The sequence below is a fragment of the Manis pentadactyla genome, chromosome 8 (genome assembly GCF_030020395.1).
Source record: "Manis pentadactyla isolate mManPen7 chromosome 8, mManPen7.hap1, whole genome shotgun sequence".
Lineage (NCBI taxonomy): Eukaryota > Metazoa > Chordata > Mammalia > Pholidota > Manidae > Manis > Manis pentadactyla.
In genome coordinates this window covers 109,114,022-110,267,454 of record NC_080026.1, presented here as the reverse complement: position 1 = coordinate 110,267,454, position 1,153,433 = coordinate 109,114,022, and the positions used below count along the sequence as shown (strand labels likewise).

Below are 1,153,433 nucleotides of genomic sequence, written 5' to 3'. Positions count from 1 at the left end.
ATCACTGCTCTACCCCCAGTATCTAAAACAGGATCTGGAACATGCTAGATGAGTAATTTGTTGAGCAAGTAAATCAATTTATAGCAATCCTGCAAGGAAAGTATCATTAACATCATGAACCTTATCACCATTTTAAAAATAAGGGAACTGGCGTAGAGAAGTCATACAGCAAGTCAAGTCAGGCACGGCATACAGTCAGTCTGGATGTGTGCCCAGGCCTCTCTCATTCCCACACCACCCTCTGGCCCAACATTGCCCTCCCCTCATCCCTTAACTCAATCCACAGTTCTGTGGTCCAGGGACTGTTAGCTGACTGCAGAAAGGAAAGAAACCCAACAGCACCCAGGAGAGCCAGTTACAATCCTGGGCAGGGCAGAGTGGTGTCCTCTCAGAAGGGTAACACCACGTCCATGTCACCATCTCCCTTCCAGTTGCCACTTAGTGTCCAGTGCAGTGCAGTAGGCAGCATCTGGATCACCCCCCAGGCAGCAAGAGCAGCTCGTCATCCGCACTGCTGGGGTCACCTGCCTATGTCCCTTCTGGCCTCCCACCAGGAGCCCTGTGGCAGAGCCCCCATGTTCTGTCTCAGTGGGTCCCCTGGGGAGCGAAACAGTCCATCCCACCAATGTGTGGACGAGGCCCCCACGCAGTGGGCAGCTGGCAGCTCCCAGCACTGTGAGGGTGGAGACCCTGGTAAAGACCCACCTTGGGTTCCCTGTACTAGGCAGAAGCCACCAGAGGGAGGGGAAGTGAGGGCAGGACAGCATGTGTGTGAGGCGGCGGCAGTGCTCCAGAGCACTGGGACAAACGTGGTCTGGGACCAAGAAGAACAGTTAAAAGTGGTGGGAGATCCGGGTTTGTGTCACAGTCCACCTCTTATCAGCTGTGTGGTGTGACATTAGGGAAGTTACTTTTTGTCAAATGAGGATAGTAAAATAATACCTGCTTAGAATACTTCTTATAGAGTAAGAATAAAATCCAATAACAAATATTCAATAAAAAGAAAGCATCTTAGAATCTCTAAAGTATCTGTAGACACAGAGATGCGTTACATGCATATTTTTTCTGGTTTAGAAAAGGAAAAATGACTCACCATAGAAAATATAATGGATATAATCAAATATAAAAGTATAAAGAAGAAAATAAAAATGACCTATGCTCACAAATAATCACTATTAACCACATTGTATATCCCTTTCAATTTTTTATCCAAAGCACATATATGCAAAAAAATATGATATATGCATAGGCCCACTCACCACAGACTGGATTGCAGAAACTGTAGCTCCAAGGGCTTCTTAGAATTTTTTTCATTAATTTCATTAGAGTAGTAATCTCAGGAACTTTATCATTGTTCTGGCTAAGTAAGAAGCTTTAGAAGCTTACTGTTAGTTCCTCAGTCCTCTAGTTTAGTAAATATGCAGTAATCTGGGAAACCATTACACTGGGAATCAGGGGATCTGAGCTCTTTCCCAGTGTCTGCCAATAAAGAGCAGTGGATACTCTGGCAAGAAGCCTCTGGGTCTCAGTTTCCCCATCAGTGAAATGAAGGTGATAGTTGATGCCTTGAGGGTCAGATGAGATCATGCAGGAGAAAGCGCTTAGAAATTGCCCAAAGCAGCACCAGTTGGGAGGTACAGTCTGTGGCATCTCCACATACATTAAGAGTAGCTGAGGAGATAGGCCCGCGTTAATCCGGATCCCATTTAACAAGTCCTAACGTCTGAAGGCAAAGACTATGCTGAGAGAGTCTGCTAGTTTCTGAAGTGCTGACACCATTCCCTTTGCCTCCAGCCCTTACTGAGTCATTCCTGCCTAAACCAGAGCTAAGGCTTGCCCAAGTGGTTGACTGTTACCCCAAGAGAAGGGAATACAGGACACCTCCCAGTTCCAGAGGCCCGTCCTTGAGGAGTCAGAGCACGTCCTCTCTGAGGCCATCAGGTCCTGTTTTCTCAGAGGGAATTCTTGCAACAGCCTACAGCTGGGCTCCTGAAACATGAAGGTTCCCAGGGCCCCAGACCAGAGGCAAAGTCCTTGCGGGTGAAGCTCAGGAATCTGCATGTTAACAGCCAACCCCCACGTGGTTCTGGATGCACTCAAAGTCTGAGAACTGATCACATCCAGCCTCTCAGTTTAGACAGGAAAATTGAGGTTCAAGGTTACAAAGCTATGAGCAAGTAAGTCGGGGCCACAGGACCAGAACTCAAATTGAGGTACTTTCTCAATCTCTCTCTGCATCTTTCCCCTTCTGTCCTTCATTCCTTCCTCCTTTCCTTCTTTTCTGTATTTCGAGAAAATAGACCTTTTTTCTCTAAGCACATACAGTTTAGCACACTGGTTCCATTTCACTGGACAGTTCTGCTCTGTATGGTTGTAGAATTCAGATTTCTTGTTTGTATTTAAATAATGTTCTCAGGGTTTTTTCTTTTAAGGTCAACTCCTTTAAAAATCAGTAACAAGGAAGATGGTTTGAAACATAGTAATGAGTAGCCGTGATTTCTCATCTGCCAGAGGAGGCTCAGACAGGGGAAGAGGGAAACAGGGTGGAATGGGAGCGAATAGAAAATCGTTTTATCCATTTGTTTATGCGTGCACACGTTCATTTATTCACCAGACCATCACTAAACTTCTAGTAGGTGTTGGTGCTAGGGGTACCACAGCCTCTAAGACTGGGTCCCTCATGCCTTTGTTCTACGTCAGCTCACATCACTGCATCACTGCCTAAAAGCAATGCTGAGGGAAGCGCTGAGGGAAGGGGCCCAGCAGCAGCCAGCAGGGGGAAACCACCGTGACCAGCTTTGTTCTTTCACATGACCATGCTCCTCAGCTACCCTCTTCTTGGAGAGGCAGAATCAGCAGTTCAAGAATCACATATAGTGTTTCTGTTCCCAGACTGGCCACATCCTTGGTTCAGGAACAGAATCTAGGCTGGGCTAAGAAGGAGACGCTGCCTCCCCCCCAGAACACCCATCAGTGTCTGGCATGCTGGGCACAGCAGAAAGTCAATGTGTGGTGCCCCTTGACAGCCTGGCAGGTTTAGTAGACCATGCAGAGCCAATAAACATCATCTCCCTGGACTGTAATAAGGTTTTGAATGGGATCCCACTTAAGCAGTCCTTGAGAAACTTGGAAAATACAACTGAGTATGAAATTTTTATTAAGCAGAATGTTGGGAAAATTAGTGGTGCCATTTAGCACCCCCCAAAATAGCTTTAGCATTAATTTGCTTTGCCCTAGGTGGTCTCCTAGCCATTCTTGTCTTCTTTCCCCTCTGTCTCTCTCCTAATCCCAGTGACCCTTTGAAATCATATAATGTCCTTCAGTGGGATTTGTGCAGCTTTGAGCAGGATTGTAAAATGGGAATTGTATAAAAACTGAGGTCAAGGAAGGTGTAGCAACGATGTAAACAAACAAAGGCCACTTTATGTTCAACCTGAATGTCAAAAACATAAAAACCATTGTAAAATACATGTTGTTTGAGTATATGGATAAAAATATTTCCTTTGGAAAATAAACTTTGTCTTATACAATCAGTTCACTATACACCATCACAAAAGTGTGGTCCAGGCAGGAGAAGCAGCATTGCAAAGGCAGATAAAGGAGTAGAAATTGCCCAGTGGGTTCAGAGTGGGCAAAAGTCAGGGTGGCTGTAGCACAGGAGGTGGCTGAGGCTGAGGAAACTGCTCAGGGTTTCTGTCTCCCTCTTCAGCTACCCGGTCAACTCACCATTACCCATCTGCAAGAGGCAGAAAACAGAATGGAGAAAATAATAGCTACCAATGTTTACGGCCACCATTAATGTATGTCTCCAGATGCAGAGCGCTGTGCTAAGACATTTCCATACATTCTCTCACTTGATTTTTCCCACTTATTATGCCAGGAAGGCATTACGTATTCCCTATTTCACAGATGACCATGTCTATGTCATGATCATCGAGCTCAGGTGGGATTTAAACTCAGGTCCCACATATTCCAAAGTCTATACTTTATTTTTTAACCACAATTATAGAGAAGATGAATATAAATATCTATGCCTGTGATGGCATGAGCATTTCTCATGATTTCCCCATATTTATTAATATATTTTGTCTTTGAAAAATCTTAAAAAAAAAACATTCAAATCATACATAGGTAGTACATTCTTATAAAAGTCAAACAATTCAGACCTGAACAGAATGACAAGTAAGACTTCTCTTTGATATTTCCTGTAACAGAAGCATATGGGAGAGAAAATTTTTTAACAAGAAACAAAATCCCTCTACTTTAATAAAACAATTAGAGTAATTTAGAGTACTACTCTTCAGTCTGGCTTTTCTATGCTTGGGGGTTTTGCTGTGTGACGTACACATGTGTTTTGCATCCTGCTTTCCTCTAATTACATCATGGGTGTTTTCCATGTTATCTGCCTGTTCTTCTTACTCCTCAGTTAGGGGCTGGGTAATAGTTAATTGAGAACCATAGTTGGCTTAACAATCCCCCTATTGCTGAGCATTTAAATTGTTTCTAATTATTTGCTATTATCAAGTGTGCTGTGATTAAGATCGCCATGCATTCTTTTTTTTTCTTTCTTTCTTTAGTTTGGACTATTTCCCCAGTATTCCCAGAAGTAGAATTACTGGGTCAAAGGGTGTGAACATTCTTAAGGCTCTTGCTCCATAGTGCCAAACTGTTTTCCAAAGGGATTGAACCAATTTTTTGCCATTTGGAAGCTTGATACTTCCTGGGGAAAGTAGCAAGAAGTTCTGGGGAAAAGACTTTGTTTAAGGATTATTATTCTGCTTAACTGAAATCACTACACTTTAATTTTACTATTTCATATGGTCCCTTTCAAAGTGCGTTGACTATGTTTGACCATCTGATTACTGGATAGAAGATTTATACTGGTCTCCCTGTCTCCAGGCTCTTCCTGCCTTCAATCTGTTTTGCACACTTTAGTTGGATTAATTCTTTTGGAAACATCACTTGCCTTGTGTTGCTGCCCTGTTCAGTAACTCGTAGTGATTCTATTTCCTCTGGGATCATCCCCTGGGCTTTGAAGACCCTCCATGACAGGATCCCACAGCCCTTCTCAATTTCATCTCATCTCTACCACCCTCAGCAGACTTTGGCCACTTCCCTACTGATCCCCAGTTATGCTCTGTCTGCTTTCCAACCTTTTGCTTCTGTTTTCTCCCATCTGGAGTGCTTCTTCCTCCTTTCTACCTAAGTCCAAATCCTCTGCTCTCAGGGTGGTTCAGTCCCACCCAGTCAGTTAAGAATTCTGCAAGAAGAGCCATGGAAAGTAGGAAAAGACCTACTTTCGCAATGCAGAAAGAGGGGGAAATAGAGGTGGAAAGTGGTGGGGATCCCATTCATGTCATCAGGGGCCCAGAAGACATGGGTACCCCCACATTAAAGGCATGAATGGATTGGCAACAGAGGTTGGAATTAAGGCAAAATTCTTTGTACTATTGATGACACTCAGGCTGTTTCTAATGGCCTAAAGAAGGGATCTGTGAGAGAACAGAACTGTAGGCTAGGGCTAATAAAATAATGATGACACTATTGGTAATAATTGTAGATTAGCTAGTATTAGCTTCACTTACGGAAACTAAGACCTGAAAAATAATGGCTTAAATATTAGAAAAATTAATTTACATTTTATGAAAGAAATCCTCAGGAAGTCCAGAGATGGAATGGCAGCTCCCTGCTCATCAAGGACCCACATTCTTTAGCTCTCTGCAGTGCCTTCCCAGGGTGTTGCCATCCTCCTCGTGCTTCAAAATAGCAGTTGGGGTACCAGCCATTGCATCTAGAGTTCAAATCAATAACTGGCAGAAGGATGATGAAGAGGATGCCCTCTCTTTAGGGAGACTTCCTGTAAGTCCCATGTCACACTTCTGCTCAGAACTCATGGCCTTATCACATGCCTGCACCTACCTGCAAGGAAATGTATGTGTTCAGATGAAAACCAGGGTTATATTACTAAAAGAGAGAGAAGAGGTTTGGGACCACACAGCTAGCAGTCTGTACTACCATTGTTGAGGCACTGTGATAATCAATTTAAATCTATTATTTCTCTTAATTTTTATGTCCATTCTACAGGCAATTACATACTGGAAAAGAGAGTAAGACCTAGACTATGTCTGAGTCCAGAGCCTGGACTCTTTTTTTCTTTTTAAGCTTCATGGAAAATATTTTTCATGATATAAAAATCACAGAATAATTGGTAAGTATCTCTTTTTTGGCTCGGCCACACACACACACACACACACACACACACACACACACACACACACACACATACACAGAGTTTACCTTTCAGAGATTGAGTCCTACAATCTCTGAAATTGCATCTCACCATACAGAACTCACTGGAGTCCCTCCTTTAGCATGTGTTTAGTTACATATTTTTTGGTGCATTATAGGTCTTATTTGTGAAGCATATATAAGACTCTCTAGGAGGTAAAACATAAGCAATTCCCAATAAATAATTTTGAAATGATGTTCTAAAGGGAAAATACAGCAATTAATTAATTAATTAATTAATTAATTAAGGTATCATTGATATACAATCTTATGAAGGTTTCACATGAGCAACATTGTGGTTACTACATTCATCCATATTATCAAGCCCCCGACAGACACCCCACTGCAGTCACTGTCCATCAGCATAGTAAGATGCTATAGAGTCACTACTTGTTTTCTCCATGCTATACTGCCTTCCCCGTGCCCCCCCTACATTATGTGAACAGCAATTTATTTTTGAGAACATTGAAGGTAAACAGTTTTCACAAATGAGAAGTTTACTAAAATAGCTATGAATGTGAAAGAGAATAAGACGAAATTCTTCCTCATTCAATTTGTATTGTTTTGGATTGTTACTCCACTTTTCCTGTACAGCAAATGAATGGGAAAATTGCCACATAGAGAGGTTGGGCAGGTCAGCAAATGCTAATTTTGTGATTGACTAGTGTCTAAAAAGAAGGGAGCATGAGCTCTTGGTGGCGTTGCGTGACTATCACAGCCCTGGTTGGAGAGAGAGGGTAAGGGTGAGGCAGGATGGTGGGGGGCGGAGGGCATATTTGAATCACAAATGGAAAGCTGTTTGGAAAAAGGGTTTCAGACTGATAGCGACTGCAGACAGAGAAGGAAGAGGGTCTAGGGCAGAGGCTAGTTAGAAAGAAATACAGTAGGCATGGAATGGGGGAGGAGGGTGCAATTGAAGTTTAAGTGTTTGCAGCTAAGGCAGTTTCAGTTTCGTGCTACTGGCTACCCTTGGTTCCTCCCAATCTCCCAAGCCTGAATTATACACAAGGCAGCTCATGAACGATCAGACCAAGTAACTGCCTCGTCCTGTCATTGTGCCCTTCCTTCTGTGACTGCGTGAGCCTGAGTTTCGTGCAGGCTACAGTGAGGGCGGGTTTGCATTCTGGAGGATGACAAATGCTGGGTGTTGCCAAGAGAGGGGAGCAACGGAAAACCACAGGGAAAGGCTAGTTCCTAGAATGTAAACAGTCAGAGGGCAAGGACCAGGCCAGTCATGTTCCACACTACATCCACATGCTAACTACAGTGCCTGGTCCATGGTTCCCTTCACCCTTATCAGTGAAATTTTGTTGAGTGAATGAATGAATGAATGAATGACTGTCCCTGAGGTCACAAGCTTAGGAGGATCCATAAGTAACTTCCTGTTGGCCCTTTACAGTGAACAGTGGGAATATCAGGAAACTTTCTATGGGAGGCAGCCCTGGCCTATTTCAGCACATGGACAACTGTGGTTGAAGTCGGAGGCTGGTTACAACAATGTGGTGGGTCTCTGGTATGGGGTCCACGGCCTTAAATGGCAGAGACTGATAAATCAGTGAAATCAGATAAAGGGAGGACTTAGTCCTTTCTGTGCCTTTTTTCTCCCTCTTCCAACCATTTATTGACCCCTTACTAAGTCTCAGGCATCATCCCAAAGGCTGTACATACATTATCTCATTTAGTCTCCTGATAATCTAGGGAGGTTGACATTCACATCCCCATTTTCCAGATCAAGAAACTGGAACTTGAGGTTAAGTCACCTGTTCAAAGTATGACAGCTCTTTTATTTTTTTTTTAATTTTTATGAAGGGATCATTGATACACACTCTTATGAAGGTTTCACACGAAAAACAATGTGGTTACTACATTCACCTATATTATCAAGTCCCCCGCATTCCCCATTGAAGTCACTGCAAAGTATGACAGCTCTTAAGTGGGAAAGCAAGATACCAACCCAGCTCTGCCTGGCCCAAAGCCCTCATCTTAAGCACTCCACTCTGGGCCTCTATCTGCTCCCTTCCCTGCTGTCCCTCATGTTCTTGTGCACTTACTCAACTTCTTATCTTGAGATATTTTCAGATGAACAGACACTTTTCAAAACCACTACGAAGAGTCCCCATATATCCTCCATCCCAATGGGCCAAATGTTGGTCTTTCACTGCTGGGAGTAAATATTAATTACATTTTCTGACTACATTTTTATATTCCCTTGGATTTAAATTGTCATTCATTTTTCAGACCCTTGCCAAGGGCAAGAAGAAGAAGCAACGTGGCAGCTGGCTGGTGGGCAGAAGGCTCCACTGACCACATGGGAACCCTGAGCTCCTGGAACAGATGTGTCGACTCCCAGCATTCCCTCAGAGGACAAGAGAGTCATCCAGTGATTCGCCTAGTGGGGAGGCTTCTGAGGAATGTCCCAGACGCCAGCCTTGAGAGATTCATTAGCTACAAAAGATGTCTAAACAAGGCAAAGATTAGCAATGACAGCCCCTTAGAATAGTTCCACCTTGCGCTCCCTTACGTTGTCAACAAGGCTTATGAACCTACTGTGTGTTGAGACTGAATAAGATGTCAACGATGCTGTCTCTGTTGACTAGAAAAGATAAGGGACTTTGTAGGAATTTCCTCACTAGTCATGCTGAGGGACCCTTGGTTGGAGAAAAACCTCACAATTATTTTGGAAACAAAATCAGGAGGCTGGGCGGTGTGGGCGAGGGAGGTAGGGGAAGATGAGACAAGTTCTCGCATGAAAACTAGGCAGCCCAGCTCTGTTCCCTGCCTCATGCTGGAGGTCTCTGGGAGCAGGGGCAGCCCAGGGGCAAGGGGGCCCTGATAGGTTTGGCCAGAGAAGCCAGGGGGCCACAACACTACAGTTCTAAGGGCAGAGCAGGTCAGCAACACAGGCAGATCCCAGTTCAGCCCCCAAGCAAATCTACAGACTGTAAAAAGGAGAGGGGATTTGGCTGATGCTTCTGGGACGAGCTTTGCATAAGGTAGGGGCACAAGCCCTGGAGAGCCAGGAAGAGGCTGTGCCCCACCACCCTGGGGATCGTTCACTGTACCCGCAAGCTTTCCCAATCCTCTTCCCTTGCATGTTTTCTTTGCCTCCCTTATGCCTAGTTTTACCCTGCAGACCTTCACTGACCAAAACAAAGCAAAACCCCCTGGGGATGTGCTGAGGCTCTCAAGTCAGACAGATCTTGATCCAGGTCCCAATTCTGCTACTAACCAGCTAGATGGTCACATAACCTCTCCGAGCCTCAGCTCCTCAACTGTGAAGTGGAGGTGTTGAAACTCTTTTCATAAATTTGATGTGAGGATTGAAGGAGATCATGTAGGTAAAGTGGACAGAGTGACTCTAGGCAAACAGTCTTCTTTCTGACCTCTCAGGCCACTTTTCCCTCACACCTGCCTGTCCTTGATCTCTGATAACGTCCATGGCCTGTGTGCAGCTCTCTCTGTGTGCATTTTTTTCCATGTTATGGTGGAAACATACCAAGGAGCCTGCATCTGGGTTTAACTCCTGGTTCTGCCACTCAACAGCTATGTGATCTTGGACAAGTCACTTAACCTCTCTGAACTCTAGCTTCCTCACTTGCAAAATGGAAATTGTACCTTCCTCAAATGAGATAGTGTAGGGAAGTGCTTTGTAAGTGTTAAAGCACCTCATGAGAGTCAGCTGCTGCTCTGCTGCCCTTCCCCCCAGAACTCCCCCACGGTCCACCCTTCACCCCACTACACCAAGCACAACTGGGGTGGAAGGAGCACTGAACGGGGAGTTAGGACTCTGAGCTGGGATCCCAGCCTCATCATCAGCTTTGGTTCCTTCAGCAAACCATGACCTCCCAGGGCCTCAGTTTCCTTACACATAAATTAAAGTGTTTGAACAGAATAGCTTTCATGGCCTGCTTCTACCATGAGGTTCTACACATTCATCACTGAAGGGGTCAGGAGTTTATTTTCCGACAGGAACACAGTTGGGCTTTGAGGCTGTCCCTGCTTCTGTGCTCCAATCTGCCCTCATTGCATTCTTCTATTAACATGGCCAGGATCATGCACTAGGGTGTCCAATACTCAGTTTAGGGTAATTAGTCTTTTTGACCCCAGCAGGGGAAATGTCTCCAGTTGGGGGGAAATGAAGTTGTCAAACACAGTCCTTAAGGAGAGGGAGATTTATAGGGGATCACATACAAAAGCACAGGAATTAAACAAACAAACAGGGAAAGAGCACTTAAAAGCCCAGCTCAAACAATATATACAGCACGCTATGCTCAGGCAGGTCAGCCAGTGGTCCGAGGTCTCCCCAAGCACCACCCGGGCATAACAGCCCAGACATTGTTCATCTTCCAAGAAGCCCTTCCCAGAAACCATAGGGCTGCGGAAGGTAAAGCCAATGACTTCATCGAGGGGAAGGAGCAGCAGTGGTCAGTACACGACGTTGGTGACAATTTTGTTCTGCACAATTTGCCTTTGGGTAGCCCAGGATTTCGGCCTGCTGCTCCCCTACCCCTCCTTGCGGCACCCTGCTCCAACGCCCCAGTCGCCCTGCTCCATTGTGTGTACCTCCAGCTCCGCTCCCCTGTTGGTCGTCTTTCAAGTAGGGTCTCCATAAAATGCAGGATGTCCAGTTAAATTCAAATGCAGGTAAACGACAAGCACATTTTTTAGTATAAGTATGTCCCATGCAATATATGAGATATGCTCATACTAAATATTTTAGTGAGCATTCTGTATTTTTATTGACTAAATCTGACAACCTACTTTCAAGGCATTTTTACTTGCTGTTATCTCTGTCCAGAACACGCGTATCTTCCCTTGGCCAGCTCCTTGTCATCCAGGCTCCACTCAGTGTCCCCTCCTTGGGGATATGTTCTCTGGCCAATTTAAATTCCACTCTGACCCCATAGTGCCTCTCTAGCACATTCCTCTACACTACTTTTTCACTCTGAAATGCATTTGCTTATTGGTTTTCTTGCTTAATGTCTGTTTCCTCCAGCTAGAATGGTAGGCATTGCTGTCTACTCTCCATCACCTGAAGGTAGCTGGCATATACCTGGCATTTAAAAAATATTGGTTGAAAGAATGCATAAGTGGAATGTATGCATCAGAGCAGTGCTTCACAAACTGGAAGGAAAACCCTAGAGATTTTGTTCAATTCTGCTAAAATCCAGATTCTGATTCGATAGGTTGGACCTGAGCTTGTGCATTTCTAACAAGCTCCCACTGATGCTGCTGCTGCTGGTCTGTGGACCACACTTTATGAGGCAAAAGAATTCTCTGTGATGAGGAAAATGTCCTAAATAGGCACTGTCCAATATGGCAGCCACTAGCCACATGTGGCAACTCAATACTTGAAATGTGGCTAGTGTGACAGAGGAACTGAATTTTAAAAGTGGCTAGTGTGACTGAGGAATTGAATTTTAAATTTTATTTAGCTCTAATTATTTAACTGAAATAGCAACATGGGGCCAGTGGCTACTATATTGGACAGCACAGCTGCAGGGAAGCAGTTCTCAATCTTGGGTGCATGTTAGAATCACCAGAGGTACATTAAAAAACACAGATGGCTAGGAACCACTCCAGACCAATTAAATCAGAATCTCTAGGTTAGGAGCTTAGAGCACTGGTTATTGTTCTTGTTTTTTAAGGCTGCCGCAGGTTATTCCAAAGTGCATCCAGAGTTCAGGCCCCTGCCTTAGAGTTTTCAACATAGCCACGATTTCCTGCTCATTTAATCCTAGACAGCAAATAAGACAAGTATGACTAAATATCATAAATCCTATTTTACCGGGAGGAACTGAGGTTCAGGAAGGTGAAGGGATTTGCCCACAACACACAGCCAATAACTGACACAGCTAGGACCCACACAGCCCTTGTGTTCCCACAGCCAGCCTCTGCCTCAAATTCTTCGGAAAAAAAGACAAACGTTTATCCATCAGTTACTTCTGTGAAAAAAGGCAAATGTCCCGTATCATTTCCCAGGGAGGTGAGCTAGTTAGAATCCTTACTCTGTTTTCATCATTAAAAAAAATTTTTTAATAAGGTATTATTGATATATACTCTTATGAAGGATTCACATGAAAAAATAATGTGGTTACTACATTTACCCATATTATCAAGTCCCCACCCATACCCCAATGCAGTCACTGTCCATCAGTATAGTAAGATGCCACAGATTCACTATTTGCCTTCTCTGTGCCACACTGTTCTCCCCGTGATCCCCCACACCACGTGTACTAAACATAATACCCCTCAATCCTCTTCTCCCTCCCTCCCCACACACCCTACCGCACGCCTCCCCTTTGGTAACCACTAGTCCCTTCTTGGAGTCTCTGAGTCTGCTGCCATTTTGTTCCTTCAGTTTTGCTTCATTGTTATACTCCACAAATGAGGGAAATCGTTTGACACTTATCTTTCTCTGTCTGGCTTATTTCACTGAGCATAATACCCTCTAGCTCCATCCATGTTGTTGCAAATGGTAGGATTTGTTTCTTTCTTATGACTGAATAATATTCCATTGTGTATATGTACCACATTTTCTTTATCCATTCATCTACTGATGGACACTCAGGTTGCTTCCATATCTGGACTATTGTAAAAAGTGCTGCAATAAACATAGGGGTGCATATGTCTGTTTGAATCTGAGAAGTTGTACTCTTTGGGTAAATTCCAAGGAGTAGGATTCCTGGGTCAAATGGTATTTCTGTTTTTAGTTTTTTGAGGATCCTCCATATTGCTTTCCACAATGGTTGAACTAGCTTACATTCCCACCAGCAGTGTAGGAGGGTTCCCCTTTCTCCACATCCTCGCCAGCATTTGTTGTTCTTATTCTTTTCAATGCTAGCCATCCTTACTGATGTGAGGTGGTATCTCACTGTGGCTTTAATTTGCATTTCCCTGGTGATTAGTGATGTGGAGCATCTTTTCATGTGTCTGTTGGCCATCTGAATTTCTTCTTTGGAGAACTGTCTCTTCATATCCTCTACCCATTTGTTAATCAGGTTATTTGCTTTTTGGGTGTTGAGGCATGTAAGTTCTTTATATATTTTGATGTTAACCCCTTGTCAGACATGTCATTTACAAATATATTCTCCCATACTGTAGGGTGCCTTTTTGTTCTGTTGATGGTGTCCTTTGCCATACAGAAACTTTTTAGTTTGATGTAGTTCCATGAGTTCATTTTTGCTTTTGTTTCCCTTGCTCAAGGAGATGCGTTCAGGAAGAAGAAGTTGCTCATGCTTATATTCAGGAGATTTTTGCCTATGTTGTCTTCTAAGCGTTTTATGGTTTCATGACTTACATTCAGGTGTTTGATCCATTTCGAGTTTACTTTTGTGTATGGGGTTAAATAATAATCCAGTTTCATTCTCTTACATGTAGCTGTCCAGTTTTGCCAACACCAGCTGTTGAAGAGGCTGTCATTTTCCCATTGTATATCCATAGCTCCTTTATCATATATTAATTGACCATATATGGTTCAGTTTATATCAGGGCTCTCTAGTCTGTTCCATTGGTCTATGGGTCTGTTCTTGTGCCAGTACCAAATTGTCTTGATTACTGTGACTTTGTAGTAGAGCTTGAAGTTGGGGAGCATAATCCCCCCAGCTTTATTTTTCCTTCTCAGGATTGCTTTGGCTATTTGGGGTCTTTTGTGGTTCCATATGAATTTTAGAATGATTTTCTCTAGTTTGTTGAAGAATGCTGTTGGTATTTTGATAGGAATTGCATTGAATCTGTAGATTGCTTTAGGCAGGATGGCCATTTTGACAATATTAATTCTTCCTATCCATGAGCACGGGATGTGTTTCCATTTACTGGTATCTTCTTTAATTTCTCTCATGAGTGTCTTGTAGTTTTTAGAGTATAGGTCTTTTACTTCCTTGGTTAGGTTTATTTTATTCTTTTTGATGCAACTGGTTTTTCATCATTGATTAATTAAAGAATGGGTCTCTCTCTACCAGACAGGAAGGAAATCCAAGTTTGAGTGGAAAAGGGCACCTTGCCATGGAACTCACCACTCCCAGGGTGGGGTCTCCAACCAGAGCCAACTGCTCCTTCCTGCAGCACAGGTCCCCACAGATTGAGGGGTCTTAGGGAAGAGAGGTCAACTGTGGGGTGACCCAAGAGGGTCTCCTGGAGAGTTTATTTACAGACCTTGCTGGGGTTTTGCCTGGCCAGGGTGGGATAAAACCAGTTGGGGGTCACATGGTAGGAGTGGGGATATGTGTTGGTGATCCACTGAGAACTTCTAAAATGTTGAATATTTGTGATTTATTTTAAAGTATACTAAGAAAAATATGGTTTAGTAAATCTGTAATTTCATAGATATTTCTGATATTAAGTTCCTGGCAAATTATTTAAGAAAAAGGGGAGCACATTTAAAGCAAAATGTTAAAGAAATAATAATAATACAAGCAGGACTTGGATATGACCAACATGGTAATGACAGCTGCATGTATCCCGAGTGTGCTGTGGGAGGGGGTGGATAGTGTCCTTTTACGGAAGGTCAGAGTGGAAGGGAAGGCTTTCGTGGAAACATTCTTGTCAGCTGCATGTCTTTCAGTAATAAGGAATTACTGCTGCTGACAAGAAATCTGTTATCTTGGAATAATGGCCAGGAATGAAAACAGCACAGCCTCAAGCCCTCCTAGGCCTGCAGTGAGGTCCAGCTGAGGGAAGGGACTAGAGCTTCTCTGGCCCTTTCAAGCCTCAACAAGCCGGCGCAAGACCACACTCAGTCCTGCTGAAGACACGCCAAGAGAAATGTGCTCGTTGGACCCCAGTGTCCGAGGATAGAGCCGCGGGGAGGCCAGAGAGCCTGGTCCCAGCTGTCCAGGCACAGGATTTCCTCTGTCTCACCAGCCCCTGCCTGGAGCCTGGATTGACTCCAGAGTGGTTACTGCTTAAAAGACACACCCGTGTATACCTAATTACCACCTTTATTTCTCACTGGGTCTCAGAGTTCCCTGGCCAAGGGAAGACCTGGGACTCTGGGATGGGGAATTGATGCGTGCTCAGTTAATGGGCTAGAAGTCACAGTTTGAGAATGCAAAGGGACTGGATCCAGTTTTTAGGAATGAGAGTTGCCATCTCAAAAAGTCCCAAGTTGGGGAAAGTATGAATAGGCAAAGCACAGAAGATTTCTAGAGCAGGCAGTGACAATACTGTGTGTGACACTGTAACGGTGGATACATCTGTCCAAGCCCATAGCGTGTACAACACCAAAAGTGAGCCCAGCTTTAAACTGTGGACTCTGGGTGATTGTGTATTGATGTATGTGCATAAAAGTAACAAAAGTGACTCTCTGGTGGGAGATGCTGACAGGGAGAGAGACTATGCACGGATGGGGACAGGGGACATATTAGAAATCCTTGTATTTCTCTCTTAATCTTGCTGTGGACCTAAATTGCTCTAAAAAAATTAAGTCTTGCAAGAAAAAAAGAAGCCCCTCAAGAATCTGTGAACACCCAAAATCCAATCAAAGTACCCTGGGGTGGGGGCAACTTCAGGAGACCGACTTGATTGTGGGTTAACTGAGAAAGCTTAAACTGTCTATGTAGTGGAACTCTAGCTAAAGAAAGAATGGACACAGAGCCAGCATGGTGTGTACAGGGCGCCCATGAAGGAGTGCTCGTAGAGGTGGCCGGCCCTTATGTGCTCAGGACAATGCAGGGGATAAGGTGCCCAGACCTACCACCTGGAGGTTGTTCAGAGGCAGGTAACAACCAGCACCACAACCACATCAAAGGCTGACATTAAGGGAATCCTTACCATGCCAGTCACCATTCTAAAAGCATTTCATCTTTACAACAACCCTAGGAGGTAGGCACTAATATTGTCCCCACTCCACACATGAGGAAACTGAGGTGCAGAGACATTTAGTGACCCCCCCAACCCACATCTTGCTAGTGGACAGGGAAATATCCCACACTCATAGCAGCTTGATACTGCCGTCAAGACCATCCAAGCTACACCCATGCTCTGAGCTCATGCTCACCAAGCCATCCTCAAAGGCGGTGCTGGCTAAGAGTCAGCAGGGTGGGGTTCAAATCTTGCCTTTCCTTCTTTTTCTTTTCTGTGATTTATTTTATTTTATTAATTTTTTAATTAAGGTACTATTGATACACACTCTTATGAAGGTTTCACATGAAAAAACAATGTGGTTACTACATTCACCCCTGTTATTGTGTCCCCCCCATACCCCATTGCAGTCACTGCCCATCAGTGTAGTAAGATGCCACAGAGTCACTATTTGCCTTCTCTGTGCTACATTGTCTTCCTCCTGATCCCCCCCCCACCATGTATGCCAATCATAATACCCTCAATCCCCTTCTCCCTCCCCACCCACCCTCCCCCACCCCTCTCCTTTAATAACTGCTAGTCTCTTCTTGGAGTCTGTGAGTCTGTTGCTATTTTGTTCCTTCTGTTTTGTTTCGTTGTTATACTCCACAAATGAGGGAAATTATTTGGTACTTGTCTTTCTCCACCTGGCTTATTTCACTGAGCATAATATCTATCCTCCAGCTCCATCCATGTTGTTGCAAATTGTAGAATTTGTTTCTTTCTTATGGCTGAGTAGTATTCCATTGTGTATATGTACCACATCTTCTTTATCCATTCATCTACTGATGAATATGTACCACATCTTCTTTATCCATTCATCTACTGATGGACACTTAGGTTGCTTCCATATCTTGGCTATTGTAAATAATGCTGTAATAAACATAGGGATGCATATGTCTTTTCGAATCTGAGAAATTATATTCTTTGGGTAAATTCCTAGGAGTGGGATTCCCGGGTTGCCTTTACTTCTTAACAGCTTTACATTGAAGTCCCTCATCTGTAAAATGGGAATGACAACACCTGGAGGGGTGTGCAGAGGAAAGGAGAAGATACGCTCAAAGCCCTAAGCAGTATTCATGACTCCAGTAAAGCCCTCACAGTTATTCATGGTTACTGACCAGTTTAACCTCCCCTACAGGTAAATCTTGGGAAACCAAGTAACAATGTCTCCCTTTGCTGCCTGCTTGCCACATTCTCTGCTAAGAGCTTTAGGTACATTCTGCACGGCAGACATTACTCTAATTCAAAACATTTGAGTTCTGGTTTATCCACTTACTTCCTGTGAATTTAATCATTTCCCCAGAGACAAATGTCTTCTGGGAATAGAAACCAAATAGCACCATTGGCTGTCAGCTGTCAAAACTGAGGCCCAGGCCCCGGACGGCTTTGTGGGGGTGCCCAGCAGGCCCCTGCCAGGCATCAACCATGACACCTGGAGTCACCTCTGTAGGCTACCACAGGATATACACCTGAGACACCCTCAGCTGCTAATCCTAGCATCAACACTGTGCTTTTCCTGGTGGGATTGCCTTCCCTTTAAGGAAATTGGTATTGACTAATATTAACACATAATCACAAATTGTCAACACCAATGCTTGTTTGATGTGTGGCTTCCTAGACATTTTCATATGTATATACACATCCTTTTTTAAAATGACAAAAATGGGACACATGTACTATTCTTGCTTTTTCACTTAATGTATGATAGAAATCTTTCCATGTCAGAATGTATAGTTTTATATCATTTTTTAAAATGCTACATAGAATGCAGCATGCTCCTTTTTTAACTGGTTAAGGAAGATTGAACGTTTTTCCTTTTTACTTATTTGCAATTTGTAATTTTTCAACAAGGAAGATACATTGCTTACATAAAAAAGAGATCATACCTGCTTTTTAAAAAAATAGTATTGAAAAGATAATGCAGCAACACTTTTAAAATAAACACAGCTAGTTTCATTTTGGTTATTTTCCAGTTCTTGTCCACATAAAGAACGAGAACAAGTATTTTTACCTAGTTAGAACCAGACTGAAATACTCCTTTATCACATTATCTCAGACATTTGTCTGTGTTTCTACAGAGCTCCCTTAAAGGCTTCTACCAAGGGGTGGAGGGCGTGGGGAAGGTGTTGGGCTAGTCCATAGGGCTGTGTGTAGAGCAGAGCCCCAGGGGCAGAGCCCTCAGCAGTCTGATGAAACCCTTGGCCCTTTCTCAGGATAACACTTTCATAAGTATAGAATAAAACATACAGGATTACAAAAGAAACCAATCCCATTGAAACACAATTATCAAAATAAAAATATGTGACAGTAATAATTTTGTGTACTTCTTTGTGTAATAAAGAACAAAAAGTCTAGCCATAAGTCTAGTTTCTATCATAATTTCAAAGTAGTGATGAACATAAAAATTTCATGATATCTACAACACAATAATGTGATTTGAGAACATCTGTCATTTCTATTGGTGATAAGTCTCAGGTTCATTAAATAGCTGCGGTCTGTTGTATACTTCTGTAACTGAAGAAAATGCTATATTTCATTTTATGTTAGTAAAAATGAAGATGTCTTTTTTTTCCCCCACCCAAGTTCATACACCTCCTGAATTCTACAAGGGTAGTGGGTCTAAGTTAACAGATGCCTGTTCCATAGAATTCTATTCTTATTAGCATGGAAATGGTGAAGGGAGAAAATAATTTCCAAATCTCTTTTCCTTTTCATTTTTTTCTATTCCTTCTATCCAAACCACCAGCCTCTCCAGTTCCATGACTATGAAATCATTTCGAATTAATTTTGGGGTTTCTCCCATCTCCAGTCATCTGCCCAGCCCCAAACCACTTTCACTTTCTGGTCATCCTCTGCACATACGTAGAAAGAAGCCCGTCTCGCTATCCTCCGGCTCAGCCTGTTTCATATTTACGCGCACAACCTCCTTCCTTCCTGGTAGTTATGAAGTCGTCTAACAAGTCCCGTCAGTTCTGAACGAAGGAAACTGGATAATCTACCTGCTAACTGGAGGCTACCTAATCCACAGAGATGTTTTTCATCACTGAAGGTATTTCTCAGGACTCTGCAAATCCAGAGGATCCATCTCCTTCCTTCACACAACCATTGGACTGGATTCACTTCTGAAATCAACAGCACCAACTAGGCTCTGGTTCTGAGCCTGGCTTTCAGAAATTATCGCGACTGTTCTCTCTCTGTATTCCACCAATGATTATAAAATACTGCATTTGTATGGCACCTTACGCTCTCAGAAGTAATGTTCACATACAAAATGCTGTTATCCCAGAGGAGGACGTGGACACAGAACTCTGGATTCCTAACCCAATGATCATTCCATGATGTGCTGATTCAATTATTACTATTAGTGTTAAAACATAGAATTCCTTAAAATAGTACATTGGTTTCCCTTTAGCCAGCCATGAAAATCTCATGCTCTCCTTTAATATTATTTGAAAATTTAAAATACAAAAAATAAGAGCAATGGGACTTTTAGGCATACTCTCCATTTTATTTTTTTAAATACTAGTCTTCTTTTTATTTTTAAAAATAACATGTATTTAACTTCAAGTATACAATATCCTAGGGTGATCAAATTGTCCCAGTTTGCTGGGGACTGTCCCAGTTTTAAAACTGAAAATCCTGCAGCCCACACACCCCTTAGTCTCAGGTAACCCCTCAGTCTCAGACAAACCCTCTGTCCTAGGTAACCAGGATAGTTTGTCATACTAGATGTCACTGTGAGCTGTGATACAGATTACTGGCCATAATTCTTATTTAATCCTGCATCGGATCAAAGATTGCAAGGGTCATTTTCATCACCACACCTGTGCTGCTCCACAGAGATGTGGCTTCTTCCCCATCAATGCCACACTAAATGGTCACATTTAGACATAAAAATTATATCAAATACTTATTTCTCAAAATGATTTTAAAAATTAGAAACATACCAAATGTCAAAAAGGTAGCCCTCATTTGTTGTGAACAGAAATTAACTAATTCTAACTTAGACAAAAAAGGAATTTCTCAGAAAAATTTGGAGTAGCTCACAGAATCCAAGGAAAACTTGAAGAACCAGGCTTTGGGATAGTCAGGAACCAGGATCGCTCCTGGGATCTAGGGAACAGGAATTAATGGGCAATTCCTTTAGTGTAGAGCTTAGCAAATTTGTAGTGTAAAAGTGTAGGTAATACATATTTCAGGTTTTATGGGACAGTCTTTATTATAACTACTCAATTTTGGCACTGTAGCATGAAAATAGCCATAGAAAATACATAAACAAAAGATTGTGTCTGTGACCCAATAAACTGTTATTTACAAAAATCGCTGGTGGGTTGGATTTGGTCTGCGGCCATCCTCCTGCTTTACGTCCTTTGGCATGAATCTGTCACCCATGGACTGCCTCATGTTTCAAGTGAAAAGTACACTCCAGAGAGAAGAGAGGGGTCTGCCTGAAACCAAAAGCAGACCAGCTCACAGGATTAGGTTGGCTTTTATATTTTTGTAAGACGACAGGAAGTCCTGCCCTGCATCTTACGTCATTTGATTGACAGGTTGATCGACAGCTCTGATTACACAACCTTTTTCTCAGTGCGCATGCACCTTACCCATAAGTACCTAAGGGAAGCCCACAGGGAGCCAAAATGACAATGCTAATTAGATTTAGAGGTTATTTTAATGAGGTGGGGATTACTTTCAGACAAGGTCTTCGGACCTTTTGCATGCCCTGTAATCAGGGAAGCCCCTGTGTTCTTGATGCTCTTGACAATCCAGGTGTCCTTGACTGCCTGGGCGTAGGTCCTGAGAGGCAAGGTGTCCTTGACTGTGTAATGGGAACTAAAGTGGGCTTACCGGCTGGCCAGGAAGGAGTCCTCCTTGGTGATGGGCTGGCTCCTTTCCCCTGCTTATGTCTAACTAACTGCTCACTCCAACAGATGTGCTCTATTTTCAATCTTCACATCAATTGACTCAACATTCACCTTCAAGGAACACAGCATGTGATTGGCAGAACTTGGGTCTCTTGCTCATTCTTTGACCAGGGGAGAGTAGGGTGCTTTGACTGGCCAGACTTTATCCAATCAGGAGGGGTGATTCCCCAAAGCAAAATTAAAGACAGTCACCAAAAAAGGGAATGGATGCAGGTGAAGCTGAAACAACAGATATTCACCTTGTCATCTTGTTAGTTTCTCTCACTTTACTTTCTAGGGAAGGAGTCAAAGAAACCCAGGAGGTGCTAGCGTCAAGATACATATTTTTTCAACCAACACTTACTAAATAAGTGTTGTGTATCAGGACCTCATTTCTTCCAGTGCAATGCTTAGAATTGAACCATAAGGACTGTCAATTGAATGATAAAGACTATCGTCAACTTCAGCCCTTCATTTTGTAGAGGAAGAAATGGAGGGCCAAAGAAGATATGGGGCTCCCTATATTGCTAGCTCCAAGGGGGCAGTCACCTGTCTCTCTGAACGTCATCTACCTCCTGCAGGGCGGCTCTGGGAAAAGTGGGTGGCTAGGAGTTAGCATTAGTTCATGAAAGGGATGGGAATGAGAACTTTGTTTTCTGACTTTCAGTCCAGCCCTCTCTCCATTACACCATTAAATTTAGTCTAATTAAGCCCACAGCTCAATCTCTCCAATACAAACAATCCTCTCTCTTCTCCCCTCAAGCCAGCCAGGACCTGACAGTGTTGTCCTTTTGGATTCAGAGCCCGCTGCACAGTTCTGCCGAATAAGCATAGCTTTGAGGTAGAATTTGAGAAATACACACTGAACTCCCTCATATCCCACTAGCCTATCACAGGGCTAAAGTTAGAATAATTAGTGAGTGAGGAAGATAACTGCTCTTTTACATTCTAGCAAATCAGTCCTGGAAGACTGCTCTGTGTTTCTTTATTCTGGAAACAAAGTATTCCCAGTCTCCAGAATCCTGGAATCATTCTACTTTGTGTTTTTGTCTAGCCCTATTTTGACCCCCATCCCCACTTATCCTCTCCCAACACCTCCCCCACCTTCTTGGTGGTGGGAGTCGGGGCTCTTTGATCTTGGCTCAGGTGGAAACCAGAGGAAATCCTAGATTAGGCTCTGATGGCCAAAGAATGTCCACCAGTCCCAGGGAGGGGTAGTCAATGGGGATGAAGTAAGAGAATGGATTTTATGTTTATGAAAAAAAAAATAGCATTTTGCGATATTTCTGCAAAAGTTGAGCTAATCAAAGTAGCTACTGAGTAGTACAGTTTTGATAGAGAAAACAAGCCCACATTGCACTTGACAATAGGGTTAAGGGTAACCAAACATTCCAGTTTTCTTAGGATTGAGGGATTTCCCAGGATTTGGCTTTCAGGGATAAAACCAGGAAAATCCCAGGCAAAGAGAGATGAGTTGGTCACACTAGGGGTAAATAACAGTAATAACAACAATTTACTAGGTGTTGGGCACTATTCTAAGCACTTTATATTCATTTACTACTCAACCAGCTCAGTGAGAGAGCTACTACACTTATTTCTGTTTTACAAATGAGGAAATTGAGGATCAGAAAAGGCAAGTACCTCATCCCAGGTCACACAATGTTGTGCTCCGTTTCCTTGAGTCCCCCGTGTGGAGCCGCAGTCACCAGGCTCAGTCACGACATGCAAGAGCAAAACAGGTCTTTATTGCTAGCTCGAGCTAGGGTCTCAGTGGCCCATCAGAATACAGCACTCGGTCTGAGACCCTGAACAAAGTTCCCTTTTTTGCTTTTATACCTTTGGAAAAACAGGTAGGGGCTTTCCAAGGGGGTGGTTTATTGGTGACCTTAGCTGATTGGCTGAGGAGGGTCAGGGTCTTGTTACACAGGTTGCTGGGCATGGTTTCCGTGGGAATGGGCGTGGCTTGAGCGGGAAACTTCTTACTCAAGATGGAGGACACAGAACAAAATGGAGGCAGGGGGTCAAGCTAAGTTATTCAAGATGGAGGACACAAAATGGAGGCAGGGGGTCAAGCTAACCTTCCAGGGGTCCCACAACAACAAAGCCAGTTCTGTCTGGCTCCCAAATTCATGTTTTGAACCATGTTCTTAATCATGATAATTTTTTTCCTTAGAATATTGATGAAAGTAGACATACATTATCCTTATAGGGATTAATGTATTGAATTGGGTGGTTTGGGGCAAGCCACATTTCTATGCCCACTCCTCAAACTGGAAACAGGTTTAGAAAAAAAAATTTTTTTGAAACATTATGCTTAACTATTCTTGTAAATTAAATAGAACGTTCAGAAATAGACACAAACACATATAGAAACTTCCTATTTGATAAAGATAGGATGTCAAATCAGAGGGGGAAATGTGAACTAGTCAATTAATGTTGCTAAGACAATTACATAGCCATTCGGAAAAAAAAATAAAGCTGGATCCTAATTTTATACTTTATACTAAAATAAATTCCAGTGGAACAAAAGTTCATGTGAGGGAATGAAATCAAAGAAATACTAGAAGTATGGGAGTGGAGAGTCTTCTGAGTATGATACAAAATTCAGAAGCCATAAAAGAAAAATTGATAAATTCAACTATATTTAAAAAACACTCTGCATTGCAAAACAAAGTTAAAAAGATAAAACCAGCTGGGGGAATATTTTCAATGCATCTTAAACCAAGAATGAATTTCCTTAATGGATGAAGCATTTGTACAAATCATAAGAAAAAGATTAATGAAGACTACAACACAATAAAGAAATCATGGGGCAGACAGTTTGCAGAAGAGACTGACTCCCACCCATTTAAAATAATATTCAGCTTTACTGATAATAAGATGAATGAAAATCAAGACTACCACAAAGCACTGTGTCCCACCCATTGAATTGGAGAGCCAAAAATACGATAACTCTGTGTTAGTGTAAATTGATACAGTATCTTTAGAGGGCAACTGGCAAGGTCAATCCCAATTTTAAACAAACATAACCTTTGACTTGGCAATCCCACAGAATCACATGAGTAGGAAAATGATCTGCAAGGATTTTTGTTGCAGTATTTCTGGTAATCGGAAACAACTTATTCATCGATCCAAGAGAACTGGTTAAATAACCGCTATATCAATATGGTGGAATATTATATGGCTGTGGAAAAGAATTATGTAGTGATAAGGAATGACCTCCAGGACATATTGTTAAGAAAACAAAAGACAGAACAATGTGTAAGGTGTGCTATTTGTATGTGTGTGTCAAAAGGAGAGTAGATAATATATTGTGTATATGTATGTTTGTAAATAAATGAAAATCTCTGGGAAGATACACAAGAAACTGGTAACAGTAATAGAGATTTCCCTTCCCTAGAGATTTACTTTTATATTTTTAAAAATTTATAATACATTAATGTCCTATTTATAAGTAAACAAAAATTGCTTTTTTTTTTAAATGGAAGAGAGACTAAGGGCTAGTTTTGTGGATGTACCCATATTATAGGCTTGCAAAGGGCCCTGCACTTGGTTTATTGCTCTGATGTTGTCTCTTGAAATTCTTAATAATTTTTGAACAAAGGAGTCTTCACTTTCATCTTGCACTGGGCTGTACAAATGATTTAGCCAATCCTAGAGAAACTTGGTTTCCAAGTGCTCTCCGAGGCGGAGTCCTGATTTAAAATTAGGTACTTGTGGAATTCAAAGACATTTTCATTTATTTGTGGCCACTAATGACTACCCACAAAAAATAAAAAATAAAAAATTTACAATTCCAGTGCAAACAACCAAAACAATCAGTATTGACCTGATTACCAAAAGCCACACATTTGTCAGCAGGAATACCTGTCCTCAAAAGATGAGGTCCACTGCCCAAACTGGAAAAGCCATTTAGAGTTTTTCAAAAACCACCTGACATTTTAGCAATTTGTGAAATGAAGGTCCACACAATAAAAATCTCATGTGGTTTCTGCCTGCCAAGGAGACTAAACAAAGTGATGTTTCTGTTAAAACATATCTGCATGAAATATTTGGCTTTTAGGCATTTTGTTATGATAACCTCAGGAGGCAAACACACACAGCAGCATGTGCTCCTACCTGGCTGGGTTGCAACACTCTTTCCGTCTCAAGTCCAAACAGTCCCTTCAGTTGGGGCTGTTTCAGCAAAGGATGCTATCTGCAAGTGAATGGATTATAAATATATTTTATTATAAGGTTAGAATAAGAGCCAGAAACACAACAACAAAGTGAACCAAAGACAACACTCAAAGGGTCAGGAGGGAGAAAGATGCAGTTGAAACAACCGTGGTGTGTGCTCCTTGTACACTTAGTTTCTCTGCTATAAAATGAGTAAAACATTACCTACCTCACATAACCATGCCATGGACTAAATGAGATAATAGATGTAAGCATGCTTTGTAAACTGCTAATTGCTAAGGGATCATCATCCCCATTATTATGTCAGGATATTATTTTGAGTGCATATTTGTGTTTTTATAGCCAGAGCTGTTTTGAATGGGAAAGGGCAGCCGCATTTAGTATCTATTACACTAATTAAAATAAATTCTTTTCCCCCCTCAGGACAAAAGCAATACAGGGCCTCATAGTGTAAAATAAACAAACAACCCAGAAATAGGTAAGGTGAGAAGTGAAAGTTCCCATTTACCTTCTACCATAAATTCTACTCCTTTATTAGCATAGTATGAATTCTTCCAGGAGATTTTTTTTTTAACACATCTGAGTAATTTAAAATAAAACCACTAGAACTCTCTGAGACGTATCACAGCTCTCTCCCCTGCCTTAGGGAATGTCATTGCTTGTTACGGGATAAAATCCTCACCACTAAACCCTTTGCAGAGTCAGAGATGCCTCAAACTCCTAATCTTACTTCATTAAATAAATTGCAATTGCTTCCTGGCTGTTGAGAATAGTCCCAAGCTGTCATTTTAAAAGTAGACCCTGCCTTAGATACTAGAATAATTTTAAAAGCACTTTACATGTATCAACTCTACAGTTTTTACAAAGACCCTACTAGGTAGGTAGGATTCTTAGTCTCATTTTAGAGATGAAGAATCTGAGGCACACGGAGGTCCAGTGGCTTGTACTTTAAGTGACAGTCTGTACTTTAAAGCCCAAGTGGTAGATGATCCTCAAGCAGGGCTTTTGGAAGGCATGAACACGGCCAGTCACACAATGTCAATGCCTCTCCAAGGCCACCTGCATCAAAGTCCCCAGAGCCAGAAAAAAGCAGGTTCCTGGGTTTCAGACTAGGAATCAGTAGTGTGAGACAGTGGGATCTAAAAAAAAATTTGTAACTGTGCTAAAATATACATAACATAAAACTCGCCCATTTTAATCATTTCCAAGTGGACAATTCAGTAGCATTAAATATATTCACACCGTTGTGAATTTAACAACATTTATGAATCATACAATATTTGTCCTTTTGTATCTGGCTTATTTCACTTAGCATAATGTCTTCAAGGTTCATCCTTGTTGTAGCATGTGTCAGAATTTCATTCCTTTTTAAGGTGAAATAATAGTCCATTGTATGTGTATGCCACATTTTGTTTATCCAGTCATCCAAAGATGGATACTTGGGTTGCTTCCACCTTTTGGCTACTGTGAACAATGCTGCTATGAATATGGGTTTGCAAATATCTCTTTGGGATCCTGCTATCAATTCTCTGGGGTATATACCTAGAGATGGAATTGCTGGATCAAAGGGTATTTCTACATTTTTAAAGGAACAACTGTGCTGTTTTCCTCAACAGCAGTACCATTTTACATTCCTGCCAGCAATGCACAATTTCTCCACAGCCTATCCAACGCTTGTTATTTTAGGTTATTTTTTAAAAGCATTTAATAATAGCCATTCTAACGAGAGTGAAGTGGTGGGATCTGCACTTTTAGCAAGACCCTCTACATGATTCTTATTCCTACCAAAGTTTGAGAATTGCTAGTCTTCAGATATCTTAGCAAAAAGAGGAGAGGCAGTGAGTTTCCTGAGTCTGAGAAGCAGAGTAGGGATTTGCCTATATGTGTCATCATCAATAGCATATATTGCATCCTAGGATATTGATAGGGAAACTTGACCACCCCCTAAATGAGGAAAATTTTGTAAAGGAATAGTCTTAAACCACCCAAAGAAGAAGAAGTTGGTAGGCTGGAGAGCAACAAGCAGAAGGCTTTTGCCCTTGGTGGGGTCTCCCTGAGCCAGGTCAGAGCAAAGAAAGTCTTTCAAACCAGAGCGTCCCGCAGCAGTCTTGAGCAGTGCTTTGAAAAAAATAACACTTCGACCGCAGTCCACGAAGGGAAAGAAAGCTCCTTTCTGGCAATACCTGTCTGAGTAAGCCTAGGAGGGTCCGCCACTGGCAAGGGGCACTGACGCCAGTTAGGACGGAGAGGAGGAAAGGGGGCAAGGTAGAGGAGGCCCGTGAAAGGGTGGGACCTTGAGCCAGTGACCTTGGGTGTCCCTCTTCTGGGAGGTTTCCTTAAGACTTAGGTTCACATCCCCATCATTTTGGGACGGAAAAATGCACTGGTTAAGAAACGGGGAAATGGGATGTATCCTTTCAAGTGATGAAATTGTGCCCCCTAGTGGTGCTCTCTCAGACAGTCAAGTTAATTAAAGATTCCCAGGCGAAGGCGAGGAATGCACCGGTGGCGGTGGCGAATAGCAGTTTCAACTTCATTCTTTACGATTGGCTGCCGTGGGGAGAATTTGAAAACATTCCCCTCAGTCCTATTCCCTGTAGTAACTTGGATGCTGGCAGTACTTTCTGTAGCAAAGAGCAACAACCAGTGCATTTCTTACATGCTTCTATGTCATCCCATGCTCCTCTGTACAACCCCAAAAGGTAGGCTTTATTATTATTGTTATTATTATCACTATTCTCGTGTAACACGTGAAGGATAGAGGCTCAGAGCGATTAAGTGATTTTCCAAAACAACAGGCTCCTCTCAACATGTAAGCACGTAAGAACATAGTAGAAAAGAAACAGTAAGATCATCGTAAGAGATTCCATGCCCCCCCTTAAGTTCACTTTCACGGCAAAGGAGGAGCAGAGATATACACCAGAAAATAATTTTATGTATTTTTGTACCATACAAATAATAAGATTATTTTCAGAAAAATTAGAAGATACAAACAGGCAAAAAAAAGAAAAAAGAAAAACAAAAGTATTCATAATCTCACCATGCAGAGCTATTCACTGTTTACATTTTGGTGAATATTATCCAAGATTTTCACTATGCATGTATATCATTGTTTTGCTAAGAAAGAAATCATAGTCTTTTTGTTGTTACTCATTGAGGCATTATATCTGTCATATTTATTACATCCCTAGAAAAAGAATCCTAGTATTTTCCTTCCCATGGGTTTTGGTCTTTCTTCCTCTTGGTCCATGATGTCGCTAAGGTCATTAGAACAATGAAACCTAAACTGATGGGCTGGAAACAGATTGTTCGGTCATTTCTCTAGATCACTGCATTGCACAGCACATCTGGGGCTGATCACCCCATGCTTGTCTAACCTGTCTGTGAGGTTCACGCCACTATCCCTGCTCTGTGATCATTCACGGTTTTGCATTTGCCAATGTAAGCATGCTTCATCATCAGTTAGAAACCAGATGATGCCTTGGGAGCACAGCCTGCCAGGAACCTGGTATTTGCCTCTCTTCTCAGCAGTGTTAGTGCACCATTATGGTGGAATGGAAAGTTGGTGGAAAGAGCATAATAGTCTTTTGCAACCTACTTTCCCTCTTACTACATCGCAACATTCAAAGGCTGCCTTTAATGTTTTTTTTTGGTGGTTTATTCACAGTAAACAGTAGAAAAGAGCCAAATATCCATCAATGAGTTGAATGAATAAATATTCTGTGATTGATATATAAATATTATATATGTATTTATATATTTTATAATTATAAATATTATGCAATATACATGACATATAATTTACCTCTTACCATTTTAGCCATTTTGAGTATACACTTCAGCAGCATTAACATTCACATTGTTGTGTAATCATCACCATTCCTACTTTTTTATCACCCAAAAGTCTCTGTGCTATTAAAAAATAACTCTCCTTTCTTCCCTACCCCAGCCCTTAGTAACCTCTGATCTGTTTTCTTTCTCTATGAATTAATTTGACTATTCTAGGTTCCTCATATAAGTGAGTTCATACAGTATGTATTTTTGTGACTGACAAAAAAGTTTTCACTTAGCACAGTGTCTTCAAGTTTCATCTATATTGTAGCATATATCACAGTATCCTTCCTTTTCAAGGCTGAATAGTATTCTATTGTATGTCTGTTCCACATTTGTGTATCTGTGCACCCAGAGATGGACCCTGTGGGTGTGCTTAACTTCTCAGGTTTCTTTTCTTGCCACCTGTATAATTATAAAGCCATTAGAACATTTGTGAGGCTGGCATATGGTGGTGGAAAGAAAACATTAAGTGCATGCTTGCAAGAAGTTACCTCCAGTTCTTAAACCTCTACTGAAGCCTGAAGGAATTCACCCTATTACAGAAAATGCCTGCTGGACACTGTTGGAAAAGCATTAGAAGTAACCAGAGAGTGTTTTGCTGATCTGTAGGGACTTATGGTGCATGTTGCATGTGGTTCTGACCTTGAGACCTCAACCAAAACACAAATAAGTTGAAATAGTCCTGAGAAAGACCAATCCTGAGACCAAGGGAAAGGCCAGTTTCAGGAAGGTGTAAAGAGTAGGCAGGAAGAAGTAGGCATGAGTATTAGGGGGCAGCCCTAAGGACCACCTTTGGAAGTTAGCTGGAGTGATTCAGGACAAACGAAATTACACAATGGGTAGTGAAAATGTAGTGGTCGTTACCATCAGAGGAAGTTGAGGTTAAACTACAGGTACTCATTCATATCTGCAGCATGAATAGTTGAATGAGTTTACATGAATCCAGGCCCATAACAGATCATCACCCGCCATGTATTCATTTTCTATAGTGCTCACCTCCTTATTGCCTCTTTTGGGTAGGTCCTGATAACAACCAAGAGAGTTGGGAAGGGAGGCTTCACTCTCCTGGCTGTGCAGTTCAGGAACCCCAAGGCCCAGGGAGGTGAAGTGATCTGTGGCGTTATGGAAAGAACAGGGTTGGGCTTGGAGGCCAAAGTTCTCTGGGCTCTGCCACGTGTAACTACCAAGGCTTTCCCGTGACACCGTGCTACAGAGAATTAAGGAGCAGATCCCTCATCTTTAGTGTCTGATGGAGCACAGAGTAACCTCTCCCTCCACTGGGTGTCCCTAGAGGCCATGGCAAAGAAGCTCAGTTGGGACCACAGCCTGGCCCTCTCGGACACGTCTGTGTCACCACCCCTCTGAAATCCTCAGCAGTAAGGGTTTGCCTATGGTTGTTGACTAGGCTATGAAGCCCTCCCTCCTTTTCTTCCTCTATAAAAATGCTGCGTTGGATTCTGAGGGTAGCCTTTAAATTTAAGGCTGTAATCTCCCCAGGTCTAAAATGCAATAATCCCTCTGCCCACAAACAAGGTAACATTTTAAAATCAGAAGGTATTTTATAATCAACACGAAGAGAAACTTTTCTGCCACCCCTTCCCCAGCCCAGGCCTCTGAATTGTTATCAAATAGATGGCATCCTTGAATTAAAGAAACCATTGAGCCTCTAGGGGCACAAGAGAGAGGAAAAAGGAATTGCTTGGGGTGGCTTCTGGCTGCCCTGTCGGTGGTGAGATAGTTCCCGACTGCTCACCCAAGTCCCAAGCCCAGGCTGAAACTGCTGTGTGTGAAAAGGCTGGCCAGGAAATGCATTAAAATGCACTTGCAAGAGCTGTGCACCAGTGATCCCACCCTGAGTATGTACTCGGGAGGAAGCACAGAGAAGCTGCCCACGAACGTTCACAGCAGGGAGTGGAAACAACCCAGTGTCTATCAATTGATGAAGGGATAAACAGAACATGGTATATCCATGAAACAGAGTATTGTTTGGCCATAAAAAGGAAGGATACTGTGATTCATGCTACAACACAGATGAACCTTAAGAACCTTAAAAACAGTATGAGCAGTGGAAGAAGTCAGTCATGAAAGACCCCATACTGTATGATTCCATTTATATGAAATGTCCACAATAGGCAAATCCACAGAGACAGGAAGCAGATTAGTGGTTGCAGGGCTGGGGGAAGGAGACATGGGAGTGACTGCTAATGGGTATGTGGTTTCCTTTTGGGGTGAGAAAATGACCTGGAGTTAGACAGTACTAATGGTTGCATAACTCTGTGAATATGCTAAAAAAATCAGTGACGTGCACACTTTAAAATGGTGAATTTTAGGGTGTAAATTGTATCTTGATAAAATTTTTTAAAAAACAAAAAAAGCTGTGTAAATAATTGTATAAGTTATACTTCAATAAAAATAATAATTAAAGGGAGAGGGCTTTAGCAGCTTCCTCTTTTGAATCTGGAAAGCTAGTCAGGAAGCACCTCTTTACTCAGAGGACAGGACAAATTCCCATGAAGCCAGAGTCTTTCAGGCTCCAAGGCTTCCGGTGGGGAGACCTGCAGGGGCTGGAGAGATCCCACATTATATCTCCAGGCATATGACGTCCCGAGGTTGTTCCTGAGGAAGAAGCACACTCGGTGACACAGGAATCCACCCTAACCTACCTGCAGGGTGGCCATGTGACTGTGATTGGGCTTCTGAGTGACTCCAGTGGGCAGAGTTAGGACCAGGGGAGGAAGTTAGAGGACGGTACAAACTCATCAATGAGACAAAAGACTTCCGAGGGACGCGCGCCGTCCAAAGAAGGTGTGAAGGCCCCGTCTGGGCTGCATTCAAACAGGCCAGAGAACCACCTCTGGGACAGTGGGTGTTTATGTATTTGCTTAGCTGGGGACTGGGTGTTTTAACCCTAAGGTCCTAAGAGTCTATAGGAAGGATGACAGAGGAAAACAGAGAAAAGGAACCTGGGAGAAGGGAGGGTCCAGTGTGGGTGTTGCCAGAACCTGTGACAGAGGGATCAAGGTGGGGCAGCTCCTTCTCATTTTGAAGGTGGCTGTTTCTTAGCAGGTGGCCATTGAGACAAGGAAGCTGAGCTGTTATCAGAGCTGGACTGACCCTGTGGGAGGGGAAAAGCTGTTCAAACTCAAACCCTCAAATGCTATTGAAAGTCTCGTGATTACGTGCAAGGGCTCTGGGTTTAGCAAGTCCTGGCTTCAAATTCTGATCCATTACTTACTAGTTATGTGACCCTGGACAATACAGTAAGATCTCTGAACCTAAAAAAGAGGAATAATAACAAGACATACCTCACAGATTTGTTCTGAGGTTTAAATGAAATAGGGTACATAAAGTCCTTAGCCTAACATACATTAACAGTAGCTGTTGCACACTGACCTAAACAAATTTAATTATGCACAAACTGTTGGAGTGTTTTTGGTAGCTACAAGGAGGCTTTCAAACATGGGTTGTTGAGGGCTAGCTGCTCCCCAACAATTCACTTCACACAAGTTTCATATCAAATTCTGCCACATTTTGGACATTTATTAGACCCACTTTTATCAGCAAATAGACACAAAATCTGTTCTGAAAGCTGATCACAGCTCTGTCCTTTCAGGCAGACCGGCCATGAAAGCTTTGCTCAAAGGATCTAGAAGCAGGTTTAGGTTAACATTAAGCTTTGAGCAAATAAAATTCTTTGACGTTATGACTGTTCACAGGGCCATGTGAGAATCTAGCTGCAGGTACAGTCCAGCTCTGCAATGTTCAGAGCTCCAAAGATTCTTTTTTCCTGTCATGCAAAGGTGGGGAGTGACTGTAAACTATCAGAGCCAATGTGCATATCTTCCATACCCCTGATTTTAATGATGAAGGTTCGTTTCTAACTGGGTTAACAATCCACATTTCCCCCCTGTGAAAACCTGTCTAGTACACTTATTATACTAATACAATGCTCTGGTGCTAATGGCAAATAATAATGGCAGAAGCCTTCAGAGTATCAGTGACTAACCTTATGGTAGCCAATCACATCTGTCCTGTGTATTCTTGATTAAGGCACTGACCTTCCCTAGGGCACAGTTTAAATGACTATATATTTACTATCATATTGTAAAACACAGACATCTGAGAGCTCACTGCTTTTCTCCAGTGCCCTGGTACTTTTGAAATAGCAGCTTGGTTTTAGTAGGAGCTAACTGTGTGGTTACGGAGTGCCTCCAATGAACCAGCCACTAAAAATCTTTTGAGGTGTGGGCTATCACTCCCACATCATCAATGATGAAACTGAGGTTCAAATCCATAGAGCTGAAGGATATTTGGCAGAAATAAAGTGAAGCAAAGAGAAATAAGAATCTCCTGTAAATATTGTATCACATTTTAGGTTAGAAGCAAGAAAGAGATGTGTCCAGCCCATCTCCTGCAGAGAGCCTTCCCTCAATAAAAAGAATGGCTCATCCTCTCAGGTAACCCAGTGCCCCTCATTTGCCTCCATTTGAGTGCTAATTTCATACTTTCAATTGAGGGCAGAGATGCACTCTCTTCCCACTGCCTGGCTGAGGACCTCCAGGGTCCATCCATGCTGTTCTGTCCACCCCCCAGGGCCCAGACCACCTCCAGCTAGAGTTACAGTAAAGCCCAAGGCTAGGGTTACTGCACTTAGCACTGAAAGCGGCCTCATTCCAACCTTTTAGAGCCAGGCAGCTAATCACTCATCACTTGCCAGTTGGCTGGTGTATTTTGGGCCTGCTTTGTTTCTGCCAGGGCTGACAACAAGCAAAGGGTGGGGGGCCATCAGGAATGCAACAGGCTGAGCAAGGCTGGAGGATATGAGTGACATGGGAATTCAGAGAACCAACATCCCCGGGGCGTTAAGGCTTGTGGACAGGTGTGAGGGGCTTCACAACTGACATCAAGCATGTGACTAAGGGCCCACACACATTGTCCCCAGCTGGGATTACCAACAGCCTACTATGTGCAAGGCATTTTCAAATGAAGACACTTGAAAATGGGAGCTTCAACACAGTTTCTGTTTTTAAGGGAAGGCTTGTCATACAGAGATAAGATAGGTGTCCTCCTAATTTATTCTAAACACAGTCAACCAACCTGTTCCTCTCCTCTTCCAGTCTCCGTGAAAGATACTCCCCATTCAACTTTTCACCTAGTCCCAGAACCTAGGAGTCACCCTGGACTCTCCCCTCTGCTTCCCCTCTTACAGCCGATAAATGGTCACATCCCACAAAGGCTGTCTCATTTTCTTGCCCATTTCCATGATCCTACTTTAGTATTTCATCATTTTTTACTTGGATAATTGTAACAGTCTTCCCACTAGTTTTCCTGACTCCAGATCCTTAACTCATGAACCCTCACTGTACCCAGAGTGATGGCTCTAAAACACAGAGGGATCTGACCATATCATTTCCCTGCCAGAAATCTTTCAGCAGCTTCACAGGCTGCAGAATAAAGAATGAGCTCATTCTTTCAGTAAGTATTTGATGAGCACTTTCTCTGTAGTAGGTACTGTGCTAGGACTAAGTACACAGGCGTGAACAAAACAGAAATAATCCCTGTCCTCAGGAAGTTTGCAGACTAGTGGAGGAGACAGGCAAAACAAACAAACAATACGACATCAAAATGTGGTAACAGCTGCCAGGTGAGGGAGCGGGGGGCTAGAACAGAGAATCGCAGTGGGTGCCTCCTTGAAACCAGGCGCACAGGGAAGGCACTGCGGAGAACTGAGGGAGGAGCGGGAGGCAGCTTAATGTGCTTTAGAGACAGTAGGAAGGCCGCGGGGCTGCACAGTGATGTACAAGAGGAAGGGCACGGAGAGGCTGGGGAGGTCACCGGGGTCAGACCCTGCTTTGTAGGCCATGGGGAAAAGTTTGGATTTCATTCTAAGTACATTGGGAAGCCACTGAAGGCTTTAAAGCAGGTAATTCAGTCTGACTTCTATTTTCAGATGATCACTTTGGTGGCTGCATGAAGAACGGTCAGAGACTAGACGTGTTGTTCTAGTCGAGACTAGAAGTGATGTTCTGGGTTGTGCCCCCGCCAAAATTCAAATTGTTGAAATCCTAATTCCCAATACCTCATACTGTGACTGGATCTGGAGACAGAGCCCTTAACGCTGTAAGTGCATTAAAGGTTTGGTAGGTCCTAACCCAGTATGACTGGGGTCCTTACAAGGAGAAGAGATCAGGACCCAGGTGCACATGCAGGAGGGAAGAGCATGTGAAGACACAGGGAGAAGATGACTGTCCACAGGCCTTGGCGAGACACCTCCGGGGAGCCACCCTGCCAGCACCAGGCCTTAGGCTTCCAGCCCCGAGAAGTGTGAGGAAATGACTTTCTGTTGCTCAAGCCACCCTGCCTGTGGTACTTTGTTCTGTTCGCTTGAACAGACCCATGCAGGTGAGGTGTCTGCTTCAGGGGCCAGTGAAGACACCAGGCTGGGAGAGAGACGATGGGGTCTCATTCTGGAGGGGAAGGAAAGGAGATGGAGCGAACTGGATGGATTTCAGGCAGAGCTGAAAGTACCGTCTGCAGAACTAGGTGATGGTCTAGGTGTGGGGTTTGGGAGACGGAGGGATCGAGGATGATTAAGTCATGAGTTCTGTGGCATTCCATGTTCCCAGCTACAGTGAAGATAACATTGGCTGCCCCCACCCAAAATAATTAAATTAACTAACCCAATGTAAGGGTTTTTAAAAAAATTAATAGACTTTATTTTTTAGAACACTTTTAGACTTACAGAAAAATTAAGCAGATAGTACAGTTCCCATACACCCTCTCCTCTGTGCCCGGTTTCCCCTCTTATTCCAGCATAAGTTTTAAAGCCAAAGGAAATTGGTCCTAGAATCAGAACAAAACCTGTGCATGTCCATCTGTTTATCCCCCAGCACAGAAGGATGGTTTCAATGTGGGAAAACTTCACAGTGACACAAGAGTGAGCCCAACCTGCCCCAGACCTGTCTTATCCGTCCTCCCACCCACTTCCCGTCTTTACAGAACTAGTTTTACTTTTCTTCCCTTACTTGGCTAACTCCTATTCATGCCCCGAAACTTGGCTCACCTCCCCCGCGGAAGCCCGTCCTTGGCTTGTGTTGGATAGTAGCACCCTGTGCTCATCTCAGAGGCAGGGAAGTGTTCATTATGAATGTCCCCCAACCCCCACAAAACTCTGACCAGCTGAAGGGCAGGGCCCCTGGCTTACTGTGCCCAGCACAGTGCTTGACTATATTCCGTAAATATATTTGGACTGAACAGAAAGTGATCAGTCCATAAAAGAAAAGAACAGAGTGCTCTGGGAATTCAGGACTTAATAAACTCAAAGCCAGCCAGCAAGACTGCCTGCTAATTGCGGATCACAGCCTCCCCAGGAGGAGAAATGGCATGGCTTGCTGCAGAAGGTGCTTAGAGGGGCAGCAGGGCAGATAGTCACAGAAGCAGCTGCTCGTGGTGAGCTGCTGTCTAACATGTCAGTAAGGGAGGCGTGGGGTATGTGCTGAGTGCCGAAAGGAAAACAGATCATCTGTGTCTATGGCCCATATCCCTGACCTCTCCATTAGAGTGACCTATTGTGTATGCATCTGAATTTGACATGTAATCTATAGACTTTGGAGTTTAATCCAATTTTGTCCACCTCATAAATGAGTGATGGTTAAATGATCTGTCTTCTCCCTGGAGGTCATAATTATATTTAAATGGTAACTAGGTCATATTACACTGTTTAAATTCTTGCAGCTCCTGAAATATTCTCATATTATATACCCCGTGTTATATATTTGTTGTGTTCAACAAACAGATTTATACAAGGTTTTGCCATGAACTGGCTGTATGACTTTGGAGAAATCATGTAAGTTCTCTGGCTCTCTATTTCCTGTCTGGGGGCTCTGAAATGATCTATTTGCCTTCTCCAGAAAACTCTGGAGGAGAGAGCATGGAAACTTGGAGTAGAGGACCCACCTCTGACATTCTCCAATCCTAGACCCTCCTTGTGGCTGGTATCCTGAGGATTTCCCCTTGATGTTAATCGGATGAGTGCCTCCTTGCTGGCTTCCCTCCCCTCCCAGCACTGTATAACCTCTGTCTGTTGGGGGGAACAGGGTGGGGGTAGCTTTTCTCTATCAAAGATCACTGATGCATAGAAAAAAGCTGTATAGTTTATATACAAAAAGCAATTTAACAGAGTTATTTTCATGAGAGAATCATGATTGGTTCAAGTTGTCTTGTTTTTAAATATAAATAATAGAATACAGAAAGCTAGTGGACACTCTTTACTTCCATGGCTTAAGTCAATGAGTAAAAGGAGAAAGGAGGGAAGAGAGGAAGGGAAAAGGCAGAAGAGAGGAAGACAGAATGACACGCAGAGGTTCGAAGAGGAAGAGGCAGGTTGGGAGAGGGCTGGAATGGGGGACAGAGGAAAGATGGGGAGAAGAAAGGAGCGAGTGGACAGGGGAAACAGAAGAGAACAGAGTCAAAAACGCCATGGAAAGGCCCTGCTCTCACCAGGGCGGCCACCTTTCATCACAGGGCTGTTTGTTCTCGCTGCCCTCAGAGTATAAGTCTCTAATTCATCACTATCCACAAGCCAAGTCTCCATCTGTAGGTTTTAATGACATAAGGATTAAATCCACTGTAGAAACTGCAGTCAGTTAAGGGAGGAATTCTTCTTTAAGCTGTAGGGGCACTGACAAGAACAGTATCTGTTCCAGTACCTGAGGAAATCAAGCAAACCAAGGCAGAGGGCTGGACTTTCCCTCCCCCAGATAGAGGCCAAGCCACATATTTATTGCTGTATTTTCCCCAAATGAGTGATTGTTTTGGTGTCTCTTAAAGGTAGTCAGCATGTGCATTTAGTGTCATGTTGTTTAGGTAGTAGAGGGGGATTAATAGATGCATATTTGACACCAAAGCCTCCACATTTGGTTGTGCGGGTTGTTCACTGAACAAGGGGACCCAGTCCAAGAGACACCTGTATCCGCCCGCCAAGCCAGGCACCCGCTGAACTCATGTCCGCTGCGAGGAAGCCATGCCTTTTTCTAACACCCAAAGGCGCCAGTGGTCCTATGTGACCCAGAGTCCATTCAGAGCGGATTTGCTTATCTATCGAAGGAACACTGTGAGATTGTGAGCAGCTCTGGAGGCTCCATCCGCACATGGGCTCCCGCATTTTGCATTTGCTCTCTGGCTTGATCCTCCTCTCATCCCTATAGGGTAGATGAGGCAGGTGTTCCCTGTGTTCAGATGGGGACACTGTTGCTCAGAGAGATTAAGAGACCTAATCAAGGACACGCAAGTTAAGTAAATTAGGGAACTTTACACAATACCAGGCATAGGTGTGTCAATGAACAAAAGACTGGTGAAGCTAAGAATAGACATGAGTTACACAGTTTCTGAGTCAGATACTCTTGCTGACTCTCTGAAGAGGAATTTGGGGCTGTTGCCAAGTCCATGTCTTGACTGATTTTGATCACTGTCAAGCACGGGTGGGTCTTCCTTACAGGACTAGCAGGAATAGGAGACCCAGAGAAGCCAGGTCCTTCCCCACCCCAGGCAAGCCTGGAGACATATGTGCCACTAAAGCCAGAGTGTATATGGCCTTGGGCCCCTGGCCAGCTCCAGAGAGTGCAGAGGTCCTCCCGGACACTGCCTTAGAGAGTTGCGCATGTCCCTGTGACCACTAGAGGGCGGAGGCAGGGCTCTGCTCTGTACTCCAGGGATGCTAAACAGATGGGTGGGTGATAGAGCCAACCTAGGGACAGTTCTTCCCTGAGAGCCCTCACCAAAAGTGGAGGAGGGAGTTGAGCATCCAAGTGAAGCCGATGACAGTCAGTGTGCCTCAAAGAGTTTTCTGGAGAGGGCAGCTAGATCAGTTCGATCCCCTGCTCTGCTGCTAGCTGAGTCAACTTATCGAATTGTTTGACCTCTCTAAGCCTCAGTTTACTCATCTGTAAAATGGAGCTAATATGATTTGGGGTTGCAGAGTTTCTATGAGTCTTCTAGAGTGTCTAGTACACTTCCTGGCACTTTATGCCACTGGACTATGGTTTATGATTATGAAAATCCTACAATGTTTCTGGACTCAGGGCAATTCTGAAAGGATGTTTTAGTCCTGGAGAGGGCCCCTGAAGAGATTCTGAACTGTAACGTGCTGGTGGAGGTTGTGTTCCTCCCAAACAGTCACAACCTCGGAGGTATTTTTTGTTTACATTCTCAAGAGCACTGTTACATTCCAAGAGGGCTGGGAAAGGGGATATGGGAAAGGAAAGTTACCAGAGAGGAAGAAGCGCTGGGGATAGGTGCATGGACCGAATATTGGAAAGAGGGGGTTAGTAAAATATAGTGGGAAAAACACTGGGATAGAGGGACGTCAGAAGGCTACTAATGGGAAGGGTGGCCTGGGGGCAGAATTCTCCTGTCTGGGATGATTTTCTCATCCTTAATATGGGGAAGCTGGGCTGATCCCTTCTAACTCTGATGTCGTCTCATCCCACATGGGGAAGCAGAAGAGAATCCCAAGGAAGTGGAAATGTAGGACACCCCCACCACCAGCTACAAGTCAGAGGTCCAGCTGGTCGTCCTCCTATCAGCTGTGTGATATCCAACATCCAACCTGTTCTGGGCTTTTTATTAAGGAGCTAGAAAAAAACTGGATAGAAAAGTGTGCCTTGTCCTTAAGAGGCCAGTCTTTTAGTGGGTAATGTAGGAGCCTCTCCTTTTACACATTCACACAGAGGACAGGAAGGTGTTGTTAAGGATTAAACAGGAGGAGGAGAAGAACTCTGGGTCTGACTTATTTATTGAATCCCTCAAGTTTCTGCTGTTTGCTGAACCTGTGCCCAATATCAACAAGGCAATAAATTTTGCCCATGTTCATAACATTAGTAATGTTAAGAATAATACTTTGTTTATATTACACATTATTCTTTCCTAAGCATTTTCTCTTCAATTATTTCATTTATATCTACTTCTGTAGGCAATACAAAATAAACATTAAATGTGATTCTTACCCTCAATGAATTTATTTTCTAATCAAGGATGGAGATAATGAGACAATGAAAAAAACTACTTAGGTCAAGAGCTAAATTTTGCAGGTAAGGCCATTTGGTGTACCTTAAGAGATTGTGACATGTAATCGCTGTGAGCTATGGTAGCTGGAAAGACTTCATAGTTGGGTGACACTGGACTTAGAATTAGGAGTGTGGGGAAAGTTGGGGTTCCTATGGCCAGGATCCTCACCTGAACCTAAACTACTTGATGATGCAACTGGCCTGCTGCTAGGCTACTGCTTCCACACCCATGGGCAATAAGCTATTACTGACTGAGTCACTATATAAAGAGCTCCACCCAGTGCTCTAGGTGACATGGTGGCATGGTTGCACAGCTGCAAGGCTGTGGGAGTGCAGAGACTGGAGTGGTGGCAGCACCGAGGACAGAGACTGAGATGGCTGCGGGGGCAGAGAGGCCCAGAGGCAGAGACCGGCTTGCTGCATACAGACTCGCTCTGAGTGGACGGGATTCTAGTGATTGACCTGCCACCATGGAAATAAAGTTGGGTATAAACCCTTTCACCCCAAGAATGTTCCATTGTCACTTTTCAGTCTCATTAAATCCATAGTGAACTTGCCCGGGGCTGAAACCCACTGGCAGGACAAAGAGCTTTGACCGGGAGGAGCCTAGATGTTCCTGCAGGGGTGAGTATGGCAGATGAATGGGCCGGGGGAGAGACAGTAAGATTTTATAGATCTTTTTTTTAATGAGAAATTTGGTTGAGAGTTCTACAGAGGGTTCATGAGTGGTCTTGTGAATATGTTTGGTCCTACACACAATGAGAATCCACATTATGCACCTTTTATTAAGAGGCATTTGGAGAAAATGAATCTGGTACCATTAGGAGGATGGGATTTATCAGTGATCTGCCCAAGCCAAGGTGATAAGTTAGGAGGCCATTATAATAAAGTGCTTGGGCTTTAGAGTCAGGCAGACCTTGACTGAACCCGGGAGTCTGTCACTCAAGAACTGGGGGTCCTTGAGCAAGGTGTTTATATTCTCAAATTTTGATTTCTTAGCCCATAAAATGGATATCATGACATTTACTTTTCAGGATGGCTCCAATATTAAATGGGTCAGAATATGCAGAGCCTAGTGCCTAAAATGTCCTAGGTGATGACTGTCAGTTCTCCCATTCTTTCTGCTCTAAGTGAAGAGAAACTGTCAGGGAAATCATTTGTTGACTAATTGGTTCCAGCTAAAGGGAAGAGAACAAGAAAAGATGATGTCATTGGCAGAAGTTGGGATGTGAGTAGTTTGAGGGAGTGGTGGGGAACTTGAGCTGACAGTGGGATAGATACAAGGAGAATCATCTGGTAGGCACTTGAAAATATGGCACATAAGGGAGACCAAGCTAAAGCTGTAGAGCCAGGGCCCCTTAGTGTAAAAGTGAGAGTGGGCACTGTGTGTGCATACAAGCTTTAAGACAGCAAGGGTGTAGACAAGTTGTCAAGACTTGGAGGGCTCAAGGGGGGCTGGAGAGGGAAAGTGAGCAACTACTCTTTGAGAAAGAAAATGACATAGTACAGGCTGTCAACACTACAATTAGACTTTCCAGAAAATAAGTCATTATGCCAAACGAGGGGTAATAAAGCACAAGACTGAAGAGAAGCCATTTGATCTTGATCTCACAAGAATGAGTATTAGATAATTAGGGGCAGGTGGCAGGACTTAACTCCTCAGGAGGGCTGGAGAATGGAACCAGGAATCAGGGAAAAAGCCATCCAGCTGATCACAAAAGTGACTTCTGACTGGGCATCAAAAGTCACCACGTGGGAGGTAAGCATCCCTCAGGCTGAGGGCAAGGAAGTAGCTGGTGAAGACAAATATTCAGAAATCTAACCAAAAAGGAAGGAAAGATAATTGAGGAAGGGGCGCCAGTTTTAAAGAAGATAGTATGGAGAGACTGCCACGTTTGAGGTTGAGAGGAAGATAGAGAATATTAGATTGTAGGGTGGTGGAACCTCAGAACTCAAAATAAAAAGCATTATTTTTAGAAATAGAAGTTGTATCTAGACTTTAAGATTTTAAGACTAAGGAATAAAAGCAAAATTAAGGAGACCCATGAGGGAAAGCCTCCCAGTGGCCTCAGGCTTCTCAGAAGAATAAGGAAGATGGAGGGGTGTAAAGGCTTTGGAAGAAGGGACCTCTTGTGGGGGATACACCAGATCAGCCCAGGCACAGAAGAACAGGGTGAGTTAGAAGTCACCCAACGAAGGGACGACCAGGAGGCTGAGGACAGTTAAAGAAACCGAGGCAGTATCATTGGGAGAAGTGAGGTCTACACGGGAGTCAGTGGCTGGCTTCAAATATCTGAGGAGCTGACATGCAGCAGGAGGAGACCTCTGTGGGACTTGGGGGAGCAGGTGATGGGAGTTGCAGATTCCACAGCAACAGAGGCAGAACTTTCTGACACTTAAGGAGTGGAGAAGTGAGTGTTCCCCCCGAGGTGTATCCAGGAGATATGGGACAGTCATTGCACAGCATGATGCTGACAGGACTCCGCATCTTAAAAAGTCAGACTTTCGTGATCTCTAAAGTCAGCTGCTCACTGGCACAGCTGAAGACTATAACTGAATCTATGGGCATTCAACAACTTTAAAGAAATTAAATTTGAGAGGCTGGAAGTCATCTAATCTAACAACCCATTTGACTTTGAGTCCCCTCCCTGAAAGGCTCCCAAATAATCAGGGAATATAAAAGGCACCCCAGGTAAGCCTGAATCCACTAGTAGCCACTGGGGGCACTGGGCTTCTAGTTAATCATCTGGAAAGAGAACACATCGGTGAACTTCCCAGATAACTCACTGTTGAGATGGCCCCAGTGACACTTTCCTAAGAACCCATCTCAATGAAAGAGGAAATACATGTGAAATATTGATAAATCTTGAGTATAATTTTGAGTTGTTCTTCACCCTTGCTTATTACTTGAAATCCCAAACTTACAAAGCAAATGCTGGGTTAGTATCTACATTTCAAAAGATCTTTTGCTTTACAAATTCTTTGGGACCCTTTTAAGCAACAAATGCCAAGGATGAACTTAAAACGTACTTATTTTTTCTCCCCGTGAGCAAAAAGTTCTTTGTACATGACTTTCCAAGAATTTGTGTGTCACACGATGTGAATTCCATGGGTATTATAACAGAATAAACACTTCCTTTGCTTAAATGGCCACACACAATCAGTCAGTGATCAGTTTGGGTCTGTCCAAAGGGAGGTTTAGCAGAGGACATCTCATTTGATCCAGAATTTTAAGATCTGCCCCAGCCAAGGGTTCTGTTTACTCAGGAAAGTGAGGTAAAAAAAAAACAAAACACGTCAGAAATGTTCTCAGTGGCATCAGGTAGAAAGTCCTATTGGGATTGCTGCTACTGTTTACTACCTGTGTGGCCTTGAGGGGAGTGACTTAATCTACCTTAGCCTCTGTTTCTACATGTGTAAATCAGGAATCCCTAACTCACATGGTTATTCTGAGGATTAGAATGTCTGCAAAGCAACACACACATACACACACCCAGCACCCCCTGACACAGAGTAGGCAGACCCTTCTCCGCCTCCCCAGGGCTTACTTTCTTCCTCAGCCAGCCAGTGATATAGCACACCCAGAGACTGTTAATGCCATTTTATACAAGGCAGAGCCAAGTCTCAAACTCCAACTGAGCCAGCACAAAACCTGGCTTCTCTGCCATGGCTGCAGTCTGCCAGACAATCTCACCATCTCCTTTGGTGGGATATTCCACTCAGTAATAGCAAAGCAAGAGAGGCACTGATTTTGAGAAGCCATAAAGTAACACCAGTTATGGGAGATGTATCACTTCCAAACACATAGCCCCTTCCTAATGCCCTGCTAACCCTGATCCATTTCTCAGGGGCAAAGGCTGACTGGGTGGGAGGCCTCACTGCAGGGGTCAGATGGTAAAAGGGTGAACTCTAGACCCCTATAACATCTCTCAGTCCCCTAGAGTCCTTCCAACCACCACCCTCCTCCTCATCTTTACTAAGGTTAGGTGGCAATTTTCATGAACTTAAAAGTGAACAAAAGCTTTTTAAAAAATTACATGCTCATAAAAATGGCTAAAATGAAAAAAGAAATGAAATGAAAATACTAAGTATTGAGCATGTGGTACTACTGCTGGTGGGGCTGTAAATTAATACAGCCCACTTGAGAAAACTGCTTGGTGGAATCTACAAAAGCTGGTATTCATATTCTATGACTTAGTGATTGCATTCCTATGGATTTATTGAATAGAAATGTTTATTATAGTCACCAAAAGACATACTAGACCTGTGCTGTCCAATATATGTGGCTCTTTATATTTAAATTAATTATGATTTTAGAAAATTAAAAATCCAAATCCTCTGTTACATCCAGCCACATTTCAAGTGCTCAGTAGCCACATGTGTCCAGAAGCTATCCTATTGCACAGCATGGATAGAGAACATTGCCATCACCGCAAAAAGTTCTACTGGATATTGTTCTAGAATGTTTGTAGTAGCACTATTCGCAATAGCCAAAAACTAGAAATTACCCAAATGCCCATCGCAGAATGAATAAATTGTGGTGTAGTCACACAACGGACTAAAGTAAGAAATGTGAATAATCTACCACTACACACAAAATGGATAAATCTCATAAACTGAAAGAAGCCAGGCCCGTAAGAGTACACACTGTACGATTCTGTTTAATGTTCCAAACCAGGCAAAAGTAATGTATACCGTTAGACACCAGGATAGTGGCCACCCTTGGCAGCGGTGGTAGTGACAGGAGGGAGCATGTGGGGGACTTTCGGAAGGCTGGTAATATTGTTTTCTTCATCTGGGAGTTGGTTCATGGCAGTGTTCAGTTTAGGAAGGTTCAGTGAGCTGTGTGCACTTACATCTTTTCTGTATACAATTTACACTTCAATAAATTTTCTAAACGCCCCTTAAGAAAACTTTGCTGTTTTTAATGTTACGTTTACCTAACATCAGTCTGGGTGAAAACAAAACAGGTCTTTTCAATTAAACAAATGTGGTTTTGAGATCACTGCCCCCTCCCCAGACGCTTTCCCTGGACTTCCTACTGGGCCCTGATGAACTCACCAAACCTCCCCAGAGCGTCCTGCCTCGGTGCCCAGGCTGCGACCCTCAGGACCGCTGCTCTGCGAGCTTGGGCGCTCCCGGCGACAGCTGGCCAGGCTCTCCCCGCGCTCGCCGGCGCGCTCCCCGCCCAGCGGGCTCCAGCCTTCCCGAGCCTGTGTGCGAGGCGGCCGGGACCCCGCCGCACCTGCGCCGCCACGGCGGTTCCGCGCGGAGCCAGGCTGAGGCAGCGCCAGAACTCTGGTCACCGAGAGTCCGCCGTCCTTGCAGGTCTCCAGCACCTCGGGTTGGGAGAAGGCGCTCGGGAAGTCCCCTCTGGGACCCTGAATCTTAAAGCGAAGGAGGAGGAGGAGGCTGCGATCCAGGCCTTGAACCAGCCCGCCTCCTGCACTGGCCCTTCTCCAGGGAAGCTCCCGCCCACCAAGCCCCACCCTTGAGGGGATGCGCGGGCCCAGGTCGCTCTCGCTGCGCCGGGTACCCGCGGAGCGCGGGACCCCAAGGAAGCCTTGCCAACTGGGGCTGGATTTCCCCTCCCTACCCTTTCCTCCCGGCAATGATGGCTGGAGGACTCGCGGCTCTGCCTGGAACCCCTTCAGTCGAAGTTCCCAGACCCAGCCGAAGTCCAAGACTCTGTGACGCAGTCCTAGCCCCGCAGGCCCCGCCCGGAGCCGCCTGCCCCTCGCTTGCGGGCAAAAGCTACGAGCTACTTCCGTGGTGATGCACGCCCGCGGTGTTGGGGTTCCGAATCCCCGGGCCTGTCCTGCTCTCCCCGTGGACCTGGGGCTGCCTCAGAGGCAGAAGAGAGTCCTTACTTCTCAGCATACACAGAGCCGAGCCCCGCCTGGCCTAGAACATTGATGCAATGCCTGATGCCTACCAAAAACACTGTTTTTTACATGGACCATCTGATTTTCAAAGCCAAGGTGACTGGTACATGAGTGTTTACATATATAAACATTCATTGAGTTGTATGCCTAATATTTGTGCATTTTGCTGTAGGTTAAAAAAGAAAACTTATGATAGAGGTGCTATACAAATATCCATTTTATAGAGGAGGAAATTGAGGTTCAGAGTGCTCCTAATGTACTTAAGGTCTCCACCACTGATTGTGGTGGCCCTGAGATTAGAATGGAGGCAGCCTAACTCCAGAATCCAGCATCTTAACCCCTCAAAATTAGAAAAATACTGCTGACCTTCTAGAACCTATTCCATCTTCCCCACCAGTGCTGCCTACCCACCTCTTGAGCCCAGTAGGGTACCAGTCAATGGGTCGGGATTAGTCATTTATTCAGAGAAGCAAGGAGGTTTGGGCCAGGAGTGACCTCTGAAATCATATAGTCCACCCTTATCTTGGCCTTTGGGCTCAGAAACCCGAAGGGAGGACTTCATCTGCTCACAGGAAAATCCAATGAAGTAGCAGTTTGAGCCTGGGAGGGGTCTTTTCCCCTGCAGAGGGAGCTCAAGGAAGAGGTAGCTGTGTTGGTCAAGGGTTTTCACCCTCGGACGCCCAAGGCCCTGGAGCAGTACGGAAATCCTCAGGCGAAGAGATGGGAGCTATTTATACCCAGAGACTGCAGGCTCTGGGGAAGGGTAAAGAGTCGCAAGGGGGCTGGTCTAGTCTGGTTCTAAGTATCTTAAGACACGCAAACTGCGCGGAAGCCCATCCATAGAAACAGCTCTGTTTCCTCTATGAGGGTCACATGCCTCTTTTCCAAAACAGGGGGGCTGAAGAGTGAAGGAAGACTAACCCCTGGCTAGGAGGAAGCCAGGCAAGGAAGGTGGGGATCTGAGGCTGGGAGCGCTAAGAGGCCACGGTCCAACAGGATACAGACTAGGTTGGAGAAAAAGGAGTTGCTTACTTAGGAAACCCCCAGCGGAACCGGGGCGTTGCTCCCGAACCCTGGGATTCCTAGAGCGCAGGCGCTGAAATCTCGCCTTGGCAGCCAGAGCTCCCTGAGTGCCATGCAACGTCCTGATCACCTACCATACTTCTCACCTAGTCAATCTAGGGAAAGTGGAATTTGGTCCCAAATGCAGGTCCCGGATTTATCGTATACATCGCAGCTTTCCACAGTCAACCCCACCCCACCCTGAGTCTTCGCTCTCTTTCCTAATCCTGCATTCTCCTCAACCACTAAACTTTGTGTCCTAGTGTCAAGGTCATCACCAAGTTCTCAGTCCTCTTTTCTTAGGTTTTGAGCTGTGGGGCAAAAGGCGACAATCCACTGGGGAAGCTGTGTCCCCAGAAGGCATCAAGGGCACGGAAAACAGGACCTTCCTCTGGGATTGAGGTGGTTTGCATGTCTTCCCTGAGGATTGCAGGCTCTACCCAAGTGGGCCAAGAGTTCAGCGCCACATCTCCCTTGCAGCCAGCACCCAGTGCCACCACTCCACACAACTGGGGCTTCCTTCCGCACAGTTCTGGAACACTAGGGGAGGCTGGAGCTGAAGGAGCCTGGCTGCATGATCCCCTACTGGATTATCTGTCACAGGGGAAAAAGATGCCAACCTGCTCCCACCTGCAACACCTCCCTAGGACCTCAGGTGGAGGGAGAGAGACAAATACATCTTTGCAAGAGACACTATGTCTCTTGCATATTGTGATATTGGAAAGTCCCTAAGACTCTGGTGGTATATATGAGGGAGTGGCTCCCTCCACTTGGGCGGCTCAGGAAAGAAGTTTGGCCTTGAAAGACTAGCAGAAACCTACCAGAAAAATGGGGGTAGAAGGGCATTCCAGACAGAGGTGAGGCAGTGTGCAGACGCATGAGGCTGCCACAGTGAAGGGCTATTTCCACTGGCTTCCTTTTTGTCATTCAGGCATCAGCTTAAATGTAATCTCAACATGGCTTTCTCTGACCACCTGTCTGAAAGTACCCTCCCTCCAGCACTTGGTTCTCTTTCCTTTTTAGATTTATCTACTATTTTTATATTTATTTGTTTGTTGTCTACCTCCCCCGCAACACACATCCCTGAAAAACTCCATAAGCCTGTGGACACAGTTTTTTTTTCAGTGTCCCTAGCATCCAGAACAGTGCAAGTGTACATATATTAGTAGGTGCTCAGTAAATACTGTTGGATGGATGGGTGAGTCGCTCGCAGCTGCAGGCAGTGAGAAACATGTTAGGGAGGGAGAGTTCCATACCCAGGCTTTATTGTAAGCAACTCTGCGAAGAAAACTCCAAAAGAGAGGGCTAGGTAGAAGGGGGCTTGGAACGTCACGGTGGTGAAAGCCGAAAGCCGAGGTGTGCGGTGGCTTGAGAGAGGAGACTGGCGGACTGGCGGAGAGGAGCTGAGGGCTGGCGGTCTGGGGCACTAACTCAAGCTGGCTTCCAGGGTCTTTCTCTCTCCGGAGAGGCGAGGGGAGGGAGGGTCTTCGTCCCCAGGGGCCGCCTCTCCAGCCTCCCGCTAGGCCCCTTTGGACGCGTCCAAGCCTCATCCTGGGCGGTCAGAGGGTTTGGGAGGATTCCCTAGCCTGCCTGCCTGCCCCCTTCCTCCCTTCCTCTTTTTTCTTCCTCCTCCTCAGGGTCTCTGCAGCTCTCCAGCCCGGCGGCCCCGTAGCAGCCTAGCAGCCTCCGCCCCCTCCTGTAAGGGCAAAATTGCTAAACTTGTAGCAATAATGACCCTGCATTCAGGCCACCGACTCCCGCTGAACGTCTCTGCGCCCCGGCCGGCCGGGCCTAACAGCGGGCCCCTCCCTGCTGCCCGCCCAGCCCCCGTCTCCCCCTGGCCGCCTCCTCCCACAGCGCACAAAAAGTGGGGAACAAAACCCCCGCGCATTTCTCCGTCCCTCTGTTGAGCAGACTGCTGCACAAAGCCCCCGCTCTGAGAAGCAATGGGGAGCTCGGGGGGGACGTCAATCCCGACGCGCTGCGGTTTTTGTTCGCTCAGGGGACTTCGCCTTCCTACCACACCTTTTGTTCGGGACTCCAATAAAAAGCCATTCTTTCCGCACCTTCCCGGCCCGGAGCCGTCTTTCAGCGAGGCCCGGCCCCACAATGGCGCGGCGCTCTGAGGCCTCCCCATTCACCCGCCTTGGCACGCTCACAATCGGCCGTGTGGCAGCACAGGCCTCGCACAGGCATTCTCCGCAAGAGACAAGGAGCCGCATAAAGCCGCGGCCGCCGGGGGAGAAGGGAGGGCGGCCGAGGGGGAGAGCTCGGCCGCGGCGGGGCGCAGCGCCCCTGGGCGCCCTGGAAGCCCCTGTGGAACCCGAAAGAGCCGCCTTCGCTCCGCCTAGGGCTGGGCTCAGGCGAGGTTTCCTCTTCCCGGGTGATCCTTGTGGTGGGGCAGAGTCTAAGCCTTGATGAAACGCAGACCCAGACACTGGCCTAAGCATCTGGGTAAAACTTGTGGGGATTTGAAAGTCCAGGACCTCAAAAGGCCCTGAATCTCCGACCTCTCCTCTACACAAGAGTAAAGAAAAATTAATGAACAAAGCCTGAAGGACCACATTTGCAGCCTGGGGGCTGGTGCAAGGAAGCCCAGGCCTGCAATCGCTCAGGGAGGACTGCTTTTCCTTACGCACCTTTTCCTTCCCTGATCGCCCTGTTCAAAGGATCCCTCCCCAATTTTTCTGCGCTAAACATAGTCTGTAGTTAGCAAACGGTTTGGAAATATTGCACCTTGTTTATTGACTCCTGTAGTGTATGGCAGCGATGTGTACACGGCATGTGGATAAAGTTATATATATATTATATGTGCTGAATACAGAATACGAAACAGAAAGGAAACCCAGTAACACCTCCGCTGGGCCACCAGGTCCCGGATTTGTTCAGCACCCCCACCCCCCACTTTTGATCCGGCTCCGCTGGTTTTTCGCGCAGAGTTCTATGTCCTCCGACAATCCGGAGGTCTAGGCCGAGGTATCTGCTGCGGAGGCAGGAGGCTGGGAAAAGGAAAATCAACTGCGGTGTGGCGCTGGGGGCCCGCAAAGGTAGCAAAGGGTTGGTAAGGCCTGGGGATTTCTTAAGCCACGACGCCCCCTTTTTCTCTCCTTCATGCTTTTTTTGTCGTTGGGTTCCCCGCCGACGTTCGAGGAGGCCACGGGAAGGGCAAATGAGAGAAGCCCTCCTCGTTCTGGGAGAAGCAAGCGACAGCCGGAGCCCCAGCCGCTTTTACCCTTTTCTGGGCCAGGGTCAGGGCCATCGTCCTCCTCCGCCCCAGCCGGCGTTTCTGCCTGGCAGGCTTTTCGCGACCGGTCCCAGGGATCCTATTTGCCCCTATACCCCCTTCTCCAGGCCTCGTGTGAGCTATGCTCCGGGACCCTGGGGACCGAGACCTGTGTGTTTTTGTTTTGTTTTTTAACAAGGGGGCCTGGCCCTTGGATACAGCCCTTCTCGCGCTTCAGTCCGCGGCGCCAGGCTGCGGTGGGGGACCCACCGCGTGACCCGCCGCATCCCTACCAGGCTCGGATGCCCTGCAAGGTGCCCTGCGCACACGCGGCCCCGGCTGCGGCACCCTGGTGCAACGGCTGCCCGCCGCCACCGCCGCCAAAGCCGCCCAGGTTGCTCACGTTCACAAAGGGGCCGCCTCCGGCCGCGCTGCAGGCGGGCTGCATGGCTGAAGTTGCTACGGAGGCCCCGCCACCCCCACCACCCCCGCCGCCGCCCGCCGGGTACGCACAGCCATAGCTGCCGGTGTAGGCCGCGGCGGCGGCGGCGGCAGCCGCAGCGGCGGCGGCGGCGGCGGCCGAGTTCCCGTAACCGTAGGCTGGGAAGCTGTTGTAAGAGTAGGCGCCCGCGCTCACGCTGTAGGGCGCGCCGTAGGCTTGAGCACCTGGCGTGACGCACGGCTTGCCGTCCCGCACCAGCACCGGTACCGCCACGCGGCGCGGGGGTGGCGGGGGCGCGTGCGCGCCGAGCTCCAGAGACTTGTCCTGCCGTTGTCTCTTGCACTTGTACCTGCGATTCTGGAACCAGATCTTCACCTGCGTGGACGTGAGCTTCAGGCTGCTGGCGAGGTGCTCGCGCTCAGGTGCCGACAGGTACCGCTGCTGCTTGAACCTTCGTTCCAGCTCGAAGACTTGAGCTTGCGAGAAAAGGACCCGGGGCTTCCGGCGGCTGCGTGGCTTGGGCCTCTCACTCTCCTCTGCCGCCTTACAATCTCCGGGCTCTTCCAGAGGCTTCTTCAGCTGGCAAGTTTCTGCAGAAGCAAAACAACAGCGTCCCTTTAGCTGTTCCTGGCCTAACCGCGGCTCCGATTCCGGAGCATTGTGGCCTTTTTTGGTGGCAGCGCAGAGCGTGTGGTAGTAAATGCCTGGACTTTTTGGAAAGTTTGTGGCTCCTGGCTCTCTGAGACCCTGCAACAGCCCAAGTATCCTCCAAACGCCCTCGGCTGGAGGAGGCACGTTCCATACGGAGGGATAATGTGCATTTATTTAGAATTCGAGCTTCTGCGAGAAAGATTATCTTGTATTAAATGTGTGGGTCAGCGTACTAATTTCAGGATGAAAGTTTGCAACTACATAATAAATACAGTATTTGCAAATTCTCTTGCCTCCCACTCTATCACGGATAGCTGAAGGTGCGAGGCATGTTGGCATTTGGGGGCCGGTATGAGTGAGTTGCACAAATATCTTTCTGTTAGGAAATGTGAATGTAAATAAGGCTCGTGCATTTCCCAGGAACTATTTTTGCTTTTAAAACACTACACGTTCATAGCAAAATGTCTACGTGACGATGTCTGTGTTATCATAAGGAGAAAAAGAAATTTGACTGATTTAGACAGTTTCATGTCGATTTTAGGCCCAGGGGAACTGGAACTGTCAGAGCACGGGCCTTGCTTCCACCACATCAAATCTCCTCTTTCGGAAAGAGATTCTTTGACTCTGTTCCCTCAGAAACAAACATTTTTGGGGGGGCTTTATTCAGTTATCCGATCTCCCTACCCAGCTCACTACCCGTCCGATGTGAGCAGCGGGGGTCTCAGGCTAAGTGCGGCGGGGTTTCCATTCGGCCTGCAGCCCCACAGCCTGGGACACAAAGCAAAAACGTTACCAATTTTCAAAAAAGGCCATCGCCTCAGGAGTGTGAGTGCTAGGCTCTCATGAAATGGGCTGTGTTCCCACGCCGTCTCTGACCATCCTCTCCCTCTCTGCTGGGTGCTGAGGGTGCGAGGACACTGAGCTCCAAGCAGAGAAGTAAGGAAACCACCCAGCTAGTCTCTACAAAAGTTCCTGCGTCCGCAGGCGGACGCTGGACACAACCTGCTTGGACCGTCTTTTCGGAGAAGAGGGGGCTGCTGCCCTCTGCTCAGAGAACTCGTCTGACGCTACAGGAAACTGGAAAAGGTTCAGGCTCTTGCCCCTTTAGCTCTTAGGAAGAGCAAAAACACTGTGAGTTGTCAGGACCCAGCAGCTGAGCCCATGCAGCTTATCAGCGTCAGGGCGGATCAACTACTTTCCTTTCCCTAGGGGGCTGCATCGCCTCCCCACTCTGGGGCAAGTAGTTGTCGGGGTCACCTCGTCCTTCTCCCTCCGCCCCGGCTCCCTCGCAAGGCGACTGGGCTCTGAGGAGCTGTCGTTGACCAGGGCGAGACATGACCCCAGTCAAAGAGGTTAAAGGAGTGGGCAGCCGTGCTGGCAAGGTCTGTGGGCTCTCTGCGGGCGCTCCGCCATTGCTCCAGATGTGCGGTGCGTTTCCTTTCCCCCTCTACTCACTTTGGCTCCGGTCCCTCACGACCTCGGGCTCCTCTTCATGTGCCTTAGGCCCGCTACACGAGTCTCGCAGGACCGTGTGGACATAGCTCTGGGAACAGAGCCCCGAATCCCCTTGGCCGTCAGCGGTGGCTAGTGAGTTCAAATAGGCCAGTTTCTCGCCCTCCTCCTCCTCCTCCTCCTCCCCGCCGTCAGAGAACTGCGTGCCCTCCGCGGCGGCCAGCATGCAGGGTGCCGGGTGGAAGTGGTGCTCCAAGTCCGCTGGCAGGTGGGCGCCGTGGAAGCGCTGCTGCTGCTCCAGATTCAGAATGTCTTTGACTGAGAAAGGGGTGGAGGTGATCGGGCTTGGTAACATCATCAGGACCACTTAATTGTCCAGTCCAAATATTCAATAAATCCCGGCGGGGGCGGGGAGGCAGCGTGGCGGCTCCAGCCCTCCTGGACTCTGTGGCTGCCGCCGAGTGGAGCTTTTGACAGACGCGGTCTCGCTTCAGTCTAAATCGCCTCCATTGGCCGGGACCTGGGGGTCTGGGTTTTGTTACAGCCGCTGCAGGGACTGGGGCCGGGGCTGCGAAGCCTGTGTCCGGGGGTCGTGCGTCACGCCGGGGGCGGGGCTCTCGCCTCGGCCTCCCTCCCCATTGGTTCCGGCTCCTGGGGACCACGCCCCCCCGCATCCACTAGGTGGGGTGCGGTGCCGCTACCAAAAATAAAGGACTAGTATAAAGTCGCGAAGTCGAAGTTGCTGCAGGCCAGGCTGCACTGCCCTGGGTGCCCGAACTACCAAATCTCGCCCACCCTAGTCGCACCTCCCGGGCCAGGGCAAGTTCTGGGATCCTTCCTGTCAGCGAACCAACTGCCAGGAAGGATGGCCCAGACGCTTAGTTTTTCCAGTTGCTGTGGGGCAGGCAAACTTCCTGGTCTGTAAATATTGGGCATTGGATCCCCTAAGAAACGGAATGTTTTATATATCTATGGATGGGCGACGTGTCCGTTCCTGCCTTGTTGATTTTGTTTAAGCTGTTCCCTCCTCTTGGAACGTCGTCCCTGCCCTTGTCTCTCGGAGTCGGAAGCTATTTTCCAAGGCTCTGCTCAAATATCACCTCCTCCAAGGAAGTGCTCTCTGATCGCCTAGCCGGAAGTCATCTGTCCCGCATCTGAACTTGGAGCGCGTGGTAGTAAAGGACATTCGTGTCAATTATCACTTGCCTCCTAGTCCTATAGCTATATCGTCTGCCTGGTCGTCACCGGCAGTCTATGAGTGCCCGAAGACTGTGTCTTGGTTGCATTTGCCCCTCAGCCCTTGCAGCAGCTGCACTAAGCAGGTATGTGAGAGACAGGGCGATGGAGTTATTACTGAACTTTGTTGTCTGACAGCTCTTGGTTCAAATCCTAGCCTAGTGTGTAGCTTTGGGAGTTCGTAAGCCTCAGTTTGTCTACAAAAAGGAGACAATAATATCTTCTTCAGGGTTTTTACCAGGAATGAGGCAAAACCAAAACATGCCAGGAGCTCAGATCAGGACCTGAGCATGTGAAGTGCTCAACAAATGTCAACTACCTTTATTTTGCATCAGAGGTCAACAAGTTGTTGTTGACTGCATTGGTGATGATGTGGCTGGAGTGCCGTACACCCTGCTTCATACGGTCTTGAGAGCAGCATCTGTCACTGGGAGGTGACCCACCCGTCTTTTCTGCCTGTTGAATTCGGCGATTGGGTCCAGGCCTTGATCCTCAGAAGCATCTTTCTAATCTCTCCAATCTACACGCCTTCTGGCGCCCTCGTGCGGCCCTGGTTGTTTTCTGGACTAACCTATGGGGTCCCCTGAGATTCTGGAAACTCCTCGCTGGTGGGGTTCATCTTCCTCCACAAAGACGTTCTCCGCTACCACGCCTAGCCCAGTGGAGATCAGCGGGCTCTACTGTGAGGCACATAGGGAGACCGGTGCTCAGAGCTGGCCTTAAAAAATCAGAGACCCGTTCTAGCCAACCGTTGCGTCCCTCATATGGCCAAACAGGGTGGAGCGGGGAGACCTGCTTCAGCTAGGAGGGGCGGGTGGAAGAAGCACGGTGGCGGCAGACACTGGATGGGAGCGGGGTCTATAGTAGAGAGCTGCTTTGCGGAGGCCCCTGCAACTGCGGGAGCAGTGGGTGCCCAAGGCCCTAAAGGGAAAGAACAGCCGGTCGGGCGGTAGGGGGGAGCGGGGGAGAGGCGGGGCTCTTCAGCAGGGAGCGGAAATAGTGCGGGGAGTCAGCCCCTGGGGCCGCCCGGGGAGCTGGGATGCTGCTCGGGCCACGTGCGCCAGGGAGTACTTAGAGTGGCGGCGGCCTGCTGGTGGTGGGGGAGACCCTCTGTGGGCAGGGCCTTGAGCCGAAGCACCATCCCTCAGCGGCAGGGCTCTGAGTTCTGGGAGTACTGACGCCCCAGGCGGGGCCGGCCTTTCCAAACCTGGCCAGGGGCGGCAGAGAAGAATGCGCTTGGTTTTGCCGCGAATCGCAAGCCCTCCGGCGCAAAGATCCAGAGAGAGAGGTGGGGGTGAGTGCGCGGCACTGCCGGGGTGTGTGTGTGGTGGTGGTGGTGGAGATGTCCTGGGGTGTGCGTGTCGCGAGGCAGGCGAGTGTAAAACAAGGAAGCTGCTCTTAAGCCCCTCTCCTCCATAGCCATCCACAGGAATAGGACGTCGCGGGGGAATGTTTTTGCTCCCCTCTAGTCCCCGATTTTTTTTCGGCTCTTTGGGTGATTTTCCTAAGTGATTTCAAGGGTCAGGAAAAAAACAACAACAAAAAAGGCAAAAGCTACCGAAACTCTCCCCAGTTTCCAACGGAAGCCTGTATTTTCCTCGCTGCGTTCTTCTTATCCGAAGCGCTTCGCTCCTAGGCCTTCTCTAAGCCCATCCCCAAGCACCCCCTAGAACCGCTGGCCTGCGGCGCCGAGATCACCTAGACACGCCCATACACCCGCCGCAGCTGCCCTGAATCCACTGGGTTGCCTCCTCCCTGAGCACGCAGAAGCCTATCTCCTCCCAACCTGCAGGCCCACGCAGTCCGTTCTCCCCCAGAACCGCTGTCATCACCACCCCGCCAGGTACCCTTGGGCCAGGCCTGAGTGGTTCTCTTCTGCAGCCCGTGACCAGGTTGCTCCTTGGCAGGCCTCTTAGGATCACAGTTCAGGCGCGCCGCGCTGGCGGTCTGTAAGGATCCCAAACGTGGGCAGCCTAGCCTGAGGTTTCTGTGCCCTGTCGCCTTTTTCTCTTCCAGTCCCCATCCCTGCTCAGGGCTGATTTACAGGGCGGGAGACATCTACCTACCTGCTACCTGGAGATGACTTGGCCTTATGCCCTGAACAGGGGCTTGGGCTGTGTCCAGCTGCCATCACCTGGTTTGTCAAGCTCGCTTTGGTCGGTCTGGTTTCCTCGCGGCGGAGCTTCCCAGCAGGGATCCCGAGCCAGGCCTATGCCATCCAGGCACTCAGCAGTCAGTACTAGCGTGATAGTGAGCACCGCCACCTGCGCGCCGCTGTCTGGGAGGAAAATGCCAGAATACTATTACACTATAGCAGTGGTTGGTTCTCGGGAGTCACTTATCAGAATGTGAGATCTGGTTCCAACGCGTATATCCAGTTACGATCGTTCAGGGGCATTTGCATTCTCTTGTCTGAAAAGAGGATCTTTGAAATCCTGGAACTGTGCTTGACTAATAATAGGTTTTCGTTCCAGACAGTTTAGCTAATTACTGCCATAAAGTAAATATCGTTGCATCCACGGAAGCGTTTCATTTTGTTTAAATCGAGTGTATCTGTTTCTGTACGCTTTTGTCACTTTATACATTTATTCAAGTTCCCCTCCTCCCATGTATGATTAAAGATCAAAGTAAAATGACGGCAAATTCTATGAGGCAGAAGTGCTACATAAATGCATACGCTATAAATAAAACACCTTTTTTGGAGAAAAGCCATGTGCTAATCATTACAATAAATATCAAATAAAAGCATGATGATTCCTTGAAAACTGTAAAGTGTTCCCGTTATTATTCTCTGTACAAAAATTGCTTAATATATGTATAAATGCAGGCAGATAATCATTTTAGTTATATATGCCACTGTTATGTTGTTACCTTCCATTTCATTATGCAATCAAGGCCACAGAAGTGTTGAAAGTTCTCACTGCTTTCTAAGTTAAATTAGCACCAGCCAGAAGTGATTCCCTATTAAAGCATGAAAACCATCCTGTATGATTAATCACAGTACAATGAACTCAGCCAGCCAAAATTATACAATACTAAGAGCAAATTTTTTCATCGAGTTTTTCATTTTTTACTACTCTTCTAGAAATTTCATTTTCAGTGACATCTTGAAAGAGAAGGAAGAGAAAGGAAAAGGTTTCCTCTTTTTTAGTAGCAGTGAACAGGCTTTTTTATTTTGTTGGTGATGGCAGTGTGTATATGTGTATGGGGTTTTGTTTGCTTTGTTAGTTGAGGGATGTTAGAAAGCTATCCAAAATTTTTGAGCAATCTAGAGGCAATAGTGTTTTTGTGAGAAGGGTGAATACATTTTCTACTTTTAAATAAATATCAACTAGGTAGGTCAGTACAAAAAAACATTAAACTGATCTAATTTCTTGAGGGGAATTTTTTACTCATTTTGGCAATTCTGTGGGAGAGATTTTTTTTTTAAATGGTGTTTTGAAGATTTTCACTTGTTTTGCATGTGTTTGTATAAATGCCAGCTTTTCCCAGATTGTGTTTGGAATTGTTTTAAAGTAACCAACCATTTCCCTTCCTTGGGAGACAATCAGTCCAAGTTCAGTAATCCGGGTAGTTCTTTGTAAATTGCAGGCCCTTGTTGAGGAAGTGAGTTTCGATTTCTCGGGTGAGGACCTTCCACATCTATGTGTATCTGCCCCACTCTAAAAATGTTGATCACAATGTAAATACAGCTTTCCTCAACAAAATCAGTTCTATTCTGCCAACATAATATACATCAGAAAGGTTAACTTTGTCGAAAGAAAATCAATTCAATATTCTTCGAACAAAAACTCGTAGACAAAGGACGTGTTTACACAGATATTTATTTGTACTATTTGCGTGTGCTTTTTGGGAGTGCAGTGAGCAGTTTCAACTTGGGGATTAAATTGGAATTCTGGATGCATTCCTTAACTTTTTTTTTACGTGTGAGTTTAACTTCCTGTAGCGAAATTTCAATGTCTATAGACCTTTTAAAATATGATCTGACCTCAGAGGAGCGGCTGCAGTCTTTGGCGAATTAATTCAGTTCAACCTGATCGCCTGTCTGCTCTCTGCGGCTGTCTGAGCGTAAGGGGGTAGGGGGTGGGTGGTGGGGGATGTGGTTATCACGTTCTAAGAAGCAGAGATTCTCTGTGACTCTTCATAGCGCGATCTTCTTAACTCTGATCTCAACCACAAGTCGTGGACCTCGGCCTCCTAGGACGTAGAAATCTTTCCCCAAATCTCCCTGGGGCAAACCACATTGGAGCGAACAACTTCAAACTGTTTCTTGGGAACGAAAACGACATTTCTTACTCAGAAACTTTTGCTGCAGTCTTGTCGCTGAAAGTGACGTCTTACCCTGCCCTCGCTGCCTCCGATGGAGGTCCCGGCCTTTGGGCGGCCCGGGGAGAGCGATTCCCTAGGTGAGGCAGAACCTTTGCTCTGTCAGCGGGCGTCGGTGTCTGCGGACCTAGCCGCTACTTGGCCTTGGTTCCCTGAAGCTTCGGGGGCACCGTATGATCGCCATTGCCCCGGAGACAGTTTCGGCTTCCCTGACCTTGCTGGGATGTTGGGGCACGGGCGTGGGCGGCTGGCCTTGTTCAGAACCGACCAGGAACCCGACCTGCAAAGGACGGAGGCCCCAGGCGGCCGCGGCGCACCAACGCGCACAGCCACAGAGGGGGCAGAAGGCGTGACGCCGGGCCAGCCAGGTCCAGGCCCGCAACTCTGGGCCTCTGGACTGCTCAGCCTCGCCCTACAGGACGCTAGTGTGGACGGCCAGAGGCCAAGCGCTAGGCGGCCCCGAGGCTGCGGGGACTGTAAGTGCCAGGCCTCACTCCGGCCTGCCGGCCTCGGGCGCCGCGTCTCCGTGCTCGAGCACCTGGTCCGCACTGGTCGGGGCCCGCACTTCTCCCCGGCTCGTCTCTCTCCAGCTGCAGGCCAAGAGCCCGGGACCGTAGCTCCTCGCGGATGCGTCTGGGCCTCTGTGCTTGGAATTGCCTGTAGGTTCTCAGCCCCGCGAGACCTCTCCGCGTTCCTGCCAACTGGAGAGAAAGGGGCTTCTTACCTCTCGCGGCTCCCCGCACTCGGAGACCGGACAGAACCTCCGAGTCCCGGACCGCAGAACTTCCGTGGCCTCCTCTTCCCCCTGGCAGCCAGTCTCTTTCCTCTTTTGGCCCCTTACTCCTGCCTTGGGCCCATCAATGGCTACCCCATCCCTCCCTTCCTCATTCTGCCTTTTTCCTCACCACGCTTCCCCCACCGCCTTCTCCCTCACCTCTTCCTGGGCTCCCTGGCTTCCTGTCTCACTGGGTCTCCACTCTTTCCCACCAGTTTCACTTTTCCTTATTTTTTCTTTTTACTCTCTCCCCCATTTTATTTTACCCCCCTACCCCCTCTTTTCTCACTCCTCCGACGAGGCTCTCCTGCTCTTTGTCTCTGGCCCCTGTAGGTGTTTGACAGGGAGGGAATCCTCCCTGGAATGGGTGGGCTGCACAGGGTATGATCAGACTAGTTGAGCAAGGCCCCATTCCTGAGCCCCAGGCCCCTTTCTCCATCCCACCCCTGTGCTTACTGTCTCCTGAGCTGCTCATAAAAATGCCCAGGCACCTTTGGGTGTGTGGTAGGGACGCTCCTCTGCACTCCGCTCGGGTCTGTAGGACCTGCCCTACCTCCCACCCCCTATCCCTCTGCAGCCTCAGCTATGGGCCCACTGGTCTGTGGGGCTCCAGATGGTGGGCTTGGCCACCCTCTGCATGGAAATCCCCTCTCCAGGCAGATCCCGTGGAGCCTCCATTTCCTTCTATTGTGGCAGTCCCGAGGATCCCAGTGGAGCTGAGGGTGCCCAGAAGGACCTGGGCTCCAGGCATCCCTTGAGGGCACAGATGGAGGCTCCAGACCAGGACCAGTCTCCTCCCCACTACACACAGGCTAGAGCAGACTGAACAGACCTTCCCTTCTCTCTTTGTCCTGCTAGCCCCACTTTAGATTGGGTGTTTAGCCTTGAGATCACCCCAGCTGGGAAGTGTTCCAGAGACTGCCTTAAAATTGAGAGGCCAAAGCTGGGAGAGGAGAGTGAGGTCCCCAGCTCTCACACCAGTCAGTGGGGGCAAAGTCTGAGTACTCTGTAGCTGTTCCCTGCCCCCTATAGTCTCTTACTCTCTTCTTAGCTCCTGTGTATGGGGCCAGTGGAGCAACTGAGTCACTGGTCTCCATAGAGGAGACTGGGTCTGGGGCCTTCTCCCCTGTGACTCAGGCATCCCAGATGCACAGTCGGAAGCTGGCCAACCTCTACCCTTTTACCTCCCATCTGCAACCACATTTCTGAGGTTGATGGCAGTTGTATCACTCTAATAAATACTCGGATGGATGCAGATCTGAAATATATGTTTCTATGGACTTATCTTTCTCCTTGCATGAAAAGGAAGGTGATTTCCTATGTAACACATCAGTGTGTGCACATGTGGATAGGCACAGGGAAGAAGGCACTCAGGACACCCCATAAATGAAGACTCTGCATTAGAGTTCTGCTTTCAGAGAGTGTGGTCAAAACAGGAGGACTGGACCAACACTCATTCTGAATCCCCCTACCCCCTTTTCCCATAATAATGTGAATTACTGGTAGTGACATGTGATTTGGAGAGAAATATTTATATGATCCAAGATGAAAACTAGCTTTCATGAGTATCAGATGCACTATTTTCATATAGGCAATTTATGGCATCATTACAATTAGTCTTGTACAAAGTGGTCCCCATAATAACTTGTCTGAGCTGCAGCCAGAGGGAATAGATTTTATTACCAGAGTTGTAACAACTGTGTGTATTGTTAAACATAGTAAAACCACACTGAAAGTCTGCAATTTAGACTTTTAAAAATTCCACATGCCCCCCTACTATTAGTATAGTAGAGGGGGTGGCCTGTGTGTGTGTATTCATACTGTGCCCCCCACACTGAGTGAGCACAGATGTGGGCACATATGAGCATTTTACACCTCCCACAACCAGTAAGACAGTACGTGTATGTGAATGGATGCACACAGCTCATGAGCATCGTGTGTAAGAGTCTGCACCTATGACACTCTCCTCCGCAAGGAGAACCCACAGAGTGAAGAAGGGGTGGGGCATGGAAGATGTGGCTTTCTCTAAATCATAATCACACATCATGCCTCTGTCTCCGGCTGAAGCATTGACCCTGCAGTCCACCAGAGGGGCCTGGAGCCTGTCCTACCTTTGTAGTCTTGTAATCTAGAACCAGTCCCTCAATTCCGCTAAACAGCAGTTTTCTCACCTATACAAGGAGATGATAATGGTTCAGACTTCACAGGCCTGCAGGAAGGATTAAAGAAGTGATGGTAGGAAAGCACTTCAGAGCCCTCAGCAACAAGAGGGCAGTAGTAAATGTTCTTTTGATGGGGGCTGAGGGTGGGCACGAGGGATGGTTGTTAACACAAGGAGGGAGGCTCTGAACCTTTCCTTCACGGAGAGGTCAGGGAGCAGGATTCCCAGGTGCTCCTTCGCAGTTGGGGGAAAGAGCATTATTTAACTCTCAAATGAAAATGTGTACTTTTTTCTTTTTGTGGCCCCCAAACAAGGAGACTAGTTCTCTTAATCGAGTTTTAGGATATGCTCTTGGAACCATGAGCAGCCTCCTCTTGGCTTCCCTCCCCTCGCTCCTCACCCTCTGGACCACAGCAAACAAATCCCACACCCAGACTGAGCTTCCCGCTCCCACAAATGCATCATTTTTAGTGGCAGTAAACAAATCCCCCAAGACTCATGTCATTGTTATAGTGTTTAGATAAAGATCTGTCCAATTAGTGTCTGCGCTGGAATGTAAATAGATCAGCTGCCCCGGACCTGCCCAGGCAGTGGGCACCCTTCTCCCACCAGGGCTTGCCCTGCACGCCTCTTCTCTCCTTTTCCTTCTGGTGTGGGCAAGAACATCTGGCCTTTGGAATCACATGTTTGTTTCTAATCTCTTTGCTTTGTCCCACATCCACTGTGTGATTTCAGACAAGTTACTTACCCTCTCTGAGTCTTTTGCATAAGGAGGAATTAATAATGACTATCTCTTAGGGCTGGGGGTAAGCAGCATTAATTGTAGAAATACTGCTCATAACAGTAACAGCAAAAATACTCACACCAGCAATGTTCACATGGACAGCATTAGCTGTTCATAGCTACAAGCACATGGCATGGCTCAGTGATTAAGAACTTCCCCACTCCCTATCCTCCACCTAAACTGTTAGGCCAGAGGTGGGCAAGTCATCTGGGTAGGGCTGGAAGACACATGGGTATGAGGATAGGAGAATAGCACCAGGCGTGTTGTTAAACCCTAAGCTGTCCACCACTGTTATCATTTCTGCTTCTTGCAACAGCTCTTCTCTATGACCCTATTAATCTAACCATTTTACAGACAAAGAAATTGAGGCTCAGAGAGGTGAGATAATGCCCAAGGTTAAGTTACTTGCCTTCCACACTCAGCTCCCTCTCTTTGCCCCTCTCCCTTTCCTGGGCAGCTTCAGAGTGACCAGGCTGACCTCTGTGCACAGACCACCTGCCCAGGCACTGTTCTCTCTGCTTTTAAAACTTCCTACTGGGTACTTGACAGCCCTCCCCACTCCAAATCTTCCTGCTGGCAGTAGTAGTCCACAGCCCCTGAGAAAAATGTGCCTGGGCAACGGGATTCACTGGAAGCTGCCTTAAAGACAAACAGGCTGCGCAGGAGCCTCCTCCCCTTCTCTCCCCACATGCATCCCCACAGGCTGCTTCCTTGCTCCATCTCGGCTGGTCTTTGCTTTCTCTTCAGCAAGAAGAGGGGCTGCCAGCCCTCTGCTCTAACTTCTCAGGCACCTGTCATAGAGTTAATACTAATCACAATTTAAAAAATTCCCAACTGGTAAAAAAAGCATTCCACATGTATAATCTTTCAGGTGGTTACAACATCCTTTCAAGACAAATATTATTGCTCCTCCCCCATCGTTTCAGAACCATAGAATTTGCAGCCTGCAGAAATAAAATGACTTCTATACTGTCACAAAGGAGGTAACAGGTGGATGCAAGACTTCCAGGCAGGTGAGCTAAATGCCCCCACTCTGTGGTCTGGCTGGGCTGGAGAAAGTGGGGACTGTCCCAGTTTTTTCCCCGCCAGATTCCAGGAACCAAGACTCCATGGCCACTTGCCACCAAGGAGACCTTCCCCCAGCGTGTGGGGACCCCAGAACTGACCCTGTAGCCAGAGGCTTTGCTCTGGGAGCAACTCCTCCTGAACCTTGATGTCTCCGCGCTGGGAGCAATGACTGCCTCAACATCCCAGAGCAAGCCCACCGAGGACCCTGGGAGCCCCGAGAGCCCCACCCTGGGCACCCTGGGCTCCCTGGGAACGGGCTCTTCCAGGCGACTCCTCTCCTTTGTCCCGACCTCTCAGGTCACTCTGCCTACGCCCTCTGCAGAAGTAGGAACTTCCCACTGGAAACCAAACCACCGCAGCCCGGCGGGGCCAGGGACGGGCTGGAGCCAGGTTCCAGACCTTGAAACTCGGCCTGTTGGAATCTGAGCAAGTGCCTGTACCTCGGGTGTGAACTGGCGTGCTTCCTGAAGCTCAGTGGTGGGTTCAAATCCTGTCTCCACTCCGTCTCCGGACTAATTTCTGAATTCTGAGCACTGCTTTTCTGATTTGTAAAACCGGGAATACTAAAAGTACCTACCTCTGGTTCCTCTGAGGATTAAAGGAGATTAGTTGTATGAACCACTTAGTTCGGTGCCTGGCACAACAAACGCTCAATAAATGTTGGTTTATTACAACTCTGGGACTAGTGGAGGCTGACTTTTCCCGTTTCTGGGTGTGAGCTCCGCGTCTCTGTGCGCAACGAGGCTGCGGATGGGGCCGGGCGGCGCCGGTAGGCGGTGGCTGGACGCCTAGGCGCGAATTTTTGGAGAAGAGCCATGTTAACCCCTGTTTCGTGGCTTTGGGGCTGGGCCCAGGCGGTGGCATTAACTCAAGCAGCCGCGGCGCGGCCTTCTCCGCGTGTGCGTCTGTTCCGAGCTGCGTGCGTGTGGAGGCCCGTGCGTGTCGGCAGCCGGTCCCTTTGACGCGCCTGCGGGGACCTCACCTGCGCTGGATTTAGATTTAGGCCGGGACAAGAATCTCTGGTTTACCTGACGGATGCGTGGTGTCCGCGCTGTGTATACAAACCCAAGCAAGATTCGAGCTCTCGGGTGCTTGGCCTCCTGCTCATCGAACGATTTGCGCTATTAATGGTTATTTTATTTATATCGTTAGAATTGTCCCCCCCGGGTCTGTTTACACCAACGTCTGGCCGTCGGGGCCGCAGTGTTTGGACAGGGGATTACACTAATGGATGGTGAGCTGGGAGGAGGGGAGGAGGCGCGGCGGCAACCGGGCTCCGGGCCGCCGCGCGGGGTGGGCCTCGAGCGAAGAGGGAGCAGGCCTCTTCTGGGCTCGACCTCTGACCTTAGGAGGGAAGGAAACGTGTCTGCCCGCGATAGGAAGCTTCGCCTCCGGTGGAGTGGAGGCTGGAGGTGCTTGCTCCCGAGGGGCCCCTACCTCTCTTCTCAAGGCTGATTCCAAACTCGAGGTCGTCCCGCTTGGGTGAGTATATGTCAACAAACAAGACCTGGGGCTACCAGGATGGCAGCCGCTTTGGTTTTCCCTGCCGGTAGCGGCCAGCTTCTAGTGCTCCTGGCCTCCAAATCCGGATTAGAGCCGAGCCCCGGGCGCCTGGCGGCCGGCGGTGTTAGAGCCACGTTCAAAAGGCAGGCGCCCAGCAAGTGCGCCGCTCCCCAAACTGGGGAGGCCCGACAGCACCCTGTCTCAGGTGCGCTGAGCAAGCCCACTTAGCACTGGTGCAAAATGTGGCCTGCGCACCCACCCCATGTAGTGCAAAGGCCACTATTTGGCCAACAGGCAGGTGGTCTGCCCGCTGGCGTTCAAGACCAACAGGGATGTCTGGGATCTAAACAACTTTCATCTTGGAAAGAATAGGTCTGGAATTCTTGGCTTTGGCGCAAAGCTGCTTTGCTCTAGGGCTAGGGCCAATGCGTAAAAATATGTAACATTTAGTTAGCATTTATTATGTGCCAGATACCATGCCAAGCATTTTTACTCTTAACAACAATCCTAAGAACAATTATCCCATTTTACAGAAGAGGCAGTGAGAGGCTTCAGTAACTTGGGCAAGGTCTCACAGCTACTGTCGGAGCCAAAACTGACCAGGTAGTCCAGCCTCAGAATAGCACGTTTTGGGGTTCGATCACACATTTGGGACCCTGATATAAACTGTGGGCCCTCTTCCCAGAAGAAAGCTCATGGACACTGCAACCCTTTGTCAACAATTCCAGGGGCTTCCCAGAACACCCCTAGACCCGTCCGGGGACAGCTGATTAATAACTTTGGCTTGACAGGTTACACAAACGGCCTTTCATTTAATTTCTTGAACATAGACTAGGAAGGTAGTACTTTTTATATCCGTTTTATAACTGACGATTCCTTAAGTTCAGAGAGGTTAAAGCCACTTGCTCGAGATCACAGCTGGTGAGTGTGGAGACGGGCTCTCGGGTCTTTGGACCGTAGAGTCTTCCTGTGCACCACTTCTTCAGTCTCTCCAGACCCTGAAGTTCTTCTTTTCTTTCTCTCTTGTCTCTGGCTTTCTCTCCCTCGGACGTGAGGCCAGCCCTTTGGAGGAGCTGGGTTTTTCTTGGGGGCCTCTGCGAGGTACTCCGCTGGCGGGGCCGCAGAGCCAGGACCCCTTGCCCTGTGCACTGTGGGCCGCGCTGCCAGAACTCGCGCTCCGGTAAACGGTTTATCTAAAGACAACTTCTGTTTCTCGTTCGCTGTCGGGAGTTGCCCTGCAGGCAGCAATGAAAAATGCGCCTTTTCCCGACTCTGGCGCTGGTGATTTATGTGGGAACCGTCCTCACCCGCAGGGCCTGTGCTGCTCAGCTGGCCTAGGGGGTAGAGGGCGGGGGCGGCCTGGAAGAGAACCGGCGCCCCGGCCCTTCCAGCGCTCGCTTTTACGGCGCCCCCCTCCACCCCTACCTCCGGGACATTTTACAGCCGCTCCCCCAGGAAGCTGAGCGCTTTATCGCGGTAAGGTAAACACCATTATCCCAGGTCCATTAACACCGAGATTTTGGCGTTGTAAATAGAGAGCGAGAGGGCGAAGAGCAGCCCCCGCGAACTCCCTAGTAAAACGCTCAAGGTTCTCCAAGATTTATGGCCGCTGATTGGCCCCCCAACCTTCTAAGAAATCCCAGTCTTGACCAAAGCCAGAAGGTGGGGCGTTCCCCCCAGCCTAGAAATCCCGCCCTGGCTGTTAGAACTATGAGGGTAGGGAGTCCCCAGGCCGTATCTAGCCTAGTCATTAATTTTCTTTAAGTCACAGGCCCAGGAATTCTGATTCCTTTCCGCCTGTGGCTGCACAGATAAACTCTGCAACTCCCCAGAAGCTCTTAGCACATTGCAACCAGTGTAGATGGTGCCAGGGGCCAGGATGCTTGTGTTCCAGGTTCCTTCCTCATTTGTAAACTGGATAGTGCTTTCAGCAGCTACTTAGGAGTCCATAAAGCGCAGAAGACTTGCAGTTGGTGGGCGCTGCCCCACACCCTGTGACCTGGGGCTGTCATTTGGCCGGCTTCTATGTCCTTGCTTTTGTCCCTCTTTTCAAAACGAAACATCCACTGTATTTGCTCTCAGCCTAGCCTATATATGAAATCAACTAAGGATGATGGTGCTGGCACACAGCAGAGAAGATAGTCCTAGGTCTCCACCTCTCTGAGTTTCTATTTTGGATGAGTATCTAGTGACCTGTTCCAGGAAGTTTCCGCTCATCTGAGAGTGTGGTTTCCTTATCCCCTCAAGTCAATATTTATATTGACAAAACAGTGGATTTTGAACTAGAAAAAGTGGCTTAGTTTGATTGAGAAAACAAAGGGATAAGTTCTCTAGACCAAGGGAAACTTGAGGAGAAAGGCCACTCCTCCCATAGTCTTGAGAATTCAGTAATTCTTGACAGTCTTCACTGGACGTAAGAGTTGGCTTTTGGGGAGGGGCAATAGGAAAAAAAAAAAACAGGGTGCAAAAGGGGGCCAGAAATTGTTTTTGGCCCTGTGGCATAACTGGTTCTGTCTAGAGCAGGGACTTCAACCTTTTTTTTTCTGTACCAAGGACCCCTTTGAAAACTTTGACAGTCGGGTGAAGCCCAAAGATCCCGTTCAGAATAATATTTGTAAATGTACAAGATAAAATACATACCATGATATTGAAACAGTGATCAAAATCTTTTTAAAGAGTGATAAAGTAAATTAATATATATGCTTCTTTATTAATTGATTAAATAATAAAACCTAGTGGCAGGCCTAAAAACAACCAAAATTTCAAAATAGTGATGAATGTAAATGGCATTTTCAGGTATCTGCAGAAGCAGTAACGTGGTACGATGATATCAGTGATTTCTATTGGTGACAAAGCACAGATACTACTACTACTGGAGTTTGTTGCCTACATTCAAAAGTGAAGAAAATGCTAAACTACAGTTAGAACTAGTAAGACAGAGATATAGTCTTCCATTCAAATTCATAGATTCCTGGAATTCTGTCCTCAAGTCCCTTGGGGATTTATAAACTGCCAGGTTAAGAGCCCCTAGTATAGGGACAAAATGTAGACCAATTCATCTCAAAGACTGGTCTTTGGGTCACTTGCATCAGAATCTTCTAAGGGTGTTTATGAGAATCACTGCTTCTACTCACCATCAATTAGCACCAACACTGCCTGGCTGCCTGGCTGATGAAAGGAAGATCCTTTTGGAGAACTGAGGGGTGGCGTGGGAAAGCAGGGATTCTGAGCAGAAGCTCTTCCATGGAGACTACTTTGAGGTGGTGCATGTGAACTTGGTGGGCACAGAAAGCTGGAGCATCGGAGGACACCAGGGAAGGAAGCTGGAATGGGACATTTTGGTGAAGTGTCCCAGTGTGCTGCAGAGGCTCTGGATAAACTTCAGAAAGGAACTGGTCCATATCTCCACCTTGTTCCTGTATTTTACATGTAAGAAACTTGTCAAACGCCACATTGTTGGTGGTGAGTTCAGAGCATACCACACGGTCAGGGGCAAGCCACATCCCTATGACCCTGTTTCAATTTCTCCAATAGCTCTCTGCACTGGCTTCCTTTTTGCTCTCAGGTGCTCCTGAGTTCTGAGCTTTTACAGAGCCTTCCCATGTGGGCATCTTTGGCACTTTCATTCATTCACTCAGTGAATGCTAGGGACCAGGCCTTGTCCTAGATGCCATGAAAGATATAGAAATGACTACCGAGGCAGTCACTACCTTTAAGGGATTTTCAGATACTCTCATCATGACCAATCTTAAGTAATCCCAGTAAGCATGGAAACTCTTGACCTAGGTCTGCTTTGACTTTTGCAAACATGCCAAAAACCAAAGAAATCTCACTGGAGGGGAGGAAGAGCTTGTAATATATTGATTAGTTGATTAGTTGGGTCCTGTCTTTCATATGGTAAAAGGTAAGTTTTGCTAGTTAGACTATGAATGTTGATGAGCATCATTATAATGTTAAAGTGTTGAATAAAGTGGGACTGGTTCCAAATGTAAGAAATGTGCAAGACACATCCAACACAACACTTGAGGATAATTATGAAATTGCTGGCCCCAGATCAAGCAAGTGATTATAACTGACAGCACAGAGTAAACACAGCTCTAACACATTTCTACCTGGCTTGAGTTTAGCTCTAGCAGCACTGTTGGCCTAACTTTATATTATCACACATATCTTCATCAGGTTCTTGGATCATGCTCTCAGAGATAGCAGGTGGGTCTGTGTGCAGAATTCAGAGTTTAATAACAACAAGGAAGAGCGGAAAGGGAAAAGGATCTAGAGTCAGAAGATATGGAGTCAAACAGATCTGTTTCTGCCATGTAAGAAATTTTGGACTTGGGCAAATAAATTGAGTTTGGATTTTCTCTTTGGTGAAATGAGTATAGTAATGCGTATTTCATAAACTTGTTAGAAGAAGTAAGGTGATGTGTGATAAAAGTGCTTTGTAAACTGTAAGTCACTACATAATGTGAATAGTTATTATGTGCTTTGGAGCCAGATGGACCTGGATTGCAAACCTGGCATGAACCACTTACTTGCCATTTGTGGAAGTTTTTTAACTTTCAGGACTTGGTCTTCTCATCCATTAAATGAGACTAATAATACCTATTTCTCTGGATCATTGTTGTAAGAGTTAAATGAGATCATTGTATGTAAAAGAATGCCTACCACATTGTAAGGTAGCCAACAGCCATTCCTAGGTTGTCAATGTTGGGATGGGGGTGACTGTGTCCTATTTGTCTTTGTGTTCTTAGAACATGGCAGAGACTGCTGAGTATAGTAAGTAGGCTCTTAATTTTGGTTGAATGAATGACTAAGGAAGCTTTATATATGTGTCACTAGGCACAGCATAAGCTACATTTACCCAAAGTCCTCACTGACCCAAGAACACTTGTCCTGGGTCAATTTCAACCTTAGTTTTACCAGAATGGGGCTCCCCTGAATTCATCCCTCTCCTAGAGAAAGATGGGGTCATGATGAGATTCAGAGCATTAGTAACAGCAAATGGCTCCAGGACATGGCTTAGGAAAAAGATGCATGTTGCTAAACTAAATTCATCAAGGAAGCAAGCCATCAACAAATGTTTGTTGAGATATTATGTGTGCCAAGCATGTTCTAGGTTTTGGGGATTCAGCAATAAACAAGACAGACAAGATTTCTGTCATCAGTCCCTTTAGCCAGTGCAGAGTGACACCTAGAGTTTCTGTTTCTTTTCTTGTTTTCTTTTTGAGATGAATGGATTTGAAAATCTGGAGGCTGAAGTGCAGGGCACTTGCCACGGTGACTGAACCTGAGAAGGCAGTCCATAGAATTTTAAGATGTACAATGGACTGGGAAAGTAGCACAGCACAGTCACATACACTGGTCACAATTAACAGAGGGAGAATGAGGGAGAGGGCAGCGAAGAAACAGAGCTGGTTTTCTATTGCTGCCCTAACGAATTACCACACATTTAATGATTTAAACAACACAAATTTGTTATCTTACAGTTGTCTAGGTTAGAAATCTGACATGTGTCTCATGGTTTTAAAATCAGTGTTAGCTTTTCTGGAGGCTCAAGGAGAGAATCCATTTCCCTGCCTTTTTCGGCTTCTAGAGGCTGCTCACATTCCTTGGCTAACAGCCCCCTTCCTCCATCTTCAAAGCCAGCTAAGGCTTTCTCAGCCATTTCTGACCCTTCATCTATAGTCAAGTCTGTCTCTGACCACAGCTGGGGAACTTCCTCTGCTATTAAGGGTTCATATGATTAGGTTGGGTTCACCTGGATAATCCAGAATAATCTCCCCATATCAAGGTTTGTACCTGCAAATTTACCATGCAAGGTGACATATTCACCAGTTCCAGGGATTAGGATGTGGACATCTTTGGGTGACCATTATTTTGCTTACCTGAGAGAGACAGACAGACAGACAGACAGGAGAGTGGAAAGGGGAGACAGGGAGGGGTTGGGAGGAAGAGCTCAGAAACATTTGCCTGGTGTCTTTCCCCCCAAAATGGGCTTCCCATAACTGAACAATTAAGAATGCAGCTAACATTCAGCATTTTCTAGTATATTACATTTTACTTTTTGTTGCATGTTCAGCAGCTGTAGACATAACATGTGACACTCAAATGGCACAAGCCAGTGCCATTAACTCCTGCCCCCTGATCTCATCCAGGAGTCTCCTGCGACATGCAAGCTATCTACGAGTGTAGAGGAAGTCAATTCCTTGTTAAGTATGCTTTATCTTTGTCATATTTCCAGGTTTCCATCTGATGCAAGATGAGCCCCAGGCAAAGCTGTGGGAAGCTGATGTTTGTCTTTGGTGCCGTTCTTGTCTTTCCCACTAAACAGAAGCCTCTTCTTAAAAGCACATACACAACTGTCTGAGGATTCCCCCCCAGCCTTTTCTTTAAGGTATACAAATGGGGAAAGACTAGAAAAGGGTATTCCAAAATGACAGTAATTGTTAGGAGATGAAATTATGGATTTCTTTCTTATTTCTTTTGTAAACAGTATCTACTGTTCTTTTGAATATATCAATTAAAAATGCAAATTCACAAGTGTTAGCCATTTGATGGAGAACTAGTTTTGTCATATGGAACCGAGAGCTGGAGATCAAGATTTAGATTTTGTGGTTATATTTCTGAGGAGGCAGCCTGGCTTTGAAGTGAGGAAGGTCAGACTCAGGCAGATCTGGGCTGGAGCCCTGGTACCTCCATCTACAACCTGGCTAACTCTGCACAAGTGATTCAGTGTCCTCAGGTGTAAAATGAGTAAACTAAATAACTTTTACCTCATAGTGTTTCTGGGAATTAAATCACAGAGGCATGCAAATTGCTTAGGCTGGTGTCTAGCACATAACAGACTCTCAATAAATACAAACTATTATTTTTAGATAAGAGCACATACATTCCTTAATCCAGCCTTCAAAGCAAATATCAAATCTATTATCAGGGACAGCAGGGGTGGTCATGTTCCCAATTTCAGAATGTGGCAATTATGGACAAAAAGAATGTGCCTCCATTTGATAACCTTCAATTTGGGTGAAGGCCCTTAAGTAACTTAATTATATTGACAAACACCATTGGTAATGCAGGATATTAACACAAAGAATAAAAAAGCAGTCTTTCAAGTTTATTTACTTAATACTTATGGAACACTTTGTATTTTCCAGACCCTCTAAGATAGAGAGCTCTGTCCTCAAGAATTTGTAGTGTACGAGGGGATAAAAAAAATGAATCCAAATGAATCCAAATAAAAAGATGCAGAATAGATAATAAGCACCATATCATGGAAGGTTAAAGATGGAGGTTTCCCTGAAGGGTGGAAGGGTGGTTAGGCTTCCTGGAGATGGTGGAATTTGAGCTGGGCTTTGAAGGATATGGGGGTTTTGACAGGGTGACTGGGGGTAGAGGGACATTCTGGATTACTCTGCATGCATTTTCAGATACAAGCTTCCACCAGCACAAAATTCAGTCCATGTCATTCCTCAGAGCTATGCTCTTTGAAATAGGGAAGAAAGAATTTCAATTAATATTATAACGGTTCCTAAAATGATAAATGTGTAAAGAATTTAGTAACATAAGATGCTTATATTAAAAAGTCTCTTAAAAAGGCATATGTTAAAAATGTATGCATAGTATGATCTCAATAATGCAAAATGCACAGAATAAAATGATAGGAGATACTTAAAAATGTTAGTATTTGTTGCATCTAGGTGTTGGGTCATGGATTTTTTTTCTTCTATATCGATATTGTGTGTGTGTGCTAAATACCTATAAAGGAGTATATAAAACCTCTATGTTCAGTCTAAATAATAATAACAATATAAGCTATTATGAACTTAGCACCTAGGTAAAGAAATAAAACTCTACTGGTACCTAGAAATTCTCTCTGTGCTCCTCCCCAATTGTATGCCTTCCTTTCCACCAAAATAACTATTTCCTTGGAGTTTTTCAACATATATGTGTATGCCTAAATACCATATTGTTTAATTTAGAGGAAAAAAGCTGAGTGTCAAACACAAATCTAGCTGTGTGAGAGAGCACAATATTGCCACTATTATGAAGGCTCCCAGAAGGAAAGGAGGTGAACAGTCTCTGGGTCACAGTCCTCCTACTGAAGCTTTCGTGAGTATATCTGAACCATCTGGGAGAAGTCAATGATTAAGCAAATAAGTAAGTCCTGAAGTCTAGGGCTCTGGGACCAGAAAATCTAGTAGAGCTATAGATTTATAGACAGGTTATCCAGTAGGTTCATGGGCAGAGGCAGTGGGCTGTATGTTTGTTTTGCTTCTAAGCACCTATAGATTCTCTCTAATGCTCAAGAGTAAATCCAAGGAGTGGAATGAATGTCTTCAGCTGGCCCACTCAGCTAGAATTTGATCACATGTTCATGGCAAGCAAGTATAGGTAAGAATCTGGACCAGGCTTACCTGGGCACTCTGTCCTCAGGTTCAAAGGAGTATAATGGCAGAGGAAATCCTGGTGATGACTGAGGTAAGAATGTCTCTGGTCTTCAGTCTAACTGCTCCAGTCTGAACTGGCTGTCATCTTCAACGGGGTGGGGGCAAACTATTCTCTTGGGATCTCCACCACTCTCTCAGGGATTCCTTTTAATGCTCTTGTAGGTTGGCTTACTGGTTACCTGTATCCCATGTTCTCTTCATGGTTATTGCTTTATTTTGCACTATTTTGAGAATTTTTCGAAAAAGGAAGTGTTCACGGGAAGTCAACAATGTGAGACCTTGAATATCTTAAAATGACTTTTATTTTATCTTCATATTTGATTGATTGCTTATCTGGACCTAGAATTCTTGTTTGGAAAATAAATTTTCTTCCAAACTTGGAAAACATTGCTTTGTTGTCTTCCAGCTTCCTTCTTAGTGTTGAGAACTCCTCTCCGAACCACCTGTGTTCTCTGTCTGGAACCTTGTAGAAATCTTTCACCCAATGTTGTGAAATTCCACACTAAGGTGCCTTCCTGTGTACCTGTTTTCATCCATTGGTTGAGTATTTGGTGGACCCTTTCAGCATATCTGTTCATGTCCTTCGATTTGGGAAATTTTCTTGGGTTATTTCATTGATTTATCCCCTCCAGTTTTTTCTTTCTCATTTCTATCATTTAGATATTAGATCTTTTGGATTGAGCCACTATTTTTCTTTTATTTTCCTTTCTATTTTTCACCTCTGACTTTTTGCTTAACTTTCTGGGAGATTTCCTCAAGGGTATCCTGCCTTGATAGATTAGCTTTTCATTGTTGTTTCCATGTTTTTCATTCTCAAGAGTGCTTTTTAATATTGTCCTCTGAATGTTACTTTGTTGAATACATAGCCTGTTGTTGTTTCATGACTGAAATATCTTCTTTTATTTCTTTGAAGGTAATATTGATAATTTTGTTTTATTGTTTTCTTCTTCCTGCACAATTGCTGTTTCTTCCAGGTTACTTTTTTTTTTTTTCTGGATCTTTAGGTTTTATTTTGGGCTTTTTGATCTTTGCGTTTCACAGTAATGGCTTTCCTCAGATGTCTGGTCATGTCTGAATGTCTGGTGGTGATTAAGAATGGGCACCTAAAATGTTGACTGGAACTTCTGAGAGCAGGAGTGGGGCTTTGGACACTGAACTTCCCTGTATGGTGATTTGGGTAGGCTACTTTTTGCAGAACCCCTGATAGCAAAATCTTTAGGTATTTCCTGTTGGGCTGGTCAAGTTCTCAAGGAAGAATCTTCCAGTCTGCTGCCTGGTGCTGCCTGTTCTGAGGATTCTGTAGTATAAACTGGACTGGCTCTCAGCTTTCCCCATTGCTAGCTTGGAATTTGGTTTTCTTGGTTCTGTTTCCTGTCCCTACTCTTACAGTTGGGAAATGAAGAAACTAGAGAACATACAAATGAAGGGGAAAAAATTTTGTGAGAATGTCTGATGTCTATTTTTTTTCCCCATGGTACGATCTTTAGAATGTTTGATATCTTGATCCGGGTGATGGTTACATTTGTGTACACACATGTCAAAATTCATTGAGCTGTACACTGAGATTTGTACATTTTACTGTGTGTACCTGAAAAAACAAAGAAACAACAAAACAAAGATAAGATTATGATATGAGGTTAAATTCTGGATCTTAACATTCATTTTATTTCAGAAAGAAGTCAATTGAATTATTTATGTCCTAGATGTTCAGCTCTTTCATCACCGGCGGGTAGTAACCAGCAGAATGCCGGAATTGGAAGGCACTTTGGAACTAATTCAAGCCTCACCTATACAGGGAAAGAGCCCTGTATTTGCTCCAGAAGGCATTCTCCGAGCGCTCTGCTTGGCCTATTATACAGCTAGCTCAAGATTCTTGGGGAGGGGAGAAGGGAGGCCCAGAGGTCTGGATCTTGAGGGAAAGGAACTTTCAGAGGTAATCTGCCCAGTTGACTGTCTTCGCAGAGGCACCAAAGCAAATTGCGTCCAAGTTGCTTTATCAGGTTTTGTTCCTTTTGACAAAGTTCTGAACATTTGGGAAGAGCTTGTCCTGGAGGAGTGGGTCATAGTGTGACTATGAGGAAGAACCGTGGAGGAACACCTCACCTGCTATTGCCCTACCAGGGACAATCCAAAGCCAGAGACTCAATTTCCAAGCCCATCACTAAACCTGTGCCATGGGGTGAGTCAACACAAAGTACTGTTATTCTAAGTAGCCTCAATTGATAGAATCATAGTAAACATTAGGAGCCAGAGGCTTTTAAATTGATCTGAAGTGTCATTCTGGTTGTTCTTTCTACTAAAATTTCCCTCATTTGGTAATGTGCTGATTTAGCTCCACATCCTCCCTTTTTTCATTATATTTTGCATTTAACTGTAATTTTATTTATTTGTTTGAATAGGTATTACATTTGTTTTTAAAATTTCAAAAGGTGCAAGTCTCCTGTTTTCCCACATATCCCAGCCCCTAGTTTCCTTCTCTAGAGGCAATTAATGTTATACATTTTTCTAAGTCAAGTCTCTTTCAGAAAAATTTTGTGCACATGCAAGCAATTAAATACATTCTTTTTTCTTTTGCCTTTTGCACAGGTGGAAGTATTCTGTACACAGTTTTCTGCACCTCTCTCCCCACAAAATGGCGGGTTTTGTCGATGTTGTTTAATATACTTCTACATAGTATTTCATTGTATGGATGAACTACAGTGTATTCAACCAGTCCACTAAGGATGAGTAGTAACATTTCATCTCTACTTTTTCTTTTGCAGACTTTATATTCTACTCTTTTTTCCTCACTATTCTTTTAAATTTTTATTTACTTTATTTTTTTAAAATGGGATATAAATAAACATTTAGAATTTTAATAGATATTGCCAAATTGAACACTAAAAAGGTTATACAATTTACACTCTGACTAAATACATGAAAGTGCCTGTTTTGCATTGTTCATAACAGGCAAATTATGGAGACAACTCAAATGTTTATAGGCAGATAAACAGATAAAGACAATGTGGTATATACATGCAATGGAATGTTATTCAACCTTAAAAAAGAAGAAAAATCTGCATTGTGACAACATGAATGAACCTGGAGGACATTACATTAAGTGAATCAAGCTAGTTAAGCTAGATAATACTGTATGATATCACTAATATGTGGTACTTAAAATAGTCAAACTCATAAAAGCAGAGAATAGAACAGTGATTACCAGGGACTGGGGGAAAGGTAAATGGGCAGTTGTTACTCAACTGGTGTAAACTTTAAGTTAAGCAAAATAAATACATTTTAGAGATCTGCCAGTTGCCATAGTACCTCTAGTTAACAGTCCTATATTGTGCATTAAAAAATTTGTTAAGAGGGTAGATCTTATATTAAGTGTTCTTAGCACACAAAGGGACACAAGGAAGCTTTTGGAAGTGACAGATATGTCTATTTTCCTCCACTGTGGTGATGGTTTCATCGGTGTATGCATATGTCCACTCATCAAATCGTACAATTAAATATGTGAAGTTTTTTGTATATCAGTAATGACTCAATAAAGCTGTTTTAAAAAAGAGAGAAAGTGCATTTTTTTTACAGCTTCACCAATATAGGTTACTCTCAACCTGTGAAATATTCAACCATCTAATAAGCTATATTTGTTCATTTTTAACTAATACTTTCCATAATCTTATCATGCAGAGGTAAGTGATTGCTTGAACAAATTTACAAAATATTGAAGAGCAAAATAAGACAATTAAAAAAATATAAACATAATCCCACCCAGCAGCAACCAAGTTACAATTTGGGGGGAATTTACTGCCAGTGCTATAATTTATGTTCCTTTTCTTCTTTTTGGGGGTACAAATGCAGTTAATATACTACATATATTGTTTTTAAACTCACTTTTTAAAGTTAATAATATGATGAACATTTTCTATATTACTGATTACTTCTCTGTCTTCAACACATTAAAATTTTTATTATAAAGCATTTGAAACATATGTAAAAGCAGACAGAGTATCATAATAAACATCCACATATAAAATTCCTAGATCTAAAAATTATTAACATTGTCCCATTTCACTTCACCTATTTTTTTTTATTTGCTGAGTATTTTAACTTACTTTCTGGCCATCATGACATTTTACCCTACATCCATTTTTCTAGATTTTAGTAAAACTGTTCTCTCTCAGTTTTCTCCTTAATTTGGTATTATTACAAGTGATTTTTTATACACACACACACACACACACACGCATACATATGTGCAAACATGCATACTTTATAAGTATGTGATACCTATATATATAATATATATATAATGTGATATCTATATCTATATCTATATCTATCTATATCTAATCTATATCTATATCTACATGGTAGAATTACAGGGTTTCCCTGAAGCAAAATGGTAGAATTAGGCAAGCTCCTTACCCTGAGGTAACCAGCACCGTTGTCCTTTATCTAGGGACCCAACAAAAACATTCACACAGAAATGCTAGGAACTTAAAAAAACAACAAATACTACTAAAGAGCACACGAGTCTTAAAATCTTTCTCTTTAAAGCAACATTAGCTGTGAGGTAGGTGGGGAAGATATTAATATCCTTATTTTACAGGCCAGAAAACCAAGGGTCCATGAAGTTTAGGACTTGCTATAAGCCACAGGCTAATGAACATAAATGGGATTCTAACTCATCTTCTTACTTCAAAACCAAATATTCTTCCTCGTAACAGTTTTCCATCTTAACAGAAGACTGCAGAAGGGAGCGATGCTTCCCACACAATGATGAGTGGGTGGTGTTGGATTCTGGGCTTTGGAGGAAGATATTTTGGGAAAGAACTTCTTTTCCAAAGACCAGTCTTTCTGCTCTACCCGGAGTGGGAGCACACGAGGGTCTGCCTTGAGGGAGGAAGCAGTTGGGGGAGATTTTGCAAAAAGAACAGAAAGGATTTGGAAATTTGCTGGACACTGGGAATGAGAAGGAGGCACTGGGGAAGATGCCAAGGCTTGAGCTTGGATAAAAGGAAGATTTTGGACGTGGAGCTGATTTTAGAGAAAGGATGACAGTACCCATTGACTGACATACTGTCTTTGGAAAATATCTAGATAGAGGTACTGAGTGGTCATTTGGAGATTCAGGATTACAGCTCAGAAAAGGAATCTGTAAGGCTGTAGAGTTAGGAATGGTTGAAATAGAGACAGTAGTAGGTAAAGGACATGGTAGGAGTTGGATAGAGACAGAGAGAGTGGAGAGAGCCAAGGATGAGGTCATATATAGGGTCATCAGGAGAAGGAAGGAGAAAACCAAGAACAAATGGAGGACACCCAGAAGCAGCATCAGAGAAGAGAATGAGAGGAGGATGGTATAGTGTCATCAAAGTCTGATGAAGGGTCCTACCAAAGAAGGCAGAGCTTATCAACAGACCAAAAGCTACAGGACAGTCAAGGAGGATGAGAACTGAGAAAAGGCCATTGGATGTGATGACAGATGGGGGTGTGTCACTGAACTAAATAGGGGAAAATCAGGTTGCAGGATTATGAATGGGGTGATGTATAGATAAAATAAGCATATGTCTCTCCATCACCTTATGCTCCCATACATAAGGGGTCACTGGCTCACACCAGGGCAAAGTCACGGGACACCCCCTCCTCTCTCCCTGTAGCTCCAAGCCCCTGCTCCCATTCTCTTGCAAGTACACATTGCATTCAGATCTGCTGCTGTTGCTCATTTAAACTACCTTCTTCCTAAATAAATATTGACAACAGGTTATAAAACAAGGCTCTTTGCCCTCCAGTATCACCTATGTTCTACACAGGTTGTGTACGGAAGGTTCCAGTAATAATAAGAGAGAGAGAAAATGTGTGCGTGTATAATTAAGGTATAACATGCATATATAAGAAAGTGCACAAATCTTGTGTAAAGCTTAGTGAATTTTTATGTAGTATATGTCTGCGTATCTATATCCTGATACAGAACAGTTTTAGCACTCTAGTAGGTGCCTTTGGCTGTGGTTATGGAGAACTGGTCCAATCCCAGAGATAAATCCATCCTGACTTCAATATTGAACTCGTGAAAGGCAGCAGGATAGCATGATGGGGCAAAGTGTGGACACAGAGCTCCTACCTGGGTTTGAATCTCAGTTCCACCACTTACCAGCTCTGTGACCTTTGGCAACTTACTTAACATTTCTGTACCTCAGTTGCCTCATCTGTAAAATAAGGCGATAGTGGTACCTATTTGATAGGATGATGCAGAAATTAGAGGAGGCCAGAGAATGTGCCTGGCATATAGGAAGCACTCAGTAAGTGTTAGGTCTTTTGAAGCCATTGGTGGGAATTCCAGTTGCACCACTAGACCCAGTGGAGCATACATTTAGGGGTGGGCCATGTTGACCCTTCAATCCCACCTGCGGTCATTTCCATCTTGCTTAGAAGGAGCCATGGCTTTTCACTTCATCTTCCCTGTCTCTTCATGGATTTCTGATCTGCCCTGTCCTTGGGCACTGCACACTCAGCTGAGCGGGTGGAGACGCCCAGGCTGCCTCTGGTGGTGACCTTATCAAGATTTTTCCATCACACCCGCTGGGTCATCGGAAAGGCTTATTCACTGTGCAGGCCAGTCAGCTTCCAGGGAACTCATCAGCAGACTGGAACCGGGGTGTGTGTGACCTGCAGCTGCTCCCAGGGCTTTTCCCTTCCTACTCCCCACCCTGGGTTCACCTCTGGAATTGGACCAGTTCTCCACAATTGCAGCCACGGTGACAGGAAAGTGTGATGGATGGACAAGGAGCTGTGGAGTGGCAGGGTGCTTGGTCAGGAACCCAAGGCTGTGTTTATGAGAAGGAAGAGGCTGTTTCCTGCAGCAAGCATAATGCAGCTCTAAAAAAGGCAAGGGAAATACATCATGCAAGGGAGCATAACCCTGGGAGGGCCACTGGGAATCCGAGTACCAGAGAAGCCCTGGCAGGTCAAGGTGCCTCTGACAAGGCCTTTTTTATAGGCCATTTGCGTGAGGGTTCACTGCTGTTCCCTGCAGAGCTGACAGCCACTCAAGGTCTCAGTGCAGAGGCTGGAAGCTAATCTTAGCTGTTGCTTTCCAGACCTTCTCCACCGGCCCGCTGATGCATTTAGAAAAGAAAGAACAAACTACTGTTTTTTTAAAAAACTGCAAAAATGATAATTTCAGCTGTTGACTCTCACAGTGCTGCAAATAGATTGGGACTATCAACTCCTTCCCCTCCTTCCAAATTCAGGGCCAAAGAAACTGGATTCCCCCAATGGTCAAGAGGCGTGTGAAAATATGTTTTCCTCAAAAAGCATTAATATCTCTGTTTATCTCTAAAGATTCTTGTTCCCCTGAAGATCCTGCAGGGCCATAAAGATGACTCAGGATAAAACCAGCACTCTTTCAGTTTCCCATGGCTGCTTTAATCAACTACCAACTTAGTGGCTTTAAGCAACAGCAATGTATTCTCTCAAATTTCTGGAAGCCAGCAGTCCCACCGGAAGCTTACGGGGCTAAAATCAAGATTCCGGTAGGGCTGGTTCCTTCTGAAGGCCCCAGGGGAGAGCCTGTTCCCTGCCTCTTCCCACTGCGGGGGTTGCGGGCATTTCTTGGCTTGCAGCCCCTTCCTCTGTCTTCGAAGCCAGCGGCAGAGCATCTTCCTCCTCTGCATCTGCTTCCCCCTGCTTCTGTGGTTTAATTTCCCTCTGCCTTTCTCTCTTTTTTTTTTTTTGGTAAACTACACATAAGATAATTTATTATCTTAGCTGCTTTTAAGTGTGCAGTTCAGTAGTATTAAATACATTTATAAGATTGTCATCCATTGCCATCTCTTTTCATCTTGTAAAACTGAAACTCTATATCTCTAACACAATGACTCTCCACTCTCTGCTCCCCTTTGGCCCTGGCAAACACCATTCTTCTTTCTGTTTCTATGATTTTGGCTACTCCATCTCTTGTAAGTGGAATCACACAGTGTTTATCTTTTTATGACTGGTTTATTTCACTTATATTACTGGCATGATGTCCTCAAGGTTCATCCATGCTGTAGCACATGTCAGAATTTCCTTCCTTTTTAAGGCTGAAAAAGACTTAAAAAGGATTATTATTAATGGAATAATAGCTGGATTATTCAGGGGGGTCTTAAATGTAACCCTATTAATGGAATAATAATTGCTGGATTATCTGTTAATTCCAATTTTGTTTTTTTGAGAAAAAACTGTCACACTGTTTCCCATAGCAACTGTACCATTTTACATTCCCACCAACAGTGTACAAAAGTTCCAGTTCCTCCACATCCTTGCCAACACTTGCTATTTTCTGTTGTTTTGATATCAGCTACCTAATGGGTGTGAGTGAGGTTGTACCTCACTGGAGTGGTTTTTTACATTTTGCTAATGGAAAAAGTGGTTTTGGTTTGCATTTCCCTAATTATCAATGCTTTTGAGCAATGTGCTTATTGACTGTTTGAATATCTTCTTTGGGAAATGTCTGTTCAAGTCCCTTCCTCATTTTTGAATTGGTTTTTTTTTTTAATTTGTTTTACTTTCTGTCTCCCTCTTATAGGCACTTGTGATTACATTTAAGAGTCCCCTGAATAATTCAGCATAATTTCCCCATTTCAAGATCCTGCAAAGTCTCTTTTACCATGTAAGGTAACATTCATGGGTTTCAGAGGTTAGGACCTGGATATTTTTGAGGGCCATAATTCAGCCTATTACAACATAATAACCATAGGAATTCATTGAGCCTTTACTAGGTGCTAAGTACTATGTTAGGTGCCTTAATTCAGGCCCCCTTCTAATTCACCAACTCTGTAATGTGGGTACTTCCCCCTATTTGCAGACAGTAGTAGCTAACACTCATTGAATTCTTAGTATGTGCCAAGCTCTCTTCTTGGACTTGAGATGCATTAACTCTTTTAGTTGTTAGAGCAACCTCTGAGGTAGGTATTATTATTATCTCCATGTTAGGGATGTGGAAACTGAGGCATAGACAGGTTAACTACTTTGCCCAAAATTTTCTAGTAAGAAGCAAAACTGGAATGTAAGCCTAAGCAAATAGCTACTAAACTTTTTGCTGATTCAGCTTTGCTCTTCTTACTTCATAGCAGGTTTACCTGGCTCTTTATTGTCTTTATTCCACTGACAAGGTGAACGAGGGTTACCTAGAAGGTCAAATGGACAAATATCAGTTTTTTTCTTTCCCTGGGTATATTCCTTTGCATTCAGTATTGCCTTATACTCCATTAAAACTAAACATTCTTCGGGGAAGGCAGTACAACACAGAGAAGACAAGAAATGATTCTATAGCATCTTACTATGCTGATGGACAGTGACTGTAATGGGGTATGTGGTAGGGACTTGATAATGGGGGGAGTCTAGTAACCATAATATTGCTCATGTAATTGTACATTAATGATACCAACATAAAACAAACAAAAAAACCCCCAAAAAACTAAACATTCTTAGAAGAGTAACATATTAAGTCAATATCTTTGTGTGAAAAGGTTTACTGGGTAATTTTTATAATAGAAAGAGAAGCATGAACTTGAAGGTTAAAGAAGAGAAAGCTGGGATGCCAACATCAAAATCATGAAATAGATGGAAGAATGGCTAATAAAAAGACCCAACTTTTGCTCTGAGAAGAGATGATGCTGAGGAGGGAGGGGGAGAAAAGGAGAGAGAGAGAGAGAGAGAGAGAGAGAGAGACATGACAAGTGAGAACTGGGATATTTTGAACCACTGCAGTCCAGTTTGCTTCCAGGCGGCCAGGCTGAGAGTGTGTAAATGAATGGGTAGCCAGCCACTGGAGCAGGAACTCTACTGGAAAGCAAGGCAGAGAGAAGATGATAAAAGGGACTCATTCCACCAGATTTTTCAGCCCAATAAAATCTTGGTCCACCACTACAATATAGTAACTCAAGAAGTATTTATTAAACTCCTACTGTGTGCTCAAAGGTTTTCAAAGGGCTGCCATTGAGAAGCTGTTGTTGTCATGAATACAGCCATGAAGTAATGCCTGGATTGCAAATTGACAGTCCAGGAGCCTAATTCTGGAAGCAATATTTTTGCCACCAAAGCATTTAAAAACCTGAATTTTATATATATATATATATATATATATTTTTTTTTTTTTTTTCATTTTGAGCATGCCCTGTCCAGTTCTCACATTCTGTGCTGGTGTATTCCCATACACTTGACTCAGTACTTATCCAGCCCCTGAAAGCATTTGAGTTTACAAACTTTGGGATAAGGCCTTTTGCCATGTGACAGAGCCTGCCAAACTTTCAGAATGAAAGCTGTTAAACCAAGAAAACTATGCTTATAACCGTCTTGACTCTAGAAGGTCACACACCTGACCTTTCAGCCTCATTTGTCCACTAAGTGTACCCCATTAGAAGACCTGTATATCATGAATTTTACTGTCACAAATGACAGGGTCAGATCATTTCCCATTTGTTCTCCACACTTGACTTTCCTGGGAGGCTGGTGGCTATTTCTCTTTTGGAGTAAATGGGAAGTGTTTGTCTCAATGGCTTTTAATGGGTGGTCAAGATTAACTTTCAGCTTCCTCATGTACATGGGTTGTAGCATAGTAAAGGGGTAGTTTGGGCCGAGACTGGGACCCAGTTGTCACTGAGGTCTGGCAGGGTTGAGGGACCAACACTATATCAGGTGATTCTCCCAAAAGTGATAGGCTGTTAGAGCCAGAAGAGACCTTAGGTTATTTATTCATTCAACAAATGCTAGCATTTTGCTAGGTGCCAGGGTCACAGCAGGAACAGACAAAGTCCCTGCCTTCATGAAATTTATGACTAATAATGCAGCCTCTCAGAAATCATGTCTGAAGTCCAGTGCCTTTATTATATATACATAGGGAATCAGGACCAGAGCAGGTACATGAATTGTGAGGTCATGTGGTTTGTTAAATACAAAAGCAGGACTGAAAATCAGGTGTGACACTGATTTCCCGGCTTATTCTACTTCTTCTCTCTTTCCTCTCTCCAGATCCTTCTTAATGGATTTTATCTGCCTTCATCTTCCATAGTGATCCATTCCAAACCATCCTTCCACTGAAGTGATGTTATTGAGGTTCCCGGAGCTTGATTATCAATTCTCTTGTCTTAAAGGACTGAACAATTTGTCCTATATTTTTAGAGTAACTTCCCTCCTTTATTGCCATACTCTGCTCTTTTTTTCCTTTAAATTACAGTCACAGGCTTCACTACCAACTGCAATTATTATATTTTTATGAGTTACACCCTTGTTTAAATGGGTCATTTTCACAGACTGCATCCTGTACGATTCCATTTATATGAAATTCTAGAAAAGGGAAATTCAATTTTATGAAATTCTAGAAAACTGTAGAAAGGAAAAGTGTATTAATTAGTTACCTAGTACCAGGGTTGGGAATTAACTACAAAGAGGCGCAACAAAACTTTTTGGGGTGATGGTAATGTTTTTAACATGGTGGTTGTCAGATGGGTAGATACATTTGTCAAGGTCAGTTAACTGTATACTTAAGATGGATGTGTTTTAGTGTTTGTAGATTATATAATGATACAGTAATTTTTTGAAAACGAGACTTTTGAAACAGGCTAGCCTCTCTACAGAGAGGCAGATGGGATCTGCCAGAGTAGAGATAGGATTTAAACTGAAAAGACTTACTAGTATTGGCAATTCTACCCACAGAGGAAGTGAGACTGGAGAGGTGAGTCTGCTCTTGACTTGTCCGGTATCATCTGCCATGAGTCTGTGACAATGTGAGCATCTTGCTGCACTGAGTGTGAGCCTGGTGTTTGAAGTCAGCTGGCTAGGCTGACTTAGGGAGGTATCTTTAGAAAGGCATGTATGTATGGGCACATCCACTTTACAGCTGATTTAAAGAATTCTCAAGCATCGTTTTTATTATATATGATTTTCACCATATGAGCTTAGTTAAAAACTTAACTATTTGCTCTTTTTTTTTTTTAATTGGCTGGAGCAACCATCTTCCAGTAATTTGCCCAAATGACCAACATAAAGGGAGACAAGAGAGGCACCCATTATATGTTCTCTAGGACTTTAGAAAGTATAGAATTGTTCCTTGGCCACATACATGCAATTTGCAACAAAGGTGACATTATCAATATCAGGGGATGGGAATTCTTCCAAAAGGAATGCCCCCCAAATGCTACCATGGCAAAGCTGGAAGAGTCCACAGTGCCACAGTGATACTCGGCAAGCAGCTGGCGTTTTTGCAAATAAGAAAGTTAAGGGCATGGTTCTTGCCAAAAGAATTAATGTATGTAGTGAGCATATTAAGCACTCTAAGAGCCAAGATAGCTTCCTGAAATGGGTGAAGGAAAAAAATCAGACAAAAAAATGGAGGCCAAAGAGAAAGGAACTTGGGTTCAACTGAAGCAGTGGCCTGCTCGGGCCCAAGAAGTACACCTCATGAGAACCAACAGAAAGGAGACTGAGCTCCTTGAACCCATTTCCTGTGAAATTATGGCATAATTGTGTTAAAAAATAAAAAGACCTCTGTACTATTAAAAAATGAAAACAAAAAACAAATCCTTAACTATCCCATGGAAAAATCAATTCCATTATTTGTTCTCAGCATGCTTGGGGTTATGAGACAGAAATTTAATTCTAGGTCTATCATAGTCTAACGCCCCTACCCACTGGGGCTATTTGACAGGATATTTTCCTGGGGTCTTGAAACAGTTTATCTATCTGCAAATAAGCCTGGCCCTTTTTGTGTCTCTGAATATGGATGTCTGTGTGTATGTGTTGAGTGTATGCTTATGGTTTGTAGCCTTGTCTTTTCTATCAACTTGGAATCTCTTCCAAAGGCCTGGAATTGGGAGGTTATGTTCATTTTTACAATAGTATAAACAGGTACAATGGTCTCTGTGGTTATACTCTCTGATAAATACTTGTGGACCATTTGATTCCCTCTGCTCTGCTAACCTCAAATCATAATTGCAATTTAATATTTAAAGGGCTCAGTTAAAAACACTTGGTGTGCAAATCTCCCCACAGAAGCACCACAGAGCTGGTGAGATCATCCCAGGGAGTCTGTGCAATGATCAGTTCACAGAAGTTACCCAGTCTTTCTCCAGCCTCACCCCAGCCTCTGGGCGATGGACATATACTTTTGGGGAGTTATAGATACAGGATCTACCTAATCCTAACAATACCTTAGATTTGCTGGGCACTTGATGCACTTCATGGTACTTTCACAGGCACTCTCCTCATAACCAGCTTGGGAGGTGTTTTGGGTATTATTACCTGTATTGTACTGATGAAAAGCCCAGGCTCAGAGAGGATATGAGAGTTTCCCAGCATCATATGGTGAATCAGCAGCAGATTTGGAACAAGGACCAGCAGCCTTGGGCAATTAAGGAGACAAGGACAGAATAGAAATCCTGTAGTTATCATGAAAGGATTTATAAGTACCTACTATGTGCCAGGCATTGTGAGAGGTGCTTTATGTATATTATCACATGCAAGGTGATAGAAAATGTGGGGTTGTAATTATGTGGGAGAACTACTTCTTCTTATTCCATTTTACAAAAGAGGAAATCAGGAGTCCAAAGGCTGAAAGTACTGAAAGAACGTCCATTTGCCGACCCCTTCTATAAGAACATGCCAGAATGAAGAGATGACCAAGCTCCAAGACCCCTCACCCTCAACTCGCCTCTTCCTTCTCCTCAGCCTCCACCCTTGTATGGGTCTTCATTTTCACTTCATCTTCAACTTTGTTTCCATCTCAACCTCATTTTCAGTCTTAACTTCATCTTCTCCCCGAGTCAGGGAGAATCTGTCTCAATAAATAGTAGTTGATGATAGGGAATTCCTTGTTTCTTGAGTAACCCCACCTAGTCTCTGGATCACCAGCACAATTTCCAACATACCATCTTTCCCACTCCTGTCTGTATATAATTGCTTTCAAATATTTCTGTTGAATAAGTTGTGTGTTGTCTTCTCCATTAACTTGTAAGCACCCCCAGGATAGGAATTATTGCTCTACTTTGCTTTCTAGGTTAAGAAGTTAGCATAGTTATTTTTGGATTGTGGTAAGCAAATACGTGTTTGTTCCCAGGGATCTCATGATTACAATCATACTGGGCACACAGGATTTCTTCACTAATCATTCACATTTCATTTGTGTTGGATCCAGAAGTTCATCACCTTTTCTTACTTTCACAACACATTATTTACTATTACCATTAGATTTTACTCCAATGTATTCATTTATTCATTCAACAAGCATTTATTGTGCTAGGTAGCAGGAATATAGAGAGAACAAGACATAATTCAGACTTCAAATCTTGAGGCCTCAACTTTGTTTTTCTAATTTTTAAGGCATTTTACTTGTTTTGGCTCTGTAGTTGGTTTACAAGCAATGATTTGACCAGAGAGAATAGCCATAATTTTACAAACAATTGTTGGATTATTCCTACAAGAACCAGGAGAGACAGCAGCTTTTGAGGTTCTTGTGTGATTCTTTTCCCATAGTCTTTAGCCACAATATGACTGAATTTACTCTTACATTTGACATGCTCTGCATTTCTTAGCATTCAGCCAGACTCCTCCACTATTCCTGTTCCATGAGGAGGTTTAGGTTAAACAAAAGGAGCTCCCCCAAAACATTAAGATGCCAAAGAAACATTAGAATCAACTCTACCAAAAAGAGAGAGATCCTTTCATGATTCGTGGGCTTTACTCTGTAAGGGGATTTATTACCTTGAAAGACCCCCATCTACAAAGAGTTGCAAGATGTCCCTGGTCAAGGAACATAACAGACTGGAGCTGTGGGATTCTGGCCAGATTGAATCTTGTTTTAGGGGCTGTGCAGGGGCACATGCTGCCTTTTCTTCTCAGCGTGCTGGTTTGGTGGGGGTAGATCAGTATGTGAAAGAAAAGAGAGGTACAGGGTTCCGGTTCCTAGTGTTTGCTAATTAGGCAGATGCTTTGTGGCATCTTTCAGAAGACATCCAACTGAATAAACATCATTTTGTTCTGAGAGCATAAAGAATGCATTTCAAAGTGCCTCCTCCCTACCTATAGCACCCACCAAAGTAACTGCTTGATTATATTATTACCATCATAATTTCCACTGTCCAGTGTAGTTCTCAATGGTGTTTTTGCAGTATGAACCAGTAAATATTTCAGAAAAACGGAGTATTGGATATATTCTGTGATGCAGGCAGGTAAGAAGTTGGTGAGCATCTTCGACCCAGTATCTTTCACTCTCCTATCTCTTTGTTTTTCTAGATCCTTCATAATCAGAGGCTCCCTTATCTCCCTAACCTTATTTTCCATATGGTTCCTCAATCAAAACCCCTTTCACAGTTTAAGTCAAGCTTGCTTACTTCCATCCTTCCCCCACAGGATACAAATCCCTCCCTCAGTTCCCCCTGGGAGGAATGCCTTTTCTGCCTTTCCCAGTCTTTTCCTTCCTCCAAGGTCCACTTTAGACCAAGGTCCTCCATCAAGTCCTCCCTGACAGCTCCTGCCCAGTCCCCTCTTCCTTCTCTGACCTCCTAGTACACAATGGTATGTGATAATAATAGCCTGCATTGGCCTGGTGGTTAACAAAGTACTGCACTCGCTTGTGATTTTCAAAGCCCCTGAGGTTGGTAGGTGAATTTTCCTGTCCTCTCAGAAAGAATGAAAAGCCATTCCAAGGCCATAGTGCGAATGGCAAAACTGGGATGTCAGCCCAGGTCCTTGAAGTCCAAAGCTTTTCCACCACAGTCGTTTGTCTTTATCTCATGTTTCTATACTCCAATAGTGCCTGGTTCAGAGTTGAGAAAAATTAGGTGCTCCAATAGCTATTTGTAGATTGCTCTACTGATCTTGTCAAATCTTCATCTTTCCTCCTATATCACCCTTGCTCCCAACTCAAAGTGGCTGTTTCCACCTGTCATGAACCAGGAGTCTGCAAAGCACCAGAGGTAGAACGTCTGCTTTCCTCAGACATCATCCATGGAGGAAGCCGTGTCTGGGGTGTGGGGCTGGTGTCTGCTCTCCAGGGATGTCTAGGAGGAGCACGGTCTCCCTGAAGAGCTAGAGATGGGTAGAGATCTCTAAAACATGGCAGAATGAGGGCATGATTTCACTTGTTTGTATGAGAATTTTTTTTTTTGAGCCAAAGAAAAGAGGTATTAAAAAAAAACACTAGCAGAGAAAATCTCTCTTGGCTGAGTGACATTTCATGCCTGCTCATATTGTATGTCAGTCTTTGAAAAATGAAGAGCGAATGCAGTCAGTCTCTCTCCTCACTGGACAAAAGGAAGAGCTGGGTGTTTCCCACGTAGGAGACCCGAGCATGATGAGTGGAACATTAAGATTGAGGTTGAGTCGATGGCATTGCAGGGGGAGTGGGATAGAGCCTTCCCCTGAGCTTTTAAAGCCAGTAGATGTGTTGAGGACACAGTTCCACACACTTGCTGGCTGCAGCCCATGCTGGTATTGTCAGCATCTGGGACATGGCTCAACACAAATCTCCAGTTGTCTTTAGTTCTTTCAAAATGGATCTTCTCTAGATCAGGTGTGCTAGTGTTTTATTTTTTAATAACTTAAAAAATAACAATTTAGGACTCATAATCAGTGGCAAAATAGTACAGAGACTTCCTGTGTACCCTTCACCTAGCTTCCCCCAATGAAAATACCTTACCTAACCACATTTGTTTGTTTTTAAGGTTGTATCTAAGAACAAACAACTTCTTCTTATCTCTCATGGTTCTGGGGGTTGATTAGCTCAGTTAGTGGTTCTCATGTGGGGGTCCTTCATTTGGTTACTATTAGATGGCAGCTAAGGCCTAGAGCCATCTAAAGGTTTCTTCACTCATGTGAAGCTGGGCTGGTAAGGCATCTCTTTCTCCATGGCAACTCCGACAGCTTCTTAATAGGTCAGTCTCCGGGTCATCAGATTTCTTATGTTGGGGCTGGCTTGCTCCAGAGCAATTGTTCCAAGAGGTCTGGGTAGAAGCAACAAGGCTTCTTACGATCTAGTCTTGAAAGTTCTAGGACATCACTTCCCTCACATTTTACTTGTCAAGCAAGTCACTCAGGCAAGCCAGATTCAAGGAAAGAGGAATTAGACTCCACATCACAATAGAAGCAGTAGCAAAAAATGGATGATCTCTTTATTCTTTAACTGCAGGGCAGTGGTAGTGTAGACCACCACAAAAGTGAGTGGGCATGCATGCCAAGGAAGAGCTTGTCAGAAGTGCTGCTGATGTCATTAGGAGGGTAAGTCCTTATGTCTGCTTGGCACTATGAAGATTCTCATCCAGTCCCAGGGTCACAGCACCAGTAGGCAGCATGTACTCAATAAATGTCTGAGAGAGCAACCAAATCACCTTCTCAACCATATATAGGAAGTGGAAATAAATGGGAAGTAGCCAATGTGTCTGTGGACTTTAGGGTAAACCCTGGAATTGGCCTTGTACTGCTGTAGCTTCCAATCTTCAAATAGGCTGGAATCCATCACATATTTTTTACTATATTTGTGTTTGTTACAAAGTTATCTGCCTCAACTAGATAAGGCACTGGGCTAGGTGCTGTGCAGGATACAAGGTGACTTATGCATGGTTCCTGTGCTCAGGAACGCTGGTAACAATTCCTCCCTACCTTTCTGCTGGGTCCTATTTTTAGCCTGGGTGTTAAGCACAATTGGAAAAAAGGAGAGGTCCAAGGAGGTCACAGGAAATGGTTAGGGCATGCAACTGCCACAATATTTGTGATGATTAAAACAGATTATAGAGGTTATTCCATGAGGGAATCATCAGCCTGCTTCCTGTCAGGAGCCTCTATATGACTCTTCTGCAAGGAAACATCTCTTCTGGTTCTTTTAGGCAGTATGAATAGGGATTAGCAAATTGGATCTTGATTTTTTTTTTCCTAAAAATTTCCCCTCTCCTCAGTTAGGATGGCCAACATCCAAAAGATAAGAAACAACAAATGCTGGCGAGGATGCAGAGAAAGGGGAATCATCCTACACTGTTGGTGGGAATGTAAATTAGTCCAACCATTGTGAAAAGCAACATGGAGATTCCTCAAAAAACTAAAACTAAAAATACCATTTGACCCAGGAATTCAACTCCTAGGAATTTATCCAAAGAAAACAAGATCTCTGATCAAAAAGACATATGCACTCCTATGTTTATCATAGCACTATTACAATAGCCAAGATATGGAAGCAACCTAAGTGTCCATCAATAGATGAATGGATAAAGAAGATGTGGTACATATACACAATGGAATATTATTCAGCCATAAAAAGAAAACAAATCCTACTATTTGCAACAACATGGATGGAGCTAGAGGTAATTATTCTCAGTGAAATTAGCCAGGTGGAGAAAGACAAGTACCAAATGATCTCCCTCATTTGTGGAGTATAACAACAAAGCAAAACCGCAAAACTGAAGGAACAAAACAGCAGCAGACTCACAGACTCCAAGAAGGGACTAGCAGTTACCAAACAGAAGGGGTTGGAGAGGGTGGGTGTGGACAGAGGGAGAAAGGGATTAAGGGGCACTATATTTAGCAATCACAATATTGGTAGGTCACCGGGAAGGCAGTATAGCACGGAGAAGACAGTAATGACTCTGTAGCATCTTACTACGTTGATGGAGTGTGACTGCAATGGGGTCGGTGTGGGGGGTGGACTTGATAATATGGTTGAACATTGAAACCACAATGTTGTTCATGTGAAACCTTCATAAGATTGTATATCAATGATACCTTAATTTTAAAAAATTTACCCTTTTCTGTGCCTAGATGTCAAATTTCCAGGAACAATTCTTTGAGCACACATTGTTTGGGTGGAAAGCAATCTTCACCAAGGTGTGGGGAACATCTAACTCATGGTGGGTGGAGCTGGGGAAATCTTTTAGGTAGGAGCACAATGGGCTTCAGCAGAAGTTGATGTGGCAAGGAGAGAGCTAACAATGAACCCCGTGCTGCTCGAATTAAGGGAAAGGCGCAAACTGAACTACACAACTGGTTTGTGTATTGAACATGCTTCTGGTGATCCTCTTCCTCAGATTAAAGACGATTGTAGTTCCAGTCCTGGGGTTTGTAAGGAGGAAATTCAGGGTAAAAGAAATCAGCTGGTGACTGAAAATGGGTGTGTCTGGCAATGGCAAGAGAACTGAATGAAAGGGCTCCACCTGGTGGTAGCAGAACAGTGGGACTGGGTGTGTCTGGGAAAGTGGTCTTGGGGTCTGAAGAGAGGAGGAGGATTCTCTGCCTGAGTCTCCCTCATAGATGGTATCATAATTATGGAGTTTTGGGTTGATAGAAGGGGCTGCATGTCTGACTGAAACCTGAATAGTGCTATTAAGTGGAAGGGGCAAAGGCTGCCTTAAGCATAAGGGTGGAGGGGGGCAGAAGCTGTCAGACAAATGCCAGGGGTTGGGCTACGGGAAACCCCCTCAACTATGGTACTGCCAGTTCTCTGAATGTGTCATTCTGTTTCATACCTATATGCCCCTGCCAACACTGTTCTTCCTGCTGGAGGACTCTTTCTTCTTCCTGGGCCTGGATGATATGAGGATTAAAGATTCAAGGGAAACTTCAGGACCTGAGGGTCTTTTTTTCATTCTCAATTTGGATTAGGGGCCCCTTTTTCTGTGTCCCTTGTGACTTGAGATTCCCATTGGGCATGAGCTCCATGAAGGTAGGATGGTGTCTGTCTTGCTAGTTAACACTCCTAGTGCCTAAAACTTGTAAATTCTCGACAAGTATGTATTAACTGAATGAAACACCTCTGTTACAGCAGTTATCATAGGTATGAAAATTGTGTGTAGACTGAGCGTTCTAAGGGCAGGGGCCATGGCTTACTCATCTTTGTATTCCCCAGCACATTAGCTCAGGGTCTGGGAAATAGAGAATGGCTTATCAATATTTGTCCAGTGGATATTAGAGAGGGAGGAAGCAGTCTAGTTATACGTAAGGCTAACTAACCCATGATTCTAAGCTCTGGTTCACAGTAAGATCACCAGAAGGGCTTTAAAAATACTGATACCTAGGCTCCACACCAGACTCATCAAAACAGTCTCTGGGGTAGGACCCAGGCATCAGTATTTTTAAAAAGCTCCATTGGTGAATCTAAAAGCTCCATTTTGGGAACTTCTAGGCTCAGCTCTACAGGAATGTCAGAATCTAGGGCAGCTAAGAGAACATTCCAGAACAGAGTCCTTTTTCACTGGAGAGGGAAGGGATTTAGTTTCCTTCCAAAACTGTATAGGTACTGTAGCAGATTTCATATTAACACTCAATGGATTCTCTCTGAAAGAAGAACTTACACAGCCAAGTGCACTTTGTTTTTATGGAAGTAGAATATTTCTAAGAATGATCTTTATTATAATTTCTGGGATCCAAAGCATCAGTATCATCTGAGAGCTTATTAGAAATGCAGATTTCAAGCCACAATTCTCGCAAACCTACTGAATCAGAAGCTATAGTTACACAAGATCCCCAGGTGATTCTTGTACATTGAAGTTTTAAATTTTGATGAAGTCCAATTTACCTGTGTAATAGAACGTGCTTCTGGGGTTGTGTCTAAGAAATCTTTACCTAACCCAGGGTCACAAAGATTTTCTCCTATGTTTTCTTCTCAAAATTTTATAGTTTTATGTCTTACATGTAAATCTATAGTCAATTTTTTATATAGATATCTGATTTTTTTCATCATTGTATGTTGAAAAGACAATCTACTGAATTGCTTTCCGCCTTTGTTGAAAATCAGGTTACCATAAATGTGTGGATCTATTTCTGGACTCTTTTTCTGTTCCTTTGATCTAATTGTCTGTCTTTTCTCAAATACATTTTCTTAATTACTGCAGCTTTATAATCAAATAATGTTAGTTCTAGTACTAGTTTTTTGTTCCTTTTCAAAGCTGTTTTGACAATTCTAGGTCTTTTGCATTTCATTTGAATTTTAGAAGCAACTTTCCAAATTCCACAAAAAAACTTTCTGGTATTTTTGTTGAGATTGTGGTTAATCTACAGATCAATTTGGGGAGAACTGACATTTTAATATTGTGCTTCCAAGTCATGAACATGGCATATCTCTTTATTTATTCAGATCTCTAATTTCTCTCAACATTGCTTTATAGTTTGCAGTGTACAGTTCTTTTATATATTTTCAGATTTATGCTGAAGTATTTTATATCTCTTGATACTCTTGTTAATGGTGTTGTTTATTTAATTTCAATATCAGGTCACTTATTGCCAGGATGTAGAAATACCACTAATTTTTGCATATTGGTCTTGTATCATACTACCTCACTAAACTCCTATTTTAGTTCCAGTAGCTTTCGTAGATTCTGTAGTATTTTCTACATAGCTGATCATGTCATCTGTGAGTAAAGACAGTTTTACCTCTTCCTTTCCAATCTGGATGCTTTTGTTTTCTTTTCTTTCTTATTGCTGTGGCTAGATCCTCAGTGCAATGTTGAATAGGTGTGATAAGAGTATATATTCTTATCATATTCCTGATTATAGGAAGAAAGCATTCAGTCGTTCATCATTAAATATGATGTGCCTTTATTTATTAGATTAATGTACTACTACTTAATGCAGATTTTTCTAAAATCAAGTTGAGGATGTTCTTGACTATTCCTAGTTTGCTGACATTAAAAAAATCAGAATAGATGTTGGATTTTGTCAAATTATTTCTCTGCATTTGTTGAGATAATTATATGGCTTTTATCTCTTAGTTTATTAATATGGCTAATTACATTGATTTCTGAATGTTAAACCAACCTTGCATTCCTGGGGTAAACCTCACTTGGTCATGATATATCCTCTATATATTGTTGGATTCGTTTTAATAAAATTCTATTTAGAGTCATTGCACTATGTTGCCAATGGATTTTAGCCCCGGGCAAGTTCACTATGGATTCAATGAGACTGAAAAATGACAATGGAACATTCTTGGGGTGAAAGGGTTTATACCTAACTTCATTCCCATGGTGGCAGGTCAATCACTAGGATCCTGTCCACTCAGAGCAAGTCTGCATGCAGCAAGCTGGTCTCTGACTCTGGGCCTCTCTACCTCTGCAGCCATCTCAGTCTCTGTCCTCGGCACTGCCACCACTCCAATCTCTGCTCTCCTGCAGTTGTGCAGCCATGCCACTGTGTTGCCCAGAGCACTGGGTGGAGCTCTTTATATATAAAGTCAGTAACAACATATTGGCCACATGTGTGTAGCAAGGTAGCCGACCAGGGCCAGGTAAGAATCCTGGCCATAGGAACCTTCACTATATCCACAGCACCTCTGTTTATAAAGGATGTTGGTCTGTAGTTTTCTTGTAAGGACTATCTGATTTTGCTATCAGGATATAATGCTGGTGTCATAGAATGAGTTAGAAGTGTTTATAGTTTTTCAATTTTCTGGAAGTTATAATAGAATTGGTGTACTTCTTCCTTAAATGTTTGGTAGAATTCACCAGTGAGGCTACCTGGATCTGGAGTTTTCTTTTGGAAAAGTTTTAAATTATTAATCCAATTTCCCTAATAGATAAAGGGCTATTTGGGTCATCTATTTCTAGTTGAGTGAACTCTGGTAGTTCATATCTTTCAAAGAACTTGTCCATTTCATATAAATTATTAGATTTCTTGGCATTGATTTTTCATAATATTCTCTCATTATCCTTTTAATATGTGTAGAATCTGTAGTGATGTCATGTCTCTCATTCTTTACTTTAATAATTTTTATCTTTTCTTTTTCCTGATCAGTGTAGGTAGAACTATATTAATTTTATTGATCTTTTCAAAGGACCAACTTTGGGTTTCATTGATTTTCTTGATTTATTTCATTTTTTATTTTATCTATTTCTGTTATAACTTTTATTATTTCATTTCTTCTATTTTAGATTTAATTTGCTCTGCTTTTTATAGTTTCTTAAGGTGGAAGCTGAGGTCCATCAATGATTTAGCTCATTTACTTAACATTTCTTCTTTTCTAATATAGACATTTAGTACGATAAGTTTTTCCCCATATATTGCTTTAGTGGTATCCTACAGATTTTGAGATGTATTTTCATTTTCTTTCAATTAAAAATATTTTTAATATTCCTTTCGATTTCTTCTTTGATTCATGGATTATTTAGAAGTTGTCATTTAATCTCTAAATGCTGGGGGATTTTCCAGAGATCTTTTGGTTTTATTTATATCTTAATTCTACTGTGGTCAGAGAACATATTTTGTATGACTTGTAGTCTCTTAAATTTATTTAGACTGGTTTGTGGCTAAGTGTATGATTTATCTTGGTGAATGTTCTATGTGCATATGACAAGAATGTGGATTCTGCTGTTTTGGAGTAGAATGTTGTATAAGTATCATTTAGAACAAGTTGATTGATAGTGTTAACTATTCTACATCTTGATTTTTATACTTGAATTGTTGAGAAAAGTATACTAAAATGCCAAATAATAATTGTGGATTTGTTCATTTCTTCTTGCAGTTCTATCAGTTTTTGCTTCATATATTTTGAAGCTCTGTTATTAGGTGCATAAATGCTTAGGATTGTTATGTTCTTTTGGTTACTTGACACCTTTATCCCTGGTAAGTCTTTTCTCTGAAATCTATCCTCTCTTAAATGAACATAGTCACTCCAGGTTTCTTTTGTTAAGTGTTAGTATGTCATATCTTTTCCTATCCTTTTACTTTTAACCTATTTGTATCTTTAGAATTGGAGTACATTTCTGATAGACAGCATATAGCTGGGTCTTGCTTTTTTAAAAATCCAATCTGATGATCTCTGAATCTTAATTGAGATATTTGGACCACCTACATTTAATGCAGCTATTTGAATGGCTATGTTTAAAAGTCTACTGTCTTGCTCTTTGTGACCTTTACCCTTTTTCTGCCTTCTTTTGGATTAAATAAATGTTAATGATTCTATTTTGTCTTCTTTATTGGCTCATTACCTGTAACTCTTTAGTTTTAGTGTTTGGTTTAGTGTTTATAGTATATATCTCTAGTATGTCATAGTCCACCTTCAAGTGATATTATTCCACTCCATGAATATTATAAGATCCTTATAATAGTATACTTTCATTTATTCCTTCCTGACCTTTGTACTATTTTTGCCATACATTTTACTTTTACATAAGTTATAAACCCATACTAAAGTGTTAGTATTTTTGTTTGGACATTCAACTCATTTTCAAAGAGACAAAAATAATAAGAAAATTTGTATATGTAACCATGTGGTCACCATTTCCAGCTTTATTACATTTTGTAGGTACATATTTCCATCTGTTATAATTTTTCCTCTGTCTGAAGAACTTCCTTTAATAATTCTTGGTGTGGGTCTGCCAGTGATGGATTCTTTAGGCTTTTGCTTTAGAAAGATATTTTCATCAGATATAAAATTCTAGGCTTTTCTTTGACTATTTTAATGATGTTGCTCCATTGTCTCCTCATTTATATGATTTTCAAAAAGAAATCTGCTGTCAACCCATCATTTCTCTGTGCCTTGGTTTAGGTTTTCATGTGCCTTGTGCTTGGAATTCATTGAATTTCTCTATGGGTTTTCATAATGTTTGTAATTTTTTGTCATTATTAAACATATTTTTGGCCTTCCCTCCTTTCCTTAGAGGACTCTAATTACATGTATTTTAGGCTGCTCAAAATTGTCTGAGTGATCACTGATGCTTTGTTATTATTATTTTTGTAATTAACAAGTTTTCTTTTTGTTTCATTTTGGATAGTTTTATTGTTATTTCTTCAATGTCACTAATCTTTTGTTTCCATGTCTAATCTTCCATTACTCATCTAGTGTATTTTTTTCACATTACACATTGCTGTTTTCATGTCTACAAATGTGATTTGGATCTTTTTATTTTTGAGATATATGTGCCTTTGGTAATCGAAAGAAAACCAAATAACTCAATAAAAAAAATGGACAAAGGACTTGAATATGCATTTCTCCAGAGATGACATAAAAATTTGAAATTATGAAAAAATAAACTATGAAGAAACTATGAAAAAATGCTCAGCATCATTGATCATTAGAGATACGCAAATCAAAGGCACAATGAGATATTACCTTACATCCATTAGGAAAGGTACTATACAAAAAGAAACAGTGGAAAGTAATGCATTGGTGAAGATGTGGAGAAACTGGAACTTTTGTGCACTGTTGGGGGGATGTAAAATGGTGCACCCACTATGGAAAACAGTAAGACTGTTCCTCAAAAAATTAAAAATAATTACGGTATGATACAGAATACCACATCTAAAATAATTGAAAGAAGGATCTCAAAGAGCCATCTGCACATGCATGTTTCATAGAGGCACTATTCAGAATAGTGAAGAGGCAGAAGAAACCCAAATTCCACTGATGGATGAGTGCATAAACAAAACATAGTATGCGTATATATATATATACACAATGGAATATTATTCAGCCTTAAAAAGGAAGGAAATTCTGATACATGCTACAACATGGATGAACCTTGAGGACATTATGTTAAGTAAAATAAGTCACAAAAAGATAACTACTGTATGATTCCACTTATATGAGGCATCTTGAGTGGTCAAAGTCACAGAAACATAAAGTAGAGCAGTAGTTGTCAGGAACTTGGGGGTGGGGAGGGAGAAATGGGAGTTGTTTATTGGGTATAGGGTTTGTTTTGCATGATGAAAAAGTTCTGGAGATTGACTGCATATAGTGTGAATATATTTAATACTCCTGAGCTATACACTTGGAAATAGTTAAGATGGTAAATTTTACGTTATACATGTTTTACCACAGTAAAAAAATCCACACCAAATTGACTGACCATAAAGCAAAAAGATAATAAACAAGAAGTCTATACGATATGAAAGAGAACTTCCAACATCAGCACTCTCTGGAAGACTCATGCCAGAAGATGATCATCAAAAAACCCCAACAAAGATCCACGCACTGCTACAGCTGTAGATGCACTCATCCCACCAGCTCCTGGACTTGCCATGGGAATGAAGGAGATATCTAAGCTGGCCTGTGCATACAGTAAAACAACAAATTTGACTGGATCTATACTGTTGGGACTCAACCAAGAATTAGGAGAAGTGCAAATTGTAGTGCTCCAAAATCTTACAACTACAGACTATTTACTGTTAAAAGAACATACGGGATGTGAACATTCCCCAGGAATGGGTTGTTTTAATTTGTCTGATTTCTCTCAGACTGTTCAAGTTCAGTTGGACAATATCCACAATATCATAGATAAGTTTTCACAAATGCCCAAGGTGCCTAACTGGTTTTCTTGGTTTCACTGGAGATGGCTGGTAATTACAGATATGCTTTGGTTATGTAACTATACTCCTATTATGTTAATGTGTGTGTGCAATTTAAGTAGTAGCTTAAAAGCTATCCATGCTGAAGTTACTCTACAAGAAGATATATCAAAGAAATAATCAATCTTCCCATGTTTTCTTCCGCCTGCTACTTCTATAGCTTTTCTTCTTCCTTCCTAATTACAACCCTTAAATAGAATTCGTGCCTCATATCAAATTTACCGAGTATCATAATTCTTCCAAGTGGTAAAGATACCTCAAGACAAATGCTGGGCATAGAAGCCACAGGGCATAAATATGCAAAGAAGTAAAAAGCTAACTTTTTCAAACAATAAGGCTTCTCTCTCACTTACCAACTTCACATTTCCCTGTATGGCCCCGGAAGATGACTGGTTAGCCAGAGACGGGTAAGATTCCTCAAGGGAGGAACAACCTAAGACAGGCACAGTCGCAGGGGGGTCATCAGGTGAGAAATTGGGGATCAACAGAGGTGAGGCTTAGAACCTCACCCCCCCGTTCTGAGAGAAATCTTCTGCATACGTGGATGTTTTATTGCCCTTGTCTAGCTTGGATTAACACATAGTCTACAGGCACACACCTGATCATCTACATTTGCTCTCTTACAACACTAAACTTTGTTTTCTACCTTTATCTTGTATCTACCTACCACTTCAGCATTTTATTAAAAATAATAATAATAAAGAGAGAAATGTGGTATCCACATATAAATCAAGTATAAAAACCAAATGAGTATTCATATTGGAACTGACTGTTTATAGTTCATAATGCATGAGCAAAACCGAAAGTTTCTGTGATGACTGCCCTTGTACTGTTCACTATGTAACTTATTCATTATGTAAGAATTTGTTCTCCATGTAAGAACTTGTTTGTTATGCCTCAGAAGATTGGAGACTGACGAAAATTAGGCTTGGGGTGGACTAATGATTGTGCATTGAGCATTGACTCCCCTATACAGAATTTTATTGTCGTTAAGAACCATTTGATCAATAAATATGAGAGATACCCTCACAAAAAAAAAAAAAAAAGAAAAAAAAGAGGACAGACTTCCAATGGTAAAATAAATAAGTAACCGGGATGTAATGTATAGCATAGCATAAGGAATATAGTCAAGATATTGTAACAGCTTGGTAGGGTGATAGCTGGAACCTAGAATTATGTATATAAATGTTTTATCACTGTGTTGTACACTTGAAACTAATGTAATGTAATACTGTGCGTCAACTACCCTTCAATAAAAAATAATTATCTAAAAAAAAAAAAAAAGAAGTCTATTAACATAATGCCAAAATATTAAGTGGAAACATAACACATTGCTCATCCCTCTAGAAAGTCTATTTTAAAAACATGATTTTTCTAATCATCTAATTAGAAAGAAAAAATAGTATTTTTAAAGAAATATATCTTCCATGTCTCTACTTAATTTTTGAAACATTTTATACCGTTATAACTGTCTTAATGTCCTTCTCTGCTAAATTTAAAAGCTGTATTTGTTCTGTATCAGTTTCAATTGATTGTTTTATCTCTTCATTATGAATTGTATTTTCCTGCGTTTTTGCATCCCTAATAATTTTTTATTGGATTCAGGCATTTGAAAATTATTTTGTTGGCTGCTGGCTATTTTATATTCCTAAAAATATTCTAGAGATTTATTCGAGGGTTTGGTTAAATCACTTAGAAACTGTTTGATCCTTTTGGTCTTGTTTTTTAAGATTTTTAGGCAGGACTGAAGCAGTGCTCAGTCTAGGACTAATTAGTCCCTACTACTAAAGCAATACCCTTCTGTCTATTCTACCCATCCCCTTTCCCCGATTAAGCTTGAGATTTTCAAGTCTGGCTGGTGAGAACAGACATTATTCCTAGCCTGGTGTGGGTGCCAGTCAGTTACCTCTAATCTTTTTGGATGGTTCTTTCTCTGGCCTCAGATATTTTCCTTATATGTATGTGCTAATCAGTCCTCAGGTGAATACTCAAGAGGGAATCCTCTATAAAGCTCCAGAACTTCCTCTCTCTGCACAGTTCTCTTCTTTCTTGTACTCTGTCCCAAGAACAATGTTTGTAGGAACTCTGCCCTAGCAGCCTTGGTCTCCTCAGACCGTCAACTTTGTATTCTCAACAAATTAAGTTTTCCTGTCTCTGCCTGGGTTCCCCTCTGTGTTATGGGCTGGAAACTCTCTTAACACAATAAGCTGAGATAACTGTAGTACTAACTTCATTTGTCTCACATCTCTTAGGGTTCACTGTTCTTCTTTGCCTAATGTCCAGTGCTTTTCAAACTTTTGTTTCAGATATTTTGTCAATTTTTTGGTTGTTCAGGTGGGAGAGTAAACCAATCCTCCATCTTGGCCAGAATTGTCTTTAAAATATAAAGTATGCTTTTTTCCTAAAAGTTCTTTATGTATTTTACAGAATTAAAAATAACTGTTTTATGCACTTCTCAACTAAAACTACAGTTCTGTTCATCTGAAAACTACTCCCAATCGAGTGAATAGCCTTTTGCTTTAATAGTTACCCAATTCCTCACTCCAAGATGTTAGAACAGAACTGCATCTGAATATAAACCAAACTGCATTAAATCACTGTGCATGTACTTCACAATGACTGGCAAAACGCAACTGTAGTTCTACGTATAGCCACTTGAACTAGAGTAGCAGCATTAAATCTTCACCTCACTCAAGTATGGCCATTCTGTGGTTTGCTTTGCAGCTGACACCTCAAAGACATTATGAGGAAGAAGATAAAACTCAAAGGTAAGATTTATAAACACATGCTCCCTGCTCTTAGATTAAGTGCCCCTGAAGACTTCAACCTAAAGTGGATCTCTGTAAGTCAAAATCCTGATCATTCACATGCTGCTGTCTTCTATTTGGATACCAGTGAAAACTATTAAGTGACTACGTAAATCTGATGACAAAGAAGTATAAGCATTTATTTGATAGTGTTGAATGGGGGGGATGCACAATATAAAGCAGGAATGAATGAAAACTGTAGATATAGAGAAATGACAAGGATATTTCAGGCATGTATTGGGGTATTAAAGTACAAGTACACTATAGAAATAATGCAGGCTTTGGGGCTTGGATTCAAACCTTATCTGTGACAGTTATAGCTGTGTAACCTTGGGGAACTCACCCTATTTTAGTTCTCACAGTATTACCTCAAAAGGTTGTTGTAAGAATTAAATAATATGTGCAAAGTACTTAGAACAGTGTCTGGGCATAATGAGCCCAATATAATGTTAGTGATTGGTATAGTCATTATTATTGTTGTTTTGGAAAATTGCATGTGCAGGGGCAGGAAGGAATGTAGAATGTGTAAAGCATCAACAGGAAAGGTCTCCTCAAGAAGGTAGAATCTGAGCTGGCATTGAAGCATAGAAAGTGCTTAAAACAATGGAAATGGGCAGTGATTCTGGGTATAGGAAACAGAATGGGCCAATGTCCAAAGAAAAGAAAGTTTGAGAGCTGAGGAGGTGTAGCTGGTGTGTATGGTGTTGTACAGGCAGTACAGAGTGATAGGGCTGGAAGGGAAAAAAAATCACAGGGATTGGCAACTGTTTAGATATGGCAAATGAGTGAGAAGGAGGTGTCATGTGTAAACTAGATGTAATGTGGACATCTACATGGTCCAGTATCCAAGCAATAATACACTGAAAAAGCCTTCTAATAACCAAAACTATGTTAAAACTAGTTCAATATTTTGCCTGCCATTCTCCAAGACCATTAAAAAGCATGTAATTCATAAGCCTTAGGAACCATTCAACTTCATTTTATTTTCAGTAATTCTTACATCTTATTAGTTCTGGAACTTCTCATTATCTTAACCCCTCACTCTCCGTTTCTCCTGCCTGGAAACTCTCTCAACAATTTCAGCCCATGAGGACCTTGTCTTCTGTTTCCCTCTCCCTTTCCTTCTGCCTCTGCAGTCCCGTTTCCGTTTATCCAGTCTCCTCATTTTGAATCATGAAGCCTAGGGACCATCCTGGAAAGGGCAGAACTCTCCTTAAAGGGCAGATGTAGCAAAGCTATCAAAGACAATATTTTCTTTATGGGTGGGTGGTAGAGAGGTTTATGTTATGGCAGAAAGGTTATGTATTAACACTCTCATGTTAATTTTAAAAATCATCACACCAAGATAACACTAAGGTTTTGAGCCTTGGTGATAGGATAATGGAAGGTTTTTACGTTACAGAAATTGAAACACCAAGGAATAGAAGTGCAGCAGGGCAAGACGTTGAGTTTGGGACCGAGAATGTATTAGAGCTAAGCATTGTTCCAGGTATAGAAAGACAAAAGAAAGCTGGATGAACAGATCAGGAATTCAAACGGATTTGGGGTGATCTCCAAAGAAGTGGTAGGTAAAGATGTGGGAATGAGTGAGAAGAGAAATACACATAAAATATGGAGAAAGATGAGAGGTAAGGACAGAACTTTAGAAAATACTTACATTTCAGGGTAGGAGTTGACAAGGGGATACAAAAAAGAAGAGAGAAATCCTGGTGTCCAGGCCTCACCCAGGCCAATTCTATCAGAATCTGGAGGTAGGATTCATGCATTAACATTGTTAACAGCTTCCTAAGTGATTTTCTGTGCAGCCAAGGTTGAAAACCATTGTTCTAGTGGCTTATGTGATGCTTGGAGGTTTTTAGGGTCCTGTAGGAAAGCCATTGCTGAGGAAAAAAGACCTGGTTTATTGCATTTAAAAAAATGAAACTAACATTCTCATTTTGCTGAAGAACCTGAGGCTTAAAGAGATTAATTAATTTTGTGACCTTAAACAGAAATTTAATGAATTTCCCACTTCATACATACCTCTTACTGTCACAGACACAAACTTGCCTTCTCTCACCCACTCCTCCTCACCCCAGCCCAAACCCTCTCCTTTTCCTGAGACTTTCTGCCTCTTGTTCCAAGGCTGTGCGCTCCTTGCAAAGGCTCTGGGTTCAGAGTTTGAACACTGTGTTTCTGTCAGGTTAAAGGCTCACTTGAGGCACCTTTAGCAGCAGCAGGCCAGACCACATTGTCAGAGAAAACCCTCGAAAGGGGCTTTCTCAAAGCTTTGTGAGTCTGGGGGAGGATTAGCTTCTGGAAGAAAATGAGGGGTGTCCTGTATTTTGAGGTGCTGGAGGTGGAGACGCCCTGACTTCTATCTAGTACAGCCCCCTCCTCAGAGACTCCAGCAGCAGGCCCCATGCTGTTTATGAACTGGCGTCAAAGTCTGGGGCTGTGGTGGCAGAGCCTGCCAGAGCCGATGAAGACACAGCATTTGTGGGAATTCTGTGACTCCAGAAGGCGAAAGGTCAGTTTCTTTTCATTGACAGTATTCTTGCTGCCTGAGGGTTTATCTCTGGGAATCTTGCCTGGTTTCCAGGGTCAGGCTTCACCTCCATTGTTATCTGGAAACACAGGAATGGCTCTTTTGTCCTGCCAGACTGGGTTCACATTGGACCCCATTCCCCATGGCACCATAATCATACCTTTGCCCCATTAGTGAAGTCTTGCACTCTTCCAAAACATCTGCAAGAGTATTTTAAAAAATAGACAAAGCTGTTCATGTTCCTCTCACACATATATTTGTGCTTGATTTATATTACCCTCTGCATTTCATTTTTTCTCTGGGCTCCACGGAATTGCCCATGAATGGGATTCAGCGTTGGAATGCATGCGGGAGCTGAGGACACACCTGAAATCCCCTGCAAACATTTGTCTATCACTCATCCTCATACACAGAAAGGATCTGCACATATAACCCCTGATCTCACACCTGACTCCACCAGCCCACAGTCACACTAAAAGTGGGTTCGAGTTACACATGTGCTTGTTTACACCTCAGCTCCCACATTCTCTCCTGCAGGTTTGTGTACACAGGGCCTGTTCATTCCGAGCTAAGCCAACATCTGTGTTCATAGCCACATCAAAAACATACCTTTAGGTTCCTAAGGGACAAATGGCAACAAAGAAGGGCAACAGGGCAGCTGAAAGAATGGCCCTGCTCTTTCCTCTGTGTCTTGAAGCAAAACCACCAGAATCTTTTGGGCGAACTTGGTGTACTGGGCTGCAGTGCAGATGGGCCTTGATCTTACTCCAAGGCCAAGAGCAGCAATCTCCTCCCCAGCCACGTCTGCTGGGTTCCTCCAGCTGTCTCCAGGGCAGTTCTCCCTAAACGCAAACTATTAGCATTTCCTGTTAAAACATTTCTAATAAATAAATGAATACATCATCTTCCCAACCCTAAGCAGGTCTGAAGGCAGCCTAGGAGCTACTCTGAGCTAAGGATGGACATGGACCACCCAGCACCAGCCCCCTGGCCCAGGGCCAATGCTGCTTTTGTTTGAATTCCTGTATGAGTAACTTCTCGAGCTGACGCCAGCCAAACTCAGTGAAATATTATTTTTAATATTAAATAAATAGATGGTGGGGTGTGTTGATCTTTTTTCCCCCCAGTAAATTGCTGCATCACAACATAGAGGCCAGCTCTTGTATCCAGATTTCCTCAGATAGCAGAAGGAAGGTTGACATTCTCTTTGACCTTCCTTATGGAGCACTTACCCCCCAGGAGACAGAAAAGTCCCAGTTGGTGTTGGCAGGAGCCTATTTGAAGTAAGCTGGGAGTTCAAATGGGAACAAAGCTTGTATTTGATCACCATCCATTTTTGTTAATTTTTCTAACTTATTGTTTCCTTTCTATATACAAAAAGCACATACTATTTATATAAAAATCAGGAAACACAGATAAACAAGAAGCTGCTGAAATCCCACAAGAAATAATTACTGATAAATTCTGGTGAATACTCTTTCTAGCTTTTATATATTTATGTGTATATACTACACTTGGTGAATGCTGATTTTGCAAAGATGAACTCACACTGTACATATGTATATTTTTTACACAGAATTAGTGTTGGGCTTTTATATTTATTGTATACTGTCCTAAAGCTCTACTTGCAAGGGCTGCATAATACCCCACCATATGACTATGCCACAGTATGCTCAACTGGGCTCCCACTGTTGGATATTAAGGCTGTTTCCAAGTTTTTGCTGTTATAAACAACACTCCAGAAAAATCGCTGTAGCTAAATCTTTGCTTACATCCTTAATTATTTTCTTAGGATAAAGTCCCAAGAGTAGAATTTTTAGACTTTAACTATATATTGTCAGACTACCTTCTGGAATGATCACATTGACTTACGTTGCCACCAGCAGGGGATCAAACCTTCCCCTGCTTGTGTCTCTCCCATGCTGTGTATTGCTTTTCAAAAATGGTCTTTGACTTTGTTAGGCAAAAAAAAAAAACAAAACCGCACACTTAAACATTTAACATGAGAGATGACCGATATATAACTTCTACAGGTCTGAGTGGCGGGTGGCTGCAATGTTAGGCAGTGAAGGGGACAGACAGAAAAGGAGAGACTCTGGCTGTGGCAGCCTTAAGAAAGGCTCAGACAGTGAGAAGACACCTTGACACTGGGCACGGTTGGATGAAGGTACTGCCCAAGGTGAGTCAAGACAAGATGCTAAGCCATGGGGTGTCTCAAAAATGTATGCTCAATGAAATCCATTTAATTGGAGGGAAAAGACACAGAGGTCAAGGAGGTTTTGGGGAACAGTGTGGTAAGTCAGGTTAGCCCAGTTTTTTCATAGCAGGATTCCTCAGAATCTGTAAAATGCTATTTGGGGATGCTGAAGCTCCAAGGGGGGAATGTGATCTGCAATGTTTCCTAAGTTTATTTAACCACAGATCCAGCCCCAGAATACATCTCATGGATCTAGTGCTTGGTGGAACACACTTTCAAAAACACAGTTTGATGCCTTAAGTGGAACATGGTTTTCACAGGAAGGGTGGAGAATGGGAGATAGGACAGAAGAGATGGTAAGTAGGGTAGGAAAGAAAGAAGAGGATCAGAAAAGCAGAAGAATGGAAGGGACATTAGAAAAGAGGCCTGGAGAGACACACAGAGGGAAGGAAAGGAGAAAGGGATGCAAAGAGAGGTATGAAAAATTTAAGGGAATGAAGAAAAGAAAGTGGGGAGTAGGAAAGAACCAATAGAGAGGCCCCTTGTGACTCGGACCACCTCATTGCTTTTAGGGGAGCATCCTTGCCTGCAATTCTTTTTCCATACTCATCTCTTACAGGCCTTCCCAGCCCTGAGCATATCATTCTCCCCGGCAGGTTTTCTCTGAACTGTTACCCATCTCACAGCCCCTTCCTCAATGGCTATCACTTAAAATGCAAGAATTCATTTGCAAGGGAAGCTCAATATAGAAATTACTGGTAGGCCCTAAGGAAACCTAGAAAAAACAAAACATAAAATTCCAAAAATATTTAATCACAGCATCTTTCACTGTTGTATAGCTTCTTGTAGCACAATAGGACATGACCAAAATTAAACTAACATACTCTACTCAGCCAAAAAATCCAGTTACCCAAGGAGCAGATGGAGGCAAATTGATGGCTTTTAAGCACCAACTAGGCTTCTCACTCATGAGGGCCTGCCTGCTTTCAAGCAAACCGGAAGCACCAAAGTGGTAAAATAAATTCCTAAAAGCTTAAATGCAGTATATGTACACAGTGCTGAACCCTTTAGAATTTCACAAAAAAAGATAATTATTTAATGGAAACTATTTGTTACTTTTTAAAAGTCTCAAATAATACATGTGAAAATAGAAATAGGTATTTTCTATTCTGTTTGGATGACCATCATGGACCATCCAAATTTGAAGCCACTAGAGTTCTCAGAAATATGGGGTAGCATTGAAAGCAGTTACCTTAAGACTGATGCTAGGTTTCATTAAAACAATGATTCTCAACCTTTTGGTCACCAAGACTCCTTTTTTCTGAAGCGTTGTTCCGAGCAGTCAGTCATTTACCTTAGGTCTTCCTTCTGCATTCATGCCCACAATCGTTCATGGGTTCAGTGCTGGACTGTGAGGCTGACAAATGACATTCCAGAAATTTCTGTGATTTCAACAAATGTAAGCCATAGTGACTAGCACGATGCAGCCAGGGTTAGTGAATAGAATTAATACTATTCTGTCCAAAAATGAAAGAAACTTGACCTTTGGTTAACCTAGTCAACCCTATCACAGATACAGAGTTGACCTTTCACATTATTAAAAATAAGACATAAGCCATTATTACTGACTTCATAAATGCCCCAGGAGTCCAAGATTCTAAGGATGAAAACCTTCCAGCTCTCAATGTTTGCTGCATTTTTTAGAGATGATTTGTCTTGAATCTCAAAACCAGGCGTGCCCAGAGTGGCTCATGCACTGCTGCTCTCACTTTCCTTGCCTGTGGCAGACATGACTAATCAATCTCTGTAATCTTTCTCACTGATAGTTTTTATTTAATATAGTGTTAGAAGCAACTAATGAATCAGCTGGTGTGGAAAATGAAACCAACTTGTCTTTCCTTCTCTGCTCTATATCTTAGGCAATTTGATCATGACGCAAATACAGGAGATATGAACTCAGAATTCCTTTGGGTAGGAAGCTGGAGATACCATAATAAAGATGGGAGATATAGAAATGAGGGGAACCAAGAGATGCAGAGTCACATGAAAATAAGATCTGACTTTTCTCCCATCCCCACTGACAGCTGATTATAAATAGCCCCTCCTCATTCTTTCTGCTTCCATACTCCTCTTCCTTGTACAGGTGCAACGATTAGACAAAAAGGTATCAGAATGAAAAGGGAAGTTTAGTCCAATAATGGATTAATTTGGGCTGGAGAAACTTCCAAAATGGTCTTGAAATAATACTGATACCATCCTACTGGACCATAGCATTAGAGTTTCCTAGTCTCCCAAGCCCTTTCTCTCACATTAACTACTTGACAACCCTGTGAGAAAGGCAGAAAAGATGTCATCTTCCATTTTATGCATGAGGAAAGAGAAGCTTAACAAAGGTGAGTGATATTGCCAAGTAATATGGCTAGGAAGGGATGGAATTGGAAAAAGAACTTTACACTAAAACACAAGATTTTAAAGATTTTAGCACTAATGTGGACCTTTCTGGTCACCCCCCAGGCCTTCTGATGGTCTGCTTTCATTGTAGTCTGCTGTTCTGGAGGAATAGAGTAAGAAGTACTGCTCTTTACCATGCCTCTTACCCTTCTTTGTTCCCGCTCCTGTTCCTCATTTTTTGTCATCTTCATTTGTTGCCACCCTCAGAGTCCCCAAAGGCAGCTTGCTTGAGAGTCGCTTCAGAGGCATGGGGCTGCCATGGTCAGGTTTGGTGAGGTGTCTTCTCACCATGTCTCCACACGCCAGAGAGAGAGAGAGAAGAGGCTCTCCACTCTATCTTCTTAGAAGGGCACTAATCCTATCATGGAGGCTCCCCTATCATGGGCTCCGCTATGCCTAATTATCTCACAAAGGCCCCATCTTCTAATACCTTCACATTGGGGTTAGGGTTTCGACAGATGAACTTAGAGGGGACACATTCAGTCCATAGTGATCAATCAGGATGATTTCAGTTGTAAGTAACAGAAGATCCAACTCAGGGGGTTTAAACAGCAAAAGCATCTGTTGGCCCAGATAACTGAAGGTTTCACCATTCATCTGTACTCACTCCCTCCTTGAGATCTGATTTAGAGCCGTCTTCATTCTTCCACGTGGAAATTGGCATTTTATCATACCAGCCTGGTAGAATCTGAATTTTTACCTTATTTAAATCACTTTGCAAATGACTTTGGAATTTATATAGTTTAAAAGTTGACAGTCCATTATACTAAGTGAAATAAGCTAGTTATAAAAGGAAAAATACTATATGATTCCACTTCTATGAGGTACCTAACTTCATAGAGAGAGAAAATAGAATGGTGGTTGCCAAGGGCTAGAGAAGGGGCAAATGGGAGGGCATTGTTTTATGGGTAGAGTTTCAGTTTTGCAAGATGAAGAGTTTTGGAGGTGGATGGTGGTGGTTGTTGTACAACAATGTAAATGTACTTAATGTGCCTGAGCTACATATAAAAATGGTTAACCTTACTTGCACCATCATTTCTTTAAAAAACTCTTATTCCTATTATAAACATCTTACTTGGTCAGCAAAAGTGTTTCCCAACTCAGGCACCCAGACTTTCTTTTAACAGTTAAATTGAGACCTCCCTTCTCCATCTGCTCAGTCCCTCCTGGCTCCCCCCAGTGCTCCAGCTGCCATCACCAGACCTACCCCAAAGGGCACTTCAGTCCTCTCCCTGAGACAGCCCGGGTGGAGACAAATCCCCTTCATCTCTTTTTTGAGCAGAAGCAAGGAAAGTGCTTTTCAAAAGTAAAGGAAACTGGGAGGGGGCGGAAGATGGCGGCGTGAGTAGAGCAGCGGAAATCTCCTCCCAAAACAGCATATATCTATGAAAATATAACAAAGACAACCCTTCCTAGAATAAAGACCAGAGGACACAGGACAATATCCAGACCACATCCACACCTGAGAGAACCCAGCGCCTCGCGAAGGGGGTAAGATACAAGCCCCGGCCCCGCGGGAGCCGAGCGCCCCTCCCCCCAGCTCCCGGCGGGAGAAGAGCAGGCAGAGCGGGAGGGAGACGGAGCCCAGGGCTGCCGAACACCCAGCCCCAGCCATCTGGGCCAGAGTGCAGGGCCCTCGATACTGGGAAAACAGGGCAGCAAGAACAGTGAGCAGGCACTGGAGGCTGGGCGACAGAGGACATAAGAAAAGCGCGCGACCATTTTTTTTTTTTTTTTGCTTTTTTGCTGCTTTGTTTTGGCGAGCGCTTTTTGGAAGTCTTAAAGGGACAGGGACCCCAATATTAGGGAAACAGGGCAGAAAGACCGGTGAGCAGAGGCCTGAGGCTGGCACCGGAGAATAAAGAAAAACGAACGACCACCTTTTTTTTTTTAATTAAAAATTTTTTTTTTTTTTTTTTAATTAAAAAAATTTTTTTTCTTGTTTTTTTTGTGGTCGTTGTTTTGTTTTGGCGGGTGCTTTTTGGAAGTCTTAAAGGGGCAGGGCAGGCCACTTAATCCAGAGGTAGGGAATCCGGGATCTCTGGGCACCCTAACCCCTGGGCTGCAGGGAGCAGGGAGGCCCCTTACGGAGATAAATAGCCTCCCAACAGCTCCTGCTCCAACGCGACTCCACCATTTTGGAGTAGCTGCCCGAGCCAGGCCACGCCCACAGCAACAGCGGAGATTAACTCCATAGCAGCCGGGCAGGAAGCAGAAACCCTGTCTGCGCGAAGCTGCGCAGCACAAGCCACTAGAGGCCGCTGTTCTCCCAGGAGAGGAGGGCCACAAACCAACAAGAAGGGAAGTCCTTCCAGCCGTCACTCGTCCCAGCTCTGCAAACTATTCCTATCACCATGAAAAGGCAAAGCTACAGGCAGACAAAGATCACAGAGACAACACCAGAGAAGGAGACAGACCTAACCAGTCTTCCTGACAAAGAATTCAAAATAAGAATCATAAACATGCTGACAGAGATGCAGAGAAATACGCAAGAAAAATGGGATGAAGTCCGGAAAGAGATCACAGATGCCAGAAAGGAGATCGCAGAAATGAAACAAACTCTGGAAGGGTTTATAAGCAGAATGGATAGAATGCAAGAGGCCATTGATGGAATTGAAATCAGAGAACAGGAACGCATAGAAGCTGACATAGAGAGAGACAAAAGGATCTCCAGGAATGAAACAATATTAAGAGAACTGTGTGACCAATCTAAAAGGAGCAATATCCGTATTATAGGGGTCCCAGAAGAAGAAGAGAGAGGCAAAGAGATGGAAAGTATCTTAGAAGAAATAATTGCTGAAAACTTCCCCACACTGGGGGAGGAAGTAATCAAACAGACCACGGAAATACACAGAACCCCCAACAGAAAGGATCCAAGAAGGGCAACACCAAGACACATAATAATTAAAATGGCAAAGATCAAGGACAAGGAAAGAGTGTTAAAGGCAGCTAGAGAGAAAAAGGTCACCTATAAAGGGAAACCCATCAGGCTAACGTCAGATTTCTCAACAGAAACCCTACAGGCCAGAAGAGAATGGCATGATATATTTAATACAATGAAACAGAAGGGCCTTGAACCAAGGATACTGTATCCAGCACGACTATCATTCAAATATGACGGTGGGATTAAACAATTCCCAGACAAACAAAAGCTGAGGGAATTTGCTTTCCACAAACCACCTCTACAGAACATCTTACAGGGACTGCTCTAGATGGGAGCACTCCTAGAAAGAGCACAGCACAAAACACACAACATATGAAGAATCGAGGAGGAGGAACAAGAAGGGAGAGAAGAAAAGAATCTCCAGACAGTGTATATAACAGCTCAATAAGCGAGCTAAGTTAGGCAGTAAGATACTAAAGAGGCTAACCTTGAACCTTTGGTAACCACGAATTTAAAGCCTGCAATGGCAATAAGTACATATCTTTCAATAGTCACCCTAAATGTTAATGGGTTGAACGCACCAATCAAAAGACACAGAGTAACAGAATGGATAAAAAAGCAAGACCCATCTATATGCTGCTTACAAGAAACTCACCTTAAACCCAAAGACATGTACAGACTAAAAGTCAAGGGATGGAAAAACATATTTCAAGCAAACAACAGTGAGAAGAAAGCAGGGGTTGCAGTACTAATATCAGACAAAATAGACTTCAAAACAAAGAAAGTAACAAGAGATAAAGAAGGACACTACATAATGATAAAGGGCTCAGTCCAACAAGAGGATATAACCATTCTAAATATATATGCACCCAACACAAGAGCACCAGCATATGTGAAACAAATACTAACAGAACTAAAGGGGGATATAGACTGCAATGCATTCATTCTAGGAGACTTCAACACACCACTCACCCCAAAGGATAGATCCACCGGGCAGAAAATAAGTAAGGACACGGAAGCACTGAACAACACAGTAGAGCAGATGGACCTAATAGACATCTATAGAACTCTACATCCAAAAGCAGCGGGATATACATTCTTCTCAAGTGCACATGGAACATTCTCCAGAATAGACCACATACTAGGCCACAAAAAGAGCCTCAGAAAATTCCAAAAGATTGAAATCCTACCAACCAACTTTTCAGACCACAAAGGCATAAAACTAGAAATAAACTGTACAAAGAAAGCAAAGAGGCTCACGAACACATGGAGGCTTAACAACACGCTCCTAAATAATCAATGGATCAATGACCAAATCAAAATGGAGATCCAGCAATATATGGAAACAAATGACAACAACAACACTAAGCCCCAACTTCTGTGGGACGCAGCAAAAGCAGTCTTAAGAGGAAAGTATATAGCAATCCAAGCATATTTAAAAAAGGAAGAGCAATCCCAAATGAATGGTCTAATGTCACAATTATCGAAATTGGAAAAAGAAGAACAGATGAGGCCTAAGGTCAGCAGAAGGAGGGACATAATAAAGATCAGAGAAGAAATAAATAAAATTGAGAAGAATAAAACAATAGCAAAAATCAATGAAACCAAGAGCTGGTTCTTCGAGAAAATAAACAAAATAGATAAGCCTCTAGCCAGACTTATTAAGAAGAAAAGAGAGTCAACACAAATCAACAGTATCAGAAACGAGAAAGGAAAAATCACGACGGACCCCACGGAAATGCAAAGAATTATTGGAGAATACTATGAAAACCTATATGCTAACAAGCTGGGAAACCTAGGAGAAATGGACAACTTCCTAGAAAAATATAACCTTCCAAGATTGACCCAGGAAGAAACAGAAAATCTAAACAGACCAATTACCAGCAACGAAATTGAAGAGGTAATCAAAAAACTACCAAAGAACAAAACCCCCGGGCCAGATGGATTTACCTCGGAATTTTATCAGACATACAGGGAAGACATAATACCCATTCTCCTTAAAGTTTTCCAAAAAATAGAGGAGGAGGGGATACTCCCAAACTCATTCTATGAAGCTAACATCACCCTAATACCAAAACCAGGCAAAGACCCCACCAAAAAAGAAAACTACAGACCAATATCCCTGATGAACGTAGATGCAAAAATACTCAACAAAATATTAGCAAACCGAATTCAAAAATACATCAAAAGGATCATACACCATGACCAAGTGGGATTCATTCCAGGGATGCAAGGATGGTACAACATTCGAAAGTCCATCAACATCATCCACCACATCAACAAAAAGAAAGACAAAAACCACATGATCATCTCCATAGATGCTGAAAAAGCATTTGACAAAGTTCAACATCCATTCATGTTAAAAACTCTCAGCAAAATGGGAATAGAGGGCAAGTACCTCAACATAATAAAGGCCATCTATGATAAACCCACAGCCAACATTATATTGAACAGCGAGAAGCTGAAAGCATTTCCTCTGAGATCGGGAACTAGACAGGGATGCCCACTCTCTCCACTGTTATTTAACATAGTACTGGAGGTCCTAGCCACGGCAATCAGACAAAATAAAGAAATACAAGGAATCCAGATTGGTAAAGAAGAAGTTAAACTGTCACTATTTGCAGATGACATGATACTGTACATAAAAAACCCTAAAGACTCCACCCCAAAACTACTAGAACTGATATCGGAATACAGCAAAGTTGCAGGATACAAAATCAACACACAGAAATCTGTGGCTTTCCTATATACTAACAATGAACCAACAGAGAGAGAAATCAGGAAAACAACTCCATTCACAATTGCATCAAAAAAAATAAAATACCTAGGAATAAACCTAACCAAAGAAGTGAAAGACTTATACTCTGAAAACTACAAGTCACTCTTAAGAGAAATTAAAGGGGACACTAACAGATGGAAACTCATCCCATGCTCGTGGCTAGGAAGAATTAATATCGTTAAAATGGCCATCCTGCCCAAAGCAATATACAGATTTGATGCAATCCCTATGAAACTACCAGCAACATTCTTCAATGAACTGGAACAAATAATTCAAAAATTCATATGGAAACACCAAAGACCCCGAATAGCCAAAGCAATCCTGAGAAAGAAGAATAAAGTAGGGGGGATCTCACTCCCCAACTTCAAGCTCTACTATAAAGCCATAGTAATCAAGACAATTTGGTACTGGCACAAGAGCAGAGCCACAGACCAATGGAACAGACTAGAGAATCCAGACATTAACCCAGACATATATGGTCAATTAATATTTGATAAAGGAGCCATGGACATACAATGGGGAAATGACAGCTTCTTCAACAGGTGGTGCTGGCAAAACTGGACAGCTACATGTAGGAGAATGAAACTGGACCATTGTCTAACCCCATATACAAAAGTAAACTCAAAATGGATCAAAGACCTGAATGTAAGCCATGAAACCATTAAACTCTTGGAAGAAAACATAGGCGAAAACCTCTTAGACATAAACATGAGTGACCTCTTCTTGAACATATCTCCCCGGGCAAGGAAAACAACAGCAAAAATGAGTAAGTGGGACTATATTAAGCTGAAAAGCTTCTGTACAGCAAAAGACACCATCAATAGAACAAGAAGGATCCCTACAGTATGGGAGAATATATTTGAAAATGACACATCCGATAAAGGCTTGACGTCCAGAATATATAAGGAGCTCTCACGCCTCAACAAACAAAAAACAAATAACCCAATTAAAAAATGGGCAGAGGAACTGAACAGACAGTTCTCCAAAAAAGAAATACAGAGGGCCAACAGACACATGAAAAGATGCTCCACATCGCTAATCATCAGAGAAATGCAAATTAAAACTACAATGAGGTATCACCTCACACCAGTAAGGATGGCTGCCATCCAAAAGACAAACAACAACAAATGTTGGCGAGGCTGTGGAGAAAGGGGAACCCTCCTACACTGCTGGTGGGAATGTAAGTTAGTTCAACCATTGTGGAAAGCAGTATGGAGGTACATCAAAATGCTCAAAACAGACTTACCATTTGACCCAGGAATTGCACTCCTAGGAATTTACCCTAAGAATGCAGCAATCAAGTTTGAGAAAGACAGATGCACCCCTATGTTTATTGCAGCACTATTTACAATAGCCAAGAATTGGAAGCAACCTAAATGTCCATCAATAGATGAATGGATAAAGAAGATGTGGTACATATACACAATGGAATACTACTCAGCTATAAGAAAAGGGCAAATCCAATCATTTGCAGCAACATGGATGGAGCTGGAGGGTATTATGCTCAGTGAAACAAGCCAAGCGGAGAAAGAGAAATACCAAATGATTTCACTTATCTGTGGAATATAAGAACAAAGGAAAAACTGAAGGAACAAAACAGCAGCAGAATCACAGAACTCAAGAATGGACTAACAGGTACCAAAGGGAAAGGGACTGGGGAGGATGGGTGGGTAGGGAGGGATAAGGGGGGGAGAAGTAGGGGGGTATTAAGATTAACATGCATGGGGGGGTAGGAGAAAAGGGAGGGCTGTACAACACAGAGAAGGCAAGTAGTGATTCTACAACATTTTGCTATGCTGATGGACAGTGACTGTAAAGGGGTTTATAGGGGAGACCTGGTATAGGGGAGAGCCTAGTAAACATAATATTCGTCATGTAAGTGTAGATTAGTGATAGCAAAAAAAAAAGGGCAGTTCCTGTGTGGTAACCTCCAACGAGTTCTACACAAGGGTATAAAGGGCATATAAAAGTGTAGGCAAAGGGTCTGTTTGTGTTTATACAGAGGATCAAAGCCTAATTGGGCTACCCCAAAAATGAACTAAGATACGATTTGAAAAAGAACTTCCAACATCTGCACCCTCTGGAAGACTCATGCCAGAAGATGATCATCAAAAAACCCCAACAAAGATCCACGCACTGCTACAGCTGTAGATGCACTCATCCCACCAGTTCCTGGACCTGCCATGGGAATGAGGAAGGAGATATCTAAGCTGGCCTGTGCATACAGTAAAACAACAAAATTGGACTGGATCTATACTGTTGGAACTCAACCAAGAATTTGGAGAAGTGCAAATTGTAGCGCTCCAAAGTCTTACAACTACAAACTATTTATTGTTAAAAGAACATATGGCATGTGAACAGTCCCCAGGAATGGGTTGTTTTAATTTGTCTGATTTCTCTCAGACTGTTCAAGTTCATTTGGACAATATCCACCATATCATAGATAAGTTTTCACAAATGCCTAAGGTGCCTAACTGGTTTTCTTGGTTTCACTGCAGATGGCTGGTAATTACAGATATGCTTTGGTTATGTAACTATACTCCTATTATGTTAATGTGTGTGTGCAATTTAAGTAGTAGCTTAAAAGCTATCCATGCTGAAGTTACTCTACAAGAAGATATATCAAAGAAATAATCAATCTTCCCATGTTTTCTTCCGCCTGCTACTTCTATAGCTTTTCTTCTTCCTTCCTAATTACAACCCTTAAATAGAATTCGTGCCTCATATCAAATTTACCGAGTATCATAATTCTTCCAAGTGGTAAAGATACCTCAAGACAAATGCTGGGCATAGAAGCCACAGGGCATAAATATGCAAAGAAGTAAAAAGCTAACTTTTTCAAACAATAAGGCTTCTCTCTCACTTACCAACTTCACATTTCCCTGTATGGCCCCGGAAGATGACTGGTTAGCCAGAGACGGGTAAGATTCCTCAAGGGAGGAACAACCTAAGACAGGCACAGTCGCAGGGGGGTCATCAGGTGAGAAATTGGGGATCAACAGAGGTGAGGCTAAGAACCTCACCCCCCCGTTCTGAGAGAAATCTTCTGCATACGTGGATGTTTTATTGCCCTGGTCTAGCTTGGATTAACACATAGTCTACAGGCACACACCTGATCATCTACATGTGCTCTCTTACAACACTAAACTATGTTTTCTACCTTTACCTTGTATCTACCTACCACTTCAGCATTTTATTAAAAATAATAATAATAAAGAGAGAAATGTGGTATCCACATATAAATCAAGTATAAAAACCAAATGAGTATTCATATTTGAACTGACTGTTTATAGTTCATAATGCATGAGCAAAACCGAAAGTTTCTGTGATGACTGCCCTTGTACTGTTCACTATGTAACTTATTCATTATGTAAGAATTTGTTCTACATGTAAAAACTTGTTTGTTATGCCTCAGAAGATTGGAGACTGACGAAAATTAGGCTTGGGGTGGAATAATGATTGTGCATTGAGCATTGACTCCCCTATACAGAATTTTATTGTCGTTAAGAACCATTTGATCAATAAATATGAGAGATGCCCTCACAAAAAAAAAAAAAAAAAAAAAAAAAAAAAGGACAGACTTCCAATGGTAAAAGAAATTAGTAACCGGGATGTAAGGTATAGCATAAGGAATATAGTCAAGATATTGTAACAGCCTGGTAGGGTGATAGCTGGAACCTAGAATTATGTATATAAATGTTCTACCACTGTGTTGTACACTTGAAACTCATGTAATGTAATACTGTGTGTCAACTACCCTTCAATAAAAAATAATTATTAAAAAAAAAAAAAAATTAAAGGAAACTTTACTGTGGCTGTAAGATGATACCAAACCAAACTACAACCAGGAAAGTCACACTCATCCAGCAGGTGCACTGACAGAAGGAGGAGCCTCTTCATAATTTCACTGCAGTCCTTCCAGAGTGGCTGCACTTCCATTCCACACTTGCACTCCCAATCCCCTTGTGGAGCAGGAAACAGATTCCTTTATCCTTCCTGGGCCAACAGTGGGCCCGGGGGCCAAATGGACCATTACTACTGGATGGGGAGCATTCACATCTAGCATTGAAGTGACATGACCAATCCCCATTTCTAGAACCTAGAGTCCTACCCTCCTGTTGAGGGGCACAGGAAGCTCACATGTTGAGCATGTAGTGTGAGAGGTACTTGACAATTTAACTCTCAAGGTTACTCCCCCAAATGAGATATTGTAAGGAAGAGCTCTGAGTGTGCTCTGAGTGTATTCAAATTCTAGTAGTGTACACTACTAGCTGGAGAGACGGTAGGCTGACAAATCATTCCACCCCTCCAAGTCCTGTTTCCCTGCTATATAGGCTATCAATGAGGATTAAAGGGGAAGATGCACACAGCACTCCACAACTCTCCAGAACGTTCACTGTTATCAGTCAACCTATGAGCTAGGTGTCAATAGTCCGATTTCACACATTAGGCAGGCTTTGAGCCCAGGTGGGCTGTGGTGAAGGTGCATGTTCTTTCCATTTCCCCACTGCTGCAGTCCTCATGTGAGGTCTTGTTCTCATACTGTCTTGCACCGTTACCAGGCTGTGCATTTGTGGAGGCCATAATAGCCCTAAGTAAACAATTGTTTGAATTGAATGCATGAATGCCCATGTTAGTAAAAGGAGAGGAAATGATATGAAATTGAGACAGAAAAAGCACTTATACCAGAAGCTAATAGATTAATTCATTTAGACAGTCAGTTAGTTAATATTTACTGAGTATTCATAGGATGCCTGGCCTAATGCATACAAATTGTACCATTTTGGATGCCTGGAGGGAGTGGGGAAGGCAGGGTGGAGGGACTGGAGGAAGGGGGAAGTTGGTCTACAAAAACTGAAAGTCTTAAATATAATTAAAAATATTATTTTATTATTTTCAGGTAATTGTAATCCTCAAACTGGGCTAAAAAGGTATTGGGAGAGAAAGTAAAAACTGTTAATATAATATGATTTGTAATAGCAACAATAGTAGTTGTCATATGAAAACATCTCTGTTTTCTTCTATCCCAAATCCTGGCTACATGAATGCTCTGCCTAATCTCCCAAAGCTAGTGATTTTAAATTCCAAATTAGCATCGGGCCCAAGTAAAGTTTTTTATCAGTCTGTGGCTATGGGAAGGAAGGACTTGAAAAGAAGCCACCATGCCTTGGACTGGAGGACAAGATTCCAGAGAGCAGGACTTCATGCCGTGAAGGAGGTGCGTCTCTTGATTCAGTCATGCCTTTAATGAAGCAGATGCACAAGCAACACAGGCAGGAACCCCAAAGGCCAGAGGCACCCAGTTAGTTGGGGTAACTCCCCTGTTGCTGGGAAGACTTGATGCTGCTGGGGTTGTGAACAGACTGGTGGGGATGGAGGCGGGGAAGAGAGGGAGAAGCCCATAGCCAAGAATCCCTCAGTGTGGGTATCTGCAGGTTCAGACAGGTAAGAGAACAGACAGGTTAAAGCAGGTTGGATCACAGGTGACACAGTGAGAAAGGGCTCATGGGAGTGGTTCCTGAGCATGTATCCTCAAGATGAGTGTTGAAATAGAATTGAGATGAATTAGGGACCTCACTCCTCTTGCAGTCAGTCTTGAGTAATTCGATGGATTCTGGTTGATGCAGAAAGGGAACTCTTAAAGGCAGTCTAGTAAGGTGCCTCCACGTATATTTGAATCCCAATCTGTCACAGGTTGAGCAATCTTGGAAAATCATATAAGTTTTACACTTCCACTTCTTCATCTGTAAAGTGGGGATGACAACAGTACCTGCCCCCCTGGGATGTTGTGAGGATTAAACAACTTCATGAATGTCACATGCTCAGCATTGTACCCAGCACCTGGGTGCTCAGTATCAGGCAGTGATGATTATTAATGAACTGTAGAGACCCAGCGCTACCACTTTTGGTTTGTGAGCCTCTCAAGGCCAGGTTTTATCTTTAAGTACTCATTACATTATTAGTTCATCATTGTTATTGTGGTAAATAAAATAGCGTTCAGCTATTTTGAAACATGGTTTCTGCTTCGAATGGTGACTAATATCTGATACCATGCAACCTCTCTGTGGACCTGGAACCAACTCTTCCAGAATTTTTCCACAAGAAAAAGAGATAGCTGAGTCCTAGTAATACAGTTATGCTGTCATATGCATCTTCCCTGCTCCCTCTGCACATCCTTACATTATTCCTGAACCTCAGATCCCAGTAAAGGAGACCACACAGAAAGGTAGAAGAAAGAAATATGGAAGCAGAAGTAGAGAACTGGTGACTAGGAGGGTTGGGAGGCATTGAAGGTCCTCCAGACCAACTACTCCAGTCAATTGAGTGGTAACAACTTATGCCAAGCAGGGAATGGAGAGAAGTAAAGGGCAGAAGGAAGCAAGCCCACCAAGGAAAGGCAGAGGTAAAGGCTCAAAGGTGGCTCAACTAAAGTTTTGCTTCTAATTACAACGTTTACAACTGACCAGAGTTATACTGGATAGGCTGAGATCCTATGCAGTCTCTTCTCCAGATCCTGAGACCTCTGCCTGAGAAGTTTTTTTGCAGAGAGGAAGCTATTATGTACTGCGGATATTCTCATCAGATAACCTAAGTTAAATTATAAAAGACTTTTTTTAACCCTAATTACTTTCTTCTACTTATATTTCTCAGTACTTGATGCATGTCACCATCTTTTCTTTTTAAATGTTGTCTCTCTACATCTCTTGCATTCAGAGTATAAAGTTTTTTTTAAAAGTCTGTGTTTCCTTATTTTCTCCCCCTCTGCCTTTCCAACTCTCTATCTACAGCCCTTTTGCCCTTCTGTTCTTTTGGATTATTTCCTTTTGTGATTTACTTGCCATTCATCTTTCTCTAACACTGCATGAGTTTCTACTGATACCAGGTCTACATCCTCAAGCTAGAAAAAGCCCAGAGTTCTGGGTTCTGGCCCTTCTTTTTAATATGGCTGTTATTCCCTTAGCGCTTTCAATTCTTAGTCTCAGCATTGAAGAGTGATTGAACTAGGACACTACTCAGTAATGTGCTCCATGAATCACTCCCACTTAAGGCTTTGAAGACACAGCTTCACCATTTAAAGTACGAGATTTCCCAGGTTGATATTAATGCCATTGATATTATGCTCTTACAGGATTAGGTATTCTAGCTGAATCTCAGCCTCTGCTAATCTACTGCCCACAGGCATTGGGACACTTTGTAATTCTGGGTAGGCTTCACTTTGGAATTAAAGAGACTTTGGCAGAAAAGTTCTTCAAAAAGAAAAGTCAGCGCAATCCATCTAGCTACCTGATGTCTGCATTCCCCCTTCCAGGAAAGGGACAAAACACTAATTCCCAAGGCAGCTCAATTCATTCCATGGCCAAAAAAGAAAGCTGAATTTTCAAAGAAAACATTCCTATGTTTGGTCATGGTGGTGATTTGCTTAGCAAACTATCTTTCCATGAATGAGTTAGTCTTAATTTTCAGTAGCCACAAGACATTCCCTTCCTATCAAGATCTCTGCAAGAGAAAGGGATTTAAAGTTATTAAAATTCTAGATCATTTGTCTTTTTAAATTTTATAGATGTGGAGGTAAAAAATATGTTTTACAGTGCATGGATCCATCCTCATCAGCCTCGTCATCATGTATAATAACAGCTTCTATAGAATTACTGTGTGTCAGACATTATTCTAAGCATTCTGCATATATTAAATCAAGAAAATACGATGTCTAAACAACTTTTCCTATTTACTTCCCTACAAGGGTCCAAAATATGATGGCACATCAACAAAAGAAGGACTCTAGATGTCATTTAGTCCAATCCTTAACTTTCCAGATAAGTCCCAGTGAGGGTATGTACCTTACCTCAGGTCACACAGCTATTAATCGTAAAGGAGTATCTCCAATGTCTTGAAAACAACAACTCACCATTCATAGTGAGGATCAAGTAAGGTATTTTAGGAACCCGAGATTCTTTTTCATAAGAATCTGCCTCATTTACTCTACATGTGGCTAATAGTCTGCCGTAGGTGTCAAAATCACCTGTTTTTCTTACTTTCTTATCTTTTAAAATAAGCCCTTCTTTGAATGTTCTTCCAGGCATTCATTTCATCTCTCCTTCCATTTCCCAGGCTAAATAAAAACTTCTCTAATATAGCCAAGTGAATTTCTTTCCAAGTTAGAGTGAGATTTCTGGGTTGGGAACAAGACAATTATTTCAACTTCTCTGCCATTAACTGTTTTATCACAACAACTGACAAACACAATTCAGGTGATATATTCAAGATCTGCTGCATCTTTCTCCTGTGTGGCTTATGATGAAGGATGTAAGCAGCAGGAGAGCAGGTGTCAGGGAGAGGGGAGTCTGGGTAGGAAAGGAGATGGATAGTGTCTCAGCTGCCTACATTGTAGAACAGAGTACCTCTTTGGCAGGAGAGAAGGGAGTTGGCTGCCTGGCTGTTTGCTACCATGGAAATTCACCTAAATTCGGCTCCTGGGACAGCCCAGAAGCACAATATGGAAACCTCTGCCCAGTTCTGATTGTGAACATTTTTTCCCAAGAACCTGTGTCTGTGCCCTATCCACACTTGGAACCGGATCTGGCAACATCAGTAGAGAGGACAGAGTTTCATCCTGTCACAACATGGGAATATTCTATATTAGCAACTGTTTTGTCAATATGAATTAGGTACATTAGTGTGTGGGCTACATAGAATATTTAAAAATCATATTTGCCTTTAAGCAATGACAACTTTATAAACAGTATGGACTCAGACAGATGAGTCAAATCCAATGTGTAACTAATGCTAAGACAATTCCTAAACTATTTTATTGTATGAAATATTGTCCAGAATTTATTTGGTTTGGGTTTCTTTTATCTTTAATACAAACATTTATTATAGTTTGTTGGTAAAAAAAATACTGAAGAGAGACTGGTTGATTTTTAGTTAGGTTTTGGGTAAAGTGTGTTTTTCCTGATTGTCTGAACTTTTCTCTACTTCCATAACTAGAAGGATGGAGAATTTCAGGGTCATACAAACCTGGGGCTCAATCTTCATTCTGCCACTTACAATTGTGGGAGCTTGTGTATGTGACTTAACTCTTGAATCTCTGCCTTCTTTCACGTGATAGCACCTGTTTTACAAGGCAATGTGGGTTTCAAATGAGATATTTGAAAAGCACATGGAATAAGTTTGCATGCTGCTAAGTATGTAGACACTCAGCAAATGTTAGTTTCCTTCTTTGTGTGTGTCTATTCAAAAGGAAGAGAGGAACTGAGCAGATGAGTAAGAATTGCAGGACTGTTCTGAAATAAAGGATCTGTAAACAATCAAACAACAAAAAAACAAATACAAACAGAAAGGGACAAAAGTGTGAAATGGAAAAAAAGTTCAGAAAAATGCTATCAATGACAAATATTTACTAAGCACCTCCTGTTCATACATTTAGGTTCCCTAGCAGGTAACCAATGTATGGGATTCTAGGATAGTTCTTGTCCTCAGAGAGCCTACAGTAGTTTTGAGGAGACAAGATTTATTCATTTGTAAAATAGATAATCAAAATGCAAAGGAGTTGTTACTCTTGGGAGTTGAGAGGAGACAGCAGTCTCAGTATTTATAGTATCTTTGGAGACCAGATAGTAGTTCAATGGTGCTGTGGGTAGGAGACAAGGACAGATGAAAAAAATCTTGAAATAACCAGTCATTTGGATCTGATGACAAAGGCTTGGGTATAGCTGAAAAGGGGAGACAGCTGGGGTTTTTTTATTTTTAGAAACCAGGAGTGCTGAAAAATGATCTTGATATACTTTGGGACAACAGAAAATCTCCCAACAGACCTAAATAGAGCCTGGTCACATCACTGCTTTTACACTAAGGGGCAAGGGGTGGATGAACAACCTGAGCACATGTCCTTCATGCTTCTGGTTTCCTTATTCGACCTGAGAGACACCCGTATTCTTTGTGGAGTTACTTACCAGATCCTCTTGAAGCTCCATTTCTTTACCCAGCAGATCCCTGGAGAGATGCCCTTTCAACCTCCATCTCTGCTAAATGCCTTTTGGATCCCAGCAGGGAAGCCCCCTGGATGGCCGGCTTGACACACAGCAGATTATTATAGAGGCCTGTTAGGGCTGGCAAAAAAGAATTCTAGCCAAATCGTCCAGGTTAGAAGAGAAATGACAGCTCCACCCAAACTTAAGTCCTATGACAAAGCATAGCAACCACCGTACAAAGGGTTAATGTCCCCCCCTCCTCTGTCCTCCAGCTTGCTGCCAGAGATCAGCTAATCTGATAATTACAGCAACAAACACAGTTTAGACAAACAAGACCTGACCCTAAGGGTTTGGAATGAAAACATTTACTCTCTCCCTCCCCAGAGAGAGACAGTGCCTGGAGCAGACACACAGAGCGACACTGGGAAAATACCCCTGTGCTGGAGCGACAGGGTGAAAACATCTGTGCTCCTGAGCTGCTTAAGAAGATAAAGTTAATGGGAAGAAAGGATGGGGTTGGGGAGGAGGGAGTGCACAACAGTGTAGTGAAAGGGTGTGCACATTTGGAGCAGATGGAAAACGTACCCATAACTGGAGACATAAGCCAATTGTAATTGATTTTACAACTGAGGCAGAGTGAGAGGCGAGGTACAAAGGAGCCTCAGTGATGCAGAATTCTAGTGAAAAATCTGGAGTGGCTAAAGGCAGAGAAACATCTTTAAACACCAAAGTGGGATTTATTCCTGAGAGCTAGCTGAGAAGGTTATCCCAAGTGGTCCATGATGCTAAGTGAATTTACCATATGTCTGCGAAGGAGTGAGGGTCACAGTCCATGTTGGCTGGTCATTATTTTCTCCCTCCCAGTTTGGCTTTGAAACTGAACAACATGCCCCTTCACCCCTGCCTGCCTCAAAACTTGACAAGCTACTTTCCCCCTTTGCTTCTGAAATGCTGCTTCCTAGATAAAAACTTTCTGGACTGCTTACACTGGAGATTCTGACCTTGGCCCCCATCAACCTGAAATTCCAACAGTCACTCCTTTCCCTACACCACTGTCAAGTTCTGTCCCACATATTCATGTCCTAGGGCCAAATATCATTGCTTTTTTAAATACAGGGTTCATGGAGTGCCACCTGGTAAATGCTCCTTGTCCCTTAAAACTCCCCAGATTATTTCTAGGCATCCAAATCCTAGGGGATTGCAGCTCATATATATGGATTATAACAAGCTAAAAGGACTAACTTCTGTGACTGATGATAGAATCAAGGTTTAAAATGAATTCTATAAAGTGAAAGATGGTCTAAAATCAATCAGATAGGATGTGTCAGGAATGGGAAGCACTGCATTTGGCTCCAATAATCAATTGTACAAGTATAGTGTGGACAGACACAAAACAGCAGTTTATGTAAAAACAAACCAAACCAAACAGAATATTTTTTTCGTCAACAACTGGTTCCAATTGAGATAGCAATGAACCTATCTGCTTCAATAGTGAATACAATCATAGTAGGTATTAATAAAAGTATTGTTATCACATTAGCCTTTTACTGTGTTCTTAATAGGGGAAGGTTAGGACTGAACACAACCTTTTTTTTTTTAAGTATAAATGTGGGCTGACCTAGCACAGAGTCCAGGAGGCTGTGCAGAACAAATTTGTTTAGTTTGTATTTTAATTTAATTTCAGATTCAAGTCTCCTGCTGCAATGTAAACAGCATTCACCTCAGCAATTGTCAGTGGCTCCCCCATGTCCTGGTCAGCTTTCCACTTGCCCCTGTGTCTTGATATCACACAGGCCCACTTAGCTGCCCCTTTGCTGGCTGGTCTGTGCGACAGTCCCCCATTCCTCAAGGAGAGACACATGTTTCCAGATAGGTCAGTCTTCTCACTGTTCCTCACACACCCTGTGGTTCATTCATTCACTCACTCACTCATTCATTCACTCACTCACTCATTCACTCATTCATTCATTCGTATATTCACTGACCACCTGCTATGTGCCAGGCTCTGTTTCAGGAACTAGAGATTCAGTAGTGAACAAAACATGGTCCCTGCCCTCATCAAGCTTTATGTTCTCATGGGGGTAGGCAGGCCCTAAACAAAAAGCAAAAAAGTCAGGTAATAAAAAGGTTTGAAAAGTTACCAAGTACTTGAAAAGCCTTCCACCTTCTGCCTAGGCTTCTGAGAATGAGATCGCCTGCTCCCTAACCCAGCTCAAGTTCCCCCTTCCACTTGGAGGCAGAGGACTCCTCACAGCTCTCTTCCATGAACTTCGGGTGCCTAGGGGCTAGTAACAGGTAGTTAACATTCAAATGCTCTCTAATTGTTTCCCTAATGCTAATTTTGCCTTCCAACAGACTGTAGGCAACAGTAAACTCTTTGAAGTTACAGGATATGCCATCAATTTAAAAATACTCAATCTCTACCTAGGGTGCTCTTTAAAAGGAAATGAAAAGCACAGTTCAAACATGATTTGAGGTTTTTAAGCTGATTCCCAGATAACAAGAGTTCTTCCAGTGACTCTGAAGTCCTCTAGAAAAAGAATGTAAAGTTAGGATAATAAGTTTGTTTATTTGCTGAACTTATCCAAAGACTCCTAGATTCGGTAAGGAGAGCTTTAAAGCAACAAACATACCTTAAACTGAGCAGTAGGAAGATTAGAGGGAAGAGTAGGAGGGAAACATCCAACAAGCTCAAAAAGGGAGGAAAGCTAAGGACAAACAGTGGCAAATTCGGAAAATGCTCAGTCCAAAATTGAGTCCAAACAACATTCTTTTGGGCCCCTCACACTCTGGGAAAAAGTGGGCCAGAAAAAACATCCCAGAAACAATATAAATAGCCATCAATAAAGGACATGTTAAATAATAGTACCTTCATACAGTGGACTGGCATGAGAAAAGAATAAAGTAGGTCAAGCTTTATACACTGACATAAACAGATGGCCACTACATTGTCTAAGAAGCAAGTCATGGAACAAAATGGATAATACAGTCCTTTTCATTTAAAAACTATATTGATATATGTGTAGAAAAATGCATGTAAAGGTATATATATCAAATTGTTAACAACTATTTCTGGGATGGGGATATAGGTAGTAGAGTGGGGAAGAATACGAAAGAGAATTTAATAATTTATTTCTAACTTAGGATTTCTGAAGTGTTGCATATCCTGCACTTAATTGTATGCTATATATATAACACACACACATATATATATGTATATGTACATGTACATATACATATATATATATATATAGGATGAGCATTTATTGCTTTAATAAAATAATAAACAGTTAACAAAAGCAGCCAGATTTTTCATTGATCTGTCTTTTGGAGAAGACACACATGTTGTAGGGAACAAAATCATTACTAATGTTTGGTTTGCTTCTTGGAGAATTATGGATACAAATCCAGGGTGCTACCTGGATTCATATAGGTACCCTTGTGCCACATGGGAGAACTTCTGAAGAGAAATTCTAAGCAGTTGCCAGAAGACTGGACATGGCTATGCCCTACACATTCTTAGGTAGAACGAAAGCATATGCAAACCAAAGATATGGCAGGGCACACAGGAGAGTGATGAGGGGGCTCTAGCTAGAGCATGTTTCACAAATTTGCTTCCTCAGTACAACTTAAGGATGCACTGAACAAATTCCTTGACAAATTTTTTTGTTGTGTAAATGAACTCCTGAGAAAATATATACAAATTAAACTTTTACATCAACCATAATTTTAGGCAGTAAAGGAAAATAATATTTAAGGGATGTTGAGGTCAAGAACTTAGCTTTGGAATGATAGGGATATTTTAAATTCTAAGTTGGCTGCTTACTAGCTTTCTGATCTTAGGTAAATTATGTCACCTCTCACTGTTTTCCTCTCCCCCTTCTGAGTCTTTTGGGGGCTCTACCTTCTCTTTCCAGCCCTGAAATGCTGGTGCTCCCTAGGCTGCCGTCTGAGTCTCTCTTCACCCTTTCCTGGGTAATATCTTCCCATGGCTTCTGTTAACCAGCTTGCCCATGATTTACAAGTCAATGGATTAGGTCAAATCTCTCTTCAGCTGCACGCTCTAACACTTTTTAGTGGATCCCCTTTTTCTACACGCTGACACCCTTTAACATGCTGCACATGGTCCTTCAAAATCTAATTCTAGACTGTCCAGTCTCACCACTCACACTGCCCCCTTCCCTTTCTGCTCCAATCATAGCAAAGCACCTTTCATTTCTTTGATTAACCATGTTATGTACTTTCTTGACTCTGGACCTCTACAACTACTACCTCCTCAGCCTTGAGCCTCCTTTCTCCTTTTCTCTTGGACAATTCATGTTCATCCTTTAGATCTCCACTTGCCCCTCACTTTTTCTGAGAAAACTTTCTTGATCCTCCTGGTCTAGGTTACGTGTCTCAGCACCTACCCTAGTGATTTCCTGGTACTGCACTCCTCACACTGCACTACATGACTTGACTCAGTAGATCATGAACCCCATGAAACAAGGACCATATTTGTCTTGTTTGTCACTGTATACTTTGAACATAACCCCCAATACTGGCACTTAATCATCATAATAGGTATTTTAATTTTAATATAATTAAAATTTTTATTATCTATTTTAATAAGTAGATATTTTTGGGTAAAGCACTATTATTATTAATATGAGTGAGGTGATAGAATGGTTAAGAGTTGGTCTCTCGGGTCCATTTTAGTTCTACTGTTCAACAGCTGTGCAACCTTTGGCAAGTAGATTAACCTGTTTGTGCCTCAGTTTTTCATCTGTTACGCCGTCTAAAATACTTAGGTGAAATGAAGGACTGAATGAAATCTTTTTCGGCAAAAACCAAGTGCTCAAATATCAGCTGTTTTAACACACAAAAAGTGCTAGAATAGTACCTGGCACATGCTAAAAACTAATGCATATTATTTATTTATTATTTAAAAATTATGATTATCAGTATAATGATAAAAATAATCTCTGATTAGTTTTACAAGTTTAGATATTTGAGCATAGATTTTCTTAAGCCACAGCACATGTACTTGGTAAGTCAGGTTGTCTAGGAGCCATTCCCTCTAGGAAAGCATTTGAATACCTGGACAGAAAATTGTTAGGGACAGTAAGAGGCCAAGGAAGGAGAGTCCATTGTGTTCAGAGCTAATGTTTTAGATTTCAGATTTTGCAATACAGCGGCTGGACTTTAATAAAAATATTACTTCTGTGATTGTTGCTTTTGTTCTACATGGTAGTTCTCACACTCTGGTGTGTATTGCATCATCTGGTAGCTTGTTGAATACTTACAGACTGCCTCTATGAGAGAGGTGGTTTGGGGATGAAGCTCAGTCCGTGGACTTTAACCAAGCTCACCTGGTGATTCTGATGGATCTAAGGTTTGAGAACCTGTGACCTAATAAAGAGCTATTGGTTAAAATCAGCCACTACCATGTGGCTGCATGGGGCTCAGCAGGGCTTTGCTGGGAGTTGCCTTCCACAAGCGGCTCTGACAGACTGGTCTTTGGGAGTGGCCTATGGGGACTATTGTTACTCCAGGAGAATCCTAGAGACACCTGACTCCACCCCCAGTAGGAACAGCTGCTGAGAACCCGGCTCTGGGCCTGTTGGCCCCAGGGGGGAGGGGCTCCTGCCAAGAAGCACCATTAGGAGCCCTTGCTGGCGGTGCTCTACGCAGCAGCAGGTAGCAGCAGCGTTTCTCAAAGTGAGGCCCCAGGATCATCTGCATCCAAATCACCTAGAGTTTGTTAAAATGTAGATCTCTTAGTTCTACTCCAGACCTATTGTATCAGGATCTGCATTTTAAATGAGCATCACAAAGTTTTCTGAGGCATGTTAAAGTTGAAGAACCACTGGCAAAAGGTTGATTTGAAGAGATGTTGAAATAGCAGTGTATCCCAGCCTCTGCAGTTTGGAGGGGAGAGATGTTTTGGTTTTGTTTTGTCACACCCCCTCTCCTGGTAATTTGGAGAGTGCTGGAGGCCTTGACTTTCTGCCTGGAACCTCAGATGGACTGCTCAAGTCTTAGATGGAGGAGGGTGTGAGACCAGGTGGAGGGTGTAGCCTGGAAGGGACTTTTTTGAATTCAAGCGTAACTGTCTCTGAGTTATTAGGTGTTAAACACTTTCCTGAGGACTAGCGTGGGCATTTGGTTCACAGGACTGTCTGGTTAAAATGATTTCCTTTTGAGGGAAATCTCAATTGCGGTAGGGAGTCCTAGTCTGGATTCTTCCTGTAGGGTCCTGAGAGGGCGACAGGGCTGTCCCGGCACGCTCGGCTCAGGTGAGGGAAGTGTTTTGTAGGTGACACCTACTCTCCTTATCTGTCAAACAGAGAGAGATGAGCAGGGACTTGATTGTCACAGGGGATGTTACCGCCTTGGTTTTCCCATCAAAGTCTGTCAGGCTTTGTAACTTGAAGAAATGAAAGGCGGAGCAGGAGAGGGACAGTTGCTAATGAGCTGTCAGCAGGGCCCCACCATGGCTGGAAGCCTTGCTCTTTCCTCGCCTGCCTTAGCCCTGACTTTGTTCCAGTGCTATTAAGGTAAAATCCTTGAGTTTCTCTCAGAAAAATAGAAGTGGCCTGGGGCTGAGAGGCACAGAGTCCTAAGTAATTTCTCTCATTATACACTTCCAGTGCTTAATCACCATTTCAAAGAGGAAGAGCTAGCACAGCCAACTTGGGGAATTTTTCCCTAGACAGGAAGCACATCCCTCATACTACAGCTTAATCGGTGTGCTTTTCTCAATTGCCTAAAATGTAGGTGACCTGACTCTCAGCTAGGCTGAGTCATAGGTGGCCTTTGGTCCCCAGTGACTTTTAGGGCTGGTTTGAGGGAGAATTTACAAAGTATTAATGTAGAGCTCTTTCTAGAAGTGGGATCTGTTCATATGGGTGAGTAATCTGAGGAACCAGAGAGATGTTTGTCAGTGCCAAGTATAACACTGGGGGGGAGGGCATATAGAAAAGTCAGAGCCAAACAATTCAGTAATCCCAGAGTTGAGACGTGACAGGTTGAATAACAAACACTCTGGGTGCCCTAGCATTTTTTATTTATGTATGTATTATAGATATGTTTTATTTTTGTCAGCTACTATGCTATTTATTATAAAATTATGCATTCAAGATTATAATATTAAAATAGTTATTAGTTGAAATAGTCTGTTATCCAGGATTACAGATGGTATGACAGTCAACAGCCCTGGAATGTGTTCTGAATACTTACACAAGTAGTGCATGGATACATTCTTCTTGTAAAATATTTAGAAGTTTATACAGCAAAAAGTCCCTTATGCTCCCATTCCTATTTCCAGAGGTAACCACTATCAACAATGTGGTGAATATCCTTCAATGATCTTTCTAAACATTTATATACACATCTATGTATATATGCACACTTATCTTTTCACACAAATGAGATCATATATCACATATGGTTATGTAACTTTTTAAAACTTAATAGTATATATCTTGGAGATATTTTCTGGCATAGATATACGTCTTCCTCATTCAACATGGCACAGTATTGCATTATATGGATGTGCCCTACTTACGTAATCACTCACTAATTGGTGGACATTAAAATCGTTTCCAACATGTTTGCTATTACAAACAATGCTGCAATGAGCCTCTATGCACAGGCATCTTTGCATACACATTCTTGTAGGATGGGTTCCTGGAAGCAAAACTGCAGGATCAGTGGCAGAGCTCAAGCCATTTTTTTGTAGTTTCGTTTCCATTTGTACATTTGCTTATTGCACCATATGTCTAACTCTGCTCATCTCTTGATTCATCTCTACCAATGGTTCTTAATCCCAGCAGTATATTAGATTCACCTGAGGAACTTAAAAAAATTAGGTATGCTAAAGCTGCAACCCAGCCCCATTGAATCACAACCTTTAGGATTAGGGCTCAGGCTTTGGATTTTCAGAAAAAAAAAATCCTAAAATTCTAATGTGCAGAAAGGATTAAGAATCATTAATGTTTAATTGTTTACTCTGACAACAGCTTGAGTAAATCAAGTTGTCCAGGTGAAAATTTGATAAATTTTGATAAATAAATAGATTTGATGTTTAATATTTGTATAGCATTTTTTTTTCTTCTTAAATCTCATAGCATCTTCAATTCAAAGCAAGGTGGTCCAGGAATGACCTTGTCCATTTTACAGTCCCAGAAGTTGATGGGGATTATGCTTTTCAACTTTAATGTGCTTAGGAAAAACCTGGGAGTCTTCTTAAAATGCAGATTCTGATGTAGTAGCATGGGGTAGGGCCTGAGATTCTGCATTTCTAACAAGCACCTAGGTAACTCTGCTGGTGCTCTGAGGACCACACTGATTAATTAGTAAGCACTGATTAGTAAGATAAAAGGTAGTGAGCTAAATACAATGGAGAACCAATCTAATAGAAGAAACTGGGTGTCATCAAAATGAACACTTGGTATAACTAAGAAAGGAGTGAAAGGAGAAGGGAATACAGGGTGGGGAAGAAAGGAAGGCAAAGAAGCCCTTCCTCTATATCCGCTGAATGAGGATACCCTTCATGCTGGAATCCATACCCTAAACAAGGGGCACATCCTGAATAGGGCACTAAAAGCATTCCAAGCCTATTAACTCTCACATTATCTTGTAATCCTGGGGTTTGTCTAATACTGCTTCTTGTCTCTGACTATAACCTTCCCTTTTTGGGGATCCTGATGGGAACCCACGGGGCCTTTAGTGCTCATCCCACTGCCTTTCATCCTTCCCTGGGGAACCAGAGGTCCCAACTCTGAACTTGACTTGTCTCTGCCCATCACTTACTCTCTTGGTTCAGTAGTCTTCCAGGTAAGACTTTGCAGTTAGTGCTGACTCCCATGCCCATCATACAAAAAGGAGAGGCTGCAAGTCTCTTGGTGATACCCACTCGCCATCTATGACAGGGCTGCTCTCTTTGGGTAGTGCCCATCAACTTTCCTCTTACCCATTAGACATTATTGTCCTATGTAGGATAACAATAGTAAACACATAAATAAATGTTGCTGATTCTCTCTTCTCTTGATATATGTTACAGTTTTTATCACTGATATACAGTTTATCAAAGCACATATTGAGAGTCAAATACTGCCTTGGTATTCTAAGAGAAGTTCCAGATACCTATAGTTTAATCAGGGTCTTTCTCTGAGACAGTGTCCCTCTATACTAATCTTATATTGGCTTCAAATGTACAACACAGTGGTTCAACAGTTACCCATATTATTAAATCCTCACCCCCTCTAGTGCAGCTACTATCTACCAACATAAAAAGATGTTACAGAATCACTAACTGTATTCTCCATGCTGTACTACTGTTCCCACAATCACAAATTATTTGTGATTGTGAATGATAGGTCCCTTTTATCCCCTTCCTCTTCCCTGCCAACTTCTGCCCCTTCATAACCACTAATCACTTAGTGTCTGTGAGTCTTCTGCTGTTTTGTTCCTTCTGTTTTGCTTTGTTTTTATATTTCACAAATAAGTGAAATCATATGGTATTTGTCTTTCTCTGCCTGGCTTATTTCACTGAGCATAATACCCTTTAGATCCATCTATGTTGTTGCAAATGGGAGGATTCTTTTCTCTTATGGCTGAATAATATTCCATTGTGTATATGTATCACAACTTCTTTATCAGTTCACCTATTGATGGACACTTAGGTTGCTTCCATATCTTGGTTATTGCAAATGGTGTGGCAATAAACATAAGGGTGCATCTATCTTTTCGAATCAGGGATTTTATTCAGGTAAATTCTAGAAGTGGAATTACTGGATTTAATGGCATTTCTATTTTTAGTTTTTTGAGGAACCTCATACTGCTTTCTATAGTGGTTGCACCAATTTACATTCCCACCAATAGTGTAGGAGTGTTCCCATTTCTCTGCATCCTTGCCAACATTTGTTATTTCTTGTTTTTTTGTATAGTGGGCATTCTAACTGGTGTGAGGTGATATCTCATTGTGGTTTTAATTTGCAATGTGGAGCATCTTTTCATATGTCTGTTGGCCATTTGTATTTCATCCTTGGAGAAATGTCTGTTCAAGTCCTCCACCCATTTATAATCAGTTTGTTTTTTGGGTGCTGACGCATATGAATTCTTAATATATTTTGGATATTAACCCCTTACAAGATGAGTTGTTTATGAATATATTCTCCTATACTGTAGGATGCCTTTATGATCTGCTGATGGTGTCCTTTGCTGTACAGAAGATTTTTAGTTTTATGTAGTCCCTTGTTCATTTTCAATTTTGTTTCCCTTGCCCATGGGGATGTGTCCAGGAAAAAATTGCTCTTATGTTCAAGAGATTTTTGCCTATGTTGTTTCTAAGAGTTTTATGGTTTCATGACTTACATTCAAGTCTTTGATCTGTTTCGAGTTTACTTTTGTGAATAGAGTTACACAATAATCCAGTTTCATTCTCTAACATGTAGCTGTCCAGTTTTGCCAACACCAGTTGTTGAAGAGGCTGTCTTTTTCCCATTGTATATTCATGGCACCTTTATCATATATTAATTGACCATAGGTGAGTGGGTTTATATCTTGGCTCTCTATTCTGTTTCATTGATTTATGGGTCTGTTCTTGTGCCAATATCAAACTGTTTTGATTACTGTAGCTTGTAGTGGAGCTTGAAGTTAGGGAGCATAATACCCCCAGCTTTGTTCTTCCTTCTCAGGATTTCTCAGGATTGCTTTGGCTATTAGGGCTCTTTTGTGGTTCCATATGAATTTTAGAACTATTTGTTCTAGTTCATTGAAAAATGCTGTTGGTATTTTGATAGGGATTGTATTGAATCTGTAAATTGCTTTTGGGAGGATGGCCACTTTGACAATATTGAGTCTTCCTATCCATGATCATGGGATAGATTTCCATTTATTGATGTCTTCTTTAATTTCTCTCATGAGTCTTATAGTTTTCAAAGTACAGGTCTGAAAACCTATGGTTGGGTTTACCCCTTGGTTAGGTTTACTCCTAGGTATTCTTTTGATGCAATTATAAATGGAGTTGTTTTCCTGATTTCTCTTTCTCCTAGTTCATTGTCAGTGTATAGGAATGCAACAGATTTATGTGTATTAATTTTATAACCTGCAACTTTGCTTAATTCAGTTATTAGTTCTCATAGTTTTTTGGTGGAGTTTTTAGGGTTGATACTTATTACTTTCACTAATAATAAAACTTGATGCTGCCCTTAAAGTAAATTTCTTACTTGTTTCACATTTCTCAGCTGAATCACAAAGATAAAAAATTTGTATCTTACAAATGGAAATTAGATTTTAAAAATGATCTTGTGTTTTTATCTTTGGAACAAAAGATAAAAGCAATAATGGAATCATAAATTAAAAGTATTATTTTTAATGGGCCATTTTCTCTTGAAAACCCTGCCTGGCAAAATGGAGTTCAGAAATTTTAGATTAATATGTGCCAACTATAGGGTATGGGAGGGGTTGCTGGGGTAGAAATTAGAAGTAAAATGCTATCCATGATGGAAGGAACATTCTGAGTGGGAAAGAACTGGCCTCAACTAGATGAAATCCCCCTATTACCTGGTTTCATGTGCCTTTTCCAGGAAGATACACAGTGCTTACCATGACTGTAATTTTAGTAATTTCATTTATGCAATGCTTTTATTATCTGTCTTTCCCATTAGATTAGAGAATCCATGAGGACAAGAACTTTGTCTTTTTGTTTTCCATGTTATCCTTAACACCTATTGCAAGGCCTGGCACATAGTACATGCAGATTAATTGAATGAATAAATGTACAAATAAATCATGAAGAAAAAGAAACACTGTTATTATGTTATGAGATGAAGTTAAACTAAGGTTAAACTAAAACTAAAACTAAAACCAAAACAACAAAAAAAGCTCTTAAGAAGTCTACAAAGCTTAGCTACAGAAGAAAAATTACTGGTTGGTAAATTTGGAGAGCCATTGCTTTAGCCATGTGGGAGTAAAACTCACACATAACACTTTAACCCTTTAAATAATTTTGACATTGTTATGTAATTCTTCTCTGTAAGCCTTTATGCCTCTTTCTCGAGCAGGATGTTTCTCTGCTCAGAACTTAGAATGGTTGTATGGCAATTAATCTGATGTCAGAAAGCAAATACAGTGACTTCATAACAGGAATAAGAATCTGCTATGATCTTTTTAAACACAGTGAGCAATACATTAAAAACATCTTAAAAATATGCTCTACCTCAAAGGGACGTTGTGAATTGATTTTCAGGGATGATTTGATATAAAATATTCTGAGCTCTCTGGAATAAAATCACAATTCATTTATTCTTTCAAAATAACATTCATTCTTTCATTCAATACATTTTTATCATATGAGAGGCAAAATGGCACAGCGGAGTAGGGGCAGACTGTCCGCGTTCATATTGCCATTGTTGGCTAGCTGTGTCATCTTGGGCAAGTTGCTCAACTGCTTTTTGCCTCAATGACCTCATCTGTCAAATGGGATAATAAGACCCCCTACTTTAAATGTTGTAATCTGACTGAGTTAGTGTTTGTAAAGCACTTAGAACAGTACATGGCATATAATAAGCACTATGTACATGGTTTTCTCAAAGTTCTGACATGTGCTAGGCAGGTACCAAGTACCAACAGGCCCCTAGGAAAGTAGTGAACTAGTATCTACCAAACACTTGCTATGTATCAATCACTCATCCTTATGCAGTTTTGCATCAATTCTTATTACAACCCTGATGGAGGTATCATCCTCATTCATTCCTTCAGCTAATATGTATTGCCTACTAGATGTCAGGAATTGTTTTAGGTCTTGGGATACAGCATCTTGAAATGCATATTTTAAAAAATCACTACTTTATTAAAAGTTACTTTCAATATCTCCCTTCATTTTCAGATCAGCTCCAAATGATAGCATACCACCTTATGCTTTTTGAAAAAACAGTTTCTCATAACTCCTGAAGTTTTTAATTACTGACATCTATAATGCTTTGGAGAACTATTTTTTTTCTCTGTTCCACTTACCATTTCTAGAGACTTTCTTAATTCTGTGTTCTTGTGAAATCTCTTCCAAATCTTATTTCTTCAATAAAAACTTGAGTTTTTAGGTTATAAAATTCCAACATTTGTCATCACATACTATGAAAGCAATGCTATGATGCATAACAGTGTACCTCTATACCTATCTATCTTTTCAGACTTGTATGAATGTCTTTAGGATGGATTCCTAGAGGGGAAATTGCTTGGTAAAATTGCATGTACCTTTTAATTTTGACTGATATTGTCAAAATGTACTCTAAAAGAAGGTCTTAATGACTGATACTCTCACCATTGTACATGCAAGTGCCTTTTTCACTGCAGTTTTAACCCTGTTTTTTCAATATTTAAAATTATTGTCAGTCTGATGGGCAAAACTGGATAAATTGGTGAGGTTTCAATTTAATAATGAGGATGACTTTTGGTATATTCTCCATTTGTATTTATTTTTTCCTTGTTTATTTCTTTATATCCTTAGTTTATGTTCCTATCAGTACAATGAAGTTCTGATTATATGATAGACGTGACTGATAAGCATGCTCCAAGTATTTTTTCCAAGTCATCAAACTTTACTTATGGTATTTATCACCATACAAAATCAATTTTTTTCTTTATGGCTTCTGAGATTGTGTCAATGATTGGGAAAGTCTATCCCACACTCATACTGTTTCAAAAACTTCTTTTATTTCCCCTATTTTGTTTATAGCTTAAAATGTTTAAATCTAAATCCATCTAGAGTTTATTTCTGTTTATTTTTGCTTGATGCAAAGGAGAAAACCAAATTTTTATTGTCAATGAATTTGACACGATAATCGACAGTCATGACATAAGATGAAGTTTTGTGCTTGAAAAGGTGTATTGTTTCTAAAAGCACATATTGAGAGTCAAATACTGCCTTGGTATTCTAAGAGAAGTTCCAGATACCTATAGTTTAATCAGGGTCTTTCTCTGGGACAGTGTCCCTCTATACTCTGGTCCTTTTACATACCAGCGAAATAAAAACGCTACTGGGGTAGCAATAATGATTGAAAATAATACTGTTATTTTCAGTAATTAAAAAAAGTCAGATGTTCTGCAAATCAAATAATGGCAAGTGAGTTTATACTTTAACCTGATAGTTTTCTTCATCTAAGTGCTTAATTATATGCTAGATATAAATTACTTGTGAAAGCTCTTTATAGAGGCATCTCCTACTTCTGGCATATATTCCAAGGTTTATAGAAAATTGCTGATCTACAGGTTAGAGAGAGACTAGGGTAGAACCTCTATAAAGGGAGTAAGAATTTAAAACATAACAGAAGTCTTTTGGTTACCTTGTTCCATACATTCCTAGCTATGGAGTGAAAGTCCTATACATTTTTTCCTGTTTTTGCCCAATCAGTAAAGAAGCACTTTGGAAACTATGTGATGTAGAAGATAGTATTAAGAATTAATTCTGGATGAAAAAGTTTTAGAGATCTGTTGCACAACAATGTGCACATAGTAAACATGATTATGCTATATACTTTAGAATAGTTAAGATGGTAAATTTTATGTTATGTATTTTTCACCACAGTTAAATAAAAAGAGTTAATTTGAGTCTTCATTGTAGTTTGTGTTTTTAACCAACCAACATATATTTGAGTATCTATTTTGTACCAAATATCTTCTTGTTTTGGAAGATAACAGAAAGTATAATTGATGTTTCAGCTCTCAAGGAACTAACAAGCAATCAAATTGGAGGAAAAACTTAAGTACATATGAAAATGAACAATCTCAGGCCATATAATGATACCAAATGATGAGAAGAGATGTAAAGTCCCAAAGTTTAGAAAATGCAGGAATCTCCTTGGGATGGAAATATTTGTTAGGTACTTAAATGGCTTTCAAAACACTTTAATACATGTTTTCTAAGTTGATCCTTTTATTAGATCTCGGAGGCATTATCTCCATTTAACAGATGAGGAAACAAAGGTTCAGAGGTTGTAATTTTCCCAAGTTCACATAGCAGAGCTGGGAACTGGACTCAGCGTCTGCCAGCTCTTAGGTCTGGTAGGATTTATTTAAATTGGCACTGAAGATTTGCTACCAAAAAAGTTTAAAGCATTAGAGCAGTATCTAAGTATGCTAGGGATACTGTGCCTATGTATTTGCTAAAATTAGGATTCTTCTCTCTCCTCTGTCATTCTGCCAAAGAGCATAAAGTAACTTCCAGTACAAAATAACATAATTTTTTCTTGTTCCTTACTGGATAGAGAAACTCAAATCATACGCAGTAGAAGGAGGATTGGCATGGAAGTCTTCAGTTTCACTAATATACACACACAGTCCTTTAGCCAACTGCAGTCTCATGAAAGACATTCCTTACTCATCATGTCTAACATCATTCTTTAAAGTCTTAATACATGCAGTATAGTTGAGATAAGTCTGATCTGACCCAGGTGTGACAGGAAAACTAACACAGCGGCATAAAGTCAGTGAATTAGAATTTCAAGCAGTTATCAGGGCTAAGAGCTTATGAGTTATACACATTTTTTAAACCACATCCTGCTAGTTCAGTAGATTGACTTCTACCCAGAAAGTACAGGAGGTCTGTTCATACAACAACCCTATCTGATTGTCCAGGGTCAAGCTACTGTTTATCTTTGCTCGACAGAACACATATCCTGGGCAGAGGACCTACAACCTTCTGCATTTTTCACCAATTACTTCAAGGCAGTACAGGCGCTGACGTTCTTTCTACGTGATTACCTAAACAATAAGAAAAATACTCAAATTTTTTAAAGTATTAGGTAAAAGTAAACACAGACACAGTAGTCAAGAGCTTTGCTTTGATTTTCTTACAGGCACTCATTTTGCAAAAGCAGGGCGGTGCTGCCCTCTACTGCTGGATGCTGAAATGTTCGCAATACACTCAACATCGTCTCGGCCCTGCGAAGTAGAGTACAATAATTCATTACTGTGTTTTAGACTATCCCTCCAAGTATTTAAAAGAAATGTGTTCTTGGAGAACAAAAGAATTTATTTCCTTCATTATATCTTCCTCTGCCTTCATCTTGTACCAAAGCACAGGACTTTTGGACGTGACCCAACAAAAAAGAACATCACAATTTGAGGGGGAAAAGCATAAGACATTGCTTTAGAAGCTAGAGGCTGTAACTGTGATGCATTTAGAAGAAACAGGGCAAGGAGAAGAAATTTATTCTGACCTTAAGGTCTGTAGCCTTCCAGTTCTTTTGTCATTTGGAGCGTCTTCATTTGGTTTTTGCTAATGTGATCCACTTTCTTTGTGTTTCTCTGACAGCAGATGACAGTCACCTGGGAAAGTTGAGAGTGGAATAGTGTTTCTAAAATATAGAAATACAATATAGAAATACAAAGGGTTCTCATTAATATAATTAACATTTTAGTTAGTTTTAGATATGTTGACTTGTTACCTTTCAATTGCTTTTACAGCATAGGGAATATAGTCAATAATGTTGTAATAACTTTGTATGCTGACAGATGGTAACTACACTTACCATGGTGAGCATTTTGTAATGTATACAATTTTCAAATCAGTAGGTTGTATACCTGAAACTAATATATAATACTGTATATTGTATATCAACTATACCATAATACAATAAAAAAATAGATTAATCCATTCACAAGAAAGCTGCTTTGAGATCTTACAGATCTCTAAAAAGCTTTATTGGAAAACTAAATATTTTTTAAATTGTGTTCTATGTTTTCTTTTCCATTAAAAAAAAATTTCAGAGTATATTTTGTTCTGCAAGAGGCCAGGACAGACTTCAAAAAGAGTTAGCCTACCCATTACTCTACAGCTACTCAGAGACTAAAGTGTAATCTTTATGACAATAATTATTACAACTGTGTTAAAGGTGTGCATGTATCGACACTAAGCAAAAATCTTTTGATCCCACTTTACAGATAGAATATTAAAACTAGACACATTAATTTACTCAAAATTTCAAAACTAGTGAGAGGCAAAACTAGAATATGACTACAAGTGCAAGCCTATGCATTATTGTGTTATGCAGCTCATCACTGAATGAACTAATCTCAAAGGCAAGTGCTTGTAAACAACATTCGTGATGCTGATGCTGATGCTGATGCTGATGCTAGCTAACATACTGAGTACTTACTAAGTGTCTGGTACAATTCAAAGCATTTTATGTTAAATCGTTTAACTTCACAGCAACTCCAGAAGGTAGAACTACTATTATCCACATGTACAGATGAGGAAATTGAGGCATACAAAGGGTATCTAGATCCAGAGGCTCTGCTTTTAACCATTATGCTATACAGCTTAAGTACAAGACCCTATATAGCACAACAGTTTCCAAATGGTGCCCTAGAACTTAACTACATTCAACTTGTAGATAAAAATATCAATTGTCATTTTGTTGACTTCTCTTTTATACAAAGGTCTCAGCAGCTATATAAAAGTTCCATGTGGGTGCCCAGTTCAGGAACTAACATTAGATCCTTTCTGCTCCAGGCCTCACTGGACATGACTTCTATGAGATTGGGAGCAGCAAGGGACCCTCACTTGGTTTAATCCACGTGCGGGTGGGGAGAGGAGTCATACATAAGGGAGGAGAGAGAGAAGTGAGGGAAGAGAAGCAAGGGTAGATGGTTCAGCAAGGCAAACCCAGAAAACAAGCCAGTTAATCTGAGGGGAGAGGGTGATAAGTGATCGCTTTCCTTAGCAAGAGTAACTCAATACAGTGAAAAACTGCACCTTAGGGGCTCTACAATTATTGCTCACTATTTAGCCATACAATGACTCTTGAACAAAACTCCCCTTAGGGTTTTGGTTTTTAAGAAAACAGTTGTTTAGCACACAACTCAGCTTCTAAATAATACCCTGCCCTATAACAGCATTCACTCAAATAAAACCCAAGGCACTTTGAGCTTGAGTGAAAAGTGTGAAAAACTCCTCCCCCTTGACTTAATTCTTAAATTTAGACCTTCTGGGTATCAGGGCCAAGACTGAACACAATAAGCAGGTGTGGATTTTCTCAGAGGTCCATGCAGTTCCTACTTTTGCCCTGGTCTTGCCTGACTCTTACACTATGGGTAAGTGCAGCCCAACCCTGAAAGCTTCAGATTTCCAAAACAGTATATTCTAAAGGAGTTCATTCCAGATAAAGCTGCTGTTGTGTGAGTTTCAGTTCCTCCCTTCCAATTCTTTTAAAGAGAAGAAAACAAACAAACAAAAAAGGCAGAAGGGAGATGGCAGGGAGGAAGCTTGAACAGACAGTCATAGCAAAGTCAGGAGGTAGGGAGAATGCCAATCCTTTCTTTTGACCTTTATTGCCCTCTCCCTGGACACTCTCTGTTCCTGGCTGCCTACTTGTCTGGGCAGTGTTTGCCTCTTAAAAGTCTTTTGCTTGGTTTATCCATTCAGCAGGAAGGCAGTGTTGCATTAATTCCAAGTCAAAGTGTTAAAATTAGCGATGGCCTGGGAAGCATTTTGTTTATTTCAAGATTGGCATTTTATTTAGAGGGGCAGCCTGCAGGGCTCAAGACAGAAGGGTAGTGAACTTAATCTCCAATAACCTCATAGTCCCAAGGAAAACGTTTGAGACTTGGATCCCACATAATATATAGTCCTACTCCTTGCCCCCCACACACCCAGTTACTATTTAGCCCTTTCTAAAGTTCCTAGCAGGTATTACGGAGACACAATGAAAAACTGCACATGGCACTTCCTTTGCCCTTTTCAGGACTGACTTGGCTATGGAGCTGCTTAGGTTGTCAACAACTATTTGGACTTAGCTAAGTTCACAGTGTTTAGGTAACCTTAGGGTTGTTTCTCCCCCATGGAATGATGTATCGAGCGGCCATGATATTGTCAGTCAACCCTGTGAACATCATAATTTTCAGTGAAATTCTGGGAAGGCTGCACCGTAGAACAACCCTCTCAGCAGTTGCCTTCTGCCTCTGCTTTTGGAAGCACTGAAAGTTCACCTTCATGTTGAACTTGCAATCTTGGAAGAACATGTGCTTAATGAAACACTGCACAGTTACCTTTAAAACCAGGCAAAATTTCTGAAAAGAAACTGGTGATACAAAGGTTGGTAGGTGTTGCACAGAGTTCTTTTGGCCTGTGTTTATTACTTTGAATGGAAACTCGTTTTAAGATTTGTCATATTATCCGATGAATAGAGGGTGCAGCACTGTTTTCTCCTAAAACACCAAGAGAATTGACTCTTCCTTTCACCATTATTGAATACTTACTAAGGGCGAGAGACTGAGGGGGCTTATACAGGGTGAGTTCTCTGGCCAACAAGCACCTTACCATCTACAATGGGTGTGGTAGATGTGCAATAACAAAGCTGACATTTAGGGAACGCTTAATATATGCATCTAGACACTTTATATATATTACCTCACATAACTCCCACAACCCCGAGGAAAATAGTCCTATCTCCACTTTACAGAGCAGCAACAGAGATAGTAACTTGCCTAAACCTACTCAAATTAGTAAGGGGCAGAACCAGCTCCCTTGAGGATCAGGCCCTCTCTGCAAGGAAAGGGGAGCAAAAATCTCAAGTTGTTTAGAGTGGCAGAAAGGAATTCCTGATTAGCTCCGTCACTGTGAGTGGGACGTCCCCTGTCTGAGACCGAGTTGGGCGGCCCACATTTCCCTTAGCGGGAAACTGCTGGCAGAGAGAGAGGGTCAAGGTCGCCTGCGCGAGCTCCGGAGCTGCACATCCTGGGTGAGGACTCGCGTCCCCGGCGCGGACGCCGGGACTTGGCTGCCAGCCCGCGCCGGACCAGGCAGGGTCAGAAACGTGTGCACTGCGGGCCTAGCAGCTAGAATACCTGCTCCGCGGGTACCGGAAGGCTGCTGCTACGAAACTCCCACCGGCCACCTCCCCCTCCTTTCGTGGCTCTCAAAGGTCGAGGAGGCCGCCTACGGGGCACACCCACCGCCCGGCTCCTCCCCTCAGCCCCGGGAGACCCAAGGAATAACGACCTCAGCAATAGGAGCCCGCTTTGCCAATCAACCCTAACCCCCGCCCCTACCTCAGCTGGCCTACCTTACATTGGTTGCATCATTACCGGCCTTCGATAAGATTCTCTTCTTGGATTGGCTAACAGCATTCCTCCTGTCCTTTTTGCGTCAGAATCTCGCGATTGGTTAACAGCGTTGCCAAGCTCCGGACGCAGCCATGCCATTGGTGGCCGCGGGCCCGCCCCTGCAGGCTTAGTGAAGGTGAGAGTCTCCTCCAGCAGCCACGGTGACACGGGACCGGCCGGCTCGGGGCACAGGCTGGAAACTGCCAGCCGATTTGTGCTCTCTCGCTATGGCGCCTCCGTCAGTCTTTGCCGAGGTTCCGCAGGCCCAGCCGGTCCTTGTCTTTAAGCTCACTGCAGACTTCAGGGAGGATCCGGACCCCCGCAAGGTCAACCTGGGAGTGGGAGGTAAAGATGCAGCCTGGGGAGTGGGGCGGACCTAACCCGGGCTGCGGGGACTGTGCGAGAGGCCGAGGCCCAGCTTAGCGCTGGCGGGAAAGGGGATCCGGGAGAGGAGACATGATCTACGAGGTTAGTTCAGCCTACCCATTTTACAGATGGGCAAAAGGAGTCCCTGGAAAAGGGAGATGTGTTCAAGGTCGCAGAGAACAGATCTAGCCGCCAGGACACAAACTCAGTTTTTCTGATTTCCCATTCTGTGTTGTTTATACCACATCCTTTTGCCTCTTAAGCAACGTGGCGGCCAGAGATTGTAAGGAGAGGGAGGAAAATAGGAAGCCTTGATAGGCTTGGAGTCCTTTTTGCTGGAGAATGGATAAAGGAGAGCTAACCTTAAGCCCCCTAGGGAGCTCTGGTCTGGGAAGACTGAGGTTTGGTTTTGGCTTCAAGGAATTTAAAATCAACAGGTGTTAAGTGATAGAGACTGAAAATGTATCTGAGACAGATTAATGCTGCCTGGGGAGATCTGGGAAGAATGTTGTGGCCCTCAGATGTGGTGGTAATGGGTAAGATTAGTGGAAAGTGTGTGGACTGTAGAAGCTCACTTTCCACATGTCCTAGTCTTCATTTCTTGCTTGTATTTTTTGGACCTTGGACAGGTCAGAACATGGGTCTCAGTTTCCCCTTATGCCAAGAAAAAGATTTGGACTGGAGTACCTCTGAAATTTCTTTAACTCTAATCTCTGGTGAATTTGTTAGATTGTTTGAAGCCCACAGACACTTACTCAAACACTTGCAAATATCAGCCAGGAAAAAGAAAATGAGTAGGCTGATGTCCTATGTTGGGGAACAGACTTAGAATAAAAAGACTAGACATTTGAATATTGAACTGTTTTTTAGTAGAGGGTGGTGAGGAGGAGGTTTCCTACAGTGACTGTGTCTGTACACAGTACCTGTTAAAGAAAGTCTTCACCAAGGACTATGGGGAGGGGTGAAAAAAAGCCATTAAAAAGTATAGTTTTTGAAGCTGAGTAATGGGTACATGGAAATCTAGTATATTATTCTCGCAACCTCTATATATGTTTGAAATTTTCTATAATAAGGCATTAAAAAAAAAGTCAGTATTACGTAGTTGGACCCATGGAGGGAAAGTGATGTTTTAAGCAGGCAGCAGAGTGAAAGATCGCCTTGAATTGAATTGGAATGGGCACCATTCATACTCTTAATTTAATTCTCATCCAAAACCTCCAAGTATTTCTTTAGGACCAAATAAGTACTGAAGAACTAATTCTGATGTTGACCTAAATACCTCTTTTTAAAATGTCAGATTTACTGACTCTTTTACCTTTGAACTATCTTACAGGGTTTTTGTGAGGATTAAATACATTTAAGGTGCTTAGAACAGTGTCTGGCACATAAGTAGGAGTTATGTAAGTATTAGCTATTACTATTGTTTTGGCATTTCTTTGGGTGAGTTGCATAAACGGTGTTGAACAGACATTTTCTGCTTAAGAACTGCAAAATGAAAGAATTTCTGACATTGTTTTAGAAATTAACTGCTCATGCAGAGACTAAACACCCTGCCAGCCTCGGCCAGAAGTGATGGGCCAGAAGCACAGTCTGCAGCTCAGATGGTCACCCCAACTGTGATAGTGCCTTTGTCATGTTTTCTAGGAACCTAGAAACTCCCAAGTTCATACTCTGAGCAAATAATTTATGTATTTAATCTCATTTAATACTTGCACCAACTCTGGGGGGTTGTTTATTATTATTACTGTTTTAGAAGTAAGGAAACGGAAGCTTGGATTGATGAAGCAGTTTGTCCCAGGTCATATAGCCCTCAGTGGTGAAGCCAGGATTCCAGGCGAGGTCTCTTAGGTCTGGGGTCTCTGCCCTCCCCTCTATTTTGGGTACCTTCAGGTGGTCCTGAGGCAGCAAGTACACTGTAGTGGGAAGAGCCTGAGATCTGGGTACAGGCCCAACCCTGCGGTTCAGCTGGGTGACCTTGGGTGGGCTAGGTAACATCCCAGGACTCAGTGTATTAAACGAGGCACCAGGGCAGAATGGCCTCTCTGTAGAATTCTACTCCAAGATTCACTAGCACATTACATGCCATGACTGTAGCATAGAATAATAATGTTACTGACCTCCTTGGTTGATCAAGGATTAAATGAATTATTATGTGTGAAATGTGATATGTAAATGAAAAGTGTTATATAAATGTTATTTTTATATTTGATGATTATGGTGACCTGTCTTTTTGTGCATGGCAGGTGCTCAGATAAGGGCCTAATTAGAGTAGCATAAGATGTCCCTTTCTAGCTTTTGTGTGTCCTAACTTTATTTATATGCATCCCAAAGTATATCCTTTGTGAAGGAAATACAATTAATCACTGACTTTGGGGAAGATACTTTTTTTCCCCCAAGTTAAGATAAAGCCCAACGGAGGTTATCCAGTTTTATTTCTGGTGATGTTGGACATGTTTAGAATGAACTGCCACTGTAATTGTTATTAAACTCCCAATTCTGGATTCGTGTGTGTAAGTCTGGGGAAGGAAATCCTGGGGCAAAATACCTCTAAAAACCGAAATCAGTCAAAGGGGGAAATAAAGTTTAAAACCCGTTTATTGCTTACAAACTGTAGTCCAGGACCGTCTTTCTCCTCTGCTCTGGAAGAAGCAAAACCATCCTTCCCCCGTCCCCTCTTTGGTACAGATAAGCCCTCTGTTGCGCAGGTAATTACCCATTGATATGGAAATGAACTCTCTACCCCTGAGGAATGATGCAAATGCACTAAAGCCATACTTCTTTCGACCTCTGAATGCCTATTGATATGCAGATGTACTAAAGCCAGGCGAGATATGCTGGAAGTATTACAATTTTACCTACAGTGTGCACAGTAAGCCAATATCTGAGTCACTGGGTTTGAAGCAGAGAAAGCTTTATAATGAGAAGGGCAGGCCAATGAGAAGTCGGAGCATCCTTCCCAAATCAGCCTTGCCCATTTGGGCCGAGGAACAGACTAATGGTGAAGGAATATGTGGCTAGTGCAGAAACTGGAAGGGCCTTGAAACTTCTCAGAGTTATGCACCGATCCCATCTTCCTGGGGTCCTGGAAGGGTCTTGGCGTGGTTCATGTTGACTCCACATCTGGTGTCACCTGTGCAACATAGATGCTACCAGCCAATATCTCCCCTGATTCTGTAACCTGCTTCAGGGAAGAGGACAAAAGATAAGACCAGGTTAATGATCCTTGCAAGGTCAAGTAACATGTAACGTTACTGTATAAGGAGAGTCTAGTGAAGGTATAAACAAATGAAGAAATATGTGTCCAGGTTCATATTCTCAGCCAGTCCCTACTTGCACATGGTTTCCCCAGGGATCTTTTTCTTTCTCTATTTACATAATTTCCTTATGGTTAGGCAGAGCAGAGTATCATATTTTCCACTACTAAGTATGACACTCTGAGTTTCAGTGCCTCTCAAAGTTTCAGACAAGTGGCTTTAAGGGCTGGGAGACATGGGTCCAGCCTAATGCAGCCTGAAGCAAGACATTCCTTCATAGACTCCAGTCCGTTTATCATGTAAACTTATTTTTGTTCCAGATAAACTGCAGTTACTTTAATATGGGTTGTTGTTTTTAATGTGGGTTCCTAGCATCTTCAAATAAAATTGTTGGATAGATGCTGTATCAGGTGTTCTGAGTACTCCCCGGGCCATAAGAGGCAGACCTGCATGCAGTCTTGGGTGGGGTGGGTGAAGGAAGTGGAGATCCTAGGAGGAGAAGGAGGGTGATGGTGTGATCATCTAATTCTCTATGTTCTGTTCTGTTCTTCTGGAAAACAAGGCTGCTGGGCTCACCTGAAACCTGTGTGACTGCTCCAAAAGAGCTTGTACCCAGGGAGAAGGGCAGTGGTGCATGGAGCTGGGGAGCAGGTCCTCTGGGGCCTGCTTGTTTCAGGCTTTCCCTAGACATCTCTTGCTCTTAAGAAAAAGCACAGGGATCCATGAACTTAATAGTATGACAGTCCTTGTGATCGTGGGCAAAATTCAACTTTTCTAGCCTCAGTTTCCAGATCTGTGAAATAGGGATCATAATGTCTATTTTGTGAATTGTTATAAGAATTAAATGAGAGTTTAAAAACAAGTATTTAGCACAGTGCCTTGTATATGCTAAATACTCAGGAAGCCCTCGTTATTACTATGACTTCAGCTCCTGCTGATGTGTCTACTTATGAAGTCTATCCCTGGACATCTTCCCTGAATGCCAAACTCATACTTGGTAGTTTGCTGGATGCATCCTACAGCCATCTCAAATTCAGCATGTTTAAAACACAACTAATCATTTCCACCTTCCCCTCAGTCTTTTCTTTTTTCTTCCATTTATGTGTTCTATTGTGGTCAACATCACTCCCCACCCCCACCCCACCCCCTCCACCTACCCCTGCACCAGTCTTTATCCAGACCAGAGACTTATGAGTCATCAGTGACGCTTTCCTCCGTCCCACATCTATTTATTTGGTGGTTACCTTCTGTCTTTTCTACTTCAGAAATCTGTTTTGAATTATCTCCCCTTTTCTTTATCCCTGCTGTGTCACCTTAGTTCAAGACTCATTATTTCTTTCTGGATTATTGCAGTGGCCTCCTGACTTAACTGTCTGCCTCTGTCCCCCTCTCCAGTTTCTTTGCCATCGTGTACTCAAATGATCTTCTTAAAATGTACAGTTGTCCATGTCACTCCTGTGCTTAATTGCTTTCAGTGGTTACCCCATTGAAAGGAGTTCCTTAGAAGATCTTTCTCCATAGATCCTATTCTCAGCCATGGACATGTAGGTCTTCGAAAAACCTCAACTCTCCTTCTTCCCTCTGGTGAAAGGGAACAAAATATACTACCCCAAAATATGTCTCTAAGCTGGTTATTTTTAAGAACCTACAAACACAGGAGGAGCTTTGAATACCAAGTAGAAGTTACCCCTTTTAAAGGAATATTTACATTTATAAGGAATATCTGTGTTGTACCGAATACCAAGTAGAAGTTACCCCTTTTAAAGGAATATTTACATTTATAAGGAATATCTCTGTGTTGTACCAGGAAGAGGGATATGACTAATTCTCTAGAAATGTATCAGGGACTTCAATCTACAGAACAGCCTTCCTCCGTTTATTGTACTTTTCCTGGTGATTTCCCTTAAATGACTCCCCACCCCCAACATCTTTTGTCTTTACCTGAAGATGATATTTAAAGTGGTGGCTTTGACCATTTCAGGAGTTTCTGTTTTCCTGGGTCTCTCTCATGTATACAGGAGGTACGCATGTTACAAACTTGTTTTTTGCCTGTTAATCTGTCTTAGGTCAATTTAATTATTAGATCAGCCAAAGAACCTGGAAGAGTAGAAGGAAAAACTTCTGCCCCTGCACTGGAATGCCCTTCTTTCCTTGTCTACCTTTTAAACTCTTGTCCTTCTTTCATACTGAATCCTCTGTAAAACCTTCCCTGACCGTCACAGGAGACTTACGGGCTCTGTGCTGTGTGTAGCTGTTTCTGGCCAGTGCCTGGTTCATGGGAGATTCAGTATGTCCTTGTTAAGTGAATGAGTGAATGAAGGAATGAATGAGAAGCAAATGGGTCCAATAAACAGGAATAAAAATCTCCCAGGTCAGGAATAGTGGTTGTTGATAGTGCTGGATCTCACTGCTCCAATCTCCCAAGAGTAATCTGCAGTTCTCTTTCGTTAGGGTAGTTAGGTGAGGCGTTGAAAGTAAATATGGAAGCGAACCTGGCAGAAACTGGGCAGTGAAGAAGGGAGGGGAGGTATAATGGATAATCTCTTTTGTCACAATATGGATACAATGCCTCCCTGCCTCCAGCCATATTACAGGATGTTTTTAGAGTTCCACAAAGTATATATGTTACTGGTAAAAACAGCAGTATTGTGATTTTTTAATCTTTCATAGTTTATTTATTTATTTTGGTATCATCAATCTACAATTAAATGAGGAACATTATGTTTACTAGACTCCCCCCATCACCAAGTCCCCCCAACATATGCCATTACAGTCACTGTCCATCAGCGTAGTAAGATGCTATAGAATCTTTCATAGTTTATTTTTAAAACATGCTTTACAAATGACATCATAATATATATAGTATAAATATATTTATGGCATCCAAACAGATGTGAAGCATAATAGAACTGGTTTTTCTATGAATGCCCACACCTTTGTAAATAGTATCCTTTGTAATGTAGTCCATACATCCCACTATAGTGCAAAGATTTCTGGAAACCCTCTTGAAATAGCCTTCAAGGCATGTTAGACCCATGAAGAGACCTTTATAATTATTCTCCGTTATATAATTTATTCACCCACCTACTTTGCTAGATATTATGCAGCTACTGTTTCCAGAAATTAAATTTACTTTCAAAGGACAAAGATTGGGTATCATTGAGGGTATTCAAAATAATGATGTCACCTCTAAAAATACTTTCAAAAGAATTCCAAGAATATTTTGAACAATGGTAGGTAATAGCATTGTGATCATTGATAGGTTGATCTGCTTCAGGGACAACTCTTGCTTGGAAGTAGTTATTTTGATATCCCTTTTAGTAACCAGACCAAATCCCACTGATAAAATAGGCTTTTGAACTTGTTGAGAGAGAATCTGGTGGACCACGGTATAATGTGAGTAGTATGGCAGGAGTTTGAGTTAGATCACCTACCAGTAGAAAACTAGTTGGTTAATAGCTATGCTGGTCTGGAGCTCTGTCCACAGTGTTATTACCAGCCTGATGTGCTTTTTGGATTTGCTGATGACACATGCCTGGAGGGAAGAGTTAGTTGATGGAAGACAAACACAAAATCAAAATGATCTTACAAAGTCTTATTTGTTGTATAACTTTTGACCTACTAACTTCACATGCACAAATTTTTCCTAAGGAAACACTGATTGTGTAAAGATATAATATTCATCACAGTATTTATAACAGCAAATAATCAAAAGCAACACAGCTAATGAATTATGCAAAGGAAGGAATATTGTATAGCCACTTAAGTCATGTTGTAATTGGCTCATATATGAAGAGTGCCCAGTTGCATTCATAATAAGGGAAATACAAATTAAAACCACCCTGAGATACCATTTACATACTCATTTTGACATAAAGTCACTCAGTGAGTAAGGCTGTAAGGAAGCAGACACACATACATTGATGGTAGGAATGTAAACTGTTAAGTTCTTATGGAGGTCCATTTGGCTCTCTCTGTTCAAAACTACAAATGCACATACTTCTAAGACCATTTTTCTGTTTTCAACCTTGCATCCTACTGATAGATTTGCTTACATGTAAGATGATGTATGTATAAGGTTGTTCACTGAAGTATTGTTTTATAATAGCCAAAGATTGGAAACAACTGAAATGTCTATCAAGAGACTGGCACAACAAATTATGGTACATTCATCAGTTATGTAGCTATAAGAAGGGCAAAGACACTATGCATAGATATAAAAAGATTTTCAAGTGGAAAAAGGCAAGGGAAAACTAAATGATATAGCAAGGTCAAAGTAGAACATTGGATAGTAGGCCGTATGTTACCTTTTGTGTAAAAGGAGGAAACAGAAAAACGCTGTATTTGTATATGTGCAGGGAAATTCTGGAAGGATACACAAAGAAATTAAGAACAGTTTCTTACGGAGGGAGAGTATTTGGAACTAGGTAGCTGGAGGATAAGGATGGGATGGGGCATGTGAATATATCACCTATTAGAAGAATAGTTAATGACAGTGAAAGATATTCATAATATATATTTAATAAGTGGAAAAAAGCATGTTGAAAATTCTATATATACTGATGCATATTTTATAAAAGAATGTACTCATGTAAAATAAAGTTTAGAAGTTTGTACATCAAAATTTTTATACTCCTTATCTCTGAGTGCTGGGATTATATGTTAATCATAGTGTTTATCATTTACTTTTCAGGCTTTAAAAAATTTTCTACAATCAACATGTGGTGTTCAGTAAACAGTATCAACCACCCTAGAAAGTGTTGTGCTTTGTTTTAAAGTCAGGGATTAAGGTTGGGCAGAAATCAGCAAGATAAAACTTAATCAGAATTACTCGAAAATTGTCTGTTTCAAAATCACTTGCAAAAATACGGGCTTGTTGGAGACCTAAACATTCCAGCAGAATCAAATGTCTGCTTGTCAGTAATCCTGTTCGGAGCAGTCATTGGCCTTGGGTACAAGCCAAAGCAGCTGCCCTCTGAAGCTACCATCCCACAATAATCATAGGGTAGTTTAGGAAAAGAAAAAAAAAATGAGTGATACGGTAACTCAAAATGGTCTAAAAATACTTTTCACATAGAAGAAATGTTTAGAAAGTTGCTGTAGGCAAGATTAAATATTATGAAATACATAAGTTTAGGTCAATAAAAGTGTGAAGCAGATGATGCAAAAGAACAGTGGAAATGGTAAACCCTGGCTGACGTACAAACAGGGCAAAGATGTGTTTCAGTGGGTTGTTGGGTGATTGTGTAACCAGTTGTTGGAATCTTCAGTCACAGGACATTTGTTCACAATTTCTCCCATTTCTGTGCGTATAGACAAGGTTGTGGGTGGGGGGAGTTCTACCCCCTTTCCTCTCTCTCCATGTTTGTGTTGAAGGGGCAGCATTCATCTGAAACAACACCGAGCCCTTTTCTGGAAATCTCTTGGGGGAGGTGCTGATGGAAGACGGCAGGGCCTCCATGCACTAGTAATATTGGCAATGTTTGTAAGATTTTTTTAGTTTCTTCATCTGGTTCAGGCTCTGTGATGTCACAGTTTTATTTCAGTCTTCTACTTTTTGGAGGTCACATATTTAAGAGCTATAATTTTCATAAGAACAGGAACTGAGTCTGTCTTTCTGCTTGCCCAGCACCTAACCCACTGCCTGGCCCAAAGCAAGCAGTCAGTAGTGAATGAACTTTAATTTTCTCATTGTTCTATTTTGACTGGCAAGTGCTAGATCTCTCCCTATTCACAGTTGCAGCCCTTACTTGGACGAAGCCTAAGACTCCTGCATTTTGTGGCTCTTTCCCATGCTCCAGCATATCGCACAGATGATTGCCAGCCCTGGGTTTTACCAGTCGTGAGGAAAGTGGAACAGAAGATTGCTAACGACAGTAGCCTAAACCATGAGTATCTGCCGATCCTGGGCCTAGCAGAGTTCCGGACCTGTGCTTCCCGTCTTGCCCTGGGGGATGACAGCCCAGCTCTCAAGGAGAAGCGGGTGAGTGTGGGTTGAAGATGTATTTTCTCTTTATAAACTGTGAAGGTCAAAAGAGGCTGAAAATTCAATTTGTTTTAAAGTATTAGGTGTTGTGTCTGTTGAACTCTCAATGAAAAAGGGTTTAAGTAGCCTGACCTCAGGAGCCTGATGGTGTGAATAATGTGGCCATACACAGAGTATGGCTTCTTCGATTGTTCAGTTTTTAATAGGTGATCAGATTTCAGCTTCTGGGTTTTAAGCTGTCAGTGGAACTGGCAAGCTGAGGGAATTTAATGGAATGATCAAGGGATCAGGGTCTAACCCCAGGTCTGCCACTACTTTTGACCATAGCAAGTCATTTACCCATCTTGTCCCTGAATCTCATCTATGTGTTAGCAACCGTTTGTGGTTCATGGTCCCATAAGCAGTACTTGCATAATGGATCATTTAAGGGGCCCCTGAACCCCCTGAAATTTTATGCAGAATTCCATGTATTTATATTTTGGGGGAGAAGGCTCATAGTTTTATCAGACTTTCAGAGGGAATCTGTGGCCCCCTATAGTTCACAAGTCACTAGCCTAGATGCTCTCTGAAGTTCCTGCAAATTCTAATATTCTTTAATTTTTCTAGTCTTGATCTCAGCTTCTCTGTTCAAGTACTTCCTGGTACATAATCTCTGTATAAATGGAGACACACGGAGGAAGGACACATTTGGAAGTAGACACAGCGAGATAGGCTCTAAGTGGCAGGAAGTGGTATAGTAGAGTCTCAATGTTATAGGAATTGGGAGCAGAGGGAGACTGGGAAGGGCTGGAATTGGGACTTGGGCTGAACTGTGGGAAATGAGACCAGGACACTGGTTCTCAACTCTGGCTATACATTAATACCATCTGGGGAGTTTTCAAAACCCTACTGATGACAAGACCCCCTACCAGGTGAGTTAAATTAGAATTTTGGAGGGTCCCACCCTTCCTTGACCTTGCACTCCCTCTCCCCATCCTTTCCTCCATGGGCATATTTTTAATGGTTCTCCATGTGATTCCAAAGTACAGCCACAGGTGAGAACCACAAAGTACAGAGGAAGGAAGAAGGAGGGGTGTTTGTCTGGAGTAGTATGAGTCCAGGGGCAGAGGTAGGAGGTACGCAGGTCTAGGTTGTAAAGAGACCTTCCTGATCAGAGCTGGTAACATTGGACTTTTGTAGGTTGGTTTTGGCAGCCAGAGCAGGGGAAGCCACCTGAAGGTTTATGCAGAGGAGTTACTCAATAAAAGTGTTTGAAGAAGGTAGACCTGCCTGGATGAGTTGGCAGGGAAAGAGCCCAGGTTTTTGCAATAGTCCAGTTAGGTATTGTGACATTTAAACAATCTGGCTTTATCACTCCCCTGGGCCAGTGTGATAGTGTAGTCTTTATGCGTGGAAGGGACCACATCTTGGAGTCACTGATTTGTTCCCCATGTGCTATTCCCCAGCTGCCCTGCTAAGCAGAATGGCGGGTAAAATGAAGGTTGCTCACAGGTGCAGTCCTGTGTGTATCAGGAGGCTCTGTGTGGAGCTCTTGGAGCTCAGGTCACTGATTCAAGTAATGAACTCTCTTAGGCTTTTGTCTGGATTGGTATGAAGAGACTGTGACTTACTTGCCTCAAGGAATCCAGGGAATATGGGCAGAAAAGACAAGAGTTTAGTGGTTATGAGCAGCCTCAGGAAGTTGCTCTGCAAACCCAGTGTTTGCACAGAGGGAGAGGGAGAGTCCTCATGACCTCTGAAAGTGAAGAACTTCAGCAGCTGGGGATTATCTCCTGAGACACTATTGAGAATCTATTTGGAATTCTATTGTTGACCAATGACAACAGAGATTCTGTGTTGGGGAGCTCCTTCCTCCAAGACTGTACATTTCTTATACACTTAGTAACTGAGTTGGGCAGTTGTTTGTTCCTTTGTCCAGTGCTCCCTGTTGTGATTGCTTTATTCTGTAGGACTTGGGCTGTTGCTTGTGGAACATAGCCTTCCCTCTTAGTCTAATTTATCCTGTGTTGTGTTTTTGATCATTGAACAAATTTAAATGGTAGTGCTCATGGCAGACTGTAAGTATTTGAAGACTTTTTTTTTTTGGTGGAATAATTTAGGATACTGTCTTGGCATCTTCATCACCCTGGGTGCTGGTTGATAACTGAGCTCTGAGCTTTTCCTCTTTCCCTGGAGGCCTTCTCCATCCCCGGGTTACTCTCTTACTTCAGCCCACCATTATCTCATTTGGATTATTGTAATACCCTCTTGCCTCCAAGGGTGAAGTTACATCTTCCCCATTCTAGTGCATTCTGCATAGTGCAGCTAGAATGATCTTGCATAGCATAAAAAGGCTAATCGTGTCACCTGCTCCTCCCTTCATACACATGTAGTAGTTCCACCATTATCTACAGGGTGAAATGTAGACTTTGAACTGGGCATGCTGCATATTTTGTAGCTAGCCTTCATGCTGTTCTTCCAGTTCCTTTTTTTTAGGAGAGCAAGGCAGAGGCTTTTATTTAGAGAGAGAGTGAGAGGACAGAGCTCCTGGCTCACACCGGGAGGGGACAAGAGAGTCCCAGGGTGGCACATTGTCTAAGGGTTTTATAGGCGGTTGAGAGACAAAGGGCTAGGGATGTATACCTGCTAAGTGGTCCCAAAATGTTTATCTTTGAAGAGACATAAAGTTTCATATTAGTCTTCCAGGTTACTTACAAGAAATGTACTGCTCCGATTTCCTCCCAGGACAGACACTTCCCGGTCTGGGAGCATATCACTCAAGACTGCCTGCTTTGCTCCCAAGGTGGGCTGAGTTATTGTCTGTTTGTTAAAGAGAATGTTATCTTCAAGATGGAATCTTTCCTGTTTTTACTATGTTGTTTTGTGCTTGCTTATTAAATTACCCAGGTTGCAAATCACTTAATTAGGGCTGGAGGAAGAAAAGCAGCACTGGGGTAAAGTCACAAAAATAAGCTGGGCCCCCCCAGCAGGCCAAAGCAAATTTTACAATGGATTATCTTGCTTAGTTTTCTCTGGAGGCCCTCACCCTACACTGTCTAAGCCCATGGTCCCCGTCTCATTCCCCCCTCTACAGATGGAGACCCTAGCTGCTGCTAGGGAAAGCTGATGACAACCGCTCTAACTGCTTCATGCTGAGAGGGGGCACAGTAAAGGGTGCAGTTAGGTCTCCATCACTGGTCAGTTGAGAGGGCCTCTGTTCTTACAGTTTCTGACACCCCCGTTCCATCTCCTGTGGGGTTCTGCCATTCTAAGAGTCTGCTGTGTTCTAGACCCACCAGGCCCCATCATGACTTAGAGGCTTTGCCTCAGCTGTTCCCTCTGCTTGGAATGCCCCCCTTCACATCTCTAAATCTCCCATCCCTACCTCTAATTTATTCAGGGCCCAATCAAGGGTCACTTGCATGCCGAATCCTGCTAGTTGTTTGAGTCCTCTGGGCTAGCACAGGACTTTGTCCACAGCTTGGGTTTCCTAGGGCTTACTGTGCCCTGTAATTTACAAGTCTGCCTCTCCCATAAGACCGTAACTTCCCCCCAGGTCAGGGATGATGGCTGATTAATTCACCTCGTAAATCTTCAGCATTAAGGTCCTAGCTTGAGACCTCAGAGATTCTCCCATGTTTGAATTCACTCATTCATTCAGGCAGCAGATGAGTGCTCACCACTAGGCATGGGTCCAGTTCCCGATGCGGACACAGTGGTGAGGAAAACACCCAAAATTTCCCTGGCTTACAGTTTTGTGGCAAGAGACTGACTGTAAATACAGTAATTAAGAACATGATGTAGTTTAGTAAAAGGTGATAGTTGCTATAAAAACAGAGCAGGGGAAGGCATAGTAAAGTGCTGAGGCTGGGAGTGAGGGTGGATACAGTTTTAAATAGGGCGGTCATGAAATAGAAATAGAAATCCCATTTCAGTCCAGACTTGAGGGAGAGGAGAGGAAGCATGAATGAATGAATAAACCAACAAACAGTAATCGGGTCTTCCTGTAGTTTTTTCTTCTCAAAATTTAAACATTACCATTACCAACCATTTTGAGATGTATTTTCTTGATTCATCTCTGCCTTTTTCTGCTTCTCATTCTCAGACCTTAGGATCCAGACCAAACGTGCAGTTTTCATCTCCTGCATGGTAATGTTTCAGTTTCTGAAATTACTGAGCCCCTGTAGGTAGGTAGGCTTGGGGGCCACGTGATGTCCCAGTTTCTCACTTTGACCATGGTCTCTGGGAGGCTTGGGGATTTTTCTGTGATCCTTAACCTTTTCAAAAGTGTTTTTCTTCACCTGGTTCAGCCCACGTCTATTTAGAACCATGGGCCAAGCACTGTGTGAACTGCAGGGGTGCCCAGGTCAGTGCATCCTGGCCTTGGCTGCAAGCTGCTCATCAGCAGTCCTGCTCCTCCCAGTGCTGTCGTCACGCCAGCAAGCTGGGGTCCTTGACAAGCAACCTCCGTGCTGCAGGGCTCTCGAGTCCTTTGGGCAGTGTGGCTAAACTGCGGGGAGAGTTACATCAATATAAGGAGGACAGATTCCCTGCTGGCATACCTTCACACCAAGTCTTCACACCTGCTCTGGAGACCCCTGTTCACCCATTCAGCTCCAGCTGCCGGGCTCGTTCTGAAGACTGTACTTACTTTGTTTGATGTTATGATTTTTCCTTCATATCAAATACAAGACGTTTTTTGGCATTAGAGCAGCCTGCCAAAAACTAGTTGACAGAACAAATTGATACATGACTAATTCACCACAAATTTGGTTTCTGTTAATGTTGATGTAGTTTAGAGCAATTTGTGATCCACTCAAGCCATCTGGGGTTCAGTATATTTTTAGGGAATGATAATTTCTTGAGAACTTGGTATGTCAAGCGTCATTCATGTCATGAATGTGAAGGATTCATTTGTGTTAGTGAAGGGGGTTTATCTCTTCCAAACACTTTAAATCCAGTCTACTGACTTTCTGACTTGTTTTAATTAATGACTTTGCTTTCTAGACTGGGGGAGAAAGGGTGAGGTTAAAAGTTGTGCACAGGAAGTAAAGAACTATGCCTGGGAATGCTTTCATTGATATCCACATGCCCATGTCATATCCACAATAAATTAAAATCGTGTCCAAGGGAAACCTTGTTCATTTGTATAGGAAGTATCAGCATTCCAGAATTGCTTAGGCGGTTAAAATGTGAAATAATGAATAAAGTTGATAATTCAAATTAGCTGATGACACCACATAAATAAGTGCACATTTGGCTTACATCACCTTGAGAGTGATTTCTGTTAAGAATTTAGGTAGATCAAAATGTGAAGGCAACACCTTTAAAGTAATGGGCAGGGACCAGTGCTCAGTGGGGACCACTGTGAAGAACAGAGGGGTCAGTGTGCCCAGTCCGCTGCGCACCCGCCGCTCCACCCAGCCCATTGCCATTGCGTCTCTCTGCCGTGTACAGCCACGCTCAATTCCTCACATCCTTGACCATCCACTTGGCTTGTTTCCCATTTCAGACAGGTTCTTTCACAGATGCTCAATCTCAATACCAATAGAAGAGTGGGGAAGAATAGTGGTGGTAACTGGTATCCCTGTCTTAAAGGGAATTTCTGCTAATGGTTCATTTTGTTTATCATGAAGCTGACTTACTCATCATGGCTGAATGGATATTTTCTTTCCAGTCATTTTCAGGACATAGCCATTACCTGTTTTATTGAGCATTTATATCAGGAATGGCTACCTTTTTCTCATCTGTTAGGAAGATGATTTGGGTTTTCTCTAGCAGAGTGACAAATTTTAATCTCTTAATAATCATTCATTCATGGATGACTCTCTCTTGATCAAGGTGGTACTTTTAATATACTCTTGGATCATACTGTTCATTAATGCTTATTTGGGAAGTTAGTATCAATACTTGTCAAAGAGCTTGGTTCCTTTTTTCTATTCATTTTTCCTTTGTCATCTTGTAGCATCAGCGTTATGCTGTCCTTTTTAAAAAAGATTTTGGAAGCTTTTCTTCTTTAGGAAGATTTTTTTTTACTTTTTTATTGTGGAAAATTTCAAATATATACAAAAGGAAATAAAACAGTGTAATGAACAAGCCCCCATGTGTCCACCACCTAGCTTCAACAGTGATCCGGATTGCATCAGTCTCGTGTACTCCCTGCCCCCTGCCAAAGCCAAATTATTTACTGAAAATCCCAGACATCTAAATACATTTTTTAGGTTATTTAAAAATTTTACAAATAATACATAAATACATTCTCCTATTTTTAAAAAACAACTTATAGGTGAGGTGGAAGTCCCTTTGACCACGATTCCTGCATCCCAGGCTCCTCCCAGGAGGTTGCCACTGTTATTTGATTAGTGCTCTTCTGTTTATTGAGATAGACTTTCTCATGTGATCATTTTCTTTTTCCTTCATCCTTTAGATATATTAAACAGCATGTACCTTAGGACATTTCTCTACTGAGCGAGTGATGCTAAAGCCTGATTAGAATTGTGAAAGGGCAAAGCCGAAGCCCTGTGGGTAGGGCAACAGCAGAGCATGGCGGCTGCAGCTGGTGGGAGACCTGGGGTTGTGCCCCGCTCTGCCGCCACCAGCTGTGCCTCCTTTGGCAAACCACTTCTCTCAGCCCATTTCCTCATGAGTAAAGTTGGATCTAGAACTTAATTTATAGGGTTATGTGAGGAGCAAATAAAAATGTGTGCTGAAGGTATTCTGTAAATGGTAAAATATAAGACTTTTTTCCTGCCCATGTGAGGTCATTTTTAAAATGAGAGGAAGTGTAAAGAGAGTATTTGTATTATTTGCATATATCCTTTGTTTTGTTAGAATATATTTCTAAGGATTAGTGACTCCCCATTACAACTAGTGACCTTGCTTTTTCTCTTTCAGGTAGGAGGTGTGCAGTCTCTGGGGGGAACAGGTGCACTGCGAATTGGAGCTGATTTTTTAGCCCGATGGTACAATGGAACCAACAATAAGGACACGCCCGTCTATGTATCCTCCCCAACCTGGGGTGAGTCCTGTAGCTGTAGCGAGAGGAGAAACTGAGATGCCACGGGGAATTAGCCTCAGACTGTCACTGCTTTCACAGAAAATGTAACCCAGCCCTGGATCAACTGAGATTTGGGAATGGCTTGAACAGTGGGTTATGGCAGTTATGAATAACCTGGTACTCAAGTTCAGATTAGGAATGAATACCTATTCCCAAGACTGCTGGTAGACTTGTATTTTAGTATATGTTGAAACTTCCCAGAGGAGGTATAAAATATCGATACAGGAAGTCCCACTATAGTAGGGCATAAGTTTATCACGACTGTACTGGTTGAATGTGTTCTTAGTTACAATCATTCTAAATCTTAACCCCTTGGCTCGATGTTGCCCAGTAGACATGGAGCCTAGAGGGCCCATAATTGGAAGCTGACTGTGTCCTTTTCAGTTACACCTCCTTGTGTTTGTAAAAATGTTTAACGTTTTGCCCCTTTGCTTGCAGAGAATCATAATGGTGTGTTTTCTGCTGCTGGATTTAAAGACATTCGGTCCTACCACTACTGGGATGCAGCAAAGAGAGGACTCGACCTTCAGGGTTTCCTGAGTGATCTGGAGGTAGGTGATTAGATGGAAAAGTAAACAGAGCTCTGTGGTGTCAGGAGGGCACGGAAGTCTTAGGATCAGTTGATAAGCTCAAGAGTCGGAGACAGCCTACCCAGCCAGATGGTGGTTCCTGAAAAAGCACGTAGGGAGTGAATGCACTGCCACTGACTCTGTCCCCCCTCATTCCTGCTGGTGTGAGAGCTGACATAGCTGCCTTCTCCTCAGAATGCTCCCGAGTTCTCCATCTTTGTCCTCCATGCCTGTGCACACAATCCAACGGGGACCGACCCAACTCCGGAGCAGTGGAAGCAGATCGCCTCTGTCATGAAGGTAACTGCCTTTTCAGAGCAGCTCTTAGTGGTATGTATTATTATTTAATGTGTTCCAAAGCAAGACCTGTTTACTGAAGAACTGGAAAATGGAGAAAAGCCCAAAGAAGAAAATAAATATTAACTGTAAGTCCTATTACTCAAAGGAAATTGCTGTAAATATTTTGGTTTACAGAATGTGAGACTTTTTGTTTTTTTTTTAGTGTAGTTATACATGTAAATGTATCTATTTGACAAAGATGGGATCATTTTGTCTATACTGTTTTGTAATGTACTTTGTCTTTTATTTGAACTCCTTTACAAGTCACTAAATGTTTTGTAGCATTGCTTTCTATGTGTGGATACATCGCATTAGGTATTGATTAAATCAGCTGGTGGACATTTAGATCTCAGGTTTCTTGCTCTTGTGAACAATTATGTAATAAAACTCCTTTTAACTGTTCTTTGGGATAACTTTCTAGATAGGAATTTCTAGCTCAAAATGCATATATTATTCATTAACATGTTCAAAGAATACTTACTGAAAACCTAGTATGTGCCAGACATCATGGGGATACAATAGTGAACAAAGCAGAGAGTGTGCAGCCTATTCGGGGAGATGGCCAGGTACCCTGGGACAACCACCTTGATGGTGTCAGATGGAGGCTCATAGCCAGACCTCAGGGAGTGTGTGCGCATTGGGAGGATGGTAGTGGCGGAAGAAGCCATGTTGAGACTTGAAGGATGAGGACAAGTGGGGGCTGGCAGGGAAGAAATGTGCCCTGCAGAGGGAATAGCATGGTCAAAAGCCCAAGACGGAGGTCATGGCCTATTTAAGGAGGTGGAAGTGACTCTTCATATGGCCTGGGATTCCCGGGGGGCCGGGGAAATGTGAGTGATGAGGCTAGAGAGGTAAAGGGGGCCGGACCCTGTGCTGAGGTATTGGGCCTTCCTTGGACGTCAGTAGGGAGCCACTGAAAGGCCTGGATGTCATGGGTAATGGGATGTACACTGTCTTCAGGTGACCCTGGCTACCTGGCAGGGAGGACCAGAGGTGGGCAAGGTTAGACAGGCTGGGAGAGCAGTTAGGAGGCCAGTGCCACAGTCCAGGCAGGAGTTGATGGTGACCTGAAGGAGGTAGGTGGCAGTGGCAGATGTGAAAGGATTCTAGAGCTCCCAGGAATCAGGTGTGATAGGTCCTGGTGTGATTGGCTGGGAGGGGTGAGCTGCAGAGGTGGAGTGGAGGATGCACCCTGGCCTCTGGCTGGGACAGTGGAGGGGGAGGGAAGTGGTGTCCACCCAGAGAGCGAGCCCAGTAGGAGGAGCAGGCTCAGTGTGGAGAGCTCTTTGAGGGGATGGGAGTGGTAAGAATAGAGACTAGGTTGTTTCCTTTGTCTTGAGTACCCAGTAGAAGAGCCCCAGGGGTGTGAGGAGGCCCTGGGGACACCAGGCTGACCAAGCTGATCCCACCAGGAATTCATGGGAAGAATCCTCCAACATAGGACACTACCTGCAGGCCTCAAAAATAAGCCCTGTTGGCAAAGTGGGATTGTGACATTCTAGGACAAATGGGATTTACTAAAATGGTTACATTTGTTGATTGGTTTTTAGCTGAACAGAGAAACAGATGTAAAGTGGTGTTTGGATGCAGAAAGAAGAAATATAGGAGAAACAGGCAGTGTTAGAAACTCTTTCTAGGCACTGGCTGGGGAAGGAAAGCTGGTGTCTGAGGTTGGTTCTAGGAGGATTTCCTGCGCTGACTCACTTTCCTTCCACGCAGCGGAGGTTTCTGTTCCCCTTCTTCGACTCGGCCTATCAGGGCTTTGCATCTGGAGACCTGGAGAGAGATGCCTGGGCTGTTCGCTATTTTGTGTCTGAAGGATTCGAGCTCTTCTGTGCCCAGTCCTTCTCCAAAAACTTTGGGCTCTACAGTGAGTGCTGGCCTGAGTTACAGCCCTGCTCGCCACCCTGCCTCCTCATCAGAGCTGCCAGGGCCGACTGTCTCCCTCTCTTTAGATGAGCGAGTGGGGAATCTGACCGTGGTTGCAAAAGAACCTGATAGTGTCCTGCGGGTCCTTTCCCAGATGGAGAAGATTGTGCGAGTTACTTGGTCCAATCCTCCTGCTCAGGGAGCGCGAATCGTGGCCTCTACCCTCTCGAACCCTGAGCTCTTTAAGGAATGGTAAGGGGCTCAAAGCCTGTTGGATGAGGGGTGAGAATGCAGAGCAGTAACTGTCCCACTACATTTAACTCTTGCTTTAATTTTGGCAGAGGCAGGACAAAATTACTTTAACCTCTTTGAGTCTCAGATATTTCTGTGAAATGGGGCCAATCCAATCCCTATTCACATGTATGTACAACACGTGTATGTAACACAGCACGGGGAACAGAGGAGGAGGCACTCAATGAGTGGGAGTTTCCCCCACTCTCCCATCACCTGGGCTTCCTCCCCTTAAAGCTGGAAGACACAGGAAGGAATTCCTGATAGAATATTTTACTCGGAGTTAATGTGACAATTTTGGGTTTCTTCATTCTTCTCTAATTCACATATATTTTATCTTTTGAAACAGTGCAGTTTTCATATAGTAGCTAAATCTGTAATCTCTACTTAATTAGGCCTAATGAAATATATTATCCTCTTGAGATCAGCACCTAGGTGAAGTCTGAGTTAAACATGGGTGGTATTATACAGCCACTATGCTCAAGACTAGCACTGAACTCCATCAGTAAGTGTAGTTCTTCCCTTCTGCCCAGCAAGTCCATCCCTGCGGTCTGCCTATCTGCCCATCCAGGCATCCCACTTAATAGGCAGGGCATGATCCCATTTTCAGCTTGTGGATTACACTATGACTTTTAACAACCTCTGGGTTTTGTGTACCACCTCTCCTGTCTGGATTGGTACTTATATTGCTGTCCACTCAGGACAAGTAATGTGAAGACAATGGCTGACCGGATTCTGACCATGAGATCTGAACTCAGGGCACGATTAGAAACCCTCAAGACCCCTGGAACCTGGAGCCACATCACTGAGCAAATTGGAATGTTCAGCTTCACTGGGTTGAACTGTAAGTGGCCCCACCACCTCAAACGCTCACTGTTGGACAGCACTCCCCTGCGTCTGTGTTCTTGGGTGTGGCTCCATTAGCTGTCGCCTACTTGGTCAGTCAGTACCGTGGGCCAGACACAAGTTAGGTTTTCCTGGTGTGTCCCACCCCTAAACCCCTTGGGTGTCAGAAGAGCACTGTTGTGGTCTGGCTGCCCTGCTGACCCATAACGAAGATTTTTTCATTTTTGTGGGCTGGAAAGTAACTGGATTTTCAGCTTAGAGTCATGATTTATAAATGGTCTCTCATAAATGCTTGGGTACCTTTTGGCTTTTCCTTAATCCTGGTATAAATGTATATGATTATCTAGGAGCCAAATTTCTTAACAGATCTTTCCTAATCTCCAGGCATTGCCCTCAGAAAGAGGTTGCAAAGTTATCTCTCCATTTCATAAATAAGAACATCGATTGGTAGCTGAAATTAAAAGCCAGTTGAAAGTCTAGTGGACAGCAGCCCATAGGGCATATCAGCCATTGACTGTCCCTTCTGAGGATAGAAGATTCATTTTTTTTAGTAAGAATTTCTAAGTGCTTTCTGGCCAAGCCACTGGTCACATGGTACAGATGTAGCCACTCACCTACATGTGGGTGGAGCATGTGTCAGAGTGGCTCTAGGCACAGGTGTGTGCCTGGCTTGGGTAGTAAGTGGAACATCAGAGGCACCAGGAGGTACTGTAAACCAGGGCCATCAGAGGAACTGTATGAAATGGGCTCAGAAAAAGCCAAAGGAAAAAAAATATAAACAGGAAAGGTGGTAGGGATTGTAGAGTTTAGACCCCTTGAGATACTTGGGGTAAAATGAGATTACCCAAGAAAGTAAAGGGGTAGCTCAATTAGCCATAGGTGTCCTCGGTGATTCTGGAGTGGGAAATTAGTTCACTTAAGTAAGTAAAATCCTTACACGATTTTTAACATAAGTAAGTGTAATGGAAATGGTGTTTGGTGGTAATATTATGAAAGCTCACAAGATGGAGGTTGTCTCCCCATAAAATATCCCACTGTCCAGAGCAAGAAATTAGTTTTATTATGAACTGAAAAATGGTGGGAATAGACCTGTATTTGTAACACAAAAGTTATATTTTTAGCACTTGGCACCATTTACTCGTTTTAAAAACAGGGTTTTAATTTTCCTCCCAACATTTTATTAGGAAAAATTTTAACATACAGAAAAGTTGGAGGAATTGTACAGTGAACCCCAAATATCCTCCACCTAGTTTCTATAATTCTCATGTTATAGTACTTCCCTTATTACATTTTATCCATCCCAACATGGGCTTTCAACCTATAGTCCATGGATGTACTTTAGGAGACTTGTGAAGCCTCTGAAATATTTTTTTAATTGTACATTGGCCTTTTGCTATGGAAGGAATCCATAACTTTTACTAGCTTTCCAATTGTATTGTAGCCCTCACCCACCAAAGTAGGGATGTTTAATTTTTATTTAAAAAACAAGGGTGAGAGCCTGTAACCACATCTGCCCTGGGGCACAGGCTTCACAACAGTGGTGTGCCTGCGGCTCTGCTGGTGTGGGAGGTTCGGCTTCATCTCCTTGGATGACTGTAATTCACATGGTTAAAGCCCGCCTAATACTGCTTTGTTTGTTTAGAGGGGTGCACGGGTAGCACTGGGTACAGGGTCCATGTTTCCCACCATACAGAGGCAGCATAGCATCCTGGCTGGGAGCTCAGACTTGGGAGTTATACTGCCTGCCTTAAAATCCCAGATCCACTGCTGGCTAGCTGCTGACCTTGGGAAGGTCATTTAGCTTCCGTCTGTGCCATCTGTAAAATGGGGATGATAAGGTTATTATCAAGATGAACTGAATTACTAGAAAGTATTTACAATATAAACACTGCCTGGCACATTGTGCTTGCTCCTTTGACTAGTATGATTTTATTACCATCTTAGCTTGGGCTGCTGAAACAAACTACCATAGACTGTAAACAACAGAAGTTTACTTCTCACAGTTATGAAGGCTGGGAAGTCTGAGATCAGGGTACCAGCATGGTCAGGGTTGGGGGTGGGGAGGTGGCCTCCCTCCAGCTTGCAGATGGCTGTCTTGCCATGCCCTCACGTGGTGGGGAGAAAGAGTGAGTGAGCAAGCATGTATATGCACAAGCTCTCTGGTCTATAAGGGCAGTACTCCCCTTGTGGGGTCTCCACCCTCATGACCTCATCACAACCGCATTACCTGCCAGAGGCCCCACTTCCTCATACCATCTCCTTGGGGGTTAGGGTTTCAACATGAATTTTAGATGGACACAAACATTTAGTCCATACTAATTATTATCATCTCATTCCCTCAACTTGTTGGTGTCTTATGGGTGCTAATTTCTTTGGCGGAAATCACCTAAACTTCTTTCATGGCTCTGCAGTAAAAAGCAAAAACACCTTAGACATTGTGGCCTAAAGGAAGTAGAGGCAGTCCTTTCCTATTTCGTACTTGCGCGTTTCTGCAGACACATGGGAAAGCCCTCCTGTGTGTGAGTGAGAACTGAATGCTAGGTCTGAGAGGTCTTTGCAGTTTCTCAGCCCATCGGTTCATGCATACATTGTTTATTCATGCACACCTGTCACGCACAGGGCCTTGTACAATGTGCTGTGAAAATGAAGTGTCAAAGGGAGGTTGCTGCTAGGTACTCAGGGATAAACAAATACAGGTTAAAGAAGAGATAAGGAAGCACTTCATAACCAGTTTTTCATGTCAATGGAATGTTCTTAAATCTGAGATTATTTTAGTTGATAGGGTGTCTGGTGAACGTAGCATGTAAGGTTTGGTTGGGAGGTAGTCCCAGATTAAAATGCCCTTCAGGAGGAGCTGTATTAACCTATTAGGAAGTTAGCTAGTCAGAGTAGTTTCCAGAGTCTGTTGCATGTATTTCACGTGTCAACTGGACAAAATAGCTCCTCTTGTTTTACCTCACCATATTAGGGGAAAGAAGGAAAATTATAATTGTCATAGAATCTGAACCTCTGTTGTTTAACGGATTTCTACTACTCTGAATCTCTCTCGTTTCTCCACAGCCAAGCAGGTTGAGTATCTTGTCAATGAAAAGCACATCTATCTGCTGCCAAGTGGTCGGATCAACATGTGTGGCTTAACCACCAAAAATCTAGATTATGTGGCCACCTCCATCCATGAGGCAGTCACCAAAATCCAGTGAAGAAACAGCCCCACACCAGCACCACCAAAGCCGTCCTCTGCCGTGCGCACCCTGCCTGCCCAGACCTCCCTGCGCCGCAGACTGCTGCTGAACGGCTGGGAAGGCGGCCCTGGGAGGCGGCCTCTGGTCGAGCTGGCTCCACGGGAAGAGGACATCCCTTGAAAAGAAATGGGGGCCTGAGATAAGAGCCCTTTTGGAGGCCAGAGCAAATTAAGGCTTTCATTTAAGAATAAAGCTATCTCGCCCCTTGCTAAAGGCAGGAGTGCTGCCTGCGTTGCTGACGTGCTTCTGTGTTTGCTTGACTCTGTACAAAGTCTAGTCCCAAAGGTCACGTCTGAAGCGTCAGGTGTGATTGTAGGTGTTGGCTGTGTCATTAAAGCTCATCGCTACCCAGAGGGTCTGTCCCCCTGCTCTTTCTGCATGGTTGTGTCCCCAGCCCTAAGTTTTAGTTCTTCATGGCGGTGAAGGTAAGAAATACATTTGCATCTCTTACACACACACACACAAATATTTAACTGAAGCACATTTCACAAAATGTTATTTATCCTTGCTTTGTGTAGTGCATTCTGGTATTATTTTCTAGTCCGTTCTCTTATTGTGTTCTGTTTCACTGAAGAAATAAAGTGCTGATGGAGACCCATTGAACTGATTTTGTGATCCACTAATGGGTTGCAACCCATGGTTTAAAATGAGTGCTACAGAGGGACTTGCTAGTTGCTAAAGAAAGAACTTGAGTGTTTTTTCACTGAAAAAATGTGTTTTCTTGCACTATGTCTCCCTTTAGTGAACTCACTGTCAGTTTGTGGGCTTGTCCTTCAGAAGCCAGCTGTCTTCCATTACTTAAAAAATGGAACTTCCTAGATTCCTGGAAGGGTTGCCATCACTCAGGGTGATCCCAGAACATAATCCCTCCCTTGCAGTTGGAGTACTTCTAGTCTATTGAAACAATTAGAGCCACTTAAACAGGGATCACATTTTCCAGAGCCTAGGAGGCTCTCCAAATGATGGTTTTGTAGAATTTTGAGTCTTATTAAAATGAGAGGGCTACCAGTACTTGGCAGTTTAAATATTGAAAGATAATTCTTGTTAACAAGATCTGCCCCTTTCTAGGACACTGTTCAGTTATAAAATCCTATGGTCTTGAGGGCTGATGGGGGTCTTAAAAGTCATTAGCTCCAGCCCCTCCCCAGTGTATAGTCTTCTCCACATTGTCCCCAGCTCATTTCTACTGGGGAGCCTCTGTTAGTTGGAGTACTTCCAATATTGGTGAAGCACCCATTCTTTTGATGGAGCACCTTAATGAAAAAGATGTTTTACTTTGATCTGGAATTTGACCTCCATCTGTCCTGCTCCCTGGTGCCGTCTTCCCCTCCGTTAGGCCACAGGCACTGAGTCTGCTGGCACTTCTAACTGCTGACCTTTCACCTGTTTGAACGCAGCCCTTGATATTCCTTGTTTTTGCTTTTCCCTGTGAAACTCCACCCTTTCCTTTCTATCAGTATTTGTTCTTCCTATTTAAAGATGCTTGCTGTAGTTAAGTGAGATGGCAGAATACAAGTCAGGTGATTCTACCTTCTGTCAATCTTCTATCATTTTCCCTAAGCATACATAGCTTTAAACCATGAATTTTCAGTGAGGGGTTAGAGTACCACCAAGGAGCCAAAAATTGGTCCTTGGGCAAAAAGAGTGAGATTAAAGTGCTTTGTGGCCCTCCAAAGTGCAATTCTACATGACAAAATCTTATCTCTTAGTATTTTATTTCCCTTGTTAGGTGGATAACTACTTTTTATCTCTGGTTGGGGGGGCACTTGTGAAAAAAATGGTTAAAAACACTTCTTTAAACCAAAGTGCCCCTATCAAAATGCTCAAATGTTTTTAGCATTAAAAAGAAAGCCCTAATCTCAGTGGGAATTTGGTCTCTCTCTTCTCACATATATTTTGGCCAGGGTTTCCCCCAATTGCTCACATAAAAAAGCTTAAGTTTGGGAAAGGCGGGGCTTATGCAGGTTTCTCTCCTGCTGCTCAGGGCCTGTCACATGCAGGTGTGCTCTGAATTTCAGAGGTAGGATTGTGCCCAGATTTTGCCTGCTCAGAAGGAAGGCACACCCACCCCCAGGCTTGGCCACTTCCTGGCTATGTAACCTTGAGCGAGTCACCTAATGATGACTCAGCCAGTTTCATAGGCTGTAAAACAAAAAACCATTAAAACCTCCTTCACTGTGGTTTTGAGAAATAACTGAGCAAATTATAGTTAGTATAATACTTGGCACATGAAGGTCTCAGCAAAATAGTTTTGGCTATGATTTATTATTAATGAAGTTAGCCTCTACAGAGGCTTCTGGGAACAATCTCAAGTTGTCTGCAGTCCATGAATTGCCCTGTGTGCTGGTTTGAGAAACGTAGGTGTCAAGTTCCAACCTTCCACTAACAAAGACAAATCCTCAAACACACCTTCCCACCTGCCTGGCTGTTGCTTCCCTCCTGCATTGGTTTAAAACTGACCAATAAGCCTGTTCCTTTCCCCAGCCTTTGGCTGGAAACCACTGTGCCACCCCTACCCTCGGGCCTTGAACTAGGCAGGAGCCCAGCCAAGTGCTTGTCGCATCACGTGGGTTAAACAGATGCCAGCCCCTCTCATGATCGATCATCTCAGGCCCCTTCCTTGTCCTCATTCTCACTGACTTCTCATTTGGGTTTTATTTCCCATTTCTGGCATTTGCTTCTGCAAAACTTTACCCCTCTGGCCTCCAAGAATTGAGCACCAGCACTTTCCTGTAACCCTAACTGCAGCCCCACACCCGGCCTGGACAGTGCATCTGGTGAGATAATTACACGGGTGCTCCACCCAACCTACATCTCAAATGAAACCACTTCAGAATTGGAGATTCCAGGGGTAAGGAAAACGTTTCAGGAAAAGCATGTTCATTTTATTTAAAAATTATTTACAATTTATTAAGCCTTCATAAATGCTTTAAAGTCCTTTTTTTTCTTTTAACTTTTTTATCCTGAAGAAAATCATGGTGGGGAGGAGTAGGGAACAGGGAAGGGAGCGGTGACAGGCTCCTTCAGGATTCTGCAAAGGGATGGATGTGATGCAACAGCAGTGGCCTGAGCTGGTGGCCCACAGGGAAATGAAAGGAAGAGCAGCCGGGCAGGTCCCCTTGGGCCAGCGTCCAGGTGGGCAAGAAAACCCTGTGACGGCAGGACTTGCTCGGAACTCACCATTGGCTGGTTTGGGTCCGCGGCACCCAGACTGAGGGCTGACACTTTGCGTATTCCTACTAGGCAAGAGTAGGTATTGGGGATGGGTGGTAGCCATGAGTCATCTGCTAGAAGTCATGCACTGTTGAGCCTCAGGCAGAGCTGGGAAGGGGTGTCAAGTCCTACTACATGGCTAGAAAAGGCATCTCCAGCTGGAAAGTCTACTCTCACACGCTGTGGCCCTCCTGTCTGCAACACCTGCTCTGGTTGTCTGGGAAGAGGGGACATAGTTATGTGGGGTGTAACTTGTATAGTATCCTAGGGTGTGCCAAGAATTTCTGAAGACTTCCACTTTTTTGTGGGTGCCAGCTTTCCCCATGTATTTGGTGGACACCTGAGAGACCACTTGTGGTTAAAAATCTGTCTGGAACCGCCCAGTATTCACTTCATTCTGCATTGCAGAAACTTTGGGCTCAGAGTTCCACTAGTTACAGTAGTGGTTTTTAACCCTTGTGGGTCTGAAACCTTTGAGAATCACTTGAAAGCTTTTGCCCTCTGGAAAACACTCATAAGAACACATACACTAAATCTGACAGTATTAGGGGTTTCACAGACCCTCTGAAGTCCAACAATGGACCCTCTAGGTTGATGGACCCCCAAGTTAAGAACCCCTGAGTTAAAGGTTCCTGTGGGTAAGCATTTTCTTTTGAGATGCAAATAACCCAAAGGAATTATCAGTCTTCTTCCTCCCCATGTGATTATTGATTGATTGGGTGTGGGGATGGGGAGCAATTAGCGGTTTTGAAAGAAGGGGAGGTAAGCCTAGCTGGTATACCCGAGGGAATAGTTTGGGGATTTCAGCAGGCAACACTGGATCACTGGGTCTTTGACTGGGAGTTCCGGAGAGGTGGGTGGTAGGTCAGGACAGCCTTCACTATCACATTTTCCCAAAGGCTGGCTGTGTGGTTCCTAGTCATTATTCTTAGGTAGGTATGTGGAGTCATTCTGCCATCTGGTGGTTATTTCTGAAACTGCATTTACCCCAACATCCAGGTGACAAAACAGATGTTAAGTTCTTGGACTATAGTTAAGTACTTTATCTGACCTGCTGGGAGTAGGGGGTGGGGGTGGGGAGAATGGATGGAAAAGAAGAGTGATTCTTCAGTGCTCCTGTGTACTGCACACTGAAGTCCTGTGGGAGCCGCCATCCTTCTCCCCTGACCTGGGCACGCTTTGGTTTGTCATGGCTAAACTTGGCCTTTAACAGCTTAAAATTTTTCCACGTAAGTTTTTTTTTTCTTTGATTTAAACTTAAAACCTGAAATTCCATCTCTGGCTCCCAACTGGGTCTCTCTGCTCCCTGTTCCTTGTCTTCCAGAGCAGATTTATTGAAAGACTGTGATTGTTGATAAGGAGCCAAAAAGATGTGTCCCTGGGAAAAACAGTGACTTGAGGTTCCATCTTACATTCTTTCCATTCTGGCTGAGACACACTTCCCAGGCTGCTAGAATGCTTATGTAACAGGAAACTGGTCACTGACAGTTTTCTGTACTGCTACATCACCAGCCAATATGGCCAAAACCCACTGCTCAAAGCTCTGGAGAAATTCTTGGTGCATCTCCTGAACTAAGTTTCATACCTGCTACCCCAGCCTCCTATGTGCCTGTCTGCCAGTGGCACTTTCTGAGTTAAGCTAAGCATGAAATATGGCATCAGCGGATCCCAAAGAACAAAAAGGACATCAGGGTTCCCAGAGTGGTGTTGTCAGCTTGGGGTCATTTCTTCTTTAGCCTCAGACTGCTGTGGACAAGACCATCTCTAGCATGTTCCACCGGAGGTACCTCCTTCGTTATGGCCACAGTAAGGCTCTGAGTCAAACTGGAGGCAATGAGGGAAAATCTGCCAAACTGACAGCCAGGAGTGAAGAGGTGGTAAGCAAAGCAGAGCACTCTGTCACCATGGGGAGACGTGGAGAGGAGAGGGTGGGTTGTCTCCCACAGCTCTGGAACCTCACACACCCAGCAAGCACTGCCTGCCTGTCATGTGATCAGAGGTGTTAGATTGGAGTTCTCCTCCAAGGCTCTCCCTTCATCCGGTGACCGCTTCCTTTTTCGACCACCTGAAAAACACAGTTTGCAGGAATCAGTCTGTAAGACTGGGAGGACATTCATACTCTCTTGGTGGCTCAGGCTCTTTTCCAAAGAGAAGCAGAAATGAAGATGAAGCCCTTGACAGTTTGGCAAGAAGTAATCTACATTGTATCCTGGTACTTATATCAGCATATTTACATCTTGAAGGATTAGAACACACCTTTCACCTGAGATGACATCTCTAAAAGGTCACAAACCCAGGCTAGGGACAATGGAATGGAGATTTCCTGGAGAATACTGAGTAAAGCCCACATACTGCCTCCGGATCATGCCTTTCCTGTCCCCTGAAGGCCCTGGCCAACTGAGTGCCAGGTGCCCTCTGGGAAAGGATTGGTTTCACAGCCTTCATGTCCCATAAGCCAGGGATTCCAGGATGGAGCTAGAGCCATTCCCAGGGACCCCCATTCTGCAGCTCGGAGGCAACCTCTCTTCTGCATCAAGGCAGGTGGGAGTAACTACACTTGTTCTCAAGGATAGAAGGGCAATCTTTTCCCAGCTCTGTTGTCTTGTCTTCCCTCCCACTGTTCCCGGGGGTACTGCGATACCAGGTCGATGCGTGGAGTGGATGGAGCAAGCTCCTATTCCATCTCCCTGCTCCAAAAACCCATTTAATATATTGTCCTCGAATAGAGGGCGTATCAGATATTAAACTGATAAGAACAGATACTACACTGGATCTTAGCCAAAAGGCCGAGCAGTGACGCTCTGTTGTTTTTAGAAAGGAGTATTTTCACCTTGTTCTCTCTGTCACTGACTCCCTTCCATGGAGGACATCACTTTCTTTTCTACTGAGTCTCATGGACAAAATTATTTCTTTAAAGTACCAGATAGTAAATATTACAGGTTTTGCAGTCCATTGGGTTCCTGTGGCAACTTCTCAACCCTGCCATTGTGGCCATAGATAACAAATGGGCCTTTGATCCAACAAGTCCTTATTTACTCAGGATTTGGCCGGTGACCATGGCTTGCAGACTCCTGTCCTCGATGACCACCTACGTGACCAAGGGTGCATTACTGGCCGAAGCCCTGTTATGGGTTTCCACGACTGTACCTCACTAGGGTTCCCAAAAGAAGCCAAGGCTTCCTCCTCCAGGAGTAATATCTTAACATGCTTTTAGGCAGCTGGTGGGTGGCTTTCACCTGGGTGAAGAGCTACTCACTCAGGGTTCTCAGCAGCTTCTTGCCCACGGTTTCCTCAAAGTCGCTACTGCAGGGGCTGGTCTCCGTGTCCAAGTTGATATTACAACATTCACTGTCTGATGCTGAGGGGAAAAGATTGAAGAAAGACTCGAGTCCTCCCACCCACACGGCAGCCCAGGCAGAGCGATCCCGACTCACGATTCTCAGCAGGTGGAAGTTCTGAACCAGAGCCGAATCGTGGAGGCCTCAACAAGCGGGATGCCCAGCAAACCCGTGGCTCTGGTTAGTTCGCAAGGGGCGTTTTAGTGCCACAAAAGGAACAAAGAGTCAGAGAATAGGAGCAAGAGTCCAAGTATCCACACAACCGTTTGGCAGGGGAGAGAAGAGACAAGATATTCTGGGCTTAGTGTTTCTGCCAAAGAGGAAGCACATCTGAGGCCATCTGGGGATGCCTCCTCGCCCTACTTGACCTGGCACAGGAACATTGCAGGGCTCAGTAACAATTAAGCACACATCCCTGTCTTCTCCCATTGAGCCCAGTGGGGATTCCAAGACTCACAGTATCTCAGAGCCAGGAAGAGGCTGAGGCCCTTACCGCTAATGCAGTAAGCACCTCGCCCGGGAGGCAAAGAGGTGTGCTGGAAACTGCGCCGGACCCGGAGCCACAAGGCCGAGTCTACCTCCAGTGCAGCTGTGGCCTGGGCAAGCCACTTCCCTGCTCCAGGCCTCAGGGTCTTCACGTGTCATACAAGGAGGATGGACTAGATATCTCCACAGACTACTCTCTCTCCTCCATTCCTATTCCTTTGATACAATTTCTTGTTGCATGCTTATCTACTGAATTCAGTATGTGTGGGAGAAATCAATTCTAAATCCAGGTCCTTGAATGTTGATTGTGTATGTCCCAGATATGCTGAGATAGCCATGAGTTCAAACATGCTATCTCACTGACTTCAAGAATCAGTGAGCACTTGTCGGTCATTTCTGGACTAGAAAAGAAAGGTCTCAGACTATGGATGGGGCAGGTCTGAGCAGCTAGGTGGGATAACTGCTGGCTTGGGGGATGGGCCTTGGAGGGCCTGCTGGATGCTTGGGGAAGTCTATCTCAGGGAAGCAAGCAGAGAAGGATCTCAGGACCGGTGAGACTCTGGTTGTTTGGGGAACACCACTGTCAAGATGGAAGCATTCAACATCTCAGAGGGAGGTGATATGATCTCAGACCTCAGGACATCCCACACATTACCTCTAGTCTCTGGGGCCCAGAGGAAGGGAAGGGCCCTGCCAATAAGAGTGATGGCTGACTTCAGGTTCCTAATCTGTAAAGTAGGTCCAGTAAGCACCTGATATTTATAGAATGTGCTACTATGCACTGTCTATGTCATCTCATTTATGCCCAAGGCTACTTTACGAGCTAGCTAGCTACCTTGATTTATATCCACTAATATAAGGAAACTAATTTATTAAAGAAACAATCTTAGGTAAAAGTAACTTCCTTAAAATTGCATAGCTTCTAAATGAAGGAGCCAGGATCTGAATCCAGGCAGAATGTAACACTGGCCCCCTCACCATCTTCCTGGCAGAATGCTTAACATGAATGTGCCAGAGGACAGGTGCTCAGCAACAGGAAGGTCCATTTCCCTTCCCTGGCCACCTGAGGAGGGAGAAGCATCACGGGGGCTGGGGTGCATGGCTTGCCACACGGGGCTGCCCCGGGCCATCCTGGAGTCCAAGGGCCTTGCTTGGACCCCTCTTGCTCCTCCAGGCCCTGGGTGTCTCCCTGACCTGCTCTCATGGGAACAGCTGTAGGTGACAGTGAGAGCTGCTGTGTGCTGTGCTCCTCCAAGTCTGTCATTTCTTCCTGGGTGAAGGCCATCTCCTCCATCCTCAGGTACACCACCTCGCTGGGGCTTCTCAGCCCGTCTGCGCGGCTGCCTGGGGGCGACAATGAAGTGCATCACCTCCCTGCTTTGGAGAAGACCTGGGGCTCCATGTGGTGCAAGAGGGCAGCTCTGGGCAGGGCTGAGGGAGGAAGGCAGGGCCCCTCACCCCACAGCCGCCTGGCCAGTCCTCCCCACTGACTTACATGGCAGGCTGCTCCTGGTGTTCAGGAGGGTGACAGCAGGGTCGTCCTTAGGGGTCTGGGGCATGCCCTGGGTCACGGGGGCCTTGGTGGAGTCTGCATCAGTGAAGGCCTCCACGTCGGGGGACTGGGGCGAGCTGTCCATGCGGCAGGCTGTGAGCGCATTCTGGTACTGTTGCCGTGTGACCTGGGGAGGAGAGGCGGGGAGGGGCTGAAGTCAGAGGAACTGGGCAGGGTCCCCCGCATGTGGCCAGCCTTTCTGCTCCCGAAACAGCTCCACTAAGGTGCTTTTGAACCCAGCCACAGGTCCTACCATCTAGGATCCATGAACTGGGGCCTTTCCCAAGCCGTACAGCCCAGTGGCTGGGGGACGACAAAGGGGCCGTTTGCTTGTTTGACACCACAGTTCCCATGCTGCTTTTGTTGGCTCCGGATTCTCACAGTGTACCTGGAGGAGCCCTCCCTGCTGGGACCCCAGAGGGGATGAAGGGCGCCTCCAGTCAGCAGGGAAGTCGCCCATGGGGAGTCTCACACGCACAGTCACACTACTGTCAAGGACCCTCTTCCTAAGGGACAGTGGGGACTCTGGAAGGAAAGCTCTGCTGGCCCAGTTCTTACTGTCAGGAAGGTGGAGGCTGAGTTGCCAGAGGGCACAGGGATTTCTTCTCTGGACTTGGCTCAGCACCGGATCTGGGATCATGCTATGGGGGCCGGTCCACCCAGAGGTCTCCCAGGTGCCCCCTCAGACCATGGGTGCCACAGTCATGTCAAACTCCTGATGTGTCACACCTCACCTGCAAGTGAAGGCATCTGGTGAGCTAAGCCCAGCCAGGCCAGAAGGGGACTTGCAAATTTCAGGCAGGAGAAATACGGACGAAATGTCTTTTCTTTTGTCAATGGGGTTAAAGAGAAGATTCAGACAGCTACAGCCAGGATACCTGACATTGGTGGGAAGAAGCATGGCAGAGTGTGCGCGTGTGCGCGTGTGTGTGTGTGTGTGTGTGTGTTGGTGGGGAGTCGCCCAGTACAGGGGGAGGGGCAGAGGCTAGGGGAGGGTCTGCACTGTTGATGAGTAGCTGTATACAAGGAAAGGGACCACGCACTGGTTAACTTCTCTGCCTCACTTCCTTGCTTTCACACTGCTTTTTAAAAAGAAAACAAATCATGCACTACTGCCACGTCAATGTGTCAACCTTAAAAGAAACTCTTGACGAGGCACCGCTCTGGAAAAGGAATTCAGGGAAGCAACCTCTCTCCAGCTGCATTTCTAGATTCAAGCCTTACTTCTGGTCCATTCCCTCCCCTCGTTCAACCGTCCGAGAACTTCTTTCTATCGAGTACAGTGCTGTCCACTAGAAATAAGTGAGGCACATAGGTAATTTAAAATTCTCTAGTAGTCACATTAAAAAGAAGTAAAACACACAGGTGAAATTAATTTTAATAACATGTTTCATTCAACCCAACATCCTCAGAATAATTTCACTTCAACCTGGAATCAATATAAAATTATTAATGTGTAATTCTAGATTTGTTTTTGTCCTAAGTCTTTGACAGCTAATGTGTATTTTACATTTCAGCACATCAGTTTGGATGGGCCACATTTCATGCACTCAACAGCCACCTGTGGCTACTGGCTACTGTTTTGGACAGCAAAAGCCTAGCAGATCAACCTGAACCTCTATGCCTAGTTCTGATAACCTGGCCAGTGATGTCCCCACTGCTTGCCTGTGCATTTATTCATTCCCCCTCCCATCCCACCCCCCCAGCCTATTTTAATATGAAGACAGTTTTTGAGGAAGCTAAAGAGAAGATGGTGTAAAAGGGGTGTTTGCACGGGCAGAAGCAATGGCCCAGCTCAGAACTGCCGGTCCAGCTCAGCTTCTCTCTCTACAGCTCCTTGAGTGTTTACGTGCCTCCTATTGCCCTGTTTATTGGTGTCTCTTTTCTTATTCTTTCCTAATTCTTAAAAGTCTAGTACATTCTTCGGCCAATATAGTGCTTAAAATAAGTGCCACACAAATTCATAATCAATTAGATAACTACTTTGCCCTGGTCACTCTTAGTTAACTTACATTTCTTCTTCTTAACTAGATTTCAGTCTCCTCCCAAGGAAGAGGAAATGTTTATACATCTTTAATAGAGCTCATGGTGCCTAGAACCATCCTTAATGCTCAACAAATACTTACCAATTGGTTCATTGAGGGCATCAAACCACTGTTCATTTCTTTGCAACAGCTTGAGTTCACATTGTCTTACCTCTATTTGACTCAGTTAAGTACTCAAGCATCCTCTAACTTACAAAGGAAACAGAGATCTGTTTATCTTGAAATGAACAAAAAGTAAGGGCACTCTTTAGGACATTTTGACTCAGCAGCCAATGTGTCCACAAGTTAACCTTCAACCACTGTGATCATTTTATGATGTTCATTCCTCAAAACACAATCCTGCAATTTAGGGATCAAGATGGTGATGGCGCATCTTGGTCACAGTTACACAATTCAGACTCTACAACATCTGCCAAATATTCTTAGTTAATAATGATATTTACAGAACACATTTGGATTCTTTGGTACTTCCTAACTGGTAACTCCTATTAATCATGGCTTTTAATATCTTTCCCAGATAATCATTTGGTCATCTTTATTTCTAATTTTGTAACTTATCTTGAAGTCAAATTACTCTGGGCCTTAACAAACAGTTCTGAAACTCCATCTGTTGGACATGAAAACCCTTGTAGAATCTTCCTGCAGCTGGTTACAGGGGCTTCTGTCAGTGCAAACACCCCTTTTACACCATCTTCTCTTTAGCTTCCTCAAAAACTCTCTTCATATTAAAATAGGCTGGAGGGTGGGATGGGAGGGGGAGTGAATAAAAGAACAGCTTAAACAATGGCCCTAACGAGTCAATTAAATCAGGAAGAGGGAATTTTTAACTTCAGTCTAAGATATTACCTTAACTTACATTAAAAAACAAACAGGAGAGAAAATCAACATCAAAATGAAACAAATGCTTGTGTTAAAACAAGAGCGTGCTCTCCCCGAGGTCCCTTCTATGGAACTGCCCATTTAAACGAAAGTTTTTAAGAGGCTGGAACCACAAATTGAGAGAGGTTCTTGAATAATGCCTCAATTGGTTTCTATTTTCCCCTCAACTTCTCCTTTTGACCTTTCGTCTTCTCAATTTCACAATGTCTAGGGGGAGAAAAGGCCGTCCGTGTTCTTGCTGCTTGGCTGCCCCGGTCACAGCAAGGCCCCTACTCTGACCAAATGGACAACACCAGTACCTGAGAACTGGCCTCAGATTTGGGGTTCTCAACACCCCACTGTCTCACATCAGGAAAGACACTTACCTTTCGTGTCCCTTGTTATTTGCAGAATGTACCCTTTCCTTAAGTTCTAGGGGTGGATACATGGGCTCATTTGTGAGTTTTGTTTTTAGATTTTTTTAAATTGAAGTATGGATGATATACAATATTATATTGGTTTCAAGTATACAGCACAGTGATTCGACGGTTATATACGTTATTAAATGTTCATCCCAACTAGTGTAGCTACTGTCAATGCAGAAAGATGTTACTGAACTATTGACTATATTCTCTATGCTATACTTTCATCCCTGTGACTCATTTATATTGAGACTTTGTGCCTCTTTATTCCCTTCACCTATTTCACCCCCCCACCTTAATGTCTCCCCCATGGTAACACCCAGTCACTTCTAAGTGTCTATGAGTCTACTGCTATTTGTTTGTTTTGTTTTATTTTGTTTTTAGAGTCCATGTGTAAGTGGTATTTGTCTTTCTATGCCTGGCTTATTTCATTAAGCATAATACCCTCTTAAGTCCATCCATGTTGTCACAAATAGCAGGATTTCTTTCTTTGTTATGGCTGAATAGTATTCCATTGTGTATATGTACCACATCTTCTTTATCCATTCATCTACTGATGGACACTTTGGTTGCTTCTGAATCTGAGCTGTTATAAATAATGTGGTGATAAACAGGGGTGCATATATCTTTTTGAATCAGAGATTTTGTATTCTTTGGGTAAATTCCTAGAAGTAGAGTTACTAGGTCATATGGTATTTTTATTTTTAGTTTTTTGAGGAACCTCCATACTGCTTTCCATAGTAGCTGCACCAGTTTACATTCCCACTAACAGTGTAGGAGGGTTCCCATTTCTCCACTTCTTTGCCCAACACTATTATTTCTTGTCTTTTGGATGGTGGCCTTTCTGACTGGTGTGAGGTGACATCTGTGAGTTTTAAGAAAATCCTCACAGACTTAACGCCAAGTAATCATTTTAACACACTCCTCTTTGAAGAGTTGCCAAATCTGTCTCCTGAAAGTGCTCCCCAGGCTATGCACACTAGAGGTGCTCAGAAAGCTCTGGGCTCATTGCCGCTGCTCATTAAACATGACTCCCTAAAAATCTCATTCACCTTTCTTCCTACCACAGTCAGCCAAGTCCTTACATTGATTTTCTGAACTTGTGATATAAATGGTATTATGGATTGAATGTCTGACGCCCAAATTCATATGCTGAAATCTGAACCCCTGACATGATGGTATGTGGAGGTAAATAGGTCATAGCAGGGGAGCCCTCAGCAGTGGCATTAGTGTCCTGACAATAAAAGAGCCTGCTTCCTCCCCATTGTTGTGTGAGGATACAAGGAGCTGGTCATTTGCAAACTAGGAAGTGAGCTTGCACCAGACATTGGATCTGCTGGTACCTTGAGCTTGGACTTCCAGCCTCCAGAACTGTGAGAAGCGTTTGTTGTGTAAGCCACCCAGTCTACAGTAATTTGTGACAGCAGCCCAAACGGACTAAGACAAATGGAAAGACTGGAGAAACAAACTGAACAAAAATTCCCAGTGCACTTAAAACAGAGTCCAAATGCCTCCCTGTGGCCTGAAGATGCGAGGCAGCACTGCTGCTGACACACTGTTCACACCTCGCCCAGCCTCTGTCTTTGCCCATCATGTGCCAGCTCTCAGATCCTTGAAGCATTGAGCTCTTTCCTGCCTCTGTTGTTTCTATCTGGAACCTTCTCCCCACTTCCCCTTCCAGGTCTCAGCAAAGGTGTCCTTTTCCCAGACTGCTCTGATAACCATTTCTAAGGCAACCTCTTTGTCAGCTCCGCCCAATCACAGTTTATCCCGCAATCCTGTTATTTCCTGATTCATAGTCTCCATCGCTACCTGAAATCCCCTAGGCTGTTTATGATGTGGTTACTTGTCATTTTTCTCCCCTGGCAGCATGGAGGCTGTAGAAGGGCAGGAGCTTGGTGTCTTGTTCACCAAAGTATCTTGCCAATGCCTAGACAGTGTCAAGCACACAGCAGGCAGTTAGCAAATATTTGTTGAACCCCTGCTCATATTGTGTCTTTCAATTTCTTTCCCCACAAGCCATGTGGGCAGTTTCATGAACAGGTAAGAGCACAGCAGTTTCTCTTCTCCCGTTTTGTTTTGTTGGTACCTTCCCTTCTGAGGCAGGTGTATAGTGAGAGGACTTCAGGGCTGGAAGCAATAGGGAGGTTTTCTGGGGTTTAATCTCACTGTCACATTAGATTGTCAAGTGTCCACAGTCATACACATCCATGAGTCTCTGGATTTGTCTCCAAAGCCACTTCTCCCTGGTCCCTTCAACCCTGATTTTCCCCGGCTCTCCCTAAAGCCCAGGGATCTGACAGCTTGGGCTCTGCAGACAGAAAGCCTCAACTTGGAAGCTTGGCTCTGCCTCTTACTAGCCATGTGGCCTTCTACTCCTCAAGCCCCCGTCTCTTCATCTATGAAATGGGAATGATGGTAGAACCAACTACATAGGATGGTTGTGAGACTAAGCGGATATTTAGACAAAGGACTAGTAAAGCGTGTTGCCCAGGGTGCTCCACAGTTATCATCTGACCCCACTCCCTAGGTTCCACCCCTCCCTCTGGAATTTTTTTCTTTCACTGGAAAGCCAGCCAGTGCACACTGCTCTCATATAATCATGGTACGTGTCCTTGGCAGACGGGAAGGACCTTCTCCCACCTTTGTTAGGACCTCTTCTTTTCTTGTTAGCCAGCCTGCACCTGGGACAAGAGTTACCAAGTGAACCACTGGGTATTTTGCTGGACTCGGATAAACGGGGCTCTCTCCTGATCACAGGCCCAAGCGTGTAATGGTTTGCAGAATGCTAGCAAACAAAGGCAATACAATCAAACCTGTCAGACCAAGAGGAAGAAGGAGATTTTAGAAGTTTTCTGCAAAATACCCATCTTAATGAGGACTCTGTAGGAACAACTCCCCTCCTCCTTTGTAACAAAGCAATGAGCATTGCCGCCTCTCTCCGCTGCGTTTGCAAGTGGTTCTCTCCAAAGAGCTCAGTGATATCAAGGGGTGTAATAGTTATATATGGGATTTTCACTTGCGTTTTAGATTTCAAGTACTAAGATGAAAAAAGATACTATCACACATAAAATCACAGCATGGCTTCCTCTACACACTTGGTTTATTAATCACCTGCGAATTTACCTTGAAGATACAAAATCAACCTGGTGCCAACGGCAGGGGACCCTAAGGAAGCAGTCCTGCCTGCAAGCTAATTCCCTATTGTTTTGAGCCTCAGTTTTCCCCACACCAAAAAATGGGGACAAGGAGATCTTAAAAAGAATGACAAATGATGTACAGAAACCAAGCTAACAAGGCCAGGGAATAAAGAGCCGCTGGCTTACCTGGGGAGCAGCGGTCCGGTGCAGCTCCGCCCGCCTCCCCACCAGTCCTGCAGCTGCCCTGCTGGGGAGTTACCTTCACAAACTGCACGTCGCTGAGGATGCGCACTGAGTAGTCAGGGGTGTAGAGGTTATTGCCGCTGCCGCACAGCTGGGTGTTGCTCCCCCCAAAGTCACTGCGCTCGCGGTTTGGAGACTCCGAGCGGTTCAGCCCGCTACAGCGAGAAGGGGACCGGTTTACTGCAGAAGGTGAGGGGGAGGGAAGGAGAGAAGGCAAGGACGGGCGGTGTGGAGAGAGGGAGAGAGGGAGACAGGTGCTGTTTACTGAGGTCCGGTAGGCCTTCAGGCAATGGTAACCCGGTGGTGCAACCAGGCCCTCACGCCTCCCCTCAGAGCCCAGCAGCTCCGTCCCTGTTTAGTCCTAAGAGGAGCAAATACCTAAGACAGGAACTGATGGCCCCACTCCGCTCAAGCTCCTGCTGCTCCCACGACCTCTAACAGGGAGGAGCAGTGGCAGAGGTGGCCTCCCGCCTTTCTGGGTCCTGGTCTGCAGTAAGTGAGGGAGGTGAGGACCGTGCTGTGAGGGCAGTTAGGTACCAACCACGTGACCCTCCAGCAGGGTGAGTTATTTACATCAACTCCATTCACAAACCTTCTTTTACGAAGGTGAAGGCCTCCCATGTGACCACACAGATACCCAGTCCACCCCTGGTGACACATTTTAGTGGGGTTAACTCAGTTGGCAGGGTCCAGATAAGTGGAGGCCCACAAATTATATGGATGCGTATTTAAATCACATTAATAAACTGTTAAAATATGTTCTAGCCTTGTCCTTGGTAAAGGCCTTCAATACAACAACCTGGAAGGCCAGGTAGGTCCAACTCCTTACAGTTTTGTGCCAGAAAATAGGTCTGTGTGGGGCAAACCAGCCCCTATCCAGGGCTTTAGGGCCCCCTTCCCCAGGTTCTTTGGTTGGGGAACTCGGGGATCCCAGCATCTGAATCTGCAGGAGGGAAGAAGGCAGGCCCTGGGTGGGCACATCTCTGAGGTCCTGCAAACTCCTCACCCCACAGAGAGGGCCAGGGCTGAGGAGGGCTAAGTGGGGTCCTCTGAAGTGAAGCACGCCCAGGAGGGGGGACTGGACCTGCTTACAAGCCTTCTGTCAAAGGCCTCCTAAGTGTTCAGAGTCAAGTTCTTTCTTCATTTTCAAAACTACTTCTTGGGAAAGTTCAATTAAGACCATGATATTGGTTTTAAGTTCGACTTTGTGAACTACCTTCTCCAGGATCAACAGAAGACAGGCTCTTAAGGTGAGCCCAGCGTTACCTCAACCACAGAACACCCCACCTTCCCAAGGCGGAAGCTCTCCCTCCCAACAGCCGCAGCAATGTGTTTCTTCCCAGGAGGGGAAGGGGGAGCCGTGAGCCAGCCGCTCAGAACACAGACTTAGGTCAGGGGCTCAAATGAAGAGACCGGTTCCTCAGAGGGTCTGCTCCCTGTCCTTTCAGGGCAGAACCTCAGGAATTTAATTCTGTCTCTTGAGATAATGCTGCCATTCATCAAATATTTGATTAGCATCTATTGGGAGTGAGTCCTGAAGGTTGACAATCTGTCTAGCTGCCAAGATGCTATTGTTGCTGGCAAACCACACAACAGCAAGATAAAATAACAACAGGTTGAATCACTGTTCTCATCAGAACCGTAAGAATCAGTGCCTGGCTAGGGTTACAGAGTCAGGGATGCCCCTTCCAGCGTGCCCCTTCTCGGTGAGTGTCATTCACACCTACTGTGACTTAAACTGGAAACCTGGGAGCCGACCTCAACTCCTGCCACCCCCTCATCCCCAAGTCGAGTCCTCTCATCTCCACTTCTGACATAATGAACCCAGCTGCTTGTACCGCTGTCCCCACTCAAGTCCTAGCGGCCATTGCCCTCGCCTGGACCCCAGGCTGGCCTCCCCATTTACAATCTTATAATCTGTTCTCACCTCAACTGCCAGAAGCACATTTTAAAAACACAGATCAGCTTCCTTTAGTTAAGTCTGAATAAAATTTAAACTCCTTGCTTTGTCCCCTAAACACTTCTATGACCAGACCCCTATTTTCCTGTCTGATCTCACCCGGGCACTCACGTCCCTCCCCTGCGTGCTCTGCTCTAGCCCACTGGCTGCCCTGGGGACCTCCAATCATGTAAGAGTGCCCCCCCTTCGGTAGATGCCATTTCTTTGCTCCTCCTTTTCTTCACTCCCCCTGCCCCAGGGCTTGGTTCTCAGTCATTAGGTGTCAGCTGCAATTCCCCCTCTCTGACGACTTTGACCACCCTAAGAAGATTCCCCTCTTTTCCTCTGTCACTGCTCCCTTTTGTTCCCCTTTCATTACTTTGGTTCTCAGCACAGGCATGTCACTCTGCTGTCACAGGGACCCCCATGCCAAACACAAGTGACATCACTGCTGGGAGGACAAATATGGCTTTTTCTTTTTTTAAGTAAAAACAATGCTATTGAAGGTTTCTTTATGAAGTCCCAAATGATTCCCAACACCAAAAGATACCATTGTCTTACAAAGGTCGGGTCTATAAAAGCAATTTTTTAAAGGAGAAGGAACATTCATTTCATGACAGAGTCCCAGCTCGAGTGTTGTACAAGATCAATGTCTTTGGGTCTCAGAGCCTGACATTCCTCACTAGGTAGGATGCTGATGCCTCGGCGTTTTGGTAATTGTGCACATACACGCAGAGGCTTCTGAGCAGGGGAAATGGACATGCTTTTAATGAAAAAAAGAAAAGAAATCAGTAACAGACGAGTGTCCCAGCAGCATGGTAAACTAGTTCAAGTTGTGTAATTTCCCTTGGCATTTGCTAAGAGCATAGAGGCACAGCTTGGGGAAGGGAAGCAAGGAGGAAATCTGAAGTATGGTGCAAAGAGGTCTAAGTGGGGACAGAGCCAACTGTGTGCATAAAACTGACCACAGGACACCTGAACAGGAGGGAGGCCAGGCAGCCAACATACCCGTTGCCCACTCCTGCAAGCTGCCCCCGGAGGGACTGGGTGGTATGGAGCTGGGTTTTCTGCCCTGGACCCCCAAGTGCTGTGGGGGCCATCTGTGTTCTTCAGACTGGGTGGGGAAGTTTAATTACAGAAGCACATAAGAAGCCTCATTGCTGCAGCCTTTGCAGAGGATCTGCAAGAGATCTCTGTCCTGGATGGCAAGCTGGAGTTACTGGGGTTGGGTGGAGGAGACACTGGGGTGAAATTAGGGGTGGGGTGGAAGAGAATTTCATACTGTAATCAATGGAATTTCCTCTCACTCTGCACTGATAGGCTGGGGCCCCCCAAACCTATACACAGTTCTTGCTTCACTCACGACACCTGTTTCTGGGGAGCAGAACCCACAAAACAGAAGAATGCCCCACCCCCCTTTTCAATCTGGGGATTCGAGGGGTAAATAATGTTCAGTGGCTGTATGCTTGGCATCAGTGAGGGACAAGGGGGAGCAGCTCACTTCGGTCCTAGTCACTAGTGCCACAGGCCATCTGTGTTCTCCAGACTGGGTAGGGAAGTTTCATTACAGAAGCACATAAGAGTACAAACTAAGACTATTAAAATTCTTCATTCTGGGGCAATATTCAACATCAGACAACCAAATGCTAGGAGCTCTGTCAAAGCTCCCATGTGAACTCTGCAAATCAGCGCAAGTTAGGAGGCCAGATGAACTTGCTCACGCTATGGACCTTTAATGGTTTCCAAATGTTGACTATGCAAGAGCCAACCCAGAGAAATACTTCCACTTACCAAATTTCATAAACTAAAAAGATGTTTTTTGGGACTTTCCATATATTCCTGTCCCCACGGACCTTACAGCACACCGCGGATGGATAAAAGAACCTGGGCTCCCAACCTCTCCCCCGCTGTGCTTCTGCGGATTTGGAAGGATTGTCAAGGGCAACTTGAAATCGTCCCCACAGTCAGGACAAGAGAGAAGGGATGAATCTGGGGAGAGGGCATGGTGACTGCCATGGGTCGCATACCCTCAGTGGGCTGGTCCAGAGTTCCATTTTTAAATGAAAGCATCCGCAGGGCTGGCAAGTTTCACCACGCTCTGCTCTTCTGATTTCAAACTAAAGCCCAAGCAGATGGAAACTCCCTATGGATAATGGTGGCAATATTTGGTGCAGGGACTGCCAGCTTCAATCCACTGTGAGCATCATAAGTCATTAGCCCAGCTGTTTTCAAAATAAGTCACAGCCCTCTAGGGGGCACAAAATGCTTATGTTCACAGAGGGAGCTAGTCCCAGAGCAGGACCAAGAGACTTGAGAGTCCAGTCCTCAGCCCTCTATTTTCTTATTACTCCTATGATACTGACCCAGTGACTTAATTTCTTAGAGCCTGTTCCTCACCTATTATTCCTTAACAAAAATTCCTGCCCATCTCCTAACATGGTTGTGGGGATCAAATAATATGACAGGGCTCTTTTTAAACTTAAAGCCCTACTAATTTCTGGGATTTATCTTGTTCCTTACGTGTCATGGGGACAAGACATAATACATGCAAATTAATTTATCTGGATCATAAGTCAGATATGGGGCCAAAGAGTGCCCAGGACTGCTTTGCACAAAAATCCTATGATGAAGGCTGCTTCTTCTGGTGATAATGGAACAGAAGTAAGAGTGGCCACAGAAATATCACCTGGTCACTGGGAAGACTTGGTGGGTGGCCACAGATGGAGACCAGACAAAAGAAGGGGGGGAGAGGGCAAAGCCAAGGAGCAAGGCACCCCCACCTCTTTTTCCTCTTGCTGTGCCCATTGATTTGCTGCTCTACTTTGCAGAGTTAAAGCAAAGGTGGGCATAAATAAGCTGGCCTTGCTTGCACCTATTTATCTCTCCCCTCTTTCCTGTTGGGTTGAACATCCACAGGGATGGAAAATAGGGGATGGGTAAAAAGCACTCTCAGGAGCACATGTCACCAAGCAGAGTTGGATCAGACGTCTCAGCTCCTCCTGGGGTGGGAGGGATTGTACAGAACGAATGAGGCACCTTAATCTCTGTCTGACACTGGGTTACCATGAAGTCTTTCACGTAAATAACAATGAACTAGAATTAGCCTTCCTTTCAGTGAGAAGTTACAATTAAATAGGTTGTCTGGTTAAATGAGGGTTAAACGAAAAGGGAAATATACCCCTGCTTTGATCTTTTTGGTTGAAAATCTTTAAAAAATGTGCATCTTCCCTTCTTGCTGAAACCTCATAGCATGTGAAGATGCCCCACATGTGAAGGACCTTGAAGGTCCATGATGTGGTCATTTCTCATTTTGCTGGCATGCAGGAGTAGACCAGCTAGCTGGTGAGGCATCTCACATTAACCGTACTGTCCTGCAGTCCTAATGAAGGCGTGAGCGCTCACAAAGTGAGAAAAATGTTATGTCTTGGTGGAAAATCATGCAATCAAGTGAGAGAGAAAACTTGAAATTTGAGAAGGTGGTTAACTTGTCCTGTACAGATAAACATGGGAACCAGATGGTCTTTGACGGGAAAAAAATATGATTTGGGAGAAAGGAGAAGTCAATATAAATATTTCTGAAATTGCAAATTTGGGTTTGAGGTCTTTTTTGAATGTTGAGGGTCTACTGTACAGATAGCAAAACATAACTGGATTCTTGATGGCTGAAGGTATGGATGGGGTTTTGGGATAAGGGAGGCAGAGGGAGAGGTTACGGGAAATTGGAATATGTACTAACTGCGGGGCGATTTAGCAAATAAATTGCTGGCCTGGTCATTTCTTGTTCCATAAGCCTAGAGAGCAACCTCTGGAAATGAAACAATACAAACACTTAATTGATTGCCAAATTTATTACAGTCTACTCAGTCCTTGAGTTACTGTGCAATGCTATAAAGAGCTGCTTTACCCAAGTAAAAAAGAAACCCAGTAGCTTATTTAATTAACAAGAGAGGTTAAACCTAATGAAAGCTGCTTTGAAATTTTTACATACATCCTTTGTCTGAGTGGAGCCAGAGAGAACGTGGTCACCACACAGTAACATTACTAGGAAGATGAGGTGGGGTAGTGGTCAGCTAAAGGTAGAGACCACATAGGAAAAACAGGTGGACTACAACATAGTATTCTACTGTTTTTTCCTATTTTTCTCCTACCACACACCTCACTCCTCCATTCTGCAGTCAGACAAATGATGAAGAAGCACTCACACTGCCCCTAACCCCATCACTGCTCCATGTACATACACGGATACCTCCCTGGGAGCTGAATTCACAGGTGACACCGTTGAACCAGCAATGCCTGGGCTGTGTGGGCAAGTGAGTGCCATTTGTGCCATGAGCTAAGCCTTATTCATGGCAGTGCCTGCTGGGAGACACGAGTTCTCATGCGGGATGGTGACCAAGACCAAAGGCCCCTTGAAAACCCCACTGGATATACAGACACCGCAGACACCCATGCATGTTTACCTGGGGAGCCTGCCAGAGAGTCCCCTCTGCTGAAGGCGAAGGTACGAGACACAGAGGCGGGCACTAAAGAGGCAAGGGCCAAGGATTTGTGAGTTGCGAAGGGAAGATAAACACAAAGGAGAGAGACAAAGAGCAAGTGGGTGAGACAGTCTGTTTCTGGATCTTCACAACATCACATTTCTTTGCCAAAGGGAATCTTGCCTCTGAAAACATGGAAATCGTAACCTCTTACAAAGTTACTCCCCAGAAAGAGGAAAATAAAACAAATGTTGCTGAAGGTCTTCTGAAAAGACACACAGTGATCTTAGAGGGAATCAGATCTGCCAATGCCTGAGCAGGCAGTGGCCTGGGAGAGCGTGTGTCTGCAGCATCTGCTCTGAGGAAGTGTGCTGCCAGCCCAGCACCAGTCCCCCTGGGCTCTCCCAGCTGCCACAGGTGCCTGCTCTGTGCTCTGTGTTTGCCCACAGTGAAGTGCATGCTTCTGCTGGGGCATCCTGCCTCAGACTCCTAGGAGCTCCCTCTGTGGTCACAGTGCTGTGGCGTCTGTGCATTGCTGGCGGCTTGGGACAGAGGAAGGCAGGACTTCTAGCAATCTTATTGTGAACCAGCTTGATAAATGAACTCAAGGTCACTTCCTAGCAAGCACAAGTGCCCAAAGCACTTCTCTTCCTATCTCCATTTCCTTCTCTCTCCTTCCCCACAGAGTCCAACATGGTGCTGGCTATCACTTGGGGCCTTGGTCAGGTGGACTGTCCAGCAATACTCCAGTCCTTTCCTGTCTTGCCCCTGATGATGGCGTGTTTCTGTATGGGACTCTGTCTTCATCTCTGTTATCTGATCATCCTGAATCCCATCCAAGAACTAAATGAAGTCAGTCTGCAGGAGACAGCACATTAAAGTAGGCAGTGTCCGCAGTCTTGTGCTGCACCAGATTTTACTGAAATCACGTATACACACAGGGGAGTGGGTGGCAGGAAAAAAGGAGCTTTATACCTACCCGGCAAACATTTACTCTGACAGCAGATGTCAAAGAATATTTGAGTGGACCCCTAATCTGAGACATACTGGAATAGGAAATTCCATAGTCTCAAGAAGAATCCTAGGGCTTCCTGGGCTGAAAATTAAATACCTACTATGCTGAACAGATAGGAGACTGCTCTCTCCCCTCCTGCACACCCCTGTGGACATCTGTTCTGTTTACTGTGTGAGCTTGGGCCCACTTCCTCCAGTGCCAAGCTCACCGTGGTCCTCCTGGATTCCCTGGCAATCAGAACCAAGATGGAGGAGACAGTGCTGGCTGTGTTCCCGTGGCCCTGCACAGGAAAACCAGAGTGACTTACTTGTAACCTCAAGTCTGACTTGGAGGCACAGGGCCAGTGTTCTGCAAACTCCTCATCTCATTTAGCATCCCCAAAGGCTGACAAAGCTACAGGCTGACTTCAAGGATGGGGTAGTTTACTAGACCAAGTCCCTACAAGTTTACTGCCTTGTAGCTCAGCCTTGAGCCTTCCTTTGACCTACAGGCTGAGGTTCTTGGCCACTGAAAGATGCTGGGTGGCTGGACCCTGGGCCAAGAGCATGCCTGGGACAACTGGGGGGAGCCACGGCCTTTGAAGTTATTTCATACTTTACTCAGTGGGGAGGGTTTGGAGTGGATGGAAAATGTCTCCAGATCCGTACTGGCTAATTCAATTTCTGTTTCCTCCTGGAGGTTTGAAAAGATGCTTAGAAGTGTGCGGAAGGAAAGAGTTTAATGCTTCCTTTAGTTAACCAGTTTTGTAGGAGAGATCAATGTTGGAAGTTTACTCCTGTCTTACTGATAAAATGGAAGGATTTTGACAGAAATAACTAGAGACAGGAGGGCAGGAAAGGAGGAAACCAGATAGCATTTCCCCATTACTTTTAAAATACTTTTTTTTGAAAGACAGGTCATCTAAATTAGGTAGGTCAGGAAGACTTATGTAGCTCTTTTTTTCCCCAAGTTCCACATCTTTTGATCTCTGGAAGAACCAGAACGGGGCCAACGTGTTTTGGTAACATTTAGAATCCTAGGGATGACTCCACCTTGAACAATCCTAATGTGATGGATGGAAATGTCCTTTAGAGAACCAAGGTTTACCTAGTCTTGAGCCCAGTCCTCACCCATCTGGAGTTCTTGTTCTGAGTACTAATGCTTCCTTCACCAACCTTGAGATTTCTTGGCTTAGGTAAGTACAATAATATACTAGGGTTTTTTATTTTACAGGTCTTCAATTCGCATTGTGTCACCCCTTGCATGTGGGTAAGGACCTCAACTTCATTTCAGCCCTCTCCTGGGCTAAGATGCAAAATTACCCTGGAACAATTTACTTGTTCCAATATTCCCATGTAGAATTGCATTCTGGAACATGATAGATCTCTAATCTGTATTTCATCGAGCTGTGTGAAGTGGTCAGGACACCAGAATGCATCTGGGTATGTCTCCAACTTCCTGGGTGATTTGGAGCAAGTCCTTTCTTTAGTTTCTCTGTATTAAAATGATAACTACCTTTCCTGTGCCAGGGATTGTGATACCAAGCTTTGGGATCCTCTGATAAGTCCCAATATAAGGCACTATGTAAAATCTTTTTATGATGAGTAAAAACACCCCACTTGGCCTGAATAGCCCCTGTAAATGCTAACAGCTGAAAGCAATGCAAAATCCAGACAAGGGAATCAAAAAGAAATCTAGAAAAAAGTTATTTCTAGATCACATTTGCATCACAATAAACACCATGCCTTCCAAACACAAGTGCAATAACTCTAGGCAGGAAACAACGAGAAGGCAGAGCACAGAAGGGGCAGAGCAAACCAGCCATCAGCCTTGTGCCAGGCCCCCTCCCCCGGCAGCATGCACAGCCAGCTGGCAGACATACCTCTCCACTAGCTGAGATGTGCTGAACAAGGAAAGAGAAGCAGATAAGCAACATATTGCAGCAGCCTGGGACTTACAACCTAAGACCTTGCAGTCACTTCTTACTAGGCCCACAGAACAGTAATAGCATGTTAGGGGTCCATGTAAAGCCAGTGCGTGAGTACCATAGCAGAGAAGGAAAGGCGGAACCTCCACTAGAGCAGACAAATCACCAGCCTGCATTCCCTGGCAGGTGACAATAAATGGTGCCTCCCTCACAACCTCCCTCCCATATTTGTCACTTGCACATGAGCAGGGAAGCAGCTGAAAACATTCCAGACACACAGAAACTAAGCCCCCATGGACTGTGGGTACCTGGCAGGAGGCAGTGTTCCTGGCAGAGCATTACAAAGAGGCCGCCAGCGTTTGTGTTAGCCCCAGCCCAGGCTCAACAGGCTTGGTCCAGGTCCCCACAGTGGGCTGAGGCGGACTGATGGGGAGGGAGGGGGAGGGGTTTGAGAGATACATACGAAAGACAGAGGATCCAGCCAGACTTCCAACCTTCCGTACGTCATTATCTAAGGATAGAAGGATGCAGTGTGTTTCAGAGGCAATTCAGAAAACACACCTTTCTTCGGAAATTCCTCATCTCTTACCCCACCCTCAGCACTGATTAACCCTGAGAAAACCAGGGTTATCCATCCTGATTGACTATCCATCCCTAACACTTGATAATGTTATAGTCTACGATGTACTTCCACAAGCAAATCCTCTGAATGAAAAATGATTCTTATTTTACAGAGGAGAAAAGTCCTCTGAAGCCCAGGAAGTTAAATGGCTTGTCCAGGGTTCCTAACAAGAGTCAAGACTTGGACTCAGATGCTATTTTTCACACTATTCTATTGCTTCCCCAGTAAGCTATGGCTTGGGAACTAGAATACCTGAGCAGGCAGTGGTCATGATGGCTGGGGCACCATAGTAGGTGAAGGCTCCATTCTCGAAGCGAAGGCCTTCCTTACCAACCTCCACCTCCACTCTACCCTGGAGAAAGAGGGAAGTGTATTAAGGGTGTGTACTAGCACTACCAGTTCTATTACTGACTACAGTGCTAAGCACTTCTGTCTGGATAACAAGTAGACTTAAGTTCTTATCACAGGGAGTGTGAATTCAGTCGAGACTTACGTTTCAGAAAGAGCAACTCCAACTTCAGTGGCCCTTTCCTGTAAATTAACTGCTTAGGTTATAAAGCAGCATACTCTCATGAATGACCACGCTCTCCTTGTGTACTCTAATGGCCCTTCCAGGATGCGGGTCCAGGCACCACCCATCCAGGGCCCTGCAAACTGCCCCACTGGTCTAGTCTGAGATTGGACCATATCTAAATCTGGTTGAGATAAAATCTGATTCTGTGTGAAGCTTGTTTAATTCATTGCCGATAATAATGATGATGACTAATGTGTCACCTATAGTGTGTGTCTAAGGGCCTGAAACTATCATGTGCACTGTGTGGATTCTCATTCAGTTGGTCCTACAACCCTATGGGGGCCCATACTGCTTTTATCCCCACGGTACAGATGAATCAATGTTGAGGCTCAGAGAGGTTAAATAACTTGGTCAAGATGAGTTAAGAAGTGGCAGTATTGGGAATTTAAAGCCATATCTTTCCAATTTCTGAAACTACATTCTTACTTCTACATTTCACTCCCTCCAACATTTATTTAAAAATGGTTAAGTTCATATTAAGCATGAGACAGTGGATTGTATTGGCTCATTTATATAAACAATGTAAGCACAGGACTCTTCTTGATTTCCAACGGTGAAGAATGTGACTCCATTTTTGGAGAAGGGAGGTCATTTACTGAGGCTGTTTGGCAGGGTGGGTGTGGGGCACATTACAGTGCCAGAGCCGATAGGCTGCGGGTGGGCCCTCTTAACCCTTCTAGGTTAACCTGAGCTAAATTAAGATTTAAAGACAATCACTATACTTAGGGTTTGTATGTTTCTGTTGGGAAGAGATGGGGTCTAGTAACAGCGGTAATGGTGGAGCTGGGCCAGGGTGCCAGCATGGTCACAAAGTGGGACCTTGTCTGACACTTATTTATGGACAGGCCTGTCCAGGTGCCCAGAGCAGAAGGTATTCGTACTTATGATAGCACGGGGAAGACGTTGCACCTCTTTCACTCTGTCATTAGTTTCCTTCCTGGTCCTCCTGAGGAGGAGACGATTCAAGTGACTGCCAAGGCTGAAAGGTAGCAGAAAGAACGGATGTGTCCTGTGTACCTCCAGGGAGCAGAGCAGGGACAAGTGCGTGGAAGTCAGAGACGGTGAGAGTTCAGCTTGAAAGAGGGAAGGACTTTAAACCAGAAGTACCTGAAGTTTGGGAAGAGGTGGACAGTTCCATTTCTGGGATGTCTAAGCAGACAGAAGGAGGTGTTAGGGATTCGGAAGGACAATAGCTTTGGGAGTTCACAGAACCCCTCTGCTAGAGAAGTACCCACCCTGCCCCACCACAACCATCGCTGAGCAGTCAGACGGGATGTCATCAAGAGCCCACCAGTCCCAGGACACCAGTCACACTCTTCTGTGGGTTATGGACAAAATGCCCACAGCAAACTGAGACCTGGAACCCAGCACTGAGGAGGCACGGCCATTCGTCTCCGGCCTGGAGATGCCCTCATCATGCCCTTAGAGGGTCTGTACATCTCCCACTCACCTGGAGAAGCAGCATGAAGTAGTCCACGGGGCGGCTGCGCTGGTAGAGGTAGTGTTCAGGGGCCTTCTTGTTCTTCTCATCAAACTTCAGCTCCTGGATCACGTTGGGATGTTTCAGGAGTCGGAGCAGGATCTTCTCCGAAAGGTACAGGGACTTAAAGGGCTCCACTTCTAGGGCACAGGGGGAGGCAGGAGCAGTTGGCAGCTGGCAGGTGTCAGGGTGGGTGTAACGAGGGCATGAGTCCACAGCCACCTGCATGCCTGCTCCTGGACACCAGGCTGGCAGGGCTCCTGCCGTTCCCTTGGGTGTGAGGGGTCTTAGACCCAAATGTGCGACTCAGGCCTTCCCCATGCCCTCTGTGGTTGTGTGTCCCCACACTGGTCCATCAGGAGAAACAGGTCACCATTTTGGAAATAACTGTTTCATGATTAATTTTCTCCTTGATTTTATTTAAGGTTGTTCATGGACTTAAACAAGAGGGCAATCTTGCCATTTTTGAAAACATGGAAGAACTTGGAGGACATGACACTAAGTGAAATAAGCCAGACACAGAAGGACAAATACTCCATGACACCACTTACAGGATGAAATAAAAAATAGTCAAAGTCATAGAAAAGCATAGAATGGTTGTCTGTGGCTGGTGGGAGGAGAAGGGAGGGGAAGTATTAGTCAAAGGGTACAAAGTTTCAGGTGCCAGATGAATAAATCCTAGTGATCTGCATACACAGCACAGTGCTTATAGTTAACAATACTGCATTGTAGTCTTAAAAATTTGTAAGATGGTAGATCTTATGACATACACACAAATAATAATAGAGTAGGAGGAAAGTTTTGGAGGTCACAGACATGTTTATGGCATAGATTATGGTGATGGATTCATAGGTGTATGCTTATCTCCAAACTCATCAGGTTGCATGCACTAAATATGTACTGCTTTTTGTATGTCAATCATACTTCAATAAAGTGGTTAAAAAATAAAAGAGTTGGGTGTGGATAAGTAAGCCATGTGAACAACAAAGGTTTTAATGCTATGCATTAATCAAATGAAATACAGAGAATTTCACCTGACTTATTTATATGACACATGTCTGTTGAATGAACTGCAATTCCAAATTAATAGTTAATTAAAATGACAATTTCTCAATAATATGAGGCATTTCTACATTACATTTATATGTTAACAGGTATATTGTATATTATGCTATGTTATGATTTATTTTATTTTAATACATTATATCATATAATATTAAAAGATACAGCTGTTTGCTCTGGGAAATCAGACAGTAGTTAAAAGAAATCTGTATTCAGAACTAGATAGTATGTGGAAACTCTAAAGAAGCTCCAACTTAAAATTTTCTAGTTTTTAGCACATGGACCAGCACTAGTACTCATTACATTGTTGGTAAATATATGCTGGATTAATTAAGTATTGAACTTAGTAATGGGTGTGATCATTCTAGGTGTGCACATTAATTAGGGGTGGAATAGAAGGCTAGCAGGTTCAAAGACAAATTTTACCTGCTGTATAAGGAGGATAAATTTATCTCTGGGTCCTCTCACTTTTTTTCCCTAAAGATTCCAAGATTCACAATCCACTTCTATATTTTAAGAACTTGGGCTCACAGGCCTATGTGGTCCCTGGAGGGTACTGGGCCCCAGGGCCTTGGTGCTGGGTAGACAAACCCTCTGGGGCACCCCAATTCCAACAGGATGGAGGTTGGCCTCAAGCTCCTGCCAGGAAGCAAGTAGAGGAAGGGAAAAGTACATCAGTGGTTTCTTTAGCTCTTTTCTTGAGCACAAGAGAGAAAAGCAGAGTTGAGTTGTAATCACTTCCTCACTAGAAGATGAGGCTTGGGGCTGAAAATGACAGTATGTAGCATCCTGTTGTCCTCCCTAAGGCAACTTCCTCTCCAGGAGTAGTGGCTGTCAGTCCTGGCTGCACATTAGAATTAGGTTGCAAGATATTAAAAATGATTGGTGCCTGGGCCCCACCCTCCAGATGCTGCTCGTCCTGCCTGGGGTAGAGACACAGGTGGGCACAGTCATACCTGTGGCCATGAAGCGGTGGGTGGCCAGCAGGAGCTGAGGAGAGATCTTCACCCTTATCTCCGAGTCAGAAAGCTTAAACAAGGAGAAGTCATGCCGCTTCCTCTCCCGGTGTGGGACCCTCTGCTTTTTCCGATTGTCAGCTGTGGGATCACAGAGGACAGATTGCGGCTATTTCAGAATCACTGTTGGTTTTTGGAGGTTTTCCCAGAGTCACAAGGGACAGATAAGTCCTTTGGGACCAAATGAATTTCTGCAAAGTGTCAACTGTAGGTGACATTACATCTCTTTCCCAGGGCTGAGCAGATGCAGTAGAAATCAAAGAGAATGAACCCTAGGGCCAGGGGGCCAGGGCCCCAGAACCTGGTCCCCCTGTTCTCGCCCTCTCCTTCCAGAGCTCACTTCAGCCATTCTGTCTGGGTTTTCTGCTAGAAGGCAGAGTGTGCCCTTCCAGTATGCAGCCCTCCTGGGGCCCTGCCTCGGACTCTGGGCCCCTGCTTTCACACTCCTTTTGCTTGGGTGGCAACACCAGGGAGATCAGACCCAGCTGTCCTGTGAGTTAGGGTCAAGTGAGAAGAAACAGCATTCCTGGCTCCTCAGTTTTCTCACAGCACTTTAGAAATCATGCCAGAAGTTTACTTATAAGGGTGGGAAAACCCTAACCCTCTTCTTTAGAAAGACGATTGGTGAGTAAGAAGGCAGCAAATACATGTATTGGATGAGTTCTTTTGTTCTCATTGGTGAGCGACCTTCTGATTTGCGTGACACATCTGCCTAAATATGCCCTCTTCCTACTCCCTCAGAATGCCACTTAACGTTTCGTCATTGGAGAATCAGTCCTCTGATCTCCCTCTTCATTCCTTTTATTTTAATAGTGAGTTTTTGGAGCATTAAGCTTGTTAAAACAAATGCCCTAGGAGGAACTTATTCATTTAAACTATAATCAGCCACTGACACTTTAGTATGAATGTCTTCACCAGTGTATCTGTTGAGACATTTGGAAATTCTAAATCAAGAAAGGTAGGCAGAGGCGGAGAAGGGAGAAGGGGATGGGGGAGGGGGTGGTCAAGCCTTGTTTGAAGGACAGGCCTGGGCAAGGTACCACAGCAATATCAGATACTGTGACACTCCTGTTATGTTATATCGAGGCCTGGCCCAGTTTTTAGGTTTGATCTCATCTCAGTCCAAGGAGAAGGTGCTCATTCTGCACCACTCACTGTCTTACAGTATCAAAGCTTTTTCTCCTGGGAGCTATTTCCGGAAGGGCTGCTTCTAGGAAACTAAGGACAGGGGTCTAGAACAGGTTATCTGAGGGGAGGAAAAGGGATTGCTATCCCATGAGGTGAAATTCAGGAGGAGGAAACACTTCTTAGCCCAGGACTCCCATGGATCTAGATAACACTCCCATCCCAGAGGCAAAACAAGCCTTTGTAATGTCCGCAGGCAAAGCTTTGGTAAGGACCAGTAACCAGAAGCAGTCACTCTCTGCATACAGTAGTCCACACTGTCCCTGAGAGTGAGTGAAGAGGAGGGTAAGGAGACCAGAAGGAAGGGAGCAGAGCCGGGACTGGGGAGGGAAAGAGAGAGGAGAGACCAGGCGGTCGGGCTGAAGAAGCATTTGGGACGGGAGCAGTGTCTGAGGAGGGGCTATGTAAGGTTTTGGCTTAGGCTGCAGGTGGGCAATCTTGTGACAGTTTCCAGTGCACGCTGATGCTGCGGTGTGAGTCAATCATGTGCTGAACCCCAGGGAGTACTGGGGCCTGTGTCTAGGTGGATGAAGATAAAAACAGGACAGCACAGGGGACAGAACTAAGGGCCGAACAGCCAGCCAAGGTACACTTGGTTTGCGCTAGTTCCTTCGCCAGCCAAAGGCCCGGAGGTCTCCTTTGCTTGGCTCAGGTCCTAAAAGCTCCCTCCTGATAAACATTTAGCTGGCATGTTCAGTGACTTGGGGATGATTCGAGCCAGGGTATCTTGCCATGCCAGCACCTGGCATGACGAGGCTGACACACAGCAATGCATGGGGCCTGTCTTGACTCCCTCTCATACTGTATATCAAACTAAGCCAGCTGAGACTGAGAGGAAAATAAGATGACCTTGGACAGTAGCCAAGGTCATGTACTTACTGTAGAGGTCAGTTTCGTCCAGGATCTCTGACTTGATGATCTCCTCTATGATGTCCTCCAGTGTGACAATGCCCATCACTTCATAGAAGGGGTCCCCTTCTCCCTCATTATTCACCCGCTGGACAATGGCCAGGTGAGATTTTCCTAGAGGACAAATGAAGTCAAAGTTAAGCATCGGGGACATTTTCAGAGATGTTTCCATTTGAAAAAATTACACAAAGTTGCTCTCTGTAGGGAAAATGGAAGTGCTTATGACCAGGATGCTCACCTGACCCTAATCTACTTGCCCACTGCACATGTGCACTGATAACTGGCCGATCACATAGGCACATGCTTATGCACCTGTCGGCAATGAGCCATCATTGTCTGTGTTGTTATGTAAAGAGCTCCACCAGTGCTCTCCCAGGAGGCAGAGACAGAGACAGATTGCAGACTGGTCAGATGCAGATGTGATTCTAGTGCTTGACCTGCCACCACGAGAATGAAGCCTGGTAATAAACCCTTTTAGCTCCAACACTCTGTTGTTACTTGGTCTCACTGAATCTAGAGTGAATATGACCCACTGGAGCTGAGACCCTCAGGCTCTTGAGACAGTGAGTATATCTAAGCTAAAGGAGGATGAGTAATCTAATTTAAAGAACAAGAATTTGGAATCAGAAAAAGGTTAGAAGCCTTTTTCCTTCTCCAGACTTTCTCCATCCGCCATCCTTTAACCATTCCAGTTACTCTCTCTGCAACTGACCCTGGGAAAAGCATTTCACCCTTACTGAGCCTCAGTCTTCTCATCTAGAAGTAGAGAACAATACCATAGGCTGATTTTAAGAGAGGGCTCCCAAATTCTCTGTTACAACTTCCATCAGAGGTGTGGTCTATTTCCCCTTCCCTTGAGTCTGGGTGGGCTTGTGACTGCTTCAGCCAGTCGAGAACAGGGAAGTACTGGCTGTGAGACTGCCAAGGGAAAGGCCAGCAGCTTCTGCTGCTGAAACACTCTAGGAAGTCTGATGACTTTCCTGAGGCCTCCACAGTGAACATGGCACATGAAGGTGCTCAGCTGACAGTTGCAGCTGAGCCTGGCTTTCCAGCCATCCCACCAAAGTGCCAGACAGGTTAGCAAAGAAGTCTTGGCAGTGGATCTGCCCTCTCAGCTGATCCAGCCCCATCCACTCAAGGCTCTGCAGCTGGGCACAGACACAGAGAAGCAGAGAGAAGCAATTCTCACCTATCTGGTTTGAATTCCTGACTCACAATTTGTGAACATAATAGAATGGTTGTTGTTTTATGCTTCTAAGTTTTGGAGTGTTTTGTTAATAACAGCAAGAGTAACTAGGACAACCAGTACCTGTAGGGTGACTATAGAGCTCAAATGACCTACTGAATATGTGAAAGTACTTTGTAAACTATGTCTTAGGCAATGAGTTAATTTTTATTGCCAACAACTGAATAATAATAGTTAACATTTATTGAGCTCTAACTGTATGCTAGGCACTATTGGGGGTACTTTACATGTACTGATTCATTTTATCTTCATAACAACCCGAGTCCACTACTATTACTATCCCCATTTTACAAATTAAAGAACTAAAGCACAGACTGGTTAAATATCATGCCTAAAGTTACTACTAGTAAATGGCAGAGCTGGATTGTGAACCTAGGTAACTGAGTTCAGTCCCAACCTAGGGACTGAGAGTCTTGTTTGGCTTTGGTTTATTTTCATCTACTGATAAGACACATTTCCTGGTCCTGTTTCTAAAATGCAAATTGGTGGTTCTTTTCCTTGGCTAAGAGACATTTAAGGTGAAAATCTAGGGTACTGACTCCAATGTTATTCTTGCCAAAAAGAAAGGAAGTTCATGATTTATCAGTGTCACCCTTTATAGCTTGGTCATTGCTAAAAATATCAGGTAAGAAGAGTCGTCAGTTTGCTGAAGGCATAATTAACAATCGAAATGTAAACACATGAACTGTATCAAATACCTCAAATCACAAGATAGCTACCTATTAGGATTTTTAATTGAAAAGATGGCATTTGTATCTCTCAAGAATCATCTCTAATTTCTTCCCCACCTTCAACCTACTCTTTGACTTACTCCCATACTCATCTGATCTTGCCACTGTCCTGCTCAAAAATCCTCCACGGCTCCCTAGTATGTGCAGAATCAAATCCAGACTCATTATTATCAAGACTGCACAATGTGGCTCTTTCCTATCTTTCTAAGTGCATTCCCAGCTACATCCTCTAATCATTCTATACTCCAAATGCACCAGGTTACCTCCACTTCCTCAACTGCCTCCATGTCCACTTTCTAAATCTTCACTCACACGGTTTCCTTCTCCCAGTCTCTCTACATAGGCCCTTCAACTTCCAGCTCAGGTGCAAGCTCCTCTAGAAAGCTCTCCTGGATCTGCCCCACTGGGAATCCTAACCACCTTTCCTTGCCTGTGTTTCTAAGGCCTTGATAACCCCATTAGAGAATTCATCATAATTTGCTGCTTCTCATAACTAGCACTGCGTGTGTCCTCTATCCGACTGTTTCTCCCTCAAATCTTGAGCTCCTTCAGGACCTACCCTTAGATAGGATACCTTCCATACAACAGGCAGCCAAAAAATGTCTGATGAACTGAACTAAGACTAAATAAAAATCCATAGTTGATATAGCAGATATTAAAACCAGACATTAAAACCTTTATTTTTAATAAAATACAATGTGTTCAAATTAAAATTTAAATTGTGAATCAGTGGTTCTAAAATTATCCTTCTTTGAAACACCTGCATCCTGCCCAACTGGACTGAAGTGTTCTGCAGCTTCAATTAGATTATGCTAATTCTTATAATGTACTCAATTTAAAGTTTTTCCCAACACATTTTTCTTAAATTTGTGGTACCTGTTCTCTCTCTCTTCTGCTAACATGTGCTAGTAGACAACAAATGACTAGTATAATGGGAAAAACTTGGAAAAGTAATTTCTTAAAATTATTTTCTATAATTGGTTAATTTTTGTGAAATAGGGTGCAGAATATACATAAGACAGCCGTAAGTCCTGCCACTGAGAGATCAGTGCATAGGATGGAATTAAAGAAATTAACATCTTACGATATTTTACAAAAAGTGCCATAACTTACATATGAAAATCCATCATTGGTCCATATATGGTCCATTTGAGGACACACTGTGATCACCAGAGAACAGACATTTTAAGTCCTAATTATATAATAGTCAAGACAATATATTTATGCAATCTGTTTAGAAACCCTTTATAATTCACAGACAGCCGTTATGATTGCCTCAAGTGCCTGTAGAGGTCTCCATACAAATGAAGGAAGGTCTTCCTTGGACACAGACTGCAACAGGAATCAGCAATCACATAACCATGTTCTGAGTTGACACTCACAAGGACAAGAAATCCAGTTGTTCCCATGACACACATACCTGAGGTCCTTCCTCTCTCAAAAAAGGTTGGCCTTAAGGGATCTATCTCCTGTACCCCTCATCTTCCTGGGTCCCAGAAGTGCTGGGGGTGACCCCAAGTGAAGCCAATCTTGACACATGGAGAAGTCAGTCACTCTCTCCAGCCATAGCACTTTGTACATACCTCTCTATTGGCATTTATAATAACAACAATAGCTATTATTATAGCAGCTACTATTTGCTATACACACTCTAAGGGTCAGGCACAGTGATAGGCATCATAAACAGATTATTTCACCATGTTTTTGTTTTCTGATTATATGTGATTCCCCCACTATGATGGTAAGCTCTCTGAGGGGTGAAAGCTATGTTCTAATCTGTTTCCCCAGAATTTAGAATAGCACCTGGCACAGAGTGAAAACTCCATAACTAATGGGTGGTAACTGAACATCCACATGTAAAAGAATGAAGTTGGATGCCTTCCTCACACTGTATTAAAAAATTAATTTGTAATGGACCAAATGCATAAATGTAAGAGTGAAAACTATAAAACTCTTAGACGGGAAATATAGGAGTAAATCTTTGTGACCTTGGAGTAGAAAATAACTTTTTAGATAAGATACCAAAAGTACCGCTTACCAAGAAAAAAATAAACTGGACTTCATTAAAATTAAAAAGGGACACCATCAAAAAAAGTGAAAGACACAGACTGGGAGAAAATATTTGAAATCATATATCTGATAAGAAGTGTGTATTCAGGATATATAAAGAAAATACACAACTCATAAAAACACAACTCAACCAAAAAGTGGGCAAAGGATCTAAGGAGACATTTATCCAAGGAAAATATGTAACTAGCCAATAAACACACGAGAAGATGCTCAACATCTTCGCAATTAGATAAATGCAAATCAAAATCCCAGTGAGGTAGCTCTTCACACCCACTAGAATGGCTATAACAAAAAGACATTCAATGGCAAATGTTGACAAGGATGTGGATAAACTGGAATCCTTAGACATTGCTGATGGGTTATAAAATGGTTCACCTGCTTTGGAAAACAGTTTGGCTGTTTCTCAAAATATGACACATAAATTATCATATGACCCAGCAATTCCACTCCTAGGTATAAACCCAAGAGAAATGAAAACATAAGTCCACACAAAACATGTACATAAATGGTCATAGTGGTATTTTCCTAAGAGCTAAAATGTGTAAATAATCCAAAAGTCCATCCACTGAGGCATGGATAAACAATATGTGGCATATCCAGACTGGTATATTATCTGGCCATGAGGAGAGGGAAGTACTCATACATGCAACAACATGGACAAACTTTGAAAACATGTTGAGTGAAAGCAGCTAGACACAAAAAGTCACACATTGTATGATTCCATTTAGATGAAATGTCTGGAATTGTCTAATCTATAGAGAAAGAAAGTAGATTAGTGGTTGCCAGGAGCTAGGGAAAGAAGGGAACAGGGAGAAACTGGAGTTCCTTTTGGGTTGATGAAATGCTCTAGAATTAGATCGTGATGCTTGCACAGCTGATGCTCCACTGAACTGTACATCTTAAAAGGGGGAATTTTATGGTAGTGAATTAAAGTAGTAGTAAATAATAAAATTAAATAAAGTAATAGATAAATAATAATAAAAGCATATTTATGGTATGTGGATTAATAAAGCTGTTATTAAAAAAAGAAAGCAAGTTGGAAAAAAAAGTCACCAGCCTGAATGAACAGGAAGCGGTGGGGTTGAAAGTTGGAACCTACCCCAGGTAAGTATAAATAGGAACTGATTCATAAAACCAGTATTGAAATGAAAGAACAATACTGGTTTGGGCATGGTAGTAATCCTGTTAAGATGCTAGTTTACAGTGCCTGTTGTGATTTTGTGCCCTAGAATGTGGCAGAGACAAAAAGCGGATACCGGTGAGGTCATCAGACCAGAAATTGGGGTGAAGTCGCCATCTTTTGATTTGCTGTGGTGATGGAAATGGTGAGCAGGGATGAAGGCCTGTCACAGAAAGGAGAGAATCTGAGAACACAGAGCTGTGGGCCTGGGGCACAGCAGGTTAAGTCTTTAGTAGAGATCTTAACAACCCTGAGGGATGACTTAGCAGTACTTAAAATTTATAAGCTGGGGCAAACCAGAGCTGTGGGGGCTCAAATTTCCCAAGTGTTTTCCATCTTTTCTGGGAAAACGCTGGCTTCTAACAAGTATTATTTCTCCTTGCATGGATGAGTGTTGTGTTTACTTCCTAAAGTATACCTGAAGGTGTGGCTTACATTTTGGCTGTTCCCCTCTCTGCCCTTCTATGAGGTTCCGTGAATAGGAACTATGTCTTTCTTGTTCACCTGTCCCTCTGTAGCAGAACTGCTAGCAGAATTTCTCAAATGCCTTCTCGTGACTATTAGCCCATTAATTTCAGTTTCCTTCCATCTTACTAGAAACTTGGGTTGCCTGTGATATAATTTAGGCTGACAAGAATGAAGATCATTCACATTTATACCAAACTTCACAATTTGTCAAGAGGCTTCATACAGAGTACAGGAGAGCCTTGGAGTTTGTGAGATGTTCCTGAGAACTGCAAGAATCCCTCATTTTGTGAATCAGAAATATTTGGACAGCCCCCAGCTTTCTCTTGAATCTCTGAGAGAAAATAGGAACTGCTATCTTATGCATGTGTCTTATGCATAAGCAAGTTAGCCTCTTTTTCAACTTCCACTAAAGTTTCTCTCACTTTTGGTGCTCATTTTCCTTGAAGAAGAAGGAGGGGGAGAGGAGAAAGGGAGGAGGGAGGAGGGAGGGGAAGAAAGAGAAGAAAAAAACATTTCTTTAGTATCATCATCACAAACAAGATGTAATGGAGAATAGCAAAGCCACTCTGATCTGCAGACGTTAAGAAGCTGCTAAGTGTTTTGCTTTGCACACTCTTAGCCATGAGATAAGTTCAGAGCAGCTGAGGCCATGGCAAAATCACCCTTCCATTTGCTAAGAATAGTCAAAGTGACAAACTTTAAGCTTACTGATTCCAAGAGCCTATTGGATCTCATTAAGATATAATGAGGCAAAAGGTAATTCCTTCAATAGAAAACTTGAGAATGCTACTAATTTACATGTCCCTTGACCATACTGCTGCAGAACTGAATGGTGGATAGTAAAGAAACAGTGACTTTTATTGTGATGCACTTTAAAAAATTAAGGTGACATTTGTCTCTGTTGTAAGGAGTATATTTAGTGTGGGTTCACTGGTGTTCTAACTTCTCAACTGGTTGACCATAGACTCTCTGGCCTCTGGCATGTATCTCTGCTGTGTTCCTGGTATTCAGCCTCAGCAGAAGTCCCAAACCTGTCTTGATGGCTTGGCTTGCTGACATGCCTTTCCTGGCATCTAGCAACCTTAAGCCTTGGTTTGCTTCCCTCCCACACAGACTACTTCCTCCCAGCCTCTAATTTACAGTTTCTAGCTACAGTACTGTCCACACCCTGATAAGACACGAAGTAGAGAATATGTACATATAGTTTGCACCTTGTTTGGACCACTGTGTTAGGATGGTTTTAGATGGAACTGCAGAAGCAGCCCTCAATGAAGCAAACTGGGTCAGTCACACTTTTCTGAGATTAAGTCATATTACAGTCTCCCATTAAACAGGGTCACCTGGTGAGACCCTCCCCACCCAATGCTTTAGAATGCCTTTTACCTAGTTCAATGGTTCCAATGCTGGCTGAACATTAGAATCATCTGAGAAGCTTTAAATACATTTTAAAGACTGGATCCCATACCCAGAGATTCTGATTTCATCGGTTTTGGGTGAGGCCATGTCATCAGTAGTTTAAAATGCTCTCCAAATGATGCTAGTTTCATTCAAGGCTGAGAACTATTACTTAGTTTATAGCAATGGTTCTCAAAGTGTGGTCCCTGGACCAGCAGTATCAGCATCCTTTGAGAATTAATTAGAAATGCAAATTCTCAGGCCCTACCCCAAACCTAGTAAATCAGAATCTCAGAGGGTGTGGCCCACTGATCTGTGTTTAATAAGCTTTATAGCTGGTTCTGATGCAGGTTAACATTTGAGAACCACTGGTTTATGAGCAAGGTCTATAGACTCTGGTTATTTGTCTGATGACCCATTAATGAAAAAGAGAAACAAGCATTGAGGTGTTTGGTAATATCCTGGTCCCTTTAGTATACCTGATTTAAGTCACAAGATGCTAGTACTCATGTAAAGACAGAAGAGAACCTCCTGGAACAAAGGGTACTGGTAGTGGCAAGCTGATGAATGCTGTCTCTAATTAGACTTGGCTATGGTGTTTTGTGGACGTGGAGTGGAGTGGTAATGGACTGCTTAATGTTGAGTTTGGAAAGGGGTTTCTCATAGCTTTTGTGCCAACCACCTCTGAGACAACCTTGAGGTATTAGGCTTTTAGTGTGTCCTGGGTCAATAGAATTTCCCCCTGCTGAAAGCCTAACTAGTCTTTTCTGTTGCCTCCAAAGCTCAAAGGGTAGTCCTAGGACTGGTGACTGGTAGTGCTCTAACTCATTGCCACCTGGCATCCACAAACCCTAACTGTAAGTCAGATTCCTTAGGAGGGCAACTAGGTTTTCAGACACTGTTTTTTAAAGCAGTGGTTCTCAGCTGGGGCTGATTTTTTTGGCAATGTCTGCAGACAGTTTGGGTTGTCACCACTTGGGGTGGGGGTTGCCACTGTCATCTAGTGGGTAGAGGCCAGGGATGCAGCTACACATGCTACAGTACTGGCTCATGCAAGGAGCACAAGGGGTGTCAGTAGTGCTGAGGTTGGAAACTTTGCTTTAAAGAGATGGAAAGTTAGGGACTGGCAGCAACACCACTACTGTATTTTAGTATTTGAAGAAGCTGAAAAACACCTGACCCTTGAACAATATAGGTTTGAACTGTGTGGGTCCACTTATATGCAAATTTTTTTCAATAAATATATTGGAGAATTTTTTGGAAATGTGCCACAATTTGAAAAAACATTTTCTTTTCTCTAGCTTTGTAATAATACAGAACATAATACATAGAGCACACAGAATATGTGTTAATTGACTGCTTATGGTCAGTTAGGCTTCTGGTCAATTATAGGCTATTAGTAGTTAAGTTTTGGGGGAGTCAAAATCATACACAGATTTTCTACTTTGTGGGAGGTCAGCAGCCCTAATCCCCGTGTTGTTCAGAATCAATTGTATTCTCCAAAGGTCTTTAATAAATATAGCCTCTAGATGATTTAGGACTCTGTTAGCATAACTCCTTTGGCTTGAAAAAAAAAAAAGCAAATAATTGATTTGCTTCCTCTCTCTTTCAAAAATAGGAGCACTTTGGTAGGTAACTGTTCCCAAGATAAAATATAGAAACTAGGAGGAAAACATATTGCTTGGAAATAGAGAACTAAGGAGAGCAGAAATCATTTCATGGTTTTATGGTTGCTGTCTCCCTTACGACCTTCACCATAAAATACAGAGGCTTTTGCTACATTCTTATTCTCCCGGTGTCCCAGCGGCATCTTTTATTCATGTGGTAGGCAGTACTGAGTGCTTCTTGTTTCTTACTTCGATCTTGCTGACCCTCTACCAATCGAGGTGTGTTCTTGCAGCATCAGCATTGAACATAGCCTGGTTCAAAATGCAGGTTCTCAGGTCACATCACTGACCTATAGAATCAGGATCCTGGATGTTGATGTGGGGCCCAGACAGCTATTTTAATGATATCCCAAGTGATTCTTATGCACACTAAAACTTGAGAAGCACTGCTCTTGACACTTGCTACTCAAAGTGTGGTCCCTGGACCAGAAGAGCTGGCATCACCTGGGAGCTGGTGAGAGATGGAGAAGTTCAGCCCCCATCCCAGCCATCTAAGTCAGAATCAGCATTTCTTCAAAATTTCCAGGTGGTTCTTGTGCATATTTGAGTATGAGAACTGGCCAAGATTTCCCTAGTTTTCTTCCCACCTTTATGACTGATATTTTTCTGTCTCCATTGTGGATTCCATTACTTCATCTTTACCTAAAGATGAATGTACATCCAAGACTGTAGCTCAGTGACTGCATGTGGGGATCACTGGGAGCTTAAAAGCCACCTGATCCCTGTGCCCTGATTTAATTGGCCTGGGGGAGGGTCCAGGCACGGGGACATTTATAACTGCTTCGGGTGCAGGTAAGAATCTCTGCTTCAGACCTTGATCCTCTGCTCTTCTCTCTCAATTAAAGATCCGAACAGAGCCCATCTCTTTAAACGTCACCATCACCTCTTTCCTGAGAACTAAATTTATATCTTAACATCAGTGTCTGTTTCGAACTCTCATCCTGTTGTAGACATTTTGCCTAAGCTGTCCCCTTGTCTTGTCAAAATCACTTATCTGAACAGGAACAGGCTGTGATCTTCAAGACCCACTATTCACATTCTTCCTCCCTCCTCACTTCAGCAAATGGGACCATCAACCTTCTAGTCACCCAGAGTTGTAACCCAAGAGTCATTTTTTACCTTCTTTTCTTTGCTCCTATTTAGAAAAAAATCCCCACATTCTTCCCAATCATCTTGTCTTCCTTTATTCTTTCAACAACTATTGACTGAATGCCTACTATGGACCAAACACTATTTTAGACATCAGAGAGGCAGCGATGAACACAACAGACAAAATCATTTTTCTCTGGTAGTTTATATTCTGGTAAGTGGGGGGTGAGACATAATAAACCAGATTAATATGTAAAATCTCTAGCAGAGTGCTAAGGGGAAAAGTAAAGCAGGGAAGGGAGGAGGGAGTGTGTGGGAATGAGTGAGCAGGTGTTGCCATTTTAGGGGGGCCCAGGATGAACTCCCTAGGAAGGTGGTATTTGAATGAGGATCTGAAGGTGCAAGATAGGAAGCCCTGTGGATATCCGGGGGATTTCTTTGCAGTAGAATAGGATGCAAAGGCCCTAAGTCGGAAGTGAAATTGATGAACTTCAGAAATGGTAAGGAGGCCAGTGGGGCACTTGAAGAGAGTGGGAAGAGGAGAGTGGTAAATGCCAAGGTCAGGGAGGTGGGGCTGGGTAGGAGCAGCTGCAAGGACGTTGTAAGGACTTTGGCTCTTGGCTGAATGAGAGAGAGCCACTGCAATTTTGTGTTCTGTGCATTTGTTAGTTTTTGGCAAATATGTGATATGATTTGACTTACATTTCTAAAGGATCTCTCTAGCTGTCATGTTAAGAACGGACACAAAGTGGGCAGAGGTGAAAGCAGAGCATCATGGGAAATTCAGGCACTCATCCCAATGAAAGACGGGTGGTGGCAGAGGTGGTGCACTGCAGACAGATTCGCTAGATATGTAGAACACAGAGCCTTCCCAAGGGACTGGAGGTAGGGCAAGAGAGACAGATAAGTTTGGGCCAGAACAACTGCAAAAATGGAACTGCAGCTTATAGTGCTTGGGAATATTGTGTGAGGAATGGGTTCAGCAAAGAGAGCAGCAGCTCTGTTTTGGACAGATTTAGGCTTGGGATGCCTTGTAGACTTCCAAGTGGACATGTCAGGTGGCAACTGGAAATGTAAGTCTGGAGTTGATGATATCTTTGGGAGAATGAATAAATTACCAAGGGAGTGAGAGTGGATGAAGAGATCCATTTCTGAGCCCTGGGAAGTCCCAACTTTTAGAGGCCATAGAAACATACATTCATGCAACAGATATGAGCACCTGATAAGGGTAAGCCCCGCTCCACATGCTGAGCGTGTATCAGTGAGTATGATGAGCCATAAAGGAGACAGAGAAGGAGCATCCGGGAGGTAACGCAGTCTCAGAGACTTCCCCTCCTTCCCTCTGTAAGTGCATAGTCCTTAATTTCCACATCCTCCTCACATCCTGCGGGACTGCACTAATATCCTAACTGATCATCCTTTTGGCTTTTCCAGCTCTAATCCTTTCCCAAGACCAGACTGACTGCCCTCAAAACCTGCATTGATGAGGTTATTCCCATTTCAGTAACATGTACCAGTTACAGGGAGTATCATTTCTGAAGCCTTCTTGCTGCCATTAAAGGACCATGTTTTTTGATGTATACCTTGTGTTCTTTCCCACTAATCTATCAAAATATGTTGTGCTTATTCCCCATTCAGAAAACAAATGGTCCAGGACACTCAGCTAATAAATGGTAGTGCCAATATTTGAATGTGTGGAACTGAACAGGACCCGCCCTAGTTGGGGTTTGTGGAAAGCTTCACAAAGCAACTAAACAAAATTCGCTACTTTAACCTCAGGTCTCTTAGGCTCAAAACTGGTCATGGAGGCTGCCTGTAGGGCCAGTTTGTCTCTCCCAGGTTCAGGCTAAGCATAACCAGGATCCTCTGCTGAAAAATCACCATGAAGACCTAGAGTGACCTGGCTGATTTTGGCTGATGGTGACATTCTCAGGCCATAGCAGTCTCAGGTACAAGGAGCATCTACTGAAAGGCAAATAGGGCTGGCCTTAGTTACCCAGAGATCATTAGTTCTGGGCCAGTCCAGGGCTTATGGTCAAGTGAAGCTGGTTCCTGGGAGAAGACAGAGATGGGCTCTCAGGGCCTCTATTTGAAGTAAGCAGACCTTAAAACTCGCCCTTTTGAAGGTCCTCATCCCAGGTGAAGACAGCCTATAGCTACTCCAATGTTCTCTACACTGTTTCTGATCTAAACCAAGCTGATTCCTGAGAACACAGGTCAACATGCACCCCATTTCCCAGTCTTTGCCCTAGTAGTGACTGTACTCCTGCTGTTCACTGGGTGCATACATTAATCTCTGGTCTTCCTCACCTCTGGTCTTCCTCATATCTCTGCAAAACGGGAATTGTTACGCCTAATATGCGGCTAGGGAAACTGAGGCTCAGAAAAAGAGAGTGACTTGCCCGAGGCCACAAGTAAGTGTAAGAGCCAGGAAACACACCAGGCTGTCTGCACAGCCTGTGCACTTCCCAACATGCCTCACAGACTCTACATTTCAGGCCAAATCTCAGGTTTCCTGTTGCAAATAATTTCAGAGCAATGGAAAATTATTCTGTAAAGCCCAGAGCCTACAGGGAAGTATGCAAACCTAATGTCCAGCATCTCATTAGTGAGTTAGGAGGAGGAGAAGGGCTCTGAACTGAGAAGGGAAAGGGGTCACAGTCCCATCTCCCCACAATGCTGCCTTCTGGTCCAACTCTTCCCAGGTCTAGCCTGATAGTTCACTTTAGTGCATGGCTTGGGTTTTCCATTGATCTTGACTGTGATTACTTGTTTACATGGTCATATTTTTTAAATTTGCCTGCAATGTCTGAAGAATAGCAGAGTGATGGAGGAAGAAACCTAATGTTAACTGATGACAGGATAAAAAAATTCTAAGGCAATTGTCACAGCTCAGTTTTGGCTCCTGGGCTCTATCCAAGGTAAACAGCTTCCACTTTTGTTCATTACATACCGAGGCTTTTATGTGGGCTGGATCAGAGAAATTATTTGCTATAAAAATGACTAACTGGGTACAATTCATTTAACTGGATCAGTGAGGTAAGAGGCAAATGGTAGAGTGTCTTGAGTGCTATACAGGCATTACCTTTAGCCTTCACAGTTAATGTACAATGTAGTATCATTACTCTCATTTTAAGGAGGATAAGCCTCATTCAGAGTGGTGGAGTGACCTACTTCAGTCACACAGCTAGTGAACTGAGGAGCTGGGGTCTGAACGAACCCAGGTGTCTACCACTCTATCTGTGGCTCCATGGTCTGAGGAGGTGAGTCACAGACATGGCTTCTGGTTCAGCCTCTGTCACTAACATTGAGCAGGACACTTGTGTCTCCAGTTCTCAGGTGCCTCAAATACAAAATGGGGATAAAGTCTCCTGACTTCACATGCATGGTGGGCACAAATGAGTGGCTGTTTGGAAAGATCTTTGCAAACATAAAGGTTTTGTAACTATCAGGGGTTATCATTGCTCTTTTTACTATATGCCTTTTCTGGGCCCCAGTTTTCTCTACCTTAAAAATAAAGGATGGGACCAACTGATTGGCCAGGTTCCTTTTCTGGCTTTGAAATTATATATGTTTATAAGTCTAAACAGTCCTGAGCTACAAAAAGTTTGGCTTTATAGGATGTTTCTTTGTGATGATCTATGCTATGCCAACATTTTAACAGCGCCAATGGTTTACAAAGGGCTGTGAACTGCTAATGTTTATATATCTTAATACTGAAGATTTCCATGGGAACAGGATGCCTGGACACTTGCTGGATATTATTTTAAATCTACACAAGTCAAATCCTTTTCTATCAAATCAGGAAGAAAAATACAAAAAATGATATCCTATGCCCTGCAGCAACCACCATAATTTGGAAAGACAAGATAGTCCCTTTCTGTAGCTAAAAAAAAAAAAGAAGGCTGTATTTTGTAGTAATTTTCATGCTTTTATTCATTGGAAATAGAGTAATCAACAGTTTTCACAAAAAAATGTCTTGAGCCACTGAAAGGCAATTATAAAAAAGCCAATCCTGTCACCCAAAACACCATGGTAACTAGCATCACCAGGGCATAAAAAGTAGTTGTTAGTCACTAGAATCTAAGCTGGTTGGCAGTTTGGCTTGCTAAGCAACACAGCAAAAATAGCAGAGTAACCACCCATTATCGGGAGGTCTGACTCTGCATGGCTTTGAGTCTGGTCCCAGAAGGAACTATGCCAGGGCCATACACCAGCTCAGCACTAGGCTCCCAGTCAAAGCCTAATTAATCATTTATTCAACAAATATTTACTGAAGCTTATTGTGTACTAGGCACATGATTTCCAACATGTGTATTTTACTTGGTTTCTCAGTTAAATAGGAGCTCTGAAATAGACACAGAAAGGTTTTGTGATGAGTGAGGTGGGGGCAGGGATTTGCTTGAGGCCATCACAGAGAGAACTCGGAGCTGATGGCCAGAAGGCAGAGAAAAATAAAAAAACCCCAGAGAACTGCTTTACAAGTGCAGCCTGAAAAACCACATTATCATGGCCATGACAGTTGCGTCACCAAGAAAAGGGTAAGTTACACTTAAGCTCCTGTGCTAAGGCGGGAATGGGTATAAAACCTTGTAGAAGCATCACCACTGAAAATGGTAAAAATACATTTTTGGCATTTGGAGGGAACAGCCATGGTGTTTGACAACTACCTCATTGTGCCTAGGTGCCCGTTTTGCTGGGAGCCAAGCAGCATATGGTTACTAATTTGCCAGCACACAAATGGAGCGTCAGCCCTCTCTGCCTTTCTCTTTCTCGCTCAAGTCCTGCCCTAGCTGGAATGCCCTTGTCCTTCCTAACTGTTTGTCAGAGTCCTCCTTTCACCTCCTCAGAGAAGTTTTCCCAGCTCTTTCCCGGGAATTGTTCCTCCCTCCAGCTTCACCACAGATGTGGTCTGATGCCTTCACCCGTACCCCACACTGCCCTGTGTCTCTGCAGCAGGGCCCTTCCTCCTTGCATGCACCTAGAGGGCAGACTTATCTCCATTTCCTAGAGGCCTGGTAGCCTGCACCCTGTTAATGTCCTAACCTCAATTGCCTGGATGCTGTGGACAGTCACTGGGAGTAGAGGGAGGGTTGGAATAGGCAGTGCTTTCCCTGACGGATGTCAAATGGCCCAGGGACCCAGCACCGCACCCACGCTGGTCCTCTTTTCTGAGCCTCTGCATGTCTGCACCCTTCCAGAAAGCTGTTCCTCTGGTGACCTTCTCATCACCCATTAGGATTCAGCTCAAGTATCACTTGGGGTTGGGGGAGTCTATCTTTACCCACAAGACCAGGTCAGGGACTTCCTATATGCTCTCATAGCTCCCTACGCTTTTTCTTCAAATCACTAGTCACTGTTTGGATTTATTGGTTTAGCTCAACTGCTAACACCAGGAGGGCAGGAGGCCTGACATAGAATACTGTCATATGGAGGGAAGGTGGGAAGGCAGGGAGGGAGGAAGGGAGGGAGTGAAGCAGAAAGGAAGGGAGGGAGGAAAGGAGGGAGGGAGGGAAGAATGAATTGAGAAGAATCTCAATTTGGAAAGGAGCAGACAACAGAAAATGAAAAGAGGATTCAGAGTTATTATTGAAGGTCCAGGAGTCCCCAAATGTGGGCCTAGAGGTAAACCAGCTTAAGAGAGTATTAAGAAAATCCAGAACCCTTCCTCTGAGACACCCAAATGCTTTAGGGAGCCAGAAACAAAACCAAATGTACTTGGTTATTAAAAAACAGAATTGATATATTCTTCAAATAAAAGAGGACTCATAAAGGATGATAAAAAGAGGAAATGGAATTTAACTGCAGCCTGTGGGATTTAGATTAGATAAAAAGATAGTCTGACAATGAAAGCTGTTATGCACTAGAAAGGATAACTAAATCTAAAAAAAAAAATAGCAATCGTAATGAAAATTTTAAAGAAATATGAAGACAATTTAAGCACCTTGTATAATTCATTATTTTTGGGTTTTTTGCTTCCACTTGTTCTCTCTCCCTGTATGTGATGCACTATGCCCTGTTTAGTGTTTGCTCTAATTATTGTTTAGAAGGTGAACATCTTAAATTTTACTAATTATCATTTAGCTACGGTTTAACACACTTTTAAGCAAATTACATTTAAACATGCCAGTGATATAAAACTTTGAGTGAAAATAACTTTTTGATTTCTTTTATGGAAGACAATGTAGCACTAATGTTCTGGTAGCTCTTCATTGAATTAAACAATAGGATGATTATTCTTCCTGCTAAAATATCACACACCAGAATTTGTAGTGATAAAGCAGAACACTGACTTTTCAACCACATTACTTCTCAGTGAAAATGTTATACTGTGTATCTATACCAGGAGCATTTCTTGGCTGATTGGGTGTACTTCAGGTAACAGATCATATGCAGTAGGACCAAAGATTTCAGCTCCATAATGGCAGTTCAATGGCTGTTTTGTTCACAGCTGTATTCCCAGGGTCTAGCACAGTGCCTGGCCCAATGCAGGAATTAATAAAGATTTACTGAATGAATGAATAAGCAAAGACCATGAAACCCACAACAGTCCCTTTTAGTTTGTACATAAGAGTAACCCAACAGTATATGGATTATGCTGTCCTTTGTTTAGGAATATGGTGTGACTGTCAGGAGCCGGTCCGAACCGCCAGCCTGATGACACAGTCCAGGCAGTCGGATGGAAGGGACTGCACAGCGGCCTTCCCAGAGGAGCAACCCCGATATCCCTCCTGCTCAAAATGCCCCTCCTAATAAATTTTCTTATTTTGGTTTCAATTCAAACTGCCCCTTCAGGGAAGAGGCCATATCTAATTCTCCCTGAAAATTTTAGGTACTGGCCTTAAAGGGAATTGGAAAAAACCACTACTGCCCTGTGACTACCCCCGACGATGGGAAAGTGAGACCCCATGATAACTGACCCCAAGTTTACTGGAAAAAGAAATAAGAAATTTACCTGGGTCAAGGTTCCTTCCCCCGCCCCTATGTGGCCTCCAAATAACATATTTAATGATTAATGGCAACAGGTGCATACAGACAACAAATGCTATTCTGTAGTTAGCCAGCCAGAGAACAGCCTGATAAACTATAAAACAAATGAAAACAGGGCATTACCTAACTCCAGATGAGAAAAATCTACATTGTAAGTCTTAATAAAAATGGGTCCGAGGCACAGTTTGTAAAATTTGTCCCTGCCTGCCAAAAAATCATCGTGTTCTTTTAAAGAGAGCCTCCTTCTTTCCTACTGGAGATAAAAAATGAGAGTATAACTATGAAAGAATGAGAGCCTTACAGAAAAATAATAGAATAGTGAACTTTACATAGTCATCTGTAAAAAAAACCAAGAGTCTGGCACCTACCTAACCTTTGTGAGATTTTCTGGCTGCAATAACTAAAAACCAAGCTTACTTAGAAACAAGCTAACTACTAAGACCTGCCAAATAATGTAATCTCATTCTCCAAACTCATGTAACCATGCTATGTGTCAATTATATGATTAATATCTGTACTTTACTTTATGTAATCAAAGAGTATATAATCAAACTGCTACTTTTCATTAAAGGCCAGGCTCAGCTTGCTAGTGTCTGTGTCCTCATTCAAAAGCGCCAACGCCGTCCATCCTTCAGGAACTCCTGGACTCGCTGGAGCTGGACTCCGGCAACTAACCCAAAAAAGCTAAATTGTTTAACTGAGTTAAATACAAGAGCTGTGATGCCCAGAGGCCTTTGACTTCAGGAGAGTTTTATTCCTTCTCTCTGTGAGGGGCAATTTTCTCTTAAAAACAACCCAATAGAGTAGTAGACTTTAGAAATTAAGTTCAATAAATCTCTAAGGCTCTGTTTTACAAATTAGTTTTCCTCAATTATAGGACTTAATCCCAAGGAGACTACAGTGAACACAATACCATTATATTAAAAAAATCACTCTTGGGATTACAATGGGATATTTGATTTGTGGAGGAAGGCAAGACCATGGTTTTCTTTTTATTTTAACAATTTGATTAAGGTTGTTATTATGTGCAATACATTTTTAACATGACAAAACATTAAGAATGATCATTTCAGGATAGTGGGATGATTATCTTCAGGTGATGTTCATACTTGGTCTACCATTCCATATTTTTCAATTTTCTATAATGAATATGCAGTATAGAAACTTAGAAACTTTAGTAAAAATTGTATAAAAGCAAAATAACCATAGTTAATCTCTTCTCCGTGTTCTCATTGCGTTTTTATATTTCTATCACCGCACTCTGTTTTAAAGATTTATATACAGGTCTGTCTCATCCATATACTTATATGCTGAGATATGACTTCTGAGTTATAATGTTGGAAGTTGTGTGGGGAAACGTGAGTCCAGCCTGCTGCCTAGCTCTATGAAAGGAATGCTATGATCCATCAGAGTTGGGTGTAGGCTGTTTTGCGAACAGGGATTGTATCTTATACACCTAACTCTTAGCATGGAGCGTTGAACATGAAAAGGGCTAAATAACTGTTACAATAAACAGATGTACCTAAAGAAGCATAGAAGCAGTATATGCAACACTTTTCTTCTAACATTTAAAATTTGACTTTGTTCTGCTGCATTGTCCAAAATGATTGAAGATAATTAATGATTCATTCACTAGAGCTGTGCAGATGCCTTCCATTATATTAAAATTTAATTCCGTCATGCATTCAGTCATTCAACAAACATTCACTGAAAACTTATTCTGTGTCATATCCATTGTTAGAAGACAGATAAGACAGTCTTTGCCCTCCAGATGCTCATTATGTGGGTGGGTGGCACTAATAAACAATTACTGATAATACGGCCTGTTAGTTCAAAAATAGAGATATGGAACAATTCCACTGGCCCAAACTTTGGTTTTAAAGGAGAAGCTTCCCAGAAGAGGTGGCCCCTGTGTTGAATATTAAAGGAGCTGGAGTAGGGATTAGTCAGGCAGTGCATATTCCTGACGAGTACAGCATGAGTAAGGAGACAAAGGTGAGAAATAGCAGTGTGGTCATGGTGTTACTGGATCACAAAGCTGTGGCAGGCAGTGGACAGTAATAAGCCTGGAGAGGGGGGCAGGGAGCATGTCAGGAGGGGCACAGCTTAGATTTTATCCTGCAGGCAGTGGGGAGTGCAGGAGGGTTTTAAGCAGGGGATGATGTCACCAGAGATTATTTTAGCGGCATTGGAGGGGACAGGTTAGAGGGAGACAAAAATTGGAAGAAGTGAAATTTCTTAGGAGCCATTTGCACAAATAACAGATTTATGTTTATATTTAAGAATCAAAGCTAAATTTATTCAGCATTTATTATATGAGAATTAAATAAGCATTATAATGCAAAGTTGTCTTAGTATTTCAAACAACTCTATGAGTAAATACCATTAATCCCCTCATTTTATAGCTACTGAAATAAACAGTTAAGTAACTGGCCCAAGATGAGGATGCAATCCAGGCAGTCTGGCACCAGAGCTGATGCTCTTAATCACTACTGCATTTGTTTGATTTCTGTCTCTTGCACTAGAATGAAATCTCCATGCAGACAAGGACCATATTGTTGGTGTTCTCCATTGTAAGTACACAACAGGCACATAATAACTATTTGTTGGATAAAATCAATGGCTAATCTAAATGGAAGAAATAGTGGACTATATATTTTGGATGCAGACATCAGTGATTGTTATGGACTTAATGTTTGTGGGTCTTCTGTACTTAAATGTGTATGTTAAAGGGCTACCCGCCCAGTGGGGCCTCTAAGGAAATAATTCAGGTTAAATGAGATCATGAGGGTGGGCTCCTAAATGGGCAGAACTGGTGTCTTTATAAGAAGATGAGAGACTAGAGGTCTCTCTCTCTCTCTCTCTCTCTCTCTCTGTCTCTGTGCACATGCACCAAGAAAAGGCCATATTAAGATGTAGTGAGAGTGGCCATCCACAAGCCAGAAAGAGCTCACCAGAAACCAAGGCAGTTGGAATCTTGATCTTAGACTTCTAGCCCCCAGAGCTGTGAGAAAGTACATTTCTGTTGTTTAAACTACCCAGTCTATGATACTGTTATGGCAGACCCAGCAGACTCAGACAGTGATTAGTAAGAGGAAGGTGGGTGTGAAGGAGAGGTTTCTGGCCTCAGAGACTGGAGGGGTAGTGGTGCCACTAACTGGGGTAGAGAACTTGAGAAGAGGAAGAGGAGATTCATTGTGGTCAGCTAAACAACACTGATTATTCACCTTGCACAGAAATATAGTAGAAGTTAGCTGCTTAAAACCATCTATTCAAAAGTGTTTATTCATCATCTAGTCATGTGGCTTCTGTGCTTGCCCTTAGAATACAAAGTAAATAGGACTCATTGATTCGTTCTCTGCCCTCAAGGAACTCACAGTCAAGTGGGGAAAAATAGTGTTCCTGTTTAGAAAGCTAGTATGCTATCTGGAAAGACCATTTTTCCTTTCCCTCATTTCTAAAAACCTAGGGCTATAAAAAGTATAGAGGTAGAATCCCATATGGACTAGAGCTTTGGAGTCACACGACCTGGGATTGACAATGGGCCTGGGAATATATTAGCTAGAATATATTAGCTATGGGATGATCATAGGTGGGTCAAGTGACCCTTGTAGGTCATAGAGTCCTCAACTACAGCTGCAGAGTTGTTTTAAGGATCAGCCAAGAGAAGGGAGGTAGAACTATTTTGTAAATACAATATGCATGTTAGCAATTATTGTACTTTTAAAAGCTTCTCTTCTAACCTGTAGAAACTTAGAGGTAAATCAGCCATAGGCAGCAAGTCAGAGGTGAAAGGCCAGCTTTAAACTTTGGGAGTGGTGGAAGTTCTGGGATGGAAGAACTGCTATAGTGGGAAAAAGAACAGGCTTTGGGATCCTACACCTGGTTCAAAGCACAATTCAGTCGATTGTTAGCTATGGAAAACTGAGAAAGTCATGTAATAGATCTGAGTTTTAGTTTCTTCATCCATAAAATGAAAGTGGTTATACCTACCTGGGGGGTTGTTCTGAGTATGTAAAGAGCTTGGCATGGTGCCTGGCAATCGTTACTCAAGTAACGGTAACTGTTGTTCCTATTAATATTATCATTTTCCTCTCATACCTACTAAGGGGTTTGTTTAGGTAGTTAAGTTACTTCAGATGCAAAGAATTGAGGGAAATGGAAGGGCTTTTATGACTGACTTCATAAGTTATTTTTAAAGGTAAACAAAAATAGTTTGTTCACCTCAGCTTTCCTCTCTTAACCTATGGTACAAACATAACTCTTATAGAAACTGACCAGTGTTATATGGCATGAAGCCAGAGAACACCCAGTTTGATAATTATTGCATGTATGTATTCTATTCTAAATAAATCTACCAATCATTGTTAATAAGGTTTCTCTGAAGGCAGTGCTTCTCAGACTTTAATGTACATGAGTCACCTGGGGGCTTGTTTAAATGCAGATTTTCATTCAGTGGATTTAGAGTGAGGCATGGAATTCAGCATTTCCAAGAAGCTTTCAGGTGCCCATGCTGCTGATCCACGGACCACTTTAAGGTGCAAGGCTCTGACTGGTTATGAAAATATCTTCTGCAATGGCCTGCTTCTCTATGGTGATCTACTTAATTACAAACTAACTACTACTAGAACGCTAACAAGACTTTTCAGACCAGATTTAGAAATTCTGCAACAGAATTCATTGTAGAGTGCCTCCTACAAAATAGTCATTCTGGAAGTTTCTACACTTATTTTAATCATGTCACTGTTCTCAAATCACATCTGGAATTGTTTTCAGGGTCTGTGAGATAGTCTCCTGAATGCTTTCAGTGGTGACTTTCGAAGGTTAGATTCGATGTTCAAAAACAACAAAGGATCCTTCTGGGTCAGCTCTAATTAGGGGAACCAGTCAAATTGTGTAATTCCAAGATCCACCCTAAGGTACCCAGCCTGAATACTCAACTCAAGAAGGCAATTTGCAAGACAAAATCCATACAAGTAGTAAATATGTTACAGCCATGACATCCAATGGGGGATGGAGACTGCCATGAGGGAAATGCCATTCAGATAGGCAAGTTTTCTAGTAGTTCTTCTACCAGAATATTTCCTCAGTTCCAGATCCACCCTACCTCAGGGGACCACAGTTCCCTGAAGTGCAAGGACCTCACTGCCTTAGTCAACTTTTAATGTCCAATCTGGGCACTTGATGTGTGTCCAATGAGTAGCTGATGTAAAGTTAAATATGAGCAAAGAATGCAAAGCATGTCTAAGGTGTCTGGGGCTTACTCTATGTGATTCAAAGGGTAGAATTAAGACTCAGAGAGAAGAAGCTCCTGAGACAAATTTCTACTTCAAGTTAGAAAGACATTGTCAGCAGCTGGAGCTGTCCAACAATGGAGTTAGTCTGCCCTGGAAATAGTGAGCTTCCAGCACTGGCAGGAGTTTAAAAGAAAGGCTGTTTGTTATGGAAACCTGTGGAGGTTCCTCCTATAACGGTTCCTCCTATGCAATGACCTCCAAGGGCTATCCCTAGAGTTCAACTTGCAGGATATCTGGTAACTGTAAGGCCCTGAAAAAAATACCATAATGGAATGAATGAGGAATATGGGCATCTTATGAGCCAAGCAAAGGAGAAGAGACTAGGGCTCAGTCATTTGCAAGGAAGGTAGGGAGAAGTGAAATGAAAACAGCTAGGGAATCATGAGGTGGGAACTTCCTTGAGTTTTTTGGTACCATAGGAGAGTTGCTTTGGGTACCAGGAACCTCACATGTGTATGAAAGGGTAATACTTTTGAGGGGGTAAGAGTTGAGGGAAGAGACAGACCACTGCTCACCCTTCTTAAACTCCTCCAGCACCGTGTCCAGCCGGGTATCATTGAAGACGCAGTGCAGGGGCCGGTTGTAGAAGCGGGTGACAGTGAGGAGCGGTGTGCAGTCATCGGGGTCCACGAAGGCCAAGTCCTTAACAAACAGGATGTCCACAATGTTGTGCCGCTGGTCACCCTCGTACACTGGGATGCGAGTGTAGCCGCTGCGCAGGATTTCTGAGACCGTGGCAAAGTCGAGCACAGCGTCAGAGCGCAGCATGAAGCAGTCCCCGAGGGGGGTCAGCACCTCCTCCACCACCTTGGTGCGCAGCTCCAGGGCGCCCTGGATGATGTTGAGCTCCTCCTTAACCAGGTCACTGTAGGGGTCCGCGGCCCGCAGTGTCTCCAGCAGTTTCTCCCGCGTGTAGAAGGTGCTTATCTCCTGACGCAGCGCCCAGTCCAACAGGCGGCCCAGCGGGTAGCACACGGGGAAGGCGGCCGCCATCAGGAGCCGGGTCAGGCACACGCTGTGCGAGGCGATGGCGAGCCCGTGCCGCGAACACACCGAGTAGGGGCAGATCTCGGCTCCCAGGAACACCGCGCCGGTGCACACGAGAGCTGGCAGCCACGGGAAGTGAATCCCCGCCTCGCTGTAGTCTTCCCCGGTGCCCCCGACGCCCGGCGGCAGCGAGGCGTACAGCCAGCCGGCCAGGGCCGCGTTGGCTCCGGCTTGGCCCAGGAGTAGGGTGCAGAGCAGATGGGTTCCCCGGCCGCGCACTGCTTGCACTCGGCGCGCCTGTTCCTGCTCCGCTGCAGAGCCGCTGTTCCGCAGCACCCGTAACTCCACCGGGTCCAGCGAGAGCAGGCTCAGGCGCAGGCCGCTGAACAGGGCAGACAGGGCGAGCAGCAAAAGCGCCCCGAGAGCCCGCAGCCACGAGGGGGGCAGCAGATTCCCGCCCGGGCTGTAGAGCCGCGGGCGGACGCGCAGCAGGAAGCCACCGGCAGCGCCGTGGTGATGCCAAGCGCGCCCGTCCCAGGCGCACAGCGAGAAGAGCTTCCCGCCACCGCCCGCGCCGCCCCGCTCTGCCTCGCCCTTGCGCAGCTCTCGTACCCGCACCTGGACTAGAGCCGAGCCCGCCACGCCTCCGGGGCGCAGGGGCCCCAGGACCTCCACGTCGGACGCCCAGTCGCTCTGCTCGCGGCAGCGCTGCGGCCCCGGGGGGTGCGTGGGGACAGCACTGGGAGCCACGCCGATCCCGCCCGGGGGCTCCTCGATAAACATGAGCCGCGGAGCCCAGTCGCCGGTGCCGTTCTCCGCCGGGGAAAGGGTGGGTACAGGCACTGGCGCCGCGGGCGCCGCCGGCCCGGGCTGGAAATAAACGCGCAGGAGGAAGCTGGTGCCTTCCGCGGCGCGCAGGGTGCCCCCCTCCAGGGACACGCGGCCTCCAGCGGTGTCCTCGGGCCTCAGGCCCAGCAGCCAGGCGGCGGCAGCCGGGGGCCGAGGGGACAGGGAGAAGAAGAGCAGCAGCACAGCGCCTCGGCTGCAGCAGTCCCGGAGCCTGACACTTACCGCGCCTGCCGCAGCCGCCATCCTGCACCCGGCGCAGCTGCACGTGATACTGCAGAAAAGCAGAGCGAGATCTGGAGGGGGGAGGAGCCCCAGCCGGGAACCCGGCCCCAGGCAGGTCACCACGTGTACGCCCCCTACGCGCGTGGGCTGGAGGCGGTGGAGGTTCAGACTGTGCGGTGGCCGTGGGTCCCGGCTGGATGCTGGAGATGGCCACGCATCCCTGCCCTGTGCATGACCCTGACGCACTTAAGTATGTCCGAGCTGCAGCGTAGGGAAACCTTGGCTTGGAGCACCGCCTCCTATTCCGGCAGTAGGGCGCCCCTCAACGAACCGAACCCGGCAGTAATTCCCCCTAGGCCCCTCCGCTTCCCAACGGGTCGGGACATTTCCCAGTGTTTCGCCTCTCCTACCTCTTATGGTCCCCCTTCTGGTCAAAAGATATTCTGAAGACAAGTCTGTGAGTCTGTGAAAACTTTTGTGTTTGGTCTCAACTCCAGCTGATCTTTCATGTTTTAAAAATTTACAAATTACTTAAATTCATTTCCTTGTTAAGATCCAAATATCCATTAATAAGACATTGTTGAAATATATTATGATGTTGCGGTGAGATGGAATACTATGCAGCAGAAAAAAAGAATGCTGTGGCTCCATATGTCTGTGATATGGAAGTACCCCCAAAGTAATAATTGAAAAAGAACAAGGTGCAAAACTGTGTGTATAATATGCTACTTTTTGTATTCAAAGTACTTGTGTATAAATTTACACGTGCATGTATACATATATAGAATATTAGATTTTAATATGCAGAGGAATGCACACAAAATTGGTGTTACCTCTGGGGAGCAGGACTAGAGTCTGGAAGTTTGGTTGAGAAATACTTTATAGACATAGATAGGTAGGTAGATTAACAGGAAGTCGCAACGATAATACAGAACTCCTAGTACCTTTCACCCAGTTTCCCCCATGTATAAAGTATAGTGTATACTGTGATTAAGGTACTTTCTTGACTATAGTATAATGCCTCCAAAACAGGAAATTTACATTGGTATAATGTGTGGTGTACTTTTATCTCATTTTATCACATATGTAGATTTACAACCATCACTGCAATCAAAATGCAGAAATAGCCTATCACCATAAAGGTCTGGAAGGGAGTTTTTTTGTGAATTCCTTTTGTTGCTTGAATTTGCCATGGGCCTGTTACTTTGTTTTTACTTTTATGCATTTATTTTTAAAATTTATATAGTAAAATTCACTTTTTAGTGTGCTGTTCTATTAGTTTTTGACAAATGCATATTCATGGAGCTATCCAATCAAAAATAGTGCCATCACCTTCCAGTAATCCCTTTCACTGTCTCTTTGTGTTCAACCCACCCCCCATTCCATCCTCTGGCCAAATTAGATCTCTCCTACAGTTTTCCTTTTCCAGAATGTCATATAAGTGGAATAATACAATAAGCCTTTTGGATTTGGCTTCCCTTACTTAGCATAATGCATTTGAGAGTTATCCATGTTGTTGTGTTTGTCAGTAATTCAGTCCTTTTTATGGTTAGGTAGTATCCTGTTATATGACGTATGATCATTTGTTTACCCATTTACCAGTTAAAGAATGTTTGAGTTATTTCCAGCTTTTGGCAGTTATGAATAAAGCAGTTATAAATGCGTGCAGGTTTTGTGTGAGCATACATTTTCATTTCACTCAGGTAAATTTACCATAGGTCTGTATTACTTTTTAAAATGTAAAAATAACAATTTTGCATACTACCCTTGGTAATTCTGACTGATTTAAAAGGTCATTGCTGTTTGTGAAATCTAATTTTCTATAGATTTGTGAGACCTTAAGGGTATTGATTGAGAAAGCCTTGCAAAGGATAAAGCTCAATACAAATGGTCCCAGTTAAAACTTACCTTTTTTTCCCACAACAAACCCTTATCATCCAGAGTGGAAATAGCCTTTTCCTGGTTTGGGACTAGACAGGCCTTACTAGGCTGCTGGCCACTGCCTTCATAGGCTGCCTTTTACACTTTGAAGAGTACGTGAAACAAACTTGCTGTTGCCTTAAAGTGCACTAGGTCCTGGCCACTACAAGCTGCTTCTTGCATGGGCTGCTTAAGAGACTGGAGAGAGAATGTTGAGGCATTTGTTATAAGTATAAGAGAAAGGGAGAAGAGGGCTCAAGGATGTGATTATTTCTCTTAAGTGTTGGCAAAAAATGCTCTCATTTTTCTCCTAACATTTAGATCTCTCCTGTTCCAACCTAGGCTCCTCAGCACAAAGGTACCCATTATCCTAAGGGTTCTCCCACCTCCCTTAGGCCACAGGACTTTATCATCATTATAATTTCATTACAGTTTGTGAAGCCTTAGAGTTACAAAGAATTTTCATATTTTTTTCATATCTATTCATACACACACACAATAGCCCCATGAAATAGATATAATTATACCTATCTCACAATTCAGGTTGAATGACTGGTATAACTTCTTTGGACTCTAGATTGATGCTCTCTTACCCCAAAGTGCTGACCAATACCAAAATAAAACCTTTAAAAAATATTAGATCAGGAATAAAAAACCTAAATTTCTATTAAATAGTATTATATGCTTATTGAAAATAAATTTTTAATGCATAAAAACATAAACTGTAACCCCATCAACCAAAGATAAACACTTAATACTTTGGTATACTTCCTTTTTTGTTTTCTACATAGTTAAGTAACTGAGAAATGCATATACACACACACAGGTGTGTGCCCTCCTACGTTTGTATATTTTATAATTGAATACATATTATACATACAATTCTAGTCTTCTATTATTTAATAAATCAAGATCATTTTCTCTAATGTAATAAAAATTCCTTCATAAACAATTTTTAATGAGTGGTACTATTAGATTATATGTATTATATGTGTATATATACATATAGATACCATATATACATCATATATATATTAAAAATGTTTCAGAATGCAGTAACTCAGATCTCAGATGGGCAAGGGAGAAAGTCAGTCTGATTAGGACAGTGTTTAATGTAGGCAAACATTCGTTTTTTCTCTTTACAGAGCAATGACTCAAATTTTATTGTGCATAAAATCATAAAAATCACCTGGGGGATTTGTTTGAACAGATTCTAGAAAAATACACAGGAAACTGGTAATAAGTATCTCATGTGATTTCAGTACAGTCGATTGCTGGCTCACTTTTTAAGAAACAATGATATGAGAGTGGTTTTTTTTTTGATTTATGCTCTCCTATGACTTTCTAATTAAATATAAGGAGAGCTATGGGTCTTTTCCCTAGAACACTGCATGTGGACTCAAGAACACAATAACGTGAATATGTTGTGAATACAATTGCAGGGGCTTCATGGGAGCCCCAGTTGCATCATGTCCATGACCCTTACGTTGGGGACCCTGATATAAAGGTTTCATTCTATATCATGGCAAGAAGTTTTTTTTTAAAAAAGGTCCAGAGAACCGAGAATATTTTTAAGTATGTGCATGCAAGAAAAGAGCAGATGCGTTTCTACTTTTGATGGAGGAGTTCTTTTTCCATTTCTAGAACCAATTCGTAACTAATAAAGGAACAGAAGGTAGATCCCTCAACAATTCCCTTCCAACTACATCCTGTCCACAATCATGCTAATGAAATTTTCAGATGACCCCAGGAAAGGATATGTTGTACACACCAGGAAAGCCAAAGAAATTATATAAAACATTAGCAACATGGCGAAGAGAATGACACTTAACTTGGAAAATTTTCAAGTAGAGGCATCTGGGGAAAAGTAATTGGAAAGAAATTTTTTCATGGGGAGGGCAACACCTGGAAAATAGTAATGTCTGTGAGAGACCCAGGGGTGATGCTAAATGGCAAATTAGATACATATCTGTGGTATAATATTGTGAGAAAAATACGATGCTGGCCTCTTGTCACAAAGCAGGGAGATAATGGCTATTTCTGTTCGGCCCTAGTGAGATAGCACCTGGGAAGCTGTTTTTAGTTTCAGACACTTCATTAGTGGAAAATTGCTGATTAGCATTTGGGAATTTGGAGGAAAGAAACAAGAGCAATTAAAAGCATTTATTTGACACAACTCAACCATTCAAAACCAAGGGCCCAAAAGGAAAGGAATAATGAAACTCCATACTTATGTTGTGTTGCTGAGAAATCAAAGAAATCAAAGGTCTGTTCCTTTCAGTTTCAGCATAGAATCACTGATTGTTGGAGCTGGGAGGGACTTTGGAGATAAATTTTGATGACCTTTAAGTTCCTTGGCAGAGTTAAAATTTTGTTAGCAGAGCAGGTTGTTCTTAGGCTCTGCTTTCACAGAGATCTAGAAAGGGTCCTCTTAAAACATAGATCGAATGATATTAAATCTACTAAAACCTCCACTGGATTCTTTCAGCATTTAGAAAAAAATCCAGCCTTTAAACAAGGCTTGCATTGTTCTACTGAATATGGCCTTTGCCTAAGTCTTGGCTTCTACCACTCCTCCCAGAGGTCACCAATCCTCAGCCACACTGACTTCCTTGCTGTTTCTAAAACTCTCCAAGATCGTTCCGACCTCACAGGCTTTGCATTTGAAGTTTATTCCTCTAGATCCTTGCATTATGGTTCCTTCTCATCTTTCTTCCGTCTATAATCATGTTATCAGAAGTCTCCATCCCCATTCCATCATCCTGTTTATAGTGTTACTACAATTTGGAATTATCTTTATTTACTTACTTGCCTATTATCTTTACCCCCTTTGAGGATGTAAAGTCCAGGAGAGCAAGGACCTTTTCTATCTCACTTACTCCTATGTTTCGAGTGCCTTGTATGTAGTAATAGTTAATACACATTGAGTTCTTACTATATTCCTGACCCTGTTCAGTGTTTTAGATGTATTAATTTATTTAATCTTCGCAGCACCCCTGTGAGGTAGGACTATGATTATCTCCACCTTTCAGATGGGGACACTGAAGTGCAAAAGTTTAATTTGACCAAGATTAAACAGCAAGTAAGTGGTAGGGCCAGGATTTGAATCTCAGTAGTGTGACTTGCCCAGGGTCTGAGGAGTTAATGGAAAAGCCAAAGCTAGCTTTTAGGGATTCTGTCTGCCTGGTGCTCATCTGCTTGGAGAACAGGCAGTGGATTAATTACTTGGTAGGTATGCATTATTATCTTTTCCCCTTTGAGAGATTCTACTTAATGAGGATTTTCCTCTGTATTTGAGAATGTGTGGTCTTGAGTCATTCTGTTTGGGGATGATGAGGAAAAGAGACAATTTAGGAAGGGGAACAGGAACAAAGACAGGAAGTAAAATATCTGGCCAGACAAGATTTGAGCTTTTTGTTATACAGTCTTGGGAGAGAGGCAAAGGAAGCTAAGAGGAAATAAAGGAAGAACTTGTTTTCTGGACCATCAGGAGGCAGGGCATTGGGCTGGTATAAGAGGAGTTGAGGGTATGTGCCTTGGCATCTACTTATTTATTATCATGGGCTGAAACAACACCTATATAACCCCATATTTTGGATAGAGGATTGAGAAATAAATACTTGTTCACCTAAGCCAAACAGACTAAACAAAGTGTCCAAGGCCTTTTTATATGAGTACCCAAGAGACTTAGTTTCTATGAACCTGTAGGATCAAGGATGTGGGAGTCAGTGGTAACCCTGTATTATAAAGTCAGAAAGACATATTTGGATGGAGCAGCCAACAGGGACAACAACTCTTCAGTTTGTAGATTATCTGCAACCAAGCAAAACAAATTTCCAAGTATCTTGTCAAAATTAAAAGGTTTTTAGTAAGCATGGGATGATACATTGAAATTATTTGTACATATCACTATTATTCACATAGTTGAATGTTAACATTAACTGCCTTAACTGTTTTATTAGCAGGAATGAAAACATACCAGTAAGGAATTGTAGGATGTGTAGGAAGGTGTGCATGTGAGGAAGGTGTGGTGGTGATGAATTCCCTCAGATTTTGTTCATGGGAAAAGATCAATATTTATAAAACAGAATATGGCTCACTCATGATGGCCTTGGCATTGTCAACTCTCTGTTAACTGACTCCAGGCTTGTTTTGTTTCTCCATTCTTTATAAAGCAGAGATTGATCTTTTTTAAAATGTCATTAAAAAAAAATTGACTTCTTCACAGTTTTAGGTTCACAGCAAAATGGAAAGGAAGGTATAGAGATTTGCTATACACAACATGTCCCAGGGGTGAGATTCCTCCATTATTAACAGTTCCCACCCGAGCGGTATATTTGTTACAGTTGATAAACCTACATTGACACATCAAAATCATTCAAAGTCCATTCTTGTACATTCTGTGGATTTGGACCAAAATATAATGATATATATCCATCATTATGGTATCTTACAGTGTATTTTTACTGCCCTAAAAATCCTCTGTGCTCTGCCTATTCATCTCTCCCCCTACTCCCTGGAAACCACTGATCCTCTTACTGTCTCCATAATTTTGCCTTTTCCAGAATGTTGTAGAGTTGGAATTGTGTAGTCTTTTCAGATTAGCTCCTTTCACTTAGTAATATAATATGCATTTAAGTTCTACCATGTCTTTTCATGACTTGATAACTTATTCCTTTTAAGGACAGAATAATATTCTATTATGTGGATGTACCACAGTTTAATCCATTCACCTGCTGAAGGATATTTGGTTGCTTCCAAGTTTGGGCAATTATGAATAAAACTGCTGTAGATACTCATGTGTAGGTTTTTGTGTGGATGTGTTTTCATCTCCTTGGAGGAAATACCAAGGAGTGCAATTGCTGGATCGTATGGTAAGAGTATGATTAGTTTTATAAGAATTCACCAAATTGTATTCCAAAGTAGCTGTACCAATTTGCATTCCCACCAGCAATGAATGAGATTTCCTATTGCTACATATCCTCACCAGCATTTGGTGTTGCTCATGTTCCAGATTTTGGACATTCTAATAGGTGTGCATGTGTAGTTGAATCTTATCTTAGTTTGCATTTCCCTGATGACATGATGTGGAGCATCTTTGCAATATGCTTACTTGCTGACTGTATATTTTCTCTGTATGCATTGAGGTATACATTAAGGTCTTCAGCACATTTTTAAAAATTCATTTTATTATCATTAATCTACAATTACATGAAGAACATTATGGTTACTAGACTCCCCACTTCACCAAGTCCCCCCCACAAACCCCATTTCAGTCACTGTCCATCAGCATAGTAAGATGCTGTAGACACACTTCTTGTCTTCTCTGTGTTGCACATCCCTCTCTATGCCCCCCAACATTATACATGCTAATTGTAAGGCCCCCTTTCTTTTTCCCTGCCCTTATTCCTCTCTTCCCACCTCTCCTGCCCAGTCCCTTTCCCTTTGGTAACCGTTAGTCCATTCTTGGGTTCTGTGTTTCTGGTGATGTTTTGTTCCTTCAGTTTTTCTTTGTTCTTATACTCCACATATGAGTGAAATCATTTGGTACTTGTCTTTCTCTGCCTCGCTTATTTCACTGAGCATAATGCCCTCTAGCTCCATCCATGTTGTTGGAAATGGTAGGATTTGTTTTCTTCTTATGGCTGAATAATATTCCATTGTGTATATGTACCACATCTTCTTTATCCATTCATCTACTGATGGACACTTAGGTTGCTTCCACTTCTTGGCTATTGTAAATAGTGCAGCGATAAACATAGGGGTGCATCTGTCTTTTTCAAACTGGGCTGCTGCATTCTTAGGGTAAATTCCTAGAAGTGGAATTCCTGGGACAAATGGTATTTCTATTTTGAGCTTTTTGAGGAACCTCCATACTGCTTTCCACAATGGTTGAACTAATTTGCATTCCCACCAGCAGTGTAGGAGGGTTCCCCTTTCTCCGCAACCTCGCCAACATTTGTTCTTGTTTGTCTTTTGGATGGTGCCGATCCTTACTGGTGTGAGGTGATATCTCATTGTGGTTTTAATTTGCATTTCTCTGATGACTGGCGATATGGAGCATCTTTTCATGTCTGTTGACCATCTGAATTTCTTCATTTTTTAATTGGATTATTTGCTTTCTGTTTGTTGAGGTGCGTGAGCTCTTTATATATTTTGGATGTCAACCCTTTATCAGATCTTTCATTTATGAATATATTCTCCCATACTGTAGGATGCCTTTTTGTTCCATTGATGGTGTCCTTTGCAGTACAGAAGCTTCTCAGCTTGATATAGTCCCCCTTTTTCATTTTTTGCTTTTGTTTTCCTTGCCCGGGGAGATATGTTCATGAAGATGTTGCTCATGTTAATGTCCAACAGATTTTTGCCTTTGTTTTTTTCTAGGAGTTTTATGGTTTCATGTCTTACATTCAGGTCTTTAATCCATTTTGAATTTACTTTTGTGTATGGGGTTAGACATTGGTCCAATTTCATTCTCTTACATGTAGCTGTCCAGTTTTGCCAACACCAGCTGTAGAAGAGGACGTCATTTCCCCATTGTATATCCATGGCTCCTTTATCATATATTAATTGACCATATATGTTTGGGTTAATATCTGGGGTCTGTATTCTGTTCCACTGGTCTGTGGCTCTGTTCTTGTGCCAGTACCAAACTGTCTTGATTACTGTGGCTTTGTAGTAGAGCTTGAAGTTGGGGAGTGAGATCACCCCCACTTTATTCTTCCTTCTCAGGATTGCTTTGGCTATTCGGGGTCTTTGGTGTTTCCATATGAATTTTTGAACTATTTGGTCTAGTTTGTTGAAGAATGTTGTTGGTAATTTGATAGGGATTGCATCAAATTTGTATATTGCTTTGGGCAGGATGGCCATTTTGATGATATTAATTCTTCCTAGCCAAGAGCATGGGATGAGTTTCCATTTGTTAGTGTCCTCTTTAATTTCTCTTAAGAGTGTCTTATAGTTTTCAGGGTATAGGTCTTTCGCTTCCTTGGTAAGGTTTATTCCTAAGTATTTTATTCTTCTTGATGCAATTGTGAACGGAATTGTTTTCCTGATTTCTCTTTCTATTAGTTCATTGTTAGTGTATAGGAAGGCCACAGATTTCTGTGTGTTAATTTTGTATCCTGCAACTTTGCTGTATTCCGATATCAGTTCTAGTAGTTTTGGAGTGGAGTCTTTAGGGTTTTTTATATACAATATCATGTCATCTGCAAATAGTGACAGTTTGACTTCTTCTTTACCAATCTGGATTCCTTGTATTTCTTTGTTTTGTCTAATTGCCATGGCTAGGACCTCCAGTACTATGTTAAATAACAGTGGGGAGAGTGGGCATCCCTGTCTTGTTCCTGATCTCAGAGGAAAAGCTTTCAGCTTTTCACTGTTCAGTATGATGTTGCCCGTGGGTTTATCATATATGGCCTTTATTATGTTGAGGTACTTGCCCTGGATACCCATTTTGTTGAGAGTTTTTATCATGAATGGATGTTGAATTTTGTCGAATGCTTTTTCAGCATCTATGGAGATAATCATGTGGTTTTTGTCTTTCTTTTTGTTTATGTGGTGGATAATGTTGATGGATTTTCGGATGTTGTACCATCCTTGCATCCCTGGGATGAATCCCACTTGGTCATGGTGTATGGTCCTTTTGATGTATTTTTGAATTCGGTTTGCTAATATTTTGTTGAGTATTTTTGCATCTATGTTCATCAGGGATATTGATCTGTAATTTTCTTTTTTGGTGGGGTCTTTGCCTGGTTTTGGTATTACGGTGATGTTGGCTTCATAGAATGAGTTTGGGAGTATTCCCTCCTCTTCTATTTTTTGGAAAACTTTAAGGAGAATGGGTATTATATCTTCTCTGTATGTCTGATAAAATTCCAAGGTAAATCCATCTGGCCCGGGGGTTTTGTTCTTGGGTAGTTTTTTGATTACCACTTCAATTTCTTTGCTGGTAATTGGTTTGTTTAGATTTTGTGTTTATTCCTTGGTAGTCTTGGATGGTTGTATTTTTCTAGGAAGTTGTCCATTTCTTCTAGGTTTTCCAGCTTGTTAGCATATAGGTTTTCATAGTAGTCTCTAATAATTCTTTGTATTTCTGTTGGGTCCGTCGTGATGTTTCCTTTCTTGTTTCCGATTCTTTTGATGTGTGTTGATTCTCTTTTTCTCTTAATAAGTCTGGCTAGAGGCTTATCTATTCTGTTTATTTTCTCAAAGAACCAGCTCTTGGTTTCATTGATTTTTTTCTATTGTTTTATTCTTCTCAATTTTATTTATTTCTTCTCTGATCTTTATTATGTCCCTCCTTCTGCTGACTTTACGCCTCATTTGTTCTTCTTTTTCCAGTTTTGATAATTGTGATGTTAGACTATTCATTTGGGTTTGTTCTTCCTTCTTTAAATATGCCTGGATTGCTATATACTTTCCTCTTAAGACTGCTTTTGCTGCGTCCCACAGAAGTTGGGGCTTTGTGTTGTTGTCATTTATTTCCATATATTGCTGGATCTCCATTTTAATTTGGTTGTTGATCCATTGACTCTTTAGGAGTGTGTTGTTAAGCCTCCATGTTTTTGTCAGCCTTTTTGCTTTCTTTGTACAATTTATTTCTAGTTTTATACCTTTGTGGTCTGAAAAGTTGGCTGGTAGGATTTCAATCTTTTTTAATTTACTGAGGCTCTTTTTGTGGCCTAGTATGTGGTCTATTCTGGAGAATGTTCCATGTGCACTTGAGAAGAATGTATATCCTGTTGCTTTTGGGTGTAGAGTTCTACAGATGTCTATTAGGTCCATCTGTTCTAGTGTGTTGTTCAGTGCCTCTGTGTCCTTACTTATTTTCTGTCTGCTGGATCTGTTCTTTGGAGTGAATGGTGTGTTGAAGTCTCTAAAATGAATGCATTGCATTCTATTTCCTCCTTTAGTTCTGTTAGTATTTATTTCACATATGCTGGTGCTCCTGTGTTGGGTGCATATATAGTTATAATGGTTATATTCTCTTATTGGGCTGAGCCCTTTATCCTTATGTAATGTCCTTCTTTATCTCTTGTTACTTTCTTTGTTTTGAAGTCTATTTTCTCTGATACTAGTACTGCAACACCTGCTTTTTTCTCCCAATTGTTTGCATGAAATATCTTTTTCCATACCTTGACTTTTATTCTGTGCATGTCTTTGGGTTTGAGGTGGATCTCTTATAAGCAGCATATAGATGGGTCTTGTTTTTTATCCATTCAGTGACTCTATGTCTTTTGATTGGTGCATTCAGTCCATTTACATTTAGCGTGATTATCGATAAGTATGTACTTATTGCCATTTCAGGCTTTAGATCTGTGGTTACCAAAGGTTCCAGGTTACTTTCCTTACTATCTAAGAGTCTAACTTAACTCACTTAGTATGCTGTTAGAAACACAACCTAAAGGTTCTTTTCTATTTCTCCTCCTTTTTCTTCCTCCTTCATTCTTATATATTAGGTATCAAATTCTGTACTTTTTATCTATCTCTTGATTGACTTTGGGGATAGTTAATTTAATTTTGCATTTGCTTCATAATTAGCTGTTTTACTTTCTTTACTGTGGTTTTATTACCTCTGGTGACAGCTATTCAACCTTAGGAACACTTCTATCTGTAGCAGTCCCTCCAAAATAGACTGTAGAGGTGGTTTTTGGGAGGTAAGTTCTCCCAGCTTTTGATTATCTGGAAAATGTTTAATCCCTCCTTCAAATTTAAATGATAATCTTGCTGGATAAAGTAATCTTGGTTCCAGGCCCTTCTGCTTCATGGCATTAAATACATCATGCCACTCCCTTCTGGCCTGTAAGGTCTCTGCTGAGAAGTCTGATGTTAGCCTGATGGGCTTTCCTTTGTATGTGATCTTATTTCTGTCTCTGGCTGCTTTTGACAGTCTGTCCTTATCCTTGATCTTTCCCATTTTAAATACTATGTGTCTTGCTGTTGTCTTCCTTGGGTCCCTTGTGTTGGGAGATCTGTGGATCTCCATGGCCTGAGAGACTATGTCCTTCCCCAGATTGGGGAAGTTTTCAGCAACTACCTCCTCAAAGACACTTTCTATCCCTTTCTCTCTCTCTCTTCTTCTTCTGGTATCCCTATAATGCGACTATTGTTCTGCTTGGATTGGTCACACAGTTCTCTCTATATTCTTTCATTCTTAGAGATCCTTTTTTCTCTCTGTGCCTCAGCTTCTTTGTATTCCTCTTCTCTAGTTTCTATTTCATTTATTGTCTCCTCCGCTGTATCCAACCTGCTTTTAATACCCTCCATCGTGCTCTGCAACAATTGGATCTCTGACCTGGATTCATTCTTGAGTTCTTGGATGTCTTTCCGTACCTCCATTAGAATGTTGATGATTATTTAATTTGAACTCCCTTTCAGGAAGAGTCACGAGGTCCATATCATTTAAATCTTTCTCGGGAGTTGTATTAGTAATTTTACTCTGGACAAGGTTCCTTTGGCATTTCATGTTTGTATATGGCGCCCTCTAGTGTCCAGAAGCTCTATTCTGGAGCTGCTCAGCCCCTGAAGCAATGTCGGGGGTCGCAGGGGAGTGGTACTGGTGCCTGGGGGGAAGAAAACGCTGTTCCCCGCTTCCAAGCTGCTGTGCCTGTCTCCACTGCCTGAGCCAGTGGGCAGGTCACACAGGTATAAGTTTTTGTCCCAGAGTAGCCGGGTATGGATCCCGGCTTTCCACAAGCGGCCAGAATCCCAGTCTCCCCAGGAACTCTGCCTGTATTAACTTTCCAACCCGGTAGTCATGTGAGTCTATGAAAGCACCATGAAATATAGGTTTGTACTCCCAGAGCAGATCTCCAGAGCTAGGTATTCAGCAGTCCCAGGCCTTCCACCTCCTCCCTGCTCCGTTTGTCTTCCTCCTGCCGGTGAGCTGGGGTGGGGGAAGGGCTCGGGTCCTGCGGAGCCACAGCTCTGGTACGTTACCCCGTTCGGTAAGGTCTGCTCTTTTCTCCAGGTGTGTGCAGTCTGACCCCGTCCTCTTTCCTGTTCCTCTCTCAGGATTAGTTGTGCCAACTATATTTTCTAATTGTATCCAGTTTTAGGAGGAAGCCTCTGTCTCTCCTCTCACGCTGCCATCTTTAATCCAGATCCCCCTTCAGCACATTTTAAATCTGGTTGTTGGCTTTCTTATTGTCAAGTTTTAAGAGTTCTTTGTATATGTTTTCCCACTTTATTGAAGAATAATTGACAAACAAAATTGTATGTATTTAACCTGTACAATGTGATTATTTGATATACGTTGTGTAATGATTACCAGGAACAAGTTAATTAACATGTCCATCATCTCACATAGTCAACTTTTTGTGTGTGTGTGTGGTGAGAATGCTTAAGATTTACTCTCAGCAAATTCAAGTATTAAATACCATAATATTAACCATAGTACTCATGCAGTACATTAGATCTTCAGAATGTATTCATCTTATAGCAAAGTTTGAACCCTTTAACTTCATCTCCCTACATCTCCCTACGCCCTTGTCCCTGGCAACCACAATTCTACCGTTTCTGTGAAATAAAACTATTTTTTTTTTAAGATTCCACATATAAGTGAGATCATACAGTATTTGTCTTTCTCCATCTGGCTTATTTCACTCAGCATAATGTGTTCCATGTTCATCCATACTGCTGTATATGGCAGGATTTCCTTTCTTTTAAAGGTGGTATAATACTTCATTGTGCATATATATTATATATTCTTTTCTTTTCTTTTTTAAAATTAAAGTGTCATTGATAAACAATCTTATGATGGTTTCACATACACAAAACAGTGGTTCAACATTCACCCACATTATCAAGCCCTCACCCCCATCCCCACCGTGCGGTCAGTGTCTATCAACATAGTAAGATGTTACAGAATCATTCATTGTATTCTCTGTGTAAACCCCTCCCTATTTATCTTTCATATTTCAGCCTTGAAGATTCTCTGAAAAGCTTTATATAATTCCCCACGTCTGGGTCAGAAGCCCCTGCCCTACAGTCCTCAATATCTGTTTTCTTCTCCTGTCATCTAACATACTCATATTATAATTGCTAGTGTATTTACTTTTTGACAAGTATTTTCTGATTTCAGGGACTGTGACTCTTATGCATCATTATGGTGGCTACCACAAATAAGCATTGGGAACATATTTGTTTATAAATGAACAGATTAAAGTTCCTTAACAGGATATTCTTCTTTTCTGGAAGTTTTTTTTATAAACAATACTGGTGAGGTCAGGAAGAGACAGCTATATATTTTTCCCTTTCTGGATCTCTTGGGGGGCGATTCAAAGCACAACCTTGAAAGAACTCAAAGGCAGAGAAGATGCTCAGTGGACAGAAACAGAAAAATAGAAGTCTGGGATGGGTGAAGGCTGGCACCGTCTTGCTTCCTAGAGAAGTTTCCCCTCAATGGCTTTCTTTGCTGGGGTACCAGTATTTTGGCTGGGTGGGGGCGTCTGTGAGACCTGGGAAGGTGGCTCCTTTTTAGCTTGGAGCCTCCTCACAGCTGGTAACATCGCGATGCTTCGTCATCAATGAGGGCGTCGGGAGGTGGGGGGGGGGGCTCTTTCCAGCCCAGAATGCTCGCACTGGGGAGCTTCCAGGGGTCACGGAAGGTTCAGGAACTTTTCATAGGTCATCGAATGTGCAGTGCCCCTCCAACACGTGTTCCGCTTCTGCGCTTGTCTGTGCGGAGCAGCGGGCTGAAGCGGAGGGAGCCTGCGGAGGGATAATGGTGGTCTGACCCGAGGCCGTGAGAGGAAAAGTGCCCGCAGGCGAAGAGCCGGCCGCACTCCGCTGGCGCCTGGGACCTCCGAGGGCGCTACAAGCGCGAGAAAGCTATACTTTCAAGAAAGAGGGATCCAGGAGGAGATTATTTTTCCTGGCCTGTAATGGTCAAGAGCGCCAGGATCGGTAGACGGAAGGGGCCACCCAGCCAACACCCGACCCTGGGCTGAGGGTCGGCGAGAAGCAGCTGGCGGCTCCCAAGACAGGTGAGCACCCCCTCTCTTTCCCCGTTCGAGGACTCCTGGAAGTCCTGATCAAGGAGAGGGATCCAGTGGGTGGGGACCGAGAGCAAGAATTTCTGAAGAAATCATTTATACTCCCCCTTCTGGAAGACCGTGGAAAATGGTGGTTATATTTGGATTTTCAGTTAATGCAACCGGGTGAGGCTTTATGGAACTGAGGAAGAGATTAGTGGGTAGGACTCAGCTGAAGAAATTAATTTTTAAAAAATACTCCTAATAGTTAAACATTTTTAAATTAAAGTATCATTGATACACAATCTCATGAAGGTTTCACATGAACAACGGTGTGGAAGAAACTAATTTCTTAAAAATGTTAATATCAAATCACCATAGAAATAGCTACGGCATTGACAGTGAATTTCCAAGCTTTTTTGTTTAGCCTGAGTCCAGAGATTTAGGTACATTTTTTTCTTGTTTGCCCTCCTTCCATTCCTCCTACCTGTCCTCCTTCCCCACTTACTCTCCTCACGTTTTAACTCCTGCTGCCTCTGGTCCTCATCACTCCTTCCCTTCTTCCAATGAACTAGGAGTTCTTAACCTTAGAATTCTGGTGGTCCATGAACTAAGAGGGAGAGAAAAATCACATCTTTATTTTAACATCTAAGTAATTGTTTGTCTCTATCAATTATGAAAGTAATCATAAACCATAGTAATATTAGCAATACCTGTAACTATGTCATCAATAGAAACCATGTAGTATTAACATGCACTTTTGTCACCCTAGAAATAAAAAATGTTGCCATTCACATTATTGTATTTAGACATGTTTTTGCTTGTTATTTTGAAATTATGTTATTTGACTTGCCAGCTGGTTTTTATCCAATGCATTAATATTGAAACATTTAATACCATAATACTAATTAAAAAAAACACTTTTGATAACTGTAGTTCAGTATAATTGGGTTCCTTTGCATACTTCTCAGTTCTTAATCTCAGTATGGTGTATGGAAGGAAAATTGGTGCACGTCTTGATGAAGTGAATGACCCTAATCGTTGGGCTACAAGTCTTTTTCCAGTTTAGAAAGTTTCTAGTTCCTTCTTTCAACAAAATTCAAGAGGGATCTAATGTAGTTGTTAATTGGACTAACTAAATATTTAGATGACTAAAAGTAATTTTTAATAATAGACTACTGTGGGATTTTTGGTGTGCAACTCTGGAGAACAAAGTATGTGATTTTGCCATAACAAAACGATTGCTATTCCTACTTACTTATTTACGTAAATGAGCTTTCTCAGGGCTTAAAAAAAGGAAAGGGATTGATTTTGTATATTGATTAATACTGTCAGTAAATGCACAGATTTGTAAAATAAAAGCCACATTCATCTCACTAAGAGATATCAAGCCAATAAAAATTTGCTTATGTTTAATAATTATACAAATTTTATTGTGTTTATGCTATTTTGCTCAATTGGATACTAAAACTAATTATAATGACAGCATAATTCAGAAGACATTTCTTAATACTCTGAGTCTTATGATCACTTTAAGGGACACCTTGATTTTGGACTTCCGGTCTCCAGAACTGTGAAAGGGTACATTTCTGTTGTTTTAAGCCATCAGGGCTATGGTAATTTGTAAAAGCAGCCAAAGGAAACTAATACATAGGGTATACAGTGTATGTAATGTTCAGTTTGTTAGATAGTGCCAAATAGTTTTCCAAAGTGGTTGTACCAGTTTTCACTCTTAGCAGCATTGAGAGTTCTGGTTGTTCTGCATCAAGGATTGGGTGCCAGATATTAGAGTCAGATAGATATTTTAGGCCATATGGACTTGTGACAGATATTCAGCTCTGTCATTACTGCATAAAAGAAGCCATAGACAATACATAAATGAATGAGCATGACTGCATTCCAGTAAAACTTTATTTACAAAAACAGGTTTTGGGGCCTAGTTTGCTAATCCTTGCTCTGCATCCTCACCAGCACTTGGTATTTTCTGTCCTTTTCTGGTTGATGTGTAATGGTATCTCATCATGGTTTTAAATCACATATCCCTGATCACTAATAAAGTTGAGCATCTTTTCAGGTGCTGTCCATTCTCTTTTGTGATGTCTGTTCAAGTGTTTTGCTCACTAAAAAATAATTGAGATGTAATCCACATACCATAAAATTCATCCTTTATTTTAAAGTATATAATTCAGAGATCATTAGAATATTCAGAGTTGTGTAACCATCACCACTATCTAATTTCACAGCAATTTCATCAACCACTCCCCGTCCCGCAAAAAACACCCCATACCCTTTAACAAATTTAACTGTCCATTCCTTCTACTCCCAGCAACCACTGGCAACCACTAATTTACTTCTTGTCTCTGTGGATTTGCCTATTTTGGACATTTCATACAAGTGAAATCATATAATATGTGATCTGTCACATAGCATAATGTTTTTGAGGTTCATCCATGTCGTAACATGTATCAGTAGTTCGTTCCTTTTGTGATAGGTAATATTCCATTGTATTGGGTACAACACTTTTTTTTTAATTATTCCTCAATGGATGGGCATTTGGATTGTTTTGGCCACTCTGGGTTCCATGCTTGTCAAGTAATGCAAAAAGACAGCTGGGATTTTGATAGGGATTGTATTGAATTGTAGACCAACTTGGGGAGTATCCAATTTTTAACAATATGAAGTTTTTTGCTCCATGACCTTTGTAACAGGGGATGTCTTTCCATTTATTTAGAACTTCTACAATTTCCTACAACAATGCTTTACAGTGTAAAATTTTGCCTTTCTTTTATTAAATTTATTCCTAATTATTCTGTTAATGGTATTGTAGATTGAATTGTTCTCTTAATTTCATTTTTAGGTGTTTATTGCAAGTATATAGACATACAATCTATTTTTGTGTGTTTATCTTGTATCCTGCAATGTTATTGAACTTGTTTCTTAGTTCTAATTGTTTTTTAGTAGAATTCTTAGGATTTTCTATATAAATATAAGGTTATGTCATCTGTGAATAGAGATCATTTTACTTCTTCCTTTCCAATCTGGATACTTCCTAATTTTCTTGCATAATTGCTCTGGTTAGGTTAAAACCTTGAGCGAAATGTTGAATAGAAGTGGTGAGAGCAGACATCTTTGTCTTGTTTCTGATCTTAGGAGGAAAGACTATCACCATTAAATATTATGTTAGCTATGGGTTTTCTGTAGATGCTCTTTATCATATTGAGGACATTCCCTTCTGTTCCTCATTTGTTGAGTGCTTTTACTACAAAAGGGTGTTGGGACTTGTCAAATGTTTTCTCTGGATCTGCCTAGGTGGTCATGTCATTATTGTCCCTTATTTTATACATACTTATTTATACATACCTTATTTTATCCATATCTTATTATAGTGATTGCTTTTCATATGTTGGTAATCTTGTTTTTTGCTCACTTTAAAATTGGGTTTGTCTGTGGGTTTTGTTTTTATTTGTAGGAGTTCATTATATCTTCTTTTGGTGTCATTGCACTCTTAATGATGTCTTAATGAGCAAAAGATCTTAATTTTAATATAGTATTAAAGTTAGTATAATTATAATATAATCCTTGTCTTCTTCTTTACAGTTAATGCTTTCTGTGTCTTAAGCAATCTTTATCTACTCCAAGATGTTTTCCTGAAAGCTCTATTATTTTACTTTTCACATTCAAATCTGTAATCCATCTGGAATTGATTTAAGATATTACAGGTTGGGATTACGTTTATTCCCGTATAGTCAAATTCACCTTCCTTACTGGACTGTCATCTTTTTTTCATGAATTAGGTGGTCCATGTATGTGGGTATGTTTCTGGGTAATACTATTCTGTTCTAAAAGTATTGAAAAAAAATTTAAACTCTTTATGCTTTCAGTTCAGTTTTTGCATTAATTATTTCATGGCTGCTTTTTCTAGTTTAAACCCATTTTGTCATAATTTTTAAAGTTAAGGTGAAATTCACATAACATAAAATTAATGGCATTTAGTACATTTACAGTGTTGTGCAACAATTAACTCTGTCTAGTTCCAAAACATTTCATCACTCCAAAATAAATCCTGTGTCCATTAAACAGACACTTCTGATTTTCCCTCCCTGACAACCATCTATATGCTTTCTGTCACTCTGGATTTACTCTGTGAATTCATTCTGGTTATTTCATATACATTGAACTATACTTTTTCTGTCTAAGTAGTACAATGCTTTCTGCTTTTAACCACATTATAGCATGTATTATGCATTAGTTTTGTTTATCTTTGCACCAAATGTCTTAATTTCTAGGGTTTTATAATAGGGCTTATTATCTGGTAGTTCTCTAATTTTATCATTGTTCAAGACTTTTTTGGCTTTTGTTGGTCCTTTTGTATTTTACTGTAATGTTTGGAATCAGCTTATCTGTTACACAAAAAATAAAATAACAACAAAAACCCTAAAACTGGCTAGGATTTTAATTGGGAATGCATTAAATCCATAGATCTGGTTGGAAAGAACTGATAATTTAACATTTTAACTATTCCAATTCATGAATATGGTATATCACTGCATTTTAATGTAGAAGTCTTACATATTTTAAAAAAATATTCCTAGATATTTGACATTTTTGGTGCTATTATAAATGAATTTTCATATCTATATCATAAATGAATTTTTATAATCTACTTATTGCTAACATATAGAGAGATGATTCATTTTTATATTGACATTTTGTCTAGCCACCTTGCTAAATTCACTTATTAATTCTAATAGTTTACCTGTAAATTCCTTTAGATTTTATACATCACAATCATTTGGTGAATATGAAAGCTTAATTTTCCCTTTTTAATCCTGTATGTCTTTTAAAACTAGTTGATTGAAAACATTTATTGCAGTAATATTGTTGAATATTTTATCCTTGTTCATTCTTGATCTCAAGGGGAAACTTTATGTTTCTTTATTAGCTGTGGTTTTTTGTGCATTCTTTTTATCTAATTAAAATAAGTTACTTTTTGTTACTAGTTTACTAACAGATTTTATTTATGAATGTGTTTTAACTTATATCAGATTCTTTTTTTTAACTACCAAGATGATCATATGATCTTACTTTATTTTTTAAAAATTAATTTGGTGAATTACTTTAATTCTTTTTTTTTACTTCCATTGTTATTTTTTATTGAGGTGAAATTCACATAACGTGCAATTAATAATTTTAAAGTGTACAATCCTGTAGTATTTGGTGTATTCACAATGTTGTGCAACTACTACCTCTCCCTAGTTTTAAAACATTTTCATGATCCCATAAAAACACGCTGTACACATTAAGTAATCACTCCTCATTCTCCTCTTCTTCCAAACCCCTGGTAACATCCAATCTACTTTCTGTTTCTTTATATATATAATTTGCCTAGTCTGGATACACATAGAAAGAATCATACAATATGTGACCATTTGTGTCTGACTTCTTTCACTTAGTATGGTTTCAAGATTCATCTAAGTTGTAGAGTAGTATGTATGACTACTTCGTTTCTTTTTGTGGCTGAATAATATTCCATTGATGAATATATCACATTGTTTATCCATCCATCCATGAATGGACATTTGGGTTGTTTCACTTTTTGGCTTTTATGAATAATGGTGCTAAAAGCATTAATGTACATGTTTCTGTGTGGATATATGTTTTCATTTATCTTGGATGTATACCTAGAAGTAGAATTGCTGGTTCATATGGTAATTCTGTCTGTAACTTTTTGAGATCCTGTAGACATTAAAAAGAAAATGGGAAGATGTTATAAATAACTTCACTCCAATTAATCTGGCAAGCTGCGTAAAACTGACAGTTTTTTTTGTAAAACATGAATAATTGGTCAAATATTTTTTATTTTATTTTTATCCTGTATTAAGCTGTTCATTATATACTTTTGTACTATTTCAGTTGTTCTAGAGATTACAACATACATTATTAACTTAATACAGTCTAATAAAAATTATTGTCTTTATCATTTTTCCATTTTCAAATATCTGGTAAACAACAACTCGTATGTGTTGGCCCAACTTGTTGCTGGAGAAATTAGTGTGTCTTGTGTGAGAAGGGACTGTTGGAAGCTTGCAGCTGATTTCCTCTGGCGATTGCCTCATGTACCATTTACCTTTGCTGATTTTGCTTTCAGTCCTTCTCAGTGTAATAAATTAGAGCCATAAATATGACTGTAGGTTGACTTCTCTGAGTCCTTCATGCAAATCTTTGAACTGGGGAGTTGTTATGGGGGACCTCAACACAGATGTTGAGATATGGTTCCACACATGCATTAAGAGGGCATGATAAGCTTTATTACTTATCTAGTGAACCTTTCTAGGGAGAGCAGGGCTAGGCTCCCAGTAGGTCCAAAAATGACTTGTGAGAACAGGAGAGGTGACTCACTTTGGCTTTTATTTTTGTTGGGAGTTGGGCTGGAGTTAGGGTTCTCATGTATGGGCCAGAGCTTGCATATTTTATTTTTTATTATTTATTTATCTCTTTTTATTATTTCATTTTTTTATATTAAGGTAATGGCTTGTGTGTTTTAGATTCCCACCTGTGCCAAAGGAGGGAACGCATGGGCATTGTTATCAGCTTTCTCAGGTATTGGGGTTTGAAAGCCATTAGTAGTTATGGAAAGGAACACTAAGGGGCCAGACCCCAGGACAGTAGGCATAAATGGGGCTGTTCTGGGCAATCCTGCCATCTGGTATCCTGATTTATCAAACACCTGCTATGCTCCCAAATCACTGTTGGTGCCATGGAGAGAGCAGCAAGCAAAAAGAAAAAATCTCTGCTTTTGTGGAGTTTATAGGTTAGTATTAACATTGACCACAGTTAGTATAAAGGTATATATTCTTCTAGGCATATATATGGACATTTTTCTTTTTTTTAAGTAAAAACATCGTGTATTTTATCATTTTAATGAAAACCTTTAGAAGTATACCATATGACCTCCTGACTTCTTATGTAGAAGACCCCCAAAAACAGGCAATGCTGGAAAGGAGAATAAACCAAGAGACCTTGCCCCAGGGCTCCTGTTCCTTCTACTACAGCCAGCCATGATGCTTTGTTCTGATCATTAGCCCCCTTTGGTCTCAGCCTCTCATCTGTACAATTTGGACATATGCTTTGCCCAAGTGAGGTCCATTTCCAGTACCTTCTGTGTGGGTTAATTCTGTTCTGCATTTCCTCCAAAGAACTCTGATGATGTGGAAAGATTAAAATGCATCCTCCGAGAAGAAAAAATGAAAGCCATCAGTAGTCAAACATCAGAAATGAGAGTCAGATTCTTTATGGTATAAATCAACTCTGATATTTGACGACTGAAATGTTCCATGTTTCATTTAATTGAATTTGAATTTGTTTAAGCCATGTGACCTTTTTGTTTGGGACACCAAAGGTGATAAGAAGTGTCTTTGTGAGATCTTCTAGTGTGGTGTTAGTATGTGTAGGAATATGTGTGACCCTACTGTATATTTTGGGTATCAGTAAAGCATGAGATTCTGAGAGTTATTTACCCTGAATGGGGCAGCTTTAGATAAGAAATTATTTCTATTTGCAATGACCCAAGGGCCTGTAAAAATGTGTAAATGAGACAGTTTTTGACTAAAGCATGCAGTTCTAAGATCACTGCCCACAGTTTGGCCAATTTTGCTGACCCTTGGGTTCCATTCTTCATAAAGATGTACAATTAAGGGGATGAAATATTCCTATATTCCTAGGAATAGAGGGAGGTGTCTTGTTCAAATTTAGTGGGATTCCTGTATAATTGTAGTTTGGGCTTCAGTACCAATTAAAACTATGGAGTTTTGCCAAGTGGCAGATTTCAGCAGATGTTAATGTTAATTCAGAGCCTATGTAGTAGAGGTGCAAAAGCCAGTTGGCATGCTTTTTTCTTTTTGTTGTATAAATTCTTTTAGTAGTTCTTGGACTTCCAATTGGATTAAATTGTGAACTTCTGTCCCAGATTTTTGTTTCTTCTCTCTGTAACCATGTATGTGTGTGTTTACTGGGCATATTTTGGGGTTGGGGGTAAGGTTCCTTTCGGCTCATATTTGTAACTTCCTTCTTCCATAGATTCTCAAATACATACTATCAGGATTAGGGGCTACCCCATGGCAAATGTAGTTTGATTGGTTTAAAGATCCTGGGCTTAACTTAAGTTTGGATTAACTCCTGGGCTGTGCCAAGCTGGCAGGAGCAGAAGTGGAGGTATTTAAGGCACAGCGTGAGCCACGGTGTTCTAGGTGAGCGCACCTCAGCACACTGGGAGGTGGTTACTCTTCCTCTACACGAGTGACCATGTGGGCTGTGTATAGCACAGTGTATCAGCCTTTTTCCTGAGTGTTCTGTACAATAGTGTCCTGTACTTTGTTGAGACACACAACCATTGGTCACAGGGTAAGAGTTGTATCCTTGAGTCTAGTGTTAGTCATGGGTGAAATTGAGACATACAATTTAGTATGAGACACATTACTTGGGGTCACTTGAAGGAAGGACCCAATCCCATACTTCTGTCTTTAAATGCAATGTACAAAAGTCTGAGAGAGTGAAAAGAGTTTCCACAGTTCTTGAGGTTATGAAGTAGAACATGGTACCTATGAAGGTTTGATTGTAAATTGGCTTTTTCTTTATCTTCAGATACCTCTGTATGTCTTTCCTTTTTAAAAATTAACTGGAATAGCCATAAGTAAAGCTATGAAGTCATTAGGAACTTTGATGCTACAAACCTCCTTTCTATACTGCTTTCTCTTCGATTCTCTTTTTCACCAGAGATCAAAGAAAAGAACAATCGCAGTCTTCATAACCAAGGAGCCCACCAACACTTGCAAAGCATTTTCCTGTTTGCTTTCTTATTTTATACTCACCTTATGACATAAGGCTGGCATTTTACTAGTGCAAAACAGCTCAGAGATAGTAAAGGAGGGCTTAAGGGACAATGATGAGCTTTTCTTTGTGTCCTTGGTAGGCCCAAGGTGGTCTAGTAGAGTCCAAAATATTTGAGACCCCAATGGGAACAGATTTACCTCATCATAGTTTCTCTTAGTCATTCCATTACCCAGTGTTTTTTATGCATCTTTCACTACTTAAAAAATTTTTTTATTTACTTATTTTTTCTAAGTTCCTGTCTTCAGCCCTCTTTAAAGCCTTTCTTTTTTTAAAAAAATTGTGGAAAAATAGACATAACATCTTTACCATTTTAAAGCATACAGTTCAGTAGTGTTAAGTATATTCACATTGTTGTACAACCCATCTCTAGTGTTCTTTCATCTTACAAAACTCAAAACTCTGTACCCATTAAACAAAAACTTCCATTTCCCCCTCTCTCAGGCCCCTGGTAACCACCATTCTACTTTCTATGTGTTTGACTACCCTAGGTACCTCATAAGAGTGAAATCACACAGTATTTGTCTTTTTGTAACTGGTTTATTTCACTTAGCATAATGTCCTCAAGGTTCATCAGTGATGTAGCATATCACAGAACTTCCTTTTAAAGGCTGAATAATATTCAGTTGCATATATGTTACATTTTGTTAATCCATTCTTTGGTTTATAGACATTGGGTTGCTTCTATCTTTTAACAGTCGGGAATAATGCTGTTGTCAGCATGAGTGTACAAATATCCTTTCAAATAAAGAGATTCTTTTTTAATTGAAGTCTAGCTGACATGCAATATTATATTAGTTTTAGGTGTACAACATAGTGATTCAACATTTATGTATATTTTGAAGTGATCACCATGATAAATCTAGCTGTCAACATGTAGAATTATTACAATATTATTCACTATATTCCATATGCTGTATGTTGCATCCCCATGTCTTATTTATTTTATAACTGAAAGTTTGTATCTTTTAATCCCCTTCCTTTATTTTTCTCATCCTCCTACTCACCTTCCCTCTAGCAATCAGATTGTTCTCTGTATCTATGAGTCTGTTTATTTTGTTTGTTCACTTTTTGTTTTTTTCTTTTTTAAAGATTCCACATCTCTTACTATGTTAGACCAAAATCTGATCTGCTCTCAGCCGTTTATGAATTTGAATAGGCTGGCTCAGGTGGCACTGTGAGAGATCTGTCCCCAGAAACTACTTGTTGAGAAAATTTCCCATAGATTTAAATTCTCATATTTGTTAGAGTTTTTATTGCAGTCATATGCAAATTTAGCAATGTGGATCAACTAGGAATTAACTGTGCATTTGAGTTTCTGTAGGAAAAAGTGTTTGACTTAAAAACAAACAAATGAATACAGCTTATTTGTAAAGTCTAAAGTGACTGTATTTGAGGGTGTTTTTTTTTCCTTTTACAGTTTTTAAAAAATTTTGGTATCGATATACAATTACATGCGCGACATTGTGATGGTTACTAGATTTCCCCCATTATCAAGTCCCCACCACATACCCCATTACAGTCACTGTCCATCAGCGCAGTAAGATGCTATAGAATCACTACTTGTCTTCTTTGTGCTATATTGCCTTCCCTGTGATCCCCGCTAAATTATGTGTGCTAAACATAATGCCCTTTATTCCCTTTCTTCCCCACTTCCCACCCATCCCCCTCTCCCAGTCCCTTTCCTTTTGGCAACTGCTAGTCCTTTCTTGGGTTCTGTGATTCTGCTGCTGTTTTGTTCCTTCCATTTTTGCTTTGTTCTTATGCTCCACAGATGAGTGAAATCATTTGGTACTTGTCTTTCTCCACCTAGCTTATTTCACTGAGCATAATACCCTCTAGCTCCATCCATGTTGTTGCAAATGGTAGGATTTGTTTTCTTCTTATGGCTGAATAATACTCCATTGTGTATATGTACCACGTCTTCTTTATCTATTCATCTACTGATGGACACTTAGGTTGCTTCCATTTCTTGGCTATTGTAAATAGTGCTGTGATAAACATAGGGGTGCATATGTCTTTTTGAGACTGGGAAACTGCATTCTTATGGTAAATTTCTAGGAGTGGAATTCCTGGGTCAAATGGTATTTCTATTTTTAGTTTTTTGAGGAACCTCCATACTGCTTTCCACAATGGTTGAACTAGTTTACATTCCCACCAACAGTGTAGGAGCATTCCTCTTTCTCCGCATCCACGCCAGCATTTGTTGTTCCTATTCTTCTCTATGTTGGCCATCCTAACTGGTGTGAGGTGATATCTCATTGTGGTTTTAATTTGCATTTCCCTGATAATTAGCAATGTGGAGCATCTTTTCATGTGCCTGTTGGTCATCTGAATTTCTTCTTTGGAGGATTGTCTGTTCATATCCTCCACCCATTTTTTAATAGGGTTATTTGCTTTTTGGGTGTTGAGGCATATGAGTTCTTTATATATTTTGGATGTTAACCCCTTGTCAGATATGTCATTTACAAATATATTCTCCCATAGTATAGGATGCCTTTTTGTTCTGCTGATAGTGTCCTTTGCTGTACAGAAGATTTTTAGCATGATGTAGTCCCATTTGTTCGTTTTGCTTTTGTTTGCCTTGCCTGAGGAGATGCATTCAGGAAAAAGTTGCTCATGTTTATATTCAAGAGATTTTTGCCTAAGATTTCTCCTAGGAGTTTTATGGCTTCATGACTTACATTCAGGTCTTTGATCCATTTTGAGTTTACTTTAGTGTATGGGGTTACACAGTAATCCAGTTTCATTCTCTTGCATGTAGCTGTCTAGTTTTGCCAACACCAGTTGTTGAAGAGGCTGTCATTTCCCCACTGTATATGCATGACTCCTTTATCATATATTAATTGACCATATATGTTTGGGTTTCTATCTGGACTATTTATTCTGTTCCATTGGTCTATGAGTCTGTTCTTGTGCTAGTACCAAATTGTCTTGATTACTGTGACTTTGTAGTATAGCTTGAAGTCAGGGAGCATAACTCCCCCTGCTTGGAAAGATTTGGAAAAAAAGTATATTCCTTTTCAGGATTGCTTTGGCTATTTGGGGTCTTTTGTGGTTCCATATGAATTTTAGAACTATTTGCTCTAGTTTGTTGAAGAATGCTGTTGGTATTTTGATGGGGATTGCATTTAATCTGTAGATTGCTTTAGGCAGGATGGCCATTTTGGCAATATTAATTCTTCCTATCCATGAGCATGGGATGTGTTTCCATTTATTGGTATCTTATTTAATTTCTCTCATGAGTGTCTTGTAGTTTTCAGAGTGTAGGTCTTTTACTTCTTTGATTAGGTTTATTCCTAGGTATTTTATTCTTTTTGATGCAATTGTGAATGGAATTGTTTTCCTAATTTCTCTTTCTGCTAGTTCATCATTAGTGTATAGGAATGCCACAGATTTCTGTGTATTAATTTTGTATCCTGCAACTTTGCTGAATTCAGATATTAGACCTAGTAGTTTTGGAGTGGATTCTTTAGGGTTTCTTATGTACAATATCATGTCATCTGCAAACAGGGACAGTTTGACTTCTTCCTTGCCAATCTGTATGCCTTTTATTTCTTTGTGTTGTCTGATTTCCATGGCTAGAACCTCCAGAACTATGTTGAATAAAAGTGGGGAGAGTGGGCATCTTTGTCTTGTTCCCGATCTTAAAGGAAAAGCTTTCAGCTTCTCACTGTTAAGTATAATGTTGGCTGTGGGTTTGTCATATATGGGAGAGTGTTTCTTTTTTGATTGTTGTTGATAAATATCTTGATTTCTAATGGGGATGAAGTACTTTTTATCTAAGTCAGCCTGGATAGTAGGGGAGTTCTAGTCCTTTCAACCGTATGTTCCTAGTGGTTAGGGTTGAAAAGGAAGAAGCAGTGGTACAATCAAATACCCAGATAGAGCCTCTCAGCTTGGCTGCTGTATGGATCACTTCACAGGTCTGGCAAGGTTGGAATTACCTGGATGTAGGAGAAATGTCTCCTGGGGCCTGAGGCCACTGGCTAGAGAGGTAAAAACAAACTCACACTGAGGAGGAGGAAATAAATTTTCAGTCTGATTTACCTGGAGGAGAAGAAGGAACACCTTGATCAAGGCTGGGAAATACTGCCTTCCAACTTACTTTCTTTTATTTGATGTTCACAGTAATTGTAGAATTTGTTTATATTCCAGTTCTACATATGAGATGACTCTGCCTTAAAGTGGTTAAGTTGCATGATTTAGGTTTTTCAGCTCAGGTCTTTCCAAAGCCAGAAAAAAAACTTTATCTGCTGTACCTTGTTGCCTTATTAGTGCCCTTTTTTTTTTAAAAAAAAATAAGGTTTGGAAAAAAGAATATCATTGGGATCTATTCTTTTGTCAGTTGAAGTACAGCTGTACTTCCCAGCTGTCCCTTGCTTCAAATAAAAAATTAAATACAGTATTATAAAGGATTTGGAAAATACAGAAATAAAAAAGAGAAAAAAGATCTTTAAGCCAGTCTTTTTTCCATTGTTGAAATAATAATTGTGAGTGTATTTATTTATAATTGTATCTTGCTTTTTTCATTTAACATTACAACCTAAGTATTTTCAGCTTTAATAAACCTTTCATAAACCTAATTTCAGTGGCTACTTGATAGTCTATTTTGTGAATGTACCATAATCCCATTTGCTAAGGGGCAGTATAGTAAAATGGTTAAGAACATAGACTATGTATTTTCTGTGTTTTAGTCCTGGTTCTGTTTCCTTTTAGCTGTCTGTATGACCTGGACAGCTTAATTTAGCTACCTTGATTTCTCTATTTTTACATTGAGAGTATAGTATCTGTTGAGAGGATTAAATGAGTCAACACATGAAAAAAACCCTTTGAATATTGCCTAATGTAAAGTACATGTTATTTAAGTAAAGGATAATATTACTGTTAATTTTCCACTGATAAATATTTAGGTTGTTTCATTTTCTCATCTGATAAAAATGCTATTATAAACATCTCTATTCTTATAGATTTTTGTGGGATTTTGATTACTTCCTTAAAATGGATTTCCAGGAGTGGAATTATGGAATCAAAGTGTATATTTTAAAGCTCTTGAAATATCTCATCACACTGCTTTCCAAGTGTGTTGCTAATTTACAATTTACCCTCCTGCTTGCAGTGTGTTAGAATGATTATAGGTCTGTCCTATGAGTGCTGTTGGTAAAATGTAATAAACAGCAGTTTTCCTTGACATAAATTTTTTAAATTAGAAGATTTATCTTCAGTGAGAAATATAACTGTTCCAGGAACTATCATATATATATAAGTGAAAACCTATTCTTTTTTAGACAGAGTTAAGTAGAAACCATGTTTTCTGAGCAGAGACTCAGAACAAAGGGAGTTGGTGGACAAATCCTATGTTTTATGTCACTAGGCTGAGATTACCATTAAACAACAATTTAATAACCTCCTATGTTATCTCCACAATGGAGGTCATCATGTCAGTGGGGAAATAATGATAACATCACATTGAGCACTTACTAGGTACAGACCCTTTAATAAGGAATTTACACATATGTATTATTTAAGGCCTACAATGACTTAGGTAATACTGTTATCACTGCTATTTTACACACGGAGAACTTAAGCTCTGAGAGGCTAAGTAATTTGCCCAAGATCATCACAGTTGGGATTCAAACTCTGGCAGTGTAATGCCCAAGTCTGTGCTCTTTACCACTACCCCATTTTGAGTATTGAAAGTGGTTAAGGAATACTCTCATTGGGCATAATTAAAAAACATAATCCATTGATCAGACCATCTGAGAGGAATATTACTGGAAAGAGGTATTTTTGCCCTATTAAATAGGTTTGCCAGGAGGTAAAGACTAAGGAGGAAACCTGGAACCTTTTTGGAGTTTAAGGTGTTAGCCTTGTTCATCTGTGGGGAACCTGGACAAGTATTTGTCCGGTCGTATTGGCAAGCATTTTCACTGTCAGTCTTGGAAAATCACAGATAGCGATGGTTTGGACTGAGAGAATAAGACATTTTTAACTTTCTCTGCTCATATTTCCCTTTCCTTTCTGTTGCCAGTAATTGCCCATAATCTGGGTCTGAGGTTTAAAAAAATTCTGTTACATTTTTTATTGAAATCTGTTTTGTCTTCTTGATCAATTTTTCAATTGTTCTGTGGCTTTATACTGTTTTGAATTGTTTAGAGATTAAACATATTTTTCCATGTCTTACATTTTCTTTTAAAACTGGCAGCTATAAAACACAAAAGTTGTTCACTTGAGCATGACCCTTAATTGACTCCCTCCATCTCCAGCCCCTGTTTTTATAGGAAGAACAAAACATTCCTATCCCCTTCCCTAAAACTTGTTCTGGGACTAGATACAGTCTCCTCAGAATTTTAAAAATGTGTATTAAGTCATGGCTTGTCCAGATTTCAAATTCTTAATTTTATATGACAAGGGCAAATCATACCTCAAATTTTATTTCAATGTGCATTATTTATCTTTCAAGGTACAGTTCAAATCCTATTCCCTCAATAAAGCCTTGCCTGACTGCTCTAGCCTATCTGGTGTTTCTCAGTCCCAGCTCAACATTTGCTATATAATCATGCACTGCTCTGTGAAATGGCTTATATAGTTTGCTTTTTTTTGCTATTTATTTCCTCTAATGGTAACATTATTTCATTTTATATTTGTGTGCCTTTAGATTTCATGGTAATTCTCTAATAGGTGTTGTATGTATGCATAGTGGTGGTATCTGGGGGGTGGGTAGCTCTTTATCATACCTTACAGATGAAGGGGTCACATGCACCTTGGAAAATCATAGGACTTATGGCCTCCTGCTCAAGCCAGCAAAGTAGAGATCCCCAAATGGGTGGGGATAGAAAGGGAGGGATGAAAATTGAGAGGGAATTCCTCCTTGAAGGAGGGTTGGGAGTAGGTGGAAGCAGTTACATATCAGAAACTTCAGAGGTGTGTGAGATACTTAGGTTAATCAAAAGATGTTTGAGAACTATTGCTCTAGAATTGTATTCTCCAATAAGGTATCTACTAGCCATGTGTGGCTTTCAAGCACTTGTAATGTGGCTTAGATGAACTGAGATGTGCTGTAAGTATATAATAAACATTGAATTTCAGCTTTAATATGAAAGAAAGAATGTAAAATGTAAAAATATCTCAATAACTCTTAATGTTAATTACATGTTGAAGTGGTAATATTTTATATATACTGGGCTAAATAAAATATATTATTAAAATTAGTTTGCCTGTTTCTTTTTACCTTTTTAAATGTGACTGCTGGAGAATTTAAAATTACATTATGTGACGAATCTGTGTTTCTCATTTTATTTCTGTTGAGGATAAACCTAAGTATCTCACACACCTCTGAAGTTTCTGACATGTATCTCTCCTGCTCCCACTTCCTCCTAACCCTCCGCTACACTGCTCTAGAATGCAAATTTTGTGAGTGCAAGGGCTGTCTCATTCATCTCTGTAATGCCTCGCACGTAGCACAATGATAAGCACATAGTAAGCACCTCCTGAATCATTGTTAGATTAAAGCATGTCTTTCCCTCCAACTAGATTACAAACTCCTGGCAACTCAGGACTGATTTTTAATGTTTTGAAAACCTCCTCATAGGCTTAGTAGAGTGTTACATACGTAGTTGGAATTCAGAACATATTTATTAGATGAATGAGTTAAATAATGCTTTCTCATGAAAACTTCTCATTTTTTAAAACTGTTATTAGCCAGTTTCCAGCTGATTTTCAAACATTTTCAATATGATATATTTGGCTACTTGTCTCTTTTCCTTTCCCTTTTCTTCTCCTTTCCCTTCTCCCAATCCTTCTAAACTCTTCTTTTTCTTGGACATCTTCAAATCAACATAGTATAAAGGTCCTGACAACCTTTTATTTATTCCTTCAAAAGCCATCAGTCAGCCCCCTGCTGTATCTAATTTTTTGTTCATCCTTGCAAATTTCAATTAAAGTTCACTGGCAAGGAGGAATGGAGCTTGCTAAGATCTAGCTTTTCTCTCTTTGCCCAGAAGCCTGCACAGCCTTTTGCAGTGGGGCTTGTTATAGTGTGATTTACTTGGCAGATTGGAAACTCTCTATAGGCCATTATGTTTTATAACTAAATAACTAAATGGGAATGAGAATCTAAGAGAAAAAAGAGAATGTGAGCTAAGGAAGAAAAAGTGTACAAACTCACAGACAATGGAGATCTGGTGGTGATGCCAGCCCTGGTCCTTACTAAGAGTGTACTTCTGGGGAAATCTCTTCTCAGTCTCAGATCTTCATTAGAAAGACCTAAGGAGTTAGGATGATTTCTCTGGCACTAACACACTCAGTGATTCTCTAGCCACTAACCAGGCAGCGGAAACAAATGAAGTTCAGACTATTGTGAATTCAGGATGCAAACTCTGTTGGTTGCCCCACCTTTTGTGACCTTGTGTGCTATCTTATTTCAACATAAATGTTAACTCTCTTACCCTTTAATACTACTTGTTATTCTTTTATGTTTCCAGAAGAAATAAAGATTCTGGAAACCAATAATATGGGGGCTCTTCCAAGGTTCACTTTAGCTCTAATTACTTGTGGTTGTTCAACAATTGCTTTTTCTTTCTTTTTATTTTTTAAAATTGTGTTAATATACATAACATAAAATTTACCATCTTAAACATTTTTAAGTGTGAAGTTCAGTGGTATTAAATATAAACACATTGTTATGTAGCCATCACCACCATCCATCTCCATGACTTCTTTCATCTTGTAAATCTGAAACTTTATACCCACTAAGCAACAACTTCCCATTCTTTCCCCACCCAGCCCCTGGAAACCACCATTATACTTCATATCCCTGATGATTTTGACTACTTTAAGTACCTGACAGAAGTGGAATCATACAATATTTGTCTTTTTGTGACTGGCTTGTTTCACTTAGCATAATGTCCTCAAGGTTCATCCACTGAAGCATATTGCAGAAACTCCTTGATGGACACTTGGATTGCTTCTGTGTCTCAGCTATTGTGAATAATGCCGCCACAAACATGGGTATACAGATATTTCTTTGAGACCCTCCTTTCAATTCTTTTGGGTATATAGCCAGAAGTGGAATTGCTGAGTCATATGGTAATTATATTTTTATTTTTTTAAGGAATCTTCATACTGTTTACCACAGTGACTGTACCAGTTTACCTTCCCCCAGCAGTGCACAAAGGTTCCAATTTCACTATATCTTAGCCAACACTTGTTTTCTTACTTTATTTTTTGCATTAGTCATCCTAATGGGTATGAAGTAGTAACTCATTATACTTTTGATTTGCAGTTTCCTAATGATTGGTGATGTTGGGCATCTTCTCATGGGTTTGTTGGCTGTTTTTATATATTCTTTGGAAAAATGTCTATTCAGGACTTTTGCCCATTTTTGAATCAGGTTTTTTTTTGTTGTTGTTGAGTTTAAGGCATTCTTTATATATTCTGCATGTTAATCCCTCATCAAATGCATATAGTACCCTACTTAGGATTTTTTTTTAAGTTTTTAAATTTTATGATGGTGTGAAAGTTTTACACATTCAGTAGAAACTGTACTTTGAATTTAAAATTTTGAACTTTTCCCAGACTAGCAATGTGCAGGATAATATTATCTCATGATGCTCGGCAGTAGCAGTGAGCCACAGCTCCCAGTCAGCCATGCGATCATGAGGGTAAACAGTTAATGCACTAAAACCATTCTTTGTCTGTACAACCATTCTGTTTTTCACTTTCAGTACAGTATTTAATAAATTTTTGAGATATTCAACACTTTATTATAAAAGAGACTGTGTTGGATGATTTTGGCTAATTGTAGACTAAGGTAAGTGTTCTTAGCATATTTTAGATAGGCTTAGCTAAACTGTGATGTTCAGTAGGCTAGGTGTTAAATAGGTTTTCTATTTATGACATTTCAATTTACAATGGGTTTATTGGGATGTAACCCCATCGTAAGTCAATGAAGATCTGTAAATGATTTGCATATATATTCTCCCATACTGTGGGTTGCCTTTTAATTCTGTGGATAGTGTTTCTTTATGTACAAAATTTAAAAATTTTCATGAAGTCCAATTTTCCTATTTTTTCTTTGATTGCCTGAGCCTTTGGTGTCATATTCAAGAAATCATTGCCAAACCCAATGCTATCAAGCATCCATCCAATGTTTTCTTCTAAGAGTTTTAGATTTTGCATTTAGATTGATCCATTGAGTTAATTTTTATATATAGTGGTAGGTAAGGGTCCAGCTTCATTCTTTTGCATGTAGTGTTCAGTTTTCTCAGCACCATTTGTTGAAAAGACTGTACTTCTTCCATTGAATGATTTTGGAACCCTTGTCAAAAATCATTTGACCATATGTATACATAGTTTTCTTTTTTCTTAGTGTCTTTGTCTGGTGTTAGTATCAGGGTTATGCTAGCTTCAAATAAGTTAGAAAAGTGTTCCCTCTTCTTCAGTTTTTTGGAAAAGTTTAAGAATGATTGGTATTCTTTTTTATGTTTGGTAGAATTTACCAGCAAAGCCATCAGGTCCAGAGCTTTTCTTTCTTGGGTGAATTTTGATTACTGATTCAATCTCCTTACTAGTTATAGATCTACTCATATCATCTGCTTCTTTGTAATTTAGTCTTGATAGGTTTTGTGTCTCTAGGAATGTGTCCATTTCATCTAGGTTTTCCCATTTTTTGGCATACATTTGTTCATAGTACTCTCATAATTCTTTTTATTTCTGTAAAGTTGTTGGTAATTTCTTCACTTTTATTTAAATTTTATTAATTGGAGCCTTCTTTTTTTCCTAGTCCATCTAGATAAATGTGTACCAATTTTGTTCATCTTTTCAAAGAATCAACTTTTTGTTTATTGCTTTTCTCTGATGTTCTATTCTCTGTTTCATTTATCTATGCCCTATTCTTTATGATTTCCTTCTTTCTGCTAGGTTTGGGTTTAGCTTGTTCTTCTTTTTCTAGTCCCTTAAGTTGTAAAGTTAGTTTGTTGATTTGGGATAGGTCTTGTTATTTAATGTAAGCATTTATAGCTATAAATTTCTCTCTTTGCCCTGTTGTTGCTATGTCCTATAAGTTTTGATGTAATGTCGTTTTTGTTTTCATTAGTTTCTAAATATTTTCTAATTTTCCTTGTGATGCCTTCTTTCATCCATTGGTTGTTTAAAAGTGTGTTGCATTAATTTCCAAAATTTATTGCATTTTCCAGTGTTCTTTATGTTACTGAATTTCTTCATTCTGTTGTGCTCAGAGAAGAAACTTTGTATGACATTTATATTTTTAAAACCTATTGAGTCTTTATTTGTAGCCTAACATAATGATCTATCCTAGAAAATGTCCCATGTGCACTTGAGAAGAATGTATATGCTGTTGTTGGGTAGAGTGTTTTGTATATGTCTGTTAGATCTAGTTGGTTTATTGGATTGTTTATATCTTCTATTCCCTTGCTTATTTTTTGCCTGGTTCTTCTATTTATTATTGTAAATGGGGTATTGAAGTCTGTATTATTATAGAATTGCCTATGTCTCCCTTTAGTGCTATAGTTTTCTTTGCTTCATATATTTTGATGGTCTGTCCTTAGGTGTGTATTTACAATAATTATTTATTTTTGCTGTATTGAATCTTTATTAATGTATGGTGTCTCTCTTTGTCTCTCATAACTTTTTGATTTAAATCTACTTTTATCTGATACTAGTATACACACTCCTGCTCTTTTTTGATCACTGTTAGCATGGAATATAGTTTTCTTTCCTTCTAATTTCAGACTCTTGTGCCTTTGTATCTAAAGTGAGTCTCTTATAGACAGTATATAAATAGATTATGTTTAAAAAATCCATTCTGCCAATCTCTGCCTTTTCATTGAAGAGCTTAATCTATTTATATTTAAAGTGATTACTGATAAGGAAGGGCCTCCTTCTGCCATCTAGCTATTTGTTTTCTGTGTGTCATGTTTTTCATTCCTCAGTTCCTTCACAGGCCTCAAATTGTGGAGGAAATGAGAAAATCATGGTTTTAATACTTAATACTTGAAAGTGCATTTTAAATCTTTACACATATGATTCAGTATCAAGATGAGAAAGATAAGTTATTACATGTTAAATAGTCTTCAAGGGAAGTGGAAGATTCTTGAAAAAGATGAAGCTACTTAAGTATTCATTTTTAAACAACCATTTATGAGGCACTTAATATTTATAAAGTAGAGTGCTTGGCTCTGTAGAGATGTAAAATAAAATAATAATAATGGCAGTCACCATTTGTTGAATAAAGACAAGCACAATGTTAAGCCATTTAAAATGTGAATTTACTTAATCCTTACAACTCTGTGAGGTTAAGTATTAATTATTATTCTCTTGTTCCCTCACTGCATCAACCAGTCTTCTTGGCTCTACTTCCAAAATATATCTCATTTCAGTTCACTTCTAGGTATCTTTACTGCTACTGTTCTAGTTCAAGCCCAGTAGTATCTCATGTGACTTGCTGATCTCCTGCTTGCATTTTTGTCTTCCTGTGATCCTCTCTCCACACAGAAGCTATCATGAACTTCTGAAAAATATCTCTAAGATTAAGTCACTTCTGCTTAAAATCCTTTAATGGGGAGACAGAAAAAAAGATTGCGGTGTGGGAAGGCAAGGCAAAAACCTCCTCCCAGAATCACATAGAACATGAAAATACAGCAAATATAACTAGGCCTGAAATCAACCCAGAGCCTGCAGAACTGAACACCTACATCTGGGGAGAAGAGAAGACCCTACAGAAAAAGCCAAGCCCTCTCCCAACCCCACCCACAGGTAGGAGGAAGAGGAACAGAGTGGGGAGAGATTAGAAGCCCAGGACCCTAAACACCTGGCACTGGTGATCTGCTCCTTGAACATGAGCCCACAAGCCAACATTGCATGGTGCCCTCGTGATTGGTGGGGCTAGACAACAGAGGTGGGTGGAATACTCAGAGAGGCTGAGATCCCAGCTGCCTGTGGAGACCCCTCTGAGAAAGAAAGGAGAGCAGGCAGTTTGAAAGACTTCCCAGCATTGAAAGGGGGCACCAGAGGAGCAAGGATTGTACAGTGCTCTCTGTTTAGGAGAAAGGTCAGGTGGACAATACTTCCCAGCCTGCCCTCAGCCCAACAGGTTGGTAGCCCTCAGGAGGTTCAGACGCTCTATCCTGTCGCTGGCAACACAGCCAGGAGACTCCTTGCAGTGATGCATGGCCTGCTGGCTGGCAGTGAAATCAAACTTTACACTCAGGTGGAGAACCCCCAGCCTTCTCAGCCCTTTTTTGGCCAGCAGGGGAGCTGCATGCAAGAACCAGTCTCAGGAACTCTTTCTTACTGGCAAGCCCTAGTTCTGTTCACCAGCCTCCCAGCCATCACAGCAGGCTGGGCAGAGGGCCCACTGCACTCCAACAGCTGGGGCTCCCACATGGGAAATTGACCTGGGCACTAGAGGGTGCCTCCTCCACAAATCTATTATCCCATAAGAAACACTAAAGAAAATGAAGAGACAGAGAGGAATTTGGTCCAAACAAAAATTAAATAAAAAATGCCAGGAAGAGTGCTTGGTGTAACTGAAATCATCAATCTTCTTGATGATAAAGATTCCAAAATAAAATTCATAAACATGCTTAAAGAACTATAGAAATATATCCAAGATTTCAGGAAGGACTTCAACAAAGAGATAGAAATTTTGAAAAATGCAGTGTCTGAAGTGAAACATGCAATGGAGGGATTTAAACATAGATAAGATGAGGTAAAGGAGATGGTAAATGAAATAGAATTAGAGAACAGGAAAACAAAGAAGCTGCGGAACAGAGAGAGAAAGGGATCTCTAGAAATGAAAGAATAATAAGAGAGCTATGCAGCCAATCCAAAGGGAGCAATATTCACATTATAGGGGTACCAGAAGAAGAAGAGAAAGAAAAAGGGACAGAAAGTCTCTTTCAGGAAATAACTGTTGAAAACTTCCCCAATCCTGGGAAGGGAATAGTCACTCAGGTCATGGAAGTGCAAAGATCTCCTAACACAAGGAACCCAAGGCATATAATAATAAAAATGGCAAAGATCAAGGACAAGGAACAGAGTATTGAAAGCAGCCAGACAGAGAGAAAAAAAACCATTATAAAGGAAAACTCATCAAACTATCAGCAGACTTCTCAGCAGAAACCTTATAGGCCATAAGGGAGTGGCATGATATATTTAATGCAATGAAACAGAAGGACCTCAAACCAAGAATACTCTACTCAAGATTATCATTTAAATTTGAGGCAGGGATTAAACAATTTCCAGATAAGCAAAAGTTGAGGGAATTAGCTACCAACAAACCATTTCTACAAGGTATCCTAAAGGATCTGCTCTAGATGGGAATGTTCCTAAGGTGAAATAGCTGTCACCAGAGAAAATAAACCCACAGTAAAGGTAGTAGACCAATTAATTTCTAAGCAATTACAAAATTAACTACTCGCAAAGTTAAACAAGGGATGCACAAACAGTATAGAATATGACACCTAATATATAAAGAGTAGAGGAGGAGGAAGAGAAGAAGGGTAGGAAAAAAGAAGAATCTTTAGATTGTGTTTGAAATAGAGTAATAAGTGGTTTAAGATTGACTGTTATCTAGTAAGGAAGGTATCCTTGAACCTTTGATAACCACAAATCTAAAGCCAACAATGGCAATAAGCACATATCTATAGATAATCACCCTGAATGTAAGTGGACTGAATGCACCAATCAAAAGACATAGAGAACTTGTATCAGACAAATACTACCTTTACTGTGGGTTTATTTTCTCTGGTGGCAGCTATTTAGCCTTAGGAGCATTTCCATCTAGAGCAGATCCTTGAGGATACCTTGTAGAAATAGTTTGTCGGTGGCTAATTCCCTCAACTTTTGCTTATCTGGAAATTATTTAATCCCTGCTTCAAATTTAAATGGGAAGAGTATTCTTGAGTCGAGGACCTTCTGTTTCATTGCATTAAATGAATGAAAACAAGGCCCATCTATATGTTGCCTATAAGAGACTCACTTCAAACCCAAAGACATACACAGATGAAAAGTGAAGGGATGGGAAAATATGTTTCTTGCAAGTTATAGGGAGAAAAAAGCAGGAGTTGCAGTACTTGTATCAGATAAAATAGACTTAAAAACAGAGAAAGTCATAAGAGACAAAGAAGGACATTACATAATGATAAAGGGGTCAGTCCAACAATAGGATATAACCATTATAAATATCTATGCATCCAATATAGGAGCACCTAAATATGTGAAAGAAATGCTAACAGAATTAGAAGGAGAAATAAAATGCAATGCATTCATTTTAGGAGACTTCAACACACTACTCACACCAAAAGACAGATCATCCAGACAGAAAATAAACAAGGAGACAGAAGCACTGAAAAATATATTAGAACAGATGGACCTAACAGACATCTACAGAATACCCCATCCAAAAGCAGCAGGATGCACATTCTTCTCAAGTGTACATGGAATGTTTTCCAGAATATATCACATACTAGGACATAAAAAGAGCTTCAATATATTAAAAAAGATTGAAATTGTGCCAACCAGCTTCTCAGACCACAAAGATATGAAACTAGAAATAAATTATGCAGAAGAAACAAAAAAGCCCACAAACATATGAAGGCTTAATAACATGCTCCTAAATAACCAATGGATCAATGAGCAAATTGAAACAGACATCAAGCAATATATGGAGACAAATGAAAACAACTCAACAGCCCAAAACCTGTGGGATACAGTGAAGGCAGTTGTATATAGCAATACAGGCTACCTCAAGGAAGAAAAACAATCCCTAATGAACAGTCTAAACTCACAATTTTAATGAAACTAGGAAAATAAGAACAAATGAGGCCCAAATTCAGTAGAAGGAGGAACATAATAATTGATATAATAATAATAATGATCAGAGCAGAAATAAATAAAATTGAGAAGAACAGAACAATAGAATCAATGAAACTAGGAGCTGGTTCTTTGAAAAAATAAACAAAATAGTTAAACCCCTAGCCAGACTTATCAAGAAAAAGGAGAGTGTACACACATAAACAGAATTAGAAATGAAAAAGGAAAAATCACAATGGACACCATGGGAATACAAACCATTATTAGAGAATACTATGAAAAATTAAATGCCAACAAATTGGATAACCTAGAAAAAATGCACAACTATCAAGAAAGATACAACCTTCCAAGACTGATCCAGGAAGAAACAGAAAATCCTAACAGACCAATTACCAGCAATGAAATCAAGCTGGTAATAAAAAAACTACCTAAGAACAAAACGCCTGTCCCAGATGGCTTCACCACTTAATGTTATCAAACTTTTAAAGAAGAGCTACTACACATCCTCCTTAAAGAATTCCAAAAAGTAGAAGAGGAGGGAATACTTCCAAACTCATCTATGAGGCCAGCATCACTCAAATACCAAAACCAGACAAGATATCACAAGAAAAGAAAATTACAGACCAATATCCCTGATGAACATAGATGCAAAAATACTCAACAAAATATTAGCAAACCTAATTCAAAAATGCATCAGAAAGATCATGCATCATGACCAAATAGGATTTATTGCAGGGATGTAGGGATGGTACAGTATTTGAAAACCTATCAACATCATACATCATATCAACAAAAAGAAGGATAAAAATCATATGATCATCTCAATAGATGCTGAAAAAGCATTTGACAAAATTCAGCATCCATTCATGATAAAAACTCTCAACAAAGTGGGTATAGAGCATATATACCTCAACATAATAAAGGCCATATATGACAAACCCACAGCCAACATCATGCTTAACAGCAAAAAGCTGAAAACTTTTCCTCTAAGATCAGGAGTAAGAAAAGGATGCCCACTCTCTCCACTTTTATTCAACATAGTACTGGAGGTCCTAGCCACAGCAGTCAGACAACACAAAGAAAAGGCATCCAGATTGGTAAGGAAGAAGTTAAACTGTCACTCTTTGCAGATGACATTATATTATACATAGAACACCCTACAGACTCCACCAGAAATAGACTCCACTTCTATTAGAACTAATAACTGAATTCAGCAAAGTTGCAGGATACAAAATCAACAGACAGAAATTTGTTGCATTCTTATATACTAACAATAAATTGGCAGAAAGAGAAATCAGGAAAACAACTCCATTTACAATTGCATCAAAAAGAATAAAATACCTAGGAATAAACCTAACCAAGGAGGTGAAAGACCTATACTCTGAAAACTATAAGACACTCATAAGAGAAATTAAAGAAGACATCAATAAATGGAAATACATCCCATGCTCATGGATAGGAAGAATTAATATTGTTAAAATGGCCATTCTGTCCAAAGCAATTTTCAGATTTGATGCAATCCCTATCAAAATACCAGCAGCATTCTTCAACAAACCAGATAAAATAGTTCTAAAATTCATATGGGAACACAAAAGACCCTGAATAGCCAAAGTAATACTGAGAAGGAAGAGCAAAGCTGTGGGATTACACTCCCTAACTTCAAGCTCTACTACAAAGCCACAGTCATCAAAACAGTTTGGTACTGGCACAAGAATAGATCCATAGATCAATGGAACAGAATAGAGAGTCCAGATATAAACCCACACATGTGGCCAATTAATATGTGATAAAGGGGCAATGAATAGGGAAAAGGCAGCCTCTTAACTGGTATTGGCAAAACTGGACAGCCACATGTAAGAGAGTGAAACTGGATTATTGTCTAACTTCATACACAAAAGTAAACTTGAAATGGAGCAAACACCTGAATGTAAGTCTTGAAACCATAAAACTCATAGAAGAAAACATAGGCAAAAATCTCTTGAATATAAACATGAGCACTTTTTTTAGAACACATATTCTTGGGCAAGGGATACAAAATAAAAAATGAACAAGTGGGACTACATCAAACTAAAAAGCTTTGGTACAGCAAAGGCCATCAGCAGAACAAAAAGGCACCCTGTAGTATGGGAGAATATATTTATAAACAACCTATCCGATAAGGGGTTAATATCTAAAATATATAAAGAACTCACATGCTTCAACACCTGAAAAACAAATAACCCAACTAAAAAATGAGCAGAGGGTCTGTACAGACACTTCCCCAAAGAAAAAATTCAGATGGCCAACAGGCACATGAAAAGATGCTCCACATTGCTAATCATCAGGGAAATGCAATTTAAAACCACAGTTAGGATGGCCAACATCCAAAAGAGAAGAAACAACAAATGCTGATGAGGATATGGAGAAACGGGAACCCTCCTACAATGTTGGTGGGAATGTAAATTAGTTGAACCATTGTGGAAATCAATATGGAGGTTCCTCAAAAAACTAAATATCAAAATACCATTTGATGCAGTAATTCCACTCCTAGGAATTTACCTGAAGAAAACAAGATCCCTGATTCAAAAAGACATATGCACCCCTATGTTTATCTCAGCACTATTTACAATAGTCAAGATATGGAAACAATCTAAGTGTCCATCTGTAGACAAATGGATAAGGCAGGTGTGGTACATATATACAATGGAATGTAATTCAGCCACAAAAAGAGAAGAAATCCTACCATTTGCAGCAACATGGATGGAGCTAGTGGGTATGATGCTCAGGGAAATAAGCCAGGTAGAGAAAGACAAGTACCAAATGACTTCGCTCATTTGTGGAGTATAAAAACAAAGCAAAACTGAAGGAACAGAATAGAAGCAGACTCATAGGAGCCAAGAAGGGACTAGTGGTTACCAAAGGGGAGGGATTGGGGAGGGTGAGTGGGGAGGGAGAAGGGGATTAAGGGGCACTGTAATCTGCAATCACAATATAGGTAGGCCACGGGGTAGGCAGTATAGGATGGAGAAGACAAGTAATGACTGTAGTGTCTTACTATGTCAATAGACAGTGACTGCCAGGAAGTGGGGGTGGAGGACTAGATAATACGGGTGAATGTTGAAACCACAATGTTGTTCATGTGAAACCTTCATAAGATTTTATATCAATGATACTTTAATAAAACAAAAGAAAACAAAGCAAAAAACCCTTCAATGACTTTCTGGTACATGTAGTATAAAGTCCAAACTCTACCATAATCTACTGGGTCTTACACCATCTGTTCTTTCTTATCAAGGCATTGGAAGGGACTTTGAAAAACTCCTCATCCAGAAAGCTAAAGAGATTTGTCCAGGGTCACACAACAGTGAATGGCAAAGCTAGCCAAGAGCCCAGATATCCTGTACTTGCAATCACAGGTTCTTTGCATAGCCTCACTCTGCCTCACTGTTGGGTTGCTCGGAGCAGTCTTTAAAGGATATGCTGAGAGAGCCTCTGGGTCTTCTCTGACATCAACTTTAAAATATGTGCCAGTGTGCATTTTCATATATTGAGTATGGGATTTTTCAAGAAAGTCACGTCTGTTTTATTTATTCAGTGTAGTCCCTGACAGCAATATGCAAATATAGAATTTATTTAGTCTGCCTCCCCTGGTGACTTGCCAGTCTCTGAGGGGGAGGAACACATTTTATGTTTCCCATGGGTTTTGTTGCCATAGCTTGATTTCCCATAATGAAAAGAGTCCTGGGTAGCCTCATATGGGAGAAAGCTGGAGATTATTAAATGCTTCTGTCTTTTGTACATTGGGCATTCATATTTACTTATGAATATCCTCCATGCATTGAATTTAGAACTTGCTAAAATCTAGCACTCAAAAATTGGTTTCTTGGGTATTCTGATGAACTATAGTATTTGACAAAGGAAAGCCTAGTCTTTTAGTTTCAGTGTAAGAAATAGGAATTTGTGTTTTATTTACAATTTATGAATCTCTCTTAGCTAAGTGTACTCCCTTAGGTAAAGAATAAAAGTCTTGATTCTTACTGAGAACTATAAATTCTTTCACCTCTTTTTTTCCAGTGCAACACGTTCTTTATTAGGATGGATCTTCTTGGTCCAATATCCTGCATCATCCTGCCTTTCTGGATGTAATTTGTTCTCTGAGTTTGCTCATTTATGTAATATCATTTTCTGTGGTATCAGTAAAGAACAATGCAACTTTTTCATGAAAAGAAGCCTTTCTAATTGGTCTGTCATCTGTTAAAAAGAACAGCAATTGCAACTCTTGTTCTGAAATGAAACTTCTTTTTTCCTATGATAAATGAAGATCCAGGGAATTTATACAAGCCCAATGACTAGGAGAGGAATAATGGATTTTATAAATTGTGATTTTGATGACTTCAATCAGTTATCTTTGGTGTTTTGAAGTCTAGAATCTAAACAGGCACTTTTCAAAGGGAAATATGTGCCTAGACCATAGTTTGTTAAACATTTCATTCACTCTTTCTCTCTTCCCCCATTGGTACTTTCAATAAAGGAATTATCCGAACCTTTCAATTATTGAACACCTACTGTGTGACAGCTTCTTTTACATACTTTAACTTATTTAATCCCCTCAGTAACTTAATTTTTATACTAATTTGTACTGATGAAGAAATAGGTCAAAAGTCCAAGAAATTTGCCTAAGGTCACACAGTTTGTGTGGTAGAGCTGGGATTTAAACCCAGATTTGTCAACTTCTGTGGTGGTGAATGCAGTTGACTACTAAATATTCATCCTCTCCTCTTATAAACAGAACCCAAATTTAATTTGAGGCAGCAAAAGACCATTTCTCAGTCTCCTTTTCAGCTAGGAATGGCCATGAGATATTGGTGGAAATTGTTGGATGGGAGTTCCTGGAGTGACTCAGTCTGGGTTACCTTTTGTTCCCCTCATCTTCCTTGTTCCTGTCTAGAAATTAGATGTGATGGCTGGAATTCCAGAAGTTGTCTTGTGAACATGAAGGAACCTTGAGAATACAAGCCACATGCCACTGCTAAGGACAGTGGAATGGAAACATAGGAGTCTGAGACTCTGATGACAGTATGGTGCTGTCTTGCCAATGGGTTTCAGCCCCAGAGAAGTTCATATAAATTCAGTGAGACTGAAAACATTCCATTGTCGAACGTTCTTGGGGTGAAAGGTTTTATACCCAGCTTTGTTCCCATGGTGGCAGGTCAATCACTAGAATCCCGTCCACTCAGAGCGAGTTGGCATGCAGCAAGCCAGTCTCTGCCTCTGGGCCTGTGTGTCTCAGTCTCTGTCCTCGGTGCTGCCACCACTCCAGCCTCTGCTCTCCTGCAGCTGTGCAGCAGCCCAGAGCGCTGGGCAAAGCTCGTTATATAGTGACTCAGTCAGTAATAGCTTATTGCCAAGGGTGTGGAAGCAGTAGCCTAGCAGTAGGCAAGTTATATCATCAAGTAGTTTAGGTTCAGGTGAGGATCTTGGCCATAGGAACTTCAGTTTCCCCACTGGTTCCACCATAACAGTCCTGGACTGTTTAACTTCACACTTCATGTTAATGAGAGAGAGAGACAAACAGAAAAAAAAACAGTTCTCAAATCTGTAACAAGCAGCTGAGTGCAGTTCCTAATTAAGACAACCTTTAGAAACCATTCTACATTTACTAGACAAGTACTAGACCAGTACTTCTGGTCTGCCTGCCATTTTTTGAATAGTTGAGTGACTAACTTTTTAAATTTAATATAATCCAGTGATTTGCGATTCAAAGTGAGGTGAATGGAAGAGCAGCATTGGCATCACCTGGTAGTTTGTATGAACAGCAACATTTCATACACATTTTCATTGTCAAAGTTTTGTGACGAGTCCTGCTGTCCCTAATTTATTGTTTGGAGTTTTATATGTCAACTTTTCTTAATGTGAGATGCGTATAGGTTAAATTGTATTATATGATAGACATCTTGAAATTTCCACCATCTTCTTAGAAATTTGAGAGTTTTTATTTCATTATATTGTGCATTTGGCATTTATACTATCAAGAGTTAGCTAATTGTTCCAAAAACCACCAGGATGCACAAATACTAAGTATTTCTATTATTAAATGCCTTCTAACATGGGGCATGGTATCTAAAGTACCTTCAAAAGTGGAAGAGCTTGTAGAGATCTCACCTAATGAAGAACCAAACCCTTTCCACTATCCTATATTTTTATGCCTTCATCCAGTGAGACTGAGCTCACTCCCTCATAAAGTATCTATTTCATTTTTGTTGAACAGTTTTATTTGGCAGATTTTTCTTAAACTGAGCCCCAAACTTACTTTCCTTTGTTTCTGCCTGTTGAATCTGACTCTGCTATCCACAGAAAAACAGAAATAATTACTTGAGCTTCTTTCTGATTTTTCTCAAGGTGGGGTGCAAGTATCCCAGGAGAATGAGTGACATGATTTACCTTTCTGATTTATATGTTTTTGTGTTATTAATGTACTTTATTTGGTACAGTAGTAAATGTATATAATTCATAAATTAATTATATATATTTGATCTGTTAAAATATGATAAAAATGTTTGGAGATCAGTCTTAATATCCTGTCAATGTCTTTCTAATATCTGAAGCCTCTCTTTTATAGTTCCTTTTCCAACTAAGAAGTCTCCTGGGGTCTTTCTTCAACTGACCTTCATAAGGTTGTGTTTTTAGATTTCTACCATCTGCTTTCTCTCCCCAGAAACTCTCTAAATCAGTTGTCCCTCCAGATGTGGCCTATCTAGTCAGAACAATATTTTGTGAGGATAGACTCTAATGTTAACATTGCACATGAGTTATTTATCCTTTTGTTAGACATTTAAGTTCTTTCTGACTTATGAAAAATGCTCTGTGCTCATATATGTACATGTATTCTTGTGTATCATTCCAATTATTTCCTTAGGATACCTTACTAATTGAAATTATTCTCTTAATAAATAACAATACTGTAAGGCATTTGATATATATTGCCAAATTGCTCCCTAGAAAGATTATATTACTTTATTCTTTGGCTAGAATTAGATGAGAGTATCCAATTATTTTAGCCTTGGCAAAAATTAGTTACATTTTGGGGCATTAATATTTTATTTTATTATTTTCTAATTAAATTTAGAAAATGAAATTCATTGTTTTCATTTCTAATTTCTTTGACTTTTGGTGTTATGTTTTCTGTACTTAACTTTCATTGTACCAAATGTGTCTCTTCTGCACATGATTTTTTCTGAACATTAAGTATTTGCTATTTCTGTATACCTTTTTCCTTGATTTAATTTTTGGGCCAACAAGCAAATAAATGGAAAAATATTAATTAAGGCATCCTATAGAGGTAAATTTTGTCTTTACAGGAGTAAGAAAAAAGAAGCCTAAGAAATGCAGGTTTAGGTACGTAAAACCATGATTTTAAAGTGTAAACTAGTAGATTATCTGAAGAGAAGCATTTTACTGGTATAAAGCCAGGATTTTCTATCTTCTAGGATCCTAGCAAAATTGCTTTTCCCTCTGTCACAATATGTTGTTTTCTAAAGTTACTTGCTCTGTAAGCCTTGTGTGCATGCAAGTGTGTGTGTGTTTAAACTTTGTAATGCCATTGAATGATAGAGATGACTGTGTTTTTGTGCAGTGTCTCCTCTCACCCCCTGGAAGATATCTTGGTTTGAATGGGAGATAAGTTTATTCCTAGAAGTTGTCAACATGTTTGTTTTAAATATTTTTCCTGTAATTAGATAAAAACCTACTAGAGCATGGTCACTATCCATTTTCTCCTCTTTATCTAATTCTTTCAGAATTGACCTGATACCTTGAAGATTTTGACTGTGGGCAATATAGCACCATGATATAATATATTTCTATTTCCATTACATAAACACAATAATCAGTGTAAATGGTTGCAGTTATTATTTTTTGCTTTTATTTTAAACTTACAAATACTAACCATTATTATAGTAAACTAATATTTTTTATATTACAATATTCTTTTTAGTGTCTAAGTCATTTCTTGATAACTGATTGGTTATACTGGGGTACTTCTTTTGCATTAAATGAGACTCCTGTGGCTTGAAAAGAATCACTGTCACTGTCTTAATAACCCCTGTAGAGAATAAACTCAGTATTGTTGCTTGTCTGATGTTACTAGTAGCAGTTAAGCTATTTGCCAGTTATGGGATTTTCAAGACTCTAAGCACAGATTTAAAAAAAATAATCTCAAATGCATAAAAGAGCTCTACAAATATAATTTGGATGAGGCTATGAATGCTCAGGTGAGAGCTTGGGAGAAGAGAAGGGATAGGTTATTTGAGGTATAAATATATTAAAGGATTATGTATAGTGAAAAACCCTGGGCTGGAAGCAAAATACCTTTAAAAAGTATGACTAGACATTCATGCTACACAAGTACCCAACTATGACATTTTAACACTTTCCTACAGGGTTTTTATATACTAATGAAATAAAGACATTTAATGATAATAGAATAGTTCTTGGATTGTTTACTCAATAAGCAACTGTTACAGTAACAATATTAGTCTAGTCTAGTAACAGTAACAGTATAGTAACACTATAGTTATTACTATAACTCTTGGATTGTTTACTAAATAGGCAACTAAACAGTAAACTGTGTTTACTAATTAGTAAACACAATGTAGATAAAGTACTGCACAGAGTGCTCAGTTGTAGGTGTTAGTAAATGGGGTATTCTGTTTATTGTTCTAAGTAGTAATATTGTTTTATATGTGTGATAAAATAGTTCAAAAATCAGTTTTTTCACTTTTCAACAAATATTAAGTACTTACTGTAGGCAAGGTACTATGTGTGATCATAAGATGAATAAGATACTATTATTTTAGACATCTAAGCTATCATCACTAAAAATTACTAATAAAACCAAATTTTTAGTATCTCTGTTTTGCTGGGTTGTTTTTCCACATCTGTGTACATGATACTGTGTACTTTTCATCAGTTGTTAACATTAACAGGATTTCACATCACACACATACACACCCTCCTGTAACAATCTCTTCCCTTTACTCCAAGGAGAAGGGTTCTCCTACAGTCCCATGTCCAGGACATTTTGGCCGGAGGGAACCCTGGCTGGTCTGGTGCCTGGGATGATGTTGGCTGTTCTCAGGGCAATACTACAATCATTTTCTTGTGGGAGAGGGGATGGAGAAGACCCAGGAAGGATGCTATGGCTGGAAAAAGGGAGTATTTGAAGTACATGGGCTTTACATAACCCTGGAATGGAGCCTAGAAGTGGTGTTGGGGGAGTGGGGGCTGGTGAGGGTAGGGGGGGAAGGGGGATTCAGTAAGAGGGGTCATGATTTTTAAAAAAAGGAAGGAAGGGAGAGGGCTGTCTCTGGAATCCTTTATAACCCAGACTTCCAAAGCAGGTAAAGTAGGGTGATTGTAACCTGTCCAGTTTGTTCAGAAGAGTCCAGTTTATACCTTTGTCCTTGTGTACTTATTAGTAGTATCCCCTTAATTCTCAGAAGTGTCCCAGGTTGGACAATAAATTATTTGGTCACCCTTGGGGTACTGAGGTATAGGAGTCAAGAAAGTGCCCCTGGCTCATGCCATCTACATGTCCACCTACAGAGAGTACAGGGATGCACTGAGGGGAAATGATACAAGAAGAGTTAAGGGCAAACAGTAAGATGAATCTTAAGGATTTCACCTCAGCTTGTCTTTATCTCAATAGGAAAAGACAGAAGCTGAATGCAAAATTACTCCTATTCTCCAAGAGCCATAATACTGGGTTTTGGAAAAACTGGATTCCAGATCTAACTCAGTCACAACTTGCTATATTGCTTTTCCTCTTTGGCCCTGCAAGAGCTTAAGTTTTCACATCTGTAAAATGAAGGACTGAATTAAATTATTTATTTGTTTTTTGAATTAAATTATTTCTTAAGTCCCTTGCAGTTCTGATATTAGATTATTAAAAAAAAATAGTAGACTGGAAAAGAGTACCCTTGCAGAATTTTGTTCTAGTTTAAAATGTTATGTTCATGTAAGTGAGATCACTAAGTCTGCTGTTGGTGATGTGTATTTCCTAGCTGAGAACTGTGTGGTGTGACTTTATACTACATGAAGACTTGCTCCAGTTTGCTCTGTGGAAATTGAGATAAAATTGTTTTTCAGACAGTTGTAGTATTGTCCTTGTTAGAGAATTTTATTACCTGCATTTAGTCTCCTAAGAAGTGATCTCAGACAGAATGGGAAGCTCTGAAGACATCCAAACAGACATGTTATCTCTTACCAAGGCGGTTTGATGTGGGACCTGAAAGCCCCCTTTCAGTTCCCCTGTCCACTGAGTGATAGATTACCGCTTAGGAGCACTAACCTTAGTCCTTAGTTTCTGTTCCTCTCTTCTTGGACTTCTTACCTCACATTGTTAATAGGTATTTAGCTATTCTTTATTTATACAAATGGTATCAGAGAAGTTATTTGATGCCAGATTGGTTAATGATCCATTTGCCTTTAGCCTCTATGGGCTTGCTTCAGATTGGATCTTAGAAGTCATGTCCCTGACATGACAGATAGTGCACATATCCTCACTGGCCATCTTCATGGCTTCTGTTTTTTCTCCACTGTTAACAGCCACTCTGTCTCTCTGTACCATTCATTTTTTCTAGAGGCTCTGTGAATTACTGGATCATTTATCTGCTACTCCATCCCTCTGTCTGTCCTTCCGTCCATCCATCTGCCAATTTTATATGTGTCCTGCTTAAGATCTGTATCAAAACTGCAAGAGAGATGGCTTGTATCCTTTGTTTTGCAGAAGTTAGTCGCATAGTTCGAGGGGGAATTTATGTTTTAGAGCTGATTCTCCTGGATTTTAGTGCTTAGATTTAGAGTCCCATTTTCTTAGATTGTTTTCCTTGTCTATAATTTTTGTTAAACATTTACCATTAACCTGCTTTACAGTCACTGCATTTGGGCCAATGATAGAAGGAGAAAACAAATTCTGACGCTTTGCTTTTTTTAACTAAAAAAACCCCTTTATTATGGAGAGTTTGAAAAGAGCCCCCAAAATAGAATTGTGTGATGAACCCATGTATCTACCACCTAGGTTAAATAATTACATTTTGAGAGTTTTTTCTCTGTCTTCCTTCTCCTTTTTCATAGAGTACCTTAAAGCAAACCCAATTTCACTTATAAATACTTCAGGATGCACCATTAACTCTGAAGACCTTTTCTTTTTTTAAACATTGTGATACTCTGAGGTTTGTTCTATCTTTGATGTTCTAATTTTTGCTTAAAGGGAGCTTTCATTATGGGAAGAGTGTAAGGAAGGAGGGAGGGAAGGGGAGGTTGGGGTGTATAAATGGGGGCCTGGGAGTCTAGCAGTGAAGGTCAGAGTTGTTAAAGGGAATTTTAATCCGTCTTTTAAAATCATACACAGGTGATCAGATGATTCAGACCCTAATTGGTTACCCCTGGTAGCGCTATATTATTATTTAATCTTACTTGTAAGCAGATGTTCTTCTAGGGCTTCCCAACACAGGACCTGAGCTTGAGGACATTATCATAAATATTTCATTATATATTTAAAAGATAAGAGCTTTTAAAAAAATGTAACTATAACTGTATAGTTACATCACCTATAGAACCATATCGCATAAAAGATAACACTAAATCCTTAATATCAAATAACCAAGTTTCCAATTGCCTTATAAATATTCTGAGATTTTTTTCATTTGAATCATGTGATTGATATATTTTTAAAGTCTCTTTTAATCTAAAGCGCCTTCCTTGTAGTTTTTTTCTAGAAGAAACTAGGTCATTTGTCCTGTAGAATTTTCCTAAGTCTGGATTTTTCTGCTTACTTATTTCCCTTGATGTTCAGTATGTTCCTTTGCCTTCTGTATTTTTCTGTAAATTGGTCATTGAGTTTGGAGATCCAGGTTATTTTTTCACCCCCCTCAAGACTTCTTCATAGATAACTCTGTGTTCTTCTACAAGGAGGCACATTATATCTGATTGTTCCTCTTTTTGTAGTGTTATATTCCCAAGGATCTGTGATTCCTCTTAGTAGGGAAATCCGTGCATTGTGGTGGGGGTTATTGCTACTGGTTGGTCATTGTTTCTAGACTATTTTAGTGGATGGAACTAGGAAATATGATATTTTAAAAAGATAAAATACATCCTGAATTCTTACTCAAACTCAGTACTCTAGGATTTTTACCTAACCTCATCTTTTTTTAAAATTTTGCTATTATTAATGTACAATTACATGAGCAATATTATGGTTACTAGACTCCCCCTATCAAGTCCCCACCACATACCCGATTACAGTTACTGTGCATCAGCATAGTAAGATGCTATAGAATCACTACCTGTCTTGTCTGTGTTATACTGCCTTCCCTGTATTCCCCCAACCCCACTACATTATGTATGCAAATTTATTACCCCTTTTTCCCCCTTATCCCTCCCTTCCCACCCATCCTCCCCAGTCCCTTTCCCTTTGGTAACTGTTAGTCCTTTCTTGGGTTCTGTGAGTCTGCTGCTGTTTTGTTCCTTCAGTTTTTTCTTTGTTCTTATACTCCACAGAGGAGTGAAATCACTTGACACCTGTCCCCTTCCCCCAGCCCACCCCACTGAGCAGAACACCCTCCAGCTTCCATCCATGCCCCTGCAAATGATAGGATTTGTTTTCTTCTTATGGCTGAATAATATTCCATTGTGTATATGTACCACATCTTCTTTATCCATTCATCTACTGATGGACACTTAGGTTAACCACATCTTTTTAAAAATATTATGTGTTATTCTAATTCTCTTTCCTTCCTTCTATGCTGAACACTCTCATTCTCATTAATGCTGGATATAGAATAAAATAGAATATTACATAAAGTGTTAATTTTCTTTATCTCACATCAAACACATAATATCTAAGAATAATATCAACACTACCACTAACAATTATGACTTTAAAGTCACTTGAAATATTTCCCCTGTGTGTAGTACCCCCACGTGGATATACATTTAGGTTGCTTTGTTTCATTTTATTTTTAATTTTTAAGGGCTGCTTTAAAACTTTTCTTTTATAATTAAGTAAAATATTTACATGGTTCTAAGTTAATCACTAAAACAAGCTCATTAAAAAATTCAATATATGTGTAATGTTTTAGTCCACTTGTACTCTAATTTTTGTCTCTTGGCTTCCTATGTGAATCAATATTAAAATTAGCCAGATATCTTCTTTCCTTTTCCGTTTCTTCTCCCCTAGCATCTGATCTGAAGTAACATCCATTTACTTCCAGTTAATTAGCAAGTTTATTCTACTTTTTTTCACTCTTTCCCAATTTTTGATAGTTTCAATGGATCTGCATTTTTAGAACATATACTCTTGTCTGCTATATTTATTATATTTGCTCCTTTATACTTATCATTTAGTCTTAGTTATAAGCCTTATGTGTAAGTAAATATATTGTTAATACACACCTAACATAGTTCTTACATAGATGTCTCTCCAGTTGCTTGGATTACCTAAGTTTATTTTGTAATAGATTTCTCTGGTAAGGGTCCATAGAACAATATTCCTTGAGTCCTTAAGTTTTTCTTTGGCTTACTTGAAAGACAGTTTGGCTTGATGAAATCATTGACTAAATTTTCTGCCCTTGAGTATCTTAAATATGCTATTTTACTGTTTCCAGCATAAAGTGTTTCTCTGAAACTGATGATAAATCTGATTTCCATTCCCTTATAAATAACTTGGTCTTTTTGCTTATGACCAGAAAATGTTTTCTTTTTTTCCCCAGCTTTATTGAGCTGCAGTATATTTTCTTTTATTTTTTTATTCAGTATTTTACTAGATTATGTCTAGGTTTTGGTCATTCTGTGATACACTGTGTCCTTTTCAATATGTAGTTTTTTCCCCAGGAAAATTTTATGAAATTATGATTTTTTAATATTTACTTTCTGTAGTTGTCTCTTTCTCCCAATTTCTTTTATAAATCTTTTTATTTTTTTTCTCTTTTTTATGTTTCTTTTATATATATTCACTCTTTCAGTTCTTTTGCTCTTCATTTTTGAAGTAATATTTTTCTTTTATTTTTAATTCTTTTCCTGAGTTCTCTCACCCTACATCAGTTTTTCTAATTGTGGTTTATGCTTTTCTTTCATATTTTCTTTAATATTCTTAATTTCCTTTACTAGGCTTTGAAATATTAGATTATAGTTTTCATTGTTTCCATGGGCATGTGCTTTCTGGCATAATTTTATTATTTCTAGAGAGATTATTCAACTTTTGTTCTCTTTCTTCTTAACAGTTTTTTTGCATGAGGTTGATTATGATTTTTTTGTTGTTCATTTTTATGCAAAATTGGTTTTCCTGAACTTTTAGGAAGAGGTGATGGATTAGGAGAGCTTGCCTAGCTTCGCAGCTCTAAAGCTTCTGTGTGTGTGTGTAGCATTGAAAAGTATGGTCTGTTGCTTTCTGAGATATCCTGCTTTCATTTCCCTCTTCCAATTGTATCTGAGCTTTCTGTTTCCTTTGCCTTGATTAACTGCACCAATACATATTCTTTTCCCAAACATTTCTCCTCATCATGGCATTTTGTTTGTGGAAGGGAGTTTTGGCTGGTTGGTTTTGTGAATTCACAGGGCCCAAAGAACTTAAGGCCCTTCAGACTTCCCATGGATCCTTGAACCCACCTACAAGTTGGATTATACAAACTCTCCTCAGTTTTCTGCTGCTGTTTTCAAGTGTGTCTGCTGCTCTTTACAGTGAATGTATATGGACACAGAGAGAGAGGGAGGGAGGCAGAAAAGATGGAGAAGGAGAGGGGGAAAGGGAGGGAGGGAGGGAGAGGGAAACATAAACAAGAATGCATGCATGCACATAAGTTAGAGGATTTCTGAGAAGGCATCAGGAGCCAGGTTCTCCATGCCTTACTCTCTAACCACAGTGTGCTCAGTAAAAGAGAGGATAGTCACGGGTATAGATTTAGAGTTTATACAATAGCAAATATATATCATATTCAAAATCTTTAAAGAAAATAATCAACATTGCTGAAAAAGGAAATAAAATTTCTTTTGTGCAAAATATATCCTCTGATGTCTAGAAGGGAGTGCCATTTTGATCAAGGAAGGAAAGCTGATAAAAATGTTGAAAGATATGCTATGTTGATTTAAATATTTATAAAATATTTAGATATTTATTAGCTAAATATATGGGCCTACTTATATATTACAGAGACTCATTCAGAATATCCTAGTTTAGCCTCTGAATCTAGATTTGAATCCCCAAGCTATGTCTTACTAGTTAATTCCAGCAAGTTATTAATTTCTCTAAGCTTCAGGTTTTTTTTTCTTTGACATGAGGCCATGACATCTTACTACGCTGATGGACAGTGACTGCAATGGGGTATGGGTGGGGACTTGATAATATGGGTAAATGTAGTAACCGCATTGTTTTTTCATGTGAAACCTTCTTAAGAGTGTATATCAATAGTACCTTAATAAAAAATTAAAAACAACATGAGGCCATGAGAACATGTTAAACTTACTGTAAAGATTGAATGAGGTAACACATTAAAATGCTTTGCACAGTGCTTGGTACCTAATAAGTGCATAAGAACATTGCTTGTTTTAAGTATTATTCTTTGTCTGCATGAGTGGGTAGATGGATTTCATACCAGAGATGACAAAGGGCTTACAGGGACATTGGTTTTATTTTCACATTGAGTTTTCCTCTGGCAAAGAAAGTTTTTGCCTGTTTGTCTTCATGGTATTGTGTATGACCTACTCTTTCTCTTCAATAGTATGACTTTATTTTGATTCCATTATGCCTTGCACACAATGGGTACTCAATATATTTGACAACTTTTTGTCTTCACAAAATGTGAGTAGCTCACTGCTTGTATTTAGATAATCTGGTTAAAGCTCAGCTCGCCATGTCCACTTTTGTCTTCATGAACTTTGTGCTTTTTTTTACCACTTGGACTCTCAGACTTCCTAGAAGCTAGGGGTTGTTTCTCTAGCTGTTCCTGGCTGTTGCTGTTTGAGATTGCTGCTTCATCTATCATTACTCTTGCAAAGATCCATAGACACATCTGTGGGCATTAATTTTCGTAATGTTTCTGACTGCTCTATTCCATATTTTACAATTGCTTATTCACCATCCATGTTCACCGAACCCTATAGTCCATATTCCTTGTAGTGTTTACCCAGTCCATTTCTGTTTTCTTTGGCTTTGGAACCTCATCTTATTAATGACATAGTAGTATGAATTTTCCTTTTGCCTCTTTCCATGGGCTGTATATTAAGTGCTACGTGTTTTGCAAAGATGAGTTCCACTGGACTTTTAAATAACTGAGGAAGTTTTAGTACTTAATCACTAAAACATAGACAAGAGGGAACAGAGCTAGTCCTGGAAACCTTCTAAAATAATGGAGCTCAGGTTCTATTTGATGTCCCCTAAAGTAATGCTTCTCAGACTTTAAATCTGAATTTTAATCTCTTGGGGAATTTGTTAAAATGTAGATTCTCATTTGGCAGGTCTGGGGAGGAGCTTGACATTCTGCATTTCTAACGGCTCCCAGGTTTGATGATGGTGCTGGATCTGTGGCCCATACTTTGAATATCAAGGCTTTAGAGCAGCAGTATGATCTGACCAGTTGTGCAATGAACTAGTAAAATATGTTTTCCCTCCATTTACATATTTACGGGCATTAATCATATGAAATATCTTAATACTGGTAAATATTTATATAAAATACAAATCTCAAATGTAAATGAGAGGAAGACTTATTTAACAATTTTTAGCTTCATTGAGGATGGATTAGGAAGTGTATTTAAATTAGTATTAGGGGTTTAGTTTAGCCATTAAATATTTTTCTGATGTTGCTAGACATTTTATTTTTACATGTACTCCCTGCCCCCAAATTATTACAACAGATTACTGTTCTCTGTTCTTATTTTACATATAAAGAAATAGAGATTCAGGGGAGTTAAACAACTCCTTTAAGGCTTCTTAGTAAGTAGTAAAGTTGAGATGAACTTAGATTTGACCTTGAAACTCATCCGTTTGGCTCTGCGGTAAGCTGCTTTCTAAATAGTGCTTTCCTGGGAAATGGTCTTTATATAAATATTTAAATATGTATTATGGATCCCTGTAAAGGAGTTGATATGTTTATCTATCTGGGAAATTTTAGGTATTTTAGCTTTGTGAGTATTTACAGAGTTCTGTGAAGCTTACAGTGGTGATGGAAGGTGTGTGTGTGTGTGTGTGTGTGTGTGTGTGTGTGTGTGTGTGTGTGCTCATGTGTGCACACTCATTTTCCTTACATGAGATAGTTTCCTAAGGAGATATTTCCTCCTCTGTAAAACCAAGGACCTGAAGTAGATGATCTCTAATATTCCTTCAAGCCCAAATATCCTATAATATATGGGATATTTTTGTTTTTGAAAATGTGTTGAGGTAGAGGGAGGATTTAAAACATTTTCACCAGCAGATGGCGCTCCAACATTTCTACAACAGGTAACCTATAGCTAATAGAAACTAGGCAAAACTGGAGACAGAAAAGGCAAGAAACAAAAAAACAAAAAACCCCACCAACTCATACAAGTGTGATGATTCCAGTTATCACTATGATGGAAAATTACATATATATATCAAGTAATTACATATATTACATATATATATTATATGTATATCAAGTAATAGACACCTATATATACAAATTAATGTTAAATCATAATCCCTTAAAAAATTCCTTACAGTGTTCCATAGCAATTTCCACCAAACTCTAGTATGGTACTTACCAAATGGATTTTTGTTAACCTGTTCATTTGCCAAGCTAGACCATCAGGTTTCTTAGTACAAGATTTCTCTTTCAATCCCAAGGTGGGGCAAGGCACTAGGGAGACACACTACCTAGTCATTAGTTGGTACTCAATAAATATTTCCCCCTTTCATTCCCAAAAATATTAGTTAAATATTGCATTGAATACAGGAGAATGTTTATGAACATTGGTCCATGCAAAGCCTTTTTTATTTCCTTTCAATGATTACCTAACAGGCATCAACTCTAATGTGTTTGGTGTGTCCTTTGGTATTTTGTATCCTTGCAAAATATATTGTTTTGTGTATGTTTAATAACATTGTTATTATGCTGTGGATATTCTTCTCTTTTTTTGTTTCTCACATATTATTCTATTTAAAGCCCATCCATGTTGTATGTACATTTAGGTCATTGCTCCTAACTGCTGCCCTCCTCATTTTACCTGTCCATTTCCCTTGTGAAATGGCACTCGAACTTTTTTATAGCAAGTAACCTATAACTAATCTCAAAATAGAAACTAGGCAAAACTGGAGACAGATAGAAAAGAACAAGAAACCCCCCCAAAAACCATAAACTTATATAAGTGTGATGTGTATTAGTCTAATTCCTCTATATTAAAATCAGTTCTTTACTGATCATCCTTATTTAAGTCCTTTTATGAGTCTTTTGTGAGTTGCTTGGGAATTTATGCCCATATGGGATTGCTGTGTTTTAGGGAATACACATAAGTAATTTCACTGAGTATCTCCAGAATGGCCCAACTGGTTTACACTCCTCTCAGCATGCAGAAAGGTTCCCATCTCCCCACATTCACAATTTGTGTTACTCACTATTCACATTTTGCTAATCAGATAGATGTATAAAGTGAAAACATTCTTGAATGAATAATCAGTTGAGAATCCGTTAAAGCTAATAGCATATATGGTATTTGCTTGCATAATTTTCCCCCTTTGAGGATAGTTCCTTACTATTTGAACTTTCGTTGCCTGAACTCAGGGACAGAATAGGTTCCAGTAATTTTTTTTTTTGAGATACTTCTTAGTATTTGAACTCTGGCTCCTCATTACCTGAAACCTAGGAATTAAATAGATTCAAATAACATGATATTCTTTGTCATCTAAATTTGCTTTCTGAAACTAGAAGCCAAATAGAGTTGCATAGTAAGGATATGCTGAGGCCCTACTCCAGGTAAATTATCAGAATATCTGGGGGTGGCCCAGGCATGATAATTTTTAAAAGGATCCTCAGGTGATTTTCATGTGTGGCCAGGGCTGGAATCATTGACCTAGACTCTTAAAATTATTTTTATTTCTTCCTGAAAAGGAAAAATTATTTTTACTATTTAAACACAATATCATGCTGGCTAGGCTTCAGAAAATCAAAAAAGAAATGCAAAAGTTAAGTGTCTGACGGAAATGAAACATACTTTCTAAAAGTCACAGCACATCAATGTCTCTAGGTGACCCAAAGGAATAGAAAAATTGGACAATTTGGTGAGAACTAAGATTGGTAAAGTTTAGCATAATGGCATTGAACCAAGGAAAGATTAGGATCTTCTTGTGAGGACAGAACTAATCCAAAGAATTAGGGATCTAAATGTTAATTCAGACAGAGGTAAAATACTCAGTTGAGCATGTATATACAAGTAGAGTCTATCAGCCGATTTTGATTATTGAGGAGTAGATTGAAACAGTGGCAGGCTTTCTGTTGTCAGTATTTGTTTCATTCCATTATTATTAACAAAACACGTTAGGGTATATAAAAAGGTCAAAAATATGCTGTTAGCCTAGGGAGCAATAGAAAATATAATCATAGCTAGTCACTTTTTTAGGGTCATCAAACACAATTGTGTTCCCTGCAGATGTTTTATTTCAGATCCAAGTTCTTAATGTTGAGACAAAAGCAGATATATTGAGATAAGTACATATGGTTTATGTATTTCATTTTCTTAGAAATTAGTTAATACTTAGAATTGTCTGACTAGGAAAGTGGTATAGTGGAAAGTATAAACAGCTTATAGTTTGAAGGTAAGTATAAATGACTTATAGTTGATGAAGCTATAGAATATGTGAAAGGCAATCTGAATTTTTGTCCTGGGACATTATATATAAAAGTTCTCAGGTATTTTCAATAACACACATACCAAAAACATAATCTGGTTATCAGTAGAGCTGGCTAGTCTTAGGTTCTTTAAGAAACAGCATTTTGAACTTTCTATTTGTTTTATAGAATTATGAGGATAAAGCTTGTCTTATCTATGCTATGAGCATAAAATGGAATAGTATACATATAAAATATACTATTTCAAAACCTTAGGTTTTAGGTGTGTAGAATCATTCCTGCCTTATCTATGCAAATTATCGTTCCACCATGAAACCCAATCAGTGGAAATGTAGTCAAGTAGTAACTATGCCAGGAATTAAAGGCATTACCTCATTGAAATCTCACAACACTCATGGAGGGACGTTTTAAAAATTTATTTTATTTTTATTTTATAGATGGGGAAATTGGGGCTAAGCAAGAATAAATAAGTTGTTCAATAAAGGTCACATGAGTAGAGAATAAATTGTGAGTTGGATTTTAACCAAAGTCTATTGAGCTCCAAAGACCTTGTAATTTCCAGTGTAACATGATGCTTTTGAGAATTTGCCTGACTGTACAAAAGGCAAAATGGGCTAGGATGGTAAAATGACTCTTCAATGAGTGTGACTAAGGACATGAATAATTTTAATCTTTTTAATTGTTACTTGCACTTCCTCGAATAGCTGTAATCCCTACCCGCAAACATGCTAAGGGATTTCAAACTGAACTCATTGGAGTCATCTACATTTATTATGGTTATGATCTTCCCCACATAAATTTGTTGCTTGATGGCAACAACAGGGACAAAAACTATCCAGGTTGAGTTTTCTTAGGTTATGAGGGAGAACATAAGTCATAGAATTATAAATTCCTTTCCTCTTCAACTTTCCATGTGGAGAAGGTTTTGCCATCCTTTGCTCCTCAAAGCAGGACAGAAGCACAGTCTTTGTTATACTCAGCACTGTCCTTTGCCCGCTTTTGTCTCCCCTCTCCTAGTGGAAAATTGAAGGAGGCATGGAAAACCTACTTAACTTTTCTTCTTTTAACCCTACGTGGTTAAAATATGTGGTATCTACCAATTCTATTACTGCAGTTATTGACATCATATTAGATAGAGTTTACCTTTGGTTTCAAGTTTATTACTGTTTTTTATATATAACTTAATTCTTGCCCCAGGCTTCAATTAGGGGGATGTATTTGTGGCAAGTATGGGAGAGAGGGAATAAAAAAATAACAAGAAACAAATAGCACAATTGTATGATATTTTAGAATTTATAAATCACTTTCTTCATACATAACCTGATTTGATTCTTACTCTATGCTAGCATGTTATATTAATTTTAGAGTAGGCAGCTGAGGCTTAGAAAGTTAAAACATTTATCCAAGGTCACAAAGCAAGGATCTGGGAAAATCAGGGTTTAAACTCAGATCTCCTGACTCCTAGTCCAAGGTTTTTTACTTCGACAAGTTGTTAGCGGGTATGCAACATTTTAGCCATTTACTTTTAGCCACTTATGTTCGTTAAGAACACAGACACGGGCTTTGGACTTAATTGGCGCTGTGTTTCAATCCCTGTTACTATTTGCTAGCTGTGTACCATGAGAAAGTTGTTTAATGTCTCTGATCTCAATTTTCTTATACGAAAACTAGGTATAATAATGAATTTTATTGGACCATGAGTTCTCAATAAATAGTAGTCATCATGGACAAATACACAAGCAAGGAGGAAACAGTAGGCTGGCTGCTATCGCTTCATGCTTCTAAGTCCCAGTTATGAGGGAAAGAATTTTGTTCCTGCTATTATACATCAAGGTATAGTTCTCTCAGATGGGAAGAATGGGTATAGCAATAACTATGGCTTTGAATGTTTAATAGAAGGAAAGGGAGGTGGCATATAGAGTCAAAGAGTTTGTGACAGGCTAAAAGTGAGAAAAGAAAACAGGAAAAGTGGATAAATTATTGTAGTGGAGATGACCATTGTTAAAAAGTATGTGCATCTTGCAGCAATAGTGTATGTATGCTACAAAGTAGACTTTGATCACATTAGTCCCAGTCACCACTCTTAGTACCTATGTTGGTCACTGGTGTACTTCCAGTGGTCTGAGATGAAATGATAACAATGTTATAGTGATTTCTCATGGAGCTAAGTTTATTCAGCTTAAACACTTGCTCTTTGACATGTCATTTCAGCTTTATATGGCTGTTAGTATGATCTTTTCTTTTGGAAAGTAATAGTGATAAATAGTTGATAGATTTTTAAAAGATCCTTACCAGACAAAGTTAAAAATTGGCTAATATATGTAAGCTGTTCTCCCCACTAACTACTGTTTATTTTGAAATCCCATAGTTTAGAAATCACTGAACCAGTTAATCTTCAAGATTTCTTACAGGTATGGCAACCTAGATTCCTAGATATGAAGACTTGATCTACTAGGACTATTCAGTAACACCAGGCAGAGCCTCCAAGGAGACTTCAATGCATCTTGTTTCCAATAACTCATATTTTATACAGAGGCCCATTCTTGTCCACTAGTAAATTACAGTCTAAGAACAGAGGTGCAAATTGTTGTCACCCAGCACACAGAAGATAGGATAGAAACCTCAGTGTAATAAAAAGATTGATAATTAACTACTTACAACATGTAATTTAGGGTTAGATGAGAGGCAAGACAAAAACCATGATACAGGGAGGGAGGGCTATTTGGAAATTGTAGCACTCTGGAGATCTATACCCAAGCTAGACCAAAGGACCAAACAATCAAGTAAGTCATCTAGGAGTCAACTAGTGCTATCTGGAATTCCTTAAATTTTACTGAATTGCTTTCTTTGACTCAATGTCCTGAGGCTGGACATGACTATAGAATTTCAATGGTTAGACTACAAAGATGGTTTTCATTAAGAATTAAGAAAAAAGCACTTTGTTTTGTTGGTTTTGATTTTTATATTACATATGGATGAAAACATTAAATACTGGATAAAGTAGGTAGGCCACCGAACAGTTGCAAAATAGTTGGATCAGTAAGCAAAAACTGTGGATAAAATTCATAATTAAGCAGATTCTCCTTATACCCAAGATCATCCTTGGTCACAAGAGTAGGTATTGTTGAAAGATACTTTAATTATAGACATCTAGTAGGTGAGTTATTTCTTTCTTTCATTCAAGTGGTCTTCCTCTGGTTGGAATTAATGTGGCTTCTAAAAGTATATCTCATTGTAAGCCAGGGAGTGTTTAGACCCTTGGAAATTCTGGCTCTTTGTTAAAAATATGCAATTGGTTTTAGTTCTAAATATTGCAAAGGAACTAATAGTTTCTGAATTTGCAAGGTGTTTCCTTAGAAATGCGAATTAGCAAATACTAATAACTGAGAAAACAAATCCTTGAATAGAAACCTTAAAGTTTACTGTGACAAAAGTATTCACATTCTTCTTGAGAGCAGTATATAATTTTAGTATATTGAGCATGGTTTGATTTACCATTAATTTATTTTACAGACATTTATTGAGTGCATATTACTAAGTGCCTAGGTCTGCAGATACAAAGATAATCTTTGCTTACCAGGCTGTCACCATCTCTAGGAGGTGCTTGGTGTACATTTTAAAATTACAGTAATTTCCACTGGACCTTATACTGTAGCACATATTCACACACACATATTTGAAAGAATCTAGGTGTGTTAGAAACTTTTAGGAACTTAAGGAAGCAGGACCAGAGGCTTAGGGCCAGAGCCCACATCTAACACTTAAGTATGTAACATCTTGTTTTTAAAAATCATTTAAAAATAATATGCCATGGCCTCATTTTATGAGTCCTGTTACTAGAAGGTCTTATTGGCATGTCACACTTTAACCCAACCTAACCTCTGGATTTCCTGGTTGCTTACTTTGGTAGGAGCTAGATAGGAAACCTCAGTTGAAGGTCATCTACTCCATCTAGCCCTTTTCAGATTCTTTAGTCCTGTCTGGGGGTAGGGAAGGGGAGACAGGTTGCCATTTTAGTGTTTGTGGGCTCTGAAACTGCCTTTTGTGTACCCATCCTTGGGGAAAATCTTTGTTCTGCATTTTAGAGTTTTGCCTGTTTGATATCATTGGTACCCATGCTTCATAAAGTAGTTATTTCCATCTGCCAAGTAGAAGGCCCATTTTGTTCCAGAAAGAAGTCAAAAGTGGGGCCCAGTTGAGTGACTGCAGTAAACTGGGCCTGGCTTCTTTCCTGTCCTTTAGTTTGGGACCCAGGAGTCCATCTGAGAGGTGCTGTGGGTTGGCACTCCCTCTGTAAGCTTGGGTGGGTGGTACACTGTGGGCCCCCCGGACTGTTCCAGTGCATTCAACATCCATGTGCCTGTGGCCTTTGGCTGGGACTGGGGCTGAGCTTGAGAACCCAACCATGTCACTCTGTTCCTCTCTGGCACCATAAAGTCACATTTCTGTGCAGGAGGGTAAGCCCAAGGTTGACCTCAAGGAGGGGCTGGTGGAGTGGCTCTGCTTATGCAGTGGAGTAGAGTGGCCAAGCAGTGGCTCAGATGGGCGCAGCTCCCCCCAGACTATCCAAGCACTGACCAGGTTGCTTTGACTTGGCCTGTCAGTGAGTATCGAAAACCCAAGACACTTTAGCGTTGGCTGCAGGCAGAACGGAGCCACATCTTGGGCCCTTTTCCCGCTTGGCGGATAAGCCTTTTGACCTGGTAGCTGTGTGTATTCCTTCTGGCCACTCTTTGCCCTATCAAGGTTGGAGGATCTTCTGTGTGGCTGCCCATCGCGTCGCAGAGGTCCATACTTGTGTCCATGGAGCCTCCCTCTGCACTCTGTTTTGGCAGGATTGCAGTCGCCGGCGCAGGACCCATCTGCAACTTAACCACTAATGCTTTGGCTGCTTCAATCTAAAGGGAAGGGCCTGGAACACATGAAATGCCTGATCTGTCCGGACAAACAGGCATGCGGCCGGTGCGGACCCTACTCCAGTGTGCTCAGGGCTGGCTTGGGGCTTTCGTATCGGGGTCGTAGCTAGAACCGCCCTCCCTAGAGCCTCGCTGGGAGGGAAGTAAAAACAAGAAGTACCGCCCCGTACCCGAAACTTTACAGCAGTACAGTTTCGATCCCTCTTTCCGCTTCCTGACCCTAGAGGGTTAAAATCAGGAGGGTACATCGCCACCCCTTCCCCCTACTTCCCGCCTCTCCCCCCACCCCCTTACCTTTAAAAAGTTAAAAAATGTCTGCAGTCGAAATCTCTTAAAGGGGCGGTGCTGGTGAACGAGTACTTTTGGCACGAGTCGCTGAGAAGGCTGGCTAGGGGCGTGAGTTCGCTCCACCAGCACCAAAACACTGAAAAAAAAAAACAACAAAAAAAACCCGAGAGAGGTGGGGGGGGAAGGAAGAGAAAAAAGGGGGGGGGGAGGCAGACAGACACACACTTTAGATAAGGACAATTAGTCACCAGCTAGACCCTGAAGGAAGAGAGGTTTTAAATCAGAGGGATTTAATGAGGGCGCTCTGTGCCCTCCCTGAAGCCATGCCCTGCAGCGACTCCCGCCCCCCCGCGTGCCTAGCCCCGGTGGCCGTCTTCTGGGCTCTGTTGCTCCATCTCTCCCTTTCCTCCCGAGCTGGAGACAGGAGACCCTTGCCTGTAGACAGAGCTCCAGGTTTGAAGGAAAAGACTCTGATTCTACTTGATGTGAGCACCAAGAACCCAGTCAGGACAGTCAATGAGAACTTCCTCTCTCTGCAGCTGGATCCGTCCATCATTCATGATGGCTGGCTCGATTTCTTAAGGTAAGGCAGGGGCTTCGAAGGATCATTTTTTTTTTTTTTAGTTACAACCCCCCACCTCTTCCTATCCCCCAGTCCAAAGGGGGAAGAAGAAAATAAGCCAAGCGGATCTCTCAAAGAGAAGAAAGGTTTTCCTCCTCCTGGAATATTTGCTGTGAGTCTGTAACTGGTGATTGAGAAAAGCAATGTTTTCTATTAAGATGCACATGTTTGCGATGCAGAAGGCATTTCAGAAACTTATCAGTTATGACTGAAAAAATGTTGTGCTTACATATATCCACAATTAGCCTCCCCGTCTCCTTCTGAAAAAGAAACAAGAGGTTCAAGGCAGTTACAAAGCGACGATCTCGAGCAACAAAGACCCGAGAGGAATGGGTGTGTGTGTGTGAGTGCGTGTCTGCGAGTGTTCAAGCGGGGATCGCACCAAAGTGGAATTTTCCACGGAAAGAACGTCTCGTCAGTTCTCTCCCACTCCCAGACAGAAAACGAATTTAAGCAGTGGCTTGAGCGATGGGCAAGTTGGATCGAATTAAAAATTTTTTATTTTATATCCTCTTTTGTCATCTCCAGACTTCAGGACTTTGTTAAGACGCTTTTTATAGACCGAATGGCCCCCACCGAGTCCCTCCTCCTTAAGTCTCCTGCGGTAACTGCATAGTTTAGTTTTTCTTTAAAGAAAAAAAAAATCCTCGCTCCGGTCATAGCATATATAAGGAGAGCGGAAAGGGTCCTAGAAATACTCCCGGAATCTTTCGGAGGTCTGGACCCAGCACTGGCGGATTAGCAAACCTGGAGGTTTGTGATCACGGACTCCCCTACTCTAGGGTTTGGAATATAATTGGGCTCATTTTGTCACCGGGTTACTAGTTTAGCAGTTAGGCAACCAACCACGGTTTCTTCCGATCAGGAACAGTTGCAGTGTAAAAAGGAAAACTCCTCTAATGTCGAATCCAAGTGTTGAATTTTTAAAAATTCCCTCCAAAGTGGAGCCTCAGCTGTAGGCTCCCCCAATGAGCCCTGAGCGCTCTCAGTCCCACTTCCCTGCCCTGAGGCCGCGTCCGCCGTGCGTCTTTCGTGAGTATCTTTCACTCCTTAAGAAATAAGAGTTTTGCTTTTCGTGTGGATCTGGCCCCCAGCTCCGCAGGTCTCCCCCGGCCTCGGCCTGGTCCGCGGACCGGGCAGGTAGCGGGGAGGCTCCACTCGGAGCGCTCCATCCACGTGGAGCGAGCATCGCGGGAGGACTGAGTGGCTGCTGCTGTCGCAGCAGAGCCCGTTTCGGTTCCTTTGGGGGCCTCCGCGCGGCCCGGCGGACTCCTCGGAAGCTCTGCCTTGCTGCGGAGCGCGTCTCTGAGCTTGTCCGAAGGTGGGGGGCGTAGGGGTTTTTCTGAAATGCACGCCCCACTTGCATTACGCTTCTCCAGCTGCGCGGACTCCTTCAGGTTTCTTTTTCTTTCTTTTTAATTTTAAAACCATCTTTTCGCTCAAAATGCTTGCCGGTGAAACAGATTCTGGAAGGCGTCTTTTCGGGGAAGAAGCCGTGGCGGGGCGCTTTTGCATTGGCTGTGCAGGCTTCCGGATGGATGGTTGTTGGAAGCGGAGTTTACGCGGGGCCAGCCTTCGCGGAGGTCTCCTCTGCCCGCGGCCGGCCCACGCGACGCCGCGACTGCGCCCGCCCAGGAACTCGATCCTGGAGTCCTTGGCCAAACACCCTTCCCACCACCAGACTTCTCTGAAAGCGGAGCCCAGGGTTCTTTTTTTATTTCTCGTATCCACGTCTTTTATCATCCTCTTTAGTTTCCCCATTTGGATTTGTATTTTCAGAACCAGAAACAGAACCAGCAAAGAGTTAAAAAGAAGTCACAGACCCGGGGCTCAACAGCTGATCCCCTTAGCACTAAGATCATCTGTACTTGCTCTTTCTCTACCCCTTCGCAAAGTAGCAGCGCTGGGTCTTAAAAAAAAACTTGTTTACGCAAACCATGAACTTAAATAGATGTAAATGCCGCTGTTTTGGTGCTTCTGTAGTCTCCTCCGACGCGCAGGTTGCACATTTCGGCAAATTTCACATGCCCCAGCGCTTGCTTCCAGACGACCCCAGGTGGGAAGGAAAAAAGATGGAGCCCAACTCGAGGGGCGGAGAGGGTGATGTTGCCTTTCCTGAGGTCGTGGTGAATCATTTCAGATGTCAGAGAGACATTGCTTTTACTGCGCAAGGCGGGATGGGGAGTGTTCTCAAAAAGTCAAGGGTAAAATTTACCCCGGGAATCGCTCTTGTCCAGGGGTTTGGGAGATGGATGCGGTTAAAAAGTAGTGGAAAAGTAAAAATCAACTTGACCTCAGGTGCCTGCTCTGAGAAAAGGGTTGCAGGTTTCACTTTCTGGTCGAGGAGACAGATACCGGCTTTCACCTTAGAAATTTGACCATAGTCTGAGGCCGGCGGTCCCAGTGCTGGGGAACTCCGCCTGGAGCGCCTTCCCGGCAGTGGCAGAATCCACCCACTCCGCCTTAGTCCGGTGTTCTCAGCAGAAGTGCCCCTCGCTCCCCTCCACACATAACTGTTAACACAATTTACCCTTTGGAAATAATTACCTTTGGCGAGTAGCATCGGGGTGTCTGAGGGAGGGGGTCGCCGCAGCCTGGGCGCAGGAGGCGTAGCCCTGGGGAGCCAGGCGGCCGAGGGTTGGGGCGGGCTGGGGCGCTGGGCGCAAGCGAGACACATCCGAGCGGCCAGGGCCCCTTGCGGACGACGGGCCGGGGCGGACACAGAGTCCCTAGCCACGGCCAGGGTGGCCTTGGTGGGTGCCCCTCGCCCTCTCGCCTTCCTCCGGCTCCTTTCCTCTATTTTCTCTACCCCTGCAGCTCCAAGCGTCTGGTGACCCTGGCCCGGGGACTTTCGCCCGCCTTTCTGCGCTTCGGGGGCAAAAGGACCGACTTCTTGCAGTTCCAGAACCTGAGGAACCCGGCGAAAAGCCGCGGGGGCCCCGGCCCGGATTACTATCTCAAAAACTATGAGGATGGTGAGAAACTTGCTTTCCAGCCTTGCGGGGTGGGAGAAGTGTGTGGAATGGGAGAGAGCATTTGCTCTGTGTGTGTGTGTGTGTGTGTGTGTGTGTGTGTGTGTGTGTGTGTGTGTGTGTGTGTGTGTGTTGAAAAGCTGGTAGCTGTGAGCAAGGGGGCACTGGAGTGTGGGACTCCTGACATGATTACTCAAAGGCGGCTCACCAGGTAGTACTGGTCCCCGCTGCCAGCCTTTCTCGGGGTGGCTGAGCTCCGAGGGGAGAACTGGTAGCCAAAATTTCTGGCAGGCTAGTCCTGTTGGGAGAAGATGCAGTGAGTTTCTTGAGAAACTTCAGCCAGGTTCATAGGCTACTAAAGGGTTAGGGTCACATTTCATTATTAAAACTCCAGAAAAATGTGCTTTTTTGTTTTTCTTACTTCTTCTTGCTTTCCTGAGATGAGGATATGGAAGCCCCTTTTAAACCCACTCTATAAAGTGTTTTGGAATAATCGTTTTTAGATGGGTCCCTTGTTGGAGAAAGCTTGAAAAATCTCTGCGGTGGGTTCTCCTTCAAACTGCTTAATCTCCAGTCCCATTTCTTCTGTTTTAAAATGGGATTATAAATGCCAGCCTTCTTTCCTGCCAGGATCAGATGAGTTAAGTGTTGGAAGGGTTTTGAAAACTCCAAATACTATTCCAGTGTGAGAAGTCAATCTTTTTAAGTTTTAACAGTCTCATTTTAAATAGGGAAAAATAAAAATAAAAATAAAAATGGGATTTAAACATTTTTGTTTAGAGCGTTTGGTGTTAATATCTATGAACTTTCTTGTGGGTAGAGGGACATACTGTTTCAAACAGGCAAGATGGGAATTGGTGGGTCTTCCATTACTGAGGCTATTTAGATTGGATAAAAGAGACATTGGTGTTCATTCTTGAAGGGCTATCTCTGCCCTGCTGTCCCTTCTCATAAGTGAGCTACAGTTTTATTTTTAAAGGGTTCAGGGACAGGTTCTCAGAGCTCCCTGGATTTTGTTACAACTATCTTTATAAGCCAGCAAAATGAGGAAATGCTGTTGTATATTCTGGGGCTTTCCCTGAATGAGAATTCTGGAGAGATATTGGGATCTATTTCAAGGGTGCCGGAGAAACACTTTTAAGTGCCAGAATGGAGAAAGACAGCAAGGCTTCTTGAGTGTGAAGTGTGAATAGGACTTAGTCTTATAACATTTGCCAACATGGGTAGGTGTTTAAGGCTACACCTTTTCAAAGGTAAATGTCATTGCCATAAAAACATGGATTGCAAGTATATTTTGCTGTCACTCAGCATAAAATGCTGAAAGGTAAAAGATAATCCTGAACAGCAGCTGTGATGGTAATTTGACCCAGGGCTTTATAGCTCCCAGGGTCACTGTCAGCTCTGTAATCAGACACAAGAAGGGAGAATATTAATACTTTTCCTGATGAAACAGCTCTTCCAGTCTATTTGAATTGCTTCCTCTTTGGTTTGTGGAAAAACTTGTAAGAGCCCGATTGACCACTGGGAGGGGTGAGGAGGAAGGATCATTATAAATTAATAGGAATTGGCTTTTTTCTCCCAAACTTGTACCTGGTATTATATTACCTATTCAATGAGAACATGAGAGCTGCTTAAAATGAAGGGTACAATTTGTTTCCCTTTGTCAAAGGAGAAAGTGGGCATCATGGGGAGAAAGGAAATTGGTGGAAGGCCTCGCCCCATAAAACTTTATAGAATTAAAAAAATCAGATATGGAAAAGATCTAAGAGGTCATCTTCAATCCTCCCACCACTTCACAAGCCAGTACAGGATCATTCCATATGAAATCCTTTTTGTGTTTTGTCCAACCTGGTATTAAATATCTGTAGGAATTCAGTTTTTACCATACCTGTGGGAAAGAGTTCTTCTTGTCTCATAGATTTTTGCCAGCAAATTTTCCTTTTATAAATATTCTCCAAATCTTTTGATTATTCCTTTTTGCCTTTTTTTAGACATCTACCTTCAAAATAATTTGTCTTTGCTGTGTCAGCTTTTCAAAGAAAGGGTTCCTCATAGCTGCTTTTTATCTAGACTACCTGGATTTAATTCTTTTAAGATTTTCTTTAAAGTCACTCCTTCAGACACTAATCTGTTTTATTGCTCCTAGCTGAACTCCTTTTGATTTATGTCTCCCTAGTACTAAGATGCTCTGAACTATAGCAGTATTTGAGGCCTTAGCAGAGTTAGAGAGAGTAGGAATGCCCTTTTTCTGCCCTTTGATGCTCACATATCCTTAAATCACCCAGTAGAATCAAGGCAAAAATGTTTTTGGTATAGTCTTAGCAATTTTGTTAATATTATACTTGAATTATTGCTTTTCATCCAGTGATAACTGTCATCATCATGAGCATCTAGAAATAATTAGGTCTTCTTAGTCAATGGCCCTGTAGTAGGCACTTGGGTATAAGTACCTTATTAAAAAAAGATGTATTGACTTAAACATAGTACAGAGTAATAACATACATTTTGAGTAATAAGATACATCTACTGGCATTTCATGAAGTGGAATTTCCTTGTGGAATTTGGACTTACAAAGCCTGCATTGCAGGCTGGTTTTATCACTGGTGAATGTATGGCCTTGAACTTGCTGCTTCTCTATAGCATATGGATGATGATACTACCTGCTGTGCATTGCTTCTGTGAGGACTCTAAGAATGTGTGTAAAATATTTTGTCAATTGCAAAGCACTATATGAAGGCTAAGGATTCTTTAATTAAAGGAAATTTCAGAAAATTTATAACATTTAATATTTTTAAGTGGGATTAAGGAATGATTAAGATTTGGTGAGACATAAGTTTATGCAGAAGAAAGAAGAAAGATTTAGGGATTTGTTTGAGAGGATTAAGAGAATGTAGGGAGTTTGGTTTTTAAGGAACAAAGATGGAACACAACGTGGCTTTTTTTCTTCTGTGTTTGCTAATGAGAGAAGTGACTAATCTTTGGTTTTTGTTATACACTAATGTTAAAATGAACTGATAGTCCCAGCTTGGGTAAAATACACTTTTCTGGTTAATTCATTTGTATTGCTACCTTGATGTGATTTGTTGTTATTTTCACCTGAATTAATAGTGTAATTAGTAAGTCACATGGCTTTTATTTTCCAGGTACTTTTTTTAGAAGCACTTTAATACAATTGCATTTTCTCTTTCTAAAGCCACTGTTCATGTATCCTTTAATATGGGTATCTACTCCCTTCTATGCTTAGGGAACTTGAATTTCAGAGAAACATGGTGATGATGGAGGAAATGAAAATAGAATTGTTCTTTCATACCTCGGAATCTTACCCTTTGCCTAACTTCCTCTCTGTTCTGTGTGAGGTTATGCTTTTCTTGCTCCCAACAAAGAAATCTTGGGTTAATCTTTTGTTCTTAAGTTTATTTTGCTCCAGTGTTCCCTTCTTTGTTATAAATTCAGTGTGCTTTATTTGTATGCCTGTCTCTTTTATGTACATATCTTCAATCAAGATGTACAGCATTTATTATGCACATTGAAAACCAGATTAATATTTATGAAATATCAGATTCATCATGTCACTCTTTTGCGTAAAAACTTGATTATTTTTGGATTGCTTACAGAAAATGTTGAAACTCTTCAACTTGGCATTTAAAACCTTTCACATTTCAATCTCAGCTTATATTTTGTGTCCTGTTTTTTCATATACCTTTTATTACAGCTCTACTTGGTATTCACTGTCTCCTTAAAGTACCTTCATAATCTCAACCATGCACTTTTGTTCAGCCAGTATATCCCTTCTTTGAATGTCTTTCTCTTGGATCTGTTTAAATCTTAACCTCTACCCTACCCAATTCTTGAAGGTCCATTGCAGATGCCCCTTATTTTAACAAGAACTCTCCTGAGCAGGCCGTTTCATAGTAATCTCTTCTTTCTCTAGGCTGTTGTAGCTTTCACTCTTTATATAGTTCTTTTGTCCCCTTCCTTGTTTTGCTCATTAACTTTCCACATATGTGTGTGTGTGTTTTACCTTTCCAACTAGAATGCAAATTCTTTATAGTAAGGGACCATATCTAATTATTGTATATTCAGAAGAGTTTAGCACTGTGTGTGATGCATAGTAGAACTTCAGCAAATATTTTTTGATATGTAATAGATTAAGAGCACTGTTAAAGGCACTGGGAAAATTGAGGCAATTAATGAAGAAATAAATGCATACACAAAAATTCTATTCATTTTTTGCCTTCAATGCATATTCCAATGAAGTCCATTCTTAATGCATATATTAATGACATTCTTCATTATTTTAGCCATGTGCTTGTATCTTTGGTAGTCTTAAATTGTCTTGGTTTCATGCTATGCTAAATCAATGTTACCCTCTGATTTAAAGCCTTGTACTGGACCCATGTGAGTTTTTTATTGTAGCTGTTTCTTCTTTGACTTTACTTTTGCTTTCCCTCATTAGCTTATGTAGTTTCTGTGCCTAATTTTCCAAGTCTTGATTTTATAAAATACCTTTTTACAGAGTTCAATGTTTTAAATCTCCATCTCCTGAAGATTTTCTCTTTAGAGAGCTTCTGAAATCCTATATGATGAATATGAGTACACTTTGTAAACACTAAGGCACTATACAACTAATATTATTGTTTTCCTTTCTCCAGGAAGTTTTCCCAGTCTTAGTAGAGGTGAGATAGCTAATTCTTTTTCTTTCCATTCCCATTCCATTAGTCAATACATATGACATAAGAACAGCACAACTGCCAAAGTATATATTTACTTTGAACTTATCCATCTTTCACTATCTCATTTTATTTCACATAAATGTTTCTTGAAATTCAATTACATTTAACAAGTTTTTGTTGATTACTATTTATTTTCATGCTGTAGAAAAAATGGCAGAATATCAAATAAATAAAACATACTGTCCCAAATCATCAGTAGAGCACAGCAGTAATAATTGCTCTAGGTAAGATTCACTAATCAGTAAATAAGTATATGAAATTTTAAGGTAAAACAAAATACTTGCATACCTCAAACATCTCTCCCATAACATTAGTTAATTAATTGTTGTGGTGGTTTTAGCATATTTAAAAAAATCCTTTGATACTTCTCTCTCTAGGAGGTAGAGTTTGACTTCTCTTCCCTTGAATGTGGGCTGGATTTAATGACTTGCTTCCAAAAGAGTGAGTCTGTAAAGGGGAAAATACTAGTTTTACAGTGGAAAAGCTGACAGATAACATTTTAGTAAAGTGATCAAAGTTAACATCAGCAGCTAAGTCATATTTATATCATATATTCCCTGACATGATGTGATGAAAAGGGCACTTCACCTTTGTGGTACTCTTTCCCCAAATCTATAACTCTCTGTAATTATGAGAAAACACTACTAAAACCCAAGTTGAAGGACACCATACAAAATACCTAACCTGTCCCACTGTCAGTGAACTGATAGCTTAGTTAGTGAGATAACATTTATACTGATAAAACTGAAGAGTAACACAAAGGCAATATAAAATGAAGTGCTCAGTGGAACATAATAGTTTGCTAGTAAAACAGGAAAAGTAGAGATGAATAGTGACCAGTCTTAGGTGGGAGTTAGATTGGGCCTTGTGAAAGATGGGTAGACTTTGGAGAGGTAGATATCAGAAGAGGGGACGTTTGACTCCAGGAAAAGAGCATGAGAAAGCCTCAGTGTGTGTTTGAATAGTAAGGAGACCACCCTGGCTGCATAGAAGGTGTATGTTAGGAATTATCTTATTTCATATTGATAGAACCATGTCAAATTCTTTTTTATAGAAGCCTGTTTGCACATTTTTTGCTAATTCAGAAATGTTTACAATGAAAACTTTATCAGTAAAAGTACATGTTAGAAATTATTCTATGAAATATTGCTAGAATTATGTCTAAACTGGGTTTGGAAGTTCTGGTGTATTTTTGCTAGTTCTAAAATTTGTGACTAATAAAGAAGAAGGAAGAAATTACATGTGTGAGAGAAAAGGTTGGTTGGGTAAATCCAGATCAGATTGTGAGACTCTAGAATTTTAGACATAGTAAAATGAAACTGTTCCTATAGGAAAATAGAGGCTGTTATAAGTTCTTTTACTCCTTTGGGGAACAGAAGGACACATTACAACACAGGTAATGACCCTTGTCCTCTCACATTCTCCTTTTCCAAATATTGTACACATTCTTGTCCTCTAGCTTAAGTGTGCTATAAGTGCACTTGGTAAAGTTTGAGTTATAAAGCATGTTTGAAAGACAGATAATTTAAAATTGAATTCTTAATTTGATTCATACATTGTAGGGTATGTAAAATGAAGAAAGGCTTTAGGATTTGTTTATTTTTTTTATCCTTCAATCTTTTATAAAGTAAAATGAGGCTAGTATTTTATAGTGTTCATTCACTCATGAATTTACTCATTGAGTGGGCATCTAGTTTCAGGTCTCTTTTTGACACTGAGGCTGGGAAGTTGAATGAGGCCCAGGTACTCTTGTCAGATTATATGCTACTGACTTCTTGTCATGTCAGCAGAATCAGCCAAAAGCATTTTCAAGAGAGTATTAGGCCCAAGAAAAGCCTCCATGCCAACTGTGTCATTTGGCATTTTGTGATTTGTCTGTCAGCTTTCTATTTGATAACAGTTTAATATATGTTAAACTATATATTTGATACCATTAAATATTGTATTAAAGAGTGTCAAAAATCACCTGAAGTTTTATGTATGTTTTATTTTGTCTGTTGGAAACAAAATGGATGTGTTTTCTGTAACGTCTGAAATTTGGTACCCAGGTTCTGAGTGCTGGCTGCAGCTCACTGTACCCCTGTGAACTTGAATGTGGTATCTCATAAAGATATAGTCATCATGTAATTTAACCACAGTTCAGTCATTTTGGCCATCTACAGAGTGCTGGAAGTGGTAGAGATCAGGAAATTCTGGTGTACTACTTTCATTGAATCAAATCTAGTAAATAAACCTTTGACTTGCAACTGTATTTGTATAATTTATTACCTGGTCATTGGGTGCAAAGGTAATATACAAACAGTTTAGACATAGTAAAATGGAACTGTTCCTGTAGGAAAATAGAGGCTGTTATTGTACAACACAAATTGTACTGTTTCCAGTACCAATTATCATTCTCTCCCCTGCCAAATTCATTTAAAATTTCTCTTTTGTTCTCCCAAGCCCACCTGGTGGAATAGGTACCTTATGGAAGAAAATAAGTTTCTTTCAGAATTTCCTGGATCTGTTCAAACTGCCAGTCATGTGGTTTGGGCTCCTGGCAACTGGAGCCAGGAGCCTCTTCTGAGAATCCTTCATCAAAATGGATTTGATGTTAAGAATCTTAACTTTTGTGCTTCTTCTTAGTGCCTAATCGAGTTTTCAGTGTTTCAGTCTGTGAGGCAATGGACCTCTCAGCTGTGTGTGTGTGTGTGTGTGTATGAGGGTGGGGTTGTTGGGGGAACTCTGGAGAGAAAGAGAAAGTGAATGAATATATGAGCACAAAAGAGTTTGGTGTGTTTATTTCTTGCACTTGTCCATGGTTGGTGATTAGGCAAAGTAAATACCCATTTTTAGACTAGTGGCTATTGTTGTACAAGATACAGATATCTTGTCGAACTCTTTTATGCTTTGATTTCATGATCTGATTGAACTGGGTTCAGTTCTGTTCAGTTTTGTCACTTTAGTATAGTGAAAAACTGTAATTTTGCTTAATCCAGAAAACATTTTTTGATTATCAGATACATACCAAGCTTAGTGCTAGATATTGGGGCTACCAAGAGGAATAAAATACGAACTGTACTCTCAAAGTGCTCTGGTCTTACATATTCATTAGAATTTCACAGTGGTTTCCAGTATTGTATCTCTATTTTAGTCAGTCTAATCTTTGCCCTATCCTCCTCTTTGCTCATAATATACCCTCCACCTTGAATGCTCATCTTCCCTCTTGAGTTCAAATTTTATTTGTCTTTCAAACTCTGCCCAGGTCCCCTCTTCCATTAAGCCTACTACGAAGCCAGTCCCCATTAATTCCCCTTCATTCTCTGAATTTTTCTGAAATTCTCTGAATACTCGATCTAATTTACTCCAAGTGCCTCAGAATTTATGTTTGATTGACTTAAGCAGACATTATGTATTTCTCTAGGAATTTACAATCAAAACACACTGGCAATGACAGATACATAAAAATCTAAATAGAGATAACCATCATTACATTGCATGGAACAGACATATTAAGGCAAACTAAGTACTTATGTTACTTACAAACCTTAAGGCATGTTCATTTTGCTTTTGGTGTGGCAAAGAATGAAGAGTGAAAAATATAAGCTGCATATTTAGAAAAGATGCATATTAGAAAAATTGGGGACCTTATTTTCACTTGCTCTGGAAAAGCAAGAATGCCTTGAAGGATGGAAGGTGAGATTGCAAGGCTGGGAAAAGGTAAATTGCCCAGATTTGTAGCATTATCTCTGAAATAGGGAAGAATGGATGTTTCTCTGCAGCTAGTAATGGTAACAATATCATATTACCTAATATTATATAGAGTGCTTATTATATGCCAGAACTATTTTAAGCAATTTACATGCATTAACACCTTAACCCTCTTATCAACCTTATGAGGAAAGTACTGTTTTCTCCATTTGATAAATGGGGAAACCGAGGTGCAGAGTGGTAAAGTAAGTTGCCCAAGACCACCCAGCTAATGAGCTGTGGAGCAGGGACTTAATGACATTTGTCGTTAAACCTTCAGGCTTAAATGGAGCCTCTGCTGTAAGAGATTGACAAGGAGACTTTGGTACTAGTCTCAGTTCTACTAACTGTGTGCCACTGGGCAAGTTGTTAATCTTCCTGAAAACTTCCTTATCCGTAAATGAAAAAAACCTGTCTACATTGCCTACATGTAGTGTCTAATTCTAAGATTCTGTGAGTTAAAGATCTCAGATACAAAGACATGCAGGAAATAGTAGCAAGGAGAACAAGACAGGATATATTCTAAGGTTAAAGGATGTAAAACAAGCTGTAAGGGCTATAGGAATTCAGAGAGGGGGCTTAAGTAAGAGCTGGCATAGTCAAGACAGGAGCCTAGGATCAGAGGTCTTGACCTGGCCTTAAGGGTGAATAATAATAGCTACTGTTTGTTGAGCTCTTACTGTGTTTTACATATGTCATGTCATTCAATTTGTAAATCAACCCTGTGAGAAATGTTTTGTGTGTGCATGAAGAAACTGAACTGAGACTTGCTCAAGGTCGTATAGACAAATAGTTGGTAGAATCAGGGTTAGAACTCAGCGTTATCTTCTCTTCACTATGCTTAGATAAGAAAGAGATCCAGGCTTTGATTCATTCATTATTTTGTTTATTGGTTCCTCTATTGTAGTAATCAAAAGCCCTATACTAAGCGTTGTAGAACATTAACAAAATGTGTGCTATAGGCCTTCCTATGAGGGTATTTGAAGGTCTTGTGGGTAAAGACACAAAATAGGTTAAAACAATTAAAGAATGATCACAGAGATAAGTGAATAATTGAAAGAGATGGCTGTCACACTTTGCCACATATTGAAGGAATAGAACAACAGTTAATACAATGTGGGATAGAACTTAATAGTTTCTCTGCCAAGGAGGTATATTTTGGCAGTATGTGCATTGAAGAGAATAATAGCAGTGGATCAATTGTGTTAATTGATGTAAAGCAAATGTCAGGAAAAAAGCAGAAAAACAAGAATATTTGAAAAAGTTTTTGGAAAGTTACCAACAAACTGTTGGGCAATTGTACAATTACTTTATTTTTATTTAGAAACTGGAACCATACTCTGTCTTAAGCCCGGTGAAACCTTGTAAAGGGTAAAGAGAACTGGTAAAGGTGAGGTTTCAAGAAAACCCTTCCTTAATCCCTCCGTCCCTCCCTCCCGTATCTTTCTCTTTAAACTGAGATTTTGTTAAATTCAAGTAGAGAATACTTTTATAGAAACTTAAAGTGAAGAAACCAAGTTGTAAAGAGGCTATATGTTCTACAAAGACTCTCAGGGGTTATTTAACAGACTGCTGGTAAGTGGTAGGGCCGTGGGTGGGTACAAGACACTCATTCTGAAGCTGGTGATTTGCACTGACTCTATATAGCATAACAGTACAATGTTTCTCATTCTTCTACCAAGTCAGCTTCAGGGGCCTTTCCTCTAGGGGTTTATATTAGCTTGAATCTGATTTGAAAGTTTGAGAATGGGGCTAAATGAAAATTATTATTATTTCCCTTGCGTCTGTTTCCATCTCATTTAGGCACTCATCACCTCATACCTATTCTGTCCCTTTCTTTCAGGGAGCTGAGTTCCCTCTTTCTAAACTCCATCCATTCTGCTGCTTGAGTAATAATTCTGCAGCTCCATGGTCCTCCTGTCACTGCCCAGTTAGAAACCTTCAGGGATATCCTTTGTCTGCTAACTCAAGTCCTCCTCATCTTCTGCAGCTTTCCAAGGCCCTCTAGGGTCAGGCAACACTCCAGTCCAGCTTCTCTCCGCTTCTCAACAGGAGCCAGAGTCTATTTGCAAGCAGATGGTGTAGCTTCTTGTTACAGAGCTCTTACTTTCTCTGCATTCTCTCAATTTCTAACCTTCTGGGTCCCCCTGCTCCATCAACTGTTAGCCCACTTTCTACCCATTTCTGAATTCTTCCTACTTTGCAAAGCCCTACTCAAATTTGACCTCCTTCTCTATGAAGTCTTCACTAGCTCAGCTCAAAGTGATTTAATTAATCAGTTCAGTAACATTTATTGAGCCTGAATTTCTAAGGTACTTAATTGTCTAAAAATCGCTCCTTTGCTATTTTCATATTCTGCCTTATGTTCTGAGGTATCCTTTTGTGTATGTTTATGTAGACTTACACCATTTCTTTTGTTTCTACAGCATCTAGTTGAGTGTGTTTTGCATAGTGGCTCTTCAGTAAATACTTGAGTGATTATTTGCCATTTATTGGGTTGCTTAAACACTAAAGGAAATAATCTCTCTTCCATTCATTGTTTTTGTTTTTGTTTTTTTAAAATTCATAGTATATTTCTGATTAATGCTTAACTTCTTTATTCATGTTTTCATTTTTAAAGATTTATTTATTTTATTTATTTTATTAAATACCAATGTAATGCATACTCACTAATATAAATTCGATAGTCCATATATCAAATAACCCCTAACCCCACTCCATAAATAGAAGCACTTTTAACAGCCTGGCATGAATCTTTTTAGAACTTTTTCTATGCATAGTGATGTATATAAATTTTTAAGTATATGAGTGATCATAGTATTATACAACTTATCTAGATAACCTTTTGGTCAGTAATTATGTCTGTTTTTCAGTGGCTAAAGAATAATCCATATGTGGATGAACTATAATTTAACAATTTAATTTTTTCATTTATCCTTCTTTGCAAAGTCTCCCATTTGCTACAGTTTGTAGTTTCTAACAAAGCAGTGCTATAGTATCATATTTCTTTCTCCATATTGGAACTTGATCTAAATTATTTTCCCCAATGTCTTTTTAAACACCCTTTATCCATTTTAATCCTTTCTGCTATAATATATTTTTTGAGCAAATGTCAAGTAAACAACCACAGCAAAACTAACTCTATACATCAAAGTATGGTTTCCTTTAGTAAAACAAAATGTTTTGTAATGTTTTGGATACAGATGGAAAGTGACGCTGAAAGCATTTTGACTTTTTGTTCAAGTAGTGTATCACTGTATAATATGAAAGAAATCTTATCTCAGAATTTCTTGATTTTCTTTGAATGTCACTCATCTTGTTGAAGCTGCTCTGTGAATCTGAATACTAGTCAGCTGAAAAAGAGAGATTTATAAAGATCTGGCATAATGTTTTGTTAGAATAAGAAGGTGGAAGATAGCCAATTTTGAATGGCTCCCTTATCAGTTGTTTGCAGGAGAAAAATAATTACGCTTACATTTGTAATGTTCTTTATAAGATTGTAAGAACTCCGATCCTCACAGCAACTGTGTATAATAAGTTTATTTAAAACTTTGTCATTTCCATTTTATAAATGAGAAAACAGACTCAAGGAAATTGCTCAAAGTAACAGCTTTCCAAGTGGCAGAGCTGGGATTAGAACACAATACGTTCCTTCAGGCCTGAAACTCTTAGAAGTGGTATCACAGCAAATGATAATTCCTTTGCACCACGGAAAGTAACCAAGCAGGGACTTGTGTTCTTTGGTGGTTGAGCCAATCTGAAACAGATTCTCTGGGAGGCTAGAATGGGTATATATGGTTTTTGAGAGAGGTCGTGTTTGCTTGTAGGTGTGTTGGGGCCCAGTTTAGTCCTGGATTCTTGCATCTTTTTGAACTGTTCTTCATTGACAAACTCCTAGACAGTCCATAGAATCCTATTCTTGGAGATCTAGCCCCTGAATCCCAGACTCCCTTGAGACTAGCCTACAAACCCAGGATGAGATTAGAACCAGCCCTAAGAATGGGACAGAGGGGACTTTGAGACTCTGTAGGATGCCACTGTCACTGAGGAGACTTGCAACAAAGAATTTAAAAGCCTTTTAAATGCAAACATTCATTAGCTATCAGTGCATCAAAGGACAGGGAGGAGGAGTTTTTTTTTTGTTTCATTTACCATGGAGGAGGCCTATAGTGAATAAGCAGGGGAGCTGGAAATAGAACATGAGCTTTTTGGTGACATAGTCATGAAACCATGCACAATTAAAAAAAAAATGTTTGTAATCACCATTGAGATAAATCTTTGCATATCTCTCAGTGCCCTTATAGATATGCTGTTTTCATCTGGGTATTTATTTCCTTGCAGTTCTTGAAAAACCAGATTGTGGACTCACTTCCCTGGCCATTATGAAACCCTTTGGAAGAGTAGACTCAGGTTAAACCCAGAGAGATGTAGCTTCAAAAGTAACTCTAGGCCAGGCTTAGCCAAGTTAAAATCTATAGGTGAAACTAAACACGTAATCTAAGACCACTAGAAAAATAAATGTTATTGTTTCATAGAACATTTGTAGAAGCAAATGAATGGCACCCCAGTCCAAAGGTCAGGATTTTCAACAACTTGCAGCAGAAAACTTGCACTTACTAAATGTCTTCACTAGGGGTTTTGTGTTAGTGTATGACTGAGGTCTTTTGTTTCTTCTGTTTTCCTACTGGCAATAAAGTTGAAGTTTAGCAAGCTTTGAAAATGAAATTTCTCATGGAAGTTATAGCCACAGGTTTTAAGTTTTCGTCACCTAAATGTGGAAGAGAACGATTGAAAACTTGGGGGTGAGGGGAAAAGAGAGCCAAGGACACATGTGGTATCAAGCATCAGTATAAGTCAGGAAGGTGTGGTAAGGGGGATTTCCTGTGTTACAGAATTGCTGAAATAGGGCTCCCCCAATTTTCATTGCTAATTCCAAGTAAAGGTGCTGGCCTTTTTTGACACCTTGAAGAGATGGTTTGCCTCTTACCTGACATACTGTAGTTTCCTTGGACCTTCAGTCAACTGTTTACTGCTAGGAAAAAGTCATCCTGAGGACAATGTGCTCTCTGATTATGTCCTTTCTTTTGTGCCTCATAAGATTGGCAGGTACTTACCTGTAGATGGGGCCAGACTAGTATATTTGAGCTTGTTCTTTTTTATGCCTGTTGTAGGACAATTCATTTCCAGGTTTCCAGGTCTTATAATAACAACTACCAATTTTTGAGCACTTACACATCCCAAGTATTAGGCCAAAAGCTTTTCGAAGGTGATCAGAATTTTAGCTTAGAGAAGTTAGGCAGTGGTTCTCAATTCTGGATGCACATTACAGTTAGCTAAAGGAACTTTGAGAAATATTGAATCCTAGGCTAATCAATCTCTGGGGTGAGGCTGAGGCATTGTGATTTTTAAAAACCTCTCCAGGTGGTTCTAAAGTGTACACTAGTCTAAGAACCTCTGGGTGAAGTGATTTACATGAAGTACCCCACCTGGTCTTTTGTGCGGTTCAAATCTAGACAGTCTAAATAGGAATCTAGAGTCCACACATAGCTAACTCTACTGTAGTGATGCCTAAACTTTAATGTGCATGCAATTCAATTTTGCCCATGCTGTTGGTCTGGGGACCATACTTGGAGTAGTAAGGTTTTGCCACTGGTAACTAATAGTACAAATAGCAGCAGAAGGAAAAAAATGTTCACTGAAAGGCAGCAAGATGGGAGCTGGGAGGGGCTTCCTACCAATTTTACATTAGTGATGATGTCAGGGATCATGTCTGATTATATAAACTTTTCAGTATTTTTTTAGGGCTAAATAACCTGTTTCAGATTATTTCACTATTCCCGAGAACCTCTGGAACTTCAGGACTGTGGCAAAACTAGTAAAAATTCACTTGTTAAAGTGTTTTCATCTGTTAGGTAGATTTGTGGGTGGTAACTGCTAAATTGGTCAGCTTTCAAAACCTTTTCCTCCTCTTCTTTAAGGAGGCTGAAACAGGAGTTCAGATAGATGAGAAATTACAAGAAATGCATGAATTTTCAGTTAAATGCTCATTTGATTAAGCACCTAATGAGTACCAGCATTGTAATATGCTCTCCCAAAGGATACAAAAGTCAATGGGACATTCTAATAGAACACTTTAATGCTCTGATAGAACTCACACTTTACTGCAAAAAAATGGCATATACAATAGATAATGATATGGTAGAAATATGAATATATAAATTACAGAGGAAGAAGCAGTAAACTTAGCCTGAAGTAGCTGAGGAAGACTTCATAGGTGTCACCAGACATCTGATTTGTTATTTCTGATTGTTACATGGTTTATAAGAGCTTAGGTTCTTAGATCATTGATGAGATTTTGTAAAGTTTCCTCTGTATTACAGAAAGGTTTTATAATTTTGAGATTAAGTGCCCAGGTAATTCTCATCAATTACATGCATGAAAAAATTGAGATTAAATGTATTTTCTTCTGGAAACAATATCAGTAAACATCATCAGCCTACATTTATTGATCGCTTATAAGGTGCTACAAGCATTACCTCATTTAATCTTTTTAAAAAATGGCTTTATTGAGATATAATTCATATTCAATACAATTCACATACCATTTAAAGTATGCACTTCAGTGGCTTTTAGTATACTCATGGAGTTGTACAACAATCACCACAATCAATTTTAGAACATTTTTATCACTCCAAAAGGAAACCTTGTGCCATGCTGCCCAAAGCAATTTACAGATTCAGTGCAATCCTATCAAAATACCAATGGCATTTTTCAGTGAACTAGAGAAAATAATCTTAAAATTTATATGGAATATCACAAAAGACCCCAGTAGCCAAAGCAATCTTGAGAAGAACAAGCTCGGGTGTTACACTCCCTTATTTCAAGCTATACTACAAAGCTACAGTGATTAAAACAGTATGGTACCAGCCCAAGAACAGATGCCTAGATGAATGGAATGGAATAGAGAGCCCAGAAATAAACCCACACATACATGGTCAATTAATATATGACAAAGGAGCCATGACTATACAGTGGGTAAAGGAAAATCTCTTTAAATAACTCATGTTAGGAAAACTGGACAGTTATATGTAAAAGAATAAAACTAGATCACTTGTCTTACACCATACACCAAAGTAAACTCTAAATGGATTAAAGACTTAAATGTGAGATATGAAACCATAAAACTCTTAGAAGAAAACATAGACAAGAATCTCATGAGCATCAACATGAGAAATTTCTTTATGGATACAATGCTATGGGCAAGGGAAACAAAAGCAAAAATAATAGGTGGGACTACATCAAACTAAAAAGCTTCAGCATAGCAAAGGAAATCCTCAGTAAAACAAAAAGGCGACCTACCATTTGGGGGAATATATTTGTAAATGTTATATCTGATAAGGGGCTTATATCCAAAGTATATACAAAGCTCATATAACTCAATAGCAAAAAGTAAAAAATAAAAATAGTCCAATTAAAAAATGGGTAGAGCACCTGAATAGACATTTGTCCAAAGAAGACATACAGATGTGGCCAACAGGAACAAGAAAAGATCTCAACATCATTAATCATCAGGGAAATGCAAATAAAAACCACAATGAGTTTCACCTCATACCAGTCAGAATGGCTACTATGCAAAAAACAAGGGATGTGGAGAAAAGGGAACCCTCCTGTACTATGGGTGGGAATATAAATTGGTCCATTCTCTGGAAAACAATGTGGAAGTTTATCAAGAAACTAAAAATAGAATACCATATGACCCAGCAATTCCACTTCTGGAAATTTACCTGAAGAAAACAAAATCATTAATTTGAAAAAAATATATGCACACTTTTGTTCAATGCAGCATTATTTACAATAGCCAAGATATGGAAACAACCTAAATGCCTATTGTAGATGAATGGATAAAGAAGAGATGGTATATATACACGACAGAATATTACTCAGCCATAAAAAGAAGGAAATCTTGTCATTTGCACCAACATGGATGGACCTAGAGGGTATTATCCTAAATGAAATAATCCAGCAGAGAAAGACAAATATGATTTCTCTCACATAAAGAATCTAAAAAACAAAACAAACAAACAAATGAAAATAGATCCCTATATATGGTCATCTGACTCTTTGTCACCATAGAGTAGAAGTTGGAAGGATAGGTGAAATAGGTGAAGGGAATAAAGAGGTACAAACTAAAAATTACAAAATAAGTTAGTCATAGGAATGGAAGTACAACATATAGAATATAACAAATAATATTGTAATTTCTTGGTATAGTAACAGGGAATTACACTTACCGTGGCAAACATCTAATGTATATAATTATCAAGTCATTATGTTGTACATCTGAAAGTAATATAATTTTTCATGTTCCAATAAAAATTATACAAAAGGAAACCTTGCATTCCTTAGTTATCTCCCACACTTGCCAGATAAAGGCAACCTTCTGTCTCTGTGGATTTGCCTATTACAGACATTTCTTATAAATATGTTGTTCTTTGGGGCTCACTTCTTTAATTTAGAATAATGTTTTCAAGGTTCATCATTGTAGCATATATCAGTACATCATTTTTTACTACCAAAGAATATTCCACTGTATGGATATACCACATTTTCTTGATCCCTTAAAGAATGTTTCATGAGTATAATGAAAACTTTTTGATGCAGTGCCAACTCCCTCCTGCCTGTGTAACTGCCTTTGGTATTTCTCCTTTTGGTCTTATTATTACTGTCCTATTTTAGGCCTTTCACAAAAATGGTAACCTCTTAACAAGTGTCAGTGGCCCTAATTTCTTTGGAAGAAAAGAATGAACAGCTCTTCAACATTTATTCTCTGCAGGGCACTTTGTATTATGTCATTTAATCCTCACAACAACCTTACTAGGCAGGTTTTCCAAATACCACCATCTAAAGATGAGGAAACTGAAGTCTAGACAGGTTAACTTAGTCCAAGCTTTATAACTAGGACTTGGCAGAGCCAGAGCTGATCATGATAAAATCTGTGTTTTTTTCAACAATACATGGTTGCTCCCAGTCCATTTTAGAATCTTATATCTAGTTCAGTGATGAGTACTTAGTAGGTAGTCAAAAATGCTTAGTTGTATTGAATAATGTTTTAACATACCCTTAGAACATTTTAAAGTCAGTGAGGGGCTAATGATCCTCTTACTATAAAATTATGACTCCCTCCACACATCATCTTAGAATAGACCTCTGTCCCTGGTAGCTCAGCTCCTGACTGTGTGGTGGTATTTTAAAAATCACTATATATCCTGTGCAAAGCACAGGACCTGACACACAGTAGGTGCTTGATAAATATTGTTGAAAGAATAATGAATGGGTTAGTTTGTGGTGGTCCAGAATCCATCAAAATTGAAAACAAAGATTTTTAATTCACATAACTTGAGGGTAGTTGTCCTTTCAGTGGTTGTTGATGGAACTGAATTTGCAATCATCATTAACCAAAAGAGCCCCAGAGTCTACAGAGAATCTATGAGTCTAATGTAATTAAATATTCACATGTGAAGATAGAGGTCTTGGAAAGCTGCAGCTTGCATGTGAAGGAGTGCTCACATCTAGAGAGTCTTGCTGTCTTGGAGCTAGCTTGTTTATTCAGAAGGAAAAAATAAAAGGAAAAACTAAAAACAAACAAAAGCTAAATGGACAGTGCTTAGTAATTGGATATGAAGAGGGAGTAGAGTTCCTAGACTCTGCAACTTGGCAGAGCTCTGGCTTGTTCCCCAGTAGTCTAATTTGCTTTCCTAGCATAGGAGAGAGCAATGGTGAAGGCATGGAAGTGAGCACTGTGAGATCTTAGTGACACTGGTTCGCTGAAGAGTTGCCACCATAGATACCAGTGTCATGCTCATCATCTGGCAGTCTTGGTTTATTGGGAGTTAGAAGGGCTCTGGAAATAAATGAGCATAATTTGAGAAATGAAAATTTCTTGGGAATGAAGGAATATAGGGTGGGTTTTTGTTTTATGCATGTTAAACTTTGATCCCCTTTTTGGGGTTTTTTAGTCATGGTCAGAAGTACTTAGAAATGAAGGGATACTTGTCTTTGTTTTGTGTGTTTGTTTCATAAACTGCTTAATGTTTGGGAATTGATAAAGTGAAAATAATGATCATGTGCCATTGGGCCAGCCCCATTCCAATATACCAAGGCCATTTGGAAATCAGTTATAAAATGCTTCCCTTGAGAAATGAAATTGGATTGGGATTTGGGATCAGACTGTTGTTGAAGACAATCTGAAAGTTAATTTGAGAGTTAAGGGTTTTGGATTTTATCCTTCAGAAAGCAGAGAATCAAGGAAGGATTGTGACTTAAGAAAAGTATATGTGATTTTTAGGAAGGTCTCATGTCTTCTCACAGGACAGAATAAAACAGTGGTAGGTTCCTATCTGCAGAAGGACCAAGGAGAGGCTAATGAAGATATCTAGGAGTGAGTTGAGAACAGATTACATTAGTGAAGGAGCAGAGGGAAGGAAAGGAATAGTTAGGGAGTTATTACAAAGGAAAAACTGACAGTACATGGTAACTGATTTGATGTGGATAGTATCCTTTGCAATTAATTTGTGCTCTATTTTTAACTTGAAAGGGAGACTTAAAAAAAGATTCACTGGGATCAAACAATGCTTATAAACTAAGGGATTAATAGTATTGTCATTAGTCAAACTTAATTTTTAAAAATTTAGTCACTGCAGAGCTGGGTTTTGGCTTTGTTAGTCAACTGGAAACAATTGCCTTTTTCTCTTCTTCCTTTTTTGTTTTTTTGCCTGACTTCACTCGCAGAAAGGCATATAAAGCCAGACAACTGGATAGGTGAGGATGGCATTAAAAATGTTTTCCAAGTATTAGAACATGGGAAGAAAACACCTATGTATTTCAGACTTCCCCAGATATTTTTTCCATATCTGTGTAACAAATGTGTATGAATCTAGCTAACATATATGGAAAAACATTTCCTGTCACTAATCTGTACTCTTGAACCTGCCCTGTTATCCTGCAGTTATATGTTCTTGCTTATAGATACTAGGTAAGTGAATGGATGGCCCAGTTAATTGTCATCATCATTTTGTGGTCCTCCTCTATGGTTATTTTTATTATAAATGACTTCTATTAAACATTTAATATTAGTAAGACATTGTATTCATATTATACCTACTATAGGTACCATTTTTGTATTGCTTAGATAAGGAAACTCAGGCACAGAGATGTTAAGTGACTTCAAGATCATACAGTTAGTAAGTGACAGAGCGAGGACAGGAACTCAGATCACATTGACCCCAAAGTTCTGTTATATCTGGTAAAATGTTTGCAAGTACATCTCCAGCAGACATGTAGGGAACATCTGTTTTAGAGCTAAAAATCCATAGGATAATATTATTGTATTTCATAAAGAGAAATTGGGCTGAAGGAGCAAGGAATTATTTACAAAATGTTTGACATCATTTTTCTAGGTGCCTGTCACTTTGCTACATACTGAGCACATTTCAATAAGTGAGTTTCTAAAGGTAATGAGTCCCTATCTGCTCAGGTAGGGTTTTATTTTTTTAATTTTATTAAAAATCACATAGAATTTACCATCTTAGGGAAATGTATTAATTCAGTAAAGTTGCAGGATACAAAATCAACAGAACAAAAGTCAGTTGTGTATCTATACACTCACAACATACTATCCAAAAAGGAAATTAAGAAAATAATCTCACTTATAATAACATCAAGGAGAATAAAATACCCAGTAATAAATTTAACTAAGGTGAAAGACACGTACACTGAAAACTACAAAATACTAATGAAAGAAATTAAAGACACAAATAAATGGACAGATACCCCATGTTCATGGATTGGAAGACATACTCCCCCAAATTATCTACACGTACATTGGACTCCTTAGCAAATCTCAGTGGCATTTTGGCATCTATTTTTATACAGAAATAGAAATAACAGTCCTAAAATTCATTTAGAACCACAAGGGACTCCAAATAACCAAAACTATTTTGAGAAAGAAAAAGCTGGAAGCATCACACTTTCTGATTTAAAATGTATTACAAACCTACAGTAATTAAAAACAGTATGGTACTGGCATGAAGACAGACATACAGATCAGTGGAACAGAATAGGGAGCTCAGAAATAAATCCATGCATGTACAGTCAACTGATCATCCAAGTACCAAGAATATACAATAGGGAAAGGTTAGTCTCTTCAAAAAATGGTGTTGGGAAAACTGGATACCCATTATCCATATGCAAGAGAATGTAATTGGATCCTCATCTTGCACCATGCACAAAATCAACTCAAAATGGATCAGAGACTAAAAAAATCTGAAGCGGTAAAACTCCTAGAAGAAAATACAGAGGAAAAGATTCATGACATTGGTTTTTGGCAATGATTTTTGGATATAACATCAAAAGCACAGGCAACAAAAGCAAAAAAAGACAAATGGATTGTATCAAACTAAAAAGTTTCTGCATATTAATCCAATCTGCTTTAATAACGAGAATGAAAACTGGGCAAAGGACTTGAATAGACATTTCTCCACAAGACATACTAATGGCCAGAAGACATGCAAATGGCCAACAAGTATGTGAAAAGATGCTCTTTCATTACTAATCATCAGGGTTATGAAAATCAAAGCCATAGTGACATTAATCTCACACCTGTTAGGATGATATTATCAAGATGTTATCAAAGAAGTAAAAGATAACAAGTGTTGGTGAGGGTGTACAGAAATTGGAATGTGTGTACACTGTTGGAGGAAATGTAAAATGCTACTGCTGCCATGGAAAACAGAGGGTCTTCAAAAAATTAAATATAGAAATACCATATGAGCCAGTAACATTACTTCTGGGCAATTATCCAAAAGAATTGAAATAAGCATCTCAAATGATATTTGCACTCCATGTTCATTGTAGCATTATTTATAATAGCCAAAATGTGTGGATATGGAAACAACCTAAATGTCAATGGGTGAATGGATAATGAAAATTGGTATATACACACAGTGAATGTTAGTCAGCCTTAAAAAAGAAAGATATCCTGCCATATGTGACAACATATATGGATGTTGAGGACGTTTTGTTAAAAGAATAAGCAGTTATAGAATGGCAAATACTACATGATTCTACTCACATGAGGTATCTGAAATAAACACATAGAAGAAAAGTAGTATGGTTGTTGCCAGGAACTTGGAGGCAGGGACACGAGGAGTTGCTATTCAACAGGTATATAGTTTCAGTTATGCAAGATAATTAAATTCTAGAGATCTTCTGTAACAATACTGTTTTGCACACTTAAAATTTTAAAAGGGTTGGTCTTAAGTATTCTTACCACAATAAAAAAAATTTCCATCATCACATTATAAAGCCCTAAAGTTTATTATATGAATACATTAGGGTTTAAAAATTTCTGTTTTTGGCATCCTAACTCAATTGCAAGGTCTATGAAAGTGGCGTTCATACCTTTTATTTCTTCCATGCTTTGTACATCTAAAATCGTGGAGAATCACAAGTAGGTAGTTAAAACTTTAATGGATATAGTTGTTAATTGTGAAGAAAGTAATGACATTCAAAGTGGTGGAAACTGATACTTTTGAACATTTTCTATGTACCAGACATTGTGCTAAGTGTTTAGTATGGTTTGTTTCATTTAAATATTTACAAAACCCTAGAGAAATTATTACTACTCACTTTCTAATGATGAGGCATCTGAGAGTCAGAAACATAGTGAGTTGTGTGAGATATGTTAGTAAGAATTGAAACTACGTCCTTTTTTAGTTTAGTTTTTTGAAGTATAGTTGATACACAATCTTATATTGGTTCCAAGTATATAACACATTCAACAGTTACCCATATTATTAAATCCTCACCTCCACTACTATAGCTACTCTCTGTCAACACTGGAAGATGTTACAGAATCATATGCTCTATTATCCATACTGTACTATGATCCCTGTGGCCAGTTTATATGATGATTGAGAATTTTTGTGTCCCATTATCCCTGTCAACCTCCCCACCCACCCAACCCAATCCCTATCCCATGATAATCATCAATCACTTCTCAGTCTCAATGAGTCTACTCCTATTTTGTTCATTTTGTTTTGATTGGTTATTTTATATTCCATAAATAAGTGAAGTCATGGTGCTTGTTTTTCTCCACCTGGCTTATTTCACTAAGCATAATACCCTCTAGGTACATCCACGTTTTTGGAAATGGCAGGATTTCTTTCTTGTTCATAGTTAAATAATACTCCACTGCATATATGTACCATGTCTTCTTTATCCATTCATGTATTGACACTTAGATTGCTTCCATATCTTGACTATTGTAAATAATACACTGATGAACATTGGGGTGCATATATCTTTTTGAATCAGGGATTTTGTTTTCCTTGGGTAAATTCCTAGGAGTGGAATTACTGGGTCAAATGGTATTTCTTATTTTTAGTTTTTTGATGAATCTTCATACTGCTTTCCACAGCAGTTGCACCAATTTGCATTCCCATCAACAGTGTAGAAAGTTTCTATTCCTCTGCATCCTTGCCAGCATTTGTTGTTTCCTGTCTTTTGGATAGTGGCCATTCTAACTGGTATGAGATGATATCTCATTGTGGTTTTAATTTGCATTCCCTGATGATTAGTGATATGGAGCATCTTTTAATGTGCCTGTTGGCCTTTTGTATTTCTTCTTTTGAGAAGTGTCTGTTCAGGTCTTCTGCCCATTTTTTAATTAGGTTATTTGCTTTTTGGGTGTTGAGACATAAGAATTCTTTATATATTTTGGATGTTAACCCCTTATCAGATGGGTCATTTACCAATATATTCTCCCATACTGCAGGATGCATTTTTGTTCTGTTCATGGTGTCCTTTACTGTACAGAAGCCTTTTAGTTTGATGTAGTCCCACGTGTACATTTTTGCTTTTGTTTCCCGTGTTCAAGGAGATGCGTTCAGGAAAAAGTTGCTCATGTTATATTCAGGAGATTTTTGCCTACGTTGTCTTCTAAGAGTTTTATGGTTTTATGACTTACATTCAGGTCTTTGATCCATTATGAGTTTACTTTTGTGTATGGGATTAGACAATAATCCAGTTTCATTCTCTTACATGTAGCTATCCAGTTTTGCTGACACCAGCTGTTGAAGAGGCTGTCATTTCCCCATTGTATATCCATGGCTCCTTTATTGTATATTAATTCACCATATATGCTCAGGTTTATATCTGGTCTCTCTAGTCTGTTCCATTGGTCTATGGGTCTGTTCTTGTGCCAGTACCAAATTGTCTTGATGACTGTGGCTTTGTAATATAGCTTGACGTCAGGGAGTGTAATTTCCCCTGCTTTATTCTTCCTTCTCAGGATTGCTTTGGCTATTCAGGGTCTTTTGTGGTTCTGTATGAATTTTAGAACTATTCTCTCTAGTTCATTGAAGAATGCTGTTGGTATTTTGATATGGATTGCATTGAAACTGTAGATTGCTTTAGGCAGGATGGCTATTTTGACAATATTAATTCTTCCTAATCATTAGCACAGGATGTGTTTCCATTTATTGGTATCTTCTTTAATTTTTCTCATGAGTGTCTTGTAGTTTTCAGAGTATAGGTCTTTTACTTTCTTGGTTAGGTTTATTCCTAGGTATTTTATTCTTTTTAATGCAATTGTGAATGGAATTGTTTTCCTGATTTCTCTCCCTGCTAGTTCATAGTTAGTGTATAGGAATGCCACAGATTTCTGTGTATTAATTTTGTATCCCATGACTTTGCTGAATTCAGATATTAGATCTAGTAGTTTTGGAGTGGAATTTTTAGGGTTTTTTTTTAATGTACAATATCATGTCATCTGCAAACAGTGACAGTTTAATTTCTTCCATGACCATCTGGATGCCTTTTATTTCTTTGTGTTGTCTAATTGCCATAGCTAGGACCTCCAGTACTATGTTGAAAAGAAGTGGGGAGAGTGGGCATCCTTGTCTTGTTCCCGATCCTAAAGGAGAAGCTTTCAACTGTTTAGTATGATGTTGGCTGTGGGTTTGTCATATATGGCCTTTATTATGTTGAAGTACTTGCCCTCATTTTGTTGAGAGTTTTTCTCATGAATGAATGTTGAATTTTGTCAAATGCTTTTTCAGCATCTATGGAGATGATCATGTGGTTTTTGTCCTTCTTTTTGTTGATGTGGTGGATGATGTTGATGGATTTTCAAATGTTGTACCATCCTTGCATGCCTGGAATAAATCCTATTTGATCATGATGGATGATCTTTTTGATGTATTTTTGAAATCAGTTTGCTAATATTTTGTTGAGTATTTTTGCATCTGTGATCATCTGGGATATTGGTCTGTAATTTTCTTTTTTTGTGGTGTCTTTGCCTGGTTTTGCTATTAGAGTGATGCTGACCTCCTAGAATGAGTTTGGAAGTATTCCCTCTTCTTTTACTCTTTGGAAAACTTTAAGGAGGATGGGTATTAGGTCTTCACCAAATGTTTGATAGAATTCAGTGGTGAAGCCATCTGGTATAAGGGTTTTGTTCTTAGGTAAGTTTTTGATTCCCAGTTCAATATCATTGCTGGTAATTGGTCTGTTCAGATTTTCTGTCTTTTCTTTCTGGGTCAGCCTTGGAAGGCTGTATTTTTCTAGAAAGTTGTCCATTTCTTCTAGGTTATCCAGTTCATTAGCATATAGTTTTTCATAGTATTCTCTCATAATTCTTTGTATTTCTGTGGTGTCCATAGTGATTTTTCCTTTCTCATTTCTGATTCTGTTTATGTGTGGAGACTCTTTTTTTCTTGATAAGTCTGGCTAGGGGTTTATCTATTTTGCTTATTTTCTTGAAGAACCAGCTCCTGCTTTCATTGATTCTATTGTTTTATTCTTCTCAATTTTATTTATTTCTGCTTTAATCTTTATTATGTCCCTCCTTCTACTGACTTTGTGCTTCATTTGTTTTGCCTTTTCTAATTTCATTAATTTTGAGTTTTGACTGTTAATTTGGGATTATTATTCTTTTCTGAAGTAGGCCTTTATTGCAATATATTTCTGTCTTTGCATGGCCTTCACTGCATCCCACAGATTTTTGCATTGTTTAATTATTGTTGTCATTTATCTCCATATATTGGTTGATCTCTGTTTTTATTTGATCATTGATGCATTGATTATTTAGGGGCATGTTATTATGCCTCTATGTGTTTGTGGGATTTTTCATTTTCTTTGTGTAATTTATTTCTCATTTCAGACCTTTGTGATCTGAGGAGCTGGTTGGTATAATTTTAATCTTTTTAAATGTACTGAGTGTCTTTTTGTGACCTAGTATATGATCTGTTTTTAAAAATGTTCCATGTGCACTTGAGAAAAATGTGTATCCAGTTGCTTTTGGATGGAGTGTTCTGTGGATGGCCATTAGGTCCATCTGTTCTAATCCGTTGTTCAGTGTCTCTGTCTGTTTACTTATTTTCTGTCTGGTTGATCTGTCCTTCAGAGTGAGTGGTGTGTTGAAGTCTCCTAAAATGAATCCATTACATTTTATTTTCCCCTTTAATTCTGTTAGTATTTGTTTCACATATGTACGTGATCCTGTATTGGGTGCATAGATATTTATAATAGTTATATCCTCTTGTTGGACTGACCCTTTTTTGATTATGTAGTGTCCTTCTTTGTCTCTTGTTACTTTCTTTGTTTTGAAGTCTATTTTGTCTGATACAAGTACTTCAACTCCTGCTTTTTTCTCCCTATTAGTTGCGTGAAATATCTTTTTCCATCCCTTTACTTTCAGTCTGTGTATGTCTTTGGGTTTGAAGTGAGTCTCTTGTAAGCAGCATATAGACGGGCCTTGTTTTTTTTATCCATTCAGTGACTCTGTGTCTTTTGAGTGGTGTATTCAGTCCATTTACATTTAGGGTGATTATTGGTAGGTATGTACTTCTTTCCATTGCAGGCTTTAGTTTCATGGTTAGGAAAGGTTCAAGGTTAACTTCCTTACTATCTAAGAGTCTAACTTAACTCACTTTATATGCTATTGAAAACACAATTAAACACAAATAAAGGTTCTTTATTTTTTTCCTCCTCCTTTTTCTTCCTTCTCCCTTCTTTATATATTAGGTATTATATTCTGTACTCTTTGTCCATCCTTTGACTGACCTTGGGGATAGTTGATGTAATTTTGCATTTGCTTAGTAATTAATTGTTCTACTATCTTTTCTGTGGTTTTATTTCCTCCGGTGACAGCTGTTTATCCTAGGAACACTTCCGTCTATAGCAGTACCTTCAAAGTTTACTCTAGAGATGGTTTGTGGGAGGTAAATTCTCTCAGCTTTTGCTTATCTGAAAATTGTTTAATTTTTCCTTCAAATTTAAATGATAACCTTGCCAGGTAGAGAATTCTTGGTTTGAGGCCCTTCTACTTTATTGCATTAAATATATCATGCCATTCCCTTCTGGCCTGTGAGGTTTCTGCTGAGAAGGTTGATGATAGCCTGATGGGTTATTCTTTGAATGTGATCTTTTTTTTCTATTAAGGTATGATTGATATGCATTATTATGAAGGTTTCACATGAAAAAAAAATGCAGTTACTACATTTACCCATATTATCAAGTCCCCACCCATACCCCAATGCAGTCACTGTCCATCAGTGCAGCAAGATGCCACAAATGCACTATGTGCCTTCTCTGTGCTACAATGTTCTTCCCATGATCCCCCACACCATGTGTATGTGATATTTTTTCTTTCTCTGGCTGGTTTCAATAGCCTGTCTTTATCCTTGATCTTTGCCATTTTAGTTATTATATGTCTTGATATTGTCTTCCTTGTGTCTCTTGTGTTGGGAGATCTGTGCCTCTCCATGGCCTCAGAGACTATCTCCTTCCCCAGATTGAGGAATTTTTCAGCAATTACCTCCTCAAAGACACTTTCTATCCCCTTTTCTCTCTGTTCTTCTTCTTGTACCCCTATAATATGAATATTGTTCCGCTTGGATTGGTCACACAGTTCACTCAATATTCTTCCATTCCTAGAGATCCTTTTTCTCCCTGTCCCTCAGCTTCTTTGTATTCCTCTTCTGTAATTTCTGTTCCATTTATTGTCTCCTCCACTGTATCTTGTCTGCTTTTGAGTCCCTCCATTGTATTCTGAAATGATTGCATCTCTGTCCTGAATTTGTTCCTGAGTTTTTGAATGTTTTTCTGTACCTCCATGAGGATGTTTATGATTTTTATTTTGAAATCTCTTTCAAGAAGATTGATGAGTTCAGTTTCACTTGATCCTTTTTCCTGTGTTTGTGGGATTTGGATTTGAACGAGGTTACTTTGACATTTTCATATTTGTATGTAGTGCCCTTTAGTGCCCAGAAAATCTACTCTCTTGAGCTGCTCAGCCCCTGGAGCAATGTCGGTGGTCGAAAGGGAGCACTGCTGGTGCCTGGTGGGAGGAAAGAGCTGTTTCCTGCTTCCTGACTTCTATGCCTGTTTCCACTGCCAGAATCAGTGGGCTGAACACACAGGTGTAAGCCTTTATGCTTTGCATTTGTAGCTCCTGTAGGCAGGGCTTCCCTCTGGCTGGCCTGATGCCAGGGCAGGGGATGCCAGTTTGCTAGTCAGGTGTGGGCTGGCCGGGAGGAAGGCGCAACAGGCTGTGTATCATGGTGGGGGGCCTTGGGGCTCTGTAGCTAGCCAGTGTGAGGTAGTGTGTGAAGTTCCTGAAAGTTTCCAGCCTGCTGGGCAGAGTGCACCTGGACAATTTTGTCCACCTGTCCTTCCTCCTGAGTAGTATGCTCTGTGCAATCCTTGCCCTTTTAGCAGCCCTCTTGCTGTTAGGAAGTCTCTCAGACTGCCTGCCTTTCTTTTGTCCCACAGCAGCCGGATATGGATCCCTGTTTTTCACAAGTGGCTGGAATCTCAGTCTCTCCTGGCATTCTGCCTGTCATAGCTTTCTAAGTCCTCTAATCACCAGAGCACCATGCAATGTAGGTTTGTGTTCCCAGAGCAGATCTTCAGGGTTAGGTGTTCAGCAGTCCCAGGCCTTTATTTCCTCCCCGCTCCATTTCTCTTCCTCCTGCCAGTGAGCTGGGGTGAGGGAAGGGCTTGGGTCCTGCCAGAACACAGCCTTGGTATGTTACCTTGTTCTGTTAGGTCTGTTCTTTTCTCCAGGTATATGCAGTCTGGTGCAGCCTTCTTTCCTGTTGCTTTTTCAGGATTAGTAGTATTAAGTATATTTTCATAATATATATGGTTTTGTTAGGTGGCCTCTGTCTCACCTCTCACACTGCCATCTTTAATCTCTCTCTTTTTTTTTTTTTAACTTCATACATGCTTAGTAAGTAATTGGTCTACTACCATTTGTGTAGGTTTATTTTCACTGACAAAAAATATTTAGGTCTAAGACCATTTCCATCTACAGAAGTCCCTTTAACACATGCTGTAATGCTTGTTTAGAGTGGTGAATTCTTTTAACTTTCCTTTATCTGGGAAACTTTTAATCAATTCTGAATGATATACTTGCTGAGTAGAGGATTTTTGGTTGTAGGTTCTTCCAATACATTAAATATTTCAGGCTATTCCTTTCTGGCCTGTAAAGTTTCTGCAGATAATCTGCTGATAGCCTTATGGAGCTTCCCTTACAGGTAATTTCCTCTGTTTCTGCTTTTAAGATTCTCTCTTTATCTTTAATCTTTGCCACTTTAATTAGTGTCTTGGCGTTGTACTCCCGGGGTTCCTTTAGTTCCTCTGTACCTCCAGGACCTAGGTGTCTGTTTCCTTTCCCAGATTGAGGAGGTTTTCAGCAATTACTCCTTCAAAGAGACTTTCTTTTTTCTCTCTCATCTTATTCTGGTACTGGTATTATGCAAATATTGTGTTGTTTGGAGTTGTCTCTCAGCTCTCTTAGTATCTTTTCATTTTTATAAATTCTTTTTTGTCTCCTGTTCCTTAACTTGTTGTTTTCCTCTTCTCTAATTTCCATCTCATTGGTTATCTTCTCTACTTTCAGTAGTGTAGTTGCCCTTATCTCCATTATACATTTCATTTCAGTTATTACATTCGTCATCTCTGAATGTGTCTTTTTTCAAATCTTCTTTCTATTTGTTGAAGTTCTCCTTGAGATCATAAATTATTTTTGCCAGGTCAGTGAACATCTTTATGACTGTTACAGTGAAATCTTTTTCAAGGATATTTGTGATCTCTATTTTATTAAGCTATGTCTGTGGTGTCTTATCCTGTAGTTTTGTTTGGAACATATTCCTCTTCCTTCTCATTTTGTCTGGGTTTCTGTGTTTCTTCCTTTGTATTACATATATCCACTCTGCCTCCTGGTCTAGAGAATGTCTTTATGAAGAAGGCATCTGTGGTGCCCAGAAGGTCAAGAGTCTTTCTCACCAGTGCTTGGTTCTCCTTTGCAGTGGAGTTACAGTTGCTGTTCTTGGGCTGTGGGCTTTTTGCCTGCCTGAGGGCTGTGGCTGATCTCTGTCAGCAGATGATGAACAAGCTCTTCAGTGGACCCATTTTGTGCTGTGGAGTGCTTCTCCTGGGATCATTTTGAGCAGGGCTCCCCTCTGTCTGCTATGCAGCATTGGCTGCTCTGTTGACCTGGCATGGTGGGTGGAGTAGTGTGCTTTTCAGTGCTGCAAGGCTGAGCCTCCAGGGAGGGAGTTGGAGCATTTGGAGCTTGGTTCTGCAGCACCTCAACAGATGTGCTGTTAGAGGGCCTGTAAAGCTGGGAAAGCCTCCTTTGCCTGCTAGGCATCAAAGTTGACTGCTGTTGGGCCAAATGGGTTGGGTAGATTGGTGGGTATGCAAGGAAGCATCCTATGGGGCTGAGCCACCAGAGAGGGGGATGGAGCATTTTGGGCTGGTTCCTGAGTGTGCCCAAGCAGTTGGGCTTTAGGAGGGTGGGAGAAGCATTGTCCACCAGCCCTTCTTTGGAGAGACTTCCTTACAGTCTCCACCCCTTTTGCTCACTTTTTGTTGCTGCTAATCTTTCAAACCTGCTGCCTCTTTGTTGGGTCTCAGTAGGATGGATGGAGCATGCCTGTCCTCCATAAGCAACAGAAATGTCAGCCTCCCAGAGTGCCCTGACTCTCCCTGATGTCTAATTCTGTTAATCACCACAGCCCAATGCAATGTGGACTTATGTTCCCAGAGCAGCTCTCCAGGGCCAGGTATGCAGGATTCCTGAGCACCTATCCCCTTTCCTCTCTGTTCTTCTCCCTCCCTCTTGTGGGCTGGGATGGGGGAAGGTCTTGGGTCCTGACCCATGACAGTTCTCCACTTTACCCTTCTCAACATAGTCTTTTCTTCTCCTTCTTTGCTCTTCCTCCTGCCTGTGGGCTGGGATGGGCTTGGGTCCTGCTTGATCACAGTTCTGCCACATTACACTTTTCTATGTGGTCTTCTCTTTTGCACTAGGTGTAGAGGGCCTGTTCTACAGTCTTTCTGGGTTAGTTGTATTTGCTGTAGTTCTTCCTTGGTGTGTATGTGGGAGGAGGTTTCCACCTTGCCTTCCTACTCTGACATCTTTTGATCCCCTGCCAGTATACTTTTCATTTCTCTTATATTTTTTATCTCTAGAAGTTCAGTTTGTTTCTTTTATAGCTTTTGTATTTCTCATTTTCACTCTTATGCTTACCTTTATCTTCTTGAACAGAGATATATTAAAAATTTTTAAAATTGTTTCTACATCCATCATCTGTCATTTCTGTGTCATAATTATATTTATTTATTTTTCTTCTGTTTCATTATTTTCTGTATGAGGAATCTGAAGCATAACTTGTACCATAAATCTCAGTTATAGTGTGTTCCAGATTGGTGATTTGGTATTTTAATAAAATGACACCATTCACCACACTGAGTTGATGGAAATAATTTTATGGATTTTTTGGTTTGTTTCTATTTAAGTTATAATTGTTTTTGTAGTTGCTTAAGAACTGTAGGGTGATTTTGTGTTACTAAATAGTTGAATAACATGATGGTGAAAAGAATCTAACTTAATTTTGGGGATGGTCCATGAGAATTTCTTTTCCTCTCTTTGTCTTTAAAAGGAGAGCTACATCTGAAAGACACTGGCAGGGAACATCATAGATATTCTACTCTTGTCTCTTCTCATCCTCTATCACAGCAGCACGCCACTTTCTGGGTCTAGATATTGAAATAGTGGACTCCCAACTTTTCTTCTGACAATGTACCTCTGTTAGTAAAACTTCTGGTCACACCCACAAATTCTGTTTGTGCATGCATATTTTTAAATCATGTGCTATAGTAATATAGCATATCCATGAAATTGTATTCTGTATTACATATATACAATATGTTGTATTTTATATATATATTTATATAGTATACTTTACAAAATTATATGCTATACTAATACAGCATATTCACAAAAACAGAAAACATAACAGATTAAAATATATGTTATTCTAGAGTTTTAGGTTTTTACTGGTGTACATACTAATTATAGAAGTCAGGACATCTGAACATAATTCTTGCCAACATTACTCACATTTTATTAGTGATTGGTTAACTCTTTTGATTTTTTAACAAAGGATGGTACCATGATCCTGCATATCTGTGAAGTATAGTTTAATTGTCAAATGTTTGTGAAACATTAAAGCAAATTAAATAGAGTTTAATGAGTTGTTGCTATATTAGTATGCAGTGTAAATCTCCAAGAAAGCAATTAAGTATGTATTTCATTAGACCAGTGTCCCTCAAGACATGATTTGAGAAACTCTGGGTCTCTGAGAATGTTTTGTTTGGAATCAATGTGGTATACCAATTAAGGACATTGGCTTTAGAGTCAGATAGGCTTACATTTGGACACTAGCTGTGTGATCTTGGACAGGTCATTTAATCTTGCTCGCTCTTAGTTTTTAATATCTGTAAAACAAATAATAAATGGCTAACATTTATTGAACACCTCATTTAATCTTCACAGATATTCCGTGCAATAGATTCTCTCTTTATCTCTGTTTTATAGATATGGAAACTAAGGAACAAAGAGGTTATATGCCTTCTCAAAGGTTACTCAGTTTATAAGTGGTAAATTACAAAGATTGAACTCAGGTGGTCTGACTCTAGGATCTGTGCTCTTAATTATTACTCTATGCTGCCACATTGTGTTATTGTAGAATGACATGATATATAAAATATTAGCACAGTGGGGCGCTGAGGGCGCTGAGGGTAGTGGTGCCGTGCCTGCCGCGCAGTCTCCAGGGGGCAGTCCCGGAGGGGATGGCTTCTCCCCGTCGGTGCTGGGGACCCGAGAACACTGGGATGCTGTCTATGAGAGAGAACTGCAAATTTTCCAACAATATGGAGATACAGGAGAAATCTGGTTTGGAGAAGAAAGTATGAATCGACTAATAAGGCAAAATTTGGTTTCTCTAATATTACTGGAATTGATTACTCTTCTTCTGCAATACAGCTTTCTGGAAGTATCATAGAGAAAGAAGGTTTATCTAACATTAAGTTGAAGGTAGAAGACTTTTTGAATCCTTTTACAAAGCTGTCTGGATTTCATATTTGTATTGACAAAGGGACTTTTGATGCTATAAGCCTTAATCCTGACAATGCAGTTGAGAAGAGGAAGCAGTATGTGAAATCTCTCTCCAGGGTGTTGAAAGTGAAAGGCTTTTTTCTAACAACCTCATGTAATTGGACCAAGGAAGAGTTGCTAAATGAATTCAGTGAAGGATTTGAACTTTTCGAAGAGCTGCCTACACCCAAGTTCAGCTTTGGAGGCAGATCTGGAAACAGTGTAGCAGCACTGGTTTTCCAAAAACGTGAGACTTCTCATTGGACAAATTCAGTTAGCTTTTAAAGAAGAAGCTCCATATCAAAGTAAACATGACACAGAAAACTCAAGTACAAAAGAATGCTTAGTAAGTCCACAGGATGCACATGTTGGGAAGATTTAATGGGTTGGTAAAAATATGAACATGTAAGTGGTTGGGTATTAGAGATCAACCAAGAATAATTTCAAATTTCCTTTTGTATTTGAAATGTAAATATTTTTCCTTTTGATTAAAAAATTTTCCTGTACTTGCTGAACACTTAAAAACTTTAAAGCACTAAATGCATTTACAGAAGGCATGTATTCTTAATTTTTGTGCCTTGATAAAAGTTGAGTTGAATATAGCTGCTTATTAAAATTTGTCCAAACCATAGCAAGGCCATAATAGGAAACAAAACAGACTTTCTTAGTGTTTTATCAGACTATTTATGAAACATAATAAGTATACTATTTTGGGTTGAATCGTGGTTATTTTTAAAAAATTACTTAATACCTGAGAAATTTCCCTTGTTTTCACTTACAGAACTAAACAAAATCAGATAAATATATTAGTTGCTCAAGAAAAAAAAATATCAGCACAGTGCCCAATGCATAGTAGATACTTAACAAATGGCAGTTATTCTCTCCTTTTAGCTGAGTCCTTGCATTATTGCCCCATAAAGCAATCTGTGTTAGGAAGGGCTGTGTACCAAACGAGGTTAGAAAAACTCCATAGGGAGGCAGGCAGTAGGGGAGATTCATGTGGGTTAACAGAAGCGTCCACCTGGGCTAGTTCTTAGAGAGCTGAAAGCACACTCCTCTACTTCCTAAATTGGCGAGAGCATCTCTTGAATGCCTCATGACTAAAAGCACAGCAACAACTCCCCATCAGGCATTGTGGTCAATTAATTCAGAGGAAGGCAGACATTCTAGGATATTTCAAGGGTTTCCCTTTGTCTCAAAAAGGACCCATGTGAGATGCACTGCTCCCTTCAGAGCAACAAAGTCTGTTCAAAAGATTATGTTGTGCATAAGCAAAAATAAAGAAGAAAACAAAACAATATAAAAAACTATGCTTGACGTGCAATGGTTATCTGTACCATGCAGTCAAGTGAGTTCCCTCAGGATACTAACTTAGGGTATTAGTTGCAATCTTCATGTGGATCTGATGTCATTTTGTGTATAGCCCCCACTAGGCAATCATCAAGCTTTGCAGCAGATAGCACTTCATTAGAATTTCTACACAATGACAAAACCGCTTAAGTAAGTTCATGCTTTTTAACAACTCCTTCATCTCCTCTCAAAAGGAGTCTTTTTCTCATCAGTTGTCTACTCTGACATGTAGAAAAAGAGAGCAAGGTAGATGTCTCTGCCTTATGGGGAAATGTGGGATCTTCATTTAAACTTGTTCTCATGTGTGTTTTGCTTTCTTGGCCTATTTACGTAAATATAAGAAGCCAGAAGCCAGTAAAAAGAAAAATCATGAAGCTATCCATGAAACATGGCAGAAGCACCCTCCTTGAATGATAAACAAGCTCAGCTGCAGTAAGATCTGTAGTCTGATTTTCATTACTGAAAAACTTCCACTGGATGGACAGTTTGTCCAGGTGAGTTAATTAATTTTAAGAGCTTTCTGTCCTCTTAGAAATATACCATTCCAGATTGGATGAAAACATGTTTACTTTGAACATTCATTAGTAATTCTGGGTCAGCCACCCCACAGCTTGGTTTGCTTTGGTGCCAGCTGCATGTGGCAGAAAAGTTAATTAGATGTCTCTTGTTGTGTTAAAAGGGGGAAAAGTTATGTGGGGAACAAGACTCTTGCAGGGAAAATGGAGTGTGGAGTTTCCAGTTTTCCTCAGGATTGGGAAGCCATAAACACAGACTATTCCATATAAATTATAATGAATTTGGGCACTTTTTCCACTTTTTCTCATCTCTGCAAATGAATTTCCATTTCAATATTCTACCTATATGTAAAGAAATTAATTCACTTGTCCAAAGGCTCTGTTTTACCCTCAGATTTATCCTGCCTTCCAAGTTTTATTTGAATGCTACCTTTACTCCCAAAGTTTCTCTAAATTGCCATGGTTTTATTATGGCTTCTCTTGTCTGATGTTCTAGAGCAATTGGATATAAACAGTGTGCTCTTTACCAGTGTATTGTACTGTTTGCTGCTGTTTTTAAGTGTATTTAGTAGGTCTCTCAATTAGATTTATGTGAGGAATTACCTGGAGAATGGGTAGACTAAGAGACAGCCTTTGCAAATGATTTTGGAAAAAATTTCCTCTTCCTCCACCTCCTCCCCATCCCCTTTTTATCGGTCAGCATTATTTAGATGAAATTTGCCAATTTTTAAGTCTACAATTTGATGGATTTTGGCAAATATGTTCATTTGTTAACTACTACCACAATCATGACAGAGAACATTTCTCAAAAAGTTTCTTCTTTCCCCCTTTTAGTCAATCCCCCACTCCTGGGAACTAGTGATCTGCTTTCAGTCACTATAGTTTTTATGCTCTCTAGACTTTTATTAAATGAAATCATGCAGTAGATAGCTTTTATGTTGGGCATCTTTGACTTAGTATAACACGTTTGGAGATTCATGTTGTGTGTTTCTCTTTATTGGTAAGTAGTTTTCATATACTACAGTTTGCTTATCCATTTACTACCAGATGTAAATTTTGGGTTCTTTCCAGTTTTTGGCTATTGTGAATAAATAAACTGCTTTGAAAATTCCTATGTTTTCATGTACATATGTTTTCATTTCTTTGGGATAAATACCTGTGAATGAAATTGTTGGATTGTTTGGTAAGCGTATGTTTAAATTTTTAAGAAATTGACAAACTTTTCCCCAAAGTGATGGTTCCATTTTGCATTCTCACCACCAGTGTGTGAGAGTGGCAGTTGCTCCACATCCTCATCAGAGCTTGTTATGGTTAGTCTTTTTACTTTGTGTTATTCTAGTGTGCAGTGGTATCTCTCTGTGTTTTCATTTACATTTCCCTAATGACTAATGATATTGAGCATTGTTTTATGTGCTTATTTGCCATGTATATTTTCTTTGGTGAAATTTCTGTACAGATCCTTTATCTTTAAATTGGGTTGTTTGTCTTATTCAGTTGTAAGATTTTCAAATATATTCTGGATGCATATCCCTTTTCAGATATTTGTTTTGTAAATATTTCCCCCTTGTACCTAGTTTGCCTTTTCATTTTTTGAAAATGTCTCTTTTGAAGAGTGTAAAAGAGGGTGAAGAGGGTAAAAGGTTAAAAACAATAATGTAAAAAAAAAGAAGCTGTGCATCCTTCAATTAGACAAGGACAGCTATACATTACTCAAGAGTTCCACTTTCGTGTTGGAGACAAAAGGGGCTCAGAGTCAGAGTCACTGCTAAGTCATAGAAAGCCATCCTTTCCTTAACTTTCTGGTATGATCCGTGTGCCTTGTGAGGGCAGGGGTTGGACTGCGTTTGTGTCTGTGTTTTCAAAATGCCTTGCCTGGTAATAATAGTAATATTTAGACAGCTTTCTTCATGATAGGCAGTGTGCTAAGCATTAAAAAAGAAAGTTTTTAATTTTGGTGAAGTCCAACTCATCATTTAAAAAATAGTTTGTGCTTTTTGTGTCCTGGGATTTACAAAATACATTTTTAAATGATCAGAATCTACCTTCAATTAATATTAGTTTCTTGCTTAGTATAAGGACTAGATTTCTCCCCCTAGCCTTCATGCCATCAATATCATAATTTCATTTTGACATATTTAATTCACAAAATTCATTGTTCCTGTTTTTTGCTTGAATCATTCAACTATCTCTTAGAGTAATTAAAAATAGGGAAAAATTTGCTTTACCTTCATTTATTCCTTTTCTGACACTCCAGTGTTTTTTTATATCCAAATTTCTGACTTATATCATATTCCTTCTGCCTGAAGACTTTCTTTAACATTCTTGAAGAGTAGGTATGCTGACAATGACTTTGTCTGAGAAAGTATTTTTTACTTTTGAAGGATGTTTTTGAATAGTATAGAATCCTGGGTTGACATTTGATTTTCTTTTAACAGTTTAAAGATGCCACTTTATTTTCTTCCATGGTTTCTGAAGAGAAGTTTGCTGTAATTTTTATTATTATAGGCACTGTATCATTTTTTCTCTGGCTGCTTTCAAGATTTTTCTCTTTGCCTTTGGTTCTTAGCATTTTGACTTTGGTATATCTAGGGTGGTGTGTGTGTGTATTTGATTGTTCCTCTGCTTTTGAGTTCTCTGTTTATTTTTTTTTAATCTTTATTTTCTCTTTGAATTTCATTTAGGTAATCTATTTGACCAGTACTTGCTTGCTTGCATTGTTTCTGACAGAAAAGTCTATTGTCATTCACACACACACACACACACACACACACACACACACACACACACACATATATTCACAAATTATTTTTCTAAACCTAATGTGTCTTTTTGCTCTGTCTGCTTTTAAGATTTTCTGTTCACCTCTGGTTTTTAGCAATTTGATTACGATATGCTTTCTTGTGTTCTTCCTGTTTCTTCTTTTAGGGGTCTTCTGGGTTTATAATTTTTTTCAATTTAGAAGTTTTGACCATTATTTTTTCAAGTATTTTTCCATCTCTTTTTTTGCACCGATTACTAATATGTTAGGCTGCTGAATATTGTCTGATAGTTCAGTGATGCTTTGTCAGTTTTTTTCCAATCTTTTTTTTATTCTTTCTATATGTTATTTTAGATAGTCTCTACTGCTATGTCTCTAGTTCCGTTAATCTATTCTGCAATGTCTGAGTTACTGGATTTGTAAATCCAATCCAGTATACTTTTTAAAATTGAAGTATCATTGATATACAATCTTATATTGGATTCAAATATACAACACAGTGGTTCAACAGTTACTTATATTATTAAACCTTCACCCCCACTAGTGTAGTTGCTGTCAACATTGAAAGATGTTGCAGAATCATTACAGCAGTTGTACTACTATCCTCATGGCCAACTTATATTATGATAGAGAATTTTTGTGCCCCTTTATCCCCCTTACCCTCCCCACCCACCCACCTCAAACCCTCCCCCATGGTAACTATCAGTCACTTCTCAGTGTCTATGAGTCTACTGCTGTTTTGTTCATTTTTTTTAATACTCCACCAATAAGTGAAATCATATGGTATTTGTCTTTCTCCACCTGGCTTATTTCACTGAGCAGTTTTCCCAACCCCAGTTATTGAAGATGCTGTCTTGTTCCCATGGTATATTCATGGCTCTTTTATCATATATCAATTGACCATATATGCATGGGTTTATATCTGGGCTCTCTATTCTGTTGCATTGATCTATGGGTCTGTTCTTGTGCCAGTACCATGCTGTTTTGATTACTGTAGCTTTATAGCATAGCTTGAAGTCAGGGAGCATAATACTCCCTACTTTGTTTTTCTTTATGGCTGAGCTGATCTAAGTTGATTCATGTTGCAAATTGTAGTTTTTTTTAGGCTGAATAATATTCTGTTGTCTATATGTACATCTTCTTTAGCCATTCATCTGTTGATAGACATGTCGCTTCCATTTCTTGGCTATTGTAAATAATGTGCTGATAAACATAGGGGTGATGTATCTTTTTGAACCAGGGGTTTTGTTTTCTTTGAGTAAATTCATAGAAGTGGATTTACTGTGTTGAATGGTATTTCTATTTTTTTTTTTTTAGGACTCCCCATATTGCTTTCCACAGCAGTTGTATCAATTTACATCCCTATCAACAGTGTAAGAGAGTTCCCCTTTCTCCACATGCTTGCCAACACTTGTTATTTCTTGTCTTTTGGATAGTTCATTTTGGATAGGTCATTCTAACTGGTGTGAGGTGATATTTCATTGTGGTTTTGATTTGCATTTCTCTGATGATTAGTGATGTGGAGCATCTCTTCATGTGCCTGTTGGCCATCTGTAATTCTTCTTTGGAGAAATGTCTGTTTGGGTCTTCTGCCAATTTTCTAATTGGGTTGTTTTTTTGGTGTTGAGTCATATGACATCTTTATATATTTTGGGTGTTAGTCCCTTATTGGATGAATCATTTACAAATATATTCTCCTATACTGTAGGTTGCCTTTTTGTTCTGTTGGTGGTGTCCTTTGCTGTACAGAAGCTTTTTAGTTTGATGTAGTCCCACTTATTCATTTTTAATTTTGTTTCCCTTTCCCAAGGACATGTGTCCATGAAAAAAATTGCTCATACTTATGTTCAATATATTTTTGACTATGTTTTCTTCTAAGAAAATTGTGATTTCATATCTTTCAGGTTTTTGATTCATTTCAAGTTTACTTTTTATAAGGACTTAGACAGTAATCTAGTTTCTTTCTCTTGCATGTATCCATCCAGTTTTCCTAACACCAGTTATTGAAGATGCTGTCTTGTTCCCAGTGTATATTCATGACTCCTTTATTGTATATTAATTGACCATATATGCTTGCATTTATATCTGGGCTCTTATTCTCTTCCATTGATTATGGGTCTGTTCTTGTGCCAGTACTATACTGTTTTGGTTACTGTAACTTTGTAGTATAGCTTGAAGGTAGGGAGCACACTATCCCCTACTTTGTTTTTCTTTCTCAGGATGGGTTTGGCTATTCAGGATCTTTTGTGACTCCATATGAATTTTAGAACTGTTTGTTTTTGTTCATTGAAAAATGCCATTGGTATTTTGATAAGAATTGCATTGAATCTGTAAATTGCTTTGGGAAAGATGCCCATTTTGAGAATATTAATTCTTCTTATCCATGAGCACAGGATAAATTTCCATTTATTTGTGTCTTCTTTAATTTCTTTCATGATTGTCTTACAGTTTTCAGAGTAGAAGTCTTTATTATTCTTGGTTTATTCCTAGTTATTTTATTCTTTTAGATGAATTGGAAATGGAATCATTTTCCTGATTTCTCTTTCTACTAGTTCATTGTTAGTATATAGGAACAAATGTAACAGATTTCTGTGTATTGATTTTTGTATCTGCAACTTTGTTGAATCCGTTGTTAGTTCTAAAAGTTTTCTGGTGGCATCTTCAGGGTTTATCTATGTATAATATCATGCCATCTGAAAATAGTGACAACTTCTCTCTTGCCAATTTGGATGCCTGTTGTCTCTTTGTGTTGTCTGATTGCCATGGCTAGGACCTCCAGTACTGTGTTGAATAAAAGTGGTAGGAGTGGACATTGTTGTCTTGTTCCCAGTATTAAAAGGAAAGCTTTCAGCTTTTTGCCATTAACTATGATGTTAGCTGTGGGTTTGTCATATATGGCCTTTATTATTGTGATGTATGTGCCCTTTATACCCATTTTGTTGATAGTTTTTATCATGAATTGATGTTTTACTTTGTCAGGTGCTTTTGCAGCATCTATTGAGATGATCTTGGGGTTTTTCATCTTTCTTTTTGTTATTGTGGTGTATCATATTGATTGATTTACAAATATCACATCATCCTTGCATCCCTGGAATAAATCCTACTTGGTTGTGATGGATGGTCTTTTTAAGGCATTTAAAAATTCAGTTTGCTAATATTTTTTGAGAATTTTTGCATCTGTGTTCAGGGATATTGGTGTATACTTTTCTTTTTTTGTAGTGTCTTTGCCTGGTTTTGGTATTAGAGTGATCCTGGCCTCATATAATGAGTTTGGAAGTATTCCCTCCTCTTCTACTTTTGGAATACTTTAAGAAGGATGGGTATTAGTTTTTCTTTAAATGTTTGGTAGAATTCAGCTGTGAAGCTGTATGGTCCTGGACTTTTGTTTCTTGGGAGTTACCAATTTCATTGATGGTAATTGGTCTGTTCAGATTTTCTGTTTGTTCCTGGGTCAATCTTGAAAGGTTGTATTTTTCTAGAAATTTGTCAATTTCTTTTATGCCACATATTTTTTCATAGAATATTATAATTCTTTGTATTTCTTTGGTATCCATTGTTACTATTCCTTTTTCAGTTCTGATTCTGTTTATGTGTGTACACTCTTTTTTTCTTGATAAGTCTGGCTAGGGGTTTATCTATTTTGTTTATTTTCTCAAAGAGCCATCTCTTGGTTTCATTGATTTTTTTCTTTTTTTTTTAGTCTTGTCTATTTTATTTATTTCTCCTCTGATCTTTATTATGTCCCTCCTTCTACTAACTTTGAGTTCTTCTTTTTCTAGTTTCTTTTAGTGTGAGTTTAGACTGTTTATTTCTTATTGTTCTTGTTTCTTGAGGTAGGCCTGAAATGTCTCAACAGCTATGTACTTCCCTCTTAGAACTGCTTTTCTACATCCCATAAATTTTAGACTGTTGAATTTTTGTTTTCATTTGTGTCCATGTATGGCTTGATTTGTGTTTTAATTTGTTCATTGATTCATTGATTATTTATTTAGAGGCATGTTGTTTTCCTTCCATGTATTTGTAGGGTTTTGTTTTCTTTGTGTAGTTTATTTCTAGTGTCATATCATTGTGGTCTGAGATGTTGCTTGATAACAGTTTCAATCTTTTTGAGTTTATTGATGCTCTTTTTGTGGTCTGGTATGTGATCTGTTTTGGAGAATGTTCCATGTACACTTGAGAAGAGTGTGTATCCTGCTGCTTTTGGGTGGAATGACTGTAGATAATCTGTTAAGGCCATCTGATCTAATGTATTGTTCAGCACTGTTGTTTCCTTACTTGTTTTCTGTCGGGTTGATCTATTTATGTGAGTGGTGTGTTAAAGTCTCCTAAAATGAAGGTTTTGCAATCTATTTCCCTCTTGAATTCTGTTAGTATTTGTTTTATGTATTTAGTTGCTCCTATGTTGGATGCATAGATATTTATAATGGTTATATCATGTTGTTGGACTGATCCCTTTGTCAGTCCTTCCTTGTCTCTTGTGACTTTGTTTTGAAATCTATTTTGTCTGATATAAATACTGATATTCTTGCTGTTTTCTCCCTATTATTTACATGAAATACCTTTTCCATCCCTTCACTGTTAATCTATGTATGTGTTTGGGTCTTAAATGAGTCTCTTGTAGGTAGCATATAGATGGGTCTTGTTTCTTTATCCATTTTATCACTCTGGGTCTTTTGATTGGTGCATTCAGTCCATTTACATTTAAGGTAATTATTGATAGGTATGTACTTATTGCCTTTTATTGGTTTCTCATTCTTTTTATAGTTTCTCTCTGTTCCTGTCTTCCTCTCCTGTTCTCTTGTTACTTGATGGTTTTCTTTAGTATTGTGTTTGGATTTCTCTTTAAAAATTTTTTATGTATCTATGACAGGCTTTAAGTTTGTAGTTATTAGAAGGTTCAAGGATAGCTTCCTGACTCTCTAACAGTCTATAGTAAGTTGATGATTACTCTGTTTCAAACACAACCTAAGGGTGTTTCTTTCTTTTTCCTTTTTCCTCCTCCACACTTTATGTATTAGATGTCATAATATACATGTTTTGTGTATCCCTTGATTGATTTTGTGTATAGTTGGTTTTACTTTTCTGTTTTAATTTCATACTTGCTATGTATGTAAGTGGTCTACTGCCTTTACTATGGATTTATTTTTACTGGTGAAAACTATTTAGCCTTAGGAACATTACCATCCAAAGCAGTCCCTTTAACATATCCTGTAATTCTAGTTTAGTGGTTATACATCCCTTGAGCCTTCATATATTTGGGAAATGTGTAATCTCTCCTTCGAATTTGAGTGATAATCTCAGTGGGTAGAAGATTCTTGGTTGAAGGTCCTTCTCTTTCAATACATTAACTATTTCATGCCACTCCCTTCTGGCCTGTAAAGTTTCTCCTGAGAAGTCTGCTGATGGTCTGATGGGGTTTCCCTTATAAGTAATTTTTTTCTCTGTCTGGCTGCTTTCAATACTCTCATCTTATCCTTAATATTTGCGTTTCAATTATATGTCTGGTACTGTCTTCCTGGGGTTCCTTTTGTTAGTGACTCTCTGCACTTCTGTGACCTGAGTGTCTATTTTCATCCTCAGATTGGGGAATTTTCAACAATTATTTCCTCAAAAAGACTTTCTATTCTTTTGTTTCTCTCTTCTTCTGATATCCCTACTGTGTGAATATTGTTTGGATGGGTCACACAGCTCTCTTATCATTCTTTCATTGATACATATTCTTTTTTTCTCCATGTTCCTCAGCTTCATTGTGTTCCTATTCTCTAATTTCCATCTAATTGATTGTCTCCTCTACTTGCAGCAAACTATTATTCATTTCTTCCATTGTATATTTCATTTCAGTTGCTGTAGTCTTCAGCTCTGAGTGGCTATTTTTCACCTTTTATATCTCTTTCTTGAAGTACTCCCTGAGATCTTCAACTCTTCTGCAGATCAATGAGCATATTTATGACTGTTAGTTTGAAATCTTTTCAATAACATTGGTGATCTCCATTTCATTAAACCCTTTCTCTGGTGTCTTATCCTCTAGTTTTGTTTGGAACATACTCCTTTGCCTCCTAATTTTGTCAGGGTTTCTGTGTTTCTTCCTTTGTATTAGATGGCTCCACTATGCTTCCTGGTCTATGGAGTAATGGCTTTATGAAGAAGGTATCCTATGGCACAAAGAAGCTCAAGACTCTCTCCTCTCCAATCCCTATTTCTCCTTTGTGGTGGAGCCCTGTTTGCTGTTGGTGGGCAATGGGCAAGGTTACCTTTCTGTTTGTCTGCAAGGAGTAGTTTATCTCAGTCTGCTGTGGCCTGCAGTTTGCCTCAGCTGGCCTTTGTGATCATAGCCATGGCTTCTGCTGGGATTGTTGTGGGTGGGGCTGCCTTCTGCCTGTCCTGCAGCAAAGATAGGCCTCCTGAGTTAATGGGGTGAGCAGGGTGGTTGCACAGCAAGTTGCTTGGTGGCAGTGGTCACAGCTGCTGTAGCTCGTTGCTTGGGTGCTCCCTGGTAGTGGCAAGGGCACATCACTGGGCTTGGCTGCCCATGGAGAGGAAGGAGCTCTGGGCACTGGCTTCTATAGGCACCTCTCTAATTGAGCAGGGAGAGGGATGAGAAAACTGGGAAGCCTCCCTCTGCCTGCCAGGCAGCAAAACCTGACCCTACTGGGTCAAGTAGGCTGGTGGACCAGCAGTGTGCAGGTAAGTGTCCAGAGGCTCAGCCACCAGTGAGAGGGATGGCGTGTCTGGGGCTCCTGACAGTGCCTGACCTGCTGGGCCATTGGAGGGCTGGAAGGTATCATCATTTCTCCAGCAAAGAGATCTCTGTCCAACCCTCACTCCTCTGGTACGCCTTCCAGTGGTGGTGAATCTTTCAAACTGCCGCCTCTGTGTTGGGTCTCAGTGCAATCTGCAGAATGTGCCTGTCTTCTACAAGTGGCTGGAATCTCAGTCTCCCAGAGTCTGTCCCTGGTGTCCCTCCCCAGTAATCACTAGAACCCAATGCAGGTGTGGGCTTTTGTTCCCAGAGCATTATCTGCAGAGCCAGGTGTGCAGAGCTCCTGAGCACTATCCCCTCTCTGCTCCTTTTCTCTTCCTCCTGCCTGTGGACTGGGCTAGGCTTGGGTCTGGCTTGATCTCAGCTCTGCTACATTACCCTTTTCTGTGTGGTCTTCTCTTCTTCACTAAGTGTAGGTGATCTGTTCTGCAGTCTTCAGATCATCTTCAGGTTTTTGTATTTGCTGTAGTTACTTGTTTGGTGTGTATGTGGGAGGAGGTTTCTGCCTTGCCTTCCTTCTCTGCCATCTTTTGACCCCCTACCAGTATACTTTTCATTTCTCTTATTATATTTTTATTTCTAGAAATTCAGTTTGTTTCTTTTATATCTTTTGTATTCCTCATTTTCACTCTTATGCTTGCCTTTATCTTCTTGAACAGGGATATATTGATATATCTTGAATAGAGATATATTAAACAACTTAAAAAATTTCTTTGGTTACTACATCCATCAACTGTCATTTTTGTGTCATTATATTTATTTATTTTTCTCCTGCTTATAAGTTTTATATTTTCTTCTTTGTATGTTTCAATTTGGATGTTAGACATTTTGAATTTTACATTGTTGGATGCTGGATATTTTGTAACTCCTTTAAATATTTTTTTGTTTTTTGGGGGAATGAAGTTAAGTTTCTTATAGTCCATTTGATTTTTTTTCAAGGCTTTCTTTTAAGCTTTGTTAGAGTGGTCAAAAACAGTCAGTCTGTGGCTAATTTGGCTTCTCTATTGAGGCAATACCTTTCTGAGGCAGTACCTTCCTACATCCATACCCTTCTTATTCGAATGCCTTGTGTGTTAGGAGGTTTTTTCATTCTGCCTACCAGAACATGAACTGTTCCTGGCTCTGTGTGAACTGTGGTGATTGTTCCACTTCCTTCTTTTCTTGTGACTCTTTTCCTTGCCTTGGTCATTTTTCATGTATGGCAGGTCATTATTTCAAGATATTAGGTGATTCTACTGCAGATATCTGGAGCTTATGCTCTTTGTGTAGCTCCCTCCTCCCCTGTACTCTATTCTGTAAATTCTAGTTTTGTTGGCCTCCCTGAACTCTAATTCTGTCTTCTCAACTCACCAAGACTGCTGAGCTCTGTTTGGTTTCCCTCTGCTCATACTACAGTCTGAAAGCTCAAGGTAGTGAGATGGAGCATCATAGGACTCTTTCTTTGTTTTTCCTTCCTCAGGGATCACTGTTCTGTGCTGTTTTCCTATGTCTGAAAGCTTGTTTCATGTATCTTGGTCCTTTTTTAAGTTATTTAAAGTAGGAGGTTTAGACTGGTTCCTGTTCCTGCATCATGAGTGGATGCCAAAATTTGTGATATGATTTTAAGTTTCCCAGAATGTCTTCCTATACCCAAATGTGTTCCTTACTCCCTTTCAGGGTGCTTATAACCCCACCACTAAATAATCAGTAATTTGGATCTTTTGGTATTTGAATATCCTGTTAAGATACAGAAATACCCCATAGGAGAATAAGCATAATAGCACAAGCAGCTCACTAAATATTTATGGAGCATCTGAAAGCATAGAAATGTTATAGAACTAGAACTCTGGGTATCTGGTTTCAGTCTGAGATCTACCACAAACTACATGTGAACCCTGGCCAAGTTATTTAACTTGTCTAGGCCTGGTTTTATTTCTTTTTTATTTTGGTATCATTAATATACACTTACATGAGCAACATTGTGATTACTAGATTCCCCCCATTATCAAGTCCCCACCACATACCCCATTACAGTCACTGTCCATCAGCATAGTAAGATGCTATAGAATCACTACTTGTCTTCTCTGTGTTGTACATCCCTCCCCATGACGCCTCCTACATTATGTCTGCTAATTGTAATACCTCCTTTTCCCCCTTATCCCTCTCTTCTCACCCATCCTCCCCAGTCTCTTTCCTTTTGGTAACTGTTAGTCCATTCTTGGGTTCTGTGAGTCTGCTGCTGTTTTGTTCCTTCAGCTTTTTTCTTTGTTCTTATACTCCACAGATGAGTGAAATCATTTGATACTTGTCTTTCTCCACCTAGCTTATGTCACTGAGCATAATACTCTCTAGCTCCATCCATGTTGTTGCAAATGGTAGGATTTGTTTTCTTCTTATGGCTGAATAATATTCCATTGTGTATATGTACCACATCTTCTTTATCCATTCATCTACTGATGGACACTTAGATTGCTTCCATTTATTGGCTATTGTAAGTAGTGCTGCGATAAACATAGGGGTGCATATGTCTTTTTCAAACTGGGCACCTGCATTCTTAGGGTAAATTCCTAGGAGTGGAATTACTGGGTCAAATTATATTTCTATTTTGAGTTTTTTGAGGAACCTCCATACTGCTTTCCACAATGGTTGAAATAATTTACATTCCCACCAGCAGTGTAAGAGGGCTCCCCTTTCTCCACATCCTCACCAAAATTTGTTGTCTTTTGGATGTTGGCCATCCTAACTGGTGTGAGGTGATATTTCATTGGGGTTTTAATTTGCATTTCTCTGATGATTAGCGATGTGCAGCATCTTTTCATGTGCCTGTTGGCCATCTGAATTTCTTCTTTGGAGAAGTATGTGTTCAGATCCTCTGCCCATTTTTTAAACTGGATTATTTGCTTTTTGTTTGTTGAGGTGCATGAACTCTTTGTATATTTTGGATGTCAACCCCTTATTGGATGTGTCATTTATGAATATATTCTCCCATACTGTAGGATTCTAGGCCCAGTTTTATCAGTCATAAAATATAGGGTAGATGGAATAGGTGATTAGTTGAAATAGTGATTAGTTGGCCTCTGGCTAAGTATTTACTCCTTAAGGAGATTAGAGTTGGAGAAACACAATGCAATTTCCTTAAAACAAGAACAAATCATAAAGGACAGTGCAGCAGAATATTATCTATGTTAAGTGCCAAGAGAGTCAGATGTTAACCTAATAGAGTAACATTTTAGGTCTGAAGGAATAAGATCAGGCTTTGTGGCAAAGATGGAACTCAAAGTGTTCCTTGAAGGATGGACAGTAAGGGGAGTAAGATGTTCACCTTTGTTAGATAATTTTCATTGTCTAATGAGAGTTCAGTCTTCTGAGACTGGATCAATTTCAGAAAGTTATTTATGAAAAGTAACTGTTCCTTTTCCTGTATCACTAAGAGATAACAATATTTTAATAGTGGTTATACTTCTTGTGGCTATTTTGAGATGGTTATAGTATAATTTTTTAAAGGTATGAGTTTTGCAGACACTATCTAGTGTTTCTTAAACAATTCCCGATCTAATTTTTATGTCCCAGATATAATTTTTAATTATTATTCTTCCCTTCGACTTCTGTGTTCCCTACCTTGGTTAATGGCATCACTGTCTATCTTCTCTTTTAAGGAAAACTTTGAACTACTTTTGATTTTTTTCTGAGTCTGATGTCTCGTATTCATTTGACCATCTGGTGGTTTTTCTTACCTCTGCACTCTTCTTTCTTGCTACTGCCAACCCTTCTAACTTCTCTCCTGAACTATTATGACAGGTTACTAGGTCTCTCTGCTCTGAAGCTCTCCTAATATATTCCTCATACTGTTATCAGAGTTATTCTCCTGAATAGTCTTCAGTAGGTTACTTCTTTGATTCATAACATCTGATATTTCATCAGACCCTGGAAGATAAAGCTTAAATCATAAAAGCACTCATAAATTTGCTCCCAGACTGTATTTCCAGGTTTCTTTCTACCCTGCTGTACTCTAGTCTTAGTATTCTAAATATTATATGTGGAAAAGGGAATATTCCGAACAGGAAGCAGGATTAGCAAAGGTGTGAAAATATGAAATGCACTTGGATTCTCCATCATGTAGACATCTACTTATCCTTTAATAGAGCCTTGGCTAAGAAGTCAACCTCTTTTATTACAGAATCCTGACTTCATCTCTTTTCCCTATTTATGCAGATTGTAAGTGCTTAATACATTTTTTCAGAGTTACTTCTGTTCTTATTTATATGGTAAGCCATTAGCTTCCTGAGGCTAGGGACCAACATTTATTCATTTTTACATTCCTTGTATCCAATATAGTGTGTTGAACACATTGTAGGAACTGATATATTCGTTTGAATTGATCACCAGCATATATAATAACTCCTTTTGAAAGCCTAGTCCTTTCTAGGACTTTTATTTCTGTAAGTCCCCTGAGGCTGCCACTAGGAGGCTCCAAAGCCATCTACATGACGAAATTTGGTTTGCTTCCAAGTTAGACAAGGAACTGATGATGCTTGACAAATCTTTATCTAAAATTCAGATGTCTAAACCTTTGTTTTAATTTTTTTAGAATTCTGTTTTGTTTTTTTTTGTGGTTGACTTTGACATTCAGCAGCTTTATATTATACATTGCCCTTTGGAGAATTTATAATATACCCAAATGATGATAAGGCCAAGGGTATAAATATTCTAGTCCAAGCCAATCTACCCATATCAAGGGGGAAAGTCAACTCTCAAAGAAGCTCTGTTAGCTTTTTCAGGCACAGAGTGAAGGCAACTGCTACTAACTCTAATCTAGTACCTAAATATTTTTTCTCTTCATGAAAAAGGCATGTATTAAATGTAGTGGTTGGCTCCTCTCCTTCCCTGTCATTTATTTAGCTTCAGAAGATTTGAACACATCAAATTCCAACAGAAATTGCTTTTTAAGATTATTGTTGCTCAATGACCAAATATGTCAGGCTATTGGCTTTAACTGGAATTCATGATTGATGCTTTGGTACAGTAAATTACAAATCATTTCTTAGAAGGTTGGCTCTGTAGGGCCCTCTTGACCCTAGAGCTTCATGCTTTTCCCCGTTTGGACGTGAGGAGGAAGAGATGAGTCCATTGGTGCAGAGCTACACTGAACTGTTCATCTGCCTCTGTCTTCTCTTTTCACATCTAAATTTTGTCTGTTCTTCATGGCTGAGCTAATCTTCTATGAGTGTTTCTCCAGGTTGTAGTAATCTCTTTTTTTTATGAATTCAGAACAACTTTAGTTCTTGTAGTGCAATCTTCTACCCAATGTGTGAATCCTACCAACTATGAGTAAATATGGTCCCAGATACACTGAGTAAATCAGCACATGTCTTAGTTTCTGCTAAGACTGGTTATGTAGGTATTCTTGACTGAGCCCATTCCTATTCTATGAACTAAGGCTTTACTTCAAGCTGTGTGTACCACTTTAACAGTTATTTATGGTTACACAATCCTTGCGTGAGACAATTTATTTCACACTTTTCTGAAGAACCAATCTGGCCAAACAAAATATCTCTGTGGATGGAATCTCAGCAATAGTAGTGAAAGAGAAGAAGTAGAGGTGATACATTTTGATATTTTGTGTAAGTTATCATTAGATCCATTTCTTATGGGACTTACACTTGGAAATAGACTTTATGTTGATTGGGTATGAGTCCTGGTGTACAGATGAAAAATCAGGGCTGTGGTCAATATTGTGAGAACAGTATTAGAAATATTTAGTAGATGACTTATGCTGAGTTATGGAAAATCTCTGCTGCTGGGTTCAGCCTCCAACTGAATTGTATTGCATGTTTTCATGAGCATTCTTGAGATGAAACGATGGTGTCTTCATCTGGGAATTATGTAAAACTAGAGAAATACTGCAGACTGCAGCAGAGGGGGCTGGAGCAGAGACTTGAATATTCATGGACATCTGCCAAGTGTCCATATATATTTGCATACATTTAGTAGAAATGGATAAAAATACCTGCTGAGGCAAATCCTGCCAGGGCATCATTTATTTTTCTGAGTGATATAGTGAGAAGAGCAACAGCAGTTAGAAGGTCCAGGTTCTAATCTTTGCTTAGTACAAAATAATGTGCAGTCAAAATGCTGGGCAAATAACTTCATCCTTGGCCCCTCTAGAGCGGGCTCAGCAGTACAGTGGACAGGCCAAGTCTTGCCACTACCTGTTTTTGTAAAGTTATATTGGAACACAGCCAGGCCCTTTTATTTATGTGTTATCTGTGGCTGCTTTTGTATTACAACAGCAGAGTGAGTAGTTGCAGCAGAAGCTGTGTGATTTATGAAACCTATTTATTGTTTGGCTTTTTATAGAAAAAGTCTGCTAATCCCTGCTTTAGAGAACATTTGGAAAAATTGGGGGGCTTTCAGTCATTGAGACTAGGGATGCTATTGGTGCCTGGATGATGGAGCCAAGAATGTCAAATGTCCTTTAGGTCAGGACATAATGAAAAACTGTCTTACTTGAAATTCGAGTAGCTTCTTCCTAGGGATTCCTTATCTATTTTTGATTGTAAGGAGAGCCCAAATTTAGATTCCTAAACTTAAGGAAATTTAAGTTTCCCAAGTAAAACGGGTTAGGAATTTTTTAATGACTCTTCATAACCTGAAAAGAAGTATCCACCAATAATCTAAATCAATTAGCATGCTTAATGGTGAAACGTCAGAAGCGTTCCATTTAAAATTAGGAAGAAGCCAACAGTGCCCGCAGGTCACCTTTGTACTAGAGGTTCTAGCTGGCACAGTAATGTCAAGAATTGTGAAGGGTCTGAGGTTTTGCTCTACTTGCAGGCTAACCAGGTAGCCTGCCAGAGTTTCCTAGATGCTGGCAGAAGATATGAGACTCCTGTGTTAGACACAAAGGAATTTATTTTTTATAGCGGTAGCAGTGGACAGAGTATTAGTATGTTTTTTGCAGTTTTCCTGAGCCTCAGTTCCCAAAGGACAATGGAAAGAGTCCTAGGTGATATTTGTATATGCAGTGGGTTGTATGATATGAGGGGAACCCTGAGATTAGGGAACCTCAGTCTTTTATAATGAGAAGTAAACAGATCTATCCTTTATTCTGGAGGGAAATATTATCTTTATTATACTGGACACTAAGCATGCCTGCCCTTTGCTCTGGAGGGAGGCACTATCTCCATCTTCTGAGGCTGTTCATATACAAACATTGTTGAAAAGATAATCTGCAACAAAGGCAGCCAATGTCTCTGATTGTGAGATAAGCAGAAATTTAGAGTCCTATGTCTTCCAACAAATAATTAAGGTAAATAAAAAATGTGTAACTTTGTATGGTGACAGATGGCAACTAGATTTATTGTGGTTATTATTTCACAATTTATACAAAATGTTGAATTACTATGTTGTACAGCTAAAATTAGTATAATGTTGTATGTCAGTTATGCTTCAATAAAAATAAAATATAAAAGGTTTAAGAATAAAGAAACAAACTTGTTTTTATTAGCACATGTATGTTTGTTTACATAGTGAATTGATGAACGTCTAGACATAAGTGTTTAGAAATTATCAGAGAGCTCACTAAGGTTACTGGATTCAAGTTCTGTATAGCAAAAACAGTTGCATTTTTATAAATTAGGGACAAAAATTTAGAACATACTGTAAAAATGATACCATTTATAAATTCACAAATAAAGCATAGGACCTTTGAATAAATCTAAGAAATGTTGCACCACATTTTAATAGAGGACACTGTAAAACTTCACTGAAAAATATAAAAGAAGACCTACATGTAGAACCATAATGTCATGGATGGGAAGATTAAATACCTTGACATTGTCTACAAATGAATTTATAAATTCAGTGCGGTTCAAACTTCTGCAAATGTGCATGTGTATATGTGTGTGTGTGTGTGTGTGCCTGATTTAAAAGGAGTAGAGTATTTGATGTAGAGTAAGCATTTAATAAAATTTAATCTCCATTCACGATAAAAACTCCCAGAAAGTAGGAAGAGTAAGGAACTTCCCTACCCTGATAAAATCATCTATAAACATGCTACAATAACATCATTCTTAATGATGAAAGGGGGAATACTGTCCATCTAAGATTAAGAAGAAGGCAGGATGTTCAGCCCACACTCATATTTCACATAATACTTGAAGTCCTAGCCAGTGAAATAAAGCAAGACAAAGAAATAAAAGGTATTCAGATTGAAAAGTAGGCATAAAACTGTATTTGAAGATAACATGATAATCTACATTAGAATATCTCAAAGAATCTATAAAGAAGTCCCTATAACTAATAATGAGTTTACCAAGACTGCAGGATAGTATGACAATATACAAAAGTGAATCATACTTCTATACATGTACTTACTATGAACATTGAAATGTGAAATGTACAGAAAATACCATTTACAGTATCACCAAACATATATATACAACAAAGTGTATGCAGAATATTTATACTAAAAACTACAAAACAGTGGTTAAAGAAGTCAAATAGATGAAGAGAGATAGAACATGTTCATGAATTAGTAAACTCAATATTGTTAAGATAGCAATTCTCCCCAATATGTGATCTATAGATTCAACTCAATCCCAGTCAAAGCCACAGAAAACTTTAGAGATATGTGTGTGTATATTAGAATATGTGAATATGTGTACACACACACACACACACACAGGAACTAGAATAGGTAAAACAGTTCTGAAAAAAAAAGACCAAATTGGGAAGACTCATATTTCTTGATTTTAAGACTTATTATAAAGCTACAGTAATCAAGGGAGTATAGTATTGGCTATAGTAATCAAGAAGAGTATAGTATTGGTAAAGGAAAAACAATCAGTGAAACAGAATAGAGGGCTTAGAAATAGACATAAATATTGTCAACTGATTTTTGACAAAGGTACAGGGTAATTCAAGAGGGAAAGGAAGTCTTCAACAAATGGCACAGGAACAATTGGAAGTTCCTATGTAAAAAGATAAACCTTGGTACACACTTCACACTTTAATAAAAAATTAACTCAAAATTGATCATATACCTACGTATAAAAAATAAAACTTACAAGACTTCTAGAAGATAAGGTAGGAGGAATCTGTGTGATCTTAAATTGGCAAAACAAATTTTACAATAGCAAAAGTATGATACATAAAAGAAAGAACTGATAAATTGGATTTTATCAAAATTTCAAACTTTTGCTCTGTGAAAGACCCTGTAAAAGGAATGAAACAGTGAAACCACAGACTGGGAGCAAGTATTTTAAAAATCAAAAATCTGATAAAGGATTTGTAACTAGGACTTATAAATAACTTAAAATTAAAAATTTTTAAACTGAATAAAAATTGGACAAAAGGTATGAGCAGGCATTTTATCAAACAAGATATTTGGATGGAAAACAAGTATGTGAAATCATTGTCATAAGAGAATGGGTATTAAAACCACAATGAGATACCACTCTCTGTTAAAATAGCTAACAAACAAAACTGATGATACCAAGTGCTACTGAGGATGTAGAGCAAATAGAGCCCTCATATATTGGTGGTGAGAATGCAAATTAGTACAGCCACAATGGAAAAGAGTTTGGCAGTTTCCTATAAAGCTAAATACACTTATCACAAGACCTGTAGTTTTGCTCCTAGACATTCATCCAATTTCATTAAAAACTCAAGTTCAGAGAAAGATCTGAATGTGAATGTTTATAGAAGATTTATTCATTGCCCCAAGCTGGAAACAACTCAGATTTCCTTCAGTAGGTGAATGGGTAAACAAATGGTGGTATGCTCATTCAATGGAATACTATTCAGCAATAAGGAGGAATGGGCTATTGATTAACAGCACGGAGGAATTTGAAATGCATTTTTCTAACTGAGTGAAGCCATATTCCAAAGCTACATAATAAACGATTTCATTGATATGACATTCTGAAAAAGACAAATCTTATAGGGACAAAAACCCCAAGCCAAACAACAGAAGAGTGCCAGGGTGAGAATGGAGGGAGGGACTGATAATGAAAGGGTAGCATAATGTTATCAAGGCTTATCTATGTGGTAGCATGTGTCAGAATTTCCTTTTGCAGCAGAATAATATTTCACTGTATGTATGCACTACATTCTGTTCATCTATTTTTCTTCAGCTGCTTTTATCTTTTAGCTATTGAGAGTAATGCTGCTGTGAACATGGATGAATTATTTTTGTTCCTTTCTAATAACTTTTTTGAGCTATAATTTGCAGATAATAAAATTCATCCAGTATAAGTGTATAGTTTAGTTATTTCTGAGACATTTAATAACTTGCACAACCATTATCATAATCCACTTTCAGAGCATTCCAATGCCTGTTTGCAATCAATCCTTATTCCCATACCAGCCCCAGGAAACTATAGATAGCTTTCTGTCTCTACTAATTTGATTTTCCCTTCCTAGAAATTTTACAGTCTTCTTGTATTTTGGTTACCCAATCTAGCATTTATCAGTAGTTTATTTCTTTTTATTGCTAAATAGTATTCTACTGTATGAATCTACCATATTTTGTTTATCCATTTACCAGTATATAGATGTTTGGGTTGTTTCCAGTTTTGACTGTTGTGCACAATGCCACTATGAATATTCATGTACAAGTTTTTGTGAACATAGACTTCATTTCTCTTAGGTAGGTGCCCAGGAGTGGATTGTTGGGTTGTACAGTAAGTTTGTCTTTAAGAAATTGCTTAAGTGTTTTCCAAAGTGGCTGTATTGTACATTCCCATTAACAATGTATGAGAGCTACCATTTCTTAACATCCTTGTTAACACTTGGTATTGTCGGTCTTTGGGATTATAGCCATTCTAGTGGGTGGTACCTCATTGTGGTTTTAGTTTGCATTACACTAATGACTAATGTTGCGATGTTGTGTATATTTTCATATGCTTATTATCCATTTGTATATCTTCTTTGGTGAAATGTCTATTCATTTGTTACATCTGTTTTTAATTGTGTTGTTAGTCTTTTTATTAAGTTGTCCTTATATATTTGTAAAATTGTGTTTATATAGTTTATCACATACATGATTTTCTAATATTTTCTCTCAGTCTTTGTCTTGCCCATTTTCTTAATGATGTCTTAAAAAGCAAAATCTTGTACTTTTGGTGAAGTTCAATTCATTTTTTTTCCATTATGAATGGTACTTTTGGCATTATAACTGAGAAATTTTTACCTAGCCTAAGGAAGAAAAGACATTCTCCTTTATTTCCTAGAAAATTCATAGCTTTAGTTTTTATATTTTGGTCAATGATCCATTTTGAGTTAATTTTGGGGGGTATGATTTGAGGTAAAGGTCTAACTTTTTTTTAAACTTTATTTTGTAAACTCATAAAAACTTGCAAAAATATGTTATTTAGAAGTATGTTATTTAGCTTCTTAGTATTTGGGGGATTTTCTAGAGATCTTTCTGTTATGGATTCCTAATCTAAAATTCCACTGTTGTCAGAAAATACACCTTATATGACTTCAGTCCTTTAAAATTTATGAGACTAATTTTTTGGTCTAATAGAAGATTATCCTGGTTATGTTTCATGTGCAATTAGGGAATATGTGTATTCTGTTTTTATTTGGTATGTTCTATAAATGTCAGTGGGTCAAGTTGGTAGATAGTATTTTCGTGCCTTTTTTTTTGATACCCTTACTTATTTTCTGTCTGGTTCTATCAGATATTGCGTAAGGTATTGAAGTCTCCAGCTGTAATTGGTGAATGTCCCTTTCAGTTTAGTCAGATTTTGCTTCATGTATTTTGGAACTCACATAGGTGCATATACATTTACAGTTGTTATGTCTTCTTGACCCTTTGGTCACCATGATCTGTCCCTTTTTGTTTCTGGTAGTATTTTTTGTCTTAAAAACAATCTTGTTTTGCATAGCAAAAGAAATCAACAAAATGTAAAGGCAACCTACTGAATGGGAAAAATATTTGCAAATGTACCTGATAAGGGATTAATGTCCAAAATATGTAAAGAACTCTTACAAATCTATAGCTAAAATAATACAAAAGAAAATCCTCTGAGTAAGAAATGGGCAGATCTGAATAGACATTTTTCCAAAGAAGACATACAGATGGCCAACAAATGCATGACAAGATGCTCAACATGACTAAGTAAGGGAAGTGCAAATCAGTGTGCAATGATATATCTCATTCCCACCTATTCCCACATGTGTTAGACTGGCTATTATCAAAAAGACAAGAAATAGCAAGCTTTGGTGAGGATGTGGAGGAAAGGAAGCCCTGGTGCACTGTTGGGAATATAAAAGCCAGCCATTATGGAGAACAGTGTGAAGGTTCCTCAAAAAATGAAAAGTAGAACTACCATATAATCCAGTATTCCACTTTTGGGTATTTATCTGAAGAAAACAAAAACCCTCATTTGAAAAGATTTTGCCCCCTCTCCATGTTCATTGCAGCATTATTTACAATAGCCAAAATATGGAAACAACCTCAGTGTCCATTGATGGATGAATGAGTATATATATAATGAAATATTATTTAGCCATAAAAAGCATTGGAATCTTGCCATTTGTGACAACATGGATGGAGATTGAGGACATTATGCTAAGTGAAATAACTCAGACAGAGAAAGACAAATACTGTAGGATCTCACTTGTATGTGGAATTTAAGTTAAAAAAACAACCACCAAGCTCATAGAGAACAGATTGGTGATTTTTGGAGGTGAGGTTGAAGTAGCTAGGTGAAATGGGTGAAGGAGGTCAAAAGGTACACACTTACAGTTATAAAATAAAAAAGTCATGGGGATATAATATACACCATGGTGACTATAGTTAATAATGTTGTATTGCATATTTGAAAGTTCCTAAGATACTAAATCTTAAAAGTTCTCATCATTGAAAAACATTTTGGTAACTATGTATAGTAATGGATGTAATAGATTTATTGTGGTGATCATTTAACAATATATACAAATATCAAATCATTATATTGAAACTAATACAACATTATATGTCAATTATACCTCAAAAAAAAAAAAAGCAGATTACCTAAAGCTTAAGGGAAAAAAACTTAAATGAGCTCTCTTAGCCCATCATTAGGGAGTATTGCCTAGAACTTACGAATTGTGAAGGTAATGTGAAAGAATGGGGAAAACACAGTGGGGCAACCCAAACTCAAAATAAACCACCTTTGTGAGTCAGAGCCATGAACTCTTTGCCTAAAGAGAATGAAGGAGGAACTAAGTTTCTTAATGCAATAATGAGAGCAATTGTTCACAGAAAAAGGAAAATCTTTACATTTCCTCTCTTCCCCAGAAAAAGCACGATTAAATAACATAATGGTTGCCACTCCAAATCCTGTAATTTTTTTTGTCTGCTATGAATATGACACTCTGTTATGGATATTATTTGCATATATTTTTTCCATTCTTTTGTTTTTAACCTATTTTTGTTTTTAAATCTAAAATATGCCTATTTTCAACAACATACACTTGGATCTTGCTTTTTAAAACTCAGTCTGTATCTGTATCTTTTAATGTGTATGTTTAGTCCTCTCACACTTATTGCAGTTACTGATATAGTTGAATTTATGTCTCTCATTTTGATACCTTCTATATCTCTTATGTTTGCTACCTTTCTGTTGTATTTTCTGGATTTTTAAAAAAAGATGTCTTTTAGATTACTCAGTTCTGGTGATTTTGATATTGTTTTACTTTCAATTATTTTCTTAGTGGGTGTCTATGGTATTATAATATGCATGTTAACTTATCACATATTCAAGTTAATATTAAATTATAGAAATTTTACTCCAATATAGTTCATTTTCCAATTCCCTCTGTTGTATTATTTTTTATATATCACATCTATATGTGTTTTAACTATAGCATATTTTTTATATTATCTTATGCCTTTTAAAGAAATTAAGAGTATAAAAGATCTTCTGTTTACCTACATATATACCATTTCTAATGTATTTCATTTCTTTCTGTGTATTTGATTTATCTAGTATCATTTCCTTTTAGCTTGAGGGACTTTAATTTTCTTATATTGCAGATCTGCTAGCAACAAATTGAGTCTTTTATTTAAAGTAGAAATACCATTATATTAATTTCAATTTTTGCTTTCGTTAAAGTATTATTGATATTACAATCTTATGATGGTTTCATGTAAACACCACTGTGGTTTCAACATTCACCCATATTATCAAGTCCTCACCCCCTCTATTGTGGTCACTGTCTATCAGCATAGTAAGATGCTATAGAGTCATTCTTTGTCTTCTCCGTGCTGTACTGCCTTCCCCATGACCTACCTATATTGTGATTGTTGCTTTCATTTTTTAATGATAGTTTTGCTGGAAATGTAATTCTTGGTTATCAGAATTTTTTTTCTTTCAGTATGTTCAATATGTTATTCCACTGCTTTCTGGCTTCTATCATTTCAGATTAAAAGTAACCATTATTTGTATTGCTGGTTCCCTTCTTTGAGATGAGTCCCTCCAACCAGCTTTTAAGTTTTTCTTTTTATCTTGGGTCTACAACAGTTTTACTATGTGTGTCCAGGTATAGATGTGTCTAGGTACAGATCTCCTTGTAATGATTGTTTTGTTTGTTGTACTTACTGGATCTGTGGATTAATAATTTTCATCAATTTTGGGATGCCTTTGATCATTATTTTTTCAAATAATTTTCTACCCTTTCTGTATTTCTCCTCTTCTCCTAAGACTCTCATATTACCCATCTGTTGGAATGCTTCATTTTGTCCTACAGGGCTCTAAGAATTGCTCATCTTTTCCTTGATCCTTTTCTTTGTTTTTTACATTATGTCATTTCTAGTTATCTGTCTTCACATTCTCTGATTCTTTCTCCTGCCACCTCAAATTTGCTAAATCCCATCTTGTGCATTTTTTATTTCAGTTTCTGTACTTTTCAACTCTAGAATATCCATTTGTTCTTTTTTTTTGGATAAAAGTTACTATTTCTATATTTCATTCTCCTATTTATTGAGTCATTGTCAGGCTTTTCTTATATTTAACATGGTTTCTTTTAATTCTTAAAAACATCTATAATGTATTCTTTAAAGTCTGTCTGCTGGATCCATATAGAGTTAATTTTATTGACTACTTTTTTTTCTTGAGTATGGATCATGCATTCCTGTTTTTGCATGACTTTTAATTAAAAAAAAACTTGGACATTTTAGATATATCATAGGGAATCTGTAATCTTATTTTTTCCCATGAGAATTGTTTTGCCTTTTTAAAAAGTAAATTGTTGGGACTTAATCTTTCTCTCTTGTGTTTTCTTCCTGCAATAACAATGAAAAACTGATATTTATTCTTGGTTTTTAAAGTTATTTTTATTTTTTAGCTTGACTTCCTAGGGTTTGCCTCTGGTTCTTCATAGCTTAGTGATCAATCAATGATTGTTCAGAACTAGTGTTTCGAACACCATGAATCTTTAAGTCTTCTACTTTCTGCTGATGGATTTTTGTGTGGATTGGTAAGAAGATTTAGTTCTGTGGTCATTTTTAAGTCTGCCCCACCTTTTGCTTTCCTCCTTGCTTCTTGGACCTCATCTCTGTGTTTGTGTACGGTCTCCCAGTTAGCCAGCTTTGTGTGAAGAAAATCCTTTGCTAAATATCCTCTGCATGTGAACACAGGCTTCCAGTCAGTCAAGGATATGTGGAGAGTTTATGTAGCTCATTTTTATGTCTTTCAAAGTTCTAGGATCTCCCTCTTACAATTTTTGGCTGGTCTGCCAATCTGCCACTTGTCTCCACAAGAACTGCAACCTTATGTTCTAGTGGAACTGTGGGTTACTAATTTAATGAATAATGGAGAAAGATGTATGGAAGAAAGAAGCAAGGACAAAAATAGAAACATTTCTGTACTCATGTTTCAAAACTAATGATGGGCAATAACTTGATGTTCGGGTATCAACTTTGGTGCAAGATGCCCTCTCCTTTGCTGCCTCTCACAGGCATCCTTGAACTATAAATCAGGGTAAAGTTCATAGGGGAAGATGATATATGGACAGCTTGATACTGAGAACCATACTTGTTATGTGTTACAGCAAAGAATATCAGCAAGAAGGAGAAAGCTAGTAGCAGGAGAGTAGATATTTAGAGATCTTCCACTCCATCAACTTCTCAGTTTGGTAGACCAGGAGAAAACCAAGGCACAAGGATGTTAAGTTTTTAGTTTATAGTTTCACAATTATTTGGCAAATTAGTTGAAATTTATACCTGTCTTCTGGCTTTATATCTTTACTCTATTGTGTTTAGCAAGGAACACAAGGAAAGCATAAGTTTTGGTAGGACCATAATGTCCTTGAGTTAAAAATGACCCAGAGGAATAGAACCCTGCTACACTGTTAGTGGGAATGTAAGTTGGTGCACCCACTGTGGAAAGCAATATGGAGGTTCCTCAAAAAAAATAAAAATAGAAAAATCATTTGACCCAGTAATTCCACTCTTAGGAATTTACCTGAAGAAAATAAAATCCTTGATTCAAAAAGACATATGCACCCCTATATTTATCACTGCATTATTTGCAATAGCCAAGATATAGAAGCAACCTGTATCCATCATCAGACAAATGGATAAAGAAGATGTGGTTCTTATATACAATGGAATATTATTCAGCCATTAAAGGAAAAGAAGTCCTCCTATTTGTAACAACATGGATGGATCTAGAGGGTATTATGCTCGGTGAAATAAGCCAGGTGGAGAAAGACAAATACCATATGATTTCACTTATTTGTGAAGTATAAAAACAAAGCAAAACAGAAAGAACAAAATAGTAGTAGACTCATAGACAATGAGAAGGGACTAGTGGTTACCAAGGGGGAGGGGTTGAGGCAGGTGTGGGGGGAAGGTGAAAGGGATAAAGGTGCACTATAATTTGTGGACACAATATAAGTTGGTCATGGAAACAGTAGTACAGCATGGAGAATACAGTTAATGATTCTGTAACATCTTACTATGTTGATAGTAACTGCAATAGACAGGGTGAGGATTTCATAATGTGGTAACTATTGAACCACTGTATTATATATTTGAAACCAACATAAGATTGTATATCAATAATACTTTAATAAAAAAAATGACCTACAGGAATAATGCCCTCCAATAATAATTTACTGATATTATTATAATTATTCTTAGCAACCACTAAAACAACCAGTGCTTGTTGAATGCCTAGTATGTCACTATCCCTGTGTAAGGTCATTACAAATATGTTATTAGTATTCTCATTTTTGAAAATTAGGAAAGGAGAGATTTGCTGATTTGTAAAGAGCTCTCAGATAGTAAGTAGTAGAGCTGGGAACCAAACTTGTATCTGCTTGAATTCAAAGATTGTGCTTGTAAGTATCTATTATATTGCTTCACATAATTTTGGTGAAAGTACCTAAGCCTGCACTTGGCAGGCTGTAGTGATTATACTGGAATTATTGTGCCTGTGTTGCTTCCACTCTGCTTGAATATATCTAGGGATGGGAAACTCACTCCATCCTCAGTTAGCTCTTTTCCTTATATGACAGCTTCTGTTGTTTTCTCATGTGGAGTTGTATTGTATGTCTTTTGGTTATGTCTGTAATGTTTTGTTTTCTGGATTTATACAGAATAAGTCAGTTTTCTTTTCAGTATAAAAGCAAGTCTTCAGTTTTTTTCTTTGCCAGGCTCAACAATCTCACCTTTTTTCATCTGTTTTTAAATTATAAAATTATTTCCCATCTTGATACTTTAGATGTACTCTAGATGATTGGTATTCTGCTGAGAGATCCTAATTACAGTTGCAAATAAATATAATACCACAGCTAGGATGCTAATAACAAAAATAGTAATACCTTCTCTTGGTAGAGCTCATATTAGACAGGAGGCATAATGCTAAGTCTTCTGTGTCTTTTTACAGTAACAGTAGATGAAGAAATTGAAGCTTACAGAGGCACTGTTGTCTGTCAATTCTGCAACTAATAAGTCACCACTACACCAGAATTTGAACCATGGTCACTGCTTGACTCTAACTCTTCACTACTACTCATTCATACAGTAGGAATAATAATATTGTTTATTGTTTGTCATTATGAAAACAGATTAGGATTTCAAAAATAGATAGCTATTATTGGTTTATACAAATAGTGCTTTTATCTCACACAACAAGAAATCAAGAGATGGGCAACCTAGCCCAAGTATGACAGCTATGGTAGCTCAATAACAATGTAGGGACTTAGGCCCTTCCTATCTTTCTGTTCACCATCCTTAGCATGTAGTCCTTTGGCCTCTTGCTTCTTGACTCATTGCCAAAAAATGACTACTGTTCTTCTGGGCCTTATGTCTATGTTTTGTCCATGGAATAGGAAGGACTAAAAAGCTGAAGGAAAAAAAACTGGTTTCCTCTTAGTGAGGTTTGTCTTTTAATTTGGCAAGGGAAGGCCCCCTCAGGATGTCTGTCTGTAGCTCATTGGCAAGTACCATGTTACATGGTTACTCCTTGGTGCAGGAAACAGAAATTTTGTGTTTTAGCTTTTCAGTCTCTAGAGTAAGGTGAAGGAGAAGGGATTGTGTTTAGAATTTGGGTTAGCTCGTCAGTGTCTACCACATACATGTATAGGATTGTTGGAAGGATTCAATGATACATTGTAATTTAAAAGTTCTGCAGAGTGTAATTTAAATATATGTCAACTATTATTCTTCTAGCCTTCTATTGATAGTTTTAAAAACTAAAGTGTTTCCTTGAATTTATTCTGATTTTGTATTCAAGCCTCAGAAAATCTATAAGATTAATTACTTGTGTAAATGTTAAACAAGTTCACTTTATTTTTTAAATTAAAGCTTAGTTAATATATAATATTATTTTGGTTTCAAGTATACAATGTAGTGATTTACCAGTTATCTACATTATTAAATCCTTACCTTAACTAATGCTACTATCCGTCAACATAGAAAGATGTTACAGAACTATTAACTATATTCTCTATGCTATACTTTCATCCCCGTGATGAATTTATATTATGATGGAGATTTTGTACCTCTTTATCCCCTTCACCTATTTTACCACCCACCCCAATCCCACTCCCATGGTAACCACCATTCACTTCTCAGTGTCTATGAGTCTACTGATGTTTTAAACAAGTTGTTCACTTTATTGCCTACATTCTAGAAATTGGTACAAATGTATTTACACATAAATACTACATTATTTCCAACCAGCTACCCTATTTTCCTCTAAGAATAAGTAAGGACCATTCCCACATCTGGCTAATCTTTGTGTACCACACATCCTAAACCCTCTTTGTATCAGGGGTTTGTGTATTTTTATCTTGTTTATATCTTGGCATCTTTTAGGGTTCTCTTGATGGATTTGAGGTTATTTGTCTAGAACTAATAAGTCACCACTAATAAGTTCCACTGTCCATGCCAAATGCCCTATTTTCTATTAGGTGTTTTGAACATTGCTTAAAGAGCCCAGTCTTTCCTATTGGTACCATCAATGTGGGCATTCGTTTTTCCTCTCCAAAGCCATTGGTGTCAACAGTGACAGAGCAGTGTTTTAAAAACATTTTCTCTTAAAATACTTCAGTTTGCTATACAAAACTTGAAAGTTTCTAGAGTTGTCATCCAGATTACTGCCGATAAAATCATTTTTTTCTATGATATCAGCTGAATTATGCTTTAATTTGTAAAAATAAATAATTAACTTCAGGACATGAAAGCTCCTTGCTAATTGGGAAGTATTCTAGATAAATGTTCATTTTTGAAGAAGGCTGTTTTCTGGAGAATATTTTTGCTCTGAGTAAAGTATAAAATATACTGAAGTATAAAAAACTTCCTGTCACTAATGGGAAAATAATTGGGAAGAGGCAAATCTGCAGAGTGACTCAAAGAGCCCTGCTCTTGCTTTCTTCAGTGACCCATAAAATATTTCTAGATTTAAAGAGTGAATAATGGGTCAGAATTTTCCTAGAGGTACATGAAAAATAGAAACCTGACCAGCTAATCAAAAAAATGGCAGCCTTAGTTTGAACTGACTGGGCTGGCTGGGAGGTAAATTTGAAAACAGGCCAAGTATCCTGAATACACATGCTGGAACTGTCATCTAGACCTACAGGATGAGGTAGGGGAAATGACCTTCATAGTCACTAGTATTCAGACAACTATTTAAAACACAATAAAAATATTGTATTATTTTTCTTAACGGAGTGTGGCAAAAGATGTTAAAAAAAGGCCCCAGGAGGTCGATAAGTCCTGGAGGTGAGCTGAGAAGAAAAATAGAGGAATGAGAATTTATAAATGAGGTCAGAGAATACTAAGAATTTGGAAATGACCAGAGAAACTTTCAGGATGTATCGTGAAGTCGAAAACCTTTCAGGTGTATTAGTTCTGAATCTGCTCTTTCTGATGAAAGTGCTGGTAGTTTATAAATTCTGTCATTTTAGGTGAAACAGAACTTTGATGTATGTATGTTTTTTTGTTTCCTTTTTTGTTTTTGCTGCCTGCCTTCTTTCTTTCTTTTTGTAGACATTGTTCGCAGTGATGTTGCCTTGGATAAACAGAAAGGCTGCAAGATTGCCCAGCACCCTGATGTTATGCTAGAGCTCCAACGGGAGAAGGCAGCTCAGATGCACCTGGTTCTTCTAAAGGAGCAATTCTCCAATACTTACAGTAATCTCGTATTAACAGGTAAGGCTACTGGAGTCAGCTGAAATCTTAGAGCGCTGTAGATTGATGGCCTTTATCAGTTAGCAACTTGATGCTTGGGAGACACTAAAGGGGGATCCAGATGAGCCCACATCTGTCTCTTTCCACCCACTATATTCCTTTTTTAATTGTGATGACTCTTGTCTTCTTGTGAAAAATATTTCTTGTAGTTTGCAGATGTATTTTGGCTTGAAGTTGTGGGCAATTCAGCATGTATGATCTCAAAAGACTGAACCAATGAAAACCTAATGAAGCTTTATAAAAATATGACTTTTTAGATGTATGCCAGTAGATTTGAGAGAATTACTAAATTTGGTTTCTAAGAAGCAACTATTTTCCTCTTCCTGTGTATGCCTTTTCTATGAACTCAGTGAATATAAAGATGAAATGTAAAAGAGATAATAATCCACAGGCAGAACTGAAAATTTTCTATTCCTGGTGGAGTTTGAAATATCTGGGGAATTTGATTTTCTTTTTAAGAGCAAAAAGGCTATGAGACTGAGCCATATTCCCTTTGGTTCTAGGAGGGAAGTGAATATGTGTGAGGGCTCAAAGGAGGAACAACTTTTTGCAGGGCTGCCTGTAAACTTTGCTGGTAAAGAGAATGTGAGTTGCATGCTTCTTTCCAGCTTTGGAAAATATTCTACTAGCAGACTAATTTGAGAATCATGAAGGACTTGAGATGAGCTAAGAAGAGCAGTCCAAGTTATTCCTGTTTTCTTAAGGGAATGCAAGGTGGACCTGCATTATATTGATCCTAAAAAACTTTGCAAATCAGAAGTGTGTGTTTTCCCTTGTTTATGTCTAGTTAAAAAAATAAAAAGATGGAATGTCTGACAAGATACGAACATCTCACACTTAATTTTGTAACCTCCAAGTTAGGAAAATTTTAGTTTTTTTACAGGTTTCCTGGTATTTTGCCTGGAATTGCTGAGGGGCAACCTAGTTGTTTTCCTTTGAAAAAGCATAAGTCTCTTCCAACTTTTCATCTTAATACCTAGTAGAAAGCCCAATAGCATGAGATGAAAGCCAGATTTAGATGTGGCTTTGTTGACCAGAAAAGAGGATTATGGATTTCTTAAGTATAGTCTCTGTTTTCGTTCTTTGATAGGTCATTAAGGAGGGAGAACTTAAAAATGATTTATGGCCAATACATGTATTTTCCTAAACGGATTAGTGAAACTGTGTTTAAGTTTAGATGTTTGGGAAGAGCATAGATTTTTCTCCAAATTTCTTTAGTCTACCTCAAATATACAAATGTACATGTATTTAGTATTTTCCAATTGAATTATTAGATATGAGATTTTTAAATTTCATCCTTATTTTGATATTTCTAATTTCCATCCATATTCTCTAATATGTTAGATTGGTCAGACCCATCTTCTTTACCGTGGCATAGAAAGGGCTTAGGGTAATTCTAACCCTAAACTGTGGATCCAGAGTATGGCTTGGAGGCGTATTATCTTTGAAAACACAAGTGTTCCATTGCGTTCAGTGGAATCTTTTCTAATTCTCAGTAACATAATCCCCTTGGATGTTTATTCGCAGTTCAAACTGTTGGAATCAACATTGTCAACTTTTACCCTGACAACTTGCTTACTTTCTACTAAACAAACTTACCCTAGAGAAGAGCCTCTTTCCTCATCTCACTTCTCCTAAGCTGCTTCAAAGAGTCCTCAAACATAGTCCACATTTTTCACCCAAATGCCTATGCAGAGGTGGTACCTTGCTGCAGACAGAGCATTTGGTGTGCCCTAGTTTGTTTACATGAAAGTTCAAAAGGTTCTGGTTCCAGGTGTTGGGAAGAAATGGAGTCATTTTAACTTAGCATTAATGATAAAACTATTTTAATATCCTTTCACTAAGTCTTTGATTTTACACAGTGTGGTTTTCTAATTGTTATGAAGTTTAATCCTTGATTTCTTGTATAAATTTTGAGAACATGGTCTCCAGACAGCTAAACATAATATTTAAACATAACTAAACTAACTTTTGTAAATATTTCCCTTTTCAGTGATGAATGTATATTGGTAAGGAGGGTGAGGTTGAAGGGGCAGAGACCTCTCAAATGAAGTGACTTTCTTAACCAACATGTTCAGAACACTTACTCTGGGGTTTCTGCTTAGTGATGTTCCACTTATTTTGTATAACTCTAGCATAATGTTTGAAATACCTGCAATGAAAGTATTTATGTGGGAGCAGGATGAGGAAACTGGGCCTCTAAAATCTTAGAAAGAAAACTTTTTTTTCATGCCTCTGTCCTCCAACCCCTCTCCTCAATTATTTATAGCATTTCATGTATATGGGTAGCAGTGTATCATAATTGTTCCCTGGTCAGTTAGTGGTATATTCTTTATTTTAAAATTGGACAACTAAGATCATAGTATAGGAAAAAATTAATCAAGTGATTGAAATGTCAGATGGTTAAAAGCATGTTAAAAATGGTTGTTTTTGTTCCCCTCATGGGCAAGCCCACATTTTTAGATGTTCCATCTTTAACTGATGTGATTGTCAGTGTTGAGGTGAGAGGCATGTATTTATATTCTGCATTCCACCTTATGATCTCTCTTAAACAGCCACCCCTCAGATGAGGACAAATGACATTCTAGCTTTGAGGGTCTTCTGACCATTTAATAAAAGGAAACAACTCTACAGTCTTAGTGACAGCCTAATTAATGGAAACTAATAACAGTTCTTAAATGCATGTATCATATTGAAGTTCCTCATTATATCATATTTTTGGAAAAATGGATTGTATTTTTGCATGGCATTAAGCATGTCTTAATGTTTTCATATGAATGATTTACATGGTATTGGCAATAATGTTTGCGTTTCCTAACCTACAGGGTTTTTGAAGTGAACTCTAAGGTTATGGGATGGTAATGGAATAATCCCAGGAGAAACACCAGTGATAGTACTGATTTAAATGGTGAGAAGTCTTATGTACACTTTGGCCACACTGACTCACCAGCACCTGCATGTATGCTTGTCCTGTAGCTTCTTGAATCTGAAGAGTTAATGTCAATGTGCATGTTACTCAAGGAGTGACAAATGAGAGGGAAAGTTGGGGAGGAGACTTTCAGAAAGGGCAGGGATCATGTCTTCAGTTTCATTGTTATCTCAGGATTCTTAATGTAGTAATGCCCTGTAAATTTGTTGAAATATTTTACTGTGTGCGTAATTGAAGACTACATTTTAATGGATAATTTTGACATCTATTAAATAACTTTCATAGATTCAGATTCAGTTATTTGTCTCCCTCACCTTTACCCCACCCCTTTTTGAGGTATAAATAGTCATCATAAATGGATGGTATTACTCAAGATGCTTCCCAATATTCCTTTATGAGGACTTGCATCATGTTATTGGCTGGCACTTTTGGTTTTATACTTGTCCTTCCCATCTTTAGATTCCAGAGTGGACTGGGACTCCTGTGATCAGCTTTACTGTATTATTTGGCAAATGAATTGAGGAAAATTGGTTCATACTTCCTGTTGTGGACCATTCTTCTACCTTCAATATTGAGCAAAGAGCCCAAATCAGTGGAATAATTGTTCTTTCAGTTCCAACAAACTATAATGATCAAAGAACTGTTTCCAAGTCTTTTTAAATTATGTGCATTATATTTCATAGTATTGGATATAACATACTTTATTTACCATTTTCCTATTAATGTACATCTTGACATTTACTTCTTTAGAGTAGATTTCTCAAAGTGGATGTTGTGGTCAAAAGGTATATTTAAATTTTATAAATTCAGGTTTTATTGAGGTATAATTTATATTCAGAAAGAACAAATTTTGACAAATGTATATACTATAGAGTCATATGGCCATCACCATGATCAAGACACAGATTTCTGTTACTTAATAAGTTCTATTGTCTTGCTTTGCAGTCAGTCTCCTTTCCCTGCCTCCAGTCCTTAGCTGTGTCTGATCTGGTATTTGTCCCTAAATGTCATATAAGTGGAATAATAAAGTAGTTGTGTGTCTAATTTCTTTCACTTAGTATACTTTTTTTTTGAGTTTCATTCATCTTGTTACATATATTAGCATTTCATTCCTTTTTTGTTGCTGAGAAATATTTCATGTTATGAATATCTTTTAACTTATTTATCCATTCATCTGTTGATGGACATTTGGTTTTTAGTTTTTGGTGATTATGAATAAAGCCACTGTAAACTTGTTCTCAGATCTATGTTGACATATTTTCATTTCTCTTTGGTAGATACCTAAAGTGGGATTGCATGATTTATTGTGTTTGGAAAAGAAATTGTCAGACTGTTTCCCAAAGCGTCTGTACTATCTTGCATTTCACCAGCAGTGTGAGAGTTGTAGTTCCTCCAAGTCTTTGATAACAATTAGTATTGTCTTTAAAATTTTAGCTATTCTAGTGAATATGTAGTAGTTTCCTTTGGTTTTGATCTGCAGTTTACCTTATGACTAATGATACTGAGCATCTCTTATGTGCTTATTTGCTATCTATATATCTTTCTTGGTGCAGTATCTGTTCAAACCTTCTGCCCATTTAAAAAAAAAGTAATGAGCGTTGTTTTCTTACTATTGAGTTTCAAGAGTTCCGTATGTATGTTGGGCTAACAAGTCCTTTATCAGACATGTGATTTGCAAATATTTTTTTCTCTGTGACTTGTCTTATTTTCTTAACAGTTTATGTCAAAGAGCAGAAACTTAATTTTGATGAAGTCCAATTTATGACTTCTTTGCTCTTGCATTTAAAATTTTAATGCACCTTGCCAGACAGTTTTCAGAAAAGATTGTAGCAATTCCCATTCCCACTAGCAGTGTACAAGAGCAGTTATTTCCTAGCATTCTCATTAGCACTAGGTATCCATGCTCTTTTCAGGCATTTTCAGTATAACAGGTGAGAACTATTATCTTGTTGCAATTCTATGGCTGTAGCTAGGGCAGGTGTACTTTCACATATTTATTGGTGATTTCCATTTCTTGTTTTGTGCATTGCCTATTAATATTATTTGCCTTTAAAAAAAATTGGGTGTTGATCAGTTTATAAGTGTTCTTTGTGAATTAGGAATTAGGAATGTTAATCCTTTGTCATATGTATTGCAAACCATTTTCCTCCCTGGGTATCATTAATTTTTTCGACTCTTTTTTATTTAGAGCTTCAATCTTTTACTGTGACTGGAATTTGTTTATATATAGTGCAATATAAGTGTTTTAATATTGTTTTCTCCAAGTAGCCAGCCAGTTTTGCATACACTGTTTTTAAAATAGAACATTCTTTTGCCACTGAATTAAAACATCATATATATTACATATTTATACTCCCACATACATTTGTACCTGTTTCTGAACTCTGTTTTCTGTCATTTTTCTATTCTGCTGATGCTATACTGTTTTAATATCTTTTTACTAGTATACTATTTTGAGGCTTATTAGCCACTCCCTCATTTTTCTTTTTCAAGGTTTTCATGTTTATTCTCATAAAATTACTTTTGGAATGAACTTTTCATTTTCTCTAGTTCAAGAAAATTCATCACTGGATTCTGATTTGAATTGCATTTGACATAATCCTACTTTGGGAAGGATTGATTTTTTTTTTTTATAGCAAGTCTTCCACTTAAGAACATGGTATGTCTCTTCACTTGTTCAGTTCTTGTTTTATGTCATTTGATAATTTTTATAATTTTTTCCTATACCTTTCTTGTTAAATTTATTCTTTAAAATTTTATACTTTTGCTGATGTTGTGAGTGAACTTACTTCTCTTTATAACTTACTGATCAAACATAAAGGTAGATCTGTCTCTTTTCTAAATTTTTGCCAATTATTTTCCTTTTAATTTCCAAAACCTCTCAAACAATATTGAAAAATAGTGATGGTAGCTGCTTTTTACCTGATTTTAAAGAAAATCACTTCACTATTTAATAGGCATAAACATCTGAATACTTATCCACTAAAATCAATACCTTTAACGTCAAAATATATTTTTTCAAAATGAGAATGACTTTATTATTATTTATGATTACAGTAGAGATAAAAACATTTTGATTAATGTTTTTCTAGACATCTATTCATATACAAATTATTTGTAAGTCATAAGTTCATAATTTTATGCAATCAAATGAAATAATACATGCCTGTTATTTTGTAACATCCTTTTTAACAACATTTTGTGGACATCTTTCTGAATCAAAGAATAGAGTTTCATATTCTTTTTAATGGCTATATTAGAATTGTATTGTATGGATATATTGTAATTATTTAGTTGACCTTCTTTAATAGACATCATGGTTGCCTCTAATATTTCATGATTATAAACTATGTTGTGATGAACATCATAGCATATATATTTACATATATCTTTGTATAATTCCTGAAAGTATAAGTGATATGTCAAAGGAATGCACATATAAAATTTTGATGCATTTAGTAAATGGACTTCCAGAAAGATAATGGCAATTTATACTTTTAGCAACAAAAATGAAATAATTAATTTATCTTGTCTTTCATTAATGCTGATTATTTTTCATCCTTTTATCTGTGCCAGTGTAATAGACAATAATCGATATGATGTTTTTAATTACATTTCATTTAATTGATTACTAGTGAGGTTAATGATTTTTTTATATTTTTTGCCATTTCTATTATGAATTACCCTTTTCTTTAGCTCACTTTTTTATTGGGTTATTGTTCAATTTCTTATTTAACTATAAGATTTTTTAATGTATTGGGGGTAGTAATCTTTTGTCATGTGTATTGAAAAAAAATTTTTTCTTGGGCTTTTAAAATTTGTTTTTGTTGTATATGTAGTTTAGAAGTCTTTCCATTTTGTTTTTCTTTTCTCTCCCTTTTTCCCTTTCTCCCTTTCTCTTTCTTAGCTCACCTCTTTCTTGGGGCTTGCCTCTATCCAGCCTTTGGTATTTCTAGTCCAGAACCAGGTTTTACTGTGGTCTTCAGTTCTGCCCTGTGGTGATACCTGGGGCATTTTACGTCCAGTCTCTGGGCCACATGGCCTGCCTGAGTTCCAGGTGTCCTTTCAGCCCCCTCACCTCTTCTCCCTGCCACTCCCCATTGTTGTCTCTGGCAGCAGGCTAGCAGTGCTCTTTTCTTCCCCCGATTTAGTGAGTCTGGCTCTGGTCCTTCATCTCTTCCCAGGGCACTTTTTATGTGCATTGTCTCTTAGCGGTCAAACTGCCGGCTGCCACTGTGACAGTGATAGCAGGTTCGGATCAGGGACTATTTTAGATACAGCAGTCAGGAGGGCCTCTCTTAGCTGAGACTTTCCAGCTGTGTAATCATTCCTTAATATGTTCTAAGCATCAGTATCCGCATCATTAATAGGTGGATTGTTTTTCACTTGAAAATGTGCAGTGTTTTTCTCTTTGAGTTATTTTTGGGAATCATAATCTCAGACTTTGTCAAAACTACAGGAATAATATTTTGTTCTTGTATTTAAATAAGACAGTAAGTGTGAAAATACTTCACAAATGGTAAGAGATCTGTGTCATTTCTTTATAAATGAAGGAATCTTAGTGGTCCCTTGGTGTAGAAATGTGCAAGTGGTTGGGCAGCTTTTAATTCTACCTATTATGTTCAACATATGTGTTTTGGAATCAGGCAATCTGAGTTTGATAGTAGAACAGTGACTTAACCAGCTCTCTTATATTTATCCTCTCTTTAGCTTTAATTTGTTGAGGCAAAAAATGATGATGGCATCTTACCTATGTCAGATAATTATTTGAGGATTTAATGAAGCTATGTATACAATGCTTTAGCACAGTGCCTGGCCCAGAGTAAGTATTCAATATATGGTAATTTATTATTATGATTAATCTTAATGTGCTTTCAAATGCAAATATTATTCTTGGGTAGTTCATTTCCTTTTCTGGTACTGTAATTTGTTCTTAAAACCTCAGTTGATATAGTATGATAAGATAAAACCAATCAGAAGCAATTTTGAGCTCTGCTTTTTAACTTGTGATAACTTCATGGTAAATTTCACTACCACTCTGAACCCTGGATTTCTTAGGTATCTACGATGTGTGTAAAATTAGTAAAATTAAGCACAGAGTCACTAAGTCTCCTGGAAAACAAAGGTCTGAAAATGTGTCATGAGGGCAGCATTGTTCATATTTTTTTAGTCAAGCACTGTGAGTTCCTTGAAGGCATGATACTAACCAGATTATTATTAATTGGTGTTAGAATTCTTCCTGATTAACCCTAAATTGAAGCTCTGAGGCTGAACAAAACAGAATGTAGGTGGTATTTTACATATTTAGAATGAACAAATGCTATTATCAACACAATGAAATGACTGCATAAAATCCAGTGAAATACACAAGCACATGAGGTTAAATAGCACATAACTAGAAGTTCCTCTTTTCTCCAACTGCTTTATGGTTTTAAGTACAAAGAATACATTCTGTTGCTTGTAAGTCCTCTTATGAGTTGTCATACAAGTGAAGAACTTTTGTTTTTTACAAACTCAATTTCTTTTTACTAGATTTAACAGACATAAAATTACATTTCAGTAAATATCAGATTAGTAACATAGGAAAAAAGGATATAATTATAAAATACTGTGTACTTTGTGTATTAAAATCATTGTATTGGCCATTAGCATAGAGAATTACTAAACGATGTTTTTTTTTAAAAAAAGTGCTCATGTTCTGCTTCTCCCAAAATTAGACTTGGGAGCATTGACTGATTTTTCTCCTAAGTAGATGAAGGTTTTGTCTATATGAATTGCAGAATGAACTTATTGTTTTCAGGAGTCTTTTTATTAGGAGACCTGTAGAGATGATGATTACTTCTTGCTTTTCACTTCTACTCTGTAAAGGATGATGTGGGAAGGAGTCCTTTGAATTCTCTTTAACTCTCCTGTTTTCTCACTATGAGAAGTAATTCTTGTAGGGCTCCTTCATTTAGGTTGATGGTATCACATCAAACATAATTGAATAAAGCAATTGGGCATTGAATTAAATGTAGACAGCCCTCTGTAGGTCTGGTTGAACCCACCAGTGGATTAGAGTATTTAGGCCATTTATCTTCAATGTCCAGGTGGGTGTGGGGGGTGTATATAGGCATTCCAGGAGATAAGCAAAAAAATCCATTGAGTGGGGGAGTTTTGCTAATAATTAATTGCATGGTCATGTTGACAGAATATTATTGATATTGTACAACTTTAAATTTATTCTGAGAATAGAGTGAGAATTTTCATAATTGGGAAGAATTGCCAATGTACCATCATCTGTCAGTTTATTTTTAGTGTATTTCAACATGTTGCAGTTCACATGTGCCAAGTGAAGTAGATTTCAAGGGTTTTTTGAAAAGAAACTAGATTAAATATAGTTCTAATAATACCAGCACAAAGAAACAAAATTACAAAGCTGGTGGTTTGTCTTTTAGTGTGAAATCTTTGTCAGCCACATAATGTGGTAAAAATAATCTGAAAGAAGTTGTCCAAAAAAATTCTGAATTATCAAGAAGACAATTTGAAAATTGAATGTACATGTTATTTTTAGTAATGTGTCTTATCGAAAGTTCATATAATGCCTGTCATTATTATTAATACTGTTTTAAAAATAGCAAAAAAGGGTTTTGAACCATTATCAAAACAAAACACAGTTTAAAAGATATTGCTTATTTAATTTTTACCTGATTAATTTAAAATCTCTTTTTTGACCTGTTTTGTGTGACTAAATATTACTACAGTAGGTGTCTATGTAATATATATTTATTACATATATGTAATTATGTATTAATATATGTAATATATATGGGTTTATGATAAAAAATATTGTACTGATATGCAGTAAAAAAATTTGGAGACTAAAAACCTATGAAGTGCTGTGTTTCTCAAAGCAGCATGGGAAAGTAGATATAAGCAGAAACTTTAGGTCTAAAGAGACCTGGGTTTTAATCCTATACTTACCATGTGCTAGTTGTGTGTGGGCGAACTACTTAATTTCATTCCTATTTGCAAAACAGAGAAAATAGTATCTAACATGGCTTGTAAAGATTTGATTAACTAATGTTATGAAGTGCTTCATACAAAGTCACCCCTCATGAACATTAGCTATTGTTGTTATTATAATTATTATTAATAAAGAGATTGTATGTCCTTTAGGGAGTCATCCATAAATGCACTCATGTCTCAGATACTATCATAGTGCAAAGTGATAAACAGCTTAGTAGATTTCAAAAGAAGCACAACCTTAAGTTTCATGATTGTTGTCAGAACTAAACTTTTCCATGAATCTGCTTTGTGTGTGTGTGGATGTATGAGGATCTAGGCTTTGGAAGAAGTAGAGTTTATTGTAGAGATTCTAGGGGTACAAGTACATGAACACACTTGGCACACTTCTTTCCCAGAGCAGCTCTAGTCTCTGTTAGGGTTCTGAAGGGGAAAAGTGAAAACATCTGATAATTTCTTCAGTCTTCAGCCTGTTTCTTTTGAATGTAATGGCTTCAGCTGTTACAGGTTTCCTCTTCCTTCTCTCAGTATGAATGAAATTTACAGATCTGCAGATAAAGTTTCACATATAGTCTGGGTTACTGTGAAAGTATTGTGGGAATAGGAAGTGATTGCACTATGCAGTAGGGAAAAACAATGTTTTGTTCATTTGGAATAACCACTTGATTCTCCTGTGTCTTTTGTTGTAAAATATATTATTGCTATACAGTGATTAATGGTTAATGTATTAAGAAGAAATTTTCAGAATTGAGAGATCTGAATTTCAGCTTTGCCATTTGCTTCATGTGGTGTTCTAGGGCAAGCCTCAGCTCCCTCATTCATAAATTTGGAATTATAGAGTCTGCCTTTTGCCAATATTTATGCATCCCACATCTGAGCATCTATCATGTAGTAGCATTGTTTTAGGGATATGTAGATGATAATGATAATGATCTGATCCCTGTCCTTTCTGAAAGTGTAGTCCAATAGGGAGATAAACATGTAAACAATGATGCCTGCAGTGATTAGAGCTATATTAGTGGGACAAGAGTCTGAGTTGGCCTATGGCAATCAGAGTGGTCTTCATGAAGGAAGCATGCTAACGACCTCTGTGTTTCCTATTCTTGCATTGAAATTCTGGTTAGCACTTGTTTCAAAACTAAGGACTTTTTCGCAAACTAAAAGGGATAGGAACGGGAAATGTTTTCTTCATATTTGTTGGTAGCCTCTGATGCCTTCAAACAAAAAAATTAGTTTACAGGTAAGTAACATACCTTTTTTTGGTACACTAGGATTAGAGATACTGTATGTAGGTACCTGCAGATGTGGTTTGAATTAGGAACTTGGAAGATCTCAGTCTATCTCCCTTCTTCTTTTTCCTCTTATCTGTCTTTTGCTTGTGGGAGGATATACATCAGGGCCTTACCCTCTTCTTTCTCCCTCCAGGTTTCAACCCAAACGTTCAGTTTAAAATGTCACAAAGTGGTTGGTTCAGATTTTGTGGGGTCCATAACTCATAAGATTTTATTTGCCTTCTTTAAGACAAAATACAAAATTATGAACTCAAAATTACACAAAAAATTTATATGGAGAGGCAAAAGATGCAGAATAGCAGCACAATACTGAGAAAGAAAAAAATTACTATAGAAACTCTGGGTGTAAAAGATGGCAGAGTAGGAAGGCAAGGCAGAAACTGCTTCCCATGTACACCAAAGGGAGCAACTACAGCAAATGCAACTAATCCTGAAAATGACCTGAAGTTTGCAGGCCATCTATGGCCAATAAAGAAGAGAAGACAACACTGAGGAGGGTGAAGTGGCAGAGCTGTGATTAATGGGGACTGAATCCTTCATCCCAGCCCATAAGTAGGAGGGAGAGGAATGGAGTGGGGAGGGGATAGGTGCTCCAGAATCCTGCACACCTGGCCCTTGTTATCTGCTCTGGGAACATGAGTCCACATTGCACTGGGCTTTGGTGATTAATGGAGCTGGACATCAGGGAGAGTTGAAGTACTTTGGGAGGCTGAGACTCCTGCTGCATGTGGAGGACAGGCACACTCCATCAGTCCTGTGTAGACTGAAAATAGAGGCAGCAGTTTGAAAGATTTACCAGCAGTGGGAAATGTGCCAGAGGGGTGAGGGTTGGAGAGAGCTCTCTCCAGAGGAGAATGGGCAGGTGGATGATGCTTCCCTAAGCCTCCCTTAACCCAATAGTTTGGGCACTCATTTGACTCAGTTTGGAGTCAGTTCCAAATGCTCCATCTCCCTCACTGGTAGCTCAGCCAGGTGGAATGCCACCCTGGGCACTGCCCCACCCACTCCGCTAGCCCAGCAGGAGCCAGCAGATGGTGGCCACATGCACAATGATCCTGACAGAAGAGCCCATGGCATATAAAGGGCACTCTGATATGATCCATCAGCCTCTGTTGACAGAGATCAGCAACTACCCTCAAGCAGACAGAAAGACAGCCCCACCTATAGCCAACTAACAACTGTGGCTCCACTGCAAAGGAGACCCAAGCCATGGTGAGCAAACAGTCTTGAGCTCCTGGGCATTACAGGATGCCTTTCTGATAAAGCCATTATTCTCTAGACCAGGACTCATAGCAGATACATATAATACAAAGGAAGAAACACAGAGACCCAGACAAAATGAGAAGGTAGAAGAATATGTTCCAAACAAAAGAACAAGTAAGAAACCTAAGAGAGGGCTAAGTGAAATGGAAGTTACCAGTCTTCTTGCTAAAGATTTCAAAGTAACAATCAAAGATGCTCACTGACCTGGGGAAAAGAATTGATGATCTCAAGGAGAACTTCAACAAAGAGAGAGACCATTTGTAAAAGAGCCAGTCAGAGCTTAAGAATACAATAACTGAGATGAAATATACAAGGGAGGGAATGACTAGTAGACTGCTGGAAGTAGAGAAGATAATCAGTGAGATAGAAATTAGACAACAGGAAAACAACTAAGCTGTGGAACAGAGAGAAAAATAAATTTCTAAAAATGAGAAGGTGCTAAGAGAGCTGAGTGAAAACTCCAAACAAAACAATATTGCATTATAGGGGTACCAGAAAGAGAAGAGAGGGAAAAGGGAATAGAAAGTATATTTGAAGAAATAATTGCTGAAAACGTCTCCAATCTGGAGAAGGAAATAGACACCCAGGTCCTGGAAGTACAGAGAGTCCCTAACAGAAGACAATACCAAGATAGCTAGTAATTAAATGACAAAGATTGAAGATAAAGAGAGAATCTTAGAAAGAGAGAGGCAGACAGTCATCTGTAAGGGAAACTCCATAAGGTTATCAGCAGATTTCTCAGCAGAAACTTTACAGGCCAGAAAGGACTGGCATGAAATATTTAATGTATTGGAAGAGCCTACAACCAAGAATCCTCCACCCAGTAAGCATACCATTTAGAATCAAAAAAGAGAATTCACCACCAGAAACCCAGCATTACAGCATATATTAAAGGAACTTCTGTAGATGGAAATGTTCTTAGACCTAAATATTCTTCATCAGTGAAAATAAACCTACAGGAATGGTTGTAGACCAGTTACTTACTAAGAAAGTATGAAGTTAAAACACCAAAAGTACCAAAATCAACTATACACAGAATAGTAAAGGAATGTGCAGAAGATATAGATTATGACATACATAAAGTATAGAGGAGGAAAAATAATTAAAAAATAGTACTTTTACATTATGTTCAAAATAGAGCAATCATCAACTTAATATAGATGGTTATATATTTAGGAAACTATGAGCCCTATGATAACTGTAAACCTATAGCCTATAGCAGATACAAAAAAATATTAAAAAACAAGAAATCCAAGCATAATACTAAAGAAAACCATCAAATAACAAGAGAAAAGTATAGGAGAGGAAGAAAGGAACAGAGAGGAACTACATAAACAGCCAGAAAATAATTAATAAAATGACAATAAGTACATACCTACTAATAATTACCTTAAATGTAAATGGACTAAATGCACCAATACTAAGACATAGGGTGGCAGAATGGGTAAAGAAACAAGATCCATCTATATACTATGTACAGGAGACTCATTTCAGACCTAGACATACATAGCCTGAAAGTGAAGGGATGGACAAAGATATTTCATACAAATAAAAGGCAGAAAAAAAGCAGGAATAGCAGTACTTATATCAGAGAAAATAGACTTCAAAACAAAGAAAATCACAAGAGGCAAAGGACATTACATAATGATAAAGGAATCAGTCAAACAAGAGGATATAACCATTATAAATAAATATGCATTCAACATAGGAGTACCTACATATGTAAAACAAATACAAACAGAACTAAAGAGAGCAATAGACTGCAACTCAATCATATTAGAAGACTTTAACACACCACTTATATCAATGGACAAATCAACCAGACAATGAATAAGGAAACAGGTGTTGAATGACATATTAGACCAGATGAACTTAACAGATATCTACAGAATGTTCCACTTAAAAGCAGCAGGACACACGTTTTTCTCAAGTGCACATGGAATGTTCTCCAGGATATGTCACATATTAGGCCACAAAAAGAGCCTGAATAAATTAAAATACTGAAATTGTATCAAGCAACTTCTCCAACTACAATGGTATGAAACTAGTAATAAATTACACAAAGAAAACACATGGAGGTTAAACAACATGCTCCTAAATAATCAATGGGTCCATGAACAAATCAAAGAGGATATCAAACAATATGTGGAGACAAATGAAAACAGAAACCCAATAGTTCAAAATATATGGGATGCCACAAAGGCTGTTCTAAGAGGGAAGTATATAACAGTACAGGCCTATCTCAAGAAACAAGAATAATCCCAGGTAAACAGTCTAAACTCAGATCTATAGAAACAAAAAAAAGGAACAAATGAAACCCAAAGTTAGTAGAAGGAGGGGCATAATAAAGATCAGAGCAGAAATAAAGAAAGTACAGAAGAATAAAACAATAGAAAATTGTCAATGAAACCAACAGTGGGTTCTTTGAGAAGATAAACAAAACAGAAAGAAGAGAGAAGACACAAAATCAGAAATTAAAATGAAGTTACAGTTGACACCACAAAAATACAAAGAATTATTAGAGAATTATATGAGAAATTATATACTAATACATTTGACGACCTAGAAGAAATGGACAAATTCCTAGAAAAGTACAATCATCCAAGACTGATACAGGAAGAAACAGAATTTGAACAGATCAATTATCATGAAGGAAATTGAACTGGTAATCAAAAAACTCCCAATAAACAAGTTCAGGACCAGATGGCTTCATGGGTGAATTCTACCAAACATTTAATGGTGAGCTAATACCCATCCTTCTCAAAGTAGTCCAAAACATAGAAGAGGAGAGAATACTTCCAAACTCATTCTATGAGACTAGTATCACTCTAATACCCAAACAAGATAAAGATAGTTAAAAAAAAAAGTATATTCCAATATCCATGATGGAAATAGATGCAAAAATCTTCAACAAAATATTAGCAATCCAAATTCAGAAATACATCAAAATGATTATCCATCACAACCAAGTCAGATTTATTCCAGGCATGCAGGGATGGTACAGTATTTGTAAATCAGTCAATGTGATACACCACATTAACAAGAAAAGGATAAAAATCATAGGATCATCTTAATAGATGTTGAAAAAGCATTTGACAAAACATCCATTCATGATAAAAACTCTAAATAAAATAGGTATAAAGGAAACATACCTCAGCATGATAAAGCCCATATATGACAAACCCACAGCTACATCATATAATATGGCAAAAACCTGAAGGCTTTCCCTCTATGATCAGGAACAACAAAGTATGCTTACTCTCACCACTTTTATTTAACATAGTACTGGAGGTTCTAGCCATGGCAAACAGACAAGAAAAGAGATAAATGACATCCATGTTACTAAGGAAGAAGTAAAACTGTCACTATTTGCAGGTGACATGATACTATATATAGAAAACCCTTAAGACTCCACCAAAAAACTATGAGAACTAATAATTGCATTTAGCAAAGTTGCAGATTGCAAAATCATTATACAAAAATCTCTTGGATTCCTATATACTAACCATGAACTAACTGAATGAGAAATCAGGAAAACAATTTCATTTCCAATTGCATTAAAAAGAATAAGCTACCTAGGAATAAACCTCATCAAGGAGGTGAAAGACCTGTCTGTACTCTGAAAACTGCAAGACACTCATTAGAGAAATTAAAGAAGATACAAATAAATAGAAATCTATCCCATCCTCATGGAGAGGAAGAATTAATATTTTCAAAAATACCTATTAAGCCTAAACAATTTGCAGATTCAATGCAATTCCTATCAAAATACCAATGGCATTTTTCAATGAACTAGAGCAAATGATCCTAAAATTCATATGGAACCACAAAAGACCCCAAAAAGCCAAAGCATCTTGAGAAAGAACAAAGCTGGGGAAATTATCCTCTCTGATTTCAAGCTATATTACAAAGCTACAGTAATGAAAACAGTATGGTATTGATTGGAACACAAACAGACCCATAGAAGATCAATGGAAGAGAATAGAGAGCCCAGATACAAACATGCATATATAGTCCTAGTCAATTAATATATGATAAAGGAGCAATAAATATACAATGGGGAAAAGACAATCCCTTCAATAACTGGTGTTGGGAAAACTGGGCAGCTGTATGTAAGAGAAACTGGATTACTGTGTTAAGTCCACACACAAAAGTAAACTCAAAATGGATTAAAGAGAGCTGGATGTGAGATATAAAACATTAAAGCTCTTAGGAGAAAACATAGGCAACATTTTCTTGAACAGAAACACGAGCAATTTTTTTCTGGACACATCTGCATAGGCAAGGGAAAGAAAAAAGAAAATGAATAAGTGGGACTACATCAAAATAAAAAGCTTTTGTACAGCAAAGAACACCATCAACAAAACAGAAAGTAATGGAATATATTCTTAAGTGATTTATCTGATAAGGGTTTATCATCCAAAATACATAAGGAAATCATATGCCTCAACACCAAAAAACCAAATAACCCAATTAAAAATGGGAGAGGACCCGAATAAATGTTTTTTCCCAAAGAAGAAATACAGATGGACAACAGGCACATGAAAAGGTGTTCCACATCACTTTTCATGAGGAAATGCTAATTAAAACCACAGTGAGATATCATCTCACACCAGTTAGAATGGCCACTGTTCAAAAGACAAGAAATACCAAGTGTTGGCAAGGATGTAGAGAAGTGGGAACCCTCCTATACTGTTGTTGGGGGTGTGAAGTGGTGCAGCCACTATGGAAAGCAGTATGGAGAGTCCTCAAAAAATTAAAAGTAGAAATACCATGCAATCCAGTGACTGCACTTGTAGGATTTACCTGAAGAAAACAAAATCTCTCATTTGAAAATTATAGGCACTCCTGTGTTTATTGCCACATTATTTACAATAGCTAAAATATGGAAGCAACCAAAGTGTCCATCAATAATAGATGAATGGATAAAGATGTACATATACACAGTGGAATATTATTCAGCCATAATAAAGAAATAAATCCTGCCATTTGTAACAACATGGATAGATCTAGAGGGTATTATCCTATGTGAAATAAGCCAGGCAGAGGAAGACAAATACCATATGATTTCACTTGCTTGTGAAATCCAAACACAACACAACAAAACAAAAATGAACAAAACAGCAGTAGACTCATGCTGGTAGTTACTGTGGGGGAGGGTTTGGGATGGGTAGACTGGTAGGATGTGGGGGGTAAAAGGGCACAAAGTCTCAATTATAGTATAAGGTGGTCATGGAGATGAAAGTGCAGCATGGAGAATGTAGTCAATGGTTCTGTAACATCTTTCTATGTTGACAGTAACAGTACTAGTTGGGGTGAGGACTTAATGTGTGTAACTTTTGAATGACTGTGTTGTATACCAAACTAATATAACATTGTATATCAACTATACTTCAGAAGAAAAAAGACTTACTATTAAGGTACAGTAATCAAGGAAATTTGATACTGGTGAAGGAGTAGTTAAACAGATAATCCGATAGACTCAAGTGCCCAGAAATAGATCCACACAAACATAGTCAATGATCATTGACAAAGGAGGAAAGATAATTCAATGGAGAAAGGTTAATATTTTCAACACATTGTACTAGAACAACTGGACATCCATATACAGAAAAAAAATCTAGGAATAGACCATTCACCTTCCACAAAAATTAACTAAAAATGAATCACAGACTTAAGTGTAAAACACTAAACTATAAAACTTATAGAAAATAATATAGAAGAAAATCTAGGTGACTGTGGGTTTGGGGATGAGTTTTTAGCTGTAACACCAAAAGCATGATCTGTGAAATGAAAAATTGAACTTCATTAAAATAAAAAGCTTCTGCTCTTTGAAAGACATTGTTAATAGTATGACTAAAGTCCAAAAATACTCTTAATTCTTAATTTTAATTTGGAGTAATATAATGATATTTAATATTTGATTTATGAAAAAATTATCTTTGCTTTCTTCCTGACATATATTTCAAACGTGAAGTGGCTGACCCTCTACAAACTTAACAGAAATTTCCCTTTTATGAAAGGGGAAATGACTACTAAATAAGATTTGAATGATCTTTCATTAGTCTTTTAGATAGTTTCAATAGATTTTTGAGTTTTCCAACCCATTGGTAAAGGAGAAATTGAATAAAAATACATTTTTCTTCTGTCACCAGGATTTAAGTAAAATGTTTATTTTATCCAGTAAAGGCTTCATCTTTAAATGTCAGTTTCCATTTACCCCATGATTACTATTTTCTTAATGCATTTTGTGAAAATGGAACCCTACACATCCTTGTATGAATAAGTCTTACTACTCTATCAGTCTTCCCGCTTCCCGTAAAGTGCAGTCATACTTTCTGATGGAAGAGAAGAGGCTACTTAAATATTTTATGCTCTAAGACAAGGAGGACATGTTCTACCTCTCAAGGGTGGAGCTTCTGCTTACAACTTGAGAAGTTTCCACGTTTGTGCGGTGGCTGCTGCTCCCTTCTCCTCAGTGAGGACTTTAGGCTGAGCAGACAATCAGGACCTGAGGCACATCTATACAAGGAAGTATAGAGTCCCATTTTCACAAAATGTGATGAGAAAATAGTAATCCTGAGAAAATTTGTTCAGGGTAAATGGAAATTGACGATTGAAAATAAGGCTTTTACTGGATAAAATAATTATTTTAATTAAATCCTATGACAGAAAAATGTATTTTATTCCATTTCTCCTTTATCAATGGATTAGAAAACCCAAAATTCCTATTGAAGTTACCCAAAAGATTAATAAAAGCATCATGGGCCCACTCAAAGGAAGAGTATGTGTTAAGCAGGAAATAGTAGAGGAAACTAATGCTGAGGAGTATGCCCTTTTCCTTTAGAAGAGCTTCAGCATTATATTGCATTGGGAGGAGAAACTCTCAGACTAACATCTTGTGTCTTAGATAATTCTTTTTATGATGTTTTAGAGATGTTTGCCTATGACACATACTTACTTGCTAACATATGATTTCGGGAGAACAAATTGGTCTGCCCACCTTAAAGTGTTTTATTTACACTCTTCCTGACCCCATCACATCACTCTGTCTGGGCTCTTGTTTCTTGATCCTTTTTCACATGAGTAGATTCACAGAACCTGATTTTCATGGGACCTCATACAACCAATCTCATATTCAACAGTGATAGATATTTATACTTTTATTTCTTCCAGCTTAATTGTTATATCTGTGATGATTCCATTTTTCTCCACACACTGGCGATACCCAGCCCAGTGTATGGAAAATTTTTCTCTGTGTTATCCTCAACCTGTTTGTAGAAGAGGCAGAGTGGAAGAGAACAGGGCCCACAATTGTTATGGAGTCAAAATGCATTCTTGAGTGTTTAGGGGTACAGAATGCTGCCACTTTTGTTCCATTTTTTTCTCGTATAGAGCAGAAGAGGCAGTAAAGAACCAGCCCCATAATAGCACAAGAGCTTCAGGTTCAGCATTATCTTTTAGGTAATTCTTGGAGTCAACCCATTTGCAGCTGGGAAATGATCCATTATACCCTGTGCTATCTGCGGATGACTTTTGTTTGCCTGGCTGAAGTCATCATTTAGCATTTAGTACTCTAGGCAAGAATTGCAGGAAACTCATAAAAAGCTAACCAGATAAAAGATTTTCCAAATTAAATATATATTTATAGCTGGGAGTAGTATTAGCAATGAGGTCCAAGCCTGCCACATTATAAGTAAATAAAGTGAGATTACTTGTCGAAGGTTATACACAGTTGTCTAGGTAGGACTTAAACTGGAAATTTTTCTGTCCTGGTAGGACTACACTGGAAAATGTTTTCTGTCCTGGAAATAAAATAGCTTCTGTTCAATTGAAAAAGAATTATACAATTTAAGAAAGAATTATACAATTTAAGAATTAATTCATATATGTACTCCAACAATTTTATTGAGGGACTGCTCTGTTTAATGCAGAGGTAGGTACCTGAAATATGGAGGTGAATATGTCAGTTTGAGCCCCAGGTGAGCCTTCTATCCGTTCGTCCACCTGACAGGTAGATCCACACAACCGAGGAGGTTAAGTACTGTCTACTCTCAGATGTGGGGACCCAGAGTAATTCTGCGTGGGGAGTAAGGAAGTGGAATTTTTACTTGGGTCTTGGAGAAAGAATATGAATTTTGCATGAGAGGATACAGTTTAATTTTATTGAAAATGTAACCAATCATTTAACCTTTGATGATCTACTGACACTCTGATGTCCCTGTAGTAATGGTGTCACTGCAAGAGCATCCAATTTAAGAAACCACTTAAGGCTAAAAGGATTACAGCTACAAGATAAATATAACTTTTAAATTCTCTTTAGGTCTTGTGTCTTTATTTTTGATGGCTAGATGGTAGTTACTGATACTGTCTGTTTTTAGGACAATGATTAGGTTTTAGGCATAGATAGTGGAGAACAACAATATCCCTCTGTTATATGCTTGTATTTTGAATAATAATTGTTTACCTAGGGGATAATATAAATTGGCTATGAAATACTACATAGGGAAATTGGAAGAATCATATTTCTAAATATGAGAGGCATACTGTGTTCCTAAAATAAACTATGATTTGTGTGTGTGTGTGTGTGTGTGTATAAACAGTGTCTCCGCTTTCTCTTCTGGGTTATCACAGATCACTTTTAGTATGTCCTCTCTTTTTGGTTTATGCCTATTAGTCTGAAGTTATGAAAAATACTTTGTTAGTACTTCTCTGGTGATCTATGAACACAGTAAGATTTTAACAGACTCTCAAATCCTCTCAGCACAAGTCTTTTTTCCAGTTGCCTAGTTTTGTGGCTCTGTGTATTTGTTCTCAGCTGTTTCCTGTCTTGTAGCTCAAAATGACAGTATCTTCTTTTCACTTTTCAGTAGTTCTGAACAGTATCTTCAAGAGGAGGCATACAATGCTATTGTCTGCTCTAGCTATTTATAATTCTTTCATCTAGAGAGGAATATAGCCTGTTGTATTTTACAGGAGTTATATCTATATTTTAATATCCTGTTTGAAAAAGCAAAACAGATTTAAACTGCTTCTTTATAGAAAATTAATATTTGCAGAAGGTGAGGGGGACTGCTCTTTTAGAAAAATGAGTCCAGGAGATACTGTTCACTTTCTTACCTTTCCTCATTCCATGAAAACTAAGTATGTTCAGTGTGCAGGTGTCTGGGAGAGGTACATATTTAGTGATCAACCAGAAGTTCCATGATAATTCCAATAATACGCTGTTGGGATTTTGAGTGTCCTTTTATCAATCAATCATTTATTAACACAGTCAAGTGTATATAAGGCACAATGGTAGGAGCTATAGAGAAAAAGTTTAATGTAAGTCTTTGGTAACTAAAACTGGTAAATATTGATCTTAGAATAAATGTCAATATAAAAACATCATTTAAAATTACAGAGTTAATAGCAAATATAAAACTAAATTGTTACAGTTTATGCATAGTGTTGGTTGAGATAAAGGAGGACATGGCATTTTTGGGAAAGGAGCCTATTAGAAACAGCACTAACTCATTTTCTCAGTTAACTGAGAAACAATAAAGGGCTTAAAAACCAACGACAGAAATTTTTTAAAAATTACAGTCTCAGAATAGAAACTGATTACTATATAAAGGTATAGTTAATGTTTTACAACCAATGGATCTTTTCAAGGAAAAGTTTAAATATTCTGTTTCAAAAAAAACCTAGACTATTATCAGATTAATGTCAGAGAAAAGGACATGGAACACATTCTAGAAAAATTAGTGGGGAGTAGTAAATTCTTTAAACATTGGAGTCAGAAAAGGCCAACGTTTCTAGTCCCAGAAAGCAGGATTAGAATTCTGACTTAAATAACATAAACAGCGGAACTTTGGAAAATAATTTAAGCCTTAGTGCATAAGCTATAAAGTGGGGATAATAATAGTATTTATTTCATAGGTTGAAGTAAGGATTAAGTAATATGTATGTTTAGGGTTTAGCACAGTGTCCAGTTTATAGTAAGTTTATAGTAAGCCCTCAAGTAAGTGGCTGAGTAAGTGGTAACCATCACAAATACAATGTAGTCAAAGTTTGGAAAAAATACTAGAGGTTTAAAACATAATATTATTTAAAAATTTTTATGCTGTTTTTCTATTACATTAAAATCAGAATTGCTTTTCATATTTAGTTCATGAGAACTGTAGCACTTTAGTTAGCTGGTGTAGGCTTAAAATGGTTGTTGAATAATTATTGATAAAATATCATTAACCTTCCTGTAAATTGCCCCCAAACCCTGCTAAAATCTGCACCAATAAAATGATCATCATAAGCAGAGCTGTTTAAAAATTTTTTTTCCTTATGGAGATTTTTATGTGAATATAGAAAATGTTTTTTTTTAATGTGATAAATGGAGTGGTCAGCTATTTTAAGAGCTTTTTTTGTATATTATCTACAAACCTAAATATCAGTACAACAGATAATTTTTGCATTTTTTAATAATTCAAGTAATAAGATGGAATTAAGAATAAAAGATGCATATTAGAAACACTCAGTGTTACTATATCATATTAAGGAAATCATAATAATAGAGATACAAGCTTTGTGAGAGGAAAGATAAATAGCATTGGAATTGAAATTCAGCATATTTGCAAAGTATATAGGCCCTCTTAAAATATGAGTTGTGTGTTTTTCACTCACTAGTATCTTGTGTCAGAATTTAATGATGAAAGGCTAAGACTGGATTAAATTTGGAAATGGAAAAGACAGACCTCTAAGAAAGACAGGCTTGGTGGGAGGAATAGAACCCCCAACAGCAAGTTATAGCCATAGAAGTTCCCCACCCCCTGCCCACTTTCAGAGTCTTGACAACTTTATGGGGAGACAGCGACTTTTCCTATCTTGAAACTAAGAATGTCCTTACTATGTGATCCCCTTCTATTTTATCAGTTCAGTTTTGGAAAAGCAGAACACTGGGGGCTTGGTCCTAGTTTTTCTACTTATACTAGCATTTTGATTTAGGACATGCCACTTAATTCCTGTGAACCCATTTTCTTATCTGTAAAATGAGGATAATGTTTTCTGTCTTGCTAGCTCATAGGATTGTTTTCAAGATTAAATGAACTAAGGTACATAGAAGTACTTTGCAGATTATAAAACCCTACTTAATTATGAGACAGTGTTATAATATAGGTATATCCCTAGGTGTTAACTATGGTATGTTTAGGAAGTAGTTTACAAAGATTATTATTGTGAAGTACTTGGCACTATAAAAAGTTTATAACCTGTAACAAAGTAAAATTTTTTGACTTATTTTTTATTTTGTTAATGGAGATAATTAGATTGTGAGAAGAGAATGCTAGAGTTAACTACAAAAAAGAAAATTGTAGAACTAATTGGAACAGATCAGTTATTTTTCAGAATTTTTAAAGAAACCTAAAAACATATTAAGGACATGAAGTTTCCTAGTATTATTGAAATAACCAAATGCCTCTTACAGTGTAAAAGAGGCTTTGCTTATTAGCTTTGTTAGGCATTCAGGAAATATAATATTCTTTACTACAAGGAGGGATACTTTTTTTTTCCCCTGTGGGAAATAAAAGCATTTTATTCCAAGTTCTACAATTTAGAGAAAACATAATTCTTGGAAAATATTTCAGCATCTTACAGCATGGATTGCCCCCAAATGCAAAAGTTTGATCAGTTAACCCAGAGGAGATACACAAAGATTATAAATCTGGACTATATAGAAGGACTATATAGAAGGATGAACTGGTAATACAGAAGGGGACCACATAGTAAGGACATTCTTAGTTTCAATTGGAAAGTTATTTAACAATCCTAATGTCATTTTTTCATTGCTAAAACAGGCAACAAAACCCCATGAGATTGTTGTGAGAACTAAATAAGTAAACCACTTTGAAAAGTGTCGGACATGTAGTGAGTACTCAGTACATTTTAGTTATGGTATTATTTTCATTGTTGACAAAATATAGATGTTAGATAAAAGAAAAATCAAATTTTAAAATTATGTACTATTATAGAATTATTAAATAAAATGTTATGAAGATATTAAATTCTTGGGCTTTTTTTTTTGAAAAGGAAAATTATATATGGAAAAAACACCATATGCAAAATCAATTGAGTCGTCTCAGTTTTGTTTCAAAATATGTAATTTTATGAAGATTTGAAGACAATATATAAATTTATACATATAAACTTATAAATTTACTTATGAATCATTCATTATGGGTGACTTTAATTTTCTTCTTTGTGTTTTTGGGTAGGACTTCACTCATCCAGTAAAAAAACGTTTTCAGACTGCATCATAACACAAAACCATACTGTGTTATATACAAGAAAAAGAACTTTAAAATGTGATTCAGAAAGATTGAAAATAAAAGCATGCAAAAAGTATGCTAGGATGTCTACACAAATATTCATAGCTGCATTAGTAAGAATAGCCAAAAATTAGAAACAGCCCAAATGCCCATCAACTGATGAATGGATAAACCAAATGTAGTATATCCATTACAATGGAGTATGATTTGGCAGTCAAAAAAATGTTGTAGTATGTATTGCTAAATGCATTGATTCAACATGGATGAACCTTGAAAACATGCTAAGCTAGTCACAAAAGGACACACTGTTGTGTGATTCCATTTATATGAAAAGTTAAGAATAGTCAAATCAATAGACAGAAAGTGGATTTCCTAGGGCTTGAGGCTTGGGCAAAACGGGGAGTTACTGCTAATAAGCACAGAGTTTCTGTTTGGGATGATGAAATGTTCTAAAATTGAATGTGGTGATGGTTGCACAATACTATGAATATAATAAAAACCATTGAATTGTACAGTTTAAATGGGTGAATTGTACGGTTGTGAATTATATCTCAATAAAGCTGTTTATAAAAGTACACTAGGCAAATACCAAAAAAATTCGGAGTCACAGTAGAAATAACAGGAAAAGTGAATGTTAGGTCAAAAAGTAATGAATGAGACAAAGCAAACTTAACCATGCTAATACATAAAAACTGCAATGCCAGTTGTGTATGTCTATGTACCAAATAACTCTCTCTCCACTTCCTTTGCATGTCTTGAGACTGGGATTATCTGCAGAGTATACTTTCAAAAACACTATGTAAAAAGATATGTTTGGAAACAGTAGGATTAGCATTTGTGCTCACTCACGTAACAAAGATGAGAGCAACTTTTGAGTTAAAGAACTTTAAAAGGAAAGCTCATAGAGAAGTAAAAAGCCATAGTGAATTTTGTTTTAAGTTAATGAACAAAGTAACATGTCCTTTATTGACAGATAATATGGCAAAAGGACCAGAAAAAAAAATGATGTCGCAAAACTGCAACATCAAGAACATTTGAGTTAGGGGACATAGTGATTACATTCATACCCCAATAAAGGAGTGCATCTGAGGCGGAAGAATATGCTGGCAGAGCTATCAAGAAACGTCACAATAGGGAATGGAGCACAGAATGCCAAATGGAACAAGTGTAGGAGACTTTGTCCCCTTCATTTTTTTTGAAATCAGAGTAACTCCACTTTCTAAGGAAACAGAATTGGGCCAAAATCATAGCAAGTAATGGCTCTGACTTTAAAGAACTCTGTTATTTATAGATCGCTGAAGGTGTGAGTGTTCTAGAAATAATCATGAACTTAAGAGTCTGGAGTCCTAGGTTCAGTTTTTGTTCTGCAGGTAGCAAGTGACTTTGGACAAATAACAAAGTTATTTACCCTTATTTCATAAGGTTCAACTTAAATGAGGTAGTTACTGTGATTCTCTGTGCTGCATAATAGGAGCTTAATAAGTTGAGTTACAGCTCTGTATCACTGAGTACATGAAATAATTTAGGATATTTTAATTAATTATTTATTTTTTAAGGTTAGGATATTTAAGAACTTTTTATTTTCTAATTTTACTGAGTGATATTACAAGAAGCTGCTAAGGACTAATAGTTTAAAAGGAATGTTTTTGTCACTAATAGAAGTGTTGGTCTGTAAATAACATATATGAAGGCTTATTACCATCAAAGAAAGAAAACACAGGTTTTTTTTTTCTTTCTTTTATCCCTGGTTAAGGTAAAATCCAAGTGTTTGAATTAAGATTATTGGGACTCAGAGTTTTGTGGGAGGGAGGCTGAAACACAGTTGGCTGCAGTGGGTTTTATGGACTGACGGGCTACAGCAATAGTTCTCAAACTCAAGTAAGCATGAGAACTTGTTAGAAAATGCAGATTTACAAGCAACAGCCCCAGAACTCTTGAATGGAGGCAGGAAATTCCAATTTTACCAATAAGTACTTCACATGTTTTTGATGCACACAGATCTTTGATTGCACTTTGAAAAAATTGAGCTCCAACCTATATAAAACTATCATAATAATAATGGTATAAAATATAATAATAATGTACAGATGAAAGAATGATTTTTAGAAAATTTATTAATATTTTTACATAGTTGATCATATTAAATTCCTTGAAATATTTTTTCCTCCCCATTCATCTATTTATTGCTTTATGTATTTCTCATTTAAGCATGTACACTTAGAGTTTATTTAGCATTTATAGATAATTTAAATTTATACTTTTGAAAGGAGAGTACTCTGATAATGATTTCCTGCTTTGGGGAAATCTTGTTGCAGTAGAACTTTCCAAATGTTCCAGGTTCTTCTTGAGCAAATTCCCTCATTCATTCAAAACATATTTATTGGGGACTTAGTATGTGGCAGGCACTGTTTTCACTGCTGCAGAATCTAACAGTGGCCATTTTAGAAAGGAAGAGAAAACAGGCTAACTGAATAAAATATGTTCTCTGTTAGATGGTAGTAAGTGCTCTGGAGAAAAGGAGCTAGGAGTTTTCCATTTTAAGTAGGGTGTTGAGGGAAAAACTCATTGGGAAAGTGACATTTAAGGGAGATTGAAAATAGTTGGGGAGCTAGTCATATAGGTAATAGAGGAAGAGCGTTCCAGGCTGATGGTGTATCGTGGGCAAAGATCTTGAGTCATGAGCATGCCTGTGTGTTCCAGGGGCAGCCAGGAGCCCACTGTGGCTGGAGAGGTGTGAGCAAAGGGAGTGTAATAGGGAGATGTGTTCAGAGACTTGATGAGAAGGGAGGTTCAGGAGGTAAGGGATGGGAGGGGACAGATGATTTATGGTCTTGGGAGTTTTTTAAGTTAGAATAATGATCCTAAAATAATCAGAAAGCATTGGAGCATTCTGAGTTGGGTTTTAATAATCTAGTTAAGAATTGCCACAAAATATCTTATTCCTCTTTGAAAATTCAGTGTGTGCAAAGTAAGCATTTAATAAATATTTTGTTGAACTGCAATTCAGAAATGAATTGTCATAAATAGGGTTTGGGATTGGCATCTTCACATTAAGAATTTTTAAAATAAATTATTTACAAGTTGATTTTGATAATAAATGCCAAAGTTCAGTCAAGTTTTGATACTTAGTTCTTGCTGTGAACTCCTAGTCTTCAGATGAGTTAATCAAAGCTTGCACAATCACAAAAACACTTCTTGTGGATAAAAGATATGTCTTTCCCTTAGCAATTTTTTTAACTGAAGTAACATTGTGTATACTTTAGCTTTTTCAAAAGTTATCGTGCACCGAGCCCCTTCTACCAAGTAATATGTTTATTATAATCACTCAGCAGTTTTTGTTTAAGTCTGGAACTTAAAAAATTGTGAAGAAATCAGAGTTTAATTCCAAGTTTCTAAATCTTATTGAGTTTAATGGAGGGGCTTGGTAGAGGCATCTCGATAACTTGACTGAATTTGCAGTTTTGGGACAGTTCAGGTTAGTATTGCCTGAAGCCCATGGAAAGCTATTGGAATGTATCGAGAGGATTATTCTTAGATTTGCAGTTTAAAAATATCATTCTGCCACCTGTGTAGAGAATGGCTAGTATTCAAGTTGGGGGACAGGAGATCAGAACAACGAGACTATTGCAATTGTCTGGGGAAAAAATGAACAGGGTTAAATATAGTAGAGCTGAAGAAAAAGTGAGACTCAAGAGTTATTAAAGAGATAGAACTGAGAGGTTTTGGTGACTGAATATACGTGTGTATGTGTGTGTATGTGTGGAGAAGGTGGGGTGGAGATAAGGTAAGGAAGAGTGAGGAGTGTAGGCTGAGGCTCAAGCTTCTAGGTAGTTCCAAATTACCACTTGACCAGATTGCCTCCATGTGTATGCAAGTTCATAAATGTCCTGGAATTATTAGTGTTTCCAGTTCAATTCAGTGAAAAATAAATGAAAACAAGAAAAAAATCCAGTTTAGTGGCTAAAGACAGTCAAATTGTTTTAGAATTGAATACAGCTTTCTAACACTCTAACAATTGTTTTTGACATTATCAGCATTAATTGGACTCTCAGTTTTATTTTCTCTTTAACTAGGAGGTGGATCTGGGAGTGAAAAATATTCCTCTGGGCTGGTCATCAGGGCAATAGCAGGCTGGGGAACATAGAGGATTTAAAATCTATTCTTGCCTTAGGTCAAAAGGCCGCACAGGATCCCACTGGGCTGTGAAGCACTTCATTTGATCACAGCCTTCATGCATATTTCTGGTACTGTGTGTACATTTAAGAGAATGGGAGCCAAAATCAAACCAGTCTCAGCAAAGAGAATTTCAGCAGTTGACTTGTTAGGAATATGCAGAGGACCATAGTCTGCCCTCAGACGCACACCCAAAATTTCCATTGACGTCAGTACTTACTGTTCACATGTATCCAGGGGCAGGATCTGGCCCTTAGAAATTAAATTAAATAATTCCGTCTGTGGGATGCCAGAAAGTATCACAGATCTGCTGAGAGGGACAAGCTACTAACCATGAAAGGGAAGTTTTTCTGTGGTAATGTCAATACTGATGGATTGAGATGGCCTAGGGATGTAAAATAAGGCCCATACTCATTACTGTTTAAGTTTATAAGCATTTATGATTTGCAAATGTGTTTTCAAGAATACACATGATTTTTCAAATATTCAAGATATGACTCTAGTGAAGTTTTCATCCTTTGCTTTCACATACAGTGAAGTTAAAAATCTAAACCCTAACATTCCACATTCACTCTTGTTCTGTAACTTCAGACTTGGAGTAATACAGAGAAAACCAAATATTCTCCAAACAAGTGCTATGTTTCATCCACTGGTGGATGCATTTTCCACAATGAAGGTGTCTAGAGTTTGAGAACTGCTAGGAATCTTGGACTCAAAAAATGAGGAAATGATATACTCTGCGTGATTTTCTAATTTGGGAGTTAGATAGAGTTCAAGCGATTGACAATTCTCAGAAGGAGAGAATGGTCCTCCCAACTTTTTTTTGCATGATAGTAAATAGAAGGGAGTCTTCATTTTGTGACTGTAAAAAAATATGGAAAATGCATTTGTTCTTTGAAAGATAAGATCAGTATAATTTGCTTTCTTTAAGAATACTAATTCAAAAGAAAACAGGCAAAAATCTCTTGAATATAAACATGAGCAACTTTTTCCTTAACACATCTCCTCAGGTAAGGGAAACAAAAACAAAAATGAGAAAATGGGACTACAGCAAACTAAAAACTTCTGTACAGGAAAGGACACCATCAGCAGAACAAAAAGGAGGCATCCTACAGTACGGGAGGATATATTCATATATGACTGATCTGACAAGGGGTTAACATCCAAAATATATAAAGAGCTCACATGCCTCAACACCCAAAAAACAAATGACCTGATTAAAAAATGGGCAGAGGATCTGAACAGACACTTCTCCAAGGAAGAAATTCAGATGGCCAACAGGCACATGAAAAGATGCTTCACATCGCTAATTATCAGGGAAATGCAAATTAAAACCACAATGAGATATCACCTCACACCAGTTAGGATGGCCAACATAGAAAAGACTAGGAACAACAAATGCTGGTGAGGATGCAGAGAAAGGCGAACCCTTCTACACTGTTGGTGGGAATGTATATTAGTTTAAACGTTGTAGAAAGCAGTATGGAGGTTCCTCAAAAAACTAAAAATAGAAATACCATTTGACCCAGGAATTCCACTCCTAGGAATTTACCCTAAGAATGCAGCATCCCAGTTTGAAAAAGACATATGCACCCCTATGTTTATCATAGCACTATTTACAATAGCTGAGAAATGGAAACAACCTAAGTGTCCATCAGTAGATGAATCTATAAAGAAGATGTGGTACATATACACAATGGAATATTACTCAGCCATAAGAAGAAAAAAAATCCTACCATTTGCAACAACATGGATGGAGCTAGAGGCTCATTATGCTCCAGTGAAATAAGCCAGGCAGAGAAAGACAAGTACCAAATGATTTCACTCATTTGTGGAGTATAACAACAAAGCAAAACTGAAGAAACAAAACAGCAGTACACTCACAGACTCCAAGAAGGGACTAGCAGTTACCAAAGGGAAGAGGTTGAGGAGTGTGGGTGGGGAGGAAGGGAGAAGGCGATTAAGGGGTATTATAATTAGCACACACAATATGGGTAGGTCATGGGGAAGGCAGTATAGGGTGGAGAAGACTAGTAATGACTCTATAGCATCTTACTATGCTGATGGACAGTGATTGCAATGGGTGGGGGTGGGGACTTGATAATATGGGTGAATGTTGAAACTACAATGTTGCTCATGTGAAACCTTCATAAAATTGTATATCAATGATATCTTAATTTAAAGAAAATAGAAAAGAAAATTTAAGAAGGAATTCTGATTCCAATATATACAAAAGTTATCATTTGAGACAGAGGATTAAAGATGGTGGCATGAGAGGTGAGACAGAGGCTTCCACCTAAAACCGCATGTAATAAGAAAATATAATTAATACAACTAATCCTGAAACAGCAACAGGAAAGAGGGCAGTGCCAAACCGCATACACCTGGAGAAAAGAATCAACCTCATGGAACAGGATAACATACCAAAGCTGTGGCCCAGCAGGACCCATACCCTTTCCCCACCCCAGCTCACCAGTGGGAGGAAGAGAAATGGAGCAGGGAGGGAGTGGAGGCCTGGGACTGCTGAATACCTAACTCTGGAGATCTCCTCTGGGAGCACAAACCTACATTTTATGGTGCTTTCATGGTACTCTCATGATTAGGGGGTTGGAAAGCTAAGACAGGCAGAATTCCTAGAGAGACTGAGATTCCAGCCACTTGTGGGAAGCAGGGATCCATATCCAGCTGCTCTGGGACAAAAGAAAGACTGGCAGTCTGAGAGACTTCCTAACAGCAAGAGGGCTGCTAAAGAGGCAAGGATTGCACTGAGCTCACTGCTCAGGAGAAAAGACAGGTAGACGAAATTATCTGGGTGCACTCTGCCCAGCAAGTTGGGAACTTTCTCAGTCTTCAGGCACTCCAGTTCCCTGGCTGGCTACACAGCTCAAAGACCCCCTCCGTGATATGCAGCCTACTGCACCTTTTTCCCAGCCAGCCCCACCTGGCTCACAAACCAGCAAACCCTACTCTGGCATTAGGCCAGCCAGAGGGAAGATCTGTCTACAGCAACTACAAATGCAAAGCATAGAAGCTTATACCTGTGTGCTCGGCCCACTGGTTCTGGCAGTGGAGGTAGGCATAGCAGCCAGGAAGCAAGAAACAGCTCTTTCCTCCCTGCAGGGACCAATACCACTCCCCTGTGACACCCAACAATGCTTCAGGGGCTGAGCAGCTCCAGAGAGTAGAGCTTCTGGGCACTAAAGGGTGCTGTATACAAATATGAAATGCCAAAGAAACCTGGTTCAAAGTAAAATTATGAATGCAACACCTGAGAAAGTTTCAAATGAAATTGACCTCACGAATCTTGCTGAAAGGGATTTCAAAATAAAAATCATTAACATGCTCATGGAGGGACAGAAAAATATTCATGAACTCAGGAATGAAATCCAGTTAGAGACCCAATCATTGAAGAGCACAATGGAGGGTATTAAAAGCAGATTAGATATGGTGGAGGAGATAATAAATGAAATAGAAATTAGAGAAGAGGAGCACAAAGAAGCTGAGGTACAGAGAGGAAAAAGGATCTCTAAGACTGAAAGAATATTGAGAGAACTGTGTGACCAATCCAAGCGGAACAATATTTGCATTATAGGGATACCAGAAGAAGAAGAGAGAGAGAAAGGGATAGAAAGTGTCTTTGAGGAGGTAGTTGCTGAAAACTTCTCCAATCTGGGGAAGGAGATAGTCTCCCAGGCCATGGAGATCCACAGATCTCCCAACACAAGGGACCCAAGGAAGACAACACCAAGACACATAGTAATAATGGGAAAGATCAAGGATAAGGACAGACTATTAAAAGCAGCCAGAGGCAGAAATAAGATCACATACAAAGGAAAGCCCATCAGACCAACATCCGACTTCTCAGCAGAAACCTTACAGGCCAGAAGGGAGTGGCATGATGTATTCAATGCAATGAAGCAGAAGGGCCTCGAACCAAGAATACTTTATCTGGCAAGATTATCATTTAAATTTGAAGGTGGGATTAAACAATTTCCAGATAAGCAAAAGCTGAGAATTTACCCCCGTCAAACTGTCTCTACAGTGTATTTTCTGGAGGGATTGCTATAGATGGAGGTGGTGCTAAGGTTTAATACCTGTCACCAGAGGTAATGAAACCACTGTAAAGAATGTAGAACAGTTAATTACTAAGCAAATGCAAAATTAAATCAACTACCCTCAAAGTCAATCAAGGGATAGAAAAAGAGTGCAGAATATAATATCTAATATATAAAGAATAGAGGAGGAAGAAAAGGAGGAGAAAAAAAGAACTTTTAGATTGTGTTTGTAATAGCGTATTAAGTGAGTTAAGTTAGACTCTTAGATAGTAAGGAAGTTAACCTTGAACCTTTGGTAACCACGAATCTAAAGCCTGCAATGGTAGTAAGTACATACCTATTGATAATCACCCTAAATGTAAATGGACCGAAAGCACCAATCAAAAGACATAGAGTTGCTGAATGGATTCAAAAACAAGACCCATCTATATGCTGCCTACAAGAGACTCACTTTAAACCCAAAGACATACACAGACTAAAAGTGAAGGGATGGAAAAAGATATTTCATGCAACTAATAGGGAGAAAAAGCAGGAGTTGCGGTACTTGTTTCAGACAAAATAGACCTCAAAACAAAGAAAGTAACAAGAGACAAAGGACATTACATAATGATAAAGGGGTTAATCCAACAAGAAGGTATAACCATTATAAATATCTATGCGCCCAACACAGGAGCACCTATATATGTGAAACAAATACTAAGAGAATTAAAAGGGAAAATAGAATGCAGTGCATTCATTCTAGGAGACTTCATCACTACACCCACTCTGAAGGACAGATCAATCAGACAGAAAATAAGTAAGGAGACAGATGCACTGAACAACACATTTGAACAGATGAACCTAACAGACATCTTCAGAACTCAACACCCAAAATCAGCAGAATACACATTCTTCTCAAGTGCACATGGAACATTTTCAAGAATAGATCATATACTAGGCCACAAAAAGAGCCTCGATAAATTAAAAAGGATTGAAATTGTATGAACCAGTTTCTCTGACCACAAAGGTATGAAACTAGAAATAAATTATGCAAAGATAATGAAAAAGCCCACAAACACATGAGGCTTCACAACATGCTCTTAAATAACCAATGGATCAATGACCAAATAAAAACAGAGATCAAGCAATATATGGAGACGAATGACAACAATAATGCAACACTGCAAAATCTGTGGGACACAACGAAGGCCATGCTAAGACAAAAGTATATTGCAATACAGGCCTACCTCAGGAAAGAAGAACCATCCCATATGAACACTTTAAACTTATAATTAACGAAACTAGAAAAAGAAGAATAAATGAGGCCCAAAGTAAATAGAAGGAGGGACATCTTAAAAATTAGAGCAGAAATAAATAAAATCAAAAAGAATAATACAGTAGAAAGAATCAATGAAAGCAAGAGCTAGTTCTTCAAGAAAATAAACAAAATAGAGAAACCCCTAGCCAGATTTTTCAAGAAAAAAGGAGAGTCTACACACATAAGCAGAATCAGAAATGAGAAAGGAAAAATCACTATGGACACCACAGAAATACAAACAATTATTAGAGAATACTATGAAAAATTATATGCCACCAAACTGGATAACCTAGAAGAAATGGAGAAAAATATAATCTTCCAAGGCTGACCCAGAAAGAAACAGAAAATCTGAACAGTTCAATTAACAGCAACAAAATTGAATTGATAATCAAAAACCTACCTAAGAACAAAACCCCTGGACCAGATGGCTTCACCGCTGAATTTTATCAAACATTTAGTGAAGACCTAATACTCATTCTCCTTAAAATTTTCCAAAGAGTAGAAGAAGAGGGAATACTTTCAAACTCATTTTATGAGGCCAGCATCACTCTAATACCAAAACCAGGCAAAGACACCACAAAAAAAGGAAATTACAGACCAATATCCCTGATGAACGTAGATGCAAAAATACTCAATAAAGTATTAGCAAACTGATTCAAAAATACATAAAAATGATCATCCATCATGATCAAGTAGGATTTATTCCAGGGATGCAACAATGGTAAAACATTTGAAAATCTGTCAACATCATCCACCACATCAAAAAAAGATGGACAAAAACTGCATGATAATGTCAATAGATGCTGAAAAAGCATTTGACAAAATTCAACATCTATTCATAATAAAAATTCTTAACAAAATAGGTATTGAGGGCAAATTCCTCAACATAATAAAGACCATATATGCCAAACCCACAGCCAACATTATACTTAACAGCGAGAAGCTGAAAGCTTTTCCTTTAAATCAGGAATAAGAAAAGGATGCCCACTCTCCCCACTTCTATTCAACATAGTACCGGAGGTTCTAGCCACGGCAATTAGGCAACACAAAGAAATAAAAGGCATCCAGATTGGCAGGGAGGATGTTAACCTGTCCCTGTTTGCAGATGACATAAAAACCCTGAAGAATCCACTCCAAAATTACTAGATCTAATATCTGAATTCAGTAAAGTTGCAGGATACAAAATTAATACACAGAAATCTGTTGCATTCTTATACACTAACTATGAACTGGAAGGAAGAGAAATCAGGAAAACAATTCCATTCGCAGTGGCATCAAAAAGAATAAAATAGCTAGGAATAAGTCTAACCAAGGAAGTGAAAGACCTATACTCTGAAAACTATAAGACTGTCATGAGAGAAATTAAAGAAGATACCAATAAATGGAAACACATCCTGTGCTAATGATTAGGAAGAATTAATATTGTCAAAGTGGCCATCCTGCCTAAAGCAATATACAGATTCAGTGGAATCCCTATCAAAATACCAACAGCATTCTTCAACGAACTAGAGAAAATCATTCTAAAATTCATATGTAACCACAAAAGACCTGGAATATCTAAAGCAATCCTGAGAAGGAAAAGTAAAGCGGGGGGATTATGCTCCCCAACTTCAAGCTCTACTACAAAGCTACAGTAATTAAGACAATTTGGTACTGGTATAAGAACAGACCCATAGACCAGTGAAACAGACTAGAGAACCCTGATATAAACCCAACCATATATGGTCAATTAATATATGATAAAGGAGCCATGGACATACAGTGCAGAAATGATAGCCTCTTCAACAATGGTGTTGGCAAAACTGGACAGCTACATGCAAGAGAATGAAACTGGATTATTGTCTAAACCCATACACAAAAGTAGACTCAAAATGGATTGAAGACCTGAATGTAAGTCATGAAACCATAAAACTCTTAGAAGGCAACATAGGCAAAAATTTCCTGAATATCAGCATGTGCAACTTTTTCTTGAATGCATCTCCTCAAGCAAGGGAAACAAAAGCAAAAATGAACACATGGGACTACATCAAACTGAAAAGTTTCTCTATGGCAAAGGACACCATCAACAGAACAAAAAGGCATCCTACAGTATGGGAGAATATATTTGTAAATGACATATCCAACAAGGGGTTAACATCCAAACTATATAGAGAACTCACAGGCCTCAACACCCAAAAAACAAATAACCTGATTAAATAATGGGTGGTGGATATAAAGAGACAGTTCTCCAAAGAAGAAATTCAGATGGCCAACAGACACATGAAAAGATGCTCCACATCACTAATCATCAGAGAAATGCAAACTAACACCAAAATGAGATATCACCTCACACCAGTAAGGATAGCCAGCATTGAAAAGACTAAGAACAACAAATGCTGGCGAGGATGCGGAGAAAGGGGAACCCTTCTACACTGCTGGTGGGAATGTAAGCTAGTTCAACCATTGTGGAAAGCAATATGGAGGTTCCTCAAAAAACCAGAAATGGAAATACCATTTGACCTGGGAATCCCACTCCTTGGAATTTACCCAAAGATTACAACTTCTCAGACTCAAGACATATGCATCCCTATGTTTACTGCAGCACTATTTACAATAGCCAAGATATGGAAGCAACCCAAGTGTCTATCAGTAGATGAATGCATAAAGAATAAGTGGAACATATACACAATGGAATACTATTCAGCTATAAGAAAGAAACAGATTCTACCATTTGCAACAACATGGATAGAGCTGGAGGATATTATGCTCAGTGAAATAAGCCAGGTGGAGAAAGAGAAGTACCAAATGATTTCCCTCATTTGTGGAGTATAACAACGAAGCAAACCTGAATGAACAAAATAGCAGTAGACTCACAGACTCCAAGAAGGGACTAATGGTTACCAAACGGGAGTGGTGTGGGAGGATGGGTCGGGAGGGAGGGAGATGAGGATTGAGGGTATTATGTTTAGTACACATGGTGTGGGGTGTCATGGGAAAAACAGTGTATCCCAGAGAAGGCAAACAGTTTATCTGTGGCATCTTCTACACTGATGGACAGTGACTGCATTGGGGTATGGGTGGGGACTGGATAATGTGGGTAAATGTAGTAACCACACTGTTTTTTCATGTGAAACCTTCATAAGAGTGTATATCAATAATACCTTAATAAAAAGTTTAAAAAAATGTTATTATTTGAGCTCTTCATTGAGTACAGATGAAAGTACTCTTGTGTATTACCATATTTAGGCTGTTTAATGCTGATACTTAAACATATCAGCATTGTGATATGTTTTACTTTCCCCCCAAACCTTCAATTCAGTTAAAGAAACATTTTTTGTGTAACTCCTTCTAGGCTAGTTTCAGGGCCCACACTCTAGGCTGAAAATCCTGTTCCCACTATCCAGGTACTGATTACCTATTGATGGGGGCAGACATACAACATTATGCACAGAAGACAGAGTATATGATAAGTTCTGTAATAGACATAAGTAAAATTCTGGGAAAGAGAAAGTTCCAATTTGCCTGCTATTTTGGAAGGGCATCAAGTAGCCACGATCATCTGTGATGCACTTTGAAAGTGAAAGTTATTTTGACTGGTGACGAAGGTAAGGGTAGGATAATGAGATCAGTGTTCCAGGTGGAATGATAAGCCTTAAAAAAGGACTAGCTAAGTGCTTGATGTGATATTGGGGAGCAGTGAAGTATGTGGTGTGCTTGGAGTGTAGAGTGTAGTGAGTAGTAATAGTGGAGGTAAGATAGTTGGCACCTACCTCTGGCCATTGAATGCTAAACTGAGGAATTTGGATTTTCCTCTGAAAGCAGTTCACATTTCTTAGTGTTTTGTCCAATCTCAGTCCATATCAGGATAAAATTCCAGTCATTTCTTTTAATAAAAATAGTTTCAAAGATAATATCTCTAAGCGTCTTACACTCACATCCAGTTTTTATTTTTCACTTTCTTTGGCTACTTACAATTCTCTCTATCCAATCAGGAAAGTCTTAATGAATAAATGGGTTTATGAGTTAGTATGATGGGTATCACAGAAGGAATTCAAGGTGAGAAGGTAATATGCAAGTGTTTGGATGAGAAAAAGAGATGCATGAAGCAGAAACAGCTTTCAGCTCTTGTCATTGTAGTTTTCTCTTGCTTGGAGATGATGTAGGTTACCAGCAGACATGCTTCTAGTCCCAGTCTGGCAAATGGTGGTGCTGGGACATAATCTTGGGCCTCTGTTTTAACCCCAATACACACATTTGGACAAATTACTCCATTTCTCTGGACCTCATGTTCCTCATTTTAAAAATGAGGGGTGGTTCTAAATAAGCTCCAGGTCCCCTTCCTCTTCCATGAGGCGATGTATAACAGTCATGGCAACACAGTACCTCTTGGCTTTTTCTTTGCTGAGGGACGCTGGCGTCTCACTCTGGATGCACTCAGCTGATTTCCTGCATCTGGCTTGCTCTGCTGTCTTACACTTACATGCTAAATAAGGGAAGGGTTGTGGAAGATATGGGAATGAGAGTGCTGGAGGTAGAGAGGAAAGTTGGTCCTCAAGGTGTACTTTGAGCTGGCAGTGTGAAGGGTATAGACAAGGAGGGAGAACTATAAATTAGACAAAGCTGATCTTTCTCACTCCTAAGTTTGTTACTTTATACACCTTCTGTGTGTCAGGCAGTATTGACTGGTGCCACCTGGCTTGTTTTGTACATTCTACTCTGTTAATTTCTTCAGATATAATCACTTTGTTTGCTGGCAACCAAAGGCATGCATTTGCTTAAAAGAGGAGGTATCTCTTACCAAGTTTTTTTTCTTCTTTTGTTTCTGTTTTTTTAGCATATTGTCCCTTGACAGATAAAATTCAAATCGTTGGCCTCATTCAAATCCATTTCTAACTAGTGGAGCCAACTTGCCCAGCAAAAATGGTTCCCCAGGGAGGCTCAGTGGTGGCTTGTATGCAGAAATAGCTAACTTTAAAAATAACCCTCTGAGTATAAGGGAAAATCCATGCCCTGAGATAATTTGGATTCTTATGTTGAGGACCTTTCACCTACATGTGTGCACCAAGTGGTTTATTAGTGAAAGGGCTAATACATATTTGCATAGAAAAAGACTGTGTTAAATCTTAATTTTCTCAGCATTTTCTTTAGGGGAAAAAAGGTTGAAATCGTTCGTTGTCCTTAGTTCTCTGGAATTGAAAATATGGACTTAATGTCTTAAGTGTACCGATTACCAAGAAAAACGAATGCTTTTCCATGGCATTCTGGAAACATTACTCTGCCTAGCACTTATTTCAGGATGGTCCTTTCTGCAAAGTGGGCAAGCCAAGCATATCTTGGATTTCTGACTTGGCTGTGAATGGCAGCCTTTTTCCAAATAACTATGCCTTCTGTTTCAGATTGAAAAATAGGTAACCAGGCCTGGAATGATGCTTGGGAGAAAACCTTGAATGGTAACTTAAAAAAAAGCATTTTGCACATTTTCTTACAACTTCAGAAGCCTTTAGGTTCAGACTTGCAAATGAACAATGCCTTCTGGTTTCATAGGCAGTTTCAGCCTTTTGAAAAATTATCTTCTTTGACATCTGTTCTTTTTTCTTCAACACATTTTCTTTTCCATGAATGACCCCAAAAGCATATTTGTTGGAGGAAAAGAAGCTCAGGTCCCTCTCAGTAAACACTTCTTTCCAAGAAAAATAAATAACAGGATAGTTGAGAAGTAATGGAGGATTTTTCGCTGCCCTCTGGATTGCCCATAGTGCACTCAGGAACTGTCTAGACTGAAGAAGAAAAGACCTTTGCTGTTGGTCAGTGTTCGTGTGCCCTGGGTCTGGCCCCTGCAGCCTTCTCCATTTGTTCTTCTCATAGTCTGTGAAAATACATTGTCCATCATGTATGAGCCTTTTGTGAGTTTCTGAGTCTAGGTTTCTGTAACACCAAGACTTGTGGCCTATTCCCGAAGGTCTCTTTCTCCTTCAAGTTTAGGCAGGAAATCTGAGGTTCCATGTCATAATAAAAATAAAGAGGTGAAATACATGAAAGCCCACTGTAAATTGTGAAATGCACTTTAAATGTAAGATCTTATCAAAAATAAAATGGAGGTATAAAAAATCTCCTAGACTTCTACATGATTTACTTAAAGTACGTGGAAATGCCCTATTTTTCACAATTGCATTTGATTAAAAACTTCTTAGAATAGTGTTGAAGTTATCTAGTTCACACTTTTCTTTGGGGAGAAAGCCACTTAAATAATTTTAGAAAGATGGATATTCTTTTCATTAAAGTCTGTAGAAGAGAAGAATCCATACCCCTTTTGGCAGCCCTTGCCAGTGTTTCACAGTTCCTTGAGGTGTGAATTCTGATTTACAACCTAAGGATCTCCTTACCTAACTGAAGTTTGTTTCTTTTGTCTCATTAAGCACTCCTATTCCTAACATTCACAGTCACAAGAGTTGATTATGTTTTGTGTTCAGGAGCTTCACTGGACTGTTCAGCCTTTAGCAAAGGCGTTGAACAGGCCATGCAGCAGCTCTTTTGGCTCCAAAATGACAGGCTCTGTCATGGTCTCCAGTCATCTGAAGGGCTGTGGAAGAGTGATTAACCATGGCCTGTAGGTGTAGGGTCTTGTGAAATATGACAGGTGCAATTTAAAAGGAGACATGTTTTAGTTCACTGTATGGAAGGGCTTTGTGGTAAAGCTGTCTAAAAACGAATGGGTAGCTTTAGTTACTTGTATCATCATCATCATCATCATCATCATCATTATTATCATCACCACTATAATTATTTTTAAAGCAGAATAGTACTCTAGTAGCTACTTATTGAATGACTAATATGTCCAGGTAGTGTACTAAGGGCTTGAAAGACATTATGTTTAATCTTCAAACCGTCTTGTGAAGTATCATTCATTTTACAAATAAGGAACCTGAGACAGAATTTTGAGTTCTTTTCCTACATCCAGGCTACATGATAGATGCTCATACTGTAAAGAGATTGAAGCAGTACATGGGAGGAGGTGGACCACTATTCATTTTTATATTGTGCCATGTGAGTTTTAAATGCAAATGCATTTAACTTGTATGTAGAAGTACAGAAATTATGACTTGTACTTTGTAGCTCATGCATGCATATGTATTTTTTATCTTAACCACAACAGTGGAAATGCTGTACAATGCATCTCAACAGTTTTTATTTATTTTTTGATAGTGCACACATTCTACCAACATTTTCTACTTACTGACGAATAAGGCGGAACCAAAAGGAGGAAGAACTATGGGTTGTCCTATCTTTCCCTGTATTTCCATGTTATTTTTATTGTGAGTGGTTGGCTAATACAGTGAAGGAACATGAATAAGAAAGAATATGATAAGCTTCCTTGGTTGTTTGAGTTTCTTAGAATGCCACTGCTTTCTTCCTACATTCAAAGAAAGCTCTGGATTGAATAAAAAGTATGACTCTAAAGGTTGTTAGTGCCTCTGCTTACTCAGTCATGGATACAATCTTCTTATCCTGGACTGACTTTGAGTCTTCCTGAACTCCTACATTGGACTTCCATTGGAATCCATTGGATCCATTGGAATTGTGTGCTCATAGAACTTTATGAGGGCTAATATGTGAAAGAGTAGCAAGGAATGGTGGGGGGCTGGGGGATTTGGAGGGTGAGGGAGTAGGGTAGAATGGGATACACTTACTGTGCACATTGCCTCTACTCATGTGCATAATGCATTGTCCCTGGACTTAACTTATAAAACACAAGATCAATGATAGAATCATAAAGAATTTTAAGATGGTGATGGCAGAGCATCAAACTAAAGGCAGAGCCCTTATAAGCACAGGACTTTTGAGTATAAGGTAAGCATGTTATAGAAGCTGTGTGGTGAGTATGACAAAAGCTATATGCAAATGGGACAGCAAGTAGCTGGGTTCACATGCATATTGTATGCATCTCCTCTGCTCACAGTCATGTTTCATTGTCTCAGCGGACTTTGCTTACAGAACAAAGTTCAAAGATAAAATTATAAGGAATTAAGATGGCAGCAATAGAGATTAAACCAAGCATAATACCCTTCTAAATGTAGGCCCCTGTAAGACTGTATAGATCTCGTACCTATGAAGCTGGCCCTGGCTTCTTCACTTAACATTTCTGATGCCTGGGATAGGAAGACTCAAAGCTTGATCTCATCTGGGCCTGTTGACTAGAGCACCTACATGTGGCCTCTCAGTGTGAATTGTTTTTCTCTCAATGTGGTGGTTAGGTACCAACAGGGAGCGTCCTTAAAGGGATATTTCAGAGGGTAAATATTCCAAAAGAACCAGGTAGAAAGCCTGGCCTTTAATGACATAATCTTGGATATCACATGATACCACTTCTGCAGGTCAGGGAAGGGGACATAAAGACGGGAAGAATGTAAAAAAAATGTGGGACCATGTTTTAAAACTGTTTCAGTTTTATCAGGTGCTCAGGTGTTTTCATATTCTTCTTCTTTTCTCTTCTCTGTTCTCATTTCTTCCATCTAGTTCTTTCTCTCTCATCTCCCCTCCTCCCTCTCCTTGTATCACACTTTTTCTCCGTGTTGAATGGGAGAAAAAACTTAGAGAGATGGAGAGGAAATAAAAGTGGGTGAGAAACCAGGAGAAAGCAAGAAAGAAAGTGGGATTAGCACTTACCTCTCTGTTTAGCTATGAATTTATGGCAGTATTTAAATATTTAAAAATTTCAGACACCTAAGTATCTCCATTATTCCATCTCAGCCCTACCTCATCGCAAGAAAAATGTGTGATTCTACACAGTACCATTTCTTCCTGTTTATTTTTCATTTATTTGCCTTTGAATATAAGCACTTCTATTAGCCACGGTCTTATATTCTCTGCACTTCATTTCTCTCTATCGACTCTACTACGTTTCTTGACTTCTCTAGAATTCAAGCAACATGGCTTCAAATGTTCTATAACCAGCGTTATATAAAAGAGATAGAAACTTATTCCAAATAAACTGAAGCAAGATGTGACTGCAAGAGGAATTTTGGCCAATAAATGTGAAAAAAAAATCTCATTGTATATGCTAAGAGAATGCATTTGGCAAGAGCATAGACTTCAGTGGAAACTGATAGAGCTGGTTTGTATAAAGCATCTTTAACCCATCTGCTACTTGAATGATGGCTTCTGACTCAGTCTCCTTATTTCAAAGGATACTATTTGAGTATTGCCTTAAATCTCGAATTCCACTCATAAAACAACACTTTGATTTGCTAAGGGGAACTAAATCAGAAACATGTAGACTTGGCATCACTCACATTTACAAAATGATTGAGCAGTGTCAGGATAATGCCAAGTAAAACAATGTGATGAACTCCAAACATCATTTTCTCACATACCTAAGAGTACTTGGTTCCAGGCTCTCCAGAATCAATGCCAGAGATAACCTTGCCCTGACAGAATCTATGGCTTTAAGAAGGGAATGTATCATGGTGTTTATCTCTGAAGTCATTATTTCCCACACACCACAGGACTGGTTTATATTATTTAGTAGATAATTAAGTACCAACAAAAGCATTTTATGTTGGTCTTATTGTTTTTTTTGGGCCAAGATAGTTCAAACTAGGTATATTAAAGTAGTGTCCCATAAGAAACATTAGGCTAATAACTTAAACCCAAATGAAATCTTTTCAGAGTAGGAAATTATCTTTTATCTTAATAGTTATAAAAGTATTTTCATTTTTGTTCTCTTTAGATAATTACAGTATCATATCTATACCATTTTATATTCCACTTTTCCCATGGATTGTAACAGTGTGAAGAACATGGGTTTTAGAGCCGGACAGATCTGGATTCGAATCTTGGCTCTGTCATCTCCAGTCTCTGTGGACAAACAACAATGAAGTTGTTTATCCACTTTAGTCTTCAGTTTATCTGTAAAATGAGGATGACAGCTGACACCCAAATATAACTTGGGTTCCACACGACTAGTCTCTGTGTAGTATCGTATTAAAAGAAACAGCAATTTAGCACAACAGTGTAACTGAAAATAATTAAGATCTTTAGTCTTTAAAATGCAAAATAAAAAACTTACAAAAAATTTAACAGCTTTATCAATGTGTAATTGGTATTCAATAACTGCACATATTTAAAGCATAAAATCAAAAAAATTTTAACATTAATATACACCCATAAAATCATCACTACAATCAAGATAATGAATTTGTCTATGTTCCCCAGAAGTTCCTGAATGCCTCATTGTAAAACTTTACTTCTGTTCCATCCTGGTTCCCCCATCCCTAGGCAACCATTGACCTGTTTTCTGTCATTATGTATTAGATTGTATTTTAAAAATTATGTAGATGGGATCATACAGTGTGTACTGTTTTTTGTTGGCTTCTTTTACTCAAGCGTAATTGTTTTGAGATTCATTCATGTTGTACATGTTAATAGTTCATTCCTTTTTATTGCTGAATGAATAACCTGTTTTATTAATATACCACAATTTGGTTATTCATTTACCTGTTGATGGCCATCTGTTTGTTTTTTTTCTTTGAGTTTTCACCGTCACAAATCAAGCCACTATGAACATTCTTGTACAAGTCTTTGGATATATGCTTTTATTTCTCTGGCAAGTGTATGTTTAAGTCCTCAAGAAACAAACAATTTTCTGTAGTTATTTCTCTGGCAAGTGTGTGTTTAACATTTTAAGAAACTAAAAAACTGTTTTCTATAGTAATCATTTTATTGTTATTTTACTTTCCAGCAATGTTGTGTGGAAGTTCTAGTTGCTCCATATCCTTGTCAATACTTGGTATGGTCAGTCTTTGTAATTTTAGGTATTCTAATAGATAGGTAGTGATATCTCATTTTAGTTTTAATTTACATTTCCCCAGTGAAAAGTAGTGTTGAACATAATTTCATGTGCTTATCTGCTATCCATATATCATCTTTGGAGAAGTGTATGTTCAAATAATTTCCCATAAAAAAATTGGTTTGTTTATTTATTTTTGAGTTTTGAAAGTTCTCTATATATTCTAGATAAAAGTCCTTTATGAGGTATGTGATCTGTAAATATTTTCTCCTGGTCTGTGGCTTTTTATTCTCTGGACAGTGTCTTACAAAGAGCAGAGTCTTAATTTTGATAAAGTCCAGTTTATATATATATTTTTTCTTTTATGAGTTGTGCTTTTGGTGTTATTACATTCTCAATGCACAGAAAATCTTTAAAAAATGTTTTTAGACATCTCTAAATTGCTCTGGACAGCAGTACTGATAAATCTAGATCTATACTTTCCTCAGATCTTCTCAATACTTGGATATGTAGACTTTCATTTCTCTGCCTCTGCCCACTTTTCCTCTTTTTATTATGGACAAAATATCTCAATCTTATTTGTCCAAGTAAGCATTTTTTTTAGGTTACCAAATAAGAAGCTGCTACAGTTATAGGAATTGCACTGTCTACATAACCTTCTTTAGATGAGAGCAAAAATGAACAATGTGAGCATTAGATGAGATGATACATGACAGTACTGAGTGCTAAGTGAGATGCTTGATATGGCTATCATTATGATGGCCATTTTCTATTGGTTAGCTGAACACTTTTCAGCATCACTCAACTGTAGTATTGGTGCTATGTAGATATAACTATAGTGTGTACATAAGAAAGGAGAGAGGGAAGAAAAAGTCCTATTTTGGAATATACTCTTAAATGTAAGGTTTTTTAACTGGAAAATCACTTGTTTTCCACTAATGTAGTAACCTCATGTGAGAGATACCACCTAGACCCTTTAGATGTCCAAAATCTATAAAATGATTTAAGAACTTAGAGGTCTAGCTCACATGACTTGATCCCAGTATTGATTGCCCTGCAGGTCAAAATATTTCAGTTATGAACTTCTATGGGCACGGATAGGGGAAAAATTTCCCTTACAACCTTTATAGGTAGCTATTCTTGATTTCCCTATGAGATGGCCTTACATTTTTAAAGGACTTTTGAGATCTAGGTTGGTTCTAGAGCTTCTTTAATATCTACTTGGATAATATTTCCAGCTTCCTAGCTGGCCTTAAGAATCAATCCAACTGGAACACAGAGGTGTCAAAACTAACTGAGTTCTATGATGTTGAGTTTTGTTCAGACCAGGTTTAGAGTACTCTCAGGGGAATATTGGCCTCATAGATGAGTTGGAAAGTATTCCCTCTTCCTCCATTTTCTGGAAGAGCTTGTGAAGGGTCGGTATTATTTCTTCCTAACATTTAATAGAATTTACCAGTAAAGCCATCTGGATATGATATTTATTTTGAGCACAGATTGTTAATTACCAATTAAGTGCCTTTACTCATTATAGGTCTATTCAAATTTTCTATTTCTTTGTGAGTTAGTTTGTTCTTGAGTCATTTGTGTCTTTCTAAGAGTTTGTTTATGTCATCTAAGTTGTCTAATGTATTAACATAAAATTGTTCATAATAATCCCTGATAATTTTTTCGACTTCTGTAGGATTAGTGGTGATGTGTCCTTTTCCATTTCTGATTTTGGTCATCTGTCTTATTTTTTTTCTTGGTGGGTCAGACTAAAAATTTGAACAGTATTTTTTTTTAACCTTCTCTGAGGCATTTTTTGGTTTTATTTTCTCTATTGCTTTTCTGTCTTCTTTCTAATTGATTTGCAGTCTCTTCTTTATTCTTTCCTTTGGATTGTGTTTACTTTTTATTTTCTAGGTTTTTAACATGGAAGCTTAGTTATTGATTTGAGAACTTTTTTTTTCTAGCAGAGGCATTTAAAAGTTATAAATTTTTCTCTAAGAATTGTTGCTTAGCTGAAAATAGATAAATTTATTGCTGGCTATTTTTACTTAAGAAGATATAGTAGTAGTTTTTAATCTTGGTTTGGCAGAGACTATCCAGATATTTGTTCTGCTTGGACACTGGGGTTGAATATTAACTGCCCTGCCAAAGCTTCAATCTTTAGGGGCATATACACTGTTGCTGGAAATTCTGTTTTGTCCCAAACATTTGTCTTCTAGAGAAGGATTTACAAAACCATTTCCCCAGCTGCCTGTCTTTACCTAATTCAGTTTCTGCCCTGCATTTGTGATTTTTCTGTGACTTTTCATTTTATTAGTTCAGTTGATTTTTATGATCACTTTAAACTGAAGAGAGGGGAGGAAGTGAGGGATATTGTGTTCCAAATGATGGAAGGACCTAACATTAGAAGGCTTGAATTTTGTCCTCAATTTCATTACTTTTGTTTGAGTAGAGAGATATGATTTCAGAGGTATCAGGAAGGCATTCTTCATACCTTCATTCCATCCATCCATCTTTGTCTGGTTGATGCCCACTTACTTTTCAGTCCTTGGCTTAGATATTCCTTCTAGAATTTTCTGTCACTTTCACTTGGTTAGACCTCCCCTTGCATAACAGCATGGCTTAACTCTATCATAGCAATTACTGTACTTTAGTGTACCTGATTGTTTATTTAGGTTCTCCATGTTCTCTGAGGAAAGGGCCCATTAATTTGGTTTACATTGTATACAGTACCTAGCAATATTGGGTACTCTTATGGAATTTAAAAAATCAATTTCTAAAATTTAGCAGTTATAGCTTTATTCCTTTGTATGTTTTTTACTCATCAATGTAAGTAGTTTTTCAGATCCTTTCCTGAAAGCAGAATTCGTTGGAAGGGAGCTTGGGTAATGGGAGGCAGCACTGAAGGAGAACTGGGCAATTAGAAAGAGGCAAAGGGCACTTTAAATGCTCTATTTGCCTCTGACCTTAACATGGTTTATTGGAATTATGTTTTTGCAAATGCAAATTTGTACTATTTTTATATTATCTTCATTGATGAAATGAAAAATATGTATATTTAATTTGATGATGTCACAAAATTGAGCTGGTGATCTTGCTATTCCTGAGAGAAAAATGTTCAAATTTAAAATGATCTGATAAACTGATAAAAGGGAAACCTATAAAAAGAGGGAAATTTCAGTTTGGGGTAATTATATTAGAAGACAAGTAGGTGAGAGATGGCATCCTGTTCTTTGGGAACGGTATTGATGTCTGTCATATGGCTTAAGCATGAGAATAATAGTAAAAAAAAGGTATGGGTTGCTAAAATTTATACGGAAATGATATCTAATCATATTCTTATAATTCTGTACTTTAAACCTAGAATACCACATTTTTATGCATATGGAAGACTTGACACACTGGGTTTTTTTTCTTGACTCATAAATAATTTAAAGTAAATTCTGTTGTTAAGAAACAGCAATACTTCACATTTTTCTATCACCTTAATTCCTTTTGGTTGATGAGGTATAACTTAAAAAATAACACCATCTGTACTTTGTTTTATAATCTGCAGAACATTTTTCTTTCTTTTTCTTTAAAAATTGTGAAGGACATTCATTTGGTTGGAGAAAATTGTAAGATATACTATATATATATATATATATATATATTTTTTTAAAACATATATAAATATATATAAAGTTTCCCCTGTATTTTCCAATCCCACTTCCCTGGAATTGACACCATTAAGGTTTATATACTTCCAGACTTTTTTCTATTCATATATAAACCTTTTATGTGTGTATATATAACATATGTAACAAAGATATAAATATAAAATATCCACATATAGGCACACATTTATTCACAGTTTAGTTATTTTAATGAACATTCTGTACATGTATTTTCATGAATTTATGATAGTATTTCTGATTAACAGTTAACTAGCAGTAGAATTGGAATAAAGGTTATTTACATTTTAAATGTTATAGGCAGATTGCCTCCCAAAATGTTTATATTCCCTCCAATTATGTATGTGAGTATCATTTTTCCTACAACCTTGCCAATGTGGGTATTATCAATCTCTTTAATTCTTGCCAAGCTGAAAAGTAGTATCTCCCTGTTTATTTTGCAATTTGCTGATCTCTAGTGTGGTTGAACATCTTGTATTTCTTCTGTGAATTGCATATGTATGCATTGCCATTTTTTTCCTGTGTACATGTTCTTTGTATTTTTTATTTTGATTTATAGAAGTTTTTGAATTATAAGGGTTATTGATGTTTTTGTTAAATATTTGTTATAAATATTTTCTTTCAGTTTAATATTTATTTTTAACTTTGTTTATTGTCTTACAAAAAATTCATTTGCATTTTGTCAGATCTTCAAAATTTTCACATCATACAATCCTTAAAACAAACTTATGCAAGTGAGAATTACTTTCATCATTGTACAGATGAGCTAGCCTCATGAGGTTCATACAGTTTAAATGACTGGCTCAAGGAGCAAGGGACTCACATCTAAGCCTCCGCTGCTAGTAATGCACACCAAGACAAGGGAGACTAGAACATAGGTGAATTGGCTAAGGAGGTGTAGAACAAGGAAGGAGCCACAGAACAAAGAATGTTCCCTTCCAACCTGATTGTACCTCAGGGCCCAGCTGTTGGTTAACAGTCTATAAGGAAGGTATGCCTAAAGCAGCAGGAATAGTTTTGCAATGGCCTCTAGGTGGTTCTGGTGATATGAAGTGTTTGTAACTCCTTTGGCTTAGATTTGACACCCATTTCCCTTCCTCGCCTCTCCTTGCCAACTTTGTTTTATGGCTCTTGGCTCAGGTCTTGGATATTAACTTTGCTTATTACTTCATGACTTCTGGCTCTGGCCATTGGCTGTGCCTATGGACAGATTACTGGCTGTAATCCTCCTGGATCCCCTGGTTCCAGATCTAGGATTCTGGCCCTGGTTGTAGACCATGGTGCTGATACTGTGCTTTTAGGTCTTTGTATCAGTGGATGACAGAGAAATGGAGAGTTGGGGAAAATGCAACAGAAAGCACTGTATTTAAAAATGCCCTTAAAATGTTTAATGAGAAAATTCAGCTACTGGATACCAAGAACCTGTGAGGAAGTGGGGATAGGTTGGAAGAGTGGTACATTTTATTCTTCTTTCTGGCTGGAAAGAGCTAGTTATGGGCAATTTACTCTTTCAGCCTGTATTAAAATCATATCAATTCTCCTTAATCTTTCTGTCACCTGGGGTTTGAAAGGCACAGGGAGACTAGAAGTAACTGGAAGGTACTTCCTAGCCAATCTGAAATCTAGGAAGCAAAGTAAGTTATTGTCAAATAAAAAAGCAAAGTATGAAACATTATGCATAGTGTAATCCAATTATAAAACACTACCCTAGAATATGAATATTGGTTATAATTCTAACTCATAATCAGTAAAGTCCAACTTTGAGTTATTGAAGCAGAAAACCTCCTGGTAGGAGTTTTGGTGGCAGATTAATAGAAGTGTTGGAGCAGTTTCTTGGAGAACCCCTCTACCACCATGAGCTTACTATAAGCAGATACTATCAGCAATCACGGTCTTGTACCCAGCCATGGGGGAAACCCAACATTTTCTCTAATAGTTGTCAGCAAACAGAAGTTTCTATAATTTTCACATTAACAAACACTTTTATTTTAAGGCAGTCCTGTATTTCTAGATATTGCTTACAAGTAATATCTCATTTAATCCTTACAACATCCCTATTTACAGATAGAGAATTGAGACACACAGAGCTTGAGTAATTTGCTCAAGCTCACTCAGCTAAAGTGGTAGAGTAGGGACCTCCAGAGTCTGTGCACTTTACTATCCTAATTGCTATGCTGTGCTGCCCTCCATGTGTGAAAATGTGGAAGAGGATGGATGTTTTCTTTAGCATTAACTGACATTTATTATAGCTAACATTCATTGTTTATTACATTCCAGTACATGTGCTATGCACTTTATATGTGATGTTACTTAATATTCATGATAGTCCTTTGTGGGAGGCACTATTATTATTTTTTTTTATAAATGTATGTTGTATAAATAGATGTAAAACTTGAGGTTTAGAGAAGTAAGGTAGCTTGCTCAAGACCATATAATCAGTAGTGGCAATGCTAGAATTTAAGCATAAGCCTCTCTGATGCCAGTATCTATGATACTGACTATCCTCTATACTGATAAAAAAGAAACAACAAAAGACTACAGATAAATTTACTTTTCTAAGCATTTGAACTTACAAATCTGCAGTTATAAGTTCAGATACTGAAAGGCAACTTTGGGAAATTTCTGATTGAGTAATAAGAATTGATATACTCATTTGAGGACTTAGTATAGAGACAGAGTGGTGTAATAGACAGCATACTGGACCATCTGGGAGATAGGTTACTAGGGTTGGAGTAGACCAACTACCCAGTCATGTAACTTTGTGTAACATAGTCTACCCCTCTGGGTTGAAGACTTACCTATAAAATCAATGAATAGGATTACATAATCTCAAAACAACGTTCTGATTCTACTGTCATTGATGATTGCCACAAGTAGATTATATGGAGGAAATGTTAGGCTATTTTGGAGTTTGGTTTTGCCTGGCTGTCCAGTCTGAAATTATGCTGTTTGGGTCTTTTTTGGACAATTTTCAATTGGTTGACTCTCTTTGCCATGAGCAGGCAAATTTCCTTCCTGCTTAGCTTCCTTACATCATCACCCTGTCTGTAGAGGGCCACCCCTACCTCTTAACATGTGAGTTTCTTTTCTGCAGGGCTTTCTGTGTAACTATGTTCTTCTATATTTTTTGTAACTATATTCTCCTTGAATTTTTATTGTTGCTCATGTTTGAATTTTCTGTAGAATTTTAAATACTACAAGCTCAAACTTTTAAATTCACTTTGATTTTAAACATTAAAAATATGTCCCCCAATATATTCCACAAAGACATTGATTTATGTTGCTATTATCATTTTATTATGCCTTTTGTGATTAATTTCTCATATTTTGCTGTATTTGTAATGTTTCCTCTTTTTCTTTGGGGAGGATCCTTTTTTATCTCTAAAGTTTTTTGGGGGATGGTAGGGGATTTACATTGCATTATTGCCTTTTTTGGCATTTATCTAATTTTGTTTTTGTTAGGCAGGAAGTATTTTTTCAGTACATTTTTGAAAGTTGGGATTTTTCTCATGCAATTCTTCTAAGCTTTCAGTACCAGTTCCTGGCCTGGTACCTTTATCTAGGAATGGACCCCTCAGTGAAAACTCTGTGAAAAGTGCTGTGCTGAAACTTATAGTCATAAATTATGAATTGTTCATCTTGCTTCCCTTTTTCTGTACTTAATTCTTTTTCCTCTTTCAAAATGATATATGAATTTGTTGTTCCCAGCAAATAAGGCTACCAAAATAGATATGCTAATTTGTTTGGGTGGACATGTTAGCATTTTCATTAAAAAAAGGGGGGGGGGACAGAAAGAGAAAAGAAAAGAAATGTACCATTACCTGTATTAATCTCTATCATTACCAAAATAAAGCCACTATAGGTATTTGAAAATGTTTGTGATCAAGAGACTGCCCTTTCTTGATGCCCACAAGAATGAAAGAATATATATAAAAATAACAGGCAGAGTAAAAAATTCTTGAATGTTTGAAAGTGGAGAAGGAATTTATTTTAGATACTCATTTACTTAGACCTCTAGGCATCTGCTGATCCTGAGAATGGAAAGTTTGCCACAATCACTCATGATATGATGGAACACTTCAATTTTGAAAAAAAATATACTCTGAATAAGGACTCACAGGAGATTCTTGCTGCAAACGCTGTGCAGTATTGGATCTGAACCTTGAATATTGATCTTTATTGGTACTGAACAAGATTAGCAAACTATGGCCCATGAACCAAATCTGGCCCACTGACTGTTTTATGTATGGTTTGTGAGCTAAGAATATTTTTTTTCATTTTTAAATGGTTAAAAAAAATCAAAAGAATAGTATTTCATGACATGTGGAAAGTATATGAAATCCAAATTTCAGTATCCATAAATTGGAGCATACTCATTTGTTTACATATTGTCTCTAGTTGTTTTTATGCTACAATGGCAGAGTTGAGTAGTTGCAACAGAACCTGCATGGCTCACAAAGTCTAAAATAGTGGCTGAATTCTTCTCTGGCTCTTTATAGACAAAGTGTGCTGTTACACTCATTGTATAAAGCAAGATAGGACTAAAAGAAAAATGGGTGGGGTGCAGAAATCAAGGTAGAGAATCCAAGCAGAATTCCTTTCCTGTTACCTTTTAATCCTTCCCTTCTCCCTTCTATTTTCCAGTAAGCTTTTCTCATTTTCTCTTTCATATACACTCTTTTGCACCCCACGTTCATATTCACAAACATACATATGTTGTGAAAGGAAGAGAACCAAAGTCTTTCATTTTTATGAGGGTTCATGGTTGCTCTTAATTTTTAAATTATATTTTCCATTATTGTTTTAAATCTGAAGTTTGGACCAATCTGGGGAATGAAACAGGGGACCACAGTATGTAGGTTCTCCATTTGGCAACAGCTAAAAGTAGTGCTAAGACTAGTCAAGAGAAGTGAGACTGAAAATGAAGCTTTGTTGGCTTGTGTTGGGAAATTTGGACCAGATCTGACAGTTGGAGCACCATTTTTGACCACTGTGCTGGGAATCCTTTTTTTCCTCTGTGCAGAAAGCATTTAAGGGTTAAGCTTCTACCATTAAATTCTTTGTGGGGAAACAACACACAAAACTAGGGGGTCAGTTTGGAGGAGAAGCTGAAACTGATTCAAACAAGATTTCATTAACTAATTTGGGGAGCATTTGGCGCTGTTCTGAGCTATACAGTTACTCCTTTTCTCATCTCCACTGGCACTCTGAGAATCAGATCACCTGGGGAAAGCAGATTTAAAAAATTCCAGATGGTGTGTGCGATGCTCCAGCTGTGGAGAATCTCTCCCAGTCAGGCAATCTGCCTCTCTGCCGGAACCCTCTAAAACTGTGCTGCCCATTTGTCATGCTTCTCCAATTGCAGCCTTCTGGATAGCTTCTCTTTGCCTTGTCTGACTCTTCCTTTCCAGTTTTTATCATCCCCCTCCATGAGCTAATGTAGTAACATCTCTTCATTGGCTATAAATCCATAGAAGAACCCTATATAAAATATGGTTTTGTGAAGGAAAATTGGAAAGCATCTGTTTTTACCCATAAGATTCAGTGTTCACTTGTCTCATATGACGACGTGACTGTTCGTGCATGTGTGAAAAAGAAAAGAAACAGGAAGAGGGGTGGGAAAGGCTAGCATGAGGGTAAGCAAGAAAGAATTCATGCGTGTGTTTTTGGAGCCAGCTGGACAAAATAAGTTCATCTCCATGTCAGCTTGATTAGAATCTTGGGTTAATGGTGGGAAAGGTTAGTCTCACTGACTTGAATGATCTTGGTGGGGCTACCAAGGAAGCGATTGCTTCTGGATTGGTCCTGGCTATTGTCTTAATAATAAGCTTTGTCTGGAGTTATTACTAGTTGATGGTGACAAGGTTTGAATGCTTATGGGCATCTTCTGGTCTCCAGAAGGTTCAGGTGGGCTTTTCTTGGATATGGGAGGTGAAGGGTAGAAGCAGACAAAAGATGAAACTTCATGCTGTTAGCCACCTGCTGCCTTTGTGTCTTTCTATAGTGAATGTGCCTTTCCAATCTATATAATATTAAATGGGTGAGTCTAAGAACCTTCCATTTTTGCTATGTTGTAGTCTATAATTGGGTTTATTAATGTGCATGGGTCACTCGAGTTTTTTTTTACTTGGTACTTGGTACCTTTTGAATTTGAGATGGAAAATTACATAAATTGACAGGGCTGAAATTTCTTTTCCCATATTGTCATTTTAAAAATTGAAGTAAAATTTACATATCTTAAAATGCAAAGATCTTCAGGATACAATTTGATTGGTTCTGATAAAAATATACACCTATATAACCACCACTTCAAACAAGATCTAGAATATTTCCATCATCCAGAAAATCCCTTATTGTCCCTTTCTAGTCAGTTCCTACCTCCCAAAGGCAAACACTGTCCTGATTTCTATCACTATAGATTATTTTGCCTATTCTTGAACTTGATACGTTTTCTTTTGTGTTTGGCTTTGTAAGCTTAACATGTTCCCAGTACTCATCCATGTTCTATGTATCAGTAGTTCAATTAAAATAATTAAGTATATTTTCTATTGTATGAATATCCCACAATTTATTTATGCTTTCTCCTGTTAATGAACTTCTAACTTGTTTTCAGTTTAATAAAACAGAAAGTTTTAATTAGGGTAAGTCCACTTTATCAAAATTTTCTGTTACGGTTAATGTTCTCTGTGTGCCATCTAAGAAATCTTTGTCTACTTTCAAGGCCATAAAAATTTTCTTCCATGTTTTCTTCTAGACATTTTATAGCTTCAGCTTTTATACTGAGGTCTGTGATCTATTTCACATTAATTAGTTGTGTCAAGGAGAGATTAATGTTCATTTTTTCCATATGTTTATCCAGTTATATCAGCAGCATTTGCTGAAAATACCATCTTTTCCCCACTTAATTATACAGTTGAGGATTTGGGCTATTGGTCTGTAGGTTTCTCTTTTTGTAATGTCCTTGTCAGATTTTGGTATTTCACTTATGCTGGCTTATACAATAAGGTGGAAGCATTTTTTTTTCTTCTGTTTTCTCAAAGAGTTTGTGTAATACTGATATTAAGTCTTCTTTAAGGTTCATAGAATTTGCCAGTGAACCCAGCTGGGCCTGAAGTTTTATTCCTCTGAAATTTTTATTATAAATTTAGTTTCTTTAATAGATAGAGGGCTATTCAGATTTTCTATTTCTTCAGTAATTTTTTTTTGTCAAATTTGTTGGCATAAAGTTGTTCAGAATAATACCTTATTATCCCTTTAATATCTGTAGGATCTGTAGTGATGCTTCTGTTTTATTTGTGATATTGCCAATTTTTTTCTTAATTATTCTTGGTGTTTATTAGTTTTATTAATCCTTAAAAGAAAAAACTTTTGGCTTTGTTAATTTTCTCTATTGTTTGCTGATTTCTATTCTGATCTTTACCCCTTTGTTATTATGGCTTACTTTGGATTTAATTTGCACTTTCTCTGGCTTCTTAAGGAGGTAGAAACTTCACTAACCAATATTATATCTTTATCTTTCTCTAATGCATGAATTTGAAACCATCATTTCCTCTTTCAAACATTGTTTTGACTGTATTCCACATATTTTGGTATGATTTTAATTCTCAGTTTGAAGTATTTCTGACTTCTCTTGTGATTTCTTCCTTGACAGATGGGTTACATAGAAATGTGTTATTTAATTTCCTAATACTGAGAGATTTTCTAGATATCTCATTATAATTGATTTCTAATTTAATTTAATTTTTTTTGTCAGACAATACTGCATAAGTTTTCAATCTTTTAGTTTTTAGATTTACAGTTGGTGTTTTTCATCAAACTTGTCAAGTTTTGGTGATTATTTCTTCAAATATTTTCTTTTTTTTTTTATTTTTTTTAGATAATTATTTTTTATTGAAGGGTAGTTGACACACAGTATTACATTACCTTAGTTTCAGGTGTACAACACAGTGATTCAACATTTATATACATGATAATTCTAGGTACCAGCTATCACCATACCAAGTTGTTACAATATTTTGACTATATTCCTTATGCTATACATTACATCCCGGTTACTTATTTATTTTACAATTGGAAGTGTGTACATTTTTTTGGTTGTTGTTGTTAGGGCATCTCTCATATTTATTGATCAAATGGTTGTTAACAACAATAAAATTCTGTATAGGGGAGTCAATGCTCAATGCACAATCATTAATCCACCCCAAGCCTAATTTTCGTCAGTCTCCAATCTTCTGAAGCATAACGAACAAGTTCTTACATGGAGAACAAATTCTTACATAGTGAATAAGTTACATGGTGAACAGTACATGGGCAGTCATCACAGAAACTTTTGGTTTTGCTCATGCATTATGAACTATAAACAGTCAGTTCAAATATGAATACACATTTGATTTTTATACTTGATTTATATGTGGATACCACATTTCTCTCTTTATTATTTTTAATAAAATGCTGAAGTGGTAGGTAGATACAACATAAAGGTAGAAAACATAGTTTAGTGTTGTAAGAGAGCAAATGTAGATGATCAGGTGTGTGCCCGTAGACTATGTGTTAATCCAAGCTAGACAAGGGCAATAAAACATCCACATATGCAGAAGATTTCTCTCAGAACAGGGAGGGTGAGGTTCTAAGCCTCACCTCTGTTGATCCCCAATTTCTCACCTGATGACCCCCCTACGACTGTGCCTGTCTTAGGTTGTTCCTCCCTTGAGGAATCTTACCCTTCTCTGGCTAACCAGTCATCTTCCGGGGCCATACAGGGAAATGTTAAGTTGGTAAGTGAGAGAGAAGCCTTATTGTTTGAAATGGTTAGCTTTTTATTTCTTTGCATATTTATGCCCTGTGGCTTCTATGCCCAGCATTTGTCTTGAGGTATCTTTACCACTTGGAGGAGTTATGATACTCGGTAAATTTGATATGAGGCACGAATTCTATTTAAGAATTCGTTGTAATTAGGAAGGAAGAAGAAAAGCTATAGAAGTAGCAGGCGGGAGAAAACATGGGAAGATTGATTATTTCTTTGACATAACTTCTTGTAGAGTAACTTCAGCATGTATAGATTTTAAGCTACTACTTAAATTGCGCACACACATTAACATAATAGGAGTATAGTTACATAACCAAAGCATACCTGTAATTACCAGCCATCTCCAGTGAAACCAAGAAAACCAGTTAGGCACCCTAGGCATTTGTGAAAACTTATCAATGATATGATGGTTATTATCTAACTGAATTTGAATAGTTTGAGAAAAATCAGACAAATTAAAACAACCCATTCCTGGGCACTGTTCACATCCCATATGTTCTTTTAACAGTAAATAGTCTGTAGTTGTATGATTTTGGAGCGCTACAATTTGCACTTCTCCTAATTCTTGGTTGAGTTCCAACAGTATAGATCCAGTCAAATTTGTTGTTTTACTGTATGCACAGGCCAGCTTAGATATCTCCTTCATTCCCATGGCAAGTCCAGGAGCTGGTGGGATGAGTGCATCTACAGCTGTAGCAGTGCGTGGATCTTTGTTGGGGTTTTTTGATGATCATCTTCTGGCATGAGTCTTCCCGAGAGTGCTGATGTTGGAAGTTCTCTTTCATATCGTATCTTAGTTCATTTTCGGGGTAGCCCAATTAGGCTTTGATCCTCTGTATAAACACAAACAGACCCTTTGCCTACACTTTTATATGTCCTTTATATCATTGTGTAGAACTCATTAGAGGTCACCACATAGGAACTGCATTTTTTTTTTTTAATCATTAATCTACACTTACATGACGAATACTTTGTTTACTAGGCTCTCCCCTATACCAGGTCCCCCCTATATACTCCTTTACAGTCACTGTCCATCAGTGTAGCAACCTGTTGTAGAATCACTACTTGTCTTCTCTGTGTTGTACAGCCCTCCCCTTTCTCCCACCCCGCTATGGATGCTAATCTTAATACCCCCCTACTTCTCCCCCCCTTATCCCTCCCTACCCACCCATCCTCCCCAGTCCCTTTCCCTTTGGTACCTGTTAGTCCATTCTTGAGTTCTGTGATTCTGCTGCTGTTTTGTTCCTTCAGTTTTTCCTTTGTTCTTATATTCCACAGATGAGTGAAATCATTTGGTATTTCTCTTTCTCTGCTTGGCTTGTTTCACTGAGCAAAATACCCTCCAGCTCCATCCATGTTGCTGCAAATGGTTGGATTTGCCCTTTTCTTATGGCTGAGTAGTATTCCATTGTGTATATGTACCACCTCTTCTTTATCCATTCATCTATCGATGGACATTTAGGTTGCTTCCAATTCTTGGCTATTGTAAATAGTGCTGCGATAAACAGAGGGGTGCACTGATCTTTCTCATACTTGATTGCTGCATTCTTAGGGTAAATTCCTAGGAGTGCAATTCCTGGGTCAAATGGTAAGTCTGTTTTGAGCATTTTGATGTACCTCCATACTGCTTTCCACAATGGTTGAACAAGTTTACATTCCCACCAGCAGTGTAGGAGGGTTCCCCTTTCTCCACAGCCTCGCCAACATTTGTTGTTGTTTGTCTTTTGGATGGCAGCCATCCTTACTGGTGTGAGGTGATACCTCATTGTAGTTTTAATTTGCATTTCTCTGATAATTAGCGATGTGGAGCATCTTTTCATGTGTCTGTTGGCCATCTGTATTTCTTTTTTGGAGAACCATCTGTTCAGTTCCTTTGCCCATTTTTTAATTGGGTTATTTGTTTTTTGTTTGTTGAGGCGTGTGAGCTCTTTATATATTCTGGACGTCAAGCCTTTATCGGATGTGTCATTTTCAAAGATATTCTCCCATACTGTAGGGTTCCTTTTTGTTCTATTGATGGTGTCTTTTGCTGTACAGAAGCTTTTCAGCTTAATATAGTCCCACTTGTTCATTTTTGCTGTTGTTTTCCTTGCCCGGGGAGATATGTTCAAGAAGAGGTCACTCATGTTTATGTCTAAGAGGTTTGTGCCTATGTTTTCTTCCAAGAGTTTAATGGTTTCATGACTTACATTCAGGTCTTTGATCCATTTTGAGTTTACTTTTGTATATGGGGTTAGACGATGGTCCAGTTTCATTCTCCTACATGTAGCTGTCCAGTTTTGCCAGCACCATCTGTTGAAGAGACTGTCATTTCGCCATTGTATGTCCATGGCTCCTTTATCAAATATTAATTGACCATATATGTCTGGGTTAATGTCTGGATTGTCTAGTCTGTTCCATTGGTCTGTGGCTCTGTTCTTGTGCCAGTACCAAATTGTCTTGATTACTATGGCTTTATAATAGAGCTTGAAGTTGGGGAGTGAGATCCCCCCTACTTTATTCTTCTTTCTCAGGATTGCTTTGGCTATTCGGGGTCTTTGGTGTTTCCATATGAATTTTTGAATTATTTGTTCCAGTTCATTGAAGAATGTTGCTGGTAGTTTCATAGGGATTGCATCAAATCTGTATATTGCTTTGGGCAGGATGGCCATTTTGACGATATTAATTCTTCCTAGCCACGAGCATGGGATGAGTTTCCATCTGTTAGTGTCCCCTTTAATTTCTCTTAAGAGTGACTTGTAGTTTTCAGAGTATAAGTCTTTCACTTCTTTGGTTAGGTTTATTCCTAGGTATTTTATTTTTTTTGATGCAATTGTGAATGGAGTTGTTTTCCTGATTTCTCTTTCTGTTGGTTCATTGTTAGTATATAGGAAAGCCACAGATTTCTGTGTGTTGATTTTGTATCCTGCAACTTTGCTGTATTCCGATATCAGTTCTAGTAGTTTTGGGGTGGAGTCTTTAGGGTTTTTTATGTACAGTATCATGTCATCTGCAAATAGTGACAGTTTAACTTCTTCTTTACCAATCTGGATTCCTTGTATTTCTTTATTTTGTCTGATTGCCGTGGCTAGGACCTCCAGTACTATGTTAAATAACAGTGGAGAGAGTGGGCATCCCTGTCTAGTTCCCGATCTCAGCGGAAATGCTTTCAGCTTCTCGCTATTCAATATAATGTTGGCTGTGGGTTTTTCATAGATGGCCTTTATTATGTTGAGGTACTTGCCCTCTATTCCCATTTTGCTGAGAGTTTTTATCATGAATGGATGTTGAACTTTGTCAAATGCTTTTTCAGCATCTATGGAGATGATCATGTGGTTTTTGTCTTTCTTTTTGTTGATGTGGTGGATGATATTGATGGACTTTCGAATGTTGTGCCATCCTTGCATCCCTGGGATGAATCCCACTTGGTCATGGTGTACGATGGTTTTGATGTATTTTTGAATTCGGTTTGCTAAAATTTTGTTGAGTATTTTTGCGTCTACGTTCATCAGGGATATTGGTCTGTAGTTTTCTTTTTTGGTGGGGTCTTTGCCTGGTTTTGGTATTAGGGTGATGTTAGCTTCATAGAATGAGTTTGGGAGTATCCCCTCCTCTTCTATTTCTTGGAAAACTTTAAGGAGAATGGGTATTATGTCTTCCCTGTATGTCTGATAAAATTCCGAGGTAAATCCATCTGGCCCGGGGGTTTTGTTCTTTGGTAGTTTTTTGATTACCGCTTCAATTTCGTTGCTGGTAATTGGTCTGTTTAGATTTTCTGTTTCTTTTTGGGTCAGTCTTGGAAGGTTGTATTTTTCTAGGAAGTTGTCCATTTCTCCTAGGTTTCCCAGCTTGTTAGCATATAGGTTTTCATAGTAGTCTCTAATAATTCTTCGTATTTCTGCGGGATCTGTTGTGATTTTTCCTTTCTCATTTCTGATACTGTTGATTTGTGTTGACTCTCTTTTCCTCTTAATAAGTCTGGCTAGAGGCTTATCTATTTTGTTTATTTTCTCGAAGAACCAGCTCTTGGTTTCATTGATTTTTGTTATTGTTTTATTCTTCTCAATTTTATTTATTTCTTCTCTGATCTTTATTATGTCCCTCCTTCTGCTGACCTTAGGCCTCATCTGTTCTTCTTTTTCCAATTTTGATAGTTGTGACATTAGACCGTTCATTTGGGATTGCTCTTCCTTTTTTAAATATGCTTGGAGTGCTATATACTTTCCTCTTAAGACTGCTTTTGCTGCGTCCCACAGAAGTTGGGGCTTAGTGTTGTTGTTGTCATTTGTTTCCATATATTGCTGGATCTCCATTTTGATTTGGTCATTGATCCATTGATTATTTAGGAGCGTGTTGTTTAGCCTCCATGTGTTTGTGAGCCTTTTTGCTTTCTTTGAACAGTTTATTTCTAGTTTAATGCCTTTGTGGTCTGAAAAGTTGGTTGGTAGGATTTCAATCTTTTGGAATTTACTGAGGCTCTCTTTGTGTCCTAGTATGTGGTCTATTCTGGAGAATGTTTCATGTGCACTTGAGAAGAACGTGTATCCTGTTGCTTTTGGATGTAGAGTTCTGTAGATGTCTATTAGGTCCATCTGTTCTAGTGTGTTGTTCAGTGCCTCTGTGTCCTTACTTATTTTCTGTCTGGTGGATCTGTCCTTTGGAGTGAGTGGTGTGTTGAAGTCTCCTAGAATGAATGCATTGCATTCTATTTCCTCCTTTAGTTCTATTAATATTTGTTTCAGGTATGTTGGTGCTCCTGTATTGGGTGCATATATATTTATAATGGTTATATCCTCTTGATGGACTGAGCCCTTTATCATTATGTAATGTCCTTCTTTGTCTTTTGTTACTTTCTTTATTTTGAAGTCTGTTTTGTCTGATACCAGAACTGCAACACCTGTTTTCTTCTCTCTGTTGTTTGCTTGAAATATCTTTTTCCATCCCTTGACTTTAAGTCTGTGCGCTTCTTTGGGTTTGAGGTGAGTCTCTTGTAAGCAGCATATGGATGGATCTTGCTTTTTTATCCATTCTATTACTCTGTGTCTTTTGATTGGTGCATTCAGTCCATTTACATTTAGGGTGATTATTGAAAGGTATGAATTTATTGCCAGTGCAGGCTTTAAGTCTGTGGTTACCAAAGGTTTAGGGTTAGCTTCTTTACTATCTTACTGTCTAACTTAACTCGCTTGTTGAACTATTATAAACACGGTCTGATGATTCTTTATTTCTCTCCCTTCTTATTCCTCCTCCTCCCTTCTTCATATGTTGGGTGTTTTGTTCTGTGCTCTTTTTAGGAGTGCTCCCATCTAGAGCAGTCCCTGTAGGATGCCCTGTAGAGGTGGTTTGTGGGAGGCAAATTCCCTCAACTTTTGCTTGTCTGGGAATTGTTTAATCCCTCCTTCATATTTAAATGATATTCGTGCTGGATACAGTAGTCTTGGTTCGAGGCCCTTCTGTTTCATTGCATTAAGTATATCATGCCATTCTCTTCTGGCCTGTAGGGTTTCTGTTGAGAAGTCTGATGATAGCCTGATGGGTTTTCCTTTGTAGGTAACCTTTTTTTTCTCTCTGGCTGCTTGTAATACTTTGTCCTTGTCTTTGATCTTTGCCATTTTAATTATTATGTGTCTTGGTGTTGCCCTCCTTGGATCCCTTGTCATGGGAGTTCTGTGTACCTCTGTGGTCTGAGAGGCCATTTCTTCCCCTAGTTTGGGGAAATTTTCAGCAATTATTTCTTCAAAGACATTTTCTATCCCCTTTTCTCTCTCTACTTCTTCTGGAATGCCTATGATTCTTATATTATTCCTTTTATATTGATCACTCAGCTCTCTTAAAATTCTTTCATTCCTGGAGATCCTTTTATCTCTCTCTGCATCAGCTTCTCTGCCTTCCTGTTCTCTGTTTTCTAGTCCATTAATGGTCTCTTGCATCTCGTCCATTCTGTTTTGAAGTCCTTCCAGAGCTTGTTTTATTTCTGAATTCTCCTTCCTTAGTTCTTGCATATTTCTCTGCAAGTCCATCAGCATGGTTATGACTTTTGTTTTGAATTCTTTTTCAGGAAGACTGGCTAAATCTATCTCCCCAGATTCCTTCTCAGGGGAAGATGTAGCAGATGCTGAAGCTGTCTGGGTTAGTCTTGTCTGGATCATATTTTTTTGCCTTTTCATGTTGACAGGTGCTATTGACTGTCAGCTGGGAGGGCCAAAATTTTCACTTACTACTGGCCTTTCTTTACTGGGGCAACTGCGACCCCTAGTGGCTTGTGTTGGGTAATTGCGTGTAGAGTGGGTCTTTGTGTCTTGCCTGGCCGGGAGGGAGAAATTTCCCTTTCTGTGGGCGGAATTTGTCTCAGGCTGCTTCTCTGCTTTCGCAGCGCCCGCTGGGGTGATGGATGGGGGGGCTGCTTGACTGTTTGCCTCCGTGAGGGGTCTCAGAGCTGTTGCCCAGGGGGTTAGTGCACCCGGTTTTCCCTGTAATTTCCAGCTGCTGTACTGTGACCTGGGTTGTTTCCGTCAAGCTGTTAAGTCCCTGTCCCTTTAAGACTTTCAAAAAGCCCCCGCTTTTCTTTGTCACAGGGGCATCAGCTTCAGCACCCGCTCAGAGGTCTTACTCCCTGTACCCCCAGTATCCAGGGCCCCCTGGGCATGTACTGTGTCTGCGCTCTGGCCCGGATGGCTGGGGCTGGGTGTTCGGCAGTCCTGGGCTCCGTCTCCCTCCCGCTCTGCCTATTGTTCTCCCGCCGGGAGCTGGGGGGAGGGGCGCTCGGGTCCCGCCGGGCCGGGGCTTGTATCTTACCCCTTTCACCAGTCGCTGGGTTCTCGCTGGTGTAGCTGCAGTCTGGCCACTGTCCTGCGTCTTCTGGTCTCTCTTTTAGGGCTAGTTGTGTTTGTTGTATTTTCAAAAGTATATATGTTTTTGGGAGGAGATTCCCACTGTCCTACTCACACCGCCATGTTGGCTCCGCCTCCCAAATATTTTCTTTGACCCAGTTTTATGTATGTTAAATCATTTCATATTGTCCCAACAGTCCATGAGGCTCTATTAAGTTTTTTCAATAATTTCTCTCATCCCTTCTTTAAATTGAGTTATTTTAATGATCTGTCTTCAATTTACTGCTGTTTTTTCTATAGTCTGCTCTTAAAGCCCATCTAGTGAATTTTTTATTTTAGTTCTAAAATTTATATTTGGTAGTTATTTATTTCCATTACTTCACTGAGGTTCTTTTTCTGTTAACTCTTTAAAACTACATTTTCTTTTAATTCTTTACCTATTTATAATCAATGCTTTAAAGTCTTTGCTAAGTCCAACATCTGAGCCATTTCTGATCTGTTTTTCTATTGACTAGTTTTAATTTTGTTGTTATTTTTGACTATGAATAACATTTTCTTATTTTTTTATGTATTTGAATTGAATATTGATATTGCAAATAAAAATATTGTAGAGTGTCTGGATTCTGTCATGTGTTTCTGAATAGTGTTGATTATTATTATATATTATATAGCAATTCAATTAAGGCTGGTCACCTTCAATTTTTATAGACTTTGTTTATGCTTTGTTCAGATCTGTAGACAATCCAGGATGTTTCTCAAGCCCCTCTAGCTTGACAGAATTTAATGTTCAAATTCTGTCTCCCTTGTGGATCTCATTAGGACTTGGTTTCAGACTTTGTTAGGGTAGATCTACAGTAAATCTTACACTAAAGCTTGGTCCTTACTCCTATGGTGTGTTCCTCTGGTGTCTCAACTGAATGCTAGGGATGTTATCAAAGTATTAACAGGATCTCTCCACTCTGAAGAGGCCAGGGACTCTGCTTTTCATCTAGCATTGCTTATCTCTAGTATCTCTATTTCCCTCTAAACTCCATAGAAACTGCTCTCTAGTAGACCTTGCATGGTGTCATTTTGAACATGTATGTACAGCCTTGCCTTCAGTCAGAGATTTACATTCACCTCCCACATGGGGCCTTCTTCTCTGCACAGCCACCTTTTCCCTGTTACTTTGCCTCATAAATTGGAGCTACTTCAGCCAACCTGAGCTCTGATTTCTGCTTTTTCAGGTTAGTGGGATAACCTTGACTTGGTCAGACTGGAGTTTTCTGCACTGCAGTTGGGAAATTGTATCCATTTAGAGACATGGGTGATCATGTGGCTCGACTCATGAGTTTCCTTTCTCTCAAGGGTTGCAATCACTGTTCACTGCCTTATAAAGGTTGTCTCAAACAGTTTGTTCAGTTTTACAGCTGTGTATTTCAGGAGGCTGATCTAGTACCAGTTACTTAAACATGGTTGGAAGCGGAATTCCAGGTCTGCCATTTGCTGTTTGTTTTCTGTGTTGTGTTTTTTTTTTCTTCTTGTTTTTCTCTTGTTCTGGAAGCATCCCATCAGAAATGATAAGGAGAGAATAGAATGCTGCTAAGAAAAGTGTGGGGCACATTTCCTCCACATGCTAACTATAGGATTCTGCCTTATTTGTGACTAGCTTAATTACCAAGTTATCTCTTGTCAACTAGCCTTTTGGGAATGAGTGAAGAAATTTAAAGGAGAGGCAAATATCTCAGGAACTAGAGTTCCCAGCCTCTTCCTTATAGTTGCTTCATATTCTGATGGCTGAATAGAATATGAGGTCCAGGCCAGTGGACTCTTGGAATTGTATGAGCTTTAAGCATACCTTTTATATTCTCATGTATGGAAGTATAACAACATGTTAACTTGGAAATTTCTACTAAGGCTTTAATATACAAAGATGTCACATACTAAAGCAAAGTACCAGTCCAAGATACAAAAGGATGTATGTGGAAACTGGTCACATAATCTTAAAATCTCCTCACCCATAAGGATGGTTAGATATCTGAGGAGAATTTTTTAAGGAAGGCAAATTGGAGAAAGTAGTACTTATGAATATTTTTCTCCATGCCTTTTTCCCAGGAATAGGGTGAGAGTGCCTCCCTCTTCACTAAGGTCAAGAGAGAGGGCTACCTGAGGCACTTGGTAGGAATTTCCTAACATTTTGTATGGGAAAATGCAGTGAACCAACTTCAGGAAATCTAGAGAATAAAAGACAGGTGGACTATCTGCTTTCATGGTAGGACGAAGGAGAATTGTTGCTACATTGGAATTGGCTTGTACTTGCCAGAGTATTATGAGGGAAAGAATTCATAAATGTTTCTAGTGGATCAGATGTGAGGTCATATGAACAAGCCATTATAGGGGACATCTGAGATCCAGTTCTATAGAGGATCATAGAAGGGCAGACAGTCCTCAGCAAGGTGGATTACTATGTCCCTTAGAGCCTGAGGAAGGAATGGGTGACTTCTAGAATAGCATGCATTCCGCAAAATTGAGGAAAATAAATGTGATAGGCTTCCAGCATTTGGGTGTGTGTGTGGAGCTTTGAAAGATCTGTGAAAGCACTTGCAAGAGAAAGAGTAGCTTTAAGCTTCTGTCAGGCTCAGAGAGCATGAAGTCAAATCATAATAATATGAAGCCAAATTATAACATACCAATTAAATAAGAGTTTTCTTGTTTCCCTTACTTTCCCTTTACCCTTGTGCAAACCCTTGAGCAGGAGATAGATGTAATTTTGAACAAAGTATAAAGGTTTGATTATTCTTACTTGTTCCTCAAGAATGACTTTCAAGTATAAATGTCTACCTCTATCCCTTAAAACCCACTTACTAGATCTAAGCTGTTAACTGTAAAATATGTGTCCTTCCACATTTTTTATGATTATCTAAGTAGATTATAGACTATATACATGCATATATATGCATATGTATGCTCTCACATGTATATTTTTCTTTTTGTAAAAATTGATCATGCTATACAGATGTTCTTCAAATTACATTTTTCATTTAAAAATGTATCACAGGTATTTCTATATCAGCATATATAGTTCTGCCTTCCTTTTAATAACTGTTTGTATTTCAACTGAATAGATGTAACAAATTTATTAATCACTCCCCTATTAAAGCATATATGGTCATTTCTAGTATTTCACTATTTTTAACTATGCTACAAAGAAAATATATGTTAAAATAGTCATGGAATTATTTCTACAAGGTGATAGGGTTCCAGATTTAGGATTGCTAAGTATGTACTTCTTAATTTTGTTACCAATTTATATTCCCAACAGCAGCGTCCATTTTCATAACCACCAATTTTTTGTCTTCTGTAATTCACATTCATTTTCTTCTATCTGTTATCTTGAACTTCATATTTTGTAAAACAGAAGAGTATTCTTATGTAGTTAAATATGACACTCACTTCAAAGAGCAGAAGACCAAAGCAGAAGAGTTAAGTCAGAGAGATTAGATGTGATGTGAGGACTCTACCTATTGTTTCCTTTGAAGATGAAGAAGGGAGGCTATGAGCCAAGAAATGTGGGTAGCTTCTAGAAGATGGCAAAGGCAAGGAATTGGATTCTTCTCTGGAAATTCCAGAAAAGACTGCAGACCTGCTAACACAATTTTAGCTCAGCGAGACCCATATCATACTTCTTGCTGCCAGTAATAAAAGAAAATAAATTAATATCATTTAAGCCACTTAATTTGTGGCAACTTGTTATAGCAGCAATAGAAGGCTAACATAAACTGTCAAGATAATTCTTCTAATCAGTAAGTGTTCATCCACTATAGGATTTTAAAAAAACTCTTAAAAAGCAAAGGAATAAATTAATGTTAAAATAGATAAACGTGATTTGAAAAGGATGGGAGAGGGAGTATGTGTGGACCCCGAGGTACTTCAATGGAATCCTTAGTGTTCCTTAGGAATCCTTAGTATTCACTTTGAAGATTATTTATTTTTTTTATTGAAGTGTTGTTGACATGCAGTATTATTATTAGTTTCAGGTGTACAGCATAGTGATTCAGCATTCATATACATCGTGAAGTGATCACCAAGATAAATCTAGCTACCATCTGTCATCATACAAAGTTGTTACATATTCCCTATGCTGTACATTGCATCCCCATGTCTTACTTATTTTATAACTGGAAGTTTATGCCTTTTAATCCCCTTTCCCTAGATTATTGATTTGTAATAACTGAATAGTGTTGTGTTTTGCTGCTTTTGTAGACCCATAGTTACTTATGTGCTAATGTGTTTTCTCTCCACCTCTTTCTAAAGCAGTGGGCGAGTGGAAGAGGCACCTCATGATCTCAAGAAGTAATGGAACAGGTTGAAGACATTTTCTAAACATTGGTCTGTGTGCAAATATGTGTCTGCTGAATCTAGATACAACAGCTGTTTCTTACTTTCTTACGATGTACTCCAAACATTCAGCAGTATCTATAAAAAACACCTTTAAAATGTCTTATTTATGATGTGGCAAGTGGAGATTAAGATTATTGTGCTTATATTTGAGCCAGATATATGTGGTGCGATTGATGCAGGCATTCAAACTAAGGCTAAAAGCCTAGGTTAATTCGTGTATATTTTGTGAATGCTGGGGTTGCTCTAATACTTAATAAGGTAGTGGAAATCCCAGGAGCAAAAGTCACTGACTAATAATAGCTTGCCATATTTGAACTTCTGGCATTCTGTCCATAAGCCTAAAAAGTGCTGAGCCTGTTCCTTTTTCATTCCCAATATGTCACATTTACCTTAGAGATGTACCGACTTAACTACAAATGTTTATTTTCACATTTGAGGACATTCACAGCCTTCCCCATTTTGCCGCCCAATGGTATCCTGTAAATAATCAAAATATTATGAAAACTGGTGATTTTCTGGTCCCCACAATTAGTTGTACCTTTTCCTTTCCATGCCTCCTTCCACTTAAAATTCTCTTTCATCCTTCCTCCATCTTAGCCTATAGAAGATTTAAACATTTTTCAAATCCCAGCTCAACTTCTGTCTCCTTATTTGAAGCACCCTCTTATTCCCTCTGAATTGGAAGGAATTTGTCTGATATAGAGAGGTTAACTTACTATGCACAGTATCATGGAAATTTACATATTTATAAACTTGGATCAGGACTTTCTGAGTTAATGTTTTTAATTTCTTTAAGATGTAATATAATTTTAGGTTCTCAGGAGATATAAGGTTATTTGAAATAATTATTAGAGTAGAAAAGCTAGGACACTTGACATGGGCACACCCACACAGAAAATTTTTCACATTTGAACACCAGTTTTGGTTGTTTGGTTTCAGTGTTTTTATGTGCACCTTCTATTTTGTATTAATGTATTTTTTCCTTACATACTTGTTTCATTTATTTGATATGAAAGTTCAAATAACTATTTTTTTATTGCTGTATTATTGAGGTACAACCTTATATTGGTTTCAAGTTTGTAGCAGTCTTTAAACAGTTACCCATATTATTGAATCCACATCCCCATTAGTGCAGCTACTATTTGTCAATATAGGAAGATGTTAAAGAATAATTTTCCATGCTGTACTACCATCTCTGTGACCAACTTATATTATGATTGACAAGTTTTTGTGCCCTTTTATTCCCCTCACTCTTTCCACCCATCCACCCTAATCCCTTCCCCATGGTAACCACTAGTCACTTCTCAGTGTTTATGAGTCTACTGCTATTTTTTCCATTTTGTTTTGTTTTGATTTTAGATTCTACAAATAAGTGAAATCTTCTGGTATTTGTCTCTCCACCTGGCTTATTTCATTTAGCATAATACATTCTAGGTCCATCCATGTTGTTGCAAATGGCAGAATTTCCTTTTCTTTATGACCGAATAATATTCCATTGTGTATATGTGTCACATCTTCTTTGTTCATCTATTGATGGACACTTAGGTTGCTTTCATAACTTGGTTATTATAAATAATGTAGCGATAGCCAGAGGGGTGCATATATCTTTTTGAATAAGGGATTTTGTTTTCACTATTTCTATAAGTGAAATTACTGGGTTGTGTGGTAATTCTATTTTTAGTTTTTTGAGGAACTTTCATATTGCTTTCCACAGCGGCTGAACCAATTTCCATTCCCACCAACAGTGTAGGAGAGTTCACTTTCCTCATGCCCTTGCCAACTCTTGGTATTTCTTGTCTTTTGGATAGTGGCCATCCTAACTGGTGTGAGGTGATGTCTCATTGTGGTTTTGATTTGCATTTCCCTGATAATTAGCAATGTGGATTTCATGTGCCTGTTGGCCATCTGTATTTCTTCTTTGGAAAAATGTCTGTTCAGGTTGTCTGCCCATTTTTTAATCAGGTTATTTTATTTTACTTTTTTTAGGTGTTGAGTCATATGAATTCTTTATGTATTTTGGATGTTAACCCCTTATTGGATAAATCACTTACAAATATATTCTCCCATACTATATGTTGCCTTTTTGTTCTGCTGATGATATCCTTTGCTATACAGAAGCTTTTTAGTTTGATGTAGTCATACTTGTTCATTTTTGATTTTCTTTCCCTTGCCCAAGGAAATGTGTCCAGGAAAAGATTACCCATGATTATGTTTGAGAGATTTTTGTCTGTGCGTTCTTCTAAGAGTTTAATGGTTTCAAGTCTTACTTTTAGGTCTTTAATCCATTTTGAGTTTACTTTGTGTATGGAGTTAGTGAACCAGTTTCAATTGTTTTGCATGTAGCTGTCCAGTTTCTCCAACACCAGCTATTGAAGAGACTGTCTTTTCCCCATTGTATATTCATGGCTCCTTTATCGTATATTAATTGCCCATATATGTGTTGATTTATAACTGGGCTCTCTATCTGAAGTACTAGACTATTTAAGAGTGAATAGTATATTAGTCTTCTTGGTAATGATACTTTAGGACAAAGAAGGGAAAATTTGACTCTGCTATTTCTGAGTTCACCTCATAATTGAAGAACACCCCAAAAATTATTATTTTATCTTAAGCCTTGGGAGGCTCAGAGGGGTAAAGAATGAAGGTTCTTTCATGGGTTCTTGTCCTATTATGGACAAATTGTTTCTTGTTTAACATATTCTTATTTCTCCTTTCAGCTGTTCAATTAGCCAAAAACTAGCCTTCAAGAGAAACCAGTTAGGTCTCCTACAGATAACTTTCATTCCCTCATTTCCATTTATTCAAGAGGAAAGAATGAAGAGTCAGCCTCAACTGTATTCATTCAACATAAATGTTTTTTGTTCACCTAGAACAGTGTCTATCCCATACATTAGTGACTAAGACAAAGTTCCTGTCCTCAGACTAATTGTTGTTGTGGGTACTTGATCCAGACCCTTAAGCCATCATTTTCTCATTGAAAATCTGTGCTCTCTTATCTTCCCATTTTCCCCAAATCTTTGCTGACCTCAGCTACCATATTGGACTTACTTCTACCTTACCTATGACTTCACCTTATTTTTGCTGTTACACTGTATTTCAGAACCCATGTTACTTGGATGCCCAATGCTCTGGCCTCAATTCACTGTCATTCTTGATTTTCCTCTACATGTCACTGTTCTTTACTGTCAGAACCTAGAGGTTGCTCTCAAAAGAGACTGAGGACTTCTGCTTCTGACCAAGGTAGAGTAATAGGAACTGAATTTACCTTGACACCTGAAACATCTACAACACCAGGAAAATATATGAAAGCAGAGTTTTAAAGACAGCACATTGGGAAGCCCAGGAAAGTGATCTCTGAGAAAGGGAGATAGATAAGATAAGGTGTGTAGTTGCAACAGCTTATTGCTTACAGAGAACTTGCAGACTTCAGTGGAAAGAGCAGGAAACCAAGGCTGAGTCCATTGGTTTCTCTGAGATGAGATTGATCTGGGAGTCCAAGAAGAACAAGGTGGCTAGAATTCACATATGTACACAGAGTTTCAGAGATATTCAGTGTCTGCATTGAGTTTCCAGCAGGCTACTGACCAGCACACTTGTACATTGAAACTGTCAGAGACCAGGGAATAGTTATTCAAAAAAAGGAGAAGGAACAATCTGTGGGGTTACATAGGTCTGGTAATAGTTATTCTCACCACCATTATGAAAAGCCTTAAAATTAATGGGATATTGGGTAAATTACTCAGAAGTGTATTCTCTCATTGGTGAGGTAAAATCAGTGTTAGGTCCTGCTTAACAAGACTAAAAAGCAGGCATCAACAGAATCAAACTGGTTCTAAGAGGGAGGAGCTCGGGAGAGTGATTGAGTTGTTTATGTGCTCCAAGGCTTATCTCTCCCTGAGCTGCGAATGTGTGAATTTGATCCTAAACACTATATTAAAAACTGAGAACTGAAAAAAGAGCTAGACCACTGATCCAGCACCATACTGGCCACTGGGGGTCACAAATGCAGAATATATTAAAATCACACAATGCTTTGAAAATAGATCTCTTGTTGAAACCATAATCCAAGGAGGACTGGTTTGAACTTGTGGCCTGAACTCATCTGCATTGACTGCCAACTAAAACAGAAATGTCAACATTCTCTATAGGACAAAAGGATCCAGTGTCTTACATCATACTATTCAAAATGTCCAGATTGTATCCAAAACTACATACCATACAAATAAACAGGATGCTCCAACAAGTAAAGGTGGATACTCTTAACACAAATGGCAATATACACTGTCTCAGTGTATATGAAGCAGAATATGAAGGGAATAAAGGGAAATTTTAGAACTGGAAATATAGTAACTGAAATAAAAAACTCACTACAGAGGCTTTACAGCATAGTGGAAATGACAGCAGAAGGTGTCAGTGAACTTGAAGTTAGATCAAGAGAAATTATCCAGTCTGAACAAAAGAGAGAAAAAAGATCAAAAAATAATTTAATAGATCTCAGGGATCTAAGGGTCAATACCTAACATTCATGTCATCAGAGTCTTAGAGGAGAAGTGCAGTACAGAAAAAAATATTTAAGGAAATGATCTCTGACACTTACCAAATTGGATGAAAGACATAATTGTACAGATTCAAGAAACTCAGAGAACACCAAACAGTACAAACCTAGAGAAATCTACACGGGGTACCTCATAGTCAATCTGAAAACTTAAAGCAAAGAAAAAGCTTTAAAGTAGCCAGAGAAAAAGGATGTATTATTTATAGAACTACAATTCAAAAAGTTTCAGATTTCTTATCAGAAACCATGGTTGCCAGAAGAAGCGGATATTTTCAAAGTGTTGAAAGAAAACTGTCAACTACAAATCCTGTATCAGGTGAAAACATCCTTCAGAAAGAAGGTGAAATAAGACCTTCTGAGACTAATGAAAATAACTTATTCCTAGGAAATCTCTTCTGAAGAATTGCCACAGTAAGTTCTTCAAATAGAAGGGAAATGGTACCAGAAGGGAACTTGAAAAATCAGAAATGAAGGAAGAGCAATAGAAATGGTAAATTGTATCTTATGTGTACTTTATCACAATAAAAAAGTAAAAGCATGGAAAAAGTTATACTGTGAAAACACTGATAAAAAGAAAGTTGAAGGGATTACATTAATCAGACAAAATAAAACTCCAAAGAAATGAAAATTATCAGGGATAAAGGAGGATATTACATAATGGTAAGAGGATCACTTCACCAGGAAAACATAATAATCCTAAATTTGTATGCACCTAACAGCAGAATGCCAAAGTAACTGATGTAAAAAGTTACTGGGATAAATTATTTAGATTAAGTTATATTAAGAATGATCCTGTTTATGTAAAAATGTATAAAATGTAGACTATTGCAACAGAAATCAGATCAATGGTTGCCTGGGTACAAGTGGTGGGATTACCAAGGGTATGAAGAAACTTCTAGGAGTGATGGATATGTTCATCACCTTGATTATAATGATGGTTTCTTGTGTACATACCTATTTTAAAATTTATCAAATTGTATACTTTAAATATAAGTTGTTTTTTGTATATTGATTATGCCTCCACAAAGTTATAGAGAAGCTTAGAAGAGAGAGACTGAAACAGCTCTAATCTTTCACACTAATCTTGATTCACAGACTCCATATTTCTCCCTATTCCTGCTCTTCTTCCCATTCAAATCCACTGTTTATCTTCCTTGGTTCTCTGGCATCTTCGTCACTTGAAGCTCCTTTGCTTTTGGATAGCCCCTTTCTGACCATATGTCTAGGAAAGTCAAGAGACTGAGGGAAGTTTTGGAATGTCTGACCTTATAGTTCTAGCTGAGAAAAGAGAACATAATTTAAAGGGAGAGGGTACAGGAAGGACAGATATTTTAAAAGTTTTGTTTTAAGATCTTGAATTTTGAAGTCACAAAGCCACCAATTATTTATAAGCTTGGTCTACTGAAAGCCAAACACACACACACACACACACACACACACACACACACACACACACACACGGCAAACACTTGTCCCTGTCCCCAAAATGCACACCCCCTAAACATCTGCAAAGATCTCAATATCACCAGTCACTAGGGAGAGGCAAATAAAAACCCAATGTAATACTACTTCACACTTACTAGGATGGCCGTAATAATTTTTAAAATAGAAAATAACAAGTTTTGACAAAGATGTGGAGAATTTTGAATCTTCATACAATGCTGGTAAATTGTATGCTTTGTAGTCTAAAATGTGTGATGGATATCTCTGGGATGTGATCTGTGGTTTGTTTGGGTTGCTGTCATGTGTGCTTGTATTTGTGTTCATAAATAATTGTAGAATGGCTTTGTAAATAAATACTGCCTTTAGGACACTGTAAATTTGAGAGTAATGTAAAACAGAGGGCCAGTGTAGGGCTTTTCTAGAAAGGAAAAGTTTTCATTTTAGAACATTATAACTAATTGGAAGAGTAACTTGTATAGTCATAGAATATGAATAACTAGTTAACATTTGTATAAATATTCTGAAATTCAAAAGTGTTTTACCATATGTAGTCTCATTGATTCTTGCAACATCTCAGTGTTGTAAGTGGCTTTCATTATCCTTATTTCATGAAGGAAAAACAACTTACTTTTCAGTGCACTTAATGCTAATTTAATGTAGTTTTTGCTAGGTTAAAGATCATGTGAAGATAACATCAAGAGATGATCTTTCCTCCTGAATTGTCTCCATTCTTGCTTGAAGGATAGGGTCCTTCCTAAATATTCTAGGGCTTTTGTAGTTCAAGGCAAACACTTGTTTTTATCCCTAAAGTGCTTCTGGGATGAAGAAGCAATTGGAAAGTAAATATTGGTTTGAAGACTACTAATATTTCAGGAAGAAAACAATACTGAACCAGACACCTTGAGGCTCAGGAAGTGAACCCTTCAGGATAGGAATATAGAGAGTTAGTGGACAGGCCATTATGTATCCATTAGGGTGTGTATTTTGTCGATACAGAGATTTAGAGAGAAAAAGGCTGCTGGGAAATGGGAACTTGTTGATATAGATGGTTTGATAGTGATCTTAACTCTCTGTGTAAACCTTGGCTATGTTATTTTAAGTTGGTGTTTTCTCACCTATAAAATAGAGATAACAATAGCATCTCCCTCAGAGGGCTTCTTTTGAGGATGAAAAAATATCACACATACAAATTGTTAATATAAGACCTGATATGGACTAAGCAATTAATACAATTAGCTATTAATATAAACAAGTTGTCATAGTGAAGACAAAGATTATATACTCTAGCAGCAGCAAATCTGTTAGAGAACACTTGGAAGTTGGAGAAGATAGTCACATAGAATACCTTTAGGTAGACAGATAGAATTTAGGGGAAAGAGAGGATTACCTAGAGAAATTTCCACAAATGAACATTAGGACCACCAGGAATGCAGGTGATTTAAACTACAGGATAGGTCATGGAAAAACAGAGAGAAAACATCTTTTTTCCTAGGTCATCATAAAAGCAATGAGGTATTTTCTGGATTTAGGGGTGGGAGTAGAAGTAAGGGTGAAATTAGGAAAGGAAGTGACAACCAGTTTTGGATGAGGGGTACTGAGAGAATTGACAAGAACAGAAAAGATTCTTCCAGCAGTATGGTCTAAAGAAGAAAAATACCTGAAATCACTTGGGAGTGTTATTGGTAAAAGCAAAGAATTAGGAAAAAGTACTTGAGGACCTTTTGTAGGAGGACTGCTCAGTTTGTTTTTCACGTGTTTTCCGCTGCTGGATATGGTTGCACTCTGAGCAATATATTGGTTTGCTATTGTTATGTAACAAGTCGCCCCCAAATTCAATGGCTTTAAGCAACAAATATTGATCTTAAGTCTGAGGCTCAGCTGCTTGGGGATTACTTGATTTAGACTGGCCTTGGCTTAGGCTTCTCTGCTCTTTGAATCAGTGAGCTAACCTGGGCATGTTCTTATAGTGACTGTAGAGTGCAAGAGAGCAGATGGAAACATGCAAGGCCTCTTAAGTGCTAGGTTCAGAAATACGTCACTGTCATACCAGCCTCATTTTGTTGACAGAAAGTCACATGGCCAACCAAACCTAAGGTCATGAGTTTGGGAAGTACATTTGACACATAGAGGTAAAGCAGAGTGAGTGAAAATTTATGAACAATTATCTATTATCTATTCTACTAATAGCTCCAAGAACACTGGCAAAGGCTCTTCAAAAAGCTAAATAGTTTGGCACCCATTACATTGATTTGCACTATGTAAGTCATGCTCCTGACTAAAACTGGAACTTTGAACAGACCTTTCTATTTGCATAGCAAATTAGAATTAGAAAGAACTTTCACATGTTATTTCAGAACTATTTTTTAGGATAAGCAGAGGTAATCAACCCTAAATTAAGGATCAGAGACATGAAATAGCGATCCCAGTTAACAGTCTCTAGGGATGAATAGACAGGAATGACTTCCACCTGATTTAATACAGAAGAAATTCTGAAACATAGTTATATACTCAGGAGCCATCTTGGGCCTTTAATACAAAAAGTAATTCTTTATCTCTGGTTAAGGGCGGGGAGATTGGAAGAATGGCTTTGACCCATTTCCTTCTCTTTGTCCAGAGTCTGGACTGTAGACTAAGAAAGAAACCATGGTTTTCTTTCTTTGACATCAGATGGGTGGAAAACTGATTATTTTTGGTTGCTTCTACAATTTCCTCTTATTCCAAAAGCCTAGGAAATTAGAATTGATTACTACTTTGCCTTTGAAAATAACTAGATTTGAAAGCATTTGTCAACTAGTATTTGGCAGTGGTTAGAAAATGCCTCCGCTGATGTAGCTTTTAGTTGCACTTATGATTTGGTTTGAGTATGTGGTGGCAGTTACTATTTGTTTCCTACCCAACAGCCATTCCTGCTCTTCCTTCTTTCTACAAGAGTCTCACTTTTGTTTAGGAGCAGGAAGCTATATACTTCAGGGAAAGATGCTTGCTTCCCAGCCTTAGGGAGGTGCATCTTAATTGCTTTAAGTCAATCTTGGGAATTCTAATCTCTTTATCAGTGATTTGTTTGGGAATGGCTAGTGAAGTAAAAATGGAAGTCTACTGGGGGGATTCTAGGAAAGGTTTCCTCACTTTTAAAATAAATGCTCTGAAGAAAACAGTCAGCTTTTCTGCCTCCAGACACAGCTGTGTGAGGAGGCAGTGCCTGAAGCTGCGGTAGCTATCTTGCTACCATTAAGGGACATGCCTGAGGACAAAGACCATCACTTTAACGACAGTGAAGCAGAAATTGGAAAGGATTTGCATCATTAAATATATCACTGAGCCACTGAATTAATCAACCATAAAAACACTTCAACACTCCCTTTTTAATGTTAGACATTACATTGATTGTAATTGAAAGTAGGAACCTGTAGTGAGATGTCATGATGTCACCTCTGGGTACCCCACCCTCAGCCATACCCCCCAACAAGCATACACACACTCTGTCCTTCCTCAGGTATGCTTTACAAAGAGTAAAGCATTTTATAGCTGTGGTAGGAGATAAAAAGCTTGGAAAGCCTCCCTCTAGAGAAGCTGCTGAGACTGCCTTGGAAATGAAATGTCACATCATCTTTCAGTCCAGGGAAAGCACACTGAAATGTACTGGGGTGCAGAGTAAAAGAGAACTGGGCTTGGATCCAAAAGACCAGTATTCTATAAAAGACTTACTGTGGGACCTTAGGAAGTCATTTTACCTTGATGTCTATTTATTTATCCTCAGTTAATAACTATACAGTAACTGAACAATTATTTAATTTATTTAGTAATTATTAAATTTTATGAATTATACATTCATTTGAAAACTTTGTTAATGTTTTGTTATTTAATTGCCTCCAAGAGATCAGGAGCCATGTCTGGTTCTACTCATTATCATAACTGTTAGCATAATTCCTGACAGAATAAGTGCTCAAAAAATAATTATGACTGAAGAAATCAATCTATAATATGAATAGGACCTAGGAGAGGATCCCTAAGGTCCTTTCCTGTTCTGTAAAAAAGGGGAAAATTATATTTTCTCATGCCCTCCTTAGTGTAAAACAAAATAGTCCTTCTTTGAGAAGGAATATAAATGCCATTGTATTTGAGGGGGGAACTGTCTCAGTCCCTGAAGCATCAAGATACTGGTGGAATTAAAAAGAACTTTGAAACAAAATCTGGCTATTTTAACTTGACAGGAGTGAATTTGGCAAAGCTTGAAAGTATATGCATACATTTACTTTAAAGGCCAAGGTAAGATCATACAAAGGTAAGACTTAGCTTGGTCTATTTGGTCTCAGTCAGGAATAAGAGAAAGTCCAAATTTTCATGTATTGAAATAAATTTTGGAGGTTCCATAAAAGTAATTGGGAAACTAAAGAATTCTCTAGGAGAACTGACTCCTATATGTGAGATGCCTCTGATGCAGAGGACATCTTGAAGTAATATGCAACTCTCGATGACACCTCTTTGACACTTAGTAAATCTGACCTTTCCTTTCATCTGCCATTATACTGAATCACATGGCCCAGCTAACACATTACAACCAAACTTCAAAATTGCAGCCTGGGAACATGTGCTCCCTCAACTTGATTAGTGATATTACCAGTGTTTAAACCCATTTCCTGTCACCTTGGAGGATGGAGGTTACTTGACAGGAAGTCATTCTGCTGTCATCCAGCAGGGCTGCCAATGCAATTCTTTAAACTTGTTGGTGAGTAGAGAGGCAGCCGGCTTTCCTCTGGTCTAAAGCTTTTGCACATGTTGAGTAATGCAGGAATTTAGCATATCATGGAGGCACCTAGTTTTGATACTAATGGAATGTGCATTTTCTTGAGATTTTGAAGTTCTCAAATGTTTTGGCAAATGCTGACATAGAAACTGTTTTAGTTAAAAATGAGCTTCTTTTGTGCTTAAAGGGTCATTTTGCATTAGCTGTGTCTTCAAGTCGATTTTGAAAAATCACCTCTTTGGGGAGTGGGCAAAAAAGAAGTCCCAAGAGGCAGCACATTTCCTCTAATAAATTCAAGCAACCTTTTCTTTGTATTGAAGATATTATTTGTCATACATTTTCCTTGTCATACTGACTATTCCCAGACCATCATTTAAAACAGATTGGTAATTTGGCCCTTAATTTTGGCACCTGTACATCTTTTAAAGCTCTGGTCTGTATTTGGAGACTTAACTACTCTGTAAGTTAATACCCTTTTAGGGCCTAAACACCACCATTAACAGCAAATTGGCCTCTCAGGATGCTGGATAGAACCATTTTTTATATTTATTTGTTTAATCTTTATTAGCCAAAGGTTGTCCAACAGCTCTAAGGGAGTGAATTGCCCATGAGGCTTGGAGGCATGTTTAAATCTTTCCCTATAACCCCAGGGTTAGGATCACTGTAAGTATTTTGGGCTGCTTATGATTTCAGCCTCCCTTTCTAGGCAGCCTCAAAACCCCAGCCATATGCTGCTCCAATTCTGGCCTGTTTTAAGTCCTAGATTTTCGTAGCTGGAGGAGACCACAGAGATCATCTGGTCAAAACCACTTATTTACAGATAGGGAAACTGAAGTCTAAAGAAGAGAAGTGATTCAGCTGCTAGAGTCTGACATTTATTCTTTTCCCAGAAGGTATTTGCTTTTTAATAGAAGTTTTAAGGCAAAATCTTCAAGAACCAGGAGAAAGGATTCCTGCTGATGGAGTTGCATGAACTTTCATATGGTGGGGAGGGAGGTATTCCTGGACAGGGAAGCTCTTTAAGTAGTTCCCTATTCCTCTGCTTTTCTTCCTTAGTAGTACTAAGTCATCCTCTTCTAGGGAGGAAGATTTTAAAATTAGAGAAGCTTCATTTCATAAAATATAAGGGTGTGTTTACTTCAGGACAACACCTAAGCAGAGTGCCTGGCATGAAGTAGTTGCTTAAAATGTGTATTGAAAACATATATCAAAATGACTTTAAAGATTATGATCTAATGAAAAGTAACATTCTATTAAAGGAAGAGCATTTTACTCAAGCGTCCAGATTCCCAACTCTAATAGTAGTGCTCGCACATCCAAGCATGACTAGTGATTGTTGAGCTGTCAAATTCTGAAATTATGCAATTAACATTTATCTTCATGAGGTGCTCGGTGTCTGTTCAGAAGTACTTGACTAACCTTTTGCTGATTCTTGGCTTGTAGGGATTGAGATGAGATCGGAATACTAGATTCTTAGAGTTGGATGACCTCTTAGTGGTCATCTCGGCCAATCTGCTCTCTAAGCCTTGCTTGATCTCCCTTTGCAATAAACCTGCCTGCCATATTATTAACCAGGTTTCGTTTCAAGTACTTCCAGGATAGAGCAGCTCCTCGTACCATGATGTGGCCAGTCATCTTTAAGCAGACTTAGACAATTATTATTTTAAAAATAAGTTCTTATCATTAGCAATATCCTGCATCCCCTGTGGAATCATAGCAGTCAAGAACAATCCCTCTTCCACAAGACTGCAGTTCATGAGTCTGTTTTTTAGCCTAAGCTTGCAGGGTATATTGTTAACATTATATGTTCTTCTAACGGAAGATGAAGATTCCCAATCAGACTGATTCTGTGGTTATGTTTTTCCTCAAGTATGTTTTATTTACCTTTTATAATATTTTGTGCTTAAAGGTTTTCAAAGTGGTAGCTAATAAACACATTGTTTCCTTCCTAGTCTTTTGGCTTTCCAAAATGATGGTTGCTTTTTGTTGTTCGTTACTTTAAAAAATGGACAAGTTTCTTTCGGTGTCCTCTCTAAATAGTAAAGAATCTCATGGCCCACAAAAATCTCTCTTGAGTTTTAGATTGTTTCTTTGTGAGAGAACAGCTGTGGTCACAATAGAGAGGATTCTAAAGGTCTGCCATTAATAATAGGTTTTTGGGTAATTCCAGTTTTCAGTCCAAAATAAGTGAATAAATAGACAAAAATAAGAGTGTATCACTCCTCTGCTCAAAGGTTCTGTTAGCCATGATTGTCTTCCGTTTATGTTTAAATGTTATTTGAATGTTACAGTCCTACTCCCAGTGTGATCCACAGACAGGCAGCATGGATATTACCTAGGAGGTCATTGGAAATGAATTCCCAGGTCCTGTCCAGACCTACTGAATAAAATCTCTGGTCCCCAAAATTTGTGTTCTAATAACTTCTCAGGGGATTCTGATGTACACTAAAGTTTGAGATGCATTGATACTTACTTCTTAGACTGACATTCAACATCTACTGAAATGCCTAACATTTCTTGCTGTTTTTTTTCTTATTATCTGCTCCTAAGCTTTGTCCAAATTCAAGTACTTGATATTCCATCATGGATCCTTAACTACTTTACTACTAATTTTTGCTCACACCATTCACTCGACTATGAATATCCTTATTGCTTTTTTTGCATTAAGTACCAGTTAAATGTGTTCTTTTCTATAAAAATATCAGGAAACCCCCAACTGTAAGGTGGCTCCTCCTTTTTCTAAGGCTGTTACAACAATTTGTATTCCTTGCACATTACATTCTCCTCTAAATTAGAGTTGCTACTTATCTTTTCTGCAAACCTCCATCCACTTCTCTATTCCACTCTGACCATATATTCTTAGGAGAGGTCTCTTTTTTAACTTTTCCATAAACATATAGTTGGGGATCAGGAAATGTTTTTGAGCAAATGAAATAATCTGCTATAAATGGAAAAGCAGTGAACTCAGAATTTAGAGACCTGAGTTCTGGTCTAATCTCTGCCATCGATTTGATTTCTTTGAGGGAGTTTCTTCATCTCTCAGGAAGTCAGTGTTTTCTTCAGTGAAGTAAAAAAGGGTTGGACTAGCTGGTTGTTTCCCAAACAATAGTCTACAGATGAAAACCAATCTGTGATGAAGTTTTTAACAATTTAGGATGAAATGAGAAAAAAAAATATGAGTTTTAATGAGGCTAAATTAATTTAATTTTTAAGTTCCAAGTTGATGTCCTTGCCAGATTATTGTTATTATTAAAAATGTCTAAACATTATAAAATGGTGCTGATAATTGGTGGTAGTTTTTATTTTAAATATATTTTGCTAAAGCAAATGACTTCAAGAAAATGAACAACCCTATTCTGGTACCTTCAGAATTTTTCTGTTTTTGACATGTTACTCGTCTGTGAAATCCATAAATATGTGAATTGCTGGCTTAGCTGCTCTCCCAGTCTCCTTTCACATTTAACATTCTATAGCCTATGAATTGTAGCTTGGACACAAAACCCCTATGGAGAACCTTAAGTGCTACAGGAACTGAAGTTTGGAATTCCACAAGAGACTGGCTGCCTTGTCCCTGGGGTCCACTGTATAATCGGTACTTCAAGATGGTGGCAAGGACATATGGCTGCCAGCAACCCTGCTCTGGGGGGAGATTGAAAGCTGGCTCTGGTGTTCAGTCTTCTTTTAAGAGCCTGCAGAACAGCTCTAAAAGCTTTTGAATTGAAAAACTACATATTTTCATAATTCCTTCCAACCCTTGAAAAGTTTTTGGTTCACATTTGACAGGGCAATAGGAACTTTCAGGTGTAAGTTAAGGAAGGGCAGGGGGACCAGTTAATAGTAAATAGCAATGCTTCTAAAACGATGCTTGTTTTCAGTTATAGGATTGAATTCTATTGTAGTAATAAAGGAACCGTGTAAGAAAAGCTTATCAAACTGTCCATGATATTGCTTCATTCTATTTCTATTTCAGCCCCCATATCCATTCCACTACCCCAAGCACCGAGTCTGGCTGCTTTAGTATTCAAGCAGGCTGACTCAAAAGGCTTTCTGCATCTAATTTTACAGTAGCATATCTCTCGATTATTAACACATTAAAGGCAATATACTTCGAGCTTAGAAATTTGATACTAATTGGCTTTGAGATATTTTATTTAAAAAACATTTTCCAAATGGGGCTGTGAATTGTTAAGTTTCTTATTCAGGACTAAAGAAAACATTAATTCTGCCAGGAAAAGTTTGTCCAGCAGGGCAGAAATACTAGAGTCTTGGAGTTTACCTGTCAATCTTATATTTTCATGTCCTTGCCTAGAAACAAGCCTACAAGCTAATTGACTTCTGTTCCTTTCCTCCTGGCCTCTCATTTTTCTGAACATGGAGACTCAAATTAAAACAAAGATAAAATTCCAGGGGAAGCTGGCATTGATCAGGGTTTAGATTAAATTAAATTAAGTGCTTTTTATTGAACTCAGCAGTATTAGTTATTAAAACCAGAAGGCTTTACCCTGGCTAGCATAAAAAAAGAAAACAATGACTCATACTGCAGCACAGATTTTATTGGGAAATTAAAGCACTTGTTTTCTCTTATTCCATTAAAACTTTTTCAGACTAACACATGTAAACAAGATCAGGAGATGGAAAACAGTGAGGAGTCAGTCTTTCTGGGCTCTCATGCTTTGTGGGTTCTAGCTTTCAGTTTCAGGAATTTAGGGGGAGAAATCGTATCTGGAAAGAAAACAGGAAGGCATAGTAGGATTTTCTTTTTTGGAGGGCATAAGTCAGAGGAGTTGCCAAAGTGCTCCTTTGTTTCTGTATTGACTTGGAATTATGTGTATAGGGAAAGGAGAGAGGGCAACAGTATATTTTAGGATGAAGAGCATTAACCAGTAACTTAGACCACCAGGTACTAGCCTTGGGCTCACCACTTACAGGCTGTCTGGCCTTTGGGTAAGATGCTTTATCTTTACAATCCTGTTTTCTCAGTTGTAAAAGAAGGGGCTAGACAGGGATATTCCTATGGACTCTGCTGTCATTCTGTCATCTATTTCTGTGTTTTGTTTTGTGCAGTGGGAAACCACCATGACCTATAGGAAATGTAGCAATTAACCAGGCCAAATCTGGCTCGCCATCTATTATTATTATTTATTATTATTATTATTATTATTATTATTATCTTAACTAAGAAAGTCCATACTTTATTCAGAGATCCTTAGTTTTTTACATATGTTTTTTTTTATTCAGGATCTCATCCAAGATACCATATTACAAGGAGTTGTTATACCTTTTTAAGGCTCCTCTTGATTGTGGCAGTTTCTCAGACATTCCTTTGTTTTTGATGACCCTCACAGTTTTGAGGAGTACCGGTTAGGTATTTTATAGAGTGTCCTCTTTATTGGGATTCGCCTGATGTTTTTCTTATGATGAGACTGGGACTACAGATTTTTGGGGTAGAAAACCACAGAGATAAAGTACCATTCTCATTGCATCATGCCAAGAGTACATGTTATTAGCAGAACTTAAGCACCATTGATGTCAACATTGATGACCTGGTTGAGATAGTATTTGTCAGAGTTCTCCACTGTAAAGTTACTCTTTTTCCTCCCTTTTCCATACTGTAACCTTTTTGGAAGGCAGTTTTATGTGCAGCCTACACTTTGAGCAAGAAATTATGGTCTACCTCCTTGAGGATGTAGTAGTTATATGAATTATTTGTATTCTTTTACATGAGAGATTTGTCTCTTCTCCATTTATTAATTTATTCAGTCATTCATTAATGTCAGTACGGACTTATGGGTATTTATTTTATGCTTTTGGTTATAATCCAATATTACTTTATTTCACTGCTCAAATTTTTCTAGCTTTGGCCATTGGGCGCTCTTTCGGCTGACTCCCACATATCTTTGACATACTCCATCATTGAGTTTAAGTTATTGTTATTGTTAGTGTTGAGCACTTCCTTCTATCACCTGTTTTTGTAAATAAAGTTTTATTGGAACACAGCCACACTCATTCATATTCTGATGATTGCTTTTGCACTACAAAGGCAGAGTTAAGTCACTGCAATAGAGACCATATGGCCTGCAAAGCCTGAAATGTTTACTATCTGACTCTTTACAGAAAAAGGTTTGCTGACTCTTGATTTAGACCATTCTTTATGCTTGCTAGTAATACACTGTAGTTGTAACTTGATGGAGTATAATATCCAGGATTTTCAGATTTAACTTTATGTCATTATTTTCACTCAGAACATGATCTTGACCCTCGAGTATAAATCATGAATGTACTGTCAACAAGCCTTGGCTAACCACTCATGCGTTTGGGTGACTATGTTCCTTTGGCTATGTCTGCTTCTTTGCCCAGTTACTTGACTAGGTGCGAGGTACTTTTTCTGTCAGCAGTTCTTTCATTGAAAGGAAAAATTGAAAGATCAGTTTTACTGTGTCTTTATTCCTTTTACTAACTTTGACTAAAAGATTCATACAACCAAGGTCTGAGTTGTTTAAATGGCTGTATATTTGAGAAATTTCTTGTTGATGGTGCTCTAACTAGATCTACTTCATGAAAGCAGATAGGTGGAGAATTTGTTGTGAAGTGAAGGATGTTGACTTGAGTTTTGTACAAGTCCATCAAGCTTATTTCATTGGTTAATTCACTCAAATTAGAACCAAAGGTTCCAGTAGTGAAATATGAGTGCATTAGCCCACTTCTCCTAAGTGTTCTCTAAGCCATATGCTCTGTCCTATAATGAGAGAAAATAAATCATCAGGGTCCATGGTGGTTTAATATGTCTAAACATCTGGATTTAGACATAAATCTTATTTCATTATGGTTTTCACAGTCCAACATCATCATCTCACCAAATTAGTAAAGTTATCAATAGAGGGTGATTAGAAAAATAGGGTGATTTATTTTGAATAATAAGTGTATTAAAATCCCAATGAAGTAACATTAGTGTTATACCTTTAAATTACAGTTCAACCCTGTAATAACACAGATAGGAATAGAGTGGAAAGGGTAATACGCATATACCTTCTCTGGTGTATTGAGAATGATATCCTATATGATATCGTGGACATAGAGGACAGGATTTGACCCATTGTATGGCCTGATTCAGATTATAGCATAATGGTGCTTTATAATAGAATTTTCCTATAAAAACTAAAATTAAAATAATGGACTGAGAAAGGTAAAATTATCTCAGGTACATTAAGCTTAACACATAATATAAAGTCCTATTTCTTTCTTTTTTCACTGCCAGTGCTTTCAAATATGTAGTCTGTCTACAGTCTCTACTTTAAGTCCATGCTCCCATTAGTTTTCTGAAATCTTCCTTTTTCTCTGATTACTTGCCTGACTCTGAACTCTTGAGGTCACCATGACCTCCTAATTGCCAAAGACAATTGTGTTTTACCAGCCGTGGTTTCCTTGATTTACATGCAACATTTGATACTGTTTTGTACCTCTGAGTATGTGCGTGGGTTTTTTTTTAAGTTGGTTGTTAGTACTTAACTTCTCTTGCTCTGTGCAATTTTCCTTGGTGATTTTGTTCCCTAATTTGTCTCCATGTCTATGCAGATGACGGTCAAATGTACTGCCAGCCTGATCTCTCTCCAGGGTAATCTTCACCAAACATTTTCATGTGGTGTCTTGAGTCATCCCAAATTCAGTGTGCTTTAACCTGTTATTTTTCTTTCTTAAATTTGGTTCCTTTCTCAGAAGAACAATCCCATATGAACAGTCTAAACTCACAATTAACAAAACTAGAAAAAGAAGAACAAATGAGGCACAAAGTCAGTAGAAGGAAGGACATAATAAAGATTAGAGCAGAAATAAATAAAATTGAGAGAATGAAACAAAAGAAAGAATCAATGAAAGCAAGAGCTGGTTCTTTGAGAAAATAAACAAAATAGATAAATCCCTAGCCAGACTTATCAAGAAAAAAAGAGAATCTATACACATAAACAGTATCAGAAATGAGAAAGGAAAAATCACTACAACACCACAGAAATACAAAGAATTATTAAAGAATGTTATGAGAAATTATATGCTAACAAACTGGATAACACAGAAGGAATGGACAACTTAATAGAAAAATACAACCTTTCAAGGTTGACCCAGGAAGAAACAGAAAATCTGAATAGACCAATTACCAGTAACAAAATTGAATTGGTAATAAAAAAACTACCTAAGAACAAAACACCTGGACCAGATGGTTTCACTGCAGAATTTCTTCAAACATTTAGTGAAGACCTAATACCCATCCTCCTTAAAGTTTTCCAAAAGAGTAGAAGAGGAGGGAATACTCCCAAACTCATTCTATGAGGCCAGCATCACTCTAATACTAAAACCAGGCAAAGACACCACAAAAAAAGAAAATTACAGACCAATATCCCTGATGAACATAGATGCAAAAATACTCTACAAAATATTAGCAAACCAAATTCAAAAATACATAAAAAATATCATCCATCATGATCAAGTGGGATTCATCCTAGGGATGCAAGGATGGTACAACATTCGAAAATCCATCAATATCATCCACCACATCAACAAAAAGGACAAAAACCACATGATCATCTCCATAGATGCTGAAAAAGCATTTGACAAAAGTCAACATCCATTCATGATAAAAACTGTCAACAAAATGGGTGGAGAGGGCAAGTACCTCCACATAATAAAGGCCATATATGAAAAACCCACAGCCAACATCATTTTTAACATTGAGAAGCTGAAAGCTTTTCCTTTAAGATCAGGAACAAGACAAGGATGCCCACTCTCCCCACTTGTATTCAGCATAGTTCTGGAGGTCCTCGCCATGGCAATCAGACAACACAAAGAAATAAAAGGCATCCAGATTGGGAAGGAAGAAGTCAAACTGTCACCGTTTGCAGATCACATGATATAGTACATAAAAAAATGCTAAAGAATCCACTCCAAAACTACTAGATCTAATATCTGAATTCAGCAAAGTTGAAGGATACAAAATTAATACACATAAATCTATTGCATTCCTATATACCAATGATGAACTAGCAGAAAGAGAAATCAGGAAAACAATTCCATTCACAATTGCATCAAAAAGAATAAAATACCTAGGAATAAACCTAACTAAGGAAGTGAAAGACCTATGCTCTGAAAACTACAAGACACTCATGAGAGAAATTAAAGAAGACACCAATAAATGGAAACACATCCCGTGCTCATGGATAGGAAGAATTAATATTGTCAAAATTGCCATCCTGCTTAAAGTAATGTACAGATTCAATGCCCTATCAAAATACCAATGACATTCTTCAGCAAACTAGAGCAAATAGTTCTAAAATTCATATGGAGCCACAAAAGACTCCTAATAGCTAAAACAATCCTGAGAAGGAAGAATAAAACTTGGGGATTATGCTCCCCTGACTTCAAGCTCTACTGCAAAGCCACAGTAGTCAAGACAATTTCGTACTGGCACAAGAACAGACCCACAAATCAATGGAACATACTAGAGAATATAGAGAATATAAACCCAACCATATATGGTCAATTAATGTACAATAAAGGAGTCATGGATATACAATGGGGAAATGACATCCTCTTCAACAACTGGTGTTGGCAAAACTGGACAGCTACATACAAGAGAATGAAACTGGATGATTGTCTAACCCCATACACAAAAGTAAACTCAAAATGGATCAAAGTCCTGCATGTAAGTCATGAAACCATAAAACTCTTAGAAGAAAACATAGGCAAAATCTCTAGAATATAAACATGAGCAACTTTTTCCTGAATGCATCTCCTTGGGCAAGGGAAACAAAAGCAAAAATGAACAAATGGGACTACACCATACTAAAAATATTCTCTACAGCAAAGGACACCATCAGCAGAACAAAAAGGCATCCTAAAGTATGGGAAAATGTATTTTTAAATGACACATCTGACAAGGGGTTAACATACAAAATATGTAAGGAACTCACATGCCTCAACACCCAAAAGCAAGTAACCCTATTAAAAAATGGGCAGAGGATATGAACAGACACTTCTCTAAATAAGAAATTCAGATGGCCAACAGGCACATGAAAAGATGCTCCACATCGCTAATTATCAGGGAAATGCAAATTAAAACCACAGTAAGATATCACCTTATACCAATTAGGATGGCCAACATAGAAAAGACTAGTAACAACAAGTGCTGGCCAGGATGTAGAGAAAGGGGGAACCCACCTACATTGCTGGTGGGAATATAAACTAGTTCAACCATTGTGGAAAGCAATATGGAGGTTCCTCAAAAAACTAAAAATAGAAATACCATTTGACCCAAGAATTCCACTCCTAGGAATTTACCCAAAGAAAACAAGTCCTCAGATTCAAAAGACAAATGCACCCCTCTGTTTATTGCAGCACTATTTACAACAGCCAAGATATGGAAGCCACATAAGTGTCCATCAGTAGATGAATGGATAAAGAATAAGTGGCACATATACACTATGGAATACTATTCAACCATAAGAAAGAAACAGATCCTACCATTTGCAAGAACATGGATGGAACTAGAGGGTATTGTGCTCAGTGAAGTAAGTCAGGCAGAGAAAGACAAGTGCCAAGTGATTTCCCTCATTTTTGGAGTATAGCAATGAAGCAAAACTGAAGGAACGAAATAGCAGCAGACTCGGAGACTCCAAGAAGGAACTAGTGGTTACCAAAGGGGAGGGGTGTGGGAGGGTGGGTGGGGAGGGAGGGAGAAGAGGATTGTGGGGGATCAAGATTGGTGCACATGTGTGTGTGGGGGGTCACGAGGAAGACAGTGTAGCACGGAGAAGACAAGTAGGGACTCTGGCATCTTATTACACTGATGGACAATGACTGCAATGGGTTGGGAGGGGGATTTGATAATAAGGGTGAATGTAATAACCACATTGTTTTTCTTGTGAAACCTTCATAAGAGGGTATATCAATGATACCTTAAAAAAATTTGGTTCCTTTCTCCTAAATTTCTTATCCATTTTAATAACCCTACCAGTGTCAGGATTGTCTGGGTCTGGCATTTGATAAATCTTTTCTCTAGTTCTCTCTAGCAGTGAGTTAACAAGTTCTAATGACTTTCTCCTTGTACTGCCCCACCCCCTTTTATTTCCTTGCTCTGCCTTTCAGTAAATACTTACTGAGTACTGTCCACCATGTGCCAGGAGTTGCTTTCATTTTTCTCTTCCTCTCCATTCTCTCCTAGTTTACTACTCCACATCTGCACTATTAAAATGAACACCTCAAATTGGCTTCGCTGCTTTATTCTTTCTCCATTAATCCATCTTTCCTACCCCATGCTAGGTGACCTTTCTTAAGAGTGAATTCCATCATTTCATTCAAAGAAGTATAGTGGGTCCCCACTATAAAGAGAAGAAGGTAAAACTCCCAAGATTAGTGGAAGAATCCTATGATTTGGCCCAGGCTTGTCTTTGGAGTGTCAGCTACCTCTTTGCTGTGTAATCCTTTGTCTTGCCAAAGGGTTTCAGCCCTGGCAAGTTCACTATGGATTCAGTGAGACTGAGGAATGGCAATGGAATGTTCTTGGGGTGAAAGGGTTTATTACCTGGCTTGTTGTCTTGGTGTTAGATTCAGCAGTGGAATTACGTCTGCATCCAACAGTCCGCAGGTCTGTAATCCCCCTTCATCTCTGCCTCTGTCCAGAGCACTGGGCAGAGCTCCTTATACAGTGACTCAGTCAATAACAGTTAATTGCCCATGGGTGTGGAAGCAGCAGCCTAGCAGCAGGTCAGTTACATCATCAAGTAGTTTAGGTTCAGGTGAGGATCCTGGCCATAGGAACCTTCACTTTATCCACACCCTCTGTCCTCCAAAGCAAGCAAGCTTCCTCATAACCCCCTAAACTCACCTTTCATTTGGGCTTTTCCTCTTGAAAATCTTGGTAGTCAGAGTCTGCTTACCTAAAATGCCTTCCCCTTTGCATTCCACAGGGAAATCTGTATATCCTTCAAGTTCCAGCTCACATCTCACTTTAATGAGATTTTGTGAGTACAGAGTGGCAGCAGGCAAAGGTAGTGTGGCATATAAAAGGAGAAACAGAATTGAACATGGAGGACCTATCTCTGATAGTCACAATCTGGGTAATTTTGGACCAATCATTTGGCCTGTTGTGGCTTCATTTCCTCACCTATAAGAGTTAGAGTATACTGTTACCTTTATAAGGATGTTCAGAGGATGAAAAAAATAGACATGGGTAAACTCTCCAGGCATAGTATCTGGCACCTCGTTTTTGTCCACAAAGGTTTGTTGCATGTGAGTCTCCAAAGATAAACTGCAATAGCATTGTTTGCACAACTCATTTCTTACTCTGTGTATTTACTGCCTACTGTGGTGAGTTAGCTCTTTTTAATTGCTTTCTCTCCCTCCTCTCTCTCTCACACATACACATGCACATGCACACACACACATGCTCCCTCTCCCGCTCCCACATACCTACCAGAGTCCTTTGGGCATCATGTGGGAGCAGTGAGTTCTGACTTAAAGATTATTTCACTGATGGCACAAGATTTAACTATAACCATCTCTCACCTTTTTCTCCAAGCTTGGTCATCCCCAAACACTATCCCCATCCCCATACACACACACACACCCATATTCTTGGATCCAAGCAATAATTGATATATCTGATTACAGGCTCATTTAGAATTCCATCTTTGATGTGCCTTGCCCTTTGGGCAGAATGGAAGGAAAAAAAGAACTTGTTCTTTGCTAATGATGAATATATTTACAAGTTTGGAGTCTCTTGAGGATCCTCTGGCATCTGGGAGGTGTTGCTGCAGCCTTATGTACATTGTGAAATGGTAGAATGTACCTTTTGCTGAGTGGACTTCTTACTGTAGTGTGGAAATCTGGTAGTAGGTTATCTTCATGTGTCTCTCAAATAGCGAGCTCATGAGTATCAAGGGGGAAGCATTGAAATTCAAGGCACAAATCCCTATGTAATCCTGAGAAACGATGGAGAGTTGTTGGAAGTTTGAGTGAATTGGTTCAGTTGTTGTGTATGGAAAAAGTGATTTGAGGTCTAGCTTCCAGAACAATTTAGAGCTAAATAAAGGAGGATCTATGTTTCCAGGGAGCTGAGGCCAAGGTGTGATGATTATTTACAGGCGTTTTCATGCCTTTCTTCCAAGAAGCTTTCATAGGCAGATAGTGTGGGCCAAAAGCACATAAAGAAATTTGTGATCTTTCATCTTTTCTACATCTAGAAATCTCCTCTATGTTCAAGAAAAACTAGCTGAGCTTTCCATCAGGAAGATATTTAAAGGCTATCACTGGGAAAAAAAAAAACCACTCAAAATTTTCTTTCATTTTGACAAAATAAACAAGTGAAAGTTTTCAAAAAGTTCCTAAAAGGAGAGTCTTTGGATGGTAATGTGTCTGTATCCCCTTAACCCAAATCACAGCTTTCTCTGTTCTACTTGCTGGTGATGAAATAAATCCAACTAGGTGTTGGCTTGACCTTCTGACATCAGGATAAAGACTTCGTCAGATTTCAGGTCAGTTAAGCTTGTGTGCAGTGTAGTACCTAGAAAAGAGTTCTCAGAAAGCAATGGTTTGGGCCCAGGTAGTGGGAGCATTTTTCCTGTTGTATTAGAAGTAAACCAGTGCTCCTGATGGGAGGAAAAGGTCACCATGTTGTGGGACGTGCCTTCTGTGAGATGAGGCTCTGACCACTAATGACACTTGTGCTTTTCATTACAACAGAGGTGTTAACCACATCGTACTGGCTGTGCTCCAGCCCAGGCCAAGGAACCTTCTGTTGCCACAGCGTTCCTCGTCTTCACCTCAGTTGGCTGTAGAATTCTTCACTTCCTGTCCTAAACTTTTGTGAGGTGTCATGGCTGTTAAACAGCTGCCATGTTGCAGGCCAGATGTCGCTGCACTTTAGTGTGCATGAAATGTTCCTCTTATAACATATTAGATAGTTTAAAATTTGTTTTGAAGGTTTGTAAAACACTTAGGATTCCTTCAGATAAGAGGGCTATTTGTATATTCTTAAATTGTATGTGAAAAATGTACGAAAATATAAAATACAAAGGTGAAGATACTGTAGGCCCACAGTCTTCTGATTGTGAAGATAAATTACCAGCTATTTTGAGAGGAACAAATGGACATAATCCAGTTAGACTTTCAAAAATCTACAACAAGTTTTCTAATCAAAAACCTTTAAAATGTACTGATTGCTTTGATTTTTGGAGTGGGAAGGGTCTGTTTTGACTGAAGTAGGGACTTTAGGAACAAGAAACAAAAGGAAGGATTAATGCATACTTATGTTACTTTACAAATTATTTTATTGAGGTGTAATTTACATAGAGTGAAGTAAAAAGATATTAAGTGAACAGTTTTACCAGCTTTTCACAAGTGCAACACTCTTATGTAATCCCATTCATATCAGTACCCAGTACATTTCCATCACTGTCAGAAAGTTTCCTTTTGCCCCTCTTTCCCAGTCACTACTCACCCTGCCCCACCCTCAAAAAACCACTGGTCTAATTTCTATCACCATAGATTTTGAGTTTGACTTTTCTGGGACTTCACATAAATAAAATTATGCAGCATATACTTTTTGTGTCTGGCATCTTTCACTAAGTGTAACATTTTGAGATTTATCTATGTTGTTTGTATCAGTAATTTGTTCCCTTTTCATTGCCAAGTACTATTCCATTATGTGTCTGTACCATAGTTTGTTTATGCATTATCCTATTGATGGACATCTGGATTGTTTCCAGTCTTTGGTTATTATGAATAAAGTTTCTAAGAACATTCTTGTGCAAGGATTTTTTAGACATACATTCTCATTTTTCTCATATAAATACCTAGGAGTGGAATTGCTGAATCATAGAATAGATAGATATGTATGTTTAATGTTTGAAGATATTGCCAAACTATTTTCCAAAGTGGTTTTACCATTTTATGCTCCCACCAACAATGTGCAAGAATTTTGGTTGTCTCACATCCTCTCCAACATTAATTCTTTTTCATTTTGTCAATAGCAGTGGAAGTGGACTGGTACCTCATTTTTTAAAAAAAACTTACTTTTAAATAATTTTGGATTTAGTTTTGAAACTTAATCTAAGTTTGGATTTTAAAGTTCCTATAACCCTTCACCTAGCATCTCTTCATGGTCACAGTGATCAAAACTATGAGATTAATATTGTTATAGTACTATTAACTAATCTACAGCTTTATTTGGATTTCCTTAGCTTTTCCACTAACACCCTTTTTTGTTTCAAGATCCAATCCAGAATATCACATTGCTTTTAATATTATTACGGTTTTAATTTTCACTTTTATGGTCACTAGTGATGATCATTTTTCCATGTGTTCATTGGCTATTTGTAGATTTTATTTTGTAAAGTGTCCATGTGTCTTGCCTGTTTTTTTATTGTTGTGGGGGACTGTTAATTTGCCTTTTTTATCACTGATTTTTAAGAACTCCTTATTTGTTCTGGATGTAGGTCCATTATCAGATATATGTATTGTGAATTTTTTTCCCCAGCCTATGGCTTATCTATTAATTTTTTTTAAGTTTCTTTTGATGAACACAAATGAGTACTTATCTTAAGAGAGAAGTATAATATTTGAGTTCACTTGGGTCAGAAAAAGATTTAACTCAGATTTAATATTTTAAAAATTAATCAGAAGAAAAAAACATATAATGACTTTGTCAAAGAGATAGGTTGAACTAAGTTTGTCTGGACATTGAAATATAAACCTGGAGGGGGGGATATCAGAAATTGTCCCAATAACAGTAATAATAATATTAATATCAACATCAAGGCTAATCCTTTTGGGCACTTATTATATAGCAGACCCTTTGTTTACTGGTTTATAGGCATTATTTCATTTTATTCTCACAACAATTTTATGAAGTAGGATTATTATTACCCACATTTGAAGGTAAGGAAACCAAAGTTTAAAGAAGTTAAATAATTTGCTCAAATTATGGCTTAGAAAATGGTGCATTAATCCAGGTAATCTGACTCCAGAATTTCTGCACCATTGTGACAGAAAAAAAATCAGTGAATGTCAGTGTGTGGCTATGAACATTGAAACCAAGAGCTATTAAATGCTGTTTCCTGATGTCATTGCTGTGGCAGAAAACTTTATGGAAAATACAGTTTTATACTTGGACAAAAACAGGTACCCTCCTACTTACAGCACCATGTATAATTTTTTTGGTCACCGCACTTCAAAATGATGGAGTTAGAAAGGTCAACTAAAATAATATATATAGAAAGGAGGAGGGGTAGTGGTGATTGAGATATTCAGGAACAAATTATATAATGCATTTCTTTTAAAAATTGAAGAAACCTTTCCCAGAAGCCCCCAGTAGGCTTCGGTGTTTACTTCAGTGGCCATTCCCAAAACCAATCACTGATAGATTAGAATTACTACAATTGACTTAAAGTAATCAAGATCCACCTTCCTAATGTTGGAAAGGAATCAGCTTCCCCTGAACAAACTTAGGTCCATTTAGAAAGGAAGCTAATATGAAGCTGAAAGGGAATATAACCAATATATGTAAGTACCCAGTGTATGGACAAAATAAGCATGGTTTTAGTCACTGGATCCCAGGAATGTAGCATGAGGACCATCATTAAAGCTTCTTCTACTGGTGGAAACTCAAGTGTAAAATAAAAGAAATAACTCCTTTATACAACTTATGGAACTTATTTATTGAAGACATAGTGAAGGGTAAAAATAGAAATATATTCAGAGGAAAGGTTGAAAGGTTTAATGAATGGCCGTTCCTGAGTTATTTAGTGGAGCTAGGCTGTGACAGGGAGGGGAGTAGGACACTCCTAAACTTTGAAGTTGATGTCCAAGAAGACAGTAATGTTCAATTTCAACAAATCCTGTGGTGGAACTTCAGGACATTCTATATGTCTGAACAACTTGTCTTTCCCAGAATATGACATTGTATTTTTGTTACTGTGTATGCTTAGCCCTCTTCATCTTTTAAGACTCAGCTCAAAAGACTTCTTTTGTGAAGACTTACCCATCATTTCCAGGCAGTTAGTTACTCATTGCTCTGTGCTTCTTGCAATTTCCTCTATTTTAGCACCAATTACAGTGTGTAGGCAATGTTATAGCTGAAATTTTCACTAGTGAATGACTGGATGGCAAACTCTGAGTTCAAAAGATCAAAGAGAGAACAAGAATGTATAATCCTCCTATGTACCCAGAACTAGAAAACTAGGTATTGGTTAACTGTAGTGATTCCCACCACAACTATTACTCCTCTTGTGAACTAAGGCCCAGAGAAGTTAAGTAATTTGTCCAAAGTCAAATAGCTGCAAAGAAGTATAGTCAGGATTGGAAATCAGTGCTGTTTAACTTCCAATCTCATGCTTTTAACTGGTATAATATGAAGATTTTTTGACTCCTGTATCACATTTTAATTTACTCTACACCTGGATACTATTGAGAATACCTGTAGGGAGGAGGGATGTCACTCCTTTCCTTAAGCAATTTGGGCTTCCTTTACAGACATCATTCTACTCTCCCTTGTTATACTTGTATAATATGCTCTTGAGTGAAAGACTTTTCTTTTGCTTCATTATTTATCCATAGATCTAGCACATAGTAATTGTTAAATGAAAATTTATTGAGTTATATCTTACTGTGTTCTAATGATTCAGCACAGAGGCTGGACTATAACTTGGAAATAAAATCCTCATTGCCTACCTTCCCTATAGATCTCCCTATTAAATGATTGGCAGCAACATAATCCATGCTTGTGTTCTGGAACACATTAATGTTTTCTATATTGGCTTTTTTACAGTTATTACTAGAGAAGTTCTTTGAAAAAAACCCAAACCAGTTACTATGAAAAACAACTATTTAAATTACAGAATCATCCTGAGGAAGGCATAAAGCTAAAGGAGAAAGGATTATTCTAGTTTCCTAAAGCCCAAGGGAACAGTAAAATATTTTATACAGTAAAGTATATTTTGTCATTTTTGACATTTATTTTTAAAAAGTGACCTTGCCTTACATAAGAGTCTATCCTGTATTTAAGAATATGCAGTAATATATTGTCTCTGTCTTTAAGGAAATTAAATTCCAGTTGGGAAGACAAGATAAAGTTAAAAGATGCAATTGATAAAGGATGCAATTGATTTATTTCTACATGAGTTAGTGGTGTATGGCTTTAGATAAATATTTGTGCAACTGATGAAATGGGAGAGGTGTTGAAAACTTTAGGGGTCAGGGAGGGTTTTGGAGGAAATAGAGTTGTCTGGGTGCAGAGTGCTTCAGAAATGCTTGCCAGCAGGTTTTTTTTTTTTTTTTTGCTATCACAATTACATGAATAACATTATGCTTACTAGACTCCCCCTATTATCAAGTCTCCATCACATACCCCATTACAGTCACTGTCCATCAACATAATAAGATGCTATAGAATCACTACTTGTCTTCTCTGTGTTGTACTATCTTCCCCATACGCCTCCCACTACATTATGTGTGCTAATCGTAATGCCCCTTTTTCCCCCTTATCCCTCCCTTCCCACCCATCCTCCCCAGTCCCTTTCCCTTTGGTAACTGTTAGTCCGTTCTTGGGTTCTGTGCATCTGCTGCTGCTTTGTTCCTTCAGTTTTTTTCTTTGTTCTTATACTCCACAGATGAGTGATATCATTTGATACTTGTCTTTTTCTGCCTGGCTTGTTTCACTGAGCATAATACACTCTAGCTCCATCCATGTTGTTGCAAATGGTAGGATTTGTTTTCTTCTTTTGGCTGAATAATATTCCATTGTGTATATGTACCACATCTTCTTTATCCATTCATCTACTGATGGACACTTAGGTTGTTTCCATTTCTTAGCTATTGTAAGTAGTGCTGCGATAAACATAGGGGTGTGTATGTCTTTTTCAAACTGGGCTCCTGCATTCTTAGGGTAAATACTAGGAGTGGAATTCCTGGGTCAAATGGTATTTCTATTTTTAGTTTTTTGAGGAACCTCCATACTGCTTTCCACAATGGTTGAACTAGTTTACATTCCCACCAGTAGTGTAGGAGGGTTCCCCTTTCTCCATGTCCTCGCCAACATTTGTTGTTTGTCTTTTGGATGTTGGCCATCCTAACTGGTGTGAGGTGATATCTCATTGTGGTTTTAATTTGCATTTCTCTGATGATTAGGGATGTGGATCATCTTTCCATGTGCATGTTGGCCATCTGATTTTCTTTGGAGAAGTGTCTTTTCAGCTCCTCTGCCCATTTTTTAATTGGCTTGCTTGCTTTTGTTTGTTGAGGTGTGTGAGCTCTTTATATATTTTGGATGTCAACCCCTTATTGGATATGTCCAATGGATTTATGAATATATTCTCCCATACTGTAGATGTCTTTTTGTTCTACTGATGGTGTCCTTTGCTGTACAGAAGCTTTTTAGTTTGATATAATCCCACTTGTTTATTTTTGCTTTTGTTTCCCTTGCCCTTAGAGATATGTTCATGAAGAAGTTGCTCATGTTTACATCCAAAAGATTTTTGCCTATGTTTTTTTCTAAGAGTTTTATGGTTTCAAAACTTACATTCAGGACTTTGATCCATTTTGAGTTTACTTTTGTGTATTGGGTTAGACAAAAATTCAATTTTATTCTCTTACATGTAGCTGTCCAGTTTTGCCAATACCAGTTGTTGAAGAGGCTGTCATTTCCCTATTGTATATCCATGGCTCCTTTATTGTACATTAATTGACCATATATGGTTGGATTTATATCTGGGCTCTTTAGTCTGTTCCATTTGTCTATGGTCTGTTCTTGTGCCAGTACCAAATTGTCTTCATTACTGTGGCTTTGTAGTAGGGCTTGAAGTCAGGGAGTGTAATTCCCCCAGTTTATTCTTCCTACTCAGGACTGCTTTGGCTATTTGGGTCTTTTGTGGTTCCATATGAATTTTAGAACTATTTGCTCTAGTTCATTGAAGAATGTTGGTATTTTGATAGGAATTGCATTGAATCTGTAGATTGCTTTAGGCAGGGTGGCTATTTTGACAATATTAATTCTTCCTATCCATGAGCACGGGATGTGTTTCCATTTATTGGTTTCTTAATTTTTCTCATGATTGTCTTGTAGTTTTCAGAGTATAGGTCTTTCACTTCCTTGGTTAGGTTTATTCCTAGGTATTTTATTCTTTTTGATGCAACTGTGAATGGAATTGTTTTCCTGACTTCTCTTTCTGCTCATTCATCATTAGTGTATAGGAATGCAACAGATTTCTGTGTACTAATTTTGTATCCTGCAACTTTGCTGAATTCAGATATTAGACCTAGTAGTTTTGGAGTGTTTTCTTAGGGGTTTTTATATATAATATCATGTCATCTGCAAATAGTGACAGTTTGACTTCTTTACCAACCTGGATGCCTTTTATTTCTTTGTGTTGTCTGATTGCCGTGGCTAGGACCTCCAGAACTATGTGGAATAAAAGTGGGGCGAGTGGGCATCCTTGTCTTGTTCCCGGTCTTAAAGGAAAAGCTTTCAGCTTCTCACTGTTAAGTATAATGTTGGCTGTGGGTTTGTCATATATGGCCTTTATTATGTTGAGGTACTTGCCCTCTATACCCATTTTGTTGAGAGTTTTTATCATGAATGAATGTTGAATTTTGTCAAATGCTTTTTCAGCATCTATGGAGATAATCAGGTGTTTTTTGTCCCTCTTTTTGTTGATATGGTGGATAATGTTGATGGATTTGTGAATGTTGTACCATCCTTGAATCCCACTTGATCATGATGGATGATCTTTTTGATGTATTTTTGAATTCAGTTTGCTAATATTTTGTTGAGTATTTTTGCCTCTATGTTCATCAGGGATATTGGTCTGTAATTTTCTCTTTTTGCGGTGTCTTTGCCTGGTTTTGATATTAGAGTGATGTTGGCCTCATAGAATGCATTTGGGAGTATTCACTTCTCTTTTACTTTTTGGAAAACTTTAAGGAGGATGGGTATTAGGTCTTCACTAAAAGTTTGATAAAATTCAGCAGTGAAACCATCTGGTCCAGGAATTTTGTTCTTTTTTTTGATTACCAATTGAATTTTGTTGCTGTTAATTAGTCTATACAGATTTTCTGTTTCTTCCTGGGTCAGCCTTCAAAGGTTGTATTTTTCTAAAAAGTTGTGTATTTCTTCTAGGTTATCCAGTTTGTTACCATGTAATTTTTCATAGAATTCTCTCATAATTCTTCATATTTCTGTGGGGTCAATAGTGATTTTTCCTTTCTCATTTCTGATTCTGTTTATGTGTGTAGACTGTTTTTTTTTTCTTGATAAGTCTCGCTAGGGATTTGTCTGTTTTGTTTATTTTGTCAAAGAACCAGCTCCTGCTTTCATTGATTCTTCCTATTGTTTTATTCTTCTCAATTTTATTTATTTCTGCTCTAATCTTTATTATGTCCCTTCTTCTACTGACTTTGGGCCTCATTTGTTCTTCCTTTTCTAGTTTTATTAATTGTGAGTTTAGACTGTCCATTTGGTATTGCTGTTCTTTCCTGAGGTAGGCCTGTATTGCCATATATTTCCCTTTTAGCACAGCCTTTGCTGCATCCCACAGATTTTGCAGTGTTGAATTATTGTTATTTTTCTCCATATTTTGCTTGATCTCTTTTTATTTGGTCATTGATCCATTGATTATTTAGGAGCATGTTGTGAGGCCTCCATGTGTTTGTGGGCTTTTTCATTTTCTGTGCGTAATTTATTTCTGGTTTCATACCTTTGTGTTCTGAGAGGCTGGTAGGTACAACTTCAATCTTTTTGAATTTACTGAGGCTCTTTTTGTGACCTAGTATATGATCTATTCTTGAAAATGTTCCATGTGCACTTGAGAAGAATGTGTATCCTTTTGCTCTTGGATGAAGTGTTCTGTAGATGTCCATTAGGACCATCTGTTCTAATACATTGTTCAGTGCCTCTGTCTCTTTACTTATTTTCTGTGTGGTTGATCTTTCCTTTGGAGTGTGTGGTGTGTTGAAGTCTCCAAAAATGAATGCATTGCATTCTATTTCCTCCTTTAATTCTGTTACTATTTGTGTCACATATGTAGGTGATCCTGTGTTGGGTGCATAGTTATTTATAATAGTTATATCCTTTTGTTGGACTGACCCCTTTATCATTATGTAATGTCTTTCTTTGTTGTGACTTTCTTTGTTTTGAAGTCTGTTTTGTCTGATACAAGTACTGCAACTCCTGCTTTTCTCTCCCTATTAGTTGCATGAAATATCTTTTTCCATCCCTTTACTTTCAGTCTGTGTATGTCATTGGGTTTGAAGTGAGTCTTTTGTATGCAGCATATAGATGTGTCTTACTTTTTTATCCATTCAGTAACTCTGTGTCTTTTGATTGGTGCATTCAGACCATTTACATTTAGGGTGATTGTCGATAGGTATGTACTTATTGCCATTGCAGGCTTTAGATTTGTGGTTTCCAAATGTTCAAGGGTAATTCTGTTACTATCTGACAGTATAATTTAATTCACTTTGTATGCTATTACAAACACAACATAAAGGTTCCTTTCTTTTTTCATCCTTTTTCTTCCTCCTCCATTCTTTATATGTTATGTTTCATATTCTGTACTCTTTGTCTATCCCTTGATTGACTTTGGGGGTAGTTGATTTGATTTTGCATCTGCTTAGTAATTAATTATTCTACTTTGCTGTGGTTTTATTTCCCCTAATGAAATCTACTTAGCCTTAGGAATACTTCCATCTATAACAGCCCCTCTGAAGTGCACTGTAGACGTGGGTTGTGTGAGGTAAAGTCTCTCTGATTTTGCTTATTGGAAACTTGTTTAATCCCTCTTTCAAATTTAAATGATACCCTTGCTGAGTAGAGTATTCTTGGTTTGAGGCCCTTCTGCTTCATTACATTAAATATATCATGCCACTCCCTTCTGGTCTGTAAGGTTTCTCTTTAGAAATGTGATGATAGCCTAAGGGTTTTCCTTCGTACCTTTGAATGAAATCTTTTTTCTCTCTCTAGCTGCTTTTAAAAGTCTGTCTTTATCCTTGATCTTTGCCATTTTAATTATTATATGTCTTGATGTTGTCTTCCTTGGGTCCCTTGTGTTGGGAGATCTGTGCACCTCCATTGTTTAAGAAACAACCTCCTTCCCCCGATTGTGGCAGTTTTCGGCAATTACCTCCTCAATGACACTTTCTATCCCTTTTTCTCTCTCTTCTTCTTCTGCTACTCCTAAAAATAATGGGAATATTGTGTTGTTTGGATTGGTCCCACAGTTCTCTCAATATTCTTTCATTCTTAGAGATCCTTTTTTCTCTCTGTGTCTCAGCTTCTTTGTATTCCTCCTCTGTAATTTCTAATCCATTTACCGTCTCTTCTACTGCATCGAATCTGCTTTTAAATCCCTCCATTGTATGTTTCATTTCAGATATGGAATTTCTTAATGATTGAATCTCCAACTTAAAGTCTTCCCTGAGTTCTTGAATATTTTTCTGTACCTCCATGAGCATGTTTATGATTTTTATTTTAAACTCAGGAAGATTGGTGAGTTCACTTTCATTTGTCCCTTTTTCTGGGGTTTGTGAGACTTTAGTCTGAACCAGGTTCCTTTGATGTTTCATAATTCTATGTGATGCTCTCTAGTGCCCAGAAGCTCTAGTCTCTGGAGCTGCTCAGCCCCTAGAGTGAGGTTGGAGGTCGTAGGGGAGCAGAGCTGGTGCCTGGCGGGGAGGAAAGAGCTGTTTCCTGATTCCCAGCTGCAGTGCTTGTCTCCAGTGTCAGACTCAGTGGACTGAACACACAGGTGTAAGCCTCTGTGCTTGGTGTCTCTAGCTGTTGTAGGTGGGGCATCCCTCTGGCTGGCCTGAAGCCAGCGCAGTGACTGCTGTTTTGTGAGCAGGTGCCGGTAGGCCAGGAGGAAGGCGCAGCAAGCTGCGTCTCACAGTGGGGGGCCTTGGAGCTGAATGGGCAGCCAGGGGGATATAGTGCCTGAAGCTCCTCAAAGTTTCCCACGTGCTGAGCAGAGTGCACCCAGACAACCTTGTCCACCTATCCCTTGTCCCACATAGCAAACTCCATTCAAACCCCGCCCATTCAGCAGCCCTCTCACAGCTAGGAATCCTCTCAGACCACCTGCCTTTCCTTCATCCCAGAGTGGCTGGATGTGGATCCCTGTCCTCCACGAACAGCCAGAATCTCAGTCTCTCGAGCACTCCACCTGTCCCAGCTCCCCAACCCCACCAACCTCTAGAGCACCACACAATGTAGGTTTGTGTTCCAAAGCAGACCTCCAAGGCTGGGTGTTCAGCAGTCCTAGGCTTCCATGCCTTCCCCACTCCTTTTCTCTTCCTCCTACCAGTGAGCTGGGGTGGGGAAAGGGATAGGGTCCTGCCGGATCAAGGCTTTTTTACCCTGTTTTCTGAGGTCTGCTCTGTTCATGTGGTGTGTATGCAATCTGGTGCAGCCTTCTTTCCTGTTGCTCTTTTAGGGCTAGTTGTATTAACTATGTTTTCATACTATATGTGGTTTTGGGAGGAATTCTTTGTCTCACCTCTTGAATCCTCTCGCCAGCAGTTTTATGTGACCAGTTACCAACTTGCTAACTCGTCTCACTTAATTTCATGAATTTCAGTGTGATGCTCAGCAATCTTACTATCTTTTTTGTTCTTTTACTCTCCTTTTCTCCTCACTTTCTCTTCTTTCTTCAAAAACCTACACCACTTCTTTTTTCCCCCTTGATCCTTTACTTCCATTGATATACAAACATGGATCCTTTTAAATGTGTCAGACCATGTGATTCTCCTGTTGAAAACTTTCCTTTGGCTTTCTATGTCTGTCACATTAAAGCCACAATTCTTACAGTGGCCTTCAAGGACCTGTGGTCTGCCATTCACCCTCTACCCCACCTTCTACTGCCTGCCTACTCTGTGACCTTTTTCCTGCTACTCTCCCTTTTGTTACCCTCATCAGCCTTCTTGCCCTTTCTTGAAAATATAGAGCATGCTATTATGTAAGGGCTTTTGCATTAGCTATTTTTCTGCATGGAAATCTAATCCCTCAGTGTCTGTGTAGCTTGTCTCTCCCTTCCTTCAAGTCTCTGTTCAAATGTCGGAAAGCTTTTCCTGGTCACCTGTATAGAATACCATTCCCCACTCTGATGTCAGCACCCTCTGGCCTCCTTCTTCTGTTTTATTTTTTCCCACATTTTATTTTTATTTGTTTATCCACTTCATGTCTGTCACTTCCCATTTCAGTGTAAGAGACTTTGTTTTGTTCTATCTTGCAGTCTCAGAGCCTACATGTTGTAGACATTCACTAATGGATGAAAGGATGAATGGATGAACTGGACATTTGAAAAATGGGTAGACATTTGATAGAGGAAGGCTAGCAGAATCATTCCATGTTAGGGAAATGTTATCAGGAAGAAAATAGAAGTGGAAATATGCACAATGAACTATGGAGATAGTAAATAGATTAATATGACTAGGCATTGAGTTTGAGTTGGGAAATGGCAGAACAAAATTTAGTTATGTTGGCGTATATTGTGAAAAGTACTGAAAACAGGCTAAGGTGTTTTATTTCTATGTGTAGATAATGTGAGGTGATTACAGGTTTTAGAAAAATTGAATGTGTCTTTCCTGCTACTAAGGCAGAATCCATTAGGCACCTCCCATGGAAGCTTACAGTCTTTCTTCTGTCCCTGTTGGTAGAGTTCCATAAGCTTGCCTTATTTTGCAATGTAGATGAGCAGATTTGAATTAATTTTCATTTTTGAGCTGGAAGACACATTTGCCATATTATTCAAACTACTACCATGATGCTGTAAATGTCATGGCAAGAAGTATTGTTTAGCATATTGTCTGATATTTAGTAGGAGCCAGTAAATATTGGTTGTATGAACACTGTTTGTTGAGTGGAGACAAGTCCCAAAGAATTAGAGTGTATCACCCAACAGAGTGGTTCCCAACTCTCATCTTTTGACAACTGTTCTTCATGGTTTCTTTACAGCAAGTAATTCAAGAGATCAACTATATAATCCAGACACTACATTTAGATTTTTTTCTTCCTTAAGTGATTAACTATTAAAATACAACAGTGTTTGTTGTATCAAAGCTAAATAACTCAATGAAATATACTTTGGATTAAAATGGAATGGAATAGAAGCATAAGTACAAATTGATTTGTAAATTCCTAGTTGATTGCTTTTCAGGATTGTCTTACCTAGCATGCATGCATAGTCAATTTTTTCTACCATAATTTTATCTTGGCCTCTGCTTGGTTGGTTACTGGTAACTTTGGCATTAGCAAGCCACATCTGCTTTTAGGTACTTAAAGCTCTTCTGATTCTTGATTTTCTTTTATTCCTTCTTAGCAAGAAGAAATAAAATTTACTTCCTTTTCTTTTAGATATCAGATATTGAATAATTTCACCCTAAAACTCAGCCAAGAATTCATTTGTTTATATGAGAGTCTTCTAACTGTTAAGGAATCTGTTGGGTTCATAGAGAAAACTTTCTTCTTAGGGTAGTCCCTTTGCCCCCAGCTCTTTCATCTGTTTTTATTGTTGTTCTTTTGTGATTGACTTAAAAATCTTATAACTTGGCAGCTTTACACCTGTCTCTCTTCTCACTGCTCCAGACTCCTCATAAGACTGTACCTTTGTGTATATATTCTATCGTACTTGAAAGAGAGTCTTAGTGGACACTGTTCAGGTGAACTGGCATTTTCTTAATTTAATGACAGATGACCTTTTATCCCGTTACTTGAATTTTTGCTGGGGGCTGAGCCTTTTTCCTCTAAAAAATACTTTAAAACAAATATTGATCAAGATTAAACAAAACTTAATTTTTGAGGAAAAAATGGATACAAGAATTATTTTTTCACAGCAATAACTTGGAAGCAGTGATTTAAGATCAGTATGGAGTTAGTGATTAGTCAAATGGACAGTTTGAGGGAGTGAGGCCAGTAAGAAGGTTGCTGTGTCCAGGATTCAGGTCTTAGTGTTAAAGAGATATTATAGAAATAATGTATGACTGCAAGGACTGGATTGACTTTTTAAAATTTTTATAAGAGTAGTAAGGGAGAAATAAAAATTGCTGTAAATACAAGGCATTCAGGAGGGCAGACTGGTTTTAGGTATATATATTGGGGGTAGGGAAGGAGGGTATTGAGGTAGAAATAGCCACAGGCAGGTGACAATATTAGACAAGAAATTAGAGGAGATGTCAATATTGGAAATAGAGTTTTGGACTTCAGTAGTCTAGAGTTCTTCTACCTTAAGACTGTTGGATCTCCTGGTAGAGCCAGAGTGAGAGGGAACAAGAGGAATGAACATTTTGTAAGCCCATTAGTAAATTGGATAATGTGTTAATAACCTTTCATAATGCTGCTTCAATGATTTTTATACTAACCCTGTGAAGGTATGAGCCTCGTTTTCCAGATGAGGACATCAAGGGAATTGCTAGCATGTGGTGGAGACAGAGTTAAACTCAGTATTTTGTTTCCAAAATCCATGCTCTTCCCATTTATATCACTCTTGATTCTGACACCAAGGGAATCTTTGGAGATAGGGATCAAGAAATACACAAGGGTAGTAATTTGGGGATGAGAGAGCAGATAGAGAGCATGAAAGAGTTAAGTTGTCTATGAAAGAAAACAGGGAGCAATTTAGGAAGTGTGAGAATTTGTTGTCGACTAGTGATCTTTTATCTAAAACCAGGTTATATAAATGTGGAGTTGATTCTACTTGAAATATTTCTTCAGTGGTATGGTTGCTGCTGTGCTTGAATTTTTCTCTCAACATTGAATGCATTGTATATTGTCACCTAACATAAGTATATTCCCATCTTTGGCTAAAGATTTCATGAGGGATAGCTACTGAAATTCTCATAATTTGGAAGGGTTCTAATTATAATATTCCATCATACTCCAAATTAGTAGCCAAATCACAGCAGAGATTGGTCCATAGAAGGACATTTTGACTTTACAGGCAGACTATAAGCTACTGCACAAAAATATTGCCTAATGGTTTACTTAACATTATTGGGCTTTGCAATAATATTAGGTTCAGTCATGTGGAATTGCCAATACTATACAATTTTAATAAGAACAACAAAATAATAAGAGCAATAACTTTATTATTCTTTTTTATTAAGGTATCATTGATATACACTCTTATGAAAGTTTCATATGACAAATAACAGGGTTACTACACTCACCCATATTATCAAGTTCCCCCTTAATGCCCCGTTGCAGTCACTGTCCATCAGTGTAGTAAGATGCCACAGAGTCACTACTTGTTTTCTCTGTGCTCCACTGTCTTCCCCATGATTCCCTCACGCACCATGTGCACCAATCATGATACCCCACAATCCCTTATCCCTCCCCACCCACCCTCCCCAACCCCTCCTCTTTGGTAACTGCTAGTCCCTTCTTGGAGTTTGTGAGTCTGCTGCTATTTTGTTCCTACAGTTTTGCTTCATTGTTATACTCCACAAATGAGGGAAACCAGTTGGTATTTGTCTTTCTCTGCCTGACTTATTTCACTGAGCATAATACCCTCTAGCTCCATCCATGTTGTTGCAAATGGTAGGATTTGTTTCTTTCTTATGGCTGAATAGTATTCCATCGTGTATATGTACCACTTATTCTTTATCCGTTCATCTACTGATGGACACTTACGTGGCTTCCATATCTTGGCTATTGTAAATAGTGCTGCAATAAACAGAGGGGTGCATATGTCTTTTTGAATGTGAGAAATTAAATTATTTGGGTAAATCCCTAGGAGTGGAATTCCTGGGTCAAATGGTATTTCTAAATTTAGTTTTTTGAGGAACATCCGTACTGCTTTCCACAATGGTTGAACTAGTTTACAATTCCCACCAGCAGTGTACGAGGGTTCCCCTTTCTCTGCATCCACACCAGCATTTGTTGTTCCTAGTCTTTTCTATGTTGGCCACCCTAACTGGTGGGAGGTGATATCTCATTGTGGTTTTAATTTACATTTCCCTGATAATTAGCGAAGTGGAGCATCTTTTCATGTGCCTGTTGGCCATCTGAATTTCTTATTTGGAGAATTGTCTGTTCATATCCTCCACGCATTTTTTAATTTGGTTATTTGCTTTTTGGGTGTTGAGGCATGTGAGTTCTTTATATATTTTGGATGTTAACCCCTTGTCAGATGTGTCATTTAAAAATATATTCTCCCATACTTTAGGATGCCTTTTTGTTCTGCTGATGGTGTCCTCTGCTGTACAGAACCTTTTCAGCTTGATGTAGTCCCATTTGTTCATTTTTGCTTTTGTTTCCCTCGCCCAAGGAGATGCATTCAGGAAAAAGTTGCTCATGTTTATATTCTAGAGATTTTGCCTATGTTTTCTTCTAAGAGTTTTATGGTTTCATGACTTACATGCAGGCCTTTGATCCATTTTGAGTTTACTTTTGTGTATGGGGTTAGACAATAATCCAGTTTCATTCTCTTGCATGTAGCCATCCAGTTTTGCCAATACCAGTTCTTGAGGAGGATGTCATTTTCCCATTGTATGTCCATGGCTCCTTTATCATATATTAATTGACCATATATGCTTGGGTTTCTATCTGGGCTCTCTATTCTGTTCCATTGGTCCATGGGTCTGTTCTTGTGCCAGTACCAAATTATCTTGATTATTGTGGCTTTGTAGTAGAGCTTGAAGTCAGGGAGCATAATCCCCCACTTTATTCTTCTTTCTAAGAATTTCTTTAGTTATTGGGGGTCTTTTGTGGTTCCATATGTATTTTAGAACTATTTGTTCCAGTTTGTTGAAGAATGCTGTTGATATTTTGATAGGGATTGCATTGGATCTGTAGATTGCTTTAGGCAAAATGGCCATTTTGACAATATTCATTCTTCCTATCCATGAGCAGGGGATGTGTTCCATTTTTTTGGTATCTTCTTTAATTTCTCTCATGAGTGTCTTGTAGTTTTCAGAGTATAGGTCTTTCACTCCCTTAGCTAGGTTTATTCCTAGGTATTTTATTCTTTTTGATGCAATTGTGAATGGAATTGTTTTCCTGATTTCTCTTTCTGCTAGTTCATCATTGGTATATAGGAATGCAATAGATTTATGTGTATTAATTTTGTATCCTTCAACTTTGCTGAATTCAGATATTAGATCTAGTAGTTTTGGAGTGGATTCTTTAGGATTTCTTATGTACAATATCATGTCATTTGCAAACAGTGATGGTTTAACTTGTTCTTTACCAATATGGATACCTTTTATTTCTTTGTGTTGTCTGATTGCCATTTCTAGGACTTACAGAACTATCTGGAATAAAAGTGAGAAGAGTGGACATCCTTGTCTTGTTCCTGATCTTAAAGGAAAAGCTTTCAGCCTCTCACTGTTAAGTATGATGTTGGCTGTGGGATTGTTATCCATGGCCTTTATTATGTTGAGATACTTTCCCTCTATACCCATTTTGTTGACAGTTTTTATCATGAATGGATGTTGAATTTTGTCAAATGCTTTTTAAGCATCTATGGAGATGATCATGTGGTTTTTATCACTCTTTTTGTTGATGTGGTGGATGATGTTGATGTATTTTCAAATATTGTACCATCCTTGCATCCCTGCAATACATCCTACTTGATCATGATGGATGATATTTTTTATGTAATTTTTAATTTGGTTTGCTCTTTTGTTGAGTATTTTTGCATTTATTCATCTGAGATATTGGTCTGTAATTATCTTTTTTTGTCATGCCTTTGCCTGGTTTTGGTATTAGAGTGATTCTGGCCTCATATAATGAATTTGGAAGTATTCCCAGTTATACTTTTTGAAAAACTTTAAGGAGGATGGGTATTAGGTCTTCATTAAATATTTGATGAAATTCAACAGTGAGGGATTTGTTCTTAGGTAGCTTTTCATTACCAATTCAATTTTGTTTCTGGTAATTCGTCTGTTCAGATTTTCTGTTTCTACCTGGGTCAGCCTTGGAATGTTGTATTTTTCTAGAAAGTTGTCCATGTCTTCTAGGTTATTCAGTTTGTTAGCATATAATTTTTCATAGTATTCTTTAATAATTCTTTGTATTCGTCTGGTGTCCATAGTGATTTTTCCTTTCTCATTTCTTTTTTTAAAATTTTGATATCATTAATCTGCAATTACATGAGCAACAGTATGGTTACTAGACTCCCTGCATTATCAAGTCCCCATGACATATCCCATTACAGTCACTGTCCATCAGCATAGTAAGATGCTATAGAGTCACTGCTTGTGTTCTCTGTGTTGTACTGCCTTCCCCATGGCCCACCCAACATTATGTCTGCTAGTCGTAATACCTCTTTTCTCCCCTTATCTCTCCCTTCTTCACCCATTCTCCCCATCCCTTTCCCTTTGGTAACTGTTAGTCCATTTTTGGTTTCTGTGAGTCTGCTGCTGTTTTGTTCTTTCAGTTTTTGCTTTGTTCCTATACTCCACAGATGAGTGAAATCATTTGATACTTGTCTTTTTCCGCCTGGCTTATTTTACTGAGCATAATACCCTCTAGCTGCATCCATGTTGTTGCAAATGGTAGGATTTGTTTTTTTCTTATGGCTGAATAGTATTCCATTGTGTATATGTACCACATCTTCTTTATCCATTTATCTACTGATGGACACTTAGGTTGTTTCCATTTCTTGGCTATTGTAAATAGTGCTGCGATAAACATAGGGGTGCAGATGTTTTTTTCAAACTGAGCTCCTGCATTCTTAGGGTAAATTCCTACAAGTGGAATTCCTGGGTGAAATGGTTTTTCTATTTTTAGTTTTTTGAGGAACGTCCATCCTACTTTCCCTATTGTTGACTATTTACTAGTTTACATTTCCACCAGCAGTGTAGGAGGGTTCCCCTTTCTCCACATCCTCACCAACATTTGTTGTTGTTTGTCTTTTGGATGTTTGCAATCCTAACTGGTCTGAGGTGATATCTCATTGTGGTTTTAGTTTGCATTTCTCTGATGGTTAGGGATGTGGAGCATCTTTTCATGTGTCTGTTGGCCATCTGAATTTCTTCTTTGGAGAAGTGTCTCTTCAGATCCTCTGCCCATTTTTTAATTGGATTATTTTCTTTTTGTTTGTTGAGTTGTGTGAGTTCTTTATATATTTTGGATGTCAACCCTTTATCAGGTATATCATTTATGAATGTATTCTCCCATACTGTAGGATGCCTTTTTGTTCTGTTGATGGTGTCTTTTGCTGTACAGAAGCTTTTCAGCTTGATATGGTCCCACTTGTTTATATTTGCTTTTCTTTCCCTTGCATGGAGAGATATGTTCATGAAACTTGAGCTTTTTCCTAAGAGTTTTATGGTTTCATGACTTACATTCATGTCTTTGATCTATTTTGAATTTACTTTTGTGTATGATGTTAGACGATCCAGATTCATTTTCTTACATGCAGCTGTCCAGTTTTGCCAACACCAGCTGTTGAAGAGGCTATCATTTCCCCATTGTATGTCCATGGCTCCTTTATAGTGTATTAATTGACCATATATGTTTGGGTTAATATCTGGACACTCTATTCTGTCCTACTGGTCTGTTGGTCTGTTCTGGTGCCAGTACGAAATTGTATTGATTACTGTGGCTTTGTAGTAGAGGTTGAAGTTGGGAAGCATGATCTCCCCTGCTTTATTCTTCCTTCTCAGTATTGCTTTGGCTATTCGGGGTCTTTTGTGGTTCCATATGAATTTTAGAACTATTTGTTCCAGTTTGTTGAAGAATGCTGTTGGTATTTTGATGGGGATTGCATTGACTCTGTGGTTGTTTTAGGCAGGATGGCCATTTTGACATTATTTATTCTTCTTAGCCAAGAGCATGGGATGTGTTTCCATTTGTTAGTGTCCTCTTTAATTTCTTTAAGGAGTGTCTTGTAGTTTTCAGGATATAGGTCTTCCACTTCCTTGGTTAGGTTTATTCCCAGGTATTTTATTCTTTAATGCAATTGTGAATGGAAATGTTTTCCTGATTTCTCTTTCTGCTCGTTCATCATTAGTGTATAGGAAAATAACAGATTTCTGTGTATTAATTTTATATCCTGCAACTTTGCTGAATTCAGATATTAGTTCTAGTAGTTTTGGAGTGGAGTCTTTTGGGATTTTTATGTACAATATCATGTCATGTGCAAGTAGGGACAGTTTGACTTCTTCTTTACCAATCTGGATGCCTTTTATTTCTTTGTGTTGTCTGATTGCCATGGCTAGGACCTCCAGTACTATTTTGAATAACAGTGGGGAGAGTGGGCATCCCTGTCTTGTTCCCAATCTTATGTGAAAAGCCTTCAGCTTCTCGCTGTTAAATATGATGTCTGTGGGTTTGTCATATATGGCCTTCATTATGTTGACGTACTTGTCCTCTATACCCATTTTTTTGAGATTTTTTGTCATGCATGGATTTTGATTTTTGTTGAATGCTTTTTCAGCATCTATGGTGATAGTCATGTGGTTTTTGTCCTTCTTTTTTTTATGTGGTGGATGATGTTGATGGATTTTTGAATGTTGTACCATCTTTGCATTCCTGAGATGAATCCCACTTGATCATGGTCTATGATCCTCGATATATTTTTGAATTTGTTTTGCTAATATTTTGTTGAGTATTTTTGCATCTATGTTTGTCAGGGATATTGTTCTGTAATTCTCTTTTTTAGTGGTGTCTTTGCCTGATTTTGGTAGTAGAGTGATGCTGGCTTCATAGAATGAGTTTGGCAGTACTCACTCCTCTTCTATTTTTTGGGAAACTTTAAGGAGAATGTTTATTATGTCATCTCTATATGTCTGATAAAATTCAGCAGTCAATGCATCTTTCCTGGGTGTTTTGTTCTTGTGTAGCTTTTTCATTACCAATTTAGTTTCGATTTTGGTAATTGTTATGTTTAGATTTTCTGTTACTTCCTTGGTCAGTCTTGGAAGGTTGTATTTTCCTAGAAAGTTGTCCATTACGTCTAGGTTATCAAGCTTGTTAGCATATAGATTTTCATAGTATTCTCTGATAATTCTTTGTATTTGTGTGGTGTCCATTATGACTTTTCCTTTCTTATTTTTGATTGTGTTTATGTATGTAGATTCTCTTTTTCTCTTAATAAGTCTGGCATGGGGTTTATCTGTTTTGTTTATTTTCTCAAAGAACCAGCTTTTGGTGTCTTGATTTTTTCTGTTCTTTTATTCTTCTCAATTTTATTTATTTCTTCTTTATTTTGTTTATTTCATCAAAGGACCAGCTTTTGGTGTCTTGATTTTTCTATTATTGTATTCTTCTTAATTTTATTTATGTCTTCTCTGATCTTTGGTTATGTCCCTCCTTCTACTGACTTTGGTCCTCATTTGTTCTTCTTTTCCAGTTTTAATAATTGTGACTTTAGACTATTCATTTGGGATTGTTCTTCCTTCTTTAGATAGGCCTGGATTGCTATATACTTTTCTCTTAGGACTGCCCTTGTTGTGTCCCACAGAAGTTGGGGCATTGTGCTGTTGTTGTCATTTGTCTTCATATATTGCTCAATCTCTGTTTTAATTTGGTCATTGATCCATTGATTATTTAGGAGCATGTTGTTAAGCCTCCATGTGTTTGTGAGCCTTTTTGTTTTCTTTGTACAATTTGTTTCTAGTTCTTTTATTCTTCTCAATTTTATTTATCACACAACCTTTGTGATATGAGAAGTTGATTGGTACAATTTCAGTCTTTTTGAATTTGCTGAGGATCTTTTTGCGGCCTTGCATGTGGTCTATTCTGGAAAATGTTCCATGTGCAGTTGAGAGGAATGTGTATCCTGCTGCTTTTGGATGTAGAGTTCTATAAATGTCTGTTAGCTCCATCTGTTCTAGTGTGTTGTTCAGTGCCTCTGTGTCCTTATTTATTTTCTATCTGGTTGATCTGTCCTTTGGAGTGAGTGATGTGTTGAAGTCTCCTAAAATGAATGCATTGCATTCTATTTCCTCCTTTAATTCTGTTAGTATGTGTTTCACATATGTCGGTGTTCCTGTGTTGGGTGTATATATATTTATAATGGTTATATCCTCTTGTTTGACTGACCCCTTTAATGTTATGTAATGTCCTTCTTTATCTCTTTTTACTTTCTTTGTTTTAAAGTCTATTTTGTCTGATACTAGTACTGCAACGCCTGCTTTTTCTCCCTACTATTTGCATGAAATATCTTTTTCCTTCCACTCTCTTTTAGTCTGTGTATGTCTTTGGATTTGAGGTGAGTCTCTTGTAAGCAGCATGTAGATGGGTCTTGCTTTTTTATCCATTTTACTTCTCTGTGTCTTTTGATTGGTGCACTCAGTCCATTTACATTTAGCATGATTATCGATAGATATGTACTTATTTCCATTGCAGGCTTTGGACTCATGGTTACCAAAGGTTCAAGGGTAGCTTCTTTTCTGTGTAACCATCTAGCTTTAATTCATTTATTATGCTCTTATAAACACAGTCTGATGATTCTTTATTTCTCTCTTTCTCTCCCATCTTATTCTTCCTCTTTCACTCTTTGAATGTTAGGTGTTTTATTCTGTACTCTTTTATGTTTCCTTTCACTGTTTTTGTGGATAGTTGATTTTATTTTTTGCCTTCAGTTAGTATTTTCTTGGTCTGCTTCCTTTGCTATGATTTTATTTTCTCTGGTGACATCTATTTAGCCTTAGGTGTACTTCCTTCTAGAGCAGTTCCTTTAAAATACCGTGTACAAGTGGTTTGTGGGAGGCAAATTCCCTCAATTTTTGTTTATCTCAAAATTTTTAAATCCCTACTTCAAATTTAAATGATAATCTTGCTGGATACAGTATTCTTGGTTCAATGCCCTTTTGTTTCATTGCATTAAATATATCATGGCATTCTCCTCTGATCTTTAGGGTTTCTATTGAGAAGTCTGATGGTAGCCTGATGAGTTTTCCTTTGTAGGTGATCTTTTTTCTCTCTCTGGCTACCTTGTCTTTGATCTTTCCCATTTTAATTATGATATGTCTTGGTGTTGTCCTCCTTGGGTCTCTTGTGTTGGGAGAGCTGTGGGCTTCCATGGCCTAAGAGACTGTTTTCTTCCCCACATTGGGGACGTTCCCAGCCATTATTTCTTCAAAAACACTTTCTATCCCTTTTTCTCTCTCTTCTTCTCCTAGTACCCCTATAATACAGATATTGTTCCGTTTGGATTGGTCACATAGTTCTCTTAATATTCTTTCAGTCCTAGACATCCTTTTCTCTCTCTCTCCATCAGCTTCTTTGTATTCTTGTTCTCTGATTTCTATTCCATTAACAGTCTCTTGCACCTCATCCAGTCTTCTCTTAAGTCCTTCTACCAATTGTTTAATTTCTGTTATCTCCTTGAGGACTTCATCCCTTAGCTCTTGCATATTTCTCTGCAGGTCCATCAGCATGGTTATGATTTTTATTTTGAATTCTTTTTCAGGAAGATTGGTTATATCTGTCTTGCTAGGCCCTCTCTCTGGGGTTGTTTGAGTGATTTTCGACTGGACCAAGTGTTCTGCCTTTTCATGGCGATAGACGTGATCACCTGCTAGTGGAGCTTGTGTCAGCTGAGAGAACAAAATCCCTTCCTGCTTGGTCCTTGCCTTGCTCTTCTGCGCTGCCTGTGCCAGTTACCTGCACACAGGGAGGAGTTTCTGGGTTAATCTCCTGAGCTTCCATGGGTGGGTTGGCCCTCAGGATAGCCTAGGGCACTGTGAGTAATCGCAGATGCGCTGGATGTGTTCTCCTGCAAGAATGGTGCCACATCATGCCTTCCGGACCTGCCCCGGCTTACTCTCCCTGTTCTGGGCAGCTGCACATAGGGGCAGCTTCTGGGTATGTCCCAGTTAGCTGTGCACTGGGAGAAGACTCTGTGTTTGCTGTGGGCAGGGCTGCTTCCCAGCTGCTCCGCAGCAGTGTCAGGTTAGCCGGTTTGCTTTTAGCTCCTGCAGGGGGGAAGGAACGGCAGGCTGCTTATAGCCATGAGGGGCTTTGGAGCTGCGTTGCCACCCAGGGGGTTAGGGCACCTGAATTACCTTAAGGTTCCTAGTTCTGGGCTGAGTGTGCCGGGACGATTTTTTCCACCTGTTGAACCCTGTCCCTTAAGATTTTTAAAGCACTGGCTTTTCTTTTGGCCCAGGGGAGCTGGCTGTGGGGACCTGCTCACAGTCTCCCTCTTGGATTTTGCTTTTCAGTTTCTCTAATATCCATTACACCATGTGATGTGTGTCTGCTCCTGGTGCATATTACTAGGGATGTTTATTTAGCAGTCGTGTGCTTCCACTCCCTCCCCACTCTGATTCTTTTCCTCCTGCCAGTGAGCTGGTGGGGGGGTGGTGCTTGGGTCCCGCCAGGTCATGGCTTTGTATCTTCCCCTTTTTGTGAGATGCTGAGTTCTTGCCAATGTAGATTTAGCCTGGCTGTTGTACTGTATCTTGTGGTCTCTCTTTTAGGTATAGTTGTATTTGCTATATTTTCAAAAATATGTATGGTTTTGGGAGGAGTTTTCCACTGCCCTACTCATGCCACCATCTTGAGCGTCTCCAGTTCCTTCCTCATTTCTGTTTCTGTTTCTGTGTGTAAACTCTATTTTTTTCTTGATAAGTCTGGCTAGGTGTTGTCATTTCTCTCCATATATTGCTTCATCTCTGTTTTTATTTTCTTGAAGAGCTAGCTCCTGCTTTCATTGATTCTTTCTATTGCTTTATTCTTCTCGATTTTTTCTGCTCTAATCTTTATTATGTCCCTCCTTCTACTGAGTTTGGGCCTTATTTGTTCTTTTTCTAGTTTCATTAATTGTGCATTTAGACTGTTTATACGGGATTGTTCTTCTTTCCTGCGGTAGGCCTGTATTGCAATATACTTCCCTCTTAGTACAGCCTTTGCTGCGTCCCACAGATTTTGTGGTGTTGGGTTATTGTTGTTATTTCTCTCCATATATTGCTTCATCTCTGTTTTTATTTGATCACTGATCCATTGATTATTTAGGAGCATGTTGTGAAGCCTTTTGTTTTCTTTGTGCAATTTATTTCTATGTTCATACCTTTGTAGTCTGATAAGCTGGTTGGTACAATGTCAATCCTTTTGAATTTACTGATGCTCTTTTTGTGGCCCAGTATGATCTATTCTCGAAAATGTTCCATGTGTACTTGAGAAGAATGTGTATTCTGCTACTTTTGAGTGGAGTACTCTGTAGATGTCTGTTAGGTCCATCTGTTCTGATGTGTTGTTCAGTGTCTCTTACTTATTTTCTGTCTGGTTGATCTGTCCTTTGGAGTGTGTGGTGTGTTGAAATCTCCTAAAATTAATACATTGCATTCTATTTCCCCCTTTAATTCTGTTAGTATTTGTTTCACATATGTAGGTGATCCTGTATTGGGTGCATATATATCTATAGTGATTATATCCTATTGTTGGACTGACACCTTTACCATTATGTAATATCCTTTGTCTCTTGTTACTTTCTTTGTTTTGAAGTCTATTTTGTCTGATACAAGTACTGAAATGCCTGCTTTTTTCTCCCTATTAGTTGCATGAAATATCTTTTTCCATCCCTTCACTTTTAGTCTGTGTATGTCTTTGGGTTTGAAGTGAGTCTCAATAGTAGGCAGCATATAGACAGGTCTTGTTTTTTTTTTATCCATTCAGTGAATCTTTGTCTTTAGATTGGTGCATTCAGACCATTTACATTTACCATAATTATCAATAGTTATCTTCTTATTGCCTTTGCAGGCTTTAGATTCATAGTTACCAAATTTTCATGGGTAACTTCCTTACTATCTAACAGTCTAATTTAACTCACTTAGTATTCTATTAAAAACATAATCTAAAGGTTCTTTTTTTTCCTCCTTTTTCTTCCTTATCCATTCTTTATATATTAGGTATCATAATATATACTCTTTGTCTATCCCTTGACTGACTTTGGGGGTTGTTGATTTGATTATGCATCTGTTTAGTAATTAAATTTTCTGCTTTGTTTACTGTGGTTTTATTTCCTGTGGTGACAGCTATTTAGCTCAGGAACACTTCCATCTCTAGCAGTCCCTCCAAAATACACTGTATAGATGGTTTATGAGAGGTAAATTCTCTCAGCTTTTGCTTATCTAGAAATTATTTAATCCCTCCTTCAAATTTAAATGATAATCTTTCCGAGTAGAGTATTCTTGGTTTGAGGCCCTTCTGCTTCACTGAGTTAAATATATCATGCCATTCCTTTCTGGCCTATAAGGTTTCTGCTGAGAAGTCTGATGATGGCCTGTTGGGTTTTCTTAGTATGTGATCTTTTTTTTCTCTCTCTCTGGCTGCTTTTAATAGTCTGCCCTTATCCTTGATCTTTGCCATTTTAATTATTATATGTCTTGGTGTTGTCTTCCTCGGGTCCCTTGTTTTGGGAAATCTGTGCACCTCCATGGCCTCAGAAACTGGGGAAATTTTCAGCAATTACCTCCTCAAAGACACTTCTATCCCTTTTTCTCTCTCTTCTTCTTCTGGTACCCCTATAATGCAAATGTTATTCTATTTGGATTGGTCACAGAGTTCTCTTAATATTCTTTCATTCCTAGAGAACCTTGTTTCTCTCTGTTCTTCAGCTTCTTTGTATTCCTTTTCTCTAATTTCTATTCCATTTACCATCTCTTCTGCTTCATCTAATCTGGTTTTAAATCCTTCTATTGTACATTTCATTTCAGATATTGTATTCCTTAATGATTGAATCTCAGTCCTGAATTCGTCCCTAAGTTCTAGAATACTTTTCTGTACCTCTGTAAGCATGTTTATGATTTTTTATTTTGAAATCTCTTTCAGGATGATTGATGAGTTCCATATTTTTCTGGTGTTTGTGGGATTTGGGTTTGAACCAGGTTCCTTTGATGTTTCATATTTGTATGTGGTGCCCTCTAGTGCCCAGAAGCTCTTGTCTTTGGAGCTACTCAGCCCCTGCAGGAGCGATTTTGACAGTTCCAGGGAATGGCGCTGGTGTCTGCAGGGAGGAAGGAGCTGTTTTCTGCTCCGTGGCTGCTGTTCTTGTCTCCACTGCCAGAACAAGTGGGCTGAGTGCACAGGTGTAAGCCTCTATGCTTTGTGTTTGTCGGCACTGTAGGCAGGGCCTCCCTCTGGCTGTCCTGATGCCAGGGCAGGGGCTGCCGGTTTGAGGGCCAGTGCTGGGTGGCTGGGAGGAAGTTGCAGCAGGCTGCATATCACCCTGAGGGGCCTTAGAGCTGCATAGCTAGCCAGCGGGATGGAGCGTCTGAAGTTCTTGAAGGTTTCCAACCTGCTGGGCAGAGTGTACCCAGACAATTTTGTCCTCCTGCCCTTTGTCCTGCACAGTAAGCTCTGTGCAGTCCTTGCCTCTTTAGCAGCCCTCTTGCTGTTAGGAAGTCTCTCAGACTGCCTGCCTTTCTTTTGTCCCAGAGCAGCCAGATGTGGATCCCTGTTTTCCACAAGTGATTGGAATCTCAGTCTCTCCAAGTATTCCATCTGTCTTGGCTTTCCAACCCCACTAATCTCCAGAGCCCATGCAGTGTAGGTTTGTGCTGCCAGAGCAGATCTCCAGGGCTTGGTGTTCAGCAGTCCTAGGTCTCCAGCCCCTCCCTGCTTCATTTCTCTTTCTCCCACAGGTGAGCTGGGATGGACGAAGGACTTGGGTCCTGCCAGATCATGGCTTTGGTACATTACCCTATTCTGTGAGGTCTTTTCTCTAGGTGTATGCAGTCTGGCATAGCCTTCTTTTCCGGTGCTCTTTCAGGATTAATTGTATGAAGTATATTTTTGTATTATTTATGGTTTGGGGAGGAGGCCTTGTCTCACCTATCATGCTGCCATCTTTTTTCTCAAGAGCAATAATTTATTGACATTACTAAATCTTTATGATGCTCTAAATGCTTAACAAGATTATCTCATTTAATTCATAAAGCAAACTGTGCAGTAGGTACTATTTCCTTCTTTCAGAGATGAGGCTAAGAAATGTGAAAAGAGTTGTCAATGAGCATACAGGTTGGAAGTTCACAGAGTTAATATTTGAACTGAGGTCTCTGTGGAAACGCCCTGCCTTTCAGTATATTAGGTTGGTTTTTATGGAGAACTGTAAAACTGAAGATACCTGTATTATTAATTACCTGTGTGTAGTATTGATCTTACATGGAATATGTTATTTACTTTTTAATGAAGTCATGCAAACATGGATTGCCTGTCTAGCTGCAGATACCTTCCTAATGTGGCTTTAAGTTTAGATTAACTTTCTTCTGAGGAAAGTACAGTGTAGCTTTCCCTCTTTTTCTTTGCCTTGCAAACTCCTTCTCTAGACACTTCTGCTTTTGTTGATTAAATATCTTTTTGGAAAATAGAGAGGTTGTTTGAAAGATGATATCAATAAGGAAGGATTTCATTCTTTCCTATTCATTTTTCTTTAATGAGTTACTGTAGTAGTTGATTTGTATAAAGTTGACGAAAACACTGAATTAAGGAATACTGAGCTATTATTTCTCAGGGAAATCCAAGGTTAAGGTAGGTTCCTGTGAGCTTCTGGTCACATTTTCATCAGTCAATCAACATATTGCCTTGTTTTATATGTGTTTCTGCTTAAAGACACCTTGTTTAATATACACTTCATAGGAATAATTAATTGTATTTATCTATAATAAAAGATTATCTGAAACGGTAGTAATATTTTCCCAACCCTGGGTAATGTGAAAGCAAATTTCTTTGGCTTTTAACCATACCACAATGCTGTCCTCTCTGCCTTTTAAAAAATTGGTCATCATCGCATGAATTCACAAATTAAGCCACTTTTCCATAGCTTCACCACACACATAGATGTTATTTAAGTGCTATTTGGAGTGCCCTCCTTTTAGGGAATGTACTGTGTTATTGATTTACTAACATTGAACTCAAGGCCAACAGAACTAGAACTTGTGCCTGAAGGAAGCTTATCTACTAAACATATTTCCCCAGTAAGGCCCATCCTAGCATTCATCTACTTAGGAGCACTAGAGAGCACTTCTGCGCTAAGCTTGGGGTCCATTTTAAATAGCGCAATCACTGACAAAAAGAACAAAAGTGTGAAAAACGTGGCACAAAATAGGCTCATAAAATCACAATTGTTTACAGTATGAAAGCTGAAACAGAAGGCAGATGTCACCTTGTTTGACCTTAGTTGGGAAAATGTGAGTTGAACATCAAATTTTTTGCCACTCTCCCTGTCTGCAAATGACCACAAGAGTACCATGAACATTGACTCTGGCATTACAAAGAGATTTTAGCCAGTGGACAAATTTTCAAACACAGAATCAGTGGAAATAAGGACCTGTAATTGGATTTATTATAAACCACAGCTTTTTATGCACTGCAATTTTTAGTACTTTTATGATGGCTTTGAATAAATTAGGAAGAACAAGATCACATCTTAAAAGTTACCACATACTTTATTACTGTATATTTCTTAGAGTAGTCCTGTAAAGGAAACTTTTGAAAGTACCAGGTTACTATTAGACAAACAGAAGCGAATTATGTAAGGCGATTATTTTTAAACCATGGAGCAAGCCACTGGTTAGTCAAAATGCTACTGTGCCAGTCAGCAGTAGATTGCCAGGTTATTTCTGCCACTTCTGTTGGTACTATCCTACACCTTTTCCTTTTCCTTTTTACTAGGGCCTACTGAAGGCAGATGATCTGAGATTATAGCCTTTTTTCCTTTATATTTTACACCTGCTCAAAGGTACATGTTTTGTCAAGAAATACTTATTGAAGGTTTTACTAAAAATACTTGCAGTTTTTAACATTCGCATTACAAGTGTGATGAAGTGGTTAAAATTGCAGGCTGTGAAATTAAGCCTGGTTCACATGCTGGCTCTACCTTTCTCTAGATGTGTAGATGTGGGCATGATGTTTACTGCCCATAAGTCTTTTTCTCTATTTGTAAAACTGGTGAAAGAATAGCATGTTATTTCATGTATACTATAAATATATAAAATACATATTCACATATGTGAAAATTTATGAATCTTTATTTCATGTGTACTATAAATAACATATAATTCATATTTATAAATAATTACTAGGCTGTGAGAGTTAAATGAGATAATTTGTATAAAATGTATAGCATAACACCAGCTATAATAGTATTTTGTAAGTAGTTATTTATTACAAAGAATCTGTTTTAAATGAGAATACAACAGTTATCTAAGAAAGGCAGTGTTTATGTCACCTCTGTATTTATTGTATGCTTTATAATGAAGCCTCAGAGAAGTTAAGTGACTTGCTCCCCAGACTCTACCACCTTAAGTCTGGATAGCCATCCCTCCTGTGAATTTACGATAAATCCTGCTCTTACCCTGTTAGAATATTATTTACAAGATAATGTAATAAGTTGCTCCAAATGACATGAGGGCGAGGATCATGTTTTCATGGTTGACTTCCTGGTTACCCAGCTCATTGCCTGGTGCATAGGTTTCCAGTGTCTGGATACTGAATGAATAGATTAAATAGCCAAAGTCACAGTTTATATGTAGTAAATCAGCCCTCCTGTTTTCCACTTCTACTCTTATTGCCATTATACCCATGGTTCTTAGGTATAGACTAGATTCAAAGGGTGAAGACTACAGAGATGTACAAACATGGCTCCAGTTCAAGGAGTGTACAGGCTATTAAGATGGAGGATAGAGAGTGAAGGAGTTTGCTGCAGCTCCAGTAACGAACTACCACAAACACAGTGGCATGAAACAATAGAAATGTATTCCCTCACAGTTCTGCAGGCCAGAAGGCTGAAATCAAGGGGCCAGCTGGGCTGGCTTCATTGGCAGACTCCCAGGGACATTCTGTTCTTTGCCTCTTCCAGCTTCTGGTGGCACCAGATGTTCCTCGGCCTGTGGCTACATCACCCCAATCCCTGCCTCTGTGGTCACACTGCCTTCTCCTCTTCTCCTCTTCTATCTGTTCACTATGTGCCTCTCATAAAGGTACTTATCTTTGGACTTAGGGCCCACCCAGATACTCCAGGATAATTTAATCTCCGATCCTTAACTTAATTACATCTGCAAAGACCCTTTTTTTATTATGGTATCATAATATACAGTCACATGAGCAACATTGTGGTTACTAGATTCCCCTCCTTATCAAGTCCCCACCACATACCCCATTACGGTCTCTGTCCATCAGCATAGTAAGATGCTGTAGAGTCACTACTTAAGACCCTTTTTACAAATAAGTTAACATTCACAGATTCCAGGGATTTGACCTGGATATTTTAAGGGGTCATATTTTAGCCTACCACAGATAGCAATCACTGTCAAATCTGTGTTTATGAGAGTACAAACCATTCTTTACTTCAGGTGTGAGGAATGATTGTGTTGTCAAGAAAAACAGGGAGATAACAGTATGTACAAAACACAGCTCAGCCATACTTAAGATTGTCTTTTTAACATATATTAATTTCAGAATATCTTCCCAGCCACTCATGCTAAGTACTTATTGGGAAATTTAATATGCAGTTCCTCTCCCACCAAGAAAGGTAGTGGAATACAGGCTCTAGACTTAGATTGCTTGGCTATAAATCCCTCACACTATTCCCATAATTTACTAGCCATTTGACCTTGAGTAAGTCTTGCCTGTAAATGGGAATTACAATAATACTTACCTCACTGGGTGGTAGTAATAAATTAAATGAGTTAGTAAATATAAAGCATTTTGAACAGTACCTGGCACATATTAAGCACTTAGTTACTTAATGCATATTAACTATTATTAGCTATTGCCTCTGTTGGGGATGCAGGAGAAATATAAGATATGGTTCCTTTCCTTAAGGGAAATACAGAACATTGTATTGAGGCAAAATCCTGTGGAAAATATAGGACTAACATAGCTGAGTTCTGGTTGTAGGATGAGACCCAAATTGAGAAGTCTGTCTCAGAGGATGTTACGGTGAATCTCTTGAGAGATGAGGGGACCTGAACCGGAGCTGTAGAATAGAGTAGAAGGGCTAGATGAGAGAATAGTTTTAAATAAAAGTGGACCAGGACTTGGCAACTTTATTCTACCTTGTTATTGGGGATAGGGGACCAATTCTTTTCTTAGTTCTACACTATTTCTAAAACTAGCAGTGGTTAACGTTTTTTTCTGAAGTGAATTAATGAAAAGATTCCTTTCAGAGCTCATGTTTTCTGAATCTGAACTCTTCTGATATTTGAAGAAATATCTCTAGGTCCAACAGTTTGTTCTGGTGAATTGAGTGCTGGAGGCCTAACCTAGGACCAGCCTCTCCTATTGTCTCAATTTTTCTCTGCTAAATAATCTATCTTAACATCCACTCACTCCTGCTCTTACAGCTCTTGAAACATATGAGCTGGGTCTCAGATGTCTATATATATAGAGAGAAGACTTTCTGAGTAAATTACATATGCTTATATTTTTCTTAAATACTTATTCTCCTTCCATTCCCTTCCTCTGATGGAAATGCAGAGAAATAGCCAAGAAAAAAAAAGAGCAAGTCTTGTGAAAAGAGGTGGTTATTATTTCTTTCCTTTGAGCAGTTGGTGTAATCTCACAGTAGAACACCAGTAAGAAAACCATTACATTAAACAAGAGGATAACAAAACTAATAGAATTCAATTTTTCTACTAATGAAGGTTTTATGTTATCTTTATTTAGCATCAGTACCCTGCTTCTAAAATAGTACATTTGCAATATTCAGTTAGTGTGTGTAGCTAAAGAGGAATTAGCGGTAAAAGGTAACAAAAAGTTCTTAGTTACTTTATAATGAATATATTCATGCCCCAAATTGCCATACCTATCATGTAACTCAGAATTTTCCATAATCTCTTTCTATGGTCACTGGGCAATTTCCTCTATAAACTTGCTGCAGTCTTTTAACACCCCACATTAAAGATACAGGTTTCTCCTGTCAGCTGAACATTCACTTTACATCATTTTGCTTTTACAAAAGACCTACATCAGTACCTGTTTTGCTAACCAAGAGAAGTCTGGAAGAGGTTTTTCACTTCTACAAAATGGTAATTGCTTTTCCTCTTTCCTCCATTTTGGCTTTCCAAAGTTTTCATAGGAACACTCTACTTTCAGATAGCAGAGAAAATCTGTATTTTATTTGGCATTATAAATCATTATTTAAGCTCACTTAAGCTCCCCTGTACTTTGAACCTCTCTTTTGTTACTATGTGTGTGGTGATGTTAGTGGAGATATGGTGCATGGTGAGGATAAATATAGTTTTTTTTAAAGAAATTATTTCATTTTTGTCCATTTTGCTTAAAAAATACAAAGTTGAAAAGAAAGTTAAAAACATTACCTAAATATACTTCTAGAAAATTACAATTAAAACATGAGCATGTTTGCCAACTGAAAAAGAAAATGTTGTATTTCTGTTCTTAGAAGTTGTTCACATTTGGTAAAGCAAATTTGAAATTTACTTTGTTATAACTAAGATGTAATTATCAAGACCATTTAGTTCAGAAAGACTGCTTACATAGTTGGTACTGTTTTAAGTTTTGTAGGCCTCAGTATTTTGCTTTGGAGATAGCATCTTCAGTACATGACAATTTACCTTCAGAGACAAAGTGTTTGTGGGCAGGAAATTCTTTGAACATTCTCAGATGGTGATACATTGGAGGAATATTCTATAATAAGTGAATTAGTTTGTTCCTTTTAACTAGGTAACAGCTTTTTCTGAAAGGTGTTTGTGTTAAAGTTGTGACTTGCAATTGATCTAGACAGAAGATTGCTTATTTATTCAGGTAACTTTGACATACTGGTAATCATGGTTATATAGTTCAAACAGAAAGCTGCAAACACTGTCCATTTTGTGTTATGGCTTTGCTGAGGGCTTTCTTAGCAAGGGTTGCTATAGCCTCTGATTGATGGAAGGTATAATAAGTCTTAAATTTATAGTTCATTAGTATAGTTTATTATTGTTCCCTTTAATTTATACAAATCATTACAAAATTATATTGTACAGTGGAACCCACTGCAACTGCAGTCCTTATAAGAAAAAAATATTCACAGATATATATATCTTTTTTTTTTCTGGTTGCTTAGTGAAATCTAGAAGAATACACCACAGTTCAACATGATGGTGTTAATATTACATGACTCAGGAATCAAGATAAACAGTTTATCATCTTTAAAAAAATCGTTTGTATCAAAATGTTTTTGATCTTGAAACTAGGAACATGATGCCCACATGGAGTTGTCCCATTGAGAGATAACTGCATCCAAGGAGAGTACATTTCTAGGAACAAAAATGTTTTCTGCTTTGCTGATTAGGGGTAGAAGCTGACATAAAGAAAATAGAACTATGTTTGTGTCTTCCTTCTCTTGACAATCTTAAGCTTTTTGGAATGGGGTTGATGAGTAAGAGGAGGAGAGAAACAAGGAAAGACAGTAGCAAAGTTGTTTTAATTATTGCAAAAATAATGATGCAATGTCAGATAATCAGCCTAATGTTGCAGAACAGAGATCTTAAGGAAAGATCCATGGATCAGTGGACACCACAAATCAATGGACCAAGACATGAAAGATTAAGTCCATGAAGTTAATAGAAGAAAATATAAGTCAATATCTGTGTGATCTAAAGGCTCAAAAATGACTTATTGACAAAATTTTAAAGCACAACCCATAAGGCAAAGACTGACAAATTGAAACAAGAATTTCTGTGCAATGAAACTTCCAGGGCCAAAATTAAAGACAGATGTCAGAGGAAAGAATACATTGAGAATGTCTATAATGCATAAGTATATAATGCATAATGCTTGGGTGTATTTGGAACTCCTGGAATTAACAAGAAAAGAAAATAGCTGAAGGATAGGAACAGAAGATTTACTTAGGAGAAAACCCTAAAAACTAACAAGCATGCACTCAAAGTCATTAGTAATTTTGAAGATACACATTGTAAAAACAATGAAATACTAGTTTCTACCTATTTGACTGGCAAAGTAAGAAAGTTTGACGAAGGCAAGTGTTGACAAGTATAAATATAGGAGCTCCCATGCACTGCTGGTGGGACTGTAGACCAGTACAGTCATTCTTCAGAGCAAATAAAGAGTATCGTTAACTTGCTGACTTTGAAATTCCACTCATGTGTTTTTACTTCCATGGAAATTCTCATGTGGATCCATAAAAGGACATGTACAGGGTATTCATTGCAACTTTATTCATGGTGGAGGAAGTTGAGCAATCTGGTTGTTCATTACTGGGACAGTACATAGATCAACTGTGGTGATTACATAGCAAGGGGTATTATGTGTTATGCAACAATTAAAAGCAAGCGATTTTGTTGTTATACATAGCAACATGGATGGATCATAAAAACATGGAAGCGATAGCAACATATAATGCAATACATGCTTACAAAATAATATTCATTTATAAAAGCAGATGTAAAATAAAATATATTAAACACATTTAAGTGTGTCTTCAGGAGAGGGGACTTGAATATGGTATGGGTATAGAGGGAAATAAAAAAAGAAATGCAATAATGGGGTCCTTTGCAATGATCAATGATGATAATGTGTCATGAACTGAATACATTAATTTACTCTCTGCAGTTGAGATCACAAGCAAAACAACAAAAACAATGTCGTTATAACAAAAGAAATTAAATAACAGAAATTAAAAATAAAAATCACCTACAATTCCTTTACAAATTCTATGTTGTTTGAAAGAATGAATTTTGCTGCTGTTAGTCTTTGTAAGTCTGGTGCCTGGTCACATAATAGTAAATGCTAAGTGAATTATTGTTAATTAAATAAGTAAAATGAATGGATAAATGAATACAAGTAATTATTTTTCAGTAATCCTGTGTTCCTTGCACTTATTATCTCCAAATTTTAAACTGCTCTGAATCAGGGAAATAAATACAGCCTCTCTGTTTTGGTGGCTCTGCACATGTTATCACAAACTGTTTAATTAAATCAGAGGCTTCTTATAGAACACAAATTTGATCACTTCAATAATAAAATGCTTTATTGGTTCTATTTATGATTTTGGGGGAAAAATGACTTTTAAAAATCTAACATGTGCATGATTTGGCTTGTGACTACTTTTTCCCCTCTCTTTTTGCTTTTAAAATTCATTTTTAAAAATTGAAATATATTTGATGTACAATATTGTATTTCAGGTGTACCTCACAATGATTCAATATTTTTATACATTATAAAATAATCCCCACAGTAAGTCTAGTTACCAGCTGTCACCATACAGTTATTATAATATTATTGACTATATTTCCTGTGCTGTGCATTACATCCTTATGACTTATTTATTTTATAAGGAAGTTTATACCTCTTAATCCCCTTCATTTATTTGTCCCCTACCTAACACCTACCTCCATACTTTGCTAACCAACAGTTTGTTTCCTATATTTATGAGTCTCTTTCTGTTTGTTTTGTTTGTTCATTTGTTTTGTTATTTAGATTCCACATATAAGCAAGATCATATGGTATTTATTTTTCTCTGTCTTGCCTACTTCATTGTAACATAATTCCTTCTGGGTCTACCCAGTTGTTGCATATGGCAAGATTTCATTCTTTTTTTATGGCTGAGTAATATTCCATTGTATAAATGTACCACCTCTTTTTTATCCATTCATCTATTTATGGACACTTAGGTTTCTTCCATATCTTGTAAAAAATATTGCAATAAACATAGAGGTGCATGTATCTCTTTGAATTGATGTTTTTGTTTTTTTTGGATAAATGCCCAGAAGTATAATTGCTGGATCATATGGTATTTTTATTTTTCATTTTTTGAGAAATCTCCATACTGTTTTTCATAGTGGCTCTACCAATTTACATTCATACACCAGCAGTGTTTGAATGTTCCTTTTTCTTCACATCTTTGCCAGTACTTATTTTTTTGTGTTTTTGATAATAGCCAATCTGACAAATGTGAGGTGATATCTTTCTGTGGTTTTCACTTGCATTTCTCTGATTAGTAATGTTTAACATCTTTTTATGTGTCTGTTGGCCATCTGTATGTATTCCTTGGAAAAATGTCTACTCAAGTCCTGTACCCATTTTTCAATAATAGGGTTATTTGTTTTCTGATATTAAGCTGTGTAAGTTCTTTATACATTTTTGGATAGTAACTCCTTATAGGACATATCATTTGTAAATATATTCTCCCGTATGGTAGGTTGCCTTTTTGTTTTGTTGATGGTTTTGTTTTGTTGTTGTTTGTTGTTTGTTTCCTATGCTTTGCAAAAGGCATTTTAGTTGATGTAATACCACTTGTTATTTTAGCTTTTTTCCCTTACCTGAGACTGATCCAAAAAAATATTGCTAAGTCTGATGTCAAACACCTTACTGCCTGTTTTCTTCTAAAGTTTTATGGTTTTAAATCTTACATTCAAGTCTGTAATCCATTTGAACTTATTTTTGTATATGGTATAAGATTGTCCAGTTTCATTATTGTGTGTATAGCTATCCAGTTTGCCCAACACCATTTATTGAAGATACTGTCTTTTCCCCATTTTATATTCTTGCCTCCTTTGTCATAAATTAATTGACCATATGTGCATGGGTTTATTTTTGGGCCCTCTGTTCTATTCCATTGACCTATGTATCTGCTTTTTTGCTAGGGCCATGCTGTTTTGATTTCTGTAGCTTCATAGTATAGCTTGAAATCAGTAATTGTAATACATCCAGCTTTATTCTTCTTTCTCAAGATTGCTTTGGCTGTTTTGAATCTTTTGTGGTTCCATACAAATTTTAGAACTGTGTTTTAGCCTCTGTGTGGTATTTTGATGGGGATTGCATTGAATCTGTAGATTGCCTTAGGTAGAATGGACATTTTAACAATATTAATTCTTCCAATTCATGATCTATCTTTCCATTTATTTGTTTCATCTTAAATCTCTTTCATCAACATCTTCTAGTTTTTGGAGTACAGGTCTTTCATCTCATTGGTTAAATTATTCCTAGGTATTTTATTCTTTTTGATTCAATAGTAAATGGGATTGTTGACTTAATTTCTCTTTCTGATAGCTTGTTATCAGTGTATAGAAACGCAACAGATTTTTGCATGTTAATTTTGTGTCCTGAAACTTTACTGAATTCATTTATTAGTTCTAATAATTTTTTGTTGGAGTCTTTTGAGTTTTCTATATATAGTATGATATCATCTGCAAATAGTGATAGTTTTACTTTTTCCTTTCCAATTTGGATACCTTTTATTTTCTTGCTTAATTGCTATGACAAGGACTTCCAATTTATATTGAATTAAAGTGGTGAAGTGTACTTCCTTGTCTTGTTCCTGATTTTAGAGAAAATACTTAACTCACAGGGGTTAGCTGTGGGCTTGAACACATATTTTTGCTTCATCTCTTTCTTTAAGTACACTGAGCTCCACGCCATATGGAATTTCTTTCATGTGATAAATCTTTTCAGGTGTGACATGTTATTTGATGACCGTTTGTCTCTGCACATTCTGATTGTGGAATAATGCTCTGTCACCCAAGAAATTTACAAGTGGTTTCAAATACTTGGGGAAATCAAAAAGTCTGTTTTAGGCCAGTTACTTCTATTAAGCACTGTCTTGGATGCAAGGGATGCACTTACAAGAAGAATGTAAGGCATGCATTCCATAAGTTAATGTGCTTATTAGTATCAGCTCACTTTGATTGAACAGAGTTCCCAAATCATTATTTTTCCACTAATCTAGCTCTATCCTTGCCTTCATTGAGCCAGAGAAGGTTCTGTAATTTAAAATATCAGAGTTGCAAGTGGTTCTTAAGATCACTCTAGTGCAAACCCTTGGGTCTCCAGTTAGAAACTGAGGGGAAAAGGAGAAAGTGATTGTCTTAATGCCACAATGTATTTTGTCTTCAGTCAAGAGTGCTTTCTAGAAACCACATCATGCTATTATTTCTTAGTTAGCCTCAAGTAAGGACCTAACATGAATGCTTATCTAGAAAGATAGAACTAGAAACATAAAGAAGATTGAAGCACAGACTTGTCAATTTGCCACCTTGAGGCTTGTGGGATTTTCCCTTTCTGATAGACTAGGGGAAGTCTGGGTAAAATTGTTGGCATTGGGCTTCAGACCAGTGCAACATTAACTATCTGAACTAGGAATGAACAGTGGACATTTCTTCTCTGATGCTTAAGAGCAGGTGGGAAAAGGAAAGGTTCATATAGAAAGTCTTTGGGTTACCAAAACTTGGCTTATGTAAACTTGGCTTTACTTAGTTTTCTATAAGCCAAAATAAATTTTTCATGCTGCATAAACATATATGTCGTGCTCAACCTTGAGTGGTTTTTTGTGTGAGGAATGAGAAGACCTGACAGGAGTCTCATTGGAAAGTCATACTCTCTCTCGTTTTATTACAGATAGTCACTTAATTATCTAATAATGTAAAGTGACTTTGATTTATGTAAAAACATAGAACTTATATAGGAGTTTCCACAGTACAGACTGTCCATGACTTATGGTTTGACTTAATGATTCTTTGGCTTTATGATGGTGGGAAAGCAATACACATTCAAAAGAAATAGTACTTCAAATTTTGAATTTTGATCTTTTCCCAGGCTGGCTATATGCACTAGAGTACTCACTCGTGGTGGTGGACAATGGCAGTGAGCTGCAGCTCCCCAGCCACATGATCACCACAGTAAGCAGACTCTACACTTAGAGCCATTCTGTACCCATGCAACCATTCTGTTTTTCACTTTCAGTACAGTATTCACTCAATTACATGGGATATGAAACATTATAAGATATGCATTGTGTTAGATGGTTTGCCCAACTGTAGGCTAATAAAAGTGTTCTGAGCACATTAAGGCAGGCTAGGCTAAGCTATGATGTTTGGTAAATTAGGTGTTGTAAATACATCTTCAATTTACATTTTCAACTTAAGATGGGTTTGTTGGGATGCAACTCCATTGTAAGTTGAGGATGATCTGTAGTCACTTTATAGAAGTCAGGGAATATTAGTGATAAAAAACCCAAATGGTGTACCTATGGGGATCCACACAGTGCTGATTACCTAAAGGCAAACTAAGCTTAGGCTTATGGTTCTGATGAAAATAGGTGCACCTGATTTCAAAAACTATTATCTGTTTACATAAAAGTGCCTCCATGGAGAAAGTCGGAAATTTGTTGGACTTCCTTATAGTTTTTTTCCTTTACTGGTTGGAGTTGTTTTTATCTTGAATTACATGGTGGGAGATATGTAGGGAAAGGGAAGTCCCCAATTTTTCAGTTCTATGAAGGTCTAAGTCAATCCTTAATCTGAAAAATTCATTATTCTAGACAGGAGTAAATGAGTCATGTGTGTGATAGACTTGTTCCCAGTATTCCCTAAGGCCTCAGAATTTCAATCGAATGAATCAGACTTCACTCGATTCTAGCCCCTGGTCAATTTGGAAAGCCATTCACCACAATTGGGTTGTTTCTGAACTCTCCAAAGTTAAAATCTTATAAGCCATCTATCCGTAACAAGTGGCAGTTTGGGGTCACTAGTTGTTACTCAACTGAATTATCATCCAAATATTTTACTGTATTTGCTTTACCAGTTCATTATTTAAATTATTTTTTCCCCAAATTTAACTTAGAGTCTGTCTGAGGCTTGACCACATGTGAAGTTTGACATTTTAAAGGTCAGCTGGTTTGAATTATTTGTATGTAAGAGTCAACAGATTTGTTTTTTCTTTTTAAACAGGGAAATGTCTATTGTTTTTTCCACTTGAAAAACTAAATAAAACATACAAATATCTCATGAGCTTTCCTCAGACTTTCCCAGAAAGAGTCTGTATTTATGCTGAGACAAAGCATAGGGAAATTGTAACCTCAGATGGTTTGGAGGCAGTTTGCTTGCAATAGCTGAAGGGTTAGATAAGGGGAAGCCTGTAGGAAGAAGACTTACACTGGTTTAAGTGAAGAGAAGAAAACAGGAGTTCTTGTTTGTGTTACAGCACTTTACTCCAATACAGAAACTCATAAACTCCAATACGGAACCAAATTTGGGATATGGTAGGGGTGGAGCTAATATAGTAGTATCTGCTAAGCTGTTTCGGGAATATTTTATTGCCTCTTTGCTTAGACCAACTCCAGAATCCATATTATCTTTTTGAACTTATCCTCCATGGCAGCTAAAAGCACAGGAGAAAACATCTTGCATTCTACCACCTTCTAACTGCTCTCTCCTCTAAACCATGATTCATACAGCAGAGAATGATCTTAGAATGAAACCCAGATAATACACTTCCTTGCGTAAAACCGTAACTTTTTTCCTTAGCCTGGAAGAGCTCTGCATGATCTGAGCCTGCCCTAGAAGGATTAAAATGTCAGCTAGTTGAAGGGGAGGGTTAGGTAGGGAATAGGCCAAGGGAGCCTGGCCATTGGTTGGTGCAAAAGCTACAATTTTAAAAATCACTACCATTTAACTCTCTTCTCTTTGTATTACATTGGTAGCTTTCATATTGCTGCTTCTGAAGTCTTTTCATTATAGTATTAGCAACTGCAATTTAATATATTACTGGTACCTTTAAAAAATGTGACACTTTGGTAGAATATGCTAGGGGGTAGGAACTGCTTCCCCTTCTCTCCCACCTTACTCTGCTTCAGTCTAGTCCCTTTTTGTTTCTATACCTCATCTCTCTTTTCAGTTACTTTAATTTGCTAAACTGTTTCTGTTCTCAGGCCCTTCACATAAGCTGCTGCTTCTGCCTGGAAACATGTCCTCCTTCTATTTACCTGATCAACTTCTACTAATCCTGTAGAACTCAATGTAATTCAGTCCTCATTAAAAGGGACTTACATGAATGATTGAATGAATGAAAGATACGAAGAGGAACAATGCAAAGCAGTAGACCTCAAAGATCATGTAAATACTAGGATGATACATTCTGAATACACGAGAAATTCTTGATACAAGCCAGCTAATTAAGAGACCTGAGTGTTTAGAGGAGGCAGCAACCATTTTTAGCTGAGGATTTTGTAATAGACTTTACAGAGTAAGGTTGGTTTTGAAGAGAACTTGAAGGATGGTATATTGTAGGCCTAAAGGTGGGGCACAAGAAAATGGAAGACTTTTCTTGTTTGGGAGAAGTTAATATGGGAGTTGGATTGGAGTGGAGAGAGAATTGTCTTGCCCATGGGTTTCAGCCCTGGGCAAGTTCGCTATGAATTTAATGTGACCAAAGAAATTGACAGCAAAACATTCTTGGGGTGAAAGGGATATACCCAACTTTATTTCCATGTGGCAGATCAGGCACTAAAATCCCACTCAGAGCAAGTCTGCATGCAGCAAGGCGGCCTCTCCCCTTGCCTCTGGGCCCCTCTGTCTGTACAGCCATCCTCTGGGTCTCTCTGCCTGCACAGCCATCCCACACAGCTGTCCTCTGGGCCTCTCTGCACAGTTGTCCCACACAGCTGTCCTCTGGGCCTCTGTCCTTGGCGTTGCCACCACTCCAGCCTCTGTTCTGCTCTCCTGCAGCCTTGCGGCCCTACCACCGTGTTGTGCGCAGAGCACTTGGCAGAGCTCTTTATATAGAGTCAACAGCCATGTATTGCCCACAGGTATACAGTGAGCTAGTCAACCAGGGCCAGGTGAGAATCCTGACCACAGGAACTCTCATTTATCCACAAGAATCATGAACTTTAAAGATTGAAGAGAGTTTATATCCAGACTCAGATAACTTCAGTTGAATACTTATCATATGTTAAGCATGTTCTTTGTTTTTTTACTTAAATTATATTTCCCCAATTATATTAAAACATTATTATTTATCTTTATATTTTAGTTAAGGAAACTATGATTCATAGAGGTTAAGTAACTTGTGCAGGAATATGCAATTAGCAAGTGGCAGAAACTGGCTTTTTAACCTCTTATCTCCTTGCTTGGAGTCTAGTACTCTTTACTTCCCTGAGCTAGTTTTTTCAAACAGTCCCAAAATAAAAAACTTGGGTTGGAAATAGATTGCAGAGGATCTGAATATGAAATTTGAACTTTCTCTTTTAGGCAACAATATGTATTAAAGATTTTGGTCAGGGGAATTACATGATGAAAATAATATTTTAGGAAGATTATTTTGGCAGCCATATGCTAGATAGGTGAGAAGTGGGTGTCAACTGTCTGTTGACAGAGAGACTAGTAAGGAAGCTGTTGTAGTAGTCTATGCATGAGGTAATAAGTGGCCCTACCTGGAAATAGAAAACATGGGGAGCAATTTATGAATATTAGGGAAAAGATCAAGGAAGAATCAACAGTACTTGGTGAGGAAATATAATGGGCAGGAAAGAGAAGCCAACGGTGATTCCAAGGTTTTGAGTCATCTAGGAGACTGGTTCACTGCTACTAAAAGAGAATGGGAAGCCAGAGACTGACACTGGTTTGGGGGAAAACATAAAGAAATTGGATTATTCTTATTATGCTTGCAGGACATATAATTGGAGATGTTCTGCAGACATCTTAAGAAGATATGGCTGGAATGTGGGAGAGAAGTCAGGGTTTGAGAGATCAAATTAGTGATCAATTAAATTAATTTATTAGTTGACTAATAAATAAGGTAGCAAATGTCATGAATGCAGATGAAATATGTAGCATTAGAGGGTTTTGATAGAGATAAGAGCAGAGGACTGGGAAAAGATACTTGAGGAATGCTATCCTCTAGAAGGAAGGGGAAAGTGGTACCTGAGATATAGACAGTAGAATGTTTAGAGGGTGGGAGAACCAGACTAAAGGAATATTATGTGGAGGAAGGGAGGAAGGTGCTTTAAGACATCAAGTGTAATTAGCAATATGGCAGTGTCAGATGCTTGGTATTCACAGATAATATGGTTTCTAAGTTATTACTAAACAATATCAAGTTTTTAGCTAGAAAAAGGGTCAAAATGAAAGGAATGTCAAGGAAAACCAAGTAGCTCCATTTAATTATACTTCCAATAAACTCATTTATTTATAATGTGTAACAACTATTTTCCTCCAAAGAGTTTTGATCTCTGTACAGGAAACTTTAACTAGAGATTGCTACACTACACATTCACAGGAAGGATAATAAAAAAATAACTGGAAAATAAAACACACAAAATTAGGAAAGAGTAGGCAGTTGAGAGAAGAGCAAAATCAAAATTTGGAAGGGTGATGGTCACAAGTGCCTGCACAGGCATCAAGGGAGGGAAACTTTGGTGTGGAGCCATTGAGCTGTGCAGGCGATGCTCATTTAGTAATAGGCATGCTCTTCTCAAGTATGTGAACAACCACCTGTATTTCCCATTGATTTACATTATAATGTGAAATATTTTATCTCTATCTTGCATTGAATTCAAATAATAGACTCTGATGTTCCTAATGACTGTTTTTGCTAAGTCTTTAACTTTATCTTGACATTTGGTCCTAGTCTATAAAGTGTCTTGCCAATGGGTTTCAGCCCCAGGCAAGTTCGCTATGGATTCAATGTGACCAAAGAAATTGACAGCAAAACGTTCTTTGGTGTGAAAGGGTTTATTACCCGGCTTGTTCTCCCGGCGGTAGGTCGAGCACTAGTGTCGCTGCCTCTTTATATAGCACCATAATAGCTATTGCCTAAAAGTGTGGAAGTGATAGCCTAGCAACAAGCCAGTTATATCATCAGATTGTTTAAGTTCAGTGAGGATCCTGGCCATAGGAACCCCAACTCCCCCACAAAAGGCACTTCTGAAGCCTTTTTCCAGCCCACACAGTCTCTTATTCCATTCCTGATGCTTAGTTGGAAACTGCCACCATTGATGTTCTACACTTTAAGAAACATTTTCACACATCTTGTCTGAAACTTCTTTGTTTTACATCACCAATACCTCTACTGGGCAAAAGGCTATAAGGGGGCTTTCATACCCATAATTTTGTATTTCTTGATAATTCTGCATTTCTAGTCATTTCATGGCTGTTACAAAGAAACCAAGTAAAAGCAAGGCAACACAACAGTGAATTTGGGGACACAACTTAATATACAAAACATCCTCAAAATACTGAAACAAGCAAGCAAAGAGACTGGAAGAAAACATTCTTAAGTGTTAATAGTAATTATCTGCAGATGTAAGCATTGTGATTTATTTATTTTTGTATTTTCATACCCTTTTGCTTTTGCTGTTTGTATTGTCTGAGTTTTCTGCAATTACCGTATTTTAATTTTTACAATAAAACATGATGGAAGTGTCTTGTTACTTTTTTATGCATTTCCCTAAGGGCTTTAACATGATGGAAATTTAATAAGCCTATCTTAGTTATGGACTAATTCTTAATGAAAGTGAAAATTGTGTATTGTAGAGAAATCTTATGCTGTGTGGGTTCTAAGGACCCTTAAAGTGACTACCAATATTCTACAGGTGGGATTGAGATGGATTAGGTTCCCAATTCAAGAAACATTTGCAGAGTTCGTACTCTGTGTAATAACATAAAGGGAAGCTAAAGGTGAGCAAGACTTCTGAAAACTAAATCCATTTAGGGAAAATGAGAGATGTATGGCTAACTACAATTCAAAGAAGATGAATTCATGCTTATTAGAGGTACAAACAGGGCTGTGGGGACTACAGTTGAAGAGGAAATTAATTTAGCATTGGGGTTGTAGAGGGATGCATTTTTAAATGTTCTGTTTTCAGATTATATAATAACTAGTAACTCTCAACTTTAGTCATTTCAACCCACCTTCATAATTACCCCCTTACCTGCATAACATTTTACAGTTGATCCATCTTTTTCACATTAATAATTCAAACAAATGAATTAAGAAAGTAAACTTTATCTTAGTACTATAAATGGAAAACCAGTTCACTTGCATAAAAAGATAGTGACTAAAAATAAAGACAGTATAAACAAAATAGAGTTATTAAGTTCTATCTAGGTAGTGTTGCCTGTTCCTTGGCTCTGAGTCTGAGTCCTAATAAAACAGAAAGCTTAGCAAGTGTTGGAGAGATGCTAATGACATTATAGCATGGCATTGGGACTTGCTTCTTAACAAATCTGAAAATCAAAAAGAATAGAAAATGGAATGGCTTTCTCACTAGGTGACTAAATGCTATTTAATTACTTCTCTAACCACTCATGGTACCAGTCTCACTTCTTTGGAGGTACTTTGGTGAGTAAGTATTCCAGATTTTAGGTTTGAAAGATATGATCTCAGTAGAAGAAAGGCAGATTTTACAGAAGAAGTGGTGTCTGAGGCTTTTGGTTGGCAGAATCTGAGGCAGGGATACTTCCACGGAAAAACTGTACATAGAAGCATACTAGCCTCCATGGGGCCAGTAGAAAGAAGAGAAGGAGGAAGACTTGCTTCTATTTTACAGTCTTATTTTTCTGCTTCCAGAACTCATTTTGGCTCTAGAAGTAAGGATGAGCAGAGTGCTAGCCTTTCTGTATTTCCAATGCTTTCTTCTTAGTTGTCTCCATCTTAGATGAAGGCCTCTGCCCCCAATCCTCTGTGATTCTGCTTTAGACTATAAATGCCTCTACAGATGTGAATAATAGGTGCCTTTTTGAATGTAGAAGGTGTTTATATACTGAAAATGGACTTCACTAGTGGGGTTTGCTGGAGTTTATCAGCTTCAAAATTACGACCTCTCAAATGTAGATCATTGAACACATTAGTATCGTTTCACAAAACATCTTGAGCACCAACAGTGCTTTGATGCTTTGAAATTCAAGATAAATGCTGTCAGTCAAGATAGAAAATGATATTCTTTATGAGCCAGACCTCTGAAAAGATACGGGCGCTGGACTTGGCAGCACATTAGCAGCCCCTGGGACTCCTTTCCCACTGGCCATTTTTTCAGAGCTAATTTTGACAAGAGGCTGGAGAGAATTCCTTTTAGTTATCTGGGAAATGTGAAATTACTAGATTTATAATATTTATCTTGTTTGCCTCAGAAGATCCCAACTTTAAGCTTGGTCAGAATTGTAATTTGTAGCAGAATGTGAAGTAATAATGAAACAAGTCCCTTAGAAAGTAGGAATTCATGTCTCATGCTAATATTCAGAAAACATGACCAGTGTCCTAGTCAGCCTCCTCTCAGAATAATAAAAAATATATATGTTTGCTGCATGTTTTTAGTGCCTTTTCTGCTCACTGTATGTCAGACACTGTGTTTTTTACTTCACACACATTATCTCTAATTTTCACATCAACTCTATGAAGTTGATATTTTTCACACTTTCAGATTGAGAAATTGAGGTTATGGAACTAGCCAAGGTCACATAACTAGAAGTGGTGGGATCCAGTACCTTCAAACTCTACAAGTCTGTGTCTTTAAATTTGGTTCCTAAATTTGACATAATACTCTAGGTGAGGTGTGATAGGAATATAATCTAATAGAAATATTGTAAAGTTTTTAGTATTAATGTAGCTTGAGATTCCATCTTCCTGTCTCCTCCTTCCTATCCGTCTGTGGCATATGAGCATCACAAGCATAAGACGCTGTTAGAGCACAGGGTTGAGAACACAGATCTGGTTTGAGTCTAACTGCATCACTGACTAGTTGTCAGATTTGGCAAGAGATTTAATTTCTCTAGTACTCAGTTGCTTTAACTATAAATCAGGCATAATAACAGTGCCTGTCTCTTGAAGTTATTATTAGTAAATGAGATAAAGTAATTTAAGTGCTTAGCACATTGCCTAGCATGTAGTAAATTCTCAGTAATAGCATAAATAAAAATCATTGTCATTACTTATTTATTTAATTGAAGTTCACCCTTTCCTATTGCATCAGCTTCTCTTCTATTCCACAGTTCTTTGTGTAACCTCTTTCCTTCTATGTTTTTTCTAAAATTCATTATCTGTTTGACTACTTCTTGACTAACTTTTTCTCTGCAGTGTCCAGCCAGGTTCTACAAATGTGTTAAAAATATATCATATGCAAATTAGTTGGCCTGGTTTAGGTGTTGTATATGTTTATAAATATATATGAGTGTGTGTGTTTGAGTGTGAGTGAGTGACATGCATAGAGACAATGAAAGACCTCTGAGACACCAGCTTTATAGGACATTGTTTTGTTATCAACCCCACTGATCTCTTGGGAATCCAGATCCATCTTTAAACTTCTAAATTTTCTGGAAGATCTGTGACTCAGATTGTCAAAGCTTAAAGAGAGCAAATGCTGGAAGAAGAGTCGGCCCTTCCAGCTGCTCCCTTTCTTCTCTCTGCAGATGGGAACCCTTCCCACAAACCCCTGTATGAAAAGTGGGAAATGCTGAGGGGAAACTGTTAAGCTGTTTATTTTATTGCAAACAAAGGTTAAGAGAGTCTTCTCCGAATATTTTTCTTAGAAGCCAAGAATGAAATCTTGTATTACTTTCCAGTATGTTTATTTTGAGGGAATTAAAGATTTAACTACCTTGAACTGTACCTCTGTTCATAACATGTCTACATAATCTTCTTAAAGTCCAAGTACTGCAATGCAACAATTGGGAAAAGCTGCTCACGAAGTTGGGGAAGGAGGAGTGAGACTCAAGAATCAGAAGCCACTTTATTGTTGAAGCATATGGAATTAGAAGACTGCTGTGTGGGCATGCAGCCATGACAAGGGAACCTAGATCAATCAGTGTTGAATGGTCTCAGGCTAAGGTGACCTTATCTATCCTTATCACAATGAGAATGATCCTTTTAAGTGGATTGAAAATACTACAATTTAAATTTATTACTGTGACCTATTATAAGGTCTAATATGCCACTCTCCTGACTTCATGCTGTAGTAGGCTTTTCCTCATTCAGTTTTTACCAGTGCCCTAGCTTTCTTTTGATTCCAAAGATACAAAGAGTTCATTGCCACTTTGGGGATTTTGCACTTGTCCTTCCCTCTGATTGAAACATTCTACCTCTAAATCTTTTATGGCTTGCTTGCTTTTCATCATTGAGGCTACAAGCTACATTTTAGTTCTTCAGAGAGGCCTTCCTTGACCATCTTTGGCAAGAAGGCTATTTGCTTCCTACTATCCCTTCCCCCTTTCTTCCCTTCTTGGGCACATTGGCACACAATCAAATGACTCTACTATGACCCAGCCTTCCTTGCAGCTGAATGTTGCCCTATAACTAAGTTTTGGCCAATGAGATGTAAGCCAAAGTATAATGAGGTGCCTTGTAAACAATCCCTAAAAGGAAGAAGGTATGTCCTTCTTTATCTCCCTCTCCATCCTGTTTCCTGGAATACCAAACATGGTGACTGGGCTCCAGCAGCCATCTTGGATCATGGGGAAAATGGCATTTACTAGGTATAATGGAGCAGAGATATGGAAAGCCTGAGTGTCTGATAAATTTGTGAGTCTCTAAAGTAGCCCCAGATCATCTACTTTCAGGTTTCTTTTAAATGAGAGGGAAATATCTCATTTAAGCTATTTTTGGTTCTTTTGTACATTCAGCCAAACCTACATTAAAGTAACCCTCTCCTGCCTGCACATGCCATGCTCTTTCCTACCATTATCCTCTGGTTTGTCTTCTTCATGACACATTTTAGAAAATGGAAATTCCACTTACTTTCTTTATTATTTGTCCCTCCCATCTAGATTGTAAGGACTGTAGGGAAGGGACCTTCTTTGTTCATATAGTGTCCTCAAAGCTAAAACAGTGTCTAATAGGTTGCAGTAAAGGTGGTTGAGTGAATGAAATCTGTAAGCTAAAATTCCCCCTACTCATATCAGCATTTGTCTCTGTGATTCTGCTTCTATGGCTACCAGTCTTATGAATCACAACTTCTTTATGTGGGTATAGTAATGTATTTAAATGGATCTTTCTAGCCGGTATCATTGATGCTTTGATCCATTGAGTATTTAAAATGCAACATCACCTACAAAGCCATGGTAATCAACACAATTTGGTACTGGCACAAGAACAGACCCATAGACCAATGGAACAGACTAGAGAGCCCAGATAGAAACCCAAGGGTATATGGTCAATTAATATACGATAAAGGGGCCATGGATATACAATCGGGAAATGACAGCCCTTCAACAACTGCTGTTGTCAAAACTGGACAGCTACATGCAAGAGAATGGAACTGGATTATTGTCTAACCCCATAAACAAAAGAAAATTCCAAATGTATCAAAGACCTGAATGTAAGTCTTGAAACCATAAAACTCTTAGAAGAAAACATAGGCAGAAATCTCTTGAATATAAACATGAGCAACTCTTGAATGCATCTCCTCTGGCAAAGGAAACAAAAGAAAAAATGAACAAATGGGACTACATCATGCTAAAAAGCTTCTGTACAGCAAAGGACACCATCAGCAGAACAAAAAGGCATCCCAAAGTATGGGAGAATATATTTGTAAATGACATATCTGACAATGGGTTAACATCCAAAATATATAAAGAACTCACATGCCTCAACACCCAAAAAGAAAATAACCTGATTAAAAGTGGGTGGAGGATATGAACAGTCACTTCTCCAAAGAAGAAATTCATATGGCACATGAAAAGATGCTCCATTTCGCTAATTATCAGGGAAATGCAAATTTAAACCACAGTGAGATATCACCTCACACCAGTTAGAATGGCCAACATCCAAAAGACTAGGAACAACAAATACTGGTGAGGATGTGGAGAAAGGGGAACCCTCCTACACTGTTGGTGGGAATGTAAACTAGTTCAACCACTGTGGAAAAGCAATATGGAGGTTCCTCAAAAAACTAAAAATAGAAATACCATTTGACCAGGGAATTCCACTCCTAGGAATTTACCCAAAGAAAACAAGTTCTCAGATTAAAAAACACATATGCACCGCTGTGTTTATCGCAGCACTATTTACAATAGCCAAGATATGGAAGCAACCTAAGTGTCCATCAGTAGATGGATGGATAAAGAAGTGGTGGTACATATACATAATGGAATATTATTCAGCCATAAGAAAGAAACAAATTCTACCATTTGCAACAACATGGATGGGGCTAGAGGGTATTATGCTCAGTGAAATAAGTCAGGCAAAGAAAGACAAATACCAAATGATTTCCCTCATTTGTGAAGTATACCAATGAAGCAAAACTGAAAGAACAAAATAGGAGTGGACTCACAGACTCCAAGAAGGGGTGATTACCAAAGGGGAAGGGTGGTGGAGGGTGGTTGGGGAAGGAGGGAGAAGGGGATTGGGGGGTATCATGATTGGTGCACATGTTGTGTGTGGGGTCATGGGGAAGACAGTATAGCTCATAGAAGACAAATAGGGACTCTGGCATGTTACTACACTGATGGACAGTGACTGCAATGGGGTATGGAGAAGGACTTGATAATAAGGGTGAATGTAATAACCACATTGTTTTTCTTGTGGAACCTTCATAAGAGTGTATATCAATGATACCTTAATAGAAGAAACCAAAAAAACTCAATGTCATCTTCATCTCTAGTTTTCTTTTTTTTTTGTAGATAATTATTTTTTATTGACGGGTAGTTGACACACAGTATTACATTACATTAGTTTCAGGTGTACAACATAGTGATTCAACATTTATATACATGATAATTCTAGGTACCAGCTATCACCATACCAAGTTGTTACAATATTTTGACTATATTCCTTATGCTATACATTACATCCCGGTTACTTATTTATTTTACAATTGGAAGTGTGTACTTTTTTTTTTGTTTGTTTGTGAGGGCATCTCTCATATTTATTGATCAAATGGTTGTTAACAACAATAATATTCTGTATAGGGGAGTCAATGCTCAATGCACAATCATTAATCCACCCCAAGCCTAATTTTCGTCAGTCTCCAATCTTCTGAGGCATAACAAACAAGTTCTTACATGGAGAACAAATTCTTACATAGTGAATAAGTTACATGGTGAACAGTACAAGGGCAGTCATCACAGAAAATTTTGGTTTTGCTCATGCATTATGAACTATAAACAGTCAGTTCAAATATGAATACTCATTTGATTTTTATACTTGATTTATATGTGGATACCACATTTCTCTCTTTATTATTATTATTTTTAATAAAATGCTGAAGTGGTAGGTAGATACAAGATAAAGGTAGAAAACATAGTTTAGTGTTGTAAGAGAGCAAATGTAGATGACCAGGTGTGTGCCTGTAGACTATGTGTTAATCCAAGCTAGACAAGGGCAATAAAACATCCACATATGCAGAAGATTTCTCTCAGAACAGGGGGGGGTGTGAGGTTCTAAGCCTCACCTCTGTTGATCCCCAATTTCTCACCTGATGACCCCCTCTAGTTTTCTTTTGAGGGGAGCATCCATTGTCATCTCTAAGTATGTAAAATCAAATTTGAGCTATTTTTAGTTCACTATGATATAATCTAAACTGTTGCTACATTACAAAGAAGCAAAGTGTAAAATACTGGGTTTATGTAGTACTCACCTTCTATGTATAACAATAGCCTCAAATAGAATGAAAGTTTTTTATTTCACTTATTTCTCACTAATGTACTAAGTGGACAAGGTTGGTGCTTTGTAGAGCTGTGCTCCCAGGATTCCAGAGACTGCATATGGCTGACTGGTGTTCAGCTTGTCATTTCTTTTGACCCCATGCAGAAAAACCCATGGGATCTCCACCAAAAGTGGTTCAAAGGTAACCATTGGTGATACGAGAAAATGTTTAGAATACTTTGCAAGTGGTAGGAAACCAAGGAAACTTAGCTCTGAAATATTTCTAAGGGAGGAAAATGAAAAATGATGGAGGGCCAAATGGTATTAATGTGTAGAGGAAATCTCTGAGAAGTGATAAAACCTAATGTCCTGTGCTCATAGAGGTGAGAATGTGACCTCTGGATTCATGAGGGTAAGGGTGCATTGTGAATGGTAAGACATTTCAGGGATTTTTGGAGAGAAAGGGTGGCAAGGAGGATTTTGAGAGTAGAAGGAAATGTAGAGAAAAAGAAAGGGGATATTACTTCAAGTGCGGTGCTGGAGAGCAGACTCCTTCATTTCAGTGCCCTCAGTATTCACGCTGGGCTGGCACGTAGGAATGCTCTGTGAATGGTAGGTACACTGTAAATGGGAAAAGTGTAGCCTGTCTCCTCTCTCCACATCAAAGTTGAAAAAGCCATAGAAAAATACCTACATTAAAATCAGTCTGAAGATTTCATTCTACTAGAGAAATGTAAAAGCATGAGAAATACAGAACCTTCAGAAATGCCAGAAAGTAACTTCAATCAACTGGTGACTTTTAAAGCTTAAATCTTTAAAATGTTCTCCCTAATGCTGTTAGTGTTGTCATTTTCAAGGAAACCATGGTACCTTGCTATCATGAGTGTTTAAATCAAGAAGATTTTAGTGACATATTTGGTGCCATTGGGGCTCCCAACAGAATGGAAAAAGGAATGAAGGTTTTTAAGCCTTCACACTTTCCTGCCCACGGCCCTCTCCAGACTCTCGGTGCTCTTTTCCTCCCACTTCATGTTCCTTCTTAATAATAATAACCACTACTTACTGAGTGCTTATTACAGATTTGATCCATACTCAGCACTTTCCTTTAATCCTGGCAAAAACCATGTAAATTTGGAAATTTTATTCCCAGTTTGTAGATGAAGAAGATGAGGCTTAGAGGAGTTAAGTGTTCAGTGTTGGATAGTCACCAAGTGGCAGAGCTGAGATGAGGACCCAGGTCTACTAGGCTCCAAAGTCTGTGTTCTTAACCAGTTGCTCTGTCATGTGACCATGTTTTACTGTTTCCATGTTACCCATTGTTTCACTCCCTAGTTATCATCCAGGTAAGCCTTATCCATTGTCACCAGTTCCTCCAGCTCCAAAATAGTCTGTCCTTTCCCCTCCCTTGATATGGAGTTGTGTCCTTTTGCTCTTAGCCAACTGAGTCCACAAGCTTCAAGCAGGGCTGGGTGGATTATACAGGATACCACAGTGCACAGACTGGAGCTAGGGTAGAAGGGACCAAGACTGTGGTGTTAGCACAGTTTGGTGCAGGGAAATGGCTGAGGCTGACCTGGTCCCTACTGTGTTGGACAGAAACTTGGTAAGCTAAGCAGGCATTGATAAGGACAAAGGGTCACAGTCACAGTGGCAGAACTGGATTAGACATGTCCATGTGGGATAAGGCCACGTCAGCAAGGTTCCAGTCATGCGGGATGACTTCCATTCCAAGGCTCTTTCCCTAAGGAGTGGAATGAATTCTAACATCTACAGGGATCTTAGAACTGAAGGCTTTTATTGGGCATCTCAGAACTGCCAGGTCAACCCTGCTACCAGAAGAAAGCCCAGCATTTTTGTGTAAGCAATAGCTCTCTTGTTCACTGGGCATTTTTTTGGCACCTATGTAATAGTCCCTTCTTTTGGAATCTTTTTCCAGCTATGAAACAGTCCTTTGGACTTATTTGGAGCTTTGGCAGAAGTGGGGAGAAGAGAAAGTGTGGGTTGGGTATCATGAGTCATTACTCTTTCTCAGCTTACTGCCCTACTGCTATGGAAACAATTATGTCTCCCCAAATTTATATGTGAAGCTCTAATCCCTAGTGTGACTCTATTTGGAGATAGGGCTTTTATGAAGTAATTAGGTTAAATGGCATTATAGAGATCCTCTAGCATTGGTGGCCTTATAAGAGAAGGAGACAAAAGACCTTTCTCTCTTTCCATGCATAAGCACTGAGGAAAGGGCACGTAGGACACAGTGAGGAGGCTGTCTGCAAGCCAGGAACAGAGCTATCACCAGAACCCGACCATGCTGATACCCTGATCTTGGTCTTCCAGTCTCCAGACTATAAGAAAATAAATTTATGTTATATAAGTTACCAATCTATGATATTTTGTTATGACAGCCTATGCTGACCAATACAATTATTTTATCATCAGAGTATTTGCCTTCAGAGGCTGATCACTGGCCAGAGCAGCAGGAATTCTTTCAGTTCTAAAAGGAAAGCAAACTGATGAAAGTAATTCACACTGAGTTGTGAATGACTGATAAACTAATCTAAGAGAGGAAGGATTTGCCATTTTAAAGTCAGGTTTGCAGCAACTCATCTCTCACTCTTTCTTTATTCTCCTACTCCCAGTCCTGTCTCATTTTGCCCAACTACACACACACACACTCACACACTCTCATACATACTCACACATGTCATCCTTTTAAGCAAGGACCCCTTCCTCAATGGCCCTTGACTTTCTCGATGACCCTCTTTTCAAACACATGGGAGTGGTTGAACATGGGAACAAGGGGTGATCTGCTGAACATCTCACTTGCAAAATGGAGGCCCCCTCTGACAGTAGATTGTTCTTTTTTGTCCAGGACATGTGAAAAACAAAATCCTATAAAATAGAATCCAGAGGAAGTCACTCATCATCCCCTGTTGTAACTAAGAACAGCAACTCAAGTCAGCAATTATTCAGTGTAGGGTTAAGAGTGTTTAAGGCTGTGGAATCACCTACTTGGGCTTGAATCTTGGCTCCTGATTATACTGAATGAACTTGGGCAAGTCACTTTACTTCTGCAAGCTTTCATTGCCTCATCTATAAATGGAGTTATGATAATAACTATTCAAAGGGGTGGGGGATTTAGTTGGGTAATCTATGTTAAGCTTGAAGCAGATAATGTGGTTGTCTAAAAGTCAATAAATGTTAGCTTTATTGTTATTTTCTAAGCACCTCCTGTAAAGGACACTGTACTTGGAAATACATAGAGAAATAATGCTCTGCTTTTGCTCTCGGGGAACTTACAAGCATGAAAAACAGCATGCAGAATTCCTATGAGATTAAGAGACTCTCACAGACACCACATCTCTTCAAGTCCCTGTTTTCCAGTAAAGCTACTGTCATGTTTTCCTGCACACTCAGTTTATCTGTCTTCTTAAGCCTTTTGAAGTCAGCTACACTAGGCTTTTTTTTGCATCTTTCCTCAAGCCCTGTGCACAATATGGCCAAGTATTATACCTCATGTATTATTTTTTGTCACTTCCCTGGTGCTTCTCCAAAGGAGATCTTTGAATGCAAAGGAAGGAGAGTTCCTTGGAAGAACATCTAGTCCAGAGAGAGGCTCCATGTATCAATATGCCAACTTTGTTCTTTCTTCACAAAGGTAGTGTATTTTCTTAAAAACAAACAAACAAACAAAATAAAACAGCTCTCTAAGAATGATCAGTGTATCTTAATGGAACCACTATTTTAGGGTAAAAATATTTTGCTTATCTGCTCCATTAGAGCCAGGGCTGCAGTATTTCCATAGTCATATTGTTGTCGTCCAGATAGGGTTAATGCAGTGTGCTTTCGGTTTGAAAAAGAAAAGGAGCCAGTGTTTGTTGTCTCATGCGTATAAAAAGGTTCCAGCACCTCCCTCATGTTGTACTCCTCTTCCTTCTCTAGTTCAACTACTAGTATTTGAAATGGGTTAACCACCACTTCTTGTCACTTATACTTACATGTCTGGCTTAGATAGCTGTCATATGAACTTTTCTTCATTCATTATAGTCTTTCACATAAGGTGGCTCAGAAAGCTAGCCAGAGGCAGAGCATATATAAACAGTGACACTAGTAGTTAGAACAAAGAAAGGGGGGAAATGTCTTACCACTTTTCAATGGGCTATAAAGTGCAATGTTACTGTATGTTTTTTGGAAGAAGGATCATGTCAGCTCAGCACTTACTTGAATTGCTCATTCCCTTTAATGAGTTATTTGAGATGGAAATGTTGATTTGTTTATTGAGTGAGCATATGTCAGTATTGTACTTAAAAAAAGGTGCTGGTTAGTTCAACCATTTCAAACTGGGCAGGAGCCCAGTTTGAAAAAGACATATGCACCCCTATGTTTATCACAGCACTATTTACAGTAGCCAAGAAATGGAAACAACCTAAGTGTCCATCAGTAGATGAATGGATAAAGAAGATGTGGTACATATACACAATGGAATATTATTCAGCCATAAGAAGAAAACAAATCCTACCATTGCAACAATATGGATGGAGCTAGAGGGTATTATGCTCAGTGAAATAAGCCAGGCAGAGAAAGACAAGTACCAAATGATTTCACTTATCTGTGGAGTGTAAGAACAAAGCAAAAACTGAAGGAACAAAACAGCAGCAGACTCACAGAACCCACAAATGGACTAACAGTTAACAAAGGGAAAGGGACTGGGGAGGATGGATGGGAAGGGAGGGATAAGGGGGAAAAGGGGCATTACGATTAGCACACATAATGTAGGGGGGACGGGCACGGGGTAGGTTGTACAATATAGAGAAGACAAGTAGTGATTCTATAGCATCTTTCTACACTGATGGACAGTGACTGTAATGGGGTATGTGGCGGGGGGGCTTGATAATGGGGGAAGTCTAGTAACCATAATGTTGCTCATGTAATTGTAGATTAATGATACCAAAATAAAAAAAAAAGAAAGAAAAAAATAGAGGAGTAAAAAGGGTGCTGGTACATTTGCCATCATGTAACATCATAATGAAATAACAGGTTAATTGCAGTGTTTCTGGGATTTGTGCTTTTAGAAAATCAATTTTAGGGAAATTTGTACAGCCACAGAGATGGTCAAAACAACAGGAAATATTGATAATATAGAAGAAAAATTATAATTGATTCTGTGAAAAAGATAGTATCATTTTATCTTTTTTACTCATTTTAATCATTTGACAAATATTTATTATATCCTACTGTATTTCAATGAATTTAAGACTATCCATTATGACATGCATCATCATTTGAGGTACCCCTAGAGTGACAGGCAGCTTCTGATACAGCTTCCAATGATCCACACCTCCTAGTATGCATGCTTTTCAGTAATCCTGGAGTGTGGGCTAGACCCGGTGTCTTGTTTCTAAAGAATAGAATATGGGAAAACAATTGGGATGTCATTTCATGACTAGGTCACAAAAGCCCATGACTTTAATTGGTCAAGACTCTGGCACTCTTCTTTGCCTTCTTGCTCACTTTGTTCTTATAAGGCAAGCTGCTCTTTTGTGATATAGAATAAAATACAGAGAGGCCAACATCCTAGACACCCTGAGGGCAGAAGCCCAATTAAGCTGCTCCCAAGTACAATACACATAAAAAGGAAAACATTAAGATGGAATAAATTGTTATTCTCTAGAATTTTCTTTCCTGACTTAATACAGGAGAAATTCATCTTTTCTCAGTTTGAACTAGATGTAAATGCTTTTACTGTGTATTTTTATGTGGTATTTTTACAACATTTTCCTCCATTTGCCGTACTCTGCCTTGTATTTTTCCTTTTCTGTGCCTTTTTCCTTTATCTGACTTTTTCCCCCTTGGGATACAACTTGTCTTTATAGAGAAGAAATATATGTGCCTTCTGACTTTGTTATCTTACTTAATTTTCCTGAGCCTTAAGTTTTCTATGTGTAAAATGGGAATAGTAGTATCTGCTATATTAGACATGACATTTTTATTTCAAGTGACAGAAACCCAATTTAGACTAACTTAGGCACTTAGGCAAGCAGTAAAAGTAGAAATTTATTAATTTATTTAACTTCAGAAAGGGGTACAATTGAGGCTGCGGAGTGACTGACGCCAGGGACTGCGATGTTGTAGGAATGGCCCCTCTCTGTGTGTGAGCTGTACACTTTCTGGTCAGCTTCGTTTTCTGATGCTGCTTCTTTTTCATGGCTGGAAATTTGGTCACCAGCAGCTCCTATTTCTTATGTCTCTGATACAGCTTTGCCACCAGAGAGGGACTGAATTTCTTTCCCTAGAGAAAGTAGAGAAAACTCCAATTTAATAAATGCCAAGGAAAGATTAATTGGCCCAGCTTGGGTTACACTGGTTGTGGGAAAAGGCAGAGGCCTATATTTGGCAACCCTCACTCAAGAAAACTACCTGGTTAGAATGTGTGTGTGTGTCCAGGAGGACATCATACCATTTTTTCGAAGGATTATTATGAAAGTTAGAATAAAAGTCCTTCCGAAGTACTTGGTTTATATTATTATTATTATTGTTACTCTTTTTTTCTATGAGTGTATAAGGAATTGTCTTATCTATGTATGTGTGATATAGAGACTGTATTCACCATCCACCGATTTTGATGATTGGGCAAAATGAAATATTACAACGTGAATGGTAAGTGCAAAACAGAAGATTAATATTATCAAATTGTCTTTCTTTGGGTACCATTACATTTTCTCCAAAAATGGTCTGACATTGAAAAATATGAGATTAAAGAAAAACTTTAAAGAGGGAAAATAATTACCTACAATCCCATTTACTTGATTTTTTTTGTGTATTCCCATTCAGGCTTCTTCCACATCCCGCCAAAATCTACAGTTATAGTTGTATTTACCTATACTTTCTATCCTGCTTTTAATATTGTGTAATAAACATTACCTACCTTTCTAGGTTCCATCTTTCTAGCAATTAGTGATAACATATGGCTATATACTATTACATTGTATTGATGGACCATACTTTTCCCTTATTCGTTGGATTTTACAGTTTATTTTTGGTTGTTAGATAATGTTGCATTATAGATTCTTACTAGTACACTGGATTAAAGATAGGTTGTATTAACATAAAATTGTTCACAATTAAACAACTGTACTACTGGCTGGTAAGTGTTCAGTAGTGCATGAAAGAATGTGTCAGAATGTGTCTCATGGAAATAAGCAAACTTTAACATGTAAGGAGTAATTGGTTGAGAATAAAAGGAGAGGGAAAATTATGTGCACTTGAAAATTGTGATGGACAGATCTTGTGTTGTAATGTAAGATGCCTTCAGTATCAAGAACTTTGACTTCTGTATCTGCCCAGCTCTATGACTTTGGAGAAACCCTTTCCTAATCTCCTGAGACTCAGTTTTTAGAGGATTTTTTAAGTTCCTTTCAAATAAAAATTTATTTGATTGATATCTGATTGTATACAGACTATCTGACCAGACAGATGCTATAGGTAATGCTTTCCTAATACAGATTACAAAGCTGAATAGCAAAATTATAATAATTGTGAGTAATTTAACTATCTTGATAGCTGCTGGAAGCTAGTGTCTGCCAAAGGTAAGACATTTGACTGTGACAGTTTTATATCTAAGAAGGTAAAGAAAGAAAGCAATGTTATATTCTTTCTGTGTCGTCTATAAATGTGTAAGTGGGGAAAGCTATTAGAAGATCAAATGTGAGCAAAAGGTATTTTTTTAAAGAAAAGCAGTGAATTCTGCAAACAGAGTAATTTATATGTTCCAATGTCTGTAAAAACAATGTAAAGAATTATAAAGCTCATGCTTTGTGAACATTTAGAAGAAAAAGTGATCAGTAATAGCCAACTTGTGCTCACTAGAAGAAACCCTGCCAAAATAAATTTGCTTCATTTTTGGGTGCGGTTAGTGGCTTGATGTATTAGAGAATTCCATACACAAAGAATATATTGATTTCAGCAAATCAATTTACAAAGGCTTCCATGTCATGCATCTTGTAGCTAAACTGGTAAATTTGCACCTAAGTGAAGTTGCCGCTGATTGAGCAACCATTGTGGTATGACAGCAAAACAATCTAAGCAATTTTAGGCTCCATTGATAGATGTGCAATGTCCATAAAAAGGGAAATAATGACCCCCCTCACCAGTTATCAAAATTAACAGTGCTTAGGAAGGTCCTTGCTTTCCAGGTGCCCTTATCTTCCAAAGTCAGCACTGTGGAGAAGATAAAAGAATAGATATGTGACCTTAAAAAGGTCAGGGATGAAGAAACTTGAAGCTAACTAGGGATTTCAGGGATAAAGCCAAAAGGCAGATATTGCAGAAGTGTCAGAACAGGTAGAATGAGTGTGTTACTGGTTTCCTGAGGAATGGTATTGTGTTTCATTGACTTTTAAATCCATTCTCACCCCTAGAGTCTAGCACATTATGCCTGGAACAGAAGAAATGCTCAGTAAACAATTTAAATAAATGATACATGAAAATTCACAAACAGGTTGTCTTCTATATTGAGCAGATGCCCTACTAGTACCTCTGCACCTCATGATCACTGAAACAGCATGAACTATATAATTTACCCAACACGGTGCTACTGTCTCTGGAGTTGTGCAAAGGTAATAATACTCCAGTGGCAGAGTTTATAGACGTCCTATCCAACTCTTTCTTTTCTAGATAAGGAAACTGAATCCCCAGAGAGACCAACAGACTTGTTAAGGATCCCATAGTTAATTAGAAACACAATTGATGTGGGAAATGCTGGTTTCTTGGATACTAGTCCAGCAAAGCTCTTTCCCTGCTTCCTTTCTGTTCTCTGGCTCTTTGCTTCAGCTGCTTTGTAGCGAAGTCACTTAATATATTTTCCACCTGAGTGCTTGATGTAAATGGACTCATGACAATCACTCCTGAGCTCATTCTCTGCTTCTACTCTTTGCCTTCCATACTGATGTGCATACTTGTTCTTATACCTGTTTGGCCTCTCAGCATCTTCCTTTCGCTTTTCACTGTATCCAGTTTGGGATTTTGGTCCTCAAGACTATCCTAATTCTTTCTTTTTTTCTTAAAAAGCCAAAGATAATGGTTTTATTAGTTATCTATTCGTGTGTACAGACTACCCCAAAGTCAAGTGCCTTACACTAAAAGCATTTATCATCTCAGTTTCTATGGGAGGAGAATATGGGAGCTGCTTAGCTTGATGGTTCTGGTCCAAAGTCTTTCATGAAGTTTCTGTCAAGATACTGGCTGGGGATGTAGTCTCATCTGGAGGCTTAACATGGGGAGGATCCATTTATAAACTCATTCATATGGTGTTGGGAGGCCTCAGTTCCTCACTGGCTGTTGGTCAGAGGCTTCGGTTCCTCACCACATGGACTTTTCCATAGGTTGTCTGGGTCTCTCCATGATATGGCAGCTGGTTTCACCTAGAGTGAACCAGCTGAGAGACAGAGTGACAGAGAATGGGAAAGAGAGGAAGAGGGAGAGAAAGATCATTGTCTTTTGTTACCCAGTCCTGGGTGACATGCCATCTGCTGTGTGTTATTTGTTACACAGACATTCCTGGTACGGTGAAGGAGGGGACTACGCAAGGGTGTGGATACTAGGAGGTGAGGATTATTGGGGTCCGTTTTGGAGGCTGCCTACCACAGAATCTAGGAGTGTTCTTTGGTAAGGAGATCCAGAAACAATTAAAACTTATTTGAAAACCAATTTTAATGGGGAATATATTCATGCAGTCCAAAAATCAAATATAAAAAGATATTCACTACCAGTCTCCCATTCTTGCCCTCAGTCTTCCCTCTTCTCATTTCTAATCATTTAAAAAAATTTCTTATGTATTAATTTAGAGCAAAGTCTGGAAAAAACTTTTATAAAGGGTAAGATAGTAATTATTTTAGGCTTTATAAACCATATAATCCATGTTGCAACTACTCAACTCTGTTGTAGAATGAAAGCACCCATAGACAATAGTAAAAAAGAGAGAATGGCTGTGTCAAAAAAACTTTATTTATAGACACTGAAATTTGAATTGAAAAAAATATTTTCTGTGTCATGAAATATTATTCTTTTGATATTTTCAGCCATTAAAAAATGTAAAAATCATTCTTAATTTGTGGGTTGTACTAAAACAGGCTGATTTTGCTCAATGGCAGTAGTTTATCAGCCTCTGTTCTCTATTTTCTTTATGCAAATGCAAACATGCAAATATATAGTCTTATCTTTTTCCCCATTAGGTACATTAAACAATTCTGCATCACTGCAGGGTAAGCCTCTCATCTGTAGTCTTAAATTTTTGGTTGTTGGAAATTCTGCAGTCAATTACCCAACGTCTTCAGCAGCCAGTCAACATGCATACATTTTAACAAAGTTGGGCTAGAACTACAACCCTGATCAAGGAAGACCTTTTTTTGCTGTAAGTCATAAACCATAGGAAAATGGAAGATTATAAAATTTGCAGGGTCCAGTGTCCTTGAAGCTTCCAATTCTCTGTTCCTTTGCCTGGCATGATGACAGTGGTGTATATTTCTGGAACTTTCTGTCTGCTATGTGTTTACAAGGGCATGTTTGATGTACCATGGGTATTAGTAGGAATGTGGCAGGATGTCGACTGCTGCTAGGGAGTATCAGCATCCAGAGAGGACTTAAAGGACTTAAAGGGAGGGTGGCTTGTGGTAGAAATGTGGAATTTGGTGGTAACTGGATAAATAAAACCTGGTTTTTATGTCTGGTTGGATTTTTTTTTTTATTTAGAGTTTGGTGGCAAAGTTTCAGTGTTCTGGAAAGAATAAGGGTGAGTAAGGAAGCTGTATTATTACTTCCATTTAATGTGTCCTAATAACTGACTTTTCTCCCCTTCACCTTGTGGGCTTGGTGGAAACAGCATGTCTCAGGTTTAATGGTGCCTTGTCGGCATGTTGTTGTTTTGTTTTTGTGACCATTTCTGTCAATGCTTGAAAGAGGGTGATTAGGAGGGAAGACAGCGAGAAGTTACTTAGGCAATAGGCTGGTGACAATTTAAACAGACCAAATTTCCCTAGTACCTAAAAAGCTACTATGAAGCTCACTTCTTTTTCTTATGCTTCGTACAGGGCTTACTGTCTCCATGAATGGGTAATCATAGCTGTATTACACTGTCTCCTTCCCTCAGTTCGGCTCTGTGCACTCTGTGTGTTTCACTACTCTCTGGTCATATATATATTTTTTTTAAATTTTGCTATCATTAATGTACAATTACATGAACAGCATTATGGTTACTAGACTCCCCCAGTTATCAAGTCTCCACCACATAACCCAATATAGTCACTGTCCATCAGCATTGTAAAATGCTATAGAATCACTACTTGCCTTCTCTGTGTTATACTGCCTTCCCCGTGTCCCCCCCTACATTATGTGTGCTAATCATAATGCCCCCTTTTCCCCCTTATCCCTCCCTTCCTACCCATCCTCCCCAGTCCCTTTTCCTTTGGTAACTGTTAGTCTATTCTTGGGTTCTGTGAGTCTGCTGCTTTTTTGTTCCTTCAGTTTTTGCTTTGTTCTTACACTCCACAGATAAGTGAAATCATTTGATACTTGTCTTTCTCCGCCTGGCTTATTTCACTGAGCATAATACCCTCTAGCTCCATCCATGTTGTTGCAAATGGTAGGATTTGTTTTCTTCTTATGGCTGAATAATATTCCATTGTGTATATGTACCACATCTTCTTTATCCATTCATCTACTGATGGACACTTAGTTTGCTTCCGTATCTTGGCTATTGTAAATAGTGCTGTGATAAACATAGGGGTGCATATGTCTTTTTCAAACTGGGCTCCTGCATTCTTAGGAGAAATTCCTACGAGTGGAATTCCTGGGTCAAATGGAATTTCTATTTTGAGTTTTTTGAGGAACCTCTATACTGCTTTCCACAATGGTTGAACTAGTTTACATTCCCACCAGCAGTGTAGGAGGGTTCCTCTTTCTCCACATCCTTGCCAACGTTTTTTGTTGTTTGTCTTTTGGATGGTGGCCATCCTAACTGGTGTGAGGTGATATCTCACTGTGGTTTTAGTTTGCATTTCTCTGATGATTAAGGATGTGGAGCATCTTTTCATGTGCCTGTTGGCCATCTGAATTTCTTCTTTGGAGAAGTGTCTGTTCAGCTCCTCTGCCCATTTTTTAATTGGCTTATTTGCTTTTTGTTTGTTGAGGTGCGTGAGCTCTTTATATATAATTTGGATGTCAACCCCTTATCGGATATATCATTTATGAATATATTCTCCCATACTGTAGGATGTCTTTTTGTTCTACTGATGGTGTCCTTTGCTGTACAGAAGCTTTTTAGTTTGATATAGTCCCCCTTGTTCATTTTTGCCTTTGTTTCCCTTGCCCAAGGAGATATGTTCATGAAGAAGTTGCTCATGTTTATGTCCAGGAGATTTTTGCCTACGTTTTTTTCTAAGACTTTTATGGTTTCATGACTTACATCCAGTCTTTGATCCATTTTGAGTTTACTTTTGTGTATTGGGTAAGACAAAATCCGGTTTCATTCTCTTACATGTAGCTGTCCAGTTTTGCCAATACCAGTTGTTGAAGAGGCTGTCATTTCCCCATTGTGTGTCCATGGCTCCTTTATCATATATTAATTGACTGTATAAGCTTGGGTTTATATCTGGGCTCTCTAGTCTGTTCCATTGGCCTATGGGCCTGTTCTTGTGTCAGTACCAAATTGTCTTGATTCCTGTGGCTTTGTAGTAGAGCTTGAAGTTAGGGAGCGTAATGCCCCCCGATTTATTCTTCCTTCTCAGGATTGCTTTGGCTATTCGGGGTCTTTTGTGGTTCCATACTAATTTTAGAACTATTTGCTCTAGTTCATTGAAGAATGCTGTTGGTATTTTGATAGGCATTGCATTGAATCTATGGATTGTTTTAGGCAGTATGGCAGTTTTGAGAATATTAAATTTTCCTGTCCATGAGCACGGGATGTGTTTTCATTTACTGGTTTCTTCTTTAATTTCTCTCACGAGAAATTACCTTTTAAAATACTCTACTTATTTAGTGATAATGTTTACTATTTATTGTCATGAAAACTCTTAGTTCTCAGAGTATAAGTCTTTCATTTCCTTGGTTAGGTTTGTTCCTAGGTATTTATTCTTTTTGATGCAATTGTGAATGAAATTGTTTTCCTGATTTCTCTTTCTGCTAGTTCATCATTAGTGTATAGGAATGCAACAGATTTCTGTGTATTAATTTTGTATCCTGCAACTTTGCTGAATTCAGATATTAGATCTAGTAGTTTGGACTGGATCCTTTAGGGTATTTTATGTAAAATATCATGTTATCTGCAAACAGGGACAGTTTGACTTCTTCCTTGCCTATCTGTATTCCTTTTATTTCTTTGTGTTGTCTGACTGCCGTGGCTAGGACCTCCAGTACTATGTTGAATAAAAGTGGGGAGAGTGGGCATCCTTGTCTTGTTCCTGATCTTAAATGAAAAGCTTTCAGCTTCTTACTGTTATCATTGGGGACAGGAGAGCTGGAACTTACACTCAGGGGGGTACTCCCCTTAGGAGTCCATGGAGGCTGAGTTGGTAGCCTGGACTTTTGCTTCCACCTGGCAGTAATGAAGTAGTGTTCTTACTACTCCTACCAGAATGGTATCAAAAAGAGCCTGTTAAAACAAGGTTTAAAAAACACCAGGAATTATATAATGTAATATGAGAACTTCCAGGTTTCATTAGAAAACTACTACTGTCATTCCAAGAACCAGATCTTGAACTGAATGAAAAAACACATCTAATAGGTACTGTCTTAGTCATTTGTTTTATAAGAGCACCAATCCCATTCATGAGTCTCCACCCTCATTGCCAAATTACATTCTAAAAGCCCCATCTCCTAATACCACAGTGGGGGTTAGGATTTCAACATATCCATTGCAGATGCCAATACCAAGATGAAAGAAATATTAAGAGTTATCTGACAAGTATTTGGAAGTTATCATGATAGAAATACTATAGTGAGCAATTTAGGAACATACTTGAGACAAATGAAAGACAGTCTCGGAGGTATGAAGAAGAACTAAATGAAAATTTTAAAACTGAAAAATACAATAGCCAAGACAAAAGAACTCAATGAATAGAGCAGAATGGAAGGAATAGAAGAAATTATCAGTTAGCTGGAAAATGGAGTAATAGAAAATAATAAATCTGAACCAAAGAGAGAAAATAAGCTATAAAGAACAAATGAACAAACTTTCAGGGACCTGTGGGATTATAACAAATGAGCAAATATCCCTGTCATTAGAGTCCTGGAAGAAGAGAAAAAGGGGGTGAGGCTGATAAAGTTCTTGTAGATAATAATGGCTGAAAACTTGGCAAGAGAAATAAACCAGAGATTCAAGAAAGGTAAGTGAAACCCACACAGGACAAGCTCAAAGAAACTGAAAGCAAATAAAAAGAGTCTTGAAAGCATTCTAGAGAAAAAGAACACATTACCTATAGGAGAAAATAGTTCAAATGACAGCAGATTTCTCACTAGAAACCATGGTGACCAGAAGGGAGTGTCACAATATTTTTCAAGTACTGAAAGAAAAGAACTATCAACCCAGAATCCTATACCAGTGAAAGTATCTTTTGGGACTAAGGCAGAAATCAAGATGTGGTTGGATTGAGGAAAATAAAGAGAATTTGTCACCAGAAGACCTATTCTAAAAGTGGCTAAAGAAAATTCTCCAAGTGAAAGGAAACAACAAAGGAAGGAACTTTTGGAAGGGAGAAAAACAAGCAAAAATATGGGTAAATACAATAGGCTTTTCTTTTTTTGAATTTCTAAATTACGTTTGACATGTGAAGCAAAATTTATACCACCGATATGGTTCTAATGTAGGTAAACAAAGTATGTCTTTAAATTGTATTATAAATAAGGGATGGTAAAGGGATGTGAAGAGAGGTAAAGTTTCCACATTTCACTTGAACTGGTAAAATGACAATATGAGCATAATAATAAGAAATAGAAGTTCATTTAAAATATAATGACATAAGTGGCTGAAAGTAAAAGGATGGGAAAACGTATACCATGTAATCTTTAATCAAAGGAAAGCAGAAGTAGCTATAATAACACAAGATAATATGTGAGGTGATGGATGTGTTAATTAACTCAATGGGAGAATCCTCTCACAATATATATGTATATCAAATCATTATGTTGTACACTTTATATATCTCACAATTTTATTTGTTGGCTATACCACAATAAAGCTGAAAAAAAAATCAGATAAAATAGACTTTAAAACAGAGAAAATTACCAGAAGTAGACAGGGACATTACATAGTGATAAAAAGGTCTATATATCAGGAAAATATAATAATCTTCAGTGTTTATGCACCAAACAATAAAGCTGCATACATATGAATCAAAAACTGATACAACTTAAAGGAGAAACCCAATATTATGGTTGGATATCTCAATACCCTCCTCCCAACAACTGATATAACAACTACACAGAATACTGGCAGGATATGGAAGAACTCAACAGTACCATCAACCACAAGGATCTAATTAGCATTTATGGAACATTCCACCCAACAACAGCAGAATACACATTCTTTTCAAGTGCCCACAGAACATATGCCAAGATAAACCATACCCTGGGCCATCAGACAAGCTTAACAAATTTAAAAGAATTGAAATCAAATAGAATGTGTTATCCAACCACAGTGGAAACAAACTAGAAATCTGTAATAGAAAGATAATAGGAAAATCTTCAAACACTTGAAAATAGATGGTAAATGACACACTAAAAATTCCTGTGTCAAAGAGGAAGTCTGAAGGGAAATTAGAAAATACATAGTTCAATGAAAATACAACATATGAGCATGTGTGGGACACAGTTAAAGCAGTGCTGAGATGGAAACTTACAGCAATAAATGTATACATTAGAAAGGAAGAAAAGGCTCAATTCAATAATCTAAGCTCCCATATTAAGAATGAAGAAGAGTAGTAAAATAAACCCACAGTGAGAATGAAGGAAAAGTAAAGAGCAGAAATCAATGATATTAAAAACAGAAAAGCAATAAAAAAAATCAATGAAGCAAAATCTCATTCTGTGAAAAGAGCAATACAGTTGACAGGATAGCAAGACAGAAAAAGAGAAACACAGATAATTGAATTCACAATTTAAAAACTCCCAAAAAAGAAATTTCCAGGCTCAGATGGTTTCACTGGAGAATTCTACTGAATTAATAGTGTTCTAAGCAATTTCTCCATAAAATGAAAGAGAGGGGTCCATTTCCCAATTCATTTTATGAAGCCAGTATTGCCCTGATATATCGAAACTGGAAAAACCCAAAATAAATAAGAAAAACTACAGACAACATCCCTCATTTATATAGATTCAAAAATCCTTAACAAAATATTAGCAATAGAATTCAGCAATATATAGAAAGATTTGTACACCATGACCAAGTTGATTTTATCTCAGGGATGTCAGGCTTGCTCATTATTCAAAAAGCAATCAGTGTAATCCACCATATTAACAGACTAGAGAAGAAATACAATATATCCCTTAATGCAGAAAAATCATTTGACAAAATTCAATATCTGTTTATGGTTAAAAACTCAGAAAAATAGGCAAAAAGGGGAGCTTTCTCAACTTGGTAAAGAGCATCTACATAAAACCTACAGCTGACATTCTATTTACTGGTGTAAAACTAAATGCTTTCCCCCTTAATTTGGGAACAAGGGAAGGATATCTATACTCATCACTCTTACTCATGATAGTGTTGAAAGTTCTAGCCACTGCAGTAAGGCAATAGAAGGAAATAAAAGCCATATAGAACAGAATGGAAGAAACAAAACAGTCCCTATTTACAGATGACCTGCTTGCCTATGTAGAAAATCTTAAGGAATTTACCAAAAATAAACAAATAAAACTTACAACTAAAAAAACGAGTCCAGCAAGGCAGCAGGATACAAGACCAACATATAAATGATTTGTTGTATTTATGTATACTAACAATGAACACATGAACATTGAAATGAAAAATGTAATGCCATATATAATCACACAGAAAAATGAAATGCTTTCGATGTAAATGTAACAGACCTGCATTGGAATCGTATGCTTAAAACTATAAAATGCAGAGGAAATAAACAAGAAAACATTTAAATAAATGTAGAGACATACATTATTTATTGATTGGAAGAGTCAACACAGTAAAATGTCAATTCTCCCCAAATTAAGATACAGATTTAACAGAATTTCTATCAAAATTCCAGCAAGGTTTTATTTTTAAAGTTATGTGAAAAGGCAAAGGAGGTAAAATAGCTTAAGTTATTTTGGAAAAGAAAAAGTGGGAAGAATCAGCTTACCAATTTTGACACTTATTAGGTAAGTACAGTAGTCAAGAATGTGTAGTATTGGCAGAGTGATAGAAACAAAGATCAATGGAATAGAATAGAGAACCTGGAAATATTCCCACACATATACGACCAACTGATTTTTTACAAAGGTGCAAAGGCAATTCATGGAGAAAAGATAGCTCTTTTCAACAAATGGTATTGGAACAATTGGACATCATAGGCAAGAAAATGGGCTTTGACTTTTATATCACACCTTATACAGTTATTACTGAAAATGGATTATAGATTTAAATTTAAAACATGAAACTATAAACTTTTCAGAAAAAGGCATAGGAGAAATCTTCAGGATCTAGAGCTAGGCCAAGAATTCTTAGACCTGTGCTGAAAGCATGATCCATAAAAAGAAAAATTAATAAGTTGGGGTTCATAAAAAGTAAAATTTTCTCTGTGAAAAGCCCTTTTAAGAGTATAGAAGACAAGCTGTAGACTGGAAGAAAATATTTGTAAATCACATATCTGACAGAAGACTTGTATTTAGAATATATAAAGAATTCTCATAATTCCAGTAAAACAGTCCAATTAGAAAAGTAAAAGAAGACATGACAGATATTTTACTGGAGAGGATATACAGATGGCAAATAATCATGAAAAGATGTTCAATACCATTAGCTAGTAGGGAAATTCCTTAATTCTGTTCTTAAACTCAAGCTTGTTTTTTATTGTATAGATCTAACTCTCCCACTCTTCTTCCTAGAATTTTATTTATCAAATAACAAGTAGGGTTGTGGCATAACTATTGTACAGGCATATTCCATTACCAAACCAAATATTACTCTTACTCTTGGTCAACCATGACTCTAAGAGCCATGAGAAGGGGGCAAACCCTTTACTCTTTAGTTTTCCTTTCATTTCACAGAATATGATTTAGATAAGTGCTCAGAAGTCTTTCATTTGTTCTTTCCCTTGTTTTCTTCCTTTTCCCCTTCTTGTAGCATGTCAGTTTCATGTTGCTTTCCTGTTGGTGCTCAACAGTTGTGAGCATCCTTTCCCTTTGTGACCGTTCATCATGTGTTTCGGAGTGGAACACCACCTCCAAGGCAAAGGCAAACACACAGCCCTTTCGCTTAGACTGATGGCCTTTTGTAGCCTAACTTCAGTATGTTAGGCTCTCAGACACTCTGCCTTTCACTAAGGAGTGAGGATAGGCTACACGATAGATAGAGTGTCCTACCTGGTCAGTTTTGATAAGCATAGTAGTTGAGTACTTTGTATGAGCATGTACTGTGTACCAAGTGCTGTGCGAAGAACATGACATACATTAAATCCTCAATTTTCCTTATAAGAAAGATACTATTACTGTTCCTGCATATACAGATGAGGAAATGGAGATCCAGAGAGACTCAGTGGCTTGTCCAGAGTAACAGGGCCAGTAAATGACAGAGCTGGGACTTGAACCCTTGTCTCTAGAATATCAAAATCTGAGTAGGTAGGTCATTATCTAGATTTCTTTATTAATGTGGATTTCTAGTTGAAACTATAAAACCCACTCTATCTGTGTAAGCATAAAAGGAATTTATTGAAGAATATTAGGTAGCTATCAGAATCTCTGAGAATGCCAGAGAGATCCTAGATTTATCCTTTTCCTTACAGTTGATCACTGGACTCCAGCACACAAGTCTTTCCTCATGAGTTGTCCTCTACTACTTTATAGTTACTAACCCTTACCTCAAAAAAAGGAGCATGTGAATAGATGATAGAACATCCTGGAAAATACTCCCTTAATAAGGTTCTCTGGCATTGATGGGAGGAGGTCTATGACTGTACTGATTTCAGAAAATTTCCTTACAGGACACTGGCTCCAACTGCTGGGGAATAGACTTTGAAAAGAGAAGGTCTGTGCTGATAAGTGATGTCACATTTGGGCAAAGGAGTATGTGCTAATGAACCATGCAAAGCCCCAGTCACTAAAGTTGGGGTTTACAGATGTGTTTTTATGGATCCTTATTTACCATGAACATTTAGATGGTAATTGGAGCACAAATTGTCTGTTAAAATAGTTATTTCAGCTTTCCCCTGACCATCGTAATCTTCTGGTAATCCCTCTTTTGGCCTCTCCAGCTGTCTGCCCCTTATTTAGAGAGAGGCCAGCTTCCCCTTTGCTGCTGTGAGTGAAGGCTGAGTCTTAATGTGTGGCCACTTACATAGCTTCTCAGCTTTCTAGTCAAAAAAGAGGTCAGATCACTTTGTATGGTCACTGTCATGTCTGATGTGGAGAGCAACTACGTCCACTCCCAGAAACACACGTTTCCACTAAAAACAATGACATAAATAATAGTAATTTCCAGTTACTGAGTACTCAGTGTGTGTGCCAAGAGCTGTGCTAACTGTTCGGCCTTGATCCATTTAATCCTCACAGCAATCATGCAAGATGGGGACTATTATTATAATCAGTTTACAAATGAGGGAACTGAGGATCACAGAGGGAAAACACTTGCCCAAGATCACCCAGTTTGAGCACATAGTGGAGCCAGGATTTAGACCCAAGTGCATAGGAGTGTAGAGCCTGTACACTTAACTATCACGCCAGACTGCCTCCCTTAACTAGAATTCTTGTGTGTTGACTTTGAGCAATGTCATCCAAATATTCTCCTGGCAGCTGGATGAAGCTGCTTGCAGCAGGAAAGGCAAATTCTCCTGAGAAGTGGATGAACGTTGTGCTCCAGAAAAGACTATGTTGTCTGCCTGAATTGCTTGTGCCCCTGGGACTCAAAGAGGAGACAATGATTATTTGAGTTGAGAATTCACTTGGTTCAAAACAAAATTCTTATGGATAGAGCTTTCACTATTTTTAGTTCAATTCAGTTTTTATGGGAAGTTTAATCTAATTTAATACAATTATATGAAATGTTAGTAAAAGATGTTCTGGAAGTTAGAATGGAACATGTGACCCAAGGGACGTGGGTAAGTCATTAGGAATAAAATGTCTGTGAGGGCTGTTAAAAACTGGACCAATGTGTAATTTCTTCCTGAAGGCCAGCTACATTTCAGTCTCCAAGAGGTGGTTTAGGTGTGAAATTCTCTGAGGAGGGTCTCACGTTTCCTTGTGATTCTTATTCTTAATAAGCTTACTTAAACTGCTATGCCAGTTCAGGTATTCTATGAAGCAGACCCTGAGTGAGGAATTAGATGTTGTATAAGTTTTATTTGGAGTAACATACATGAAGAGTAAAGAGGAAAGGAGCAGAAGTAGGCACAGAGAGCCTTCACATGGTGATGCAGGTCTGATGCTTGTGAAAGGAGCCGGAGAAGGAAAGAAATTGGGCAGGAAGAGCTTCAGACCCCAACGCAGTTCTGAGAGTCTTGGCCAAACTGATGGGGAGTCTTTGGGCAAAAGATTGCCAATAGAAAAATTCTGTGTTGGGGGAATGGCCTAGCTCCTCTGCACCTTCTGGGTGCAGCACATGGGTCAGAGGGTGGGGAGTGTGGCCTCAGAGTGAACGCTGCAGTGGATCTAAAGGTATAGCAGCTGGAGGCTGTCAGACAGCTATGCTTCTAGCAGCAGATCTCTTGAAGGGAGTGCTCAGTGGGGCGTTTTCCATGTCTGCCATAGTTACATATTGCCTTGCCAAACTGGGGTACATTCCTAAAATTTACTGCTAGTGTCAAGTGAACCAAGAAACAGACTTTCCATTTAAGCGGTATTTTCTCCTAAAAGTAAATCCCCTGGTATCAAAGTGCATTGTCTGTAAAAATCCCTTCATTCCTTCCTTTCTGGACACTGTATCCAGCTATCTGGCCTTTTCTTTTTTCTTTTTTGTGGAATCTATTAAAGCTTTGCCATTTTGGTATCTAATAATTTTTCTAAAATCTTTGTTCTGATGTGAGTAGAAAGAACATTCTTGTATATACTTTTCATTTTTCCATAAATATTGACTAATCTAAAATGATTGCTAATTTTGTCTTTTTAATACACTTACAATTTGTTCTTTCTCTTCATTCCTTGTGCTATTATATTAGCTCAGTTCTCACATCCTCACTTCCTTGGATTATTTTATTACCCTTATATCTCTTTTGTCTACCTCTGTCCTGTTGCTGGTTAGTATACGTACAAAACACAAATCTGACTTTTAAAGAAATGGCTTACTAGCATTTAGAGGAAAAAAAATCCAAGCTCCCTAACAGGGCAAGTGAGGCAATTCATAACTTATCCCTGCCCACTTGTTACCCTTATCTCCTTCTATTCTTCCCCATGTGCTTTCTATTCCAGTGTTATGGAACCAATCATACAATTATAGTTCTGCATTCTGCCTGCCTATGTATATACTCTCTTCTTTGTCTAGACTGTGCTTTTTTCATATCTGCTTGACACACTGCTACCTACCAAAAATTTGGTCAGGTAAAGCTGCTCTTTGAAGCTTTTCCTGATTTCTGTACATAATTGATCACTTCATCTTTTATATTCCTTCTGAACCTCCTATCAGGCTGTAATTGCAAGCCCCATGTTTTATATTATAATTATTTGTATCCTTTTCTCAAGGGCCCAGTTTGTGTCTTATTTTTCTTTACAACCCTTGCAGCAAGCACAGTGCTTGGCCCAGAAAAGGTGCTCAATAAATACTGGTGAACTAAACCAAATTGAGTTATGTCTTTGTATTGTCTATGATGTCTTCCACAGTCTCCTTGAACAAACAGTTGTGTAATAGGATGTACATGAATAAAATGAAAATGTATTTAAGGAACAATAAGAAACCTCATTTTCAATATTCATTAACTGGAAATATTGTTGATGATCTTTATTTATATCTTATAATTTTCATTAGTTGAGAGCAGTTGCCTTATTTGTCTTACTATAGGGTCAACACCATTCATGTGTGCATCACATATGTATACATAAATGTGATGATGCAATAGGCAAGAATTTAGGGCCTGAGTTATCTGGCAAGCATGGTCCTCACATGGATCATTTTCATTTCCAAATAATCTGTGCTTGAACAATTATATTCGGTTGTATCTGCAGAAAAATGTCACTAGTGTGTGTGACTGCTCTTCATTTTTTATTCCCTGTGGGCACTGACATCAGAAAGACAAATAAAAAGAGAAGTGAAATTTCCTTGCCTACCAGAGTCCCTCCTTTACAGGTGTTGCAAGATGTTTATTTGTTCATTGTTTCATTCATTCATTCATTCACTCAGTCAGTCTGTCATTTCATTCATTCATCTTTCAGTTTACAGAGATAAGTAAAAACAGTCTTTGAGGAAAAGTAGTAATAGTAATAATGAGAATAGATACCAGTTATTGTGCTCATTCAGGCGCCAAACTCTGATTTAATCCTCAGAACAACTGAGGTAAAAAATATTATTTTCATTTTTAAGATGAAGAATTGGATGCTCAGAGAAGTTAAGAGGTAGAGCTAAGATTTGAAAGCAGGAATTAGTGCTTTAAATTAGCTCTATTCCAGGGTTGATTTCAGAATCTTTTTATTTCAGAATCATTCCCACCTACTCACCTGAAGGTTGATTATATAATTTATATTGCTGAGATTTTTGCACTCAATCCAGGAATTGGATGATACCACTTGTAAATTAGATGATGGCATACAAAATAAAATTCTGAATTACCATCATATTTATTAAACAGTTAATGTACATAGTTAGAACATTTGTAGTTTAGTTCTTATTTTGCCTAGGAAAATCATTTCTATTAAAAATGCTAGTGATTCTTCCTCAGAGCCGCCAGGGAGGGTGTCTGCATTTAAATTGACAATGATAAAACAGTCTTGGATAGATTTATAGTTGTGTAACATTTATAAATGGCTTCCTCCTTTCCAATTTTCCCCACCAAAACAGAAAGAATCAAAAAACCTGGCACAATCTGGAATAGTTGCCAAGCCCCCATCTGAGGCCTTTACTTTGCTTTTAATAAAGACAGACCACAACAAAGCCCAAGGGGAACTCCAGTCAGGCCTATAGCGGCCTCATTTCCTTCCAGTAGGAGGCATGGCTGAAGAATGGTTCAGAGGATAGATGCTCTCAAAATAGAGCAATGCTAAAGTGAAATGGGCTGACCAAGGTAGAGAGTGGGGCCCCGAGCTCTGTGTAGAGGCAGGGGCAAAGCTTATGTGTTAAGGCTAATCAGAATAGATGATCTGATTATCTCTCAGGATATAAACACTCCCCAAACTTAATGGTTCTATTTATGTTGAAAGGAATCAAGAAACAAACTTTGTTATGTTATTTTGAATAAATCTGTGCAGATGGTAAGCAGAACCAGTAACTGTTTGAAGTTTTGTGACAAGCCAGGGGCATACATGAATATGATAACTTTTCCTTTTTGAAAGCACTTGATTTTATCAGCTTGTTTACCTACCTGTCACAATAAAGCATAAAACCAAGAAACACTTACATAGACTAGATACCTGAGAAATGTGTTCCTCGTGGCTAAGAGGCAACACGAGGGTCATATATCAGCTTTCTGCTCTTTGTTAAAAGGAGTAATAAACTAGTTCTTCCAAAATCACCTAACTGGTTGTCAAATGGAGTATGACAGTGGGCAGATTTATAGCAAGGGTAGACATTGTCTGTGTAACAAATTGCTCTCTTGCATCAGTATTTCATGCCCTGTGCAGATAAATCAGAAGCAATTTGTCACATTCCCAAAAATTCACTCCCATTAAGTTGTTAAACAAAGCAAGTAATTGTGGTACAGGGTTTTCTATTCTTTAATCCTCAAGCAAAGGACACTACTGAGGCCTCTGACAAACCTGGATAGTTACTGCAGCCGGAGCAGAAGTGGTTAAATCTTATTTTGCCTTCCAACAGGGAGCTAAAAGTAATTGCAAAATATTTCGTCCCCCTTGGCTCTGCGTGTAGACTTGAAATTAAATTGGTTCTGGTTAGCAAGCTAGAACAGGGCAACTAAATTGAATTTTCTGAGGAATGTTGTGAATCCTATGTGAAACACACACACACACACACACACACACACAATTTGTATGTTTCCTGCTATACTTTCTTTTGTACTCTTCTCTCTCCTGTCCACTGTGGTCTTTCTGTACTCTTTTCCCTGTTGGTAAGGGCAGCCTCAATTGTATCTCATTGGAGTTTTATAGCATTTCTACCTGTGCGTATTTTTCTGAAAGTTCCAGTTGCTCTTTGTCACCCTTTCCAAACATCCTTCCTTTCCCAAAGTGCAAATTACTCCCTTTCTTTCTCTTCTCACTCACACACCTTTCACGGAATGAGATTATTGTCAGCATTTTATTGAGTTTGCATAGAGGAAAAACAAACACAGAAAGACCATAGACAGAGGCATGTGAAGTGTTAGGTTGCTGATTATGTTTTTAAAGCACCATCACAGCCTTTTGGTGATGCTAACTTCCAGAATAGATGATGACATTATAAAGAAGATTCTAGAACTATCCCCTTATAACTAAGTTTTTCCCTTTCACTTTAATTTTTTTATTTAAAAATTTCCTTTCTTACTGTAAAACTAGTGCTTTGTTCATTGTAGAAAATATGGAAAATTCAGAAAAGTATATAGAAAAATGTAAAAACTGTATCAAAGTTTATTGAGATTCATGGACATATATAAAGAAATAATTTTACCATCAAAGATGAAAACGATGAATGATTTGCTATACTTCCAGTTTTTTTTTAATGCGTATTACTTTCTGTATTGTTGAGATTATACTGTATATACACTTTTAGATATTGCTTTAACTTTGGAAAGTTTTATAACTTTTTTTCTTAAATTGATCTTTGATGTAGGGTTATGGCCTTGGGGTGGAGTCTACCACATACCTCCTTTCCATTATTGTCTGAACGTTCAGTTAGCAGGACATCTGGAATGTGATAAAATTGGCTTCAGTTTGGCAGCAGATGGATGCCCATCTTCTAAGCCCTTCTACCTTTACCCTTGAGTGTAGAGGGTAGGTATCTGAGTGCTTACGCAGTTCAGATTTCTCAGCCTCCACTAGGGTGCTTTTTCACGGGGCCTAAGCAACTTTTCTTTTTAATACCCATTGTGTATGTAAGAAAATACTAGATCAGACATACATCTGATGCTGCAGCAAGTTACTAAGTGCGGCTGTCCTGGATAAAGAGGTATTTGCATTTGGCCTTTAGGTAACATATTGGAGCAATCTTAGTTTTTATTTTATGGTTCTTTCCAGGAAGGTAAATGCCTCAACTGATACTATATTGTGTGGATTTGAGAAATTCATAGTGTTTTTTGTTTTGTTTTTTTGCCTCTTATTTTTGATGAAGAAAAAAGCATTAAGTCTCACAATGCTTAAATCCTCCTTTTCACCTACTAAAATTTCATTTCCCTCACTGATCTTATTAGAAAGAGAAAAAAAAATACTAGCTGTTTGTTTTAGTCCCCTCAATTATTTGTGGACTGGAGGCTCTGCCAGTCATTCAGTATGATACTTTGCTTGCTTTTATCAGCCCCTTCTTGATAAGTTCCTCAATACTTTAAAAATCTGTTTAAAAATGTTTGAAGATCCATCTTAGATGCACCAGTGAGAGCTTTAACTTCATTTTATTTGCTCTGATTCAGGTGTTTCTGCCATGGTGGGCAGTCAGTGGTTCACATCCCTGGGCTTTGTCAGTGGTGTTGGGCTGATCATTTGGGAAATTTTTAGACTAGTTTTTCTCACAGATAAAGGGTCTTTTGGGTGGTGGTTTCTGATGTTTCAAGAGGAAACCAAAAGCCAGGAATATTTCAGAATTCTTGGAGGCCAATTCTTTTTCCAGTATTGTTGGGATCTGCTTCATCTCCACTGTGCACTAACTGAAGATGCCATAGGAGATTATAGAGATTTACACACAATTTACTTCATTACATGAAGATAGATCACAAATGATTTTGTCCTGCAGTTCATCTCGATAGTTCTCCCACTAAAGCAGATAAATAATTTAAAATGGTGATTGGCTTCCAATGTGTACAACACTCAAGTTGCAGGGGTAGTGACTTTAATCATCTCAGTTTAGTTGTAGGATTTGAGGAGATGGGGTTCTTTTAGCATTTTGCAGCTGACATGGTTAATTCGATGATAACTATCTTGGATATAAATTAATTGATACATTTCTTTGATATGTTTCTTTTGGGTAGCTGAAATCTTTGAATAGAGAATCTTAATGTTAGCCTGTGAAAACAGAGGGAGATGTAAGAAACAAGAGAGTTTACCTAAACTGACTCTAATGGCATTGCTAGAGGATATGATTTTCCAGGCATAGTGTCTAGCTGAGGCAGATGTTACCAATTCAGGAGGTGAATATTAGACATGACTATTACAGAGAATAAAGTAGTTGCTAGATACAGGACTTTCCCCTCTCTTTGCATATTCCTTAAATTCCACATCCAGTCAGTCTCCAAATCCTGTTAATGGTAATCTGTCTTCCTATCCTTCTTATCCTTGTCAACTAATCAATGTGTTGCTAAAATTTATTACTTAATATTTGGCAGATACTACCATAGATGCATTATCATATTTAATTCTCACAACAATTCTGCAAATATAAGCATTAATATCTATATTTTACAGAAGAGGAAACAGGTTTGGGAGATTATGTAATTTCCCAAGGTTAGACAACTTGTAAGTGACAAAACTAGGTTTTAAACCCATATCCATTTGGCCCCAAACTACTCCATCCATTGCCTGCTCTATATGCAACAGCCTCCTAACTTTCCTGCCTCCACCTCCATCATTCTAGCTCCCTCTAATCTTTTTTTTTCAATACTACTATGTTAAAATTGAAATAAGCAAAAGTGAGTCTGTCCCCAGTTGCATAAACAATGAAGTCTAAAGTTCTTCGCTTGTCTCAAACTGATTGTAGCTGGATCCCTATTTCATCTCTGACTATTCTACTCATTCTTTGCCTTTCTACCTCCCATCTCCTTATGCTTCAGTTCTTATGCTTCAGACTAGTTGGCATCGTCCAAACAATCCCTATTCTTCAACATTTCGGTGATGTTTTGCCTGCCTGGAACACACTGCCTGCCCCTTCTTAGTCTGTGAGCTCCTTTTCGTCTTCCCACACCCAGCTCCACTGTTCTTCTGTGCGGCTTCTCCCAGCTTTTCCAGGCAGATTTCATCACTCTGACTTCGATACTTCTATTACATGTGCCAAGAGCCTTAATTATTTATGTGCCTGTTCCCCCTCACAAGCTTGCTCACTCCTTATGAGCAGGAGCCAAGTCTTATTCTTTGTATCATCTCCTGCAGTTCCTAGCAAACAGTCTGGCAATGGGTATCAATTAATGTGCTGCCTCCAAAGATAACTGGGAGCCACATCCTGTTCTTGGTTAAAGAAATACAATCCAAAGACTACAGCAACATATATTAAAATTCTTTCCCCCTTTCAAACAACTTCCTTTACCAATAGAATTTGGTCTAATGGAAAGATCACTGCATATTATCCAGCTGACTTGGGTTCAGGGTTTGTGTTCTGGGTCATACTGAGTCCTAAATGTTATATGTGGCATAGAAGCACTTTGGAAGCTACAAAGCAATATACTCACCTTGAGTGATTACTGTTGCCTGGGCCTGTTTTCAGGCCTACATTGAGCATTTTCCCTTTCTGCCTCTAAAGCCTTCTTCTGTCTCATCTAGGAAGATACTGCTGCTAGATATTTTTTTCTTACATTTTTCTACCAAATATAGCATACAAATAAAAAAGAGCATAAAACAGGTATGTACTACAAATAGTTATACACAAATGAAGTCTTATGTAACTATCAAGAAATAGAAGACTGCTGGCACTCTGTGCAGTTGTCCCCACTCTCCGTGTGTCCTTTTGTGATTTTTCAAACTTTTAGCCCTGCTTCCTTTGTTTCCTTTCAGTTGAAACTTTTTCACTCCTGGTGGCTCAAGATCCTCCTTGGGCCTGGTACTGTGCTGCAGACAATGAGGGCATCTAACCAGAGAAAGCTTTATCCAATAAAGCAGTTCCATCTCATTGCCCCAGTTCCTCCCTGGGCATCATGACTACCCTTTCCTCCCTCATAACTGTCAACTTCTTCCCTCTGTCCTTGGGAAGGTAAGCAGACAGTCCCTAAGTGCCCATCCTATGGCTTCATTGCATCAAAGGCCTTGCTGGCGCCTTTATCTCTTGGAGCATGCGTAGATATTGTCTTTATGAAAATATTTTTCTTCTTATAATAGCATTATGGTCTCTTTTTAGAAAGCTTGGAAAATACTATAAAGTATAGATAAGAGTATTAAGTAATCATGCAGAAATAGCTTACATTTCTCTTGACTGTTTTTTCCATATTTGAACAACAACTTTTAATCTTGCTTTTTTCATTTAATGTGGTATTATAGGTATTTTCTCATGTCATTACAATTCATTAAAATTATCTTAATGGTTGCCTAATATTCCATCACATGAATATAATATACTAAACTATTCCTTTATGGGTGGCATTTAAATTGTTTTCTATTTTTAAAATTTTCTAAGTAACCTTTCATTAAACACCTTTGTGAATAAGTTTTTGCTGCATTTCAGTTTATTGGCATAGGCTAAATTCCCCAAACAGAAATTACTGAGTTTAGAGGCATGCATTAAAAAATATATCCTCTTTTTCTTTTTTTTTTTCTGATTGTAGAACTATCACATGTTTCTTATTGGCATTTTGGAAAATACAGGAAAGGAATAAAGAATATTACAAAAGTTTCCTGTATCAGTTACTTAAGTAACAAACCCTGAAAATTCAATGGTTCAATACATTAGCAGTTGATTTCTGTCTCAGAGAAGTGTGAATCAGGCTTTACCTGAAGTGTTACTCTCCTCTAAGCATCACAGGAAAGTTCTCTTTTTGGCTCCATCATTTTGTGGCTTCAGAGTCACTTTGGTGTCATAGCTGACTGAAAGTAGGGAAAGGCAAGTAAGAATATACATAGATCTGGGCCTGGAATCGACATGTATCTCTCCCACCGACATTTTGTTGCCTGAACTTGGTTACATGACCAAGGGAGTTACCAGGCTACAAGGGAGAAAATGGTTAGGGCAGAACATTTGTCTCTGGGGCCAGAAGGAAAAAGAAATTGCTTGGAGAATACACAGCCTTGTGTGTATAGCATGTTACCCACAATCCTTTCTCCCAGAAGTAACCACTCTAAGTGTGTGCTACAGTCTGAATGTGTACCCACCAAAATTCATATATTGAAAACCTAATGCCCGATGTGATAAAACTAGGAGGTATGACCTTTGGGAGGTGATTAGGTCACGAGGGCAGAGCCCTCGTGAATGGGTTTAATGCCATTATAAGAGAGACACTAGAGAGATCCCTCACCCCTTGCACCATGTGAAGATACAAAGAGAAGTTGGCAACCTGCAACCTCAAGGAGGACCATCACCGGAACCTGACCATGCTGACACCCTGATCTTGGACTTTCAGCCTCCAGAACTGTGAGAAATAGATTTCTGTTGTGTATAAGCTGCCAGTTTATGGTATTTTGTTATAGTAGCCTGAATGGACTGATACTATGGTTAGATTTATTTTCCTTTAATCTTTTGATGTACATATACTGAATATAAAAGCAATTGTTTTGCATATATATCTTTTATCCAGTATTCATTGCCTAACATCTTAGGAACATTTTTATGTTATTAAATATTCTAGCTTTGAATATTTTTGAAGCTTTTGACATGTAATGGCAAATTTAAAAAAAAACTATGGCGCCACTCTCACTTGTGTGAGAGTGACTTGGATGGTTCTTTATAGTTTCATGTCTTGCTTGACCTTTCTGGGCCTCATTTTCTCATTTATCTACTTTAAGTAGTTGTGAATATTTAACAACTTAGTGCAGACAAATTGCTTAAAATAGTGTTAAGTAAATATTAATTATTATTATTATTATTATTATTATTATAGCTGTATGAAGAGACTTGAACTTCCCAAGTCAACTATCAATCTTATGCTTTTATTTTGGTAACTTGGATACATTTTGCATCCCTTTGTGCTTGATACTGAGTTTTCTAAGCACTTGTAAAATAATTTTTTAGTCACAAAAGAGGGTGATCTCTGTCGAACAAGCTTAACTACAGTGGTGAGGTTTTCATTAAATACTGAACGTTTGTTGGGGATATAGGAAGGGTAAGAAAATTACTGTTTGTTGAATACCTACCATGTGTCAGACAATGTTTTGTATCTTTATACCATATCTCATGTAATTCTTCTAGCAACCCTTTAAAGCAGGAATTATTATCCAGATTGATTAGATAAAGAAAGAGAAGTTCAGGTAATTAATCCAAGATCACAAATGTTAATAAGTAGTGGGATCAAAATTTAAACCCAGATCTGTCTCCTATCAAAGTCTGTCTACTACCCCATGCTTCCTCCTATTCATTCTGCTTTTCTTACTGCACTTGTGGAATGTTAATGTGGAGTAATGTGCAGTTTTTATAGGCCAAGCAGTGTCAGAGCAAATACAGTGAGTATTGTTAAGCACCCAAAAAAGAAATGTGAAACACCTTTGAGAGAATCCTTTAATGTTGAGAGCTGCTTCTTTGCTTTTCCATTTTCTTTTCTTCCCTTCCAGATTTTTCAACTGAGAAGCAGAAAGAGCTCTTTAGTTTACACATGTTCAGACAATGTGCTAGCATCAGAAACAAAGTACACATTGTACCTCCTTACTCTGGTTGTGTTGGCTACATTGCCCTGAGACTTCAGCTGAGTACATACCAAAACACAAATCCAACTCCCCACTCAACATTTTATGTTATTAATGACTTACCTTCCTGGCCATTTAAAATAGTCTGGATTGGTACAGAAACTTGGGGAAGTTTGAGCACATTATCATTTAAGCCTCTTCCCCACATCCATTGTTTTCAGCCCTCCTCTTAGTTACAGTTAGACTCCTACTGTCCTAGTTGGGCTCCCTTAATCTCACTCACGGACTGCTATAGTAGCCTTCTAACAGGTCTCCTTGCTTCTGGTCGTTTTTCCTTCTGCTTCATCTAGATCATTCTGCGGGCCAAATTTGGCCTGCGGCCTGTTTTTCTACTGTCCTGAGAGCTAAAAATAGTTCTTGCATTTTTAAAGGTTGGGGGAAAAAATAGAAGAATATGTGACAGATCCTAACAGCCAAGAATATTTACTCTCTGGCCCTTTACAGAGCAAAGTTGTTGACCCTTGACTTAGATTATCTCCTGCAGATCAATCTACAGAAAACTCTCTCAGAGACAATGAGGCATATGATATAATGAGATGAAAACTGGCCCTGGACTGTGGAATCTTGAGTTCTAGTCCCAGGCTAAAGTTTCTCTGTTTGTATCCTTATTTAGAAAGGGAAGTGAAAAGATAATGATCTTTAAGTTGCTCTTGTTTTAACATTATACCATTTGCTTAAAAAAACTTGTTTTTCATTATATGAATAATTCATATATATGAGAAATGTTTAAAGCACTATAGTGTCTCTCTATATATATACACAAACACACACATGTGTATATATATATACACATGTGTGTGTTTGTGTGTGTTGTGTGTGTATCTTAAAACTGTTTCTAGGTGAAACTTTTAAAGACTTATATACACACATGTATACCAAACACATAAACATATAAATATATGTCTACAATTTTTTTCCAACTCAACAATACATTGTGGATATCTTAAGTTGTCAGTGCATAAAATATTTCTATCATTTCTAAAGATGGCAATACAGTGGCCTATTCACACTCCAGGTGTGTGCCATGGCAAAAGGAAAATTTGCATTTGTGCCTTGAAATGAAAAGCTTCATGAAGCACTGATCTGAAGTATCCCCAGCCTTCATAAAAAGATGGTGTTAAGTTATTCCATATGGATGAGTGATTCTTTTGTTCTTTCTTTAATTAAGGTATCATTGATGTACAATCTTATGGAGGTTTCACAACAGCAACATTGTGGTTTCACATTCACCCATATTATCAAGTTCCTCCCCCATTGCAATCACTGTCCATCAGCGTAGTAAGATGCTATAGCATCATTACTTGTCTCCTCCTTGCTGCGCTGCCTTCCCCATGACCTACCTATATTGTGCCTGCTGATTATAATGCCTCTTAATCCCCTTCTCCCTCTCTCCTACTCAACCTCCCCAAAACCCCTTCCTTTTGGTAACTACTAGTCCCTTCTTGGAGTCTGGGAGTCTACTGCTGTTTTTTTTCCTTCAGTTTTGCTTTGTTGTTATACTCCACAGACAAGTGAAATCATTTGGTACTTGCCTTTCTCTACCTGGCTTATTTCACTGAGCATAACACCCAGTAGCCTCCACATGTTGTTGCAAATGGTAGGATTTCTTTTGTTTCTATGGCTGAATAATATTCCATTGTGTATACATACAACTTCTTCTTTATCCATTCATCTACTGATGGACACTTAGGCTGCTTCCATTTCTTGGCTATTGTAAATAGTGTTGCGATAAATATAGGAGCGCATATATCTTTTTGAAACTGGGCTGCTGCATTCTTAGGGTGAATTCCTAGGAGTGGAATCCTGGGTCAAATGGTATTTCTATTTTTAGTTTATTGAGGAAACTTCATATTCCTTTCTACAATGTTTAAGCTAACATACATACCCACCAACAGTGTAGGAGGGTTCCCCCTTCTCTGCATCCTCGCCAGCATTTGTCTTTTGGATGTTGGCCATCCTAACTGATGTGAGGTGATATCACATCAGCTTGATATAGTTCCATTTGTTCATTTTTGCCTCTGTTTCCCCTACCCAAGGAGATGTGTTCAGGAGAAAGTTGCTCATGTTTATATTCAAGAGATTTTGCCTATGTTTTCTTCTAAGTGTTGATCCATTTCTAGTTTACTTTTATGTATGGAGTTAGACAGTAATCCAGTTTCATTCTCTTACATGTAGCTGTCCAGTTTTGCCAACACCAGCTGTTGAAGACGCTGTGATTTCCCCATTTGTATGTCCATGGCTCCTTTATCATATATTAATTGGCCATATGTGTGTGGGTTTATATCTGGGCTCTCTAGTCTGTTCCATTGATCTATGGGTCTGTTCTTGTGCCAGTACCAAATTGTTTTGATTCCTGTGGCTTTGTAGTAGAGCTTGAAGTTGGAGGGTGTCATCCCTTAGCTTTATTCCTCCTTCTCAGGGTTGCTTTGGCTATTCGGAGTCTTTTGTGGTTCCATATGAATTTTAGAACTATGTGTTCTAGTTCATTGAAGAATGCTGTTGGAACTGGGGTGGAGCCAACATGGCGGCATGAGTAGGACAGTGGGAATCTCCTCCCAAAAACATATATACTTTTGAAAATACAACAAACACAACTAGCCCTAAAAGAGAGACCAGAAGATGCAGGACAGTGGCCAGACTGCAGCTACACCAGCGAGAACCCAGCGACTGGTGAAAGGGGTAAGATACAAGCCCCGGACTGCGGGACCCGAGCGCCCCTCCCCCCAGCTCCCGGTGGGAGAAGAATAGGCAGAGCGGGAGGGAGACGGAGCCCAGGACTGCTGAACACCCAGCTCCAGCCACCCCCACCAGAGCACAGACACAGTGCGTGGGCGGGGGGCCCTGGATACTGGGGGAACAGGGAGTAAGACCTCTGAGTGGGTGCCGAAGCTGATGCCCCTGTGACAAAGAAAAGCGGGGGCTTTTTGAAAGTCTTAAAGGGACAGGGACTTAACAGCTTGACGGAAACAACACAGGTCATAGTCCAGCAGCTGGAAATTACAGGGAAAACCGGGTGCACTAACCCCCTGGGCAACAGCTCTGAGACCCCTCATGGAGGTAAACAGCCAAACAGCTCCCCCATCCATCACCCCTCTGGGCGCTGCAAAAGAAGAGAAGCAGCCTGAGACAAACTCCGCCCACAGAAAGAGAAATTCCTCCCTTCCGGCCAGGCAAGACACAAAGACCCACTCTACACGCAATTACCCAACACAAGCCACTAGGGGTCGCAGTTGTCCCAGTAAAGAAAGGCCAGTAGCAAGTGAAAATTTTGGCCCTCCCAGCTGACAGTCAATAGCACCTGTCAACATGAAAAGGCAAAAAAATATGATCCAGACAAGACTAACCCAGACAGCTTCGGCATCTGCTACATCTTCCCCTGAGAAGGAACCTGGGGAGATAGATTTAGCCAGTCTTCCTGAAAAAGAATTCAAAACAAAAGTCATAACCATGCTGATGGACTTGCAGAGAAATATGCAAGAACTAAGGAAGGAGAATTCAGAAATAAAACAAGCTCTGGAAGGACTTCAAAACAGAATGGACGAGATGCAAGAGACCATTAATGGACTAGAAAACAGAGAACAGGAACGCAGAGAAGCTGATGCAGAGAGAGATAAAAGGATCTCCAGGAATGAAAGAATTCTAAGAGAGCTGAGTGACCAATCGAAAAGGAACAATATAAGAATTACAGGTATACCAGAAGAAGTAGAGAGAGAAAAAAGGATAGAAAATGTCTTTGAAGAAATAATTGCCGAAAACTTCCCCAAACTAGGGGAAGAAATGGCCTCTCAGACCACAGCGGTACACAGAACTCCCATGACAAGGGATCCAAGGAGGGCAACACCAAGACACATAATAATTAAAATGGCAAAGATCAAAGACAAGGACAAAGTATTACAAGCAGCCAGAGAGAAAAAAAAGGTTACCTACAAAGGAAAACCCATCAGGCTATCATCAGACTTCTCAACAGAAACCCTACGGCCAGAAGAGAATGGCATGATATACTTAATGCAATGAAACAGAAGGGCCTCGAACCAAGACTACTGTATCCAGCACGAATATCATTTAAATATGAAGGAGGGATTAAACAATTCCCAGACAAGCAAAAGTTGAGGGAATTTGCCTCCCACAAACCACCTCTACAGGGCATCCTACAGGGACTGCTCTAGATGGGAGCACTCCTAAAAAGAGCACAGAACAAAACACCCAACATATGAAGAAGGGAGGAGGAGGAATAAGAAGGGAGAGAAATAAAGAATCATCAGACCGTGTTTATAATAGCTCAACAAGCAAGTTAAGTTAGACAGTAAGATAGTAAAGAAGCTAACCCTAAACCTTTGGTAACCACAGACTTAAAGCCTGCACTGGCAATAAATTCATACCTTTCAATAATCACCCTAAATGTAAATGGACTGAATGCACCAATCAAAAGACACAGAGTAATAGAATGGATAAAAAAGCAAGATCCATCCATATGCTGCTTACAAGAGACTCACCTCAAACCCAAAGAAGCGCACAGACTTAAAGTCAAGGGATGGAAAAAGCTATTTCAAGCAAACAACAGAGAGAAGAAAACAGGTGTTGCAGTTCTGGTATCAGACAAAAACAGACTTCAAAATAAAGAAAGTAACAAAAGACAAAGAAGGACATTACATAATGATAAAGGGCTCAGTCCATCAAGAGGATATAACCATTATAAATATATATGCACCCAATACAGGAGCACCAACATACCTGAAACAAATATTAACAGAACTAAAGGAGGAAATAGAATGCAATGCATTCATTCTAGGAGACTTCAACACACCACTCACTCCAAAGGACAGATCCACCAGACAGAAAATAAGTAAGGACACAGAGGCACTGAACAACACACTAGAACAGATGGACCTAATAGACATCTACAGAACTCTACATCCAAAAGCAACAGGATACACATTCTTCTCAAGTGCACATGGAACATTCTCCAGAATAGACCACATACTAGGCCACAAAAAGAGCCTCAGTAAATTCCAAAAGATCGAAATCCTACCAACCAACTTTTCAGACCACAAAGGCATAAAACTAGAAATCAAGTGTGCAAAGAAAGCAAAAAGGCTCACAAACACATGGAGGCTAAACAACACGCTCCTAAATAATCAATGGATCAATGACCAAATCAAAATGCAGATCCAGCAATATATGGAAACAAATGACAACAACAACACTAAGCCCCAACTTCTGTGGGACACAGCAAAAGCAGTCTTAAGAGGAAAGTATATAGCAATCCAAGCATATTTAAAAAAGGAAGAACAAGCCCAAATGAACGGTCTAATGTCACAATTATCGAAATTGGAAAAAGAAGAACAAATGAGGCCTAAGGTCAGCAGAAGGAGGGACATAATAAAGATCAGAGAAGAAATAAATAAAATTGAGAAGAATAAAACAATAGCAAAAATCAATGAAACCAAGAGCTGGTTCTTCGAGAAAATAAACAAAATAGATAAGCCTCTAGCCAGACTTATTAAGAGGAAAAGAGAGTCAATACAAATCAACAGTATCAGAACGAGAAAGGAAAAATCACGATGGACCCCGCAGAAATACAAAGAATTATTAGAGACTACTATGAAAACCTATATGCTAACAAGCTGGGAAACCTAGGAGAAATGGACAACTTCCTAGAAAAATACAACCTTCCAAGATTGACCCAGAAAGAAACAGAAAATCTAAACAGACGAATTACCAGCAAAGAAATTGAAGCTGTAATAAAAAAACTACCAAAGAACAAAACCCCCGGGCCAGAAGGATTTACCTTGGAATTTTATCAGACATACAGGGAAGACATAATACCCATTCTCCTTAAAGATTTCCAAAAAATAGAAGAGGAGGGGATACTCCCAAACTCATTCTATGAAGCTAACATCACCGTAATACCAAAACCAGGCAAAGACCCCACCAAAAAAGAAAACTACAGACCAATATCCCTAATGAACGTAGACGCAAAAATACTCAACAAAATTTTAGCAAACCGAATTCAAAAATACATCAAAAGGATCGTACACCATGACCAAGTGGGATTCATCCCAGGGATGCAAGGATGGTACAACATTCGAAAGTCCATCAATATCATCCACCACATCAACAAAAAGAAAGACAAAAACCACATGATCATCTCCATAGATGCTGAAAAAGCATTTGACAAAGTTCAACATCCATTCATGATAAAAACTCTCAGCAAAATGGGAATAGAGGGCAAGTACCTCAACATAATAAAGGCCATCTATGAAAAACCCACAGCCAACATTATATTGAATAGCGAGAAGCTGAAAGCATTTCCACTGAGATCGGGAACTAGACACGGATGCGCACTCTCCCCACTGTTATTTAACATAGTACTGGAGGTCCTAGCCACGGCAATCAGACAAAACAAAAAAATACAAGGAATCCAGATTGGTAAAGAAGAAGTTAAACTGTCACTATTTGCAGATGACATGATACTGTACATAAAAAACCCTAAAGACTCCACCCCAGAACTACTAGAACTGATATCAGAATACAGCAAAGTTGCAGGATACAAAATCAACACACAGAAATCTGTGGCTTTCCTATACACCAACAATGAACCAACAGAAAGAGAAATCAGGAAAACAACTCCATTCACAATTGCATCAAAAAAAATAAAATACCTAGGAATAAACCTAACCAAAGAAGTGAAAGACTTATATTCTGAAAACTACAAGTCACTCTTAAAAGAAATTAAAGGGGACACTAACAGATGGAAACTCATTCCTTGCTCATGGCTAGGAAGAATTGACATCGTCTAAATGGCCATCCTGCCCAAAGCAATATACAGATTTGATGCAATCCCTATGAAACTACCAGCAACATTCTTCAATGAACTGGAACAAATAATTCAAAAATTCACATGGAAACACCAAAGACCCCGAATAGCCAAAGCAATCCTGAGAAAGAAGAATAAAGTAGGGGGGATCTCACTCCCCAACTTCAAGCTCTATTATAAAGCCATAGTAATCAAGACAATTTGGTACTGGCACAAGAACAGAGCCACAGACCAATGGAACAGACTAGACAATCCAGACATTAACCCAGACATATATGGTCAATTAATATTTGATAAAGGAGCCATGGACATACAATGGCGAAATGACAGTCTCTTCAACAGATGGTGCTGGCAAAACTAGACAGCTACATGTAGGAGAATGAAACTGGACCATCGTCTAACCCCATATACAAAAGTAAACTCAAAATGGATCAAAGACCTGAATGTAAGTCACGAAACCATTAAACTCTTGGAAGAAAACATAGGCAAAAACCTCTTAGACATAAACATGAGTGACCTCTTCTTGAACATATCTCCCCGGGCAAGGAAAACAACAGCAAAAATGAACAAGTGGGACTATATTAAGCTGAAAAGCTTCTGTACAGCAAAAGACACCATCAATAGAACAAAAAGGAACCCTACAGTATAGGAGAATATTTTTGAAAATGACACATCCGATAAAGGCTTGACATCCAGAATATATAAAGAGCTCACATGCCTCAACAAACAAAAAACAAATAACCCAATTAAAAAATGGGCAGAGGAACTGAACAGACGGTTCTCCAAAAAAGAAATACAGATGACCAACAGACACATGAAAAGATGCTCCACATCGCTAATCATCAGAGAAATGCAAATTAAAACTACAATGAGGTATCACCTCACACCAGTAAGGATGGCTGCCATTCAAAAGACAAAGAACAACAAATGTTGGCGAGGATGTGGAGAAAGGGGAACCCTCCTACACTGCTGGTGGAAATGTAAATTTGTGGAAAGCAGTATGGAGGTACATCAAAATGCTCAAAACAGACATACCATTTGACCCAGGAATTGCACTCCTAGGAATTTACCCTAAGAATGCAGCAATCAAGTATGAGAAAGACCAATGTACCCCTATGTTTATCGCAGCACTATTTACAATAGCCAAGAATTGGAAGCAACCTAAATGTCCATCTATAGATGAATGGATAAAGAAGATGTGGTACATACACACAATGGAATACTACTCAGCCATAAGAAAAGGGCAAATCCTACCATTTGCAGCAACATGGATGGAGCTGAAGGGTATTATGCTCAGTGAAACAAGCCAAGCGGAGAAAGAGAAATACCAAATGATTTCACTCATCTGTGGAGTATAAGAACAAAGGAAAAACTGAAGGAACAAAACAGCAGCAGAATCACAGAACTCTAGAATGGACTAACAGGTACCAAAGGGAAAGGGACTTGGGAGGATGGGTGGGTAGGGAGGGATAAGGGGGGGGAGAAAAAGGGGGGTATTAAGATTAGCATCCATAGGGGGGTGGGAGAAAGGGGAGGGCTGTACAACACAGAGAAGACAAGTAGTGATTCTACAACAGGTTGCTACGCTGATGGACAGTGACTGTAAAGGAGTATATAGGGGGGACCTGGTATAGGGGAGGGCCTAGTAAACAAAGTATTCGTCATGTAAGTGTAGATTAATGATAAAAAAAAAAAAGCAGTTCCTGTGTGGTGACCTCCAATGAGTTCTACACAATGATATAAAGGGCATATAAAAGTGTAGGCAGAGGGTCTGTTTGTGTTTATACAGAGGATCAAAGCCTAATTTGGCTACCCCGAAAATGAACTAAGATACGATATGAAAAGAACTTCCAACATCAGCACTCTCGGGAAGACTCATGACAGAAGATGATCAGCAAAAAAAAAACCCCAACAAAGATCCACGCACTGCTACAGCTGTAGATGCACTCATCCCACCAGTTCCTGGACTTGCCATGGGAATGAAGAAGGATATATCTAAGCTGGCCTGTGCATACAGTAAAACAACAAATTTGACTGGATCTATACTGTTGGAACTCAAACAAGAATTAGGAGAAGTGCAAATTGTAGCACTCCAAAATCTTACAACCACAGACTATTTAGTGTTAAAAGAACATATGGGATGTGAACAGTCCCCAGGAATGGGTTGTTTTAATTTATCTGAATTATCTCAGACTGTTCAAGTTCAGTTGGACAATATCCACCATATCATAGATAAGTTTTCACAAATGCCTAAGGTGCCTAACTGGTTTTCTTGGTTTCACTGGAGATGGCTGGTAATTACAGGTATGCTTTGGTTACATAATTGTACTCCTGTTATGTTAATGTGTGCGCACAATTTAATTAGTAGTTTAAAACCTATCCATGCTGAAGTTACTCTACAAGAAGATATGTCAAAGAAATAATCAATCTTCCCATGTTTTCTTCCGCCTGCTACTTCTGTAGCTTTTCTTCTTCCTACCTAATTACAACCCTTAAATAGAATTCGTGCCACATGTCGAATTTACCGAGTATCATAATTCTTCCAAGTGGTAAAGATACCTCAAGACAAATGCTGGGCATAGAAGCCACAGGGCATAAATATGCAAAGAAGTAAAAAGCTAACCTTTTCAAACAATAAGGCTTCTCTCTCACTTACCAACTTAACATTTCCCTGTATGGCCCTGGAAGATGACTGGTTAGCCAGAGACGGGTAAGATTCCTCAAGGGAGGAACAACCTAAGACAGGCACAGTCATAGGGGGCCATCAGGTGAGAAAATGGGGATCAGCAGAGGTGAGGCTTAGAACCTCCCCCCTCATGTTCTGAGAGAAATCTTCTGCATACGTGGATGTTTTATTGCCCTTGTCTAGCTTGGATTAACACATAGTCTACAGGCACACACCTGATCATCTACATTTGCTCTCTTACAACACTAAACTCTGTTTTCTACCTTTATCTCGTATCTACCTACCACTTCAGCATTTTATTAAAAAAAATAATAATAGAGAAATGTGGTATCCACATATAAATCAAGTATAAAAATCAAATGAATATTCATATTTGAACTGACTGTTTATAGTTCATAATGCATGAACAAAACCGAAAGCTTCTGTGATGACTGCCCTTGTAATGTTCACCATGTAACTTATTCACTATGTAAGAATTTGTACTCCATGTAAGAACTTGTTCGTTATGCATCAGAAGATTGGAGACTGACGAAAATTAGGCTTGGGGTGGATTAATGATTGTGCATTGAGTATTGACCCCCCTATACAGAATTTTATTGTTGTTAACAATCATTTGATCAATAAATATGAGAGATGCCCTCACAAAAATAAATAAATAAATAAATATATATATATATATAAACACACTTCCAATTGTAAAATAAATAAGTAACCAGGATGTAATGTATAGCATAAGGAATATAGTCAAAATATTGTAACAACTTGTTATGGTGATAGCTGGTACCTAGAATTATCATGTATATAAATGTTGAATCACTGTGTTGTACACCTGAAACTAATGTAATACTGTGTGTCAACTACCCTTCAATAAAAAATAATTATCAAAAAAAAAAAAAAAGAATGCTGTTGGTATTTTGATAGGGATTGCATTGAATCTGTAGATTGCTTTAGTCATGATGGCCATTTTGACAATATCAATTTTTCCTATCTGTGAGCACAGGATGTATTTCCATTTATTGGTGTCTTCTTAAATTTTTCCCATGACTGTCTTGTAGTTTTCAGAGTATGGACCTTTCACCTCCTTGGTTAGGTTTATTCCTAGGTATTTTATTCTTTTAGATGCAGTTGTAAATAGAATTATTTTTCTGATTTTCCTTCTGCTAGTTCATTGTTAGTATATAGGAATGCAACAGATTTTTGTGTACTAATTTTGTATCCTGCAACTTTGCTGAATTCAGTTATTAGTTCTAGTAGTTTTTTGGTGGATTCTTTAGGGTTTTTTATGTACAATATCATGTCATCTGCAAGCACTAACAGTTTAACTTCTTCCTTGCCTATCTGGATGCCTTTTATTTCTTTGTGTTGTCTGATTGCCATGGCTAGGACCTCCAGTATTATGCTGAATAAAGTGGTGAGAGTGGGCATCCTTGTTTTGTTCCCGATCTTAGAAGAAAAGCTTTCAGTTTTTCGCTCTTAAGTATGATGTTGGCTGTGGGGTTGCCGTATATGGCCTTTGTTATGTTGAGGTACTTGACCTCTATACCCATTTTATTGAGAGTTTTTATCTTGAATGGATGTTTATTTTGTCAAATGCTTTTTCAGCATCTACTGAGATTATCATGTGGCTTTTGTGCTCTTTTTGTTTATGGGGTGGATCATGTTGATTGATTTTCAAATATTGTACCATACTTGTGTCCCTGAAATAAAACCTACTTGGTCGTAATGGATGATCTTCTAATGTAGTTTTGAATTTGCTTTGCTAAGTATCTTTGCTTCTATGTTCTTCAGTGATATTGGTCTGTAATTTTCATTTTTTGTGGTGTCTTTGTCTGGTTTTGGTATTAGAGTGATGCTGGCCTCATAGAATGAGTTTGCAAGTATTCCCTCTTTTACTTTTTAGAAAACTTTATGGAGGATGAATATTAGGTCTTCTATAAATGTTTGGAAACCATCTGGTCCAGGGGTTTTGTTCTTAGGTAGATTTTGATTACCAGTTCAATTTCATTTTAATTGCTGGTAATTGTTCAGTTCAGATTTTCTGTTTCTTCTTGGGTAAGCATTGGAAGGTTGTGTTTTTCTAGAAAGTTGTGCATTTCTTCTAGGTCATCTGATTTGTTAGCACATAATTTTTCATGGTATTCTTCAATAATTCTTTGTATTTCTGTGCTGTTCTTAGTGATTTTTCCTTTCTCATTTCTGATTCTGTTTATGTGTGTAGACTCTATTTTTTGCTTGATGAGTCTGGCTAGGGGGTTATCTATTTTGTTTATTTTCTTGAAAAGCCAGCTCTTGCTTTCATTGATTCTTTTTATTGTTGTATTCTTCTCAATTTTATTTATTTCTAATCTTTGTTATGTCCCTCCTTCTACTGATTTTGGGCTTCATTTGTTCATCTTTTTCTAGTTTCATTGATTGTGAGTTTAAACTGTTCCTTTTGTGATTGATCTTCTTTCTTGAGGTAGGCCTATATTGTAATATACTTTCCTCTTAAAACTGCCTTTGCTACATCCCACAGATTTTGGGGTGTTGATTTGGTGTTTTCCTTTGTCTCTATATATTGTCTGATATCTGTTTTTATTTGGTCATCGATCCATTGATTATTTAGGAGCATATTAAGCCTCCTTGTGTTTGTGGGCTTTTTTGTTTCCTTTGTTTAATTTATTTCTAGTTTCATTATTCTTTCTTTTTTAAAGACTTATCTTTTTTACAAAAATGTCATGCTTGTCCATGTTGTTATTCTGTCTTGCTTGAAATGACCTCTTGCATTACCTCACATTTATCCTAATTCTACCAGTCCTTCAATATTCATCTTTATCCCAGGGTTCCATTTTTCCTGGGAAATTTTAAATCCCATTGCCTAAGCCTAATTTACTCTGCTTTCAGAATTTCTGCTCTCTTGCTCCTCTCTTTCTCCAGGAGTGTAAGACTTGCCCTTGCATATAAGGACATTATTTCTGTCTCCAATTTTTCCCAAATCACTAACTTAGAGCAGCAACTGTATGTGAAAAATCCTGTTTAATTTCTCAAAGGCATATAACATTCTGAAATATTTTATTCTGTTCAGCAAAAAGTGTAGAATTCTAGATTTTACTGCTAAGAGGATCTCAGGCAATAATTTGTTTTTCTGAGAGCTTTTAGGCAAAAACGATATCATTATATCTATTTGACCCAGACAGCAACAGAGGTCTCCAAAGATTCTATGATTTGTCCAAGTCTGTGTCAACTAGTCATTCTTCCTTCCAGATTAATGAATATTAAGCAGGTCTTTTCATCTCAGATTCTGACACAGTATACAATATAAATATATATACAAAAACAGTAATTTAGAACATAATTTAGACCACAAGCAAGACCTGTGTTAGAGTCCCTACTTCATCCCTACTTTCCTAGCTGTGTATTTCTAGACAAGTTACTTTACCTTTGTAAGCCTTTATTTCTTTATGTTTAAAATGGGCATAATAATAGTGCTTCCTCATAAATACTTGTGAGAACTAAATACTTAAGTGTACTATATGACATGCTTAACATAGCTCCTAACAGAGCAAACTCAAATCATTATTAATATAAATGATGTTAAATATACTTCAATAAAGAATATATCAAAAATAAATAAATAATTGAATGCTAATCCCTCCTCCCCCAGATGATATTAATTATCTCCATTAGCAAGCTGTCCTAATATTCTGAATCTTTTAATTATTGGCAAAATGTCCTTATATCTAACCTGTATCCTTCGTACTAAAATTTTTCTATTCTTATACTATTTGTTATCTCCCTTTCACTTGTTGCTGAAATGAAGAACTCAGATACCTTTCACCTGCCCTCTAATGTTCCTTTGGCTCCCATGCCTCCTCTCCAGGTTTTTGGTAGCTTATGTAGTTGTTGAGTATCGAGTTGAATACCATAACTGAACAAGAACCTGATCAACTGCTCAGTGTCCTGGGTTTCCTAGAGACTTATGGTGCTCCTAATATCATAGTTTTCACAATGAAACTATGTGGTAGTGGTTCAGAATCTCTGTGGCTTGCTGGTTGGTTTTCCCAGAAAGCAGATTCTGAGATAGAGATTAGCATAGAGGGAGTTTTTATGGGGCATACTCTCAGGATTAATGCTTCCAGAGGAAGAGAAGGAGGCAGAATTGGGCGGAGGGAGTAGTTCAACTGTGATGCTTTCCAAATAAGGGCTCAGCAAACTCCATGAAAACTCTGGAGGTGGGATACCCTTTCAGAGCTGAGGTGAGGGGGTCAGACTTTCAGATCCCTACATCAACTGGTCATTGGATGCAGGCTGCATGACATTGGAGGAAGTGGCTCTTTTCAGTGAAGGACAATTCCTCGAGGGGCTGTCAGTTGAAGATTGTCAGTTAATAGTAATCCCGGCATCTGGGAAATAAGTCCTTCAGCCCTGAAGGGGAGTCCTGGTAGGTGTAGCATAGTATCCACTACAGCTTGTTTTGTGCAGTTGTTCTCCCTGACCCTGAAGGGCATTGTCTTCCATTGTCTCTACTGAATATCATTCTTTTAGTTTTCAATTCTGTTTTCAGTTTGGGTCTTTTTAGTGTACCCTCTAAAATCACAGAGTACATCTGAACACAATTAAGGGCTTTTCAATCCAAGGCCAGTAACATTCAACCTATGCATTTCCAACCTTTATTAAATAGTACAATGTTGGTGCTGTTTACAGCAGCTCAGGGAGAGCTTTATAACCAGTTGTTTCTAATGCTGAATTGGTGGAAAGGAACACCACAATGCCATAGGTAGTAGTTACTATCTCCATACCTACAGATTGGCTGAATGTGAGTCACTGGGGCCAGAACATTTAAGTATTTCTCTAGGTTATTTAAATAAAATGTTTCCCTTTTCTTAAAATTTAGTTTACCCCCACCCCATTCATCTATGAGTTGCTGGGCTCCAGTCAGAAGTTGTCAAAAACATGATAGTATTATATAGGTAAAAATGCAAACATTTAGCCTATATATTGATTGATTATAGTCTCTCTTTTCCTTCTGTCTTTTATGGCCAGATAAGTGAGAACTGGCAATAATGTATTAAATGTTAAAAACTTTTTGGGAGGGGCTCAAGATGGCAGCATGAGTAGGATGGCGGAAATATCCTCCCAAAATCATGTATAGTTTTGAAAATACAACAAATACAATTATTCCTAAAAGAGAGACCAGAGGATACAGTACAACAGCCAGGCTACATCTACATCTGTGACAACTTAACATCTCATGAAGTGGGTAAGATACAAAGCCGTGACCCAGCAGGACCCAAGCACTCCCCAAACCCCAGCTCACCAGCAAGAGGAAAGGAGTTGGAGTGGGGAAGGTGTGGAAGCACAGGACTACAAAATAAGCAGCCCTAGTAATCTGCACCAGGAACACAGACACACGTTGCATGGTGTGTGCTGGATATCAGAGAAACAGAAGGGTAGGGTCCGAGACGGAGACTGTGAGCAGGTACCCATAGTGGCTCCCCTGGGACAAGAGAAAAGTGGGTGCTTTGTAAAGTCTTAAAGGGACAAGGGCTCAACAGCTGAACAAAATCATCCCAGCACACTTAGCCCAGCAGGCTGGGAATCTTGAGGAACTTTGGGCCCTCTAATACCCTGAGGAGTAAAGCAGCTCTGAAGTCCCTCATGGTGATAAGCAGCCTGCCATTCATTCCTCCCAGCTGGCACTGCAAGTGGGTCTGACCCACCACAGCTGTGGAGCAGCCGGAGAGTGACCCCATCTACAGAAACTATACAGTCTCCTCCCAGCATGCAGCTAACCGGGACAGGCAGCAGAAGCTGGAACAAGATATGGAAGGCACAAAGGGGCACTGTTCTCACAGAAGAACACACCTGGCATGGCTGTGACCTCCCACAGTGCTCTAGGCTAGCCTGAAGGCAGCCCCACCCACTGCAGCTCAGGAGATTATCCCAGAGACTGCCTCCCACTGTGTGGGTAACCGGCACAGGCAGTGGAAGCTGGAGCAAGGTCTGGAAGGTATGAAAGGGCACCATTCTTGCAGGAGAATACACAAGGCATGGCAGTGACTCCCTGCAGTGTGCTCGGCTATCCCAAGGGCCGTCCCACTCACGACAGCTCAGAAGATTATGCCAGAGGCTGTTCCCAGTGTGTGGGTAGATGGCACATGCAGCGGAGAGGGGCAAGGTGACCAACAAGCAGGAAGGGACTTTGTTCTCCCAGCTGACACACATGCTATCTGCCTGTGACCACTTCTACCATGATGTAAGGGCAGAAGAATCTGGTTCAGTCAAAAATCACTCAGACAACCCCAGAGAGAGGGCCTGGCAAGATAGATATAACCAATCTACCTGAAAAAGAATTCAAAATAAATATCATAACCATGCTGATGGACCTGCAGAGAAATATGCAAGAGCTAAGGGATGAAGTCTGGAGGGAGATAACAGAAATGAAACAATCGACAGAAGGTCTTAAGAGCAGACTGGATGAGGTGCAAGAGACTGTTAATAGAATAGAAATCAGAACAGGAATACAGAGAAGTTGAGGCAGAGAGAGATAAAACGATCTCTAGGATTGAAAGAATATTAAGAGAACTGTGTGACCAATCCAAATGGGACAATATTCACATTATAGGGGTACCAGAAGAAGACAGAGAAAAAGGGATAGAAAGTGTCTTTGAAGAAATAATTGCTGAAAACTTCCCCAAGGTAGGGAAGGAAATAGTCTCACAGACCATGGAAGCCCACAGATCTCCCAAAAAAAGGGACCCAAGAAAGACAACACCATGACATATAATAATTAAAATGGCAAAGACCAAGACAAGGACAGAGTATTAAAGGCAGCCAGAGAAAAAAGATCACTAACAAAGGAAAACCCATCAGGCTATCATCAGACTTCTCAACAGAAACCTTACAGGCCAGAGGAGAATGGCATGAAAGATTTAATGCAACGAAACAGAAGGGCCTTGAACTAAGAATACTAACATGATTATCATTTAAATTTGAAGGAGGGATTAAACAATTTCCAGACAAGCAAAAGTTGAGGAATTTGCCTTCCACAAACCACCTCTACAGGGTATTTTAAAGGGACTGCTCTATACAGAAGCACTCCTAAAGCTAAATAGATGTCACCAGAGAAAATAAAATCACAGCAAAGAAAGCAGACCAACCAAATACTAACTAAAGGCTAAAAATAAATCAACTATCCACAAAAGCAGTCAAAGGAAACACAAAAGAGTACAGAATAAAACACCTAACATATAAAGAATGGAGGAGGAAGAATAAGAAGGGAGAGAAATAAAGAATCATCAGACTGTGTTTATAATAGCTTAACAAGCCAGTTAAGTTAGACAGTTAGATAGTAAAGAAGCTACTCTTGAACCTTTGGTAATGACGAATCCAAAGCCTGCAATGGCAATAAGTACATATCTATCAATAATCACCCTAAATGTAAATGGACTGAATGAACTGATCAAAAGAAACAGAGTAATAGAATGGATAAAAAAGCAAGACCCATCTATGTGCTGCTTACAAGAGACCCACCTCAAACTCAAAGATATACACAGACTAAAAATGAAGGGATGGAAAAAGATATTTCATGCAAACAATAGGGGGAAAAAAGCAGATGTTGCAGTACTTGTATCAGACAAAATAGACTTCAAAACAAAGAAAGTAACAAGAGACAAAGAAGGACATTACATAATGATAAAGGGGGCAGTACAACAACAGGATATAACTATAATAAATATCTATGTACCCAAAACAGGAGCACCAACATATGTGAAACAAATACTAACAGAATTAAAGGAGGAAATAGAATGCAATGCATGCATTTTAGGAGACTTCAACACACCACTCATTCCAAAGGACAGATCAACCAGAGAGAAAATAAGTAAGGACACAGAGGCACTGAACAACACACTAGAACAGATGGACCCAAAAGATATCTATAGAACTCTACACCCAAAAGCAACAGGATACACATTCTTCTCAAGTGCACATGGAACAGTTCCCAGAATAGACCACATACTAGGGCACAAAAAGAACCTCAGTAGATTTAAAAGATTGAAATTGTACCAACCAACTTCTCAGATCACAAAGGTATAAAACTAGAAATAAATTGTACAAAGAAAACAAAAAGGCTCACAAACACACGGAGGCTTAACAACATGCTCCTAAATAATCAATGGATCAATGACCAAATTAAAACAGATATCAAGCAATATATGGAGACAAATGACAACAACAGCACAATGCCCCAAATTCTGTGGGACACAGTGAAGTCAGTTCTAAGAGGAATGTATATTGCAATCCATTCCTATTTAAAGAAGGAAGAACAATACCAAATGAATAGTCTAAAGTAACAGTTATTGAAATTGGAAAAAGAAGAACAAATGAGACCCAAAGTCAGCTGAAAGAGGGACATAATAAAGATCAGAGAAGAAATAAATAAAATTGAGAAGAATAAAACAATAGAAAAAATCAGTGAAACCAAGAGCTGGTTGTTGGAGAAAATAAACAAAATAGATAAATTCCTAGCCAGACTTAGTAAGAGAAAAAGAATCCACACACATAAACAAAATCAAAAGTGAGAAAGGAAAAATCATGACAGACCTCATGGAAATACAAAGAATTATTAGAGAATACTATGAAAATCTATATGCTAACAAGCTGGAAAACCTAGAAGAAATGAACAACTTTCTAGAAAAATACAACCTTCCAAGACTGAACAAGGAAGAAAGAGAAAACGTAAACAGACCAATTACCAGCAATGAAATTGAATTAGTAATCAAATAGTACCCAAGAACAAAACCTCCGAGCCAGATGGATTTACCTGTGAATTTTATCAGACATATAGAGAAGACATAATACCCATACTCCTTAAAGTTTTCAAAAAATAGAAGAGGAGGGAATACTTCCAAACTCATTCTATGAAGCCATCATCACTCTCATACCAAAACCAGGCAAAGACCACACAAAAAAAGAAAATTACAGATATCTCTGATGAACATAGATGCAAAAATACTCAAGAAAATATTAGCAAACCAAATTCAAACATACATCAAAAAAGATCATCCATCATGATCAAGTAGGATTTATTCCAGGGATGCAAGGACAGTACAATATCTGAAAATCCATCAACATCATCCACCACATCAACAAAAAGGACAAAAACCACATGATCATCTCCACAGATGCTGAGAAAGCACTCGACAAAATTCAACATCCATTCATGATAAAAACTCTCAACAAAATGGGTATAGAGGTCAAGTGCCTCAACAAAACAAAGATCATATATGACAAACTCACAGTCAACATCATACTTAACAGCGAGAAGCTGAAAGCTTTTCCTCTAAGATCGGGAACAAGACATGGATGCCCACATTCTCCCCACTGTTATTCACAATAGTACTGGAGGTCCTAGCCACGGCAGTCAGATAACACAAAGATATACAAGGCATCAGATTGGTAAAGAAGAGATCAAGCTGTCACTATTTGCAGATGACATGATATTGTACATAAAAAACCCTAAAGACTCCACTCCAGAACTACTAGAACTAATATAGGAATTCAGCAAAGTTACAGGATACAAAATTAATACACAGAAATCTGTTGCATTCCTATACACTAACGATGAACTAGCAGAAAGAGAAGTCAGGAAAACAGTTCCATATACAATTGCATCAAAAAGGACAAAATACTTAGGAATAAACCTAACCAAGGAAGTGAAAGGCTTATACTCTGAAAACTACAAGACACTCACGAGAGATATTAAAGAAGACTCCAATAAATGGACACACATCCCATGCTCATGGATAGGAAGAATTAATATTTTCATAATGGCCTAAAGCAATCTACAGATTCAATGCAATCCCTATCTAAATACCAACAACATTCTTCAGTGAACTAGAACACATAGTTCTAAAATTCATATGGAACCACAAAAGACCCCCAATAGGCAAAACATTCCTGAGAAGGAAGAATAAAGCAGGGGGAATTATGCTCCCTAACTTCAAGCTCTACTACAAAGCCATAGTAATCAAGACAATTTGGTACCACAGAAGAACAGACACATAGACCAATGGGACAGACTAGAGAGCCCAGATATAAACCCAAGCACATATAGTCAATTAATATATGATAAAGGAGCCATGGATATACAATGGGGAAATGACAGCCTCTTCAACAACTGTTGTTGGCAAAACTGGACAGCTACATGCAAGAGAATGAAACTGGATTATTGTCTAACCCCATAAAAAAAGTAAACTCAAAATGGATCAAAGACCTGAATGTAAGTCATGAAACCATAAAACTCTTAGAGAAAACATATGCAAAAATCTCTCGAACATAAACATGAGCAACTTCTTCATGAGTATATCTCCCCAGGCAAGGGAAACAAAAACAAAATGAACAAGTGGGACTATATCAAGCTGAAAAGCTCCTGTACAGCAAATGACATTATCAATAGAAGAAAAAGACATCCTACAGTATGGGAGAATATATTCATAAATGACATATCTGAAAAAGGATTGACATCCAAAATATATAAAGAACTCATGCACCTCAACAAAAAAAAAGCAAATAATCCAATTAAAAAATAGGCAGAGGATCTGAAGAGACACTTCTCCAAAGAAGAAATTCAGATGGCCGGCAGGCAAATGAAAAGATGCTCCATATCACTAATCATCAGAGAAATGCAAATTAAAACCACAATGAAATATCATCTCACACCAGTAAGGATGGCCACAATCCAAAAGACAAGCAACAACAAATGTTGGGTAGGATGTGGAGAAAGGGGAACCCTCCTACACTGCTGGTGGGAATGTAAACTAGTTCAACCATTGTGGAAAGCAATATGGAGGTTCCTCAAAAAACTAAAAATAGAAATTCCATTTGACCCAGGAATTCCACTCCTAGGAATTTACCCAATGAATTTAATTCAAGAAGACATATGCACCCATATGTTTATCACAGCACTATTTACAATAGCCAAGATATGGAAGCAACCTAAGTGTCCATCAGTAGATGAATGGATAAAGAAGATGTGGTACACATACACAATGGGATATTATTCAGCTGTAAGAAGAAAACAAATCCTACCATTTGCAACAACATGGATGGAGCTAGAGGGTATTATGCTCAGTGAAATAAGCCAGGTGGAGAAAGACAAGTACCAAATGATTTCACTCATCTGTGGAGCATAAGAACAAAGCAAAAACTGAAGGAACAAAACAGCAGCAGACTCAGAGAACCCAAGAACGGACCAACAGTTGCCAAAGGGAAAAGGACTGGGGAGGGTGGATGGGAAGGGAGGGAGAAGGGGAATAAAAGGGCATTATGATTAGCATACATAATGTAGGGGTTGGGCACAGGGAAGGCAGTATAGCACAGAGAAGACAAGTAGTGACTCTATAGCATCTTGCTACGCTGATGGACAGTGACTGTAATGGGATATGTGGTGGGGACTTGATAATGGGGGGAATCTAGTAACCACAATGTTGCTCATGTGATTGTATATTAAGGATACAAAAAAAAACTTATTGAGATTTTGATTGAAATTATAATGAATTTATTGATAAATTTTGGAGAATTGACATCTTAACAGTACTAAGTTTTCAAACCCATAAGCATCATTTATTTTCCAGCTATGTAGGTCTTTAATAATTCTTAGTTATGTTTTATAGTTTTCCATGTACAAATCTTTCACCTCATATTTATTCTAAAGGTGTCAATATTTTAATGGAATTGTGAGTGATATTTTAAAAAATTTTATTTCTGATTTTACATTGCTGGTGTATAGAAATACTGTTGATCATTGTATATTTATCCTATATATTACAACCTAGTAGGTTTTTTGTAGATTCCATTGGATTTTCTTTATAAACAATTATCATCTGAGAAAAAAGATTATTGTTCTTTTTTTCCAGTCTGAATGCCTTCCATTTTTTGTCTTGGCTTATTGCACTGGCTAAGACTTCTAGTCCAATGTTGAATAAAGTTGTGAGAATGGGCAACCTTTTTTTCTTAATCTTAGAGGAAAAACATTCACCCTTTTACTATTAAGCATGATGTTAGCTGTAGATTACTTATAGATATCCTTCATCAGATTGCGAACACTGCTTTCTGTTCCTATTTTGATGAGTGTTTATCATGAATGCATATTGAGTTCTGCCAAATTTTTTTTGCATTTATTGAAATGATTTTATAATTTTTCTTTTTAATCTGTTTAGGTGTTAATTACATTGGTTGGTTTTTCAAATGTTGAAACAGCTTTTTAGTCCCAGGATAAAACTCATTTTGTCATGATGTATTATTGTTTTATATATTGCTGAGTTTTCTTTGTGGGAGTTGTAAGTTACAAATGAATTTCTTTAATAGATACAGGGCTATTCAGATTTTCACTTTCTTCTTTAATCAGTTTTGACAATTTATATTTTTCATGGAATTTTTCTTTTCATCTATATTGTGAAATTGGCAAAAAATTGTTCATAATATTCCCTTATTACCCTTTTAATATATGTAACATCTCCAGTGATTACTCCTCTTTTATTCCTGATCCTGTAATATATGTCTTCTTTCTTTTACATGCTCAGTCTGATTTAAGAATTCTAATTTATATTTTCAGTGAACCAGATTTTGATTAAATAAAATGTTCTATTGTTTTGTCTCTTTAAAACTTTCATTCATTTCTGCTCTTACTTTGATTTCTATCCTACCTAGTTACGGTTTAATTTGCTCTTTTCTTTTTATCATCTTTATTATATCTTAATTCTTTTTGTCTTTAGAGGTCTTTATTTCATCCTCATTTTTCAAAAAAGGCTGTGCTTAACATACAATTCTAGGTTGATAGTTATTTGTTTTCTTATCACTTTAAGGTATTTTTTCACAGTCTTTTGATTTCAGTTGTTTTTGAGAAGCTAGACGTCAGTCTAATTGTTGTTCCTGTGTATACCATCTTTATTTCTCTCTGACTACTTTTAAGATCATTTCTGTCTTTGATATTTTGTAGTTTTACTGTGATGTGTCTTGGTGTAGATTTCTTTTTTATGTATCTTGCTTGGTAATGTTTTTTATTTCTAAATCTGAAAATTCAAGTTTTCATCAACTCTGGAAAGTTTCCAGTCTTATCTTTTAAATATTACCTCTCACACTTTCTGTCCATTATTTCCTTTGGAACTTTGTTTATATTCATATTAGAACTTCTCATTCAAACCTCAGAGCCTCTTAACTTCTCTTTAATATTTTCCATCCCTTTGACTCTCTATATACCTTTCTAGGTAAATTTATTTAGGTTTGTCTTCCATTTAATTAATTTTCTTTTCTTTATTATTCTGTTTAACCTTTCATTGAATTTTTAATTTAATGGTGACATTTTCAATTTCTAGAAGTTCTATTTGATTCTTTCATTCTTTTTCAGATTTGCCTCATGATTTCAGTTTTTAAAATAACCTTTATTATATCTTTAAAAATGGAAAACATAATTTTGTCATATTCTGTACCTGATAATTTCAATATCTGAAATCTTTTTTGGGTATGATTCCTAGGATTGTTATTTTTCTTGCTGCTTCTTGCTCATGGTGCTTTGTTTTCTATTATTACTTATATGGGGAGATTGTTTCAGTCTTGAATTTATGATTTTTCTCCTCCAAAGGTTATTTCACTGTTGTTTTACCAGGTACATTTGGGCACCAGCAATCCATAACCACTTTAAAATAAATTATAAGACTAGGCTTTTCTTTTATCCATATCACTAGTGTGAATTTAGGTTACATACTTATGTGAAAGTCAGGTAATAGCAGTATTTTCAGAACATATTTTTTCCCTCCATCCATGTGTTCTGTGCCAACATTGAGAGAGGCAGTTTTCTTTGCTGTCATCTTTCATGGGATTTTTGTTTGTTTGTTTGATGTTTAATTTTCTTCTAGTTTATCATTTCACTGTGGTAAAGCTCTTGGAAGCCCTGGCTTTAGGCAAGGATCATCTATGTGACTTCCTGCCTTGAGGAGCTCTGGACTTTCTCTTCTGTCTTTGTACTCAGCAGTATCATAATACTAGTGCTAACAGTCTCTAGGCTTTGGTGGATACTCCCAGAACTTTTGTTTTAAGTGATTGCCTTACTCTCTGGATTCTCTAATTTCTACCCTTTTTGGTTTCTCTTATTTTTTTGCCAGCTCAGTAACATATTTTTGAGGTACTTTTATGTTTTATTCAGAATTTTACTTTTTATGCAGGTCAAGTAATGTTCAGGGTATTCAATTTGCTGTTTGACTAGAAATGGCATTCAGGCATTTTCTTTTATTATTTGTTGTCCTAGCTCAAGACTTTGTGGTAATTTGATCCTGTAAATGAAGATATTTACATGGAATACATACTCTTTCAACTTCAGAAGAAAAGGCTATCTTAACAAGTAAGGCTTTATGACTGTATACTAGTTATGTATCCTTTTAAACCTCATTCTAAGGATGGTGACGATGATACCTACCAGATAGTGTTATTTACAAGAGTTAAATGAGGTAATGTACATAAAGACCAGTGTGTGGCATTTGGTAAGTACTCAAGTTAGCTCTCCCCTTCCTTCCCACTGCAGGAGAGAGGATGTCTCTACAAAGGCTTAACACCAAAAATATAACAGTATTATTGGCTTTTTAAACAATGTACTTCTCACTTTAGTCACAGAAGTTAGTCACAAATCTTGGCTATAGGGATAATTAAAATCATTCAGGGATATGAGAGACTTGACATTAAGGTAATTAATTTTAGTTGCCAGTTAACCGGTTGATGAATTAGTTGTGTCTTTTGGAAGTTGGGACTGAAACTCAACTCAGCAGAAAGGGCACTGGCCCAGCTGTGAATATCTTGTTTGTTCCAAAAGAGATCTTTAAAGGATAGGAGAGTGTTCTGCTCAAGAAATGTCTGAGACTTGGTAAATTGGGAGCTCAGGACAGAAAGGCTCATATTTGTTAATATCTGGTTGATTTCCTGTGCCTATTCCCATGCCATGCACATGATAGGCAATTAATAAATATTTGCTGAATTAAGTAGAAGATGGACTTGGTAGTATCAGGCCATATTGAGGAAATTTTATTCCAAATTTTTTCCAAAGCTCATTTAGAATCTTTGGGATTGTGATGGGGCCTTGGTTGTCATAAGTAGGTCTTATGAGGATTTGAATTGAGCCGCAGAGATATAATGCACCTAATCCCCAGGACTCTCTTATTTTCTGATAACATTTAGCTTACTTAAGTTATTCTTTTTTCTTTTCCTTTCACACATAACTTTAAAGAGTATTTTCTAACAGTTTGCACATCTTCTTTTTTTATGTTCCCCATCTGATTTTGTGTCTGAAAGATTTGTGACCAAATGCTCAATTTAAGAATATAACAACTACTAATTTCAGTACTTAAATTCTATGAATTAGTGAGAAATAAATGTCCCACATCTGTGGGCTTTCAGCTACACTGATTCTATATGGTTTGAATAATTAATTCAGCTTATTCTTAACCTTTCCATGCTTGTGGGATCATTTTGAAATTTTGATGACCTGCTATTCAAATGGTTTACACTGGTTATTGCTAATTTGGATTTTAGTTTGTTTCTTTCTTTCTGAATCCATTTCATACTTTGAGTAAATACTTTGATGAAATAACCATAAGAGTTTAAAATCTAGTCCTGTCAGTAAAATAGTCATGTCAAAAGCATCCTCTCTAATCACCCTGTGCACACAGCACAGAGCTGTGGAACGTTCTATTCAGCTATTAGGATTCTTTGAGCCTGGCGCCCCTTTTACAATCCCAGATGAGCCCAGACTATCATTTCATAATGTTATCTGTTGCCTGGAAGGTTTTTTACTTTTGTTTCATTTGTTTGTTTTTGTCTACTGAGTTAATTTTAAAAATGCATTCTATGACAATATACCACACTAATATTGAAAAATGTTTAAAGAAAATTTATCCAAATAACATCAACTCTTTTCATTTCAAGTCCTTTTGTAGCCCTTATATACCTGTACACACATTTTACATAGTTGGAATCATAATGTACAAGCAATATGGGACACGCTTTCTTCACTTAACATTATGCTATACCTATTTTCCCATATCATCTGCCCCTTATAATAATAATTTCAGTGGCTTCTTAATTCTCTCTTAAGTTTTTTAAATCTCATTTTAATTCTTGAACATTTACATTTTTTGCAAATTTTTCCCAGCATAGTCACTGATACCACACATTATCGTCAAATACCTTGTTTCTTCTATATAATTATTTCTTAAAGATAAATTCCAGAAGTGAAGTTATTGGGTAAACACATAATAAAAGATAGTAGCTTATATGTCTTTGGTACTTGTCATGTACCAGGTTGACAGTGGAGCGGTCCTTTACCTGAATTTTATTTAAACTTCACTATAACTCTTTCAGATTGCTACATTATTATCATTATCTTACAGATGAGATAGTTGTGTTAAACAACTTAATTAAATGGGTATTGGAATCCTGCCTCTGAAAACTAGAGACTGCAATTGGAACCACTGTGTGAGTCCCACGTCCAGGGTGCATTTTACCAAATTGCTCTCCTGAAGAAGAGTTGTATTAATTTATAGTAGTTCTCCACCCTGTCTTGTCCACCCAAACTGTGAATGAGAGTACAGAATCTCATGAATCTTAGAACAAGTTGTGCATTCTCCTCCCTCTTCCTTCCACTCAGTTTTGTTCATTTGGTAAGAGCAAAAGGTACCCCATAGTTAATCTAGAATTTTGGAGCTGGGAGGGAACTCCTGGACTACTATCTTGTTGATTAATAAATTGAGGTTCAGAGGAGTGAAGACATTGTCTGAGACCAGGCCGTGATCCTTTTGACTCCCTGGCAGCGCCTTTTGGCAGTGTACTTTGCTCCGTGTAGCTGATTGTGTCTTCCTTTTTTTTTTTTTGAGCGGGCATCTCTCATATTTATTAATCAAATGGTTGTTAACAGTTAACAACAATAAAATTCTGTACAGGGGACTCGATGCACAATCATTAATCCACCCCAAGCCTAATTCTCATCAGTCTCCGATCTTCTGAAGCATAACGAACAAGTTCTTACATGGTGAACAAATTCTTACATAGTGAATAAGTTCTTACATGGTGAACAGTACAAGGGCAGTCATCACAGAAACTTTCGGTTTTGATCACGCATTATGAACTATAAACAAACAGGTCAAATATGAATATTTGTTTGATTTAATACTTGATTTATATGTGAATCCCACATTTCTCCCTTATTATTATTATTTTTATTATTATTATTATTTTTAATAAAATGCTGAAGTGGTAGGTAGATGCAAGATAAAGGTAGAAAACATACTTTAGTGCTGTAAGAAAGCAAATGTAGATGATCAGGTGTGTGCCTATAGGCTAAGTATTAATACAAGCTAGACAAGGGCAACAAAACATCCACGGATGCAGAAGATTTCTCTCAAAACTGGGGGGGTGAGGTTCTAAGCCTCACCTCTCTTGATCCCCAATTTCTCACCTGATGGCCCCCCTGCGACTGTGCCTGTCTTAGGTTGTTCCTCCCTTGAGGAATCTTACCTGTCTCTGGCTAACTAGTCATCTTCCGGGGCCATACAGGGAAATGTAAAGTTGGTAAGTGAGAGAGAAGAAATATTGTTTGAAAAGGTTGGCTTTTTACTTCTTTGCAGATTTATGCCCTGTGGGTTTTATGCCCAACATTTGCTTGAGGTGTCTTTACCACTTGGAAGAATTATGATACTTGGTAAATTCGATATGAGGCACGAATTCTATTTAAGGGTTGTAATTAAGAGGGAAGAAGAAAAGCTATAGAAGTAGCAGGCGGAAGAAAACATGGGAAGATTGGTTATTTCTTTGACATATCTTCTTGTAGAGTAACTTAAGCATGTATAGGTTTTAAACTACTAATTAAATTGCACACCCACATTACATAATAGGAATAAAATTACATAACCAAAGCAGACCTACAATTACCAGCCATCTCCAGTGAAACCAAGAAAACCAGTTAGGCACCCTAAGCATTTGTGAAAACTTATCTATAATATGATGGATATTGTCTAACTGAATTTGAATAGTTTGAGAAAAATGAGACAATTTAAAACAACCCATTCCTGGGAACTGTTCACATCCCATATGTTCTTTTAACAGTAGATAGTCTATAGTCTCAAGATTTTGGAGCGCTGCAACTTGCACTTCTCCTAATTCTTGGTTGAGTTCCGACAGTATAGATCCAGTCAAATTTGTTGTTTTACTGTATGCACAGGCCAGCTGCTTAGATATCATCTCCTTCTTCATTCCAATGGCAAGTCCAGGAACCGGTGGGATGACTGCAGCTACATTTGCAACAGCGCCAGGATCTTTGTTGACATTTTTTGATGATCATCTTCTGGAATGACTCTTCCAGAGTATGTTGATGTTGGAACTTCTTCTTCATATCATATCTTAGTTCATTTTCTGGGTAGCCAAATTAGGCTTTGATCCTCTGTATAAACACAAACAGACCCTTTGTCCACACTTTGATATGCCCTTTATACCATTGTGAAGAACTTATTGGAGATCACCACACAGGAACTGCTTTTTTTTGTTGTTTGTTTTTGTTATCATTAATCTAAAATTACATGAAGAATATTATGTTTACTAGGCTCTCCCCTATACCAGGTCCCCCCTATAAACCCCTTTACAGTCACTGTCCATCAGCATAGCAAAATGCTGTAGAATCACTACTTGTCTTCTCTGTGTTGTACAGCCCTCCCCTTTCTCCCACCCCCCCTTTATGCATGCTAATCTTAACAACCCCCTTCATCTTCCCCCACCCTTATCCCTCCCTACCCACTCATCCTCCTCAGTCCCTTTCCCTTTGGTACCTGTTAGTCCATTCTTGGGTTCTGTGATTCTGCTGCTGTTTTGTTCCTTCAGTTTTTCCTTTGTTCTTATACTCCACAGATGAGTGAAATCATTTGGTATTTCTCTTTCTACGCTTGGCTTATTTCACTGAGGATAATACCCTCTAGCTCCATCCATGTTGTTGCAAATGGTAGGATTTGTTTTCTTCTTATGGCTGAGTAATATTCCATTGTGTATATGTACCACATCTTCTTTATCCATTCATCTACTGATGGACACTTAGGTTGCTTCCTATTCTTGGCTATTGTAAATAGTACTGTGATAAACATAGGGGTGCATCTGTCTTTTGCAAACTTGAGAACTGCATTCCTAGGGTAAATTCCTAGGCATGGAATTCCTGGGTCAAATGGTAGTTTATTTTGAGCATTTTGAGGAACCTCCATACTGCTTTACACAATGGTTGAACTAATTTACATTCCCACCAGCAGTGTAGGAGGGTTCCCCTTTCTCGACAGCCTCGCCAACATTTGTTGTTGTTTGTCTTTTGGATGGTAGCCATCCTTACTGGTGTGAGGTGATATTTTATTGTAGTTTTAATTTGCATTTCTCTGATAATTAGCGATGTGGAACTTCTTTTCATGTGTCTGTTGGCCATCTGTATTTCTTTTTTGGAGAACTGTCTGTTCAGTTCCTCTACCCATTTTTTAAGTGGATTGTTTGTTTTTTGTTTGTTGAGGTGGGTGAGCTCTTTATATATTTTGGACGTCAAGCCTTTATCGGATCTGTCATTTTCAAATATATTCTCCCATACTGTAGGGCACCTTTTTGTTCTATTGATGGTGTCTTTTGCTGTACAGAAGCTTTTCAGCTTAATATAGTCCCACTTGTTCATTTTTGTTGTTGTTTTCCTTGCCCGGGGAGATATGTTCAAGAAGAGGTCACTCATGTTTATGTCTAAGAGGTTTTTGCCTATGTTTTTTTCTAAGAGTTTTATGGTTTCATGACTTACATTCAGGTCTTTGATCCATTTTGAATTTACTTTTGTGTATGGGGTTAGACAATGGTCCAGTTTCATTCTCCTACATGTAGCTGTCCAGTTTTTTCCAGCACCATCTGTTGAAGAGACTGTCATTTCACCATTGTATGTCCATGGCTCCTTTATCAAATATTAATTGACCATATATGTTTGGGTTAGTGTCTGGCGTCTCTAATCTGTTCCACTGGTCTGTCGCTCTGTTCTTGTGCCAGTACCAAATTGTCTTGATTACTATGGCTTTGTAGTAGAGCTTGAAGTTGGGGAGTGAGATCCCCCCTACTTTGTTCTTCTTTCTCAGGATTGCTTTGGCTATTCGGGGTCTTTGGTGTTTCTATATGAATTTTTGAATTATTTGTTCCAGTTCGTTGAAGAACGTTGCTGGTAATTTGATAGGGATTGCATCAAACCTGTATATTGCTTTGGGCAGGATGGCCATTTTGACGATATTAATTTTTCCTAGCCAGGAGCATGGGATAAGTTTCCATTTGTTAGTGTCCCCTTTAATTTCTCTAAGAGTGACTTCTAGTTTTCAGGGTATAGGTCTTTCACTTCTTTGGTTAGGTTTATTCCTAGGTATTTTATTCTTTTGGATGCAATTGTGAATGGAATTGTTTTCCTGATTTCTCTTCCTATTGGTTCATTGTTAGTGTATAGGAAAGCTACAGATTTCTGTGTGTTAATTTTGTGTCCTGCAACTTTGCTGTATTCCGATATCAGTTCTAGTAGTTCTGGAGTGGAGTCTTTAGGATCTTTTATGTACAATATCATGTCATCTGCAAATAGTGACAGTTTAACTTCTTCTTTACCAATCTGGATTCCTTGTATTTCTTTGTTTTGTCTGATTGCCATGGCTAGGACCTCCAGTACTATGTTAAATAACAGTGGGGAGAGTGGGCATCCCTGTCTTGTTCCCAATCTCAGAGGAAAAGCTTTCAGCTTCTCGCTGTTCAGTATAATGTTGGCTGTGGGTTTATCATATATGGCCTTTATTATGTGGAGGTACTTGCCCTCTATTCCCATTTTGCTGAGAGTTTTTATCATGAATGAATGTTGAATTTTGTCAAATGCTTTTTCAGTATCTATGGAGATGATCATGTGGTTTTTGTCTTTCTTTTTGTTGATGTGGTGGATGATGTTGATGGATTTTTGAATGTTGTACCATCCTTGCATCCCTGGGATGAATCCCACTTGGTCATGTTGTATGATCCTTTTGATATACTTTTGAATTCGGTTTGCTAATATTTTATTGAGTATTTTTGCATCTACATTCATCAGGGATATTGGTCTGTAATTTTGGTTTTGGTGGGTTCTTTGCCTGGTTTTGGTATTAGGGTGATGTTGGCTTCATAGAATGAGTTTGGGAGTATCCCCTCCTCTTCTATTTTTTGGAAAACTTTAAGGAGAATGAGGATTATGTCTTCTCTGTGTGTATTATAAAATTCAGAGGTAAATCTGTCCAGCCCAGGGGTTTAGGGGTTTTGTTCTTGGGTAGTTTTTTGATTACCATTTCAATTTCTTTGCTGGTAATTGGTTTGTTTAGATTTTGTGTTTCTTCCTTGGTCAGTCTTGGAAGGTTGTATTTTTCTAGGAAGTTGTCCATTTCTTCTAGGTTTTCCAGCTTGTTTTCTATAGGTTTTCATAGTAGTCTTTAATAATTCTTTGTATTTCTGTAGAGTCTGTCATGATTTTTCCGTTCTCATTTCTGATTCTGTTGATTTGTGTTGATTCTCTTTTTCTCTTAATAAGTTTGGCTAGAGGCTTATCTATTTTGTTTGTTTTCTCAAAGAACCAGCTCTTGATTTCGTTGATTTTTGCTATTGTTTTATTTTCCTCAATTTTGTTTATTTCTTCTCTGTTCTTTATTATGTCCCTCCTTCTGCTGACTTTACGCCTCATTTGTTCTTCTTTTTCCAGTTTCGATAATTGTGATATTAGACTATTCATTTGGGATTGTTCTTCCTTCTTCAAGTGTACCTGGATCGCTATATACTTTCCTCTTAAGACTGCTTTCGCTGCGTCCCACAGAAGTTGGGGCTTTGTGTTGTTGTTGTCATTTGTTTCTATATATTCTTTGATCTCTATTTCAATTTGTTCGTTGATCCATTGATTATTTAGGAGCATGTTGTTAAGCCTCCATGTGTTTGTGAGCCTTTTTGTTTTCTTTGTAGTATTTATTTCTAATTTTATACCTTTGTGGTCTTAATAACTGGTTGGTAGAATTTCAATATTTTCGAATTTACTGAGGCTCTTTTTGTGGCCTAGTATGTGGTCTATTCTGGAGAATGTTCCATGTGCACTTGAGAAGAATGTGTATCCTGTTGCTTTTGGATGTAGAGTTTTGTAGATGTCTATTAGGTCCATCTGATCTACTGTGTTATTAAGTGCTTCCGTGTCCTTACTTATTTTCTCCCCGGTGGATGTATCCGTTGGGGTGAGTGGTGTGTTGAAGTCTCCTAGAATGAATGCATTGCAGTCTATTTCCCCCTTTAGTTCTGTTAGTATTTGTTTCACATATGCTGGTGCTCCTGTGTTGGGTGCATATATATTTAGAATGGTTATATCCTCTTGTTGGACTGAGCCCTTTATCATTATGTAGTGTCCTTCTTTATCTCTTGTTACTTTCTTTGTTTTGAAGTCTATTTTGTCTGATATTAGTACTGCAACCCCTGCTTTCTTCTCGCTGTTGTTTGCCTGAAATATGTTTTTCCATCCCTTAACTTTTAGTCTGTGCATGTCTTTGGGTTTGAGGTGAGTTTCTTGTAAGCAGCATATAGATGGTTCTTGCTTTTTTATCCACTCTATTACTCTGTGTCTTTTGATTGGTGCATTAAGTCCATTTACATTTAGGGTGACTGTTGAGAGCTATGTACTTATTGCCATTGCAGGCTTTAAATTCGTGGTTACCAAAGGTTCAAGGTTAGCCTCTTTAGTATCTTACTGCCTAACTTAGCTCGCTTATTGAGCTGTTATATACACTGTCTGGAGATTCTTTTCTTCTCTCCCTTCTTTTTCCTCCTCATCCATTCTTCATATGTTGGGTGTTTTGTTCTGTGCTCTTTTTAGGAGTGCTCCCATCTAGAGCAGCCCTGTAAGATGCCCTGTAGAGGTGGTTTGTGGGAAGCAAATTCCCTCAGCTTTTGCTTGTCTGGGAATTGTTTAATCCCGCCATCATATTTAAATGATAGTCGTGCTGGATACAGTATCCTTGTTTCAAGGCTTTTCTGTTTCATTGCATTAAATATATCATGCCATTCTCTTCTAGCCTGTAGGGTTTCTGTCGAGAAGTCTGATGATAGCCTGATGGGTTTTCCTTTATAGGTGACCTTTTTCTCTCTAGCTGCCTTTAAAACTCTTTCCTTGTCCTTGATCTTTGCCATTTTAATTATTATGTATCTTGGTGTTGTCCTCCTTGGATCCTTTCTGTTGAGGGTTCTGTGTATTTCCGTGGTCTGTTCGATTATTTCCTCCCCCAGTTTGGGGAAGTTTTCAGCAATTATTTCTTCAAAGACACTTTCTATCCCTTTTCCTCTCTCTTCTTCTTCTGGTACCCCTATATTACAGATATTGTTCCTTTTGGATTGGTCACACAGTTCTCTTAATATTGTTTCATTCCTGGAGATCCTTTTATCTCTCTCTATGTCAGCTTCTATGCATTCCTGTTCTCTGGTTTCTATTCCTTCAATGGCCTCTTGCATCTTATCCATTCTGCTTACAAATCCTTCCAGAGTTTGTTTCACTTCTGTAATCTCCTTCCTGGCATCTGTGATCTCCCTCCGGACTTCATCCCATTGCTCTTGAATTTTTCTCTGCATCTCCGTCAGCATGTTTATGATTTTTATTTTGAATTCTTTTTCAGGAAGACTGGTTAGGTCTGTCTCCTTCTCTGGTGTTGCCTCTGTGATCTTGGTTTGCCTGTAATTTTGCCTTTTCATGGTGATAGAAATAGTTTGCAGAGCTGGAACGAGTGACGGCTGGAAGAACTTCCCTTCTTGTTGGTTTGTGACCTTCCTCTCCTGGGAGAACAGCGACCTCTAGTGGCTTGTTCTGGGTAGCTGCGCGCAGACAGGGCTTCTGCTTCCTGCCCGGCTGCTATGGAGTTAATCTCCGCTGTTGCTGTGGGCGTGGCCTGGCTCAGACTGCTACTCCAAAATGGTGGAGTCCCATTGGAGGGGGAGTGGCAGGGAGGCTACTTATCCTGTAAGGTGCCTCCGTGCTCCCTGCTGCCCTGGGGGTTAGAGTGCCCAGAGATTCCCAGATTCCCTACCTCTGGACTAAGTGTCCTGCCCTGCCCCTTTAAGACTTCCAAAAAGCACTCGCCAAAACAAAACAACAACAACAAATAAATAAGTAAATAAATAATTAATTTAAAAAAGAAAACAAAAAAAACACTCGCTTTTCTTTGTCCTCAGACACCGGCCTCAGGCACCTGCTCACCGGTCTTGCTGGCCTGTTTCCCTAGTATCCAGGGCCCCATGCATGCACTGTGTCTGCGCTCTGGCCCGGATGGCTGGGGCTGGGTGTTCAGCAGTCCTGGGCTCCCTTTCCCTCCCGCTCTGCCTCCTCTCCTCCCGCTGGGAGCTGGGGGGAGGGACGCTCGGGTCCTTCCAGCCGGGGCCTGTGTCTTACCCCCTTTGAGAGGCGCTGGGTTCTCACAGGTGTCAATGTGGTCTGGATGTTGTCCTGTGTCCTCTGGTCTCTATTCTAGGAAGAGTTGTCTTTGTTATATTTTCATAAATATATGTGGTTTTGGGAGGAGATTTCTGCTGCTCTACTCACACCGCCATCTTGGCTCCGCCTGATTGTGTCTTCCTTTTATATTCTCTTTCATGTTCTCACTTCGTCCTTGTCCGCAGATACCAACTATACATTTTGTAGAATGAGCAAAGAGTCAAAATTTAGAAACCAAAACAAATCCACTTTTTAAAACTGAATCAGCATAATTTCCAGTTCATTGTTATTTGGAGAAGGAGCAAAAGAAAAAAAATCTAAAACAAAAATTCATGTTATTTTGGAGGAGAAAGTGATTGATCTGACATTAGTATCACTGATGAGATTTCTAATTCTGTGAATGCAAGTTTTCACATATCTTTTAAGCAATTCCAGATTGAAAGAAGTATCAAACTTAATTAGCTTCCTACAATTCCTGTTTTTGTTGAGAAATGACTTGTTCATAGATAACGAGAGATTTATTTTACCAAGTCCTTGTGGACTATAGAGAAACATCTTTGATACGTAAGTGAATTATGTGTGTTTCAGTGTGTTTATGCCAGCCACTTCAAAGAGGAGTAAAGCAGGGAAGAAAAACCCCTAAATGCCCATTTAGTTAAATTGTTTAACATAGTTATCTTTCTGTAAAATAAAAAGAGTAATTGAGTACTTAATATATGTCAGGTTTGTGTTTATCATACCTTCATTTATGTAATCCCCAAATCAAGGATAAAATCATTCCCATTTTACAGATGAGGAAACTGAAGCTCAGAGAAGTTAACTGACATACTCAACGTCTCAACAGATAATTAAGAGGTGAGATAGTATCTACCTGATTCCGCTATGGTTTGTGCTCTCATTGAAGTGCACTGATATTTTTCCTTAATTTCCTAGTACAAAAATGGGATAGTCAATTATAATCATTTTTAGTAAGTATACAAAAATAATTTATCCTTTTATGGTCTGAGAAAAGAGATTTCTGAATGAGTCTAAGAGTTATTCTGAATAAATTTCCTTAAGTATGAGAATGTAAGTGACCAGACTCTGTCACTCAAACAGATTTCACTGAACAATAACTGTAGAGAGATCAGAAGGAGGAATCTCATTACCAGATTGCCTTCCGAGCTGATTACCGTGAGCTGTCTGGGCTTTCTTTCTGTAGAACTTATCCTGGTGTTTGCATGTGTGTGCACACATCTGCACGTGCCTGTGTCTTTAGAGGCTTGTCTCCGTTAATTTCTGCAACTGGTCTTTTTGTGTATTCACATTTTCATTTTAAAATGGCTTTAATTATATTTGCCTGTGTCCCCAAGGCTTATGTTTCCTGTTTACCAAAGGGTACATCTGTACCAAGTTTGGCAAATGCTTGTTTTTCATCTCTTCCCTGTGCAGCTTCTCTTTCCCCATGGTAGGTTCTCTCTCTATGTATTCAAGATTGCATCTTTTCTGCCCCTCCTCCCTTATTGCTTTTCCTGTTAGTTTCTGGTCTGCTGACTTGTTTTTCTTCAGAGATCATCCCTGTGAATATTTCTGGAAGTAATCCTGTTTTCCTTTTGAACTCTCACCACACCTCGAATGCTCTTTCTTTCCTGACTCCAAGACTTTCATAATACCTTTCTGTCTATGCTTCTTGCTCCCCATTTACTAGACTCACTGATTTTGCATTGTCCACATGGTTCACATTTTTAAACCAGAAACATCTGCATGGGGAGGAGATGCTAATAATGCATAACTAAATTTTCCAAATCTTAGACCTCTTTACCAGTGTTATTTAGTTCTTTCACACAACAAAAGGGCTAGGAGGTAATAGCACTTTTTTTTTCCTACTGCAGAAACAGAGGGGGCTGATGACTTGAAGAAAATGAAGTAAATTGAGATCCAATCCTGAAGTCCATGCAGTATTAAAACTGACATTATGATTCCTAGCTTTGATCTGAGAATATTAACTTATAGTTTATGTTTGTGTTCTATACAGCATTAATCAGAGGTGATTATGTAGATTTGTGATACAGGAAAGATTATTGTTTAGTATCTTAATCATTTGAAATTTGTGACTTTTTTGACAGCACCGAGGCCTTTCTATGTGCTATTTCTCTAAATTTACAGAAGAAGCAAAACCATAAGTCTGTGCTTTGCTTCTTCATAAAATAGAAGATTGAGAAGGATCTGATCATACTGTTTGTTTTTATATGAATATGATTAATTGCATATGAACCCATAGAAATTTGGAAACTGTTTTTAAGTAGCTAGTTATCCTATTATATTTTCCAAATTCATGATTCATCCTATCAATAACCTGCCTAACAAAAACACTCTGGCTCCCCCTTTCCTGCTGAATTAAGGAAGTACACTCCTAGCCCCACCTAGCTGGCTCTGCATTAAATATATCCATCTTTTCATGAACTTTTCTGATCCTCTTAACCCTTTCCTTAATCTCCACTCCTGATGAGTTTACTCAATAGGCCATTCCAGTTCTAGCACTAAGCTTGGAACATGTTAGGAACTCGTCTTCATTCAACTCTTTGCTGAGTGGATGAACTTTACTGTTCCACCAAATGAATCCTTTTATCTCTCTCCTTGAACATTCCTAGCTCTGCAGGAGTTTCCCTATAGTGCTCTTTACTTAGTAGGCTTTGTATTTGAGTCATTAGCCCTAGTAGACCCGTAACTCTCTATGTCTAGAAATTAATTAAGGCATTGCACATGATAGATGCTCTACAAATGTATGGGTAGTTGGATATATGTGAAAATAATAAATCTTTATATATTCCACTAGGTTAGACTGGCATGCCTTTTATTTAGTCTAAGTAAATATGATTCACCTTATGTGTTTTGGTTGTATCTATGTATATAATTCATGTATATAATATATATAGAATATATGAATAATTATAGTATTTCTTCTCCAGTTTATTTCTGAAAAGCCATGTGGCAGGAGATTTATGACTGAGAAATATAAGAACTCATGGTGAAAGTAGTCTTTTTTAAAAAAGAAGTGTTCATTTTTTAAAAAAATAATCTTAGGAGAACTAAGAAATCACCTGTAATCATCTTTATAAAATTCTTTATTTAGTATGTCTTAATACTGATAACCTCAAAGGACACCTTTCAGATTCTTTTCAACCTCAAGTTTACAAGATACTCATAAATTGGTTATGCTTTTTTCTTGCCGATAATAAGGATACAAAGAGGATGTTTATTTTTCTGTAACTGGCCTTTCATCTAAACTTTTAACACATTTCAGGTTGTATGTTCTGTCTCCAGGTTTCACTATGGTCCCAGAGGTTAAAATAATTTGGATTCTGTGAATGGAAACATAAAAACAAAAATAAAAAGCTATAGATAGCCTTAATTTAATTTGCTCTGCAAAACTGAGTAGGCATTTCCCAGTTTTCCTAGGTCTTAGCTCTGCCATGCCAAAGCATATTTTTTCAGCCCCTGTTTTACATATAGCTTCCTTTCTCCTAACAAATAAAACATACTAAGTTCTAAGTACTCGAATTACCTTCTACAGTTTCCTTTATGTATTTCAAGGCAGCATGGCAAACAATACTACTGCTCTGCCAACATTTTTACTTTTTTTAAATTCCCACCATCCTTCTTTTGCTGGATTACCTCCAAATCATCTGTTCATCGTTTGCATCTCTTTGAGTAGTTGTGGTGTAGAATTTAGCACCTGTTGGAACATCCTCACCACCTCCCCTAAATTCACTTGCTCTAAAGCACCATCAAACAATGTAGATTTTGTTGAAGATTTCCTGAAGGAGCAGAGGAGAGAGTTTATATCACTCATTCCACAACCAACAAAATCTCAGTAGTTATTTCTATTCTTTAAAATCTTTCTGTAGCTTTGCTCTACCATCAAGGATTTTCTAACCTTAGTTTTTCTTCATGCGCTTCTCAGTTTTTTGGGCTCCTTTTTTGACCAGATTTTCCAGAGAATTCTTAGTTCTTCATCACTTTACTATGAAAAGTTCTTAGGTCAGTTCAATCTCTTACCTGCAAACCTACAGATATAAATACCTCACATAGCTGAAAAATACAAAGGACCATTTAGTAGGGGATCTACGTTGTCTGTGAGGAATGATCTTTTATTACATGAGGGTTCTTACTCCAAACTCTGAGCATATAAAATGTTTATTTCAATTAAGTTCTGTGTTCTTCCCACCCAAAAGAAGCTGTCTTTTTATTTGCTAAGAGAATAAACAATTCTCTATATTTTTGTTATACCTAATATCTCTAATAAGAGTGGCTTAAAATTAACATATTTTGGAATATATTCATTGGAAAAGGAAAGATACAAAAAAATCTACCTATATTAGAATTTTGTCCAGCATTAGTTGTTGTGGAAGAATTCATATTGGGAGTATTAAATATGTAAACATGTATTAAGTGCAGTGTCTGGTTATTCTTATTGTTATTTGTTATTCTTGTTTATTGTTTTATTGCTGTAAATTTTGTTAGATTCCCACCAGACTAAAATTATATGCAAGAATCTTTTAAAAACATATTAAAACTATAATGTTCAAATGAGTTTTAATCTCTATAAAGTACTTATTAGCCATCAGACACATACTCCAGCAATGTTGCTATCACAGTAAACATTTTTGTCTGAGGGAATAGCTTTCAGGCAATTATGTTAAGGCCTCATGGGAAGAAAATCAATTTCTTCTATATTTAATTGGAATTAAGAGTTGGCTTTTCTACTCCAAAACTAATAAGGTAGTTTAGTCACAAACTTTCTTCACTGATTTAGCTCCAAATTGCTTTTGACTTACCACCAGTGAGAGCGTTGTTGAAAATAGTGTGCCACAGGCTCAGAAGGCAGTATCCAAGGAGAACCAATGATAGCAAATTTATATAAATGTACTATTTCTTAAATACTTGTGTGATCTTCAACAAGTCATTTCTTTTTTCCTCTGGCCTTGTTTCCTTCTTTAGTGTATTCAGAGGGCACTGTCAAATTCTGTCATTCAGTGATCACTCTAGAAAATTGATAGCACATAAAAGCAACACCTTAAGGCAACTTGAGTTGGACCTTCAAGGCAGGGAAAATAGGATGAATGTTTATCAGGAGTGTGATTTCATTATATACTCTTGCTTATTTTTTAATGCTATAATTTAAATTTTAACTCTTTGGATTTGGAAAATATAGTTCTGTGACTACCATTTTATTAGAAAAAGCTGGTCTCAAGACAGGTATTACGTTATGTAAAAGGCTATCAGATAGGAATAAAACTATATGTGGTTGTGAGTTTGAATGAAACTGAAGTAGACCACAGGAATCCAGTGTTGTCCTTTCTGCCCTTCAGTGATCCGAAAGACAAAGTCAAATGTATAATATAATTGGTAACCAAGGCTGTGCTGAGATACCTTCATTGTCAAAAAGGTATATATAGCCATGGAGATGGGAGCTGGCTCTCAGAATACCAGTTAAGCTGCAGCAGGGCTGATGCCACAGTGTCCCTGAGAATCTCCAAGCATCAGCGTATAACAGTAGAAAAAGTACAGACCTTAGAGTCTGATCTGATCTAGGTGTATATCCTGGCCCTGCCTCTTACAGTACAGTGACTGTAGGAAAGTGATCTCACTTTTCTGAACCTCAGCTTCTGTATTCATATGTGGGAATAATTCTGCCTACTTTGCCGTGGTGTTGTCATGAGAAAGTATATGTAAAACATAGATGCTCAGTCAGTGGGGTTTTGATTTGGTTTATTCTTTGGGGCTCATAAAAATGTAATTTTAATCTACCCCCACCCCCATTGTTAAGGTAAAACATAGCCCTTTTGGCTACATCCAAGTATAGTTGATATGGAAAGCACAGTTAGGAGCTGTACCCAAATGAAGTCCTTCTCTTCTAACACAGCAGGACTAGACAGAATCAGACACTTGTCTTCCCTGCATTCACACAAGTGTTGGTACCCCCGGGTCTTGGTCTTAGGAAAAAAGCTTGTGTACTTTTTAGCTAAAATTACTTAGATTCTTAGTCATGTTGGTATGATTAAATAGTATATAATATTATTCATAATTAATGACATCTAATAGCAAATATTTTTAAGTTAAGTTTTATATAACTATTCTTATTTAAGATAATTTATTCCTTGATTAAACAAATATTTATTAGATTCGTGCTGAAAACATGATACAGGTATCATTAGAAGTTTGCATTATGCCACGTTGCTTTTATGAAAGACCTCCATTCCTGTTTTGCAAACCAAAAGAAATCCAGAGAATTATTACTTTTATGAAAAAAAGTGTAAAGCAAAAATAGCGTTCAGCGTTTGTTTTGCAGTGAACTGTTACAGAGGCAGCATGTTTGTACCCCAGGCAGCAGGAGTGGCACAGTCCAGCTCATTTCCCAGGAACTTCATCAGCATCTCAGCATCAAGCTGCCAAAGCTTTGAACTGTGTGAGCATCTGTGTTTTATCTTGATTTATTTCGTGCAACCCTTCACAGAATGTGTCCTAAGGTACCAGACAAGCCTACAAGGTTAGTTTTTGTGTCTGGGAATGCTCAAAGATTTTTCCATATAAATTAATGGTAATTGCTTCTTCACTTTGCGCCCTTTCAGCTTACAGAAGTTTTTGTAGGAATGTTCTACTTTTGGGTAGTGGGGGAAAACTGTTCTGTAGCATTTAATCAACACCTTGAAGGGAGGATTTAGATATGCAGATTTATTAGAGCCTGTCATTCCAAGCAGAAAAACAGCCTGAGCAAAGGATTCCAGAAAACTGGCTGCTGTAGGTAGGCAGGTAAAATGGTGTCTATCTTTGGTAGAGTTAATAACTCTGTGAACAGTTATGTGCTTTCTTAGTAAGACTGGAAACTATTCCTTTTTGAAACTAGTTCCAGGTATAGAAGTAGAAACCCTGGAAATTGCATAAGAACTCATTGAAGATGCAAAATAGTAAATGCAAAAAAGTAAATTGTTGGCAGCCCAAACAATAAAAATTTACCAATCTGCTTTTTTCTCATTATTTCCCTACCTCTATTCAGAGAAGAAAAAATTTTTAAATCTTGGACAAATCCTTTTTCTCCTCTATCTACCATTATATCAACTATTTAGACATTTTGTTTTGATTCCTTCCTATGAGCTAGGGTTAAAGACTAGTCAGGGAACAAGCATGTAGGCTGGTTGGCAAGGAAGAACTGTTTTCTGTAGAGGCTTTTTCCCCAACTAAGAAATAGAACACAGTTAAGTTCCTCTGTGAATTTGAAATAAGTGTGGTCAAGTTTAATACTTGAAATACAAAGGAATCTTGCTCCATACTGTCTCTAGTCTTGGGGATAGAATGAACATTCTGTTTTCCTTCCTGTGGTGGAGAGATTACTAGGCCCAGTTCTGGTGGTCAGCATGACATATGTAATTCCAGCATTAGACTGAGCCAGAGTTTACCAAACTTCTTTTATATCATAGTCATGATTTTTGCTGTATCTATTCACCATCTGTTAAATTGTTGACAATATTTTCATTTAAAGCAACTTACTCTCTACTAATATTTTACTTAAATACTTATATTTACCTCACTTAAGGTAAACATACCTATAAATTCTCAGGTTTGATATAGTAGGTTTTTTAACATTCGCAGTAAAATTTAAACGTTTGCTTATTTACACCCAGAACCATCCCATGAAGTACCAGTGGTACACATACAGCATTATGCGCAATGATAATTTAAACTCACCACTGTCCCTTGACACTACTGACTGCAGTGTCTAAGAAAATGATATCAGAAAAGTGCCGAGAAAGCTACAGCAACTTCTAGATATTTTTTCTTACCTTATCAAAAAGTATGAAGCTGTCTCATTCGTCACTGTCACCCACTACCTAGAACCCTTTCTGGCATGTGATAGATTTTCAGTAAATTTTTATTTAAAAACTTATGGATAATTGAAGACCCAAAGATTTGTTTACTGCCTTTTCTTTTCCCAGAGAAGTTCAAGAGTGTAGCTTCCACTGAAAGGATGCTAAGCAGCATCTGCTTGTTCTGTGTAGATTAATCAGAGAAGATTAAACTTGACCACAAAGTGCCATGACCAACAAAGAGGCCCCTAGTTAATGCTGGAGATTTGTTTCTCAAAGTATAGGACATATAATTTTAGGTGATTTTACATGATTCATGGATGTGGCATTAAATAGCATATGAATCACATAGTGAGGAAGTTATTCTAGTTTCAAGCTTCCTTTAATTCTATTTACATCAAGTACTTTCTAGTTTGGTACTTGCTGAAGAGCTCTCAAATACTTCAAAAGGCAGGCAACAATATATAATTGGCTTTTAATAGCATAATTTTATTTTCTATTTGTATCTCTGTTTATAAAACAGTATGTTATAGTGGTTGGCAGGCAGGCTTTGAGTTACTCAGCTGAGACTAAAAATACCAGGTGTGCTACCTCCTGGCTGTGAGATGCTGGGTAGGTTACTTCTCTGTGTCCCTTTGTTCTCAACTATATGTGGATTCAATGATGGTATTTACTTCATGGGGTTCATGCTAATACATGTAAAGCACCTAATAGAATACCAAGCACTAGTAAATAAATAATGAATGAGTGTTAGCTATTGTATTTATTTTTGGTAAGTGACAATAGTTTTGCATTATAGTCAGAAATTAAATTTATGTTAAAATAGAATTTGACAAGTAAAAAAGTGGTTAATGTAGGAAAAATATAAGTAAATATAGCATAGGAAAGATGGTGGCATGAGAGGTGAGACACAGGCTTCCTCCTAAAACTGCATGTAATACAAAAATATAATCAATACAACTAATCCTGAAAGAGCAACAGGAAAGAGGACTGTGCCAGACTGCATACACCTGGAGAAAAGAGCAGACCTCACAGAACAGGGTAACATACCAAAGCTGTGGCCCAGTGGGACCCAAGCCCTTCCCCCACCCCAGCTCACTGGCAGAAGGAAAAGAAACAGAGCAGGGAGGGAGTGGAGGCCTGGGACTGCTGAATACCTAGCTCCGGAGATCTGCTCTGGGAGCACAAACCTACATTTCATGGTGCTTGCATGGTATTCTTGTGATTAGGGTATTGGAAAGCTAAGACAGGCAGAATTCCTGGAGAGACTAACATTCCAGCCACTTCTGGAAAGCAGGGATCCATATCTGGCTGCTCTGGGACCAAAGAAAGGTGGGCAGTCTAAGAGACTACCTAACAAGGAAGCCCTTAGCAAGAGGGTGGCTAAAGGGGCAAGTATTACCCAGAGCTTACTGCTCAGGAGAAAAGACAGGTAGATGAAATTGTCCAGGTGCACTCTGCCCAGCAGGTTGGGAGCTTTCACAATCTTCAGGTGCTCCAGCTCCCTGGCTGCCTACACAGCTCCAAGGACTCCCTCCATGATACACAGCCTACTGCGCCTTTCACCCAGCCATACCCACCTGGCTCACAAACCAGCGAACCCTACCCTGGCATTAGGCCAGCCAGAGGGAAGATCTGTCTACAGCAACTACAAATGCAAAGATTAGAGGCTTATACCTGTGTGTTTGGCCCACTGCTTCAGGCAGTGGAAACAGGCATAGCAGCCAGGAAGCAAGAAACAGCTCTTTCCTCCCCCCAGGCACCAATACCACTCCCCTGTGACCCCTGACATTGCTTCAGGGGATGAGAAGCTCCAGAAAGTAGAGCTTCTGGACACTAGAGGGTGACATATACAAACAGGAAATGCCAAAGGTACCTGATTCAAAGTAAAATTATTAATACAACTCTTGAGAAAGATTTAAATGACATTGACCTCATGAATCTTCCTGAAAGAGAGTTCAAAATAATAATCATTAACATGCTCATGGAGGTTCAGAAAGATATTCAAGATCTCAGGAATGAATTCTGGTCAGAGATCCAATCATTGAAGAGCACAATGGAGGGTATTAAAAGCAGATTAGATATAGTGGAGGAGACGATAAATGAAATAGAAACTAGAAAAGAGGAATACAAAGAAGCTGAGGCACAGAGAGAAAAAATATTGAGAATGAAAGAATATTGAGAGAACTGTGTGACCAATCCAAACAGAACAATATTCACATTATAGGGGTATCAGAAGAAAAAGAGAGAGAAAAAGGGATAGAAAGTGTCTTCAAGGATGTAATTGCTGAAAACATCCCCAGTCTGGGGAAGGAGACAGTCTCTCAGGCCATGGAGTTGCACAGATATCCCAAGACAAGGGACCCAAGGAAGACAACACCAAGACATACAGTAATTAAAATGGCAAAAATCAAGGATAAGGACAGACTGTTGAAAGCAGCCAGAGAGAGAAATAAGATCACATACAAAGGAAAGCCCATCAGGCTATCATCAGACATCTCAGCAGAAACCTTACAGGCCAGAAGGGAGTGGCATGATCTATTTAATGCAATGAAGCAAAAGGGCCTGGAACCAAGATTACTTTATCTGGCAAGATTATCATTTAAATCTGTAGGAGGGATTAAACAATTGCCAAATAAGCAAAAGCTGAGAGAATTTACCTCCCACAAACTGTCTCTACAGAGTATTTTGGAGGGACTGCTACAGATGGAAGTGTTCCTAAGGTTTAATAGCTGTTACCAGAGGTAATAAAACCACAGTGAAGAAAGTAGAATAGCTAATTACTAAGCAAATGCAAAATTAAACTAACTATCCCCAAAGTCAATCAAGGGGTAGACAAAGAATACAGAATATGATACCTAATATATAAAGAATGGAGGAGGAAGAAAAAAGAGGAGGGAGAAAAAAGAAAAAGAACCTTTAGACTGTGTTTATAATAGCACATTAAGTGAGTTAGACTCTTAGATAGTAAGGAAGTTAACCTTGAACCTTTGATAACCACGTATCTAAAGCCTGCAATGGCAATAAGTACATATGTATAGATAATCACCCTAAATGTAAATGATCTGAATGCACCAATCAAAAGACATAGAGTCACTGAATGGATAAAAAAACAAGACCCATCTATATGCTGCCTACAAGTGACTCACTTCAAACCCAAAGACATACACAGGCTAAAAGTGAAGGGATGAAAAAAGATATTTCATGCAACTAACAGGAAGGAAAAAGCAGGAGTTGCAGTACTTGTATCAGACAAAATAGACTTCAAAACAAAGAAAGTAACAAGAGACAAGAAGGACATTACATAATGATAAAAGGGTCCATATAACAAGAAAATATAACCATTATAAATAACTATGTGCCCAACACAGGAGCACCTACATATGTGAAAGAAATACTAAGAGAATTAAAAGGGAAAATAGAATGCAATGCATTCTTTCTAGGAGACTGCAACACTCCAGTCACTCTGAAGGACAGATCAACCAGAGAGAAAATGAGTAAGGAGACAGAGGCACTGAGCAACACATTAGAACAGATGGACCTAACAGACATCTACACAACTCTACACCCAAAGCAGCAGAATACATGTTTTTCTCAAGTGCACATGGAACATTTTCAACAATAGATCATATACTAGGCCACAGAAAGAGCCTTGGTAAATCAAAAGATTGAAATTGTACCAACCAGTTTCTCGGACCACAAAAGTATGAAACTAGAAATAAATTATGCCAAGAAAAAGAAAAACCCCACAAACACATGGAGGCTTCACAACATGTTCCTAAATAACCAGTGGATCAATGACCAAATAAAAACAGAGATCAAGCAATATATGGAGACAAATGACAACAATAATTCAACACCGCAAAACCTGTGGGATGTAGTCAAGGCCATGCTGAGAGGAAAGTATATAGCAATATAAGCCTACCTCAGGAAAGAAGAACAACCCTATATGAGCAGTCTAAACTCACAATTAATGAAACTAGAAAAAGAAGAGCAAATGAGGTCCAAAGTCAGTAGAAGGAGGGACATATTAAAGATTAAAGAAGAAATAAATAAAATTGAGAAGAATAAAATAATAGAAAGAATCAATGAAAGCAAGACCTGGTTCTTTGAGAAGATAAACAAAATAGATAAACTCCTAGCCAGACTTATCAAGAGAAAAAGAGTCTACTCATATAAACAGAATCAGAAATGAGAAAGGAAAAATCACTATGGACACCACAGAAATAAAAAAGAATTATGAGAGAATACTATGAAAAATTATATGCTAACAAACTGGATAACCAAAAAGAAATAGACAACTTTCCAGAAAAATACAACCTTCCAAGGATAACCTAGAGACAGAAAATCTGAACAGACCAATTACCAGCAAAGAAATTGAACTGGTAATCAAAAAACTATCTAAGAACAAAACCCCTGGACCAGATGGCTTCACTGCTGAATTTTATCAAACATTTAGTGAAGACCTAATACCCATCCTCCTTAAAGTTTTCCGAAGAATAGAAGAAGGAATGCTTCCAAATTCAATTTATGAGGCCAGCATCACTCGAATACCAAAACCAGGCAAAGACACCACAAAAAAAGAAAATTACAGACCCATATCCCTGATGAACATAGATGCAAAAATACTCAACAAAATATTAGCAAACCAAATTCAAAAATACATAAAAAAGATCATCCATCATGATCAAGTAAGATTTAGTCCCAGATGCCAGGGTGGTACAACATTCGAAATCTATCAACATCATCCACCACATCAACAAAAAGAAGGACAAAAACCACATGATCATCTCCATAGACACTGAAAAGGCATTTGACAAAATTCAACATCCATTCATAATAAAAACTCTTAACAAAATGGGTATAGAGGACAAGTAACTCAACATATTAAGGGCTATATATGACAAACCCACAGCCAACATTATACTTAACAGTGAGAAGCTGAAAGCTTTTCCTTTAAGATCAGGAACAAGACAAGGATGCCCACTCTCCCCACTTTTATTCAACATAGTTCTGGAGGTCCTAGCCATGGCAATCAGACAACACAAAGAAATAAAAGTCATCCAGATTGGCAAGGAGGAAGTTACTGTCCCTGTTTGCAGATGACATGATATTGTACATAAAAAACCCTAAAGAATCCACTCCAAAACTAGTAGACATAATATCTGAATTCAGCAAAGTTTCAGGATACAAAATTAATACACAGAAATCTGTGGAATTCCTATACACTAACAATGAACTAGCAGAGAGGGAAATCAGGAAAACAATTCCATTCACAGTTTCATCAAAAAGAATAAAATACCTAGGAATAAACTAACCGAGGAAGTGAACAACCTTTACTCTGAAAACCACAAGACACTCATGAGAGAAATAAAAGAAGAAACCAATAAATGGAAATACATTCTGTGCTCATGGATAGAAAGAATTAATATTGTCAAAATGGCCATCCTGCCTAAAGCAATCTACAGATTCGATGCAATTCCTATCAAAAATACCAACAGCATTCCTCAACAAACTAGAGAAAATCTTTCTAAAATTCATATGGAACCACAAAGACCCCGAATAGCCAAAGCAATCCTGAGAAGGAAGAATAAAATGGGGGGGATTATGCTTCCCAACTTCAAGCTCTACTGCAAAGCCACAGATTTCAAGACAATTTGGTACTGGCACAAGAACAGACCCAAAAACCAATGTAACAGACTAAAGAACCCTGGTAAAAACCCAAGCACATATGCTCAATTAATATATGATAAAGTCATACAATGGACATGCAATGGGGAAATGTCAGCTTCTTCAACAGCGAGTGTTGACAAAGCTGGACAGCTATGTGCAAGAGAATGAAACTGGATTATTGTTTAACCCCATACACAAAAGTAAACTCGAAATGGATGAAAGACCTGAACATAAGTCATGAAACCATAAAACTCTTAGAAGACAACATAGGCAAACATCTCCTGAATATCAGCATGAGCAACTTCTTCCTGAATGCATCTCCTCAGGCAAGGGAAACAAAAGCAAAAATGAACTCATGGGACTACATCAAACTAAAACGTTTCTGTACCGCAAAGGACACCATCAGCAGAACAAAAAGGCATCCTATAGTATGGGAAAATATATTTGTAAATGACATATCCAACAAGGGGTTAACATCCAAAATATATAAACAACTTACATGCCTCAACACCCAAAATGCAAATAACCTGATTAACAAATGGACAGAGGATATGAAGAGACAGTTCTCCAAAGAAGAAATTCATATGGCCAACAGACACATGAAAAGATGCTCCACATCACTAATCATCAGGGAAATGCAAATTAAAACCGCGATGAGATCTCACCTCACACCAGTAAGGATGGCTAGCATTGGAAAAACTAAGAACAACAAATGTTTGCAAGGATGCGGAGAAAGGGGAACCATCCTACACTGCTGGTGGGAATGTAAGTTAGTTCAACCATTGTGGAAAGCAATATGGAGGTTCCTCAAAAAACTCAAAATAGAAATACCATTTGACCTGGGAATCCCACTCCTTGGAATTTACCCAAAGAATACAACTTCTCAGATTCAAAAATACATATGCACCCCTATGTTTATTGCAGCACTATTTACAATAGCCAAGATAGGGAAGCAACCTAAGTGTCCATCAGTAGATGAATGGATAAAGAAGATGTGGTTATATATACACAATGGAATACTATTCAGTCATAAGAAAGAAACAAATCCTACCATTTGCAACAACATGGATGGAGGTGGAGGATATTATGCTTAGTGAAATAAGCCAGGTGGAGAAAGACAAGTGCCAAATGATTTCCCTCATTTGTGGAGTGTAACAACGAAGCAAAACTGAAGGAATAAAACAGCAGCAGACTCACAGACTCCAGGAAGGGACTAGAGGTTACCAAAGGGGAGGGGTGTGGGAGGGCAGGTGGGGAGGGAGGGAGAAGGGGACTGAGGGGTATTATGTTTAGTACACATGGTGTGGGGGGTCACAGGAAAGGCAGTGTAGCACAGAGAAGGCAAATAGTGAATCTGTGGCATCTTATGGATGTGAATCTGATGGACGGTGACTGCATTGGGGTATGGGTGGGGACTTGATAATATGGGTAAATGTAGTAACCACATTGTTTTTTCATGTGAATCCTTCGTAAGAGTGTATATCAATAATACCTTAATAAAAATTTAAAATATATATATAGCATAGGTAGTAGGAGGCATAGTTAAAATCATGAAGGTAGACGACTCAACTTTGGAAAATAGTATGCTCGCGTATTAGTTAAGAAGTGAGTTAACCAGTCCTGGGAGAGTTGCCAAAAGCTGGTGCCTCCCAAATTGAATGTTCCATGGAATTACTCCAAAGTTTATTTGTGACCAGTGAACTTAGCCTGGCATATAGCAAGAATTTTATACATATTTGTTGAGTAATGAATGAATGCAGATAACTGGTACCTAGAATTTCCTTGGTAAAAACTCATTTTTTTTTTCTATTTTGCTTTTTGAGGAAAATGTTAAGCCGATTTTCAGCTACCCTGTAACCCATCTCTGTGCAGACATAGGGTGGAGTTTTCTAGTTATTTTTCATAATAAAATGGCAACTTTGCCATCTGTACATTGATATGCAAAGAATATGGATTTCCTTGCAAGAAACAGCAATAGAATATCTTCATTGCAGGCTCTCAGCAGAGAGCATTGTCCTGAAATGTCACACAATGGTCACCGTCTTAGCTGAGATCATTAAAAATTGAGGAAGAAGGGCTAAAGAACATGTGCTCTCTTTACCTTTCTATGAATTCCAAGTTCTATTCTCAGACCAGATGAAACCAACAGATGAATATTTATCTGCATCTTATTACTTACTATCCTGTATATATGCTTTCATTGAGTTTTTAATGTTATAGCTTGAGTTAGTTGGACATAGCTTTATTATAGGGAATGCTATTGAATATTTTAAAAGCCATCCTCAAAAACATTATTTTATTGTGAAATATTAGATAAGCACCTACTGTATAAATGTCTTTTAAAAAATGAATTAGCATCCTGCCTTTTACTATAAAATATGGTTTATTTGGTGGGCTCATGAGTTTCTGTTTTGCTTCTAAGTGATGGGAAGCTTGGAACTAAAAATAATGTTTCCTTTTATAGTAACATGTATTAGCGTAGTTTTTAAGGAAATATATGCTTCCTATCACTATGACTGTTATTTTAAATTTCTATTTTACTAAAATATTTGTAGATGTTTTTTACTGTAAGCTATGTGTAATCCTGTTTGGAAGTAGGAAGTCCTGGGAGGCAGTTCAGGTAGTGATAAAGTGCACATGCTCACACTGTGTGCCGATCCTGGCTCCACTGTGTCCCAGCTGTGTTATCATGACACCTCACTTAATCTTTCTGTGCCTCATTTTCTCATCAATTGAATGGGAATAATAATAGGCACCATCTCATAAGTCTGTTGAGAGAATTAAATCAGTTAATGCTTAGCCCAGTGCCTGGGAAATCCTAACTGAAAACAAATCCTAGCTGTTTTTCAAAAGTAGAAAATGTGATAAATAATAACTAGGATTTAATCATTATGAGACTCAAACTGATAAAAATTGTAGTTAAAAATTAAGTGTATAATTTTTTCATTTCCAAAACAAATGTACCAACTATTTGTAGGATGGTGATTTCCCAAGGCCTATGTTCTCTGCTTTTGGCTGGATAGCAGATATACAGTAAGAGTATTTGGGAGCAATTTTCATTCAACTTTTAAATTATTCCATGTCTTCCATGTTCCATGTGTTGGTCTGGGACCTGAAGATTCAGAAATAAAGAAAATAAAGTCCTAGCCCAGTGGAAATTAGCATCTAGGTTTAGGAGGGTATCAAAGGAAAAAGCTAGCTAGCTTCAGGGAAGAAACAGAATCTAAGCCATTGAGAATTTCAATATATAGTAATTCCAAAGGAATGTATGTGAGTTCTAGTCTTTAAAACTGACCTGGAATGTCCACTTCCAGCCAAGATCAAATAACAAATAACAGAATTATGCTCTTGACTTAAACGACATAAAAGCTGGACAAAATATAGGTAAGTTTCAGATCTTGGACAACAGACAGAACAGGACTGTGATCACGGAGAAAAGGAAAACAAATATCTCCGACTTGCTGCCTGGAAGTAGTTTCTCAGTCACAGCCCATGCCCAGGATGTGTATAGTGAAGGGGTCTAATTTTTTTTCTGTGAGTTATGGAAGGCCTTCTTGAGGAAGATATATTTATTCTGAGACCTAAAGATTCATTTATTTATACAACAAATATTTTTTGAACATCTATTAATTGCATGCATTGTTTTAGGTGCTGTGGTGGCAGAGCTGAACAAGACAGACAATGTAGGTAACTTGCTTTCATGGATTAGAAAGAGACAAACAGGACAAGGTGGTTAGGGATGATGGAATGTTCCAGACTGAAGAAAGAGATGGTTCAATGGCACAGAAGTGAGAGAGATCCTAATATGTCCAAGTGATTAAACATTTACTTTGATTAGAATGGAAATAGAGGGAGTTGACAGGTGAGGAGTTGCAGCGCAGCTGGAGAATGATGCAGGGGTCACAGCATGCAGAGTTTGTAGGTTGTGTAAAGATTATGATGCTTTATCTCACTGGTAATGGGAAAGCACTGATACTTTTAAGCAAAGAAGAGGTTGAATCAATTTTATTTTATTAAAATATCACTCTGGCTTGAAGTCAAGAATGAATTGGAATGGGCAGGAGGCAGGGACATAAATTAAGCTAATTCAGATCCTCTACTGAGTGACTATAGAGACTGGACTATGGTATGACAGTGGGATGGAAAGAAGTAAATGAATGAGATAGGTTGGGTGATAGATTCAATGTCTGGGGAGGTAGGAAAGATAGAGAGAGAGGTGAGAAATGACTTCAGCAACTGGGAGAATGGTGTGCTTTACTGAAAAGGCAACTCTGGAGAAGGAACATATTTGGGGGAGGACAAGATAAGTTCAACTTTGGATAGACTGCATTTGAGAAGCCTATGAAATATTCACAAGGAGCTGGCAAGGTAGTGAATACACAGGTCTAGAGCTCAGTGAGAGTGCCAGCAAAATATGGGAGGCTTCAGCATGTAGATGGTAATGGAAGCCATGGATGTTGGTAAAAGTAGCCCTGTCTACCACAATATACCTGGAGTCTTTTGCCTTTTGATTTTGTTTTGTTTCACTTCTCTGTATGCTTAGTAGTTGTTTAAAGGTACTCCCAACACACCTGTATTCTATAAGAGATGCTCTTAGTCTTTGATTTCCTTTAGAGTACTTGTACTTCTTTCTAGCTTCTGGTATAAACGTCTGTACTGCTGCATGCACCATCAACATGTTTGGTAGAGAAACCGGGAAGCATTATTCCTGGTCTAATTGGTGACTCATAAGAACTCAGTTTTCTAACAGGTATATCATTCCACATTTGAGACAATAGGTTTCTTAGGAATTACAGGAATTTGAAGGATTTTTTCTTCTACCATGATGTGTATCCTGGCAAAATAAATATGCATTCCTTATTGGATCAGGCAGCCAGGAATGTAGAGCTCTGGGAAATCCCTGAAGTAATGAGCTCTGCAATGTAAAGACCCATGTGAATTATTTTCAGGCACAAGTTGATTGAGCTTGTCCCCAAACTGGCAATGGTTTTTATGGAGCAAACATCTGTGGCCTTGGTGGACCTCAAGAAAATAGACTTACAGCTGACAATTTTTGAGTTAATAATGGGGAACAACTGTAGTTCTGTGTGTGTGTGTGTGTGTGTGTGTGTGTGTGTGTGTGTGTGTGTAAGATGCATTTCTGCAGAATTCTGTTCCAATAGGGAACATGAGTTTTACATTACGCCTGTTTGCCTTTCTATACATGACTTTGCCTTCAGTCTTTCCCTTGCTGAAGCCGAAGTGCTAGTCTACTCTGATGTTTCTTCAGTGCGGCTGGAGGCATGTCTTTTGGCAGGGTTCTGTGTTTATTATAATCTCTGTGATGTGCAAAAGTAAATTTCTTCTTTAACTTTCTCTTTAAATACTTAGAATTATGAATGTGGTTTTAATTAAGGATTTCAAATTGAAACATTTCCTTTTTCTTAGGACAGTTTTCAGTTAGAATATTTTAGGGTTTTGAGAAATACCAGATCCCCAACTCACAGAGTGCAAAAAAAAAAAATCATCAGTCACTCCTTTAAGCTGTCATGGTGTGGCTTCAGTTATAGGGCATGGATTTGGGTCACAGTCACAAATAAGTAACTCTTTTTTGCCCCTTTAAATGACTACAACTTATCTGCAGATTTGGAAAACCTTTCCTAAATTATATGGTGGGTCTTTTTCCTTTATGTAAACTCATGCTTGTTAGGCTTAGGTCTTACTCCAGGCCTGGCTTGTCAGATCAGATACAGACTTTTCCTATTCTAGGCTTATGACCTTGGCAAGTTGATTAGCCTCTGTGAACCTCAGGAACTTCATATGTGTACCTAGATGTTCTGCTTTTACCAGGTACAAAGTGAATGTTCAAAATTAAATGACTCTGTATGCTCTACTTCCTTTTGATCATCTATCTATCTACTATCTATCTATCTATCTATCTATCTATCTACTTATAATTATGTGGAAATAACTCCTCAGAGCTATTATGGAACCTAAGTAAAAATCATTGCCTCTGGCAGTTGGCCAGAGGTACTTATTTTCCTCTCTATATACTTTTGTACCATCAATTTTTTTCCATGTTCAAGTATTACTTTTTAAGAAAGAGCAAAGAAAAGTCAATATGAATGCCCCTATGTTGTGAATTGTGAGAAATATTTTCTATTCTTGGAGTTTGTTTTTCAGATATTCCTAAGGTTGCTTTCCCAGTCCTAAGTGATCCATCCTCTTGAGTGTCAATAGCAAGTCTGCCATGCCAGCAAAGGATTTGTACCCTGATGCTGTTGCTATTTCTCTCTCTTGTAGGGTGGCTCCTTTATTCAAGGACAACTTGTAGTACCTGCTAGTTTCTGCCCAGAAGCACAGCTTTGTTTGCTTCCAGATTTGGGCCTCCACCCTCCTCTTCCCATAGTCTCATGGCCTTGCACAGGCTGCAAGCAGCTGCTCGGAAAGAACACAGCAGGAATGATGAACTAGTAGAATTGCAAATGTTTTCAAGAAGTCTCCTCTTGCAGAAAGCTGTCAGCTCTGTTTTTATGGGTAGGGATTCCATCGCTTCCCTGGTAGATGCGGTCCAGTTCAGTCTTTACCTCCTATATTGTCAGTATTACATTTCTCTCAATAACTTGGATGAAGATAGAGAATACATATATGACATGATAATGGTGATAACATCAGGATCCAAAAATATCTGAGGAGGCTGTAACTAAATTAAATATAACAAGATGGATCTATATATATGTAGGCAAATGGTCTATTACTTTAATGGGAAGAGATGTCTGAACATCAGTCTGTGTGAAAAAGAAGTAGGATTTTAGGTGAAAGTAATGGGCTACCAAAAATATTTATCCTCAGTCTGTTTGAAAATATGAAAAAATACCTAGAATGAGAGCAATGATAATCTCATCCAGTCAGACTATATATAAACTGTTACTTTATCTATCAACAACTTATTTTTGAGGGGGATAGTAACAAACTGCATTTATAGGAGAGTAACGAAAATGGAGAAGAACCTGAATCTTTGTGGTGATGTTTAATTGTGAGAGCTAGCATCTGTTCATCAGTTTTTGTGTACCAAACATTCTGTTATGAGCTTGTTGCGTAACTTGTGGTAAATTAGATTATTATTTAGTAAATATTCACTCCTCCCTTTCCCAAATCCACTAGAAGAATAAACTTTCCCATCCCACTGATGTTGCTATGGACTCATGATCCACAGTGTTTATTTCCCCTCCTCTTAGCTTTGGACCTGGGCACAAACTTTCTTTGATCAATGGTAAGCTAGTAGATGTGACAGGGAAAAGCCCAGATTTTTGTGTTTTCTTAGTTGAATTTACCCTCTTACACTCCTGCTTTTCACCATGAGAGGAACATGCCTCGGGTAGTTGCTGGTCTGAGGAGGATAGGACATATTTGGAGCAGATCAAGAACTAGTCTGCAGCTTTTGAAGTGCATCACAGCCAAAACCAGCATAAATCAGCTGAACCCCAGTCAACCTGTCAGTAAGAGAGCAGAAATAAATGCTTGTTTTGTACACTATTGAGTTTTGGCACAGTTTGTAATGCAGCTCTATTGTGGCAATAGTTGATGCATATTGTAACAGATAACCTTGAAGTCTCGATGGCTCATAACAAAAAATTCTTTTTTCCCCAAATTCTGTGAATCACTTGTGGCTCTGCTGGACTTGGCTGAGATAGGCTAGGCTTGACTTCAGATGCAGGTTGGGTTCAAGTCAGCTTTGTGTGTTTTCTTACCTTCCTTGGACCAGTGGCTCCCTGGGAACATATTCTTATGGAAAATCATCACAGCATAAGAGAGTAACCAAACCATTCAAGGATGTTTAAAGTTTCTGATTATGTCACTTCTGTTAAGATTACATTGGCTAAAGCAAGCCCTTTGGCTAAACCCAGTGTCACTGGGATAGGAACATATACTCCACCCCCAGTGGTAGGCCCCACATACATGGCAAAGAGCATGAAAATATATACTTCTAACACAAGGAGGGTCTGAAAAGTTGAGGACAGTGCTTGTCCCAGTCACCCTAGTGCTTGACATATAATTTATTTTAATCTTAGTAACAATACTATGGAATCAGTATCTTTAATATTTCTCTTTTACAGATGGGGAAACTGAGATACAGAGGGAATAGTAGATATCCAAATATCACACAGTCAGCAGGTTGTGGTTATGGGATTTGAACCTTCAAAATGTGATGTGAAAGACTGTACTCTTACTACTATGATTCGCCTCCTCTCAAACATGTGATATGGGCAATATCTCAGGGTATCAGAACTGCTTTGCCTAGAGAGAAGAAGCCATGTGTTCACCATCCTACTAACTCTGTAGGGTTATCATGCAGAACAGAGAATAAGGTATGTTTTATGTGTCCTCAAAATGTAGGAGTAGTGGGTAGAGAGATCAAAGGGACATAAATTTTGGCACAATTAAAGAAAACCGTTTTAACTGTTAAGTCAAAAGTTCTCAAAGAAGGAATATATCCAAGTAGATGCCTAGATGACCACTAGGGATGGATTTTATAGAGATTTCAATATCATATGGCAAATCCAGTTAGCTTAAGAGAGGATTGAAACTTTAAGGATCCTTCCAGGCAAAAAATTTTGTAATTGTATGAAAATATAAGTTGTTCTAAATGTAGATATTTATTCTTAGTTTAAAAACTTTACCAGTAAATCCTACCATTTGCAACAACATGGATAGAGCTAGAGGGTATTATGCTCAGTGAAATAAGCCAGGCAGAGAAAGACAAGCATCAAATGATTTCACTCATCTGTGGAGTATAACAACAAAGTGAACACTGAAGGAACAAAACAGCAGCAGAATCACAGAACCCAAGAATGGACTAACGGTTACCAAAGGGAGAGGGACTGGGGAGGGTGGGTGGGAAGGGAGGGATAAGGGGGAAAAAGGGGCATTACAATTGCACACATAATGTAGTGGGGGGGAACACAGGAAAGGCAGTATATACAGAGAAGACAAGTAATGATTCTATAGCATCTTACTATGCTGATGGACAGTGACTGTAATGGGGTATGTGGGGGGGACTTGATAATAATAGGGGGAGTCTAGTAACCATAACGTTGTTCAAGTAATTGTATATTAACAATACCAAAAAAAACTTCACCAGTAGTAATAAAGCAGAGTTTTCAAATGTTTAAAGTGGCTAGAAATTTTTTTGAGCTAGTTAATAATACTTTCTCTTCTAACTTTATCTCAATATGCTCTGAATCAGCTATTCCCCACTCTATAATATTCCATGAGGTTTTGTGACAAACTTTTAATTTAAAAGTTGATAATTAAAACTCGTAGTAAAGATAGCATTTGAAGTTTCTACGAACTACGTCAGGTTTTAAAGAATTTTTTTTAACAAGAAAATATACTAAAATAGTTGTCTGATAGAAAATTCCAAATTCTCATGAAATTCTTGTCCAGAGGATGTTTGTTGATGTGGTAAACTGTAATTTGTTGACAGGGTCACATGCTAATGTCCTCCTGGTTTGATAAGCCCCATGACCTTTCTACTCCTGTAGTTTCTTATTTATACATATAACAGAAGCTGTCAGCTAAAAGTCAGAGGATGTCCCAAGACAAAAATTGCTTGCTGGTAACAAAAACCCCACTCTACACTTTATATTTTTCAGGACAGCAGTCAGAGGACCAGCCAGTGTAGTGATATTTGAACCTTCTGTTTCTGCTGAAGGCGTTGGTTAGAGTAGAAATATCAATTTCTTTGAGCAGATGTGTCTTTCTATGCTTAAGTGGCATGGTCTATCATAGAAATGTACTTGTTACAACAAATTATGAGGATAGCTTCCTGAAGTCTTTATATATTTAAAATTACATAATTAGTGATATAATTTCCTATAGAAATAAGTGTGGAGCCTTATAACTATTGTAGAAAAATTTTGGCTTTAATGATACTTTTTGTTCTTCTAACTTTGTCTCAGTATAATGGAACTCCTGAGAATCTGCATTATCCTAAATTAGCAGCATGACATACTATGATTGTTGTCTAGTATTCTTCATGGCATTTTGTCAGATCTAATTTTCTTTTTTTTTTATTTTGGTATCATTAATATACATTTGCATGAGCAACACTATGGTTACTAGATTCCCCCTATTATCAAGTCCCCACCACATACCCCATTACAGTCCCTGTCCATCAGCATAGTAGGATGCTGTAGAGTCATTACTTGTCTTCTCTCTGTTGTACTGCCTTCCCCATGCCCCACCCCACCACATTATGTGTGGTAATCATAATGCCCCTTTTTCCCCTTATCCCTCCTCTCCCACCCACCTTCCCCAGTTTCTTTCCCTCTGGTAACTGTTAGTCCATTCTTGGGTTCTGTGAGTCTGCTGCTGTTTTGTTCCTTCAGTTTTTTCTTTGTTCTTATACTCCACATATGGGTGAAATCATCTGATACTTGTCTTTCTCTGCCTGGCTTATTTCACTGAGCATAATACCCTCTAGCTCCATCCATGTTGTTGCAAACAGTAGGATTTGTTTTCTTCAAATGCAGAGCTGGTTTAACATTTGAAAATGTACATATACACCTTTATCATATACACCATTTGCAAGTAACATCTCACATTCAGTAGGTTGCCTTTTCATTTTGCTGATCGTTTCCTTTGCTGTGCAAAAGTGTTTTAGTTTGATGTAGTCCCAATAGTTTATTTTTATTTTTGTTGCCCTTGCCTGAGGAGACTGGTCCAAGAAATATTTCTAAGACTGATATCTAAGAGTTTACTGCCTATGTTTTCTTTTAGAAGTTTTATGGTTTTAGGACTTAAGTTTAGACCTTAATCTATTTTGAGTTTATTTTTGTATATGCTGTAAGACAATGGTTCAATATAATTCTTTTGCATGTAGCTGTCTAGTTTTCTCAACACCATTTATTGAAGAGACTGTTGTTTCCTCATTGTATATTCTTGCCTCCCTTTTTGTAGATTGATCGTATTGGTGTGGGTTTTTTTCTGGGCTTTCTATTCTGGTCCATTGGATCTATGTGTCTTTTTGTGCCAGTTCCCATGCTGTTTTGATTACTATAGCTTTGTAGTATAGTTTGAAATCTGAAAGTGTGGTATCTCCAGGCTTGTTCTTTCTTCTCAAGATTGCTTTGGCTATTCAGGGATTTTTGTGGTTCCATACAAATTTTTGGATTGTTTGTTCTAGTTCTGTGAAAACTGTTAGCTGTATTTTGATAAGGATTTCATTGAGTGGATACATAACTTTGGGTACTACAGACACATAAGCAATATGAATTCTTCCAGTCCGTGAACATGGTATATCTTTCTATTTATTTATGTCATCTTCAGTTTCTTTCATCAGCGTCTTCTAGTTTTCAAAGTGTAGGTCTTTCACTTCTCAGTTAAATTCATTCCTTGGTGTTTTATTCTTTTTGATACAGTTGTTAATGGGATCGTTGTATTAATTTCTCTATTAGTTCATTAATAATGTATAGAAATGCAATAAGTTTTGAGTCCTGCAACTTTACTGAATTCATTTATTAATCTAATTGCTTTTGGTGCAGTCTTTAGGGTTTTCTATTTATACTATGTCATCTGCAAATACTGACAATTTTACTTCAATTGGGCACCTTTTATTTCTTTTTTAAAAAAATTCTTTTTGATTGCTGTGGCTAACACTTCCAATATTATGTTGAATAAAAGTGATGAGAGTGGGAATGCTTGTCTTGTTCCTAATCTTAGAGGATTAAGTTCTGAATGTATGTACTACTGTGAGCATACTGAATTCTGAGAGGCTTTTTATTATTACACTTTTTCTCAATCAAAAGAACTAAATACTGCTTGGGTTTATATCCTAGCTCTGCCATTTGCTAGTTTCCTGACCTTGGCCAAGTTCTTTAACTTCTCCAAGCTTCATATAGCTCATGAGTAAAATGAGGAGAATAATATTACCTTTTGGCCTTATTGGCAGATGAAATGATATAATTGGTGCAAAATATTGATCATGGAGCCCAGTTTATAGTAAGTCCTCAAATGTCAGCTGTTATTGCTTTTAAAAATCACATAGTTAATCCAATAAACACCCACTGATGCATAGCTCTATGTGTTGGCATCCAGCTTATGATACTGATTTCCTATTGGAAACCATGTACTTTTGCAGTATCTCTGTGGCCGTTTACCAAGAATGGTCTGCAGTGTCACTTTAGCAACTTAGAAAGAACGTTCTTCTCCTTTATGTAGTTATTTTTATAAAACTTTGACCTTCTTCTTTTTAACAAAATATTACAATGTGGTGCAAATAACAAATATAATTAACAATGTGTTCTGAATTTATTCCTTTTGCACTTTTCAAATTAAAATTCCAATTGGTTAAACTTCGGTATATAAAATTCATTTTATATAGAATTTCAGTTAAAACAGGGTGACGTCTGGCAAGCCCTTTAGTCTTCTGAAATACCTCCTAGAAATGTCTCCTTTTTGGACCAATTTTCTAGAATAGAGAATTTAGTTTGTTAATATAATAAATTTTATTGATTGATTTTCAAATGTTAAACCAGCTCTGCATTCCTGGGATAAACCTTACTGGTTGTTATATATTATCCATTCAATATATTGTTGAATTTAATTTGTTAAAAAATTTTTTTAGAACTTTTGCATCATGTTCACGAGGAATAAATCAGTTTATACTTCCTAATAATATCTTTGTTTTGACATCAGGGTTATGCTGGTCTCGTAGAAAAAGTTGAGAAGTACTCCTTTCTTTTCTATTTTAATAATTTGGTACTATTTCATCCTTAAATGTGGGTAGAATTTGACAATGAAACCAACTGGACATGGATTTTTCCACAGGAGGTTTAACTACAATTCAAACTTCTTTAGTAGATATAAGACTATTTAGATTATGTAGATCTATTTGTAGAATCCAAAGTGATGCTGTCTTTTTCACTCCTATTACTAACAATTTATGTCTTCTCTTTCTTTTTCCTGATTAGTCTTGCTTGAGGTTTATCAGTTTTATTGCTCTTCTTAAAGAGCCAGCTTTTAGGTTAGTTGGTTTTGCTCTGTTATTTTTGTGTTTCATTGATTTCTCCTTTGATCTTTATTATTTCCTTTCTGCTGGTTACTTCGTCTTTAATTCACTCTGCTTTATCTAGTTTCTTAAGGTAAAAGATAAGACCTAATATAGGAATTTAATGCTATAAAAATTCCCCCTAAGTGTTGCTTTAGTGGCATCCCATAATTATGATATGTTTTTCATATTCATTCAGTTCAAAATGCTTTCTAATTTCCTCTCTCTGTCTTTATACAGGCTTATTATTTTAGAGCAATTTTAGGTTCATAGCAAAACTGAGTGGAAAATATAGAATTCCCATATACTCTCTGCCCCAACACAGGCACAGCCTCCTCCACCATCAAATTCCGAAACCAGAGTGGTACATTTGTTATAATAGATGATCAATATTGATATATTATTATCAAACCAAAGTCAATAGTTGACATTATGGTTCACTCATGGTGTTGTAACTCATGGTGGTGTAATGATATGTATCCACCATTATAGTATCATACAGAATTGTTTTACTGCCCTAAAAATCCTCTGTGCTCCACCAATTCATCCCTCCCCACCCTCAACCCCTGTCAACCACTGATCTTTTTACCATCTCCATAGTTTTACCTTTTCCAGAATATCATATAGTTAGAATAATACAGTAGGTAGCCTTTTCAGATTGGCTTCTTTCAATTAGCAGTACGTATTTTAGGTTCCTCTACACTTTCAGTGACTTGAGAGATCACTTGTTCTTAGTGCTGAATAGTATTCCATTGTCTGGATATACCACAGTTTATTTACCTATGCACCTATTGCATCCAAATTTGGTCAATTATGAGTAGAACTGCTGTGAACATCATGTGCAAGTTTTTGTCTGGAATTAGGTTTTCAGTTCATTTGAGAAATACCAAGGAGTGCAATTGCTGTATGATATTAAGAAATGTTTAATGTCATTTACAAATGTTTAGGATTTTTCTAAAGGTCTTGCTGTTACTGATTCCTAATTTAATTCCACTGTGGTCAATGAACATACTTTGTATAACTTGACTTTGTTTAAACTTACTGTTTTATGGTTCAGAATATGGTCTTTTTAGTAAATTATTTGTGTGTTATTGAGAAGAATGAGTATTCTGCTGCTGAGTAGATTGTCCTATAAATGTCAGTAAAGTCAAAATATTTGATAGTATTATTCAAGTCTATTCTGTCCTTGCTAATTTTTCTGCATACTTTTCTATAAATTATTGAGAGAATGGTTTTGGAATCTCTGACTGTAATTATGGATTTGCCTATTTCTCCTTGCCTTTCTGTCGGTTTTGCTTCATGTCTACTTTGTGTGATACAAATATAACTAGCTTTTCTTTGACTAGTATTATTTTGATGAACCTTTGCTCATCCTTTTGCTTTTAACCTGTTTGTTTCATTTAGTTGCTCTTGCTTTTTTATCCAATCTGACAACCTTTGCTTCTTAATCAGGGTATTTGGAGAATTTATGTTAATTACTGATACATTTAGGTTTGAGTCTGTCATCTTATTTGTTTTCTATGTGTCCCATCTTTGTTTCCTTTATCCTCTTTCTCTGCCTTCTTTTGGATTGATTTTTTAAAATGATTCCATTTTGTTGTCTTTGTTGGCTTATTAGCTATACTTCTCTTTTGCTATTTTAGTGACTGTTTTAAGATTTAAAGTATACATCTTTAACTTTTCATAGACTACCTTTAAGAGACATTATACCACTTCATGTATACTATAAGAAGCCTACAATAACATACATCCATCATCCTCTCCCAGCCTTTGTATCATTTTTGTCAAGCATTTTACTTTTATATGATATAAACTCCACAACACATTGCTATTATTTTTGTTTTAATAGCTAATTACCTTTTTTTCATTAAGGTATCATTGATATACAGTCTTATGAAGGTTTCACATGAGCAACATTGTGGTTAGAACATTCACCCATATTATCAAGTCCCCTCCCACCCCATTGCAGTCAGTGTCCATCAGTGTAGTAAGATTAATAGCTAACTATCTGTTAAATATATTTAAATCATTAGAAAATAATTATGTATTTACCCCTGTGCTTTCCACTTCTAGACTCTTTATTCTGTATGTAGATCCAGATTTCCATCTGCTATTATTTTCCTTCTGCCTTAAGGGCATTATATAACATTTCCTGTATTTTAGGTCTGATGATGAATTATTTGATCTTTTATATTCTGAAAATGTCTTTATTTCACCCTTATTTCTTGAAAGCTATTTTTTGCTGGCTATAGGATCCTAGATTTACAGGGTTGTTGGTTTTTTAAAACTTATTTTTAAGTTCTTTATAGATGTCCTAGTTTCCTCACATTGTTTCTAATGAGAAATCTGAAGTCTTAATTATCTTTGCTCCTCTGTATGTAACATATAATTTTTTCCTGTGGCTGCTTTTAATGTTTTCTCTTTATCATTGGTATTGAGCAATTTGATTATGATGTGCCTTGATGTAGTTTTCTTTATGCTTCTTATACTTGAAGTTCTTTGAGCTTCATGGATCTGTGCTTTTATGGTTTTCATCAGATTTGTAAAGTTTTTATCCATAATTTCTTCAAATAGTTTAAAAATCTTCACTTTCTCTATTCCTTCTGAGACCCCAACTGTCTATGTATTAGGCTGCTTGAAGTTGTTCAGTGAGCTTAGTTATGATCTACCATTTTTTTGGATTCTTTTTACTCTGTGTTTCATTTTGGATAGATTCTGATACCACTCCTTCAAGTTCACTAATATTTTTTCTTGTATTTTCTAATGAACTGTTAATCCCATCCAGTGTACTTTTCATCTCACACATTGTAGATTTTATCTCTAAAAATTTGATTAGTGTCTTTTTTATATCTTCCATGTCTCTCACTTTCTGAACATATAGGAGGTTGATTTTGATTAACTGATTATTTCTCTTATTATTGGTCATATTTTCCTGCCTCTTTGCTTATCAGGTAATCTTTGATTGAATGACAGATACTGTGAATTTTACCTAGTCAGGATCTGTATATTTTTGCATTCTCATACATTGTTTTGAGACTTATTTATGAGTAGAGTTGAGTTACTTGGAAACAATCTCATCCTTTCATGGCTTGCTTTTATGATTTGGCAGGAAAGTTTTGGGTAGTGTTCAGTTTAGAGCTATTGTTCTCCATAACTGAGGCAACTCAGACCTTTCTGAGTACTCTATCCAAAGTGTTGTGAATTATGAAACTTTCCACCTGTCGGGTGGCAATTAGTACTATTCTCAGTCTTGGTGAGCACCTGGCAGTACTATCTATAATTTTTTTTGATGATTATTTCCATGCCTTCAGGTAGTTTATTCATGTTCATGTGCTGTTCTCTACTGTGCTGAATACTTGAGGAGAACTTTCTACAGATATCCAACAGTTATGTTTCCATACTTTTCCCTCCTTTCTGGTACCCTGAACTAGGTGCCTTGATCTCCCCAGGCTCTCATTTTCATCTTCCCAAATCAAGAAGTCTACTATCTTCCTCTTACTTTTTCCTCCCTGTGCCAAAGCCTATAAACTGTCTCAGATTAGAAAGATGAGATATTATAGCGCTCACCTTATTTGTTTCTTATCTTTCAAAGTTCACTGTCCTTTGGTGTTTGATGTCCTATGTCTTGAAAATAATCATTTCACGTATTGAGTCTGTTCCTTTTACCCCACCTTGGCTGGAAGCAGAAGTTTCCTACATTTTCCTTTAAACTACATTTAATGCTTAATTTGAAAATATCTTAGGAATCAGTCAACATACTCTCTATTTTTTTAAAAATTTGTTTTTAAGTAATTTTGTTTTCTTTTTATGGCCACCAAGATTAAATAACCTCCTCTAGTTGAGAAGAGAAAGTTCTTCACTGTAATTCAAGTCTGAATTCTTCTTCTACCTAGGGGTATCATTATTGTGCTCCCATTGAGATTATCTTCTATGAACTCTTTTAACACCAACATTTTATATATCTGTTTTCCTGTGACAATAGGCACAAACTATTTTGGTAACACTTTATAATGATAGAAACAGTGAACAAAAGAAAATTAATTTGACCTAATTAAATATCATTGCTGCCTGCTAAAATTACCCAATGCTAAAACCAGCTTTCACATATCTTCTAAGGTGTTGAAACAGGAAATGATCTAAAAATGATAATTTTAAAAATTGCTTTGATTATTAGGAAGTGAAAATTTCAAAACATTAAAAAATGTTGTTAAATAATACACAGTTGATCAGTAGTGCTCAAAAAGTATTCTAATACTAAGCTAGTAAAAACTTTCTAGGCATAGTCAAATAATGAAGGTCAGAGGAAAAAACCTGGCAATTTATATAGTAGCTTTTCCTCATGCAGAATGCATGGCTTTAACACTGTCATTCTTTAGCAGCAGGTTTTTCATTTGTGGGTATCCTATTTGGCCCGGGAAATGTGTGATGTATAGTGTTTTCAGATAGTTCTGATGTGGGCTTAGTGAATCTAACAAACTGAGTAATTTTGTTTAGCTTCTCTTAGGCTCATTGTCTTCACCTGTAAAAATGGTAATAATAATAAGATCTATTTTAGTATAAAGACTAAATAAGATAATTCCTTAGTCCACGCATTCTCAATAGGGTCAGTATAGCCCTCAAGTTGGTGAAAATTGATTCTTAGGGGAGTGTGGATGAAAAAAATTTAGATATTACAGTGCTCTGTACCACTTCAAAGGGCTTCAGTAATAAAATAGATATACAGTATATGTGTGGCATTAAATTTTATGGGGGAGGGAGGGTGATTAAGAAAAATTTCCAAAAGGGTTCCCAGGGAAGTTATCAAGAAAAAGTTGAGACTAACTGCTTTAGTCTAGTATTTAGCCAGTCTCATTAGTATTATTAGTTTGGCTGACTGATTAGAACCCAGGATGCATTTTCTGTGTCAGATTAGTGTTGTAAGTTAATGGTTCTGAACATGTAGACTTCAGGTTTCTAGGAACCTCAGAATTAGAAGAGGTCTTTGAATCCATTTACATACCAATTGTTATCTATAGGCTAAATAAATTTTATTTTGCATAGTATATATAACTTGTCAATTACATATATATATGTGTGTGTGTGCATATTGTTATAATAGTATAACTTCTCAAATATATATTATGATGATTACAACTGAAATTCACTTAAAGTTTTAAGGTCATAACAGCTTTCTTCATTATGTATTTTTTCAACTAATAGATCCTAAAAAATCCAGCTATCATCATTTGAGAGTTCAGAAGATGTTTTTCTATTAGAAAAAGCTCCTTATAATTGTATTAGATTGGTAAAAATACTTACAAGTGAGAATTAGGGTTTTTAGGCCAACATTGAAGATCTATTTATCTCAGAGCATGACTGAGCTGTCTTACCAATTGTAGGCTTGAGTAGCTCTGAGATGAGCCCCTTCTAAACTGGAAGCAGGAGGGTGTGGTAAGTTTCTTCTACAGATTATCCTTTAGTGGCACTGCATAGGGTGAACAGAAGCCAAGGAGCAGCAACTGTGTACATATGGGTAATTCAGAGGGCAAGTATTCCTAAATTGGGAACTATGTCTATATTTTTATTTATTTATTTATTTATTTTGCCAGGTCTATTCCTTTTCCTAGCCTTTCAAATTAGTGACAATATCTCCCAGAAATAATGTCAATGATTGGGGCACTGGAGTTTCTTGGATCCTATTAACTGCTTTGTTATTTCCTTCTCATATTTTTCCAAGGCTTGGGTCTCATTGCCTGTGACTTCGTGGAATCATGGATTTTATTTTCTATGTACAAACAACATTGTTTCCACATCTGGTCCCAAGAATCCTAATCAGGCCTCCTTGATAGTTATCTCTTGCCTGCTCTCCTCTTTTGGAACTTCATGCACAATGCCATTGTTTTATTCAAAATTTTCCTTAGGGATCCTATTTTGTATTATGAAGCCTTCCATGATCATTATCCCATAGCCAAAAATAACTGGACTCTAAACTGATGATCTGATAATAGCATTAAAGGGATGAATATTTTCAAATTTATCATCCACACTTTAATATCAGGTTAGCAACACTGTGAGATAGGACAGCCATGCTCTGCTGATCTCACTGAGACCGAAAACAGAGGCAGTTTGAAAGATTTACCAGCAGTAGAAAGTGTGCCAGAGGGGCAGGGGTTTGAAGGAGCTCTCTCTGGAGGAGAAAGGGTAGGTGGATGAGACTTCCTTGGTCCCTCCTCAGCCCAGATGGCCAGACACTTGTGGGAGCCAGCTCCAAATGCTTCATCTCCCTTGTGGTGGCATGCCACTGCACACCTGCACAGCCCAGCCCAGCCCACTCAGCCCAGCAGCAGTCTAACTTTGCTACCTGGAAGGCAGAGGGAGGACACTTTCCTGGCTTTTCTGGCCCTCCTTCACCCCAACTGGTGGGCCCAACTCTCAACTCTGTAGCTCCCTCACCAGCGGCTCATTCCCACAGTGGTGCTCCACTGCACATCCACCCAAACTGGCCCACCTGGTCCAGAAATACCACCATTGCTACTGGCAGGCAGAGGAAGGACCCACCCACAAAGAATCCTAGCAGAACCACCTCGCAGCACACAAAGGGCATGCAGAGGCCAGCTGTCAGCCTCTGCTAACAGAGATCAACCACTGCCAGAAGACAGGAAGAAAGGTGGCACTGCCTAGAGCCCAGCACCAAAAAACTACAGCTCCACCGCAAAGGAGAAGTAGGCACTGCTGAGCAAAGAGTCTTTAGCTTTTGGACACCACAGTACACCTTCCTCATAAAGCCATTACCTTCTAGTCCAGGAAGCATAGCTGAGCTATATAATATAAAGGAAAAAACACAGAAGCCCAGACAAAATGAGGAGGCAGAGGAATATGTTCTAAATGAATAAGATAAGACATAAGAAAAAAGGCTAAATGAAACCGATTTCCAGTCTTCTTGATAAAGCTTTCAAAAAACATTTGTAAAGATGCTCACTGACCTGGGGAAAAGACTAGATGATCTCTGGGAGAATTTCAACAAAGAGATAGAAAATTTTAAAAAGAGTGACTCAGAACTGAAGAAAATAATAACTGGAATGAAACACACAGTATAGGGAATGACTAGTAAAACACTGGAAGTAGAGATGATAACCAATAGGATGGAAATCAGAGAACAGGAAAGCAACCAAGTTGAGGAACAGAGAAAAATAGAATTCCTAAAAATGAGAAGTTGCTAAAGAGCTGTGTGACAACTCCAAATGAAACAATATTTGCTAATAGGGGTCCCAGAACAAGAAGAGAGAGACAAAGGGGTAGAAAGTCTCTTTGAAGAAATAATTGCTGAAAACTTCAGTCTGGGGAAGAAAGTAGACACCCAGGTCCTGGAAGCACAGAGATCCCCTAACAAAAGGAACCCCAGGAGACAACACTAAAACATTTAGTACTTAAGTGACAAAGATTAAAGATAAAGAGAATCGTAAAAGCAGCAAGAGCTAGGCAGACAGTTACCTATAAGTGAAACCCATGAGGCTATCAGAAGATTTCTCAGCAGAAACTTTACAGGCCAAAACTGAATGGCATGAAATATTTAATGTATTGAAAGGGAAGAACATGAAACCAGGAATCCTCTACTTAGCAAGGTTATCATTCAGAATTGAAGGAGAAATCAAAAGTTTCCAAGATAAATGAAGGTTAAAAGAATTCACTACCACTAAACAACCTCATAAGATATGTTAAAGGGATGTCTGTAAATGGGAATGTTCTTAAGCCTAAAGATTTTTCATTAGTGAAAGTAAACCTATGTAAAGGTAGTAGACCCATTACTTACTAAGCAAGTATGAAGTTAAAAAAAAACAAGTGAAATGAGCTATACAAAAAATCTGTTGAGGGATATACAAAAGATGTAGATTATGATATACATAAAATGTAGAGGAGGAATAAGAATAAAAAAAGAAGTACTTTTAGATTGTGCTTGAAATAGAGCAATCATCAACTCAATATAGACTTTTATATAGTCAAGAAGCTATTTTTGAACCTTATGGTAACCACAAACCTAAAGCCTATAATAGATACAGAAAAAATTAAAAAGAAGAAGCACAAACATAACACTAAAGAAAACCATCAAATCACAAGAGAAAATTATAAGAATGGAATAGAGAGGAATGAAAAAAGCAGGAAATAATTACTAAAACGGCAGTAAGTACATAACTATCAGTAATTACCTTAAATATAAATGGCCTAATGAACAAATCCAAAGACATAGGGTTTCAGAATGATAAAGAAACCAGACCCATCCATATGCTGCCTACAAAAGACTCATTTTAGACCTAAATATGTACATAGATTGAAAGGGAAGTAATGGGAAAAGATATTTATGCAAATACTGGAAAGAAAAAAAGCAGTGTAGGACTTATATGAGACAAAAACAAGAGACAAAGAGGATATTACATAATGATAAGGGGATTAGTCATATAAGAGGATAAAACAATCATAAATATCTATATACCCAACATAGGTGCACCTGAATTTATAAAGCAAATACTAAAAAACCTAAATGGAGAAATAGCAACACAGTTGTATTAGGATATTTTAACACCCCACTTAACTTCAGTGGACAGATCATCCTCACAGAAAATAATTAAGGATATAGAGGCATTGAACAACACATCAAAACAGACTTAACAGATATATACAGAACTATCCACCCAAAGCAGCAGGATACATATTTTTCTCAAGTGCACATGGAACATTCTGTATAATAGATCACATATTAGGGCATAAAAAGAGCCTCAATAAATTCCAAAAGATTGAAATTGTATCAAGCAACTTTTCAGATCATAGTGTTAGGAAACTAGAAATAAATTACATGGAGAACACACAAAAAATCCAGGAACACATGAAGACTAAGCAACATGCTTCTAAATAATCAGTGGATCCATGGAGAAATCAAAGAGGAAATCAAACAACACATGGAGACAAGTGAAAACAGAAACACAACAATTCAAACTATATGGTGTGCCGAGGATTAAAGATGGCGGCGTGAGAGGAGAGACAGAGGCTTCCTCCTAAAACTGGATACAGTTAGAAAATTTAATTTAATTGGCATAACTAATCCTGAGAGAGCAACAGGAAAGAAGATGGCATCAGACTGCACACAACTGGACAAAAGAGCAGACCTCAGCGAACGGGGTAATGTACCAGATCAGTGCCTCTGTGGGCAGGACCCGAGCCCCTTCCCCACCCCAGCTCACTGGCGGGAGGAAGACAAATGGAGCAGGGAGGGAGTGGAGGCCTGGGACTGCTGAATACCTAGCTCTGGAGATCTGCGCTGGGAGCACAAACCTACATTTCATGGTGCTTTTATGAGACTCACATGACTACTGGGTTGGACAGTTAATACAGGAAGAGTTCCTGGGGAGACTGGGATACCGGCTGCTTGTGGAAAGCAGGGATCCATATCTGGCTGCTCTGGGACAAAAACTTACACCTGTGTGCCTGGCCCACTGGCTCAGGCAGTGGAGACAGCACAGCAGCCGGGAGGTGAGAAACAGCTCTTTCCTACCCCCAGGCACCAGTATAGCTCCCCTGTGACCCCCGACATTGCTTCAGGGGCTCAGCAGATCCAGAATAGAGCTTCTGGACACTAGAGGGCGCCATATACAAACATGAAACGCCAAAGGAACCTTGTCCAGAGTAAAATTGTTAATACAACTCCCGAGAAAGATTCAAATGATATGGACCTCATGACTCTTCCTGAAAGGGAGTTCAAAATAAAAATAAAAATAATCAACATACTAATTGAGGTACAGACAGACATTCAAGAACTCAGGGATGAATTCAGGTCAGAGATCCAATTATTAAAGAGCACAATGGAGGGTATTAAAAGCAGGATGGATATGGTGGAGGAGGCAATAAATGAAATAGAAACTAGAGAAGAGGAATACAAAGAAACTGAGGCACAGAGAGAAAAAAGGATCTCTAAAAATGAAAGAATACTGAGAGAACTGTGTGACCAATCCAAGCGGAACACTATTTGCATTATAGGGATACCAGAAGAAGAAGAGAGAGAAAAAGGGATAGAAAGTGTCTTTGAGGAGGTAGTTGCTGAAAACTTCCCCAATCTGGGGAAGGAGATAGTCTCTCAGGCCATGGAGATCCACAGATCTCCCAACACAAGGGACCCAAGGAAGAAAACAGCAAGACACATAGTAATTAAAATGGGAAAGATCAAGGATAACGACAGACTGTTAAAGGCAGCCAGAGGCAGAAATAAGATCACATACAACGGAAAGCCCATCAGACTTCTCAGCAGAAACCTTACAGGCCAGAAGGGAGTGGCATGATGTATTTAATGTCATGAAGCAGAAGGGCCTGGAACCAAGATTACTTTATCCAGCAAGATTATCATTTAAATTTGAAGGAGGAATTAAACAATTTCCAGATAAGCAAAAGCTGCGAAAGTTTACCTCCCACAAACCATCTCTGCAGTCTATTTTGGAGGGACTGCTATAGATGGAAGTGTCCCTAGGGTTGGATAGCTGTCACCAGAGGTAATAAAATCACAGTAGAGAGGGTGGAGCAGCTGATTGCGAGGCAAATGCAAAATTTAATTGACTATCCCCAAAGTCAATGAAGAGATAGAGAAAAAGTACAGAATTTGATACCTAATATATAAAGAATGAAGGAGGAAGAAAAAAGGAGGAGAAATAGAAAAGAACCTTTAGATTATGTTTGTAACAGCATACTAAGTGAGTTAAGTTAGACTCTTAGATAGTAAGGAAAGTAACCTGGAACCTTTGGTAACCATGAATCTAAAGCCTGAAATGGCAATAAGTACATACCTATTGATAATCACCCTAAATGTAAATGGACTGAATGCACCAATCAAAAGACATAGAGTCACTGAATGGATAAAAAAACAAGACCCATCTATATGCTACTTACAAGAGACTCACCTCAAACCCAAAGACATGCACAGACTAAAAGTCAAGGGATGGAAAAAGATATTTGATGCAAACAATAGGGAGAAAAAAGCAGGTGTTGCAGTACTAGTATCAGACAAACTAGACTTCAAAACAAAGAAAGTAACAAGAGATAAAGAAGGACATTACATAATGATAAAGGGGTCAGTCCAACAAGAGGATATAACCATTATAAATGTATATGCACCCAACACAGGAGCACCAGCATATGTGAAACAAACACTAACAGAACTAAAGGGGGATATAGACTGCAATGCATTCATTTTAGGAGACTTCAACACACCATCCACTCCAAAGGACAGATCCACCAGACAGAAAATAAGTAAGGACACAGAGGCACTGAACAACACACTAGAACAGATGGACCTAATAGACATCTATAGAACTTTACATCCGAAAGCAACAGGATACACATTCTTCTCAAGTGCACATGGAACATTCTCCAGAATATACCATACTAGGCCACAAAAAGAGCCTCAGTAAATTCAAAAAGATTGAAATCCTACCAACGAACTTTTCAGACCACAAAGGTATAAAACTACAAATAAATTGTACCAAGGAAGCAAAAAGGCTCACAAACACATGGAGGCTTAACAACACGCTTCTAAATAGTCAATGGATCAACGATCAAATTAAAATAGAGATCCAACAATATATGGAAATAAATGACAACAACAACACAAAGCCCCAACTTCTGTGGGACGCAGCAAAAGCAGTCTTAAGAGGAAAGTATATAGCAATCAAGCATATTTAAAGAAGGAAGAACAATCCCAAATGAATAGTCTAATGTCACAATTATCAAAATTGGAAAAAGAAGAACAAATGAGGCCTAAAGTCAGCAGAAGGAGGGACATAATAAAGATCAGAGAAGAAATAAACAAAATTGAGAAAAATAAAACAATAGAAAAAATCAATGAAACCAAGAGCTGGTTCTTTGAGAAAATAAACAAAATAGATAAGCCTCTAGCCAGACTTATTAAGAGAAAAAGAGAATCAACACACATCAACAAAATCAGAAATCAGAAAGGAAACATCACAATGGACCCAACAGAAATACAAAGAATTATTAGTGACTACCAAGAAAACCTATATGCTAAGAAGCTGAAAAACCTAGAAGAAATGGACAACTTCCTAGAAAAATACAACCTTCCAAGACTGACCAAGGAAGAAACACAAAATCTAAACAAACCAATTACCAGCAAAGAAATTGAAGCGGTAATCAAAACACTACCCAAGAGAAAAAACCCCGGGCCAGATGGATTTACTTCGGAATTTTATCAGACATACAGAGAAGATATAATACCCATTCTCCTTAAAGTTTTCCAAAAAATAGAAGAGGAGGGAATACTTCCAAACTCATTCTATGAAGCTAAAATCACCCTAATACCAAAACCAGGCAAAGACCCCACCAAAAAAGAAAATTACCGACCAATATCCCTGATGAATGTAGATGCAAAAATACTCAATAAAATATTAGCAAACCGAATTCAAAAATATATCAAAAGGATCATACACCACGACCAAGTGGGATTCATTCCAGGGATGCAAGGATGGTACAACATTCTAAAATCCATCAACATCATCCACCACATCAACAAAAAGAAAGACAAAAACCACATGATCATCTCCATAGATGCTGAAAAAGCATTTGACAAAGTTCAACATCCATTCATGTTAAAAACTCTCAGCAAAATGGGAATAGAGGGCAAGTACCTCAACATAATAAAGGCCATATACGATAAACCCACAGCCAACATCATACTGAACAGCGAGAAGCTGAAAGCTTTTCCTCTGAGATCGGAAACAAGACAGGGATGCCCACTCTCCCCACTGTTATTTAACATAGTACTGGAGGTCCTAGCCATGGCAATCAGACAAAACAAAGAAATACAAGGAATCCAGATTGGTAAAGAAGAAGTTAAACTGTCACTATTTGCAGATGACATGATATTGTACATAAAAAACCCTAAAGACTCCACTCAAAAACTACTAGAACTGATATTGGAATACAGCAAAGTTGCAGGATACAAAATTAGCACACAGAAATATGTGGATTTCCTATACAGTAACAATGAGCCAATAGAAAGAGAAATCAGGAAAACAATTCCATTCACAATTGCATCCAAAAGAAAAAAATACCTAGGAATAAACCTAACTAAAGAAGTGAAAGACCTATACCCTGAAAACTATAGGACACTCTTAAGAGAAATTAAAGAGGACACTAACAAATGGAAACTCATCCCATGCTCTTGGCTAGGAAGAATTAATATCGTCAAAATGGCCATCCTGCCCAAAGCAATATACAGATTTGATGCAATCCTTATCAAATTACCAACAACATTCTTCAACGAACTAGAACAAATAGTTCAAAAATTCATATGGAACCACCAAAGACCCCGAATAGCCAAAGCAATCCTGAGAAAGAAGAATAAAGTAGGGGGGATCTCACTCCCCAACTTCAAGCTCTACTACAAAGCCATAGTAATCAAGACAATTTGGTACTGGCACAAGAACAGAGCCACAGACCAGTGGAACAGATTAGAGACTCCAGACACTAACCCAAACATATATGGTCAATTAATATTTGATAAAGGAGCCATGGACATACAATGGGGAAACGACAGTCTCTTCAACAGATGGTGCTGGCAAAACTGGACAGCTACATGTAAGAGAATGAAACTGGATCACTGTCTAACCCCATACACAAAAGTAAATTCAAAATGGATCAAAGACCTGAATGTAAGTCATGAAACCATAAAACTCTTAGGAAAAAACATAGGCAAAAATCTCTTGGACATAAACATTAGCGACTTCTTCATGAATATATCTCCCCGGGCAAGGAAAACAAAAGCAAAAATGAACAAGTGAGACTATATCAAGCTGAAAAGCTTCTGTACAGCAAAGGACACCATCAATAGAACAAAAAGGTACCCTACAGTATGAGAGAATATATTTGTAAATGACAGATCTGATAAAGGCTTGACATCCAAAATATATAAAGAGCTCACACACCTCAACAAACAAAAAGCAAATAATCCAATTAAAAAATGGGCAGAGGAGCTGAACAGACAGTTCTCCAAAGAAGAAATTCAGATGGCCAACAGACACATGAAAAGATGCTCCACATCGCTAGTTATCAGAGAAATGCAAATTAAAACCACAATGAGATATCACCTCACACCAGTAAGGATGGCCACCATCCAAAAAACAAACAACAACAAATGTTGGCGAGGTTGTGGAGAAAGGGGAACCCTCCTACACTGCTGGTGGGAATGTAAATTAGTTCAACCATTGTGGAAAGCAATATGGAGGTTCCTCAAAATGCTCAAAATAGACTTACCATTTGACCCAGGAATTCCACTTCTAGGAATTTACCCTAAGGATGCAGCACTCCAGTTTGAAAAAGACAGATGCAGCCCTCTGTTTATCGCAGCACTACTTACAATAGCCAAGAAATGGAAGCAACCTAAGTGTCCATCAGTAGATGAATGGATAAAGAAGATGTGGTACATATACACAATGGAATATTATTCAGCCATAAGAAGAAAACAAATCCTACCATTTGCGACAACATGGATGGAGCTAGAGGGTATTATGTTCAGTGAAATAAGCCAAGTGGAGAAAGACAAATACCAAATGATTTCACTCATCTGTGGAGTATAAGAACAAAGGAAAAACTGAAGGAACAAAACAGCAGCAGAGTCACAGAACCCAAGAAGGGACTAATAGTTACCAAAGGGAAAGAGACTGTGGAGAATGGGAGTGTAGGGAGGGATAAGGGCAGGGAAGAAGAAAGGGGGTATTATGATTAGCATGTATAATGTGGTGGGTGGGGGAAAGGGGAGGGCTTTGCAACACAGAGAAGACAAGTCGTGATTTTACAAATCTTACTATGCTGATGGACAGTGACTTTAATGGGGTTTGTGGGGAGGACTTGGGGTAGGGGAGAGCCTAGTAAACACAATGTTCTTCATGTAATTGTAGATTAACGATAACAAAATTAGAAAATATATATATGGTATGCCACAAAGGCAGTTCTAAGAGGGAAGTCCATAGCCATGTAAGCCTACCTCAAGAAACAAGAACAGTCCCAGATGAACAGTCTAAACTCAGATCTAAAGGAGCTTGAAAAAAAAAAGAACAAATGAAATCCAAAGATAGTACAAGGAGGGACATAATAAAGATCAGAGCAGAAATAAAGTACAGAAGAATAAAACAATAGAAAAATATAAATGAAAACTAACAGCAGGTTCTCTGAAAAGGTAAATAAAATAGACGAACCCCTAGCCATACTTAACAGGAGCAAAAGAAAGAGAACACAAAGTCAGTAATAAAACAGGAGAAGTTACAGTTGACACCACAGAAATAGAAAGAATTGTTAGAGAATTATATGAGAAATTATATACCAATAAATTTGACAATCTAGAAGAAATGGACAAATTCCTAGGAAAGTACAATCTTCCAAGACTGACCCAGGAAGAAACAGAAAATTTGAAGAGATCAATTACTATGAATTAAGTTGAAATGGTAATAAAAAAAACTCCCAATAAACAAGTTCAGGACCAGATGACTTCACAGGTAAATTCTATGAAACAGTTAATGATGAGCTATCTTTCAAAAAATAGAAGAGGAGGGAATCTTCCGAACTCATTCTATGAGGCCAGCATCACTCTTATACCCAAACAGAAAGTATAGACCAATATTCTGATGAACACAGATGCAAAAATCCTCAACAAAATATTAGCAAACAGAATTTAAAAATACGTCAAAATGATCATCCATCGTAACCAAGTGTGATGTATTCCAGGACTGTAAGAATGGTACAATATTCATAAATCAATGAGATACACCACATTAACCAAAGTCAGGATAAAACCATGTGATTATCTCAATAGATGCTGAAAAAACATTTGACAAAATCCAAATCCAATATCCATTCATAATTAAAACTTTCAACAAAGTGGGTATAGAAGGACCATACCTTAACATAATAAAGGCCATATATGACAAACCCACTGCTAACATTTTACTCAGTGGTGAAAAGCTGAAAGCTTTTCCTCTAAGATCATGGAGGATGCCTACTTTCACCACTTTTATTTAACATAGTACTGGAAGTCCTAGCCATGGAAATCAGACAAGAGAAAGAGATAAAAGACATCCAAATTACTAAGGAAGAAGTAAAGCTGTCACTATTTTCAGATGACATGATACTATATATGGAAAACTCTAAAGAGTGCACCAAGAAACTATCAGAACTAATAACCAGATTTAGCAAAATTGTAGGATACAAAATCAATATACAGAAATCTATTGCAATCCTATATAATAATGAACTTGCAGAAAGAGAAGTCAAGAAAACAATTCCATTTACAATTGCATCAGAAAGGATAAAATATCTGGGAATAAAATCTTACAGGTGAAATACCTGTACTCTGAAAACTATAAGAGATGAAAGAAATTGAAGAAGACACAAATGAATGGAAATCTATCCCATGCTCAGGGATAGGAAGAATTAATATTGTCAAAATGGCCATTCTGCCCTACGCAGTTTACAGATTCAGTGCAATCCCTATCAAAATACAAATGGTATTTTTCAATGAACTATAAGTAATAATCCTAAAATTTATATGGACCAGAAAAGGTCCCAGATAGCCAAAGCAATCTCGAGAAAGAAGAACAAAGCTGATGGTGTCACACTTCCTGGTGTCAAGCTCTACTACAAAGCTACAGTGATTAAAACAGTATGGTACCTGCACAAGAACAGACTCATAGATCAATGGAACAGCATAGAGAGCCCGTAAATAAACCCATGCATATATGGTCAATTAAAATATGATAAAGGAGCCATGAATATCCAGTAGGAAAAGACAGTCTCCTCAGTAACTGGTGTTGGGAAAATTGGACAGCTACATGAAAGAGAATGAAACTGGATTACCATCTAATAACACACACAAAAGTAAAAGCTCAAAATGGATTTAAGGACCTAAATATAAGATATGAAATTATAAAATTCTCAGAGGAAAACAAGCAGAAATCTCTTGAACATAAGCATGAGCATGTTTTTCTGGACATGTCTTCCCAGGCAAGGGAAATAAAAGAAAAAATAAGCATGTCAGATGAAATCATACTTAAAAGTTTCTGTACAGCAAAGGACACTATCAGCAGAACCAAAAGGCAACCTACAGTATAAGAGAATATATTCATTAATAGTTTATCTAATAAGGGGTTAACATCCAAACTGTAAATAACTCATATGACTCAACACCAAAAAATATAACCCAATTTGAGGAAGGGCACAGGATCTCAATAGACATTTTTCCAAAGAAGAAATACAGATAACCAACAGGCACATGAAAAGATGCTCCACATTGCTAATCATCAGGGAAATGCAAATCAAAACCACATGAGATATCCCTTCATACCAGTTAGAATGATCATTATCTAAAAGACAAGAAATACCAAGTGTTGACGAGGATGTGTAGAAAAGGGAAACTTCCTACAGGGAATGTGAATTGGTGTAACCACTATGGCAAGCAGTATGGAGGTTCCTTAAAAAACTCATATAGAAATACCATATGATCTAGTAGCTCCATTTCCAGGAATTTATGCAAAGAAAACAAAAATCTCTGATTTGAAAAGATATGCACCCCTATGTTTATTGCCACATTATGTACAATAGCCAAGATGCATATGCAACCAATGTGCATCAATAGATGAATGGATAAAGAAGATGTGGTACATATACACAATGGAATATTATTTATCCATAAAAAGGAAAGACCTCCTGGCATTTGTGACAACATGGATGAATTTACAGGGTATTAAGCTAAGTGAAATAAGCCAGGCAGAGAAAGGCAAATGCCATATCATTTCACTTATATGTGGAATCTAAAATCAAAACAGAACAAAGGAACAAAACTGCAGTAGGCTCATAGACACTGAGAAGTGACTGGTGGTTGCCATTGGGGAAGGGTTGGGGAGGGTGGGTGAAATAGTTGAAGTGGATAAAGAGGCATAATATACATTTATCACCTGGATGAAAAATAGAGCATAGAGGATTGTCAGTAGTTCTTTAACATTTTCTGTGTTGACAGATAATAACTACACTTGTTGGGGTGAGGATTTAATAATGTATATAACTGTTGAATTACTATATTGTATACTTGAAACCAATTTACTATTATATATCAACTATACTTCAATAAAAATTGAAACTAGAGATTTTTCTAAATTTCTAAGAACTGGCATTTGGAATATATGAGACCTTCAGGTGTTACCAATTTGAAGATCATGGATAAAACCCTTTAATTTCCTTCCTCTATGTTTTTTCTCTCTGGATGTCAGCATGCTGTCTCTTTTCATGGGGGCTCATGTTGTGGGCCTGATCTCTAGTACCCTTGACGCCTTGGGGCTTTGTTTCCAGATTATAAAGGTGTCACCTTCTTATACAAAATGGTATATCAATCTGAGCCTTTGCTCCAACCCAGCTAGTTGGACCCCTATGAATGGACTCATTTCTTAATATGTCTGCTAACCAATGTTTATTGGGAGCACATAATTTTTTCTCAGTTTAAGCATGGATTTTCATCTTAATATCATATTGGACAGCTTATTATTCCTCTCAATACTCGAGAGCCTGTATTTCAAAGATTCACCCTCTCCACTTGATATTTAAATCATGAGACTTCTTGGAATCATAAATATCAGTGGCCACATTTCTTATTACTGGTGGCACTAGGGTCCACCTCCCACAGTGTTGAGATGTGGCCTGCTGAGCTCTTTTTCCTGCATCCTCCTTTTGATAGTGATAGTCGTCTTTTGCCTGTCCAGGGATATGGTGCCCTCTCATGTCTGTCCTCTCCTGGATCCATCAAGATCCTTTCTTGACCTCATATCTATCAAAATTTATCTTCACATTATGTCAACAAGAGATACTGAATGATGATCTAGTAAGTAATAAAGTAATGGTGGGTGAAAGTGCATGAATGAGTTAACATTTATCTTAATATGGTTTCCAAAGTCAAATTATGCCCTGTGTCCTAGATGTTCTGTGGTGGTGCTCCCGGATCCCTTGGGAGGTAGAAATATTCTAGATCTACCCCTTCCCTGCCTCTCCAGCCTCCACTGCTTCAATCACAGAGCTTTAATTTCACTTATTTTAGAATTTGGGCCTCCCATGTGGGATTTCATTCAATGAAATATTCAGGGAATAAGAAGATTGGAAGAACACTGTTTATTCTGGAAAAGAGGTGAATGTTGGAGCTTCTGTTTCTTTGGCTAGATCTTCTATAAAAAAAAGAGCTTCCCCAAGCCCTGTATTTGGCTATATTTAGGTCTTGCTTCAGATAGTTATGTGGGTCAGAGAAGAATATCTTGACTATGACTCACTTTGAATATTTAATGAAACCAAGCCTCCCTACCTTTCATAATGAGAATACTTTAATATCTTTATCAGCTGAGGAATTGTCTTCATTCTTCATTCATCCACTCAATCAGAATGCATTTGTGAAGCACCTTTAGAGTATGAGATAGTGAACTGTGTGTTCCTTCCCTCAGTGTGCCTAACATCCACATTTTATTTGTGTATGTGCCTGTGGGAGGGGGGGAATGGGACATGTAAATCGGATTACAGAGTAAAATGAACTGAATGCTTTTATAAATGTGCAGAGAACTGATAAAGCAATTAGTGTAATTATTTTGAACTTGTGGGTATAGGGAATCTGGGGGAAAGGTTTCATAAAGAAGCTGGCATTTAAGTCTTAAAAACTGAGAATAAAAATTGAGAAGGCTTTCAAAAGTTGAAAAAGAGGATATATAGCTTCATGATTAGTGGGCAATGCACAATATTGAGATTGTGCTTTCTTGCCAGGGTTTACATCTGGGCTCTAATACTACCTAGAAGTGTTACTTGGAACAAGTCATTCAAATTCTCTTGGTCTCACTTTCCTCATTTGTAAATGGGCATATTAGTAGTAACTGTTTCATTGAGTTGTGAGGATTAAATAAAGCAATGAATGTAAAATACTTAAATTATATAGAAATGCTCGATTTCATCAACTCATAAATGTTGGTTATCTTTATTGTTTTTATTTTTGGTTGGGGGAGGGTATTCCAAGTTCATTGAACAGCATAAGCAAAAGTAGGAAAGTATGACTTTGAAAGGTTGACTCTGATATTCAGGGCTTCCACGGCTGGGACATCACCGGAGTTCTAAAAAGAGCTCAGGTCCCTTACTTGGGGATGTCTTATGACAGCACAGTCATATTTTAAATGATACTCCTTTTTGCCAGCCAACCTGGGAATGAAAAAATCATTTATAAAGAGGACCAAAGTTTTTCTGTGAAGGGAGAGGTAGTGTGTGAATGTGTGTGCTTTAGGCTTTGTGAGCCATATGATTTCTGTCACAACTCTGCTGTTGTATGTGAAAGCAGCCCCAGGCAATACATAAGCAAATGACTGTGGCTGTATTCCAATAAAACTTTATCTATAGACACTGAAATTTGAATTTCATGTAATTTTCATGTCTTCAAATATTAGCTATCTTTTGATTTTTTCAACCATTCAAAAAAATGTAAAAACCATGTTTAGTTTGTGGGCCATCCAACACAGGTTGTGGGCTGGATTTGGCCTGCAGGCCATAGTGCTGATCCCAGATTTGGAACATTTTTCACTTGGTGGAATAAATTCTGCATTCTAAATAATTGAGTTTGAAATGGACTTTTGTAATACAACCTGTTGGTAAGGTAAGGGCTACATAGCCTCTACACAGTACTTTTTAGCACCCCCTCTGCTGGTTGATTTTATTTACAAACATATTATGAACACATTTCTCAGGAATTCATTCTCCTTACAAATGATTTGTAATACCAATTCACATTTACTAGTAACATTGAGTTTGACATCCTTCTACACAATTCCAAAGAGGCTTTTTCATCAGCTTTCTCTCTCCTTTCAATCACTAATACCAATCACTGTTACTTCTTCACACTCATTTTAACTTCCTACAGATTTATCAGTGAAAGTTGTCGCAATTAAGACCATGGAAGTCAACTTACCAAGTACAGAAATGAAATTCCTAATGTCAAATTTGGTGTTCTATTAATTGCCCTAAAAATATCAGATTTTAAAGTTGCCAAGGAATCAAAGCTTAACAATCACACTCCAGGGTTTATTTCATTCTGTTTATGTTTTGTATTTTTCATAGGCTGCTAATTGCCACACTTACTCTATTCCAGACAGTCAAGGTCAAGAGTAGTAGAATTTACAGTTTCTGAGTCAGTCCTTCTCTTGATATCTGAAAAAACAAATTTCAGCCTCCAGAGGTAGGGATGTTAATGAAAAAAACATACTCATTCTTGTAGGCATTAAGCAATTACTGCTGTAGCACTGGGCAAGGTACTTCAGCTTTCTGAATCTCAGTAGCTTGTCTGTAAAATAGGAAGAATAGCTACTTTGAAGGATTGTCAAGGACTGAGTGAGATTATATGTGATACCTGATAGCTATGATTGTTATTTGATAGCTATTATTATAATTTCCCTCTAAGACCAGTGTTTTTCCTGTATAAAACTCTTTCTCAAATAGTTCAGTCTCCACCTTTTTTCCTACTCACAATGTTTTGTTTCCACTCTGCATTCCCTGTGTCAGATAATGCATAAAAATGCTAAATAAAACTGTGTTAGATTAGATCTCTGGGTAACTCCATTATTAATACTTGTTTATTAAAAGTCATATACATTTAATTCTTTGTTTCTGATCATTAATATAATTCTCTTTCTAGTGTAAGACCCAACTCCATGGAGATCCATGGGGTAGATTTTTTATGTCTTTGGAATTTGGTTTGGGGGATGTGTGTGTTTACTGTTGTGTATTTCAAAACATCATTTTTTATGTTATAAATATTATACTTCAAGTAATATGCTTTGGGGGATTATTTAAAAATTGATGGTGTTTGGTGTTCACCACCAATAAAGAGGTATTTGTGGCTCCAAAAAATCATACTCTTTCTCCCCCAACTAGCAATTGGTAGGGATGAAGTGCCTTCATATTGTAGTGAAGTATTTTCTAGCTTATACAGGAATATAAACATGTTTTTTTTTCTATTACATATATGTCTGGCTACAAAGTACAGATATGACTGCCTCTCTTCCTGTGTAAATAAGGTACTCAAAGGGGACTGTAAGTAAAATAGATGATCCTGGAATAAATAGGAAGGGCTGATTAGCATTATTAAGTGAATAAAAGGTATAAGAGTCAGAGGATGAATTAGCCTACAGTCCCAAGAAGGGACCTTCCATATTTGGTCTGATATCTCCTGAGAGATGATGTCTCTGAGTGACTCTACTTACAACTTTTTGTGATCAATACTTGATAGACACAGGCCTGGAGGTAAGGTCCGCCTGAAGAGAAGCTGAATGTGAGGAAGTCATGGAGAGGGAAAGGAGACATTTCCTGTATTATGGAAAAGCTAAACCACCTGCTGGGTTGCTGAGTCTTGACCAGACTGCAGCTGATCATCAGCTTCCTGGAGTAGCAAAGGTTCTTCTGTGGGGATAATACTAAAGTAGGACCTATTACATTGTTTCTGATTTTTTTACTGGAGACAATGTATAGCTACATGTGAGATGACAGGGTGGTACTTTAGTTGGGAAAGGCAAGGAGCAGGGTTTTCATTCTGTTTTCCTGGTTTAGCTTTAGTCTTAGATAGGCATTGTGTCCCTTGGTCTCAGAGGTGAGGGTTTTTCATCAGTGATTCTGCCTCATCCTGGGTGATAGAGAATCCCTAACGGTCTGAGTCCAGGACTGTTTCCTGCCCCACCCAGAGGGGTAGTGGGTTTTTTCTTTTTCTCTTCACACCCTCAATTGCAGTGCATTTTCAATTGTCCCCTGAGAGTGATAGGGTGTGCTTCTAATTTCCCAGGAGTTTAGACCTTTTGCATCTTAGAGAAGATAGGGGGAAGGACCTGGACAGGCTTCATGCCTTTCCCGGAATAACTGTTATTTTTCTCACTTCTCCTCAACCCTCCCAGGCCTGAACCACCAAGGAGAGGTCTCCTTGGTTTCCCATTCTGCCCTGGTGCCACTCTGCCCATCACTCTAATGCTTGCTCACTGAGATCCAGAGAGACGAGACTACAGGTAGTTGGCAGGACTCTCTTTGTATCTCAGAATTCCAGGCACTCTATACTCTCATGCTAGCCCACATTCTGCCTTTTGCAATTTGTTGAGATTTTTAATTGAGTTCCTACCAGCTTGGGTGGGTCTGGCATCTCCTACCCCCATGCTCTTCCCCAGATAAGCAAGTACAGGCATCCCATCTCTCCTTGGAGGTACATGTCTTTCATTAAAATTCAGCCTTATTGGTTGCCCTGAGATTTTTGAACCGTTTCTGATGGATTCAAGAAATAAGTTTGTAGATTATCTGGCTTTTTCTTGCATTAGGGTGGGAGTGAAGCTTCCTATATTTTAAGAAGGCATCACAAGTCCAGTGAATTGACATATTCCTCTTTCTTTGTTAACTTTATTGGTTATGATAGGTGAATATTATGTATAAAGAGCCTCAGTGGTTTAGAATAACTTCCTATAAAACAAGTATAGAAAGTTCAGGTTTTCTTTCCCCTCTCTGGTAGTGAGTGTCCCTCCCTTTTTTGTGCACATACATCTTGGTTTTCATATGCTTCTCAGTATGGTCTTTACATGCTCTATGTTCTTCTCTTTTCTCCTTTCTAGAATTTCAGTTCCTTGTGGACAGCAGTTTTTATCCATTATTCATATTTGTCCCTCCCCACCTCCTCCTAGCATACTGCCTGTGTGAAGCAGTAGGTTCATACATGTTTGCTAACTTCCAAATTTAACCTTAGTTATAGATCACTAGCCTAGTAGGTCTTTAAAGTCATTTCATTCCCTGAATGGAAAGCTGAAATGTCATGAATTGGTCTTGACAAGTAATAAAATACTGACAGTAGTGCCTAATGATACATTAAAATAAACAAAAAAAACTAAAAATAGGTTTCAGTCTTCTCTTGTGTGAACAATGCATTTAACAATTCATAATTGAATTTCTTGTAAGTGAACCTTGAGATAATTCTCTTCGCTTGATTACACAGTAAACCATTTATCATAAAAGAATCATTAACTCATGAAATAGCCATTATGATGCAAAGCGTGCATGTAATGTACAATATAAGGGAAGCTGTCTACAGGAAACTATGAGAAAGAGCAGAGGACTTTCAAGAAACCTTTACTTGTAAATTTACCTGTAAATTCACATTCTTGCCTATAAGATCATCAATTCCCAGAGTAAAGGAAAAAAGGCAGCTTTTTCTTGTTCTATGATTTCAGATTGCTTGCTTTTCTTAGCATAATTAAAAAAACTTTTGAGATATACAAAGCTTACTTACTGTCTTTATATTTCTGATCAATTTACTTAGAAAGAAAGACCAAGTACAGATAGAAGATAATAATATTCTTTCACTTGTTTAGTGCTTTACAGTTTGTAAAACCATCTCACATATCTCTTGTGTGAATGAAATAGGACCTTTAGTTCATTTTACAGATAACAGAAGCTCAGAGCAGATACATGAGTGGCCCAAAACCATGCAGTTAGTAAGAAGTAGAGTTAGACCATCTCTTCTGACTTAGCCTCATAAATTGCCTTTTTCTGTCTGCTCTGTCCCTGTTAGGATTCTTTTATAAACACATTCAGGTTCCGAATGTATGAAATAGTTGTTGCTGAGGAAGAGACTACTGTGGGTACGTGGGGTTCAGTGGGAAGGTAGTACTTCTGTTTTTCTTGGCCATTTTACTCAAAACCATCATCTCACTATGCCAAAACATTTTTCCTAATGATGCATGTGGAAAGGAAAGGAGATGAAAAGAAAAAAAAGAAAGGTGTTAAGAATATGAGACCAAAAAAATAGAGGAAAAAGAATGAGAAAAGGATAATGATAGGAAGCTCTGTTTTTTGTGTTATTTATTGTCAATATCAAAGGCAAAAACATAGACCAGAAGAACTCCAATTAGAACTTAGTTCTTGGGGAACTTTGTTTGCTAAAGCACCTTGCTTCTCTGGAAAGGAATGGAACAAATTGCCTCAATCCCTTTACTTGGCTTTATAGCAAACGTAAGAGGGAAAACATCTCCCCTTTGTTTGTGTTTTCTTTAAACATCCTCCACAAATGCTCAGAACTTGCAGGGAAAGTTTTGCTGTTCCTCATCATTTAGCTATGAGAATAAAATGGCTTGGCCTTCCATAAATTGCCTATGCATAAGAATTTTTCAAAGAAGATTAATGACAAGGATATTTATGAAAATGTTTCGGTGACTTTCATTTGTAATGATTCAGATATGTGGTTTTTGCCATTTGTATTTAATTTACATTTTAAAACTTTTGTTTTGGAGCTGAGCCAGACAACATATAGCCCAGCAGAGGGCCTTGAAACTGTGTAAACAAATAAATAACTGATCCAGTGGCTTTATATACATATAGGAAACTTCTCATTTCTTGTTCAAGGAAATCAGCAGTGTTCTAGTGGCAGGTGGGTAGAAAAACTCCATTTCTTGTTTTTCCTAATTTCTTTCTTCAGTTTCTTCCTTCAGTTTGTAGGGTGTTAGAAAAAATTCAGGGTCATTCCTTTTGTGAAATCTTCATCTGAAGAGGATTAGTTCTTTGAATGTAAATGAAAATGGGGACTACCATAGCTGGACACCAGTCTTGCCGACATGGTGGATTCATGATAAACCCTATTTAGCATTATTTTAGCATCTCTTTCTCCCAGCTCTCTTAGAAGACAAAGTAAGGGAGAAGCATTACCAACCTGTCTTTGTCTAGGTGATTCTAGGTGATACTGATAACTTAAGACACTTGGTTGTAGAGAAAAGGACTCCAGAAATAATTGATCTGATCTCATGTAGAAACTTTCTTGGAAGTAGGGGTGAGCTTATCTGCAGCACAATTAAAAACTAGTTTACTTTTTCTCTTAATGACCTCAAGAAGTTGGTATTCTAGCTAGGCTTTCATGGAGGTGAGGGTAGGATTAGAGAACTTTTTAAAGAAAATCATTTCAAAATGCAAAGGAATCTAGGAAAAAAGACCCAAGTGGTGAAAGGCTACAGAGAATCTGCAGAGAAGGTGTTGTTCCATGTGAGAGACACTTGCTTTTTTCAGAAAGAGGAAGAGCAGAAGGATCTGGGAAGAGGCTACAAGAGAGGCACGAGTTGGTTGGGGGACATATTTTCTTGAGGAATACTTTCCTGGCTTTGTGCTGAACAAAAATACAGTTTTCAGCCTTGAACAACATAGGTTTGAACTGTGTGGGTCCACTTATACAGCATTTTTCAATAAATATGGTACTGTAAATGTATTTGCCCTTATGATTTTCTTAATGTTTTCTTTTCTCTAGTTTACCTTATTGTAAAAATGCAGTATATAATAGGTGTAAGATAAAACTGTGTTTATCGACTGTTTATGTTATTGGTAAGGCTCCTGGTCAACAGCAGGCTCTTAGTAGTTGAAGTTTTTTGGGGGGAGTCAAAAGTATGCACAACATTTGACAGCATGTTGTGTGGGCATCAGCACCCCTAACACCAATGTTGTTCAAGGGTCAACTGCATAAAACCTTTTCCCTCTCTAAAAACCTGTGCAGCAGGTGTTTAAGGATATGTGGAAAAAGGTAGAGTGCATGGGATATGGAGGATCCCAGAGAAATAGCAGCAACCATAGCACCACTAAAATTTAAACCTTCCTCTGTTCAGTCAGGCTGCCTGAGTCTCAGGTAACTTCTTGCCCCTGTTATCAAGACCTTTGTAGGTTTCACTTCCAAAGATCTGTAAAGGCCCAGATCACGTGGATGTCTCTCCTGAGGTACCTCTTCTCTTCCAAATTCACCTATACTCAATATGTATGGTTGGCTGGTTAAATAATGTTATTAATGTGTTGAATAATCTCAAAATACAGACTTTTAGTTTCAGATATTTAGTTTTAGTCACATTGCCAACTCAGTTTGATGTGGGTTTCCAAAACATCCCAAGTTTTAGAATCATTTCTGGTCTCCCTTTCTTGTTCACTTGCTAAATCAACATCTGTTTCTCCCAGCTCTTTTGGAATATAGAGAAAAGCAATAGCTACCTGGTTTTGTCTAGGAAAGTTATTCAACCTCTCTGAGATTATAGAGACCTATAAAATGACAATAATAATATCCACTTTACAGGCTGGTCAGGAGGATTAAAGTAATACTTCTAACTCATCTAGCATAATACCTAGATCCTCGTAAGCACTGGAGTCTACTGACTTGTTTCAGATAGTTACTTCTAAAGTTGCTAGAACTGTTTTTTATTAATTCTTTCTTCATCACTTCTAACCTGTGTTACTCACTTACAGAAAGTCTTGGAATATCTGTTGAACAATGTCAAATTGACTTGGAATGTGTGGTCCACTCCATATGGAATGATTTGTGGGTTACACAGAGGCCTTTTCTATCAGGAAACTTTTCCTGTATAAAACTAAAAGTGATGTTATTGGTATATTTGAGTTCACTTCTTCATATATCAATAAAAAATAAAAAATTTTAATTCTATTTTCTTAGTTTTACTTTTTAGGTGAACTTACAGCTAAATTATCTCTTCTTTATATTTATCCTTATATTGAGAAAGAGGAATGAGTCTTACCACTTTTCTAGCTCTTATCTTTCCTTTTTCTTTAGAAGATTCTATGGTTATAGTAAAGCCTTGACTTTCCCTTCCAAAGCTTTGGGTGAATCTGTTCCTTAACTTCCTGGTGATGAATCCAGGACTCTTCTATCTTGGTCTTCCTTCCCTCCTCTCTCCTTCACTCCCCTGCCCCCTCTTCCCTCCTCTCTCCTTCCCTTCCCCTTTCCTTACTTCTTTCCTTCTTTCTTTCACCTCTTCAGCCCAGCTACATTTCCTGAGTGCTTCATCTTGATCCTTAAAATGTACTGCCTTTTGCAGGAATAGTTGCCAGATATTTCAAATCTTAGCTTACTCTTTTGCTTATTTACTCTGCTATTTAATAATGGTGCTCACTTGCTTAGCCTTTTGCAAGATGTAGAGTACTTTCACGTATATTTAATGTCATCCTTTACACACATGTGTGCATGTGTGTATGTATATGTGTGTAACATGTGTCAAAGTATATGTGTATTAATTATGTAGCCTATTGTGACACAGTTAACTGGGAGGGAAAGAATGTATCCTTCACTTTCTTCTCACTCATTCTTTCTCTGGCACTTCTCCATTTCCCATATTCTATAGTAGAGGGCTAGTATTGGACAATTCACTTAATGTCTTTGGGCTTCAGTTTCTTCGAGTATAAAAGGGAGATAGTAATTCCCTGCCCTGTGAGATAAAGTGCTTTGTAAAGTGCTGGGAAATTATAAGGGGTTATTTTCTTCTTCCCCACTGGACTGTGGGCCTTGGTGTGGCAGAGAGTGAATCTGATTTGCTTGTGTAAACTCAGAACACTTGGAATGTGGCAGGCCCTCAAAAATGTCTTGTGAGAGGAAGGAAAGGAAAGAGTAAAAATAGGAGGGAAAGGGAGCAAGGGAAGGACAAAAGGGAACACAAGGCGAGGGGGGAGTAAAATTCCCCAGTGCAGAGATTCAAGATGGCGGCATGCGAGATGAGACAGAGAAATCCTCCCAAAACCACAAATAGTACAAAAATATAGTTAGTTAATACAACTAATCCTAAAACAGCAACAGGAAAGAAGGCTGAACCAGACTGCATACAGACCTCATGAACAGAGCAGACCTCACGGAACAGGGTAACATACGAAAGCCTTAATCCGGCGGGACCCAAGCCCTTCCCCCACCCCAGCTTACCTGCGGGAGGAAGAGAAACGGAATGGGGAGGGAGTGGAGGCCTGGGACTGCTGAACACCCAGGCCTGGAGATCTACTTTGCGAGCAGAAACCTACACTGTTTGGTGATCTGGAGGTTGGGGAGCTCAGACAGGCCGAGTGTTTGAGAGACTTGAGATTCCGGCCATTTGTGGAGGAAGGGATCCACATCCAACCGCTCTGTGTTGGAGGAAAGGCAGGCAGTCTGAGAGACTTCCTAGCAGCGAGGGCTGTTGAAGGGGCGGGGTTTGCACGGAGATTGCTGTGTAGGGGAGGGGAGAGCTGGACAAGGTTTTCTGGGTGTACTCCGCCCAGCTGGTTGGGAACTTTGAGGAGCTTCAGGCACTCCATCCTCCTGGCTGGCTGCTCAGCTCTGAGGCTCCCCAACTGTGATTCACAGCCTGCCGAGCCAAGCCTTCCTCCTGGCCTGCAAGCACTGGCTCACAAAACAGCAGTCACTGTGCTGGCATCAGGCCAGCAATAGGGAAGCCCTGCCTACAACAGCTAGAGATGCTAAGCACAGAGGCTTACACCTGTGTGCTCTGCCCACTGGCTATGATACTGGAGACAGGCACTGCAGACCGGAATCAGGAACCAGATGTTTCCTCCCCCAAGCCATCAGCTCTGCTCCCCTATGACCCCCAACCTCACTCAGCCAGGCAGTAGAGGGCACCACATACAAATATGAAATGTCAAAAGAACCTGGTTCAGAACAAAATCTCATAAACCCCAGAAAAAGGGCCAAGTGAAACTGAACCCACCAATCTTCCTGAAAGCGAGTTAAAAATAAAAATTATAAACATGCTTATGGAGGTACAGAAAAATATTCAAGAACTCAGGAATAAATTTAAGATGGAGATTCAATCATTACATAATTCCATATCTGAAATGAAACATACAATGGAGGGATTTAAAAGCAGTTTAGATGTAGTAGAAGAGATGATAAGTGGAATAGAAATTAGAGAAGAGGAATACAAAGAAGCTGAAGCACAGAGAGAAAAAAGAACCTCTAAGAATGAAAGAATATTGAGAGAACTGTGTGACCAATCCAAACGGAACAATATTCGCATTATAGGAGTACCAGAAGAAGAAGAGAGAGAAAAATGGATAGAAAGTGTTATTGAGGAGGTAATTGCTGAAAAGTTCCCCAATCTGGGGAAGGAAACAGTCTCTCAAACCATGGAGGTGCACACATCTCCCAACACAAGGGACCCAAGGAAGACAACATCAAGCCATAATAATTAAAATGGCAAAGTTCAATGATAAAGACAGACTTTTAAAAGCAGCTAGAGAGAGAAAAAAATCATCACATACAAAGGAAAACCCATCAGGCTCTCATCAGATTTCTCAACAGAAACCTTACAGCCCAGAAGAGAGTGGCATGATATATTTAATGCAATGAAGCAGAAGGGCCTTGAACCAAGAATACTCTACCTGGCAAGGTTATCATTTAAATTTGAAGGAGGGATTAAACAATTTTCAGATAAGCAAAAGCTGAGAGAATTTACCTCCTACAAACCACCTATACAGTGCATTTTGGAGGGACTGCTATAGATGGAAGTATTCCTAAGGCTAAATAGCTGTCACCCAAGGGGTGACAAAGAGTACAGAATATAATTCATAACATACAAAGAATGGAGGAGGAATAAAAAGAAGGAAAAAAAAGAAGAACCTTTTGGTTGTGTTTGTAATAGCATATGAAGTGAGTTAAATTAGACTGTTAGATAGTAAGGGAATTACTCTTGAACCTTTGGTAACCATGAATATAAAGACTGCAATGGCAATAAGTACATACCTATCGATAATCACCCTTAATGTAAATGGTCTGAATGCACCAATCAAAAGACATAGAGTCGCCGAATGGATAAAAATATAAGACCCATCTATATGCTGCCTACAAGCTACTCACTTCAAACCCAAAGACATACACAGACTGAAAGTAAAGGGATGGAAAAAGATATTTCATGCAACTAATAGGGAGAGAAAAGCAAGAGTTGCAGTACTTGTATCAGACAAAATAGACTTCAAAACAAAGAAAGTAACAGGAGACAAAGAAGGAAATTACATAATGATAAAAGGGTCAGTCCATTGAGAGGATATAACTATTATAAACATCTACACACCCAACACAGGATCACCTACATATGTGAAATGAAAACTAACAGAATTAAAAGGGGAAATAGAATGCAATGTATTTATTTTAGGAGACTTCAACAAAGCACTCACTCTGAAAGACAGATCCACCAGACAGAAGAAAAGTAAAGAGACAGAGGCACTGAACCACGTATTAGGACAGATGGACCTAACAGATATCTACAGAACACTCCATCCAAAAGCATCAGGATACACATTATTCTCAAGTGCACATGGAACATTTTCAACAATAAATCATATACTAGGCCACAAGAAGAACCTAAGTAAATTCAAAAAGATTGAAATTCTACCAACCAGCTTATCAGATCACAAAGGTATGAAACTAGAAATAAATTATGCAAAGAAAATGAAAAATCCCACAAACACATGGAGGCTTAATAAAATGCTCCTAAATAATGAATGGATCAATGACCAAATAAAAATAAATCAAGCAATATATGGATACAAATGACAAAAATAATTGAACACCACAAAATCTGTGAGATGCAGCAAAGGCCATGCTAAGAGGGAAATATATTGCAATACAGGCCTACTTCAGGGAAGAAGAACAATCCCAAATGAATAGTCTAAACTCACAATTAATGAAACTAGAAAAAGAAGAACAAATGAGGTCCAAAGTCAGTAGAAGGAGGGACATAGTAAAGATTAAAGCAGAAATAAATAAAAGTGAGAAGAATAAAATAATAGAAAGAATCAATGAAAGCAGGAGCTGGTTCTTCGAGAAAATAAAGAAAATAGATAAACCTCTAGGCAGACTTATCAAGAAAAAAAGAGAGTCTCCACATAAACAGAATCAGAAATAAGAAAGGAAAAATCATGATGGACACCACAGAAATACAAAGAATTATGAGAGAATACTGTGAAAATTTATATGCTAACAAACTGGATAACCTAGAAGAAATGGACAACTTTCTAGAAAAATACAACCTTTCAAGGCTGACACAGGAACAAACACAAAATCTGAATAGACCAATTACCAGCAAGGAAATTGAACTGGTAATCAAAAAATTACCTTAGAACAAAACACCTAGACCAGATGGTTTCACTGCTGAATTTAATCAAACTTTTACTGAAGACCTAATACCCATCCTCCATAAAGTTTTCCAAAAAGTAGAAGAGGGGAGAATACTCCCAAACTCATTCTATGAGGCCAACATCACTCTAATAACAAAACCAGGCAAAGACACCACAAAAAAAGAAAATTACAGACCAATATTCCTGATGAACATAGATGGAAAAATAATCAACAAAATATTAGCAAATCAAATTCAAAAATACATAAAAAAGATGATCCATCATGATCAAGTGTGATTCATCCCAGGGATGCAAGGATGGTACAATATTCGAAAATCCATCAACATCATCCACTACATTAACAAAAAGAAGGACAAAATCACATGATCATCTCCATAGATGATAGAAAAGCATTTGACAAGAGTCCACATTCATTCATGATAAAAACTCTCAACAAAATGGGTATAGAGGGCAAGTACCTCAACATAATAAAGGCCATATATGACAAACCCACAGTCGACATTATACTTAACAGTGAGAAGTTGAAAACTTTTCTTTTAAGATTGGGAACAAGACAAGGATGCCCACTCTCCCTGCTTCTATTCAAAATAGTTCTGGAGGTCCTAGCCATGGAAATCAGACAACACAAAGAAATAAAAGGCATCCAGATTGGCAAGGAAGAAGTCAAACTGTCCCTCTTTGCAGTTGACATGATATTGTGCATAAAAAACCCTAAAGAATCCACTCCAAAACTACTAGATCTGTTATCTGAATTCAGCAAAGCTGTGGGATACAAAATTAATACACAGAATTCTGTTGCGTTCCTATACACTAATGATGAACTAGCAGAAAGAGAAATCAGGAAAACAATTCCATTCACAATTGCATCAAAAAGAATAAAATACCTAGGAATAAACCTAACCAAGGAAGTGAAAGACCTATACTCTGAAAACTACAAGACACTCATGAGAGAAATTAAGAAACCAATAAATGGAAAGGCATCCCATGCTCATGGATAGGAAGAATTAATATTGTCAAAACGGCCACCCTACCTTAAGAAATCTACAGATTCAATGCAATCCCTATCAAAATACCAACAGCATTCTTCAGTGAACTAGAGCAAATTGTTTTAAAATTAATATGGAAGCACAAAAGACCCTAAATAGCCAAAGCAATTCTGAGAAGGAAGAATAAAGTAGGGGGAATTACACTCTCTAACTTCAAGCTCTACTACAGAGCCACAGTAATCAAGACTATTTGGAACCATCACAAGAACAGACCTATAGACCAATGGAATAGACTAGAGATCCCAGATATAAACCCGAGCATATACAGTCAACTAATATATGATAAAGGAGCCATGGATATACAATGGGGAAATGACAGCCTCTTCAACAGGTTGTGTTGGCAAAACTGGACAGCTACATGTAAGAGAATGAAAGTGGATCATTGTGTAACCCCATACACAAAAGTAAACTCAAAATGCACCAAAGACCTGAATGTAAGTTATGAAACCATAAAACTCTTAGAAAAATCATAGGCAAAAATTTCTTGGACATAAACACGAACAACTTCTTCATGAACAAATCTCTCCAGGCAAGGAAACAAAAGCAAAAATGAACAAGTGGGACTATATCAAACTAAAAAGCTTCTGTACAGCAAAGGACGCCATTGGTAGAAAGAAAAGACATCCTACAGTATGGGAGAATATATTCATAAATGACATACCCTATAAGGGATTGACATCCAAATTATATAAAGAGCTCATCCACCTCAGCAAACAAAAAGCAAATAAGACAATTAAAAAATGGGTAGAGGAGCTGAACAGACATTTCTCCAAAGAAATTCAGATGGCCAACAGGCACATGAAAAGATGCTTCACATCCCTAGTCATCAGAGAAATGCAAATTAAAACCACAATGAGCTATCACCTCACATCAGTTAGGATGGCCAACATCCAGAAGACAAACAACAACAAATGTTCGTGAGGTGTGGAGAAAGGGGAACCCTCCTATACTGCTGGTGGGAATGTAAACTAGTTCAACCATTGTGGAAAGCAGTATGGAGGTTCCTCAAAAAACTCAAAATAGAAATACCATTTGACCCAGGAATTCCACTCCTAGGAATTTACCCTTAGAATGCAGGAGCCCAGTTTGAAAAAGACATATGCACCCCTATGTTTTGCAGCACTATTAACAATAGCCAAGAAATGGAAGCAACCTAAGTGTCCATCAGTAGATGAATGGATAAAGAAGATGTGGTTATATATACATACACAATGGAATATTATTCAGCCATAAGAAGGAAACAAATCCTACCATTTGCCACAATATGGATGGAGCTAGAGGGTATTATGCTTAGTGAAATAAGCCAGGCAGAGAAAGACAAGTACCAAATGATTTCACTCATCTGTGGAGTATAAGAACAAAGAGAAAACTGAAGGAACAAAACAGCAGCAGACTCCCAGAACCCAATAATGGACTAACTGTTGCCAAAGGGAAAGGGATTGGGGAGGATGGGTGGGTAAAATGGTTCATTATGATTAGCATGTATAATGTAGTGGGGGTGACATGGGGAAGGCAGTATAACACAGAGAAGACAAGTAGTGATTCCATAGCGTCTTACTATGCTGATGGACAGTGACTGTAATAGTTATGTGGTGGGGACTTGATAATAGGCAGAGTCTAGTAACCATAGTATTGTTCATGTAATTGTACATTAATGATAACAACAACAACAAAAAATTTCTCCCGTGCATTTGGTGTTTACTCATCTTGGGTGAGTTTAGCAGGTGAGACTGGTGCCGCTAAAAGAATGTGCTGGAGCTAAAGCTGTGCTAGCAGTCCGACTTCCCTGCCACTGTCTCAGGGCCTAGGCACTCACCCATGTCCATGGCTCCTGAAATGTATGTTCTGTTCATTGTATTCCCAAGGCTACTTCTGACCTATCTATTTTGGTGCAGTGATAAAAATTGCCAGAATGTAAGCAGTAAGTAAATAGGCCTTTAGAGTCTGACATGACTTTTATGAGTTTCCAGCTTTTACCTGATTCTCTTTTTCTCTAACTTTGCTGCTCATTGGCCTTTCTTTGTTTTTAATCCCTCTGCTTGCCTCCTGCTAAATCTATTTTCTCTTTTAGTCTCAAATCCTTAAAACTTCCTTAGCTGTGGACAAGTCTACTTCATCTTAGTTTCAATTTTTTTGAGACTGTTTTTTTTCACTTGAATTATTTTATATATTGTGTACACAGAAAACATCTAGCTGGTGCATAAAGATTTGTTAACATTTAAAAATCCATATGCTGGTTCTTATTGTTCTCCAAGCCCAGTTGAGTGATCAAATTCTTGTGGAAAACTCAAGGCTGCTTGCTGTTTCCCACAAATAATACAATGACCATACAACTTGGATAGTCTAATAAAGTACTAATTAAGTTAATTCTGTAAGTTGACAGACCGAGTTTTTTTATCTTATTCTGGCAAAATATGGTCATATGGACATGACAAGCTGGTCTACAGGTTGTGTACCATATGTAGAGAGAGTAATATTTCATAAAGGATACATTACCTAGCTAAGGCAGAGTTGGCCCATACCTGATATGTATGTTGCTGCTACCTCTTTCACCTCTTACTTAGAGGAGGCATTAATAAATTATCACAGTTCTATTTCCCACTGAGGTCCCACTTTGCCTGGGAATCCAGGAATACATTCCTGATGCAAGCAGATTGACAGAGAACATAAAATCCAGTAGCTGTGCTGGAGTAGTGGTTAAAACTACAGACTTTAGTGATTAGGCAAATTTGGAATCAATCTCAGCTCACACATTTATTAACTGTATAACCTCTCTTAACCTTAATTCCCTTAGCCATAAAATAGGGACAATAATAAATGCCTCCTATGGTTTTTGTAAGTATTAAATGAGATAATATGAAGAGCTCAACAAATGACTTGACACATAACAAGTGTTCAGTAAATGGTAGATGCTACTGTGATTAGAATTAAAAGAGATACCAAATGAATTTTGGGAGGCTGTATGACCCATCTTTGACTGAGAAGCAAGGGAACATAGAATCTGCCCTGAACACAGCATCCTCATAGCTCTGGGGAAACCTTTTAATAATATGGAGTTTGTATTTCCAATCAAATGTTGTTGAATCTGAAGACGGATGGTGAATTGAAGAAAACAACTGTACCAGACTGTCAAAGGTATTCTTGGGCTACGTTCAGCCGTCAGTGTCCTTTCTTTGTATTTTCTTATATATTTATTTATTTATTAAGGTATCACCAATATACACTCTTACGAAGGTTTTACATGAAAAACATTGTGGTACTACATTCACCCATATTATCAAGTTCCCCCCATACCCCATTAAAGTCACTGTCCATCAGCATCGTAAGATGCTACAGAGTCACTACTTGTCTTCTTGGTGCTACACTGTCTTCTCTGTGACCCTCTCCCAACACCATGTGTATCAGTCATAATACCCCTCAGTCCCCTTTTCTCTCCCTCCCCACCACCCTCCCCTACTTCTCTGCTTTAGTAGCTGCTAGTCCCCAGTTGGAGTCTGTGAGTGGGCTACTGTTTTGTTCCTTCTGTTTTGTTTTGCTGTTATACTCCACACATAAAGGAAATCATTTCGTACTTGTCTTTCTACACCTGGCTTATTTCACTGTGCATAATACCCTCTAGCTCCATCCATGTTTTTGCAAATAATAGGATTTCTTTTCTTTTTATGGCTGAATAATATTCCATTGTGTATATGTACCACATCTTCTTTATCCATTCATCTACTGATGGACACTTAGTTTGCTTCCGTATCTTGGCTATTGTAAATAGTGCTGTGATAAACATAGGGTTGCATATGTCTCTTTGAATTTGAGATCTTGTTTCCTTTGAGTAAATTCCTAGAAGTAGAATTCCTGGGTCAAATGGTATTTCTATTTCTATTTTTAGTTTTTTGAGGAACCTCCATATTGCTTTCCACAATGGCTCAACTAATTTACATTCCCACCAGCAGTGTAGGAAGGTTCCCCTTACTCCGCATCTTGCTAGCATTTGGTCCTTGTCTTTTTTATGTTGGCCATCCTAACTGCTGTGAGGTGATATCTCATTGTGGTTGTAATTTGCATTTCCCTGATAATTAGCAATGAAGAGCACCTTTTCATGTGCCTGTTGGCCAACTGAATTTCTTTTTTGGAGAAGTGTCTGTTCAGATCTTCCACACATTTTTTAATCAGGTTATTTGCTTTTTGGGTGTTGAGACATGTGAGTTATTTATATATTTTGGATGTCAGCCCTGTGTTGGATATGTCATTTATGAATATATTCTCCCATACTGTAGGATGCCTTTTTGTTCTGCTGATGGTGTCCATTGCTGTACAGAAGCTTTTTAGCTTGATGTAGTCCCATTTGTTCATTTTTGCTTTTGTTTCCCTTGCCCGATGACATGTGTTCAGAAAAAAGTTGCTCATGTTTATATTCAAGAGATTTATGTCTATGTTTTCTTCTAAGAGGTTTATGATTTCATGACTTACATTCAGGTCTTTGATCCATTTCGAGTTTACTTTTATGTATGGAGTTACACAATAATATGGTTTCTTTCTCTTACATGTAGCTTTCCAGTTTGCAAACACCAATTGTTGAAGAGGCTGTCATTTCCCCATTGTACATCCAAGGTTCCTTTATTGTGTATTAATTGACCATATATGCTGGGGTTTATATCTGGGCACTCTATTCTGTTCCACTGATCTACAGGTCTGTTCTTGTGCCAGTACCAAATTGTCTTGAGTACTGTGGCTTTGTAGTAGAGCTTGAATTTAGGGAGCATAATCCCCCCAGCTTTATTCTTCCTTCTCAGGATTGCTTTGGCTATTTGGGGTCTTTTGTGCTTCCATATTAATTTTAGAACTATTTGCTCTAGTTCACTGAAGATTGTCATTGGTCTTTTGATGGGGATTGCATTGAATCTGTAGATTGCTTTTGGCAGGATAGCCATTTTCACAACATTATTTCTTCCTATCCATGAGCACGGGATGTGTTTCCATTTATTGGTATCTTCTTTAACTTCTCTTATGAGTGTCTTGTAGATTTCAGGGTATAGGTCTTTCACTTCCTTGGTTAGGTTTATTTCTAGGTATTTTATTCTTTTGATGCAATTGTGAATGGAATTGTTCTCCTGATTTCACTTTCTGCTAGTTCATTATTAGTGTATAGGAATGCAACAGAATTCTGTGTATTAATTTTGTATCCCTTAGCTTTGCTGAATTTGGATATTAGATCTAGTAGTTTTGGAGTGAATTCTTTACAGTTTTTTATGTACAATATCGTGTCATCTGCAAAGAGGGACAGTTTGACTTCTTCCTTGCCAATCTGGATGCCTTTTATTTCTTTGTGTTGTCTGATTGCCGTGGCTAGGACCTCCAGAACTATTTTGAATAGAAGCGGGGAGAGTGGGCATCCTTGTTTTGTTCCCGATCTTAAAGGAAAAGCTTTCAACTTCTCGCTGTTAAGTATAATGTTGGCTGTGGGTTTGTCATATATGGCCTTTATTATGTTGAGGTACTTGTCCTCTATACCCATTTTGTTGAGAGTTTTTATCATGAATGGATGTTGAATTATATCAAATGCTTTTTCAGCATCTATGGAGATGATCATGTGGTGTTTGTCCTTTTTGTTGATGTGGTAGATGATGTTGATGGATTTTCAGATATTGTACTGTCCTTTCATTCCTGGAATAAATCCTACTTGATCATGATGGATGATCTGTTTGATGTATGTTTGAATTTGGTTTGCTAATATTTTGTTGAGTATTTTTGCATCTATGTTCATCACGGATATAGATGTGTAATTTTCTTTTTTTGTGTGTGGTGTCTTAGCCTGGTTTTGGTATTAGGGTGATGCTGGCCTCATATAATAAGTTTGGAAGTATTACATCTACTTTTTGGAGAACTTTAAGGAGGATGGGTATTAGGTTTTCACTAAATGTTTGATAAAATTCAGTGGTGAAGTCATCTGGTTCAGGGTTTTGTTCTTAAGTAGTTTTTTGATTACCAATTCAATTTCTTTGCTGGTAATTGGTCTATTCAGATTTTCTGTTTCTTCCTTGGTCAGCTTTGGAAGGTTGTATTTTTCTAGAAAGTTTTCCATTTCTTCTAGGTTAACCAATTTGTTAATATATAATTTATCATAGTATTCTCTATTAATTCATTGTATTTCTGTGGTGTCCATAGTGATTTTTCTTTTCTCGTTTCTGATTCTGTTTATGTGTGCAGACTCTCTTTTTTTTTTTTGATAAGTCTACCTAGGGGTTTATCTATTGTTGATTTTTTTTTTAAAAACCAGCTCTTGTTTTCATTGATTCTCTCTATTGTTTTATTCTTCTTGATTTTATTTATTTCTGCTCTAATCTTTATTATGTCGCTCTTTCTACTGACTTTGTGCCTCATTTGTTCTTCTTTTTCTAGTTCTGTTAATTATGAGTTTTGACTATTCATATCAGTTTATTCTTCTTTCCTAAGGTAAGCCTGTATTGCAATATACTTTGCTCTTAGTGCGGCCTTTGCGGCATCCCATAGATTTTGCGGTGTTGAATTATTGTTGTCATTTGTCTCCATATATTGCTTGATCTCTATTTTTATTTGGTCATTGATCCATTGATTATTTAGGAGCATGTTGTTAAGCCTCCATGTGTTTGTGTGCTTTTCTTTGCATAATTTATTTCTAGTTTCATACCTTTGTGGTCTGAGAAGCTGGTTGGTACAATTTCAATCCTTTTGAGTTTACTGATGCTCTTTTTGTAGCCCAGTATATGATTTATTCTTGAAAATGTTCCATATGCACTTGAGAAGAATGTGTATCCTGATGCTTTTGGGTGAAGTGTTCTGTAGATGTCCATCAAGGCCATCTTTTCTAATGTGTTGTTCAGTGCCTCTGTCTCCTTACTTATTTTCTGTCTGGTTGATTTGTCCTTTGGAGTGAGTAGTGTGTTGAAGACTGCTAAAATGAATGCATTTCATTCTGTTTCCCCCTTTGATTCTGTTAGTATTTGTTTCACATATGTAGGTGTTCCTGTGTTGGGTGCATAGATATTTATAATGGTTATGTACTGTTGTTGGGCCAACCTCTTTATCATAATGTAATATCTTTCTTTGTCTCTTGTTACTTTCTTTGTTTTGAAGTCTATTTTGTCTGATACAAGTACTGCAATGCCTGCTTTTTTCTCCCTATTAGTTGCATGAAATATCTTTTTCCATCCCTTCACTTTTAGTCTGTATATATCTTTGGTTTGAAGTGAGTCTCTTGAAGGAGCATATAGATGGGTCTTATTTTTTTATCTGTTCAGTGACTCTATGTCTTTTGATTGATGCATTTGGACTGTTTAAATTTAGGGTGACTTTGTATTTTCTACTTGCTTGAAATTTTTCTAGGTTGTTTTGCATCTTTGGATATACACTCTCTCTGACTTTCACAGGATATTATTGAATTCATCTGCCTACGTCAGTGTGAGCCCTGTCATTGAAAACTGTGCCACTGCACCAGTTTGGCAGCTACTTTAGGGAAGGTCATTTTAAAGAGCATTTGTTTATTTTAATGATTTTTTTTTTTTTTGCTTCTTGCCTTGTGTTTCAGTAGCTTTTCATTTTTTAGGTTGTACTGGAAGTGTCTTCCTTAATGATAAACATTTTTGAATTGTGCATCAGTTATTCCAGAGATATTTCCAACAGATGCTACCCAATTCCTGGGTTTTCTTAACAACAAGTGAAAAATTTGTGCAGGAGATATGTAGCAAGGCCTGTCTCCACACTCATCACACTCACATATAGCATTGTACTGTATGTATTTTCAGGTTCCTTTTAATATAATCAGGAATTTCAAAACACAGGTCATTATAAAGTAATATAACCAAGTGTAGGAAGTAGCAGAGCTTAACTTAAAGGTCCAGGAGCCTTGGATCCTAGTCTGGGACCTGGTTCTAATTGGTTGTCTGACCTTTCTTGTTTAAATCACTTAACTGCTGTGGACCCTAATGTCTTTGACCCTATATGAAAATGTAGGTCCACATTATCGATTCTTGGTGACTTGGTAAAATCTCTGAGGCATTTTAGAATGCAGTGGAGTGGTATATGAGTAGTCTGAGAAATATATTCAATACTGTAATGTTGTATTTGAAAAACAAAAAGTATATATCATTGCCATGAATAAAATTAGAGAAACAAAAAGTCAAAAAACTCTCCTTGGTTTGTAGTGCTAAAAGAGTTTGAGAAATAAAATTTTGCAAGTATCTCAGACCTCTTCTATATTTATTTGCCATGTAAAGATGCAGAACTCTATTAGAGTTAGCATTTCCAAATGTGAATATAACACAATTTCTGGCCTCTAGGAGTTATTAATTTGACAGTAATGCCCTTCTACCTTTACTTTCTAGTCTCTGTTTATTAAACTCTTAACATTTTGAAATTATTTCTTGCTAGTTTCAAGTCACCATTTGTAAGTAATATAACAACTGCCATTTCAGAGTTTTTCTATGAACATCCCTTAAAATAATGCTTTATGTTTTGTGTTTCCAAAATCCAAAATATGAACTCTGAAAATAATAGCAATCATGTTTTAAAATTTATCTTATGCTAATGAATACTCTAGTTGAAAGTGGTGCAAACAATTTAATGTTTCTTAATATAACTATCAAAAAATAACTTAAAATAATTAATATATGAAAATGGTTAGTAAAGCCATTATGTTTTATTTTCCTCACAACCAAGAAATTGTGTGTTAGATGTAAATAGAACATTGTGCTTTTGAAAGCATTTTCAAATATATATTTATGTATAGTGATTCCAGGAGGTAGGCAGGCAGGGTATAATATAACTATCAAAAATTTCAACTTTAAAATTCACAAAAGCTGATACAGACTTTTTAACCCAGCTTAACGTCTTCTCAAATACAAGTTTCTGTCAGTAAGCTTATAATAATATATTTCTCTGCAGAATCAGCCATGACAAAAACCCATCTGATGGTAAATAATTCTAGCTGTAGAGAGAATCTGTACAGTTATCTTGCTTTATAGGAGACAGAAACCTCACAGCACATGCCAGGCCCGAGGCCTCTTATTGTGCATCTGTTCAAGAGGGAAATACTCTGAATGGAAAATAATTCTTACTGGTTGGGAAACATACCTACTGGTAATTACAAACTCTGATTCCTTTACTGAACAGTCCCAAGACAATTAGCAAGAGTTTGTGATCTAAAGATTCCAGCTGCCTTCAGTGCAAATGACCCAGTTCTCAGCCTTATGTTAGTTCCTGACACACCTGTGTGCTGACCAGGACACACTGGAGAGTAGACGGGAAGTCCCTTGTCCAGCCCGCCTGAGCTACAGACCAGAGACACACACCAGGTGTGACTAGAAAGTAATGAGGCTCAGTCAGAAACAAAACAAGACAACGGAACCAAGAACAGGATTTATGCATCCAGTGGAGGACTGTTCCTCAAAGTGGTCACCATGGAAAACATAAAATGCTGCCACAGCACATAATACTTTTAGTTCTCCTTGCAAATGGCCTTTAAAGATTATAATGTCCACAACAAAATCTGTCCATTTCTTTATACTCACATATCGGTCTTTTAACCAAAACTTTGTGATTTTCTATATATATGTGGTAGTGCTCAGAAGGGAAGTCTGTATGGAGATAGGCACCACCAGAGATCCACCATTGCCACCAACCACTTATTAGAAGCAGTAAAAGGAAATGAGAAACTGATGTTGAAAGGCCTCTGGGGGCTGCTCACTGATGTTCAGCACTGCAGCATTGGCATGAGTGGGGAGAGGGGAGTAAAGCAATGAGCTCTCCTGCCCTGACCGTGCTCCTGACTTAGCTTGGTAAACTTTTTATTTCCTTTTCTGCAAGTCTTCCTCATCCTGCCTCACTCTGAGGCATCTCCCTTATTCCTAGCTATCGCTTACCACTTTGCCCCTCCCAGTTACAACTCTAAGAGTTGCCTCCATTTCATTTGTGTCTCACTTGACAATGCCTTCAGCCAAGAAATAAAAATCTTAATGGCATTTAACAACTGGCTTACCTTGCACATAACGGAAACAAATGCTCTTGATTTGATGTAATTTGTTAATGGAGGAGTACACTGGACAGAGGTTGGAGTTTGCAGTCAGAAAGCCAGGATTAGAATCTTGGTGTTCTCAAATATGTCACCACTGTGAGTTTCAGATTCCTCATCTGTACCAGGGAATAGAAATGCCTGCTTTCCAGGATTTGTTGTAAAGATTAAATATTAGATATATATACATACATAATATACACTTAATATCTGGTAGCTAATATTAAATATAAATGCTGAAGCTCAGAGGTTAAGTGATTTTCCTATGGTCACATGGTTGATTGATATCCTGGTATGGACTGGGATTCACCTGTCATCTGTAATAACTGCTAATCCATGGTGCTGACTTTTCATTTCATTAATATTTCTCTGTCTTTGTCTTGGAAACTTTCCTATGTACATGTCAAAAATTGACAAAGGTCTAAATTCTTCAATTTACTGTCCAGTTCTAAGGAATTATTGTTGGACATACTGCTACCATTTAAATAATTACCAAAACCATGTAAGAATATGAATAGCTTAATATCATTAACTCAAGCATAGCTCCCAACTCCAAAATGTAAGCAGCTTGACATGAAGATCCTGGTAGCCTAGAGACTGACCACTCCTGCATACTCAGTTTTTACTGGAAACTGTAACCTTGCAGATGACTTCTGAGAAAGCTCCTCACTCCTTCTTTTATCCTTACCAACCCAAAGACTATCAGATTTGGAAGAGACCTCAGAACTCAGTTAATCCACGTCCTAAATTTGCACATGAGGAATGTTAGGCCTAGAAAGGGAAAGTGACTTTGCCTGTCGAGGATATACAGCATTAAGTAAGGAAGACTAAGCCCTGCCACAAATCATGGAATTAACTCTACTGGAGGACACTGTACTTTCTCTCAATGTTCCTCTGGATTGCCATCTGCCCCCACCTTTTTTCAACCATATTTTCTACTCTTTTCCTTTACTTACTATATAATCCAGCCCAGCTGAACTATTAATTCACTTTTCCTTGTAAATGATTTCCTGCCCCATCCTGATAGTCAGGAGGTTTTCTTAATTAAAAGGTAATTTTTTTTACTGGAATGAACAATAGGGATGAAATAAGACAATTTGAGTTTAAGTTTTTCAGTTGTAGGATCTTGGACAAGTGACTGAATTTGTCCAAGCCCCAGTGTCCTTATCTGCAAAATATAAAATCCAACTGAAGATTGTCCTAAGGTTTATATAAGGATGTATATTTTTAAATGAAAATGTGTATTTTAAAAATGCTTGGTAAAATGTTTTTAAGTGTTATTACTGCCTCCCATTTCTGTTTCTCAAAGATGAGTTCAAATGTCACTCTTGGAAATTTTCATTTACCATCATCATCTCTTCTTCCAACTGAAAGTAAATCCTCCCTTTTTGACCCCCAGTAGCACTTTCACTATACTTTACTTGGGTCACTTAACCTATATATCTTTTATTATAATTATTTATATGTGTGTCCTACCTTTCCTACTAACTTGCAGGGATCTGGAGGACTGGATTTCAGATCACTTCATCTCTGTGTTCACCTCTGAGAAGGCAGTATGATGTTGGGACATTGTGGAGATTTTATTACACTTAATGGATAAATGAGGAATTTGAATTCATGATCACAAAAGCATTATTTACTTTTTTAATAATCCATTTCTTCATCTAATCTGCAGCTTATCTTTCATGAACAGAATACTGGTGAGGTTTGGGAAAGGGTTTGAATCTGGTGAGAATTTAGGGTCTCATAACTGATATCAATGCAGTAGCACTGCTAGAGTCAAATTACCAGATGTCAATAACATGAGAAAATGACCTCTCCTGACTTTTGGATTCAAACTTTCAGCCTTAATGTTGCATGGCTTTGCTTTTGGCCTTTAATTTATAAAGTTTCTCTATTTTAATTATGTCAAGATGAATGAAGTGAATGTTCTTTATATGGCTCATTACCTACATTAGTAAAGACAGTGTAGTAAAATGTGAATCACATAGTTTTCACTGGCCTATTTCTAGAACTGTCTGTTGCAATTTTATATTAACTTCTTTAGATGGTTCATGAATTTTAAATATAGACTAGATCATAAATTTCCAAACTCCTGTACCTGGGTGAAGACTGTGTATGGGGTCCACAGCTGTGCCCCTGTGTGCATTGTCAGTTGAGCTCTGCTTCATAGGAAGGCAGCTGAGGGTTTACAAGGCCAGTAGTATAGATAAAATAGGGCAATGGATACCTTCCCACATTCTTTTACAATCATTTAACACCTAGTAGTATGCTTGGTGCTATGAGGAACATAAAAATGAGTCAGGCATGGATCCTTCTCTAAAAGAAAGGATGAAAATGTAAGAAGATAATTATATTATCAACAGGGTTGACAGAAATAATACAATGCATTTAACTCTATGTGCCAGGCTGTTTGTACATTATTGTTATATTACGATGTAGCTAATCTTTACAGTAAAAGGGTAAGATACACACTATTATCACCTTTTTACAGATTAGAAAACTGAGGCTCAAAGGGATAAAGTAATTTGTTCATAGTCACTGAAATAGTGAGCTGGGATTAAAACTCAGCTCTGTCTGACTCAAAAGGCAGTTACAGCAAGATTTGAACCATAGGTGAGAGGTACAAATTGCTATGGGAAATTAGAGAGAAAAAATATTCCCAACCTGTAATTTTAGGAACAACTTCAACTGTTTTTAAAATTATAGTTGATATACAGTTTTATATTTGTTTCAGGTGTACAATCTTGGAAAATTTCAACTATTTTGACAGGAATTTGTCTGAAATACATAATATACTTCCCTGATGTCTTTTTTATAAATTATGTAATAGTTCAAACATACAGAATAGAGAATAATACAATGAATATCCATGTATCAACTATACAGATTTGTCATATATTACTGTTACCAAATTTGCTTCATATATGTATATTTTTTTCTTTTTAACAAAACCTTACATATTTTTAAAGGTTTCTTTGTACCTCTCCACAATCCAATTTCTTCTCTCTGCTGACTTAATGGCTATTCTGATTTTGATATTCCTAAATCTGATCTTTTTGGGTCCTATATATAGAAAATAGGAAACAGTAATAATGCTAATGGGTGGCATCAAATGGCAGCCTTAGCACCCCCCCAACACTTTCTCGTACCTGCTCCAGTGACAATACAGTTGTCATTTCTCTACCTTATGTACAGTGCAAACGCTGTTTACTCTTTCATTCTAACAAGCTTACTGACTCTAAGCCTCTCCAACACAAAAATTCTTGAATTATCACTGAATGAAAATAATGCATACATTTCTTGATGTAGCTGGGTCAAACTATGAATATTAATAATGATGCTGTCTTAAACTGTTGTGGTATTTTGTTATGTCAACTAGGCAAGACTAAAGTCCCCAACTATTTAGTCAAATGTCAACCTAGGTATTACTATGAAGGTATTTTGTAGATGTGATTAAAGTTCATAATAACTTGACTTTATTCAATAGAGAGTATCCTAGGTAATCTGGGTGGATTTTTTCAATCAGTTAAAAATCCTTAAAAAGCAGGGTTGAGATTTCCTGAGGTAAGAAGAAATTCTGCCCGTGGACAGCAGCTTTAGCCTGTGCCTGTGAGTTTCAGTCTCTCCTTAGTGATGGCCTGTCTGGTGCATTTAAGAGTTGCTAGCCAGACCCATGTTGCATAAACCTTGTAATAAACCTCTTAATATATGTGCAATATATTATATATTATTGTACATATATATATATGTATGTCTCCTTAATATAATTATATATATATATATCTCCTACTGGTTATGCTTCTCTCATTGAATTCTGAGTTCTATACTATATTGGAAGAACATTCTGGGAGGGTGTTTATTTCTTTGCTCCTTCCTTCTTCCTTTCTTCTTTCTTCTCTCCCTCCCTATTAAAATATTAGTTATGTTATTGTTATTCAATCATTCAAAAATTATTATTTTGAGTTGTTCATCTTCTCTCTCCCTTTGAGGCTGTTTTTTATCATCCATTGTTTAACAGTGTATTGTGTATTTAGTAGGTACACAATACACATTTGCTGAATTGATGGTCTATAGCTATCCCTCTTCATTTCTAGTTTGTTTCTAAAATACTATAAGCTTACAAACCACACAAGCCGGTATTTAAGAAAAGTGCATAAAGTGAGAATAGATAAAACAGAATAAATGGCATGGAGTTCTATGCATCTGTCTCAGAAATTTGAATTCTTTTCAAAATCCACCTTAAAGTTTGTGAGGTCATATATAATTGGTTTCCTGAAAATCTGCTTTATGCCAATCTACCGCAAGGAAGCAGATAGATTGTGAATTGATAAAGACAGCAAAGCATTCCAGGTTCCATGCTAGAGATTTGCATGGGGTACTTTAAGGGTCTGAAAGAGGCAGAATATTGCTTTATAACCCAGGTTAATGACTAAACATGTGAAACATTACTTCACTTGCAAAGGTAGTTTTAGATTCCAAAGAAAAGGTGTGAGAACACGTGATTAGAAAGTTATAGAAATGAGAATTTGAGGCGCATATAGTAGTATCCCATCTTCTTTTAAATATGTAGTTGAAGATTGGTCTTTTGAGTTGTAGCACTTCCATCACTATAGCATAATGATTAAGACAGGCTGTGCACTCAGTCCTGCACTGGAAAGGATTGAGTGGCCTAGGAACATGTCATATCTTAGTGATTCTAAGATGGACTCTTTAGAACTTGATGAATTATAATAAGATGAGCACCTTTATAACCACCACTGAGGTTAAGTAAAACTTTTTGAACCATACCAAATCCCTTCAATGTGCACCACCCCAATTAATCCCCTCCCTCCCTCCAAAGTAACCATATAACAATCAGTTCCTTGTATTTCTTTATATTTTTACCACCCAAGTGTGAATCCCTAAACACTCTAGTTTAGTCTTCTCCATTAAAAAAGAATCATGCCTTTGAAGTCCTTTAATAAGTTCTCCCTTCCTCCTTTTCTGTTCCTTGTAGTTTGTATGTGCAAGAATCCAGGGCATTTGACCCAGAGAGTTTACCACAATCTGAGTTGTGCTGATTGCATAGTTATGTTGCAGTTGAACATGTTCTTCTGTCCTCTGTATTTCTGGAAAATTGACAGCTGGATTCAGAGGCTTGATCAGACTCAGGTTCACTCTCTTTGGCAAGACCAACAGTTCTCAAACATTTTAATTTCAGGATTCCTTTATTTCTTAAAATTTTTGAAGACCCCCTCCCAAAATCTTTTGTTTATGTGAGTCATATTTATCAATATTTGCCATTTTAGAAATTAAAACTGATAAATTTGAAATATCTATGTAAGAATTCATTAAAAATAATACAAACCCATTACACATTAACATAAATAACATTTTTAAATGATAAATACTATATCTTACAGAATGAAAAAATGGTGAGAAGAATGACATTGTTTTACAGTTTTTGCAAATCCCTTTAATTTAGTCTGCCTTACTAGAAGACAACTGGATTATCATATCTGCTTTCATATTCAATCCATTGTATCATGTTTTATTTGAAGAGCATGAAGGAAACCTGCTCTCACATTAGATATATAGTTGGAAATGTAGGGACTTCACAGATCCCCCAAAGGGTTCCAAGGTCTTTAGATTACCCTTTGAGAATCTCTGGACAAGTCTATAGGTGGTTTTGAGTTTTTTCATCAAGAGGGACATGATGCTAAGCACCCAAATGGATTAAATCATTAGAGGATGCAAAATGGTGATACTCTATCATTTATTTTTAATTAACTGATTGAAATAGTTTTTGCAAAAATCTACTTCCCACATCTACTGGTTACTCAGTAGCACAATTAATATAGGAAAGGTAGAATAAGTAATTCTTTTCCCTGTTTACCATTTTTCAGGATAATTAATTAGTTGTGTATCATCCTCTGAAGGTGACCAGTTGGTTTTTAAAATGTCAGTATGGGTTAATGGACTTAAATATATTTCATGTCTTCAAATCAGTTGCAGTTATTATCCTTTTTGAAGCTTATATTGCTCTAAACTAGTTGGAGCCTCTTGAAGTTGCCTCCAGAGTCCTAATAGTGAAGAAGCTAAGCCCTGTCATTTTTTTCACAGTCCACATCTCTGAAATAAGGGTGTGTCTTACAATTAGTTGGGTGTCATTGTTGTTTATTTAGCAACATTTTTTTCTTTCTTAGTGATATATAGAATAATAGTGTATGAAATAGTCAATAACATTTTAGATTTATTGAAATACTTTAACACAAATGAAATTTATTTCTTGGTTAAAGTCTGATGGAGGCATGTTAAGCAGCCCTCATTCATGTTACTATATCATCTGAAGTGCTGGCCTCTAGATTTACTGTGGCAGATTTATAAAAATCAGAGGATTGTAGCAGATGCTTAGTCTAGGCTCAGAAGTGTCATGTATCACTTTTATCCAATTCCTCATTGGTTGAATTTAATCACGTGGTCGCAACTTGATTACAAGGGATTCTAGGAATTGTAGTCTTCCATTGTGCCTAAGGAACACAGCAGTGCCTCTATAACATTAAGGTAACTTGCTTAACATCTATGTCTCAGTTTACTCATCTATAAAATAAAGATGATAACAAGACCTACTATATAATATGTTAAAGATGAAATAAATTAGGACATATAAAACATTTCATATAGTACCTGACATATAGTAAGTACTTAATAAATTTTACCTATTAATAATAATATTATTTCAATAGCAATGTCTTAAAACAAATGCCTAATATGTTCCAGAATTCTGAAGCATGGGTATTCCTTAAAAGGTATTCTTCAGAACATGGTCAGAGTCACAAAGCATATTTGGTTTTAGCAGGTACATCCATGCTCCAAACCAGTCCCCTGATGAAGCCATTGTTTTTGAATTTACCTTGAATTGTCAGGTCAAAGAATAAAGATCTCCAAGAAGAAAACTAGTTGGTAGTCATGACTTGATTTTTGCTTCTTCACTAAGGGATCTGATTCCATTTTTTGCTTCTCTAAGAGCCTCATGGATTGTTAGGTGTTTGGAGAGCTGTCTGCCTCTTGACTATTTGAGTACGCTTTTAAAAGGTTCCAGAAACTGCTGTTTGTTGATAAATCAGAGTAATCAGAAAGAAGAGTATTAGTGAAACTGTAAAAGTAGGAACAAGATTTTATGCAGTGGTGCCAGCTGTCATCCCACTTAGGAACACACATCATAGATTTCAGTGCTTTTCAGACATCTGCTCTCATAGCCATATTAAACAGTTGTTCTGTCAGCAAAAGTCCTGGCAAAAGAGCTCCATTATTTCAGGAATCACATTCCCAGGCCTGGTGTCTGTATCTCCATACTTATGGGTATGAAGAAGTCTTATACTATTTTCTTACAAAATTAGCCCATGCCCTAGGACTTGTGTACACATTTTCTTGCCCCATGGCTGGAATTCAAGCTTCTTTCTACATTAACTAAATCTGTAGCCCTAGATCAATAGTATCTGAGCACCCTTTCTATCTGGTAATCTGAAAAGAGTAGCCACTGTCTAAATCCTTTCCCACATGGATCACGACCACAAGTTGTCTCTAATCACCTGGTGCAGATCCTTAGCTACCTCACCTAGACTTTCAGAATCCTCCAAGCTGAACTCATACCTCATGACAATTATCTAAACCCATAACATTTTTAGATTGAACCCAGGTCTTGCAGTTTATTTCAAGCTGTTTGTCAGCTTTCACTTGAACCTAGAAACCATTGTTGTCATTTGAACTCTTTACCATCTGACGATTGAAAACAGACCCCCACGCTGGTCTTCCAAGCTTTTTAATGGCAAGAGATTGAACCCAGACCTCATTCCTGATATCCAAAATTCTTACCATTTGAGGATTAAATTCACTCCCAGATATTGTCCAAGCTCCTTGCCATTTGGGGACCAAACTTTAGGTCTTAGGACTTTTATCTAAGCTCTTTACAGTTTCTGGATTTAACCCATGCTGCTCCTGTGTTATCAAAGTATTATCTCAATTGGAGATTGACTGCTCTCCACAAGGCAGACAGCCAAGCTCTTTAGCAGTGAGATATTGAACCCAGACCTCACTGAGAATTGTCTTCCAAGTTTTGTGCCAGCTGGATTTCCAGCCCAGTCTGCAGCTCCCTTCCAACCCCTTACTGGTGGGGGAGAAACAGAGGTCCCCAGACCACTTTAAGCATTCTATCCAGAGGGACCAAACCTATCTGTGGTCATTATCCAGCCTCTTTACCAGCTGTGGATTGGACTCGGCTGTCAAAAAAACAAGCGGAAAGATTGGTTGAAAGTCTGTTTATCTTTTTCAGCTGCTAAAGATCTTGAATGATGATATTAGTAGCTCTAAGAAGCAGTACTTCTCAAAATGTGGCTTCCCACCACCTGCCTCAGAATCACCTGAGGCTGCCTATTTAAAAGGCAGATTTCTGAGCTCTCTCCAGGTTCTTCTGGCTCACAATTCCTAAGCTTGTGACCATGGAAGCTGCCTTTTTAGCAAGCACTCTAAGTGATTGCCCTGCACACTAAAATTTGAGAACCACTGCCCTTGAGCAAGGTCTCCCTTATCTGTTAGAGAACAATCCCAGATCTCCCAGCTGCCATCCAGCTGTTCACCAGCTGGAGCTAAAATGCAGGTTCTTATTAATATATTTTATCAGTATATTACTTTATCAGCTGGGATATATAAGCCAAGTTTTTCCTAACATAGTTGTGCTAGTTTTACTCATTCCCCTGGTTCCCCTCCTCTGCAGGGAAGGGAGTGAGTTGAGTTGAGGTACAGCATAGCCAACTCTGCCACAGGGATTTTATTTCCCATTCAGAGAGGATCACCAGTATAGTACTTGCCTTGGGTGATACCCATCAGCAACCCCGAATGCATGCTCCTAGGACCACACCATCCAGTAATTACAGAAAGGCCTGTGTGTGTGGCTTCTGTGAAGGTTAAAAACTGGTCCTTCTCCAGCTTCTGTCTAGGAGGCAAGCTAGTCAAATTGGCATAGCAGTGAGACCTTAAACTTCTTGTCCACCCTACTTCTTTCTGCTTTCTTGCACTCTCCCCTCCCCAATATAAAAAAATAAGAACATTTGCAAAACACTGTTCTAAAAGGAAATGCAGAGGGATGGAGAATGAAAAACAAACAATCTAGATGTTAACATCTGGAGCAGACCAAATTAAGACATAAGAACTCATTACTGCAACAATTACTTACTAAGTCTGGGAAACTTAAACCTAAATCTGGGTTGAAATTTTTCAAGCATGCCTTAATATAAAAATAACTTGGGAAAAAATCTGCATGGACTATTGTGAATCAAATTGGATTTCATGTCCACTATTGAAAATGTGTGGCCCTACTTTCCCATTGATTCTGAGGGGAGAATCCTGCTGTCTAGGGCTGAAACACGTTTGTTTGCGTTTAACCAAGGAATGCTAAGTTAAACCATCAAGTCTTTTTCCACATACAAGATGAATGTTTATCTTTCTAAATTCTTCCTAAAAGTGAAGCAAAAATTCTCATAATGTTAGAAGTTTTGTTAATAAACCTTGCTTATGTCTACTCAAGCACTTTTACTGGAGGTTCAGATTCAGGAAGTGTCAAGCATAATTCTTGTAAATTCTTCTTCCCAGGAATCCCTGAGGCTCAGGGTTTTGTCAGTGAACCTACTATTTTTGTCCTGAAGCCTTTGTTTCAGAATCATAGATATATTTTGCCCATTAAGTAAAGGAAGGCATGATGCTGATCTAAAATGCTCCCTTCCTCTCCCTTAAGGCCTATTCCTTAGCTGGCTTTCTTTTTCTTCATCTTTCCCTCCTCCTTTTCATTCCCCTTCTGTCCCCTCCTCCCTGCCACTCTTAGGTCACCATTGTTTTCTGTCTTCCCCACTGAAATGTAATCTCCACTAGGACAGGGACTGAATCGGCCTCACTCACTGCAGTTTTATTAGTGCCTGACACATAGTAGACAATGATATTTATTGGCCAACTGCAAGAATGCCTCGTTAAATAAATGAATGAATAAGAACAGCCAGAAAAGAAATAATTAACTTAAAAAATGACCAGTGATAATGGAGAATAGCAAGATGTTAAAAAAAGAGATAAAAAAAAAAAGAAGTTAAAAAAATCCAGATATATGTCAGAAATATTGTGGGTTCAGTTCCAGACACTGCCATGAGACTAATATTGCAATAAAGTGAGTCAAATGAATTTTTTGTTTTCCCAGTGTATATAAAAATGTTTACACTATACCAGTCTATTAAAGTGTGCAATAGCATTATGTCTTTAAAATGTACATGCATATACATAACATAAAATTTATTATTTTAAGCATTTTTAAGTGTATAGTTAAATTGCATTAAGTACACTCACTTGTGCAGCCATCACCACCAGCCATTTCCAAAACTTTTTCCATTTTGCAGAACTTAAACTCTGTACCTGTTAAACAACAATAATACCCTATTTCCCCTTTTCTTAACCTCTGGCAACCACCATTCCACTTTCTGTCTCTATGATTTTGAATACTCTAAGTACCTTTTATGGGTATAATCACACAGTATTTCCTTTGTAACTGGCTTCACTTAGGATAATGTTTCACTTAGGATAATGTCCTTAAGGCTGATCCATGTTGCATTTATCAGGATGTTCTTTCCTTTCCAAGGCTGAATAATATTCCATTGTGTGTATATACCACATTAAAAAACTTTTTAAATTGAAGAATAGATGACATACAATATTACATTGGTTTCAGGTATACAACATAGTGATTCAGCATTTCCCTAAATTACTAAATACCACAGTAAGATAAGTTACCATCAGTCACCAATAACAAAGTTATTATCATATTGACTATATTCCCTATGTTCTGCTTTACATCCCCATGACCTACTTATTTTGTCACTGGAAATCTGCACTTCAAAATGCCTTTCACCTATGTCACCCATCCCCCCACTCCTTTTCCCTCTGGTGGCCACCACCTTGTTCTCTGTGTTTATGAGTCTATTGTATTTGGTTTGTTCATTTGTTTTGTTTTTTAGATTCCACATATAAATGAAATCATATGGTATTTGTCTTTGTCTTACTTATTTCACTTAGCATAGTACTCTCTGACTCATCCATGTCGTCACAATTGGGAAGATTTCATTTTTTATGACTGGGTAATATTCCTTTGGTCTGTGTGTGTGTGTGTGTGTGTGTGTGTGTGTGTGTGTGTGTGTGAGTGTGTATTTACCATGTCTTCTTTATCCATTCTTCTATTGATGGACACTTAGGTTCCTTCCATACCTTGGCTATTGTAAATAATTCTTCAATGAACATAGGGGTGCATATATCTTTTTGAATTACTGTTTTCTTTTCTTTGGGTAAATATCCAGAAGTGAGATGGATGGTAAGATTGTATGGAGTTTCTATTTTTCACTTTTTCAGGAACCTCCATACTGTTTTCCATAGTAGTAGCTGCACTGATTTATATTCCCACCAACAAGGCAAAAGTGTTCCCTTTTTTCCACATCCTCACCAACACTTGTTTTTTTTCCTTGTATTAGCCATTCTGACAGGTACGAAGTGGTATCTCACTATGGTTTTGATTTGCATTTCCCTGATGATTAGTGATGTTGAGCATCTTTTCATGGGCTTTTAGCCATTTGTATATCTTCTTTGGAGAAATGTCTATACAAGTCCTTTGCCTTTTCTTGAATTGGGCTTTTTCAGGGTTTTGTTATTTTGTTTTAGGAGTACCTGATCTTTGACACATTCAGACGGCAGGATGATATGACACCAATAATTCTTACCAAGAATCAGATGACTATGAATTCTAGCCCAGGCTTTACACTTAGCAGGTTTGTGACTTTGGAAAATTTCTTTATTCTTTCCAAGCTTCAGCATCCTAGATATTTTCACTCTGCTTACCTTTCAAGATTGTAGGCATCCAATAAAAAATATGAATATCTTCTGAAAATGACAAAACTTTATGCAAAGAGGAAGCCATGTGATTTAGTTAGTGGTCTCCAGAGAAAAACAGAACCAGTGGGATGTGTATGCAGTGGTGTGTGTGTAGAGAGAGGAAGAAGGAAGGAGGAGGAGGGAGAGAGATTGGTTTATTTTAAGGAATTTTCTCTCACAGTTGTAGTGGCTGGCAAGTCCAAAATCTGCAGGGCAGGTTGGCAGGCTGGAGGTCCAGGAAGAGTTGCAGTTTGAGTCTAAAGGCAGTGTACTGGCAAAATCTCTTTTCTGCTAGGGAGGCCAATATTTTTTCCTATTAAACCTCCAATTGATTGGATGAGGTCTACCCACATTATAGAGGTTAATCTGTTTTACTGTAAGTATACTGATTGAACTGTCAGTCTCATCTAAAAAAATACCTCCACAGAAATATCTAGAATAATGTTTGACCTAACATCTGAGTACCATAGCCTAGCAAAGTTGACAAATAAAGTTAACCATTACACAGTGATATGGTGGGCAGATATATTCTTTGGCGGTACCTCTGACCCAACAGTCTTAAAATACCTTTTAATTATTAACTTTCATCACATGATAAAATATGTAATTCATTCACCCTTCCGTGTCCCAGTCCTTTAACCACCATAATTATAGTTACTATTATTGTTTCTCTTTTGTAAACAAATTTAAGCTGCCCTACTCTAAGCATCTTTCTGCCCTTTTCTGTCGAAGGCTGTTACAGTGATCTACTGCTGCCTTACAAACCACTCCCAAACATAGTAGTTTACAACAGTAATTATTTAGCTCACAAGCTTTCAATTTGTCCAGCACTTGGCAGGGAAGGCTCATCTTTGCTCCCTGTGGCATCAGCCAGCTGGACAACTTAGCCTGGAGTTGGTGGATCAGCTTCCAACATGGCTGACTCACATGGCCAGTAAGTTGGAGCCCGCACAATACCTACTGGGGTTGAGGGCTAGGGGCCTCAGGTCCTCTCCACATGGGACTTTCCATGGGCTGTTTTTCTTTCTCATGACATGATGGCTGGGTACCAAGGGTGAGCATTATAAGAGACAGGAAGTAGAAGCAGGCAGTTTCTTAAGAGGCCTAGTTCTAAAAATTGGCACATTGTCCCTTCTGGAATGTTATATGGTCAAATAGTCACAGAGTCCAGATTCAAGGGCAGGTGATAAAGACTCCACTTTTCAATGGGAAAAGTGCTCCTACACAATACACACATTTTAAATCCTTCAGACTTTTCTCATGCATTCATTCAACAGATCTTTACTGAGCATTTACTATGTACTTTGTATTTTAAGCACTTGGAATACAATGGTGAACATGATAGACAAGGTCTTGGCATTCTTTGGCATATATGTTTTAGTGGGGAAACAACATGAAAATCAGATGATGATAGATTTTCTTCAGAGAATTAAACTACAATGATATGATAAAATGCCTGAAAAATGAATGCGTTCAGCTGCAAGTAACAGCTGCAATGAATTGAGGTAATTTAAATAAGAAGTCTGGAAATAGAGTGGTTCTGGCTAGTTAACCTAGTGGTCAGAGACATCATCAAGAGCCCAGATGCTTTCTGTTTTTCGTCTCTCTGTCATCAAACGGCGGCAGGTGTTCTGGCATTGTGTGCGTCCGTGCCTCTGTCCTTTCACAGGTGAAGAGAAGGGATGCATACACATCTTCTCTTTTCATAAGTGAGGGAAGTTTTCCCAGAGTTAGGTTTCCTTCGTGTCTTATTGGCTAGGATTGTGTCACATGCCTATGTTCAAACCAATCCTAGAAATGGTAATGAGACTGCTATAACTGACTTAGACCATGGAATTCATCCCCTGTCCCCTTGTAGGCATCAATCTACTTAAGTGAAGGGTAAATAAAATTGGAGTTTTGTTAGAAAAGAAAGAAGGGGAACTGGCTTTACCTTCAGTGACTAAAATTTAAGTTGGGTGGTTAGAAAAGACCTTTCTTGAAAAGGTGACATTTAAGCTGAAATTGGAATGAGAGGAAAGAGCCAGCCTTGCTTGAAGGAAGGAAACCCTTAAGGAACTATGTAATTGTCATCTTACCTACTTCTCCAAGGTTCTTTCAAATTATTATCTATGTATCCATGCCAGCCTTTGGCTTACGACATTCCCTGTGGCTCTATGGGCTTCTCTCCTTTCTTTCATCATAGTAGTACCTATTTTTCCCTCAGGAAAGCTCAGTTCAAGCATTACTTACTCAGGAAAACTTTCTTTGCCTCTCCCCACCCCACATACAGTCAAACACCAGATCAAATCTCCTTGAACTGATGAACTCTAAAGAACTATGTATCTTTTGTAAGCTGTATGTCTCTCTTTGGTTGTAATTATTACAGGAGAGTTTTTGAGTATGATTATTAGAATAGTGTGTGCTCCTCCTATTATGCCTTTGCCTGCAAAAACACAGACACCATATCCATGTTTTTCATAGTATTATATCCCTAATGCCTAGCACAGTCCCTGACACATAGTGAGTGTTCCATAATGTTTGTTGAGTGAATAAAAGGGAGGGAAGGATAGAAGGAATTCTTAAGAAGCATATAGGCTACTAAGGAAGATAGAGAAATAAGCACACAATTTCAGTGTGGCCTGCTAAGAGCTAAATTAGAAGCAAGATATTAAAAGGCTTTTAAGAACAGAACAGCAACAACTAAATCTGCCTGAAGGGTTTTCTTGAAAGCAAAGCCAACTCATGAAGGGGTTTCATATTCTAGGCAAGTCCCATCTTTTAATTATGTCCTCAAACAGCCCAACTAAATAGCTTAAGGGAATAAAATAATACTACAAGAATCAGAAAGTTCCTAAATATGTCCCCTTGTTTATAGAATCATAAAAGATTAGAAATGAGACAGACATCTGAAGTCATATAAATACTAACTTCTTCATTCTAAAAGTAAATTAAATGATACTGTTAACCTAGTGAGCTCTCTTGATGGTGAGAGACATTAGCACACACACAGTCTTTAAGTACCACAGGAAGTAAAAATAAAGGAATATTGTCTGACTTATTGTTAATAATTAAGTTGTTTTGAATTAAAACATACATGCAGAAAAGTGTATGCAGCATTAATGACTAGCTAGAACATATTTTACACTTTTACAGTGAACACAACTATATAACCACCCATATCAGGAAATAGATCATTACTAGTACTGAGAAGGTCTCAACATGAGCACTTTCTGTCACTAGCTTTAATCTTCTTTTTGACTTCTGTTTTGACTTTAAGCACCATAAATTAGTTGTGCCTGGTTTTGAACTTTATATATACATATGGAAACAGAATTCATACTCTTTCATGCTTGGCTTCTTTCATTCAACATTATTTCTGTGAGATTCATGTTGCATATAGCTATAATTTGTTCATTATCATTGCTATATAGTATTCTATTATTTGAAAACACCATTTATTTAATATATCTATTGTTGATAAACATTTGGGTTTTTCCAGTTTGAGCTGTTAAAAATAGTACTTAAAAATAGCATTGAATACTAAAAATAATGCAAGAATGTCTAGAGACATTTTTGTGTTTTGGTGAATATATCTTCACATTTCTATTTGGTACATGCCTAGGAGTGAAATTGGCAGATCATAGGATTTTATACTGGGCTTTATGTATTGCCCAACAGTTTCCCAGTGGGTATCCAGTTTACACACCCATTAGCTGCTCTAGTTTTTCTGCATTCTTTCCAACACTTGGTAGTGACAAACTTTTTCATTTTAACCATTCTGATGGTACGTAGTGTTATTTCATTGCATTTTGCTGATGACTAATGCAGTTAAGCATCTTTTCAAATGTTTGTTAACCGTTGGTTGGCCTCCTTTATGAATTGCCTTTTCAAGTCTGTTCATTTTTTATTACTTGTGTTTTTCTTACTGAATAGCTATTCTGTTTTTATATATTTTAAATACAATCCCTCTGTTGAGTATATGTATTACAAGTACTTTCACCCTCTCTGTTCTGTTCACTGGCTTCATGGTATATTTTGGTGAAAAGAAGTTCTTAATATTATTGTAGTTCAATTTGTCAATCTTTTCCCTTTTTGGTAGTGCTTTTCTGTTTAGGAAATTATTGCTACCCCATGTAATGAAAATGTTCTCCTGTGTTATTTTTTAGAATCTTTATTGTTTTACCCTTTACATTTAGAACGATAGTACCCATTGAATTGATGATTTTGTATATGAGGTTATGAGGTGGGAATGGGGCAGGGCTAGGTTAAAATTTTTTTTCTATTTGCATATCCAGTTGACCAAGCACCATTTTTTGAATAGATAATCCTTTCCCTGCTTATCTTCATGGTAACCTTTATCATAAAGCAAGTGTCCAGATATGTATAAGTATGCTTCTGGGGAGAACTAATACTGAGTTTTCCAGTCCATGAACCTGATATATCTATTCATTTATGTTTTCCAGCAATTATTTCATAGTTTTCTCTGTAGATGCCTTATACATCTTTTACTTTATCCAAATTATTCAAAGAAATCTTGTTTCAAATGCAGTATGTTATTGGAAAGATAATGTCTCATGTTTTCCTGACTTCATTTTCTCATTGTTTGTTGATGAAATATAGAAACACAATTGATTTTTTATATGTTGATGTATATCCGGGAACCCTCTTAATTTATTTATTCATTTGAAAATCTTATCTGCAGATATTTTATATTTTTTTATGTATATAACATGTCATCTATGAATGACAGTTTTATTACTTCCTTTCCATTTCTTATACCTTTATTTTTAATTCTTGACTTGTTAGATGATGTGGACCTCCAGTATAATGTCAAGAAGAAATGCTGATGGGCATCCTTATCTCATTACCAATATTAGAGAGAAACCTTTCACTTTTCTATCATGACTGTGAGGTTTGTGGTAGATATTTATAAATACCCTTTATCTAAGGATGTTCCTTCAGCCCTAATTTGTTCAGATTTTTTGTTGTAAATGGGTGTTGAATTTTTTAAAAATTTATTTACTTTTATTTTTTTGAAGAACATTATGTTTACTAGGCTCTCCCCTACCCCAAGTCTCCACCCCCACAAACCCCATTACAGTCACTGTCCATCAGCATAGCAAGACGCTGTAGAATCACTACTTGTCTTCTCTGTGTTGCAAAGCCCTCCCCTTTCCCCCACCCCCAACATTATACATGCTAATCATAATACCCCCTTTCTTCTTCCCCGCCCTTATCCCTCCCTACCCTCCCATTCTCCCCAGTCTCTTTCCCTTTGGTAACTGTTAGTTCATTCTTGGGTTCTGCAAGTCTGCTGCTGTTTTGTTCCTTCAGTTTTTCTTTTGTTCTTATACTCCACAGATGAGTGAAATCATTTGGTATTTCTCTTTCTACGCTTGGCTTATTTCACTGAGCATAATACCCTCTAGCTCCATCCATGTTGTTGCAAATGGTAGAATTTCTTTTCTTCTTATGGCTGAATAATATTCCATTGTGTATATGTACCACATCTTCTTTATCCATTCATCTACTGATGGACACTTAGGTTGCTTCCATTTCTTGGCTATTGTAAGTAGTGCTGCGATAAACAGAGGGCTGCATCTGTCTTTTTCAAACTGGAGTGCTGCATCCTTAGGGTAAATTCCCAGAAGTGGAATTCCTGGGTCAAATGGCATGTCTATTTTGAGCATTTTGAGGAACCTCCATATTGCTTTCCACAATGGTTGAACTAATTTACATTCCCACCAGCAGTGTAGGAGGGTTCCCCTTTCTCCACAACCTCGCCAACATTTGTTGTTGTTTGTTTTTTGGATGGTGGCCATCCTTACTGGTGTGAGGTGATATCTCATTGTGGTTTTAATTTGCATTTCTCTGATAACTAGCGATGTGGAGCATCTTTTCATGTGTCTGTTGGCCATCTGAATTTCTTCTTTGGAGAACTGTCTGTTCAGCTCCTCGGCCCATTTTTTAATTGGATTATTTGCTTTTTGTTTGTTGAGGTACGTGAGCTCTATATATTTTGGATGTCAAGCCTTTATCAGATCTGTCATTTACGAATATATTCTCTCATACTGTAGGGTACCTTTTTGTTCTATCGATGGTGTCTTTTGCTGTACAGAAGCTTTTCAGCTTGATATAGTCCCACTTGTTCATTTGGGTGTTGAATTTTATCTAATGCTTTTGTTGTTTATCTATCGAGATGATCATATAATTTTCTCATATATGGTGAATTGCACTGATTATTTTTTGAATGATAAGATAACTTTGTAGTCTTAGAATAAACTCAGTTTGGTTTTGATGTATTATCCTTTTAATATATTGCTAGATTTTGTTGGCTAAGATTTTATTTAGGATTTTTACATATCTGTTCATGGGAAAACCTGATTTGTATTTTTTTCTTTCTTGTAATGTCTTTGTTGGATTTTTGAATTAAGGTTACGCTGGATCTAATCATATCAAGGTTATGCTTTATCTAAAAAAATTGATTGGGAAATGTTCCCTCTTTAATTCTCTCAAAGACTTTGTATAAGTTTGGTATTATTTCTTCCTTAATTTGAAGGGAGAATTTATTAGTGCAACCACTTAGTTATAGAGATTTTTTGTGGGAATATTTTAAAATACAGATTAAAAATTTTAATAGGTATTAGACTACTCATATTTCTATTTCAATTTTTTTAAATCGAGGTATTATATTAGTTTCAGGTGTACACCATAGTGATTTGATATTTGTATACATTGTAAAATGATAACCACAGTAAGTTAGCTAATACCTTTCACACCTTATATAGTTATAAAAGTGTTTTCTCGTGATAAGAACTTGTTAAATCTATGTTCTTAGCAACTTTCAAATATACAATACAGTATTATTAACTGTAGTCACAATGCTGTCCAGTATATCCCTATGTCATTTATTTTATAGCTGGAATTTCGTGCCTCTTGACCCTCTCCACCCATTTCTCCCTACCACCCCTTGCCTCTGGCAACCACCAATCTGTTCTCTGTATCTGTGAGCTTGTTTTTATTGTTGTTGTTTGGTTTTCAGATTCCACATACAAGTGAGATCATATGGCATTTGTCTTTCTATGATTTGTTTTACTTAGCATAATACTTTCTAGGTCCATTTGTGTTTTAGCAAATGGAAAGATTTCATTCTTTTTTAATGGCTAGATAATATTTCATTGTATTTATGTACCACAACTTCTTTATTCATTCATCCATTGATGGACACTTAGGTTGCTTCCATATCTTTGCTATTGTAAATAACGCTGCTGTGAACATATCTTTTCAAGTTGCTGTTTTCATTTTCTTTGGATAAATACCCTGAAATGGTCATATAATAGTTCCATTTGTCAGTTTTTGAAGGGCCTCCCCACTGTTTTCCATAGTGGCTGCACCTATTTGCATTCCCACCAACAAGGCACAGGTTTCCCTTTTCTACACATTCTTGCCAACGCTTGTTACTTCTTGTCTTCTTGATACTAATCATTATAACAGGTGTTAAAATGAGATATCTCATTATACTTTTGATTTACATTTTCCTGATGATTAGTGGTGTTGAACATTTTTTCCTGTATCTATTGCACATTTGTATGTCTTTGGAGAAACGTCCATTTAGATCTTCTCATTTTTCAGATTGTTTGTTACCTGCTATTGAGTTGTATGAGTTCTTTATATATTTTGGATATTAAACCTTTATCATTATATGATTTGCAAATATTTTTTCTCATTCAGTAGGTTGTCTTTTCATAGTTTTGATGGCTTCCTTTGCTATGCAGAAGGTTTTTGATTTGGTATCATCCCACTGGATTATTTTTGTATTTGTTGCTTCTGCTTTTGGTGACAGATTCGAAAGTTTATTGCCAAGATCTATGCCAAGGAGCTTATTGCTGCCTATGTTTTCTTCTAGGAGTTTTATGGTTTCGGGTCTTACATTAAAGTCTTTAATCCATTTTGAGCTAATTTTTGTGTGTAGTATAAAATAGTAGTCCAAATTCGTTCTTTTGTATGTGGCTGTCCAGTTTTCCAAGAACCGTTAATTGAAGAGACTGTCCTTTCCTCATTGTATATTCTTGGTTTCTTTGTCATATATTAACTGATGTATGTGTAGGTTTATTTCTGGGCTCTTTATTCTGTTCCTTGATTCTGTTTCTTATATATGTCAATTTTGTTAGATTGATTTTTATGGGAGTTTCCGTGTTGACCTATTCTTTCACCCATGTGTTACTTAAAAGAATGTTGCTTAGCTTTCCAGTTATCTCTTAAAATATTTAAATTCCATTGTAGAAAAACACATTCTTACCCTTTGAAATTTATTAAGACTTGCCTTGTGACCAAGTATATGTTTTATATGGTAAATGTTCTTTGAAAAGCATTTTTTTTGTTTGCTTGGAGTTCTGTAAATATTGATTATGTAAACTTCATTGACTCTGTTCTTTAAATATTACATATCCTTCTTGATAGTTTTTACCTGCTTCTGAAAGTTACTGATAGAAGTATGTTAAAATCTCCCAGTTATGATTTGTGGACTTGATTATATACATTGTTAGTTCTGTTAACTTTTGCTTTATACATTGAAGCTATGCTCTTACATGCATGAAAATATAGAATTATTATATGTTCTTGGTGGATTACCATTTAACCACTTTTTCTCTTTATAGAAATCCATCTGTATTAGTTTATATTGCTGTGGTAACAAATTACCACAGATTTAGTGGCAAATCATATAATGATAAAGGTTTAAATTTATTCTCTTGCAATTTTAGAGATTACTATTCAAAAATGGGTCCCCCAGGGTGGTGTTCTTTCTGGAGGTTTCTGGGGAGAATATGTTTCCCTGCTCATTCTAGGTTCTAGAGGCTGTCTACATCTTTTGGTTTATGGCTCACTTCTATCTTAAAAGCCGGCAGCCTAGCATATTCAACTCTCTTTCCATCTATCCCTTTTCTGCTACTGTCACATTGTATCCTGATTCCTTTTGCAACTCTCTTACAAGTAGTCTTTGATTAAATCAGGCCTATCTAGACAATCCATTATAATCTCCCAAAGTCTAGATGTACAATTTGAGCACATCTTCAAAATCCCTTTTGCCATACAAAGTAACATTCACAGGTTCTTGGGATTACAATGTGGACATCTTGGCAGTGGGGGAAGGGAGCCATTTTTCATCCTGCCACACTATCTTTTAAGGTTTCATTGTCTGATAGAAATATATAGGTACATACAACTTTATTTTGGTTAGTCTTTGCATGGGATTATTTTTTCATCCTATTACTTTTGTCCTTTCCCTATCCTTATATTTAAAGTTTGTCTCTTTTTCGTAATACATAGTGGGTTTTGTTTTTCTGTTCAGCTGAAAGTGTTTGTCTTTTAATTGGAATTCTTAATCCATTTCCATTAAATGTTGTTACTTATATGTTTGGATTTACATCTATAGTTTGTTATTTACTTTCTAACCATCCTATTTTTTCTATGTTCCTGTCTTGAATTTTAAAGTTCATAACTTTTATTAATTCATTTTCCCCTTAGTAGCTAGTTTTATAAACATTCTGTTACAACTTTTTAGTGATTATCCCTCAAATTATAGCCTACATTATTGACTTATGATATAAATTAGTACTTTTATTTATTTATTTACTAGATAATGCAAGGATCATGAACTCCCTTAAATCCATTCGTCTACTTCCCATCTTTTGTGCTGTTGCTGTCATATCCTTTACTTCTTTGCATATTTGGAAGCCCACACTCCCAGAAGGGAGTAAGCATGAGCTGAAATCCACTAGGTACCTTTGCATCCCTTGATAGCTACTTTGACCATGAAGGAATTTAGAGTATAATGGCTGCTGCTTACTTTCTGCCTTTATATCTTCCATAAATTCCTTTTGGTCAACTCTAACCCAGAACTACATAGGAAGGGGTCTGGGAAATGTTCCCTACTTAACCAAGCCAGCACGTCATTTTCCTCCAGAAACCATTTACTTTTGTTGCTATCCAACAGAGTAGGGGCAGAATTACCTTAATCCATTTGGGGACAGAGCTGACTTGAAACTTGTTATAGTGTTTGTGGGGACTTCTAGTTTGTGGGGACTTCTACTTGTGGTTCATTCTACTCCTAGGATGCATCCTTTTAGAATTCCAACAGAAAGTTCAGGACAAGTGTTATATCCCAGTACTGTGAGACTGGGGAAAGCTGTGCTCAGTGTCTCAGCCCTTTAGCTGCTATTTTCTTCTTGAATGTAGCTGCTTGGCTGTGCACTGCAGGTGAAACAGCAAATGCTTTGAGAAAAGGACCATGAAGGTACATTCAGTTAACCTCAGTAAGGTACACCCTTCTTTCATAGATTTACCTCTTAGGTCCTGACTGTCAGGTAACTTCCCAATGTCTTTATACTGATTTTTTAAATCCAGTTTTTCTAGCAACAGGAAGGTTTGTCTGATACAGCATGACTCTTTATAACCAAGAACGAATATCTCAGAGTAATTTTTAAATTTATTGGTGACAAATGTATAATACAACAAATTATATTGGGTGAGAAACAGGAAGCAGGCAGAAATAACATTAAGAAACAATAAATAATTGTTATTTTATTGGCTGACTTCCCTATTGTTGAAGAGAATTGTTTACCATAGTTACATAAATAAACTCTGCTGCTTCTCACTGTGAAGCATCATAATACATAGGATTGCCCAAATGAAAAGTGGACATAAATTGTGATTTGGTATGTCTGCCCTTAATGTGCTCCTTAATTAGTTGTTTTCTTCTGTCCCTGGTATTTTAGTAAGTGTGGCCTTTTCCTTCAGTAATAGACTATCAGCCTATTCAACCTGTGAATAGACTAATCGCAAGTTATGCCCTTCAAATTTGATGAAAAAATCCATGTGGCCATTTTTTAATTTGGAATAGAACAGAGAAATAGACAATTATGTTTATGTGGATTGGATCTGTATAATCTACAAAAAGTACTGGTAGGACTAATAAGTAAATTTATAAAGATTGTAGGCTATATCATCAATTCACAAACAATTCTATTTCTACATAGTAGCCATAAACAATTGGAAAATAATTTTTTTTAAATACCATTCTCAACACCATCAAAACAAAAAATATTTAGCAATAAATTTGATAAATTGGATCTATGAAAATTTATATAAAACATTTTCATTGATATGTATGGGGCCTTTGGGTTAAACAAATTCAAACCCTGGTTCCACCAATTCCTAACAGGGTAATCTTGGGGTACTTACCTCTTTAGACTTCAGTTTCCCAAATAAGGATTGTAAAAAATATCTCAAGGGGTTCGAATAAGTTAACTGTATGGCACATAGCAGGTGCTTAATGTATGTTAGTGGTATCTCTTTGCTTTGTATAATAACTTAAGAATTACACTCTACCTTTAAACTGAAATGTTTTATTTCAAAGGTGGCCAAATTGGCTATTTTAACTTTTTCAGATGCTGGTTGGCTGATTAAAGCAAAAATATATATTTCTATATGTTATATATATTCATAAATAATATGTAATATGCTTATATATACTATATATATTTATATATAAATAAACAAGGTATTTATTTTATATATTATAGATAGTATATTAATATGTACTTATATATTATTAGTCATATAAATATTACATATAAAATATGTATTTATAAAATTATAAAATATATTTTTATCATTATATAATTGTTATTTATTACATGAATTATTTATGATAAATTTTAGTGAATTCCTTACATATTTATATAAATACTTATAAACTTTACCCGTCAGCAATCCTACAAAGCATTTTCCAGTTGATGCAAGTGGAGGTTAGAGAAATAAAGCAAGTCAGTCCAGGCAAATAGCTGGTTAGCAGTGGAGTTGGAACCCCGTTCCACACTGAGTGATTCCAGAATCTATGTCTTTAAATGTCACATTTCACTCTTGTATAGCATTTTTTTCAGTGATCTGGTTCTGTTTGGCTCTTGAGGTCAGGGCCACTTTTATACCTAGATGGAGAAGGAAGTGATTTTAGGGATTCTGACGTCAACACTTCCTCCTCTTCAGCTTCAGAGTGATTTGAAGCCGATGAATTGAAGCTTCTTGTTAAGGTGGCTAGACTCAAGCTAATGACTGGGGCACTGCCTGTAAAGCTGCATCCTGCTTCTATCTAGGGAATTTAGTTTAGATACCCAAAATGCTGATATTTCTAGGCCTTTCCATGATTTGTTGGAAGAAAATGAACTTCTGGGCATGCGACTTTGATCCAGGTTTCTTTAGATGGCTCAAGTGTCACAGTAAATGTCATTTATTATTATTATTTCTATTTCTTGATAGGAATGATAGATCAGAAAGCAGTTTTTCTGGGAGGAAGAAAGAGAAGTCATTGGGATTATCTTTGAGATAAGGGGAAATAAACAGAACTGGGAGGCAGGAGAAAGCCACCACTGACTACCAATTCTTTATTGTTCAATGATCTCTTTATCATGTCTTTGGTCTCAACCAGAGCGTAGAAAATATTTGTGTGAGAGCCCACATGAACTGTGGTCCATACTTTGCTGCTGTGAGTTCCAAACTTATCTGAAAATATGAACCATGTTAAGAAGCATAAATTCTTGGGGTTCTCCCCTCAAACCTGCTAAATTAAAATTTTCAAGAGAGAAACTTATTTATCTATATATTTAATAAGCATTCAAAGAAAAAAAAGAAAATTCAAAGAAAAAAAGAAAATTCAAAGTTAAGAAACATTGCTTTAAATCTGTGCTGTTGAATACAATAGCCACTAGCCACATGTGGCCATTGAGTGCTTGAAATGTAGCCAGGACCATATGTCAGATGATAACATTTGGACATATTGTGCTAGAGAAAAGGTATTATTATTAATTTCATCTTTTTTTTATTTTTATTTTTTTAGTGGGCCTCCCCAAAATTTTTAAATTACACATGTAGCTTGTATGACATTTGTTTTTCTGGGCAGTGGTGCTTTGAATAGGTAAATATTTCTCAAATATGGTTTATGGACCACCTGCATCAGACTCTCCTGGAGTGATTTTTAAAGTAGAAGATTCCTAGGTACTAGCACAGGAATCTCTGAGGTGGGGCTAAAAATCTGTGTTTTTAACAGGTGTTCACAAGTGATTCCTGTGCACTGTCAAGTTTGAAAATTCCTATAAAGGGCCTTTATTCCTGTATTTCCAGTTTTCAAATCATAGGAGTCAGGACAATTCAGGTCAATTTGGGTAATCTCCTCACGTTAACTCTTGATCCACTCATAATCCTCCCTGAACAGTATTCCTTGTAGATAGAGGATGGAGCAAGAGTCACTCATAAGAAGATTGTCCTGTGGTTGAAATCTGTCTGATATTAATATAGTACTGGCTAGTGCTAGATAGGCTTATGAGAAAGAACCACACTAATCAAATGAAAGCTGAAGTGGCTTTATTAAAATGAGACAAAGTAGACTTAAGAATAAGGACTATTGCCAGGATTAAAGAGAAACACCTCATACAGATAAAGGGGTTGAGTCATCAAAAAGATGTAACAATCCTAAATATTACTGTACAAAGCAGCAAAGATTCAAATTATATGAAGCAAAACCAGATAGAATTGAAAGGAGAAATAGACAAAATCACATTTCTACTCAGTGACTTCAACACTCTTTCACAATTGATAGGATAAACGGAGAGAGAACTAATTAAGGGTATAGAAGATCTGACAACACTATCACCCAATTTCACTTGATTGACATTTACAGAACATTCAACCCAAACAAATTACATACCCTTCAAGTGCACAGAGAGCATCCAACAAGATAGACCATATTCCAGCCATAAATCCAGGCCAAATTTTAATGAAATTAAAGGGACTGAAATCAAAGTATGTTCTCCGAGTGGAATGGAATTAAATTAGCAACGAATAACAGACATATACCTGGAAAATTCCCCAAATATTTTGAAATTCCTCAAATATTTGAAAATTAAACCACACATATCTAAATAACCCACAGGTCCAGGAGGAAGTACAGAGGGCATTTAAGAGTACCTTAAGTAAAATAAACATGAAAATACACTCTATTAAAATATGTGGGATGTAATTAAAACAGTGCTTGGCGGGAAATTCATAAGCATCAGTGACCTGAGCTTCAACATTATGGAACTGCAAAAATAAAAAAATTAAACCCGAAGCAAGTAGAAGGAAACAAATAGTAAAGATAAGAACAAACATCCATGAAGTTGAAAACAATAACAGTAGAGAAAATCAATGACACAAAAGCTGGTTCTTTGAAATAAATAAAATTGACAAGTCTCTAGCCAAACTGACCAAGAAAAAAGATAATACATAATTTATATGTACTAAAGTTCAAGAACTTAGATGAAATAGACAAAGTTCTTAAAAGACCAGAACTACCAAAATTCACTCAAGAAGAAATAACTTGAGTAATACTGTATTTATTAAAGAAAGAAATTGAATTAATATTTAAAAACCTTTCAACAAAAACTCCTGGCCAACACTGCTTCATTGGCAAATTTTGCCAAATATATAAGCAAGAAATAAAACTGATTATATACCAGCACTTCTAGAAAATAGAAAAGGTGGAATCACTTCCCAGCTCATCTAATGATGCTGGTATTACTCTCATACCAATATCAGACAAAGCCATCACAAGAAAACTACAGGTCAATATCTCTCATGCACATAGATTCACAAATCCTTAACAGAAGTTTGGCAATTGAATCCAAATATGTAAAAAGGATCACATGGCACTTATCCTCAAAATGCAAGGCTGATTCTACATTCAAAAACCAATGTTCTACAAACTAAGTAAGAAAAACTATGTCATCATCTTAATAGAGGCAGAAAAAGCATTCAGCAAAATTCAACATCCATTAATGATGAAAACTCTAGGCAAAGTAGGAATACAAGAGATTTCCTATGCCTGATAAAAGATCATCTGCAAAACCCACTGTAATCTTAATAGTGTAATGCTTAAACATTTCTTCTGAAATAAAGAATAATGCAAGGATGTCTACTTTTTCCTATTCAACAGAACGATAGACAAGAAAAAAAAAGGCATCCAGATTAGAAAAGAGTAAGTAAAGTTGTCTCTATTTATGGTATGGACAATGTGATTCTACAGAAAATTTCAAAGAATCTACAAAATATCACTGGAATTGATAAATGTGGTTAGCGAGGCTGCTAAGATTAATATAAAAAAATTTGTATTTCCATATCCTAACAATGAACAACTGGGGACAGAAAGATATCTGGAAAATTCCCAAAATATTTTGAAGTTCCTTAAATATTTGTAAATTAAACCACACATATCTAACTACAATGTAATATTTGTAATATAATATGTTCGTGTATATAAATACATTATTGCATGTAACATATAATATATTATGTAATTATTATTATTATATAGTACTGAATAATACATTGATAGTAGCATCCCAAACCATGTAACTATTAGATATAACTCTAACAAAATAGGTGTAAAATCTGCATGCATGCTGAAAACTACAAAACACTGATAAAATAAAGAATATCTGAATAAATGGAGGTTTTGCTGTGTTCATGTTTTGCAACACTCATTACTTTTCAGACGTTAGTCTGACCTTTAGAGTTGTTAGGGGAGGCTTTGGGTATTTTCCTCGGTTCTTGTCTCCACCACAACAAAGAATTGAAGAGCAGAGACACAGTAATTAAGCAGAGTAAAAGTTTTATTTAAAGTTACTTAAAGAGAGAAAAAGTGCGAATGACCTCAGGGAGGAGAGGTGCCCTGAAAGGTTTAAGTTTTATTTAAAGAGAGCAAATGCACACTTGGAGAGGGGGAGTATGAGCTACCTCATAGAAGAGGTACACTGAAAGGTTTAAAGTTTTAAGGCTACACACTTAGAAAGTGCGGGTGATCTCAGAGAGAGGAATGCACTGAAAGGTTTAGGGTCTGGGGTTTTATAGGTGGTTGAAGAGTTTTAGGAATGCAACACAGGGCCAGGTGCAGACCAGCCAAATTTTCCCAGAATGTTCATCTTTGTTAAGTCATTAAGTTTCTTTTTTTTTTTCACCTTAACACAAGAAATATACTGTTTTGATTCCTTTCCAGGATATCAGCTTCTGTCTGATATCCTGGAAAGGATATCAATCAAGACACTCTGCCCTGCCTCCAAGGTGGGCTGAGCCACTGTCTTTCTGATTAAAATGCAATCTTAGCTTTAAGATAGAATTCTTTCTGAATAAGCTGGGCCTTTTAGCAGGTGCTAAAGTAAATCTTACAATGCTATGTTCTAATTGGCACAGTGAAAACATAGGCCATGCAGAGAGATACTTTTCTTTATCTGGGGAGTATTCAAACTTCTAGGCCAAGTTGCTCCTGGCCTTTGACCTTTCTATTTTTAACTGGTTAACTCTTTGAGTCCCTTCTAGTGGACTTTACTGGCCTTATTCTCTTTCCAGCCTGCTCATATCTGTTTTCCTGCCTAAGAGAGTGACCTGAAGAGTGGTATCACCATCAAAATCCAGAAAGAATTTTTGTAGAAATTAACAAGCTAATTTTAGTATCTATTTGCTTAAGGTTGTTCTGAGGATCAGATGATATAACTACATATAAAGAGTTTGTTACAAAGCCTAGCACACAGCAAACAATGCATATTAGCCAATATTATACAATCTTTTTTCACTGCTCCCTTTGACCTGTGGTTGCCCTTGATCTTAGACACTATAGTTCCTTCCATATATACAAAGAGTTGTATCCTCTTGGGCTTTCTTCCTCATTCATTCATTCATTTCTTCATTCACTATACAAAAATTTATTGAGCACCTACTCTGTGCACAGCATTATGGCAAACTGGGGAAACAATGAATAAACAAACAGAATTTTCATTCCAGTAGCAAAAGAGGCATTAAATTGTATCTATAAACCATAAAACTATAGATATTTTATACAACTCTGTAATTACAATTGGGAAAAGTGTTTTGAAGAAGTAGAGAATACCATGAGTGAGGTGACTGGGAGATTTATCCTGGGCTGGAAGTCTTCCTTGACAAAGTAGCATTTGTAGGGGGATAGGAGGAGGGGTCGATCACAGGGAACAGCCTATGAACAGGTCCTGAGACTGTGAGAGAAGGCGGGTGGTATAGAATGTAAAAAAGGCCTGTGTATCTGGGTATATACAGTAAAGAAGAGGAGAGTTCAAGAGGCTATTGGAGAGGAAGGCAAGGGCTAGATCATGCGGTAGTCTTCATCTTAAGAGTAATGGGAAGCCAGTGAAGGGTTTGTAACATGGTTTGGTAAACGGAGGATTAATCCATCCATCCCTGCTTTCATGCATCACAGCTGTATTTTGAAGACCTATGTATAAGGCACTAACCTGACTTCTTCATTCAGCAGTGAAGAAGCCAGATGTATGTAGATTATGTTGAAACTGATGAAGCTTAGAGTTTAGGACCAAGCATGTGCACAGGCCCCTCTGAGTGCCAGTAGCGGGAAAGGAAAACCAGGTTGCACTCAGGATGCATTTCTATGTAAGCATTTCTAGTAAAATGTCTAAAAAAGTCTCAGAAGAGAGGGATCTTAATCTCTAAAATCTAATGTAAAGTTTCAATAATCTCTCATGGTTTCTTTTTTCATTCTAAATATATATATATATTTATACATAATTTTGTATTTATAATTTATATTCTTTTCTTAATGCTCCCTAAGTTGTATTAGTTGCAGGTCCCACAAAACCTGAACCTACCCCTGATTGTAGCCTTCTTACAGTCTCATAGGGGAGGCAGATAAGTAAAAAATTTCAGTATAATATGAGGAGTCCTGGAATAGAGAAAGGCACTGGACCCCAGACATGTGTGCGGAGGTAGTGAAAAGCAGGGAAATTAGTACCTGAAGGTTATAATAATTCATACATAAACACAAAAGCAAGGAGAAGTGCAGATCCACTAATAAAAATATGGAAGTAGTAGGAGTGTCTTTGGGCCAAGCAGGAAGTTACTGGCTACTGGTTGCCATGGAAACACAATTTGACTCCAATCATGATTTTGAAGAAAATTGTGAATATGGACCAGACTAAAGGGCAAGAAAATATTTTATGGTTTTCCTCCATCTGTTCTGCCTATAACAAGGAAAGATCAAAGAATTAAGTAAAATCTTGCCAGGAAGTAAAAGAAGGCAGTCCCAGATAAGGTTGATAGGAAAAGCACTTAATTAAAGTCAATTTCTTGAGAGAGTAGGTCAGACAATAGGATTTTACCTTCAATATGTAGCATTCTTTAAAGTATAGATGTCTACTATTAGTATTCTTTAGTATTTAATATTCTTAATAATTCATCAGGTCCCTGTAGCACTAAATATTTTAGTTATTATTATTAATATTACATATTTTTAAAAATTTACAGATGCTGGTAAAAATACAAACTTCATTGCATTATGTAGAGTAAGACATGATCATCCACTTTTATTCCTCCTAATTCCCAGCGTTAGTTATCATTTTGTTTGGTCTTTTTCCAGCCAAATAGGTAAATATATATTGCAGGTAGGCAAATATATACACTCATAAACACAGAGAGCTTTCAAAACTCCAGAATGGAACCATGCTATACTTACTATTTATTAACTTGCTATTTTCACAGCAAGTGTTAATAAAGCTTAACACTGTATCATAGCCTTATTTCTGTGAATACAGATTAACATTGTTTCTAGTGTTACATTATATTCATAGTAGGCAGGTACCTTAATTTAAAAAATTCATGGAAAAATTTTAAACATAAGCAAAAAATCAGAGAGAATTGTATAATGAGCCCATCACTCTATTTTAGCAGTGAACAAAATTCATGGCAATTTTGTTTTGGCTATACACTCACCATTTCTCCTACCCAGTTATGATTAGACATTCAAGTTATGTCTAAGATTTTACTAAATAAATACATCTATAATGGATATGTTTATTTTTTAAGTATTTTTTAATTGAAGCATAGCTGGTAGTATTATATTGGTTTCAAGTGTAAAACACTGATTCAACAGTTACACACATTATTAAATCCTCACCCCGAATAGTGCAGTTACTATCCATTAACAGAGCCATTGAGTATATTCTCCATGCTGCACTTCAATATATTATGACTGAGATTTTTGCGCCCCTTTATCCGCCTCACCCACCTACCCACACCCAGCCCCTCCCCCCTGATAACCACATGTCACTTCTTAGTGTCTACGAGTCTACTGCTGTTTCGTTCATTTTGTTTTGTTTTGTTTTTACATTCCACATGTAAGTGAAATCATATGGTATTTGTCTTTCCTATAGTGGATATATTTATAAATGTATCTATTAATGCATATTATCAAACTTTGAGCCCCAGAGCACAGGAGTGAGTGAATGACAACTGGAGTGTTCTCTGATGGAAGAGGTACCTGGGAAGGTAGATGTCTAGACTCTTCTAGATTGCAAGAGAAGCTCCAAACAGAAAACTAAAATCTGGGAGTTAATGATTTTGTAGAGCCAGGGGCTTGGAATAGAAACCAGTAATTAGAGATAAATGTTCTCAGTTAAGATAAGTTCTAGCTTACATATTAAGCTAGTAAACTGGAACTTCAGAGCTATGTAGCTAGGACACTAATTGGAGATTATCAAGACTGGAATTTTATGGCACCTTTGAAGGGCTCTCTAAATGTAATAATGGGAATATAAGTTTTTATATAGAGACTGTAAAATTAGGAAAATGTGAGAGGTATTTGAGAGGGCCCAGATTGTGCTCAGATTTTATTGGTGTGATTTCTCTGAAGATTATCAGATGTTTGCATCATTCAGACCTAGTTATAAAATAACATGTTTTACCAATAAAGAGAACTTTGTTTTTTTCTGGCTCTGAAAAAGGACTTAAGTTTTTTTAAACTTTCCCAAGTGTTAACTGAAAGACTGCTGAGTGTGACTCTCAATTCTGAGATGAGTTCAAAATTCTGTTTTCTTGATTAAAAACTATATGCCAGAAGTTGTATTTGATCAACCACATGAGCTATTGCATTAATTAGGTTGTGAAGTTGTAATGCCCCCAATTATTGGAGTTGGGAGTGGAGTGGAGCGAATAAAAAAAATATTTCTAAAGAAGACTCACTCTCCTTTGGAGTTGAATTGGGTATAGGAGATAGGGATTTTTAAAATGGAAGGATGATACTGTGGCTTAAGACAGGATGACCAGAAGAGTGACAGTACCATCCACAGAAACAGGATTTCTGGGGGTTAAATAGAGTTTGGGGGATGATGATGAGCTCAGGAGATCAGAGTCAGAGAATTGTGGGCTGGAGATGGTGCTTTTAGAGCAGCTCATATAGAGAAGTAGACTGAAGCCATAGACAGGAGTCATCTAATGAAGTTTGTAAAGGAATTCAAGGCTGAAGAGTAGGTCTCAGAATATCTCCCTATTTAGTATGCAGAAGGATAAAGTGATTCGGGGAAGAATCTGTCAGTGATTAGTGAGCCTAGTCAGAGCAGGGGCCACCAAAGAGGGGAGTTAATGCTTTCTGGTGTCTTTTGCAGTGAATCAGTCATTAAAGGGAAGTCAAAGGAGCTTTTGATTCTCCCATCAATACACTTAATAAGGGGCTGCAATGAGTTGAGAAACTCCTCACTTTGGCTATTAGAGCTTATTTTATTACTTTTATAATTAAGTACTATCATCACAATATAAAGAACTTCATTACTTTTCTACAAAGACTGTTTTCATATAGGAAGCTTAATTAGATTTATATGCCCTGCCTAGATAAGCTCTAAGGGAACAATGAAGAAACATCAAGAAAACAGTCCAAATAAAACTTTGGAATCATCACGTCAGTAAATGGAATTCACTGTGTGATCAGCACAGCTTTATGGGAACGGTCTGTACCGTGGGAGTGGGGCTGGTGAGTGAACTAGCAGTTATTGGGTCTCTGCTATTGATATTACAGTGCATTTTTAAAAGTTCACAGCACTTGGAGAGAGAGGTAATATGATACCCATGAAGGGGACACAAGATTAGAGCAAAAATGTTGCATGTGAGTTTGGGAAATTGAGGTGTTAGACATCTGATTTAAAAAGTGAGGTTCTTAAAATCACGGAGTAGATAGATGGGGAGTGGTTGGTTTAGATGATACAAGAATAACAGATATGACATGAATGTACATAGTGCCTTGAACTATACACTTAAAAATGGTTAAAATGGTAAATTATATGTCGTGTATTTTATCACAAGAAAAGAAAAAGAATGGCAGAATTTTGAAAATATTAAAGCTGGGTAATAGGTGTAAGGCAAACCTCAGAGATATTGCACGTTTGGTTCCAGACCACTGCAATAAAGCAAATATCACAATAAAGTGACTCAGATGAATTTTTTGGTTTCCCAGTGCATATCAAAGTTATGTTTACACTCTACTGTAGGCTATTAAGTGTGCATTTAGCACTGTGTGTAAAAAATGTACATACCTTAATTTAAAAATACTTTATGGCTGAAAAGTGCTACCTATTATGTGGGCTTTCAGGAAATCATTAGCACTGGTCACAGATCACTATAACAAATATAATTATGATGAAAAAGAATGAAATATTGCAAGAATTACTATATATGACACAGAAACACAAAGTGAGAAAATGCTGTTGGAAAAATCACACTAATAGACTTGCTCAGCTCAGTATTGCCACAAACCTTCAATTTGTAAAAAACACAGAATCTGTGAAGTGCAATAAAAATGTAATAAAATGATGTGTGCCTGCACAAGGGTACTCATTGTATTCTATTTACTTTGTATGTGTTTGAAATTTTCCATAAACAAAGTTTCAAAAAGTTAAAATTCTTTAAATTCAAATTTAAATGTATGTAACATCTTTCAGAAGCATGAGAATTAGGGATATAAACTGTTGTACAACATCCACATTAACAGTCTTCTTACTTGAACGACATCTGTTTAATCAAATTGTGATTATGAGATAATCATCATAATAATACATCCTAATGGTTTTAATATTTAATTTAATGTCTTTTACAAAGCATTCTTGCATTGAGTATAACAATTTTATGAGGTAGGTCTTATGACTCCCCTTTTATAGGGAGTTGCGGTGATTGCCCACGGTCCCAGAGAGAGGCGGAGGCAGAACTGGGACTCAAGTACTAGTTTCCTGACTCCAAGTCCAGTGTTCTATCTCCTGTGCTCCTAGCTCCTGGTGCTATTTGATAGTGACATCTTCGTGACATCTTTACCAACCTTTTGGGGCTCTGAGCCTGGACTGTCTGCTCATTAGTAGTGTCACTGTTAGGTAACTTTGGGCAACTTAACTTCGATCACTTCATTTTTCTCATTTGAAAACTGAGGGAACTAAACTCAACAATAGTCTTGGTTCTTCATCTCTAAAATTCTGCTGATTCTATTTGATGGTAGTTTAGGCACTAATAGAGGTGTAGAAATGAAAAGTGAGCAGCAGTCCTGTAGTATGTCCTAGGTCATATACAGAATTCTCATTAGACCTCTGGATACCTATTTTCAGACAGACGTGGATAAAGAACTGTAACTGGATAACAACCATAGTCCGTGTCCTCAAGGCCCCTATGATCCAGAGGTCTAGGTCAATTCATGTTACAACACTCTTACTCAATACCAACCATTCTCATTTCATATATGTTATATACAGACTTTGGATTTTCTGGTCTTTTCCTTCTATATTTTTCCTGGTTACAAGGTTTCCAACCACACCTTTCTGGTTTGCTTGTGGCTTGTGTTTGTGGCGATATTACTCCAGTCCACTGCAACTGAAGGAAAGCTGCACCGCCCTGGAGACTGTTGCTCTTGCCACTGGGTGTGTACGCTAATTTCAGTTTCATAAATGCTCACCAATTCCTCTTTGCATTGCCTATGTAAAAGAAACTTATTTATTTACCTAAATATTTCCTCTATTTCATTCAAACTCAGTAGATTCATATTCACAATCACAGTTATTTTTATTTGTTGGAAGTTTATGAATGTATCTTTGTCCTTATTAAAATATTCTCTTTTCCATCTATTTCTTCCTTAATTCTTTAGTGACTCTTGAGATTCTCCTAAAGCCATATATTCAGGGTTTTGAACAAGTAAGGAAAGGCTTCTTGCGTTTAATTCGTTGGCATTTGTCCACATTATATTTTTATTCTTAGAATTAACAGTTCTTTTTGCTACCACCTAAAGCATAAACATACATTAATCTCTCCCTAACAAAAGATAGATTTTTTCATCACATCCTCCTTACATATTAGTAATGGAACAAATTGATATTATATACCTCCTGATATTCTACACTGAAAAGGATAAAATTTTCATAAGCTGAATTTAATCTCAAGGAAACGTCAAACAAACCCAAATTTAAGGACATACTGCAAAACAAATAGCAGTTCTTCAAAAAAATCTCAGTGCTATGAAATACAAAGAAAGGATGAGGCACAGTTCCAGATTAAAGGAGACTAAAGACACATGAAAATTAAATGTGTGGTACTAATATTGTTTTAATGTTATTTTCTGATTTTGATAATTATTGGTTACGTAGGTGAAAATTTCCTGATTTTCATAATTGTACTTTCATAATTGTCCTTGATCTTAGGAAAAACACACTAAAATATTTAGAAGTTAAAAAAAAAACACTTTACTTTCTTCAAATTCTCTCGTGTATAACTTCATAATTTAGCAACCCAGACTGCTTCCTTGGCCTATTTTAACTCATGTCCTACCTCCCCCTCCCTTTCACTGGGATTCAACAACCTTGAGCCTCTTTTCCTTAATCATTCCAAGTTCCTTCTGCTTCCAAACCTCTGTATTGCTGTTCTCTCGGCCTATAGCATTTTTCTGCTAGGTCTGTGCAGGGCTGGCTTCTTGTCATAGTTGGGCCCTGGCTCACATGTGCCACCTCGGCACCTTGCCTCAGGCCAGCAGTCCCTGATACTCAAGCAAAAGTAGTTCTCCACCCAGTCTCCATAACCCTCACATGATTTCTCTTACTTACAGGACTTAATCAGATCTGAGTTTATTTTGTTTATTTATTGCCTGTCACCTCCTTCACTCCCACTCTTCCTTTCCTACCTATTTAGAAAATAGGTCCCTGAAATCAGAGACCTTGTCTCTCTTGGTTACTGCTATAAACCCATTGTCTACAATACTTGTCACATAGCAGGTGCTCAGGAATATTTGTTGCATGGATGAATGCACTTATATGTACAAAGACTAGATTTGAATAACAGCAGAGAAAAAAAATCAGGTGTAGAAGGTGGTGATATGGATAACTAAGCAATTTGTTCAACACCACTAGCCAGTTGATTTTATACTAGAAAGTGCCCATGACTGTTTGTAGGGTAATAGCTATGTCCTTGAGAGAGGAGAGGTCTTCAGGCTCATGGGAGTGGGGCGTTCACACATTCTGAGGACAGCACATTGGCCTGAGGGCCCACTCTAATGAAAAATTTCACATTCCAAGTTACTTTTTTTGTCTGTGAAGTGGGCATGTCATTATTACTTTACCACATTTTGAGATGTGCCAGGGAAGAGCTAAGGCATGCATTTGTTTAATAAAGACACTAAGTAACAACATTCCTCATTTCATCTTCTTTCGACCTTTTCAAAGCCCTTATTCATAGCTGTTCTCTTTGAGGCTGTATTTACTCCATATTAAATGTCTCTCTGAGTAAATTCTTTGGACAAGGGCCAGTCTTCAGGGTGTTCTTGCTAATACAAGACTTTGGGGCTGTCTACAAATGGCAGATCTCCTTTGTACAATTGGTTAGTGCAATAACCACCACTCTGACCCCTGGATGGCAGGAACAATTTCCCATTCTTCATTTTTTTGTGGGAATTTGTAAGGAGCTGGGCTTCATTAGACTCTTTTAAATGCATAATAATGTCAACCACACTTTGTAGACATGATGTTTTCAGACACTTTTAAGTTCAAAAATACCCTTTATTCTTCCCAAATCAGTAAGGAGGCTGTTCCCCTATGGAGGCCTAGCCACAAAAGCAAGTTTGAAGTTTTCTTTTGTTTGGCTTACGTAGAGTTATTCGTGAACTAGTTATAGAAGCCTTTCCACTCTTTTTGCTGTGTTTGTGGTGGGGGAGGTGAACGGGAGAAATAAAGCTTAAGTTGTTTTCATTTCACTATTCTTTATGTCTAAAAGGATCAAACACATTTTTATACAAGTACAGACACTAGTAATGCTTTATTTTGATTATAAAAAGAGATTAAAATAAATGGCTAATAGGTTGGACTTACTGGCCAAAAAGAAAACTGTTTTGGATTGTGTGATGGGACTGTATTCTAGAAGAAGTACCTATACACCTGAAATATCAGGCACAGGATTTTACCTCTTCAGTGGTACATTAATTTGTAAGTTCTTAAGTTCAGCTCAAGGTTATACTCAGTTTGTAAAAACCAGAGATGATAATAAGCGTATTTCCCATACTTTTCTGGAGACAAGTAATTTTTAACTATTGCATATCTGAGATAGCACAGAAGATACTCAAAGCAGGGTATTTCAAGGAGCCATTGTCATTTTATAAATAAAATTAGATAAGTGAAAAACTTGAAATAGAAATCAGTAACAGGAAAAATAATCTGTAGAAGAGATGGAATTAGGCATCAGAAAACTTAGCCCATGGGTCTATTTCTGTCTAGTTGTGCAATGTTAAGGAAATCCTATGATCTCTCTAGGCCTTGATTCCAATATTCACTCTATGGGCAGTATAATATAAGAAACAGATATGAAATTATTTTGAGAAGAAGTAAGTGCTATAATATTGGGGGACTAATAGGGTTATTTAGTTGAGTAGAAAAACCTCTGCAACACAAATGCATTTGTTTTGTAGAGATACTGTTATGAGAGGCCAGCTGCCACTTAACAGGTATTTTAGTCAAATATTTGAAGCATAAATAAGGAAAACAAACCCTTTTTGGGGAAGGGATTTCTCATAAGGAAAAAGTCTACCTGGTTTCCCGCCTATCCTTCACAACAGGTGTGCTAAGCACATAGTCTGTCTACTTCTTCAGCACATTTTCAGTCCTCAACACCAGGCTCCCTGGCTTCCATCTCCAACAGCACTGGTTTTCTTGAAGCTCATCAATCAGTATCTAAGAGCCAAATCTAACGGCCTTTCCTTAAGGCTTTATACTGAGTATCTGCAGTAGCATTACACTTGTTCCCTCCTCTAGATTTTAATACCGTTGCCACCCCCAGTCAATGCCGACATCGTTATGTATTCATATTTTAAAGGGAAAACAAAAATAAACTTTTGGAAAATGATAGAATGTGAAACATGATGTTCTTGTATGTTCTTATATTATATGTAAATTGTGAAACAGAAGGTATTTGTTCTATGACAATAAAAATTTTGCAGAATGCTCATTGATAGAAACTCAGAAAAAGAGGAAGTATGAGTGCCGTGTTGTGGCAAGGCATGCCCTGCCACATGTAATTTGACACCTTGTTGTCCCCTTTTCCCCCGTGTTTTAGCTTGCTCTGCTTGGATATGGCTATGGCTATGTCATTTGACATTGGAGTCCGTTTTTTTATTTATTTTATTTTTTTATTTTTGTAGATAATTATTTTTTATTGAAGGGTAGTTGACACACAGTATTACATTAGTTTCAGGTGTACAATACAGTGATTCAACATTTATTGGAGTCCGTTTTTTTAAAGCATTTTTATCCCCAATCTCTGAGTCATTGCTGTGACTCTAGGTTTTTATCTTCCTTTATCTATCTTCTTCACTTTTCAAGGGTCAGTATTATATCATTTTATTATTTTAAAAACCACCTCCTTCCTTGTATCTCTTTGCTATTTAGTTCATCTTGGTCCTTGGATCATTCTCTGATTCCCTCTTACCTTGTCCTGACAGTCCTACTTCTTTCCTGACAACTGTGGCTCTACTCTAAGACAGCCCTTAGTAGAGTTGCCAGATAAAATACAGAACACCCAGTAAAATTTGAATTTCAAATAAACAAATAATTTTTTAGTGTAAGTATGTCCCAAGCATTACGCAGGACTTGTTTGTATTGATGAAATACCATTATTTGTATTTGTATTTGTTAAATCTGGGAGTCCTAGCCATCAACTTTCTCTTCCTTCACCATTTGTGGTAGGTAAGGAGATGTATTGCTCAGATTTCCCTTCCAAGAAATACTTGCTGCCCAGCCCTGGGGAGTAAGTTCAGCAGACAACCCCCAGCTGTCAACACCTTTAGGATTCTTCTCACCCAAGGTCAGCCCTTCTCAGGGCAGCCTACATCAGAGGCTGAATGAATGAAGTGGGGTGCAAGGCCCCAGCATGTTGGTCTGAGGCAGCACCTCTGACAGGCAGTATTTGCTTCAGACTTCCTCATCAGGCTGGCCAAGGCAGTTTTAGCCTGCATTGTGGTTTGACTTCTTCCTCTGTCCAATCCACTTACTTCCCTTCCTTTCAAGAGTATTGATCCTTAATAAATGTCAAGACTTTGTCTCAGTGCCTGCTCTTGAATAACCTAACCTGCAACACTCGTCCTCATAAGGAACGCATTCCTGTGACTTCAACCATGGCCTCTCTGGCCATGTTATGTTCCCCAGTATGCATCTGTGGGTCTCTTCCACCTGAACTTACTTCTCCCCTGGAAGGCCTGGCTGTTCTCCAGAAAGAAACTGAACTTACCATTTTGTTCATTCATCCAACAAATATTTCTTGAGTGCGTACCACTGGGATTGCAACAATGAACCAAACACACAATATCCCAGCCTCCATGGAGGGCATTCTACTGGGAAAGACAGATAAAAAAACAAGATAAATAAATAATGTATTGTAAGTTATAGAGTGACAAGTGCTAAAGAGAAAACTGGGCAAGAAACCTGGGATGGGAAACATATATGTGTGTTTGGGGTTTGTTTTTGGTGGTGGGAGGGGGGATTTTAGTTATGGTGGCTGGAAAATGTGTATTAAGCAAAACAGGCTATGCTATGCTATAGTAATAAAACTAGAGGTCAGTGGTTTAGCCTGTTTAGTCTTTGCCCGTAGGAAGTCTAATATAAGTGATTTATTATGCTGCCCAGAGATTCAGGATTCCAGGCTTCCTCCATCTGGTGATGTTGCCACAGTGGCACATAGTTTTTAGGGGCAGAGAAAAACATACATCAGTAGCAAATAGGTGCTTTGGCTTGGAAGTGACACATCACTCCTGCTCACATTTTCTTTTGCCAAAACTAAGTCACACGCTCTCACCCTTAGCTACAGGGGAAGCCAGGAAATGCCCTCCTGTCTGCTAAGAAAGGAAATGGTGCAGTGATCATACCATTTTGTTTCCTGCCACAGAAGCCTTCCCTGAGAAAGTGACATTTGAATAAAGACCTGAAGGAATTTTCCCAGAATTTTTGCTCTAAGATCTATTTGTTCCAAAGATATTATCACTCATAACCCCTTCCCAATTTTGAAAATGTGCAGTTATTGTGTATTCTTCTTCCATCTTCTCTAACCAATAAAAAATTTAACTCTTGTCCACAGTATTACAATAATCTCCTATCTTCTATTACCATCTCTAGCCCTTCTCCATTCCCCAGCCCCCAATTCGCCTTTATGCCACAGCTGAAGTGAAAGTTCTAAAACAAAAATCCTTTTAATATATACTTTTCCTTAAAATTTTTTTACTGATAATAAAGACCCAACTGTAGACTTGCATCTGTGGATTTCCCACTAATTACTATTATTTACATGTCTTAAAAGTTAAACTAAGAGCAAGACTGAAAAAAATAAACATTGAAGTACAAATGAAATAATCTTTCTAATAGAAATTTAGTTATTAATCATTGCCAACGTTTACTGATAAATAATTTTCTTTCTAAGAATTTTAGATTTCCATGTTTTGTGCTTGCCTATGGTTTCATTTTTTGTATTAGCATTTTTCAAGCTTCCCTTGGCTCTCAAATGATCTGCCTATAATTTAGCAAAAAGAAGATATCACCTGTTTTCGAGTACTTTGTGAATTCTGCCTTTCTAATTCTGTCTCCTTACATATACTGTTTCTCTTTCCCTTTCCCTTTCTTCCCTACTTTTGTCTTTATAGAGGGAACAGTTTTTAATTCCAGGTAATTTTTAAAAAATTGCTCCGAGAATTCCAATTTGGAGGAACAAAAACCATATTATGGGAGACCTCCATTCTTACAACCCATGTTTGACTTTTTAGGAAGTCTCTTCCAAATCAAGCAACTTCCTACTCTTTGAAGTCAGCTTTTTAGTAAAAACCTTTGAAGTTAACTCCAGTGGTATGGACTTGAAGATAATGTCCTTAAAGATATCAGCGTTATTAGGACTGGTTTCTAGTTTGTGAACTTTTTGGGATTAGGGGCCCTGTCTTCTTTATTTTGTATTCTCTTAACTTCACTCAGTATATGCCATAGCTAGTTAGTCAGTAAATGTTGAATGAATTAATGAATGAATACTAGTCTTCTTAAAAGAATCTTGCTAGTTTTGCTTCTGAACATCTAAAAACACATTTTAAAATATAAGTTTTTGAACAACAAATATTAATTTTCTAATTCTCAAGATAATTCCCTATTAGGGTTTGAGTGGATAGAGCAGAGCCCATGGTGCTTGTAAATATTCGCCTTTTCTAGTGTTACTGTGTGCCTGAAGTCTCCCTCCAAATAAGAGTGGAATTGCGAAAAGCAATACTTTCCCTCATTTGTGCTCCCACTGCTCATGTTGGATGAGTTGAATGATATGGGCGTACTTCTTCCTCTAGCTTTACTATAATTGATTCCACCCCACCCAAGTGTCAGTTTTAATGTGTGGAAGAGCTCTGAGTCGTTTGGGAAAAAAAGAGAGATGAAGAGGTGAATAATTTCAAGGTATTTCTGTGTTAGTGATTTCATGCATTAATCTTCCCCAAAGCTTCTAATGATTTATCTCTGCATCTCATAGGTGAGGGTGAGACACTAAGAAACTAGTGGGCTGGGTCATGGGCTGCATTAGTATCAGCAGATTTACACAGACTCTACCCCCTGAGCCTGTTTTCTGCCTGGTAACCAAAATGGAGCTAAATTTCATACTGCAGCTTAAAATTAATCTCCCATTTAACATCTGTTTCATCATATTATTTAGATTTTCACGTGTAATTTGATATAAATCTGAAAGATGACACATTTTGGATTTCTGTTATATCATTGGTGAAGCCAATTACACTTGACTGTGGTTAGGAACTTTATCCTTTATTTGACTTTCACAACTTATTTGAGATGATTTCTCTTAAAAGAAGAAAAACCTCTTCTATTCCAGAATTTATCACACAAGTTCCTTTGAGATGTCTCTAGGGCAACCTCATAGATTCATGGAGACAGAGCAGAGAGCACGTAGACATTGGAGATCATCTGATTTAACCGCCTCCTTTATAGATGAACAGACTGAGGCTCCGTGAGGATAAGGGGCTTTCCCTAGCAGAGCCATCCCGGAAGCAGAATCCCGGCCTTCTGGCTTCCTCCGTGTATAGACTTGATCTTGGGTGTTCTCGTGTCTAATATGCTTGCATTAGGCATACCTGTGGCATGCATGACCACATCATATTTCCCTAGATCACCACCAAGAAATCCTGGTGACATGAGAGAATCTATGCTTCAAGGAAGTATAAGTAGTTAAATATGGCTGTAGCATAGGCAGTAAAAGAAGAAAGGAAGGACAGGAAGACAGGGTCTCCTTCAGGTTATTATTCTAAATGCAACAAGGATTTTATCAGGACTTGGCATAAGGCTTTCTAAAAATTGTTTTATTTTGTTGTGAGCCATGAGAAAACTCTAATGTAGAAGAAAAATAGAAAATTATCAATACTATCAGAAGAAAAACAGATTCAACCGTTCTGTTTATAAAAGGTTAACATGTTTACTCTTTGCAAACTTTTAGTATCACATAAGGCACTTTATTGATTTGACAGTTAAAAACTCCAGGACATAACTCAGTTTGTTTTCTTCATCTCTAAAATGAAGCTAAGTATCTCATTTGGTTATTATGAGGATTCAATGAGATATTGCTTGTAATTGTTTTTATATTCTTTTGTGTAAAAGAAAATGGCTGGCTTAAATTCAGTTTGTTCAACTACCTAGCCACTTCTATATATAGCTTTTAAGTCTGGTATTAACTTGCTTATTGTGCTTACTTGAGAATTAAACCTGCCCAAGGTGCTGGAGCTGAGAGTAAATGGTTCTGGTTATTCAACACTAATGACCTCCCTTCCATTTTTTTTTCATAGACTTTCTCCAAGCAATTCAAGTTGTTTTTGTAACATGGAATATGTATACTGGAAGAACAGTTTAATGGTAATGACTAGCCTTACACTCTGTTTTTTTCCTCCACAACATTTTATTTTGAAAAATTTTAAACCCAAGAGAAAGTTGAAAGACTAGAGTCATCAGTTGTTTATATTTTGTTTTCTATCACCTATCTGTCCACCTATGTAACTGTTTGCTGAATTGTTTGAGAGTAAGTTACAGACATCATGACATTTCACCTCTAAATATTTTAGCATGCACTTTGTAGGGACAAGACTTTTCTCCTGCAAAACCACAATACTGTTACAACACCTAAGAAACTTGAAATCTATTTACTCAATATCACCTAACACATGGTTCATATCCTAATTTTCCTAATTATTCCAATAAAATTAATATCCCATGTTAGTCATTCCCACTCCCAACCCCTCAATCCTGGATGCAAACAAGGATAATGTTTACATTTAATTTTCTTATCTCTTTATTCTTCTTTAATCTAGAGCAGTTCCTCTGATTACATTTGGTCTTTTGTGACATTCACATTTTTGAGGTCCAGGACAGTTTTCTTCTGGAATGCACCTAAATCTGGATTGGTCTGATTGTTTCCTTATGGTTAGATTCTGTTTAAATATGTTTGGCAAGAATACTGCATGGAAGAGGTGTAGATCTCCTTTTTAGAAAGGTCTCTGGGCTGTAGTATGAAGATAGGATTGAAGGCTGTTAAATGGGGAGGTTGTGGATATTATCTGGGTGAATGGTATGGTGGTCTGAATTACAGTAGAGGTCATGGGGATTGAGAAAGGTGAGATGTGGGAAAGATTTAGAAGATCAACTTGATGGCTAGACTTGGTTGTGGTAAGTGATAGGGAGGAACCGAGAATAATTCTCAGGGTTACTAATAAATGACTGTGTCATTCACAATTTAGGAAATATAAGAAAAGAAATGTTTATTGAGGTGACTGATGAGTTTATTTTTCACATGAACCATTTGAAGTGCCCATGGATTATTCAGATAGAGTCCATTGATACAAAGAGTTCAGGAGATGAAGCCTTGACTGGAGATTTTAATTTGGGACTAAAGTACTAGCATACAGGTAGTGGTAAAGCCATAGGGATGGATCAGATTGCCTAGAGGGAGTATGAGTTGAAGAGTGATGGGGAATAAAGCTTTCTTAGTTAAGATTTAGCCATAGCTCCTAGTCCAGTGCAATTTGCCTAGAAAACTTAGTTTTTCAACATTTTAAGGTCTGAGTTTGTTCCACTGATTTGGTCTTTAGTCACCAATTAAGCTCAGAATTGTTGGGCCTCATCACAGATTGCATTTGCCTCAATTAGACAAAAGAATCACTGGCATTGACCCCACTGATCCATGTTTATCCTGGTTCCCATGGGTAAGTGCGGAGCTGCCTCCTCCAAAGGAGCTGACCATTTTTAAGATGGGCCTGCCAGACCTCCCCCATCAGCACCTGGTTCAGTCCCTGAACATGCTGAGGCACATTATGCAAATAAACCAAACACGGTAAAGGTGGTCATACATCAGCTGTGCATGTGCACATGTGTTTCTGTAATCTGAACTGCAGTTCTGCAGTGGAATAGTTCCAGACTAGCAGAAGAAAAGAAAGCAAACCTGAAGAATGTTCTCTCAGCTCCATTTATGCTTTGACTTTATCAAACTTGTGTGCTGTGTTTCTGCCTGTATCCCTCATATGGAGAAAAAAGACTCAAGACCCAGTCATTCCTCCACAGTCCTCCAAGGAATCTTTTCTGCTTCTTCCACGGGTAGAAACCTTAGTCACAACAACACCAGAAGAGTGCTTTATTGACACTCGTGGAATTCTATTACCAAAAACCTTCCTATTCCCAACATGCTTAGAATCTTGTCAGGTGTGAATCCCTACAAAATGGAAATTCTTATTCAATGACCTCTAAAGAGGAGGTGAAGGAGATTGGGGGGATGCAAGAGGAAAAGGGAAAGCCTAAATACTTCTTGCAGGGAAAGGCAAGGCCTAACTCAGGAGGGAGGCTGAGTGTTCAGCTGCCAATACCTGTTACTGAAGGATTGACATCTTCCAGATCGCACTTCAGGGAAAGCAACACCTGATTTCACTTAAAACTGCAGCATCTGCCCTGCAGCTTTCCCCTGACCAGGCCCAAGACTCATCAGACAGAGCCATAAGGGCTGAAAGAAAGGAGGATGCAATTAGCAGGTGAGGGGGGTTGGAATGAGTGGGAACTTCTTGAGAGTTCTGATCTGACTGTGCAGCTGACTTAGGAGGTTTCTCCCACACACTAGCACACACTAATACTATAGTCCAGTGCCAAGAAGTAAGAATGAGAGCTGACACAGTCATTTTTTTTTTGAGAGGGTATATCTTATATTTATTGATCAAATGGTTGTTAACAACAATAAAATTCTGTATAGGGGACTCAATGCACAATCATTAATCAACCCCAAGCCTAATTCTCAACAGTCTCCAATCTCCTGAAGCATAACGAACAAGTTCTTACATGGTGAACAAATTCTTACATAGTGAATAAGTTCTTACATGGTGAACAGTGCAAGGGCAGTCATCACAGAAACTTTCGGTTTTGATCACGCATTATGAACTATAAACAATCAGGTCAAATATGAATATTCGTTTGATTTTTATACTTGATTTATATGTGGATACCACATTTCTCCCTTTATTACTATTATTATTATTATTTTTTTTTTAAATAAAATGCTGAAGTGGTAGGTAGATGTAAGATAAAGGTAGAAAACTTAGTTTAGTGTTGTAAGAGAGCAAATGTAGATGATCAGGTGTGTGCCTGTAGACTAAGTGTTAATCCAAGCTAGACAAGGGCAACAAAACATCCACGGGTGCAGACAATTTCTCTCAAAACAGGGGGGTGAGGTTCTAAGCCTCACCTCTGTTGGCCCCCATTTTCTCACCTGATGGCCCCCCTGCGACTGTGCCTGTCTTAGGTTGTTCCTCCCTTGAGGAATCTTACCCGTCTCTGGCTAACCAGTCATCTTCCGGGGCCATACAGGGAGTTGTAAAGTTGGTAAGTGAGAGAGAAGCAATATTGTTTGAAAAGGTTACCGTCATTTAAACACTCTGCTGGATTTTGTTTTGGTGGTGGTTGGTGGTGTGTGGGTTTACTAGCTGTGGCTCTCTAGTTTCTGCTTTCTTGAATCACCAACACTGTTTGATATATGAAGCAGATAGGAATTTTTCTCTTAAATACTATATTTAAGACAACCATAAAGTTGATCAGAACACTAATGCTTATTTTGTTATTTTCTGTTCTGGTCCTTAATGTCTTTGTCTTCACTGTATTTTTTTTGTGTATGGGTGTTGTCCATATTTATGGGTCTATTTCTTTTTGTTTGTTTTGTTTTTTAGATTCCACATATAAGTGAAATCATATGGTATTTGTCTTTCTCTGCCTGGCTTATTTCATTCAGCGTAATACCCTCCACATCCATCTATCTTGTCACAAATGTCAAGATTTCCTTCTTTTTTGTGGCTGGGAAATAGTCCACTGTGTCTATATACCACATCTTCTTTATCTCTTCATCTATTGATGGGCATTAGGGTTCCTTCAATATCTTTGCTATTGTAAATAATGCTGCAGTGAACATAGGTGTGCATATATCTTTATGAATTAGCCATTTTGTTCTCTTCAGATAAATTCCCAAAAGTGGAATTGCTGGATTGTATGGTGTTTATATTTTTAGGTTTTTGAGGAAGCTCCATATTGTTTTCCTCAGTGGCTGTACCAATTTACATTCCACCAATAGTGTAGGAAGTTTCCCTTTACTTCACACCCTCACCGCTTAGTATTTCATGTCCTTTGGATAGTAGCTACCCTGATTGGTGTGAGGTGACTCGTCATTGTGGTTTTGATTTGCATTTCCCTGATGATTAGTGATGTTGAGCATCTTTTCACAAGTCTGTTGGCCATCTGTATGTCTTCTTTGGACAAATGTCTATTCAGGTCCTCTGCCCACTTTGAATTGGATTATTTGTTTTTTTGGTGTTGAATTGTATGAGTTCTTTATATATTTTAAATATAAGTCCCTTATCAGATACAGCATTTGCAACTACATTCTCCCAAAAAGTAGGTTGCCTTCTTGTTTTGTTGTTTTCTTTGCTGTGTGGAAGCTTTTTAGTTTGAAGCAGTCCCATTTGTTTATTTTTGCTTTTGTTTCTCTTGCCCATGGAGATGTATCCATAAAGAAATTTTTCATGTTGATGCTCATGAGATCTTTTCTGTTTTCTTCTAAGAGTTTTGTGGTTTCATATATTACATTTAGGTCTTTAATCCATTCAGGGTTTACTTTTGTGTATGATGTAAGAAAGCAATCTAGTTTCATTCTCTTTAATGTAGTTGTCCAGTTTTTCCAGTGCCATTTATTGAAGAGACTGTATTTTCTGCATATTAATGACTCCTTTGTAATATATTAATTGACCATATATGTGTCTGTTTATTTCTGGGCTCTTTATTCTGTTCCATTAATCTATGAGTCTGTTCTTGTACAAATACTATATACTGTTTTAATCACTGTAGCTTTGTAGTATAGCTTGAAATCAGGGAGTGTGACATCCTCAGCTTTGTTCTTCTTTTTCAAGATCGTTTCGGCTTTTAGGGGTCTATTGTGGTCCCATATAAATTTTAAGATTATTACTTCTAGTTCATTGAAAAATGGCACTGGTATTTTGATAGGGGGTTGCATTGAATCTGTAAGTTGCTTTAGGCAAGATGGCCTTTCTGACAATATTCATTCTCCCTATCCATGAGTATGGGATAGATTGCCACTTATTTGTATGTTCTTCAATTTCTCTCATCAGTGTGTTTTAGTTTTAAGAATATGAATTCGGAATACAGGTTTCACCTGCTTGGTTAGGTTTATCCCTAGGTATTTTATTCTTTTTGATGCAATTTTAAATGGAGTTTTTTTCCTGATTTCTCCTTCTGCTAGTTCATTGTTAGTATATGGGAATACACAGTTTTCTGTATATTGGTTTTGTATCCTGCTATTTTGCTGAATCCAGTTATTCCAATAGTTTCTTGATGGAGTCTTTTGGGTTTTCTATATATATAGTATCATGTCATCTGCAAAATAGTGACAGCTTTACTTCTTCCTTACCAATTTGGATGCCTTTTATTTCTTTTTCTTGTCTGAGTGCTGTTGCTAGGACTTCCAGTACTATGTTGAATAAAAGTGGTAGGAGTGGGCATCCTTGTCTTGTTCCTGATCTTAGAGAGAAAGCTTCTAGCTTTTCACCCTGAGTATGATATTGGCTGTGGGTTTGTTGTAAATGGCCTTTATAATGTTGAGGTATGACCCTTTATACCCATTTTGTTGAGAGTTTTTATCATTAATGGATGTTGAAGTTAGTCAGGTGCTTTTTCAGCATCTACAGAGATGATCATATGGTTTTTATCCTTCCTTTGTTAATATGGTATATCACATTGATTTGAGAATATTGTGCCATCCTTACATCCCTGGAATAAGTTCCTTGGTTGTGATGAATTATCTTTTTGATGTATTTTTAAATTTTTTTTGCTAATATTTTACTGGGGATTTTTGCATCTATGCTCATCGGGGGTATTGGCCTGTAGTTTTCTTTTTTTTTCCTAGTGTCTTTATCTGGCTTTGGTATTAGAGTAATACTGGCTTCATAGAATGAATTTGGAACTATTCCCTCCTCTTCTGTATTTTGGAATACTTAAGAAGGATAGATATTAGCTATTATTTATATGTTTGGTAGAATTCATATGTGAAGCCATCTGGTACTGGGATTTTGTTTGTTGGGAGCTTTTTGATTACCAATTCAATTTTGTCACTGGTAATACATCTGTTCAGATTTTCTGTTTCTTCCTGGGTTAGTCTTGGAAGATTGTATATTTCTAAGAATTTGTTAATTTCTTCTAGGTTGTCTGATTTATTGACATATAATTTTTCATAGAATTATCTTGTAATTTTTTTTATTTCTGTAGTGTCAGTTGTAACTTATCCTTTTTCATTTCTGATTTTGTTTGTGTCTGCTCTTTTTTTCTTGATAAATCTGGCAAATGATTTTTCTGTTTTGTTTATCTTCTTGAAGAACCAGGTTTTGGTTTCATTGATTTTTTTCTATTGTTTTCTTAGTCTATTTTATTTATCTCTGCTCTGGTCTTTACTATGTCCTTCCTTTTCCTAATTTGGAGCTTTGTTTGTTCTTTTTCTAATTACTTTAGTTATAGGGTTAAATTATTAATATTGGAGATTATTCTTGTTTCTTGAGGTAGGCCTGTATTACTATAAATTTCCCTCTTAGAACCACTTTTGCTGCATCCCACATATTTTGGACCATTTGTTTCTGTTTTCATTTGTCTCTGTGTATTCTTTGATTTCCTCTTTGATCTGTTCCTTGATCCACTGCTTGGAGCATGTTGTTTAGCCTTCCCATGTTTGTGTTTTTCCAGTTTTTTTCTTGAAATTAATTTCTAGTTTCATTCCTTTGTGGTTTGAGAAGATGCTTGATATAAAATTTCAATCTTAAAAATGTGTTGAGATTTGTTTTGTGTCCTAATATGTGCTCTATTTTGGAGAATGTTCCAAGTGCACTTACAAAAATATGTATTCTGTTGCTTTTGTGTAGAATGTTCTATATATATCTGTTAAGTCCATCTAGTCTAATATGTCCTTCAGTGCCTCTGTTTCATTTTTTATTTTCTGTCTGGATGTTCTGCCCATTGATGTAGGTGGGGTGTTAAAGTCCCCTACTATTACCTGTTGCTGTCAGTTTCTCCTTTTAGGTCTGTTAGTATTTGTTTTATATATTAAGGTGCTCCTATGTTGGGTGCATAAATGTTTATGATTGTTAAATCCTCTTGTTGGAGTGATCCCTTTATGATCACGTAATGTCCTTTGTCTCTTGGTACTTTGTTTTGAAGTCTTTTTTGTCAGACATAAGTATTGTTTAATAACTTTTTATAACAAAATGAAAATTTTGTATTTATTGTTTTGTAGCCTATTTTTCACTCAATGGTATTAATGTTTTCCCATGTCAGAAAATATTTTTCTGTAATGCATTTATTGAATCTGTCCTATTGATTTATCTATTCACACTGTATTGTTGGAAATTTAACCAGTTAGTCTCATTCTCATTCTCTCCACTATTAAATAAAACTGTGGTGATTCTTTTTTTTTTTTTTTTTTTTTTTATTGAAGGGTAGTTGACAACAGTATTGCATTACATTAGTTTCAGGTGTACAACACAGTGATTCAACATTTATATACATGATAATTCTAGGTACCAGGTATCATCATACCAAGTTGTTACAATGTTTTGACTATATTCTTTATGCTATACATTACATCCCGGTTACTTATTTATTTTACAATTGGAAGTGTGTTTATATATATATATTTTGTGAGGGCATCTCTCATATTTATTGATCAAATAGTTGTTAACCACAATAAATTTCTGTATAGGGGGGTCAATACTCAATGCACAATCATTAATCCACCCCAAGCCTAATTTTCGTCAGTCTCCAATCTTCTGATGCATAATGAACAAATTCTTACATGGAGTACAAATTCTTACATAGTGAATAAGTTACATGGTGAACAGTGCAAGGGCAGTCATCACAGAAGCTTTCGGTTTTGTTCATGCATTATGAACTATACACAGTCAGTTCAAATATGAATATTCATTTGATTTTTAAACTTGATTTATATGTGGATACCACATTTCTCTATTATTATTATTTTTAATAAAATGCTGAAGTGGTAGGTAGATACGAGATAAAGGTAGAAAACAGAGTTTAGTGTTGTAAGAGAGCAAATGTAGATGATCAAGTGTGTGCCTGTAGACTATGTGTTAATCTGAGCTAGACCAGGGCAATAAAACATCCACGTATGCAGAAGATTTCTCTCAGAACAGGGGGGGTGAGGTTCTAAGCCTCACCTCTGTTGATCCCCAATTTCTCACCTGATGGCCCCCCTGCGACTGTGCCTGTCTCAGGTTGTTCCTCCCTTGAGGAATCTTACCCGTCTCTGGCTAACCAGTCATCTTCCGGGGCCATACAGGGAAATGTTAAGTTGGTAAGTGAGAGAGAAGCCTTATTGTTTGAAAAGGTTAGCTTTTTACTTCTTTGCATATTTATGCCCTGTGGCTTCTATGCCCAGCATTTGTCTTGAGGTGTCTTTACCACTTGGAAGAATTATGATACTCGGTAAATTCGACATGTAGCACGAGTTCTATTTAAAGGTTGTGATTAGGTAGGAAGAAGAAAAGCTATAGAAGTAGCAGGCAGAAGAAAACCTGGGAAGATTGATTATTTCTTTGACATATCTTCTTGTAGAGTAACTTCAGCATGGATAGGTTTTAAACTACTACTTAAATTGTGCACACACATTAACATAATAGGAGTATAGTTACCTAACCAAAGCATACCTGTAATTACCAGCCATCTCCAGTGAAACCAAGAAAACCAGTTAGGCACCTTAGGCATTTGTGAAAACTTATCTATGATATGGTGGATATTGTCCGACTGAACTTAAACAGTCTGAGAGAATTCAGATAAACTAGAACAACCCATTCCTGGGGACTGTTCATATCCCGTATGTTCTTTTAACGATAAATAGTCTGTGGTTGTAAGATTTTGGAGTGCTACAATTTTCACTTCTCCTAATTCTTGGTTGAGTTCCAACAGTATAGATCCAGTCCAATTTTTGTTTACTGTATGCACAGTCCAGCTTAGATATCTCCTTCATCATTCCCATGGCAAGTCCAGGAACTGGTGGGATGAGTGCATCTACACCTGTGACAGTGCGTGGATCTTTGTTGGAGTTTTTTTTTTTTTCTGATCATCTTCTGTCATGAGTCTTCCCGAGAGTGCTGATGTTGGAAGTTCTTTTTCATATCGTATCTTAGTTCATTTTCGGGGTAGCCAAATTAGGCTTTGATCCTCTGTATAAACACAAACAGACCCTTTGCCTACACTTTTATATGCCCTTTATATTAGAGGTCACCACATAGGAACTGCTTTTTTTTTTTAAATCATTAATCTACACTTACATGATGAATACTTTGTTTACTAGGCTCTCCCCTTTACCAGGTCCCCCCTATATACTCCTTTACAGTCACTGTCCATCAGCGTAGCAACCTGTTGTAGAATCACTACTTGTCTTCTCTGTGTTGTACAGCCCTCCCCTTTCTCCCACCCCGCCATGGATGCTAATCTTAATACCCCTCTTTTTCTGCCCCCCCTTATCCCTCCCTACCCACCCATCCTCCCCAGTCCCTTTCCCTTTGGTACCTGTTAGTCCATTCTTGAGTTCTGTGATTCTGCTGCTGTTTTGTTCCTTCAGTTTTTCCTTTGTTCTTATATTCCACAGATGAATGAAATCATTTGGTATTTCTCTTTCTCCGCTTGGCTTGTTTCACTGAGCATAATACCCTCCAGCTCCATCCCTGTTGCTGCAAATGGTAGGATTTGCCCTTTTCTTATGGCTGAGTAGTATTCCATTGTGTATATGTACCACCTCTTCTTTATCCATTCATCTATCGATGGACATTTAGGTTGCTTCCAATTCTTGGCTATTGTAAATAGTGCTGCGATAAACACAGGGTTACACTGGTCTTTCTCATACTTGATTGCTGCATTCTTAGGGTAAATTCCTAGGAGTGCAATTCCTGGGTCAAATGGTAAGTCTGTTTTGAGCATTTTGATGTACCTCCATACTGCTTTCCACAGTGGTTGAACAAGGTTACATTCCCACCAGCAGTGTAGGAGGGTTCCCCTTTCTCCACAGCCTCGCCAACATTTGTTGTTGTTTGTCTTTTGGATGGCAGCCATCCTTACTGCTGTGAGGTGATACCTCATTGTAGTTTTAATTTGCATTTCTCTGATAATTAGCGATGTGGAGCATCTTTTCATGTGTCTGTTGGCCATCTGTATTTCTTTTTTGGAGAACCGTCTGTTCAGTTCCTTTGCCCATTTTTTAATTGGGTTATTTGTTTTTTGTTTGTTGAGGCGTGTGAGCTCTTTATATATTCTGGACTTCAAGCCTTTATCGGATGTGTCATTTTCAAATATATTCTCCCATACTGTAGGGTTCCTTTTTGTTCTATTGATGGTGTCTTTTGCTGTACAGAAGCTTTTCAGCTTAATATAGTCCCACTTGTTTATTTTTGCTGTTGTTTTCCTTGCCCGGGGAGATATGTTCAAGAAGAGGTTACTCATGTTTACGTCTAAGAGGTTTGTGCCTATGTTTTCTTCCAAGAGTTTAATGGTTTCATGACTTACATTCAGGTCTTTGATCCATTTTGAGTTTACTTTTGTATATGGGGTTAGACAATGGTCCAGTTTCATTCTCCTACATGTAGCTGTCCAGTTTTGCCAGCACCATCTGTTGAAGAGACTGTCATTTCGCCATTGTATGTCCATGGCTCCTTTATCAAATATTAATTGACCATATATGTCTGGGTTAATGTCTGGATTGTCTAGTCTGTTCCATTGGTCTGTGGCTCTGTTCTTGTGCCAGTACCAAATTGTCTTGATTACTATGGCTTTATAATAGAGCTTGAAGTTGGGGAGTGAGATCCCCCCTACTTTATTCTTCTTTCTCAGGATTGCTTTGGCTATTTGGGGTCGTTGGTGGTTCCATATGAATTTTTGAATTATTTGTTCCAGTTCATTGAAGAATGTTGCTGGTAGTTTCATAGGGATTGCATCAAATCTGTATATTGCTTTGGGCAGGATGGCCATTTTGACAATAGTAATTCTTCCTAGCCATGAGCATGGGATGCGTTTCCATCTGTTAGTGTCCCCTTTAATTTCTTTTAAGAGTGACTTGTAGTTTTCAGAATATAAGTCTTTCACTTCTTTGGTTAGGTTTATTCCTAGGTATTTTATTTTTTTTGATGCAATTGTGAATGGAGTTGTTTTCCTGATTTCTCTTTCTGTTGGTTCATTGTTGGTATATAGGAAAGCCACAGATTTCTGTGTGTTGATTTTGTATCCTGCAACTTTGCTGTATTCCGATATCAGTTCTAGTAGTTCTGGGGTGGAGTCTTTAGGGTTTTTTATGTACAGTATCATGTCATCTGCAAATAGTGACAGTTTGACTTCTTCTTTGCCAATCTGGATTCCTTGTATTTTTTTGTTTTGTCTGATTGCCGTGGCTAGGACCTCCAGTACTATGTTAAATAACAGTGGGGAGAGTGGGCATCCCTGTCTAGTTCCCGATCTCAGCGGAAATGCTTTCAGCTTCTCGCTATTCAATATAATGTTGGCTGTGGGTTTTTCATAGATGGCCTTTATTATGTTGAGGTACTTGCCCTCTATTCCCATTTTGCTGAGAGTTTTTATCATGAATGGATGTTGAACTTTGTCAAATGCTTTTTCAGCATCTATGGAGATGATCATGTGGTTTTTGTCTTTCTTTTTGTTGATGTGGTGGATGATATTGATGGACTTTCGAATGTTGTGCCATCCTTGCACCCCTGGGATGAATCCCACTTGGTCATGGTGTACGATGGTTTTGATGTATTTTTGAATTCGGTTTGCTAAAATTTTGTTGAGTATTTTTGCGTCTTTGTTCATCAGGGATATTGGTCTGTAGTTTTCTTTTTTGGTGGGGTCTTTGCCTGGTTTTGGTATTAGGGTGATGTTAGCTTCATAGAATGAGTTTGGGAGTATCCCCTCCTCTTCTATTTCTTGGAAAACTTTAAGGAGAATGGGTATTATGTCTTCCCTGTATGTCTGATAAAATTCCGAGGTAAATCCATCTGGCCCAGGGGTTTTGTTCTTTGGTAGTTTTTTGATTACCGCTTCAATTTCGTTGCTGGTAATTGGTCTGTTTAGATTTTCTGTTTCTTTTTGGGTCAGTCTTGGAAGGTTGTATTTTTCTAGGAAGTTGTCCATTTCTCCTAGGTTTCCCAGCTTGTTAGCATATAGGTTTTCATAGTAGTCTCTAATAATTCTTTGTATTTCTGTGGGGTCCGTTGTGATTTTTCCTTTCTCATTTCTGATACTGTTGATTTGTGTTGACTCTCTTTTCCTCTTAATAAGTCTGGCTAGAGGCTTATCTATTTTGTTTATTTTCTCGAAGAACCAGCTCTTGGTTTCATTGATTTTTGCTATTGTTTTATTCTTCTCAATTTTATTTATTTCTTCTCTGATCTTTATTATGTCCCTCCTTCTGCTGACCTTAGGCCTCATTTGTTCTTCTTTTTCCAATTTCGATAGTTGTGACATTAGACCGTTCATTTGGGATTGCTCTTCCTTTTTTAAATATGCTTGGAGTGCTATATACTTTCCTCTTAAGACTGCTTTTGCTGTGTCCCACAGAAGTTGGGGCTTAGTGTTGTTGTTGTCATTTGTTTCCATATATTGCTGGATCTCCATTTTGATTTGGTCATTGATCCATTGATTATTTAGGAGCGTGTTGTTTAGCCTCCATGTGTTTGTGAGCCTTTTTGCTTTCTTTGAACAGTTTATTTCTAGTTTAATGCCTTTGTGGTCTGAAAAGTTGGTTGGTAGGGTTTCAGTCTTTTGGAATTTACTGAGGCTCTTTTTGTGTCCTAGTATGTGGTCTATTCTGGAGAATGTTCCATGTGCACTTGAGAAGAATGTGTATCCTGTTGCTTTTGGATGTAGAGTTCTGTAGATGTCTATTAGGTCCATCTGTTCTAATGTGTTGTTCAGTGCCTCTGTGTCCTTACTTATTTTCTGTCTGGTGGATCTGTCCTTTGGAGTGAGTGGTGTGTTGAAGTCTCCTAGAATGAATGCATTGCATTCTATTTCCTCCTTTAGTTCTATTAATATATGTTTCAGGTATGTTGCTGCTCCTGTATTCGGTGCATATATATTTATAATGGTTATATCCTCTTGATGGACTGAGCCCTTTATCATTATGTAATGTCCTTCTTTGTCTTTTGTTACTTTCTTTATTTTGAAGTCTGTTTTGTCTGATACCAGAATTGCAACACCTGCTTTCTTCTCACTGTTGTTTGCTTGAAATATCTTTTTCCATCCCTTGACTTTAAGTCTGTGCGCATCTTTGGGTTTGAGGTGAGTCTCTTGTAAGCAGCATATGGATGGATCTTGCTTTTTTATCCATTCTATTACTCTGTGTCTTTTGATTGGTGCATTCAGTCCATTTACATTTAGGGTGATTATTGATAGGTATGAATTTATTGCCAGTGCAGGCTTTAAGTTTGTGGTTACCAAAGGTTTAGGGTTAGCTTCTTTACTATCTTACTGTCTAACTTAACTCGCTTGTTGAGCTATTATAAACACAGTCTGATGATTCTTTATTTCTCTCCCTTCTTATTCCTCCTCCTCCCTTCTTCATATGTTGGGTGTTTTGTTCTGTGCTCTTTTTAGGAGTGCTCCCATCTAGAGCAGTCCCTGTAGGATGCCCTGTAGAGGTGGTTTGTGGGAGGCAAATTCCCTCAACTTTTGCTTGTCTGGGAATTGTTTAATCCCTCCTTCATATTTAAATGATATTCGTGCTGGATACAGTAGTCTTGGTTCGAGGCCCTTCTGTTTCATTGCATTAAGTATATCATGCCATTCTCTTCTGGCCTGTAGGGTTTCTGTTGAGAAGTCTGATGATAGCCTGATGGGTTTTCCTTTGTAGGTAACCTTTTTTTTCTCTCTGGCTGCTTGTAATACTTTGTCCTTGTCTTTGATCTTTGCCATTTTAATTATTATGTGTCTTGGTGTTGCCCTCCTTGGATCCCTTGTCATGGGAGTTCTGTGTACCTCTGTGGTCTGAGAGGCCATTTCTTCCCCTAGTTTGGGGAAATTTTCAGCAATTATTTCTTCAAAGACATTTTCTATCCCCTTTTCTCTCTCTACTTCTTCTGGAATACCTATGATTCTTATATTGTTCCTTTTCGATTGGTCACTCAGCTCTCTTAAAATTCTTTCATTCCTGGAGATCCTTTTATCTCTCTCTGCATCAGCTTCTCTGCGTTCCTGTTCTCTGTTTTCTAGTCCATTAATGGTCTCTTGCATCTTGTCCATTCTGTTTTGAAGTCCTTCCAGAGCTTGTTTTATTTCTGAATTCTCCTTCCTTAGTTCTTGCATATTTCTCTGCAAGTCCATCAGCATGGTTATGACTTTTGTTTTGAATTCTTTTTCAGGTAGACTGGCTAAATCTATCTCCCCAGATTCCTTCTGAGGGGAAGATGTAGCAGATGCCGAAGCTGTCTGGGTTAGTCTTGTCTGGATCATATTTTTTTGCCTTTTCATGTTGACAGGTGCTATTGACTGTCAGCTGGGAGGGCCAAAATTTTCACTTGCTACTGGCCTTTCTTTACTGGGACAACTGCGACCCCTAGTGGCTTGTGTTGTGTAATTGTGTGTAGAGTGGGTCTTTGTGTCTTGCCTGGCCGGAAGGGAGAAATTTCCCTTTCTGTGGGCGGAATTTGTCTCAGGCTGCTTCTCTGCTTTCGCAGCGCCCGGTGGGGTGATGGATGGGGGGACTGCTTGACTGTTTGCCTCCGTGAGGGGTCTCAGAGCTGTTGCCCAGGGGGTTAGTGCACCCGGTTTTCCCTGTAATTTCCAGCTGCTGTACTGTGACCTGGGTTGTTTCCGTCAAGCTGTTAAGTCCCTGTCCCTTTAAGACTTTCAAAAAGCCCCCGCTTTTCTTTGTCACAGGGGCATCAGCTTCGGCACCCGCTCAGAGGTCTTACTCCCTGTTCCCCCAGTATTCATGGCCCCCTGGGCACGTACTGTCTGCGCTCTGGCCCGGATGGCTGGGGCTGGGTGTTCAGCAGTCCTGGGCTCCGTCTCCCTCCCGCTCTGCATATTCTTCTTCCGCCGGGAGCTGGGGGGAGGGGCGCTCGGGTCCCGCCGGGCCGGGGCTTGTATCTTACCCCTTTCACCAGTCGCTGGGTTCTCGCTGGTGTAGCTGCAGTCTGGCCACTGTCCTGCGTCTTCTGGTCTCTCTTTTAGGGCTAGTTGTGTTTGTTGTATTTGCAAAAGTATATATGGTTTTGGGAGGAGATTCCCACTGTCCTACTCACGCCGCCATGTTGGCTCCGCCTCCTCTGTGGTGATTCTTATGCATGTACTTTACATCCAGTTCTGTTTCCTCAGGGAAAATTTTTGGAAGTGGAGTTTTTTAATCAAAATGTATATGTATTTTTAAAGCTTTTGATACATATTGTCAAGATGTCTCTTTCCAGGGAAGGTTATAAAGTCTAATGAGGATTTTCTAATCTGAAATTTCCATAAGCAGATTGAGATTTAGGCCATAGGAGTACAAAATACAAGGGAGGTCATTGCTGTATATTCTAAAAGTGTCAGGACCAGAATAATTGGGATAGTGTCATTGATCACTATGCAAGAATAAGTCCTCTCTACCATTCTGTCTGGATCAAAGAGAGCTAATATGAGAACTGGGCTTCTGATTCTCTATTGATCGTGTACTCACTGATGCATAGGTAGTGCTTGTATCTAAATGAATCCACAGGGTCTGAGATTGAGAATACTAAAAGCCCACAGTCTCATTTTAAAAAAAAACAAGGAAGTGTAAGGAGATAATAGTAGAAAAACAATTAAAATGTAAGAGAATGGATTCTTGTTGTGTCCACTGAATTAAATACTTCTTTTATATAGTGTATCCTTGACTTAGGGGGAGAAATTCATCTACCTCTGGCTAGGACCTTTGAAAGTAAGCTTTTAAGTAGAAATCAGCAAAGTAGAAGTTAAGGGCCTTCATAAGAAGAGGAAATAAATCTTCCCTAATTAATCACAATTCTTTGCTGGCCTCAGTTTGCTAATGATAGTTTTGTCTTGGAAATTTATGCATGGAACATTACTTTCTGTAGCCATGTCTAAGGAATAAAACCTTTCACCTTAATTTCCATACCCATTCTTGTAGTAAATCAAATTGATCAACAAGTACACATCTATTTGCATTAGGGACAATTCTAGGACTCCATTTATTACCTGACCTCTGTAATCTCCATTCTGATATGCTGTTCAGGTTGACACTTTGGGTCTCCAGGTGTCACTGTCCACTCAGACCCTGTGCTAAATATTCCTCAAAGCATCTGGGTGTTCACTTTTCTTAGTGTATAGTTTCCTGAGTAAATGACTATAGGTCCTTCTTTGGGGAAGGAAAATCATAATATATGATGCTGCAGTGTTCCTTTTAAAGACCTGGCAGTGTCTGTGTCAATGGGTTCTGGATCTGAAAATTGGCTTAGGACCAAGAACTAGCAAGGTATCAGGACTTTTCATTGGGGCAACTATCCTCAGCCTCTTGCCCATCCATTTTTGTCTTTTTGTGGTTGTAGATAATAACCAACACTCCTATTTGGTTCCCATCTTTTTGCCTCTAGGAATGTCATGCTCTATTAAAGGTCTCCACAGCTCCCTGCCTGTCTAGCCCCATTAACTACCCCCCTTAATTGCCATTATGGTAATTGCAATATTTTGGCTTCTTACAGTTAGACACTGCCACCTGGGCTCTACTGCTTTGGCTCCCATCATCCCATCCGCATGGTTTTTGACAAGCCCAAACCTGGCCTGAAGACCAGAACCACCACTGAACTTATTAGTAATACTGAGCCCATCTCAGCAGCACATTCCTAATGGCCTTGGTGGAATGGTGTCCTTTGGATTCTCTCCTACCATAGTCCTGTGGTGGGTCTTCTGGCCTTAATAATACATCCATTCTAACATGGCCACTTTTCTCAGACTCTTTATTCCTCCCTCCACCATCTTCCAGGGAAACACAGGCATTTCTACTTTGCTCAACGTAGCCATTACTTTTTCTAGGCATGTAAATGTCATCTAGCAGCTAGTTTGCTCCATCCCCTGGGATCATGCCAGGATGCTAAATCTCATGTCTCAAAAAAACACCCCCAAGTCAATGAGTTCTTGATTTGCCAGTCTTACATCCTGGCTCCTTAATCAGGCATCTTCAAAATTCAATCCCAGGAGTACATCCCTGGCTCCTGTTGATAAATGCTAAATAATTCTTGCCACTCCTCAACTGCACCATCTCTTCATTTCCTTAACTGGGTAATGTTGGAATTTAGTCCTACTCATCAGCCTGGGAGCCAGGAAAGGAGGTGGGGCAGCTTCAGAGGGGAGCACCTGCTATCTTGCAGAAAGAGGTTTCTGCAATGTATTCAAACACAGGACAAATACTACCTCTTACTAGGGAAGGATGGGCCTCCTTGTAAGATCTGGAAGTTCAAGGGGGGGTCTTCAGCTCCAAATCCAGAGCATCTATCCAGATGTCCCTATCCCATGTATCATGGCATGGGGTTTTTCCAATCAGATTCCCAATATTATCTTAACAGACCTATCCTGATTGAGTGTGCAAATGTCTCTGAAACCCTGTGACTCTATTAGATCTTCAGTCTTCTGCTTAGTTGTGTCTACTTTCCACAGCAGGATAAAAGGGCTAAAAGGGCACCTTTATAAAAGACTAGAGGAAGCCCCCTGGCTCTCACATAGCCATTGTTTACTTGTTAATGGCCATCAGTTTCTCATTATTTTTCTTCAGAGCCTCAATACATTTTGGAGTAATCTGCAACTATGCTCTCTTTGTAGACATCCTCCACCCTCCCCGTATCATTTAAATTACTGCAGCTGAGTCCCTCTAACCTGTCTATTTTCTTAAGTTGCCGCCAGTGAAATCTTCAGCCTACCTCACTCAAGATGGTATCCTTTTAGTTCACTAGATGGTGTCCCAAATCCCCATCTTACTGCCTGCTTTCTTGGGCCATTCTCACTATCATTTGCAGTAGTTTGCCAAGAAGAAAACAGAAAGATAAGATTAGTTGTGTCAGAGATTGACTGAGGGCAGGGGAGTTTGCAAAGGTGAAGAAAACCTTCAGACCAGTCTAATGTCTGTAGAGAGAGAGAGATGGAAGAATAGGGTAGGAGGAGTCTTAGATGATAACAGGGTTCCCAACAGGTTCTGGCAGGCTGATGTGGAGTTTGTCAAGCCAAATTTATCTGTAGGAGTCCTGTTACTTGTTGGAATGAACTTGCTTTAGTACTTTTGGCTTCCATGTTCAGTCATGGACTGGGAAGAACTCATGGGAAGTGCGGCCTCAGCACAGACACAGTGATGAATGCAGAAGAGCAGCAGCTGGAGTAGTTAATAGTTGTGCTCCCTGTAGCAGGATTTCTTAGTGGCATTTATAATGGGGCATGTGCATGCTCACACACGCACGCACACACACACAGAGTCATTGCTTAAGTCAATAAATCTTCATGTTCATTAGTAGCAGATGAGAGTTCTAGGGAAAGGGGACCCTGACGTCTCCAATTCAAATTCAAAATACACAAACACATGCACACAGTACTCCTAGAGATCAGACTTTACCACACCATTATTATTTTTTATTCAGAATGGATTTTGTACTACTTTTCTTGTACAGTCTAAAGGCTTAACCCCCATTTGTGGCTTTGTTCCTTTGTGAAAATATGTACCAAGTTTTCCATAACTGACTAAAAAGTGGGTCTTTGGAACATAGCAGAATTATAAAATAAGAACTCCCTGTAGCCATGAGAAGCCACTTGTATCCCTTTTGGGAATTTTGAGATATTAAAATACTATGTGTGAATTCTATCACTGTTTCAGTGGCTTTGGCAAAGGGACTTCTCTATCCACGCCCTTTCTGGACAGAAACTCTTCAAGCTTAACAACAATATTCAACCTTCATATCCCAAAGAAAAATAATGTAACATTGAAGTGTGACTTTTGTATGTGACCAACATGACTAGTGCATATGTTTCTGTCTCATTATTTTATCCTGTGTTGATAATCTGCTGTGCTGGTGTATCCAGGTTACTGTATCTCAGCCTATAAATTCCTTGAAAGCAAGAACTATGTTTCATCTTTGATTACGCTCAATACCCATGTGACTAATTCAGTGCCAACAAGTATTTGGTGACTTCTTTCATTCTCCCTCCTTCCCTGGACTAGCTTCTCATTGTTCCCCATTAGACTCATAATCCATGGAGAGATGCCTCCATACCTCTGCATAATGATTTATCTTCCCTGCATTATTTAGCACCCACCCCCCTCATTCATGGGAGAGCTGGGTCTGTCCTAGAGCCAAAATGGTTTCAAGTCAAGTGAGAAGTGTCCTACCCTGTACTCCCAGACAGTAAGATTTATCACTGGCTCAGTGGGACTTTTGCCAAAAAACTTGTTCTTTGTTAGTGTGTCATCATGGCATCTTAAGAAATTTCTTCCTAAGAAAATATCTTTATGACTAAAGAAGCCAGTTTTCATAATGTCCCTAATTAAAATATCACAACCAGCACCTCCACTCCAGAACAAACCATATTCAGAGGCTTCAAGACACATATATATGGAAATATGTGTCTTTAAACAAATTAATTCTTCCAGTCCAAGAACACAGGATGTACTTCCATCTATGTGTGTCTTTTAAATTTTCTTTCATCATTGTTTTGTAGTTTTCCATGCACAAGTCTTTTCACCTCTTTGACTAAGTTTATTCTGAAGTATTTTTTTTATACTAATGTGAATGGAATTGTTTTCTTAATCTCCTTTTTGGATAGGTTAATGTTAATGTGTAGTGTTGAAACTGATTTTTGTAAAATAATATTTTTACCCTGTGACTTTATTGAATTCACTTACTAGTTTTAATGTTTTTTTTGTGAGTCTTTAGGATTTCTACCTATAAGATCATGTCATCTACAAACAGAAACTATTGCTTTTCATAATAAGCTCCTCTCTAATATTTGATTTGTTGCCTTGTCTATTAATAAAAAGATTTTTGTTTTAATGAAAATGATCTCATACAAGAAAACTTTGAGGACCATTTTGCAGGTTCAGAATTCTTTGATGTCTTGATCTTATTTATCCCTGTGTTGAGTCCAACTGTAGTGCCCAGCACATAGTGCATAGTAAATACATATTTATTGCTTGTTGTATTTTATTTCCTAAAGATTATAGTCCACGCTGATCTCTGTTTTCTAATCATTGGTCACAGATTTACTTCTTAGTTATATAATTTAACTCTGTGCTACTTCACATTCCTTATTTTTCACATGTCAGTAATACCTGTCTTGCCTCCTTCTCAAGACTATTTTAAATTTCAAACAAGAATATGGATATCAATTTTCTTGAAAAATATAAAGTCTGTATGAACTAAAGAAATGTAGGTGATCACTGAAAGACTGGGAAGAATTCTCAAAAGATCATATCATTGCATAACATCCACAGTCTTTTCCAGAACATGTCAGTAAACATTTTTTTTTTTGTAGATAATTAATTTTTATTGAAGGGTAGTTGACACACAGTATTACATTACGTTAGTTTCAGGTGTACAACACAGTGATTCAACATTTATATACATGATAATTCTAGGTACCAGCTATCACCATACCAAGTTGTTACAATATTTTGACTATATTCCTTATGCTATACATTACATCCCGGTTACTTATTTATTTTACGATTGGAAGTGTGTACATTTTTTTTTTTTTTTTGGTGAGGGCATCTCTCATACTTATTGATCAAATGGTTGTTAACAACAATAAAATTCTGTATAGGGGAGTCAATGCTCAATGCACAATCATTAATCCACCCCAAGCCTAATTTTCGTCAGTCTCCAATCTTCTGAAGCATAATGAATAAGTTCTTACATGGAGAACAAATTCTTACATAGTGAATAAGTTACATGGTGAACAGTACAAGGGCAGTCATCACAGAAACTTCCGGTTTTGCTCATGCATTATGAACTATAAACAGTTCAAATATGAATACTCATTTGATTTTCATACTTGATTTATATGTGGATACCACATTTCTCTCTTTATTATTATTATTTTTAATAAAATGCTGAAGTGGTAGGTAGATGCAAGATAAAGGTAGAAAACATAGTTTAGTGTTGTAAGAGAGCAAATGTAGATGATCAGGTGTGTGCCTGTAGACTATGTGTTAAACCAAGCTAGACAAGGGCAATAAAACATCCACGTATGCAGAAGATTTCTCTCAGAACAGGGGGGGTGAGGTTCTAAGCCTCACCTCTGTTGATCCCCAATTTCTCACCTGATGGCCCCCCTGAGACTGTGCCTGTCTTAGGTTGTTCCTCCCTTGAGGAACCTTACCCGTCTCTGGCTAACCAGTCATCTTCTGGGGCCATACAGGGAAATGTAAAGTTGGTAAGTGAGAGAGAAGCCTTATTGTTTGAAAAGGTTAGCTTTTTACTTCTTTGCATATTTATGCCCTGTGGCTTCTATGCCCAGCATTTGTCTTGAGGTATCTTTACCACTTGGAAGAATTATGATACTCAGTAAATTTGATATGAGGCACGAATTCTATTTAAGTGTTGTAATTAGGAAGGAAGAAGAAAAGCTATAGAAGTAGCAGGCGGAAGAAAACCTGGGAAGATTGATTATTTCTTTGACATATCTTCTTGTAGAGTAACTTCAGCATGTATAGGTTTTAAACTACTACTTAAATTGTGCACACACATTAACATAATAGGAGTATAGTTACATAACCAAAGCATACCTGTACTTACCAGCCATCTCCAGTGAAACCAAGAAAACCAGTTAGGCACCTTAGGCATTTGTGAAAACTTATCTATGATATGGTGGATATTGTCCAACTGAACTTGAACAGTCTGAGAGAAATCAGACAAATTAAAACAACCCATTCCTGGGGAATGTTCACATCTCACATGTTCTTTTAACAGTAAATAGTCTGTAGTTGTAAGATTTTGGAGCGCTACAATTTGCACTTCTCCTAATTCTTGGTTGAGTTCCAACAGTATAGATCCAGTCAAATTTGTTGTTTTACTGTATGCACAGGCCAGCTTAGATATCTCCTTCTTCATTCCCATGGCAAGTCCAGGAGCTGGTGGGATGAGTGCATCTACAGCTGTAGCAGTGCGTGGATCTTTGTTGGAGATTTTTGATGATCATCTTCTGGCATGAGTCTTCCAGAGAGTGCTGATGTTGGAAGTTCTTTTTCATATCGTATCTTAGTTCGTTTTTGGGGTAGCCCAATTAGGCTTTGATCCTCTGTATAAACACAAACAGACCCTTTGCCTATACTTTTATATGCCCTTTATACCCTTGTGTAGAACTCATTGGAGGTCACCACACAGGAACTGAATTTTTTTTTTTTTTGGTATCACTAATCTACACTTACATGAAGAATATTATGTTTACTAGGCTCTCCCCTATACCAGGTCCCCCCTACAAACCCCTTTACAGTCACTGTCCATCAGCATAGCAAAATGTTGTAGAATCACTACTTGCCTTCTCTGTGTTGTACAGCCCTCCCCTTTCTCCCACGCCCCCCGTGCATGCTAATCTTAATACACCCCTTCTTCTCCCCACCCTTATCCCTCTCTACCCACCCATCCTTCCCAGTCCCTTTCCCTTTGGTACCTGTTAGTCCATTCTAGAGTTCTGTGATTCTGCTGCTGTTTTGTTCCTTCAGTTTTTCCTTTGTTCTTATATTCCACAGATGAGTGAAATCATTTGGTATTTCTCTTTCTCCGCTTGGCTTGTTTCACTGAGCATAATACCCTCCAGCTCCATCCATGTTGCTGCAAATGGTAGGATTTGCCCTTTTCTTATGGCTGAGTAGTATTCCATTGTGTATATGTACCACCTCTTCTTTATCCATTCATCTATCGATGGACATTTAGGTTGCTTCCAATTCGTGGCTATTGTAAATAGTGCTGCGATAAACATAGGGATGCACTGATCTTTCTCATACTTGATTGCTGCATTCTTAGGGTAAATTCCTAGGAGTGCAATTCCTGGGTCAAATGGTAAGTCTGTTTTGAGCATTTTGATGTACCTCCATACTGCTTTCCACAATGGTTGAACTAACTTACATTCCCACCAGCAGTGTAGGAGGGTTCCCCTTTCTCCACAGCCTCGCCAACATTTGTTATTGTTTGTCTTTTGGATGGCAGCCATCCTTACTGCTGTGAGGTGATACCTCATTGTAGTTTTAATTTGCATTTCTCTGATAATTAGCGATGTGGAGCACCTTTTCATGTGTCTGTTGGCCATCTGTATTTCTGTTTTGGAGAACTGTCTGTTCAGTTCCTCTGCCCATTTTTTAATTGGGTTATTTGTTTTTTGTTTGTTGAGGCATGTGAGCTCTTTATATATTCTGGACGTCAAGCCTTTATCTGATGTGTTATTTTCAAATATATTCTCCCATACTGTAGGGTTCCTTTTTGTTCTATTGATGGTGTCTTTTGCTGCACAGAAGCTTTTCAGCTTAATATAGTCCCACTTGTTCATTTTTGCTGTTGTTTTCCTTGCCTGGGGAGATATGTTCAAGAAGAGGTCACTCACGTTTATGTCTAAGAGGTTTTTGCCTATGTTTTCTTCCAAGAGTTTAATGGTTTCATGACTTACATTCAGGTCTTTGATCCATTTTGAGTTTACTTTTGTATATGGGGTTAGACAATGTTCCAGTTTCATTCTCCTACATGTAGCTGTCCATTTTTGCTAGCACCACCTGTTAAAGAGACTGTGATTTCGCCATTGTATGTCCATGGCTCCTTTATCAAATATTAATTGCCCATATATGTCTGGGTTAATGTCTGGATTCTCTAGTCTGTTCCATTGGTCTGTGGCTCTGCTCTTGTGCCAGTACCAAATTGTCTTGATTACTATGGCTTTATAGTAGAGCTTGAAGTTGGAGAGTGAGATCCCCCCTACTTTATTCTTCTTTCACAGGATTGCTTTGGCTATTCGGGGTCTTTGGTGTTTCCATGTGAATTTTTGAACTATTTGTTCCAGTTCATTGAAGAATGTTGCTGGTAGTTTCATAGGGATTGCATCAAATCTGTATATTGCTTTGGGCAGGATGGCCATTTTGACGATATTAATTCTTCGTAGCCATGAGCATGGGATGAGTTTCCATCTGTTAGTGTCCCCTTTAATTTCTCTTAAGAGTGACTTGTAGTTTTCAGAGTATAAGTCTTTCACTTCTTTGGTTAGGTTTATTCCTAGGTATTTTATTTTTTTGATGCAATTGTGAATGGAGTTGTTTTTCTGATTTCTCTTTCTGTTGGTTCATTGTTAGTGTATAGGAAAGCCACAGATTTCTGTGTGTTGATTTTGTATCCTGCAACTTTGCTGTATTCCGATACCAGTTCTAGTAGTTCTGGGGTGGAGTCTTTAGGGTTTTTTTATGTACAGTATCATGTCATCTGCAAATAGTGACAGTTTGACTTCTTCTTTGCCAATCTGGATTCCTTGTATTTCTTTGTTTTGTCTGATTGCCGTGGCTAGGACCTCCAGTACTATGTTAAATAACAGTGGGGAGAGTGGGCATCCCTGTCTAGTTCCCGACCTCAGAGGAAATGCTTTCAGCTTCTTGCTGTTCAATATAATGTTGGCTGTGGGTTTATCATAGATGGCCTTTATTATGTTGAGGTACTTGCCCTCTATGCCCATTTTGCTGAGAGTTTTTATCATGAATGGATGTTGAACTTTGTCAAATGGTTTTTCAGCATCTATGGAGATGATCATGTGGTTTTTGTCTTTCTTTTTGTTGATGTGGTGGATGATGTTGATGGGCTTTCCAGTGCTGTACCATCCTTCCATCCCTGGGATGAATCCCACTTGGTCATGGTGTATGATCCCTTTGATGTATTTTGAATTCGGTTTGCTAATATTTTGTTGAGTATTTTTGCATCTACATTCATCAGGGATATTGGTCTGTAGTGTTCTTTTTTGGTGGAGTCTTTGCCTGGTTTTGGTATTAGGGTGATGTTAGCTTCACAGAATGAGTTTGGGAGTATCCCCTCCTCTTCTATTTTTTGGAAATCTTTAAGGAGAATGGGTATTATGTCTTCCCTGTATGTCTGATAAAATTCCGAGGTAAATCCATCTGGCCCGGGGGTTTTGTTCTTTGGTAGTTTTTTGATTACCACTTCAATTTCGTTGCTGGTAATTGGTCTGTTTAGATTTTCTGTTTCTTCCTGGGTCAATCTTGGAAGGTTGTATTTTTCTAGGAAGTTGTCCATTTCTCCTAGGTTTCCCAGCTTGTTAGCATATAGGTTTTCATAGTATTCTCCAATAATTCTTTGCATTTCCATGGGGTCCGTCGTGATTTTTCCTTTCTCGTTTCTGATACTGTTGATTTGTGTTGACTCTCTTTTCTTCTTAATAAGTCTGGCTAGAGGCTTATCTATTTTGTTTATTTTCTCGAAGAACCAGCTCTTGGTTTCATTGATTTTTGCTATTGTATTATTCTTCTCAATTTTAGTTATTTCTTCTCTGATCTTTATTATGTCCCTCCTTCTGCTGACCTTAGGCCTCATCTGTTCTTCTTTTTCCAATTTCGATAATTGTGACATTAGACCATTCATTTGGGATTGCTCTTCCTTTTAAAAATATGCTTGGATTGCTATATACTTTCCTCTTAAGACTGCTTTTGCTGTGTCCCACAGAAGTTGGGGCTTAGTGTTGTTGTTGTCATTTGTTTCCATATATTGCTGGATCTCCATTTTGATTTGGTCATTGATCCATTGATTATTTAGGAGCGTTTTGTTAAGCCTCCATGTGTTTGTGAGCCTCTTTGCTCTCTTTGTACAGTTTATTTCTAGTTTAATGCCTTTGTGGTCTGAAAAGTTGGTTGGTAGGGTTTCAATCTTTTGGAATTTACTGAAGCTCTTTTTGTGTTCTAGTATGTGGTCTATTCTGGAGAATGTTCCATGTGCACTTGAGAAGAATGTGTATCCTGTTGCTTTTGGATGTAGAGTTCTGTAGATGTCTATTAGGTCCATCTGCTCTAGTGTGTTGTTCAGTGCTTCCATGTCCTTACTTATTTTCTGCCCGGTGGATCTATCCTTTGGGGTGAGTGGTGTGTTGAAGTCTCCTAGAATGAATGCATTGCAGTCTATTTCCCCCTTTAGTTCTGTTAGTATTTATTTCACATATGCTGGTACTCCTGTGTTGGGTGCATATATATTTAGAATGGTTATATCCCCTTGTTGGACTGAGCCCTTTATCACTATGTAGTGTCCTTCTTTATCTCTTGTTACTTTCTTTGTTTTGACGTCTATTTTGTCTGATATTAGTACTGCAGCCACTGCTTTCTTCTCGTTGTTGTTTGCCTGAAATATGTTTTTCCATCCCTTGACTTTTAGTCTGTACATGTCTTTGGGTTTGAGGTGAGTTTCTTGTAAGTAGCATATAGATGGGCTTGCTTTTTTATCCATTCTATTTCTCTGTGTCTTTTGATTGCTGCATTCAGCCCATTAACATTTAGGGTGACTATTGAAAGATATGTACTTATTGCCATTGCAGGCTTTAAATTCGTGGTTACCAAAGGTTCAAGGTTAGCCTCTCTAGTATCTTACTGCCTAACTTAGCTCGCTTATTGAGCTGTTATATACACTGTCTGGAGATTCTTTTCTTGTCTCCCTTCTTATTCCTCCTCCTCCATTCTTCATATGTTGGGTGTTTTATTCTGTGCTCTTTCTAGGAGTGCTCCCATCTAGAGCAGTCCCTGTAAGATGTCCTGTAGAGGTGGTTTGTGGGAAGCAAATTCCCTCAGCTTTTGTTTGTCTGGGAATTGTTTAATCCCACCATCATATTTGAATGATAGTCGTGCTCGATACAGTATCCTTGGTTCAAGGCCCTTCTGTTTCATTGCATTAAATATATCATGCCATTCTCTTCTGGCCTGTAGGGTTTCTGTCGAGAAGTCTGATGTTAGCCTGATGGGTTTTCCTTTATAGGTGACCTTTTTCTCTCTAGCTGCCTTTAAAACTCTTTCCTTGTCCTTGATCTTTGTCATTTTAATTATTATGTGTCTTGGTGTTGTCCTCCTTGGATCTTTTCTGTTGGGGGTTCTGTGTATTTCTGTGGTCTGCTCGATTATTACCTCCCCCAGTTTGGGGAAGTTTTCAGCAATTATTTCTTCCAAGATAGTTTCTATCCCTTTTCCTCTCTCTTCTTCTTCTGGTATCCCTATAATACGGATATTGTTTCTTTTGGATTGATCACACAGTTCTCTTAACATTGTTTCATTCCTGTAGATCCTTTTATCTCTCTCTATGTCAGCTTCTATTCGTTCCTGTTCTCTGGTTTCAATTCCATCAATGGTCTCTTGCATCCTATCCATTCTGCTTATACACCCTTCCAGAGTTTGTTTCATTTGTGTAATCTCCTTTCTGGCATCTGTGATCTCCGTCCGGACTTCATCCCATATCTCTTGCGTATTTCTCTGCATCTCTGTCAGCATGTTTATGATTTTTATTTTGAATTCTTTGTCAGGAAGACTGGTTAGGTCTGTCTCCTTCTCTGGTGTTGTCTCTGTGATCTTTGTCTGCCTGTAGCTTTGCCTTTTCATGGTGATAGGAATAGTTTGCAGAGCTGGGACGAGTGATGCCTGGAAGAACTTCCTTTCTTGTTGGTTTGTGGCCCTCCTCTCCTGGGAGAACAGCGACCTCTAGTGGCTTGTGCTGGGTAGCTGCGCGCAGACAGGGCTTCTGCTTTCTGCCCGTCTGCTATGGAGTTTATTTCTGCTGTTGCTGTGGGCGTGGCCTGGCTCGGACCGCCGCTCCAAAGTGGTGGAGTCGCGTTGGAGGGGGAGCGGCAGGGAGGCTGTTTATCTCCATAAGGGCCCTCCATGCTCCCTGCAGCCCAGGGGATTAGGGTGCCCAGAGATCCCTGGATTCCCTACCTCTGGATTAAGTGTCCCACCCTGCCCCTTTAAGACTTCCAAAAAGCACCTGCCAAAACAAAACAACGACCACAAAAAAAAAGAAAAAAAATTTTTTAAATTAAAAAACAACAAAAAAAAGTGGCCACTCGTTTTTCTTTATTCTCCGGCGCCAGCCTCAGGCATCTTCTCACCGGTCTTGCTGCCCTGTTTCCCTAGTATTGGGGTCCCTATCCCTTTAAGACTTCCAAAAAGTGCTTGCCAAAACAAAACAGGAAAAAAAAAAAAAAAAATGGCTGCTCACTTTTCTTGTGTCCTCCAGCACCAGGCCTCCAGTACCCACTCACTGTTCTTGCTGCCCTGTTTTCCTAGTATCCAGGGCCCCCCGCGCACGCACTGTGTCTGCGCTCTGGCCTGAATGGCTGTGGCTGGGTGTTCAGCAGTCCTGTGCTCCGTCTCCCTCCCGCTGTGCCTACTCTTCTCCCGCTGGGAGCTGGGGGTAGGGGCGCTCGGGTCCCGCAGAGCCGATGCTTGTATCTTACCCCCTTTAGGAGGCACTGGGTTCTCGCAGGTGTGGATGTGGTCTGGATGTTGTCCTGTGTCCTCTGGTCTTTATTCTAGGAAGAGTTGTCTTTGTTATATTTTCATAGATATATGTGATTTTGGGAGGAGATTTCCACTGCTCTACTCACGCCGCCATCTTGGCTCCCCCAGTCATCGGTAAACATTTTTTAACAATGTTAAATATCAGTACTTCACAAAATGATCTACAGTCTATAGATTCAGTGTAATCCCTATCAAAATCCCAGTGGCATTTTTGACAGAAATATAAAAATAATTCTAAAATTCATTTGGAACCACAAAAGACCTCTAATGGCCAAAGCAATTTTGAGCAAGAAGAAAGCTAGAGGTATCACACACTCTGATTTCAGAACACATTACTAAGCTACAATAATCAAAATAGTATGGTACTAGCACAAAACAGACATATAAACCAATAGAACAGAATAGACAGCCCAGAATATAACCCGTGAACACATGGTCAACTGATCAACAAGGGCAAATGGGTGAAGGACCTGAATACACATTTCTTCAGAGAAGACATATAAATAGCCAACTGGTATATAGAAAAGTGTACAACATCACTAATCATCAGGGAAATGCAAATCAAAACCACAGTGAGATATCACCTCATGCCTATTAGGATAACTCTTATCAAAAAAGAAGACAAGAAGTTTTGGTGAGGATGTGGAATGTAAACTGACACAGCTACTCCTTTTAGTTATATTAGTTTTTGCTTCAAGTTATTTTGGAAATTTATTGTTAGGTGCATACACCCTTAGGATCATTATATTTTCTTTGTGAATCAATATATCATAGTATTCTGCTCCTTTTTATCCCTAATAAATTTCCTTTTTCTGAAGTCTATATTCCCTACTCTTAATATATACATTCAAGTTTTCTTTTGATGAACATTTCATGGTATGTCCTTTTCTATTCTTTTAACCTATTTTTATCATAGTTAAAGTAGATTTCTTGCAGATAAACTATTGTTGGATTTTTAAAAAATGAAATCTGACATTTATCATTTATAGTGTGTTTATATTTAACCTAATTACTGACAGTTTCATCAGCAATTTTAATTTTTTGAAATTTGTTTTTATTTTATTTCTGTTTGTACTACTCTGTTTTTTTATTCCTCCATTTCCTCATTTCTCCCTTCTTTTGGCTCATATGAATATTTTTAGTATTCCATTTGAATTTATCTATTGAATTTTGGCTATATATTTTTGCATTATTTTTAGTGGTATCTCCAGGAATTAAAATGCACATACTTAAGCTTCTCGGTTTACTTTGAGTCAGCATTTTACCATTTCAAGTAAAATATTAAGACTGTACAGCCATATGGATCATTTACTCTCTCCCTTCATGTTATAGTTACCTAATATATTATGTCTACATTAGATTGAAATTCCTTCAATGTTATACTTTTTGCTTTAAACTGTCATACGTATTTTTAATAATTTGAGAGTAGAAAATAGTCTGTTTCATTTACTCCCAAATTTACTGTTTTTATTGTTCTTTCTTTATTTCCCTCTGGCATCATTTCTGTTTAGCCTAAAGATCTTCCTTTTAGAGAAGATCTCACAATGAGTTTAGCTTTTCTTCATCTAAAAATATCTCTAGAACACTCTTATTTCTGGAAGATACAATCTGTAGTATAGAATTCTCAGTTGACAGTAATTTTCTTTTAATATCAGCACTCTAAAGAAGTTGCACTGTCTTCTGACCTCCATGTTTTTCTTTTGGGAAATGCATAGTCTTTTATTGTTCTCTTATACATAATATGTTGTTTATCTCTGGCGGTTTTAATGGTTTTCTTCATATTTGAATATAAACAGTTTGATTTTGCTGTGTCAGGGTGTGTGCATGTCTTTGGTGGTTTGGTTTGGTTTTTTTTAGTTTGCATTGCTTGGGATTCATTCAGTACTTTAAATCTGTTAAGTATATTTTTTTAAATCAAATTTGGGAAGTTTTCAACTACTATTTCTTCAAATATGTTTTTTGTGTACTATTTCTTTCTGATTTTAGGATGTCAATGTCATGAGTATTACAAGTTTGATATAGTCTCACAGCTCTCTGAGACTATGTTCTTGTTTTACATCCTTTCTCTCTTTGTCTTTATATTATGTATTTTGTACTTCCTATTTTCAAATTAATTGACTTTTCCCCTCATTTTCATTCTGCTATTGGGCCCATCAAGAGAATTTTTTATTTTGGATATTGTATTTTTCAGATCTAAAATTTCTATTTGGTTCTATTTTATAGTTCTACTTAGAACTTTTATGTTTTTATTCATTTCAAATATGTTCATCTTTACCTTATGGATGGTGGTTTTAATAGCACTTTTAAGTCTTTGATAATTTCAATTTTTGGGTCATCTCAGAATTGTCTTCTGTTGATTGTCTTTTCTCTTGAGGATTGGTTAGGTTTTCCCCCAACCCCTACTCTCCTTTTTTTGTTTGATTTTGAGGGTTTTTTTAAAATCATGTTTGCTTATTTTGAATTGTATTCTGAATATTTTGAACATTGTGAGATCTTGGGTCCCTTTTATTGTTTTGTTTCAGCATGCAGCGAACTTAGTTACATTCACACTGTAAGTTCTGTCTCATCTTCCATGAGTGGTGGTTTCAATGTCAGTTCAATTTGCAAGGTGGTTGCTATGCTATTTGGGTCTGCCTGATACATCTGCTGCTTAAGGATTAGTTTGGACTTGGGCCATTGTTTATATCATATTTTATTTTTTAAGTACTCTTTTATGCTTCTTTGGATCTCTTTGGCATATATGCAACTCCAGGGTAATCCTGGGACTTCTGTTGTTTTATACCTAGAAGTGAGTGTTTTTCTCTAACTCTTCTCTCTGGGAGTCCCTTCCCTCCCCAAAATACACTCCCCCCCAACACACACACACACACACACACACACACACACACACACACACACAGGTGGGTATTTTTCTATACAATGTCTGGTATACAGGAGCCTCTTTTTTTGGTTCCATGGGTAGAATCAATGTTTTATGTCTGAGAATTTTTGCTTTCAGCACCCATGGCACAATTATGTCAGTCAGGCCATCCCTTGGTTAAAGCCTGGAGATAAAAGAGGAAAATAAGACCATGAAACACCCTCATTACAGATCATTGTCCAGATTGTTGGGTTCAGTCCAATCTGCTTGCTAATGTTTACTTTCAGAGGAATTGTCTTTGTGCCTTCTCTGGGGATTTTAGTTGTGATCAATAAGAGAGATATGCTGTAGGTGGCCTACTCTGTCTTGGATGACACAGATGAAATCTTGGAAGGCTTGTCTTCATTTTTGGAGGGTATTTTCTTCTGAGTAAATGATTCTGTGTTGAAAGTTTTTACTTTCAGAACTTTAAAAAGTCAGCTGACTTACATAGTTTCTATTGAAAAGTGAGCTGTCAGTTTTATTGTTGATATTTTCAAGGTAATATGCCTTTCCTCCACTGTGATTGCTTTTAAGACATTGCCTTAGCTTTGAGTTTTAGCAATTTGGCTATAATAGTTCTAGAATTTCTTTGATCTTTCCTTCTTGGAGTTTGCTGAGCTGCTAAATCTTTGAACTGATTTCTTTTATCAAATTTGAAATATTCTTGGCTATTATTTATCTCTTCAAATATTGCATGACCCTATCCTCTTTCTCCTCTCATCTGGGACTCAATTATGCACATTAAACCTTCTGATTCTTCATCCTAGTCCAGAATTGGGAAATGTCACCACAGAGTACAATGAGTAACAATCATCAGCTAACCTCAGGGGGCTCCTGATTCTATAAAATTCTTTGCTCGTTACTCTTCCATATTAATTTTAAGATCACTTTGTCAAGTTCTGTGATAATTATTTGCATTTAGTTGCCATGTCTTCTTCAGTCTGTGATTGTTCCTCAGTCTTTTAATTTCTTCAGGACTTTGACACTTTTGAAGAGTTCGGGCCAGTTATGGTGTGGAATGTCCCTTAAGTTGGGTTTGTCTGATCTTTTTTAATACTTGAACTCAGAGGTTTTACATTCTGTTCAAAATACCATTAAAACAATGTCTTACCCTTTTCAGGGCTTTATATCAGGGTACCTTATGTCAAAATGTCTATGAAGGTTAATTTTGACCACAAAGGCAAGATGGTATCCTCCAGGCTTCTCCTTTGTAATTAATAACTACCTTGGGGAAGATACTTGGGGGTGATCCAGATGTCTTTTGTTGCCATCATCCTCTCACATACTAATTTTATACATCAGTTGTTCTTGACTGCAACACTTACTACTGAGGTACTCCCTAATGGCAATTTTCTACACCCAGTCTTCTACATTTATTAATTGGTATTCTGTGAAGAAGAGCTGTTCCTCTTTTCCCTGTAATTTATTTAGTCAATTATTTATTTACACAAGATAACTTTGGGGTATTAGTTTATTCTGTGGGTTATAATCCAGCACTGTCATTACTGACATTGTTGTTCAAATTGTCTCAGCATTGCATTGGGTGCTTCCTCAGGTAGGTTCTTATGTCCTTTTGACATTCCTCCATCATTTTTTGAGCATTTCCTTACTTTCTAGTAACACAAGATGTTCTAGGCTCATCTCATGTTTTCTCTGACCTAGCTCTGACATAAGTCATTTCTCCAAAGAGCCCTAGTTCCTTTTATTAGAGAATGGTATTTAAAACCCAAGATCTGAGTGCTAGGTGTGCTCATTGCTTCTAGCTAGGCCTGCTCAGTGGACAGGAAATATATATATATGTATATATAAATACACCCATATATACACCTATATTTCTGTATCTATCCATTGGTACATGTATTAAAAACCATGAGTTATACAGATGCTTCCAATTCTAATCCAAATCCACAGAATTTATTCTAGCCTTCTCCCTTTCCTTATTTGGAATCTCTGGAGTATAGATTATTTATAATTTGTTAAACTAGTCCCCATTTGATAGGCATTTGGATTATTTTCAGTTACTGGCTACTAAAAAGAGTGCTGCAATGATGATCTTTGTACATTTTGTAGAGATTTTGCAAATATATACATATATATATGTGTGTGTATGTATATATATATGAAAAATGTCTAGCAGTGGGCTTGCTTGGTCCAAAGGAATCCTCATTAAAATTTTTGATATGTATTTCCAAGCTATACTATAGAAATGCTATTTTCATCTTTTAAAATTATTTTCTTAAGGTTTTCTTAAAAACAGTCCTAGCCTCGTTATTAATATCAGTGTCTCTTTTACTCTTCCTGTGACTGTTTAGATGGACTTCTGATGGGATTCAGGGGGCCCACTATACTGCTGGCATTTAGTTTTTCCTTTAATCTAGTTAAATTGATTAATGCAATAATTAGTCTCTAGCCCAGAATCTTGATAGTGTTATAATTTTTATTCACAGACATTTCCCAAACCTCATTTTCCTTCAACAGTTTCAGTCAAATTACAGACATTTACACTGATTTCTTTATAACCTAGTAAAGGTTTCATTGCCCTGAATAATCTGGAGATACTTCTCTTCATATTAAAATTAGCTATTAGCTTAAAGATTTTTTCACTCTTTGCAATCTGGCTCTGTTTTCCTTGAAGGCAATTTTCAATCTGTTCTCTCTTAATAGCTTCAATTAAAATGCCGCCTTCTTATTGGTTGCACTTGTTAATTCAAATGGCTCCCCATTAACTGATGGTTTCTCTCTGAATTACAAGAGAGAGAGAGTTGGACAGAGTTCACCTCACTCTGGTTTCACTCTCACATTTCTCTTCTGACTTCCACTAGAAATTCTTCAGTCCCCCTAATCTCTATTGGTGAGTCACCTATGCCTCTCCTATAGTACTCACTTCAAACTGGACACGTAAAGCAGTGAGTGTATTATTTGAATGTATTTAGCAGCATGGAGTTAATAGATGTAATCTGGAGGGAATTTGCTACAGTGAATAACAATAATTGGAGTTTGGGTATTTAGGGTGCAAATAGACTGTAAAGGCATTGAATGGGTCTAATTAACACCTGTATGTGTTAAACATTTGTTAAGGCTTATTGTATATCAGACACTAAAATGAATGCTAAAAAAGCAAACATGGTACCTTCTTTTTTGGCAAATTGTCTGCCTTTGGAGAGACAGGCAGAATTGAACAAGGATTGCATGGTTGACTGTCGCTGTAACAGGAGCTGATAAACAGCAGGGAGACACCAGAGGAGGAAGCCCCAGTGTCTCAACCTTGTGCAGTCACTATAGACACCACAGAGGAGGCCACTGACCTAGGCTATGAAGAATGAAGAAAAGAAGAGGAAGGGTTTTCCAGGCAGAGATCAATAACTTAGAACAACAGGGAGCCATGGAATAATGTGGTTTGTAGAGGAATGACGGGGAGTTCTAAAGTGACCCAAGGTTCAACAGACTAATGTTTGAGAAACTCTTTGACCAAATATAGGCAGGTATCACACAAAAAATGTTGTTTATTTGTTTTAAGGACTCAGTGCAATCTTATTCCTTTCTAAGTTGTCAAAAAAGACTAAAATACCCTCTTTGTGACGATTTTGTTCTTTCAAAATCTTCACGTGAAGGGAGAGTGTTTCTTCTGTGTGGCTAAGGACTTGGGCACGTGGTCCTTTCCCTTGGTTCTTAGAGGACAGTACTGGTACTAAGTACACTGGAGTAGTGCCAGCTCATTCTGCTTGTGAGCACATGAGAATATGAACAGATTATTCAATCACATGAACAACAAAATGTATAGATTAGCCATGCTTGAGCATAGCTTAGTTAATACTTTAGTGTCAGTCTTCTGAGGCCAGCTGCTCCCCTCCAACCCAAAGGGGGAAAAGATAATGGAAAGGGGCCTATTTGGGGCAAGGTAAACACTGGGATGACTTCTCAGGTATTGAATTGTGAAGAAGCTTTAATGCCTTATTTGGAAAAGCATAACTGGAAGCCAAAATTACTCAACAAATCACTGTTAATTCCCAGATGACACTTATGGCTCCATAATTTCTACAGAAGAGGAATTTAGAGGTGGCTGTCACTTTGGAAAGTGAGGGATGGAGCCATATCTATAAGCTTTATTTGTATAGCACTTTACATAAGATTAAGAAAAGGTCAGTAAAGTAGGGTAGCCATTACTTTGGGTGAAATAAATAAACAAAAACAAGATGAAAGAGGGAGAAGCTAATCCTGAAGAGGGAGTTAAGGAAGGTGAGAATCAACAAACTTTGGGGTGCTCTGCAGAAAGAGGAGTGGGGAGGGGCTGGAATAAACCTCTTTTGAGGACATTGGTCTCTGTGAATCAGAGAGTCCCTCTGAGAGTTCCACTCCCCCTCCTTTATAGCCCTGTGCTTGTCCCAGTCTTTCAAAATGTTTTACTTAGAATTATATCTTGATATAGATATAGCTCTTCCCTCAACCCTGGGTTTATATATTCTGCCAACTCGAATTCTTTACCTTTATGTCTAATATGGCATCTCAAACTTAACATGCCCCAAACTGGAATTCCGGTTTTTGCCTTCCCCTCCTTCCTTTTCCCAGTCTTCCACAATTAATACTTCAATGTCAAGTTCATCTTTGTATATTGCCTACGCCAAAAACTTCAGTTTGCCTTGACTCCTTTTTTCCCCCTCATACCACACATCCGACTCTGAGGCACATCTCAGCTCTATCTTTTAAAACCCAGGAACCCAACCACTTCAGCTACCCTGCTGCTACCACCCTGTCCAACCTTTATAATACCCTTGCCTGAATCTTTACTATAGGCTCCTAACTCCTTTTCTTTCTTTCACCTTTGCCCTCTCCTCCCCCTCCAGTGTCTTTTTAACACAGCAGCCAGAGGGATGCTTTTAAAATGTGAATCAGGTCACATTCAAAACCATCCAGTGGTTTCCTGTGTCATTCAGGGTAAAAGCCAAAGTCCTTACTCGAGCCAGTAAGGCCCTACACAGTCTGGTCCTGCTGCTGCTCTGACCGCATCTCCTACTGCTGTTCATGTTATTCCTTCTGGGGCAGCCACACACGTGCCTCTTTGCTGGTCTTCACATTCAGCAGTCTCATACCTGTCTTGGACCTTTGTCTTTACCATACCCTCTGCCTAGAATTCTTTCTGTAGGTATCTATTTGACTTACTCCTTCACTGCCATAGGGCCTCTGCTCAAATGTTACATTTATTAATGAGGCTTATGCAAACTAGCATACCGTCCCTATTGGTCCCACTACCCCCTTCCTTGCTTTACCTCTCATTGACCCCACTGCAACCCCACTAAACCTAGACTCCATGGGGCCAAGACCTGCTTTCTGTTTTGTTTATTGCTGTACCCTAGAGTGTGTAATGTTGCCTGACATAGAGTAGGTGCTCAGCAAATAATTTTTTGAATAAATGAATGAATCCTACTAGAAATTTCAGTCATTAGTTACTCAGATTAACAAGAATCTAGAGTTTTTTTGTCTGTTAGATTGCTGTTTGTCTATTTTTCAAAGTTCCAAGTCCTGAGGAAACTAAGGAAAATTCCCTTCATTCATATCTTAGTGTGAATTCATTGACCTTATGCATTTGTAATATAAAGGTGAGATTAGCCTTGTCAAAGAAATAGCTTTTTGATAAAACCAGGTCTTGGATCTAGATTTTTTTTTAAAGCTTATCTCTGGTGCTTCTCTAGTAACTATTTTGTTTTCCTTCTACCTGTTATTGCCACAGAGCTTCAATGAGTAAGTTGAATGAATGTACCAGGAACTATTACTTGTCCTCTATCACTCATTCTTTAAGTTAAACCCCACTCTAAATCTTCTTTCTAACCTAATGGTTTGATTAACCATAATGGCTTTTTTGTCTGGTCCTTTTCTCCCCAACGCCTATTGTCACTGACTAGCACCTCCTTGAAAAACCATCTTCTTTTGGGTTCATTAAGACTGCATTTCTGTGTTCCCCTTCTCTTTCCCTCTCCTGACCCTTCTTCCTAGAATTTATATTAAGTCCCATTTCTTAAGGTTTTATCCTCAGCCATTTTGTCTTTCAGAAGCCTCAAGACCTTTCACAGCAACTAATAATGCTACATAGTTGACTCTCAAGCACAGTCTCTTTTACATCTCAAGCCCCAGCTCCTCATCTTCAACTGTCTGCTAGACAAGGCTCCTTCTAATGACATTCATATGAGATGCCCGGGACCCGGACTAGAGGACACAGAGGCGTTGGCACCCTCTGGTGGAGAGAGTACAAAGTCGTCTTTAGGTATCTGCTTGTTTGCGTGGACCCTGACAGCAGATGTTCCAAGGAAGATTACACTGGTTGAACATTTACCAAATGCTCTATATTCAAATGTATGTAATTTTCTAATAACTCTAGAGTACATCTCTTGAGTTAGCAATAATAATTATTAGACAGTCCTCTTTTTGGGACCTTTCAGTTTCTTACTAGACTACTTATATGCAACAAAAGGATTTGGATTATAAGAATTCCTAAGCATGATTTTAAGGCAAGAAATTGCTCTAAAAGATGCTGTGAAGGTTATAATGAGATACAGAACCATTCTTAAGGAACTTAGTTAACTTGGAAAACAACCCATTCACTCTGGGGAGTGACTAAATCAAGAGGTAAATTCCAAGGTAGGATACTGTATATAGAATAGGAGATGTCACAAGGCACTCAAATGCCAACAAATGGTACAGATCCTGAATTTAAAGAAGGTTGAGTGTAGAAAGATTAGTATGTTTGGGAATGGCTTCTTTGAGGAGACAGGACTTAAACTTATTCTTTTTTTTAAATTTAATTTAAATTTTTTTATTTTGGTACCATTAATATACAGTCACATGAGCAACATTGTGGTTACTAGATTCCGCCCATTACCAAGTCCTCACCACATACCCCATTACAATCATTGTCCATCAGCGTAGTAAGATGCTATAGAGTCACTACTTGTATTCTCTGTGCTGTACTGCCTTCCCTGTGCCCCCCCCCCACATTATGTGTGCTAATCATAATGCCCCTTATTCCCCTTCCCATCCCTTCTCCCCACCCTCCCGAATCCATTTCCCTTTGGCAACTGTTAGTCCATTCTTGGGTTCTATGAGTCTGCTGCTTTTTTGTTCCTTCAGTTTTTGCTTTGTTGTTATACTCCACAGATGAGTGAAATCATTTGGTACTTGTCTTTCTCCACCTGGCTTATTTCACTGAGAATAATACCCTCTAGCCCCATCCATGTTGTCGAAAATGGGGGGATTTTTTTTCTTCTTATGGCTGAATAATATTCCATTGTATGTGTACCACATCTTCTTCATCCATTCATCTACTGATGGACACTTAACTTGGCTATTGTAAATAGTGCTGTGATAAACATATGAGTACATATGTATTTTGAATTTAGGATCCTGCGTTCTCAGGGTAAATTCCTAGGAGTGGAATTCCTGGGTAAAATGATATTTCTATTTGTAGTTTATTGAGGAATTTCCATACTGCTTTCCACAATGATTAAGTTGTTTTACATTCCCGCCAGCAGTGTAGGAGGGTTCCCCTTTCTCCACATCCTCACCAGCATTTGTTGTTCCTAGTCTTTTGTATGTTGGCCATCCTAACTGGCCTGAGGTGATATCTCATTGTGCTTTTAATTTGCATTTCCCTGATAATTAGTGATGTGGAGCATCTTTTCATGTGCCTGTTAGCCATCTGAATTTCTTCTTTGGAGAAGTGTCTCTTCAGATCCTCTGCCCCATTTTTTAATTTGGTTATTTGCTTTTTGGGTGTTGAGGCACATGAATTCTTTATATATTTTGGATATTAACCCCTTGTCAGATATGTCATTTGCAAGTATATTCTCCCATACTATAGGATGCCTTTTTGTTCTGCTGATGGTGTCCTTTGCTGTACAGAAGCTTTTTATTTTGATGTAGTCACATTTGTTCATTTTTGCTTTTGTTTCCCTTGCCCGAGGAGATGCGTTCAGGAAAAAGTTGCTCATGTTTATATTCAAGAGAGTTTTGCCTATGTTTTCTTCTAAGAGTTTTATGGTTTCATGATTTACATTCAGATCTTTGATCCATTTTGAGTTTACTTTTGTGTATGGGGTTAGACAATCATCCAGTTTCATTCTCTTGCATGTAGCTGTCCAGTTTTGCCAACACCAGTTGTTGAAGAGGCTGTCATTTCCCCACTGTATATCCATGGCTCCTTTATCATATATTAATTGACCATATATGGTTGGGTTTATATCAGGGCTTTCTAGTCTGTTCCATTGGTCTATGGGTCTGTTCTTGTGCTGGTACCAAATTACCTTGATTACTGTGGCTTTGTAGTAGAGCTTGAAGTTGGGGAGCATAATCTCCCCCACTTTATTCTTCCTTCTCAGGGTTGCTTTGGCTATTCAGGGTCTTTTGTGGCTCCATATGAATTTTAGAACTATTTGCTCTAGTTTGTTGAAGAACACTGTTGGTATTTTGATAGGAATTGCATTGAACCTATAGATTGCTTTAGGCAGGATGTCCATTTTGACAATATTAATTCTTCCTATCCATGAACACGGGATGTGTTTCCATTTATTGGTATCTTCTTTAATTTCTCTCATGAGTGTCTTGTAGTTTTCAGAGTATATGTCTTTCACTTCCTTGGTTAGGTTTATTCCTAGGTATTTTATTCTTTTTGATGCAATTGTGAATGGAATTGTTTTCCTGATTTCTCTTTCTGCTAGTTCATCATTGCTGTATAGGAATGCAACAGATTTCTGTGTATTAATTTTGTATCCTGCAACTTTGATGAATTCAGGCATTAGATCTAGTAGTTTTGAGTGGATTCTTAAACTTATTCTTAATGAAGTATTTCCCAAACTTCTAGCACTCTAGTTTACAACTTTTGCCATGGAACTACTATGTTGTTATTTCTCTACATTGACACTTAAAAAAAATTTTTAGTAAATACCTTTTGCCTTGTCTTATATTATCAAACCCATGAAATCACAGGTTTGATGGGCTTTTGTGCTTGGTATATATTTGTTTTTCTAATACATGTGAAACAAACACAGGAAATCCTCATTATATGGAGACAATTTGTTCTGGAAAAAGGCCGTGTAAAGGGACTCAAGTTACCTAAAGAGAATATCATTCATTCATGCAAAAGTTTGATTAGGATTTTAGTTTGTAAGTGAAACCAAAAATTATGAAAACAAGTTTATTTCATTGTATACTTAAATTATACGATGTCATTGCGACAATGAACATTCAGAATGAACAAATTGTGATTTAATTGCATGCTAAGTATTTTTCTGATAAAATAATTTAACTTTTGTGGCACAATCATAAATATTAAAAGACTACAAACAGAAGGGGGCGGAGCCAACATGGCGGCGTGAGTAGGACAGTGGGAATCTCCTCCCAAAAACATATATACTTTTGAAAATACAACAAACACAACTAGCCCTAAAAGAGAGACCAGAAGACGCAGGACAGTGGCCAGACTGCAGCTACACCAGCGAGAACCCAGCGACTGGTGAAAGGGGTAAGATACAAGCCCCGGCCCGGCGGGACCCGAGTGCCCCTCCCCCCAGCTCCCGGCGGGAGAACAATAGGCAGAGCGGGAGGGAGACGGAGCCCAGGACTGCCGAACACACAGCCCCAGCCATCCGGGCCAGAGTGCAGACACAGTACATGCCCAGAGGACCCTGGATACTGGGGGAACAGGGAGTAAGACCTCTGAGCGGGTGCTGAAGCTGATGCCCCTGAAACAAAGAAAAGCGGGGGCTTTTTGAAAGTCTTAAAGGGACAGGGACTTAACAGCTTGACGGAAACAACACAGGTCACAGTACAGCAGCTGGAAATTACAGGGAAAACCGGGTGCACTAACCCCCTGGGCAACAGCTCTGAGACCCCTCACGGAGGCAAACAGTCAAGCAGCCCCCCCATCCATCACCCCACCGGGCGCTGCGAAAGCAGAGAAGCAGCCTGAGACAAATTCCGCCCACAGAAAGGGAAATTTCTCCCTCCCGGCCAGGCAAGACACAAAGACCCACTCTACACGCAATTACCCAACACAAGCCACTAGGGGTCGCAGTTGCCCCAGTAAAGAAAGGCCAGTAGTAAGTGAAAATTTTGGCCCTCCCAGCTGACAGTCAATAGCACCTGTCAACATGAAAAGGCAAAAAAATATGATCCAGACAAGACTAACCCAGACAGCTTCAGCATCTGCTACATCTTCCCCTGAGAAGGAATCTGGGGAGATAGATTTAGCCAGTCTACCTGAAAAAGAATTCAAAACAAAAGTCATAACCATGCTGATGGACTTGCAGAGAAATATGCAAGAACTAAGGAAGGAGAATTCAGAAATAAAACAAGCTCTGGAAGGACTTCAAAACAGAATGGACGAGATGCAAGAGACCATTAATGGACTAGAAAACAGAGAACAGGAATGCAGAGAAGCTGATGCAGAGAGAGATAAAAGGATCTCCAGGAATGAAAGAATTTTAAGAGAGCTGAGTGACCAATCGAAAAGGAACAATATAAGAATCATAGGTATTCCAGAAGAAGTAGAGAGAGAAAAGGGGATAGAAAATGTCTTTGAAGAAATAATTGCTGAAAATTTCCCCAAACTAGGGGAAGAAATGGCCTCTCAGACCACAGAGGTACACAGAACTCCCATGACAAGGGATCCAAGGAGGGCAACACCAAGACACATAATAATTAAAATGGCAAAGATCAAAGACAAGGACAAAGTATTACAAGCAGCCAGAGAGAAAAAAAAAGGTTACCTACAAAGGAAAACCCATCAGGCTATCATCAGACTTCTCAACAGAAACCCTACAGGCCAGAAGAGAATGGCATGACATACTTAATGCAATGAAACAGAAGGGCCTCGAACCAAGACTACTGTATCCAGCACGAATATCATTTAAATATGAAGGAGGGATTAAACAATTCCCAGACAAGCAAAAGTTGAGGGAATTTGCCTCCCACAAACCACCTCTACAGGGCATCCTACAGGGACTGCTCTAGATGGGAGCACTCCTAAAAAGAGCACACAACAAAACACCCAACATATGAAGAAGGGAGGAGGAGGAATAAGAAGGGAGAGAAATAAAGAATCATCAGATTGTGTTTATAATAGCTCAACAAGCGAGTTAAGTTAGACAGTAAGACAGTAAAGAAGCTAACCCTAAACCTTTGGTAACCACAAACTTAAAGCCTGCAATGGCAATAAATTCATACCTTTCAATAATCACCCTAAATGTAAATGGACTGAATGCACCAATCAAAAGACACAGAGTAATAGAATGGATAAAAAAGCAAGATCCATCCATATGCTGCTTACAAGAGACTCACCTCAAACCCAAAGACGCGCACAGACTTAAAGTCAAGGGATGGAAAAAGATATTTCAAGCAAACAACAGAGAGAAGAAAGCAGGTGTTGCAATTCTGGTATCAGACAAAACAGACTTCAAAATAAAGAAAGTAACAAAAGACAAAGAAGGACATTACATAATGATAAAGGGCTCAGTCCATCAAGAGGATATAACCATTATAAATATATATGCACCCAATACAGGAGCACCAACATACCTGAAACAAATATTAACAGAACTAAAGGAGGAAATAGAATGCAATGCATTCATTCTAGGAGACTTCAACACACCACTCACTCCAAAGGACAGATACACCAGACAGAAAATAAGTAAGGACACAGAGGCACTGAACAACACACTAGAACAGATGGACCTAATAGACATCTACAGAACTCTACATCCAAAAGCAACAGGATACACGTTCTTCTCAAGTGCACATGGAACATTCTCCAGAATAGACCACATACTAGGAAACAAAAAGAGCCTCAGTAAAATCCAAAAGATTGAAATCCTACCAACCAACTTTTCAGACCACAAAGGCATTAAACAAGAAATAAACTGTTCAAAGAAAGCAAAAAGGCTCACAAACACATGGAGGCTAAACAACACGCTCCTAAATAATCAATGGATCAATGACCAAATCAAAATGGAGATCCAGCAATATATGGAAACAAATGACAACAACAACACTAAGCCCCAACTTCTGTGGGACACAGCAAAAGCAGTCTTAAGAGGAAAGTATATAGCACTCCAAGCATATTTAAAAAAGGAAGAGCAATCCCAAATGAACGGTCTAATGTCACAACTATCAAAATTGGAAAAAGAAGAACAAATGAGGCCTAAGGTCAGCAGAAGGAGGGGCATAATAAAGATCAGAGAAGAAATAAATAAAATTGAGAAGAATAAAACAATAGCAAAAATCAATGAAACCAAGAGCTGGTTCTTCGAGAAAATAAACAAAATAGATAAGCCTCTAGCCAGACTTATTAAGAGGAAAAGAGAGTCAACACAAATCAACAGTATCAGAAATGAGAAAGGAAAAATCACAACAGATCCCGCAGAAATACAAAGAATTATTAGAGACTACTATGAAAACCTATATGCTAACAAGCTGGGAAACCTAGGAGAAATGGACAACTTCCTAGAAAAATACAACCTTCCAAGACTGACCCAAAAAGAAACAGAAAATCTAAACAGACGAATTACCAGCAACGAAATTGAAGCGGTAATCAAAAAACTACCAAAGAACAAAACCCCCGGCCAGATGGATTTACCTCGGAATTTTATCAGACATACAGGGAAGACATAATACCCATTCTCCTTAAAGTTTTCCAAGAAATAGAAGAGGAGGGGATACTCCCAAACTCATTCTATGAAGCTAACATCACCCTAATACCAAAACCAGGCAAAGACACCACCAAAAAAGAAAACTACAGACCAATATCCCTGATGAACGTAGACACAAAAATACTCAACAAAATTTTAGCAAACCGAATTCAAAAATACATCAAAACCATCGTACACCATGACCAAGTGGGATTCATCCCAGGGATGCAAGGATGGCACAACATTCGAAAGTCCATCAATATCATCCACCACATCAACAAAAAGAAAGACAAAAACCACATGATCATCTCCATAGATGCTGAAAAAGCATTTGACAAAGTTCAACATCCATTCATGATAAAAACTCTCAGCAAAATGGGAATAGAGGGCAAGTACCTCAACATAATAAAGGCCATCTATGAAAAACCCACAGCCAACATTATATTGAATAGCGAGAAGCTGAAAGCATTTCCGCTGAGATCGGGAACTAGACAGGGATGCCCACTCTCCCCACTGTTATTTAACATAGTACTGGAGGTCCTAGCCACGGCAATCAGACAAAACAAAAAAATACAAGGAATCCAGATGGGCTAAGAAGAAGTCAAACTGTCACTATTTGCAGATGACATGATACTGTACATAAAAAACCCTAAAGACTCCACCCCAGAACTACTAGAACTGATATCGGAATACAGCAAAGTTGCAGGATACAAAATCAACACACAGAAATCTGTGGCTTTCCTATATACCAACAATGAACCAACAGAAAGAGAAATCAGGAAAACAACTCCATTCACAATTGCATCAAAAAAAATAAAATACCTAGGAATAAACCTAACCAAAGAAGTGAAAGACTTATATTCTGAAAACTACAAGTCACTCTTAAAAGAAATTAAAGGGGACACTAACAGATGGAAACGCATCCCATGCTCATGGCTAGGAAGAATTAATATCGTCAAAATGGCCATCCTGCCCAAAGCAATATACAGATTTGATGCAATCCCTATGAAACTACCAGCAACATTCTTCAATGAACTGGAACAAATAATTCAAAAATTCATATGGAACCACCAAAGACCCTGAATAGCCAAAGCAATCCTGAGAAAGAAGAATAAAGTAGGGGGGATCTCACTCCCCAACTTCAAGCTCTATTATAAAGCCATAGTAATCAAGACAATTTGGTACTGGCACAAGAACAGAGCCACAGACCAATGGAACAGACTAGACAATCCAGACATTAACTCAGACATATATGGTCAATTAATATTTGATAAAGGAGCCATGGACATACAATGGCGAAATGACAGTCTCTTCAACAGATGGTGCTGGCAAAACTGGACAGCTACATGTAGGAGAATGAAACTGGACCATTGTCTAAACCCATATACAAAAGTAAACTCAAAATGGATCAAAGACCTGAATGTAAGTCATGAAACCATTAAACTCTTGGAAGAAAACATAGGCACAAACCTCTTAGACATAAACATGAGTGACCTCTTCTTGAACATATCTCCCCGGGCAAGGAAAACAACAGCAAAAATGAACAAGTGGGACTATATTAAGCTGAAAAGCTTCTGTACAGCAAAAGACACCATCAATAGAACAAAAAGGAACCCTACAGTATGGGAGAATATCTTTGAAAATGACACATCCGATAAAGGCTTGACGTCCAGAATATATAAAGAGCTCACACGCCTCAACAAACAAAAAACAAATAACCCAATTAAAAAATGGGCAAAGGAACTGAACAGACGGTTCTTCTCCAAAAAAGAAATACAGATGGCCAACAGACACATGAAAAGATGCTCCACATCGCTAATTATCAGAGAAATGCAAATTAAAACTACAATGAGGTATCACCTCACACCAGTAAGGATGGCTGCCATCCAAAAGACAAACAACAACAAATGTTGGCGAGGCTGTGGAGAAAGGGGAACCCTCCTACACTGCTGGTGGGAATGTAAGTTAGTTCAACCATTGTGGAAAGCAGTATGGAGGTACATCAAAATGCTCAAAACAGACTTACCATTTGACCCAGGAATTGCACTCCTAGGAATTTACCCTAAGAATGCAGCAATCAAGTATGAGAAAGATCAGTGCACCCCTATGTTTATCGCAGCACTATTTACAATAGCCACGAATTGGAAGCAACCTAAATGTCCATCGATAGATGAATGGATAAAGAAGAGGTGGTACATATACACAATGGAATACTACTCAGCCATCAGAAAAGGGCAAATCCAACCATTTGCAGCAACATGGATGGAGCTGGAGGGTATTTTGCTCAGTGAAACAAGCCAAGCGGAGAAAGAGAAATACCAAATGATTTCACTCATCTGTGGAATATAAGAACAAAGGAAAAACTGAAGGAACAAAACAGCAGCAGAATCACAGAACTCAAGAATGGACTAACAGGTACCAAAGGGAAAGGGACTGGGGAGGATGGGTGGGTAGGGAGGGATAAGGGGGGGAGAAGTAGGGGGGTATTAAGATTAGCATCCATAGCGGGGTGGGAGAAAGGGGAGGGCTGTACAACACAGAGAAGACAAGTAGTGATTCTACAACAGGTTGCTACGCTGATGGACAGTGACTGTAAAGGAGTATATAGGGGGGACCTGGTATAGGGGAGAGCCTAGTAAACAAAGTATTCGTCATGTAAGTGTAGATTAATGATTAAAAAAAAAAATGCAGTTCCTATGTGGTGACCTCTAATGAGTTCTACACAATGATATAAAGGACATATAAAAGTGTAGGCAAAGGGTCTGTTTGTGTTTATACAGAGGATCAAAGCCTAATTTGGCTACCCTGAAAATGAACTAAGATACGATATGAAAGAGAACTTCCAACATCAGCACTCTCGGGAAGACTCATGCCAGAAGATGATCATCAAAAAACCCCAAAAAGATCCACGCACTGCTACAGCTGTAGATGCACTCATCCCACCAGCTCCTGGACTTGCCATGGGAATGAAGGAGATATCTAAGCTGGCCTGTGCATACAGTAAAACAACAAATTTGACTGGATCTATACTGTTGGAACTCAACCAAGAATTAGGAGAAGTGCAAATTGTAGCGCTCCAAAATCTTACAACTACAGACTATTTACTGTTAAAAGAACATATGGGATGTGAACAGTGCCCAGGAATGGGTTGTTTTAATTTGTCTGATTTCTCTCAAACTATTCAAATTCAGTTAGATAATAACCATCATATCATTGATAAGTTTTCACAAATGCCTAGGGTGCCTAACTGGTTTTCTTGGTTTCACTGGAGATGGCTGGTAATTACAGGTATGCTTTGGTTATGTAACTATACTCCTATTATGTTAATGTGTGTGCACAATTGAAGTAGTAGCTTAAAATCTATACATGCTGAAGTTACTCTACAAGAAGATATGTCAAAGAAATAATCAAGCTTCCAATGTTTTCTCCCGCCTGCTACTTCTATAGCTTTTCTTCTTCCTTCCTAATTACAACGAATTCTTAAATAGAATTCGTGCCTCATATCAAATTTACAGAGTATCATAACTCCTCCAAGTGGTAAAAATACCTCAAGACAAATGCTGGGCATAGAAGCCACAGGGCATAAATATGCAAAGAAATAAAAAGCTAACCATTTCAAACAATAAGGCTTCTCTCTCACTTACCAACTTCACATTTCCCTGTATGGCCCCGGAAGATGACTGGTTAGCCAGAGACGGGTAAGATTCCTCAAGGGAGGAACAACCTAAGACAGGCACAGTCGCAGGGGGGTCATCAGGTGAGAAATTGGGGATCAACAGAGGTGAGGCTTAGAACCTCACCCTCCCTGTTCTGAGAGAAATCTTCTGCATATGTGGATGTTTTATTGCCCTTGTCTAGCTTGGATTAACACATAGTCTACAGGCACACACCTGATCATCTACATTTGCTCTCTTACAACACTAAACTATGTTTTCTACCTTTATGTTGTATCTACCTACCACTTCAGCATTTTATTAAAAATAATAAAGAGAGAAATGTGGTATCCACATATAAATCAAGTATAAAAATCAAATGTGTATTCATATTTGAACTGACTGTTTATAGTTCACAATGCATGAGCAAAACCAAAAGTTTCTGTGATGACTGCCCTTGTACTGTTCACCATGTAACTTAGTCACTATGTAAGAATTTGTTCTCCATGTAAGAACTTGTTCGTTATGCTTCAGAAGATTGGAGACTGACGAAAATTAGGCTTGGGGTGGATTAATGATTGTGCATTGAGCATTGACTCCCCTATACAGAATTTTATTGTTGTTAACAACCATTTGATCAATAAATATGAGAGATGCCCTAAAAAAATAAAATAAAATAAAATAAAAGACTACAAACAGACCTTGATCCTTTAATATTCAGGTGATTTTTTTGAGCAACGTATTTTGTTATTATCCTTGTGAATTTTCTCTTGTTCAATTAACTAATTTAGCCCTTCTAGAACCTTATTTGTTAGTGGATTTACATGTGATTTAAACAGTTATCAGACATTATTTTTATTGACATCATGAAATTCTGCCTCTTTTGTCAGATTTGCAACTTTGCTTTCTAATCGATTTATACTGGATTTGTATTATTTTGGAGAAAATTGAAAATATCATTGATTTGAACAGTGAAAATATTACCAAGTGGAAGCAATGTTTAAGTCAGTTCTCAGTGCAACAGTGAATATTTTGATGTTAGGATGAGTTTTATTTTCCTTGCATCCTTTAACTCTAGGGCAGCCTTCTCACACTTTTTATACTGGAGGAACACTTGAAATAATTCTCAATTCTCAGAGAATCTCTGGGAAAAAATTATATCTAAAGTGTATAGCATGTCAGTGTGATAATTTAGTTGCAGATATTATAATCCAATAATAATTGCTAATACTCTTTTAAATAGTGATATTTTCCTAAGAATCTGTCAACTTTTTAGTCTATTTGTTTGTAAATCCCCCCACCTTTCCACAAAGGATACCAACTCTAAGGTAGGTCAGTGGTATAGATAGAGGAAACTGAAGTTTTGCCTTTTTAAAATTCTCTGCTTGATTTCTTTGTATCTTACCCAAGTAGGACTAAAAGTCTAATCACAAATTTTTATTATTTGTAGGCATATGCCACTGAGGTATATTTTGTGGTATATACTCAGTACAAGGATAAGTTTCCCCACTCCTATTAAAACTAAAAATGACTTTTACACAAACTCTCTTGAAAAGGAAAAAAAATAGTTAACTTTCTCTCTCAAAATTAATCTCTTCCTTTCCTTTCAATGAATTTGAAAATTTATAAGGCAAACAGAATGTTTTCGTTAAGTAATTGTTTTAAGCCAAAATGGGATATAGTTTTCCTAAAGGTAGGCTTGTTAGGTTTATTTAAATAAAGTTTATGAACTTACTTTAATGTTGTTTGCAATATGAAAATAAATTAACAATGTTGAATAGTAAAGTTGCTAAAACTATATGTCAAAATAACAAATAAGACCAAGTTTTAAACAAGACCTTGAAAAAAAAACATTTTCTTACCGAGTGGAATGGTTAGGTTCACATAAGTAATTATAAAATTAACACACATGTATTGGTTTCTTGATCCTTTTAATAGTCCTAAAAATGCATGTAATTTTAATTGTTATTTTGGGACAAAAAATAATCACGTTTATTGTTGTTGCTGCCTTGTTCTCAGGCCGGGATCAATTGTGAGAGAATTTCCCATGGGTTTTATTTTCAACTGAAATCAGACAATTTCTGTCCTTGCTTTTAGTGGTTCTTAAAAAACAATTTCTCAGCATGTAGGAAGGTGAAAGTGCAGCTTCCTTGTACCCTCATCAGAAGCTGGTAGTAGGCACACCCAGATGGCTGGGGTCCTGCTTTGTGAGGCCAAAAGACCTGTGACAGATGCTGGTGAGGCTCCTGGTTACTCTGTGTCCTCTTCTGCAGAACCCTTAGTGACACCTTTTGAAATACTTCCATTTGAGAAATTCTCCTCGGGGGACCTGGATAATGAATACGAGGATAATGTGAACCCCTGTGTATAATTATTGACCTAAAATTTTTTTCAGTCTGTATACTACTTAAAGTCATGTCATCTGTACCTTGGGAAACACTGCCTGAAAGGACAGGTAAGATCTGGATATGTTTCACAGAGGAGAAAGCGCATGCCAAAGAGGAGAATAATTAGAACAAAGGCCAGTGGGCCATTGATATGTTAAATAAAACTGGCTGGCACAGACAAACAGCTTATTGACAAAGGAGGCCCGAAGTTGGGGGAATAGCTATGGTTGAATTGTAGAGGCCTTGAACTAAGGAAGAAAAAAGTCTTGGAAATCCACTAAAGATTTGAGGGGTGAGTAAAACTGATGAAAAATGATGGGGGAAGATCAATTTGGCAGGGTGGGAAAAATCTAGAAGTAGATAGGCAAGTACAGATATTGTTGTGATAATTCGTGCACGTGGAAATGAGAACCAGAATCAGAATGGTGGCCATAGAAATAAAGGAATGGGCTGGCGATACAGCACATGTTGATGGAGGTGATGGTATCAGGAATCAACCTGGCAATGAACACATTTCTACTAATGTTTATGGTATCTCCATTCTCAGAAATATTAGAAATGTGGGATTGAGTGGAACTTTTTGGAAATGCTGCTAGACTGAGCTATTTTCCGAGACTCACTAGCCAGTCATCTTTCCTGGCCTTGTCTCCTGACACTATTCTTGTCATTTCTTGTAGGAATACAGACCTAGTCATTAGAGATCTGATTTTTTCAAGAAAAGCTAGAAACCCAGCCACTTTGTGATAGCATCTCATTTTTAAATGTTGGAAATTAAAATTTTTGTTAACAAATAAAACATATAGTGGACTAGATTTGATTCCGAAATTGCAATCTCTCTGTGGAATTGTGTGTGTTCCTTTTTAAAATCACCTTGAAATGAGCCCTAAACCAAAGGTAATGTTCCTTTTTAGAAGCCTCTCTATGAAATTCCTATTAGCAGGAAGCTCATAGAAAGGCTTTTTATAGTAGCTAATATTTTCCTTTTGTTGGGATGTTAATTTGAAAGTTACAAGCCTTTCTCTGCTTCTTCCCAGCCAGGTCTCTAGACAAACTTTACAACTTTGCTGATTGCTCTGGACTCCATCTGATATTTGCTCTAAATGCACTGCGTCGTAATCCCAATAACTCCTGGAACAGTTCGAGTGCCCTGAGTCTGTTGAAGTACAGTGCCAGCAAAAAGTACAACATTTCTTGGGAACTGGGTAATGGTAAGTAAGGATGTTATTTCCTCTGAATTGACAAGATAAAGGGTAAAATAAATTGGCCTGGAATGTAGTCTCAGTCAGACCATCTCTAGTGCACTGGCCCAGAAAACAGCTGGGATGTTTGGCCACTGAGTTGACCTCACAAATGGTAAAAAAAAAACAGTGAAGGACAGTGAATTTAGTGAATCCATACCATTTTAATCTATAGTTATCTCTGGTTACCTCATTCCAAATATGAGGAAAATGCCATATGTGATTTATGACTAACAAATTGATGTTAAACCAGGTATAGCCTGTCTACAGCCTAAGCTGCCTTTTATAATGTGTGTTTTATGGAACGATCGTCCTTCAAGATGATCCTTATAATAACTCAAAAGAACTTGGTCAAATATATTTGGGGACTGCTTGATAGTATATGTGCCTCCTGAAGGTTCACAGTGCACATTAGCATAGAAAAGGCTCTAAGAAGTCCTGCTGCAGTGAGATCCGTGTAACGTTTTTTTAACCCAGCATTTCTTAAACCGTCTAATCGGGGTTGATTCCAGGAGTGTGCAACCTGTGTAGTCACACAGGGCCACATTGCTTGGTTTAATGCTCTGCCGTTGCCATCTTGAAAGTCCTTATTTTTTACCAAGGGTATCCACATTTTCATTTTGCATGGGGCCCTGCACATTATGTACCTGGTCCTGTAATGTATGAATGGTATTCCATGGAACACACTTTGGAGAAACATTACCTAAATCAACCGATTTTTCCCAATGACTGAGATATATATATACGATATTCTGTAGATTCCATGACTTTCTAATGTTATTGAATCAGTTAATATGGGTTATAGTTAAATTATGGATAGTATAAATTTGAAAATATTCTGATTCTTTAATTAAAAGACACTGTATGTAGTAAGCCTTAGAACAAAATAGTGGAGTCTAACAAACCAAGGCTTCTTTTTAAATTACTGTTACAAATTGATAGCAACACTTTGTCTGGGGCCTTATATATCTGTAGCTAAACCATATTTGTTTGGAGCACTGTGTGTGTGTGTGTGTGTGTGTGTGTGTGTGAGCTCACAGGTGTGCTTATGTGTGCATACGCAAGCAAATGTGCATAGTTTTTGCACTCCAAGTCCTCATAATAAGACAGAGAGGAGATGAGAGTAGGTGAAGGTCTTATAGGAATATGTGTCCTACTTTCCTATTAGTAGCTTTTAACTGGAAAGTAGCTCTCAGTTTCTTGCCTCCTCCCCTGGAATGGAGCAAATTTGAAGAGAGTTAGGAACCATGTGGAGACCCACTGAGTTGCACTGAAGATGCTTGGGCTGTAGGGGGTGGAAATGGGGTAGCCTGAGGTTTTTCATGTTCCCAAGCAGTCTGGGTATCATACAGTGTATAACAAAAGCCAAGACTGATGTAATCATCATTGAGCTAGGCAAAATCACTGCATAGTAGGCAAAGTCCTTCACTGATTCCTTCCCCCTCCCATCTTCTATTCCATACCCCTTGACATTCTTTGGTACTTTATGTTGTCTACCCATGACTAGCCCATTAACCGTACCCTGCTCCAGTATCAGACTCCACCCAGCTTAGCTCTCTTCCCCAAACAGAACCAAATATTCTTCAACCAGTACATTCCCCAAATAGGGAGTTATATCTGTCATGAGGGACCAATTAGGTATAATGTTTTAAAATGGGTGAGTATAAAGTAGTAAGGGGTGGTAGGGGCTCTGGTGAACTAGAGAGTACATGCTGTGCCTTCAGGCTCTGTTTGTTTTCTTTTTAAAATACTGTGCTACCTAAATAAAATTGACGTGTAAGATATCTCAACTGGTTATACATTAGCCCAAAGCAATTAAAACTTACCTGTAAGTGATTCATGGGAATAATTCCTCCAGCGGTTTTGCATCTCTGAATGTGGGAGCTTATTAAACTAAATAAATATTTAACCAGTATAACTGGAGTGGTTTAGTGGTGTGGGTGAGTAGGGAGAGAGAGTATATGCACCTTTACACCCATCTGTTGTAGACAACTAAGAGCCTGCCCTCTCCCACCTACTGCCTTCCTCCAAATTATGCCAAATCATTTGGAGATGGAGCTAATTACATTTTTAAAAATTTTATTTAGTCACTTTAGTCACATAATATTTGACTCCCATCATCATCTTTTAGGTGTCTCTTTAGGGCTTAACAGAAAGAAAGAATCATTTATGAGAAGGAGAAAAGGCACAGTCATAGATAAGAAAATAGACAGAGGTATAGACAGGAATAAATAGGAAAATAATCAAATCTATAAATTCAAAAATTCAATGAAGTGGAAACCATCTGATAATGTTTTATGAGCATATCTATCAAGGTAAATATAGATAGTTTTTGAGTCTCTAGTCAAGAAGATAAAAACTTTATTTCTGCTTTTTGATATAACTAATAGTCTGCCCAACTCAATATACATTTTAGAGTTTGAAGATTTATTTTGCTGCTACTTCTAATTCATTTTACAACTACTGATAGTTTTTCTTGTGCTAGAATCACATCCCTTAAGATATCTAGTGCATTCTGCTCGCAGCTGTTCCGTGTTGCCCCTTCAGGCCATTCCCCCTCAAAAATTACCTGCATAGTCATCCTCCTGGGCTAGACTTGTCTTTCCAATTTGTTATTCATTCTCCTCCTTTTAGATAGAGGCAATAGTTTAATCATTATATCCAGATTTAGGGAGGGACAGGAGACCTGGTCAGTCCTCTTATCACTCATCCTCCTTTATGCCCACAATCTGTTAACGTGAATTTTATCTCCAGAGCAAGTCTAGCATCAGAAAAATCAAGGTAGAAATTTCTTTGGTTGTTTTTCCTAGAGTGGCTAAACTTCAATTGGCTGTTTTTTCTCCTTTTAAGTCAGTGAATAGAACACAAAAGCAAGGCATACCCAATATCAAGAAATGAAGATTAAGAAAATGTAAGTTGTTAAAGTCTATGAAAGAATGACTTTCTTGATACAAGATTTGTAACAACTATATTCTGTAGATATAAAATGTTTCCTTAAATGTCATAAATTTTAAACTCTGCGTTTGGTTAATTTTAGGTGATGATTTAATTATTTGCATTTCTATTAGTCATTGGCAAATCTAGAGTAAGGAAGACCTGGGGGAATTTTGAAGATGGGACTTGAATTGTGGAAGTGTAGAATAAAACCTTTAGTCCAACTCTGCTCCAGAGAGATGGTGTTTGTTCTTTAGAGAGCTATCCTTAACAGAAATGCTTTAAGATAAGACAGTATTTCTAATTGAACACTCAATTATGAATTGCTTCCCAAGTTAAGTGTGCTTCTCAACTAGATCTACCCACTTCTGTGAGCAAATAAATCTACTGTAACTAATTACTGAATCAGTGTCATAGATTCATACCTACACCTGACCTGTACATTCACAAATTATTCTCTCGTGATTTTAGTTACAGTCCCTGGAAACTGATGTCTACTGAATGATTTCATTAAGTCAAATTTTTTGCCTTAAAAAATTTAGCGTCCTAGAAATGGCGATTCTAGCAGCCCAACTTTATTTATTCATCCATCCATTCAATATTTATTACATTTTTAGTCTGTGTGTGTGTGTGGACAAATGTATGCTGTATTTGTGTGTAGCCATTTATACGTTTTGATTGTGTGTATTTGTGTGTATATGATGTTATAGTCTTGTGAAGGCCAAACACAGGATTGAGACACTGTCTTCAAATACATTTCCAATTGTTTATGAGGCTAGGTCATAGCCCAGAGCTTTAAAGAATTGCATTGTGATAGGATAGACTTTTGATGAGCAGAGATGGAGAAGAGGGGAAAAGAATATGAGAAGATGAGAAACCATATCCAGTTTACCTGCTTACTCTTCTCCTTTCCTTCTCCCCCTGTGCTTCTCACCTTCATCACCTTCAGGTTCTCAGTTCTTTTTCCACACACTCCCATCCACATACATACTCTCAGGTAATTTAGTCATTCCCATATTTAACATATATGTATTGAGCACCTGCTATGCAAGTGCCGGAGTGGGAGTTGGAGGAAAACCTTAAAACCCTTCTCTGCCCACTACTGCATCTCTTGGTAGAGCATTCTGTTATAGAAAATGGATATATAGAACAAAAAATTCCTAGTCTCTAGGAGCTTATTATCTAAAGATAAAGTCAGGATAAACTCAGATCTGTTGAACTATGAAATTCTCATATGCTAGAATTGGAAGGAGCCCTCATAGTGAGAAAGGAGTATAGAAAAAATCAGAGAAGTTGTTGAACCAACAAACAATATAGGATAAAAATGTAAATTAATGTGCAAAATTGTACATTCATATATAATTATCCTTTGATTATTAAGGGAATTTGGTGGTGTTTGAATTACATCAATTCTTTATTGAAGTTCAGTGTCATAGTGGATAATAATTTACAGTGTAGCTATTTAGTATTGTAGTTAGATAATTGAAGAAAGCATTTGTGGGATAGCTGCTCTGTGTGTGGAGGTTAGATGAGTCAGTGATCTGACCAAGGTCATTTGTTTTTTTGTTCTCACTGATATGAGCCACTGATGAGGTGCAATTGACACTATAAGGAGCTAATAAATAATTTTCACCTCCTACTTATTTCTTGAACACTCACTTTTGTTTGCTCAGAACAGGATACAATGAAAGAGAACACATCTAAATGACATGGTCCAATAGAACTTGCCTGCAATTCTTAAATATTTAAAAATCTAGAAATTTGTAAAAGGTAAGACTGAATATGTTGTTCTAATTTACCTCATTGACACATCAGTGACTTCTCTGTCCATATGAGGTTGATAAGGGACAGAAAACCTGCTTTGGTCATTTTTTTGGCTCCAAGTACTGGACATGCACCCACAGTGACCATTCACAACATGAGGCCAACTCCATATTTCATTAAAAAGACTTGTGAGCCGTGATTCCAACTATGTGACGGTCTGGAAAACGTAAAACTACATTTAGAGAGTGAACAGATCAGTGGTTGCCAGTATTTTTAGGGGAACAGAGGGAAGGATAATAGGTGGCACACAGGAGATCTTTAGGGGATGAACTTATTTTATATGATACTGTAATGATGGATGACATTATGCTTTTATCAAATCCATACAGTCTTACAACACAAAGAATAAATAATAATGTGAACTATAGACTTCAGTTATAGTAATGTATCGCTATTGGTTCATCAGTTGTAGCAAATGTACCAAGCCAAGGCAAGATGTTAATAATAGGGGAAACCGTGCATGTGGAGGAGGAATATGGGGGATATAGGGGCTCAACAGTTGTAATTATCTGTACCAGACTTTTCTGTAAACCTAAAATTGCTCTAAAAAATAAAAATAAAGTCTTTTCATTATAAAAGAAAGACTATGAGTCACAGTGTACACTACTTCTTGGAACAATGAATATGATTGGTTGTATTGTTTCACTTCATATTAAGGGCAACACAGGAATCAGTTAAAATAATACTGTTGGGCAAAGGATCTGAATAGATATTTCTCCAAAGAAGAAATACAAATGGCAAACACATGAAAAGATGTTTGACATCACTAGCCACCAGCCATCAAAACATGAATCAAAGCTACAATGAGATTATACCTTACATCCATGATCATGGCCATAATAATAAAAAAAGGAAAATAACAACTGTTGAGAGGATGTGGAGAAACTGGAACCCACATTCTCTGCTGAGGAGAATGTAAACTGATGTAGCCACTTTAGAATACATCTGCCATTCCTCAAAAAGTTAAACATAGAGTTACATATGACCTGGCAATTCCTCTCCGAGGTATATATCTAAGGAAATGAAAATATATGTCCATACAAAAACTTGTGCACGAATATTCATAGTAGCATAATTTTAATAGGCAAAAAAGTAAATTTTGTTTTTCTTTTCAAAGAACCAAATTTTGCTTTATTGATTTTCTCTGTTTTTATATCTTTGATTTCCACTCCAATTGTTATTATTTCATCCCTTCTTCCTGCTTTGGATTTAGTTTTCTTTTTCTCTTTCTTAATATAGAAACTTAAGTAACTGATTTGAGAGCTTTCTTTTCTAATATAGGAGTCTAAGCCTATAAAATTCCCTGTAAGCATTACTTAGTTTTCCCTAAGCAATGAAAATTAATTTGCTCAGTGTTCTGGAAGCTAGGAGTCCAAGACCAAGGTATCATCAGTTCTGGTTCCTTCTGAGGACACTCACCTTGGCCTGCAGATGGCTACCTTCTCACTGTGTCCTCACCTGGCCATCCCTTTGTGTGTGTGCCTACTGTCTCTGTCTCATTGTATGTTCAATTCCCTTTCTTTTTAAGACTTACTTTTTTTTTTTTTTAGGAAATCCAAGAGCTTTATGACCAAATACATATTTCTTATGGATCACAGTATCACATCCCTTCTTTGTGATGTTATTGTCATACAATGTCTTTATACTTTATATGCCCATCAACACAGATTTATAATTATTCCTTTTGCAGTTATCTTTTTTTTTTTGTAGATAATTATTTTTTATTGAAGGGTAGTTTCCACACAGTATTACATTACTTTCAGGTGTACAACACAGTGATTCAACGTTTATATACATGATAATTCTAGGTACCAGCTGTCACCATCCCAAGTTGTTACAATATTTTGACTATATTCCTTATGCTATACATTACATCCCGGTTACTTATTTATTTTACAATTGGAAGAGTGTACTTTTTTTTTTTTTTGTGAGGGGATCTCTCATACTTATTGATCAAATGGTTGTTAACAATAAAATTCTGTGTAGGGGAGTCAATGCTCAATGCACAATCATCAATCCACCCCAAGCCTAATTTTCGTCAGTCTCCAATCTTCTGAAGCATAACGAACAAGTTCTTACATGGAGAACAAATTCTTACATAGTGAATAAGTTACATGGTGAACAGTACAAGGGCAGTCATCACAGAAACTTCCGGTTTTGCTCATGCATTATGAACTATAAACAGTTCAAATATGAATACTCATTTGATTTTTATACTTGATTTATATGTGGATACCACATTTCTCTCTTTATTATTATTATTTTTAATAAAATGCTGAAGTGGTAGGTAGATACAAGATAAAGGTAGAAAACATAGTTTAGTGTTGTAAGAGAGCAAATGTAGATGATCAGGTGTGTGCCTGTAGACTATGTGTTAATCCAAGCTAGACAAGGGCAATAAAACATCCACGTATGCAGAAGATTTCTCTCAGAACAGAGGGGGTGAGGTTCTAAGCCTCACCTCTGTTGATCCCCAATTTCTCACCTGATGGCCCCCCTGCGACTGTGCCTGTCTTAGGTTGTTCCTCCCTTGAGGAATCTTACCCGTCTCTGGCTAACCAGTCATCTTCCGGAGCCATACAGGGAAATGTAAAGTTGGTAAGTGAGAGAGAAGCCTTATTGTTTGAAAAGGTTAGCTTTTTACTTCTTTGCATATTTATGCCCTGTGGCTTCTATGCCCAGCATTTGTCTTGAGGTATCTTTACCACTTGGAAGAATTATGATACTCAGTAAATTTGATATGAGGCACGAATTCTATTTAAGGGTTGTAATTAGGAAGGAAGAAGAAAAGCTATAGAAGTAGCAGGCAGAAGAAAACATGGGAAGATTGATTATTTCTTTGACATATCTTCTTGTAGAATAACTTCAGCATGTATAGGTTTTAAACTACTACTTAAATTGCACACACACATTAACATAATAGGAGTATAGTTACATAACCAAAGCATACCTGTAATTACCAGCCATCTCCAGTGAAATCAAGAAAACCAGTTAGGCACCTTAGGCATTTGTGAAAACTTATCTATGATATGGTGGATATTGTCCAACTGAACTTGAACAGTCTGAGAGAAATCAGACAAATTAAAACAACCCATTCCTGGGGACTGTTCACATCCCATATGTTCTTTTAACAGTAAATAGTCTGTAGTTGTAAGATTTTGGAGTGCTACAATTTTCACTTCTCCTAATTCTTGGTTGAGTTCCAACAGTATAGATCCAGTCAAATTTGTTGTTTTACTGTATGCACAGGCCAGCTTAGATATCTCCTTCTTCATTCACATGGCAAGTCCAGGAACTGGGGGTTTGAGTGCATCTACACCTGTAGCAGTGCGTGGATCTTTGTTGGGGTTTTTTCATGATCATCTTCTGGCATGAGTCTTCCAGAGAGTGCTGATGTTGGAAGTTCTTTTTCATATCGTATCTTAGTTGATTTTCGGGGTAGCCAAATTAGACGTTGATCCTCTGTATAAACACAAACAGGCCCTTTGCCTACACTTTTATATGCCCTTTATACACTTGTGTAGAACTCATTGGAGGTCACCACACAGGAACTGCCTTTTTTTTTTTTGGTATCATTAATCTACACTTACATGACGAATATTATGTTTACTAGGCTCTCCCCTATACCAGGTCCCCCCTATAAACCCCTTTACAGTCACTGTCCATCAGCATAGCAAAATGTTGTAGAATCACTACTTGCCTTCTCTGTGTTGTACAGCCCTCCCCTTTCTCCCACGCCCCCCGTGCATGCTAATCTTAATACACCCCTTCTTCTCCCCACCCTTATCCCTCCCTACCCACCCATCCTCCCCAGTCCCTTTCCCTTTGGTACCTGTTAGTCCATTCTAGAGTTCTGTGATTCTGCTGCTGTTTTGTTCCTTCAGTTTTTCCTTTGTTCTTATATTCCACAGATGAGTGAAATCATTTGGTATTTCTCTTTCTCCGCTTGGCTTGTTTCACTGAGCATAATACCCTCCAGCTCCATCCATGTTGCTGCAAATGGTAGGATTTGCCCTTTTCTTATGGCTGAGTAGTATTCCATTGTGTATATGTACCACCTCTTCTTTATCCATTCATCTATCGATGGACATTTAGGTTGCTTCCAATTCGTGGCTATTGTAAATAGTGCTGCGATAAACATAGGGATGCACTGATCTTTCTCATACTTGATTGCTGCATTCTTAGGGTAAATTCCTAGGAGTGCAATTCCTGGGTCAAATGGTAAGTCTGTTTTGAGCATTTTGATGTACCTCCATACTGCTTTCCACAATGGTTGAACTAACTTACATTCCCACCAGCAGTGTAGGAGGGTTCCCCTTTCTCCACAGCCTCGCCAACATTTGTTGTTGTTTGTCTTTTGGATGGCAGCCATCCTTACTGGTGTGAGGTGATACCTCATTGTAGTTTTAATTTGCATTTCTCTGATAATTAGCAATGTGGAGCACCTTTTCATGTGTCTGTTGGCCATCTGTATTTCTGTTTTGGAGAACTGTCTGTTCAGTTCCTGGGCCCATTTTTTAATTGGGTTATTTGTTTTTTGTTTGTTGAGGCGTGTGAGCTCTTTATATATTCTGGACGTCAAGCCTTTATCGGATGTGTCATTTTCAAATATATTCTCCCATACTGTAGGGTTCCTTTTTGTTCTATTGATGGTGTCTTTTGCTGCACAGAAGCTTTTCAGCTTAATATAGTCCCACTTGTTCATTTTTGCTGTTGTTTTCCTTGCCTGGGGAGATATGTTCAAGAAGAGGTCACTCACGTTTATGTCTAAGAGGTTTTCGCCTATGTTTTCTTCCAAGAGTTTAATGGTTTCATGACTTACATTCAGGTCTTTGATCCATTTTGAGTTTACTTTTGTATATGGGGTTAGACAATGGTCCAGTTTCATTCTCCTACATGTAGCTGTCCAGTTTTGCCAGCACCATCTGTTGAAGAGACTGTCATTTCGCCATTGTATGTCCATGGCTCCTTTATCAAATATTAATTGATCATATGTGTCTGGGTTAATGTCTGGATTCTGTAGTCTGTTCCATTGGTCTGTGGCTCTGTTCTTGTGCCAGGACCAAATTGTCTTGATTACTATGGCTTTATAGTAGAACTTGAAGTTGGGAAGTGAGATCCCCCCTGCTTTATTCTTCTTTCTCAGGATTGCTTTGGCTATTCGGGGTCTTTGGTGTTTCCATGTGAATTTTTGAATTATTTGTTCCAGTTCATTGAAGAATGTTGCTGGTAGTTTCATAGGGATTGCATCAAATCTGTATATTGCTTTGGGCAGGATGGCCATTTTGACAATAGTAATTCTTCCTAGCCACGAGCATGGGATGAGTTTCCATCTGTTAGTGTCCCCTTTAATTTCTCTTAAGAGTGACTTGTAGTTTTCAGAGTATAAGTCTTTCACTTCTGGTTAGGTTTATTCCTAGGTATTTTTTTTTTTGATGCAATTGTGAATGGAGTTGTTTTCCTGGTTTCTCTTTCTGTTGGTTCATTGTTAGTGTATAGGAAAGCCGCAGATTTCTGTGTGTTGATTTTGTATCCTGCAACTTTGCTGTATTCCGATATCAATTCTAGTAGTTTTGGGGTGAAGTCTTTAGGGTTTTTTACGTACATTATCATGTCATCTGGAAATAGTGACAGTTTAACTTCTTCTTTACCAATTTGGATTCCTTGTATTTCTTTGTTTTGTCTGATTGCTGTGGCTAGGACCTCCAGTAATATGTTAAATAACAGTGGGGAGAGTGGGCATCCCTGTCTAGTTCCCAATCTCAGAGGAAATGCTTTCAGCTTCTCGCTGTTCAATATAATGTTGGCTGTGGGTTTATCATAGATGCCCTTTATTATGTTGAGGTACTTGCCCTCTATTCCCATTTCGCTGAGAGTTTTTATCATGAATGGATGTTGAACTTTGTCAAATGATTTTTCAACATCTATGGAGATGATCGTGTGGTTTTTGTCTTTCTTTTTGTTGATGTGGTGGATGATGTTGATGGACTTTCGAATGTTGTACCATCCTTGCATCCCTGGGATGAATCCCACTTGGTCATGGTGTATGATCCCTTTGATGTATTTTTGAATTCGGTTTGCTAATGTTTTGTTGAGTATTTTTGCATCTACGTTCATCAGGGATATTGGTCTGTAGTTTTCTTTTTTGGTGGTGTCTTTGCCTGGTTTTGGTATTAGGGTGATGTTAGCTTCATAGAATGAGTTTGGGAGTATCCCCTCCTCCTCTATTTTTTGGAAAACTTTAAGGAGAATGGGTACTATGTCTTCCCTGTATGTCTGATAAAATTCCGAGGTAAATCCATCTGGCCCGGGGGTTTTGTTCTTTGGTAGTTTTTTGATTACCGCTTCAATTTCATTGCTGGTTATTGGTCTGTTTAGATTTTCTGTTTCTTTCTGGGTCAGTCTTGGAAGGTTGTATTTTTCTAGGAAGTTGTCCATTTCTCCTAGGTTTCCCAGCTTGTTAGCATATAGGTTTTCATAGTATTCTCTAATAATTCTTTGTATTTCTGTGGGGTCCATCGTGATTTTTCCTTTCTCGTTTCTGATACTGTTGATTTGTGTTGACTCTTTTCCTCTTAATAAGTCTGGCTATATCTATTTTGTTTATTTTCTCGAAGAACCAGCTCTTGGTTTCATTGATTTTTGCTATTGTTTTATTCTCAATTTTATTTATTTCTTCTCTGATCTTAATTATGTCCCTCCTTCTGCTGACCTTAGGCCTCATTTGTTCTTCTTTTTCCAATTTTGATAATTGTGACATTAGACCATTCATTTGGGATTGTTCTTCCTTTTTTAAATATGCTTGGATTGCTATATACTTTACTCTTAAGACTGCTTTTGCTGTGTCCCACAGAAGTTGGAGCTTAGTGTTGTTGTTGTCGTTTGTTTCCATATATTGCTGGATCTCCATTTTGATTTGGTCATTGATCCATTGATTATTTAGGAGCGTGTTGTTAAGTCTCCATGTGTTTGTGAGCCTCTTTGCTCTCTTTGTACAGTTTATTTCTAGTTTTATGCCTTTGTGGTCTGAAAAGTTGGTTGGTAGGGTTTCAATCTTTTGGAATTTACTGAAGCTCTTTTTGTGGCCTAGTATGTGGTCTATTCTGGAGAATGTTCCATGTGCACTTGAGAAGAATGTGTATCCTGTTGCTTTTGGATGTAGAGTTCTGTAGATGTCTATTAGGTCCATCTGCTCTAGTGTGTTGTTCAGTGCTTCCGTGTCCTTACTTATTTTCTGCCCGGTGGATCTATCCATTGGGGTGAGTGGTGTGTTGAAGTCTCCTAGAATGAATGCATTGCAGTCTATTTCCCCCTTTAGTTCTGTTAGTATTTGTTTCACATATGCTGGTACTCCTGTGTTGGGTGCATATATATTTAGAATGGTTATATCCCCTTGTTGGACTGAGCCCTTTATCATTATGTAGTGTCCTTCTTTATCTCTTGTTACTTTCTTTGTTTTGAAGTCTATTTTGTCTGATATTAGTACTGCAGCCACTGCTTTCTTCTCGTTGTTGTTTGCCTGAAATATGTTTTTCCATCCCTTGACTTTTAGTCTGTACATGTCTTTGGGTTTGAGGTGAGTTTCTTGTAAGTAGCATATAGATGGGCTTGCTTTTTTATCCATTCTATTTCTCTGTGTCTTTTGATTGCTGCATTCAGCCCATTAACATTTAGGGTGACTATTGAAAGATATGTACTTATTGCCATTGCAGGCTTTAAATTCGTGGTTACCAAAGGTTCAAGGTTAGCCTCTCTAGTATCTTACTGCCTAACTTAGCTCGCTTATTGAGCTGTTATATACACTGTCTGGAGATTCTTTTCTTGTCTCCCTTCTTATTCCTCCTCCTCCATTCTTCATATGTTGGGTGTTTTATTCTGTGCTCTTTCTAGGAGTGCTCCCATCTAGAGCAGTCCCTGTAAGACGTCCTGTTGAGGTGGTTTGTGGGAAGCAAATTCCCTCAGCTTTTGTTTGTCTGGGAATTGTTTAATCCCACCATCATATTTGAATGATAGTCGTGCTCGATACAGTATCCTTGGTTCAAGGCCCTTCTGTTTCATTGCATTAAATATATCATGCCATTCTCTTCTGGCCTGTAGGGTTTCTGTCGAGAAGTCTGATGTTAGCCTGATGGGTTTTCCTTTATAGGTGACCTTTTTCTCTCTAGCTGCCTTTAAAACTCTTTCCTTGTCCTTGATCTTTGTCATTTTAATTATTATGTGTCTTGGTGTTGTCCTCCTTGGATCTTTTCTGTTGGGGGTTCTGTGTATTTCCGTGGTCTGCTCGATTATTACCTCCCCCAGTTTTGGGAAGTTTTCAGCAATTATTTCTTCCAAGATAGTTTCTATCCCTTTTCCTCTCTCTTCTTCTTCTGGTATCCCTATAATACGGATATTGTTCCTTTTGGATTGGTCACACAGTTCTCTTAATATTGTTTCATTCCTGTAGATCCTTTTATCTCTCTCTATGTCAGCTTCTATGCGTTCCTGTTCTCTGGTTTCAATTCCATCAATGGCTTCTTGCATCCTATCCATTCTGCTTATAAACCCTTCCAGAGTTTGTTTCATTTGTGTAATCTCCTTTCTGGCATCTGTGATCTCCGTCCGGACTTCATCCCATATCTCTTGTGTATTTCTCTGCATCTCTGTCAGCATGTTTATGATTTTTATTTTGAATTCTTTGTCAGGAAGACTGGTTAGGTCTGTCTCCTTCTCTGGTGTTGTCTCTGTGATCTTTGTCTGCCTGTAGCTTTGCCTTTTCATGGTGATAGGAATAGTTTGCAGAGCTGGGACGAGTGATGCCTGGAAGAACTTCCCTTCTTGTTGGTTTGTGGCCTTCCTCTCCTGGGAGAACAGCGACCTCTAGTGGCTTGTGCTGGGTAGCTGCGCGCAGACAGGGCTTCTGCTTCCTGCCCTGCTGCTATGGAGTTTTTCTCCGGTGTTGCTGTGGGCGTGGCCTGGCTCGGCAGCTGTTCCAAAGTGGTGGAGTCGCGTTCAAGGGGGAGCGGCCGGGATACTATTTATCTCCGTAAGGGGCCTCCCTGCTCCCTGCAGCCCAGGGGATTAGGGTGCCCAGAGATCCCCGGATTCCCTACCTCTGGATTAAGTGTCCCACCCTGCCCCTTTAAGACTTCCAAAAAGCACCCGCCAAAACAAAATGACCACAAAGAAAAAAAAAGAAAAAGAAAGAAAATTTTAAAAATAAATAAATAAATAAATAAATAAATAAATAAAAATGGCCGCTCTTTCATCTTTATTCTCCCTCACCAGCCTCAGGCATCTGCTCACCCGTCTTGCTGCACTATTTCCCTAGTATTGGGGTCCCTATCCCTTTAAGACTTCCAAAAAGCGCTCGCCAAAACGAAACAGAAAAAAAAAAAAATGTCCGCTTGCTTTTCTTATGTCCTCTGGCACCAGGCCTCCGGTACCCTCTCACTGTTCTTTCTGCCCTATTTCCCCAGTATCCAGGGCCCCACGCATGCACTGTGTCTTCAGTCTTGTCCGGATGGCTGTGGCTGGGTATTCAGCAGTCCTGGGCTCCGTCTCCCTTCAGCTCTGCCTATTCTTCTCCCGCCGGGAGCTGGGGGGAGGGGTGCTCTAGTCCCGCCAGGCCGGGGATTGTATCTTACTCCCTTTATGAGGCACTGGGTTCTCTCAGGTGTGGATGTGGTCTGGATGTTGTCCTGTGTTCTCTGGTCGTTATTCTAGGAAGAGTTGTCTTTGTTATATTTTCATAGATATATGTGGTTTTGGGAGGAGATTTCCGCTGCTGTACTCATGCCACCATCTTGGCTCCACCTCCAAGACTTACTTTTAGAGCACTTTTAGGTTCACAAAATTGAGAGGAAGTTAGAAATTTCCCTTATACCCTGCCCCCACACATGTATGTCCTCCCCCACTATCAACATCCCCCACCAGAGCAGTATATTTGTGACAACTGATGAATCTACATTAATACACTGTAATCAACCAAAGTTCATAGTTTACATTATGGTTCACTTTTGGTATGCACATACTGTGGGTTTGGACAAATGTATAATGACATGTATCCATCATTATGGGATCATACAGAATATGTTCACTTCCCTAAAAATTGTCTGTGCTCCACCTGTTTATCCCTTCCACCTCTTCACAAACCCCTGCCAATTACTGATCATTTTGCTCTCTGTACAGTTTTGCCTTTTTCAGAATGCTGACAGTTGGAGTCTTATAGTTTGTAGTCTTTAAAGATTGGCTTCTTTCATTTAGTAACATGCATTTAAGGTTCCTCCATGTCTTGCCATGGCTGATAGCTCATTACCTTCTAGTGCTGAATAATATTCCATTGTGTGCATTTACCACTGTTTGTTTATCCATTCACCTACTGAAGGACATCTTGATTGTTTCCAAGTTTTGGTGATCATGAATACAGCTGCTAGAAATCCATTTGCAGACAAAAGCATGGACATAAGTTTTCAACTCCTTTGGATTAATAATAAGGAGCACAATTGCTAGATCATATGGTAGGAGTATGTTGTTTTGTAAGAAACCACCAAACTCTTCCGGTGACCTCAGCATTTTATATTCTTATCCAGTGACAAATGAGACCATTCATTGTTCCACATCCTTCCTAGCATTTGGTGTTGTCAGTGTTATAAAATTTGGCCTTCAAATAGGTATATAGTGGCATTTCATTGTTGTTTTATTTTGCATTTCTCTGATGACCTATGAGGTGGACCATCTTTTCATATACTTACTTGTCATCTTATCTTCTTTGGTAAAGTGTCTGTTAAGATGTTTGGCCCATTTTTAAATAAGGTTGTTTGTTTTCTTTTTGTTAAGCTTTTAGAGTTCTGTGTATGTTTTGGATAACAGTCCTTTATCAGATGTGTCTTTTGCAAGTACTTTCTCCCAATCTGTGGCTTATCTTCTCATTCTATTGACATTGTCTTTTATAGAGCAGTTTTAAATTTTACTCGACTCCAGTTTATTATTTCTTTCATAGATTGTGCCTTTGGTGTTATCTGATGTTTTTATATATCATATTTTCATTTTCATTCCATTAAATTTTTTTCTAATTCTCCTTGTGATTTCTTTTTTGACTTATGGATTATTTAATTTCCAAACATTTATGGATTTTTCAAATTTATTTCTGTTGTTGAACTCTAATTTAATTTTGTTGTGGTCAGGACATATACATTATATGATTTAATCCTTTTAAATTTATGAGATTTGCATAGACATTGAGAAGTGACTGATGTTTTCCATTGGGAAGGGGGATAAAGGGACACAAAAATTCTCAATCATAAGTTGGTCATGGGGATGGTAGTACACATAGAGAATATAGCCATTAAATCTGTAACATCTTCTGATGCTAACAGATAGCAACTGCACCAGTTAGGGTGAGGATTTAATAATGTGAGCACTGTTGAACCACTGTGTTGTATACTTGAAGGCAATATAAGATTACATATCAACTATACTTCAATTTTTAAAAATTTAACAAAAATAAATAAATATGTGAGATTTGTATTATAGTCTAGCAGATAGGTCTAGCCTAAAGGGAATTCTGTGTGTCCTAGAAAAGAATGTGTATCCTGCTATTATTGGATGGAGTGCTCTGTAGATTCAATCAGGTCAAGTTTGATGATACTCAAATTTTCTGTTATCTTTGTTGATTTTCTGTCTAGATTTCCTATCCGTTATTGAGAATTTGGTATTGAAGTCTCTTTCTATTGTTGAATTTTCTATTTTCCTTTCCAAGTTTGTCAATTTTGTTACATGAATTTTGGTGTTCTGTTGTTGGCATGTATACGTTTGTAATTGTTACGTTTTTCTTGTACATGGACATTTTTTTTTTTTTTTTGTTATTTCTTGTTGTGTCGATACTGGCCATCTGACTAGTGTGAGGTGATATTTCATACTGGTTTTGATTTGCGTTTCCATGATGATTTGTGATGGTGAGCACCTTTCACGTGTCTGTTGGCTATCTGCATGTCGTCTTAGGGAAACTGTCTATTCAGGTCCTCTACCCATTTTTATTTATTTATTTATTTTTTTTTCATTTTTTTTATAATAATTATTTTTTATTGAAGGGTAGTTGACACACAGTATTACATTACATGAGTTTCAAGTGTACAACACAGTGGTAGAACATTTATATACATAATTCTAGGTTCCAGCTATCACCCTACCAGGCTGTTACAATATCTTGACTATATTCCTTATGCTATACATTACATCCCGGTTACTAATTTATTTTACCATTGGAAGTCTGTCCTTTTTTTTTTTTTTTTTTTTTTTGTGAGGGCATCTCTCATATTTATTGATCAAATGGTTGTTAACGACAATAAAATTCTGTATAGGGGAGTCAATGCTCAATGCACATTCATTATTCCACCCCAAGCCTAATTTTTGTCAGTCTCCAATCTTCTGAGGCATAACAAACAAGTTTTTACATGTAGAACAAATTCTTACATAATGAATAAGTTACATAGTGAACAGTACAAGGGCAGTCATCACAGAAACTTTCGGTTTTGCTCATGCATTATGAACTATAAACAGTCAGTTCAAATATGAATACTGATTTGGTTTTTATACTTGATTTATATGTGGATACCACATTTCTCTCTTTATTATTATTATTTTTAATAAAATGCTGAAGTGGTAGGTAGATACAAGATAAAGGTAGAAAACATAGTTTAGTGTTGTATGAGAGCACATGTAGATGATCAGGTGTGTGCCTGTAGACTATGTGTTAATCCCAGCTAGACCAGGGCAATAAAACATCCACGTATGCAGAAGATTTCTCTCAGAACGGGGGGGTGAGGTTCTAAGCCTCACCTCTGTTGATCCCCAATTTCTCACCTGATGGCCCCCCTGCGACTGTGCCTGTCTTAGGTTGTTCCTCCCTTGAGGAATCTTACCCATCTCTGGCTAACCAGTCATCTTCCGGGGCCATACAGGGAAATGTGAAGTTGGTAAGTGAGAGAGAAGCCTTATTGTTTGAAAAAGTTAGCTTTTTACTTCTTTGCATATTTATGCCCTGTGGCTTCTATGCCCAGCATTTGTCTTGAGGTATCTTTACCACTTGGAAGAATTATGATACTCGGTAAATTTGATATGAGGCACAAATTCTATTTAAGGGTTGTAATTAGGAAGGAAGAAGAAAAGCTATAGAAGTAGCAGGCGGAAGAAAACATGGGAAGATTGATTATTTCTTTGATATATCTTCTTGTAGAATAACTTCAGCATGTATAGGTTTTAAGCTACTACTTAAATTGCACACACACATTAACATAATAGGAGTATAGTTACATAACCAAAGCATATCTGTAATTACCAGCCCTCTGCAGTGAAACCAAGAAAACCAGTTAGGCACTTTAGGCATTTGTGAAAACTTATCTATGATATGGTGGATATTGTCCAAATGAACTTGAACAGTCTGAGAGAAATCAGACAAATTAAAACAACCCATTCCTGGGGACTGTTCACATGCCATATGTTCTTTTAACAATAAATAGTTTGTAGTTGTAAGACTTTGGAGCGCTACAATTTGCACTTCTCCAAATTCTTGGTTGAGTTCCAACAGTATAGATCCAGTCCAATTTTGTTGTTTTACTGTATGCACAGGCCAGCTTAGATATCTCCTTCCTCATTCCCATGGCAGGTCCAGGAACTGGTGGGATGAGTGCATCTACAGCTGTAGCAGTGCGTGGATCTTTGTTGGGGTTTTTTGATGATCATCTTCTGGCATGAGTCTTCCAGAGGGTGCAGATGTTGGAAGTTCTTTTTCATATCGTATCTTAGTTCATTTTCGGGGTAGCCCAATTAGGCTTTGATCCTCTGTATAAACACAAACAGACCCTTTGCCTACACTTTTATATGCCCTTTATACCCTTGTGTAGAACTCGTTGGAGGTTACCACACAGGAACTGCCCTTTTTTTTTTTTTTTTTCTATCACTAATCTACACTTACATGACGAATATTATGTTTACTAGGCTCTCCCCTATACCAGGTCTCCCCTATAAACCCCTTTACAGTCACTGTCCATCAGCATAGCAAAATGTTGTAGAATCACTACTTGCCTTCTCTGTGTTGTACAGCCCTCCCTTTTCTCCTACCCCCCCATGCATGTTAATCTTAATACCCCCCTACTTCTCCCCCCCTTATCCCTCCCTACCCACCCATCCTCCCCAGTCCCTTTCCCTTTGGTACCTGTTAGTCCATTCTTGAGTTCTGTGATTCTGCTGCTGTTTTGTTCCTTCAGTTTTTCCTTTGTTCTTATATTCCACAGATAAGTGAAATCATTTGGTATTTCTCTTTCTCCGCTTGGCTTGTTTCACTGAGCATAATACCCTCCAGCTCCATCCATGTTGCTGCAAATGATTGGATTTGCCCTTTTCTTATAGCTGAGTAGTATTCCATTGTGTATATGTACCACATCTTCTTTATCCATTCATCTACTGATGGACATTTAGGTTGCTTCCAATTCTTGGCTATTGTAAATAGTGCTGCAATAAACATAGGGGTGCATCTGTCTTTCTCAAACTTGATTGCTGCATTCTTAGGGTAAATTCCTAGGAGTGCAATTCCTGGGTCAAATGGTAAGTCTGTTTTGAGCATTTTGATGTACCTCCATACTGCTTTCCACAATGGTTGAACTAACTTACATTCCCACCAGCAGTGTAGGAGGGTTCCCCTTTCTCCACAGCCTCGCCAACATTTGTTGTTGTTTGTCTTTTGGATGGCAGCTATCCTTACTGGTGTGAGGTGATACCTCATTGTAGTTTTAATTTGCATTTCTCTGATAATTAGCGATGTGGAGCATCTTTTCATGTGTCTGTTGGCCATCTGTATTTCTTTTTTGGAGAACTGTCTGTTCAGTTCCTCTGCCCATTTTTTAATTGGGTTATTTGTTTTTTGTTTGTTGAGGCGTGAGAGCTCCTTATATATTCTGGACGTCAAGCCTTTATCGGATGTGTCATTTTCAAATATATTCTCCCATACTGTAGGGATCCTTCTTGTTCTATTGATGGTGTCTTTTGCTGTACAGAAGCTTTTCAGCTTAATATAGTCCCACTTACTCATTTTTGCTGTTGTTTTCCTTGCCCGGGGAGATATGTTCAAGAAGAGGTCACTCATGTTTATGTCTAAGAGGTTTTCGCCTATGTTTTCTTCCAGGAGTTTAATGGTTTCATGGCTTACATTCAGGTCTTTGATCCATTTTGAGTTTACTTTTGTATATGGGGTTAGACAATGGTCCAGTTTCATTCTCCTACATGTAGCTGTCCAGTTTTGCCAGCACCACCTGTTGAAGAGACTGTCATTTCGCCATTGTATGTCCATGGCTCCTTTATCAAATATTAATTGACCATATATGTCTGGGTTAATGTCTGGATTCTCTAGTCTGTTCCATTGGTCTGTGGCTCTGCTCTTGTGCCAGTACCAAATTGTCTTGATTACTATGGCTTTATAGTAGAGCTTGAAGTTGGGGAGTGAGATCCCCCCTACTTTATTCTTCTTTCTCAGGATTGCTTTGGCTATTCGGGGTCTTTGGTGTTTCCATATGAATTTTTGAATTATTTGTTCCAGTTCATTGAAGAATGTTGCTGGTAGTTTCATAGGGATTGCATCAAATCTGTATATTGCTTTGGGCAGGATGGCCATTTTAACGATATTAATTCTTCCTAGCCACGAGCATGGGATGAGTTTCCATCTGTTAGTGTCCCCTTTAATTTCTCTTAAGAGTGACTTGTAGTTTTCAGAGTATAAGTCTTTCACTTCTTTGGTTAGGTTTATTCCTAGGTATTTTATTTTTTTTGATGCAATTGTGAATGGAGTTGTTTTCCTGATTTCTCTCTCTGTTGGTTCATTGTTAGTATATAGGAAAGCCACAGATTTCTGTGTGTTGATTTTGTATCCTGCAACTTTGCTGTATTCCGATATCAGTTCTAGTAGTTTTGGGGTGGAGTCTTTAGGGTTTTTTATGTACAGTATCATGTCATCTGCAAATAGTGACAGTTTAACTTCTTCTTTACCAATCTGGATTCCTTGTATTTCTTTATTTTGTCTGATTGCCGTGGCTAGGACCTCCAGTACTATGTTAAATAACAGTGGAGAGAGTGGGCATCCCTGTCTAGTTCCCGATCTCAGAGGAAATGCTTTCAGCTTCTCGCTGTTCAATATAATGTTGGCTGTGGGTTTATCATAGATGGCCTTTATTATGTTGAGGTACTTGCCCTCTATTCCCATTTTGCTGAGAGTTTTTAACATGAATGGATGTTGAACTTTGTCAAATGCTTTTTCCGCATCTATGGAGATGATCATGTGGTTTTTGTCTTTCTTTTTGTTGATGTGGTGGATGATGTTGATGGACTTTCGAATGTTGTACCATCCTTGCATCCCTGGGATGAATCCCACTTGGTCATGGTGTATGATCCTTTTGATGTATTTTTGAATTCGGTTTGCTAATATTTTGTTGAGTATTTTTGCATCTACGTTCATCAGGGATATTGGTCTGTAGTTTTCTTTTTTGGTGGGGTCTTTGCCTGGTTTTGGTATTAGGGTGATGTTAGCTTCATAGAATGAGTTTGGGAGTATCCCCTCCTCCTCTATTTTTTGGAAAACTTTAAGGAGAATGGGTATTATGTCTTCCCTGTATGTCTGATAAAATTCCGAGGTAAATCCATCTGGCCCGGGGGTTTTGTTCTTTGGTAGTTTTTTGATTACCTCTTCAATTTCGTTGCTGGTAATTGGTCTGTTTAGATTTTCTGTTTCTTCCTGGGTCAATCTTGGAAGGTTATATTTTTCTAGGAAGTTGTCCATTTCTCCTAGGTTTCCCAGCTTGTTAGCATATAGGTTTTCATAGTATTCTCCAATAATTCTTTGCATTTCCGTGGGGTCCGTCGTGATTTTTCCTTTCTCGTTTCTGATACTGTTGATTTGTGTTGACTCTCTTTTCTTCTTAATAAGTCTGGCTAGAAGCTTATCTATTTTGTTTATTTTCTTGAAGAACCAGCTCTTGGTTTCATTGATTTTTGCTATTGTTTTATTCTTCTCAATTTTATTTATTTCTTCTCTGATCTTTATTATGTCCCTCCTTCTGCTGACCTTAGGCCTCATCTGTTCTTCTTTTTCCAATTTCGATAATTGTGACATTAGACCATTCATTTGGGATTGCTCTTCCTTTTTTAAATATGCTTGGATTGCTATATACTTTCCTCTTAAGACTGCTTTTGCTGTGTCCCACAGAAGTTGGGGCTTAGTGTTGTTGTTGTCATTTGTTTCCATATATTGCTGGATCTCCATTTTGATTTGGTCATTGATCCATTGATTATTTAGGAGCGTGTTGTTAAGCCTCCATGTGTTTGTGAGCCTCTTTGCTTTCTTTGTACAGTTTATTTCTAGTTTTATGCCTTTGTGGTCTGAAAAGTTGGTTGGTAGGATTTCAATCTTTTGGAATTTTCTGAGGCTCTTTTTGTGTCCTAGTATGTGGTCTATTCTGGAGAATGTTCCATGTGCACTTGAGAAGAATGTATATCCCGCTGCTTTTGGATGTAGAGTTCTATAGATGTCTATTAGGTCCATCTGCTCTACTGTGTTGTTCAGTGCTTCCGTGTCCTTACTTATTTTCTGCCCAGTGGATCTATCCTTTCGGGTGAGTGGTGTGTTGAAGTCTCCTAGAATGAATGCATTGCAGTCTATATCCCCCTTTAGTTCTGTTAGTATTTGTTTCACATATGCTGGTGCTCCTGTGTTGGGTGCATATATATTTAGAATGGTTATATCCTCTTGTTTGACTGAGCCCTTTATCATTATGTAGTGTCCTTCTTTATCTCTTGTTACTTTCTTTGTTTTGAAGTCTATTTTGTCTGATATTAGTACTGCAACCCCTGCTTTCTTCTCACTGTTGTTTGCTTGAAATATGTTTTTCCATCCCTTGACTTTTAGTCTGTACATGTCTTTGGGTTTGAGGTGAGTTTCTTGTAAGCAGCATATAGATGGGTCTTGCTTTTTTATCCATTCTGTTACTCTGTGTCTTTTGATTGGTGCATTCAACCCATTAACATTTAGGGTGACTATTGAAAGATATGTACTTATTGCCATTGCAGGCTTTAAATTCGTGGTTACCAAAGGTTCAAGGTTAGCCTCTTTAGTATCTTACTGCCTAACTTAGCTCGCTTATTGAGCTGTTATATACACTGTCTGGAGATTCTTTTCTTCTCTCCCTTCTTGTTCCTCCTCCTCGATTCTTCATATGTTGGGTGTTTTGTGCTGTGCTCTTTCTAGGAGTGCTCCCATCTAGAGCAGTCCCTGTAAGATGTTCTGTAGAGGTGGTTTGTGGAAAGCAAATTCCCTCAGCTTTTGTTTGTCTGGGAATTGTTTAATCCCACCGTCATATTTGAATGATAGTCGTGCTGGATACAGTATCCTTGGTTCAAGGCCCTTCTGTTTCATTGTATTAAATATATCATGCCATTCTCTTCTGGCCTGTAGGGTTTCTGTTGAGAAATCTGACGTTAGCCTGATGGGTTTCCCTTTATAGGTGACCTTTATCTCTCTAGCTGCCTTTAACACTCTTTCCTTGTCCTTGATCTTTGCCATTTTAATTATTATATGTCTTGGTGTTGCCCTTCTTGGATCCTTTCTGTTGGGGGTTCTGTGTATTTCCGTGGTCTGTTTGATTACTTCCTCCCCCAGTGTGGGGAAGTTTTCAGCAATTATTTCTTCTAAGATACTTTCCATCTCTTTGCCTCTCTCTTCTTCTTCTGGGACCCCTATAATACGGATATTGCTCCTTTTAGATTGGTCACACAGTTCTCTTAATATTGTTTCATTCCTGGAGATCCTTTTGTCTCTCTCTATGTCAGCTTCCATGCGTTCCTGTTCTCTGATTTCAATTCCATCAATGGCCTCTTGCATTCTATCCATTCTGCTTATAAACCCTTCCAGAGTTTGTTTCATTTCTGCGATCTCCTTTCTGGCATCTGTGATCTCTTTCCGGACTTCATCCCATTTTTCTTGCGTATTTCTCTGCATCTCTGTCAGCATGTTTATGATTCTTATTTTGAATTCTTTGTCAGGAAGACTGGTTAGGTCTGTCTCCTTCTCTGGTGTTGTCTCTGTGATCTTTGTCTGCCTGTAGCTTTGCCTTTTCATGGTGATAGGAATAGTCTGCAGAACTGGGACGAGTGACGGCTGGAAGGACTTCCCTTCTTGTTGGTTTGTGGCCCTCCTCTCCTGGGAGAACAGTGGCCTCTAGTGGCTTGTGCTGCGCAGCTGCGCGCAGACAGGGTTTCTGCTTCCTGCCCGGCTGCTATGGAGTTAATCTCCGCTGTTGCTGTGGGCGTGGCCTGGCTCGGGCAGCTACTCCAAAATGGTGGAGTCGCGTTGGAGCAGGGGCTGCTGGGAGGCTATTTATCTCCGTAAGGGGCCTCCCTGCTCCCTGCAGCCCAGGGGTTAGGGTGCCCAGAGATCCCGGATTCCCTACCTCTGGATTAAGTGGCCCGCCCTGCCCCTTTAAGACTTCCAAAAAGCACCCGCCAAAACAAAACAACGACCACAAAAAAAAACAAGAAAAAAAAATTTTTTTTTTTAATTAAAAAAAAAAAAAAAAAATTTTAATTAAAAAAAAAAGGTGGTCGTTCGTTTTTCTTTATTCTCCGGTGCCAGCCTCAGGCCTCTACTCACCGGTCTTTCTGCCCTGTTTCCCTAATATTGGGGTCCCTATCCCTTTAAGACTTCCAAAAAGCGCTCGCCAAAACAAAGCAGCAAAAAAGCAAAAAAAAAAATGGTCGCGCGCTTTTCTTATGTCCTCTGTCGCCCAGCCTCCAGTGCCTGCTCACTGTTCTTGCTGCCCTGTTTTCCCAGTATCGAGGGCCCTGCACTCTGGCCCGGATGGCTGGGGCTGGGTGTTCGGCAGCCCCGGGCTCCGTCTCCCTCCCGCTCTGCCTGCTCTTCTCCCGCCGGGAGCTGGGGGGAGGGGCGCTCGGCTCCCGCGGGGCCGGGGCTTGTATCTTACCCCCTTCGCGAGGCGCTGGGTTCTCTCAGGTGTGGATGTGGTCTGGATATTGTCCTGTGTCCTCTGGTCTTTATTCTAGGAAGGGTTGTCTTTGTTATATTTTCATAGATATATGTTGTTTTGGGAGGAGATTTCCGCTGCTCTACTCACGCCGCCATCTTCCGCCCCCCCTCGGACATTTTTATTATTACAAAATGTCCCATACTGATTATCTCTAGTAAATTTTTTATCTTTAAGTCTATTTTGTCTGATACTAGTATAGTCACTCCTACTGTCCTATGGTTACCGTTTGTATGGTGTATCTTCTTTCATCCTTTTATTTTCAATCTATTTGTGTCTTTGACTTCAAAGTGCACCTCTTCAGTTGGAGCCTATATATTTATTCAGCCTAATGGTTTCTGCTTTTAATCAGTGTTTAATCCATTTACATTTAATGTAACTATTGATATAGTTGAATTTAAGTCTGCTATCTTGCTGTTTTCCATTTATTTCATTTTTTTTGTTCCTGTTTTTCCTTTAACCTTTTTGTGCAAGAGATATTGTCTAATGTACCATTTTAACTAACTGTTTTGTTTTGCTTTAGTTATTTTCTTAGTAGTTTCTTATCTTAATACATCTTAAGTCATTTTAATCTACTTAGCATAGTACTAACAATTCCAGTTAAATATAAACTTTGCTACATTAGAGCTCTATTTTCCCCTCCTTTGTGCCATTGTTATTCCAAGTATTACATCTTTATATGTTATAAGCCCAAAATACAGTTTGATAGTTTCTGTTTTGTGCAACTGTCACTTAAATTAGTTGAGAAGAGTGATGAATACTTTCAACTGTCTTTTATATTTACCTATGTAATTACATTTACTGGTGTTCTCTATTTTTTGTGTGGTTTTGAGTCACCATGTGGTGTCATTTCCTTTCAGCCTGAAAGGCTTCCATTCTTATTTCCTGTGAGGCAGACTTTTTCTCACAGTGAATTCTGACCTTTGTTTTTCTGGAAAGATCTAAATGTTGCTTTCAGCTTTGAGGGACAGATTGCTTCATATAGAATTCTTGGCTGGCATTCTTTTTTCTGTCAGCATTTTGAATATGTCATCCTACTGTCTTCTGGCCTCTATTATCTGGTAAAAATTCAGCTGTTAATTCCATAGTGTTCCTCTATATGTGAGGAGTCATTCCAATTCCAAGATTTCCATTTGATCATTTTTTATAATTTCCATCTCTGTATTTATATTTGACTAGTCAATAAAGTCACACCTTCCTTTAATTTTTTATTGATCCCTTTAGTTCTTTGAACATATTTATAATAGCGGTTTTGAAAGCTTCATCCACTAAGTCTAACATTTGGGCCCCATCAGAGAAGGTTTCTATTGACTGCTTTTATTTCTTGTTTTGGGGTCATACTTTCCTATTTCTTTGCACATTATGATTTTTCTCTTTTGTTGAAAATTGTGAGTTTTAGATAATGTGTTGGAGCAACCGTGGATTCTGAATCCTCCATTCCAGGTTGTTCTTGTTGTTTCTTGTTTGTTTGTTTGTTTCATTAGTGACCTACCTAGGCTAATTCTACAGAGTCTGTCTCCCTTGCATCATGTAGCTGCTGATATCGCTTAAGTGTTTTATTTTTAATCATTTTTTGTTTTTAAGGCCAGCTTCCTAAGGGTTACCTCTGAGTCAGCATAGCTTAATGCTGAGAGAGTGATTGATCAGAGGTTGTGCTTACCTTGAGCCAATTTTGCCAGTGGGTCTGTGTGTGGGTTGGGGAACACATTCAAAATGTAAGTAGTGTACAAGTCTGACTGGCTTTTACTTTCTGACATGTCTCCTCATGTCTCCTTTATGAGTGTGCTGGGTTTCACATTCATCTGGGAATGCATGGATAGCTAATGCCCTCTCCAGTCTCTCCTTAGCATACACAGCTTTCCAGACTACAGGGTATGTGTGAGCTTATCAAGGCCCACTGTGGTTGTTTTTCCCCCCAGATCTCCCTGTTAAATTTCTTGCAAGTGTCCTGGTCTATTTCTGGTCCTTACCAGTACCAGACCTCAAGGTGGAGATGTTAGCCTCCCTGGGGCACGTGCTTCATTGCAAATCAAGTTAGCGCCCCCAGCAGTGGAGCTGCTGGGTTTTAGGACTTCCCTTGCCCTTTTAGAACTACCAACTTAACAGAAACTGGGAGAGGGTATTTTGCTCTAAATTATTTCACTCAGCCACTTTGTATTGAACATTAAGGTTTTTCTGACTTTTTGGTACAATGACCATCCTTATGAAGTTTTCATTTCTTGCCACTTGTTTTAGTTTCCTAGACCTGTCATAACAAATTGCCATAAGCTCAATGGTATAAAATGACAGAAATTTATTCTCTCATAGTTCAGGAGACCAGAAGTCCAGAATCAAAACTTTGCCAGGGTTGACTGCTTCTGGGGCTCTGAGGGGGAATCTATTCCATGCCTCTGTCTTAGCTTCTGGTAGCTGCTAACAACCCTTGGCAGAGCAACATCCTACCAGTCCCTGTACCCATGAACACTCGGCTTTCTTCCCAGTGTGTCTGTGTGTCCGAATCTCCCATTCCTTTCTTTTATAAAGATACCAGTCATTGGGTTTAGGGTACAATGTAATCTCACATCACCTTATCTTAACTATGTCTTCAAAGATCCTATTTCCAAATAAGGTTACATCCTGAAATTCCAAATGGATATGAATTTGGGGGGGAACCTCTTCAACCCAGTGAACCATTCATTATAAAGTATCACCTGAAAATCAGTATGGTCTCTTTGTTGTGGATCCTGCCATCTTTTGTGAAGATGAGTTTGAAAATGAAAACAATGGTAAGATGGCACTTGACCTTTTTTGTTGGTTCCTCAAGTTAAGCTAGCTTATATCCTCTTTTTGGCTTTTTTATTCACATTGTTAAGAAAAAGGCAGAGAGATCTGTGGACAGGAAAGGAGTTGCAGAGCCTCACCCTTCTCAACTCTGATTTGTGCTTCTGTTTTAAATCTAGAGCCAAATAACTATCGGACCATGCATGGCCGGGCAGTAAACGGCAGCCAGTTGGGAAAGGATTACATCCAGCTGAAGAGTCTATTGCAGCCCATCCGGATTTACTCCAGAGCCAGCTTGTATGGGCCTAATATTGGGCGGCCCAGGAAAAACGTCATCGCTCTCCTTGATGGGTAGGTCCAATTATTTAGCAGTTGTTCAACATTGTTCATTAAATCTAATGAGTTAATGTATTTGTACTTTTCCTGGTTATTTCCGGTCGTAAGAAGGATGCAGAGACTTTTTCCGTAGTCACTTTCCCCACTCTAAGTCAGGGATTCCCCACTTCAAACCAGGATTCCCTGCTTTAAATCTGTATCAAACAGTGGAAGAACTCATCTCTCCAGGCCTTACACAGTCAGCAGAAGGTGGTGAGATGGGAGGAATATCACAATCTCCAGGGCAGGTTGGAAAGGATACAATGTTTCAAGTAGCACATGTAATATTATAGCATTTCATAACATCATTTTTATATTTTTTGAAAAGCAAAATATTATCTGCCCTATTCTTGTGACCTCTTACAGAAAGTAAAATCCTGGTCAGTGGAGCTGGGTTAACAAGTTGAGAAACACTACAAATACTTGCAGATGAAAGCACAACTTAACAAATAGAATTAGTAGTGGGTATTCTGGAAATTGCTATAAAGTGACTTATTTAATTTTAAGCATTGGTTATGGACGCTTACTACGTTGAATGCTCTCCACCCCAGTCCTGCTGCAGGCCCAGATTGTGTAAGTGGGACATCTGTGCAGGCTGGGTCTTTTTATTCAGGGTCAGTGGGAATATCTGAGGAAATGGAATGAGAAAGGCTGAAATGTATGTTGAGTCCAAGACCCAAAGTGGAGCTGTAACTGGAGCAGGAAGGGTGGGAACAATGAAGTTGGGACAGTCTAGAGTTTTTCTGAAACACAGAGTATGCACCAAGGCACAGGTTTTATGTGGCGTCTGGTCATACTCTGGGATGGTATGGTTATTCCTGCAAATTCAAAGCTGAGTAAGGCCTTTTCCAGAGAAGTGCACAGCCCAAGTGAGGTTAGCAAATGCTACACGAGTATGAACAGAGGTATCTAAGGAGAGAGAAACGTTTGGCCAGCCCCCTCCAGTGGCCCCTGTGGCTCCTTGGCCCCTATGGCTCTCTCCTCCATGTTGTGGTGGCTTAGATTAGATCAAAGCTAATGAACACAGCAGACATGACTGAAGGTTTGGGAAACAGATGGATTTATGCAAATGTAGTTCCGGGCTTCCGTTTGTATTCATAATACATAATCCAGCAAAGCAAGTAACTCTATGATTTAAGTCCACATAAGTACTCTTTCGGATTATCCTTTCTCTTTAATGATTTGATTATGTATTCTCATGGGACTGACAATATCCTCTTAGTAGCATGACCCTGATTCAATCAATCATTCATTCATTCATTCTGCAAATGTTCCAGGTACTATGTTACGAACTGTGAATGTAATAATAAACACAGATACTTGCTCTGCCCTCGTAGTGTATATAATATGGTAGGGGAGACATAAACATTAATCAACGGATCTTAAAACTAAGATAATACCAAGGAGAGGTACATGATGCTGTTTAATGACCAAAAGGGTTGGTATCTGACTGAATTAGGAGGTCATGGAGTCCACTTCCTCATACATCCAAAAACAATTAGGACTCAAGAGAGTAGAGAAAATAACTTAGTGCTAGGGAAGGTACTGATGAGCACAGTTTTTCCTTTTAAGTCCCAGAAAAAAAAAAAATGGAGATTTATCTTTCTTAATGTATATGTACTAAATATACAGTGAAATATAACTTGAAACACATAAACATTCCCAGCAACTCAACCAACAATAACAAAAATGTCAGCACTCTATATTACCAGCTCCATAGTCTTTTGCAACCCTCCTGGTTATACAGATATAATTTTACATAGTTGTGATTATTGTACGTACATCATTTTAAGTTCTGTATTTTTTATTCATTGCTTTATATTGCTCTTTCATTATTTATACATAGTTCTCATATTTGTCGCTCTTAATAGCAATAAAATATTCCATTACATTAATGTACTGAAGTCTGCCTAAATGTTCTCTCACTTTGGGGCATTTGGACTGTTTCCACGTTTTGTCTGTAAAATATAGCACAGCTATAAACATCTTTATACAAATAGCTTGTTTTATTTCTTTTGAATTACATCCTTGGGCTATATTCCAAAACGTTGGGTTTCTGGGTCAAAGTTTATGATAGTTTTTATGGCTTTTATATTTGTTGCCAAATTTCCTTTCAGAACAATTTCTCCAGGTTGCAGGGCAACAAAGTATTGTGTATCTTTCCCCTCCAAACTCCCTAGCATGAGTATTATCATTTTTATTCATTTACTCTATTTTAAGTAATGCAAGATCATGCCTCATGGTTGTTTAAATTTGAATTCCTTTAACTACGAAAAGAACTGAAAATTTTCCAAACCATTATGCTGTGTCCTTTCCCCCATCCCAGGTTTGGTCAGTGATGCAATGACCATGTTGCATGAGGTGCAGACCAGGAGGCCGTTTTAGCTGAATTCCTCCCCTTTGTTCATGCTCTCCACTAGTCATTATGTTCTGTTATTTCTGACTAGTGACTATCACTCATATCTTATCTTCTTTTCATCTTTATTTTAAACCTTATCATTTTCCCCACTAAATGACTTCTCCGTATTTAGTCTCAGACTCTAATCATTTCTTCATATACATTTCTGAGTAGTTTTCAAAAAATACAGTATGTAGTCCAGTCACTCACTCTTGCTTGAAATCCAAGCCCTTTCACATGCATCCTTGTTTGTTAGGGTCCAGTGCATCCCTCACCTTGCAACTAGTAAACAGCTATACCCCCTTGTACAAGCTGCCCCTTAGCTACATCAAAGTTTGTGTGAATTTTGGAAGATGCCATACACATTTTTACCTTTGCACCTTTCTAGTGTGTGTCATTTTCTTTGGGATACCACCCACTCCCCTCACTTTTCCTCTTTTCAACAGATCTGGTCTGACATCTTTAGGCAGGCTTTCTTATCACCTCTTCTGTCCTTGAATGGCACGTTAAAGTGTTTTCTGTTATAGCACTTATCAAATTGACAATAATGCATTTATTTACATATCTGCCTTCCCTAATAGACTGTGGGCTAGGATAAAGACTTGGTTTGTTTTATTTATTCTGTAATCTCAGAACCTAGGATAACAGTAGGTGTCTTCCAAATGCTTGTTGAATGAATACTGTCTTATTCAACAACTGACTCTAAACTCATCTGATTTGAATAGGAGCAGGGGGAATGGGTGAAATAGGTGAAGGGGAAAAATTAGTGAGAATATTTGATATCTTGATCTGGGCAGTGGTTTACATGAGTGTACACATGTCAGAATTCATCAAGCTGTACACTAAGATTCATGCATTTTATTGTATGTACCTCAATATTTAAAAAATTTTTAAGAAAAAAATTTATCACATTGTAAAACAGTATGGTAAATGTATTTGGGAACTATTGTAAATCATATACATAGTGATTTAAGTAAATTATGGTGATTTATATAAATCATAATGATTGGCTTCAGTGTTAGAGAGCCAAACCAATTTATAAGCTTTTTTTTTTACTTTGTGTAAGAAGATAGTTTAGTTGGATTATCTTCCCAGTTAGGATATGAACTCCACTAGGAGAGAAAAGAATCTTCATATTTGTATCTTCAGGAACTAGTGTGTTGCTAGAATATGGGAAGTACTTAATAAAATGCTTGTTTTATTATTTTCATTTCCTCATTTGGGGATCAGCTATTCCCTAGTCATTGATTTTTATCTAAAGGTATGAAGAATTGTTCTTTAGGATTATATCAGTTTCCTCTGTTTTTCTTTTGTAAACTTCTATGCATCATCTCTATAATGACAACTTCATCTTAATCTCTTGCTTTTCTTATTTTGAAACATGTTTTTATTGTTTCAGAAACTTATTTTTATTATAATTGTTCTTATCTACTTTGTTGTTGATAGTCTTTCTGTTTCTTTCCTTACACAGTTAGGATAAAGTTATTGTTTCATTTTCCTCTAGACTTTTTTTCAATGTTTCATTTTTTAATGTTAGGGTCTTCTAATTTATTTGGAATTTATTGCTGTCTGCTATAGAGAAAGGACCCACTCTATTTTTTGGTGATACAGTCATATCAAGAAAATCAATATTCATTAAAAACTTGCTTCCTGAGGCTCCTTTTGAAGCTTTGAAGCCATAATGAGATGAGTAAATTCCCTCTCAATAAGTATTTATTGAACACCTACTTTATGTTTGATCCTTGCTACAGTGCTGGGTAAATGTTGATGAATAAAGCCGAAGTGATTCTTAACTCTCTTGAAGCTGAGCAAAAGAGAGTCACAGTATATAAGAAAACAAGTAAATGATTACAAATTGTATGCAATTCTGTAAGGAAAATGATCAGGATGCCTGGGGTTAAGGGATCTATTTGGACTAGGTGATCAGAAACTTATCTGAGGAACATTTATTTAAGCCAAGAACAAAAGAATGAGAAAGAGCAACTGTTCAAAGAGTGGAAGGAAGAAAGTTCTAGGTAGAAGTTCTAGATCATGTTTATCAGTGTCCTGAATCAGAAACAAGGTTAAGGTATTTGAGAAATAGAAAGATGGATGGTACAGTGGTGGGAGATGAGAATGCATAGACAGACAAGGACCAGATCATTACTGGATGATATATACCATGGTAAAGAGGTTGTGTATTTTATTCTATGAGTGATGGAAAGCCATTACAGGGTTTTTATAAGGGCAATGACATGTACTACAGTCTATCTACTCTATTCTGTGGGTCAAATAGATATCAAGGTGCAAATGTAAAGGACCAAAGAGCTCAATAAGGAGGCTATTTCACTATAACATTATGGTGGATTAAGTTACGATAATGACAGAAGAGGTGGAGAGGAGTTAGAGTAACGTGATTTGTTGATTGGTGAAGGGGGTTAAGAGAATAGGAGGAATTAATATTAAAGGTTGACTTCCACCTTTTGAATAGTTAGTATATAGAAAGTACCATCACATGCAGAAAAGGGTGCTTTTCAAAAGGACCACCAAAGGCTACACCAAGATGAACACACATTCATACTTAAGAAATACTATCTCTGGAGCAAAAAAAGATGGCTTTGAAGTGTACTAGTTGTGCTGTAAGTTAAGGATAGTGATCTGAGCACAAGCTCCATTTCCTCCTGGAAGCACCATCCCAACTCCTATTAAAAATTGATAAAGAATAAATCTGTAATAGCAAACACACAAAAAAAGGGCTCATCAGCAGATGAGAGATTTTTGACAAATTTTTATAGAACAGTAAACAAATGTAAGCCTCTTGATAGTTAAGCAGAGGGAGGAAGTGGCAACCCAGAGAACATGGGCTCTGGGAAAAGGTAGCCAATCTGCCTAGAAGATAGGCTCCGAGTCAGGAGAGGGTGGGGTAAGAACCAGGGATCCAGCCAATGGGTTTATATGACTGTCTGCAGAGGGAGTATAGACAAAGCTCAACTCTCCCATCCATCGTTTTAAGTTCCCTACACTGTCCATACAGAGCAAAGACAGTGCAGTCTGTTATTTCAAAGCAAATGCCCAAACAAGACTTAGGCACCTTCATCAAAAAAAGCTGAAGGGATAGCCTGGGGATGAGCCTTGTATTGTTAACAGGCAGTTGCTGCTGCATAGTAAAACACTGAGTAAAGCAGTGTGGGGTGCCCTAGTCCAAAGGCTGTCTGTGCCATTTCCCTCTTTAAAAGGAAGTGTGTTTGTCAACATGCTGTGCCCACAAAATAGAGATCCCAGTGAAAAGAGAGGCTTATCTAAAAAGCCCAGATATTCAACTACTGAGAAAAATCTGTACCTGCTCCCTAGAAGAATCTCCTTAGTCCCCAATTTTTAAATATGAATAGATAGCCAAAGATCACAGGACATAAGAAGGAAACTAGTAGCATGAAGGAGAAAAACCAAAATGAATTTAAAAATTGACCCAAGAAGAATTATAATTCAAGATCAGAACTTTAAAAATGAAAATCTGTAATCAGTATCCTTGTACCTAAAGAGTAAAAACACATTTCTATGAAAAAAAGGTACAATCAGAATAAAAAGATATTTCTTGAAACTGAACATACAATTGCTGATGACATAAAGCCCATTAAAGGTTAGGCAATGATTTCTTGGATGCAACACTAAATGTGTAAGTGATGAAAGAAAACATTGATTAATTGGACCTCATCAAAATTAGGAACTTTTGCACATCAAATGACACTATCAAGAATGTGAACAGACACACAGAATGGGAGAAAATATTTGTAAGTCATATAACTGATAAGGGACTTGTATTCAGAATATACATGGAGAACTCTTACCAGTCAACCATAAAAAGACAACCTGTTTTTAAAATGATCAAAAGGGATTTGGTAGACATTTCTCTAAAGAAGATGCACAAGCGGCCAATAAGGACATGAAATGCTCAATATCATAGTGATTTGGAAAATGTAAATCAAAATCACAGTGTGATACCAGTAACATTTACTATGATAGCTATAATCAAAAAGACATACAGAAACAAATATTGGAGAGGATGTGGAGAAATTGTGGGACCCTCATAACATTGTTGGTGGGAATGTAATATGGTACAACTGCTTTGGAAAACATTCTGGCAGTTATTCAAAAGGTTGCATATAGAGTTATCACTATGAATCAACAAATCTACTCCTAAATATATACCCAAGAGAAATGAAAGCAGAGGTCCACAAAAACTTCTGTACAAATACTGATAGTGGCATTATTCATAATAGCCAAAAAGTAAAAACAACCTAACTGTCCATCAACTGATGAAAGGATGCATAAAATGTGGTATATCTATACAACAGAATATTATTTGACAATAAAAAGAATACTGATACATGCTACAACAGGGATAAAACTTGAAAACATTATGCTAATGCAAGAAGCCAGTCATAAAAGGCCACACATTATATGATTCCCTTTATATGAAATGTCACAATAGGCAAATCCATGAAGACAAAAAGTAGATTGCTTAGGGCTGGTGGAGACTGGAGAAATGGAGATTGCTCATGGGTATGGAGTTTCTTTTTGAAGTTAAATATTCTAGAATTAGATTATATTGACTGTTGCACAACTCCGTAAATATAATAAAACTACTATCAAATTGTACACTTACATGGTATTGTCTCCAAAAGGCTGTTAAAAGAAAGAGTCCAATAAAAGAATTGGAAGATAAAATCAAGGAAATCTCCCATACACAGAGCTTTTAGACAGGGACAGAAAATTTTAGATCAAATATTACTGATATAGAGAATCAATTTAGGATGCCCAACAGCCATTATCATAGGAGATCCAGATTCAGAAACAAGGAAGAAAATTGTTGTTACAGAAAACATGAAGATTTTATCAAACTTTATAATGAAAGTACAGGAGTTGACAGAAAATATAAAATGGAGAGAAGAAATAACACATATAAAGGCTGTGATATTCTCACATAATGTATGTGGAGTCAGAAAATATTGTCTACTAGACTATTAAAATAATAAACAGAGAGGTGAAGAAGGGGAGGCCCAGTAAACCAAGTACATGGAGTTAATTCTTGGTTAGAATGACTTATGGTGGCATTTCCTTAAACGTGCTCTGAAAAATATCAGCTCTACAGGATATTAACGTGTGAAAAAGGGAAAAAAAGGTTCCCTGGTCAAGTAATTTGAGAAATAGTGGGATACACAAATTTACTGAAACACTTGCCAGCATATTTAATTTAATACATTAGTTTAAATGAATCTCCAAGAAGAGGATTTAGCATGCAGGATTTCTTAAATTTATTTAACCAGAGTATTATTTTCAGAGACCATCTTGAGGAACTAATGTTCCACTAATATGTTTGGACCACATTGACTCAGAATATGAGCTCTGATCAGGTGAGGACGGCAGCAGAGCAGACCACAAAGTAACTACAGTTTGGGGAGCTCAGAACCGGGACCACTGCGGTGGCCTCGTCACTGGTCTTCTTCCACTCTCGTCTTCTCCAATCTCTTCACCACTCAGGTGCCAGAGAATCTTTACAAACATAATTCACATGATGTAAGTTACTTGCTAAACATTCTGTAATGACTTTTCATTGCTCTTAGGATTAAAGTTGATCTCCTTACCATGTTTGACAAAGTTACACAATGAGTGATCTGGTTGCTGCTCAGCTCTTCATTCCTATCTTCTCCAGCTTTCCCTATTTCTTACCTCACTCAGGCCTCACTAGCCTGGTATAAGCTCTGTTTCTCATTATTTGGTAGCCTTCACATATGCCCTTCTTTCTACCTAGAGTGTTCTTTCCACTTGCCACAGGGCTGTTTTCTCCTCATCCATCAGTCCTTCCTTGAGTAACCTAGCTAACTAGTTACCCATTAACACCTGTTTGTTCTCTAAGAGAGAGAGTATGGAATTTATCACAATTTGTAACCACGTGTTGATTGTTCGTTTATTTGTTAGTTATAGATTATAAACTTCATGAGGGCAGGAAGTATATCTATTGTATTTACCAGCGTATATGCAATGCTGGCACAAAGCCTAGTATATAGTAGGTGCTCAGATTCGTTGAATGAATGAGTGAATGAAGAATGAAGTTATCCTAACATTCTACAGAGTCATCAGTGGAATAGTCTAACCCAAATCTATGTTAGAACAAAAAGCTAGGCAGGGTCTTCTGCTCCCTTGGTAGCCCAGCAAGCTAGGAAAGCATTCTAATTTAGGCAAAGAGGACAAAAGCAAAAGAGAATTAGGAACCAAGTAGTGTTTTTTTCCATCACAGCAGACCATATGATGTATGATATATACTTAATGGTCTACAAACCAGAAACAGAAAAACTGCCTTTTTATATCCAGAAATCTATCTTTAGTTATGTCTAATTACCAGTACTTCTCCTAAGTGCCTACTGCTGATTTATAGACTACCTATACTCAAAGCATAGATAGCAATGAAGGCTGGATGGGTGCCTAAGGATGGTAACTTTACTACGTTCCTGTATATGGGCTCCCATTATGACTTTTGTGCATCCTAGGCACTTTTGATTTCATGGGTCCCTTCCTCCATAAGGACATATTAAAACAACAGCCTTATGTTTTCTACTGTAATAAGTCAATATAGCAGGAGCAGATGGGGGAGAAATAGCGTGATGTGAAGAGCATGCACTTTGAACTAGATGAGACACAGATTAGTTGCTCGGTAGGGCATCTTGAGGAATGATTTAATCTAAAACCTCAGTCTCCTCATCTGTAAGATAATGAATTACCTATGCTTCTTGTGAAGTTAAATGAGATAATGAATTTAAAGTGCTTAGCACAGTTCCTGGCACAGTTGACACCTAAACAAATGTTAGCCACAATTGTTAGGAAGAACAAGTGTATTTCAAAGATGAAATGGCATGTTTTTTTCCAATCACTTTTTTTGCATATGACTCAATGTAACCTTCTAAGCAGTCTGGAGAATTAAATAAGGACTGGAACTAGAAAGATTAATTATAACAACATGTCAAATGAGGGTGATCACAACTCTACCTCCTGTGTAGAGACCTGCCTACATCATATTCTCATTTAGGGTGGGACGGTGGAGAGCTGGGAAAAATTTGGTGCAGAGAGTAATTATTACAATGTTATTTCTAATCATTGATCTGCTTTATTTCAACTGTGAAAGAGTTATATGACTTGGCCAAACTACAGGAGGAAAGAACAATTTATTCCTCTTAGTTTGTAAGAAGAGAGTTTCCATCTCTGCCTCTCTAAAGCAAGGCTTGCCAGCAGCTGTTCAGTGCTCATTATCAAGGAAGCATTGGCTACTGCAGCCGTCTACTCCCTAGCTGAGAATTGTGTTAACAACTATTTACTTCTAAAGTCGCTTTCTTCTGTTTTATTTTTGTCCTGGAAAGGACTTCTTTCCTTGATTAGAGAAACAGCCTAATTCCTTACTCAAGCCCAGGGTTAGTGGTTATTGCCATTATGATAAAGGATGTTTCTCTCTTTCACTAATATGTCAGAGAGGTTAGACGGGGGTTAGAAAGAACTCTGGAGAAGCAGGCTGGAGTTCTGGAACATAGACTTAGAACTGACACAGATGGTCTTGGGAAATACTCTTCCTCACTTTCTATTTTTTCCATTCCTTTATTCCCTTCCTCCTACTTTTCTGAGAACCCTACCTTCTCCTCCAACAATGGCTTACCCTAACAGGTGCTGCTAAGATTGGAATCTGTCAAAGGTGTGGCCTCTGATCCTCTTGCATTAGAAGCACCTGTATTGCTTCTTAAAAATGCAGCATATTTCCTAGGCTCCAGCCCAAACCTACTGAACCAGAATGGGTGGAAATGGGACATAGATAATGGCACTTTGAACAGGGACCCCAAGGGATTCTTTGCATATTAAAGTATGAAAACCCCTTCCCTGTCATATACGCAGAGCAAGTTTTATTAACTTCATTTTCCAAATCAAGGAATGGAGGTGCATAGATTTTAAATTATTTACCAAACTCCCATTTACTAAGTGGCAATGGTGTGCTAGGCAGTATACCCTTGTTCCTTCATATGCTACCTTGTAAATCCTCACACCTTTGAGAAGTAAATGCTGTTCTCTCCATTCGAGGTGTTTTGGGGAGGTGAAGCAACTTATCCAAGGTTACATGGCTAAATCAGATCTCTGACTCCTGGGCCCATACTGTTTCTACTCTGTGGTGCTCTTTTCCTAAATCTTCATCTTTGAATGAAGCCTCACAGTCTAGCACACTAGAAAAAAATATAATCCTCTCCACTCAGTTCAGTGTTCATTCTCATAGACTCTGCTTCATACCAGAGTGTGACTTTTGGAAAGTTTACTTTTCCATGTGAAATTCAGCATGACATCTTGATGTATTTTTTTTTTCTTCTTCCCACCAGGCTCCAAACCAGGGCAAAGCATATAAGGTCAGTTAAAGGCTTCTTTGCTTGAATCCAAGTCTTTATAACTTTCTCAGCAGCATTTTAGGCTGCTGAGACATGTCTATCATAATATTCCCCTAGCACCATCTTCCAGCTCCAGCCATTCCCTCCTCCCAACCCCCCTTCTGTAGCAAATAGGCTTCATGTTGGGGGCCAGGTTATAATGCCTGGCACCCTGTCTTGACAAGGATTCTTAGGCCAATTCTGAGATTAGGGAGAGTATTGAGACCTATTACCAAAATCTAGCATGGGCTCAGAAGAAGGGAGCCACCCCACATTTCACACCTTTCACCACCTCTGCATGGTGAAGGCAAGGTTAGAGTCAGAACTGGATTTGAACCTCAGCTCTGCTTCCTATTATGTGGTGATCTTGAGCACAGTTTCTTCATCTGTAGAGTAATAATACCAACCTTGTAGGCTTGTACATTATGTAAACTACTTACCAAGTGCCTAGCATTTGGTAAATGGTAGATAACTTATTTTTTCCTTCCTTCATTCAAGATCCCCCTTAAATTAAACCTCGGGGATGTAACTTTTATTGGCAAGGGAGATTGGTTGAAGAGTCTCACCCACCACAAATCTCTTTTTATTAAGAGCTCTGTAAGTCTATAAATTAAGGAAATTGTAAACTAGAAGGGAAGCCTAGAGAGTGGCACTAGCCATTAGAGTCAGTGAACATATAGTCAGGCAATTTACCAGATCACTACCAGTGTAATATTATATATAAATAGGGTGGGCAAGTGAGAGAGAGAATGAGATGTCACTATTTTATTTGCTCTCTGTAGCACCTAGTATAGTTCAACATATGATCAGCCATGGAGAAGTAAGTCAATTTGGACCAAATGGAAGATACCTGTTAAAACTCAAAATGAATAATTTCCTCACAAGTTTTTCCTGGGTTTTTGTGTAGAGTGGTCATCACATTTTATTCTTGTTGGATACATAACCAAAGATTCTCTTTGTGGACAAGGGAAGAAAGACCAGGCTGCCACGCTCTTATTGAAGTTTGTGCTCCTTTAGACATCCAATTCCCTGTGAAGGATTTGTCATCTTTCCTGGGAACAAAAGTCAGAATCCAATTTTTAGGGCTGTACTCTGTGGGCCAGAAGTAGAAATCAAACCCCAAAGACCATGAATAAAGATGTGCCTTATTATAAGAGAGAGCTGTGATATGCCCTGGGAGAGAAGGTTCAACAATATTTCAGATACGTCATATGTGCAGGTGGATAACAAAGGAAAGAAATTCTCCCAGATTTGGGGCCCCTTGGGGAAGGAAAGGAACTCTCACAATGAAAGGGGATATTTTGTTCTTTTCCATAGCAGCAGATTGACTCCAATGGGAAAGATCTCAGACTCCAATAATGAAAGGTCTACCTGGCACTGGCCAATTTCTTTTGATACAGATCCCTGCCCCTTCCCTCTCTTATCCTTCTTTGTGTGACTGGATGTCAGCATAAGGGCAGACACCTCCTGTTCTCTGAGATAATCACCCAGGATTTCTGTCTTCATAATTCAGCTTTGGAGACATTCCACCTTGGGAAAACCAAGATATTCCCCTCTTGTTATTCACATCCTGGGTCATCTTTTACTTATACATTCCTAGCCCTAAATCTAGGGATTAGAATGGAAGTGGATGGCTGAAAATCATTGGATAATACCAGACCCTAAATGGAATTTCACTTTCCCAGTGGTATTTCACTTCTGACAGCCCTAGTCTATGCGCATGTTATTCCACCTCTAATATTACCATTGCCGAGCATTCTGCAGCTGCGTTGAAGTTATTCATTTATGTGGCTTGGGCCAGTTTCTGAGAAGCAGACAGAACTAGAGAGCAGAATAATCCATCAATATTAGATTTGAACAAAGGATATTCTGATCTTTTTGGACCTGTTGTCCCTCACAGTGCCAACATAGACAAAAAAAAAAACAGAATATAGAAATGACATAGATACAGGGCAGATAGAGAGCTCTAATTTTCAAGGAAGGGTCATGGTGATGGGGGAATCCCTCATGCTCATTGGCCTTAATATCTATTCCTTGGAGTGTTGTCTAATCAGTTTCCTTTATGTGTTATTTCTGTAGCTGGTTTTTGTTATTCTAACTTTTCAAAAAAATCATTCAACTAAAAACAGAACATTTTTCCCATTTTAGATGAGTTTTTTTAAACTTCTTAAAAATAACATTATATTTCATCATCCTGGTAGTATTTGGAAATGCATGTTTGACATAATTTATGAATTATATTTTTCCTCCTTAGAATAAGTGTGGAAGTGCTTCTTCCGTATGAAGTTGGTCTCATTATTTTGCTGACAGGGAGAAAGAAAGACTGTAGTTTACAGAAATGTTCATGTGAACACATATTTAATATGCATTTCCTCAAAGTTAGCTAAAGCAACTTTTCTGTGCTTCAATATACTACTAAAGTTAAGAAGATAATATCATTCATTTAAAAACATTAAATTGTGATTGAATTACTTTTAAAAATATAATGAAATTATATTTTACAATTTTGATTTCCTTTACAAAATAAGATCTTAAGTGAAGATCTGACTTCAACCTTTTTCCCAAATAGCTACAAATCACATAGCACCATTAAAAAAAAATGCCTTTTTCATATACTAAATTCTTTTCCTTGCAATATATTCTTATATATAAATTTTAAAATATCTATTCCATTCCATAGATCTCCTTCCTTACTAATCCCTGATCTCTTTACTAATTTCTAAGATCTCCTTACTAATTTCTAGGAATGTTTTAATAACTGTAGGGTTTATGGTATATCTTAATATATAGTAGGTCAAATACATGTCCTTTTATTATTCCAGTTTTTCAGAATATTCATGGTTTCTTCCAGATGGATGAATGTTAGAACAATTTTGTAAAGTTTCAAAATGATCTGCTAGGATTTTTTTTTATTAGGTTTTCATTAAACCCATAAGCTAGTTTAGGAAGAATAATTGTTTTTCCTATCCAGGATCATGGTAGGTCTTTTCCCATACTCAATTTAAAAGTATTTCTCTGTAAACTATATAATATTCTATATATGAGTCCAGTATATTTCATATTTAGTTATAGATTTCATAGATTTTTCTCTAAGGAATGTGGGGGTATAGGGAGAAACTATTAGCATTTCTTGAAATGTTCTAACTCTAGTTTTCTCATTCTTTTTACAATGCCACTTTCAATAATTAAAGCAGATTATTTAAGGACTTAATTATCAACCCATAGTAGAACAAACTATCCAATGCATATAAGGATCTCCAGATTATAGTACCATGAAGAACCAGTTTCCAACTTCTAAGATGCCAAATTAGATGTGTTTTTAGTTACCTGTCCAGAGCCTTTTAGCCAAGCAGGGTAGTAATTTTTTTTTCCTCCTAATTGTCTTGTGAATGCATAGCTGTTATCATCAATGACTATTTACTTCAGTTTCTTTGAGGGATAATCAGGAGGATTGGAGTACATTCAGCACCGTCAGCAACAAAAGTATGTTCCTTGATTACCCATCGCAGGCAATGGCATTACTGCACTGAAAACTTACGAGGTCCTCTCTTACACACCCGCCCGCGCTTAAACTCTTGATGCTCCAACAGTGTTACCCAGTTGTATGTTTTCTTCATTCCAAGTTTCATTCTCGCATCTCTCTGCACTCATCTCCTGCCAGTGTTCCCACAGTGATATCTTTCACCTTTCCTATGGCCAGAGTGATCTTCGTAAAACTCAGATCTGATCCTGACACTCCCTCGCTTGTTCAAACACAGGATAAATCCAACCAGTATAAATGAAGGAGGGCCTACCTATGTTTTATAATATTATGTTGGGTTCTAGTCACACAAAGATAAAAAGGGCCTGGACTTGTACCTAATTGTCAAGGAATAAAGGCCACATGTGTTAGTATTATTGTGGGTTGAGGTCGTTGCCCTGCATCCGTGTCCCAGCCGCAAGAAAGAATTCAAAGGCAGAGACACAATAGTAAAACAGAGTGAAAGTTTTATTTGAATACACTTCAAGGGGAGAGTGGGACAGAGTCAAGGTAGACAAAGGCCTCCATCCGTTGTGTGGGAGGCCTATATATTGCATTCTGGCTAGGAGGTACCTCTTTGATCGACAAGGTGGGGTTATTTGATTGACAGGTTCACCTGCATAGCCATCCCTCTCAGTGCGCATGTCCTTTCCTATGATGGCAGCGTGTTGTGGGCAGTTCTTAGTTTTGGTCCACTGCCCCCACATTGGGATCAGGTTGGGACCAGTTTCCTGGTCCTGATAGGCAAAGAAGTAATTTCCCTGTAAAGCCTTTGTCATGTTCACGTGGGACTTCCTACCCGGGCAGCTTTTCCTTGAATTTTATCTTCCCCTTCCCCCAGCTGCTCATGTCTATCTTTCAACCTCACAGCATCACAGGCTGGCTAGTGATGTGACCAGTCTGACCCCCGCCACTCCCTTCCCTGTCCCTTGACGTGCAGCCATGCTGGACTCCTGGGAACACATTCACCTTGACTCTCCCTTGCTTTGACCAGGCCGTGCCTATGCCTGGCCTGCTCTTCATGGCAAAATCCTGCCCTTTCTTCAATGCCAGATTCAATGTTACATGTGACATGAAGCTTTTCTCAATGCTTATCCCTCTTCTAACACCACAGGGGCAAGAGCCAACTGCCCCCTTCACGGCTCTCCCACAGCAGTTAGTTTGTGCTGGTGCTATATGGAGGAGATGTAATTTTGTACCCTCTCCCCAGGATATTTTAAAATTAGAAAACCTAGACAAATTTAGATATGAGTATCATCTTCAAAAAGAAATAAAGTACTTAAATATACTTACACGGGCTTTATTCCTCAAATAAGGAATGCTTCACCAAGACACTTGGAGAGCTCACTGCCTCAGAGTCTGTCTTCTCAGCTTTAGCGTGGTTGTTTCGCAGCACAGGCCCTGGGTCAGTCACCTCGGATACCTGCTCCAGCACCCTGTCCTGCAAATAGGCCATGAAATGCTCTCCTCCGTGAGAGGAAGCTAAGAGCAAAGGAGGTACCCAGGCCATTTTCTTTTTCTGATAAATATGGTAGTGTTGTCTCAAGGCAAAAATTGAACATATTTTTTGCATCTTAGAGTTGTATTGTACTTCTTGGCCTCAGTGAAAACAGCTTGGAATCAGATGAGATTTTAGAAATGGGGTTGAGTTTGGTCTGCATCAGCTCTATAAATTTGAGCAAAGTTATCCTCCACTAGTCTCAGCTTCCTCCACTGCAAACATATCTACCCACCAGCCTTGTTTTGTGGGTTATATGAAATTACACAGATAAACTGAAAAACATTTTATAATGAGAAAGCACTATGTCAGTGATATTTTCATAATGGTTATTTTTATATGCAAATGGAGACAGTTTTATATGAAATACTTCTATTTCAGAGATTTTAGAAATTATTTTGAGGAATAAAGCCCATGTAAGTATATTTAAGTACTTTATTTCTTTTTGAAGATGATACTCATATCTAAATTTGTCTAGGTTTTCTAATTGTTTAAAATATCCTGGGGAGTGGGTACAAAATTGCATCTCCTCCTCCTTGTTTTTGGGTGATCCTACTTCTAAGATCATCATCAGGTCTGCACCGCTTAGAGTAATTACGTGGTGGGGATGGTATGTTGATGCTAATCTGTTTTCATTCTCACTGTATTTCTCCGTTTTCCTCCTCTCCATTCAAGCAGATAGTGGTTGCATGCTGACTGACTCAGGGGTAGCGCATGGCAGGGTGGACAAGAGAAGGCCAGCCTTTCTGGCTTTTGAATTCCAAAGGGGCAATCCTAGACACAGGGCCAGAAATGGCGAGGAGGATGGAGCCATCTTCCTGAACTCAAGACATTGTCCTGGGTTGGGGAAAGGAGATGAGAAGAGAAAGAGCCATCCATGGGCTCCAGAAGCAGAGGGTACCTGTGCCCTGCTTCTAAGAAGTGCTACCAGGAGGGGTGGCACGGCCCCATTAAATGAGCTGTTTGGGGTGTCTGGAGATACTACTTCTCTAGTCAGTGGGGAAGTTAATAATCTCTATAATGGGATCAATAATATCCACCTCACCAAGCAAAGCAATTTTGGGAATTATAAGACATAACACATGTGAATGGCTGGTACTGAGTAGGTACTCAGTAAATATTATATTCCCTCCAAAACCCACTTACATTTTGGCCCTGCCCGTCAAACCAGTTCTATTCCTGATTACCACCATGCTCCATTTCCCAGTCTTGCTCCTAGAATGCTGAGTGGCACTGAAGAAAAAAAGATAAAATACAGATAAGAGCCAAGCTGCCTCCTTCTAAGCTCCGCCCTCTTTGGCCCTCCACCTCCTCCTGCTCCTCCTCCTGCTCTCCATCTCCCCTCTCCTCTCCTCTTCCTTCCTCCCTTCTCCTATCTCCTGCCCCTCCTTCCTCTTCAGGTTCTTTCATAAACTTCATTGTGATGCTAAGCGCAGTCCTGGTGGCCTTCCTGCAGTCTCTCACCCAGTCTGCAGACACTCAGTCCTCTCCCACCTCCCAGGAAAGCAGAGCCTCTGTTTGGGCAGCGCTCGGCCACCCCTTTGCCCTTGTGTCTGCCTGGCAAGAGTATACAGGGTAGGGCAGGGGTAGGGCCTTCCTGACAGAACACTGTCTGCCTTCCGAATGGAAGAGTTCTTTGGTTATAAAGCAGTGATTGAAGATGATTTCTGTCTGAAGAAAAGTTCCCTTTCAGGGTCTCAGGGTTGAAAGGAATATCTTAAAGAACTAAGATACTCCTTTTGATTTCCCGTGTCTGGGTCGCAACTCTCTCTGATAGTAACAGCAACCATGAGAGCACATGGCCTCAGAACATGTGGATGGGGAGCAGGAGGCAGGCAGGTAAATGACTTATTCACAGACTTGCAGTTTATGATGTCCTGTAGCATCTCTGAGACCTTGGGTGCTTCCCCCCAGCCCTTTGACTCTGGTGGAACCTCCAGGAACACAGGCAGGAGGGAATTTCTAGAAAGGCCTCACTGTGAGCTCAGCAGGGAGACAGGTCTGGTTCCCTTTTGAGCTGAGCATGCTTGTCAGATAACACTCAGTTCTCTACTTGGCTACTCCAGAAATGGTTGGATTTCTCTGTGTGGTTACTCAAGTTTCTACCTGCCAAAAGGTGTGGCAGCCTAGCATTGGGGCATATTTGATAATGCTTTGTACTTGTACAAATAAATTGGGTTTTCCCATACTCCCTTCAGAAGGAGCGGCCTGAGATTGTTCAAAGGCATCTCTAGAGTGGTCCTCCTTGGGGCAATGTTACCATTTATTTGTCTCCTAGCAGATCCTCAGAGTCCTTAGAGAATAGGAAAGGTGATAGATAAGTTTTGATCGTAGGCAAATCGATGTGGGAACCATCGGCATGGGCTTGGGAAGACAGATGTAGGCAGAATGCTGCACTGGGGCCCTGATTTCCAGATGGGGAAGGATGTGTGGGGTGCCGAAGTGTGATTACCTTCACCTTCGTATAGTTAACCTTCCAATAGCTATGGATAGGCTGTGATTGTGGCTGTGGACCTTCTCAGAAAGTAAGTTGTCCAGGGATTGGCCTGATCTGTGTCTCAGTTTGTTTATTTTAACCCTGGGGGTGGATATGGTTTACTTTACTTTGCAATATCTTTGTTCTTTCTGGTCCTTACAGATTCATGAAAGTGGCAGGAAGCACAGTGGATGCAGTTACCTGGCAACAGTAGGTATTCACCACTTTTGCTCTTATTATCAACTGCTGTGAAATGAAAGATAATTCATTGTCATGAGGTTTATAGCTGACATTTAGTAAGCTATAGTTCATCATCCAAGAAAAAAGTTAAAACTAACTGCACAGCTGTTTTTATATGCATGCTCTCTCATAGTGATATAATTTTGTTTCCAAAAACAAAACAAAAAAATGTGGACACATTTTGGAAAGCTCAGCTCTTACGTCCACTTTTATATTAATCTGTCATCAGTGAACAGGTAATGAGAATCTGAACACGCCACCATTTCTCCATAAGCTTTCCCTTGAGAATAAATTTCCTTAAGAGAAGAAATAGTTTTAATTACTCAAATACCATGTGAAAATAGAAACACTTCATTACATTAATGACAGTGCTCTTAATTACTGCAAAGGAAGTCACGAATATGAAGCAATTAAGGAACAAAGAATATGAAGAGAATGAAGCAGCTTCAAGAGAGGATAAACCCCGTTAGGAAGAAGTTTACAATGGCAAAGACCTGTTACAAGCAAAGCATCGCTTGACTTGTAAAGATAATTATCTGATATATAAATTTAAATTTTCTTTAAGCCTCTTTATGGTATTCATGCTGGAATGTCCAGCACCTCACAATATCTCACTGGTTTTATACTGGAACCCTGCCCTTCCTTTTTGTAAGAAGTCTATCCCATAGCATCTTTCAAATCACCTTCATCCAATGTGGTGCTCACAGCTCAGACGTGCACCTCCATGCTGGGCTCTCATAGCTGTCAATGATAGCCATCTTTCCTGTTACTCTAACTCCACTTGCCTAGCACATTTATTCCTCTTATCTATCTTCCATATTAAGTGGGCCATAGTATCCCTTGGGATTTATGACAGTTGTGAAAGAAAGAGAAGTGGCTGACGTTTTTGCTAAGTACCCCAAAAGGATTTTTCGTGGTTGACAATCAGTAACTTCAAACATAATGGAAAATATTTTATTCTACATTTACATGCTTCAGTTCTCTAAACAAGAAGTCTCAAATGTTTCCAGAAATTCTTACCCTCTTTCATTTGTTTTTGTGAGTCATAGATTAAGTCTGAGGATCTTGTCATTTCCTTGCTTAACACCCCTCAGTGCCTGCCCTTTGCCCTGAGACCAAAAGCCAAACTCTCCACTCTGGTCTATAAGACCCTTTGTATTTGGCCTCTGCTACCTTCTGATGACATCTGGTGCCACTCTGCCCTTACTTATTCTGTCCTGACACACTGGCGGTCTTTCAGTTCTTAGAGGGTTCATATGCATATCTGCTGCAGGATCTTTGTATGTGCTATTCCCTTTGCCTGGAATGTTGTTCTCCCTATTTTTTTTGTGTGCCTGGCTCCTCCTCATCTCTTAAGACTTAACTTACGTGTATGTCCTCTCCTTCGAGAGGACTCACCTAATGACCCAATCTAAAACACGTTCCCCATTTAATTATCTTTCTTAGCCCTTCTTCTCATAGTAATTGTCATAACTTACAATTACTATTTTTTGCTCATAACTTGTTTTTGTAATTTGTTTTTCTTCCCCCGGAATAGCACTTATCCAATTCAACAAGTGCTTATTTAGACAGTTCATTATTGGGCATTTAATATGGGGGAAAATAATAACAATAATAATAATAACAATGTGGCAGGAATGTTACAAACCTTTATAACTGGTTTTTACAACAACCAAATGAGGTTGGGAATATTTTTATCTCTACTTTCTACAAGATACAGGAAGTTGCAGAAAATACGAAGATTACACAGAAAGTGGCAGATTTTGGCCTTGGAATTGGGTGCGTCTGACTGGAAGGGATGTTCTCTTAATTGTTACTGCTTCACTTAACAAGATAGTGATCCTTTACTAAAAGTATTATATTCTAGTGTGGAAATTAAAATCCTTTTCAGTGTCCTCACCAAAAAACTATCTGGATAATGTAGCATAAGAGGTGAAGCTTGAAGAATTTATTTTGTTTGTAGGGAGAAATAATGAGATCAGTATATGAAAATTATTGGGTAAGAATGTAAGGCTTGCCCAATTGTCACAGTTTACAGGAAGGGATCAGAGAATATTTTTCTTCCCTATTTATGCACTCTCCATAGCAAAAATAGAATGAAGTGAGCACAATATTTTTTTTCTTTCTTTTTCCCCACCCTTGTCCCTCCCTTCCCACCCATCCTCCCCAGTCCCTTTCCCTTTGGTAACTATTAGTCCATTCTTGAGTTCTGTGATTCTCCTGCGAGCACAGTATTTTTTACAATGGAGAAATATATTTTTATAAATACATTTGCTTATTAGCTATTTAAAAATATTGGCCTTCTCTCAAGATAAATATCATGTTTTGCAACTACTCTAAAAATACCCCTCAAAGCAGGCAAGGGGTTGTGTTTCTTTTGGCTCCAGGATTAGCACTTATTTGGGGACAACCAGTAGCACCTGGAATCTACCATTTATCCCTTCCAGCCATAGTTTTCAGTTAGGACTTGGAATAGTCATGGAACAATTCCAGGAAAACTGGCCAGGAGGACTTAGTGAAAATTAAAGCCAAATGCCATATTTTTCTAACTCCAAGAAATGCTGAGGTGAATTTCTTAATAATGTAAAGAAAATCAACAGTCATTTTCTGAAAAGGAAAAAAAGAAGTAATATGGAATTTATCAATATATCCATACATATAGTTAGCCAGAAGAGTCAATTCAGTACTGGGTTGTTGAGCTTGGTGCTTGAATAACCAGAGCTCCGAGTCTGAAGTTATAAATAAATAAATCTGTATAGTTAAGACTATTTTGATTTTGAAGTTAAAGCTCTGGGATTTTGAAGACCAAGATATATCACTTAGTGATCAGTCCTGCCTACCAACCCAAACAGAAAGCCCAGCAAGCGTTAGTGAGATGAAGTTCCAATTATAGGAATGGTGAAGTAGCTTGTAACAGATATCAATGATAAATCTGGACTAAAAAATACACACACAAACACACACACACACACAGACACACACACACACACTGGAGAGTGACCAAAAGGCAGCAAAAACTAGAGGAAGTTATTCAGTTCTTGAAAGAACTAAATGGTACTGGTGAGATCTATGGTTACTTAAGATAATCCACGCTTTATAAGGTGGCTAGAACACAAATGAAATACAGTCTTATTGTTTTGAGGTATCAGAAAGAGTCAGAAATCTTAAAAACAAGAAACTATGGAACAAAACATCATACAATATGCATACGAAGTTTCCTCAGATCTTTGCCTAATCCCTGAAATGTGCATTTTCAAGGGATATTCCAAGGGGCTGGTAGAAAACACCAGCTGGGAGCCTGGAAAAGTTGAGCAGAGATTTCAGCTGCTGTCTGTCACATGAGGAACAGAGATTACAATTTGAATCTCATAGATTTATAGGGAGTTGATAAACACCTTGTACTTTCCAGTGAAAACTGAAAGAGTTATGTCTCAGGAGTAAAGTCTATGTTCCAGGACTAAAGATTTTCCCTAAGTCTAATGTATAACCAAAACAGATTCACCCTAATCAAGTGTAAACTAAAGCTGTCACAAGAACAAGATGATCAGCCATTCAACCAGCTTGCTGCTAGATCCAAAACCAACACTCTTCTGTCTTTTCAACATATTATCTACACTTCCCAGTATACAATTTAAAAATTACTAGAAATGCAGAGAAACAGGAAAATGCACCCATGGCCAAGGTAATGAGCAATAAATAGAAACCCTGAGATGACTCATAATAGAATTAGCCAGCAAGGATTTAAAGAAGCTATTGTAAATATATTCAAATAATTAAGGGGAAAATGTCTGTATTGACTAAATATGGGGATACATAGGTAAATATCAAGTCATAGCAATGATATATAAATTTATATATGAAAGAACCAAATGAAATTCTTAAAAAAAAAAAAACACAGAATAACTGAAATGAAAAGCCCACTGGATGGGCTTAGCAAACGATTGGAAACTACAGAAGAAAGAGTTGGTGAACATGCATACAGATACTATAAGTTATATAATTAAAGAACAAAGAAAAAAATACTGGGAAGAAAATGACCAAGTTTCAACAACTTCATTGCCAGTATCAAGTGGTCTTGTTAGCATATGTCTAATTAGAGACCAGAGGACAAGAGAGGAAGAAAGGAGCGGAAAGCTTTTTTTAAAGAAACTAAAGCTGAACTTCCACATTTGGTGAGAAACATTAACCTATAGAGCCTTGCAAGAAGCTATGCAAATCCTAAGATGGATAAATACAAGGAAAATCACACCTGGGCACATCATGGTCAAATAGCAGAGAACAAAAGATGAGGAGAAAATCTCCAAAGTATTCAGACAAAAATGGCACTTTATATACAGCAAAGAAAGACACACATGATGGCTAACTTGACATCAGAAGCAATGGAAGATAGAAAGCAATGGAACAACATCTTCAAAGTGCTAAAGAAAAGTCAAGCTAAAATTCTGTACCTAGCAAAAATAATCTTTAAAAATGAAAGTGAAATCAGGATGTTTTTGATAAACAAAAGTTGGTAGATGTGCTACAAGAAATACTAAAGGAAGTTCTTCAGACAGAAAGGCAGTAACATTAGAAGGAAACCTGGATCTCAAAAAATAATGAAACATCCTGGAAATGGTAAATTTGTAGATAAATATAAAAGGCTACTTTTTCTCTGAATTAAAAAAAAACAAATGCAAAAATGGAACATTGTATCATGCGGTTTATAGTATAGATAGATGTAAAAATACATGGCAATAATACCACAAAGGATGACAAAAGAAGGAAGCAGTAAATAGAATTATACTGTTGCAAGATTCTTTTATATGAAATAATGTTTAAAAAGACTGTGATAAGTCAGAATACAATTTACTTTTGTATTCCCAAAATTAAGGGTGCAAATGAAACTAAGGTTGCTGACCTAAAGTAGGGAGGTTATCCTGGATTATCCAGATGGACCCAGTAGATTGGTAAGAGTAGTAGAGGGAGGCAGAAAAGAGGAGGCATGGGAAGATTTAACTACAGAAAAGGAGGTCATAGTGATGTGATGTGAGAAGAACTTGACCTCCATTGCTGGATTTGAAAATGGAAGCAGGGGAACAAGCCAAGGAACATAGCGAGTCTCCAGAAGCTGGAAAAGTCAAGGTAATAGATTCTTCCCTAGTACTTCCAGAAGTACAGCCTCCTAATACCTTGATTTTAACTGAGTGGTATTCATGGTACTTTCTAACCTATGGAACTACAAAATAATAAATCTGGATTGTTTTAAGCCACCATTAGTGATAATTTGTTTAGTATTCCAGTAGAAAACTAACATAGGACCTAGTAACATACATTCAAAATACACAAAGAAAGAAACTGCAGAACCAAATTGGGGGTGGGGATAGACAAATCCACTGTCATAGTGGGAGAATTAAATAATCTCTTCGGATAATTAATAGGACAACTGGATTAAAATAAAAACAGGAACGAAATAGGAGATTTGAATAACACTATCGATCAGCTTGACCTAATTTGACATTTGTAGACTACAGTTGAACACACTTTCTTTTCAAATCTACATGGAACATTCACCAAGATAGACCATATGCTAAACTGTAAAACAAATCTCAGTACATCAGAAAGGATTGAAATCATACAGAGCATGTTTTGTTTTGTTTTTTGATGACAAAAAATTAAGTTAGGTATTAGTAACAAAATATTTATAAAACACCTAAATATTTGGAAATTAAATAACATACCTTAAAATAATCTGTGGATCAAAAATGGAATCATGAGGAAAAGTTAGAAATATTTTGAAATGATTATGAGGATATATTTAATCAAAATTATTGTAATTCAGAAAAAGCAGAGCTTAAAGGGAAATTTATAGTCTAACATGTTTATATTAGAAAAGAAGAAATATTTTAAATCAATGACCTTAGCTTCTGTCTTAAGAACCTAGAAAAAGAATGAATTAAACTGAAGCTGAGTAAAAGAAAGAAAATAACAAAGATAGAAGCAGAAAGCAATAAAATATAGACAAAATGTAAAGTAAATTTACAAAACTAAAAGCACTTCTTTGAATAAATCAGCAAGTTTGAAACACTATGAGGAGAGAGAAAGGGAAGGAGGGAGAGAGAAGAGAGACAGAGAGAAAATGAGAAAGAAAGATAAATTGCCAGTATCAAGAACGGAAGAGGTTTTCTCTATAGATCCATAACATTAAAAATATAGTAAGGGAATATTATGAACAACTTTATGGCAACAGATTTGACAACTGACATGGACAAACTCCTTGAAAAGTATAACTTACAAAAAAATGAACAGATTAAAAATTCTTAATATTCCTATATATCTGGCTCACTTTGTAAAATCTGGCAATCTTATATAACATATACCTGTGACAAAGCAATTCCATTCCTAGGTATTTACCCAAAGGAAATGAAATACATGTCACACAAAAACTTTTATAAGAATATTCATAGCAGTTTTATGTATCCTAGGCAAAAACTAGAAACAGGCCAGGTGTCCATCAGTGAGATAATATATTAAACAAACAGCTGTATATTCATAGAAAGAAATGCCACTTAACAAGATACAAGAACAAATTAATGATACACTCCACAAGATGAATTAATCTCAAAATCATTATGCTACATGAAATAGCCTTATAAAAATGCTTATTTGTGTTATCTCAATTATATCAATTCTGGAATAGATTTTTAAAATTAAAACATTGCCTCTGTGAGTGTATGGGGTCAGGATATAGTTGTGAGGGAAGGGTACATGAGGGAATTCTCTGGGGTGGTTTAATGTTCTACGTCTTGATAGGCATTCAGCTTCCAAAGGAGTATACATTTGCCAAAATCCATCAAGTGATAACATTTAAGATTTATGCACATCACTATATGTAAAATTTACTTAAGAAAAGAACCATAAAGAGATATTGAACTCCAGTTAATGGTATGCCTGGTGAAGTATATAGGATAAAGTGTACCAAAGTCTGCAACTTTGAATGCCTCAAAACATATGGATCTATGGATGGACAGAGGGATAGATAGATTAATATATGTGTGATAGAGCAAGCATAGTAAAACGCTAATTGTAGAACATAGGTGGTGAATATATGGTTTTTACTACACAAGTCTTTCTACTTGTCTCTATGTTTGAAATTTTTCAGAGTAAAATATTAGGAAAAAGCTTAATTTTTACACCTAAATAAATGTTATCTATTATGAAATAATATGTTGCTGTGAATATGTGAAAAACATCATAAAAGGGAAAATGCTTTTGGTAAGTGAATAAAGTAAAATATAAAATATACAAATCATACCATCAGTGATACAAAAAAGTACATGTAAATGCAAAGAAAAGGCAATAATAGGTTAGTGCTGTTAATCTTAAGATGTAGGGAGTATAGTGACTCCTATTCTCATTTTTACTTTTTTGTAGCTTCCAATTTTTCTGTACTAAGCATGTAATGCAGCTTTGTTAATCATAGAAACTGTGAGTACCCAGGTCTCCCCTTCCCACCCAACCCTCCCAATCCAGAAGTAGTTCTCACAATTTTAGCTACTTCTTCTGATATTTGTTTCCATATTCCTAAATAACAGTATGATGCTTCTACTTACTGGGATTTTTTCCAATTCAAATATTATCTATTAATTTTCTGCTATGGGAGGTGAGAATTTAGCTTTCATACCTCCCTAACTCCTCACATACTGAAACATATCTACTTCTCCCCATCCCCCAGTATTTTATATCTTAAGTATTAGTTAGATCAGAATTCAGTGCTCACATTTTTATCACTATGTAAATATGGTTCACAACAGAGAATGTGGTGCACTATAATAAAATTTTCTTTCTTTTACAGCTTTTTGTTTTCCATAGAGTTTATAGCTGTCTCTTCACTTGCCTGGTTTCCTTTTAATATTTCCCTAATTCATCCCTAAATTCTATACCTGGAGAGTAAATCTCCTCTCTCTATGCAAACACCCCAGGCAGCCATCAGTTTCATCTCATCCTTGGAGATGCTGTCTGTAGCTGTCCCTCCTCTGGTCCCATCTGCACTGGTTGATGTCTGTGCTTCCTGCACAGCTGTTGACCTGGAATCTCCTTTCACCATCATCCCAGGGATTCCTTTTGACTCTCTCTTTGTTGGATCCATGCCTTTTTGTGAGTTTTACTCCCTCATTTTGGTGGAATGTTTTTTTCTTAGGCAGTTACTGAGAAAAGATAAATGGAGAGGTAAACATGTTGAGAACTTGTAGTAGAGTTTGATTTATATTTTGGGTGCATATAGATTTCCTTCAAATTTTGATGCTTTGATTCCTTTTTATGCTAGTTTTCCTTGTAACTTTTGAGAAATCCAATGCCTTCTGAATTTCCAATCCTTTGATTTGTCCTGCTTTTTTGTCTTGGTACTTAAGATCTTCTTGTCCCAAGTGATCCTTTATGTGGCTCTCTTTTTATTCTTTTCACTAAGTATGCGGTGGACCCTCTCATCTATAATTCATTCCCTTCAGTTTAGGGAAATTTTCTTAACATTTTTTTTCTTCAATAATTTTCTTTTTTGTGTGTGCTCTCTCTTTCTGGAGCTGCTACTAATCAGATATCAGAACTTCTCAAACAATACTCTAAGTTTTATATATTTTTCTCTCCCTTGTTTTTTTTTTCTGTTTTCTGATAAATCTGCTGAATTATCTAAATTTTCTGATGAAATTTTCATTTCTGTTATCATATTTCTGATTTCCAAAATTGGCTTTTTTTTTATTCCTCAAAACTTCCTTTCCATGGCTTCTTACATTTTCCTTGTTTCAAGATACAGTATCTTCTATTTTCTCTCTGAAGATATCAGTGTTAGTTGTATTTATTTTAGTTTTTTACTTCTTTTCTCTCTCCTCCTTCCCCCTTTTCTTCCTTCTTGCTTTATTTCTTCTTTCGTTTTTTTCTCCAATGTTTTCTTAGGGTTTCTGCATTAAACTTTTTTCTTCTATGTTCCCTCATCCCCTCATTTCTTTTTTTGATTCCTGTCTTTCACATTAAAGATTTTCCTCAAGTGTCAAATGATCCTTAGCCCTCTACTCCTACTTAAGAGAGAGGCATGAAATGTGGATTGGATGTCTTTTAGTTAATGGACATTTCTTCTCAACTAGTGGGGGCCTATGTAGGGTTATCTGGCTGGGTTATTACATTAGGGGATCCTAACTGTCCATATCTGTTGGTCTTTCACACAATTTGTTTTTTCCAGAGAAGAATTTTCTTTTCTCCCAACTTGGAAGTATAAATCTGCTAACATTTTCACATCTGAGGAAAAGAGCTAGATATCTCATTGTTTAGTACGTAGCTTTTCACTTAATTCTCTTGTTTTTGGTATAGTTGCCCCCACCTCAGATATGTGTGATGGTCCCAACTCGAGCTCAGCCACCAGTGTCCTACTCTCTTGGAAGTGGGACAGTTTCTCAACTGTGTAAGGCAGTGGTCTTACCTTTTTATCTCAGGACACTTTCACTCTTGAAAAATATTGAATGCCCCAAATAACTTTTGTTTATGTGGATCTTATTTATAGATACTTACTGTAGCAGAATTAAAGCAGAAAATTAATAAAAATTATTAAAATTACTAAAAATAATAACCCATTAAATTTTGTATATATACATAGATAATGCATTTTTATAAGGTAATTATTTTCAAAACAAAAAATAATAGTGGCATTATTGTATATTCCCATAAATCTCTAATGCCTAACTTAATTGAAGCAATGTGGATTTTTATATCTTCTATGTTTTATGGCAATATGTTGTTTTGGTTTAAGAATATGAAGAAAATTTGCCCTCACAGAGCTATGTGATTATTGTGGCTGTTCTTCTCAGATACTACATCAAAATTCAACAAGTGATATTTTCATAAAAGCTAGTTGTAATGTGGAATATGAAGCCATGTCAATGAACTTTTTATACTCTGATGCATTAAAATTTAATGGTCTTGCATTTTGAGTGCATGATTTTGTAACATCATGCATTGATTATTTGGAACGTACTATTTTATTGTTGTGAGTTATGCAGAGCTTCCAAATATTGACACATTTCATTACAAAACACACAAAAAAAGCACACTTAGAAATATCACCACTGACCTAATCAGAAAAATCTTAAAGTTTTGGGATGCTAACAAGTTCATGTATATTCCTCATTGATTCATACAGAATATTTTTAAAATATGTATGCAGGAGCTAAAATTTAATAAATTAGTATTTTTATTACTTTATCATGGGATTTATTAAGTGAAACAAGTGTATGACAGTGACCACCAGTACAGTTGATGCTCCTGACTTGGTTTATGCTAAGCTGCCGGCAGTTTTAACCACTGCTGCTTTTGTACCATCAGTCCAAATGTCAACATAGTTTTTCCAGTATAAACCATGAGAGTCAAATACATTTTTAACACTTTATATATTTCGTCACTGCCTTGCCTGAAGGTTTAAGACCCAGGCAAGTTCACTATGGATTTGGTGAGGCTGAAAAATGAAAATGGAATGTTCTTGGGGTAAATGGATTTATATCCAGCTTTATTCTCATGGCAGTAGGTCGAGCACTAGAATTATATTCTCATGGCAGTAGGTCGAGCACTAGAATTACATCTGCATCCAACAGTCTGCAAGTCTATAATCCACCTGCATCTCTGCCTCCACCCAGAGCACTGGGCAGAGCTGTTTATATAAGGACTCTGTCAGTAATTGCCAAGGGGTGTGGAAACAGTAGCCTATCAGTAGGCCAATTGCATCATCAAGTAGTTTAAGTCAGATGAGGATTCTGGCCATAGAAACTCCTATTTTTCCCACAGTCACCATATGTATTCAGTACCAAGCATTTGTATTCAGTGCCAATACACCAACTGTATTTTAGTGCCATTCACATAAAAGATCTTTATCAATGATGAGTTGGTGTTGATGTTGGATGGATACAAGGAAAAAAACTACATCTGTAGATTTATGTAGATATTAATATCCTGAGATATTAACTTTTTCTTCATCTTTGAAGTTAAATCTTTGATTTAGCAAGTTACTATATTATCGGGAAGTAGCCCTGGGATGGTTTCTTTCCCCGACTTTCACTGACATTTCATCCAGCAGGCGTACAACAGTATCAGCTGTGCAAGGCTCTGTCAGTCTCTCAGCTACTTTGTTATCTTTCTAGCCAATGCGATACAATAACCTACTCTTTAAGATGCTTTTCTAAATTAAAATTTTTTTAAAGCAGCCTGCTTTTAGGCTCCCCTAAAAGAATTCCCAGGTGTGGAGAATTCAGCTTCCTCTGGTCAGCTGTCAATTACCTCTCTTCCTTATGTTTTCTAATATTTTTATTGTGGTGTTCTTCTTTCTTATCTCTTAGACCTTATGGGTGAATGCCTTTTTGGGGGGTCCCATTGTCATTGTTTTAGTAGGATTTGGGGAAGAAACTTAGTAAATAACCATTTATAAGCCACCATAGTTAACCTGAAATCCTGCTGATTAATTTTGTTCCTTTAGGGTTATTTTTAATAAGACAAAATCTAAAAATTAATTTCCAAGAAAGTATGAAATCCGTGTTTAATATTTATCAAGTTACATTAACCCAGGTTTCCCAATGCCTGGGCCCCACCAGGGAGAAATAGAATAAAAACATATGGTTGAGTGGCACTGTCTTACCAATGGGTTTCAGCCCTGGGCAAGTTCACTATGGATTCAGTGTGACCAAAGAAATTGACAGCAAAACGTTCTTGGGGTGAGAGGGTTATACCGAACTTTATTTCCAGGTGGCAGATCAGTCACTAGAATCCCATTCACTCAGAGTGAGTATGCATGCAGCAAGCTGGTCTCTGCCTCTGGACCCCTCTGCCTGCACAGTCGTCCCGCACAGCTGTCCTCTGGGCCTCTCTGCCTCCTGGCCTCTGTCCTCGGCACTGCCTCTGGGCCTCTCTGCACAGTTGTCCCACACAGCCGTCCTCTGTCCTTGGCGTTGCCACCACTCTAGCCTCTGCTCTGCTCTCCTGCAGCCGTGCAGCCCTACCACCGTGTCACACCCAGAGTACTGGGTGGAGCTCTTTATATAGAGTCAACAGCCATGTATTGCCCACAAGTGTGCAGTGAGCTAGTCAACCAGGGCCGGGTGAGAATCTTGGCCACAGGAACTCTCATTTTATCCACAGGCCCAGATGTCAGTATTTTTAGGGGTTCATTAGGTTGCACTCAGTGTACGGCTTCCAAACCAGCAACAGACGCACCACCAGGGAAACTGTTAGAAATGCAGAGTCTCAAGATCCAACCCAGCCCCACTGATGCAGGACCCAAGGACCTGTGGTCCAATGCCCTCTGGGGACTCTAATGCACTGCAGTGCTCGACAACCACTGCCAAAGAAGATGCTGCCTACATCTGATTTCTGTGAATACATCCATTACCATATGTTTTGACATAAAACTTTCTTCAGTAGCTTCTTTTCTGAAATGTGGATGGCAGAAAAGGGGTAAGGAAAATTGTCCTGGGAAATGGCCTTTAGAAAATTCCTGCTCCCTACAGTCAGGGTCAAAGCATCAAGTCATCTAATTCTCAAAAAGTTTTTCTCTTATATAAAAGTCAGCACTTTTTTCTTTGTTCTCAATTTACACTTGTATATGCCATTGCTCACTTCTGCTATTGCAGATAAAACAAAATATGGTGTGTATACTATAGCTGAAGCCTTAAAAAGATCAATTTTGAGAGATCAATTTTATAATTTAGATTTTTAGCTACATTTAAAAGCATAAAATTGAGTATTTTTAAAAAGTCATTGCAATAGTAACTATGGATTTGCCCACAGTAAAAGTAATTGTGAGCAAATGACTCTGGGAATAGCATCTATTAGAAATTCATGAACATTTCCAGAGGTAATGGGACATCAGACTAACTTGTTAAGCAAAGATTCTGCTTAAAAGGAAAAGCTGAAGGAATCCATCACATCGATACTCAGTTTTAGAGGAAAGAATGCTAACTAAATGTGGACCCTATTTAGAAAAGAATTGGAAAAAGGATTTTTAAATATAATTGAGTCACAAAAGTGCTGAAACTTTTTTAAAACACTGTTTGGAAGCAGAGAACCTATAGAGCTGTGTGTTGTGGTTTGGTAGAAAGAACAAGGGATTTAAAGTCAAACAGGCCTGGACAGAATCTCTCTACCCTTAGAAGATGTGTGGCCTTGGGGAGAAAGTACATCCTTTAGAGCTCAGTTTTCCCATCTATAAAGTAGGTTTTTGCCTACCTCACAGAAGTAGTGTGAAGTCTAAATAAGGTAATGCATGAAAAGCACTTTGCATAGTACACACAGTATATTGAGCTCTCACAAAAGGTGAGTTCTCTTCTTCATTCTTCTTTGTGTTGATTCCTCCCAATCTCTGTTTTTGAAAGTGTCTCACTGTAGAATATACATATGTTTAGCGCATATTCTGCAGATGCTTCATGGCTTTTCCTTATGGTCTTTTCAGTCAACAGGGGAACCTGGGTGATTCTGTGGAGTAACACTGCTTTGTGTATTTATTAATTCATTCAAAATGTATTTACGGAGCTCCTACTATGTTCAGGCACTGTGCTAGATGTTATGGATAGACTAGGGAGAACTAAAGAGATACGATCCTTCCCCCTGGGTAACTTAGTAGGCTTCTAGTTAGCAAGGAGTTTATCCTGCTAGTGATCACTTCTGTAAGCCATGCTTATTCTCCTTCCTCTGGAGAGGAGGTAGAAAGGGACAGGTGGTTCTGGTGGAAGAACAAGGATGACAATAGGAAGAAAATCCTTGTGAGCCCCAGAAAGAGCTACGCCTAGACAAAGAGGACTCAAAATGGAAAGGATAAGGAGGGTAGGGAACCATAAATGACACATGGAACTTGTTGCAAAAAATTTAGAGGAAAAGGAAGAGAAAGAGAACTTTCTAAAAGTGAGTTGAAGAACCCAAAGAGCTCTTTGTTTTAAGAAAGAGAAGACTATACACACACACACACACACACACATATGTATATATATATATTTTATTTTTTAATTCAGCATTTTCTGTGGTTAAGCTCTACACTAAGTTCTTTAGAGAAGTGATCCAGAGCATGGGTTTTGCTGTCTTAACAGACTGAGTTCACATCTTTAGCTTCTCCTGTCTGTGTGACCTTGGGCAATTTGCTCAGCACCTCACTGAGCCTCAGTGCCTTCTTGTGTAAATTAGGTATGATAATACCTGTCACCTAGGTGGTAGGCTCCTTACCATTGACCCAAGGAATGTTTGTAGCTTTCCTCTCAGCCTAATTCTGGAAAGTTACATAGTCTCCATTAGTGACTCCTTTTACCTCAGTCATTCCCAGGGAAGCTGTCTCAAGTGTCTTAATGCTGATTTGAGCGAGAGAGAGCGGGCTACTTCCTTCCCATTTCAGAGTGTACACGGTGCACAAAGCCCCAAAGAAGTCTCGATCTTGCATTATATCCATGTTCCTACAGGTGTCTCCTTTGCCTAAGGAGGGAAAGTTTGAGAAACACTGGTCCAGGGCACAAAGCCAGTAACATCTGCCATTTATTAAAGTTGCCCAAGAACATTATATGCATTGTAGCAGGGTGTAGGGAAAATGAAAGCTCCTATGGCCAGGATCCTCACCTGACCCTAAACTACTTGATGATGTAATTGGCCTACTGCTAGGCTGATGCTTACACACCCATTGGCAATGAGCCATTATTGTTGGTTTTACTATATAAAGAGCCCCACCTAGTGCTCTGTCCAGAGGCAGAGACGGAGAAGGGCTTGCTGCTTGCAGTCTGCTCCAGAGGCAGATGTGATTCCAGCACTCAACCTGCCATGGTAAGAATAAAGTTTGGTATAAACCCTTTTACCCTTAATGTTCTGTTATTTGGTCTCACCGAATCCAGAGGGAACTTGCCCAGGGTAGTCCCCCTCAGGCAAGAAACAAGGGCATCGGCTAAATGTATGAATATTAAATAGGCTGCATTTAGAGTTTTATTAGGCTTGAAATCCCAAGACCACCCCTTCTATCTTTGTGCCAGGTCTCAACTGTCCTCATCTCAGTCACCCTGGAGCCCATCCTGGAGAGGTGCTAGTTGGTCATACCTTTCCATCTTATAACTTCAAAGGGTTTTCCTATCAGCTTAGACTTAGAAATTCCTGATCCTCACTTTCTTTATTCCTCTGTTAGATAAAAATATCCTTATTGCCTCTGAATAAGTTCCTTCCTTAGCAAAAGTCATAAAAAGGTATAAACTGTGTTATAGTAAACATTTTTTGAAGCTAACTGGGTGATGTGACCACTGTTCCTGTGTCTTCAGTTGCTTTATCAATCTCTCAGTAGTTATTATCTGAAAGGGTGCTATGAGCACAAGTACAGTCACCTTGTAGGGAGGACCTCCCAATATTCCCAGCCAACCTAACCATTTTTCTTTCCCATGTCTCTTTTTGTTTTAAAAGAAAAGAATAGGAGATTTTGTGTTGCTAGAATTCTATTTTGGCTGTCTCAAACTGCAGATCCTCAGAGGAATTGAAGCTCTGTATACATAGTGTTTTATGTAATATATTGTGTGAGGTGTGGATGATGAAAATAAAAAGGAAGAGCACTAACTGAAAGCCTTCCATCTGTCAAATATTGCTTAAGCTGCTTTATATAAAGTCAGCCCTTTGAAAGACCTGACTAACTTGCTACTCAGTGGAGTCCAGACCAGCAGCATGAGCATCTCCTGGGAGTTAGGAATGCAGGCTCTGGGGCTTCACCGCAGACTAATTACTGAGTGGGAATCTGCATTCTAATATCCCCAGGTGTTTCATATGCGCATTAAAGTCTGGACAGTATTGCCCTGACAAATGTCATTAACACCATCTTCCTCAGGTGAGGAAAGTAAGCCTCAGAGAGCAAGTGCTTGTCCAAGTACTCAGAGTTAATGAACGGTGATCCAGGATCAACTGAGGTCTGTTCATTGATGAGTCCACACTCTTTCTGCTACACCATTCCCCTCACTAGTTCTTTTTAATAGGAATTTTTCATAATCTATTTTATATAGAGGGAAAAAAAGAAATAGGTCAACTTCCACTTGAATGTTCTTTAAAGCATTTGCCCAGACAGGCTGAGTGTAAACACCTGGCCCAAGGAGGCAGGCCGAGAAGATAATTGAGTTCGTGTGTGGCTGTGGGGGGAGTGAGTCACATGCTTCCCTGCTCTTCTGAGGTGATCTGCCTTTCCGTTGAGTTAGGGAACCCAAGTGTAATTGTTGGCAGGATTCTCCCCAAATTCTGCACTGATGAACAGAAGACAAGAGTAAACGGGGAAAGGCAGACCATGGCCGGAGGAGATGAACAATCTGGTGTGCGAGTCAGGGAATGTCTCTTTTATGAGCAAGGAGGTATTTTTATGGTTTGCCTTGAGTGCCTAGCCTCTGATGTTGGGAAAACAGACTGGGAACAGCTGGGCCACACTTTGGATCAGTTGCCACAACAACTTGATACATTTGTCTCTGGTGTCATTTGATCCCTTGGAGAGCTGTATTACCTCAGTGTGGAAATTTGCCTTTCAGGCTTGCTTTGTGCAGTAAGCATGTCTGTTTGATTGTATTCCCCAGATTACATGGAGTGCTGATTATATTCATTTGGGATGTGGATTCTAGGGTTACAGAACATGACAACCTCACAGGTGACTGGATCCCAGGATCTCATGGAGCCATAGTTAAATTTACCACCATCAGAACTGATTTCCGGGGGGTATGCCGACCTGATAGCACCTGGGGAAAATCATACAGATATTCAAAGTCCCCTCCAATTTTAAATTTGTGGTAATATATTCCACTTTCTCATCTCATGTATTCTTTACGAGCAATACTTCCCAGACTTGATCTCAGCACAAAATTTATTGTTCTTATTTAATATTTACCGTTTTTTGGAAAAATCAAGCAAGAGACACTGACCAGTAGAACATTTACAAAGTAAAACTGGAATGCACTTGTGTGATTTGAAGAGCAGCTTAAATCTTCCCTCTTAAAGCAATCACTGGTCTCTTGATGGCAATTTGAGAGTGAGCCCAGCTACTATCACACTGGAAAAGGCTGAATGCTCTTCGTGAATCATCTACCCTTACAGACATTTCTTCTTCTTAGGAAAAGTGGCTGCTCTCTCCTCCTTTTGACAAGAAATGGTCACGTACTTTAACCCAGCTCCCAGATTTAGGATGGCCGAAACTGGAGGTCCTGATAAACTTATATTACCACGTTTTTGCTCACCATCACCACCATCACCACTTTCTCTGAAAGTCATCGTCTCCTTTTTAAGGCACAAAACCTCCTAAGAGTTCAAGAAAGCAAAGAGCAAAAAAAAAAAAAAAATTGTTACAAGCTATAGAAGATGGTTTTGAGCATGTGCAGGATGTAATTTCACTATTGTCTAGAGTTACATGGCTGTTTCTGGGATCAGGGTGTTTCCGAAACAGAATATGTTGTTAGATGGAAGCATAACTGTGGTTTTCTGCTGGTATTTTGGTGCGGAGGTGGATAGCTGTTTCCTGTCATTTTTCCCCTTTTTCCCTCTTCCCATTTCATTTTGCATAAATAAAAGAAAGCAAAGTTACAGGTAACAAACCACCACCAACAAACACTTCTGTTAAAGTTCTAAAGCTGACCCTATACAAGTCAAGGGTTCAGATTTTCTATAATTTTAAGAAATTCATTTACATTGTGAATGTAATGCTTCTTTTCATGCTTTTTTCAACTTTTACATAAGATGCTTAAATATGAATCACATGAAAAACGTGGCTGAACATTACGAGCACTTTAAAGTTTGCGTTTCCTGTTCTGTGTGGGTAATTTTGTAAATCTGGGGTTAGCCTGACAGGCTAGGAGGCGGGGCAAAGAGGGTATTGGCCAGCTGGGTTTGTAAAATGCCCTTGCTTTTTGGATATTTGGCATGCCCTGAATGAAGGCATTGGGATTTCCCTATGGCATGGGGGACACTGCTATTTCATAAAGAGCTGAGTTTTACCATAAGGAGAGCATAAAGCCTGTCTTCCAGACAGGGCAAGATCATCGGCATCTCCAGCAGCAGCCATCTTTCAATGTTTGAGAATGAGCTGGTGGGATTCAAAATCCCAGGAGAGACTTCCAGGTCTTCAGAGATTTCCCAAATCTTTATCCACTTACCACAGGAGCCAAATCTCTAGTGCTATTTCTTTGAGTTTAAAGGCACTCTTTAAGGCAATCAATCCTTTTACAATTCCAATGAAAACTATTGATTTTCTTAGAACAATGAGTGTATATGCAGGAATACACGATTTTATAAAACATTTCAAGGTTTTTATGGATCCCCTGGAGCCCATCCACGGACCTCAGGAGGAACCCAAAATGCTGTATTAAGAACTAGGTTTGCAAATGCTTCCTCCTGCCCTCACACCTCACTAACTTCCTGCCCTGAAGTCCTCTTTTAAAATGCCTTTGGGGTAGAACACATAAAGGTTCAACAATCTTAATGTAACTTATTCTTGTGTCACAAGAGATAGAAAGGGGTTATAGGTACCAGGAGAAAGCTTTCTTAGTATCCCCTCCATTACTTGACTCCATGTTTTGAATGTGACAGTGCTCACTGAGTGACTGTAGAGAGAAATGGAGATGACACACAGAAAAGATACGTGTGACTCTCTGAAGATATTTTACTTTCTTATTTTATTTTTCTTGGACCGGTATTTTGCCAGAGTTTGGGTGCGAGAGAGAATAAGGCAGTGAAATGTTTGTAGAATACGATTCACACAGTTTTTATGAATTCCTCCCTCAGAGACTCATGGAATATTGCTGGCTGGCATATTCCCCTTCCCAACACTCTGGGAACATCTGTATGGAAAAGCATTTTTACTACAACTATAGTAAGAATTTTAATTTACAGTCAATAATGCACAACAGATAGAACATACACTTAGAGGACAGATTACAAAAAGGTGCTGATTATTCTGGCAGAACATCATTTTGCAGAATCTATTCAATTAACAGTTGCTTTCTGCTCACTTGCTTCTGTGTTCAGCTTCAGCTTCCCAAGGGCTACACTGTGTCAGTTGAGCAGAAAGACAGGAAAATCCTTTTGACCCATCTCATCACTTACCCTTGTCTCCACTGGGTGCTCTCTTGACCTCCGTGTACTCAGATTATAATCAGGCGTTGCCTCCTTGAAACTCTCAAGTCGCATGGTAGCTGTGGCTTCCTTTGCCTCCAGGGCACCAACACTATTGAAGCTACAGTGCCAGTGTCTCCAAGAGAAAAAGAACTGACATATTTTTGTAGGTGATTGTCACTTTATTTCACTTCTCTATTTCTCAACTTCTTTCTGACCTCTTAGGGCTTCTCAGCTGAATCACCATTTTTTGTTTTTTTAATTTTATGTAGTGTTTTGTCATGGAAGAAATACTAGAGATCTTAGGTAGATAGATCTTACTATATATAATCTGCTATTGATAAGTGGTAGGGCCTTAGGCAAGTTGATTTAATTTTTCTGAACCTTGATTTCTTCATTTATAAGATGAGGGTAATACCATCTACTGGGCAGAGTGATTGTAAGAGAGAAGAGAGATGATGCATGTTAAAGTACTAGGTTGAACTGTATTGTGAGTATTGAAATTGTGAAAATTCAACTGTTTTTGACCCATAAAGAAGGCAATTTCATGTGGTTCAGCCTAATAGCAAACACAGACTATTGTAAATGGGAGACAGTAATAAATGTTGAATCTGAATCTATTTCAGTTGGGGGAAAAGTGGAGCAATGATAATTACAAGGTTGCTTTTCCTGTACCTTCCCTGATCATGCCACAAAATACATGCTTTACTTCTGAAGAACACCCTTAACAGTGCTGTGGGTAGATAATTCAGGTTTATTCTATATCACAACTTGTCCTTGAGGAAAAATACAGAAAGTTTCAAGGCCACAGTGGTTAATAATTTGATGGTTTCAGGCTTTAGTAGAACCTAGGTTTCTGTTGTTTCATGTCCTCCTTCATTTCTTTACTTGATTGGACACATGCTTACTGAGTACCAGCTGTATGGCAGGCCTTGTGCTCCCTCTGTTCAGTCCTGTGATATGAGTTTCTTATAGCCCAGCATTCCTTGTAATCCCTTTCTCCTGTTTACTCTTTCTTTGTAGCATTTATTAATTTTTGCTTCCCCCCACCTCTTCTAGAATGCAAGTTTCATGAGAGCAGAGGCATCATCTGTCTTATTCACTGCTATATCCCCAGTATCAAGAATGGTGCCTGGTACATAGTAGATGCTCAATAAGGAATTGTTAAATAAGAAAACTAAAGAAATATTGGTGAAGACTGGAGGCCTAATCCTACTGGTTTCTATTATGCCCAGAACATGCTTTGCATTTTCTTGACTCCTGAAATATCTAACTCTCATGCCTCTTCCATTGAATCTGTGCGTCCTTTGTGACCCATATTAAATCTTACTTCCTCTATAAATTAAGTGACCATATATCCCTAAACTTCTGTGGTCAGCATGGGCAATTCGACAATTCATCATGTCCTATCTTAATCCCTGCAGTTACTTGATTTCTTTATTTTTCTAAGGTGTCATTGATATACAATCTTATGAAGGTTCCACATGAGCAACATTGTGGTTATAATATTCACCCATATTATCAAGTCCCACACCCCCACCCCATTGCAGTTACTATCTGTCAGCATAGTAAGATGCTATAGAGTCATTACTTGTCTTCTCCATGCTATACTGCCTTCCCCATGACCTACCTATATATATACAATGTCCCTTAATCCCCTTCTCCCTCCCTCCCCAACCCCTTCTCTTTGGTAAGCTAGTGCCTTCTTGGAGTCTGTGAGTCCCTGCAGTTATTTCTTTATTGTTTTTTAAATCCTTAAAATTCATTTTACAAGTCTGTATTATCTTCCTAGACAAATCAATGTTTAAAGCAAATCAAACAATATTTATTGAGCCTGCTGTTCAAGCATGCATTAAATACTGAATGTACAACACCTTGGACCACTCTTATTTCAAAGCTGTAAGAGGAGGATGGACTGGATTCCCTTTTCTCAAAGTGTCCTCTGAGGGACATTAATTTGTCAGCACATTAACAGTCAAGACCTGTATTAAGCATTCAAATCTGCAGTGTGGGCCAGTAGGCTCAAGACCTAGGAGAGTTGATGATGCAGATAAAGTCCAGAGTCATCTGCCAGACTGCCTCTTGCTCTCTCTCTCACTCAAGGAAGCCAACTTTTTGTTCTATTCAGGCCCTCAAATGGTTAGATGAGGCCTACCCATATTATGGAGGGCAATCTGCTTACTCAGAGTTTACCAATTTAAGTGTTAATCTTATCCAGAAATATCCTGTAAATTAACACAAGAATTAACCATCACAGTCTCTGGAAAAAAAATAATAACCTCATTATTAAATACACTTGTGAAACCCTGGATTAATTAATGCTTGTTCTCTGTGGTCTTCTCAGAGTCTAATGTGCACTATCAGTTTCCAGGGTGTGCACCCTTTGGGACTAGTGTTCCATGCACATGCTTTGGAAGATGCTAGACTAAATGGGCATTAAGATTCTTTCCATTTCTAAAAGGTCAAAATTCTAACTGACTTGCTAAAGGCCACATGGCTGCATAGTAACAGAGCTTAGACTAAAAACCAGTTCTCTTAGACATCCATTGCACAAGGTTATTTATTGCAGCTTTGCTTGTTATAGCAAAAGATTGAAAATAACTCTAAAGAGGGAATTGGTAAAAAAAAAACTCATGGTATATGCACACACAAGAGTACCATGCAGCTTAAAAAAGAAAGAGGAAGTCTTTGTGTACTAATATGATACAATATCCAAAATATATTTAGGTGAAAAAAGGAAAGTCAAGAACAATGTATACGGAATATTACCTTTTGTGTAAAAATATTGGGGTTTGGAGAGATATATGCTCTGCTAACACATCTTAAACTCATTAGTGACATTTTTCCCTCTAAGGAGGAGAATAGGCTCACTAGGACCTAGAGATGGTTGGAAGACTTTTATCCCCATATATAGCCTTCAGTCCTTTTGATTTCTAAACCTTAGGAATATCTATTACCTACTCAAAAACAAAAATTAAAGAAATAAATAAAAAGCCATCTCAGGTGTTTCTAATGAAGCAGGGATTTGGAAATCACTGAACTATATGTCATCCTTCTTGGAATCCTTGGAGACTTCATGAGTCCAAGTTTTATCCTGCTGCCTTCAGTGACTTTCCCTATGCATCCTTTGAACGGGATAATCATGCCCCCCTCCCTTCCCCTGCCTGCTCTAATTCTCAGCCCTCATGCAGGCTTGTGATTCCCAGAGGAGCGCTGTGCTGGTTCTTCTGTGTCTAGCAGTCATAATACAACCTGGGAGGAAGGCTATGTCAGGGCAAGGAAAGGCCAAGGAATGGCTACCAGCCCAGATGCAGAGTGGGCTTCTGAGATGAGCCTTGCTCTCTGGTGCCAATTCAGTATACTCCCTCCTTGCATTTCAAGTTTCTCCTCTGAAAATTTGGGCTCACAGGGCCTAACTTACTTGTACCAGGGAGGTGTTGAGGCTTAAATGAAGTATAGATGGAAATGCGTTTGGCAAACACAATGGGTCCCATGTATATGGAAGTGGGTTTGTTGTGGAGAGTACATGCCCCCGGTGCGCCTGCTGGCAGGACAATACAGCCGAGGCGCCACTTTCCCTCACAGAGGAAGGAGGAGGTGGCCGTTTCTCCTTCAAGGTCTGAGCCTTACCTTGAGTGTATAAGGGACATCATGAGGAGTGTAAGTACAGAGGCTCAGCTGATGTCATCAGTGATCTCCCCTGTTCAGTGGGCTCATGGCAGGCTTTTTGCCAGGGTCTTTCCTGTGGCCAAGAGAGGATATGATGTGTCATGAGTGCCTTTAAAAGCTGCCTTTTTAGTAGGGGTGGAATAATTTTAGAAGTAGAACATGGCATTATGTTCAGGCGTTGAAAGGAAGGAGGCCTAGTAATGAATTGTACGGCCTTGGATCAATGACTTAACATCTCCGGGTCTCAGTTTTCAAGTCTGTAAATGAGAAGGTCCTTCAGACCATGTAGGCCCTTCCAATTCTAAAGTAAGAAAACGACCAGCACAACTGGAAAAAGGAAAACAGAAATCCCAGGCACTTGTGCAATTCTGCACTCAAACTGTCATCAAATTGAGAAAATAAATTTGCAGCCAGAAGATTGTGCCGAGAACCGCTCCCGGACCCGCTCTGCGGAGCCTGTTCATTAGCACATGACCATTCTTTCCCCCTCAGTGCACTTCAGTTTGATCTGCTCCCCCCAGCAGCACTTCCTCTTTTCACTCAGACAAACAAATAAATAACCAGTCTAGTAGCCAAGAATGAAATTAGTAGCAGGCGGGACAGCTTAGTTTTAATGATGCTGCAACCAAATTTTAATTGAATGAAGACTCCTAGCTTTCCCATTCTTAGCCCATTTAATGCCTCACAAATATGCAGTGAAGGTGGCCACGTCTCACTCTCAGGGAGGAAAATGCTAACACTCTTGGCATCTTGTCAGCTCTCCTTTCCACCACTGAAATTTCATTTTCACTTTGTCCTGGGTTTTGTGTTTTTGTTTCCTTTATTTAAAAGAACTTTTCTGTGTGGAAATTTGTTCAGAGGAGACTCTTTACTGACTTCCTGAGGAGAGAAGGTGATTTCAAAAGAACCCTCCTACTATCTTGTTTTATAAGAAGACAGAAATATCAGCAGAAAGAATTACCTGAAAACATTTGAATATCCACACTCATAATTAATAAGTATCAGTATGTTTTTAGTTTTGCTTATGATATTTTTATTGGAAACAAAACATCGTAGATAGAAAATTGAAGTCTACTTATTCCCCTATCTCATCCTGTTATTTCCCAGAAATAACCACTTACATAATTTTAGATTACATGCTTATGTTCTATCTTTATTTTTATATTATTTCTAAAGCTGCAAGAATCTGTAAACTGTTGTATTTGTATACTTTAAACATTTACATAAATTACATAATTGAAAACTATAAAATTACATATGGAGTGATAAGTCTACATAATTCTGCAAATTGCTTTCTTTGCTCAACATGTTTTTAAACTCTATGTATATACTATTACATATAAACTTTGTTCATTTGTTTTTCTCTACTATAGAGTATAATGAAAAACATTTCCTATTATGAGATCATAAAGACAGTCCTTCTTAGAGTTTTAAAAGTTTATAAAAATACTTCACATAATTCCATCTAGAATATATCTTTATTTATGGATGTGAATTTGAAATCTTTTTTTATAAGTTTCTTTATATATTTCCTGAACATTTGGATAGATTTATTCCCAGGTTTGCTACAGTTGTAAATGTTATCTTTTTAGTATATTTTTAATTATTTACTTTTAGTATTTGGGAACACTACAGATTTCATGTTTTATCTTTTAAGTAATACCATGATTCATTTTCTCACTAGTTCTCAAAATTTTTCTAGTTTCTTTAGCTTTTCTATAGACCATGATATTGTTTGCAAATAATAATGAATTTCTTTCTGAAAGTTATGTGCTTTTATTTTAATTTTAATTTTTTGAACTAGTTAGTATCTTCAGTATAGTGGTCCTTACCTTGAAATAGTATGAGTAATGGAAAACATCTTTGTCAGTTCCTGACTTGAATGGGAGTGACTTAATTTTCACCATAAAGTATGATGTTTTCTCTCGGTTTTTGTTTGGTAGCCTTTATCAGGTTGAGAAGATCATATCTTCCTGGTCTGTTAAGAGTTGTGTTTTTTTTTTTTTAAGTAAGGGGAAGTGTCAAATTTTATCCAACAAAAAATAATGTCTCTATTGAGATGATAATGTGCTTTTTCTCTTTTATTATGTTAAGATAGTGTATTACATGGACAGAGTTTTTCATATTGAACCATCCTACTTATGCAATAAACCTGTCTGAACTGGAGTATTTCTAAATACATTCTGAATTCTATTTGCCAATATTTTATTTCAAGAGTTTGTTTCTGCATTTGTGAGATTATTCTATAATTTTGTTTTCTTGTACTGTACTGTCTTTAGGATTCTACCATCATAATAAAATTATATAAGTAATCTATTTTTGTCTATTCTTTGAAACAATGAACTTAATATAGAGATTATTGTTCTTTGAATATTTTGTTAAACTTGTTTGTAGAGAGCTTCTGGTCTGGCATGATGGAGGAATTGGTGTTGGACTGACTCCCACTAAAAACAACTCTAAAAGCTGGTCAAATAATATAATAACCTTTCAAAGGCACTGGATTATAACCAACACAGGGAGACTTGAGGAGGTAGGATTCTTGCAGATGGGAAGTTCACGAAGTGAACCCCAGATCACCATCATCCCTAGATTTTCTGTTATGATATTTTCCAGATTACAGCCTAGGGGAAAACAGTTTAAGCAGAAACAGTATTCTTTTTGGGCTGGAGAGGTAGAATCAGAATTTGGGGCTGCCACAGTGGCTGGGTGTTAGAGGGCAAAATCCTAGAGAAAAGCAAAGTGCAAAGGAGCCCAAAAATATGAATATAATTTCCCACAAGTCATTGGCCAGCTCCTCAGCTGCGTGTATGAGTGGTGAGCTTCTGCAAAGGAAGCAGAAAACAGCCACTGAGAGGTTAAAGTGCTGCACAGATTTCAGCAATCACATGGTGATAGATTAGAGCTCAAGTCCTGCCAGCCTGTAGGGGTTTTAATAAGCTCCCTGGTTTTCGGCTGTGACTATGCAAGGCTTACTTACACCTTAGGAGTAATGACCACGCCCTACAAATAAGGTCAGTGTCTCAGAAGTAAGGGCAAATCTGAAATAGACCAAATCTAGCAAAGCCTTAAACCAAGCTTCAATAGAATCAAGGTAATCTGCCGGTATTCTGTATTCTTTCCAGAAGAAAACATAACTGTCCTCCATACCCTTTAAATTTTTTCCTTCACAATGTTCAAGATCCACTAGAAACTTATGAAGCATGCTAAAAAATAGAACTAAGAGGCCAGATGCTAAGAGAGGAGAAACACACAACCCCCATGCATGTGTGTACATGGTACTCAGGTGATTCTGTCATTGGAATCATCAGTCAAGGAACTTTAAATAACTCTGGTCAATATTCAGGAAGATAGAGGAAAATACGAGTGAAAGGTGAAAAATAGAGAATTTTAACAGACAATTGGAACCTACAAATATCAAATGGACAGTGTAAAGTTAATAATTGAAATTAACTGGATGTGTTTAACAGCAGACAGGATATAGCAAAAACTAGGATTAATTAACATTTGGACAGGTGAAAAGGAAATATCCAAAATGAAGTGCAGGAAAAATAAAGATAAAAAATGTGGCATGATAAAAGATGAAACATATGTGGCATACAGTTAACTTTCCCTATACTTAGAATTGGAGTACCAGGAGAGGAGAGAATGCAACAGAAGCAATTTTTGAAGATAGAATAACCAAGAAAATGCCACAAACTCAAGAAGCTCATATCCTCAAAATGTTAAACATAGAATTACCGTATGACTTAGAAATTCCATTCCCAGTTAAATACCCACCAAGAACTGACAACAGGTATTCTTAAAAACAAATCCTTGTATGTGAAAGATCATAGCAGCACTATTTACAACAGCCAAAAAAGGTAGAAGCAGTCCAATAGGCATGAATGGTTGAATGTATAAACAGAATATATCTATATGATGAAATAGCACTGATAAATGACACAACATGGATGAATTTCAAAAACATTATGCCAAGTGAAAAAAGCCAGTCACAAAGGACCACATGTTATATGGTCCTTTTTATATGGAATGCCTAGAATAGGTAAATCCACAGGGATGGAAGATAAATGGTTTTCTAGGGGCTGGGATTGGGGTGGGGGTAGGAGGAACTGGGCGCTCCTAATAGAGCGCTGCTTAATGGGTGTGGGTTTCCTTTTGGGGTGAAGATGTTTTGGAACTAGATAGCAATCATGGTTGCACAACAGTGTGGATATACTAAATGTCAGTAAATTGTAAACTCTAAAGTAATTGTGTGTTATGCAATTTTTGTCTCCATTGAAAAACATTAATAGAAGAAGCTCAGCAAATTACAATAAGGATGTATACAAAGAAAACCACACCTGGATAAATTATAGTCACACTGCTAGAAAACAAAATTAGCAATTGAAAAAATGTCATTTCATTATCTTCTAGCTTACATTGTTAAGTCAAATGTAACTAATATGGTCACTCTTTTGAAGGTAGCCTTTTGTTTGTTTGTTTGCTTTTAAGATTTTGGTTTGATCCATAACACCATAAAGAAAATTGTTAATTCAAGACAGAACACAGGCCTAAATGTGAAAGGTAAAACAGTAAAGCTTCAGAAGAAAACATAGCATATTCTCATGACCTTGAAGTAGGCAAATATTTCTTAAATAGGACATAAAAATCACAAATCCTAAAAAAAGATTGATTAGTTGAACTTCATTTCAATTAGCAACGTCTGTTCACTCAATTTAAAAAAACAAGAAAAATGACACCATACAAGAGTGGAAAGGCAAGTCACAAACTGAGAGAAGATATTGAACATACATATAAAACAAACATTTGCATCCAGAATATATAAAACATTCCTGCTAGTCTATAAGAAAAGACAGAACTTGATCATGAAAAGGGCAAAAGACATAAATAGGCACTTCACCAAATGGCCATTTCATGTATGGAGAAACCCCCTGATATTAATGATGTAAGTTGTAGCCCTCGTTCCTACCTTTGATCTGGGTTCTACTGATTCTACTCAGTTACCATTCTGATTTTGAATCCCTATTTCTACTATTTCAAGATTTCCCTTAATTTCAAATTCAGCTAATATTCTTTGTTTTATTTGTGCAGCATTTCTACATGTTTAAGATTGGAGGGGGGATTCCTAGTATCCATTCAGTCATGTGCGTTTACTTAGAAGTCCTAATTCCATTGTTATGGAGTCAGTTTAGGTTAGAGTGGATGACATGGCCCTGGGTTATTTCTGGATTCATGACTTTATATTTCTAAATCATTTAGTGCATAGTAGGTTAGAAGAGTTCACAGAGAAGGAAGCTGTTTAGAATGGAAAAAAGTGAAACAGCAATCTGGAGGTTTATACAACTGTTGGAAACCAGTGCTGGAAGTCCAAGTGTACTTGTAGCACATTCTTTTCTGGTTGACCTTATTTTGAGCCCTTGCTCTTTGTCATTACAAAGAGGGTTTTTGTTTGCTTGTGTTATATAAGCAAAAGATCTAGTATTATACAATGATTCCATGATTCTCAAAGTTTGCATTTACTCACAAATCATATTACCTGGGATTTTGATTAAAAATGTGGATTCAAGGGCTCTACCCTTGGCAGGGGAATATACATTTTTTTCTTTTTTCTTTCTATTAAAGTATCATTGATAGACAATCTTATGAAGGTTTCACATGAACAACATTGTGGTTTCAACATTCATCCATATTATAAAGTCCTGACCCTCCCATCCCATTGCAGTCACTGTCTATCAGCATGGTAAGATGCTATAGAGTCATTACTTGCTTTCTCTGTGCCATACTGCCTGAGGGAATATACATTGGACATATTTTTCTATGATGGTCATTCATATATTCAAGTGTGAAAACCACGACAGATAAGTATCAGAGATATGTATGTTATCTCAGCCAGTGCTCATTGTATATCAGCTGTGGAATATCAGGCAGATAATGCTTAATCCAAGAAGCTAACTGGTAGTTTTCTAGCTGTAAAGAACTTAAATTGTTTAGGGTGACAGGGACTAGCAATTTATGGCCTGCAGGCCAAATCTAGCCTATGGTGGGTTTTGTGTGACTAGTAAGCCTTACAAAATGCTATTTGCATTTGTAAATGGATGGAAAAAATCGAAAGAAGAATAATACTTTGTGACATGTAAAAATTCTATGAAATTCAAATTTTGGTATCTGTAAAGATTTTTGGAACATAGCTATGATTATCAATTAACAAACTGTCTATGGCTGCTTTTGAAGAACAATGACAGAGTTGAGAAATTGCAACAGAGACCATGTAGCCTCCAAGGCCTAAATTACTTATTATCTGTCTCTTTACAGAAAAACTTTGCAGACCCCTGGGCAAGGCTATATGCCTTCATCATACTGTGCAGGGCTGTCAGTCGCCCTAAAACCCGAAGGCTGCCTCCTCCTCTCTACCTCCCACAGCAACACCTGCCCTCCCTCCCCTCAACCTGCCCATAAACTCCCATCAAATACTGTATGCCCTGCAGTGAACCTCTTGACTATCTTCTTGTCAAAGAAGAAAGCAAAACTGCCCTGGTCTCATTCAGAAAGATCCTTTAACTTTACCTGTGAAGTATTCCATGATCTTTGGGGAAATTTGTTCTGAAACTATCAGGTAGCTCTGATCATATTAATTCAACCCTTATCAACTCTTAGTGCCACTTAGGAGGGCCAGTTTTAGCCCAGGAAAACATAAAAATGTCAAAAAATTCTTAAAAGAAGAAATCCATTTACAATAAGCCAAAGGTTTAATGGATTTGTGATTCAACCTCAAACTATTTTATATCAAATAAAGCATGTGAGCTGACAAAGGAAAGAGTATTTTAAAACTTGATAAGAAAGTGGATTTCTTGAAGCTTTCCCAAATACTTGATAAAATAAAAGATGAATTTTGGAGAAAAGAAAATAAAGGAGGAAGTAAGACTAAAGGTCTTTGCTTTGTATATAGAGAGGAATAAGTATTAGTTTGAATTCCTGAGTACCTTTTTTCCCCCAAAGCTTCTCTCAACCTTCTGGTCAACTTTTCTGTCCAATAGCAAAATGGTAAAAATAAACAAAGAAGTAAGGGTAAATGGTAATAGGCCAGTAGAATAATAAAGCAATGGGAATGATTAGCACTGTAAAATGCATATCACCTGGTTTTATTTTCTTGTTAGAGATGAGCTACAAATTTGCTTTGTGCTTCCCAGTAGCCAAAGCAAAGTGAAAAACAATCTAGTGTCCATAAATCAAAAACTAAACTATGTTTTCATGACAAACATCATTTTCCCCACCCATGTCAGTGCAGACCACATGGAGAGCAATATCAAGGCACTCCTACCCCTTGAAGTCAGGGTGACATGTCAGTGGGAACCTGGTGGGGAGCTGGAATTCCTGTGCCCACTTTCCAATAATGAGGTTCCCTAACCCCTGAGTGCCAACTGAGGAATGTAGACTTCCACCTGTACCTGGCAGTGATGAGGCAATGTTCCCTCCTTACCCTGCCAGAGAGGTGGCCGAGGAGGCCAACCAAAACGGAAGATTTAAATAAGACCCAGAGCCATAACACAATACCCCAAATGTCCTACATCATGTGAAAAATCACTTGTCAAACCAAGAACCAGGAAAATATCAACTTGATTTGAGAAAAGACAGTCAACACTGAGATAATAGAGATGTTTGAATTATTTGGTTTTTAAAGCAGCCATCATAAAAATGAGAATTACAAATACTCTTGAAACAGATAAAAAAATAAAAGACATAGCAAAAAAGTCAGAAGTCTCAACAAAGAAAAGATATGAAGAACCAAATGAAAATTTTAGAATTGAAAATATGAAAAATGAAATAAAAAGCCTCAGTGTATGGGCTCAACGGCAGAATGGAGGAAGATAGATGAAAAAAATCAGTGAACGTGAATATACAATTAGAGAAATTACCCATCTGGACAACAGACAGAAAATAGACTTTGGGGAAAAAAAATGAACAGAGTCTCAGGGATCCACAGGACCAAAACAAAAGATCTCACATTTTATGGCATTGAAGGCCCAGGATGAAAGAGGGCAAGACTGAAAAAATAGCTGAAGAAGTAATGGCTGAAAATTTCCCAAATTTGACAAAAAACATAAACCTGTGAATTCAAGAAGCTGAGCAAACCCTAAACAGATAATCTCAAAGAAATCCATACCAAGGCGCATCATATTCTAAACTGAAAGCTAACAACAGAAAAATCTTGAAACTAGTGAGAGAAATGGTACCTTACTTACACATAAAAAGCTACTCAAATGACAATTTTTTTTCATCAGAAACCATGGAGGCCAGAAGTAAGTGGCATAACATTTTTTAAGTGCTAAAGTAAAAGAATTGTCTACCCAGAATTCTTATGTAGCCAAAATAGCCTTTGGGCATGAAAGGGAAATCGACATTTTCAGATGAAGGAAAAATAAGAGAATATGTTGACAGAAGACCTACCTAGAAGAATAACTAAAGAAAGTTTTCTAAAAAAGAGAAGAAATGCTAAAAGATGGAAACTTGGAACATCAAGTAGGAAGAAAGAAAAACAAGTAAATACAGAGTTTCTCCTCTTGAGTTTTCTAAATTATGTTTGATAGTTGAAGTAAAAATTATAACACTGGTTGATGTGGTTGTCAATGTTGTAGAGAAATAGAGGAGTAATGTCCTTTTCTCTCACAGCAGGTGGTTGATATATACCGCCTAAAACAGAACATAGTTAAAGCAAAAGCATAATGACTCCATCATTTAAAATTTTTCATAAAAAACATTTTAAGGGACTATTATGTGATATCCATAATTGCTTATTGTACTTTAACTTTTTTTTCTTCTATTATATTCAAATACCATTAAATCTGCTCCATTTAAGAAAACAGCTATATAATATACATTGCTCTAAAATTATTGATGTCAGCATTTTTTATTTTAATTTTTTTATTAAGGTATTATTGATATACACTCTTATGAAGGTTTCACATGAAAAAACAATGTGGTTACTACATTCACCCATATTATCAAGTCCTCCCCATACCCCATTGCAGTCACTGTCCATCAGTATAGTAAGATGCCACAGAGTCACTACTTGTCTTCTCTGTGCTACACTGTCTTCCCCCTGATTTCCCCCACACCATGTGTGCCAATCATAATACCCCTCAATCCCCTTCTCCCTCCCTCCTCCCCCACCCCTCCCCTTTGATAACTGTTAGTACCTTCTTGGAGTCTCTGAGTCTGCTGCTGTTCTGGTCCTTCAGTTTTGCTTCACTGTTATACTCTACAAATGAGGGAAATCATTTGGTACTATTCTTTCTCCACCTGGCTTATTTCACTGAGCATAATACCTTCCAGCTCCTTCCATGTTGTTGCAAATGGTAGGGTTTGCTTCTTTCTTATGGCTGTATAGTATTCCATTGTGTATATGTACCAGTTCTTCTTTATCCATTCATCTGCTGATGGACACTTAGGTTGCTTTCATATCTTGGCTGTTGTAAATAGTACTGCAATAAATATAGGGGTGCATATGTCTTTGAATCTGAGAGATTATATTCTTTGGGTAAATTCCTAAAAGTGGAATTCCCAGGTCAAATGGTATTTCTACTTTTAGTTTTTTGAGGAACCTCCATATTGCTTTCCATAATCGTTTAGCTAATTTACATTCCCACCAGTAATGTAGAAGGGTTCCCCTTTATCTGCATCCTTGACAGCATTTGTTGTTCCTAGTCTTTTTGATGTTGGTCATCCTAACTGGTGTGAGGTAATACATCATTGTGGTTTTAATTTGCATTTCCCTGATAATTAGCGATGTAGAGCATCTTTTCATGTGCCTGTTGGCCATCTGAATTTCTTCTTTGGAGAACTGTCTGTTCCTATCCTCTGCCCATTTTTAAATCAGGTTATTGGCTTTTTGGTTGTTGAGGAGTGTGAGTTCTTTATATATTTTGGATGTTAACTCCTTGAAGTCAGCATTTTTATTCTGCATATATATGTATGTATATACAGCATGATTTTCTCTGAATGTTGATAAAGGTGGTACATTGATTGGGATTTAGTGTGATTATTAAACTTTGTACTTTTTGTTATGTTCAAGCTTTAAAATAAGTATGTATTTTTATTATAGAATCATTGTTTAGAAATTATGAATCAAAAGAATATAGCAATTAAAAATACATTTAATGGAAAATTATAATCTTATTTAAAAATATTAATGATACTCAAATTACGTAAAAATGCACATACTGAAGTTTAAAATGTCCTACTAGAAGTGGTTACCTTAGGGGTTCAGTTCACATTCCATACAACCTAAAATCTGACTTTACTGTTAACTCTGGTGTTAAAGTTCTTCTAGTAGATAGATATCAATCTCCAATCTCTTTCTGTCTCTTTTAACACACTCATACACATACCTAACACATATATATGTGTGTACATACACATATATCCTTAGTAAATAGTCTCTTTAAAAGCTTTATAGGTGAGAGCCAGACTTTCTTTTTAAACAAAGAAGTGGCAGTTGTCATGAAAAGAATTGTATTGATGTAAGATTTTCTCTAGGTGCAATATTCTACTTACCAAGTATACTTTAAGGAGGGACAGTGCTATGACACTGAGTTTCCTGGAAATAAAAGGTAGATGCAGGAACTAAAATATGCAGAGTATTGGTGGGTGTAGATAGAGAAGCAGTTTGTGGGGGCAGCGCCCATGCATGTGCTTTGATGAACACTGGGCATCTAGAAATGAGCAACATCATGCAGAATAGAGTTTAACCTCTGGTTTTCCTGCTTATGTGATACATGCCAGTTAGAACATGTGATTTCATTAGCAATGAGAATGCCTAGATGAATCGGCCTCAAACTATGGCTGTCCCTCAGAGTGAAATCTCAGGTTTTCCCCAGAAGCACATTGGAAAATACTGGCTGTAGAGTCAAAAGACTGTCATCTGCTGATGTGTGACCTTCATTAACTGACCTCTCTTCCAACATTCTAGATTCCATGTCCTCCTTGGTCATTAGTAACTGCCTCAGTCACTTTTCACTCTGGCTCAGTTTGTCTAGATATAAGAGAATAAAAATGATCTCTCCTCTCATCAAATGTCCTTGAATGGTTGTAGAATTCAACCATCATTGACACTTAGTTACCCAGTCAGTTCAAACTAGAATTAGCTAGAGTTCTCCAGGTTAATCCTTTTATTTTCATACCAGAGACCATTTCCCCTCAAAGGATAACCTCTTTATTATGAACTGTTGGTCAAATAGGTTGATTGGTGTAAATGGAGTTTTGTTGTAAAGAAATGCACTAGTAATTATAATACGAATTGCTTTCATAAATGTACCCCCAAATCTCCGTGGCCTAATGTTTCTCACCATGTCTCCTACAATGCTGATGTACAGCTTTCATGTGCTCATTCCAGGACCCAGGTTTGTTTGGTTTTTTTCCACCTCATACCTTCTTGGAGACTTTTCCATTCATCCGGCAGTGGGAAAAGAGACTCCAAGGAAGCCACGGCTTCTTGATTTCTGCTCAGACACATCTCCACCTGCTTCAGCTGGGAGGTGGCACACTACTTCTGCTCACATAGCTTTGGCCTGATTAGTCTTATGAAGGCCTCTCCTGCCCCCCATGTGACAGGGGCACAGAAATAATAGTTTCTGGCTTTGCAGCTGCTTCTTGGCAACAATTCTGTACTGTGAAAAGGAAGCACAAAATTTTAGTGGTCAGTAAACTGTCTCCCCCTCCCAGGGGCACAAGCCAGGTGAGTGTGGGGCTCACCTCATGTGCTCTCCCTCTCTCAAGGACCATGCCTGAGTTGGCTGTTGCCCAGTTTCTTCCAACAGTTCTATATATTTTGTCTTGGATTTCAAATAGTCTATGACAGGAGGGTAATTCAGATACCATCTATTCCATGTTGACTGGAACAGGAAGTACTACTTAACTTGATTTTAACCCAGTATTTCTTAAACTTATTTGACAGTGAAGCCCCTTTTCTTCACATAACAATTACTAAAATACTCTGAAAAACACTTTTTTAAGGCAAAGAGTAAAGTTATAACCACCTCCCTTCCTTGACTGACTTCTCCAAGTTTTTGCTTTTGTTATTGTTTCGGTTTTCTATTTTGTTGTAATTGTTTTTCTTGAGAAATTTAGGTTTAGCTCAGTATTGTTTAAGTCATCAGGATGGTTGAGGCAAGACTCAAGGCAGTTGAAAAGCAATTGTACTTGATTACAGGACAAAAGAAGCAAACACAGCACGCTATAGCTCCAACTCTTGTTAGAGCAGAGAGGAAGGTTTTAGTTTCTGTCACTTAGTACCTGCACGATCTCTGGTTTCCTACTTACTTGTCTCTATGACCCACAGTTTCTAATCTGCAAAACAGGGAATGTTCATGAGGATTAAATTAGACACCATGTATAAAATAGCCAACAAATAAGAAGAAACTTAATATATATAAAGTTCTTCCCTTCCCCGGTCTCCTTTCTTTGTTCTCCTAGTTAATAATGCACTGACTTAATTACAGTTATATTAGTTGTGTTATTCTGCTACAGACAATGACAATTATAGAAAAAAGGCCAGGGAAAGGATGTGGTAATTGTATAAGCAGCTGCCAATTTACAAACACTGAATTAAAATAGAAAAAATGCCGTACATAGAAGGTTAGGTTCCAGTAATGTACAGATCCTGCCATTCCTATTATAGATGCCCCACAATCAGATTGACAATGATTTAATGATTTAAGCTTCAAGCCTCTCACATGCTTTGATTCCTAGGAGTGCTCAGAGATGATGAGAGTTACAGGATGTTCTAGGTAGTAAGGGGCTGGGGCAGATTGCTATCAGGAAGCACTGCTATGTAAGCATTTCTGGTAAAGAGAGTTCCACAAATAGTTTAGGTTGCACTTCCAAAACACATGGATCTACTCTTGCCCAAACTTTTGGTGCCATCACTTGCTACTATGAAAATTCCCCAAGATGGCCTCATGGGAGCCCACTCCACTGGCTGGAGCTGCAGAAGGCTTTCCTATCCCTCTCCTTCCCTGCGTCCTGTAGAGCTCCTCAACACTGTTAGGATCAAGGACCAGCTGTTTGAGACTCTGCCAAAACACAGTATCTCTCCATAGACACTGGGTTCATGGGGGAGAATGATCTGGGCTTGAGACTTAGGACCCAAAGTGTGCATGGAATTAGGAGAGAGAAAAGATCAAGTAAAAAAAGGGCCCGGAGGACAGCACTTGAGCCTCAGGACCACCCTTTTGGCTCATTGTTCGTTAGATTATATAGGCACTTATGCTTTTATTAAATGTATCTTTTGAGCACCCATTATGTGCCTGTGGGATTGCCCAGAACCTTGACCTTTACTTGTAGCATTTTTCACTGATAACATTTTACCACAACCCTTTAGTCAACTGGGTGACTCCTGTATGGGTTTATAGGAACTGGTTTAAAAAAAACAAAGAAATGTCTATATTATTTTGTAGGATCTTTTTTTTTTTGGTAACAATGTTCATTTCATCCAAGCTTTACCTCCCAAAGTAGTTCTGAACACAAGATAGAGAGGTTGACCCATTATGAAGGAGATCTAGAATAATGGAGCATCCAAAAGAAAATCTAAAGGCAAGTGTGAATAATGGGCTCAGCAGGAGCCCAGAGTGAGGGGTTTTTGGAGGAGGGGCAAATACAATTTATAAAGCTTCAGAGAGACTCACTTCAGCCTCTCCAGTGTTTGGCTTCCAGGTGTCAGAATAGGTTTTATAGGTCAACAGGGTTGTTCTAATGATTATCCAAGCTTCTCCCGCTTCAGTGGGGAAGGCTCCAGTTTTATGGAATTACCTGCCCAGTCAGCAGGCTGGGTGTTAGAACTCTGAGCAGACTGTCCCTCCTCCCTGAAAGCAGCAGGCAGCAAAATAGGTCCGGAAATTCCTGAGCATTGGGAAGCCAGCACTAACGCAATTACCTGAAATAAAAGAAGGGGTCAGATAATAAGGGGCAAAGGTTTTTCCTTTTAAAGTAAAGAGCCAGGTAAACAAAACCATCTGCTTCTGGAGCCAACAAACTCTCCTCATTAAATGTTTTAAGAGGCTAATGGGCTTAAGTGGCTAATCCTAGTACAATCCTAAAGACTGAATCTAGGGGCCTGGGGAAGGAGGATCAGGGTTCAGACCTGGCTGGCAGAGGCAGAAAGGAGATGAGACCTGCTCCTGCAGAAGATCCCTAAATACAGAATGGAATTAATAAAAGTAAGACAGTTTGACCTGGAGTCTCTAATGTTTCTGTCAGTATCCCTGTGAGATGGGCTTGGAAGTCTCCTCTGGGACAGTTGTAGGTTTATATGCTAGTAGAATAGGATCTGGAGTGTTTAAATAACTATGGGAAATTTTATGTGTATTTACTATGAAAAAGTCTGAAAGGGTATACAGAAAAATGTTAACAGTGGGTCTCTAGGTGCTGGACTTAACAGTAATTTTTCATTTTCATATTTTAATTTTTATGTGCATTTTAATATGTCTGTAATGAGCACCTATTTCTTTTATAATAAAGGGCAAAACTTTAAATGAAAATTATGAAAATAGAAATAAACTTTAAGCTAAGGAGGGCAAGACAGTTGGTGAATGAATTAAGTGGTTCCATTTCCTTTGTGTACTCTGCCATCTTTGCCACCTCCCCAGATGTGTGCCTGATGTGACCAGCCAATCTGGAGGCCAGCACAGGAAGGAATAATGGTTGCTGGTATTGAGCCAGACAGGCTATTTGTCCACACACAAAGGTTTCAACTTCATTGCATTTGTAATAATTCCCAGAAAGGTTATTTCTGCAGTCTCTCTTGGGTTCAGCTTTTAACTGAACAGCTCAGCCACTTGTGGTATGAGCCTAAGAGATGTTGAAATTTCAAGAGAGCTTGGAGGAGAATTATGACTTACCTAAACGTATCAGTCTGTTTTCTAGAACCAACCATCCTGCCAGGGTTTATGTGGAAGATGCCTAAGCACCTCTAATTAGTGAATTTCCTTCCTTCCTTCCTTCGTTCCTTCCCTCAATCCATCCTTTCCTCTCTGATTTATTTGGTTTTCTGATGCCTTTGTAGCCATTACTACATGAGTTAACTTTCCTGGACAGAATGATTGGTAGCTAAGAATCATTTTTATCTTCCCAGTGAAAAAAGACAGAGAAAAGCAGAGGGAGTTGCCCTCAAGTTCACTGAATAGTCAGTTAAAACCCAGTCCTACTTACTTTAACCCAGTCTTGTTTAGAAATCACCATCTTCATTGTTTTTAACAGTTTATTCTTACCAAATGGTTACCACAGGATACTATCTTCTTCATTTACAAATCTAAATGTTATGTGGCCCTTTCCTACAGGCAGCCACTATCAGAGAACCAAAACTCTGTAAAAGGTGGACATTTTTCAAATAACCACAGATTGTTGACACTGAATGTTTTCTTAGAAGCTTCATTTATGAAGAGTAAGTGCAGGGTCCAAGGTACCAAGAAAAAGGCATAGGTATTTATCAGACTCATACCCATGGTCAGATCTCCCCCTGTCTTAAAAGTAACACTGAATTCTTGGGGACCAAACTTCATATTACAGTATAAATGTCAGTTTCAGATCACAAAAGAAAAGTACTGATGCTTCTTTGTATATATAATATGGGGATTCCTTTGACACCCAAATGTGAATTTGACTCAGACTAAAATTGTTACAGGACACTGATAGACAAAGGTAGAAGCAATGCCATGGACAGATTTCAGAAGCATCTCAGAGGGTCTCTGAATCTCTGATAACTCCTCTTATTCTCTTGAAGAGCTTGTCTATAGCCATAGCTTCATCCATTACTTACAAGCTATCTCTCAATTTTTCTCTGTACCTCCTTCTCATATCTCCACCTTCCTGTTGTATATTTCCTCTCTGATATTCTCTACGTCCTTAATATATCTCAAACAGATGCACTTATCACTTTTGCCGAACTTAAAACCCAGTCTGACCTGACTGCACGTCCTTGGCACCAGTGTTCCTCAAGACACTCTCACATAGTCTCACAGTCATCATTAACTCCCTTCCTCTCTCTCTTATGCTCTACAGAAGCTTTATTTTATTAGTTCTTCATAAGCTCTCACTTTTACTTCTTTCTGTGACCTCACTTACTGAAACCCAGATCCCTTCTGGCCTGCACTATTGAGCTAAGATAACCTTGTCACACTGGTTTCCTGCCCAGGGCTCTCCCTGCTCTGCTCTAATTCCCAGCCCCCAGGAATAGCTGAAACCAACTGAGGGTGATTGAATCCAGCTTGTTAGGTTGAAAGTGGGGCCAGGAATAGGTTCTAAAAAGCTTAAGCCAGAGTTATTACTGAAATTCTTCCCCCACGTGTCAGATTAAGGAAGAACTGGACTATTTCTGGGTCCAAGGAAATAGCCCTTGAGTCGACAATGAGAGGGAGCAAATTGAGATGGATAGTAGAAGAGCCCTTTATGGATGCCAGCTGTAGTATAGTGGACGGGTACTAGTAGTATTAGGAGTGGGGTCCCTGCCCATAATCACTTCTCAGGGATATTGTTGCAAGCTTACATGTTTCACACCACAGGACCATTAAAGTCTTTTCAAACTCCAAATTTTTGCAACATAATCCTAGCACTCTCCACCCTCCCTCTGCCTCCCACCTGCTGGGAACCCCGAATCTGTTCTCGCTGCTCCATCCTTCTTCATTCCCAGCCCTACAGCGGATGACACGTTTTCCTTCGCCACACTCCCTGCCCAGCCCAGCCCACAGCTTTCCAGCCTAGGTTGCTGCCACCTTGGGCCCGTAAGTAACCCAGAGGGTAGATTTGGCTCTTTAATACCTTTTATATGCCAGGGTCTGTGCCCAGCATTTTTCTGGATTTGATTGGTACAGCAACCCTGTGAAAATACTGTGGGTTTTGGATTCCTTTTTTTTTAACCAGTTTTAAAGAAGGGGAAACCCAATATCATACAGGTATTAAGTGGCAAAGCTGGGATCGAAACAAGGTTGTCTAACTCCAAATTCTGTGTACTTGAGAAAAGAGACAAAAAGAAGGAGGGGAAGAGTGAAGAGTCCCTCAGCCCCGGGCCCTGAGTTGTACAGGATTGAGAGGGTGTTCGCGGGCGGTCTTACATATTGAAAAAGTACATCTGGAATCTCAATAAGTATGAAACTGTGTGTTGCCAGCAAAACTTGTAAACGCTGATGTTTAGAATAGTTACTGGGAACTAACAAAGAGATAAGAGGAAACTATAATATACTTGATTAAACCATGAAAGAACACTAATTTCTGTGCTTTTTTATAATAAGTCATCATGTAATATAGTAATAAGTATTCATGTCTTTTAATGTGTGTTAGATTAACATTGCATGAATTATTTTAAATATTTTTATACTCATATGTTTTAATGTGCCTAGCTTTCATGTAGTATGCTATCTAATCACAACTTTAAAAAAAATCAGGGGTGCTGTAGTAAAGTACTAACAGGAAGAGCTTGTGAGGCAATGGATATGGACATGCTTAGCACTGTATGTTGTTCATATCTAGCATCTGTACCAAGAATGCCGAAAGGTCATGTCATTGTTTTGTTTTATTCTTTAATATAAGTAACCACCAAAATTGTCAAAAGCATGCACCCTTTGACACAATTCCACTTTTAGGATTCTTTACTCACACATCATTTAATTAACCAGTCCCCTATTGTTTATGATCCATCAGTGTGAACTGAAAATGAGAAAAATCAGAAAAGGATTAAGACTTGACTGCCTTCTATGTGCCAGACACTTTAGGTTTATCTGCTTAACCTTCAGTTAATCCTGAGGAGAAGATACATTACCTTTCTTTGAAGACTAAGAAAATTGAGGTCCATAGAGGCCAAGTATCTTGCCCAAGTTGATTTAGGTAGTTAATACCTGATTTGGAATTTTAACTCAGATATCTCTGGCTCCACGCTCTTTTCAATACACCAATGATTTAAACATTGGATTCTGTGGAAATGTCTGAGGTGGTGTGGGAGTCCACAGGGAAGGCTGAGTGGGTGGAACTCATTGCCCGCTATCACTTCAACCAGAGCACCTGCTTTACAGTCAAAAAAAAAGAAGAACTGTTCTATTAAATCATGTATTGGTATGAGAGTTTTCACATAGTTCTGTAATATGTACTGATAGGTTGCTATCTTTTTAAAATGAAATAATCTATCACTAACCATCAACACAAGGAGACCTGAGTAGTTTGGAAAGGCATCCAGGAGTCATAGCATGGATTTAAATTAACTTGATTTAATTTGGAATTTTGCAAAGACGGGTATAAGGAGGTTTGAGATAGTGAAGTTCACCTAACCCTGGGCCAGTCTTAGCTTAGTCTTCAGAGTAAGAATTCACAAAGAAGGTCCCCACAAAATGGGATGAATGTTTTTCAGTCAAATGTTCACAGCATAGTAGCAGCACAAACTGATGCTTCACCTAAAAACTTGTGACTCCCTCAGGAGAGGGCTCCTGGACTTTTAATCTGTCTGATTTATTTATTTGTTTATTCATTCACTCATCCATTCATTTGGTCTGGAGGTGGTAGGAGAAGGCTGACTACAAGGTATTTTGCCCAGGGAAGTGAGCTGGAGAAGAAAACTTTGAGACCCACTCACCGCTTTACACCAGATGATTATGGTTGGTGTTTGTTTCCTTATATAAATGTGTGGAAACCTATCAAAATGAGTGTTCTTTTAAACCTCTCACATGCCTTTCCTACTTTAAGGTGGGGGTAGGGATGGTAGGGAGTGGGTTTTAAAGTTACTCTACCTAGGGAGAAAAAAGTCAGCTTTTCCTCACTATCAAATTTGTATTATTGGTTCTTGTCAGCTCCCACAGAGCACACAATGCAGTTTCAGGTGACGAAAGATAAAACAAAATCACAATTTTAGCCCACAAATGGAGGTGGAAATGAAGAAGATGAAAAGTATATTATCTGTTTGAAAAGTACCCAGGGTCAAAACATTTCAGGATAAGAGCCCAAGTGAAGTGTGGACCATTTCCTCAGGCAACAGAGATCTCTGGCTACAGAAGTGTATTTGTCGTTTCCTGCTGTAAATTTTATGTGATTCTCGTTTTATTTTTATTCCAGTTGCTACATTGATGGCCGGGTGGTCAAGGTGATGGACTTCCTGAAAACTCGCCTGTTAGACACACTCTCTGACCAGATTAGGAAAATTCAAAAAGTGAGTAAAAATCTCCTGGGAAGAAGAGGAGTGAGTACAGGGGTAACACAAAAAGGTCCCAGAGTCCCAGCTGGACCTCAGCACTGTGGGAACCAGGGTGCAAAGTAGTGCCGTCCAGATCTGCTTAGTGAGAGCCCCTCTCACAGTTGATGATTGTTATTGTTTATCAAACTGAGAAGGGTTTGGAATGTGCCATATCAAGGTTTAAAAGCTTCCCTATTTTAATAACAAATACTTTGTAATGGTTTGCTTTTAAGTTGTGAGTTTCTTAAGGGAAGAATAAATTTTCTTTGCTATTGTCTTTTTTGCAGGAGTTTATTTGGGGTTAGTTGAGGATAGAATGATTACATTTACTCAGTGAAATTCTGGTATGGGGCATTGGCAGTTCTGAGTCATATTTACACTATTCTTAGGTGTCTTAGAATCGGCCAAGTTAACACCTTGCTTTTATAAAGATATGGTGGGGGGAAGCTATAGTATATTAAGTAACTGCACGTAAGTCCTATTAGCAAGATAATTTCAAACTTGAGTACAATCAAAATCCAGAGAGGTTAATTGTAAAGTTTCTCATCTCACTCCTGATGATCTGATTTACTATGTCTAGAGTAGATCCCAGGCATCTCTATTTTTGATAGTCATCTGTCAAGTGATTCTACCCAATGGAGATCACATTTTGAAATGAACTAGCTTAGTTACTTCTGACTTGTGAAATCTTCTGTCTGTATTTTCCATCTGCCTCCACAAAATAGTGATGTCACATCTTTGTTGTCTAATCAGGTCCTTTTTCAGAGAATGGGGAGTTTTTGAGCACTTATCTCTCTCTTGAGCAGATTAAACAACTGCAGAAAAATAGCAACAGGTAGAACACCATTAACATGAGATGAACGAGTAAATGAATGGTCAAATGAATGAATGGCTCAAAGAAACTCCTTTTTGGAGCAATCAGAGAAGTACTTTTGATTGGTAAAGTGGAAGTTTTTTTTGTATTCATACCAGTTCATACCATGTCATACTCAGATTACAAATAGCCTTTTGAGTTCACTTGTCCTCAAAGGGTATTATTGGCTGGGATGCCTCAGGACTTCTGGACTCTGGCATCCCAGTCTGATCCCTCTGGGGATCAGGTGCATTGGCCAGCACCCTTATCTGTCACTGCCTTCTACTAGGCAAGGCCTGAGAAAATGACTGATTTCTCCATCAATAATTTGGAGAAAAACAAATGAGAAAACAAAATGATTTCAGATATCTCTACCAATCTCTGTTTGACATTCATTTAGTTTTTAATATTTATTTATTTAATATTTACAGAGTATTAGCAAGTACTAGGCAATGTGCCAGGTGCTGGGGATACAAGAAGGAGTAATATATGGTCTCTGCCCTCAAGGAACTCACAGTTTTAAGGTTTAATGGTCACTTTGAACCCATTGAAAAACGTGGTACCTAAGGCAGTGTTCTGCTGAACACTACAGTTTTCCAAGCACTTTATGCTAATCTAAGATTAAATCCTACTTTCCAAAAGAAGGAAATTTCTTTTGTTAATTCATTTGTTCATTTGTCCATTCAATAGATATTTACTGGGTACTTACAATGTTCCAGGCATTGTTCTAAATATTTGTACTAAAACAGTATACAAGACAGACAAATCCTTATATGTTTGGCTTTTCCAGTTTTGAGTCTAAGGGCCTGATCAAAGAGTTGTCATTGAAAGTAGAATGGTTCAGTGGTATCATGGCACTTCACATGACAGTGAAGGTTCTAGCATGTAACTATTTAAGAACAGGTAGAGCTAAGTCAGAACCCAGACAGCGCTGCTAGGAGTTAGGTTCTTCTCTTTCTCCACACTCCCTCCACCACGGCATACCCCTTAACCATCACAGAATGTTCAAGGACTGAACTGAGGGGCTACGCTTACCTCCTGATCTGTCCAGGCAAGGCCCAAGAACCCTCATAAAGAGGGCTCAAATCCTTTGCACAATTGAGATTCAGACCTTTAGAAGCATGTCTGGTGGGCTGGATGGCTAGGGCCACGTGAGATTGCAGAGAGGAGCAGCAGGACCTCTAAGAGAAGTGACCTATATGCAGACAGCACCTAGCAGAGGTTGGCTTTCTTTGGGGCCTAGAATCACCTTTTGGCTATCGGCAATAGAACATGCCAGAGGTCTTCTCAGGCCTGGTTCTTGTTCTGATTATATCTTGCTGTGCAGGAAATTACCCCAAACCTTAGTGGTATAAAACGCCACTGTTTAGTCTGCCCATATAAGTCAGAAATTCCCACAGGGCACTTGTCTTTGTTCCATAATGTCTGAAGCTTCATCTGGAAGACTCAAAGCTGAAGTGACTCAAAGGGTGATGACAGGATCATCAGAAGGCTTTTTCACTAACAGGTCTGGCAGCTGATGCCAGCTGTCGGCTCGCACCTTTGTGTTATACCTGTATATGAGCTCTCCACATAGCCTGGGCTTCCTCCCAAGTTTCAAAAGTCAGATGCCTGAGAGAGAGAGCATTCAGAAGTCAGCGGGTGTCACTTCAGCTACAGTTTCTTCATCAAGGCAGTCACAAAGACCAAGAGAGTTCAAGGAGAGAGGAAATAAACTCTCTTATTGGCAGAGTGGCATGATTCTGGAAGCACATACACTTTTTCATTCATTTTTGGAGAGTAACCCTCTGCCACTGTTCCATCATCCCAGTGCCATTTAGAAGCCCTTCAGTTATTTCTCTAACTAGTTTTCTGTGTCCAGCTCTCCCTCACAAAGCTCTTGCAAGATATTACCTTACATGGGCATCTGCTGGATCACAGATTCCCTGAGATTTTCATGTAGGGCAGACCCAGTTTTTAGGGCCTCTGGGATGAGAGTCTCTCTCACCACAGCCCAGCATTGCCAAGTCCTGGCCTGCCCTGGGGAGATGGGGGCTGGGAGACAAGAGAAGGGTCACTAAGGTTTGCCAGTTAGAAAGTTGCTTTGGCTGCTCCTGAAGTCCGCTGTGGGTGACAGAGGAGTCTGGGGAATTAGAGTCCAAGGTGCACACCGGGGCAGACTGGCCAAGCTTCTTTCAAGTCCCCAAAATCAGTTCAAAGATGGGCCAAGTAGGATTTTAATATGTATATACCTAGAACCTTCATCCAGAAGCTAGAAATGGAATCTTTGTTTTGATTGTATCTGTTCAGAGATATCCTAATGACCCTCCTTAAGCCTACAGTGATGAAAAAACTGCACATTTCCCACCAAAACAGATTCATGTGGGAGTGGTTAGATAAATCAGTGGTGAGGCTGTTTGAATAAGAGATAGAATATAGTATTTGAAGTCTGATGACAAGCTCTGGAGCTCAAGCTTAGCTGTGTGACCTTTAGCCATTCAGTTAACTTCTCTGATTTTGATTCTTCATCTGTAAAATGAAGATGCTAAGAATACTATCCTCCTTCCCTCTTAGGGAGATTAGGAAAGTCACGTGAGGTCCTGTGTTGTTAATTGCTATTGAATGCTACCTCTTATTGCTATTATTATTATTGTTTCAGTTACTATAGTTATTTTTAATAGTAACATATATCACTAGAGAAGCTTCATGCTACCTTTATCTTCAGTTTGTTCTTTGCTTTTTTCCTCTTTCCTCTTTCTTTGAACCCCAGGGAATATGATAGGTGATATTTTTGGCACTTGAAAGGCAGTGACTCAATTGCTAAAAACAGCTGTGATTTCCAAATTTGGACAGCCACTTACAGAATTCTCAATTTTTTGAGCAGTGGGTGAATCCTGGTTATATGTAAGTCTACATGATGCATTTGAAAGCCAAAAAGAGAAAATGTTTGGACAACCACTCCTTTGGATGATCCACACATTCTCTTCCTTCTATTAGAATAAGGAAAATCATCTCTACTTTGGGAGATGAGTCAAGGGAAAGAGTTGGGAATCTGACAATGCAAGCAAGAGTCCGATGGGAAAGTGAGAGAAGTCCAGGATGCAGTGCAGATGGTATGGCGGGGACAGCTGGCCTGATTCTGAAACAGCGATGTAAGAACCAAGAAGAACCACTTTGGCTTAAGTCACTTGGACACAATGATTTGCATCTTCATCTCCTAGAGGAATCAGAGGAGACTTTTTGATATTATTTTCAGCAATTCAATAAGCACAGGAAGGAGTTGGTGAAATCCCAGTCAAGGGAAGTATTTCCAAAAGTACCATCCATGTGATTACATTTTGAATACAAAATAAATGGAACAATTGGCTTCCCTAAAAACACGAAAAGTTCCTTCCTTCTTTCTTCCCTTCTTTCCTTCATTTATCAACTGTTTATAACAGTCTTAGTAGTTTCCAGACCTGTGAAGATAAAATGATGAGCAAGACTAATGTGATGGTTGTTCTCATAGACTTTCTGGTCTGGTGGGAAAACCACCAGTTAATGAAGTAATGATAGGAAGATGTGATGACTCCTCTGATCGGGAAGGTATAGGCTGCTGTGGGAGCCCATGGTGGGTAGTATCTACCTTAGGAAAGGAAATCACAGAAGGCCTCTTCAGAGGAAATGACATTTAGGCAAACACCTAAAGGATAGACACCTTCTGATTTATACAGTTGTTTGGGTGTGATCAGAGGACCACTGGTGGTAAATGTGTGTGGTGGAGAGAATAGTTTATATGGTTTGTAATGTGACCATGACCATTCTTTTTTTAATGTCATCATTGCTTAAGATTACTTATAATATTTAATATAGATGAACTCTTTTGAAGCCTCAATAAATGCAGTGACATTAGGCCACTTTTTCCAATATGTATAAGTTGCAGAATCATGGAATTAGGTAAGGCAGAAGAGTATTTAATCCTTTTGAAGTAATTAATAGATCAAAAAGAAACTTTCGTTCTCAACCTTACTTCTGGCTTATGCGCTTATTTGAGCCTCTTAGTATTTCAAAGAGGAAAGTGGTTAAAAAAAAAGTTAATTCTTGAGGATCATAGAATAATTGAAAGCACAACTGAAGAAATGAGGTCAAAGGTAATGTTAACCTTCTCTAATGAAGAAAGGGGAAAATGAAAACACATTACTAGGGCAACAGCCGGAGTATCACCACAAAAACCAGTGCTCTCATCATTCATTCATCACTCATTCATTCAGCAAGTCGAGGACTTGTTCCAGTGTGCCAGCGCCTTCCTCCCATAACGCCTGTCACATGGCAGGTGCTCATTAGTGTTTGAGGAAGGAGGCAGGTGGGAGGGGAGGGCAGATGCGCAGAGTGAAATAGTGGAAGTAATGTCTTGGTCCCATTCATAACTGGATCTGCCATCTCTGCTGTTCACATGCAGAAGAATCTAACCTGCTACTAACTTTGTAGCATAGTATTGAAGACATAGAAATTAATTTAGCTGCCATAAATGGGCTATGCCTATGTGTGGGCCTAGCAGAAGACTATCTTCTGGGTGTGTGTCTAGGAGTGAAGGAGAGGTCTCCCTGTGGTTCAGAGTAACATTTCAGCCTGTTTGCTAATGCCAGGTATTTCCTTTGAAAGAAATAACCTCTCATCCTACCTTAGGAGGAGGATGCAAATATAAATAGTCTGAGAAGAGGTAAACAACGCTGGTTTAAAGTCACACTGAGGGGTTACTATAAAATAGAAGGTCCTTTCCCAAAAGTCGGTTTTGATGGAGGGGAGGAGAAATACAGGCCAAGGAAGGACTCAAGAGAGGCAAAGGACCTTAAACACAAATGATGCCACCTTAATACTTGGGTGACATCCATGGGTGATTCTAAGCTTTATGGGACCTGAAGCTCATACAATGTGGGCCTCTAAGTATAAGAAAAACAAAACAAATTTGTACATTTTAGAAATAAATCTAACCATGAGAACACATTACTAGGGCCCTTCCTGGGATATTAGTAGAGGCCTGTGAGAGTGGGAAACTGGAAGTTTCAGTTTTGTGAGCTTTCTAGTAAATTAGCCTCTGTGAACGCACTTGGTTGTGCATCTGCAAATGGGAGACTATGACCCAAGGGAAACGTTGGCTCTTCTCCTTCATGTGTAAGATGACACTAATAATAAATAGGGGACATGAGCTAGACAGGTGTGTTTGCCACAAAAGAGCTACAAAGTTTTAGACAGTGTCACCCTGTGAACCATATTTCCTTGGTTCTTAGAACAAATAATTATAAAATGTACCCTCAATTTAATAACAGTTGGGGGGATAGGGTAAACAGCCGGCAAGTTTCTTTTGTATTGATTATGAAAAACATGATTTTAAAACCATTAAAATGTGAAAAATACATCATTAACTTAAGAAATATGGTCATTTTATTACCTTTTAGGTTACAAGTGCCATTTATGGACTGCATCATGTATCACTAACACATTGAGGAAACCGGTCCCACTTGCTAAGTAGTGAAATTAGAATTCAAGGCCACGCCTACCTACCTCCAGAGCCCACACTCTTAACCACTATTCTGCATCTGCCATACTTGTTAATCATTTATTTTGTAAGCCATGTAATGTTTATATGTCTGACCACCCAGAATTAGGAAGGCTTTAAAGAATGCTGAACTCTGCTGACCCCACAGTCAGTTGATATCATCTGGAGTCAGTGCCCTAGAAGTGAGGGCTGAATGAAAGTTGGATACCACAACATCGGGTAGCATCTAATATTACCACAATGTTAGAGAATGGAAGAGGACAAGACTTTTCTGGGAGTGATCTGCTTTCATTCCCTGGAATCTCTTCTCATATTCCATGTGCACAGACTTTTGGTCACTGCATAGTGAAGCCCTATTATGTGCAAAGCAATGACAGTGTGGAGGCACGTGCTGCTCGTGGACACTTGGAGGAATGGCCTTGGGAAAAAACTGCTGTTTGAGGCAAAAAGCTCCTTCAGGAGGAAGAGGCAACTTGAGGTGACCTTCTAATGTTTCCACATAAAGAAAGAAGGGGGATTATAGGGTTTGTCCTAAGTGAGAGGGAATCACCTCTGAGGCTGGTGGAGCCTATGACTTGTGAGTGGTGGACCGTCCAGTAAGCCTGCGGGATTGGTCAGCCACAGAAAGGCACTGCCACAGGGCGGAACAGTGATGCTTGTGCAGGTAGCTGCTGTCCCACCTCTCCTTCCACGAGCACTTGTCCTTGAACATGGGCATTGCTTTGGTATTCTGTGAAACTTTCTTCCTTATTTTCTCGCCTTTGCTCCCCCGTGACTTTATCTTTTTTTGTGTATGTTCTTATTTTAATTTTATGTTTTGCTGTAATTATATTCAATTGCTTTTCTGTGGTTTGAGATAACACAAGCAAAGAATGCAATTTTAAATCCTAAAAATGTCACAGAAACAGAAGCCACAAATTAAAAATTGATCTGATACCAAAAGAAAATGGGCAAATATGGCACTCTGGAATCGGGAAATAATAAAAAGAAATTACACAGAAAAAAATTAATGGAACTGACAGGAAGTACATTAGGCAGAAGACATACGTCAGGAAGAATATGATGAGACGTCGGGATGATTGAGCTCAGAACAGCCTGGCTGGCCGCACCTAAGAAGGACATATTAAATATGGAGGCAGTTTAGTCACTCAGAAGCTTCTAGGCCTCCTCAACAGGAAAATTCTGTTAGAAAGTAGACAGAGCCTGGACTAGAACTGGGAGGATTTGGTGCTTGCTCTTACAGTTATTAATTATCTTCTCTGAAACTTAGCCTTTTCATCAGTAAAATACTACTTTTCTCATTTATTAACAAGTAGATTATTTCATATCTTATTATTTAACAAATTTGTAATATGCATAGTAACTATCAAGCATTCTATAAGGCATACAAAAAGGGGAAAAAATGTGGCCTTCTCAAGGTTCTTACAGTATAGCAGGGAAGACAAACAGGCAAACAGAAAATTACAACTCAGTATAATAAGGTCAAGGTCCGAGATAGGTTCAAAGAATTTTGGAGCCCAGAGGAGAGAAGTATTAATTTTCTGAAGGTTTGAGGAAAGTTTCACAGAGGAGGTAACATTTGAAAAAAGCCATAAAAAAAATCAGACAATATGGGTGAGGAGTGGGTAGGGAAGAAGGTGATTAGTAAAATCCTAAAAGATGATGTAGTAGGAAAATGAGTCCATTCTGTGTGGTGAACCATACGTAGATCTTGTGGGGAGGGAGGGAGAAGAGGCAGCTAAGAGGTGGTTATGAAGGGTTTTCCACACCAGCTTAAATCAGGCAGTTGGCATTGTAGCCTATGGGTCGGTGGTTCTCACCGTCATTCCACCATGTTTTACTCCCAGGGACAAATGGATAAAATAGACTATGGGTTGTGTGCAATTACTGGCTCCTTAGCTTTTGTTCCCATTAAGGAAACATTTCAAAATTCTGGTGAATGCAAAGAATGTTACTGTGACAACTCTGAAAAATCCACTGTTTATTTTTAAGCAAATCATTCCACAGATCACTGCTTTCAATATTACCACTCATAGCACATCTCCCAGCAGATCACTCAGACCTGTTTGTGAGCAATGAATGAGCACTGCTGCTGGTAATGGGGAACCAGTGAAGTTCCTGAAGCTGGGAAGGGACTTGTCAAGTTAACAAATGGCAGCAGTGTGGAGGATGGACTAGAGGAAGAGATTAGGGATGGAAAACTAAGGAATAAATGATAAGATCCAGAACTCAGGAAGAAGCAGAGTGGAAGGGGGAATAGAATGATCCCTTCCTCTCAAATATTGTAGGTAGCTTAGAGAGTCCAAACACACAAGAAGAATGGAAAGGACCACAGGGATATTACTGAGCTCTCATCTGGACCTCTTATTAAATACAGTAAGGAACAAAGAGGCAGAGGTACCCCCCAAGAAGAGCTCAGGGCATAGGTAAGGCTTAGGAAACTTCCTGAAGCTATTCAGCTCCTTCTTGCCAGCAATATTGGGGACCAGTTCTGGTTACTCAAGAGCTACTTACTGCTCTTCCTGAAGTCCTGGGGAGGGTTGATTCCCAAGTAGAGATGCTGGATTTAATGGTCTCCAGCTTCTTTTGAATGGTGGGCCTCCTGCCAGGGCTGATTAGCCCAGCTGGCCTGTCCACTCTTTCTGTTTTATTGCTTCCTTTCTCATTAAGGAAGGTGTTGGGTTTGGATAACCATAAACAACACGTCTGAGGCTACAGGGCTACCATCTCTTGCACAGCCAGTGGCTGAAACCAGGCTCTCAGGAGTCTTTTTTAAAGACTTAGATCACAGTTTTGAAGAAACAGGAAAAGGAAGCCCAAGTTTGAAAAGGTGCCATGTAAATGGTTATTTTCATACCTCTCATTTTTTTCTGCTTTCTTTGTTTTCATATTTTAACTGTGTTTTTCTTTTAAAAAAATAATTCAAAGTGGTAGGGGGAATAAAAGCTTAAATAAAAGTCAGTGCTGTTCTTTATTAACCTCTCTCTTCTTTCTCACCCCCCCTCTCTCAACATGGCCACACGAGGTGCGGTGGTCCCGATGTCCTGACCCCCTGCAATGTGAGGGAAGGGAACTAGGTTTCCCTTCATGCCACCCTGCCCTCAGCAGGCCCAAGGATTCTGAGCGCCGCTGGCCACTGGCTGGGCTGCTCTGTAGGTGCCTCAAAGCCCCCTTGTCTACATGGGCCCAAAGATTTGAAATCTGCTGGGGACAAAAGGGAACAGGCCACTCCAGCTCCCTCTACCGTCACTTCAGTGACCTCCGCATTTGTATGCCTTCTCCCTCCCCAGACAGTGTGTTCCTCAAAATAACCTTCAGTGGCACATCATTTCTCACCAGGAACTGTACCCTTGTTCTTTCCAGTCCTCCAATTTTCTCTCTTCCAGCACAGGGAGAATCATATTTACTCAGAAAACCACAGTGTTGAACTATAACCCTCGGTTTCTTAGAGTTTCACTTTCTAAGGGAATTTTGCAGCTGCTTCCATCTGCTTTTCCTGATTTTTTTTCTCTCTTCCTCTTCTGCCCACACTGATTTCTTCCCCAGTCCTGACCAGCACCAGCCTCAGCACCTCCCCCACTTGCCACCATGATGGGCACCCCTGCTCATAGTAGACACACAACTCATCAAGCCTCTCTCCAGGTCCCAGACAGTAATGCTCAGAAAATTCTTGTTGGTTTGTACAAACTACTCCCAGAACCTTTAACATTAATATTTTCTAGGAATCTCTCTCCCATAGAACATGTCATAATGGTGTAGGTTGTATCAAAGTTCTACCTCACTGTGCTTTTTGTTCACACAGCTTCTCTAGGAAAAAACCAGGAGGTGATCCCACGCTGAGAGTGGATAAAGGACTACCATGAATGCTCATTATGATAATGTGAATTTATCAATGTGCATTTTAAATTCTAAGTGCACATTTCCTTGCTACTTAGCATACATCTGGGCTATTACCTACCAGCACAAATGTGGTGCCCTTAAGAAAAGCAAACAACTCTCAAATTAGTTTAATCCAAACACAACTCAGGCTTTGGACAAGGAGAGTGGTCTAGGTAACATTTAAGAGCTTACCACATGCCAGACACCTTTCCAAGTGCTTTAGAAATATTAGGTGTTTAAATATCGTAAGATGTTCTGAGATAGATATTATTATTATTATTAATTTTACAGCTGAGGAAATTAAGGCACAGAGAGGTCTGGCAGCGAGTAAACAATAGAACCAGGATTTAAACACAGGCAATATAAAAAAAAATGAAACAAAACAAAACTAGACTCATAAATACAAAGAGCAGACTGGTGGTTGCCATAGGGGAGGCCAGGGTGGGGCATGAGTGAAATAGTGAAGGAAACAAAGAGGTTCAGAGTTCCAGTTATAAGAGCAGGCACAGGGCTGAAAGCACCGCCTAGGGAGTAGAGTCAATAATATTGTACTGTCTTTGTATGGTGACAGATGGTAACTATACTTACCATGGTGAGCATTTAGTAATGTATGTAATTGTTGGGTCGCTCTATATGCACCTGAAACCAGTATGATAATGCATGTCAGCTATATTTCAATAAAAACAAACACAGGCAATCTTGTGTGCAGAGTCCATGCCCCTATCACTACTCAATAGTACCTCACCACCAACAACAATTTTTTCAGATGAATTTTTGTTTACACAGTATCTGTGTCCTTGCAGAGTCCTGTGTACACAGTGTTTTATAAATCCAGTCATTTTCTGAAATGAAGTTCTCATTTAAAGGAGCTAGACTTTGTACTCCTTTTGAAATACAACCTTCTCATACAGACTGCCTCTCGGAGGTAGGCCTGCCACCTTCCAACTAAGTACCCATAACAAAGGTCTTCACTGATTAGGTGGTAGAAACATATGATGGTCTCTTTACCTTCAGTATCATTATAATGAGCTGGACACATCATAAAATCCTTCTGGTCTCGCAGTCACACTGGATGGTGATTTGCCTTTGCTACTTCTGGGGTTTTTAGATTCCATGTCTAAATTACCTGATAAAGCAGTAGTTCCCTCTCCTTCTCCCAAATCTCCATCTTTCAAAATTCAAGGGTCAGATCCCAGGTTTGGTATCTCGAGCTTTAGCAAGTAGACATGTGCTGCTCGTGTCTAGATCTTTCATGCTGTTGTAGGTTCGCCTTTATTTCTCCTGATCATGAAAGTTATTTTTGCAGGCAAGGCATTGCTTCCAATTCTTTGACCAATTTAGTTGCCCTTTCCTAGGTCATATAGCTTCTTTGAAGGGTGATAGTTTCTGGTGAGCTTGTACATGGGCAGGTTTGGAATCCCATTGACTTCGTGTGACTAAAGCACCACGGTCTCCAGTTAAGCGCTTACTCTGGGCCAGGAGCTCCGCTAGGAAGTAATGCAAAAGTAAACAATACAGGATCCCTGCCCTCAAAGAGCTGATAGTTCATGGTTTCTAGGAAGTAGTCCATAGACTTGTGGACATCATCGTTGGATCACAAATGATAGTTCAGAATCCCACCGTCAAACTCTAAGTATATTTGCGTTAATTCCTCTGAACTCATGCATCACTTCAGAGGGACCCAGATAGGTGTTAGCTGCTACACCTGTCTCACTTACCACTAGTTCTCATTATCTTCCTGTGATTGGCCTAATGTTATATATCCTCTGACTAGTGGCAAGATCCTTAGCATAACCCTGTCAGCTGTTATTCCATTTCATCAGTGAGGAAATGGAAGCTCAAATTAGTCACAGAAATGACAGACTTTAATGGTGTCTATAATGTTAGTTTTTGTCATATTTATATATATATAATATTTGTTTTATGTATAGATAATATATGTATGTGTATATGTATGTATATATACAATCTCATAGATAATATATGTATGTGTATATGTGTATGTATATACACTCTCATAGCAGCTACAGTCACCCTTACATAAATCAGTTCATACCACTCTTTTGTTTAAATCCCACCAATAGCTTTCCATTACACTCAGAATAAGAGACCCCCAAAGAAACCCTCCTTTCTTCTCTCACCTTTTACATCTTTCCTCCCCTCACTCACTGTGCCTCGATGGTCTTCCCCTGGTTCTGTACGTCAGTCTTGTTTCCTTCGCAGGTCCTTTTCTGGGCTGCTCCCACGGATCCACTCAGGGGCTGGCTCCCTGTTCAGCTCGGATACCACCTTTCACAGGGTGACCTGATCACTGTCTAAAGTATCTCCCCTCTCCTCCTGTCAAGTCACTTTCTATCGGATTACTCTGTTTTCATTTTCTTCCTAACTCTCACTTCTTTTATTTGTTTGTTCCTAGTCTGCCCCCCTTGACTAAAATGTGAACAAGTGTAAGCCTTGTTCCGTTTCACCTGCCCCTAGAATCTGCTTAGCATGTAGCAGGTGTTTAATAAATATTGGTTGAGTGAATGAATAAATGCATTTGATAATGCCTTAATATTTCTGGATGGAAACCCTCAGCCCTTTTCTAGTCTCACTTTCTTAAATTCTCCTTAGGTCATTTCATCTACTCTTGCGGCTTTTGCTCCCACTCTATTTACCTCGAGCCCAGATTATTGTTTCTGAGATGACCAGCCCTAAGCTGTATTGACTTTTTTCTTTCTGTCTCCCATATTTATTTTTCATGTAATTTTAATTTACATAGTCAAAGATGCTCTTGGCCTTTGAGGGATAGGAGCCAAGGGGACCTGTCTTATATTACACAATGTTAATACATTTTAGCATTTTGTGTTTGGAAGGACTTAGATTTCATCTACTCCACATTCATGGCTTTCCATGTTGATGCAGAAACTGAAGTCCAAGATAAAAATGAGCCAAAAGTCTCATAGTTAGTGTGCGGTAGAACCCAACATTCCAGGGCATGTTCCTCTTTCCTGGTAGTTATCTGCCTTATTAGACTCCAGCTTTCCTTTTGCTCACACTCATACACACACACACACACACACACACACACACAGACACAGTATTATTGATATAAAATTCACATACCATAACACTGTGCAAACACAAAAGTATGCAATTCAGTAGTTTTTAGGATATTTACAGAATTATAAAGCCATCACAGCTGTTTAACTTTAGAACATGTACATCAGCCCCCAAAGAAACCCCATACCTATTTGTAATCACTCCCCATCCCCAAACTGCCCCCTTTTCCTTCCTCCCTCCCCTGCTTCAACCCTAGGAAACCACTAACCTACTTTCTGTCTCCAGGGACATGCCTATTCTGGACATTTCATATAAATGGACTCATACGATATGTGGCCTGCCTTTTGTGTCCGGCTTCTTTCACTTAGCTTAATCTTTCACCTTTTTTGTTGTGTTTAATCAAACCCTTTCTCTCACTGCCTCATTTCAATATGTGCCTTTGAGCAAAAATTAGACTCTGAATATTCTGGAATCCAAAGGCAAAATAGAAAAGCACAAATATATTACACAGCACTTGTTAGTCATACAGGAAGCACACGGTTTATCAAGAGCACAGATATTTCTCTAATACTAATTTTAAGGGAAATCATCAATGTAGTCCTTCAATTTTACCATATAGTTCTGTCTTTTGATCACTAAAGATGTTTCTCTTGTTTTCTTATTTATACTATTTGTGGTTCCCTTTGGGTTGGACACTGTACTGTGATGAGTGTCAAGAAGCAGGATACGGTTACCGTGTGTTACCTTCAATGGCTCATCTGTTTCCAGGTGTGCAAGGGGAATTCTTATTTATTCTTCAATAGCATTCCAGTTTGACTTCTACTGTTAATTCTCAGGTTCTTCCCCCCATTCTTGATCACAGTCCTTACTTCTATCTTAAATTTGTGATGTATTTATACAACTTTATTCCTGAAAGGGTCAAGCACTTTGCCAACTCTAATTTTAAAATAGGCCTCAAATAATATAAGTTCATTTGTAGGTGGGGTTGGGGACAGGCGAGTAGCTGAACCTAGGGAGAGGTGCAGAGAGGAATGTGATTGCTTGCTGATGCCTGCCTATGGGTTTGAGAAGAGAAAAGTTCTGGCAGTTATGCTAAATCCCACATATATTTTTTTCTTTTTTTGGACCCAAGATACAGAAAATTAAATTAAAATCATACTCCTCAACTACAGCAAACTAATGCCATCACTTCCTACAAAGCCCTGCTTTTGTTTTAATTTCCACCTTGATCTCTAATCCCCACTTGAATTCACTTCCCTCTTCTGCATGCCTTCCTTATGTGTTTGATATATGTCCTTAGAGACATGTATTTATATATATTGTTTAGTGTTATTGGGTGTGTAATTGGTGAATAGTTACAAAAATAATAAGTAATATTGTGACATAAATTTCATTCTGTTGCTGTTTTTTTAAGCCTACCACCTAATCTTTAAAGCCTATTCATGTGCTGAATTTATATTGAATCTATTGCACTAACTGCAACATAATGACTTATGGTATGTATCCCGCATTTTACTTTTCCATTCCTCTAGTAGTGGAAACCTGTCTCAAGCAGTAACATAGCGAACATCCTCATACCTGTCTCCTTAGAGGCCTGAGAAAGAATTCCTTTGGCCAATATGTTTAGTTGAGAGATTGGTGAGCCATAGGGCCTAAATACACTAAATAAGTATTATCGTTATCCAGCCCCTCTTGGGCATAACCAGCATCCTGTCAGTCCTACCCCCTACACTAATCATGGCTGCAGAGATCGGAGCTAGGCAGGTGCACAAGCTGTAAGGAGCCTGATGCTGGCGTGAAGCGGTAGCACCTTGCCTCTCATTTCCTGACTTGGGACTTCTCTCAGGTGGAGATGTGGGGCTGCTCAGCACTCATGTGGGAATCTTGCACAAGAAAATGGGGTAATGGTGGGAGAGGTTTACAGTCACGAGGCTAGTCTTGGCCTTTGGCAGATAGGAGCCAAAGGGTAGGAGCTTCCCCTTGTATCCCTTTGGGGGTCAATTCTGAGACATGGTTCATAGGCTGTAACCAAGATCCCTGTGGGATCGAGTACAGGGTGCCAGCAGTGGTTGCCAACATGAAAACATATCCTTGTCTTGGTTTTTCCTTCTTCTCTCACTCCGTCCCCCAGTTCCCCATTCCTGCTCCCTGTTATTACTTCCCAGAGGAACTGCCTATAGACAAGCCTTTGTCTCCGGCTTTCAGGGGCTGTGCAGAGTACAGCATTATCCCTAAGTACTGCTAGATTGTTTACCAGAGGATCTGGGCCCTAATCTGAAGAGTTTGGCAAATGTCCAAATTGTGGCTGAGAGACCAGGCTATTTCAAAACTTCAGAGGGCCACCTTTTAACAGGAGGCTTTGTGTCTGCAGGGAAGGCTGCTCCCTGTGCAGCATCTTTCAGCTGTGGGTTGGTTGGTGATTTTTCTTTTTACACTTACTGCAGTTATTTTCAAAAGGTAGTTGCAATATACATTCATGCCCTGGTAATTATATAAAATGTCTCTCCCAAACATTGACCACCGCCCTCATGACTCATGACTCCTGATGCACGGACAGTGCACTCATCCATGGAGGTACAGAGTTTTAAGAAAATTTGCTTCTCAACACTTGTTAATATAGAAACATCATATGATTCATGCTTTCTCATGAAGGGCGTCGCAATCAGTTTATGTCCTGGAATATGCATATGCACTTGCCCTCCTGCTGTATTATCACTTGGGTTTGCTTAGGAAAAACGTGATCATTTATTTGAATGGACATGTGTCAATGTTAGTGCTTCTGTGTGTGCTCTATAGGATGAATCATTATGAAAAAGTACAGCTCATGACCACACGGGAACAAGGGATGGGAGGAATTTGTGTCCCTTCTCTTTTGGGAACAGCTTTTAAAAATTTCAGTATCCCCTTCTGCTTTTTTGTGTGAACAGGTGGTTAATACATACACCCCAGGAAAGAAGATTTGGCTTGAAGGTGTGGTGACCACCTCAGCTGGAGGCACAAACAATCTATCAGATTCCTATGCTGCAGGATTCCTGTGAGTAACACTTGCAGTTTTGACCCAAGGGGCTTTGAAGAAAGAAGGACGGCAACACTACAGCCCTGCTCAGTACTCTGCCCACCACTGGAGGGGGAGGGTTCATTTCCCTTTGCAAGTTAAATCTGTTACCCTGATTTCACAGGATTGCTTAATTAATTAAAATAATAATAGCAGGTAGCTTAGCCATGTATTCCAGAAGTTATTTCAATTTACTGGGTCACAATGTCCCAGTCCGAACAACATCAGCAAAGGTTCTATTTTATTATTGTCAGATTTTCCTTTTGATTTAAAACTTTTGTTTTTGGTTTTACTTTATTTGTAATTGATTATCAGTAAATTTTTGTTAGTTTTATGAAAATAAAATGTAATTGTCAATGTGAAAAAGATTTGAAAATCTTAATAATATTCATTCGTAAGATAAAAATTAGCAATGCTCTTTATTCCAGTAAAGAAAAAAAAACCTTAATTCTATGAGTCACTGGTTTGGAGCTCCATATGGTTTCATATTTGGGAAATAACTATGCATAATTTGTCCCTAGTATGCTGAATAGCACTTCTCAAAACTCATAGACTCTAATTTTATCCAGAGCAATTTCAATATAACAGACAGTGCTGAGCATCTAGTGTGCTCGGAACTATAAGGGTGTTTTGTGTACAATGCCAAAACACTGTGTTGATGAGCTCATAACCAACTAGGGTAATGCAAAGTAAGTAAGAAAGTATATCATTCAGTGTGCTGGCAGAGGTTGTTAATGAGGCTCTGGTGACGTATAGAGAGGAAGGTGTCACTGTTGACCAGGGCAGCAGAGTTTAGAAGAAGAAGAAACTTGACTTGGAAATTAACAGATGGGAAGAAGTTTGCCAATGAGATGGGTTAGAATAAGGGAATTCTAAGCAGAAGTTAAAACATGTATAAAAACTTAGGTGAGTGCATGGTGTATTTGGGCAGCCAAGAGTAGTTTTTTGTGGCTTAGAGCCTAGAGAATAAAGGTTAGGGTGAGAGAAGAAGGAAGAAATGACAGATGAAGCCAGACATGTGTGCTCAGGAAAGACCAAAATGCCCTAACTTTAATATTGAGAAAACTGAAGCTCTCTGTCACATTTATCACACATATATTATTACAACTAGAAGTTTCCCTAAGTTTCAGAAGTGGGAATACAAAGAGAGAGAGAAAAATTAATGAATTCGTGAATGAATGAGTGAATGAACTAAATGTGTAAATAATGAAGGCAGAGTTAGCAGTGAGTGTCGGAAGAACCAAGAGCACAGTATTTTTGAAGGATGAGTTGGAAGCATGCCCTGGAGAATGGGTGTTTGGCACAGTGCAGTGTGTGCTAAGTGTGTGAGCAGTGCAGGTCCTCTGCTGTAATGTAATGTGTATGATGGTAGCATCGTTGAATACCTGTATGGTTAGTTATAATGCAATTGTTATTGCATAGACTGCTGACAGTGATATATGAGGGATGCAATGACTGGACCATTCTTGCATAGGTCATGGAGTGTGTGCATTAGAATCACATGGAAAGTACATGTACCGTAATTGGGTACAAACCGGGGAGTTTGAGTGATGGAAAATACAGCACACGTGCTTCCCTGTGTGTGTGTCCTGTGGCCAGGGGTGGGGTGGGAGGAGTGATAGTTAGGCTTACAAATGGCTTGGGTGTTCATTTTATTTGTTAGTATTACAGGAAGAAGAGGCAAGTCATTAGCAACAAGCTATTTTATGACCAAGGGCAATTCATTTTACTTCCCTGGATCTCTGTCTCTTACTATAAAGTGAAGAGTTTGGATTTGCTAATCTCTAAAATCTTTCATAGCTGTGTATTTGATGCTTAAAATAATCATCTTTAAAGTACTAGGTAAATCCGGTGGTGGGGGTTGACGTGTATGTGTATATGTTAGCCATTCTCTATAGAGCTTGTTATATGCCATTTTTAAAATGTATTGATGTAGCTCTTATCCTGCTTTTCAGATGGCTGAACACCTTAGGAATGCTGGCCAATCAGGGCATTGATGTCGTGATACGGCACTCATTTTTTGACCATGGGTACAATCACCTCGTGGACCAGAATTTCAACCCATTACCAGTAAGTGTGAGATAAAGATTCCCAACTCCTTTCCACTCAGTATTTTTTTGATGGTGCCTTGGCCCACATTGGGAGACTTTTTCTCCTCATTCTGTTACTAGTTAATTTCATAAATTCGACAGAAGCTTTCTTGTCTTTGTTATTTTCATCCATTTCACAGACTTCTGGCTTTACTACACACACACATCTTTATATACACACATATATACACATATGCATGAGTGTATATACATATATAGATATACATATTTATGTACTTATTTACTACTATTATTATAACAAACCTTGTGCAGTTGAGATTCCACATCTACTTGTAGCTTGTTTGAACTCTGCTTGAGAGTGAATTTTTCCAGATTGTTTTCCTCTAATGCTAATAGGAGACATTAGTTAATGTCAGGTCAGACGCAACGTGTTGAAAGCAGATGGGAGAGTGTTGGCCAAGATCAGATACAGTAGGACCCCATCTCTTGGGGAGCAGCTGAAGTGCACTTACAGTTAGGTGTTGATGCATTTGTGACAGTGAGGGGATTGGCTCAGAGCACCAGCTTCTCTAGGAAAGCAAAGGAAAGGGGAAGCTAAAAAGAAAGGCAAGAAAAGATATCTGGGTTTGTCTGATGACTTTATTGACCAACCAAAGAAATTTCATAGTCCAGAGAAGCTGCATTTATCAGAAATGTTATATGGGGTGTTCTTTTCAAAGACGTCATGGTCATGGCGAAAGGTCAGACGCCTCTCATTCACTCACAGATTGTCAGAGCCGGGGTTCCCTTTAGAGGTGATCCAGTTCCACCTCATGCAGCAGAGGAACTGATACCCCAGGGCTGGGAGAAGGGACATGTAGAGCCAGCCCTAGAACCTGTCCCTGTGCCCTGGTCTGGTGCTCTTCCTACAGAATTACTGCTGCTGGGTCCACAGTAAACAAACCCAAGTGGAGCCGGTGAGAGTTCCTGCCATTTGCTTCCTTCTGCCTATGTCCACCCCTCACCCCCACCCCTGCTCTGAGCCAGGAGCCTCCACCCAGAACAGAAAGTGGCTTGACACCCAAAACACCATTCCCACGTCTCCAACTCTAGGTTAGAATACTAAGTACAATCATAGACTGTACATGGCTCCAGTGAAATCACAAATACTAAAACTGATCGGCACACTTACTTTTATTCACAGTCAGGTTACCTCTATCAAAGTATGTGGGAGCTGCCATAGGGTGGAGAGGGGGCTTTCAAATGTAAACCATAGTGTTTTGTATGCATTTGTTTATTTTGAGCCCATAAATTATTATTTTATCTTGTGGAGATAAAATAATAATTAGAAAAGTCTCTGTGAAATATAAGCATTAAACAAATATATCATGTGAAAATAAATATATACAGATTATCAGGCACTGGGGAGGGGACTAGTAATAGATAGATAGATAGATAGATAGATAGATAGATAGATAGATAGATAGATAGATAGATAGATAGACAGACAGACAGACAGACAGACAGACAGACAGACAGATAATACTATCACAAGGAGTCCGTGAGGGCTCCTTTACAGTGCATGTATGTATAAGGGACGCCTCTGAGAAGGTGATGTATAAGCCAGGAGCCCAGGGACAAGAAGCCAGCCACATGGCTTTTACAGGTGCACATAAAGGCACCAAAGCAGGAAGAGACTTGGCATATTTGAGTGGCGGGGCTCTGGCAGAGAAGGGGCAGACTGGTTAGACATGAGGCCCCCAGGAGTCAGATCACACAGGGCTTTGGAAAGTGAAAAAGAGTTTGACTTTTACTACATGTAATAAGAAAAGCCATGTTACTTTACACAGGGAAGTAACATGATTTAACGTACATTTTAAAATCATCACCCTAGTATAATTAGTGCATCAAATTTTGGTTACAATTATTTTAATAAGCTGGCAAATACTTAATAATTTATAGACCACTTTCATACATGGTACCTCAGTCATGCTGCAAACACTCTGCCCTCTCTCCTTTATTCCTTTGTCCTTCCTTCTGTCCTTTATTCCTTCCCTCACTCATTCAAATCTCTCTCATGCCTCTTGATCTTAAACTGTGTGCTAGTCACCAGTTCTGGCGGTGGGTTACTGTAATGAACCAAAAGGACAAGGTCCCTGAACAATTAGAGCTTATCATCTTGGGGAGCACACTGAGAAATGGTAAATAATAAATATATAAACAATGCTTTGTCACAGTGGCTCTAAAGAGAGTCTGGTTAGATAATTATGACTATACCTACTTTTCTGAAAAGAAACTAGGGTTCTGTGAGTTACTAAGTAACCTATCCAAGGTTAGACAATTGTTAAGAGGTGGAATTCTCCAGAGTTTTTCCATTTCAAATCTGATTTTCTTCTCAGCACACTGCAGTCTGTCTTGTGGTATTCCCTGTGGTATCTGTCCTGTGGTCTGAAGCCAGTATTTGCCTCAGAGTTGGGTCTGCAGATGGAAACCTAGGCTAGAAAAAGATGCTCTTCGGGTGACAGACTTGATTTCCAGAGTTGGCCAAACCTGGATTCCATATCAGCTCTGTACCTTTGACGGCTGGGTGGAGGTTAAGGACACCAGTCTGTTTTCAAGATGCTTTTTTCTTCCCAAATAAGAATTTCTGCGGGTGACTTCCTTTAAAAGCATGGCACAAGAGACCTTAGCTGATACATGGTAGCAGCAGAGCTCACAGAAGTTCACAGGAAGCTGAAACAAGTCCCACTGATGTAGCACAAAGGTTCGAATGAGCTTGGCAGCTGTATTTCTGGAAATGCGGAACTCTAGTAAAGGAACTGTATGTAAAAGCACTTAAAAAGGTAGCAGGCTTTCTTTTTATCTTTTTTTGTGCTAATAAATTCTGCACCTTATAGTAAGGAACTTGGCAGCTGACAGTGTGTCCTAAGTCTCCCCTGGAAAGAATTTACTAGGCTGAAGGGCACCAACCTGAAAGAACTTGCCAGCAGGCCCCTGGAATGTGTAACGGAGACAGACCTGGGAATCATATTGGTTGCCACTTCAGAGAGTACAGTTGTGTACTGCCAGTAAAAAGTTGTGGATTTTACATTGTGATTAAATCTTCAAGAGAGTTTGTTAAGCGCTTAGGAGATTAGTGAGTTGTATTTTGGTTGCCTCCAAAAAAATCAGTATTTTCTATTCCAGTCTTTCAAACTCAGCTCAGTACATTTTAGGAAAGGATCTGATTAGCAAATACTGTTCTGTTTTTGTTTTGGTTAGTACTCTTAGATAAATTCAGAAAAACTATAGATCTTGGCTTAATGGTTCCTCAACCCACGTCCCATATTACCCTTCTGCCCACCCAGTCAACTTTGATCCCAGTTTGTGGGATTCCAGCCTAGTTCTGACAGATCCATTCCAATAGAGCCATTCCAATCCAAGGTAAAAGAGAAAATGAGCATGGGCCTTTAAAAAGGAAACTTGTCTTCAGAAAAGTCCCTTTTCAACTACAACCCACGTTCTTCATGGTGGTTCCTCTACAAAAGTGCCAGCACTCCTACTCTTGTGACATTTCCCTTCTCCTGGGAAGAGGAGAACATTTGGTTCAGCAGTGCCTCATCACTCCACTCCCACCCTTTTCCCCTGACCCCCCTGCCATTGGGAAAGAGGGAGCACGTGAGTCTCCACAGCCAGTCAGCCAGTCATGGCCTCCCTTGGGAGTCAGCGATGTTTGTGCGGAAGAAATCTGCACATTCAGTGGACATAGTCCAGACCCCACCAGCCATGGGCATTTCTCCTAAGAGAGGGTTTGGGAATTTAGCTTGCTGTTTTGTTTAAGAGCATGATTTACAGAGCTTCCAGGGAAAGGAATGGTGAATTACTAGTCAACATCTTAACTCCCACGCCAGCCTAGCAATATAATTCAGTTCAAAAAACATTGACACTTCAAATGTGTCTGGCTCTGTGCTGGGTATTCTGGGGACATGCAGATAAATAAGATACGGTTCCTTCATCTGCACAGTTAACAACCTGGTGTGCGTCTGTGTTTGGGGGATTACAGTGTAGTCCTCTATTTAGAATAAAGCAGAAAGCTAGTGCACATTGGATCACCTTTCCTATACTGGGCATAGTGGTGGTGACATTTATATTTGCTGTCACATTCTTTTTTGCTGACTGCCCCTGCTGAATAATAATAAGCATCAACTCAGCCCAGTGCACACTTACTGAGCACTTACTGTGTACATTGTTCTAGAATACAGTCAGTGGTCATGGATTGGGGTACAGCTCACTAGTCCATGATGGATTGAACCTAGGGCTGTAGTTTGCACGGCAACATGCTCTGATTCCCACCACTACTGTGGTGATTAGAAAGACACTGTGAATCTAATGGTACTGTCAGTTAGCCAATCACAGGGATGAGATCCTACATGCTCCATCCTTGCTTCACTTTGAAATGTTAGCAGTGCCTCTTATGCACTGCACAACCATGATATGGACACAGGATCAGCTTAGATCTGTCTATTTCCAAAGGAAGAATATCCAGTCAAAAATCCACATACTATGATGCTAGACTGATGCACAAATTTTTCTTGTAAGAAGAACACCACCTAATTAGGAGGCCTCATGGGGAGCAGCAGAAGCTTGGACTATGACAAGATTCACAGGTTCTAGTCCAAGTTCTGCCATTGATTGTGTATCTTTGGGTTCCAGTTTTCTAATCACTTAAGTTGTGATAAAAAACATCTCCTCTGTCTACTCCAAAAGATATTGTTGTAATCCTTGAGAAAATTAGATAGGACAATAGGAATCTGATTTCGTATATACTCATACACATAGGAAATTTCTGGAAGGGACTACATCTGAATGGTAAAAGTGGTTTTCTTTGGTGAAATGACAAGAGTGTTTAATTTTCTTCTTTGTGGCTTTTTGTATATAAAATTGCTGCAAGCAGCATTTTTGCTGTTTTAAAGGCTATTTTTGAAATAATTGAGTACTTCAAATAGTTTCAGCTTAATTAATTTATCACTCATGATTCATTCATCCATAAATACTTACTATGCTGGTGCTACGTGCTAGGTGCTGTGATGGGCACTGGAGACGCTGTCCCTGCCCTCAAAGAGCTTACAGTGTGGATGGGAGGCAGATGAGTCAGCAGAGACTGTGGCGGAAGCCAGCCTGCCTGCCTGGAGGGCAGACGCGGGCATCAGGGAAGGCTTTCTGGAGGAGACAACACCTGGGCTGGATCTTGAAAGAAAAGGGCAAGTTAGCCACAGGAAGAAGACTCTGGGGTCTGAAGAGGATCTTGTAGACAGAGGCAGTAGCATGTGCAAAGGGGCAAAGGCATTAATTTTCCAGAGCATCATGGTGGCTGGATTATGAAAAATACTTAGGAAAGCTTTTCCCATTGCTGTCCAGTGGCCACACAGGGTGAGAATTTCAAAGCTACAGATCTGAAGGTGGTGGGACGGGGGAGACACAAAACCTAGCCAAACCAGCCTGTGAGCGGTTTCATGGTGTAGCTTCCCTTCCCTTCTTTCCTTTCCCATGGGAGCCCTCAGGAAGATGAAAGAAGCAGAGTGTACCTGGTTAGGGGGAGCTGTGAGGTGAAACCCAATCCCCTCATTAGAGGCCCCGACAGAGACGGCTCCGTGTGCAGCCTCCCTTTGTGGGCCCCTGCTGCTGCTGAGAGAAGGGTGTCCTCAGCTGCAGGATCAATTGCAGGGACTCAGGCCAGCTCCCGGTCCGTGGCCCCAGCGCCCGGGCTGCTTGCCCAGCGGGTATCACTTGCTTCTTTCCCCCTCTGTGCCTTAAACCCTGGCCTCTCAGAGCAGAGTCTGTGGCTGCACCATCTGACCAGGAGGGCAGCTTTTTTTTTGCCTCGAATGCTTTAAATAGAAGCACCTCTGATTTTTAACTACCAGTCCTCCTCCTTAGCTCATTTATCAACCTGAGTGGTGCCCATGGGGTGTCAGTGACACACGACACGACACCCGTAAGCAGCCATAACAGCTCACCCCCGGGAGGCAAAAGGAGCTCTGCCCCTGCAGTCTGAAGAGACAGGGACCAAGTGCAGCACCTCAGCGGCCCGGTTCCTGCTGTGTAACATGAGGCTCACTGTGCTGGGTCTCAAGTGGGGAGGATTTCAGCATAGCGCTTAGAATATTGGCTTCAGAATCAGACCTGAGTTTCAAACCCAGCTCTGCCACTTATGAGCTCTGTGTCCCTGGGCACTAAAATGAGGCAATAATAGTATCCATCTCAAAGAGCCAATGCATATGTACCTCAACAAATGTTAGCTGCCATTATTATTTATAAAGTTACTTTGCAAAATGTAAAACTGTAAGTTACAGTAACAATTATCATTAATAATGAATATAACTGTAGTGAGATAATATATTTTGAATATTTGTATCTGGAAGTCAACTCAAGTGAAGATAACTGAAGTATGAAAAGTAGATATTTTTTATAAAATTTAAATTACTAGAAAATCAGAAGAATGAAGAAGAAAATCTGTGGTTCCTGCACTTGAGAGGAACTGATGGCAAATGGTTAAAAAACTAAAAATTGCATTTTATTTTCCTCCAGAGAAGATACTGCCAGCCTTTCCCAATGCAGGCAATTAAGGCAGTAACCACATTGCAGTGCCAGCTCTAACACCTTCATTTGATATTTATAAATGGCCCAGTAAGCCCTGGAAATCATGATATGTCACATAAAAGTGCTAATGACAGTACATTATGTGAATCACTGAGAAGCACCAATTGAAAATCTCACTGTGCTAGCAACCATTTATATGGTTCCCTGATTGCAATACTGAGGGATTACAGCTACAGCAAATTGCACAGCAACCTAAATAAATTAAGGAGAAGAAGCAATTATGGCCTTGCTGCATTTGAGCTCTCGAGCAGAGTGTGTAATCCTCCAAACCACCTTCAGATGATGGAGGGCGAGGCAAGATATGGAAATGAGAAAAGCTGTACCTCCCGTAACCTCGTCAGTTCACCTAAAACACACTAAAAAATTATCTAAAAATAATCTGATAAGAAAGAAAGGAAGGGAGGGAGGAGAAAAAAAGGAAAAGAAAGGAGATAAGAAAATGGAATGCCCTTCGGTGGGTTGGAAAGATCTTTTGTTGAGTGCTGCAATATGACAAATATAAGATTATTTCATCTTAAACATTATGTTTGCAAACACTAAGGATGCAGTGATATCTGGTTATGACATTTAGGAACCAAGAAATAGGCCTCTGATAGAAGTGACCAATGATAAAACATTATTTTTTTTCTAATTCATTTATGGTTTTTTTGTTATTTAAGTAAAAGCAGAAGTCTTTTAAAATAGAAATAAAGCACATAAATTCTGTTTTTAATTCCCATTTAAATTCACTACACTGTTTATAAATTTTTAAAAAGATATCTCAGTAGTGAGGTAATTCACTCACTTTCAACTATCACCAATCTCTTTATTTCATCTATGATTTGGTTTTAAACATTGAAAGGTTTGAATAGAGCACATCATTCTGACTCACTCTAAACCTGATTTGAGTGGACCTGCCTTCTATTCTGGAATTCACTGCTCTCATCTTGATGTCAAAATCCTTATAGCCTTTCTTCATTAGAGCAGTAATTCTCAAGCCTCTGCACATTATAGCCACCTAGGGAGCTTTTAAAAAATTCCTATGCTAAGGCACCACCCCCAGAGATTCTGATTTAGTTGGTCTGTAGAGGGGCCCAGGTGTCAGTATCTTTTAAAGCTCCCTAGTGATTCTAATGTGCAGCCAGAATTGAAAACCATGGGTTAGAAGTTTCCAGGTACCCTAATTAAATTAGAAATTACCTATTCTTTTCCCTCTACTCTTTTGTACTCCGTTATTGCTCCAATTAACAAGATAGTGACAAAATTTTAATACTATCTATCATTAATTCATTTGACAAATATTTCCTGAGTATCAATGATATGCCAGACACTGCTCTGGTTTCTGAGGAAATAGAGGTGAAGGAGAAAGACAAGGTCCCTGCCCTCCTTGGAGGTTCTGTTCTAGTATGTGAGACTGAAACGAAGCAAACAACCTACCAAATAGTTCATTATAAAATTCAGAATGGTGTGTAAGAAGCGAACAGGCTGCCAAGTTGAAGAATAATGAGGAGAGGATACCTCTTGAGAAAGTATGGCCAGGAAGTCTGCACAGGGGAGCTTGTGGAAGCGTGAAGCGTTCTTTCTGAGAGAGAAGCACCTGCAAAGGCTAGAGCAGGAAGAAGCTCAGTCAACCTCAGCGGCTACGCAGTGCCTCTCAGACCACCCTGAGGCCTGGTCCACCTGTGCCAGGCACAGAGGCAACCAGCGAACTTCTTGGTACAATTTATCTCATGCTCCCTGCACCTGATCCCCCACTCTACCTGTGCCACTAACACTTGGCAAATCCCTTTGCTCCTGTCTCATGTGTGAAGACCGCCAGTGCATCCCACTGCCTGCCCCTGTGTCTGGGATCCTCGACTGTGTGTCTCCCTGTCACTGCCCTGGCCATCTCCATGTGCACCCTCTGTCACCTCTCAGCAGGCTTTGAAACAAGAATGGCAGAATAGTGATATTTGTGGAAGGTGGTGATGAACATTTGGGAGTTGGTCATACAGTCCTATTTTTGAGTATGTTTAAAAATTTCAGTGATAATTTTTCACAATGTCCTCATGAGAAGCTGTCATAACATACACGAAATTTAGCGAAGCACTACTTTTGTTGCTCAGGGACATAAAAAATAAAGTCAGATTCCTTCTCTCCATGCTTACAATCTGAGGTAACAAAACATAGAGCCTTGGAGAGACAGCTGGTTGATGATGGGTGTAAAGGTCTATCTAGTTCACTTAGTATCTCCAGAGCCAGACCTCTGAGTAGGACATACTAATGCTGGCTGGAGGGGAGAACTGGGGAATCTTTGTGCAACAAGATGTCAATAGTGGACATTTGTAATATTACTTACCAAGCAGTAAGTTTTCCTGAGAGAGCCCCTTGCCACAAGGCACTGCCATGTGGCTCTGACATTTTCTGATTCATCTTCAAGATTTCCATACCAGTATCTTCAGACAGACCTCCCAGCTGAACTTACATTAATAAAGCCTTTTAAGATAAAATTAAACAGCATTATTTCATTTTTAAATCATTCATGGAGTAATCCCTCTTTTCTCAAGTCTTTTGCATCCCTGTTATAGCCATTATCATTTTCTTTTGTTATTAGAGTTGTTTGGGTACATCCAGTTTCCTCTGTCTGAACGTAAGCTCCTTGAAAACAGAAACCATCTGTCCTATCTTTATATCCCCCATAGTGCCCTGCTCAAAGATGCTCAGTGACTGGGATTCTGGGGGCTGCAGTGCACTGCTCAATAAAGGAAACATGGAAGGCAGGCTTTTATTGTCAGGTACTGTGTGCACACTGTGTACAGGGAGGCAATACACCTTGGTACTTTGGAAATTGGGCTTCAGAGATAGATCCTGGTGTGAATCCCAGTTCTGCTGTTCACTTGCTGTGTCATATCTGTCAGATTATCCCATTTTCCATCATCTATATAATAAGGATGCTAATAGTCTATAACCTAACAGGGTTCTTGTGAATGCTTAAGACAGTGTCTGACTCTTCATAAGTGCATAATATTGTTTCCATTATTATCTATTCTAAATATTTGAAAACTGTTCCTTGGAGTTGGGTGAAATTCTGACATTTTAGGAAAGATGGAAACCCTTGGGGAGTAACCAACCTGGTAGGCAAATACTACTTACAAACCATCAGTAACAGGAAATATTTCAGTTACAATAATGTTAGTCAGCAAATATAGGTTGTCTTAGAATCTTCGAAGTCCTCCACATCTCATTTCATGTTCCACAAACCTATATAATAGTAGTTTCCTTATTTGGTTTATTTGACTTTACTCTGTGTCCCACATAAGTTTCCACAGCGTATTTCCATCCATTAATTCATCTAGCCTTCCCAGCTTCCTGATGAGACAGGTAGGATGCAGACACACATCCCATTTGGCAGAGAAGAAAATGGAGCCCCAGAGAGGTCCAGCAACTTACTCAAGGGAACAGCAACGTAGAGCCAGTTCTGAGTTCTGTGGTTCTTCATTACCACTGAGACTTCTTCTGGTTGATTCTGCCACAGCTTTGTCAAGTCAAGAACCTATAACTCTATCTGCTATCAGTCAAGGCAGATAGAAATGGCAATGGGGAAGCAGAAAAGCTGGCTTCAAGGTAAAATAAAATGACCCAGGAGATAAAACCTGGGATTTAACACTGGCTGACTCTTACAGATTGATATTTTTACTGAATAATGAAAGAAAAAAAAGGAAGAAAGGAACAAATTTTCAATTTCATGCAGCAACAGGTGAGCACTACTTATACTGAATTTATTAGCAGAGCAATATAGTGCCTACCTTTCTTATGGCAGTTACCATTTTGCCCCATTATTGTATATATCTCTACCTTCTTGAAAATGGGATCACTTTAAGAACTTTCCACCCCTACAACCAGGAACAGTGCAGGATTCTGGGTCATCCCTAATGTTTTACTGTCTGATGACGGATGGCAGATCCATATCCAGAAGTCAATTACTTGGGAGAACCACATCAGGGATTTTCCTTCTTGAGGAAGTTTCCAGGGTGGCTCTGAAAGATAAAAGATCATTAATGCCCATTCATTAATTTTACCTCCTGTGAGATACTGCAGACATGTATAAGAGGCTTCGCCATGAATACAAACTGATCTAAACTCTTGCCCTTGGGGGCCAGTGGAATTGGAATTAGAAAGAAGGTGTTGGCAATATCCAAGACAGAACAGCATGTGCCAACAGTCTATGCAATGCATTCCGTTACAGTTACAATATCTAGAACAGTTGAGGCTCTAGGAATAACAACTGAACTCAGTTGGCAATAATCTGCCATAAGTCCCTAGTTCCCACTCCTCTGGACATACAGGGCTGCAGTATTGAGATACTACACCTTTTACTCTCCCTACCACCTTTTAGATCTTAATCAAAGCTGTGATTTACCTTTCTCCTCATGGTTCAACATGGAATAGGGAGGTAGGTGGAGTGATTTGCATGTCCCACTACATGTCATCATCCCACTACGTCCCACTGCTTCTCTACATGTGACTCTTCTCTATTAGGCGAATCCCCTTTAAACATAATGAGCCTTCACAGCACAAACATGTAAAACATCAACACAAATATATATTCAGTAAGGAATATATGTTGGAAGCCACAACAACAGGATATAGAGTTGGTCCAAAGGGTCTCACTTACAAGATCATTTTAGATTTATTTTCCCTACTGGGAACCTTGTACAAACCTTATTAATTGAATTCAGGAGCCTTCCTCCCCCCAGAAAAACAAGTAGGACAGTGCTTGAGCACCTGCATCTAACAGAGCCATAAGAGTATGAGTTCTTTCCTCCATGAAGTTTCCCAGAAAACTTAAATGGATGCATATGGCCTTTAATCCCCATGGAGACAGGGAGACCTCAGTCCCACCTCTAGTCATCTATCTCCTTAAAACAGCTAGAGTTGGGGTGGAGGGAAGGGAAGGATCAGGGGTGCTGAGGGAGAGAGCAGCTCCACACCAGTAAGAAAGGCTTTGCATTTATATTAATTTAGGTTTTTTAAAAGACTCTTATTAAGGTAAAGTTCAGCTACCATAAAATTCACCCATTAAAAGTGTAAAGGTCAATTGTTTATAGTACAGAGTCGTGCAACCATCAGTACAATCAATTTTAAGATATCACCCAAAAAGGAAACCCCATACCCATTAGCAGTTACTCCCCATTCTGCTTTTTCTTCAGCTTCTGGAAACCACTGATCTACTCTCTATCTCTGTAGATTTTCCTGTTTAAGGTATTTCATATAAATGGAATCATAAATATGTGACCTTTTGTGACTAACTTCTTTCACTTAACCATGTTTTCATAGTTCATCCATTCTGTAATATGTATTACTACTTACTCCCATCTCTTGCTGAATAATACTCATTGTGTGGATATACCATATTTTATTTATCTGTTCATCAGTTGATAGACATTAGAGCTATTTCTACTTCTTGGCTCCTGTGAAAAATGCTGCTATTAAACATAAGTGTACAAGTTTTTGTGTGGTGTATGTCTTCATTTCTCTTGGGTATATATCTTGGAGCGAAACTGCTGGGTGATGTGTATAACTTTTTGAAGAGTTGCCCACCTGTTTCAAAAAGTGACTTCACCATTTCTTATTCCCACCAGCAATGTTTGAGGTTTCTGATTTTTCCATATCCTCACTAACATTTATTATTGTCTGTCTTTTGATTATAGTCATTCTAGTTGTTATGAAGTTGAATGTAATTATGGCTTTGATTTGCATTTCCCTAGTGACTAATGATGCTGAGCATCTTTTCATGTGCTTATTGGCCACTTATGAATCTTCTTTGGAGAAATTTCTATTCAAATTCTTTGTCATTTTTAAGGGGAGCTATTTGTCTTCTTGTTGAGTTGTAAGAGTTCTTTATAATACAAAATCCTTTATCATTTATGTGATTTGCAAACATATTTGCCAATTCTGTGTGTTTTCCTTTCATTCTTTTAGAATGAAAGTTTTTAATTTTTATGAAATACAGTTTATCTATTTTTCCTTTTGTCACTTGTGCTTTTGGTGTCTAATGCAAGGCCACAAAGACTTACTCCTATGATTTCTTCTAGGAGGTTTATCGTTAGCTCTTACATGTAGATCTCTGATGCATATTGAGTTAATTTTCCTATGTGATATGAGGTACAATTGTTCATGCTTTTGCATGTGGGCACAGTTGTTCCAGCACCACTTGTTGAAAAAGCTGTACTTTTCCCATTAAATTGTCTTGGCATCCTTGCTGAAAATCAATTGACCATAAATGCAAATCTTTATTTCTAGACTTTCAATTCTATTCCATTGATCCATTTGTCTGTCTCTATTCCAGTACCATACTGCTTTGATTATTGTAGCTTTGTAGTAAATTTTGAAATTGGGAAATGTGAGTCCCAAAAAGAAAATGTTCTTCATTTTCAAGACTGTTTTAGCTACTACTTGCAGTTTTGAATGGTGTGATAGCTGCTCATAGTTCAACCAAATGAACTTCTGATGTTTTCAGTCCACCCAAAGCCCCATATCAGATGTCAAGGTCATCATTACTGACATTATCTATTTTAACTTTAGAAAACACGTGGCTCAGTAACAATGACCACATTGACTTTAGGTTGGTGTCTCAAGGCTTGCTGCCCCATTGTCATGGTAATAATAATGACACCCTTGCCCACCTGGGAAGAGTGAACAACAGGTAAGGTAATTTGTTTCAATCCTACCTCTCACCACTCAGCCTTTAAATATTAATTCAGTTTTTGCTCATTAACAGGCAAGACACTGGGGGTCCCTTACTCCACAAACTCACCAAGTATTTGGGTGAGAGCATTCATTACCAGATCCTGGGCAATATTCTTATGTCCCTGAACCAGACCTGCAAAGCCCTTACCCTTCCTCTTTCAGAAAGTCATGTCACTGTCAAAATCCCATCCTCATCACCATAGCTGTCAGTAACTGTGAAGGGCCTGAGATTTTACCCACCTTGCAAGCTAATATGTTAGCCTTTTCTGCTTCGTAGATGTAGAGAGAAGACACAAGCTTCCTGGGTTAGAGATGAAAGACTTTATATACTGATGCACCACAAACAGCATGAATATTGGTATATGTGTGTTGGTTCTCCTGGCTGCCCAGTCCACAAGGGCAATGCAGTGGGCCCAAATGTATGGTACAAATGCAGTGGGTTCAAGCTGCAGCTGAGAAATTCAGAACCAAGGGCCCAGCACTTTTTCAGCAAGCAGCAAACATTGTAGCAAACAACAAAAAAGCTAATGTTCTCCCTGCAAAAGTTAGCAGTTATATGGTGGTCATGCTGTGGTCACTTTGACCCACTTAGTTGCCTGTGTGAGTACCTATATAAATTACTCTTTGTCAGAAGAAAGATAAGCTTGTGGTCTGGCACACTTACACTCAAACTCAGAAACATCCAGGGGCAGTCAGGGCTAGTGGCCAACTGCCTCTCCCAACAGTCTATCTCCCACCCCTACAAGTTCTTGACCCAACTCAAATTTGTACCCGAGTATGCCAGCCTGTCAGCCATCTGATTAATCTGACTGACAGAGGCTGGGACCAAATTTGTTCCCTTTGTCTCATACGGTATTGCGATTAATTTTATGTGTCAAGTTGGCTAGTCTATCATATGCAGATATTTAGTCAAACATTATTCTAGATATTTCCGTGAAGATATTTTTGGATGAGATCAACATTTAAATCAGTAGACTCTGAGGAAAGAAAATTCTCCTCCATAAGGTGGTAGGCTTCATCTAATCAGCTGAAGGCTTTAATAGAAACAAAACCAACCTCCCCTGATCAAGAAAGAACTCTGCTGGCAGACTGTCTCCACACCCTGACCGCAGCACGACGCTTCGGCCTGCCAGCCCGCTGCAGACCGTGGGCTGGCCAGTTTCCATGGCTGTGTGGACCAATCACCTAGAATAATCCCTCAGGTAAATACATAGATGATATAGAGATATAATCACACACCTGTCCTACTGGTTATTGGTTCTCTTTCTCTAGAAAACCCTAATAATATAGGTAGCTCTTAATTAACATTACTCTCAGCAGACCTTTATAAAATACTGATCATAGTGTGTTACAGTTCACCCATCCTTCTCTTTCCTCCCCTCCCATTATGGAGAGAAAGTTTTTTCTTTGAACTGAAAGATACTGTGAAACCTTAGCTGCTGAGACTTTGTTTTAGTAATCTCAGTCTTCCTCCAACATAGTAGACACTGAATAAAAGTTTGTTGAATGAGAGAAGGACTATGTGTGTGAGTGCATGATTGGAGTCATCATAGTTGCCTCCCACAACATCTCTAGCCAACAAAATAGACTAGCTGTCTTTCCGGACAGGGTCAATCTCTTTCTCAGAGCTTTTCTGAAATTCTCCTAAGTGAAGGTCTTCACTCCTGCTTCTGAACCTCACTAACATTTTATCTGTATCCCTTCATGCATTTAGTAGGTATGGTATTGTTATAAAGATCTAGGTCTTTTACAAACTTATCATATTTCCCTTTCTAGACTGTAAGTTCCTTTAGAGTAGGGAATTGGTGTACCGATCCTTATATCTTCTCTAACCCAAACGCAATTGGTACCTAATAGACACTCAAAAACTGTTTCCTGAATTGGGCTGTATCAAGCCAGGGTAGGGAATCACTGGTGCAAATGTGCTAATTACCTACAGCTTCTCTTAAAGGTGTTTCTAATTATTAGCAGTTCAGATTCCCTTTAGGAAACATGGCCTTTTTACTAATGATTACTTTAACTACCACACATCTCTGTAATGACTGGTTGCCTTTAAAATGAACCAATAACTAAATATTTACAGGAAAGCATACATTTGAAAGACCTACAAATAGAATACATAAAAGGTTCAGAGACCCAATAGCATGGGTTTTGAATTGTTCTAAAAATCCTAATTCATACACCTCACTATCATCTTCATCTTCTGAGCTAGCATATAATGAAAGCCTGCTATATGCCAGGAACTAAGTCATTTCATATCACATTTTTTAATCCTTGAAACAACTGAAAATACTATTTTTAATCTTCTGTTGAAGAAACAGAAGCCCAGGTAATTTACCCAGAGATCACTCACAGCCTACCTAATCTTCGTATATTGCTCATCTCTAAGCCCTTCGGGGTCCATCTCAACCATGTGTCTCATAGCCAAGCCATCCACTGTCATTAATCTAGTCTCTCTGTCATTATGCAGTGCCTCTTTAGTTCTTGTCTGAATCATCACAATGGCCCCCTCATGGTTCCACTGCCTGTATTTTCTCCTACATCCAATATATTTTCCACAGTATCAGCTAGAGACATGGTCATGTCGCTCCCCTTTTTCAAAAACCTTTGTTGGGTCCCCATTGGCTAAATAATGTCCTCAACTCCTAACTATGGCATCCAAGGTTTTTCATAACCTGGACTTTCCCTGTCTTTCTAGTCCTATTTTGAACCAATTACTGACAGATTACATGTCTTCCATTGGATCACTTATGCATTCACCCCCAGGATACCCAAAACTTTGTTTCAAAGCCCATCCCCACTGCCACATTCTCTAGGGTTCCCAGTAGGAATCTCTCATTCTGGTCCTATCATAGCACTTTAACTATATGTTACACTTAGTCCTCACTGTGCAATGCTGGCTATCATAGTTATAAATACATAGGTCAGTCTCTCTTTTGAGACAATGAGTAAATTGAAGAAAGGGAATATTATGACTTAGTGTGCTTTAATAGGTACATAAGAAAAGATTATTAAATTCGCTGGAATTAAATTGAAATGACTTTGAATTTGGGGTGAATAAGCCATTAGAAGCCATATTCCACTCTGAGGAACAATTACACCTGCTGCCTAAAGGAATACAGGTTATATTCTTTTATCACTCTCTATACTGTAAGACACCAACCGTTCAGACAACTGTGTATCAATTAAAATGTGGAATGGCCTCTCTGATGTATTCAGGACTACTTTTCTAAGTGTTTGCCAGTCTGGAAAGCACCTGGGTACAGTGGCTCTGTCCGACTCAAATAAGACTTGAGAGGGGATCTTAAGGGTGAGAGAGAGGTAGCTTGTCAAATGAAATGTCTTAGAAGCACCAGTGTAATGACTTGCATATAAATTAATCATAAACATGTGAATTAAATTTCCCCAGAAAAGGCATGTTTTGGCTCTCTGTGGACCACAAATGATTGAAAAATGATTGGAGATACTTCCTGAGCCCAAAGACAAAGAAGGAGCAGGTCTCTACTTCTTTAACTGCAAATATTAACACAATAGATAAATTATCCAGGGGGTCTGGGAAGTTAGAAGTATGGACAGGAAATAAGAAAATGAGATTCAGCTTGAAAATATGCTCCAGGTACATCTGGGGCAAAATAATCAGAAACAGATTTTTTTGAGGGAGAACCCATAAAGTCATGGAGACTACAAGACATTTAGGGTGATTTCTATTTGACATGGCCCATGTGACAGAAGGCAGGTCATTCTCATTCCTGAAGATACAAGAGAAAAGGTCCTGGACTATGGAATAGGAAATACACTCATTGCCCAAAGAATGTAAACAAAGCCTTTGCTTTTGGTTATATCAAGATTTACCTAGGCAAAGAATGGTATGGCTAGAATTGGACAAGCTTTTCGACATAACTCAAGGAAATAAATGACCAAAGTCGAGATTGTAGTCTAGTCCAGAGGCAAGATGGAGTCTGAGCTTTAAAGCAAGAGCAACTGAAGCTTGAGTTCAAATGGGGTCTCTCCACTAGGAAAAGACACAATCTTTGTTTGAAGCCATAAATGGATTATGGGCCACCCACAGGAGACCTTCCTAGAAGTGTTTTGACCTTCCTTGTCATTTGAAAACACTTTCTGAAGATACCAGACATAGAATAGGCCAAACTAAAGTACAGTCATTACAGGCAAGCTCTGACCTTGGAAATGGAGCCTTGCGGTGTTATACAAGTACACTGAAGTGAAGACCAAATGCTCTAATGCCAAGGAAATGCAAAGAGGTTTTCTTTAAGTTTAGAAAAAAGAGTTGAAGAAATGATTGATCTATTGCTTTCTAGGAGGCAGGGTATCTTGATCTTACAAAAAAATCTCTAGATGCCCAGTGAAGTATGAGAAAAATAATACGGATCAATTAACAATCTTTTACATTTGTACAATGCTTTGCCATTTATATGGTACACTTTATAAATAGACCAATAATTTTCTCAATAACTACTAGGCAGTATTATATCTCATTTTTACAGAAGAAGTAACTGAAGCACAGAAATAACAAACATAATAATTTTTGTTTAAAAACACAAAATAATTTGCCAGCTAGTGGCAGTGTCAGGGGCTCAGATACAGTTCTCCTGAGTGTCTTTGTGTATCTAAATGACTTCATAGTTCATTGGTATATCTTTATAGGGAAGAAGATTACTACAGCTTGTTGAAAGTTCTGTTTATGTAATTCACATCCCTTGTTGATTTGATTGTTAGATGGTCTAAGCACTTTATTAACTAATTTAATGCTCACATCAATACTATGATCTATTGCTCTCATTTTAAAGAGAGAAACTATAGAGGTATTAAGTGACTTGCCCACTAGTTAGTAAATGGAAGGTCAGGAATTCAAATCCAGCCAATCTGACTCTGAGGCTTACTCTCTAAGCACTACATTGTACTGAATTTAAAACATACTTTATCAAAACTAATATTGTTCCAGATGTGAGGAAGCTGTATCAGAATGCAGTTGGCATCTAATTCTGGATGTATCTGATCCTGGGGTACAGACTGCAAGTAAGTGCATGTTTTTGTCCTGGAGAAAAGCTAAGTGACTTGCCTATCAGCAGATGGTACAATGTGACTCCAAACTAGATGGATTACTCTGTTCTCAGCTACTATTGTGACTATTGAATCCTGGATGTAAAGCAAATTCTTAAGTGACAGAATAAGGAGTGATATTTTAAAAAGCACAGTATTTGACTTATATGACCCCTAGAGGCATAAGCAGAGATTCCCATTGGCAGGATGGCAGCTGCTTTCTTCTTAAAGGGGAATGGAGAGAATGGAAAGTTATCTTTTTTGATTAGAAAGAGGAACAGGTCTTGGGGTTTGGTGTTGGGACATACAGACACCCCTATTTTACTCTCTTATTTTCCTGTTCTTGCTCTACAAAAAAGTAGTCCAGGAGACTCGGACCTAACAGCTGACCTTCTAGTTCAGCCCATCTCTTTGTTTAAATCTACCAAACAGCTCAATGGAGACAAGGCAGGAAAAATTGTGAGCATCTGGATAGTTGAGTCACAGCTGCCAGCAGCCATTTTTTGACAGGCTGACTGAATTCTGCAGTACTTCCATGAGGTGTTTCAGTCATAGATGAGGATCCAAAGGGAATAAAAAGAACCATCCAGTCAAGACTGAGGATGAAAGTGAAGTCGTCTCAAGCAGTGATGTGCAACAGTTTGGGATGAGTGTGAAGGGAATGTAGACAATTTGCAAATGCTTCTAGGGAGAGCAGCCTGGATGCTGAGAGGACCATGAGTCATGTGACATGAGTCGGCGGGAAGTAGGTGAACGAAGGGCAAACTCACAGGTGATGTGAAGGTTATCTTCCGATGTCTGAAAGGCTGTCATGTTCAGGAGAGTTTGGATTTCTTCTCTAGATTTCTTGTAAGGCACAGAACTGCACCCCTGGGTGGAAACTGCTAAAAGTGATGAGTCAGGATGTGAAGCCCAAGTCTGACCCCAGGGCACTATATCTTAACCACTATGTTATTTTAACAGGAGGACTTGAATTTATACTCTACAACTCAGATATTTTTAAAAGAAACAAATTTTGTTTTACTAACTGATCACTCCTGAGCCCCTAGTCCTGCTTGGGAATAACAAAACAAAACAAAACAAAAATCAACTGGCCAGTTAAAGGTAGCTCAGCTTTTCTTTTGTTTTGTTTTGTTTTTTTCCTGACTTTTCTTCCTGACTTTGCAGACTTTTCTGAGTGTCAATCTTTCTCTCTCTTTTCTTCCTCCTAGACGCCATCTGGGTACAAAGGAATGCTGACATATGCTGGTAATGGGGAGGGGAGCATGGTTCATGGGCTGTCGTCTGGTTACTCTCTGACCTTCACTCAGTCATCCCCCCTGATTCCCTGGCGTGCTGCCCTGGTATTTACTGAGCTGTAGTGGGTGTTACCAGGTCTTTTAACTTCATGTCGGCTCCTGCTGTTGAGCATGAGCACTACCACTGCTCCATGCTAAGCTCCCCGTACTCTGGGACTTCCTTGTACTGTCACCTAGATTCTTCAGAACACCAGTCACTTTACAGTTCTCTGTGGCCTCACACAGCACATGGGAATTGGTGATCTCTGACAGCTGACCGCTGAGAGCAGGCCTGGCAGGTGGAAGCGCTGGCTCAGGCCCACCCTTAGAACCGCTCCAGGCCACTGGTGCTGCAGCTCGAGATGCCCTATGTGGTCTGTGAAATCTCCCCACCATAATGCCATATGAAAAGTGGAATTCGTGCCCACTCTTCTTTCAGTTTCTCCTTCTTGGCAGCCTGAGAACTACGGAGATGAATGCCGGGTCTCTTCTCTGTAACCCAGGCAATTTTGCTAAACCTGGTCTCATCCCCTGCAAACCTTACCTATGTCACAGCTTCAGTCCTCTCTACAGTAAGGCCTCCAGTGAAACTTTATGTTTAGACCTCTGAGCTTTGCTATTTTAAGAAAAGCTTTAAGAATTTAGCAGGGGTTATGGGGCGGGGTGGGGGTGGGGGGCAACAAAGCCTGTTTTCCACAACTTTGCCTTACTAAGTTTTTTTAGGCTAATTTGAAACTCAAAGCTGAATATTAACCCTTCCGTTCTAAGTGGTTTCTGACCTGTTAAAGAAGTTTGAATGTCCTTGATTCTGTATGTAAAAGGCTGAATGAAGGGCAGCAAGATTTACAAAGAATGAAAGCTAAAATTGGTTATAGAGAATGAAAACTAAATTGGTTATTTTATGTATTCTTTTGTTTCAGTGAAATATTTTATAATAATGAAATTTAAAGACATTGGTCTAAGATCTTAAAATATCATTCTCATTATTTACTACATTTTGTAGTAAAGAAAAGCAACCAGAGCCTGTTAGCGTAAGTCTTTATTGAAAAATGCCAGGCAAGAGAAGGTTAGGAAGGAGAGTTCTCACTTGGGGAAGCAGGGCAGAAGTTTTGAATAGGGAGTCGGCAGAAGGGGTTAGCCGTAGTTCAGCTAGTTTCCCAAATAGTTGGATCAAGACAGTTCTCAGAAGAGGAAGGAATTGTACTTGTGAGTTAGCAGCCATTGTTCGAGCAATTTGAATTTTATTAAGAGTAGAGAGGAACAGCTGTGGGAGACAAGAACATGCTGGGACCAGAGTGGAAAATTCTCTGGCATTAAGTGTTTCTTAATTTGCAAAGTGGAAAAATTTGCTCTGTTCAGCATGTGAAAGGTTATTTTCTGAGCAACTAACTATTCTAGTGATATAGCCATAACCCATTTTAAGTCTCTGTCTCTCAACTACATTTGCAAATTTCTCCAAATAATGATATGACTCAAAAGCTTTGAACATAGTAAGCTTTCAATCGATGTCTGCCATGCTGGGCTGTGCCTTTGAAGAACTCACCAAATGATGGGTGAGACAATTATAAACAGATTATTCTGTCAAAATGAAAGTATATTCAGAGTGCTGTGAAGTTTCAGTGAAGAAAGTGGCATTTTTGCAGAAGGAATGACATTTCATTTATACCTTTAAGGATGGTAATGATGATGATTATAAAAATAATAATATTAATATAAGCTACTGTTCATTTTTAGACCTATCATGTGCTAGCCACTCCATATACACATTATCTCAAATCCTCAAACTACTCCACTGTCTTCATTTGGGCTGCTCTAGCAAAAGCACTGTAGACCGGCTGGCTGATGAACAACATAGAGTAATTTCTCACACTTCTGTAGGCTGGAGAGTGTGAGGTCAGGTTGCCAGATTCAGTGTCTGGTGAAGCCTGCTTCCTGGTTCATAGATGGCTGCCTTTTCTCTGTGGCCTCACATAGAGGAAGGGATGAGGGATCTCTCTGGGGTTTCTTTTATGAATGCTCTACCCTCATGATCGAATCATATCCCAAAGCCCCCACCTCCAGATACCATTACCTTTGGAGATTAGAAGTTCTTGAATTTTGAGGGGAGGACCACAGACGTTCAGTCTATAGCACCCACTGAAATAGATTTTATTTACTTGAGAAGAAGTAAGAAAGTAAATCTCACAGAGGTTAAATGACCTGTCCAAAGCCAAATTTATGAATGACAGAGCTTAGATTCAAGCTCAGTCTGGGAGAACAGTTTGGCTCCCAAGACCACCATTGTTATAAACCAATGTTTCCCAAAATGTGGGACCAGTGAAGATAAGGGAGAGAAGTCTAAGTGTGTGTGTGAGTGGGAATGGCATAACATTACAGAACCCTGAATCCCACAGTGGGGGAGTTCTTCCCATTTCATTGTTCTGTTAAAGTCTAAGAGGAAGTTCCAGTCTGATGGCATATGCTCTTACACGTCTTTGATCTTGCCAGTCTCCCATTTTGCAGAAAGCCTCAGCTTCAGAGCGTCTGGTAGCTTTCCAGTTTAATTTAACAATGCATTTTTTTTTATCGTACTTATTTTTATGGTTATTTCTAGTTATGGAAAACAATGCTTTTAAAAAATTATGTAATTTGATATGAAGTTTCCAATTTACACATTGGAGTTTAAAAGTATTTTTTTTTAATACTGGGAAAATAGTAACAGAAATAGATGATGAATATGTGATAGTGGCCTACATGAGAGGCATTGGGACATTAAGACACTACCTTACTGAGTAGGAATTCACTAGGTGAACAGTGATGATGGGAAAGAGCTGCTGGTGGTGAAGGGAAAAGAGGCCTCCAAGGAGAAGAAATGACTCATAAAATGAGAAGCGTATCAAAATACAATGTACTTGGAAGCAGCGAACAGTTTGAGGAGCTAAGATATGCATGGTGGGTATTGAGGCATGAAACTGGCAATGTTATTATTACACATAAATCCTTTACCTTATAATTTCATAATAGGGATGGGACTGGTATTAAGTAGTGTCCTTGTCTTTTTTGTTGTCTATTGTGAAATCTCCTTTCCTTTTTTTGTATGAAGCTGCCATAACCTTAATTAAAAGTTAGAAACCTTTCATGCTGTGTAAGTAGGTAAGAGATGAAGGTGAAGGGAATCAGAATATGCCACCCCAAAATATGCTACCTTAACATAAGGACTGTTTTGGGCTAAACGCCGTAAGAAGGGGGACATAAATTCCTCTCTGTGAAGGTCTCTCCCTCCGCTCTCCCATACCAGAAGGAGGATAAACAATGATTATCACTGGAGACAGGAGGTCAGCACAAGCAACCCTTACTGAAATAACCCTTCTCTCCTCTTAGATGTGCCAGCTTCCCCTACATATGTCCCTTCCCACAGTTTACTGCTTCTGGAAGCCCAGTATCCTCTTCCCTAGTCTTGCCACTTCTCCATAAACCTACCACCCTTAGTTAAAACGGCATATCATCTCTTAGTCTAACTGTTTCTTTGGGTCTTTATTTCTTTTCTATGTAGACCTCCACACACATAAAAATTAACATTGAGTAAAATTGTATGCCTTTTCTCCTACTGATCTATTTCACAAGCCCCAGATGCCAAACCTAAGAAGGTAGAGGAAAAGTTTTTCCATCCCTACAAAAGCCTTTTAAGCAAACAAGCCCTATCACAAGTTTCTTAGAAGGGAATGTGAGGGAAGAATGAGGCTGTTTTTAGTTTGAAAAATATGCCCCCATAGTGAGGTATGCCCATCTCCTTGAAGAAATGTACTTTTAGGAAAATTTCTGACTTTTTCCAGTCCTCTACTTCTAGTTATTTCAAAATAATAATAAGAGAAATGTGTGAGAACTTATCTGCAAAGTGAATTATACTAATTTCCAATTAAATAAGTTAGATTTCTGAGAAAGACAAAGGAAGGGAGTTTGATGACAGTTAAACCTTCTTACGTAGAAAGCAAGACCATTGTGCTCCCTGGAGCAAACTGCCCTCTGTCACTTTGTTTCTTTCTCTCCTCTGTGATTTGTACAAAAAAGGAGGAGGATCTCTGAGGGATGGGAGGTAGGAAAGGCCTTTTTTTGGCATTTTTTTTAAGGTATCGTTGATATACAATCTTATGAAAGTTTCACATGAACAACATTGTGGTTTCAACATTCACCCATAATTATCAAGGCCCTCGCCAACCTCACCCTACTGGAGTCACTGTCCATCAACATAGTAAGGTGCTATAGAGTCATTACTTGTCTTCCCTGTGCTGTACTGCCTTCCCTGTGACCTACCTGTATTTTGTGTGCTAATCATAATACCCCTTAGCCCCTTCTTCCTCCTTCCCTACACACCCTCCCATCCCCCCTTCCCTTTGGTAACTGCTAGTCCCTTCTTGGTGTCTGTGACCCTGCTGCTGTTTTGTTCCTTCATAAATGAGTGAAATCATTTGGTACTTGTCTTTCTCCGCCTGGCTTATTTCACTAAGCATAATACCCTCTAGCTCCATCCACGTTGTTGCAAACGGTAGGATTTGTTTTCTTCTTATGGCTGAATAATATTCCATTGTGTATATGTACCACATCTTCTTTATCCATTCATCTACTGATGGACACTTAGGTTGCTTCCATTTCTTGGCTATTGTAAATAGTGCTGCGATAAACATAGGGGTGCATCTGTCTTTTTGAATCAGGGATCTTGTTTTCTTCTGGTAAAGAGAATTGAGACCTTACGATTTAATTCAAACCCTTAGGTGAGGTGAATAGAGAAATACAGCCAAAGCAATAAATAGCAATATCCCTACATGCTGTGTTGCTGCGCTGGCCTTAAGGGTGAGGACAAAAAGGGAGAAGTCAGGCTTAAGGCAGAGGTACGTCTTTATCCCAAGGTGGTAGAAGCTTCTGCTCGCCTCATTCACAAACTGTCACTAACCAAAAATATACCTTTTTAATATAAAACATTCAGCATCAATTAAACATCAAACAATGGTCGTTTCAAAGACGCTACTGTATAACAAGTTTTAAAACCCAGAAGTGCTTGTGGTATAATTTGGCACCTTTCTTAATGGTGATCACTTTCCATGTAGCAGCTAACCCGAGATTCGTGGCAAACCATGTGACTTAAGGCAGTCTCCTCATGGTTCTGTCACACTACCACCTGGGAGCAACAGACCAAACTGCAGGGGATATTTTTTTGAGTGATTAAACCAAACCTCCAAGAGATTGGAAACCTCCAAGAGAACTTATATTCTTACAGAAAATTTAAATTTTGGGTTCTGTTTTTGCTTTTCTCATTTTACTACCAGAGTATTCTGTGTCACTTTTTGAAAAGTAATACAGGAGCCTTTTACTACTCATACCTAGACAGGTCTGGCCTTTCAGGTAAGAAGGCAAGACACCTGTCTACATAAATACCTGGGGTTGCTGGCTTCCCAGAATATCTCCAAAGCAGCCTGTTAATGAGACAAAACTGAATTTGTTTCTGCTGATAAGGAAAACACTACCTAAATAGAGTCTTAGTAGCATCTCAGATTGGGGAGGCAAAGTTCATGGAATTCTTGAAGTCTGCCTTAGGGTGGGTCTTTCAGTGTGGGAGCTTGGTTAGGACTGGGTAAGTGTCTAGGTATGATAGTATTGGTGAATAGAGCCAGGCAAGGATTTTGAGGGCAGGGATTCAAAGGAGCCTTGGAGCATAGACCGTTGTTTGTTGCTCCCTGTTGAAGGGTCGGTGTGTCTTCCAGGAAGTTCCTGGAATGCATGATTATCTCCAACTTTGGTTATTCCTGGGCAAGAATTTCATGGAGTAGTAAAGTCATATTGATGAGGACAGGGCAATGGTAAAGTCAGGCTACCAGACGGTTAGCTTTGCAGGTACAGATAGTTTCAGTTCTTACCACCCAACAGCTTGATTCCTTGTTTCTGCTCTTACAGAACTGAAGATTCCTTCCAGGAAGGCTTTTTGGTCCTCAGGGTAGCACAGCAAAAACTGCCCAGGTTTAGGAATTAATGTATTTTGTAGTGCCTGGTGCTCAGCAAGTGTTCTTTCCCTTGTTCCTCCTGTTTCCTTCCCTGCTTTCAAAGGCTTCTCTTAAGATGCAGAGAAACTGGAACCCTCACACATTGATGATGTGAATGTAAAATGATGCAGCCACTTTGGAAAACAGTTTTGCAAAATATTCAACATAACAGTTACCGTATGCCCCAGCACTTCCGCTCCTAGATACATAGGAGTGGGAAAAGCTTGTACGTGGATATTCATAGCAATATTTTTCACAGCAGCTAAAAATTGGGAATAACCCAATGTCCATCAACTGATAAATGGATAAATAAAATGTGATCTGTCCATGCAATGGGTTATGATATGGCAATAAAAGGAACAAATTGTTGTATCTGCTACAACATGGATGAAACATGAAAACAAGATGCTACATGAAAAACGCCAGTCACAAAAGACCATGTATTGTATGATTATATTTATATGAAATGTCCAGAATAGGCAAAAATACAGAGACAGAAAATAGATTAGTGGTTGCCTGGGGCTGGCAGGTAGGAGAGAGAGGATGAGCAGGGCAAATGAGGAGCGACTACTAATGGTCGTGGGGTTTCCTTTCTGAGGTGATGAAAATGCTCTAAAATTGGTTGTGGCAATGGTTGCACAGCTGTGAACACGCCATCGGATTATAGGGTTTAGATGGGTGAATTTGTATGATGTGTGAATTATATCTCAATAAAGAATTTTTTAAATTTCCCATAAAATATAAATACTCTTTAGTGAGAGTCTGCTATGAAAGAATACATTAAGCAATTATTGATAGCATAATTTCAAAAAGGGAGTCTTGGATTGGACTGGGAAGGAACAGGGCCTCAAAGAGGAGGCACCGCAGAGCTGATGGGCGGGCACCATGGCCGCAGCTGGTCCCAGCACTGCCTGGGCTTGCCCTGGGAGCTGGCCAGCTCACGCAGGCGTGTGCTCAGTGCCTTTGGCCCCAGAGGGATCATTCTTTAACATCTCCACTCCTCGGTAAGACAGTTATTTGTAGTCAGATCAGTAATAATATTATTTTCTTGATGCCTTCTTGATATTAAAATGGTTGACCATTTAAAAGGTGGATACCTTTTTATTTTAAAGATATCTCTATTTCAAGAGATTGTTCAAAGTCAGTAAAAGATTTTAGTATGAACTAAAGCTTTCATTTGTCAAACAGGAATAGCATTACCTCACAGCTTGTGCTCTGTTGTACTGTTTAAATTTTAAACACAAACTCTCCAAGAGGTCACGTAATACGACAGAATTGAAATAACTCTAGTTCTGTTTGTTCACCATGCAATGGCTGTTTATTTAGAGCCTGTGGCTTAAATGTAGGACTAGGCAGTACCACTGGGGTCGGAGACTGTGAATGCTGTCTTGAGGGGTGCTCACAGTTCTGAGCACTTCACGCTGCTACATACTTACTCTCAAGAGGAAAATATGTAGCCAACTCCATGTGTGTAGGGGACCCAGTGAATAACTGGGAGGTCTTAGAGTTAACTTCCATGTAGAATACAATATTTACTAACAAATAAATTATTAAAATGTGCTAATTTGAAGCTTACTACATACCTTATTAGAACTTAACAGTAATCACTATGGTTGTTTCCAAGTTAGACTAACAAAGATGTATTTCAGGGGGGAGTATTTTATCACCAGCAGTGTTTAGAATTGTTGGCACATGCTAATAATGAAAAGCATGCTGACTTTAGTTGGTTTTATTATTGTTTTTAAAATCTCTACACATGATGCACTCTGTCAGATGCCTATACCCAGGGCAGACTGTCCCCACCACCCTACATGCATAACACCACTGATACTAAGTTGCAAAAGTCTGTTTAGATTTAACTGTATCCATGGTAAATGATTACTTATATATTCCAATAACTATAGTTACTGTGAATAAAATATGTTAACCTAAGAGTAGAAAAAGTATATCATTAAATCCAAATTTGCCATATCTGTTAAATAATCCTAGCATAGAAATTAGAAGGTTAGTTTTTATCAGACGTCTATGCTCATGGAGGATGTAAAGCCCATACTAAGTTGTAATGAGTTAAAATGAATTTCTCCAGGTAAAAATTGGTTTTGTTCATTAAGAAGAAAAGACTGACTTTTACAGACTACTTAGAGCCAGATATGGAGCTTTTAGGGCATTCAACATCCATTTTGTTTTTAAATGTTCAAAATCTTTTAATAAAAAAATACACATGAAAAGAGGAATAATAATAATAATAAGCAAATAATTGTAACAGTACTATAGAAAAGCATTTGAAACTACAACTTCTAGTAGCATACAATCTGGGTTTCATTTTCAACAGAAGAGTGGCATGAAATATAAGAGAAATATATGTATATATGGAAAATAAGGTCAATTAACCCTATAACTTGAATCATTAAGAATTCTAGAAACTTCTTATATAATTTACTCATATATTAGAAATCTAAACAGTTTGTGTTTGAAAAACTAAAATATCCATCCCTTCTCCTTCCTTTCTATCTGCCTTCCTTCCCCCTTCCTTTTTTTTTTTTCATTCTTCATTCATTCAATTCCTCTTATATTCCAGGCACTATGCTAAGTAGTAGATTACAAAGATAAATAAGTTATCATTTCTGCCCTCAAAGATTTCTTGGTCTGGTAGCAAAAACAGACACATAAACAACTTGTGATAATTCAGTGTGGTTACTACTGTAATATTAAAATTTACAGACAGCTGCAAGAACATCAAGGAAGGGGTAATTAGCTGTGTATGGGCTGAAAGAAACTCCATATAGGAGGTGACATCAAACTGAGTTTGAAGGGCTTCAGGGATGCTCCAGGTGGTGATGAACGTGTGCAGTGTCAGAAGTACTGGTGGAGCAGAGGGAAGACATTCAACAGTCAGAGTTTAAGACTTGGTTTACTTTTTTCTTTTCATATTCCTCAATTTTAAATTGAAGTCATTTAAAAACTCATTCATTCTCAATATTTACTGAACACCTAGTATGTACAACATTCAATTAATGGGAAATTCCAGGATTATTGGCAGCTTACGTGTCATGAATTGCTTCTGTAGAACAGGTTGTCAACCTCACTTAAATGGGATTTACACAAATTTTAATTCTTACCCTAAAATCTCCTTTTCTTTCTGCTCAGCTCTATACAAGAGTGAGTTTGAGACATGCAGTGTTTTATAATTGTATCCCATCTCCAACTCTCAGGTATAAGAGGCCCTATTAATTCCAACAGTCCACAATTTGGTATACTAAACATGCTTACCCTGGTTGATTCCTTTGAGAGCAGGGTTAGGGAAGCCAACAGGCCCCTCTCCCCTGGCATTCCTTTCCTCAGAAAGCTGTTCCAAGGGCCTGCTCAGCCTCACTGGAAAAAGTGCCATCAGGCCACCTTCCCCAGCAACTAAAGTTCCCAACCACAGCAAAACCAGACAGGTGAGAGGAGAAAAGCTGCTGCCGCTTCTCAGAAATAAAGTTGCTCCCACATGGACTCAAATCAATGAAAAATTCACTCAACAAAAACCTGGAAGTATGCTTGTACCTTATTGTTTTAAAAACTACCACAATAATATCTATCATCCCACATGTTCTTCTTACACTGTGACCTTGACATTGCTGCCATAGAGTGGAGGGCTCTGGGTTGGCTCTCCCTGAAGCTGGGCATGCCACTGTGACTGGCTCTCTTAATAAAGAACAGTGGGAGATGCACTATGTGACTTCCAAGATGAGGTCATTCAAACAGGAGGCACTCTGCTATCTTCTCTCAGACCCTCTTATATCCCAGCCTCCCTGCTGTGAGGAAGCCCAAACTAGCCTCCACAGAGAGACCATCTGGGAAGGCCGCATGTGAGTATTCCAAGCAATGGCCCACCTGAGGTCCCAGCCCACATCAGCCACCAGGTACACGAGTAAAAATGCCTCCAGATGATCCTAGTCACCAGCTTTTGAGTCCATGCAATTAATTAGCATTTTATTTTCTAAATTAACCTAATAGCATTAACCTATGAATCCATGTGACCTAGTATGCTAAAATTGCCTAGTGCGTGGATCTACAGTGACAAATACTTCTAGGAGTTTCCTATTAATTTAAGTAGGCCACACCAGAATAGAAATTGTCACCTAAATTCTTTTCTTCATGACTTCTCTGTTCACATCTGAGGGAAAAAACACAAAAAAATAGCCTAGCTATTCTTCCCCCTCCTGAGATCATAATGCCTTTTCATGGCTGGGAGTCTGAGAGCTGCAAATGGAATCTAATGTGAACAATTTAAGGTAACCCTGCCTGTCAAGACTATCAGCCGGGATTTGAATTGGACATTCTTCTCTACCCCCATTTCCTGACTCGACTCAGCAGGACATACCATCCCATTATCCACCTGGCTTCAACATGACCACACAGTCCCCTGTCATTCTCTTTTTCCTGTTGTTCAGCCTAGGAGAATGGCCCAGGACATAGAAATTTCAGGAGCTTAGAAGAGAGGGAAAAATCGGCATTTCTGTAGTTCTGGGAATAACAACAACCTGCCTCAGATTTGTCCACCCTTCAGTTTCACGTGCTTTATACTGCTGATGAGGATGCCAGAAATTGGATCTCTCACACATTGCTGTGAAATGGTACAGACACTCTGGAGAAAAGTTTGACAGTTTCTTAAAAACTAAATATACACTTACCATACAACCCAGCAATCATATTCTTGGCTTTTATCCCAGAGAAATGAAAACTTATGTCCACATAAAAACATACACGGTTGTTCATAGCAGCTTTATTAGTAATAGTTAACAACCAAAATGTCTCTCAGTAGGTATATGGTTAAACTATGGTGCATCCAGGACAAGGAATACTACTCAGCAATAAAAAGAAGTCAACAATCAACACCCACAACAATTTGAGTGGATTTCAAGGGCAGTATGCTAGGTGAAAAAGGCCAATGTCAAAAGGCCAAATAATGTATGATCCCATTTATATAATATTCTTGAAAGAACAAAATTATAAAGATGGAGAAAAGATTCATGTTGCTGGGGAGTAGAGATAGGGAGGGGGGCTGTGGGGTGGGAATGACTGAAGGGGTAGCCAGAGGGAGAGCTTTGTGGCGGAATATTTCTCTATCTTGATTGTGGTGGTTACACAAATATGCACGTGAGAGAATATTGCCTGCAGCAACACACACATTATCCCTATGTCAAATGCCTTGTTTTGATATTATACTATAGTTATGTTAATCAAATGTGAAGGCAATGTACAGAAATTTTCAAACATGGAAGTCCAAAAAGCACAGCTGGGTGGCAAATCCGCAGAGCAGATGGTCCCTGCTGGAACAGGAAGATGGAGGACTCCTGGAGAAAGGTTTCTGGGGAGACCATGATGGCAATGTGATGAAACCGGCAGAATGTTAGAGATTTTAGGAAAAAACAGAGGACATGTAAAAGCATAGTCTTTCCATGCGTGGGCTTGGTTAGGACAGGGGAAGTATCATGACATAATGGTTCAGGATTGCTGGACCTAGCAAAGCTAGGGTTTTGAGGTGAGGGCTTCAAGAGTCTCAGAGAGTAAACAATCATTTAATACTCTCTCTTGAAAACCTGAGCATCAGATGCTCATTTCAATGTTCCTGATACAAACAAGGAACTTATTTTCAGGTTGCATCTTCCTGGACGAGAGCTTCCTGGAATAGAAAAAGCCGTGTTGATGTAGACAGTGAAATAATAAAGTTGAGTAGCTGGTCTCCTTTCCCTGTGGAGTAGCAATAGATAACTGTGCATGGTTGCTAGCAAAAGAATTATATGTTTAAACATGTTGTTTGAACTCTAGAGATAAACAGTAGAAGTGAAAATTTAATCCTACTGGGAGAAGGAAGGAAGGAATAGAGCCTTGGGCTTTTAAAGAGCTAAATCCTCATCTTTTATACCAGAAAACCAGGGATAATTCCTAAAACTGATAATTAAGAAACAGTAGTATATTTGGTGGGAGAGGCAGCACTCTTCATTATAAGCCTTTTGGTCCTTTGTAACCATGTGGATATATATGACATTGGTAATTAAAAACAAAGAATAAAGAAGGAAAGGCTGATTAGCAAATCAAAGTTCCAGAGAAAGGCCAGGGATAAGAAGGGCTGTCATTAGAGAAGAGGTCGTGGACAGTCCTCCCCGAGCATCCTCACAGCAGCAGGGTGGGGTGAGAAGGAGGGACTGGGGAGCACATGGGGGGAAGGAGGGAAGGCGGAGCAGCGGGACTACAGAGAAGTTCAGGCGGCAAGGGAACAAAGGCAGAGGACATCGAGGAGGGCACTCTGCCTCTGCGGGGAGCCGGTCTAGCCAGGTGCCTTCTGCTCTCTCCCCTGCACCCCCTCTCTCTGCTTCTCCTTTACCTCTTTTACTGGCTGTTACATGGGCCTGGAGTAGTTCTTATGACAATTTTTGCTGTATTTATTGAGTATAGTTTTATGTTTCCTGTTCATAATTGAAAAAGCAGATGAGTTAAACATTTTCTGTTTCTCACAAAAAAATATTAAACCAAATTGAGCTGCTTTTTATATCTCTGTGGTGTTCAGTTGTTGACTTCATTCTGTGGATAAGTGGTCTTCAAAGACTCGCCTCTCCCCCCTCCCCCAAGCCTGCACTATTCCCTCTGGTAAATGTAATCTGCCTTCTCGTGTGCCGGAATTTTTATTGTCATGTTGGTGATTTGTGCTCTTCTATGACACCTTTGATTATTTTAACCTACTTTAGATTTTATCTGTGATAACCTAAGTTGATCACTTTGTTGCATAGTATATAATATTCAAATAATTTCAAATTAATATAGTATATAATATTCAAATTATTAAATTAAACTCATTTTTTACCTTTACATATATTTCCTCCAGCAAAAAGTGAAGCAAGGGTTTCAGACCACCTATGAACTCAGAAGTCAATTTCAATTTTTAGTTGAGCAGTGACAAAAACACCTAGATTATAAATGTCAAGATATGAAAACTAACTGGAGGTTCACACTGGATGAGCAAAAGTCTAGCAGATAATTATTTACTAAAATAACCTCTTTCCTTTATTAGATGAAGCCAGCTCAAATATATAATTAAAAATGACAAGAAAATATTGAGTAGCCTATCTCCAATTTTGAAGCTAAATGAAATTAGAGATTTTGGTGGTTGTAGGCAGCATAGGGCAAGAGAGTCAACCACTGGCATGGTGACATACCAGTAACAGACTCGAATCAGAAGACATGAGGTGTAGTTCTAGCCTCTTCCTAGCTATATGACAGTCAGCAAATTACTTAATCTCTCTGAGCTCCTATTTCTTTATCTGTAAGATGGGGATAATGATAACATCTACATCATAAGGCTGTTATGAGGATTAATTGAAATAATAAATATGAAATGCTTAACATAGGGCTTGGCACAAAGTAAGCACTCAATAATATTAACTACTTTATCATCAATTAACTGTTTTCTCATTTTTATAATTGTTGCTACCAGAAATTCACCACTGGGCTTCAGGCAAATGACTTTACCTATTCGGGCACTGGTTAGAAAAGATGAATTCTATCTTACCTCTCTATTTTTTGATGCTCCAACTCTGCTCTCTTCTACCAAAGATCTACCATGGACCACCACGGCGGTGTGGTGCCCTGAATTCTATCCCAGGTAGGTAGACATCCCTTCTTACATCACTTTGTAAATAAATTCAGTGGTTCTCAGGTCTTGAGCAGCATCAGTGTCTCTTGAAAATGAACCTAAATTCTTCTCATGGCATAAGCCCAGGGTCCATTCTGATATTTTTCCTGTTCAAGGTTGCTCAGCCTGTTTTCTAAAGGAACCTCCCCTATAGTGACTGGCTACAAAATTAGCCTCCCCAGCTTCTCTCTTCCCTGCTATTCCAGAAAATATTTAAAAAGAAGGAAGGAAGAAAGGGAAGGAAGGGAAGGAGGGAGAGAGGAGGGAAGAAGGAAATAAATGAAAAAGAGGAAAAGAAAAAGTTCCCCTTTTCTCTTTTGCTTTAAGAACTTCTCCTCCAGTCTCTATGGACACTGCTGAGGTTGAGGTAGTTTCCAGAGACTGGATCCTGATCCTGATCCTTGGGTGACCATCTGGGTAATGTAGTTCCTGCCTCCCTTTTGTTTCTTAGATCTTGACAGTCTCTCGGTGCCCAAAGTCCCCAGTCACCCACTTCCCTTTAATTAGTAGGAAACTGAGGACAACTCAGGATTGTCCTGTGGCTGAAGGAGACCTTGTTTCTGACTCCAGGGGCACGAAGGGGATCACCCCCTCTGAGCTGTGCTCAGGGCTGACTCCTGCCCAAGGAGTTTGCATGTTGGGTCATTTGGGTGGGTCTGTGACACCCAGACAGGTGCACGTTCTTCAGGAGGGTCAGGGCACCTAGGACTTCCCATCCAGCTTCTTTCTTGGGCTTTTCAAGGGAAATTCCTGCTTCTCTCTCCCCCTCATTGCTAATTTTCTCTTTTTTAGTCCTTGTTCTCTTTGCTTTCCAGTTTTCAAGGATTCTAGCTTGATGAATTCTCTAGCTCAGAGATATTTTTCCTCAGCCACATCCAGCCTCCTACTAAGTCTAGCAGTCATTGTTCATTTTCATTACAGTGTTTTTAATCTAGCATTTCTTTTAGGTTCTTTCTTAGGATTTCCATCACTCTGCCTATCTGTTCGTGCATGCTACTTTATCCTTTAGAGCCCTTAGTATATTAATCATAGTTTTAAGTTCCTGACCCAATAATTCCAACATTCCTGCCATGTCTCATTCTGATGCTTGCTCTGACTCTTCAAATGGTGTTATTTTTGACTTTGGTTCACCTTGTCATTTTTTCTTGATAGCCGGCCGTGATATATGGGGTAAAAGACTTTTAGTAATGTGGTGGTGAGGTGGGGGAGAGGGAGGGTCCTATAGTCTTATGGTTGGGTCTCAGCCTTTCAGTGAGCCTCTGCCTCTGGACTGTGAACTTCACAGATATTTATCAAGTTTCTCCTTCCCCCGGAGGCAGGCCAGGCTGGTTGGAGTGGGCTGGAGATGGGCATTCTCCTTCCCCATGTCAGTGAGGCTCCGATAAAGCACACCCCTGCAGGTTAGGCCCTGCTGAGCTGGTTTCTCTGAGGGCAGGCCTTAAGAAGGACAGTTCTGGTGTATCTTTAAATGGTACCCCACCATGCCGGAAGCTCAAGGGGCTTTTTCTCTGGTATTTACTGTAGGAAGCTGACAGAGCTTCTGAAGGTAAATCTCACAGTATTGGGGGGCCCCTCTGTGACTGCGTCCCCCTGGAGTTTTTAGTCTTATAGTCAATTATAGCTCAGGTTTCCTCCCCAAGGCACTGGTCCCCACCGCAGTTCCTTCACCTGTGTCTCTCCTCCTCTTACGGCGCCGACCTGTATTCTCCTGACTTTCCAACCTTGGGGGCAGTGATCGCACTGTGTCCTCCCCTCTCTTATGAATCCAAGGAGAGTGGTTCATTTTTCAGTCTATTCAGCTTTTTACTATTAAGATAGAGTATCTGCTTCCACACTCCTTACATGTGGATCTGGAAACCAGAAGTCTAATGTTAAAAAATTTTTTATTTTAAAGTAATGCATGCATGAATAAACAAACCTTGAAAAAAATTAATATATTCCAAATAAAAAGACTCTTTGTTACATTCCCAGTCTTATTCCTCTCTTCCCCTCTCTGTAGGTCTCCACTTTTTTCATCTAGATGTGTATTCTTCCAGGTTTCATATTTGCATGCATATATTGGAGGCCTGTATTAATATATGTAAATCTACCTAATTTTTTTTATAAAGTGCTGCAGTTATCCACAGTATGGCTGTACTCTGCTTTATTTAACAATTCCCCTTTTGACAAACACTGAAGACAGCACTGTCTTCAAGAAATATAGTAGTGCTAAATGCAAGAAGTCACAAAGAACCACATATTGTATGATTTCATTTATATGAAATGCACAGAATAGGCCAAGTCTATAGAGACAGAAGTAGTTTAGTAGTTTCCTGGGCTGTGGGTGGGGAGCAGAGCAGTGCCAGGGAATGATGACTGAAGAGCACAGGGTTTCTTTTTAGGGCATGAATATTCTAAAATTGATGCACAACTCAGTGAATATACTGAAAGCCATGGAATTGTATGCATTAATCGATTAACTGTATGGTATATGAACTATATCTCAATAAAACTGTAGAAAAGAAATACGGTAATAATCTCATTAAGTATGCCTCATCAAGACTAAATTAGACGGTGTCTCCAGGGACTACCTAACAGTCTTGGTGGTTTTTAACCTCAGCTCCTCTTCTGCACAGGTAACACATTCTATGACAAGCCTGGTGTCCCCAACAGTTAGTCCTTTTGGGTTTGAGCCATGACCTCGTTGACTCATGATGTTTGTGAAAAAAGTAAGGAAAGAGCAGTGTAGACAGGGGCTGAGCAGTATAGAGTTCCTGGTGGTTTATAGCATCCATCCTCAAAGCAGGAGTCAAGCAGGAAAGTCACTCTCACCCCATTTCACTGCGATTCTAGAATGAGGGCAACAAACTCGATGTCGTCCTCTTCATCCTGTGGGCATTAGCAATGAACCACACACTTCCTAGAGTGGGCTTTCTGAAGAGGAGCTGGCCTGAGGTCATGCAGATCTGTCACCCCAAAGCTAGTGCCCTTTCCACTCCCTCATGCTGTCCTCTATGTATTTTAGCCTTGAACATAATGCTAAGGACTTGAGGGATCTTGGAGGTCAGAGGTCTTACTCAATCTCTGTTGTTCACTAGTAGGGTGCTTAGCCCACAGTCGGCTCCTAGTACATGTCAGGAGAAGTGCATTGCAGGAACCCTCTGCTTTACTTCATCTGTGCAAGTCTTGTCTGAGCATGGCCGCCTACCACCTGAGATATCAGCTCCCTGTCAGGGGTGTGAATAGGAGGAGTGTCTCACTAACTCCAAGAAGGGGACTTTCTTTTTAAAAAGAGAATGTTAGGAAGAGTCTAAAGGAAAATGTTAGGAAATTAAAATCTGTGAAATCAGCATAAAGGTCGCTTTTGGATTGCAATAGTCATGGAGGTGAACTCTCTCTCAAGAAAGCAGAAAAGTGAAGAGACAGGAGGATGCAGTTGGCAGGGTGCAAATGACAGGTACAGGAGTTGACAGAGTGCCCTCAGAAGGAAGAAACCCAGCGCCAGTCATCCTTAGTGCACAGGAGCATGTACGAGTCAGATTCGGAAGGAGGAGAGAAAATTGGAGCAGCGGCCAAAGCAGAAAGACGCACAGTGAGATATGGTGACATGTTCATGGAAACAAATGAACCTGAACTCTGGAACACACGGGTGCTATCTACAGACAAAAAAATAACTCATCAACTATAGCTTCTCATCTCAATGGAAGGGAGATACTATATTTGGAAAGCTGTTTGAAATTAGAAATAAGGCCAGATAAGAACAAAAAACAGATAAAGGAATCCTCTTCCTCTGGGCTGGATCTCCAGGACTGGGATCCCAGAGTAGATCATCAAAATATGCCTGGCCTAAATGCCAATGCCTGAAATGAATCAGGCTGGACCTAAAGATCCTCCTTTATCTCACAATTATTTTCTGTGAGATTTCTATGGAATTTTGTTCTGGAGGCATCTTTCAAAGCCCTCAATTCTGCTCACAATTTATCCACCTCATGAAACAAGTCAGCAGTCCATGAATGTTGTAACTTCAAAATCGGAGTCCAGTCTCTGGAATAAGTAAATCTTGAATTCAGAAGTAGTCTACTCTGGACATGTTGGGAGACATGAGTCTGTTACTTTGTTTTTCTATTCCTCCATTTCTCCTTTTGTAACAGGGATAATGTAGTCTTATTGGTCAGTTACCTTAGGATAAATGCTTTTTAAAAATGTAAAATTATTTTACTCCTTTGAAACCCACTCAACAATCATTCATTGAATATTGGTCTCCTTGTGCAAGGTACAGGGCTAGTCTGTACAACATGATCCCCAAGCTTAATCCACAGGATTATTGTACCAGGCAGCATATGCACCAAGCACTGACGTGCATTGGGTCTTTTCTACTTTCTTTTCTAGGAATCTCTCTCCTGGAATCCAGCTCTGGAATTTCCTGACTTTTCCAAGTTTAGACAATAAATCTTCCATTGCACTAGTATAACTTAATGCTTTTATTTGCCTGAATTATATTTTAAAAAGAAAGTTGTACATTCCCACTGCCCTCCATGAGGCCACAACAAGCATATTTCATTCAGTTTATACACTTGAGATTTTACACTGTACAGTACTAAGAACTTTAAACATACAATAATTAACACTATACAGTTGAAAACAGAATCTGTGAAGGAATAGTATTTTAAAATTGGACAGGATAGATTATTTCAAGCCTCAAACTTAGAATCAGAAGATACAAGAAGGGGCTCCAATTGACCTATCCTGGTTAGTTGTCCACCCCTGGGCCTCCCATCTGTGTCTATAGGGTCACATTGTACAAATGGCTGCTTCTGGGGTAACCATCTGATGGCTCTGCTTTACATGAAAACATTAGGGAACCAGCAGATGGGGGCTAAACAGTCAAAATGAAAAACGAATTCAACTACCAGGTCACCACTGACTGCTGGTTTTCCTATTCTAAAGACCAGGTCAAAAAAAAAAAAAAGAGAAAAAAGAGTCCCCACAGTGCCTAGCACATTGGACAATTAAGAATCAATTCATTAACAGTTCAATGTCAAAAACAGAACAGATGTTCTCAGTCCGGAGCAGAGCTCTGAAGCAGTCAGGAGGTTCTTCTTTAAGAAGAAAAGAAGTCAGCCAACATTCATTGAGCACCTACTGGGTACAGTGTATCATACTGTGCAGTGAGGACATAAAAGCAGAGGAGCCATGCCTGGTAGATATTACCATCAAAGGCAAATTATGGGCCATTAGGTGAACAAAGAAAGATCTGCTAGGTGTGGAAAAAGAGTCTTCAGGGGGAAAGTTCCTCCAAGGAGAAGAGCCGTTCAGATCTGACCTTGGGAAGGGGTGAGGGACAAGGAAGGAGCAGCCTGGGGAGAGGATTCCACCTGCCAGGGAGAGCCCTTGCAGAGGCCACAGGTGGGCATGCCGGGAAGCAGCAGGAGATGCCAGTGAGATATAAAGCAGCTGGTCCAAAGTGGCCTCTTATCACTCAGATGGGTTCTTAATTAGAGGAATGTAAATGGAATTGGTGTATAAGGAAATTTCTTTTGTGGCAGCTCTTCGGAAGCCTGGGGAGTGAGAGGATCCAGGAGGCAGAAAGTCCTGTGGGCATCAGCCCTGGTCTGAGTCGGGCTTGAGGGATCTTGGAGGTCAGAGGTCTTACTCAATCTCTGTTGTTCACTAGCAGGGTGCTTAGCCCACAGTCAGAGGTCTCCAGGGTTAGAGGGTGTCTCCAGGGACTGCCTAACAGTCTTGGTGGTTTTTAACCTCAGCTTTTGGGGGTGATGAAAATGTTCCCACCCCCTGAAAAACTACCCTGGAACTACCCTGGAAAAGGTGAATGGGAGAGACTTGTAGGTGGAGGAGCCTCCAAGAGTGGTCCTAATATCCTCCTTTACCCCCGCATCTCTGCACCCGAGAGCCTGGTCCCATGTAGAAAAGAGAGGAGGGACAAAGCACAGGTTTGAGAAGTGACTAGAGAGAGGAGACTTGCTGGTGGAGACCAGGAAAGGCATTGTGGGGTACATCTGAAAAGATGAATTGAGTTTCAATGAGTACAATAGTTCTTGATGAAGAGGAGAGAGAGAGAATGAGAAGGAATATAGGTTTCCAGGAGTAGAGTTTGTATTTAACCTTGGCTCAAAACGCTATATGGTATGTTAAAGCACTTTATAGTTTAACTAAATTTGTATTTTATAATTTAACTTTATAATTTAAATTTATAATGGAATTATAATTTATATTTCAATTAAAACTGGAGAGGTACAGAAGAATGGAAAGCTAACTAGGTAATCTGACCTATTTTATTTGTAACAGCTTTATAGAGATATGTATCATAAAATTCACCTTTTTAAAGTTTGCAATTCAGTGTGTTAGTATATTCACAGAGTTGCGCAACCAACACCACTGTCTAATTTTAGAACATTTTCATCACCCCCAAAAGAAACCCCATGCCCATTAGCAGTAGTCTGACCTATTTTTAATTTAAAACTCACAAACATAATGAAGATGGAGGCTCTGGTTGCCTGCAGTTCTCTTTCTTTCTTAACTGGGTAGAAACCTTGATGACTCTCATTAATCTTCAAATCCCAAGTCACTGCTGCTCTATGGAAAAATATCCTGATGTGGCTGAGCTGCAGGGATGGAAAAGAGAGGAAAAGTCCTAGAGCCCAGACAGGAGGGATGGGTAAGAGAACCTCCAGGGAGAGGACGGGAACTGTCAGACCCTGAGGGAATGAGAAGCCCACCTAGGTCAGGGGCAGCACTTCTCCCAGAAGCCCCAGGAATGCAAGAATCTTGTGGGACAATCACGCAACTGCTCTGTCCCCATAGACCTTCTCGGGCTTGGCTGAGTGGGAAGTTATTTCTCTTTTTCTATGCATCCTCTCTGGAGCAGTGGAGCCTGTCATGTCCCCACTCCTGCCATGGTGCCGCTAACTGCCAGGCCCTGGTTAGGGACTTTGTTTAATCTCACAGAAATAATTGAATCCCCCAACACCCCATGAGGTATATATGTACAGCCATCTCCTCTTTTTTTAGAGATTAACAAACTGAAGCTCACAGAGTTAAAGTAACTTGATCAGGGTCATACATCTGATAAGGCCAGAGTTGATTTCAAACACAGGACTCCAACCAGGACTCATTTAGCTTCTAGACCTTTACTGCCGCAGAGCCAACATTCTTCTGTATCCCTCTTGGCATCCCAGGACAAAGAACCAAGGTGTAAGAGAAAGTCTACACAAGCCTGATAAAAGCACTGTGGTGACTTCAGGTTATAAAAATCTTTGAACCCTTCCCTAATGTTTCTGAGAGCTACGTGGTCTTCCCAGCAGTGTCTTTTCTGTGTTAGCCCTTTGCACATCTGGCATGCAAGATCCCAGATGTGTGATTTTCATCCCATGCGGTGGGGCCACAGTACTGGGGATCCTGCCGGTTCAGCTGTGCTGAAGAAGGCCTGTTTCTTTGACAGAGCCTGCAGGAGGTGGCTAGTGGTGGTTTGCTAGCCCCTGATTTATTACTGTCTCCAGCCAGAGACAAATACTACCCAATTTGGTACACACACACACACCATCCATCCACTTGGAGAGGAACATGAAGAAGGAAACGTTCACAAAGCATCATCACTGATCTCTCTTTTCTCCCAGATCAACTGGTCTGACTTCTCCCTGTTGCCTCCTTTGCCTGTGGTCTGTCAACTGGAGGTGCTGACAAGGAATATTTCAGACTCTTTCCCCATCTGCTCCAAATACCAGGAAGCTGCAGGCCTGCTTCCCTCCAGGCCAGCTTAGAAATCCTGGTGTCAGGATAGAGCAGGCTTCCAAAAGCCAACCACAGAACATTTAATACCTGTGCAAACCCCACGTAGAATTCATATGCCATAGGGTCATGGCTTTATGAGTGTTTCCATGACATGGTATTATTACACCCCAGATCTCTCACCTCATATGTCACTCAAACATTCTCTGTCAGGAAACCAAGGAATAAACATCCAAAAAGAAGATTAATATTAGACTAAAAGAGTAAAGTTCACCCAAACCATATGGTTCAGCTCAGAAGGGATGTATGTCAGCTCTTCTCTCTCTCCCTTCACCCCTGCTTTCCACCTCCTCTCGTCTCACACGGCAAACAGGAATCCCTGCGCAGCAGTGTCACGAGGGCTGCCTGGGTCAGAGTCAATGAGAAAGCATGTTAAAAATACAGATTTGGGGGACTCATCATTCTGAGGATATGACCTGGAATTCTGGATGTCACAAGCTCCCCAAAAGGTATTTGTGGATGGCAGATTCCCAGGTGACCTCCCCAAGAAGCTAACCACGTAGCCCTGTGTGAGTCTGTTTTGTCACGTGGAACTCACTACTTCCGTGGGCAGCTAAGTCTAATGTGGGATGAGGAGGAGAAAGGCCTCTTTTATTGGGCTGAACTTCACTTTCTATAATTCTCATCTGCTTTTCTTCCCACTTTTCCTCTTGCCTCTGAAGCCTCTGGGACTAAGTCACTTCCCTTCCCTGGGAGAGCCTCTAGCTCAGACACGGCTGTGTCCCTCCTCAGGAAGCAGAGAACTGAATCCACCCACTGAACTGGAACAGCCACTCAGGGTGGGGCACCGAAGCAAAAGGTTTGGAGCTTTCCATGGTCTTACAGAAGGTCTGGAATTTGGCTAAAAGCCCAGCCTCTGGACTCCTACTAGGGGCAAATCCTGGCTGTATATCCCTAGGCAAGATTCTCCCTCTTTTTGTCACCCATTTCTTCATCTGCAAAACAAGGATGAAGATACTATACATTTTTTTTGAAGATTAAATAAAATAATACATATAAAGCACTCATAAGAGTGCCTGGCATATAGTAAGTGCTCTGTAAATATTGTCATTGGCGTCACTGCCATCATCATCAAGGGGGAAAAAGGCAAAGAAAAAAACTGCTTCCCATTTTGCTTCCTTGGACTTCTGCTTCTTTTTTCCATTCCACAAATTGACAAAAAGGGAAAGCTTATGAATATGAGGCTGTTATGTACAAGATGAGAAACCAGTTGTTCCTCTCCACTGAGTACCAAGTAAACTGATGTGGGCAGCACCCATAACAGGAGGAATTGCCATTCGTGGGGTGACTATATGTCCCAGCAGTTTGCCCCAAATTGCCCGACTTTGTTCCTGTGGTAATTATTAATACCCCTAAAAATGTCACAATTTGGATGATAAATGTTGAGTTGCCCCAGGCATTAGATTTTTAGAAGACTTTCAGTGTAGGTTGGAAGCATTAAGAAAGGTTACTAAGAGAGCTTGTGAAAAATCTCTTCCTTGCAAATATTTAAAACATGCCCATCTGGCTGGGATGATTTAGAGCAACTACAACTAAGTACTCATTTATAAACCCCTAAAATGCTTTGTTTGGTTTGGTTTAACTAAACTGCCTTGCCGTGCCTCCAGGATGTACAAAGGTAGTAAAATTAATGGAAACAACACTCTTAACTACTCAGCTTTCCAAACAAAAATTGCTTTCTGCTGTGAGCTAGTGGACGTGGATGAGCAACCATTGTGAGTTTTCTGCCTCCAATTATAGAAAAGAGATATTATAGGTTTGGAAGTTAACAAATTATTAAACTACAAGTTTGAAATAAGAGTGTAGATTACTCCTTGGGCAAGAATATTATAATAATAGTTAACAGTGTGCCGGATACCGTACAGATATGAACATATTTCATCCTCAGAAAACCCTATGAAATTAGTGCTATTTTACAGGGGAGAAAACTGACTCCCAGATTGTCACGAACTGGCTCAAATTACTGGTGGAGTCATGATTCACCGCTGGTGGTTGGAATCTGGAGCCAAGCTCTCCACCACTCTGCTGCATGTGCCCCTGCAAGAGAGGAGAGTTTCGTTCCAGTGAAACGGGGGCAGTAGCACCAGTTAGTTCCCAGTCTGTCTGAGCTGGCGACTGGTGAGAGCAGACTGCTTGCAACAGAGGGAAACAAATTCGGCCTCACAGAGCAATAAATGAAGAAAAAAAGCATTTACAGAGCTATACATTTAATCTCCATGATATCTTCGAAGGTGGGTATCTTCATTTCCATTTCACAGTTAAGGAAAGTGAGGGCTGAGAGAGGTTTAGGGGTTTCCCAGGCCTCACAGTAAATTACGGTCAGCAAGATTCTCACTCGGCAATTTTGTCTGACCCCAGACTCCCTGCTTTTAGCATCTGTGGAAAGTGCCTGTGGTCACTGCTAAGCCAAATACACAGGCTAGAAGCCTGAATATAGAAAATGACCCGTGTGTGTGTGTGTCTGTGTACACATAGCAAGGATAAGAAGGAAGTATCACAAAAATGGCAACAATGGTTATCTATAGGTAGTAGAATAATGGGTAACATTTCTTTATATTATTCTATATTTTCTAAGTTTGTTTAATGAACATGTATCTTCTCATAATAGCTTTACTGAAATATCATTTACATGCCATACATTTGACCCATTTAAAGAGCACAATTCAATGGCATTTAGTATCTTCACAGAGTTGGGCAACCATCACCACCAGCACTTTTAGAACATTTTCATCACCCACAAAAGAAACCCCATAATCACTGGCAGTCACTCCCTGTTTACCCCCAAGCCTCCTAGCCCCAAGTAACCACTAATCTACTTTCTATCTTATAGAATTACTTATTATGCCACATTTTATATATCCACCCATCAGTTGATGAACGTTTGAATTGTGCCTATTTTTTAGCTATTATGAACATTCATGCACAAGTTTTTGTGCGCACTTAAGTTTTCATTTCTCTTAGCATATACCTAGCAGTAGAGTTGCAGGGTCATATGGTAACTCTTATGTGTTCTGTTTTGAGGAACACATGTATCATTCTAAAAGGAATTTTTTTCAAAGCCAGGGCCCTAGGAACTACTTACATGATAGTTGGAGCAGGGAAGATTATTTTAAATTAGATGTTCTGTGTCAAGCCTCTTATAAAATCCAATCATCTAAATAACAAAGAAAAAATAATATAAAAAATAAGGAACTAATTCTCAAAAGAGATTGATCTGTACATTGAATTATTTGTTTATACTATGAATATTTTTTGAGTATCTATTATATGCAAGAAAGGACCGGTGGATTTGAAATCAGAAGGTCTGATCGGTGCCCTTTCAGGCTCTCTCAAAGGGCCTGTGGCACTCCAACAGGCTCAAGTGTTTGGTGCTGTCTATGGAACTGGCTGTTCAGCTGTGACGGGGTAGCAGTAGGAGTGGTGTGAGGGAGGTAAAGCCTCCTGACGTAGACCAGGGAAACAGACTCAGTAGAGAAGAAAAGGCCTGAGGGGCAAAGAGGCAGGTGGGGTCTACATGGGGACAAGACTAGACTTTGTTCTCAGGCTGCTCAGGGTTTATCAGGAGATTCCAAAGGGAGGGGCAGGGCCCAGGACCGTGCGTAATGTGCATCTCCTGGCAGAGACAGGTCTTGCATGGCTTTGCTCCTTCCCGCACCTGCTCCTTTTCCCAGTAAAATCTGGTTAGGAGAAGGTAGCATGTGCAGTCACACTTTAAGGAGACCGCAGGTGCACTAGCAGAGGAAGAGAAAGAGGAAGAAAGAAGCGGATGGCTACCATCGTTCCCAATCCCCAGAACTCCTATGGTGCTTGGGGGAGATGTTCAAGGAGGTTTGGGGATGCTATTGGCAGTAATGGTAGGCAGAGTTAAGGAGGAGTCCAAGGGATTTAGTGTGGGAGAGGTGAGCGTGGATGAATCAGATTTTTTATAGGTCCAGCTCTGCACTGTTTTTCAAAACCTTTCAATATTACCTATAAAAGGAAGTCCCTAGTGAGGCATCCCTGATCCTCCATGGTCTGACCCCAGCTTAATTTTCCAGCCCTACTTCCCACTTCTACCCTTCAGTACATCCAGCCACACTAAAGTATTTACTCTCTCCCAAATGAAACAAGAATACAGCCTTTGTCTAGAATTACCTCCTTTATTCTTTGTGTATCCAAATAACTTCCAGTTCTTCAAAGCCCAGCTCACAAACCATCTCTTCCACAAGGGCTCTCCAGAACCCCAACACCCTCCTAGCCAGACAGAAGTAATCTCAGGCTTGCTGGGATACTTACACTGCTTTACCTGTATAATGACTCTCACAGGCTGTCTTTACTTCTCATCAGAGTGTAGGCTTCTCGGGGACAAAGACTGGCCCTTGATTCGTCTGCCCCTGGTACAGAGTCTGACACATAATAGGTATTCAACAAATGTTAGTTGAATCAGTGGTTGGATGATTAATGGAATAGAAATGAGGGGGGGAGAGAGAAGGTTTTGGGGATGTGAGGATAAACATAATCATGTAAGTGCCAGTGCAGACCAGGAGAGAAGGCTTCATGGAGAGATAACTAGAGATGTGCTGTGGTACAACCAGATGGGAGGGGAGATTGGTGGTGGGGAGCAAGAGCAGGAAGAGGGGGTGGCGTGTACAGGGCAAAGAGTGAGGTCTATCCTAGGGACTCAGACCTGAGCTAAAGAACCAACAGACAGCTTTTATTCCCAGGGACAAACTCAGATGCCTGCAGGGTCTAGACAGGGAGCCTCAATGAGAGAAGTGAGTAGGGTCTGAAGGGCCCACCTCTGCTCATGGATTCATGGAGCTCCACCATGAACAGATCTAGAACTGTTTTCATGAGAAGTCAGAAATATCTGTTTTTTGGTGAAATCTTCCATTTAAAATTTTTTATGGAAGCAGAATATATACACAGAAATGTACCATATCCTAAGTGAATTTTCACAAACTGAACTCATGCATGCAAACAGTCTCCTGATCAAGTATCAGAACATTACCAGCAATTCAGAAACACCCCCCATATACTCCCTCCAGTCCTTACTGCCTCAGTAGTTGTCATTATCTTGACTTCTACTACGATAGAATAATTTTATCAGTTTTATACTCTGTCTAAAAAGAATATACTAGTATTTAATTTTTTGTGTATCTGGGTTTTTCACTCAACATTATGTTTGTAAGAAGCATACACAGTGTGCGATGTAGTTGTGGATTGCTCACCCACATCCCTATAGAGTACCCCACTATGAATATACAACTTATGTGTCTATTCTACTGCTGAAGGACATTTAGTTTCAGCGTTTTAGCTGTTAAGTATAGTGCTGCTAGAAACATCTAGTAGATGTCTTCTGGTGGACATATGTGCACATTTCTATTGAATATATGCCTGTGAATAAAGTAGCAGATTCATAAAATATGTGTATATTCAGCTTTAATAGATAGTGCCAAAGTGTTTCTATAAATTTACATTCCCACCAGCAGTGTATGAAAGTTCCAGTTTCTCCACAGCCTTGTCGACACTGATTTTTTTTTTCATTTTAACCTTCTCATAAATGTGTAGTGGTATTGCACTTTGATTTTGATTTATATTGCCCTGATGAACAATGGAGCTGAGCACCTTTTCCTACGTTCATCAGCCCCTTAGATAGCCTCTTTTATAAGGCGACTTGGTCATTTTTCTATTGAGTTGTCTGTCCTTTTCCTTATATGTTTTGGATGTGAATATCCTTTGACAGATACATGTACTTATGAATGTCTTCTCCCACTCAATCATCTTCCTTTTCACTCCTTCATTGGTGCCCATAACTTTAACATTGTCCAACATACAATTTTCTTTTCAATCAGCAGTCTTTGTGTCTTGTTTAAGAAATATTTGCATACTTAACTGTCACAAAGATGTTCTATGTTTCCTCTGAAAGCTTTATTGTTTTATCTTTCATATTTAGCTCTACAATCCATCTGGAATTGTTTTAATATATGGTATAAGGTAGGGGTCAATAAACATTTTTCCATATGGAAAGCCAATTGTCTCAGAACCATTTATTGGAAAAGATCATCCTTTCCTCAGCACTTTGAAGTGTTGCCTTTGTCATAAACCACATTATTGTATATGTGAAGGTCTGTTTCTGGACTCTGTTATATTTCATTCATTAGTTTGTCTATTCTTGCACCAAAACCTCAGTGCCTCAATTACTGTAACTTTACAGTAAATCTTCATATCTGATGGTATAGGTCTCTAACAGCTGCTTTTTTTTTGTCAAGATTACTTAGGATATTTTTGGCCTTTTGCATTCCATATAAATTTTAGAACCAGCTCATTAATGTCTGCAAAAGAACATACTGAAATTTTGGTAGAGATCACATTAAATCTGCAGTTTACCTTTTGGAGAATTAACATATGTACAACAGTGCTTCTTCCAATCCATGAATATAGTAAATCTCTCCATTTTTTAAGATTTCTCAGTTACTCTCAGCCATGTTTTATAGTTTTCAGGGTAGAGGACTTACCCACTTTTCGTTAGATATATTCCTAGGTATCTGATATTTGTTGACTTACAGTATTTCTCCCTTATCCACGGGGGATACATCCCAAGACTCCCTGAAACCACAAATAGTACAAAAACATATATATACTGTTTTTTCCTATACATACATGCCTATGGTAAAATTTAATTTATAAACTAGGCACATTAAGAGGTTAGCAACAATAACTAATAATAAAATAGAACAATTATAACAATATAGTGTAATAAAAGTTATGTGAACTTATTCTATCTCCCTCAAAATATCTCATTATACTGGGCTCCCCCTTCCTGTGATGATGTGAGATCATAAAACACCTGTGTGATGAGATGAAGTGAGGGGAATGGCTAGGCATTGTGACCTAGCATTAGGCTGCTACTGACCTCTGACTGTATGTCAGGAGGAGGATCATCTGCTTTTGGACCGTAGCGGATCATGGGTAACAGAAACAGCAGATAAGGTGGGGCTACCGTATATCTTCTTTAAAGTTTCATTTTCTGTATAGTTGTTGCTAGTATGCAGCCAAGAAATTGAGTTTTGTTTGTTGGCCTTATATCCAGTGATTTTGCTAAATCCACTTAATTCTAATAGTTTATAGATTCTTTTGGATTTTTTACATACACAATAATATTTTCATCAAATAACGACAGTGTTATTTCTGCTATACTGAGTCTTATCTTTGATTGGGGCCATCTATTTACTGAAGAAGTATGTTTACAGAGATGACCTACCATTTCTTTTGGGATTTGTTTTTCATAGCTCCATCCACCCAGTTCTATAGGCTCCTTCCTCTGTTCCCTGCATTCCAGGGGGTGGTGTAGCTCACAGTAGGTTCCTTTAGATCTGGACTCTGCTGTTATCTGGTGCGCTCACCCTCCCTTTGTCACCATCAATCTCTTTTGGCTAGATGAGTGGGTGGGAAACAATAAACATGGGAAGTCCACATGGTTTCTTCTTCAATTCAATCTTTTTTCTGGTAGGGAGCTAAGTCTCCAAGAAGAGCACTCTCCACTTCTCTGCTGGTCCACGTACGCCCTTAGATCTCTTAGTGCTAATAAGAATGCACTCTCCAGACTGGGACTTTATTTTACCTCAAGCAAACAAACCTAACACTGATAAGGATGCGACAATCGAGTATTGTAGTTGTTTCCTTGTTTCCTAGATATTGGGCCTTCTTCCTCAAGCTGCTTTTCATTCTTTTTGCTTTTTGTCAATAGGTTTTGAAGGAGGAAAATGAAGTTAAAATGCCTTCCTTACATCATCTGTAGCCCAATGTCTCCTTCACACTTTTAAAAATTAAAATGTGTAGCTCTTTATTATAAATTTTATACATGCTCATTATAGGAAGTATAGAAAATAAATGGAAATACACGGAAGAATTGTTAAGGATGGAATAGTATGGACTTATTTGCTTAAGGCAAGAGCTGCAGAAACTTTGGTACAACTGCAAGACAAGAGGTGTTAATGGACGAAAGAATCCCGTAGAGAGGCGGACGGTGCCAAAATGCACAGCCCTCAGAGGGGAGCTTAGTCAGACAAGTCCACAGGACAGGCCGAGTGTGCAAGCACAAACAGCCCTCAGAGGGGAGATCTAGGCAGTCAGACACAGGCAGGGCCCTGCAGGAAAGCGGAAGCTACAGAAAGGGCAGAATGTGCAAACAGTACCTCTCAGAGGGGAGGCATCAAGAGGGCGAAATCCCAGGCATCAGAGGTGCTGGAAGGCTGATTAAATTACATTCCATTCCCTGGGGCTACGCCGAATCATTCCGAGTTAAAAATTCATTTAATGCGTTTTACTAAATGGTTCAAGAGGGGGCATAACTTCCCCAGAAAAGACAGAGCTGTTATTGCTAGAAGAGGCCTCAGGGAGCATCTAGGCTAATACCCGCCAAAGCATGAGCCCTGTGCCACTGCTGGCATAGGACATTTTTAATGGTACACAGATTTCTTTTTACTTTAAGTTATTTTAATTTGTGTTAGAAAAAAAAATGATAACCACAATGACACCACAATTTCACAGATATCCTTATTTAGGATGAAGCGAAAATTGGTGGTACTGTTAGGCCCGGGTTGATTTAAATAAAACTCTTAACCAAATAAAGCATAGGTATCGTACAGATATTGCAAAAATCAAGAAGGTTTGGGAAATACTGTTAGACAGCAAACCCCTCATCTCAACCATGAGGAAACTAACCAGAGAAAAGACGTGACCCACCCAAGGAGAACCAAGACAAGCACCCAAGTCTCTGATTTCCCAGAGCCATGTGGCTGCTTTTGCCACTGACACTATTTCCTAGTTAATTTGAGAGAATTCAAAATTGGAAGAGTTTCCAGGTATTCAGCTTACCCTTCTGGCTATCGCTTACCTGTATGATCCTGACATAATTGTAAACAAACTGTCTGCCTTATTATAGTCATTCACCGAATAAATATTACAGAGTATTGCAGGGAGTGATATAAGGAATACTGAGATAAGAAGATGGGGTCACTGACTACAGAGAACTTAAAATTAAATGGGGAATTAGATGCTCAAGTACAAGTAATTATTCAAGGCACAATAAAATAGGTGTACATACAGCAAAATAAGAAAAGAACTGTGGGACAGAAGAGATGGCAATTATTTCCAGGTAGACTGAGAGACTCCATGAAATAGGTGCTGCTTGAGTTAGGTTTAGATGAGTGCCTAGAATTTCAATGGCAAAAGGAGGGAGAGGGTCTCACAGAGATGTCTGACACCCGTATTCATACAACATTATTCACAAGAGCTAAAATTCACAACAGGCAACAACCCACGTTGCTGGAGGGGAGACAAATGGGGAGCTAGTGTTTAACGGGTCTAGTTTCATTTTACAAAATAAAAAGATTCTGCAGATGGATGATGGTGATGATTGTACAACAATTTGAACATGCTTAGCACCACTGAACTGTACACCTAAAAATGTTTATGATAGTAAAGTTTATGTTATGTGTATTCCCCATTTATGTAACACTAAGAGTACTCAAAGTACCCCGAGTTCTTGATGAGTCCTGAGGAGGAGAGAGCCTGAATAAACAAGATCAAGATGCCAGATTGTGCTATAAAAAGAAACAGGGGCTAGAGGACCAAAACGGCAGAGACACAGTTTGCTGTCCACTTGGAGAAAAGGAGCCCCAGTGAGATGAAAAGCAGCTCCTCAACCAGCACAGGAAGAGCCGCAGACAGAAAAGAGAGAAACAAAACGGCAAACATTGGTGAGGGGAAGTAAGTTCCCCCTTCCTATTCTGACACAGGAGAGGTTTCAGCATTACAGGCTTTGGAAAAGAAAGAACATTAATGCCTTCTTGTTATCTGAGGATCCAGATGGTAAGATGGGGAAATCGGGATGAGCAATGGGATGGCAGGGCAAGAAGTAGTCAAAGGAAGGATGGTAGAAAGATCAGCTGGGGCAGACCAAGAGAATTCACTTGGCCATTGCCAAGTCTTGGGGTATGCCCTCTGCAAAAGGTAGGCTTGGGGAAGAGGTTAGCCCTTTACCTCGATAAGGTTACATGTCTGAGAGTGTAGTTGATCCCTGGGGATCCTGGGATGCTGAGCTCAGAGGTAAGAGCCACCCAAAGTCCCGCATGTCAACTGGGAAGGGAATAAAGCTTCTTTAACAGGTAGAAAGTACAGACAATACGAATTGCGATCACTCAGAAAGAATAAGCGTATACTGCAGTTACGTTGTTCATGATTAATATGTGTGTGAACATTGTTCTTTCTTCTCAATGTAACTTTGTGGTAAGATTTCTGGTTCTATCTTTTAAATAGTTCCAGGAATGCCAGGAATAAATTTTCTTTAAATAGTTCATGTAGTCAACTACCTATGGAATTCATGTGACAGATGCTTTGAATCAGGTATAATGTTAGTAAATCTGAAAACAAGTGTGTGTTTATGCATGTCAAATTACCTAAAAGATGGGAACAGTGATGAAGCTAATTGCAAAATATCAGAAATTCTAGAAATAATTGATATCCTGCTGTGGGGTCCAATTTAATTCAAGCAGTTTTTATTGATGTTCCTCATTACTATGAATTATGCTGCTGTGAACATGGGTGCACAAACATTTACATGAAACCCTCTCCCTCCTTTTGCCATTGAAATCCTAGTCACTCATCCAAGCCTAATTCAAGTAGCACACTTGAATGAGAAGCAAAAAGGAAAACTGGGGGCTTTCTTGACCCTTGGGGACCTTGTAGTCTCATATTGATGGATGTCTCTAATAAAGAAAAACAAAATAAGTATTACAGGGCAAGCTCATCTAGGGTATCTTGGAGTTCAAAGAAGAGTGATAACACTTCTCATATCTCATCAAATCTAAAACATCAATTCAAAGACATACATTATTTTATGCACCACTAAGAAAAAAAGAGCTCTGATAATTGAACTATGACACGTCATTGATTTTAAGAGGCTTCCCTTTTCCAGAGATGTTAAAAATGTGAAAAAAGTCATCTTTGAACTGATGAAATGTGGAAATTCAAGAATGTTGACAGGTTGAAATAAGTGAAAAGGCCCACCAAGCAGGGGTCCTTCTGCTTTTTTTATATTCTACATACTTTCTTTGATCTTTCACATGATTTCAGTCACTCCCTTTGAGATCATAACTCATAAATCTTCACCTCCTGCCAGAATTTCTCCCCTTAAATGCAGACCTATAAAGGTCCAACTCCATCTCATTCATTTATTTAACACTTGCATAGCACCTATATCACGTGCCATGTAGCATTCTAGGTGTTTTATATTAAGTGCCACAAGAATTCTATGAATACTAATTACCATTATTATTATTATTATTATCCCCATTATACATAGAAGTTAAGTAACTGGCCCAAGGTTATACAGCTAGTTAAGTGGCAGAACTAAAAAAGTTGGGAATGGCAGACACTGCAGATCTATAAGACTTGAGTCTACGGTGCTTGTCCATTGAGTGGGGATGGAAGCTAAAGGAAGGTTTTCAAAGGGGATGACAGGAAGAATTACTGCCCAAGCTCAGGCTGGCATAACAACATACCACAGACTTGGTGGCCTAAACAGAAATGTATTTCTCACAGTTCTGGAGGCTGAGAAGTCCAATGTCAAGGCGCCAGGCAATTCAGTTCCTGGTGAGAGGCTTCTATTTGGCTTGTAGATTGCTGAGAGAGAGAGAGAGAGAGGGAGAGAGAGAGAGAGAGAGAGAGAGAGAGAGAGAGAGAGAGAGAGAGAGAGAGAGGGAGGGAGGGAGAGAGAGAGAGAGAGAGAGAGAGAGAGAGAGAGAAGGAAAAAGGAAGGGAGGGAGGGATGGAGAGAGAGAGAGGGAGGGAGGGAGGGAGGGAGGGAGGGAAGGAGGGCACTCTGGTCTATCTTCCTCTTCTTATAAGGACACTAATCCCATCGTGGGGCTCCATGCCCAATACAACATCTAACCCTAATTACCCCAAGGCCCCCACCTCCAAATACCATCCCATTGGCAGTTAGAGCTTTAACATATTAATCTGAGGGGGACACAAACATTCAGTCCATAACAATCACCAACAGGGATAAGGAAGTTAAATAAAAAAATTACCTCTGGAAGGAAAATATTCAAACTTGGACAAGTTGAGTTTTTAAGTGCTGCAAGAAATGCAGGTGCAAATATCCTCTACTCAGTTGGAAACACTAGTGTTGGATTTTGGCAGAAAATCGGGCCTGGGATATTGACTTGGGAGTCAGATACAGAGCTGAACTGTGGGGGTAGATGATCCAGCTGAGGAAGAGGTCTGGTAGGAGCAAACTAAGGACAGCTTTAGAAAAGTTTGCGTCTAAGTGAGGGTGGAGAGAAAGCTCAGTCTGAGGTAGGATGGTGACGTGGACCGTGGAGGGCCACAGAAGGCAAAGAAGGGAGTTTCAAGAAGGTTGTTGATCAGTGTTGAATTGCCTGTGTTAAATGCAGATGTGGAGAAGAAAAACTAAGTAAAGCCCTCACACTGGGTAATGAGGAGCCCACCAGTGATGAGAAGGAACACGTGCATCAGATTGATTAGATGGGAACTAGTGGGTAGGTGCTTTTACAAGGAAGCAGGTGGTGCAGCTATTTTTTCAGGAAATTTGTTCATGCTACCAGGGAGAACCACAGTCCTGCAGTACAAATGAAGAAATCTGTTTTTTAAGTTGAATTTTCAAGTAGTGAGGGAATAGACTTGATGGAAGTAAGTTACAATATATGATGCAGATAAAGGAATCAGCTTCTGAAGGAGGCCGGAGGAAAGGAGGATACTAAACAAGGACACTTCATTCTCTGCAATGGAAGGGTAATAACAGTCTTATTAATTTGGACTTTTGTTAAGTATCAGGAACTATATTGTAATTATTTTATAAGTGTTTATCAAAAATTATGTAAGGTACACACTCTTATTTTTCTCATTTTAATGAGGCTCAGAGTTTTAAACCACTTTCCAGAGGTCTCAAGGCCAGTAAGTGGCATAAGCAAAATTTAATTCCAAGTAACTTGATTCCAGAATCTCCACTCTAAGCCAATAACCTATAAGATAATTAAGATACTGAGGTTGCTAGAATGGAAGTGTAGGGTATTTGTGTCAGAAGGCCTAAAACCTTATAGTAAAATAGAATTGCAAGTCATCTGCTGCAAGTGGGTGAAAGAAGGTGAGGTTGGGGTGCTCCATGGAAGCAGGGATGATTTGGGGATCCACTGTAGGAAACTCAATAGGGATCTAATAGGAGGTGAACCAAATATCCATATCCTTCTTACCTGTCGCAGTAAGAAAAATATGAGTATCACAGTAAGATTAATTGCTTATATTTCTTGACCCTTCCAAGACGTATCCAGATGCTAAAGTACTTGATTGTAGAATTAAGAATAGGGCCCTAACATCTCAGCTTCTCAGTGTGCTGAACTGGATCCCTACAGTGGTAGGCCTATGTCAGTGTTCAGAGAAATGCATGCACCATAACCCCTCACCTGAAGGTTAACAATAATAATTATTCATCTCTGAATCTCTGAAATTACACAGGAAGATAGAAGGGAAAAGGAAACTGTTCACCCATTGTCATGTATTTTTGTTGATACCATTCTCTAGGTCAGAAAGTCAAGATTATGACCCAAGTTTTGTAAAGCTATTAGACACAGGTGATATATCCTCCTCTGTGGTCTTAATGCTTTGTCTCCTTATGGAATATATAACTTTTATTATATTACAATTATTTGTGGGCGTTTTTTTTGTCCCGCTATGAGAACATCATGTTTGGAAGGCAGGGACAATGTGTTAGCCATGTCTGTATTTCCAGTGCCTGGATTCTCATAAGTGCATAATAAGTCTTTAAATTGAATTATTGTAGGAGAGAAAGACCTCTTGCCCAACTTCCTGGAAATTATGTCGAGTTCAAATAATTCTGAATTAAATGAATTCTTGGATGTGGAGAAGTCAGTTTCAATATCCTCACTCTAGTTTTCTTTTAAGTAATTTCTGGAGACAATTGCAATGTGTGAATAAATATAATTCTTCTGTATGGTTCAGAATTTGACATATGCAACACATTTCAGGGGAGTGAAGCTCAACCTTGAAAAATTAAATTTTAACGAACTGATGTAGCAGTAGAAGGAGATCCTAATATTAAATAAAGCCTTTTTAATTATAATCGATAAGTAGAAAACTGTTTTTCTAACTACAATGGCTCTAAACATTTATTCCACAGTAAATTGTTACATTAAAGCCCTATTTTTAAATTATATAAGGGAAATTAATGAAAAATTATCTATCTAATGAGTCATCTGAGTCCTAAATAAGAATTATTTTAAATGTACAGCTATTCCTCGTCTTCACATTGTTCTTACTTCTCCTTTATAATTTGATACAGCTTATATTACAGTCTTTAAGTCTATATAACCTTAAATTTAATTATCCTGATATTTCCTTTTTACGTCGAGAATCCAATTATATCACGGTGGATGCATTTGTAATGGCTGAGCATTTGCAAGCATGCTGCTTCCTAACTGAATTATAAGTCTTAATATGCTATGCTTTAGTTGCTTTTGCTTACTTAATTTCTTGCTGTTTAACTTTCCCTCCATCTTGCAAACTATATTTTAAAAGAGTAAACATTATTTAAGAGTTAAATTATTTATGTGCTTTTGAAGTTTATGCTTTATATCTTTTATTAATTGGACTCTGCTCTCCATTCATGTAGTCTAGCTTTTAAAAATGATTCTTTTGCTTTCTTCATATGCTCTTGATTTCCTTAAAAATGTGTTAAAGACACACTTGTAAATGATTGTAGAGAATGGTCAAGCCAACCATAAATGCATTTGGCCAAGTGCATCTTCATGGTCCAACGATGGTCAAAGTCCTAAACCCTTTAACATGTGGCCAGTTTATGTTGCACTGTTTACAGATCATAGACCTTGCTCATGACCTTGTTCAAAATTCACACAGATGTATATTTTTAAGCACAAGAGAAACTAGGGAAAAACATATGTATGAATAAATCCAAGTCCAACCCCACTGCTATAAAAAAATGGGTCAGTATATGTGCTCTACCACTGATGGCTTATTCAAGCAACGAATTTATTCCTTTATTCAATAAAAAATTATTGACTTCTTCCCATATTATTTGTACTCTTAGTTACTGGAAATACACAGGGAACATGGAATTTTCTAGCCCTCATGGAATTTTCATTATTATAAGCCCCCACCTCCACTGTAGATAATAAAGATAAATAAGTACACTATCTAGTGTGTTACATAGAGATATGTGCCAAGGATTTTTTAAAAAGCAAGTAAAGTAGTTAGGAAACATTAGGGAGAAAGGTAAAAAATTTTAATAGAATGGCATCTCTGTGAATAACTGTTGGCACCTTTTCTGTTTCATGTATATGTTGAAAAGGCAAACAGTTCCTGCCTTCAGGGAGCTCACAGTCCAGTAAGTAAGACAGATATTGAACAAGTAATTACCCATCCAGTGAGTGTCCTAAAAGGGGTAGAGTACAATTCTAGGTATTAGACTATTATAAGGGGTGCCAACCTGAGGGTTAGGGAAAATCTCCTGGAAGAAATGGCATTTAAAATGAGATCTAAGGCTGAGGAGTAGCTAGGTAGCAATGAAGGGCACCGTTCCAGCTAAATCAGTAGGATCGCCTTGAGAAACCCGGTCAAAGTTATCAAATCATAGAATTCAGGGGGCCCTTAGACAGCACTGTTTCTAAATTATCCATTTCACTTATGGGGAAACTAAGCCCTAGGAAGATCAAATCGTTTACCTAAGTTATACAATGAATGAAGGACAGAATTAGAACTAGAATCCAGAACCTCCAGAATGAAAGCTCCACAGAAAGGGGTTTTCATTTGTTTTCTTCACCACTATATTCCTAGTCCCTAGGACCATGAACATTTGTTGAATCAAAGAAGGAATGAACTGATTGGCTTATCAGATAGTTTTCCTACCCTATCATAAAGCTCATGCATAATACTGTACTAGGCCCTTAGGGCTGAGTTTAATGTATGAAGTAAAACAGACACATTCCCTGTCCTCCAATAGCTTGTAATATTAGACCACAAGGTCTCAAACAGGTGGCCTCAGGTCCCCTGTACTCTCTTAAAAATTATAGAAAAACACAAATATATATGGATATATTTATCAATATTTATCTTATATAAATTAAAACTAAATTTTTAAAAATATTTATGTATTAATTCACTTAAAAGTACAGTACCAGTAAACCCCATTTTGTTAACATAAATAACACTTTTATGAAAAATAAATCTATTTTCCAAAACAAAAAAGTAACTAGTGAGAAGAAAACAAAATGTTTTACATTTTTGCAAATCTCTTTTGTTTCTGGTTTAACAGAAGATAATTGAATTTTCATCTGCTTCTATGTTCAGTTTGTTGCAATCCATTGTTTTGGTTGAACTATATGAAGAAAATTTGTTCTTACACAGTCACATAGTTGGAAAATGAAAGTGTATTTACTAGTTTTTTCAGATATTTCAGATATTCCTGTTTGATACTATACCAAAACTCAGTTAGCAATGAGTTTTCAAAGGTTAATTACAATCCAAATATTGGAACCCAAAACTCTACCAATAAATTTTCATATTCTATTATATTAAAATCCATTGGTCTGTTTTATAATCTGAATGGATCTTTTATTTATGCATGATTTTGTAACATCATTCCTTGGTCACCTGGGAAATACTGGTTCACTGAGCTACATGGGTTTTCCAAATGTTATATAATTAAATTGTAAATATCAAAAAAATCTTGTTGATATCACTACCAATCTCATCAGACAAGTCATTAATTTTATTGGGAAGTTGCAGGCTCACGAGGTAAATCCAAGTCTGCCAAAATACTAATTTTACTTGAAAGTTCTAATTTTTATTATTGGCAACAAATGCTGTCAGTCATTTTCCTTGAAGTGACAGATTCATTTCAATCATTTTGGAGAAAATATCTGCTGAAATACCCCAGTCTGAATAATCATAGTTTGCCTGATAATCATTTATTCAAGGAAAATTATGTTCCACGAAAAAGCAGTTAGTTTAGCTCACATCTCAATCACCCAAGGCGTCTCCTCAAGAAAATCATTGCACTTTGGTGTGCAGTATAAGTGCTTCATGCATACTTCCCATTTTGTCACACAGAATATTAAAAAGATATGCATTCTAGAGTCAAGAATTAATAAGTAAAATTTTTTTTACTGTCTCATCAAGAACATCCTTACATAAAACTGATTTCATTGTTACTGTTACTGTGAGTGTGCAACCGGGGGGACTATGACATATTAGTGCACTTCAGTGTCACCACCTTGATCTGTGCCAAGGCTCCAGCAACCTTACCACCCACCATCAGTCCAACGCCAACCAGGGCAAATGATGGGCAAGGTGATCGATGTCTTCATATTGTAAAAATAGTTTTGATTTCACAGACCCCCTGAAAGGATCTTGGGGATCCCCTGGGGCCTGCAGAAAATCCTTTGAAATCTGCTGATCCAGTTTTATGGAACATACAGAGGTTCTTCCAGGGCCTCTGTATGTTCCATAAAACTGGAATCCTTGGTTTTTACTCTTTATTCAACATTTTAACCTTTTTATTCATGTTAGCATTTCTAATTGGCACTTAGTGTCTTACTTCTCTAGCTGAGGTTCTTCACACACGTCTATACTTCTTACTGTGAGATGTTTACCTCATGCAAGTCATTACTGGTGTGGTTAAATTAAATGTGCCTTCTAGCCAGTCCTTTCAGATTCCTTTTTAACTGCATCCTTAGTGCTATTTACTCATTCCTATTTGCTTTCATTCAGCCTTAAAAACCTAGACCCTTGAAACTATGAAATTACAAAGTTCCTCCAAAGCTGAGCCAGACTGGATATAGGCAAAAGAAGGGACGGAATTCTGGAGGTCCTGAGAGCGGTCTCCTTACGTCTGTAGGCAGAGAATGTGATCCTGGCAACAGCTCCGTCAGCACAACCTTTGATTTCACTCATCTGGAATGGGACCCTCGCAGTGGTATTTTTGAAAAAGCTTCCCAGATAATTCTACTCTATTCAGTCAAGGTTGAGAACTGCTGATCAACACCAACTATTTTTTAGATGAACAAACTGAGGCCTCTCAGCATTTAAGTGCTTACTCCAGGGAATACAACTGTCAGGGTGGAGCTTGAAGTCCAGGCTTGGGTTTCTCTCCCATAATGCCCTCTCTTAAAGCTGTAGGAAGACTACTCAAGGTCCAGGGAGAATTGTGGAAAACAGAGCTAAGAAAGTTGTGCTTAACAGTGGGCAAAACCTGGGATGAATATGAAGTTCAAAAGGGGGAAAGGAGGCAAAGAGCTTAGGACAATATGCCAAGAAACCGGAAGAGGCAGGTGTGTGAGAGACAAAGAAAAGAGGAAATGGAGGGAAAGAGTGATTAAAGGAGGGACAGGAGCAGAGACAGCCAGGAGCAAAGAAAGGAGATGCAGGGATGACAAGAAAGAGGTGGGTGGAGGAGTTGCTGAAGTAGAATGCCATCCACAATATGAGTGAAATGTTAAAAATAGGATTACACAACTCTTTTAACATGCCTTTTAAGGAATGATGAGCATCATCCTTGCACTTACCAGACTGTTAAATCTTGTAGAGTTGATTTGTTGATAAAATAGTTTGACAAGTAAATGCCAAAAACAGATTTCAACCTCTTCACCACTTCCCTGAGCCTGATTTCAAGCAATCACCTGTTGCTTTCCTTGTGCAATGAGTCAGTAGTTCTGGAGAATGGCCCTCTGATTCTGTATTTGGTGCTGCTGAAAGAAAGCCAGCCTGTTGTAGTGGACCAACCATGGGAAATTTAGATGTGATAGGCTGAAGTGCTTGGCAATCCATAAGAAACCACATGCTGTGGCCCCTCCAGTACCGTCACTACCCCCACAAGCGGGCACGCTCACTCCATTCACTGGCATTCCTCGAGAACCTGCTCAGACTTTTCACTTCTTCCCGTCAAGCTAAACCAAGCAGTTCTCTAGAGGTGAATGTATGTCCTTTATTAGGAAGCACTGATGTAACATCAGAAGCCGTCTTAAATGAGGTCAATTGTTCTCAATCTTGGCTACACATTTAGGATCACCTGGGGAGCTTTTGAAAATTACAATTCTCAAGCAGCATTTTGGACCAATTAAATCAGCGTTTGGGGGGATAGGACCCATTTATCAGTATTTTTTAAAGCTCCCCAAATGATTCCAGTGTACAGCCAAGGTTCAGAACCACTGACCTGGCCCTCCTTAATGAGATATACTGGAGGATATTACAGAGACCTAGAGAATAAATAATCTTCCTTGCTTATTCCCAGCCACCCCAAGAAACTAGGGTAAAATAGTAATAAACACAGTCCCAAATTTACTGGTAATATTAGGGTAAACCAAGTTTCAGGAAGGTTCATGACTATTAGGATTCACAGGAAGACAAAGAAAATCCAGCAGAGCAGGAGGCTGATAGATGCTTGACTTTGAGACACCATTTTTTCATGACTTCCTGCCTACATCTTTGTCTGCACTTCATTTCCCTTTGCAAGCTCTTCTTCCTCTACCCATCCTCTAAACATCAATATTCCTTAGGGTTCTTTCCTAGTCATACTTCTTTTCTTATTCTGCATACCCCATGTAAGCTCATCCACTCTCTTAGCTCCAATTATCTTCTGTTCATCAGTCGTTCATAAATACGTACGTCTGTCTAGCCCATTTCTTGCTCTGGACTTTGAGCTTCATACTGGGCATATCTGATTGGGTGCTTCCTAGGCATGTCTAAATATAAATTCAGCATCTCAATTCCTGCCCCTGCACTCCCTTGCCATAAGTTTGACTGTCCTCCTATGTATGCCATATCTAAATGAATGGCACCACCATCTACCCAATTGCCTGAACTAGAAACTTGACTTCACTGCCCAAGTCTCCTTAATTTGTCTCCACCCTTCTGCTGTACCTCTCTTCAACCTATATTCTATACTGCAGCCAAAGTGATTTTCTCTAATAAGTGCCTCTTTTCACCTGCTTAAAAACCCTTTAATTCATTGCCATTGGAATGAAATTTAGATTGATTAAAATGGTGCACAGAGACACATATGATTTGGTCACTATACCCATATCTCCAGCCACTCTTTCTCTTACACTCTGTGCTTCAGCCAAATCAAATTTCTTTTAGTTCCTTGAATGTACTTTCTTTCTTTCTCATCTCTGAGTAAACTTTTGTGTTCCTCACTGTATTCCCAGTGCCTCCCACAGTACCTGGTACAGAGTAAGTGCCAAGACACATGTGTTTGTGTGCACAAGAGACTAAATTTTTCAGGCCCTTAATTAGATGTTCTCCATGATAATGAACTAATTCGCCAGCACTAATTCACTGATTTAGAATAGTAATACTTCTCTTACCCTACCTGACTCTGATATCTGTTGTCTTGGCCTTGGCTTAGCAAACGTGACTCTGGCCTCTTACGCTGTTGACCTCACTTCCTGATGTTTTACCACCAGCCCTGACCTTCCCCTGTCTGCCCTCTCTCAGATAACCAGCTCTACCTCCACTTAATTCTGCCTTTAGTTTAGTAAGAAGGACATTAATATGCACTGTTCACATCAGAAGCGCTCTCTCTATCCAGCATCATCTCAATGATTTCAACCAAAACCGCTTCTTTGGCAGTTTTGTTTAGATTCTCTATTAGCCCAAAATAAAGCAATAACAAAATAGTTAGGTCTGAAATGATATTTCTAATGATAAACTGAGAATATCCTTTCAGCTCTTTGTTGGCTTTGATTATCACCGAGCCTTTGCTTTTGTTAACACATGGGATTTTTTCTGTGTTCATTTCAGTTGAGGACACAAAGCTGAAGTCAGTGAGTGTTCAGTGCCACATACCTTAAAGAAAACTGGATCATTTATGCAGGACTTCCTACATGGTAGCCCCAGGTGAGCTCTGGACCCCAAGCAGATGGAATCCAGTGCCCAATTCCCGTCTACATATAAGAGAGAGTTGGAGATTGATGTGTCTGAAGAGGGGTTATCAGCCTGGCAGTAGGGACTGGAAGAAGAGTCTTCCTCTTTACCCCAAGCCAAGCAAGAGGGCTCCTGGGCCCCAAAAGTGTTCTAGGAGGAACAGAAGGAGAGCTCTTAGGAGGGCATGACTTGTATCCCCTGAAACTCAGTAGGCACAGAGTCCATTGCTGGTCCTTACAGCTAATGAAAGGCCGGCTGGAGCTGACTGGGGGGAAAGAGCCTGGGCTGGAGTAAGAACCACAGATGGTAACCAGGCTTCTGTTGCCTTAAAAGAAGTCACACCCCAGCAGAAAGAGGCTGTGAGATATACCTCATCAAGGCAGAAGCTGAGAGGAGTTTTGAGGGGTCAGCTGTAAAGTCTATTGTGTACATAAGAAAACAGTATAACATGGAGGCCCAGCAGGAAAGTACTGGAAGAATCCACAAAATGTCCCATATAAGAGAAGGGTCTGTGATTTGGGCATCTCTCTCGGGGGGACCCCAAAGCCAGGTCACAGTAACACCAGTCAGTAAGGCATCTTTGCCTGCATTTCACTTTTCTTCTGTCTCTCTACTCTACTCCTTCAGGAGTTGGTAGAGAAAAGGATTAAATATAAAACAAACAGGCAAACAAAAATATGTATCCCCTTCCTCCACTATAGTTTTCTGATATTTTTTTCAAGATATGTATTGAATTAGATAATAAAACTAAAATTTTAATGTAAGATTGGGCTGGACTTTTTAATACCTGAAAATGAAATTATGTATTAATATCCAAAAGCTAAGAAATCTAGCTTTGAGATGACATTCAGCAATAGGAAAGTGGGTTTGAACGGCAGTGGTAAAAAAAAAAGTATAAAGTTGTTTTCTGTGGGTTCCCCACCAAGCTGAGCCCCTTCAGTAAACCATTATGCTTGTTTCCTGCACATCTAATAGGGTGTGATGGGACAGAAATATAACTCACGTATGAAGCAAGATTAGGAGATAACATGCTAACTTTTTATCAAACATGCCAGAAGTAACACACCCAAATGGAGGGAGTTCTCTTCAAAAAGAATCGATCACTTCAGAAGGCTCTGTGGTCCTCTTCATGGTGTTGCCTCACTCAAAATACCTGTGAAACCTCTCCTTAGGAACTGCTTCCTGAGTTTATGTCACAGTCTTTCGTGTCTTACGCACAGCTAATCTTTATCCTGTAATGGTTAAATTGAATTGTTTGAAATAGCTAAGTGTTATTTGGAGCGAAGACCAATGAAGAGAGTGGATAATTTAACTGAGAGATTTCACTTAGGGTGAAAAGAGTCCCAGGTTATGACTATAAAGTGGATTTCTTCCATGACTTTTACTGGCTCAAAAGTCAATTCCAATTTAATTATCCAAATCGTTGTGAGTCATGGCAGTGGTATTTGAAGCATCAAGTGACTGAGTTGGTATCCACCTTTAAGGACCAAATTGTCCTCGATCTCTTAATAGGACAAAACGGTGGGTAGTTGTCAGATCTTCAGAGCGGATGCCACCCATCCCATCCCTCAGTGTCATGGTTTTTGCCAATTCTTCTAATTGAGATGTCCTTACATTTAAAGCCTAATATCCAGCCCTTATTTCTATTACTTCTTAAATTATAAATTTCTTCTTGCCCTAAAAAACTAAGTCATCTCCCAGACTCCTTTCTTCAGACAAAACAATAAGCACAGTTGTTGGACACCAACAAAAAGTCTGGTTAATTGCTCTCTGAGGACCAAGTCAAACTGTTTCACATCATTAGAAAAAAATGAAAATGTTCATTTTGAAATTCAGAATGACTATTAACGACCAACTAAATCAGTATGTTCTCCATCTGTATTGGAAGTCCCCGTGAAAGTGTTCTATTGACTTTCATTGTTCTGTCCAAATTTGAAATTTCCAGATCCTACCAAAGTCTGCTAGACAGCTTCCTAACTCCCTCCGATGCTCAGAGTGAGCAGTATTCACTGAGATGCCCCAGTCCTTCATGCTTTCCTTTGGGAAGTACCTTTCTAATTCCTCTGCTGACCCCGTTGCTGGAATGATCTAAGGATTTCTCCCCAGCTTGAATACCGATCAGAACCACCTCTGAAAAATATCAGACCCTAATTTCATCAAAGAGTTAACTGGTGTTTGGAACCATACAGGTCCATTCAATATAAAGAACATATGTTTAAAATTGACATTTGGAGCAATTTTTGCATCCATTAGATCCCAGATTTAGAGGAACTGCATGTGATTAACATTACGAAACATAAACACTGTGTTCCAGTGACTCAAAAGAAAGCCAGGAGATTTTGTATTAAGGCATTATTATATCTTCAGAAGGTCCCATTGTGACTCCTATAAATACCTTCCCAAACCTTACCTTCTTCTATAAAATTCCACTTTATGCTGTTTGGGCCTCACATTGTGGTGATGCTTCTTGATATAGCTGCTTCATTTGTAGTCTAGCACACTGGCCGTGCAACCTTTGTTGCCCACACTGCCCTTAAATGCATCAAGCTTTGTAGCACTCACAGCCAAACATCCACTGGAAAAAGGGTATGGTTGTGATCTATGAGCTCATAGAAAATGGGAATTAGAAGGGTCCTTAGAGATCATCCTGTCCCTACAACTGTGAATACTGAGGCTCTAAAAGGGACCTACCTGCCCCTAGGTCTTCAGTGAGTCTCAGGATACCAGGGGATCAGAGTAAGGCCAGACCATCTGCAGACATGGAAATGGACTCAGACCCATGAAGGAGAAAGAGCCAGGTCAGCCCTCGTCCCTGAGAATCCATACGGCCAGAAGCAGAAAAGCTCAAAACAGACAAAAGGAAGCTCTTCCAGGGTTTACAGTCTGTTCTCTAAATCCCAGAGAGGGCCTATTGTTCTGCCCTCTGACAGGTAAGATGACAAGCTAAAATCAGCTGATTAGAAATGGGAAGATTCTTTTGAGACCATCTTCTCCTGATCCTTTACTTTATTCAAAAGAGAACTAAGGCCCCAAAAGGTTGTCTGATATCATAGAAATTATTAGTGGCAACCTGAACTAAAAATCTATTATTTCAACTTCCAGTCTGACCTTCTTTCCACTGTGCTCCAAGACCTTATATTATTGAGTGCTTGTTATGTGCCCAAAACTAAACTAATAATGCTTTACCCAAAATATGTGTCCCCTATGCTTCCACAGATGTGCATTTTAGCAATTACGGCTTTTGCTCTTCTTCAGTAACCACTTAGATGTCTGTCTTCTCCACTGGGGTATGAGCTATTTGAGAGTGGGAACCACGGTTTCCACATGTGTTGTCACGAAGATCCTTAGTACAGTGCTTGGCACAGAGCACATCTCCAGTTAATGTTGGGGGAAGAAAGGAAAGGAGAAAAGTATGTGTGTTTGCTGGGGGACACAGTAGAGAGAGGGAGTGAGTGACTAGCGTATAGGCCCTTCTCCACCAGGCACAGTAATGTGCTCACTGAACAGCCCCTCTGCTTGTTTCTGCCTGGTCTCCAGGTCACCTTTGGAGGGCTGGGGGCCGCAATGCTGGAAGGGGATGAGAACACAGGGATGCCTCCTCTCCCACATCCAACACTCCAGAGTCCTGCTAGACGTTATGTGTGGAATGCTGTGTGCACACTGCAGGGGGCGGGGCTGCAACCCTGGAGCCAGGCAGAGACAGAGTAGAGACATTCCAAACAGCCCTGTGCTACTTTCCTAAAGCAGACATTTCACCGAGCTTGTCAGGCAGCAAAATCAAGGCCTTGGACTGATATTAACAGGGTCGGATGCTCTCCTGTATGACCTCTTGACACTTGCCTCAGAATCCCTGTCTATGAAGAAAGGAGGGTCAAAGTGACCCCACTAAAGCAATGATTCTCAAAGTAGAGTCCCCAGACCATTATCATCACCTGGGAACTTGTTAGAAATGCAAATTCTGGGGCCTACCCCAGTTTTAGTGAATCAGAATCTCTAGAGGTGGGGCCCAGGATTCTGGGTTTTAACTAGCCTTCCAGAAGATTCTTTATGCATGCTAAAGTTTGAGAACCACTAGAGGATGTCAAGGCCTCCAAGTGAGGGATGGAGCACATAGTGAACCCACGTAAGTCTGGCTGTTCTTAGTCCCTTTCAGCAGGCGCAGCAGGAGGGCCCATGTACCCACCCTACTGCATCCCCGCATACACACACCCCTCCATGATGTCTGTCTATAAACACAAGTGAACCAGCCAGAAGATAACCAAAAGGAGCCAGTGGGCACTAATGTGATCGCAGGTTTTCAAGTCAGATGAAGTCCTGGCCATGGGTGAGGATCCAGGGGCTCTGTGCCAGAGGCCCGGGAAGGCTTCTAATGCTCCAAGCACTTTATAGTGAAGGCAGCTCTTGCCTGCTGCCCTTAGCAGAGGCGCAATGGGAGTGTTACCTGTTTCTTGGTTTTGTTTATTTTTATATACTTTTTTTATTGAAGTATAGTTGATACACAATATTATATTGGTTTCAAGTCTACAACATAGGGATTCAACAGTTACGTACATTATTAAATGCTCACCCCAACTAGTGTAGTTATTTTCTGTCAACATAGAAAGATGTTACTGAACTATTGGTGCATGTTTTTTAAATCATATAATGTTGTAAAGAGGTTAAACTTACTCTGGTAGATTAATCTTCCTAGCTGCCCAGATTGAACTTTTTAAAGCTCAGAGTCTTCCATGACCCCCTGGCTCCCATCCGGTTAAATGCAGGCTACTTGCTCTGCATACAAGGCCCTCCCTGATCAGGTTACAGGTCCGCCTGTTCTGACTGTCACACTAAACACATTTATTAGCAGCCACCTCAAGTTAACTTTTTGGAACAAGGCAGAGCAGGTCGCTAGTAATTGATGAAAATGGTTACTTACATGTGTCCTTTATCCCAGTAGCTTCTAGCAAACAGCCTAGTGCCTCTTAGAGCAAGAATACAATATATGGCTAAGTTTTTGCTAATTAACATATGCTTGTATTTTAATTTTAAGTAGTTTTTTTAAGTTATAAAAGTAACACATAATTACGATAAGAAATTCAAGCTGTACATGAGGACATAAAGGATTCCCTCTAAGCTGAAGTGTCAGCTGTTCATAGTTTCTCTTGTTGGTTTCAGAAACTTTCCATGCATCTGCAATAATATATTTATGAGCAGCATAAACCTTTTTAAATACCATGTTCTGCAGTTTGCTTTTTTTCACTTAACATATCTTGGACAGTTTTCTATCTCTCTGCAGAGAGTTCCACATTTTAAGATTCTAAGGATAAACCATCATTTATACAATCTTTCACTGATCAATAGATATTTAAGTTTACATATTTGCTATCATAACAATGCTCTAACATTCTTGTATTCATTCATTCACTCAAATATTCATCAATATTTATTGATCTGTTTCTATGTGTACATACTGTGGGCAGGGCTCGGTGTAGGTATCTGGCTAATATTCCCAGCTTCATGGAGCTTACAGTCTAGAGGCAGAAATATATACCGTAAATGAGGATGTAAATATAAATTACAAATTATGATAAGAGCTATGAGGGAAATAAAATGTGTTAATGTAAAGTTAACTAGGAACACTTACCTGAACAGCACAGCCAGGAAAGGACTTTTTGAGAACTTGATGTTCAAATTGGGACCCAAAGATTATAGAGCATTCCAGGCAGAGGGAACAACATTTGCAAAGCCATAGATGGAAATGAACTTAGCATTTTCAAGGAATTGTAAAGAGGTGAATGTGGCTAAAAAGTGATAGGTAGGAAACACTGGAGAGGTAAGCAGAGGCCAATCATAAAATATCTTGTCAGCCATGGTAAGAGGTTTGGGTTTTATTTGAAGTGTTATGGGAAGCCACTGGAGAACTTCATTCAGGAATAGAATTTTATTCAGATTAGAGATGGATAGGCTATAGATGTAGATACAGATATAAATACAGATATAGGTATATAAAAAGCTACTCAAATACTCCATGGAGAAGAAATTGTAATGAGACAAGGGAGAGGCCAGGAAGGACACTATTTCAGTAGTTCAGGCAAGATGACGATGAATATTTGGGCCAGGCTAGTGGTATAAGTACACAGATTCAAGATATATTTAGAAGATAGAACTGACATGAATAACAGGAATGGCTGTGGGATTAAAGAACAGAGACCTGGACAGCCGATGAGTAGTGGAGTCACTCACGGCATGAGGAAGACTAGGAGGGTGGAGACTAAGTCCGTGGAGGAAGGATGAATCCAGGATCCACTCTGACCATGTTGAATTTGAGGTGCTTGGGGGACATCCAGGAAGAATACCAAGTATGCAGACTAGTTACAAGTCTGGAGCTTGAAAGAGATCTTTGGACTGAAGATAGAAATTTGTCAGTGTATTTAAAGCCAGGCGAACATATGAGGGCTGACCATGCAGGAGTGAAAGAGAGTGATGCCCAGACTAACCTTTAGAAGGAACAGCACATCCCACTTTGTCAGGAAGGAAGAGTAGGTACAGAGGCGTGTAGATTGGGTGATGGAAAGAAAACGAGCTCCCAAATCATAATTTCTTCTTGCATTGCTTGAAGCATAAGGCAGGGTCCTTGGCTGAGAGAAAGGGAAGTGAGTGGGGAAGACGATTTGAACAGAAATGAAATGTACAAAATAGTCATCTCAGAAAACAGAAGAGCAGTTTGAAGGAGAACCTAGAGAAACAGCATAGGATTACAGGTGGCATTGAGAGCACGTTTGAGATATAGGATCATATTTAAAGTGAAGCTGTTGGCCTATTTGTGTGCTTTTCTCCAGTTACTTTCAGCTGCTTGGGTACAAAACTGAGGAACAGTGGTTAAGAATGTCTCTGTGTCTTGTGGGAAGCCTGTAGTAAAAATACCTAGAAATAAAATAACTGAGTCAAAGGCATTAATGTAGATAGATACCACTGTCAATCAATATGCTTGCAGATGTAACTGGAAAACTTTTTTTAAACACATTGTTTTCATCCCTGTTAATCTCTTTTAACACAAAAAAAACAACAGCATTAACTGGATAATAGTATTATAAAGATCAATAACTCAGAAGTTTCAAAATGGAAAAGTTTAATGCAATTTAAGGAGAAAAGAATTTACTTGCATAATTCATCTTGTGTGTATGAAATTGTTGCTCCACGTGTGTTGGCTGAATAAGGGTTTGCAGGGCAGGTGTTTGAAAATGGAAAGTGGCCTCCCTTGGCCCAGACGGACCCACAAACATCACGACGGAGCCCAGGGTGCACCATAGTGGCTTGTGGTTACCACCACTGATGCCTCACAGTGTCTTCCCACTGTGAACGTATCTGTCAGGAAAACAGATTCATTTGGCTAGATTTGATTGGGATTTGTTATGAATGGGGTGGAGCTGTGGGGCTATTGCTTCCCAATCACTTGGCTCCCATGTTCTAATGAAAGCACAGCGCATCGCTCAGAGGACCTGCACTTCCAGCTGACACATCAAATGGGAAATTCTTAGGGGTTTGGTCCCAAAAATTATTTCTGGGTGTCCATGTTTCCATAGTTCTCTCCTTTCACTTACCAGTCAAAGGTTATTATAACTAATTGGGTGTCTGTCCTCCACTGGCATCCACGGTCTGATCTGCACACATTTAGCTGCACTGATGGAATCACCATGTGGTCTGGAAATGAGTGCTGATCAAAGTACCATCCATCCTCTTACTCTCTGACTCTTGTTTTTGAATTCCAGCTCTGCCTCCGGAAATGCCCTCTAAAAATTGCATCATAGGCTTTTTTGATAAAATGACATGACTCAAAGACTGTAAGTGTCTAGAATTATTATCTCATAAAGCTCAGCTTTCAAAACTTAAATGTGTTGCATTGAAGCCAGTCAAATGAACTAAAAGCTGGCTGGGGAAGACAAATAGGGGAGAGTGATGAGTGACGCTGGGCTGAATGGAGGGCCGCCTGCCGCGAGGCTGTCAGGGAAGAGGCACTGTTTACTCCCTGTCTCTCATCATCATTTGCAATCTAGAAGGCAGATGGTAAAGCCGCCTGAATGACAATATAGGTGACACTAAGTTTAGAGCCATTATGCAAGCACAGAAAATGTAGGTGGGAAGGGCACAAAAGAAGACCTTTTTGCTGAAGTTGCCACTGCTGTAACAGGTCAGAGCTTCAGATCACTTGGCCATGCATAGTACCCACCCTGTCCCACTCGGGGCCTTAGATAAGCAAGTTGAGTGCTTGAAAATATGGTTTCTTTTGCTGCCCAGGTATGTTCATCAGCACTGTGGCTGCAGACACCTTCCTCAGAATGACCACAGGATTCAGAGGTCCAGTTTTAAAATATATCGGGCATTGCACTGGCCATGTGACAGGAGACAAGTTTAGTTATTCAGCACAATTGACTGAGTGCCAGCCTTGTGCTAATACTGTGCTGGGTTCTGGGAATCAAGCTATGAAGGGAACAGACATGGCCTCCTCTCAAGAAGCTCAGAGTCTATCTAAGAGAGAGACAAATAACAAATAAGTAAACAGATAAATAAGATAATTACAACAGATTATTAGAAATGCAATACAGGTTTGGAGAAATCCGGTACAGGCTCTTTTAGATAAAGTAGTAAATCTAGGGGAGGGACACTTCGGCAGAGCCCTAAAGGATGAGAATGAGGCAGCTTCCAGAAGAACAGGGGGGAAGCACGTTTGTGCAGGGGCCTTAGAAGGGAGAAGATCTGGAGGATTCACAGAGCAGAGGAGAAAGCTGCATGTCGTGCGGCAGGAGAAGAGCCATCTGAGATGGGGTTGGGGCGCTAGCAGGAGCGCACCCTGAGGGACCACGAGGCACTCGGGTTTCAGTCTAAGAGGGGTGAGCGGCCTGCCTAAGCACTGAGTAGGGCTACGATCTGATTTCAGTTTTAGGAGGATGACTTGAACTGCTCTGTGGAGAACACATCAGAGAGTCAAGGGTGGAAGCAGAGAGCCTGGAGAGAAGCCAGGTGCTGACCAGACGAGAACCTGCAATGGCTCCACCTGGGGTGATGGCAGTGCAGAGAGCAGAAGGGGACAGATGAGCAGGACGCAGAGATGAGTGGACGTGAACAGACTGAATGGGGAGAAGTAAGGTTAAGAGAGGAACCACTTTTGCATTCTACCTCCTTTTATGCAAAGGAGACAGTTACAACCCTCAGTCACATCAGCACTGTGTACCCCCCAGAACGGGTTTGCGCTCTTCTGAAAACATTTTCCAGCCCTCGCCAAGCAAAGGCAGACTGGCTGAAAATCTTTGCAAGAGATTTGACTTGATATTAGACAGTTGGATGCTGGGCCCTCTTCCAGAGTGCTGGGCCCCAGAAATTTATCCCAGCTTCATCTCCCCAACCCCAGTGAGCCCTGATCCTCATCAGACATGACCACACAAAGGCAGTCCTTCACCGTCGTTCATTTTTAATGGTTAAGATTTTCTCTCCAGGCCTCTACCCTGCATTTATTCCTATTTGGAATTCCTAACCCGCCCTTCTTCCCATTAGTGTCATCTGTAAACTTAATGATGACCATGTTCTGTATTTTAGCCTCCAGGTCCTTTAGAAACAATGTTCTCTGTATTTATTTTTGAAGTTATGAGCAGATGGCCATGCTGCCTGAGCACAGGCACTGAAATTTGAACCACGGAAATGTGATTTTGGAATGAGACTGGTTCCCCATGACTAGTGCTAAACTTTATACTGTAGAGTTTAGTTTAATACTGGAGTTAGTGTGGTAATCAAAATAAAACTTACATTAGAGTTGATCTGATACATCTAATAATATGATTATTATTATGCTACAAGAGAAATGACATTTGTGTAAGTGATTTATACATGTTTGTATTTCACGGCCACATCAAGGCTGTTGTTTCCTTAAAAGAGTTACCAGGAGTTTTCCCTATCACCCATGTGAACACAAACTCACAGTAAAAACCAAAGATCCTATCTAGACCTTACTTCCAACCATTGTCCTCACAGGGCTGAGATATCCCTTGCTATACCTGGTCCTCTCCTATACCATCCAACTGCACCCAGGTCCTTAAGTAACACACCTAATGTTTTCCACATCGAGCCATCCTAGAAGGCTAGAAATAGCAGAAACCCTAGGTGCTGAGGCTGTGGACTTCATGCCTGAGGTATGAAGGCCGTCATCATATCCCTGTACTGTGGGGTGACTGAGGGACATGTAATGTTGAAAAATCACACCGTAAGCAATGCATTCTTAGACAACTCCCCATGGAATTTTGTCTTGCACTCATGGAAGCATCTGACCTGAAGACAGATACTCTTTTTGGAGAGTTACATTAAAAATTTGGAGTTGAACATTATTCATCATCAGTGTTAAAGGCTGCCAACCGCTACTTCCCTTATGGTGCCAAATGCATGAATTCTTTTATGGAGGCAAAATATTAGAGACTCTTTCTACCAGTCTTGCCCTTCTGAGTCCCCATGCTCCCCAGCCCACCCTGCCCCCACATTTTACTTCCTGCCTTCTGAGATCTGGAGGCCACCCAGGTAGATGAGCTCACTACAGCAGTCCACCAGCCTGCTTTGCTTCCTCTGAAACTTGAGTCTCACCTCCCAAACTCAGTTTTCTGCAGAGGAAGATCCTTCCAGTTCCCTTAATCAGCAGTTGCCAGCCTTTCTTCTTCTTCTGTCACTGTTCCTTTTATAGCTAAAAGGCCACTTTGGATCTGCCTTAGGCTGCTTTCCAGCAAGTAGCCCATCAGTCTCTCCCATATTTTTTGGACTCCCGCCCTATTTTTCTGGTATGTGTCTATGAAATATTCAACAAGAAGGGGATATTGCCATGCTGTAGAGTGGATATGAGAAGTGAGGACTGGTCATGGCACCTACATAATTTGCAGGACCCCTTGCAAAATGAAAATGTGGGACTTTAACTTCAAAAAGAGCCATTAGAAGTACTGAAATGTAAAGGTTGGTTCCTTTCCGCCAGTCTCTCTCTTGACTCACAGTATTTTTTGCTACTTAGTGTTGCTCTAAGTAAAGAAAAAATTTTAAATAATTAGCATGAATTTTGCCATTCGTCTTTATATTGTGCATGTGTGATTTAATGCTAATAGAAGGGCATTTAAGTTGTATGAGAATTAACAAAATTATACAATTTGTATTCCACAGCTTATACCACGTGTATGTGTTTTGTTCTTACCAGCACAATGGAAACACTGCACAAAACTAACTCAGCTAGTTCTGTTTCACTTCTTGATATGCATACATTCTACCAATACTCTCTACTTTTATATCATTACTAAGGAAGGAAAGACTGAAAGAAAAAGCGACTATGGGTTGTCCTATCTTTCCCTTTCCTTCTGTCACCATTTTCAGCAAACATGGTTAGCTAATACAAGGAGGTAATATGAATTAGAAAGGATATGACAGGTTCTTTTATGTTTCTTAGAATGTGATTGCCTCTTTCCTGGGTTTTCAATGAGTTCTGGTGTGAAGAAAGTGTGGCTTCTATGGCTGTCAGCCTCTCCATTCCCCACTTACATCCATTCACTTTGCGCTCACTTTGAACCTCGTTGAACTCTCATGCATCATGGATCCACCAGAATTTTGTGCTCATGGGGCATTGCAAACACTGTATGTTAATCAGATAGCAAAGAACTACAGATGCACAATCTCCCCTGCTCATGTGCATGCTCCATTGGCTCCTTAGACTTGACCAACAAAACATGTTCAAAGACAAAATGATTAAGAATTCCAAGATGGCAACAGTAGAGCATTATGCCAAGTGCCAGGCTCTTGTGAACACAGATCCCTTCTGAACACAGGCTCCTATTCAGTTGCACAGGTTGCATGCCATGAAGCCGACCATGGGACTGAGAAAGAGTTACAGGCTTGGGGAGTGGGGTAGTTGCAAGAAAGCAGATGGAGCAGAACCTTGACTCTGCCAGGAAAGATCACTTATTACATTATGAAAGGCCTCTAACCTATTGGACTTTGTGGTCCAGCTTCTATCAAGAACATCTGCCCGTTTTGTTTCTCTGTCTGACTAAGGGGTAGAGAAGATAGGAGGGAGCTCTGCCAATTTTTTCATTCTATCTGATAAGAAGACTTCACTGAGGTAGAGTGTGGGACCAGGTAGTGAACCTATACGACATAGGTTTAATTTCCTAACCATCAGGGGAAATTTTAAATGCATTTTCAGTGTCCCACTTACACTTTTAAAACAAGCTGCTGTCACTTAAAACTAAGGAATGGTGATCAGAGTAAAATTAGGATAAAATTTTCCATCCAGCTAATTTTCTGTGGAGAATTTGACTTTGTGCAATTCAAGACTTATGTCAGTATGCTTTTGCAAATGTCAGAATTATCAAATTATGTAATGAGATTTATAATAATGTCTTCATTCGGGGTTCAATAAGCTGTTTTCCAGCTGTCAGTTTTTGGGAATTGACTTTCTTTTGAACTTTGAAAATTTTCACATTTCAAAGAGTCCATATTCTATTTCACACTGGGTTTCTGTGCCAAGGCTGCTGTTCTTTCCAGCTTCTCCATTAACTGATGTTTCTTCATGCAAAGTCTGTTAGCCCCTATAAATGAAGCTCTTCATGTTTATAATGATTGATTTCCAATATGTGGGAGCTGTAAATGAAAATAGCAAAGGAAGTTAATGAGTTGGTAGTGTGGCTGCCCATTCGTACTTACGAAGAATAACAATATATCTTGGCAAAGAACCTGCTATAAAGTGCTCCTGTCACTAGCCCTCAATCGCATTCTGAATGGTAAAGATGAAGTAATGGCTGAATATAAAAACCTTTTCTAATGGTTCTGTGTTGTGCCCAGCCAAGTGACCTGCTTGTTGTCCCTGGGCATAAGGCAGCACCCATATAGGAAAAATTGAGCCACAGTCCAGAAAAATCCTGCTGTATGATGACTGTTTGGGTTAATTTTGTTTCTAGTGTATCTTCTGTTGCTATCAATCCACTTTGGCAGCATGAGTTTGCCAGTGAGTGATCAGCCCTCCTCTTCATTTGGTGTCAACAAAAATGATCACCTTAATGAGACCTATACCCAAGGCATAGGATAGATGCAGGCCTTCTGCCTTTTCTCTCTGCAGCCTCTGTCTCTGCCTCTCCAGGTTCTCTGATGGAGGTGGGCTTTATTCACAAGACCTGTTTGCTCACACCCTGAAACTGCCTCACACACCTCTGATTTCTCTGCTGTTCAAAAAGATCAAAGTACCTACCAGCTTCCATTATAGGATATGGAGGGGAGCAAAGATTCTCTGCCCTCCCCAGCTTGATTCTTTATCTTACTCATATTTCTACACACAAGCCCTGGCTTTGGGGTACAGTATATACCCTTTGGTGATTGCAAAGTTAACTATTCTTTTAAAAATCACATAAAGCCCAATATCAGTGGAAATATCCTAAAAGCCATTAAGTATACAGTTTCTTCTTAAAGGATGGTTCTTACCTTGTACTTTGAAGCCCACTTACCTGGGAAGCCTGGATTCACTTGAGTATGGGCCTCATAGAGCAGGGTCTGGAGTCCAGATAACCTTAATGGGCCCCATAAAGGCACAGACAGCATATTCTGCACTTTAAAAAGTAAAATGTGAGGTTATTTAGGACTATTTCCTAAAAATTCATTTTTAAATCTCTCTGTAGATGGTCGTTGGAACTGTAAGTTGTGGCCTGCCTAGCAGTTTAACTTCTGCTCCGGAGCAAGGGAAGAGATGGAGAGACTAACCTAGTTACCTGAGGCCAGCATTTCTTCTCAAGAAGGATCCTAAACTTACAAGTACCTCAGGCACAGAAACCCCTTGTCTGGTGTTCAGCAAGAGTAAAGGAGCTAGCCCCTTCTCCCAGCCCCACTTGGTGTATTGGTCCTGCAGCGGGTGGACTGATAAAACTGCTTGGCCATGCTTTCCCACCAGTTGCACATTGTAGCCATTTCAAGTTCAGCCATGTGTGCCAGATTGAATGAAATGCTTTTTAAAAGTCTCCAAAGCAGGAAAACATCTTTCTGTGACTGGTATTTTTTTCATTTTTATGTATTTGTTAATAAGTGTCTGCACAGTAAAGATGTGGTCTGTAGCTTGTTTTCCAAGGAGAAATCCAATTTGGCTCTCATGGATGTTGCCGCTACTCAGATCGAGTTTAATTCTTTAATTGAAGTAGCTGCAGAATAGCTTGTGGACAACGCAATGTTCCACAGGCTTTTCTGGAGTTGTCTGGGTGGAGACCACCTTCACTTTTGTGCTTGAATCCCGTGAGCTCATCAGCGTGGCTCTCAAAAAAAATGTCTCCTCTGGGTTGCCCCTGTTGCTGGCCTGTTAAAGCTGTGCCTCAGTCCGTGGTCACGTCACAGAATTGATTCTATTCTTTGTAATGAAAAAGTTGTAAGTATTATGCTACCCTGGACAAAGGAATGAACCAACTTCTCTCCAAATGCCCTTCCAGAAATCTCTCCACTATCTCAGCTTCTGTAGCCTGCCTGGAAGACAGTGGGTTATTATAAAGCCTCTTCTGTAAGCGGCTTACACACACTTAACTTTCCTGACTTACACAAATATTTTGGGTACAGAAAAGTTTTGGTGGTAAAAGAGGGCAAGTTTGGGGAGAGAAAGGATCTATTTAAGTCCACAGCTTGCATCCCTCTGCCTGCCAACACCCAAAAGATGGGTCCATTAAGGAAGGGGAGGTGGGACCTCAGAGTTAGCTCAAAAACTCTACTAAGAGACCACATAGGCTCTTCACCAGCTAAAGAATGAGCTCTTCAAGGTATTAAACTATGTCTTAGCTATTTCCCTTTGTCCAGTGCATCGCAGGTACCCAGCAAATGTTGACTGGTGAAGATGATGGTGGGGATGATGATGATGATATCTAGACAGCAAGTCCTTCTCCTATCTACCCCTTCATTTCTAGTGGAGGCAGGACCTTGTCCCTGGCTGATTCTCTTAAGATTTTAGTGCACATGGGTTACCGGCCCCAGCTTTTACATAAAAGTACCACTATTCACTTGTAACCTTTGTCATTTTGCCCACTTTTTCTATCTTGTTCTTGCATTTTTTCCATATCTACTGTTTTCTCTGCTCATTCTCCTTTGATTGGTTAGTTGTTTGAATTCTTTCTTATGTGCCTTGGGCCTTGTTTTCCCATCACTCACCCTTTCTAAAATGTAGTCAGATACAAGAGATAAAAAGCACAGGACCAGAGTCAAAGATCAAATATTAGCAGGAACTGATGGTAGACAAAGATATATATGTTTTATTGTTTCAGAGAATCAGGGAGAACCCAGTGAATTTAGGAAATTTGACAATCCTCATGAAAAACAGATTTCTGTTTGCTGAATCCCAACGTAACATTGAGAGTTTGGCAGCCTGCCCCTTGTCTTTTCACAGCAGCGCTCAGTGGATCATAACATTTGTCCCTGGCTAGTTCTTAATATGTCAGGCCCTTTGTCACAGTGTGAAGGTCTGGACAATGACCTTCATACCTGGCTTTGCTCAGGTCTTCAAGGTGCAGCAAAGAGAGGTACAGGGCATCTTGGGGGCAGTTCAGGTGAGGAAGGGCACATTTACCTCTTGCCTTTCCTGTACCTGATTCAGCCAGTGAAGCGGGGCCTCTCTTTCACTAATTCTCACAGAAACATTCAGAGGAGGAAGGAGAATGGCATTTTTAATTCTAGCAGCACTTTTTAAGAAACTTTTTCAGGAACTGCAATAGTATGATTTATGTACATAATCTTAGTACATTTACTAATTCAATGAGTACTTATTAAGCATTTACTATATACCTAGACACTGTGTTAGGTGCTGAAGCTACAACTCCATCACTTAGTAGCATTGCTTTACACCTGTAGATCTCAGTCCCCTCACCTGTAAAATGGAAAAACAGAGGTGTTTTGTCATAGGATTGACAGGCAAATTCAGTGAGATAATGCGTGTGCAGCCCCTATTAGGCATTGGACCCTGACCTCCCAGAAGGGTCCAGTGGAGAACCCATACAGGTAAAGAGGCAGTCAGCATACACTATGCAAACTGCCCTGAGGAGGCCTGCAGGGCACACAGGATTACATGCAAGAGAATCCCTCCCCTGGACTTGGGGCTTCCGAGAGGCTTCCAAGAGGCAACCGCACTTAGGCAGAAACTCAAGAATGAGGAGTTAGCCAGGCAGGGCATCGGGGGAAGAAGTCTCTGGACAAAGGGAACAGCAGTTCTGCAGGGCGGAGGTGTAGGAGAGCTAGGAGGAGGGAAGCAGTGCTACTCAGGGATAACCTCCCTTCCTTTCTGCTGTAGATGCTGCAAGTTTAACTGCATAGGGAGACACTTACTCCCCCTCAAAAACAGGATCACCTTATTTGGAGCCCACACTTTTTCTATGTATTATAATGAACATCTTTTGACATCATTAAGTATTCTTCTAACATATGATTTTTAATGCAAAATAGCCATAGTTGGATCTACCATAATTTCTTTATACAGTAATTTATTCATTGAACATTGGATTGTTTTTAGGTTTTTTCCCCATGAGAAATACTGCTGTTGTGGCCATAAAACCAATTAGGATTTTTTGGTCATAAGAAAAACAAGGAGGGAAAGAATCTAGGGAACTTCAGCAGAGAAGAAATGGGGTAGTTGATACTCTGAGGCACCCAGCTTGGGCAGGATGGACCCAGGACAACAGGGATCCAGGTGGTAGCACCAGTGAATGGCCAGCCTTCTCCAAGTGCTGCTGCGTACGGGAAGTCCACTCCAGCCACTCTCAGTGTGCGTGGCTGCACCCCTCAGTCTCCAGACTCCCTGGAGAGGAAGTCCAACTGGCCTAATATGGTCACTTAGTCGCCTCAGGGGAGATTAGGAAAGCTTGATAAACAGTATACAATCATGGCTACATCATTTCCCAAAAGAAAATCAGATGCTGTAATCAGAAGGAGACATTATTGACATCAAGGCACAAAACCATCAATGGCTACTACAACCATCTTCCAAGTACATCTTTGCACATATCTGTGATCACTTCTTTGGAATAATTCAATAATAACAATTCCACAGGAAGTGGAATTGTTGGATGATTGTTGATCAGCAAATTGTTGATGCAGCCATTTGAGACTTTTGGTGCATATTACCAAGTTATTCTCAAGAAAGTTTATTTCCAGCAATCCACTTTTTTCTTTTTTTATTGAGATAACATATAACATAAAATTTGCTAATTTAACCATTTTTAAGTATACAATTCAGTGGCATTAATTACATTCACGGTATTGTACACCATCTCCACTATCTGTCTCCAAAATTTTTCATCACTCTGAAAAGAAACTCTGTGCCCATTAAGCAATAACTCCCCATTCTGACCTACCCCCAGCACCTGATACCCTCTGTTCTATTTTCTATTTGTATGAATTTACCTACTCTAGATATTTCATAGAAGTAAAATCATCCAGTATTTGTCCTTTTGTGTATAGCTGGTTTCACTCAGCATAATGTTTTCAAGGTTCATGCCATGTTGTAGCAGGTACCAGAACTTCATTCCTTTTCAAGGATGAATAATATTTCATTATATGGATATACCACATGTTGTTTATCCAGTCATCTGTTGGTGGACACTGGGTTGTTTCTATCTTTTGGCTACTGTGAATAGTGCTGTAATGAACATTCACTTGCAAGTATCTGTGTGAGTCCCTGTTTTCGATTCTTTGGCTCCTCATTCCTAGGAATGGAATTGCTGCTGCATTAGGGTAATCCTATGTTTAACTTCTTGAGGAACTGCCAAACTGTTTTCCACAGTGGCTACACCATTCGGCAATTCATTCTTGACACTAAACACTAGGAAATGTTTCATAGACATGCTAGAACCTTCATAATTGACTATCCAAATTGTTGAAACAAAAATAGTCGAAATGTATCGTTTTGCCTTAAGTAACTTTCATTAAAAGCATATAATTTGGCTTCTTTTCTTATAGCAAACTTATCAGTTCTGCCCCTGGCATTTTGAACCCAGACAATATTGCCCACCTTATCTCAGTAGCCTGTGAAATCAGGCCTTCATAATTCTTTGTGCAAGCTTGAGTGCTTTTACAGGCAGTATGCCTGGAATTGTAATCTCATACCCCAGTACTCCTGGTGCCCTTGTGTGATGACCCTCTGGGCTGCACGTCTAGGTTGGAGGCCTCTTGTGTCTCCGTTCCACTCAGTTCTCTGGTTTGGGCATCATCCCCATTGTACAGGGCTGGAAGTTCCTCCCTGCTGCCGCTGCTGAGCCAGGGCTTCCTCCCACCCTTACTCAGGACTGGGATTGAGGGCGCTGAGTACGGAAGAGCTCTGTAATTTGTTTCTAAGTAGATAAACTGAAGTCCAGGTGTAGAGAAGCAAGGGGCAGGAGCCAGACCAAGGGGAAAATAGGGATCTCTAGGCCCTTCCAGTTCCAACTGTTTATTAAGCACCTTTATATTCCAAGTGCTGCATTAGGCTCTGGGAATACAACTGTGAGAAAACACAATCCCATCATTATGGAATTCATAGTCTGGAGGGGAGGTGGCATATGAATCAGAAAATACTACCAATAAGGTGTAAATACAAACTGAATCAAGTGGCCTAAGAGAAAGAAATGGTTCTATGGGAACATATAACACAGAAATGTGGCTTAGCCCACATGGGGTGGTCTGAGAAGACTTCGCTGGGAAAGAGCTAACACCTGAGTTAAGTGTTAATGAATTGTATGTGTGGTGTGTGTGTTGGCAAGGGGTGTGTGAGATGGGAGTAGAAGGTCATTAGAAAAACATGAAGGCCCTGTTTGTGTGGGAGGGGAAATAATCGGTCATTTAACATAAAAGGCCAGGTAGAGAATGGAGAGGTGGTAAGCAGCCAATTAATGTTAAAACCACTGGATTTAGCCACTGGTCTCTAGCTTGCAATTAATGGGAAGCCATTTGACAGTTTTAAGTAAGGTGGTGAAAAAAATGGATTGGAGGAGATTTCATTTCCTCTAGAGAGGGCAGCAGGGAAAATTAAAACTTCTTGTATTTCCAAAGATGCTTCAGTCACGTGGAAACTTTCTGGATCTGCCCTGCGGCCCCCTCTCTGTGCAGGAAGTCAGAGCAGCAGGGTTGTTCCCCTTCCATGTGAGCTCTGGCATACTGCCACTTGTGCAAAAACCCACCGTGATCTTCTACTTCATTTCTTCTTGGCTCTCTAAGGTCAGATATCTAGATGAAGTGTGGCTGTTGATGTAGAATTTGTACCCAATAGAGATAATTGGTTTTTTTGTGACTTTGGAAGTCAGATGAGAGGTTCCATGAAGGAAATATACTGGTAATTTTGCTGTCACCCTTCTGCACAACTGTACTTCCAAGGAACAGAAAATATTAAGATTACACAGGTTTAGTCTTCTGCAGCAAAGCCAATCAGTGGTCAGGAAAACAATGACCTTTGAACCTTGCAGAGTTGTAATTTCACTCCCATTCAGCCCTGGAAGCCCTCTCATTAGCCTCAGGAGATGAGTCTTCATTTGAACATTCATCCAATCAAACATTTATTGAATACCATTATCTATGTTCATAGGCGCTGGGCATGCAAAAGGCAGCTCCGCTCTCAAGGAAAAGGAACTTCCTTCCAACCATCTTTAACCTTCCCAACATATGCACACACACACACACACACACCAGTTATGTTTGTATTTTGGGGCAACTTGGAACATAACTGTGTACATATTAGAATATAACTAATTTCATGAAGCTAAAAATATTTCAAGGAATAAAGAGAAGAAAAAGCAATATTTATTAAATCCTTTTATATATCAGGCATTATGATAGATACTTCCAGATTGAATTATCTCATTAAACCCCTATGAGGACACTGAGGTTTGGAGATAATAAATAACTTTCCAGGATTTGAATATATATCTTTCAACTGTAAGCAAATTACTTTTCCACTTCTGTTTCTCTGTGAAGCCTGCCCCAAAACCCCCAGTCATAAATAATTATTTCCTCTTCTGAATTCCCAAAATACTCAAGTGGTTCCCGCTCATGTGGTGTTTACTTTAGTCAGCTGCATTTTACAGAGAATTGTTTACATGTGTCTTGGCCACCAAGTTCCTTGAGGACAGGAAGATGTCTTGTTCATCTTTGTATCACCCTGGCTGAACAGAATGCCTTGCATGCCACTAATATGTGCTCAGGAAATGCTTGTAGAATGAAAGAATGTACTCACAGCCCTCAGATGGTTAGTCAGAGCCTATGGCCACAGCCCAGCACCTCCTTCTCATCCCTGGTTCTGTACTTAGGCCCATTAAAGTCCTCATGGTCATGCAGTCCAGTCTACAAGCCCATGCCCTGATCACACCTCCAGACACAGCTGTCCCTTGCCATCTTTCCAGCCTAGTGGAACAAACTCCAGAGCTATGGTCCACTCTTAAGAAGCCAGACTCCAGGTTGAGGTCCATGCAGGTCCAAACTACAAGGTAGGGACTATCAGAGAAGAGAATACTAGGATCACAAGAACTCATAACATGGTCCAGAAAGAGGCATGGGCCCTTGGTTCTGTGGACTTCTTGCCCCATTTAGAGGGGCATAGCTGAAGGAACTTGACTCTCCAAAGCAAATGTTCCCTTGTCCAGCTCTCGATTAATGGAAATTGTAAATGTGAGACATAGTGGGTGACATAAGTGGGTAAAGATGAAACATTTCAAAAATATGCATTGGGTTTATGTGCACTAAAAATGACAAAAAGGAACTTTAGAACTAAATTTGAGGGGCACATTGGGAAAGATTTGACAATGCCCATTTGTTAGTTATTACTATTATTCTGATTCCATTTTCTTTTAGGTTTGCTCTTTACTTATCCCTGCATAACTCGATCTCACTAAGCTTTTGTGGTCTGGGGCTAGGCTAGGAGGCAGTGGGGCTGAGGACAGAAGTCATACTCTGTGTCCATCACTGTGCTGCCAGCAGCCACCCCATCCTCTGGAATTAACAATTTGAGCATTCGAAAGTTTGGAAACTACTAATCCAGTTTCATGCTCATTCTCTATATCCAGTCAATCAGCAGATACGATCAATTTTACCTCCAGAATATCTCTCAAATCCCTCTCTTCTCTCTAATTTAACTTCCTCATCTTAAGCAAACTCAAGTCATTTTTCTTCTAAACCAGCCTCCCAAATGGTTTTCTCCAATCCATCATCTGTGCAGCTGTGAAGGTCAACTTGCTAATTGAATAATGTCACATTATCTCTTAAAATTCTGTAATGGCTTCTCATTTATTTTGGAGACAGATTCTAAAATCCTGAGGTCTGCATGAATGGGCCCTACCATCCTCATCTTGTATTCACTTGCTAAGGTCCAAGCTGAATTGGTTGGCTTTCAGATTCTCAGATATTCCAAACTCCTTCCCATCTCAGAGCCTTTGCCAAAACTCTTCTCTTGACCAAAACACTTTCTATCCTCTCCCCTTTCTTCCTCAAATCTTAAATTTCACTCCATAAGAAACTCCTTTCCTGACGCCACCCCCAAGCCCTACCCAGACTATATCACAGGTTCTATTATATGGTCTCCTAGATTCCCCCATCACCATTAGCACCATCAAAGTAAATTAATTGCCTGATTCGTTGGCTTAAGGACTTTTTAAAATTAAATTATCATTGATCTGTAATCTTATGAAGGTCCCACATGAGCAACATTGTGGTTTCAACATTCACCCATATTATCAAGTCCCTCCTCCACCTCATTGCAGTCACTGTCCATCAACATAGTAAGGTGCTATAGAGTCATTACTTGTCTTCCCTGTGCTGTACTGCCTTCCCTGTGACCTGCCTGTATTTTGTGTGCTAATTATAATGCCCTTTAATCCCCTTCTCCCTCCCTCCCCACCCACCCTCCCCAACCTCTTCCCTTTGGTAACCGCTAGTCCCTTCTTGGAGTCTGTAAGTCTGCTGCTGTTTTGTTCCTTCAGTTTTGCTTTGTTGTTATACTCCACAAATGAGAAAAATCATTTGGTACTTGTCTTCCTCCGCCTGGTTTATTTTACTGAGTATAATACCCTCTAGCTCCATCCACATTGTTGCAAATGGTAGGATTTGTTTTCTTCTTATGGTTTATTCCATTGTGTGTATGTACCACTTCTTCTTTATCCATTCATCTACTGATGGTCAGTTAGGTTGCTTCCATATCTTGGCTGTTGTAAATAGTGCAGTGATAAACATAGGGGTGCATCTGTCTTTTTGAATCTGGGGTATTGTTTTCTTTGAGTAAATTCCTAGGAGTGGAATTCCTGGGTCAAATGGTATTTCTATTTTTAGTTTTTTGAGAAAACTCCGTATTGCTTTCTACAACATTTAAACTAATATACATTCCCACCAGCAGTGTAGGAAGGTTCCCCTTTCTCTGCATCCTCAGCAGCATTTGCTGTTTCTTGTCTTTTGGATGTTGGCCATCCTAACTGGTGTGCGGTGATATCTCCCTGTGGTTTTAATTTGCATTTCCCTGATAATTAGTGATGTGGAGCATCTTTTCATATGACTGTTGGCCATCTGAGTTTCTTTTTTGGAGAAGTATCTGTTCAGACTCTCTGCCAATTTTTTAATCAGGTTATTTGTTTTTTGGGTGTTGAGGCCTGTGAGCTCTTTATGTATTTTGGATGTTAACCCCTTATTGGCTTTTACAAATATATTCTTCCATACTGTAGGATGCCTTTTTGTTCTGCTGATGGTGTCCTTTGCTGTACAGAAGCTTTTAAGTTTGATGTAGTCCTATTTGTTCATTTTGCTTTTGTTTCCCTTGCCCTAGGAGATGTGTTCAGGAAAAAGTTGCTCATGTTTATATTCAAGAGATTTTTGCCTAAGTTTTCTTCTAAGAGTTTTATGGTTCCATGACTTACATTCAGATCTTTGATCCATTTCAAGTTTACTTTTGTATATGGAGTTAGACAATAATCCAGTTTTATTCTCTTACATGCAGCTGTCCAGTTTTGCCAACACCGGTTGTTGAAGAGGCTGTCATTTCCCATTGTATATCCATGATTCCTTTATTGTATATTAATTGGCCATAATTGTGTAAGTTTATATCTGGGCTCTCTATTCTGTTCCATTGATCTATGGGTCTGTTCTTGCGCCAGTACCAAATTGCATTGATTACTGTGGCTTTGTAGTAGAGCTTGAAGTCGGGGAGTATAATCCCCCCAGCTTTGTTCTTCCTTCTCAGTATTGGTTTGGCTATTTGGGGTCTCATGTGTTTCCATATAAATTTTAGAACTATTTGTTCTAGCTCATTGAATAATGCTGTTGGTATTTTGAAAGGGATTGCATTGTATCTGTAGATTGCTTTAGGCATGATGGCCATTTTGACAATATTAATTCTTCCTATCCATGAGCACAGGATGTATTTCCATTTACTGGCATCTTCTTTAATTTCTCTCATGAGTGTCATGTAGTTTTCAGGGTATACATCTTTCACCTCCTTGGTTAGGTTTATTCCTAGGTATTTTATTCTTTTTGGTGTAATTGTAAATAGAGTTGTTTTCCTCATTTCTCTTTCTGCTAGTTCATCATTAGTATATAGGAATGCAACAGATTTCTGTATATTAATTTTGTATCCTGCAACTTTTCTGAATTCAATTATTAGGTCTAGTGGTTTTGGGGGGATTCTTTAGGGTTTACATAAAATACCAGGTCATCTGCAAAGAGTGACAGTTTAATTTCTTCCTTACTAATCTGAGTGCCTTTTATTTCTTTGTGTTGCCTGATTGCTGTGGCTAGGACCTCCAGTATTATGTTGAATAAAAGTGGTGAGAGTGGGCATCCTTGTTTCCAATCTCAGAGGAAAAGCTTTCAGCTTTTCACTGTACAGTATGATGTTAGCTGTGGGTTTGTCATATGTGGCCTTTATTATGTTGAGGTACTTACCCTCTATACCCATTTTGTTGAGAGTTTTTATCATGAATGGATGTTGAATTTCATCAAATGCTTTTTCAGCATCTGTTGAGATGGTCATGTGATTTTTGTCCTTTTTGTTGATGTGATGGATGATGTTGCTAGATTTTCAACTATTGTACCATGGCTTAAGGACTTTCTTTATTGCTAAATTATAAACTTTATGATGTCAAGAATTGTATTTATCTTATTCACCACTGTTTCTCTCATGTCTAGCATGGAGTCTTGAACATAATACACAAACCATAATTGAATTCTAGCACCTTACATAGGCAAGGGGCTCCAGCAGGCCTGGGCTTTGTAGTCTGAGACCTCAAGGAACACAGGGTTCAGCAATTAATCCAGTAAATTCTGCAACCCTCTGTCAGTTCCTTTCTCTTCTCCCATTTATTTTGGTTCAATTTAACTCCATATGCTGCACTGTCTAACTTTAGACAACAATTGACTTCTTGACAAATACTAAAAAAGAAGAAAAGATTTAAAACCTCTGTCTTTTCAGTGTCATCTGTTATTAGTTTTCCCTCTCCAACTAATAAATGGACACTATTTTTCTTCAACCTCTTCTTCTGATACACTTAAAGAATGTCTGTGTCTCTCTTTGTCCCTTGAAAATTGCAACACATTCCTTGCTTTGGATTTTTTTTAAGTATTGACATAAAAAGTCATTATATTTGCCTTCCTTCTTGATGGTTTTTATTGTCTGAAAACTCTTTATATTCCATCTTTCATATCAATGCCTTTGTGTTGTTGTTGTTAGATATGTAAGAGCATTATTTTTTTCCTGCTGTATGCATAAATTTTTCTGCCTTTTCAAGTCTTTTCCTTAAGGAATCAGGTATTTTTTTCATTCTTGAAATGAATTCAGGAACCCTATCAGTTTTTGTATTTTATTTGTGATTATATAAGTGGCACGTATTCATAGTATAATAAAAGATAGAGGAGGAAGAGGGACAGGGTAGGAGAAAGGAAGGAAATAGAATTTGATTCTGCTGAGAACTGCTTACATTAAGTAGAAATAAGGACAGTGAGAAAGGGAAGAGGGAGTTTTTAAAAAAGAGGTAGGATAAATAGGGTACTGAGAGAAGAACAAGGGTGAGAGAGGAGTCAAGTGGTATACAGAGCTAAGTAAGATGCAATTGTCAAACTTACTTTGGCTTTTAACCTACCATCAACTGACTTACCAACCAAGCACCGCCATTCCCCTGAGGGAAGACATGATTAACTAAGAGCAAATCACCATAAACCCATCTCTCTTTGAGTAAAACAATTCAAAGAGATGCCAGCCTAAGGGTGGATCAGTGATGTCAAAAAAGAACCTCTGATAAACAAATGCATATATAAGCTTTCTTTATTATCTTTTTAACATATTATTTGACACTTTCCCAAAAGGTGATCTATGCCTACTTGTTACTTTTAAAGCAATATAATACAACCTGTGAATCCACCACCCAACCCCAAAACTAGCACATTCCTCCCACTAACCTCTAACTTGTCTCATTATCCCAGTCCCCTGGTTCCTCCTGCCCCACTCAAGGCAACCATTATCCTAAATCTTATGTTTATCAACCTATTGATTATACAGTTATATACAAAATATTATTACAAATACATATATGCTTAAACAATATATATTAGTTAAGTGTGAAGATATTTTTTTAAAAAGCAAACATTTGCCTACAGCATAGAAACACACAGCTATTGCCTAGACCACATCCTCTCCCAGGGCATACTGTACTTGAATTCTTCAAGGGAGCGGCGGCAGGGAAGTAAAAGCTCTATCAATGGACACTTTTAGAAATGGAAGTGAAAGATGCATCACAAATAGTTTTCAAAGAATATCAAAAGGACAGGCAGAGAGAAAAGGATGTAGAAGCACTTTGAAAGTGCTTTCTCCAGCAACAGACAATCACTGAATCTGCCAACAGAGCGAGTTTATGACTTAATGCTGGATGATTATTATGGCTGTGCTTACTACTAAATGGTTAATAAACTCCTAAAAATAAAATATTTTCTGATTTCAGTCCTGAACTGAAAAAGTTTCCATGTTTTTTTCCCCTTGCAAGATCTGTTTTCATTGTAAAAAATCTAGGATACTTTCTTAACAGAAAAAAGTTATATGATTGTGACCTTTCACTTTCAAAGCAAAAAAAGCCAGTGAGAAAGGAAGGAAGGGAGGGAGGGTGGGAAGAAAGACTCTCCCTGACTGGAAGAAGTTTATTATTCAGGTCCTTTCATATTGGTGGTAAGAAGACTCAATTTCATAAAAATGTAAATTCTCCTAATTTGAACTTAAAAATTCCATGAAATTCCAAGGCCTAGCAGATTTTGTTTAGATACTTTATAATCTGATTTTGAAATGTCTATGACTGAGTAAAGGTCCAAGATTAGCAAAGCCATTTCTGAAGAATATGATAGGAGGAACTGTTTTACCAGATTTCAAGAGATATATAAAACAGTGCTCACTAAACAGTACTGTATTGGTGCAGAACAGAAAAAGAATGGAGAGCCCAGAAACAAACCCATGAATTCAAACCCATGAGTGCATGGAAATGTGACACGGAAGATATCACAGATCACTAAAGAAAAGAGAGCCTATTTAATAAATGATGTGGGTATTGATAGAATCTGGACCTGAGTATCACCTTTGAAATAAGCCCCATCCACCATCTCAGAGACACCTAGGTGTCATCTTACCTAGGCTACAAGCATTCTCCAGAGGACACGTCAGCAGGCCACAAGCCCACCTTTCCCCTGACGCCTCCCCTCAAAGAGCCTGACAAAAACCTGGCCATAAAAAGCCTCTTGACCTCTTAGAGACCTTTTCCTTTGTTCTGGTGGCCAGGACAGAGGGCTCCCTCTCCGGTTTAACAATAAACCTGCTTGGACTGTTGAGTTTGCATCCCTTTTGGGTATAATTGATTATCCATATGGAAAAATTAAAAATTAGATACCTACCTCACACTACACCTCCAGATAAATTCTAGATTGATTTAGATTTAACTATGAAAGAAGAAAGAACTTTAAAAGAAAATATAAAATATCTTTATGAGCTACACATAAGGAATTCTTAACACACAAAAAGAACTGGACATTTTCTGCCCACTAGATTGGCAAAAATTAAGAAGTGTGAACATAACAGGTGTTGGAAAGGATATGGATCCAAGGGACTCATACAGACACTGCTAGAGGAAGGATAAGTTGGAATAATTGGAACCACTTTAGAAAACAGTTTGGTGTTATCCTGGGAAGTTGAATATCTGTATACTTGTGTAGGACGCAGCAGTTCCACCTTGGGCATATACTCTAGAACAATGCCTCTCTGACTTTAAGGAGCATCAGTCACCTGGAAAGACACACAGTTTGGGGGCCCCACCCCTAAAGATTGTTATTCAGTAGGTCTAGGGTAAAGTCCATGAATTTGCACTTCTAAGAAGCACCCAGATGTTCAGGCTGCTGCTGGTTTCCAATCACAGTTGGAGTAACACCTCCGGATTTCTTCACCTGTGTCTTGAGAAACAAGGAACAAGAATGTTCAAAGCCACATTGTTCATAATCGCAAAAATCTGGATACAACCCAAATATCTATCATCAGAAGAATGAATAAACTGTAGGATGTTCACATAATGAAGTATCATATAATATTAAAAATGAACTGTAAGTATGTGTAACAGTCTGAATGAATCTTAGAAGCATAATGTTAATTAAGAAAAGTAAGTCACAGAAAATTGTATACAGCATGATACCACTTTTATAAAGCTAACAAACAATATGTTGCTTAGGAGCAAATATATGGACAAAACTAAAATATGAAGCAAGGGAATGAAATACAAAAGTGGGGAAGAGAAGAGTCACATAACTAGATGCAACCCTGTGCATGTCACGGCGGCATTTGAGGTGGGTGGCAGGTTCTCATGCTTCAGCACTGTCATGTGAGTTACATAGAGTCTCCTGTATATGGAAAATAGAGACATAGTACACATGAAATGAAAAAAAAATAAGTGCCAATCAGGTAAGCTAAAAGAGACAAAAACTGCAAAGAAACTAAAATTGTAATAACAATTAAAATACTCATTGGACTTAGTAAATGACAGAAATGATCCTGAAGAAAAAAGATATGCAATGTAGAAGACACACTTAAGACATCCTTGAAGAAAGAAAACAAAAAGACTAAAAAACAATGAGAAAGAAGATGAGACTAAATGCACAGAACTGAAGATGAAGATCTAACAGACTCCCACAATGGAGATTGGAACAAACAGAAAGAAAGAATTCAAAGCTATATTTTAAAAAATGCTTATAGGTTGAAGAAAGGTCTTAGTCTTTCTCATCAAAAGTACTTCCCAAATACCAGTAAATTAATGCAGAAACCTACATGGACACATTCCTGGTAAAAGTTCAAATATCCAGGCTAAAACATGACTCCTATAGCATCCTGGCAGAACAAAATATAAAGAAAACAAACAGGCTAACCAAACATAGAATGAAATGCATGCTAGCTTCAAACTTCTCTGCCACAACAAACACTGCAAAAACATGATTTCAAAGTTTAGTTGGAAAAATAAATGGATATGACTAATTAAGGAAAAGTTTGAACAAAGAAGAAAAATTCTAATGAAATGATTTGAATCTCTAGATATGAAAATATAAATTTTAATAATAAAAATGATATGAAACTGATAAAAAATGGAGAGTTCAGTGGAAAAGAATAGAAAATCCAGATACAGAATTATTTATAATATTTCTTATGAGTATATCATGATATACATGTCATAAAATAGTATATATGACAGGTATATATTTATATATATATTATATAGTATATAATATACATATATATTATATAACATATCATATTATATGTGTTATATAAAATAGTGTAATGTGATAGTATATATTACATATGCTACATTAGAATATATGACATATTTTTATATATTTGCATATAGATAAAACTTAGTATGTGATAAAGATGAGCTTAAGCATAAGCCATTCACTATATGATGCTATAGTAGCTAGTAAATCATTAAAAAAAATAATGAAGTTAGTACCACACACCAAAATACTGTCAATGAATTAAAAAGTAAAAATTTTAAATGGTAATATGAAAAGAGCTAGAAAAAAATAACAGTGAAGATTGGTCTGATCCTTGTGTGAGGAAGGACTTTCTAAGAACTAAGAACAAGGAAGAAATTTTTTTAAAAAAAGATTGGAATATGTTCCTATACAAATTTTTTTAATTCTCTATGGCAAAAAAATCTTAAAAAGTGATAAAAAGCAAACTATAAATTTGGACAGAATGTTTACTCTTTATACATTCCAGGGGATTCTGACCCTAATATCAAAAGATATGTTACAAATCAATAAGAAGGTGGGCATCCCATTAGAAATATGGGTGACTGTGATAATCACTTCACAAAGATGATTTCAAATCAAAAACACAGAAATTATAGTCAATAAGAGCAAATTGAACCAATGAAGGTTTTTCCATCTATTTGATTGATAATGATGAAATATTTGCCATTTTCAATATTAAGAAGCCATATTTAACAGCTACCCAAGGCTACTTAAAATTAATTGAGGTGAATGTTTAAGCAACTCTTCAAGCCCACAACTGAGGGCAGATTTTGAGCTATTCTGGTGACAGAGGGCTTTTTAACTGTTCTGATTTGTGCAATTCACCAGACATTTTTAAGCTGCTGATGTTACAAATGACCACACAAGAAGAGCTGTACACGTTGTGCATTTTATTGTATGTGCCTCCATTCAAAAAAACAAAAGATCATTAAGAGGCTTCTGCCTGGGAAGGTGAAGACTGAGAAGACATGGTTGATGTATTTAAGGCCCTGAATAGCATGCATATACTGAATAGTATATTCACTGAATTCCAGAACTGGGGTCGGGGTGGGGAGTGGGGGGGAAGCCTAAACAAATTAGGAAGCTCTGTTTTACACAGTGAGTTACAAACTCTAAAGTCATTACCCCACAATAGGATATAAGATCAAATACAAAACTGATAAGGCCAAAATGGGATAATTAGCAAATGCAGTAGAAATTAAACTGGTAGTGAATAGGCTTTTGTAAATTCAAATACATGTGTGGGTTACAGATTGAATATTAATCAGTTACAAATGGGCCCTGGAAAGGTAAAGAGCATCCCATTCTTTTCAGTTTAGAATTATTGATGATGCCCAAGAATTAGTACCATGGTTTGCAAACATTCTTCTGTTTATATTTGATTCTGGAATCCAGGACTGCCGTCTCCTGTCTGGAGGAGCCTCATCTCCCTCCCACCACACTAACAGTATTTAGTGACAGTATTTGGAGGATGACATTTTGGATTGTAATATTGGTCACAGTCCTAAAGATTGGAAATCCTCCATTCTGCAATTAAATAGGAATCATAAACCAGTATGAAAGTGAAGTCACAGGAAAAGAAAGTTAAAAATGTAAGGCCCCAGCTGGTTAATTCATATGTGAAAAGCTTGATTCACTTGTTTGTATGCTGCTCTGGGTCTGCCCCACTGACCTTTCCCCATTTGATCAGTTGAAAAGTGCCCACTTCATTATCCACCCAGGGTGGTGCTTCACTGGAGTGACCATGTATATAGGGTTAGGGCCTCATTATTGGGATTCACTGTATTCCTGGTAAGAAGTGGCCTCTGGCCTGTGTGTTTGTGCAGTTACTCAGAACACCTGAATATGCCTCTTTCTCTGTCTCTCTGCTTCTCTGTTCTTCTCAGGACTACTGGCTCTCTCTCCTTTACAAGCGCCTGATCGGCCCCAAAGTCTTGGCTGTGCATGTGGCTGGACTGCAACGGAAACCAAGGCCAGGCCGAGTGATCCGGGACAAACTAAGGATTTACGCTCACTGCACAAACCGCCACAAGTAAGTCTTCAGAGAGATGTCCTAGAAAGCCAAGCCCAGGGGTCTTCAGGTTTCCTGTCCCTCTTAGAATTCTGTACTATTTGGAACCCCTTTAAGACTTACTGAAAACTGCTTCTGGAATTACTAAGTCTGCTCTTTGCACGTTTTAAATTATCTCTGATAAGAACTTCTTCTCCAAGTAAACCCCCTTTCTCATACTTAGAAAATGTATTCATAAAAATACATGGCATTTTTTTTCATTTGCTTCATCCAACAAATTTTTACTGAGCATTTCTTGGTGACAGTTGATGTAATGACCATGCAGCTTTGCTGTGTGCCTACACCCGAACAAAGGCTGGAGATACAAAATCCATTCCTGTGACCCACCAACAGGGCTTGAGGAACTAAGTCTGTCTCTAAGGTGCATGCTGAGAGCTCTGCCACCGGAAACCTCACCAGAGGCCAGCGCGTCCCCAGCTGTGAGCACCCAAAAGTAGTCATGCTAGCTTTAGAGCCATTTTCAGTATTTGAAAAATCTTTTCAGCTATTTTAACATTTAAAGGTTAAATAAAATCTAGGCTTCCTTTTTTTAGGGGGCTAGACTTAGAATAATCAACATGGAAATGTATGGTTATCCTTCTCTTTTTGATCTGAAGCTCTGGTTGTCACTGGAGTTGTCATTGAACAAACAGGAAAAATAATTATCAGTAAATAAGTAAAGCTTGGCAGATAAAATATTTTAAAACATGAAGATCAAAGGGTAAAAACTTAAAATTGAGTCTAAAACAAAATGCCAACCAAATATGGCTTTCTTACATCATTTCCTGTTGAAGGAGCAGGGTAGGTGGCTCTGGAGAAGAGAATTCCTTCTCTTAATTCAGAGAAGCCCTGGAGGGTGGGGAGTGGGAAGGAAGCAAGTGCCTCCAGCCAGACCTTCATTCCGGTGGGCCTATCAGGGGCTAATCACAGGCAGTGGGGAGCACAAAGAGCTCCAGTGGTCAGGTTACAATAGGCTCCTTCCCCTTCCTTGATGAGAGAGGAGCCAAGCCAGTTAATTTATCATGATAAGAGTTTTCAAAGAATCACTCTGAGCATAGGAGGGCCAGAGGCCAGTTGTCTTGTCTGTAGATACAAGTGCCTATTGTGGAGGAGAGGAGGCTGGTTTGGGCAGAGGCCAGAGGCTTTCAACGTCCCTTTTGCTCAACAGGAAGCTCAAACCAATACCTGACAGAGAGTGACTGCTTTATGGCCTTGGCTGGAGTTATCTGATCACCACACAAGGAAATACTGTATTCCTTGTCTCTGCCCTTGTCCTGAGATAACCACCCAAAAGGTGGACCCCCAACTTCAAGAGAGAAAAATTACTCTTGGCACCTTTTGTCTCTGTTGGGAAGCACATCAGTTTGTGGCTTTTATACTACTAGTCTGAGGACCCAGGGAAAAAATGTCTTTAGCCATGGGCTTAGCAGGCCTTGGATGTCCTCACAGAGGGCTCCTCATAGTCTCACCCCAGAGTTCATCCTGACATTCTTTGACATTCTTATGGAAAGTTGTCACTCATATTCTGAGCATACCATGAACTCAGGGCCAGTGTCTCATTCATTTTTGTATTCTTGGTGTCTGACATAGTGACTGGCTTAAGGAGGGCTCAGTGACTGTTTGATGAATGAATGCAGAAATAGAGCATCAGGGCACCACTGATGCTTTGCAGTTCTGTCTTCCCCTTTCATATCACATCAGCCAGAAGGAGGTGGTGTGGAAGAGTAGTTCAGAATTCTGTCCTTCACTAGCATGAGACCTCAAACAAGTTATGTCCCAGAGTGGGGCACACTGGCTTTACACTATTCAATCTTGACCAATACTCTGAAAATATACATCCTTGGTCAAAACAGGGATTGGGTGAGAAAGTATACACTCACCAGTAGAACAACCCAAAGAAACTGTCTATTAAAACAACCCCTGCACTCTGGTGTATAGTGAGCACTTGCTATGGGCCAAGCATCTTGTCAGATATTTACATTTCTCTTATCATATTGAATTCCAAAGGTTCTATGTTATCACCCCTATAATAACAACATTAATACTGTAAAAGATTTTACATTTGGAAAGAACCATCAGAGATCTTTTGGCCTACTGTCTTACACAACACAGAAATTCCTTTTACAGTCTCCCTGACAGTCATGCAGCCTCTGCTTGGATGCCTCACTGCCTCTCACGGCACTCTTTCACATTGTGGGTTGTTTCTGACTGTTAGAGCTTTGCCTTTTATGACTGAGTTAGGATAAAAAGTTAGATACTCATACCAACACCAGCAGGTGCTTCTCTGCTTTCTGTTCTAGAATTAACAAATTAGGTCCCTGGCATCATGGCAGTTCTCACCCTGGGTCTTCTTGTTCAGAGAATAAGTAAGTTTGGGTTGGGAAACCTTCTTCTTTATGAACTATTCTGCTGAGACAATGTATGTTTCGGAGGAAAAGCCGAGGTCTTTAGCCAAGTTCAGAACCAGTTGGAACCTGGTGGATATTGAAGCAAAATTGAGCCTTTTGGGGTTCAAGTTCATTTATTATTGGAAAAACATGACTTCCTGTTTTTCAGAAGAAGTTTTTTTAAAGACTCATAAAAAAAGGTTCCTGAGGCTTCTTGGACATCAAATGGCTCTTACAAAACAATATTTTGATGAGTTAAGTGTAAATGAATCAGAAACATGTGGATTAAATTTCCCTTAAAATACACAGGGGCTTTGAAATTAGGGGAAAAAATGTTTGGCAAAACATGGCCTGACTTTCGCCGAACCCAAGAACTTTGAATTAGATTTGAAGACAATGGACCAACCCAGTTTTCAAATATTGACTTGCACTGAGAATGACCATGGGCTCCAAAGCATTGTCTTCCCTTCCCTTTCCTAGTCCTCCATCTTCACTGGGGACATTTCTAGAACAGTGACTGTTTTTATCTGGAAGCCAAGATGCACCCCCCACTTCTTACACCCAGGATCTTCCAGTTCCTTCCTTGCCCCACTCTCCTCCTGTGGCAGCACAGAGAAGAAGTCAGGGAGCAAAAGAATAGCCAGAAAGATGAGCTCCAGATACGTGGACTCTCTGCTGGTGGAAAAGTCTCACCATGAGTGAGACATGGGGCAGAAGGTATTCTACCAGACAGAGAGGGGCATTCATTAAGAGAACCACAAGCCACCTGGACTTGACAGCATCAGAAGGGCAGCAACCGTCTGCAGTCCACACCTTCAGTCAGGCCCCATTTTCTTAGGGAACAGAGACTCCTACGAGATTATTTTTCTGTGGGCAGAGAATATTCATTCTTCAGGAATCTCCTTCTTCAGCTCTGTACTTTCAGGTTAGTGCTGCACTCCCCATCCAAGAATGTGTCTTCGCAGCCAAAAGTCCTCTGCTTAACATCCTTGCCCATCAGCCAAGCAGGGAAAGGGATGGCTCAGGCAGTCTCAGTGCCAGTTCCTGCCTGAGGAGGTTCCCTGAGTCCAGTAGGAGCCCCGGCACAGTTGGCCTCAGGGCTGCCTTCCACTACTGGTTTGTCTCCCCCAGGCGAGCGATGCAAGTGGAAATCAGACCATTGCCAAGCAGCATGAGAAGACTGCTTTCCCTGCGGTAATTTCAGGTCTCCCTCCTACCCACCATTTCCCCACATCTCACCATTCTCCACAGTCTCCAAGGGCTCATTCTTCCCAGCTCTGCAGAGGAGAAACTCAGAAAAGCATGCAGCTGTCTTCTCCACCGTTGGCCTTCAAGAAGGGTATTTGAGGGTAGTTAGCAAAAGGGTTTACCACAGTCCAGCAAAATTGGTACACACACATGCATACTTTTGCTCACACTCTGAAGCCCAGACTACCTCTAGTTAATATCTTCCTCAATTCTGCACAGAGCTCAGCTAAGCTTAAAGCCCACCGATGGGCTACAGTCAGCATTCTTTAAGGATTGCAAACACTGACTCAGCAGCATCTTTCTTCAGAGTTCTGGGGACACAGTCTGCTCAGATAAACCGGCATTCTCTTCTAACCTAACTCACTGGGTTCCAAAAGCTAGCTTCAGGGGATTGAGAAGGATGAGGACAAGGAACCAGATGAAAGAGTCATTTAATAATTTATCAGAATATCAATTCAGGCATCCAAAGCCACTGAATATAATAATGTATCCTCCTACAAATGCAAAAAAAATCATCTGACACACAGCCAGGAGGACATTACTTTAGGAAGTCATCTCATAACCTAATGTATTGCTCTAGGTAGTGGTTCCCAAACCCAACGCATATACCAAATATCCCAGAGAGATTAAAAGAGAGAAAGAAAAAAAAGCAGATTCCCAGGCCCAACTCAGAAATAAATTGAACCAAAATCTCCATGGATGAACCCTGGAAGCTGTAATTTTTTTAAAAACCCAAGTTATCATATTGACCTGTCCTTGGTTACCCAAATCTTAATAGCACCTTTAGAAGCAGAGATGAGTGACCCACAGAGGCTAAGGGGTGCTGTTTCTGCAAGGAATGGTATTTTCCTCTGGGCAAAGCTGACTTCGAGTTTCTCTGAACTCCTCTTTTGAAGGCAGGACTGGGTCATTTTTTTCTGTTTCCTCTCATTAACCCATCCAGATGGGGTCCTAAGGGAACCCTTAGAAACAAAGTCTATTTTCCTACAAGAGAAAAGGAAATCATTACAGTTTTGTTGATACGTGCTGAAAGGCTCTTGCATGTAGGCATATAGTTCTGAACATCCTGCGCTGCTTTAAAAGGATTACAAAATGGTGAATAGTTTTATAACCTTGGGGTAGGAAAAAGGCCAAAAGCAGAAATCAAAAAGTTCAATAAATTTGACTACATTAAAGTTTTAACGTTAATACATCCAAGTACAAGGTAAACAAACTGAATTGATCAAAGAAAACTGGGGGAAATTTTGCAACATACATGCAGACAAATGATCACTATCTTTAATAAATAAATAGTTTTTATAAATCAATAGAAAGGCAAAGGACATGGTCAACTTACAAAAGAAGAAATGAAACAAACAGGCAAATGAAAAAAATGATGCACCTAGTATGAATTTTATAAAAATACAAATTAATACAACATTGAAATCCCATTAACACTCTCAGGTTAAGAAAGATATTTTAAAAGGTGAAATCCAGTGTTCTTACCAGTATGAGGAAATGGGCACTCTTATACATAGCTGCTCTGAGCAAACTGGCACAAGCTTTCTAGAGTTAATATCAAAATTATCAAAATGTGTGTATCAGTCAGGATAGGCAAGGTTATGTTATGATAAGGAACCTCCAAATCTCCATGACTTTCAATAAGAAAATATATTTCTCATTTAGGCTGCTTGTCTGTCAGGGCTCAGCTGTAGCTCTGCTCTATATCATCTTCATTCCAGGATGCAGATCAATAGAGCAGCCTCTGTCATCTGGCAGAGGGAGAACAGAAGTAGTAAAACAGAGGCTCTCTCTTAAAGGTTCTGCCCAGAGGTTTTAACATGTCCAGTCACATTTCATTGGTTAAAGCCAATCATGTGATCACTTGAGGGTTTAATAGAACAGGGACATAAACTCTTCCTACAGGGAAGGGCACCACTGGGAATGAACCAGAAGATTTGGTGAGGAATCATACAATATATATTATGCCCCTTGACCTAATGTTTCCAACATCCAGGACTTTATGCATCAGAAATAATCATGATGTACAAAACGTTTATGTACAGTGAAATCCTTCATCATATAATTTATATGGCAAACATTGAAAACCCCCAAAAGTAGGAGGTTAGTTAAACAAACTGTTCCTATTATTGAAGACTATAGCCTTCTTATGTAAGTAGAGAAATATATCATAATAACATGGGAACATATTTAAGATGTTCATGAACTGAAGAATTTGTGTGAATAATGTGATCCCAATTACATAAAAACTGAGAAATATATGCATATGTATCAAAGTACTCAGTAAATATTTCTCAAATAAATAAACTAAAAAATACTGGAAGGATATAACCAAAATGTTATCATACCTCAAGATACTTAAATTGTGGAGGGATTTTCTTTTTCTTCTTTGTGTTTCTCTATATTTTTCCTTGTTTTGAAATCACTGTTTTAATTCCACACTCAGAAAAAGATACTTTGTTTTCTAAAATCATCACAATACATTTAAACAAAAAGAAAAAGCGCATGGTGGGAAGTGGGTATCTTCTTTGCAGGAAACCACAATAACAAGGCCTGTCTTCCAAGATCTAGTGTGGCCAAGAACCATAAAATAAGTGCCTTTTCCTGAGGTAGTCCTGTTTCATGCTGTCTATAAATTACTTAGAAGCATCTAACTGACCACTTTGTTTCCATCTTTTCCTACTTTCTCTCTCTCCTGATCTCAGCCACAACTATGTTCGAGGATCCATTACACTTTTTATCATCAACCTGCACAGATCAAGAAAGAAAATCAAACTGGCAGGGACACTCAGGGACAAGCTTGTACACCAGTATCTGCTACAGCCTCATGGACAGGAGGGCCTTCAGTCCAAGTAAGTGCCAACCTGGAAATAGGAGCAAGCGCGACAGGAGCTGGTTGGGGAGGGGGCTGGAGTAGCTCCTTTGCGAAGAGCACTGGGGTTGCTGTTAAGTCACGCAGGGGCTCAGTGGGATGGAGTCAGGAGACTGCTGACTCCCTTTGAGACTTTGGTCAAGCACCTCCCTGTCTCTAGGCCTAAATACCTCAACTGTAAAGTCAAATGGTGGACAAAATATTTCTCAGCCAGGGCACTCTGGCTATCTGGGCAAGACAGTTCTTCATTATGCAGAATGGTCACATTTCAAGCTGTTTTGCATCCTTGGTCCCTGTCCACTAAGTGCCAATACCACCCCCTAGTCCCGTGACAACCCAAAACACTAGCGTTAAGAACCGTGTCCCTTTCAGCTGTAAAATGTAACTGTATAACATATTCCTCAATGCTTTAACTCACTGTTTTGTCATCATCTACAAACCTTCTGGGGCTAGGAGGGAACACTGGACAAAGGATCCCAAGTTCAGAGAGAAGGAGTCAGATCTGCCCCTAACTTTGTAACTGTAGGCATATCACCTCTTGGGATCTCAGTTTCCTTATCTGAACATTAGGAGAGAAATTACATTCTGGGGGCTTTGTGGCCCCTGCAAACCCTATAAATACATGACTCTGAGATACTCTCTGCCTCCCTCAGTCTCTAGGAGAGACTGTTGGCAGCACTGCCCTTAACCACCAGAAAGCAGCAATGGGCTTGGCCACGGGCGAGGCCACCCCAGCTCCCTGAATAAGGCCTCCCAGGAAGGACGTGGGATGTTGTGCAGACTGGGCGCATTCCCATTCCATTTTTAATGTTTACCAAGTTTAACAAAGCTGTAAACTTGGAGCAGGTGGCTTGCACTCCCACAGCCGCCCACAACTATTTGCGCTGATTGCCCACCGTTCCACTGTGGCCGTGGTGGCTGGCGCTTGGCTTCCAACTGTCTGTGCGACGGGAACAAAACACAGTCTGGGGAGCCACTTACTGAGGCTCGGTAGCCCACCCTAGATCTGTAATTTTCAGTATTGATTCACATACTGACTCTTTTTTCTGGCTTCTTATACACTCTGTCTACTTTTCTTTCCTCTCAATCCTACCTGTATTTGGAGAACTCTGTTGAGCAGTTGATCCTCTCTCTCTGCTTCCTGGTAGTTCGTGACCAGCTGAATTCCTGGTCTTCATCCTAGACAGGGTGCCCAGGTCTGGTCCCAGCTTTGCTAAATAATCATTTGACCTGGACAAATCCTTTAGTCCTCACCCTTGGCCCTCATTTTCCTCATCTACAAAATTCGAGGGCTGTTGTACATTTGGTAAGATGCCTTCCAGCTCTCCAGTTCTCATCCTGAGTCTGTTTGTCTAAGGACTGTGAGTATGCTGGTCTCCCACTGCCATCCAATAGTGACCTGCCAACTCTGGCAGAGGGGCTCACTCCTCAGCAGCAGTTGTGATAGTTGAGGGTTCTCTGGAGCCAAAGAGGTTAGGAGCTGAGCCTGCCCAGTATCAGGAAGATCACGTGTACTACGTGGAGGGAACTGACCAACCGCCTTAGTCTAACAGGCTGAGCTCTCAATCCCTGCCCTGGCTGTGTATCTGAGACAAGTTACACAATCTCTATGAATCTCAGTTTTCTCATCTGCACAACCTCCCATGTGCAGAGGAGTACGTGAGGTTATCTATGTAAAGTTCCTGACACATAGCAAATGCTCAGTACATGTCCATTGCCTTGCTGTTCCTCAGCTCAGGACTCTAGCTGCCTGGCGAAGAAGATGAGAACAACTGCTCTAAGATGTTCTTCAAACGTGGGGTCTTCTGAGATTTTTAGGATAATGTGTGGATAAGGATTTGTTAAGATTATGATAAAAAGATGGGATAAAAATTGCATAAATGCAAAGCCATGAAACATGAGGTGATGGTAGTTAGAGGGTGGCATCATTTTATGAACTTGTTTCCCCACCAACCAAGGGCACTTCAACCCTGTTTACTCCATTTTTATCCCTCCTCTAGGATTTCTCCTCTGATGTTTGACCCAGGCCACACCTCGGCTCCTGTCCTGCCTATACCTGTCCTTAAGTGTGGCTCAAGTGACTCTCACTAGCTACCAATGTGTTGTATCTTGCAGTTATGCTGTCTTGTTCCTCACCTTGTCACCACACTGCTGAGGAGGTGTGTTGTGGCTTTGTTGAGAATATCGGAGGGGAACAGAGTTAAAGAGAGTTCCATTCCACAGGGGGCCTGAAGAGGGATCTGGTAGTACCTACTGAGATCAAATAACAGTGTCACTTAATTGGAAGAAGAGGCAGCTAGAGTCAGAGGGCCTGGATATGGATCCAGTTGCCTCCATTTATCTATGTAATCAAACCTCAGCTCCCTTACCCGTCAGATGGGGTTATTGTGAGAATCAAACGAGAGCACGTGGGTGACACGAACCCTTCTACAAATGAACAATTCACATACCTATGCATACACATACATATATGAATATAAATACAGACTAACATGTCTGATTTTACACACCCTGGATTAAAGGGCGTTTGGATGGAAGTCAAGAGAACTGGATTTCAGCCCTAATCCTGTGCCTACCTCCCTGTGGAGCTTTGGGCCCTTCTCTCATTTCTCTAAACCTGCTCCTCTCCTATAAACTACTGCTAGGGTAACACCTCTCCCGCTCTAGACCTCGGTGGCTATGCCCTGTGCTTTGCCATCTGGGATGTAAGTGGCTAGGCAGGCACTGTCATGTGCATGTTCAGTGCCCCATCCAGTGCTCTGCTGCATAATTACTAACAAGATCAAGGGCCCTCAGTGGTTCTGGGATGGGGGACTCACAGGAAAGGGGGGATTTCTGTGCAGCAGACTCCGCAGGAAAGGATGAAAGGAAATGCTAGGAAGTGATTTCAGCCTTCTGTGTCTCCTTCACTCTTTTATAAGCCCCCGGGGCTAGATTTTGTGTTCTGTGTCTGCTGAGCCCTTGCTGGAGCCATGTTAGCTCAGAAAGGGGTGGAAAGCTCTGGGAGCCGGGGAACCTGTGATTGCTCTTGTCTGGAGGAACCAGGATGAGGATGTAGAGCAAGTCAATGTGCCATTTAAGCCACCAGTTGGATGTTTGGCCTGGGCTTTCAGGAGTAGGGAGATGCTGGCAAAGTCCTTAGATTTTGTTGAGAACATGGGGTAATTCTCATTCTCTTAGAGTTGCCATCAGGGCTGGAAATACTTGAAATCTCCCAAAGGGTTACTTCTATGCGAACTCAAGGCTCAGGTGTGCCAGAGGGCACCTTGGGGTCACTAATCGGGCATCGCCTAGGCAGCCACATCCACAAATGAGGGTCTTGTTTCTCATCTCACTGAGTGAAGCAATCATAAAACTCACCACTTAAGTCTTGACTCTATGTAACCGAGAGTTCTCATTCTGGGAACCACACATAGGTGGGTGCCCTCTACCCTATAGGGTAGGAGAAGGAAAACGTAGAAAACTGCAGTGTGCACAAGAGAAGGGTATTCTGTGTTTGGAATACATATTTTTTAAGGATGGCTAAGGAAATGGGGAGATTTAATTCACAGAAGAAAAATAAGGTGAGTCATGAGGACTTTCTTTAAATATTCAAAGCACTGCTAAGTGAAAGAAAATGGATTTGGCCTAGAATCTTCTCAAATGACAGAAAACCAGGGAGTGCAGTTTTAAAGAGAATGATTTCACCCCCAAACAAGCTCATTTTCTAAAGGCTTGCCGGTCTGACCAAGGACGGGACAGGCTTTCTCAGGAGGCAGCCTGTTAGTCAGAGTAAGCAGCCATCTCAGAGGTGCCCTTATACCTCACTCGGGGGGAAGCTGAGGTAAGGGGTTACCGCTTCCCTTCAGACCCTAAAATCCTGTTTTTCTCTTCCATTCTCCCTCCTCCCACTCCCACTTCACTTTGGGGGCTTTGTGGTCACCAGCAAAGTAGCTCCTTCAAGCCACTAAAAGGCCACACAAAAAGGGAGCGGTGGTAATATCCGGCTTGTTTTTCTCCAAAAAGTCTCCATCTGCAAGTCCCTCCCCTGCCCTGCTCCCTGGTCGCTCACCTTCCTGGGAGGAAGACCGTAATGGTACTTCCCCTCCTGGATGAATCAAAGCACACCTTTGGTGCAGCTTTCCAGCTACAAGGGAGAAAATCTGCCCAATACCTCATGTGATCACAAATCAATAAACACTGTCCTCTAGGGAATCAGTTCTACCCAAGACCTAAGTTTCTCCAGAGTCTTTCAACAAACAGAGAAGCAACATGAAGTTGGGCCAAGTAAGTCAACTTACACCAAAAGACACAACTCACCTTTTTAGGGAAAAGTCAAACTAAGAGCAGGTGTTTGGTCAGATCCCAGTGGCCTTCCCTATGTATCTTGTTCAATTCCATTTGGAAGGAAAACTATCCAAAAACTAGAAATGAAGGAAACAACTTTCATCACATTGGCTGCTCTATTCTGACACACTGACCTGGGGGAATCAGCAGATGCTAAGAATCCTGGGATGAAATGACATTTTGAGGTGATCTGGTTCATTCTCCTGCCCTCAGATAGTCTCTGGCTAAGCCATCTGGACCAGAAGATGCTCTGTGTTTTAAGACCTTTGGGGAAGGAGTGGCCATTTTTTCCATCCTATCTGAACAATTAATTCTATAAGAACATTGTGAGGCCTTCTGTGCTAATGGCTGACACTTTATATATAATAAAGAGCTTTAATACCCATTATCTCATTTAACCTTCTGAACAGCACCAAGAAACAAGTGGAACAAGTCCTGCCTCCCTCCCCTTTTAGGGTTGAAGAAACTGAGCCTTAGACCATTAAGTGACTTATTCAAGAGTCACACAGCTATGAAGTGACAGAGCTGGGAAATATCTAGCATCCAGTTCTCCTGGCCCCAAATCTAGTGCACTTTCTTCAACACTGTGCTACTCCAACAGTCTAGTAAGATAAAATGATGACATATTGACAGATACACAGCATGGATAACTGAACTCTGTCATGATGCTGTCTGGATTTGTTTCATCTTCGGCTCTTCACATAATGAATATATTTGAGGAGTATTAGGTTACTCAGCAATGTTCTCTCCCTTAGGCTAACTCACCCCAGTTCCATTAACTTTTCGTCCCAAGTCCTAATTTCAGATCCTTCTTAAAAATTCTTCTTGGAGTTGCTTCTAAGACTATGTTTCCCAGTCACAGAATTTTAGTAGGACCTTTTTTCTTCTCAGCAGAATCGGGTAATTCCCTTGTGTCTTCCACACGCCTCTCAAACAAAGGGAGTATTAAATGCCAGGAGTGACTCAAATTACTTTAGTTTGAGGTCTATAAAAATCAGTCTCAGCTTTCTATATTCTGACCCCATCCCCAGGCTCTGCCAGCTCCTCTGCACCTGACAGGCTCCTCCTCGGAGGTGCATCACTGAGGGGAAGGGGCTGGCAGGGGAGGCTTACAAGGACGCTTTTACTGAGGTCCTACTTGGCGCTGAACACAATTAGTTCCTTTTCAACAATCCAACTTGCAATAGCAATTAATATAGCTAAAATTTTAAATGAACTGTGGTCTCATAACTATAACAACTCAGGAACCCCAAGTACACAAATTCAGAAGAAAGTCTGAACGTGAAGTTAAATGTGACTGCTTCAGACCAGAATGTCCCTTGATCTTCCTAATGCCAGACCCCATCCTCACCTAGCCTTCAAGAGCTATTTAATGTGGGCTGTTTGGTAGGGGAGCAGATTCTGAGGTCCCTGTCCTCAGAAAGCTCATCTCTTTTTTTTTTTTTTTTTTTATTGAAGGGTAGTTGACAACAGTATTGCATTACATTAGTTTCAGGTGTACAACACAGTGATTCAACATTTATATACATGATAATTCTAGGTACCAGGTATCACCATACCAAGTTGTTACAATATTTTGACTATATTCCTTATGCTATACATTACCTCCCGGTTACTTATTTATTTTACAATTGGAAGTGTGTTTATATATATATATATATATATATATATATATTGTGAGGGCATCTCTCCTATTTATTGATAAAATAGTTGTTAACCACAATAAATTTCTGTATAGGGGGGTCAATACTCAATGCACAATCATTAATCCACCCCAAGCCTAATTTTCGTCAGTCTCCAATCTTCTGATGCATAACGAACAAGTTCTTACATGGAGAACAGATTCTTACACAGTGAATAAGTTCTTACATGGAGAACAAATTCTTACATAGTGAATAAGTTACATGGTGAACAGTACAAGGGCAGTCATCACAGAAGCTTTCGGTTTTGCTCATGCATTATGAACTATACAGAGTCAGTTCAAATATGAATATTCATTTGATTTTTAAACTTGATTTATATGTGGATACCACATTTCTCTATTATTATTATTTTTAATAAAATGCTGAAGTGGTAGGTAGATACGAGATAAAGGTAGAAAACAGAGTTTAGTGTTGTAAGAGAGCAAATGTAGATGATCAGGTGTGTGCCTGTAGACTATGTGTTAATCCGAGCTAGACGAGGGCAATAAACATCCATGTATGCAGAAGATTTCTCTCAGAACATGAGGGGGGTGAGGTTCTAAGCCTCACCTCTGCTGCTCCACATTTTCTCACCAGATGGCCCCCTGCGACTGTGCCTGTCTTAGGTTGTTCCTCCCTTGAGGAATCTTACCCGTCTCTGGCTAACCAGTCATCTTCCGGGGCCATACAGGGAAATGTGAAGTTGGTAAGTGAGAGAGAAGCCTTATTGTTTGAAAAGGTTAGCTTTTTACTTCTTTGCATATTTATGCCCTGTGGCTTCTATGCCCAACATTTGTCTTGAGGTATCTTTACCACTTGGAAGAATTATGATACTCGGTAAATTCGACATGTGGCACGAGTTCTATTTAAAGGTTGTGATTAGGTAGGAAGAAGAAAAGCTATAGAAGTAGCAGGCAGAAGAAAACCTGGGAAGATTGATTATTTCTTTGACATATCTTCTTGTAGAGTAACTTCAGCATGGATAGGTTTTAAACTACTAATTAAATTGTGCACACACATTAACATAATAGGAATATAGTTACCTAACCAAAGCATACCTGTAATTACCAGCCATCTCCAGTGAAACCAAGAAAACCAGTTAGGCACCTTAGGCATTTGTGAAAACTTATCTATGATATGGTGGATATTGTCCGACTGAACTTAAACAGTCTGAGAGAATTCAGATAAACTAGAACAACCCATTCCTGGGGACTGTTCATATCCCATATGTTCTTTTAACGATAAATAGTCTGTGGTTGTAAGATTTTGGAGTGCTACAATTTGCACTTCTCCTAATTCTTCGTTGAGTTCCAACAGTATAAATCCAGTCCAATTTTTGTTTTACTGTATGCACAGGCCAGCTTAGATATCTCCTTCATCATTCCCATGGCAAGTCCAGGAACTGGTGGGATGAGTGCATCTACAGCTGTAGCAGTGCGTGGATCTTTGTTGGGGTTTTTTTTTTTTTGCTGATCATCTTCTGTCATGAGTCTTCCCGAGAGTGCTGATGTTGGAAGTTCTTTTTCATATCGTATCTTAGTTCATTTTTGGAGTAGCCAAATTAGGCTTTGATCCTCTGTATAAACACAAACAGACCCTTTGCCTACACTTTGATAGGCCCTTTATATCATTGTGTAGAACTCATTAGAGGTCACCACATAGGAACTGCTTTTTTTTTTTTTTAATCATTAATCTACACTTACATGACGAATACTTTGTTTACTAGGCTCTCCCCTATACCAGGTCCCCCCTATATACTCCTTTACAGTCACTGTCCATCAGCGTAGCAAACTGTTCTAGAATCACTACTTGTCTTCTCTGTGTTGTACAGCCCTCCCCTTTCTCCCACCCCACTATGGATGCTAATCTTAATACCCCTCTTTTTCGGCCCCCCCTTATCCCTCCCTACCCACCCATCCTCCCCAGTCCCTTTCCCTTTGGTACCTGTTAGTCCATTCTTGAGTTCTGTGATTCTGTTGCTGTTTTGTTCCTTCAGTTTTTCCTTTGTTCTTATATTCCACAGATAAGTGAAATCATTTGGTATTTCTCTTTCTCCGCTTGGCTTGTTTCACTGAGCATAATACCCTCCAGCTCCATCCATGTTGCTGCAAATGGTTGGATTTGCCCTTTTCTTATGGCTGAGTAGTATTCCATTGTGTATATGTACCACATCTTCTTTATCCATTCATCTATTGATGGACATTTAGGTTGCTTCCAATTCTTGGCTATTGTAAATAGTGCTGCGATAAACATAGGGGTACATTGGTCTTTCTCATACTTGATTGCTGCATTCTTAGGGTAAATTCCTAGAAGTGCAATTCCTGGGTCAAATGGTATGTCTGTTTTGAGCATTTTGATGTACCTCCATACTGCTTTCCACAATGGTTGAACAAGTTTACATTCCCACCAGCAGTGTAGGAGGGTTCCCCTTTCTCCACAGCCTCGCCAACATTTGTTGTTGTTTGTCTTTTGGATGGCAGCCATCCTTACTGGTGTGAGGTGATACCTCATTGTAGTTTTAATTTGCATTTCTCTGATAATTAGCAATGTGGAGTGTCTTTTCATGTGTCTGTTGGCCATCTGTATTTCTTTTTTGGAGAACCGTCTGTTCAGTTCCTCTGCCCATTTTTTAATTGGGTTATTTGTTTTTTGTTTGTTGAGGCGTGTGAGCTCTTTATATATTCTGGACGTCAAGCCTTTATCGGATGTGTCATTTTCAAAGATATTCTCCCATACTGTAGGGTTCCTTTTTGTTCTATTGATGGTGTCTTTTGCTGTGCAGAAGCTTTTCAGCTTAATATAGTCCCACTTGTTCATTTTTGCTGTTGTTTTCCTTGCCCGGGGAGATATGTTCAAGAAGAGGTCACTCATGTTTATGTCTAAGAGGTTTGTGCCTATGTTTTCTTCCAAGAGTTTAATGGTTTCGTGACTTACATTCAGGTCTTTGATCCATTTTGAGTTTACTTTTGTATATGGGGTTAGACAATGGTCCAGTTTCATTCTCCTACATGTAGCTGTCCAGTTTTGCCAGCAACATCTTTTGAAGAGACTGTCATTTTGCCATTATATGTCCATGGCTCCTTTATCAAATATTAATTGACCATATATGTCTGGGTTAATGTCTGGATTCTCTAGTCTGTTCCATTGGTCTGTGGCTCTGTTCTTGTGCCAGTACCAAATTGTCTTGATTACTATGGCTTTATAATAGAGCTTGAAGTTGGGGAGTGAGATCCCCCCTACTTTATTCTTCTTTCTCAGGATTGCTTTGGCTATTCGGGGTCTTTGGTGGTTCCATATGAATTTTTGAATTATTTGTTCCAGTTCATTGAAGAATGTTGCTGGTAGTTTCATAGGGATTGCATCAAATCTGTATATTGCTTTGGGCAGGATGGCCATTTTGACGATATTAATTCTTCCTAGCCATGAGCATGGGATGCGTTTCCATCTGTTAGTGTCCCCTTTAATTTCTTTTAAGAGTGACTTGTAGTTTTCAGTATATAAATCTTTCACTTCTTTGGTTAGGTTTATTCCTAGGTATTTTATTTTTTTTGATGCAATTGTGAATGGAGTTGTTTTCCTGATTTCTCTTTCTGTTGGTTCATTGTTGGTATATAGGAAAGCCACAGATTTCTGTGTGTTGATTTTGTATCCTGCAACTTTGCTGTACTCTGATATCAGTTCTAGTAGTTCTGGGGTGGAGTCTTTACGGTTTTTTATGTACAGTATCATGTCATCTGCAAATAGTGACAGTTTGACTTCTTCTTTGCCAATCTGGATTCCTTGTATTTTTTTGTTTTGTCTGATTGCCGTGGCTAGGACCTCCAGTACTATGTTAAATAACAGTGGGGAGAGTGGGCATCCCTGTCTAGTTCCCGATCTCAGCGGAAATGCTTTCAGCTTCTCGCTATTCAATATAATGTTGGCTGTGGGTTTTTCATAGATGGCCTTTATTATGTTGAGGTACTTGCCCTCTATTCCCATTTTGCTGAGAGTTTTTATCATGAATGGATGTTGAACTTTGTCAAATGCTTTTTCAGCATCTATGGAGATGATCATGTGGTTTTTGTCTTTCTTTTTGTTGATGTGGTGGATGATATTGATGGACTTTCGAATGTTGTGCCATCCTTGCATCCCTGGGATGAATCCCACTTGGTCATGGTGTACGATGGTTTTGATGTATTTTTGAATTCGGTTTGCTAAAATTTTGTTGAGTATTTTTGCGTCTATGTTCATCAGGGATATTGGTCTGTAGTTTTCTTTTTTGGTGGGGTCTTTGCCTGGTTTTGGTATTAGGGTGATGTTAGCTTCATAGAATGAGTTTGGGAGTATCCCCTCCTCTTCTATTTCTTGGAAAACTTTAAGGAGAATGGGTATTATGTCTTCCCTGTATGTCTGATAAAATTCCGAGGTAAATCCATCTGGCCCGGGGGTTTTGTTCTTTGGTAGTTTTTTGATTACCGCTTCAATTTCTTTGCTGGTAATTGGTCTGTTTAGATTTTCTGTTTCTTCCTGGGTCAATCTTGGAAGGTTGTATTTTTCTAGGAAGTTGTCCATTTCTCCTAGGTTTCCCAGCTTGTTAGCATATAGGTTTTCATAGTAGTCTCTAATAATTCTTTGTATTTCTGCGGGGTCCGTCGTGATTTTTCCTTTCTCATTTCTGATACTGTTGATTTGTATTGACTCTCTTTTCCTCTTAATAAGTCTGGCTAGAGGCTTATCTATTTTGTTTATTTTCTCGAAGAACCAGCTCTTGGTTTCATTGATTTTTGCTATTGTTTTATTCTTCTCAATTTTATTTATTTCTTCTCTGATCTTTATTATGTCCCTCCTTCTGCTGACCTTAGGCCTCATTTGTTCTTCTTTTTCCAATTTCGATAGTTGTGACATTAGACCGTTCATTTGGGATTGCTCTTCCTTTTTTAAATATGCTTGGATTGCTATATACTTTCCTCTTACGACTGCTTTTGCTGTGTCCCACAGAAGTTGGGGCTTAGTGTTGTTGTTGTCATTTGTTTCCATATATTGCTGGATCTCCATTTTGATTTGGTCATTGATCCATTGATTATTTAGGAGCGTGTTGTTTAGCCTCCATGTGTTTGTGAGCCTTTTTGCTTTCTTTGAACAGTTTATTTCTAGTTTAATGCCTTTGTGGTCTGAAAAGTTGGTTGGTAGGGTTTCAATCTTTTGGAATTTACTGAGGCTCTTTTTGTGGCCTAGTATGTGGTCTATTCTGGAGAATGTTCCATGTGCACTTGAGAAGAATGTGTATCCTGTTGCTTTTGGATGTAGAGTTCTGTAGATGTCTATTAGGTCCATCTGTTCTAGTGTGTTGTTCAGTGCCTCTGTGTCCTTACTTATTTTCTGTCTGGTGGATCTGTCCTTTGGAGTGAGTGGTGTGTTGAAGTCTCCTAGAATGAATGCATTACATTCTATTTCCTCCTTTAGTTCTATTAATATTTGTTTCAGGTATGTTGGTGCTCCTGTATTGGGTGCATATATATTTATAATGGTTATATCCTCTTGATGGACTGAGCCCTTTATCATTATGTAATGTCCTTCTTTGTCTTTTGTTACTTTCTTTATTTTGAAGTCTGTTTTGTCTGATACCAGAATTGCAACACCTGCTTTCTTCTCTCTGTTGTTTGCTTGAAATATCTTTTTCCATCCCTTGACTTTAAGTCTGTGCGTATCTTTGGGTTTGAGGTGAGTCTCTTTTAAGCAGCATATGGATGGATCTTGCTTTTTTATCCATTCTATTACTCTGTGTCTTTTGATTGGTGCATTCAGTCCATTTACATTTAGGGTGATTATTGAAAGGTATGAATTTATTGCCATTGCAGGCTTTAAGTTTGTGGTTACCAAAGGTTTAGGGTTAGCTTCTTTACTATCTTACTGTCTAACTTAACTCGCTTGTTGAGCTATTATAAACACAGTCTGATGATTCTTTATTTCTCTCCCTTCTTATTCCTCCTCCTCCCTTCTTCATATGTTGGGTGTTTTGTTGTGTGCTCTTTTTAGGAGTGCTCCCATCTAGAGCAGTCCCTGTAGGATGCCCTGTAGAGGTGGTTTGTGGGAGGCAAATTCCCTCAACTTTTGCTTGTCTGGGAATTGTTTAATCCCTCCTTCATATTTAAATGATATTCGTGCTGGATACAGTAGTCTTGGTTCGAGGCCCTTCTGTTTCATTGCATTAAGTATATCATGCCATTCTCTTCTGGCCTGTAGGGTTTCTGTTGAGAAGTCTGATGATAGCCTGATGGGTTTTCCTTTGTAGGTAACCTTTTTTTTCTCTCTGGCTGCCTGTAATACTTTGTCCTTGTCTTTGATCTTTGCCATTTTAATTATTATGTGTCTTGGTGTTGCCCTCCTTGGATCCCTTGTCATGGGAGTTCTGTGTACCTCTGTGGTCTGAGAGGCCATTTCTTCCCCTAGTTTGGGGAAATTTTCAGCAATTATTTCTTCAAAGACATTTTCTATCCCCTTTTCTCTCTCTACTTCTTCTGGAATACCTATGATTCTTATATTGTTCCTTTTCGACTGGTCACTCAGCTCTCTTAAAATTCTTTCATTCCTGGAGATCCTTTTATCTCTCTCTGCATCAGCTTCTCTGCGTTCCTGTTCTCTGTTTTCTAGTCCATTAATGGTCTCTTGCATCTCGTCCATTCTGTTTTGAAGTCCTTCCAGAGCTTGTTTTATTTCTGAATTCTCCTTCCTTAGTTCTTGCATATTTCTCTGCAAGTCCATCAGCATGGTTATGACTTTTGTTTTGAATTCTTTTTCAGGAAGACTGGCTAAATCTATCTCCCCAGATTCCTTCTCAGGGGAAGATGTAGCAGATGCCAAAGCTGTCTGGGTTAGTCTTGTCTGGATCATATTTTTTTGCCTTTTCATGTTGACAGGTGCTATTGACTGTCAGCTGGGAGGGCCAAAATTTTCACTTGCTACTGGCCTTTCTTTACTGGGACAACTGCGACCCCTAGTGGCTTGTGTTGTGTAATTGCGTGTAGAGTGGGTCTTTGTGTCTTGCCTGGCCGGAAGGGAGAAATTTCCCTTTCTGTGGGCGGAATTTGTCTCAGGCTGCTTCTCTGCTTTCGCAGCGCCCGGTGGGGTAATGGATGGGGGTGCTGCTTGACTGTTTGCCTCCGTGAGGGGTCTCAGAGCTGTTGCCTAGGGGGTTAGTGCACCCGGTTTTCCCTGTAATTTCCAGCTGCTGTACTGTGACCTGGGTTGTTTCCGTCAAGCTGTTAAGTCCCTGTCCCTTTAAAACTTTCAAAAAGCCCCCGCTTTTCTTTGTCACAGGGGCATCAGCTTCGGCACCCGCTCAGAGGTCTTACTCCCTGTTCCCCCAGTATCCAGGGCCCCCTGGGCACGTACTGTGTCTGCGCTCTGGCCCGGATGGCTGGGGCTGGGTGTTCGGCAGTCCTGGGCTCCGTCTCCCTCCCGCTCTGCCTATTGTTCTCCCGCCGGGAGCTGGGGGGAGGGGCGCTCGGGTCCCGCCGGGCCGGGGCTTGTATCTTACCCCTTTCACCAGTCGCTGGGTTCTCGCTGGTGTAGCTGCAGTCTGGCCACTGTCCTGCGTCTTCTGGTCTCTCTTTTAGGGCTAGTTGTGTTTGTTGTATTTTCAAAAGTATATATGTTTTTGGGAGGAGATTCCCACTGTCCTACTCACGCCGCCATATTGGCTCCGCCTCTCTCATCTCTTTTTTTAGAAACAAATAACTACCAGGAAGCAGCCTCTGGGTGGTCATGAGAGATGTGCAGAGTATTTCTGCTTTGCGGCTAATAGGTTCCATACTAAATGTTTAAATTTCATATCTATACGAGCCTCTCCTTCAGCTTCCATTTTAGCTGAAAGAAACTGAAGGCCCCTGTGAACCAAGAATCATATTGCCTCTTCTGTGAATAAATGAACATCTCCTTTTTCCTTTTCTACATATTGCTTATTTTTTCACCCTCTCTGAAATATAATTTTTGCTTTTCATTTCACCCTCGTTAAATCCTATATCAAAGAAAAACATTGGCATCTAAGTGCATGCATTTAGAGAAGTGTCATTTAATGTCAGCCAAACAGAATGGTTCTGAAAATACTCAAGTAACTCCCAGGTGCTAAGACTTTAAATATATCTTCATATCCCTGTTGGAACAAACCACATTATAATACTTCATCTCGAGATTCAGAGCTTGGCTAGTGTGAGAAGTCCTCAGGGCTGAACTGGCCACCATCTGACCTAGCACAATGTCTTTCTAACAATAAGTAAAATACCACATTTATTTTTGGAAATGGACAGATCTGATTTTAAAAAAAGCTTTGGGAGAAACTTTAGCCCTAAAATTCTATACCAAGGCTTCCCAGTCACATACTCAGAAACAAAATCTGAAGACCTTTTTCTGGGACCAAAGGGCCATTACTCCATTTATCTTAGCAGACTCAAGAGACCAAAGTGTTTAAGTTCTATGCTGCTGATATTGAGTGGTACCTGGAGTTTTTGAACTCTGGTCAACCAGATGTACTCTCTGCAGGTTTCCATTGCCTTCACTTGTCTGGGATCATTTAAATTAGTTTTGTCTTAAAATAAACCAGCCTATGAAAATTCTGCCATTATTAAAAGATGACTTTGTAGAAGAAAAACTTGAAAGTACTCTTAGAGATCAAGAAATTTCTCCTATGACGTCCCTGACAGAAAGCCTGTCAGCTTCTGGCTGATGAGGTTGCTCTGATTATAGGAAAGGTCCTCTTCATATGTGACCAAAGGTGTTTTCTTCCTGTTTCTGTCCTTGCCTTAGAAAAATTAAGCAGAGTATATCTAGACCTTGTTTATAACAATTTTCCAATATGTTTCCCCTTAGAGTTCTAGTCTCAGAGCTAAACACTCAGCTCCTTCAACCATCCCTCAAATGGCCAGGTCTCCAAATTGCTCACTATTCTGTTCACCTTGGAATACACTGAGTTACTGAACCTTATCTCATAGGATTAGCTGTTCAGTTTTCCTACCTCAGACAAGCTTAGTTGTGCAGGTCTGAGAAGGAGTAGGGAGACAGTTTACCTCACCAATGCACAACAGTGATATCTTTAAATATTTGCCAACTTCATAATTAAAATAGTATTCTCATTTTAATTTGCATTCTTTAAGTATTAATGAATCTGAAAATTTTTTCATGCCTATTAGTACGGTATTACTTTTGTGAATTTTCTATGTGCTTTGCTTATTTTTCTATTGGTTATCTGTTTTATTAATGCTTTCTAATATAAAGGTATCTTCCCTATGCTACCTATCATGTGTTCAGATATTTTCTCTAGTATTTAATTTGCTGTTTTCCCAACTATTTCATTTTTAAGGTAATAACTTGACACACAGAGGTGTTGTTCCCTTTTCATAGTTAAATCTACTTATCTTTTGCTTTGTGGTTTCTTTCATATCACTTACATGTGCATAATTTATATTCCTAGAATCAGATAATTATGTGGGTGTCTTTATTTTCTTCTAGTTTCTTTTTTTGTTTCATTTTTTTGTATTCATTTCTTTAATGCATTTGGAATTTGTTGTGATGTTTTATAAGAGGTAAGGAACGTCCATAGCCCTGTTCAAGCTGAGAGTATGTGAGGAAGCCTGTTAACCCATGCCAGGCTGCACGTGCTGGTTTTAAAATGTCAGGAGAAAAAAGGATCCTTCTTTGAAAAGCAAGTATTCAAATGGAGACCTCTTTGGCCTGGAGGAGGAGGCCCTGCTGGTGTGCACACAACCAAAACACCTGCAGCCGTTTTGAAAAGCTACGCAGAGCCCCCCACCCCAGAGGCTGGGAACACTGGGTGGCAAGAAAGGTGCCTGGGATTGGGGAGATTTATAAGTTGGCTGTGGGTGAACAGAAAGGTGGTACTTACTCAACCAGCAGCATTCAAGTTAGTGTTCCAGTTCAGAAAGTCTGAAATAGATGCTGTGAAAGTAGAAATGTAAATATATATCAGCATATCGATTTATAAAGATACTTAAGGCTCTGAGTCAGTCTATAGAAAATATAAAGAGAAGTAACTATACAGAGAAATGAGCCTTACAAATCTTTAGTTAATGTTCAGTTTACTCATTGTAACTTAGAAGAGTTTGGATTCTTTTGACCTCTTGTGCTCACTTGAGGGTGTTTTGTGGTTCAGAGTTAGTAGCTATAACCAATGTATAAAGCATTATCTAAGTAAATAATTATATGCACATCTGAAAAGTGGAATGATATATTTAATGCCCTTATTTCCACCTGCCTGAAAAAAGTGTGAACTCCCACCCTTTGTCTATAGGGAGCTCTCTGTGACACCGACCAGGACCTGACAGAAAACTACATGCCTGTATAGAACTTGCCCTTCAGGAAAAGCACAAAGCTTTCTTTTCAGTAGTAAAGAAACACAGAGCTATCCATGCAAGTGCTTCATCTAATTCAGTTCCTAATTCATTCTGTAAAGTGCTGTACACACACTTTGCTGGTATGCATTGAGGAGCATGTTCATCTCGCCAGTGTACCCGCAAGGGGGAAAACATTAACTGAAACAGTTCTGTTGACCTGGCAAAAATGCTCACTTCAGACTATTCAACAAAACCTTCCTTTGAAAAGTTCACATCTTCCTTTTAGGTTAAAAAATGTGGCTTCCTGACACAGTACTCCCAAAGAGTAAGGAAAGCTCTTTACTCAAAATAAACTCAGACTGTACTGGTTAAGAAAGCTGTTTGATTTCCCTCCACCCCCAGCTGCAAACATATTCCCTCTCTTTCTTCCAGCCCTGGTGCTCAGCCGTGGCTGCCCTTTGAATCACATGAGGAGCTTTAAAAATCCCTATGCCCAAGCTGAACCCCAGGACAATTAAATAAAAATCTTTGGGCTGGGACCCAGGCCCCAGTATTTTTTAACGCTCCCCAGGTGATTCAAGTATGTGGCCAAGGTTGAGAACCATCATCCCTTTAGGAAACACTGGAGCAAGATCCCAGCTGATTTGCATCCTTTCTTTCACCCAGACTCTATTCCTCATTCAGGCATTAAGCCATTTTGCCAAAGGTGTGAACATGCCATGAACCCTTGAGAGTTCTCTATGACTAAGTGGAAGGATGTGTACAGCTCCCCAAAGGTTTTAATGTTTGTTTTGTTTTAACTCCCAGATTAGTAATGTACAGATCACTGTGCAGATTAGAGGATTATAAAAAGCTTTTATATTTTACAGTGACTTGACATCTTAAACCAAGATGTTTAGGAATCCAGGGTTTTCACTGTTGTTTTCTGAGAGTCATTCATTTGTTCTCAGCTCCAGAAGACTTTTTTTTTTTTCGGCTTACTCCCAGCAGCTGGACTTTCTCTGCATAGCTGTCCATCAAGGCTGTGGTCTCCCCTCCCCACCTCCACTTCACTTAGGGACCCTCACTGCAGGCAGATTTCCATTCTGTTCCAGATGACCCAGATGAAACAAGATTATCCTTATTTACCAGTGTAAATAAGCACTTTTGGGTAAAACTAACATATTTCCAAGCAGTTGATTCTAAATTGAGGGGCAATAAAGCAAACTCTGTAGGCAGTTCTGGTGGACTGAGAAGACATGGTCCTTGTGTTCTTTCTGCCTACCCTCCAGAGGCTGTGGTTTGAGTGATGGACAAATGTAAGCCCCAGGAACTGGGAAGTCCTCATCTACCTCATCCTTAGAGCAGGTGTGAGCCCTGAATCCATATTTCTTTGATTTCCAAGCATCGGGAAGCCTACAAGAAGGGGAAGTTCCTTCCAGACAAGGCATCTGGAGACCCAACCTACGGCCCAACTGCTAGACGGCAGCAGTCACTTGGCAGACTACCTCTTCCCTGCTTACCTTTGCAGGAGTAATTGAGAGTCACTGCACACTTTGCACTTTGACATCTATGAACCCTGGAACAGAGCCTGTGCCACATGGGATGTCTTATTTTTTTCCTTTTGAGGGTACACCAGTGTATCTGGTATTATAGGGTACACTTGGTCAAAATCCAATAAGACTGAGATATTTATCCCTTTAACGTATTTGAATAGATGTCTGGCGCCATGAATCGGTATCCAGGGAGCCATGATGGAACTAATTTCATATGTGGTTTGTGGACCCTCTCATACTTTTACATATGGAAAACTTGTCTGTGCACATGTATGCACACACACAGACACCTGCTCTCTTACCTGACTCACTTCATCTCACCTGCATATTGCCTATAAAGGGATGCTTCTCGCCCCACCATGGCCTCTCCAGCTCCATACAATTAAGACTAGGAAAACCTGGTCTCTCCCCTAGGGGATGCTTGAAGACAAGACGGACTACAAGAGGATAAACAGAGGAGAGTGGGAGCGTAAGGAAGGGAGCATTCTGATCTGGGAATCTGGGCAGTCCTCAGAGCTGACAGCCATTGAGCAGGGACTGGAAGGAAGAACCATACGTCTAGGAATGGCAAGAGAGAAGGCAATTCCAGGCAATGGGATGAGCCTACTGAAGTTTCAGAAGTACAAGAGTTGAAGCCCATTTTGTTTGGGGGAACAGGAGGGCAGATCGTCTCCCATGATGGGAATATAGGATGCTTTGTGGGATGAGGGAAAGGCCACAAAAATATATTAGAGTCAAAATGCAGAAGACCTCAAAATTCAGGCCAAGAAGTTTGAGTTTTCTTCGGTCTCTCTCCTTGTATAATATGTTAATTATAGTGTGTCTGACCACATATTTGCATGTTTCTGTGTTTTCTGTCTTAATGGGTAAGGATTATGTTTTATAGAATTTGTACAACACAAAAAACAGTAAGGACACAAGTAATGCCCCTTACACACCACTTGTGAATGTCAGAGAGCATGGCACTGATTCTTTACAATGGGAAGGAACAGAGTTAACCACATATGAATTCTCAAAGTCTCCATGGTTTTTATATCTGGTTCCTATTGTGTCCTGTGGTGGGAGTGTGATATGCCTATGACATGGAGCTTTAAGATGGTCGCAGAATGAAACTTTCTTCCCAAACTGCCCCCAGATGATTCCCTCACCTGTTGGGATTTAACAATATCAATATAAATCCAGGTTCCTTAGCTGGGCTCTAATCTTATCTGCCAAGTGTGCTAAATTATTTTAAGCCATTAGAAGCCATTATAGCTTGGCCCACTATTACATGGACTTGGATAGAACACAGATTAAATCATGACCCCAAAACCTAACTGCAGACAGGAAAGGCCTATATCCCTAAAATCCCCCAGCTCTGCTTGCAGGAGGGAGTCCTAGTGTTTTCTCTACTCAGTGATACAGACACTAGATGAAACTCCTCTTGTTTCAATATGACCTTCAAAGAATAGGATGAAGGGCAAGTGAGATCTTAGCCTCAAATTCTCTCAGTGGCCAGGAACTTCATATATGATGTGGGCTGTTGGAGGGGTTTGGGGGTCAGGAAGCTTTTATCCCCATTTTTTTGTCTCTCTTTTACAGTCCCTCTTTAACACTAGAGGAAGGGATCATAGTATCCAACTACTCACATGAGAAATCCTAGAACTGACTGAATGAACTCAGCAAGCATTCATTTGAATTAGTCATAGGCAAGACGGCACTGAGCCACGTGCTACTGAAAATTAAGAAATGAAAACAATTTCATCTAACAGGCAAAATGACTCCAGCACCCAGATGAAATAAACCTAGGAAGGTCACATGCCAAAGAGGGAGCTGCAGATAACATACTTCTCTTCCAACTGGGGCTGCACGATAAGGCCCACGTGGAGGAGGCTACAGCCAGAGAAGCCTGGTGAGAAGAGTGGACTTCTTGACAGATTCTATCAGATTTCAGGCAGAGCAGAAAGCACATAGGACCAAAGCTTCAGGACACTTTGGACAAGAGTGCACCCTGAGAAGTGAAAGCACCCCGAGAGGTTGCGGGCATCCTTCAGCCATTGCTCCAGCTGGGCATGTGAGATGTGGGGACACAGGGCCTGTGGCGGCCACATCAGAGCCGCGCTGCTCAACAGGCTGGCGATCACTCAACGCCCAAAGCAGCCTCTCTTCCAAGCTGCCCCAGGGGCACAACCCCTTCTGGAGCAGGGATGAGAAGCAGGGCCCCTCAGGCCTCAAATTCGCAGGGCTCCCTCCTGGCTCTCACCTGCTCCTGACCCGGAGGAGGACAGGGCAGCTGCACAGACCAGCTTCCTAACTCAGCGAGGGCGCACGGGCAGCTTGGGCCCTGGGGGCCTGTAAAGCGCACACAGGTGCGCAGCTGGCGGTGAGGGCGGGGGCGCCGGGGACCGGGGTCGGGAGAGCCGGGCGCTTAGTGACCCGGGAGCCGCCAGCCCCGCACCTGCGCGGACCCCCCTCTCTCTGCACACTGGCCGAGAAGCCTGCATCGCCGGCAGGAATCGCAGCCCGGCTTCGCACGTTTCCTTAATATTAGCCACAGTTCGGTAGGCCCCCTGCCAAATGGACCGCAGCGAAGTTTTTGCAGGGATTTGACTGATCCTGCGGTTTGTTCCTCCGGGAGGCCAAGTGCAGGGCACATCTCCCGGCCTTCCCCGGGCCGGAGCGCGGGCCGCGGGGGCGGCGCACGCGCTCTGTCTTCCTGGGCACCGCCGCCAAGTCGGGCAGTTCGGCCCCGAAGTGTAGAACGAGAGTGACCTCTAGTGGTGCACGGGGAACCGCACTGGAACTAGGGTGAACCTAGGAGGCCTGCGGGTTCTGAGCAAAGGGAGCTGTTACTCCCCTACCGCCACCTCCAGACACGCTAAGATTCTTAGACCACCTCCTCGCTCTCCCTCTTTCTCATCCCCCCCACTCCTTCTTTCCCTCCCTTCCTCTTTCTAATCGTTTATCAATCCAGAAACTGAGACAAGAATGGACGGGTGACCTATCTAGGCCTGCACATTTCATGCTGGGAGTTTGAACTCCAACCCACGTCTCTGGCATTTCCATCCAGAGGCCCTTCCTTCTAGGTTGTAGTTCGTCTAACCACATATTTATATTCAGTCCTTTTATTCTGCAGTGCCTACTGTGTGGGTGGCCAGGAGTGCAGGGTGAGGAGGACAGACACATGGTCTTCATGCTAGTAGTCCCAATAGGGTGTGATGAGTGCAGCAACTTGAGACTTACTGGCTTATGCGGAGCACTTGGAAGGGGCATCTGACCTGAAAGACAGGTAGGCATAGCCAGGAAAAGGAAACTGGAAATGGGAAGGGTGTACGGAGAAGGTTCCAGGCAGAGGGAACAAGAAGTACAAAGTCCCTGAGATGGGAGAGATTGTGTCTGCCAAAACCTCAGCACAGAATGAAAGGAGGCAGTGGATGGGAGGGAGCTGGGATGGGCAAGAGCTAGAGTGAGGCTTTCAGAGGCTGGAGAAGTAGGTAACATGACTTGCTTGCAGGGCTTGTAAGAACTTTGGGCAATGTTCTAAGAATATCAGGGAACTACAGAACATTTAGATAGGTGAAGGTCATGATCAGATTTCTGTGTGTTCAGGACCACTCTCATTTGGGCATTAAACTTCGCCTTGGGTTAGCTGTTAGGCTTGGGCAATCCACCTGAATAATGTTCAAGGCAGAAGGAATCTTAGGGTTCATCTAGTCTACCTTACAGATGGAGAAACCAAAGCTTAGAGAAGGCAAACCACTTTCTCAAAGTGGCTGAGGTGGAACTGGTTATCTTTAAGTCCATTCACCTCCCTCTCAAGACCCCAAATATGCCACCCTGAACCAGACACCAGCAGCCAAGGCTGCTCCCAATAATACACAGGCTTCTCCTGCCTTCACCCCAACTAAAGTCCACCCAGAGCTAGACCAGAGTCCCATAAATCATCCTGAAGACTGGCAAAGGGCATGCTCACTAGACTTGCTTCCCTGAGACCACAGAACTGTTGAAAGCTTGCTTCAATACCCATGGCTAGCAAGAACCATGATAAGATGTGCAGACCAGAGATTGTAGGCAGGTGGGGAGGTGGGGGAGGAAAGTGACCCAGCCACAGGGCTCCCACAGAGACCTAGGAAGCAGAGGGCTTGACTCCAAATTGAGACATTGAATCATGTTTCAAATAGTGTGCAAAATAAAGAAAACAACTTTAGGAATTGCAAAGTAACTCAGACTTTGTAAAAACAGATGGTGATAAAACACAGTTGTCCTAATATTTGGATAATTTAAATGCCCTCAGCAGCTAGGGAATTAAGAGAAATAGTTCAACATAACCTGGATCATTTAGCATTTGGTTTGAAAAGTCATGAGCAGTAAGGAGGTCCCAGAATATGATGAAAATATGATAAGAAAGGTTTCAAAGAAACATAACCCTGGTAAGTGCCATCTGGAATTGAAGAACAATGTGAAATAGTAGAAAGAAGTGTCAAGTGGCCTGAATTCAAGAGCTAGCTTAGCCACCTATTAGCTGTGTGACCTTGCCCAGACCACTTAACCTATCTGACCTCATCTAAACAATAATTTTACAATAATAATAATACTTGTCCTGCATACCTTACAGCAGTCTCAAGGGAGGCCAGACAGGACTATGATGAAGGGCATCAGTGCAAGTCTCAGCTCTACCATTTACTGACTGTGTGACTTAGGCAAGACCTCTCTAAACTTTTATTTCCTCATCTGCAATATATAGGGATGCTGACACTGCCTCAGTTGGTTTTTGGAAGGATGAAATTCAACAGTCAAAGTAAATTATAGCATAGTGCCCTTTGTATAGACAGTGCTCAATAGTTGATTCTGATCATCTATGTGATTATGTTTACAAACTTACAAATTATTCATAAAGATGAAAGATTATTATATTTAGCATGATATGACTTGACTGGATAACAGGATAAATATTAAAATAAAAATGTAAGCAGGAAAAAATAGAATGGAGGTGGTAAAGCACGTGGTCCATTTTTATAATGAAGGGCCTTTGTAGATAAGGATGTTATGAGGACTTGAGGTCTCACAAAATTAACTCATGTGGGCTTAGCTAAGAGATAGTCATATAGATCTTTTCTAAGGATGAAAAACACAAGGCCTGATCAATGGCCTCCAGTCAGGTTGGGATAAGGTGTCTGGTGAGTAACTGTGAGAATCAGTGATAATTCAGGTCTTATCTAACATCTGCAGAGCCACTGAGAGCAAGAGTAATTGATACTCTGTAAAGACACTCAGGGAACCTCCAGAAGCCTCTTTTGAGCTGGAGAAACTCCATCTAGGAAGACCAGAAATAATGCAAAAGAGCCTCAAAACTCAAAAAAAATATTTCATACCTCTTCCATGCTAAGCACCTTGTTAGGTACTGAGGATTTAGAGATGAAAGACATGATCCCTTTCCTCACCAAGCTCACAGCCCAGCAAGGGAGAGAGCAAGAAGTCTCCCCAACTCAGTGAGGTGGTTACAGGTAAGCTTGTGATACTAGAGAGTCCAGAGGTGGGGCTCCCAGCCCAGCCCAGGGGTCGGGAGAAGTTCCCCAGAGGAGACACCTGAGCAGGCTCTGCAGGGACCCACGGACTACGGAGCAGGGCTGGCTGTGCTCTGGGTGGAGGGAGTGCGATACCACACTCAGCACTCAGGAGGGGAACTGCAAGTCATTTCATTCGGTGGTCCTGGAGCAAGGGTGGAGCCTTCTCGAATCTACCGTTCCTTTGTAATGCCAACAAACACCATGGCCCTCCCAACTATAGCAAGTGGCCTTTTAAAATTTCTTGCTTGATTAAAACTTGATGCCCCCCTCCTCCCAAAATAATCTGTTAGGAATTTTATAACAGTTTTAAATGAACATGTGTCTTTCTATCTTTCTAATTCCAACAGTGTCTACTGGCATTTACATTTGAAAAATATTTACTATACTATTAAATGAACTTGATATTTTATTCCCAATGGTATCTACTTGCATTTTCATTTGAGAAATATTTATCTCGTTGATGTGCAGCACTTCCTATTTTTTCATCATAAAACAGTCTTTGCTTATGCATATCTTAGCAGCATCCTTACCATAACTGCCATCTCAGCCTATGCCCACCCCCAGAGGCCCGGGACCCACAGTTAGCCCTGGAATGGGGGCACTGGCAGCCTCCGAGAGTGGAGAGAGAGCTGGGCTCAGCTTCACCATATATATCAATGCGGAAGGGATAGGCTGCTGTCAGGAGTTTAAAGCAGTGATAGCCACAGTCACCATCAGCAGCGTGGCAAACCACGGGGAGGATGGTGAGGCCAGGAGCAAGGAGATGGGTTTAAGGCAAGTTCTGATCTAAAATGAAAGCATTGAATGGAGATAAATGAGTAGATCTGAAAAATATTAAAAGGTAGAATTGGTTGGGCTTAGTGACCCCAGATATGGAGACTGGGGGAGAATCACAGGTGACTCCCAGCTCTCTGGCTTAGGTGATCGGATAGAGGGTGGTACCAGCACAAAGATAAAAAGGCAGAGGAAAGGACAGGGTTTGAGGACAAGATTTGACTTTGGACATAGTGACTTTGAAGTTCCTGTGGGACAGCAGAGTGGAGATGCATACGTCAGAAGGAACTAGGCTGGAGATACAGGTTCGGGAAGCATCACCACGCGGATAGCAATCGAAGTCCTAGTTGTGGATGATCGTTCCCAGGGGAGTGTGTGTGTGGGAGGAGGGCCGAGGACAAAGCCCTGGGAACCCCGGTGTCTGAGAGGCAAGAGGAAGGGAGCAGTCCCCCTCAAGGGAGCAACGTGCAGGAATGAAAGGGGGAAGGCTGCACGTACCCATACACACACGAGGCGGGGTGGTGCCAAGGGAGGACGGAGCTGTAAGAAGGGAAGGAAACTTGCAACTTGTCAGGGTCACAAAGCTGCCATACGGACCAAACAATTGATCCACCCATAATGATGATGAAAAGAATTAACAACAAAGATACTGTCTCCCACGTTTTGGCTTATTATTCATTTGAAGCACTTTCATTTCATATTTTCCTTGCCCTTCATCCACACTGATGCCTGTGTAGCATTCTCACAGATGCCAAAGACACAGCAAGTGAGGTGAGGAGATTTGCCAGGGCTGTCTAGCAAGTGAGTGGCCTCTGGGCTCCTGGAATGAGAGGTCCGTCCAGATCCAGATCTTGACCATGATCCCTGATTCCACCCACACTCGAGTTAGCTTTTTGACCAAACAATAAGGAAATCAGAATGGGGCCTGCTCCAGAATCACCAAGCCTCCATCATTATAGTACTACTACTTCTTGGTGTAAGTAATTATAACTCACTGTTAGTATAGAAATTTAAAGGCTTGGTTGTCACACTTCATTTTGTACTTCCGAGAAACCAAAGATGCCATATTCTGGGATCATGTGAATCTAAAAGGACATGACCTGATTCCTCGGGGGAGGGCTTGCCCCTAACTCCCTGTGTATAGGGGCCACTGACGAGCTTCAAGTATACAAGTGATATAAATTTGGGTATGTTTTAAAGGTTAATTTGTATTCTTGAACTTGCATTTGATGATGCATATGTCTGGTTGTTGGATATTTATACCACCTGAAACAAAATAGTGAAAATACACTGCAAAGACCTGTCGCACCTTCTTCTGCAACTGAATCCTCTCCCTCACCCTGCCTCCCACTCCAGTGAATATACCTTCTTCATCAGAGAGGGTTGCTTAAATTTGGAGCTAAAGGTCCCCTCATATCTGATGAAGTCAAGGCCAATCAGATCTTGATTCTCCCACCCTGCACCTTCCAGAGGCAGGCCTGGCTCTCCATACAGGAGTCCCCTGCTCACTCATTTATTCCTCTGTCACACAAACAAAAGGGGGGCTGCCCCTCCCGCCTGTCAGATCTGGACAGGGCCCAATCTTATCCAGGTGGGGCCAGGCCTGGAGCAGCCTCCTGCCTAGCTCTCCACTGGGAGCAATTTACAACACATACGTCTCTAGGAATTCCCTGCTTTATTGAGCATGGGTCTGATCCTCTCTCTCTAAACCTGTCTGTCATTCATAGCACAGAAGGAACACTGAACAAGACCTTTGTATAGATTTCTAACATTGTATTCCCTTATGGCTCAGGTGATATCTCTGCAATATGATCACACTGGAGGTCCAGCAGGCCCAGAAACAGTCACCACAATGCTGTGCTGATTTTCTGAGGGTGACACAGCCTGGTTTCCAGCTTATGTGCTGAGTCTGGCCTCCTCTACTAACCCATAAAACAGCTTCAATCTGGGAACATGACTGTACAAGTTGCTTCCCCGTCAGGAGCAGCTGGGAAGTTCTCTGGAGTTTGTACCACGGGCCAAGGATGGGGGCTGGGCTCTTTGTCCTCTCAGCATGCTGTGTGGCCCCCTTCTCAGGCACACAGGGAGAACAGAAGCAAGCAGGGCAGGTGAACTGGCATCGCAAATGCCTACCTTATCACCTACTTCACTGCGTTACTAAAAAAGGAAACATCTATTAAATATAACATAGGAAAACTCATTTAGGTTAGAAAAGGGAAAGTTGTTACTAAATAGGGCTCTGTCCTCCTTCAGAACAACCCTAGACAGGTAATGATGTCAATTCTGTAATCTCCCAAAAATCAAAAGGAAGTTACCAGTTAAATAGGAGATTTATGAAATCATCATTCCATAGGTAAAAACTCTTCAGGTTGAAAAGTCAACCTAAACTGCTATTATGATTTTTTTTTTAAAATAGGCATGAGACACTTTTCAGCTTCTGTGTCCCAGAGACTCCTCACTTTTCTCTAAGTAGTGTGTCTTGGGAACCAGACTAGCTGCATTCAAATCCTGGCTCCCAGACCTACAAGCAGTATGGCCTTGGAAAAGTCACTTAACTACTCTAGGTAAATGGGAAATGACGGTTTCTTCCTCAAAGCATTGCTGGCATGTTCGAATGTGTTACTCAAGTACAGCACCTAGGTGAGAGCTGGGGGATAGCAAGTGTCAGTGAGTGATCGCTGGGCAAGCATCAAACAGATGGGCCGGCCATCTGGGGCTGCCCAGGCTCCACTGCGATGACTCTGCCAAGGCAATAACGAGTGCCATGCTGTGTTTCCTCACTGCAGGTCAGTGCAGCTGAACGGCCAGCCCTTAGTGATGGTGGACGATGGGACCCTCCCAGAACTGAAGCCCCGCCCCCTGCGGGCCGGCAGGACACTGGTCATCCCTCCAGTCACCATGGGCTTTTATGTGGTCAAGAATGTCAACGCTTTGGCCTGCCGCTACCGATAAGCCTCCCTCACATTTACAAGTGACCAGCAGGCCTGCTGGGCTGCTTTCCACTCTTCCACCCAAATAGTATCCTTATTTTTCAAACATTTTCTTAGCAACAGACCAGTCTCTGCTGCTCCATCCTGCTGGAATCAACACAGACATGCTCTCCAGAGAAATGTCATAGTGTGAGCTTTGCCTAGGTAGGTCACATCCACTCCGAGGGAAAATGTATATGTCACCTGCACCTGTATAAGGATGAAGGTATGTGTGTAGAGCTGTATGTACCCATGTATGCACACCATGAGAGCGAGCTGACAGCTGACCCCTGGGACAAGGGAAACAGCTCCTCATGGGCCTGGTCGCACAGCAGGAGAGCTGTAGACCTCAGCCTGTGGCTGCTGCCCTCAGCAGACGATGAGGAAGGAAAAAGCCAGGTGGGCCTGGGAGAGCCTAGTCCTCTTCCAACTCCTTTCCTTTGTCTGTCCCCCGCTGTTGCCCCGGCTTTCTCTCAGCTCTCCTCCCACAGGGGAGCAAGTGGGCGAGTCAGTGCAGCCTGTTGGGTGAGCTGCTCCTGTCGTCTCCTGGCTAATGTATGAGGGTGTGCATCTGGGCTGCGGACAGCATCATTAGTCACTGGCTATTCCTCCAGGAAGCGGGTGCTTCAAAAGTAAAATTGCGATCACACTCCGGATTTTGTATGAAGGTTCTATTCCTCTGTGAATCCAGGTTCCCCCAGGGCTGGAATGGGAGTCAGGTACCAGTATTCACTGAATGGAGAGCAGTGTATCAGGCACCACAAAAAGCAGCTGTCATCCGTCATGTGGCTGCAAAGGAGAGCATTTCAGTACAAAGAGAAGCACGCCAGCCACCAAGCACCAGCACCCAGCAACTGAACAAAGCAAATAAGCAGACCTGCCTCAGACTTGAGAGGATATGAAGGGCTCATCAGGGGAAGCCCTTAATGGTTTGGTTGATCAAAACCATAAAATAAAAGGTGTAAATCCAAGGTCATCACTGTAAGATACAACTGAATCTAGCATCTTTGCCTCTTCCTGAGTACCTATGTGCTTCTCAGCAGCATTTACTAGGCAGAAAGCTAACCTGGTCATTATTGACCAGGTCCATGTATCCCAGACCAGCCTTTGTGAGCATAGAACAAAGCTTTCAGTTCGCCATTTGAGAAGGCAGGGACCCTGGAGGCTGAGGTCTGGTGGGGAGCTGTGGAATGGTAGACAGGAGGTTCCTGAATCGGGCAGAGGGACGCGGAGTGACTCAAAGCTCATGACCAGGGTCTTCTATGTGGTTCAAGGAGCATGCGGTCTTTGCAAACAAGCTATGACTGAAATGACTCTTTTCTGAGGATGTGATTTTCTCTCTCAGGATAAATGACTTGAACAAATACCTTTTTTAAAAAGAAAAGGTATTTGACCATGTCATAGGGTTCTGATTAGAACAGTGGGACAGTTTCTGCCATTGCACAAGGATAGGAATGCAGAGGAGGGGCAGTGTTGCTGAGGACAGAGGCCAGGCTGGCCACCCAAGATGCCAACCCAAGGAGTTAAGGATTAGGGTCATGTCTGCAAAGTGAACGGTAAGGTGAGAGACAGGAGAAAGATTAGACAAGAGAGGAGGTAGAGAATTCTCAGCTTAGAGAACTAGGAATTTGGGTTAGGGAGGCTGACAGGCTCATTTATGTGTAAGGAATAGAGTGGACTTGGTTTTGACATGCTTACTATTGGTGCAGGAGGAACAGTATGGAGGAGGCAGGATCAAGAAAGAGGGAGACCTAGGACCAGGCTGGACCTTGGCAGCCGGTGTGCTCAGCCTGGAGGCAGTGGAGAGAGAGGAGCAGGCCCTGACCCTGCCTTGTAAGGTGCCCCAGAGGGGCCTCCCCTTCTCTGGAAGCAGGCACCTCCCACTGAAGCTTCAGCCTGAAAGGGAAGAGAGAGAAGTGCCGAGACTGGGATAGAAAGGAGGGACAGAGGACAGGCCAAAAGTAAGGAAGAGAGAAGAAGAGAAAAGAATTGTTTCTCCAAACTTTTACAAAGGTGTGCAGACACCAGGGTCTCTTCTGTTCACTGGTGCAGGCAGAGCAGGAGGGCCCTGATAACAAGGGTAAACAGAGTCCTGGTTGGCCTGGCCCTGGCTAGTTTGCTTTACATACATGGCAGCCGCCTGAAGAAGTTACTGTTATTATCCCCATTTCTCCTATAAGGTGTGGGGAGGGCCCGTAGCTTGCCTGGCCTCACCCAGGTAAATAGGTTGCTAAACTCAGAACAAGCCAAAGCCTGTGCATTTAACCAAGTTCAAGGGCTGCCCAATTCACAGATTCACCACCTCCCTCATTACCTCTTCATAGGTTCTACTAATTCAGTACAGCCAAGACCTCCAGAGCGCCATTTGAACACACTTTCTGTTAATAAGTATTGATTCTTCACTAAACCCCTAAACTTGCAGAACATAGGCAGTTCCTGCTTCTTTTGTCTTTCTCTGTGTATTAAATGCTGCTCCTAAGAGAATTAAGTCTTGGGTATTTTTAGTTAATAAAAGGGGAGGAGAGAATCACTGAAATTTATCTTTGGAGTCCTGCAATTGTAACTATGCAACTGTCTCACGGAAGAAGTATTTGCATTGTTCAAGGGACTCTGAGGAACTCACTGTAACATCACATTCTGTAGGGGGTTTAGGACAGGGCATCTGTCCTGGCTTTTTCATTTTAGAGTGGGAAGTAATTGCTACATCAGGAGGGATCGCTCTTATCATGATTCCCCCTCCCACTCCCCACAAAAGACAACCTGCCACAAAACTCAGCATCACCTGCACATCAAGGGAGCAGCTTGCCTGGCTGGGCCCTGAGACAAAAGAGCTCATCTATCAGCCTCCCCAGATCAGATTTTTCCTCCTAAAACAAGACATGGCCAAGATAATCTAAGACTTTAGAACCACTTTATTTTAAGCCAAAGAATGGGCTTGCGGAAATGCTTATTTGAAACCATAATAATGTATAATGAGAAGTCTGTGCCTTTTGTTCAGATGATTTTCTGCTCCTCCTGCCTCTAGGAATGATTTTTCTTTCTCCTTTCTTATTGCAAAGGCTCAGACAGAACAAATTCCCATTGTAATTTGAAGAGAAAGTCTCAATTCTTCTATTGCCCTGAAAAGAGCTACAACCATGGGATATTAGCATTCCTGCTGACTGGAGAAAAGCTTGAAATATCCCAGAACTGGGCTACAGTGAGACCAAGGCCTGGACTCCCAGAATTGTAATTCCCAAAGGCCCACTCACCCTCTGGTGCCCCAGCCCCTCCCAAGCAGTTGGATAAGTCCAGGCCCAAGCCCTACACCCTCCGACAGGGCAGACGCTGTTGGTGGATTCTGCCTGAGAGGACTCCACTCATTCTTAGGGAGCCTCTATGGCCTCCTGGGGTGGACAGGCCCAAGTGGGACTGTGAAGTGCTAAGCTGCCCCCGTGGTCTGGGCCAGGCCCCACAGCTGCAGGTGTGCCCCACTGCATGCACCTGAGGCCTCTGTATTGGAGGTGGACGCAGCTGCTGGATTCACCTTGGAAATGCATAGACAGAAGCTTTATTTCTGTAAAGGAAAGGGCAATGTTTAATCTTTGCAGATGCAAATGTGAACCAGTTGGATCCCTCTGACAGTAAAAATATTGGGACAGAGAAGGACTAAAATTTGAGATATCGATAGAGCAACCAAAAAGAATAGAAGTGTAGCTTGGAGAAGGCAAGGGACGAAGGGCACAGACATCCGTGTAGCACGGCCTCCTCCAGCGCCCCTCCCCACCCGCAGCACCTCAGCCCAGTCTGGACACTGCCTGTTGCTGTTCCCACTGACTTCTCTCCTGCTCCAGGGCCTCTTTTCTGCCAGCCCCTCTGTCCCTAACCTGGTGCTAAGAGAAATCTGCTGTACTGAGAAAGAATTACATTTTGATTGTAGAATCATTTGCAGTCTTTTCTTAGGATGTACCAGGACTATAAATAAGATAGTAAGGGACACTCAAAGATACACAGTTATCACAAGGCCCACACAACTAGAGCATTACAATCACTGCCTCTGAACTCCAGTAACAGAGACACAGAGGCTCTGTAGCTGCCTCCCTATGTAGTGGAAGTCCTGAGGGGCAACTGTTTGGGGAGGACCAGAGAAGTAATTTGTCCAAAGTCATCCAGATAAGCAGAGTGGCAGGACTGGGACTTGAATCCCAATCTGTTGGGTTTCAAAGCCTGCTGTCTGCACTGTGCTCTCTCTAGTTGGGCTGCTTGTGGCTCACTTTTTCTTACTTTTGTGTTGCCCACAGCCCGCTCCCTTAATGTCCTGTGTGTCTACAGGGAACCTAGAAGCGCCTTCACCCAGGACAGTTGATCCTGGATTTGGGGAAGTGGATAGCAACTCTGATGAGTGGTGAGCAGGGCTGGGACCAGTCTTGGCTGTAGAAACTTGAGTCCAGGCGTACCTTGACTCACTAGTGGCCCTCCTGGGCTGCTCCTCTCCTTCTCTGTCTTTCTATGGAATAATGTAAAGGGCCACTCCCACCACCAGCAACCAGCATAGGTGATGATTCTTGGCATTTCTAAGTCCTGGGGGTAAGTGGCAAGCCAGTCTGCACCCACACATGCAAGAGTCCTGCCCCTCCCCACCCCTCAGGTCTGGAGGTCTCTCTTCACCTTCCCAGGCTAAATCATTAATCCATTAACTATTGCCTGGGGCAGTATTCCCAAACATCACTCTGATACAAAAAAGGCAAAAGACCTCGAACCAACTGCTCAGGACACCTACTTCCTTCCAAGCCCCAGGATAGCCCCCAGGAGCCGTGTGAGCATCTGGGAGGAGCTAACCAAGTTCCACGTGACCGGCTCATTCGTACATCCCACTGACCTAGGCACCCAGCAGACAGAAGGGAGGTCTTTTTTATAGCCCACATCATGAACATTACACTTCTAATAATTATTATTCATAAAACTATTCTAGGATTCTTTTTCAGGTTGTAAATGTTATGTTAGTAAATTATATTTTTGGAAGAAGCAAAAAGAAGCCTTAATTTTATTCATCTGGAAGTTGGCGAAATGAGTGCAGGAATGCCTCCCAGGGAAAATTTCTTCCCTGCAGGGGATTTTAACAGGTGTTAATATTTTCTTCCAGAAAACAGATTAGGTTTATATGAGCCTGGTGACTGCAGAGAGTTTGGGTCCATGAGGTAGTTTATATTTTGAGGTAATGTTTTGTAAGTAATAAAATGTGAATAATCTAACTTTCTGTTCTCAGGGTTTTCTGTGGGGAGAGGGACTGTTGTCCACAGTACACCTTGAGCTTAAGAATGCCAAAAAAACTAACACATGCTGGGGACCTTTGATTTCATGGTGTGCTGCCCTCTCACTCCCGCTTCCCCCAACCACCCCCCAACACACACACCACCACAAGCTTTGCTTCAAATACTCTGAAAGGAAATTAAATTTTATTACTCAAGTTAGAGGTCATTGACTATGTTAAAGTAACTGTTAGCTGCAGTAACAGGTAAACCCCAGAATCTCAATGGCTTAACACAGTTGAAGTTTATTTCTTATTAATAGATCATATAAAGTTCAATTGGAGATAATGGGGTAAGGTGGGCAGTAGTTCTGTTCCATGTAGTCCTTTAGGGATCCAGATGATGTAGGCTCTTTGCCATCTTCAGCACTTGGCCTCCAAGGTTCCATCAACATGCAGCTGGCAGACAAGGAAAGAGAGATGCAGGATCACATAGGAGTATTTTAGGGGTCTAACCAAGAACTGGTATAAATTCCTTCCACCAATTCCATTGGCCATAAGTCTGTCACATGGTCCCATCTAGATGCAGGGAGTAGAGAAAATGAAGTCCCTGTCTAGGCAGTCACTTCCCAACACAGTTATATTTCATTACTATAGATCGAACATCTGTATCTCCCCAAAATTTGTATGTTGAAACTTAACCCCCGATGTTATGGTTTTTGGAGATGGGGTATTTGGAGGTAGTTAGGAGGTAATGATTTGACGGTAATGAGGGTGGAGCTCTCATTAATGGGATTATAAGAGACCTCAGAGGGCACCTCTGCCCTTTTAATCATGGGAGGACACATCCTTAAAGTTCCTATGAACCAGGAAGTAGGTTCTCATTAGATGCTGAATCTGCCAGAAACGACCTTGGACTTCCCAGCCTCCAGAACTGTGAGGGATAAATTTCTGCTGTTTATAAGCCAGCATGTCTATGATATATTTGTTAGAGCAGCCCAAACAAACTAAGACATTCATGAAAAAGAAGCACAAAACTTGAATAGACAGCTAGGAGACCAGAGAATGAGTCAATGATAGGGTCCTTCCAGTTGATTTGCCATCAAGTAAGTTTTACAAACACACTGTGTGGGTGATATCTAGATTCAAAGGATTTTTTAGAGAATACTTTATAATGTTATAAAGGAGATTTCTTCTCCATTTCTCCAATTCTTTGAATTCTGCCTTTCCAAGTACATGGCTGATTTTTAGCCAAAAACAGTCTCTGTGGTGTCCCACTGCTATCCAGTTAGGATGCACCTAGTACTGGATGCTGCACCCTCTACTGGCCACATCAAAAATTTACACTTCAAATGGCAAAGTGGGTTAACAGATGACTGGAGCATCATGAGGCCACAGCTCTAGACCAAGTGCGATCACAAAGCTGTCCCACTGAATCCACCTGAGGGCAGGAAGCTATACTCTCAGGCAATGGAAGGAGGCTGAATCTGTCTTGATTGCAGTCCTGGCTCTCCTCCAACTAACTGTGTGACATTAGAAAGTCAGCCTCAGCCTCTCAGACCTCAGCATCCTCATCTGTAAAATGAGGACTTTGGATTAAGTGAACTCTAGCATTACCTGAACCTACACATTGTCCAAGCCTATGTCAGATGTCTACCTATATATATAATATACATGCAATGACCCTCGAACAGCAGGTTTGAACCACACAAGTCCATTTGTGTGCAGATTTTTTTCAATAAATACATTGGAAAACTTTTTAGGGATTTGTGATAATTAAAACATTTTCTTTTGTCTAGCTTACTTTATTGTAAGAATACAGTATATAATACATATAGTGTACAAAATATGTTTTAATTGTTTATGTTCTTCGTAAATCTTCTGGTCAACAGTAGACTATTAGTAGTTAAATTTGGGGGGAGTCAAAAGTTATACTCATATATTCAACTGTACTGGCGGGGAGGGGGTCAATTCCCCCAACCCCCAAGTTGCTCAAAATAAACTGTAGATAGGTATATAAATACATATATAGATTGACTTATATGTTAGATATATTCTTTTGAGATGTTTAAATGTTAGCCTTAAATTTTTTGTCACTATTTCTAACCAAATGCCTTGTGCCTTTGAGGATGCATGCATGTGAAGTTCAACACAGACAACACATTTTGAAGATGGTTTCTTTTTTTTTTTAGAGATAGAGGTCATGATTTTTCTTTGCCCTAATTAATTGATTTCTCCCAGCCAAATTTCTTCCAAGCAGTGATTTAGTGCAAATTTAATGTAGATAAAGCATGCCCCAATGTATACTCACCCTGTTATTAGGTTTTTAAAAGAAAAAGTAATTTCTCACTTTTGAAAAATTAGTTAAATTGAAATTTAAAACATATATCTGGGATTACTATAACAGCATCTGAAATGTAACATAATAGAATTTTGTCATGTGTGTACCGAATGTCCTGGAATTCAACTACTTATAGGTGGGGGTGGGCAGTGGGAGGGATAAGGAAATTGGAGTGGCAATGAAAGGAAAGATGGAGGGGGAAGGGAGGAGGGAGAACAATTAATCAAAATAATGCTAAAGGAGATGCAGGAAAGGATGAAGAGCAACATTAAGGGTAAGTACATGGGAAAATCTAAATAAATTTGAAACAGTAATAATGCCTCATGAGATTTGAAATGTATATAGAACAAAAGTGCATTTCAACAATAGCATACATATGAAAAGCAGGCAAATAGAGAGTATCTAACATCCTTCTATTTTCAAAAAAGTTACAAGTGCCAATTTATGTTAAACTTTGATAAGTCAGGGATGCATGTTTTAATCTCTAGGGTAACCATTGAAAGAATGTATTGCTTCTAGGTGAATGAGGAGGGAGTGGGATTATAATACAAAGTAGCTGATCTAAAAGAAAGCAAGATAACAAAGAAAGCAAAAAAGATAGCAAAGAAAAGGTGGGACAAATAGAAAATAAATAATAAAATGATAGATGTAAACACAAATTGATTTGTAATGCTACTAAATATAAATAGAATAAATGCTCCAATTAAAAGACAAGAGATTGTGAGATGAAATAAAAAGAAAGTTCAATGAAATGCCATTTCAAAAGGAACATCTAAAATAGAAGAAGGTAAAAAGATTAAGAAAGATACGCCATGCAATGAAAGGTAATGTAACTTTGTTGATATGTGACAATAGGTATTTTTGTAAAGCAAAAAGCATTGTTAATAACAGGGACATTTCATAAAAAAGAATATTATGAATTAACAGTAAAAATTCTGAATTTGCACATCTAATGACACACCCTCTGTGTAAAGCAAAACCTCACAGAGGTAAAAGAAAAAAAACAAATTCACAAAATAGATTTTTGACACACTTCTCTCAGAAAATGAATGTAAAAATAGACAAAATCAAAAAGAATAGAAAAGATTTAGACAATACAATTAATGAATTTCACCTAAATGAAATATATGTAGAAGACCACGGCCAACAAATGAATACATAGTCTTTTTTTAAAGGGCACATGGAAACATCTACAAAACTTGACTATATGTTCTTACGTAAAGTAAGTTTCAAAAAACTTCAAAGAGTAACAACATACATTTCTCTTACAACAGTGAAATACAGGTGGAAATTAAAAAAAATAACTAGAATATTTCCCTGTATTTGGAAGAAACACACTTCTAAATAATCCATGAATAAAAAAAAATCAGAAATCACAGTAAAAAGTAAAACATATTTCAAATTAAATGGAAAATATTACACCAAAATGTCCAGGAAGAACTATCACCTTCCAGTAATGTTAAAGTTTTATCAGACTGAGCCTTTGCCAATAGAAATCACAAACTCTATATATCAAATATCAAAACAAAGCAAGACAAAAACCAAAAACTTCTTTGAAGGCAATGGAGAGCAGCTTAAAGCAGGCAAAAACTGCAGGAGATCTAACCCTTGAATAGCAGGAATCACACTGGGTAGGATACACATGAATCTGGCTTTTCCCCTGAAAGAATTCCCGCAGTTAATCATAAAAGGAAATTGAGGTCAAATAGAAGCAGCTGTATGTTGGACTGCAGAGGAAAAGCCTTTTTTTGAGGACTGCTAGGACAACTGAAATTGAAGGGGGTAGGGAAAAGGAGAAAAGTGGGAAAAGCCTAAAAAATCTGATACCAGTGACCTCAAATGTTTCACTGATCTCTGAACTGTGTATGCACAGAATGAGACTCTCTAGCAGAAAGAAATTGCCAGAGGCTGAGAGAGGAGCAGAGATATAAATTGTTGCCCAGTGCTGGGAATAAGAGTTGGAGTTCAAGTCCACAAGTTAAAGGGGCTTGGCAAACACCTCAGACTTCCCATTGAACCCAGAAAGGCCACACTTTAGGAGTTAGTATCATGCCCTCTTAAGATTAAGGGGAAAACTGAAGTGCACCCATCTAAACAAAGTCTAAAATCAAGCCTCCACAGTAACAAAGTGAACTTCCATTAATTCAACTGCCTCCTAGAAGAAAACTCAATGCTCATCAGTGGAAAATAACAGAATCCAGAGCCTTTTCAATGCATTATTTACAATGTCTGTATAAAATACAAAATTAATACACATAGAAAAAAAGGAGGAAAATGACCTGCAGTCAGTAATAGTGTTATGCCATGCTACACTGGAGCCTGAGACAAAAGGAAAAATAAAAAATACTGATCATGTTTACATTTAAATTCTTGATTTTTTCATCATGGATATTTTGCATTAATTTTGACTTTTAAAGACACAAATTAAAATAGTATTTATCCTGATTACCAATTTTTTTGACATCCCTTAAAATTTTCTACTGAAGGTATCTCACGCTCCTTACCCCAGTCCTGGTCCTGAAGCCAATAAAGGAGATAAAAATGGAATCGTAAGACTAATCAATAAATTTTTTGAAAAGGATGAAAAGAGGAAAAAAGGAACAAAGAAAAGATAGTACAAACAGAAAGCAAATAGCAAGATTATAGACTAATAGACAAGCCAGACCATATTAATCACCACATTATTTGTAAGTTCTCTTAACATACAATCTGACAACTCAGTCCGGCAGAAATTGTCAATCTGAATGAAAAATCAGATCCAATTATATGCTGCTGCCAAAAAAACACACTTTAAATACAAAGACACAAGTAGGTTAAAAATAAAAGATTGGAAATTACATATGTAGGAGAGGTAAAATTTCTCCTGCAAACTTCATTTAGTGATTTTTACATGTACATTGGAACAAGAAAAATGAAGACCTAAAGAAGTGGCCAGGCTTAAGTGTTTGTATGCTAGGTTGAACAAAAAGTGGCAATTATGGAAAAGTAACTAAACTATATGGGGAGACGAAAGATAAGAGTTATTTAACAAGGTCTATTTGTACAGATTTCTCTCGCCTAGACTTCTGTCTCTGGTGATAAGAATGCTTCTTTTCTCTTGGATAGGTATCTTTCACATAGGAGGTTCATCTCCTGCTTTCAGAAAGAAAAGGGAAAGGCAAAGAGCCCTTCTTGCACCTGCTATTTTCAAGTGCTTTTAGTTCAAAATAATCAATATGCAAAGAGGCATATTTTGGGGTGGGATGTCCTGAACTCCTTCACATGCCATGTTAACACTAATTGAAAGAATGCTATAGTGGCTATAGTATTCTCAGACAAAGCAGATTTAGTGTAATGAAAATTTTGCCAAAACTTAAAAGGTAATTTCATTATGATATAGGGGTTAATTCTTCAGGAGGATATAACAATCATAAATATTTTTGCATCAAATAACAGAGCTTCAAAATATACGAAGCAAAAGCTGACAGAATCACAAGAAGAAACAGACACATCCACAATCATAGTTAGGGAATTCAATACCACTCTGTTAGTATTTGATAAAACAAGTACACAGAAAATCATTTAAGGATATAGAAAGCTCAAATATTATTGTCAACCACCTGAACCTAACTGACATTTATAGATCACTCAATATAACCAAAGAAGAATACAGGTTCTTTTCAATTTCACATGGAACATTCCCCAAGACAGACTATACTCTGTGCCATCAATAAATTCAAAGGGATTCAAGTCACACAAAGCATATTCTCTGATCAAATGGAATTTAAATAGAAACCAATGACAAAGATACCTGGGAAACCACCAAATATTTGGAAATTAATAACATATCTAAATAACCATGGGTCAAAAAAATGAAAACTTAGAAAGTACTTTGAACTAATTAAAAAACAAAATACAGCATATTAAAAGTTGTGGGTGCTGATAAAACAGTACCTTGGGGGAAATTTAAATCAGTAAACTCTGCTGGTAAACATAAGATCTCAAATCAGTGGGTCAATGTCTATTTAAACTACCAAAAATAAAAGCAAATCCATTCCAAAGGAAATAGTAACTATCGGTGCAGAAATTGGCAAAATAAAAATCAGAAAACCAAAGAAAACTGGTGAAACCAAAAGCTTTTCTTTAAGAAAATCAACAAAATCCTTAGTGTGACCTGAATCATAAATGTATTGAACAGAAAGAATTTAGAAATAGGTCTGCACATATATGATCAGTTGATTTGCAACAAATATGTCAAAGTAATTCAATAGAGAGAGGATATTTTTTCAACAAAAATGGTGCTAGAAAAATTGGACATTTATATCCAAAAAATGAACCTGAACCTTTCTCTCACACCTTCCACAAAAACCATTTTGGAAGGGATCATAGGCCTAAATTCAAAGCCTTAAACTATAAAACTTGTGGAAGAAAACACAGGAGAAAATCTTTGTGACCCTGATTTAGGCAGAAACATTTTAGAAATACACAAAACCCACAAAGACATCTGTTCTTTTAAAGTCACTCTAAAGAAAATGAAAAGACAAAGCCCCAGTCGAGCAAAAGAAGGAAAGGCAGACAGACCAACAGATATCTGATAAAAGATTTGTATCCAAATATATAAAGAAATCATATAAATAATAAGAAAAACAATCCAATTTTTAAATGGACAAACAATTTGATCACTTTACCAGAGAAAAGATACAGATGGTATATAAGCACATGAAAAGAAGTTCAGCATTATTAGTCATTAGGAAAACGGAAATTAAAACCACATGGGATACCACTACATACCTACTAAAACAGCTAAAGTTAGAAAAGGCAAAATCAAGTGCTAAGGAACCTATAGAACAGCAAAACCCTCAGTATTGCTAGGGGGAATGTGAAATGGTGCATGCATTTCGGAAAGCAGTTCAGTCATTTAATATATATAAATGTAAACTTACACTTAACATACATCCCAGCTATCCCACTGATAGATATTTACCCACCCAAGTGAAATTACAATTTATGTTGACACAAAAACCTGGATATAATTACAAATAAATAAATTGAATTACATCCAAATGGAAAACTTCGTGCTATAAGTGATACTACTAGAAAGTGAAAAGACAAAGTACATAATGGGAGAAAATTTTTGCAAATTATGTATCTGATGAGGTACTTGCATCCAGAATATATAAAGAACTCTTACAAGTTGATAATAAAAAGACAGATACAAAATGGGCAAAGGGTTTGAAATAGACCTTTCTCCAAAGAAGATAATACATATGGCCAAAAGTACATGAAAAATGCTGACCATTATTAGTCATTAGAGAAATGCAAATCTAATTCACAATGAGTTATCACTTCACACCCACTAGGATGTCTAAATTGAAATAGACTATAAAAAGTTAGCAAAGATGTGGAGAAATTGGAATGCTCACACACTGCTTCTGGAAAGTGGAAACTACTGTAGTGGGAATGAATAAGTAATAGCATACCCATTTGATGGGATTTACTCAACCACTGAAATTCATGCTTCTATTTGATGTAATAGGGAAACATGGTGAGTGAAGACAGCAAGATAAAGAGTATACAGCCAGAATTATCTCAAGTGTGGTCTGGAGAGAGATGCCTACCTGGGACTATGTGTTGTGATAAGGAGTTGGAAGGTTTGGTCCCCAACGTGGGCGGGGAAGGGTGGGCAGTGAAGTGGGGGAGGGGCAGGGCAGTGATGCTTGCTTTGCCTGCACGTGATGAAGGAATTATTAATTCTTCCCCCACCCCCTTACCCCAGGGGCTGCTCAATCTACTCCAGCAAATCCCTGCCACTCATCCCCTGCTGGGCTGCCTCAAAGCTTCCAGGTGGCAGGCACCCAGGCAAGGGGGTTTGAGTAGGGGTTTACTCCCTTCCGTGATCTTCAGCTCCCACAATCTTCAGTCACTCCAGATACACAGTTTAAGAAAATCTTGAAAACACAGGCTCAAAACAAAGCCTCTAATATGCACCCCAGCCCCATAAAGGGTTGAGAACCCTTATAAAGAAATTACAACGTTGGCACTTCAGGAGCAACTGAGCCCTTCGACGGGCTGTCTCCCCCAGAAGGCCAAAGAAAACAGACCCAGAAAGGCAGCTCTCGCTCCAGAACTGCACTTCAGCAAGTAAAGTCAGAGGATGGGAAAGAGCCCAGCCTGGGGCCAGGACACCTGGGTTCTGATCCTAACCCCTCCCCTCATTAAGCTAGTTTTCTCTAGCCTCCGTTTCCTCTTCTGTTAAGATGGGACTAAAATGGGGACGTTATAGTGCTTCAGTGGGGAATCGCTAATGCTAAGGCAAATGGAAGGGCCCAGCACAGTGCTGGCCACAGAAGGTGCCGTGACGCCTGCGGGCGAGGCCCCTAATTCCGCGGGGCTCGATGCCCCCTTGATGACAGGAGGGAGTGGCCAGCGGAGAGCAGCAGGAAGGAGCTGAGCTTGCACGCGCAGAACCCAAGGGCGGCTTCCAGCCCCCTGGGGCGGGGCGGTCACGGGGGCGGTCACATGGCTCCGCCCGGAAGTGCGCCCCCCGGGTCGGCCAGGCTGGGTGGTGTTTGCCCTGCGATCGGGTATGTGGGCTTCCCGGACTGTCGAGCGCGGCCTTGCGCTGCCCGCTCAGTGGGCGGCGGGCTTTCTCCGGGACCCCGGAGCGGCCCTCCCGGAAGTGGGGAAGCGGGCTCCACCCTCAGCCTCTCCGACCCCTGCCTGGGGGCCGTGAGGCCGCCGCTTCCCCACTCCGAGCCGGGGTTCTGCCGCTGCGAAGTGGGGCCACAAGCCAGCCCTTCTTCCCCGGGTAGCTGGCAGCTGGGAGGTTCTGGGGGGAGGAGGGGGCTGAAACTGCTGCACAGTCTGTGGGGTGCGGGCAAACAGGAAGGGTGCCGTTGCATGGGAGCCCCACGGCGGCCCGCTGCGCCTTCCCGCCCTGCGGATTCTCACGCCGGGGTCCCCGGCCCTGCAGGGGAATGGCCGCGCGCGGCCCAAGGGAACGCCGCAAGCCCGAGCTGTTGGGAGCCGGGAGCGGCGGCCACAGGGGCCGTTTGCTGGGGCCGGTGGTGAGGTGGGCTTAGGTTGGCCCAGCGCCGTCTGGAGCTCCAGTAAGTGCTCTGGTCCACTTCAGAGCAGAACAGAGAGGGAAACCACAAAATCACACCGGTGAGGTTCTCTTTCCAACAGCCTTTTGGGGGAAAAAGTAGAACCTAATGTCCACTGAAGAGCATTCCCATTTTTCTGGGACTGATGACATTAAAACCAACCTTGCTGGTGATACAGCAAGTCTGTTATGTTGCAAAAGAAACTGACACCACCACCACACCCTCCACCGCCCGCGCAGCAGACCTTAATTACCTCTTACTTGCTTACAATGTTTGGTTTCCTAATTAAGCTAAAGCTTTATATTGTTCTGCCTTTTATCATCAAAATGTGAATGCTTCTGGAACCAGTTTAGTTCATCCTGTTATTTGACAAAGGGAAGCTGGGAAATTGGAGTAAGTGTCCCTACCTCTGTGTAAGAAAGCAGTTTGCTAAGGGAACTTCCACCAGCCATTTCCTGACTCACTATAACCCTATAACTCTGTAAGGAGCTGAAGCAGTGGTTTGTTCCTGCATTTCACAGCAGTTTGAGGATCAGAGAGGTTCAAGTGCTGTGGCAAAGCCAAATCTAGAACCAAGTCTCTGATGCCTTTGGTGTTGGTTTACGGCCATTCGTTGCATGGTCCCAGAATACCTCCTCTTTTCTGGGACTGCTTCCCTGTTGGTTGGGGATGTGCTATGCTATCTCCGGACAGTCACTCAGCAAGCTCCCTAGGGCTTCGCTGGCCACATAGTGGCTCTGAGTGATCCATGCTGAAATGAAAGTGCACAGAAGGAAACAATAGGTGAGAATTATGTTTGTGGGCAGATGCTACATCCAAAGGGCTGTGCTGGCCAGGTTTGTATTCGTCATTGGGGAAGAACAGGGGTGGGTGGGAAACAGCACTAGGATGCGTCCTGGCCATGGGGAGTACGTCCTGAGCAGACCGCCTGAGGGCCAGAGACCGTTGTCTGCTCCATCTCACCAGCTTGTCCACTCCCAGGAACCAGCAGCAATGAGAATGAGAGCCTCTGCTGGCCCTCATGTCCTCTCTGTTTTAAGCTTTTGCAGGACCCAGGATGTTACGCTGCTCTCCACAGGCTGGTCACTGAGTCTGTCTGCTGCAACGCTTTCTGGACCTCCGGCTGTCTGGGAGCTCCACCGTATCTGCCAAGGTAGATGAACGTGCCCGGCCTGGGGGCAGACAGCGCCCACACAGGAGCCACTGTGGGGCTGTGGGAGGTGGACAGGGTGAGGCAGACAGTGGACAGAGCTCTCCCAGGCTCTGCAGAGCCATCTCATACCCACCCCCTCCCTTACACACACACAAACACACCACACACACACACACACCTCATACCCACCCCCTCCCTTACACACACACACACACACACACACACACACACACACACACACACCCCTCTTCTCATCATGCCTGCTTGTCCCCTTCGCTCCCTCCTCCACAGCCAGCCTGGCCTTGGACACGTCACACACATACACACACACATCTCTTCTCTCATCATGCCTCCTTGTCCCCTTCGCTCCCTCCTCCACAGCCAGCCTGGCCTTGCACATGTCACACGCACACACACACCACACACACACACACACACACACACACATCTCTTCTCTCATCATGCCTCCTTGTCCCCTTCGCTCCCTCCTCCACAGCCAGCCTGGCCTTGGACATGTCACACGCACACACACATACCACACACACACTTTTCCCTGTTCTCTCTTTCCTCCCTTGCACCTAAGCTACACCTCTTGAATCGACCCCTTCCTCTTCTCGTATCCACCAGGGAGTGGGCTCTCATTACCCGACCAGGACTGCTGTTCTCCACCTCCTTAACGTCACCCATCTCTGACCAGCATGTCACTTTCCACACCTTTACCAGGTTATGAGGGCTTTTTGCTGCTGACCATAGCCTCCATTCCATAACCCACCTTTCCCCACCCCATACACTCACTGCCCATCAGATCAGCCTGAGCCCCTAGCTTTGCCCCGGTCACCTGGGAGTCACCATGCAGCCTCTCCAGCAGCCCTTTCTGCACACTCTGTTGCTCTTCCAGTCTCTGCCTTGTGTTTAGCAATTCTGTGGGAATCAGCTACGTTCTTTGTTTTTTTCACCGTGCAAGAAACACCTTGAGGCCAGATGCTCTGAGTTAGAGTTGATAAACCAACTGGGGATTTGGGAAGAATTCAGTAACCACCACTAAACTGGTCACATAGGGGGTCCTGAAGAGTGTTCCTGAGTTTGAGACCTTAAGGTGCTATGCTCTTGAGGAAGGTGGACATCGGCTCACGGGAGAGTTAGAGCAGAACTTCCTAATCGTCACATCCAAGCACATCAGCAGTGTGATCACGTCAGCAGTGTGATCACGTCAGCAATGTGATCACATCAGTGTGGCACACTGAGCTACATGAGATCTGAAGCCCCGGCCTGAGGTCCTCTCAGCTGCAAGCAGCTGACCTAAGAGCTCCGGCCTCCCCAGGCCTGGTCAGGCTGCCCCAGGGACTGGGGGATCAATGTCTTGCTGCACCCCAGGGGGCCAAGGCACAGCATAGGAAGCTGAATGAAGCCTCTATCCACTGGTGAATAATAAAGCACTTTCTATATAATCAAACATTGAAGTGTGTGGCACACAGTAAAGTGTGGGGATGGTAGGAAAGGAGGCTCAGAAGGGCCAGATACACTGAGGGATGTGCCTGAGGCAGCAGCAGCCAAGTGGATGTGAGAATGAACTAGGAACAGGCAGCCTCGGTTTGCACCCACAGCAGGAGGAGCTTGTAAATGAAATCCCTGTAATGTTGAGTCCACCCTTTCTGGGCTTTGAAGCTCTTCTTCTGGACCTGTTTTTGACTTGAGGAGAAACACATTTCTGAACTGCCAGAAGGGAAGTGCACTAGTCACCCTCCATTCCAGACCAGGCACTGACCGTCTGCCATGAACCATGAGACTGCCTGCCTGCCTTGTGCAGTTGATGCTGTGTCCAGATCAAGGGCAGAGTCCTTAAAACACTTGGCTTCAGGAGGCCCGTGGTGGGTCAACCGCTGTGGAGGAGCTGGAAGGCACAGCCGCCAGGCCCCAGCCTTGGCATTAGACAGGCCTGAGTTCCAGCCCAAGGTCTGCCGCTTGAACCTGTGCCAAGTCCTGCTCTATAAAATGGGAGTGACTGCCGATTCCTGCTCTATGAAGTTGTCGGAAGAGTGAGGAAGTAACCCCGGGAAGGCCCCGTGGTGCCCGCTGGGGGTGACGAACCCCTCCTCGCTCAGGCTGCTCTGGAAGGCCTGGGGCTGACCTTGGCCTTGCTTCCCTCTGGCAGATGAAGTGCGTCCTCGTGGCCACGGAGGGCGCGGAGGTTCTCTTCTATTGGACAGACGAGGAGTTTGAAGAGAGTTTACAGCAGAAGTTTGGGCAGTCCGAGAATGAGGGCGAAGAGGTGAGTGCAGGGCAGGGGCATGGATGGGAGGGGGCAGCACAGAGCGCCAGCAGGCAGGGAGATGGGGACCTGCCCCTGCGAGGAATCAGCAAGGCGGTGTGCACGCTCCTGTGCCCCTCACACTGGCCGTGCGTCCTCAGAGACCAGCCTCCTGATGCCCCGGGGGTGGTGAGCTCACCCTGCGCGCCCAGGGCTCCCTGGCCTACATGAGGATGGGAGGAGGAGGAAGTTTACCCACGCAAGAGGGAAACCGGGTGTCATCAGTTCCTCTATGTATAATGGGTCGTATAAGCTTAACACATTAATATTTTAACAGCTCTATTAAGATATAATCGACATACCATGAACTGAACATTTATTACCAGTGTGCAGTTTGATAGACTTCAATATATATGCCTGTGTTCTGTCCCAGTCGGTAAAGTGAACATACCCACCGTCCCAAAAGTTCATGATCCCTCCCTTACCTCCCCAACCCAGGGGACCGCTGAGCTGCCTTTGGTCACAGTAGATGTGTTTGTATTTTATAGACTCCTAGATGAATGAAATGATACAGAATGTACTGGGGTGTTTTGGTTTCATTACAGCCTGCCCTCTTCCTGTCAGTGTGATTATTTCGAGATTCTTCCATGTTGTAGCTGTATCAGTAGCTGGTTCCTTCTCATTGCAGAGGGGTCATCTGTTGTGTCAGGACGCTGCAATTTGCTCATCCACTTTCAGCTGATGGTAACACAAGTGGGTTGTTCCCATTTTATGACACAAATAAAGCAACTGTGAGCTTCCGCATACAGGTGTTTGTATGGACATCGGCTTTCACTTCTTCCGGTATTGCCTAGGCAGAAAGGCTGGCTCATGTAGGTGTATGTTAAACATTTTAGGAAACTGCCAAACTTTTCTAAAAGGGCTGCGTCATTTCCTATTCCACCAGTAGTGTGTGAGAGTTTCATGTCTTCCATATCTTGACTATCACTTGCTACAGTCAGTCTTTTGAGTTTTAGTCACTCTAGCAGGTGTCTATAGGAATCTCATTCTGTTTTAGTTTTCATTTCCTTAATGATTAATGATTTTGAGCATCATTCCATGTGCTTATTTGCCATGTCTGTATCTTCTTTAATGAAGTTCTCAAATCTTTTGCCCATTTTTTATTGGGGAGATTGTTTCTTATTTGTGAGTTTTGAGAGTTTGTTACCTATTTTGGATACAAATCCTTTCTTAGATATGTTTTGTAAATATTTTCTTCCAGTCTTTATCTTGTCTTTGCATCTACTTAACAGTATCTTCCAAAGAGCAGGTTTTTTTTATTTTGTTGAGTTTATTCACTCTTGGCTTTTATGGATCAGGCTTTGGTGTCATATCTAAGAAATCTTTGCCCAATCCAAGAGTACAAAGAATTTTCCCTATATTTTCCTCTGAAGTTTTACAGTTTTAGGTTGTATATTATGTCTAATGATCCATTTTGAGTTTTTATATGTAGTGTAAACTATGGATTAAAGTTTATTTTTTGCAAGGGAACATCCAGCATAACTCTTTAATATTACAGCTCGGAGGTAGTTGTCATTTTCACTTATTTAATTTATACTCTACATTTTAAAGGAATAATTTATTTTGAAAATTTTTCCCATGTTAATTTTGGAATAAACACTTTTTCATTGGGGATGCACTAGAAAGATTGCTTGCATTTCCTCAGCAGCATAGACTGGTTGCCCGTCAACGCCCTTCCTGTTCTAACTGACCTCATCATCAGCTGAACCAGCTCCACGTTGGCAGGTTAACGAACCTCAACATCGCTGATGTTCTGGTTACAGTCTTTTTAGGAATAAAACAAGATATCAGAGATCAGAGATATTTAAGTGGTTTTATTTAAGCTAAAAAACACATCTGCTATAAGACTTCTATTGTTAGTAGTTAATAGATATAACTTTTAAATTAAGAATTTTTAAGTATTTCTGTTTTTAAACTACTATTTCAATGAGGTCAATTTGATTAACAAACTATCTGATAATGCTTCTCTTCCTATTATTAAAAACCTTATGCAGGAACAAATTGCTGGTTTTCCAGTTCCTAAATGACTAATATAAAGAAAAAAAGTCTTCAAAGTTTTATTTATTATGTGTACAACACATTGTCTTTTCTGATCCTTTAATGTGAATTAATTGTAGGAAAGGAAATACAGAGAAATAGTTTTTAGACGACCCACAATTCTACCATCCAGAGCTATTAGCTCTTCATTGTTTTCTCTGGGTCTTCATCTTTTATACATAGTTGGGATCCTACCACATTTACAGTTTTATTTCCTGTCTTTTTTAGTTGCCATTATATCAAAGCATTATTCCATTTAGTTAAATAATCTCAAAAGCATAAATCTTGATGAAAGCATTCTATTCCAGTGTATGAATGAATGTATCACCATTTATTTAACTATTTTTCCAACACTGGCCATGTGTATTGCTTCTAGTTTGCTGTACCTATTGCTGGAGGGAATATTTGTACTTGAATTTGACCCCACATATTATTTTCTTAGAATAATTTCCTAAAAATACAAACATCAACTCAAAAGCCATTCAAAGATATTGAACCACTTTATAATTCTACCAAATAATAAATGAGAGTGCCCCTTTATACTCTGTCAACAGTAAATATTTTCATTTTCCCCCACCAAAAGAAATTCTTGGTATACCTGCAGAAAAAGCTACTACTTTTTTAATGAGTTGCTATAGACAATCTAGATTTTTAAGTGCCTTTTCTGTTAATATGATTTGTTAATGATAGCTTTAGAAAATCATGGTATGTGAATAATTCAACAAATGTTTGCCTATGTGGAAGGATATTGATTCAACCAATATTAATTGAGAATCTATTATGCACCGGCCTCTGGTGTAAAGCAGTGAACATGGCAACATGATCCAGCTCTCATGGAACTTAGAGGCTGAAGAGGGATCACAAAGAGCAAACCAAAGGGCAGATAAACACCATGAGTTCAGGTAGTGATAAATGGGTGGAAGAAGTTAAACAGTGTGTGGGGCAGGGAGTAACCAGGGCAGGGGGCCCGAGGGTGGTCAGGGGAGGAGCAATCTGAGCTGGGATCTCAATGATGAGAAGGACCCACTCACTGTTAAAGCTCAACTGACAGAGCAGCAGCTGCACACAAGAATGTTGGGAAAAAATACGCTCCACAGTGCTGTGTCCACACGTACTGCAAATGTTACACGTTACCACGGGCTGTTCTTTTCAAGGCAAGGTCATGTGCAGCTCCTTGTAGACTTCACCGGCTCCAAGCCAGGACTCTGCTTTCTCCCTATTTCAGTCAAGGCTCCCAAAGTCAGGGAAGGTCAGATGTTCTCTGCCTTTCTTTTCATTCCAGTGTTAAGAATCATGATCATTCCACTGGCTTTAATCCTTTTTTATCTGCAGATTTTCAACAAATTAGGCTAGTTTCTTTTTATTTTGTTATTTTGTTCCTTTTTTGGAGGGCAGAGAGAATGGATGGGGGAAGAACTTTTAAAAGTTAAGGTATGTTTGATACAAAAATAGGGTTAAGTCTGGAAAAATTAAAAGTAAGAGGAAAATCACTTATAATCCCTCTCTCCAGAAGTAATAACTTTAGGAGTGTTGACTTTCTTAATATTAATACTTTGTCTTTTTCTATGCATTTTAAGATACAGAGCATTCACAACCATTTTTTTAAACATGACATTGTGTCAGAGGAATTTTCCATGTCATTGAAACACTCCAATATTTTAAGTGGCTGTATATTCTTCCATCATTCAGATGTACTGCTATTTATTTAACTGTTTTCCTGGTACTGGACATGTACATTTTTTCCAATTGCTACTGTAAATTGTGATATAGTGAACATCTTTGCACCGATCTTTGCCCCTGTCCCTGATCATTTTTCTTAGGATACAATCCCAAAGTAGACTCATTGCAGCAAAGGGCACGGGCTTTGGTACACATAGCAAACCTCCTTAACAGTTGGTCAGTTCTCCATTAAATGCCCCCACACATTCCCCAAACATGCCTGATTCTTTAACATTTCCTTCTCAGTTCAGAGCCTGAGCAGCACAGTTAGCTGGCTGACCATTCCCAACTTTCCAACTACCAGCCAAGGGGTTGGGGGCAGTTTCTTTTTGCCCCTTCCAGCCACCCCCCACCAACACCATCAAAACAGTGATACCCTCCCAGGTGAGTTTAAAACTGTGGAGACCCTTGCTGGCTTGTCCATTCTTTTGTCCCTGATGTCTGGCCCTCTAAACAATGTTATGTTCTTACCTTCTTGCAGCTTCCCGCTGTGGAGGACCAGCTCAGCACCCTCCTAGCCCCGGTCATTATCTCCTCTATGACGATGCTGGAGAAGCTCTCAGACACATACACCTGCTTCTCAACGGAAAATGGCAACTACCTGTATGTCCTTCACCTGGTGAGTGTGTAGCCCTGGAACCCCTGTTCTCTGGGCTCCTCAGCTGTCTACATGCCTCTTCCTTATCCTGAACTTTAGATTCCTTTAAAAAGCAGAAACTGCATCCTATCAAAATCCTCCCCCACACCACCACCATCCTCAGGGCGGTAAGGGGAGCCTGTGGGCCAGCTGACATCAGCCTGCTGGGCCCACAGTTTGGAGAATGCCTGTTTGTCGCCATCGGTGGGGACCACTCAGAGGGCGAGGTGGACCTGCGGCAGAAGCTGTGTGCACTCAAGTTCCTGTTCGAGGTGCACTTCGGGCTGGTCACTGTGGACAGCCAGCTCATCCGAAAGGAGTGAGTCCTTGCTGCTGGCCCCCACCGGGTCCTCTGCTAAGCACCCTCTGGAAGCCAGGCAGTATGTGCCCAGCCTCTGTGAGGCTGCCCGCCCGCACTGAGCCCTTGCTCCTTCCTGGGTCTCTCTCTGGTTTTGTGTCGTATGTCTGCATATGAGAGACTGAGAAGTGAAGCAGTTTGCTCAGGCACCTGACTCCCGGCTCCATGCCCATCCCACTCACCTGCACGGCTGGGGCACAGCCTGAACGTGGCCCCTCTTGCTTTGTGGGCCCTCCCGGTTATGTGGTCATATCACATGCTCGCCTGACTCTGGTGGTGATCCAGGGCACTGCTCCTTTGGTTGAGGGCGGGGACGGCCAGCTTTTTCATGGTTCTCTCCCACTCTGCCCCAGGCTGCGGCCTCCATTCCTGGAGCACCGTGCCCAGGTGTGGGGACACTTCCAGAGCCTGCTGTGGACCTACAGCCGCCTGCGGGAGCAGGAGCAGTGTTTCGCTGTGGAGGTGACGACTGGGTGTGGGCCTCCTTGCTAAGGGGATCCTTTACGGCCAGAGGCGTGAGGGCACAGACAGACCCGCAGAGTCATGCCTGTACAGGGTGGTTCTTTCTGGCCACATGGCGGGTTGGATTCTCTGATGGACCTCCCTATAATAAAACAGCTAAATCCTGGATGAAACAGGCTTTTTAATGTAGTTTTGGGCTTATAGTAATTATGGAAATTTCTGAAGATGGTTCCCTTAGACCCTTCCCTCCAGAAAAACTATATTGAGCTAAAACTTAGGATGCAAAGTAGTGCAAACTAAATAGCACTGAAGGCAAGATTGCCTGAGTGCAGTAACACTACAAGCAGAAAACTAAGCCTTGGGCCAACAGCAATGTGGTGCAGCTGAGCCCAACACTCCTAAGTTAAGCCCAGACCACAAACAATTAGGAGCTCACAATTGAAGGTCAGATACACATGAAAATAAGCCAGTATGAGTGAGAGGATTCAGTCACCAGCAGATTTAGATCTGAAAGAGCTTGATATACTGGAACTGTTAAGTATAGGATAGACACTATTCTATGAAATATTTACAGACATAGAAGTTAGAGAAGAACCCATATAGATATTTTAGAAATGAAAACATAATTGTTAAAATAAAAATCTCAAGGGATGGATTGAGCAGTAGGTAGAAAGAGAATTAATGAACTGGAAAATAGATCTGAAGAAATTCTTTTTCATGTCCTACTCACTCGCTCTTCCAATGAATGTATAGTACCTGCTGTATGCTAAGAGGTGTGCCAGGCCTTTGGAATACAGAGATGAATAAAGACACAGTCCTCATCCTTGAGGGGAAATCAGCCATACATACTAAAAACTACAAGAAACATCCTGGAAACTACCATATTGGGTTTCTGATCAAAATCCATGGTGGCACAAAAGATGGTGTGGTCAGCTCTTTCTGAGGCATTGGGAAAGGCTTCTCAGATCGTCATCTAGTGCAGCTAAGATGAAATCCAAACTGCTCCCCAAGCCTACCAGGCCCTGTATGATCTGCCGCTGCCTGTCTCACCCAGCCTCATCCCATGCCTCTCTTGTCCTCTCCTGCTATATGCTGGCCACCTGGGCTTCTTCCCATTTTAAGAATGCTCTCTGTTTAACTCTATCAGTATGATAGTCATTAGCTACACATGGCTACTGAACAGTTGAAATATAGTTAGTCCAAATTGAATTATGCTGTACAAGTAAAATATACACTGGATTTGATGCCTTCATACAAAAACTGAAAATTTTTAAATTAAAGTATCATTGATATACAATCTTATGAAGGTTTCACGTGAGCAACATTGTGGTTTCAACATTCACCCGTATTATCAAGTCCCTCCCCTACCCCATTGCAGTCACTGTCCATCAACATAGTAAGGTGCTATAGAGTCATTACTTGTCTTCTCTGTGCTGTACTGCCTTCCCCATGACCTACCTCTATTGTGATGGCTAATTATAATGCCCCTTAATCCCCTTCTCCCTCCCTACCCACCCACCCTTCCCAGTCCCTTCCCTTTGGCAATCACTAGTCCCTTCTCAGAGTCTGTGAGACTGCTATTTTGTTCCTTCTGTTTTGTTTTGTTACAAAAACAGAATATTAAACATCCCATTAATAATGTTTTTATATTATATGTTGAAATGATAGTATTTTAGATTTATTGGGTAAAATAAATTACTAAAATTAATTTCACCTGTTTCTTTTTACCTTTTTAACATAGTTGCTAGAAAAATTTAAATTATGCATAGGTCTTGCCATACATATCAGTTGGACAGCACTGCTCCAAACTCTCCCTGCCTCAGGGCCTTTGCATATGCTCTTTCCTTGGCTTGCAGTATTCTCCTCCTCTTTCTGCAACAGGATTTCGTGTTCTTTAGATATCAATTTAAAGCTCTCTTCCTCAGGGACATTTACGTTGAAAACCCTACCCAAGTAGTTCTCTATTTTTCTCTCATTTAATACTGTGTATTTCCTATACAACACTTATTACACTAATTGGCACTTACTTTGTTTTCCTTGCATATTGTCTGTTTCATCCCCTACAGTCCACTGATCAGACTGTGTGCCCAGAAGGCAGGGATGGTGCTGGTCTGCATCTCCCTGTCCCCAAGGTGTCTGGCACACAGTTTGCATTCAGTGTGGACTGAGTGATTATACCCACCAGTCAGGGCCTGGAGCAGGAAAGGGGTCAGTGACGTGGCTTCCTCTCTCCCTGCCCGTGGCCAGGCTGTGGAGCGGCTGATTCATCCTCAGCTCTGTGAGCTGTGCATAGAGGCACTAGAGCGACATGTCATCCAGGCTGTCAACTCCAGCCGTGAGCGGGCCGGCGAGGAGGCTCTGCACGCCTTCCTGCTTGTGCACGGCAAGCTGCTGGCTTTCTACTCCAGGTGAGCCTGTGGCCCCGGAGGCCCCCTGGACCCTGACTCTCACCCTTCTTATTCCTTCTACCTAAAAGCATCCCTCCCCAGCCAAGAAAACCTTCAAGACCCATCTCTTCCATGAAGTCTTCTTAGGTACTTCAGTTCTTCAGCCCCTCTCAACTCACTGCCTTCTCTGAGTTACTTCTTCCTGGAACACTGTCTCAGAGTCTGAACTTAGGACTTCCTCAGATGCTGTTTCTGGTCCCTGTAGTTTCCCACTGGTAATTTTTTTAAACATAACCAAGTTTTAATTGTTGATGAGTTAATGAGTTATATTTATACTTTGCCTTTCTCCAAAAAGGATGAATTCAGCTGGCACATTTGTAAACTCCTTGAGGGCGGGGACCATGCTCCCGATTCTCTTAACCCACCTGCTCCTGTCTGTCGCCACCTGTGGGGCACTGGAGGCATCGGGCACATGCTGACAGTTGCCGGTTCTCTCTGCAGCCCCAGCGCCAGCTCCCTGCGCCCGGCCGACCTCCTCGCCCTCATTCTCCTGGCTCAGGACCTCTACCCCAGCGAGGGCACAGTGGATGCTGATGACACACAGGTCTTGGGGCAGCTCCCTGGGCAGTGGGAGGCATTAGGGAGCTGGCTCAGAAAACCAGCCTGGAGAACGCTGGACAGGCTGCCTGAGGAGGCCCTGGTTTCTGAATCACAATTTTGGGCCTGTGGTTGGGCATAACTTTTTCCTGTTACTTTCAGATACTGATATCTTAGGCACTTAGGGACTTATACTATATACTTAGGGACTTGGGGCTAAACCTTAAGGAGGGGTTCAGTGGGTTCACAGGGGCTCTCATTTCTCAGTGGTTGGATCTAAGCTTAATCACTTATCTATGCAAGCTTGCCCCATCTGAGCCTCTATTCCCCTATCTGTGCAATGGGACAACAGTGGCATCTACCTCTCACAGCTGTTTTGAGGAATAAAGGAGACAGTTTACTTAGAGCCCAGCAGTGTCTGGGTAGTGAGTGCCAGTGCTAGCCATCCTTGTGATCACCTGTGGTGGAGTTAGTGGTGTTTGGTTGCCAGTGCTGGGATTTCTGGAATTTTAGTGATTCTGGAGAATATTAGACCACTTCGAATTCAAACATCCCTGGAAAGTGAGGACACACACCCAGGGCTGCAAGGTGGAGCAGGTGCAGGGGCCTGGAGGTCCTGCGTGGCCTTTGCCTCTGAGGGCTCTGCTGTGAGGGGCTGGGGACGGGAGGCTGGTGGGGAGGAACCCGTCAAACTTGCTCTAGCCCGTGTGTCCCGTCCTGTTGCAGCCCGCTCCGAGGAGACCCCGAAGCAGCCAAAACATCCCTGTGCAGCAGGCCCGGAGCCCTTCGTCCACGGGCCCTGCCAGGGGTAGTTCTACGGGGACCGTACGTGCTGGGCACTGTGTGCGGGGGTGGGAGTCTGCCCTCCTGGAGACAAGGGGCCTTGGTTGAGCCCACTGGGAGTGCCTCTGCGACCCCTCAGTCCAAGACACCCTCTTCTCTCTCCCAGGACACTGATAGCTTCTCCCTCCCTGAGGAGTACTTCACACCAGCTCCTTCCCCTGGGGAGCAGAGTTCAGGTGAGGCCTGGGGCTGAGGCAGATGCAAGTTGGCAGCCCCAGAGGGTCTGTCTGAGGGTTCAGCGAACCCCCACAACTAAAGGCGCAGACATCCAGATTCCTGGAGCACAGGGTGCTCTCTGCAGCACCCCTCTGTCTCCCTTGCTGCTGCAGCTTAAAAGACTATAAGCCACTCAGATGGCTCCTAAAGCTTTCTGTGGCATGTTGACTCCATGTAAAAACTTACCTTGCATACACATATTCTCTGCCTTCCCTTTTTTGTAATAAATTAATAAGTAATTAATACTAAATAGTAATCATTTGACTTCAAGTACAAGGATTTACAATACAAATATTCAGTCTCTATAGTTTACAACTTCCTTGTTTATCCAAAGTATGTGTGTAAATAATAAAAAGAAACTAGAAATACTCAGAATGTTGTTGACAACAAAAAAATAGACAACATTGCTTTGAGAAATAGAAAAGCCAAAATCCAGACTGTTGAAGTCACTAGGAACGGGCATCACATTTATCTCTAAAGTTCTTGGGAAGAGGGAAGGACTGGACGCTTTACGTCATCTAATAGAAGAAAGAAGGCCAGGGTTTCAGGAGGAAAACTTCCCAGGGACTGAGTTTTAAAAGGAATTTCCTAGACATTAGAATCATGTGAGTAGCTTCAGCTACACCAGTTGAGCTGCTGTCCGTGGGCTGGGGCTCAGGTAAGAATACTTCTAGAAGTTATACCATGAGGCCAGTGGGCATCAGAGTGGGAACCACTGCCCCTCACAGATTTAGGTCAAAGCCGTGGTTCTCAGCCCTGGCTGGCAGTGCTCCATGGGATTCTTTAAACACTGAAGCTGGACCTGTGCCAGAGATTCTGACTGGATTGGTCTGGGGTGAGACCTGGGCATCAGCCGTTTTAAAAGGTCTTATGCAGCCATGGTTGAAACACCTTAACTCTTAAGTCCTTGGATGGGCTGCAAGGAGCCTGGGACCCGTGATCACTCACCAGCTCGTGAGCTTGCACGTCTCTCTGGGCCTGGGTCCCCTAAGCTTTCCCTGAGCTCACAGGATGCTGAGAGGCACCACTTTGGGCTGGTGGCTGATGTTCGTGTTTCTTCTTCAGCTCCCTCCTTTCTCATTTGTCACAACCTGCCCACCACCCCAGGCCTCTTTCTCAGTGATTGGCTCTTAGGCCTCAGAGCTGTAAATAAGGCCATGCTGCAGTACACAGAATGAACAGCTTGTAAGTGGTTCAAGCTACCCTCATCCATTTGTAAGTCAGGTGTTTGAAACATAGGAACATGCTTCCCAAAAGAAACATGATTATAAATGATAGTTATTTGCAATGAAATATAAGAGAGAGCAATATTATTACAAGCATACAGTATTTCAAATACATCGTGGGTTCCGTAGGCTTTTGTGAGCTATACTTACTAAATAAGCTCAGTTCCCAGCCTATCATAGGTGCTCAGAAGTTTGCTGATTGAATAAACAAGTGGGGAAATGTAGACTGTGCTGCCTCCTAGTGAAGAGGCCCTGTTACATTACAGTCAGGGAGGGCCTGAAGGAGTGGAGGGCACAAAGGAGCGGGGCTTCGGGGGCTCGAGGAGCTTGCCCGACCCTTGCAGCCCGTCCTCAGGAGCCCTCCCCAGCAGCTGGCTATCTTCCCCAGGCCTGGGCTGCCTTAGCCCTGGCACTGCAGAGTCCCCCGTGGGACCAGGACAGAAGGGCAGCCCACACCCAGTGCCCTTTCCCCTGCCTCCTCCTGTGAACTGCTGATTGGGTGGGACCCTCCCCTCTGAGATGGGGGTGGGCCATTATTCACATTTTCAGGTCATTTATGTTATGTTACTACATATGGCCTGCAGGTAACACCATCTGGCTGGATGGGGGCACCCCACCCATGGATGCTTCTCAGGTCCAGGTGAGTTTCTCCTGGGGGCAGGGAGGCCCGCATGACACCAGCTGATTTGAGACGCTACAGGGGGTTCTCTGGGGGCTCTGGGGCTCCCCCTGCACGTGGTTCTCCCCCAGTGCCGGCCCTCCTCCTGCCACCTCAGTGCGGGGACAATGCTCAGCCCAGAGGCTGGGGCTGAGGTAGTAGGTGAAGGGTGACTGCAACTCCTAAGAAATCCCTACCCTACTCAACTGTTGTTGTGAGTGAAAGTCCAACTTAATTTTCAATGATTTTTTTAAATGAGAAGGTAAATATATTCATTATAGAGAAATTGGGAAATACAAAAGTCTGGAAAAGAAATAAAAACTACTCTCAATCTCACCCCCGGATAGTAACTACTATTAAGATTTTTGGTTGTTTCCTTGTAGCCTTTGCTATGATTTTATGTATGTTTACACACCCACATATGCATGTGTATGCATATATGTATGTATATACACATACTACTTAAGTTTTTTTTCTTCTACCATATTTGAATCCAGTGTACTTCATTATACCTTTTACCTTGAGCAGTTTTGCACTTGTTAGGCACTGATTTTTAACAACTGCTGAAGAACGTGTCACACGCATGTGTTATTTATTTAGCAGATCTGCAGAACAACCAGTACATTGCTTCCAGTGTTTCGCTGTTATACATAAGATGCAGTGATTTCCCACTAAAGTCTTATTGCACAGCATCCTCCCTAAGGCTGGAGTTGTACTTATTTAGTCATTCCATGCCTCAGTTTCCCCATTGGAACAGCTCTCAGGATGTTCTGAGGGTGGGTGGGATGACAGTGCTATTTGAATGCCGTCATCCAAGTGAGGGCATGGGGAGGGGGCTTCTACCCCTCGTTCCACCCTTGTCTGTTTTTCCTGCCTTTTTAGTCCCTTTTTTACCACCCATTCCAGCTCCTACGCCTATTCCCCACCATTCCTGCTTGCTGTTCAGTCCTGACTGCCGACGGGAAGGCCAAGTACTGGAGCTGCTAGGGCAGTTGCAATGAACTGGGGATTTAAGAACTGGGATTTGTTGGCACTAAAGTGTTTACCCGCCATGGTTCTCAGGGAGGACAGCTGTGGGTGGGTCTGACGTGGCCAGGAGGCCGGATGGCTCACCTCACCCCGCCCCGCCTGCTAATAGATGCTGTTCTCCACAGATAGCTGAAGACACCCTCCAGACATTCATCCCTTGCTTCCCAGCACCTTCCAGCCCCAGAAGAATTTTCCTGGATGCCAAAGTGAAAGATAGCTACTGCCGCATGGTGCCCCACACCATGTACTGCCTGCCCCTGTGGCCAGGCATCCAAATGGTGCTCCTGACCAAGGTACAAGCCCGCCCACCTGCCCCGCAGTGCCCTGGCCTGGACGCCATCCCCACAGGCTCTTGGCCCTGCCCTGCACTTCTTCCCTTAGGGCCCCAGCAGCCCCCTGGCCCTGGTGCTGTCCCAGCTGCTGGATGGGTTTTCCCTGCTGGAGAAGAAGCTGAAGGAGGGGCAGGAGGCTGGGAGCTCCCTGCGATCCCACCCCTTCCTGGGGGACCTGCGCCAGAGGATGGACAAGTTTGTCAAGAACCGTCGGGGGCAAGAGATTCAGGTGAGATCCGGACCTCGGAGATCCCCACCCCAGGGAGGCAGAGCTGGGCCGGGGCAGCAGGCCCGCACCAGGCGAGGACCCAAAGGCTCCGGGCCCTGCCCCTGCCCCACCAGAGGTTAGGATCCTTGTTTCACAGTGCCATATTACATTTTCAGAACACTTCTATGTGATTTGGGGGAACACGAATTACAGTTCCCATTTTTAGATGACGAAACAGGGCCTAGATAGATGGCGCCTCTGCCAGGGTGGTCGGCTGGTGGGCGATGGAGCCAGAGCCTGACTCTGGGACTCCGGAAAGGCCGGTTGCCACCCGTGGTGCCCGCACAGTGCGGCGGCTCACACTGAAGGGCAGGACCCAGCCCACTGCCATCCCAGGGGCCTCGAGCCCGGCGGGCAGGGGCAGTGCGTGAACAGTGCGAAACAGGAGCAGTCTAGTTAGAGCCCAGAAGGAAGTTCAGGGCGGCAGCTCCTGTAGCTGGCAGTGCTTGGGTCTGTCTGAGGAGCCGAGATTCGTGGTGCTGTGGCGCCCACTGGTCTGAAAGTGAGCAGAAGGATTAGCGGAGGCGGAGAAGCAGGGAAGCCCAAACCCAAACAGACCCGAGTCCCTGCTCCGGAGTCAGAGGCCACCTAGCATCCCATGGGGCCGGGGCATCGTGTCGGAATGCAAAGCTCCCCGTTGAGGAGATGGCCCTGGGCTCCTCAGCACCCCAGTCCCACATCCAGCTCTCCTGTGCGGCACCTGCTGTCACCCCAACCGTGTCAGTTTACATGTCCGTGCCAGCTAGGTGGTGAGCCCAGTACTTGGCACACAGAAAGCACTCTTTAGATTAAATGCCTGCTGAGTGAGTAGAATGTAGTGTCCAGTGGGATGCAGAGAGCTGGGGACCTGCCAGAAACCCAGCTGTGGCTGGGCATGGGCAGATGTGTGCTGAGCCTAAATACTGAAGCTGTTGGTCAGGAGGCATGGTGTCCTCTCAGGGCCCAACTTGGGAAGGTTCTCCCCTGGACCTTCCTCTGGGAGCAGCATCAGTAAGCTTACCTGTCACCTGTCCTCTTGCAGAGCACCTGGCTGGAGTTCAAGACCAAGGCCTTCTCCAGGAGTGAGCCGGGATCATCCTGGGAGTGAGTGGCAGGCTCTGAGAAAGGGTGGGAGGTCATTCGGACAGAGAGGCTGCTTCTTGCAGGCCAAGAGGAGGAGAATGCTCAGGAAGACACTTACACTCCAGGGGTCCTGGGGGAGCCATGAGGCCCTGCAGACACTGGAGGGAGGGGAAGCTGAGAGGGCAGGTTGAGGAACAGGGCGTGAGGACCCAGCACCAGCACAAAGGCCTGGGTTCCAGCCCAGCGTCAGCGGACTCAGATCTGACCTCAAGCAAGTCACTTCCCCTCATTTATCAGTAAAGTAAACCATGAGGTCGGACGTGACCCACACACTTCATCCCAGTTACATGGAGCACCATGCTGGGGAAACCGGGAAGCTGCCTCCCAGCTCACAGAGGGCAAGGATATGCTTTACTAGCCATGTCTGTTGTCTGTCAGGAGCAGGGGTGACCTGCACTGCCATGACCCACTCTCCCAGGGCCCTTCCTGCTGTGATGCTTTCCTGTCCTGGCACCCAGGCTGCTCCAGGCATGCGGGAAGGTGAAGCGACAGCTCTGCGCTGTCTACCGCCTTAGCTTCCTGAGCACAGCTCCAGGCCGCGGAGGCCCACATCTGCCCCAGTCCCTGCAGGACCAGCTCCGGACATTTATGCAGTAAGTGTGCGTGTGTGTGGCCCCACTGCTGGAGCCGGCGTGGGAGCAGGGGCACACCTCATCACCCCCTGCTTCCCCGGCAGAGAAATACTGGCAGACTGGAAGGACTTCTTGTTGGTGAAGAGTCAGAGGAACGTCACCATGGTGTCATATCCTGATGCCTGAGTCCTGGGCCGGCCTGCCGCCTCTACCTGCTCACTCAGCACTGCGGGCGTTGGTGGGGAGGCTGTATATGCCACCATCTCAGCAGCTTTGCTCTGAAGAAAAATAACAGGAGACACTGTCCTGGGTGCTTTTCTCTAGGAGTGCTCTAAAGCTAGAGTTAGAGAGCGCTGCGCTCCCAGAGTCACTGCACGGAATCCGTGGAGATGGTGCTGTCCCGCTGGCAGAGTGGTGGCAGGTGCTCCACAAGGGGCGGGTCCTGGGCCAAGTAGGTTTGAGAGGCCATGTCCTCCTCCTTGGAGGTCACAGTACACAGCAGATCATGAAGGCTCTGAGAAGGCCTGCAGGAAGTATGTTTATCTCTGTTTAAAAAGCCATGTCCAAGAATTATTTGACCCTTTCATTATGGAACATTAATTTTATCAAATACAGATTTTCTCTGGTACTTTCTGTAAAGCAGCTTTTCCTATGTTGATATCTCCCAAATGTCAGGCCTCCAGTCGCTGAGACTTCTGTCTTCAGTATGCAGGTGAAAGGGATAACAGAGGATCTTCCTAGCCACCAGCTGCCCCCGTTCCAGGCCCTTCTGTGCCCTCTCAGATGGGGTTCTCCCCACCTCTGGAGGTGAGGCAGGCAGCTTGGGCAGTCATTAGCTCTATTGCTCTACTCTTACACCAGCCTCACTGTGTGTTCAACTTAAACTCATTGCTCATGAAAATGATAAAATAGGAACGTGCCATGTTCCTGTTAGGTCCAGAACTTATGTGTTAAATGTGATGTCAGGGATCCATTTTACTTGCCTCTTAGAACTTCTCAGGGTTGGGGGTTCAGAGGCAAAGTGAGGTCAAGGCAGCAGGGATACCGGGGGTTGGCTGAAATAGAACCCTGGGGTGGAGGCCAGGTGGGGCTGACCTGGTCTCTTGACTCCACCGCTCGCCCAGCTGGAAGCTGGGTCGAGGACAGAGAAGCACCCCCCAGATTCTTGGCTGTATGAGCACCTTAACCCCAGTCTTCACCTACCTTGAAGACTTCCCAGGCTTGGTGCACTTCATCTATGTGGACCGCACGACTGGCCAGATGGTGGCCCCTTCCCTCAGCAGCAGTAAAAAGACGTCATCCGAGCTGGGCAAGGGGCCCCTGGCCACCTTCGTCAGAACCAAGGTAACACTGCTTGGCCCGGACACTCTTCACTGCGCATCGGAGGGATGTGCTGGCCTGAGCCCTGCCGGGGAGGACTGACCGCAGCCTTTGCGGCTCCCGTGAGGCTCTGACCACGCCCTGCCTGAACCCTTGCTGTATTCTCTGCCTCCGTCTGTGCCCAGCTGGATGCCCATCGTTGTCACTCGGCCACATGGGCCTCAGTTGATGGCAGGGGGCACCTACCCATGTATAGTCTAATATGCCTGGTTTAGCAGAGTCTGGGCAGCAGGCAGAGGAGGAAATAGCCAGGGCCTAACACTGTGCCTGGCAGGCATAAATACATGCCCAATAAGTAATTTGTTGAACTAACTAAACCGGAAAGAAGTAACACAAGCTCAGTCGATCAGGGTATCAGAATTTAAAACTAGGTGGTTTGTACCAAGGAAATATTCTCTGGGGCTTTTTTTGCTCTCTTTATGGCAAGCTAATATATATACAGTTAATCCTTGAACAATGCAGGGGTTGGGGCACCAACCCCTGCACAGTAAAAAAATCTGCTTCTATCTTTTGACTTCCCAAAAACTTTAAGCCTCACTGGTAACAGTAGATTAACACATATTTTGTACAGTATTATGTATTGTATTCTTAAAGTAAGGTAGAGAAAATGTTTTTTCAAATTGTAACAAATCTCCAAAAAATTTTCCAGTATTTTTATTGAAAAAAATCCACATATAGTAGAAGCAGACCCAAGCAGTTCAAAACCATGTTGTTCAAGGGTCAACTGTATGTATTTTATGATATACTACACATATATATATATACTCACACTATATAATATAGTATATTATAAATATACATACATGAATATTTATAATGTGCACACTATATATGTTTGTCCAGATAAAGTATATCCTAATGTTTAAAATTAGATGGGTAACAGAAGGCCTGTGGTGGAGACCCAGCTCTGCCTCTCACTGGCCGCGTGGCCTGGGGTCTTCCTTAGTCTGAGTTTCTGTTTCCTCATCTGTAATTATTGAACTAGACCATCATCACCAGCATCTTCATCTTCATCCCTCTTTCCAGAGATAGTTGGGGTTATCTTGGTACATTTCTTTTTATTGTTTTTCTGTACCGTTTTTGTAGTTGAGATCATTCTGTATATGCAATTGTGTTTACCACATTTTCATTTCACATTACATGTGATGCATTTCCTCATGTCATTAATTTTTTATAAACATGATTTTTAACAACTCCACAATAGTCCATCATGTGAATGTAACATAATTTACTTAGCCATTTCCCCAATGTTGAAACATTTAGATTGTTTCCAGGCTTTCACTGTTATAAATAATTCTGCAGTACCACCTTTGTGCATACATCTCTGTCATCATCTCTGATCGTTTCCTCAATATGGATTCCCAGAAAGGGAATTAGTAAGTCAAATGGGAGGAACGTTTTTAAGGTTATTGATACACGTTGCCAAATTGCTTTCCTGAAAAATACAGCATATCCATGTGTTTATTTACAGATGTAATTAGACATTACGCAGTGGTCAGGCTTGGAGTGGATTGTGTATGCCTTCCACTGAGCTTTTTGATGAGCGCTCCTCAGGCCTTTCCTGGCCCTGGGAGAAGGGGCAGCTGAGCTGTCCCTGCTGCCTTCCCTCGAGCTGTTTACAGGCAGCTTCAGGTAGTCCTTGAATTAGGCCAGAGCATCCCTGAGGAGACCTAAGGCACATTGTCCCCCAGCCCCTATGTTCCCATCAGACCCCGTGGTGAGCCCTAGCTGGAACTTCACCCCTGGGGCCGAGGGCGAGCCCCGCTCTGGGTTCTCTGCATGTTCAAACGCCTCACCAGCACCTTGGCGTAGAACCCTCGCCAGAAGTCCTGGGCACCACAGGGGGCCGGGTGAGTGGGTGACCCTAGGTAGCAGAAGGGGCTTCCACCGTCATCCTGTTGTGTTAGTTAACAGTGTCCCTGGCTATTTTCTGGCCCGAGTGGTCAGTTTACTAATTTCTGGCTTGTGTGTATAATAAGGATACACTCTGTTTTACATGTGCCTTATCATCACAGGAACTGTGCAGAGGCGATCACCCATTCACCCAATAACAATTCACTCTTGAGTTCCTGCCGAGCCAAGGCCATGCTGGCGCCAAGGGAGAAGATGAGCCAGAGAGGCCCTGCCCTCCAGGAGCCCCTCCTCTGAGTCTCTCCTCCCTGCCGTGGCGAGGGGGCTGAGGCCTGGGCAGCAGGGCGGCAGCGAGGCCTCTCCCCTTTCCCCAGGTCTGGTCTCTGGTCCGGCTGGCGCGCAGATACCTGCAGAAGGGCTACACCACGCTGCTGTTCCGGGAGGGAGACTTCTCCTGCTCCTACTTCCTGTGGTTCCAGAACGAGATGGTGGGTGTCACCAGGTCCTGGGGCAGGACAGTCCTGAAATGCTTTCCTTTCCTGTAACTCTTGGACTCCTTTCTTCTGGATTGCGTTCAGTCTGTCTCTGCATCTCTTCTCATCCCTGGTGGAGGTGACAGGTAAGCACAGCTGGCGGGACCCAGAACTCCGAGGGCCCATTTTCACACAGGCTTTGTGACCCCTCCTCCCCGCTGTCCGAAAGCCGCGGCGTCCAGGGAGCATGAACAGATGGACACGTGCCCCGCGTGAGAGTCTGCGTGTGCTTCCCATGGTCAGCTGCGCCTGGGAGGCAGACACCGTCATCCCCACTGTAGAGGTGGATAAACCCAGGTTCCGGGCAGTCAACCCGCCCGGGGTGCAGCCAGGGTGGGGCCCCGCCCTGCTGCCTCCTAGCCCTGTGCGCCTCTCTGCAGACCTGGCCGTCAGGACAGCGTGGGCACGGCCTCCGCAGTCTGTGGTCTCCTCGCCCGCGTGCATGCGCCCGCATTCTCTGCTCTGACCTGTCCCATTTCTGTCTCAGTTTTCTCCTCACCATCACCCTTAGTCGTCACGCCAGCCCTCTCAGGGTCACCCTTCTGCCCCTCATATGCCCGTGGTCCCCGTCCTCCTTCCCCTCCCCGCTCTGGGCAGCAAGCCCCCCTTCATGTCCCCCTGAGGGCCAGGGCCCCTCCCTCCACAGGGCAGTGCGATGCCTGGGCTCTCTCAGCACTGTTCTCACAGCCTCACGTGTGATGGTTGGGGCAGAAGCTTGGCCCCATTTTACAGATGGAGACACTGATGCCTGGAGATGAAACACTGTGGCCAGGGCCACCGAGGTCCTAAGTGAGGAGGCCAGAACCCAGGCTCAGCCCTGCTGGCCTGCAGGCTAATGGGGGGGATCTCTAAGAGGGCAACTAAAGTCTTTCTAAGAATACTCTATTCCCAAACAATAAGGACCATTTATTTTACCTGTGTCACATGTTGGGCTGTAAGCTTTAATGCTCTATTAACTGATCTTCACCTATGAGACAAGAACTGTTAGTGTCTGCATTTTGTGATGAAAGAACTGAGGTGCAGGGAGATTAAGTTCCTACCATGGAAATGACAGAGAATGTGAACTGGGTCTAACCGACTCCTCCCTATTCTTGGGCTATGCCTGCCGCTGCAGGAGCTCTCCCTGCCCAGGATGCAACCGTTACCTTAGCTTTGGAGAAGAGACAGCTCCGTGTGCTTGGTTGGCCAGCAGAGTATAAGTAAAGTGGAGCTGTTGATGGGGAGACCCAGGCATGAAGCTGGATGTAACTGTGCTGCTGGGGGCGGCCACTTAACACTGCTGAGTCCACCTCCTCGCCGGCAGGACAGGCCCCACAGTGAGCGGCAGAGGACCCACAACCCGCCTGACACACACAGGGTGCCCGACGGAGCTTCACTCTTCCCTTTTCTTATCCTACCCTGGGAAATCCCCCTTGCTTTCAAAGCAGAGGCTTGGGCCTCGTGGTAATGTTTTGCTCTTCAAGACCATGCACGACACTTCCCAGGGTCGCCCCCCCAGCAGCCTCCCTGAACCCGTGCTGGTCGCTGCCCCAGGGCCACTCGTGGGTGGGAACAGAGCCACCACGGGATGCTCAGATCTGTATATCCATTCCTGTAATGCTCTTTGGGGGTTATTGTTACTCCCACTTAACAGATGAGAAAACAAGGTGAAAAGGTCCTCTCGTTTTCCTAAGCTCCAAGCACACACACGCAGGGCCGAGGCAGGCCTTGAACCAAACCTGTGCTGTTTCTGCCACACCCAGTACCTCCTGTTCAAGACCTTCCTCCTTCCTCCTTCCTCAGGGGCACAAGCTCCAGATAATCGAGGCTCCTGTCCTTTCTGATGACTCGGCTCCTGTTGGCGTGCTGGGAGGAGACTACTACAGGTGACCCCTTGGGACTCGGAGGCTGCTGGGAGCAGTGGGTGACAGGTGGGGGTGGTGAGTGCTGGCCACTGTGGGGAGCAGTGGCTCCTTCAGGAATGGCCCCCAAGGAGCTAGACACCCTCCTTGGAAGCTCCTCACAACCCGGCCCAGCATCCAGTGAGAGAGGAAGCGAGTGGGGGTCACCGCCCCATCGGGGTTCTGCCCATCTTTCAGTTGGCAGCCTTTGTAGACATCTGCGCTGGGGCCCAGAACTTCCCTGCCGGCTCTGTGGCATCCCTTAGCTAGGACGCCGCGGCGGCCTGGGGCCGAGCCTCCTGGGTTAGTCACAGCGGGCAGGGAAGGCATCACTGGCCCGGGTGCGGGGGCCTAGTGAGCTGACAGGGAGAGGAGTGCCATAGCCTTGCTCCTGAATCCTGTGCCCCCTCCTCCTCCCCCAGGAAGCTCCTGCGCTATTACAGCAGAAGCCACCCCGCTGAGGCTGTCAGCTGCCACGAGCTGCTCACTCTCCACCTGTCAGTCATCCCCACAGACATGCTCGTGCGGCAGGCCAGCGAGCTGGCCCAGCGCCTGTGGGAGGCCTCACATGTGCCCCTGCTCTAGGCCAGGGCAGACAGCCTGGGTGCAGTCTGCATGTGCACCCTGGCTCTCCACTTGCCCCCCTGCTTGCATACATCCCCCTGTGAGAGCCTCCTCCCATCCACAGCAGCCACCTGAGGAGGGGGCTGTCCCCAGGGCAGCCCCAGGGTTTCTCAAAGAAACCCCCTAGACCAGCTTCCACCCTGGTAACCAGCAAACCCCTAATCCTTCCCTCTGGAGGAGGGGTCAGGGGGTTCCTCTGGTCTCTCAAACAGCAGTGGCTGCGAGGTTAGAGCTGGGGCAGCCCCTTTTTCAGAGCGGCCTCTCCATTTATCCCTGGGAGACGGAAGTCCCAGTGCCTGCGGGTGTCTGAAGGCACCCTCCTGCCTGCGGGTCTCCGGAGAGGAAATAGCTCCCTCAGGAAACCATTTCCGTCCCCAGAGGAAAGGGGCTCCAGTGGCTGGGTTGGAATTCCAGCTCTGCCGCTGCCTCTTTGTGGTGCTGGGCAGGATTCCTAAACTCAGCCTGTTTGCCCACATTTAGTGGCTGTGAGGGCTGCCAGACATGCAGTAGGTACTCAATAAATGCTGGTTGTGGTTGTCATTCAAGCCAAACATATCTAGACTCCTGGGCCTCCCTTTGGTGCCAACAAACTCTGGCAAAGTCGTGGCCCCTTTGTGCCCTGTTCTGTTCCCAACTCCTGCCCCAACCCGGCCTCAGAGATGCAGGTCGTTCGGTCCCGTGGATCCCAAGTTTTGAGGTTTTTAAAAGCTTCCCAGGCAATCCTAGTGTGCCCAGGATTGAGAACCGCTGCCCAAGGGCCGTATGGCCCCCTCTACACTAGAAGCTCCCATCCCAGAGCAGACACAAGGACAAAGACTAGCAGAGCCCCAGGACTGGGGAGTGCCCGCTGCTGGGACGGAGAGAGCCGTGCGGCCGAAGGAGGCCCCCAGCTCAGCGCTGTGACACACAGATGGCAGCCTGGCCTCTGTGACTTCAGTCCTGAGCTGAAGTTCATGCAAAGACTGTTCTTTCCCACTAAAGGAACAGTATAGGGGACAGAGGTACTGAAGGAGCTGGAACCACACGTCAGGCTAAGGTGGCAGTGAGGGACAGAGTTGCCTGGGGTGACCAGGACTGCCTTTCTCAATATCATGACTTCACTGACAGAAATGGATTATGGAAAATACAGTTCAAGAACACAAACAGGAAAAACTAGAAGCCCACTGTGTAGGACCTACTTTTATCACCTGATACTTGCCCTTAATTTTTAGCAGCTGTATGATGTGATCTGTCTAGTATAACTAATCCCCCTAATTTTTTTATATAATGACACGGGTGAATATCCTGAGTCAGATTTTAGCAGAGATCTGCACACAGTATAAACCTCCAGTGTGTGAAGGGGTGTCTGTGGCCAGAGCAGAAGGGTCCCAAAAAGCCCTCTTACTCAGAAGCAACTTCTCCCAGTTTAAGATGTTTTTCTATCCAATAAAAGCAAAATGCTTTTCTAATAGCAGGTTTCCAGAACACTGACAGATGTCAGAGCAGTACAGAGAACTCCTGGGGTGCCTTTTTCCTACAAGGGGAATGGCCTGCAGGCTAATGGGCAGAGAACAAAGGAGCTCCTAAGTGAAGACAGGCCAAGAGGGTAGCAAGAAAGTGCTTGAGCTGAAGATATTTACAGATGTGATCTCTACTCTTGAGGATTCTTGGAAAATGGGAAAGGTGCCAACAGACAGAATGTCCAGACCTTCAGAAGAAAAGGGCGAGCCCCAGGAATTAGAGACAGAACTGGCCCTGAGGCCCACCTGCAGCAGCAGTTGGGTAAGGTGTGTGAGCATCTAGGAGAGGATGCACGGCCCTCCCTGTGGTTTTGCTGAGGCCCCCTCTCAGCAATGCTGAGCGCTTGCTTTGGCAGGTGGACTTCCTGAGCCTGCTGTGGGCATAGAGCTGCTCACCACCCTGTGGACTGGAGGGACGGGAAGTTGGAGCACCAGTCTTAACCGAATCTCTCCTACTCAGGATGCCGCCTCCCTACCCCCAACCTTCATCTTCTCAATGAGAAGCAGGACAGCACAGAGGGGCAGGTCTCCCCCAGCCCACACACTCAAGCCCACATCCCCTTCCCAGCCTCCATGCCCTCCTGTAAAATGGGAGTTCTGGGGCTTCCAGGAGAGGCTGCATGGCTGTGGTCATCCCACCTGGCACGTGGGAGCCCTGGAGAATTACCAGCACGGTGATTACTGAGGCCTGGAGGCAGCACGGCTTGTGCCCAGTGAACAGGGCACACTCCACACTGCCCTGTGTGGACTCCCTGGCAGGCAGCTCTGTGGCCTCTGTTTAGTCGTGGCCCAGGGCCAAGTACTGCAGCTGGCCTGCAGCTCCTCCTCCACTTCCTGCTTTCTCCCTGCTCCTCCCCCTGCCTGGGGCAGTACTAAAAGCTGATTGCAAGCAAATCCTGACCTAGTACCGAGCAGAAATGGCTGCAAGTGGCCGAGGTCTCAGCAGGGCCATGGGAGCCCTTCCCTTCCCTGCTTGGAGGCGAGCACACTGGGAAGCCAGGGGACGCCTGAAGCCCGCGTACGATGCAGTGGTGATAGGAGCAGGTAAAGCAGGCTGAGCTAGAGCTGAAAGGTGAGGGGGGCCCTTCTCCAGACCCACCCCTGCCTCTTACCCGAGCACAAGCTAGCCAGGAGTCGGGGCCAGAGGCTGGGGTGGAAAGCCCCCTGGTCTGTGAGCAGGCACCCGGATCCTGGGACTGGCTCTGCTATGGACTTGCTGTGTGATCTGTGGCAGGTTCTTGCCCTCTCTGGGCTTGGGTCTTTTCTTCTAGAATGACTGAGGAGGACCAGGTGAGCTCAGGGGTTTTCATGTGTCTCCCATACAGTTTGTGAGTTGCCACCACAGTCTAAGAAAGCATGGTGCATACAGGTTGGAAATAAAGAGCCCCGGGACAACAGACCCGTGACATCTAGCCACCCCAAGTGCCTGACTTCTGGCCACCACCACTTCCCCACTAAAGGAAAAATAGAAGTGGGTGGCGGAGATCCTAGTGCACATGCGCAGAGGCTGACTGCCCACCATTGCCTCGCCCATCCGGGGCTCCTGTTAGAGCCACCACAGCGGGCCTGCTGCACTCTGACCCCCCAGGCTGCAAAGCCCGTTCTACTGGGTGATCGGGTCAGGCAGTGCTGCCAGGCTCACATTGCCTTTCCCACAGCCTTGGATTCACACTCATGAAAGGCCCACAATTTCGGTGTGACCTATCTCCAGCTGCGTTTACACAGAGAGACAATAACAGGGCTGCAAAAAGATGTTCATGGAATTCTGCTCTGGCATTCTTCAGTTTGCACATACTCAGAGCAGTTGTGTGCCAGTAAGCGTTTAATGGCCTCCTCTCCAGGGGAAAATGTGCACATATATATGTATGTAAGTTTATTATAAATACTGAAATAAAAAGCGTAGTGCACAATTTTACAAATAAAATACACAATACTCTAAATTCCAGGTAAGTAGCCAACTGAATCTCACCAAATTTCTGTGGTTTTTGCCAAACTCAGCAGTAAACGTTTGGTTGCAGTTGATGTGAGGGTAGTTCAGAAAGGAATGTTGTTTGATATTTTCATTTAAAGAATAGATCAGAAGTGAAATAAGAGAAGCAACAAGACTTTGTGTCCAAACTTCACTTCTTCAATGCTGGGAATGACTTTGCTCAACCAGATAATATTTTTTGATTACTGGAAGAATATTTCTTCAGTGTTTTGTGCTATGCATGACACAACAGCTACAGACACAACATGCTGTTAGGTGTAATCTGCATTATTTTCTCCATCACTTTCTTAAGTTTAACAATCCACAAATATTAAATCAAGCCCCTGATGAGTAATGTTTGCTGATGTCCATGGTGTACAATTCCCACGTTTTTCAAGTCACCAGCATGTCGATGAATGTGAATTTGGGGGAGAGACGCAGCAGTACGCTGTTGTATAGTATGGCTGCTTATATGGACACAGAGAGATAAATAACCACAATACCATAGATAATAGTAAGACATTAGGAAGTGACAAGTTCTGAGTATTCATTACCTTTGTTTTTAATATAATGTATTTCATTGTAAATTTCTGTAATTTAATTTTTAACAACGGCTGAGTTTGACAACCATCCTACAAACTTCCTGGGCTCAAGAAAGCCAGCTCCAGCCTCACCTGATGGGCTCGGGGAATGGACTCACTCCCCTCCACCTTTTTGCTGCCCTTGGTGACAGCCCATCCTTGCGGTCTCCTGGCAGGACGGTGAACGAGGTCACCAGATGCCTGAGCCAATAGCTCACAAATATGCTATTCTCAGGTGTGTTTTTCCTTGATACTGTTTCTTTAATTGCTAAGCTTAACAGGAAGCCTGATTTAAAGGCCTTTAGGGCCTGAGCAAGTAACTGTGGGGCAACTTCTGAGATAAGGATTATCTCTGCTCCCTGAAGTCACACCGGTACCAGAGCCACCTTAAGATGATCCTGATGTAGTCATTTAACTAACTATGCCTCAGAATAACCCAAGGAGCTTGTTAAAATGCAGTTCCTGTACTTGGGATTAGGACTCTGAGGAAGTCAGTACATCTAACCAATTCTCTGGGTCTGATGCAGGTGGCTACTGTCCACACATTTGAGAACCTGAGGTCAGAGCAGCTTCTCTGAAGAGCCCTGAGTGCCTGCTTACAGATTCCTGGAGTCAGGCCCGGAGATTAGCTGAGCATGCAGCTTAAGACCCCGTGAAGGGCAAAGGGGAGATCACCAGAAGCCACAGGAGGGCTCAGTCAGGAGGGAGGGTAGGGGCAGGAGGGAGGAAGGGTGGAGGGAGGAGGGTCCTGGGCTCTTGGAACCTTGACCTTTGTCATTTGAAGTCTGTGCATTTGTGGGCTTATGTGTGATTATTGAACTGGATCCAGTTGCCAGGAAGCCTTTATTGGTTTTCCAAGATTTATGATCATCACTAATTTAAAGACAAATAGCTATCATTTATTGAGGGTCTGCTAAGGGTCAGATGCTTTACATATATTGGTTACTCTTCTCCAACACTGCAAGGTCCAGTATCCTCGCTGCTTTACATATGCAGAAGCCTGAAGCTCAGGACAGGCTAAAATGACTCTCTGAGAAGCCAGGACGAACCCAGGACTGTCTGCCTTTAATTTGTTGTACGTATTTGGGAGCATGGCTTTTCAAACTGCAGGTTGCAATCTGTTCACAAGTCATGACCAGCATATTTTTGAAACTTTCTCAAAATTTTCAAAAGTATGTAAAAATAGCATATCAACCATCATTTCTTAAAATGAAATAGTCAAGTATTATTGACTATATTAAATATTACATATGTATTTTTAAATGTTATAATCAAATATGTTGAAATACAATCAAATACATATCATATGATGAGCTAATATGAGTTCGTGAAACATTTCTGTGAAATACACTTATGGGGGGCGGGTGCCATGTCACAATGTAAAATGCATTTCTTCCTGTGGATCATGGTCAAAGAGGTTTGACAAACTCCGTTTTAGAGATTCCTTGATGAGAAGTTGGCTCAATATCCTCTAAAATTCTGGGAGCCTCTGTGTGGGAAATGTAAAACAAAATCAGCTCAGCCATGAAGAAATCCCTCAGGTGGGTCATTGCTGCCTCCTATGTATGGATGTTTGTCAAATTAATGGTTGAGCATTTTACCTGAGTCAACACTGGGGTCAGATTGGTTCTCAGAGAACATAGGCATCTATTGAAACTTTAAAGATTCAGTGACCCTCTGTCACTGAGGAGAAATGTGCCAAGTGTTCCAGACAAGGCCTGTGCCCCCTCCCAAGAACAGCCACGCCTGTTCTCTCCCCAACAGGGATTCTCCATCAGCAGCTGCGTTTTGTCCTGAGAGTAAGGGAAGAGGAGGCAGTCGCAGCCCAAGGGCCTGGGTGCTGGGCCAGCGGGTCTGAGACCACCTGCATCCGACTGACCCGGGCGCTTGGGAGAAATCCGTTCCAGCTCCCTGCCCCCCAGTCTGCTGGGAGGCTCTGGGGAGGAGGCTGGGATCGGCATTTACATGAGTTCTCAGGTGACCCTGAAGCTTCTCAAAGCTGGTGTGGAACATGGGATCCCAAGCCAAGTTCAGGGCTCCTGACCCAGGGCAGCCCTCCTAAAATTTTCAGAAAGAAACTTTATAGGAGAGAGAACTTTGCTCAGTCAGCGGGCATCCCTGAAGCACACCTACTTATTCGAGCACACTTCAAAGCTGTGCCTAATCACTTCATTTTGAATGCTTCCTCTTTCATCTTGGGAGCCTTTATATTATTGAGAGCACAGGCGACAAAGACAAACCTATGTGTGGAAAGCCTCCTGGGGCACTATTGTGAGGAAAGGAAGCCCAGCAGTGCGAGGCCTCATGGAGTTGCTGTCATCTGACTGGATCTCTCCTTGCCCCTCCTCAGCAGGGAGCCACTGGCCAAGCCAGGGTGACACTGGACTTCTTTTAAGTCAGGGCAAGAACCAGGGTTTTCTGACTCCCCACAGACAGGATGTCTTATGGCATCAAGCTAGATGCTGCTCCAACATCCAGGTACAGGTTGGGGGGTGTCCCCCCAGTTTCTGCTACCTCTCCAGGATCTTCCTGGGCATGGTGACAGGGATGAGTGACTACACCCCTCGAGGAACGTGTCTGTCTGCCTGCTGGTCACTGCTGCCTTCCTCCCCTTTCCCCGTCTCATTGCAGGACACAACGGGCTGGTGGCTGTGAGTACCTCTGCTCTGCCCACTTCACTGGCCCCTGTGGTGTGTGGCTCTCGGCAGGAGTATAAGGAAGCCACAGGATGAGGCCCCCGGGAGAGAAGGAAAGGCAGGCTAGTCTCCTCTCCCTGGTGCCGACCAGTGGGGAGTCGAAGGGGCCCTGCAGCAGTCAAGGAGGATACCCGGGCTCCCTCTCCTCTCCTCTCCTCCATGCATGTGGGCTTCCCCATGACCTTGGGAGTCAGGGAGCTTTCAGAAGTGAGACGATGAAAAGGTGGGGAAGTGTACATGCTGGAGCCTGGGGATTGGGTCCCTGGGGCTGGGCGGGGCCCTCTGACTCCAGATGACGGGCATCCTTGTGTCCAGAGCCCTGTGCTCCCCAGCTAGGTCTAGGCCATGTGCCCACCAGAGTAGCCAGCAGCTATGTGGTCCTGAGACAGGAAGCCAGTCCAGCAGAGGCTAACACAGCTGGCTCCTAGGTCCCAAGCTAAGCTGGGCCAGGGTTACCCTAAGGCCGTGCCTCCCCAGCCTGAGTCCATGTACCCCTGTGGGGCCTTGGTGTGCTAGAGGGTGTTCAGGCCACAAGACCAACACAGACCATCTTCCTGGAGCAGTGGCAGCTCCAGAGAATCAGTACAGGGGGACTTAGCTCTGGGGGAGCGTGAAGCTGCGAGACTTGTGTTAAATCTTAATACCTTCCTCGACATAACCAGTTTTACTTGAACATTTTACAGGAGTCATTATGTAATTCAGCTGATCAGTAATTTAAAACATTGATTTTATATTAACATAAACTGAGTTCATCAGCCAGCTCTGCTACTTTCTGTCTGGGAAGCTGAAAGTGAGTCGCTCAGGCTCCCTGAGCCACGGGGAAGATGCAAAGAGGCAGCGAGCCCACCTTCCCAGAGCTGTCTTGAAGCAAACAGACGCTGTGATTCAGCGGCCTGCCTCACACAAACGGCGACTTATTATTGGAGGTTCCCGGCCTGAGAGAGGCTGGTGTCACTGCCCATCAGCCAAAGCCCCAGGCACACCCAGGCACACCCCAACCCTAATGGAGCGGTGGGGACCCGGGGAGAGCGCACGCCCTGCTGAACTGTGCGGCCTCAGTCAGAGGGTGTTAGGGAGCGCCTAGCCTAGGATTGGGCTCTGGGTGGGTGCTTTGGGGGAGGGTAAGGAACGAGGGGTTTGGGCTGGATGGGATGCTGGCAGGGTGCAGGAACAGCCCTGGGAGGCATCGCCATCAATCTCACCTGCAGGGAGGGGAGTAGCACAAGGACTAGCAGATGCTGAAGGAGCCGCCCCTCCTTTGGGCCGAGAGAGGGGCCATCGGCATTCTGTGGGCGGCCCAGAGACCTGCTTTTGTGCTCAGACAAAATTATGAAGTGGGCTTGATCCGCCTCCTTTCCTGAAGGCCGCAGACTGCCTGTCTGAGGTTGCTGTGTGGGCCCCCTTACGTGGAGCCGGAGAGTCACACAGCTCACCTCCCAGGGCCCAGCCAGCGTCTAAACGTCGGGCTCCTCCTTTTTCCTTCTCGCTAGGGTGTGTCAGAGCTCCAGACAGTCTGGGTTCAAGTCCCAGCACCTCTGCTCATTAGCTCAGTGAGCCTGAGGTGAGCTAGTAACCTCACGGAGCCTCAGTTTCCTCGGCCATGAAGTGGCCATGAAGTGGGGAGAATCCCAGTGCCTACCTGTGGGGTGCTGGGGTGGATGGAATGAGGTGATTCACTCAGTGCTGGGCACGGAGGAGTCGGCAAGTGAACTTTAAAAAAATCTGACTTCTGACCTACACTGTCCCTGCTATGGTGGGTAGCAGCAGTATTTTAGGTCTGTAGACACAGGACTAGTTTGATCAACAAATATTTATTGATTTCCCACTAAGTGCTAGAGAAAGACTAACAAAGACCCTAGCAGCATTTGTTCCCCCAAATGAAGCTGTGCTCTGATCACAGCCTCACTTATTGACCCCATCCATTTGCCAGGGACTGGGGTGAGCCCCTTTGAGGGACCAGCTCAGGGAGCTCCCACAGCAGCCCTGTGAAGCAGGCAAATGGGCATAATGATCATGAGCCCCAGCGGGCGGCACATGCTGCCCATGAAGGAACAGAAGCCAGATGCAATGGGTACTGAGGCCGCCCCAGCAGAGGGAGAGAGAGAGAGGAGTGGAACCCGAGTGGCCTGGCTCGGCAGTCATGAGGCGGGCTTCTGTGCTGCCTCTCGGGGCTGGTGAGGCGGGAGGAGGCTTGCCCCCCACCCGGAGGAGGTGCGCATCCCAGGCAGGCCTGGGCAGGCAGAGGGCAGTATGAGTTTACAGAGACACCTGGGCCTTGCGGGAGGGAAAATCACCTACAGCTGGAAAGTAGAGACAGTAGCAGTCATGAGGCATCTTAGAAGACATCTCAGTAGGAATTTATGGAGGAAGCAAGAGGAATGGCATTCCCAGAGATGGGAAGAGCTTGAACCAACAGGAATGGGGGGGCCCTGTGTGCCCCCAGGCGGCATACCTGCAGAGACTGGGGGTGAACACAGCAGTCTTCGAGAGACGCCACATGATCGGGGGTGCGGCTGTCACGGAGGAGATCACCCCGGGTGAGCCCTGAGAGGTGGGGGCCGGGGGTGGCAGGGGCGACCACTGGTGATGCTGGTGACTATCTTCATCTGATTCTGTTGCAGGGTTCAAGTTCTCCCGCGCGTCCTACCTCCTCAGCCTGCTGCGGCCGCAGATTTACACCGATCTGGAGCTGAAGGTAGAGTCCCCATGACCTGAAGCGAGTGGGGCTTAGTTCCATCTTCCCGAGCAGGGGCGACAGCCCTCTGTCCTGTGCCCACGGTGATTCCCTGCCCCTGAGGTCTCTTTTCCGTCTGAGGGCCGTCTGCCCTGCACGGCCTGCTTGGCGCATTCCCACGGATGGGTTTGCCTAGCACTCAGTGTCTTAAAAATCAGGAAACTTCACGTAAAAATCAGAGCTCTTCTAAAGAATAAGCCTTGTCAACAACAGGCCGTGTTCTCACACGCAGCACTGACTGGTGCCTTAGCTTGGGCCAGGGTCCCCAGCTCTGCTCTGCCGCGTCACTTACCAGAATCTTACCTGGCAAAACTGCCTCAGGATGGGAGCCCAATTTCTGTCCTCATTAAGCTTTAGCTCCTGGTACCATTCTTGGTGGCCTGAGCAGGAAGTTGAACCCCGGGGACTTTCACCTCTTCTGAGCCCTGTGCTGCCTTGATGGGTCTTGAGAGCTCCCAGGCTGCCCTGACTTGGTCCTCTTAGTCAGCTGAACATTGATCCGCAGGCTCGCCCAGTTCTGCCCCGACCCTTGCAGGTTCCTTTCACACCTCACCGCCTCTTTGTTAACTCAGTCACCATGTTCCTGGAGCCCATTTGGCTTCTACCTGTTTGGTGCCTCTGTCACCCGCCACTCAGGGAGAGGGTCATCTATGCCATCTGTACAAGAAGCTGCATGCACTTTAGCCCCAACTTTGCTATAAGTGGAAAGCCGGAAATTAACAGGACATTCAGCCACTTTTGCCCATTAAAGAAATTATTCTTTGAGGCCCTGAGAGAGAGCAGGGCAGGGAGAGAGAGAGCATTTGTACCAGCCAGGACTGGGTGAAATCTGGCCAAGGCTTTGGAATAGGTCTGTGATCCTCAGTCCATACCAGATCATAGCTGAAGGCAATTTGCAAATGCAGCCATTATATATATGGCAGGTGCAGGGGTGGAGGTGTGTGGGTAGACCTTCCTTCTGAAAAAATCTAACTTATGAAAATTCAGGATCACAGAGTAGAAACTTTCAAAGATTATTCTCTTTACAAAAAAAGTTACTGATTTGAAAATGGAATTGTCATAGGGTCCCTTTAACTAGACACTCCCAAGTGAATTGAGTATGTAATTTGACCTCTGACCTTGGGCTTCATTAATAGGTGTATGGTACTCAAATCAAGGGAGCAGACAGTCTTGCTGCATGATGCACAGACTACCCTCAGCTGGAAATTGAGCACCTTATTTTAACAGGACATTGACAACCTGGAGGGGATCTCTAAGAGGGCAACTAAAGTCTTTCTAAGAATACTCTATTCCCAAACAATAAGGACCATTTATTTTACCTGTGTCACATGTTGGGCTGTAAGCTTTAATGCTCTATTAACTGATCTTCACCTATGAGACAAGAACTGTTAGTGTCTGCATTTTGTGATGAAAGAACTGAGGTGCAGGGAGATTAAGTTCCTACCATGGAAATGACAGAGAATGTGAACTGGGTCTAACCGACTCCTCCCTATTCTTGGGCTATGCCTGCCGCTGCAGGAGCTCTCCCTGCAGCTCTGCCAGCCAGGGTGGTCCCAGCACGGGGTTGAGATTGCAGGCTCTGGCCAGTTTTGGGTCTGAGCCCTAGCGTTCATCAGCTGAATGCCTTAGTCTTGTGCTGCCTCATCTTCCTCATCCATAAGATGCCGGTGGTGAAAGTGCCGACCTCCTAAGGCTATTGTACTGGTTAGTTTGTGTGCTAATCCTATGCCTAGCGGTGTTTGCATTCACCTCAGTAGAAAGCTCAACCTGTGGCAATCCTGTCTTCTGGAGTGTCTCTGGTTTGGGGAAACTTCAGCTGTAATTGTTGGAAAGATCTGTTTTGGTTTCCTCATGCTTTCCTAAAACTTCCACTCACAGATCTTGCATCTGTCCTCTGAAGTTGTACCTTGTCTGCAACACAACCCTCATTTATTCAGTGGACAGAGTAGGTACCAGCTGCGCTGTGTGTAGATGCTGGGAATATAGCCCTGAGCGAAAGAGACCATGCCCTGGAGCTCACAGAGCTTACATTCTACCTGGGAGGATTGTGGGAATCTAAGAATGTAATTAGCCAGGTGGTGAAAGGTGCTTCTGAGAAAAATAAAGCAAGTGAGGGCAGGGAGTGCTGGGGTGGTCGGGGAGGCCTCGCTTTCAGGCGGCGTGTGAGCAGGGTCCTCAGACTGGTGAGGGGGTGGGCCAGGGATCTGGGGAAGGACATCTCCAGAGGCCAAATTCTTCAAGGTGCCTACATGAAATAGGTACAGTTTTTTGCATGTCAATCATATCTTAATAAAGTGGTTTAAGAACAAAGAAGTCTCTAGTGAGAGCAGTAAATCTTATTTGGGGGGTAACACAGGCTCCTCTTGTTTTGTCTGTTCCTCCTTTGAAGATGTGGATGTGCTCTAGGAAATTTCTGTGTCCTAGTCAAATATTTGTAAATCAAATCATATTTTAAATGCATCAAGGGAACTTCCATATAAAGTGACCCTGAAGTAAATGAGTCTGCAAAGTAAATAAAATTTTTTTATGTGAATAATTTATCTACCTTGTAAGTATGGATTTCACATAACCATTGCCTTATTGTGTCTTTCTAAATTTTAATTATTTATTTCTGAAGTGGGGGCAGTTGGAGACTAGTGCTGAGAGCCAGGGCTTTGGAGTCACAAAGATGTGGTTTTGCCATATCTGCTTCCCATTGTGAACCTGGACAAGTTGGTTCACTTCTTTGAGTCTCCTGTTGCATTTGTGCAGTGAGGATGATACCGAGTTGTCGTGAGGTGATCACTGTAGACCCTAGGACAGTCCCTGGCTCAGGGTACCAAGGTGTGTGGCCTGGTGTGGTGAGGTGTAGGACAGGTGGTCTAGCACGTGTGCCCTGGTGTGGGGTGATGTAGTGTGATGTGGCATGGCGTGGGGTGGCATCATGTGGCAGGCAGTGCTGTGGTCCGCCATAGGGGGCCTGGGCAAGAGGGATTTTTATACACTTATATTAAAAAGTAGGAACCAGGACCACATGCTCTGGGAACCTGTATGCAGGTACCTAAATGGTCACAAACACAATCTGAAAAGGGTCGGGGCAGAGGCCACCAATCCCTTAACTATTGTTGTGCTGTCTGTGTTCTGCAGAAACATGGGCTGAGGATTCATCTCCGAAACCCCTACTCCTTCACCCCCATGCTGGAAGAAGGCACAGGGAGCAGGCTGCCCAGGTCCCTTCTCCTGGGCACAGACATGGCAGAAAACCAGAAGCAGATTGCCCAGTTCTCGCAGGAGGATGCCCAGGTAGGCGAGTAACCAGCAGTGGCCCTCGTCCCTCACCAGCCTGGGGTCGGCTCTTGAGTGGAATGGGGCCTGGTTGGAGTTGTGCTAGGGCATGTTTTCCAAAGGCCACAGGGGCTTGGACAGACTCCCTCCTGCCCTGGCAGGGCTCCAGTCTGTGCTAGCCTTTGATGCCAGGCACTGTGAAGAGAAGGGGATGGAGGACAGTGATTAAGACCAGAGGACCCTGGAGACCCTCAAACCTGTGTGTGTGCAGTGGGAGGCCACTGCTCAGGTGGAACCTGTGTGTGTGCAGGGAGAGGCCACTGCTCAGGTAGAACCTGTGTGTGTGCAGTGGGAGGCCACTGCTCAGGTAGAACCTGTGTGTGTGCAGTGGGAGGCCACTGCTCAGGTGGAACCTGTGTGTGTGTGCAGGGGGAGGCCACTGCTCAGGTGGAACCTGTGTGTGTGCAGGGAGAGGCCACTGCTCAGGTAGAACCTGTGTGTGTGCAGTGGGAGGCCACTGCTCAGGTGGAACCTGTGTGTGTGTGCAGGGGGAGGCCACTGCTCAGGTAGAACCTGTGTGTGTGCAGTGGGAGGCCACTGCTCAGGTAGAACCTGTGTGTGTGCAGTGGGAGGCCACTGCTCAGGTGGAACCTGTGTGTGTGTGCAGGGGGAGGCCACTGCTCAGGTGGTCTCTACCTGCTGAATTTCAGAAGGGAACCCACTGGTGCACACTTACACTGTGTGCACTTTCTACCTCTCCTGCTTTCGGACAGAACTCCAAGTGGGTGTCAGTGTTACAGCACATGGAAGCCAAAAAGAAGGATGAGGGAGGATCAGAGATAATTGAGGATGGAATGAATCAGATCAGGAATATGGCACAAGACAGTTGTAATAAGTATTCATTTAATTTGACATCAATCCTCTGGCAGCCCACGGCAAGAAATTATCCTTGATGGCACGCAGGTCTGGTGAAAGGAGGTACATACATATGATGGAAAATGCACATATTTTTCTTGGGATTGCTTTATAAAGAATTCACTGGGAAGCTTTGTGTAGAGGAGTCATGGAATAATGTAATGGGCCTGGTGTGATTGGTTAGCAGATATAGAAAGATCCTTTGGCCATTTTTTGTACCAAGCTGAAGGCATAGCATTAACTTCTCACCTGGGGAGCTTTGCTTTTTGAGGGGCTCCTCAAGGGATTCTTTGGTGCAGCGAATTGGGGACCACTACCTACACCTTCTCCTCTGAATCCTGCCCATCTCAGATGCATTAGAGAACATTAGGAACAAGGCTGGGCCCCTGGGCCCATAGGTCAGTGGCTGTGACCTTGCATGCTAGTGACCACAGGAGCAGAAGGCAGAGGACACATCCCAGTTGGAAAGTAAGGGGGCCCAATTCTGGTGTTGTCTTGGCACATTGTCATATTAAATGAAGGCCTGTGAAAGAGAAAGCTTTCTGCATTTTTATCAAGACATCTCACGTGTCCTTCAACACAGAACTTTTCCTTATGTAACATTTAACTAAAATCCCATGGGCATATCCACAAGTATAGATGAACCAAAAATTAAAAGCTCCAGGCTGAGAATCAAGAGAGGGCCTCGGGTGGCCACGCACACATCCGGCTCCTGTGACCCATCTGGGGAAGGAAGGGTGGCACCATAACCAGGCTGAAGAAGTGGATCCCGCCCCAGCTGCTGGTGGGAGGGATGCAGGCTTCTACTCCTGCTGCGATGAGAGGACGTGGGAGATGTACAGACCAGGACAGAACAGTCAGCATGCTGGAGTGCAGGAGAAGAGAGCTTATTTTGCCAGTAGTTCATGGAAAGACAGGACACAGAGAAAAGAAAGTTTTAAGTGGCTTTGGCTTATCACTGAGACCACATCCTAGGATACTTGCCAGTCTTCTGTGGCTGAGGACTGTTCCTGGCCAGAATGAGCCGCCTGTTGCTGCTACCACCCCAGTGGCTTTCCCACTGTTCAGGATCTCTCTGACCTCCCCTAGTGTTGACGTCAGCACAGCCCTAGGACTCAGCATAGCAAAGCCAAGCCATGAGGCCTGAGGTCTGAGCTTGAGGCCATCAAGGCTCAGCTGAGGGGCAGCTGGCCACATGGGGGCAGCATGCAGGGCAGAGAACGGGGCAATATCCTTGTGGGATTCTAGGCAATGGGACCTTGACTTTGGGTTCTCTTCCAGGCCTTTCCCAAATATGAAGCATTCATGAATCGCTTGGCATCAGCCATTGACCCTCTGCTGGACGCAGCCCCTGTGGATGTGGAAGCCTTCCAGAGGGGCTCCCTGCTGCAAAGGCTCAAGTCATTCTCCACCCTCAAACCCCTGCTGCAGGCAGGTAAGTCCAAAGTGCAGGCGTCCAGGCACGATGAGTGACCTTCGTGGAGAGGAGCCCCTTTTCTCAGTGCGTGGATGTAAGCCTGAACCTCCAAGGCAGCCTGCCGACTGCCATCAAGTAATAGGGGCCACCTGGGGCACTTCAGTGAAATCTCAGCATGACACACCCCCCCTCAAAATAGAGCCTTAGACAAAGACTTATGTTCAAGTAGCTCCTTCTGAAGGCTGATCCCAGGGAAAGGAGGAGGAAAACTGGAAAGAGGAGAGTCACTACCAGGCTCTGCTACTGTGCTGGCCACCACTGTGGGGCACAAGGTGCTGGATCCTACCTCTGAGAAGGCCTAGGAAACGCCCAGGAGGACCATTCCCAAGAGAAGAAAGGGGAAACACTTATTTATTGGGTTCTGTCCTCCACTGGTCAAAGGCTGCCCCATGGCATATTAACTCCAACCTGGAGCTGTGCACCCATGGGTGTCAACTGGGTTCCCACAAGTATCCTGTCTTGGTGCCAGAATCCCCAGGGAAGAAATGAAGAGGTCTGAGGCAAGATGCTGTCAGGTTACACTGTAAATCTGATGGAAGCCTTCATGGAGCTTCCATCACCATAGCCGTGGCCGGAATAAGAGACAGGGGCCAAGATAGTATGAAGAGATGTCTGCATACAGGAAGGACGCCAAATTTGGACTTGGCCAGAAAAAATTCTGTGATTAGTTAGTGATGTCTGCCATGGGTATGAAGGGAAATTTCACCAAGTATGCTATTATTTTCTACCATTCCTTTAGCTTTTAAAGACCAATTTAGCTTCTATATTCTAGAAAAATACTGAATCAGTTAGCTGTGGTCACAAAATTGCTGCATAACAATGACAGAACTCCAGTGGCATATACAAATAAACATTTATTTCTCATGTATCTGCACTGTTCAGCTAAGCCCTTCTGGGCTCAGCTGATCTGGTCTGATCTCACACATGTGTCTGTAGCTGGGGCAGCTCTGCTCCAGGGGCCTCTCACTCACCCTCCTTTTGGAAGTCACAGTCCAAGCATGGCCTCTTTACAGTAATGGCAGAAGGCAAGTGCTGATGTGCAGGCCAGTTTCAAGTTCACATCTGCAAGCATCCCACTGGCCAAACAAATCACATGGATGAGTCCAGAATCAGAGACCAGCACATGTCAGCCCAGCTAGTGGGAGGCACCGCAGTTACATGGCAAAGGGGTGTGGGTACAGGGAGAGGTGAAGGATTGGAGCCCGTCTGTCACAAATGCCACAAGGAGACATTGCCTCTCAGATTACCAATCCCAGGAGCTTCATGCAATAAACATTTACTGGTCAACCACTGTGCAGTAGACTCTAAGCTAGGCACTGGGGCTACAATGCAGAGAGACCCTAATTTCTGCCCCCCAGGCCTTACTGCCCACTTACTCTCTGAGATAGTCTGAGGCAGCGTCGGAGGGATGGAGTGGCCAGGCTGGCTGCCTCCTTGGTCCAGGCCTCACAAGGGTCAAAGTAAGAGAATAAAAAATAAGCTAAAAATTTTCCCAAAATAATTTTAACAGCTAAAATGTATTAAGTGCCTATGAAATTGCAAATGCCTTACATATCTCATTTAATCCTCATAATTACTCTTGGGGGCATGAAATATTACTCCCATTTTACAGATAAAGAAACAGGTATTACAAATAGGAACATTTCCTTCTTGCCTGTCTCAATTTAGGTTATGGGTCTTTTTAGGCCGCATCCTGGGAGCCCAGCTGCCGCAGTATTACCAGGTCCTCACAGCTCCAATTGCCAAGGTGAGGGGCTCCCCAGACTCAAGCTGGACCTTGCAGCAAGGGGCTGCTCCTTCTGAGGCCTCTAAGCCCTTCCTCTGCCCTTTGGCTGTCCCAGGTGCTGGATCAGTGGTTTGAGTCTGAACCTCTAAAAGCCACTCTAGCAACAGATGCTGTGATTGGCGCCCTGACAAGTCCTCACACTCCGGGGAGCGGGTGAGTGGGGGCAGCGGGAGTAGAGCAAATTCCGCAACAAGAGTGGTGACAACAGCTGTCAGTCACTGAGCTCACCCCATGAGCCAGGCAGGAGGCCAAGCGCGTCATGCACAACTCATTTAACCCTCAAAGCAAAATCCCAGGGTTGTGGTTCAGAGGAGGGAAGTGTCTTTGCCCTAAGTCACCCAGCCGGCAGTGGCAGAGCCGATTTCCAGTCCAAGCTGTCTGATCCCCTAAATCCCCCTTCTCAGCCGCTATTTCCTAATGCTTCAGTAAGAAAAGCCTCTCCTATTATGATATCTCAGCATGAATATCTTCCCACTCTCCTTCTTGTTCTCTCTCTCTCTCTCCTCTTTCTGTCTCTTCCCACGAAGCCCTGTAGCCCCTCACTCTCCCACTGATCCTTTCTCTGGGTTCCAGGACAGCGCACACAGACACCTTCCTGCATGTGAGAAGCTGCCTTCCCTTTGTGAGGGGGGAGGGGGGTGTTGGCAGCCTGATCCGAGAGGGGGCAGTCAGACACAGCAAAGCCTGTAGCTGTGATCTGGCTTAATGAGCCCCTCATAGGAGCAGGAATGAGGGGGCTGTGTGTGTGTGTGTTGAGACAGAGGATGCTGCCAAGTGCTGGGCCACTTCCAGTGCACCAGAGATGCAGCTAGAAGCTGTCAACCTGGCTTTTCTCTCAAAGAATGAGAGACCCTTGGAAACGGAACACACATTAAGCCAGCCCCCAAATCTCCAAGACCAGGGAGAAGGGGGTTTGGCAGCAGTTGCCACACCTTGAGCAAGCTCTGTGATCAGCCTGCTCGTTTGGGGCTTCCAGCTGGGGCCTCCTGTCCTTTTCTCTGTGGGTCCCTGGGAGGCTGAGCTACTGCCCAGCTTGTGAAATGTATCTTTAAGCAATTTGTTTCTTCATTAATTCTTCCAATGAATATTGATGGAGCACTTGTCTGGCTAGGTGCTGAAGACGCTGTAGTGAATGGAGCTGAAATCCTAATGGTAGAGGTAGATTAAGCAGTGATAATGGAGGGCTGAGTGCTAGATAGGGAAGGGAAGCAGAAAGCAATGTGGTCTGCAGTCATAGAAGCCCCCCATGGGGCAGACATGTTCCGTGTGAGACTCTGAGGACAGGAGTAGTTAGCTCAATGGAAGGCGAGGGAGGAAGGGGGTCCTAGGCTGCTGGGCAAGTGCTGGGAGCTGGGAACAGGCCATGTGGCTCAGTCACGGGACTAGCAGAGGTTTGCTTTGGTTGGAGTGTGGGCTGTGCTGGGAGCTTGGTGAGGGAGGGGGCTAACGAGGAACAGTAGCCCCGGAGGCCACTTTTGGGGCCAGGCCATTAGCCAGGAGCAGCAGTGAACTGGTGGGGGCTTGGAAGGAAAGCCATGACAGGAGCAGAGCTGGGTTTTGAGATTGGGCTCTAGGTTCTGTGCAGGGAGGGGTCTGCAAGGAAGAAAGAGTGGAAGGTGATCCAGACTGGGGGACATTCCTGCAGCCTGGTAAGGCAGAGAGTGGCCGGGGCCAGGGAAGAGGCAGCAGGGAGCGGGGACTGGATTGCCCTTCAGGAGGCAGCCTGATTAACGCTTGACTGGACGGAGACGGCGAGGGACTAGTAGGAGTCAAGGCTGACCCTTTCTGTTGGAGGCTGAAGGAGCCATCACCGGGTTGGGGAAGAAGGAAGGACAGATGGGTCGGGGAGGGGAAAGGGTTTATGCTGCCTACCTGCCGAGGAAGCATCCGAGTGGAGACATCTGAGGTAGTGGTGTTTGGGCTGGGGCTCAGGAGAGCGTGGGCACTAAGCTCTGCCTCAGACTCATTTGCGTGTGGAGAGGACGTAGAAGGGGAGGGAGGGAGGTGCTAGACAGGAAGGACTGCACAAACCTAGGACCCTGGGGAGATTCATCCCACCTCCCGCCATTGATTCTGACCATCGTCCTCAGGTATGTGCTGCTTCATCACGTGATGGGCGGCCTGGAGGGCCTGCAGGGGGCCTGGGGCTACGTCCAGGGAGGCATGGGTGCCCTCTCTGATGCCATTGCAAGCTCAGCCACCGCACATGGAGCAAGCATCTTCACTGAAAAGGTGAATGATCTGCCCCCACCCCCTGATTATTGGCAGTGATCCCAAGACAGAACAAAATGTCAGATTCAGAAGATCCCCGTTTACTGATGCTACAAAGTGGGGCTCGGGACCCAGGGACTAAGGTTATGCAACCTGTTAACGGCTGAGCAGCTGTCAAGCAGGTCCTATTTCTTCTGACCACCTCTTTGAATTTGCTGGCCACTAACCCACATTTGGGCCAAGCCTTTACATCAGAGGGGTGGGCTAAGGCTTTACCAAGTTGCTGCTGAGCACAGCGGGGTGGCTTCCAGCTAAGGAAGCTGTGAGTGCCTCAGAGCAACACAGACAGAGGAAATCCCCCAAGATCCAACCTGCATTCTCTTCCTGGGGGGTTTCTGGGCCTCATTCCGGTGGGCTCTAGACGGTGGCTAAGGTGCATGTGAGCAGTGGAGGGAATGTCCAAGGAGTCGTGCTGCAAGACGGCTCAGAAGTGAGGAGCAAAGTGGTGCTGTCTAACGCATCTCCACAGATCACCTTTTTGAAGCTGACACCACAGGTGAGGCCTGGGGGTGGAGGTAAGAGGTCTGCCAAGGGAGGGTTGGAAAGCGGAGGGCCTCAGAGGAATCAGGACTACGTCAGGGTTGAAGATACAAATGTGAAGTCTTTCTGCATGTAGGGGAGCCAGTCCTTCTCTCCCTGACCTAACAGGCAGGTAGCAAATGGGGAAGAAGCCTCATAGGTGAGGAGAAAGGTCCGGAGAGATGAAGTGACTGAGACCATGCAGCTGGCCATCAGCAGAGCCAAAGCTAGAATCCAGGTCTGGCTTTCAGTCCAGAGTTATTTCCACACCTTTTCTACTATGCTGATTTCTTCCAACTCTAATTCTGCTGTCTGTGTCAATTAGCTATTGCCGTATTAATACCGCATAACAAGCAACCACACAATTTTGCGCATATAAAAAGAAACCCTGATTCAGCACACAGAGCTGGATAATTCAGCTGATCTTGGCTGAGTTCGGCTGACCTGGGCTCGCTCATGCACCTTCTATCAGCTGTGAGGCAACTAGCAGGCCCTGCTGGTCTTGGCTGGCCTCGCACACGTGCCCAGAGGTTGGTTGACTATGGCTCGTCCAGGATGATTGCTGCCAGAATGACCCAGATGACTTGACTGTGCTCCATGTGTCTCTCATCTGCCAACGTGCTAGTCCAGACACGTTCTCAGGGTCTGACGGAGGACAAAAGTGAGCAGACACAATCATGAAACCGCTTGTCAGGCTCCTGTCTGCATCCTGTGCTAACTTTGGCCTTGTCTCTTGGCCAAGCCCAGAACATGGTGAAAGCATGTTACACAGGGGAATGCACAGGGAGGTGCAAGGGTTTGGGGTAATTTCTGCAACTGACTGTGCCTTGCCTGTCCCCTAATGACATGACAATATGTATATGAACACAGAACTCCCAGCCATTCTTAGGACTATTCTTGGGCACAAGGCACCACTTTTCTGAGTGATAAATCCAACAAACATTTGTCCAAAAGTATTCTGTCAACAATTCTGAGATAATTAAGGCTTCCAAGAGCTTACAGACCAAGGGAGAAAACAGGCCTGCAGCCCACTGGCCATATCCAAAGCGGGAGTTGCTGCAGGCCATTTATAGGCAGGCCTACTGGCAGAGCAGAGGAGGTGGTTAGAGCTGAGCCAAAGGGGGTCCAGGAAGCCTTCACAGAAGAGGTGGTTTGGCTGAGCTCTGAAGGATGGGGAGGACTTCTGGCCATAGAGGTTGAGGACCAGTCTGAGCAAAGGAAGAAGGCAACCACCTGGGGCTTCAGCATCCTCAGGCCGCATGGAACCTTCTTCCAGGAGTGGCTTCCTGAGGAGTTCGTGGAAAAAATCTCCCAGCTAGACACCCAGTCACCTGTTACCAAGATCAATGGTAAGGGGCACAGCAGGGCAGAGCTGGCTCTTTTGACATTATTGGAGTGAGAAATCTCCAAGTCTGGGAAAAACTTATCTACACCATTATTTCTATTCCCTGACCTCCAGCCTACCCCTCAACTCAAAGGTCAAACACTTTTTCATAATTTTTCTTCCCAGTCTACCACTTGGGTGAGCAGGGTGATGGGTACAGAAGGAGTTCCTGGGGGATGGGGACCCAGGCTTTGGGCCCTGACACCCCCTTGTGTCCCTCAGTGGCTGTTGACAGGCTGCCCAACTTCCTGGCAGCCCCCAATGCTCCTGGGGGCCAGCCTCTGCCCCATCACCAGTGCTCCATCCACCTGAACTGTGAAGACACGCTCCTCCTCCATCAGGCCTTCACAGATGCCATGAGTGGCTGGCCTTCCCGCAGGTGGGTAGACCTGGCCTTTGCATCCCCTGGATATTCTTGCACATGGGCCAAGGGGTGGTGGTGATGGTCCAGACACTGCAGGACTGCCTCTTCCTCCTGGTGTTCAACATTCACAGTGACCTAGGGTCCGTCTAAGGCCATACTTAAGTTCTAAGGGTAGGAAAAGAATCCCAGGCAAGAAGTCTGTGAGCTGGGGCAGGTAAGGGGTGGGACCTCGTCGGTAGGGAAGAGTAGGATGTGTTTGGCCACAGGTTAGCAGATGGGGCGAAGGACTGCAGAGAGAAGATCACCAGCGTTTGGGAAGAACTGGAGAAAGTCCTTCCTGGGAGAGAAAAGGAGTTTCTCTGATTTAGCAGCTCATCAGAGGACACAACCCACCCCAGTCCTGCATTCTGTTTTCTAAGTGAATTCTTATTTCTGGTAAGCTGCCCTCATATAAAACTTCTAAAACATTTCCCACCTCCCACCACAGCTGTATCTCCACCCTTCTGGGAACAGGCAGGGATATTATAGGAGCATATATCATTCCATACCACCAACTGTCCACCAACACTTGTAAAAAACCTATTCTGTGCCAGGCTGTGTATTAGGTAGGGCTAAGTGAGGGTAGATCAGACAGGAGCATGAAACAGACACAAAGCATATTATAGGACAGACATGCAAATATTCATCGCATGAGGTAAAGAGGATGAGTGCCCTGGGGGAAAGGCAGAGGGCAAAGACCATTATCTATAAATATTTGGGGGCCGCTACTCTGTGCCAGGATTGGTTAAGAGATCAGGACACAGTGTAGCAAGCAAAATCAGCACTGCCTCTGCCCTCAGATCACTGACTTTCTATGGTGGGAGACAAAATAACCAACACACTGATGATATATATCGAGAAAGGCAGGTCAGGGGAGGGGAGGGTTTGCTAGTCTTTATAAGGAGGTCAGGAAAGGCTTCCCCAAGAACATGATGCTGAGCAGAGACCCACAGGAAGTGAGAATGCAGGTCTCGTGGATATCTAAGGAAGAACATCCAAACAGAGGGAGCATCCGGTGCAAAGGGCCTGAGGCAGGAATGTGCTGCTGTGTTGGAGGTACAGAGATGAGGCCACAGTGGCTGAGAAAGAGAACCTGGGAGTAAAGGGTAGGACGTGGGGTCAGGGAGCAGTAGCTGCTACATGTTACTGGGCATTGTTGACCACTCCCAGCTTTGTAGAGCCTGAGTTGTATTTTAGAAGGACCACTCTGGCCACTGTATGGAGAAAAAGAGCATCTGTTGCAATTGGTTGCTATGCAAGGGAGAGAGGATGGTGGCTTGGACCAGGCTTGGGGCAGTGGAAGTGATGAGAAGTGGCCAGATTCTGGGTATTTGCAAGTGAAGCTGGTAGGATGTGCTGTTGGACAGGAAGTGGGGAAGATGGTGTGTGGAGGGATGAGCAGAGAAGGGAAGGAACAGATTTTAGGCGTTTGGGTTTGGACACTCTATTTTAGAGATGTTAGTGGGCATCCAAATTCAGAGGACACCTTGCAAGTAAAGGATATGGGGAGAAGGGGCATTTTGGTGGCCTTGAAGGATGTCATATTTGGAGATCAAAGGGAAAACATGCTCCCTATAGAAAAGGTGGTGTAAACAAGGGGGAGGGGCAGGAAACAGTTCATGATTCTGTTGGGTGTCAGGCAGCCCCAGCAGCTCTGTTTGGCTTGGACTGCTCAGGAAGAGGTAATCAGACAGGGGTAGGCATGGCTGAAATCTGGCTACCTCAGCACCTGCCACCTTAGGCCTGGCCCCATCACTCATCTGGGTTGTCTGTTGGACCCCAGAGACATCTGAGACCCTGGTTCGAGGACAGGTAGTGTGGTGGGGACAGGCCCTGCATTTAGAGCAGGGCTGGGTGGGACCAGAGACCCTGGGCCTGGAGGCTGGGCCGGGGCTCACGGAGCTCTCGGGGGCGGTCTGCACTGTCCTAGTGGTCCCTGAGCTGGGCAGGCAGACAAACACCGGGCCTCACAGAGACGGTCAGCCGGCCTTGGTGCCAACTCATCCCAGCCCTTCATTTTCCCCCAGTCATCTCAGAGTGGCGCCCAGCCCCTTCCCTCAGGGCAGCAGCTTTTCTTCAGGCCTGAGTCTTTCTCCTTCCCTGTGTCACAGGCCTATGATTGAGCTCTGCATCCCTTCCTCGCTGGACCCCACCCTGGCTCCCCCCGGCTGCCATGTCATCTCCCTCTTCACTCAGTACACTCCCTACACGCTGGCTGGAGGCAAGGTCTGGGATGAGCAGGAGAAAAACGCTTATGCAGACAAAGGTAAAGAGGGCTAGACCATCCCATCTCCAGAGGGACAGCTGGCCATGTGGCCCAAATGGACCGCTCCGCTCCTGACTGCCCTTTCAGGGTTCACATCTGCAAGGCCTGTCCCAGAGGGAGAGAAGCACCCCAGGGAAGCTGAGCCGACATAGTGAACGCCTGCTGGGGTCAGGCACTGGGCCAGAAAGTCAGAAAGACACAGTTCCTGCCCCCATGCTGCTCACAGTCCTGGGGGGGAGGCAAATAGGAACCAATCTTAACAGTAGATGTACTGTGTGAACCAAAGGAGGAAGCTGTGAGCCAGACAGGCAAGGAGGGCTTTCCAAAGGAAGGGACATTCGCACTGGGTTTTAAAGGATGAACAAGAGTTGGCTAGACAGCAAAGGGCATTCTAAGCAAAAAAAAATAACTTAAGCCAAGCAATGAGGTGAAGAAAGTAACTTTGTGTTTAGGGTTGGAATGAAGAGGCAAGAAAGAGGGCTAGCCTGAGACCCATGTGCCTTTGTAATGAATTGTTTATTTGCCTGTGGACTGTTTTTGGGTTTTGCTTAATGAGATATAATTTTCATATGATTATAAAAACCCATTTAAGTGTATAGCTTAATGAATTTTGGTAAATTTCCCAAGTTATACAGTCATACCTCCTCATTTTCCTCCTAACACCATCTTGTTTCCCTGCCATTTGGTACCCAGTGTTCGACTGCATCGAGGCCTATGCCCCTGGCTTCAAGGCCTCCGTGGTGGGCAGAGACATCCTCACACCGCCTGATTTGGAGAGAATCTTTGGACTTCCTGGAGGGGTGAGTATAATCTGGGGGTTCCCCTCATCGCCTTCCTCTCACTGCACCCCCACTCCCTGGCCTGCCATCAGCTTTCTTGCCCCTCCACTCCCAGCCTTTATTGGGAAGGGAGAACAGGGGCAGAGACCATGGTGGAAAGGGGACAGAGAAGGGGTCAAATCTGGGCAGTGAGGGAGGAGTGAGCAGGTACAGACAGCAGAGACAGCGCCTGCAGAGGAGGTACCAGGGTTAGGGTCCTTCTGCCTGGCAGCCCCGTCAGCCTCTCCCATCTGGCTTCTTCAGAGGGAGCTGCCCTCTAAAGGCAGCATTTCCTTGGACTTCTCTCTGATTTATCAAAACTCACTGAGCCTGCAGGCCAGGGGACCAGTTAGGAGGCCGGGTCTGGCACAGCAGCCGCTGGTTTCCTGTGGCTGTTGGTCACATAAATGTGGCTAGGCCAAAGTGAGATGAGCTGCGAGTGTGAGGTGTACACCAGACTGCAAAGTCAGTATGAAGAAAATGTAAAATTAATTAATTTTTTTACTGATCACATGTTAAAATGATGTTTTGGATCCACTGGGTTAAATAAAATATATTATTAACATTAATTTCACCAGTTTGTTTTAAAATATTAATGTGGCTACTAGACAATAAGAATTACACATGTGGCTCGCATTATATTTTTATTGCACCACAATGGTCCAGGTGTAAAGTAGGCGGGGCCGTGGGAAGGGGAAGGAACGGGTGGACGTGGAAGGCGTGGGGTGGGCCGAATTGAGAAGTCTTGGTGACAGGTGCGTGCAGAGGGCAGGGTGCAGTCGATGTGAAGAACCTGGCCTGGAGGCCAAGGAGAGGATGGTGGTGGTGTCCACAGAGGCAGGAAGATGGGAGAGGAGCAGGCTTGAGGGAAGAGGGCAGCTTGGTTTGGGACATGTCGAGGGTCAACAGGAAGAACATCCTGTGGTGATGTCCAGTGGATGTCTGTTTTCTCATCCAGACCTGGCCCATAGGCCTGGCCTGCCCCTTGTCCCACACTGCCTCCCTCCTCAGCTCGTGTGACCCAGGCCTGTGGCGCAGACCCCAGCTGGGTCCCAGTGCCCCTCGTCTGCCGTTATTGTGGTTCTGCTGCAGCTTGGATCCCCAGGGCCATTTTCAGATGGGTGTTTTGGCCAAAGAAACATGTGCCAGCAACTGAAATAAGTCAAATTCCTCTATTTTTCAAACAGAATGACAGAGATGCATAGTCCACAGCAAAACCTCTAAAATCCCCCCTTTCTTTCCGTTCAGTTTCCCCATGCTCTGACAGTGCTCCCCGCCCTTCTTTTTCCCTGAAAAATGCCTCTGGAAGACTTACCCCAGCCCTGGGACGTGTGCCCATTCTCCCTCCCTCCCTTCCTGCATCATGAGAACCAAGCAAGCATCCTGGAGGGAGGGCCTTCCTGGGAGGACAGGGGAGGGGAAGAGACTCAGAAAGGCGGTCAGGTCGCCCCCTCCTCACTCCAGTGACTGTGGCCCTGCCTCCCGCAGAACATATTCCACTGCGCCATGGCCCTGGACCAGCTCTACTTTGCCCGCCCTGTGCCCCTGCATTCCAGCTACTGCTGCCCTCTCCGGGGCCTGTATCTCTGCGGAAGTGGAGCCCATCCAGGTGAGTGACCTCGGCCCCTGTGTGGGTGGTGAGGCCTGGCGGGACATCAGAGGCTGGCAGGCAGGGGAACAGGACTAAAAATGAGGAGGCGGAGGGCGGGGGAGCAAGAACTCCAATGAGAACAAGCCACCCCCATATTCAGGATTCTCCTTGCAGGGTAAACAAACAGGGGTGCCGCTGCCAGCTGGCCACCCCCTCAGGCTGGCTCGCATCTCCTCCTCATGAGGTCTGACATGTGTCCCAGAGGCATCTCTCTAAATTCCAATTTTGAGTTTTGAGACATCCCTGTCCCTAAATTCCCCTTCCATGTTTTAGGCCAGTAAGGATCAGTAGAGTTACATTTCTCAATTGAAAAATTCTTCCCTGTGCCTAGTCCAAGCCTACCTGACCTCACTGAGGCTGTTTCGTGCTGACCCTTTCTCTGAGCTGTGTGGGCCTTGGCCTCCCAGAAGGGTCTGTGTTTCCACATCATCCCCCTCAAATCCTTAGTCTGGCATTTTAGTTTCATGTGCTGAGAGGCTTGCCACCCAGCACATAGGCTCTCGGATTGAGAGGAGGCGCCTGGACTGTGCGCCCAGCGCCCTCCCCAGAGCTCTGATGCAGGAAGCCTGGCGGGGAGCCCAGAATCTGTGACAGTCCTGCGGTGGGGGCCCGCGGGGAGCGCCACCCTGCACGCGTCCCCAATCTGCTTGCCAGCGGGCTCCTCTGCAAGCCCCGCCCTGCCTGTGCCCTGGGGGCGGGGCTTCTGAGTGCCGCTTGCGTTCATGGGAGATTCCCTTCCAGGAGGAGGCGTCATGGGAGCGGCTGGACGCAATGCAGCCCACGTGGTCTTCCGGGACCTCAAGAGCATGTGGCCCCAAACTGACTGAGACCCAGGCAGAAGAATCTACCCTTGAAATTTTAAGTTCCCGTTGGGTCAGCTTCCCAGGATAAGAGTTGAGGCAGCCAAGTCCTCAAGCTCAAGCCACTATTTTAGAAGAAATACACAAATTACATTTGGTACTAGTTAACCTTGTACGCATTTCGTCATGAATGAACTGGTTTTGTTTTTTAAAAACAATGTCCTATATAGTTTGCAATTTTTCTATATATTACTAGAATAAGTAATAATTACATTTGACTGCATGATAATAGGTGGGATAAACTTATCTGGGATGCTCAGTATTCCTACAACATCAGCTCCAAACAACAATCCATTTGACCAGCAAGCATCCCTTTCTCACTGCTGGGCCTCCACTACCAGCCGACTGGGGCACTGCTGGTGAGGCCCAGTCTACTGCTGTCACATTCCTGGCAAACTGTAGGAAAAGATCCGATTCCCCAGCGGCCATGGGCCTGAGCACTAGTTGGTATCTCAAGCCATCAAAACTGCCAGTCAGGCAAACAGCAAAGATGAGTGCGAAGTGGGTAGGGCTGGGGGCCACATTCCTGACTAGAGTCTTCAACTTCCTACTTCCCATGAGCTGTACCTGTCATATCACTAAAGCCTTTCAGTATAAACTTATGTTCTTCTAAAGTGCGCTGGGTTGTCCCTCTTAGAAAGATATGTACAAATGTCCCTGCTGTAATACTCTTCTCCCAGTCAGCTTCTCCAATTCCAGCAGCCAAGACCGAGGTCCAGGGGGCCCCATCAGAGGAGGGAGGGTCCCCTGGGGCAACTATTTTATCCTTAATACAGATTAAGATATAGCCACCTCATTACTTAATCTCACTAAACTTGTATTTTTCATCTGTAAAGGAGTTGGTTTAAAGACCCAATAAGACAATAGGTGATGTTTTCGTCCAGCGTCTGGCACATGATAAGCATTCAGTACATGGTGGTGGTCTTGCTGCTAGTCTTGGTGAAGATGCTGTTGTCATTTTTATATTCTGCAGAAGGCAGTCTTGTCAATGTTCTTTTCATGACCTGGCGCCAGAATGGAAACCGGCTCACCAGAAGGCAGAACAGGGCACTCTTCGGGTCCACCAAGCTTTGTCCATAAGAAGGGCTGCCAAGCTGACCCCTGTTCAGCTTTGGTACAACTGACATTTTGAGCTTGTTGAAATTGGTTTTGGTGGGCTCTGAGATTTCCTCTTCAAAAGACCTCCCAGGGCCCAAGGGGAACAAAACTTTGGAAGGAAGGAAAGGAGGAAAGAAGGAAAGGGAGGGAGGAAGAAGCGTGAGGGATGAGAGCAGGTGCCGGCTCTGATCCTTAGTAAGAGCGTGTTTATCCTCTGGGGAGGCTGCTGCCCTGTTCCCGGCCCCCTGGTGCCGTGGCACACGCATTGCTAACACTAACGGAGGAGAGCAGAAGCAAATGACAAATAGGATCCTGCGAACTCCCAGGCCTGGGGCAGGTCACATCAGATTTGGCCTTTCAGAATATCAATGATTGGGTGTTTTTTTTTGGTAAACAAAAGTCACAAATGCATAATGTAGGAAATGTAAAATATATAATAAGAGAGAACATAAAACTCAAACATAATCTTACCTACACAGATAAATTACATTATTTCCAGCTAGTCTTTTACATAATTGCAATCATGTTCTATAGACTAGATATGGGTTTTACATCTTCTTTCATTTTACTTCATGTCATGAGCATTTTTCAATGTCATAAAAATTCTTTGAAAACATTATTTTTAATAGTTACCTAATATTCTCTGGTAAAGATATACCATAATTTATTATGGGACACTGAGTTCAGCTGTGGCCTTGATTGCTAACTGGCCCCAGCCAAGGCCTGAGAGCTACTCTTTTATCCTTTGTCTACACCTACTAGAATGACTCACCATCCATCAGGGTGTAGCTGCTGTCCAGGCAACACCCCCTCTAGTGGAGGAGGAACTTGAGAGGCAACAGAGCAGTCTCAGCACAGGGGGGAAGGACTTCCCACTGTTTGGTGACTTCCTGTCTCTGTCTCATGTCTCTGGAAGGTAACATTTGGTCCAGATGAAGAGACAGGATGGATGGATCTGGCCTTGCCCTGTGGGGTGCCTTGGCTCCTACAAGCCCCCAGGACACCGTCTGGCTAAGCAAGGGGCATTGAGCTTTCCCAAAGTGATGCCTGCAAATTGCCCATCGCTCAGGCAGTGGGCCCCTTGCTGACTTCAGAATGTAAAACCCTTACGAGGATAAGTCAGTCAGTGCTGTATTGTTACCTGATTTATGATTGCCTATTTCCCCAAAGCAGTAGGAACATTTCCTCTGAGGCACAACTGTGTAGAACCCAGAAGTGTACACGAACCTCACCTGGTTAAGTCATTAGGTAAGGTGGCCAGCCTACTCTGATGGCCCCAGGGCGATGGTGTTCAGAGTCTGCATGGGATGTGAGGTTTACAGCTCTGGGAGGAATTCAGGCATCCCAGTTGCAGGAATGACAAATGTGGTGGGCCAAGCCAGCCATGGGCTTTCTGAGTGTGCATTTTTCTGACACATATTCTGTTTCCCAAGCATTTGACAATGCTGAGTTATTCCGTGGGACATTAATATTACTCCCACGGTGAAGGCAGAGATGCAGCCTGGAAAGAGACTTGCCAGAGCACAGGGTGATATTTGGGGGGCAGGGGGCAGAGTGGGAAAACACGCTAAATAAAAAAGAACGCAAAATGCCAAATAAAGAGAAACACAAATGGACAGCAAATCTGAAAAATTATTTAACCTCATCAGGAAACAATTAAATACAATTAAAACCAAACTATCATGTATTACACATAAAACTGAGAAAAATTATTTGTAGTAGAAAATTACAGTGTGGGTAGAAAAGACATTCTCATACATTGTTGGCAGTGGCATAAATTTGTATTTGATAATGAGACTCAAAAGCCAACATCCCAGAGCCAACCCATATGGTGAGTTATTCAACATCTTATCACTTAGCCTAAAGAAAATATTAGGATGTCCCCAAGGATTTAGGTGGAAGCACATTCATGCAGTGTTATTTGCAGTGGTGAATGGAAACAAGCTTAGATGCCTCCTAATAGAGAATTTGTGTAACTAATCATGGTAACTGCATGTGATGGAGTATCAAATAGCAATTTTTTAAATTATGTTTTTGCTATTACTTTCTTTAATCACATGGACAAATGCTAATAAAAAGGTACGGAACAGTGGAATCCCAATTTTGTTTTTAGCAATATAAAGATAGATATCTGTCTCTAGTATGTATGTATACATATTTATATGAGAGAGAGAGAAAGAGATTAAGAACAGAAACAGAGAGACAAATGGGAAAGAACCAAGTACATCCAAATGCGAGCAACAGCCTGAAGGCTTTCTGACAACTTGGTGGCAGTTTGGAAAATGCTCTTTACTGTCTTCATATAACCTATCATCTTAGCTTAAGAACAAACCCCAAGTAAATGGCTAAGGCTTTGAAACATCATTTACAATGATGATTTAGGTCTGGTCCAAATGTGTTATAAATTACTTATATATTAATGTTTGTTTATTGATCGTAAATCGGATTTCAGACATGGTCCGGGCCTCAGATTTCCTTAGGTGGGGTGGGGGATCTCCAGCCGCTCCGAATTCCCGTACCCTCACAGGGGGAGCCGGCACATCGTCAGTGTTCCAACAGCCCGACAGGAACCCTGAGTTCTTGTAAGAGGCTGCAGATGTGAGCCCAAACTTGGACTTTCTTTGGTTTTATCTTGAAATTACATCATTTCTGTTAGGCGGGTGGTTGGATTAGCAGCTCTGAAGCTGGTTAGATGTGTCTTTGACTAATAAAAGCATTGAAAGATGAATTAAATGGTATTGAGCACACAATGTTTGCTTGGTAGCTTGGTATGCAGAGCTCTTCCAAAACAATGGGCCTCTGGAGAAAAAGTAGGGAGGGTTTCCAACAGTGAGCAAGCACTGGGGCCAGACCCACCCTTTCTCCACCGTGCCAGCTGGCCTTTCCTCCTGTGTGATCTTTCAGGACCTCTGGAGGAAGTGTAGGTCTGGCTCAAGTGCTGTTATTCTTAAAGGGGCTGATGATGCCTTCCTCACAGATGGAATGTGAGGATTATACATAAAAACATAGCTCACCAAAATATGCATACCCTACAACCCTGCAATTCTGCTCCCAGGTAGACATCCAACAGGAGTGCTTATGTGCGTTCATCAAAAGACACACGCTGGACTGCTCCTAGCAGCACTGTTTGTAATACCTTCCAAACCGGAAACTACCCAAATGCCCATTAACAGTAGAATGGATAAGTAAGTTGTGGTCTATTCACACAATGGAGTCCTATTTGGCAATGAGAAAGAACAACCTAGAACCACATGCTCCAATACTATGTTGAGTGAAGAAAGGCAGACACAAAATAATACAAGCTATAGGATGCCACTTATGAAATGTACAAAAAGAGGCAAAGTAATCTGTGTTGTTAGAGATTCACCTTTGAGGGTGATAGGAAGAGGAAGGAAGCCTGAGGAGGACTTTGGGGTACAGATAATATCTTGCTCTTTGATCTGTGTGTTGTTTACACAAGTATGTTCAGTCTCTGAAAAATTAATCAGGCTCTACACTTAGGATGTTGTGGTTTCTGTATGTAGATTATACTTCAATAGATTAAAAAGAAAACCAGCTTGGCGCCTAGCACAAAGTGATATAACTTGTTAGCATCATTAATGTAAAACTTTTATTTAGATTATTTGATTTAGCAAAGCCCTACGTCTGAGTCTAGACCAGGATGGGGAAATGAAAGAAGAAGGTAAGAAAGGAGAGGAAAGAGGGCAAAGGACAAGAGGGATAGATTGGATGGACCATCAAGGTGCCCCCAGCCATGAGCTCTGCTTCCTAGTGTTCAAGCCTTTGTATGAACCCCTCTTGAGTGTGGACAGGACCCACAACTTGCTTCTTATCAACAGTATATGACAAAGGTAATGGGGTGTGCGTGATTATATTACAAAAACGAACAGGACCCATCTTGCAGGAATCTCTCTCCTTGGTTGACTGTGAAGAAGTAGGTAGCCACAGGGGGAATCGCCACATGGCAAGTAACTGTGGCATCTCTAGGATCTGAGAGCAGTTTCCAGCCAACAGCCAGAAAAAAACCAAAACTCTCAGTCCTACAACCCCAAGGAATTGAATGCTTCCCATAGCCATGTGAGCAGGGAAAGGGATCCTTCCCCACTTGAGCCTCCAGATGAGAGTGTAGCCCTGGCCAATACCTTGATGTAGCCTTGCAAGAAAGACCCTTAGCAGAGGTTTAGCTAACTTGCTTAGAGCTTAGAGTCCTGACCTATGGAAACTATGAGATAATAAATGTTGTTTTAAGCTGCAAAGTTTGTGATCATTTATTACACAGTCATCGATAATACAAGGGAGGCCAAACAGCCATGCACATGGTAAATACAAAATATATCTGATGAGACTAATTGAAATTTTGCCCCTGGATTTTAGAGTATTTCCATTTAAAATGACCTGTGATCTGGACATCTCTCCCATGATGGCTGACCTTCTGTTCCCCAGTGGGACAGACCTGGAGTCAGACCTCACTGAGGTTACACCTGGATTTGGATCCCAGCTCTACTACCATGTGACCTTGGGAAAGTTTCTTAACTCTTCTGAGTCTCATTTTCTTTGGACTAACTGGAAAAGTGATGTTTCACCTGCTGTGAAGCACATAACCAAGACAAGTTTTCTTCCTTTCTTACAAAATGACATGTTACTGCACTCAAGAGTGTTCAGGCAAGGTGAGAGGCACTCTGGAACATTCTGGGCCCACCTGAAAGAGAAGAATGAAATTAAAGACAGCACATGAAGAAATGGAGCAAGATTCCCTCCCATCTCAGGTTTTCAGATCCCTCAGAGAGGATCCCCAGGTGAGGCATTTCCATTCTGGGACAGTGACACACACCACTACAGTAACTACACCAACTCACACACACACTGATCAATATATCAGGGAAAGAGAGAAGGAAGCAGGCAGGGCAGTTTGCCAAAGGCAGAATCTGTGTGTGGGTTGTTGAGCTGTATTTCTGCTCCAATAAATCAATCTGCCTTGAAAGAGCTCCCCCAACTCCACAACTGTAATTGGAGCTACCTTCTGCGGGATTGTTTGTTACGTTCAAGGTCAGGTGACAGGTACAGGTTTTCAGAGTCATGTACAGACACTTCTCACCTGCCTCTAGGAAAAGCTCTGCAATATCTGGAGAATCAGCTAAAAACTAGTCTGTCTGCAGGCTGTTGAAAAGTTAGGAGAAATAGGATTGGGTTATTTCTGATTTCTCTTCCTGTTGAATTTCCAAAACTCACTTCAACATTCTCTCTAGGATGCCTCCTCTTAAGCCAGTGTCTCCATTAATTAGTGGTTTGTTGAGTCTTGCTGTAGCAGAGGACCCTGGGCACCAGCTCAAAAAAGAATGAGATAGTAATAATGCCTGCTGTCTACTGAGTCCTCATTCAGTGCCCGGTACTGCACAACTGCACATTTCACATATGTTACATCACTTAAATCCACAACAAACCAAGGAACCAATTACACTGGGTGTATGTTTTCACAGATGAGGAAACAGTTAGAATAGCTTGCCTGAGGCCACAGAGCTGTGAGTTGACACAGTCAAGATTTGAACCGAGGTCTTTCTGACACCAAAGTTCATGCTCTTAGCTATACTCTGGATCCAACTGGTTGTATCATCAACCATTAATGACCACATTGTCCCACTAACTGTTGACCTATGTGGAGGGCTGTATGTGAATGGGAAGCAATGGTCCCTAGTCTTGGATGGGAGAACAAAGAGCATGCACACCAGGATTATTAACATCTCCAGTACCACGTGAATCTGCAGAGCGCTCTAGTGGAACTGGGTGGAGAGACAAGCTGCCTGTGAGCGGGCGGTGTCGGAGTATTTCTTCCAGCAGAGGGGACTTGGCTAGGGTGAGATCACTCTAGATGTGATGGGTGAGAAGAATGAAGAGGGCATCTGGTCCCTCCAAGGTGCCACGTGACAGAGGCAGAGTGGTGGGAATGCACGAAGAGATCAGGGAACACAGATGGGAAGAGAATTGGTGAAAAGCAATGGTGGGAAATAGGGGGGACAAAAGGCTCAAGCTATTGAGAACCCAAAAGCCTAGCTGCAGGTAGGCTTCATTCTTCAGCCACTGTGGAGTTTGTTAGAGAAGACACTGGGAATTTTATACAAGTTGGAGTGTGTCCACCATCACGGTGTTGTCACAGACCATCCAAGGCAAGCTTCTGAGGTGCTCTTACCCCCTTCTCTCTCCCAAGGCACCCAGGTGAGCAGTTCAGAAACGGAATATTGTCTGTAGGAGGCTAGAACCAGACCTTCAGACCATCACACCCCACCGTCTGTCCAGGCCAGGAGCCCCATGTGGGCTGTCAGCAGGAGGCTCCTGGCCTCTGTAGAAGAGCCCTGTGGCCAGCAGCCTCGATGCCAAAGGCTGCTTGTTCACCCCTGTCAGAAAGGTGAGAGCCCCCAGCCTTGGGACCTGGATTCAGGAAGCTGGAGTTGGCAGCCCCTGCTTTTTCTTAGAGATGTTTGCAAAACCTTCTAAGTAATAGTCCCTTGAGCACAATGGTCCCTTGGAGATGAAAAGGAGGAGCTGCGTGGACACCTCTGCCGTGAGCATCTGCTGGGGGACTGGGAAGCTGACCTGCATTTCATCAAGGACAAAGGCAGGTGAGAACCTAGGGCTGGGTGCCCACTAGAGAAGGCAGAGACTCATCCGCATGCTGCATCCGCATGCTGTATAAACTGGAGCAGCCCATATTTGGAACTAGGAAGAAGTTTAATAATAGTAAATAAACTTCCTTGGAAAAGGATGGACTAAAGGGGAACCGGTTATTAGGAGGAAAAAAACCCAACAGCACTGCTTTTACACTAACCCTCCTCAGTCTATAATGAGAAAACCTCTCTTCTGTATAAACGACCTCCTAATGTGAGTCACGCCAAGAGCCAGCTCCCAGCCCTTAGCCCAGGAAGCAGGAGCATAATGGCTCAATCAGGCGTAAATTATAGGAGCCCGTCAGGGCAGGAAGCAAGGTGAGTTATAATAGTCGAGTAAATTAATTTCACATAAGTGGGATTAGCAGTTAAATAAATAGTGGTCCCACCACTAACCCTGTCTGGAATGTTGAGTGTCTGTCCCCAACCAGGGAACACGAAAACCGCATGGCTGAGCAGGAATCAGGTCACAACAAGGCCACCTACCCACTCTTAAGGACAACTCCTCTGGAAATATAAGGCAGAAAAGTTTTTGTGTTAAAAAAGACATACCAAGTTGGGAAAAGGAGATGATGATTGGGGGAAGCTGCCTCGCATCGACGGTTCAGCCACCTCTTACAGCGGCCGCGAGGCCCCATGAGCAACAGCCGTGAAAGCGATCTGCACAGGGTGGAGGGCTGCCCCCTAGAGGATAAATCGGAGGCAATGGGCCCTGAGGACATCAGGAGCCTCCATTCCAGGCTGAGTACGTGTTGGCCTTATTTTTAATCTGTCAACCTCTTGCTTGCTTGTTTGGGCTTTTAAAAGCTTCTGAGCCTTTCACAATTTGAAATCTACCTGTGCTCAAGTGACTGAAGCGCTAGCTTCTTTGGGACCTCAGAGGCTGCAGGGGATGGTGGGGAGACCAGGGTTTAAGCTAAGTCAGGCCAAGGCAGGCTGGGCTTGAATTTCAACTCAAGCTCCCAATGTACAGGTAGGGTCCATAGGGCTTCATGGAGTTGTGGTGAGGACTAAATTAAATTAAGTCAAAAGCAAAAGCCTTTAATCCAAGTTCTGACTTGCAGAAGATAAACATGAAAATAAATGGCAGCTGCCTTCCGTCCCTTCCCCTGGAACAGTAGCACCAAATAAGAGAATCCATATTGGACTCTAACCAAAACAGGCTATGTCAGTATCAAAATCTTCCTAAGTGGGGAATGCCCACCCTGTAGGGAATTCTCAGTAAGGCCTCCCGAGATGCTCCCCAGCCTGTGATTCTCACTCTGCATTTATTTAGGAGCTTGAGTGGAGTCCAGGTGGATTTGCAACCATAGGCTGAAGTAGGGCTGGCAGCAGAGGAAGAAGACTCTCATGAGTCCTTTAACAAAGATTTCCTAAGTGTTTTTGATTATATCCACTTGGGCAGGGCCAAAGATCACAAACGTCCCACCTCTTCCACACTCTCCTGAGTTTGGTAATTAGGGAAATGGGGTTTAGGGAAAGGAGGTAAGAATTGCACAGGAACCAAATGAAGTAGTCACACTGAGTTTGTGAGCATGCAACGTGCATGAGTCACTTGCCACTTATGTTAAAAGAGAAGAACCTAACATTATACACTTGATTTTAGACTACAGATGCATGCCCTATGGTCTCAAAAATAACCCTACTAATTTTATTATACTAACCTTGGTTGTTCAGATGAATGTTTTCAGAATAGCACAGATCTACAGGAAAGCAAGCCACCAGTGAAGTTTCCCTAAATAATAGGGTGTCCCATCATGCCAGGTTGCCCAAGTTTTTTTGGTTTTAGCATTGAAAATTCCACATCCTGGCAAGACCCAGGGCAAACAAGGATGGCTGGTTACTCTGCCATAAAAGCAAACTGTAAGGGATTTTGTGTCTATCTCCTTTAGCAATAGGGATATATGACTAATTATTTATTGAACTATAATTCATTTATATATAATGTCTAGATAGAGAGCAATTTTATAGGCCAAAAATACCCACTCAGGACAAACCAAAATCCTGCCATCAGACTAAAATGGATACTGAGGGCACAAATCCAGTAGTGATTTATAAATAAAAAGTATGAATAACAACAGTAGAAAACCACAATAGCTCATAACAACTGCTGAAGAACTAACTAAAAAGCATCCTTCCAGAAATGAGAGGAATTCCACCTACTTAAAGTAGTGTGGAATAGCAAATTTGAGTCCTTAGTAAGCCCTGTGAACACTAACTTTAGTTTATGAATACCCAGTTTGGGGGGTTTACTGGTAAGTAGCCTTTAATTGTACCTGAGAGAAAAGACCATGGAATGTGTACGAGTCACCTGTAGGAACCATGGGGAAGATTCACATTCTGGGGTCATTTCATAGATGCCAGAACGACACAGTTCCCACCAGGGTGTCATGGCCAACACCTTGAAAGCCGGGGCTTTAGACCATTTAATACATGAGAAAACCAAGACTCAGAGAAGTTAAATGCCTTTTCCAAAGCTACAGCTGTCATGGAGACTCCAAAAAGATTTCCTGAGCATTACAGAGCTGTGTTAGGGAGGCAGAGAAGTAGAATTGTTAGATATTTTGTCTGTTCGTTTAGTCATCCCTCCAGTTACGTCTGAAATAATGAGAAAGGGTTAATTTGGTCAGCCTCCAAAACAATATGTTGACGTTCTGATCTCTGTATCTACGAATGTGAGTTTATTGGGGTATAGGGTCTTTACAGATGTAGTCAAGTTAAGATGAGGTCACTAGGGTAGGCCCTAATCCAGTGTGGTTAATGGTGTCCTTATAAGAAGAGGAAATACACACACACACAAATGCCATGAGAAGACCCCTTCGCAGAGGGAAGACAGCCCTGTGAAGAGGGAGGCGGAGATCTGAGTTTTGCTTCTAAAGCCAAGGAACACCTGGGGCTACCAGTCGCTGGAGGAGGCAAGGTGCTTGTCTCCCCTAGAGGCTTCGGAGTCAGCGTGGTCCTGCTGACACCTTGAATTTGCACTTTGAGCCTCCAGAGCTTCTAGGGAACAAATCTTTGTTGTTTAAGCCACCCAGTTTGTGGTACTTTGTCGTGACAGCCCCAGGAAACAAATACAGGACCCCTAAGTGGCTCACAGCCCCCGGGGGCTGGGTATCTTCCCTTTCACACCTCTGCCTGCAGCCGGTTAGAACAAAAGAGAGGAAGCAATTCCTCATCCGTCTCTCCTGAGTCCTTCCTGTCTATGTGATGGCAGCAGCTCTGGGAAGCTCGGGCATGGAGAGGGGGATGTGATGTCAGTGCTGTGTCTGGGCACCCCTCCCCTTCTCCCCCAGGATGCCCTTCTTGGCCAAGTGCTTCCAGCAGGACCACTTGACATTTTCCTGCGCACACACCATCTGGCAAGGGCACGAGAGTTGATGAGCCACCCTGCCCTGTGCTGCTGTTTCTAGAACACAAGCACAGAGCTCATCAGATTCCCGGGGGAAGGGCTGCCCCTGCAGCAACTCAGAAGGTGGCACATTGCTTTGCTTTTATGTTTGATGTCTTATAGACGCACACTTGGTTGGGCAACAAACTACGCTGCGGAATCCTACCCGGAGGAGGGAAGCTGCCCCAGGGCCAGGATGGCACCAGGCAGCATGAGGCGGACGGCACAAATAGGCATCAGACATAGAATGTGATCCTAATTTTATAAAATAAATGTACTTACATGTCTATCTGCATATTGACATATCTGAAAAGAAAACACCAAAATATTATCTAACCAGGGTAGAATTATGAATGTTTGTATTTTAGTTTACTTTCACTTATTTCTTTTCTAACATTGCTACATTAAACAAGAAAAAATGATAAAATAAAACTAAGCAAAAAATTCATCCATGATTATAGCTCTTGAGCACAAATGCTGTTAATGTTTTGATGCCTGATAGAAACAGAGAGCACTATAGTGACATGACTACATGTAGTGCGAGATGTGAGTCCTTACTTATTCCAAAAGGCAATAAAAAGGGTGTTTTCCAGTGAAGCACTTTTTCTTTCCTGGCTGTGATCATTCTGTGCTTACAAAACTGGTTTCACCTAAAGTTACAGCAACATTGCCCCAGTTGTTCAAACCCTTCTAGTCATAATAATCATAATATTTCATAGGTTCAGAGTAGGCCACTAGGCATATAAAGCTTTGTTTACTTAGTTCCTATAACTGGACATTTTAGTTTTAGGTTTGGAATTTTAAAATGAGGAATTTTGTGTTTTACTCCAGCATCAAAATTCAGAGGGCCAGGTAACTTACAGGTTGTATTGTGGCTTTTAATCCCATTAGTTTATTTTTATTAATGAGCAACACATAATTTACTTTGTCACTGTCAGTGGTGTATGTGTGTTTATTTACATCTCTTCAGTGTTCCCTCCTTTCCTTTAAATATGTCTCCAGCTTTTTGTGTCCGAGGAGCCAGTTTGATTTGCCCTGTACTGGAATGGCAACTTCCCTTCTGCTGAAGTTGAGGGTTTGCAGAAATTAGTTTAGCACCAAGATTCTCCTAACATGTCTGGTCCATCAAGCTGGTGGCACCTGGTCCAAGGGAGGAGGGGTTGGTGGTCTGCTTCTTTGTTCCCACCGACACTCACGAGATGGAGACCAGCCAAGGTGCAGCCAGTTGCGTGGCCAAACGCTTGGGTTTAGGCTTGTTTTGCCCCAAACCAGCCAGGTCGTGACCAGGCATTCATGCTACTATTTTTCATTTTGCTACCAGCCTTGTTGGTTTGAAAGTGGAATATCAATTGATGTTTTATAAAAGAACACTATTTCTGCCACCAGGTCTCCCCATTTACCTAAAATACCTCTGCTATTTTCAACTTGAATCCTGCCCTCTCGTCGCCCATATGACAACACTGCCTCTCTGCAAGGAGGCAAATATGTGGCATATGCCACGCCACTCCTCGTCCGTTTCCTGTGGCCAAATTGCCAAATGGTCACCACCATTGTCTGGCAAAGCCCGGACACAGCACTGACTGGCATGGCACCCGAGATGGAAAACTGTGTCATTCCTGGGCTCAATAACATTTACTGTCTCATCTAACACTGATAGTCTGTGAACCTTTCTCCAGATCTCTCCACTTTTACCTTTTTAGTTTGTCTGAACTGTGTAGGATCACAAGCAGAACATAAGAAATCTCTGCAATTACACAAATCCTCATGCGAGGAATCCTGGCAAAAGGAACGGAGCCTCCCAGGACCGACCAGCGTGGGGCAGGAACAGCTGCAGTAAGAGGGCTGGTGGCCATAGACGATAAATCCAAACCAGGTGAAAATGGAGACACTTCTTTAACCACACTTGACTGAGGATTTTCACCAATCCTTGGAGAGGAGCAATTGGAAGTTAATGTTAATATCAGAATCCCACTGTGTATCTGTAGTTCACAATATGTAATTATGCTTAATTTTACTTCACAGTAAACTGGCCATAATTCTCTTTCCTTGATGTAGGTTCAGGTAGTCTCAAGCTTTTTGTTGTCCTACGAAGTCCTACAGTAAAAACCTTACTGAATATCATTATAAGTATAAATCTGTACTGGATGGTGCCCCATGTGACTGTAGCAAATAAGAATCAAATTCCCAAAGTGAGGAGACCAGGTTAACAGGACCCTTTCCAGAATGCTGCTCTAATCGAGCTTAGTTTTGACTGGGGGCGCTACACATTACAGCCGCCTCAGAGGGCCTGTTCATGCAGCCATTCATTCTTTCCATAAGCATTTGTTGAGCACTCATGATGGGGCAGGAACTGCACTAGGCACCAGGGATACAGCAGAAAATTAAGAGTCCATAACTTCAAGGAAGCACCGGGAAATAAGTAAGCAATAAAGATGTGAGTGGGAATAGGGTTTTAGGAAGAGAAGGTCTGGGATAATCACTAAGGAACAAGGATGGGGAAGATGAGGAGGTATTAGTAAATGGACTGATGTAAGACTCCTGCCTTTCTGCAAGGAGGCAATATTGTGACAGAACGGGTTTCCAGAACCTGTATGCAACATTTAGGATAAAGAGATCAGAGTGCTGGGCTTTCTGTTTCATGCTCCAAGGGCATAAATAGCACAAACAGTGAGGTTCTGGGGGATTTGGACGGCTTTGAACATCAAGATGTCAGGTGGCAAGTGCCCTGTAGCGTGCACAGATGGCTTGAAGTGGTACATGGGAGCCAGGAGAGGAATCACGTTCTCCTGGAGCTGATAGTGGGCGACAACTGAAATGCTCATATTGGAGCACAGCTGCAGGAAGGACGGCCAACGAGATAGAAGCAAGCGATGGTAGAGGGAACGTTCCAGCAGGCTCCATCTTCGTGTGATGCCAGCCTGTGAGAGGCAAAGACAGAAAGCTTGGAGGCAGTGCAGCTTGGTTAATGCTCAGCCTCAAGGTGCTTAATTTCCAGGAAGGGTTTAGCAGTTGGGTTCTCAGTAAAGGAGATAGAGCTTAAATCATTTCTTTGAAACTTACTGGTGGAATTTATAACTCTACCCTCAGGCATTTGGCCTTAGTGGGTGTGACAAATTCCAGTGGAGCCTCATCTGTTCACAATGCCTGAAGTTGAGAAGAATCTGAAAGTCCAAATGGTTGCGTCCTCAAGACTCCCAACCTCCCGAACCCCACTGAGCTACTGTGCTGCACAGCTGCCCCTCCTGCCTGCAGCCACTTAGCCCAAGCAACCTGGCCTCACTTGATGACAATACAATTCTAACTCTGCCTTCTTGTGTCTGTATGTAGCTCACAGCTTATAAACTTCTGACAATTTTCATTTCATTTGACTGAACAACATAGAGATGGAGAGAGAGTACACATGACGATCCCCCTATTTTACAGCAGAACAAAGTGAGGCTCAGAGAATAGATGGGTATTTTCTCAGTCTCATAGCTGGAAAATGGTGCTAGACTTCCAACTCAGGTTGTTTGACCATAAAAACCACTGCATTATGAGTGGACTTTATTAAACAGTGTGTCTACAAGTTGATTATAAGCTATTGATTCAGTCTCACAGTTTTGGGATGAGAACCAATTCCTGAAGGAAGGAGAAATGCTCCTTCTCAGCAGACAGGTTTGCAGGATATGGAGGCTCAGCTCATCTTTGCTAGATAGAAGGAAAGGGCAGAAGTGATGGTGGACATCCCAATGGCATGAGTAAGACTCAACCCTTAGGGCTCTGCCCCAGCCCTACTCCAGTTTGGGGTGGCCAGAATCTTAGTCCCCAACACCTAGAAGTTTCTGGCATAGTACTCATTTGTGTGTTGGTTACTCAGCATCCATTTTTCCTTCATTTGCTAACAGCATTGGGAGAGTTAGATGTCCTCCCCCATTGTGTGCCACTGTGGGGCTCTTCTCTCCTCTGGCTTGGGGTACAATATGGTCCCATTACCACCAATCAGATTCTCTCCTGGGATTTCAACAATTGCACAGAGTAAGAGGAAAATCATTAGAGCAAATTTATGGCAGGGGCAGAGCCCCAAGGAAACTTAGTTTCTCCTGCCCAGACCCTAGAACACTCACTCTGGTTCTCGTCCTTTTCAAAACCCTTTTCTCTTACATTCCACTGAATTCTGAAAGCCATCTAGTGCCCCTCCAATAAAACCCTACCCATCTAAGCTAGTTAGAATCAGTTTCTGTTGCTTGCAACCAGAGCACAGTTAATCAAGTCCATCTCCCCTCTCTTCCCTGTGTCCCCTTTCTCCTCTTAGTCCCTTTTACAGGGAGCAGAATGGTATAAAGGAAAGAGCCCTGGCTGGAGTCAATGTCACAGTTATGAATTTGAATCTAGTCTCTGACCAGGTCTCAACTTAACAGCAAGTTAACAGGGAATTACATGCACATGGGACATTTTTAATGGTGCTTCTATCAACAAATCATGTGACAGACATCAGGGCAGTTAAAAACAGCTTCTAAGATAAGTAAGAATAAGGAAGGAATTCATAAAGCTGAGGCTAAAGCTGTTGATCCTGGGGGAAGAAGACAGAGAGCTAGAGTAGGATCCACAGCTTCCCCTGACCGGTAAGGGGAGCTCTGTCCTAGAAACTTTGTAAGAAAAAGAGGGCAGGCCCAGAAATACTCTCTACAAGGAATAGTAAACATACTGGGACCTGGGCACCGAGCAAGACAACCACCCCTTTTCACTGGGGGATAAATGGGGCACTGAGTTTGCAAACACTGAGGGTGGGTTAGGATGAAGTCGGAAATTCCAGCTGTGTCAGCCTGGCTCCGAGCTGGGGGTGGCTTTGGGGCCCAGCAACCCTTTCCTGTTGTGCGTGTCTCCTGTTTCACACCATGTGTGGCAAGAGGGTTCATCGTGGCTGTGTGCAGGCCTCCGTGTGTTAGCAGAGGGACATGCTGGTCCTGGGCTGTAATTAGGCTTCAGGGAGTCAGCAGGCGGCTGACCGGTCAGGGCCTGACTCCAGTTCTGGAAAAGTGAGGGCAGAGCCCAGGGGCGCAGTGCCCAGGTCCCTGCCCCTTTCAGTTGCTGGAAGCAGCCTGTGTTCTGTGCTCTTCCCTCTGTCTCCTTTTAGTTGAGTTCCTTTCCACTGAGTTTGAAAGCAGCAGGTTTTTTTATTTTTTTAATTCTTGTGGTCTTAGATGATAATTAACCATTTACTTGGCCCCATGCAGCTGCCAACAGCCTTTGAGGCTGGAGCCTCTTAGGCTTGAAATGGCAGAAGTTCCATAGGGATGGCCTGACCGGCTCTCCTTTTTTCTGAGCCAGAATTCAGTTCAGATCAGTCTTCCACCAAGTGATCTGTGTTCCGTTCCCATGCATTTGCCCAAGTGAGCACTACACTTCGGGCCACATGTAGGGTTTCTGGGCTCTTCGATTAGATGAGAGCTGTCTGAATTAGGCCTTCTGTGTGGCCCATCTGGAGTTGCGTCTTCAAGCTAGTGCCTTCAAGATTGTTAAAATCCTGTGTCTGAGAGTGTGGAAAAGAGTTTCAGTGACCAGCAAAGCCTGACATCAGACCAGGCAAGAAGAAGAGGTCTTCTTCAGATGCCCCTTTGCAGAGCTCTGGGACCCTGATCTCAAAGGACCCGTTGTTCCTTTCTCTCTTCCTTTCCCTCCCCATCTCCAATGGTGACGGATGGAGAACCATGAGTACCAGTGGGTATCATTGCTGGTGACTAATGTCTGCCCAGAGACTAGGCCCTCCTGGGTAAGGAGCAGGACCTACCTGGGAGCTCCCTTCAGGTGTCTGACTCAGGTGGACTTCTGTCTGGGCTCGTGGCACGTTCTCACTGTGATTAACTGACGTTTCTCTCAGAGGGGCAGGTTCCCAGCTCCCCAGCTGCACACGTTTGAATCTCTGATCCACATTTGCTAACTGCATGGATAAGTGACTCAGTGTGTCTGAGTGATGTTTCCTCACCCTAGGTGGGGACACCAGTGCTTCAGAGAACTGTGATGATTAAATAATAGAAGGTAAAACATCTGGCATTGTCCCTGGCATATAGTAGGTTCTTAATAAATGTCATTTCCCTTCCTGTGGTTGGTTGATGGTAGTAACAGCCATAATTTGTTCCCTATCTCCACTCGCTTTGGAAGTGCCCTCCCACACTGGTCCTGGTCTGTGCTGTGTCTTCCTTTGGCCAACTGGACAGCAGCAAGTGTGACACAGAAACTTAAAAGTCCTTGCATTTGGAGCTTGCCCTTTGCTGCTTCTGGAGCCCTGCCCCCACATGAACGAGCCTGTGCTAGCCTGGTGGAGGAGAGGCCCTAGGGAGGGGACTGCGGTGGTCCAGCCAACAGCAGGCCAGCCTCAAGTGACACAGACAGAAGTCTTTAGTCAACTACTTCAAACTGTCATTGATCCCTCAAATGTGCGGTATTTTAGAGTTAGTCTCTTATTGTTCCCACAGCTTTGGCCCATGTTAGAATCATTTGAAACAACAAGGAGATTGACTTTATATTTGGACTTCTATGCAGCTGTCTTGCATCCCTAGGTGCCCAGCAGGCCAGAGCAGGGATATGGGTCATAGGTCACAGTCTGGAAAAAACAGGAATACCAGGAAAGTAAAGAGCCAAGTAGATCATAGTTAATGGTTTTAGGACAAGAACTGTGGATACCGTGAGCGAATTGGAGGCTTCTCCCAGCATGGTCCAGAAGCAGTTGATCTTTGGCATTAAAATCACCTGAGGCCCCCTCAAGGCTTGATGGGACATCTCAGCAGATCAGTCAAATCAGTGAGTACTGAAAACACCACCTTCATACAGGAGGTTGGGCCAGGCACTCAGAGGGACAGAAGAGCAGGCTAAGCCCCCTGCCCTCAATGGCTTACAAGCTACCTCCTGGAAGCATGCGAACCACCCAGAGGAGTAGGGTTAGAGCAGTAAGTGCAGAAATAAGTGGGAGCTGAATTGTTCCCTACGGGTTTCTAGAGGAGAAAGGCTTAAGTTAGACCATGAGGAATGGTTATAATTTAATAAGAAAGAAACTGTTTGAATCAAGACATGTCCATATGAAAGAACACCATGATCAATTAGCAATGTCTAGATGAGCGCTGGGATGGCAGCGCCCTGCCACCTATTTACTATCTTCAGCCTAGATGATATTCAAAGTCCCTTTGATCTTAATGGTCCAGGACTAATGGCGTTTGTTTTAAGATACAGCCGTGGCACCCAGAGTCCCTGTTACTTAGGGTGGTCATGAGGGGAGATGGGTGTGTCTGGATTTCTTACCCAGAAACCTGAGAAATTGGTTAGTCTGGTCTAGAATCCTCCCCACAGCAAACATGCTGGCTCCTATGGGCAAACAAACACAACTACAAACCCTAGAAAAAGTAGATGGAAAGAAAAGCAAGGGAACGATTAACTTAGAATTCAGAATTTTCTTTGGGAGGAGGAAGGGGAATTCCACTGGGAAGGGCATACAAGAGTATCTAAATTCATGAGAATATTCTATTTTTTAAATCTGGCTGGTAAGCGCTTGGTGTTCATTTTATTATGATTTGTATGGATTTCATGCCACACTTTTTGGCATATGATCTATTTTAGGTACACACACACAAAGTATTAGGTCAAGTAAGAGAAAGAATAGGCTGGGCCCAACATCTGACATCAGTTATTTATCAATCTAATATTTTCCTCCAGAGGTTCCCCCCATTTAGTTAGTAGTTGAAGGACTTGTTTACTATAAGACTATTATCTCCAGTGTTGTGTGGTTGTAACCTGCCAAGACTTAGAGTTGGAAGTCCTGCTCTGTCACTTACTAGATATACCACAACTTATTTGTGCTGTTATATATTTGCAGCTGTAAAAGGGGGATAGTGATAGCCGGAGTGTTAGCATGAGGGTAAAAGGGGATGATGAATGTCGACATTCCAGAAAGTTCCATGTTTTATTAGTGGCTGCCTGCATGGATGCCATCACCAGCTCTAACGATCTGCTTTTGTGGACCTTGTGCTTTCTTCAAGACTCGCACCATCCCAGTTCACCTCAAAGACTCTGGTATTGCAATTATCAGGAAAGGATGTGTTCTTTTGATCAAGCCAGGTTGATGCTTTCCCAGCAAAAGCTTTGTCTTCTGCCACTGTGGCTGTTAGAAAGGGAACTCCCTCTCTGAATTTTGCCACACCCTACCCCATCCTTTGTACCTGGATGAATAGTCATACAGGGGCCCAGAGCCCCCAGAAACTAGGCATTTGTGACTTTTCTAGGTGACATGTTCCCTCCCTTCAAAGCCCAGGCCGGCCTCCCCTTGCTTTGGGATCACTGCTCTCAAAGATTCTGGTCTCACGCTCTCTCTATTTCTTCCCCCTGATGAAAGCACATAGTGGAATTACTTTAGGAACTGTGTCCAACTCTCCAGGAGGTGCCTGGCCATCCCAGCTGAATTAGTTTCCTCCCATGAGGCACTGGGTAATATTATGCAAAGCTCCACTTAATCCACATGGATTAATTAATTCTTGCTGCATTACAAATTACTCTGTAACTCAAAACAACAAATATTTATAATCTCCCTCTTCCCATGAATCAGGAATTCAGAAGTGGCTTAGTCGGTGGTTCTGGCTAAGGGTCTCCCCTGAGGCTGTGGCCCAGTTGTCATCCCCGCCGCAGGCATCAAGGCTTGCCTAGAACTGCAGGATCTGCGTCCTTGTTCACTCGTGTGGCTGCTAGCAGAAGGCTTTTGCCCCTTGCTGGCTATTGGCTGGAAGCCTCAGTTCCTCACCATATTGGCTCCTCCTTGCATTGCGGCAACTTCTTTTCCCCAGAACAAGTAATCTGGGAGAGAGCAAGGCAAAGCCATAATGTCTTTTTAAAAAAATTACGTTCATTATTGTCTTTTATTTGGTATGTTAAAAAGCATATATAGTAATATTGATGAACTAGATTTTAATGCTTGACATAATATGTAGTTCAGACCAGGTGATAGAGATCTGCTAGGCTTTGCAATGTGCCTTTTTAAAATAACAGCTTCATGAAATGTAATTCATATACCATTCCCAGTTGCAAACATGCTGGCCACTAGGCAAACAAACTAGCCAACAACCAGAAACCTTAGAAAACAACAGATGGAAAGAAAAGCAAGGGAATCATTGATGTAAGATTCAGAATTACCTTTCAGATTCCACTGGGGAATGCATACAAGAGTAATGGTCTTGGTAGTATTCTTTTTTTTAAGGTGGCTGGTAAGTACTTGAGTACATAGTACTTGAGTATATAGTATGTGAATATTTTTAGTATTCCCTCAGAGTTGTGCAATCATCACCACAGTCAATTTTAGGACATTTTCATCACCCCCACAAGGAATTCCATAAGCATTAGCCATCACTACCCATGTCTCCCTAAGCCCCCAGACCTAAACAACCAATAATCTACTTTATGTCCCTACGGATTGGCCTATTCTGGACACTTCATATATGCCTAATCATACAATATATTGTCTTTTGTGATTGGCTTCTTCCACTTTCCATATGTTTTCAAAGATCATCCTTGCAGCAGCATGTATCAATACTTCAATCCTTTTTAAAGCTAAATAATATTCAGTTGTATGGTTATACCACCTTTTATTTATCCATCCATCAATTGATAGGGATTTGAGTTGTTTCCACTTTTTGACTATTATGAATAATGCTGCTATGAACATTCATGTACAAGTTTTTGTGTCAACATATGTTTTCATTTCTCTTGAGTATATACCCAGGAGTGGAACTGCTCAATCATATGGTAACTCTATATTTTGAGAAACTGCCAGACTGCTTCTCAAAGTACCTGCACCGTTTTACATTTCCATCAGCAACATAGAAGGGTTCCAATTTCTCCACACCCATGTCAACACTTGTTATTACCTATCTTTTGGATCGCAGCCATCCAAGTGGGTGTGAAGTGGTATCTTACTGTGGTTTTAATCTGCATTTCCCTCTGGCTGGTGATGTTGAGCATATTTCATGTGTTTATTGGCCACGTGTATATCTTCTTTGGAGAAAGGTCTATTTATATCCTTTCTCTATTTTTCAGTTGGATTATTTGTCTTTTCAATGAGTTTGTAAGAGTTTTTTTAATATATTCTAGATACAAGACCCTTATCAGTCTTTTCACCTTCTTGATCAAGAGTTTGGTCTTGAAGCACGAAAGTTTTCAATTTTGATTTTGTCCAGTTTATCTATTTTCTCTTTTTTTGTTTGTCTTTTTGGTGTCATATCTGATGAAGAACCATTGCCTAATCTGAGATCATAGAGATTTGTTTTCTTCTAAGTGTTTTGTAATTCTAGCTTACATTCAGGGTCTTTTGATTTTGAGTAAATTCTTACATGTAGTTTGAAATAAGGATCCAACTTTATTCAGTTGCATGTAGACACAATGTATTTAATGAACTAATCTCATAAATGACTTAACATTTCTGCCATTTCTGTTGGTCACACAGGCCAATCCCATTACAATGTGGAAAGAAACTGCACATTCTCCTCTGGTCATACAGACTGTGAGAACCACTGGGTACCATCCTGGAAGCTGGCTACCATGCCACAGACTTTCAATATTCATAAATCAGAGAACTCCCTTTGCTGAATAATAAAACAAGATTATAAAATATTCTCTCAGCTGTAAGTGATAGCTAATTTATTTCCGTATTATCAATTTACTTTCTTGTGTGTCTTGGTGATAACAAAATCTATCATTTCTTGGACAATTACTTCATTCCAGGCACACAGCCAATTTTCCTAACCATTATTCCTAGCACCCACTGATTACTAGGTATTAGAAAGAAAGGAATTTGTATGCCCATTTACTGATAAAGGGACCAAAAGAGAGGGGAAATGACATGTCCAAGGTCACCCAGCCAAGAATTGATAGTCAAGTTCTAAAGACTTGTTTCATTGGCCTTCACAGCCTCTCCTTTCCCATCCCCAATTGCTATCCAGAAAGCTCCTGAGGGCACACATCAGGGCTGGGCCTTGCCTGCTTCTCTGCTCTCTCCATGCCACATCAACCTGTTCATTCATAAAATCAGCCTCCTCAGAACACTCAGAAATGGACACTGAGGGGCCATCAGCATACTTTTATCAGATCAAGCTACAGGATTTGGGAGTAGGTGCCATGGTAGTTGGTAGGTCCCATGGGGTCTCTTCAGTTCAGCCACATTCTTGTTGCTACAGCAGATCTCTAAGATATTGTGCCAAAATTCAAGACATCATCCAAGTACATTTTAATTTGCATTTTATAGTTTATTTTGAATAGCCAAGTGCCTTAATGGTTATCCAAAGTGTATTATTTTCCTTTAAAAGCACACTTTAAAATGTTTCACAGCATCCAATATGATTTTATTACATCTTGAAATCAAAATGCTTTCTAAAATTAATGTCTGATTTTATCACTCAAGACTATCAGAAAATAAGTCTAGTTACACACTCAAAAATTACATCACTGGATACTTTCATGTGTAACCATTCCAGAAGGAGGTGCGATATGCATCTCTCCCTCTGTCTCCCCTTTCCCCCTCTCCCTCTCTCTCTCCCGCTCTCTCCCCAGTGTTTCAAGAAGAGTCAGACACTAACTAATAGGCATAGAGACAAGGGGAATATTTTTTGGTCCCCAAAGAAATTTAAAACCATTTCATACATTAAGTTCCTTGTACTCTTTTGGGAGGATGAGATATTGCAATCTGGGGCTTTTCACTGTTTAAGCATTTACCATTGAAAAACAGCTGCTGTTTTTCTCCTGTAAAACACACATACCAAACCACACAGGCAGGAGGTTCCCCCTGTGCTCCCATCATTTCCATCCTACCTCCTAACCCTTGGGGATTTTATGTTTCCAGGGAGGGGCACAATATTGGAAAACTAACTCACCCAGCAAAGCTTCAGGCAGACACAGAAAAGCAAACATATCCATAAAAGTAGCTCATTTGTTTTGCTGTATTTAGTTTCTTTGTGGCCCTCAAATGGCTCTCAAGTTCCTCCAGGTCATGAAAATAAGCCTGTAGCTTCAGAGGGATGCCTAGCTCCAGGAGGCCTTCTGCAAATACAAACACCATGGCAGTCCTTGTTTACACGAGGTAGTCATGAGGCTGGAAAGCAGCATCTTGCTTAGACCACATACAAGCTTTCTAACTGGCCTTCCTGCCTCCAGGTACCCCTACCCCCGCCCAGACTCCACTCCACAGAAAGATCTTTCTGAAATGCCCAGCACTTCTCTTCCCAGCTTAAAATCACACCAGGAAGAAGACCAGGAGTTATGAACCCCCTGAGGTAGTCTCAAAAAGAAGAGAGAGAATCAAATTCACATCTGAGGTCATCTCTAGGTCTAACTCTCAATGTACAGGAAACACACAGATAGAGGCACATGTTAAATGGCACCATAGGCATGCGGTCCACAAAATCCAGACTATGGAAAATACTACAGGAAAATAACCAGGTTTCCCCAACAAAAACTTGCAAGGGAAAAAAAAAGAAGAGATGAAAGGGGAGACTATGAATTAAAAGACTTTAAAAAGCAGTGTATGAACTTTATATGGATCCTGAATCAAATAAACTTAAAAATAAAATAGGGAAATGTGAACACCTGACTGGATATTTGATGATATTAAAGAAACACCATTGGAGATTTTAGATAACTTTAAGGGTATTGTGGTTCTGTGTCTTTTTTTAAAGAGGCCTTATCTTTCAGAGACACATGCTAAATATTTGCAAGCAACACAATACAATGTCTGGGATTAGCATCAGATTAATTCAGGGGGCTGAGGAGAGGTAGAGGAACAGCAGCAATAAGAGTGGCCGTGAGTCGATCATTGTTGAAGGGGGGACACTGAGTCCATTATATTATTCCCTCTACTTTTGGTATGTTTGAAAGATCTCTATAGTAAATAATTTTTAATGGAAAAAAAAATGTTCTGATGGATCCCCCATGGTCTGTATCATCAGTGATGGATGTCACTGAGACCCTGATGAAACATATAGAAATTCACATACAAGGTCATGCTGAAAGCCTGTTTCCTAGTCTGCAGACTGGAGACTAGGTGCTTATTTGTGCCTAGGGTGCAGTCCCTAGACCTGGACAGGGAACACTGTGTGCACATGCAGGTTGACGTCCCGCCTGACCCGCCCTGATCCCTGCTTCTCACTGCTAAGTCCACCGAGAAGCAATCCCGCCCTGGCATCGCCTTGGGGGAGGGGGGAGGGGTGGGGGTGCTCGCATGCAGACCACAGACCCCTGATGGCCTTATACTCTGGCCTTCAGGTTCATGTATTAACCAATGTCCTCCATGGTCTGGCCCCAATCACCTCTCCAGCTTTTCTACACTGACTGCTATAGGCTCTGCTCACACCTGCTCCTCCTTGTCTCTACTCACAAGGTCCCCTCTGTCTGAAGACCCTTTCCTAAAAGAGGCCACATCTGCTCTCCCCTCCTCTCTGTAGTTCTCCCTAACCAGCGGCACACCCACTGCCCTGGCCCCGGCCCTGCCCTCCCGTGGGCTGCTCATTCACCAGCCCTGTGTCGTACTCTGTACTACAAGCCTGGGCTTACAAGGTTTGTTCCTGTTAAGCTCCCCCGGGGACGATTCACCATTTTCTTGTTCTATGCAGAGCCCAGAGTTTTGCACACAGTCAATAAACGTTGGTTAAAATGAATTCAATGGAAAATTTAAAGCCCCAGGGTCAGGGGAGAGCTAATGGGATCTCACAGCTCCAATACTACTTGTCAGAGCAGGGGAATAAAATGCTGAACTCACTGCTAGCAGGTCTTGATCACATTTGTCAGGTAAGGAGTCCATGCCCCAGGGTGGCGGGGGTAGAAGTGGAGGCTCAGCCAGGTCCAGTGGGACTGGGATTCTGCCCTTGATCTCAGCTAAAAGGTGAAGAGGACAAAGACTTGCTGAGTCCACACCCGTCACCCCACTCTCTCCTTGAGCGCATCTGTGGCGTGAGGGGGGTCCTCTTGCACTAGGGACAGTCACCCTGCTCCTGAAGGTGTGCACTGCCCTGCGAGCCTGGGGATTGCACAGAGACCACTGCACCAGTGGCCCTCCAGCCCTCACACCTCTGTACTCCTGGCTGCAAATAAAATACATTCCTGAGTTAAGCCGCATTCACATCTTGGTGTAAATTAGTGCAATCTCCTGGGCGGAGGTGAGATGGAGGACTTTGCATAGGCTGAGACGCAAGGCTTCTTGGACTGCAAAGGCAGGATGCCAGAGAAGGGCTCAGAAGGGGAAGACCCCCACCAGCATGGATCAGTGAATATTAAATCTAGGGTGAACAGTGGCTAGAACTGAAAAAGAAGCCAACAAGCCCCAGAGGAGTGGACACAGGGGTCAATCAAGAACAGAAAGGACCAATGACAAAGCCAGAAGGAACAGGGGTCCCAGGAGCTAAGACCCCCACCTGCCCACCACAGCATTTCCCTGGCATTTAGCATTTATTTTAAAGGGTTTAGCCTTTTCTGTTTGTTTGTTTGTTTGTTTGTTTGTTTTTAAGACATCCCTGGGCTTGGAAAGATGAGAGAGAGACAAAGGGAAATAACATGATTTTTAGAGCTTACACTGATGTCTGAATGACAATGTTAGGTACAATCAGGACAGCTGCGAACTAAGATTCTATTTGCCTATCTGGGCACTTTGGTTTCCTTTAATGCGCTGGAAAGGAAAGGCTTCCTGACGTGGGACTGAGGTGTAACCCTGAGCGCTGCACCCGTCATGTCAGGTGACCCTCAGTACCCTCCGCTGAGCAAGGCAAAGGCATTGATTGCCCTTTTATAGTTGGGAAAACTGAAACTTGGTGAGCAGACTGAGTAGCTGAGTCCCTCTCCAAGGAGCAGAGGTTCACAGGTAGTGGTGCCGGAATTAGAAATCAGAAGCCAGGTTTGACTTGCTTAGAAGCCCAGGGCCTGTCACAACCACCATTTTCCATGGGTTGATGTTTCTTTTAAGTTTGCAGACTCCCTCAGGGAACATGCTTGTGCTTCAAACCACTCTGTCAGCTGCTCAATCTCCAGCACTGGTATGAAATAAACATCCTTGCACACAGAACATTGTATGGACAGGGAACTGGACTGCCAGGCTGTAAGGGGAGCAGGCAGGGCAGCAGAGCCCAGGAGGCAGGTGGGGCCATGCCTACCGCTGCGCACTTGGCCGTTGCTCGCTCTCTCCCCAGCTCTCTCTCTCTCTCTCTCTGTTGGATGAGGCAAAAATTGCTAAGAGAAAGTTCTCTGATAACCACATCTGGTCCAGACATGGTCCTTCCCCTCCAGGGAGACTCACACATGAATGTCCTCAATAACCTTGGCCCTGCTGTCCACCTCTCCTACCCCTCCTGAGCTTATACATTTCTCCTGATCCCCTGCCTCTCTGACTCTGGCCCTAGGTCCTATCAGTGATTCCGTGGAATTTGTCGGCATTTTAAATTCTTCATAATTGGTTCCTGCCTTCTTGACTGCAGCAGACCTGGGGTACATTGTCATCCTCCCTGTAACAGACCTTGGGCCGCCACGTCTTTCAGAGACTGGACTTACACTTTAGTCTGGGCTCTTACTCACGAGCTCAGCTTGTCCTCAGCCATCCCTCTGATCCGCAGCGGTGGCCACCAACCACAACAGCCATCTCAGCCTGCCTGAGGTACTAGAACAAAACTACCATGGACCGGGGGGCTTAACCAAATATTTATTTCTCACAGTGCTGCAGGCTGGGAAGTCCGAGATTATTATTCCACGCCAGGTGAGGGCACACTTTTCGCTGCATCATCTCAGGGCAAAAGTGGAGAGGTGCTGCCTGGGGTCTCTTTTCTCAGGGCACTAATCGCATTCGTGGGTGCTCCCATGGTCCGACCTCCTCCCAGAGCATCCACCTCCAGACGCCAGCACCATGGAGCTTCAACATAGAAATTTTGGGGCACAAACAGTCAGTCCATAGCAATACCTAACATCTCTGCTTGCTGCCCTCCGGAGCCAGGCCTGTGGGACCTGGGGATAGCCCCACTCACACAGTGAGACATCCCTTCCTGGCATGGGATTCCCCAACGACAGCCTTTCTGCTGTCTTGGAGCTTGCCTGAGGAGTCAGAAAATGAAGTGTGCGTCGTATGGGGGGTAGGGCAGGGATGCAGGATTAGCCCTTAGAGATGCTGCCCCAAGACAGTCTCGCACTGAGACGGAATGAAGGCGAGACCATCTGAGAGGCAGTCATGGGCCTTAAACCAAGGGTCCTGGTGATAAGGCACAAAGGAGAGAGGAAATTGGCTCAGTAAACAGTCATGGAATCATAAAGTAGGGTGATTAAGGAAATTAAATCTCAAAGTTTAGTTCTTACAGAAAAAGATAAGTATGTGAGGTGATGGATGTGTTAATTAACTCATTAGGGGACTCCTTTCTTAATGCAAATGCACATCAACTCATCACATTGTACATTTTAAATATCTTACAACTTTATTTGTCAATTATACCTCAATAAAACTGGAAGAAAAAGAAAGATAATTCAATCTCCAAATAATAATCACCATATTCATAGCTATTCCTACCCCATCTCTATTTTTATCTTTCAAGGTTTTTTATCTTGAAATAATTAGATTCACAGGAAGTTGCAAAGATGGTACAAAGATGTATAAAACTTCATTTTGTAGATCTTCACTTCAAAAGATAGCAGAAAACTTCATCCAGTTCCCCAAATGCTTATGTAACTATAGTACAATCTCAAAACCAGGAAACTGGCACAGGACAATGTGTGCCAATAGTTCTATGCCATTTTTTCACACGCGTGGATCTGTGTAACCGCGGCCATGATCAAAGTACAGAATTATCCCATCGCTACAAAGAGCACAGCTTCCCTTTTGAGTGGGATCCTAAACATGTTTCAGGTACTATGCTGAGCAGGACCTCCTTTACTTCCTGTAACACCTTACCAGACAGGTTGTGTAATCGTCTCCATTTCACACATCAGAAGACGGAAGCTCAAGGGTCTCCCGCAGGGTCCCACAGCTAGTGAGCAGCAGAGGGAAAGGACTCAGTTGGGGTCTTCTTGTCTGTCACCCAACCAACCACGCTGTACTGCCTAGGGCGTAGGTCAGCAGGCCCCCCTGTTCGTCTAAGTCTTTTGGGTATTAGGTGGGGCTGGACATTTCAAACACAGAGACTGTGGAGAACATCATCTTGCATCCGCCTTGTCTGATGTCATCACCAGAACTCAGTGCTCTTCTGGTTCACATTAACATTTAATGGGAAAGTGGTTTGCGGCAGATAACAACATAATTTAAGGCGCAGTCTGGGATATCAACCCTAAACAAGGCAAGAATTTGCAAGAAAGAAAGATCCAGCAAGCAGAACATTTTCTCCAGGATAGCAAGCAAGGAAGAGCCAGCCGAAGATGAGGTATGAGCCAGGGGCTTCAACAGAAAGAGGGAGCCATGCAGCATCAGGGTGGGAAGGTCACTGCCAGAGATCTGCAGAGCAGGGGCGTAAGCGCCGACACACATGGAGTGTGTGCTCGGACAGGGGCTGTAGACACACACACTCTCACAAATCAGTCTCTGCCACCAACACAACAGTGACACCACGCAGAGCAGAGTCTTGGGGTCCTGGCCTCACTTCCTGCCTCAGATACTCTGCTCTGTAAAAGAACTTTCCACCTGCAACATCACTTGTCTTGGATATATCAAAACCTGATGCTGTGTTTCTCCCCTACTGGTTCTGACCAAGCAATACCAACAAACGACCGTGGACTGTGAGCAATCCCTGTGGCTAGGCCTGAACGAAGACCCTCCTGAAGAATGAAAAGTCAGACTTGTTTTAATTCATCCTGTACAGACTTACGGATCCATCATCTATATCACAATATAGACTCCTGGATTCATAATATGGACTCACAGATTCATAGTATGGATATGGATTCACACATAGGGACTTAGGGATTCCACCCTACACAGGCTCTAAGTGGCAGCCCTAATTAGCACAGCCACAGTGAAACTTCCTTTTCTGTAATATAAAATCCCTGGGGGATTTGCCATGCTAGAGCCACTTCCGCTTTCAGTGAGTTTCTGCCCTTGTGTGAGCTCCCTCACGAGGCAAGCAGATTCTCTCTCATTTAGTTGATCACTGTTGTGATCTTTGTTTTTCCTTTAACAATTTCTGTCTCACTCAGGAAATCACTGCAAAATACAAGTGAGATGATGGTCATTATGCAGAAATCTCAAATGCGTTTTCTTTCTTTTTTTTCACAGCATGCTTTCTTTACCTTTGGAGCAAATGAATTGTATAATATCATTCCTGATCACGACAATGTGGTTGAGAACCGACCAACTCCCATCATTTTTTCTGCAGGATGTATTGGTTTTTTTTCAAGTCGAATGCAAGGATGTATGAGACTCTAGCAAGTTGACTGGTCAGAATCTCTGTGCAACCAGTTAGAGTGGCTGTTGGTGATCACTAAATTTGAAATGCCTTAAGGCGGCTTCCACTTGGCAAGCGAGATGACAGCTGTTTAGAGAGATGGCACTTTTTGAAGTGGTTTGATATGATCATTCATGCAGCCATTACTTACACATAACTTCTTTCTCTTCTTTTTTCTTTTTTGGATGCAACGTTTATAGTTACATGTTAATCACATTATCTACTTCCTTCTCCACTAAGCTCAACCCAGGCAGTGATGTGTTTAAGAGCCTCCTCTCAGCATGAAGCAAGGATGCCTGAATTCTTAGTTGACAGCAGCTTGCAGACTTGGAAGCTTTCCTTCTGTTATCCTGGAGAATGTAGGCTTGTTTGAGGTCAGGAAGTGGGAAGGATCTGTGTTGGCCAGACCTGCTGGGTCGCCAGGGAGTCGTACTTCAACAGCAAGAAAAATGTATAGTTCTTGTTCTTCGTTGCAAGCCCAGATGTGCACACTCTGAAGAGGCCACACGCTGAGAAGTGTTCAAGGTGGCAGCTGCTGTTCAGAAGCGAGGCCTGTAATTTGGCACCACGTACCTTCTCCTGCCGTTTGTCTGGAATTGACATTGCCTTTCAGGGTGTTTTGAGATAAGCTATAAATCTCTCCCTGCCTCTGATTGGATCTAACAAGCTGTCGATGCTCCTGGGATGAGGGGGTAGCTTCACTCCTCTGTGGGGTACCTCCAGTCATCCCTCAGGGGATGGCCTCAGGGAATGAATTATAGCCCCAGGGTATGATCATTACTTGGAAATTCTGCACATGGAATCGATACTTATGCCTGCAGGTCTCAGGAGAGCAGGAGAACTTAAATGTTCCCACAGACTGGTCGGTTCACCTCCCCGTGATGCCGGGATTCTATAGAGAAGAGCATGGAAAGGAGCTCTCGGATGGGAATATGAGAGGCCCAGGAGAGGCTGGTGGTGGCAGATGGTGAACACTCTTTTACCAGTCCAAAAGATAACTGCCAAACAAGTAGGAACTTCAAGTTCAATGTCCAGAGGAGGGAGCCTTGATGGCCACAGGTGGTTTCTGCTACGGCTGTTGTTTTTTTCTGCCAAGTGATCACACCAAGAGATGTTCATGCCTCAACATGAGTGTACCTTCCTTTAAATCTAACATTTTCTAAGTTTAAGTTTTACGGTGTCTCAGATATCACGCATAATAAGACTTCACAATAGCCCTCTGCAATAGGTGTTGTGAACCACATTTTGCCAATGACTACACTAAGCTCAGAGAGAAAACATAATGTGCTCACAGGCCCTCAGTTAGTGAGAGAACAGAGATTCAAATCATGCCCCTTTCTTGAAGTTACTTTATCTCTAACAGGGTGTATGAATCTGCTTGGTCTACTATAACGCAATATCATAGACTAAGTGGCCTAAACAAAGAAATTAATTTTCTCACCACTTTGGAAGGTGAGAAGTGCAAGATCAAGGTGCTGGAGGATTCTATGTCTGGTGGGTCCTCTTCCTGGTTGTTGATGGTTACCTGCTTGCTGTGTTCTCATGCTGCAGAGAGAGAGACAGAGAGAGACAGAGAGAGAGAGAGACAGAGAGAGAGAGCAAGCCTTAGTATCTCTTATCTTCTTATAAGGACACCAGTCCTATTGGATCAGGGCCCCCCATGACCTCACTTAGCTGTAATCACTTCCTTAAGGGGCCCCATGTTCAAAAGCAGCCACACTGGGGATTAAGGCTTCAGCATACGCATTTTGGGGGGCACGAGCATGCATTCTATCACACAGGGCTACTAATTCCCGCTTGACAGAAGCATGCTGTGACCATGCATAAAAAGACCCTACTATCCAGCTCAGCATGTAGCTAACAGTGTCTTGCTTGCACTAAAGGGGAACACATAGAGAGCTGCACCCACGAAGGTCTGGTGGGAGGTGTGCCTGGGGACTGAGTGAGCGGAGTCGCGGGCTCCTGGTGAGAGGGGTTAGGTCTGGCTGAGAAGAGCACGTGAGCCACAGGTCGTTCTGAAATGGGTGCGGATGGTGTCCGAGGTTGCCCACGGGGGACCTGGGACTGGGGGTGGAAAGGAATGTCAAGGAAGCAAAATGGCAGAGGTCCCCATTTCTTCCCCTCCTTTCCCTCCCTGCCTTTCCCTTTCTTTCCTTTTTCCTTACTATTCTATATTCTGTATTTATTCTGGACTTCGCTTCCAGAGCCCTACAGGGGAGGATTAAATGGGGCCATGGAGGCCATCCTATATCTCGTCTGGCATCATACTGACCATCCACCTACAACATCATCCTCTGCTTGTGTACCTCCCCTGAGGAGAAACACTCCACCTCCTGACCAGCTTGAAATCAAAGATCTTTAACTGAAACAAACTCCATCTCCCTGCAGGTCCTGGTTCTGCCTTCTGGACAACACAAATGAAGTCAGCCCTTCTGAAGACCTTTAGAAAAATAAATCTTCTCTCTCAACTCAAAATTCACAGTTCCCTTACCTCTCCTTCCTGTTCAGTGTTTCTGTCCATATTTCCATCCCTAAGATGAACTGGTCACTTTCTAAGATACATTTTATTTCTATCCTAGCAGTAAGTTCTAGGTAAATAAGAATGCATTCACCAGAATTAAGCCCACCATTACTCCCGACCTTGCTTCCTTTTGAGCCAGAAAGCTGCCATTCATCTGCCCAAGAACTACTTAGTGAGCATTTCCTATGCTCTAAGACCACCCACGGCACAAGGCCTACTGCTCTGAGTAAAATGGTCAGAAATCCTGCTCTCCTAGAGCTTTGAGTCTAATGGGAGAGACAGGTAATAAGCAGGCAAACAAGAATGCCAGGTAGGAAGTGTCATGAAATAATAACATTTTCTTTCTCAACAAACTACAGTTCTAAAGGCTAGTGAGCACTTATTTTGAGCAAGGCAATTTGCTAATTGTGGAGCTAATAATCTTGTATGTAAGTATAATTTTTTGTAGGTTTTATAGAGGTTTATGCACATTGATTCTCACAGGAACCTGGCAAAGTAAATGGGATGAGCATTGTTTTGATCATTAGGCCCATTGAGCAAATGAGGAAACTGAGACTGATTTTAGCAGCAATACAGCCAGGGAGGGTATGAGAGCTCACAGCCTCTGACACCAGCGCTCCAGAGAGCGCGGCTGCCCAGAGTAGTGGGTTTGGAAGAGCTTCTCCTTGTTTCCCAAAACCGCTCTAATTCAGTCATTAGCAGTATTATATGCCAGTTTTGACAAATGTATGCGTTCAAATATTTCTTTGATACGTTTGGTGGTTTGGACAAATGTGTCTTGCATCTCACTGTCATAATCAGCCTTTGCAGGGAGGACATCGCTGCGGGGGGGGGGGGGGCGGCGGTGCCAGGAAGAGGCATCAGCGCAGGGCGGGGAGCTGGTTTCTGAGCCAGGAAGTGCAGCGCGAGACATCTAGGGAAGTCTAGCAGCCATTCCTTCAATAGGCAGAACTTAGGGGCAGGCCGGGTGTCCCACGCAGGTGGGTCATGGTGCACCCCCGCAGGGGAACAGTGAGCTGGGCCAGTGGGTTGTAGGGGCTGCCGGCGAGGAGCAGAATGAAATGTCTTCCAACAGTGGAGGAGGCAGCTGCATTTGGAAGTCTGCTAAATGAGGTGGCAAAAAAATGCTTGTAGCTCCCTTGCTGAGCCCCTGCCTTAGCGCCTGCTCACTGAGGAGGGACAACTCAAAACAGAACATGCCCATCTTTCTTCAGGTTTCTCATTATTAGTCTCAGGAAAAAAAAAAAACCTACACAGTTCATGTTTTATTCATTCTCTGACTGGCTCTTTAATCATTCTGCATTGTAACCTCTCTATGACACACGTGCAATGTATCAATTGTATCAGTCCCCCGTGTTTGCAGGTACAGTTCAGTTAGTTAGACCAGGGCACAAACAGGGAAGCTCTGGTGGTTGCCATTGAGATGGTACTGAGCTCAGTGAAAAGACACTGTATAAAATAGAGGGGCAGTGGGAAGCAGGCTCTACACCAGTACCCAGAGAGAATCCAAGGAAACTTGCACTAGAGAGGGTGTGATGATGCACAGGATGCAAGGGATCAGGCTTTCCATGCTTCCACCCGCCTGGGCCAATTGGATCCTGACCCTGAAGACGGTCATCCTTTCCAAAAGGGCCAGAAGCTCAAGGAGCCTGGGTAATTAAAGTGCTTCCGGCTCCCTTGCTGAGTCTCTGCCTTAGGAAGACTATCAGGAAGCCCACAGGGCCTGGGGGCCACTGAGTGAGCCTCCCTGCCTTGTACTCACTAGTTAGACTTCGTTTTTCTATAGTCAGCAGCATGAGTTGTCCTAACAAGAACAAGTGGGCTGAAAGCAAAAGGTAAACCAGGGGAGTAAAGAACAAAGTAAAATCTTAAACTAGAAGAATTCAATTCAGACAGCCTTTGATAGGCTGGATGGCATTTGATGTGTTTTTCAATGAGCTGCGTGTGACTGAATCTGAGTCCATTTCCCAGTCTAGAACATGACGGGAATGGGTCAGACGAACTCTAAGCTCCCTCCAAGCTCAGAGATGCTGGGTTCCTGTGAATAAAACTGCAGGAGGAATGACAAAGCAGAGGAATACTTGCAAAGAATTCTCCAAGGATATTAGAGGTTTTCAAATCTTGTTAATTTACCTCCTCTTTGCCTCACATTTCACAGTTTACAGTGTTTTCACATATATTAGCTCCCTCATTAAATCCTTACGGTGACTGTGTGCTGCCTCATTTCTCCAGTGATGATGCAGCTCGGTGGGTAGAATTAAATGAGTTGTCCAAAGTGGTGCGGGAACCAGGGCGCCAACCCAGGATGTCTGACTTGGCCACCCTTGCTGCTCCTAGTCCGGCTCTTGGCCCATCACATCATCCCACTTTGTTCCCCACTCTTTCACCTGCTCCCCATCTTACAGGCTCTCAGCTTCCTGCCTTGACTGCAGCCTACAGCTCACATTCCCATGGGACTGGAATTGTTCCCCTTTTTTGACCTTGGCTCTCCTTCCAGTACTCGGCCTTGGGCTGCTTTTGTTTTTCTTGACCCAGGCAATACTGAGCTTAACCCCAAGACTTACCCCGATGTGAGGTGGTGTGACCAGTCTCCGTGAGAAAGGAATTCAATGATGGCCTCATAATAGAATTATGTGCATAAAGCAAGAGGGTCTTTTGGCCATATCTCCCAACAGGAAAATCAATCCAACAGATATTTATTGAGCACTTACTCTGTCCAAGGAATAGTCTGTATATTAAAAAGAAAAATGGTATGGCCTTGAGTTGGTGGAAAAAATAAAAACATGGTTCAACCAACTTGTAAATGTCTGAAAGACTATAGGGAACAAGGTAGGCTCCATAAGACTAATATCTCTATTTATTCCAGAATACAAATAATGACGTTGCAAAGGATATACTATGCCTTTGGACAGCATTATGACTTCTGTTCCAGAAGCCAAACAATGAGCTCCATCAAGAAGTAGCACTGTGCCCGAGGGCATGAGCTGAGCGGATCAGAAATCCATTGGCCAAGAGGCCGCCTCGGGCCGGCACACGCTAGGGCGGAGCTACAGTGAAGCGGCTTCCAGGGTTCATGGTGGTGCTTAGCTGGGACGGGGTGTGCTGCCTACTTCCCCGTGGCCACTTCTGCAGCAGTCACTTCCCCTTCCCACTTTTAGTACCCAACTTGGTTCCATGTGCATCTTGTGCATTCTTTTTCTCTTGCAAAAGGACACTGCCCATACCTTCTTGGCACATGAAACTCAGGGATTAATTCAAGACTTCTGGGAATGTATGTGAAGGGTAGAGACTGGAGGTAAAAATGAAAGAATGCTGAGGAACCCTAGAGAATGCTCCCTGAGCATTTAGGCTAAAAAATTATGCCTTTTGGAGCAGGACATGGAGTCAACAAACTGCAGGGACCCTGAGGGCATGTGACATTTAAGTCCCTGACACCACTTCCAGCAGAGGGCATTCCGCCTCAGCCCAGACATCTGCACTGACCATCACAAGCTGTGCTGGCTGACCAGCCAATCTCTGAGCAGCTCTGCTTATTAGCACACTCTCCCTTAATGCTCACTGCCCCATGACGTCCTCTGTGGTCACAGCTTTGGCCCCTCCAGGCCATAACAAACAAGCACAATCCTCAAGTTTTCAATGCCTGGGCAACTAATGCAAGATTAAGAGCTCCTAGAGCATAAAGAGTAAATTAGACATTTGAGATCCTTTTAAAATTATGAAAGAAATACAGCTCACTGTGTAAAATTCAAAACACATGGTAAAAACATTCAGGTCTCCCTGCACCTCTTCGTCTGGATACCCACTATAAGCAGTTTGGTAGTGATGCTTCCAGACCTTTTGTTAAGCATTTCTGTTATTCAAGAGTGTGACTTGGTCTGATCATAACTTTTAAAAGGCTGTCTGGCTGCAGGGTGGAGAATGGATTCCTGGAGGAGCCACGAGCAGAAACAGGAAGCCCACTTAGTCCAGGTGGGAAATAAAGGCTGCCTAGACAAAGACGGTAGCAAAGGAGATGGAGTGAGGTGGGCAAAGCCAATGCACTTTGGGGCGGCAGAACCAGGAAGCAATTGTTGAGTGACTGTCTATGCAGTGTTTGAGGTGACCTTCCTTCTGCTGTGCTCCTCTTTGGTCCACCTTCCCCCTGGCAACAGTCAGAAAACCAGAGAACTTTAAAAATAGACATAAGTTTCCTCTCACCTGTCATCTAAAAACAGTCCCTGGATAGAGGAACAAATGACAACACAGGAAACAGCCACACTAGACCCAGGGGAGACGTTTCTCTTGAATCCTTATTTTTAAACACTGAGTGCTTACTAGAAAGTGACCCCCCAATGTGCATGTATATTTAGTTCTTCATGGTTTCCAAACCAAGCGTGGAATTTGAAGAAGCCGGATATTTGGGAAAATAACTCAACTCATACCACCTTTTGAATTGCCCCAGATTTATCCCTGGGGTGTGAGCCTATTTGCAGATTTCTTTTATCTTCCCACTTGTTTTCAGGTTGCTGAGTTGTCCCTATACGTAGCCAGGGAAGAGGCTGACTTTGCCATGAAAATAGATGCTTAGAGAAACAGAGCAATTTGGAATAAGCAAAAATAGCTCTTTGCGGTAACTTGAGTGTCTCATTTTCAATATTAATTTCCTTGCCCTCTCAAGTGTGGTTTTTCTGAAATCACATATAGAGGCAGGTAATGGTACCACCCTTGTTTATTCCCTGGTCCCCACAGCACATGGTGGCTCTCTGGTCACATATGTTCAGAATGCTGAAATACACCCAAGGAGCAAACATTTACACCTGTGGTCATAAAACTTTAGGCACCAAATTCACAATGGCCCACGGATGTATTTCAGATGCCACAGAGCATCCCGTTTTTTCTATGAAATGTGATTCTTACCACTGGGTGCTGCCCGAATTCCCTCTTTTTGCTTCAGTGCTCACCACCCAGGTGACTTTTGAAAATTGGTGGCCTTACTTCTGAAGCACACCACAACTCAGAGCTGTGAAGCCCTGGAGACGAGGTCTGGGCACGTGTAGTGTGCAAAAGCCGCCTCGTTTGAACCCTTTAAGTCCTGCTATTTTTCAGCCTTTTGTACTTGCATGCTATTGGGATACAGGGGACATCTGCTTGCTCAAAATCTACAAGTCTATGCTTGGAAACCCCCACCGAGACCTTGAAGAAGCATTCCACAGGCCTGCATCTCTCTCTGGGAAATACTTTGTCCATTATGTGCAGGAGGAAAGGACATCCCAAGAAAAACAAGTCAATAATAGATAGGATGGATGAGTCTCAAAATAATCATGCTGAGTGAAAGAAACCAGACATAAAGCAAGTGCATGCAGTAGGTTTTCATTTATACAAATTCTAAAAAATGCAAACTAACCTATAATGACAGAAAGCAGATCAGTGTTTGCTGGGGGACAGGAAGGAGAGGGTGGGGTGGATTATAAACAAGGCACAAGGGGTGATGGATATGTTCATTATCTTAATTATGGTGATAGTTTCATAAGTATATCCGTAAGTCAAAGTTCATTGGTCGTACACTTTAAGTAAGTGCAGTTTATTGTATGTCAGTTACACTTCACAAAAGTTCGGGGGGAAAGACCACTCCGAAAGAATTAGCTAGACCGTATTGTTCTTGAGCCGCAGGAAGAGCATCAGGCCACCGTGACACCTCCTCTCTAGCGCCCGGTTTAGCCTGTACGAAGCCCTTTCTGGATCAGCTCCTGCAATCCTCCTGACAGCCCTGGGAGGAGGGGAGCTGGCGAGACAAGGAATGGTTTGCCCAGACTTCCTCAGTGGGTAAGCGGCAGAGCCAGGACCGGGCCCCTGTCAGAAGGACTTCACAGCCCAAACTCTTAAGTCCACCGAAGTATTTGGTCCTGGCTCTGCCACTAATCAGCTATGTGACAGAGTTGGAAGGGACCCAAGGAAATATCTCCAAAGGCCCTGAACATCCTTCAAGCAACATCTCTTTATAAGACTGTAATTTTTTGGTGTGGGGAGGAGGGGTGTCACCAAATTGCCCCCAAACTAGTCAAAACCTGAAGGTCTTAAATGCCATTTAATTATATGTGGCAATTTGAATGTACGATTCACTGAGTTTGAAACGTGGGAGTGCCTTTGGCTTTTGGCTCTCTACCTTTACAGGATGGGCGGGTTGCTTTGGCCCTGCAGGCAGAGTCCCTGCGGCCACCTCTCTGTGGCAGCCAGGGTGCTGGGCCATCCACATGGCCAGTGGTGCTGATGCTGACCTTCTGAGTCCCGCGGCCAGAAGGCCTGCTCGGCTCCCTACCAGAGCAGAAAGTACCAGAATCTCAGAGTCCTCGGCTCTTCTCCACATCTCAGTGCTCCACCCTGCCTGGAGGAGGCGGGAGAAGTTTTCTTTCTCTTTGACTGGTCTTGGGCTTGTCTTACCCATGCCTCCTAAGTCTCCCAAGCGTTCTCCAAGTCTCAGCCCTCCCACCTCGTAGGAAAAGGTCTTGCTGCTAGTTTCCCCCCCAAACATAGAAGGGTCCCTTCATCAGACTAATGCCGTGATCTTCAGCAAGTCACTTCAGCCTTCCTTGCACCAGTGTCTTCAGAGGCAATAAAATTAACACTTGATTAGTAAGATGATGTTGGGAAAATCATCCAACCTCTCTGCCTCCTTTTCTCAGCTGTAAAATGGGAATGAAAACAGCTGTTTTATGTCCTAATGGACTGGTCACATGACTGATGTAAGGAGTAAGTGAAAGGATACAAGAACAGAGCCTGATACATGGTGCACAACCTTCAACTGTGGCTCAGCTGTCATTACTTTGCCACTTACAAAGAGTTTTAGGTATTAATTTTGCACCCATGCTACAGAAGAGGGACTCAATGCTCAAGAAAGTTAAGTAACTTGCTTAGTTGGTGAGTGTAACTGACTAGATAATGAAAAAGGTCCCTTCCGCACTAGGTGGTTCTTTTTGACATCAACGGTGTTAACTCTGCAATATCCTGCCTACAGGGTTTCCCAGATCACTCCAATTGTTGGCTGTCATGAGGACGTGGAGGACAAGAGTGGGCAGGGAATACCCCATTGCCATGTGCTGCCCCTGGGTGGCTTGTCAGCTTCCCCTGAGAAGCCCCCCAAATCAGCAGTTGACTTCTGCTCACATGGGGCCACCTGCTTCCTGCCAAAGAGGTTAATCTTCCACCCCCAAAAGCATCTTCTGCTAGTGAGCTGAAGACTTTTTTCTGATTTTAACTCTGAAGCTATTTGGAAGTGGATATAAAGTATCCCAATGATCTTGAATCAACAGCAGCCCTGAAGGACACCCAGACACTTGATTTAGAAGGCATGTGTATGAACCAAACTAAAAATCTGGGATAGCAATGCCAAAACTATAACTTCTGAATCTTTTTTATTTACTGCTGCAAAATCCCAAACCTTATCTGGCAATTCAGTGGTCTAGTTAAGAGGAGCATTTCTCAGGGACAAAAATGTGGAACTGAGTTTGCCTTCAAAATTGAAAGAAGGAGAAACAGCTTTTTTCCTCATTGTCATTGCCTTCAAACTTAAGAGTTCTGGCTTTGTGGAGCAAGAAACAGAAAGCCACTTGGGCTAATTTAAATACAACAGTTATGGAAGGAGTGAGGAACTAAAGAGTGAGGACCTAAAGGCCACAAGGATATATACTCATATTCATATTCTTTTTCTAAAGAAATGTTTCTTAAATGTTAAAGAATGTATTCCTAATGTTGTATAAGCTTCAAGCCCCACAAGAGCTGGAGCCATTCCTATGCTCCACACCTCAATTCTTTCCGCACACTGGCTTCCTCTGCTGACCTGCTCACTTGTGCATAGTGGCTGAAGTGGCTGCCTTGGGCCAAACTCTACATGTCATTCAGCACAAGGCCCAGTTTCATTGCCTGGGACCTCTGCCACCTTTAGCTTACATCCTGTATAGAAAGAATCTCACCAGTTGTTGGCCAACCAATGCCTTGACTCTCCCCTATCCAATCACTTGGAAGAGTGCAGGGGATTGGAATCCTTTGCTCTAAAATTATATCCATCCCTTAGCATAGCCTATAAGCAAGGGTGCCTCTCAAAGAAGCCCCAGATTGTGTGAACTAGAGAGAAGTAAGACAGAAAAACCCTGAAGAAAATAATCAAGTCCTCGAATTCCTCTTCCTCCCCCTCTCCTTCTTTATTCCTCTTTCCTTCCTTTGGAGGTAGCAGTATGTCTAGGGGATGAGGGGCAGGGGGACAAGGAGGTGGTGCCTGGCCCAAGGCCCAGGAAGACGTCATGCTGAGATGGTGGTGGCAGGGCCAAAGACTCAGAGGCCGCAGGCACTGTCAGGAGCTTGGTTACGTGAGGGAGAGTGAGGGAGAGTGGGTGAAGAAATAAATATATGGAGGCTGACTGGAGCCATGTTTTCACTGCTGGAGAAGGGATTTATGAATATGGAATAAGCATAGGTAAAAAGAATCCTGCAGTGATAGACTGTACTTGGAAATGTTGGTGTCAACTTGTGATAGGTAGCTAGGTAGCTAGATAGCTATACATAGAGAAGAACAGATAGGTAGAGAGACAGACAGCAAGTAAATCAGAAGAAGTAGCTCTTCTTTATGATAAGATGTCAACAAAGAAGAAAGAAGGAAGTTATCACCATTTGGCAAACTTCGTAGAGGCTGTTGATGAAGGCATCTCCAGATGCAAAGGCTGGGCGGAGGTTTGATGAGGAATAAGATACTGGCATAGCCTTAGAGTATCTTTCCAACCATATTCTGTGGTTGGAACCTACTTGTCAACCACGAAAGGGAAAATGGTGAGTTTCCAGTAGAGAAGTCTGGCAGACACCCCCGCAACCAGACAGACAGTAGAGGACCCACTCTCATGGTGTGAGGGGTCGACATCGTAACCCATGAGGGGATGCGCTGAGGAGAGCGAGCATAGCCCCGTGCCTGTGGCTTTCCTGCCAAAAGGCATGGCCTGAGTCTAGGCATGAGGAAACATCAGAAAAACCCTATAAGATTATCTGTAGTTTTTATAAACTGTCAAGGTCAAGAAAGACAGGGAAAGACTATGGAACCATTTAAAATATTGGCAGGAAATAAAGAGATGTGACAACCCAAAGCAGCATGCAGTCTTGGATTGTGTTGAACCAGAAAAGCAGCAGCATTGCCGGCAAATTCTGGCTGAGATTGTGTGAACTGCATGGTCCTGTCACAACAATGTCACTCCCTGATTTGTGCGATTTGGGGTTGTTCTGTAGGAGAGTGTCCTTGGTTTGCGGGAGTACACACTGAAGTATTAGGGGTATGAGGGATCAGGCCTGCAACTTGTTCTCAAAGAGTTCAGAAAAAGAATAATGAGAATGGGTGGATACAGAGAGAGAGAAAAGGTAATGGAGCAAATGGGTAACATGTTAACAAATGGGGGATTGGGGTAAAAACTCAATGGGAGTTCTTTGTACTTGTCCTGCAGCATTCCTGTACATTTGAAAGTACTTCAAAATAAATTAGAAAAATTTGTTTATAAAACACCCAAGTCCTGAAATTGCCATCCATGGCCCCCAGATTCTTGATAAAGTAAAGGGAGTGACCCACTGAGGCGAGCAGTGCCTGTTAAAAAGTTCTAGCCATTATTCACTTCAGTGAAGCAAGCGCATCCCCCTCTTCCACTGACCAGTGCAAAAAAACAAAGCAAAATAAAATAAATTTTAAGATCTCTCACAAGAGTAAATAAGAAACCAGTCCTCCTTTTGTAAGAGAATATGAAGTAACCCTTTGTTTACAACCTCAAAAACAGACAACTAATTCATGCCAGAAATAGAAAGCATTTACAATTTTAAAAGTGCCTCTTGTGAACAATTGGAGCTGATCAGTGCCAAGGCAAAAGCATTGTCCTAAATACTTTCAAATACTTTTGTCATATTATAAATATTGACACTGAAGGAAATCACATGGTAAAGCATAAAGAGCTCATGCTTGGCAGTCAACACAGCTGGGTTCAAATTCAGATCCTTCTGCTTTCTAGCTGTGTGTCTTCAGGCAAGTCATTCAACCTTTCTGAACTTGGTCTCTGCAGCTATAGGGTGTGGATAACAATAGCTACTTCCGACGGTTGTGATGAGGCATGGTGAGATATCCTATGCCAAGCATTCTGCATTTGGGAGAACCTCAATAAACATCTGTTTCCTTGCTTACTGTGAAACACATGGAAAACCTTCCAGGCCCACCCAGATCCCTGGGCCAAACTTTAAGAACAATCTCAACAGACAACGAAGCACTTTGCCAGCTTCATTTGTGTCTCACCAAGCCCCAGAGTCCCTGTAGTCTGTGATTTCTTGCCTTCGCCCTGTTGACATTTTTTCTGCCTGTCTCTATTTCAACCAGACATCCCATCATCTCACAGCACCAAGTCCAGGCAACTCTTCTGGCATGCCCAAATTTATTATTTTTCCTTGAAGACATTTTCCCTCACTCCTCATGGCTCATGAGCTAGGGAAACCAAGAGGAAAAATGTTCATCTCTCTTAGCCTGTCTGCAAAGAGGAGAAACACGGTAAGAAATTGAACTGAGATGAATTTACAAAGGGCTGAACTTAATAGCAAAAAGCCAAATAAATCCCAAGGAGTATATACACAAGACACAGGGGCACTGTTTTGGTTCCTTTTCTCTTAAAAGCTGGTTTATCCTGGGAAGAAAGTGTCATCTTTTAAAAGCCATCCTGATGTCAGGGTGACCACCTCTCTTGGTCCCTCCCCCCATCATTTTTCACATATAGTAGATGTATCGCCCCTAAGCTGCTTCGTCAGGACTAGCCTCGTAATCATCCCCTAGCTAACCCTTTACCATCCTTTCTGTTGGGATGCGAGAGGGAGAAGAGAAGAATGGACCTACTGGGGTTTCCGCCTCTCACACGGATCGCTTCAAACTCAGGGAAGACAAAACAGAGAGCGCGGAGGAGACAGATGGCCTCGAGATGCTCTGAGTCCATTCAGCTCCAACTCATTTTCCTGAAGTCAGCAGCCTGTTCCAAATATACTCCTTAAAGAGCATCCTGACACCACTGATGGCCCTCTAGTTTTCTCTGGAAAAAGGAGCTAGGAAATAGTACTGCCTTGAAAAAATAAATGTTCTGTTTTCTCTTTTGTCTTATTACCGAAGAAATACATAATCGTAACAGAAATTTCAGTAAATACAGTTAAGCTAAAAGTAGTGGGCAGGGGAAAGAAAGGGAAATCACCTCTAATCTACTGATACATTCCTTTTTCCAAAAATAAAATGGTCCTATGCATGATCTTTCACAACGTGCATTTTTCATTTAACAGAGAACCACAAAGCATCATCCCCTGCTTTTAAGGGTCCTTCCAAGCTCTTCTTTGTGATGGCTGTATTGTGTTCCTCAGGACCACAGTTCATTTAACTAAATCTGTAATGGTGAATATTTAGGTCATTCCCCACATTTTACTGTATAGATAATGCTGTAAGGAATATTTTTACAGCTCAATTTTCGTGTGTAGACATGATTATTTCCTTATGATCAGCTCCCACAGAGAAAATGAGTGTAGCGATAGTATGCACATTTTAAAATCTTTTGCCATGTATCACCAGTTTTTCTGCCAGATAAGCGGTGCCAAGGCAATAACACATTCTTACTTTCAGGAGGTCACAGCTGCCAAATCTTCTATTATTTTCTTTACTCCATTGTGAAACTAATGCATGTGATGTATTTACACAATTTGGAAACGTGGGGTGAGGTTTAAGAGCCTGTGAGAGAAGCAGAGACAGAGATGAAGAGGGTGCTGTAGTTCTGAAAGTGTTTCCTCCCACCTGCTTGGCAAAGCAACTGTTCAAGAAGACATGGACTCTGGCTGGTGATTCCTGCCCACAACTCAAAGACTGCAAAAATCAGGATTTGCAAAAGAAACCTCTCTCTCTTTCTCTTTTCTACTTATAAAAGTTACAAAAGCTCTATCTAGAAGATTTGGAAAGTAAAGAACATGATAAAGAAAGGAATCCTCCAAATTTCTAAACCCAAAGGTCACACTATGAACATTTTGGCAGGTTTCCTTTCAGTCTCTCTTCCTTTGTGTGTATGTGGTGTTTGTGTAAATCAAGTATACCGGTTATAGTCCATTGCAGAGTCTGGTTTATCATCTTGTCCCATAGCGAGGGTTTTCACTATTTTCCTGTGCTCAAGACACTGCCTTGTTCATCTGCCACACTTTCAGGGGGACACAAGCAAGTGGGAGCACTTTCTCAGCCTGGCTCCCAGGAGTAAAGCCATGCATCGTCCAAGCCTTTGACCTCTGGCTCTCACACTAGCCTTCTGAACACTCCTTGCTGGGCCTGCTTCTACAACAATCTATAAGCCATTAGCTGGGGCTGTATTAAATCTAGAAGGGTTCATCCCTAAGACCTCAGCTTTTATCCAGGGTCGATATAATAAATGACTATCTGAAGAATGTTTCTGCATCTTCTGCAGAAGTCTTTGAAGAGCGTGTCTATTATGTGCCTCACTGTCCTTATATCGAGATTTTTATGATAAATTCCTGCTCACATTGGGTGTCAGGGAAAAGTTTGCTTCTCCTGACAAATGACTCTACTTGCTTTTGTCCAATAAGTCATCCTATTTCCGCTTTCGCTTTAGCTCGATTTAATGTGCAATTGTAGCAACTATCTTCTGCTAGGTTTCTGGTTTAATCATTTCTTCCCTTCATCCACATCACTTTGGATATTTCCTCTTTAATCTCACTGTGTGGGGGCCTATCTTTTTTAATTGTCAGTCATTTCAAATTTGCTTGGAAGTTAGTAGGAATACTAGTCATAAATAAATAAATAATAATCTTGACCTATAGACCATCTCCTTAAAGTCATATCTGCCTTAATAATTCCCTTCATTAATTCCAAGTTCCTTCTTGCTATTTCCAGCCAACTGCACCCAGAGAGATATTACAAGATGCAGTTGGTACATTAGGCCTGACTGAGAAGAATAAGATTTTTTTAGGAATGAATTGTCATATATTGGTGTCACTTAGTAATTTTCCTTTTTAACTATTTCCTATTTAAGCCTCTCTGATCAAATATACCCTCTTACTGATATAACAGCAGGTTATGTCTCTGCAAGGGTGGTAGGCATGCCACTTTCATGCCAGCCCACTTGGCAATTGATAAAGTAAAATGGAGAGGGGCTTCTTGGCGGTGCCCTGGGGCCCAGGGAGGGGACACTGCTGTTTCTGCCTGAACCAGTTCGGTCACTTAACATCTCTTTCCCTACCAAGTCCCACTTCTTTGGTGTATGTCTCCCCACTTTGGTGTGTCTCCCCACTTAGTGATCCATCTCCTACATCTACTTCCCTCCATCAAGGCCTACTCTCTAAGTGGTATATTAAATCAAAGACCACAGTTCTTCAGCCCTCTATGCAGCAACACTTCTGCACGTCCTCAACATAGGCAGCGTGCACCTCCCTGCTTGCTGACCTGCTGTGTTCAGTAGATGATGAGGCAGAAGTGATCGTGTACCTGCTGTGAGCCTAGGCCATGAGATGCATGGCAAGCTTCCATTTGCTTCCTGTGCTTCCTCCACAGCCACGAGAAGAGCTTCCAGGTGACTGCTGCTCCCTCAGCCTGGGGCCCACGTGAAGCAGAGCTTCCCCAGAAGACTCATAGATCCACGAGCAAAAAAAATTGCTTAGTGTTGTTTGCCGCTGAGATGTTGTCTCTGTTACCCAGCAAAAGCTGACTGATACACACTGTGATAGGTGCTTCTGGGAAGATCTGGTTCTTTTGTTCTCCTTTTCTTTTTGGCCTTGAATCAAGTTCTCTGGAAATTAGACTTCACTCCTATGTTCAGTCCCAGCCCATCCCAAGGACCCCAGCTCAGGTCAGAATACTGGGCCTTCTGCTTGTCTCAGAGGGCTAGAATCTCTAGGAAAAGTAGGTATAGAATGTGTGCATCTTAGTCCCTGGAATTTGGGTTCTTGACACTGGAATTAGCTAACTCTTCCCGAGCGTGTGCTAACCGCATTCCAGGCCCTACACAAAGTGCCTACAGCTATTTCGGATACTCCTCAGAATGACGTGGCGGGCATTGTTATTATCTTTGCTGTGCATAGGAGGAGACTCAGAGGAAACTCACTGGCCCAGATCTCAGAGCCACGTGGAGGGAGAACTCGAGCACACCTGTGTCCAGCTCCAGCATCCATATTGTGCTGTCACCCTTTTAATTACCTAAATTGTGCGAATTTCTCAGTGCCCCACCAGCTAGGATGGCAGACAAAGCAATCTCAATCATGCTGCCCACCCCCATCTCTGTGCTCAGGACCAGAAAGCCAGGTGAGGGGCCCATCCCGGGTTTAGGGAGCTGCCATCCTCACCAGTGCTCCCTCCCGCACTCTGACCATCCCGCTGCAGGTGGCCTCCTAGATGGGAACCGTGGCAGCAGCCCGTATAGATCCTGCATGGGACCCCTGTGCTGTGTCCTGCCAATCGGTAACGAGGCCTTGGGGAGCCATTCTGTGGCCAGTGGAGACTGGAGAACTCAGAGTCCGGGAAATGACAGATAGCCAGAGAAGCTTTCCAGAAACTTCAGAGACGGGCTCCATGTGGCTTGTGGGAAGTTTGGATCACATTTGCTCCTTCAAGGCAATGCCTGAGTCCCATCACTACTGCTGAAAACCATGGAACCACAGAAGACAGAGCCAGATATGGCCCTAGAGAACTTTGGTTACAGATGGGGAAACTGAGGTCCATTTCTCTCACTCAGCAGTGTCAGAAAGAACCACAAGGCCAAGACAGCACATTGGTTGCCTTATTAAGGTTTATTATAAGCCTTTGTCTTTAACTTAATTTGCAGTTGTTATCTTTTAATCCCAGTTCTGTGCCTTGGGCATTTGTCACTATTAGAGTACAAACTCATTCAATTGAGACTTGAACACGCCGGATTGCCAAGTACCAGACACTGTCCTGGGCCCTGCGTGAGTGAAGGTGACGCATTTCCCTTTGGACGCTCCTGCAGATCTTTTGTTTAACTAGGTGAGAATATTTATGTCACGCAAGCCTGTCCCCTCCCTACCTCACAGGCCCCGGGGGCAGGTGAATTTGCCCCTCCAAGAGGTCTCTTGGGACGGAGCAGATGTGTGCCCACTTCACCCTCAACAGAAGGGGCTCCCCGCCTTTGCTTATTCCCCACATCCTCAAGAGTCACAATGAGGTGTCTGACCTGAGAGATGGTGTTCACCTCCTAGGAGACTCACTCCTTGGGGTGGAGACCAAAGCAGGGTGGAGAATGCCTCATCAATCTTTATTGATACCCCAGCAGCAGGGAAAAGAGAGGGTTACTCCATTCCCACCTTTCCACCCCCAGCACCTGACACCCATCCCTCCACAGCGAGTCGTGCATGTGCCGCCCACCCACGATCCCTCTCAGAGAGGGAGGCCTGAGATCCACTCAGTATCGTCCGCAGAGGCCACGGCTCCGCAGTCCCTCAGCAGGGTACGTGTGTCCCCACTGCCCTTCGACAGATTTGCCAGAGGTGACAGCCTCACGGGCCTCTGGCTTTGGGAGCCGCCCAGCTCCTCTCCCACCCTTCCTCTGACAGGTGTAAATTGGTTCACAAATCCTGCAATTCGTTTAGCTTATGCTCCACTGAGTTTCCTCTGCGATTTTCTGGTTTATCGCCCGTTGCCTGGTTGCTAAGATTCCTTGTAAATTGCATTGCCCTCTGCACTGTTCTGCCATTTGTCCAGGCTCAACGTGGAAGCTGTTGTCCGGCGTTTGCCAATTTGCCGGTTGTGAATCGCTGTAAAGTAAAGGCTCTTCTGCAGGCAGGCCGGCCACCTGACTGCCAAGGGGGCTGTGCAGCGAGGGGAGACAGAACCCCAAGGGCACAGAGTGAATTTATGGCACCCGGCAGCACTCATCTTTCTCTCCCGTCTCAGTCTGGAGGAGGCATCAATGTACTGAGGTGGTGGGATGACTCAATGCTCTTGAAATGTTTCTTGTCACCATCCCATCTCACCCTAGGGACTGCAAATGACTGAAAGACAGACAGATGGCCCTCCACTAGCACTAAAGAGACAGACAGACAAGATGTGGCTGGAAAGAGACTAAAAGGACAGGTTCTAGTCCGAGGCTCTAGGTCCAAATGCAAGCTCTGCCACTGCTTGGTTGTGTGACCTTGGGCAAGTTACTTAAGCTCTCTCTGCTTTAATTACTTTTATCTAAAGTAAGAAGAGAACCTACTGCCTTGGATGGTTGTGGGGTTCAAATGAAGTAGTATTTATAAAGCAGACACCCTGGCATATAGCAAATGCTCAAAAAATGTGAATTATTACTGTGAAATATCAACAACATCATGGCCCTAAAGCAGCATTCCTGAAGCCAGGGAACACCCATCCCGTCACCCACCTGGCTTGTTTCTGTGCTGCAGCATGTTTCCATGCTGTTCTGACCACTCTTAGGCTTGGTGTGTCTTATGAGTCCCCTTCCTCATCTGCCTTCCTCTCCAGTTCCCTCTGGTTAACACGGTGGCTCCATAGTTTCTTGCACCCTTTAATTGGGAGAGGCAAGCCCTCATCGTAATGAAAAGCAGGGCCCAGGCTTTCCTCCCACCTCTTCAGAACAGAATTGTAAATTACACATCACCTGCTATAGATGCCATATGGTTATATAAATTACAGGTGATGTTTTTATAACATGTACATATGAACCTTTATGTAGATAAAATATTTATATAGGTCCCTATAGAAAGGCTAATATACGTTCCCCTGGCATAGACCATTTCTCAAATGTTCTCAGCAGCCACCAGAGTCCAACGTGCTGATGGAAGCATTGTTCCATATTGACCTTCCTCTTAGCTGTCCTTACAAAAGAACATCACAGGCCCCTGGGGGCTGAGAAGCCACTTTTGCAGAGCCCTTCACAGGAACTCAGAGGTGGAAGGAACCTCAGGAGTCAGTGAACCCAAACTCCTACCACACCCAGGAATCCTTTTTCCAGCAACCATCAGTTAATGCAGACTGCAGACCTACACAGAGGAAGAGCCTGTTTGGTTGAAGGGCAGCGCAAGATATTAGACTGTTACTTCTTAAACTGAACCAAGACTTGCCCCTTTGCAATACCTCACCCCATACCCTCTTGCACAATATAAGAAAACACCAACCCTTTTAAACACACAGGGTTTTCACATGTTTGAACCTGCCCTCCCACCTTTCCTTAGGCCTCTCTCCTCCAGGCTAAATGCCCAGATTCTCTCCAATATTCCAGTCCCAGTTTCCTGACTCTTCTCCATCCTAGTCATTTCCCTCCAGCCACACCCTGGTCTATTAATACGCCCCTTAGTATGTAGAGCCCAGTCTGGAATGCTTTCCTCTAGATGTGGTCTGACTAGCCCAGTGGCTCTTACATCCCATACCATAATACCATAATAAATTTTAGATTTGTTTCAGTAACTTAAAATTTGAATGGGCTTTTCAGTTGTAGCTTTGACAATTGAAACCTATTTAGATCTTCTTCACCTGAACTGATAACTGATATAAGCCATGGCTCCCCTAACCTGAATTTGCAAAATTGATTTTTTAAAACTAAAAGTGGAACTTCACGTTTGCTCCTTTCTGGCGTCCATTCAGCATCTCCATTTTCTTGACCAAACACGCACAAAGGAAGTGGACTCAACCCCCACAGCTCTTAGAGAAGCTTGAACCTTTGCAGTGACACTGCCTCATTTCTCTTTCACTGGCATCGGTTACAGTGCTGTGTAGACAGTAGGTGTTCAGCAGGAGCGGAATCTGCATCCAAACTGCTGTGTCACCCCCCAAATCACAAACTCAAATATGTGATGCATGTGAAAGCTCCTGGAATGTCGTCAGCTATCAGTTACTGTTAATATTGCCATTATTATGGCTACTGAAAGCTCATGGAGGGCAAGAGACATAGGTTGCTTTTCTCCAGTGTAACTGGAATGTCTTTTTCACAGCAGATGCTCAGTAAAGGTTGTTGGCTGAATTAAACTGAAGGAGTTTGCCCCACATTGTAGACTCAGACTTAGAAGAATAAAGTCCAAAACTGGGGTAGGAGGTTCTGGCCAGGGTGTGATAGGAGGTGAGCCATCAGACAGAAAGGGGGAAGAAAGAAGAGAAGTTGGACTGCGCTGAACCTGAAGGGCATCATTTCCCATGGTTTCTACACTGGCCTGGCTGTCACTGCATGGCCAACCACTCCATAGCTAACTGGCTTAAAAGCAACAAGCATTTCTTACAGCTCATGAGACTATGCGCCAGTTCGGCAGGTCTAAACCAGGCTTGGCTGATCTCGACTAGGCTGTTTTGTGTCTGATATCAGCTGGCAGGTCAGTAGGTGTCCCCGCATCCACACGTTTGGTTGTTGGCTGGCTGTAGGCTGGAGTAATGGGGTGACTGGGTGATGTGTCTTTCATCATTCAGCCAGCCGGCTCATGCGTATTCGCTTGGCAGCTCAACAGAATTCCAAGAGAAAAGCAAAAATGCACAGGATGTCCTGAGGCCTTGGCTTAGAGCCGGCACATAGTCACTTCTGCTGCATTCCATTGACCAAAGCAAGTCACAGGGCCAGCTCAGAATTAAGGGATGAGGGGAAGGGAACCTCTGCTTCTTCACGTGAGGAGCTGAAAAGTCACCTTGCAAAAGGTGCAGATATAGGGAGGCACTGGGAACATTTTAGTAATCAATTTACCCTTTCCTTGCTTCCTTCCTTCTTTCAATCCATCCTTCCATCCATCCATCCATACACCTAACTGGATACCTGCTATAGAACAGGACCAAGCTAGTTGCTGGAGACATGGCTGCAGAATGTATACGCAGGCTTTGGAAGGGGGTTCCAATCACACAAAACACCACTGAGGCAGATGAGAAGGAGGGCTGCTGGTAGCCACAGAGTCGCTCCCATGGGCATGAATAGCCTCTGTGCTGCCATGGCTGCAGGAGGAGGGTCCCTGTGCAGGTGCTCCATCCACACTCATGTGCTTTTGTGACCGGGGTGAAGCCTTATGCCAACGCTGCGGCTGCCAGAATCCCCAACAATTTATGAATTCAGTCGGTCACCATGTGCACTGCCATACTGCATGTCAATCCAGCCCTGGCAAGGACATAAACAACCTGCTGGGCCTCTTGAGAACTCAGACAGCCTGGAAGCTGTAAGGGGCTGCAGAGCTCCCCCACGGCGACTGGGACAAGACCAGCACCACAAGGCCTGATGCAGCGCTGGGTAGAGAGCCCTGTACAGAGCTCGTGGCAGGGCACTGTTATAGCTCAGTTTTATGAGCTCTTAAATCTCAACATTTACTAAAATGAGGGAGCCCAGCAGGAAGATTAAGCACTGTTGAGCCCTTTAAATCATCAGCACCAGCCATCCTGGGGGCTAGATTTGTTTTAGGCCCTGGCATGATCTCTGTGTCTCAGACCCAGGGAAATGAGCAGTGGTTAAGAGCTTGGGTTCCTTGCCAGGTTCTGCCACTTACTAGCTGTGTGACTTTGAGCAGTTTACTTCTTTGCACCTCAGTTTCCCCTTCTGTAGATGGGGCCACTGTACTTGAAAGAGAATGCCTCAGGAGGCTCACAGGCGCTGTAATGGGACCCAGTGTCTCTGAGGGTTCTTGGTGACTTCCAGCTCCAGGAAGATCCCCCTGCCACCTCATGCCACCATGGTCTGGTACTGCTGGAGGCACAGGACTACAGTTTCTGTCAGAGCCCTCAACTCTTAATCAGCCAAAGTCAGGAAGAGATGCCCTGACCCATCCTTAGATGGCCCAGGCCCTGGAAGACTCTTGAGTTCACTCAGAGTTACCCTGGGCCCAGCGTAAAGATGAGCTATGGTTGCTTCTTGCTCCTATCTTGCTGAGTAACTCTAGACCAGTCACTTAGCCTCTCTGAGTCTCTGAAAAGCATCATAATACTGCCAGGGACTTTGGTGGAACACATAGTGCATCAGAATGAAAATCCTTTAGAAATTGTAACTCTCTGTGTAATTCATTCATTCATTCAACTTTTACTGAACACCATGAACTGAGTATTCTGCCAGGCCCTGGAGAGCGAAGAGTGAGCCTCTGTCCTTACCAGGTGCTCACAGTGTGGAGAGAAGCAGGCAGTCAGTAAGCTGCCGTCACAGGGACAGGGCTGGGGGAGCCCCAAGGAGAAGAGCAGGTGTGTCTGAGTGTCAGAGAGGTGAGAATGCTAAAGCCTGATGACCCGGGCAGGGAGGACAAGGTGACGGCGCAGTCACGACACAGTTGGGATGGGCAGCTACAAGCTGTCCGGCTGGGGCCAGCAGCCGGTATCAGCACTGAGGAAGTCAGGGACGGGGTAGAGGATTGGGTGAGCTTACAGGGGGCCTCATGGGCTATGCTGAGGGCACTGGATTCTAACCTGAAGGTCCTGGGGTGTTGATCAGCAGCAGAAGCATGGGCTCTTGTTGGTGTTGGCTTGTGCCCACGAGGAGAGAGCTAAGCCGTGCTAACAGCATTTCCTGAGCACTCACTGTATGCGGGGCTCTGTGCTATGTACACACCTTCGCCCACGCATTCACCCTAGAAGGCAGGGTGGCTGTTATTTGCATTTTGCAGGTGAGGTGACTTTGTTCCTCGCCTGAGGTCACCTGGTGAATCAGAAGCAGAGCTGGTTCCAGACCCACGCCCCTCTCCACAAAGCTCTGCCACCTCTCTGGGAGCCTGGATGACGTGCAGCACCCCCAGCTTTCCCTGGGACCCCTGGAACAAGTGTCTGCCTCCTTAGGTGCCCCAGCCAAGGCTTATCTGTCTGCAGTGCTTCCCCACACCTGCCCTGCCAGGCTCCCTTGCAGAGAGCAGGCACCACCTGATCCAAATTTAACCTCCCCCACTGGGCCTAGCATGGAACCTGCCAGTAAACTCTGTCCCCAGAGAGTGCACTTTGCGGTCCTCTTCATCAGACTCCTAATGTGGGAAATTCAAACTATGAGCTTGAAGCTTTTCAGGGCAGCAAATAATATTTACAGTAACACTGTTTTAGAAGATCAAATATTTATAAAAGGGTAGACTCCATCATTCTAGCCATTGTCTGCGTTTCTGGAGCTGCAGCTGCATTATGAATGGGCCCAGTCATTAAAATGCTTTCAAAATCATTTGTGCTCCTGGGAGCTCCTCTCCAAGGTGCTGGGTATGGCCCAGTGTGAGAAGCCAGAGTTCCATCTCTCCCAGTGACCACAGATGGTCAGATACCCACCCCTGTCCCTGCTTCCTGGCTGGGGGAGATGCTCCTTCTTTGTCCAGGTGCTGGGCTTCCCACCATGACCCTGTCCATCATTACACCTGACCTCATAATTATCACCTGGATTCCCCACCAAGGAGTTCACTCCTTAAAGGGAGGACAGTGACTGTCTGCTACACGGAAGGGCCAGCACAGAACCTGACAGCTGGTAGGGGATGAAAAAATTATTACTGAATGACCAACATGCCCCTGAATGCATAGTTTTCTTACAAGCCTACTGTTGACCTTTCAAAGAGGGGTATTGCTAAACCATTTTTTCCCTCCAACTTTTCTGTGTATGCTTTCGTGTAATATATTCCATTTTACAAAAGATTATTTTGTTTGATTAGAAGTCACCCTTCCCAGGTCTAAAGTACTTCCTTACTTGCTTTTTCTTAGCCATTTTCTTCTTTCTCATGCTCATCTTAAGATACTATATTATTATATTATTATTCAAATTGTCCTATATTATTATTAAAAGAATTGTATTATTTGCATGGGCTAATTATTCTTTTTATTTCTCTGTCTTCGCATCCTGTATCACTACCCCCTTGGTCTTCTGGAAATTTCCCTGAACTCCCTCTGGTTTGGAGGTGTCCAGCCACCAGGATGCATGCCCCACTCCACTGTGGCTAGTCTATTGCTGAGTTCAGAGGTAGGAAAATGGTTTCTGCAGGAGGCCAGTCAATGTCCAGGCTTCCTGGAGCTCGCAGAATGCCCTTCTGTAAACAACTGCAGAGAGTTTGTGGGCCTCTAGGTCCCTCTCCGGGGTTTCATTGGATAGCTCAATAGGAAGCAATGCAGATCAGAGAGACAATGGTCCTGATCCCAGGATATTCCCTTTTCCTGAGGGTGCTTCTCAAGCCAACTGATTGAGAGGTGAGCTGTAGGGACTCTGGGGCCTGAGGCCAGCCTCTGTGATGTGGCTTTTATTACAGCATCCATTTGTACAGACAGGCTGGGACAGACTAATCAACGTGTGGCCAGGAAGTAATGAGGGTATATTTGGCTCATGATGTAATGAGGCTGATTTTCTGGTTTGGCTCTGGAGGCCAAAAGAGATCTTCAGGGTGTTTCATATCAATTCTATTAGACGTGAAGTCTAATCAAATACTTTTTGAAAAATTTAAATAACTTACATTTATTGGTTTGCCTGTACCCATGTAGAGTTTCTACCTCCCCAAATGCTGACAAATGGCTTCTTTCAAACATCCTGCTTACTTATGTGTTCAATGATCTTACCCTTTATTATAGATCAGTGGTTCTCAAACTTGTCCATGTGGCTGAGCACCTGGAAGTTATGGGGCTTTTTGCGGAACACCATGAAATACTGATATATTTAATCCCATTATATGAGCCAGGAACAATTTTACTAGTAGAAAATATGACTATATTAATGTGTGCAATATAATACTGCAACCACAAACACACGTGTTTTAGAAGAAACACTCAGTTGCCAAGCTGAGACTGCCTGTGTACGCAGTTTCTCTTTAGTGTTTGTTTGCTGCTTGTTCATTCATGATGTTATCTCCTGAGGCTGCTCAGCAGTCAAGCAGCCATAGGTACCAACACTTTAAGAAAAAATTCAAGGATTGGGGATGAAAAGATTGAACAGTCAGAAGCAGGAATCTAGTCCATGAGAGTCAGAAAGCCCTTTCCAGCTGCCCAGACACAGGGCTCTGGTACCCCAGGGACTTGGGCAGCCCCCAGCCTGTCCTCAAGTCCATGGCTGCTGAGACTCCGGGTTGATGCACTGGATTCCAGTGTGAGCTGGCTCGCCCTGCTTTCTCATGTTTGCCTGCATCCCTAAGTCACCTGGGCAGATCTCTTCCTGGGATCAGGACAAGCCAGGTAGACATAACAAAGGTTGGAGATGCAGGAATCAAAGGGAAGTCACCACCTGACTATCTGTTTTGCAGGAGGGGCCCACCCCAGGTAAACCGGCATGGCGTCACCCTGGCCAGAGAAGAAGATGAGAGGCTTGTGATGTCTCTTCTGTCTTTCCCACCACAAGCCCAGCCTGGGGCTCCTGCCTCTGCAGGTCCTGTCTGTCTGGGAGCCACAGTCTGCCTAGATTCCAGTCTGCAGCTAGCGTTTCCACCACTTAGCCTCCTAGGGCTGCCATAACAAACTGCCACAAACTTAGGGTCTTAAAACAACAGAAACTTATTCTCTCACAGTTCTGGACCAGAAGTCTAAAATCAGTGTCACTAGGTCAAAATCAAGCAGGGCTGCCCTCCCATCCAAGGCCGTAAGAGAGAATCTTTGCCTCTTCCATCTTCCGGGGACTCCATGTGTTCTTTGGCTTGTGGTCGCACGACTCCAGTCCCCGTCCCCATCCTCACACGCTCTGCTCTTCTCTTCTAAGGGCTTAGGGCCCATCCAGATAATTCAGGATGATCTCATCTCAATAGCATTATTTGAACACAACTATGAAGACGCTTTTCCACATAAGGTTATTTTCATAGGTTCTGAGGATTAAGACGTGGACGTACCTTTGGGGAGCCACCATTCAACCCAGAATGCCCACCAAGACAAGACCACCCTAGTGGGACTCTCAGCACCAGGCATGATGCTAGTTCACCCGCCTGTGGATTCCCTTTCCCCAGTCTGCTTCCTCTCCATCTTATCTGCAGGCTGAGCTTAATGTTATTACAGCGTCTAGATCATGCCTGGTCCCTAAAGTAACCACCCCAGGGAAGAACAGGCCCTAGAAGGTGGGGGTCCAAGAGTTGCATTCCGCTTCAATCTGATCTTAAGATCAGCACACATGACCTTCTAGAAAGAAGTAGATTTTTCCATACAGACCGTGATTTGCTTCAAAATGATAAATAGGTTAATTTTTATTTACCTTTTTAAAGCTAGCTCTTGAAGGCTGGCCTCTTGGGTACAAAGTTGACAATACTAAAGAAAAAAATTAAAATTGTTTATTTTCTACTAGGAGCAGAGAGTAAGACCTTTGATTCAAGTTGGAAAGTCTTACCTCCTCTGCCCCTGGGGAAGTACTGTCCTTAAGATCATGAATATGATAAAGCAGGTGACACTTGAGCAGGGTTCTTCCAGGTATACAGCAAAGCAGAGGGATGAAGCCCCCTTGCCAAGTCAAGTTGTCCAGACCCTACCCCCAGAAGAATTCACTAGGCTAGTGAGTGAGGGTCCCAACTTCACCCCGCTAATCCCTTTCTGCTTTTTGCTTCTGAAATGCTTATCTGCCAGAGGATTATCATTTCATGTGCTGCTTGTCATCAGGCTGTTAAACTTCTTGCTCTTGTATATTCATTTTGGCCATTTGGATTTTCCATCTCATTGTGTCTATCTGCACTGCAGAATTGTAACGCAGCCTCTAAGACTCTTACTGATCCCAACATGGTTTTCCTCTCCTTTCAGAACAAGAGCAAAGCAGTGAGGGCCCCTGTCCCGGACACCCCACCCCCCACCGGCTCAGGATGGAGGGAGCGCTTGCAGATGACCCACCTCCGGAACAAAACACAGAATATGACCTCAGCACATTTCGTGGAGAGCAGGGAGGCAGGAAATTCTGACACCACTACTGGGTGTAACTCAGCATCACTTCCTGGCCGAGTCATTAGAAAATTGTCTGTTTCTTTAAATGGCTGTCTCACCAGACTAGGAACTCTCAAGGACAGAGATAATAATAGCACTAATAGCCACCATTTATTCAGCTCTTACTACATGCCATGCACTGTTCAAAATATTTAATATACATCAGCTTATCTAGTCCTCATTCCAGCTCGGTGGGCTGGGGGCCGCTGCTGTCCTCATTTTGGAGATGAGGTTGCTGGTGCCCAGGGAGGCTAAGACCAGCCAGGGGGTGGATCTGGACTTTGAACTCCAAAACTGTTCTCAACCCCAGCACCAACCACAGTGTCTGTCACACGGTGGGCGTTTAATAAAACGTGGTGAAAGGAGATAGTGGCTAAATGAATGCCTTCTTCCTGTTTCCCACGTCACGCAGCTCAGCTCTTTCCAGCACAGGGGCTCTGCAGCCTGCCTCTTCCAACCGGGCCTCAGACGGGTGCCCTGAGCCCTGCCGTAAGGAACCGGGCCTGGTGCCTTCAGCGTTGCTGCAGTGTATTGGTGAGAGCATGTGATTCTGGGGAGCAGAGCCTCTCATGGCTCTGAGCTGTGAAATGTCCTAAGGATAAGGGGGAAAGAGAAATCTAAATGCTCTGCTGAGACTCGTGGGTGTGGCCATCACAGGCAGAAGACAAGTGATTTGTTTCACCCCATCGCCACATTCCCTGTCCACCCTTTCTGTGGTCACCCTTCTCTATACCACCTGCTCTTGGGTCCTGATAAGAAAGAGGCAGAAAGTTGATGTTGAGCGGAGGCCTGGTCCCCTGGGTGCCCCACAGAGAACGACACAGTGTGTCTGGATCTTTTAAGGAATCAGAGCCTCAGAGAGCAGGTCTTGTAAGGGTGACGGAGATGTGGAGTGACAAGGTAGGCTTTGGAGCCAGGCAGACCTGGTGCTCCTTCCAAGCTGGGCACCCTTAGGCAAGTCTCCAAATCTCCCAGCTTGCACTCCCCGATTAGGAAAGTGGGCATTGAGAGCCAACCTGATGGTGGGAAGTAATAAAATGAAAATATGTAGAGGCCTACCTGGTTCTCTGCAGGCCTGGCCTAGGACCTGGCCTTAGGCTCTCCCCTCTGGCCCACCCACTGGATCTGAAACACCGCATTATACAGATTGGTGGCTAAACTCACAGACCCTAGAGCCAGGCTTCCTGGCTCTGAAGCTTGCTAGCTGCATGGATTCACACAATTTTTCTCTGTGCCTCAGTTTCTGCAGCTATAAAATGAGGTTTTCAGTTGTCCCTCCCTCACAGTTGTCCAGAGGATGACACAAGGCCGAGGGCTGGCTAAACAGTCCTGTGACAAGTCGTACCACAGCAGCAGTAGGAGCAGTGCTTTATTAAGACCCCCCTTGTCGCCAGGGGACAGGGAAGTACCGGCACCTGTGGGGGACAGTCAGGTGGCTGGCGGGAGAGGGCCCCTCCACCTTCCCCACTCCTCAGTCTGGAGAACCTGACAGAAAAGACCCCAGAAAGAATCTGGAGCCCCTACAACACTGCACCCTCTGTCCAAATATTCAGAGCCCCCCACTCCCCTGTAGAACACTCCTGGCCTAGTGAAGATTCAGGAACTGAGGTCTGGGGCTCTGCAAAGAGATAGACCTGGGTGGGAATCTCAGTTCCATTACATGTAACCTTAAGCAAGTTACTTAACCTCTCTGGGTCTCACTTTCCTCATGTATAAAATGGAAAAAACCATAATATCCAAATTCTTTGGATTGTTATGGGGCTTAAATGAGAAAATGCATGTAACTCATTTAGAACAGACCCTAGCAAGTTGTGAGCCATTGGTAAGTTTAGCTGTAACCCTTTCAACTGGCACAGTGCTTTACACTTTATAAAGCATTTTCATATACATCCTTTCCTCTTGACAATCCAATCATAAAGGCAGACCTCAGGGGGCCTTCAAATTCATCAAGCACTATACATTCCAAAGAGGAATTACCCCCATTTGACAGAAGAACCCAAAGTTCAAAAATGAGAGGCCCAAGGCTGGGCCAAGGCGTATGACGCTGGAGAGCATCCTCTTAATCATGGTGCCAGGCTATTGCCCAACCAAGGAAAAATGGCACCACACCCATGAAGGCATTTAATTTTGTTACAGCCCTGGCATCTAAGTCACCTCTTTGCACTGGCTTTGCTGGGTAAACAGCTCTGCTATGTGTCACCTCTGGGAAGAGGCCACTGTAGTGAAGCCAAAGCTTGGTTGTTGACATGCTAGAAACAGAGCCCAACTATTTTCATCCTGCAAATAAATGCCTGGAGTCTGGCCAGGAGCAGGGAGACCTCAGCAAAGAAGAAAGCAGACCCCTGTTAACCACCTCCTCAAACTGAAGGCAAATGCCCCTCCTCTGTTGTTTTCCCCGATGTTCTATTAAAATTCAGGTTGTGTCAATCCCCTATTGGAAGTTGTGCTCTTGCATATGTTATGAAGTTGTGACCATACGCTTGTTCCCCAAACACTTTTTTGTGACTCAAGGGATCCTTTCAACCAAAAGGTTGAAAGGCCTGAGTAATCCCCCAGTTTTGAAAGACATCCTTTTAAGAAAGCAGCCAAAGCTAAACCAAAGAATCGGCAGATGCATCTTCTATCCAAGAGAGCAAAGAGTCAGAAATGCTGATAGCCCGAAACAGAGAACCTTCTAGTTTATTCTCAAAGAAGAGAATGTGTTCATTAGCCTCCCAGCCCCAACATGGAGCTGCCCCAGGCTGCTGTGTCCCAAAATGTTCTCCGCGGAATAGTCCAAGGATGTGAATAAATAATTGCCAGAGGCAAGAAGACATTCAGGGAGGTGCTCTCCTGTCAAATAAGTTTGGGAAACTCTGGACTAAAGAAAGTTAAACCAGGGTCCTTCCTTCTCAAGCCTTTGAAAATCCTAATGGGGAGGAGCTAAAAGAGAAGGGTCCAGAACACAAGGCTTCCCAAACAGGTTTGACAGCCATCACCAGAGGGCTCTCTGTTCTCCCACCTGTGGCACGAAGCCTGCCACTGCGGTGGTGCCAGAAACGCCCCAGTCCCCATCTGGAGAACTCCATGAAGGTGGGACCTGCCTTATTCACCTTCGCTTCCCCCCAAAGCACCTGGCACAACACCTGGCCTGCAATAGGTAGTAATAAAAGTTTGTTGAATTTAATTGAACTCTAAAACCCCTATGATTCTGAAGCTGTTTGTCAGCAGCTTTCCAAGGTCTTCATCCTTAGAATTCTAGAAACGGATTTTAATGCTCCCAAGTGTCCCTGACTACTCGGAACAGTTTCTTCTTTTGTCTCAATTAAATGTCGCTGCAATTCCTGCCCAGGATGTTACTAGCTTGTGAAAATGCCTCCTCAGATAGCCAGCCCTTACCCCTAGAGGCCAGAGAAAGGCAATCAGCCACACAAGTTCAGGACCCAGTTGGCCTGGCGTGTGGCCTTGGGCAAGGCAGAGAAACTGTTTCTCATTTGCAACATGCACTTGATTACTCCTAGGCTCACCTTGAGGACCGATGAGAATGGAAGTGATGGTTCTGGCACATAGTAGGCCCTTCCTCAAGTCAGTTCCTTCCCTTGTCACACTTCCAAAACCCTGAGTAAGTTAGAGGCAGGGTCAGCCTAAGAGGTCAGGAAGGACTCTTGCAGAGAAGAAAAATGCAAACCTTTAGCCGACAGCTATTACAAATGCCAAGAAAAAGCCCATGAACGTTGCCTCCACAGAGGTGTTATACTTTTCGCAGAAGTGAATTCCCAGCTGAGCTAGCCCAGCTCAGGGAGGTCCTCTGTTTGACAGGAGGCATTTACACTGAGTCAAAACCACAGAATGCCCAGTACTTAGCCAGAGGTTTCAGCAAATAATCCATAACCCCATCACCAAACCCGGCTTCCTGCTCAGAGCTCTTAGGCTTACGATGTGCAGCCTGCAGCTCACAGCCAGCAAAGGGGTGGTCACGCCTGGCCCAGGGTCCCCACTTGGCCACTTAACACACTTTGGAACAACTAATGTCTTTGAGCCTTGGTTTCCTCACCTATAACATGGAGATCATGATGCCTGCGTCCTAAGAATGTCATTATGAAGATTACATGAGTGAGAGTCAAACAAAAACCTAAAAACTGCATAGTGGTCTGCCAGTCAGAAAACCTGTTATGCTGCAATTTCCTGGACAAAGCCCAGTGATGTGCCCAGGGCATCCAGTATGTCACATGAGATGAGGTTTGTCTCTCTGGGTCCTGGAGGTGGGAGGAGGAGGCATGGCAGCCCTTTGATATTACTAACCTTGCTGCTATCCTTGTGAGCAAGTGACGTACAGGGGCCCGGGAGGTGGGCTCTGCGGGTGCTAGTGGCTTGAGCTATGCCTGATCTCAGTCCTCACCCGCAGCTCAGGACCCAGGTAACCATATGGTAACTGCCTGGCTTGCCCCTGTTGTTTCCATGGATTTATAAACAAACCTGTCTTTCACTGTCAGAGGTTCAGATGATAACTTTATCATCATGGTCCCTTGACTTTGGACATTTTTCTAGGGTCAGAGCAAAAGAAATAGAACTTCCCAATGCCACTCCACGTAGGAAAATGACCAAACGTCACACCTGGAAGACCCCGTGGAGAGCTGCTTGTTTTATGGTGAATAACTAAGGTGTCATCCCCAAGTCCACCCAGCTCCAAAAACCTAGTCTCCCCACTCCGGGCCAGTGATTTTTATCCCTATTTTGCGCCCAAAGGTAGTGGGGACACCAAGGTGAAGGAGGGCCAACGGTGGAGTCAGCAGGCACCTGCTAAGCGAGTCTAACTCCTGGCGCTGTGGAAGAAGCCTGGGCCTTGAGGCCGGCCTTCCACCTGTCGGGGACCCGACAGTATGAGCGTGATGGCCAGACGGCTAGTGCCTCTTGCTGTGCTGCCTCACTATACCCCCTGCTGGGGGCAGGCCAGCGGGCTCTCCTTCAGGCTCGGACAACTGCTGCTGTTCCCTGACATGCTCAGAAATTCTGAGCGTGAAATCTTCGTCCGTCCAATCTAGGCACACCCCGGTTCCCCCATGGAGCAACCTTCCCCTTCGCGTGCAACTCCACAAGGGCTAAATGAGTGCCTACTGTGTGCAAGGCACCTGGCCAGGCTTTGGGGTGACCAGGACCCAGACCCTGACTCCCAGGAGCCCCCTCTGGTTATGTACATATTCGTTAGTCTACTTCTGTGACTTTTAAGTGTGCTAAAGCACTTTTTCTTTCCAAATAAAATCTACTGGAACCCCAATATATTACAATGACAACAAAAACAAAAATGATGCCGTGAAGAAGAGAAAAGCAGAGTTGGTGTGGGTGGAGGAGCAGTTGGATGTCACCCCTTGGACACCCCTATCCCAGACTGAGGACACCCAGTCTGTATGAGGATGAATCATGTGGCTGCTAATTTAGTATTTTAAGGATTGGGTAGCAACAGAATAAAATGATTGTATAATGATGAAAACCAGGAACAAAATGCCAGGTGCACCATGGCCCCAGCGGAGGAGTGACACAGCTAGGTGTGACAGTGGGGTTTTAGGTTGATTTTAACATTAATTAATCGTGTCTTGTAAGCAGGGAGAAAGGGCACACATCCCTGCTGTTTGAGGGGTACAGGGAAAGTGAGATTTCCCAGGGGAGGATTAGGGGTGCTGGAGGCAGGAACCCTCATGTTCTGGTAAAGGGACTGACTGAGCAGAGATCTGGGGACTGTCAACTCCAGAGGGCTGAGTGGAGAGCCGAGTGTGAGGGGGAAATGGGGAGGAATGAGATGGAGGGAACCAGAGCATAGAGGTGCCCCCCATCACTGGGTGTTTTTCTTTGATTTCCAAGCAAGAGAGAGCCGTGTTTCTGGGCAGGGGGTGGCACCTGGAGCTGTCTCTGTTCCCTGGGGAAAGAGGGCCAGGGGTTGTACCCCTGGCACCCTCTGAGGGAAGGAGCTCTCCCAGCTCTCCTCTCTAAGCTGGACTGGAGCCCTCTGTCTGTCCAGGAGACAGGCCTGGGACGCCCTGGCTGGCGCTGTAGGCAAGCCCACTATGGCCTGCCCAAGCCCCAGCTTTCTGGGCTGGACTTGGAGGTCCTGGAGGCTCCAGGGAGCTTGGAGCAGAGGCTGACTCACATGTGGCCATAAGAGGGCAGGAGAGGGCTGGTAACGGCCCACAGCCTCCACTGTGTGGACCTGACCTGCAGTTGGAGGCTCTGGGAGTCTTTGGCAGGGGTTGGGTGAGGAGGGGAGGGAGAGGGGAGGAGGAGCAAGGTTAACACTGCCCCTTGGAGACAAACGTGATGAAAACTGGACTATGTCAGATAGGCCTGGGCTGGATTCCCAGCTGAACCACTTCCTGGCTGTGTGAGGTTGGATCAGTGAACTGACCTCTCTGTGCCTCGTGTCCTCTTGGCAAACTGGGAAATGTTAATGACAAAGTCATTGAGGTGTTCCAATGAAAGAAGGCAAGGAGCAATCTGCTTTAACCCTAAGGCACTGGCCAATGCCTGCTCCACATGCTGGTGCATAGACTGAGGTTTGAGGGTGGGCAGGGTTGGGGCTTCTCCCCCTTTTACTAGAAGAAAATCCACTGGGGCCTCCTGCCAGTGCCTGCAGCCTCCCCAGGGCCCCTCTCTGCTGCTGGACCACACTCACTGCCCTCTTTCTCTTCCTCCATCCCCAACACTTGGCAAAGCCACACCTGGGAACTCCCTGCCCACCCATCCCCCTGACTGCTAGTAGCCCAGCATCCAACCAGCAGGACTCTGCCCCCAGCTGTGAGGGTCCCCCCAGGAATTCCTTCCAGCTTTGGGGCCCACCTGTGACCCAAGAACCCCAGAATAGAGTGAGTCCAGAGTCCATGCCACGTGCACACACACAGAGTCTCAGAGCACACACCCCAGAAGGAGGCTTCTCCAGGGAGCTGCCTGGGGCAAACAGGACCCAATCCTATTCCTCTTCTGCACCCTACACTTCTCTTCCTCTGTCCCTTAGGACTTTGCTCTCCAAACAAGGTTAGGGACAGGGGTGCTATGTCCCCCTTAAATGGCTGCCCCAAGGATGGCAGAGAGTGGGGGTGGGGAATAGAGGTCACCTTTAGGCTCCCAGCACCTCACGGAGGGCCTTTCGGTTCACACTTAATACGTATTTGTGGACCACAAGTCATTACATTATGTTCCTATTACCTGGGGACAACCTGGGACCACTAGCTTCCCCGAGCACCGCACATAGGAACCCGCCACTCTCTCCTCCCACCCTGCCCTCAACCCAGGTAGTGCCTGTCCCCTCCTCCTCAACAATATCTAGGTCTTTACAACGGGGGGGTCATGGATCCCTTTGAAAATCTGATAAAAGCACTAGACACTTCTTCCCCAAACAGGCGCCTGTGCGTTCTTTCCTGCATACATCTCCACAGAATGTATGGACACCCAGCCAAAGGCCACGCTGGGCCCCCTGGGGCAAAATCCCCTGCACACACTCCTAGGAAGCTCCTCTCACCCTGAGAATCCGGAGACCAGGGCTAGAACTGACCCTGAGGACCAGAACCGACTCTGCAATCTTAGGCAGATCCATTTGCCTCTGTGGCCTCAGCTTTCTCATCTGTAAAATGGTGGTGATGATAACCACACTGCCACCTTATTAAGTAAGCTCTTGGAGGACCAAATGTGCTAGTGTGCAGGTCAGAAGCATGATAACTTATTCTTTAGGGGCAGCCACCCTGTTAGGCCCTTAGTAGGGTGCATGGCTCCTGCCCTTGCAGAGCTAGTGCTAGAGGTCCAGGCATGTCATTTAGGACATAAAAGGAAGGATCATATCTTTGGCCTCGGTTCCCCATACCTCTCAAGCTCTGTGTCTCCAGGAATGCCGTGGGCCGCCCAGGCTGGATGCTTAGGCCTCCTCTCTCCCCATCCCCCGGCAGCCACTCCGTCACAGACACGTTGTCTCACCCCTCACACATCTCTCCACTCTGGCCTGCTCTCTCTCATCCTCTCGTCTGGATGACCTGACAGCTCTCTGTCCCCACTTTGCCCCTCCAATCCATTCTCAAGACAGTATCAGAGAGCCTTCCTAGAACATCAATATGATTGTGTCACTCCCTGCTTAAGCCCTTCAGTGGTTCCCCATCACCCCAGAAGAAAAAATCACACACCTTAACATGGCCCCCCAGGCCTAGGCCACCTTGGCAGTTTCATCTGCCCATACTGTCTAAGGACTTGAGGCTCCCGAACGTGTGCCGCTCTCTCTGGCCTCTGGGCCTTTGAGTCTGCTGCTGCCCTCCCTTCTCTTCCCCATCTCCTCCTACCCTTTTCCAGCCAGCTCCCATGTGTCCACCACCTCTCCACTTAAACCTCACATGCTCTGCCAAGCCTTCCTGTCCCCTGGCTGGTGCCACTCTGCTCCCTCCATCCCCCTGTCAAAGCACCAAGCACACTGGATTTTGGGACCCATTGTCCCACTCAGTCACAGGCCCAACAAGGGCAGGGACCAAGCCTGAGTCACGGCAGCCCCAGCCCTTAGCAGTACCTGGCCTGTGGTGGATTGATGCTCCTGAACAGTGTGTTAAATGAATGAATGAATGAGTGTACCTGGTCAGACCAGGCGCATGGACTATTTATCAGCAGTAGAAGCCGTGGCCTTTGAGGACTGTGCTCCACCAGGGAATGAGCAGGGACAGTAGTCATAGTGCTCAAGGACAGATCCTTCTCTGCCCCCTTCCCCGCTCTCCTCCACCTGGCACATTCCTTATCCCAGCACTGAGTGGCGAAGAATCTTGGTACCCATTTAATTGATGTAGTAAAAATGACCCAGAGCTAATATTTAAATACCCCAGGACTCAGCAAAGCTCTTTCCATGGGGACATTTTATTTAATCTTCAACAACTGCCCTGTGAGGCTGCTGTCCCATTGCTCAGATTAAGAAGCCAAGGCACAGAGAAGATCCCTGGACCACCAGGTGGCTTTCCCACCCTGGCTGTCTGATCTGAGAGCCCGTGTGCTATCCCTCCCCTTCACTCCCTGTTCTTGTCTAACCACCCCAAGTATAACCACCCCAGATGTATTAGGATCCAGGTTCGCAGCTCCGAAGTCCACTCTCTGGGTGCAGACCTCGTGCCTCACCACCCTGCCTTCTTGGGGATGCCAGCCTTTCCCTTCTCCCTAATGCCTTACAGCCTGCACACTCTGAGGTGCTCCCTGAAGGCAGAGCTCCTCTCCCAACCTGCAGGAGCCCACGGGCATGCACACACAGGCCCTGAGCAGACCTTTCACAGCCCCAAGGATCCCATTCCAAACCCCTCTGCACCCAGTGGCCCTGCTTCGAGGTGCATCCCACCCACCTCTCCTTCGGTGTGCTTGCTGGGACACTGTCACTCCTGAGCATGGGATGTCCAAGCTAGGAGGGCCTCAGAGTACACAGGACAGAGGACTCCCAGCTGAGCCCTGAGGGTCTGGGAGGTACCTGTGGAGGGGGGGCAGCAGAGAGGGGCTCTGCCCCCTCCACCCCTTCAACTTGAGAGGCTCAGCTGTCAATCTGTTTCCAGTAACAGAATTCCACATATGCTTTGGTGTGAACAAAGGATTCATTCAGACAGTAAGAAAGCCTTCAAGCCCCGAGGGTGGGATCAAACCCTCCGCAGGCTGGGCGCTCCCTCCAGTCCTCCGGTGTTACATCAGTGCCCAGCACGATCACTCCATCCTCTCTCCCTGTTGTCACCTTGCAGATATTTATAGCATTACCGTGTCCACCAGAGAGCGTAATGGGCTTTTTAGGCTACACCAATTAAACTCTCCTCCCGTAAGTCATGTCTCTCGGATGGCTTCTGCTGCCCTTCTCTGAACTTGTTCTGTCTTCATTATCTCGGCTCTTCGAGCTGGGGGTAGGGCACGGTCTGGGACTTTACACGGTGGTTACCAGGGGGGTGGCTGCCTCTCTTTCCAGCCCTGCCTGTGTCCTTCTGCCCCAACCCCACTTCACATACCCTGGCTGTGTAGACAGACATGCTGCAGACCTGGGCAATGCTGTTGACCCCCTTGTGAGCTGGAAGCAGAGTATGTTCAAGGAGGGCTCCTTTTTTCCTTTCTTCCCTGCAATCCAAAAATATGAAGCATCCTAGCTACAGGAAGTACACAGGGCTGGTACCGCAAGAATGCAAAAATGATTGGGCTCTGGGACGTGCCCTGTAGTCTAGTGTGAAGCATTTCCCAAAGGTCGGTTGGACTCCCAAGGGCTCTTACTGATAGAGCAAAGGGTCCACAAGCATAAAGGGTCCACAATGTTCCCATTGCTCTTCTAAATCAATGACAAAATATTTACTCTCTTAAAAGGGATGGTGTGATGCTCTGAAAGCGTGCCAGGAGAGGGCCTCCACCCTGAGCACACCGGAATCAGGTCCGTTCACCATGCCTCAGGCTCCAGTGTGTTGGCTCCTCACTCAGCCGCTCACAGAGAGACCCTCCTGGTGGTTTCCACCATCACGCGGTATTAAATTCTTCTTATGTTTAATCATACTCAGTTTAATTTATACCCAGTATGGATCATTGTTTTAAGACAAGAAGCATAAGGAACACGGGGTTGGAAATATGATGCCAAGTTAATGAGGAACATAAAAAAAACAGAATAATTTTCCAAATTTTCCTGATACTCCATAAACCAATATTAAAAGGGGAAAATAGTGGCAATTATAGCCAATTTGACTTTTTTATTTATAAGAATAAGGGACATCCACTACAATAATGTGTTTTTGAGAAGTGCTATCAATAAATAGCAGTTTTGAATGTTCTCTTTGATCTCAATATCCAGTGGAAGAAAACCCTGTGCATTTAAAACTTCAAGTGACTTTTTCAAAACATAAAAATTTCAATGACTCCAAATAAGAGGTCCAAAACCCAGATTTTTATGCTGCAACTGATAATTACAACCTGCATTTTAAAATATATTTGGTCTCTAATATATCAGACTAAAATTTATCAACAAATCACCTTTTTGTATACTTAATTAAGTAAATTAAATATCATTTATTACCTATTCAATGGGGAAAATGCCCCAATTCGTACCTAAACATTATGGATATCATATTAAAGAGTGATTAAAATAAACTTTATAGTATGACATTTAATAATACACTGATCCAAAATTACATTACATTTAAAAATCACTCTGTTATATACCACAGAAAAATTACAAAATTACTTTAAAAAAATTCATTAGTGTTGTTCTCTACTTTTTCTAGTTTTCCTCTTTCTGGGTCCCATGACAGATTTGCATTTTCAAGGTCCCTCTAGTTAGATGAAACTGTGTGCCTCCTTCTGGTCAATGAGTTGGGAGTGGAAGGTTCTAGATCCTCCAAAACTCCTTTTCCCTCTGGCACAGTGAGTGGTAATTTGAGATGGTGGTTGTTCCATCAACCCAGCTCCCTGGTGGGCTGGCACTCCTGTTGTCCCATAATGGACATGTTGACCAAGTGAAAGAAACTATTTTAAGCCACTGAGATATTTGGGCCTGTTTGTTACTGTATCTTCACCAAGCCTATCCTGACTGATAGAATTCCCAAGTGGGACTATGTTAGATTATGTATCACTTTATTCCTAGTAACAGATAATCCCTATCACTAGGGATAATATTGCAGTGGGTCAAGCTTGGGCCTTGGGGAAGAACAAACCTATGTCCAAATCCTGTGGCTTGGGCAAGTCATTTTATTTTTCTGAACTTTGTTTCCTCATCTTTAAAAATAGGGTGCATAATACCTACCTTGACTACCTATTAAAAAGATTAGAGATAGCACATAGAAAAGGTCTTGCACCAAGTCCAACATACAGACACTTTAGAAATAGAGGCCATTATTAAATAATTTAGTGACCTTTTATCCACCCAGCATACCTTTTCCATGTCCCTTTCTTTTGGCAAAGTAATCCTCCCCTCTGTAATCGTGTTTTCTATTGATACTGCCAATCACAGTGTCTTCTGCCCTGATGAGGAAGTCCTCATCAATCCCACTTCCCATTCACAAAGTGATTGGTCAAAGGCTGGGCATGTGACCCATGCAGGACCAATCAGAACACTTCCATGGCATTTGCTTCAAGGTCACACCCTCCATGGATAGTGACCAGAGATGAAATAAACCTGAAGTTTCCAGTGCTCATATTTCCTACCATATAGAAAAAACTCTTCAGTGGAAGAGAATGAGGCCAACGTTTAAAGAAAAGAGCCAAGAAATGGAGTGATGGAGAGGAATGAGGGAATAAAAAATAGTGGTAGGATAGGAGAGAGAGAGAGAGAAATTAAGAGAGATGAGCCCTCATCGCAGTTGCCTTGGATCCATCCAGCCTTCTTCAGTGCTAACAACACCTCTTATTCCTACTTACATGAGCTGATAAATTCCTTGTGGATTCAGCTAGTTTGGTTTGAGTTTCTGTCATTTGCATCCAAAAGCATCTTGAGTTCAGATAGGTACACATAACACATAAGACATGCACTCACAACCATTGCACAATCCAGACTGAATGTGATAAGCACCACAGAAGACACACGAAAGGTAAAAAAATAGAGGGGAGGGAGCAGTCACATCTGGCTGTCTAAGGCAGGTAGTGATCAGGAAAGGCTTCCTGACGGAGGTGGCATTTCAAGCAGTCTTGAAGAAGGGTAACCTGTCAATGGTGTTATATTGATTTTACCTTTTAAGCACCAATGAGAACACGTACCTTTCCCCCCTCATCACTTTCAGACCTGGACAATAAAACCAGAAAGTGATGTGAATTTTCCCTACTTCCTTATGACTGAAAATTAAATTTGTGTTAAAGGGAACATTTCAGAAAGTTTCCAGAGAAATGTTTCTTAGGCTTTGAATTTCCCCACATCCTTCACCACCCCAAATACCAATTGGTTGCCAACAAGGTGGCAGGTACTGGGAATATACAGGTAAACAAGACTGGCGTGTCCCCCACGGTCATGGAGCTGACAGCCCACTGGGAGCAGGTCAGGGGAAGACCACGAATGCCGATGAGAGCCGTGAGGGGAAGCAGCTGGAGGAGAGGGACGGTGGTAGCAGGGTGGACGAGGAGCACGTCCGCCTCAGCTAGGGTGTCCAAAGCCTTTCTGAGGCAGGGCCCCCCATTCAGGGCTGGGTGGGTAGAAGAAAGGAGACTGTCAAACACGACAGGAAGCTCACCAGGGCAGAAGGACCAGTGTGCTTAGAAGCTCAGAGGTGGGAAGGAGCATATATGTCAGGGAAATTGAAAGAGGAGGCTGGAGAGGATGAAGCCCAAGAGATGGCCAAGGGTATGATCCTACAGTCTTAACAGCCACGGAATGAGTTGGGTTTATTTTATGGGTGTAGGAAGCCCCTATAAAACTCTAAGCAGCAGAATGACAAGATCCCTCCCATCCCCACCTATTCGAGCCCAAATCCTACTTTTTGCCCCATCAGCCCTTCATGGAAGGATCTAAGGACCTCACTACTTGACTAGAGGCTCCTCCTGGGGGCCAGTGCCTCCGTTCTAGTGGCCAGTCCTCACCTTATGTCTTGGCACTTGACCTACAGCTTTGACTACTGTGGTCATGTTCTCCGACACTACTGGGGCCTGCCCTGCTCTCGTCACTTCCTGTGCGCTAGAGTTTCTCAAAATACTATCCCAGAGCATCTGAATTTGAATCACCTAAAAATCTTGTGCAAGACCAACTGTGAGAGAGTCTGATTGGGCAGGCATGGGCTTCTAAGTTTGTGGAAGCTTCTGGAGGCTTCAGAGGAAGCCCCAAGTATGAGGTGGGGCTTTCTTCTCCTGACCCCCTCCCCAGGGCTGCTGGTTGGTCTGCTTTGTCCTCCTTCTGGGTGCCCAGACATGGACCAACCACCCAGGGATTGCCCAGCTTCCCAGACTCAGGCAGCCAAGAACCATCTTCAAGGCCCACGGTTATTTTTTGCAGGACATGCCCTGAGTGTGGACATCCATTCCAGCCACCAACACCTGTCTGTCACTAGGTCCTCCTCCCCAGAGCCCCTGGCTGCTCACCGTCTCATCCCTTGCTGCCTGAGATCCACCAACCCGTAGGCAGGTCTACTTCCCCCATAGCCCCATGGCTAAACATGTGAGCTTTATGGCTGGACAGGACTGAGTGAACCCTGGCATTGCTATGGCCCAGCTGGGAAGTGTCAAGCAGGTATTCTCTTTGAGTTTCAGTTTCTTGTCTGGGAAATGGAGCAAATAATTACTATCATATACTTTTGCTATGAGGATTAAATGAAATACTACATTTAGCAGTTCCACATATATTGAGGCAGCACTCAATAAATGTTAGTTACTATTGCTGTTATTACCATGATTACTATTATTATTCCTGGCCAGGTATGATTTGCTTTATAACCAAGCTCTCATTCTTTTAAATGATGATAGGAGCCTACCTTCTAAGCTGCTTCTCCCTGCTGTCCCTCCCTGAGGTCCACGTACTTTCTATGGTGTGGCAGGAGTTGGGAGATAGCAGGAAGAGATTGCCCCAGGAACCAGTCATGCTCCTCCTGGTGTATGCTGACTTTTCAAAAAAGAAGAGGGTCTGAGCCCTTGTTCCCTCCTCCCATCTCTGCTGCTCTGGCTAAAATCTATTTTTATCAGCTTTGCACACCCCTGAGCTATTTGGCTGTAGGGAAGAGCTTCTCGAGGGGAAAAAAAAAACGTAATCTCCAAGCCTCTCTAAAATCCGTTGCATGAGCAGTTCTGCCGCTCTGGCACCTTTGTGTGCTCCAGCTGGGAGATCAGCTGTCTGGGAGCCGGGGCCTCAGCGCCGGACTCAAGCATGCCTGGACGCTGGATAGCAGAGGAATGCATTTTCTTCCAACTCAACTACCCAAGGCTGGGGCATGGCGGAGGGCTCCAGGCTTCAGGGATAGGGCCAACGTGGACACAGATCCATATGTGAGTCATCTCCTTACCTGGCACCTATGGCTGTGTCAGGAAAATGAGCTACCCAGAACCGGGCCTATTAGAGTTGGCAAGGACCTCAGAGATGATGTCTTCTGACCTTTCCATTGGACAGCTGGGGGACTAAGGCCAGAGAGGGAAGGCACGCTCTGAGACTGCAGTGAGGCAAAGCCCCAGCTCCTGACCTCACAGGGACCTTCCTGGGGGACTCACTGGCTGGGTTGCTCAACCAGGTTGTTGCATAGAGGAACAGTTCCACATCTGGCTGGACCAGCACCCCTGTCCAGCCACCTGGTTGGCCCCCTGTCCCACTGCTTACTGCCAGAATCGCCTTCCTGTTGTTTTTTCACAGGAAGAGCCAGAGGAGCCAGGCAGGGCCACAGCTATTGAATGGCTCTTCTGAAGAGCAGACTGTTATTCTAGCAGCTCTGGAATGTCTAGAAGGATGAAGTGAAACTCCTATTTCCAGGGGTGGGGAGTGATGTGGTCCTGGCTTCAGCCCTGTGCATATATGGAGTTAGAGTTTTAAATAATCCAAATCCCTGATTTAAAGCATGTGTGCATCATTTTCATGTCTGTGCCTGCTGATGCCGCTGGGAGGTTACAGTCAGTGGCTTCATAGCCTCTAGGGTCTATAGATGATTAGCTGCGATCTGCCCAGTCAAGTGGGCAGCCTGGTCTGTGGCTCCCACTCTTCCCATCTTGAATTGGAGGTTTGGAAAACAGTTTAGTCCCCCATTCCTGGGACCAGGCATAACTGGCAGAGCGAGATTGAGCACATGTGTGATACAGAATCCCTCAAAATTCAGGGGGTTTCCAAATAGCAGGCTGCTCCAGCCTACACAGCATCTCTGTGCAAAGCAGAAAAAAGTTCCCCTTCCACAACCAATTCTACTTCCAATTATTGAAAAATTGTTATATCAATTTTGTTAGTACAAGATGCCTGATTGCCAGGAAACTGTCATAATTCACTTATGAATCTGCAATGCATATAATGCTGCTGCAGCATGATGATCCCCTGCATGGCAGTGCGGGGCAGCCTGGGCTGATGGCACTGCTCTTCCCTCTATCCCAGATCCTTCCCTAAGGGCCCCACCGAGTCCTTTGATTCTCCCCTTCTTTTCCCTGAACAGTTGGCTTAGCCTGGGATGGGCAGGCCGTGGTGACCCATAAACTTGGGAAGCAGATTGATGGGGCCCAATGCTAAGTCCTCCCCAGCACAAGGAAATGGCCAGAGGCCCCAGGGCAGAGATGGGAGCCCAGGCCAATGTCTGCCTGGAACAGAGAAGTGGGACAGGAGGCTGGAAGCTGCTCCTAACGGGGTAGACAGAGAAGTGAAGGGCAGTAGGGTATAGGGAGGCAGGCCAATATGGGGGTCTATAGGGAGAGCAATAAATAAGGGCACCAAGTCAAGTGCATGCAAAATGCATGAGACCCTGCCCCTGGGGTGTCTCTGAGCTGGGAAAGGAAAAATGTAATCCGCTTCTCCCGTGGAAGAAGAACATGAAGAGGAGAACAGACGCCTGGGTATCATCTCCTACACAGGCTGGGTACAGAACTACATTCCTGGCTACTCCCCATAGGAATCTCCCCAAATGGGGGAGAAGAGAAGAGTTATACCCTGGGGGTTTTAAATTCATTTTCACCTTCCTTTGGGAACCAGAAAGATAGCTTTGCCCCTACTTCCCGTCACTCACCCTACCCCTCCCTCCATTTGGGCCCTCACCCTGGTCACTGCCTCTGGGGTCATTATCTGCCCACTGATATTCAGAATGATTTCATTAACGTCATCATAAATGCAGTCATGAAGAACGTATTAAGGAACTTTGAGCTGGCCAACACTTCCCACAAAAAGCCAACTTAAACACCAAGCCAAAAGATCCATTTACACTGTCAAAGAAAACCCCAAATGCATATGGTCAAAGAAATATTGTTGCTCTTGGTCAATGCAGAGGGTGCTGCCAGAGAAGCTGTAGGAGAATTATTAGTATCTATTTTTGGGAAACATGGATTAAAAATAAACAGCCACACTCGAGGGCAGACATGTGACAGTAGAGCAAACGGGAAAGGCAATCGCAAGGGTGTTCAGTCACAGATTTCAAGCCTGAATGATCAAGCTTTATTTGTTCCCTGTATGGCTCATAATTTTAACCTTTTATTATGCAAAGCAGCCCATTTGATTTTACATTGCCAAAGGAGGCTTGGCATGATTAACAGATCACATTTGCCAGTCACTTCATCTGTAAAAAGGTGGGCTAGCTTGAAAGAGATTGAAGTTATTTTCAACTCTTTGGACACAGAGACGTGGGCACCCTAAGTCAGCTATCTCTCCCAAATGCTGATGCAGAGAAAAACTTATGGTGAAGCAGGATGTTGCAGAGGTTGACCCAGAATAATCCCCAGGGTCCCTGGGGAAGAAACCTTCCCTGCGTATGCCCATGGACAGCCTTGAGCGCCCAAAGGTTCAGGATAGCGGCTGAGCTACCAAGTAGGAGGGTTTTGTCTTTGTTGCTACTTGGGAGCTCTCCAGGGTCCTGGATAGCCTCTACTTGAAACTTTCTCACCTAGTAGACCCTCAGGCCTTGAGCTGGGTCCACCACCCCTGCCTTCCTCCCTTTTGCCCTCCAGATACCAGCTACAACTAACACGAACAGCCTGCCAGTGTCTGCATCCTCCTCGGTCTTACACCACATGAAAAGGCAGGATGGTGTAACTCAAAGACGCTGATTATCAAGTCAGACAGACATGACATGGGTTTGAGTCTCAGTTCTACCCCTTATTCTTGAGTTGGGAAAATTATCTCTTCCCCTTGAGCCCCAGCTCCCCTTTATGTAAAGTGAGATAACATTTGCTTTTTAGTGTTGTTGTAAAGATGTTAAAATTGGTGAATGTAAAATCTTATGTAGTGTCTGGCATATAGCAACAATAACAAATAACAAATAACAAATGCCTAACATCATTATGCACGTTAGCTTCAGTGCTGTTCCTACGCTGCTTTAGCAACCTGTCAGTCCCTGGACTGGTAACCTTTTCCCTGTTCATGAGTTAGGAGGCAGTGGTTGTAAGTAACAGGAAATGGCACAGGCTTATGTAAAAAAAAAAAAAAAAAAGGAGGGGGTGCTCCATCCTTATGTAAAAAAAAAAAAAGACATGGTGTCTAATGGAAGCCAAGAGCATGAGCAGGCCACACTCCAGTAGGGCTATAAACTGGGAGCAGTGAAGTGACTGGGACCCTTCATAATCTCCCATTTCTTTTTCTCCCTGGTGCCTCCTTATCCCATTTGTAGACAGTCGGTAACTTTCACTGTTATTGGGGCATGGTGGGAAACACTACAGACATTGTATTTTCACAGAAGCCCAAAGACGCATGCAGTCTCAGAGTCACCCTGTGTCCCTGTAGGGGAGAATGTCAGAATGACTGGGTCTCTTGGTTTATCAGTCTGTGTACCAGAGGCAGCACGACCCTGAAGGAGCTACTCCTAACCAAGATTGACTGACTGTACGTAAAGAGCAGAGCCTAGAATCTGTCCCCACCCAGCTGTTCTAGGATAAATGTTCAGCCTCAAAGGGCTTAACCTCATTTCTCATGCTCTTTGGATCCTTCCCTGCATCCTTTTTCCTACCAGTATGTCCTAACAGCCTTCTAGCAGCCTGTTGTCTGTCTAAGCAGTGTTTCTCAACTTGGCTGAACATCAGAATCATTTAGAGTGTTTAAAATACAGAGATCCTTAGCCCTCCCCCATCCTAGGGACTGTTTGAAAAGCTCAGTGGTGGAGAGGCAGGAATTTATTTTTAAACAGCTTTCCTGATGAGTTGGATTTACATCAGACTTCAGAGCCCTGCACTAAGGTAAACAGTCTTACAGCACAAACATAAGTTGAGACTCTCTTATGCTGTGCCTGGGGGTAAAGACTTTAGATGTGATTTCTAAGAACTGCCTCTGCTTCGTTCCTCAGAGGGAAATGATGACTCTCCTTTCTTCTACACTGGTAAGGCTCCCCAGAAAACAATGCCATGGGGAGCTCCTCAAGCTGATCAACAGAAGGATTGCATCTGTACTCTTTAGGGTGATGCCCCATCTTCCCAAGAACTCTCAGAAGAATGTTATCCAAAAGCCTTCAATTTAAGAAAAACAATATTTTAAGTGAAAGGCAGCTAAATCAATTCCCCCTGGAGCAGCAGGACCGGGATCTGCCTGTGATTCAGGGTTTTGTGTTGCATTGAGCCACAGTTTACATTAGTCAGGACTAACTGCTAAAGGCTCATTTGTCAGGGGAAAGTGAGAGCCCCCAGCCCCCCTAAAAGGCACAGAGAGGCTTTGGGGCTAGGTGGGAGAGGGAAGTTAGGACTGGCAAAGAGTGGGGGTAGCCGGACTAGAAGCAGAAAATAAGAAAGAGCTTCAGGGGACAGACAGGCTCAGGGGGAACTCAGGGCTAATTTAGGGGAAGCAGAGAACTAGATGGAAAATGCTAACTTCTGAGGAAATCTAGGAGAGAAGGGAACTGCACAGGAACAAGCTGACTTCATCTGGCTGCAGATACTTGTAGACTAAGTAATTTCAGGGGATATTTCAGAGGAAAACCTCAGAGTTCTCCAAGGACAGAGAATTTGGCCTTAGCCCTGGACTTGCCTCTAACAAGCTGTGTGACCTTGGCCACGCTGCCTAACCTCTCTGGGTCTTGATTTCTCCCTCAATAGGATGGCAGGGTGGGAGTGATTGAGCTCCAGGTTCTCTTCCAGCTCTGAGATTGTAGATGACATTGCCCCTGAGCTGGGGCAAACTCAACCTAGGTGTACTAGAATGTCTCCCTCGCCCCCAGCCTGGGCCATAGGGACCCTTCATGCTCAGATCTGCTGTACCCAGGGGTTGGTCCCTAATGACTGACTAGGAGGAGGAAGGTGAGCACCAAGGGACAGGGCATAATGGGACAGGGCCATGGAAGTCAAGAGCCTGGAGGGGTGCCAGCCATCCGGCAGGCAGAGAATAAGGGGTCTGCAAGCATAAGGAGACCACTGCTCCCATCATGTCTTCCCCCGCAGCCCCCAGCCTCCACCCCAAGGACCTCAAGGGAACCTGCAAAGAAGATCCACTCCTTCTGAACACAGAAGGGAAACTTTGCTCATGATCAGGTTGCACAGGCTGACCTAGGCACCGGGCTTTTGGCTTTGGGTGGGAATGGCCTCCCAGCAGTGTGGTAACTGGGTGAGCTGGCAGCCACCTGCTTACACCTTTGATGGAAGAAAAACAGATGGTGAATTACAACTTCCTCGTGCAGCCTGCTTGGCAGCAGCAGGATCTGTATCAGTCAGGGTCTGGTGGGGAAAACAGAAACCACAGCGGTTATTTTAATAGAGAGAATTCAATCTAGAAAATTGGTTACACTGGTATTGGATGAGGAAACAGAATGAATAACTGCAAAAGCAGCTGCCACCCCCAGGGCAGGAACAAAGGAAGAGTTGCGATTACCGGAATGTAGACGCCCAGAAGGGGGGCTGCAGGGGGAAGAGGTGGGACACGGGCTCTGAGGAGGGGTGCAGCCTGGCTGGTGTATCTGAGTGGGCACAATGAGGCTGGTTCTAGAAGTGTGCCGGCAAGGCTAGAAACTGGAACTGCCTTCTGCTGCCAGGGTGAGGCTGACAAGGACACAAAGCAAATCCAGAAGGAGCATGTCCCAGGTCCCTCTGCCTCCCACCTTCTTGTCCTCATTGGCAGAAGCTACCAGGGACCACCTGGCACAGGGAACGTATGGTTTACAGGGTCCCAGCCCGGGCACCACAAAGGGGAATGCAGAAAGAGGTTGAGCTGAGGGGCCGTATCCTGCAGCCTGTTTGGAAGCCATGGGGTCCACAACAAGTGGGGACATTGAGGAAGCCCAGGAGGCAGTGTGAAAGCTAAGCTACATTTGCTTTGATGTGATGCTTTGGGACCCACGGAACTGCTGGGTTTGGGGTGAGATGCAAGCTTGAGTGGCAGTGGGCTACGTATTGGAGCCCCAGGGATTCAGGGCTAGACACGCCACTGTAGTGACAGGAAACCAAGAAAGGGCTGACTTGCAGCCTCATCCCTGTCCGTCTCCCATTTCCTCCCCTGCCTGCCTTCCTGTGGGGAAGGAAGAATCCAGTGAGGGACTCACTCCAGGCAGATGTGGACAAGAACAACCCCTCTCCAGGAAAACTGCCCGCAGAACTGCCCCCAGGGAGCACTGCTTCCGTTTCACTGATCGTCCTTGCTGGATGGCAAGACCACTGGCCCTACTGGACAGAGAAAGGATGGGCATTTATTTTCTTGTCTAGAGGTGTTAGCAGTGTATTGGGGGGCACATGTGAAACTTGCAGTGGCTGCCTTTCACTAGCTACACCAATGTCCGGCGCCCGAGTCTGGCAGCAGTCCAAGGGGACAGCCACAGTAAGTGCCAGGCTGGCGTCCCTCAGCCTCTGCCACTTCAGAGCATACCCTGGGCTAGCACAGCAGCCGCCCCGCCTGCGTGTGGAATGATGGAATTAGTGGCCCGCAGCAAGGCCTGATGCGGTGTATGCCCTGATTTGCCTGCTCCCAGGTGGGCTAACTCTTGAGTTGCCTGCTTGTAACTATTTCCAGCAGAATTAAACCCCAGATGCCCAGGGCAGGAACTCACGTGGCAATCCTCTCCTGCTTCCCACAACTCTTTCCTGCCCCCTGTAGCAATGTGTTTCCTGGGCCACATCCCGGGTCTTGGCATCCATGGCTGAGCGAACTAAGAGACCCAGGGAATGGGAAAAAGGGGAGGGGCCTCATGTCAGATAGGAGCTGGCCCCGGATGAGGACACAGACAGGGACAGCGCAGTGGGTTCAAGCCTCTGCAGGTGGCCTGGCAGGCCCCCCCAGGAAGTCCCCTCTGGAGCCTGGCCTGACTGTCAGTCTTGAGGCTTCTCTGAGCAAGACTGTGGCTATGCTTTGACTGGTGTGTTTTCCCCAAAACTCTGTCACACCCACATCTACATGACACCCAGGCCTTTGCGTTCGGAGCATACTTTTGAAAAGGAAAAATCTGGGTCAGGCAGTCACCCCCAAGCAAGGTTTCAAAGGACTTTCCATTCCCCAAGCCCTTCCCTTTGAACTTGGCCAAACGTTCCTCCTTGGCTGGTATTTCTTCCTCAGAATGCTAGCCCGAAGGTGAAGAATGCAGGGCAGCATTCACTGCAAGTGGGTGGAGTTGTTTTGAGTCCTATGAGTAAGCGAGGAAAAGTACCGGCAGCCGAGGCCGTGGCCCGGCCCCACCTGTGATGGCCCAGCTCTGGGCCAAGGCCTTGCCAGTCGCTCATGGCACAAGCGGCCTCTCAGAGAAACCCGTCTTACACCACCATCCTGGCCTTTCCTCCTGGGCCTCCTGATGTGGCCTGTGGTACTTGGGTCACCCACAGAGTTCCAGCTCAGAAATGTATCTCCACCCAGGTAGAGCCAAGGGCACTGCCAACATAGGTGTCACCACCCTGGAAGCTCATCCCTGCGTCTGTGGGTCATCCATGCCCCATGCCCTGGCTCCCAGCTCGGCTGGGCCAGTCCAGGGGGCTTTTCTCAGGGCAGGTGGAGCGACCTCAGGGTGTTCTCCTGGGGTATGTGTATGACTGGGAGGGTGGGTTTCCTTTCTCCCAGACCCCAGGGAGTAGAACACAGTCCAGAGGAATAGCCCTGTGTGGGTCACATCTCTGTGCCCCACAGCATCCAGAAGGAAGAAGGGCCTGGAGCCTCCTAAGCCAGTCCCAAGGGTTGCGGAGAAAGCCATGGCGCCTGCTGCCCCCACCAGCCCGACTCACGGGGAGGCGGACCGTGGGCCGTGCGGCACCCCACCGAGCTTTGAGGGAAGCGCTGCCAACGGACCAGCTGCCAGAGCGGAGCCTGAAGTGGGTCTCCTTCCTGCTGGTTTGGAGAGTGGAAGGGCAGTCCGCAAAAGGCACCCCAGAACTTCCCTCCCCCATGTGACGTCCCTTTTCCTCATTCTGTCCAAGCTAGATTTGTTTCAGCAGACATGCGTCCTTTCTTTTTTTTTAAATTGTATTTGGGATATGTAGTTCCATGGGCTTTGACACATGTTCATATTCATGTACCAACACCACAGTCAGGGTACAGGACAGCTCCATCCCCCAAAAACTCATGCTGCCCCATTGTGGTCATACTCTCCCCACTCCATAGCCCCTGCTGAGGTGGAGGTAGGGAGAGGGGGCCCCAAAAACTGCAATAAAAGAAAGTGAATGAATTACATGGTGGGCCAGAGTGACTGAGCCATCTGGGGCTGTCCCCAAAACACCATGTGTGCTTAAGGCTGAAAACAGCTCAAGCTGAGGCTTCAGGCGGACCCCGGGACATGAACATTGAGGGGAGAGATGGGGTTTTGTCGCAGAAGGACTGGGTCTTAGCCTGGACGTGGCTGTGTGTCTGGGCAAGCTTCTTGGCTTCTCTGAGCCTCAGTTTACTGGGACTGATTCTTGCAGGCCTGATGAGGGTGTTCTGATTGTGACATGGTCAGGCTTTGTGCTGAGCATCAGAAGGTCTAACTAAAGGCTCAGGCCCCATGTGTGCCCTAGCTCCAAGCCACGCTGGGGGAAAGAGCCCCTTCTAGACTAAGGAGGAAGAGTCAGTCTGTGGCCGTGCCAGGTCTGTTCTTCACAGCCGAGGAGCCTCTGGAGGGGTGGGGCTGTCCTGATACTCAGGGGCCAGGGCACAGATTTGGTCAGAGAAGAGGGATCCATTCCGGCAAAAGTGGCAAGGCATCTGTGGTTGTGCCTGAACTCTCCCTCCGGTCACCCCTGTGCCCCTCGTCTTCCTCACCCTCCTAGGCCAGGGTCTCTGGAATCTACACCTCCTCTCTGCACCGTGACAGCAGTGAGGGCCCCACAGCAGAGGACTGGGAGCTTAGGCTCTGTACCAGGGTGACCTGGTTCAAAGCTGAACCACTTTCTGGCTGGGTGACCATGGACAAGTCCCTCGACTTTGCTGGCCTCACTTCCCTTGTCTGTTAATGGGGATAGTAATGGTGCCTCGCTGTGGGGCAGCTCTGAGGCTCAGTGGAGGCAGCCCCTGGCAGCCGGTAGTGTGGGCCTGGCACACAGCATGTTGGCAGCAACAGCCACTTCTGCTCGTTGCTCGGTTGTTGTTAGTGCTGCTTTTTAAATGTCACAGGATGTTGGACCTCAGATCTCTAAAGTCTCTCCCAGTTCTTGTGTTACTCAAAACAGAGAAGGGTCTACTTCGTGCATTCTAGAAATTTAAAGTTATACAAAATTAATTGCCTGGAAACAAGGGCTCCCCTGGCAGAAGGGCCAATTCGGGCCCAGCTCTCCCCACTGAACCCAAAGTGACTTCAGCATCGTTTTGTTGATTGCAGGAGACCAGAAATTCTCAAGCTCTTCCCCACTGGTGGAGGGTCACTCTTGACAGGTCAGAGGCCCGGGTCGGGGGCTCCTGGGGGCTGAACACAAGAAAGAGGCAACTCGTGTGCCCATATACCGCCCACACACCTGTCACTTAGAATCCCTTCGGCTCCACTGCAAATCTCCAAACTTCAGTTTTAAGTCACAGAGGTTTGCTTCTGGACTTTGCCTTGGCCACGTGAGGGGATGTTCAACCCCACCTCATAAATGCACAGACTCCATTTTGCTTCAACAAGTACTTTAAAACTGCATAATAAAACAGACTGCTGTAAAGCAGCCCACATTTTCCCATAGGCCCAGGGTTGGAGTTGATGGTTACTGGTCTGATCAGTGATGACTTAACAGCAAATTTATACTGCCAGCAACATCATAAAAGCAAATACCATACGTCTGCATGATCCCTTATGATATGCTCCCAGCCCTATAAAATGGGCATAAACACACCAGACCCCTTATTGCATGAAGGGAACCAACAGCCTATATGCAGTATATGTGCAGCTATAAAAATACAACCATGTCATAAATTTGAACTAAAACCATTATTCCAGCCTTAATGGACATCAATTAAATATTCAATTAATGACAGTTTTCCCCACTTGCCTTGAATTACAAATGAATTTGGGAAGGATGATTTTAAAAGATCACTTTGAAAACCTGCCCAGGGAAGTTTGAGTGGTTATCTTTGTCCCTCAATACCGGAAGGTCCTGGGGGCAGTGGCAGTGGCATCAAGCTCTGCAGGAGCTCGGAGCTGGGGGACGAGCCCACAGGGCTGTTAGGGGTGGCATTTATCTCAACCCTGAGATCACACCAAAGAAGGGCGGCCCCAACCACACGCCGCCAGCCTCCACACCCCCAAGAGGAACCGGCAAGGCTGGTGGCAGAGCTGCCTGGCTGCTGAGCTAAGGGAGGGAAGGTGGCTTTATGGAGTTGCCACCGGAATGCTGCCATCACAGTCAGAATCATGGGAAGTTGGTTAAAATGCAGATGTCTGGGCCTCACCCGACACATACTTCAGGATGGCTAGGATGGGGCCTAGGAATCTGCATTTTAACCAGCACCTTGGCACCTTGGGCGCACACCCGGGTTGGAACCCCTGCACCTGGGGTTGTTCTCATCTCCCCCGTCCTGGTTGTGCATTAAGGACCCCACTGTTCCCCGACTCCACGACCAGACTGTGAGCACCCTCCTCATGCCATCCTGTAACTATCCTTCCTTCCCTGCAGGCAACCCAAGCCACTCATTGGTTGCACACCTTTCTAGACTTTCTTAGAAACACACTTACTTCCTTATATAGAATTTGAAGTTCTTACCATTTACACAAATGGTTTCATTCTACACGCATGGTGTGCAACTGGCTTGTTTTCATTTTAGGAAATGCCAGGAAGCCACTCCATGTCCGTGCGTGTACTGAGACCTCGTTCACTTTCTTGCCCTGCACTCCATGACAGGGTTATGGCCTGGTTATTTAATCACTCTCCTGCTAATGTTTAAATTCCCCCTTTTTTCTGGTTACTAACCATGTTCCTTTGCATAAGCTCTTGGGTTCATTCACAGTCTATCTGTGGGCACTTCCCAGGCCTGGGCAAGGAAGGAAGCAAGTGACCCTGGGCATTGCTGGCCGGGTAGACAGCACTTTGTTGACCCTTCACACTTCGATGAAAAGCCTTTAAACAGTTACCCAGCCATTAGCTTGAACATTCCATTTGCTTCTCTCCCTAATTTGCTTACATCTTGAGACGCCTCATCACTTTGCACCTGGGCTAACCGCCCAGTATTCCCCCCACACAGTTGTCTCCAGTTGGTGCTACCAGATTGCTCTTCCTCACCCAGCATTTGATTGTATCATTTGCTACCAAACCTGCAGCAAAGCATCTGGGGCCTGATTCCCTCCCCAGGCTGCTGGTGCTCTCTCAGAACCAGCACGGACCGCCTCTCCAATCCTATGCTCCACAGGGCTGGAGTCACGGCTAAGTCCACGAGGGGAGCTTTTAGGGGTGCTTCCTCCCAGTTTGTATCCTTGTGGCTTACATCTCTGCCCCTCCATGAGAACCCTTCTGGGGTCACTCCCTGGGCAGGCCTTCCCCCATCCTCTGTGCTCCCCAAGACACTCATGCTCACATGTCCCCGTCCTCTGCTGAAGTTCATCACTCCAAGCAGTGCTACAAGTGTGCACGACTCCTCCTCCCAAGTGGATCACCAGCTCCTCAAGGGCAGGGGCGGCCCTGCGCTGTGCACATCAGAGGCTCTAATTCAGGACCGCCTCTCTGCAGACTCTGCACCCAGTGAGGGAATTCAGCAGGATTTAGACCCTGTACTCAGTTCCCTTCATCCCTTCCCGCTTGCACTGTGTGACTTACACCTACATCTCCAGCCCTGTGTCTTCTCACAAAGTCAAGATGACACCTCTTAGCTGACTGCTAGAACTATCTACATAGGGGTCTCCACATGTCAGAAACAGGATATAAAGCCTGCCTGCTCCCAGCCTCCCTGTTCTCTAATCAGTAAGTGCCAAGGTGGCCCGGTCCTTCCTCTCACACAGCTACAGGCCTCTGAAGGACTCGAGCTCACAGCCTCTGCTGGGCCTATCTCAAATGCCGTACTGACGCTTTCAGGCTGCTGCATCAGCCTTACCCAGGCACCCAGCTAGCCCAGAACAAATCCAACAACAACCGAGGAGGTGCTGGCTCCCCGTAGATGTAATTCTCACCTTGGTGTACATGGGAATCATGCAGGGGGGTTGTTAAGACATCGATTTCTGAGCCCCGCCAGAGCTTCTGATTAAGGCCTCAGATGGGGCTAAGTTCACAGGTGAAGCTGCAGCTGCTGGTCTGGCGACCTTACTTTGAGAAGCACTGCCTTCCGGGTTTGGAACTGGTTCCTCATGCCCTAGTTTTGGGTGGGATGAACCTGAGGGAAATCCCTGGTGACTTCACATTCCCCTTCAAGTCCTGTGGTTCTCTTTTTGCAGCTGGTTACACACACTGTCAAGGAAGTTACCTGGCAGGGCTGGTGGCCAGGCGTCTGGCTGCAGAGCTAAGGGTGGGGGACAGTCTTGTGGGGCTGTGACAGGAGCACTTCAGGAGCCCTCAGTGTCTTGCCAATGGGTTTCAGCCCCAGGCAAGTTCACTATTGATTCAATGTGACCAAAGAAATTGACAGCAAAATGTTCCTGGGGTAAAAGGGTTATACCCAACTTTATTTCCAGGTGGCAGATCAGTCACTAGAATCCCATTCACTCAGAGCAAGTCTTCACACAGCAAGCCGGTCTCGGTCTCTGCCTCTGGGCCCTTCTGGGCCCCTCTGTCCGCACAGCCATCCCACACAACTGTCCTCCGGGCCTCTCTGCACAGTCATCTCGCACAGCCTTCCTCTGTGCCTCTGTCCTCAGTGCTGCCACCACTCCAGACTCTGCTCTCCTGCAGCCTTGCAGCCGTGCCACGGTGTCGTGCCCAGAGCACTGGGTGGAGCTCTTTATATAGAGTCAACAGCCATGTATTGCCCACACATGTGCAGTGAGCTAGTCAACCAGGGCCAGATGAGAATCCTGGCCACAGGAACTCTCATTTTATTCACACTCGGCATCAGAGTTACCATTGCTGATACTCCCCTTCCCTGGCCCAGGCTGTCTCCCCTTTATTTCAGCATTTTGCATCCTTTGGAGTGTCACAGGCCACTTGGAGAATCTGATAAAAGCAATGGATTCCTGCCCCTGGAAAAGCATGTATGCAGACAATTTTAGAGACCCCCTGCACCTGGGTTGTTTCATTTCCATCACAATTTCAGGAGACATCACAGATGGCCCAAAGCCCACCACAGATCTCAGGTCAAGGACCCTGCCGAACTCAGTGATTCTCAACTTCCACAGTGCAGTAAAATGCCACCTGGGAGCCTAAAATATACAGATGTCTAGAAACAACCCCCAACCTCCACCACCACAGATATTCTGATACAATAGGTCTGGGGTAGGACCAAGACACATGTCTTTTTGAATGTGCAGCCAGGTTTAAAACCACTGCAACTTGTCTCCTTCCCTGGGAACTAGCCCCTCTTCCCTTTTCCACACTGCCTAGACCTGAGGCATCTCAAGGCCCTTGTGCATAGTGGGGCCCCTGGCCAGTCCTGAGCCCATTGCCTGCCATGATGATTATGGGTGGATGGGATGGCTTGATGTCTGCCCAGGGTCACCTCTCCTCAATTACCATCCTCACAAGGGTGCATTGCTAATCTCTAGGCCACGTCCCGTGTCTTCTCTGAGAGAGCATCTGGAGCAGTCAACCCTGTCCTTCCCACCCGGAAACAGCCGCATGCCCCATTAACGGGGCCGCTCCTTCCCACTTCGATTCAGATTAACAATGGAAGGAGCTGCTGTTCTCTCCTGCCTTCAGAAACAATTAAGATGAAAAAGTATCTCAAGCAGCTTCATGGAAAGGTTGGCTTCCACTCAGGGTGTCCACACTCCCATGAGAATCACAGTCTCTGTGGTAGCATCCCAGGAGGGTGCTTTAAGATTTCCAGAATGAGGGACTCTATAATAATCAACACCTGGAGACGGCACAGGCAATGGTAATTGATTAAGTGAAGTGCTTAAATAGAATGATCAGAGTCTAATTGCTCATCACTGATTTGGGGCAGACGCTAAAGTTAGAAAAAACAATCTGTGGCTTCTCCCTACTCCTTCTGAAGAACTCATCAGGAAGAAATAGAGGTTGGGGCTGGGGAACCAGGGTGAGAAGAGGAACAGTAAACCCCTTGCCCAGGTGACTAGGGTGTCTGCCCAGCGACCTTTCCCCTTCATGTGGAACCAGCACTTCACTTCCCCTTTGAGGACCTAAGCCTCCCACCCCATGCCATGACGGCTTGGAAGCACTGTCCCACTGCCCCCTCTCCACTCCTACCCCCTCGCCCCTGAACAAGGCCTGGCCCAGAGCATCGTCTGCCCCAATCAGACCTTTTCTGGTTGAATTTAAACTTGAGTGAAATGATCTGAAGCCATTTCACTGGCAGCAGCATGAATCAACTGCCCTTTAGTTCTAGGTAATAACCCAGGCCCCTGAGCTGTTGGCCTATTGGCAGCCCAGGTTATTCAGTGTTTCTTTGTCTTTATCATTCTTCTTGGTCCTTAACTTCTCCTTTTTGGAATTACCTCCCATGTAAGCAATTTGCACCCTAGTCCCTATCTCAGGAACTGGTTTCAGAAAAAACCCAAGCTAATCCCCCTGCTACTAAGAGTGGTCCTACGAAGCACACCATTACAGTGGGATTCTAGAACTGGATGATTTGTCAGCTCACACAGCAAAGGGACCACATGGGTGCTGGGATGGGAAAAGCCTGTGGTGTGCTGTGGCTCACCAATACTAAGGCTCTTGTCGGCGGTGCATGGGGATGACACATGGGTGGAAGGGAAAGATGGCTCAGGCAGTAACTCCAGCCCTTGAACATCGTGGGGGCAGTGGTAATAAGACTGTAGAATTAGAAGCCTTTTACAAATATTATCCTAGAAATCTTCAAGAAAGAGAGCAATAGGCTCAACTAGCCACTCTGAACATAATGTGGAAGCCAGAAGGCCTCCCTGGCAGCATCTGGAGAGGCCCACATTCTATGCAAGCCATGTGGCAGACTGCTGGAAGTTGGGCAAAGGATTTTATCATAAGGGTGATAGAACTGCAAAGGATATGGATGCACAGTTTCAGCAGGTTTCTTGTGCTAAAGTGAGGACCTGCTAGGGAAGGAGTGGGCCCTGAGATCTAGGATGGGACACAATGGAGGATGTGGGTGAGAATCGTGAACCTCCAGACTCACCCGAACCCTCTGGACCATCAGAGGCAGCCCCTGCCCCTTACTAGAGAAGGGAGCCCCCCGTTGAGAAATCTGGACCGCTGACGGGATAACACTCCGAGTCCTCAGCTAAGGTGGATGCCTCACAAGGCAATGCTTGTCCTCTCCTCAAGGTCTGACTGACCGAGAGAAAAAGAGAGAAGATACAAACCACCAATATTAGGAATGAAAACAGGGACATCGCCATGGACCCTAAGATGATAAAAATAAAATGAGAGAATGTTAGAAAATATTTATGCCTATAAATTTGACAACTTAGATGAAATGGGAAAATTCCCTGAAAACCACAATCAAATTCATTCAATGAGAAATAAGAAACCAAAATAATCCTAGATATATTAAAGATATGCATGATTAAAAATCCTCCAACAGAGAAAGCCTCAGGCACACATGGCTTCCCTAGAAAATCTGACCACTTAAGGAAGAAATAATACCAAGTCTACACAAAATCTTTGGAAAACAAAAGAGGAGGGAGCATGGACTTCTGTTTCTGGGAAGATGAAAGAGAAGTACTTTTCCCTATCCTTCCCACTAAGGAGAGTTTAGTACAGCTGAAAACCTTGGGCATTGTATGTAAAACGAACATTGGAGGACCCTGAGAGGTGGAGCAGAAGGCACACAAGCTAGGGATCGTAGGACCGATGACAACACAATTCTGAGTCTCTTTTCTGAGTTCTCTGGGTCTGCTTTTCTCCTCATTTGTCTGAGAGTTGGTGCTGAAGAATCCAGCAGCCCAGCACCCCAGTGTACCCAGACCACAAAGCCCAACAAAAGCCTCCTCTCTCTAGCAAAGGATCGGGAAGCCTGTCAAGACAGAGAAACGTTTAGACAGCAACGGTTCTACTTCAGCAAACGACATAGAACAACACATGGGCACCATCCCCCAGGCACCTGACAGGCACACACACACATGCACCCTAGCAAAGCCATGTGGAGAGCTGGATTCCCACCCTTACCAGACCATAACAAGATACCTAGTCCCCACCCCGGGGTAGACTGGCATCAATGAAGGTTGAGTAGGGAGCTGGGACCTGCGTCTCCTGAGTGCTCATGAGCCTCCTCCCAGCCTCCCCCACTCCACTGTGTCAATGGAGACTGAATTCCCATTACTACCCAGCAGTAACAAGGGGCCTCCTCCCCTCTTCACTGGGATGGTGTCAGAGGAAGCCTAGTGGAGAGTCAGGACTCTCGCCACCACCCAGCAGTAAGGAGGCCACCCCTCTCCCTGGGGCATGAGGTGGGGCCATGTGAGAGACAGGGACAAGACACTCCTACCCCTCTCAGCCAGGGAGGGATGGTGCTGGCCTAGTGCGAGCCTCCCCTCATGTGTCATGGGAGGCTGGACTCGGAACCTGGATTATACCCCCACTGAGCAGTGACAGGTGGTGTCCTCCCAGCCCCCGATGGAGCAGTGTCAGAAAACCAGTTAAAACAAAAGGTGTAAACGAGATGTACACTGTCATAATATAATGCCCCAAATGTCCAGTTTTTGATCAAAACTCACTTTTCATACTGAGAACCAGATAGCTCTTACACTGATTAAAAAAAGAAATCAAGAGATATGATGCTCTACACCAACTCCTTTCAGGTTCCTGGACGCCATTCCAATGCGTGCATGCGTGTGTGTGTGTGTGTGTGTGTGTGTGTGTGTAAGCGGGTCTTCCAATGCACAATCCTGTGCAATTCTCAAACACCAGCAGTGTCCAAGAACTCAACTCAATTCTGACCCTACCTGCCCTGAGACAGCACCAGATTCCCAGGTTAAGGCCTCTGTCCTACGAGACTACACTCCACCCTCCACACCAGATGCCAGTCACAAGCCCCTGTGCTTCTGACCAACTGGCTACAGACTGGAGGTTCCCATGACCTTCCCCTTAGGTTCGATTTATTTGCTAGAGTGGCTCACAGAACTCAGGAAAACACTTACATTTACCAGTTTAATAAAGGATACCGTAAAGGACACAAGTTAACAGCCAGATGACGAGAGACACAGGGCAAGGTCCTATAAAGGAGTTCCATCCCCGTCCTCGTCCAGCTTGGGGCCTGGCTTGGTTGCACGTGGAAGCATTCTGGTTCCCCAAGTGTGGAAGCCCTCTTGACAGAGGAGCAGGATGCATAAGAAAAAGAGAGAGAGAACAAAATGCTCTTCGCATGGATTTTTGTGAGGGCTTCATTTCGTAGTCTTGATTGACTAAGTAATTGGCCACTGGCTGATTTAGCCTCCAGCCCTCGCCTTTGGTTGGGATCCAAAAGTCTCTCATTAACATAACAAGACCCATTTCACCCTGAAGGCTCTGAAGCGTTTTTAGGAACTATGGTGAAGACCAAATATGCCTGGGAAATATACATTTGGTCATTTGAGTGACAAAATATGTATTTCTTAAATCTCATTTTATTGCAGATATACCAACACCCAACATGACAAAGATGTCAGAATTATCTTGCAAACATTTTAAAACAGCCATCATAAAAATGCTTCAACAAACAAATACAAACACAGTCAAAACAAGCAGAAAAATAAAGTCTCAGCCAAGAAATGGAAAGTTTCAGAAAAAAACAGAAGATACAGAGAAGAGCCAAAAGGAAATTTTGGAACAGAAAAACACAACAGCCAAATTTTAAAATATCAGTGGATGAGCTGAAAAACAGAATGAAGAGCACTGAGGAAAGAATCAGTGGATTCAAGGAGAGAAAACTAGAAATTGCCTAATCTGAACAACATAGAGGAAATAAAAATTTTTTTTTAAAGAATAAGAATGAACAAAGCCTCAGAGAACTGTGGGACAAAACATCTATTATTCCTCGTTCATGGCATCAGAATCCTGATAACAGAGTTAAAAGAGGGCAGGACTGAAAAAAACGCTTGCAAAAATAACAGATGAAATTTTTCCAAATTTGGCAAAATACATAAACTTCTAAATCAAAGATGAACAAACTCCAAAAAGGATAAATCCAAACAAATCCATTCCAAGACACATCATAGTCAAACTTCTAAAAACCAAAAACAAAGAAAAGTCTTGAAAACAGCAAAAGAAAAATGACCTTACCTATAGGGGGAAAACAGTTTGAATGACAGTGGATTTCTAATAAAAAACCAAGGAGGCCAGAAATAAATTTTTCAATGAAGATAAGATATGGAAAAAAGAAAAACTGTTAAACTAGAATTCTATTTCCAGAAAAAAAAAATCCTTCATGAATGAAAGAGTAATTAAGGCATTACCAGAAAAAAGAAAACTAAGAGAATTTGTTGTCAGGAGGTCTACCCACCCTGAAAGAATGGCTAGCAGAAGTTTTCTAAATGGAAGGGAAATGCTAAAAAGAAGGCACTTTGAAATATCGAGAGGGAAAATAAATGTTTGGCAGTAGAAGTAAAAATTATAACACTGTCTGATGTGTTTATAAATTTAAGACAACTATATTATAAATGGGGGAGGGTAAAGAGATGTAAAGGGAAATAAGGTTTCTGCAGTTCACTCTAACTGGGAAAACGGCTGTGAAAAATATATATTCTGTCTGCAAGAAACCCACTTCAGATATAACAATATAGGCAGATTGAAAGTAAAGAGTAGGAAAAAAAAAGATACCACCCAAGAATTAATCCAAAGAAAGCAGGAGTGGCTATATTAATAGCAGATAAGTATATGTCAGAGCAAAAATTATGCCTAGAAATAGAGAGGGGTATTAAATAATAATAAAGGGTCATCCACCACAAGTACTTAGTGGTCCTAAATATGCATAAACAAACAACAGAGCTGCAAAAACCAACAATATGGGAAGAAAAGATAAACAAATCCCCAATTATAGTTGGAGACTGCAACATCCCCCTTTCAACAGTTGATATAAAAACTAGACAGAAAATTAGCAGGACATGGAAGAATTCAACAACACCAGCAACTAACAGGATCTAGTTGACATTTATAAAACACTGTACACACAACAGCAGAACACACATTCTTTTCAAGTGTCCCTGGAATATATACCAACATAGATCAAATCCTGGGCCACAGAAAACCTCAATGAATTTTTAAAAGTTTATTTCACATGGAGTGTGTTATCTGATCACAATAGAATAAAATAGAAATCAATAACAGAAATATAACTGGAAAATCTCCAAATACTTAGAAATTAACACACTTCTAAGTAATTCATGGGTCACAGAGTAAGTCTCAAGGGAAATAAAAAAAATACATTGAACTAAATAAAAATGAAAATATCCCAAAACTTGTGGGACAGAGATAAAGCAGTGCTGAGTAAAACTTAAGCACTACATGCTTATGTTACAAAAGAGGAAAAGTCTCAAATCAATATTGTAATTTCCTACCTCAAGAACCTAGGAAAAGCACAAAATAAACACAAATCAGAGGAAGGAAATAACCCAGATAAAAGCATAAATTGAAAACAGAAAAACAATAGAGAAAAATCAATGAAGCAAAAAACTGGTTCTTTGAAAAGACCAAGAAAATTGACAATTCTCTAGCAAGAAAAAGACAGAGAAAAGGAGAGACAAGACACAAATGAATCAGGAATGAAGCAGGGGATATAACTGTAGATCCTGCAGACTTCAAAAGTATAATAAGAGAATGCTATAAACAACTCTACACACATAAAGTTGACAATATAGATAAAATGGACCTATAGGTAACATCACATTTAGTGGTGAAAGACTGAATGCTTTTCCCTTAAGGCTGGAAACAAGACAAGAATGTCCATGCTTATCCCTCCATTCATCTTTATCCACAAAAAGCAAGAGAGCAAGAAAAAGAAATGAAAGGCATACAGATTGGAAAGAATGAACTAAAACTGTGTCTATTCATAGATGACATGCTTTTCTATGTAGAAAATTACAAGGAGTATATAAGCCACTAGTGATGTTAGCAATTTTGTAAGATACAGGGTCAATATGTTAAAAAATATATTTTTATATACTAGCAATAATCAACTGGAAACTTAAGAAAATTTAAGTGGCACCTATAATATTGCCAAAAGAATACTTAGGCATATATCTAGCAAAAGTATGTCATGTGTGAGATCTTCATGCCAAAAATTACGAATACTTAAAGAAATCAAAGAAGAAAAACTAATGGAGAATGAACTATATTGTGCTCATGGATTGGAAGGCCCGATTTTCTTAAAATATCACTTCTCCTCAAACTGATGTATAAATTCAGTGCAACCCCAGTAAAAATTCTGGCAGGCTTTTTGTAGAAGCTGACAAGCTGATTCTAAAATGTATATGGAAAGGCAAAGGAACTAGAATAATCAAGACATTTTGGGGGGACTCACCTACCTTGTAAGGCTTACTGCAAAGCTGTAATAGCCGACACAGTGTGGTGTGAGTGAACAGATGGGCCACAGACCAGTGAAACAGAACAGAGGTCAACTAATGCAGCACAGCGCTGTCGGGGAGAGGACTTCCCTCACTTCTGAGGGAAGGTAGCACCATTCTGTGCCTTGAGAACTGACAGCTTTAGAAGCCTCAAGAGCTGGCCCCTTTGGCTTGGATCTCAGCTTGTCTCACAGCAAACACTAGCTACAAATACTTGAGAAGTGTTTCAAGAAGCTTCTTCATTAATGGACCTCAGCAGTGGGGGAGGGAAGGATGCAAAGCTTGGGTGGAAGATTACGGAAGACGCTGCAATCCAATCATCACTTACAGCCTGGTTTATGAGCACAGGTGGGCCACCCCTTGAGAACTCCTGGAGGTAAACTAGTGAGAATTTGATGGGGGTGGAGAAAGGAGTGAGGGGGGTGTTGCTGGAAGGGCTGGCTAAATAATAAGAGGCAAGAACCTAGAAAAGATGGCCTTTACCACTAGTATGACCCCATTAGTACCCTGGAGCCTGGGAAACTTAAATTATATTTACTTTTCTAGATTTCCCAAACTAGCTACATAAATAATAAGTGCTCCACAAATAGCCGTTGAACAAATAAACAAATGAGTGACCTTATCTATACAAACAGATTTCACTAGCTGATGTAATTCATCTAATTCATATATTGCTATAAATATAATTCATGACTTAACGTTGAGGACAGGATCTGGGTCTTTACCTCAGTGCATACCCACTGTGTCTAGCAAAGTGCTCTCTGTACAAATGCAATGAATCCATGCTCAATATTTAGTACAGGATAACCTCCCAGTTTGAAAGAGACACATTCACCCATAGCTCTGGTTTACAAATCCTTGCCAAAGATATAAGGAGTTAAACCAATTTCCTGTCACACCACCTCACCACAGTGACAGCAATTCAAAGAGTGCTGGTGGGTGGAAGCTTATGCTCATTAATTGGTAATGAGGAGAGGAAATTATTTCCCCTAAGAAGTTAAGTTTCTTGGTATCTTGGTGGAATTCCTTCTCTCCTGCCTTGTTTACTAGCACTCAATGCTAAAAAGAGACATCATTTATCTACATTTTTTTCTGGATAGTTCAGTCAACATTTTAGAGGTCAAGCAGTCCTAAGGAAAGTGGTTTTCAGTTGATGTCTGAGAAATGGAGCTTTTCTTGTCCTTTCTGGATAGTTTCCTTTGCGAACAAATCGACAATCTTGCAGCTATTTAACTCCTCTTTGGCCACAGGTATATCCAGAATGGTCTGTGATAAAGAATTATTTCTGCAATTTAGGACCTACTATGGATCATGAAATCCAGGATCAGCTCCAGGAGAAAGGAGAGGGCATTTGGAACAGGCTCCAGGTCCCTTCTGCCTGCCCAGAGCTGGTGGGCATCAGTGACACCTAGTCAGCCAACTAGTCTCCCAGACTTCAGACTTCAGGCTAATGTTCACAAGGGCATCGATTTGGTGGGATTGACAAGATGGTGAAATTCCTGTCATGCAGGAAGATACTGTCAGGGTCCCAAACCTCGGCCTGGCCTCCTACTCTTGGCCCAGGACAGGTATGGCCACCAGATCACAGTAACGAGGAATCTCTCTACTGCCACTCCAGTGATGCACTCTTTGGGGACATGGAGGTCCTTGTAGAGCTCTATGTAGGACAGAAGACATGGCCATCCCCACCCCTCCTGAAGGAATTGAAATTCCATTTGGGGATAACTGGGATGTGAAGACTGTGATCCCCAAAGACTCAGCCCATCATATGTGGAGGAGGCTCCCCTTAATGCAAGAGGAGGAGCCTGACAAGCAGGGCTGGGACTCCAAGGCAAAAGGCTCTAGGCTCTGTCAAGGCAAACATTTTCCAGGGTCTAGAGAGGTGGTCTGGACAGGTGATTCTTGAATATTAGCAGGCATTAGAATCTATCTGGAGGACTTGTTGAAACACACCTGCCGGGCCCCATCCCTGTAGTGTGTGACTGAGTGGGTCTGGGTGGGGCCTGATCAGTGGCATTTCTGACAGGCTCCCAAGTAAGGCTGCTGCTGCTGGTGGGGGACCACGCTCAGAGAACTGAGGCCTAGAGTATGAGACTGAGCAAGAAGCTAAACAAAGGTCTGTCTCTTGTTCTGTCTGCTGTTGTCTGAACAGGCCCATCAGATTAGCCCAGCCTTCTGGTGGGGCTCGCCTCTCTCCACTACAATCTCATCCTCACTCCTGGTTTGGCCTTTGATACTGATGGCTCCCGTCCTGCCCCCAGCTCTCCAGCTCTGGTCTTGGCTCAGGTCCTGCTTCATCCAGGGATTTCCCTTGACCTCTATGTCCTGGCAGGCCCTCACCCTCTTCCCCATGGCAGACCAGGTCAAGGGAATTCACTGCCCACCCCAGCCAGACAGCTGCTGGCTGCCCCCTCCCTATTCCTGGAAACTACACATTAGCTGGTTACATGAAAGTTAACCCTTTGGTCTGTGAGTCCCAGACTTAAATGAGCTTAATTCTAGCTGGGGAGGTAGAACCAATTCCTTACAAAGAACCTTTAAAATGTTTGCAAAACCTAGATCAACAAATGCATATGCAACATAATACAACACTATGTTTAGGAACGTACCATACATACCTCTTTTTAATCAATAGCTCTCTGACTCATATTTCCCACTGACTGCCTCAGTTAACTCCAGAGGTAACTTAACAAATGGCGAATCCAGGGCTGTGAGTGGGTGCTGACCCTTATGCCTGTAGGTTGGTTTTGCCCCCAAATAGTTAACAATCTTTCCAAAGAGGCTGAGAAGGGGCAAGACCCTGGGCTAGGGGAGATGTTGTGCAGGCTGTGAGGTTCCCAGGCTAGCCAAACAAGGCCTACTGAGAGAAGCAATGCAGTTACTATATTAGTTGTTTTAAAAGATCCAGGAAAACAGTGTGGAGTAAGAAATGTTTTTTAATTTAACTTGTCTGGGATTGCTTGAGGAAAAAGGGGTTCAATTACTGGTGGCTGAGAAGGTCAGTGCAGCCTCGTGTGAGATTCTGAAGGGACCTCGGCTTCAAGCTGTGGCACTGAGTCTTCATCCATCTCATTTCCCTCAGAAATTATGACTTTAATTTACCTGAATAGAAGCGTGTCCAGGCACTATGTCTACGTTTAGCTGCTGGGACAGGAAGTTTGGGGTTTGCAGGTGGAATTGGTGGGGAAGAGGGCAAATGGGAGGAGGATATTCTTAAGGGAACTGGGGAACTGGGGGAGAGCACACAGAGGGTTATGGGGCTGAGAGGAAGAGGTAGGGAGAGAAAAGGGAAGGAGAGGGGAGGAAGTGGTGATGGGAGACAATGATACGACCTCAGCCATGACCACTTCCCCAGGGGAGGACATAGATATGATAATCTGGGTGATGAGGTGAGAGACTTTATCTTCCTAGGGTGGGGAAGGGGGCACACAAGAGGCTATGGGATACCAATGAGGGTTTAGCTGTTGCTGTCAAATCAGACTGACGGCCCGACATCTGGGGGAGTTCAGGGCCTCTGTGCTGGGGTTCCCAGGGGCAGAAGTGGCAATGGGGGGGTCTAAGTCAGTTTCTCTGCCTTTTAGCAGCTTACAGGTTATTAAGATCCTCCTTGGCCTCCCCCAAAAACATCCCTCTTCCCAGACCCCACACCCCTTTCCCACCAAAGGTGTGACTCTCTGAAGAGCTAAATACCAGCTTGAGACAGCACCATGGAGGAGTTAGGTTCCTACAGTCCAGCTCTAATCAAACACCCCCATCGTCCTCAGAAAACTTCAGAGCACCCCCCGTCCCCCACGCCCCTGCCAAGGTAAGGCGGGGCCCCCACTGACTCTGGGGCTGGAAGGCTGGCAGCTCTCTAAACATAACTTGAGTGACTAGGCACTCCACCCCTACCCCCGGGGCCACCTATAGGCCGTGGTCCCCCCTGAACATGCCCCCTGCCCCTGCTGTCCTTAGCCCTGGGCGAGGGCTCCCTTCTCCGCTCCTCCTTTCTTCAGGGGCACTGCTGTGGCCCTCGCCTAGTCACCCTCTCCCCAAAGGGCACCGAGTTCACAGGGCCAAGAGGATGTGCCGCTGGAGTCTCCACCCCATTTCCACACCTGTGCTCCAGGAATTCCTCGCCCAAGAAGCCCAAGCCTGCTTCCAGCCCTTTCCCTGAGTGCAGTCTCACCTCCAGGCTGTGCACTCAGGCTCGGCGGCCAAAGGGTGGCTGTTGTGGAGGTCAGCACAGAGCCGGTGTGCAGGTGCTCCTGTCACAGTAGAAGGGATGGAGCAGAGGGTCGGGTGGGGAGGCAGGTGGGCCACACTTGGGCTCAGGGCCATGGGCAGACATTCCCCATAACATGTTCTGCACAGAACTCCAAGGAGTGGGAAGTTCTGGATTCAAACTTGGTTTCCAGGTTTTTTCAAAGGTGTACTTCTCAAGGCAAGAGAATAGGCTGTGTTTTATTTAATAATAAGTTAGTTTTATATTAACTCTTAGATACTTAGACATGTAGTTTGAGGCCCCTCAACTCATCCCAAGCCTGCAAATGCTGGGGGCCTGAGTAATGGAGATTTTTCTGAAGCTTCCAGAGGAATGGGGGAAGGTGACATTGAGTATGACAAAGCAAAACTTCCTAAAAGCTCTAACCAGCCCTGTTCTTTCCCCAGTTTCCTCGCCTTTCCACAGCCAGCTCATCTCTCTCTCCCCGGGAATGCTCCCCCCGGCTAGCCTCTCCAGCCTGGCTAGATTCACCACCTCCTTACTCTCCCCGCCCACAGGACTGCTTGAAATCCCCTCAGCTCCCACGCCCCTGTGAATAAAGGCCCTGCCCCCAGTTAAACAACTCTCCGCAGAGGAAACACGTCCTATGTTGAAATAGTCTCATCTTCCACTTGTCCAGCTTTCTGCTAGCCTGCTCTCCATCACTGCTGTGTCTCTGAGTCATCTCTCCCATTGCAGAGCCACTTGAGGGTAGAGATTGCCTCTGGTTGCAGCTCTGTGACTCCTGCAGCACCTTATACTGCGACAGCATTCCCGCAGCTTCCATGCACAGATTCACAGAGAAGCTGGAATCTGAGTTATGCCTGAAGGGTGGGTAGAATATGTAAAATGAAGTAAGAAGAGGAAAGGAGTAGAGGGAACAGGAAGAATAACAGTGTTTTCTTTGCATCCTGTGGGCACCAGTGAGACACTGAAGACTCTTGAGCTGAAGCATGACAGCACATTAGGTAAATCAGTCTGCAGAGGACTTACTGAAGTCAGGGACAGCTGAGACACAGGGAAGAGCAGAGAGCAATTTGGCTCTTGGATGTCAGAGGGCAGGGGTGCAAATGGATTCAGGAAACCAGACAGTGGGCTCGGCAAAGTGATTTCAGTTTGAATAAGAACTCAAGTGTCCCCATTCCCAAGCTGTACAATTTCCTCCATACTCAACGGAGGTGGAGCTAGTGGCCTTGAAGGCCACCGAGGAGAAAGGCTTGCCCTGGGAGCACGGCCCTGGGTACTCGAGCCAGGTTCTCCCCGAGTGCTGCTGGCAATATCCCAGGCCACAGCTTTCCACAGATTTCGCCTCCCCACTTGGCTGGGAAGCTCAGGCCCCGATTGGGGTGAACACCCCATGGGGAAAAGATTCACAGTAGACTGTTGAACTTCTCAGCTCCTCACCCTGGGAGGGGCGGGCAGGTGGTGATGCATCATCCCCTGGGGCCCAGGGCTGAGTGAGGGCTAAGAGAGAGGGACTAACTCCTGACACCTGTAGAGTGCTCCGTGGCTTCCGAAGCTTTATTCATGACCACCCACCTTCCCACCTCTCTACCTGTGGATCATATCCAACCCGCAAGGCATGTCTTCATGAGGCCCTCAATCCTCAGCCTTCTCTCCTCTGTACCCACACAGCCCTGGGCTTCCACTCCAGCTTGCCACTTGCTACCCTTTGCACATAAAAGCTGCATGACCTTGGCCAAATCACTAACCTCTCTGTAGCCCAGTTTCATCACCTGTAAAAGGAAGGTGATGAAAGTATTTATCCATAGCGATTTTAAGAGGATTAAGTGAGATGATACATAAAGCAGCCACTCCACATGCACCGTTACGATGACGACGACAGTGCCTCGCCTGTTGGTGGATTCTGGGTCTGTCTCCATCTCCCACCCTACAGATTCCTGAAGGACAGAGATCACATCTGGAATGTTTACATGCGCCCCTGCTCTGCCTCAAGGACCAGCACAAAACAGGCCCCTTTTTTCAATCCGCCAGGATTTGTTGGGCACTTGCTAAGTGCCAAGTCCTGTGATAGAATCTGGGTTTAGAGATTAAGAAGCTCAAGGGGCCCCCAGGGATAAGACGGACAGAGACCCGTGTGCCAAGAGGACAGCAGAGGATCTCAGCACTGGGTGAGGCTGAGCACAGTCGGGCATGAAGCGGAGAGCTGGCAGTGTTCATCAAGCCAAAGCTTATGGAGATGAACTGAATTGTCCCATTTGACCCCCACAGCAATATCATTTAAAGATGAGGAGATGGCCACTCAGCTGAGAAAATCTCACTACTAGTAAGTGATGGGGCTGGGCCTGGGCCCTGAGCCCCCGACTTCTCAAGGAGGGGGACCCACAGAGCCTCCTTCCATGGCTCCCAGTCTCAGCCTCTGCCCAGAGTCCTGCAGGCTGAAGGGCTTCTGGGCAACCTCCATTCATTCCCTGGGCTCTAGCCTGGGCCTGCGGCAGCCTCCAGGGTATTTTTAGTTCTGGGCAGCCAGGCCAGGAAGGGTGATTTGCAGCAGGTGGAGTCCACATTTTCCAAGCCCTCCGTGTTGTTCCTGGCTCAGCATGAGAGGTGGCTAGGCATGGGGAGGGGGCCAAGGGGTACCTGACACCCCCACCCACAGCAGCCTCACTGCTCCTGGAGGAGGGGCTGGGCTGCTGCCACTGACCCAAGGCTGGGAGCATTCTTTCCCGTTGATTCAACACAGGGAATGCTCTGGGCCCAGTTGGGGTGGGGCAGAGGCACTGGGGGGACATCTGGGACATGGGCAGCCAGGGGTGGACAGTAGTCCTCCAGCAACTGGGTCAGTGTGACCTGGCTGTCAGCCAGGGTTCAGAAAGGTCCATCTTGCCATCACATTTGGCTGGTGCTGGTATTTGCCTCCCCCTCTCACCCACTGCCCTGTAGTGTCTAGCACTCTAGCACACTGTCTATCATGCAGGAGAAAATCAGGAAAGGTTTGCTGAATGAATGAGCCTTTCATTCATTCAGGACACTCAGGCAAGGTGGGGGGAAGTGGAGGAACCAGGCTGCACTGATCTGGGCCTAGGGAGGAAGCTGAGAGGCTGGAACCCTGCCCATTTTACAGATGGGGGCACTGAGGCACTGGGAGGGACCAAAACTGGGGGAAAGGATTTGGAGGAAAAGGGCTGGGATCCAGGTCTCCAGTGCTCAGTTAAGCTTAGGGGACTTCCCTCTGTCAGCCTTTTGTACTTTCCTCTTCCTGCCCCAAACCATCCTCCGCTCATTCCGTCCCCCTATGTAGCCATCAGGGCCAGGAGAGCCTCACTCCACCTTGTAAGGGGTTGTAGTGGAAGATTCAAGTTCTATCCTTTACTGTTTATTACCTGGGGGAGCAGCTCGTGTCTCTTGGGGCTCAGTGTTCCCAACTGTACAATGGACAGAATAGAGGCCTCAGCCTACGTAGTACTCAATAAATTATCAGGGGCCAGGGCAATGGAGGGGTCCTTCTGTCACTCCAAAGAGAGCGCCCCTGCACCACACCATCCCGACCTCTTTTGAAAGGAGCAGGCCCAACATAAGGGAGTCTGCAGGGCCTGAGTAACCAAGCCCCTGGGATTCGGCCCCTGACAAGTGAGGCACCCCCACGTGAAGGGCGCTGTGCTGTGGCCACCGGCACCTACCCGTACTCACTGAATATAATTCCCAGGGCAACTCTGGGGCGATGTCACTCAGTTTTGCAGAGAAGGAAACTGAGCCTCGGACAGGGGCTCCCGAGGCCACACGGCACTCCCTCGGGCCAACGCAGCCGCTGGCGCCCGGCGCCATCCTCTCACGGGATCCCGGATCCTCCCACAGTCCCTCCTGCTGCAGCGCGCCAGTCTCCTCCGAGGCAAACATGCCCCCAACTCCTCAGCAATTTGGCGACCCCGGGGTCTCCCGGCCGGCGGGAACACCTACACCACGGGCTGTGCGGGCGTCCGGCCGCCCACGCCCTCGTCGGACGGGGGGCGCAGCTACAGGGACCGCGGGGCGGGGCTCCCCACAGGCCCAGGTCCGCCCGGGGGCGGGGCCTGCGGGGCCTCCTCCGCAGGCGGCGGGGTGGGGGGCACTAGTGGGCCGCTGCCGGATAAAAGGGCCCCGGACGCCCCAGGAGGCCAAGTAGCGCTGCTCGGCCCGGCGCCCTGGCCCCAGCCCGACTGCCTGCGCTCCAGTTGGTGAGCCCCCGCCTCACCCTGGCCCGGGTCTGTCTCTTGCTGTCCTGTCTGTCTGTCCCACTTCTGACTCTGGGGGTCTGCAAGCCTCTGAAGGTTCCTGAAGGCTTGGGGTGGGTTAGATGGGGATCCTGTGGACAGTTAGCCTAGACCCCAGTTGCTGGCCAACCTGCTTTCTAATGGAAGTAACCAAATTGGGGAGCTTGGCCCTGCGCCTGGCCAGGGTGGTGCGCCCAGGCCTCAGCGTGTCTGCGTGTGTTGTTTGTGAACATGCTGAGTATAACCATTTCTCTGCCTTCTCACCCAAGGAGGAAGCAAGGGAAGGGACAAGGTAGGTTCAAATGTGATTTGGGGACAAAAAGGTGGGATGGGCCAGGCTTTCCAACTAGACAGACCAGAACCACCCATTTTGCTGGGAAGTGGGTGGGGGAAGGAGGAGGATGGAGGGTGGGTAGAGGGCCCACATTCAACCTCCACATGTCCTGTGTCCAGACAGGTAGAGCACAGAGTCCATTTGCTGGCAGTTCTTCAGGTCATCATAGTCGCTGGTCACAGGAAGGGTTTCAGGCCTGAGAGGGGAAGCCCCACCCCATCCCCAAGGAGCCAGAAAGGGGCTTCAAGGGATCCCCAGTCTGGTGCCCGCCAGGACAGCACCCCCAATGCTGTCTCCTGAATACCCTTGGGAATTTTCAGCCCTCCTGAGGGCCAGGTCAGGCCAAGTGCCAGAATCCCCTGGCAGCACCTGGAGCAGGTGCCTCTCTGCTTCAAGCTGGCAGGATCCTGATCTGTTACTGGGTGCACTCTCTGCTGGCACTTACCCCAGTGCCCTCACACTGCAGCTGGGCCATAAATCACCCAGCACCAGGGTGGAGTTTCATTCATCTCCCTGCCTCCCTTCCTTCTTCCTTCCTCCCCACCCCTTACCTCCCCTCCCCACTACCTCCTCCAATGATCATCTCTCTCATGGCTAAGAGCCTGGCTTCTGGAGCCAGGCTGCCTGTGTTTGAATCCTGTCTGAGCAAGTTATTTAGCTTCTCTGTAACATGGAGATAAATATTCAATAAAAAAATTGTAATGTATAATAATAATTATTATATATATTTAATATTACATCATACTATTATGAACCTCCCTCTCAACCTTACCCCCCCAATCTCATTCCCTTCTCCTTCCCTTGGGAAAAGAACTGCCACTTTTGAGGCTTTGTCATCCTCTAAGGGAGGCTTCTCAGCCGGTTCTCTTCTCTGGCTCCGTGCTGGGGGAGCAGTTGTATGGAGACCCTGCAGAGACTGGTTGTGCACACAGGAAGCAAATCACCAATGCTAGGAAGGTGGCACCTGGGAGGGCTGAATGGAGGTGGTGGCATTTGAGCTGGGTGTTGGAAGATGGGTAGGAATTTAAGTCTGAGATAGAAGTAAGGGTACTCCAAGTAGAAGGAACAGTGAGCACAAAGGCTAGGGGACCGGGGATTGAAGGGTGGGGCTGGGGATTGAAGGGTACTTCTGGGGACAAGTTTGGTGTGAGCAAAAGCAATAGAGGGAGCTGTGGTGGGCAGGAAGACCAGCAAGAGGGGCCTCCCTGTCTGTGCGACTCTTGGTTCCTGTTAGTGCTCATCCACCTCCTAGGCAGCTTTCCTGGAGAGGAGCTGCCCTGAGCCAGATCCCAGGGTCCTGCAGCAGCAGGCCACCCCAACCTCCAGGGAGGCTCCTTGGAGGGGAGGGAGCCTGTTGTCCTGGGACTGCCCACAGCCTCTAATAAGACCTCTACCATCAGCCACAAGCCACAAGCCTAGTCCACCCCATGGCCCATCACAGCATGTCATAGATAGGGGGACCCCTGGTACTACCCTTTCATTTTACGGTCTCAGAGAGAGGAAGGCACCTGAATGAAGTCACAGAACAACTTGGTGGCAGGGTGAGGTGCGTCCTGACTCCTGGGGGCAGGGGCTGAGGTTCATCTCTCAGGCCAGACCCCCAGTGTGACCACTGGATCCTAACAGCTGGATGCACCTGAGCCCAGTCCTCCCCATCCTCTCCCATCATCTGGGGAAGGTCCCTACCCACAGACTTTAGTTTGGCTCAGTCCCCAGCTGTCCACACCCTCCTTAGTGGTGGGCATGGGGACATCCCAAGCAGCTGAGCGCACTCTACTCATGGTGACAGCCCCCACAGCCTCCTGAGTAGGGAGTGACAAGAAGAGAACAGCGTTTATTTAAGTCTGGGAAGGAAGTGCAGGAGGGGTCAGGGTAGGAGGAAACTTCAGTGGTGAGAATGAGGAGGAGGCAACACCACGTCTCTGGGAGGGGAGAGAAGAGAGCCTGGGCTCAGAGGGAAAGAAGCAAAGCTGGAGAATGTCACGAAGAAGGACTTGCTGTTGAGTTAGGTGGTGACCTCCGTTCCTTCTTTTTATCCAAAGAGGAGCTGGGAGATGCCTAGGCCAGGCGTCCTGCTACAGCCGCTGTTTGTAATGGTCACCCTCAGCTCCCCATCACCAGAAGGGCTTGTGGGTGGAGGAGCATCAGCCTTGGTGGCTGCAGGCACTCAGACAGCTCTAGCCAGCTAAGACTCTCTCCTTTAGGCTTCTCCCCGACCCTGCGCCCAGGACCAAGACTGCTAAGGGGAGAGGACCAGACCCCAACCTCATTCCCTCCAAGGGCCCAAAGAGCATCTGGTTACAGCCTCCTGGAGACAGGAGCCTGCTCTCTGGTGTACAGTCACTGCCTAAAGTCCTCCTACAGCCTCTCACTTCCTGCAGGATGAAGGCAACCCCTCTGCATGGTATACAAGGACCTTGGTCATCTGGCCCCAGCTTGTCCCTCCACCTCTTTCCCCCCAAGCTCCCAATACTGCAGTACAGAATTAAGATTGGGCATTTTCTGCTCTTGCACAAACTTACCTCTTTTCCTCTTTCCTCATTTACCCATCTTGTTCTCTCTACCTGGAATGTCCCTTTTCCCACCTGGGAGAACTCCTGTTCATCCAACAAGGCCCTCTCTGAAAGCCTTTCCTGATTCCTCTTCTGTGAGCATCGTGAGAGCAGGAAGTAATATTTGATGTCGTCACTCCTATGTTTCAGCACCTAGCCTAGTAATTGGCCTGAAGCAAGTATTCCACAATTATTTGTTGAACCAGTGAGGATATCATCATAGACTATCTGAGCTGGAGAAGATATCAGACAAAATTTGTTCAACTGCCTCACTTCAGAAATAAAGAATAGAACTCAGAGAGTTTAAGAGACTTGAACAAGCCACACAGTAAATAAGTGGTAGAAGCCTAGACTCCCCTCACATGCTCCAACATTCCATGAGCCTCCTATGGTGAAGGTGGCCAAGGTTCTAGGTAGACAAGGGCAATGGCATGGGGTAGATATTCTAAACTGGAGGCCATCCCTGGGGGCTCCCCATGACTCAAAGGGTAGGCTACTCCTCTACCTATATGTAAGAGTGAATCAAGAATAGCTATGAATGGAGTACTTACCATGTGGTAGGCTTGTGCCAAGTGTTTATATATAGTGTTTTACATACAGTGTTTTAGTGAACACTCAAAACACACTGTGAGGCAAGGATTATTATCCCCACTTTACAGATGAGGAGTTTGAGACTCAATAAGGTTCAAGTGAAACTTCCCCAAGGTTACATAGCCAATAGTGGGTTTGAACCAAATCAACTAATCTCAGAGCCCAGACTCATTAATGCCACCGTACACATATACACAGAGTCAGAGGGGCCCTGCCATCCTGTGTGTGCCAGCAGAAGAGGCTTGAGGTTAGAGGTAGAGGTGGTGATCATTGTCACATTTACTCATTCTCCAGGTCCCTTGGCCCCAGCTGCCCCTGAAGTCACCATGATGTGGCCCTCACCTACCACCTTCCTCCTGCCCCTACTGTTCCTGCTGCTGGGCCAGGCTCCTCCCAGCAGACTGCAGTCCCTGGGAACCATGAAGCTACGGCTGGTGGGCCCAGGAAGCAGACCGGAGGAGGGCCGCCTGGAGGTGCTGCACCAGGGACAGTGGGGTACCGTGTGTGATGACGACTTCGCTCTCCAGGAGGCCACGGTGGCCTGCCGTCAGCTGGGCTTTGAGGCTGCCTTGACCTGGGCCCACAGTGCCAAGTATGGCCAAGGGGAGGGTGAGTGCCTGGTGGATGACACAGAGAAGGATGACAAGGAAATGCTAGCAGCCTTCTATCACGGGCTGGGCTCACTGAGACACCAACAGATCATAGCAGGCTCCTGCCTATCCCTTAATACCCAGATCAACTGACCTCCTCCATGATGCATTTCCTGAGTACCCCAGCTGCAAATGACCCCTGCTCCAACCCTCCCATTCTTGTCTGCAGTGAGGCCTCCACCATCCCCACCATCACTACCATCACCATCACTCATCTCTAAGTTCCTTGAACATAGTGACTCGCACACAGTAGGTGCTCAACAAATGTTGAGTGAATGCTGTTGGATGAATGGATTGCTTAATAGGTGAACAAGTAGATCTAATTACTAGACCTACCTGGTATTTTCCAAAAACAGATTCTACAGGACCTGATGCCAAAAGGTGGCATTAGGCATGTTGTAGATACCAAGATCCCAGGAAAACCACACTCCCCACTTTCTACTCAGGGTTTAGAAGAAGAAAGTTGATAACTGTGGGGTCCTATCCAGGAGGCAGAGCCTATGACTTGTCTCTCTGTACCCATCCCTGAGCATCACCCAACCCAGAGCATCACCAATCCCCTCTCTCACAGGACCCATCTGGCTGGACAATGTGCGCTGTGTGGGCACAGAGAGCTCCCTGGAACAGTGCGGGTCTAATGGCTGGGGTGTCAGTGACTGCAGCCATTCAGAGGATGTTGGGGTGGTGTGCAACCCCCAGCGCCATCGTGGCTATATTTCTGAAAGAGTCTCCAATGCCCTTGAGCCCCAGGTAAGGAGGCTCTTCAGGTCCTGGCCTGGGCGGAGGGGTGGCTCAGAAGACAGCCTCCTGGGTGACAAGCCTGGAGGAAGAGGGAGGGGACAGGAAGCAGAGTGTGGGCTGTGAAGCATCCCTGGGCCTTATCTTCTTTTGGTGGGTTGGAGCAAGTATGGACAGAGGGCCCCAGCTAGGAGCAGGGAAGACCAGGAAATCAGAGGCTGGGCCTGCCGAGAATCACTGAAGCTGCTCCCCATAAGGCAGGCAGCAGGGGGCAAGGGGCTGCCTTGCCCACAAGGCCTGGCCACAATTGCTGCCTCTTCCCAGCACAAACAACCCTGAGCTAAAAACAGACCAAGCCAAACAACAGGAGTAGGCAGGGCAGGTCCTGGCTCCTACCCACCACTGCCAGGCAGCCTCAGACTGAGGACAGCTGGCCCTGGCCCACTGAGGGCAGCAGGATAGGGTTGGGGGCTCTGTATGGTCTAAGTCACCCCAGGGATAGGGCAAGAGTCTCAGAGGCCACAGGATCCTGCTGGTGATCTCAAGCAGCTGACCTATGCCCATCCCCAGCTCTCCCTAGGGTGGCATGATGAAGGCCTGGTAGAAGCCTTCCCAACTCCAAGGACTCCCATCCTGATCCCAGGGAGGTCACAGACCGGCTTTGTTCTGAGTTGAGGAAAGGATCCTAAACAAACTAAGGTTCTGCCTTGTACTTGTCATGTGGCCTTTGACAAACACTTCCCCTCTCTGGGCCTCAGTTTCCCAGCCTGTCCAATGAGGGGGCTGGTCGGGGTGATCTCAAGTGCCCTGAGCCCTGGCTCTCCCACGTGAAGACCTGCAGTGAGCTCAGCAGGGGCAGGACTCCTACTAACTGTGCACCCCGCAGGGCCGGCGACTGGAGGAGGTGCGGCTCAAGCCCATTCTTGCCAGCGCCAAGCGGCAGAGCCTGGTGACTGAGGGGGCCGTGGAGGTGAGGTACGAGGGCCACTGGCGGCAGGTGTGTGACCAAGGCTGGACCAGGAACAACAGCAGGGTGGTGTGCGGGATGCTGGGCTTCCCCAGTGAGCTGCCTGTCAACAACCACTACTACAGGTAGGAGGGAGCTGGACAGAGGGCCAAGGGGGAGGCAGTGTCTGAGCGTGCGTGTGCATCTCCGAGTGTACTCGAGTATGTGCCTGTGTATGGTGTGTGGTAGGTGAGTGTCCTGTGCGTGCACATATCTGTGTACATGGGAGTGTATGCCTATGTGGTGGGTGGATGTGCGACATGTGGGACCTCGGGGAGCTCAACAGATTGGTAGGGGTTGATGTCTATGGCAGGACGTTCAGTGGGTGTTGGCATTAGGAAGGAAAGAGGCCAAACTGAGGAATGTGTCTGGATTTCTGGATTACGGGTCTCTCAGAATAATTAAGAGGAAAATGAGGATGAACTTGGAGACCCTGGGAAATACTTAGAAATAGGAAATAAATACTGTGTTTGCCAATCATATAAAAAGAATTGAATGTAAGAAAGAATACTCTCAAAATAAAAACAATTAAATGTAAAGCTGTGTCCTAATTTGAAGACTAGACTTTTTTGAAGCTACCGCAGTGGTGCCCTCAAGGACAGACAAGCTGAGTTCTGATCTCAGCTCTGCCAGTGACTAGCTGTGGGGCCTTGCAGGGCATCTGGGCAATTATCCATCTGCAGGGAATTTTCTCAACTCTGTCCCAGTGAATTCCTTCAGTTATGATCCAAGCCAAGTGCTGACTGGGTTGTATGTAAACAAGGGTGGGTGGGGCAGCATTTGGGAGGGAAACATAAAAATATTGTCAGAAATGTGACTGAACGGTCACGAGATTGCATCAGCCAGTGAAGGATGACCCCTCAGAGCTCTACCAGTTCTGTGTCAGCAAATCTATCCCGTTCTCGTCAAGGGAGAGCTCTCCCGCTGGACATCTGAATCCCTGCCCTTGCCCACCTCCAGTCAGCTGTACCTGCTTTGCCCTGCATCTCTGACTTAAGACGACTCTGGTCTCAAACACCAGCCACGTGGCTCCCTCCTTGGGGAGGATAGGACGTGGGGCCCGGATCCTCTACCGCCTGGTAATTGCACATCTGAACCTGGCTGGCTTGCCTTCCGCCCATGAGGAGGGCAGCCCTGATTACAGCCTCTGGGGAAGCAGTCTCCAGCAGCCTTTCCCCTGGGTTCCTTCTCTGGGGGCGCTCCCTAGAGGCATCCCCTTCATCTGGACTGGGGAGAGGCCGAGCTCAAAGAACCCACCCCACAATCAGCCCAGTGCAGAAGAGACCCCAGTTTGGGACTTGTCAGTGGGCCTTGCTAGGCCCTGCTTTTTTACTTTCCTATGAAATGGTGATGATTGTTATCCATGAGGTGACTACCCTCTCAGGGCTGCTGAGAAGCTCAGCACTGAAATAAGATTTGTGAGCAACTCTACAAACTGAATTCTGGTGCAAACTAAAAACTAGGGGGAGCCAGTGACGGGGTCTTCTGCACCATCTTCTCTCCCCACCTGTTTTCTCCCACCCAGGAACGTCTGGGATTTGAAGATAAAGGATCCCAAGTCCAGGTGAGGAGTGGCACCCTCGGGAGGGTGCCAAGGGCGTGGCGTGAAGGACTGCCCTCTCGTCCCCATTGCTTTGACATTCCCAAGTCGGGAATGCTTTCCTCAACCCTTCCCCTACTCTGTCTCCCTTGTCCTCCAGGCTGAAGAGTTTGACACAGAAGAATTCCTTTTGGATTCACCGGGTCAACTGCCAGGGGACAGAGCCCCACATGGCCAATTGCCAGGTGCAGGTGGCACCAGCACGGGGCAAGGTGCGGCCGGCCTGTCCAGGTGGCATGCATGCTGTGGTCAGCTGCGTGGCAGGGCCCCGCTTCCGCCCTCCAAAGGTGAAGCCCAGGCATAAGGAGTCTCAGGCAGAGGTGGGTCCCACGAGGCCTGCACCCAGATGGGAAGCACAGCCCTGGCATCCCCAGTAGCACCCTGCGTGGTGGGGAGGGACTGCCCAGGACAGGAAGGAGAGGAGGAACAAATGACCCCTATCAAGGAGGCATCAGTGCAGCCTGGGAGGAGGAGAGCGAGCACAGAATGGTGGGACCTTAGAATTTATTTAGAAGGACCTTTTTATAACCCTACCATAAAAGGAAGTTGACATCATGGGCCATGAATAGAAGGTAACCACAAAAACAGTAATTACGATGTAGGTACATCCTGTGGGGTCGTGGGTCCCTAGAGTATTGAGCCTCAGCCTGACCCTTTGTTATAAAAAACAGTGAGCAAGTGCTGGGGAGGTGCTACAGACGTGACAGCACCACGGTGGGATGGTCTTGATAAGATAGGACGGAGTGGAAGAGAATTAAAACGGAAATAACTTCCCCACTGTGTGAGTCAGTTTAATTAATACCATGTCCCTGCACATCTCTAAAATAATTTCACAGATCCCTTTGGGAAGCACCCATCTAATTCAACCCCACAGGACAAAGAAGAAGGCAAGGCTGGGCAAGGGGAAGGGACTTGCCTGGAGATTAGGTGGAAGGTTGTCAAGCCCAGGGATCCCAAGTCCAAAGGCTCCTTCGTTAGCTGGAACTTGTTACCTCTGTCATTACCGTGGTGGTGCTCTGCCACTGAAGAGAGAGAGAGCTTGAGAAAAGAGCTTCTTCGAGGCCGTAGCTACGGGCAGTCAGAGGTGGAACTGGAACTCCAGGGCGTTGGCTCTGCCCAGCTCCAAGGGGGCCCTGCCTGGGTTCCTGCAGTGGCTCAGCTCCTGCCCGCCCACTGCCTCTTCCTCTGCCCTCCCTAAAGCCAGTTTTCTCCCAGCAGGAGCCAAGGGTGCGCCTGCGCTCTGGGGCCCAGGTGGGCGAGGGCCGGGTGGAAGTGCTCATGAACCACCAGTGGGGAACGGTCTGTGACCGCAGGTGGAACCTCATCTCCGCCAGCGTCGTGTGTCGTCAGCTTGGCTTCGGCTCTGCTCGGGAGGCCCTTTTTGGGGCCCAGCTGGGTCAAGGTGAGTGAGGAGGTTGGGAGTGGGGTGGGAGGGGTGGGAGGGCCCGGATGTGCCCCTGGCCCATCCCTTGGTGAGCCTGGTGCCATGGCCCAGGACAGAACGCTCTCCGCCTCTGTGGAGGGGAAGCCACAGGCGTGGGGTCACCAAGAAGGAGCCTCACACAGCACCTCTCGCCCCCCTGCCCCAGGGCTGGGGCCCATCCACCTGAGCGAGGTGCGCTGCAAGGGATATGAGCAGACGCTTGGTGATTGCCCTTCCCTGGAAGGGTCACAGAATGGCTGTCAGCATGAGAATGATGCTGCCGTCAGGTGCAACATCCCTAACATGGGCTTCCAGAATCAGGTGAGCTCGGATCCAGGTGTGGCCTCAGGGTGGGGCATGGGGAAGCCACGTGGAGCCATTGGGGAAGGGTTCAGGAGAGGCAGCTAGTTCTTCTGCCTGGGGCCCGGGTTGACCTCCCTTTGCAGCCTGGAAAGGCTTCTCCTCTGAGTCTCCCCTGGCCTGGCCCACATCCCCTCAGGGCCAGGGTCTGGGCTTCAGAGATGTCAGAAGGCAGTGGGGACTCTTCAGGTGGCCGCACTCTCCTACCACTCCCCGTCAGGTCTCCTGTGAAGTTAAGAAAGAACGTGCCTAGGGCAGAGGGCTGCGAGGCTGTCAGCACTGGGGAATGGCACTGGAGAGGCTTGGTGGGGTGGTCAGAGTTCAATTTCATGCTAACATAGACTGCGGGCAAGTTGCTCGTGTCTCTGATATTGATTCTCTCTTTTGTAAAATGGGGTTAACTGTCTCATAGGGTCACTGTGAAGGGATGATAGACATGAAAGCCCCTTTGCAATTGACAAGTCATCATTAATGGTGGGATTTCAGGTAGGAGGAGGGCAAGTGCCAGAGCAGGAGCCCCGGGTGAAGGCACTTGGAGTTAGATTTCTCTAGTGGGCAGAGACATTAGAGACTATTTAGGAGAATGTCCTCCAGTTACGAAGGAGACAAACCCAGAGAAGGGGAGTGTCATGTCCCGGGCGGCACAGTGAGCTGGCCTGGCAGGCCTCCAGGCCGGCAGTCCTGAGCTCTCCCCTCCTAAGGCTGCCCTGCTCCTCACACACCTCTTGCCATTGCAGGTGCGCTTGGCTGGTGGGCGCAGCCCTCAGGAGGGCGTGGTGGAGGTGCAGGTGGAGGTGAACGGGGTCCGACGCTGGGGCGCCGTGTGCAGTGACCACTGGGGGCTCACGGAAGCCATGGTGGCCTGCCAACAGCTTGGCCTGGGGTTTGCCAGTCACGCAGTCAAGGTAGGTCCCTGTCTTGCTCCAAAACGTACTGTGCTAAAGTTGCTAACTTTTCATTCATTTGTTCAACAGTTAAGAACTAGTGAAACTACAGGGCAATACAATGCGGGTGCCGGGGGCATGGTGGTGAAGATGACATAGTTCCTGCCTCTTGAAAAGTCAGAAAAGTGAGGGAGGCAGGCATTCCTAACACATTCACACAATAGGCACACAATTGCGTGTATAGGAAAGACAAATGGAAGTTAGCCAGATGAGGTGGGGGAGGAGTAAACAGCTGGCACACAGGGCCTGTGGCCAGAGGAAGCTTGACTCAGAGAAAGTTGAGGAAACCAGCGACCTGGGTTGGACTGTGGCTATCAAGGGTGAGCAGTGTGAAGCATGGGGCGAGGGGTCGAGGGGGTAAAGGGGGGAGATGGGGTGGGGGGAAGGAGGGGGCAGGAGGCAGGGCCAGACCATTCAAAGCCTGCACTGCCGAATTTAAAAGATTTCTTCCTTGCTGTTTGGCAAACAGTTGGGGTGGAGATTAATGTGAATAGAGGTAAACACACTACTGCAGTAGTGCAGCTGAGAAACAATGCTGGCTCAGATCAGACTAGTGGTAGTCCTGAGAGAAGTATGTGGATAGACTCAAGATATCAAGGAAACAAAATCAAGAGGCCATGGGCATGCCTGCAATGGAGAAACCTCTTCCCCTGGGCCTGTGGGGCAGCATTGAGCTACCTCACCTAGAGAATGGAGCCCCACCCTGAGCATAACCAACCACCTGAGGCTGTATGAAGAACAGCTGGGAAATGCGACAGGCCACCAGCGTGGGCAGGAAGGAACAGTAGCTAAGGGCTGCCCTGTGGGAGAAGGATGGGAGTGCGGCCAGTGGTAGGAGCTTCAGGCGCTGGATTTCTGCTTCAATACATGGAAGAAATTCCGAGTATTAGAGGGGTCCAAAGTAGCACGGACTGTCCTATCACTGTAGACGTTTAGTCCCAGGCTGGGCACGGCCCAGTGGGGGTCATCCGATGGGGTCCTAGGCTCAGATGGGAGTCAGAGGAGATGGATGACGCCAGATCGCCTCTCAGCCCTGACAGGGTGATGCTGCTTGGTTTCTTAGGACACCTGGTACTGGCAGGGGACGCCGGGGGCCGGAGAAGTGGTGATGAGCGGGGTGCACTGCTCAGGCACAGAGCTGGCCCTGCAGCAGTGTCAAAGGCATGGGCCAGTGCACTGCCCCCACGGTACAGGGCGCTTTTCAGCCGGAGTCTCCTGCACAGACAGTGAGTAATGGGAGGAGGGCCCATGGGACTAGCAGACAGGCAGGCCTGGGCTCCCCCAGTTTGGCAAGCCAACCCCTCCTGTCCTCAGAGAGGGCCCCGAGTGCTGGCCCCAGCTCAAGCTGGCAGGGTAGGGGGCAGGGTGCGGGGCTGGACTTGGAGCACCATCTTTGCCATTCACCAGCTGTGCAGCCAAGTCACCTGTCACAGGTGACGTGTCACAGGGATCCAAGCCCTGCCCTGCCTGTCTCATGGAGTTACTGTGAGAATTAAAACACACAATAGGTGAAAACACAAGACTAGGCAACAGTGTCAATTTTCTGGTCATGACTAATAGTTAAAAAAAATGAAAGAGGATAGAAAACATTGTGTTACATGTAGTAAGGGCAGTATGTTTTTCATGGAACTGTGTACGTGTGTACTATGTACACACATAAATATTGTGTACTACACAACATAAAATGTATTTCTTATTGCAGTTTGCAGTAAGAGAAGAGTTGGAAAGCTGTTGCAGAGGGTACATACAGTGAGGAGCATGTGGGGCCTTAAGGCTCCACTGTGTGTCTCCTGAGCTGCAGGATTCAAAAGGCTTCAGGACAGGACCATTTGGAGGCATTGGTCTGCCTCAGGCACCCAGAATCCTTGACATCTGCCAGCCAGGTCCATGCCAAGATAACAATATCCAGTCCAAAGGCTGCAGGCTGGCACCAACCCTAGTGCCACTTGACCTTCCCAGCCCAGCTTCAGTGCTAAGCTATCCTTACCTTTGTCAGAAGTCAGCAAGCTTCAGGGCTTCCTCCCTGTCCAGGGCCCCTTGGAAGAACAGCGGGCACTGCTGAGCTTGAAAACACACTTTCCCCTGCAGGGCGATGGGGCACCAGAGTGGGCCTTCCCAGCACCAAGGCTCACACACAGCATGCAGGGACCGGCTCCCTGCATTCTCCCCTTCCTGGGAACCTTGTCCCCTTCCCTGTCCTACTACCTGGAGTGGCAGCTCTCCTCCTGAATATATTTGACACTTGACAACTGCTGAGCACAGACAGCTGACCTGCCACCTCTGTGGCCATCCCTGTTTCTCCTCTGACTTTTCTCATTTCTTCCTTTACCCTCCCTTCTTCTCCTTCTCTCTGAAGGCTCTCCTTCAGGAACACAGCAACTCTAGGGTTTGTCAGTGGGCACACCTGCTTCTCTCCAAAATATACCACAGGAATGTTGAGAGCGTTTGGTGATAGTACAGGCCTCACAGAGCAAACCAGTCAAACTTCTGCTCCCCACTGCAGTGCCTGCCCACTGAAATAAGCCAGTGTTCCCCTTGCACCATCATCAGCCCACAGGCTCACCCATGTGAGGCTTCTGTCAAAAATCTAAATGGTAGCGCTGTTTTTGCACAAACAAACATTGAGACTGGACTTTTCTCTCTTGATGTTACATGGCAAAAGCTGTTTCTCCACATTTCTGTGCTGACATGTAAAGGAGAGCAAAGAGGCATGTAGCCTCTGGGGAGGGTCAGAGCCCCTGTGACAGGAAGGGGACAGGAGAAGCACTGAGCAGCCTGTCAGACACAGTCTTCACAGCTGGGATTTCTGTACACCAAGAAGCCCCCAAAAATGTCCAGATGCCTCAGAACGCACAGAATGCCCTAGTATGAGTGCCCACGGTAGCAATCAGATTACCAAGATGAGCCAAAGTTAGAGCCTGCTAACTTTGGAGGAACTGTGGCAGAATGGACCAGAACAGCACAGCTCAAGAGCAGGCTGCGAGATGAAGTCCTCCCACTCTCCCTCCCAGCCCTGTCTCCTCTGCCCTTACACTGAAGGGACTGAGGCCCCCAGAAAGGGAGTGACTGAGCTGAGTAACCAAGTAGGATACCAGATGAGCTTCCTGCAGGATTATGTCAGCTAGGCTACAAAAGGCACAGGCTGAGAAGCATTTTACAAAATACTAGTTTTCCTCAATCGCATGCTTACCATGGGTCAGACAGTGATCTAAGCATGTTACAGGTATTTGTTATATTATTATCATCCCCATCTAACAGATAAGGAAAATGAGAGACAAAAAAGCAAGTCACAGAGCTGGTAAATGGAGTAGTCAGAAATTAAGACTAGACATGAACCCAAAGCCAGCAAACTTAACCGTGATACTGTGGCTGCCTCCTGCGTTAAGGCGATAGACGGTTCCTTTGTTAACAGAACTCACATCTCCTCCAAAAGCGCTTAGTTTGGAGGCAAGCCTGTCCTCAGCCAGCAAGCAAAACCGGCTGCCTTCCCACCTTTTGCATCCCCGCTGTGCCTTCTGCGGCCCCAGGTGCCCCGGACCTCGTGATGAATGCCCAGCTAGTGCAGGACACAGCCTACTTGGAGGACCGCCCACTCAGCCAGCTGTACTGTGCCCATGAGGAAAACTGCCTCTCCCAGTCTGCTGACCGCATGGACTGGCCCTATGGACACCGGCGCCTCTTGCGCTTCTCCTCGCAGATCCACAACCTGGGCCGGGCCGACTTTCGTCCCAAGACAGGACGCCACAGCTGGATTTGGCACCAGTGCCACAGGTAGTGCCTGTTCGTGCCTTGGCTCTAGAGGGTCAAAAAGTAGGGGCCAGGGACCAAAGCAGTCTGGCCTTACCTGAGAGGCGTGTGCACTCTGGGTGAGAGCCTTCCTTCCTATATGCCTTACAGGCCTTGCCTCGGGGAGGCAGTAGGGATCCAGGAGTGTCAACGTGCCTCTCCATCGCTCCTCACCTGTTACCGTGTTCATGGTGCCCATGGGATCCATTTCCCCCAGCAATGCCCAACACAGCAGTCATAGCCTGCAGAGCTGGTGTTTGTTGGGATGATGTTGGGCAATTTTTCTAGGTTGGATCTTAGGCCTTGTCTTTGAAAGCCAGGTAAAGTGGGGACTCCTAGAGACCCAAAATAGATATCCCATCCAGGATGCTGGCTCTGCAGAAAGAAGCTCGCTAGTTCCTATAACAGCAAAGCAAGGCTCCCAGAGAAGAGCATGAGTGCTCGTACTCAAAGGGGGACAGTGAGCACCCTTTCCTGTCACGAGTCCCCAGCCCAGACGAGAGACACAATGCCTGTGACAAAGGATGGAAAAATGGTGTTTTCTCTTCAGGATACAGCTGTGGGTGGGGAACGCTGAGAGGAATGGGCAGCAATTTGGGGACTTGGCCTTGCTGAGATAATAAGCACCTTTCCCTGTAGCAGGAACAGAAGTGTCATTAAAACTGGAATAGAAACAATGGTAGCAATTTGGTGCCAGGCTGACCAGAGCAAAGAAAGCACCCCTTCTCAGCAGCTCAGCTCCTGTGCTGGTGCCTAGACGTGTCACCTCCTTCTACCTCCAGGTCAGGCCTGGTAGCCAGGCACCAGTCTCCTGGAAGCTACCAGGGCAGAGCTATTCTCTCCCACGCCCTCCCCTGGGTAAAGACCCTAGGTCACAGTGGTGTCTTGCTGCTCAGCAGGGATTCCAGGAAAGCCGGCCATGGGTCACACTAATCTTGGGCAACCCTAGGTGACAGTGGTGTCTTGCTGCTCGGCAGGGATTCCAGGAAAGCCGGCCATGGGTCACACTAATCTTGGGCTTGGGAGGGAGAAGGGCACTCCCTACCATTATAATGTTCCTCTCTGGTACTGAGGGGCCCAGTACCTCAATCTTACCTGCCAGCTCCTCCAGAGGACCCTCTCCTATTGCCATGAGGCTGACCACTCTGCCCTTCTGCAGGCACTACCACAGCATTGAGGTCTTCACCCACTATGACCTACTCACTCTCAATGGCTCCAAGGTGGCTGAGGGGCACAAAGCCAGCTTCTGTCTAGAGGACACAAACTGCCCTGCAGGTATGTGGTTTCCTGTCAGCATATGTGTCATATTCCTCAGCCCCTTTGGGGTCAGGTTCCCCTCTGCCCTGCTCAAAAGCCTCAGGCCTGGCAACAGGCAGCCCTCAAGGCAATTCAAAAATATCTGTTTCTTACTTTCTGAAATCTTAGGTGAAAGGTCTCTGCTTCCTCTGCATTCCCAACACGCTTTTAACCACTGTTAAATGCTTTCCTCTTTCAGTTTTGGATAATAGTTGCAGACCTGTCTCACTCTGCTAAATTCTTTAAGGGCACGGATTGTCTGATTCCTATTTGCTACCCATAGTGCCTAGCTCTTAGGAATAGCATGGGGAACACTGGCTCTTCAGGACTGGATGGATGGATGGATGGACAAGTCTTTCAGCACAGTAGGGCTGGAATCTTCCAACCACATTTTCTAGGCCAACAGGGGTTTCCACTAGAGCAGCCAAAGAAATCATTTCTGTCACAGATGGGTTTGCTACAGTGCTGGACTCGTGGTTAGTGAGAATTCTGGCTCTGATACTCTGGCAAGTTACTTAAATGAACCTTAATCTGACTGTACTTCACTGGTAGAGCTGGTGAAGTATGTGAAAGACTAGCAGAGTGCTTGGTCCTGAGTACCTGTTCCATGCCTCAGTAACTGTCAGTACCCTTCCTTACAGGACTGCAGAGGCGTTATGCATGCGCCAACTTTGGTGAACAAGGAGTGACCGTTGGCTGCTGGGACACCTACCGGCATGACATTGATTGCCAGTGGGTGGATATCACAGACGTAGGCCCTGGGGATTACATCTTCCAGGTAAGGGGTCTGGGGAACTCCCCAGAGGAACTCCATTTCTTCTAGATGCTCCAAAAGCTTCCCTGAGGTCAAATGAAGGAGACAGTTTCATAAACAGGGTCTCTTGACAGGTCTGGCACTTAAGGGAGCTAAGCTATAGGGGAAAGGCCACTGAATCAGGATCCAGAGGACATAGGTTTGAATCCTGATTCAATGGACAATGGGCAATCTCCTCAGCTGTCATTTCTCAGTCTGCATCGGTAAAAATAGGGACATCAATGCCTACCTCCTGCGGTGACCAAGGATCAATGAAGCAAAGACTAGAACACACTTTGTAAGACTACTTGAAATATAAAGGATTACAAGCCACTATCAAAGAAGCCAAAGCACCTGTTTTCATTTGTCCTGTTCTCTCACTCCAGGTGGCTGTGAACCCCAAATATGAGGTGGCAGAGTCAGATTTCTCTAACAACATGATGCGGTGCCGCTGCAAGTATGATGGGCACCGGGTCTGGCTACACAACTGCCACACAGGTAACTGTGAGCTACTGTAGGACCAGCTCAGCACAGGCTCTCAACTCACCCCCACGTGCAACCTGAATGTGTGTGCAAAAGGCTGGGGATGGGAGATTCATTTCCTTTGGTATCTCCACAAGTAGACTTCTAGAACAATGGTTAGGCCATCAGCCTCACCCATTACTACTTCTGCATCCCTCTTGGTCCTTGAGACTGTTTGGACTGTCCATCTGGTTTGTAAAACTCAGCCTCCCTTCTGCCCTGGACTCTTTCCTGTTACCTTAAGTCAAGTCAGGATTTCCCTTTTCCAGTCCTGTTATTTCCCCTCCTTTTAATATGGTCTTTTTTAGTTGCCTCCATCCTAAGTTGGCTGCCTTATAAGCAAAAGTGGAAGTCCTCTATATCTGTATTGCTATTTCCAGCTATGATCACTGCTATAAAAAGGGGACCATGGAGAACAGGACTCAATACATTTGCAAGCTTAAGGAAGAAGCAAACACTCCAGTGGGGGCAGCATAAGGAGGGGGTGACCTACGTGTCTGTAAAGAAAGGTAGCAGCCCTTCTATCTTTAAGTTCTAAGATGCTGTATTTGCTATGGGATTTGTGTGTTCACACCCCCACTTTGCATATTTGGGGTGAGATGAGGCAAATTGGTTCATTCAGTCCACACCTAGTGTTAGACCTATTTCTGTATTGAACACTGTGCCAGATGTAATGGAGTAAAATGTGAGGAACACAAAGAAGAGTAAAATGTGAGCTCACTGTCAATTATGGTCAGCAGACACGCAAATGGAAAACTCCAATAAACCAAACCAGTATTAACTAATGCTGAGCCAGCATGAAGAGAAAGCAACGACCTGGAGGCCAGCCAATAGTTTCCCAGAGGAAGTGATATTTGAACTGGGCTTCAAAGGAGGGGCAGAAGTCAGAAGGAGAGTAGGAGAAAGAGCATAGGATTGGCTTCAGAAGGCTTCATTGGGTTCCACATTCAATTCCACCACTTTTTAGCTATAAGACAGTGAGGAAAATCTCAACTGCAGAAGCTTATTCTTTTGTAAAGTGGGGCTATGCATTTCAAACCCAGTGAAGTTCTTTGCAGGGAGGGTTATGACAGCTCTTACTATGAAAATGGGTTTTATTCTGTGGGTTTCTGAGAACCATTGTCAAATTTCAGTCAAGGGGGTGAAAAGATCAGATTTAGGTTTTCAAAAGATAACTCTGGCAACAGATGGAAGACAATGAGAAGAGGAAGAAGAAATCGTTTAAGGATTTCAAATTATGTGACAGAGTAGACTCCGCTGCCATTATGAAATGAGACAGAACATGAGAGAATCAGGAATGGGAACCCAAGGCTGCACATGTGGAGACAGATCCTCCGTGATGCTTATGGCCAGCTGCAAGGTCCAGGGCACAGAGGAAGGAAGACAAACAATGCAGTTCTGGTCCCCGCCAGGGTCTCTGCAAAAATCAGAGGGCACACTCAGCTTAGAGTGTGAAGTTATTTAATGAAACTACTATTTAGAGAAGTGTGAGTAGGTCTATGGAAATAAGGGGTAAGCAAGCATGGAAAATTGTTACTGCCTTTAGGCTTGAAGAGGGAAAGGGTGTCCTGGAGCCAGGTGTAAGCTAGAGGTGTGGAGGAGGGAGAACCCAGCCAGAGCTGGAGCTCCGGGACACCATCATGCAGGAACGGGAAAAACAACCCTGACCTCTCTCCTCCTGCTGTTGCTTCCCACTGACTTAAATCAACTAGAAACCAGAGGAGGGAGCCAGGGTGAGGCAATCTCTAGGGGCCAGTTTTTCAAGGCACAGAGAGAATAAAGGATAGAGAATGCATCTGGGGGAGGGGAGGGGGCAAAAAACAACCAGCACAACCCTTCCCACTCAACAGCCTGTTCTTCACTATGTCCCTGAAACGACACGTCTATCAGGGTCTATTTCTACAGAATGGATTGGTGATACTTGACGCAAAGGCTGAGCTGGGCAGAGTGTATCTGTGTGAAGCTGTCTGGGAAGGGATGAGACTCTGGTAGGGTTCGTCTACCTCCTGGCTACTTACTTGTTCTCCTTTGGTCCCCAGGGGATTCATACCGAGCTAATGCAGAGCTCTCGCTGGAGCAGGAGCAGCGTCTCAGGAACAACCTCATCTGAAGCCATCCTGCACACTTCCAGCTGCTGCCACACACCAGATACCTCAGCTTACTGGAGCCATGCCCTCCAGAGCCCGAACTCAGAAGGGAAGGGGCCAGTGCCAAGGGGCACCAAGAGCCTGCTCAGGAAGCCTTCTGACGGCAAGATCACCAACCCAGGATGTTACTGTTCCCCTGGGCTGGCTCTGGGCCTCTGTCCTAAGGGCCTTGGGTCTGTAGGCTCTGGCCTCCAGACTTCATTCAGCCGAGCACTTATTCCATAAGGGACCCTGTCTTTCCTGGCTCTTGCTCCAGAGTTTCTGGTTCAGAAGCAATTGATTCCCTAGGGATGGATTATGGCCCAAACCCCATCTAAATGGTGCTTTGCAAATGTTTTAGAAGAGTAGGGGACAAAAATACACAGAGGGTGGTGTTAGCTCTCTCCTAGGAGCTCAGAACAACACAACTTGTGTCAAATCACAGCTGGCAAAGAAGGTGGTGAAATTCAGTCCCTTGCTTGATTTGTGCTCATTAAGAACTCACCTGGCATATTCTCTAAGAGTATGTTCTTTAGTGCCCTTACCTTACCTTTATCCTACTGCACATATGAGTGTTATTACTAATGTCCCTGGAAGGTTAGGCCTCTGGCATCCCCTTATTTCCTAATGGGTCAACACCACCAGTTACTGAGTGCTTGAGAAGAGGCAAGATTTGCAGAAGTGGCCAGATAGGACCTTCCTGGAGAGTAGCAAGAGAAGGCCAAGCAGAAAGACTGCTGGGGTAATGTGGGCCTCAGCCCTTGCAAAGGCCTCTGCCAAGGAAAAAATATATGCCAAAAACTTGGCAGGCAACGCAATCTCCCTCAAGATCACTGTGTCTCAGGGCCAGCCTAAATTTCAGGTCTTAGCCAAGTTTCTGGAGTGAACTTAGCATTTAATAAATTTTTGCATTGGAAAGAATGTCAAACAAGCCACTCATTTATGTAAGAGTTAGATGACAGATTCAGTAGAGTATGGCACAGGAGACTATGGAGAAGCCCGAAGGGGTAATATTCAATTTAGTTAAGGACTAAACCTAGGAAAGGCCACCATCCCTGCTCCATGTGACTGTAGTGCTCTTGCTCAGGTGGTATAAAAGCCCATGGCCATCTTGGACATGATCCTGTCTTCTCTCCACTTAGATACACTTAAGAGATGATCTTATAGGTGTGACACCCTAATGCCAATAAAGTGGCTCCCTACGGCCTGCCACAAAGACTGAACTGGCTGTGAGTCTTTGCAGGTCCCAGTGCACTAACTCCACCCCTATTCACACTCCCACTGAGCTGGTGACTAGGATGTGTGGGGCACACAGATGACTCACCACAGTTCCACTCCATTTCTCTGATCAGATACTGGCCTATAGTCTGCTTCCCAATTCCTTTCCCAGACTTAGTGCTGAAACATGGGTTGGAAAGATTAAGGAATAAAAGGTGGGAGGCAGGAAGGAAAAGTGTAAGAAATGCAAGCTTTTGTTAACAGTCTGCAAAGCCAAAATGAATGGTAGTCGGGGCAGATATACAGCAGTCCTCCCCTGCCCACAAGGCGACAGCTACCCCTTCCTTAGGGAGTGAAAAGGGACATGCTCTGGGGTAGACACCATGATACAAAGTGCTTCTTTCCCTCTTCTCCCCCTTCTCTCTTCTCAAGTCCTTCATCTTCTTCATTAGGCAGAGGGAACATTATAGTTTGGCATGGCAGTTTAGGTAAACAAGGGAAGGACCGGTTTCCTGTTGGATCCAGCAACCATCTCCCAAACAGTAACAGCCTTATAGTTGCACATACAGCTAACAGTCTGTGAAAGCATGTGCAGCTAGTGGGGGAGCACGTGGTGACTGATGACTAGATTCAGGCTGAGAGGTTAACCACAGCTCTTGCTGGATCCAGTTTCCAAGAGGGCCAGAAAAAGCAGGCCAGGCAGCGAGCCACCAGCTCTGGTCTCAGTCCTGCTGCCCACATCACACATTTGATAGATGCAGCCAGTTCTCATTCTTGAAAAAGGCTGTACAAGAGTTGTGCTGTTATACCTCTGAGTTGAAAGGGAAGGACATGGGAAGACTGGTGGCTGGCACGACTTGTAACTAGATGAGGAATGTTAACAGAATACCAACCACCAAATTCCAGACAGAACCAAAATTTCAGATTTTCACCTTGGCATTCTTTAGTCTGGAGAAACTAAAGTGTTAGGAACCTCAATCACTGTTCAAAAGCCTAATTTATTTATATTCCACCAAGACCATCAGTCTATGGGGAGCATGTTAGAACTTGGGGAATGAACCTTTCTACTATAAATGGCAAGTGATACTAGGATTCAGATGTTCAACATATATGAAGCAACATACATGCATAGCAGAGTCCATTAGCTGTCTTCTTGAATAGCTAAGAAGCCAGTAGCAGCTACAGGGGCTCTCTAGTTAGCTCAGCTTGTGAACCCAAGGATTAGATATGGCTAAGGATTTGGTTCCCATCTGGATAAGCTCAATGTAGCCCATGCTGGGCATGGCAGGTCCTTCTCTCCAGCCAGTAGACATCAATTCCAACTACTGGGAAAAGATAATTAAAAAGCATATTCTCTATGATGGTGAAGAAGCAGCACCCCATAGCTTTTGGTACTGGCTAAAAAAAATTTTTTCTCCAGGTCTGATTATGATGATAAATGTTAAAGTTAGAGGTGACTGATTGGTAGGTGAAAAAAGCACAAGCTACTAGCTACCTAGTACACGGCATTAGAATGAGAACAAAAGATACTTCTTGAAATTATGAGTCCTAGAAGAAAACTGGGTAATAAACATGGGCTGAATGCTACTATTAATAATGGCCTTAAAAGCCAAAATGCTGTCAGAAAGGGGAAACATCCTCAAAGTCAAGTGATAGTAACAAGTCAGGTCACTCTCAGCCTTGAAGAATCAAAACAGAGCAAAGGTATACCTCAGATTCAGGCTGAGAGGTTTATCATTCAGTACGAAGCCTGGCTGTAATTCCCTGCATTTCCTTTCAAATGCAGCCATACTGCTCCGACAGACCTGCCTATCACAGAGAAGTCTGTTTGGGAAGCCAGAGAAC

The 1,153,433-nt window shown here is 40.7% G+C and overlaps 7 protein-coding genes, 2 long non-coding RNA genes, 2 other non-coding genes and 1 pseudogene across 27 annotated transcripts; 7 read left to right on the top strand and 5 right to left on the bottom strand.

Moving 5' to 3' along the window:
* Positions 1-49,706: 49,706 nt before the first annotated feature.
* Positions 49,707-53,405, bottom strand: NKX2-3 (NK2 homeobox 3). The gene is made up of 2 exons (XM_036886520.2): positions 52,830-53,405; positions 49,707-51,313 (listed from the first exon to the last, which is right to left on the bottom strand). The coding sequence occupies exons 1-2, from the start codon at positions 53,182-53,184 to the stop codon at positions 50,571-50,573; spliced, it is 1,098 nt and encodes a 365-aa protein (XP_036742415.1). The 5' UTR covers positions 53,185-53,405; the 3' UTR covers positions 49,707-50,570.
* Positions 53,406-55,342: 1,937 nt separating this feature from the next.
* LOC118912922 (uncharacterized) lies at positions 55,343-74,998 on the top strand. The gene is made up of 4 exons (XR_008998983.1): positions 55,343-55,356; positions 70,921-71,073; positions 72,959-73,157; positions 74,799-74,998. It is a non-coding gene; the product is annotated as an uncharacterized LOC118912922 (long non-coding RNA).
* Positions 71,080-145,146, bottom strand: LOC118912923 (uncharacterized). 3 transcript variants are annotated; one of them, XR_008998984.1, is made up of 5 exons: positions 144,856-145,146; positions 141,228-141,336; positions 86,390-86,489; positions 73,094-74,714; positions 71,080-73,032 (listed from the first exon to the last, which is right to left on the bottom strand). It is a non-coding gene; the product is annotated as an uncharacterized LOC118912923 (long non-coding RNA). The 3 variants fall into 3 exon arrangements; XR_005024994.2 differs by lacking the exons at positions 71,080-73,032; positions 73,094-74,714; positions 86,390-86,489 and adding exons at positions 103,039-104,822; positions 105,353-105,596; positions 108,295-108,382; XR_005024995.2 differs by lacking the exons at positions 71,080-73,032; positions 73,094-74,714; positions 86,390-86,489 and adding an exon at positions 119,995-120,483.
* An 88-nt stretch (positions 145,147-145,234) lies between these two features.
* Positions 145,235-169,509, top strand: GOT1 (glutamic-oxaloacetic transaminase 1). Its single transcript, XM_036886519.2, has 9 exons — positions 145,235-145,458; positions 154,535-154,716; positions 161,593-161,716; positions 162,194-162,306; positions 162,520-162,624; positions 164,383-164,533; positions 164,619-164,784; positions 165,525-165,667; positions 168,730-169,509. Exons 1-9 carry the CDS (start codon positions 145,341-145,343, stop codon positions 168,867-168,869), a joined length of 1,242 nt encoding a protein of 413 aa, XP_036742414.2. The 5' UTR covers positions 145,235-145,340; the 3' UTR covers positions 168,870-169,509.
* Positions 169,510-170,435: 926 nt separating this feature from the next.
* On the bottom strand, positions 170,436-225,520 carry CNNM1 (cyclin and CBS domain divalent metal cation transport mediator 1). 3 transcript variants are annotated; one of them, XM_036886516.2, is made up of 12 exons: positions 223,043-225,518; positions 200,365-200,508; positions 198,241-198,381; positions 196,193-196,362; positions 194,421-194,520; positions 194,010-194,057; positions 190,608-190,670; positions 184,225-184,388; positions 177,444-177,627; positions 177,143-177,292; positions 175,381-175,482; positions 170,436-174,189 (listed from the first exon to the last, which is right to left on the bottom strand). In XM_036886516.2, exons 1-12 carry the CDS (start codon positions 224,604-224,606, stop codon positions 174,110-174,112), a joined length of 2,910 nt encoding a protein of 969 aa, XP_036742411.2. In that variant the 5' UTR covers positions 224,607-225,518; the 3' UTR covers positions 170,436-174,109. The 3 variants fall into 3 exon arrangements, with proteins under 3 accessions (XP_036742411.2, XP_036742413.2, XP_036742412.2); XM_036886518.2 differs by lacking the exon at positions 198,241-198,381 and having other exon boundaries at positions 223,043-225,520; XM_036886517.2 differs by lacking the exon at positions 190,608-190,670.
* Positions 174,732-174,922, bottom strand: LOC118912938 (U2 spliceosomal RNA). The gene has a single exon (XR_005025009.1). It is a non-coding gene; the product is annotated as a U2 spliceosomal RNA (small nuclear RNA).
* Positions 225,521-289,224: 63,704 nt separating the features above from the next.
* On the top strand, positions 289,225-967,258 carry HPSE2 (heparanase 2 (inactive)). Its single transcript, XM_036886477.2, has 12 exons — positions 289,225-289,824; positions 292,681-292,838; positions 357,659-357,820; positions 731,272-731,445; positions 759,233-759,404; positions 777,912-777,959; positions 819,831-819,924; positions 836,165-836,271; positions 838,248-838,362; positions 931,099-931,244; positions 937,603-937,749; positions 964,747-967,258. The coding sequence occupies exons 1-12, from the start codon at positions 289,535-289,537 to the stop codon at positions 964,910-964,912; spliced, it is 1,779 nt and encodes a 592-aa protein (XP_036742372.1). The 5' UTR covers positions 289,225-289,534; the 3' UTR covers positions 964,913-967,258.
* On the top strand, positions 325,405-326,350 carry LOC118912873 (EEF1A lysine methyltransferase 2-like; annotated as a pseudogene).
* On the bottom strand, positions 389,890-390,019 carry LOC118912940 (small nucleolar RNA SNORA17). Its single transcript, XR_005025011.1, has one exon. It is a non-coding gene; the product is annotated as a small nucleolar RNA SNORA17 (small nucleolar RNA).
* An 11,831-nt stretch (positions 967,259-979,089) lies between the features above and the next one.
* Positions 979,090-1,004,319, top strand: HPS1 (HPS1 biogenesis of lysosomal organelles complex 3 subunit 1). Of its 7 annotated transcripts, none has more exons than XM_036886419.2 (22): positions 979,094-979,284; positions 980,623-980,735; positions 982,888-983,004; positions 987,281-987,418; positions 987,613-987,755; positions 988,148-988,256; positions 990,504-990,664; positions 991,145-991,247; positions 991,967-992,065; positions 992,190-992,259; positions 994,110-994,165; positions 995,338-995,505; positions 995,594-995,773; positions 996,834-996,895; positions 997,393-997,527; positions 997,611-997,676; positions 998,706-998,850; positions 1,001,112-1,001,225; positions 1,001,316-1,001,356; positions 1,001,514-1,001,553; positions 1,003,053-1,003,135; positions 1,003,573-1,004,319. In XM_036886419.2, exons 3-22 carry the CDS (start codon positions 982,888-982,890, stop codon positions 1,003,733-1,003,735), a joined length of 2,193 nt encoding a protein of 730 aa, XP_036742314.2. In that variant the 5' UTR covers positions 979,094-979,284; positions 980,623-980,735; the 3' UTR covers positions 1,003,736-1,004,319. The 7 variants fall into 7 exon arrangements, 6 of the variants coding, with proteins under 6 accessions (XP_036742323.2, XP_036742314.2, XP_057362183.1 ...); XM_036886422.2 differs by lacking the exon at positions 979,094-979,284 and adding an exon at positions 979,328-979,585; XM_057506199.1 differs by lacking the exon at positions 979,094-979,284 and adding an exon at positions 979,625-979,643.
* A 1,841-nt stretch (positions 1,004,320-1,006,160) lies between these two features.
* Positions 1,006,161-1,031,481, top strand: PYROXD2 (pyridine nucleotide-disulphide oxidoreductase domain 2). 5 transcript variants are annotated; one of them, XM_036886444.2, is made up of 16 exons: positions 1,006,161-1,006,317; positions 1,010,455-1,010,474; positions 1,012,963-1,013,056; positions 1,013,141-1,013,214; positions 1,016,380-1,016,535; positions 1,018,714-1,018,867; positions 1,020,595-1,020,656; positions 1,020,751-1,020,848; positions 1,022,786-1,022,927; positions 1,023,328-1,023,462; positions 1,024,762-1,024,834; positions 1,025,092-1,025,248; positions 1,027,384-1,027,538; positions 1,028,232-1,028,338; positions 1,029,845-1,029,965; positions 1,030,749-1,031,481. In XM_036886444.2, the coding sequence occupies exons 1-16, from the start codon at positions 1,006,191-1,006,193 to the stop codon at positions 1,030,832-1,030,834; spliced, it is 1,761 nt and encodes a 586-aa protein (XP_036742339.2). In that variant the 5' UTR covers positions 1,006,161-1,006,190; the 3' UTR covers positions 1,030,835-1,031,481. The 5 variants fall into 5 exon arrangements, with proteins under 5 accessions (XP_036742339.2, XP_036742340.2, XP_057362186.1 ...); XM_057506203.1 differs by having other exon boundaries at positions 1,006,176-1,006,345; XM_057506201.1 differs by lacking the exon at positions 1,006,161-1,006,317 and adding an exon at positions 1,006,366-1,008,058.
* Positions 1,031,482-1,131,471: 99,990 nt separating this feature from the next.
* Positions 1,131,472-1,152,639, top strand: LOXL4 (lysyl oxidase like 4). 3 transcript variants are annotated; one of them, XM_036886418.2, is made up of 15 exons: positions 1,131,472-1,131,613; positions 1,135,421-1,135,735; positions 1,136,348-1,136,526; positions 1,137,401-1,137,606; positions 1,139,046-1,139,084; positions 1,139,221-1,139,440; positions 1,140,339-1,140,522; positions 1,140,710-1,140,864; positions 1,141,641-1,141,808; positions 1,142,911-1,143,073; positions 1,145,375-1,145,618; positions 1,146,793-1,146,908; positions 1,147,571-1,147,707; positions 1,148,109-1,148,220; positions 1,150,284-1,152,639. In XM_036886418.2, the coding sequence occupies exons 2-15, from the start codon at positions 1,135,453-1,135,455 to the stop codon at positions 1,150,352-1,150,354; spliced, it is 2,277 nt and encodes a 758-aa protein (XP_036742313.2). In that variant the 5' UTR covers positions 1,131,472-1,131,613; positions 1,135,421-1,135,452; the 3' UTR covers positions 1,150,355-1,152,639. The 3 variants fall into 3 exon arrangements, 2 of the variants coding, with proteins under 2 accessions (XP_036742313.2, XP_057362181.1); XM_057506198.1 differs by lacking the exon at positions 1,131,472-1,131,613 and adding an exon at positions 1,131,644-1,131,941; XR_008998981.1 differs by lacking the exons at positions 1,131,472-1,131,613; positions 1,147,571-1,147,707 and adding an exon at positions 1,131,642-1,131,941.
* The last annotated feature ends 794 nt before the right edge of the window (positions 1,152,640-1,153,433 follow it).

What these genes read in the sequence shown, in the direction of transcription:
- NKX2-3 (XM_036886520.2), bottom strand. Translation starts at nt 53,184, where the DNA reads ATGATGTTACCAAGCCCGATCACCTCCACCCCTTTCTCAGTCAAAGAC. An exon ending in CGTGAGGGACCGGAGCCAAA is followed by an intron (nt 51,314 to 52,829) that starts GTGAGTAGAGGG and finishes TTGCTTCTGCAG; the next exon opens with AAACTTGCCAGCTGAAGAAG.
- GOT1 (XM_036886519.2), top strand. Translation starts at nt 145,341, where the DNA reads ATGGCGCCTCCGTCAGTCTTTGCCGAGGTTCCGCAGGCCCAGCCGGTC. An exon ending in AGATCGCCTCTGTCATGAAG is followed by an intron (nt 162,625 to 164,382) that starts GTAACTGCCTTT and finishes CCTTCCACGCAG; the next exon opens with CGGAGGTTTCTGTTCCCCTT. An exon ending in CCTGAGCTCTTTAAGGAATG is followed by an intron (nt 164,785 to 165,524) that starts GTAAGGGGCTCA and finishes CTGTCCACTCAG; the next exon opens with GACAAGTAATGTGAAGACAA.
- CNNM1 (XM_036886516.2), bottom strand. Translation starts at nt 224,606, where the DNA reads ATGGCGGCTGCGGCAGGCGCGGTAAGTGTCAGGCTCCGGGACTGCTGC. An exon ending in CTCTCTGGCAGGCTCCCCAG is followed by an intron (nt 184,389 to 190,607) that starts GTAAACATGCAT and finishes CACCTTCTGCAG; the next exon opens with TAAACCGGTCCCCTTCTCGC. An exon ending in GCGACGTGCAGTTTGTGAAG is followed by an intron (nt 177,628 to 184,224) that starts GTAACTCCCCAG and finishes TCTCCTCCCCAG; the next exon opens with GTCACACGGCAACAGTACCA.
- HPSE2 (XM_036886477.2), top strand. Translation starts at nt 289,535, where the DNA reads ATGAGGGCGCTCTGTGCCCTCCCTGAAGCCATGCCCTGCAGCGACTCC. An exon ending in GATGCAGTTACCTGGCAACA is followed by an intron (nt 777,960 to 819,830) that starts GTAGGTATTCAC and finishes TTTTTATTCCAG; the next exon opens with TTGCTACATTGATGGCCGGG. An exon ending in AGAATTTCAACCCATTACCA is followed by an intron (nt 838,363 to 931,098) that starts GTAAGTGTGAGA and finishes TGTTCTTCTCAG; the next exon opens with GACTACTGGCTCTCTCTCCT.
- HPS1 (XM_036886419.2), top strand. Translation starts at nt 982,888, where the DNA reads ATGAAGTGCGTCCTCGTGGCCACGGAGGGCGCGGAGGTTCTCTTCTAT. An exon ending in TGGATGCTTCTCAGGTCCAG is followed by an intron (nt 994,166 to 995,337) that starts GTGAGTTTCTCC and finishes TGTTCTCCACAG; the next exon opens with ATAGCTGAAGACACCCTCCA. An exon ending in GTCGGGGGCAAGAGATTCAG is followed by an intron (nt 995,774 to 996,833) that starts GTGAGATCCGGA and finishes GTCCTCTTGCAG; the next exon opens with AGCACCTGGCTGGAGTTCAA.
- PYROXD2 (XM_036886444.2), top strand. Translation starts at nt 1,006,191, where the DNA reads ATGGCTGCAAGTGGCCGAGGTCTCAGCAGGGCCATGGGAGCCCTTCCC. An exon ending in CACGGAGGAGATCACCCCGG is followed by an intron (nt 1,013,057 to 1,013,140) that starts GTGAGCCCTGAG and finishes ATTCTGTTGCAG; the next exon opens with GGTTCAAGTTCTCCCGCGCG. An exon ending in TCACAGCTCCAATTGCCAAG is followed by an intron (nt 1,020,657 to 1,020,750) that starts GTGAGGGGCTCC and finishes TGGCTGTCCCAG; the next exon opens with GTGCTGGATCAGTGGTTTGA.
- LOXL4 (XM_057506198.1), top strand. Translation starts at nt 1,131,881, where the DNA reads ATGCTGAGTATAACCATTTCTCTGCCTTCTCACCCAAGGAGGAAGCAA. An exon ending in GAAGCAAGGGAAGGGACAAG is followed by an intron (nt 1,131,942 to 1,135,420) that starts GTAGGTTCAAAT and finishes CTCATTCTCCAG; the next exon opens with GTCCCTTGGCCCCAGCTGCC. An exon ending in ATAAGGAGTCTCAGGCAGAG is followed by an intron (nt 1,139,441 to 1,140,338) that starts GTGGGTCCCACG and finishes TTCTCCCAGCAG; the next exon opens with GAGCCAAGGGTGCGCCTGCG.